This window comes from Lepisosteus platostomus, chromosome 1 (assembly GCF_059453375.1).
Source record: "Lepisosteus platostomus isolate fLepPlt1 chromosome 1, fLepPlt1.hap1, whole genome shotgun sequence".
NCBI lineage: Eukaryota > Metazoa > Chordata > Actinopteri > Semionotiformes > Lepisosteidae > Lepisosteus > Lepisosteus platostomus.
Genome location: NC_142611.1, coordinates 17,319,506 through 18,472,938, shown reverse-complemented (window position 1 = coordinate 18,472,938; position 1,153,433 = coordinate 17,319,506). Strand labels below are relative to the sequence as shown.

Genomic DNA, 1,153,433 nt, shown 5'->3' with positions numbered 1-1,153,433 from the left:
ATAAGACCTTCTGGTTTTGGGGCTTTAGGGTACAGGGTTTAATTAACTTTCAACAAACAGTTTCAACCAACACAGCCCCAGGAAAGGTGTTACAGACCCAAGAGCGAAGGTAGAAGACAGTCCAGGGGGGGTGGCTGGCTCACTGCAGCTTGGGTGTAGGAAAGGCTTGAGCAGCGTCCACCAAATTCAGCCAACCAGAGAGTTAGGGCCACTGGGGCATCATTCTCTTCGGCCTTAGAGTGGATTCCTGTGGCCGGGCTCCTGGGGAAAGAAGGTCATGCTCAAGGGATGGACAGCCCACAGGATTCACCCGGGATGCAGGCAGGTGGACTGGCAGGCTATAGCACAGGAAGGGGCAGTGTAGGGAAAGCAGGTGAGGACAGAGATAAACCACTGGACTCCACAGACGTGCTTTGTCCAGAAGGCATTGCAGATCAGAGAGGTCTGGCAGGTAAGCTCCAAACTGGGGCAGTCCAGCCAGAGGGCTCCAAGAGATGAGCCAATTGAAGGCACACACATTCAGGGGGGTCTCCTGAAAACACCAGGCCAGGTGTACACAGGGAGCACTAACTCCTGGAAGAGGACAAAACCATGTCCCAGGTGCCATCTGGGCCGGGCTGATTGGTAACATCTGCAGAGGTCCTTTTACAGCCACCGGAATCCTCTGGACAGCCAAGCTGTGGGAAGAGCTCGAAGATGGAGCCCTAAGAAACTGGAAACCAGGAAGAGAGGGGCTCTTGGGTAGCAGGATGATGGTTCAAAAATGAAGAGATGATAACAATGCTGGATCACCGAGGAGAGACTATCCAGGGTATAAAGACCAACAGAGCACAGAGCACAGAGCTACCATGAGAGCTCTCACTAAAGCCAACATGTGCTTTGCATCAGCCATCTCCAGGGCGATCAGGGCAGTGCTGGAGAACAGCAAGGGCACGTGTACCCCGGTCCGCCTGTGGAAAGGTGGGGTGAGCATACAGTAACTAGTGTTGACTAGGGCCTGACGGTCTTGAATAACAGTTGACAGTTATCACCACTAGCAGGTGGTAAGCAGATATAAAACAGCTTCTAACAACCCAATAACTGCACAAATCCACTCTGAACAACTTTGATTTTCAAATGGTGGCTTTTGAGAGATCCAACACAATTAAAATTAGAACAATGAAGCAGAGCTCTCTGCAGAGAAAAAGTATAAGAAAAAACAACAACAGATAAAACCCACAACATTAATACAAAAATCTATACCTTTAAAGGCCTTGTACTTTTTTGTTGGCCTAAATTTAACCCTGAGGAACTCTGGAATTCTTTTTTTCAATTTATTTTAAGCACACCATAGAAAACAACTCACCGGCACTTATAGATCATTTCTCCCTGTATTTGTGAGTTGTTTGCAATCAAGCTGTAATTTGTGCACTAGGGTATACAAAGCTTTTGCCTTTACTTTTTTCATACTGTTAAAACATTTTGTAAGCTTCTTATGTAAATTGGTTATAAAGTGTGTTTGTGATGCTGGTGGTCTTTAAGTAATTAATAAAAAAAACAAATTTCACGAGAGTCCTTACCTCAAAAAGTAATTGTCTAAGAAACAGCATACTGTACACTGCACTGAGATGTCTGAGGAAATATTTTTCTGTCACTCACAAAGTCTGCCAATGTCAAATGTGAAAAGGCTCTATGATATCTTAGAAAGTCTCAAGCTCTTCATTACTGCAGAATGAGCCAGGTCAATTTAATTGAAGAAGATATTGTTACAAACTCCAGTCCAGGCCCTAAATTTATACTGGAGACCTGATTTGGATGCTTAGGTAACATGTGAGTTTAAGTGCATGTTCTGCTAGAATAAACAAAAGTCACCTTTGACTTTTTGTCATGACTTATTTCAGACAAATCTCAATTTATTAAGAACAATGTATACTTAAATAAATTTGAATCTAAGGTAGGAGACATGGTGGTTAGCATTTCTGTGCTACAGCACTGGGGCCCTAGGTTCAGCTCCTGGCCTGGGGAGCTGTCTGTGTGGAGTCTGTATGTTCCCATCATGTTTGAGAGGGATTCCTCCAGGTGGCCCGATTTTCTCCCACAGACCAAAGACAACCTGGTAGGTTAATTGACTTCTAGGAAACTTGACCCTGGTGTGAGTGTGTGCTTGTCCGTGGGTCTTCCCTGTGCTGGACAGGTGTCCCATCCAGGGTGTACCCTTCCTTTGCGCCTGCTCCTTGCCAGGATAGGCTCTGTCTCCCCCGCTACCCTCAATTGGATGAAGTGGTCAGAAAATGGAACGATCAATCTCTCAGGTTAACTGGTGGTCATTAAAGAAATCCTACTTTGGAATTTAGTCATTTTGAATGTAATATGTTGTTGTGCTATAGATAATCTTCAGAACACTTTGAGAGGTAAATTGTATGTGGATTGAGAGTTTGGCTTGATATACAGTATTTCTGGATCCTTTCCCTGTCAACTAACTCATTTTTTTTTTCTTGGAACTATTCCGTATTCAATTTTGTTAATTCAATATTTTTCTCCAGTTTATTTCACAACATATGCTCGATCATATGTGATGCTGATTTTGCCACGCACAGCAGAAAGTGTATTGGTGGACTCCTCCGTATCAGATCTGAGCTACCAAGTGAACAGATGGGAGCCCTTGTGCATTTCCCTTCCTCATCTGAATGTAACAGACCCTAAAATAATTTATATAAATTTCAGATTTTAAATATGCTGTGTATCTTTTCAGATGCCAGCATCTGTCATTAATAATTTATTATTAGACTGACTTGACTGATTATGCTTTATCTGGATTTCGGGGAGTTCGGGACAGCCCCATGGATGTGAATTGGATGATGCAATGTGAGAATCTAGCTATAATTCAGTGTCATGACCATCTGGATGTGAAAGGACCTTCCCTGTTATTGAACTGAATGAATGACAAATAAGACAAGGGTTGGGAAAGATAGATATTAGAACACTTAAAATTACACAATACAAAATACCAAGGTATGTGGCGTTGTGTCCCTTGTGTAGAATATTTTTGATGGATTATTTCATTGACTGTTGCATCCCAACAGAATCTCTCATATCTAATCTAATGAAATAATTTTCATTTTTTGCATTCTCATAAGTAAATGTGGAAGTTTAATTTAACAAAGAAATGTAGTTGCAGTGGTATCTTTTATCTGTCAGGATTAGAGACTAATGCTATACCAAGCTTGTATCAGGAGTCTGGAACCGCAGAACAAATCCATCTTTGAACACCTTTGAAATAACATGATGAACTTATGTCTGTATCCTGAAGTATAGGCTGAAATGTACAATAGCTGGACGACCTTTTTTTTTTTTGAAGAAACCTAAACCTCCTGAATTAAGCCTTGAAAGATTCTAAATTGGTCACTGTGGGAATAAAGAAAATGCCAGTAAATCCTGTTTTTGTGTCTGATGGAGAATTTCATAGCTAACAATGTTGTTTCCTATCCGTTTCACATAGTTGGACCTGTGAGGAAGCTAATTTAGTGGAACAACCCACATTTAATAATCTCTAACTCAAAGGTATGAATTACACACAGAGAACTGCACACAATTAAGATTATATATCTATTGCCATAGCAGGATTTTTTTGAAAATCTTTTCAGTTTTCCATTAAATCGTTGAATTTACATGGTACTTACGAGATGAGATGACTTGTTCCAACAATGATATTGTGCAACTTGGAGTGGTGAAATTATGTATTGTATGCAAAGTAAAGCATTGTGGTCATGTTCAAATAGACACAATACACACGATTTTCTCTGGTTTCCACCTGGGAGAATACGGAACATTCTTGGGGTTTAAAACGAGCATGGCTGTTACTGTAAGATACCCCGGTATATACAGTTATTCTCAAAGAAACCATGGTACCAACTGGTTTTGTACCAAATTTCATTGGTCTATGGTATGTACAGTAGTTAATGTGACATGGTATATCTAATCTTACCTTGCTCTACAAAATGAAAACAAAAGCTTCGAGGCACCGGCTGTGAAATATTTTGAATGGAATAGAAACATACTGTACACACACTGTACTAATTATGATCCAATCTCTTGCTATTTCTGGTTCCTGTTTCATCAGGTGTATGAAAAAAATTGGAAAGCACCGTGTATCAAAATTAATTGACCAACAATTAATTGACCACAAGACCACTGGGGTAAAGCCAAATAAAAAGGCAAACTATTGCTCTGTGGACTGCAGCAAAGATTCATCTTTTCATTGGACTGATTTTCCTTGGTGAAACTGTTGCATGTGTGTATATTTTGGAAAAACACCAAAGATATAGTAATGAGAAAGCTGGTGAAAGAAACTATCAAACAGACAAATAACATTGATTGTCCAGCTTTACTACCGGTATGACTTACTACTGGTATTAATATGCTGCACATGTAATTAATTTAAAAGGAGAGATATGGAACAGAACTCTGAATTTTAAAACGGTATTTGGTGTTGATGCCTGTTGTAAAATAGAGTCATGAGAATAAGGGAGATGATATACAGTACTGCACACTGCGTTTGCAAAAGTAAATCAAAAGGCAACAGCTGGAAATCCCCAAAAGACACTAGCATTGCAGTTTCATAAACTGCCATTTGAAGCCTCTTTTTAGTGTGAACCACAAAGAGGTGATGACAATGTCATATAGTCAGATGAAAGGCAAATTGAAAAGACTTAAGACATGGCTTTAAAAATGCTGAAACATCCAAATTGAATGGTTAGAATGTACACAAAATAAATTCAACTTGTCATTGCAAATTATCAGATCTGAATACAATTGAATATTTGTGACTCGAAGTCAAGATGGCAGTTCACTCACAGAAATCAAAGGGTTCAAAGGACAATTCTACATAGAGGGATGTTTGTACATTTCACCTCTGAAGTGCCAGAATGTCTTACAATTCCACAGGTGGCATGTTGTTAGTGTAATCCCTGCCAGAGGAGGAGTCACAAAAGATTAACTACAGGTTGAAGATTAACTACAGGGGTGTGGATAGACTTAATAAATGTTCTGTGCAATGACAATGAGATTACTGTAGCATGTTGTTCGAAATATAAGCAAGAAGCATTATCCAATCTTTTGATGTTCCTGTTTGATCAGGAGAATGAAAAAATTGGAAAGTACCGTATCAAAATGAATTGACCAATAATTGCATGTATTGAAATTAGCAGCATTCCAAGAGTGACAAGAAAAGAGCCTGAGGTGGTACTTAAAATATCTTTCACCTACATAGGTGGGCAATGGAAATAATGTACATGATATGATTCTGTATGTGAAACATAATGTGGCCTCAGGCAGTTTTATTCAATAGGTATATTCTTGTACTTATGCCTGTTTACTTCCAACAAATATGGAAGTCCTGTACATGGGACAAATTATATTCTCCATCTTCCTTCATCTGCAGGATATAATAAAGATCACAGGTGTAGGAGACACTGAAAAGGAGGAGTGCAAGAACCCTTGTACTGCTCTACAGTTACATTATTAAAAAAAGTGTAGCAATTTGTGTTTACAAAATGCAGAAATTCCATATTCATACTAAAATCAGTCCCACTAAAATGTCATAATTTACCATGGAGAGGGATCACAAAAGCTTAGCATCATTATTGAATAAAATGAATGGTGGTAAGCAGAAATGACTATCATCCCTTTAGAAAAATGCAAAACAGTTTTTCATATAATCTGCAAAACAGAATTAGGCCTTACATTCTGCCTACATATAGAGTATTCATTTAATCATTTCTCTTGGAGAATGAAATTACTATTTTGACTTCATTTCTTTTCTAGGGCAATCTATAAATTTGATTTCCACAACATTGAGACCACAAGGCAGGAGAGACGCTTCTTCCCAGTTGCAGAGCAGTTTGATTCATTTCAGCTTCTATCAACTGCAACCTCTTGTGTAAAAGAAAATACCATGCTGAATATTTTATACATTTATTTAGATGACTGCTCTATCCAGGTGTAACAACACATCCATATTAACCATGATAACTGCAGCCTTGGCTATGTGTCACCTTAATTTTTCATATTGTACACTGTAGTCTTACAGATGGAAACCCTCCAGACCCACAGTTCTGTGTGTGTGTTCTCCTCTTGGGGATCACACTCACCCAGATATTTCCTTAACTCCAAACTGTATCTTCACTAATCGTCATTCTCTAACGTAATCAGACACTGGAGTATTCTGTCCGGCTAACTGTTGCTCATACATCTTCACTGTTCAATAATAAAATCACTTTAATTCAATCAGTTTTACTATTTCATTCAATGTCTTCCAAAGTGAATGCTCTTCACAGACAACCATTCACTTTCAGATATCAAAGATACCTGTGGCCCTGACACAGCAAAAGCTGGTTCATTAATCCCACTCACTCTGAGACAGCACACCTCTCTGTTGATGTTATAGCTAGGGGGTACTGAGGACTCTACAGTCTACAGGATCATAGCTATGGGGAGAAGATACATTGCTTGACAGGAGATGCTCCACTGCTCTAGGTGCAGTACAGCTGTCATCCGTGGTTTAGCTGTGCACTTGAACTCCATGGAGCTTGGAAAAAAGACTTCCACACTGTTTGCCTCTCCAGCACTCGTGATGCACCTCAGTTCAGCCTATGCAATATCTTCTCAAGCTTCACTGAGCCCCACAAGCCTGTAAGGCAGCCCAACTCTAGCTAACAAAAACTCCCTCTGAAGCACTCACACTTTTTCCCTCCCTGCTGGAACCTAAACACAGATTGAAAGCCTATCCTCTTGGTTGTTCTTATATACCTTCACATTGAAAATATCTTCTGATTTTTTAAGAAAGAACTGCAGAACAAATTCATAACTTTGAGTTTCTACAGGATTTTACAAATCCCTTGTACAGGTGTTTTTTTATAGTTCTATAGCTTGTGGTCATGACATTTTGAAGAAGCAATTATTAATTTTTATATGCAGTACACAACCTATATCACACATTTATAACAAAAACAAAGAAGTCGATAATTAATATGAAAGAAAAATGGTAAAGTCATGACTGCATACTTTTTCAAGCCCTTAATTGTGGAAAATGCAAGTTAATGTACTGTAGATGCACAATGCACAAAATGACCTTAATTAACACTCCACACAATCAGTTGAGCACCTTATGACTTGGCTGACCTCATTTCAGAATAAATACAGATATGGTCAAATATTGAATTGATTCAACCATAAAGACCAAGGAGGTTTCAAAACAACTCAGGTATAAAGTTTTACAAAGGCACAGATCAGTAGAAGGATATAAAAATATTTCAAAGACCCTGAAAAAAGCTGAATATTAAAATGTAGTAGGAACCCAGAAAAAATATGCATGCAGTTTTCATCAAAGCACATACAGTAATTGATACTGCAAAGGTTTTCTGGTCATTATTTTGCAAAGCACTGTACACTATTTATATACTCCTTACCTAAAAGAGTTTTTCTTAATTTTTCATTTAGCTGATCTAAGTTTAAAAACATGATTAATTTAATTAATTTAATCAAGTTTCCAAAAACATTCTGCTTAAATATTGCTCTCTTGTGTTGTGTAGTCTGCTGTCCTGGGTTCTTCAATACTTCAATTTTATGTTTTAAAAAATATGAACCAAGTCTTGCAGTGAAAATTACTGCAATGTTCTAAAAGTGCGATCAAACAAGTACTGTATGTTGACCTTTTCATCAAGCAAAATGCTTTGTATGCACATGTATGCTATAATTGTATAATTGTAATTCTTCCCAAAATGTGAAGCTGTTGATCCCATGATCCAGCTGGTAATGCAAAATTATTATGAAGTTATCAGCACTATGGGCCTACTTTATTTAACACTGCCCACCATAGAAGATTGTACCTCAAGAAACATTTATTTCATGCTTAATTTATAATAGTTTACTGAGGTGTATTGTAAACTTTCCCCCTTTTATATAATTTTTATATCTTGCGTTTTGATGTACTATCATCATTATCATTCACATTACATTGAATTTTAAACTTGTTAGGCTAATGTAGTTTGTGTAACTTTTTGTTTTTGTAGGTCACATTTATTTTATTTAACTCTGGTGTGAGGTTTAGTGAAACAGGAAAAGGCACTTATTAAGGAGAAAGGGAGGCTGGCTTAAAAGAATGGCATCCAGATGGCATGAGATTCTACATGAGGAAAATAGCTAATAGGATAGGCTCTCTGTGGAACTGTCCACTGCCCAGGATTAATCATGCTATAATAGTATCACAGCACCAGACAAAACAGGGTTCTCAGGGTTTCTCAATCTGCACAAACTGGGTGATATATAAATCTATTTTCTCCATACTATTCTAAACAGTGGAGTATACTCAGGAAATAATAGGAAAATGTTACTGACAACAATAATGTTTTTACTGATATGGAATACTGTTTTAGTGTTGAGTAAACAAATACTGAAGCACTACACCATTTATTGATAGAACCTTTTCTTAAGCTGTCAACTGTAATGACTGTAAACCCTAGCAACAGTAACATTAATAAAAGACAGCAAGATTTCTCATAGATATGTTCTGCCATTTGACCGGAAAATGAGTATGAGTAAGTTTGAGATAGGAGATATCACTCTTATACAAATGACTAAATCGGGTGCAGTGCCATATATTCTAAAGAAATATGGGAATAGAGGTGACATTGCACCCTTCTTATACATATTAATGAAAAAAATGAACATCAATTCTTGTTAATATCATATTTCTGGGCCAATATTCTTAAACTAATTAACTTCAGGTTTAACTTTATAGCTGGTAATAGGAATTGTGTGATAAACAATTTTCTACCTCTTTTAATTGAGAACGGAAACATATAAATAATATGGATCAAGATCTCGGGACAAGATAGGTTTCAGGATAGGGACAAAGAAAACCGAAACATCATCATTATCATTTATCATCCATCATCCTCATCATCACAACAAGTGAGCATCTGTTAAAAGAGGGACATTTACAGTAGTCCTGTTATCTGTTTGTCCAGTTTAACAATGGGCCAGACCATTATCCGTTGTCTAGTCTATTGTCAAAGTATGTCAAAGAATAAAAGCACACTGTATATGTACTGTGTAATGATCACTATTCCTGGTCTTTAGGGCATGGAGTTATTAATCTTTATTTTCTTGCACAGCAAGCTAATGATAGCACCTAATTCTTATGTGATGTTTAAATTTGATTGGACAACTTATTATTTCCCAATTTTACCCACCTTACTTATCCTATTTTCCCAACGATCTGTCCAGCTGACTAGGGAATAGACACAAACATACAAAAGGGAAATTGGAAGTTTGAAAAAGCATATTCTTTATTTCCTTGATAAATCTGCAAACATCAGCTACAATATTAATCTGCCACAGCCTTTGGAAGAGATAACATAAATCTGCCACCTCCTTATTTTAGAAGTGTAGGATGATTCTCTTGTGCTCATCCTTCACATAGTGAATGTGAATTCTGACCTGTCACAAACACACAGCTTTTCTCCAGTTTCACAAAAAATATTCATAAACTCAAGCCTACAATAATTAACCATGACACTGAGAGTTTGTTTAAAAAATTACTTTACACCAATATATTTTTGACTTCCTGCTTCTTTACCCAAAACGATCAGAATTCTGAAACATGATCCTGGCTCATTCATTAAGCATTTCAACAGTATGTTTCCCCAGTCATCAAATTATTAAACTGGCTACCTGTTTCTTCCAAGGAATTTTGCCCCAAAAACAGCAGTTATCCATCATGTTTATCAAACCTACTTGTGCCTAAGAACTGAAAGAGGAATGTTTCCTCATGACCTTGTGAACAACAGTAAGAAAAGAGCATGTGTGCAATTTGATTGGTTGTTTTTTTTCCAATTGCAACCACACACACCAGGGCCAATTTTCTCAAATTGTCAATTGACCTATCAGTTATTTTCTGGACTGTGGAAGGATACCAGGAAACCCACATGAACGTGGAAAGTACATACAAACTCCTCACAGAGAGCATCACAGGTCCAGAGTTGAGGGATCAGAGCAGCACAAGAGAGCAATGCTAACCACTGCACCATCATGCTGTCTTGATTGAAAAAGTTCAATGTTTAAAATTGGTACAATACTTGCTACTGTTTCTTTGTACTGCATGTACACTTTGTTTTAGCACATAATCTAACAGCAAAAAAACCCTTAAGATTACATTTTGTTGAAACATCAGGAATATCACAGTATGATTAAATGGGGGTTGTTGATTTAGCACTCCCATTCTATATTTATACTGATATGTGTTGTATATGGATACTGTGGGCTTTTTTTTCCCATTTGTCATGGCATAGGTGTTACGTGAATTATTAGTAGGAATGAGATGTCGTCAGAGTATTCACAGCTCGTGGTTAACAGATCTGTAGGAACACTACACAGTCCTGGGCTCCATGTGAATATGAATAACTGGAAATGGTGCAGAGTAACCGTGAAAACTGGCTCCTCCCTCCTCACAGTTCAGGAGATCCAGGAGTTAGGTGATAGAAGCAATGGCAAAAGCTCTCAGTTTTCATTGCCTTAATTATAAGTGCTTAGAATCCAAGGAGCAAGCAGCCAGGGGAATAGTAATAAGCAGACCTTCCTCCTTAGTGGCAGGAGCTAATACAGAGTGACAGTGCTGAGTGGGAGTTCAAAGACAGGTATTATTTCATAAGTAGAATGCCAGTGGGAAAACAAAGTGAGGCTGGGTCTTGAGCACATTTTAATACCTTGGTGTTATGGAGCTTCTGTGGATTTAGGATTGTTTTATAATGTTATGCAGACAGCCCCTCAACACACAAATTTTTAATAGTCATAATTTACCAGGATGACATGCGATTTGCTGTGCATGCTTACTCTTACAAATTATCATTGAGCAATGTGGGTTCGACAATCTTATTCTTCTTCATAACTTTTGTTCTACGAAGGGCTAACATATCAGCTTAGCTAAATATGTTGCCAAGTTCATATTGCATGATAGATGTCTCAAAACTATACAACATTTCTCCTTAGTTACTTACTTACAGTTATTTCTAATACTGTGACTTTTTGGACGTTGCTGGAAATATTTTTTTGTGTTGAACGAAGTGTATCTTTAATATCCATCATTCCATTTTTGTAACTTGTTTAACATTAAGATTGCCAAGGTAAACTTGTATTCTCAGTTTCAAGCAGTCAAAATATCAGCACTGCACCAAAATTCATTTTTCTGTTGGCAGGTGCAAGTAACCTCTGGAAACAAGGTATACTGCTTTGATAGGGCTGCAGATAATTGTGCCTAAGGGATTAATACAGAGAAAAAACAGGTAGTCATTAAACATGAGAAGTAGCAGAGTGACAATAGGAGACAATGTCTTCCATTTTATTTCAACCCTTTTGGCTAATGGATGTGTGTGATTTTTCCCCTTACAATGAGTTGCTTTGCTTATGAAGAGAAGCTGTGATGATGAAGCTTTCATTTACAGCATACATACTGTAGGTTGCAACCAGCATGTTATTGCTGTTTGATGGCCTGTGTACCTGACATCACACATTTTATTGTTAGGAAATATAAAGCAAGTACAGTACTCTTTTAAAAGAGGTTTTCAACATCTTTAAAAATCCAGTATAGAAATGACATAAAATCCATCACCATTTTATTTTGGTACAGTATACTGTACATTAGACATAATATTTGGCTGTTGTCTGACTATCAAAAGAAAATAATTTCAAAAGAACTTACTGTATACTGTACATCTATAAAGTGTCCTCTCTATTCCCACCCTTTGCACAAATTCAGAGGTGGAACAGCTTAATGTTTCTTCTTTCTTTGAAGCAAGAGGGCTCTGAATTCACAGATTTTTTGGGTCAAAGTCCCTGATTGTGTGCTACTCAAGCCAGCTGTACAATTGTCTTCAACTCGTGTAGATCTGTGACTAATATCCTGTTCGGGCAGATTCTTCCTCTCCGAGTTTGCATTATGCTATAGAAAGGAGAAAAAGAACATAACCCTTCCAATCAGCCATTTTGTGATGAGCATCGCTTTGGCACTATGAATAAAATGCACTAAACACTGATGAGTAGAACTGAAACATCTGGGTTCTCTGTTGTTTTGTAAATGAGTTATTGCAAGGCACATAACACACTAGATCCAAACTTAGTGGATCCAAACAACACTGATAGGGGTGGGAATTCTTTGTTAAACAGCTGAGATAGACTTGTTTCTAGTTGATGGGATGAAAAAAAGATGAAAAAAGATGTTAGACTTAATTGATACGGGGAAGTGAGGATTGAAGCCTGGAAGGATCTCATCCGTGTAGTAAAGTGGCCACACTGTGGCAAACCTGCTCTTGTGCGGCTAATGTTGCTGCTCCTGGCACAGTTCCTCTGCCTGTATCTGGTTTTCTCCCTCTCACAGCCAAGGGCCTGCTTTCTGGTTTTTAACACAGTCAATTGCTGAGTATGTCTCAAGCTGAAAAGCCCTGGGTTTGGAGTTGCTTGCAGGTTGGAGTTCTCTGGGCTCTGGTTCAACAAACGAAAGCTTTGGAGCTTTTTCTTTGCAGCGAGTTGAAAGTCCTTTCTGCGCACTTACCAGGCCCCGTGTAACACTTTTGCATTTGTAGTCCTGCTGAGGCAGCTATTTTCCTCGGCAAAGAGCAAAAAATAGATCCGTCTATAGACAGCTCAAAGTCACAGAAGCCTTGGCTGATGGACACACAATTAGCCAGGCCATGCTCTTTCCATTTTGTCCCACCCCCACCCCCCCCCCCGAGCTCATGTCATAATTTAATTACTTTAATTGCTGTATGTTTTAGACATGGCATGTTTCAAAAGCAAGAGAAAGTTCATTTCTGTAGAGAGGAAGACAGCTTGTGCTATGGTGCTGTAAGAGAGATTTTAATTAAAAAAAATTTTGGGAACAGATAAAAATCATCACTCTGTGCACACTAATTTTCCTGCACTGTCAGAGCAATTTGGAATCTTTCTATTCTCCGATAGCTATGAGGAATAACAGCACACATGAAAAGGTCTATAAATATGCAGAATTTAGATACTAGCTCTTGACATGTTTTTTTTTACTTCATAAAATCCAATCTTCATGTGCAGTAGGAACTACTGGGAAGAAAAGTCAGTTGCAAACCATCATAAATATTCTTTTGTTTTTCATTCTGTAATATACAAACAATAACACTAATATTAAAACCAGTTAAGACTTAAAGATAATTTTCAAACATGATTATTCCCAAATAAAAAAAAATGTTTGCTCATTTTATGTTCTTGCTCATTTTGCTAGTTCCAAATAAGATGCTTTTTTAAAGCTGATGAGACAACATACAGTACATGGAGGCTACTGCTGCTGTTTAATGGGTGTCTACAGGGGACTTGCCCTCTACAGAGCACGCCAACTGCTAGAAGAACCCTTTATTTGAATGAGGGAAATAATGTATTACAACATTAAGAGAATGCTTCATACCCTGTGGAGAAACAAGGCATTCAATTTATCTGCCTTTTGTAACATGATTTATTAATGTTTGAGAAATTACAATGCTTTTCAGCCTGCCTGAAATCAGTTCCTAACCCAATATCACCAACAGAATAATCACACAGTGTATAAGCTTTCCCAACAATCCCTTTTAATGAACATTTTCCAAATTAATACCTCATGTTATTGGGATGGGACGCAGTTTATCTGTTCCTGAAATTTATACATACTATACAGTAGGTTTCAAACACATCTGAACACATTTGGCAAATTTCAGATTGCCTTGGTAGGACATTAAGATTTTCTTTTTTGCTTCTACGTCAGACCCTAACATCTTTCATAAAAGCCTGTTGTGATAATGTTTCCTTATAGTAATTATACCACACCAATAAATAAATTAACAGTGGTTCTTGTATTGTAAACAGTAAAAAAGGGGGAAAATCTTTGAGTCCCCTTCTGCCTATTTATCTGAAAATGACTAAAAAGAGAATACAATGTAATCCCTTCTCCAGCTGTCAATAAATAATGAATATTTTATGTCAGAAAATGTTGCTGACTCAATATTAATAGCCACTTTCACTTTGAAATAGAAAGTGCTAGAGAAACTGTGAAGTGCTGAAAACAATCTCTTTCTAGAGGTAGAACACAACCAATAAAATAACAGCCAAACCCTTTCAAAGCTTCAACACGGCAGGCCAGCTTCCATTCATTTATTTTGTTTTAACTTTCAGCATCTAATGACTTTCATAATACATTTTTCTTTATTTTTCAGAAGCCAGAAACCAATTTCACAAATAAAACAGAGGGATTTCACACCATGAGGGTAATACTTACAAAAGTAGGCCACAGAAGTGGACCTCAGCCAGGTTGTAGTGCTGCTGTTAGCTGTTCTAACATGACTCTTTAGACCAACTGCAATTCAGCAGTTTTTGGTGTTTTGTTTTCTTTTTCAGAGTGTTAAAAAAGTTTCTTCTTAGTCCCTTATTTGTTAAAACTACACTCTGCTTGCTGAGGATGTGAGCATAAGCTAGCTGTTTCTTATGTTTTTTTTTCATATACTGTATGACCATATGGTTTTTGTTTCTCACTGCTATAATAAAATAAAAAGGACGACTAATGAAATACTCACAAGTACATATCAAAAAGTGTTTGTATTCCTTTTTACACACTCTTTGGAGCTGATCTTCAGTATCTGCTGAAGTTAACTGGTTAAAAATGACATATTGATTTGATTCACTACTTTCACTACTATCTTAGATAATGGAGGACATTATTTTTCCTTTGCATATTTTGCAGATATAAAGATGTTTAAGGAATTTGAAATACCTGTCTTACTGTTAATTATTCAAGCTAGTAAAGACTGTTTAATCTGTGCTATCTGTGCGGCGTTTGTAAGTTCTCCCTGTGTTTGTGTGGGAGTCCTCTGAGGGCTCCATTTGAATCCCACAGTCAAAAGAAACACTAGTAGGATAATTGGCTTCTGGGAAAATCCACCCTGGTGTGAGTGTGTGTTTGGCATCCTGTCAGTCCCAGGCTCCACCTTGCGCCTGTTGCGTGCTGGAACAGACTCCCTCTCCCCCATGTCCCTGTATTGGATAAAGCAGTTATTTCAAGAGTTTCAGATACATATTTTTCAACTTTTAATTTTTTTTACAGGTATAAATTGCCAGACACAAAACAGAGGGTATGAAGGATTGGGTTTTTCCACATTTATGTTTTTAGAAGGTGTAACTGACTTTGGGCTTCTGCCCTTGCCGCTCCTGCCCTGCCAGTTCATCCCTCACTGCCTGGGTGCGAACCCAGGTCTCTGGCGTCACACAACAGGGAACTTGCTGGCTAAGCTAAAACAGACCTCCCTCAGCCAGGCGGCTGAGATCTCTGTTATACGCAGGGGTATATTCATTACAAAGGCAAAGAAAAGCTGCCATTCAAATGGAAAACCCCCCAAAAAAGTAACATTTACAGCTACAAAGGAAAATAATCCCCCAGTCTTGCTGTAATACTGTATAATCCTAGACATTGGTTTTGTCCAAGGGATTCATCCTATTTTGTATTGAGAATGGCCCAGCCCATAGTATGTACAGTATCATGATTCATGAGGATTGAATAGTAATATTATGAAATATATTCCCAAGAGTATTGGCCAATGGAAATGAAAATGTGATGTCACAGGAATCAAAACTATACACGAATGTCCTTCTGGTGCTTCATCAAAGGCCTGGAGAATGTGTCAATAATCTGTACAGGTTTGCACAAAAAACAAACAGCAATACAGCAATACAAAGCACAATTCTGGCTGCACAAAGAGCAAAACTGCAGATTTCATGTCTTCGCAGAAGACAAATGAGTGGTCCCTTATCTCTATGACTTCTGTGAACATTTAGTACAGCCAATGGTGTTATGTGTTATAGTTGCAGTCCCTAGTGCTGGTGGACAAACCTGTTATTAGGCATTCTTTCTAAGCTTATGATAAATTTACAATACTGAATCAAATCAAGCTAGCATGTCTTTAGGGATGAAGGAAGGAACAGGAACACCTCTCAAAAATCCTTTGAGCACAAAGGGGAGAAAACACAAACTCCACCTGGTCAGAAGCACTTACCCCAACACCGCTCACTTAGCACTAATAGTCAAAATTACAATGGAACTGAAGTGGGAAAGAAAATCTAAATTAATATGATCTTGACTTGGGTGGCATAATGGCACGGATATTAGCCCCTGGGTTGGACTCTGGACATTGGGTGGTATCGGGATGGAGTTTGCATGTTCTCCCCATATTCAATGGGTTTTCTCTGGGTGCTCCAGTTTCATCCTAAATTCCAAAGACATACTGGTAGGTTAATTTGTTTTCTGGGAAAACTGGTCCTGGTGTGAGTGTGTGGGTGTTTGTGCCTGTGTGCCTTGTGATGGAGTGGCATCCCGTCCAGGGTGTACCATGTTTTGCGCATGTTTCTTTCCAGGATAGGCTCCAGCCCCCCTGCGACCCTGAATTAGATGAATCAGTTAGAAAATGGATGAATTAATCTTGACTGGAAGCAGAATTGGTGATGTGCACTCAAGTCTCCAATCTTAATTGAAGTCTGAAAAGCTCTCATGTGATTTTTTGTTTTTGAAGCACAAAGTTAATAGCTCCTCCTTGCTGCTAGAATGCTGATTTAACTAGAATAAGTAAGTATTTTAGTAAGAGTATATACAAGAGTGACACTGATTAAGCTGTTTTAGCCATATTTTGCCTTTTTGTGAAAGCTTTATAAACATTATTTTCATTTACATGTCAGAATTCTTTCTCTCTCTCCTTTGATCCTTCCATGTCAATTTTTAAATGGGCAGTTCATTGTTATTCTTCAAATAGATCCTGCTATTTTAAACCAATTTATATAGTGCTTTCTTTCCCTGTGAGCTTTTTTAAATTGATTCATTAAACATTTGGGTCACTGATTTATTGCTTTTGATTTGCTTAATCTTGAATTGAATCCATTCTATGTTACAAGCAAAATCTCTTGAAGCTGTTGTTATTAATTCTCTACTGATTATGTATCTATCCTATCACACTTCTCATAAGCACTGTATTTACCTATAGCTTTAGTACAAAATACATTACACATAGTTTTCATAAATGGAAAATAACATGCGAGCTACTGTACCTTTTCATATAACTTATCGCACACTTAAACAGACCTTGGTTTACTTCTTGTTATTTTAGTACAGGTACCCGCATGATTGTTAATGTCTCCAAAAGAGGCCTTTAAAAATATAAAAACTTTAATTAAAATGTTTTATGCTGAAAACATTCTACTGACATAGAATGAAATCTGTGGGCTGAGATATCAAATAACAAGTACATTTCCACTAAATAGTTCTGGTTAATATATAAAAAGCAATTAATCTGACTGTGTTAAAGAAAACCAGAAGAAAAAAAATATTATTGCACGTTTACCGATTCATGGAAGGATACCTAAATGTCCTTCAAACAGGGGAATAAAGCTCTGTGAGTTTTCTAAAGGATTACACATGTTCACATTGAATGCATCCCTTCTTACCTCATTTGATTTTTTTCTAATTAGTTCTTCAAATGCAAATATGCTCTTCCATTCAGCAGAGGTTATGTACTGTATTTGAACCAGCAACAGTGGTTGCCAAAATCAATGGTCACAGACCATCCTGGGAGCTGAGCTGAATATAAAAGGTATTGCTTTAAGAAAGGCTGAAAATATTTAAAAAAAAAACATGTGAGGATGTAGGCTCTCTTCTGTAGCAAGTATTAACCATTCCAGTCCTGTATTGTCTTTTCGGAGAGTTACATGTAGCAGTGATTGGAGGAATAATTCACTGGAAACAGAAGAAGGATAAATGTTACAGTAGCCAGAAACACTTAAATCCAGGGCCCAACAGTATTCTACTAATTGTACATACAGTAATAAAACCAGAAACAGATCATATACAGTATATGATCTGTTTTGCATATAATATTTTATGTTATTCCCATCAGTCACTCCTGGCATGCAGTAGGATATTCTTATTGCATGGCAAAATTGGTGATGTAGTGTCAATTCTTATGGAGGTTAACAAAACTGAATCAAGTAATAACAGACCAATAAGACTTAATTGTTATGCTATAAAGGTAGCAAGATAGTCAATCATCCATATTGCAATAAGATTTTCAGCATGAATTTAGAAAATGTAGAAAATGTAGGTCTTGCTTTACTATGTTAGAGCTCTTTGAAGAAGAAATAGCAGCAATGAACCCAGAGAATATAATATGATATATTTAGAAATTCAGAAAGATTTTGACTACATTCCTAATGAAAGATTCATTCTCATATTTCTGTTGCTTGAAATTGGATGGAGATAATAGAGCCACAGCTCTTCCAAATTTATACTATCAATGATTCTCATATGGCTAGCAGACACCGTAGAAGCGGCAAAGGAGATTTAAGTATTCCAAATAATCGAAGGCATTGACTAAGATGACCAAATAACATCAAGACAAGGGAAAACTATGGAGAAGTTCATTTAAAACTGAGGACACAGGAAATACGTTTTTACACAAATTGCTGTGGGAGCCTGGGACAACCATGTTGTCGAGGTCAGTGCCCTGAGTTTTACAGTATATAGGAATGAATGAATTAGACCCTTACATTAATTAGCTAATGGCAACCCAACATACAAGTGGTTTCCTATTTTTTACCTTTCTGATTTTCTTATGCTGAAAGCAGCTTTACAAGTAAGTTACAAAAGTTAAGTTACAAAAACAGTGTTGTTGTAAACTAATATGATGAGGTCAATCTTGCTATCTCTTAGCACAACCAAGGCAGGCAGCACTTATCAGTTCCCTACCATTGCATGGGAATCACAGTTGGTTCTGGTTATTAATATATTACAGACACAGATCAACAACTGAAGCTGAATTTTGAGAAAACTCCTGGATTGGCTGAGACCAAAGTTGCCCTTAGAACAGGTTCGTTCCATTTTGTCCCAGCTCTTCCCTGACCAATTTAATGGTTAGTAGTTCAAGTAGAGGATTGTGTCAGCATGTGTAGGCTGCAATGGAACAAGTAAAGGTTTATTCCATGCTAAAAAGAGAAGGAAAGAGACACAACGTTTCGGCTGTGAAGCCTTCTTCAGGCTTCCTCACACCTGAAGAAGGATCCACAGCTGAAATGTTGTGTTTCTTTTCTTCTCTTTTCAGCATGGAATGAACCTTTATATGTTCAATTTAATTGTTATCTGTTAAAAAGGTGACTTGTTAAACAAAGTAATTCAGAAATCAATCTGTACAAACTTATTATACCTTTCAGCCTTCAAGGAACTGAGTTCTCTTGACTAAAGAAATGACTTGTAAGACTGACTGGACTGGGGCTCTTTCAGGGATTTCATGTGCTATGCTATGATACACTTTCACACGTAACCCAGAGCAATCATCCAGGTCATTCTGATGAAACATTTGCCACAGAGTCCCTCCCGAATATTAATAACAAACTAGCTCAGACAGATTTGTGGCTTTTTCTGCAGCAGTTTTAAATAAGTATTCTGAGGCAACACCAAAACCACTGTGTCTGCTTTATATCATTTGCAAATACTGGATGTTTGAAGACTGCTTTTTGAAAAATGATTTATTTTTTCTGTGTGCTTCTCATCCACACCTTAGGGATTTCAAATCACAACTCATTGATTTATCATTGTTGTCTCTTTCTGCACTGTGAAAACCGTCAGCTAAAATAAATGGAAAACAAGTAGAGCTCTGCATTTTTTAAAAGTCTCAAAAATGAGAACTGTGACTGAAGCATTAGGCAGAAAAAACATAATTATTAGGGTTGTGCTACTAAGTACACATTTAGGACTCACTTTGAACAATCAATCAAAGGCAAAGGGGGTGAATAAGAGAAAATGAAACGTGAGAGAAGGTACCCATTGTTAAGCTTTCTTTTTGTTTTTTTCCTCACCCCATCTCTTGGCCTCAACCTATACTGTACATATCTACTCTTTCCCTGTTATCCCCACAGACCTGAAGAAGTTCACTTTTGAAATGCTACGCTTCTGCTTTTTTACTTTCCAGCATTGGGATTAACCTCTACTTTGTATCTGAAACACCAGCTACTAAAATATTATATATAATACTATAAAAACAGTATTAATGACACATACATGGGATGGAACTTTAGTTAAATCTCCATTACAACCATCTATAAACAATCTACAGTATTAATGTGTTATTAATGTTGTTCTAAGCCTTGGGGTTAGCTATAGGTCAGGATTTGGGTTTGTTAGTCACATCTGATGTACAGGACAGGTTGACTATAATCATATCTTGCAAAGGAACAAGTAAAAGGTTTATTCCATGCTGAAAAGGGAAGGAAGGAAACACAACGTTTCAGCTGTGGAGCCTTCTTTGGGTGTGAAGAAATCCTCAGACCCTAAAAAGGCTCCACAGCTGAAACGTTGTGTTTCCTTTTTTCTCTTTTCAGCGTTGAATAGACCTTTTACTTGTTCCTTTGCAGCCTACTGTATGCATGCTGATGCAGCTACTGTACCTACAGTACTTGAACGACTATAATCACATGTTGTCATTCCATAAATAAAACATTTAAAATATGGATTTAGTGAAGCTTTTTGAGTATTTCTGGTTCACCTTACAAGGGGTTTATTCAGTCTGTGTTTTTAAACTTTTTTCTAGAGAGATATGTGAGTAGAATTGCAGATCTTACTGAACAGGTCAGATTCTAGCCAGTGGACTGTGGACATTAGGACACATTATGTTCATTTTGATTCTGGCAATTTTGTGCCTGAAGACAATAGAAGACAGATCTAAACAATCAATTTTCAAACAAAAACAAAAACAGAAAATCACTGCATACTGACATTTACAGTTAACTAAACACACCAGTTGAAAAAGTCCACATGTTTCAAAACAATGTAATTGCAACTACTTAGAGTAAATTCTCTGACCCTCCCTTCTCCTCACTTTCCTTTTTATCATAAGAGTTTATTGTGTACAGGATTCAACAATTCAAAGATGGTAAATGCATGATGTACTGTATGTGCTCTATGGTCAGGTGTGGGGAAGATGGTTGTTGTCTGAGAATGATTAAGCTGCATAGGATGGGAATAAATTGGCAAGTGTTAAAAGACAATTGGTTGCTAAGCAACACCATGTTGGACAGGCAGGTACATAACCTCTTTCAGCCTGCTGAGAGATGATATGTGCCTGAGAGACATACAAAGCTAAAGAATTCAGAACTGGCAACAGTTTTATTGAAGGTAAACTTTCATCACCTTCAGGTGAAAGCTCACCACAAAGTTTAGGAGGTATTTTATAAAGCCATTAACTGAGCATTTGATGTGCAGTAGTTAAGCCTTACACTATCCTCACATTTTAGAATTTTTTAAAAAATGCTCTGAAAGGGTTAGACATTTTTTTTATTTTTGTAGAAAATACAGTTTTGTGGGTGGTATGGTGGCAGAGTGGTTAGCATTAAGAGTGAGACCCTAGGCCTTCCTGTGTGAAGTTAGAAAACTTTCCTTATGTTTGTGTGAGTTTCTGACAGGTGCTCTGATTTCCACAGTCCAAACACATCCTGAAAACTTAATCCTGAAGACTTCCTGGAAAACTGGCCCTGGTGTGAGTATGTGTCTGTCTCTGTGTGTGCCCTGAGATGCACAGGAGTCCCGTTCAGGGTGTATCCTGCCATGTGCCTATTGGTTGCTGGGGTAGGGTGTAACGAACAGTTCTTTCCGGACCCTATGCGGACGACACAGTCCGACGGAGTGGGGAAACACTGGGGAAACGTCATGCAGGAAAACGGGGCTGAAGACAAGGGGGCGTGTCCAAGGTGCGCTGGTGCACGGGGGAGGTGTGGCCGAGGCGAACAATCCAAGAGTAATCCTTAAGGAAAATCCAAAACACACGAGTAAGTCCAAAACCAGGAGATCCATCAGAACAAGAATTAAAAACCACGAAGACCTGGTCGGAACAGGCGGACGGGGAACGGGAACGGGAACCGAGGTTAAAACCTTAACGGGACCAGGCGCTTCCTGGTCCCGGACTCGCACGATATGGAAATCAGATGCAGAGCCCTGAAGAGCGTCAGCGCCTGGCTTTTAAGGTGGGCAGGGAATAGGGCGCAGGTGCATGGAATAAAGTCTTGAGTGAAAGGGCTGGAGCACCCTTAAGGAGGGGGAACTAATATCGTGACATAGGGTCCAGCTGGTCCACAAACCTGTGATGGATTTAGAAAATGGATGGATATACTGTAGTTTTGTTCCCTCAAATGTAACAACTGCCTTTACACCACAGTGTGTAGTGTTGTACACAGCATAAGACAGTCAACATTAGCTGGAAGTTTTAAAAACAATGATTATCATAGTTCAGATATAATCCCATCTGTACTCACAGGCAATAAAATTTACTAAAAAATCATGCTTTTGTTCTAATAAACATTTTTACTGTTATTGTGATGTAAACTGTACAAAAGAGTACAATTTCATAGGTAGTTTTTGGACTACAGTATTTTACCTTAAAATGTGTATTGAAATTGTAGATTATTTTCAGATTGGTGATTTAATGTTCTTAAAATTTGGAAAGGTTTCAATTCAATATTCAGACTTCATAAAGGACTGTGTATCATCTGCAGGTTCCCTTTATGTCAGCTGTTCTTTTGTATATATCCTATGACATTGATAATACTGTATGTTTTTCTACTGTTACTGCTTCAGAAATTTGCTGTGATAACATACTATTTCAGTAGAAAATAGGTCCCGAAAGCTGATTGCACAGAAGCATCCATAGAAAGCAAATTAGAGTCACAGAGAGCTGAACATGTAAGCTTGTAACTAAAAATAATAGCATAAAAATAGCATGGTGTCACTTAGAGAGAATAATACTCTAAGAAAATAAAACACCAAAATTACAAGAGAACACACATACCGTTGAAGAATCAACAAAAGTAGGGAAATGAAATTGATATGGCTCTTTCATTGAGTGATTAGAATTAATAGCATTTCAATAGTAGTTACATTTGTCTATCTACAAATAAAATATGATGACTGTGACATACAATTCAAGAAATGGTTCAAAGCCCATCAATATGATATATTTCTATATGCAGATGAAAATGAGAGAAGCTTTAACCCTTATACATTGCTTTATGTTTTACACCAGATCTTATTGTAATAACTGATGTAATGTCTAATGTCTTAGCAATGAATCATTTAAATATTAATATTACAGCAACAAATGCATAACTTTCAGGTCAGGGAAGAAAAATATTTCCAATTTAGTTGCATTAAATAATTACTAATATTGCTTAGCTTCTTCTCCAAAGATAAATTGTAAAGCACACCCTTTCCCCTGAATGGCATTGTGCAAAACTCAGACGACTGATGCACACATTTGTTCATAATGTTGATGTTTACATCATGGGTGCTGAAATGCTGCTGGGATACTGGAATTCTCTTGTAGTAAAACTTTGCAGTTCCATTACACAACACGGGATGGAGTTCGATGTTCAAGATATGCTTTTTTTGTTTCAAAACTAGGGAAAAAAACACAAATTAAATTATATTACCACCTGTGCTACAGTACAATCAGTACAGTACAACCAAAGTATCCTAGTATTTCCAACTTTTAAGCGACTAACTCCAAGTCATGGCAGCAACAGTGTGGGTTTTTTTCTGAGGTTCTAAATGTCAGTTCTCTGCAGTTCATTATTTTCGATAAATCTGGAAATGTAGATAGTACATTCACTCTCTGAGGAGAACGTACCGGATATTTCTTGAGATTCTAGTTGTTCCGGGTATCACAGGTTTAGGAAGGAGTTCTATATTTTTAAAAAACCACTTGAGTTTTATAGATCTTACTCTCTCACTTTTACAGTTTTTTTCTTATGCCCCTTGAATTATCTACGTTGGCACACAGACACAGAGACGTGCAAAAATCCCAGGCAATAGGCCAGTGTTCCACTTAAGCTTCAGCCACAAGCAAAATTGAAACTAACCTCAATACAGATCAGCCTGAGGGAGAAAAAAAACACCAGAAGTCCAAACTTAAATTCAAAATCCTTTGAAACATTACTTAATGGACAATCTGAAAGGCACTTCTCTGAAGGACAAACAGTTTTCTAATAAGAGCAAATATTTGCAGGGCTTACAAATGCTCTAAACGTGGCCTGGGAAACACTGGATCACAGGAAAGCATCAGTTAATAAATTTGTCGAATTGTGCCTGTGTGAATAACGTTCTGCAAATGAAGCCTATTCAAAAATATATATAGATTAATAACTGGACTTTAGGAATACGACATTCTTCTCTTCAATTAATATTACCCATAATGAAGAAAATCTAAAGTACTAGAAACACTTTGTACTTAATGTATAATACTGTACTGTGTACCTTACTCCAGCATGAAGTGTATAGAAGTGTATAGAAATGGCAAACTGGCATAGTTCAACTGGCATATGCTATACAATCACATACTGTATGGTTGAACCAATATGGAAAACTGGGCAACAATTCAATGTTTTGTACAGAGAGTGGCATGGCTCCAGTATTTCAGAAAGCTTGAACAGATTATGCCAAAGCCATCCAAGAACACAGGATTACTTAAGACACAGTAATTGCAAAAGTATTTATCCTCTTTCAATGTCTTATTTTGTTAAATAATAAATGTGTGCACCTATTAAAAAATGTATATACAGTACATCATTTGTAATTCATCAAAATGGGACATAATTGGAATGAATATCTGAATAGCTTGAACCGTGAATAGCTTGTAAGGCACTGGAATGTCCAAGATGTTTTGTAAAATAAACCTTTTCCCAAACAGGCTGGAAACCTGAACATTTGTCCACCCTAACTCAGGGATATCAAGTCAGTGCAAGAAACACAAAATTACATCAGGGTTTCAACCTTAAAAAATATGCAGCACTCAAAGAATCTTTCCTCTACATCCTTGAGAAGTCTTTGAGATCATAGGTATGAGAAGGATACATCGGATAATTGACTTTAGTATATATGATTCACATTTATGTAGTGTATGTGGTATATACAGTATGTATGTATTTTAAATTTGCTTCATGTTTATTATGTTCAAAACGATGTACTGTATAGTATAAATTTCCATAACATATTCAATATGTGTGAATTTTAGATGAAAATACGGGTTAAATAATTTTAAAATGGTATGGCTACAGTGTCACCACAGATGACTTTGATGTAGTTTTATAAACTTGTAGTTTAATCTCTTGAAAACCAACTCAAGTATCTCAATTATGAGTCAATTAAGATGACTCAATAAATATAAGCTGCCAGCTTTCATTTTCAGTTGCATGCCAAGTGTCACTCACAGAGAGCTTGCTTATGTTGCCTACATACAATCATTTTATTCCATGGATAGAAATCTGTTTAGAATTTAAATTTACCAAAAAATTGCTCTGATAGATTCACTACTTGTAAATTCTATAATAACAAGATTAAAATGCAATATGAATGCAAAATAAATGCTATTTTACAACCACCTCTGAGAAAGTACCCTATGCTGATTTTTTATATTTGTGGTGCTTGTGTGCTAAGATTTGTACAGCACAAATTAACTGTATTTTAAATTTCTAGCTTTGTTGCGTGTGCACAAATGTTATCCTCTTATACTGTAGATGTGAATTTATTTAGACTGAACACTAGTCGATTTTTAAGAAAATATTAAACATTCTATCAATGTATTGGATTTTTCCCTTTTTTTTCTGTTGTATAGCACATATGCAGATGCAGATTTCATACGTACCGGAGTGCATTTGAATACTAGTGAGAACATGAAAGTGGTAATTGGAAATACTGTTCCTGCATAAAGCATATAAAACATAATTTCTGTGCTCCTTTATCCTTCCAACGATTTCTTACCACTTCATCCAATACAGGGTTGCTGAGAAGCCAGAGCCTATCACAACAAGAAATGGCCACAAGGCAGGATACACAATGGACGGCACACCAGCCCATCAAAGGGCATACACAGACATAGACACAGAAACATACACACTCACACCAGGCCCAATTTTACAGAAGCCATTTAACCAATCAGTACAGGATGTGTTTAGACTGTGTAACCAAACAGGAGCACCAGGTGGAAACACGTCAGGACATGGAAAGAACTTCACGGACCTCTTTGCTTTTCACAGTAATTACATTTTACAAGGACATACAGTATAGTAATAGAATAAACAACTTCACTTTTTAAAGAATTAGACACAATGTAATCTCATGCTGAAAGGAGAAGAAAGAAAACACCACGTTCTGGCTGTGGAGCCCTCTTAGGGGTGTGAGAAAGACACGGCAGACAGCAAAGATTAAATAGCATAGGAGAACAAAAGCTGGGAGAGTGGAGGAGGCAGGAGCAGGGGAGAGGCAGAGAGGCCACTCAGGTCGTGCAAAGTTTAGAGAGGTGAAGTGAGGTGTGAAGTCGAAACCTGCATGTGAATAAAGAAGACTACACGAAAACAAGTCTGTCATTGAGAGAAGGGGGAAGGTGTGAACCAAGTTTCAGGATAATAATAATAATAATAATAATAATAATTTTTGTTTCTGATGTCTTTCTGCTATTGGAGTTAAGAAACCCTTCTTTGAGAACAGAGACAGAGAGATCAGTGTGATCATGGCCGTCTGTGGTGAAATGAGAAACTATGGGCTTGGAAAAATCTTTAATCTTCACAGCCCTAACACGTTCTCTGAAGCGGTCTCCTAGTTTCCTTCCAGTTTCCCCAACGTAGATATCTGGGAATTTCCTGCAACAGAGAACAGTAAATGAGGTTGCTGGAGGTACAAGAGGTCACCCTCAACAATCATCCACACCAGCTACTTTCCCCTGCAAAAGAGCTTGCTGCATCACCTGCAAGTCCATATCTAATTATGGACAATTATGGATCACACAGGTGACCTCTTGTACCTCCAGCAACCTCATTTACTGTATCTCCTGCAAAAAAATGCCCAGCTACCTACATTGGAGAAACCGGAAGGAGACCAGGAGACTGCTATAGAGAACATGTTAGGGATGTGAAGATTAAATATTTCTCCAAGCCCACAGTTTCTCATTTCACCTCATACAGCCATGATTACACTGATCTCTCTGTCTGCATTCTCAAAGAAGGGTTTCTTAATTACCACAGCAGAAAGACATCAGAAACAAAAAATATCCTGAAACTTAGTTCACACCTTCCCCCTTCTCTCAATGACAGACTTGTTTTCATGTCGTCTTTTCTATGCAGGTTCGACTTCACACCTCTCTCCACTTTGCACCACCTGAGTGGCCTATCTGCCTCTCTGCCCCTCCTGCCTCTTCCCCTCTCCCAGCTTTTGTTCTTCTGTGCTATTTAATCTTTGCTGTCTGCCCTGTCTTTCTCACACCTGAAGAAGGCCCCACAGCCGAAACATTGTATTTTCTTTCTTCTCCTTTCAGCATGGAATAAACCTATTACTTGTTCCTTTGCAACCTATGCATGCTGACACAGCTACCCACCTGAACTACAATATAATCTCTGTGGTGTCACAGATAGTGATAAAAGCAAAGTAGCCACCACATTCATCCTATGATGTAGAGATAAGGGATTCACTAGGAATGACAACGCCCAAGATCAAAGCATAATGAACTGTTATGGAGCTGATATTGGGCTTAACCCGCTTGGCTGAGGGCCGACCTCCTGGCCATAGGATGAGGAGGCCAGGAGCCCCACGCAGGGTAACCAAGGGATCGCTGCAGAGGTGGAGGTGGGATGCAAAAGTTGCACGCGAGGGAGAGAGATATTGTGTTGGTATTTATAGCTAATTACTGATGGCTGGGAACGATTAAATGTGGTTGTTGTCATCCCTCCCAAACTTTCGTTATATAAACTCCATTAGGCAACGGAGAATGCACCAGTAAAATATTCAATAAAATTCAGTGCTTTTGTTAAAATTATTTAAGTATAGTTATATTTTTTGTAGCACAGTTGGAGTTCAATAGTACAGACATCTTTAAATGCATTATTATTATTTTACTACTGTATTGTTATAGTTAATTGTGTTTAGAGAGTAATTTTTATCCCAACATAATTCATAGAGCTTTACATACAGGGAACTCACTTCGCACACCACTGAAGTACAGCATCTACCTGGCTGCTACAGTACATTGCAGCCATTATGTGACAACAGCCCCATGTTAGAGTAGAGAGTAGGCCGAAACTTTAAACGTGAAATACAGCTGTTCTCACTTCTCCAGTCAAAATTTCAAGACTCTGAATACCTCCAATGGCTTGACTTACAAAGACACCTCCACTCATGCAGGAGAGATACTACCACCGTAAGAAGGTACAGTAAATACTATATTATTTAATAGTGATATTAAATAATATATAAACATGTAGGACAGGATTCATAAACAGGTATGAAAGAACACTCAAATTGAAGGTACATGCAAGTTAAAATCATGGAAAAAATAAATCATTTGCACATACTAGCGAAAACAACAGTTGGATATAAAGAAATTACTAACAGCCTTTGTTAAACATGTCAAATCTATGTTTATATCAAGCATATTTATAAAACTATAAAGCTGACTGCATTTATTTCAGTCAGATTCGGTTGCTTTTCTTGTCTCATTTAACACGAGCATTGTGAACATCAATAAGAATTTAATAGTGGACACACAAAACTCTGACTGCTGCAATAGCCAGATGCCTAGCACAAGAGTTTTATCTTTTATCCACTATCACAACACATTTGTTGGAAATGTGTTTAGAAAAGATTTCTTTAAAACCAGTAAATATATTTTAAATTATTTGTTTTATATAATGTATATTTTTGTAATGTGATCTAATTTGATCTAATTCTAGCTTGAATGGTGGCGCAGTGGATAGCATTGCTGTCTCACAGAGTTGGGATCCTGGGGTGGCCCTACCTGCGTGAGGTTTGTATGTTTTCCCTGTGTTCACATTGCTTTGCCTCCCACAGTCCAAAGACATATTGGTAGGTTCATTGGCTTCTGGTAAAATTGGCCCTGGCAAGAGTGTGAATATTTCTCAGGGTTTGTGTCAGTGTGTACTCTGTGATGGACTGGCATTCCAACCAGAGTGTATGCCGCCACGTATCCGTTGCTTGCTGGGATAGGGTCCGGCTTCCCCACGAATTGGATAAGGCAGTTAGAAAATGGATGGATAGATGGATCGAATTTTCATTTCCACTCCGATTCTTGATTTCTTAGGCAATCCAATCCTGGAAATATTTAAGCTAGGTCTGCAATAATGACAATTTATAGATTTCAAAGATTGGTTCAGTGTGCTTTGGCATTTCACTGAGTAAAAATATATTCCTACATGTATTTTTGTGGAGAAAAATAGTTTAATGCACAACTATATTTAATAATATGAAACAATGAAGTTTATCATTTAAGTATCTTAAGAATTAAGAGTTCCTTAAAATTGATTGTAGAGCTCCCTAAGAAAGGTGTTCAATATGTTCTTGTTGAATCCTACAGTGAAAAATATACTTAGGTGAAAAATACATTATCAGATTATTTTTGGACTGAGGCTAAAATCAATGGAATACCAAATGTAATGCTGGGTAAAGCAGTCAGTTTTAAAAGTGTGTAGAGCATGATCACATTGTATTTTTCAAGTGCAATACTGAAAACTAGTCTCAGGTGGCCACACTACAAAGATGAAATGAGAAAATGGTGTCGCCCTCTGCAGCCAGAAGGCGCTCCTTCTCTGTCCTGTCTCTCATTTCCGGTTCTTTGCTGTCCTTCCGGTGTCTCTCTCTCTGGGGCTATATATTTCAGGGTCTTTCATTCTGTCTTCGCTCGGCATTGACGTTCGGATGTCCTGAAACCCGCCTAGCAACAGGTCGCTCCACATCCACTACCTGAGGGCATTGGTTTCTATACGGCATTCCCTGAACAGCTGAGCCCGGGCTAACCCCCATCCTGCCGCTACGCAAAGGGTCTTTTTGCTCTCCTGCCGTTCTACGGTTCGTTCTCTACGACATCCGTGGCAAATGGAATGTGGGAAAATCATAGACCTTTCAATTAGAATTTCTACTTCTTACTTTAAGCTTGAAATTCCACATTGAACCAATTATTTAAATTAAATAAATCCAATTCAACATTAAATTCTACTTAGGTCTAGTATGAATGCCTCCAAAATTTAGCTGCAAGGTCCAAGGGGCTTTGTGTCTCTATATGCCCTTTGATGGACTGGGTGTATCCTGCCTTGCAGCTGTTTACTTGTTAGAACAGGCCCTGGCTCCAGGTGATCCTGTATTGGATACAATGGTTAGAAAATGGATGGATGGAAAAAATTGCTAATGGCTAACAACTGTTTATTTTCCAATAAGTAGTTAGGTAAGCAAGCTCTGAGTCAATGGTTTTCAGTTGGATATTTGATCCATTATTCTTCCACTTCGGAAATATGACCAGGCTATATCCTGTGTTGCTGCGGAAGGTAACTGAATGTAACTGAATGTAACTGCTCAAATCCGTTGTCTTCTCTTGAACTGATTACTGTAACACCCTACTGGCTAGGATATCTGAATTCACACTGTACAAATTTCAATATGTCCAGAATTCAGCAGCCACAATCGTGATCAGGTGTGTGCAAGCGATCATATTACTCCTACCCTGGAGTCTTTGCACTGGATTCCTATCAGGTTTTGTGTCAACTTCAAAATCCTAATGCTCGTCTACAAGATTCTACATGGCTTGGTTCCTCAGTAGCTTTCTGACTTACTATCTTCCTATTCTCCACCTTGCAACCTTTGTTCATCTTGATCTGGTTTCTTATCTGTCCCCCAAGCTCATCTACACTCTGGAATTCTATCCCTAAGAATATCAGAGAGTCCCTTTCCTGACCACTTTCAAATCGAGACTCAAAACTTTCTTCTTTAGAAGGGATTGTATTTAATTTGTACTGTGTCTACCCTTCTAAATCCCTATTATTCATATTATTATTAAACACAATATTAAATATACAATATTGTACCAGCTATAACAAAGAAATGCACCTTGCGATTGGCAGCCTAAAATACATAGCAGTGCATGTGACTTCAGACGTGGAATTTCCACAGCAGTTACCACTGGGGATGTATGAGGAACTTGCTCTAACACAGGCCGGTTCAATTGGTTGTTCACTGCTGGAGCTCTTGTAGTTCATTTGCTCGGTTGCATTAGCTGTCTGCTGGAATGAGTCATTCTACAGTATATTGTTAGAACTGAGAGAGATGCTGCAGTTTACTGATGGGACAGAATAAATAGAGAAGGACATGGGATGACAAAGAAAGCACAACATATCTATAAAGACTAGGGACTACAAGCACTCTTTGATTTAAATACATTTTAGACTATGTTTGGTTTGTATTAAATAACCTTTTAGTGAGGAGTCATTTCAGTTTACGTCACCATGCTGTCTGTATGTTCATTGGAAATCACTTCTATTCCAAAATAATCCAGAAATGTTAATCAAACATGTAGGGCATTGAATTGAAACTGAACTGCGCATTAAGCCTGACAGCACTATGCCTCCAAGGCACCAAGCAGTTATTCAGTCATGCAGCCGACCTGCTCAGTATTCCAATGCTCCATCGGAGAGCAATCTTGTATCGTCAGATGAAAGAAATTGCTCTTGCATTTGAAATGCACTGGTGAGCAAAACAAAAGACCACTGCTTATGATTGAAAAATATACACTGTATCTATATTTGTCAACACTGAGACAGAGATATACATATATAAAGATTTATTTATTCCTTTTATATAGTATATTTTAATTTATTTTGTTTAAAATAGCTGTAAATACTACCATGTTACTATAATTGATAATATTATAGTGAAATAATAAATATAGTAATTATAGTAAAATAATAATAAAAAAGAAGAAGAAGAACAGTATTTGAGTAATGATGGTCCTTTCTGAGCACCTGGTGCATGAATCTGTTTATAGAGGAGAAACTGCTGACAATTCAGCACTCTAAGGCAACATACCTGCTGATACATTATAATGGTTGGTACATCAGCCCCGCTCTTTCTTGTGTTCTGAATGTGCAGCATGGAGCCAGCAGGTTCCTTTTTCTTAACTTATAAATGCAGTTCAGTCACCATTTGCACCTTGAGCCTCTGAATATGGAATCCTGCCAACTAGGACACTGAGAGATCAGCACACACACTCAATCGCATAAAAAACATACAGCAACTCAATTATAGATAAAAGTTGCAGAAGAAAATCACGATTTCTTTTTATGGCACTGAACCTTATAGGATACACGTATCCAGAACTATTGCAAATCAATAGGAATATTGTAACTGAGCGAATGTGCAAACAGAAATTGTGTCATTTGCTGTACCGACTGAACAAACTGGAACAAAAGGAAACATTGATGTAAAAACCTAAAAAGGCAAAACAAAACTGCTCTGCCAAGCTGATCTGAGTAATCATGATAGTGTAGACAGCTATTGTGCACATCTCTCACTAAGACATTTTATTCTCCAGAGGTTATAATTTTATACAGAGAAAAATGTGTGTGCGCCTAGGGATCTTAGGGTCTGTGTGATTTTCAGCATTGATAGAGGCTGGAAATATTACGGCCATGAGGTTATAATATTTTCCACTTACAGCTGTTTGTAAAAAAACATGATAGTCTGTACCAGTTGACTTACAGTATATCAAGATACTCACAAATTAGCCTCCTTCTGAATCCTCTTCCGATGAAACACAGACAATTGTCACAGACAATATTACTTGTTAACGAAAGGACAAGCTCAAGATATGTGGACTGCAAAATCCTTATTATAACAGCATAGAGACTAATAAAAGCATTTTTGCCAACTTCAAAGTAATTTTAAACTTTAAAATACCTTGAAAATGAAACAACCTTGAGGGATAACTGAATCCTCCAAGAAGTTAGAAACATACTGTACAGTATGCATTGTGCTTTGTCTACTCATCCAGCACTTGATTTCAGAGATACAAAAGGTTTTTGTTTGTGACACATTTAGTTCTATTTTGTTTCTGTGCTTTTAAGTAGCTTCTGATCTTCTAAATTAAAAAGTGTTTAAAATTATTTTATTGTTCATACTTCCTACATTCTCTAAACATCAATTGTTTTAAGGGCTACTGTTAGGATTTAAGTTATTATTTGGTTTGGTTATGATTGGGAAGCTAGTTAAGATTACTATCTCATGTTTTAGGATTAGTTATAACATACAGTAGAGTTTCATACTCATTCGGGGTGTAGTTAGGATTACACTGGTAAGAGAAGTTATCTTGATTTGCATAATTTTTCCACTTTATACTCCAGGACAGTGCCAAAATTAACCATTTGGGAATGTACTTGTCTTAAAGCCTAGTATCTTTTTATTTTTTATCAGTGTAAGTTATTAAAATATAGAATGATTCTCTTAGGGCAATTTGTCTGATTTTTCTTTGAGCAACCTATATTTAGTTTGTTCTACTCACATACTGGAGATGATGAAATTTACACATCCATACTTATATGTGCTCATTGATTTACTGAGTTTAGAATCATTACTATTGACTCACTCATTAATAATGAAAAACCATTATTTTTCCATTACGCTCATTTTATACACTCTGGTTTTACTGTAAAACCACTTATCCACTAATGCACTACAGAAAGTGTATTGTTGGCCTATTTCAGAGGCAGCCAATGCTAACATATTGACGTACATAAATTTCAGTAGCAGAAAACCAACAAGACTAAAACAAATATGAGGATTTAGCACTGCAAAGATCTTGCACAAAGCAGTCTCAAGTGCATTCAAGGTTTTTCTCACCTTTTTGTAAAGGGGTGAGAAAGATATTTGTGTTAGTTTGCAGAAAAACAGAAGTATAGAACAGAAAAATAAAAGGGAAGACAGTTCCTGGCATACAAGTAGACATTTAACTAGACTGATTGGATAATTTAAATACTGGACTGTACCAGCTACAAACTGTGAACACAGGAATTATTATTGTTCATTTTTTAGGTATTAGAGTCCATTTATTAATTAAACTGACAGAAAATATGCATATACATAATTGGTATTTTATTTTTTAGTACCAACATTTATTTTCTATATAAATATACTACTTGAACAAAAATAGAGATTATTGAGATTATTCTAAACAGTTCTGCACTGTTGATTACACTAGATGTTTACAGAAGTCTATGGAGACTTGCCAGCACTCAGCCAGTGGCAGCTGGCAGGGTTCTATAAGAACAATATGTAGTTGTTCTGGATTGAACTACATGTGGGTGGCTTGTCTGTCAACCATTGCCTGTAAACGCTTGAAGCTGCCTGAATTGACACATTAGTTAGGTCTGCTTTTAACTTCAGCAATGCACAAGAGTTACATGTCTCTTCCAAGGTCACTTGCATTAGGCTTTTTCTAGTCTTGTCTGCCATTACTTTACTATTCATAGGAATTGTACGAAATCCTATTCTGGTCAGGGAGGCATGGAGGCGCAGTGGTTAGCATTGCTGCCTCGCAAAGCTGGTGCCTGGGGTTTGACTCTGGACCAGTGCTGCTATCTGTGTAGTGGTTGTATGATTTCTCTGTGTTCTCTTGGTTTTCCTCTGGGTGCTCTGGTTTCCTCCCATATCTCAAAAGTGAACTGGTAGGTTAATTGAAATAGGCCATGGTACTGTATGAGTGTGGGTGTGTCTGTCTGCCCTGCAAAGGACTGGCATCCCATCTACTGTATGGTGTGTCCTGCTTTCCACCCTTTGCGTGCCGGGACAGACTTCAGCTCCACCATTACCCTGAATACGAGGTGAACATATAGACCCGATGCAGCTAGTACCCCAAGAATTGAAGTACTACAAGACAGCAAAGCTAACTACTCCTCAACAGTACTACACAACCTCAGCTTTCCAAAATAAGTGAGGGGTTGGAACACAGCCCAGCAACAGGGTTATAGTACTACTCTTACATAAAAAGCTTGTTCAATGCCTCACATGCCCTATATACTGCATTCTCTTTATAGTTCCCTGGTGTGACTAGAAATGATTGATCGGATTTCAATCACAGATTTTCATGCATTACTCATGTGACTGTTGTTCATAATCCATCAATCAAATTGTTATCCCTCTGTTCATCACCTTCATTCATTAGCATGTGGCCTCTGCCTTTTATTTACTTGGCACCCACTTGTCCCTGTTTTTTGTTCCCAGAATTACTGTTTTATACACATAGTTTTGTCACCCTTTTTTTAAAAAAAAATGAAGATGCCTACAGGAAGAAAAAGCAATTAATGTGATCTCCAAAAATTAAATTTTTAAAAGTCCTCTTGAATGTTCACTCACATTTTTCCCCAACAGTCCTCCTTAGTTGGCTAAGGTTAAAAAAATGAAAGCTCTTTTTTTGGTAGTGGTGATGAAATACCAAGAGATAAATTTCCCCTTAATCTGAAATTGATAAAGCAGTGTGATCACTGTAGTTCCCAATAAAAAATGCATAGCCTTAATCTCCTCTCCTTTGCTTGAAGAATCTTGGGGGGAGAAAGAGGCATTAAATGTGAGCTAGCTTAAGACTTCTTATGCTCTGAATTAAATATCCTCTTTAAAACAGCTGCTATTAATTCTGCCCTGTATTATGCCTTAAATTTTGCAAATTGCGACTGGAGGAGATTGGAAGGGGATTGAAGAGAATGGGAGACTTCATTTGGACTTTTATCACTTTATACACAGATTTCCTCCAACACCCTTACACTGCGAGAGTGCCACCTTACTCTTTTCATTTTTACTGGTCTCTCTCTGCTCTTATATACTATTTCAGACCTCTCACATTGTACACTTCCAGGATCCTAATTCTCACACATTAGTCCTCCCTCTGGGAAGACTAAACAGACTTCACTCTGCATCATTCTCTCTTCTCCCAACATCTTTAAACGTCTTTGGTCAGTGGCAAACCCTAAGAATAAGGCCAGGGTATAGGAAGGCAATCATTTTCAAATCATATTTCAAGAAATCATTAAAACCCAAATTCTGCTCAAATATTTTCTGAATATTTTGAGAATTATTATACAGTATACTGTACATTCATATATATATAATGGTTTGTATATGTGAGAATTCATGTATACAATGGTTTGTGATATTATATTTAACATGATGTGACATAGCAGTTAGTGCTGCTCACTCAGAGCCCTGTGGTCCTTGGTTCAATTTCTGGCCTCAGGTGTTTGTCTGTGTGGCATGTTGCACGTTCAGTTCAATGTGCATCAGAGTAGAAAGAACATTCAATAGGTATGGGTGAAAGAAAAAAAAGAGAGAAGAGAGAAAAAATAAACCTTTGTGGTTCAAGGCCTACACTGTTATGTTTGATCTCCTGCAGGCAATAAGTCATTAGGGTTATTAATGGCAGACTAGAAGTGAGTTCATTTACAGGAGAATTACAGTGGATGTTTGCTGAATTGACACATTGACACTGAAAGGCTCAGGTCCAAGCTGTCCCCATGCTTGTGAGTGGGTTCTCCGGGTATAACCAGGCTGCATTCCACCTCACAAAAGACATGCTGTCTTGGTTGGAACTTCCATTCTAATAAACCTCTTTCTAATTAATTAGCTATTTAAAATTGACATGTTTTCCTGTAGCTCTCCTCAGCACAAGCAGCTTTCTGAAGATTCATTTTAAGAAACATATACTTTTGTGATATTTTATAATTTAACTGAGAAAATTCAAATTTTCAACTCATCAAGACTGAATACATGCAGCTAGATTTCTGCTTAGATTATTGCTTTTTGCACAGGATTACTACCCTCAGTAGGCCTTAGTGTTACTACTAAGAAGATGTGACTTGCACTATTTAAAAAAATATTTAGGATATATTTACTTATATCCAAAAATCATCCCATTTACAATTCAAGATATTTCTAAGTTAATGCTTCAGTTGATCAAGAGATATTTTGCTTTCAAGATATAACCTTGAGATAATGTGTTTTCAGTGAACATTTATATAGTATTTTACAATTCTTGAACTTTTTAATATTTTCCAGAAACTTGAATCAGCTTCCTTTTTGTATCTGTAGGATCTCAACATTTTCTTCTGCATTTGGATAGCTGTTTTTTGCATTTTTTTCCCCACACAAACCTTAAATACGAACACATAGGTTTCTCCCCCAAACTCACACTCTTTGCTGTTGCTCCACGACAGAGACAGATCTCCTTCCAAGCTGTCTCAGAAAGTAAAGTTGAATAAATTGTTGAGGAGTGGTTGGTACCCATACCATGCCATTACGAGTTGCCAGGCCCTTTCTTCTCTCCTTAATATATGCCAATCACAGAACCTCAGCTTTCCAAAATAAGTGAGGGTCGGAACACAGCCCAGCAACAGGGTCATAGTTAGAGGTGTAGCCATGGAAACAGTGATAGCCTGAACTCAGAGCGGACAGATGCAAGCCAGGCATGAAGCAAGCAGACAAGAGTTCATTTGTTGATTCAGGTAACAAAATAACCAGATCAATAGTGAATGTGAGGAAAAAAAACACTTTTTGTATATTTGTGGCTACAGAGAAAATACATCAGAATGACAGCAAACATTAGCAGAAGAGTTTTGAAAAAGAGATGAGAGCATGAAACAATCTCTATACAATGGCCTTTTATAAAAAAGGTATTTTAGGAAAGTGCTAAAAGGAGAGTGGCAGTTATTTTCTGTACGGGTACATAAACTCACTGCTGTCTTTTCTTACAACAATAAAAGAAAATGTGTTCACTTCCTTTTCATTGTCCATTAAATAAACACCCTTCATACCTGCAGATTGAACATATTGCATGACGTTGGGGGATTTAATAATTGCTTTTTCTTTATCTTTTAATTGTGTATCTTTATAATTACTCTACACTTTCACTGCAGCTCCCTGTAGGTTACATACTTTGTAACACTCTTTCTCGAGTTTGTTTTCTTCTGTTTCCTCTTAAAATTCTTAAATAACTGGGACATTTCAATACTGACTCTACAGTATATGTTGTTTATGTTTCCATTTTCTCAGGAAAAGGATGAGCTAAAAGCCCCTGCATCACATCAACTTCTCAAAGATGCGTTTGTACTATTTCCTTTGAAATGAAGGGATCTAATGTACAGTACAATGAAGTCAAAAGCAAGTCAAGTGCTGGTTAACTGAGGATTTGCTTTGGGAATTTAGAAAAACAGTATGTCTTGTTATACTGTTGATTACCTTTCATTTTTTGAAAGTATTGATGGTTGGACTCCATTTCTAAAATATTCACTTTTCATTTGTTTTCTCACTTCACAGAATATTCTGCCTTGTGGAATTCCTGAGTAGTTTGTACTGTAACGGGAGCTGGTCCAAGGTCCCGTGAAGCATAGTTCAGGACCCTATGCAGACAGTACGATGTGGAAGTAAGTGGAGAAGGACAACAGGGAAGAGACTTAGAGGATCACGGCAGGTTGACAAACAGGAGGGTGTGACAACAGTGAACTGGTGCTCAGGGGGCGTGGCCAAGGCAGATAAGTTCAAGGAGTCCAGGGAGGAGATCCCGGGCAAAGTTCAAGGTCCTAAGCTGGGTGATCCATCCGAGACGAAAACAAAACAAGATTAAAACCTGGAACGGGATCCGGGACAGGGACAGGGAATAAAAACAATATGACGAGGCCAGGCGCTCTGAGCCCCGGACTCAGATGGTCAGGACGCCATGATGAAGCCTATGCCATTGGGTCTCTCCTGGACCCGGTGGTAGGCGGTCTTCTGGGCATCCATCTCCCAATGCTGAGCCCAGAATACTGAGAGCACCAGGCTTAAATAAGGAGGGGCAAGACTGGGGGCAGGTGCATGTAATCAGCAAAATAAGAAAGAGGTGGAGCACCCTTAAGAGGAGGGATTACAATTGTGCCACCTACTAGACAACATACTGTATATGTAGTAACATGAAGGTTTAAGGTTGTTCTGTTTTTTTCACAAACAGAAGAGATGAACCTTTACAGTGTATGTAAAACAAACCTAAATTAAGTAAATTATAAAAAGACAAACGAGTTTTAGTTTTGCTATTTCCCTGACTCCAACCTTTCTTACATGCAATAGAATGTGCTTGGCAGAGAAGTAATAAAAGGAATACCGGCAGGATAAAGCGAGTTTTTAACAAAAGTTTGGGTGAGATGACAGAATTCTCCGTGACATCCATCCATTCATTTTTTTAAGTGCTTTATTCAATATAGGGTCATGGGGGAGTTGGAACCTATCCCAGCAAGCAACAGGGGCAAGTTGGGATACACCATGGATGGGATGCCAATCCACCAACGCAGACACTGAAACAGACTATCACGATCTTCATCCCTCCTCTTAAGTGCACTCTGACCCTTTCATACAGTATTTTAGTTTATTACGTGCACCTGCCTCCTGTTCTGCCGACTATTATTTGAGCCTGGTGCACCCGCTATTCCTGGCTCAGCATTGGAAGATAGATTCCTGGAACCACGCCTACCAGCAGGTCCAGGAGAGACCCGACGGCATAGGCTTCAGATCGGCATCCTGAGTCTGGGGCTTTGAGCATCTGGCCTCGTTATCCTGGTTTTGACTCCCTGTTCCAGTTCCGGATTCCATTCCGGATTTTAACCTTTGTCTGTCTTGGGTGGTTCTCCAGGTACCTGGACCCTGGACTGCGCCCCGGATTTCCCCCTTGGACTTTTTGGCCTTGTTTGCCAGTGCCACGCCCCCCGAGCACCTGATCACCGTCTTCACGCCCCCCTGTGTGTCAACCCGTCCTAATCCTCACCGTGTTTTCCCTGTTGTCCTTCTCCACTTACTTCCGAATTATACTGTCTGCTTAGGGTCCTGAACTACGCTTCACGGGAGCCTGGACCGGCTTCCGTTACACAGACACACTTGTACCAGGTCCAGTTTTGCCAGAAGCCATTTAACCTACAAGTATGTCCTTGGACTGTGGGAGGAAACAGGAGGATCCAGAGGAAACAAACACGAACACAGGAAGAACATACAAACTCCATAGAGATAGAACCCCAGGAATTGAACCCAGGCCCCAGTGCTGAGAGGTAGCAATACTAATCACTGCACCACCTCTCCGTAGGATTGCTTCCAGACAAACAGTAAATACCTTAGTAAGCTTCTCTCATTTGCTTGCATTCATATTTCTACATCCCAATCAGGTTAAACTATTTTTTTCACCTACTGTTACTACTCAGTATAAAATATATATTTCTAATATATTCCTTTTAGAAAAAAAAATCCTAAAAGTTTTTCTTTGTGTGATTTTCTCTGGCAGATGATTTAGCAAGATGAAAAAATCCACTGTTAAATTTGTGAGAAAGAAAGCCAAGAATAGGTACAGGTGTGATGACGTGTTGAGTATTTTCATGGAAAATTATCAGAAAGCATCTTCTACAATATTTTCCTTTGAAACAAAGCATTTTCATCTGAATCAATAGTTTGTGGTGTTTTCTTCATTTAACATGAAAAAAATGATGAAAAAGTATGGCCCTTAAGCTGATTAACCCTACTAAAATATTTAAACAGTGCAACCTTAGGACCGCATTGGTCAATTAGACTACCAGATTAGTTCGTTTTGTTTGAAAAAAAAATCTTTCATTTCCAAGTTTAATGCTTAATGAGAATTTAGCCGCAAGAAGATTATCAGCTTCTTTTAAAATATGCTAAACATGAAAAATGACAACTAAGACATAACTAAATCAGTCAGTGGAAAGTTTTTTAAGCTAAACTTGGCAAATGGTAACCATAGTTACCTAAGGCTGTTATGTAGAGCTGTGTATTAATCAGGAGTCACAAGGTAGAAATAAATTTGCACAGCTCCCTGCTGTGTCAGTGCAAAACCTGAGAAAGGAACAGAGGGAACTTCCATAATATTTCACTTACCAAGCACATCATTTAAAAAAATATATTTTAAAAGACTGCACTTCTTAATAAGAACCTTTCCAATCCAAATGTAACTGTAACAATATGTTTAAACTACTGTATGAATTAAATATACAGACTTGATGAGAAGAATTAAGAATTTCCAGAAATGTAATGTGCAGTGCAGGTGAGGATGTAAATAGCAAATAAATGAAGATCTTTTTGTGGGTTTGGGAGCTGGGTCTGTTTTCATTTTACTGAAATTTAAAATATGTTTAATTTTTGGGGGGGGAACTACAGTGTATTCAAATGACTACTAAGCCTCTATAAGGTATAGTTCAAGTAGGTAGTTGCGTCAGCATTTGTAAGCTGCAAAGGAACAAGTAAAGGTTTATTCCATGCTGAAAAGAAAAGATAAGAAACACAGTGTTTCGGTGGTGGAGCCTTCTTCGGGTGTGTCTCTATAGGATTCAAGTAGGGGAAATTACTGGGTCACTCAAAGAAATTTAGTTACTTATTCTTGAGCACTATAGCGTAGATTTGCCCTAACGCTGTGTATCATTATATGTATATGAAGTTTCACACTGTGTAAGTCTTTTGCAGACTGAAACAAGTATTCCCCTAATAATTTTCTGTACTTTGCTCCATGAATTGTCCGCTTAGTTTTGGAAAGCTTTTCAGTCCCTCCACAACAAAAGGGGACTATTGCTCTTGCTGTCACCATGCTTGACAGTAGGCATGGTGGTGATGTACTGTGTTTTTTGCATTACATGTAGAATCTTGCATTTAGACATAAATGTTCCAAATATGTATTATATGACCACAAAATACCACTTAAATGTTTTGTTGCTCACTCCATGCAGAATTTGATACTTTTTTCATTACGGGTTTCCTTATTTCTGCTGTCATTCAAGCTAGCTTTTGACTCACAGACATTTTCTCCCGTCTCAGGAATTAAACGCCATAGTGACTTTTTTAAAGTTACTGTTTGCCTCATATTGGCACCTGTTTCCTCCTTGTACAGCTGCTCAGTTCTGAGTGACTTACAATGATCTAGGTAGGGTCTGTGTAGTATGGTGCATATTCCATTACTTAATGATTAACTTCACTTCATTCAAAGTGAAATTCAGTGTCTTTAATTTTTTTTTATAGTCCTGTCTTGATTTGTGTTTTTCCACAAGTTCCTAGTCTTCAGTCTTTTCTTGAAATCCTCTACCTGACTGAAGGAACTTACAGAGAAATATATATTTATTCTGAAATCTTATGAACCTCTAATATTGCGCAGAGACAGAGGCCGCTCAACTAATCATGTGACTTGTTAAGGCATTTTTGTGCACCTCACTTTAGGTTTGCCTAAGAAAAGAGTTTGTATGTGTGCAATCATGACATTGTCTAATTTCTTTCATGTTAATTATCTATCAGCTTCTTTTTTGTTTTTTATATGGTAGGTGTAGTATATTAAAATTATCTATTGTTACTACAAGGTTTAATGCAACAAAATATGAATACCTTTCTGTAGTCATGTACTAACTGTGTCATCTACAGTAATAATGCAGTTCTAAATCTGCTTAAGGGAAAAGCCACATGAAATGTTTAATATTCACAATGGTAGTAGACTCTCCCAAAAACACAGAGTTCTGTATCACAATGTTAGGTCTTACAATCTCCATCTCCAGTCCACAGTGAAAAGTGCTTCATTTGATCTGAGACCATCACTACCTGCAGCTTCTGGATATCCTTAGAGTCTGGCCTTTTTCTTAAATTAGAATCAACAAATAGTTGTGTTATGCTCAATCATGTGTGGAATGGCCAATTGTGTATGGTAGCTCTCAGCTATCATCTCAACAACCAGACACAAGAGCCAATGAGGAAGTGTAGGCTGACACTTCTAATCTGCCCAGTTTAAAGCTACTTGTCTTTCAACATATCCCAGTCACTGCAGCTCTGCACTGAAGGCTCAGAGCAGACTGGAGGAGAGGTGTTTTCACATATTCCGAGGGAAAAGGTAGGGAAAAAGACTCTGTGTGGAGAGAGAAAACTGAATTCCAAAGCAAACATAATCCAAATCGTGAGGCTAGAGTGAGGTTGGAGATCTGAAGTGGTGGATAGAAATCCAGGGGGTCCCAAGAACAAATGAGAAGTCAGAGTAAGTCGCTAACTGGATACGTAGGTCAGGCTGAGGAAACCTCAATAGTGAGTGAGGACAAGTTGCAGAGTGGAAGTTTAAGTAGACAAGGTGAGTGAAGTTAATTAGTGAGTGATCGGGTGCTCGTGGGAATGCAACGTTGTCTGCGTGCCTGCGAGCGGTTTGTAACAGGTCTGTTCCTCACCAACAGATCTGCAGACCTGTAAGCCCTTAAGGTATCACTGAGAGGAGAGAGAGTGTCGGCTGAATAAACGCACCTTCCCCTCAGGGGTGTTCACTCAAATTGCACATCGCTGCTTGGGGAATCTTGGTCACAAGCAATGTTCCCTCTAATTCTTAATGGCCTGTGTGCACAAACATTTCTGGTTGTGCAAATTTCTTCCCCTGTGACAAAAACGTGTGCGCACTAAATTAAGTGTATTTAATTATTATTAAATTATTTTTTGTTAATATACTGTAGTCATTGTTATAGAAGCATAGAGATCCAAAAGACCTATAATCTGAGGTAGCAATGTACTATACTGTAGCTTTAAATCACAACATAATGTGTTTTGAAAAAAAATAGCAATTTGTCAATGACAAAATAATTACATTGCTGCTCATGTGCACTAATGCAGAAGACAAGGATTATTAGACAGGGTGAGACAATGACATATTCTTGGGGTTGACAAAACACACCCAGTGGTGAACTGTGAATGGATTCACATCCAAGAAGAAGAAGAAATAGAAAATTGAAATTGTGCAGAACTCCAATTCAAGATACTCATAAGGACATCACTTATGCCAAGGCCTTTGGTTTTCACAGAGAGGAAACACAAGACTCCAGCTTGCTTTTGGGTTTTTTCTTGGTACACATTGTTTTCCTTGTTTTTTTTCTAGCTAAGCAGTTCTACACAACATTAGTTTATGAATGAATGACTATTTTTAGAGTGCCAAGAGGAAACATGATTGCCTACACAAATAGAGGCCCTTCTAACTTACAGTAAATCAAATGGGAACATTAAAAGGTGATGATACAAAAAAGAACTCTTGAGGAAAGAAAATGCAATTCAATATGACAAGTCTCTGTTGGAATTTAGCACACTTTTCAAATTCTTACTGTACCTGTATGACTCAAGCTATTAAAGGTGTACTGTATATTCCCCTTACATTATGTATAGTAGGTTAAGTTAGGATTAAGACTCTATTGTCCCATGTCCCATATTGTACATCGGACATATTACATGAATTATCAGATTATCACATTGTTTGTGACAGCATAAACAGCTAATAGTGTCCCAAATGCATTTACCCTTTGCCATTTACAGAACATATATTAACTGCTTTAATAGCTTTAATAACTGCTGTAATAGGTAAGAGATTTACATCTGTTTGATCTACATTTGAGAAGCCTAAATATTTTCTAGAGGGAAGAACTGATGTTCAGAATTAAGAAGATGAAAATGTCAAGCATTGTTCAAAAGTACACTGCAAGGAGGAGTTTTGCTTCACTCTCATAACCTTCATTGTTGTTTGGACCAGAGGGGTGATTTTTAATTTTAACTGAACCAATAAATTATCAAACCACAATGTCATATCTAATAACTCAATTACAGCATGATAAAAGAAGAACTTCATTTACCGTCCAACTCGAAACATTCTTAATCTTAAAAAATACAAATACTGCAAAGTCTACTGCTACCAATATACATTACTGTAACATACGATACTTACAGTACTTTTTACAGTATTTACTAATTTGACATATCCTGTCATAAACCTTCCACCTCCAAAGCCACCCTTCAGAAGTTTTATATGACAGTGTAATCTCCATTAAACACTTAACTTCACGTTTTAAAATTGTTCCATTTACAGGCACCTCCTTCTCTACATTTTTGTTGGTACTACTGTATAAAAACTCATCCACATAACTTTTTTCTGCAAAGACGTAGAGAATGTACAAATGAACATAGTTTTTGTTAATCTTTCATCTACTCATCTACTATTTTCTTCTTTTGGAGGTCTTTATGGCAGCCCTGCAAATTTGTTTATGAGTTTACCAATCCGTGGTCATCTTTGAGCATAAGTAGAATCTGGTAGATGTTTCCTGTTGTTAATACTTACCTTCACAGCTAAGCATGTATTTCACCCTTCACAGGGTTTCAGATTCATTGGATGTTGAGCAGCTACTAGATAATAGTGTAATGGTGCGTTCAGAAGAACACTGTGCAGGTAACAAATTCATTCAATAGGACGAGGCAAGGGCGGCGACAGTGAGGCCGAAGAACAAAAGATTCCCTTGCATGGGTTTGAAATGAAAGAAGAGCTAGGAGAAACAGCAGGCTGTTTAATACCAAGCAACGAAGTGCAATTTGAGAAAGGTATAAATAGAAGGTGTGGTGATAGGACGATTATTTGGTGCACTGTCGTTAGGTTAGGTGATTGAGTATGGGGGAGTGTGACAGTACCCCCCCCCACCACCACATCATGGGCGGCTCCTGATGCCCTAGTTGGTCGGTTAGGGAAGTCATGGCAAAAGTCGTGGATCAGACTTCGGTCCAATATGTCCTTTTCTGGGACCCACAATCTCTCTTCTGGACCATATCCTTCCCAGTCCACTAGATATTGGAGGGAGCCGAGGTACCATCTGGAGTTCAGGATTTTGTTGACAGTGAAGGCCGTCGATGAGACATGGGGGAGGAGGGTGCGATTCTGGTTTCGCGAGGGGGGACCTGTGGAAAGGTTTGAGGAGGGAAACATGGAAGGTGGGGTGAATCCTGAGAGTCGGTGGAAGGGCCTGGCGATATGATACAAGTGTAACCTTAATGAGATAGCTGAAAGGACCGATGTAGTGAGCACCCAATTTGCCAGACAGTTCACGAAGTTGTAGGTTCCTGGTGGATAACCAGATGAATTGCCCTCTTTGAAGTCCGGGAAAGGGTCTGCGGCATCGGTCAGCGGCATGTTTATGTTGGTGAGTGGTCTGTTGAAGAGTATATTTGGCGGCCTTCCATAGGTTCCGGAGCTTGGTGATGTAGTCGTGGGCTGATGGAATCTAGGTGCCGGGGGGGGGGTATCTGGAATAGGAGAGGGCTGATATCCCAGGGAGCAGTGGAAGGGGGGCAGTCCTGTGGAAGAAGTGGTCACAGAATTGTCTGCATATTCCACCCATGGGAGCAAGGGTACCCAGTCATCCTGAGAGGCAAAGACATGGCTTTTAAAAAGGTCAGAAGACACTGATTTATCCTCTTAGTTTTGCCGTTGGCCTCGGGATGGTATCTGACCGTAAGCGAGACCGAGACTCCCATGGAATTGCAGAAGGCCTTCCAGAACTTGGAGACAAACTGGGAGCCTCTATCTGAAACCACGTCCTTAGGGATGCCATGGATCCTAAAAACGTGATGAATGGTCTGCCATCTCTCAGGCAGTGGGCAGAGCGGGCAGCGGAATAAAGTGGACGGATTTAAAAAATCATTATTGTGGTCTTGCCTTGGCTAAGGAAGTCCACCGATATGTGTGACCAGGGGCGATCAGGAATGGGGAGGGGAAAAAGGAGTCTAGGCTTTTTTGTGCTGGGGTTCTTAGTCCTGGCGCAAACCGAGCAAGCTTGTACATACTGGATTGTAGTCGGCGACATCGGCTTTCATAGAAGGCCACCAGAAGTCCCTGGAAAGCAGATCCTGTGTATGGCTGATGCCGGGATGCCCAACGAAACGGGAGTCGTGATCTGGCCTGCCGGGAATTAATCCACTTGGCAGAATGAATATAGGATAACTTTTTGTGATCCGTTATGATGACAATTGGGTGTTGAGGACCATCCAGCCAATGTCTTGACTCCTCCAGAGCGAGCTTGACGGCCAACAGCTCACGATTCCCCACGTCATAATTGACCTCGGCCTGAGACAGTTTCCTTGAGAAAAAAGCACAAGGGTTAAGAAAGCACAAGGGTTAAGAATGTACTTGTCCCCATGCCGCTGAGAGAGGACTGCCCCCACACCATGAGCAGAAGCATCTACCTTGAAAGGTAAGGAGGGATCCGGGTGTCGGAGAAGTGGGGCTGTGGTAAACAAGTGCTTAGGTGAAGGCCTGGTTTGCCTCAGGCGTCCATTTGCTCAGGTTGTTACCTTTGCGCGTGAGGGAGGTAATGGAAGCACCCACCGAGCTAAAGTTCCAGATAAAGCAACGAAAAAAAATTGGCAAACCCAAGAAATCGCTGAATCTGTTTTAAATTGTTGGGAGGGGGCCAGTCAGTGATGGCTGTGACCTTCGAGGAGTCCATCTGGATACCAAGGGGGGAAAGAATGTAACCTAGGAATAGAATCCTAGAAACGTGGAATATGCATTTTTCCAATTTTGCATAAAGTCTGTTCTGAATAAGACCTCCTGGACGTGGAGACCATGATCCTGTAGATTATTAGAAAAGATGAGGATATCATCCAGATACACCAGCACGTACAGTATTTATGAATGATATGCCTGAAGATCTCATTCATAAATGTCTGAAAAACCTGGCTGGCTTCTCTCTTAGGTGACAGGCTGCGACTGCTATACCCTCTGCGGGCCATTACCAGTGGGGAGGATTGCAGTGGGGCGGGGGGGAAGCGACAGGAAGGTGTGTGTCTGCTTTCAGCTTCTGGAACCTGATATCAATTTCTATGACCTGGGAAAGAAAGGCATCCAGCGAGGGGAAGTCGAGAGGGAAGTGGATGAGGTGATCCTTTAATTCTGTCGGAACTGTCGAATAAGCAACTTCTGATCCCAAGTCGTCTGAGGAGCCAAGGAACAGAATTCTGCCATGTATTGCTGCAGAGTACGTTGTCCCTGTACGAGGCTAGATAGGCAATGTGCGGCAAGATGACGGGAGTGCAGCTGACTGAAGGCTGATTGTAAGGAAGTCTGAAAACAGACAACATCTGCTGTCTCAGGTGCATTCCAGATCAGAAGTGCTGTGGCCCAGTCCAGGGCTCTACCAAACAGGTAAGAGACAATGTAAGCAATACTTTCACAGTAGGAGAGGAAACAGTCAGGACAGAGCTGAAAAGCCATCCAGCACTGGGCCAGGAAGCCCTGACAATTGGTGGAGTCTCCATTGAACTTATCCAGGGCGGGGAGGGGTAGTGGGCTAGCAGGTGCAGGAGTAGGCTGAGGTGGTACAGCGGCCGTGACCATCTGGGGAGGTGGTAATTCCGTTACATGGTCAACTAGCTGCTACACAGCGGCCGTGATCTGGCCAAGGGTTTGGGAATGCTGTTGCAGGATGGAAAAAGGGTTGTTCTGACCCGTGGGGCTCATGTTATAAGGCTTGGTATTCTGTAACGGTGCATTCAGAAGGTAACGAACCAATTCAATAGGACGAGGCAAGGTCAGTGACAGTGAGGAAGGCTGAGTCGGAATCCAAAAGACAGAGAAGAAAAGATTTCCTTTGCAAGGGTTTGAAATGAAATAAGAGCTAGGGGAAACAGCAGGCTGTTTAATACTAAGCAATGAAGTATGATTTGAGGAAGGTATCAATAGAAGGTGTGGTGAACAATGAGAGATGTGATAGGATGAATATTTAGTGAGCTGTCGTTTCCGAGAATTGGATCAGGCTGGTCTCTGATTATCTGAGGTCATGGGAACATGCCGGTATTAAGGAAGGTTAGGTGGTTGATTATGTGGGGAAGTGACAAATAGAGGTAATCTCTGAGAATTTACTGTTACTGTTGAAACTTGCAAACTGCTTCTGTGCATAGTGACACCATTAAATAGACTAGTTCAAAGAACCACTTCTCAAAGTTTGAGAAACCAAAAACATAGTTTACCCACTCATAGCAGAATACACACTTTGCCCTCTATGTTGCAATAAACTAAAACCAAAACCATCTTTTGGGGGCATACCAATACCCAAGGCAGATCAGAAACTCTTGAGCTTGCATTGTAGCTTTAGAAAATCACAAAGATTTATGCTAACTATTTATTTGCGCATTTATTTAATTTCATGGTAGTAGCTGCATGTTGAGTTGTTGAAGGGTAGGTCATTTTTTTATTCTTTAGCCACAGTTAAGACTGCTTTGTACTGTATTTTGCTGTCTCTTGTGAGTTTCATGCACTGAGGTGTGATGGACCACCTGCTTTCTTTATAGAGAGGCTTGTCACAAAGTGTCACTATCCATACATTCTTTGAAATCTTATTTATCATAATTTTATAATGATATTAACTATATTAATTATGCTTACTAAACTTTCCTTTTCCGGACCATGAAATGAAATAAAATAAAAACGTCAACCCACACAAATTCCCCTGCTGATTCCTAAAGCTGGCTTCCATGGGGTGAATCGATATGGTTGAAATTCTTGATTGGAAATTGTTTCAAATCAATTTGGAACATTGTGTTTTCAGATAGAATGTTGCACGATGGGATGAGAGGCCGTTTGTGAATATTTTTGAATCATGAACACCAGAACTCAAAGCAAGCTCATTACTTCAATAATATCTTCAATATGCTGGTATGAGCATCATTGGAACTGTCCAAGAGGACAAGGCTCATTACAATATCTTACATTTATAAAATATGCAGTGTATCATGACTAAATTCTCATATAACACTAAACTCTCTAGGTGGAAGGTAATTCATTTGTTGAGGCCAAAAGGACAGATAGAAAAACATTTGAGATCATTATCAGATAATTGATTTTTAATTGAGAAACGGACAAGGTTTAACAATGATGATTACAGTTTTAAAGACAGACAGAGAAGACAGAAAAACAAATTTGAAATCTGGCAGTCCCAAAATAAGGGATGTATTGTAGTCTGAATCACGCTTTAGTTTACTGATATAAGTGTCAGCACTGGAAAAAAGGATTTTCATCAGACTACAGAAAATTGTAATGGTTTCTGGTATTTGCAGGTCATTGCTACATTGTTGGACAGTATGTTTGTTATTACAGTGGTGCAGTGGTAAGCTTTATCACCTTGCTGTGCTCTTACCCTGGGTTCAGTTGTTACAGTGCTGTCTGCGGGAGTTTGAATATTCTCACTGTGTTCACTCTGGGTGATCCAGTTTCCCTCCATAGTCCAAAGACATACTGGTAAGTTGCAGTAATTGACTTCTGTAAAATTGGCACTGGTGTGAGTGTGTGTTTGTGCCCTGCAATGGACTGGCATCTGATCCAGGAGTAATCTTGCCTTGCGACTGATGTTGGCCAAAATAGACTCCAGCTCCCCTGCAACCCTGTATTGGATAAAGTAGTTTGAAAATGGATGGATACGGTAGATTGAAGGATGATGGAAGGATGTTCTACTGTTCCCTTGATTTCTCAGGCATCAGCTTTCTTTCTGTGATACATTAAAGTCAAAATCATGTTGTTTTCTAAAATGAATAGTAAAATGTTGGCTTATATTACTTTCTGTATTGCTTACCCTTTAGGATTCTCATACAATTAATAGGCATAGATCTGGAATCGTCCATGGCAGCTTCTCTATCCTGGGAGGGTCACACTGCAGAGAGAGGAGAGAAAAAAAGCTTTTGCCTTGCGTTGGGGCTCCGGCAGCTCTGCCAAAGTAGCATCATGCTGACTTCGGTCTTTAAAACAGTCTGTGTGCAGTTTTTCTTCTTGAGGTCTGGCCAAAAGGCAGACAAGAGGGAACTCAGTTTGTTCCAGCCATAACTTCTGAATATGCCTGGGAATATGTTCTGAAAATGCCTGGGTATTCTGGATGTCGAAAAAAAGAAAGAGTCCATCTGTCTATTTTTGTAGATCAGACAAAAATAACAATGGGTTCAAAAACACAAGAATTCTTCTTTTTCAGGAAGAATATCTTGGCCAAAATTCTGTACTTTACCAATTCACTCTCTCAGCCTGGCATCTTGGAGAAAAGTTCAAGTCCCTGCTTGTAGTCATGTGGTTGAAAAAGTCAGATTGCTCTTTCAGCTGGAGAGATTAGAAGTTAGTGAGTTAACTGGCAAAAAATGTCTTGGGTTACTTTTTTATAGTACAATACCACAAGTTGGTGATTGGCTGAGATGCTGTCAGGTTGCTTCTGGTACCCACCCTACAGATCTCCAAATGTGGATCTTCCAGTGAGTAATGGATATGGACCTTTGACTTTGATTTTTGGGAAGAAACAAGACTGGAGACTTGTTGGGGCCCATCTGCGCTATATACAGTACCATTACAATGTTCAGCTTGATAAAGCTTTACAATGTCTCTTACCAGAGCGGCCTCTTTAACTCTTAGTCATCACATAAAAAGTATTATAAATCTTTAATAACACTTAATTCTATGTGAAATAATACTGTAGGTCTTGTCGCTACACGGAAAAGTAATAAAAAGGCAAATAATGTTAGGAATTGATTTCAAAGTGGAGTTTTTAAATCAAAGGATACTACAATATATTAAAATTGCGTAATGCACTAGCGAATCCTCATGCAGAATATTTCATATAACTGTGGTTACCACATTCTAAAAAAGATATTGCTGCTGCTTCTGCAGCAATATGACTGCATTTTATTAGTCTTGAAGAGAAGAGACTACAGGGGGACCTGATTCAAGTATTCAAAATTAAGAAAGCCAAAGGACAGTGAAACACAAACCAGAAGATACAAATGGAAACTTACATTTAAAACTGAACACAGGAGATGTATTTTTCCACAAAGAATGGTAGAAATCAGGAACAAGCTCTTCAGCCAGGTTTTTGAAGTTGATGATTTGGTATTTTTCAAAAAAAGGCAGGATGAGATTCATATATCAATTAGCTACTAGCAAACCAAAGAACTAGATAGGCTACAAACAGACAGAGGTCATTTACAGTGCCTTGCGAAAGTATTCGGCCCCCTTGAACTTTTCAACCTTTTGCCACATTTCAGGCTTCAAACATAAAGATATAAATTTTTTATTTTATGTGAAGAATCACCAACAAGTGGGACACAATTGTGAAGTGGAACGAAATCTATTGGATTTTTGAAACTTTTTTAACTAATAAAAAAATGAAAAGTGGGGCATGCAAAAGTATTCGGCCCCTTTACTTTCAGTGCAGCAAACTCACTCCAGAAGTTCAGCGAGGATCTCTGAATGATCCAATGTTGTCCTAAATGACTGATGGTGATAAATAGAATCCACCTGTGTGTAATCAAGTCTCTGTATAAATGCACCTGCTCTGTGATAGTCTCAAGGTTCTGTTGAAAGCGCAGAGAGCATCATGAAGACCAAGGAACACACCAGGCAGGTCCGTAATACTGTTGTGGAGAAGTTTAAAGCCGGATTTGGATACAAAAAGATTTCCCAAGCTTCAAACATCCCAAGGAGCACTGTGCAAGCGATCATCTTGAAATGGAAGGAGTATCAGACCACTGCAAATCTACCAAGACCTGGCCGTCCCTCTAAACTTTCAGCTCAGACAAGGAGAAGACTGATCAGAGATGCAGCCAAGAGGCCCATGATCACTCTGGATGAACTGCAGAGAACTACAGCTGAGGTGGGAGAGTCTGTCCATAGGACAACAATCAGTCTTACACTGCACAAATCTGGCCTTTATGGAAGAGTGGCAAGAAGAAAGCCATTTCTCAAAGATATCCATAAAAAGTCTCGTCTAAAGTTTGCCACAAGCCACCTGGGAGACACCCCAAACATGTGGAAGAAGGTGCTCTGGTCAGATGAAACCAAAATCGAACTTTTTGGCCACAATGCAAAACGATATGTTTGGCGTAAAAGCAACACAGCTCATCACCCTCAACACACCATCCCCACTGTCAAACATGGTGGTGGCAGCATCATGGTTTGGGCCTGCTTTTCTTCAGCAGGGACAGGGAAGATGGTTAAAATTGAGGGGAAGATGGATGCAGCCAAATACAGGACCATTCTGGATGAAAACCTGTTGGAGTCTGCAAAAGACCTGAAACTGGGACGGAGATTTATCTTCCAACAAGACAATGATCCCAAACATACAGCAAAATCTACAAAGGAATGGTTCACAAATAAACGTATCCAGGTGTTTGAATGGCCAAGTCAAAGTCCAGACCTGAATCCAATCGAGAATCTGTGGAAAGAGCTGAAAACTGCTGTTCACAAACGCTCTCCATCCAACCTCACTGAGCTCGAGCTGTTTTGCAAGGAAGAATGGGCAAGAATTTCAGTCTCTCGATGTGCAAAACTGATAGAGACATACCCCAAGCGACTTGCAGCTGTAATCGCAGCAAAAGGTGGCTCTACAAAGTATTAACGCAAGGGGGCCGAATAATTTTGCACGCCCCACTTTTCACTTTTTTATTAGTTAAAAAAGTTTCAAAAATCCAATAGATTTCGTTCCACTTCACAATTGTGTCCCACTTGTTGGTGATTCTTCACATAAAATAAAAAATTTATATCTTTATGTTTGAAGCCTGAAATGTGGCAAAAGGTTGAAAAGTTCAAGGGGGCCGAATACTTTCGCAAGGCACTGTAGCCTTTCTTAGATCCTTATTCTTAAAACTGATACTGCGCCCCGCTTTTTTCTCTTTAAATTACTAAGGAAGTTGCTGATGTAAGAGCTAAAATAATGTATTTACTGTATGCATTTTGCTGGTTTTCTAAAATAGAATCTTTCATGTCAATTTTCATTTTTCCACAAACATTTTTCCACATTATTAAAAAAATAATCAAATATTCTACAAGATGATCCCTTGAGAATCTGCTTGCTGTACTCACATTTTTTGTCAGCATAATTCTGCATCGATAAACTTTTGTACAGGAATCAAAATGAGGTTTTATGTTTTTTTTTGCTGTCCCTGGTTCCTGCTCAACATTTTACTATTGAGCTACTGCTTCAAAACATGTTTCTTTTCCTCAGAAATAAGATGTAAGAAGCATGTTCCATGAATTATCACAAAAGTCACAAAAATAGGTGATATCAACTTATAAAAACTTCATAAAAAATATTAGTTTGCTGAGATATACCAATACCTTTTCCTTAATCTGCTGTATAATGTATGTAAGCTAGCATTTACTATACTATATGTATAACTTGAGCAGCATAAGAAAATTATCACTGTCTGTACTCTTTATGCAAGTTTGCTTTTACAAAAATAAAATATCCAGATTATTTTATATTGATTAAATGGTTTTGGTGTTGTTTGGATTAATTGATCATTTATGACTTATGTACCATGATACACTGATGTGACTTTGAGTCTTAATCTTGAGTCTTAATAAGTATTAATCACCACTTATGTAAACTTTAAGTAAACTTTGTCTGGTAAAAGCCAAGAAAAGAAACTGCAGACAGGAGTCAATATGCTTCACATGTCAAGAGAACAACACCATCGGTACTGTATATTGGAAGCTGGATCATTGCGACCGTGGGTCAACACCATGCCAATCATTATACTCCATCTTCAAAAATGTTTATTTTCTTCCAGTCTGCTACATCACAAATGTTAGGTCACAACAACCGGAGCATGCAGAGTTTGTTTATGAGGAGGCAGCTAAAAGAGCATTATTAGCTTTCCAGATGGGCACACATCACTCGCTAAGTTCATTAATGCAACAGAACGAGGTGGTGTGTGTGACAACAGTAGCAATGGAGTCTGTTCTGCACATGTCTTGTCTGGATGGATGGTGGTAAGAGTGGCATATACAGCCCGGAGCAAAAGAAATCACCTCCTTTCCATCATGTCCCATTTTGTTTAATTACAAATAATGTACAGTATACACAATGAACTTACTGTACTGTATATTGTAATTACAGATGTAAGTCTTTTTTGTATACCAACGTGGTGGAATTGTTGCCCATTGTTCTTTGCAAACTTGCTCAAGCTCTTGTACAGTAGGTTGGTTGGGGATAGTTTAAGGACCGCAATTTCCATGTCTTGGCACAGATCTTCTTTTGGGTTCAAGTAAGGACTGACTGGACCACTCATGGATATTAACTTCATTCTTCTTAAACTACTGTGGTATAGCTTTGGCCTGGTGTTTTTTGTCATTGTCCTGCAGAAAGGTGAACTTTCATCTATGTTTTTGGTCTTCATCAGACTGAAGCAGCTTTTCCTCCTTTGCTTGTACATTCACCCTTATTTCCATGTTTATGCAAGAACAAGGAGCTTAAATAAGATCTGAACAGACCCAGCCAGTCATGGAAGAGTAAATAGAAAAAGTGAGGCAGTGGGAATAATAAGTGAGTTGCAGAGTTTTCATTTTTGTTAGCAGATAACTGATGTACTGAAGCCAAGAAGGAGCTGCAGTAGTCTAGAGAGAATAAGGTCTTGCCCCCTGTGTTGCATGGAATATACCTGTACAGGCTAGTTAAAGAAGGGCAAATCCTTTAAATTAGTATGAATAGAGTATAGAGCTGTGTGAGTGTGCAAGCTGCAATGAACAAATAATCAGACAAATATTCTGTGCTATAAAGTAAAACAGAAAGACGAAAAAAACAGTTTGGTTCTGGACCCTTCTTCAGGTGTGAGGAAATATCACCCTGCAACTCACAACTGGCAACCCACTGAAGCTAAGCAAGTGTGAGCCTGGTCAGTACCTGGATGGGAGACCTCCTGGGAAAAACTAAGGTTGCTGCTGGAAGAGGTGTTAGTGGGGCCAGCAGGGGGCGCTCACCCTGCGGTCTATGTGGGTCCTAATGACGGGGGACGCTATACTGTAAAACAGGCGCCGTCCTTCGGATGAGACTTAAAACCGAGGTCCTGACTCTCTGTGGTCATTAAAAATCCCAGGGCGCTTCTCGAAAAGAGTAGGGGTGTAATAATAGAGTAGAGTAGGGCCTCCTAATAATTCCCATCTATGAATTGGCTTCATTACTCTGCTCTCCTCCCCACTAATAGCTGATGTGTGGTGAGCCAGGTGGATGCTGCACATTGGTGGTGGTGGAGGGGTGTCCCCATTACCTGTAAAGCGCTTTGAGTGTAAGCAATTATTATTAAGAGCAGTAATAAGATGTACAGGTATATATACAGGTATAAGAGTGAGAATAAGTAGAGGATGTGAAGGGGGGGCTGGAGATATGAAAGGGACAGAAAAAAAGACTCTAGTGGAAAGAGTTAGGACAAAAATCTGTACCCAAATGGAGAGATCTGGAAATAGATGATTGAGAATTGAGGAAAATTTTGGTTTCAGGCAACTTTCCTGATTAGTCAATTGAATCAGTTCAATAATCATCATCATCTTCATCATCATACACTTATATAGTGCTTTTCTGGACACACCACTCATAGCGCTTTACAGGCATTGGGGACTCCACCACCACAAATCTGCAGCATCCACCTGGATAACGCCCACCACACATCAGCTATCAGTGAGTAGGACAACACAGTTATGAAGCCAATTCATAAATGGGAATTATTTGGAGGCCATGATGCGTAAAGGCCGATGGAAACTTTGGCCAGGATGTTTCTTGAAAAAAGTAATTAATTATTACCCGTAGTAATAATTAATTAATAGGATAATTAGCGAGCACAGATAGACATGACCTTGGTTTTACATCTCATCCAAAGGATGGCACCTTTTTGCAGCACAGTGTCCCCGTCACTATACTGGGGCATTAGGACCCACACAGACTGTAGGGTCAGTGCCCCCTACTGGCCCCACTAACAACATTTCCAGTAGCAACCTTTTTTTTCCCAGGAGGTCTACTTAGTTTCAGTGAGGTGCAGGGTAAAATGGCTGCAAGCACACAAAATAGGACAATACTGGCATTAGAGAAACCTTTGCTCCTCATTACCCTGACATTTTCCCTAAAATCATCAGCTAGTCTTCTTCCTGTTTCTCCAATATATAAGGCAGGCACTTTCTGCAAAGAGATGCAATAAATGAGATTGATGAGCAAACATGAACAAACATGATGCCTATGAGGTGATATCACATTGGTCTGGTTGAATATACACTATATGTTTGCTGCTGGATATGTACTTGCATTTACCTGTAAGATGCATTAATAATTTAATATTTGGAGTACCACTATATAAATAACCAACTATGTTAAGGTATTGTTACAAAATAGGGGTAACAAAAGTAGTAAATCTGACAAATAGACTGAGTGGAATAATCAATAACCAAAATAACTAATAATAACCCCCAAAATTGGGGCACTTGTCAGGATAGAAGGGAAGATGGATGGTGCACAATACAAATTCTTGAAAAAAACCTGCAGCCCTCGCCAAGAAGTTAAAAATGGGAAGATGGTTCACCTTTCAACATGACAATGACCCAGTATACTTCCAAAGCAACCGTACAGTGGCTGAAGGAGAGGAAGGTGAATGTCCTTGAGTGGCCTAGTCAGAGCCCTGACCTAAATCCTTTGGGCAGTCCATCAATGGTCTCCACACAGTTTGACTGAGCTTGAACAATTCTGTAAGGAGTAGTGGGCAAATATTACTCCCTCTAGGTGTTCAAAGTTGGAAGAGATGTATCCAAACAGACTCAAGGCTGTAATTCAAGCTTAAGGTGCTTCCACCAAGTATATACTTCAGGGGGGTGTTCTCTTATCCAACCCAGTTATTCTACTTTTTTATTTTTATTTATTTTTCAGAAATTTTGCTTTCTTTTTTCACTTGGATGTTTCAAGGTACAATTTGTAAATAAAACTAAAAAAGGTGTGATTTTTTTGTCTTCTTTTTGGGCTTTAGGGCAACAAAAGGTGAACATTTTGAAAGGGGGTGGTGACTTTCTATAGCTACTGTAAATATGTAGAATAATATTCTATATAATGCCTACCAGGCCCAAATATAGAGTTAATCCTGCCTTCTAGACTAAACAGAATACAAGCTAGAGTTAAATCTCTCCATAGGAATCCGGATGCTACAAACCTATCTCCCTATTCCAAAAATGTATCCATTAATCAGTAGAGGCCATTTTTAACAAAGGGATTTTCAATGCAGGAAATACGAGTTTCCTAAAAACAACACAAATGGCAATTTTCCTTAACAAGGTTCAAATACTTAACTCAAATCTGGTCTTAAAGGCTGAAACCTGCTTCCACTGCCTCCTCCTCTCTCCTGCCTTTCTTTCTCTCTGCTACTTCTCTCTTCCCTGAAATTATCCCTCTGTGCCTGTCAGTTTTATCCTCAGTCCTCAACTATTGATGAATCTTAATCATTTAACCAGAACTTAATTAACCAAGGTAATTTGATCTGTGTGTCTCAGACCCAAGTAAACAGTTTCTATCTTGTAGCTCTTGAGAACTTCAAATGTTGACACTAGCTAGATGTCTGACTGTTTCCCTAGATTCTCAAGAGACACCTCAATAGACACTTCCAATAACCATACTGTAACATTAATTGTAATGAAAGCTGATTATCTTTGTCTCATAGGGTACTATAATAACACCCCTACATCCCAAGAGTATAAAAAATGAGTTGGTCATTCAAGGGTTAATATCTATCAGGAAATTGGAGCCAAGATTCAGCTTGAGTGCTGCAATAGCAGCAGCAGTATTTGTGCTAAAAGTAATAGTACTATTTGTGTGTTTCAGTACAAACAATTAGAGTTGTCAGGCACTGGAAGCCTTGTTTGCACAACTCATTATACCTTTCTCACTAAACACCTGATCCATGTGGTTGCATTGCTGTAACTGCGCTCACAGGCAATCAAATGCAATTTCATGCGATATCTTAATACAACAGTCAGTGTGAAACCAAATTATTTTTTAATGCTCTGCTAGTCTGGGATTAGTTCATGTTGAGACAGCAGCATAGGGTATCTGAAAATTAACTAGACGAACCCTTCCTATGTGTGATTGCTATGTATTTTTTTCCTTCAAAACTATTTAACTCAAAGATAAAATGTGTGCCACAATAAAACAAGAGACTTTATGACAAAAGGGAAACAGCAACAGGCAACAAACCTTAATCATTGTTGAGCAAATGTGACTGTGGAGATGTACAAGGCTGAAGTTTATTTTTTAGTTATCCAAGCAGACTCCTCATGCATTAAAACATGGACTATTAAGGTAGAAAATAATTCAGATCTCCACATGGCATTCAGCCCAGTTGTACCACTTATACAACCTCATTATTTAGTGCTCTAATATTTCCGCCATTGAAATGCAAACGGACATGGTAACTTGAATTCTAGTCAAAATCTAAGGAAAAAAAGAAAATATATAGTTCTACTATGTCATTTTTATTTTTCGAAGAGACTTCTAATTATGTACAGTCCCGACTCCTAGTTCTCCCTGGTGACTACAGTAAGTTAATATATCACAAACTTCCCTGACTTAACAATATTGGAAGTTTATATCTGTACCCCCTTTGTAAAAAATGAACACTACAATATCACTAAGGAGTAAGCTTTAAGAGCTTCAGATGCTTAACAAGTAGACCTCTGTGGCCTTAAGGATAGGGGATTATGGCATTTATGGCATTTTGCTTTTATGTAATTCAAATAACATGGCAGCTAACCAGATGCATGTGTCCTGGCATGAACACTTTGTGCCACCGATTTCATGTGAGAAAGGCCCCCTGTACAACCTGAAAACAGGAATACAAATCCCAAATGCTACACTGTCTGACAAGGAAGAAAACAAATAGTATTCAGATGGATACTTGAATTTCATACATTGCTTTATAAAGTTTGAAAAACATGAAGCTGTACAGGCATATATATATATAGTTGGAATTGTTTTACATTTTATTTAATTTCTGTACAAGGGTAATAAAATACAGATATGACTTGTGAACTTGCAAAACTATATGTACCAGATGCAGATCTCACTAAGAGAGGAAGAAAACAGGAGTACTGTATAAGTGATGGACACAAGAATAAAGATCAAAATGAGCACATCACTGGTATATTGGTATATAACTTGCTGAAAATGTATTACTGTACATTTATATAACTTGAAGGTGATCATTCTACTTTGTATTTATTATACAGTATGTGAGTTGGGCCAATACAAGAGATTTTCTGGAAGAACTGCCAATTAAATATTGCCAATTAAAGTCTTAAAACAGTATATTTATGAGGCATCCATTCATTCATTTTCTATCCACTTCATCCAATTCACAGTCTCACCGAAAGCCAGAGCCTATCTCTGCAAGCAACAGGAGCAAGTTGGGATACATCCTGGACAGGATGCCAGTGTACTGCAGGGCACACACACAGACACAAACACACACAAGCACACAATCACACCAGGGCTTGTTTTCCCGGAAGTCATTTAACATACAGTACCAGTCCTTTACGAGGCCATCGGCGATTTACAAACTGCTCACCCTGACGACTATGTAATTGTTGACGGGGACTTCAACCACGCGGATCTTAAGACAGTCCTCCCTAAATTCTACCAATATGTTAACTTTGCAACCAGAAGGGCGAACATACTGGACTTAGCTTATACAAATATCTGCAATGGATACAAGGCTGCCCCCCACCCCCACCTGGGCTAGTCTGACCACATTTCTGTGATGCTAATTCCAGCATACAGACCACTGCTCAAACGTGTGAAACTGGTTTTGAAACAGATCAGGGTATGGCCGGAAGGAGCCAGTTAAGCATTAAAGGACTGCTTTGAGCACACAGACTGGAATATGTTCAGGGAGGCCGCTCCTTTGAAAATCATATCAATCTAGAGGAGTCTAGCTACACAGCAAGTGCATAGATGATGTCATGGTCTCTAAATCTATTACCACACGAGCCAACCAGAAGCCATGGCTGGCTGTAGAGGTCCGCGCACTGCTAAGAACTTGTAATGCATAATTTAGATTAGGTGGCAAGGAAGCCCTGAGGACTGCGAGAGCCAACTTGTCTCATGCCATCAGGGAGGCAAAGCGCAACTACTCACGGAAGATTCACGGTCACTTCATAGACACCAAAGACATGTGGCACATGTGGCAGGGTATCCAGGCCATTACTGACTACTGTACTTCTCCATGCACCAGTGACGAAGATGCCTCCCTTCCGGATGCGCTGAATATTTTCTATGCGCGATTTGAAGCACTAAATACAGTGCCTGCGAGAAAGACCATACCTCCTCCCGATGATCAGGTGCTTTGCATGTCTGCAGCTGATGTGAGGAAGACACTAGCAAAAGTTAACCCATATAAGGCTGCTGGACCTGACAATATACCTGGTCACGTGCTGAAGGAATGTGGAGCCCAGTTAGCTGATGTTTTTACAGACATTTTTAATATCTCCCTGTGCTAGGTGGTCATCCCTTTATGTTTCAAGACTTCCGTAATTATATCAGTGCTGAATAAGACTACTGTGTCCCGTCTGAATGACTATCACCCCATGGCACTCACACCAATTATCATGAAGTGCTTCAAGCTAGTCATGGACCACATTAACTCCAGACTCCCCACCTCTCTGGACCCCCTCCTGTTTGTGTATCGTCCCAACTGGTCTACCAATGATGCCGTATCCCTTGCCCTGTCCCATCTGGATAAGAGGGACATTTATGTAAGAATGCTGTTCATTGACTTCAGTTCAGCATTCAACACAGTCATCCCCCAGAAATTGATAGAAAACTGAGCTTGCTGAATCTCAGTGCCTCCCTCTGTAACCTGATTCTGGACTTTCTGATTGAGAAATCTCTCTAGTACCACCATACTGAACACCGGAACTGGCAGGGCTGTGTACTCAGCCCATTCCTATTCACGCTGATGACTCATGACTGCACTGCTAAGCACAGTGCAAATTACATCATCAAGTTTGCTGATGAGATGACAGTGGTGGGCCTCATTAGTAACAATGAGGCACCATACAGAGAGGAGGTGGAGCAACTAGGGGACTGGTGCTTAAACAACAATCTGTCTCTGAATGTAGATAAGACAAAAGAGATGATCATTGACTTCAGGGGGGCCCGCGCTGATAGGCATTTCACAGATGACCTCACTTGGACCATTAACACCACCTCCCTAGCTAAAACTTCCAGCAGCAACTGAGAAGGGCAAACCTTCCTTCCTCCATACTATCCACATTCTACATAAAGTACCATCGAGAGCATCTTGATAAACTGTATCATTGTTTGGTTTGGGAATTGTAAGGTCTCAGGCCCTGCAAACGAATTGGCAATGCTGCAGAAAACATCATTGGAGCCTCCCTTCCGTACATTTAGGACATCTACCACAGCCATCTCCTACCATCTGGTAAAAGGTATTGCAGTATACGGGCCGCCAGACTCCGTAACAGCTTTTTTCTACAGGCTGTAAGGCTCTTCAACACCCTGGTACCTACTGCACCTACTCCAAATCTGGAAACTTAGTTATTTTTCACCTAATGTCAGGCATACTGTCTGATGTATTCTGTGCATAATCCTGTAAAGTAAATTGCACTATGCACATTGCACGTTATGTACCCTGTATCCTGTCTGCAAATGTCTATGTCAGCATTGTCTATAGCATTGTCTTGTCAGTGTTTTGTCTGTATTCGCACTGTTCACCTGGAAAACGATATCTCACTCCTCTGTATACTTGTATATGGCTGGAATGACAAATAAACTTGAACTTGAAATTTGGACTGTGGGAGGAAACCAGAGCACCCAGAGAAAACCCCTGCAAACATGAAGAGAACACACAAATTCCATTCGGATAGCATCCCAGGTCCAGGTGCTGAACCCAGGGCTCCTGTGCTGTAAGATAGAAATGCTGTCCACTTCTGAGGTATCATAAAAACAATAAATAGAAATCAGCTTTCCAGTTTCACTGTGAGCAATGCTGCAATGACAGGTCAGACAGCCATTTTTGGAAGGTCATGGGGAAATCATAAACTGAAAAGTACAAAGAAGAACTACAGCAGTTTGAGTATGAGGATGAGAGAGTAATTTACAGGAATATCCTGTAAATAAACACAGACAGCAAATACCTGTTGTACAGGTCCATCACATTGTATCTCTTCCTTGGTTCATTCCATCTAATGGTGAATTTCCTCATTATGACCAGGTTTCCAGCCCTCAACCAATTCAAATTATTTTCCCACTGAATAGTTCAGTTCAATGGGGTTGTCTCCTCCATTCTATTTATTGCTGCTTTGCCCACACTGCAGTTTAAATGTACTGTATACTGTACCAGCATTGAAAGAAAAAGTGAGTGCATTTACTATAAGGTCCAAAGATAAGGTTTGATAAGCTTTTGAAACACCTTGAAGTGAGTAATAAGGTTCTTTGCTCATTCAAGGCACACTAATACTCATAAGGACTTTTTGTTATTTTCCAACTGTACCTATTTAGCTTTCAGTCTCATTCATTCATTGATTTTTCCTTCAAAATATTTTTCATCGGGTATAGTTTCTTCCCACCCTCTGACAACCAATTTAGTTGTATGTTGCAATCAGAGCTAGCTAGGGAATAATGGTTCATTAAGTTTGGTTGATGGTGAGCCATGCCACTCGACATTGACCCCACTTTAGTCCAAAAGTGGAGAAAGGAAAATTACAAAACAAGTGATGGCAGCAACTTTGAAAACCTGTGGAAAAACAAGAGATTATATGAGAACTTTTAGTACAAGTATCACTTTCAACTTCTTTATTTTTAAATGGCTCTAAGATCAACCACCATTCAGGGATGAGTCTTTTGGCTTTTTCTTTTCTACCTCCTGTCCTACAACATTCATGTGTTCATTTTACTGTACATTTTACAGCCTTTCTTTAGAGTGTAATCAAATTGTTCAATGCTGCCCAAACTTATATGGAGAAAGACAACAATTCTCAACCTGTCTTCAAAAGACTAGTCTCTTTAAAAAATATATACCTAAATTGCTTGGTGACCCAAGACACAAAAGCTGAGAATTTGAAATAAGTTTTATAATATTTATTGTATCTACTTAGATTATCCCTAAACTCACTTAGCTTAAATACTGCAAGATTTTATTGGAAAGTTTTTAGCCATTTCATATTGCTCTGAGTTACAGAAAAGCAAGAAAGTACTGTATGACTGAGGAGTTCCTCTTAAAATTAATATGACACTGTACTACATTGGACTTTCTATATGGTAAGGTGTAATTAAACCAAAAATGTGTGGCATGTTTTTCTTGGTGGAAATGGTAGTTAGGATTGGTACCTCACTGCTCTTGAGTTCGTGGGGATACAATATGACTGTAAATAGCGAACTGAGAGACATGAAACAAAATTAAAATATATTTTGCAGCAGATAGTGTTTAAATGCAGGTTTTGAGCCCCTGGGATGCATACAAAGAAAGCAATGATATATTATAAGCAATCAAGCAATGCAGTGGGACTGGCAAGGAATTCATTAACTTACTGTCCTACTCTCTTACTTCAGAGACACACCACAAAACTAACAATCAATCTTTCTATGCAAAAATTGCTTCCTCAACAAACTGAGCCTACTATTTTGGCTCTACAGTATCTAAACAGAGGTTAGTTTCAATGTACTGCCCAGGAGTTTCACAATGTCGCAGAATTTAATAAGAATCTGCGATACAAGAAGGAGTCAGTAAAAAGTAATATAACCTCAGTTCTGCTGACTCTGAGTTGTGTCAAATGTCCATCTATCACAGCCCGAGCTCATGATTAATTGTGACTGTGCCTGGTAACACATTTATTACTTTCACTCTCTTAATTAAAAACAACAAAACACACGAAGGAAAAATAGAACTTTATATTTGAAAATATTTCTAGTAATACTTTTATGCTTTTTTTCCCCCTAAACTAACTCTTTTTGCCTGTACCAAATGTAGATGTCTTTCTTTTCAAAGTGCACTTGTATTATTTTGTTGTTTGGGGAAATTATAGGTTTTGACTTAAATCTTTTTGACAGATGGGAGAAAAGCAAGTCTTATGCTTTGCATTGGCTTCAGATTAACTGATTACCTCTCCAGCATTTTTTATTTTCCAGCCTGTTACACATCAGCAGGGCTTTTTACAGTTCTTAGTGTCACCATGTTAAGCAACTTAGGCAGACAGATGGAATAACAAAATGAATAAAACCACAGGTACTCTGGGATTGATTATGCTATGCCTTGTATTAGGAAAAGTATAGTTGTTAGTATACTTTCTTTTTCAAACTACAGAACTATACGACTTTGACAGTTTGGTAGGGGTCCTGATTTTGTGGTAGCAGAAGGAAATCCACTAATTAATGACTCTTCAAAACAGGCTTTTAAGGTAAGAAACAGATCCATAACTCAACACGTTTCAGCCAAGAAAGAGTTTGAAAGCTCTTGTCAAATGCCTAGGATTGAACAAATCAACAAAGAACATCATTATCTCCCCATAAAAATGCAATTAGCAGTTCCTTAACCACTTTTTGAATCAGTAGCCTGGAGTGAAAAATGTAGAAAGTATCACGTTCAAATAGAAAAATGAGGAACAATAAAATAATGTTTAATAACAGAACTGAACAAACAGATGGGTGTTTGCAGTGTGAATTTAGGAGAAAAGACAGATCTGATGTGAAAAGGAAATGTGAAAGGTTACTGATTATTTATTAATGTGAGGAGACTGTTTATTTGATAGTGATCTGATAGTGATCAATCAGTGGGAGAATATTGATGTACAGTAGGTACTCTACAGTAGGGGCTTCCTATTCTCAGTCCTTCAGTAAATGTACTTATTCTTAATTATTCTTGTGCTGCTCTTAAACTTCTATTCCCAATACTTAATGATTCAACTGGACTTAATAAAGCAAAATTACAGAACAAACAACGTAGAGGGGTAAAGTCCTGCAATAAAAATTAATTACTGTGACATGAGGCATTCATTTCTGACGCTGATATTAAAACACTATCAAATAGCACACAACACAAAAAAATAGAATACAGATATTAAACTGGAGAAATGGCAGCTTCATGCAGGACTGTTTTTAAGTGATCTTAAGTATTACAGGTATGCGGCACATCATTTGAATTTGTAGCTGAATTTACAGTATCATAGTGTCAGTTTTCACTGACTTTGATCTGAGGTGTACAGTAAATTCTTCAGTGACTGTGCTCATGAGATGCATACAGCCAAAAGATCTTCAGAGACAATGATTGATACGGAGCACTGCCAAGTATAGAATTTCCTTTTTCTTAGTGAAATACTACCATTGTTTTGACATTTATACTGTTCAGATTTATACGTGCAATTTCCGATACAAGAAGACGTGGCATTAAGAGTTCTCAGACAGTGTACACACTAGTTTAGGTTTTGTCATGGATATACATTATGGAGTTTAGAAAGAAAGTTTGGGAAGGATGACAGTATCCAAGTTCAATTTGCCTCCCTTTGGCCTAACTTTAATCACTCCTTATGTTATTTCCTGAAAAAAAACAACATACCTCAACTGTTGCAGATTCCCTTTAGATAATTCCTCACTTCTCATGCGCTGCTCATCCTATTGATAGCAAGTTGACTCTCAGCCAAAGGAAGTTAAGCCACATTTACTCTGACTAAAAGCATTTTTTTTCTATTTTTCTATACATTTAATTTATGGGAGTTGTGATTCCTCATTAATAAAATATTGCATTAAACTAAATTTAGCCAAAACATTAATGGAAATAAGAAAGCAGTGGCAAAACCATAGTCCTCATGGCTATATGTGCTGACAGCAACATTCTGCCACCTACAAATGAGTGGAACTGAAATCTTTCTTTTGATTTGTATCTGAATTCCTTAATTAAGACAGGGATATACTGAGAAATATTGCAGAACTTCAAGCTTTCACTGAGAGGGATAATCAATATGAATTCAACATATCTTTGTGGGGTCTCGCCTCAGTTACTGAAATGATACAGGTTCTAGTTTCCACAGAATGCAGAAACTAGATTTATTTTCGAATGCATTAGCTAAGTGATATTCTTTATTGCTAATGCCTAAAACAGCGATTTACAAATTTCTTCACGGGCTGAGGGCCTCTCTTACCAAAAGGAGTTACTTACAAAATATGTTCCAAATTGATCAGCAGGATCACAAAGAGCAGATGTATGTTGAATGTTGGTTGTTCCAAGTTATTGCCTTCAGTTAATGAGGCCAGAGCCTTCAGCTGGTATGCTCCATTCCTACTGAACTCCAGTCCAGTTTATGACATGTTTATAGATTTCTTAATGTCAAACCCCAAAGCCTATCACTGTGTGACCAGGAATACTTGGTTCTTATGATTTGCTCTCAATGGCCTCGTACACTGGGTAGTATTTATGAGATGTCTTTAAATGTTAAAAGCCCAGTGTGGGCAACTAAAATGTGCTTTGTAGGTATGAAATCTAGGTAAATAAGTGAATTTTGAAACATTTTTGGAGATATTTGCTTCACTTCCTTTTATTTTGACCGTTTGTGAGTTACATATTATGAGAATCTTTTTAAAGCTGGGGAAAAAAATGAACAAAGTCTTACAACTGTGGATAACTTTTTTTTTTTACAGAAAAAAATACTATAAATAAATCATGCAAGGTGACTCAGTTATCGTTTTTCAGTAACATCAAAGACAATAACTGTTCAGGTACAGACCAGTTCCACACTGGATGGGGCTCATCAGTTCAATGTAGCCACATACAGTATTGATTGAACTCCTGTTGTTATTTTGTCCTTCATTTCATCCAGCAGCTCCAGTTATAACCAAGGACAAAGATGTCCAACAGATTGAAACTGGGCACGAAATAAGATCAATGATGAGGCTTCTGTTTAACCTTAACAACTTTTGTATTGACCTAAGAGGTTACTGTAATTCAAGACAAAATAATATTATTGCTTATTAATACAGGAACTGTATACACTGAATGCTAGTTTACAGTATTTCTGAAGTTAATTAGGAAGGTAAAATAAAACATAAAAAATGTTACTAATGGAATAAGACCATTAGGCCACTTTAGCACATGTACTGTAGATGCTAGTAGCTAATTGATCTGATGAAATTCATTGAGCTCTTTCTTGAAAGAAGCCAAGGTATCAACTTCAACAGATGAGGGGTATCTTAATGGAATCACTATCTAATATCTACAGTACACATAGTTTTATTAAAATGGTCACAGAAGACAGGAAATTCATCAACAGTGCAATTTATTTACAGGGCAAAAGCAGAAATAGCGAGCAGTTTTATTCACAGCACAGATCTGAGGACAGATGGTCACACAATATTAAAGAATTATGTTTAACAAACAAAACCTACAGCTGATACTTGTACTTGTTCTTTCTTGCAAAAGACATCTTATTGTGTTATATCCCTGTCCTTTCTTTTATAGATGTTCCACATCAATTTTTTCTCTTGAATTCTATCTCCATATACCTGATTAATTAATAGTGAAGAGTGCCTGATAATCCCTAATTAGCAATCATATGTAAATAAATGGTTTAAATGATTCCATAATTATATCATTATGCTAAATGATAAACAATCCACAACACTGACAAATATACTGTAGATGGCTTACAACCAATATAATTAATAAAATGTTTTCATAATGCATTATATAGTATTCATTTACTGCACCAATAAAGGCAGTCAAACAGGTTTGAAGGTGACCTCAGAAGTGTGTAGAAGAAAATATGAGCTTGATGATATATCTCTTCCTTGGATGGAACTACTGTCACGCCCTCTGCAGCCAGAGGGCGCTCCTTCTCTGTCCTGTTCCATGTTTCCGGTCTGCTGTCCTTCCTGTCCCTCTCTTTCCCTTGGGCTATATATTTCCGGGTCTTGCACTCTGTCCTGGCTCAGCATTGACGTTCGGATGTCCTGAGACCCGCCTAGCACCAGGGCGCCCCACGGCCGCTCCCTGAGGGCATAGGTTTCTATACGGCATTCCTGAACTCTTTGCACTATGAGCCCGGGCCTTTTTCCCGTCTCGCCGCTACGCATATGGGTCCTTTTCCGCTCTCCTGCTCCCCACGGTTAGTCCCTTTGGACGTCCGTGACAACTACATTACATAAAAGGCAAGAAGACAAAGCTGGCAGTGTGAAAGCATGTTTCTCTTCAGTTAAAATTGGCATGACATGTTGCATCTCATAGAAATAATGTTGTAGAACACAAAAACAAGCAATAGCAAAACTGGGGAGGAAATGTGTGAGTTAACAATGTGAAGGGTAAATCTCATTTACAACATTTAAACTTTCAGCAGTGGCCCGTTATACAGCACGAAATTCTTTAGTAATTCTTGAGTAGGTACTGCACGTTGTCTAATGCAGCCAGGAGATTATGGCATGAAAGTAAGTGAGTAGTTCTGCGCTAATGGACAGTACCACACCAAGACCTATCTCTCAATTGTTTGTTCCCAGGATTGGAAAAAAGAAAAAAATGGATTATAGCAAAGACTTTAAGTCCTGAAAAGAGGCTTCCCAGTGATCCAACTGTTTCATGGCCCTTTTCTCTCTACCTTTGCAATAACAGGACTGAATCCAAGAAGGGTACATTCTTAGGCTTAAATAAATGATCTACTGTTCTCAGACAGCTTTAAATAACTGTCTCCTTTAAGTCTTGGAAAGAAAAGTTACTAGGGGACAAGTTACTCTCTGTCACAGTTATTCATGGTGAACGAATGAACGTATGCCTTTAGGGGTTCCTTCCATTAGCTTGGCTGTCTGACTCATTATACAACTTCGGCAGTTCTCTCTAAAATCTTGAATGGACCTCTTCATCTCACTGAAAGGGAATTGGAGGGGATGACCATTAGGCTGACTCTGTTTCTCTTTTGATCGCCCTGTTTCATTTTAGATACCGTTTTCTTTTTTATATGTAGTATGTAGACAAAAACATTAACTGACACAAAACACACACTTTGTGTATTATTGATTTATGTCACCTTGATGTCATTGACTTAATCTAAATTGGAAGACAATACTTTTTAAACGTCACACTATGGCTTCATCTAATTTATAATTGTAATCCTTCTGAGCTCAGTAGAAAAACAGTATAATGAAGTCTTTATCAAATTGAAGATACCATAAAAAGTTTTTAATAACTTTTAGGTCTTGCCTACTCAAACCAGTGTCCTGATCATTGTTTCATGACATAAGATGTTCTTACCTCATTTACTTACATACACTGTATGCATCTGGATAAATGTCTACAACTCCAAGCTCTGCAGAAATCTGGAAGAAAGCCAGAGATTCAATTAGTAAATGCATGAGATTGGATTTTTTAATAAGATTAATGTTGGTCAGTTCAAAAATATAATTGTCTCATGCATTTACTCTGATAGGGTGCAATCTCACAGCCTTCAATTGTATTCTGCTACCAGGTCTAGGCAAACTCGTTAATTTTAAAATAAATGAAACACGTACTGTACCTTTTGCAGAAGATTTGCATTTTTCATTGCAGTAAATGTATGGGAAAAGACAACAAAATGGACTTGTAGATAGGTTTGCTTGTTTTGCATGGTACATGGAAGCTGCAGCTATCATAACATCCACCCACACTGTAGGCCAAAAGCTAAAGTGAAGGTCAGGTCAAAATATAAAGTAACTGAATGGCATCTGGTTTGTTTTCACAATGCCCTCTTGTGGTCTGGAGGTGAGCTGGTCTTACCATCCACCTAAATACACAGATGTCTACTCATAAATCCGAATCTTTGTTTAAAAAGTACTTTTAGGAGGATATAACAATACAAAATAAATCTTTTAAACATTTGTGTGGGAAGTAGGGCTATTACCTACAATAATATATACAGACTACAAAGGAGCACCATGTCTTTAAACAAGGAGGGAGGAGCTGCCAAAATAAAAGAAACATTTCCAAACAAGTTAGAGAGTTGTAGAGCTATGAGATGGTAGATGGGCTATTTTTCTTGTATTGCACTGGTCCTGGTAACATACAGTAGATTGTTGTCCTGCTATTCTAAAACACTTTCTAAGGGATTTTGTGGAGGACCTGTGTACATAACTGAGAAAAAGTGTTTGAGCAGAATTTCTTTATATTTCAAGAACAAATGTCCACAATTGTAGTACTTAAAGCAAAAAGCAGCCATTCTATGTAATTAATACAAAGGAAGCTACACAATGCTACTCATTAAAGGTACGGTGTGAATAGTGCAATTGAGTTCAGACAAATGGAGTTAATGATGCATTCAAGCAGCATAGAGCACTACATCTAATTTAAATATTGGTAACTGCAATTAGAGATCTCTAATTAAAGAGAGGGCAATTCATATTTTTTTTCTATTAGTTACGACTGGAACTATCAGGGGCCAGAAAGGGTGATTGTTCAGCTCATCAATTTTTCAAAGACATCAAACAACTGTCAAATCAGTCTCTTTTATTTAATCATATTGGTATTCTTGAAGATAAGTAAATAGTGAGGTACTGTTACCATTACTAAGAGTTACAGTATGTGAACTAAACCTAATTGAGCAAGTCTGGAATAGGAGCATCTCTTGATTCTCCAAGATTACTAATGTGAACATCAAATTTTTACTCATATGAATATGCTGACCAGGCCATTCTGTGAGTAGGTGTGAATATCCTGCTCAGAGATGGAGGTTGGATGGGTTCATCATAGCTGTGTGTCCAATCTCCTCCAGCTTGTCTCGGTGATAAGAGAAGAGTGCTGCTTTGCTTTGTGCTGAAGGCAGCTTCTAGCCCAGAGAAGGTTTGCATTGCACTGATCTGAGCAGTCCAACAGGTTGTGCACAAAGTCTGACTTGGATCTGGTCAAGTCAACTGATGGGGAAAAATGTGGTTTGTCCCAAGAGCTTGTCAGCAAAAGGGCCAACTACTGTACAGTACATTCATTCCTTTTTATCAGGTGAAATTGCATTTCGTTTGCTGAGTTGTAAGATTTCTTTTGTTGCAGAGAAAGCCTTGGGCAGAATTTTGGTTTTGAATTCGCTCTTGATCAGGCATCTTGGAATAATGATCAATATTCTGCCTCGGACAATGGTGGGTGCAGTTACTGTACATGGTCCATTCTTCAGCTAGGTTTTACTTGAAAGAGTGGAGCAAGAGAAGGTGAGCAAAGTGTAAAGTCCCGAATCATAGTTTTATCTTTATTTGTTATTGGCTGTAATGGCATCAGGTATAGTGCTCTCCACCCAGCAGGCTAATAGGTTGGTCATCTTGATGTGATTGACTAGTGGCCTCCAGCTCTGCAACCCACATGGACCCCACTTGGGATGGCAGACAGATACTGAGTGTTCTGCACTTTATCATTGGAAGTGTAAAAAAATAGCACAATTTCCAGTGTCTTGTTTTGTGTTAGAGTTAGGACATGCTGCGTATCAGAAGGACTTATCCCCAATGCATTCTTTACATAGAGAGAAACTAGATTTTGCTAGGGTTAATGCCCATTCAAGGCAACAGAAAGATTATAAGAAATCTCCTTCTAACATTTAATTCTTTGTATAACAATGTGCTTTGCTGCTACAATACAAGCAAGACTGAATAACATTAATATTTTCATGGGAAATCAGTTTCTATTTTATTTTAAACAAGGCCTGTAATATGATTAGACAGCACGAGTGATTATCACATTGGAGGCTGGGTGACTTACAGTGGTAGATTTGCAAATGGTGATGACACCAAGGTCTGAGTTGTTAACTCTTGTAAAAACATTCCAGGTTAGTGGATCATCATGGATTTTCCCAGTTTCTATAGTAATGACTTAACTGAGATTGTGTAAATCTATCCTGGGTGAGATACTAATCTATACTAATCACCCAGAGAGGAGCAGGAGCTCAGGGAGGGAGAGAGAGAGGAGCAGGAGCTCAGGGAGAGAGAGAGAGAATCAGAATCACAACGGGTCCCAATCCTACTGGGAGAGGGAGGAGGGAACTCAGATGAACTGGCAGCCCAGTATGTGATCTCCTGTCATATTTTTTTGAATTCCCTTTAGAATAGTCTCAGAATTCCCTCTGAATCTTACTGAATCTCTCAGGCTCTCTGTGTTGCCTGTTTTTACCTGGAGGAACATCAGCTCGTTGATTGGCTGAAAGTTCCATGGGCATCAGAGTCCCACGTGGGTTACTCGGCCCTACCAGTCCCTGATTGGTTGATCAAGGTGAGATATGAGTCACTTACTCCTGACACTTAGGAATGCCGTCCAGATGTCCATCTGGCACTCCCTAGACAGATAGGCGCCAATGGATGACCATTGATCATGATAGCCAGGCTTAGCTAAGTGCATCCCCCTTTGGGAGCTGTCCTAGGAAACCTTATCAAAGGAACCTTAAATCAGCCTGCATGAATAGTTTCTCTGTGGCTGCACCACAGAGATGAACAGAGAAATGGGGCCTCATTTGGGAAAGCTCAGAACACTTAATTCTTTCTTATTAATAAGCCTCGCCGCTACATTGGTATACCTAGGCAAGTTGTGGATTAATGATTGCAAAGGAGCAGAGCAGAAAGACATAGCATAAGTTCACCTGAAGAGCACAGAAGCAAGGGAATAGGAAAAGGAGAGAGGAGGAAGGAAGAGAAAGGGGAGCAGGGAGAAGAGAGAGGAGTCCAGAGGAGTTGGGATTTAAAGCTTGCGCCAGAGGAGAGCCCCTACTTCATGATCATCCAAATCAAACCTGACTGGAGCTAAGTATTTGAACCTTGTTAGAGAGAACGTGCTATTCTGTATTTTTAGGGAAGTTGGGTTTCCTGGTACCTCAGTTTGAGACGTACTTCCTGATTTGGGTGCATTTTATGGATAGGGATATAGACTACCATTTATTTTGAGAGATTTAACTCCAGGTTACTTTTAATTGAGTTAGAAGGCAGTTCATCTCTTGTGTGGCCTCTGTAGGCATATTAAGAGGTTAATGCTTGGTAGCGGGGGTTGTGAATAATTATTTCACTGATTGACTAAACCGCTCGGTCAATTCCTGATTTTCACAAGTTTCGTAACCCCCGATTTGTAATAATATAATAGCGCTAATTTGAATGGACAACTCTCATTAGGAGTTTAAAGATTGATCCATTTGAATGTGCTGTCCTTGACACAATCCTTGTATGCTTCCATTGTAACTAGTTGATGTTTCCTCTTCTTTGTCAGAGAAACCATGTACAGTATGGAACCTGATGTGCCATTCAGAACAATTGATATTCAAGGTAGAAATGACATGTTGCAGGGACAAAAAGTCCAATTATTCAAAATAAAGGTAAAAAATACAAGAAATGTAGTATCCTTTGTATTACCTGTATTGTGGAGAACATACATCAACAGTTCAGTCACTAGATGTCTTGGATAAGTTTAGACTTCTATGTAATTAGTGCCCATGTAAACAAGGTACTGCACAATTAATTAAATAGGAATAGTTCAGGTGCTGTGTTTATACCAATTGCACATACTATTGTGTATGCAAAACTGCAGACATTGTTTGAAATTGATGCCATTAAACGTATTCCCTACTGGACAAATAGATTTTGTCTTATTTTGCCATAACAGCGCTTCTTCACAAATCCACCTGCTTAATACTCTGAAGGGTGTATATGATTTCAGACTTCAGGGTGATTCAGAGCCTCTTCATGTTTTACAGGTAGGGAGCATAACCATCTTACAATGAGAGGTGGTAATCATAGCCATTTCCTCTATAGCCTCTTTAGACTGATTTAGTCAACAACTCCAACAGCTTCAAGCCTCAGAATGAGAACAGTGAAGATGAAAAAAACCCCAGCTAAAATACATAACTTATATTTAATGTGTTATATACTTATAAAAATAAATATAAAAACCAAATGATAGCAGACCGTCACCATGTTACATAATATATAATCCAATGTGTTTTTAATACATATTCATGAGTGGCTCTGTTCTACTTCTGTCCTCCAAATACTTCAAAAACAAGGAAAACAGTAAACAGAGTGCAATGTACAGTAGTTAGAATGCACAATGTGCACAAGCGATCTTAACATTATCATAGCGTGGCAAAGAATCAGAGCTGTTCTAACTCCCAAGCAAAATAATTCAGTTGTTGGCTTTAGATGTTAAGTGAACAAATACTCTATGTGTTTGCAGTTTTTAGAAAACATATAACTAAGTACTAGATCTAACTTCAGAAATAATAAAGAATATTTTGCCCCGCTAAAATATGGCCTGAGATAGATCAAAACTGCAAAACTATAAATTCCAAATGAAGCAAGAAGGCACATGGTAAACATAGTAAAAAGATCGGTATTTGGTTTTGATGAGAAGGTTGGACATAACAGGCTAAAGGTCCTGATTTGCTTGATAATACAGTTTCTGGTGGTAATACTGTATATCCTTAATAAACCCTCAGTTTCTCTAACAAACACTTTACATCATCCTATGGCTATGACACATTCATTATTATATTACCATTGGGTTTAACTTAAATTAATATAACAGCTGTTACATAAAAAATAAATATTTTCCATTAAACCTTTACATTTGATTGACTTCCCAGCCAAAAAGTTAAGAAAATGTACACACCCACTAAACCTTGTTTGTGTTAAATTGTAGAAATAAACACTAGAAATAACACTAATACCTGTACTTGCAATTAGGTCATTAGCACGAACTGTGTGGATTTCTATAAAGCCTGGGTTTTCTTCTTCAATCTTTTCAATTTGAAGAATATGTTTTCCACCTCAATTTTGATGATTTCATATCCATCTTTTGTGGAAACATCCTGCTAAGCAAGTAAACTGTATTAGAGGACTTCAAAGCTCAGTTAAGAACAAAGTGAAATATGAAATAGTCCATTCCTTATTGCCGTTTTACTAATGTAGTAATGTGAGGGTTTTACATTTACTTAATTACAAATGGGAACAGTAAATAGAGTGCTTTGATGGCAATTAGGAATCAAACACAATAAAAGGCACTCATACATAGATTCTATACAGTATATACAATATATGATTAACAGATACAACACCAAAAATATGCATAGCAAACAAACAAGAGTAAACAGATATATAGTATTTTTACTTACTAATCATGCTGTGGTTTTCTCATTAGTTGGTCATTCTTTGAGTGATTGACAGCAACCTCTGACCCATAGTCTTGGGTACCAGACTGAGAGGAATCATTTTACACAATTACTGTGCGGGAACTGTTACTGAATGGATCAGTTAACAATGTCCTTCACTGTGTCAGACTTGGAGTATGTTGCTTATCAAAGAGGTCACTTGGCTACAATCCTAATGATTGTCGATACAATGCTAAGTACTTACTCTATACTTTACTCTATACTAGGATGTATTAAAATGCATCAGATAAGTACAGTACTTTATATACACCAGTATATAAAGTACTTATTAATACAATTTTGTTGTGCTTTATGCCTCTCAGTACATTTAAGTAAAACATATTTCTATATATAAAGTTATTTTTTATATAATAATAATAGACTTGAGCATGTTTCTTACAGGTAACTTAAAATGGAATGGTGGAAATGTTCAAATAAAAATACAGGGTGAATTTTTGTTCAAGTCAATTTATTTTAAAGCCTTTCACTATTAAATGAATTATCCAAATCAGTGCAAATTGCATTCACATGCTATATTTAACAGTAACATTGCACAAAAATACATAAAGTCCAATCAAATTATTTTCTCAAAATGCTTAGTTGTAAATAATGAAATAATGCATAAATAAACGGAGAAGACAAAAACAAACCAGAAAATGCCTGGAAAATACAAGATTACACAAAACCCAGAACGGAAGACATCATAGGGTAATTAATACAATTAATATAATAAAAAACCAAGAAAGACTCAGCAAAGAATACAAACAAAAATGTACATACAGTAACTGCAATTATCAAAAATACACCTTAGGTGGGTAGGTACTTATTATTTAGTTTCTATATTGTGCTTACCAGTTTAAATACTACAGCACAAGTTAGGATTGTTGGCCACATACAGGGATCTGCAGATAGCATGACTGCAACCACAAAAGCCTGGCTACATTAACAATAATTCAAAAACAATATGCTGATCCCCAAAACATCCCAAGACATAAATTATTTAATAAAGTTATGTCAAAGGATGTGAGGGCTCATTTGAAAGTAAAGTGTAAGATTAGTGATGTGGATTTCTTGTTGTTTTTTTATTTAAAGCCAAGTGTTTCACAAAGAATAACATAACTTTCAGAAGATTTGCCAGAGCGAATCAGGATATCACAGGTACGTGCCTACACACACAAAACAGAAAGCTTTGGAATGCAGAATTATACAAGGATTAGCTCGTCTCCTTTTAGTGAATGAGCTTCATGAATAGGTTTATTTGCAAAGCAGAACTAAAAACTGCATTGAAAAAAACTGGTAGTTTTTCGTTATTGCTGCATGGAATCCTACTTTTCCATCTGCTTATTGTAATTGTATTTTATTTCTTAAAAAATATCTAAATTTAAAAGAAAATACCTGTGAAAAGGGCAGCCTCTGTTTCCTTTGATACTTATGATAAGTGAGAAGTAGGCAAAAAGTGGCACAGACCATGTTATTTCTTTCATAGTGATCTTTTAATGCTAAGCAGCCTGGCGTTTTGAAACAAAATAAAGATTGTTCTGGGGTTTGGGAGAGATAGACAAGGTTGCACTGGAGAAAAACAAATGAAAAGAACAAAGTACATAAAACCAAAATAACCCCAGAAATTCGAAAGCATTATAATACAATAGAAAAACCTGTGAAACCCGCAGAAGAGCAGCCCCTGGACAATACAAAAAAAACCTCTTTTCCACATTTCAAAGGATGAAATTCCTGCAGTGCCCTTGGTATGTTAAGCAAAGAGGAGTAAAGTAAGCTCAATTAATATCACGAGGATTCTGCCGGCCTTTTTGTGGTTAAGGATCTAAACTGAGTTATACCCTATTCAGTGATTTCAGTTCCTAAAATCGTAAAGAAAGCAAACTAAAAATTTGTAACTGAACAAAAATAGTTACATTTAGGATAAAAAACTGAACAATGTAGAATTATACTGCCAGCAGTGCAAATAATGTTAGCAATGTGGTATACTTTATTATTTGAATTTACCAACATATCAAGACCTGTATTGAATTCTACAGTATATAATGAAATTGTTTTAACGGATCTCAACTGCTTATATTCATTAAACTGGATGCTGTGCCCTGCTTAAAGTCAGTCGTACACTCTTGGGGTTATATTTAGTTGTTTTTTTTTGGCTGGAGAGAAACAGAAAGCCTCTGATGAAATAATGGGTGATTTTCAACCTGAATGAGCCATAGATTATTGTACCCATAAGGACTTCAGTCAGTATTGCTTTAGAGGATCACCCAATGAGTAAAAAGCTTCCTTTTTATTATTAGTCAATGTGGCACTGACAGGGGAAGAGATGCCTACAAGCACCAATAGGACTTCAGTGCTCAAATTGGCAAACCAGAGGAAGGTCAGAGGAAGCAGAAATATCATGACTGAATCTGACAACCCTCTGAAGATACAAACACAATGTACTACATAAGCCTTTGAAAGGTACATGTGTTCATTTGCCTGTATGGAATGGTAAGCATTTACTATTTTGTAAGGTAAGCAGGAATATGAAAAATATGGAAAAAACTAAATATTATCTTTCAACCATTGTTTGGACATTAAAACATCTGGTTTGTCAAAAGTCTAGAAGGAACCCATTTCCAATTCCTGGTGTGCTGTTAATATAATAATGATAAAATTTTATCTAAGGTCTAGTTCCTTTCAGACGACAGGTTCTCCTCTCATTCAACATAATTCCATTAACAGATTTATTCAAGGTTCAGGACTTTATAATCTTTACTCTGTGACTCTACTACCATGAGATCAGTATAAGACATGCACAGTGTTAGGTTACTTTTCAAAAGTAATCCACATACAGTACATCACATTTATTAATTCCTTTACAGTTATGTTTACAATTTAATAAACAGTATTTTTTATTCTGTATCAAGAAATATAAAATATAATATTTTAATAATTAGAATAATTTAATAAATAAAGGAGTGGAGGGAAAATGATTTGTCATCAGTTAAAGGAATGCAGTGTGTAAAGTTACCATTTTAAGAAACACAATCCTTCTTGAAAGCAATTTCCTATTTAAAAAAAAGAAACCAATTTGTGCAAGTAACTGTAATATTTCAAAAGCAACTTTTCCCAGATCTGGAGATCATCATAGTCCTCTCTGCCTGATGCTAAAAGCCAAACTTTTATTAACAGCTTTCTCGTTTCTGTAAAACATTGCTATTAAAAGGTGGTTTTATAAACTCGATTGAAGTTTATAATTTTACTATTTCTGAATTCAGTTTCAGGTGGTACTATGATTCATGCAACTGCCACACAGATCTTGGGTTCAGTTTAAGAGTGGGGTGCTTTCTGTGTGGAGTTTGCCTGTTCTCCCCCTGTCCAGAGACAAAATTCACCTTCAAAAGGCATGCTGCCTGGGTTAATTGGTGACTCTAAATAACCTGTATGCATGTGTAACTTCTGACATTCTCTCCAGAGTGTACCCAGTATCTGCCTTGTACCCTTTGCTTTCGGAATCGATCTAGGTATCTGTGTGCCTGACCTGGAATAAGTGATTTTCTGGCAACTAGATGATAAAAAATGAATTAAAGACTGTCCAGAAATCAATTTTGATGATATACTAAAACAAAAAGAAATGAATTTGAAAAACAAACCCATTACATTAGCATAAATTGATCATTTTTCATACAATTGAAATACACAATGGCACACGTTTCATTATGTTTGAAAATTAATTTACTCTCAGTTTTCTTTTTAAAAATGCAGGATACAGTGCTGTTCGACTGTTTGGAACACAAAGTACAGAGATGCTAGGGAAGAGAATACAATTATTTCATTTTTTAAGTAATCTCTATTCCCTATTAACTTTGCATCCCTAAATCTACAGTATAATAATCTTATCTTTTCATAGTATACAGCATGTTTCCAAACTTGGATTGTGCTGTACACTATATTAGCAGTAAACTTTCATGAATATATTTATTTTCCATACCATTTTCAAATATTCTTGAAACCTGTACTCTTATACAGTACATAGAGTAATGCTGTTTTCAGGACTGCCCTGGGCTTAACAGGATTGGTTTTCATTCTAACAGTCCTTCAGTTCAGCGTTTGCCAAGTTTCATTTACATTGAGACTTGTTGTATTTGCAGTTTTCACTTTGGGAGATATTCCCATGGACACAGTTGCATTTAACCTGAGATCAACTCATTGAAAGTGGTCTATCCTTTGGATTGCAGAGAGGTCTTCCTCAATTTTATTGGGAAAGCAGCCAAATGTGAAACTGTGCTCTTTAGAGTTTAGTATTTGTTTCACATATTAATCAACATTTGTCTGTTTGCATTGACCTGCTGTGTTATTCACCCTGGAGTACAAATTTACCAATGTGATTCTGTTGGAACATACAGTAGGAGAACCTTTTTACAAAGACTATTCGTCCTAGCCTGTTAAAGACCTTAGTTTCCTTTTTATCCCTCTTCTCATACTGCAATCTTACCTGGTACAGCATACAGTTTTTATAGTATTTGTATTTGAGCAATAGGCTCCTTACCTCTCTATTCAGCTAAAATTTGTAAACATAAATGTTTAGTCTGTCATAGAAACTGTAAAATATACTAACAAACAGTAAATAGATTTATTCTCAACAAGACTATAAAAAGGTTTTTTTATTTTTTTTTAATGAGGGCTTCTTTTAAAGCTTTTTGTAGAAGAAAAAAAGAAACGTTTATAGATTGCATACTGTAGGACATCGGAAGGAATTTGCAATGCAACTAGAGACTTATTGACTGACAGAAGATAATGACATCCACCATTTTCTAGTTTCACTCTTCTTGTAATCATTTCATGTTATCCCCAAAACCTGTAAACTGGTGTGTTTCATTAGGAAATGTAAATCATAAAATATAAATATATTTAAGCTTGAATAAGTTAAACCAGTGTGCTCATTTTAAAAGGAATGGATAAATTAATCTACAGTTCATTCTCTATAGTCTCCATAGTCTTTGTTGCTTGAGTAAGCTATTTAACTGGACACTGATCTTATTTGTTTTGTATGCTTATTTTCGAGAATTCATCTCTAACAGTTTAAAACCATGTTTGAGTTTCACTATTTGAATATAAACAGAAAATGCAATTTTAATTCTTTGTAAATCTAATTGTTCATCAACAAAAATAGTCTTTCTTATAGGAATATTTCACTGCACTTCTAATTCTTGTGTACTTCTTCATATTCTGGTGCTCAAGAATGTCTCTTATATAAGTATATTAACGCAGAGTATACTCGAGCGGTATACTTTAAACATGTTTGCAGTTTGAGCCAGCTTTATTATTCACAATGTTATTCTATTCTCCAGCTACAGTGGTCCTTCTGATAGAAAACCTCCTCCTCCATTGTTAATGATAAAAATACTAATATCTAGTACTTTGCTTAATAAATATATCCATGTACACGACTAGAGTGGGTTGCAATGCAGGCAATTACTGCAACTACTACATTATTAATATGGTAAGGGCCTGGCAACACAGCACATGTAACTGGATGCATTGTGATATAGATCTCAGTCTGTCTCTTAACATTCTACCAGTGAAAGGAATCACATGGGACAGCTGTAACAGATGTCCCTGAGGTGCACAAGGCATCAAAAAACACTAAATATTTTATTATTGTTAATATTTTGGAAGAACTTCAGATACCACAGAGGGCAGGAGTGAGGAGGGGAGGGTAAATGTTCTGCTATTGGGGAAAAAAATATATTTTCCCAAATTTTGTCCACATACAGTACAAAATATTACAGAATGAGCACAAGAATTTATAAAATATAAACAACCTGCTAGAGTCAGAGGGCTAGAGATAAATGTTAGTGGTGTTAAGATGCCTGCTTTACAAACAAATATGAGGTACTCTAGGTAAGAAGTGCATTTTTATTCCTGTAAAGAGTCCAAAGCCAACCTTCTGAATGTAAAAAGGCATATTTAAATAACAATTCTTGAAGGGGTTTGAGTACTGTCTAATTAAACTTAAAGTATTAACATTACCCATACACTCCATCTTCCCATCAATATTAATATTCAGTGAGGTTACTAGTCCCATCCTGTGACATTACAGTTTTATCCATCTATGAATTCAACGGTGTTATTATTATTGAGGTTCATTTTTCACTCTGAAATGTGCATACTGAATGAGATACTGGGTCTCGGGAGTGACATAATTCAAGCAACAAGGTAAGAGCCTCTCGGGCTTCCAGCATTTTTAGATTTTACAACCATTACAAATTGAGCTCCAAGACACAATGGAACTAATGACACAGTGGAACTAATGACATAGGAAATGAAAACTTATAGTGAAATTAAGTGGCTAATAAGGAACAAGTAAAGGTTTATTCCATGCTGAAAAGAGAAGAAAAGAAACACAATGTTTCACCTGTGGAGCCTTCTTCAGACGTGAGAAGGAGAGGGAAACGCCACCTACTTGAACTAAATATGTTAATATTTTCATTTCTATGATATTGTTTTAGTCGTTCTTTAAACACCAGATAAGTTTATAAAGATATTTCCTGTTTCTTACAAACATGTCCATAAGACCATCAATCAGAACTTTGTGTGTCAGTAGATCTTATTTGAAAATCAAGACACCCAAACACAGCACATTTACCCAAAACATTTTTTTGTGGATTTTATGGGCAAAAGCTCCAAAAACGTGAACTACATTTCCATTGACCTAATGATTTAGTGTTATGGAAGGTAAGAGTTAGAGGTATTAAGTTACTGATGTCGACAGTATACCTCAGGATTCCACAAAACAGGGGACATAGCGATGGTTACATTTTATTGGACATTTTGTAGCTACTACATTGAAAAACAATCCTGAATTTAATAAAAGAGAACGCTCTTTGACCTAAATCAACATCAATGAATTTACAAAAAAATCAGACAATGTGCCTATATTTTGTAGATCTTGGGCCTCATTAACTTCCTTGATTTTCATTTAATAATATTTTGTATGCATCACAAAAACGGAACCAGTTCTATTCCACTTTCATAATGAGTTACATTTACACATCACCCACAATTTGCCCTTATAAATTTTCCTCACCAACTATTGCCAATTTGCCCACTTTCTGTTGCGACATCTTTGTTTCGGGACATTTCAGGTTCTCACAGCATGATTCTGATCCATGGCAGTGAAGAAAATGCAGACGGCTGCGGTCACAAGTGTGTGCATCCCTTCGTAGAGGAGCTTTGGGGAGAAAACACTCCAGATGAACAAGTGGTACCGCAGCGCTGTGACGAGAATGATGTAGGCTGCAGCTGGTATGGATCGAAGCAGTGCAAAGCAGTAGCAACCATGGCCAATGGCCGCTGTGCTCCTGAGGAAAAAAAGGTAAAAGTTAAATTTAGAACATCTCAGCGTCTTGTAATGATAAATATCAGATATATTACTATGCACACACCCCCAGAGCTCATCTGGAGCAACATCATTAAGGTGAAGGGAAAACCGTAATTATCAGCCTTGCACCAATTGAAGGAGGTTGGACACATACTACCCAGAAAATTTTGCCCAGCAACTTTTGTTTGGCTCAAAGATGATTCTGACTCATTTGAAACGCCCCGGCACATAAGAAACCAAGCCAGATCTCATCATCTGTTCACATGGGTTCACTGTTTACTCTTAATTTTCAGTCCCTGCAAATAAATAGGTAGAAGGAAATATATTGAAAGCTTAGCTGAGCTCCTCAACGTAAAAACAAAATAAACAGGGTTACAAAGCTAGCAAGAGATTAAGTTGAATTGTATAATAAAAATAATAAATATATAAACAAACTCACTGCTGCCTCCAGGGCAGTACAATATCACCTTACATTGACAGTTGCCTTGGGGGTTTCCTCTTGGTTTGAAAATTGCTCATTTTTATATTCTGGAATCTATTTAACTTGCAAGGTACTACTGTTTCATGAATGAAACCTTTGCAGATGTATCTTTTTTTAAAGGAAGTTTAGCATTAAGTGCCCAGGCAGAAGTAGGGTTTGCCATTTCACCAAGATCTGAGAGAGTGTAATCTTAATAATCCCTACTCCGCCACCCTTGACATTGAGCAAATTGTGTGCCAGCACTTGGAGAATCCCTGGGGAAGGTATTCTGATTATCTCAAGTGATTAGAAAAGACTTGGCATCGAGAAAACCAGCCATGTACAACAATGCGTTCTATGTTGAGATCCTATGTGCTAGATTTACAAAGAAAGTCTTAGCACACATAGTTGTGCTATTAGGGCAAACCTTCTTTATTATACATTTAGAGGAGACAAACATGAAGGTCTAAATAATGGAGAACAGAAGCCACAAGAGTGGTTTTCTCATAAATGACAATGCACAACAGTTCCTCTGAACTTTTTTTTTTTCATAAGTTGTGGAAAATGGAGCACTGTATCGTACATTTGGCACTGACTGAAGGAGAGGTGCTTCTCTTACACCACATGCACCTGGGAAGCTGTGTCAAAAGGAACCCTGACTGACTAATCTGACCATAATCTTGATCGCAGTTGGACCAAGCTTTGATGCCTGGACCACAGAACTCAATCTGTGCCTGGGTGAATGCCTTTACCAGCTTAGTCGAACAGGAGCCAAATTACATACTGTATGTGTGTTAGTGTGAGGTGCTCTAAAGCCACTGACATTCTCTCTTATTCATAACAAATCTGAAAAGTTGAATATGATGTCAAGTATTTGGTATTCAAATGACTGTGGAAATATCTCACCTTTTCCACAACATTGCTTTGATTTTCCTTTTGTTACACTCTCTATGTTGATATTCCCCTGCAAATAATTTCTCACAAATATCCTTAAGGTTTATTGTGGCATACCATAGTAAAAGTACAGTAAACTACGAAAAACAGAGATGACTATAATACAGCAGACAGAGGTATGAAAAAACATGGGATATTGTGACAGGCAAAGTAAACGCACAGACAGCTTTTACAAAGCAATTTTGCATCATTACCGTTGCATCACAGAAATAAGAGTTCTCCACCCGTGAAGAAGTGCTAAATTTGGGGTGTGATGCGCAGTGACAAGTTTTGCCTCAAAGCATCAGTGAATGGCAGGTGCAACAACAGCCCAGCATATTGTAATTAATCTCGTGCTCTTGCAAAGGCTCACTGAAGCAATGGAAATGCTTAGTATTATATGTCATTACCAATTTACTAACCTGCCAGGATCCCACTGTGTCTACCAGGCACTGCCTGATTTTGTGAAAGACAGATTTATGCTTCTCTGCATGGATCTCACCTCGGATTTGTCTGTCTGATGAAGGCATACATTTCCACAGAGCTACAAATTATGAGGCAGGATTGAAAGATAAAACTACTATAAGTCCCAGTCTTGCCAACCCTAGAAATATCGAAGGGGATACTGAGTTTAACATGTCTTCTTATGATTACACCACCAGCCAGAGAGATACCCTTACAATGTGAAACATGTAACTGTTGAGTCACTGAACAGAGAAATATCCCTCTCAAGCATTTTGATCATACAGGTGTTCAGAGATCCTTAAATGTGTCAATATTCTAAAAATAAAGCAAATTACACTGTGCTTATAATTCATATCAATTCATTCATATACATATTAATCTCAGAATTACAAATACAAATTGCATGACAGTAAAGCAAAACTAAGAGTTTTGAGAGACACCTCAGAAATGATACTATATTATACAGTATGTATATGCTAGTAACATGAGGCTTTAGGGCTGGGTTTGTGCTTTTAATATCTAATTTTTGTGAATAGTGTTCTGGTGAGCGTAATTGTTAGATTTCTTGAAGCAGTATGACTTCTTTTTTTAAGGATTTCCAACCATCTATTTTCGAACCACTTCTTCTTACTCAGGATGCTGGAGCATATGTCAGCAAACAACAGGTACAAGGCAGGACACACCCTGGATGGGACACCAGTCCACTGCAGGGCACACTCAGTCATAAACATGGACACAGATATGCACACACTCAAACCAGGACCAGTTTTCGCAGAAGCCTACCAGTAACTTTTAATACTGTGGGAAGAAACTGAGTCACACTGAGGAAAACCAATGCAAACATCTTAACTCCAAGCAGATAGCACTTTAAGTCTGGAATTGAACCCAGGGTCCCACCTAGGCACTTTGCCACCATGCTGCCCATGCTTTAAGGCTGAATATGCTTCCTATGGCTACAATGCTTTCAGCTTAGACTGCTTGAATACTACTATGAGTTTGAAATTCCTATCAAAATCAACTCTTCTTAAAAGAGCAAACAACGGACATCTCTGAAGAGTAATTTCATAAGCTGTCCACTTATCTGTCCCTCTCTCATGAGGCAGTCACAATGGCAGCAGATCCAGGTTGCCAAAATAGTTGTACTTATCTTTCTGACTCAAGACAAAATCAAGTTTGACTTAATGGTGAAATCATTAAGTCAGCCCTTTTAGAACATCAATAGAGATGACACAATAAAAACATCAGTCACAGAGAGGTAGCAGAAAGGGAAGACAGAGGAGAACAATTTCTGTCCAAGTAATTTGACCATTACAAGTACCAGACTCTAGCCCTTAAGAAATTGACTTGTTTTCTGTTTCGGGGAAAAAAAAACTGGTTCCATTTTGTTTTTTCCTTCAGGCTAAAATAAATCTTATTGTCTGGTGATGCATTGCTTTGAATAATGAAGGGGATTCCCATTTTTTTAGCATCCACTTAAAGAGAAAACGTTAATTTTTATAAATTTTCTTGCACAGAAAGCTGATATTAGTACTTGACTCTTATCTGTACTGATCTGATTGATATTTCTTATTCTGTCTGTAGTTTTAACAACCACCAGTTTATAACAGCATGAATTCCATCACTGATGTGCTGAATTTACTTAGTTAAGTTCATTTTTTTTCTGAATGTCCAGAATATTAAATTCAGCACATTTTCTTATTCACCTGTTGTATTTTTTTAATTAAATTTGATACATTCAAGAGAAGTGGGACCTGTTGTAAATTTCCAAGATTCATGAACTCATTAAAATCACAACAAAAAATATCGCACCTGCTTCTCTGTAACTATCGATATTTATTTATTATAGATATCTATCTATTTAGTTGTCCACTCACAAAAAGGAACTTTAAAGAGGAAATTAAGTCCATATTGTGATCTGTTGCATTTTTGCATTCTTGAAAAAAAAACATGAAAAGCTTAAACTAAGGTGCAAAGTATTATTTGCACTGATGCACTGGCATGTTTGAAAGTCAGCATGGGAATAACTTATCTTAGAGGAATTAAACACTGGCCTTGTGCTGGTTGAAGGATTATTATATTAATATATCACAGCAAGAAAAAACAACTCAAAACTTTTGCTTCAGCAGAGTCCTGATAAACACACTTTGTCATGTTGTAGCTTAACGAATCTGTTACGTGCCACTGTGTATATTCATTTGTGTGCCTCTATCCTTGTTATAAAATGTATGATGAAAGAAGCACATTCTAAGCATGAAGACTCTGTCTAGTTGTTTTTTTCCCTCAAGTCAATGTGACCTTTAAAGGTCATTCTTAATTGTAATTTTAATTAAAAAGATAAAGCAAAGAACTTAACTAAAGATGTCAGCACTTTCACAACAGGGAAATGATGCAAAAATTCACACACTATTTTTACCAGTATATTTAGCTGTTTGTACTGTTTACTGTTAATATCATCACCATGATCACCTTCAATAACCATTTATCCCTTTCAGGGTCAGACTGGCCCTCAACCTATTCTGGGAAGGACTGGGCTTAAGGGGGGATATACACCTCAGAGAGGACACTAGTCCTTCGCAGGGCACACAGAGACACAGACAAAACACTCACACAGGGCCAGGTTTTACAGAAGCCAAATAACTTCTTAATTTAACCTACCAGCATGTCTTTGGACTGTGGGAGGAAACCGGAGTACCCAGTGGAAACCCACATGAACACAGGGAGACCAAACTCCACATAGATAGCCCCCCCAGAAATTAAACCCAGGGTCCCAGTGCTACGAGGAAGCATTGCTTACAACTGCACCAAGTTTTTAATAACATATACAGTAAATACCAAATTTACCAGTACTGGGGTTTAAACCACTCAACATGAAAATACAGATACAGAAGATCTGGTTAAACTCTAGATGGATTAATACAGTTCCAAACGGATGTGAAAAGATGTAGCTCCTGCTTGAGCTTGTTATAAATTCACCAGATCAGTCAGCACTGGAGCACTTTCATATCTTGATTTTTCTGCTGCTATTTGCTTATAAAAGACCAGTTCTCAGAACAGGTTCTAGGGCACAGAACTAAGGCACACACTTCTCAGAAGGAATTACATTTTCCCCTTATAACTTGCATGACTAAACAAAATGGAATTAAAATGTAGTTAATACCTTGAGAAATTCAAGATTTCGGTACAGTATGTGATATACAAAAATGCACCAAGCTGTAACTGAGCAAAGGCCAATGTAACCTATTTACATAGGATAACCAATGAGTAGAAGAGTACATTTACAGCAGTATTGTTAATAGTTTATAATTTGGTGTTGCATCAAAAATTAGTAGATGGGTGGCAAGTCTGTCAATGTTGTATGTTCTGTGAATAAATAGTACATATGTACAGTAAGTATTTAGGTAATGCAAGATAATTTTGAAAAACTAGGGGTAATTCTGTACTAGTTTTCAATGGTTTCACATCATTGTGACAGCACCTTGTGTAATAAGCTACATTGCTGTAATCTATTCATTAAACTTGTCATTGCCTGGATGAAGCATTTTTTTCTTGAAATAAAAGGTCTTTACAGATAAAGTAACAGACCTAGATTAATATGAGTTGGAGAAATATTTCAGTGTGCTTGGCTTTACTGATTTTACCTTTACAAACATTTTTCCTCCTTTAATATTAATGCCATTTTCAAGAATGAACAGAAAGCAGCCAGCTATAATGCTAATGTTGGCATAAATAGATCTCCATCTCTTTACAGGCCTTGATTTGTTCCTCCTTAACAGAAAGGAGTGTAATGATATCAGATAACAATACGAGAAGTCAATGTTAATTACTTTGAATTTGCTAAAATTCATTAAAATTGTGCCAACAGACAAATTATGTGGAGCACTCACAGTGGTTCTTATCTGGAAATGCCAGACTGGCAGTTATAACGCAAAAATGCAAGACTACCTGCCAAAATGAAGGGCATTAACAGTTGCAAATAAATGGTCTGTTGTAGTATTGCCAGGGTATTGTTGGATGTTATACAGTATGATGATATACAGTTGTCTCTGAAAGTTTGTGGTAATGATCAAATGTTGATGAGAACGTAATGTTAGTGTACTTCTGTATCATGTACTATGTCCCTAAAATATTCAAAAAGAAGGATTTATGTGGCATGACCTCAGTAGGACATTCACTTTTGAAATGAAATCAAGGAAAATTATCCGGTAAAAACATTTAAACTAAGAAGTGCAGCTGAATGTTTGTAGCTGACAGGGTTAAACTATACTCCATGTAGATGGCATAAAAGGCAGGGCAATAATTATTGATAAATCTCATGTTGCCATTAGGTGCAAAATCATAAAATTACACCACGATCCATTCCATAGGTTAAACAATCGTGACAATATTTTCAAAATCTTGAATGGAAGAGAGAGTACATAATTGGAAACTGGAAAAGCAATCAATCATTATGAACCAAAACCTGGGACGGTAGCAGAGTAAAAATTGAAAGAGTGACATTACATTCAATACAAACAAAATTATCAACTTGAATTTAACACTTGCCCTTATGAATTTACACTGTAGGAATTATATGTAGCATGTTGACTTTTTCTTGAAGATCAATACAGCAAGAAGGAAGAAAATGGGGAAATTGTCTTTAGAGAGCTGCTTAAAATGTAGCAAATGCCATGCTGCATAGTAAATGGTTCTTCAACTGCAACCTCACTTATTCAATTTCCCAGAGGTACATAAGCTAAGTCAAGTTAGTATACCCAAGGAATAAAAACCTTCTGCAAAACACTGCAGGCCACACAGGCCGTGAAACTGCATAAGTAATGTGGAATCAAATTTTTAACCAATGCAGAAAAGGGATACCCTTGCATTAATAGGTAGTGTGTAAAACAGGGAGCTTCCCTCTACATGAAAAATGTTAAAAAACTGTATATCATCCCATATATAAAAGCACTGAGTGTGAAATGTCACTTCACTTTTTAATAAATACAAAAACAATGTGTATATTATAACTAACAATGTTTGTTCATATTATCTGGATTACTGGTGGATACATTTGGAAAATTATACATTCATGAGAGAATTAACAGAAAAAGTGAATTTTTGATTCATAATGAGACAAAACTGAAGTTGTTCATGATGATAGTATTCAGATACCATATTCAGTATAGGACTACTGAGCTGGTGAAAACTGCCAACCTTGTTTTGCCAGTTGTAGATAGGAGATAGGAGACAAGAGTTTTTTTAGTGTTGAAGTATAGAAAGGTAAATAATATGCCTTTGTATAATGTTTTGTATAATGCAGCCTATAATTCAAAGTAACAGGTTAAGGTTTATTCAATGCTGAAAGGAAAAAGAGGCACAACGTTTAAGCTGTAGGTGTAAGGGATAGAGGTAAACCAACAGATCAATCCAGCATGGAAAAACAAAAGATAGGGTAGTTAAGAAGGGGAAATACCACGCACATGTAAGGCCCCTGTGGACAATTCTAGATTATTCGATTACATCATTTATTTCCAGCAACCTCATTTACTGCATCTCTGGTTGAAAATGCCCACCTATTTACAGTGGTGAGACAGGAAGGAGACTGGGAGACCATTTCAGGGTTGTGTCAGAGCTGTGAGGATAAAAAATCTCTCCAAACAGACAGTTCCCCATTTCACCACTAATGGCCATGATTTCTCTGTCTGCATCCTCACAGAGGAGTTTCAGAACTCCCACTGCAGTAAGACATCCAAAACCAAAATTATCCCAAAACTTTGATTACACCTCCCCCCTTCTGTCAATGACAGACACTTCTTCTAAATCCTTCTTTATTCATGTGCAGGCTGTAGCTTCACACCTCTCCTCCTGTTCTCCCTGAGTGTCCATACCATTCCTCCCCTACTCAACGTCTCTTCTTAACTACACTGTCTTTTGTTCTTCCATGCTTTATTAACTGCCAGTTTCCCTCTCTCCCTCACATGAAGAAGGCTCCACAGCCAAAAAGTTGTGCCTCTTCTTTTCCTTTCAGCATGGAATAAACCTTAACCTGTTTCTTTGCAGCTTATGAATGTTGACGCAGCGACCTACTTGAACATCTTCAGCCTAATATAACACATATTTACCATGAAATACATGTACTGCTATACTTCACAAATACATTTGTCGAATTAACTAGCACGAATTTTGTATAAAAATACATTACATTACAAATGTTTACTGACTGCAGATTATTTCTTTATAATATTAGATAACAAAAATGCAAAAAGAAACTGTAGTAGGGTGATCCATGAAAACTGTGGAGGATGGAAAAGGGATTCACACACTTGAAAAAGTTGGGAGCCGCTGGTCTAATGTTATTTTATGCACCATTTATTATAAACGTTTCTACTGTAAGTATAATTAACCTTTCTTGTCAAAACAAATTTAACATCGCTTGGTAAAAAAGAGAGAACGGAGGTGAGTTCACGGATTGCCGAGATGGGTGCAGATGATTACTATTTAGCAACTGATATTGAAAACAGACATTGGAACAGGTTGAAAAAAGCAATCGGGAACATGCACTGGCTAGCAAAACTGGAGAATTTGGAATGTAAGACTGTTGAGATGGAAAATACCTCCTATTGAAACCTTGTCTACTTGGTGAGCTTTTCAGCAGTAACATGGAGAGGGAACACAGAATCTATTGTGATCATTTTTGACTCCCTCTTGTTTTGACAGACAATTGCTCCTGAAACTAAAGAGGCAATTCAGATCTGTTCTCCCTACTAAGGGATGTACAGTATGCTGCTGTTGGACCAGGATTATAGTAAAGTCACTACCCAGGTGAGCAGATGCCCTTTCAGGGCTGAGGAAATCACTGAGGGTGGCTTTTGTTGTACTCCACAGAGCTGAAAGTCCTGCAATGGAAGCAGGTGGTGTCTGTTTAGATAGATAGATAGATAAGACTTTATTGATCCCGAAGGGAAATTGATAGTGTTTACTTTGGTGTAGGGAACAGAAGGATTGAAGGGCTCATATTCGTCATATTGGAAGATACAGTATAACAACATTATTTTAAAGCACACTAATTTTCTTTGCACGATTTCTTGAACTGTTCATATGAGTAAGAACAGACCTAAATATCATTATTTATGTGCCACATTCTATTATTTTGCCACACATGATATTAAGGGTGGTGATAAAATGGGCAGCACTGTGACACAGTGGTTAGCATTGCTACCTTGTAGTGCTGGGGCCTTGGGTTTATTTCTGGGCCTAGAGTGCTGTCTGCATGGGGTTTGTATGCTCAGATCTCACTGACCTTAACTTTCATCTATGTGTGTAGTTTTATAGTTTTATCCATTGTCAAAACAGAACCCCTCACATTTCCTTTGATACTGGTGAGATATGCATTCTGTTTTGCAAGGTATGTTTCAGATGATCTTGTATGCATACCATATGTTAGTGTGAAAAGTTGGTAACTGACTAAGGCATTAACCAGTTTATCTGTAAATTTGTGACATGTTTCTTCTCTTCTTACTAGGGGGGCTCATATTTTCTGACTACACTGTAAGAAGGAGCACTGCAATTTTATTTTTTAGATACTGATAGAAAGATATAGTAAGGTTGTTTTATAGATATTTAGAATTTTGTGAAAATGTCATGAATTAGGCAAAGAAAGAAGATTATGTGGGTAGAAGCTCCCAGATTTTTGGGAGGTTTCCTGTATTTGATAGTGATAAGGTACCTTTTTAAAGGTTCAAGGTTAAGGATTTAATTTCTATTTCTGCCTGTCTCTGTATTTCTGCAGTTTTGAGCTGCAGCTGCAATGTATCCTTCACTCACACAACACACAATTATTTATACCTCTTTGATAATGGGCTTGGTTTCTAATACCCATGACTAATGTTCCTATTTTGTTCTGGATCCCTGCTTATGTCCTTATGCTCTGTCTATTCAAATTTGCTATTTAGGAAAAAATGTTACCATGTTACAAAAGGCTCATCTGAAACAGCATGATACTGGTATATTTGTTAATATGTATTATTATGGGGAGTTTGCAAAGTGCACTTGTAATAAGACATACCTTTCATATTTTTATAACTGGATCAGTTCCTGGTGCTACAGATAGACAGACATATTTAAGAACATATATTTTATGTACAAATTTTATGTTTTTTTTTTTCATTTATGCCCCTACAGCATTTGAACTAGATTATTTTCCTGTTCATTCATGATTGTGGGTACAGACACAAATGCTGCCTTGAATTACAAGCCTGACAGATTTAGGCTGAAGGGGATGGAAGCCAAGTATACTGTGAAACTGTAAGTTTGATCTGGGTGTGGCAGCATCTTTATATGGAACCCTAAGTAAAAAAATGAACTTTTCTTCTGGTTATACAGTACACTACATTCCAGAAGTGGTAACATTTTGCCTCTACAAACACTTTTATCTGTGGAACACAATGCTGAGCTAGTTCTCGTGTTGCTCTCACAAATCCATGACAATTTAGACAGATTTGACACATTTGTGACACATAATGTGGTTTTAATGCTACAGTGTTAAAAACATTGTGGATGAATTTTCAAGCGAAATCGTAGGAATTTCTTTAAATTAGCTGTGGTTTGGTGGATGTCCCCTGCATTGTATGGAGCAGCTTGAACAGACATTAAAAATACACGTACTTTATCTGCCCCACAACTGCACGAATCCCATCATAGTAAAAACTACTGAAATGGAAACAGAGTTAGGTTCAGAACATGATTAACCTTCAGCATTGGTATTAAATGGCAGAAAGTCTTTCCCATTTGTTGTTTCTAGGGACATACTTTCATCTCTTATGTTCACCCTGTCTTTGGAAATACTAGCTTACTGTTGTTGTTGTCCATCAATCTACTGTTTCTACTTCTATTTCTGTTAAAAACTATCAATGTTGTATATTGCTGGATGCATACTGTATATATAGCTTATAGTTATAGGCTCCACAATTACTGTATCCTCCAGTATTTTTAATAATATTGGTACACAGTCAGGGTATAAATTGAATTGGTCTAAGTATGCATTATTACTATTATATTTTGAAATGGAATTATGATTGTGCTACCAGCCACACACTTCAGACACCATGAAAATTGCTATATTTTAAATTACTTTAGTAAAAATTTTTAAAAGGGTAGATGCTGACCTGAACAGATGGACACATTTTCACAGTTTCCAAAATTGTGTCTTCATAATATTGAAGAATGTGCTTCCTTCCATGAAATTTCTATGATTCAAGTTCTATTATTCCTTTTTTCTATTTGAAGGCAGTGTTTTCCAGCCCTTGTCTTTCATGATCTCAGTTGCCTTTTAATAAAACTTCGTTCTTAATCACAGAATAATTGATTTCAACTTTCTGTTCAGGAACTACTTTCAGCTCTTAAAAACTTAAAGTGGGATTTGTAATTGATATCCACTACATATCAATTTCTAAATTTCAGAACTGTTATGATTCAGCTGTGTTGTCTAAAATGAAACTTAATGAACCTCAGTAGACTATAAGCTAATTGTGGGAGTGTTTCACAATTTATCATTCCCAACTTTGTCTATCATTTATTGGTCTCCTTAAATAAGTGTAATTGATAAGGAAAAGCTGGTTAAAGTTCTGCATGCTGAAATTCTTGGAAATGTGCTACCCTTAAAGTAGGGTATTTCTAAAACGTCTGATTGAGTGGAGAAATAAACCAAATGACATAGTGGATGTCTGAAAAAAACATTTGAACCTCTGCAGATGGAAAACAATGCTCATTGTGGGACTCTTTCGTCTAATCTTGAACTGATTCACTTGAATTTTCTTCACAGAGTGTACTTGACCATTCATGGATGCTGATATGGAAACATATCCCTAGCCGCTTATGTAAATCCACAAGCATCTTTTTAAAAATGTTTTGAGTCTCCACATATTCTTCCACTATTCCAAACAAGAAAAGCCTAGGTTTATTGCTCTTGTTGAACAACAAATGAGGCCTTGGCTTTTCACAGCAGTAGAAACGGATATGGTCGGCTGCCCTGACAACAGCTATGCAGTTGTTTGGTGCTTTATTGGAAACCTCTACAACAATTATTGGATCCAGAGTTTTATAGTTATTATATTTATAGTGCTTCATATTGCCAAGCTTGATGGTGAGAGTGGGAGGACAGTGAAGGCATGGAGTGATGTTGCTGGTGCAGGCAGGTCTATATTAAACTACAATTTAATACATTGTATAATTTATTAACAAATCTACAATTTGAAACTACAATTATCCTGCAGCTAAGATCACACCTTCCCCCTTCTCTTAATGACAGACTACTTTTCTTCTAAATTCTCTCTATTCATTGTAGGTCTCATTTCAGCCCTCTCTTCACCTATCCTGACTTCACACCTCCTGATTGGCCTCTCTTTCTATCCCCTGCTCCCACCCCTCACTCCTCCTCTCTCCCAGCTTTTTTTCTCCCGCTACATTACCTTTGCTTACTGCCCTCTCTTTCTCACACCTGAAGAAGGCTCCACAGCCAAAACATTGTGTTTTCTTTCTTCTCTTCTCAGCATGGAATACACCTATTACTTGTTACTTTGTAAACTACAATTCTACTAGTTTTGTGCGATTTGGCTCCTAGAGTCCTTTAACAGATAGCTGTAGTAATAAGGTGTACCAGCAAAGGAATGAGGGGAAAGGTTTTTGCTCTGTATTTGATTTATTTTCTAAGGAAACAAGCAAATATATGATGACAATCAAAATCAGGAATATTATTTCAATAAGTGCAATTACTGTACATTACTCAAACTATTTTATCTTCTTTAACTAGATCAATCATTTATTTTAGACGTTCGTTAATGACAGAGAATGCAAATTCAAAATCCCAGTTCTATCTGATGATGGTGAGCAGGTATCTGAGATGATAAGATACTGTGTGAGTAGGGCTCTCTAACAAACTGTCTTTCCAATCAATAATGGATCAGAACAAACTGTACATAAGAGCCCAAAGTGTGTGCAATGCTTAGAAACATTGGCATGCAGACAGTCAAATGATGATGATGGAAGGATTGTGCCTGCTGACACCTGGGATAGCAGTCCTTCACAGCAGCACAGAGCAGCATAAGCCTGCAGTGGAAGACAGATACCAACTGCGCAACTGCAAAGGATTTTTTTTTTCATCTGCATTAATTTTGTTAAAAAGCCCATCTAGAGGGGAATTGATAAATCTTTATACAAGATGCATCAGATTTCTCTATTAATTTATCCAAAAGGAAAAAAGTTAAATTAATTTAAGTGGGGTGCTTAAAGCCCTCCCACCTACAGTTGTGATATGCAGAACACATGCTCTTCAAACTTTGCTTTCCCTTTCCTTTGCTGAACTGAAATGATGTTCACAGTTGCTCATCTTCAAGAGAAATCCTGGGGGAAGGACTTACACACTACAAGATATCAAACATTAAAATTCTACAGTATGCAAACACTATATTTTCAAAGCCTCTTCCTTCAAGCTCATTATCAGACACTTTAATTGGAATTACACAGTGAGAACAAAAGGCTTGAAAGCTGCTTAATGATAAATCACTCTTAAATACTGTTCAATTTGTGATTCATTTCAAACAGTAATTACTTATCTTTAAATACATACATTGCAGTTTTAACATTGTATGCAATTCCTATGTTGTAACTCGGGCCTGGTTCAGGAATGCATTTAACATTGGCTTTTAATATATAATCTAGGAAGGTTTTAATCAATAATCAGTTAACTGTCTACCAGGCCATTCATATTATTCGTCCTAATGGTACATAAACATTCTAAGTTAAGCATCTTCAAATTATTCCAGATCAGTTATACCACAAGAGTCAACAGAGATTTACAGATTCTGAATGATGGCCTTCTGTTTGAAGGCTTTTCTTTCGACTGTACTGTACAGTAAAAGACCATCCAAGAATATTAAATTAAATCTCATACAACAAGCACTGCTCTACAATTCACTTGGATTAACCCCAGAATAATTTAATTTCCATCACTGTGTGTACAAATACATGACAAGATGATAAGGCCTACTGTGTTGGGCTGCAGGCTGCACATTCTGTGATAAAAGGGATTTCCAGAAGTCTGCCAACAAGGTACAGTAGCTTTTGCAAATGATATAAGAACTGCACATAATAGACTAGTACAATGCAAACATTTAAAAATTAACTACTAAATCATAAAATGCACAATATGCTTTTACACAGCTTACCACAATATGTGCAAAAACAACATCACATTTTCCCCACAATTTGTCTAAAGAAGTTGCTTATATAGAAACAAAGAACTAACTTAACACTGAACAACAGAGTCTTACTGCTATCACTTAAAGTCACTTATTAAATACATTTTATGGCTCAAAAAGTCACTCTACCACGGTGGAGCTTAGCTATTTATGCAAAGCTAAAATACATTGTTCACAGGCATACAATAAAATGACCTCGACCCTGGATTAGAAGAGATACTGTACATCAACACCTGCTCCAGATAAGCACTTGTATTGGTTAAGGCTCTTGATATCCCACTTAGAACTTAAGGGCCTAATATGGGTTACTAAAGAGAGGAGGCCATTCGGTCTTTCTAGTCTGTTTGCCTGCTAGTAGATAACTGCTCTGAGGATCTCATGCAGCTGCTTTTGAAGGAAGCCAGTGTATCAGATTCACCAACTTGGCTGGGTAGGATGTTCCAGACGCCCACAAAAACATTTAAGTACTTATTCAATATACTGTATAGACAAACTTTACTGTATATTATCTGCCAAAGATTATTTTGAAAAATAAAATATTTAACTCACCTCTCTCTTTCTGAGCTTAGATAGCAAACTAGGTGGCAGGCCCACAATAGTGGGCCTGCATAGGTACAAAAGGCTGTCAGAAAAATTGCTGGAATTTCAACATAGTTCTCCAGTCCCACAAAGCCTGCTGAGATATCCACAGTTGCAATGTTATTGGAATTACCCTAAAAGAAAAAAAATGTTATTTTTTACTATATGTTGTCTCACGGTATTTGAAAATAAAATGTAGAGGAAGTTGAAGGTTCTGATTTAAGAATGTTTTAGATCAACAGTAGAATGTGTTTCCAATGTCTTGTAAGGATCCTAAAAAATATTTACCGACATGGAAACAATCAATAAATGCATCAACAGGAGACAAATGCATCCAAGCTGATTTAGAACTATTAATTCTTATTTAGCTTCAGGAAAGTGTGCAGAGTACTACTAATGGCAGATTAATTACAGTTTGATGTATATATGTGTGTTCAATACACCGCCCAATAAATGAGTAATGAGAAGGTAAGGAAATAATTCCAAGATGTATAGGTATATGCAAATGTCATTGGCCTGTACTCTAGAGAGTCCCAGTCCCAATCAAGAGATTTGAAGACCACCATATGCCAAATTGAGGGACAGAAACTAGTAACCACTAAATTAGATGTTCACGTTTACTTGGAAGTCAATTTCACTATGTAAGTCTCACTGTTTCTTTCAAATTTCAACTTCCTTCCTATAGCTGGGAGGTTTCAGAATACCTACAGCAAACGTTAAAAGCAAATCCATGATCCTCGTGTCCTTTAGTTTTAGAAGAATGTTCGTTTTTCAGTTTGCTTATATCATTAGCGTAAATGTTGCACAGCCAAACCCAGAGAAGCGAGGGGTTGTCCAACTTCATTGTGTGCAACGGCTATGTATGACTTTCATGAATCCAAGGTAACAACTTTTATCAACATCCAGTATTTTTTCTCATTCACCTTTTCAGGTTAACAGTGCTAGGCCCCTGTGACTACAAGTATTCCTACAGATATTCAGTGTTGCTAGGTTGCATGTTTACTTGAGAGCTCCAGAAGCAGGGTTTATCCTGACAGGCCTGGGCCTATGAAACCAGGTTTGCATTCCCCAGTAGTACTGCTGCTTATCAACAGAGCTTTTGCCACACGTCTTACTGCCGAAAACTGAAAATTACAAAAGAAAATACAAGAAATGGCATCCAATAACAATAAGGCCTTTAAAAATTCCTAACTATTGATCAGTACTACCCTTTTGTATCATGTAGGATAGAAATTATTATTATGAAGTTCATTTAATATTTGAGTTATACTGTATGGAGATGGTTGTGCAAGGCAGTTGTGTTCACTTGTAATTGAGTGGATAAGGGCTCAGGTGGTGGGCTAGAGCATTTGGGTGACCCATATACCACTTTTGTCTTATGGTATTGATATGATGCTTATAGGATTGATGAATAAACTGAAATGGTTGCTAAATGCCAATTCCTACAGTATATTATGTTTTTTAAGTTCCAGCTTTCTTTACTTCTATGTGCTTAGAAATACAGTTTAAATACATCCGTCTGCTCATATCCAGACAAACCCGAGACAATCTGAATCTGCAAATGTTATGTGGCCATGTGCTTACCTAAAAATATGGTTAGGACTACTGATATCTTTGAAATATTTAATATTATACAGTTTTATAATAATTTATAACAATTAAACTGTTAACAATAGAACAATTAATCTATGCTATTACACTGTACACTACAACTCCAACTTCAACTCCATGGTCACTTCTGAAGACTCAATAAAATACTTAATTTATTCCAGTTCAGGCAGCTGGCTAGGAATGAACATTTTTCCACTTTCTTTCTCCAAATACACCTTTTCATGACCAGGTGAGGGCTCATAAAGGATACAAATTTGACAAAAGTATTCTCGACTACTGACGGCAGAAAATGAATTCTTCTGGTGCCACTGATGAGAACATCGAGGCATGTGTAATTCAAATATCTATTTTGATTCCTTCCCCCTGAACACACTGCAACACCCAAGAATCGGGGAAGGCAGAGGTTTTGTTTCAATTATTCTTACCAAGCATGTAGGAGAATAAATGAAACCCTTCATTTTGCTTTTCCTTCTTTATTAAGAGTTTCCAATTTAAAAAAAAGCTATGATGATAACAATGTAATTATACCTGATAAAAATAAAATGGAAGCATGGCTGTGGTCATCACTTTATGCAAATTGCCAGTTAAAAGCTTATAATTTTATGCTTCATTGCGTAACATGGCTTGTAACGTGAATATTAAAGATCCTGAGACAAATGAATGACCCTGAGAATGTCTTTACATGTTCAGGCACAAACTACAGTATGAATGTTTCATGAGCTGTTACCTGAAAGTAAAGGAATGCTTGACCAAACCAATAATGCATTATGGTAGTTTGTGCTGCATCATACTGAAGCTCTTTCCAGATGAACTGAGCCATGATGGTCTGAATCAAGAGGCAGAATAACAGGACAGGAAGGTTGTGAGGCCTGAAGAGCAGAGCTGCCAGCAGTACCACACCACTGTAGATCTCCCACAATCCCCTGCTCTTTAGTTGGGTATCTGAGCTGATGACCTGTGACCTCAGCAAGTCCTTAGCACCTGTGAACAAGATGCCAAGGACAAAGATGTAGACGAAACGGGCTTCCACAGTACCCCTAGGGGAAAACAAAAACAAATTACAAATAAAGACAACCAAATAACAGCAACATAAAAAAGCAATGAGACAAGTAAGTCAATATGATTGCAGCCATGCTGAGAATGGGTCATATTGTTTTCTAAATATCACATTACTTCAGAAGCAATTCAAGATGAAACCATAAGTTAACATGTTTACTTGCCTTAATACTTTGGGTTTCTTTGGGACATGCACAGTAGGTAACATTTCTTTTTCACCTGCCCACAATTTATCAGTCTTAAAAGTCTTAAATGAAAATAACAGTTAGGCTAACTTTAAATTCTGTTTATGTGAGGCAGCCACTGATATGTACAGTAGTGCTGTGTTAATTTTAAATCCTGAAATCATTGCTGGTTTATGGATAGAGCAGTACAAAATCTCTTCTCACCTTGGGTCCTAGATCAAAACCCTGACCTTTGCTTCTTCTGTCAAACTACCACTGACAAATGATCTACATATAAATCTGTGAAAATATACAATTGTTTTAAGAAAACAAATACTGCAGAAATACTGCAGGTCTACCAGGATGGACAATATAATTTACTGTAACATGCTTTCCCAAATTCATATAGACATAATATGTTTTTTATGAGTTATAATATTTTGGTTTTTCCACATATTGAGAATTTAAAAAAAATCACAATCCATGACACAGGTGTATTACAATTTTAACATATCCTTTCTTTCAGGGCTATATGGTTGAATGGTAAGCAAGCATTTCAAAATGAATCACAGAATAAAAACAAAGGATTGGACCATTCCTCAGAGAGAGGGACTCCCACTTCCTTAAAAAATAACAAGAGAACTAAAATTAACAAGAACTTAAAATACTAGAAGAGAACCTGTGCATGTCTCAAAAGTAAAATAAAACAACTTAATTTATGAAATAATAAAAATAATGTATTTTTGTAATAACAAGGTCAAATAGTATTTTTCTCCTTTTGCTAAAATGTCCCTTTGTGAGATGGGCCTCCTGCCTGGTAGCAACACTCTGGAAACCACAGATTACATTTTTTCTTCCCAAGATTCCCTGGATTTTCTCTTTTAAGAACAAACTAATCTCCACTTAGAAATGTGAGTTTCACAATAACGGCATGTAGCTCAATATAAGAGATTTCTGCAGTACAGCCTGATAAAATATTGTTTAAATCAACCAAGTGTTACTGCTGATAGTGAAAACAGGGCAATTTTTCTTTGTCAACAGCTGATTTATCTAGCTAAATTAAAAAAATAAAGGCTAACGAGCACAATTTATCGCCCCCTCCCACCCCCCCACCCCCCCTTTCCTGAGCAAAAGACTGCAGTTTAACTTGAAATCAAATATGAATAATTTACAGTCTGAGTAAAAAAGAATGCTTTCAGCTTCCAGGTCAGTTGGACTGATTAAAGTTTTAAAGTTGGGGGGGGGGGCTGTGTGATGTTGGAGCAATTTGTAATATGGGTACATTTTTTGATTAAAGTTACTATACACATATTGGGATCAGAGCAGAAAGGTACTGTATATCTTCTACAGTTCCCATTTTTTCATTCTATGAAATTAAGAACGTAGAGCTTTGAATTTAATGATTTTTTTGTCTGGTATTATGCAAACATTAAAAAAGTACACTCAGGTGGCTATGTTATTTGTAGGCAGTATGTGGAAAATGCATGTATTTAGATTGAGAATTTGTTATTACTGTAAATAGAAACCAGAGGGTAAAGATAAGTCTTGAATAGTAAACCTGGTGTGATATAATTACAGTACTTGACTACTACTGAGATCAGTGCTTGGTCCACTGTTCTTCTTAACGTATCAATGATGTACCTTCTTGTATAGTTAGTAAACTATTTAGATGATACAAAATTAGGAGGATTAGCAAACACTGCAGAAGCAACAAATGACATTCAGAAAGATTTAGATAAAAATCAAGACTGCACAAATACTTGAAGATAATGTTTCATGTAGACAAGTGCAGTGGAGGTATTGAAAACAAACCATAAACATAAAATATAAAATGCAAATTGCTGAGCCAGAAGAGGCTATGTTTGAAAAAGAATAAGGTGCTTATGTTGACGCATACTGTAACTTACATCTTCTAGGCACTATGAAGAAGTACTTAACATGGCAAATAAAATTCTATAATACATTGTACAGCTAAAAACACAATTTAAATCAATATATTTTATGTTAAAAATGCACAACATACTTGTAAGCACTCATATGGAATATTATGTACAATTTGGGTATGTACAGCATTAAAGAAAATACATTGCTGCTCTGGAAAGAAGAGGAACCAAAAACATTCCAGGGCTTAAGGGAATGTCCTACTGACAGGCTAAGAAACGTGTTTTACGGAGAAGATTACAAGAGGCCTATTCAAACCTCGAAAGGCATTAAGTCAACCGAGCAAAGTTCTTCAGAATGAACAGTGAAACACAAACCGATACAAGTGCTAACTATGTGGAAGTGCATTAATAACAGAGAACAGGAGATACTTCTTTACCCAAAGGGTTGGGAGAATAGGGAGCACGCTACCCAGCGTGTTGAGTCCAATACCCCGTCTTCTTTCAAGTAATGGCTGGATGAGATCCGTGGATCAATTAACTATAACCTCTGTATGTTCTTACAGTATGCTATAAAGCAGAAAACCTTAAAATCCAGCTCACCAGACAACTAGAGCATTTAGTTGCATTTTGTACTCGTTAGAGTTAGTTAGAAAACTGGTTTATTTCTGGTAAATATTTGTAGACATAAATGAAGTACTGTATAAACACTGGAACTCGCAAAACTATATTAACAATAAAAAGAAAACATTTTGAATTTGAAATATCTGGTTAGCAAGAAAAATCAGATTAATTGGTCATTATGTCTACTTAATAACATTAACAGTAGAACAATTTATTGTTACTCAGAATATGGAGGCCCTAAATGGCTGTAATTGACTCTTAACAAATGTAGGGTAAAATAAGCTACTTATGTACTGTAAATGTTAACCACAGATTCCTGTTAAATGTACCAATGCTGTACTTTATCTTTAAGGGCTTTACCATATAATTACTGTAGGTACACCATCAAACTACTGTTAAACAGCAAGAAAAGACATGATAATTTTAATTCTAACATTTACTAGTTTACCTATTTATTAAAAATTCAAACGTTTTGATAATAACAAAAGATTGCATACATCAAGTGCTTATCTCAGAGGTAAATAAATCTGAATGATTAATAATCTGAAATCTGTTCTAATGATGCAGGACGTATTGTATTTAAACATGGATTCTTTGTAGAGAGAAGACATTTAATAGCTAGAACAAGTAAAACTTCAGAAATTCTCATAATACCTAACACAATCAGTATTTAAGAATTTACATATAATTTCATGCCCCATAAACTCCTAATCCAAACTCCGCAATTTCATCACACACAAAAAAATCAGCATTATGTTGTTTCTAATCCTAAGTGATACTGTCGAGCTCCCATGAACTGAAGAACACCTGCTTTCAGAAGCAATGTGTAACACAGACACTCCAAAATAAGCTACCAATAATAACAAGCTACCAAACAAAAAATCTGCATTATTTTAACCCTGAGTTCTTCAAGTCCAGCTTGAGTGAGTTTTGAATCTGTGAAAATCTGTGAAAATTCCACAAAAATAAAAATAGGAATATTAATACAAAATACTGAATATCTCTGATACCCATCTTTACATGGAAAACTCTTCATGCAGTAAGGTGACCAAGAAATGCCATAATAATTAAACTAATGTGGACAATTACACACACACACATTTTGCCCTATAAACTATTACCAAACCAGCCTAAAAGGGTCTCCATAATGACTCAATCAGTGGGCAGATCAGCGGAACAAGTGCGTCTTTCCTCATTCTCAACATGGAGGTACTGGAGTTATTGCTGTGAGCCAAACTGTAAAGACACAACTGGTGCTTCCTAAATTTGGTGAGTATATAATAAAAATAACTGACGGTTCAAGATTTTTGCTTTTAGTTTGATCCAATATCAGCAGTAAGTACTAACCTCTTCAATACTACAGGTTTTGCCAGGATTCAACTCCCTTAAAGTAGCAAGGTTTGGAATAAACACAGCTCATTTAAAAAAAATAAATGTGTATACCTTTGCAGGACACTGTCAATAAACATTAGAATGTTAACTCATACACCAAAACAGAAAATAGGATGTCTCTATTGAGACAGTTGTCTTTCATCTTTTTTAAGAACATAAGAACAGTCAAAATTGGCAAGAAGCCATTTGACTCATCCAGCCCCTTTGTAGTTAATAGCTAATTATTCCAAGGGTCTTATTTCTTGTTTCTTTAAAGGAGCCAGGATAGTGGCTTCAACAACACGGCTTTGTACCTTACTACCTAATCCCACAACCCTTTAAGTAAATAATCTTTCCTTGTTCTCAGTTTTAAATGCATTTCCACACAGTTTCACTGTTCCATTCTAGATCATGTTTCACTGTTCATTTTCAAGAAGTCTGCTAGGTTGACTTTGTCAATGTTCATTACAATCATGGATTTTGCATAACAAATCCCCTCATGGCATTCTCTGTTCAAGACTAATAAGGTCCAGTTTTGTCAGTATAGGGCATTTTCTTAAAACCTGGAATGGTTGCGGTTGCTTTTTCTCCAGATTAATTCAGAATAAGCAGGGGGAGTAAAAAATTTACATGATTTCTGAACCTTTGTAATGAAAAACATTTTCTGATACAATTTTTCTGTTTCATGTACAGTATTTTGCAGGTTTTATGAGTGACAGTTCACATGTTATGGGTGGTCTAGTGTTGCTTGCTCTAGAGACTTACTGTATACTGTATCCTACACTTTGGGGTATAACCAAGCCTCTTTTATTAAAATGCACATCTGACAAAGCCTGTGAGGTCCATTCACATTTAGGATATGTACAGTATATACTGTAGTTATGTACTGTATATCATCCACTCCCAATAGCTGAGTCAAATGATTCTTAAGGTGGACAAGAGGAGGTGAGAATTCCAAAACAGAAAGAGAGCAATACCAGCTGTAAATCTGAAAGCTACTGTACAATTTCCACACAGCCTATACAATTTGAAGAGGTCACAAGAAAAATCAATCAACCTCTTTAGGAGATTTTTTTTACGTTTGCCACACACAACTCTGGAGCAGGACAGATGGGCAGAAAATAAATGCAAATGTAATCTCAGCCTCTCCTTTTGCTATTTAGAAGTGCCACATACCCTCGAGGGGAAATCGCGCTGAAATGTCACAATGGCATTAATGTGCTGCATAGTAAAGTGGTCTTGCTGCCAAGATAACACCTCCCCTCTTTCAAAAGCCTCTGCAGACATAAAAGCTTTGAAGAGAATGAAGTGCTTAAACTGTCAGTGAAGCACAGAGCGTTTATGCCACTGGAAACTCAAAATGATAGGCCCAGAATGTCACTAAGACATTTTAAAAACTCACACACATATCAGAAAAGCACACATAACCATGTCAGCTGTAAAATGTCATACATAAAAGAAAAAAAATGTATGACACTTTGTTTTAGATACAGATACTGGTATGACATGTATGGTATGATACTACAGCTACAGGCTGAGGCGCCATTCAAAGAAATTGGAATGTATAATAAAGATAACAAAATTAAATTGGAAAATCAAGTATGGATAAAGTGGCAGATTTTAGACCTAACTTCAATTAATCCAGTTAATTAATCCCAGACATTTTCAATATACTGTATATTGTATTTGAAGAACAATATTTTACCCTAAGGTCAATAAAAACATATAATTAAAACATTTCAAAGTATTCATTAAGTTATTTATATAGAGTAACAACTAACACAAAATAGATGGGCCAAATGGCCTTCTCTAGTTTGTAGTGTTTCTAAAGTTCTTATGTTCCTGAGCAGACAGAGTTTCTCTTCACCCACGCCACAAAACCACATCTATCACACTCACTGGAGTTTTCGTTTTAAGATGATATTATTAAGAATTTAGAATTATCTTTCTGTGCAAAGTGTTGTTAGATATAAAAAGAAACCAGCAATCAGTCAGTGATTTACTCAATACAGCTATGGAAACTACACATAGGATTTCTAAAATAATGACAGGGCAACTGACAAAATGAAAATACGTATTCATTTGAAAATATGTTTTTTTATTTGCCTCAGCCTTGCTAGAACAAAGGAAAGTAACAGATAACTGTGAGATACATTTCGAAAGGACTTTTTCATGCTTGAAACAATGAAATGAGAACATTATGGCACAAACAGAAATTAGACACAAATGAATTTAGGATTGAATGAAGTCATAAACTGTGGGGGTGTGGAATGAAACACCCGGTTTAGCTCTTAAAAATTGACTCACAGAAATAATTAGACAAAATTGTATCTCAGCTTCTATTAACTAGGGGATTGGGGTAGATTGTGGCATCACTAACTTGGAAACTGGAGAGGGCTGAATTTCCCCATGAAAGGAGGCCAAACCTTTTGGCATAGCTGAAGTATCTATGGCCTGTTGAGCAACAAAATGCGGTTCAGAAGCTGGATATGACCATGAGCATCCATACAGTAGTCGAATCCAGTTGTACATAAGAAGGCCTGTATGCCTCCTCCCATCCTTTTGTAATATCCCTGCCTTTAAAATGATTGTGAAAGGCCAAACCCTTCTCATATGGGTCATAAAGCCTGAGCACATGGACATACCACAATGGAAGGAAAATACTGTACAAAGGCTTTATTTCGGTAAAGCTCTTCGAAGAAGACACAAAAGGCGCAACTGACTCAACAGCTACCACTGTAATATACCAAACCTAGGCTAAATGAAAACCAAATGAAAATGGGACTCTTACCCATCACCAATTATCTAATCAATTAACCAATTTATCACATGTGAATCTACAGTATATACGAGTGTCTCTGCCTCTAGTGGTAGTTCAGCTGAAACTAATATGCTCACTACCGCTAGCCTGCCACAATGCTACATAGATCAAGAATACCTATTTAAGCCTGAGGTATGTCTAAAAGACAAAAATGATAGAATAATAACATGTTCTCTTAATATTTTTGTCCTTCACTGCATAAAACATCGCAAAGCTCTCTGAATATACTGTACCCTTTCTGAAAGTCACGGGGAAGTAGATGTTATGTGGCTGAAAACAGTATTCTTGAAGTAAAAAAAAAGGTCACTGCCACACAAACAAGAGGCTCACCACACAATTCTTTGATATTTTTATCTAGATTAACCAAATTTTAGTTAACTGTAAAATACAGCCATTTTTCCTGGTAAATGCTTCAAGTAAGTCCAACTCAAGGGCAAATAAAGTAGACATTGTTTGACACACGTACTCCACAAAAACTCAGCCTCAGCTGGATTTACACAAAATACAACAATGAAAACAAGTTACAGTTCTACTTCCCTGTGTGTCGTATATTCACACACAAACCCGATCTTCCATACTTCTAGAACTTAGAAAGTTGGAATGAAAAATTAAATTCATTTATATCTTCATATAGAAAAGGCAGGAATAAATGTATGCAAATGAGGCATCAGTACTAACAGACACAATTAGGTTAATCACAGTAGAAATGTAAATGCACACTTGTATATTTTCCTTTTGTCACAGCTGTTCAAAATTAAATTTTGATAATTGTCTAAAGCCCATTATGCCTGTTTTATAAAAAGAAAACAGTCCAACTCGTTTATCATCGGTAGAACGTGGTAAATACCTTGTATGAATGATCTCTAGACACCAAAGCCAAAAAGACTTCTAGATTTTGTTTTGGCCCTTATTTATTCTTCAAATGACCAGGTTGTGCAAAAGAAGCTCTAGCTTACTGTCTATGCCTTGCTGTTATTGTTTATTTTTAAAACTACCATTTTTCAAAGGGACTATTAAATAGAAGAATGCATTGGGCACATAAAGTAGATGATAATCTCTGAATCAAATCGTCAAACCTCGCAAGCCTTCAAAAGCAAAATGCTATTGTTCACTATATTGGTGTGCATTACAAATCCGTAAAATCCTTTACAACAAAGTAATGCTGTACAATTATATCATGGTGGTGCAATCATATGATTTGAATCCAGTCAGTAAACACAAGGTGATGCACACATTTTTCCCATCAGGTTTGTGGCATCTCATTGATTTATCTTGTTCTGCCATAAACTGAATAATAAAATGAATATCATAATATTTTAAAGAAAAAAAATGAATTAATTGTGCAAAAACAAGCAAAAAGAACATGAGAATGCTGGTAGTCATTCAATAGATATTCACTTTCAGGAACACACAGATGCATTTATAGGCTTATTAAATATCATATCACTTATTCTATGTCATGTATAGCACAAATCAATAGGAACATAGTACCACTGAATAATAAACAGTGTTTGATCATGAGATACATTGGAGAGTAATAGACTAATGTTAGAATTTTGTGGGAGACTTCCCTGTTGTTCAATTCCAAAACATCTCGTACAGCACAGACTGGGATCCACAGTTCAGAAATCAATGGTTGAACCCTATACCATGCCATTTGTCAGTTGCGTCAGATTGCATTTATAGGCTCAGATTTGGCTAATGATTTCCTGACTTTTCACACAAAGGTTACAGAACAAATGTTAATTTTATTCATCTTTCTCCTATGGTTGTTTTCAGTTTCATGGAACAGATTTTCTGGAGTTATTTGAACATTAATTACCTTTCATATACTGTACAGTAAAAAATTACAAAATTAAAATTAAATTAAAATTGTTAATTGCTTTCTCTGCTACTGAAAATACAAACTACAGTGTGGTTTTCTTCTTCACACAGAAGTAACTCCCTGGGACCACATGCAGGGTATAACTTGGAAGAAAGATATACAGTAACTGTTAGTTCTGGAGACTCTCACATGACTGACAAGTCCATGGAGCTGAAACCTGACATGGTTTATTTTCAAATATGTCTTAACTGGAAGTACTACATCAGACAATTAGTTTTATAAGCATATACAGAGAGAAGAAGAAGTGGAGAGAGAGAGAAGAAAGAAATCAATCTAGCATCATAATGTGATGCTAGATAACACTGAAACAACAGACATTTATAAAATAATTGATGTTTGATTCTTCCAGAAAAAAAAAGATTTCTTAATGAAAAAAGGAGAAGGTTACAGGAATATATCTCTCAGTCTAAGATACCAAAATCATACCTTTTTATAGATTTGAAAAGAGCCCAGATTTTAAAAAAACCTAATCATTTTGCTTCAGGGAGGATGTGAATGAAGAAGATCATTCTTAAAACCTTTTGTGCAACTCAGAGCTGTGGGCATGAATGAGGCATTTCGAAATGACAGACAACTGAACCAGCAAATGAAACATAGTAGATAAAAAGAATACAATGAATAACTATTCCTCTTTTCAAAGACAGGATATTCACAGCAACAGAAGCCAACATCTGTATATTAACCACCACAGTGTTGTCTATGAAGCATGGGTCTGTTTTACACATCTATTTTGTGTGTTTAAGACTGCATAAAAAACAAAACAAAATAAATGTCTTTCTTGTATTTTTCTTGCTTCTTCACACATGTGAAGAAGCAAACAAGCTTCTTCACACAAACCACTTTTGTCTTTGTCACATGTTGCAACTCTAAAGTCCCTCATGCATGAGAAGAGAAGTATTTTGAAGGGGGAAAAATGGGTCATATACTGTACTTGTCAGAAGTGCCTTTTTCATGACAGAATGTAAATTTGAATTTTATTGCCGATCTCACATTTAACAGATAGATTTATTTTATAATCCTGTCAAGTGGGAGGAGGAGGAGATGTGTCTGCAAAGAACATTTATTTTTTATTTTTGCTAAGCTGCCTGAGCGCCCTCATCTATAATTTCAAGTTAAATGCCAAAGGCAATTAGGTTTGCTTACAAATTGTGCAACACGCATAAAAAAGGCTCCAAGTAACAAGTTCAGAAGTTTGGAGGTTTGCAAGCATTGCAATTCAAAATACAAAAATTCAAATGAGGAATAAAGCAGAGTTCACAGAGTGTAAGAAGCAATACAATCTACTGTATCTTGACAGAAGACAGAATAACCCAAGTTGCAGACATCATATGGAGTTGCATTAGTGCCAAGCTATATTTTACTATTGACTCTAAAGCAAAGCAGCTTTAAAATCATGCAAACACTCAGACTGTTCCTACTGCTTCTTTTGTTGTCGGTTTGATATTTTCTGCAGCCTATTTGGTTACAGTAATGAAATCAGTAGGCTAGAGCTCATGTTTTTAATTAAGAAGTAAGGAAAGCAAAATGGAACTTTTGTTAGTGGGGTGAACCTGCAGATGTCTGTTTTCTTTCGACAGCATGATATTCATTTAGCTCAGAAAATAAATAAGGCCAATCTTACTACAGGGTTTGCAGCAGTTATGAGAATATTCATACGTGGCTTGAAGCAATTGTTTCTAAAGTACAAACTGAAATTCTATATTCTATATTCTATATGAACTTCTATATAGAAAAGAAACATGGGGCTCAATATGAACAACTGCTGTGATTCCCTCTGCGCAAGTCAGACAAAGCACCCATTCACCCCCAACCTAACCATTCTACTAATGAGGAATGTACTGTATGAGGAATATCTTGTAGCTTTAGCTTAGTAATAAAGTATTGTACTGTATTGGAGGTTTCTATTCATTGCAGCTCTGCGGCAAGGTAACCTCACCGTGGCAGCTTTCCTGGGGACTGATTAAATCTTGCACTTTGGCATAAGAAGATAATTTGCACCTGGGGTCTGCTGGAAACGTGTGTGTTCACCTGTGATTCTTCTCTAGAAACTAAAATCCATAGTGCTCCCAAGTGGCTCAATCAGTACCAGTGTTCATTCACTTGCTCAGAGCACAGGTTGTGCCCTGTAGTCCATACACAGTCATTTCAGGTCTAGACTTTGACTTTAGCTGAATAATATGGGAAATCCCAGTGAGAAACAAATAATTTGTTAAGCATTGCTGGTGTTGATGGGGTTTGAATTGGCAGATGAATCTTTAGTGCACCCTGTAACACTATTGGAACTTGGAGCTGGCTATTGTAAGGTTGCAGTATACCCATTCAAAGATGCACCATTCCTCCAATCAGTGGTACTCGAGGAGCCCGTCAAGTGATAGTGTGTTAGTGACTTTAAATTGTCAGGGGTAGTACTGTATACAGTATATAACATACTCCGTTGTTTTAAAATATTAGGTTCAAACCTCATGGAGACACTTATCTTTTCAAAAGGCTTACAAATCTGTATTCAGATCTCCAATAACTATATAAAGTCATATAAAATACAGATGCAGCCATTTGGAAAAAACATCAAAACTTGGGTTAGCAGGCAACCCAAGGCAAACTGCGGTAAAATTACAGTTTGTTCCAGCATACCAAATTCCACCTTTCACTGCGCAAAGAAGATCGATAGGTGGCACTTGTGTTGCATTAGATGTTAATGAAACTGCACCTTCACTTTATCCTTTTTTCTTGGTCGAAATATCATAATTGATCATTGAAAATGTAACCTACTGTGTTTTATACGTTATATAGTAAATGCATATAAAATACATAGTCTAGCAACGGTTTTAACATGTCACGTAAAATATTCTGAGACTTTTTAAAAGTGGTTTTAAATACTTCCTTACTTGTTGGTTTGACAGCATCGGTACTGTTACTGTTACTGGTAATGAAGATAAAAAGCAAAGATCTTGAAGCAAAAAAAAACAAAAAGCCAACTACAAACAGAGGGTGCTAAAGAAGGCCAAGAACATCATGGAGGGCACACCCCCTCCACTGTGAAATTACACTACTCCCATCTTGGAGATACCACTGTGTCCCCAGGTGTAAATTTTTTAAAGCTGAACAGCTTGAATTTGAACTTTATTGCCATATGTAACCGGTACATGTACTGTTACAATGGAATTCTTACTTACAGAAAGTCAAGCGCAAAAACACAAGTGCAGACAGTGCATCAAGACAATATACAAACAAACAGTAGACAATGTACAAGTAAACAAGTAAACAGTAAACAGTAATCAGTTATCTCTCTGACTTCTTGCATCCCTACACACTGTGATTCTGATTTAAGTAATCAAATATGTGAACTGTAAACATTACAAACTTTTCTGAAATTCAAAAGTAAACGAAAGCTAGTAAACTAGTCACGTTTAAAGATCATACCAATTTAGCATGATTTGCAAACACTGTAGAGACAGAAAATGAAATTCAGAAAGATTTTGATAATCTGGGCATCTGGGCAAACAGCTGGCAGGTGATATTTAATATAGATAACAGGAGGGTTTTGCATGCTGGTAGTAAAAGCGTCAACTATAAATACAAAATTCAAAACATACAGCAGCTGGAAGAGGATATTTTTGAAAAAGACTAAGTTTACAGACAAAAGTGAAATTGTTCTGGGGCACTTATTTAAATCCTGTGGCAAAATTCTTCGAACTTTGTTATATTTAGTGAACATTGTGTTGATTCCTTTCCCCTAGAGGTTTTGTTACTTTTAAAAAAAATAAACAGTACAGAAATGCAGTACAGTAATGTATAAAAATAGACCAGCTCAAGAAAATCTAAAGTCTGTTCAGTTATTGCCTGCGTTCTGGGTTTTACCCAGTCACATTAAGATTTAATTGCACCAGAGATTCTTGTTAAAAAGCAGAAACCACACTTTCTCCTTTTTTATGACAATGTATTTATGTCAATGTTTTTGATTTATAATATGCTGTTTTGGTGTGTTTCTCAGTAATTTCACGTAAGTTTTCATTCAGCATTTTGAATTCATATTGTTTTCTTTTGAAACACTTCTGGTTTGTTTGGTTTCACTTCCTCTGCAAGCAATTATTACATCAGTAATCTTAATTATTTTCTTTATCTATAATGTTTCTTTGAAGTGTAATGGAAAATGAATCTTCCTATCAAATAATCCCATCATGGAGCAATGCTTGAAGCAGAAGGCTCAAGACTCCAGGATAGTTTGTCTTTCCCCAGCTGAAGCTACATAAAGTAGGAAACCCTAGTGGCTTACCAGCTATCTGTGCGACTGCAGTATGATCACTGAATTAGTCTTCCCACTGGACAAACATTGTGAAAAAGTGATAATGAATCCAAAGTAGACATTTACAGGAAGTCAAGTTCATTTTCAGTCATTTTCATTAGCAGAAGTAATCCAAATCCGCTGACAACATTTGATTCAAAATTGCAGAGAATCGAAGGACAGGTAAAAAAAAAAAAGAAAATATGTAATGAGTACAAAGTTAAAAAAAAGATTTAAGGTAAGAAGAACCTTAGCTATCTGAAAGCAACCTGGTCTGAAAATAAAACAAAATCATCATACGAATAAAGGGACAAAAAAAGGCATTTCGCAGTAGAGCCAGCTCACATTTGATAATATATTTTATACCACTGTAGCAGTGGAACTGAAGCATGTAATAAACCACTGCTACAGCTATGTAATAAAATGCTGTAGGCATAACAAAATTTCAGACTCTCAGTACATTGGTCAAGCACAGATTATTGGGAACATACTGTATGAGAAACTGCTATACTGACCCACAGCTCTTCACAGCTACAACATCTTCTTTAAGGTTGAAACCTGGCTACATAAGCAACATATTTTAAAGGAAACAACACGGTGTCAATTGTGAAACCAACCCATGAAACCACACTAGTGGAAAAAAAAGAAAACCTTTAAAATATAGGTTCTGATTTAAAACTAGGCAACTGCCATTATCATTCTGTCTAAAACAATCATAATTATCTTGTTAACATCTGAATTGGATGATTTGTTTAAATATAAAAGCAATAAAACTCTACAGGGAGTGGGTGTAGGTCAGAGATACTATATGGCCTTCTTGAGTTTTCTTCTATGCTTTAAATGCACATTATTCGTAAAACAGCTTTGCCACCATTAATTTTAATTCTGCACTTGACAAAACATGTCAGGCAACTGCCTTTCCTGTTTTTGCAATAATATAAAACAAATATACAAAAGTACCGTTTAACATATAAAATCAAAACAATTCCACGTTCTGCCTTTTGTTGTTTATGAACTTACTTGGAAATGTCTCTGCCATCTTGTTGCCATGGGAACAGCACATTTCCAACTGCAGCCCGGTAACTGTAGACTCCCAGCAGTCCCAACCCAAGAGCTATTTTTGAGACCAGAGAGCACCTTCGCTGTACAAGGAGGAATATCAGGACCAGGGAGGCAGCTGCCAGGAGTGAGAGCTCAACGATGTGCTCAGAGCTGCAAAGAAATATTAAATACTTAATTAACAACTACAATTAGTGCAACAACCCTCTTCCCTGGAGACAGTCAAAATAAGGAGATTTCCCCCAGTAGCTTTATGGTTGGGATTTTAACACACATACTTTGCACGACCACCTCAGTGGGCCTTGCGCAGTGTGCATCTGATTCCAAAGTGTGTATGCTTAATGTTTTTAATGTTTTAGCTATTCTTCTGTGCCCAAAATACTTTTTTTTTTAACACAAACTATTTATATAAAGATCAACAAAAGCAAAAGCAACATGGGATAAGGGCAATGGTGAAGTCAACTATGAATTGCTCTCCCATTAAAAGAGGACTTCATCCAACCATTCATCCATCTATCTACTGTACTGTCTAACTGTTTCATTCAATTCAGGGTCACCAGAGAGCAGGAGCCTATCCTGGCAACCTATGGGCACAAAGGGTAAACCCTGGACTGGATGTCAGTACATCTCAGGGCAGACACAGACACAAACACACACTCTCACACTAGGGTCAGTTCTTCCAGAAGCCTGTTAACTTGCCGTTGTAACTTTGGACTGTGGGAGGAATCTGGAGCACCTTGAGGAAACCCAGGCAAACACAGGGAACAAACTTTATGGAAATAGCATCCCAGGTCTGAAATTGAACCCAGGACCCCTGCTCCGTAAGGCAGCAATGCTAAACACTGCTAAAACACCTTATTTGCAGAAAACATAATAGTCTATCCCATATTATTCCCATGATGTAAGTTTGCTTCGATGTCATAAAAAATATACAGGGATTATAACCTTAAAAAAGGTAATAATCTCCTCACTGACAATAAATTAATACCTACAGTATACTGTATTACCAATAAGAGATTCTAAAGTAGTCTATGGCTGAAGTACGTTCGTACTGCCACTGGATAAAGGTATTTCGATTCCTGTTTGTCCTTATTTTTTTTCCTCAGTACTTCATACACCTTAAGAAACCTAGTGAGAGCTTTCCTTTGTTTTTGAATACCGATAATTGTACCAATTACATCTATTAGAACTGCTTAGTGAATAGAACTCATCTTTGCAATGAAATGAATCATTATAAAGCTGCCTAGGGCTTTTAATCAGCAGTAATTGTGCAGTAATCTTTAGCTGTTTTTCAGTTTGCATGGGGCATGGCAAGAAGGCACTCAAGCACATTAAGCACACAGCAAATTAGTCCTAAGAGAGAGAACTATTATTGGAGATGTTGATTCAAAGAATCTGTATGATGGGCCTAGAACTGCAGATGAAAGTTAGGAATGCTGTTTATTTCTCAACAACAGAACTTGCGGCGTTCATACAGTATAGTGCTTTCACTTTTCATTTGTAACTACATTGTTAGAAATGTATTCATTGTAGGTTTAATTTCACCTATCCGGACTTCACAGTACCTGATTGGCCACTCCGTCTGTCCCCTGCTCCCACCTCCCACTCCTCTCTCCCAGCTTTGTTCTCCTATGCAACATTGCCTTTGCTTACTGCCTTGTCTTTCTCACTCCTGAAGAAGGCTCCACAACTGAAATGTTGCGTTTTCTTTCTTCTCTTTTCAGCATGTAATAAACCTATTACTTGTGACATTGTTAGAGTACATCACATAGGCAGTTTTAAAAGTTCCCCAAACAGGGTTGAATTGTATTTTTTGAACAGTGAAAAGGGGTGTATTTAAATATACTGCGATTTAAATTTTAAGGAGTCAGTGTATATTTATTAACTCTTACATTGGTTGATTTTGTACACTTTATTAAAAAATGGTTGTTTTATATCACCATTTGTTCTGATTGATGGGCTACTAGCAGCCAGAAGGTCCTCATAGTTTACTGTCCCAATTCTATTTCAGTAAATTCAGACCATCAAAACACTACAATAATTTAATGGAACCTCATATTTAGCAACAGTCTTAATTTTATGTAATAAAAGTAATTGTAGGACAAAGCTCAAATTTCTCAGAGTAGTAATATCCTTATGCTTCCAATATAAAGAGACAACTACTCGGCTTCCATTTCAAGACTACCTGAATGACTGTGTGTGTTCATTGCTGTTTAATAAATATCCCCGCGAATGGACTGAAGCTCACCAAAACTGTATTGACAGAGAAAGTAGAAATGTCCATGATATTGTCTGGGCCATTACATAAGAATGTGTGGGAGTGCAAACAGAAACAGTGGAGAACATGAAGCTGAAAGTTTCCTTGAAGGAACGTTAACATTGGATATACATTACAAGCACCTTTGTAATGCTGCACAATCCACTGAAAGGGGTCAAATTCTAAAGCCCATATTCCCCTGCGTCTAGGTCAATTACTGTTGACAGAAATGTTCCCCAAACCAGCGAGTGGTTTATGGTCAGTTAAAATTGTGAAGGTGCAGCTACTGAGGTAATGCCAAAAACGTCTGACCGAACCCTGTAGAACAAAACAGGAATCACAAATGCAACCACTTTCTTTTGATTGTGACGGAATTTAGCTAATACAGCACTTCTAACAGTTTCTGAGGTGTCTGTGTAGAGGATGAAAGGCTGGCTGAAATCTAGAATGGCCACAGCAGGAGGCTGGGTTAATAATAATAACAATAATAATAATAATAAACTTTATTTTATATAGCGCCTTTAAAGGTGGCTTCTCAAAGCGCTTTACAGGATGACAATAACAATAAATAAGAAGAATACAACAATAAATAAGGAGAATACACAAGATAAGACACAATTACAATATATAGAGGAGACTGTGGATGGTGGTACTAAGAAGAGCAGAGGGGTAAAGAATGGAACCAAAAGAAAAGGCTTTTCTGAAGAAGAGGGTTTTGAGTCTGGAATTGAAGGTGTTTAGAGAAGACGACTCTCTGATATCCTTGGGCAAAGAGTTCCAGAGCTTGGGGGCATAACAGGAGAAGGCCCTGTCACCCATACAATGTAGACGGGCTTGGGGGACAGTAAGGAGGGCAGAATTTGAAGAACGGAGGTTGCGAGGTGGGGAGTAGGGCGATAATAGTTCAGACAGGTACTGAGGTGCCAAGCCATGCAGAGCCTTATAGGTGAGCATGAGGATTTTAAAGTCTACACGAAATTTGACCGGAAGCCAGTGCAAGGACTCCAGGACAGGAGTAATGTGAACACTTGCACTATACCTGGTCAGGATTCTGGCTGCTGAATTTTGGACATACTGCAGTTTGTTCAGAGTAGATTTAGATACCCCAGCGAGTAGAGCATTACAGTAGTCAATTCGAGAGAATAAAAATGTGTTGATCAGCTTTTCAGCCACAGTTAATGATAGCATAGGGCGTAGTCTTGCGATATTTCTAAGGTGAAAAAAAGATGTTTTGACAGTATGCTGCACATGTGGGTCGAATGTTAAGCCATCTTTAATGTACATTCAACAGTTCATAAACATGGGACATCCTTTTTGGATCAGTTTTTGAGTGGGGTTCCCTTCTATATGAAATGACTGAATTTTAATTCATTAATTTAAATTTAAATAATTCCATACAAAATCTATCTGTGTAGAAGGCATTGTGGTTCTATGGTTTGGCTGAGCATCCTTTGCAAACATAACAAGTCCTAGGAAGACAAGCTCTTGCCGGACTTTCCATGCCAGAATTTCAAGACCTTTAAAACACTACTTTTAATGGGTTCATATAACCTTTAATTAAACTATTGAAAACAATTATGTCATTTAAGTGAGGTATTTTGTTGAATGGAGTCACAGAATCCAGCACCACAAAGCATTGAAATGTTGGCAGTACATTGCAGAGGCCCTTAGGTATTACACACATTTGAGCATATTTGCTTGACTGTTAAGTAAAAGTAACTTTTTTTTTTTCCAGCAAAAGAATTTTCTGCCCCAGTACTTTTGGAGTGCACTTACTGTATATATAACAAATAGCCTCTGCGTGAAAGCTGACTGCATAATGTTCATTCACACAGCTCTTCATATCGGCTGCAGGAAAACTAGAAGTCCTAACTCCAGCCTTGGTAGTCATTTTTTGCAAACTGATTCTATGGCCATCCTAAAACCACCAGGTGCCCCACACGCTGCATAAAGCTTTATAAGCTATTGCCAAGAAAAAAAAAAGATGGTAGTATCAGTTTTACCAACAGTGTGTTCCTTCCGTTTTTATGCTCTTGCTTGCTTCCTCTTTCGAAATCTGTGTTTTGTACATTTTCAATTCGAGCTTTATTTTGATCCCCCTAAGTCAATTTGTTTCATAGCAGAGTCCAGTACAACAATGCAACAAAGACAGACATCACCACCAAAGATTACAGTACAGCAGTGTTTCAGGAGATAAGAGAGTTCATTTACATTGAGAGTGATATTGCAGCAGGGATGAAAGATTTCCTTAGTCTGTAACCGTTACACCTGGGGTCACACAGGCATCCACCGTCTTTAATGCATTTCACTTTCTTTAGAACTCTTTGTTTGCAAAGGAAGTTTTGGCTCATTTTATTTGCCCCAGTGATTAATGATCTTCACTAATTCTCCCAGTCCATTATACTTAATGGTGCTGATGTTTTTTTTGATATTAATTTAATGTATTAATTGCTTACACTTATATAGTGCTTTTCCGAACACTACACTCAAAGCCTTTTAAAGGTAATAGGGACTCCCCTCCACCACTACCAATGCGCAGCACCCACCTGGATTGGAAACGGAACTGTTAATATATTAGGAGAAAATATAAATTGACCACCTAAATCACAGCCTCTTTCTTTGATTTTGTAAGTTATGGTTTGCCATCCTTGTCATTCATAAAAGAGGAGACATTTCTTCACTACATACACTAGGGTGAAGATTGATTTCCTTCAACTGCTGCTCATTTTGTTTTTTTTTAGATTTACTCCTTATTTTATTTTGAAATTAGAAGGGAAAATATAACTGTTGCCATGAAAAAGAAATAGCATTTGAAACTTGTTTTCCCCATTAGTAAGGCTACTACCCTTATTATTATATTCACTTGTCACTTGTGGCTATAATCACTTCAGTTAAAATCACTGTTTCCTGGATTTTTCCAATATTTTTATTCCAATATTTATTTAAATGAGTTTTTTTTAATAACTTCAATCCCTTACGAATACTCCAACCCTTCATTTGCAATAATAAAACCCTACACGTTTGTAAGAAATATTTTAGGAGAAAAAAAAACAAAAAAAAGAGGGAGGCACAGCAAGATTTAAAAAAAAACAAGAAAATATTAGTCAAAAAATAAATCTCAAATGAAACGACATTTTTTGTGTGTGCTAATAACAATAAGCATTGTTATATGGGTGATTCCTCTTCCGAAGAGAACAAAATGAAAGGGGTTTAAAATATATACTAGAATGAACTATATTTTTGTCTCTTGAGCTCTTTCCCCTGTGGTACACAATGTGGAGACACCACCCATGTCACTATGAGCTCAGCATGCCATTCATGAAGATTGTAACTGATAAAGCATTGTGTGACATGAAATTGAACTTTTATATGGGTAGCAATCAAAGGCTTAATTAAGGATAAATCTACTGTATTTATCTCACTATTGCATAATTCTAGTCCTTGAAAAAATACTGAACTGGGAACTTTCTTTTCTAGTGCAAGATTAAAAATTAATGGAACAAAAATGTAGATTAATGGTCAGAAGAGGATTACTACCACGAATCTAAATACATAAAGATCAGTTTTGTTGTACTATTAATTACCCACATGGTGATATAATTAAGAATATACTCTACATACTGTACTTTCACTAGGTTAAAAAGTATTTTTTGTAGCATCACAATAACAAACTTTTCATCTCAAATAGTGAAAATTATTATTATTCTGTTTTAACCTAGCTTTCATTTAAACCACTAAACTGCATCTAATTTAGGATATCTCGTGAGGCTTTACTAGTTTATGGAATAGGTAGTTTTGTATGTAAAGAAAAAAAATAGCGCAGTAGTAAAATTTCATTTACTTATTTGAAACTGGTTTAAAGCTTCTGACTACAGCATAGCGACACAACTTATGAGAGATACAGTATCACCCGGGACTGGAATTGTCTGATTGTAGATTTAAAGTTACTCAAAATATTAATGCTAGATTTTCTATTATCATATATACCAAATACCCAAGCCTGAGCTTTGACTGAAAGCCATTTCAAAATTGAACTGCGGACAAGTCACAAACACCACTTCGTTTTCCTTCTCTGAGAATAGACATGCTTGAACATCTTTAGGGTGCATTTGGTCTCCATGCATTCTCGTTCAATATTGCAGTTGCGTATGAGCCGAGATGAAAAAGAATATGAGCATGACAAGAAATGATTAATTACGCACATGCCCGCACAAAGAGGAAACTTGTGTGTGCCATTTCTTAATTTGCATTTGGTCTTTCTTTTGAACCATTTTCACTTAAGTTTCCTTTTTTCTTTCACCGGGGATGTCAGACTCCACTCTCCTCCCCTTCCTTGTATTGGACTCACAGGAGACAAAACAGGCATGCTAAAAAGAGGCACCTCATCTGAGGAAGTAATCAGTGTGTTGCAAAGGGGCTTGCTCACTCACTTTACGGTGCACTGGGAAGTATAATACCCAGAGCTCATTACAGGAATTGCACAAGCTGTGCATTAGGGAAAGGTGTATACGTTAGGAGGAAATATGAAAACGCTGGATAACATTCCAGCACTACATTACACTCCTAAATATACTACTCCAACCCATTTCTCTTTGCTGTATCTTGACAATCCTAATGATAACCTGTGAAATACATGTTTTCACTTCAGAAATATCACTCTATATTTAGGATTATTTATGATACATGTGACTGAAAGAAAAACTCTTTTTATGCCATATGCACAGTTTGAAAGTCAGTAAAAACACTTTTGTATAGCACTCTTTGGAGAAAATTTACTGCAGTTAAAAAAAATCTATTTTAGTAGACAATCTTCTAAGATTCTTCTAAGCTAGTATTCAGAAAAGCCTTAAGCTGCCTGCAACTCAGTCATATCTCATTGCTGCAGTGTGATGCATATATTGAGGTAGCCTGTAAGTGTAGCTTCTGATATATACAGTAGAATACAAAAGTTTGAATACTTAGCTGGGAGAGTTTTGTTTCCTTAAGTAGTATTGGCAGCAAACCATCAAGCAGAGGATATTCGATTTTCTTAAATGCTTCCAATAGATGTAATACAACTTTCTCTTCTATGCTAAGACTCTCTTGCCTGGGGCAAATTGTTGATTTCATCCCTGGTAACCTCCTCAGGGAAATATTCATTTAGTATATTGCCTTTTCACTATCTAGAAGCTTCCAATTATACTGGAAAGATACAATATCAATCTTACTATTTTTTCCATGTGACACTGGATAAATGTTTCTTTAAATATATTAAATATTGTGGATTGTAATTAAATTAAATTAATTTTATTATTGAATTTGTCTTAAATAGTGGACTAATGTCCCTTATACTTATAATAATAAAGTAATTATATTACAAGTGCTTGTAGTTCATTATATTCCTTTTCTTTACCTGGATTCTGTTGTTTAAAAAATATTTTTTTACGTGCTTTCTTCTTGTAATTTTCTTGATTTATTAAACTATTTGTGCAACTGCTGTTTAACCTTTAATCTTCTCACTTTTGGGATGAATCTGTTCAAGCAGATTCTCTTTAAACCGCTACCCTTCAATCTCTATCAATTCCATACCAACACTGTCCCATTCTGCTTCACTTAAACTGTCCATCTCTCATAGTCTTCTTTCCTGAAATTATAAACCTGTGATCTGGGCTCTGCCTTTACGGTTTGAAAGTGCACTTCAAAGGGATATGATCACAGGATATGATCACAGTTCCCTCATCTGTTTTCCTCACTTTGTCTTGACTGTTTGAAAATGCTAGATCTATACTGACATTCCTTCTTGTATGGTGTCTAAGAAACTAGATAAGAAAGCAAACTTTACTTTCATGCTGAAAAGAGAAGAAAGAAAATACAATGTTTTGGCTGTGGGGCCTTCCGGTGTCAACTTGAAATCTCCCATCATTAATTCCATTATACAGTGATGAATCATCATTAATACCTGAATTTAGTGGTCTGTAGCATACTCCTAACACTATGTCATTTAAATTGTGAATTCTGACACTGCCTACATTGTCTAAGACCCTTGAATCCTGATGAAGAAGGTCCTGTACCTGAATATTCCTTTTGTGACATAGTGTTATTCCTTCAATCTTATACTAAAATTCATCCAAAATCCAAAATTCAAAATCAGTTCCAAAAATGCCTTTCATGCTAGCACAGGATGCTCACAAAACAAGGGGTTATTCTATCTCATTTGGCTGCTCCAGTCTTCTGACGTAAAACCAAACATCTACTGCTAATCTGACGATAAAGTGTTCTTCAAAGGCAGAAGTGCAACAGAATTTTACTTCCCACCCCACCCACAGGAAAGAAAAAAATGAAAAAGGATACACAAGTGTCTTTTCTTTCCCCAGATGATGCTTCTGGCACTCTAGGCACCCAACAACTGGATTTACAGCTGGAAATGTTTCATCATGAAGCCAATGCCGTTTTGCTTAAAAAGCTTGTCTGGAACACTTTTAAATCTGAGATTTTAACTGCCTTTTCATTTTATTTTCTCTAACTGCATTCAAAATTGCAGATGGTGTGCAATAGTTTTGGCTTAAGCTGCGTATATCCACACATGCATACATCATTCAGTTTGGGTCAATGACCACCTGCACATACTTATGCTTCTATATTACACTAAGTTGCCAAATGTAGTTTTCATTAATAAATATTCAATTATGCAGCTCAGATTAGAAAATGTTATACAGTATATTCAGTTTTCTTTCATTTCTTCCTTCTCCTCTGTTTGTAAGAGGCACCAGATTACACAGCGATGTTGTACAGGTTATGCAACAATGTAGTACAAGAATATGGCTGGATTTGTCACTGCGTTAAGTTTACTTCAATCCTTTGTGAATAATACGCGTGAAAGAGTCAGCTGCTCAAATCTTTTTTATCATCTACAGAATAAGGTAGTATCTCATTACCTTGTGACATTTGCTCTTGAAAACATAATTAATCAGTACTAGCAAATATGTCTTGGTAATTCTGTTCAATAATCCAATCGCTCTCTCTAAAAAATAACTCCAGAGCTCGATATTGAATCTGCCTTCAATTAATTTCCACTTATGTCCCTTGTTCTTGGCATCCACGATATGTCTGAAATAGTGATTGAGATTGCCTTTATCAGGTGTACAAGCATAAGCTTTGAGACCTCAATCAAACATCTAAAACATGGCTAAAAAACATTACATTTCTTTAACTTGTGTAGACATGACAGATATATAATGTTTCTACTGTACAAAAGCCAGGTTGTTTTGCTCTGCAGTCTAACAATGATTATTTTTTGTTCATGGGGCAACCATTTTTCTTTCTCTACAGGGTGTCAAATCACCTGAACATAAAATGTTTCCTGATAGATTTGAAATCATCCCACATTACTATATTTCAGAGAAAGGCTGTTTGTTTCCAGAATGTACAAATCAATTTATTTCACAACACTGAGTTTATATTTGCTTTATTAGGTCATCTGTAATGAGCCTTTTTATTGCCCGTTCATTTTCAATTTCAATTTCAGAAATTCTTCCTCTATCCAGTTCAATGTAAAAGGTGAGGTTTTTAGTGCTTCCTGCTTTGCAGTCTTCCTCCTTCCTTGCACTGTCCGCAAATTTAGCGAGTACTGTTCATTATACTGGGCTCAGGTACCATTCAGAAGGAAAAGGAGTCTTGTATGTGAGAACAAAAATATGCCCAATTTTGAACCCAGATGTGTAGAGATGCAAATAAACTCTAAGGAAATTAGCCTGCAGTTTACACCTTAGATCTTGTTTAAATTTTTCATCATTTTACAAGGACATGCATATAATTAACAGTAATCGTAAACACGATGTTCTCTCTTAATGTTTTTCCCAATTCTTTTACATAGTAGCACCTGCTCCTTGCATTTCACCTTCTACTAATATTTATGAACTATTTATTTAGCTTTCTTTGGGGGGGGGGGGGGGGTATTTACTGTAGATGCTTATCAAACTGATTGTGTAGAGAGGGGCACAAATGTTTTGGTGTCAGGTCATAACAGCACTGGTGTCACGGATTTATCAAAGGGAAGGGGTGGGAAAAGAGGGGTTCCTTATCATCCATGGAGTTTATTCTGGGGGATTCTTCTTCTGAATTTTACTTGAAAACAATCCGAGAATTAGTAGGGAGAGGGAATGCAGTTGTACTCTGTAAAAGAGCTAGAATTTCACACGTGCTGCTTTACCTTTTGGCTTTAGCTTTACAATTGGTGTTGTATTCTTTATTAATTCCAGACATTAGTCCCTTACTGACTTTTTTTAAAATGCATAACTAGTGTTCAATTTTGTCACAGACCTGTTGCATGGTGGTGGGGACATTTATTGTTTAAAGGTCCTTAGCTAAAACTTTAAAAGGAGAGCATGACTGAGGGAGACTGCTTAGAAAATGTGTTTGCAATAAAAAAAAATCCTCCTGCTTCAAGCAAGGAGGTTTTAAGAGAAACAGAAATATTGGCCAGCCGTGAAAAAGTAATGAGGGTTATTGTTTAAGCTGGTTGTAACTTTAAGGCATCAGTCAGGTTAATAATATAACTTCAAATCTGTGAAGCTGTGATTTGAAAGAGCAGGTACAGTTTGTCTGCATATACGGTATATGTAACATTCCAAAACGTTTATTTTATGTCAGAAGACGCTGCTATGAAAAGACTGCCTGAAAAACATTAAGACTCATTGCACTATACCAACACATATGAGCGAGATATTAATTTATAAAAACTGGGAAATGAGAGAGAGAGAAGTGAAGAATTCTACACAAAATAAAAGGCTATTCTTAGCTAACAAAAAACACTGTATAGTGTTGTTTTGTATTCTACAGGGTCTCTATAGAAGCCACTGTATAAAGTTTATAAGTGTATAATCTACATTTCTGCTCAGTTCTCCAAAGGAGAATGAATCCATACCCTAACAGCTCCTTTGTTAGGAATTGTCTATCAACATAAAGTCATGCAAGGAAAATGCCTCCTTTTTGCTCCTTAGTTACACTTCCTCTCTTTTTATTTCAACACACCTGAACACAAACCCCTGCTAATGATGAAAAGGTCAAGATTTTTTGAGTGTTTCTTTTAATCTTTACTTCTCTTCTTGTTACTGTTGCCATCTGTTAGATAACATATGGGATTGACTCAGACATGCTTGCACAGGGGATCTTCGGATCAGAAGTTCCAAAACTACTTAACAGGTGAGGAGATCCTTGTATCAAACCTGACAGGCAACACAAGTCCCTAGGCTTACACACAAGAAAACCATAGCGCACCTGCTGTGTAATATCACACTTTTTACCATATGTTTGTTTAGAGCAGTTAGGGACATGCATACACATATAAGGGCAGCTGAGAAATTTTAAGAGAAGACAAAGTCTGCAGTCCGAAACATTTCTTTAACATAACACAAATTATCAATGCATGACTGAAGCATATCAAAGCATGAAGATACATCAGTAAATATTGTTTTTTTAATTTCACTTAACATGTGAGCAAAATGAAACACACTTAACAAATTGTATTAATGAAAAATTAAACTATTATCCACCTTCACCCAACTGTGTATACAATTAATTTCTCTGTAGTTCTGTTTTTTTAACTTTATGTTCAAATGTCCAGATCATTCAGGATGTCATCTTTCATTCAGGCTGGCTGAGTGTCCTCGATGTATCAAACTACTTTACAGATCCCCATGACTTGCTCCTACAAAGGTATGTCTCCTTTTAGAAATCTATTGCTCCAAATATGTTTCTTATTTACTGTATAACACAAAAAATGCAAACGCCTGACTCAACACAGTTTTTTCTATAACATAAAAGCGCAAAACGGTGCTTTCAATTGGCCAAGTATTAATGGTCTTGGTCTGTAAAACTAGTCATACTTCTTCCAAATGTTTTGTATATTAAAGTCTAACAAATCCAAACAAAAATACTATATAAAGTGTGAGTAATGTTTTCATTTTCTATCTTTTTTTGCAATTAAGGATGGTGAAAAATAAACGTACAAGATTAGATTTTCTTAAAGTGGTTGATTACAAATTAAAAAAAAAACAACAGGGAACAAATTTTTCGTCAGTGTTAAAGTTGACATTCAGACTGTCTACACAAGTACTCTCATCCTCTATTTTTATATGCACAGTGAAGAAATGCTGGATCGAACCATTAACCAGTGTTACATACTGTAGCAAAAACACCCCAACTAAATTGCAAGTAACACATTTTCAGAAATGAAAATTGTATGAACGATCTATTATTTTAAGTTAGGGAAACTAATTACACTAATGAAAAATGATCTCTTTAAACCCTTAACAAAACAGACATCTACTATACTAGGTTTCCAAAAACATATTCTTCTATACCTACAGGCACTTTATCTTTCAGATTTACCTCAATCCACACTTGTCCCTTGTTCATTTCTAAATCTGATGTTTGAAGACCCCACCCCCCCACTCCCGAAACCACAACTCTCACTATTTTATTTCTTCTTTTAGAAGAAGAACCTCGTTCTTCTTTTAGTCAAGTCCTTCCACAAGCAAACATTTCTTATTACAGATCTCACGTGAGGCGTCAAACAGCCAAACACTACTTAACACTTACTTGTTCAGCCAGTGTCCTAAGTCAGGAAGATGGGCCCATTGCACCCCCGTCTGGTTCAATGAGCGGAGCATTCGGCAACATACCAACGTTGCCAAAGGTGTTACCAAAGCCAGCCACTTTTCATAGCCTGCCAAAGCAGAGGTTCTTGAACTGTAATCCACTGTTGGGGTGTCATCTTTAGAGGGGAGGTAGGAGTTTTCATCTAAATCCCTGTGACTCTTTTTCTCCCTGAAATATTTTCGGCAGACATCCTGGAACACTGCCAGACAGAGGGTATTGAGTAGGAAATACCAGGTTTGGTGTTCCTCCTCTATAAAACTGCTGGCTCCCAGACTCAGAACATGGCCCAGGGTTCCGGTCAGTAGCAGTGTATCGAGCTCTGAAAAGCCAGAATCAGAGGTCTGAGCCTGTTAAGAGAAAAAGGAAAAAAAAAATAATGGAGTTAATGGTATTGTGCTAGCTTGAAAAGAATTTGTATCTGTTCTACATGGAAAATGAGTAAATAATAGAAAAGGTTTGGGGTATTCAAGAAGAGGTCAGCCACACTTTAGAAATGATATCTACATAAATAAGAAAGCATGAACTTCACTTGACAGTATGACTTCGAAACCTTGCTTGAAGGCAAAAAGAAACATTAAGCAATTTCCATTCTTTCCATTGAGTTTTCCCTCATGTGATGAAAGTATGCAATCTGTCTCATCAGCATGCAGAAGTGCAAAATGTCTCATTAACATTCACCCGATAAAGTATGCATGCCTCTGAGAAGTGTTGATTAGTCTGAGTAGTACAAGGAACCTGAATTTATTAAACAAGAAGCTATTTTCAGAGAAATTACTCAGAGGGGCTCCTTATAAACACATATGTGGTGTATGTGCCATTCTTAGAGATCGTAGAAAGAAACTATTGTACCTTGATTCCTGATCTTGACAAGAGAGAGTCTCCCTCTTTTTGCTTGTTACTTTGGGCCAAGGGGCCAAAGATTATAAACTTAATGCTTTACAAAATAGATAATTCCTTCAGGGTTAATCAGAAATAGCCCTCCATGTTTCAAAGATTGAACAGAACTCAACTATCCAAGGTCATTCTATCTGCTGTATTTATCTCCTAAGTGGGTGCTGCATTTTAGTGCTGGGTGAAGTACATTCCTGCCTATAGGAACTGCACTAAATAAATTCAATGCAGCATTATTTAAAATTATATTAAATCAAAGTAGAAAATCAAAGCAGAACAGAACAACGGGAGGTTACATTCATGCTGAAAAAAAAGAAATTAGAAAAAATACTGATTGGAGACAGAAATGTGAGAAAGGGGATTGTAAGGGATGGATGTGAATTCCAGAGGACATGAAAATGAATAGAAAAATTAAGAAAAATAATCATTAAGAGCAAGAGAAAGTTTTAATCGAATTTAAGCATAACTTTATTTATGTCTATCTGCATACCTGTGAAAGGACACAGCCAAAATGTGCATTGAAATCATGGCTGGGAGCAGCAGTCTATCATCATCAAAGCACAACTACAGTAAATAAAACACTTTCTCAATTAACTTTCAACTGCATATTCTTTTCTTTCAGCCATACAGACAGAAACCAGTTTATTCTAAGGGAATTTTGGAGGAATCTCTTCTTGGTTGGCAAATTGGCAACATGTACACAAATAGTTAGGCCCTGAGAAATACAGTATATAATGTAAACCATGACTATCTTCCTTAAATACCACAGATTGAACAGTTGTCATTGATATGACAACGGCTGTCTGAAGACACTCTCCACTTATCTTAATCATCTTCTATTACAATTTCTATACTATATCATATCACATTATGTATAGTATCACCATTTCAAGGTGATATACAGTATGCTAAAGGAAATACTATACATACAGTATTAAGCCAAGCATATAACTACCCACCTTTCATTTGAAGACTGTCCTACCACCAGCTCATACACACAAGGATTTCTGTCTCATCACAGAATTCTAAACATTTTCTTTGACCCCTCAGTATTCTGCCAGTGAAGCTCAAGAGTGATCTATTTTTGCAAAGTGTTTCCATAATTTCTGCCTCAGCATGAGAACCTTTTAGCCTAAAGAACTGTACATCAGTGTGATGGATGAAACTGACACTTAGCCATTTACGATTTGAGCACCTAACTGTGTTATGTTGTGCAGCTGTGCAATCAATCAATTCACAAACGCAGGGTAAACTTAACCAAGAGGAAAATGAATTGTGTAGCCACATTTCTGTTAGTGTAAACATGGCTGGTGAACTCCCCCGAGTCTGTCCAATGAGATTAGAATGTCAAGCTTGTATATATTTCTGTTAAATCTGCTAACATTACAGTTTAAGGGAATTATTTTTTCTCTCTAGTTCTTTCCCTTGACCAGAAATGAAATCCTAATGCAGGCCATCATTTATATGCTAATTCAAATATGTTTTTCATATGGGAGCAAATTTCTTTTGAATAGGTCTTCTTCAATCACAGACATTTTCTTTCTTTCCTGGAGATCCGGCTGATAGTCTAACAAATTAAAACAAATGGAAGACATCTATTACTAAAATGTATACTGGCTCATTTCCTTTACTTTCAATAAGTAACCTCTCATTCTGAAAACATTAATATGCAAAGGACTTCAAACCAACCACCGAACAGCAGGGCAATTCCATTTAATTTCATTAAAGCTAGATCTAGTCAATAGCAGAGGCAATTGGGTTCCTTTAGGGCTCTATATAAACAAAGCGATATAATCAGCTTTCACCAATGAACACTAACAATAAAAGACGAAATAATATTGATTTTTCTTCAGAATGGTTTAGTTAACTGCCATGTTAGTATGACTGACTAAATTAACGTACAGTATTATATTATTTATATGAATTATTTATTACAAAAAAAGTACATCCAACACTACATAGGATGTAACAAAGATCATTAGTCTTTATTATTCACAATACACCAAATACATTACTGTATATTTATTTCATATATTAGCTCCTTTACAATTGAAGGAGGGACTCTAACAATTAGGGCATGCATTCTGTTAAAATGGAGAAGCCATTTGGCTCACTTTGTCCACTACTGAGAATCTCATCCAGACTGTTCTCAAAGGACCTCAAGGGGTCAGCTTCAACAATGTGGCCCACTTCACTTTCCCAATACACATGAATCTGTGTTATGAAGTGCCTCCTAAATGGAGTTCCTCTTAACTTTCTTTTGTATCCTTACATACTTGTTTCATTGCTGAGCCTAAAGTAGCCCAATGGGTGGAATCTGCCAATACTTTGCAAGAGTTTAACATCTTTTTTTAAAAACCTTTTTTTCTTAGAGGTTCAGGTTCACTTTTACCTGTCTGTGTGCGCAGAATTTTAAGGATATGGTCCTCAAAGGGCAGTTTTAATATGATTCCTCCCTTTCTTTCACAAGAAAACATTTAGTAAAGAAAATTAGATAAATCAAGGTTACAAACCAACAACAAATTAAGATTCTTTTTATATAAATTCATGCTTCTTGTTATTTTCTGTTAACTTTTCCCTTTAAAAAAATGCAATGAGACTCCAATATTCCATAGAATATTTTAGAGGCAGCTAAAATCTTGGAATGTGATGGAAAGCAATAACGAAATTAAAAAAAGAAAAAAAATCATAAGCCAAATATAACACAGCAAAATAAAAACAGATTTCCTTCCAGTGAAAAACACTTGATTATGTGCAAGTAATATTCTCAGATGGATAGCTGTGCTGCAATATTGCGACTAAACATGAACTGGAATGAAGATGGAGCATTTTTTTTAAATAGAATCTGCTTTATCAAAGATTGCTTTATATCCAAAATTTATTTTCTTAATATCGTTACAGAAGCATTTCCTTAAAAAAAAAGTTGATTAAGCAATTCTAAATTCTAGGTAGGTCTGGCATTGAAAACCTTCTTGAGTGTGTTTTATTACATAGAAACCATTTACAGCTCAGAGGCACACAATCTGATTTTCATGTTTATAGTACATTCCTCTGCAGCAGAGCCATACCGTAACTGTCCACATTATGAGCTCCACAGCATCTACATCAGAGTTTATCAATTGGAGGAGTGATGCAGCTCTCACTGACAGCACAGCAAACTAAGAACTATTGCCATGATTCAAGGGATGCTGCTGCACTGTAAAATGGGAATTCCATGGTCAAATCAAATCCATACAACCCGAGTGGCATGGGGCAATTGTGCACCATTCCTTAAGGAATTTTAGTCAAAATGATTTGGACTTTAGTTGCAAAGGAATTAGTAAAGGATTACTCCATGCTGAAACGAAAAACACAGGGTTTCGGCTGTGGAGCCTTCTTCAGGTGTTCCATTGCAGCTTAAGCATGCTGCCGCAGCTACCTACTTGGACTATAAGATAAAATCACTTTATTGGCCAAATACAATTTATTGTAGCAGAAATTTGTCTTTTCGCATACCCCAGCTTGCTCTCCATGAGACACACAGGCAGGAAGAGAAGCTTGGGGTCAGAGCGCAGGGTCAGCAACGCCCCTGGAGCAGTTGGGGTTAAGGGCCTTGCTCAGGGGCCCAGCGGAGTAGGATTCTTCTGCCGGCCGCTGGATAGAAACAGGCAGCCTTCCAGCCACATGAGCAGGTCCTTAGCCACAGAGCCACCGCACCGCCCATTATATTTGTCCACCTGCTGTTTGAATGAGTGTCTGCTTATTGAGCCAGTTTGCAGACTGAATTTTGGGCTTTTTAACTTATTTTACATGTTAAGACAGAACATTTACTGCAACTTAAAACATAACAGTTTATAGTTGATCTACACTGCACAACGGGATCATAGGTCACATGCAAGTAAATAATTAAAGAACATCAACAATGTCATTCTGACTATATAAATACACCATTTGTTAAATTCAAGTTATTTGAGAACACAAATATCCAGCAGTCCTCAAATTGGATGGCTTCTCCATATGTAACAGAAATAATTACTTCACAAATTGATATAAATCATCCTTATCCTCGTCACTTACCAAAACTCCTCATAGACTATAGTCTATTATGCAAATAAATTAAGCAGCTTCAGAAAAGAAAAATGCCTAACACCTTCCTGAAAAAAACAAGACATGTTCTAAATGAAAAGGTCCAGCATAGAGCTTAATCCCCATTTTGATTTTTCCAAAAGTGGATTTGTTCACTATCAGAAGAGAATATTATTTTGTCAACAAGCTGTAATGTGAATGTCAACCTCTGACATGAACAACCATGAAATTACCCCCTGAATAATATTCTTTTAAATCTAAATACTCTCTAAATTGATTTTCTTTATTTTAGATTACTTTAAGAATATTTTGGAGAAAACACCAATCTGACTGAAATTCATGACTGAGAAAGATGCCTAATTCTTGCACATCAACTTGTGGGTAATGATGTATTAAGCATTCTTCTCAATAGGTAAAGTCTTTGAGGATAATCTAAATACACATCCTTCATCCATTTGTTCTCAATGAACTTTGAAATGCACCTGTTAAGATTAGAATAATTAACCAACATGGTAAAACAAAAAAAGAGACATAGACTATATAGAAACAGGATGTGCGAGGAGCAAAATTACAAAAACTAGCAAATCCATCCATCCAATTTCTAATCATTTCAACCAATTCAGGGTTGTGGAAGGGGATGAAGTTTATCATAGCAAGCAACACGCATAAGGCAGGTAAACCCTAAATGGCATGCCAGTCCATCACAGAGCACACACAGACTCAGACAGACACACACACTCACACCAGGGCAACTTTCCCAGGACTAAACTAGCGAATCTAAAAACAGAAATCAAATTTTATTATTTTAAGACAGCTTCAATGAAAACAGAACTCTTTATACGCACAGTGACAAATACTGTACATTAAAAAGATTAACATATGAGCACGGACAATCACATTCACTCTATGACTCCAAAGAAGCAAAGCTCTTCTGTTATGGATCATCACACTGCATCTCATTTCTGCTGCACAGTTCTGCTATGCAAATGGGCCACAATTATGTTTCTATTAAACTACTGTTAGAGCTTTTTATCACAGTAAACAGAGCTCCTCATTGACAAGCTGCTTCCTTATCTGAAAACATTCAGTCACCAAAGCAGGACACAGTAGTGTAGAATTTATTTCTTGTTTGCTTTGTTTTATATTTGGCTTAAACAAATTTTAAAAAAGCAACAACAAATTAAATGCTTAAAAATCATTTGGCTTTAAAACTAAAAAGACACCTTGATATTAGATATTAATTAAAGCAAGATATTTTAGGGATACATCTTAATGACATTTTTGAAGCACGTGTTGAGTGAAACAAGCATTTTAGAATGTTCCTGCAAGGAAATTAATCCTTTCCACTGAGGTATGGATAAAATAACCCATAAACCATTGTTTGAGGTTTACTTAAAATTCATTTTTGGTAACTAACCTTATACTATGCATGGACTTAAAAGGAGACAATCACATGCTCTTAAATTAAAAGAATGTTGAAAAGGACACTATCTGGTAGTGGGTGATCACTACATGAATTACAGACAAAATATCAAAAGTAATTCTTAAATTGTGCATTTTTACTCAAGGCCTGTGCCACTATAAATGCAACTATTAGGCTCAATTTTTATAATATTCTGCAGTTCTTACTTCTGGCATGCTGACTTTTCCAAAATGTTCACATGACAGTGAACACTCAACGGCAGCTGCTTGAGATTAATATCCTCCTGTCTTTTTACAGTTTACCCAAAGAGTACCACTTGCTCCTGGTTGCAGGTGATTGCACAAATTGTTGAAGTGGCAATTAGTTTATTACAATAAATGACAGTGCCTCTGAATGTACACATGCAGTCTACATTGTGTAATTACAAACATCACAATATCAATAAATATCAAGCAGTCTATCCCTTTCACTGGTTGGTGAGGAGCACTATCATTTTAGAATCTATTATCTTAAATTGTTGAAAAGTCTAAGGGTGTTTGAAGGGAGTTGATTTTTCAGTTATAAATATTATACACAAGATTGTTTGGAAGCTTTTGGTTATTTGTATTTTCTTTTTCATTTTTACACAAAGGGATTTGTAAATAGGAGTGTGGGTTTACAATATATTGCAATATTATTTGCTGTAAGTGTTTATCAATAGACAGTCTATTTAAACTTATAACTCCTGTAGTTTGCAAAAAAAGAAAGATAGCTTTTGTAAATACATCAGCTTAGGATCTCCTTAAAACACTGTCTTTAGTTCTTTAAACTTGAGTTTGTGGAACTGGTACAATTCTTATAAAAAACAGTACAGTGTAATGATACGCTAATGTGAAATTTTAAGGAAGGACAAATGTCTATTATTAAGAAAATAGGTAAGCATTATATAATAATGCATAAGTTAATGTAACATTCAGGTCTAACAGATTTAAGAACAAATTTTAAACAGACACTGAAATCACAGAAAACGTGAAAGAAAATATAAATAAAGAATCATAATGGTTCATCAATGTTATTAGTTCTTGTCAAACACAATCTAAAAGTAGTGTTTCTCACTTTTCCTGAGCGACAACAGTCAACCAGCAAAGGATGGTCAGTTGCAGATGTCTACAATGGTTCTATAAATCCTATAAATATTGTTTTTGAATGTTTGTTTACTAAGGATGTTGACATTATATGTTTGGTTATCATCACCAATCTGACATGTTGTAACGGCAAAAAGTATTTGGACCTTCAGGTACAAATATTAACAGTTTGTTATTCCACACAGATGAAGAATGGAGAAATAGGACTCTTTAAAAACTGCGGAATCCAGAGAACATCTAATCATTCCTGGCTGACAAGTGAAGGCAGACTTTCCCAGCTTACATTTTAAAACAAACAAAAAATAATGAACATAAGAAAGCAATAGAATTAACTTGCATAGGATACATCCACCTTCTTGGCATTTCAAAAGATATTTTTTCACATTAGGTAAAAGCATTAAAGTGTGAGCTCAAATCTCTCAAGTGCCATATGAGGTGACATACATACAGTGCCATGCGAAAGTATTCGGCCCCCTTGAACTTTTCAACCTTTTGCCACATTTCAGGCTTCAAACATAGAGATATAAATTTTTTATTTTATGTGAAGAATCACCAACAAGTGGGACACAATTGTGAAGTGGAACGAAATCTATTGGATTTTTGAAACTTTTTTAACTAATAAAAAAATGAAAAGTGGGGCGTGCAAAATTATTCGGCCCCTTTACTTTCAGTGCAGCAAACTCACTCCAGAAGTTCAGCGAGGATCTCTGAATGATCCAATGTTGTCCTAAATGACTGATGGTGATAAATAGAATCCACCTGTGTGTAATCAAGTCTCTGTATAAATGCACCTGCTCTGTGATAGTCTCAAGGTTCTGTTGAAAGCGCAGAGAGCATCATGAAGACCAAGGAACACACCAGGCAAGTCCGTAATACTGTTGTGGAGAAGTTTAAAGCCGGATTTGGATACAAAAAGATTTCCCAAGCTTCAAACATCCCAAGCACTGTGCAAGCGATCATCTTGAAATGGAAGGAGTATCAGACCACTGCAAATCTACCAAGACCTGGCCGTCCCTCTAAACTTTCAGCTCAGACAAGGAGAAGACTGATCAGAGATGCAGCCAAGAGGCCCATGATCACTCTGGATGAACTGCAGAGAACTACAGCTGAGGTGGGAGAGTCTGTCCATAGGACAACAATCAGTCTTACACTGCACAAATCTGGCCTTTATGGAAGAGTGGCAAGAAGAAAGCCATTTCTCAAAGATATCCATAAAAAGTCTCGTCTAAAGTTTGCCACAAGCCACCTGGGAGACACCCCAAACATGTGGAAGAAGGTGCTCTGGTCAGATGAAACCAAAATCGAACTTTTTGGCCACAATGCAAAACGATATGTTTGGCGTAAAAGCAACACAGCTCATCACCCTCAACACACCATCCCCACTGTCAAACATGGTGGTGGCAGCATCATGGTTTGGGCCTGCTTTTCTTCAGCAGGGACAGGGAAGATGGTTAAAATTGAGGGGAAGATGGATGCAGCCAAATACAGGACCATTCTGGATGAAAACCTGTTGGAGTCTGCAAAAGACCTGAAACTGGGACGGAGATTTATCTTCCAACAAGACAATGATCCCAAACATACAGCAAAATCTACAAAGGAATGGTTCACAGATAAACGTATCCAGGTGTTTGAATGGCCAAGTCAAAATCCAGACCTGAATCCAATCGAGAATCTGTGGAAAGAGCTGAAAACTGCTGTTCACAAACGCTCTCCATCCAACCTCACTGAGCTCGAGCTGTTTTGCAAGGAAGAATGGGCAAGAATTTCAGTCTCTCGATGTGCAAAACTGATAGAGACATACCCCAAGCGACTTGCAGCTGTAATCGCAGCAAAAGGTGGCTCTACAAAGTATTAACGCAAGGGGGCCGAATAATTTTGCACGCCCCACTTTTCATTTTTTTATTAGTTAAAAAAGTTTCAAAAATCCAATAGATTTCGTTCCACTTCACAATTGTGTCCCACTTGTTGGTGATTCTTCACATAAAATAAAAAATTTATATCTTTATGTTTGAAGCCTGAAATGTGGCAAAAGGTTGAAAAGTTCAAGGGGGCCGAATACTTTCGCAAGGCACTGTATGTATACACAACATAACAAAAACATAAAGCAGATACAGTTTAGCTGCTAAGATTGGTAGCTTTAGCATGGAGAGAACTAATGAATTAAGATGATGTACTGCAGCATGGATATGAACTCTTGATTCAGCCTTTGAAAATGAGGATGCCGAAACATGACTAGAAATTAGTGTCTCCTTGTTTCCCTCATTACGGCTCTTATAATCTAAAGCTATCCCACATGCCCACATGAGCTGGAGTCGGGGCAAGTAGAAGTACCACTTCCTCAGCTCCTAATTGATTTCAAAGGGAAACGGGGTCTGAATAATCAAGGAGCATCAGGAAGAGGAGTGAGAATTGCAGAGGACAACAGTGACACAAATTGCACACAAGCACCCGGTAAAACAAAGCAGCCCGGAGAAGAAAATAAACCCATTTATTACATTGTCAGCCAGCGTCCTCACCTTCATCTGAGGTTTCGCCCAGAAGAGCTTTCTACCTATGATGGACAATATGACGCAGAGCAGGGACGAGAAAAAGGCTATTACTGCAAACACTAGGGCCCACGACAGACTGCAGAAATAGCAGGTGCTCTCTGTGGAAGTGCAGACCATGACGTGGATGGAGGAGCAGAACAGACAGAGCAGGTAGAAGGGCAGTGAACAGAGGGCCGAGGAGAGGGGCAGGTCCACCTCCGCTGCCCCACTCAGAGCCTCTGCCATGGTGATCAGTAGCAGGAAAAGAACCTGCAGGCACATGGAGGAAAACAGAGAACATCACATTAATATGGTAGTCACATTCAGCTTTAAAAAAAAAAAAACATCAGTGGACATTAACTCTCCACAGATTACAACATCAAATACTAGTGTGCCGGCTTCATATACTAGTTATGACTGAAGATCAGGTTTTTAATAATGCTATCATGACAGAAAGAGGCAACAGTTATGCAATTTAAAGCAGTGAGGAGAATGTAGTACTTGAATCACCTCTAGTATATATTTTTATTATTCTGCAAAACAAGTTTAAGATGCAAAAGGCTGCATTCTTCCAATCATAGCAAACCAGTTAACACTCCTGTGTAGTCATCAAACAAATACTGTATCATTGGATGCACTTACAACTGGTAGTTTTCCACTGATATTAAGAGACAGATGCTAACCGAACATCATACTTGTAGAACAGAATTTGTATGCATTGGCTCAGAAAAGCTGTTAAAAGTTCTATTTTTTTTAAAGAAAATGTAAAATAGCATTGCACTAGGGTATATAGTGCAGCTTTCAAATTTAAGGATTAAAAAGTGAAGTGTGATCCCTACCTTGCAATAAAAAGAGCAAAGCTGTTTAAAATGACAAATATACAAGAAATACAGAAATTAAAGCACAGCTGTATTGTTGCTGTAATAACGTTTCATTACACCATTTGCTTTGCAGTTATGAGGAGTGGGTTATAAATTGGCCTGTGATCTGCATGTTTAAAAGTAATGCTCCAAAATTAGCATATTCACTAGGCTTCTCAAACGGGTTTTAAATATCAGTAATATTTCAGTACGACTGTCTGGATGCCTTTTTTACCACTTCATTCAATTCAGGGACATGGGTTTCAACCTTCAGTATATCTTCAGTTGTAACTACTGTATGTTGAAGCAGGTTACTTCTCAGCATGGATGCACTAAAGTGATTATGATTTTACAAGAACAACAGCTTAGCCTCTCTGTCCATCAAGAAAGTAACTGAAATCCATCATGACAGGGTAGAAGTGTCATCCTACAACCACAACACGTAACATTTTACTACCACTATTTTAGAAAATACTTACATTGTGGATGAACAAAACAATTTTAGAACTATCTGAGATAAAGACAGTGTGCTGAAGAAGGGGACAAGCTCCTTAATAGTGCAAACTGAAGGACTAAAAAAAGTGCTGCTGTCTTGAAGAACCAGGGGTTATTTAACATATATATATACTGCATAGATATATGTATCCATAAGGATACGAACTTTGTATTATAATTTCATGTGTGTTCTATCAGCACATGCTTTAGTATTTAAGCAGACACCAAAAAGCTGTTTCAGCCGGTTCTGTCCACATGGTGATATTCCAAATTGTAGTGCACATCACCTTTGATTGTTCCTGAAAATCTGGGCTTCCAAATGCTTACTGTTGTGATAAAGACTCCCACTTTCCCTGGTTTTACAACTGACAATCTTTAAGCATAAGCTAGAGCAATTTCTATTTTGTCACTGTTCTGCATAAAACGCTGTAATTGAATTTTCTATCAGAAACTCCTTTGTAAAGCACGGACAGACTTCTATTGCTGTCATCATTTGTTCTTCAGGATGACTAAAGAAGAATGCACTGACTGCATTAAATGCAGTATTTTTCTGTAACGTGAAAAAATAGTTTGCTTGGAGAAAAAAACAACAACTAGAGAGACTTCTTAATGTCAGAAGGATGGGTCTCCTTAGATAGTTGATTTATAGTATGACAGTTCATCAAGTTCCTAGTGCACAGCGTTGAAAAATTTACTAATGCAAAAAAAAACTTTCGGTTAATACTGTTTTTTTTGCGTTAAATGTGCAGATGAAATATTTTGTAAAACCACAAACCTCATAAAAATACACTGTTGAGAAACGATTTTCTTTTAAGTTTAGATAAAGCATGTTCTGGTGAGTCATAGACAAAAAAGATTTTTAAACACAACAGATTTCAAACACATGAGAGTATTTTTTAGCACTGTTAGAGAATACTGTATAGAATATAAAAGGCACATTGAACACACACAAGAGAACACCAACACAAATGGACACGCATATTAATGAAAGGGGGATAATTATAGAAATAAAACAAATAACCCCAAGCTAATGACTGCAATCACCTGAATGGAAAAAAATGACAAATGATGATTAAATCTGGCTACAGTACATGCGCTACACTGCAATAAATAAATGCAACTCTTTTATGTCTTTTTGCTCTTATTGCAAACCAAGGGTCCAAGACTCCGAATCCCTTGAGTACCTTCTCTCGGGGACATTAGTTAAAAGCTGTCATATGGATGCCCTTGGATTTCTACCTTGACAAACTGCTGACAGCTACTCTTCTCCTTCTAATTTTTTCTTCTTCTTATTTCGTATCAGGTCTCAGTGGAAATTCTTAAAGCTTCCAGACACAAAGAAATTTTCTTTTAGAAACTTTCAGATGTTTGTTGCATTTACTGCACCACTAATAACCGGCAACATACCAAGCATTTGAGGCATCAACAAGGTCCATCGCCTGCATTTGTGAAAGTATTTTGTTCATCAACACTGACTTCAATTATTCAAACACCTGCACTCAGTAACTATTCTCCAAAGACTTTTGAATTTTAGAGATTTCCAGTTTATAGAAAAACAGAATTGAAAAGAAAGTAATCCACTCCTCTAGAATATAATGGTAACAGATCTTTACCAGTCTTCTTATGGCTTCTAATTCTGCTTCTCTTTCAATTCTTAACCTCCTTAAAAGTGCTGCTTTTGACACCGTTAACCAAGACATCTTACTTTTTCGTCTTGAGACTGTGTTTGGAGTTTCTGACATTGCTCTTAAATGGTTCAACTCTTACTGTACCTCACAGATCGCCGACACTTTGTCTCTCTTAGGGGTTTCTGTTCTGAAGTTGGGCTCATTAAGTCTGGTGTTTCTCAGGGCTCATTACTACTACATCCTTCTATTCAGCATTTACATGTTCCCACTTGGTCAGCTATTAAGATCATATGGTCAAATTGATAATTCCTTAGAAGATACTCAAATCTACATACTAAACTAAATCTATACTAAACTTGACATTGAAGTGGCCCTCTCTGCACTAATTGCATCTCTGACATAAAAACCTGGATGACTCAAAATTTCCTCCATTTAAACCGTGACAAGCCTGAAGTCACGCTTCTCAGCACATGTTCATTCTTTCTCAGTCTTTTTTTCAGAATTTAGTGTTAGGGTTCAGTGATGGATGTCTACCAAGTTTCAAATGCATTTTAAAGTGGGACCTACTGTATGAAAGTACAAGCAAGATTTCCTAGAGGTAATAGAAAATCGTGCAGTAACTATTTCAAAGATTTGCTATTGTCAGAAATCAAAGAAAGGATTTTCTACTCACTTGGCTATAAAAAATTAATAATTTAAAGTTTTAGTTACATTGTCAGGCTCCACTAGGCTATTGATTAGCACTGGTCAGCCTCTAGAAGATTTTACAAATATAGTATGTGAGTCTTCTTTGTACCACTGCTGCATTTCATGCCATTCATGTTTTTTACCCTTATAGTTCCAAGATTCTGACAACATAGAAGATAGTCATTCCATTCAGCTTTCCATCAGCTGTCACAATTTTTTTTTTAAATGCCTGCATTTCTCATGGTTGGGAACAAAAAGGAAAAGAAAATCAAAATTCCAAGCATATATAACTGCTTTTAGAAAAGTGGCTAGTGTAGCCACCTGAAACGACAAATAAGTTGACTAAAGAACACAATTTTTGTATGCTTTAATTTAAAAAAAAATCCTGCAGTAAAGGCATTTAGATTCATTAGTCATCTAATATAAACAACCTCAGTGGTATCAGTTACTGGTAGTTGCCGTGGAAACCCCCGAGAAGATGAAAAGTGAAGACAAACATATATGCAAATCTAGAAATATGTGTAATGCACTCTAATACAGGTGTTAATTGAAGGGAAGAGGAAGAAAAAAAAATGATTTTAAAGACAGTACAATTCTGCAATAAAGTAAAAAAAATGAAGACTCTTCCATTTCCAAGAAAAAACAATGAACTGCACTTTGCAGCTCTCGTTAAGTGATACAAGATGACAAAATGTGACACTGGTAAAAAGACTCACAAAAAGATTTTTGCAGAGCAATCTTTTCAAGTGATTTTTTTTGCAACATTTTCTAGCGTAGTCGTCTCCCCTCTTAGCTCTGCCACTTTGTACTCGAAAATACTACATTGGCGATTTCCAAAACTGGTCTTGGCAGATCCCTTAGCCTTCTTATTTCTGCTTAAACCAAGCTTTCGATTGCATAATTTGACACTTTAATTTCACATTTTTATAATTAATTGTCCGTTGAAAAGCAATAAAAGGCCCAGTTAAGCACATTATTGTTTCCATTAATACGTCAGTTGGACAACTATCAGCTCACTTGGCACGAAAACCAGAAGACTCAGAGATACTACAGAACCAGAGTAGAAAACCCCAGTATTTAACTGAAAAAGATTTCCCTTGGTTCCCAATCAATTATTTAATAGTTCTGTTTTCTGTAAATTTACTGACTGCCACACTTTGAAAGCACTTCACCCATACTACACTGGTTTTGTTACAGTTACAGTATAAAACCTCCAAAAGCTGTATACTGTAGTTGTACAGCTTAATGGTTTTTATTTGCTTTTAAAGCAAGGAAGATTAACAATAAATCTTAGTCTGCATATATGCGAGCTGATTTTGTACTGAAACCTGAAAAATGTTGGCAAAGGAAAATAATTTAAAATTATGTCCAGCAGTATGTCAGAAGGGGAATCATTCTTACCTCTAACACAATGCTCATGCCCACAATCATTGAGTACATGTCATATTTCCCCAGCTGCTTACTGAGGGATTCACTCATTGACTTTAAGGCATCCATGTACTGCTTCAGCACTTTCTTTCCCATGTTGCTCAGGACCTCTGACGTATTCCCTTCTAAATAAAGCTTCATCCAGCTGCCATGGGACTTCTCAGCTATTCTGAACTGCTCATATCCTGGATCTGTGAAGGTGAGAAATATGACACACATCACAAAGGAGACAAACGATTACCAAGAAAAGACTTTGAAAGTGGAAAAATACTGTAACACCAGTATGATTATCATTTCCACAAAGGAAGCTGGACATTCATAAAACTCCCTTCACAATGCATGGACAAAAAATTCAGTGACCTAATTTCTCACTTACTCCTCAGGAGTGTTAATAAGAAAACAAAAAAAAAGCATCATCATTTAGATTATTCATTGTACATCAATATATGCCTGCATTCAGCCTGCAATACATTCCACAGAATACAGCAGGCTAAGATATTGAGAAAATAAGGTTAAAAGATCATCTTTCTTTGCTTCACTGAACATTATTTGCTATGCTGTTACTAGAGCTCTGTGTGAGTGTTATGTTTTGATAAATATTTGAACACAACTACCCCGTAAATTATACTTAGTATACCTTCCAGCCATTTAATAACCCGACTTTCTTGGTCAAGCAAATTTGCCTCTGAGTCCAAGCAATCTCTCTCTCAATGGAAAAGCATTTATGGCCAAAGATTTTGTTCTTTTTCACAAAATGCACCCCTGTGTAAAATACACTTTAAAATCATCAATCTCATTGCAGGATTAAAACAAAATCCATAAGGAAATTTTACCTACAAGCATTCAAACACACTATCATGTGAAGAATTTTAAGATAGTCCTCTGCATTGAGTATGTATCTCTCCCTTAGGAAAGCTATTTGCTTTTACTTTGCAGTACTTGCTTTTCTTTGTGTAGTATTTTTCAGACTTATTCATTTATTCATTTATTTTCAGACAGTATTCATTTATAAAATGGATATTCTGTGGGACAAGCCCCACTGTAAGTCACTTTTACAGGCTGCATCTGGTATTATACTCCTGCATAAACAACTGTTATTAGTGGGAAATGAGCAGAAGATATTCTAAATTGGAGAAGAGCCTTTTATACCATAAGAAAAACAAAAAGTATTAAAAAAACAATAGACATGCAAAATGTATATAATTTATATGTAAAAAAGAGATGCTTAAAATGTCTGTCAATGCAATTGTGTGTTAAGGTGAAATGTCCACTTAATCAAAACAGTACTTGAGGTCACGTTTATCTTTTAGAACGTGCTGTGCAGACAAGAAACAGCAAGATTCTGAATAAACGGAGATTAAATTGCTGTATCCCAGTATTTATATGTTTTCCTAAGTGAGTAAATTCAAAAGCTTTGTAGATGTACATGTTTTTTATTTTTAACATAAAATACAAGTATTAGTAATTATCTTTCACATCATTAACTAGTTTAGCCAGTATTGCTCAACAGCGTCTTTATGGTAATATACTGTATGCTTCCACTACTCTTTTCACTGATAAAAAAGTGAGCAATGTAATATTAAACTAATGGAAACTGGAAAGGAGCACTGATTTCAAATTGTGTCCAGTCAGATTTATTTTCTAGCTTTAACTGTCAGTGTACATTACTTAATAAAATATCACAATTGTTTACAACTTTTACAACTATTGAGGTGTCTCAGGATTTAGAGAAAATGGTCAACATCTAGCAAGTGTCAACATTTGCAGTTCTAGGGATTTCAGAGTGAGTAAAAACAATGTGTGGAAGACAAGGTGTTTGCTGAGCTGTAGGAGGTCTGAGACACATTGATCAGAAGGAATTGTCTGGTATACTTTAGTTAATTTAGTTATTGTTAAATCATTAAGAGTCATCAACAGTCCAGGAACACATGATAAAAATACTAAATAAAGGAGAATGCAGAAAGGAAGAAGAACTACAAAGAGAGAAGCAAACATGTGCCAGGCAAGATGACCTAGTTTGAATCAACATTAAAGACCGGATTCTATTTGAATCTTGTCAAGAGGACGTGCCATTCTCTTGTTTTAGGAAATTCTGATTTCTTTATAAGAAATCCCTAAGTTAAAAACATCCTCTATTGGTTAGTACATGCAAATTTTAGAATAGGGAGATAAGATCCTATTCATTTTGGAGCATTCAGATCGGAAGAGGGAATTAACTCTTGTTTATTTTGAAGGCAGTTTTATCACTTTTGGCCTGTGTTGGCATTAATGTTTTAAATGTTTTTTAATGTTTCTTTATTAGCCCTATACAATTTCTTGCATTAGGAATGCGTCTTTTCGCATACCCCAGCTTTTTCTCCAGGGAGACACAGACACAGAGACAGGGAGAGAAGCTTGGGGTCAGAGCGCAGGGTCTGCCATTGTACGGCGCCCCTGGAGCAGTTGGGGTTAAGGGCCTTGCTCAGGGGCCCAACGGAGTAGGATTCCTCTGCCGGCCGCGGGATTTGAACCGGCAACCTTCCGGTCACAGGCGCAGATCCTTAGCCACAGAGCCACCGCTCCGCCCATTATATAGGATATCTTAGTACTGGGTTAGCAGTCTGAGTTGGTCTGGTTAGTCATGACATAGGCCACTGAGATGTCTTGTTTGTAAATAGGGTAACTTATACATTGGTTTGTGTGTTGCTTAGTGTGTCTTACTGTCATTAACAAATAATTCATATTTGTTTAACCCAGTGTGCCTAATTTATTACTCTTTTGCCAAAGCTTTGTCAGAGAAGAAAGAGAGAGTGCCTCCAATTACACCAACCACTCAGGTATATTTTTGACATATTTTGACAATTTGGGGAATTATGAGTATTTTACTTAATTATCAATTATCTTGCTTTGTATTTGCCATAAGTCTCTATTTTCCCAACCCTATATTAATAACAGTGCTGTTCTTAAAATCAGGAGTTATATAAACTTACTCTTCCTTGCCTAGTTTTCATAATGGAACAAAAAACAACAAATATAAATACATATTCCAAACAGTTAGATAAACATATATATATTTTTTTCAGAACAGATTCACCCCAAAGGCTAGAAAGCAGTGACTGAATACATAAACTAAGAAAATATACTGGAAAAATTCATTAAATTATTTAATAGAACAGGATCCAATTAATAAAGGAGTATAATGAATTGCAAGCTGTGGTTTAAGAGGATATTTGAAAGATCGAGAGAGAGAATATGGCAATAGAGACTAAAATAATATATTCGCAGCATTACAACAGCAAAAGAACAGTAAAGGACTCAGAAAGCAAATGGCTTCAGAGATAAAATGGTAAATGTCTAGACAATGAAAGCAAAATGACTTGATGTATTAAATCTAAATTGCACTTATTCGTATTTTAGGGATTCAGGTTTTATGCTTTTTTGTTAATGGGTTCATTAGCACATTTCCTATGTGGGACAATTAAATCATACGAGAGAAGATATTTAATGTAGACAACTACAGCATATACAGTACATGAATGTAGCAACAAAAGCTATAAGTAGATTATAAGAAATTCTCTTTTTGAAGGAGTTATAAAAACTCCTTATAAAAAAGACTTGGGTATCTGCTGACACATCATTTTCATTGTCCTGACACAAAAAAGCCAGTATATTGTTTGGATATATATTTAAAAGCCATAGAACTTAAATCAAGGGACATTATGCTACATTTATTCATACCAAGATGCCATTTATATAACTGTACACCAATTTGGTCACTAAGCTATAAAAAATATTGCTGCTTTGGAATGAGTGCACAGAAGAGAAAGCAGATGCAAATCTAGGCTCAAAATCCAAAATGAAACATAAACCAGAAGACAAATATGGGTAAATAAGGCAGGTGGTTTTAAACATGAGAACAGGTTATCATTTTACAACTGTTACAACCTGGCACAAGCTACCTTGGCATGATGCTGAAGATAACACCCTGATTTCTTTCAAGAAATGGCCAGATGAGATCATCCGACCAATTAACTAGTATGCAACCAAACGAGTCTCCTCTTACACTTTCATCATTTGCCTTTGTTAATTCACTGTTGGATGATAACATCGCCAAGAATCGTCTACGCGCTTCAGTTTCAATCTGTCTACATTCACAATCTATTATTCCAGCACATTTCATGATTTTATCAAGTCAGGTCATCTTCTTGTTTGCTTACTTTTTTAAATCCAGTCGAGGATTCAAGAGAGTCATATCCATTCTGCTACTTTTATTTGCTGTACTCCAGTAATGAGAAACATTTGAGAATGAATTCATACATTTCATTCTGCCTTTTTAATTTGCACTATATAACACTCTACACTATGCTAGAGAAATGTGGGATTATATCAGACTTCCTGAATTGTTCTTCCTTGTGCTCTATGTGATGCTTCACATGTGTGCACTGAACTCTCAGAGCACCAGTTAGATTACAAAATAAACTGAAGGGAGGGCCAGTGCCTTGGGCCTGATGTCCTGTCCACTCCAGATGCTTAAGCTTGGCTCACACAAAAGCACTCATGTTCAGCATCTGCCCTGTAGTTTCAGTTCCCAATTAACAGTGATGAAGTGCCAGACTATCATCTCTTCTCTGGAAAGAGAGCTGAGACAGTGCCAAGTTACAGCTGCCGAGCTTGTTCTCCTGCAAATAAGGACAGCATCATCCCAGGTCCTACAATACCTTCTCTCAGAGTGCAGATTGCCACCAGAATACATTTTTACTAGCTTCTGTAGCACAAAGCTGGGCTCTGTCATTTCCTTTTGGTTTTACAGATTAATGTTCAGTGGTCCAAGAGAAAGGTTTAAAAATAGATTTTAAAGCAGTAATTCAGTTTTTCATATCCAGAAGATACATTATCATATTTCAGAAGAAAGAAAAACAAGAATATAATACCTACAAAGGCTGACATTACTTGATTTAAGAGGCATCATGTTCACTGCAATGAATGCATTTACACAAATATGTTTTCTTTACAGGGTCTGAGTTTAGTAAAGCATACTGAAGAAAAATAGATGATGACAGTATTTGTAAAAATCTATATTGTTATGAATAATGCAATTTAAAAAACATTTATCAGTGACCTGTAATTATATTAAATGTCAATGGAACTATTTCTTCATGCTCTAGAATGGAAAAAATGGGAAAAACAAACAGGGTTTGAATTTTTTTTTTCTGAAATCAAAATGGAATCCGAAGCTGCTAGGGTGCCACGGTGATGTACAGGTTTGTGCTGGAGCCCTGGGTTGAAGTTCTGGAGTGCTATCTGTGAGGAGTTCACATGTTCTCCCTGCATTTAAATTGGTTTTACTCTGGGTGCAGTTTTCTCCCACAGTCCAAAGACATGCTGGAAGGTTAACTGATGTTTGGGAAATTGGATGCAGTGTGAGTGTGTCTGTTACTGTGTCTGTGTGTGCCCTGTGATGGACTGGCAAGCCTGTCCAGGGCATATCCTGCCTTGCATCCAATTCTTCTTAGGGCAGGAACCAGGCTACTATAAATCAGAATCAGATAAGTGGATACTGAAAGTGACGTGGTGTGATAAAATAGCTGTATCACAAAACGTACAATATAAGGTCCCATTATTGACAGAAAAAATGTGGTCAGATACACATAACATAACAAGAAACAGAACTCCCATCTGTAGTTATGTTCCTCAGCAGATGTGTTTAGCGAAACTTGGCCTTATGTCCTGGCATTAAAGAGCCTGGACTAAGCCATTAATCTACTATGGAGAGGGATTCTCCAAATGGTGAAACATATTTGGCTGGGTGAATGGCTGTGAGCATTGAGAGCTGTGCCACTAACCTCATCAAGTCTGCAGTGCCCACCATGCATCTCACAAGGTGTAAAATAGCTCTGTCAGAGGAATTGTTGGAGAACATATGCACAACCTTCATCCCTCCTGTGCTGTGATGGGGGTTATAGTGGTGAGCCAGTTTGATTAAGAAACAACAGTTCCAAACTGGGCACCATAAACAAGAAGATAATTGGTGATTTCAAGCAATTTTCGGAGGACTTTAATCAATTACAGATTAAATCAAATTATAATACATTTGATAAATGATGCATGTGTGTTTTGATTACTTAATAAATCCTTATTTACCCAAATGGGAAGATTAAACTACCCACTTACACAGTATCTTGGTTACTCATGTTCCGTGTTTCACTGAAGAAATAGCCATCAACTAATATGATATCATCACATTCAAGACAGAAAACAGGGCATTTATAGACTTTTAGGTCAGAAATGTTATATCATGTCTCTGTTCCCTCTCTTTAGGAGAACAGTCTCTCCTTTCCTTTCTCTTTTATTGAAAACCTTGCGGAGGCACTGACAACTGAGCTGAGAGTTTTGGTGGCAACCACACTATTTCAAATAGCAGGACTATAGCAGGACTATTCCCCTTCATTTAGAAGAGTAGCCACCAACCAATGAGACAGTATAATAATGTGAAATGCTGGCAAAAGTGGACCATGGCCAGAAAGCCTCACTGTCTCTTAGACAGAGCCCACTGAGTAGCTCAAGGGACCAGCTACAGGTATATCCATGAGGTGCTGTAGAAGCACAAAGAACCATGTGGAATAGCTCATCTAGCTGCAGAACAGATGGTGGAAATAAATGTAAAGAGTAAATAAAAAAAGAGTAAAAGAGAAGAGCATTTGCGGTGTGTAGTATATACTGTATATAAAGGTGCACAGAGGAGCACAATATATGAAAATAAAGAGGCACACTGAGGCTTTGAGGTGTTCCAGGAGCTCCAAAGTGCATGGTGAATGGGGAGGAGGGGTTTCATGGGGAAATCAAGGGGTACAAATATTAAAAGCAGCATTTTAGAATTTTTATTATAATTACAGTAGGTCAACCTGAGATGAATGTTAAAGTATCAGACATGAATCAAATGATCTAAATGAGGAGGACTATCTCCATCACAGTATAAATGATGAGTTAGCTGCAGTCAGACTACTTTTCCATTCCTGGTAGTTTATGCTGCAGTGTCTGACTTTAATAATGATTTACATGAAGGGATAATGAAGGAATCAAACATTCAGCAAAATCCATGAGTATCAGATCAAGAGCATGTCACATATACATGAAATAAATGACCCAAGTTAGAACCAGTAACCCAGTTGTATATTTTGAGGTATATTAAAGAGGAACTCCAAGTTAATATATTCAATGTCGAATAAAAGCGTAATGTACTACAATTGAAACGTATTCAGATTTCTTCTGTATTCTAATTGGATAATTACAGCCAAGGTTTTAGCAATCTGACAACTGATCACAGCTGCTGTAACATTTCTTTCTTTCAGGCAGTATATTTACAGCTATTAAAGACAAAGATCAATCTAATCAGCAAAGTTACCATGCAGCGACAGAGAAAAGTCTAATTAATGCATGTCAAGGTTAAGCAATTAACATAAACCTGAATACTATGCAATTTAAGATACTGCACATGTTCTAATGGTCGCTGGAGTAATTTTAGCTTACTGCAGAGGTTCTTGGCAAGATTTTACGTTGCCAGTTTCTTACACAACAGTCTCTGAATGCTTTGAGATTCCTTCTTCACTACTCATTTGATTTCAAGTGAAACAGATGCTAGTCAATATTCTGCACCAACCATAAAGCCTCTGGAAAGTGTCGAATATCTAAAACCTCTGGAAAGTGTCGAATATCTGATAAATATCCTCAATATTTCCAGTTTTATTAAAATAAAAGTTTATATCACATTTATGCTACAATATGCTAAGGCTTTGCATGTACCATACTTAATTACACCTCTATTTGATTGTCCTTGGTTTTACCATAACAGGAATGTGCTTTACTAAAACATACTGTCCTGTAACTAAATGTGTGAAGAGGAAGTATTTTTATTTTTAATTTAGATTTTTTCAGCAAATATCATGGCACAAAATATTTTTACAATTGATTGTGAGGAAACAATAACACTCTAAATGTTGGCCCTCCAGCCTCTCAAGATTATTCTCACATGCATCACGTGTTCATTTTTGACTGTTAACTAGACTGTAGGTGTAGAACAGACAAAAAAAACGGCAAGAAAAAAGAAAAGTTTGATGAAATGTACAGTATTCACGTTATCCAATGTCTTTGGAGCATAAACCTTTTTCTAAGGATTATCATCTACTTGCCCAATTCATATTTTCAAACATTATTATCTTCACTGTTTACAAAGTAAGAAACAGAAACAGAAATTGTTTTGGATTTGAGTAGTTTAAAGCTAAGGAAACATTCGGCCAGCAGCCATATCACCCTGCAACTCACAACTGGCAACCCACTGAAGCTAAGCAGGTGTGAGCCTGGTCAGTACCTGGATGGGAGACCTCCTGGGAAAAACTAAGGTTGCTGCTGGAAGAGGTGTTAGTGGAGCCAGCAGGGGGCGCTCACCCTGCGGTCCATGTGGGTCCTAATGCCCCAGTATAGTGATGGGGACACTATACTGTAAATAAGCGCCATCCTTCGGATGAGACGTAAAACCGAAGTCCTGACTCTCTGTGGTCATTAAGAATCCCAGGGTGTTTCTCGAAAAGAGTAGGGGTGTAACCCCGGCGTCCTGGCCAAATTTCCCATGCCTCCTAATAATCCCCCTCTATGAATTGGCTACATTACTTTGTTCTCCTCCCCCCCCTCCCACTCCGACGGCAGGTTGGAGTATTTCTCGGTCGCAGTTAATGGCAACGTCAGCTCAAAGATTTGGTACAAACCACCGAATGGAGACTGGTGTGCCGACAAGCAGACCCGGATTAATACTAGGAAAGAGAGAAATCTAAGGAAACATTAAAGTGAAAGGCTTCCTTAATGAAATAAAATGAAAAACTACATAAGTGTCTGTCATCAGTTAATTTAAAATGGAACTTTCAGTAAAGAATTGTGCATCTAAATAAAGTCACAACATTAAGTAGTAAGTAGGAAATAAAATATCATATTTACAAAGCAAAGTTCTATAAAGATAGTTTTTAACCAGTATGTATTGCATGAAAGAAATCATTATCCATAATTGTGTCTTAATTTTTGAAGAATATTGAAAAATAATGTTTTTGATATGGAAGACAACCTTCATAATTTTCCTGCTGTGAGAAGTAGCAGGGGTTTCTGAAAGACAATTGCACTGCATGGAACTGCCATACTGCTAAAAGTCTCCAGAACTTAATTTTCCCTCAGTGTGCACTCTGTAAACTGAAACAAAAAAATCAATCACCATGCTGTGAGAAAAGAGGTGACATACAAGAACATTAAACAGCAATTTAAAGTGGGGAAGTTACCTCTAACCTCCTTCTCATTTAAATCAGAACTGCATTTAGAAGAGCAGAAATGTTCTTTTCTTATGGCTAAAATGCCAAAAGCCTGATGCAATTATCATTTACTCTTGAATAAGAAAACCAATGAAAGATAAACTTCTGAAGTAGAGAAACTAAAATCATAACAGTACTGCATTTCTGAGAATTTAACTATAGTAGCTCTTGGATCTGTGATCGAAAGGATCATTATCTTGAAGTGCAGACTCACTCAGAATTATGTAAACTAGCTGTAGAATAGTAGGATATTTCCACAGTTTGATAGACTTCCCAAAAATATCACAGCTAACATAATTAACTGTGGTAGAATAAGGCACTGTGATATGGGATGTGTAGTTCATCCATTTTCCTCTGTGTCAATTTTGTTTCATTAAAGGCACCAAATTGACCAGAGTGTCTTCTGGGTCTCAAACACCTGCTGACAGCACATTTCAGACTTAATACAGATTCTGCAACCAGTAGGAGGGCCAGTGCTTTGATTTAATCTGATCCTAGGTTTAGAAAGACACCATAGCACTTTTGGGGGTAGTGGTGAAGCTGTAATAATATATCATACCTGACTGTAATTGTTTGTAATTTTAATTTAAATCATTTAAAAATGAATGGGAAGAAAACTGCAAATGAGCAGTGATTTGTCTTTTCTGGGAAGTCCAATGAGAAAAACGGTGGAAAGCCTCACCTACGGTATTAACTTGCAAAAAGTTTCTTCACAGTCCCAGTGAAAGGAACACCATCTCTGCCTTTTCTCACATTGGCAAATGTGATTCCAAAGTAAGAGAATCCGAGCTTTTTAGACTGGTTTGATTTTGTACAAACTGGCTTCCACCTTTTTTTTTTAACTTTAATTTGTCAGGAGTGTGGTTTATAACAAACTGCCTCCAGTAATTTTGCAGTTTAGGCATGCACATGAAATCACAACACTGTAGCAAAATATACTAGTAAGTGCAAAACATTCACTTGTTAATTTGACTCATGATATTATAATGCCATAATAGAAAATGTAATACAGTATGTATCCATCCAACATCAGAAAGGTTATCCTGGTGCAGGTGACAGCAAACCAAAACCTATTCCAGAAGCATAGCGCATAAGGTGGAACTAAGAGCACATGACTGACAAAGGATGCCAGTCCTGTCACACAAAAAAGGGAAAATTTAGAATATCTAATCTACAGGTTTATGAGAAGAGAAAATCAGGGCGCATGGTAAAAATCCTCATAAAAACCATGAAGAATATATAAAGCTCCAGACTGCCAGGAGCTAACAGACATAAATGAACTGTGGACACTGGAGCTGTGAGGCACAAGTGACAACCAACACAGTACATTGACACTCAGCATTGTAAGACTGTAATAAAACTTCATCTTCTAACAATTACTCAATAAATAAAACATTTTGAGATATGCTAATTACATTTTATCAACACTGCATTTCTTAGTGAAAAATAAGAACTCTTGCTTTCTATTGCAAACCATGTTTTGTGACATTATGAGGGAATTGCAAGTCACTGTAACACAATACTTCTAGCTACTAACATCCTATTAGATATTGTAACGCTACGGGGTTCGCCGCTGTCGCATCAGGTTGGCCCCCCACCGTCGGGGACTCGAACCCGGGCCTCCGGCGTCACTCAACAAGGACCCAGCCTCTTGAGCCAAAGGGAAATCTCCCCTCAGCCCAGCGGCTGCGGTCCCTGCTATTCACAGGGAAGGGCGGTGACATCACCGCTCTGGTAAGCCAGCTCTCGCAAGCAATGGAGGCAGTATGCGTTACAATATGTTACTTACGTTAATATAAAAGGCAAGTCTTTTAACATCGAGGAGACCAGCCAGCCACACAGAAAGATGCACATAATGGACCTTTCTTATAGGCCTTCAGGTTGCTCAAGGAGAAGATTGGAAACAGATAAACATTTCCTTTACTGCAGCAGGAGCTGAAGACAAATCGTTGTCAGGTTGGGTTTTGTAAGTGTTTGATCTTTGAGACGCCAGGTCTACTTTACTCACCCTTTCTGACAGTCCCTGATCCTGGCTGACAATACATTAAGGCCAGAGGCCAGAGAATCAGTCCAATCTCTTTGATCTGAAACAGGTCTAAGGACCTTGGCTGCAACAATGCAGCTTTTCAGATGAGCTTTACTTTTCCCTTCAGGCTTAAGAACCAGAGAAACAGAATACAGAAACATTTATTCAATACAGGGTCATGGGTGAGCCGGAGCCTATTCTGGCAAGCAACTATCACAGGACATACAAACACACACTCACAGCAATGCCAATTTGCCAGAAGCCAGTTAACCTACCAGTACGTCTTTAGGCTATGGGAGAAGAACGTAACACCCAGAGGAAAGCAATGCAAACATGGGGAGAACATACAAACTCTAGAGCCTTAGTGCTGCTGGACAGCAATGCTAAGCACTGCGCCACTGTGCCGCCCAATACTGAAACTGTATTTTTCTCCTTTTCGTACTCAAAGAACATAAAATATTCACTTATATAGTACTTTTTACCCAAAAGCTTTTTAAATATAGAAGAGGACCAACCTCATCACCAGTGAAGTACAGCTCCTACAGTACCTGGGTGATGTGTGAGAGCCATTAAGCACCACTACACAGCAGATCAGGTAGAGAAGCAGTGAATGTCTTAGAAGGCTATAGTGGAATTTAACCTAGACATGGGGTTAACAGGATCTTTCTTAAAGTAGTCAGGATTGCATCTGAGGGATGGTGCCGCCTACAGTACAGTCCTGACACCATATAGGGGCATGTTTTAAACATCTGGCCCAATGGGAAGAGTGCCACCTACTAGTCTACCAGTACCACTTACAACAGCAAGTAATTTTTCTCTTGGGGACTCCAAACCCAATATTGACAAGGCCCAGTCTTCCTTAGCCGGTGAGATCTGATGAGATCTGAGATCAGGCTCAAAGGTGGTAAAGTTGCTAAGAAAAAATGTGCCCGTGCTAATTTTAAGCATATCACATTAACTACTCCAAAGTTGCCATTGTGCAGCAATTGAGGGTTCACCCATGTGTATGACTGTACATCAGGTATATATGGGAGGTCAGCAAGAAAACCCATTACTAGTGTAAAAATAGCTGCAGTCTGGCCTTTAAAATCTATAACTCATTTCTGATAAAATGCAGTCTTCTGCAGTCTGCAGAAGTGCACAGTATGAGTCAGACAAACTCAATTAAATGAAATTCACAGAAGAAAGCAAATTATACAAATTCTAAACTACTGGGATTTCGATTGAGCAGGATTCTTGCTTGTTTTTATTACAAACACTGCATGTGTTGTAAGTTTTCATACCAATCATATTTTACCAGTTTTATTGCTAAGAACACTGGCGATATAACAAATATCATGCAGTACCTTTACCGATAGTTAACAGTTTTAATAAAGAGCTTGTTAAGATAAAATAAAGGAAAAAAAGAAGGATGTGTCTTCAAAAGTTGAAGAGCATTAGTCTTTTTTTTTTCTCGCTGTCCAAACAGGGCACAAAACATTCAGAGAGTTTTGTGTATTCATACAGTCCACAAATCCTTTTAATGTACATTTCTCAGTCTTAAAACGTGTACAGAATACTTGCATTTGCCCCTTTTCTGTTGTTTGTATAACTTTCTAGTAGGCTAAGGAATGAACCTGGTGCAAAGTTCTTGTTGTGCTTCTATAGCGTCTTATGTAAGATTGCTGAACTCTGAAAATTGTATATTTTGTATTACATGAGGGGTCGTAACTGGTACCATGCTTTGTGTGTTTTATGAGATGGTGGCACGATTGTGAGTCTAGCTAGAAGAAGGTAAAGAAGGGAGGAGAAAGAAGTACAGAGACAGAGAAAGCAGAGAAAGCATTTCTTTTCTTCTAGTTATACAGTAGGTGATATACCTTTATCCTTATTCTCTACAAAGAAAATAATTGAACACATGGAGTAAGGGTTTTTTTTTTAAGACACAACTCTCATTTACTGTACGTTTACAGCAATATTGATGAAGGGAAGCAATACAACAATACCAGAAGGGTTCATAATCAGGATTAAATCAGGATGGGGATTAATTGTACTATCGATTGATTTAACATAACAAAATAACTGCTTTAAATACTAAGAACTGGCAAAATATTTAACAACTTTTTAAAATGTACTGTAGATGTTATTCTAAAATAAAATAAATACCGACATGCTGCAGAAGGTACACTTCTGGTACACTTCTGGATGTACGTCAGTGTCTTTCTTCAGTAGAACTTATAGTTGGCCGTGTAAGGCAATTTATTGTTTAATTATTATTTTCTGTCTGAGAGTCCAGTGAGATGTTATTAGATGTAGTCATCCAGTTTCAGACACCTTTAGGGGTTGTCATGGCAACCAGGATAAGAGAAAGCATCAATTGAATTTTCTCTAGACAAATTATCGTTGTGGAAATTGCAGGGTTACTGTAAGTCATGTGACTTCTACGTATACTATCCTTTTCAGATGGTTCTGCTCAGTTATGAGTTAAAAGGTATTGTAAGGCGCCAGAATTTCTAATATTAATTATAAACAGTGTTTAAAGTAATGAGTAGAAATGATTCAGTGGTATATTGCTGGAGGCTGATTAGAGATGGGTAGAATACTACAAAGTAAAAAAAAAACTATTGCTTTCATTAGCTCATTCATTACATATCAGAAAAGGCTTTGCTGTTGATTGCATGCTGTGATTTAATTCATTTTACAAACTTAAAACATTTATTTTCTTATAGAATGATAAGATATCTTTTCCCATTACCTTAGAAGTCTTTCTCATTTCTAAATGAAATGGATAGAAACCATCATGCAGTGACAATTCAGTTGAATTTATATAAAGAAGCATATAAAGAAAAAAATGTATTTTTAACTGCAACAAAGTCTTATTACTGGATATAGAAAGTGTTACACAATAAGGGAATCTTGCTCTCTCTTTGTCTTAAAACCTGGCAACCTTAAAAGCTAATCAATCAAGGAAACAAACTTAAGTTCAAGAATCACCAGGCATCAGCAGGAGAACAATTAATTCATATTAAGAACTGAAGTCTGCCCAATACTCTCTCTGAAACAATAGTCATATGAACTTGAACTTGAACTTTATTGCCATATGTAACTGGTACTGGTACAATGGAATTCTTACTTACAGAAAGTCTCTCGATTGTAAAACAAGTGTAAAAAACAAGACAAAGTGCAAACAGTGCATAAAGACAATGTACAAACAAACAATAGACAATGTGCAAGTAAACATGTAGACAGTTTGAATGTAAACAATACAGACGTGTAAACAATGACTGGAGATGTGCAATAGATAAGAAATCATAAAGAGGTAGATGGTGATGGTGTAGGTGTGGTCCGAGGGGGATGGCTAAATGTGTTCGCCAGTCTCACTGCTTGTGGATAGAAGCTATTGAAGAATCTAGTGGTAATTGTCCGTATGCTCTTATATCTCTTGCCTGAGGGCAGTGGGGTGAAGAGCTCATGCCCGGGGTGGTGACTGTCCCCTGTGATGGCCAGAATTCTACCACGGCAGCGGTCCTCATAGAGTTGTTTAATCTCGGTGAGACCGCAGCCGATGATCTTCTGGGCCATATTGACCATTCTCTGCAGTGCCTTTCTTTCTTGCTTACACTGGATAAAATATATTTTTTTAAATACATATTGATTATTTTAACATATTTGAAGATAATTAGCAAATTGGGTTTCAAGGTCCATCTATATACAGTATATGCAAGAACATTATGTGTAAGAAAAGTCAGTTCCTACTGCTGGCTCTACCCTTACGTGTCTTTAGTTCTTTAAATAGTCATTTACTTGCACCTGAAAGAGTTAAACAGGACTAAGACCTTTCTTCATGAAATATTTCTATTATTTTATACTTTCTTTGCTATTAGAGGAATAAATGTCAGCACAACCTCCTATTCAGAACGTGCTTTTTTTAAAGCAAATGGTTAAGAGATTTTGAATAATCCCATGTGCTAAAATCCAAAGCCAGAAACGCTGATTATAAAAAAAACAGGGAAGTGATAGCTCAATTTAAGTGATAACTCACCCTTTTCGAAATCAGGGGTGCTGTCTTTTATGAGATGGCTTAGTTGGAAGCCATTGAGGTGAAGGAATCTGAGTTGCTCTCTCAGGGTGTTCTCTTCAAACACAGGGAGAATCAGATGCCCCACGTTGTTCTGTGAGATGGGAAGGCCGAGGCCCAGTGCCAGTGTGGGGGTAAAGTCCACTTGCTCCACAGGCTCAGGGGTTTCAAAGCCAACTGCGAGAAAATAATTGAGATTAAACTGGGGAAAAAAAGGGGTATAAATAAATAAAAAGTTGGCAAACAGCTGGTAATTTCAGGTTTTCCCAGGATCCTTTTTCCAGAAAAGCACGTTTTGTTGATTTCCACTGTGGACGGCTACCAGCAGCAGATCCAGTTGACAGAAACAGCAACTGATCCACGATGGGAGACTGAGCTCAATTTAACCAGATGTATGATTTTTAAACCACCTGAATAAAAATAATTGAACTTGCAGCTTTCAATTTAAAAAAAAGCTACTCAAGTTGATGCAAAGGAAGAGCTAAAGTTGAAGTCCATGCTAAAAAGAAAAAAAAAACATTAAAGTTCTTCTAACCTACTACATTTGATGTAAGCCATTTTTATTTCTTCATGCAGAATCCAGATAAAACCTGAAAAAAACCTTTAACTTTATCTACTGTATATAACATCCAAATGATGCTAGAGCAGAATTGGTAAGGACTTTTTAAGTAAATTAAATTTTTTAGCTTTTTGTAACTTAATACTCAGTGAAATACTGTTTTAACCTGAATGAGATGAGCTGGTAGGATAAACTCCCATTCATTTTTATTTGTATATGAATGTAGAAGAGGATAGCACTGGATGAGCAGGTGGGGATATACTCCAGCACTCTGGTTCAGAAGCAACTAAAAGGCCAACAAATGCAGGAAGGGTGAGTAAGATCTTATTCACAAGAAAGCGAGAGACATGTTACCAGAAATAATCAGAAGGCAGGACATAGCAGAGTGAAAGACAGTATAGCGGGTGCACCACTTTAGCAGGTTAATATCCTGAAGTCAATTGCACAGTGAGATAATTGGTTGTAACACTTCTTGGGATTGTAAAAACCACACAAGAAGATACAGAACAAGGCTAATACTGTTAACTCCTTTCAGACAGAGGAGGTTTAAAGAGGCAGACAACTGAAATGCCTAGGCACAAACAAGCACTGCAGGAGTATAATGAATATATATTTATTTTTTTAGAAAAGCAGTGAGATAAAATTAGTGATCTTCTGATATTCTTATAGTTTTTGTATTTCTCTAAATTAAAAACACATACACAAAATGCCTATTAGATAAATATACAAAATGGAAAAATACCAAAACAAAACAATTTAAGACTCCAAAGATCTTTGTAATGTCATATCAGATACTTCCAATACGAACAAGGCCTCCTGTTTTAAGTTTCTCAAATAGGTCATATAAAGAAAAAATAATACAAATACAATTAATTACTACTGCCCTAAGTACTAAACACAAAACTGGTAACAAAATAAACTCTACCTACTTATACTGCATTAGTCGTTAAGACTAGTCCGACCTACAACAAAATAGAATTAAAAATCTTTTAACTGGTTTTCTGTGTATTTTACAATGGAAATTGCCCTTTCATTGTTTTGGCGACATGAGGCTTCAAATAAAAAACTTCTTTACTTTGACAGTCCTGCTAACATACAACCATAACAGTGGAAGAGTTCTGGTTGTACACTGTCATTTCATAACTAAAATAAAGCAAATAAGCTTCATTTAATAATAATAATAATAATAATAATAATAATAATAATAATAATAATAATAATAATTGCTTACACTTATATAGCGCTTTTCTGGACACTCCACTCAAAGCGCTTTACAGGTAATGGGGACTCACCTCCACCACCACCAATGTGCAGCATCCACCTGGATGATGCGACGGCAGCCATAGTGCACCAGAACTCTCACCCCACATCAGCTATCAGTGGGGAGGAGAGCAGAGTAATGAAGCCAATTCATAAATGGGGATTATTAGCAGGCCATGATTGATAAGGGCCAATGGGAAATTTGGCCAGGATGCCGGGGTTACACCCCTTCTCTTTACGAGAAGTGCCCTGAGATTTTTAATGACCACAGAGAGTCAGGACCCCGGTTTTACGTCTCATCCGAAGGACGGCGCCAGTTTACAGTATAGTGTCCCCATCACCATACTGGGGCATTAGGACCCACATGGACCACAGGGTGAGCGCCCCCTGCTGGCCCCACTAACACCTCTTCCAGCAGCAACCTTAGTTTTTTCCCAGGAGGTCTCAATCCAGGTACTGACCAGGCTCACACCTGCTTAGCTTCAGTGGGTTGCCAGTTGTGAGTTGCAGAGTGATATGGCTGCTGGCGAATCCGAATTTAAACTGCTGTTGAATCCTAAATTGGTAGAGCATGTGGAAAACCATAGTCCTAGTCAAGAAAACAGGTTTTGAAAGGAAAAGACATTATAAAGAAGAAACAATGAACACACCATACCTCTTCTCTTGAAGGCTAGGCTGATAAGAACGAGAGGTGTGCTCACTTCAGGCTCTGAAGACCCTCCATGACTCCCTGTTTCAGACATTCCATGGTCTCCACAAAGCACTAAGAGACTGGGTAAGGACTCCTCGCTTTCCTGCAAGCCACAGGGAAAACAGAAAAGCAAAATTAAAACACAAAAACATTTAGTCAAAATGTATGTTTCGCATGGGGAAAAAAAGAGAATTTCAGTTGTAAACTGCAGTGATTGAGGAAACTGGCTCAATTTCATTTTTGTTGTCAATTTGGTATTTCTGTTTCCCTGAGCTACTTTTTTTCATTTTTGTTCATGCATCTTATTTTGTAATGCAGTTATTATAGGTACAGTACCTGTATTGTACTTCTGACAGTTTTAAAATATGAGGCTATTAAGACCAGCAGTGCAAAAGGAAAAAAAGATAAATTCAGACAATTATTCGGCCTTGCTGCAATTTTATTAAACATTGTTAAGCAACACTTTGAAGGCTTAAAGGAATCACTTGTGAACGGTGAACATGGATTTGTTTTAACTTATATCTCTCAAGTTCATTCTTCTAGCTAGTACTCCAACCTGCTGTGGCATTTTTTTGCAGAAAAACAGAAACTCTAAAGTACTGTATAAAGTTGGCAGGCAAGTGTTAAGAAATAAGAGAACAAATATAACAAGCAAAGAATTAAAAAAATGCAGACTTAATTTACAGAGACTTAGATTTAATAAAAATCAAATAGATGACTAATGTGGAAAAAAACTGCTTACACTGGAATTTAGAACCAGCTAAAAATAATTGAGATGATTAATTTTATTATTATTAGTAGTAGGGCCATTCTTTGCCTTGAGCAAGGTTATTCATGTTTTCATTCCGCAAGAATGCCAGGCATTTTGAAAAACATTGCTTCGGATGCACAAATGGAACCAGCAATCCTCATTTGTGGGAATACAATGAAATGTCAAAAGTGCTCAGTTGTGATCCTTTCTGATTCCTTCCTTGGTGCACATGTGTTTGCAGCACCACAAATTTGTACATGGATCCAGCAAAGACTGACGTTCTTTTCAAACTTGAAGTCTGGACACTTTTGTCTAGTCTCCAAATGGGGGCTGTGTGACTGGATATGGACTGGTAGAGGTCACAGAAGCACATCTGAACAAAGGCCAGGCTTTTGTTACAGAATAATGCCTTAAATCAGAAATATGTTGTTATTGCCTTTTGTGACCTTCTCAAAACAAAATATAAGTTTTAAAAAAGTACAAAGCTACATAAGGGGTACTGCACTCTTTGCATTCAAAATTCTGAGCTCCTATTTTCTTTGGATATCAAACTGATTCAGCAGACTTACATCTGTTTCCCTGGAAACACTGGAGCTGAAATAAATCAACTCACAGATGGAAAGTGCTGATATGAGAAAAGTAAACTGAATTCAATAAGTTAGCCAAAAGTAGAATGTTATCGCTTTCAAATTATTTCCTAAGAAAGGTTATGTAAGAGAGAAGGCTGTTTGGACCATCTAGCTAATTGGACAGCTGGAAGATAACGGATCAGAAAACCTCATCTATCCAGTACTTAACAGATCTCTGTGTCAGCTTCAGGAAAAAACAAAACGGGGAACTCAAAGTTAAGGACTACCACAATGCTCTGTGGAAAGAAGCACCTCCTGTTTTCTTAAATATATATCCTCTTATTTTATACTTGTGTCCTGTAGGCAATATTGCCCTATTGATCTTGAAGAATTTCACCTCAGAGATGTCAAATATGTTTCAGGAGTTTTACTACTTGTATATTTTCCCCTCATCATCATCTTTGCTGAACGGGAGATTCAGTTCCTTTTGTCTGTGGATGACATTTATTGACAGCCCCTAATTATCCTATTTGTACCTCTCTGAATAAATTTCTCAACAGCAATGTCCTTCTGTAACACAGAGATTAAAATAACTATCTTTAACTTTAATATTTTAAAAGAGGTCTTACTAACACAACATGTATACTATTTTTTTCCTTGATATAAATGTGACAACTTTAATAACATATCCTAAAAAAAGGATTTTTTATTCCCTGCTTCTTTTCAGTGGTAGAAGATGGTTACGCCATCTCTTCCCTGTCTGACAGACCTGAACCAGCGCAGCGCGTCTCTCTCTTGCTCTCCAGATGGCAGCCGTCCCCAGAGTGCCCCTGTGATTGACCGCAGTAAGGAGATGCTTGACAGGTCAGCCTAAGCTGCATAGTGAGAAGGTCACTTTGCATGCTTGTATGACTTACAATCTCCTGAGGTTCAGAAGACTTTCAATAGAAACCTCTGGGTACTTTGGAGCCCCTATCCCTCGAAGTAGAATCAAGTAAGCATAACTGTGGTAACTAATATATGCAAAAATCAACAGTCGTGAACTGACAAGTAATACTACTGCAAAACATCAAAAATTAAATATATGATTATTATTTTTTGGTGAATGAATTTATTTCGCAGCATGTTTGCATTATTCACAAGCACAGGTGAATCCTAAATAGATTAGTACAGATATGTTACATGACAAATGGTCCCTGTTATAGGTAATAGATGACTAATTCATGTCAAAAGCTGACTTAAGTGACCTCACTAGAGATATGAAGATGGATCTACATGTCCCTGATGCATTGCTGAAAGCAACAGAACACCTGACTAATATTTCAATTTAAATAGCCTCAAGCTACAGGCAGCGGTTAGCAAAGAAAACACCAAGAAGCACAATTCAGACTGCAAAAACCCTCTGAATCTCACATGTCACAGAGAACTGCTGACAATATGATTGGTCCCATACAATATCTTGACTGACATCTGTGAACATCCAGTGGAATTAATCTGGTAACATGTAGATCTGTAGTACAGAACAAGCTGCTTCTAGGTATATACACACTTACAAGTTAAAAACCATTCTTTATAATTCCTTCAAATATCTTAAAATAAGTGACATGGTTTTACAGATGAATCTTTACACTTTCATGCCTGAGCATGTTTGAATTTTGTCACAGTTTGAACTTGTATCTCTCATCAACATGGAAAAGATATAAGACTGCAGAAAAAAAAGTTTAAAACATAATACACATACATGTTTACTGTGTCTCCATACCGCCTAAACATAGCTTAGTTTAACACTGGTATTGAGAAAGATTACTGGCAAGAATCTGGCCTACATGACCTGATAGCTTTAACTGACTGCTCCCAGAGCGCAAAGGGATGAAAAACAGACTTAGCACCATCAGACTTGGGTTTGTTTAAGGCACAGAGAGGTTCCTCAACATTACTGGATAGCGACAGCCTTTCGATCAGGAAACTATGAGCTTCCACTGTTATCAGAAAAGAGCTGCATAACACCTTCCATGACCTGCTTTTGTTCTGAACTGGAAGCTCACAGTGTGAAAAGAAATGGATGACTTTAGTGTGCATATTTTGGAAAATGTATACAAAACATCTTAATTACTTTCATACTTGGTTCAAGTGTGTAGCACTAAGATAAGCTGGTTAATGGTGATGATTATGTGGAACTAAACACAGCATAGTAACAAAAATGAATCACCATTGTGCAGAAAATGAAAAAAAAATAATTTACTTAAGAAAAAAAAGAAATATTTTTAGAAAACACTTATGTGCCATTTAAGTCCCATTGTTCCTTTGTAGCCTCTGTAATTGGGCACATCTTCACAGGGCGTTATAGATGACATTTGCTACTCTGACAGAGCTGTTTCTCCGTAAACCTAAATAATGCAATATTTTGGAAATAAAAACGTATTTCTTAGAAACAAAAGGCAAAAACAATTGAAACTATAAGTCAGTCACTAAAAAAAAAAGAAGATAATTTGCCAGCTTATACAAATCAGGTCTCAAGTTGACTAAATGAAGATAAATGTTTGGCTACAAAAAGATTGCTTTTCTCTCTTTTGACTGGCACCTGTGTATGTTAATAGCAGTGCACTTCTTTCTCTACACAGATTAAAACTGAGATACTGACTGTGAGGTAATTTGTAGGTCTAAGTTAAAAGAGCAGCTTACCTGAAAGGGCAATTAGTAACATGGGAAAAAGACAACTGTGACTAAACAGGAGACAACTTGGATTCAGATATCATCATAGCTCACAAAGCTTCAGAGTGTCACAGGTTAGACTGACAAGCTCTAAGAAGCTCCTGGTGCTGCAGAAAGGTGCATCAGTAGAGCAGAACTGAATTATTACAAGTTTCATACTTCCAAAGTCTATGGATTTTACCAGGAACGTCCCTCCCAATCCCAAGGACAATACAGAAACCTTTGAAGATGTGATTTCTCCCACCACTACCACCAGCTCAAGTGCCAGTACTCTTTCAATAAATATCTGAAGCATTCTGAAATCCACTGTTCCACATTTCCATAAGGTGGCAGAAATGAAGATGGAGTTTTTCATATTTCCAATTCCCAGGCTTTCCTGAAGTTTCCACCACCACTACAGGGTTTCACCCTAGGCAGCGGTATAATCAGTGTTAAATGTATGTGACTATATTTTAAAGGAACATTGATATCTATAAGTCATTTTATGGTCTATATTTTCGGTGTGCACTTAATCTTGCTCAACCCAAGGAGATCAGTCATTTGTGATCCATTTATCAGAGTTTTTTTCCCCATCATTTATAAAATCCTCTGGGTATGCTGCAAAATACAAAAAAGTTCTGAATACCTGGCTAGTAATGTAAAAAACATATATATCCACTTCACGTTAACACTTCATCTGCTACTGAATCATCTTCGAGAAAGACAAAAAATACTGTTTTGTAGCATATCATTTTTGTACTTTATGCTTTTTATTATGCAGTCACTGAACAGAATTTAATTTCCTTTAAGGTCTTTGGCTTTTAGCAGTGCACAAGAGATTATCCCTTTTTATGAAGACCACATGAAAGACCAATGCACCGCCCTCTGAGACAATCTGACCCTGAAGTTCATGTGGAAAAAGTTGTGAATACTGTAAGGATTCGTAATAAGACATAGAACTTCTTCCCTTCTTTATACTACTTGGAACAGTGCACCTGATTTTTAACCACTATCCACCAAGCAAGAGGATGTGTCTATATCGAAACCCAGTAGACAACCTACAATTTTACTTGTTAAAGAGCACTGAAATATAATGTACCAATTCAGCTTAAAGGTTATTTTATCCCTCCAAACCTTAGTTTATCTTTCCATACAAATAGACCAAGTTTTTCATCACATTGTGATCAGAAACCTTGACTTAAACTATGAAAGTATGGGACATAACAATGAAGAAAACTCCAGAGAACTTTCCTGTTAGTGACAAGTTATTCGGACAATGATTAACTTGTTCCAGATTATTCTGTTCTTTGTTTAGTGTGGTAGATCATTAAGTATGTAAAAATTCAATATAATTATACATAAGCATGCACCGAGTCAAATTTACACACGCATACTCATATAGTAGCTTTTTTTAGCATAAAATACTTTGTGCACCTCATGAATCAGATAGAATGCATGTAGATGAAGAGTGCTATACAGTTGCTGCAGAGACTATAAGACAGAACAGAAACATGGAATTCAAAGTAATCCTCACTGTATTCAAATTAGTACAGTTTGAGCCACCTTGCATGTCTTTAAGTATGAAAATAAGATGTAACATATTGTCACAGCCCACTTTCTCCAGGGAGTCTAACGAGGTGTCCAAAAACCTTGATAAAAGATTTTTTGTTTAATTCTAAGAGTAGTTATAAAATGTTATTGTTACAAAGAACAAAACATATAAATAGAACAGAACAAAGATACTATACATTATATGCAACTCTGTTGATTTACTTTCATTTAAGTTTATTATAGTTTTAAGAAGATGTAGACAGCAAAAAGAAATATAAAAACAGCCCACCATTGTTTAAAAATAGAAATGTATTATTTTAAAATGCATTTATTTACATCTATTTTTACATTTCTGGCCATGTCACTACACTGAATGCCAAGATAAAGAAGCCAATGTAATACATAAGGCTGATGGTTTGAGCTGTATTACAGTGACAAAAAGTCAGTGTACAGTCACTTCAATGACCTACCAACACAATATGAAGCCACACTGAATTACTCCTAAACAGTTTGCTGTACATCTGATATTTTTTTCAATTTTCAAAAAATGCACATGAAATATTCAGGATATCTACAAGGATACCCTAAAGGAAAATAATTTATGGAAATAAATGCTTTAATTAGGACAGAAAGAGGAGGCTCTGGTTTTCATTTAAATATCCGATGTACTCAGAATACTTTTGCATTTTCATAAAGGGAGGAAACGGTCAGAACTTGATCAGGCATACTGCGCACCTTGACTGTAACAGTCAAAAGCCAACAAGACTTGAGTGAGAATTTGAAATAGAATACATCAGAGCTGAAACCCTTGCTAATGAAATGTTTAATTTTTTTAAAAGTGGAATATGGCCTGCTGCAATATAACAGGATTTGTTCTATTATTTCAATTTTATTTAATAAGCGTGTGAAATGAAGCTCACTGTATCAAATGTTAGCAAGCATGTTACTGAAAGGTACATTAACATGGTTTTGGCACAAACCTGTTTTGAAAATATCAATTTTAATTAATGATAAACTTTCAAGGAGGATATTAACACTCCTTATTCCTTACAGCAAGGCAGTGGAAAGGAAGCAAACTACTTTTAATTAAGGTTCAGAAAACAAAGGGATTACACCAAAGGGACTCAAATAAAAACTGGGGCGCTGAGGAACTGCAAAGATAAATTAAGCTTTCTCACTCTGGGAAAGCATTAAAGCCTAGAAAAAGGTGCATATAAGTTTAAAAAATCCAGACAATTAAAACAGGGATGAGCTCTCAAATGCACAGTGAGACCGAGAGAGATTTTAGCAAAGAAAAAGAAGAGGATAATGACTCCTTAGTTTTATCAGTAAATTCTAATTATCGTATAGATACTGTAGTTTAACCAGGATAGGGGTTTATATTGTTATGTCTTTTGAGAAGTGACGTTTTTATTGTGGAGCATAACAAGCCTCAGCAGAAATGCTATAACAGCAAAACCCACAGAATGCACAAGTACAGTTACTTGCAAAAGTATTCGCTCCATTCCAGCAAAATCTGAATTTGATGAATTACAAAAGATGTTTTCATATATTAGATCTTGAATGCTCAAACACAGCACTTGGATGAGTGAAAAAAGACACACTTCAGCAAAACAAATCAATATATAAAATGTTATGTTGACATTCTTGTTGTTGTGCTTAACTATTCTTTGCAGAAATACTTAAAACAACAAATCCTGGAGCATGTAAAAAGCATCCCTGCCCTTGAGGAATACTTGGTAGAAGCACCTTTGGTAGCAATGACAGCTGTGAGACTTTTTGAATGAATTTATGGCTCTTTATTATTATTGGTGCATTTTTTAGCCTTCAAATGAGCAATAATATTTCACATATTGTCACACACATCTGTTGGATTCAAGTCAGGACTTTGGGCCAGTTAAGGACATGAATTGTCTTTTTGTTAAGATGTTTCAGTGTAAACATGAAATGGTGCTTTAGGTCATTTTTTCTGCTAAAAGGCAGATTCTCATCCCAGGTTTAGCTCTAGAGCAAAGTAAAGTTGGTTTACCTCTCTGATTTGCCAGTTATTTGCTCCATCCAATTTCCCCTCAATCATGACAGGTTTTGCAGTATATTTGACAAACTTTGACTGGGTGACACATTGTGTGGGATTTGCGATACACAAAAAGCTTTGCATTTAGACAAAAGAGTTCCAGTTTTGCTTTCTCACCCAAAACATTGTATCTAGTATCACTTTGTTGCAAAAACCAGGCAGGACCTGAAAGATCAATCTGCCATACAGGACAGCTTTGTGGACTGACAAGGATATTGTTGACTCCTGGTCATTTTCTCCCATCTCAGCCACTGAAAGCTGAAGCTCTTTCAGCTCATTTGAGCCTCATGGTGGCAATGCTTACCAATTTCCTCCTTGTTCAGCTGGTCAGTTTATCAGTTACAGTATAATCTAGACACTGAAAGGGTGGTACGATACACCTTTCACTTAATGATCAATCTCATCATGCTCAAAGAGATATTCAATGACTATGAAATGTTAATCAGTGCCTTTCTACAACTTTAGCTTTATTCCTGAATTGTTCTGGAAGCTCCTTGGTCTTCTTGTTTCAATCTTTGCTTGATATTTACCACCTTTAAACGGGATCATACAGGAGCATTCATTCTGAAATAATGTCAATATCTCTTACTGTACACTGTGTGATGATGCACAGGGATGTGCCTCACAGGGCATGGCTTTCCCTTTGGTCCATGTCTGGTTTTTTTACTATTCCCCCTGCCCAAGATGGCGGAGCGCAGATCACGGTGAGCTGACAGGCCCAACATTCACTGGAACAGACAGAACATTTAGAGCAACCAGGAAGGCGTTGTTGACGATGAGCCGATGCCCAGACCGCTCAGAACAATCCCACTTCTCCCAGCACAGACCAGGCCTGTTTCTTCCTCGAAGGTTTGCTGAGGGGAGTCACTTTCCTAAATTCGAGTAAGAAGAGCCATGTCTCTGAATGTTGCTTCCAAAGCACTGAGAAAGGAGTTGCACTGCAGATGATTACTTGATTGGCACTGACCAAAAGAGGCACACAGGTACGGAGAAATATTATTTTCCCTAGAACTGATTAAACGGTAGCACTGCTACTGAGATTTTTTTGCAGCCCAGATACAGTAAGAGGAGTGAAACACAGGCTGGGTGTTGTATGTTTTTCCCCTTTTGTGGGCTGTTAATTTCCCCTGGCATGGATAGTTATTTGCACTAGCTACCACAGGACCAGGCGTATTTATAATAAACATTATTTTTTCCCTGCTCAGGGCCCACCTACAATCTGTGCCCCTATTGTGGGTAATGGCATCTCAATGGATAGAGGACATTCAACTAATGACTAATGTCAAAGTAATTTTGTGCACCTGAGGTCATTTAAATATGCCATACCAAATTTAAATTGCAATATGCAATAAACAATCATTTTTCTTTGCAGCTTTTGCTGATATTTAACTTCTTTCAACTGGAAAAATGTTCAGTTTGAGCAATCATGTTTTGATTAAGATATGTTTACTTCAAAAATGGGTAAACATCATTTGCAATTCAAAAGATGGGACATCATTGGAAGGTGATGAATATTTTTGCAAGGCTCTGTATATGCAGCAATTAAGAAATCAAAATTCAGAAACTTCCAAATATAACCTACTTATTATCGCCTATAATTTGTGGACTGATTAATCCTGGGTTTTAAGCTTCTTTGGGTTAAACAAAATTAGTCTGCAATTAGAGATTGTCAAAAGTGCTAATTTTATGCTGAAATAAACCATTTTAGAACATCCAAAAAGAAGAATGTAATAACTATTGTGGAAATCAAATCTTTATTCTGAATCATTTTTTTTTCAAATGACAGAATAGCCAATACTTTATAACCATGTAAGGATACAAGAATACTTCATACATGCTGCTAAGTATCATTGAATCTGTAGAAGGATACAAATCTATTTTATACTGTACAGCTGACAGATATTTCTCTTTCTTGACAAGAAGAGAGCTTCAAAGATTAAATTTGTTTGTATTTGTAAACAGTCCAGTGCCAGCAAAATAAAAATCAAATAGTTGCTTCAATCAAATTTCTTGAAATGGAAGAATGGAAGTCCACAAGATGTTCTTTAAAAAGGAAATACATATAGTGAAACAAAAACTAAATATTTTTTTTATTAATATCTGCAAACACACAGCTGATGCACAGAAATCAGACCTTCCAGATGTAGGTTAAAAACAGTGCACTTTTTCATATTTGTACTCCATTTATTAAGACTGGGAAGAAACCAACAGATGCAGAATTCTGAGTCCTAGCCAGGAAGAAATTCTAAACAGTCAATCAGTAAGGACATTTAGAGCTCTCCTCTCTCTCAAGTGAAATACATGTACGCAGGGAGACAGACACAGCACAACTCTCAGAGACAACGATAAGAAAACACCTCCTCACCTCTGCATCTCTGTGATGCAGCAAAAGGTTTACATAAAAATAATAATACAAACCTTCAATGCTGCAGGCCTGAGAATGCATTTTTGTGAGGGTACACTTGAAGGCTAGCAAATCATAAACATTGTTCTAATATCAGAAAATGAAGGTGAAATTAAGCAAGACAACAATGACAGCTGCTTTAGTCCAGAGCAAACAAGCACCTCCATCTGCTGAAGAGATTAAGTAAACCAGAGAGCAAACTTTTGCTCTGGTTATTTTACATGAAGACACTAAAATATTACTAAACTAGTGCCAATCGTTTTCTACTTCTCACTGCCTTTTTGGGAAAAAAACATGGTTGGTAAGTATTTCTCAACAGTAAAATACTGAGCATTGGCTTTGTGATAAATGCTAATAACCTCCTAACAAAAAAGGAGATCTACAAATTCCAAAATTTGATGTGCTTTATACAGATTGTTAGGAAATCACAACAGACAAGCTGGTTTAGTGTGAACAACCTTGGAATAAAAAGTTATGCCCTTGGAATTTGCAATACAGCTAATGTTATTAACCCACCACATTCATTTGCATAACTAGGCTGAGAATGTCTGGTTTAAAAAATAATTATTGACTTATTTCAACACACATTTTAAGTAAATCTAAGACAGAACCTATAATTTTGCAATTGTACTAATTCACATAAGACATATTTTAAATCTTTTCAGTGAGAGCTGTTTTAACTGTGTTCAGGAGTAGGCCCACTGGTCACCCTCCAATCTGTTTCAGCTTCAACCACTGGTGGCAGCTTATCAGATAGAAATAAAAAGAAAATTGACAGGAATTGACACAATCCTAGCAACACGTAAAGGTACGTCTTTCAGCTATGCCACCAGTCCTCCAAACTGAACTACCCTGCACGTAATGAAGTATAGTTGAAAAGTAGGCTACTTCAGAAATAATGGTAAATGTAATAATCACACACCAATATTCCAAATCAATACCATCCAGTGAGTGCTCCTTTTAGGTCACCAGAGGTCACATCTGTTGAATCAGTGAAAAATGAAAAAGTATGTGCTTGTAAAAGCTGGATTGCTAGACATCAAGGCATGAATAAATGAAATGAATGAATACATGAAATGAATCTAAATGTAGACCATGACAGGTGAAAGTGACACGTACGGTTGTTTCAATATGCAGTAACCACAAGATATCTTCCTAGAGGAGGAAAAGCCAAACTCCTACCTCCCACGTTTTAAGGAACCCACATATCAAAGTTGTAATTTCAAAAGTAATGGCAACAAACATGGATAGTGGAAGATTTCATATTTAAATAAAATCAAAACTTCCAGTAGATGTTTACAGAATCACTGAACCCAAATTTATATTAAAAACAAATTAAATCAGTATATACAACAATGAAGTGATTCACCAGTCAGAAGCCCTTAATTCTAGTCTGGCAATGAAAGATTTCCCAGAGCAGCCAAGTTATAATAAGGAAATAGCAAGAGCACAGAAGTCTATGAATTAATTAAGGTAGTGTAAAGAGCTGCTTTGTAGAATCATGTATGTGCAAGGTTTTCTGTCATTTTATATCTTTAATTTTCTTTATCTAGATGCATTCACCCTCATGTGGATCAAGGCTAAACATGTTTTTATTTCCGTGCGCTCAGCAAATCAAACAGGAATGTAATGACCTGTACATTCACAATTTCTCATACATAGTTATAAAAGCAATTTCCAAATGGAGAGTTGATTCACATTATTGAACTTCTACTCCAGTAATTCTCACCTGAATAGCGACCCTACTTCAATCTATGTCTTATGAATTAAACTCACAAGGTACAGCAACTAATTATCAACAACAAAAAGTGCAAATCATGTATCCTTTATATTGGATCCTTTCTATGCTTTTTGTTCTTGACATTTCTTCAGGCTTTATATTAATCAGATTAAATCTCCTTATCACCTGTTCCATATCAATACTCTCACTTATGAGGTGATTTAGTGCTTATCCAGCTGTCAAAGTCACTCAAGTGTATCATGGTTAGTCACAATATGCTAAAATAATCAAATTGATGTCAAATAAATTTAAGCAAGATCCAAAATCAGTATACCTTATTTTTCTACAAACATACAGTGATAAATGAATGTTTAACTTTGATGCTGAGAATATTATATTGAGTTGACTATTGTATAAAATAACATCAATCATGTTGTAACATTCTGTACACTTTCAGAATATCAATACACAACCTACCATTCCTAAAATAGTGAGGTTTTTCCATTTTCTCACAGAACATTTTTCACACAAGGTATCGTCCTGTATAATATCCACGAGGACAAGCTTAATGATGTGTTTCTTTTTTTTTTACATGGTGTTTTTTACACTTGTTTTTATCCAGTTTTAATTCTATTAATTTTCTATACAAGAAGCCTCATGCTCAGCTACTACATTAACAAAGATGGATATAAGCCATTCTTGTAGTATCTGCTCATGCTAATGCTAATTCACTTGAATGCTTTTAAGTTAATATACTGTATATGAAAATTACTTTTTCAGAGCCTGACTTATTTCAAGAGCTAGAGATTGACTTATTTCGTCAATCACTCTATTTGAATGCTTTAGTGCAAGAAAAGCATAAAGACCTAGAGTTAGCAACTATTGTTGACACTGTACATTTAAACCTTTTAAAAAGTTATCTTGACTCATTGGCCTTTATATCAAAAAAGAATTATCACCTTACTGAAATGAAATATGAGGTTATCAAATATGTTTTTTTGTGCAAAATATACTTTTAAAAAACAATCCTGGAGATGAGAATCTAAATAATTATTATTCTATATGATTTGAGAATTTAAGTTATTGGCAAACATAAATATAACTGTTTAAAGTGTAGTCCCAAAAAACCATTAGGCTCTCCATTTTATGAAAAAATAATGTCTAAATTACAGTAAAGAAGCAATCTAAAAAAATAAGTCAAAACAAAATCTGCAAAAAGAGGCAACTGAAAGAAAACTATCATACTAGAGTGGTCAAAGTTTTCCAATCTGAACAGAGATTGACAATTATTCACAGAGAATTTCCACTGACACAAAAAAAGGTTGTGATCAAGGTCAGTAGCCTGACCATTGTATGAAATGCCTGTCGCTGTCAATCAGACAAGTTAATTTTTCTTTTACAGAGTTTCAGATTGTGTCAACTAAGCAGGCTATGTTGAAAATGCAGCTCTTAAAAAAACACAGGCAAAGTTTCAAATATACCTGTCCTTGTAGTTAAGACTAAGGGCCCTGGTTTGCTCTGTGGTATTCGAATTTACGTGAATGCCATTACCTAGATTTCGCATGCTTGTCATTTCCAAAAATCTGAAAAAAAAAAAATAATCAGAATCTAACAAGGTTTGCAGAATTCTGATATGAAAAGCCCCAAAAATCAGATTGTTAAAATGAGCAATCAATGAATTTAGGATCCTGAAAGGTGCCGAGATTATATTATGAGATGTATATTTATGAGTGTTTTATTAACTTTTCACATGAATTTGAACATACAATACAGAATTTGAGAATAACATTCAAAATGAGTGTGTTGGAGGAAAAGGGAGAAAACACTCATTTTAATTACTGATAATCAACTTTTTTTTACTATATACTCAATACCTCTACTTGCTTTTTATTAAAAGTTAAGAGATATTCTTCAAATCCAGGTTTCACTGTGAATAGGAAAGTGTAAAAGAATTACAGCCATACTAAATGAGTAACACTCAAATCTGAACGGTGGGTGAGATTTATATTGTTAGACAAAACATGTTCCCCAAAGACTGAATGAAGTGTGAAGGGTCTGATTCACCACCTGTTTTTTCCAAATGGTAGACAGAAGGTACAATTCTGCCATCTTGCATATATTAAATACATCATTCAACAAAACTAATAATTTTTGTATGTATAAAAATTAAAACTATAAAGAAAACTAGAAATTCTAAATGGTTTTCTTTTTTATTAAATAAAATGGCATATACTGTACATATGTTTCAAACAAATTACAAAATATTGTAGGGGATCTCATATGCACCTCTTAATACACAGTGGATTATTTTTTCAGGAATTATAACTAAGGGCTGCTAAAAAATATACTGTATAAAAGTATTAAATATATAAAGAAGTTCAAGCAGGTAGCTGCGTAAGCATGCATAGGGTGCAAAGGAACAAGTAAAGGTTTATTCCATGCTGAAAAGAGAAGAAAAGAAACACACTGTTTCGGCTATGGAGACTTCTTCGGGCTTCCTCACACTTAAGAGGAGGATGCCCAGCCAAAACGGTGTTTCTTTTCTTCTCTTTTCAGCATGAATTAATCCTTTAGTTGTTCCTAAAATATAAAAATGTGTCAATCCAGATCTACAGTGGCTACAATATGGAATCATTATGTATTTGTTTGGTTTTGTTTTTGGGGGGGTGGGTGGGGTTGATATCAAAACAATCTATAATGTCATTAATATTTACAATTAATTATAAATATAAACCAGAAAATAACTGTTTCAATATTTACACCCTTTGTTATGACACACCTACAAAGGCTTTGATGCAACCAAATTAGATAGATGACTTTATCGGCCATTTTCAATTTCTTGTATTAGGAATTTGTCTTTTCGCATACAGCAACTTTCTCTCCATGAGACACACAGACAGAGAGAGAAGCTGGGGTCAGAGTGCAGGGTCAGCCATTTATACGGCGCCCTTGGAGCAGTTGAGGTTAAGGGCCTTGCTCGGGGGACCAATGGAGTAGGATTCTTCTGTCGGCCGTGGGATTCAAACCAGCAACCTTCCAGCCACTGGCGCAGATCCTTAGCCACAGAGCCACTGCACCACCCCTAAATTTGCCTTTACAAGTCACATGTATAATTGACTGGAGTCCCCCTGTGTGCAGTTAAGGTGTTTCACATGATTTCAGGTTAAATACATCTATCTCTGGGACATCACAGTTGATTAGCATAGTTCCCAGTAAAAACTAAATCACGAAGACAAAGGAAAGTGCTAAGCAAATCCAGTATAGGGTTATTGAATGGGATGGAAAATACTTTTGATAGTCACTGTAAATTAAAATATGAAGATCACCCAAGTTACCTTAACAAGCAATGGGCTCCAGACTGCTGTTTTTCTCTTGGCAGGATTGTAAAAATGCAGTATCAGAGAGAAATTTGTTGGAATTTTCCAAACAATGAGGGACATTTTTTTGTGGAAATTTTACCTGCCTGGAATGCTCTTACTGTTTATTTTTTGGTTATTTTCTCCTTTGAATCTATAGGTTCCTAAACAGAAAAAAATAATATTGCGAAGGCAAAGAATATAAATCTGAATAGACTAGCTAAATTATGTTTCCAATGACAATAAGAGACTTTAAGAGTACCATACAAGCATCTACTATAGTACAGTGGAGAGAAATAGTATTAAACTATAAATTCACATTCACATAAGTCTGTTTTTTAGAAATAATTTCTTTCCTACAGTGTTGTGAGGATACTTTAAGACCCCAAACACATACACTGTATATATACCTGCCAATATCTATCTGACACAGGTATCTAAGTCCACTTTGAAGATATCAAATTCAAACAAACTGCTTGTAGTTAAGAACAGAAGAAATGTTAAAAACCAGGGGGGGTCACATCTAATTCATTTTGTTGCTTTAATTCACTAAGCCAAGGGTCCTATTCTGCTGTTTTTGACAGAACCCAATTCAATGTAGCTTGTTCCAGATTTCCACATTCCACTTGCTATAAATTTCACTGCTTGTGTAGAGTTTGATCTTTTCATGTTTAAGTCTTCTGCTGTGATTTTGATACACTGAGAAATCTTTATTTAGCTGACAAAGGATCCTCTGAAGTGCGGAATTTCTGAGCAATGGACATCAGAATTCAAATTCTGTGTTATTGTCTGAATATATGTTAGTGCTATGTATGTCCTTTTATATTCTGATAGGGTATGTCAAGTATGTCCTTTTACGAATGCAACATTTATGGTAACACAGAAAGATTGTGCTATTTATAAGCATAAAGTCACAGAGAAATGGCCTGTGCTTTAGAACAGAGGAATGAGAGAACAATGGTCCCTCTCTGCGTTGCTCTCCAGAGGCCATTCCTTAATAAACCTATTCAAAACCACATTGAACTGTGCTGTGACTTCTTCTATATATATATACTTGCATAGTTTTGATTGCTTATGCATACCAAACCAATTCATTTGCAGGCCACCATGAAAGTTCTGGAAACCTTTTTCTAACAGACAAAGTAATAATTTTATTTATGCCTTAGATGTGCTACGTGGGGAATTCCTTTAAAATAGCAAGGCAAAAGAACTGCATGGGTGGCATTGAGGCACAGTAGTTAGAATTGCTGCTTGGCAGTGCTGGGGCCTTGGGTTCAATTCTGGACCTGGGATGCATTCTGTGTGAAGTTTGTGTTTTCTCTCCGTGCTCTTGTGGGTTTCCTTCTACTTAATTAATATTTTACTTCAGTTTCGTCCCACAGTCCAAAGACATGCTGGTACTGTAGGTTAACTGGCCTCTGGGAAAACTGGCCCTGATGTGAGTGTGTGTCTGTGTGTGTGCACTGAGATGGACTGGTCTCCAGTTCAACTGGCTTGCACCCGTTGATTGCCGGGAAAGGCTCTGGCACCTCTGCGACCATGAATTGGATGAAGCGGTTAGAAAATGGATGGATGGGTAACACTAAATAAGAGATTTGAGAACATTTGCTGTCAGTCATCTCAAAAATACAGATGGAATCATAAATCTGAATCAGTAGTACTAAAATGATTAGGAAAATTTCAAGAAGCAAAAAAAATAATGATCGTAAAACTCACTTCCAAGAAATGCAAGGCTGTATTTTAAATTTTGAATGAATGGGATTAATTTACCAAAACTCATAAGTAATTTCCATAGGAAATTAAAAATAAAATTCATTGGCAAAATATGACACACAAAGAGGTTCCCTGACTAATTTGCACAGCATTGTGCATGTGGTGCCCCTCCTTTATAAAATCCATAACAAAGTAAAACAAATTCTGGCAGTAAATTAAAAACAAATCTCTGCAGGATGTTAAAGCATGTGTCTTCTTTTACATAAACAGATTCTTCTCACTCTTCATTTAGCAATGCTTCAGTACAAAAGGGTTCTAATCCTGGTTTGGCATTTCTTTCCAGTTACGTCCCTTATTTATCTTTCTTATTACTGTTTTCAACATAATAAGATGAAGAACCTACTGCAGATTCGGGGTTGCCTTTTTTGTGCAGTGATACATCTTAATCACAGTTAAGTAGGACAATGTTCTTTAAGTTATTACTACAGAGTTCAGTCAATGATTTGTGGTTTTCTCTGACTTCTCCAACGATAAATGCCCCTGTTTCAGTGCACCAAATGTCTTGTAAGGTGTCTGAATAAGATTGTACAAAATAAACAATTTTAATTAAATTACAGGAGCTGGAGGGGCCCATATGCTATTTGACAATTGCTTTCTCTCAGGGCCTAAGTTTGGTATCCTGGACACATTCATGTAATATAATTAACTTGCTGTCTAGCACCATTTTATCAAGCTCACTGAAAATGACTAGAGGTCTGAATGGCTGTGAGGTACTTGGAACAAGATTCAACTGTGCTTAGAGAGCCAGATGATCAAATTTCTACAGGGTATTGAACTGCGTGTCCTTTAAGCTATGAGCAGTAACCTTGAAAGTCTGATGCACAAAACATTCTAGGCCACAACAATTTAGGAAGTAACAGCTTCATGTAACTATAGATAACAGCAGTGCGGGTGGATTCTCGACAAGAATTAAAAGAAAACTAAGTTGGAAGGAAAAATAATATTACACCGCAACACTTGCCAGTTATCACACAATCAGTCCTATGAGTTGCCATGCTAATGAAATCGAAACAGCTGGTGGAAAAATTTCCCAGTCTTAGCACTGTGCTTATCCCTGTTACTTAGACAATCGTGTATGTAATCATACAGGACTCATTAACAAGGTGCTGTCAATATCCAGGGGAAGATGTTCACTGGAGCAACTGAGTGAAACAGCAGTTAGAAACGAGTGAAAAAGAGGTTAATACAACAGTTATTGTTTAGTTTGTTCACTCTGTGAGCACCAAGACACTGGATTTCCCCAAAACATGAACTGCTTTTAACATAGAAGCATCAGATTTAACTGCTCAAGAATATGATTTTTGGACTAAAAAAATAAGGTACAGATTCCAAGTGGTTCTGAAGTGGATTATCTGAATGTATTAGTCGACAATTGAGCACATATGCAAACAGTGCAAAAAGTTCAAATTTGCAGTTCAGGACAAAAAGAACCAGAGAGCAATATGGACATTGCTGACATGGTAACCTGGATGCTAAAGAGTGAAGAATTGACTGAACTGGCACCACTTATTGACATCTGTGCCACTTCCCAAGCATCTAGCGCAGACTGTGAAAGTGGATTCAGTTTAATGAAGTGCATCAAGACCTAATTGCAGAACAGCCTCAAGGTCAACCACCTGGACCAGCTCATAAGAATAGTCCACTCAAGAAGCACATGCAGCCATAATCTTAGACAAAGTCTACATCCTAAAAGTGACAAGGACAGATGGGAGAAGTTAAGAGTTGCATTGCAACAGTTATTTTTTATTACTTATTATTTTATACAATAACTGTTGTGGTCTAAAAGGACCTTAAGCTTGTATAAACACTTTTGCATGCTGTAATTAATTGTTTAAAGGTTTGTTGTCTTTTTGGGTCTCCAATGTTGCAAAATTACTTTCACCAAGTGATCTGCTGACTGATCAGTGATGAGTTATAGGGCCAGGACCCAATTTCAATACCGATTAAAAAGTTATTTTTAATACCAATTCAATATCCATTGGTATAGAAAATAACTTTCAAGACAATGTACAATAAATTAATAACATTTGTTAGAAAAATATTAGAGAGAAACTTCAAAACTTACAAAGAATTTTAAATATAACCACCGACTGCAGAGATACCTCACTATTAAATATGTAAAAGAACAGGATCACTTGCACAAACATACATCATGTACAATTGCAATCTATGTCTTAAAATAAATTGTTTTTCTATGATTGGGAAATTCAATCTGGTTGTTGAGAAAATATTGATTTATAATGTAAAAAGGTGGCGTGACATGTATTTAGGAAGCTAGTGAAATATACAGTAACTAAAATATATTATATAGAAACCTTAAAACTACAACTGTGGACATTATTTTCTAATGAAACAATATCGAAATTGTGTAAGAATTTTAATTAACAGTAAATGTTTATGTAGACACTAAAATAAACAACCATGTGAAAAGAAGTGTTACATTGGTATATATAGAAAGGCCATATTAGATTTCCTGAATTTGTTTTCATAGCCTGTTACAGCATTTGCAAAAAGCTGTAAATTTTGTTATCAACGACATTTAAACTCTGTGACAGAATTCATAGGAAAAATTTGAATTGTATATTGTCTTCCCTTACACCTTCATGCCTACTTTCCACACATATAAAAGCCTAGTCAAGTAGGGAGAAACCTAATTTGCAGAATGAATTTCATTACTATCAAAGTCTTAGCTCATTAGGCACTTCATTTTCATTTTTAATCTCACTCTTTAAAAGTCCATGCCTAACGTTTTTTTTTCCAGTCCTTAAGTTTCAGTTTTTTATCTTGGTAAATAGAAATCGAGAAAAAGCCATAAACTGAACGCTCTGTTGTCACCTAACAGTAAAATCTGCACAGGTAAAGCTCAACAATAAGGCAATCAAATAAAAGTCTAATGCCACTGCATTGTCCAATGCACTCATACGGGGGTATGAAAATATGGTCACATATTGTATCTTCAGAGTTGAAAAGCCTAACAAACTGAAGATACATAAGCCACTGTATTTCCTCAGACTTGAGAAACCAATAGTATCTAAAGTGTAACAGCTGTGAAAGAGAGTGGAGGTATTGGGGATGGCGACACCATTTCCCTTACAATGAATAAACCTTTCAACTGACACAGGTCTGTGATAAATCTAACTTTACCTTGGAGATGAGGGCTGTGTGGATTTTCTTCAAGACGTCATCCATTTCAAGGAGTTTTGGCCCAATCAAGGAGCTGTGAGGCCCACTCAGGTGACCAATGTGGTCTAGACCGAGGTAGTGCAGGATCAACACGTCCCAGTCATCTCTCTTCAGAGTACTGTCCAGGTGTCTCGTTACATTGTTATCCACCTGAAAAAATAAGCAGAGAAATACACAATTTTTTCACTAAGAAAACATATTTTAATTGATTATTTCTGTATCTTTCGTTGCTAAATTCAGTTTATTTTGCCCATGAAGTGTGATTGCTACATCAGTTTGTTTAATCCAGAAGAAATTAATTTAGCTCCCACATACACTACAATTTGTACATGGCAGCACATCAAATGAACTGCGCAGAGAATAAACAACATAAGCTGGATCCTGTGTATGAAGAGACATTTGCCATTGCATTTTTGGCAAATGTTTTAGATTGGGCTCTTTTTGATCAGTTACAATCATTTGCAAATCTTTAGGAGCCTTTTAGGTCTCGGTTCAGATCAAGGTATAGCTCTTTTATGTTTACTTATGATTCTGCTTATGACTACTGACTCTGGTTTGGTCAGGTATTACTAGAGAGGTTTAATCTTAATCGTATTGGTAGAAACTTTGTTTGGTTAGTGTTTGTTACTCAAGTAGAACATTGGCTGCATCTAGCATTCCAAATAAGGCTCTGTATTTACTGTAAGCCATTTCATTTTTTACTTAAGTCTTTGTAATCTATTCACAACATAAAACCTGTTTACTAACATAAGAAAGTTTGAATCACAGACCTATCACTTTACTTGAAAATGAAATAAAATACATTTCCATATCACTTTTAAGGAGCTTTAAAAATGGCGTTTCATAAGTATTGCACTGTATGTACCATTTGCTGCCTCACAGCACTAGGGCCCTGGGTTCAATTCCTGGGGTGCTATCTGTGTGGCATTTTTATGTTCTGCTGTCCTGAGGTATGTCCTGAGGTATGAGTGTGTACATGTCTGCTAATGACTCTTGTTTGCAATGTGAAGTACTGGTTTCCTGCTCAGAAAGTAACCCATATTTTGCCCTTTGTTTGATGGGACAGGCTCCAGCACCCCCACAGTTCCTAAACTGTGTGATGAAGTAGTTAGAAAATTTACGGATGTATATACCATTGTTTATGACAGATTGCCGTAGATACAGGTGAAAATCCTAACACTATATCTTCCTCACTCTGAATTCTAGATGTTTTATAATCTTTACATTCACAAACACATACAGTATCTTACCTCTGTGTAATCAGACACAAAGAATGAAGTTGTTCCATCATATTCCATGAAGTGCTTTGGGAAAAGTCGAATCCAAGTATCATCTCCGTAGAATACCACCTTCTTCCCTGCTGTTTTGGCCTGCCAGATGAGGTTATCCTCTTGAAGAGCCGGAGAGTTGAGATTCATGACTACATCAATAAAGCCCGGTATACTGCCGGTTGTCAGTGCCTGGAAAACAATGTGTTAAAAAAACTCAGGTATGGAAAAAAATGAAATTCCAAAGGTTTCATTTTCATTTAAATTGGTCTTAAGTGTATTGCTTAGGAAATATTTTACGCTAGCAAGATAAGCTGGCTATTATGTTTTTATTGGATAAAAGGGATCTTCATGACTGTCTGGTAGCAGCAACATGCTGGTTGTTTCCATGGTCTTCACAGTGGAAACCCTAATAGTAAATTTAACATCCCTGTTTGGGAAAATGTGATATAACTTTAAACACTCTTTAAGTAAGGTTCTTACAAGCCCTGTATATTCAGCTGGCTGAAGAAAAAGGAGAATTCCTTCCAAAAATGTATAAACAGTTTGACATGTTTGCTCTATGAACACCAGAAGGAAAAAAAAACATTTCATAAACTACAACTATACAGATTATTGTTTTCTGAGAAAACATTCTTTGATGCAACTGATTCTTTACAATTTGGGTTTGGTTGAAATTTAAAGTCCTTACTTTCCCTGGAATATGGAATGCATATTAAATGGAAGAGATTGCCAAATTGAATTGGGCCTTTGATTTCTAGTTATTCCATAAATAATGGCTAACAAAAACTAATTTAATTTCAAAATGTGACATGCAAACATCTGAGAATTACATATTTTGAAAAAGGGGACATACTAGGTAAATGAAAGCATCAAATGCTACAGAAAAAAACATCTCATTTGCTCATGAAGAGGGCAAGACACTACCCCTGAAAGAAATCCCTGTGCTTTGTACAAGCAGAGAATGTCAAATTGCTAACATTGTGCGACTGGGCTCAATAGATCTGGCTCCACTCAATTCCCGTGTCACTTTTTAGCAGACAGGATAATATGTTAACTAACAATACTTTTTATTTAAAAAACCTAAATGAATGTCAAAACACAGCAAGCTACAGTGCTCTTCATTAACTTTATAGATGCTGTGCATGCCGTTCTTTAATGTTTATTAATTATATGCCTTATGTAGTTTTTTATATCCTGAAGCAAAAATAATGCAAATGTCAAATTTGTGTTAAGTACATTGTGATAGTGGGCTTTTATTCTCTGAGAAATGCCAAAAGAGCCCACAAGCTTGTGTGAGTCAGGGCTTCCTACCTTAACAAAGGTCTTCTCAGAAAATTCAAGCTCAAGACACACAGCACAAAACTAGACTTAATAGCCAGAAAGAAACAAAATTATCTTAATTAGAAGTTGTAGAATTCATGCATTACTCTTTTGGCTTACTAAAATATGTTCAAGGTCAGAAATCTAAAAGCAGGGACTGTAGAAGCCTTAACTGAAGCAATTCTGTCTCTTGCTGATATAATTGTCTGAGAAGAAAAGCTGAGATGAAACACCACACAACAAAATAAGTTAATGTCTCACACATACATCAGTACCAAAATGCATCATTCAGAGGGGCTGGAATGAAAAGAGCAAAAAGGTTTAAAACTAACTAACCCATATTTGATGTGTTTCAATTAGAAGACAAGGGGTCATTTTCATAAAAATGACTAATCCCAAAATATAGGTTTCAAGTCCCTTCAACAAAGTTTGTCAAAACTTGACTCCTTAACACTGTTTCCTAAAACACTTTTCTGTCGGTCTTAATTTAGGCAGGTATTTGTGTCTTGGCAAGATTCACATTATTCATATCACTATTTAGTGCTCACTAAAAATCCACTTACAGCTTGAGGTTTTTACAATTCAGAGAGAGTGAAATATAATAAAAATGCTAAAGAGGATGCTAGAGTGCCTACTTTTAAAAGTGTAAATATTAAGCATGTATGAGATATGTTTTGACTTTTATTTAAGAGATTAAATATGATACAAAAAGGAAAGCTTACAGGGCTGATGTACTGAATCAAGTGCTTTGCAAAAGTATTCAGACCTAGCAGTATTCACATTGTTGCTTTAAAGCTTGCAGTCATGACAATTTGAAGTAAAAGACATACTGATACATAGGAACAAGTAATAGGTTTATTCCATGCTTAAAAAAAGAAGAAAGAGAACACAACGTTTCGGCCGTGGAGCCTTCTTCAGGTGTGAGAGAGACAGGGCAGTAGACAAAGGTAAAGTAGCGGGAGAACAAAGGTTGGGAGTGAGAGGCAGGAGCACGGGACAGAAAGAGGTGTGAAGTCAGAATGGGTGCGGAGAGGTGTGAAATGAAACTTCCAATGAATGGAGAAAATTTTAAACAACAGTAGTCTGTCGTTAAGAGAAGGGAGAATGTGTGATCCTAGCTGCAGGATAATTTTGGTTTCGGTGGTCTTTCTGATGTATGAGTTCGGAAAACCGTCTTTGAGAACAAAGACGGAGAGATTAGAGTGGCCGTCAAGTAGTAGACATGTTTTCTGAAGAGAACACGTCAGGGCTGTGAAGATTAAAGATCTCTCCAAGCCATTGTTTCTCATTTCATCTCTGACGGCCACGACCACTCTAATCTCTCCGTCTGTGTTCTCAAAGACGGTTTTTCCGAACTTATACATCAGAAAGACCACCGAAACCAAAATTATCCTGGAGGATGGCCTGGTTCAGACTGCTAATAGCCAATAACTGGGATGAAAATCAAACTTTCAGCAAGAGAATAACTCAAAACACATGACCAAAGCTACATTGGAGTAGCTTAAAATAACATTTTTGCTTGCTTCCGCCAAACACTAACCACTAGAAACTGTATTCTGTATATACTGTACTATACTTTTGTATTTATTATGCTGAAAACAATGGCATTTTAAAACACGCATATCATATTAAAATATAAAAATTAATATATAATACACTTGTTGATGTTTAAGACAAAAGCTTTAAACTTTACTGCCAATGATGGTTTCTTTTCTTCAGGTAACATTTTATTCAAGAACAGTAAGATACACATTAGCTCAAACTGGTCTCTCTGGGCACCTGGGTTCTCAGAAAGGTTTGGTTCATTCTTCTTATTTCCTCTCCTCAGCAAAGGTCCTTTTGAGACCATTTTGTACAAATGCACATTTTTCTAATCGTGAAAAACCATAGCACTTGCAGCAATGTTGTTTACAAGATGTCGTTTTCTATTAGATTGTCACCTTTCACACAGAGAAGTTAGTTTGCCAATAACAGTTTCTTGAATCCAGCTTACCAGAACTGGGTAAAAGATTAAGTTGGGCTACAGCTGGTTGATGAAATAGCCTTCCCAGGAGCCACTGTGGTCACCATACTGTATATTTAAAACTCTACAATGGTATCACCACTTAGACCTTGAACCTTGAGCTGTTACAACACATTCTGATGGGTTGCCTGACACTGACATTGCCACCAAATGACTGTACCATGACAGTATTATGAAATTAGATATCCTGTCATTCTTATATAAAACATTAATTTATAAATAATAATTTGCATTGTATACCCATTTATTCCCCCAATAACAAAATATTAGAAAATATCTATTATGCAATGTTTCTTTTTATTTTTGCTAAGTGTGGTATTATGCGGGGCCAGTTCCCAGTGGGGAAGCAGAGCCCTGGTAGAAGGGCGATGCCTCAGCTTTATAGTCACAGCTGGGCAAGTCCTATAAAGACACAAGGGGAAGGGGAAGTTTACACCGACAGTCCCAGAAGTGAAAAAGGTTTTCTTTTTCTTTTCTTTTCCTTCTTTTCGCATGACCCGCTGTGCAGTACCACTGGGGCAGGCTGCTATTTTTTCACACGTTTTTATTTTATTTTTGGCCTTACGCACCTGTTAAATGGGGCAGTCCAATCTGATCAACGCTGTGCTAACTGTTCTTTTTTTCCCCAGGCTTGACCCCGCTAAACAGGGTAAGCCCAACCTGGAAGTAAAGAGGCACAGCGGTACATCTTTCATTTTTGTCTTTTTCTTTATTTTTTCACCTCTTTTTGTGTTTTTATGCATGTATGATGTATTTGCATTGAAAACTTACCATCAATAAAACATATGGTCATTCTTACATGTTCTATATTGGACAGAATTCGCTCTCCAATCCATTATCATTAATCCTCTCATCAAGGTAAGGGTATAATCAAATAGGACCCTTTCTCAGAATCATATTACAGAGCTTTTCAAGTTGAGTTGCCATCCTGTATTCAAGAATACTAAAATATAGTGCACTGCATTTTTGCAAAAGATACAGTGCAAAGGTTTCTGTACACTGCCAATTTATCTGAGAGGAGAGAATATGGATCTATTTGATTTAAGTTTTGTATGTTTAAAAAAAAGCCTAAAGAAATTCACACAGATTCTTAGAAAAACCTGCTCTGGTTTTTAACCATGAAGCCTTTGAAGTCAGAGGCTGGAGGTAAAAGAAACCCTCCTGGGTCTGCTTTGTACTGTATCTTCTGAGCTGCTGCAACCATGGGGACGTTCAAAACTTCAAAAGAAAGCAATTGATTAGATGATTCCAAAACGTCCTATCCCACACAACAAAGGAACTGATACAATCGAGTCAGAAGAGGCATTCAAAGAGCTTCTAAAGATCATTACTGGCAACAGAAGAGAAAAACTTGACCTTTTAACTGTGTAAAGAATAATTGAGACATGTTTTCAAGACACTGCTAGTGCTAAACAATACAATACTTGAGCTCTGTGCTTTCTCGGCCACCTATTGTTGCAAGAGGTTTGCAGTACACACTGACTGAGTATTGTCAAGAGAGACAATATTGTAGATGATGAAGATATAATCTCAATGACTACCTAAAAGCATAAATATCATTAACCTAGCTACAACTATATTGCTCAGTGTAACACAAGAAATTCTATTAACTTTCAGCTCCATCATTTTCAAATTATATTGTTTTAAATACTGGTGTTCCCCAAGGCTGTGATTCTCCTGAGTCATTAATGGCCTCAGCTATTTCCAACCTATACAATTGAAATGAAAACACAAGGACCTTCTGTTAATCTATTAAAGTATATAGATGATTTGGCCCTAGTAGGACTGTTTACTTAGGCATGGAGAACTAGTTTGAACAAAAATAAGTAAATTGGGTGGATGAGATCAGTCAAGCATGCTTCATATTGATGTTGATAAAACCAAAAAACTGTCTACTTGTAACAATAATAAGCTTTCAACCTCTCTCCCTTATTGATCAACCTGTGAAGGTTGTTCAGTGTTTCAAATACCCAGGAATAGTAATAGATGAACATTTGAACTATGCAGAGAATACCAACTGTATTTTTATGAAGGAACTAGTCAGTGTATACTGTTGATCAGGAAGTTGAAAAGGTTTGGAGTAAGTCAAGACATTTTAGAGAGGGTTTATAGAAAGCATCCTTACCTTTGGTATTATAGAGTGGTATCATAGCCTGAGCATTAGGAGTCAGGGGAAATTGGACGGAATTGTTAATACTGCTAGTAAAATAATTGGTCACTCACAGAAACAGCTTAAAGAGCTGTATAATATTACAGTTCAAAGAAAAGTTCAGCTTATCGTTGATGACCCTCCCCCCCCCCCCACCTCTCTCTTCATTCCCATTTTCAACTGCTACCTTCAAGGATGCATTTTAGCATACCAATGGCCGAGAAAAATATAAACAATAATCTTTTGCTTCCAGTGCAATTCGTATATTAAATGCAGCTAAGCAACTGTTTCCTATAGGAGCCAGATTAGTGTGAGAAAGAGCGGGATGTGTATATGTATTGTTGAATGGCTGGGACTGTTGTTCGTATTTTAACATGAATTTATTTTATGGCGGGTGTTTTTTTCTTTTTGACGTTTTGTATGGTGATGCCAAAGACAAATTTCCACACTGTTGGATGAACAATAAAATTGTACAAATGAAATGATAATACAATGGAAGACTAGCTCAAAGGAAATGAAATGGATTATCATTTTAATCCTAAAATTCCCCAAAACTCAAAGGAAAAACAATCTAGATCAATGACTATTTACACAACTTAATCTGGACATGAACTGGCACTGTGAAACCCACCAATTCCTCTTGGCAGCCAGTCATTGTGAACGCTGCTGCGTCACACTGCCAGGATGCTGCACTGAAACACCTCTCCAAAATCCAGATGCCACATCAGTCCTTATCATTGCCATTTGGCAACACTTCCTCACTGTAAAAAAAGCCAAACTGAAAAAAGAAAACTGTTCATGTTGTTGTGTGTAAAATGCTTTCATACAAGAAAAAACATTTTCAGAAGAACAGTGGGCAAATATAATTGTATTGTTACTATTTAATGATCTCAATTAGATTAACGATCACATGGACAATAGCAGCTTTCAAACTACTTTTTAAACATGTCCAGTGTCAAGAATCCTATAGATTATAAATTGAAGGGGCAGCTCTGCATTGAGCTCAAGCGATCTCCACTTGTTAGCCAGTTTATTACAAATTAAGTCTTGGGGACTTAATTTTGATTAATTTTGATTCGGGGATGACATTTTGATCATTTCAAAATCTCCAATGATGATAAAGCAGTTAAAACACACAATTTAACAAAAGAGCGCCACCATTATAACTATTATTTATCATAGCTTTTCGTCTTTAAAGTCACAAGAAAAAGAGAAGATGAGTTTCGAAGTTCTAAAAGACATGTAATTAATTAATTAATTAATTAATTAATTAATTAAATGTTTCTCAGAAAACTGCAGCTTCACCAAGGTCGTAGTGAAACATTTACAACCAGCCTAACTCAAACCCACTTAATTTATTAAGACCCAGAGAAAAAATAACAAGTGCAAACAAAAGGTAATAATGAATCAAAACAAGTAAATGCAAAGATTACTGTTCACCAATTCCAGGAAAAAGCCATAAAATAAGGATTGCCCACCACACCCCCAAAAGGTAAACAGGCTGTAGAAAAGCACCATATAATTCAACTGTGCTTGGCTGTTATTTCTACAGTGAAGGATTAAGTTAAATGAGAGCTAAAAATGAGAGAAAAAAAAATCAATACTGTGTCCAAACAGAATCGAACAGCCTATGACAGCAACTCCTTGTTGATCGATCTCAGCAGAGGCTAGCCAAAGCTTCAGTCTGCCAGCAGGTTATGTTGACAGCATCCTTGCTGAAAAGCAAAATATAAGAGCCTACTGCTGGCACAAGCTCATGGATGACAAATCCACTTGCAAGGCGACACCTGGGACTGTAGTGTATATCCTGCTCAGCAGTTTGTGCTCCCTTCTTTGATTCCAGAACAAAATGCTGTGGTTTAGGTCTGTATCATTACCATGTAAAAAAGAAAAAAATAGATATGGACTGCACAGCATGTGCCTTACAGTATATGAAATCTTTTCTAAAAACTTGTAGTCTCCTATTATGGTCCAATATGATATATAGCTGAAATGTGGAATTAAGATATTACAGTTAAAATAAGGAAACAATTTAAAACTTTAATTTACTTAAATTTCATCATTTATTTCTTGATTATTTTTAGTACTTCAATTGGGAAGCAATACTTAAATATTAAAAAAAAAACTTAAAAGTGCAGGGTCTAATGACTTTCATATGCACAACACTTTCCCAAAGGGAAAAACGGAAACATACAGAGAAAACATGGGTAGGTGCATAAAACTATAAACTAGCTACAGGAGGAGCCAAGGCTTCTGTGGAATGTGTGTAGTGAAAGACGTGGATTTAAAAATTCCTCAATTGAATAATGACCATCTTTAAAAAGGGATTTTCCCACAGTGGTGTCATTAACATTACTGGACAGAACAAAAATGTCCTTATGAACCTGGAAGCACAGCTTCCAGGTTCATGTCAATAGTTAGTAATCTAAATTGACTTGAGGCCAGGAGATTCTACAACCTTTGAGGATTAAGCTTCCACAACTTATGAGGCTTGAATTTTCTAGATATGACCAGCTGAGCTCTTGTGACCAACAATGTATTAAAGAGATAAAAGAGAGGGAGAGAAGCAGAGATGCAGAGGTGGGAGTATACAAAGACAGGAGAGACTTACAGCTTCGCAACCATACGGGGGTCAGAAATATGCTTGGTTAATGTCAACACATTTCAAATGGGAGCAGACCCAAATAATTTTGAAAAGTTGGCTCCACTGTTAGCAACCTATCTTCAATACTTGGATTTGTCCTTCAAAAACCCAGAACCCAAACTTCTTGGGTATTTTGGTATTTCTGAATCTGAGACTTAATGAATCACATTCAGACTTTCATGTTTATGGAACTATCCAAGTTTCATTTTTAAATCCAATAGACATACTTTGTCATTCTTGATTATAAATTTCAGATAGGACACTGAAGGTCTACTTTTTAGCATCAGATTAGAGAACAGGATCACCTGTGAAGGAGTAGTTCTGACTTTCCCCACATAAAGATCTAAATGTATTAAGATGTCAATTTGTCATATTTAATTTAGGAATTTAGTGGGGAAAGTTGGATGTAAAGTGTTGGGCTCTAGACCTCATACCAATTCTAAATATTAATTTGTGTGCTGTCAGTTTGTTTGGTAAATACGCTAGTTGTCTAGAGATTTCCTAACGATGTCTCTACCCCCAAATATTTCATGGAAAAATAAAGAAGTGGTGGGACCTTGATTGGTATTCCCTGACCATTGGGAGTGTTTAATTATTTATTTTTTATATATCTGTTATACTGCAGGTTGTGTAAAGTCCGACTAATATGTGTCTAAATAGTAATTATTTTAGCATCAGTTAACGTTACTTAACACAGATAGGATAAGAAGTCCCTACATTCAACTGACAAATTATACCATCCCAACATTATAGATGGGACAAGAGCTGATCATGCACAGTATATAATAAAGTGGCTGGACTGGCCAGCTAGCACACCTGATGTGAGCCATTACAAAGCATTGTAAGAATGTTCTTCTGAGGGTTCAGAAAGTTACAGACTAAGATCCTGAAAGAAACTGAGAACATCCTGTAATAAGACTGAAGCCTAGTAAGACAGCAGTATGTAAGAAATAAAATAGCATCTATCAATGTAGACGCTCTCCCATGTGTTTGTCTGACATTAATTTGCTCCTTCCAGATGCTTGTATGAATCTATTCCTTGAGTGGTTTCATGGTTGAAGAATAATTCCCATTATGAGAGAGAACTTTCAAGGCCACAAGGAGCATATTCTAGTTCCCTAGATATTACTTCCATCTAAAGCCAAAAAAAAGACTTGTTTCTTTATCACAACATCTTAACAAATTTACATATTCTAACTGCAAGAACAATATGTCTTCACCTCTTGTCATACAAAAAGTGGGATGAAATCTGATTTTCTTCAAAAGCAATATCAATTGAATTAGGCACATTGTCGATGTTGGCAACACAGTATTTTGTTATCTCCTGATATATTACATGGGTTTCCCCAGGTTTACTAATTCATTGAAGAATATTTTGTTACAAATATAGGGGTTAAAGAATTATTATAATGGGATAATCAAAAAGTAAAATACATAATCATAAGCCCCAAATTATAAAAGATATATCAAGAATATACCCAAACACCTGGCATAGTTAAAGACGCCTGAAATCTTTATTTCTCTGGCACAGATCTGGCAAAGGCATAATAAATCGGAGGCAAACATGTTAATAAAATGTTTATTAACAATGACAATAAGGCGCAAAACAACATATCCCATTTACAAACAAGGCATCTCAGAGGCCTATATCCTAACCAACCATAATTTAAAAATCCTATATACAGTAAACCCTAACAGGCCAATAAAACATAAACCCGTGTTTCCTTAAATCTGGATGCTACAAAGTAAATGTGACCTTACCTTCCTATTCTTAAAAATACATCTACAAACCAGGAGAGAACATTTTTAGTTTCCTAAAATAGTATGGTTATGTTAAATCCCTAACACCTTTAAGTCATACTTAAAATTCAAAGTTTATTAAGGGTTGTCTAGATAATAACACAAGCATTCATTAAGCAACATTTGGTAAATTCAACAATGGGTAATTATGTTTATACAATATACATATAGTCTAAGAGCTATGCATGATATTTACCATCAAAACTGGATTCAATAACTGAACTTAAACGTCAGTTGTCATGGCTTTTTTAAGATTTAGCTTCAAAAGTATTCATGTTGAGATTCAATGGATTTGGATTTCAACGCACAAAGCTATTAGCCTATTTAATAGACTTACCCTTGCTTTCAAATCTGTAGTGTTAGTCTCTAAGTATATGGTGGTTTTCCTCGTGTGATCCAATTGTCATAATTACATACAGTACATAGTACATCAAGTTTTAGATTTAGAGTTGACTGTCACTATCACTGAATTGTTATATAATGTCAGCAGCCATATCACCCTGCAATTCACAACTGACAACCCACTGAAGCTAAGCAGGTGTGAGCCTGGTCAGTACCTGGATGGAAGACCTCCTGGGAAAAACTAAGGTTGCTGCTGGAAGAGGTGTTAGTGGGGCCAGCAGGGGGCACTCACCCTGTGGTCCATGTGGGTCCTAATGCCCCAGTATAGTGATGCGGACACTATACTGTAAACAGGCATCGTCCTTCGGATAAGACGTAAAACCGAGGTCCTGACTCTCTGTGGTCATTAAAAATCCCAGGGTGTTTCTCGAAAAGAGTAGGGGTGTGACCCCGAAGTCCTGGCCAAACTTCCCATTGGCCCTTACCAATCATGGCCTAATAATCCCCATCTATGAATTGGCTTCATTACTCTGCTCTCCTCCCCACTGATAGCGTTCTGGCGCACTATGGCTGCCGTCACATCATCCAGGTGAATGCTGCACATTGGTAGTGGTGGAGGGGAGTCCCCATTTGAGTGGAGTGTCCAGAAAAGCGCTATATAAGTGTAATCAATAATAATAATAATATTATATACAGTACATATATTTGTAATATACTTAACTGAAATACAAAGGGTGAATCCAAAGTGAGGATAAATGTTTCAACAATATTACATTGCATTTTAGAAGAGTGCAGTGTTATAGACTCCAGGATACAGAGGCTATAAACAATGTAACTCAATTACCTCAATAATGTGCAAGCATGTAAGGGATCAGTTAGCAATCAGCATGCGTTGCTTAAAAGGCAGTAAAGAATATTATATAGCTGTGTGTTAAGCAATGCATTTTGATTGTTCATAAAATTAATATGACATTTTCTTGTTTCAGGAATACAGTACAAATAATGTTGGCAGGCTTATCAGTAAATTTGTTGCTTTTAGCTATAGGGTGAGAGTCTAATTTGTTCTTATGAGGTGAAATGCCAAAAGTGTTCAAAAACCACTATGTATATATAGCACGTTTTTGTTTAAGTTTATGTATAATTCAGATAGTATGGAACTAAATCCTGTTCTTGAAATAAAAATAGCAAGAGCAATATAATACAACATATATACAAATAAAATAAGTTTAAGAAAGAAATAATAATATTAAAGGAGTACATTTATCAACCACAAAATCAGCTTTCAAGTCTTTATTGCTGTCTGCCCTTTGACATGCTTTAAATTGTTTTTAAGAAGATTAAGTCTATCAAACAACTATACTAAGAATGAGTGCCAAAAACAGCAACAGTTCAGATTCTTGGCTTCAGAGGATTGTCATATATGAACAGGTCAAAGGAGTTAAAATTATTAAATCTAGAACAAAACAGACAGAGTGGAAATATGATCAAAGCATCAAACTGGGACAATATTTCATACTCACTATCGATTAACAATGGAAAACTAAAAGGGTACTAATTTAGGATGAAAATGGGAAAAACACAAGTTGCAGACATCTGGAAAAGGCTTTCCAGTTAAGCAGTTGAGGCTGAAAATTGGGACTCTTTACAATAAATGGACGCATTTAATTTAGCTACTAAACAATCATACAAGTAAGATGGGCAAAATAACTTCCTCTCATTTTAAACATAGCTCATATTCTCGAGTGGCATAGCATAGTGGATAAGCCTTTGGGTTAATGAAAAACAAGTAGTGGGTTCAAATCCCTGCTGCAGACTCTTCTGTCGGACCTTTCCCTGAAGTACCTAGTCTCTCCAGCCCACCAAAAATGAGGATGTGGCATTATGAGGGGGGCAATATGTGCTCATCTGGGGGGATGTTATGTGCTCTCTAGTCCAGTTAGCACTACTGAAACCAGGATGACCTCTGTCCCAATAAGCTGCAGTGGCTCTGGTATGGGCTTAAACGTTTTGCCTTAAATTATCTTCCACATAAAAAGTTTCCATGTGAATAGCTCTCCAACAGTGTTTCAAGGTGAAATGTGTATGTCTGGTGGAGAGTTTACATATTTTACCACATAGTCAAGGTTATCTCATTCCAATTTTTTCTATTTATGTTACACATGCTGTACCTTCTACCCAGAGCTTTATCCACAACCCTGCTGGATACCACCGCAACTGTGTATTACTTATACATCAACATAAAGATGCCGAGCATGAACAAGCAAAATAGCAGCACAGAATATGACAACAAATTAAAAACTAAGATATTATGTAAGGGTGCTTACTTTTTAGGGTAACAGCTTTAAGGTTTTTTTTAAAAATGCTTGGAAATTGTACATGGCTTTCGTGTTTCTGCTTCCATAGTGCTTGCAGAGGAAGAATCAAATTTTAGCACAAGACCTTTTGGTACATGTTTGCAGTATCAATTAGCTGCTTTGTTTAAAAGCACATGTGAGAATGGAGATGTTTTTATTAGGCTTCTTCGTAGACAGACCAGGTTATTGCTGAACCATGGACATTTTCTCCCAGCTCAGGCACGGAACTCTTTCAAAGGTGCTACTGGCCACATGGTGGCATCATTAATCAGTTTCCTCCTTGCCCAGCTGCTAAATGTATAGGAACAACCCTATCCAGGCAGTGTCTGGGTCCCTTCCACTTCTTAATGATCAACTTCACTTTGCTTAAAGAGATATTAAGAGTCTCTAAAATGTTTATTAACCAACACAAATATTATTGCACACAGAGGCCACTCAACTAATTCTCTGTCTCATCTCATTAAGGTAATTTTGTGCATCAAAATTAATTTATATTTGCCACAATAAAGGCTTTGTATACTTATGCATTCTCAACTTTTCAATTTTTCTATCGTAGTAATGGCCTGTTTACTTCTTCGTTTTTTTTATTTTGGATGTGTGGAGCAGGTTGTATACTGTATATAACAATTATTCTTTGCTACTTCATATTGTTTACAGACATTAAAGGCATAATGTGAAAACTATCAAAGAGTCTAAATACTTTTGCAAAGCACTGTATATATAAAAAATGTAAACTTTTACCCTTTTCAAAGAAATAAAGCATCATACCTGCCAAATAACTAGTACTTATTGTATTAGACAATTTTCAGTTACCAAATCAAATCACTGTTCAAAATTTTACTCAAGTTAGTTGGTCAAGTTGAAAGGATATCAAGTTCTCAAATGGCACAGATGCTTCATGTTCTCAGACCTTAACAAAAACTAGGCAGGCTGTACTGCCACCTACTGATACAAATGAAACATCATGAGAAGTAAGTCACATTGTAAACTAAATTGAAAAGATAACAATGCTAATTAGATTGATAGGGTTTCATGAAATATAGCATGAAAATATAGTCATGGTGTAAATATTCAGCAATTGTTCTGCTTGTCCCTACCCCTGGAATACATCAAATGAATAAGTTTAAGAAAGGTTCTTACGGAAAATCCTGCTAAGAAATGTAGAAGTGTGATAGGCAGAATCTTCATTTATGCTATACCTGAGATTCTATGTAAAGGCATGCAAAAAAATATGGATTAACTCAAATATACTGGCACAATTTTAGATTAATATTACTTATTAAACGTATATGCCTTGACTACTGTATATAAACAGTAAATGTTTAAACAGTTTAGATAATCGTTGACCAAAAGGACTATAAAGCGCAGAATAAATAAAATCATAGCTTATTCCTAAAACAACATGATTCTGGGAATAACACACTAAGAACTTTCAAACTTTGTCTACAGTAAGTATGATACAAAGCAAATAAAATCCATTGGGCATTGGTATATTTATAATGACAATACTTAAATTCAGCACATAACCAATTCAACAACAGGATTTCAATAAGGAATTTCAATTTATGTATTTTAGGTAGTTTGTAAGAATACTTCTGCCTTTCACCATTTCACTTGAGAAATTTGTAACACCTCTTATTTAGAACCAGTCCGTGAATCTCCAATGTGAAAAGTACCAATATGATCAAACTCTATGGACTGCTCTCCATGCCTTCTTGAGAACAGCAGAACACTAACAAAAATGCTGCATGTGCGAAGGCTTCATATACCAATATGTATGTTTTATCTTTTAATTTGGAAACTATTAAAAGCTTATTTTCATTTTCAGAAATACACATTATAGAGATATAAATGACATAGTTCACACGTCTTGGATTCTGAATGCACACCAACCATTTCAATGCAGACAGTGCCTGTTGTGTCCTAAGATTTTTCAAAGGAAAAAGGTTTCATCGTGTGTTTTTATGAATATTAAATGTATTATTAATAAACCAATGCTGGGGTTTGCAAAATTTGAAGGAAAATAAAATAATATTTGTACTTATTTCCAGTTTTTGTGGAGAAGTAAGCCCTTAAGTGCCTTTGCCAGCTAGTTAACATCTCTTACCTTGGCTACTTTCCAACTGTCAGACAGAGAACTTACAGAAATGCCCTCTAATCGATTCACGCTTCCATGCAGTGTAACTTACAGTGACAGCTTCGCCTATTTTCCTACTGCTCATTGCCATCCTTGTCACTGTCATGCTGGTGTCATTTTTCTGTGTCCTTCTTGACAGTAACAAGTAAAAACTACCCTTAACTTGTCACTTTTTACAACATTTTCAAGATAATGACCTGCTCGATTATTTGCATGGCTCATCAGTTTTCTCAGCTGTACCTATACATAATGTAGTAGTAACCTGACACTAAATTTGACTTACCACTCAAGAAACCTTTAGTGGATATAGCCATCTACCCTGTGTCCAGATACTAAGCAGTTTTGAAAAAGTTAGATATTTCATGAATATATAGAACACTTTTTGCAAACTCCTTAAGTTTTTCATATATTTCACATCCTTGGAATCATAATGTTAAAGGGGAACTGCAATGCTATTTTTATATTTCAGGAACAGATTTATAATACATAAAGAATATAATATATAAAGAATTAACATTGATGAGTGCATTTGAAACACAATAAAAGCAAAATGTACACAGTAACCAATTTACATGACAAAACAGACAATATTTCCAGGTGCAATACACTGCGATTCAGAACAAGACACCAGAACATGCAGCGACGTGCTTTATTACATTGTAAACAAGCAAGCTTGTGAAAACATCTATTTAAATCCAATAGAATTATGGGCTCTTGATGGTTTTGCAGAAAAAATACTACTTATTTGTTACAGTAATTCTGTATGCAGATCACATTGGAACGTTTCCACGGTGAAATGTTTGCTGCACAACCTGTACTTATTTGCTCGTGCATCGCATTTTATTAGTCATTACTGTGACTTGTGAGCAGGAAGGGCCACTTCACAAGAGACCAGCAGTTTGCAACAACAATGGTGACCATAAGGGACTTTCACAAAGTTAACGACACTATGTTTAATTCGAAATTTGTCATTTATTTTCTTACTGAGATTTAATAACTGGCTTGAGACATTGGAACTGCAGTTTCCCTTTAATGTGATAGTACAAACAAGGAGCAACCAAATGTTTCCTGTAATTGTTGATTAGTGAGCATATATTCACTTTGGGTCTTCTCACAACATTTCAATGGTGTTTAAGTAGGGACTTAGTCTAGCTCATTGTAAAATGTGGAATTGCTTCTACAGCCACTTTTGTAAACCTGCTTGTATATTTAGGATCATTGATTTGCTGCAAGAACCACTTTTTGTTCAGTTTCAGGACACATAGATAGCCTGACATTCTCTTCTAGAAACTTTTGATACAATTCAGAATGTGTCAATGATGGCAAACCGTCCAGGTCCTGAGGTGGCAAAGCAGATGCCAACCATCATGTTCTCAACACCATGCAGACGGGAGATGGGATGAGGTTCTTCTCTTTAATGGCAGTGTTTGCCAACCATACTATTTCTCATTGAGGCTAAAGATATTTTTGACTCCGACTTGTCTGTCTGAGAGCATTGCTCCAGAAGACTTGGGATTATCTACAGTACGTGTTCTTTGGCTAACTTTAAACAGACAACACATTTTTGTTTTGGAAAGCAGTGGTTTTCACATTGTTATTCTTCCATCCACACCAGTCTTCTTCTATCATTTTCTAATAATTGAGTCATTAACAGCTACTTCAACCAAGGCAAGGGTGGCTTCAATTACTTGGATGTTATGCTAATTCTTTGATGATTGTCCTGTTTGTTCTTGAAGATATTTTGGTAGAATGACCACTACTAGGCAGAGAGACCATAGTTTTGAACTGTCTGACAGTGGATTGGTGGAACCCAAATCCTTAGAAATGGTTTTATAACACTTCCCAGACTGATGAGATTTCCTTAGATCATGGTATGATTTGTTACCACATACCTGTATGGTGAAGACTCACAATGTTTTGAACCTTTATATATTGAAGTGTGGGGCCTTCCAAACTCAGCCCCTGACATTTACCTAATTATTTCAACACCTGATTCTAATTATTCCCTTAATTGAGCAAATGAAACTAGGGGTTCACTTTCACGTCTCCTATACTTCAATTACTCATTGTTTTTTTGTTTAATTCATACATCATTTTGTTTCAAGAGACATGTAACCAGTTACATAAACCCTATTGGATATTTACATGAAGAATTATCTTGAGTCAAGAAGGCCATCATAGTAAAACTACGAAATTACCATACTTATCCTAGGCATTCACTAACTTGTTTTTTGCATTGTATATGTTGCTGTCAAATTTTGATAATTCCATGTATATATGGTATATATATATAGATCACTGTTAATTTTTGTACAGTATATTCTGTGACATATATGGCACAAGTAATGATTACCACTTTTTCTGCTATGAGACTAAATCAAATCACCTCTGGGTACCACTGAAGCCATGGCTCTGTAATCCACAGACATTAAACAGATTGTCAGATCTTGGGTTATATAGGTCCCAAGGTGTCAGAACACCAGGATTTGACTATAAATTGCAGGCTGGACATTGGGAAATTGGTATGAACAAATTGTTTGTAACTTCAAACATTAATATGGTGTCTTGCTTCTGACTTTGAAGAAGAGGTCAGCACAGACTTTTAACCTAATTGACCTCTGGGCTCAGCAGAGAATTTTCTATCTCCTCAAGTCACAAGCCCCCCCACCATTGCCTTGCCCTGAACAGGTTTAAATTTAGAAAGTAGAGTGTCAATCTGAAGCTGCTGTGAAGATCTTATTCACTGTTCTTTGAAAATGAGGTTAGTCTTTAAGCCTTATAGCTCACCAGCTTTATAACAATGTGACAACTTGTCAAGTTTTAAAAAGAACAGAAGAACACAAGCATCTGTCACACAAGAAATAGTTTCTCATTAAATGAAAATTTGTACTTTAAAAAAACAATCCATTCTGCTCTTGATCTTTTTTTCTACACATCTGAAGCCTTTCTTTCACATTGAGAATTCTCTTCTAAATGGCCTTGCCGAAAGTATTCGATAGTGTTAGTAACTGGCAAAAGTACCAAATTCTTAGAAGGACAGCTGCATATTGTCTCAAACAATACAAATAATGGTCTTTAGAGAAAGATTAAAACAAGGAGTGACCCTAACTATTCATTCACATCCATTCAGTCACATGTAGGCCAACTACATGCGAGGTAAAAATGTGAACTCCCAATTCAAAGTCCTTTGATTTGCATCGCATCCGAGTTCTCAAATATTTAATCTACTCATATAACACTAATCTTTATTTAGGGCAGGATGGTGGCAGTTAGCACTGAACCTCTGGGTTCAAGTCCTGGGGTGCTATCTGAATGTAAGTTATATTTGCTCCTCTTTTCTCATGATTTTCTGCCGAGTACTCTGATTTCCTCACACAGTCCAAATACTGGTATGTTAAATGGCTTCTGGCAAAATTGGTCCTGGTGTGAGTCTGTCCATGTTTCTGTTTGTGTGCCCTACCATGGACTGGTGTGGATAGTTCATATTTGACAAATTAACTTTTTAGGACTAGAAATGCAGTTTTGCAAGTTATTTGTTCTCAGGCATTATACGTTATATACTTAAGCCTCTTGGATGAATAGCATCCATAACCCTTCAAAAAGACTAAGATGAGCAGTGCAGTCAAGTACATTAAATGAAATGGAAAAACAATCAGAAGAACTTGTGAGCCTTGAAAATGTGTCCCTTTTATTACTTGGAATGCAGCCATCCCTACCGTGAATCATAATTTCTGGCCTCATAATTGTGTTTAGCCACAATAACATAATATTGTAAAGGTTTGTCTAATATTGTCTAATTTTTTTTTTTGTTCCAGCATTTCTTGGGTTAGAACAGGACTGTCAGTAAGAGGTACTGTAACAGAAAGCTTTGGCTACATACCTACAACTTCAAAGATTAAATCACAGTACTGGGAGAAAAGTCAAAATGAAAATCCAGGTATTGAACATTTTTTAAATTAATCTTCCAGCTCTGCAGATTCTCAAAGATTAAAATGCAAGTTTGCTCACAAAATCTACTCTCAGAAGTTCACTGCTTCTGTCCTGCAATATTTGGTTAGCAGCACTGCCCTGCATATTAATATCCAAAAAGAGCAAGGAAGAGCAAACTTGGAATAAAGACATGCCAACACTTTGTGAAAATGCTGAATAATTTAAAATCAACATCCTAGGAATAAGAAGTAGAGAGGAAAACTACTGAGACACTTCCAAAAATTTGAGACAAAGCAAGCCACATTCTGCCTTAGTAATATTATCCTGAAAGGCAAAGGCAGGTCAATCTGGGAATCAAACTTTGGTCGAACTCCCTTAGCACTGTTCTGTCTGGAAAATATAGCTCCCAAATCTTTGACTTGTGCATATTTTGTCAAGGATTCAGAGCACATGCTCTATGTAGTAAAATGCAGCAATTCAAAAACTTGGCAAATATTATAAAGTGAATACCTATCTGCGATGCCTTTCATTGCACTTGGATAATAACCATTGGTATTTAAAGAAGTACAGCTTTACAGTGGGTCTCAATGGAGCACTTGAATGAATGGCTTAATAGTATCAGCAGGGGTAAACCCGACCAACACCATTACAAACGGAAAACAACTTTTTCATTTTTATATTCAAATGAATTGGCAAGGGTAGCATGCTGGCGGTAGTTAGCATTCCAGCCTCGCTGAGATGGGGCTCTGGGTTCATTTCCGGACATAGGGTGCTTTTTATGTGGAGTTCCTATGCTCTCCCCATGTTTGTGTGGGTCTCCTTCTGGTGCTCCGGTTTCCTACCACAGCCCAAAGACACACCGGTCGATTAATTGACTTCTTGGGGAAACTGGCCCTGGTGTCAGTGTGATTGGAAGGGTGAATTGGCAATTGCATACTTTCTAACCTTCATATTACAATGAATGTAATACAAGAATGACTGCAGAAGAATCCCCAGCCTTGCCAAAAAAGAAAATGAATCCCTGATAAAATCAAACCTTTCAAAGACCGCAAACCTATTGATAAATAATTTCAAATGGTCACCTCCTGGTTGCTGTGACTTTGCCAGAGGCATCTACACTACTGGAAGCTACAATTAAGGTCCAGTGTTAAAACATGCGATTAGTAGCTGAATTGTATTCCAAGCAAAAGAAAATAAAAAGGCAGATTTGCAAACGTAATGCTAGGGATAAAAAACATTTAGAACTCCCCGTCACACACACACATTCACACTTCATTTTTAGCTTTTTTTATGAATGCTTTATTAGACTGTCATTTGTGCGTTAATGCGGACAATTATCAAGCACAGCCATTACTTAAAGGTCAACTGGGTTATCAAGTAATTTAATTGGCTAATTGGCCATTAACTTGCTTGACATGAGAGGGAACAACCAGCTCTGTCTGTGGTAACAGGCATTGATGTGATTAGCTATAGAAAAGCAGGACATTAGGGAAGCTAATTGCTAGAAGCACAAATGTAAAAGGTTTTCATACAGATTATCATGTCCATTAGTATATTGTACATGACATCATTACATGAACAAAGCTTAGGGTGTTATGCTACAAAAAATGTGCAGGAATTACAGACAATTTATAGTGCTTGTTGAATGGAATATCCTTTACAGCATATAGGAAAATAATATTAAGACATCTTTCAACATTTACACAACTTACATGTCAGGCATGAAAAGATGTACAAGTGTCCTGTTGCAGTTTATGAATTGAATACAATTTACAATTACTCCTGGGCTTTTCTTTCTAACCGGATGACTTAAGAAAGAAATACACAGTGTGGTATAGCTCTGAGGGGAACAATCACTTTTAAAATTTATTTTATTTGCACTATAATAATTTATACAATTTGTTTTCCCATTAACACAGTTTTTGCTTTCCCTTGTGGGCAAAAGAAAGTCACTAGCCACATTCCTTCAGATAGCAAAAAAATTCAGGGACATTTAATGGAAACAGACACTTTTTACAGAATTTATGAGCCTCAATGGGACAAGTAACCTTCTCTTTTTAATACACTGTATTTCTCTCTCATCCTTATATGAAAAAAACATGGAGCCAATCTAGGTCAGCCACATGGGACAAGCCAGGAAGACCTACAAGCCAAGCTGACTTTCGCAGACCAGATAATAGAGCAGGAGAATAAAGAAGGTGCTGTTAAGCTATACTTGTAAAGTATTAAATAGCACTGGTTCTGTTAATCCCTTTCGCTTTTGTGATTCCTGAGAGCGGAGTGTGGGATTCTAGGGAATTAGTGTTGTGCTTTCAAGGCACTAGATATGGCCTGAATATGGAATTGACTCTGAGGTCTGCTGTAACTCTATCAAGACAGCTGTTTTAACAACCTCTTTTATTCAAGAAGACTTATAGAGACTACGGGTTACCTGCATCTCAATTACTGATGATAAAAAGTCATTTTAAATATTACCTTAGTTTTACATTTCATCCAAAGCACAGAATACATGTTAAGTTGCACAATATACAATATACGAGGTCACTGTTATCATCAACAAGACATCTAGTCCATCCTTAAGCTTATCCCTCTGTCTTCCTTCCAGTGAATATGCTTGAAGGCACATTCTCTCCCATTCACATTATATAAAGAACATTCACACATCAAAGAGCAGTGACCAGTGACACAAGGGCAGTATAAAGGGCAGGAAGGACTGAGCAGCCAGTCTTATGATTCTGTTTCCTTTCCCACAATTCAGTTTATAGGCATGATTATTAAAGCCCCAAAACCAAGGATAGTATTGCTGAATACTCAGCATAGCTATCGGACTACCTATAAACATATTTATCCATATTGTAAGAGAGTAATGTGAATAAAAGCAACTATGATGTACTCTTTACCAGCTTTTCCTAATAATGAGCAGGATGGTACAGAGAAAAACAATCTCGTCTTTAAAAAAAACAACTGCCATTGTTTTACGATAATCTGCCTTGACAGTTATAAAGGTTTGATTTCTGCTAGTTCGGTTATATCCCCAAAAGAAAAAATAAAGAATAGCAGCCAATCATATTAGCTAATTTCAAATGACATCTGCTATGGAGTGTCACCTACTATAAAATGATTGTAGATAACAGGACAAATTCAAGTTTTAACTATTTTATGTGGATTTATGTGCTTTATTTTCCTTGCATGAACATTAACATTATGTTGAGAAATTATGCTGAGATATGAAAGAAACATTCTAATTCCCAGCTCACCTTGATGCGAGGCATGGTCACAGTTGGAGCCCTTGCCTTAGCAACAAAACTGTGTGATGATCCGCGTTCCACCAGATGTCTTGTGTAGGGCATAAACTCTTTTCCCTTGGGGCCAAACACAAAGTCTTCCCTGAGTGCATCTACCAGCATAATGACCACTCTCTTAAACAGAGGTGGGGGAATCCTGCTGGAGTTAGCTGCATGCCCTGCAAATAAAGACACATCATCACAAATTATGACACTGCAGAGAAATACTGAAATAAAGAAAACGACACAATTGGTTTAATAAATTTGAAAAACAGTCTATTGACAGCTGCATTAACAACAGAGGGTTCGTTACATACATTTGTATGTCCATCTGATACAATTAAATAATTAAATTAAAACAGTTAATACGTGCTGCAGACTACTAATAATGTAACTGTTCAAGTCATGGAAAGCTAAAATAAGGATTCTTGCACATCCTGGAGGCAGAAAATGAATATAACTGACATTATACTGCACAGTACATTCGATCTTGAAACCTAAGCATCAAAAATGCATCATTACTGCAAAAGTGACCATCTACAGGTGTGGTACAACTGAAACAATAATCGACTAATCATGCCATACTGCTTATTAGAGCATTTCCCAGACAATATTCTCAAATAAGGCAAGCACGATGCAGCAAAAGAATTCTTAAGTCAGCTGTTGTCTAGAAGATGTCAGCCTGACCAACAGAACATAGAATACAATTTCGACCATCACTGATTATCTCAAGATTAACTGTAATTCCTGAAAAGCCATCCAGTTTCTCAGCCTGAATAAACTGCAGTACGTTTACAGAGGATTATGGTCCAGATGTGTAGCAAATCACTGTATATATGGGACAGGAGCTCCACAGACTGTATAATACTGACTCTAAAAAGAAAACTCATTATTGAGGGAAGCTGTGTGATGATCTGCGTTCTCCCAGATGTGGACCAGATTACTCATCACAATTTTCAATCAGGCCCAATCTCTCTGTTTGTGTCCTCAAACCTCAAAACTCCTTAATACTAACTGCCACTCTCCATTTTCTCCATTATAATTCATGTACATGTTTGTGGCCAAAAAATGGAAATGCCAGTAAATGAGGCAATGCGAGACATAAAAGTTTAAGAAAGGTCTTTCACATTAGTATGGCTTACGCAGAAACTAAGCATATAATATCCCAGCATGCTTGGTTTATTGGTGGATTAAAACTAAGATTTTGTTTCAAGAAATGGGAAAAACAGAAGAAGGCAAAGGATAAGATGGTGGGGGAAAAAAGGCTGCAATTATATTGTGTGTTACAAGGCTTGAGATGGGATGTTACATATGAAATATGATGAGATGTGAAGGAACTAAAGTAAGTGCATGAGGAGAATGCAAAGGGAATAGAAATTAAAACTGAGAGGAGAGTGCTCCCATTTCTTTTTTTAAGATGGGGGTAAAGTAAACATGAGGGAAGAAATGTTATGGACAGCTGAAGACTTTTAAAAAGATACGCATAGAGTTAAAAATTCAGATCAGATTCAGATGTGAAGACAAGGGTAAAAGGGGATGAGAATCTTTAAAAAAGATGCATGGAGAGCTGGCTATACAATGGGACTGCGGGCATATTTTTGGTGACTGGAGTCAGAATCTGTAAGAATACACTGTGGTTTCTGACAAGGCTGTCCTTTGAATAATACCCCACACTGGCTTGAATAGAACAGCTACTACAAAGCTTGAGATAGGAAAAAAGGAATAAAAGGGCTGGAAGTGTCTGGATATGGGTGAGAAACGGGGAAAATGTATCGCATACAGGGATGACACGAAGTTGTTGACTTAACTAGACACATTTTGAAGAGAATATCTTCCGAACTGTATTTGAATTGGATCGTTTTTAGAATTATACATCCAGAAGTCCATTTTTTTAATCTCTTTAACCAAATGGGAACTAAAATCCAACCTGGCAAGCAACAGAAACAAGACGGGATACACACTGGTACAGATGCCTGTCCATCACAGGGCAGACAGACACATGCACACCGGGGCCACTTTTCCCAGAAGCCAATGAACCTACTGGTACCAAGCCTCCTCATATTCGGTAATTAACCACACTAACCAGAACGGCTAACAGCACTAACGAATGAGAGCAGTTCTGCTCACCCGCGCAGCTGTAGGGGTGCTAAGTGAGATCATGACCCCCCCCCCCAAAAAAAAAGATGCTATATCTCGGGAACAAAAGCAGAACAAACACTGCTTTCAACTACACAGACAGCACTAACGTGGGGTGCTTCCTTCATGGAGCTCTTAAGACTTTCTGCAACTTGTTGGGATGGGAAGCCTCAGCTATACTACTTGAGTCACAGCAAAAAATGTTGGGAAAATATTCTTTATTGTGTTGATTATGATGGTTCCTCCTTCTCCAGTCTTACTCTGCTTATTCAAAGGATTGCACTACACTGTATTGTTCAACCTCACTTTGGATGATATTCTTGTATCTAATCTTGACCTGCTGCCAGATCCACCCACTGTTGTCCAGCTAATGTAAATGCACAAATTACTACTGCATAAAACAATATTGTTCAATGGCATAAAGAGGAGTTCCACATCAATGTCATAATAATGTAAATCAGTGAGAATACATGCTTGCTGGCTCAAATTTCGTCTTGAGATATTTCTTTGGATTTCACAATTAACTTTAAATATTCAATTTATCGGTGATTCTTTGACAGATTCTCTGAATTGCAGCGGCTACATAATACCTCGTCTCTATATAGACTTTGTCCTCAGAGTTTTCCCCACAAAGAGACGTAATTCATCGTCACTGGATTAGGACTCCCACTTCTCTGCCATGTTTTGTTTTATCGCGGGTGAAGGATTCGATGCTCGACTCCCCTGCCTACTGAAGTGCGGCGTGAACGAGCAATTAGTCGGAATAAGCCTGACTCGCTTTAGTCGGATCATTTAAACCCGTTTCCAAACGCTAAACCGGAGTAATACTGACGTCAATTATCGGGTTAATTTAATCTAAGTAATTTGAGAAAATCCTGAATTAGTCAAACCTGAAACAGCACCCAGTATCATAATACAATAGAGAAACAATCTTTTTGCCATAATATGTATTGTAGACAATAATACATACAACAATAACATTAAGGTAACAAAGAAACATTATCGGTATTTTAACGCTTAGGTGTGTCACCTAAGAATGTGTACTCCAAAAACATTAAGATTATTAACCTAGTCATTTAAAGCATTTCAATGCTACTCACCTTCTAAAGGTTCGAGTGGGAGATCTGACACTTTGCTCTTTGAAGAAAGAGACGACTTAACAGGAACTGGGAAAAAACCTCGTAAGAAAAGAACGATTCCAAATACTTCGATTACCAGACAGAGAGAAGCAAAAACAGACGAACGGATTTTCATTTTAAAGGTTTAAGAGAACTAGCTAAATAAGCCAAATAATATTGTCAAAATGATACTAAGTTACTAAAAATAAATATTAAGCGCAAACCCGTTGCATCTTCATTTTAATTGGCTTTCTTTTAAAACTAAAAATAATCTGACGTGTTTTTCACATGCATAGCTTTTATTTTTCAGAATTTAGGATAGATAAGTACTTTGCAAAATGCGTATTTTAAAGCGTTATCCACACAGGGCTCAGTAAACAAACAAAATAACTATTAGCAAGAAAAAAAATCAATCTTATTATCTTATTTTTTACTCGATATTCAATTTAGCACAACTTAAAATCCTCTTTAAAAAATATTTTCTCAGTTTGAATTGGAATTGTTTCCATTTTGTGCAGCCCAAACTTCCGCGTTATTTATAACTACGGATGGTCAATAGGGTCAAACAACCTTTCCGGTGAATGTATGTTTTATGCACAGAATTTCCATTCAGAACCTACTGTATTAAACGTTAATTTAAAGTACAAGGCTGCCTCCATAGTCAAGATGTTAAAATTAGAATAGCTTTGAAAGTTGAGTTTGGGCGATGACGTTGAAATCCATATAATTCTAAAAATAATTTTTTCGTGAAATGCTGAAAAAAGACTTAACACTAGATGGCACTAGAGAACAAAAAAAAAACACTACAAAGGCACTAGAAAAAATCAGCATCCCAGGCTGAAAGAGTTTTAAAACATCTCCGCTAAATTGAACAATCCACTTGATAATTCACTCTGTCGAGCTACACAGAGTACTGACTGGACCTACAGAAAACCATAAAGATTGAACAACCCTACACACAAAGCAATAGTTGATCATTTTACCATGTTAATATCGTGTGTCATCTATCTTAATGTATCGCTTTTATTTAACGTATTGGCTAGGAAATTGTTTTAATCACTGCTAAAGCACCTGAAAACAAAACGTTCAGACTAACTTCGAAGGCTTCGAAGTGGTCTAAACGGTTTAATAATCCAGGACAAATATAAAGAGAAAGAAAGCACTTTAATAAAATAATTAAAACAGATTAGAATCAATTTTTTAAAAGAGCATTAATAATTGCAAGAACAAGAAAGAAATATTAGACTGAGAGGGATTCTGGCAATAGTGATGATGGCTAAAAATAATAAAAGGTTATTTCTGTATTACAATAGCAGACAAACAAAAAACGATTAAGTAAAACGTCTCAAAAACGTTGTATTTTTTTCCTGCTTTATTATTTAATGGAACATTTTAAAATAGTTTTAAAGCTAAACCATGTAAGTATGTGCCAATGTTATAGACGTCCTACTTCTTTTACGTACAAAATAAATTGAAAATCATCCACACAACAACAGGATGCTAGTGGACTGTCTTAGTTAAATTGTCAGGCTTCCACAATATGCAGTAGCAGTATCATAACAACACAGCATAAGATGTGTATTAACATATACAGTATATTATATTGTATTGTGGTATATGGAATTTTAGATTTTGAGAAGACTTTTGATTATGCCCAAAATGAATGATTAATACTTTAATGGAGGTGGTAGTCTAGGTTACTTCATGTTTGTAACAAGTTAAAATAATAGTAAATAGAGGTAATGTACGTTGAGGATGACAGGTAAGAGATGAATGCTCAAATTGGAATGATGTAATTAGTGTACCACAGGTACAGCCATTTTGAATTGCTGTATCTGTATTAAGACTGCATTCGTCTTAATTTATATCTATTAGTCTGATTCAGATTTAAGTTCACAAGTTTTAAAAGTTTACAGGATATACCAAAGTACACTCACTAGCAAACACTATAGCAGTTGCAAGGAGAATTAAAAAAATAAATTGACAAAATCCAAGATCCCGACTCTTTAGTTTCAAACGGATAAGACTTGAATCAAAGATTTAAAATCCTCAGAAGGCATTGATCAAGTCGGTGCAGAGGACTTCTTTAGAATTAGGGAAAGTGAATATAAAACAGATAACGGAGATCACTATATTATGCAAAGGGCTGTTCAAGTCTAAAACAAGCTACTCAGCTATATTGGTGAAGCTGATATCCTGGATTCGTTTCAAGATACAGTTGGATGAGATCATCTAATCAATTAGCTGCTGAAAACCCAACAAGCTAGATGAACTACAAAATTGTCATCACCTTTCTTGTTCTGCAACAGTGATTTGCTTCAACTTCACCTTGTAGCATATTTCATTTTTCTAGTTTTTGAACTATGAACATACAGTATCATCCTACCATTTTTACAAAAGGTTTTAAAGGATATGCATGCCTATACTGTACAGGTCACTTAAAAAATGCCACTTAGAAAACTTAGAAGTGTTCTGTCTTTAACCACCACATTTGTGATGTACTGTACAATCTCCCTTTCAAAGAAATCCCCCAAGCTTATAAGAATGTTCTAAGTGGCACACATACTGTAAAGTCTAAAAATGGTACTGAGTGAAAATAAGAACTGTTGTTTTACTAAAAGAAGAAATATTTTCAAGGCAGTTATGTCTCAGTTGGTACTCTAAAACTGCCTGGCAGAGTAATGCACTTCCATGGGAATAATTAGTCTGTGTTCTTGTATGCTCACAATAGGAGACATATTTGATGCACTATGAATCATCAAATGAATTCCATAGTTTTGCAGATGTTCCCCATAGACAATCTAATAAAGCTCCACAGCAGACCATCTGTAATGCATTTTTTCTTTAACTTAGCATAAAATAGCCTATAAAAATACTGAGTTTGTAAATTCTAACAAGCAACAGCTATTATTATGGGTTTCCCTGGTTAATATATTTTTATTTCAGAAAGGTTTTTTTTTATCAATATCTTCAGGGAATATATTTTGCTCTTCACAGCCATACTTTTGTTAACAGACTTGTTTAAGCTTACAAATTCTGTATATACATTTAATTTGTTTGCTCACAGAATAAGTCATTAAATACTTTGTAGATAATATGAATGAAAATGCACCACCTCTACTAGCCTCCAAATCCCCTATATTCTGTACTGTATTTTTTTTTGTTGGTATTTGACATTCTTTTGAGCCAACTCAGCATCTAAAGAGAACACAGAAAAGCCAATGGAATCTGCAAACAAAGCAGAATTTTTCAAATGTGTCTGTCGCATGAATGTCAAGAAAAGTTCTGTTAACTGAAGCTTTTTTCCCCTCGGCATACGCTTAGCTTACAGCTAGCTAAATCAGTGACAAGGAAATCAGAGATTTACACGAGTACTTAGTGGGTGCTTAAATCTGCTGATGCCCCAATACTTCGCTATGCTGAAAATCTATGTTCTCATAGATTCAAAAGACCAAAAAAATGAAAAACACAATATTCATGTACTGTAATTACACATTCCTTTCACTTTTCTCATTTATAACAGTTCACGTGTATGCCTACTCTGAACAGTGTACTGTTTGTACGGACAACATTCCATACCTATAAAAGAAAAGGGCCCTACTTGCTATTTGCATACATGCCTATGATATTAGTATATTTATATATGTTCATTTTACTTATTTTTTATTGTTGCTGTAAATCCTTTGTTATATAAACATGGACAGTATAAATGACACACGTGTAATTTTAATTGAAAGGTAAACAAATTATTTATACATAATGCAATATAATATATATGTATTTAATACTGCCCAGATCTAGAGAGGCAGATCTAAGTGTGTCTTAGCAGCTGCTAAATGGTCTGTAGGTATATTTAGTGGTGTACTGTAACATACTGTATATGAATGTACCTGGAAATGAATTCCATTGAGAATTACAATGCACTGCATGGAGTTACACTTATTTATACTTAATCATCAAGGGGAAACATATCTGAAGCAAATGATTTATGGATAAGTTGTTCCACTTTATTAAATGGTCTTGCGATCATATCATGAAGTGGCTTATTGTTGCCTCTTGATAAAAAAATGAGAATGAGTAAGATTTTAATTTGAGTCATTGTGTGACCTAGTTTTTATTAACAGAAATGGCACGGATTTAATATACATAATAACACTCACTTTTGAAACTATACAGAGCATCAAAACATAGTTAATGGTTATACTGTAATTGCAACAAATTCACAGTAATCGTATGGAAAATTACTAGCATTACTGAAGCAGATAGCACTGACACCTTATCAAAAAGACATGACTTGGGTAAATTTATTTATAGTGGCAATCTAATACCATCTGTGGACACCTGTGCTTTGCATCAAATCCTAGATACTGTTTTCTGGAATTCTATCCCAGAGCCTGAATAGCCATACCACGTCACCCCAGCCCTACCCAAAAATATATAATGAGATTCAAGTGAGTGGTGAGTAGGACACCTATTGCATAATTGTTTCATTCTGATCTCCCAAGAAAGACGTCACACCACGAGCATGTAGACATGCTGTGATCTGCAAGAGTGTTTTCATGTTAAAGCAGAGCGAACAGGAAGGACAGGACATGTTCAGAGTCGTTTTTGCACTCAGGTTCTGACAACCACTCACAACCACAGGAGTTCTACAGTGTCTAAACACTCCTGCCCAGGCCATCAAGCTTGTATCTCCACATGGATTGGTGAGTTGTACATCTCACTTAGGGTATCATTCTACACATCTGTGAAACATTTGGCCCACAACCATCAGGCTGTTCTACAAAAGGCCTAGATTAATTGCTAAAGAAATCTCGAGTATACTACTGGCAAATACACCTGAAGTGTTGATCTAGCATTCCAAAGGCACAAAGGATTTTGTTCTCATCTTAAATGAGGAATATTGGCTCCTTTCTGTGCTTTTCTTTTTTGATTTTTACAGAACTTGACATTCATAAGGTTCAACAATTTCATCCCTTGTATCCAATCAACTCTTTCACTAATGAAGGGGTTTAGTGTTTAAGCAAAGTCACTTGGGTATATCTCTGTAATGGATGACTATTCAAATTAACCAGAATGATGGCAGAAAAATATAATAAATATCCAAATCCCATATACTTTATTATTCTATCAACATACATGCTTTAACAGAGCAATACATTTCTTGTGATGCTCACTCTATAAACCAAAGAAAATCACAAAAGAACACAGTGAAAGGCAATCCTTTATATGCACTGGTGCAATTAGCTCTGAATTCTATGATGTACCTCCATCTGCTGGTAGAAATTACAACAGCACTGTATCAGTAACATAATACAAGTTAAGTGTTAACTCCACCACAGCTTGTCATAAAATTGGTAACAAGCAGAAATGGTCTATTGCAGTAGGTAACACAGTGTGTACAAACAGGTCTGTGCATAAAAAAAAATCCTGCTCCATTTGAATTTAAACATTAGGAATGTTATCATTTTAATAATGCAATAATGCTTGCATTGAGGAGTTTAAAAATAATTTGAAAAGGGCAAAAACAAATACTTTCCAATTCAGTTCTATAGTTACAGTGCTGCAGCTATTTTTGTTTTAGAGAACTGGAGCACATACTTGGGTTTGTTATTCTATGTGATTGTTAATATCATGTTATACTGCTATTTACAGCAAATGTTCTGTTCACTAACCAATCACCCACTTAGAGCTACTACTGGGTTAAAGCTGATTTAATATGCAACTAGTTGGTGGCAACACAAACGGCAGAAATATTCTAAGATTTTCTTTAAAATAATGATGATTTTTTAGAGCAATAGAAGACCTATAGTTTAACAAAAGATCACTGTTTTCTAATTCCATGCTGACTATCCTCTAGATTAGAATTTGCATCTAGTTTAGTTTCATTTGTGGTTCCCAAAGCAGTACATATAATATAACTCCAGACTACAATTATTTTGTTTGGTTTTGTCTCCTTTTTATTGATAAGAGCTATATATCACACGTTGATCCTTACTCAGTTTGTCTGCCTGTCCAGAACGTACTGCTATATTTTAGGTTAGATCAGTAGTGATGCAATGTGTTCTGTTTCTTAGAGAAGCTCTTGATTGTAGTTCTGGAGATAGAGTTGGGACAACATACAGGGTTGTGGTACATTCAAGGAAAACGTACAAAAAACAATCCTATGAAATAAAAATACCAGATAACTTGCCACCTATAGACAGGAATGAAAACCAAGCAGAACACTTGACTGTTGTTTTCTTTGCACGCTGAGATTGAGGAGAAATGAAAAAGCAAAAGTTGAAAGGATGAGCGAATATTTACAGTATTTTGCATCACGTACTTACAAACTAACACATAAAACGACTATATACACTGGTGCTAGAAAGTTTCTGAATTTCTGCATACAGTAAATTTGACCTAAAAAGTGATCAGATCTTCATCCGAGTAACTAAAAATAGATAAAGAGAACTCAATAAAACAAATAACACAGAGAAGGATATACTTTTTCATTCATTTATTGATCAAAATGATCCAACATTAAATGTCTTTGTCGGAAAAAGTGAACGTATGCTTTCAGTAACTGGTGAGCTTGAGCAGCAATGAATTCACGGTAACTGTTGATCAGTAACGCACATTGGCTTGGAGGAATTTTGGCCCATTCTTCTTTATAGAACTGTTTCAACTCAGTGATGTTGGTGGGCTTTCGTGCAACGTTGTTTTTATAGTCAAGATCGACAGCATTCACGTTCTATAGCCAAATAATTACTGCACACACAAATTAATGCAAAAATGGCTTTGTACTGTATTTTACAGAAATAATTATGAGGCAGATAAACTATTATCTTTGTATATTACGTAACGTTTTGGTTTCTCAATACTGTTAAGTAAAAGAGAAGTAAAACAACTGTAATTTTTGCAGTTGTCAGTACCGACCGATTGCATTGTTGGTGTGCCATTATTTCACACGATTAACAACTTCAGGAGGAATATGTTTTAATTAAAATAAGAACATTATTTCCCTGTGTTAACTATGCTTGGTCGCTGTCAAGTTTTTTCCCCTGTAACTTTTGGTGCCACCAGACTGCGGTAATTCGAAAGGTTTCCCTCCAACTTTCAAATGACCAGCACGGCTTCTGTAAGTCGCATTCACAGCGCCTATAGCTGTTCAAGGCAGTGCCTGTAAATGCAATTGAAAATAAAATCCTAAATAAAAAGCCTTCTGCGCTAATCGATATCAATATTTACCAATATAATAGGATAGAAACATTTGTCTTAATAATTAGAGCCCACCACGTTAACAGAGATGTTGTAGTAATGTTTTATTCTGGCAAAATGCGCAGAAAGCCAATCGGGCAACCAGGTCTTTCTTTTCACAATACATCTGAAAAACAATACACTGAAATGTTGCAACAAGAGCGTGCTGGTGTTTTTTTTCCCCACAAGCGGTGAAAACTGAATCAGGGCATAGTAAACTGTATGCATGACATAGTTTTTATGTAACGCATTACGCATAATTCACTTTCTAGCCCTGCTTACTGTATATTGCCTGGCACTTTGTAATATTTTATTTCTACGATTCAGTAGTTAGAAGTGTACAGGAAAGACTATTCTCGTTCCTAATTAATTATTTAGCTCGATTAATCAAACGGGCTGTTATCCACTGTAAGGAGGAGTGTAATTATTTTAGTCATTGTCTTTACAGAAGAGCAGAAAGACTTGTGAAGATTTGAATCGCACGCTATGGAATGCGAAAGCGGGTTCTTGTCGAGCATGAACGGTGCACATTTCGCAGTTTGTGATAAAAAAGTGAATGGCCACACGTTTGATGTACTACCCAACAAAAGAAAACGCAACATTGAGGAAAACTACAGCACAAAGGGCTGCGTCTGTGGAGCAAATGAAAACCAAAGGTTTGCAGCTCAGGAAACGAATAGAAAACACGGTTAGTAGATCACTCGAAACACGAGCATTGGTGCTGACCTAACAAGGAAGATTTTAAGTTTTTGGTGTACTGTGCGCGATGCATTGACTTTACGGAAGAAATCAGCTTGATTTTATCTATTTTTGGTTTAATTCTGTACCGACCGTTTTCTATAGTTTATTTGGTTTTGAGATCTTTGGCTGATTATGTTAAAGTATTTGTCTTAAGGATCATGCATTTTCTTATAACTGCAAAAATACAGACGTTTTAGTTTGAGGGGATTCTTGCTGAGAAGAGTTTCATGAAAAGCATTCCTAATAATAAAAAATAACGATCTTCACAGTTGACGTTTTTTTTTTGTGGTGTTCTAATATTTTTTTCCCTTTTCTTTTTTAAAAGCACGTTTTGTATCAATTAATGGAAACAGAGGAGTGTTTTACTCTGAGTGCTGGAAACCAAATGGAAGCACCCTGTACCTGCCCTTCACAAACAGCATCTTGGTAAACATGGACAAATATGACCAGATCAGCATCGAAGAGGGCTCCTTTTTCATAGGCAATAATTCCGGAGAATGCCTGCAGAAAATGCAAGGTGTGTTTACTTTTTAAATTTCACTTTGCTCAGGATGTTCAAAACGATTTCAGGGCTGAAATACACAGCGATATTTCATGTGAAATGACCAATTGCCTCACCTGAGTCGTAACCGCATACAACTTTTTTTTTGCTTTGAGTAATTGTTTTAAATACTTTATGGAAATTCTCAACCGCGGTCCATTAATGCCACTGAAGATCACAGTGTTCGCAGTCAGTAGTAAAAATAAACTGTCCTTTGAAGAGAAACTTGAAACCGAAGCAGTTATATTATGTTACAAGTTACTTTGATTCTACAAGCTGTGATTTTAAATTCGGTACCTTTAAAATTTGACTTTGCCATGGACAAATCAGGTTTCTTTAAATGAAAGGAGGTTTAACTTTTTTAGCTTTGATGTAATAAGTAGTGCATCGCACACCTCTGACATCCATGTTAAGGACTATAAATAAAACTAAGGACCAGTGTGCTTTGATTGCAACTTGTAGTGAATGTAGTGTCACATATATTCTTTGCAGTAGCTTTATTATTAATATGACAAAACCTGCTGAACCATCAATGTTGTTGTTTTTGTCCTTCATTCGTAGGTCATGCAATGCATTGTTGGCGATATAATGACCATGAAAAGAAACTGTTTATAGCACTATCATATTTCTTTGTCAATCCATCTGTAAGTACGCGATTTTTATTCATTTAAAGGTTTCTGTAGACAGAATTACTTGAGATCAGTCGTTCATTGCCTTTAAAAATACAAACCCTGTTTTGGAGTGTTTTTGGGGAAAGAAAAGAAAAATGCTGGAGAATATTCATTTTAATTTCTCCACAACTGGTGTTATTCATATGAAGTTACATGTCGAGACTTGTGATTTTAGCAGTGTGATTTATGCCTGTGTAAATAATCAAGTTGTCTGTGACAAAGTGGTCTCCGTCAGAATTACAATAAGGTTAATAAGAGGCTTGAAGAACACTAATCAGGGACCTTAATTTTCTAAGTGTCAGCTGTCAACAATGAAAAAAGTTTTTGCTTTACTACTTAAAACTACAGTCATAAAGCAAAGAACAATCTTTTTCTTAATAAAGAACCACATGTGCTTATGAATTTAAATGTAGAATTACAGAAGGTAGTGTAAAATAGTTTACAGTAGATCTCCAAACCTAGACCTGGAGAGTCCCTATCCTGTTTAACCGTTTTACAGGTGTCTGTGGTTTACTGAACTTTACTGAAAATTGTCCACTAAAGTTAGTATTTACTAATTAAATCACTAAGGGTGCAGCTTGAATAAAATCTAGAAGATCTCATGGCCTTACAGGGGTAGAATCTTTAAGGGATGATTACAAAATTAGGAAAGATTGAAATGCCATTAAGCCTAGCCATTTAGCCTTATTCTAAAAATATCTACTCTGGATCTAACGTGATCAAGCCCAACATCTACTTTAGCCTTGTCAGAGAACAGAACCTTAAAATATGCCCTGAATTTCAGTGAAGATAATTTCAAGACAACAGGATAAACTAAAAAAAACAGAAATACTACTAGAGCATAATTTGCCAGATATATTATCAGGAGTGATTGAGATGAATAAATCACAATGGTTCAAGAACCAAAGTGGAACCCATGATTTTGCTGCATTCATATCTTTTGTGTTATATGTTATAACTTTTAAGTTATTTATAACATCTTTCCATCTCTTGCAGGTGTTCCAGGAAGTTGTGTGTTCTCTTGATGGGCTGTGAGAATACAGTGTTGCAACATCTGTGATGCAGCATTCACTCAGATACCAGTGATCAAAAACGTTTAAGATTGATCTAAATATACTACTTACCTGTATATAAGTTTTTATGAGAATCACTTGGCTCAGATATGCACTGCTATAACTGTAAGATAAATTGATTGTGATTACACTGTCACTTTATACACAATTAAGAATTTCTTTCTGCAGAAGTCCATGTACAATATGCACTGCATTTTATTTTCTTTAAGGACCCAAATGGATCAATATAGGACCAAACGTGTGAAGCCCTTGGTGACAGCTCTGCACTGTGGGCTTGGCAGCAGTTGAGAATGCTTTGTTCACCAGCTCTTTAGTGTAGTGTAATTGTTTGCATTTTAATATTTTATACTACTTTAATAAGTGACTATTTGTAGTACAGTTTCTTAATGTTGGTTTACACCTTCCACTTTTGCAAACTTACATTCTGATAGTCTGTTCAATGAGCAGTGTAGTTTAATGGAAGAAAAAGGTTTGACTTTTGACTTGAGAAATGTAAAAATGGGTTGAAGTACCGGAAAAGGCTTCTCTAATCCCATTAATAACATTGTAAAATAGGGGGAATATTGGTTTAAGCCCTAAGAACTTTTTTGTGTAGCAGTATTACATTAATAATATAAATACAGTGGTTTATTTAGAATCATAGATGTTTATGGGTTGAAACAAGAATTCTTTAAGCTTATTACATGTGCTGTTTCCATGTTGTTTTTTTATATTTTTTGTATTTTTTTATATTGTTATAAATAATCAGTCAATGCTTTGGAAACTGTTGTCTTTTCATTTAAAATTGAACAATATTAATTCAAATAACATGTGACTGCATTATTTAGAAAGCATCTAATTATAGAAAATATTCAACAAATATACTTTGTTGTATATTTGTGAGATCTGAAAACTGAATGGTGATATGTTTGTGATGTTAGGCATTTAAAGCATATCTCTACTACTGTATGTTGTTACTGATCTTAGTAATTATGAACTAGAGTTTATTCACAGGAGAAATGTCTTATCTTCAAACAGAAAGGACCATCTGCTACATAACTTCTTTCACAGCTCAGTGTAATGATGAATAGGTAGGATGCTCAAAACAGCCTTTCCTCCTTGATTAAATGCCACGTCTGTTCCAGGAGATATACAGTACCAGTCAGATGTTTGAGTACACCTCCTGGAAACCAGCTTTTTCATGATTATCTGTGCTTTAAACTGTAAAAACGTGTCTATAAACACTTAAATATGTAATTACATGACATGTGTACTTCTAATCTTCACACAATCTCCTCTGAACAATTGATGTTGAAACATCTGTACTTCTAGTTGCATTTCTGACTTTTAACTAACCTGGGCTTCAGACTGAAATCTGCTTGCTTTTGGTGTTTATTTTATTGAAAATGAAAAAGTAACATTTTCAGTGCAGTTTAGTTCAGATTTAAAGTACACATATGATTTAATTAAATATTTAAGTGTTTATAGACACAGTTTAAAGCACAGATAATCATGAAAAACCTGGTTTCAAGGAGGTGTACTAAACCTTTTGACTGGTACTGTGGATGTAGACAACAAATGGAAAAACGGCACTTTGGACAGGGAAGGGCTAAAAATTGGTTCCAGTAAAACAAGTTCTGATTTATGCAGTTTATCTTTATTTGAAGTTAAAAATTTTAGTGTACAGTGCATGATTCAGGATATGGTGGTACATGGAATTGAACATTTTTTGACACTTGAGAAATATGTCATCCACATGCAGTATTAAGCAATATAATCTTTATGTCGTTAAAAATCTATTACACTAACCACTCCTCGTGTAATTTGCTCTAAAGATTAAAACTGCTTACTTAGTTGGGGTGCAAAATGAATGACAATTTCCTTAAGTTATATAATTTATTTTTATATCTTTTAGTTTCAAGTAAATAATGACTTTCATAAAAAGACGATAACGCACCAATAAAATTACTACACAAATATCATTGCAACAATACAACTCCTATGTAAATAGGAAATATCATTGTATCGACAATACTCATGTATACGTTACTAAAATATTACATCTACAGCACAGTACTAGAAAAAAGTTAAACTGTATTACAATATTTCTTGTTTGAAAATATCAAAAACAGTAGATGATCACGTTAATTCCAAACGTAATAAGCAGATAAAGCTTTCTTTGTTTTTTGTTCTTCTTTAACATCACATTCATAGGCATTTGTAAACCCATTGAAATACTATCCAGGGGGGTCTCCAAATCACTTAATAGAAGTGTATACATTCAACCACCCATTTTCTAACTGCTTTATCCAGTACAGGATCACTGAGGATCACTGCCAGGACCTATCCCAGCAAGCAGCTGGTAAATTGCAAGATACACCCTTGAGAAGATGCCATTCTGTTGCAGGACACACACAAGCACAAACTCCAGTGTCCATTTTCCCTGAAGACAACTTACCAAAGACCAGTATGTCCGAAGAACAGTGGTTTCCTCCCACAGTCCAAAAACACAGAGCACCCAGATGAAACCTCCACAAACATGGGGGGTACATACAAACTCCATGCAGATAATAACCCCAAAAAATTAAGCCAGGGCCACAGTACTGCAAGGCAACAGTGCTAACAACTGTGCTGCCTGACAGTTATATTAAAAATTAATAAAAAAACCTTCCCAGAATTCACTGAAATAATTATTCCACAACCTTTTTTTTTAGTGTACATGGAAGTTGCTTCTGTGCTACCATAAATGTCAAATGATTATTTTTTCTAAGATGTTAACTTCAGTATTTGATACACCATTGAGAAAATGAAATTTAAAGTGGTGAATATGTTGAACCTCTTGACATTATTTTCCATATAATCCTCTGAAATACTGACAATCAGGGTAAGTTCACACAGAGTGTACATGCCAGATGCTTTACAGGAATCAAATTAACTTTTTTCTCTACAAACTAGATGAACCCACCGACTATGGCAAATGTGATGAGCTTTTCTACATTTTGTTTTCAGATAGCAGCAAAAAGATCCATTGACAAAGGGTATTACAAAAATTAAATTTGATCACTGTTGATGATGTACATCTTTTTGACTTGGCCTGAACATAAACTTATTTAATCTCCTGAGCAAATAATAACAGTGGAATCCAATATATATACACAACACCTAGTAATCTACCATAATTGTTTTATGTCTTAAAAACTCATGAGAACGTCTCTCTCCTGCACACTGGTGTAGAAAGGCTTTCCAAATACAAACGTGTGTAGACCAGACTTCAGCTTCTCAGCCAGCGCCATCACGATGCTGAGATCTCCTTCGACTGTCAGATCTAGGTCTGTCTTCAGGCTTCGAAGAGACTTAAATGGCTTCTTCCCCTTTTGTCTAAAAGTGTTCAGTATAAGACATGGAAATAGACAGCAGTTTTGCCATGGTTTTCATTTATATTAGAAAAATATATGTATATACAGTATCACATTCCAGCATTAGGACTACTTTGGGATAGGTGCTGTGGCTCTGAACCCACTACCAGACATCTGTGAGTTACAGTATCCAAACTGGACACTGCTATATCAAATACCACCTGTATAAGTAGGTACCATTATTAGATGGGAGTAAATCTGCCACTGATTAAGAGGACTTCTGCACACTCAGTTTAATACAACGAAAGCTGGGATAGGCTCAAACCCATTTGGATGTTCAATTGATGAGCAGGTAATGATCTATGAAGCCCTTGTAGCTGCTATCTATATGATAATAGACTAGGTGGGTCAGAGAGCCTGTCTACGAGAGCTACAAGACAGACATTGGTTTGGAGTACAAGAAAGGCAATAATTATTTTGCCACAGGTTTTAAAGTGCTGGTTTCCTACAGAGAACAAATGATGAATGAAAATTAAGCAATGAGCACTTCTAGATTGAAGATTCTAGATTAGTTCATAGCTTTTTTAAAATAAATGTGGGCAAATCATGAAAATGTAAAGTCCAAACATTCATTTTCTAAAATGTACTAAAATACAAATAATATATTAAGGAGAAAATTCCACAATACACTGAAGAATCTAACTGAGAATGAAAAAATATATAAATATATTATATTTATAAATATAATATAATCATACATTAAAAAATCTCCACATTATCATGGCAAAAACGATGTACTTTAAAATACTTTAAGTTTAATACTCACGTTTCATCATCTATGTATTTTAGTAAAGTGAGTGCTTTCCTGTGAAGGACAAGCATAAACTGAGCAAGAAACGTACTTCTGAGAGACAGCCCAGGCTTCAGATGAAACACCTGTGAAAGAATAAAAAATACATAATGGGAAAAGGTGATAAGGAAATAATTCATTCACTAGTAACTCTTATATTTGGAAATAACACTGAAATTCTATGTGTATTGCATGTACATGTACACCATGTTTATCTCTATTTCTTTCTCGTCATTAGTCAAAACTTTTGTGGGGTCTGCTTGTTTGCACCGATTTTTCCACTTTGTACGGTCTGCGGCGTCTCGGCAGGTGACTCTTGCGAGGCGCATGTCGTCTTTCAGCCAATCCAGCCAGTGCGTAAATGGTTGTCTACGGGGCCGGAGGCCTTTCTATATAATCCCATTTAATATTGTTCCCATATTGCAGATAATTCAGATTGCAGCTTAATATTTGCAGGCAGTCTGTGACTTTTAAGAAGCCTGTCTTAAAGTCAGTAATAACAGAAAAAAGTGTACAATTCATTGACCTCATTTGGTTCCTTGTTCTTAACTGATCCAAGGATCCACTAATTTCTTATGAGACATTATAGGGTTCTTTATCCCAGATACCCACAACCCTGGTTTAAAGCATCTACTGTTACCTAAAAAAATGCAAACGACAAAGTTTCCACTTTTTAAAAGCCTGCGATTAAATTACTTGCATTGATGAGCTGAACATTTCTGAAAAAAGCATAATAAGGCCACTGGTGGCAAAGGAAGTAATCAAAGGAAGTTTGGATTAATAACACAGGAGACTTTATATGCATTACTAATAAATAATTCCTTGCATTTACAAAGCATTTTTCATCTGTGCTACATACACTTCCCTCCAAAAGTACAGGAATAGTAAAGTCAAAACTTTATTCTAGTCAAGCAATTTATATTTGTGATCATGAATGATAAGAACAATAAAATATACATTTTGGGGTAATTCATTGCACACATTTGATCACATTAGGACAAAAACATACTTTGTGTTCAATTCAGTGATTTCAAGGGACCATAAGTATTGAAACACTCCCTTTAAGTAACTTTCAAAGAGGAAGAAGTCAGTATGCCTTTGAGGCAATGCCTGAATGAAGTCGGCAACCCATAGAGCTCAACACTCTTTGGACAATCACTTGAGATGCTGTGCTGAGCCTCTGCTGTAGCAACTTTTGAGTTATTGCCTATTCTTGGGTGCCACGTATAACCTGTCCTCCCATCAAGCTACCCAGTTTAACATTTCAGTCAAAAGAAAATGCACATTTTTTTAAACTCACCTGATCTAAAAATGATTTCACAAGTGTGTCTTTATGCATGACATCTTGAAAAATATTTCTGTAAAATAAGAACAAAGACAGTCTGACATCTATTTTCATATATTGCATTTCAAAAGGATGTGCTGTTTGTGAGATGCATCCCAAATTGGTTTTACCAAATGTTATACAAACTAATTTAATAAAATGTTAAGATCAGGGATGTCTGGACTTCCATAGATCAGCTTTGTTAAGCCAAGCCAAATACAGGAAACAATGTAACCGAGATTCAAGCTGAAACACAATACTTACTCCACATAAGCTGCATTTGGTATTCTGTGTAGGTGCCTTCTTGTTATTAAAATAAAAAAAGAAAACGTGTGTGTGAATCATGTTAAAATTGTTAGTTGCTGTATTATCGCCCTCTGGTGGAAAGAACAGGATCATTGCAAAACAAAATTTGATAAAGATGAAAAAAGATCAATTGGTCTCCCCTCTTTAGCCTTAAATTAAACAAATTTCAACCTTATGTCTAGTCAGTGAGTCAAGGACCTCTTGACCCCTTTAAGACTTCAGTTCATCTTCTGATTCAGTCAATATCAACTAAATAGAGGTAGAGAAAAAAAGATGTACATCCCCCCCCAAAAAAAGGATGCAAACTTATTTTTTAACCTGAAAAGAGGATCCTCGGATCAGATTACCTCAATGATATCAACCATCCGAATGTCTAACTATACCATTTATCAAAATATTCTTCAGGCACTGGGCTTGTAATCTGAGACTCACTGGCACTTGAAAAGTTTGACTTACTTTCTGCCCTACAGTACGCCACAACACACATTAAAAATAAAACATCACAGGACGTACAAGTCAGGAGTGAAAGTTTCATCTGCAAGTATGATGGTATCAGGAGTTATCTCTTCATCAGATGCTGCCTTCCAGAGGGCAGACAGCTCTGATCTCATGTAGCGGCGCTGGTTGTAGATGTGCTCGTGGCAAGGTGGCATTTGCTTCACTGTGTTAATGTCAACGTCGATATGCGTGGTGGGGTACGGAGAATAAAGAACCTGGCGAAAGGGCAGCACAAAACTACCAGTGGCATCCTGCAGGAAAGGACAACAGAAAAAAGATACAACACATATTACATTTAATTCAGACAGCAGCTTAATATTTAGAGGAATACATGCCTGCTTTAATTAATTTCCTTTTTGTTGATAGTTTCATTTGAGTATTTTTTTTTTGTAACGGATTAGTTGATTCACAGGTACATTCCCAGATAAAAATCAAACCTAAAGAACAGCTCCTCTCTTACTATGCCTGCTAATCAGTCACATCACTGCTTATGAACTTTTCAGATTTAGACAGGTAGAATCTGTATCCTGTAATTGATATCTACAGTGTATAAACGTATGAATCTGAAAAGATATGTTTTATTAGGATGGCATGTTAGAAAAAATCTGGCAATAAAGTTAATTAAACTCCTGTACACCAACCTGTATCTAGGGCTGCATTTACATATAAAATTGGGGAGCTAATTCTGCAGGTTGGGATCAAACTACCTCATCATTTTAAATAAATTTCACTGGGAACATAACCTTCAAAGAGGTCGTAAGATCAAATATACAATCAATCAAATGAACGAGATGAGCCGAATAACCTTTAATTTAAAATCAAAATTGTTTATGGAATATCCTGGTGAACAATTAATTCTGACAACATTTTTGACCATTTCATGGATTACTTTAAAATACCATACATTATTTTATGTTAACAGAAGGGAAAACCATACAATAGTAAGAAAAGTAGGCAATTTGTAAGAATAAGTGACAGAGCTGCTTCTTTCTCTCAGCTCTGTCCTGGCATGAGCAGCAGGTTTGCAGCTTAAGAAACCTTTCAGAAAGAAAATAAGTGCAGACCTTTGCAAAATGTTGTGAGAACGAAATCTGCTTTGGCTAATTTCACTGTTTCAACAATGATAAAAAATGAGGTTTTTACTTCTAAAAACACAAGAGGAGTAAGGCCCATTTTACCCATCAAAATAAACATGCTACACAGAGCTATTCCACTTTCTCAGAACAGACACAAACATCCTGGAAGAGGTGCTAGTGGGGCCAGCAGGGGGCACTCACCCTGCGGTCCATGTGGGTCCTAATGCCCCAGTATAGTGACGGGGACACTATACTGTAAACAAGCGCTGTCGTTCGGATGAGATGTAAAACTGAGGTCCTGACTCTCTGTGGTCATTAAAAATCCCAGGGCGTTTCTCAGAAAGAGTAGGGGTGTAACCCTGGGCGTCCTGGCCAAATATCCCATTGGCCCTTACCAATCATGGCCTCCTAATAATCCCCCTCTATGAATTGGCTTCATTACTTTGCTCTCCTCCCCACTGATAGCTGATGTGTGGTGAGCATTCTGGCGCACTATGGCTGCCATTGCATCATCCAGGTGGATGTTGCACATTGGTGGTGGTGGAGGGGAGTCCCCATTTTCTGTAAACACTTTGAGTGGAGTGTCCAGAAAAGTGCTATATAAGTGTAAGCAATTATTAATTATTATTATTATCCTGTGCTAACCTACAAACAAGGTTTTAGCATTTTCCTACTGTTGCAGCTATAGGTGACAAAAGAAGTGTCATTAAGAAAACTACATACAAAAGGTAACACCTGGCTAATGTAAAAATTTCCAATCTTCAAAGCAAAGGGGATGTTTGCTAAGATGTAGATTCAGGGATCAAAGTAATTGTGAAGTTTACCTTGGTTTAACATAGCTAATTAAGTTCTGGGTCAATCAACAATCCAGGAAGACAGTATATACGTAACTGGCAGGTACAGGAGGAAAGTAGAACACACAAGACAAACAGGAAAGATATCGGAGGCAAGAGGTCCTTGTTCCAGTTCACCCAGGAAGACCAAATTGGAGCTAAGTATTTGTACCTTATTAATATAATTTACTATTTTGTGGTTTATTAATGTTTTCAATAAAGCTGTGCAAGATAATTTATGTGCCTCTAATTATGGCCACCACTCTGTTATATTCTTGGCAAAAATCTTTACAAGTTGGGGTTATGATTATTTAAATTATTTACTGATTTATCTGCTTGGTCATTTCCTGATATTACCCATTTTTGTAACCACCCATTTGTAACACTCCTAGATTTTTCTCTCATTAGGTCAGCGTTGATATTGGTCTATCATTAATAATAATAATTATTATTAATAATAATAATTACTTATTAACCTTTATTATCCCTTTACAATTTCTTGCATTAGGAATTGTCTTTTCCTAATGCAAGAAATTAGACACACAGACAGGGAGAGAACCTGGGGTCAGAGTGCAGGGTCAGCCATTGTCGGCGCCCCTGGAGCAGTTGGGGTTAAGGGCCTTACTCAGGAGCCCAACGGAGTAGGATTCCTCCGCCGGCTGTGGGATTTGAACCGGCAACCTTCCAGCCACAGGCGCAGATCCTTAGCCATAGAGCCACCGCTCCGCCATTTGTATTAAGAGATACAAATGGATAAGTCTTGGTTCTCTAAAGACTGGTCCCAGGTACTCACACTCATTGTAAATAACAGTACGTTAATCTTTGACTAAAAAGATGTCTTTGTCCAAGTTGTTATTTTATACTGAAACTACACTGTGCCAAGGAACCAAGAAGCCTCGTGACCACACTTGCCATTCCCTTATTAATAGGGTGTTTTATTATTTAATTTTTAGAAATGTGCTTGTTAGGCAAACTAGTGTCAGGAAATTTTCACTCTAGTGTGACCAAAGTTTACGCAACACCTTCCCTCCCCCTCGTTGGAATATAGAACATGACTTAAAAATGTAAAAACTGCAACAATTAAAGCAATGTAACACCACTTCACCATTCAATGCTGAGGCACAATTTTCAGGTTTCAAACACTCACAATAGAAAAGACCATTAAAACTAACAAGGTCTGTTGCGAAATCACCTTCCATACAGTAATACCATTGAGATGTCTCCCAGTTTCATCTTCACACTTGTGCAGCCTAAAATCTCTATTAATCCATGCTTGATACACTTCTACAATTCAAGGAAATAAGCAGGATTAATTTAAATTTGTGTTGTGCTTTCTCAGTGGTGGACAAAAACCAGCATGAAGCTTCCCATTACAATCATGGCAATCTAATTAATGGGATCTCTGGGACAGTGTGGTCTCTACTGACAGGTACAAAGTGTGGGTGCAGTAACACAGGAAAAAGCTTTTCATCTTCTCTTCCAGGTAATTGGCTGTGTTTGATGGGAGCAAACAGAGCCTACTCATTAAAAAGGAACGGTTAATCTTAGGTGATACTCCAAAGGTGAGATTAATCAATGGCAGGTACTTCAGGAAATATTCTGCTCTTCCTTCAACAGAGTTAAGGTCAGTGTGTTGCAGGCAATTTTCTGTCAGAGCTGTTTACTTTTGATTAAAAATGTTTATAGTATAGTTCTTACTGTATTATCCATCCATTCATTTTCTAATGTTTCATTCAAATGAGGGTGGCAGTAGAGCCGGAGCCGGAGCCTGTTCCGGCAAGCAAGGTGATTGGATTGCAAGCATTGACACCAGCCAATCACAGGACAGATAGACACAGACACACACACCAGAGACAATTTTCCCAGAAGCCAATTAACCTACCGGTATGACTTTAAACTGTGGGAGGAACACCCGGAGGACACCTACGCAAACACAGGGAGAACATACACACTCCTCGCAGATAGCACCCCAGTTTCAGAATTGAACCCAGGGCCCCAGTGCTGCAAGGCAGCATTGATGACCACTGTGCCACCATGTTGTCCAATTTACAGTATTGTACTGAATCAAAATACCAAAAATCTATTTTCTCTGGTGCTACTATACTGTAATTACTAACTCTTCCTTTTGTCAAAATTTTGAATTTTGAAGAGAAAGCATCCATCACCATTCAAGTTGCTGATGTTAAGGAAGGGGTCTACCTTCAGCAGGCCCTGGACAAAGAGGCCGGTGTCATATCTGAAGGATGATTCTCCCCCACAGAGCCGTGAACATTTCCGTTCTGCTGGAGTGAGGAAAAGACAAAGGGTTCGAACAATCTGTAAAAAAAAAAGATAAGATCTACTGTCTAAAAGTTGGATATACTGTATGGCTGAGATTGAGTATTAGACTCAATACAACAATTTCAGAATTGAAATCCTCTTAATCTTTATAAGTGGTGTATGGTGCCTTGTAATAGTATCTGATTCTAGCCAATATTATTACATTTTGATGAATTACAAACAACAAACATATTTTACTCAAAAATATCAGCAAAACCCTTTAAAAAAAGCAATCAGTTAATTTCAATTTAAGCCCTAAACCCCTGTTGTGATCGTCTCTGTGAACTTTGTACACACTCTTCCTGCAGAAGATGCAATATTTTATGACATTCAGAACTGGTTTGAACTGGATTGGAAGAATGCTGGACACAAGGGCTACTATGTAATTCTATACTATTATATAGGAATGCGTGCTACGAACCTATGTAACAAATTGTGTTAAAAAAAGTTATCTTTAGCAAATAGGGAAGTAGGAAGATGTGAGTGATTTAGGAACACTGCCAATCTTGTTAGCACAGGGAAGCGTGATGGATAACAGAAAACTTTTTAAGGACTAGTTTAATTACTTTGAGAAAAATACACCAAGCATCTCTGTGTGTTTCGCGCCCATGTGCATGAAATATAAACTGATTTTAACTTCCTGACTATCCTTTAAGGGGAAGCGGGAAAAATTTCTCCAGCACCCCTTACATTAATACTTCATGTCCACTTGAGGACATTTACTCTTTTCTGGTCAGACCACTTCAGTGTTTTGGTTTTGATCTTGTGGTTCAAGTCATTGTCCTGCAGAACTGTGAATTTTCAACTGATTTTTAGATTCATGGGCAACTTAAGCATGTTTTCGCCTAGGATTCAACTATACCTAAAATCATCCATCAGTCATGACGAACTTCCAAGTCCTTTATGATTCTAATAACATGATACAGACATTTTCAATATCAGAGAGAACTTACAGAGACAGATGCAGGAACTAGGATGTCTTTGTCTACGTTGAACTGAAGTTTAAAACAATTATTTAGCACTTGTACTTATTTAGGGTTATGGATGCAAAAGGGCTAAATAGTTATACCATCTCTTAGTCTTCTTTAAAAATCTAATTAACATTAACAAAGTCATACTTGAAAGTGTCATGATTGCAAGCTCAAGCAGCAACAAAATACTTTGCTGAGGTATGAATACTACTTATACATCTACCTCACTATTTATTTTGCAACCCATATGAATGCTGAACACAGGATTCATATATTGTGCATTACTACGAGGTGCATACACAAAACAGTACACCCCCTTACGATTCTATGGTTTTACATATTAAGATGTACTGAATTTGACCCTCATCTAGTCCTCACCAAGTCCTAACAGTCCATAAATCTAACTTCATGTGACAGATAACACACACAAATTTTACTTTGGCATTCATTTGTAAACAAAAAAAACAGCCACATTTAGTAGCCAAGTGTGAAGAAGAAAGTGCACCCTTACATTTACACACTTACACCATATCTATGTTAGGACTTGGAGAGGATCAGGTGAAGATCAGATGTCTTAAGAGTGTGTACCTTTTCACATCACTGTATACCTGTATACCTGTAATACATTGCATTTCATGTCCATGTCATGTTCAGTACTCTCCTGGCTAGATGACACTGTCATTACATGTTGGTACAAGGAAGGTTGCATTTCAAACTACTGTACATTCATGGATGCTTGAATAAATACACCTCTATGGCCATGGTTGGCATGATTATGGCCAGCATCTTCTTGAATCCACAAGGGTTAGGCCTTACACAATTGATTACATACCACACAAAAACACTATTGCTGCTAAATTACTGGTCTGGCTGCATAAACACTGGGGTTATCAGCATGAAGTACTGTCCTACTGTTTGAGAATGCACAAGTTCATGCATATGTATTTATAAGAACTGGGGAAGTGGGGATGTAGCAATGTATTTTCTTTCATTAGAGAGTTAATGACTCTCTGTGCTAGTCCTATCTGATTTCTATAGCTAACAATTCTGCTGTGTGCTGCCCGTCAATGCTGGAAACATCCATTAAGCATTTCTCCACAAAAAGTCCGTTTAGGGCCTTTGTAATTTGGTTTGGAAGACATTTGTACATTTTTTTATTTAGAGTATGTGAAATTGGAAATGACAATGTGCATGTTTGAGAGTATGAAGCATGCATTGGCTGGAAAATGAACAAGGAGCTGTATTTACTGTTGCAGTACCTTGTTAACCTTCTCTGGATTGCTCCCCACCACTATAGAACAGCCGCATGTCTGCAAGTGTGAACTGATTGCCCTGGAAAACACAGAAGCAATACGAAAATATCTGGATACACTGAACATCATTTGCATGCTCTTAAATGTAAAACAATGTAATGTTTTTAAAAGAATGGCGTTTGAATTAATTCATCCTTATAGCCAGTCATAGTGTATGACAAGTAAAACAGCAATCCCTAAATAACACTGCTATTATAAAAAATAAGCACAGTATAATACAAATGCTATATAGTGGAGAACTAGAATATTTACACATTTTTATGGGCACATTCTTTTCCTCCTTCTCAGATTAGTTTAGGTGTTTATCCTGTCCTACAAAACTGTTTCTGTACTATTACTTTCTTTACAGTGTTTGTTTAATGAGACAAGCAAATCACACTCTGGCACTGGAGCAGGAGCGATGTGCCTCTGGTAGTTACACAATGGAGGGCCATCACCAGCTGGGGAGGGAGTTTATCACAGGGACAGCAGACACAGCAGGTCTCCAGTTTTAATCCAGAACTGTTCATCCAGTACTGCAGGCCTAACAACTCCACTGCGCTAAACCACTTAGGCAGAAGTCTGGAGCTACTCCATTCCCTTGAGTCAGACTTCTGTAGCACACAGTACCTCAAAGCAGGGATTACCGAGGTAAATTTAAAATTTATTTAAATTATCTGGCAACAGAGAGAGTTTGTGATTTATTTGCAAAGGGTAAATAAAAATTGACTTTGTCTTGAATAAATGCTTGTGAGGCAGCACAGTGGTGCAGTGGTTGGCGTCGCTGCCTTGCAGCATGGGGCCCTGGGTTCAAATTCGGATCTGGGGTGGTATCTGTATGGAGTTTGTATGTTCTCCTAATGTTCACATGCGTTTCCTCTGGGTGCTTCAGTTTCCTCCCACAGTCCAAAGACAAACCAGCAGGCTAACTAGCTTTTGGGAAAAATGGACCTGGTGTGTGTGTTTTTGTCTGTGCCTATCAGTCCTGTGATGGAAAGGCATCCCATGGTGTGGCTCCCCTGCGACAGTGAATTGGATGAAACGGTTAGAAAATGGATGGATGGATGGCAAATGCTGGTTTACTTAAATACTAAGTTTTAATCAATCACTAATTCCCTTATATATTAAGACAATGATATAGTCTAGATAATTTCATAGTTCACTTTGGTTTAGTTTACTTAATACAAAAGCAAGGTGCTGGAGAAACTATAAACTATACAGTATATAGTGTATATATATATAGCTTTTACTAATGAACCCCACGTAAGTTTTAATTTGATGTAAACCTGCTCTACTTTTTCATACTGAGATCACTAAGCTTAGAAGGATCTGGATTTCCTTGGAAGCAAGCAAAAGGGTGTATACTGACCTGTACAAAAAAGCTACTTTGAAATGTTTACCTCCCCTTTCATAAAATAAATGAGAGTGTATGGGAAGGTTTAAGCAAAGAAATACTGAGATACTATCCCAGAACTTATCTAGTCAAAACATTTTCACATTCTGAGAGCTTACTTGTGAAGAAAATCTTCATGGCAGCTATCTCCAATGTCGTCATCATTTAGCACTGTGTCTTTAATCTAGAAAGTATAAATTGGTTAAAAAACCTAGTGTGAGTGGAGACAGATGATTCAAAACTTTACTAAATTATACAAATTGAAAACCCACAAAGCCACAGACCTTTTATAATAAAAATGACCTTTTATTGATTAAAATGCAAATTATAGTCTAGATTTTGAGCGAGTGAATAGATTTTATCTTAAGAAGGTGATGTATTTTACATAAATTTTGATGCACAATTATAAAATAAAGACAACTACATTTTCTATAAAGATTATGATATTCTTTGACATTCTTTTAAAAGACAAAAGTGTGTGATTAAAGGTCAAAGACACCAACTTGCAAAATGAGTGGACCATAATAAGAATTCATGACTTGCACACCAAAAAAAAAACATAAACAGAGCTGCCTTTTATCCAATAATCTATTAAATTGTGTCATATTAAATGTCCATGTTTATTGGTGCAGACCTCAATAGGATACTTTTTACTTTGTTCTTTCAAAACCCAAAAGGTGGCTTGTTTTTTATGAGTTTTTATTGCATATTTATACATATCTAGAAAGATTGAATAATATTTCTAAAGAACCTCCAGAAATGAAGCTAAATATACTTTAATGAGGTATTATTGTCAAAATCTTAAATTGAGCTAAAATAGATTAACACATTATTATTATTTGAATACCTTTATTCCCCCCAAGAATGGCTTGTGAACAGAGGAGTAGGAAAACAAGAATAATTCTGTTGTTTTATTAAACACTAGCAGGTCCTGAATATTATTCTTTCTTTATTGCTAGAGCTGGGTGATACAACAATACAGCACTGTGGAATATAGTGTTTATGATCTGTTGGCTCACAAAAAGAATTATATTATTATTGGTAACTACCAGCAAATACTAGGTATGTGTCTTAATCCTAAGTATCATAACAATAGCAATTATAAAATAACAATCAAGAATGCTGAAATAAATGCAATTGCACCTTCCACTCCTTGATAATGCCATCCTGGTTGTAATGTCAATCTTTCCTTTGGAACTCACAGCAAGCTAACATTTTATAAAACCACCTCTGTGGCGGAGAGGTGTCACTGTGGCTAAGGATCTGCGCCTGTGTCTGGAAGGTTGCCGGTTCACATCTTGCAGCCAGCAGAGGAATCCTACTCCATTGGGCCCCTGAGCAAAGCTCTTAACTCCAGCTGCTCCAGGCGACCCTGTGCTCTGACCCCAAGCTTCTCTCTACCCGTCTGTGTGTCTGTGTGTCTCATGGAGAGCAAGCTGGGGTATGTGAAAAGACAAATTCCTAATGCAAGAAATTGTATATGGCGAATAAAGTGATCTTAACTCTTACTGCCAATATCAATGCCTTTTCCCAGACATCGTGTTAAAATGAAAAATAATTTTAGCCCATTATGTCACATCAACTTAAAGGGGAACTGCAGTCCCAATTTCTCATACTGGTTATTAATTCTTAGAAACAAAATAAATTCATTGACGGTATAGAAATGTTTTGGAAATTTCGAATTAAGCGCAAAATCGTGTACTTTGATGCCATGTTGTTGCGAACCTGTGGTTTCACCACAGGCAAGAACATGATGCAGCCCTTCCTGCTCAGTGGTCACCTTAATGGCTAATGTAATGTGACGTAAAAGCGAATAAGTACAGGTTGTGCAGCAGATTTCACTCCAGAAAGCTTCAAGCGGGATCTGCTTGCAGAGTTAAGAAGTAAGTTCCATTTACTGGCAAAACCATCTCGAAATCGAGAGCAATATTTCTTTTAGTTTTCACAAGCCTGCTTCCTGCTCGTGTACAATATAATAGGGCCGCCTGACGTCATTGGAAATGTTTTGCTGCCTCGTTCTGAATTGCAGAACATTGCACTGCTTATACCTGGAAATGTTGTCTATTTTGTGATGGTAATTGGAGGTTTTACAATTGCTGTGTACCTTTTACTTTTTTTGTGGTTTGAAATCCACTCACCAATGCTGATTCTTTCTAACCCCAAAATATAAAAACAGCATTGCAGTTTCCCTTTAACTTTACTCATGAATACTGAGATTTTGTTCCCTCTAAGACAATAAACAAAAAAGCTACATTACAATAATTTGTAATAATTAATTTAATGTATAATTTAATGCACCTTGAAAATCATATGATATATAAATTATATTTCCTATATATTGCAATAATAGACAATATATAATATAACGGGTAAAATATTGTCATATGCCCTTTCAGCAGCATTACCACCTTGTTGACTGATGTTGTTAGGAAACTATATAAAACCAGACCTGGTTAATGTTGAGATGGGAGACCTCTAAGAAAAATTGGAATGCTGTTGTAAATGGTGTTGATGGACCAATCGTCCATTCCTATGGACCAGAACGTCCAAAAAACTGCCCCAGTATGTTAAATGGGGACATTTAGCTGTAGGAGGTTCTATTCTTCAGATGAGTCTTTGAACTAATGTGTTTTAAGTCATTAAAGTCTGTTTGTGAAGGTAGTGGTGTTAACACTGGCTTCCTGACCTAATTCTACAGTACTATGGGCTTGTTCGGTATAGCCTAATTAAGGCTCCCTTTAAGTCACCTGATCGGCAGTCATTGTTTAGTGGAGTTTTGGCACTTAACAGTTGGAATGTGTGTCAAGGGACTGTATTTCACTTCAGTGGTGGATGATTTGGGTTCATATCAGTGTACGTTTTAAGATCCTTCACAATGAAAAGTGCTGTGTAAACACAAGTTCGTAATTACTACTTTGGGCGAAAGGGTTCTCTTTCTGACCATGTCTGTAAGGCTACAAGCTAACCTTCATGTGCTGGCACTTCAACCCCCTCTCTCATTTCAGCGGGCAGGAAAAAAAGCACATCTTCACAGGCAATATAAAATCATGTGCCCTAAGGAACTTTTCAAAACAAATGAGAATCGTAACTCACGTCTATGTGCTCTGGAACACTGTGCGTCTTCATAGAAGAAAGGAGATCCATTATAGGAATAATTTCAGTGTTCAGCACTGATATAATGTTGTATCCCTGTAAAAAAAAACAGATACTTGCTTCGTAAGCCAGAACACATCACTGAAATACTGCTCGCTTAAATATTTCATAACCCCCTTCGCATTCTTCATAAGGGTATAGCCATTAAAGAACTGATGAAGATGAAGCCCTTGACATCTACAATCTAATTTCTCCTTTCTCCCTCTTGTCCTCTCCAGTCTTCTGCTGCTTAAATATTCCTTCTCTTCACCATCCTGCCTCTCATGCCTCTTTTGCAACCCTGTAGTGGAACCAGATGCCAGAACACTTACAAACTTTGAGAAATTCACCAGTTAAATTAAGTCAAATGATGTTCCAGTCACCTCATCCTGTTCATCTTTCAGATCATAAAAGGGGACCACATGTAACACAGATTTTAATTTCAAAAAAGTTTAGAACTGGAAATTACACTGCACATCTATCTCTGTGCAGCTTGATGGAATAAATTGGCTTCTTCTCATTTGTAGGTCCTTCCTAATGTTCTGTTCTCCACTGTGAACTGATATTGTGACCCTTGAGATATTTTTTCACTAGCATGCTTTTCTTTTATTCCTTTCCATTTCTTAAGTTATTAGTTCTCTGACACATAGAGCAGACCTCGTTAATCTTTCCTCGTAATTGTTCTGTTTCTCTGTAGTCTGAGAGAAATGCCATGGCTGTTTCTGTCTTTCCTTTGAGAATACTTTTTTTATAAAATTATACTGTACTTTTTTTTACCTGAAGGTCAACACTTGTCCATTTACACTTTATTTTACTATAGAATCCTTTCCGTATATTGTTCATCTCTAATGAGCTTAAAATCTACATTACAAGGCATTCTTTCAAACTTTCCCAACTTAGCAGTGTTAAAATGTAGCACCAGTCTCTCATTATATGTGAGACGGCAAGAAGAAAGTAGAAATTAATTTCAAATTTGTGAAATCTAGCTGTCTCTTGTTTCCATTGTACCCTGTATACTTTATTCTCATTGTAATTGGTGTATGTGGACTTCCCTATTTATTCAGCTTATGTATATAAAGCCATTGGCCAAAAGCAAGAGGTTGGGCTTATCACATTGGGCATCTCCAGGGGGAAAAAACATAGGCTCCATGTAGAAATGGGTATACCGGTAGAAATCTGTGCCACGATATGGATTAGGCTATACCATTTATACCGGTAGAGAATGGATTTTGATGTTTACATAGATTGCGCCGCCAGAATCTTTGCAAAACGGGGTTTGGAAATTTTTACTATTGTAAATTCGGCCATATTTTAGCTCTGATTATATAATTCTGAAAATGTTATTCCTGCTGATATTTGGAAATCTGATAGGTTCAGAATTATTGGTCTTCGGTTTATGACACATCTGAGGTCATTGTGGCCAATAAAAACACGCGAGCGTCCTCTTCCCTTTTTTCCGTGAAAACAAACGCACGTGGTCGGTGTGTCTGTCTGCAAACACAAACACGCCAAGAAACGGAGAAAGGCAGTGTTAGCGACAAGGGGATAAGCGACGAAATTGTTGAAAAGAAGAATGCTTCACTTTATTGGCCATATGCATTTCTTGTATTAGCAATTTGTCTTTTCACATACCCCAGCTTGCTGTCTCATGATGAGACAGTGCTTCACGGGTGTTTGGAAATGGTTCAGATATAAAAAGTCGGACCACAAGCAGAAAACTGTTATCTGCAAACTATGTCAGGTGACGATTTTAGCCAGAGGTGGTAATACAAGCAACCTCTTCTATCACCTAAAGACGAAAGCTGTATGCAAGTATGAGGAAAGTACAAGAATGCGCTCTAAACCAATCAGGCTGCATGAAGTCAATTTTCCAAGAGTGTCCAAATTGGCCAAGAAATGCCTCTGCATACCTGCGATCTGTGACAGGACACAATGTTGCCACCAGTGCACGTTCAGCACTGGTGGCAACATTGTGAACTGTCATACATCTGCACTCAAGCCAGACACTGTTGACAAGCTTGGCTTCCTGGCACGTAATCTGTCACCTGAAGTACAACTCAGTGTGTGCAGTGCACCTTCTTTTCCAAATGTTTACAGTAAGCAGCCGTTTGAATACTTGAGGAGTTCTTACTTTCATGCTAGAATTTTTTTGAAACTTATTTTTGTAATTTTATTTTGTTATAAGAAGTATTACATATCTACTTATTTAATCCATGCTCGTACGTTTTTGTATTGTTTCACTTCTACAAAATAAAAATGTGTGACTTCTACTTCAGTTCAACGGGAAATTTAAAAAATACTGAAGGAACAACACAGGAGCTAACCAACAGTTAATAGTAACTTAACAGTTAACTCCAGGCAATAGAAACTTAACAATAAACAATAAAAACTTAACACAGTTTGCATTGTTTAGTCTGAACAGAATTTGTTGATTCTGACTTGCTTGTGGTCTTTGACTCTGAACACAGAAAAGAAACAAGATTTTTTTATTAAGAAAATGGGAATGCAGCCAAAGAAATATAATGCATTATATAGCAGCAGAATGCATTATGGCTGTTTGTGTTTGCCCTCTTCTGTGGAATGGGAACCAGCTGTAGATCACTGGTTAGATTTATATTGGACTAGCGAGTAAACTTGTATGGAATTTTCTGTTAACAAATATGTACTGTAACTCAATTTTCAGGTTAGAAATGAATACATAAATGTACACTTTCACCACAGTAGCAGTGATGCAGGGTTAAACCACCAGAATTGTATTAATTTTCTGTATTGGCTGGAACCCAAACCCATTTTTATGGGTAAAGGGAGAGTTAGCACATCATGGCAGATCATTAATCTATCACAGCACATTGAGTCCCTTAAGAGAAGGCTAATTTTTAATTCCAAGCAGTCCCCCTCTCAATGTTCTTTTAGACTGCCTTCGCTGCATCACTGGAGACCTCCTGAGGACAAGGAATACTACTGGGAAATTGAAACCAAATAACGAGTCGGAGTTTATCCACTTTTCATATCATTTCTTAATACCGGGGCCTGTGAGCAAAATAACAATTCTACCTTTTTAATTCCCAGCACACCAGTGACTGCAGTGACAGGAAGCCTACAAACTACTACTCGCACAGAAAACATGAAATCCAAATTTATTAAGCCATCAGTGTCTAACTCAGAGAGCCTGATTTACAACTCCTGTCAAAACAATTGATCCCATTTCTCCGGAACCCGATCCAAGTTATACCTTTTATAAGACCACAGATGTTTTTTTTATATATATACGGTAAGTTTTGACTGAGCTACTGCACTGAGCAGGAATAATTCAGTTTCATCCTCAACTCCCCTCGTTTGAGAAAACGGATAGACAACCACAGCAGTTAAACAGGACAAGCCCGAGCGGGACATTGGAAACTGCCCACCTTCTGCATCCATATCCTTCCTTTGCGAATCATGTGCTTCAGTCTCTCCACGCAAACCGTGTGCAGAGGCAGGTAAAAGCTCAGCTCGGTCTGAGGCAGGATGATGGAGAGGGCGCAGGTGTTCTTGTCCCCCTTCAGGTCCCCGTCGAAGATCAAGGACACGATGATGACCCCCTTCTCCGCCAGCACAAAGAACTTCACATCCACGGCTCCGCACTCGGCGCTCCGCAGGATCTCCCCATTCAGGGTGTGGTTGGCCAAGAACGTGATCTCGCCGTCGCTGAGAAGCACCTGCTCTGACTTCGGCGCCCAGATGTGCCGCACTCTCGGGCCCAGGATGTTGTCCCAGTAGGCGAAGGTGGCGGCTAAGAGCGGCGACTTCCCTTTCAAAACAACCTCGGTCTTAGCCACCGCTGGGGACTGGGGCGGGCAGCCCGACGACATCTCCGAAGGCTTCCAATTATTTCTGAGCCACAGCAGCAAACACGATGGGGTTTTCCATCACATTCAAGCTGCAGAACAAGAACAGGCAGTGTGAGCAATAAGGCACTTTAGTACCATTTTAAGCTTAAGAGCCTAGTGCTCCTCAGCTCCTTAGGACCAAGGTCCAGCAGGCATGGGTGATGTTAAATGCCTTCAGATCAGTGAGTAATTGATTCATTTATTATAATCTTAAATCAGGAATTTTAGTGGCATCAGCCCAAAGACTCATTAACCTTTGAACAGTAAAGAGGGTACCTTTTCAAGGCTTCCACACAGACCACGGTACAACCAGTCTTTGCCAAATGTGAACAAGTTCACTGTACTCTGTCAATCCACTCTAATGTTAAGACAGGTTAGGTGCAGATCTAGACCCTATCTGCTCTGTATTTAATCTATATAATCTAATTTTTAACTGAATTAAAACAGCTATATATAGTTGAAGTTGAAAACATATCATACATGGAAACCAGAGCTGAGCCAATCTCAAAGAGTAGACTAGACTTTAGATCTAATTCAGATTGTATTAAATAGTGCAGTTAGTCAGAAGTGGATTCTACAAGAGTCTTTATCTATTTATCCCCCACCACATAACCTCCAGTATCTCACAGTGCTTTGTTACCATGGGCAAATGGACTCCATCTTCAACGCAACTTCAATTTCAACTTGAAGTACGTTTATTGGCAATTCTGCAAAGTGGTGGGCAAACTACATGATCTGATTTTGAAATGAAAGCACTACTTCATGCCTGAAGCTATTAAATATATCCAAAATATACCTGTGAGTGTACTCCTGCTGTCTTCTCAAATCACTCCTGCCTTTTTTAAGACGCAACACATAATAAACATGGCATTTTCCCATGGACATGGACTCCATCATAGATTTTTATATAGACATTTCTATATGAGAATGTTTATGCATTTTTAAAACCGTAAGTGCACAGTGGAATATTTCACCATTATCCTTTTGCCTACAGGGAACTGTAACCAAAGTGTCTTTTAATAAGTGTTGACATAGTAAACCTGAATAATGAGAAAACCATTCTTCGGAGTGGGCGCACTGATTAATTGGATTAATTATAGCACTTTCAAAAATGAATGAGCTGCCACTGAGTATAACATTCAGAAACTGTTTTTGGTGGTGAAATTAAAGTATTGTTTTAATATATGGGCTTTAGTGAAGCTGAGTGAAGCTCTTTGAGTTTTTGCTGTTAACGTTTACGCATTGAACAGAACATTACAAATTAAACTAATGGAACTACGATCTTCTTCACCTACACAAAACCAGCCTTTGTAAGCAGAAATACCCTGGATTCGTGCCAATGCGATAATGTAACATTCTTAACGGAAACTTAAGAAAGCAGAAAACTTTACAAATAATACACAAATATTTATTTGTCAGACTGCTTTCCCAAGCTGATAATTTAGCACTGCACTTGAAATCTTAGCCTCCTCTACTTCTGTTTCTGACAGACACTGTCAACAATTATAACACAGAGCCAATAAAATCAAGTCTGCCTAGATTTTGGTCTAGAAGAGTATATACTGTAGATACTTTGAACAAAACAGTATATTAAGAGTACCACAGTGTATTGGGGATTATGAATTCATTAACACTAAAAATAGAAAATGGAGTACATTACATACACTAATGTAGTATACAGTATATGGTTTAGGCTAAATTCATACTAAAATTGTGATATACTTTTTATTTTAGATTTTTTATGTCATTTGTTTCCTTAAAGTACAAGACATTAAATTCAGATACAGATAAATTTCCAAACTACTTCGTTTCAACTCTTGTCTTACTCCTGCCAAAATCTTATTTGTGTACATACACCTATGATGCTTTGCCTACTTAATAAGAAAACAGCCTTTATAAAGCAGCCTCATAAGCAAAGACTGTAACTGCACGGCTTAAGCTAGTGTAGTATGAAATAAACACAAATAATGACTTCCCTTTGCATATATTGTTCCAGTTAAAAATCAATTAAACCATATTCTACGTTTTTTTGTGTGCAATTCAATTGTATATTTAGCTTCCATAGATTTAGTGCAGACTGATTTCTAAAACAGAGAAGAGAAGGACAACACGAAAGCAAAAACATTTTTCTGTGTAAAAAAACAAGGGCCTTAAAATTATTGATTCACACGATTTAAACACTAAACCGTATAATCGTGATCTCTAATCCCCATCTGAAAAATTACTTTATCGCACTGATTTATTGTAATGAAATGCAGACCATTATAAAAAAGATAATAATTATTCATTTTAACTAATAATCTCACGAAAGCCTAGCTGAGTGGAAAGAAACCAAACAATATGTAGACACAACTTCTCTTTAGGTTTTTGTTTGTATAGTTGCAGACAATCGTCATATGATGCAAACTCAATATTGTCTGCAGTATATTAATCTCGACGTGCTTCTAAATCTTCTTGAAGAAACCGCTCAGAAAGGGTCTGGAGTATAGCCAACTTACTCCAGTAAAACTGAATAAAATGAATACAGATATTAAAAATAAAACATTATTCATACAACTTTAATTCCCGTTTCCAATACGGAACATTTGCAACTGCACTTACCTCTCTTTTGCTGTTTTGTATCACTTCCCGAATTCGGAAGTCAACAACGCTGAAAAGGGAAGACGCGTGGCTCTTTCCTCAGATCTAAAACCTGTACTGCCCCCTAGAGGCAAATGAATAGTTTTAAAGCCTTCTATTACTGTATTGAGATTATTTATTTTTTATCTACACACTTTCAACACGGAAGCTTTCATTTCCCATTATTTCTCTTTATTTCTACAGGGAGTCTCCCCCCCCACCCCCACCCCTTTTCATTCCTTTCCTTGAATGAAATGAATGAGATGAACTGATTATATCAGATAACAAAAACAGTAAACAGTAACACATACGGTTTTCAATCATTTGATTTTGGTATTTCCATAGACTTTTTAAATGGTAATAAACCATATGTTTCCAAGCAAGCAACGGGTTTAATGGCAGGATACACCCTGGATGGGGTGCCAGTCAATCACAGGACAGATACAAACACAAACCCGCACACACTCTAACTAGGACCAATTTCCCCAGAAGCCAATTAACCTACCAGTATGTATTTGGACTCTGGAGGGAAACCAGAGCACCCAGCAAAAAGCCAGGAGAATTTTAAATCACAATATGACATTAAGAGCTATCTAAACTAAACGTTGTTAAATTGCATTTGTGGTGAATCACTACATTAAATATATATATATAATAAAACATTGTGTGTTATTTCTAGATCTGTTGTGCATAAATTTAATTTCCTAAACTTCTTATTTATGTTTTCAGTGCATCTAATAAGTACTGAAAATACTCCCCCCCCCAACTAATACTTTGTGGAAGCACCTTTTGTTTTTATTAAAGCAGTAAGTCTTTGTGAATAAATCTCCATCAACTTTGAACACCTTGACTTTGCAATTTTACTCCCATCTTCCTTGCAAATGTGCAAGCCCTCTTTAGGTCATTCCACAGGTTTTCTATGAGATTGAGGTCTGAGTTCTGACTGGGCCATTCCAAGACTTTGATCTTCCTTTTCTGAAGCCATTCCTTGGTTGACTTGAATGTGTGCTTTCGGGTCGTTATCATGTTGAGGCCAGCAGGTTTTGTGCTAAAATATCTTGATATTTGGAGCTGGTCATTATCCCATCTATCTTGACCCAAAAGCACAATGCTGCCACCACCATGCTTCACAGTAGAGATGGTGTTCTTCGGATGATGAGCTGTGTTGTCTTTGCACCAAACATATCTTTTAGAATTAAGGCCAAAAAGTTCAACCTTTGTCTCACCAGACCATAATTGGTTTTCAAAGATTGAAAAATACCTTACATGTTTTATCTTGATTTCTGGCTTTACATCACAAAAACCTGCAATTTCAATAAAGGTGTTGTAGACTTTTTATATCCGCTGTATATCAGGATTGAAAAATAATTGATATTTTTATTTTTTTACTATTCTCAATGTCATGATAAAGAGAAGCAAACAATGTTTAAACTTTAAAATACTGTACCTGCTCATCTACATACTGATAACATGTCTTCAGAAGTGTGCAGTTTCATTTTAATTCTTTGATTGGTTCTAGCATTTTTCTCCTCTCTTCAATAGGATGAAGAATGGTAGAACCACCTGCAAGCATCAATCAAAAACTCTTCAATAGCCTTTTCTTTACATAAGATCCCCCATAGTGATGATCCTGCACCACAGATAATCCCTGCAGGCACACTGTGTTTTTCTGTTGTTATTTTCACTCTCTGTGCTTAATGATTCTGACATTTTGTGTCACAAAACTCCAAGTTAAATGTTTGTAAACTTTTGTTGGAGATATTTTTCCTCTAGTTCACTCATCTCTCCTTTTTTGTTTGCTTTGCAAAACAACTTGAAGAGCCATCCCCATCCATATCAGTAACCAATTAGTCATGACAGGTGAAGTGTGGTTGTTACAAAAATAAAAGGTAGGGGACTTACCTTACCGACCTGGTGAATTGATAGTGAAAAGTTACTGATACTTGGCAAAGCAGCATTTTCACTTACTCTGGGACATTCTGGCCATCAATTAACAATTTTCACATTTGTTTTCTTTTTCTCAGTTCTTTTTCTCTCTGCTTCTTAAATTGTTAACACCTGCTGTCAAAATATCAATGTTATTTTGAAATGCATAATATCAATATGACCTTACAATGCTTGTATATGAGAATGATGCTGTTTCTCTAATAAAGATTAGATTCTTCTTGTAAATCTACTGAGAGAGAGTTACATACTGTACAATATCTTCTTGGTTACACTTCCTCTTCAGTACAGGACAGGCATTGCTGAGGTGAATGCATCCTCTTGTCAAGGATGTTGGAAGGGATCAACCGTGGAATGACAGGAGAGCGAAAAGACCCTATGCGTAGTGGCGAGACGGGGGTTAGCCCGGGCTCAGCTGTTCAGGAATTGCCGAATAGAAACCTATGCCCTCAGGTAGCGGACGTGGGGCGACCTGGTGCTAGGCAGGTTTCAGGACATCTGAACGTCAATGCCGAGCGAAGGCAAATGAAAGACCCGGAAATATATAGCCCCAGAGAGAGAGACACCGGAAGGACAGCAAAAAACCGGAAACAAGAGACAGGACAGAGTAGGAGTGCCCTCAGGCTGTAGAGGGCGTGACACCTCTTTCTTGGAAAAAAAGAGAGGCCAATTATATAAAAAAATAAATAGACAGTTCAAACCCTTCCTAGCAGAAGTGTCCGTCTTATAAGGAGATCAAGATATCAAATACCAGACCTGACAGAAAAAAAAATCATATCTTCATATTGGTAATCATGGGCTTTTAAACTTGGTGCTTGTCTTAATGTGAGGTTTGAGCTGTCATGTTGTGGATAGTATAGGACACATTGCTTTCTAACCTTTTGCGTAGTCAAAGGCAAACCCAGCCAAATTAGGTTTGCTTCACAGTGCACAAAAATGTATGAGAATTAATACATTGTCTCCTCGCCTGCTAATTGTAAAACCATGCTTTTTATAAGCTTTCTGCAGCTGAATTTCTGCCTGGCCAAGATTTTTTCTTGGTTCAGCAATCATGGTGTCTTGTTCCATCTTGAGATTACTGGATCTACAATCCCTCACATCCTTTTTTCACTAAACAGAATAGGCTTGTTGACCACTGCTGAAGTTAGCAAATCCTGTGCCAACCTCTGCAACATTACAGGACTTTGGTTGCATTTTTGTCTATAATAATATTTCCTACTCCAGCATTGGTTCTATGCTGTCCTGTTTGCATCACTATTCACCTAATCATGACTAGACAATGTTGACCTCTCTGAAACAATCTCTTCTAGATTGATTGTCTTTAATAGTCAATCCTTAAGTAACAGAGCTCTGATTCTCGCAACTCTAGATAGGATGGTAATTTAGTAGTCATTCATCGCTTAAATGTTAATCTAACTATAATTTCTTTACAGAATGCTAGATTTCTTTTTACTAGTTTTCTACCAGTCTAGATCTATTAACTCTATTAAGACCAACTGAAGCTCACGCTTTCACAGGTTCTATTTCCTTTTATTGATGTGAAGCTATTATATGACTAAAATCAGACCTACTGTGTCTGGGTCCTTATTCTTACATCCCTACACAAAGTTATCTTATCTGCTTTTTAACGATTTGTTCTTAATTTCATCAATTAATCACAGAAATTAGGTGTTGTTCCTATAGGTTTAAGGTGTGTTGGTGTCACACCTATTTCATCTACCAGGTCTTTCAACATCTAGCATCCTACGGTATTTCCACAATGTCCTCAAAATAATTCTGGAATGGTTATTGGCAGCCGAACTGAAACATCATCTTGCATCTAATGAATCTGAATGTTTTCAGTAAGAGTTAAGACAGAGAGAGCCCTTATTAAGTGCAGTAGTCAATTTTTTTTGCTGAGGGCTATGGACTTTGGGATATTCTTCCCATTTTGAATGTTAGTGCAGGTTTTTATAATCAAGCTTTTTGCTCAATCACAGCATCTTAATCGATCACATGGAAAATTATCAATGGTACTTCAGGTCAGTGGTGTAGCTTCAGTTTGGCTTCCAGGAGCCAAGTTGGAAATCTTGATTGTTGTTCCACATAGTCAGGGTATTCCACTGGGTTCTGAGCTGTGACCTTTACTATGTAATACTGTATCATAGCCAGGGGTGCAGTACAGTAGCAGTGATCTTTCGATAGGTAGACCTTTGGATACACACATAACAAACACAACTGCATGTTGAAAACAGCTACTCAATGGTCTAGCTCTGGGTTATCTTTATGACTAATGTAGTTCTGTTTTTACATGAGATCTACTGATTCAGCCCATGTTACTCTGTCAAAAGTAAAAGCTTCACACAATGGCCAATATTGCTTTTTCTCATACAGCATCATGTCTGTGGAACTCAAATTCAATAAACTGTCACTGTGTTTTTTGAGACATTTTGTGTGTTGAAGTTTTACCCTTTGTCTTAATATATTCAGTGATTGCGGTCTTTTTCTCTTTTTCAATTCTGCTATGTTTAATTATGTGAACTATTATACTGCTATTTGGATTTCTTTAAAAATGAATACATATAATAATATTATTAATAATAATAATCACAAATTGCTTATCATTTAGTTTGGTGGCACAGGAAAAAGGAGGAACAGAAATAAGGTCGATTTTCTATTCTCGTTTTGATTACAACCTGTAGAGAAAGGAAAGGTCCACATTCTGTTTTACTATGCTTCTCTGGGAATTGGGGGCTGTTGAAGAGTTCTTGTCAGCCTCTGACATTTCCAATATGGAGTTATTTGTTCATACTAAATGTAAACAAGTAGGGATTTTACACTTTTGAGATTGCATTGCTGTTCCTCACCCTGCCAGAAACCCAATTCTTAGATATGGGATACTTGAATTTGGATTATTACTGGTTGCACTAAGAGTCATCGATCTTATTGGCTAAATGCTGTCAACATCCTGTCTCTTTATCTCTGAAGACAATGAATTTGGCTGTTACTAAAACTTTCTGTGCAGCTGTGTGTTCTGAAATGGTGCCATTGGATTTGTCCATCCTAATTTGGTGGATTATAGTAATTGCAGAACTATCATTAATCATGTCCTCCATACAAATTGTTTTTCTATGTATCTTTTAATGGAGTGTAATTGGCTATTAAAATCACCATTTGTAAACCCTGGAAAAAGATTTACTAATCTCCATGTCACTAGCGCTTTATTTTTGTTACATGATAGGCTAATTTTGTTCAGGTCTGCATATTAATTCAGTAAATAGGCTTTATATCATAAACGGGAGATCTGCCAACCAGGAAACTTACAATTGAGCTTGAGGGAGGGCACCAAGAGTTTAATTTACATATTCTCATTTTGTCCATAATTTTAAAGTCCTCCTGTATATTTCAAAGTAGATTTAAGTCAGAAAACATTCTGTCTCTAGGAACAAAGCCCTCTTAGTCTTGGGTTCACACTTTTGACATTATGTGCTAGTAGCATATAAAGAACAAAACAGAGTATATATAAAAAAATATTTGCTGCAGATAATAGCAACCCTGTGGAGGTTTCAGTTTTGACCGTGGCCCACCCCACACAAAACAAAAGCTTTAAAGGGCCTCAAACAATATGAACCACAGTGGGCCTCTAAAGCCCAGAAGGCGTCTCAGGCAGCTAGCTCTTTAATTCTTATTATCAGCACCTACAGAAAAGAGAAAGCTTATTTATTTTTTTTCCTTCTCCTTTTTAACTTTAATTCAGTCCTGTGGCTATATGAAAAATGTCTTTGCAATTCCTACAGGTCCTACAGCCTTCTTGGTTGAAGGAAGTAATATTCAGTATTAATTTGTATATATCACTATGTTTATTTCTTAAGATAGTATGATTTGAAAATTAAGCTTGTGCTTTTTCACATCAGGTGTTATGATGAATGTTTCCAGGGCTACCACATCAGTTAGACCTCTATCTGGTAATTGTCTTTACAAGATCTTATCGACTTTTGTGTGATCATGCAGAAAATGAACTGCCATGCCTTGGACTGGCTACATTCATTGATATAACGTAAGATCTGTTCCGAGAAAAGAAGGGCATTTTCTATCGACAAAAACACACAATGTAAGAGCAGAACAATACTGAACATCTGTCTTCCTTATCCCATTTCAGTAATTGACATCAAAGTTAATTGGAGCTCATTTCAGAGCTGTGTTGCTGCCTTTGTAGTATACTTCTGTTATTCACTGGAAAAGCTGTCTAAATAATAGGTTTTAATAACTAATTATTTGGGTAGTAAGACATATCGAACACTTTTTTTCCAAACAAAATTTTTTATACGGCCAACATCTTCACAAAAGGTAAGAGTATGCACTTTTGTTGCTTTCAGCAGAGATGACTAGGAGCTACAATTACACATGATTTCATCTTCAGATTGAAATGTCAAAATCACACTTGGGTCCAAGTCTTTTTAGTTAATATATTTTGTGAATGTGGAGGATCTAACATTAAGCTCATTTCATTTTCCAGGAAAATATTTCTTTTCTGTTGTCAGCTCTTGTCTGAAATACCTATAGCATTCAGGTTAAGCTAATAAAAGGAAGGAATGTTTATTGATTTTTAAGGCTCACTCTAATTTAAAACTTGTATTCCAGTTACAAGTCTTGAGCTAACCTGACATAACAAACAACAACAAATCTATAAAACAGCTGTCATAAAACCCTAACATGCAGCTTGCTTCTTCTATACATATGATATTTGGATAGAATGATAAAGAATGGATTAGATCCATGTAATTCACATACCCTAATTTTTTTAAACAATGAGATAATAACTAAAAAATAATACATAACTGTAAATGTCTTTGTTTAAAAAGGCATCTGGTTATGAAATATCATTTGGGCCATTATGCTAATTTTGGAGTCTAAAAGCTACTGTAAGTTAATCTATAGGTTAGTAATTTCTTGAAAGAGACCAGAGTTTAAGACCCTACCACCTGGCCTGGAAGCCTTTTACCGATAACCAAGACTTCATGCATAAAAAAGGGTTTCCTGTTCATTGTCCTAAATGAATTCCCTTTTATTTTTCAACTGTGAGATCATGTCCATTGATAATAATCTGTGAGCATTAGAAAGTCCTCTGACACCAAGAATCATTTCTGCTATTCTTCCTTGAACACCTTCTAACTTATTATTACTCTATTATTTCATTTTTATTATTTTACTTTAAAAGTAAGAGAAGTAAAACTAATTCATCTTTCTTCATTTAGTTTCATACCCTTTTTTATGAATTGGTATAAAATGTGCAATTCTCCAATACTTGGAGACAGCCCCTATCCTATGTCAGAACAGAAAAAAATTAGTTATGGGGTGTGAATAAAATGCCTAATTTCCTTAAGGAAGACTATAGAAATACCGCCACTATTTGATTTATTTGTTGTAAGCTATTGTAGTCCCTGCAGAACTTCAGCATCGGTTATGCTAAAATTACCCACTATTGATGGAGTACCTTCAAGAGTACTGGGCATGTTATCGATGTCTTCTGTTGTAAAAACCTGTGTGAAATATTAATTCAACATGTTCATTATTTCTTTTTCATCTTGTTTTATTGATTCCCTATTACTTTCTAAACTACTACTTTCACAGCTCTTTTACTGTTGTAGTATTGAAAAACTGCTTTGCATTATTTATTTTTTTGCATCTATTGTAATATTATTTTCTATTTCTCTGTGGCAATTTCTTCTTTCAGCGGAGACTGTAGCTTGGTGTACATTTTTCTGTTGTTATATTGCTGGCCTTTAATGCACTGTAGACTTTTGTGTTGTCTTCCATTGGATTGATACTTTTCTCCATTAAATAATTGACATCATATTAGTCTTATTTACTTGGGCTTATTTGTTAAAGGGATCAAAAAGTTTTAAAGATTTAACATTATGTTTTTGACGCATTACCACTCTTTTCACACTAGTTCTGAATCTATCAGTAGTGATATGTTCCCATTTCTCCACTTGAAAACCTTGACTCATTCTTTCACAGATCAAGATTTAGACTCTAGTTGTAGAGATTTATAGTATACATAAAAATTACCATATTATGATTGCTTTGTCCCAGCAATTTTATTACGTCTGTTCTTTTAATTAGTTCCCGGATGTTCTACAAAAAGAGTAGACGCTTTTACAAACTAGGTTTGTGAAGAAGCAATCACTAACCATTTCAACCAAATCAGTCTCAGACTTTCTGAATTTCCAATCATTTTCCATTCATGTTTTGTTATTGGAGGTTAGTGTGCCCCCAGGTCTCAAGACCTGAACTCTTTATATCTGCTATTACCACTGTCCCTGTAGTAAAACAGACACAGAATATTTCCGGTAACCCTTTAGATTAAAATTGTTCTTTATACATATTTTAATAATATTTACTACACATGCAATAGAGGGATGAAGTAAATGAAAACCTAGTACTAAAGCATTAGCAATGCATTATAATGTAGTAGTGAGCTAACATTTTTTATTCTAATATTTTACTTCAAATCATTGAGCAGTAATTGGAAAGTACTATTACATACCATTACAAATGGGAGGGGGGGGTTATGATATGATGTACCAAAAAATAATCGAATAATTAAGTCAATTGTAAAGATATGCCAAGAATATACCTCTCAGGTATATACAGGTTGATGTACTTAGAGGCACCTGAGATCTTTGTTCTCTGGCACAGCTCTGACAAAGCAGTAAGCAATCAGGCAAACTGGGATAAACAAATATTTATTAAAAACACACAAATCAACATACAGGTTACTCTATTTACAAACAAGGAGTCTCAGAGGCCAGCGTCCTGCTCAAAACTTTTGCCAGGCTGCTACCCAGTATTAAAAAAATCCCTCATTTTCTATCCTGAGAACTGCAAATGTTGGTGCTAGCTACTGTACATGATGAGCCCCCACCCCACCAAGTTGTAACAATATTGAAAACTAATCAGCAAAATTTAATACTTTTAAATGTCTTTATTAATCACTTACTAAATATGTATAAAACACTAAGGCGTTACACAATTTTCTCTCCCTCAAAATTAAAAAAGAAAAAATGGACAAAATTCCTGCCCGATTTAGGATCCAAACATTTATGGATTCCGACAAAAAAGTTGTATTTTTTCTTCAAATCGAGCAAACCTTATTTTTTTCCTCCCAAAGTACGATTTGTGTGGGTTCCACCTCCGGCAGTCTGAACCTTGCCACAATTTGGAATGGGTCCAACAAAGTTCTGTGCTCATGGCTCACCTGACAAAAACAATCAGCTCCTAAAATGAGCTTACAGAGGACACTTTTGGCCTAACAAAATTCCAATTTTTATCTAGAATGAATTCTGGTGCTGTTAAGTGATCCCCAAAAGTCCTATGGTAACTCACTTTAGACCAATCTTAGAGAAAGATTATGAACTTAACCTAGATAATACAAGCTTTGCTGTAACAGTGCTGCAAGTAATTTTAGATAGACGGCTTGTACTATGATGTTGGTCCAGGGAGACCAATCTCTATGTTAAGGTATTACTTGAAGAGCTGATTAAGGCAGTCTGTAGCCAGCAGCTAGAAAAGGAATTGATTGCTTCTCACAGATAATTGTATTGCAAAAGCATCAAGTCAAGGATGTTGAAATTTATCAGTGGCTTTACTGCCACTTGGCTGATAACCACGGATATGAAAGCTGGCAGGGTGCATCTGAGAAACCAAAGTTTCTCATTACCATCCATAGGGTAGAGGCAGTGGTGTCTTATCTCTCTCTCTTTAGCAATCTGTGAGTTAAATTTGTAGTCCCCATGGTCTTAAAAAGAAATTCCTTGTCCCTTTCATTGCTCCCTTCAGGACTTGCAGCTGCATCAATCCCCTGTCCTATTACTGCTGGCACTTGTTAAAGTAGGATTATTCTATATAAATTAATAATCAGACAAAGAAGCCATCAAAAAAAAGAAATGTGATTAAAAACATCTGTTTCTGTTATATGGTGACATTCTGGGCATACCGAAAAGTATATTTTTACCATTGTTTTTTAAAGTATCCTCTTTGGGTTACGGGGCTGAAAATAACTATAATACTGAACATATTCATATCAGATTTGTCTCTTACAGTACGTCACTATGCTTACTAGTGTCACTTTCTAATTCTGATGAAATTATGTTGTAAAGATTATACAAATGAAAGAAATTCTGATATTCTGTGTTGTTTAATAGAGTTTAATCCCTTCAAAAATAAATCACCAAATAATTTCTACATACTGTAGGAACTTATGTCTGCAAAAAAAGAAACAGCTAAATGAGATACTTAGAACAATTAGGTACTGGCAACCTAACAGGGTAGGTTTAAAGAAATCACCTATGTCAGTACTTTGGTCAGACCCTAATTAAGGAGGAGAAGAGGCAAGATTCTCACATTGAGCTTTATTGAGGTATCTTACCTGGTTAAGAAGAACAACAGTTCTTAAGTAAGGATGGGGCTATCAGAACCCCCCCTTCACCTTTTAATGAAGAATGAGCCAGGGAGTTTCTACAAGTTTGAAGATTGGGTGGAAACAAGAAATCTGATATTTTTATGAAGAGCTTCATCTTAACTTCTATTTAAAACACTCCTTACAGGAGAAGAAGGAACCTGTTTTTGTTAAGTGAAAGCCCTTCACAGAACTAAATCACTCCTTTAAAAGGATTATACATGAATGGGAACATTTTTCCTTAATCACTAAAAATGTGAGACATTTGTTTCATTTTCATGGATACCACAAATAGCAAATTAGGATTTCCTCCATTATAAAGCAAACGTCCCATACATAAAACTTGTAGTCTCTTTAGTGCTCAAATAACCTAGGGCCTATTTGGTCTGTAAAGAGTTTTGTCATGGTGTTGCTGGTTCACCCATCTTCCTTCTCCTCCATCTGTCATTATCTGTCTTATGTATTGATTTTAAATTGTCCTCTCTATTTATTCTCTAAGAAGGCGGACTTAATGATTTATCCACAATTTGTTTCATCTTAATTAAAAATTAGTGTAATTTCTTGGCCATTTGTTTTTGCCATTGAGACTGCCTTAAGTGACAAGAAAATACTGTATAAGAGACAGTGGAGCAAATGCTACATAGGAAACCTATTGCCTCACCTTATAGAATGAGGTAGTGTGAGGTGAAATGTATACTGAGGTGAAATGTATATTTTGATACCTTCGATTCACAACATTGAGTATTTAATGCATTCATGATTTTATGCAAACAATGTATTGTTACTGCAATCTTTATTATACAGTAAAAACTGCAAAAATAAACAGGAAATCCTTAGTTCAATAGTACTAAAAAGGAATATCAGTGCATTAAAAATGATTAAATCACTTGTGTAGTTGCCACAGTGTATTATGTCTTTTTTTCTCAAATAGAAACAACTAACTACTAAATAAAGCAACATCTGTGGGTAGAAAGCATATGAGCTCTTCTTGTAAAATATGAAAGAGAATGACCTTTAAAAATGAGATTCTGGCAATACAAATGGCATTGTCTAAATACTGAATTGTTTTCTTAGATGCTCTGTGCCCCAGCCAGTTACTGTGGATGGTGTTTATCAGCCTTTCCAATACTGTTTTAACTCTGCAGCAAGTACATTCAAATTCCTATCATTAAGCTTGCAGATGATTATGGATATGTCATTTCTTTAGTCTGAATTAAAAGCAGCAAGCCTGTATTCAAAGTACAGTATTATTCATAGTGCAGTGGATGAGCACCTTTCATTAAAACTGTGAACCCTTGACATTTTCAGAAGGAGAGGCTGTGATATCAGATATACTGTATACAGTGCCTTGCGAAAGTATTCGGCCCCCTTGAACTTTTCAACCTTTTGCCACATTTCAGGCTTCAAACATAAAGATATAAATTTTTTATTTTATGTGAAGAATCACCAACAAGTGGGACACAATTGTGAAGTGGAACGAAATCTATTGGATTTTTGAAACTTTTTTAAGTAATAAAAAAATGAAAAGTGGGGCGTGCAAAATTATTCGGCCCCTTTACTTTCAGTGCAGCAAACTCACTCCAGAAGTTCAGCGAGGATCTCTGAATGATCCAATGTTGTCCTAAATGACTGATGGTGATAAATAGAATCCACCTGTGTGTAATCAAGTCTCTGTATAAATGCACCTGCTCTGTGATAGTCTCAAGGTTCTGTTGAAAGCGCAGAGAGCATCATGAAGACCAAGGAACACACCAGGCAGGTCCGTAATACTGTTGTGGAGAAGTTTAAAGCCGGATTTGGATACAAAAAGATTTCCCAAGCTTCAAACATCCCAAGGAGCACTGTGCAAGCGATCATCTTGAAATGGAAGGAGTATCAGACCACTGCAAATCTACCAAGACCTGGCCGTCCCTCTAAACTTTCAGCTCAGACAAGGAGAAGACTGATCAGAGATGCAGCCAAGAGGCCCATGATCACTCTGGATGAACTGCAGAGAACTACAGCTGAGGTGGGAGAATCTGTCCATAGGACAACAATCAGTCTTACACTGCACAAATCTGGCCTTTATGGAAGAGTGGCAAGAAGAAAGCCATTTCTCAAAGATATCCATAAAAAGTCTCGTCTAAAGTTTGCCACAAGCCACCTGGGAGACACCCCAAACATGTGGAAGAAGGTGCTCTGGTCAGATGAAACCAAAATCGAACTTTTTGGCCACAATGCAAAACGATATGTTTGGCGTAAAAGCAACACAGCTCATCACCCTCAACACACCATCCCCACTGTCAAACATGGTGGTGGCAGCATCATGGTTTGGGCCTGCTTTTCTTCAGCAGGGACAGGGAAGATGGTTAAAATTGAGGGGAAGATGGATGCAGCCAAATACAGGACCATTCTGGATGAAAACCTGTTGGAGTCTGCAAAAGACCTGAAACTGGGACGGAGATTTATCTTCCAACAAGACAATGATCCCAAACATACAGCAAAATCTACAAAGGAATGGTTCACAAATAAACGTATCCAGGTGTTTGAATGGCCAAGTCAAAGTCCAGACCTGAATCCAATCGAGAATCTGTGGAAAGAGCTGAAAACTGCTGTTCACAAACGCTCTCCATCCAACCTCACTGAGCTCGAGCTGTTTTGCAAGGAAGAATGGGCAAGAATTTCAGTCTCTCGATGTGCAAAACTGATAGAGACATACCCCAAGCGACTTGCAGCTGTAATCGCAGCAAAAGATGGCTCTACAAAGTATTAACGCAAGGGGGCCGAATAATTTTGCACGCCCCACTTTTCATTTTTTTATTAGTTAAAAAAGTTTCAAAAATCCAATAGATTTCGTTCCACTTCACAATTGTGTCCCACTTGTTGGTGATTCTTCACATAAAATAAAAAAATTATATCTTTATGTTTGAAGCCTGAAATGTGGCAAAAGGTTGAAAAGTTCAAGGGGGCCGAATACTTTCGCAAGGCACTGTATCTATATAGCTCACATCTGATGTGAAAAGTTAAAGAAATACCAAACCATGAATACATTTCAGAAGAAAGATTACCATCTTTTTGAAGTCACAATATTAATTATGTTGTATTAGTCTGTTTCTTTTTTCCCAAAGGCTTGCAGTTGCTCTTTCTGAAACTCATGTCTTAGACTTTGAACATGGCTTTGTTGACTTTGTGACCTCTAGAGTGCACACAACTAGCATCTAATTTTACAGTACTTGAACACATATACGATAAATATTCACAAGAAAGAAAACAAGAGAAAAAGACAAGTCACTTTTTATGATGTCAGTTGATCATAAAATCAGAATGCATATCTATATCAGAGCATATGTCCATTGCCTCCTGAGTTTACAAGGGCATGCTCATATGTCTAGATCTTTTAAAATGCCCCTCTATAATGCAAATTTGTGGAAAACAAATTAACCTAATTAAAATGATTTGGAGATCTTGTCAACATAGTCAAGGTATTTGATATATACCTCATATAAAATATTTTCAAATATATTTTCAATAAAAAATATTTTATTTGATTGTTAGATATTATATTCAAAGGTGTGTTTGAACATGTATGTAGAATCAGCACCCATAAGAAGATTGGGTTTGTGACTTTAACTTAAAGAGTCAGTTGCAATGATGAAGTCCAAGGTGTGACATTTTGGTGAGTTTGTTTGAGTGCAAGCTGTTTGAGACCAAAGCTGTGAATCCATGTGAATATTAAATCACCAAGAATAAGTATACAGTATTATTAAATCTGAAACATAACAGAGAATGTAAAACAGCAAACCCACCTAAAAAGGAATCATTATGCTTATGTTAAGTATATTTATACATTTTCCCTTTATAATATTTCAGTTTCCTCTGTAAAAGGTATATAAAATATGTAAATCAGTGTTCCATCATTACATTCATCAACCTTGTAACAGGTTTTCTGGATGGTTAGGCAAACTGAAACAGCTCTGTACAACAGGGGCAATGATAGAGGATCACTGAATTTCAACCTTGTCAGTTGTTAGAGCAGAAAGCTTATATGGAGAAAACAGATGAGATGTTTATTAAATATGTTGGATGTCACTTAAAAGATTTATAACCTCTCCACAAGTGACCTATGACTGCTGAAAGCAAAGTTATGGTGTGGGATTTTTAAAATATTTGCAGAAGCCAAAGCAATAGCCTATAAAATATACTTTGATTCATTAAAGATTTAAAGCTCAAATAAAAGTGTTTAAAGTGGATCTATGATTCCACTAAGAAACAGGTTAGAGAATTAAACTATGTTCCCAAAACATCTGCTGGCTTTCTGTTCCCTTAAACTGCAGAAACAATTGAGACGCAGAGTCATAGCATGACCTTGAGCTGGCTAGAAGGAACAGGGCCTTTCAAATCCCATGCATGTCAAAACTCAGTGATTCTCTCTGGGGGTATTCTTGGATTGGGGCTGTAAGCATCTCTACCCATGAAAGGCTGCATAAAGCCAGACTCGATGACTTATAATCTGACACTTATAATACAGACTCTTCAAGATGCTATCACTGCCTTTACTGCTGTTAGTAGAGATAAAAGTGGCCCCTTACCGCAGAGAATAAGTTACGTGGAAGACTGGCCAGCCAAAGGTCAGTACCGGTGAGGATGTATTGTATGCAGACATAATTCTTTAGATACTCTTTACTTTTTCTGGACTTTATAAACCATTGGAATTCCCCTTAGTGAAGCTGGGGGTGATTCTTTTAAAGTTATAACTACATTTCTAAAACCAGGGAAGAATAAAAATTCCTGTAAAATTTTTTAAAAAAGGCTTTGGCTGCTATGTAAGCTACTTAATATTTAATAGCAGATTTGTGTCATAATAACAGGAAGTCTAAAGATTTTTTGTATTTTTTAGTCATTTTCCATTGTGGTCAGAGATGACTCAGCCTAAGTTTGAAATGATGATATCTCATGCTCCAAATGAACACCTTCATTGATTTAGCCACATGGGAGTACTAAGACCTTATCTTTAATCCCCACCACAAAAATAAAAGCACATTTATAGATATGCACCAAGTTATATTGTCGCGCCCTGTACAATTAGAGGGCGCTCTACTTCTGTCCTGTTCCTAGTTCCCTGTGATTATTCATGTCTTTCGGGTAGGTCTTGTTGTGTAGCCTATTTACTTCCTGTGTCTACTCTGCTCCTGGCTCAGCATTGAGGGTTCGGATGTCCTGTGACCCACCAAGCACCAGGTTGCCTCCTCCGCAGCCTGAGGGCATAGGTTTCTACCCGACATCGTCTGACCTCCTGAGCCTGGGCTAACCTCCGTGTTGCCTCTTTTGCCGCTACGCATAGGGTCTTTACAGCTCCCCTGGCCATTCCACAGCATGCTCTTTCCGACATCTGTAACATATATTTAGTGATGCCCATACTGAAATTGACTTCACTATGAGCATACATCTTTAATTAAGCCAAGTTCCAGATGATGACACTGAGAAAAAGCTACATTTAGGGGTCATTATTGATTTTTGTCATCAGTCTAGAATGAAATACAGTAAATAATGTAGCTCTTTAAATTTATTTATTTGGTTTCACAGTCTCTCTCTGTATACTCAATTATTAATTTATATTTGTGCAAAAATAATCTGTGTTCAAAATAACTCGAAGGAGAATTTTCAGATGCATATTTCATTTACTATATTGATGTGTTCCTACATATGTGAAAAATGAAGGGGAAGACTATCAATTTACATTGGAAGAACACAATTATTTTTCTTACTGTTCAAAAAGTAAATGAAATGTGATTAGAATGCAAAAGGCTTATATTCCAAATTACCCTGACAAGCTGCATGTGATGTCTACATTCAGTAATTAAACCAATAAGAATTTGTAGTTGTCATGACCTCTGTATTGTAATGAGTATAATCTGTACTAATTTCTTATTTTACTTTGTCTTTTTATGTTACTTAAATCTTTTTCTCAGTTTTCTCCACTAAAAATATATGTACTCTCATCATTATGTAGAACATAAATTTATAAGGCAACATTACTAAAAATACAGTGCCTTTCAAATCTATTCAGACCCTTTGTATGATGTACCATTTTGCGAAATTAAAAACATTATGCATACATATTTTTCAAACAAAATATTTTTTTTAAGATCTGAATGCTAAAAACTGAAAACTTCTAAAGGTAAGATACATTAGAGTAAATGTCAGCAAAATATTTGTTGGATAAGGATCCTAACCAGAGAGTATTTGGTGGAAGTACGTACCTTTGGCAGTAATTATAGCCAGAAGTCTTTTAGGTAAGTCTCTGCCAACATTGCACACTGGCTTTGTGCAATTCTGATCATTCATCTTGGCAGAATTGCTCAACTTTCTTATGTTGCCTGGGGTGGCTTGGGTCACTCAAGTACTCTCTCATTTTTTAAGCCACTCCAGTGTAGTTTTGGCCTTGTGTTTTGGATCACTGTCCTGATGAAAGGTGAATTTTCACCCCGGCATTACATCTTCAGCACACTGTAACAGGTTTGAACTTTAATTGCAATTATGACTTTGCCATTTTTCTTTTATATGAATTATGAATCATAAGTATTTATGAAAACTGTCTGAATACTTTTGCAAGATACTGTATATTTTTTTCTATAGGAATATGTCTGCTTGTTGTAAATACTAATAAATGTTCAAACAACACCACAATTACAACATCTCTTTTTTTCTCTGGCTTTTTATTACAGACTTTGATTTTTCTTATTTTTCTCTGAAGTTTTGTAGGCAAGGATGTTTACTTTTAAAACTGGAATTCTGTCCCTCCACCTTATCTGCTGTACTCCCTATGTGTATGAAGGGACAAACTGTTTTAAGGAATGGTAATGGTTTATAAGTACTAGTACCCTTCACAGAAGATCATCATCCATCACTGTAGTCATAACACCAATGTGTTATATCAAATAATATCTTTAAAAGTAATGGAGTTACTGTATGAAAGTTTAATCGTGTCCACATTATAAATGCCTACACAAATGAAGACTGCATTGTATGTATAGTTTAATATCTGGTACAAGTGTAAAAGTGATCAAATACAAGGAAAAAGTATATTTTTCTGCACAGAACTGCTGCTGAAGATAATATACATTTTTTTAAAAAAGTTATACGGCTTTAAAAAGGTTCATGAATGCACTCTCTCCTCATTTCACTTTGTTTTTATAATACAGAATGTCGATCTCATTAGTGGATCACATCCCCCTGCGGTTTTAAATGCTTCATCTCATGCAGTGCAAATTTCAATTTATGGAGAGACTTTGGGAGGCAGAGTACTTGCCAACCAATAAGAGGGCAGGGATTTCAGTCTCAAGTGCAACCCAGAGCATCAATAAGTAAATTGTGCTCCCCATTGTTTGTTAAAGATGATGGAACGTCAACATTTAGAATGCTTGCTTGAAGTGCTAAGATGCATTTTACAAGCTATGAAAAATATAATGGTTATGCATGGCAAATAAATTAGCTCTCTCAATCAGGGGTGTCAAACTCAGAACCTGGTGCACTGTAGGGCCTCTGGTTTTTGTTCCAGCTAGTGCTTTTATTTAACCTAGTAGATACAATTACTGGCTCAGCTGGAGATGTTTTCAAGGTTTGTTTAAGTTGGTGATATGAATGATGCTCTCGATTCAATGTACAGGAGCTAGAAATCAATTTCAAGCTCATTGATTTCCCCAGTAGATTAAACAATCAGACCTATTTAAGTTAAGACATTGAGCTGTATCAAAAACCAGCAGACCACTAGCTATGACCCATAAGGACCCAGGTTTGATAACAGGTTTTACTAGATCATTTAGAAAAAATGGAGCATTTAGAAAAACTAAAAATAATATGTGCACCACCACCTTTTTATTGTTCTAAGTATTATTATTATTAGCTATTTTAGTAGTGGTAGCTGCACCCTACTTCACTGCAGGAATAATAATAATAATACAGTCTCAAGGAAGGGGACACCGTGGATGGGAAGCCAGTCTGTCACATTATTATCATTGGTATTGCTCTAGTTGTTATTGCTATACATGTTACATGCCTTTTGTTTGTAACCTTTCTTGTGTTCTTACTAAAAAATTAGCTAATCTGTTCAAGATTTCTACTTGTGACATGTTACTTTAGTCCCTAGTTCTATTGAGGATCTGTAGAAAGACCTTACAGCTGCTGTCCATAAGCAAGCCCCAACCAACATGCTTGAGTAAAGCTGCCAAGCAGAAATTTCACCAAGTTGGTGTGTGATGGTAGAGATTTACCCCCAAAAGACCTGCATCTGTAATTCACAACCATGCTGCTTCTGCAAAATGTTGAGTTCCTGGGTCTGAATACTTTATGTTGGAACAGCACATCAGTGTTTTTTTTTTCTTTTTGGATTCAGTTCTGAGCATTTGATATTTGACATCTGGAGTTAAAAATACGTGCGTGCATCATTTAGTAATTTCACAGAATGGGACACCGTAGGAAAAGTCTGGATATTTTGCAAGGCACTGTATGTCATTGTTTTTTTATTTCCTTTAAAGTTGAATACATTAGCAGTCACTTTTACTTAATGATGTAATAATGAAAATGGACTTTTCAGCTTTCATATTAAACTGTATTGTAATAGCAGAGTCAATCTGATCATCTTTTTTCTCACTAGGCGAAGACAACACAGCAGGCAGTTTCTCTAGGGTGTGTGTGACAAAACTTGAGAATTTCTTTGGATTGCATGATGGACGTTCCGCTCATAATCCTGGAAGTACTACTAAAATCACAGAAGAAGGTCTAGTGTTGTTTGTCATGCAAATCTAGTTATACAGTATGAATTCCCAGAAAAAGAAATGTTGATGAAAATCAACCTCGCAGAGATGTACAGAACATATTCAGTACCTGCCATTCAGTATCTAGCATTGTCTTTCTATGAAGATGGACAAGAGATGTGTGGCATGCCCTTCTTATACAATGTAAAACATTAGTCATAACAATAATAACACTTTGAGAGATGATGGGTTTTTAAAGTTGTAAATAAAGTACAAAATGAGCATCAATCCTTTCCTAAGATAATATTTTTGCCTTATTACAACAGGGCAACATTACAATGCTATCATGCATAATGAAAAGTGAAACCCGTTTTGAATGATATGTGTGAGACACATACATTGTTTTATGTTCCAGACCACCTCCTGAGAAATATGTGTGGGAACTAGTTGCATGCTTTAAAAATTTTTTAAATGTGCCTCAGTGTTTGGAGAAAATGTTTTAATAACCAACATGCATTTTACCATTGCCTCTGTGGCCAAGATACACATGCAAAACCTTCATTTCAAAGGTGTGTCATGCAGCATTCTCTTTGTTTTAATTTAGCAAATATGTAATGCTTAATTTGGCCTTTTATCTGAGTTTAGAGGAGACTTTAAAAACACCTGACCTGTCTTGAAGAGTCTGGTTATTAAGGGACCTGTTGGCAGCCTTAGCAGGGGAGGCTCCATCATGAAAACAAGATCTGGCCAGTCAACAGCAGGGTGCATCAACACATTTAACCAATACCCCCTTCAAAGAATAATTCTGTTGTTTAATTTACTACCTGCAGATAAAACTGAAAAGATTCTACACAGGTGGGATCCTCTCCTACAGGGGTATAGTCCTATAGGTTGTATTGGATTTTACATTTAGTATCTGATTGTATCTGAGGAAAAAATACTCATTTTAACAATTAATGAATAATTAGTTAAATCAAATTAATCTGAGTTAGTTGGAATAATATCTGGAATACAAAGTAGGCCTTAGTTGTTCTGTGCTGTTTTTTGCATTCATTTGTCTCTGAAACTCTGCTGTAATGCACTGTTCACTCAGATCTTGACTTGGTACTAGATCTCAAACTATTAAGCCAAATAATTGTTTTAGTTATATTCACCATTTAACATTTTATGAGCTGGCTCTATTAAGGGACAAATTCAGAAAATGGACCTTCGCTTGCAAGTTTATAATCTCTGTTTATCACGCATGTTTCATCTTGCAAAACATTATAAAATATTTAATGAAAATCTTATCTGAAATGCAAAACATGATAATGCATTATAAATAACTTTATAATGCTGTATAATTTATACAGTCATAATATTTCTTTATATTTTATTGTCTCGGAAACAAATGGATAATTATTGCACTGAACTCAAAATGTTCATTCAGGAGTGTGAAAGAGAACCTAAGCACACTGTCAAACTGCTGTATAGTTGTGCTGTATTTCTGTATATTTGCCTGTCATTGCTATTCATCTTATAAAGACTCTATTAGATGTAGAAAGATATTGTAGAGAGATGCCAAAACTGTATTCTACGTCCGAAAAACTTAACAGGAGTGGGTTTGGTGATCTGTTTAATGTAAAGGGTTTGTGAGAGAGTTTTCTTGTTCAATCTCAAGTTCTTCCACTGACTCCCTGTTTGTCACTGAGAGAGAATTGCCTAACTTTTTTGTGCTCAGTATCCCTGATAAGATATTAAACAGGGGTCCTACTGAGAGGGATGCAGCAGCAACCATTGACACATAGTTAACCCATCTGTAAGCTGCTTCAGATAGAAGTGTCTACACACAAAATAACCAATTATGGACCACCAGGTCTTTGTTTTCTGGACAGTCAGGTTTTGGTGTTGCTAAAACGTTCTAGAGACAAAGGTCTTGCAACAGGTACACAAGCTACTACCTTTCTAGAATATAAGGATTATAGTTTTTTATTTTTTTCATTTCTTATCAAGATGCTTAACTGCCACCATCAAGGATTCCTATATTAGGGATTCATATTGTGTTAAGCAGTTGATATTGATCTTAGCTACTGACACATTAAACATAAAATGAGAAACACACTGGGTACCAGTGTGAGGATTGCAATAATTCCTATTTTGGCTGATATTGTAACAGGCTTCTTATAATTAATGTACTGTATGTTACCCAAGTCAAAGTGGATGTTTCTCATTAGCTTGCTTGTACAGAGAGTGTTTGTGAAAGACATACACACACAAATTTCCAGTTCTGCTTTTAGGATCCCAGAATCTTCATTTCCTCTTCATTACAATACAAGTATCTTATACAAGTGTTGAAGGAGAGAGGACTTTGAGATGTTTATACCTTTTAAATGATCAATATTCTCAACTAATCTTGCTTCTGCATTTCCATGTTATACTCCAGGGTTGGGCAACTTTAGTCTTTCAGTTTTCTACAGACCCCTGATTTAGATTTCTTCTGTAAGTTGAATTAAGTATGTTTCATGAAGCAAAAATGCTTAACAATATAAAATTGGTGAGACTCTGTGCCTTGAAATTGGAATTTTAAGTTTTAAGTCAAAACTTAATATGGGACACAATTTTAATGGACACAATGTGTTCTCCTATTTATTGTATTGTGTACAAACAAACTCACTAAAAATGAAGTTCCTGTTTCAGATGTCTCACAGAGAAGTGGACATTATCAAATTACTAGTCTGTTTGCTATTTAAATACTTTAGTCATTACATGGAGGTAACAGCACACCTACAGTGAAACTGTATTGGTAATGCACTGTTTTGCTTTTTAACTGAAGCTATAAAGAACCTTTCTCATCCAGAAACAATATGATTGGAATCTCTAACAAAGTTATTTCATCTGCCCAACTGGCAATAAAAATGCAATCAATACACCAATTCCAAGAAGTGCATGAATGTATTTTGAGGTAAATGCAATGCAAACCTTAAAAAAATATTTTCCAGTTGTACTGTATGTATATGGACAGGATAGTGAATTTCTATTGAAAAATAACAATATCAAGACATACAATGATTGTGAATATGTTGGTGATATAGAAAAAGATCAATTCAAATTTTGCACCTATTAAGATAAGCTATTTTGGATATTTCCTCTGCATAGCTTCCCTGGGGAAATTTGAAAATAATTTCCATTCACAGTACAAAACCTCTCAGTTTTCCTCCAGAGGCCTTGCAAACAAATACAAAATTATCATTGCCATGCAGCTATAAAGGGATTCATTTTATCTATTTATTTTTCTAAAAAGGAACTTCAGCATCAGTTATGTAATCTTTCATGTCTTATTCAGTTTTTCCATTTTTTAAAATATTATTGCTAATAAGGAACTATTCATTTGTTTGTAGAGACTGACAAAATGGAATGAATTAGATAGTGGCATAACCCATAAACATAGTGTACAAATGGGTTGCATGATAGCACAGTGGTAAGCATTGCTGCCTTACAGTGCTGGGGCTCTGGATTCATTTCCTGGGGTGCTATCTGTGTGGAGTTTGTGCTGTATTTTCTTTCCATGTTTGTGTGGGTTTCCTCTGGGTGTTCTGGTTTTCTCCCACAGTATGAAGACAGGTACAGTAGGTTAATTTGCTTCTGGGAAAATTGGCCCAGGTCCGATTGTGTACAGTACAGTATGTGTCTGCATATGCCCTCCGATGGACTGGTGTTCCATCTAGGGTGTATCTAACAGCCTTGCACCATTTGCTTGCCAGGATAGGTTTCAGCTCACCTGTGACCCTGTGTTGGATAATTCACTTTGACCCCTGTAAGCTCTTTGCTTCTGCACAGAGCATTCCAACTATCGTTGCTTAGCAACCATGATAAAGGCCCTCTTCTGCAACCTTTATCTCTCCAGAACACCATGAGTAGTCTCATTCACAGACCTGTCTACCCCTCAGAAGACACAAACTTTCCCTCTGAGCCTCCACAAATCTGTCTCTAGCTCAGAGACTCCCTTTCCTTTCGAGCTTCACAAACCTTCAGCTCATACAAAATTCAAAACTTTAACACATACTGTACAGCATTTTAGTAGAACAGATTTAAGTGCACATTAGCACTGTAAATGATAGCTCCCTTAAATTAGACGATCTAGGTGAGCCACACAGTGAGCTGTCACAATGGGAGACCAAAGTTATGCTGATTAGCAATAATTTCCAACTCCACCAATGTGCAAACCTAAATTTGGCTACATACAATCCTGGAATTAGTCCAGGTTGGCGTATTTTATTTGATCATATTGGAAATCTTAAATTAATGCTTATCCTTGTACATTAAACACATGTTTGTAATGTTATGAAAGTGTCTTTTCTTATTGTTGTACAATTGTGTATGTCTGTGTTCATCACTCCCAATCTGAAGCAGACAATCTATTACAATACATGCTTTGGTCTTTTCAAGGCTGGATTATGGCAATGCAGTACACAGTAGTGTATCCAAACATATTTTAACAAGTTGTAGTATTTTAAGAACTCAGTAGCTTGGATTTTAACCAAATCTAAAATATATGGGTATATCACTTATTTCAGCTGCTGTGCTCCGGCTCCCTTTGGAGTTCAGTATGTGATTCAAAATACTGCTGTTCACCTTCAAAGGGCTGGAACATTGTAGTTCCTGACTACATCACTGCACTGTTCATCCCAGATACACCAACATGTCATTTGTGCTCTTCGATTCTGGCCTTTTTTCAGTTCCCAATATAAGTGCCCAAACCTTAATAGACAGGGTGCCATTCTGTTGCCCCAGGACTATGGAAATGTCATATTTCATCCAATTCAGGGTTTCAGGAGAACAACGGCTGCAAGGCAAGATACACCCTGGACATGATGCCAGTCTGTTGCAGAAATATGATTAAGATCAAGTAGGTAGCTGCGTCAGTATTTGTAGGCTGCAAAGGAACAGCAAAAGTTTATTCCATGCTGAGAAGATTCCACAATTGAAACATTGTGTCTCTTTTCTTTTCCTTTCAGCATAGAATAGACTTTTACCTGTTCCTTTGAAATATGATTAATGTTAATGTATCTCTGAAATTACTCAAAATGTACATTATATTGTGCTTATCATTCATATTAAAAATTATATTGTGCTTATCATTCATATTAAACTTGTGATCACAAATACAAATGGCTTGACTGTAAAGCAAACATAATAGTTTTGACTTTATTGTACCAATTCTTTTGGTGTTAAAATAACAGCTCTTACCTGTACATCTTTCCAATTGATTTTGTGTTGGTTGAGTGAAACCTACAGATCACCTTGGAACAGCATTGATAAGAGCAATTCTGAGCACAGACATTTCTTTTTAAAGAAGTACTAGTCTATGAAGTCACAGTACGTCTTTTAATGCAAGACAGTTTGTCTCCCAGTATGTGCCACTGATCTGCACATTTTGGACCCCATTTCTGCTGTGCTGATAGAAGAAAACCATATGTTTCGGTGTCACTGAGGATCTTTCACAATGCAAATGCAGTGTGTTTTTCTCCAAGAATGCAGAACACCAAAGAAGAAAAAAGAATACACATTTGTGTAGGAGTATCATATTTCTCCCTCAGGGATGAATTCATTGATGCATTGCTGCTAAAATGAGATTTTGTCTTTTTAAAAAAAAGTTTTTTTGGCAATGTAATTAAAAATGCCAGATTGTAACAAACAAATCAGGAGGTTAATGTGTTGACCTTGAAAGCTCTGACAGGCTCAACTCATTATTTTTTTCCATTACTGAAAGCACTGCTGTTCAGTTTTCGCTATGAGTCTACTGTAGGGTGCAACATAAAATGTAGACCCCCACAACGAAGCAGTCTCTGTCTTCCATAAGTAAATCTTTCTGAACAGCTGATAGTCCTTAAACTATTAGGGAGAAAAAATGAACAACTGGTGTACAACAAACCAATCAAGGGTTGCCACTGAAATTTTTATATGTTTTTTAAAGATTGGAAAAACTACTGTAAGTTTTTTCCATTTTAAATTGTATTACCTTGCCTTGTGATTATACCTATCAGGTTCATAAACTAAATAAGGCAAGTCAGTGCTTGAATAGCCTTGATAGAAGCTCTGCTAGACTATATTGTTAGAAAAGGTGAAACACTACAAGGCATCCTTTTTTCTGCACTGGAATATTAACAAACATATAGCTCTGTGACTCAGATGTTTACTCTAACTGAAGCTGCTCCAGGAATTTTAAATAAGGAGAGTGTGTTGCGTGCTTTGTACTGCATTGGACTCCTTAATTACTAGATAGACTACTATTCCTGTGCTAATCATGTTAGCCTGGTCCAGAGTGGCTAAAAGTCTCAGTTCATGTCTAAACCTGGCTAAAAACACCACCCAAGGGCCTGTTTTCACTGAAGCTTTTTATTTTCAGTACTCAATATGAAATGTTTCTTTGATGTTTCTTTGGTGTCAACACCATACTTTAATTGAAAATTCCAGTTTAAAGATGATTTTCTAGATCAAAGGTATTCTTAGATATGAATGTTTGTTTAGAATATTTGGTTCAGAGTTTAAATGCCTCACTAATAGTTCATCAGTACAATTTCTAGCATAAACTTTATTGTTTTCAGCACTATAAAGTCAGGCTCATGAAACCTGGTGTTAGGAACCTACTATTGGTATTAAATACATAAGTGGTGCTTTATTCAGGCATACAAGTTGCTGAATTAGAGCTTTTTTAATTTAAGATTTAAATTTCCACTCCGAAGCCCCTACTCACAATCTGCATCTCCAGCTTGTTGTAGGGTGAAGACAATTTTAGAAGACTAATCAAACTAAATGCTTGATTAAAACTAATTTAACTAATGGTCACATTAAACAAGTGGTGGTTTATGATATGTTCTTGCCGTAACCAGTCTTAATTTGGAAGCGTCCTGTTCAAAAGGAAACCAGACCTACCTTTCTTGAAATTTTGAGATCTCAGCTGAGCAGGTGTCAAAGAAATATAGCCGTTGCTGCTATTATTCTCAATCTGCAGCATCAAAGGGGACAGACAAAGTTAATAATCAGTCTATGCTGTGGAAATGTAGAACATTTGAGAAATTTAAAACTGAATACTGTTCAACAAGCCATTGTAGGGTGGCATTACCTTTCTGAAATACACAGTATAGTATATATAAAAAAAGACCTCTGATACTTTTCTAGGATTGTGATTGTCATTGAATTAAGAGTAATAAAATATAAGTCAGGAAAAAGATGTGCAACTGTCCACATTTCTACACTATTGAAATGGTCATAGGTTTGCACCTAAAAGTTCTAAAAGAACTTTAAGGATTGCTTTCTAATTACAGATATAGACAGTTTGTGACTTTTGACATTATGAAGAATTCATAATGCGAAATATGAAATGCATCTAAACTGTAAGGTTATACTGAGTGCTTCATTATCTTTGACATCTGAAAGAATAACGCATCAGGCTGTGTTCTAAGGTAGGCATTAGTTCTTATGGTAATTGATGTTCTCTGGACCTGAATGGTATACTATAATGCAGAGAGGAAAGTAGATTGTTTGGTAAAATAATAAGCATTTAAAGACAAATTAACATCTATTCAGTTAGAAAATAATTCCACCCAGTTTCTGCATTCTGCTTCTGAATGGTTTGAGTTATTATTTCTTTTAGGCAGAAAATAATATTTTTGCTCTGTAGCACTGCTATATGATAATTCAGGCTTTGTTTTTTTGAGTTTGTGGTTTTTTTAAATAAAAATAGAACTGTGTGTCTCTTCATAGCTGTGCATGTAGCACATGCTGTTGTGCTGTGTTTTGAAACCATCATTGTATATTCACCTCTGCTTCAAACCTACCAGACCACACCAAATAAAAAAAAATGATGTGGAGAGATCTAGCTGTATTTTAATGAATGTAGTATTTGCATTATTTAAGGATTTCTAAGTGCTGTGTATATAGGAGGGGATCCACTTTATCTCCACAAATAAACTACCAAAAGAGTTAAATGAAGCAAATGGTCTCCCTCTTTTTTGTAACCTTGTTTTTGTAATCTTGTTTGTACCCTTCCTTATGTTATTAACCAACACTGAAATGCAGCAGTCACCTGCTATTGTGTCATACATGGATGATCAGGTGCAGAAGTATGACATCACCTATTGACTTAAGGAGGACCTTAAGGTACATCAGATACAAATATCTTCCTTTAAAGGGGAACTCCAGTCCCAATTTTTCAGACAGGTTATTGAATCTCAGTAACAAAATTAGTTAAGCACAAAATTATGAGCTTTGGAAAAGTACGGTAAGTCACCATGTTGTCGCAAACTCGCATTCGAGCTCCCACAAATTGAGACAGCCCTTCCTGCTCACTAGTCACTGTAATGACTAATGTAATGCAATGTATGGGCAAATAAATTCAGGTTGTGCAGCAGACATTTCACCACACAAATGTTCCAATGCAATCTGCATGCAGAGTTAACAAATAACAAGTAAGGAGTATTTGTCGGCAAAACCATCTCGAATTTGAGAGCAATATTTCTATTGGATCCAAAGAGAAGTATTTACAAGCCTGCTTGTTTACAATGTAACAAGGCTGCAACACATCACTGGAAGTTGTGTTGCCTCATTCTGAATTTCAGAATGTGGCGTTGTGTATACCTGGAACATTCATCTATTTTGTGATATAAATTGGAGGTTTTACAAGTTACTGTGTACATTTTACTTTCATTGTGGCTTGAAATGAACTCATCAATGCTGATTCCTTTTAACCCCAGAATATGATAATAGCATTGCAATTTCCCTTTAAACTCTTCAGCAACACACAGTGCTAATCACTGTCTATATCATGACACACCTCTAGAATGTGCAGTTAGGGTGGTGTTCCAGGAACGCCCCCAAACTCATTACTGCAAACACCTGACCCTTTGATGCCAGGAAGTTGGCTGCTCTTGGAAACCCAAGGGAACATCATTATCATAACAGATCAATTACTCTTTATGAGTAATTGATGAGGTTGTACCTGGATTATGCAAGATTCAATAGAGAGCCACAGTCCATCACTTTCCTAAATATAAAGATGACAAGAACCATTGTGTTGCTAATATTTAAGATTAAGACAACAGGTTCTTTTAATCAGACAGGTGACAAAACATTACATGGGAGAAAAGGGAAGATCAAGAAAGTTTAACAGAGCATTTGTTTCCATTATATATACACTACTATATCACTTTACAAAAGGATAGATCCGTTTAATTATAAAAGAAAGAAATGGGACACACGATTGGAAAGTGAAAAAAATAGAAGCTGTTGCTTAATACAAATCTCACTTTCCAAAAACCTTGACTATCCCCACTTTGTGTTGTTTTAAATTTCTGAAGCTTTCTCTGTGACTTTATCTGACCATATTCTGTTACTTCATGCATAATAATCTTTGCTTCTGGTGACTGAAACACCTTGACATATCTGGTTTAGTTCTTGCACATCTCAGTTCCTTTGTGCACAAGAGAACCTAGGTTTCCCTTTTTATCATCCTGGAAATGTCATAAGCAATATGAATCAATTACACAATTTATACCACTTGGGCAGGTGGAGAACTACGATAAGAAATAATTAAAAACAGTTAATGAGTTACATCAATACATACTTACAAAATGTGCAGAATTATCGGAAACAAATAACTTTCAAGTCACCTTTTCAATTGTGCAAAAATAAATCTAATTTAAATTTAAGTAAACTGCAATGACATATTAACATACTGTATGGGTAACACCCCTTTTCTAACTGCTTTATCCAATACTGGGTCGATAGGGAGCCAGACCCAATCCCAACACGCAATGGCTGTGTGAGACTGGATACACAATAGGCAGGATACCAGTCCATCTCAGGACATACCATTCACAATGGAAATGCTGGGAGTTCGCAATGCTAATCACCGCTCCAGACTAATAAAACCACTTCTCTCTAGCCCCCAAATTGTTTTACAAGGGCTGTAGCTGTCATGTTTACAGGGAGGTGAGAAAAGCTGGCTTTTAGTCTGAGACCACAAGGAGTCAATGAAGCCACTCGGATGGAACCGATCTGGAGATCACAACAATTATAGAATAAACACATTAACTACTGGCTAAAGATATACCATTTCACAATAGTGAAAGACGGCTCTAACTATTGTGACCCGATCTGTGAAATAAATGATCAAAAAACAATTTTGTGTATCATATTTATCAGACACTGACTTTTACTGTCAACTTCACTTTACTTAAAAAGTTGTAAAAGCACATTATAATGCAAAACACAATTACAAAAAAAACTTTTCTTCATCAAAAAAACTTCACAGCCCTTGTGCACCAGAGTTATTATTACCACCACTATATCACATTTTTCTGTCTTTTCTACCTAGCAGTGTTGGAGAAACCCAACTAGGGGTGAACAGCAAGATTGAGATAGGTTTCTGAAGTTCTTTTACAACATTTTGCAAAGAAGAAAAATTCCACCTGACCTTAACAAAAACTCCAGCCTTGAAATAAGAAAGCACACAACATATACCAATGTTTGCCTAGACAGGTTTCCCCTATCCCACTAAATGCAGTGGAACAGACCACTTTTCCCTGTATATAGTGCTATTTTTCTGTCTTAGGAATTTCATTTAATACTAACGACATGCTGTTCAGTTAAAATGTGTTTGTGTCTGCTTCATGTTGTGCTTGAGATTATGTTACATATTGCCTTCCCTGTGTCAAGGTTTTTTTATTTTAAATGGCAGGGCTCTGTACATATAACAATCAGATCACCTTATTTCATCCTGTTGGCAGTCGGAATTTATCATTCTCTTAGTGCTTTGGGCTTTCCAAAGGGCTCTTATAAATCTTCACTAGTCTGTTAATTCCCAACTGTTATTAAAATGTTTTGATAGTTAGGATTTTGTGCACAAACCACTGAGCAACAGTGAGGGTCTATATTTAATACTGTTTACATGCAGGATGTGTCAAAATCAGATGCTTTTTATCTGACAGCTGAGGATTCATAATTTCTGAAGCTCTGAACTGTTCTCTGTCACAATTAGAATTGCTGTTCCCATTCTTAAGCTTTCAAGAGTCCTCTTAAATTACTTCAAGTGTGGTGTGCCACACGTTCTCAAATGAAAGAATAGCATGAAACAGATGCCAGGTCTCTCACACTACAGAAGGATGATGTGTGCAATGGCACAAAAGACCAGAGGGTGCTGCTCTTGTCCTTTGATCAACCTCCACACAGGAAATTACAAACTTATGAGACATCATAGATCTTTCCAGAGTGTTTCTTGGTTGGCACTGAGACATGAATTCGAAAAAGTGTCATTTATGACCTTAACATCTGCTTTATTTATTTATATATGTTTTCATATCAGTCTGTGTCAAGCTGTGGTTTTATTTTGTTCATTACTGAACAGATACACTGTGTTACCTGGGTCAGCAGCTGCTCTTGATTTTGACTCCCAGTGCTTGTACAAGTGAAAAGTGTGTAGTCCCTTTGTAGTAAAGTCAACAAAATGAGGGCAATTGCTTATTGGACACCTTGGCACAAAATAAAAGACACACATTTAGAAATGTGTATTGCAAATTAGACCTGCTAATTGCATTACATAATTGTAATGGTGCAAACTAAGCTCTGTACTAATGGCCAGGTCAGCACTGTAATCAAAGAGTGTGAAGTGCCCAGGCAAGAGAGTGAGCTGAGATACATGAGTCAGAAAATAAACTAGAAGTTGAAAATATATTTTTAGACTTTACCAGTTAACACAGCAAAAATTGAAATCTGCCTCTTTTCATCTCTAGCACAAGCACTGACACACACACAGATCATCAGTTCCCAAAATCATTTTTCTATGTGAGTCAGCAAAAGTGAATAAATAAATTGAAGAAAAATGCATGCCATTGTCACCAAATTCAGCCCAAGCTCCTTCCGATTTGAAAGGTTTAATGTAAAGGGGACAGCTTCAGTTTTAATTTGTACCACTCATTAAAGTGTGTCATTGAGAAAAAAATATTGCCTAAACTTTATTCCTTTTAACTTTTAGCCTGTAGACTCATCTGCAACTGACAATGGGTCATTTACCTTTAACAAATGAGCAGGTTACACAAGCTCAAGGATATCCAGTAGCTCCTCCTTTTTCAATTAAATCTGCAGTTAATTTGTTTTTGAAGACATCTTTGTAAATATTTTTCCTAGTACATTTTCTAAGGAAACTACAACTGAGCAATTGTACTGTATATTAATAAAAGTATGAATGATAAGGAAATGGTAATACAAGTTCTTCTCAAATGTCACAGCAGTTACATAAGTTGAAAGATATTTCTTGAAAGAATCAAAAATGAAAAATTGAACCAGTAACCCTACCATTATATATTGGCAGATACATTAAAGCAGTGACAAGACATGATCCTTAAGGCTCCTGATGATGTTTAGTCGTGTGTGTATGACTGTGACTGACAAAACCAACATGTGATTGACAGTCCCTTTCCACATTGGTTGTCAATGAAAGTCACAAGGATGAGGAGATGACTGTAGGCTTCTTATGATCCAGTCTCAACATTTTGAGATTTAAGTAGCACTGCTATTCAGACTGAGCTCTCTTCTACAATAGCACTATCTAGGTGTTAGGTCTGACTTCACAGTCCTTTAAACTTCTCTTTCAGCATTTCTTTAATTGGTTCTTTATGACACCCTTGTGTTCAGATACATCCCTTTAGTTAGTCTGATGTAAGCAAAAAATGAACTGGGGCTCACTTTTCATACCTGTGGGATCGGAGCAGCCATCTTGGAAGATGAACTCACTGCCACTCCCCAATCTACTATTAAATATTTCAGTGTACTGTTGAGGAGAACATTTACAAAAAAAGTCATTGCTTCTCTGGGAACAATTCAGAGAAGAGCCACAGGATACATTCCTAAGCATAAAATAATGTTATAAACAGAGCGGTTAAAAGACCTCCGATGTTTAATCCTGGAAATGAAAAGACAGAAGGGGACCTGATTCAAGTATTCAATATTCTCAAAGTCATTGACAAAGTCAACTTGGTGAACTTCTTCAGAATGAGCAGACACAAACCACGGGACACCTGTGGAAGCTATGTGGAGCAAATAGTAATAAAACAAATAATAACATAAAAATGTTATGGGGTCAATTTCCAAATGAGAATTTGAAAATTCGGTCTCAACCTTCCTATCCCTAGTGCATTATTTTATGTGTGAAATATCTCTTCTCTCAGTCAGACATCCACAATGACTAAAACATTGTTCAACAATGCTTTTTAGATTTTTATTTGGAATAGACAAAGTAAAATCTATTTCTATTTCTAAAGCCCTTTATCTTCTGTTTTTTTAGGTTTTAAAAAGCACATGCTACGGAAAAGTTTTACTTAAGTACAACATGGTAAGTATTTTGTTAAACAAAGACATTTCACCAGAAACAGACTTGTAAACAGACACTTGTATTAAAAAATTGAGAGACCACGGCCCTTAGTGTGATCGTAGCATACAATTTCACTTTAAGACAACCATATAAGGGGATGGTCTGTTATGTTTTTCTCAGTTCCTGCGGAAAGGAAATGCATGCACTGAAGTGACTAATGTTTACATGTCACGTGCATACTCTCTGTCTCGGGTTGGACTGAACAGTACACTCCTAATTGAGACTGATGACCCTTATTGAGACTCAAGATTCCATTAAAGCATTTTTATGCCAGAAAGTATTACCAATCATTGTTGGAGCCTTTAACTTAACTGTAAATGTCTAAGGAAATGACTCAATTTGGTGTGCAAATGCATCTTCTCAAGGTGTCCTTCGAAACTACAATAATAAATGAAGCTCAGCATGCAGTAAACTCTCTTGACCAAGGAGATTCTTACTTTACAGATGGTGGAATAGTTGCTTGAGGTTTGAAATTATGCAGCTCCACTATGATTTACTGGTAATGATAATGCATAAATAATGTACAAGGTAATCTAGAATAAAGTGTCTAGGCTCTTTGTTATTGCTCAAAATTGATTTTAAGAAGTCAGAACTGATGAGATTTCCTCTAAATGTTTCAAGCCACTGTCACATACTTTGAGCAATAAATGCCACCTCTATGACATGAGAAATGTTTGTAGATTGTTCCTTGTGCTTAGGGTGGAGAACTGTTTTAGATTTGACCTTTCATCTAGTAAACATCTCTTCATGGCACCTTAGTCCTTAGCTTCTTTGCTGGTAAATCGACCACTCTGTGATAAATGGAAAAGGATTAGATGGTCACTTTGTCAACAGTTTGTCTTCAGGGAAAGTCTGGATCCTAGTGTGAATTGCAACAATATTACCAAGCTACTTAAAATATCACATATTTTTAAATGGTGTGCAAAGTCACTGTATTTCACAATTTACTATGCTGTGTTTATATTGAATTACATTCAAGTGTTTCATTTTACATTCCTAGCAATACACAGTCATGCCTTCATGTCATTGAATTAGCTTATTGTATGTTATTTTAAAGTAACAAAAGTCATAATGAATGAAAAGTGAGTTTTTATGAGTAAGTAACGACACAGTAATGGAACATTAGAATACCATATCATATAGCAAAGTTACATTATTAGTGATTTGCAATTACATGGTGGAATACAAATTGTGCACATACTGTAATACTGACTCATAAAGAATATTTTCATTTAGGTAGGAAGCACTTTAATTCATTGTGACTGTAATGCTAAAATGTAAAATGTTTTATTTCACTTGACATCAATTTGCTTCAGTAAAACATAGAGTGTTAATCATAAAAATGTCATTTATTTTACTATTACTGGGGCTTACAGTAAAATGATAAAACTAAGTGCAGGTTAGTTTGAATACATGGATAAAAAGTAGAAATTACAAAGAAATGTAAATAAAATTATCATTTCTTGTCTCTATTTTATGTGTTGTCTACAGGAGTGTCTGAACAGGGTGAGAACAGTCAGTTTTGTACAGTATGTACCACTTTCAATACTCAACAAAAATGGAGATTCATGTGTGTTTGATGTGATCACATTCGAGAGTCACTTCAGTTTGATAACACTGCTGGTAGCTAAACCTGAAATTGACAGTAATAAGTCTATTGGTCATAATGATACTGCACCGTTTTTTCTGAAACTCACACTTCATGTAAGTGCTCAGCTGACCCACTTATTCTACGGTATCTTTCTTTTAAACCAGCTGAAATTTGAGCCAACTGGACGTCCACACTTGTTCTGCCTCTTTGTAAAGGGTTTGACTTGTCAGACCCTAACTAAACACTATATACAGCATATAAAGTAACAGGTAACATGTTTATTCCATGCTGAAAAGAAAAGAAAGGAAACACAATGTTTCGGCTGTGGAGGAGCCGAAACTGCCGAAACATTGTGTTTCCTTTCTTCTCTTTTCAGCGTGGAATAAGCTTGTTACCTGTTCCTTTGCAGTCTACGCATGCTGATGCAGCTACCTACTTGAACTATATATAAAGTATATACCGTATATAGTGCTTTGCCATTCTAACAGATAGATAAATTGCCTAGTTACTATTTAGATGGCAACTAGACTTTATTGGATTTGCAGTCTGAATTTTCTTACAGTCACGGATGTGTTACAGCAACCTTGTAAATTGTCAGTGACAAAGAAGTTGTGCACAGTAGTATTGGTCTTGACATGAATTACCTTGCATGGTTTCAGAATTACTTACAAAACTGCATACAGTGTAGAAAATCTGGATTTGTTTCACAGTCTCTTCCAATTACTAATAGAGTTCATATAGTTTTTTTAACCCTTTTCTTTTCACCTCAACAATAATGTTGCTAAGGAATCATGCAATGCAAATATTTACCTCTATGATGACACACCACACTATACTCAGCTGAAATAACCAATTTGCAGCTTAGTTTCAATATAATGTCCAGAGCTTTTTATGAATGGAGTCTTGTGCTAAACTGATCAAACTAAATTTATGTTATCCAATAAAAAAATAATTTTAACAGCTTCCTTAATAATGACATTTATTGTAATATCTAGGTACATTTTACGGGCTTTTCTTATCACAAAACATCTTGTTTTATACATTCCTCTAGGCATAAACTAGTTCAAATTTCAGCACTCCCTATCTCGGACTATTGTGATGTTATGTACAGAATGACCTCTAAAGCAATTCTTGGGATATTATCACTGGTGCCCCCCATTGCACTAATCATTGTGATCTGTACTCTTTGATTGGTCCTCTGCTTTACGAAATGCTCCACTGGTATAAAATAAAGTCCTGACTTAATAGCTTGTAGTGATTCTCTGTACCATACTACAGCAGTGCTTTTATTAAATTGACCCTAAAACAGCTACCAACTGTATCCTTTTATTTTGCCACAGTGAATGTCTGAAAATCTTCTGAATACAGTAGGCAGAAACCATCCACCTTCTTATACGACGGTGTTAAAATTGTTTGATTCAATCTTACTTTCCTTTGAAATTTTCTTTCTTTCACTGCTTTGTCTTGGTCAAGTCATCATTGTAATTGAGAATTTGTTTTCAACAGACTTATCTGGTTAAATAAATGATACATTACTAAACAATAATAAAATATTCCCTAGGATATATATTATTGGAATATAATTCAAACCAAATGGCATAAGAGAAAACATTTATTGGTTATTTACATTTTTTAAATCTCTGATTTATTTTTTAAAGAAAGTTGTTTGTTCAAACTGTTTGTTTAAGTTCTTCCTACATTCACATCACATTCAAAACCACTTTGTTCATCATTCTCAGTCCCTAACACTGAACTCTCTTTCAGAGTAAGCCAATCATTCTCCCATCAAGAAAGCCTAAAGAAAATCAAAGCTGGAATTCAGGTATCCCCTTAGACCCAATTTAATCTCTGATGGACCAAAATGAAATGAAGACAAACATTGCAGCTTTCCTATTTCCTCTGGCTACAAATAAAACTTCTCTCCCCTCATACCAGGACACAATATAAATAAGATGTCCATTAAATGTGTAGTGAATATCTATTCGATACAAAACTGAATCATTTGGCAAAATTACTAAAAAATATAAGAACAAAATGCAACACACTCATGTGGAGAAAATAAAGAAATTGTAAGATCTGCGATGAGTGAAAGACCAGAAATCATCTTAGTATGAAGACCATATACCATATATGTCAGTAGCATCTTAAAAAGCTAGATATAATTCATTTGGTCTCTAGTCTCTCCTATACAGAAAAATGAAACAAAGTAAAAAGTGAAAAATAATGGCGAATCTGGTTCACACAGAAGTTATTAGATCACAAGTGTTTTTTATTAGGAAAAAATATATTTTTATAGTTTATTTCATTATAATTTTGGTGCAAGGCCCCTATCTTACATCTAACACATCAAAATGCACAATACAAAACCAAGGAAACAAGCTTAAAAGCGTACCACCAATGCCTTATTCAAGCAGTAAAACGTGTGTTAAGGTCATTCAAGTGTAAAAAGAAAATCAGGGCTCCAGAGTGAAGAAACCAGTGAAGGCACAAACCTCAAGCCCCATAACCCAAAAATTGCAAGATTGAACATGGCCCATGTCATTGTCTGACTGTGACCTGGATTCCCCAAGAGGTGCAAAACTGTTGCAATGGTGTCAGGAGTGGTTTTGAGTTTAAAGGGCTGTGTCTCAGGCTTGATGTCAGTGAGAGCAGTGCCACTCCTCAAATTGACACTGAACCTCCTGTAAGTCAATGCAGAACTTGCTCCCTGTTAAAAAAAACAGGGAGGGATGGAATAGGCTGTCTGACATTCCTTAATCTCCCTAGGTGTGTATAATTTTTATTGCTGTGAGATGAGAAGGAAAATACAATTGGCAAATCCATATTGAAGTTAATAAGTGATTTTAATAATACTAGATAATTTAATGACTATCTGTTAGCTGAAGGTTCTAAGCTATTAAATGTGGTTCTGGTTCTGGTTTCACATTGATACAATAATATTATATTGAGTAAGTACACGAATACAAATGTACACTCACACCTTTACAAACTATTTTCCTTAATATGCAAACTGAACCTAATTCTAACTTTTCGTTTCTCTGCTGGTTTATAAAGATTGATCTGTTTTGTAATCAGGTCTGTGAAGGTTCACTTGCTACAGTATATGCCAACAAGTAATTGGTGATTCTGAATTTATCATTGTTTTTATTGTTCATTAGATTCCTATTTTCTTTAGTTTACTGTCACGGTCCGTGGTAATCAAAACAAACGTCGGCCTCAGATTGACATACCTCCCGATAATCTCAATCAAGCGCCATCTAATTCCCCGTAAACGATGGCGCTTAAATTAATTATCCTATAACAATCCTCGGTCACCACCACACCTCGCGGTTCCCATAATATTTAAGGTCTCTTTGCCTCCATGACAATGCTCAGTATTGGGTTTCCAACGGCAGCTTTGTTCTTCAAAATCTCTCGCTTGTGTTCTATCTACAGTTCTCCGAATCTTTGGCTTCCTGACCTTCGCTTTGTTTTGACCGCAATATTGGATTCAGTGTATTAGCTAAGTTCATCGGCTTTTCTAATACCTGTGTTATATTCCTGATCAACTACTGCATAGGGTCCTACTTAAATCCTGGCCGCCAATCATAACATTTACACATTTGAGGTATTTCACATTGAATTTGGTCTTTCAAACAGTCTGGTTGATGTGATCAGAAATGATCCTGTTGTAAACTAACATTTTGTTTCTGTTACAGTGCAATGTCCTGCAGTGCAGTACCATGCCTGAGCTAATAGGCTGATATCCAAGCACAGGGCTCTGAGCTTCTTTGTCAGTTTTCGGGAAAGTGGCTGCCCCTGAGAAATAGGCAGATGGGCTGACAGAGTGGGGGCCTATCTGGATGATCAACCAGATGGGCTGTCAGGAGAATCAGGCAGGTGAGTTTCTCTGGTGGACTGATGCTGGCTTTTGATTTCAGAGCAAATGGATTTCGAGCACATAGCTGATTGCCAGACGTCCCTCAGTAGCTCGAATGTCACAGCACCAGTCACCTGTGAATCAAGCCCTTAAAATGATCATGAATTGGTAGCTTGATTGAAAGATTGGCTGCCTGATTGATAGGTGGCTGGATGGACAGACAATGGGCCAGATCTCATTGTCACAGAGTTGACTGGAGTGTAAGCAGTCATGAGAATGCCACAGTTACCCATGGCCACTGCAGGCTGAAGCTGCTCCCAGTCATGGCGTGATAGTTAGCTCTCAAAGACTCCTTCTGTGTGTATTGTTGTGACTGGAGGGTGGGAGAGGGGCATCACTAGCAACATTTCTTCTTCTCAGATTGGTTGTCTTACCCAGATTTGTAACAATGAAAACGGTGTGGCTATATTTCTGTAGCTGTTCCTGCTAGGAGGCAGGAAAACACGAAGGTTGACACTGATGATCAAAATGAATCCTAATAAATCATTTTGATGTATTAGCTTCAGTGTAAATCATTAAGACCACCACATTAAAGAATACATATTCAACTGTAGCAAATCCTTGTGAGATCATTAAATACACAAAAACAAAGAACTCATAACAGGCTGGTTAAGTAAGACATACTATATCCAAATCCATATTGACTGTACAGTACAATATATTGATATTTGTTTTCTTTATAGGTGATCCCTAATTTACTTCTAATTGTTTCATATAACCTTACATGTAGTAGAAGTCAGATGCACTATATTGGTCTATAATTACTTGGAACAAGTAATAGGTTTATTCCATGCTGAAAAAAAGAAGAAAGAAAACACAACGTTTTCGCCATGGAGCCTTCGTCAGGTGTCACCTGAAGAAAGAATGTGTTTTCTTTCTTCTTTTTATCAGCATGGAATAAACCTATTACTTGTTCCTTTGCAGCCTACGCATGCTGACGCAGCTACCCACCTGAACTATAATTGCTTGGTTCAGTTTTCTCACCATTCAGATGTATAAGCATTACATCAGCAATTCTGGTAACTACCCCTGTCTTGAGTATCTTCTGGAGGAGTTTAATCATCGGCTTGTGGATAACATCTATTGTTTCCATTGGTGATTTATTAATCTTGAGTGCTTCTAGTACCCAAAACATTTAGCCTCTTTAATACAAATATTACATATCACAGACATTTTCCTTCCCCTGTTTGATAAATATTGATGCCTTCTTACTTAATAAATATTAAAGTGAAATACTCATTAAGTGCTTCAGACGTTTCCCTTTTCTTGTTTAAATTGAGATGAGGCCATAAGCAAACTACCACTGCAATCTGTATTAACACTACAGCACTTCCTAATTTAGATCCAAATTTGTGTCATAATTTAGATCCACATTCTCCTATAGTAAACCAGTGAAGTTTGCAGATGATTCCAAAATAGGATTAGCAAACGCTGCCATCACGAAGCTGAAAAACAAATTTAAAAAGATTTAGAGAAAATTCAAGACTACACACTTGAGAGATAACATTTAATGTAGGTAAGCGCAGAGTTTTACAAGTGAGGTAAGTGTTTCTCTCCCAGTCCCAGCTGGTATTTGATTCCAGTCATTCTTTGGTTTCGAGTAGACTCCTTCCTTGGCAGTGGAAAACTCCACCACAGCAAAAGACTACTTCCTTATCACTTCTACACTGACCGGTTACGTTGCCTTATTCTGAATTTCAGAACATGGGGCCTGCATACCTGGAAATGTTGTCTATTTTTGTGATGTAAATTAAAGGTTTTACAAGTTACTGTGTACATTTTACTTTTATTGTGGTTTGAGATACACTCATCAATGCTGATTCTTTCTAGCTCTGAAATAGGGTAATGGTAATGGTAAAAGTTGTACAATATTAGTGATTTAGAGTTTCTACATCGTCAGTGATGCTTGAAACAGAGATATGGATCTGTATTGGCCAATATATAGAGGTTCTTGGTGTCTATTTATATTTTTCTGATATTTGGGGTAAATAATGGAAATTCAGTCCAAAAATCTACTAATTATAATTTATTACTGTTGTGGATATCATGGGTAATTGTTTTAGTCCCATAAGAAATAATCATTCAGACAGATTCATTTATTTTGAATCAAGAGTTATTTTTTTCTATATTGATATAAAAAAGTAAAAAACAGTGCTTTCTGTAACACACTTTTGATTGCCATCATTGAATATTGTAAATAAATAATTCATCATTGAACATTAATACCACATAGATTTTGGTCCCTAAAATTGACTTTAGTCTCCTTCAGAAAAATTACCTACTAGTCACATCTGAAAATCTTGATTGTCATCAATTTTGCCAATTTATTTCTATTTTAAATTATACTACAAATGTAGAATTGGCTTAAAAAATGTTTCTGGACCAAAAGAGGAATATGCCCTTGCACAATAACTGCATATGTTCACATATCCAGTTCTGTACACCATACATGCACTCATTAAATGTATGAGGCCTTTAAGTGAGAAGTAGTGCCGTACAATGGTCCATTAAGCATATATTCTCCCTGAAGGTGGAAAATCTTTGTATATATGCCTTAATTATGTGCAGGAAGCATAACCTAGCTGTTTAATGGACTCTTACATACAACTATAAGATACTTAAGAAGGTGGGGAGAGTTAAGTATGATCCTTTTGTCACCTCTCTCAGCATTTAGTTTTATGTAGTGAATAAATGGTTACTAAAAATATTTTTGCTTGGGGTTGGATATATCTAGGAGCATTTATGTATCGATTGTGTTTAACATAAAGCAGACATAAACATCAAAATGCCACATTTATGGTGAAATGTAACTGCTTGTGAGGTGACATCTTACAAATTAATACAATGGTCTGAAAATATTATTTTAAAAACATCTCAGGAGCAATGTACTGACAGGTTACGGGAACATTACTTGAATGGATTTTGCAACACATGTAGATGTATAATGTATAAGATGGGAAACAGATTTAAGATGCTGCTCATCAGACAGATGTAAGTGTCTATGTTGACACATCATTTTTAACTTTCAGGCAATGTGGGGAAACAATGAAAAAGACATACAAAATGTTGGTCTATTTTGTCAAAAGTGTAGAATTAAAATCAAGGGATTTATGCTAAATTGTACAATACACTACAGACTTTGATTAGAATATTGTGTAAAAAACAGGCTAAAAGGAACTAAACAGTTATAGAGATCTCATTCAAATTTTCATCATTCTTAAAGGTATTGATAAAGTGGACCTCTTCCAAACCAACAGTGAAAAATGACCTAGATGCCACAAATAGAAACAAAAGAGATGGTGATTTAAAAGTAAGAACAGGAGACATGTCTTCACACAAGGGCGTTGGTAATCTGGAACAAGCTGTCATGTTGTTAAAGGAGATACCCTGGCATCTTTCAAGCTGTAGCTGGATGACATCCTGGGATCACTTTTCTTCCAGCAATGAAATGAATTAGATCCACCAAATGGTCTCTCATTTTCTACCTTTCTAAAATTATAATCTTTAGAAATTGTCAGCACTTTGCTCCGTCCTCTTTCAAACTTAAATCAAAATTGTAAGTACATATGGTACAGTATATGATATGCATATCAGATGAGCCATGCACACAACACTGGAGAAATGGAAAGGTCTCACTGTGTGTCACTGTGACTGTTATTTGTTTTCATTGTGACATCATTGTTCAGGACCTCCAATGACATGGAAGCTTTAGTCATCCAAGTCTCCAGCCTCCTAAAATACACTCTTGTTTCCCCCCTCCTCATACCTCTACATTGACTTCTCATTGTGCTCCACATCAGATTCAAATGCTTGGTGCTAGCCTACAGAGCCTCCAAAGGGACTGCTGCAGAACGCCTAAAGATCACTACATTTCCACTAAGGCAACGAGAACAGCTCCATCAGGCTCACTGGCATTGATCAGAGCAGGAAATGAACAAGATAAGACATGAAACTGCACCAACACTATGACCTTGCTGCCCCATCAATGCAATTTAATGTCCATACACCCCTCTACATCTGACACCCAAACACCCACCTTTTTCACTCTGTGACACTATGTTCTTACTGTGCACTGTGCAACATCCTAGCACATCCTAATGCATCTTTACAGGATGTGAGTTACTTTGGATAAAAGTGTCTATCAAATGAATAAATGTGAATATAAGTTCCCTACACCAAACCGCTGGCCTCTTGACTAGCAGTCTTCATGGGTGTGAAAAATGAGGGCCTGCAATTGTAGAATTGGGTGAGAACTGGGAGATGGTATTGGATCCGAGCTGCAGACAAACTGCACATAACACGGTTTCCCAGAGATGCATAGATGTTCAATAACTTCTTCTCCAGTACTGTAAGGATAGATTTGGCCACATTTTCTACTACACCCTGGTGACCTTGAGAACATATGTCCTGAAGGCTCATAAGAACCCCTGACCTGCACTGGCAGAAAATTAGTTTATTTTGTACAATTGCAGGCCCTGTTTTACAGGCTTAACAATTCACTATATAAACTTTTTTTCATTCAAAATAAATTACTGTTGCCTCCAGTGGTATACACTTCCCAGACTCACAGTGCAGTATTACAGGAATCCATTAAACTACACAGACAGTTAAAGGTATGCTTTTTCTTCTGTTTGTCTGTAACACTTATGTTAACCTCATTTTTTAACCTTATCTTATTAGCTTTCTTTTCACTGGAAACACTTGATATTGCTTTACCAATGGCTTCTTTCTAGGCAGTTTTAATCTGTCAGGGAAAGAGAAATGGTTTTAAGCTCCTTAAAACACGGACTTCTTCAGCACATTTCACAGAAAGAGAAATGGATATATACTCCCCACACAGACATGAATAACATTGCAATGCATGCCGCTAGTGTTTTTTTTTCACTGTCTTAAAGTAAAAATAGTTCAAAGGTTGATGAGGCTGAAATTCACCCCAAATATAACAAAGTCACTATGCACAGTCAGGTTTTGTGAAGTGGAAAAGCGGCGCATTCCTATTTAGTATTAGCAGCATTTTCACTCATGGTGGCCTGAGTGGCTCAACCAGTAAGCAACTAGAGAGCAAGCCTAGCCCCATAGTCCAGAAACCACTGGTCTGAATCTGTGCAATTTCATTAACCAAACATGAAAGAGTTTCACAATGATTTTTGGATTTTTAGCTTGCTGTGGAACAGCAACTCCAAAAGCTTACTGAATGCCCAGGGGATACCAAAAGGAAAATAATTGGGGGTTCCACATTATAAAATATATATTTATATAAAATCTACTTTTAAAAGACCCAAATCTATCACCACATAAAATCTTCAGCATCAAATCCCCTGCCACACTCAAATGCTTTTCAATTTCTGTATCATGCTGTGTGAAATTCTAATGGTCCATGAATCAAAATTGCCTAGAGTGGGCAACATTGTGCTCAAGTACCAGAAGCTGTTTAGTACTTGAAACATTCAGCATCTGTCCCTCAGCTTTAAAAGCACAAACTATTTATGAGTAATAAAGATTAAGGTGCTTATATCATTCAGTTAGCCGAACATTTAATTTTAGTTCACAGAAACATTTACAAGGAATCATATGTATAAAAAAAGGATTCTATGAAAATATAAATAAAAAATCATTAATATGTAAAAGCAACAGGCTTGTTCTGACATCATGGAATGACCAGATTGACAGATAGCTCAGCCAATGAGAACAAGGCACTTATCTACATTCTTATGATGGTCAATCAGTCAGTTAGGCAGCCTGAACAAACCTGCACCCATTATCTAATCAAGCCTGGTAGCACTGAAAGTAAAAGATATGCACATTCAAATTAAGCCATGTTTAAAAACACTTGCTCAAAATCAGGAATAAAGGTGAAGAGTTCTATAGCCTTCTTATGTCCATTAAGAAGGCTCTGTTGAAACCTGTCCTTTGAAACAACCAAAAGACTAGCATATAACACATGCTGAAAGAAGAGTAAAGAATGTGTGAGTGTAAGGAAAGACAATTCCCGGAAGACTCACACAGTATTTGTTAGCTGAATTTCCTTTAAATGGTCATTCAACAGAATACAGGATTAGAGGGCAGCAAAACTTGAAGAGACAATGAATGCAACAATGAATTAAGTTTTTGTTACATATTTGTAGAAAATATTTGTAGAAAAGTGTCAAATCACGTAGAAAAGGTCTGTTGGAATTTATACATTTTGGATTAAATAAGGTGCATTTCCAAACAGATTTATATAAGAATATTTTTTTCAGATTTATTTCTGGGTAGAATGCTGGAAGTTTCCATGTCTATAGAAAACAGTGCTCTAAAGCTCACATAATTGTTAATTTCTGTATTTATTTAGTAGAACGTTATGTGTTGTATGTGTCATTGATTGTAATAAATATCTGTCTGTCTTATTATGCTTGCCACACAGTCACTACTCCATTATCAAGCTGTGCTGAAAAATAAAGAAATCATGTGCCGTGTAAAACTGTGTTCCCTGACTTTAGATTTAAATTATCATTATTTTTTATAGTTTGCTTACACAAAATGTGTTTTTTTAACCTTCAATATAATTTATAATTGTTTTGTGTATTGATTGGATAACTCTTTTTCATAATTTTATCACCTTTTTTTTGTAGCAATATTGATGTGTATACAGTATCTCAATGGAAGAATGCTGCATTAACAAGGGATATGGATGTCTAAATCTTTGTTTCTGTTGTATTTCCCTCATTATCTGGTGCATGTTTGATGTACGGTGTTGTTGTTATCATTGTTTCTGATTTGGGTACAAGGGATACAAATTTACATAAAGTATGGCTTAATAACTGCTGGTTCTAGAGGTATGGGGCAATACTTCCCCAAATTTAGTTCTGAAAAGTATTTCTATACCTTGTTTATGTAAAAATCATTATGTCAGAAAGAAAGAAAATCAGATTTGATTAACAACAGTGTATCTCATTGAACTATGTTGCAATGTATCATACTATATATAATGTGAGGATGCATATCTAGGAGGCTGGGTTCAGTTTTTAAAGATGGCTGTGACTATTTGCTGAAGCGAACATTCAGATCATAACTAATAGCAAACCAAGTGAGATTATTAGGAAGAGCAGACAAGTACATTTTCCAATACAAATTCCTCTGCTTGTAAAAAGGCAACCTAAATAAGCTCAATACATCAGTCTGAAAGTGAGAGTCTCATTTCTCTTAAATTGCACACAACATTGAACTGAAAATCAGTCTTAGCCCTGTAGCAAAAGGCAGGACTGTATATGAAGATGGCAAGCTCCCACAATGATCTTAAGAATTATATAAAGATAATGATCTGTTCTACGTTTTAGCATCTGGATCCATTCTCCAGCAGTTATGATGCCAATTTGATGACGATTTCGATCACCCACTCATCATTTGAAGATAAATTCCCATATGCTTTGACATAAAAATTAAAACGGTTGCAATACATTTGTACAGATTTGGATACAGTTACAATTTTGCACATAAGGCACAATAATTGAAAAATATAGTTAACAATATCTAACTCTTTAAATTGAAGTTTGAGTGATATGCAGCTGGAATCTTTATTTGAACTGTGTGCTCAGATATACAGTACCTCTCTGCATTCAAGCAGCGTAGTCCATACAAGTGTTAAACAGGAATTTGTATGCTCTCGAGAATCCAGGGGAGTGAGGTCAGTCTGAATGTCTCATCTTACCTGGTGTTCTGGTGCATGCAGATGTTAACTCTTATAGGGCATTTCTGGACTGAATCCAAATCATGCTGCTGCCAGTCTGTGTTGAGGCCATTAGGGAAATAGAATGTTTTTTAGCTTTTTTTAGCCTTTCATCACATTAGGGAGGTGCATTTGTCTATGAACAAGAGAGCACTGGGCCAATACTGGATATGTACCTAAACACTTATCTACTGTACATGTGTGAGCTCTTAGTGTCTTACAGTGTACATTCACAATCAGCATAGGAACAAGTAAAGGTTTATGCCATGCTGAAAAGAGAAGAAAAGAAACACAATGTTTCGGCTGTGGAGCCTGTGAAGACTCAATTGCCGAAATGTTGTGCTTATTTTCTTCATTTTTCAGTGTGGAATAAACCTTTACTTGTTTGTTTTCAGCCTACGCATGCTGACATAGCCACCTACTTGAACCACAATTAGCATATGACACTGTTATTTGTTTTTTGAATAGCTTATAATTCAAAATAGTTTCTCGATCATTTTTAAGTTTGTTTAGCATGGCAATGTATAATTTTGAGATTTAATATTGCCTGTATATTTCACTTACTGTATTTGTGTATGTGGAGCAATCACAATTAACGTAGACCCATACTGTAAAATCACAGTTTGCATTAAATATAAATATAAATATAAATATAAATATAAATATAAAACTTTGTGTTTTGTACCATGTGGCTATGCAATGGATTATTTTATTATTTGCAGACAATATTGCACAATCCAAAAACAAAGAGCAGTGGTTAAACCAATGCAATAATTTCAATACAAATTCATTTAAATTCCATTGAATTTTTCTGAGTGTGCAAGAACGTTTTTTTCAGAAATAAACATTCTTGAGTCAAAAATTGTTCTCAGATATTATACAATAGATGTCAGACCTTAGATTTATTGCTATGGAATGCTGTGAAGCCACTGGCAATGGTATGAAAATGAATGGCAAGCGCAGCAGTTTAACAAAGTCATTCCTCTGCTGAATAACAGGAAAACAAATGCAGTTTGACTCTATGAAGGTGAGTCTTACATAATCCTAATCAAATTTAGATAGATCAGTGTCAGTGCAAAAAGAAAAACACTCTCATATGGCGCTGTACCATTTGGCCCATCTTGGCAACAGGAAAAACACTTGTACTTAGCAATTACAGTATATGCTGTAAAATTAAGATATTGTATTTAATTTGCTCAGCTTTGTGTAATACTAGAATTGTAATTCTTAATTGTGTTAAAATCTTGGGCAAATTGAAAATAATCACATGCATTGTGCATTTCATAAGAATGACTGAATTGTGTTTTATGTAGTTTGTTCCCACATTTTCACACACTGTTTATGAAATATATGGTTCACCTACAGTGCACATAAAATAGAGATAAATTGCTGTATATCTAAGGGCTGATTGGGGATACAAGCATGATAACAAATGTACTCTCCCTTATTCCTGAATTGGAGATAATTGTGTTAATTAAAGTGGGCTGTTCTTCTGCACTAGCTATCCATTAGCTATTTAGTCTTATTGAGAGTGAAATTTTGCTTCTTTTTTTTCACCAAACTGCTTGTGAATACCAAATTAGACACTAACTGATATTTTTTAATGCCATAACAAGCAAGCTCATTTACCAGACCAGTGAATAACCATGACCTGGAAAATTGACATATTATGTAAGTCTAAAATATTGTTTATTGATCAACTAATTGGAAGAAAGGTAATTTATCTCTCTGAATCCACTGTCTGTACTAAAACCACTGTTCAGATCTTTAAAAATCTGAAAACTATAGAAAGTATAGTCTGAAAGACTATAAAACACGAAATATTTAAAATACAATAACTGGTGTTTACTTAAACTTTTTCATATGTACATTTAAAATAAAACATTATTTTGATAAAAAGCCTGTACCCATACCAACTTAAAGCCTGATCCCATCAGCTCTCTACAGCTTAGTAAGGCTGGGCCTGGTGAGTACTGTGACAGTAAAAGCAGGTTGTGATGTAATAGTTGACCAATAGGTGGCCCTGTTTCTCCTGGATTAGAAATCTTGAAATCAATGTCTCAGTATGGTGGCAGGGACAATGTGTTGAAGAGCTGTTGTCCTTCAGATGAGGTGTTTAACTGAAGTCCTGATTGCTTGTTAAGATCTTATGGCACGGTACATAAACAGAAGGGACATTTAGACTGGTCTCCTGGCTAAGTGGATATCCTCAAACATGTGATATACAGTACCTTTGGAAACCTTGGGGAAAAAGCTGTATACAAATCCTAGAAATGTGGGCCTAGCCCTACAGAATGTTGTACAGTATTGGCCACCCCATTAACAGCATTAGCACTGTTATGGATAAACCAGAAAACAGATGGTAACCTGTAGAGAGCCCTCTTCATCCCCAGAGAGATTTTTTGGTCAATAAAGGTCAACAAAAAAGATATTAAGCATGCAAAAAATGAAGAAAAAATGTTAATATCAGTTCTGCAGTATTAGCAAATGAGGGAAAAGCTCTGCTTTTGAAAGTAAGGGTGGCATTTAGTATTGTAACGATTGCTCTCAGACCTTTCTTGTTCTCTCAGTGTTTCATTTCTAAACACATTGATGCACGAAAGCATCAACTCAAGTGTTTCATTGAATTGATACAGTTTTACAGAAAAAAGGAAATTTCTGTTTTAGTTTGTTTTTGTCCTCATGCATGTTGGGTGTTTGGTAGTTCAATCATAATAGATTTTGAAAATGACAAAAAAAGCAACAAAACACGTGTGTTTCATTAAACAGTTTAGGCAAAGGAGACTGCATAAGAGGACATTTAACATGAGATGGAAGTAGTAGATAAGCTTTGCGGTTTGCCTTTATAAATAAAGAATTACCTTATAAAAGCACCTTTAGCACAGCAAGAAGAACTGAAAGCAGAACTTGGAAGCTGGTTCTTTACCGTCTTTAACACATAATAAAAGAATAGAAGTATTAATTACTAGTCAGAAAATTATAAATGAGTGAGTCTTTAATCAGAAATTACCTCTGAATTTGATTAAGGTATTGTTATTAACAAGAAGAAGAAGAAGAAGAAGAAGATGAAGAAGATGAATTATATATAGTCAAAGTGCTTTATATGAGTCAGGAGCACAGTTTTACCTTTCACAGTTTTTTTTTTATAGTACAGTGTCCCCATCACTATATGAGGGCATTAGGACACACACAGACCATGGGGTGAGCGCCCCCTACTGTTCCCCTTAACACCTCTTCCATTGATAAAAGCCATTCAAAGAAGTACTGTACTTCAAAATCAGTTAGAAACAAGGAACTTTCTATAAAGAATCATGAGTGAGGCCATTAGGTCATGTCGTACCCTAAAATGAGCTTTTCTTTTCATTTTTCCACTAATTTATAAGCTTTCATATAGAATTTAAAAAAACAAAAACAATCAGCACTATGGTACTGAATACATTCTTGTGTAATAATATGATGAGGAATGCCCTAAAAAGATGGACAAAAATTGCAATCCCGTTTCTACTAAATAAACAAGACAATGAGACAAAATATACATCAATTCAATAATAAAACAAATTTGTACATATTGGAAAGAAGATTTATTGTCATTTAAGTTACTTGATTATGAAATTGAGTGAGTGGAGGAGATTATTATCTTTGAACTCCTTAATACGACTCAGATAACAATAGTTAACTTAAGTGGACAAAGTAATTTAAGAAAGAATCACAGGTCATATATTGTAGGAGTGTGAACCTATGTAAAGCCACATAGTGAGAATTTTATGTTGTGGGTGTAATCTGTTTCCAATGTTATAAACGAGAAAAAATGTACCCAATGGGACAATAAAGCTTGAACTGAATTTAATTGAGATATCTGCCTGGGGTCCAATGCTAGTATTTTAGAGTGTATCATAGATATGGGTATGTGAATATTTCTTAGTAATACCCAAAATATTGCAAAAATAGAATATTAAATAAGATAGAATATTAAAACAAGCCACTAAGAGGAGTAAGACCTTGTGTGCATCAGTTTTGGGATCAAACTAATTTAAAATTGGAAAACATGTTTATTCAGCTGAAAATGAATTAAACCATATCTCCTACACAAGAAGAGCATAAACAAAATTGTACATGTTCCCTAAAATTAATGTCTGTCCACTGTTGTTTCCATGACATATTTAATAAAGAGAGTGTCCTGTGAGACGATTATGGAGTAAAATTTTGAAATTACTGCTCTATTGTCAGGATTAGGTTCAATTACAGAATCACTATGGGATTGGGGGGACAGCAGAGGGAATTGAGATAGTTTATTATGCACTGTTCCTATGTGGGATATGAAATACTGCATTGTTATTTCCAGTATTCTAGTATAAGGTTGGAAAAGGAATTGGTATCAGTGAGATAATGCACAGAGAAGGAAAGAGAGCTAAGGTGTCCAGATTGTGCCCTGATCATAAGGGAGAGTACTGTTCATATGTATCTCTTTTTTGTTTTATTCTTTCAGCAAAAAAAATCTTTTTTCAGGTAATCTTGCTTTCATGTGCTAAATGAAGTTGTACAAACACCTTCCTGTTAAATTTTGTTTTTTGCATTTCTACAGTAAACAAAAGTATTTGAGAATATCTTGATTTAGTTTACAGTTAAGAACTGATGAAATAATAATCTTTTAAATATGAAGTGAGCTATTTAGAAACTTCATTGAACACGATAATGGAAACTTTGTGAACACTGGAGTATTGTTGTTTTGTCCCAGTAATATTTAAGGCAATAATGTTTCACAAAAAGAGTTTGCTTTTAAAGCAACATGACAAATTAGTTCCTGAAATATAGTTATATTTTTGAGAAACAGCAAAACCTTTTCAGTCAAATTAACACCTGATGAACCATTTGAGAAAACAATATTTTGTTTGACCTCATTTTAATCATAAAGAAATGTATTTTTTCTCAAGTTCTTTTTTATTAATTGAATTGACAAGTTTCATGTTGAGATCTTATCCTCTTTAACATTCCAAGAAGTCAAAATGTACCTCATGGATGAAGTTAAAACAAAGCCTTAACTGCCTAATCATTAAAGATCCCACACAGTGGGATTTTAATCCTTGTGTCCTAAATTAATTCCACTGGGTTTGCACAATCTGGCCTATTTAAATTTCCTCCCTAATTTGGTTAGTGAAGCAATTGATCACTTCTGTACCTGAAATGTTGTGTATTGCTACTGTTGGTGCATAATGATTGCCTCATTACCCTAGTGAGTCCCCTCCTACAGCATACAGTATGCGAAGAGCTGTACCTATCCTCCTGTATATGTAAAGAGCTTTGAGAACAATTGGGATAACATTTTTTGATACATGTATGGAATTCTTCTTCTACTTCTTCTTCTTCACAGTAAGACAAACGGTGACTCTGCTCAACTAGAATTTGTAATTCATCCTAAATTCTTCTGGCACTGTGAGACAAATGAACGTAAAAATCTAACAAGAACATTCTTACTTCTATTTCTATTGAATTGCACTGTTTAGGTAATTTCAGCTTCATATTGGATACTAAGTAAATGTAACCTTACAATATATTTAATAAAAACATGTTTTATCAAACAGCATTTTGTCAGTCTGTGCTCTCAGTATTGATTCCACTATATCCTGGAGGTGTTTTCAATTTTCTTTGACCATTTCTGCAAAATATGCTACCTGTACATTTTGTTTTCTTAAAACCCTGAATGAAAAAGTGCTGTAAGGGAGCTACCTTAACAATATTTAAAACTACAGGGACATTTTTTCTTATGAGATCTAAATATAGAGCTTTATTCTCCATATTGATGGTTGTATTGTGTTTATTTGCTTGAATACATAATTAAGAAAACTCTGCTTAATAACAGTCGTGTGTGCATTGTTGTTGTTTAAAATAACGTTTGGTTGATGAAGACTACTATCTGCTCTGCATTGTAATTTTGATCCAGGTGTTACATGGTTTGTGTGTCCAGTCACCGATTGCTTACAAGTGGCATCCAAAAACTGAACATGGACAATCCTTTTAAAGTGCTGACTAGCACTGACTAGCTAATAGGTGTAAAGAGCAAGTTTTACTGGCCACCCCCAGGATGACAAGTGCATAAATGGTGGCCACAGAGAGTCAAAATTACAAAACAAAACACAGAAGATGAAATAAAATTCAAGGTAAGATAAAAAATGGTGCAAAGTAGAAGAAAAAGCAGGTGCTGTGTCCATCTCACACCTTGCACATTTTCCACATCCCGAGTTGTGGGTGATGGGTCCCCCTTGTGTAGTTTTCTGTTCCCTTGGTTTTACTAGCTAAAAGTGTTTTAATGGAAAGGCATTAAAACAACAGGAATGTAGTGGTATGTGATACAACTGAGCATTAAATGTTCTAACTGCAGTTGATTGGTTAAAACAACAGAAGCCTATAAATGCTCAAGTTCTTTGTAGTGAATAATTTTTAAATGTCTCCAGTTTGTAATATTGTGGATAAATACAGTATTTGCTGTGAGGAAACAAAAAAGGTTACAACTGTGAAGGGAATTTTGTAGCATTTTAATAATTTGCCAAGTACCTAAATTAATCCTAGAATCGAATACAATCATCCATACATTTTCTAACCCCCTTATCCAATACAGGGTCATGGGGGAGCCTGTCCTTGCAAACAGCAGGTGTAAGGCACAGTACATCCTGGACAGGACACCAGTCCATCCTATGGCACACACAGACACAAACACACTCACACCAGGGCCAGTTTTCCCAGTAGCGAATTAACTTACAGGTATGGCTTTGGACTGTTGTCGGAAATCTGAATACTCAGAGGAAACCCACATAATCATGGGGAGGACATACAACCTCTATGCAGATAGCACCCCAGGAATTAAACCCAGGACTAAAGTGCTACAAGGCAGCAATGCTGACCACTGCACCACCATTCCACCATAATCTAGTTACGTGTTAAACTATTCCTTATAAACAACTCCAACAGGCATAGTAAGTTATAAATCATCTTTTACTTCATGTGAATCAAAAGACAATAGGCATATGGGCCCTTCTAAATAATTTCTGAAGGCTGAGGTGAAGATGGGTAGTGACATGTACCTGGTAGCTCAGGTTTGTTTTATGGGCATCGTGTTGGAAAAAATGTGGTATACCTGCCCTAGTGCATACCTTTTCACTTTAAAATTATGTGCAAGACACAACAGTTTATGACTTTTTAGAATTCCAGAATCTATTAAACTCTTATTTATGACTCTCTAAATCAATTGCGACCTTTTTGCTCTTGTACCTCCATAGATTGTATAATTGCATATTGCAATACCTAATACAGTATGTCTAACTGGCATGTTGGTGCCTGTTGACCTAGAGGCCAGAGTGCCTCCAGAGAAGGGCTGTCAGCGATGAATTTAGATTAACTCTGGCACCTGCTAAGAAACATTTCTTGGGGGACAATGGTACTTGTAGGAGCTTGGAGAATTGTTTGTTTCATTTTTCCTTTGCCTTGCATGGCAGATGTGTATTTGCTTTTTTTTTCGCCCTATCACGGTGCTGTGGTGCTGTGATCCAGGCTCCCATAGCTCCTCTTAATGCAGATCACCACTCTTGCTCGTAAGAGTTTTCTGTAATAATAGAACTAGATGCAGAATATATCAATGTAGGTTATAAATAAGGCACAATTTAATACATTTATGAAATCAGAATGTTAGAAATCAGCAAGTTAGAAGTTCACCTCAAACATGTATACCTGATGTTTTCTTAACCAAACCTGATTCTTTAAACAAACACTGAATTGATCCTTAAATCTAAAATGAATTTGTTAATGCACAAATACTCTAAAGATAGTGTTACCCCAATTCCCCCAATTAGAGTACATAATCTAGCACTGATTCCTGATTCTACTCTAAAACTCAAATTAGAATTTTAAGTTCCAAGATTTTAATGCCCATCCTAATCCTTTATGTAGCTTCGGTCACAATTTAAATCCTCACACAGGATTAACACAAAACAAATAATGTATTACTCACAAAATCTATTATATCAGAAAAAACATTGTTCCCTCATTGTAGCAGAAGACAATGAGAGAACTTTCTATACTTAAAGTTTAAAAAAGTCACCCAGGGTAAGTTTAAATACTTCACAAATTAATATTCAAGGCAGCTGCAAAATTCAGGCCTACCCCCCAATGTTGTCCACCAATTTTTGCTTTGTTTAGATTTGTTCAGTTGTTTCATCATGAATGCCATTCAGTCATGAAGGAGAATCTATCACGGTTGACATCCCTTCTCTGGAGGGCACTCCTACCTCTTTCTGTTATTGATTTTAGTTCAATTATTTCCTGGTCTGCCTTGTTTATGTCTTGGCTTTATGAGCTCCTGGCTCAGTTTTGGAAGACGAACGTCTGAAGGCCCGCCTACCACCAGGCTTGGAGAAAGCCTGAGGGCATAGGCCTTCATCCCAGACGTCCTGACCTCTGAGCCCGGGGCTTGGAACGCCTGGTCCCGTCATGCTTTTATCACTCTGTGTTCCTGGTCGTGGTTCCCCTTCCCAAGGATTTTAATCTTCTTTGTCTCGGATGAATCTCCCGGCTCATGGAATATGGACTGTGCCCTGACTACCCCTTTTGGACCTGCTTGGACTTGGTTGCTTTTCACTACTGTCACTGTTCACTGTATGTCATCACTGAATAAACCCTGGTGTGTCTTTCCCTGAAGTCCGTCTCCTGCCTCTTCCGGATTAAACCTACTCGCATAGGGTCTTTACTGCACACTTCACAGGAGGCCACTTCAGCTCCCATGACAGAAGCCTTGCACAGATGGAGATTAATTGAGACTACAGGGTGCCCTGAGATGCTCTGTTGTGACAGGGATTAGTGCTGCCAATGATCTGTTTTGTTCTCATTTCAGCCTTTAAACTATGGTTTAATGAAGCTACTGTACCAAATCTGTTTTGCGAATTATTTCACAACATAGATTTCATTTTCAGGAAAGCGATAGATTATTACCTGTTTCTGGAAGCTTTTGCTTGATATAAGTTGGATTTCTCTTTTTTATTGTCTCTTACTCAAGAAAATACATATAAATGTATCAATAAAAAACTGACAAAATGCCACTCAGTATTTTTTGAACAGCAAAGTAGTTCCAGTTCTCTAAAAGAAAACAATATATATAAAAAAAAACTAAGATAACTAGGCAACACGGTGAGGCAATGGTTAACATTGCTGTCTTGCAGCACTGGGGCAGTTGCTACAATTCCTGGGGTGCTATCTGTGTGGAGTTTGTATGCTCTCTCTTTGTTTGTGTAGGTTTCCACCAGGTGCTCCAGTTTTCTCCTAGTCCAAAGACATACTTGTAGGATAATTGACTTCTGGGAAAATAGGCCCTGGTGTATGTGTTTGTGTCTGTGTGTTTGTTCTGCAATAGTGTCCTTCAAGGGTATACACTACCTTGTGCCTGTTGCTTGCCAGAATAGACTCTGGCTCCTCTGCAACAATGCATGGCTAAAGCAGTCAGAAAATGGATGGATGGAAGGAAGATAATTGATCACAAGAATGTGTAGCAGCATTTTACATTAAATAGCCAATATGCTTCAAGTGCAGCAAACTAAGAGATTTCAGTAAAGGTACACTTTTACAAAACAAATGAACACTTTCAGTTAAGGGAAATCAGATTCGCATCACTAACATTTTATATTTTGTTTATCTTTCAACCAATTGCACCTAAATGTGTTCAGTGGATTTCAAAATCACCAGTTTTTTCTTTTTTTTTACTCTCCAATACTTGAAGCCTCAGTGTTGGCACCTTGTACACCAGGAGGTGCAGAATTACAGTCCTGAAGAAGCATCTGAGAACTGATTTGCCAGATATCTAGTCTTAGAAAAAACATTTTGTTGTTCTATCTGCTTTCAAAAAGGTTGATTTTGTCATTTTCCTTTTCATATAATGGTCAGGGTGCTGTGTTTTGATTTTGCTGGTGAAAAACCAATCACCACCAAAAATTCACTTGTTGTTCTGCATGTTTATGAAGTCTTGCAAGTGAAGTGAGCAGTATCTTATTAATTTGTGGCTTTCACTGTTGTGAAAACAGAAAACATTATGGTTTTATTTGGAGACCACTTGCACTTGAGATACTTTGAGAAACATTAAAAAAAAACGTTTTTTGGTAAAGAAAAGTGTAGTGTTAGAAGCAAATATACAGGTAACATGGGATATGACTCTAATGGAGCATGTAAGGTTAATTACCTAATTCAACTGAAATTTGCTTAATTGGACAACTTGAAGTATTTCCATGTTCTTACGAAGAGACCTATAAAACCTGCTGGACAGCAGCTTTTGAGGACCAGAGATGGACACCCCTACATAAGAGTGATTCTCATGAAACTTCAATAGATAACCAAGGCTGGGTCTGGTTTAATACTGGGAATATTAAATGGGATTGAAGAAGAAGGGAGATTGGTGAGAATGGAACAACATAAGAGACCTAGGACCCAGGAGGCCAAACAAACAAGACAGTAGAATAAATATATTTGTACATAATATTTTCTGTATGTACAGCATATCACAACACCACCCCTAATACCCTTTCATTCCTTGTCTTTGTCACTCACTACTACCATGTCAGCTTGAGCCTAGACACAGACTAAATCCTTTTTCTTCTCCAATTACTAAGTGGCCTTCTTGCCTCAAAGTCCCATCATTTTGAGCCAAGATAGTGGTTTCTTCACATAAACACCTCTAAATACATTACAGCAGTCTAAACAGATCACAGGAAAATGAATAGGGGTGGTATGGAGAGTTGTGTATCAAGGACGTCCAAAGGGACTAATCGTAGAGAGCAGGAGAGCGGAAAAAGACCCATATGCATAGCGGCAGAACGGGAAAAAGGCCCGGGCTCAGCAGTTCAGGAGTCAGATAGAAACCAATGCCCTCAGGCAGCGGACGTGGGGTGACCTGGGACAAGGCGGGTCTCAGGACATCCGAACGTCAATGCTGAGCAAGGGCAGAGAGCAAGACCCGGAAATATATAGCCCAAGGGAAAGAGAGGGACCGGAAGGACAGCAGGCAGGAAACTAGGGACAGAATTAATTGCAAGGAATGTTGGCTATGTATTTCACATGTAGTACGTAGCTATACATAATTTGTGTTGGACAATATTGTATTTGTACTAATTCAAAATAAAAAGTGTGGGCAAATGTTATTACTAAAGTTACCTGCCTGGACTTGTAATCTAATTAAAATAGTAATTTGCTCCCAAACTTTGAAGGGTACATTTTTATTTTAATATGCATTAAAGTGCTAGGTCTTATAAAAACATATTTATTAAGTTTCACTAGTGAATTTGAATTTGGCCTTGGTGCTTTTTTTTTGCTTCTTTTTATGGGTAATCCATTTTGCCTCATTAAGTCATTTTTGTACATTTCCTGTGATTGGATCAAATACATTATGCACAGCATGCAAAAACGCTTACATAAACCAGGAAAGCCTTCAACACATCATCCTTTGGATGAAAGTACATGAAAGAAATATCATTTTTTGACTGTTTAATCAATATTAATGGAACTGTGGTTAAAGGCATCGATGTCTCAACCTACACAACAAGCTCAGCATCATTTTTGCATAAGCCATTTATGGTTATTGTCACGCAAAATGCAATCTTAAAATAATTTTTGCAGGCATATAATTCAGGCTTTAGCATCTGACAGAAAATGCAATTGAATGAATCTTCTTAATCAAAATCAAAGGTTTTGCTTGCAGCAGAAAGCAATCAATTCCAATTACATTAATCTATACCTCACATATGCAAATGAAAATTGTTCAATCATTCATCAGACCTTAAACATGAATAAGAGAAGCCAAAGGTGAACTCACAGTTGTCAGTGAATAATGGAACTGGTTGGACAGGGAGGATGTGAAAGACAAGATCGACAGCCTAGTACCCTAAGAGGAAAGGATGTTCATATGCATGTCAGTAGGATTAGATGTCATAGGTGATGGCACACTTGTAATCTTTCAAATGAGGCTCACTGAGAGAGAACAATAGCTGACCATGCAATCAGCCATGGATTTATAATTTAGACAGAGGACACAGGCCTAATCTAAGCAGATTTGCATTGTCATCCATCATTTTAATCTTTAGGAATGAGGATAGAGAAGTGACCACACATCTAATTACTGTATTCTGCAAGTACTTTTTTTCTATCATTTGATCTCTGAGTTTTTACCTGTCAACATGCAATTCATTTACAGAACTTGAAGGAAGAACCCCTCCCTTTCTCTTCCGGAGAATGGTGATGACTCTTTACTGTTTAACAGGAGGCTGTTATAGCGGATATGGTGGTTGACAAAATGTCATTTGTTTGAGGGAGATTCAGAGCTCAATCATCCAAGGTAATGAAATATTTCACAATGTACATAGTGTCAATCTAGCATCAACAGACCATGTCTTGAAATGAAATCAGCTGATAATGACTCAGATTCAGCGGAATAAAACAGCCAGGCTGTGAATCTCAAGGCATGTAAAGCCATTTGAACATGAAGTATGTTTTTGTTCTAATATGATTAAATGTGTGCATGGAATTCCATCCATCCGTTTTCTCTCTGCGTCATCCAATTCAGGGTCACAGGGGAACTGGAGAGTAGCATGTCAAGCACCATTCCATCACTGGACACGTACAGACACACACTCACACCAGGGCCAATATTACCCAGAAACCAATTAACCTACTGTACTCCACGCAGCTAGCACTTCAGGTCCGGAATTTAATCCAGAGCCCCAACACTGCGAGACAGCCACTGTGCCACCATGCTGAATGCATACTGTACAATTACCAAAAATAAAACATTATTACATTATATGCAGTATATATGTAATATATATATCTCAAGATTACATTATATGTTTCATTCATGTTAATTTCGTTATCACAAATACAAATTGATTGACAGTAAAGGGAAAATAACAGTTTCGAACAGAACATCTGCCGCCGTTATATTACTTTTGAAGGCCACTGTAAATGATATGGAACAATCCAGAATAAAATCTTTGCAAGCTGTTTTTAGTCATCTGATTCGCATCATATTACATGCTTTAAGGAATCATTTTTATTTATTTTTTTGCCAAATTCAAGTTTTAGTTGTGTATCCGCAACTAGTTTTTCAGTTTTTCTGCTTAGATGGTTACTCAGCATGGAAACTATTTAATTTTTTCTCATAAAAGCTTCTTTAGAGATTCTTCCAGACTTAATGTGAAGATGTTAAATGAAGTATGTCAGTCCTACACAAGCCCAATTAAATAGTGTTTCACCAATGAATGAGTGTGTTTTTTGTAATGAATTTTCTGGAGGCACATTGAAATCTCAGATTGGTTGAGCACTGTGTGAAGCAAATTTTCCTCCTTATACTGTATTTTTCTGCATCTTTTTGTGACATAGGTTTGGTTGTATTATTCTACCCAGAGAGCTCACTGACATTTTCAGAGTGAACTTGCTAAAAACAGGGAAGATATTACAGAATAAGTAAGCCACACTCTGTAATGTGATGTAAAAACCAACACTGGTAAATCTTCACAGTAGTAATATAATGGCCTCCAGCATCTTTGCAGGTGGAAATCTTGTTATTCTGCAGGGAATGATTCACACTGAGTGAAATCAAGATGGCAAGTTTCTTAAAAGCCTCCTTTCCTGAAAAAGACGGTGTATATGCTATAAAACATTTTTTTTTCATTAAGTTTCTACATCAGAGGACTTTTCAATGTTTCAATGCCCCTCTGTACTGTGGGGAGAAAGAAAACTGAATGTAAAGTATATTTTAAAATGTATTCCTTTTTTTGTATCCGACAAGTGTTATCAGCATGTCTGCTTCCATGCATGCTGGGCAATGTACCTTCAGTTCAAAATTCAACAGAAACCACTGATAAACTAAATCGTGTTTTCCGCAGTTCGTGTTTTCATTGTCAACAGAAACCTTGAGAGTAAAATAAATATTAAGTTTCTGTTTCTAAACAATGTCTGCAGAAAAAATGGATTTCAGATGTGGGTTTAGTGCAGCATTTAACAAAAGAAAACAATAATGTACTGCACATAGCAACATAAAGACTTTGATTAATCACACCTTGTTGTGCTTATGTGTGTATGTACTGTACTAGGGTCATTGGTGTAGCCACTTTGGGTATGATTAGAGTGCATTTAACAAATACTACAGTGCTTTTAGAAATAGTTTCAGGCATAGGAGATTCTCTGGGATAAATGCATTCCCCACAGAAAAATACTCTGTTGGTATAGCAGTGTGATGGAAAAATTTCCGTACGATAAGTATGTTCTGAGTTCTGTCTCCTATTGAAGAACATTTGGTAGATACATGCCAAACACCCAGAGCCAGCTAAAATGGACAAGCTTAAAGCTTCAGCCTTGGGCAGCACAGTTCTGACATGAATGTCGCCTGGAATTAATTGAGTTGTAGAAAATTTAAGCTGTACCAAATAACACATAAGATATACATCTAAAAACAAAATCTAAATGAGGCTGGTAAACAGACCCTTGCTGTTTTCATGCCTTCATGGTTCAATCACTTTATAATGCCATGGGACATTCTCTTTGGTTTTATGATCTGTAGTCTTTAGTGTAACACCTGGAGGATTGTTAACCTTTTAATGCACAGAAAATGTCCACCCTTTGCAAAAGACTTCACTCAGTTGCAGTTTTAAACCCCTCAGTAAGTATATGACACATCTAATCCCTTGTGTCATGACTAACACTCTTTTATGAAATGGCTGGATGAGATCAATTATCTGATCAATTATTTATGAGTAAACAAATGGCTTCTGCTGGTTTTTACCTTTCTCATGTAGACAATAGTCCACATTTATTATGATATGAGGCAAAGCAGTGGGGAATCAGAATATAAGAAAGGTTACAAATGAGAGTCCATGTAGACCACTTGGCCCATCTGGTAGTAACTTATTGATCTAAAGATCTCATCCAGCCATTTCATGAAGGAAGCTGAAGAACTGTATTGGCTTCAACCACACAGCTGGATACAGTGTTCCACACTCCCACAACCATTTGGATAAAGAAATGTTATCTATTCTTGATTTAAATCCAGTTTAATGTAATTTCCACTTTAGTTCTCTGGTTCCTGTTTTACTGTCCATTTTGAGAAGTCTTCTACATTGACTTTGTTCTTTCAGTTATTCCTTTATGTCCCAGAATGCATCTGGTTGTTCTTCACTAGGTTATTTCCAGAGCAGCATTATAGAGCACGTTTTTAGAACATGATGACCAACATTGCACACAATATTCTAAATGTGCCCTTTTAGAACTAGAGCACTGTAAAAGTTTTGTATAACATCCCTTGATTTGAAATCTACAGTTTTGCTTATGTAGCCTAACATTTTGTTTGAATGTTATTTTTATAATAATAAAGATAGAACAAAAGAAAGTGATTGTGAAAAAATATAGTATGGGGTGGAATATGCAGTATGCTAATATTCTGTTAGCCTTGCAAGAACTGAAAGGAAATACGTCTGCATATTACTTTTATCACTAAATATTTTCATTCTTTTTCATTTGTTAAATGTTTTTTTAATACACTCAGATAAAATTTTAAACTTAGATTTTCCATATTACTAAATTCAACAAAAAAGATTTTAGTGTATTGCATCCATCCATTTTCTAACTGCTTAGTCCAGTACAGGATCACAGACAAGTTGGAACCTATCCCACCAAGCAACAGACAAAAGAAGGACACCCAGGACAGCATACCAGCCCACTGCAAGATATACACACATTCACACCAGAGCCAGTTTTACCCAGAACCTAATGGACCTACCCATATGGGTTTGGATCGCAGGAGGAAACCCACACAAACACAAGGAGAACACTATACTGGTGTATACTGGTGTATGCAGTTTATATAGTGACAGGGACACTATACTGTAAACAGGCGTCGTCCTTTGGATGAGAAGTAAAACCAAGGTCCTGACGCTCTCATTGAGTGGTCATTAAAAATCCAAGGGCGTTTCTCGAAAAGAGTAGGGGTGTAATCAAGGGGTCCTGGCCAAATATCCCATTGGCCCTTACCAATCATGGCCTCCTAATAATCCCCAACTATGAATTGGCTTCATTACTCTGCTCACCTCCCCACTGATAGCCGATGTGTGGTGAGCGTTCTGGCGCATTATGGCTGCCGTCGCGTCATCCAGGTGGATACTGCACATTAATGGTGGTGGAGGGGAGTCCCCATTTCCTGTAAAGAGCTTTGAATGGAGTGTCCAGAAAAGTGCTTTATAAGTGTAAGCAATTATTATTATAATTATTATTGACATAAAAACTCCACACAAACAGCACCCCACATCTGTCACGATCGCTACTCCTCCTCTTAAGGGTGCTCCAGCCCTTCCTTGTTCTGCCCCATTACCCGCACCTGTTCCTTATTAGAGCCCCTCTTCAGTTCCCCCTTAAAAGCCAGATGCAGACGTCATTCGAGGCTCTTCATTGAATTCCGTTTGGTGAGAGCCCGGGTCCTGCTGCGTATGGCTCCGTTATGGTTTTAACTTTCTGTTCCTGATCCCCCCCGCCTGTCCCGACCTAGTTTCTGGTTTTTAATCCCCTGGATAGATCGCCTGGCCATGGACTTATGCTTATGTTTTGGTTTCCCGTTTGGACTTTGTCTTGGATCGTTTGCCCCGGACTCACTTCCCCTGGACACCTGCACACCTGCACACCTAGGACACGCCCGCTGTCTCCATACCCATCTCCTGTATTACTTTTTCCTAGTGTTTCCTCACTATTCCGGATTGTGTCGTCTGCATAGGGCCTGGAAAGAACTGTTCGTGACAACATCAGGAATTGGACCCAGAACCCCAGTGCTGCAAGGCAGCAATGCTAACCACTCTGTAGTACCATCCCTCGTGTATGACAATGTGATTATAATAAATGTATAATTATATATCTAATAGATGTGTAAATGCATAATAAAATGTCTAACAATAAATGTAATGTAAGTACAATTGCCTTATGGTGAACTACATTCACACAGTGTCAGCATGATCCCTTGATGCCAGGGATGTAATGCTTCAGTGAAACCGTTTTTTAAATGAAATATAAGCATGCGTATGTAAAACTGGTTATAGTTACATGGAAAATATATTCTAATAATAGTTTATAATCAATAATATAATAAAATCTGGTCTCTCTTTTATATACAGTAGATTGGCAAAATAAGTGATATAATCTCTCAGTCCTCCAGCACTATTTGTCTGTATGTTGAGATACATTTTTAGGGAACTAAAAAGAACAAAAAACAAGGAACGTACATGAGTGGCTAATTAATGTGGAGTTGAAATGTAAGGTTTTTAACAGGTTTATGTGGAGAATGTACAGCACATAACAAAAGGTCTCTGAGTAGATAGTGTGCCAATAGGTGAAAAACGTATTTTTGATTAAAGCAAAAAAATCTTTTCGCAGTCAAACTGCTGCTTTTCCATTTGATCATCCATCCATCCATAACCAGAAAGCTGCTCTCCCTGATGGGGGAAATTCAAATTCAACACGGTCTGACCAGTAGTGACATTTAGCTAAAGAGGCTTCCCCCGTGCATTCCTGCAAGCTATGTGAGAAACATGCATGATGTGTCCTTCTAATTGATTAATGACCTTGTGCAGTTCAAGCAAATAAAAGCAGGGAACAATTACAGTCTGCTGCAGCTAGATGGTAATCAGGCAATCAGACCCTCTAATAACATCTGAAGCAATTTCAGTCTTTTCCCATTGCTTTTTAAGATATTCATAGTCATGTACTAGTGCAGTAATATGCTTTTCTACATGGCTTGTACAGTAGCTCTATGTACTTCTTCATAAATTTGATATCTACAAATTGGAGTCCTTTTTGTGAAGGTGTTGTATTACTGTATATATTGTAATACATAAATTCTCTGGGAGATTTCACCTTTCAAAATCAGCAAGGAAGGGTACATTAACTGCCCTCCAAATTAAAGATTTTTTTCAGTCATTCCAATAGAAAGATGCTTGAACCAATCATCAGCATGAAGCAATTAATGCTGGCGTCTCACAATTCTTGAGAACTGGGTTTGATTCCTTGGGACTGGGCCAACTCCTGTGTAAACTCCTGCATGTTCATCCCATTTTGTTGGATGTTTGTTTTTTTGTATTTCCCAACTTGAGCACTGGTGTTGTACCAGCGGTCCTCACAACTGCTGCCATTACCCCCGTGCCAAAAAAGCCTAACATGGCTCTGGACAATATAAACAATTTTCGCCCCATCTCCAACTTACCTTTTCTTGCAAAAATTCCAGAACGTGCTGTCACTTTTCAATTATATAACCACCTCACTGTAAATAACCTTTTCTGAACCTCTCCAATCTTGCTTCCATCAACTTCACAGAACAGAAACTGCCTTAGTCAAAGTTACTAATGATCTTCTAATAGCTTCTGATTCTGGTTCTCTTTCTATACTCATCCTTCTTGATCTCAGTGCTGCTTTCAGCACTGTTAACCATGTCATCTTACTTTCTCGTCTTGTTTGGAGTTTCTGACACTGCTCTCAAATGGTTCAAGTCTTACCTCACTGATCGCTGTCACATTGTCTGTCTTGGCAGATTTAGGTCCAAAATTGGTCTCGTTAAGTCTGGTGTTCCTCAGCTCTCGATACCGGATCCCCTACTTTTCAGCATTTACATGTTTTCACTTGGTCAGCTTTTAAGATCACATGGCCTCAACTATCATTTCTATGCTGATGATACTCAAATATATATCCATACCAAACCTGACACTGTCTCTATTCTATCTAATTGCATCTCTGACATAAACTTGGATGATTTAAAATTTCCTTAATCTAAACTGTGACAAGACTGAAGTCATGCTTATTGGCACCCCCCATCAACTTTAAAGCCAATCCTGTAACCCTATCTATGGATGGCACTGTATTTGAGTTTCAGGCTAAAATGAAAAACCTTGGGGGGGAAATTTGACTCAGGCTTAACATTTAACCCACATGTGCTGCATATTGTTAAAACATCTTTCTTTCACCTCAGAAATATCACTCCCAAATTGACTACTGTAATGCTCTACTCCCTGTGGTATCTAAATCCCCATTGAACAAACTGCAGTATATCCCAAATTTGGCAGCCAGAATTCTGACCACGTCTAGTGCAAGTGATCACATTACTCCTATCCTGGAGTCCTTGCACTGGCTTCTTATCAAGTTTTGTGTCAACTTCAATATCCTCATGCTCACCTTTAAGGCTCTGCATGGCTTGGCACCTCAGTACCTGTCTGAGCTATTACTCCCCATCTTGCAACCTTCGCTCCTCAAATGTTGGTCTCCTAACTGTCCCCCAAGCCTGTCTGCACTCTACAGGTGACAGGGCCTTCTCCTGTTATGCCCCTATGCTCTGGAACTCTCTCCCCAAGAATCAGAGAGTCACCTCTAAACTCCTTCAAATTCAGACTCAAAACCTTCTTCTTTAGAAGAGCCTTCTCTTAACTTGTTACATTCTTTACTCCTCTGCTCCTACTGTTTTTATGACCACCAACTCAAATCAAATCAAATCAAAGTTTATTTATCAAATGCACAACAATGCGGCATGCAGCAGTAGTTGCTGGCAATGAAATATCTTTTTCTGCGAGCTCACAAAAACCACAAGAATCACAAAAATCACAAAATTCACAAAAACACAAAAATCATATAAATGTAGGTTACATTTTTGAAATTGAATAAAACTCAATATGAGTAGAGCTGTTATGTGTCCATGGTGTATGCAATATATACATGTACTGCAGTTATGCTGAATACAGTGAAAACTGTGTGTTCATGTAGCCATTACAGGTGTTTTGTTAAAGGAGCTGCAGGTTGGCTATTTAGCAGTCTTATTGCCCAGAGGTAGAAGCTATTCTGTAGTCTGTTGGACTTCGACCGAATGCTTTGATACCGTTTACCGTTTAGTTTGTGACTGGGATAACTGGGGTCCTTGAGAATGGACCTGGCCTTTTTCAGACATCTAGCTGAGTAGATATCCTGGATGTTTGGTAGCTCACAGCTGGTGATAAGCTGTGCTGACTTCACCACCCTCTGCAGTACTTTGTGATCCCGGGCAGAGCAGTTCCCATTCCAGGCAGTGATGTAACCAGTCAGGATGCTCTCAATAGTGCACCTGTAGAAATTGGCCTGGATATGTGACGGCATGCCGAACTTCTTTAGCCTGCGGAGAAAGAACAGGCGCTGCCGTGCTGTCTTGACCACGATGTTGGTGTGGTGGGTCCAGGTTAAGTCCTCTGAGATGTTAACTCCCAGGAACTTAAAACTGCTGACCCTCTCCATTGCAGTCCCATTGATGTACAGTAAATAAGTGTGTGGTCTCCTCCCTGATGTTTCCTATAGTCCACAATCATCTCCTTTGTCTTACTGATGTTAAGAGAGAGGTTGTTCTCCTGCCACCATGCTGCCAGGGTTTCAACCTCCTCCCTGTATGCAGACTCCTCACCATCTGTGATCAGGCCAATGACTGTTGTATCGTCCACAAACTTAATGATGGAGTTTGAGTTATGCCTGGTGACACAGTCATGGGTAAATAAGGAGTAGAGGACAGGGCTAAGCACGCAGCCTTGAGGGGCTCCAGTGTTTAGAGTCAGGGTAGACATTTACTGTCTCCCCTGTGTGTTCTCATCGTGTTTATCTTTTTAATATTTAATTGTTGTTGTTACTGTTGTCATTTTGTAAAGCACTTTGAGAAGCCACATTTAAAGGCGTTATAGAAAATAGTTTATTATTATTATTATTACTTGGGCCCTTGTACTTTGGGTATGGGCTCCAAGATGCCCAGGAATAACCAGCTTTCTGATAAGGGGTAGATGTTTTATAACACAGCTAATGAAAGAATATTTTATTTCTAATTTTCAAAGAGGAAAAACATTTTTCTTGCTTATTGTACCCAACTCAGAAGAAAGCCCTGTGGGAAATCACTTTGTTTTTACTGACTGGCTTTCTGCCTTGTGTTGTGCTCCATTCTAGACACATCCCTACTATTTTTGATCAATCTTGCAATCTTGTCTTGTCAAACTAAAGTAATTCATTCTCCATCTCTCTTGTGGCACTTTCTAGTAATTTCCTTGCACTCTTTATTCTTCTTGACAGTTGGTGATTGAATTTTAATAGCTGTAATGAACTCCCTTTTTTCAATGGCATCCATTTCTCCCAATCTGTTTCCATATCACTACTTTGAATTCTCCTATGATGCTAAGCACTTTGGGTATTTAAGCCTACCAGTAACGTGGAAATTATCAACATAATTGATTGCACCTGCACTTACAAATGCTGCTTGATGATTGCAATTGTTTGGTACATTGGAAGGGAAATTTAAACATTTTCCTACTAATTTGCGTTTGTGCTTTAAATAACAGAGACAACCTTGGACTCCACAACCAGTTTTTACGTGACTCACAAAACTGCTATGAAAACTGTATTATTTATATCTTGTGCTATTATTCCAGACAAATTGTGGATTTTTAAAACTCTGTCTTATTCCAGATTCTGACGTGAAACTGACTTTCATAAAAAAATGTGCACGTAAATCTGAAATTTGATTTGATTTAATTTAATTTGTGCCGAGCCAAAAGACTAAGCAATGTGAGCAACAGGACAAGACTTCTGATTGATGTCACATTTGCTTCAGGCAACAAGGGTGTTGAAAATGTAAAGAAGACATTCCTTTCTTTCTGTGTTCAAGGCTGATTTTTTTTATCTTGACAGGCATACAAATGCATACTGTCAAAGAATGCCAGTATCCTGTTTTTAAAAGAACATAACTTCACAGTCACAAGGCATGAGAGTTTTAAGTTAAAATCAATCAATTTATATCTCTGAAATTGCTAGCCAAATAAACAATGATATACCTGTAAATATCCTGCAACCATTGTTCTGGGTAAATGAGACTATACAGGCAGGTGAGATTGACTTCTGATTCAAAATTAGTTTGTTCCTTGCACTATTTCAGGTTTTCCAAGAAATTTCCATATAATTTCCTTTTCATCTCTTTTTAGCAGAGCTTGAGATAGCTTAACTCTGTTAACGTGCTTTGAGTCTTCTCAAAAACACCCTTTGATTTTTTTCCCCATTCTTTGAAGTCGCTTTTAATCCACAGCACCTGGCAGCAAACCTGGCAGACTTCTACATGGATGAATTTTGGCTTCCATATCCTCCATTGGAAACCTTTAGGTATCTTAATTTTGACTCTATGTGGCTTTGAGGCCCTCTTCTTACATTACATTATCAAAGTTGAGAAAAATACTTGCATTCTAAACCTTGCATTGGAGTTGCAAGTCTTTGCAATGAGGCAGGTAATGTGGTGGGGCAGTTTGGCTTTTACAGTCTTTTGATGGTGAAGAAAGGTGTCTACAGTTGTTCTGGTTATTTTCAATAGTATGAGAGAAGTAGCTGGATCTAGAAGACTCCATCGTATCCTTATATTCAGAAAAGCAATCATTCCAAGCCTGGTAATGTATGACTAGGCCAGAAAGACACCACCTACGTTCAAGTTTCCGGGAGACTGCCTTCATTGATCACAGTTGGTTGGTGTACCAGGGGGCAGAGTGAGAAAAAGAGATGGTTCGAGTTTTTAGAGTAGCAAAAGTGTTGAGGGTAGATAAAACAGCACTGTTTCGCAAATGTAAGATAAGATCACTTTATTAGCCCTATACAATTTCTTTGTATTAGGAATTTGTCTTTTTCGCATACCCCAGCTTGCTCTCCATGAGAGAGGCAGACACACAGATAGGGAGAGAGAAGCCTGGGGTCAGAGCGCTGGGTCAGCCATTGTACAGCGCCACTGGAGCAGTTGGGGTTAAGGGCCTTGCTCAGGAGCCCAACGGAGTAGGATTCCTCTGCTGGCTGAGGGATTTGAACCGGCAACCTTCCAGCCACAGGCACAGATCCTTCATTTGTCCTTTAAAGGATCAGAGATAGTGAAACGAGATAAGGAGGATAGAATGGAATTTGTGAATTTAGGCTGATCATCTGATCGCCAGTTGCAAAAACTTATGGAGTGTGAGGCGGAAGTATTAGTAACAGGTAATTCCAGATTGAAGAGAATAGCTAAGTGGTCAGAGAGGCCTAGTTCAAAGGAAGAGAAGTGATAAACATTAAGAGTCATTTGCGACGATTAAATCAAGGGTGTGTCCTTTGTTATATGTTGGGCTAAGAACAAACTGGGTTGGATTAAAACATCCCAACAGAGCTAGAAAATCCTTAGCTAGACAGAAAGACCATGAGTCAATATGTATATTAAAGTCATGTACATAATAAAAGCATAAGCTCAATACTTAATTATGAACATGTGGTCCAATATAAACATTACATGAGCTACAGAACAGAACACAGACCAGAGTTAAAGTTAAAAAAAGCTGTTATTAAAAACAACTACTAGATCATTTCTTAAAATAGTGGTCCCTAGAAAAACCTAACCTAAACCCTAGAAAACTAAGTTCTGTAGAACTTAGTTCTACACTGTTCTACACACCTGAAGAAGGCTCCACGGCTGAAACTTTGTGTTCTCTTTTTTCTTTTTTTCAGCATGGAATAAACCTATTACTTGTTCCTAAGTTCTGTAGAGCCTGCCTTAGGCCCCATCTTCCAATTTCATAAACACATTTTTGTTTTCACTTATTTCTCCATTAGCATTCTTCCCTGACCACGCCTTTTCCATCAGTCTCAGTCCAAGAAATCACAACAAGGTCCAATTCCCAAATCTTTACCTTTTTTTACAACAGCCATGTTCTTAAAGAACCAGTCTGCCACATGGCTTATTTTTCCACTTTGTTTCTCTCAGGGAGTCTTTTAAGCCCTTTAATTTCAATTGAAGCCCTGACACACATGCTTCAGATTACTCTTTCAGGATTGTGAAAGACCCTCATGTGCAGGGTGTCAGCAAACTCGTTGCTCACAGTGAGGGACCCAGAGCAAAATACTAGTGAATTTGTTTAGAAAAAGTTAATTGCACCATGGTACAGTTTTTGTGCATATGGCACCAAGAATCCTTGTCACATGTGTGTGAAATGCACCACAGAATCTTTATTATGCAAAGATCTGGCTAGCTGAAATTCATAGAACACCCCAAATTACGACTGAGTCTACATCCATAGATAACTGTACTATACTGTAAGAGCAAAAAGTTTTCTTAATTCAAATGAATGACCTTTACTCCGATATTCTATAAATGTCAAGTGCAGAGCATTAATTACAGAAACAAAGAACATATACAGTACTGTAAATGGGCAATTGTGATGACGTTCCTTACAAAAAGACTTAGCTGTTTATACTGGTATCATTTACAACTTCTAAACAATGGACACACAAAAATATATATCCTAAATTTAGGATATATTGTTATATTGTTGTAATTTAGAATATTGTGTGCAAATGTAATCCCTACTCTAAAAAAGACAATTGTACTGAAATCAATAAAGAAAATGCTTTAATAATCTAAAAATAGTATTTAAAAAGATTTGTAATATTTAGATTTAATTTTTTAATTTTAATTTTGGATTGTTTAAGATTGTTAAATATAAAAAGGTTTAATACTGGAATCAAAACTACTTTGACAAGCCAAAAGAACTGGATCTTTTATAAACCCCAACAAATTTAATGTGGTTTAGAATTCTAAAAGGATTTTGATAATGTATCTTTTTTTGGTTAATTTTCAAAACAGAAAACAGAAAGTACACATAAGAAGTGAATGCTCAAAATAAGTAATATAATTATACCTTAAATCAGGGATTTTTTTGGGGGACAACTGAGAGTAACACCCCTATTATTTTCGAAAAAACGGAGAGTCAGGACATCAGTTTAACGTCTCATCCGAAGGACGGCGTCCTTTTACAATATAGTGTCCCCGTCACTATACTGGGGTATTAGGACCCACACAGACCGCAGGGTGAGTGCCCCCTACTGGCCCTTCTAATACTTATTCCAGCAGCAACCTTGGTTTTTCCCAGGAGGTCTTCCATCCAAGTACTGACCAGGCTCACACTCACACCTGCTTAGCTTCAGTGGGCTAATTTTGATCTTCTAGAAAATATGGAGAACCAATAAAAAGGCAAACACAATGGTAGGACATAAAATGTGGACTGTAAATTAAAGGATGGTATATCAGGGCTGCATGATGGCACAGTGGTAAGCGCTGCTACTTTGCAGCACTGGTGCCCTAGGTTATATTCTGGACCTGAGGTGCAATCTGTGTAGATACTCTCCAAGGAGCCAATGGTCTGTTAGGTAAGGAGGTGGGACCTCTTGGATGGATGGAGCTACTTCAGCTACTAGCGCAAGCGGAAGGAACCCTATTAGGATTAAGACAAAAGTGGGGAATGCGGGTAGGCCGGTATGTTATGGACCAACAAAATGTCCAGATGCTCATTTTTACACCAGGGTTGTTAAGTCTTAGCTCCAGCTTTGTGATTTCCTCTTAATTCAAGGAGTTAATGTTCATTTGTTCTCCTATCACACTTCCTGTTACCATTGTTATGGTCTTGTTGTTATTTATCCTGCCATCAGTCATTGCTAAAGATTAAAATACCCAATAAAAATAAGCAGGCAAATAGCAACACATGGGACTACTGAAGGTAATGTTCTACTGCTGAGGTGAAAAACTATTTGTAAATGCATTTTTGTTTGATGGGTAAAGCCCTCTCAGTAAAAATATTGCAGAAAATGTGGCTTACGCTGCAATTGGAGAGGTAGAGAACTGCTTTATAAGTCTGAAAATCACAGATGGCGATATTTGTGTTCTGTACATACTCTTGGGGTGAGTACTGAGGTACTGAGGTGTATCCATTCTCATGTTCTCAGAACCTAGCTGCTGTTGTGTGTGCTCGATCTGATAGGCATTAAATTAAGAATCAATCAAGCAAAAGAAAAGCCTGAACAGACCTCAAAAAGGACACAGTCAGACATTCCTGTTACTCCACGCCCCCAAAATAATCGGCATTCCAGCACAGTTCCCAATTAGCCCTTTTCCCCAGCCTATTGAATGCTGCCTCACACTCTTACCGGTGCTCAGTATTAGGGTTTTCCTGGCTAGAGCTACTCCCAGTCTCATTGTTATGTGCTACTTGGTTTTTGGCTTCCTGACTGGTTTGTTCTCTGCCTACGTCTCCTGGTTTCGGTTTTGGTACTTTCGTTCTCGTTCTGGTTTTGTCTATCGGCTTCCTTACGGATTACGGCTCTGCCTCTGGTTATTTGTACTTTTGCACCGGCTAGTTTACCTACGGCTTTCGGACCTCGGATTGTTCTTTTGACTACGCCTTTTGGAGTTTGCCCTGGTTTTCTGCATAGGAGCCTCACTACTAATTCCGAAGAATTCCTATGGCAATAATCTACTGAAAGATGCCTTTCTGATACAAATGTGATGCCTGTAGTAAATACAAATACATTTGACACATTCTGGTTTGACTACTTTGTGCTGAGATTATATGCTTATTGTACAAATTATTGTAAACTATTTCATCTTACAAAGAAACAAACAGTAAAACTACTTTCTAGCATCCTTGCCTGACCCATGTCTCTGATTCTGTTGGTTTGTTTCTACCTGTATACTGTTTGTGCTTCTATTATTTCTATTCTAGAGAGCAGTTCTACTGCAAATAATAAATGTATTATGTTCACGTTCAAAATACCAAGTGTTGCATTTACTACCTAGAGAGCTGGTAGAGTCGATACAGTATAATGCCATTTCTATAGTTTTTGCTCTGCTCCTTTCTATGTGAACACATTCCATTTCGATTTAGACAGACATGAGGTTGTTTATGGTCTAAGCTGTTTTGCTGTAATTTAGAACTTTCAAAAAACAAACTGAAAACACATTGGCTACACAAAGCACAGACCTGAAGCTATAGAAACTTGTAAATACTATATACTGTAAGTGTAATGGCTTAGCACTAGAAAATAGTGAAAACAATTGGGATGGAATTACCCAGATAACTGACAGGGGTCTTCATAAAACAAGAATTTAGCAGGATTCCTATAGTAATAAATCCTGTGTTCTTCACAACAAGTATCTGGGCTGGTAAAATAAATAAATAAATAAATAAATAAATAAATAAATAAATAAATGTCAGAAAGTAAAAATACATAGAGGTTGAGGTGAATCTAAAAGTCTCTTTTTTATTTACATAAGTCAATCAAGAACAAATTTCCATTTGCAGTGACATCCAGAAGATACAGTAGAACACTTAGAAAGTAGAAAGATCTTTGCTCAAAGGTAGAATAGCAGCATCCCACATTGTTTTACACACACAACCCTCCCATCCAGTGCCCTAATAATAATAATAATAATAATAATAATAATAATAATAATAATAATAATAATAATAGCTTACACTTATATAGCGCTTTTTGGACACTCCCTTCCACCACCACCAATGTACAGCATCCACCTGGATGATGCGACGGCAGCCATAGTGCGCCAGAACGCTCACCACACATCAGCTATTAGTGGGGAGGAGAGCAGAGTAATGAAGCCAATTCATAGATGGGGATTATTAGGAGGCCATGATTGGTAAGGGCCAATGGGATATTTGGCCAGGACCCCTTGATTACACCCCTACTCTTTTCGAGAAATGCCCTGGGATTTTTAACGACCACAGAAAGTCAGGACCTCGGTTTTACGTCTCATCCGAAGGACGGCGCCTGTTTACAGTATAGTTTCCCCATCACTATACTGGGGCATTAGGACCCAAATGGACCACAGGGTGAGCTCCCCCTGCTGGCCCCACTAACACCTCTTCCAGCAGCAACCTTAGTTTTTCCCAGGAGGTCTCCCATCCAGGTACTGACCAGGCTCACACCAACCTTCAGTAGGTTGCCAGTTGTGAGTTGCAGAGTGATATGGCTGCTTACCACTACTTTCTGTTTCTGCCTGTGTTGCCATGCTGTTCCAGTACCTACATGACTTAGGTCTACCTGCTATAAGACTGTCCCCCTAGAGTTGGAGGTTCCAGACCACATGTAGTATCTGTACTTATTGTCTCTTACAAAGGTTAAAAATGAAGAATCAATGAAGATATCCAACTGCCATTTACTAAGAATACAATAATAAATATAGTATAGTATATGAAAAATCCTTAAATTATATATCATTACTGTATGTCACCTTCTATCCTCCATATACTGTAGTACTGCATCTGTAACAAAAAGCATTGTGACAAATGTCCAATTTAAGGAGAGACCCTAGCTGTTGAAAGAGGAAATATCAGATGCGGATACCAAGATACAAGAAACAAATTATATAAACAGAAAAATAACTTATTAATTTATTATTGAGAATAGCAAAAAGATCTTGATACCGTAGTGTTCACTTTTTGCCTTCTTTTGTCTAATTGCCATTTTTTTCTATTTGAAATGTTGGGGTTTTCATGTTATCCAATATGTTTGTGGGACTGGGGAGGTCACCTTCATCGCTGACATTCTGGAGTGTAAGAGGAATGGGGAGGGACTTGTGTAAGAGTCTTTAATCTATTTTGTTTTGTGTAATGCTTCGAGCTAAAGCTGATAGGGGAGTTGCAAATAAAGAATAATCTGTTAGATAAAAGATTTTGCTCACTTAATTCTAACCCCACACAAGCACCTTTAAATACATTTTTAATATTTTAAAGCACATTAAATAATATTAAATTACTTAAAATATCTTAAGTGTATGCTTTTCTAACTACTAACAACTGTCTTAAAAACATTAAATCTAAACTGTAGTTGCTTACCTGAAAAAAAAAACTGTACCAGTTGATCAGCTATTTCTAATGGCATTCACTATTATATTTTAAGATTTTTCAAAGTGTTTTTATTTATTTATCATTTAATACCAGATGTATTTTTTTCATATAAGATAATTGTCTCCTGACATTTTGTTTTATTATAGCGTATACAGTACCAGCTGGAATTGTTACACCATAATAAAGGCTACAGCTTTGAATGTTTCTTTTATCATTAAAAATTATTTGCCAACTGAGTTAATAACCTATAAACATGCAAAGATTTCAAAATAACTTCACACGAGGTCTAGACACATACTGCGTGAATTGCTGGTAAGAAGGTATTTGTACAATTGTTTTTTTTTCTATAATAACATTGTTTAGTTATGTAGAAATGTTCATTTGTTATTCTATTGCGTATGTCATATTTTGAGAAGAATATAATGCTTTTCAAACAGGATTGTGGTAACCAGGCAACAGGCACGAGAACAGCAAGAGGTGTTGAGAGACATTTGGCTTTTTTCAATACACAGCTGAGCCAATGAATTGTAAATAATGTGTCCATAGTACTTACACTGGACAAAAGAAATCTAAGTATATTCAAGATATTAAGCACATTCAAGAGATGCTGTGAAGTATCTCACTCCAAACATTTATTAAACTTTTCACTGACTTCTTGTCTCAATGAAAATTATTTGAAACGAACCTACACTCCATTTTAACCTTGAAAACATCTTTAAGGATTAAAAGTGCTCTGAGCTACTTTCTCTCCCTTTCTATAGATCACTGTTGGCAGTTTTAGTAATGCCAATAATGCTGTTAGACAGCCCTTGCAGCTCTTTTGCATTGTTTATTCATCAATGTAGGACACATTGTAAGGAGAAAGATCTTGCACAACCTTTGATAGTTATCCTTCTGAATCAGTAGGCTTGTTATCGTTAATGTGCACTTTCCTCAAACGGAAAAGCCCACATGAATTATCACTCCACTGTCACAGAAATAGAATTTGGCAAAGGAGGTATTCCTTGCAATGTTTATTTTAACTATGAAACATTTACGTTGACAGCACTTATTGAGATTCATTAGCAGTGCAATCAAAGAAAGAACAATAAAAGAGAATTATTTCATACAGACAGCTGCTGTTTTCTATAAAGCCCCTTCTATTTAAAAAACATTACATTTCTCAATAGGTGTTTGTCACCAGCAGTTTATTTCTCCTACAGATTAATTTAAGAGGCAAAAAACAGTAGAATTTAATTATCAATTATTAATGCTACACTTCACACAAACAACACTTTTAAATTCTCAGTTGTGCAACCTTATTAGGACTCCATGGTAATCGAGTTCTGTTGGCATCATGCAATCTTTAAGAAGCTTTCTTCCAAAGCTCTGCATTGTACATCATTGTAACAGTTACTGAAGCATGCAATGTAAATTAAATAGGTTTGTGTCTGTATGTTTATAACAGAGGAAACAGAAAAACATCATCTCATTAACTTCCTCTACTTCTTAACATCCACTCTCTCACTTTAACCGAGCAACAGATCAGTTGGACTGGATTGTAAAACAAAAATGTTTATCTGTCATCTGAAAATTGTTATTAATTACTAAATAGAGTTCTTTGAGGCTTACAATGATCTTTTACTGACTTTATTTTGAAATATACTTTCTACTGTACATTTTTTTTCCATCAAATGCAACAAAGAATGCTTTCTTTTGAAATGCTAACTGTTCATCTACCTGGAGCAAGATATTTTTATAGTGACTATGATTCAGCTTTTTGTGACATTCCCCAGAAATAAAAAAAGCTTACTTTGGTCTATGAGTACCAATAATAGCTACTTTAACTACTGTTTATGATAACAATTATGATAAAATAAATACAGGTAAAAAACATTATATATTACTTGTAGTTTATTTTCTTTATAATGACCTCACATTCAATTTTGCCAATCAGAGTAGATTCAATCCACCTAGCTAATGTGGATGTTAGTCGCTAACCAATCCAAGATCACAGATAGCCATTAGTTGAAAGGAACTGCAGTTTAAGATTTGTCAACATTACAATATATGTTGTTTCAAACTCCCACAAGCCTTTGTGTAAAAATGTACATTAGATTCTGTTTTATATGCATTTGAGGATTTGAATGAACGTCACTACGTGTTCAAGACTGAAATAATAAAATGATCCGGAATGTAACTGGGGTGGCAGGTGGTACAGTGCTCTGGGGCCCTGGGTTCAGTTCCAGTCCTACGTTGCTGACTATGTGGAGTTTGTATGTTCTCCCTGTGTTTGTGTGGGTTACTTCTGGGTTTTCCGGTTACCTCCCACAGCCACAAGACATACTGGTAGGTTAACTGAGTTTTAGGAAAATTGGCCCTGGTGTAAGTGTCTGCATATCTGGGGTTGAGTTTGTGTCTGTGTGTGACCTGAGATGGACTAACATACCACCCAGGGTGTGTCCTGCCTTGTGCCCATTGCTTGCCGGAATAAGCTCTGGGGTACCATCACCCTCAATTGAGATGAAGTGGTTAGAAACTGGATGGAAGTATTGTTGGATGGATAAAATGTAACTGGTCAATCTTGTTTTGTCTGATTTCAGAACAGAAAAATAAGTACATACATTTTTAAAAATGTGGTTACTAAAATGTGTGCACTGCTTGTGCGCTTTGTGCTCTTAATTGTGCACAGTAAATTGTAACACAATGTTCTTTGTTATATATTCTACACTTTTAACTTTATATCCAAGAATTTATTTTGCCTTTTTTATTGCTTCTCCACATGTATGGAGGAGGAAAATCACTTCAGCATGACCTCCTACAGTAAGACTTTTTCATATGCACTTTATACAAACTGTTTTTCCCCATATTATATTGGTATATTGTCTTGAAACCTGCACTCAGTATAACACAATGTACTTGTCTACCCAGTTTCGAGTCCTATATTTTGTTTGATCTTCTGCAGTGTTGATTAATTCTCCAAATTTAGTCCAATTGTGAACTAAAACTGTCACGTAGCAGTTCTTTCTGGGCCCTATGCAGACGACACGATTCGGTTGGTGAAGACACAGTTGGAATAAAATCATGCAGGAGAAGGGATGGAGACAAGTCCAAGGAGTGCAGGTGTCCAGGGGAAGTGAGTCCGGGGCAAACAATCCATATAGGAAATCCAAACGGGTAATCAGAAACAAAGGCAGAAGTCCATGGCCAGGCGATCCATCCGGGGTGGGGAACAGGAACCGGGTCGGAACCGGCGAGGGGAATCAGGAACAGAAAGTTAAAAGCATAACGGTTCTAGACGCAGCAGGACCCCAGGCTCTCATGAAACGGGATTCGATGAGGAATCTCAGGTGACGTCTAAGCCTGGCTTTTAAAGCGGAACTAAAGAGGGGCTGGAATAAGCTACAGGTGTGGGGAATGAGGTAGAACGAGGAAGGGCTGGAGCACCCTTAAGAGGAGGAGTAGCGATCATGACAAAAACAGTTTAATTAATAATTTTACCAGAATCTTTGTTATGAATATAAATTAGGAAGAGCAATGGTTCAATACAGATCATGTGGTACTTCACTAATTACATCATAATTTGAACTTTTACTGCATGCACTACCTGTACTTTGTTTTCCATTCATTAACTAATTCTAAATCCAAAAACATGCATTACCTTGGCTACAGATATTAAGACTTAGTGCTAAGTGAAAGTAAATCAAGCTTGTAGATAATATGTTTTCTGGGCTTTTCCCTGTTCAGAACACAACAGCTATTCTTATCTATTGGTCTTCAGGCGACATCAGTTATCTCTTAGTTAATCTCTCTGTCTGTGTTCTCAAAGATGGTTTTCCCAACTCACACATCAGAAAGACTACAGAAACTCAAATTATCCTGCAGCTAGGATCACACCTTTCCCCTTCTCTCAACTTTAGACTAATTTTCTTCTCTATTCATTGTAGGTTTCATTTCACACCTCTCTTCACCTATCCTGACTTCACACTACCCGATTGGCCACTCTGTCTGTCCCCTGCTCCCACCCTTCGCTCCTCCTCTCTCCCAGGTTTTGTTCTCCTGCTACATTACCCTTGCTTACTGCCCTGTCTTTCTCACACCTGAAGAAGGCTCCACGGCCGAAACGTTGTGTTTTCTTTATTCTCTTTTCAGCATGGAATAAACCTATTACTTGTTCCTTTACGTCAGTAATGTTCTGTCAAAATATGATTAAGCTTCCATATTTTGGCATTTTCTATAAAATGTAGGCTAGCTAAACCCAATCAGGCACTGACAGTACTTCTGTCACAACACTTGTTCTGGTGCATAAGAACTGGCTTGGTACGGGCGTGATCACCTGGGCTTGCACATATTCATTTTTTCTAATACCTGTCTCCTTTTGGGTGTCCAGTTGCTCCTGTAATAGACCCAGGTTATCTGCAAAGGTTCCTAACACTTATTATCTGTCTCTTGCTACTAATGTGTGAACTACAGCTTTAACTAGGTCATTAATGACCCAGAGAGCAGCCTTAATATGAAAGTTTCTGGGTATTATTTTCTAGCAAAATAAACTTTATTTCAAAATAAAACTCTTACAGTAAGTACACACTCTAACATGTCCAGTAGGTTCTACTATAATACAAAGGTTCTTAAAATGGTTGATTGTCCTTTATCAATCAGAAAAAGTGGATGTTGGTGCTGGATGTGAAAGAGTCCCTCCAAGCCCTACCACTTGCTCTCGTCCATGCCTTCTCCCTGACCCAGCTCTGAAATTGCAGTCATCCAGTCCTCCGTAGGAGGGAACATGGATTTCTTCTTTACTCCCTGTACAGGGCCCACAGTTCCTTCCAGCACTCCTTCACTGTTATGCTTCATCCTCCCTCTGAGGTTCGCAAGGTTCCTCTCCTTCAGTTCTGGCTTGTTCCTCACTCTGTGTTTTGCTGGATGAGAGTGTTCCCTGCTTTCCACAGTCCTTGTTTTGTCAGCGACACCAGTATCCAAGGCAAATACTGTGCACCTGGGTTTCTGGGTATGGGTAAATAGCCTAGAGCGTCTTCTTTCTATAGTCAAGGCAAAGACGTGTCTAGAACTATACTCGTGCTTTCTTTGTTGTACTCCTGTTTAACTTGGAATCAACCAACTTTTTTCCGATTTCCAGTTGCACTTTCAGGGTGTGCAGCTCATAAATATTGCGACACATCTAAGGGAGGGAGCCATAACAGGATTTTGAATAGGCAGAGCCCAGGGAAAACAGACGACCGTAGCTGTACAAAATGTAGTGCTCCTTTATTTACTATGAAGGAAACAATATACAGAACAAAATCTAAGCTCCTTATTGTGTTTCTAAGTAGACATTTTCCCTTTCTAATAACTTAGCCAGGCAGCAAAGCTGCTTACCAGCAGCAAAACATAAGTCTGTCTCAAAAACAAGAAACTCTTAATCCAAAAACTCAAACATTTCTGTAACAATTACCAATAAATCTCACACTGTTCCACAACACCACATAAAAATTTCCTATCACGGATGTCGGAAGGGCCGAACCGTGGAATGGCAGGAGAGCGAAGACCCTATGCATAGCGGCTAGACGGGGGTTAGCCCGGGCTCAGCTGTTCAGAAACCTATGCCCTCAGGTAGCGGACATGGATCAGCCTGGTGCTAGGCGGGTTTCAGGACATCCGAACCTCAATGCTGATCAAGGACCAGAGGAAGTAAATAGGCTACACAACAAGACACACCAGAAAGATGAATAATCACAAGGAACTAGGAACAGGAGAAAAGTAGGTGTACTGGGCGTGACACTTCCTTTATTCTCTCCCTTCGGTGTACCTCAAACAGCAAATCAGACCAACATTGGCAACCACTGCTTCCTGGTTTTTAAACGTCAGCCAACCAGTCTTCCTTTAATTAGTCAGGTGACAGAGGATGGCTGGTCGTTCTCATTGCTCCGTGATGAATGTTGTTCACACAAAAACTTCTAACTTGCCTACTGCCCCCTTACCATACAATAATAAAAGGTTTGGGTGGCACTCACACTACTACACCAACTATTGAGACTCTTGAAGTGTAGTAAGGTATATTTATATAGGCTATTCCAATATGTATAGCTGTTATGTGTCCTCTAATGCAGTGTAAGAACTCATGTGTGAATGTGTCTCTCCAGATGTACAAGGACTTGTATTGTTCAGTTGTCCAAAGCCATACAATTTCCATTGAATTGTATTGTTTTGTGTCTTCTCATACCTATTTACATTTAAGAACTTTCAGGGATCTAGCTGTCCTCAGCAGCCAGCCCATCTCATCAAGTAACAAAAATGCCAAAATTATAAAGAAAGAAAATTAAATAAAGCAGAGCTATGTTAATGTTTTACAACATTGTCGTAAGTAAAAAACTCATTTAGATTTTTTTTTTAGTATTGGTTACCATACTGTAAAAAGGATAATGTACAGTAATCCGAGAAAGAATTCAAAGAAGAGCAATAAAGATGACATCAGATCTGACAAAAAAAACATGTTAAGTGGTATGTACAGGGTAATTTCACACTAAGCTGTGAAACAAGGACACAGGTGTACAGTTGGAAACAAAAGGAGAATCCATTCAAAACATTTCTTATTTTCTGTCCTTTACACAGAGTTCTGAGTTTCAGGAACATGTTTTTCTTCCAGGGGGGTTGGAACTCAAACTATGGGCTCTTTCAAGGATAATCAGGTCAAAACTACAAAACTAAAAAATGAACAAAATGGGCTGAATTTCTCTTTGAATTCCTTCTCTTTGCTGAATTTGCAACCTTTCGTATGTACTTCTTAATCTGACTTGCATGCCTGAGGTCTTTCTTAACCCACTGCTTAAACCTTGAATTATATTTTGTGTAGAGATTTGGTTCAGAATGGTGGAACCTCTGAGAGACAAGCTTTTTAAAATTTGATGCATTTAACCACCACCAGGAAAATGATTAAATAAGCCAAGAAAGTATTTTTCATGGCATTTGTTCCTAATATAAAACAAAATCCCGTTTTCAGAATATCAGAGCAAAAGGATTCAATTTTAAAAATGTGCTTGCATTGTAACTGTTGGATATTTTTTGGTAAAGTGAAAGTTCTGAAATAGGGTTTTATATTTCTAAAGCAAGGCTAATCAGTCTGTCTGATGGCATACAGATACATGAACTCCTGGCAGGGTTCTTTTAAGGAGAGTACCACACTTCAGAATTTCTTTGACTTTCTCTGAACTTTGTTATTGATTTTCATGTCTGCTTATAGACTTCAAAAAACTATGTTTCTTGTCATGAATTGTGCTTCTGACACTGGGGTTCAGAAGATCAAATTCTTTTCACAATGTATCTAATTGTTAAATCATTGAGGTGTAAAAAGTAATCAGAATACCTTTAATAAGGAAAACAATATAAATGGAGTGCTGCAAACTAGATCTTGAAATGTTGGGATTGCTTTGTTGGATCCTGCTTTAAAGCAACAGTCAGAGCCTCCTGTTGTGTTAAAATAGGTGTAGAATACAGCTGATGAGGTTCTTTTCAGAATAAAAAAGCATATTGACTATGCTGACATCACTTCTCTGGCTTATGGTAATTCTGTATTAAACCATGAAAATGGATTTGGGGCATGTGACTAATGTTTCTTAACTTCATGTCAGCCTTTGCAAACAATGAGTTCTGCTGATGCTAGCATGTTAAGTATCCTAAAGTAATACTTTAAAAGAAAGAGGAAAAGCTGCTTTCTTCTGTAATGCACCTATGCATTATGCAATATTTTACTTGCTTCTGTTAGAAATATTTTTTGAAGTGCAGTTTTGAACAACTAAAATAATTATACGTATAATGTATCCTTTTAACCTTCTTTTGCAGGCTTCATATACTTTACAGGTATATTCCTAATAGTTGCATGCCTAATATATTATATGTTAATAATAGTTACTGCTATTTTTTCTGGTTCTAGGTTTTATGAGCACTTAATTTGTGTTATTAATTCATACAACTATCAATGAAAAAGGTTTCAATGTACTTTGCATTCCAGTGATGATTATTAAGCATTTTCAGTTACTGATTTATTATTCTTTTTTACTCTGGGGCCTGTGGGTGACCATTTAAATTGACAGAAGTGCTGAGATTGAACCAAACCATAATTACACAGCCCTTTCTGCTGGGACTGTTTGGGCAGAGACTGATGGAGTGATAGTTGTTCTATTATTTTGTTGCATTAGTTATTGTTCAAGGGTGGAAGGGTGGTAGAGTTATTAGCATGGCTGCCTCTCAGCACTCAGGCCCTGGGTTCAGTTCCAGCACCTGGGAGCTATCTGTATGGAGTTTGAATGTCCTCTCCTTGTGTTCTTGTGGGTTTTAACCTACATACTGGTAGGTTAATTGGTTCCTGGGAAGATTACCCCTGGTGTGAGTGTGTGTGTGTCTTTGTCTGTGTGTGCCATGTGATGGACTGGCAGTGAACTCAAAACTTTGCTTTACAATCAGGCAATTTCTGTGTGGTTATGTGGTTTATAGATATGAAATATAATATAAATTTTAGTTTTGGCACATTCCATGCATACATTTGTTCACATTTGAACAAAAACATAAACTGACCATTAACTGAATTTTAAGATGGAAGCGTTTTTCTTCTACTGTATGTAAACGGACAAAATATTCTTGTTAACTTCAAAGCTCATTCTGCTGAGCTCCTTCACTTATCCATCCATCCTTTTTCTTGTTGCTTCATCCAATTAAGGATCACAGGGGGAGCCGGAGCCGGTTCCACTATGCAATAGACACAAAGCAGGATGCACCCTGGAAGGGACCCCAGTCCATCGCAGGGCACACACAGACACTCACACCGGGCCAGTTTTCCCAGAATTCAATGAACCTTCCTGCATGTCTTTGGACTGACTGTGAGAGGAAACTGGGGCACCTAGAGTAAACCTAGACAAACAAGGGGAAAGCATACACCCCACGCAGATAGCACCCCAGGAATTGAACCCAGGGCCACAGTGCTACAAGACTGCAAATCGTATTGCTGCACCTCATCAATTTATTTAATCAACAAATGTATCAGATGCTGCTTTGCATTCCCAGGTAAGATGTGCTTCACAGATGAGATTTTGTTCTTGAACCATTTTTTTTCTCCACACTTTAACCTTTTCATCACTTTGGTACAAGTTATTAGATGAGAAGAAACTTATGTTGGTCTCATCTGTCCAGGGGACTCCTGGTTCATATTTGCACTTCTGAACAAATTGTAATCTGACTTTTCTATTTCTTGGTGCTGATGAGAAGTTGACTTTTTGTGTTGTAGCTTTTGAAATTTTTTAGTTTTTTTTGCAAACTTTAGATTGATACCTTCATGTCTGCACTCTGGAGGTTGTTGGTGATTTTGTTGTTCGTTTTGGATTTTCTCTTCACAGCTCTGATATTTTTTCTGTCATCAGAAAAAATAGTGTATTCCAAATTGTTATTATTTTGGTATTTTTGTTTATACTCACTTTCATTGCTCCGGATGCAATTTCGTTTTTTTTTCTTTTAACTTTAACATTGCTTTCTCTTTTTAACAGATATTTCTTTGGTTTTATATGAACTTTTTAACTACAGACTCCAAACACTAAAGTCAAAGAAAAACAGTTGATAGGATGTTAACAGCTGTTTTATCAGTGCCCAAAAACAAATAAAAGACACCAGTCAGCCAAGCGCCATAATAAGTTTACTTCAAATTAAAGACATTCAACACTATAATACCTTATCATATCATATGTTGAAAAGCTTTTCATTCAGCAAGAATTTTGAACAATTTACTTTCTATGTAATAAACATTTGCAGTACACAGTAATAAAGGATCAGTATCAATGCTGTATTTCTTTCATCTCCTTTCTAAAAGGTAAAATTAAACTTATAATCAGGTCTCAAAATGTCCCAGATCCAATGTAGTCATATACCAATAACTTGGCAGTTATTTATAGAGGCATTTTTTGTTTGAAGTTTTTTTTTTTAATACCACATGCTGTCCAATAGTTCTTATAAATCCTGTTGCCACTAGACAAGACCATCTGACTGTCTGCGCTTGGAAAAACCTAAGGAAAGAGCTCTCTACTGGCTTGGCACATTCCAGGCCCAGCCAGAAAACTCTTTCATGCCACACTGGCAGTAGAAAAGAGGAATAGAGCTCTGTTGTTTCAGCTCTGGATCCCAGTGTGAAAGGGAGAGCAAGATAGAAGCAGAACATGCATATGTGCCTTCTGTTGCAACATTCATATGAGCATATGTGCTTTCTTTCAACACCGCGAGAATAAGTCTGAATTTCTACAAAAAAGGGAAAGAAAATAACTGCTAGTTAGAAACTGTGCAATGATGCTGTATTGGACTGAAGAGTGCAGCAGGCACAGAACAGTAGAGTTAATTCACTTTCTGGGCTCTTGGAAGCCAGGAAGCAGACTAGTAAAACTGAAACCAAAACTCCCGCACTTAGAGCGCAGGCACAGTGGAACTCAATGTGTGATAAAGGGCAAAACCAGGAGACAGCAAGTAGTGTCCAAACCCAAGTAGACATGAGGAGTGAATGAGCTGAGGGGAAACCTGGAGCAAAGTCATGAGCACAAGTGAGGATTTGGGTATAATGAAGCAAAGCTCGTGATTATAAAGGGTGCCTTTATTGCCTTTCTCAAGTTCAATTCCTCTCCCAGAATCACAAGTGCATCTACAGACCGATAAGACAGTTATCATATGTAATATCCCATTTATTTGCAGTAACCAATCTTCCCTATACCTACAAATACCTACAGTATACCTATACCTTCAAATGCTTACCCAATACACAGAGCACATGACACAACTTACTCAAAGAGCACACCAAGAACCCCAGTGACCAGAACCAGTTTTCCCACATGAACAGTTTGGCTTTGCCAGGCATGCCTCCTTACACCACAGAGAAAAGACAGTGAAATTCTAGGCATCCTACGTAGTCCGGACATCCTGAACATTTGTCCCTGGTAAACCCCCTTTACCCTGTTGTCTTCAAGTCCAGTTTTGGGGAGAGGGAGGAGGAAGATGATTCTGGACCCTTCTTCCACCATTTCCAGTCTCTGGTTTCTGAGATGAGTCCTCTTCTGGTGCACCCTGGTGCAACACCTTTTTTGAAATCCTTCAGTCATTGCTCCACTGGGGATTTTTTCCAAGTCTTCGTAACAAGGCCACTTGACTCCCCCAGGCGGGGGGGGGGAGTGTTCCTGTGATGTTTTGGGTGTGGGCAGGGCTAACTGTCCCGGGCTTCTTCAGGAAATGGATACCATCCTTAGACAAAGCAGAAACCTCTTGTTCTGTCTAATGACATTACAAGTGGAAAGATTACAGATTTTAATCTGTAATTTTGTTACGTTATACATTTTAGAAACGTTTCATCCATACAAACACCACAAAACTATTCTCGATTGTATTTCTGAATGGTATGTTACACTTAGTTCACTGTTTTAAATACATCTAATTAAGAAAGTTAGGTGTTAGCATAAACTATTAGCAATCAATATTAAATTTAGCACTGTAATAATTTGTTGCACTTTCCCCCGCATCTTGTAAAAATATATTTTCATTGTTAAAATATACATTAAATCTGACTATCATATAATAAGTTAAATACAAAACTAAAGAAAAAATAGGGTTAAATATAATTCAAAATATTTTGCTAACAATGTTAACTGTTTATAAATAATAAATTGTATTAACTAAAGAGTAGGATGGCACAGTTGTTAGTATGCTTTTTGTTTTGTTTCTTTTTCATAAATACAACAGTAGTACCTGATGTCTCAGTGGCTTTCAAAATTAAATTTTGCATGCAAACCTGTGAACTAGAAAGATAACTAAGATATCCATCCATTTATAATGGTGGCAAAGTGGTTAGCATTGCTATCTTGGAGCACTGGGGTCCCAGGTCCCATCCTGTGTGTGTGGGGTTTGCATGTTCTCTCTGGGTTACATGGTTTTTCTCCATATGTGTGATATGACTCCCTCTCGCACTCCAAAACATACTGGTAAGTTATTTGGTTTATGGGAAAACTGGCCCTGGTGTGTGTGTGTGTTTGTGTCTGTCTGTCCTGTGATGGACTCGCGCTATGTCCAGGGTGTATTCTGCCTTGTGTCGTTGCTTACTGGGAAAGGCTCCAAATCCTCTGTACTGGATAAAGAGATTAGAAATGGATGGAAGTAAAGGCACTGTGTGGATTGAACTATACACAGTGTTAGAAACCCACTATGAAATGGCAGCATCTCACTGAGAATAAAATATTTTATAGTGCTGGCTTAAGTAAACAGCCTTTCCACCTCTCTTGCACATCAGTATCCATACCTAGTTATTTAAACAAATTGCCTCTAATTATAAACATCTTAATATGCTGGCTCTGTGGATCCGCATCAGCGATGTTTGCCCATTCCTTCAATTCATGTGCATCCAACACACAGTTCAATGCTAGCAACTACACAAAATCTAAAATACATTCCTCATTTCAGTATCTATGTAAACATACAGTCTGTTAACTTCATCATCTTCATCAAAAGTATGCCTAAGGCCATTAGGAAGTGTTCTTGTTATCAGTGTATTCCTCAGCTATCCCAAAATTATCTTCTTACCAACATCTCTAGTTTTTTATCCTGCAATAACTCAGCCAACACTTAAATCTCGAAAAGCTGCTTGTGTTCATTTCTTTAAATCACAAATATCATGTGTAAATACTGTCCATGTAATACTCTGCATTGTGGAATAATAGTGTATTTTAAAGGGAACTAGAGAAACTAAGAACTAGAGAAATCAAGAAAGGCTTTTTTTTCTAGAATTAATAAATGCACATCCTGTTCACTGGGGAAATTAAATCCACACTGAGCAATCTTCAATATGTTCAGAATATGACAGCGAGAATCCTATCAGGGATGCATTACACCTGTTTTCAAGTCCTTGCATTGGTTACCTATCAGGTTTCGAGTCAACTTCAAAATCCTCATCCTCATTCAGTACCTACAGTATATGGCTTATTATCTGTCTACTCCCCACCTTTGTCCGTCTGACTCTGGTCTTCTAGCTGTCCTCAAGAACATCTACATTCTGTGGGTGACAGGGTCTTCTCTAGCTGCACCCCAGAGCTCTCAATTTGTATTCCCAGTGATATCAGTCACGTACCCTGAGTGCATTTAAATCTAACCTCAGAACCTTTCTTTTCAGAAGACTTAGTGTCTGTATCTGCTTCATTTTCTAATTTTGGTAGCACCTCTAACTGCTTGTCTTTCTTATATGTATTTACTTTGTAATCTGTGGTCCTTTTATCTGTTTTTATATCTACTGTATTGCTTTGAGATGCCACTTTTAAAGGTGATATATAAAATAAAGTTTTTTATTATTGTTATAGAGAAACATGATCAGTTTTCCCTGGTCCAGATAAAAAGATCTAAAGCATACTAGTTTGTCACTCTTCTCATTCCCTTTGCTAAATAACTTTTCATACTAATCTGATCAATCTAACTGCCTGTTTTCTGTGCTTTCTCTATCCTGCTAGATTTGCAATTATTCTGAACATTTTCTTCTTGAAATAACTCATTTCTAAATACCTTTTTTCACTGTTAACATCTTGCAGCAACGCTGCGACAAAATATACACTTAGCACAGTTCATCCTGCTACCAACATTGAATAACAAAATCTTAAGATTTCTATATTTATGTCTTTATTTAGTGGTTTCATTAGTGACAAAGGCTAAACTTTCTTGGAAAAATGTATTTTATGTGTTGCAGAAAAAACTGACTTGCTTTAACAAAGTATGTTTACAAATCCTTTCACCTGGCAATCTACCTGAATGCCCAACTATCTGAGAAGCCCTCCATGAAACCATGGTTGCTATTAATTCATTTAGGGCTTATTGACAGAATTGCTGTTTTTTATGCATGCTAATTTTCTGATTCCTCACTCTGTTTCATGTTTATAGATAAGACTTTATTGATCGTGAAGGGAAATTGATGTACATGATGAACATGTTTGCATGTTCTTTTGTAACGTACACCTTTTTGTGATTTTTTTTGTATATCTAAGCAAGTGTTCCTGCATCCCTCTTCTGCACTTTAGTCATGGCTTTTTTTCTGTTTGCTTATTTCAAAGCAACACCTGCTCCATTTCTAAAACTTTTTACTCATGTGCATTTTTGTATTTTTTACACCTCTAGCACTTTAACATCCTGAATTTTCATTTGCCTTAATTTGTAGAATGAACTTGAGTTTTAGCCTAAAGAAGTTTTCGTTATCTTTTGTTTCTTGTCCTACAACTGTTATTATTGATCACCGAATTATTGTTCTTGACATGACTTCATTCAGCCTTTCCTGAACGTCTATGACAGGCAGAGAGAGTGCTGTTTCTGGTGCGATCTTTTGCAGCTGACATTTCACTGTTTTAAACGAACAAGAAATTAGATTGCTCATAGATCACTTATCCTATATAAACACAGCGTAATTGCCCTCCGAAAATCCTCTTTTTCTTGTTCGTTTTAGAGACCTTGATTGAAACTGATTTTAGATGTCAGAAAGGATTTCTTTTCTCTGTATTTCCTACATTGCTTTGTCGAGATTTTAACTTTATATCTAACTTTATATCTAGGCTCAGATTTCAACTATAAATTGTACAGTAATTAATAGCAGTAAATACTGATGTTTTGCGCCCTCTTACCACAAAAATATATATGTTTTGTAGCTGGGATGAACTTTATTTCGTACGCGTAGCTACTGCGATTCGGACACGGACGGTTAAACATGGCGGCAAATCAGACACCCAGAGAGGGGGGGGGGGGGCGGGCGTCTTCTCGCCTCCATAACTAAAATGCCAAATAGGAGTGGCTTAAGCGACATACACAGTCGTGTAACTGACAGTTTGAGGTAGCCTATCGTGTAAATTTCGCTTTGTTGCTGATTTTTTTATTCTGTTTGAATTATAACTGTACGTACTGTCTTCGTATTTGGCCAGGGCTTTAAAGAGAGGGCGCGCCAAAAATTTTCGGTGCCGTCGTCTCCGCTTTAAAGGTACCCCCGTCGCGGAAGAATTCGATCTCGGGACGTTTGCCCAGCGTAATTATACATTACCCCCGACTGCCACTTCAGTTTATTACAAACCCACGGATTCACACAGCTACCTCCTGTACAGCTCATTTCACCCCAACCACACTAAAAACTCTCTTCCTTTTTCACAGTTCCTTAGGTTACGACGATTATGCAGCGACGACATCGACTTCGAGAACCAAGCCCTCGAAATGTACTCATTTTTCATCAACAGAGGATACCCCAGCAGTGTGATTGACAGGGCCCTTGCCCGAGCCAAAAACACCCCCCGGACCATCAACCCGATCAGGAACTCCCGCCGTAACAACCACATTCCTTTGGTGCTTCCTTACCACCCTAACACACTTCCTATCCCCAGGACCATTAACCACAACTTTTCCATCCTACAGGATGATCCCTCCATTGGGGCCCTCTTTTCTGATCGCCCTATCATCTCATATCTTCGACCACCTAATCTGCGTAACCTCCTTGTTCACAGCTCCCTTGACCGCCCTCAACAACCATCCACACCAGGCACTTTCCCTTGCAACAGAGCTCGCTGTATCACCTGCAAGTACACAACCACCACCACACTCATTCAAGGCCCCTCAGGACAATTCCGGATCACCCAGACAGCATTTTGTACCTCTAGCAACCTTATTTACTGTATCTCTTGCAGTAAATGCCCAGCCATCTACATTGGAGAAACAGGAAGGAGACACGGAGACCGCTTCAGGGAACATGGCCAGCAGCCATGTCACCCTGCAACTCACAACTGGCAACCCACTGAAGCTAAGCAGGTGTGAGCCTGGTCAGTACCTGGATGGGAGACCTCCTGGGAAAAACTAAGGTTGCTGCTGGAAGAGGTGTTAGTGGGGCCAGCAGGGGACGCTCACCCTGTGGTCCACGTGGGTCCTAATGCCCCAGTATAGTGATGGGGACACTATACTGTAAACAGGTGCCGTCCTTCGGATGAGACGTAAAACCGAGGTCCTGACTCTCTGTGGTCATTAAAAATCCCAGGGCGTTTCTCGAAAAGAGTAGGGGTGTAACCCCGGCGTCCTGGCCAAATTTCCCATTGGCCTTAACCAATCATGGCCTCCTAATAATCCCCATCTATGAATTGGCTTCATTACTCTCTGCTCTCCTCCCCACTAATAGCTGATGTGTGGTGAGCGTTCTGGCACACTATGGCTGCCGTCGCATCATCCAGGTGGATGCTGCACATTGGTGGTGGTGGAGGGGAGACCCCATTACCTGTAAAGCGCTTTGAGTGGAGTGTCCAGAAAAGCGCTATATAAGTGTAAGCAATTATTATTATTATTATTATAACATGTCAGGGCTGTGAAGATTAAAGATCTCTCCAAGCCCATTGTTTCTCATTTCACCTCTGACGGCCACGACCACTCTAATCTCTCCGTCTGTGTTCTCAAAGACGGTTTTCCGAACTCATACATCTGAAAGACCACCGAAACTAAAATTATTAGTTTTTATTATTAGCTAGGATCACACCTTCTCCCTTCCCTTAACGACAGACTACTGTTCTTTAAAATTTTCTCCATTCATTGGAAGTTTCATTTCACACCTCTCTGCACCCATTCTGACTTCACACCTCTTGATTGGCCTCTCTTTCTGTCCCCTGCTCCCGCCTCTCACTCCTCCTCCCTCCCAACCTTTGTTCTCCCGCTACTTTACCTTTGCCTACTGCCCTGTCTCTCTCACACCTGAAGAAGGCTCCACGGCCGAAACGTTGTTTTCTCTTTCTTCTTTTTTTCAGCATGGAATAAACCTATTACTTGTTCCTTGTGCACAAGTATTACAGTTTGATTACAGGACTCCAATAGAGTCAAGAGATTGCTTCTGAACCTTTAATGTGTTAGTGTGAGATGACACTATGTGGAAAATCTGAGACACTGTCGAAACAGGGAAAGTAGATTGCCTTATTTTACCGACGACTTTAGTATTACGCAGTGCACATGAATTAGACCCCGGAAACACTGCCAATAAATATCTACATGTATTTTCACTTTTGAATCCATTTACTCTTTGATGATTTTCCTAAAACAAATTTCTGTGTTTGTGAATAAAGTTGTTCTCTGCTCTGACCAAGATATAATTTGATTTTAAGGAATAAAAAGTATATATATATATTTCATAAGTGAAATGAGCTTATCACAACTGCATTAATAAATATATGCTCTGAATAAAACACTGCTCAACTTCTGTAAAAAGGTCAGAAGGCAATAAAAGTACCTACAGTAATCTAATTGTTTTTTACAGGTCTGCATTATGGTCTACCCACTAAAAAGAGCAGCTATATAACAAAACAACATCTACTCCTCCTTAACCAAGGTGCAATGTATTTTCTCTCTTTTTTTTCAAGAAAGCAATATAGAACACATCAGCCATTGGAGACTAATAAGATCACCTGAAAAGGAGTTTTTTTCTCACAATGACCTTCTTTCTTTCTTACCAAAAACTCACACATTGAAATCTACAGTACCTCTACCTTACATGTCAAAAAGCTCACTCCCCATAATTTCTATCCTTTTATTTCATTCTGTTGATGCATGTTTTTGCACATCTGATGTTGTTTTTACACATTACCTGTTACCTTTTGTTGTTTTGCACATTGCCTGTTGTTGTTTTGCACATTGCCTGTTGTTGTTTTTTTGCACACTGCCTGTTGTCTCTGTCTTTCTTTTATTATACAATTATATTGTTGTTGGTTTTTTTGTACTACGTGTCTGAGAGCTAGCTAAATAGCATTTCGTTATACCATATAGCTGTATATGAGTACAATGACAATAAACGTGAACTTGAATGCTGGTCTTCCATCTCCCTCAAAGGGGCAGTGTCTTGAGCCAGCGGCATCCACCCAAACCCCTGCACTGTGACACCACATAAAAGAGATTCAGCTTCAATACAATGAACAGGAAGATAAAAGGGCAACAATCCATTAAACACAGGCCCACAAACTAAATGTTAAACTAAACATGCTTTAATTTTGAAATGCACATTACTTTCAGCAGGAAACGATAAGAATAAATCTAAGATACAGTTCTACAAACAACAAAAATGATTGTAAAAATTAGAAAATGGAGGAAATTATCATAAAACCCTCAAAGTACTTTATGTAGCTTTGCCATTCAATTAAGAATCTTAGATTCTTAAATTGGTCATACTCTCAACACTACTTTTTAGCTACAGTACTGTTCATTCACCCATATTCTGTATATGTATACGCAGGCGGAGTGGTGGCTCTGTGGCTAAGGATCCATGCCTGTGACTGGAAGGTTGCTGATTCAAATCCCACAGCTTGCAGAGGAATCCTACTTTGCTGGGCCCTTAACCCCAACTGCTCCAGGGGTTTCTATACAATGGCTGACCCTGTGCTCTTACCCCAAGCTTCTCTCCCTGTTGGTGTCTCATCGAGTAAGCTGGGGTATGTGAAAAGATGAATTTGTACCAATGGTCCTCGAAACTGCTGCCATTACCCCTGTGCCAAAGAAGTTCTCGACAATCTTAACAACTTTCGCCCCATCTCTAACTTACCCTTTCTCTCTAAAATTCTAGAACGTGCTGTCACACTTCAGTTACATAACCACCTCATGACAAACAACCTTTTCGAACCCCTCCAATCTGGTTTCCATCAACTTCACAGCACAGAAACCGCCCTGGTCAAAGTCACCAACGATCTCCTAATAGCTTCTGATTCTGGTTCTCTTTCCATACTCATCCTTCTTGATCTCAGTGCTGCCTTTGACACTGTTGACCATAATATCTTACTTTCTCGTCTCGAGACTGTGTTTGGAGTTTCTTAAACTGCCCTCAAATGGTTTAAATCTTCCCTCACTGATCGCTGTCACTTTGTCTCTCTCAATGGGTACAGGTCTGAAATTGGTCTTGTTGAGTCTGGTGTCCCCCAGGGCTCAATACTGGGCCCCTTGCTCTTCAGCATTTACATGTTCTCACTTGGTCAGCTTTTAAGATCACATGGCCTCAGCTTTCATTTTTACACAGACGATACTCAAATATACATCCATACAAAACCTGACACTGACGTGTCTGTCTCTATTCTATCTAATTGCATCTCTGACATAAAAATTTGGATGATTCAAAACTTCCTTCATCTTAACTGTGACAAGACTGAAGTCATGCTTATTGGTACCCCCCATCAACTTCGTAAAGCCAGTCCTGTAACCCTATCTGTAGATGGCTCTGTCCTTGAGCTTCAATCAAAATTGAAAAACCTTGGGGTTATATTCGATTCTGGCTTAACATTCGACCCACATGTACAGCATACTATCAAAACATCTTTATTTCACCTTAGAAATATCGCAAGACTACGCCCTATGCTATCATTAACTGTGGCTGAAAAGCTGATCAACATATTTGTATTCTATCGAATTGACTACTGCAATGCTCTACTCGCTGGGGTATCTACTCTGAACAAACTGCAGAATGTCCAAAATTCAGCAGCCAGAATCCTGACCAGGTCTAGTGCAAGTGTTCACATTACTCCTATCCTGGAGTCCTTGCACTGGCTTCCGGTAAAATTACGCGTAGACTTTAAAATCCGCATGCTCACCTATAAGGCTCTACATGGCTTGGCACCTCAATACCTGTCTGAACTATTATTGCCCTACTCCCCACCTCACAACCTCTGCTCTTCAAATTCTGCCCTCCTTACTGTCCCCCAAGCCTGTCTACATTGTATGGGCGACAGGGCCTTCTCCTGCTATGCCCCCAAGCTCTGGAACTCTTTGCCTAAGGATATCAGAGAGTCACCTTCTCTAAACTCCTTCAAATCCAGACTCAAAACCTTCTTCTTCAGAAAAGCCTTTACTTAACTGGTTCCATTCTTCACCCCTTTGCTCTTCTTAGTACAACCTTCCACGGTCTCCTCTATTGTTATTGTTGTATTGTTGTAATTGTAATTGTGTCTTATCTTTTGAATTCTTCTTATTTATTGTTGTAGTCTTCTTATTTATTGTTATTGTCATCCTGTAAAGCTCTTTGAGAAGCCAGCTTTAAAGGTGCTATATAAAATAAAGTTTATTATTATTATTATTATATAATTCCTAATGCAAGAAATTGTATAGGGTGAATAAAGCAAAATTATTATTATACAAAAGGAAACACCAAAAAAATTATTCCAACAAAACATAATTTATTTAAATAATCCATTTAATACAGCTGAGTTCTACGTTTCAGTCTTTTTAAAAATACAGACTCTTTTATCTTAAATATCCTACAAATAGATTATCAATTAAATAATTTTACCTTGGATTACTAGAATATTGGCTAGTGTTTCCATGTTTGTACAGTGTCTTGAAAGAGAATCTGCCACTATAATGTCCCATTAAACTATGTATAAGTAAATGTCTAAATAATATTTTAATCAAAACTAGAATACTCAAATTTATAAGAAAAATCTCAAGTACAAATATCATAATGCTTTGCTAAAACCCTTTGCTTTGGTAAACTTTAGTTCAGGTAAACAAAATTACCTTCACAAGTAATGTCACACAATTAATTGAATGGCCTCTGTCTGATAATGGTTCACATGATTTCAGTAAACATACTTCTTTGTAAGGGCCGTTGTCAAGTAGTGAATGTCAAATGAAGATTTAACCAAACAGACCAAGTAGCTTTCAGAAATAATTTAGGAATAGATTTGTAAAGAAAACACAAATCTGGATAAAGGTATAACAAAACTCAGAGATATTGAATCTTTCTAAATTAAATTGATTTGAATCTAATAGACCTTTGGCATGACTTGTCAATTACTATCCAACCAGAAATACATTATTACTGCATTGTAATTGATAACTTATTAGGTTTGCAAGGAAGAATGGGTAAAAATTGCACCACTCTGGTATGTAATCCTGTACCCACCAAGTATTGATTTTTATTGTATTTAAATATTTTTTAGTTTAAAATTTTGTTTGCAGTTCTTGCTGACATTTAACCTCTTTCACCCTTAAAAGTGCTCATTTTTTTTTAAATATTCACATTAAATAAATATATATAATACAATAATGAAAAAAGTATTGGAAGATGAAGAATACTTCTGCACGACATTGTATACCCTTGGAGCATTATGCCCTAAAATCACAGAACAACCACATTAAAAACAGTGAAATCATATATATATATATTATTAATATAACAGGATGTCACCATCAAACTCTTAGAAAGCAAGCACCCCATATGACAGCTCAATAGTGCTCCCGTGCAATCGAACAGTTGGAGAACCCACTGACATTTTGAATTTGGTAGCCAATCCCACAGCAAAAGTTTTATTCCTCTAGCCCCTTTCTGAAGTGGCTGCCCTGATTTCTGTACACATTTTTTTTTTTGTTGTTTCAGTGCAATGTGTTTCAATTTCACAACTACAAAGCATGGTTTATTTAATGAAGGGATGTAGTGAGGCTTAAAAATTAACTTTGTTATGCTATCTGTATTTGTCAAAGTAGTTGCTTTCCTTTTGCTCCCAAATGACAATTTAATTTCATATTGTACAACTATTGAACCGAATTATTTAAGTTAAATGAAGACACATTGATAATACAACTTTTCTAATGAGTTTTTTAGCAAATACTTCATCAATTGTACAAAGCCATACTACTGGAATATGCTGTCATTATAGCCGCAGCATCTAACACAGTGTTGTGGGTGAATTGTACTTTATTTTCTAGCAGTGCATCTGAGTTAAAGTATTGTTCAATGTATATGTAAAATTTACTCTACACTGGCCTTTTACAATCCAAACACAGCCCTGGTCATCCTCTTGAACTCTTGTGTTACCATAAATGTCTCATTTTAAAACAAGAATATAGTTAAATAAAGAATGAAAAAGGCATCCCTCCATTTTCTAATCACTTATTCCAAGGAGAGGCATCAGTCCATCACAGGGCAGACACAGACAGAGACACAAACACTGACACACACCCTCACAGCACGGCCAATTTTTCCAGAAGCCAGTTAACCTTCTGGCATGTCTTTAGATTATGGGAGAAAACTGAAGCACCCGGAGGAAAACCCTAACAAACATGGAAAACATACAAGCACTACACAGATAGCAACTCAAGACAAGAATTGAACCCAGGACAGCAATGCTAACCACTGCATTACCATGCCACCCTAAAGGGAATATATGATATATTAATATTTTAAACACCAAAACAAAATGCATATTTTAATAGCACAATAACCAGTTGAGCAAGACTGTCACACTCTTTCAGTCCACTATTCGTGTCACTACCAGACTCAAATAACAGGGCTGCTATCTGCTTTATCTGCTTGTTTTCTTAAAATAAAGAAACAATGTCTAATTGAATTCTACACTAATTTTGTCACCCGAAAAGTAAATCTTCCCAACCTTGCAGGTCTATTCCATTATCTTGTTTTAGTTTGAGTTCTTCCAAGTTCTTTGAAGGGATCCAGGGTGAAGACTTCTGAGGAAAGAGGTTTTTCTTTTGTCCTCTGTGTGGTGTTTGTAATTGACGAAGAAAGAATAAAACTTTCTCATGAATTGCTGGCCAGCTCAATCTCTTTGTCTCAGACAGAGATACACCGTGTTACATACATATCCAAGACTCATAGAATCTTAAAATTCCATCAAGGATTACTGTGCTGAGTGGCATTGCACTACTCAAGCAACAGTAGAATATTAGTCAATATTTATTGTTCATTTCTAATTAATTAATATGTGGATTCATTTATTGTTTTTTACCCCAAAGGATTCCAAAGTGCTTGATATGTAGGTGGTCACCCACCTGGATGACACATAGCAGTAATCAGCATTCCCACTACACAGCCAATGTAGTACAGAACTTTTACCAATTGAATTAAGATGGGACTTTAAATAGGACAGACTCAGACTGGAATTTATTCAGGACAGCAGAGTTAATACAACTATATTTAGGATTAGTGCTATGAGATCTTTCATGACCAAGTTGTCAAGAACACAATGCCGGCATTTCCCCTGAACACATCATTCTACCTACAAAGCTTTTCGCAGCCATACGTTGGGACATCGAGGACCAGGTGAGATCACATGGTACCTCCCCCCCAATGCCCCTGGGACAGATTGTTCATCCCCAACTCCTCCTGTGGTTCTTCAATGGGGCCATGATTCTTAATTTGTGGGTCAACCAGGCACTAAATGATCCATTGACCTAATCTCCAGGGATTTCTGGTGGCCTTCCCTGAGGACCGATATGACAGAATACGTCTGGGCCTGCACCACTTGCTCCAGACTCAAGACCTGTCAGAAAAAGCTGGGTCTTTTACAGCCCCTTCCAGTTCTCACATGTCCTTGGTCCCATCTTTCAGTCGACATTCTTATGGATCTCCCTAAAGTGAGGATAAGACTACTATCATGGTGGTAATTGATCGATTATTGAAGGCTGCGCATTTTATCCCTCTTCATTCTCTCCCATCCTCCTGGGAAATGGCTTGTATGGCACCCCAAAGGACGTCTTCTCTGACAGGGGACCTCAGTTTATTGAGTTTCTGACCACGTTTCTACCTTTGCGATTTGGATTTGTTATCTCGATTGAATTATCCCAGCCTGGTTTTGACTTTCGCCTGCCCATTGTTTTTTTAAATATTAGGACTTACGTTTTTTGTAAGCTTTTCTATAAGGACTTCCTGCAACAGCTCGAGGAAATCACCAACTTTTTATTTTTTTGCATAAACGATTGTTAACATTAGCTAACTGGGAACCACAAATCATACATTTTCAGGAGCCTAGGTTCACTCCTTCGGTGCTATCTGTCCGTGTGTTCATATGAGTTTCCTCCTACTGTCCAAAGACATACTCTTATGTAAATTTGCTTCTGCAAAAATTGGCCCAGGTGTAAGTGTGTATGTGTTTGTGTCAGTTTTTGCCCTCCGCTGGACTGGTGTCCTGTCTAGTATGTAGCCTGTCTTCTGTCCAGTGTTTCCCAGAATAGGTTTCAGGCCACCATGACCCTGAATGGGGTAAACAGTTATTGAAAATTATGTGCCGTGTATTTAAAAACTGGTCTCTTCCTTCAAGATTTTGAAAATGCAAGCGAGTCATATATAGTGTCTGTCAAACGTTTTGAACTCACTCTGTTAAGGCAGAAAATCATGTGCCTTATTTTTCTTTGTGACCAACAAGGTAAAGTATTGACAGAAATAATTTACTATCAAGAGGGCATTTTTCCTACAGTTAGCTCGCAGTGAAAAAATAAGGAGCAAAATGTATTCATTGGTCAGAAATAATACTTGTCAAATGATGTGTGAATTAAGAAGTAGCCATTAATAAAAAGAGCATAGGGCAATTTATCTCCTGCAGCAATGGTAACTAAATGACAGATCTAAAGTGAAAAATGAACGTTTCACTGCAATGTGAATCTTTCATACCATGAAAACTGAAATTATGGACACAATAATGTACACAGGACATTAACCTTTAAGATGTTTTTATTCTACTTACTGTAGATGTATTTATATCAATGCTGTACATTGAGTCTCAACAGTTCATTATTTTCAAGTAATTTTAAATATTGAAGCTAACAGTTGAACTGTTGAAAATGTAGATTAATTGGACACTATTTCAGCTCCCCCGCTGAATTCCATTGTGCTTTGATTCATACGTTTTTTCTGCCAATGTGGCCCTCTGGGACTTTATGAATAGAGTTAATTTTGTCTTGTTGTGGTGCTCTACTTCACTCAAAGAATGTTTCTGCAATGAAACCTAGATACTGTATGAAGAGGAAAAAAGACTGTCAGATACCATTACTGCAAATCAACACAGTGTTTTCCAAGCAACCATTTTAATGCAAATTATGATTAGTCAAAGCAAACACTCTGCAAGAGTGTTCATAATGATGATAAATAGCAATTAGTTATCTCCAACTGGTGTTGTAGTTGTAAATGTAAATAAGAGCGTAAAGAATAAGACAAGGTGAAAAACAATGCAGTGTTATTGCAGATACAGTGTGCCACACCTGTGAAGCTAAAATGGAAAAAAAAAATAATAAGGTAGTGTTATAAACAACTGTACATGAGGTTTTATAAATGCACAAAATGGCCTTCAAAGCAATACTTTAATTTAAAAGGGAATCATGTTCTAACATGCAAAAGCACTGAATGTTTATTATCCTTGACTAGTTGATTTTTACAGAGCTCAGATTAAAAGAATGAACAAGTTCACACCCCTCAAACATCCTGACTGTCATAGCACTTTCCAAGCTTAAAAAGAACACTGCCTAAGGCAGGTGCAAATTTAAAATTGAAATTTGTGCTTGACTAATCCTTAAAAGCTTTCCAATAAAGGCAATCATGGCCTTGCATTCTTAAGTATAAAGGTGTGCTGTAAGATAAGGTTACACAATATGCTGTGTAATCTATCTGTCTGAAAGAAAATTATACCTGTATTGTACCGAATCTCATACATAAATCTCCTGTTGCAATAATTTAACAATTTAAAGCATCTGTCTGTTTCTTTAATGTATTTGCTTATTCGTTTTACCGAATGCTTTTACAAGTACAGCATATCTCTCAGGAACATATAACTTATCATTCTGTATACATAAGCTTTGAGACTTTGAAACAGAGAGCAAAAATCATTATAATTACATAAATTATGCTCCTGAATTATTGCTGCAGATGTGTTTTAGATTCACCTAATGAACACTGGTTCCAAACCATTCACTGTACTGTTGCTGATAACATTTTGTCGATTGAAATTGAAATTCACCTTTCTTCCAGTGAAAGACAAAATTTCCATCGTGTGGAAAAACATTTCTGTACATACAATTCCTGTAAATAAGATGTTTTTTTATTTTAATTGTTTTAACTTTAACTGAGTTGACTTTCTCCACGAATATCTAACAAAATCACATTGGAGGGTCTTAGGACTCTTGTGGATGGCGTCAAAGGTTCAATCTCTTCATAGGAACTGATCCATTGACACTTCACTTTCCCTCTATTTCAAACATCTTACAAAGCTTTTGAAACATTGCACATTCTGTGTTGTTGAATTTGGAGTGAACATGGGAAACTGGCATCAGAATTCTTCTGTCAGATTTCAGAATTTCCAACATTTTGGTCTGAGGCTTGCATGCTGCTTAAAGTGTAAACAGTGTAAAACAGTCTTCCCCATACACAATACTGCTAAAAACAATATAGCAATGATCACAATTGAAAAGGACTAAACATATAGACTACCTGAGCTGGGAAGAGCTAGAATCAGGGAAACAAACAAATTTCAAAAAGAGATGTTTTGGAGCCAGTAAGCAGCTTGGCTGCCTGGTTACTGATAGAGGAGGTTGTCAAGAACTCAGTTAATATCTCAATGAGGAGCTTATGCTTTAGTTTTGGTTTATACTTTGGATGGGTTTTCCTCACACCAAAAGTCAAAGAGCACTAAAGGTTAACCTTACGGCTGCTTTGCATGATTGTTTCTCCTAGACCTGTCTATCAGCGTTCCTTGATATGACTCTCCATTCCAGGATGTGTCACACTGACTAAACAGCTCTTAATAAATGATTAATTTATGATGAATAGATACAGAATGACAATATAGAAACAAATATTAGTCTGACGAGTCCGTTTTATTTTTCCTTCTCCTGAGTCACCGTTGGTAACATTTTAGGTGATACAGCTGAATGAGGGCAGTTATGAAAGTTAAAAATTGGCAGATAACTAATGTCAGTTGCAAATCCCATTTTATATTTTAAGAGATGAAAGCAAAACAATTTCAAAATATGCCCAAAACAGGAAACAGAAACTAATTTGCTTGAGTTAAAGAAATCTATTGGAGTGAAAAGCAGGGGTCAGATGAGTCCTCCATGAACATAGCAGGCAACAACTGCTACACAGAGCACATGTATCGTATAAGCAGTTCACCTGTATATGAATATCTTGGTTGAGGGATTACAATAGGGGATTCTCATGTGGATTTTAGTTTATGTAAAAAAAGATGAGAGAAATAAAGGAAAATGGAACAAAGCGTATGTGTTCTGTCCTTCTATAAGCAAAGTAAAGACAAAGAAAAACTTTGATTCTCAAAGATCCGCAAAGAAAAACTCTCGTCTGTGGTTCATCCTTCAGACAAACAAATGCACCACATTGGGAAGATGTTCTAGACTCTTTTTTCCTAATTCTTTGTAGGCTCTTGTCTCCATAATAAAAATTAATGTGCTACCTAGCTTATATTTTTTTATAATTCCATGGTTCCACCTTACCTGTTTAGGGTATTGGGATAGACGGTATGTTCAAATTTCTGAATTCAAATGGAAAGGGAAATGTCTGCATATTAAATTCTTGACTCAGTGGCATGTGAGATCTGTGGGGAGCTTTGCTCTGCCAAACTTTAAATTTTATTTCTATTCCTTTGTGTTTTGAACTGTTTAGTACTGTCTGCTTGGTTTAATTCTGACACTCCTGTGTCTTGGCATCCATTTGAAGAAATGTTGGACTTTCCATATATATTTCAATTGATTTATTAGTCATTAGACACTGCAGATGATGTTTTGGACCTATTGTATAATTACAAATTTACTTACAGCTTAACATTTTGTTGACAGATCCACAATAATCTCAAAAGCCAAGGTATTCCAAAGCTTTTGGGTCATGCTGGTAATTCCCTTTCCTCTACCTTCCTTTAGAGAAATAAAAGGATTCACATCCTGCCACATTTTTGTATGAGGATGGTCATTTCGCATTTCAGGATTTTAAATCTTAATGTGAGCATCCTGGCACCTCTTTTATTTTTACATTTGCATTCTGAACTGCTTGCCTTAAGCATTCTCTAGGGAGCAAGGATATGTTCAAAACCTGATATATAATCTCTAGGAAATCAGGGGCAAAACAAAATGACTAACTTCCTTTACTTATTTTTAATTGTGTGAGAAGCTTCATACAAACATTAAGCAATTTTTGTTATTTGGTGTGAGAATCTGAATATAGTTAATTAATTTTCTAGGACCGTTTTTATCGTAACTTTTATGGCTGAGAGCATATTTTGGGAATGGATGGAAAGGCAGTTTGATGAGTGAAACAATAGCTTTTAAACAGAAAACATTTGAAAGCCAGTCTGGTGAGTGAAACCTCTCCTTCTGAAAGTCACGCTCATCCCGACTACTGAACTGCAGGGTGACATCATCATCAACCCTTATCCGCAGAAAACTAATCACCAGGGGACTCAGAGCACCTGAAGTTGATTTACAGCTAAACCCATTCCAGGTGCTCCTTAGAATAAACACTCTGACATAACAAAGCTCAGAACTCTCTCACCAAGTTTGGACACCGAGTCCCTTGAATGTCGTCTTTATGTTTATTTCCCGTGTGTTTATTCCCCATTTGCTTGAACTCTGTCCCCTGCTTTATTCCTGACCATGTTCCCAGATGACTCCCTGAGCTTTGAATTTGGACTGAAACTGAATCTCAACGCCCACATTTGTCTTTGTACTTTGCTACAGTGTCTTCCCAGTTTGGATCATTATCTGTACGACCGCTGATTTGGACTTTGTTTCCATGCACCATGCTCTGGTTCTGCAGTCTGTACGCAACCTGCTACTCCTTCCCAGAGTTCACGTTCCCTGTGCCCTTCAGTCTCAGGCATGGGAAGCTCTTGGCTTTCCTGGTGTGCAGTTTTGCAGGCTCCCCAGTGCACCTGTTCATCCAGCAATTGGGTTTTTAACTCTCTTGCATCACACTCCGTCCCGCGGGAGCATGTTATTACATTGAACAGAACATTAGTTACCCAAACTATGCTGGATAGTGTTGAATGTGCAGCTTGGGGCCAGTTGTTTGGGGGAATTTTTCTAAAATTCCATTCAGAACACCATACTTCCAAAGAGTATTATAGCCACATAAAATGTTTAAAGAACAAAAAGAGTGATGCGCTAGATCCTTATTTCATGAGAGACAATGATCTCGGATCATGAAAATTAAGAAAAAAAAGAAAGGAAGTGGTATGTCCTGCATATATGGAGAACAAAGACTTTTTGTTGGAGGCAGGCCTAACAGAACGTATTTTTGCTCACGGTGTGGGGTGTTCACAGCTAAATTTTACATCCTTTTATGGATCCAAACATCCGTAAATAATAAAACACAATCAAAGAAACTACAAGTCATAACACTTTGCCAAGATCAACACATCACCATTCTCTATTTTTAGGATCACTATTGCACTGCTAGTTCCAATCCTTCAGAAATGGCATTGTGGCAACAACAGACAGGTCAACAGTCAAGCTGTGGCAGGAGAGTCCAATCACTAGAATTATACTCAAAGTAATTGATTGCAGTTTGACTGTACGACTCTATATAATCTGATTATGCCCTGGAACCTCAATTTACCCTTTACCTCCTTTATTTTAGGAGAGATGAGGGTCCAAACTGTGGGGGGGAGAAAAGGAGTGCTTTCTTCATTGTTGTTTTGATATATTTTAATCATTGACAAAACAATAGTATAAAAACATATTATTAAAAAAAGAAATCATTTTCACTGATTTTCTATGCAGTGTTGTTTTAGGGACATAATGGCTACCCCCACCTTACCTTAGTGAAGAGCTGTAATTCTATGATGGATGAAGGGTGTGTACTCTGACATTGTGAAGCCCTTTGGAATTCTCTGGAATGAAAAGCATTATACGAATGTGAGCAATTCTTTCTTTCTTTTTATTATTAATAATAACCTCTTTTTTATTTCCAATAGTGTCAGAAAGTGAGTGATCTAACTAAGAACACCTCTTCAATAAATCCATTCAACTGTTTTCCAGCCACCTGGTCCAATTCAGGGAGCTGGGGCTCACCTTGGCAAGCAGTGTGCACAAGGCGGGACACACCTTGAATGGACACCAGTCCATCGCAGAGCACACACAGTCACAAACATGTTAACCACTGCTGCATCATGCAGCCCCACTTCACTACAATTAAAATATTTCAAATCACTCAATAGTTCCACTGAACCAACTACGACATGCAGTGCAAAAAAAAGTAAACTATTTCAACTGTTTCAGCATTATTTTCCTAGGAGACTGGCTTTACAGAATGTGCTAATACTAATAAGCCCAAAGATGGTAGGCAAAGACAGCTTCTAAATTTGAATCTGAAAGTCTCAGCATTCATATTTCATCCAGATTTCTAATGTATAATGTAGCCATTTCAGCATGGTTTAAATCACAATAAATTTGGCTCTGTGGCTAAGGATCTGTGCCCATGGCTGGAAGGTTGGCGATTTGTATCCCGTGGCTGGCAAAGGAATCCTAATCTGTTGGGCCCCTGAGCAACTCCAGGGGTGCTGTATAAATGGCTGACCCTCTGCTCTGATCACAAGCTTCTCTCCCTGTCTGTGTGTCTCATGGAGAGCAAGTTGAGGTCTGCGAAAAGACATGTACAAGTATATGGTCAGTGTCATATGTGAAGTGAAGTGATGATCTTATCATACTAAGGCTGTTGCAACCAGGGCAAAGCTGAAGGTATTTTTAGCTGAAATTATAGCTTGTACTTAACATATCAAATACTACTTTAATGGCACATTCAGTGGGTCAATTAACAACCGGAAAGAGTATCCCTGGAGACATTTTAAAGTAAAAAAATCTTACCCTCCTTAATCCATAATTAAGACCTACTGTCATGGCCTGTTGCTGAAGTAGCATCTCATTACTGCCTTATATGGTGGGAATTACAATCTATCTGACTTCAGAGATCAAAGGAGATCTTACTTTAGAATTATTCCAGCACTGTTAACATTGTATGTTAAGTACATTCTATAATCTGAGCACAATCTTCTTTGTATATAGTTTGCCCCATTTTCTGACATTGACATACTAATCACTATTGGCAGATCTACAAAAGGCTGCAGTATAACAAATTCCACATTTTAAAATCTAAATACTTAATTACAGTAAGTTAATTACAACAATGGAAAAGCTCTACTGTACATCTACCCATTTTGGGATACATTTTTTGTTTCTTGTGAAAAACTGCATTGTAGTTAATCTACCTATTTTATAATGAATAAAAAGATAGATCTTTAACTGTAGCAATTATTGACAACCCAGGGATTTACAGAATCTGGCTGATGTTCTAACTCGACTATTGAGAGAAATTGTTGTACTATTTTATTCCAGTCCCTAAAAAGGAAGCTAAATAAATTTGCCCTTTCGAGTAATTCTAGTTATTTGTCTTTGAGAACAACATTTACATTTAAAAAATGCACAATGGCACAGAAAAAAATGAAGATTTTTGTGGTCTCTGTATACTTATTGGAGTAAGTCCTTCCAAATCCAGCCCAATTATCCAGCTAGATTTAAAAAAAAAACTCAAAGAAATGCCATCAAAGGGCTTATGGTAAAATTAAGCAGATGATTCAAATTTTAGAGGCCACTAATAGTACATGCTTAGTAAGGATTCTTGCTAAGAAAGCAGTGTGTCTGCACATTAGCCTAATTATTCATTTTGGTGTGCTGTCCAAAGCTGAAAGATCATTTCTCATCGAAGCAGATTGGCAAAGGGGTGTTCTGGCTTTCTATGCAACACTTGTAGCCAAGCTTCTTAATCCTCTGAATGGCATTGTTTACCAGAAATCTTCCTTCTATTCTAGACATTCTTTTTAAAGAAAAAAGGATACAATAAATAACTATCTAAATTCAAACACTACTAAAATGCCACTGTGATGGAATTATACATTATTTAAAGCATAATCCTAAAAGGGACATACAATTACAAACAAATTCTTTGGTTTATAAGGACTTTGTCAGCCTCATTGCAACTTTAGTTCAAAATTTGCAATGTTGTACTGTATAATAGTAGCTTTAATAGTACAAGGTAATGTATCTCATGTAAGGGATTGCCACGTAACTCTGATGTATCTACCCTGTAAACTCTTTCATTACTTACTTTACTATGTTCTCTTCATTGCTCTCAAGGATTATGGTTTCAAAGAGTTAAAACACTTACTGTAGCTTTGCAAAACCTTTGAAGACAGTGTTTGATGACTGAAGATTCCTTAATGGTTATATGCCAATAGCAAGTGAAATAAGAACAGGTACAAAGCAAGTTAAGATTTTGGAAGGAATTTAAAGATTCCCACTATATATTATATGCAGATTTATTCAGGTTACCGCAAGCAGTTTACAGACTGCCTATCATGGAGGATTAATGAAGGAGGTGTCCTTCAATGTCATCCCTGTTTAGTGGGACCTGCCACACTATTTCAAATATGTTTGTGAATGAGAACTGTTTAGCAATGTATTATTGGATTATTAAATTATGAATAGAATCTAAATTGGATATGTTTAGGAATTTGGAATTGCAGTAAAAGTTAGATGGGAGGAAAATTGAGTTCCATGAGCAGTGGCAAAGGAAGTTTTGAAAAATATTGTTTGACCTGTGAAGTTAAAGAAAATCTGACATAGCTTGATGTCTTTGTTTTGTCAGTATGACTATTTGTAACCTGCTCCATGAATAGTTATTGCAGGGCTGAAGTTAGAACTATAATGCTCTTTTAAATAGCTGTCAGTTTGCTTTATTTCCAGTGTATTTGCAGCTTTACAACTTGGGGAGAGAAAAGAATGAGGTCTTTTTTATGGAGGCATATGACTTGGCAAGTGCAGTTAAATAATCCCTTCTTTTCAATACAATACAATAAAATGGTCCCTGTCTGAACTTAGATGTTACAAAAGATTCTAATCTTAGCGCCTTGTTTATATGCTGAAGGAAAATCTCATTTGAACTGTTGAAGGAAATGATTAAGCTGTGTTGAAGTGAGATTTGAATAGAAATCATCCTAATGCATCCAACTTAAATTTGGTTGAGGAGAAAAAAAATATGCTTGATAAAAAATTCAGACATTTTATTCTTGAAACATTCCTTAATGTTCTATGAAATTCAAACAACTATGATTTTTTAAAATTTACTTGATTTAAAACTACAATGTAGGATTAAAGACTATTTCTCAGCAAAGGCAATTCACAATTCTGATCAATTTCCAATGACACTGGACATCCCACAGCTGTTGATCTCAACTGTTTGTACAGTATAGCAGGATTCACCTTACAGCACACTTCTCAAATGAGACTCCCTCATCAAGGGCAGACAACAACCCAGTAACTGACACTGTTAATAAAGTTAATCCCAAAATCCTTTCTGCTTCCAGGAAGAACAGTCCTCACATCATCAAATGAGAACTGCAGGTACTACAATCACTCCTTGTTATCATAACAACAGATAAGGATGGTACTACTGATCTGTGGCAAAACGACCAATGTATTGCTGAAACCACCAGATAAATCACTCACACTTCTGCATACTGTTCTCTTGCACAGTATCCTAACACTGATACTTTCTCATCAACAAGGAAGATTTACCTCCTGAGGAACAGTTTTGCTGTTGAACACCCACAGGCTATTCAATTCTATCTTCTTCCCTAGATCTACAAGCCTGACACTGGCCTACTACTCACACATCTGTTATCCTTGATATCTTAACAAGACCGCATGTTGAGGGTCTTCCTTCCTACATTAAGGATGCTAACCACACTGTTTGACAGCCTTCAATTTCAACCTGGGATTGAATTTTCTTTCAATAATGTTTTCCACCACCAGAGTGACAGAGTTGCTATGGGTACCAGGATGTGACCAAATTATGCTAACATCTTTGACAGTTGGGTTGCTCAGTGTTTCTCCTCCTTTACCATTTTTTCCCTAAATTTTGCATGTGATATTGATGGCTAAGCTGATGCTGTCTCCTGCTCTAGTAATGAGCTACAGCAATTTCAAACTGTGCTTATATTAGTTCATGTCTAAAGTATCCTGATCTCACTTCTCTATGGTCAGATTAGCAAAGATTTTTCAAGACATGAACTGAGCCTGTGAAGTCGTATGTTCTGGACCCAGTATGGTTGCCACTGGGATTTCAGTTTTTGTGGATTTCCCAGTATTCAGTGCGTGTCTTCCAAGTCCGTTCTTTTCTTTGCAGTCTTTGAGTTGGTTTCAGGGGACAAGCAGGTATCCAGTACACAGTCAGATGTCCTTGCCTGTACTGGAAACACATCTGGAAAAACATAATCTCTTTTTACACTGGAAGCAGTGGAAACACATTGAATAAGGGAGATAATATACTTTCTATAATATAAATAATATGCTTTTTATACTTTCTTGGCCTATAAAAATAAAATTTAGACCATGAGGCTCCTAAGAATTTTTATGATTTGGAAAACATTTTTAAAAATTTGATCAGTTGACATTTTCTACTGTGTCCCAATTTCCCTTTGCTCTCATTAAAGAACTTGTCCTTAGGCAGATGTCCCTTTCCATTTCTTCATTGTTGATAGCTATTATAAAGCACTGACGGTGATGCCATAAACTCTTTCAAAAGTGCTATAAATAACTACTTATTAATGCATTTTTAGTGCTCTGGCTGGTCTTTTTATGACATAAATGTTTGCGTCTCTCTCTTCTTCCTATTTTACGCTTCTAAAATAAGCCAATGTGGCCAATGAAGCTTTTGTTTGTTTAATTATCTGTATTTATTTTACTTGTCTTTGCCCTGTATTTACATTAAAATCACTTTTAAAACACTTACATACAAATAATATATTGTCCATCATTAAAAGAGATAAATGAAAACAACCAATATATATATAATGATAAGTAAACAGGGATTATTTTCAACATGGTGACCAAAATTGTGCAGAATATTCTAAATACAGATGTACTAGTGCAGCATACAGTATTATTTGACTACAACATTTACATTCTGAACTTTTAATGATATATTTTGTCTAGTATTGTTTCCCCACAATACTCGGAAGATGAAAATGTTGTGTCTACATTAACACCCAATCCTTATCATAAATTGATTCTTCTTTTCCATTTTATATTTGTTTTTCTGTTTTTGCTCCTTGCATGCAAAACCCTACACTTGCCTAGATTAAATATCATAAGATCATCAAATCTACCATCTGCCAGGCGTTTGCCCAGTCCTCAGTTTGGCCAAAATATTTTGCAGCTTCTGCAGTATTTGCTATTCCTTATAGTTTGGTATCAATTTGTATTCCAAGGTAATATATTACCTTGAATGCCTATCCTCTATTTAATAACTATATCAACAGTTTTCTTAAAATCTACATTGAAAGAACAAATCAGTTAATTTTATTAAGTTAAATTCTCATCAACTTGCATGTACAGTAATAGAAGGTCTATAATTACTTGGTTTGGTTTTATGGATGGGTGCTACATTAGCGATTTTCCAGTCAGTTGATTCTAACCCCTTCTCAAGAGACTGCTGGAGGAGTTTTGATAATAGTTAATGAATAACATCTTCTGTTACCTTAATTACTGGAATCCAATGAAACCCTGGAGATTCGTATGTCAGGTGCTTATAGTTCCTGTAAAAGATCTGCTTCTTCTAGGCTAATATTATTTAATACGGAACTTAGTCGTTTTTCAGCGACAGAGGCATGTTGCCTGTTTCCTGTCTGTTCAACACATGACTGAAAAATTCATTTAATACAGTAGCCCTTTTGCTTTTGCTTTTTTTTCAGTATCAGGACATTTTCCAACTTTAATTCATAGTTTACTGTTCCTTTGTTAATTTAATACTAAAAAAACATATTATTATTGATTTAGTCTTGTTTTTAGTCTTTCATTTCTGTATTTATTTTAGACATAAATTAAACCCATTGAGTCCAGAGCCTGTTCTACAAGAGGCTCCTGTAGGTATATCTTTCCTTGGCAAGATGCATTAAAATAGATAACAGTGATCAACGAAATATTAAATAATTAAGAATCTTATAACATCAAAACAGAAACTAGGGCATTTTATAATATTCACTATTAAAATCCAAATATTCTCCTTCAGACTATTCATCAGTAAGTTATCATATGGTTTTCTTTAATTTTTTGTGAAATCATTGTATAATTTTTCATTCTCACAGCAAAAAGTTCAGACGCAAAAGGACGGTAGTTCAAATAATATGACAGACAAGGCTTGGTCTTTATATTTATACCATGTTCAATATAAATACTGTGTAGAAAGAAAAATGAAAGTAAAAATAAGTGGAATAGAGACAATGCTGTATTTAAGAAGCCATATATTTTAAGACATATCATTTGTATCAGTATAAGATTGATCTTCCTATATTCCTATGTTTGTCGCTGTTGTCTTATGCTTTGCAATAGTAGTAATTACTATTTTTTAAGTAATTACTAATCTTTTTCCCATTCTCCTTAATATAATGGCTTCTTTTATTTTTGTTTAATAATATGTCCAGTATTTTCCTTACCATTTTCATATAACTATTCTCAGAATTCTTATATTTTTCTGTCACTGATTGTTACACCTTATGAAAGTACAGTTCATATTTTTCCCCTACATTTATTAATAGATGCCTGAAGTAAATCTTGATTTTTATCTCACTCTATGGTTAAGCAGTGGTTATGACATGACACGTATGATTTGCCTTTAATTTGCCAATGTTATTTTCAGGTTATTCCACTGTAAACAGCTACCAGTCAACCACAATTTTTAAGAACCCCATAAAATGGTTCCCTGTATTTGGTATGTGTATTTAAAATTTGACTAAATGTCGCATTTGTTTGAAATTGATCAGTAGTTTTGTCACCGAAAACAAATATTGTATTGTTTGCCCAAAACAAATTATGTTATTGAGTTACAAGCATCAGTCTGAGTTTACTCTAGCTTACACACCCCAAAGGCATTTTTGAGGAATGAATCACACAATATTAATAAATACAATTTAAAATGCTTAATATTATACATGAGATAAAAATATGGAAATTACATGTGAAATAGAGCAGACAAACAAGGGCAATGACAAAGTTCTCAAAACCCAGAAAAGGCTAGAGGAATGGTGTCAGTCAGGGTGAAATCATTAGCTGTAGAGTAAGACAAAACTAATCAGGATGGTTGAAATGAGACTCCTGTTTAAAGATAACACAAAAGCAACAGGCTCCAGAGAAGATGAAGCAATAGATAATCAGGATGCATGGGCTGACGGTGATGGTATTCTGAAGTGCAAAACATTAGAAGCTACAACAAAGTCATGTTCTCTGCTGGCAAGAGCCCTAAGGATGGAGCAGGTATCACACACTAAATATCTTTTGAAATAGTAGATGAGATAGAAAGAGAACTAGAGTATGAAGGGCTAAATCAGGAACAGGAGAAAAGTGGAGAGAGAAAAACTGAAGTTGGAAAGTTAAAAGAACTGTCTTCTATAATGCTGAAGACAGAGGCAAACATTGTGAATGTCTGGACATAGAAATTAGGAACGGAATGTCTACAGAGAATAATATAACAGTGGTCAAACCATTAATAAAAATTAATTGCGATAAATAATTGAAGGAGGTGGAAGTCAAGTAGACAAGATGTCTTTTAATGGCAGAGGCTATTAGATACACCAAAATGCCAGATGCCCAAAGTGACAGGAAAGGTGCAAGGAATCTTCAAATGTTCTCCAAGAGATACAAACTCAGTTCCTGGAGGTGCCATTGGAGTCTTCTGAAACTTTCTGTTTAAGTAATAGATGAAATTATTTGTGTATTTAATGCCCATGTTTATATTCACAAGGTCTTTCAAAATTCATGCTTCAAAATGCATACTGAATTCAAAGTATAGTAGCTATAAAAGATTGTATAAAATACAATATCTGTATTTTTCAATATTTTCCCAGGCCTGGGTATAAGTGCTATTTTTTCAGCTAATAAAACAATTGGACTATTTGAATTAGTGAAGGTTTAAGTAAGGAACAGCATCAGGCCATGGAGCATTCTTCAGGTGTGAAGAAGAGACGGAAATGTGCAAAGAAATAAGGCGTAAGAGAACAAAGGACAGGGTAGTTGAGAAGAGATGGTGGGTAATGGATGCAGGTGAAAATGAGTTTCCTAACTAAGGGAGAAATGTACACCCAACTAAGGTGAGGAACGTTGAAATCTGTCAGTGAATAGAGAGTTGAATTATTGCCTACCAGAAAACAAAATTTCCTCTAGGGATTAATAGTAAAGTTTGAATTGAACGGGATATTGTATAAATCTAAATAAACAGTTGTACATAGGGGTAACATTCCACTTAGCATTGAACAAAAAATGTCTATATAAATATTGTTTCAAACCACATGCAGAGACAGCAACACATGAAAGCAAATGTCCAGGCAGGCTCCCTGATTGCAGTATCAGTGGATATGACAGTTATGGAATGGGCCACTGATATGGCCTCAGGATACATGTGGCAGTTTGGGTTTTTAAAACCCATCCTCAAATAACAAAACCTAGAACACTGGGCTCCAACAGCAACATACTGGAAATTGTCAGCTCCTGATTTTTTATTTTTTATTTTATTGCACTGTTAATAAAAGGTGCACCCACAGTATTACTAATTGTTTTAATCAATCACTCAATCAATCAGCTGCACACATCACTAGTGAGCACAAACATTTTTTATGGGGTGTGGTGACGAAAAATGGAATTTGTACTAAGGATAATATGTTAATTTTAATTTCTTAACCTCTCCATTTCTTTAATGGATTTTTTAAAATAGTCCATTTAGATGAATGCACATCTTTAATATGTACAGCTTTTTAAAGCAGAATGACTTCAATACTGTGGTTCCCACTAGCATCCTATGATACCACGACTAGGATGGGAAGCCGAGTTTTAAAGGGTCCAAATAAGAACACAGGAGTGCAGGTTGAGGCATGTGAGCTGTGAAGCAGGATCACGGAAACTGAGGAAGAGGGATTTAATTAGGAAATGGGAATGAAGCATGGCAAGATAGTTGGGAAGGAGGGCGGATTTCACAGAAAGGACAGAAGAAGAAAGAACAGTAAGCAGAGTGTGAAAAGTCAGTTTGGTGACAAAGCAAACTCCTTAAAAGGGGAACTGCAGTCCCAATTTCTCAGACCGGTTATTAAGTCTTGGTACCAAAATAAATTAATTAACAGTATTGTAAAATTCTACAAATTCTGAATGAAGCACAGAATTATGAACTTTGTATGGTCGCCATACAGTCATACAGTCGCAAACCACTGGTCTCGCCATGGGTGAGAAAAAGAGTTCACAAGACCTTCCTGCTCTCTAGACACTATAATGACTAGTGTAATGTGATGTACAGGCAAATAAGTATAGGTTGTGCAGCAGACATTTCACTGCAGAAATGTTCCAACCCGATCTGCATGCAAAGTTCACGGATACGTTATATTTGTTGGCAAAACCATCACGAAGTCGAGAGCAATATTTCTATTGGATTAAAAGAGATGTATTCACAAGCCTGCTTTTTTACAATGTGATAGAGCCGCTTCACCTCACCGGAAGTTTTGTTGCCTTGTTCTGAATTACGAACAATGACAGCAAAATGGAGATGCTCATACCTAGAAATTTAAACTGGAGGATTTATATGTTACTGTGTACATTTTACTTTCATTGTGTTTTGAAATGCACTCATCAATGCTGATACTAACTTTAAAATATAAAAGTAGCATTGCAGCACACCTTTAAATCTACTTTTTTTCTAGACTTTACCTAACAAATGGTGGAAAACACAAAGGTGTGTTAAAACATCCGGATTGGTCTTGCCTTATCCTCTCTTTCTCACCTGATTATTATTAATAAAATAATAATTATTTTATTAATGCATTTCTTACTGAAACTCACACACATTATAGAAAATGTAGTGAGGACTCGACAAAACATGAGAGACCAGCTCTTTCACCAAATTTTAACACTACAATCCCCAATTAATTCTCCCCAATTAACCTGGGTATTATTTAATTGTAACATTACAGTAAATAAGCCTGCAGTATATAGATAATGTTGTGATTGCACAAGACCTTAAACTGTCTTAGTGTTATTTACTTTCATTGTCATAGATAGTCATTAAGGTGATCTTTGTGAATTCAGTTTGATTTTACTAACTTTGACTGCTTTATCTAAATAGACAGCAGCTAATCCTTGATTAGTACTTAAAATCTATTATTAGTGAGTAACTTTGAGAAATTGGTATTTAAATATATTTGTTTAATATCTTATTAATATCTCTGGATACAGTAGGTTTACCTCCCTACAAAAGCTTTAACTTTTGTTTAACAATAATTTATTATTGTTATTATCTGTTATATATCTTTTAGACTGTTTGATTTTGATTTAAATGTAATGGAATATGTTTGCAGAATAGCTCATGAATTAAAACATTCTTTTGACGACTGTGTATAAAGAAATTTATAATAAGATCTTGGTTTTATCTCATCTGGATAGCAAACTAGGAAGCAAGAAAGTTATGTTCAACTGTGTAGGATAAAGTGAAGAATGGGAACATATTGAGCCCTACACCTTCACCATAGGGCCACTTAGCCTCAATAACCTTTGCATTCACTTTCTTTTAGTGGCCTTCTATAGTTAATCAGAAGGAAGTCTTCATCAAGACAGTGATTTTTGTACTTCTCAAGCACTGAAGTTTTAAGTGCTCTTCTTCACATTTCTTCAAACATTGTGATGTTTCCTTGGATGAGTTTTTGTTCCTTTAAACCTCTCAGAGAGCACTCTGCACCACATATCTCTTAGCTTGCCAAGTGTCTTGTAATCTGACAACCTTGTTACCCTAGGAGGAGAGAAGCTTTTATCTGAGCCTTTTCAGTTCTTTTATATCCTTTGTGGCATTTTCAAAAGACATTTACTGGAAAAAAATTGTACATATATATTGTCCATGAATTTAGTTATCACCCATTGTTTATTTCAATGACCATTCACACTACTGAACTATAACACTGCATTAACAATTTTATCCTAAAAGCTTTCAATTCTCAAACTAATGCAGATGATTTAACTGGTTATTATTTGATTTACATTAGAGTAAGGAAAACGAATTCACATAGTACTATCTTAAGTAAAAACAAGATATAGGATGCTATTTGTATTTTTCTGATTGATACAAGTAGGAAATTATCTGGATGACATAAAAAAGTAAGTCACTTGTTACTTAAACTGTAAATATCTAGAATATATCATTAAAATAGTCACCAATGAACATTTTTCTTCTTCATACTGTTTTTATTCTTAGTTAATGTGAAATATATGATATAGATTATATTTACTTTTCTGTCACTTCCTTTATTTTACAATTTCTTTTCTGATTTATTTTTGAATTTGTTTTTGATGCTGAAACTACAGACAAATGGCCAAATTGATTTGTTTATTCTTGGATTCTCAGGTGTGTTCAATTGATTTAACATTAATAGATTGACTCTCCCATCTATTCAATCAGAAATAAACTAGAGGAAATGTATTAAAGATTTTCATACTGTTGCAAATCCAAAAAAAAATAAGTACTGGAATGTAATTGGAATTATGTCAACATTGGCAGCATTTTAATTTTCAATCACTATAAAACAGTATATTGCAATAAAACTTTCAACGTTTTGTGATGATGTTTACACAAGCAAGACAAGTAATGCTCTCTAAACTAGAGAGTAAATAAATGACAATTTCTACAAATAACTGCATGTAAATAGATATACAGTAATCAAAATCACCACTAAAATACTTATAGTCTGACAATGTGTTTACACAAGGGACCCCCTTTCTGGTAGACCTCCGTACTAGGGGAAAGGACAGTCCCTTCCATAATGAAGCATCCCCTGTACCATCTTTTACATGAGTGATCTAAGACTCATTTTGCCTTCCAGACAGTATCAGCCTTAAATTTTCTACACGGTCCAATAATATTAAATAATATAAAAAAATTGCATTCAAACAAGACAGTATTGTGCTAAAATGAGATACTTTTTGCACTTAAATGAGAACATTTTTGTATTTTTCTGAGATAACATTACATTTATATGAGATAAATGAGATTATTAATGTATGAGCAATATTGCCTACTACAATAATATCTTGATATATATAAGCAATGCATTTGTCCCATATAACGTATATAAAAATGTTTCTTGTTTAAATATAAAAAAAATAAATGCTATACTTTCTTGTTTAAATGCAAAAAATATTTTTCTCTGTGACACTAATAAGCTTCTGTACACAACATTCTTTCATGTAGATTCAATTTTTTAGGAAAAAATGCCCATCAAAGAGATATTTGTGTTTTCTGGACACTGGACAATACATTTGTTCTGTCAGTTTGTTGTTTGCTGTTCAACTATATACTGTGTAGCAAATTGCCCAATTTTCAGATAATATCAAACTAAGAGACTAGCAAATACTGCAGAAGCTGCAAATGAAATTCAAAAAGATTTCGACCAAATTCTGGACTGGTCAAAAACCTGGCAGATGACATTTCATGTAAACAAGGATGGGAAGATAAATGCGGATAGGAAAACATTACCCAGTCATAGAAAATGGGAAACATTAAGTGTAAAGAATCTACACTCTGCAAAGCTTATTTGTTTATACAAATACATAATTTATCGTCTTCCAGGCAAATAAATAGGCAATAGGTAAAAGGCAATAAAAAGTAAAAACAGAATGTTAGAATATATCATTAAAAGTGTAGAATTTAAATAAAGGAATATCATGTTGAAATTATATAATGAACCAGTGAGACTAAATCTAGAATAAAGGAACAAGTAATAGGTTTATTCCATGCTGAAAAGAGAAGAAAGAAACTAAATGTTGTGCAGCCTACGCATGCTGACACAGCTACCCACCTGAACTACTTAAATCTAGAATATACAATTTTGGACACCGCATTACAAAAAAAAAAAGATTGCTGCTCTGGAATCTGTTCAGAGAAGAGCAACAAAATACATCCTTGGGTTCAAAGGAATTTCTAACACTGAAGGGCTACCAGACATGAACCCTTTCATATCCTAACAGAGACGACTACAAAGAGAGAAGACTTAAGTATTCAAGCCCTCAAAAACCCTGGCAAAGCCAGTCCTATGGATTTCTTCAGAATCAACTTTGAAACATGAACTAGAAATCACAAGAAAAAGCTATGCAGAGGTGGATTTATAACTGAGACCAGTAGGAACTTTTTGTACTCTAAGTGAGCATGCAACAATCTGCTCAGACATGTTTTTGGACCCTGGCATCTTTCAAGAAGCAGCTAGAAGGATCATTGGGTGCATTAGCTGCTAGCGACCAAAGGCTCTAGAGGGGCAGAATGGCCTCCTCTCTTTTATACAGTAACATTTCTGTGGTTCTTTTCTCTTCTGTTCTGTAGATGTTAAGGCCTACACTTTGAATAGCCCAACACCATCCTGAAAAGCACTAAGTTATCAACCATCGGTTACACTATTGGTTTTTGTATTTCTGAATAATGCTGGAATATTTTGGGAAGCTAATACTGAGGGAATCGCCTATTTTGGATAGTTAATCTGTTTGTTTTTCTTGTTGTTTTTTTTGTTATTAAGTATACAGTGAATAAGTAGACAACTTGGTAAAAATATGCTTGGTCATTACTTACCTTCTACACAAATCTTGCAAAGCTCAAGCCATGCTTGTTAACATCTTTGTTCCAAAAAGGGGTGTCTGTGTGTGTTTTGACATGGGGAGTTGTTAACAGGACAAATAATAGCTGATTATAAATTAAAAAAAAATACATATCTATGTTTATGGAATCAATAAGTTGTATTTCTGCTTTATTTTGCAGATGCTGAGATCTTGCAAACTACAGTGAAAGTATGGAATTCATATGAAATATCAGAACAAATGGGGGAATATACATAGGAAACCTTATTTGATTAAAGCATTTATCCCGAATTACAGGAATTATAATTACCTATTTTTTCTTGGAGGATTTATGGTACATTGTATAGTAAGCATGACTCCTAGATTCCAACCCACTCCCCAACAATCAGGAGTTCTGAGACATAAAGACTATACCAACTTGTCACGTTCTGCAGTTAATTACTAATATGGACATTAATTTATACAACAGTAGCTAGAAAGCTATCAAACTCATTTTAACTTGTTGTAGAATTTCATATGTTTCACAAAACTGTTGTGCTGTAAGTGCAGCAGACTTATGCTTTTCATAGGCAGTCGTGTCAAGATAGATTTCTCTGGAAACAGGCAGATGTCTGTGAACAAACTGCAGTTTTCACGTTTTCAAAAGGTTTTAGCACATCTGTTACCTCCCGTTGCGGTGGGAATCCTAGCTGGCTGGGTTCCATCAGTCAGTTCAAGTGTGGCGATAATTGTCCATTTTAGTTGTTGAAAGCCAGTCCGCATGTGGTACCGCATATCATAGTTCAAAGTTCATATCACAGTTCTGTCTTGTCATCAAGCCATCTTTTGACTTATACTAAATTTTCCCAATGTTTTTTTGCTACATTTCAGCACAATGCTACATAAAAAGCATGAGATTCAAAGCACACAATTCCTTACTCTCTTGATTGACTTTTACCTTGCCTGTGTTTCTTAGTTGTTCTTTATTTAATCTTCATTTTCTTTCTGAGATAATGCTCAGTTAAATCTACTTCTTAATTAAAAGTCTAGAGATAAGAGAGTTAATTTGCTTCCCTTAATATTTAAGAAAGCAGGTAATCAACCTGTAATGGACTCCAGACTTTGTTTAAGCTTACCAGGGCAGCTGGGGAATGTCTTTCATCTGAACCTTTGAGATTTCTGGTGTCCAAAATGACCAATTTCCTGACAAGACTTTCCTGCTTTGCCATAGAAATCAAACCAACAGATGGACTTCTTCCACACTTATTGTTTTAAAGGGTACTTGACAAAATGATCTACAGAATATGGCTGGGCAATTTTGTATCGCCACTTGATTCTTCACAGGATCTTTTGGAATAAAGTTATTCCAAAACTATGTTGACCTGGTTTGTGACTTTTTGCAACCCTTCAAGTCTCCAGTGACAGGTTATTTGTGTAATAGACTTCAATTAATACTTCTTGTATTTTATTGAACAAAAAGTAAGAGGCCTCTTTAATTGTGTCTTCTTTTCTTATTAGTTTGATGCACCTAAACCTTCCCATTGATTTTTGTAGCCTCTGTACAATGCTTAGTCTTGTTTTAGGCAAATCTCTCAGTTTCAATTCCTTTGAAAATACAAAAATACTTATATTTGTCACACCCTCTGCAGCCAGAGGGCGCTCCTACTCTGTCCTGTCTCTTGTTTCTGGTGCTTTGCTGTCCTTCCGGTGTTTCTCTCTCTCTGGGGCTATATATTTCTGGGTCTTTCATTTGCCTTCGCTCAGCATTGATGTTCGGATGTCCTGAAACCCACCTAGCACCAGGTCGCCCAACGTCCGCTGCCTGAGGGCATAGGTTTCTATATGCCATTTCCTGAACAGCTGAGCCCGGGCTAACCCCCATCTCGCCGCTACGCATAGGGTCTTTTACACTCTCCTGCCATTCCACAGTTCGTCCCTTCCAACATCTGTGACAGAATGCTGAGGCTTTTTTGGCCCCCTTAAGCGGCGTCTTTTGTTTTTTTCCGCAGCCTTTTTCCTTTTTCTCTGGGCTTTTTTTCAGTTCTTCTATTCTATTCACGGGATGCTACTCCTGACTTCAGTGTCTGTGAGCAGGTCATTCTGTGTTATGCCGTCCTGACATATACTTTTGAATACCTGGCTTTCCTTGGGTTGTCTCTCCCGGCATCCGTGATTGAATGTTGAGCTGGCTCTCCCATCCTTATTGCTGGATATCTTCCGTGTCTGTATCTTCTGACATGGTCTTCCGTGTCTGTGAGCGGGTCCTGTGCCTGGCTTTCCTCGGGTTGTCCACTCCAATTTCAGTGTTAGTTTGGTGAGCTTTTTGCCGTTCCTCAATTCTTTTCACTGGATATCTCTCCGGACATCCGTGCCTGTGAGCAGACTACGGTCTGGCTTTCCTTGGGTTGTCCACTCTGATATCAGTGTTAGAATGTGAACGTGCCTATTGCCCATTCTTCAGTATTTTTCCCCAGGTTTTTTGTTTTTTATTCTTGTTTTTGCCTGGTGTTTTGATTTTTCACTTCCCCTCCTATTTGGTCCCCCTGCTCCCTGTGTCTCGGAACCTTTGGTTCCTACCTGCTTTTTGTTGTTTGTTACCCTTGTCTCCCAGGTTTATGTTTGTTGTGGTTTGTGCTTGTGTACTTGTCTTTTTTTGTTTTAAGTCTTCGGAGTTCTACTCGACCACCCTTCCTCTACCCAATAAAGGTTTATTCCCTGGAGGAGGGGGCAGCTCTCAGCCATGGACTCCCGGAGGTTTCCTTTCAGTTAAATGAGGTTTTTCCTCCCCCCGGTGCTGTGCAGCTCATTTATTTTTATGGGCGTCAGGAGCCGCCCATTAAGGGGGGGGGGTACCATCATGCCCTCTGCAGCCAGGGGGTGCTCCTACTCTGTCCTGTCTCTTGTTTCCGATGCTTTGCTGTCCTTCCGGTGTTTCTCTCTCTCTGGGGCTATATATTTCTGGGTCTTTCATTTGCCTTCACTCAGCATTGACGTTCAGATGTCCTGAAACCCGCCTAGCACCAGGTCGCCCCACGTCCGCTACCTGAGGGCATGGGTTTCTACACAGCATTTCCTGAACAGATGAGCCCGGGCTAACCCCTGTCTCACCGCTATACATAGGGTCTTTTACGCTCTCCTGCCATTCCACGGTTCATCCCTTCCGACATCCATGACAATATTTTTTCCCATTGTACACAAAGACTTCATTTTAGTGTCATTTTGATGTGCCCTGTGTAATATTTTTCCTTTTTAGAATATCTAATCATATTAAATGCTTACTGTTTCCCCCCTTTTTACAATTTGATAGTTACTGATATTCTGAAACCTTAGGACCTGCTTTAATGCACAGGGAAATAGCACATTTGAAAAAGGCAAAGTAGGTAGTTGCATACTTAAATTAACAGGAAAATATTTGCTATGGTATATACAGTATTTTCTGTGTAAACTTCTGTAGGCAAGATGCATGAGAAGTGTTTGTGTTTAACAAGATTCAGCACACATCTAGAATAAACCTACATCAGAAAGATAAAGAGGTTTTGAAATTAATTTGCTTGTCTTGTCAGCTCCCTGATCTTACTCTACTGAAATGTCATGGGATGAGATTGACAGGCATTTGCAACCAATTAAAATATTTTTTTAGGTAGGATTATATGGACAAATAGTAGATAGAAATATTAAATTGCTAAATGTGTGTGACAGAATGACCAGATGTCCCCTGGAGCAAGGTACTCAGATTGTCTAGGTAAAATATCCTCTGTTAGAATGGGTACTCATGATGATGATATGCAGGTGTAACTGACAAAATGGGAGGTTAAAGCAACATATCTTTTGTCGCATTTTTTTTGGAAAATAAATAAATATTAATTTTAATCAACAGATTACAGTAGGTACTGTATAATCCTTTATGTGCCCATTATTTTGATTGTCTGTACGTAAAAACTAATATTTAATTAATTTTGTTATAACTAAGGGGTTAAGAAATAGAGAATTAAAGAAAATAGAGTCAGATAATCAATAATTAAAATTAAAAATCAAAACCCTGAAATTTAAAGATATGCAATCAATATATCCAAGTGTGTGGTATCATTAGAGGCATTGAGATCTTTGTTCTCTGGCACCACTTTGGTGAAGAGCAATAAATCAGGCAAACTGTGATAAACTAAGACAGTATGTATTTAAAATGGCACAACACAAACTAAACAACACAAAACTACACAACATACAATCTAAATGTTACTCTATTTACATACATGGCATCTCAGAGGCTTTCTTTGGTCCTTTAACTGGTCTTGACTAACCAGAAAAATCCCAGACTGCTACGAAGTATTCAAAATTCTATATAATGCCCAACAGGCCAACAAGAGAGATAAACCTGCCTTCTAAATAAAGCATAATATGAGCTAGAATTAATTTTTTTAAAAATTGTTTTAAAGAGAATGTGACACTCTCTCTCCATTCTAAAAACAGCACCCGCTAAGCAGGAGAGAACATTTTTAACCTAGGGTTTCTATATAAAGGAAGTCAGAGTTTCCCAAAACAACAGAATGGCAAGTTTCCTAAAATAACAAGACTCAAATACTTAACTTGAATCTAGTCTTTGAGGTTGATCCAAAGTAGGACCTCTTGTCTTGCACACACTTTCTCTTCTTTCCTTGTAGCGCCTCTCTTCTTCTATCCCTTTATGTCCCTGGCTTACTTTTTCTATGTTTCTCCATCCTACAGTACGTGTCTTTTTATCCCTTGGTTCCTGGGATCTTAATGATTTATGAAGATCTTAATTTTATTAAGCTAATCTATCCAATTCCTTTTGATCAATGTGTCTCAGATCCACTACAACTCAGTAAACACTTCAGTTCCTGCTTTTTTCTTTGAAGCTGATTACTGCAAATACTGACACTCAAGTTCATTGTCTCTAGATGCTGAGACACCTCAAATAGCCACTACGATTGCTATTAACCTTTTGCATATTTGCAGTCCCCAATAGTTTGAAACCAGAATGTGCTTTCTCTCATTTACAGTTTTTTCATTATAGTACTACACTGTTGTTCATTGACTGCTGGAAAGTGAAACACTTCTGATTTAATGTGTTTGTTCAGTAGATGATATTGTCCAGGGTAACTTAAAATACATATTAATTAATATTAGGGAAATAGCTATCATGTACATATGTGACGTTGCCATAGCCGGTCAAGGGACGCCAAAAAATGTAAATTTGCCATAGCCAAAATGTAATGTAGTTTGCTCTCTGAAGGTACCAGTTCTGTAGGGTTTGGGCATTTACTGGGACAATTATTAATTGTAGCAGTAAATCACAAAATTGATTCTTTTGATGGCTTTAGAATCCAACCATGCGACATAACTCAAACAACGCACACACACACAGGTACTAATACACGAGGATACATTTATTAATACATAGAATATGCATATAAAACTAACAGATCTTATCGAGAGGGTTATCAGAATACAAAAGGTATATATTCAATCAGTTACGAAGTGTTACATATATCAAGAGGACATACGTTCAGTATATCATTCATTTAGACCGTTTCGTAAATGCACTTGGTTATAACTTCTACATTAGATACTCAAAACAAGTACATAACTCTTAGGAATTAAATTGATATCAACTGGTTGGGATAACAATTGAATTCTCGAGCTGTAATGCATTGAAGTTGAATACTCATCCAATCTCTGGGGATTCAGATCTCCTGCGGGCACAAAGAAACAGTTGCAGGCTGTTGCTGTCCAATCCGCGCTCTCTGGCTCCGTGCCAGGCTGTGCTGTGCGGTTTGCGACGGTGCGCTGCAGATGCTCACTGACCGGCTAGTTAGTGTTGGATTAAACTAGCAAAGTTTGTGCACAGGAGAAAAGATGACTGTGGATCCCAGCAAGTCAGGAAGAGGACCGGTTCGTTCCTGATGAAGAGCTAGTTCTGAATAGTGATTCAGCTGTCCACAGTTCCGACCTGTTCACGAGGCCTGCTGCTGGTGCTTACCTCGGGTGGATCCTCTGGTTACTCTCTGGCAACCTCCGCTCTAGACTCTTAGAACAAAGGAAAGTTCTGGCACTCGGACACACTGACCGTTCCGTGGTTGTCCGGGCTGAGTCTCAGGATGGTCAGGAGGCACGCTGCGAGAATGTCCTGCCCTTGGGAGCCTTCTGTTCCTGGGCCGTCCTGCCCTGGAATTCTCCTTTGAATTCCCTTTAGAATAGTCCACAGAATTCTCCACAGAATCCTCCACTGAATCTCTCAGGCTCTCTGTGTTGCCTGTTTTTACCTGGAGGAACTTCAGCTCGTTGATTGGCTGAAAGTTCCATGGGCATAACCCACGTGGGTTACTCGGCCCTACCAGTCCCTGATTGGTTGATCAAGGTGAGATATGAGTCACTTACTCCTGACACTTAGGAATGCAGTCCAGATGTCCATCTGGCACTCCCTAGACAGATAGGCGCCAATGGATGACCATTGATCATGATAGCCAGGCTTAGCTAAGTGCATCCCCCTTTGGGAGCTGTCCTAGGAAACCTTATCAAAGGAAACCTTAAATCAGCCTGCATGAATAGCTTCTCTGTGGCTGCACCACAGAGATGAACAGAGAAATGGGGCCTCATTTGGGAAGGCTCAGAAACACTTAATTCTGCCTTATTAATAAGCCTCGCCGCTACACATACAACATTATAACTTTGTATAATTAATATACCGCTAACACAAGTTGCTAATGCAATATAAACAGTGATTTAGGCAAAATGAAAAGTAATAAAATAGTCAATTAATATGGAACATTTTCTTTTTTTCCACATTACTATTCAGATTTTCAGAAGCCTCCATGGTAATGTAAAAGAGTATATGTTATCCTCTACATGCTGAGTACTATAAACCATCATACTGTATCTGATTATGTGCTGACTTTGTGGATAAATAGTAGGTATAGCATGTCAAATGAATTACTTAGTTTCCACCCAAAGTATATAAATACACTGATGACATGTTCCAAATAATTTCCAAGATTTATCAAGTGCTTCAGCTGAAGTACTGTATTTAACCATGAGCTGAATTTATTAAAGCTTTATTCCCAGTGTTTAATTCTATAACTCCCCATAGTTTTTCTTCTATTTGAAATAAAATCAAACTCATATCAAAGTAGAATGTATGGTTCTATAAATAAAATCTTTCGTTGACTGTAATTAAATTTGTAAGGATCTCATTTTAACCTGAGAGGCTTCATTTGATTGAAAAGTTTCCTGTGCTAAAGTCATAGAATTATTCTGTCAAGCTTTCACTAACATCCTGAGATTCACTGGGTGTTAGGGGAAGTCTTTGTTTTCTCTTGCTCTAACCTGTTCTTTCTCTTTCTAACATTAACTTGTTTTCTCTCTTCATATCCTTTTTTTCTCTGCATAAACTTGTATAGGCTTATAGTTAGTAGTCTTTCTCATCCTTGGGACATTTCTCAGTTCCTGCACTGATAAAAGGGCTTCCTTTCTCCAGGCTTCCTTTGAAGGTCTGTCCTTCTCAGCTCTCATAACTCTGGAGAACTTTCTGGCTATTGCCTTATACACCATAGAGCTCTTTTGCTACTATTTCCTCTTCAACCAGCGGACCAATGCACCACAACAGATCCTTGTGGTCTAATTGGCATGCCCTGCACTCTCCCTCACCAACACCGTTACATTCCCAAACCCACTGTTTTACGATCTCATTCCTAACTGAGCCCATCACATTCTCACATGCACCAGATTCCATAGATTCTCACTTCTGGACCAATTATCCAACCATGTGCCTTTCCCTTCAGTATTTAAAGTTCCCTCACGCACCAGCTCATGCTCACTATTGAGAAGCCTGTTTAAGTATTCTCTTGTGCGCGTTTAAACCTTCTTGACTGATCTCCCGTTTCCTAATCTTTTCTCCTGCCTTTTTTGACCACGCTCTTTGGATATCATTTTTCAGATTGTCTTTCTCGGATTTCCCTGGTTACCAGACTCAGTGCTTCCCCTATCACCCTAGCTTCTGGATAACGTGTTTTGGATATTGCCCCTATGCTACTCTACATACTGCAGGATTCATGGCTACGCATAAAGATCCTCTGATTCTACCTATTGGCTCACCGTTCTCACTGATATGGTCAGCAGAGACTATACCATAAGGATGTACTAGGAAAATGTGCTTTTCACTGAAACCGAGTATGTTAGAACCATCATAAAATTTGTATACTGTACATACAGTAAGAAGGCTCCACAGCCAAACAAAATGTTGTTTCCTTTCCTCTCTTCTCAGCATGGAATAAACCTGGAATAAACATGATGCTTTACATACAGTATACTGTCTATTACTCTCACATACTTTGCATGTGATAATATTTTACCCAGGACATTACTGTCAGTTCTGCTGAAGGGTAAAACAGCAGATTAAATCATTCACTATTTTTTGTACTACTTGTTTAATTTTTTAGATCTTAACCAAACGGAACCAGCAATGCACTTTAATGTTTTGTAAAGCATATAGCATTTAATTTTTATGTTTTTTAAAGTAATGTGGCAGCACTGATGCACTATCTTTTAACTTTAACAGTAATTTACCAGCTATGATAAGTTTAAAATGTTTTATGCATTGAATTCATCTTTATCTCTATGGTTGCATGAAAATAAAGAGGTCAAACACAGGTTGGGAATGGTAGACAGAGGAAGGCAGAGCTGTATGAAGTATGCCATAGATATAATTTATATGAGTTATTAATGAAAGAAATTTTACACTGAAGGGGTTGCAAAAATCTTTATTGGATAGTTTACAGACATAGCCTTCTTCTTCTTCTTCTTCTTCTTCTTCTTCTTCTTCTTCTTCCTTTTTCACAGCCTTAGTCCCAGACTGTCCTGGGGTCAGCTGCTTTGGTTGCTCTTCTCCACTTGTCTCTGTCGAGCACATCTTTCTCACTCACTTCATATACCTCCATATCTTTTCTCACACAATCTATCCATCTCTTTCTAGGTCTGCCTCTTCTTCTGTTACCTTCCACCTCAAATTCCATTACCCTCTTTGTTACTTCCTCAACGTCCCTCCTCATGATATGTCCATACCACCGTAACCTCGCCTCTCGCATCTTCTCAACCACATCCACCACCCTACATCGTCTACAGATTTCTTCATTTCTGATCTTATTCTTCATTGAAATCTGTAGAATCCATCTCAACATCCTCATTTCAGTTCTTCTCATCAAGTTCTCGTCCCTCTTTCCAACTGCCAAGCATTCAGATATATATTACATTATATATTACAAATATAGCCTATTAGGTTTAAATGAAAAATAAACCTTGGTTGTAGCTCTAAATACCATACCACCGTGGTGCTCACAGCTTCTTTATGTACAATTGATATATGGTATATTAGGGTATTATTTGTATAAATAAAAAGGTAAAGTGAATCTTTTTCAAGCGTGATTAAATAGTGGAAAAGAGACAATGTTTTGATTGTAGAGGATACAAACAGTTGGAATGCAGATAAAAAAACTGAAAAAGAATACAATTACCATTAAGTGTTACAGTGGAAAACATACTGTACCCTCAAAGCAAATTATTAATATTTTAAGCCTATTTCATTTCTGTGCTGTTTTTTAAGAAAACAGGTTTTGAAGCTTTTTTTACTTATGATGTAGTAGGAAAGTTTGCTTTTCACTAAAAACCAAATATGTTTGAACCAACAGTACAATTTGTATACATACAGTATAATAAGTGAAAAGGTAATAAAAAAAGTAAAGTGATAATAACTGAAAATGCTCCAATATGCATTGCATATCTAATTTCAAACTAGTATGCAAAGAAAAACAACTTGGAGGACTCACAAATGTTTAAAGTTATATTTTTTTAAATGTTTGTGAACGCCCTCTGTAACCAGAGGGCGCTCCTTCTCTGTCCTGTCTCTCATTTCCAGTTCTTTGCTGTCCTTCCAGTGTTTCTCTCTCTCTGGGGCTATATATTTCCTGGTCTTTCATTCTGCCTTGGCTCAGCATTGATGTTCGGATGTCCTGAAACCCACCTAGCACCAGGTCGCCCCACGTCTGCTGTAACAGACACGGACTGGAATCCGTGTCAGATCTTGTAGAAGACCCTATGCGATGCGGTAAGAGCTGGAGTAAACAGGAGGCGTGGTAAAAAGGAACACACAGGGGTTTAATAGTGCACAAAATAATAGTGACAGTCCATGAGACAGTGTACGGGGAAGACAAAACGGCATCCAAATCCAAACGGGTCCAAGGGCAGGTCAAAGCACAGTCCGAAAGTCCATAAACTGGAAATCCATCCTGGAGCGCGACAAAGTTAAAATCCCCGGGAGGGGGGAGCACACGGACAAACGAAACATGGAGGTCCAAGGGTGACGGGGCGAGATCCTCCAGACCCCGGGCTCAGGAAGCGGGAGGTGTCGGGGATGAGGCCTATGCCCTCAGGAGACGGACGTAGGGTTTCCTGGTGCTAGGCGGGCCTCGCGACATCTTACCCTAATGATGAGCCCCGAGGACTGGAGGAGCTGGTCTTTAAATAATAACACTAAAAGGGTACACCTGGAGAGCTAAATGACACGAACAATAATGAGAGCAGTGGAGCGCCCTCTAGGGAGGGATGTCGGGCGTGACAGTACCCCCCCCTTCAAGGGCGGCTCCTGACGCCCTACACAATTAAAAATAAGGGCAATACTATCAACAAGAATATCACAAGCACAGACTATATACAACCAGAGAAGAAAATTCAGAATTACTATATACACAAGAGATAAAACCAGAGAATACTATATACAAAACGGTAGGGCTGTCCACTCTCAAAATAGTTCCAGCGGGGAAAGAAAAAAAACGGAGAAACAAAACGGTCCAGGAAAAAAAATCCAAGAATTCCTTTAAAAAAAAAAAAATCCACAAAAAAATACCTTGTCCAGCGAAACAGGAATGGAACATGACAGGAAAACAGGAAGGGCATCTTGAAGAGAAACAGGTCCAGATGAGGGTCCGGGTGTTCCAGATTACCGCTCGCGGGGTCTAGCGTGGGCTCATCATTCTGTAACGGACACGGACTGGAATCCGTGTCAGATCTTGTAGAAGACCCTATGCGATGCGGTAAGAGCTGGAGTAAACAGGAGGCGTGGTAAAAAGGAACACACAGGGGTTTAATAGTGCACAAAATAATAGTGACAGTCCGTGAGACAGTGTACGGGGAAGACAAAACGGCATCCAAATCCAAACGGGTCCAAGGGCAGGTCAAAGCACAGTCCGAGAGTCCATCAACTAGAAATCCATCCTGGGACGCGACAAAGTTAAAATCCCCGGGAGAGGGGAGCACACAGACAAACGAAACATGGAGGTCCAAGGGTGACGGGGCGAGATCCTCCAGACCCCGGGCTCAGGAAGCGGGAGGTGTCGGGGATGAGGCCTATGCCCTCAGGAGACGGACGTAGGGTTTCCTGGTGCTAGGCGGGCCTCGCGACATCTTACCCTAATGATGAGCCCCGAGGACTGGAGGAGCTGGTCTTTAAATAATAACACTAAAAGGGTACACCTGGAGAGCTAAATGACACGAACAATAATGAGAGCAGTGGAGCGCCCTCTAGGGAGGGATGTCGGGCGTGACAGTCTGCTACCTGAGGGCATAGGTTTCTATACGGCATTTCCTGAACAGCTGAGCCCTGGCTAACCCCCGTCTCGCCGCTACGCATAGGGTCTTTTTGCTCTCCTGTCATTCCATGGTTCGTCCCTTCCTACATCCGTGATAGTTTGCCACTGTGAATAATGGGTAATGTGTTCTTTTATCCTGCTAACCCTTTTTACTGTTTACTTCATCAGTTGTTTTCATCTTTCACAGTGTTTGTTTGGGATTGGTTTTGCTGAAGGGAGTTGGTGTGCTAATCGATCACAGCTGAGAATGCCTTATTTAAATTGTCTATCTAGTCTCTCTGGGAGTAACATCAGCTGTGGACACATGGACAGTGTGGAAACCAAATTTGGAAACTCGGAATGTTTTTTTACCGATGGGCAACAATGTATTGAAGCAGAAGGGTCTGAGGGAAATCAGCTTTTTTGGTCACGCAGCCAGTAGCTTGAAGTGTAAGAATGTGAGATTGCATTTGTCTTAGCATGGAATGGCATTAGAGACTGTGAGCTGTTATGTCTTGTGTGGCTGACACTACTAGGAAAGAGTTTGTGTGCAGGTGTGTTCTGGAGCTCTGAGGACAAGTCAAGTGAAATGCAAACTTGGAAATTTGTAAGCACTGGAAGGCTGATAGGTAGGATTGCCTGAGATGTGATATAGCACTGTAGAGACATGTGATGAGTGCTGGCATGTGTGCAAGTGGTATACTGGGAACGAGTAGCAGGAGAGAGTCAATGCAGTCTTCCCTGGAGTATGAATGGATCTGCTGGAAAATGACTGCGGCAGGTCTTCTCTTCTGTGTGTTTTCTGTTTCAGAGTTGAGTGGATTCAATTTGTGTTCTGAATGAGTGAATGGTGGTTGCTGAGCTGGAAGGGTTGGTCACCAGTTAATAGTGAGAAAAGCAAAGAACAGAAGACTCTATTCCCCAGCTGAGAAGAGGAGTGGAGGGTTCAGGATGTGGACAAGCTACTAATCTAATGGCTGTCCTGTTAGTTTGTAGAGTAAAAACTGGAGAGAAAGAGACTCAACTGTATTCCCCCAGCCTTTATGGGGGAATGGCATGAGGGCTGATTATTAAGCTCCTGTCTCTACCCATGGATGGTATGTTAATGTGAGATTTGAGTGTGCTTGTGAGACTGGAGAGCTGGACACTCAGATTTCCCTCCTATTCCACAAAAAAAACCTGAACTTCCAGTTTCATACTAGACACTATATAAGAGATAAAGGCAATTGCATAATGCCTGAACATAAAATGAAACTCCCTGGATTTCTTAGCTGATCAAGTAGAATGAAGCATGTTCTAGATTAATCACATAACTATCTTTCATGGTGTTCTTAATCAGAATTAATATTTATTGATTGACTGAAATGATTAGTATGCACAAGCCAAATTCCAATCAGGGACAAAATATAATAAATCAATGCTCTTTTTTGAATTTGGTTGGAAAGTAGTAGGCAACAAAAATGGTAATCATTGTTTTATTTCTTTTTATTATTATTTCAAATTAACTTAAACATATCCAGCTTATGCAACAGCTTATACTGTTTTAGAAGAAAGGTTTGGCATCACACTGCCACCCCATCCAGGGTGTATCCTGTTTTGCATCCGTTGCTTGCCTGGATAGGCTCTAGGTGACTTGCAACCCTGTATTGGATAAAGCAGCTAGAAAATGGATAGATGAGTTTGAGTCTAAATCATCATTTATTTTCCTTTTATTAATTTATTAATGACATGCTCAGTGGGCTCAAGGGCTCCACATGCCCTTTTAATGGTTGCGTTTAATTGTTGATCTACTGGAGAGCCGCCCCCAAACAAGTATTTTCATGCTCAGAAAGGAAACTAAGGAGAACATGCCTTGAAATTAAATTAATATTAATATTGGGAATAAAGCATTCATTTAAAGTGGAAGAATTTGTGCTTGCTACTAACTACCTTAACTAGATGAGGTCCTTGGATCAATTAGTTACTTTATCTTCCCGTAAATGTGAAAATGGGTCAAATCGTCTCCTTTTGTTTGAAACCTTTATTTGTTTTTATTTGTGTAACTAAGTAATGTGGACATGTTTTACTTGACAAACTACAAATTATTTTTCTTTCTACACCCATATTTGAATAGTGCCAATTGCTATTCATCCTGAGTCACTGTGTTCCCATGCTGATACAGGAAAGGCAACAACACTCATTTGTCCTCTGAGACATACTGTCAGTCTGAGTGTTTTGTTTTGCATCTTGAATCCTAAGTGGGGAAAAGAAGTACTTTGGTTATAATGGGAGAATAGATATATCTCCTACTGATATTGTCCCATTCCTTGGAGTTTTCATCCACCTGGAAATCCCTGAGCTTTCTGAAGGGTTCATCTTGGTTTCTGGGTAGAAGTGAAATTTGGCTTGGGAAGTTTCTGGAAAATGATTGCCAGAAACAAAATTCATTTTCTCTTTCTGTTGGAAACGAAATATTAGCAAATGGCAAACTAAGGTATATGCAGGAAATGTCCTTTTGGAATTCTCTCCATTATTACTGATTTTAAGTGGTATCTGGGTGAATGATCGAGAATCTTTTTGAAATATATTCTGCCTTCCCTTACGAGCTGTCACTGTCAGAGGCTTATAATTGTTCAGCTGTTCCAAAGCACTCAATTTAAAGATATTTACATTAAAAAGAGTGCATTTTTAGCAAAGAGTAGAAAGAAATGATGCTCTTTAAGGAAGACCAGTAATTCCTACCTCACTGTATATTCTGATATATTGTCTCGGTCAAGAATGGCTTCTGCAATTAGGGAACTTCACAAACTTTTCCTCTTTTCAGGGTTTAATTTAGAAATGTGCTTGTTACTCAGAAATCCAAACTATTTTTACAGTGCTACTTGGCACATATATTTGAACAGCCTATAAAGGCGACTGTATATATGGTACATGTATGACATGAAAGAACCTTCCCCTCATAACACAGGCAGACACAAATTATCATTGCATGATTCCTTAAACTGTAGAATTTCTACCATTTTTTTGTAGAATTCGATAATTTTATACAGAAAAGCAGACATGCAATCTAATTCATTTTCTCCCTCTTCTGTCTCCAAGATATGTCTCATTATCTTGCTGCCTAGTGTGAAAATGGCCATGGGGTCACTGTTTGTACAGTTTTCCCAGGGCATTGCCATACTTGTTTGGATGTAATTCAGGCCCTTGATGTCTCAGGGATTAAATACTCTGTCGTCTTTAAAAAATGTCCTTAATGGGTGTATTCTTCTCAGTGCAAAACTCTCTATATGTAATATTATATTAACAATTCATGTTCTGTCTTCTATATACAGCATGTTCAGTAAAGCCTAACTTTAATTATTCAAGTCATGCAGACATACTGTTCCATGAAAAAAAAGTATTTACCCCATCTTAATTTCTGTATATGGGCAGACGTTAACATTAAATTTGGTCTCTGGTTTAGTATATAGAACAGAGTCTGAGAAAAAAAATTGTTTGATGTGCAAGATAATCAAACATGCAATCTTCAGGTGTGAAAACGCTATCACCCCCTCCTGGTGAACTCAACACAGTTAAAGGGATAATTAGCTCTTGGAATACTTTGGCTGACATTTAGGCCTGTTGTGTGCCAGCCCCTCCCAATATAAAACTGGCCCTTACCATCAATTTGTCAGCACACAGGTTCTAGAGGCACATCATGCCATGATCAAAAGAAATGTTTGAAAATCTTGTTGATGTCGATAAGTCTGGAAAGGGTTACAAAGCCATTTTTGGGGCTACATCAAACCACAGTCAAAGCCATATTGGCCAAATGGAGAATGTCATGACCACCAGCCGGCGGAGATCAACCCATAAGCGAACTAATCAGCACCAGCAGCGGGTTAATAATAGCAAGCGCCGCTGCACGTTTTAATCCACCTGCACACACTTTACCGTGCAGCACCCTGCGCTATTTATACCATCATAACCCACTTCCCACTGCTCGGTATTGAGTTATCTCCCTTAGAGCTCTACCTGGTGTACCCTATACCTTGTGACACTCTGGATTTTGGACTTCCCCTTTTGCCCTTTGACTTCGTACCTCATCTCTCGTTTCGGATTGTTTGCCTCCTGTGTTTGTCCTGGATTTCAAACTACCTTTCTCTCTTTAACCACGATCTCGCCTCTCGTCTTGGATTGTTCGCCTCCAGTGTCTATCTTGGATTTCGACCCTCCTTACTCACATTGACCATGATCTCGCCTCTCGATTCGGATAGTTTGTTGCCTTGTCTACCGGCTACTCCTGCGGCTGCACAGGATCCATATCTCCACCTTTGGATATCCTTAAAGAGACAGTAGTGAATCTTCCCAGGAGTGTCATCCTGCCGAGATCTCTCCAAGAGCAAGGCATTAAATTGCCCAGGAACTCACGAAGAACCCTCAACCAACATCTAGAGATCTGCAGGCCTCTCTCACCTTGGCTAATGTTGGTTAACGTTCATGACGCCACAAAAAGAAAAAAAAAACTGTGCAAAAATGGGATCTATAACAGAGTAGCAAAGCAGAAACCACTGTTCACTAAGAAGAATTTACATGCTCTCCTCAAGTTTGCCAAAATGTACTTAGACGCAAGATCCTCAAGTTTTCTGGAACATTAATCTGCCAACATATGAGACAAAAGTAGAACGTTTTGGCCAACATGGCTTCGTTATGTATGGTGAAAACCAAATACTGCATTCAACAGTAAGAATGTCATACCAATGGTCAAGAATGATGGAGGTGGTGTTATACTTTGGAGATGCTTTTATTCTTTGATCAGAACCTGGATGACCTGCCATCACTGAAGGAACCATGAATTCTGGATGGAATCAGAGAAATTTACAGGAGAACGTCAAGCCATCCATCCTTGAGCTGAAGCTGAAGAGCAGCTGGATCATCCAGCAAGACAATAATCTGAAAAATACAAGCAAGTTTCCATCCAAGTGATTGAAGAACAAGAAATGTAGAGTTTTGGAATGGTCTAATCAAAGTCAAAACTGAAGTGGCAGGACCTGAAACAAGCCGTTTCTGCTCAAAACTCACAAATTTTTGAGCAACTCGCAAATGTCACTGTTGAAGCAGTTCTGCATGGAGTAGTGGGCCAAAATTCCTCCATAGTGCTGTGAGATACTGATTAATAACTACAGGAAATGTCTGTTTACAGTTATTTCTACTAAAGTTGTTGTATTCAGTTATTAGCCCAAGTCCAAGGGGTAGGTACTTTTTCAGAAGGGTAATTGAATGTTGCATAATTTTGCATAATTTTGATCACTCAGGGTGCCTTTACCTAATATTAGGTTTTGGTTGAAGATCTAATAATTTTCACTATGAAAAATAAGCAATAATGCAGAAAGTGAGACATACAGTACCAACGGTCAAGCATGGTGGTGGTAGTGTCATGGTTTGGGGATGCTTTGCTGCGAATACTTTTTTCACAGCACTGTACATACTATGTTCTCTATGAATGCAACATTTTGTTATGTTAAATGCACTTTTTCAATTTGCTAAAGACCTTATATACTGTATGTTATTGTACAAAATAGTAAATATTGCAGGGTAAAAGCAGATACTGTAAATATTGTTTTTAATTCTGCTGTCATGACGAATTTGAATGCTTTCCTATATGGTGGTTAGTTTATATTGCAAGTTACATGATATTTGACCTCATTTTTGCTTTGGACCTGCAGAAGATTAAAAGTACATCTTTGCTCCTGGGACTATGGTTAAAACATTTTTAAATTGTTGGCGGGACAGGAAACATATTTATGCCTTAGTGTACAGCTACACCATATAGCACATGATGTTCCTAATCTAACCTATACAATGGCAATTGTTATTGAATACAGCAGCTACATCAGAATATCATTATTATTTTTCAGTATTTTTAAGTATTTACTGTATAATAATGAAGATATTATAAGAAACAGAGTAAAGATTGAAAATGTTTAGTGCTGTGCATGATTATCTCCCTTCTTTATCAAATATAAGCTATAAACATATAAACATACGGACCTATTTAATTTACCTTTTCATATCCTTGTTTTACTCATTTGTAAAGAAAAAAAGAAAACAAAGCACAATATGTTGCTGACATATTTATTACATTCAAACAAAGTTGAGACTCAATGTTCAGTAATTGCGTAAAGTGGATTTAAAGTTTTGAAAACAATTATATACATTATTCAATAGTAAAGGGATATCCAATTCAATCCAAAGATTTTAAAGACAACAATATTTGGAATATACTTTATCATACATATTACTGTATAACCAGTAACTAGAACCGAATGTTTAATTAAGGAGTGCTCCAAAAAACATAGGAATATTATTTTAAAGGAAAGGCGGTGTCTGCTAGACATACTGTATGTCACTGAGACACGAAAATGAGGTTGTGTGCCCATGTTGATATTTTATAGCACTTGTCAGCTTGAAGGATTCCAAAGTGCTTTTGAGTTTATATAGGCTGCTTATACACATCTTACATTTGAAATAAAACTGACACAACAGGTGGATTGATAAAGTGGAAACATATAACAGAATGAGAAAATGTGTGATAAATTGGTGTTAAAATGGTGCAAAAAGGACTTCAGGGCTGTTACTGTGACAATGACCCTAAATCAGGGGTGTCACCTAGACTCAAGTCCTGGACTGTCTTCATATTTTTGTTCCAACCTCAGTTGTCAATCAAACAATTGTAGTAACTGAGTTATTTTCTTAGACACACACAAGCTATTTTCTAAGGTTATTTTACAACTAATAACTCAATATATTTTCTTTGTTTAAAGTACTATTAGCAATAAAACACTTTGGAGCCAGGTAAGAAATATTACAATTACTTTGCTCAATCGGTTATAAGCTGCTAGAAACAATCGAAGAGTGACAGTTGAAGTACTGTAGATACAAAAGTAGACAAACATGAGTTAGTCTATAAAAATCATTTAAATTTCAACAAATGGAAAGGTCATATGGGAGACCAAAAATAGAATGGAACTATGATGTGTTACAGGCAAAACAGTAAATGAAGTGCTGCATATGGCAAACACCAGATACCCTACAGATTTGTTACAAATCCTACCCTAACCTAGGATAGTCCATAAGATCTGTGCTTGTAAAACAGAGCTCAATGTTTAACAAACACAAAGTTAAAGAAGTGATGTCATCTACCTCTGAAATCTAGACAGTATAAAATTGTGCCCCAGCAGAACTCCCACTGTCTAGAATGTGACACTGTCTAGTTCTTGGCCCACTAGTGACTGTGATTCAATCTTGGCAGGCACAAAGCAGAGATACAGTACATTTGTCACTAGGGTCATGTGGAACTCTCCCTCTGCAGAAGGCTCAGTCTTTCAGCATGGCACATTCATCTGCTGTCTAGGGATTGGAGCTGTGCACACTCAGAGTCTGCAAGTAACTGAGATTGCATCCTGGCAGGGGGAGAAGAGAACTACACTTGTCAAATGCAAAACTCCACAAGAACAGTATAGTAGCATGTTCAGGAGGCTTTACTGCAGGCCTTTCCAAGTCTTACAACAAAGTAAGTGTCCTCAAAAGCTTCAACCCCACTAGCACCATTAAAACCCTTTATATACCAAATACCCTTTTCAATAGGCCCATGTGAGAATGTGCACCAAAATCCTGTACTGATCTATCTAATCAATCAACAATCAATCACAAATCAACTGATTTGTGTTGAAAAAACACAGGCCCTTTGGTGATATCTAGAAGATAATCTGTAATTGTAGCCCCCTATGGCTTGCACACGTATTTTGGGAGTATGTAAAGAAATGTTGTGGTGATGATTTGTTGTGAATATTAGCTGTCATCCATGATGTTCAGTATGATTGTCCTTTAGCTAAATGTGATCATATCAACTTTCTTTCTCTGAAAATAAGACCTATTTCCAATATGTTTCATTGTGGTATTTTTTATATTTTTTTCTGGATTATTTTTTCCATTTCACTCCTTTTTAGAAGTCATTCTTCTTCAATATCTTTCTATGTGGTTGCAGAAAACTAGACAATAGTAGATATTTACATTTATTAACATACCATTTTCCAGAGATTAGCTTATTAATTAAGCTTAAGCTTGCATTTACATCTTATAAATCCACTCAAATGACCAATTTTACAACTTTACTATATCATTTCTAAACAGGATTATAACAGTTTAGGGTTGCATAGTATCATGGGAATTAGAACTGCTACCTCACTGCTCTGAAGTCCAGGAATTGATCCGTGCCTGGTGTGATTTTAATGGGGAGTTTGCATATTCTCCCAGTGTCTGCATGAGCTTCCCATTGTCAGAGATATGATAGTTATGCTAACTGACATAATGTTAATGCTAATGTTTGTACACTGCAATGGACTGCTGTCCATTCCTGTAGTCCCACTGTGTCCCCTTTGCTTCTGGAATAGGCTCCAGGTACTGTAGGCTTATAAGATAAGATCACTTTATTGGCCATATACAATTTCTTGCATCAGGAATTTCTTTTCACATCCCCTGGCATGCTCTCCATGAGACACACAGACAGGGAGAGAAGCTTGGGGTCAGAGCGCAGGATCAGCCATTTATATAGCAACCCCGGAGTGGTTGGGGTTAAGGGCCTTGCTTAAGGGCCCAATGGAGTAGGATTCCTCTGCCAGCCACAGGATTTGAACTAGCAACCTTCCAGCCACAGGCGCAGATCCTTAGCCACAGAGCCACCGCTCCGCCCCTTATTAATATAATTTTTCTTTTTTTTTTTTAATGGAAGGATTAGCAGTGTAACTTTTCATTGAACATGTATAAAATATTTAAGCTAAAAGTAAAAATAAAAAACAATTTTAAATACCAATTAGCACATAAGTGTTAAAAGTGGTATAAAACAGAAGGGTATAATTGCAATAATAAAATGTTTATAAAAGGCTTCCTTTTTGCATAGTAAGTCTTATTTTTTAGATGCAACATCCTAATAGTGGCTACCAATGTGTCTGAAGGCAGAGTCTTGATGAAAGCAAATGATCTTGGCAGAATCAATACAGAGAAGGGAAGGAGTATAAAACTCGGGGACTTGTGACAGGCATGGAGGGATCAAACAATCGAAAGAACCTAGCAGGCTTCCTATTCATGTGCTGCTCTGTATCCTCTATCATGTCATCAAGAGGCACAACAGCTTAATTCACTACCTGTGGTCAGTCTTTCCACCTACCCCTTGTCTTTTGCTTCATCTATGGCTGATCTCCTTTCTCAGTCTCCCAGTGCCCTTTCTCCAAAGTATTCACACCTGCAGAGAGTGCCTTTCATTCTCACTCTGAGAATAATAGCTGCCTATTTATTGTCTCATCTTTGTTGAGAAGTGCGGGAACCTTTCCAAAGGAGAAACTGGTTCCCAATTCCTCAGTCATGCTCAAAGTAAAAGTAAATTGATTTAGGAGGTGATGCAACTTTAAGAAAAGAACACTAAAAGCTCCTTTCTGCTCATACTCAGTGAAAAATAGATGTACAGGACTTACTTCTCATAAAATTACGACCTTGTAGTCACCCATAAAACGTATTCTCTCTTAATACTCATCTAATATGAGTATTAAGTTATTCCTACAAACTTTATAATGGAACTGGAATACAGCAAAATATTAAAATTCTATCAACATTCTATATCTAATTATTTACTTGATTTCATTATTATTTTTTATTTAGTCTGAAACAGAAAAGGTGTCTCAACCATGTATGTAAAAATTATCCTTATAGGCATTGACAAAGTCAACCCAGTGGACTTCTTCAGAAGCTGATACGCTGGCTTGCGTCAATAAATAGTTGGATGAAGTTCTCAGATCAATCAGGAACTATCGAACTAGATAGCATTAGACAGGCCGAATGACCTCCTCTCGTTTGTAACTATTCTTAGGTTTTACTACAGAATAAATAGCATTATACACAAAGAAAAATGTTTTTAAGAAGAATATGTAATATTACAATGTAACAGGTTTTAGCTAAAGCTTGTCTGAGAGGCCACAGCTGCCGCTTGATACTACCATGATGGACAGCAGCTGCTGTGCTTCCTATTTAAATTGGTGCTTTTGTTAGTAGGCGAGTGGCGGTAAAAGCTGAGGAATGAGCACTCTACGCACTGCACACCAGGGCTCTAGGAGTGAGCAAAGTAGCCTTATCTGAAGCAGCTTGAGCAGCTGATGGCTGAGAGAGTGAGAAGGATGAATGAGCCAAAATGAATCAGCCTTGTCGAAGCAGCTTGAAAGCCTGACATTTGAGAGATGGAGAGGGGACCAAAATATTTGCCTTTCTCCTTTTTATTTTTTCTCATCTCTAGGAATAATCTAGGAGAGTTTTTCTCTCTTTAAATTTTATTTTCTTTCTTGGAAAAAGAGAGAAAAAGTGCACTACCAAGTCAGTTTTCCTTTAGTTTATTCCTTTCAAGACCCACATCGGCAATCCTAACCTAGCCCGTAACATTTAAAAAAAAAATCTGGAACTGACAACTATTTTTTTAGAATCTACCCATTCAGTCTAGAGTTGCCAGTTGTTTAAGGTTCAGCTTTGTGGTAATAACCTCATATGCCAATGTGATGAGTGCAGGTCTGCCACTGTCAGATCTGATCATGACCACTCCAGCTCAGAGCAACTCCCAAAACAACAGTGAATGCTGCTGTGCCAAAAGACCAAAAAAGAATTCAGAATCCAGATTCCAAGTAGGTGATGTCACCTTGTGTAGAAGGCTCTGTGGTATACAGTCTTCCTATACCTATACATGATGAAGGAGAATGAGGACCTGTAGACAGGCTTTTCCTTATTCAACCTCAAAAGTGAGCATGTCTCTTAGTGACCTCAGCCTGCAGTCATTCAGCACCATCACTGTTTTGCCAAAAGGTGACAGAGCTCTGTCTTGGTTATGACCCCTATCCCAACACTTTTATTTTAGAAGCTGTCAACCTCCCCAGCTTATTTTGTAGAAGACAGTAATGTAGTAGTTTTGGTCTTATTACACTTTTCACATCCACCTTCCATCTTAACGGTCTAAGTGGATATTTCCAGAAAGAAATTGTTGTTTACACCCCAGTCCACTCAATTGTTGAAGATAATTATTGGTACTATGTTTAATCTCCCAGATTGGGTTGTAAAATTCTTTCATTTAAGAGTAGGGGACATTTTCCTTTAAATATTTGCCTCATTTAATGTACCTTATAATAGTTTTGTTTGGCAGCAGATGTGTGAAATATCAACTAAGATTCTAGGCTCCTGACTGAAAAGTCATGGATTCAAATCTCAGGTGGGGATGCAGCTGTCCATGAGGAAGGTTAAATAGGTACCAGCACTTCTGTAACAAATCAGTAATTTTTAAAACAGTATCCCCTATTACCCACTTCGCATAAAAGCCTGTGCTATATAAATTAATTATAATAAAGTAGAGTTAGAGTGCCTTTATACATACAAAGTACCTCAGACATGACCTACTTGACATCCTCGCTGCATTTACGAAGTTCTGTCTTTCAGAGCAGATATACGAAGTAAATTATTCAAATACACCAGCAGATTAAGGGTAGGATTTTAATTTTAATTTTTAAAAGCACTTTCCTCTTAACCTCTTAATGAGCTGTGATTCTTGGGTTTATCTATAATGAACAAGAGGTTAAAATGAAAATGGGGAATTCAAATAGTTATAGCAGAACCTGCCAGAATTAACACACATGACTAGTAAGTACAAATAAAGGGTGGAGGATTAGCATGCTGTCTTTAGAAAGCATTCAGATGAAAAAATGTAATAATATAACCCAATCTATTTAAGAAAGCCATTAAATAAAATTAGACAAATGCAAACAAGTAAAAATGCAAATAAACTAGTCAGAACTATAAATCCTATTCTAAAAAGCTTATAAAAACTGTTATATGTTTTTCAGGCAGCAGCTCTAACAATTCACTATTGTGTAAAATATCATCAGCAGCAGTGTGGCAATTATAAATTAGAAGTTCTCAGACACAAACTCAGCTAAATTTTCTAATTTTAGCTATGCGCATAACATAGTTCAACACATGAGTTACATTTAAATTCACAAAAAAAAGCAGGCACATTAATCTGGGAAAAAAGAACACATTAAAATTCTAACTTAAGAGCTGTGTTCCAAATAGCTTCTTACTGTCTATCATTCAGTGTTTTAAACCCAAAACAAAGAGGAGCAAGACTTCACAAAGAGTGCTATTCCTAGGGAATCACAGCCTTGAGGTTTTTCTAGACTACTTAGAATTCGCAGCAGCTATAGACCTATAAACACACTCATTTAGACCAATCAGACCAATAACTGAGTAAATCGAGTGAACTCAGGTAGAAAAGAAAATTCTTGCTCTGCATGTCCTACAGTAAGTGTCTTAGCTTTAAAAAAGTTATTCAAATACATGGTGATGGGGGACCACAATTTCTTCTTTTTTTGTTTTTTTTCATGACATGTACAGTGGGCAAATCTCAGAATCAGGATCAGAATCTACTTTATTTGTCCACATAGAGAGGATATTTGTTCACTAAAATAACAATAGAAACAGTGTATGTACAGAGTACATAAATCAATCAGTAGATTGTATTACAGATGCATACAATGAAAGTAATAATTTATCAATAAAAATACCACATAGTACAAAAACACAAGATTAAGGTGTGAGTATGCTGTTAATGCAAGTGATTCACGCATCAGAGTTTAAAAGACTAACAGCACAGCAAGAGTGAGTTCTTTTAAATGTTTCATGTACAGTAACAAAATTCCAGTACCAAGAGGAGATGTTAAAAGAAAGCACACTCTCTACCAGATATGTAGGCCAGTTCTATAATGTTTGTTTACATCAGAACCTCTCATCCTTCTCAATAAATGATCTCTGCATGGCTTTTTAAAAAACATCATCTTTATCGCAAGGTTTAGTTTGTTATTAAAACAGATATTTAAAACAAGGAACAATCTCCACAAGTTGACCATTTATATTTATCGGTTGATGTGAAATTTGGCTGGCTCAGGTTTGCCTGAGTGTAGCACTGATTTTATTTTTCTTGGAGGTAATTTCCAAAGTGCTTGACTGGCACCAATTAATAAGAGTTAATTGTCAAAGTAGAGTGTTTCATCAAAACATTAACTTGGCTACAGAAGGCCAACCAAGGACATATCATCAGAATATTTAAGCAAGCTAAAGAAAAACATCTGCATTCTGCACTTCATTTCTGTACACTGAAAACAACACATTCTCGTGGAGTGCCATTCATTAAAACTATTTATTCGGAGATTATGCCATCCATAAGGACTCTTTGTGATTGATTACTAGATAAATCTTTCACCAAAATTCCATATAGATGTTTGATTACAGAAATTAACAAGAATTCACACCATTCAGTTTGCTAAATCATAAGAAAATGAATTTCAATTTTCTATTTTGTTTGTATTTTAAAATTTTCTTTCAGTTCTTAAAAAAGGTTTGAAATGGGGTTTGAAATTTGCAAGTGATTATAAAATTGCTTACAGTTTCTGAGTTTCACAATTCCTCCCATTCAGGTGTGTTTGGTAAAAGATAACCAATTTAAGCAAAAGCGACTAATGTATGAATGTATGATGTATTGTCTTTGCCACCTGTGCATTATCATCCCACATCTATCACCTCATAAGAGCTTTCTAGTTGGAAATAAGGGAGAAAATCAGCAACATAATTTAAGTCTAAACAAGCAAGCAGAACAATTACATGCCTCAGTTAGCACTTGTGATTAAGGGCCCAGCTGGAATGAAAACCAGCAGACACAGGGGCCACTCAGGGCTACAGCTGAGAACCATTGCTTTAGAAGATTTCACTTGCAATCAAGTCAAGTCAGCACAACACCTCTCCTGCAGATTGTCATGAATAGTTTACACATAATGTTGTTTTATAAGGCCATTTTTAGTTGCCATCTAATCCTATGACCTTTCTTCCATTGTAATGACTTCCACAATAGCTTTCTGAATACCATAAAAGTCAGAGACCTTAAAACTATTGTGTTCAAAACAAAAAAAAGATTAGAGACTTCAAAATAAAATGTAAAATTTGTGTTTAAAAACAAAAATGTAAACATAAAAATCTAAAACCATATGTAAAACAAATAAACATTACTGTTTTAAAAGTACTACAGCCTTGTCAATGCTTATATAGTAAACTAAATGAGTGAATTGAATTATTTTAAAGATTTATCAAATATATTTAATATATTATTAAAACTACTTTAAAACTGAATTAAAGGTGTATTACCATCATATACAGCATTTTAGTGATATCTCATTTAAGTGTTATGTAAAACATATCTGTCTTCCAAATATATAATAATCCCTTACCATAATAAGTATTTTTTTTAATTTATGGATTATCATCATGTATTCAACTAAATGAAACTTAAAATTTAAGTATATTAACATGTATTCATTTTCTAGCCAATATCCATTATCCAACAAAGGGTTGTGGGGGATAGGAGCCTGTCCCAGCAAGCAATAGGTGCAAGGCAGTATACACACTGGGGCAGAAGCTAGTCCTTCACAGGGCACACATGGACACATTCACGCACACACTCACACCAATCATACACATACAAGTCAATCATACAAGTTTTTTTTATTTGTATTTTTAAAAGATCTATTTAAAACAGAATGTAAAATGTATCCTTCCCAGCATGTAATTTTTAATTTGTCATGTGAGATAAATAGATGGAAAAAAACTACATTTCCCGATGTGAAATGCATGTAAAAGAATTCTGTAAAGTAATATCCACAGATATCCATACTGTACATCAACTACAGTATTAGTGTCGTTCTAGTAGTCTGCTTTCATGTAGATGCCTTTATTCACACCAGTCTTGCAAGCAATCATTAAAATGATTTTAAAATGTTTTGAGCAGTGAATACTGTACCTCAGCAATATAACGGCAAATTTCAATAGCAACAATTTCAGTTGTTTTGATTAGTTTGTAGTCACTCCATGAAATTGATTGTTTTCTGAGTATTTCCCTGAAACCAGGAACACTAAAAAACTGAGGTCCGATCCAAGCTCCATTCATGAGCCTTTTCAGAAAACGAAGATTGTACAGCCATGTTACATTTTAAAATGGTAGCTAGGTGTCACGCTCAGTACACCTAGAGGGCGCTATACTTTTCTCCTGTTCCTAGTTCCCTGTGATTATTCATTTCTTTCTGGTGTGTCTTGTTGTGTAGCCTATTTACTTCCTGCTTTGGGGGTCAAGAAGAGCTACTTCCTCATAGTGACCTCCGGGCAACGTCTCTGACGGCAAAAAGCTCTTCAAATCGAACTTACAGATGCAGCCATTCAAAGTGCGCGGTACAGACACGTACCGCAGGTAATTGGCTGCGGTGTCGCGTATCATGACGCAAGATGACGCTGGTTACCGCGGTACGTGATTGGTTGACCGACAGGGGCACTCGTGGTCCGTTGGTCTGTTGTAGAAAGACTTACTGTAAACGTCTTTACTGTGCCCGTTGTAGATATTGAATTTTACCACTGAAGGGAAATCTTAGTAGCTGATCATAAAAAGAATAGGAGCATACTGTAACGCGTGTGAAGGCCATAAACGATATTAATTTTGGAACATAAACATACAGTATATAGCTGGTCTTGGTACTTTAAAGAAAAAAATACACACCAGTATTCCATTTCTCCCTAAACATTTTAAGCTTCGAAGTCTTTAACTAACGTGATACCGGAGTCAACAAGCATACTTTTAGAATTTGATTAATAGGGAATTTAATATGGAATCGCGTATCTAAAGAATTTAATAACGGTATGATTATATTCGTGTACTGCGACAGGGCTGTGTAGGGCTGTTTCGCCTCCCTGTTCATGCGAGTTGTCTTGTAGCCTACTGGTCTACGTGCGTGACTAATAACGCACAGGTTGTGTGTTCGAATCCAGCTGGTGCTGGACTTTTCTTTTAACAAACATTTCTTCGAAAAAATAGAATAGCGATATTATGGACAATCAATTGACTTTTATATTTCAAAATATCGCAACATGATCGATTCTAAGTCATTTTTTATAACAATGAATAGTCACCTTCTTCCCTTCTGACAACGGTCCCTGCTTCTGCTTCCTGCTTCTATTGTGTGTGTGTGTGCAACAGAGTAAATTTTTATAGAGAAATGGAGGCTGGACAGTATGCGTTACAATATAAACATTTATATTGATTTAAATCGTGTTCTGATTTAAATCGCAAACGCGTGTTTAATTATGTGTTTTTTAATCATAATCAGGCTAATGCATTTCTACATTTTCTGTATGAACCAGCTTAGAGGTTCATACAGAAAGACAGCTTGTGTTTAAATTGAGTGTAAGGTAATTTATGCTTCTAAAGTCATGGTCAGCATTTATTATTGTACTGTGCTGTAAACTTTTTCTGTGCCTAGTCACATTATTTTATAGCATTTTTATTGTGTTATTAAATCCGGTGGCGCTGTGTGTTAGTTTCCTGACTCCCATGTCACATGGTCTGTGATTGAATCCCATGGAACTATGACTTTATTTTTTAACAAACATTTCTTTGAAAAAATGAAACGTTTCCCTTGCTCAGAGATTAAATAAAACCTCACTCGCACCAAACAAATTTATATTTCTAAATATCACAACATGATCGAATTTAAGTCTTTTTAATAACAATGAATAGTCACCTATGCGTTACAAAATATACATTAATATTGATTTGAATCGCGTTTTGATTTAAATTGTAAACGCGTGTTTAAATATATGTGTTTAAAGGCGATATACTGTATAAAAGCGCTGATTCCTATGGAGTGTGTTCCACCGGGGATTCAAAAAATTTATTTTAAATAAGCTGATAAAGCTAAGATTAACTGTATTCTAGCCTGTATTACAACAGAACATTGGACAATGCAACGTAAATTGCAAAAATGCACTTGGAATCTGTCCAAGCCCTCCTACAAAAATTATTTAAACTGTGACACTGATCATTCATCTCTAAATAAACTTTATTTTATATAGCGTTTTAAGCGAATAGGTAATTAGATTGCTCATAAACCTAATCGCTTTTTCTACATAAACACAGAGTGATTGCTCTCTGAAAATGCTTTTCCTTTATATTTAGGCTCAGATTTCAACTATAGATCGTATTATTATAATCTTTCTTGGAAAAATGTATTTTATGTAAACCATGTTTGCTATTAATTCATTTAGGGCTAAAATACGTTCATTGTATTCCAATCGAGTCGAGTTGACATTGGAAGCTTGCCACACCCGGACTGTTAAACCAATGCATTAGCACATCAAAGCCCATTGGGGTAATTGAGCCAGTATTGGCTTTAGTATTCCCCCCCTCTCCCCTCAATTCAATTCAATTCAAGGTGTTTTATTTGCATGACAGATGGGTACAAGCAGTGTTGGGTATGTATATTGTAACGCTTACGGCCGACAGGCACTGTGTAAGAGCCGGCGTACCAGAGCAGCGCACCGAGGGAGCGTCTGCATTTATAACTTAGTTTTTAAAATTAGTCAAGCAATATGAAGCATCTCCTTTTACTTTTAAGTCCCTTAAATACATTGAGCACAGCTTTCTCACTGCTTAAGATTGCTTTTGATACCATCCTTACACAAAGCAGAAGGGAAGCAGAAGGGAAATCTTAGTGCCTGAGCATAAAAAGAATAGGAGCATACTGCAACGTGTGTGAAGTCCATAAACGATATTAATTTTGGAACTTAAACATATAGTATATGGCTGGTCTCGGTACTTTAAAGAAAACATACACACCAGTATTCCATTTCTCCCTAAACATTTTAAGCATCGAAGTCTTTAACTAACGTGATACCGGAGTCAACAAGCATACTTTTAGAATTTGATTAAAAGGGAATATAATATGGAATTGCGTATCTCAAGAAATTAATAACGATATAATTATATTCATGTTGCAAAAGAACTGCAACGGACATAAAAACTCCCTTGCTTTTAACAGAGCGTTCCATAATTTCTAACTACGAAAATGATTTAAACTGCGACACTTATCATTCAACCAGAGCTCGAAATATCACAAGGATCCTCTAGAGCACAGCAAAGACTGTATTAAAAGAATCGCGTATCTCAAGAAATTAATAAGATATAATTATATTAGTGTAATTCGTATAATTATATAATGCCAGCGAACTCTTCTTTTTATGTCCATGTCCACTATAACTAAAATGAAAAATATATTCCTAAAATGAAAATGATTTACTTTATTTCCCTCACGGGATCAATAAAAGTATCTATCATCTGTCTAAACTATGGGACAGAATTCTGGGGTCTCCCCATACCAGAGATTATGGTAGGGCTTCAGAATAGTGATTGGCTGACACCATCTGACACCCCTCTGATTGGAGAAAAAAGACGTGATGGTTTGCTATACATACAGTACTGTACCAGGAAGAGGAATTCTTTCTGTTCGAAGCGTGTATTTTAAAAGTTTAAGAAGTAAAAACCTTACAGCGTACACAGATTTCGTCATCTTTGTCTTATGCATAATAATGTTCACCGCTCTGTCTAGCAAATTAATAATAAACTTTATTTTATATAGAGTTTTAAACGAATAAGTAATTAGATTGCTCATAAACCTAATCACTTGCTTTTTCTTTTTATTTAGGCTCAGATTTCAACTATAGATCGTATTATTAATAACCATAATAACAACCAACCAACAAAAACAACCATATAAACATAATACCAACCAAAAACATAGATAACGACCACAATACAAAATCAAATATATCAAACCATTATACTCTCGCAAATTCCTCCAATTATCATAATCCCGCCCCTTATGCAAAACCAAACCCTCCTCCCATCCCAGTTTATCCTCTTTATCATCCTCAAAATCTACCTCGATTTTCAACTTAAAGCATTACTGCTTACTGGGTTTTTGAGGGAGGAGGTGTCTTTCGCTGGAAATCTCGCCTGCTTCCACTACTCAACCCCCTCTCTGCCGGAGTGCTGGCTGTGACGAATTAAACCGGTTTCACAGGTATTCAAAGTAGGAAGTACAGTGTTAAGTGGTAGCTGGGCTACTCCCTCAATAGAATCGCTTTAACATGCTAATGCGTTGGTTTAACAGTCCGGGAGTGGCAAGCTTCCAATGTCAACTCGACTCGATTGGAAGACAATGAACGTATTTTAGCCCTAAATGAATTAATAGCAAACATGGTTTACATAAAATACATTTTTCCAAGAAAGTTTATAATAATACGATCTATAGTTGAAATCTGAGCCTAAATATAAAGGAAAAGCATTTTCAGAGAGCAATCACGCTGTGTTTATGTAGAAAAAGCGATTAGGTTTATGAGCAATCTAATTACCTATTCGCTTAAAACGCTATATAAAATAAAGTTTATTTACAGATGAATGATCAGTGTCGCAGTTTAAATAATTTTCCTAGGAGGGCTTGGACAGATTCCAAGTGCATTTTTGCAATTTACGTTGCAATTTAGAGCTTTCTGGCAAGAGGAGACACCCAAATTATAATGTAACATGCCACTGTTTGTGCATGAACAAAGTTATACTGCAATTTTCCTTAGATACGCGATTAAAAAAAATTTTTTTTTGAATCCCCCGCGGAACACACTCCATAAGAATCAGCGCTTTTATACAGTATATTGCTTTTAAACACATATATTTAAACACGCGTTTACGATTTAAATCAAAACGCGATTCAACGCTAGCAACTACACAAATCTAAAATACAATCCTCATTTCAGTATCTATGTAAACATACAGTCTGTTAACTTCATCATCTTCATCAAAAGTATGCCTAACCCCATTAGGAAGTGTTCTTGTTATCAGTGTATTCCTCAGCTATCCCAAAATTATCTTCTTCTTACCAACATCTCTAGTCTTTTATCCTGCAATAACTCAGCCAACACTTAAATCTCCAAAAGCTGCTTGTGTTAATTTCTTGAAATCACAAATATCATGTGTAAATACTGGCCATGTAATACTCTGCATTATGGAATAATAGTTTATTTTAAAGGGAACTAGAGAAACTAAGAACTAGAGAAATCAAGAAAGGCTTTTTTTTCTAGAATTAATAAATGCACATCCTGTTCACTGGGGAAATTAAATCCACACTGAGCAATCTTCAATATGTTCAGAATATGACAGCGAGAATCCTATCAGGGATGCATTACACCTGTTTTCAAGTCCTTGCATTGGTTATCTATCAGGTTTCGAGTCAACTTCAAAATCCTCATCCTCATTCAGTACCTACAGTATATGGCTTATTATCTGTCTACTCCCCACCTTTGTCCGTCTGACTCTGGTCTTCTAGCTGTCCTCAAGAACATCTACATTCTGTGGGTGACAGGGTCTTCTCTAGCTGCACCCCAGAGCTCTCAATTTGTATTCCCAGTGATATCAGTCACGTACCCTGAGTGCATTTAAATCTAACCTCAGAACCTTTCTTTTCAGAAGACTTAGTGTCTGTATCTGCTTCATTTTCTAATTTTGGTAGCACCTCTAACTGCTTGTCTTTCTTATATGTATTTACTTTGTAATCTGTGGTCCTTTTATCTGTTTTTATATCTACTGTATTGCTTTGAGATGCCACTTTTAAAGGTGATATATAAAATAAAGTTTTTTATTATTGTTATAGAGAAACATGATCAGTTTTCCCTGGTTCAGATAAAAAGATCTAAAGCATACTAGTTTGTCACTCTTCTCATTCCCTTTGCTAAATAACTTTTCATACTAATCTGATCAATCTAACTGCCTGTTTTCTGTGCTTTCTCTATCCTGCTAGATTTGCAATTATTCTGAAAATTTTCTTCTTGAAATAACTCATTTCTAAATACTTTTTTTCACTGTTAACATCTTGCAGCAACTCTGCGACAAAATATACACTTAGCACAGTTCATCCTGCTACCAACATTGAATAAAATAAATCTTATGATTTCTATATTTATGTCTTTATTTAGTGGTTTCATTAGTGACAAAGGCTAAACTTTCTTGGAAAAATGTATTTTATGTGTTGCGGAAAAAACTAACTTGCTTTAACAAAGTATGTTTACAAATCCTTTCACCTGGCAATCTACCTGAATGCCCAACTATCTGAGAAGCCCTCCATGAAACCATGGTTGCTATTAATTCATTTAGGGCTCATTGACAGAATTGCTGTTTTTTATGCAAGCTAATTTTCTGATTCCTCACTCTGTTTCATGTTTATAGATAAGACTTTATTGATCGCGAAGGGAAATTGATGTACATGTTCATGTACATGATGAACATGTTTGCATGTTCTTTTGTAACATACACCTTTTTGTGATTTTTTTTGTATATCTAAGCAAGTGTTCCTGCATCCCTCTTCTGCACTATAGACATGGCTTTTTTTCTGTTTGCTCCATTTCTAAAACTTTTTGCTCATGTGCATTTTTGTATTTTTTTACACCTCTAGCACTTTAACGTCCTGAATTTTCATTTGCCTTAATTTGTAGAATGAATTTGAGTTTTAGCCTTAAAAATCTTAAGTTTTCACTATCTTTTGTTTCTTGTCCTACAACCGTTATTATTGATCACCGAATTATTGTACTTGACATGACTTCATTCAGCCTTTCCTGAACGTCTATGACAGGCAGAGAGAGTGCTGTTTCTGGTGCGATCTTTTGCAGCTGACATTTCACTGTTTTAAACGAACAAGAAATTAGATTGCTCATAAATCACTTATCCTATATAAATACAGCGTAATTGCCCTCCGAAAATCCTCTTTTTCTTGTTCGTTTTAGAGACCTTGATCGAAACTGATTTTAGATGTCAGAAAGGATTTCTTTTCTCTGTATTTCCTACATTACTTTGTCGAGATTTTAACTTTATATTTAGGCTCAGATTTCAACTATAAATCGTACACTAATTAATAGCAGTAAATACTGATGTTTTGCTCCCTCTTACCACAAAAATATATATGTTTTGTAACTGGGATGAACTTTATTTCGTACGCGTAGCTACTACCATTCGGACACGAAGCGGTTAAAGATGGTGGCAAATCAGACACCCAGGGGGGGGGGGGGGCGTCTTCTCGCCTCCATAACTAAAATGCCAAATAGGAGTGGCTTAAGCGACATACACAGTCGTGTAACTGACAGTTTGAGGTAGCCTATCGTGTCAATTTCGCTTTGTTGCTGATAGGTGTAAGAAAACCGGCTCAGGGACGCCAAATATGTAACGTTAGTGGCTCTCTGAAGGCACCAGTTCTGTAGGGTTTGGGCATTTACTGAGACAATTATTAATTGTAGCAGTAAATCACAAAGTTCATTCTTTTGATGGCTTTAGAGTCCAACCATGCGACATAACTCAAACAACGCACACACACAGGTACTAATACACGAGGATACATTTATTAATACATAGAATATGCCTTAAACTAACAGATCTTATCGAGAGGGTTATCAGAATACAAAAGATATATATTCAATCAGTTACGAAGTGTTACACATATCAAAAGGACATACGTTCAGTATATCATTCATTTAGACCGTTTCGTAAATGAACTTGGTTATAACTTCTACATTAGATACTCGAAACAAGTACATAACTCTTAGGAATTAAATTGATATCAACTGGTTGGGATAACAATTGAATTCTCGAGCTGTAATGCATTGAAGTTGAATACTCATCCAATCTCTGGGGATTCAGATCTCCTGCGGGCACAAAGAAACAGTTGCAGGCTTGTTGCTGTCCAATCCGCGCTCTCTGGCTGCGTGCCAGGCTGTGCTGTGCGGCTTGCAACGGTGCGCTGCTGATGCTCACTGACCGGCTAGTTAGTGTTGGCTTTAACTAGCAAAGTTTGCGCACAGGAGAAAAGATGACTGTGGGTCCCAGCAAGTCAGGAAGAGGACCGGTTCATTCCTGATGAAGAGCTAGTTCTGAATAGTGATTCAGCTGTCCACAGTTCCGACCTGTTCACGAGGCCTGCTGCTGGTTACTCTCTGGCAACCTCCACTCTAGACTCTTAGAACAAAGGAAAGTTCTGGCACTCGGACACACTGGCCGTTCCGTGGTTGTCCGGGCTGAGTCTCAGGATGGTCAGGAGGCGCTCTGCGAGAATGTCCTGCCCTTGGGAGCCTTCTGCTCCTGGGCCGTCCTGCCCTGGAATTCTCCTTCGAATTCCCTTTAGAATAGTCCACAGAATTCTCCTGAATCCCTTCTGAATCTTACTGAATCTTACTGAAACTCGAATCTCTCAGGCTCTCTGTGTTGCCTGTTTTTACCTGGAGGAACTTCAGCTCATTGATTGGCTGAAAGTTCCATGGGCATCAGAGTCCCACGTGGGTTACTCGGCCCTACCAGTCCCTGATTGGTTGATCAAGGTGAGATATGAGTCACTTACTCCTGACACTTAGGAATGCAGTCCAGATGTCCATCTGGCACTCCCTAGACAGATAGGCGCCAATGGATGACCATTGATCATGATAGCCAGGCTTAGCTAAGTGCATCCCCCTTTGGGAGCTGTCCTAGGACCTTAAATCATCAGCTTGCATGAATAGTTTCTCTGTGGCTGCACCGCAGAGATGAACAGAGAAATGGGGCCTCATTTGGGAAGCTCAGAAACACTTAATTCTGCCTTATTAATAAGCCTCGCCGCTACATAGGTTAAGCTTTCGATTTGAATTATAACTGTACGTACTGTCTTCATATTTGGCCAGGGCTTTAAAGAGAAGGCGCGCCAAAAAATTTAGGTGCGATTTAGGTGTCTCCGCTTTAAAGGTACCCCCGTGCTGGAAGAATTTGACCTCGGAACATTTGCCCAGCGTACTCCTAGGTACTGTAACTGTTGTGTGGATAGTTTCACAAGAATCAGACAAAGGTTTAAGCATCGCTTGTTCTAGATAAAACTGCAAAAAAACAAAACAACAACCCATAATGTACTTCTTTGCGGCTCTGTTTGCCCAAATCATATATTCACAACGTGAAATCTAGAAAATAATATTACATAACCAAAATCCGCAATATGGAAACAGAACCTGTGTAATTGTTGATAGATGATGTACTCGTAACATTTTTACAAGACGAACTACAACATTTAAAAAATGACTTGTATGTACTTGATATCTCTAATCAATCCACGGGGACATTGTTAAAAGCAGAGTCCCAGCACAAAACGAAACTAAAACGCATACCGTTTCGCGCTTCTTATTAGTTGCTCAAAAGTAATTTGACCGTATGAAATGCATAATTTAAACCTAGAAACATATACGTGAGCAGTATTTACGCACTGTAGTATCGGTGTTAAGACATACCTCTCAAATACTATAAATCACGTTAAAAATATCTCAAGACCGATTCTGGTCATAATGAAACCATGTGTCGTGTATGTTTTCTTTAAAGTACCGAGACCAGCCATATACTGTATGTTTATGTTCCAAAATTAATATCGTTTATGGCCTTCACACGCGTTGCAGTATGCTCCTATTCTTTTTATGCTCAGTTACTAAGATTTCCCTTCAGTGGTAAAATTAGATATGAATATTCAATACTTAAACGGGCACAGTTAAGACATTAAATATACATATTTAATGTGAAAGGCATGGTGAATCACTGTACTTTGCATGATTGGAAACAAATGCGTGATTGCGAAATGCTGTGGTGTTACTTTTACAAAGACGGTCAATGAAAAAAAGAATGTTGACCAGGGCAATACTTTGAGTTTACACTTACAGCTTGTCCAAGGTCATTCATTATTAATACTATTAGTAATATCTTCGTTAAAGACTGATGGCCACAGCTCAAACATGAGAGGTTGAGCTTTATTAGCTCCACCTTGCGGAAATTCCGGATACTATTATTTTGCTTGTCGTATTATAGGAGAATTTACGGTAATTAGCGGTATTTACCGGTAACTCGCGGTATTTACCGGTAGCTTGCGGTAGACTGTGTACAGCGTACCGGAAAATAATGCGGTATCGCCCGCGCGTTTTGAATGGCTGCATCTGTACCATGCAATGCTTACCAGTAATGAATTGTACTCCGCAAGAAGAAAATAACCTAAGGGTTTTTCAAGAACCTACAGGTCCATGTATCCTGCAAATCAACGTGGAAGGCCTAACTAGAGCCAAATGCGTGGTCATCAACCACCTGGCTCAAGACCATAACGCTCAAGTGATCCTTCTTCAAGAGACTCACACCAAAGACAACAGCAATATCAAGATATATGGCTACCACCTCATAGGTGCCATCTATCATGCACACCATGGAGTGGCTACCCTAGTAAAACTTGACAAAAACGCAAAGCACGTAGCCCAATCACCGGACGAAGATACTACACAGTGGATTGCTATTGAAATAGAAGGCTTTACTATTGTCAACATCTACAAACCACCTAGTACCCAGTTCTCCAGTCTTCCAAGATACAGGCATCCTGTCATCTATGCTGGTGACTTCAATTGTCAACACAGCAACTGGGGCTATTAAAAGAACACACCAGAAGGCGAGGCCCTAACCAACTGGGCATCCATTCAAGGTTTAACTCTGCTGTTTGATAAGAAACAAGCCAACACATTCTTCTCTGCGAGGTGGCAAAGTGGAACAAACCCGGACTTGGTGTTTTTCAGGCCCAACAAACAACCACATGCCTTCACCACAACGCTCAGTGCTGAGCAGATTCCCGAACTCGCAGCACAGACCAGTAGTCACGTTCCATCCAGCACTTGTGACACCAACTCCAAGTAGTCCATCCACTCGCTGGAACTTCCGAAAAGCAAATTGGACTGAATTCACCAAAGAAACCAGTTCCTTTCTGCTTAAACTTCCAGATCCAAACTCAACTGATGTTAACGACTCATACTCAAGGTTCTGCAATATGATTATCTCCACATCTAACAATCATATCCCAAGAGGTTTCCGAAAGACCTACATTCCCAGCTGGGATGAAGAATGTACAAACTTAGCCTCTGAACTTGAGTCAGCAACCACAACAGAAAGAGCGCAATCCATCGGCTCGGCTCTAATAGAATACCTGGACAACAAAAGGAAACGAGTGGAACAACACGGTCTCTGAAATCGACATGAAGCACTCCAGTAGAAGAGCCTGGCAAACCATCAACCGACTTGACCGGCCAAAGCAATAAACCACAAACCTAAAACCAGGTCAAAGCCAAAGACGTCGCAAAGGTGCTTGTTGACAGTGGCAAACCAACCCACATAGACAAGCTGTTTGCCAGGAAAGTTTAACAAGAGATTCATGACAGCTGGCGAGCCAGCTCAGCAGATGATAACAGTCATAGCTGCTTCACCTATTCTGAACTGATTGCAGCGATTTCCACCCTCAAGGCAGGGAAAGCGCCAGGACCTGACCACCTGCATCCTGAACAGCTTATCCACCTCTCTGCACCTGCCTTAGAATGGCTACTAGCATTTTTTAACAACTGCCTGTTACTAAACAAAATGCCTAAGATCTGGAGAACAGCAAAAGTCATCGCTATTCTTAAACCAAACAAACCACCTGAGGACCCAAAAAGCTACCGGCCAATCAGCCTCCTCTACATCACCTTCAAGCTTATGGAAAGGCTAATATACAACAGAATAAGCTCTATCGTAGACCCACAGCTCCCAAATGAACAAGCAGGTTTCAGGACAAATAGATCAACAACTGACCAGGTCTGCTGTATGGTTGATGATATCGAACAATGCTTCCAAGAAAAAAAGAAAGCGGGTGCTGTTCTTGTGGACTTAACATCAGCTTATGACACAGTCTGGCATAAAGAACTCATACTCAAACTGCTTTGTACCATCCCAAACAAGAAAATGGTCCTCTTTATCTAAGAACTAATCTCTAACAGATCATTTACCTTAACACTGGGCAACGAAACCTCCAGGAAATTTTACCTTAAGAATTGCGTCGGTGCTGGCGCCAACGCTATTTAACATTTACACAGCTGACCTGCCGTGTATAACTGCCAATAAGTACATATACGCAGACGACATTGCTATTATACATTGCTCCACAGACATCAAAGCAATAGAAACTATACTATCGAATGACCTGAACAAGCTGAACTGCTACTTCAAAGACTGGAGGTTAAAATTTATCATCACCAAGACAGATCGCCTTGCTAACAGAACAATCAACGTCAAGTGCGAAGACAAAACTATTCCATTTGAGAAAAGCCCGAAATATCTAGGAGTTGTCCATGACCGCTCACTGACCTTCAAACAACATCTCGAACAAACAGCAGCAAAAATCCAAGCAAGGAACAACCTCCTGCGAAGACTAGCTGGCACTAACTGGGGTGCAAATTTCACCATCTTACGCACCTCTGTGCTTTCTCTGGCCTTCTCGGTAGCTGAGTACTGCTCTCCTGCCTGACACAACAGCAGCCACATGAAGAAGGTAGACACAGCCCTGAACAACAGCATGTGCATTGTAACCGGGTGCATTAGATCTACGCCCACTGAATTGCTACCGATTCTCAGCGGCATCTCTCCACCTAACCTTCACAGAGAAGCAAGTTGCATCAACCTTGCACTGAAAGCCTCGGATGACTCCAACCACCTGCTGCACGATGCCATCTGCAACCAGAACACCACAATCCTCCGATTAGAAAACCGGCACTCACCTTCTAACACAATGAGGTGCCTTATGAAAGAAGCAAACAGTGACAATGGCACTCATTGGGCTAACAAAAAGTGGCAAGATGCGTGGAATAATAACAACCACCGACTGAAACAATTTATTGACAAAGTATCCAACAAACCCGCTGGAAATGACCTACCCAGACAAGCCTGGGTCAAGCTGAACCAACTAAGAACCGAACATGGCCGTTTCCGGGCCACCCTACACAAGTGGGGTCTCACTGATGACCCAACTTGCGAATGCGGCGATGACAAGGAGCAGACGGCCGACCACATCCTATTCTCCTGCCCTCGCTTCAGATGGCAACTTTATCGATTTGGATGATGCCAGCCGCGACTGGCTGAGGCACCTGACTGTGACAATATAACGATGTAACCTCTGCATGTTAAGCTCATACAATATCTATATAAACTTCCTGCTTCTACTCTGCTACTCGCTCAGCATTGAGGTTCAGATGTCCTGAGACCCGCCTAGCACCAGGTCACTCCTGTCCATGGCCTGGGGGCATAGGTTTCTATACGGCATTTCCTGAACAGCTGAGCCCGGGCTAACCCCCGTCTCACCGCTACGCACAGGGTCTATTTTTGCTCTCCTGCCATTCCACGGTTTGTCCTTTCCGACATCTGTGACACTTGGCTATCTATTTTATGGTAGTTCAGGTGGGTAGCTGCGTCAGCATGCATAGGCTGCAAAGGAACAATAGGTTTATTCCATGCTGAAAAGAGAAGAAAGAAAACACAACATTTCGGCCCTTCTCTCACCAAACCAGCATTCTGTCTCTTCACAGCTATCTGTTCCAAGACCAGGCTTTCAAACCACCTCACACCTGAAGAAGGCTCCACGGCCGAAATGTTGTGTTTTCTTTCTTCTCTTTTCAGCATGGAATAAACCTATTTCTTGTTCCTATGTAGTTTATATGTTTACATAACATATACTGTAAAGTATAGTTTCAAGAACTATAAATGAAGCTACAATTTCTATAACCTCTAATGCAAAATGAGTTCCACCTATTGATCTCTGAAGGGCTGATAGCAGTATACCAGATTAAACTATAGTATACTGCAGTGTGCATTCTTCCAATGCGATTTTTGACATGCATTCTAGATCCCTATATCTGTACAGTATATTGTTTTATATTGACATTTAAGATCAGTTGATAGCTTTTTCCATACTCATGTAGCCTTTGAATAAAGAACTACTTCCTGTTCTTTCTTTTAATGATATTCCACATAGTTTCCACCTGTGCTATCTTTTTCATGTTTCAATGATATAATAGTGTCGAGAATTTGTTAGTATTTAAGTGGGAAACTGCATCAGTGTGGATTGGCTACTAAGGAACAAATAAATGTTTATTCTACACTGAAAATTTGGAAGGAGAAATACGTTTTGGCAATCGAGCCTTATTTTGTTTCTTCGGTAACCTCCATTGCAATATACCTTAAAGTTTCTCTCTTGGCCTTTCTAATTTTCTTTTTACTTTTGCAAGTCATAATATTTTTTTTTAAATAGGATCCTATTGTATTTTTAAAGTGGTAACCATTACCGTTTGGGATGCTGTTTAATAGCTTTGGATTACTGACTATTGGGATAAGTGTGTTCTGTACTTCAAGCAGAATCTTTAGATTGCTACCATCCATTTTCTGCTAATTTTGTTTTTATCCTATCCCACTTCTTTTTAACTGTGTCTCATTTCTTCAAAGTTTCCTTTCAGGACATTGTAAACTTTAGCTTTGGACTCAACCTGTATATTTCAAAACACATCAAATAACGTTTCAAGTTCCCTAATGATTCTGTCGTCTCTGCTTGCCTCACTCATATCTTTTTTAAAGAGACATGATCTATCCACGCATTTCCTTTTGCGGGTGCACTGATAAACTAGGGAAAAGGCAATTATTAGCCATGTCTACTATTTCAGTTTCTGATGCTGATATTCCTGTGGGTCCTTCCCAGCCTTCCCAGGGAAAGTAAAATTCTTCCATAAAAACACCTTCTGCTGTTGCACATAATATATTAATTTCATTATAATGTATTGAATAATAATTAACACCAGCATTTAAAGGACTAAAACATAACATTGTACCTTTGGAATATTTACAATTTTAATGATTCAAAGATTGTCTATTTCTCTTGTTTATATTCCTTAACCTGAATATTTTTTGATACATAGTGCTACCACCCCCACCCCCCCAACCAGCACCACCTTCTAGCCTGCATTTGAGAACTACTGTTTAAACAACTAAACGCAGCCATCCTGCCTGTTGTAAAACAATTTTATGTTCTAAACTCTGTATGGGTCAGTTATTATAATTATTGGCCAATTCTATATTTTTAGGTCTATCTGGATCTGTGAAGATTCCCATTTTACATGTAAGTTTAGGGATTGTGCAATATGACCTAAATGAACAGCAAGTAGAGGGTTATTATTGGGCGAACCAATATATTTTAAGTGGGTGGTTTGAGCAACCTGATAACAATCTGTAAATTTCAGTGAAGGAGTATACTTTCTCTTAGCATCATTAAACACAGGCATTCATTGAGATCCAACTTTCACAGAAGGGGGATATCAGAAAATAAGATTTTCATTTGCTGGTCTGTGCCCCTGGGACCTGTTGCCAAGAACACAGCTCAGTAAGATAAAACATTATGAGGATTAACACTTAGCTCACAGTCTGGTGCTCTGTATTCTTTTTTATTATTTAATGCTTAAGCCTGAAGGACTGAAGTAAGAGATAAATTACACTGAATGTAATAAGTACAATAGAAACACTAAAACAATTGTGGGGACATCTACCATTTTATGTCTTAGCAGCACCCACTGCTATCTTGAAATCTCTTTAAGAAAATACAATTTTTAAACTACAAAATGTAATTTTTTACCTGGAGGAGTTATTGAAGTATTACATGTTTATCATTTACCTAATTATGTTTGTGATTATATTCAAAATACATTTAAATGTTGGGAATTTCTATCATATGGTGGAGGCTATTCTTTTTATTGTTTTTTTTTTCTGTTTTTGTGCTTTTAGGTTAGTGTAACTTTGCAATTAACTTGTGAAATTTTGACTGTATTTTTAGATTTGAACGATGAATACTTCAATGTGTTCATTGGAAACAAATTTTAAAACAAATTTATATTCTCTGAATATGTTCCCGAAGTCAATTTCTGCTGCTCTGGTACTGCAGCCTTTTTCTAATACAGTATATGTATGCTAGCTCATAAATTCTTTGTCCTGTGAAGCAAGAGGGTGCAAAGAAAACACAAAAAGCAATACTTCCTGCTGATAGGTCCTTCATGTGCATTTTTTACCATGAACTGGAGGCTCAGTTTAAAAGCCAAATGTGAGGTCAGAAGTTAAATGAAGAAATTATTATTTTCATGTCATGTCATTTGCAAAACCACTTTATACCATACGGTGTCATAGGAAGCCAGAGCCTACTGGCAAGCAACAAGCACAAGGCAGGGTACACTCTGGACAGGGCGCCAGTCCTTGGCTGGGCAAGTGCAAACCAATCATACATGGGGACAATTTGGAGGCCACGCCAAAGGCCAAAGGGGGAAATTTGGCCTGGACCCTGGGATAACTGCCTACTTTTATTGAGAAATGCCCAGGGATCTTTAATGACAACGGAGAGTCAGGACCTAGGTTTAACGTCTCAGCCGAAAGCCGGCACCCACTACAGTATAGTAGTGCAGTACAGCCCCCCGCTGGTCTCACTAAAACCACTTTCAGCAGCAACCATAGCTTCCCAGGAGGTCTCCCATCCAGGTACTGACCAGGATCAACCCTGCTTAGCTTCAGTGGGTAGCCAGTTGAGAGCTGCAGGGTTATATGGCTGCAGGTATTCCTATTATTTTCATTAATTAATGAAAATAATAGTGGCTTTAGGGTAGATGTAATTTTTTAGCAATACAAACTGATACTTTGTATCAATGAATCCAATAAATTACCAGATGGATTCATAACAAAGTTTAAATAGAAATTCAGGAGGAAGGTTGGTTCCTAAACTTGCATACTTCCACTTGCCTGCAGATGTTAAATCTCACAACCAGGACTTCCTTTAACTCATGTCTCTTGTACATACTGTACATTCTCAGCATAAATTCTCTCAGATCTCTTCCTCTTGCTCTGTTGCATACAGGCATTGCTGGATCAGCTGGCCCTGTGGCAGTTTTTCCCTCTCCCTTCTTAGTGTCTCCCACTCCATTCTCCTACCTCCACTCTTCTCTGTTTCAATTTCTGACCAAACAGCCAACCCTACGGCCTAAACCTATATATATTGTTTTGTAGCTCCTCTCTCCCCCACCCTTTGTATCTCTGTTCATCGAACAACCTTGTTGCTGACTCCCACTCCACCTCATGAGCAGCAGCACACAGAAGCAGTTTACAATTGACCCGGATTTCCTCATTCTCCCACATGCTGTCCCTAGCTATACAAATGGGTTCCCTTAACCATTCACCAAAATTCTTCAAGAAGCAGCTTTCTTCCACATTGCACATTAAGCTACTCTTCCAGGCCAGTACCTCACACTTCCACTGCAACCACAGATTTTCCATCTCAAACTAAGGAGCACGGCTACGGGATAACCAGTCGCTTTCTTCCTACTTCCCATCAAGCTTCTCTCCTGGGCACCCTGTGCCTTCTGCAGTTCACCACTTCCATGACACCTACTTCTGCACAATTAGCTCTAAGCCAACATGTCAACTGTACAAACACAATGATGATGCTGTCATAACTTGCCATGGCTGGAATTGGAAAACCAAGGAAATAACATCCTCCTCACCTGCACATGTAAGTAAGTGGTTCATATTCTACTTGTTTTTCGATCCGCCTTCTAGCACCCATAGCATACATACATTCAGAAGTACTGTATCTGATCCCGCTTGCTCATAAAAGTGCAAGGCTGCATCTTATTCATTCTGTTATTATTTAAATGCATATATTTGTCTAAAAATTCCCTTTGTTCCAGTGAAACTGCAGCTGAACCGATTCACTCTTAGATCGTTGTTTTAAACTCTGCATCAATGTTTTGGGGATTCTTTTTGGGAATCTGGGCAGTATCTTTCTTATAGTGTGGCTGTCATTTCCTTCAGCCAGATGAGCTACTCAAATTCTACATATGTCATCTCTGTGTCACACTTATTAGAATCTAATCAGACGATCGAATAAATACTAATAGTGTTATTTAGTCAATTTAATTTTTAAAGAAAAAAAACAATTTAGATGTCAACATGTCTGTACACAGTAACCATATTTTCTTAAGTATGATTCCATTTCACATGTGTACATTTAGTCTCCTTCACTTGTTTGGAAGCATGATCTCAAATGATTTACAAGAATGCTTGGACATATGAACACAGAAAGAAGAGAGAAGCTGGGCTATTTCATACCATTGCCAGCCTCACTTTGGACAATAAAATGAATATGAAGGGAAAATGGGAACAAAATGATCTTCACTTTGTATGAGATTTTCCAAAAGATGTTTAGAAAACATGGGTGGGGGAGGGATGTTTATTCTCAGTTTTAACTATGAAACCTCAAAATGACTAATGTGATATTAACCAAATGTAAATGTTAGATAACTCATACATTATACAAGTGTGTGCCCTGTCATTGTAAAGTGTTATTGCTGCCCTGTCAAGTTGAAAAATATCATAAATGTAGGCTGGCACAGCGGCACTGTGGTAAATATTGTTGTCTTGAAGCATTTCAGACCTGGGGTTCTATCTGCATGTAGTTTGTATGTTCTCTCCATGTTCTCAGAGGTTTTTACCGGTTGCTCTGGATTCCTCCCACTGTCCAAAAACATACCATTAATTGGCTTCTGGGAAAATTGGCCGCGGTGTTAGTATGTGTACGTCTGTGTGTGCCATGCGATGGATCTTGCGCCTGTTGCTTCTGGGCACAGGCGAAGGGTCTCCTCAACCCTGATATGGATGAAGCAGTTAGAAAATGGATGGATATAATTTGGTGTTGTCTGATGAACATTGTTCATTATGAGAGGATTATTCCAATCAAATTATCACTAAGCTAGACTAGTCCATAAAACATTTTTAAATGAAAAATGAATACTGTATATTGTCTCAAACAATCACAATTCCTCCATGTGTCCAGCAGTGCTATAGTAAGTGTAAGTTGAACAGAACTTGCTACCATGATGGTAACTGTATACAGAATGATCTTTCAAACTGTCAGTCTAGCTGATGGAAAACCTATGTGTTTTTCTTTGATGTACTACTACTGTACATCTCCTATGCTCTTATTCCAATTCAGATCTATCTGAAACTGGATTCTTTAACAGTATCTACTCTGCTCAACAAGTTTTACCTTTGCATCACTGTTATTAACAGAATGAAAGGTATTGTATATTAGACACTAGTAATGCCAATTACTACACTGCACTAATTACCTTAGTGTTTAGATTCACAATATTCAGAAAAGAAACTGTCAAGTCTGTCAACTGTCAAAGAAACCGCGTCCCTCAGTTGTATTATTATTTCTTTGTTTTTTTCATTATCTCTAAATAGCTTTTTAATTTCATTCTGCCTCAACTGATGCTCTAACCCAAAAAGCATAATTGCATTGCATGTGGTATAGACACTATCAAACCACAACTTTAATTTTGTCTGATCAACAAATTAACTGTTTTTTTTCTTAATATGGAAAAATTATCTGAATTTAAGGGAAACAAAACAAATGTATCCTTGTTTAAAAATGTCTGACATCCATCAAAAAGAATCATACTGCTATGCAGATGAACCTCTGTTTTACTTATACCTGTATTTATTTTATACATATCCTTATATATAAATCTAATACATTTTATTGGTCTGTAATTTTAAGTTTTGTATATTTTTTATACTTATTTTTACAAATGGGTACAAATATTTGCCAATCATTTGGCTACCAGTATTGAGTGACTGCTGGAAGAGTTTTACTAATAGTTTTACTAATACCCTAATAAATATGTTGAATAACATCTCCTGATCCTTAAGTACTTCAGGCCAGGAGATTTGTTTATATCAGGTGCTTTCAGGACCTGTAACACTGCTTTTCTGTGCTGATATTATTTAAAATAACACTTTGTCTTTCCTCAGCCTCAGGTATGTTTTGCCAATTTTGTTCCTTGGTACAACCAGAATGAAACATTAATTTAATAAATCAGACATGTCCTGTTTTTTTGTTTAAAATCTTCCTTCAACATTGGGGCAATTCCCTTCATTAATTATTGTTCTTTTGCTGTTGTAATGTGCAAGAAAAAATATTTTAGCGTCCATTGCGATTGACCTTCAAATACCTTTTGTACTTGTACTTGCATTTCATTATACTCCTTTTATTTAAATTGATTCTTTTAAATAATTTTATGAAATTCTTTCTTTCTCTTTAAGTTAGCATTCCTTAAGTGATGTACTAAAAACATTTGGGCTCCATCTTTCTAGCTTTTTTGTGTACTATTGTAATGAATGTGTTCTGTAATTCAAGCAGAAGTTTTTTAAACTGTTGCCATCATTCTCTAGTGATTTCATATCTATCCCATTCTACTTATCTTAAATTGTCATTTCTTCACAGTCCACTTTCCTGAAATCACAAATCTTTGTTTTGGAGTCTAGCTGTGAAGTTTCACCCTATTACTCCAGTTGGAATTCTACATGCTGTTTTCAATTTGTTTCTAGACTGGAGAAACATAGTGTTCAAAGTTGTTCCTATATCAGGAAAAGGGAACTAAAATAAATAATAATGGGTGACAAAAACACATGTATGCTTTAATTGATATGGCTTACAACTAAACAATGACAAAAATACATTCAAAGCATTCTCCTTTTTTGTTGAGAATGTGCAATTATTTTTATGCGTGATGAGCTGTTTTTACCAAGTAATATGTACAGAATCAACAATAAAATAAGTAACAGATTAACCACACCTTTGCATTAAAAGTGACAGTATTTAATTAAAACAGACAGCTAACACAAATATATTATAAAAATCATCTAGTCATAGGTTTGGTATAGTGAGATAAGTGAAATCATATAACTAAGGGATTTAAGAAGAGCAGTACTTGCTCTCAAAAATGAGGTAACTAAAGAAAATTAGCCTCACTGGCTTTTGAGTACCATTCACTTTTTTACTGATTCAACTGCAACTTTAAACATCAGACACATTACTGTCTGGGGAGGTAATAAGATATGGATATTAAGAAATAAAAGAATATAAAATATATTTTAAAAATCTCTGATGGTCCTCTTACCTCTGTTTCTGATTACTGATTCTTAAATATGTTAAACTGCATTATAGTCCCCTTGTCAATGTTACATATTAAAATAATTTGCTATACAAAAGAAAACTGTCGTAACTTCATGATACTGTAGGTAACATGGTTAATGTATGTGCTTTTGGTCACTGCCAAAAGCAATTGAAAACCTGGTTAATGTGTCATTTTAGACAGCCTAAGACATTTACAGGTAGTTGTAGGTAGATGTAGGTAGTTGTACTAGTTGTAGATGTAGGTAGTTGTAGGTAGATGAAAAAAAAAACAAGAATTGAAACTCACAAGAAACTAGTGAAATTCCACTCAGGCCTCATGCAGAGCTGTGTCATTTGCTTTTGGTCCATTTCTACACAGACATCTGTGAACATCTGCTGGAATTAATGCAATGGTAAGTTGCAGCGGTAATCAGTACTAGAAATAGTGTTTTTGCACTAGAAAGTGTTCTCTAAGATCTGTAGTGCACAGTACATATAATTTATATAGTTTAATACACATATAATATTATTATATTGTAACGCAACGGGGGCTCAGGCGGGCGCCCTTGCCGCATCTGGTCGGCCCCATCCCGACTGGAGGCTCGAACCCGGGACTTCCGCGTCTCTCTGCAGCGACCTAGCCCCGTGAGCCAAAGAGAGATCTCTCCACAGCCCAGTAGCTATGGTCCTGCTATCACAGGGAAGGGCAGTGACGTCACCCGCTCTGGTACGCCGGCTCTTACACACACTGCTTGTCGGCCGTAAGCGTTACACTCTCCCCCGCTTAAATCGCCGTCCCCGGCGAAGGGCTATCCCACCCCGCTTCTGACACCAATGTAACGCAACGGGGGCTCAGGCGGGCGCCCTTGCCGCATCTGGTCGGCCCCATCCCGACTGGAGGCTCGAACCCGGGACTTCCGTGTCTCTCTGCAGCGACCTAGCCCCGTGAGCCAAAGAGAGATCTCTCCACAGCCCACTAGCTGTGGTCCTGCTATCACAGGGAAGGGCGGTGACGTCACCCGCTCTGGTACGCCGGCTCTTACACACACTGCTTGTCGGCCGTAAGCGTTACAATATGCTTATTATTATTAATAAACATACATTTTTGATACTGTATGTAGCCACCTACAGAATGTTAAATACAACTTAGAGGATATACTTATACACATCACTTGCTGCACTGTCAAACAGAATTATTTTGAATTATTGTAAAAACAGCAGGATGCAGTTATCTCTTATTCACAGAGAAATTCACTTGTGTGGTACTCAGCATCATAAGAAGAACATCTTACTCTCTTTTCAAGGCAAATTAGCTTTTCCTAAATCACTGAGACTGACTACAGGTCAGCCAGGTTGCTGCTGGATGTAGAAATCAGCAGTACGTCTTTTACGGTATGTGAGTCTTATGTTGCGTACATTATTTGCTCTCTTTCAAAATAATCATTACCTTTTGAGTATGGTTCTCATATGTATTGATGAGGTCTCCAATACTGTTTTCATCACCAAGCACTATGTACTGTATTGTATATTCAGTCACACAAGCACAAAGAGAAAACAAATAACAAAAATGACCTGTGGGTTTTCCCATTAGCAAACTGTCTGATTCATTCCATTTCTTGTAAGAGAAACTGGTGTGGTGTAATCTGAATTTAATCAGGCTGTTTGAATATGAAATAAAAAATGGAAAATATTTCACTCACTTCAAACGACATGGATACTCAAGAATTAGTTTCATATGTAAAACAGGTGCCCCCGGTTAAAACAGAACACCTTTAAAAAGCCAGCAGGGCATCAATTATATCATAACACAAAGTAATGGACTTACTCAATTTACATAAAATCAACAAGAAAAACTTAAAAGTGAAATTAAATGTAAAATAGCACAAGCCTTGCTTAAGACAATATTTTTATACAAGAATCGTATCGTGATCGTGACACTTAAGGATGCTCCTCTTAAGGACGCTCCAGCCCATCCTTGTTTAGTACTCATTCCCTACACCTGCCTCCGGTTCCTGCCACTCATCCTATAAAAGCTGGGCTCTCACTCTGTTCCGGGCTCTGCATTCGTTCCCGTACCAGGTGAGTCCGGGATCTGGAAGCGCCTGGTCCTGTCAAGGTTTTAGTTTCTGTTCCCGTTCCCATTCCCATGCCGGTCCTGACCCGGTTCTTGTTTTAAACTCGTCTTTCTTGGATGGACACGCCCCCTGTTTTCTTCCTGATCCCTGCATGCTTTTTTCCCCGTGTTTTCCTCACTTACCCCGGATTGTGCCGTCTGCATAGGGTCCGAAAAGAATGCTTTCGTTACAAGAAGGCTCTGTTAATTAGTTAATCTTGCTCATTGTCAACCAATGCTAGATGTTTGTGTTGCAAAACATTGTGTTCCAAAATCGCAGGTTATTAATGTACATATGCAGCTTCTCGTACAGGCCCTTTCGTACACCTTTCCAAATTACCTGACAACTCACCTATCTCGTTCAATCCTCGCATTCTCAGCTTTTCTCTATTTTAGGACAGTTTAATCATTCTCCTGTTGCTCAGAATTTTTGGAACTTCTCTCCAAGTACTCTGGGCCTTTTCCTTTGTCTCGTTTCACCTGTTTTTCGGATTCCTCTTCACCCCTGACCTAAATTCTTGGATTCCGCTTATCAGCTTGTTGTTTTGGTTTACACTTTAACTGGTATATGGACTCTTCGACTTTCTTGCTCCCTGGTTTACGATTTTATTTTGTGCTTTGGTACTTATTGCTGGTTTTGAACTCGGTTTTGAATTTTTGGACAGGATACTGATTTATGGCTTTAGAAAACAGTTTCACTACTCTGCACAGGATCTTTCACGATTTACCTGGCTACCCTAACATAAATATAACAAGAATAACGAAGACACAGAGACACCATGACAATGACAAATGATACCTTGTGATTTTTAAGAATAACTAAAAAGCCTTTAAATTTGCTTCTAAAAAGCAATACACAATCCATTTAATAAATTATTTATAAGTGACCCATACCAAGTTGCAGAAATCACTTCTTGACCTAGTTTTTATTTCGAGCTTTTACAAAACCAGGCCTTTAATATTCTCTTCTTTGAGGAGGTAAGTTTTAATTGTTACAGAAGATTTAATTATGAATTACTGCAAAAAAGTTACATTTTAGGATTTTCTTTTTGTGTCTGATCACATTACTATAGATGTGTTTCATATGTTCTTAGGAACATGGAGGTTTATTGTAATACCATACTACACATACAATTATTTATATATACAATTAATTATAAATACAATTATCTACTATTAATCTAGTACAATATATTGAAAGGACATCATATACCTTTGCTGGACTTGCCCAACTTTTGGATTAGAATAGTGTTATTAAAATGGCAACAGACATGGGAGGTGTAAAAGTCTTCTGTTTTATACATTTGTGGTATCCAAGGTTAGCATTTGTGGAAAAAGAAGACTCCACTTGCAAAAAAACACTGGGAGGTACAAAGAATCAGAGATCTGTGTGAAATGCCCTAATATAAAGGGCTGACACTTTTCTTTGTAGACATTTTTCAAATAAAACAAAAACTGGATCTCCTGCAAGTAACAGCTGGAATGATATAAAACTTTATTCAAACCCCATGGAATCCCCGGATAAGAGGTAAATGGAAATCACTGAACAGCGGTCCTGAGAGGAACCACATGGGGATGACAATACTCCCTCAAAGAGCAAGAGGCGCATGCTGTATCTTTTGTATTTTATTGAGAATGTAAAATTAATTGAAGAAGACTCATATGGAATGACTAAAGAAGCATAACCATTTGAGAGAAGTATAAAGAAGGATGCAGGATTCCCCACCAGATTCCCTGGCAATGCATAAATTCTGCTCAGCAGAAGAGAATGGGGCAGTGGGGCTACCATTTATATTGCATTACTCTGCAGCCCCAAGATAGGACTGAAAGGCAGACTACACCAAAGAGAAATTAACTGTGAGAAATTCCCAATTCAGGTCAATGCAGAGTCCTTCTCTGAAAAGATATGAAGAAAAGAATTCCAGTGGGGATTAGGAAGTAAAAAGCTAAACCCCCATTAGGCAAAGAAACAGAGAAGCCCTGGATCACGGAAGGTTGGAAGTCTAGTTCTGGAGGCAACTTCACTACCATGATACAGGAGACCAAGAAAATAAAGTTGGGCTAGAATACATAGTCTTCTGAGGTTGTTGGTGCTCTCCAGGACTGTAGAAGAAAATCTAACATCAGGGAAACTATAAAACCACAAGACATCAGGTAGATGGAGCAACTGTGAGTCGCAGAATGTGGATTAAGAAGCGATATCAGAGTCCAGATGAACTCACACTTATTGACAGCTATAAGTGTAAGTGTAAGAGACTGTATATAGTATGTCACGTAGCAGTTCTTTCCGGGCCCTATGCAGACAACACGATCCGGTTTGTGAAAACACAGTAGGAATAAAATCATGCAGGAGAAGGGATGGAGACAAGTGGGCGTGTCCAAGGAGTGCAGGTGACCAGGGGAAGTGAGTCCGGGGCAAACAAAACATATGGGAAATCCAAACAGGTAATCAGAAACAAAGGCAGAAGTCCATGACCAGGCAATCCATCTGGGGGAGGAACAGGAACCGGGTCGGAACCGGCAAGGGGAATCAGAAACAGAAAGTTAAAAGCATAACCCAGCCAGACGCAGCAGGACCCCGGGCTCTCATGAAACGGGATTCAATGAGGAACCTTGGGTGACATCTGCGCCTGGCTTTTAAGGTGGAACTAAAGAGGGGCTGGAATAAGGGACAGGTATGGGGAATGAGGTAGAACGAGGAAGGGCTGGAGCGCCCTTAAGAGGAGGAGTAGCGATCGTGACAGTATATCAGGGAAGACGTCGCCATCTTTGCTATTTCACTTTATTCCAGGCAATGAAAGAGTATCATAGCAAATAGGTGTCACCATGTACGGTCTGACTTGCAGCAATTTGGACTTTCTCTGTGAAGGACAACTTATCAGGGATTTGAAATTTGAAGAGATCAATTTTAAGTTTAAGTAAAGGGGTTGTTTTTTTCATACTCCATGAAATAGTTCCTTTTTGTGGAAATCCCAGGCAATATAAATATATTTTTAAAAACTATCTGATATAGGGAGAATGATTTATTATCTAAGAATGGCTTTACCTTTCTCATATTGAATGTCTCTCTTTTTAATGGTGTTTATCTCTGAGAATCTTGGGTGGTTAGATCTCGGTTCTATAAAAGGCTGATCCCAGGTGTTTCATTAGATTGTATTGTAAATAAACAAATAAAAACATGTGCGTGTCCTCTAGGTTACTCCCTCTTTATTTGCTCTGAGACCACACTGCAAGGAACAAAGAAACCACATGACCATGTTAGACATTTCCTGACTATAGGAAGAAGAGCTATTATCTCGCAGCAAGCTGCTGTGGAGTCCTGACTTTCTGATTTTAATTTACTTTACTTAATTTATTTTGCACAACACGCCCATCAATTTATTGCAATATATTTAATGCAGTAGTATATTTTGTAAATAACCTTCAGACCCATAGGCACTTATTTGTCATGCATTAATAAAGGGGTTTGAAGCAATTGACTTTTTACTTAAATATTATCCTATTTCCAGACAACACTGCAAGCATAACAGAAGCAGAACATAAATTTAAGAACATTAAATGCAAAATGCCATTGATGGTTTTTTTATGCCTATTAAACAATGAAGCCAACTGACGTGTTTTTAACGATTTTCACATCAGTGCTCTTATTGCCAATGTACAGTGTTGGCGGCAATAAACATGGGTTAAATTAAGTGAAAGATGAGCAGAGCTTGTGTTGCTATTGGAAAATCTAACATTTTGTAGCTGATATTATTCAAATAATTAGTTATGCGATCCTGAAACTAGTTAAATTTTTGCCTGCATGTAATGGAGTTTCCAAATGAATGCCTGGCTGTGGTTCCAATTATTCCCCAGACATGTGCTTTGGCCCTTTAGCTTTAAAGCATTTTAATAGTCCTGGGGAGAACCAAGTATAGAATAGTATAGAATTTAGATGTCTGTAAGAACATCTCACAGAAGTTTCTTTTTCCAAGGTCTTTTCCAATTGCTTGCAAAACAAATATAATCACATTGATCAAAACAATGTTCTCTTTACATTAGAACATTGACCCCCCCACCAACATTGTGAATTACAAACATAATGGTTTGTATCCATCGAGAACAATAACAAATGTGTACTAATTACAAAATAATCTTGAAATATAATAAATGCTGTCTTCCAGCCCTGAAAAAAAAACATCCAAGTTTATTGATCCTTAAATGCAACACCATTTTAATAACTATAATTAAATTGTCATTTAACATTTAGTTTCCACCTATACTCATGTTCAATCTAAAACAAACTTCAGTTTCTTCTCTTTAAATTGGTCACAATATTGTATGGAAATAAGTTGTTTGGGGTACTTCAAACATAAAACTGCTAATGGCAAGATGAAAAAAAACATTATTGGTATTATTAACATGGAGACCAAAACAAAAAAGCTTTTCAATATCAGTACTAAAAGGAACTGAAAAATAGAGGGGGCTACCACCAGCTCTCAGTTCTAATAATCGACCCAACACTTGCCCCCAAACACATCTAATTCAACTATAACACTGACATGCTTCTGGCTAAACCACTCTGAATCTAAAGTTACAGGTTCAAGAGGCTCAGTTATGTATTCTTAGCAGTATTTTAGATTTGTATGATAGCCTTTCTATCAGCTTTTTTTTATCACTATTTAACTACTTACTGTATGTAATTGTACAATAAGAATCCTGAAAATAAGCATCTTTTATTCAGCTGTTTCAAGGAAACAAAATGGTGACTGTTTTTTTTTCTCTGAGTCTATTTTCTCAAAACCTAATTAGAAATATGATATAGAATATTGAATGAGTGCTCATCAAGAGAAGTCATGCCAGGTGAGAGACCATGAGAGCAGGGTTCAGGAGGTCTCCTGGCTTATCCTTTCAGAACAGGTCAGATGTTGTTATGGATTGTGACCCAATTCAACATTTGCTCAAATGATTGGAGTGGGTAACTGTCAGCATGAGAGGTGCAAAGGACAAGTAAAGGGTAATTCCACACTAGAAAGTAAGAAGAAAGATAATAAAAACCTAAAGCTAAAGGGGAATTCTTTAGGTATTACAACTTTAAATTGTTGACATTCTTCAAAAACAGTTTTCCAAATAACAATCCGACCGAACTATTAAAATGCTTTAAAGCTAAAACAATCCAACATGCAAACCGGATAAACAAGGTTTAGAAGATTCTTCCACAGTCTCTCAAAATATCATGTAAAGCAATTTTTAAAACTCCTAAATGAGTTCCCCACTGTTGATTTTTGATATATTTATATATTATTTTGATAAATGTATCCCTAAAGTTGCTTGTATATAATTCCTAAAGGAGTTATTAATTAATGATGCATTCTAGTATAAATTAATTTTTAGACAGATATATTTAGACTACCTGCAGTATTTGATCAAAAGAAAAATAATGTAATAATCTGTTATTCTTAAAACAGTACTTTGAGCTATGTTATATATAGTGAGATTTTACAGCACTGTGCAAGGTTAAGTGGCTTACTTGAAAACAAAAGGCTGTTGTAAGGATGGAGTGACTACAGAACCAGGGAAACCAGAACAAGACAGAAGTACAAGTACTAATCGAATACAGAAGAGTAACTTGCAACCTTGCTGACAATTCAAGCTTCAGTTTTACGTCAGTCTGCTCACATCCTTAGTATTATTTAAAGTGTCTGCATAAATGCTTTTTGAAATAAAAACAATCTGTTTTTTCAGATACGTTTCTCAGAACTGGAACTGAATTATCTATTTTCAGTGCTGTATGCACAGAATTATACTTCATCTAAAAAAACATGATTCACTTGTCTTAACATATTAAGTTTACAAAAATGTAATATCATATAAATAATTTAGACACTTTTAAATTTTTTTAGAAAGTCAAGGTCTGTTCATCCAGCATTTTTTCTATTTTCCCCATCATGTAGCCCTAAATAATGAATTGATTCTTTTGGAACCCAAGATGAATAATTTCAAGCACATAAATGTGTGATACTTATAAAATGCTATTAATAATCTGTAATATAGAAAATACAGAAAATTAATCAGCAGACTGAGAACAAAGAATGTGCTTTAAGGTCCTCATTTGCAAAAGGTTCTTAAAAAGTCAATATAAGAAAGTTAGAAACACAATGCTATGCTGTTCCAGGGGAATGACAACAATAAGCTGTTATAAGTCATAATTGTTGCTGAATTCATTTTCTTTAAGCTATGTGTACCATATGTAAACCTTGCCTTTCACATTGGTCTTAGACATTCCTCTTCTGCCATATCTCCACCTTTGGAGTTACTCCCCACTCTTCCACTCTGGAAGTCTTAGCTCACTTGTCCTGTGGCCAGAGGGCTGGCTCTGAGCTAAATGGGTTAAACCAAATCTCACTACACCAATGCACTCAGACACTACCAAACACATCAATTTTTAAATGTCATTATTCCTCATGAAATGAGCATGAAATAGAGCATTTCATGAACATCAGCATAACTTTGATTTGCCTTTCTGTACATTAAACACGTGTTCCAGACAATAAGCTATTTTTTCACACTCTCACTCAGAGCATTCCACTCTCAGGGTGCATACATACAATATTATATCTGGTAGTAGTTCAGGTGGGTAGCTGCATCAGCATGCGTAGGCTGCAAAGGAACAAGTAATAGATTTATTCCATGCTGAAAAAAAGAAGAAAGAGAACACAACGTTTCAGCCGTGGAGCCTTCTTCAGGTGTGAGAGAGACAGGGCAGTAGGCAAAGGTAAAGTAGCGGGAGAACAAAGGTTGGGAGGGAGGAGGAGTGAGAGGCAGGAGCAGGGGACAGAAAGAGAGGCCAATCAAGAGGTATGAAGTCAGAATGGGTGCAGAGAGGTGTGAAATGAAACTTCCAATGAATGGAGAAAATGTAAAAGAACAGTAGTCTGTCGTTAAGGGAAGGGAGAAGGTATGATCCTAGCTGCAGAATAATTTTAGTTTCGGTGGTCTTTCAGATGTATGAGTTCGGAAAACCGTCTTTGAGGGCTGTAAGGCCGTCATTATGGGGAATGACAGTGTACAGAGATGTGATGTCCATGGTAAAAATGTAGCATTCAGTACCCTGAAATTGGAAATCATTAAAAAGTTGGAGCGCGTGGTTGGTGTCTTTGATGTATGAGGGAAGATCTTCAACCAGCGTTATCATGAGGCTGTCGAGAAAGGCTGAGATGTAAGTAGTTGGACAGTTACATGCTGATACAATGGGGCGTGGTTTGCCAGATAATCTGACCAGGAGTGAAAGGAGATCCATCAAATGCTTGAATGCTAACCTGGGGAGACATGGACACCAGAGGGATATTCCAGCGTTTAGCAAAAGAGCAAAAGTTCCCCTATGCACCTGAGTCAACAAAAGCCGAGAGGGGAAAGTGAGTACCAGACCATGAAAGCTCCGCCGGAAAAAGATACCCAGTCTCCTTGCCGGTCTGCAAAAAGACGAAAATCTGAGAACTCCCCTGGCTAGCAAGACAGCTCCCCAATCCAAAGCTTTGCCTGTGAGCAAGGAGAAAGCAAATCCAATCTGCTCCCGAGGAGCAGTAAAACGCTCAGGATGCAACTGAAATGCTAAATAGCACTGAGCAATAAAGCCTCTGCAACCTGTTGGATTACCGTCATATTTCTCGGGGAGAACAAACGGTAAGGTTGGGGGAGTAGTGGGCAGGGCAGAGGCTAAGGAGAAAGACGTTGCAGGAGACGATGAGGGAACCTGGGGATACAGGAGGGGATGAAAGCCAGGCGATGTAATTAGTGAGATGCTGTACTGACAGTTGAAGCTGGGAGAGGGGTTGGGAATGATGCTGAAGGAGGGAGCGTAAAGCTTGAGCGTCCACGGGATCCATCTTGAGGCTCAGTATTCTGTAAGGAATCCTCAATGAAAAGGTATGCAGATCCTGTGCAGATACAGGAGCAAGTAGATGTTGAGACAGGCGAACAAACTGGAACATCAGGCGAGATCGTATTTGAAAGGCGAAAGGTAGATCAATATCCAGGAAGTACTGAGAGAAGCAAACAATCCAAAACAGACGGTGAGGCCCAAGGTCGAGAGGCGAAAGGGAGTTCAGTATCCAGTAAACGAGGTTCAGAGTAAATGTGAGGTAGAGCTCTCAATGAGAAGACACAATACTGAGCAGCAAGAAGCAGGTTTGAATGACTAACTGTAAATACTGCTGCCTACCGCACGGTAGGGCATCTGGTGCTGAGTTAACACGTGCAGTGGCGCTTGTAATTATCGCCCCGCTGCTGGCACTGGTAAGCTCTCTTGTGGGCTGGTCTAGGCAGGTTGGTGGTCGTGACAGTATCATGTGCCAATAATAATAAACAGAAATGAAACCAATAAATAAGGATACAAAAAAATTAAAAAGACTGGTAAAACACTTGAGTACATCCATATCATTTGATATTTAAGAAAAACAACTTTTTACGCAATAGCAATTTATTAAAATACGGTATTATAATAAATCTATAAATTTAAATACTACCAATTCACATTATTATTGTGATATACTTAGAATGTATGTGAGCAAAAATAAAGTTATTTGCCACACTAATGAAACTGTGTGGCTGATTCAAAAGTGGAAGTAGTGGTCTTACTGTTCTGTTTAAAATACTGTAGATGAGTGCCATTCATTATTCTGTACTTCTGTACTTCTCTTACTACCCTGCATTTACTGTGAAGACATTTGATGGGAATAGATTACCAATGCCCCCTTATTTTGTTGAATTAATGATGTGTATGTATGCAAAGCAGTGTTAAGCACTGATAATGACCTGTCTCCTATGCAGAAGAGAATTGTGATGGCCTTATTACATGCACAAATAACAAAATGTACTGACTACTCAAGGTTGATAGTGACAGGACAGAAAAAAACACATCAAGTGTTTTGCTATTAGACGTAAAATCATTGCATTATCCTGTAGCTCAATATTTCTGTCAACAAATTCATATCAAATGTTGTTCTCAGAATCCCCAGAAGTCTGCAAAATTACTTAGAGTACATGACCTAGACATAAAAATGAAACTGAGTATAAAATCACAATCTGATTTCCATTTGCCAGGTGATAGTATATCCAAACTACTACCCAAGCAATCTTGTGTCTAGAAGTATAGTAAATTAAGCCCTGAGGGATAAAAGCAACAGTTAACAGGGCCAAGTCACATGCACGTATTTGTTTGGAGAACGGGCAGTAGTTGGTACAAGAGAAAACTTGACAATGAACATTTCAGGAAATTGAAAATGAAGATTTTTTCCCCTTCTCTTGGGTAGCTGTAGGGATGTGGTGGCAGGGACAAGAATGTAGCGATGAGTTGCACGGCGTTAAAATAGTTAAATTAGCTATTGAAGGACAGAAAAAAAATGTGTTTTAGCAGGCACCGACGACTCTTTGTCTTTGCAATTTTAAAATATATATAGCATATGTTTTACATTAGTGAAGTGTTGTACATTGTCTTTTCTATTTGATTACACATTAAAATGCTCCACTTTCCCTTGAATATTTCATCATAGGAGAGGCTGCAGTAGTCCTCCTTGGGAGAACCAAAAAACTTACCATGTGACAGCCCCTTTCCATTTATCAGTGCCTGCATGATGGGCTATCTTCAAGAGCAGCCTGTTTATATTAAGGCAAAATATCTGCTTTAGGCCAAATAAGACAAACAAACCTTGAGGAATACAGAATGCATGCCCTTCAATGTAAGTGCTGACAAGCTACCTCAACACTCCCCCAGGCTACCATGATTCTGCGCAGGATAGAAATCTGTTCTGCATTTGATAAGAGAGGCTGTGACAGCCTAGTTCTTCTTGATAAAACATCTTTCACTTCAGTCTCTTTTACTGGGCTGTATTGATCATACAAAATTTCACTAAATAATGTGCATCATACAATGAATGTGTTTGCCACAGTGCTATCAGATCCTGTACTTCTTGTGAATAAGCTGCTAAGAATTTAAACTTAAAAAAGACAAACGAAAAAAAATGTTTTGCTCAACACACAACATCCCCTTCCTCTCCACCCGTTGGTGGTATCTACCTTCATATCCTACCAAAGCATACCACTCGTGAAATTGTACAAACATGGAAGAAAGAGCAAAAGAGACCTGAGTTCAAGAGCAGCAGTAGGCCAGGACATTTTTTCTTATTCAAATCTCTCTTTAAAAAAAGAATAAACAAATCACTTTTTAATGCATGAATGTTAGGAACCTCCTTCTGCTTCCCGGTCATTCCAAACCAAGTTCAGTTTCAAAATCAGTTGCCAAATAGTTGAGATTTGAAAGTTTATGTCCATGCCTTTCACAATAATCTAATGTAATAATAATAATAATAATAATAATAATAATAATAATAATAATAATAATAATAATAATAATAATGTTTCTTTATTAGCCCTATACAATTTCTTGCATTAGGAATTCGTCTTATCTATGAGCACAGTGCAGTCATCTCAGCTGTGAATTGCTGCACTTGCTTGCTCCATTATCTGCAAGAAAAGAACAGTCATTTTGGCTAATTCCGGGGGGTGAAATTCCTTCAATTTCTTTCTGACTGGGGAAGAATGCTAAATTTCTTTTGAGTATCTGAAATCTTGGCATATTAAAGTAAACACAAAAAGTAAAACAGACAAGGGAATAGCATAAGCAACAGATTTGATGACAGCCAAATAGAGCTATTACCATAAACTACCATTTTGGAGTACAGATTCACCTGATCAAGGCTGCTCAGGCAAAATGTGTTTTTTTATTATTTCGTTTTAATTTTCAGTTTGGAAGTTTTAATTTTTCAGAAGACACGGATAACTCCTGTGAAAAAGAAAAAAACAATTCTTGATTTGTTTGGCTTTAACCTGATTGATCTAAGGAAGGACCACCTGGACATTATACAGTCTACAAAGAACTCAGATAGATTATATTTCTTTCTGTGTGAAGTCTGTTATTGCTAAAAAATGCTTTAAGGTATTTTCCAAAAATAATCCATGTGTAACCAAGAGTGTTAAAAAATGTAGTATTTACAGAGAAAGTGAAAAAGAAAGTTTTTTCTCAGGGATACACATAGCTCTAGGTTGCTGTGCAGAAGGAGTTTAAAAGGATGATCAGGGAAACTAAAGGTCAAGACTGGGAAAAACAGGGTTTACCATACCTAGGGTGATAGTGGGTTGCATGGCAGGGTACTTAAACCATGGTAAATGTTTCTAAGAAAAGCCAATACTAATATTTTATCAGTGGTAAAACGTATGACTGGTCAAAAGCTAGCACAAGCCATAAATGTTTTTATAAGTGTGAATTAAAAGCTACCACAGATACCAATCTTGACTTCCCTGACCCTGAGGAAGGAAGGCTATTTCATAATTTGTTGATAGAATTTCAAATTCGTCAACGATAGCAAGCTGTCTGCATCCTGCCCCAAACAAGCCCAAACCTTGATACTCCCATGTTTGACCGTCAGGATAAGGTTTTTTTTTCAGTTAGAAGGCAGTTTGGTTTTTGCAATACAAAGCATTTCTTATTGTGACCAAACATCAACAATCCATGATGAATAATTAATGGACGCAGAATGTCAACCTCAAATCTCTTTTTTTTCACAAAAATGTATAGATGATTTCTGCAGTTTTCTTTCTGTTCCACTTGAAACAAGCATATTGTGAATTAATGGAAAGAGTATTTTTTAGCACCTTACACTTGGCACAACCTACTGTATGTATTAAAATTAAGATATAATCCTTTTCGATTATGCACTTTATCATCAAAACAATCTTAGAAATACACATGAAAACTTCAGCCTGCATTAAGATCCATCGACATTCAAACTGACATACTGTAAAAATGCTCATGAGAATTCTAATTGCCTAATATCTTCTCAGTCACAACTTCACAATTGCAATTTATACCTAATTTACAAGAAGCTAGCTGTCTAACAAGGAACAATTAAAACTGATAAAGAATGTAAAGCTCTGATAAATGTACAACCTTCCACTCACAAGTTGTAGCTGCAACTGAAATCACAGTAAAAATAAAAGAAACTGTAAATTATTTGATTTTTCCAGTTCTTTTTCTCATATAGAATAACTATGCAAGTAACTTTCAGGTCCAAATTTCAAGGAATCTTCAGAAAATAAAACAGAGAGAACATTTAAATGTGGAAGCCCTCTAATAGCTGCATTGATACTCATCCATTTAAATTCAGACATAATAGATTGTGGGATATTTATAGTGGCAGGCTTCACACAATGAGAAATTATGTAATTATATGCCTGACCCCTAGATATGATAAATTCATATCTATAAATTTGCTAATGCAATACAGTACTAAAATGTATTTTTTGGAATCTTCATACAAACAGAACTATATATGTATAAATTTGCCAATCTGAGAGGTTTTTTATTTTATTTTTATATGATCATGAAAATATGAGATAATCAAAACCTTAGAACAGAAATAAAAATAGGTCATTAGTACCACACCGTGATCTAGTGGAAAATTGACTGATCTAGCTGCAAAAATTTGAACAATCTTGCTTCTTTATTTTGTTCTGTAGTTCTATGGTAAAGATCATTGTTTTTTGGTGAAAGACTTTAGTGTGAGACTGAAGAAGTGTTATTGACCAACATGGCAGCTTTAGGGACTTGCTCTAAATGTGTGACATCTATAAGTCTTAAATATTGTTTATTATATATATTAATTATCCATGCTGAAAAGAGAAGAAAAGAAACACAATGTTTCGGCTGTGGAGCCTTCTGCAGGTATCATTTTAAGGAGAAAAAGAACTGGAAAAATCAAATAATTCACAGTTTCTTTTATTTTTTCACGAAGAAGGCTTCACAGCTGTAACATGTTTCTTTTCTCTTCTTTTCAACATTTGCTTGTTCCTTTGCAGCCTACACATGCTGACGCAGCTACAGATTGAGACCTAGCATCTTAGTTCCTCTACTTTATTCTTCCCTGGAAATAAAATGAATTATACACTAATTTCTATTGTGTCTGATTGCTACAGTAACACCTTGAAGCAAATTACTAATATAGTAATCCTGGCAAGCAATGGGCGGAAGGCAGAATATACTCTGGATTGAATCCCAGTCCACCACAGGTTACACACAGACACAAACATGCACAAACTCACACCAGAGCCAATTTTCCCAGAACTTAAATTACCAACCATTATGTGTTTGAACCGTGGGAGTAAAACAGAGCACCTGGTAGAAAACCACACATACAAAGTCCATTAGAATAACAGCCCAGGAACTGAACCCAGAGCCTTTGCACTGTAGAGCAGTCACATTAACCATTGAGCCACCATGCCACAGAGGTGTTCTAATTGATTAAATATTAGTCAACTAATTATGCCTGATTGATTTGAAAAAGTCCTTACTTGATTAATCAAGTCTACTCACACTCAGTACCAAAAACCTTCATAGGATAAAAAAACAACAACACAGTGGTGGAGAACTGGAAAAATGTGTGACTTCTCCAAGGCAATACTACGAATTAATCCCATTCTTTCAAATGATAAAGTAAAATTATACCTTATGCATTTGGCATCTTTAATCATTGCTTGAAAAACATTAATATCAAGGGCCATATTCTGAATATGTAAGAGCAAGATCTATTGGTTAAAAGTAAACACATCAAAGTAATGAAATACATGATGCAGTTACTCTGCTACAATCAATAAATATGTACTGCACGTACATTTTATTTAAATAATTAACTATGTTTCCAATGCATTAATGATAAATGATTTCACATACTATTATTATTTGATATGTACCCTTCCTCCCAGTGGATAATGTCACCATAATAGTAGACACGGCTATATACAGTTGTTTTTATCATAAAACAGGAGTATTGGACAATTTAACAGAGCACAGTGCTGTAGGTTTGTTTATATGCAGTGCATAAAGTGCAGTGTCATGTTCCCTCCGAGGCTGTAATGTATCCTCTAAAGTGGTGATGTAACATTTGTTACATATAGTAATTTCCTGCGATACACAAACTGTAAGAAATATTACACACCTTCAGAGGACTGTACAGTACTCTCCTGTAGCGTTGTGTTCCACCTGAGTGATCAACACACATGAAATACATTTTCTCTCAACAACATGTCAAGCAAAGGCGATGGCTCTGTTAAACCTATGTTCAGCAAGAGTCTTGGGATGTGTACTGAATGTTACTCTGACATAGAGTAGTTGCTTGAAAGAATGAACAAGTCTGGACCAGGATAAAATATATGTGGATCATTTTTGATAAAAATATTATTTGTAAACTGTAAAACTATTGTTTACCATGTTATGGTAATTTCGTATAAAAATGTTTACTGTAAACTGCTTTGCGTTTGAAACTACACAAAATTGGGTTTGGAAAAGTTATAGCAGATCTTGTAATTAATATTTTTAAAAAAAACAAATTCTTAATAAGTATTTACATTCTTAATAAATGTTTAGATCCTAGGAAGTGTAAAATCTTTGATTTTATAATGATATGATTTTATTTCTGAGTGTTTTTAAGATCATTGCTATTTTGTGAAATAGATTCTGTCCTGCTCATTTTTATAAACAGTATTTGCATGAGTTTCAAATGCTTTTTTGAAAGAAAGGTGCATGCTAAGAGTTACCAGTAAAACACACAAACATCTTAAACCTTGTTGCGAGTTTCTAATTAACTGATTACTATTAAATTAAATGTTTAAAAGATACAACTACAGTGTTTTGGCACTGTTTAAGGGAAATTCAGTGTGGTAATCTATGTTCCAGTTCGAGGACTGTAATCCTGAAATTTTTCTTGTGTTTTCTTCTTCCAGAATAAATCTGTTTGCCAGGCTACTGTGATTAACTCTGGTGATGTTATGGCCAGGTAGTAGTGCAGAGTGTCTTCTCCAGTGAACATAAAAGGGAAAAGAGGCAACGTGTCAGACTGGTACAGAGACTCCAAAGCAGACTTTTTAGACATTTAAATCCTTTTGTAGAACAAGTTAAGCCTATAGTTAAAAGCTGTAATACATAAATACATCTTTTCATTTCTTCTCTGTCTGTCCTTCTCTTCAGTTGGATACATTTCTTAAATTAAATTAAAATGTGTGATATGTGCTGTCTATAATTTAATTAATTTAGCCTTAAACAGGAAGCACAGGTATGAGGCAGAGTAAAGTGAAACAGCTGGGTCTGGGGAGGGATTTAAATTGGAGGCAAGAGCTTAATGATTCAGGGTTCTATAGCCATGCCTACTGGGTGGATGAGGGTGAAGTAAGTTAGTTTACCCTTACTGTTTAATTCTGGAAGGTTAAGTACAGAGTGCCGCAGACAAAAGCAGGCAGGAAAATTACTGAATATCTGCCCACAGTGTTCCCAGGAGGACGTTTCTCCCCATTGAAGTGCTATTGAAATCCACCTGAGTCACAGTCTGGGAAGGTTAATAGCAAATTTGAGTACATCAAGTTTAGAAATTGATCTAAATCTAAATTGTGATCAGGATATGTTTATTTATTTACATACTTGTGGTTTGGAGGCTAGCCAAAAGTTTGAAATTCCCAGAAAAGCACTCAATTCTAAAAGGATGACAGAATCCACATTACGTTTTTGTGCTCTTTTAGGCACTTAGGTAAATAATTATGTCAGCCATCTTAGAACAATCAACATTCTAAGAGAGGTCAATAAGCTAGTACTCACAGGGATGATGCATACGAAAAAGCAGGCCTTAAGTCAAGGAACACTGGGCGATGAAAGAGTTTTACTTCTTCATAAAGACTAAGAAACTAGCATCTGTCTAGGCAATTTGAGAGATGAGCAATGATGGCCTTGCCAAGAAGGGGACTTGCTGCCTTTGCTTGAAATAGTGATTTCCTATTTTTTGAATTCACAGACTAAAAGTCACATCTTATTAGTTAATGATACATTATTTTGGAATATGGAAATAGGTTTCCTTTCATTTAAAATCTGTTTTTAGAGATCACTGTAGAAGGATCCTTGTTTGATAGAACACGGGTTCCCTTTTTTGTCTGTTTAAGGTGTTTCTGTGTTTAGAATATAGGGAAAGGATGGCAATCTTCACCACTTTTAGAAATAGAATCTTATAAATATGTATTGTATATATTTAGTTTAGCTAAAAGTGGTGTAGGTGTGTTTCTTCATCTAATGTGTTAAAAAAACATTGAAAAGTTTAAAACAATTTTCTATATTTCTATAAAGGCACGGCTGTCCTCTTCCAATTCTATTACAACAGTGGTTCTCAGTCCTCATCTTGAAAAACCCTGCACTTACTTGTTTTTGCTCCTGCTGAGTTCTTAATCACAGGGAAATTGAATTCAATTTTCTATTTCAGTATTATTTTGAAATTTGCTTTAATCTCTTAAAAATTGAATAGAATTTTGCAATAGCTATCAACCCTTTACTAATTAGTGAATTTGAGCACTGTCTTTAATCAGGTATATTACCCTAACAATTGCAAATGCAAATAAAGTTCATACTCAGCACAACACAGAAGGTGATATTGATATCAGATTTCTAAGTAAAGAGATTTTGTTTAACCAAAAACAATACATCCGTAAAAATATAAAAATAAAATAATTTAATAAAAGCACTATGAACCAAACTTTCTTTAAGAGGCCAACCTACTCTCACCTACTCCACAGGTTACATGTGTTGTTCAAGTCTTTACATAGCCCAGGTCTTATGTATGCAGATGGACACATACAGTACTGTATAGAGAAATACCATTTATAATATTTCAGAGATCCTCCCTTGAGTACCCTAGCTGTATTGGTGATTGAGGAAGGAGGGACAGGAGAGCAGAACTGCACACTCACCTGGGATCAAAATATGTTTAAGAACACATGCTGCTTCTGTAGATTTGCATGGCGAAGATCTCTGTGTGTTGATAAAGCAGAAGATGGACAGACAAATGGTGTCTTAGGCATAGTCTCAGAGCCAACTGTGGTCTCAGTGCTATTGGTTTTAATGCTTATTTGTGGTGTTTTAATTAATCTCTGTATATTATATTTTTTTATAAAAACATTTCCCCTTTTTAGCAGATATATCAGTAATATAGTTTTTGTTGTTTTATAACAGAAAGATAAGACTATAATGAAATATTTTTTGCCTGAATCATTAAGTGTGAAAAGGAGATGAACCCTTAAGAACTGTCAAATCTTTTTTTCTTCAGATTATTTTCTTTTGAAGGTGACAAAGTAGTCAAAAATAAAGGAAAGGAAAAGGTAACCAAGGTCCCTTGACAATATATTTAAAGAATGCTTGTCCTACAGGACATTTTTGTAACCAGCAGTTTTCAACTCTTACAGTAAGTACTCCAATCTCTTCAGTTTTGATTCAGACAAGTTCTTAATTACTTAACTGAGCACTTAATTGAATTAATAATTTGCTTAATTATTTCAACTCTAAAACATCTGGAGATAGTCCAGATAAGGATTCAATAAAGTAAATGAGTGCTGTGCTACAACAAAAAAGGCTGACACAGGGGTACTCTGAAACCTGTGCTGAGCCCAGATTAACTCAGTGCTTTTACCCAGCAGCCAGCAACAAATTTCAAGGTTATTATTTAATGACATATTTCTATTAGATATCAGCAAATTCAATTGGCATGTGGGTTATTTTTAATGGAGATATAAGCACAAAGGTTAATTAGTGAATATGTGATGTTCACGCTCTGCACTATGGTAAGCACATGAGTAAACTCAAGAAGATACAGTAGTTATTAGATATCAAGGGAGGTATGTGCTCTTTCTAGGCTTTGAGAAGAAAAAATAATTTTTGGTATTTCAAAGAAAAGTCTGTACGGGACTAATTTAATTGGGGTGTATGGTTGAATTCTATGACATGCTGTTCATTTAGGAGGCCATAGAAAATGTATCCTGGAATACATCACAAAAAGAAGTTTTATTTTACCAAAACGCAAGACTTAATTTCAATTGAAGAAACTGCAATAAAGAGATGCTTTAGGAAGAGTCAAATAATATAAAGTAATATATAAAATAATATAAAGCCTAAGCAATCTTTCTAAGTATAACATGTATTAAAAGTAAAGTGACAGGTATGGCCTTTATGAACATGATTTTACAATGGTTAAGTTAAACAACATTTTGGCAAATGTGTCCTTTAGTTTTTATAAATTAATAGCAAGAATAAACTATTTAGTTAATAAAAATATTAAAAAGTCCAGGTTGTCAGTTGGGAATGTTAAAACTCCTGACGTTTCCATTCATGTGACTTTATGTAATTTGTAAATGTACACTGCTGCACAGTGAATAGATACCTACAGTATCTAGATTTTATATCAATAGCTTATATTAGTAGGTAGGTCCCCTTTCAGGCCATAAAGGCCCATAGGGAATGGGGAACCAGGGCCACCATTTTTTTTTAGCCATACAACACCAGAAGTGGACATGATGTGGTCAGCATCATGCTCCGGCCGGCCTATTACCCCCGGAAGGATTAACCCCTGGTACTCATTTGGAAAGCAGGCTGAGTGGACCTGGGAGTTGTCTGGAAGGAATTAGAGCAAGCTACACTGCTTGCCCCTAATTGGGATTGAACCTCGGACCTTCTAGGCAAGAGCTAGGCACTCCTGCCATCTGAGCTTCATGGCTCCTAGCATATTTTGGGCACAGTGCTATTTAGATTTTAAATACTGAGCAGATAGGTTTGTTGAGGTTTTGAGTACTATTTTTCTGTGGCATAATACTGTTTTGAACTCAAGTCACACAAGATGCTCAATGTTGGAAATTTCAGTTAAAATCACCAGACCTGTTAAGAATATATACTGTATATATATGAATAGTCATCTTTACTCTGCTCTCCTTCCCACTGATAGCTGATGTGTGGTGAGCGTTCTGGCGCACTATGGCTGCCGTCGCATCATCCAGGTGGATGCTGCACATTGGTGGTGGTGGAGGGGAGTCCCCATAACCTGTAAAGCGCTTTGAGTGGAGTGTCCAGAAAAAGTGCTATATAAGTGTAAGCAATTATTATTATTATTATTATTAATTAAATGAATCTTGCAAAAATGCTATGCTTGAGCAAAACTTTCTTTTGTTCCTAAAATCCATAGCCAGATTTGTCTCCTGAATTGTGCCAGATAAAACATCAATTAGACCAACTAGACAATCCCAGTAACAGGAGACAACCACATCTGACCAATATTTGGCATCTGACTTCAGTGGTGGAACACTGCACAGCTATCTACCCAGAGGCTAATCAGGTCAGTGTATCAATGCTGCCAGGATTGCATTTTATTAATTTTGTAAGTTATCATGATATTCTGATGTGTATTTTTTCATATTTTTGATATATGTGTAAAATAATTGATTAAATCTTTTAGGGGTTACTGTTTTTACTTATATTATGTATAATGTATATACAGTACATATGATACATTTTCACACTGTATATTTATTTTAGAGTTCTATTTATTTTATCCTGGCTAATATTTTTTTTTTCAAATTGATATCTTTTGTCAACTCTTCAACACTTGCCTGATTTTTTGCAAGAAATGTTGCAAGTTTATACTTACTTTTAAGCATAACATTGCAGTGTCAGTCACCACAGCTGGAAACTACTTTCTGGTAAGGGAATTTAAATATGATAGCAGTCAACTGACATTAACAGCAAGTTTTGTAATAATGGACTTGTTTAACTACCTTGAGTTACCCAGTGAAAACCCATTGTAGTTTTTAGTGGTAAAAAATTGTATCCGATTCAATTATGTCTTTTGAAAATGCTGAAAATGCACAACAGAGGACCATTGCAAAGAAGTCAATACCCATTAGCGGTTATTTTGTTGTTTACTCTTTGCACATATTCCTAGTTTTATGGCTATTATTTATAGGACAATTGACAAAATGTACATAAAGTGTGTTCTTTGTAATGTTTCATGTACATCATTTAAGGCAGCTTGAAATTTCCCTTTATGACTAATCAGCTTCTGATGTTAGGCTTGAAAATACTGTAGTTCGTGTGGGTAGCTACATCAGCATGCATAGTCTGCAAAAGAATAAGTAATAGGTTTATTCAATGCTGAAAAGAGAAGAGAGAAAACACAATGTTTCAGCTGTGAAGCCTTCTTCAGGTGTGAGAAAGATAGGACAGTCAGCAAAGATTAAATAGCACAGAAGAACAAAAGCTGGGAAAGGGGAGGAGGCAGGAGGGGCAGAGAGGCCTCTCAGGAGGTGCAAAGTGGACAGGGGGTGAAGAATGGTGTGAAGTCAAAACCTGCATGAGAATAGAGAAGATTACATGAAAATAAGTCAGTCATAGAGAGAAGGGGGATGGTGTGAACTTAGTTTCAGGATGAGTTTAGTTTCTGTTGTTTTTTCTGCTATAGGAGTTGAGAAACCCTTCTTTGAGAACAGAGACAGAAGGATCAGTGTGATCATGTCTGTCTGAGGTGAAATGAGAAACTATGGGCTTGGATAAATCTTTAATCTTCACAGCCCTAACGTTCTCTGAAGCGATCTCCTAGTCTCCTTCCGGTTTCTCCAATGTAGATAGCTGGGCATTTTTTGCAGGAGATACAGTAGATGAGGTTGCTGGAGGTACAGGATGCACCATGCTGAGTGATCTGGAATGAATGTTGTTAGATATGTATTTGCAGGTGATGCAAAGAGTTCTGTTGCAGGGGAAGGTGCCTGGTGGGGATGATTGACGAGTGCGGTCAAGGGAGTTGTGAACCAGAAGTTTACGTAGATTGGGTGGTCGGCGGTATGAGATTATTGGGCGGTTAATCATAAATTATAAATCTGAGGGCTGATTTAGGTACTGTCTGGGTGGTGTGATGCACATTTCACTTTTAATGATAGTGGAGTCTAAATGACTTCACTGAACTTAAAGCAATAAATAACATTCACCTGATCTGTGCATCTCTACCAGTTTATTTCTGGTTTGGTCAGAAATCTTCTTGGTCTTCAAGGTTAATTTGTTGAATCACTGTCTGACGTGTGACTTGAAATTTACTACCCCCTTAAGGGAGCTAAATGAGACAGATGCATTTCAGTGAAGCCAAGATAAACCACTAAGATTTCACACCGTGACACATCCAGAGGCTGGGTTGCTGTAATGGGATCTTTAAAACACATGGGTTCAGGAAAATACCCAAACAAATGCAGCCATAAGGTACAAAACTTTGCTCTTTTAATTACAGTGAAGGAAAAACAAAATTAAAAACATTACATACTGTATCAAAACATAAGCTCCGCAGAGCTCCGAACTGAGGTTTTTCAGTCTCTGACAAAAGCAATGGAACTAAGCTGCTTAACGGCATCTCAAAAAGTCTTTCTGAGATTTTCAAGAAAGTCTTCCAAACATTAATCTCTTACAAAACTTCTCTCAAAGACTCATGTTTCCATAGTCACTTCACAGTCAGCTGCTCCCTCTCCCCTCTGGTGAGAAGTTATACACAGAGGATTGACACTCTACCTCCAAAACAACAGATCAGACCAACACAGAAAGTCTCCTGGCTTTTCCTCTGGTTTTTCACAATTTTCTCTTGACCAACAGGCTTCTAACAAATAATCAGGTGGCAGGTGGCAGTGTCTTATTCCCCACAAATCTCTGCGATCTCAGATAACGATCTCTATCTTGAAAGAGATCAGACATTACACAACAAGTAAAGAGCCTGAATGCTTATGCAGTACAGAATCCTTTCATTTTCTTTAAAAGTCAAATTACAGAAGATTAATTACCGATCTAACTAAGATTTCACTGGAATGGATTCACTACAGAAGTCAGCTCAAATAGGAAGACATTTCTTCCAAGTTGAACAACATTTCAAAATCCATTCCTTTTTCATCAACAGAGGATACACCACCCATGTTATTAACAGGGCCCTCATCTGAGCCAAAAACAGCCCCCGGACCATCAACTCAATCAGGAACCCTTGGATTAACAACCGCATTCCTTTGGTGCTTAACTTTCAGCCTAATACACTTACTATCCCCAGGACCACTAACAACAACTTTTTCATCCTCCAAGCTGATCCCTCCATTGGGGCCCTCTTTTCTGACTGCCCCATCATCTCATATTGCTGACCACCTAATTTGTGTAACCTTCTTGTCCACAGCTCCCTTGACTCCCCTCAACAATCATCCACCAGGTACCTTCCCCTACAACAGAGCTCTCTGCATCACCTGCAAGTACATACAGTATCTAATTACATGCTCATTCAGGGCCCCTCAGGTCAATTCCAGATCACCCAGACGACATCCTGTACCTCCAGCAACCTCATTCACTGTATCTCCTGCAAGAAATGCCCAGCTATCTATGTTGGGGAAACCGGAAGTATACTAGGAGACAACTTCAGAGAACATGTTAGGGCTGTGAAGATTTTAGATTTCTCCAAGCCCATAATTTCTCATTTCACTTTAGACAGCCATGATCACACTGATCTCTCTGTCTCTGTTCTCAAAGTAGGGCTTTTCAAGTCCCATAGCAGAAAAACAACAGAAATGAAAGTAATCCTGAAACTAAGTTCACACCATCCCCCTTCTTCTCAATGACAGACTTGTTATCGTGTAATCTTCTCTATTCACCTGCAGGTTTTGACTTCACACCATTCTTCACCCCCTGTCCACTTTGCACCTCCTGAGAGGCCTCTCTGCCCCTTCTGCCACCTCCCCTCTCCCAGCTTTTGTTCTGTGCTATTTAATCTTTGGTGTCTTTCTCACACCTGAAGAAACCTTGTGTTTTCTCTCTTCACTTTTCAGCACTGAATAAACATATTACATGTTAATGAACTAATACATACATATATATACTGTAAGTCTTAATCATTTTTACCTTTATAATCTTTAATTTAAACAATGTTTTTTATGACAGATCATCTCAAGATTTTCAATAGATCTTTCAAACAACTTAATGCAATAAATTCAACATAATTTTGAACTGCCTCAACTTGTTTGCCATCACCACATCCCACAAGCAGCAGTTCACCATAGTCACAGCTCCCTGTCTGTCAACCCCTCCTGATCCTGTTTGTCTCCTCCCCCGATGACCTTCTCCACTTACTTCCGGATTATACCGTCTGCATAAGGTCCTGAACTACACTTCGCGGGAGCCTGGACCGGCTCCTGTTACACCATAGATGTGTAGTCTGCAGAAGTAATTAAAAAGTATATGAAAATGTATAGAAAAAAATATAAAATAGAAAATAATCACTCTGGTTCTTCTTGGATAAAACTGCATTGTACTTAATTAGTAGGCACAGAAATTGGGAGGATAGGCACTGAACTGTGCTTCTTGCTAGTGTGATACATGTAAGCAAAGGGATTGCTAAAAGGAACTGTCATAAATATCCTCTCTAAACTATCATTATCTCAGCTAGAAATAATCTGTTCCCTTTGGTGATGTTTAACTGCGCTGGCCACATGTAAAAGATGAAAATTGTTTAAGTTCTTCTTGACTGTTCAGTTTCAAGTATTCCAGCAGCATAATAGGCCCAGACAAAGTCCTTAGGAAGTTTAATGCGCCATTTTAATTAAAATGCATACATAGTGGTTTTGTTTTTGCGTACAACTGCATTTTTTTACTTTTACATCCCTGGGGCAGCATTATAATACCCATTTTCTGCATCATCTCCACAGATACTGCACATAGCAGTAGTCAAACAAGAAAATATTACTTACAAAAAGAAAGAAGAACAGCATATTTTGTTAAAAGCAAAAAAAATAAATAAAACGATTGTCTTTCAAAGACATATATTCTAATATATTGCTTTTTAAAAATAATCAATTCAATATAAATTTTAGCTTGCAAATAAACATTTTATTCTACTTTTAATAAAGCCTTAATAGCATTTTTACTAAAAGATCCCTACAGAAAAGCACTGTATTCATTAAAATAGTATTTCTATAATTACTTTACAAGCTACAATGGAGTTGATAGCCAGGGTCCCTGCCTGCCCCACTTTATTTTTAACTAGATTTTAAAGATTTTATATCCAAGGCAGTTAACTAAATAAAAAAGACACATTTTATTCGTACTTGTACTGTACACTTTCAAATTTGAAGAACGTGGGTGCAGATCTAGAAATGTTCAACTGTATAAGATGTTTTCCAAAACTAATTTGACATGCATCCTTTAAATTATCTCTTTTTATAGTCTGTCCACAATCAAAGGTTTTCATGCCTTTGACATGAATAAACATTCATCTGAACATAATGAGATTATAACAACCCTCCGCACCTAATATAAGGATGTAGGTGGTGATGCCTTGAAAGAAGCTGCAGGATACTTGCAGATCAGCTCAACAAATAATGTAAAGGCAAACAGGATCTTAGGGTATATAGTGAAAGGTATAGAACTGAAATCAAGGGATGTCACATTGAAATGGTAAAATACACTATTTAGGCCTCATTTAGAATATTTAGAATATAAAATTTTGGTCACCACATTACAATAAAGATACTTGAATCAGTTGAGATAAGAGAAACCAGATGTATTGAAGGAAAGGCCTACACTGACAGACTGAAACTTTTTAGGTGAAATTATCAGATCACACCAGAGGACACAAAAATACACAAAAGAACAATGAAACATGAGCCAGATGACGTAAGTGGAAACTTATGTGGAAATGCATTTAATATCGAGAGTAGTAGGCAGATCTTTACTCAGAAGTTTGTGGGATTATCAAAAAGCTACCCAAACATGTGGTCAAAGCAAATACTTTAGCTTCCTTCAGGGAATGGCTGAAAGAGAGCCTTGGATCAATTAAATACTTAACCACCAAATGGATGAGTCTAGCTGATAACCTTTCTTATGTTCTTCTAACACTCAGTTCTTGAGGCTTGATTTTTCTCATGTCCAGCTACTGTAGGTCAGGTTTCAATTATGTACTTCAATTCCTTTTTCTGCTCTGTGACTTCTTCCTCCACAGAAGTATCATCTGCAGCTAGGGGAGTGACACTTTCCCACACTAGCTCCAGGGTTGGTCACCAATTGTCCAATCCATTCATTCCGTTGTTGGCTAACCCCTCAACTTCTGTATTCTCAGGTTATTCCTCAAAAGAATCCTCTTCCTCATCTTCAGACTCCAAGTTGAAAAGAAGTGAAAAGATTAGGCAGCTTTCTTTTCTCCTCTCCAGTTTACTCACTGGTGTACTCATTGTACACAGTTGTGCCTCTAAGACCCACTGTAACTGTTATTTTCTTTTAAAGAGCAATTGAAACTATGAGGGAAAAAAACCCACCCGCCAAAAAAGCCTAAACTTTTCCACCTGCCCCCCCAAAAGACCTATATTACTTCCACTCCATATAGTTTAAATTACCAACACAATAACTAATAAATAAATAAATATATAAAAGCAATAAACAAATTTAGAAAAAATCACTTTGTAAATACAGCTGCAGAACATTGCTGCTACTTTTAAATTCACTCAGAGCCTGCAATCAAAGGTTTTTCCACTCCGACTCCAAACACTGAAGTTAAAGTACGATATGTAGATAGGAAGTTCACAACTCTTTTATACAGTAAGTGCTCAATTACCCAAATACTGGGTAGTTGGCCAAATGTTACAATACAATACAATACAAAAAATCAGAGGTTAGACTTCATTGCTCCATTATTTTTGGAAGGTAATATACATGCTGTAATCTATGAAAGTCTGTTTCAGTCATACTGTATGTTTCAGTAGACAAGACATAAATGCAGGCAAGTCTCAGGCAAGTCTGGATGCTCTCACTGAAAGCAACAGGTCCTGGGTATACATGGTGACCGATTCAATTAAGTGATTATTTGGACAAAAGTTCAAATTTTAACAAAAAACAATGCATGTAGGCTTATTCCTTTTAGGCAAAGAAAACAACAAGTTTTTAAATCTTTACGTACAGTATCCCAGTAGATGGTCATGTGTAATGATGTCTATTTTTAATTGTAACAGGTCAAACAGTTCTTTTATGAACTTATGTCAGTGTACAGAAGTATCAAGACTCTGTATTACTTCTATATGTATTATTTAATTTTATGCAAATATGAAATCAAATCACACTTATCGAAAGCTGTGGAAAACACTAAACTAAGACAGCAAAATTTCATTAGTTATCAGTTTTTTACACTGATGTGTATTATAGCATTCTCTTAATCAAATAAAAGAAAAGGAAGAAAATACTTTAAGTTCTAAAGTGAAATATATTTCATGCGGAATGTCACAGTTGCTGAAACACCGAAAAAGGAAAATATTAAATATGCTACCTGCTGAAATTGAGGAGTATGAAAAAGACTTACAACTACCCATTTCAACACTTTAAATGATCTTATTCCCATTTCAGTTTCTTCTTTAGTTTTCGGATTCTTTGACAATTTTACAAAATCCTGCATCCTGGAGAAAATTCTGAATGATATGACAATAAACAACAACAATGGAAACTATGTTCAAAGCTGAACTATGCAATACCACCATAGTACATAAAATGTTTACATACATAACTGAGATTGTTTTCAAGGTCTTAATATGAAAAAAATGCATTTTATTTATTAAGCCCACTATTTATTGAACAACAGTTGTGTAGGTTGATATATAGTTTTTTGGTTAAATTGTTTACTTATGTGCAAGTCAAAATTTCTAATTAAATTGCATACAAGAGCTGAGATTCTTTTAGGTTCATGTGAAGTAAGTTTACAAAGATAAAAAGTAACAGAGGGAAGGAAAGGAGTAATTCAAAAATTCTGTTGTTCCTTTTCTTTTGGAATATCAAAACAGTGAGCTTTGCACTTTCCTTCAATGCTTCAGTATTTTCACTGAATTGTTGTATGTAAACTGTAGTTTACTCTTTGCATCTGGAATGGTAGATTTCTGTATAATACCCCTGATTGTAATTATATTTGCTAAAATATGTGTCCAGAAAGAAATGTGGTTTCCATACCATTCAAAATAAGGACAAGCACATTTTTAACAATATGTTGCCAGTTTTTTATGGGATACTAGAGAAAGAAGAGTTACACCACCCAAATATTATATTATTTATGTGATCTTATCTACCTGTTTCACTGTATATAGTATATGTGAGAAACTGAGCCTTGACTATAAATGAGACTATAGGTCTCAAATCTGAATCCATTCAATATGGAATAAACATGAATCACACACTAATGTGCTGTTAAAATGTCCTGTTTAACACAACTAAAGGTCACCATTTAAAATAGAAAAAAAAATTCACAGGACACATTAACATTACAAATATATTTAAATTAAAAACACTGAACTCTCATTGGCTAAGGTTTACAGTGGGGATGTCTGTGATAGTGTATTTAAGCAATCAAATATGTAGATTATTTTGTGTTATTACTTCAATGGTACTAAAACAGGTGACTTTACACTGACGACGATTCTTTTCCAATCCAAATGCTGATATTAAAACTTTGTTTTGTCTTGAGTATGAACCATTTGTCTTAAGTATGAACCATTTATACAGTGCTTTCCTAGGTGTATGAGTTTTGATTTTCAAAGTATGTATGCTTTGATTTTGTTGTCATGAGTTAAAATCCAAATAATACCATTAGAAGGGATTAAACTGGATTGGATTGGATTTCCCCTGTGATCTTTTTTAATCTTGAGTCTAAATTCCAAACAAGTGCTCTGTTATGCCATTGTGAAACATTGTGATGTACAGTACAATAGGAGGTTCTAATTTTCAAATGATATGGGACTTGAATACTAACAGTTAATTTATGTTCTCAGCAGAGAATTGATGTTATCTATGTTTATCTGTGTCCATCCATTCTGGGCTAGTTTTGATATTAACTAACTGATTAATTAACTAATTAGCATAACTGATTCATAAATCAAATTCCACATTACATGTAAAAATATTAGGGATGCCAAACTTAATCTCAGAATATTGATTAGAGATTATAGTTTTTAAAATAACTGCTGATTCTGAAATAAATTTAAAAACAAAAACTTTAAACATCTTGATATAATGTCTTCCCACTCATCTTTAATAAATAATAATACACAAATAAACATCAACATTCATTTTCCATGTTTGAAATTAGAATATCCAAAATGTATTTGCCTAAATTTAACCTACTGTCTAAGTAGAAAAATAAAAACAAAATCTCCAAACAAATGTCCTACAGGAAAGAAAAGGGGATTTCAGCCATTAGCAAATATATCCTGACCCAGGACAATAAATCTTTCAAATATAGCACAGTTTCATAAAAAGGAATTAATAATACAAGAGTTTTATTAATCTTGTTCAAACAGATTAATAACCCACTGAAAATAGGTTAAGGAAAGGAAAGAAGCACAAAATAAAAGAAGTATGATACCACCCTTGAAAAGTTTGTATCGATATTGTTAAACTACTGTAAGACTTGACAGAACCAAAGAAATTGTGCCATGATGAACAGACAATATTGCACCATTCTACTGTACAAATAGTAATTGTGGCAAAGGTGCTTCCACCAAATTGTGATTTAGGAGAATGAATACTGTGATGCTGCAAGGGGCCAAGTCTTGAAAGGGTGGTGCTTTCCCAGTACATTAAAAATCGTTTTTGGAGCTTTTCCATTATAAAAGATTGGGACACGCAGCTCACAGGTGTCTGGACACCAACAATCACTGAAGTAGATGTCAGCTGTACATTCTCTCTGAACCAGGAAAGAGGCAAAATTACAAAGGCAAAGCAGGCACCCTAGCCTATGCTGTGGACAGGCAGGCAGAACCAACAAGGAGGTCATCAGGACAGCACAAACTGCTGAACTTCAAGGCTTAGCAACTTTGCCTCCTGACTATAAAATAAGCTGCAGTGTAACCGCCCATGCTGCTATACTACAGCACAAGCTGGTGTCTTTGGTCTTAATGCTGAAGTAACAAACTGGTAAGGCTATTAAGCAAGCCATCAGGCTAGAAAGGAGACTATGTGTTACCACACCTTTCAGAAAGATGCTACTTTGAGATGACTGCATCTGTGAACCCCGTGAAAGCTACATATGATGCTGTGAACATGGCATTAGGGACCTGCTGTACAGACAGAGCTTGTGGTACGGTGTGAGACGACATCTTGGGAGGTGCAAGGTGCTGCTGAGACAGCCAAAACCTGACATGAAAGCTAATCATGAGTAACCACCACCATTATGAGAAGTACACTGGTATGTTAACGTTTGTGCCAGTAATAGTTAAGCTATCCGACACCAATGGTTAGGGACCAATAGATGTACTGTAAGCAAGGAGCTCAAAATGGAACATACAGTACCTTTCTTTTTAGTCACTTTATTCCATGCTGGTTATTATATGCACAAATGTAAATAAAGTTCATTTTTGTAGAGATTAGACTGATCTCGGAGTGTGTCTGTGGTCAAGGTCCCACCTAGAACCTATGTCCCTGCTGCGGGGCGCCCCATGCGGCTCCACAATAACTATGCAACTGGTTAATTTCACTTTATCCTCATTGCAAGTTTTGTAGTTATTTACTTTCCAGCACATATAACAATGTCCAGTTTGCAGCCTTGAAAAAAAAGTTTTTCTTTTGAAACAAATATGCATATATACATTATTTCCAAATGTAATCTTTTTGGGTGGAGGTGAATGCTTTTGCAAAGCACTGCAGTTTCAAAGGGATGTTGACACGTTTGCAACATATTCACTGCACTGAAATTGTTACTGTACAGTATAGGCTATTGGGAGATCTTACAGTCAGATTATGAAATCCTACAGAGGTGACAGCAGGTCCAACGGAGTTGATAACGCTTCAAATATAGATTGGCCTAATATCATATAATTATGACAATTGAAAAGACTCATAAATCATGTTTTTTAAGATATCTTGTTCATGGTATTGACAGTGGTGGCTTGAAAATGAGTTGAAACTGTGTTGATGTCATGATATGTATATATACTGTACTACTGTATACTGTATGTATATATATCAATGTTAAGTACTCGTATAACCAGTAGTCCCTTATACATCCACTCTTTCTAGTTCACAATGAGCTTGGACAATTTACAAATTAAACTCTGACAAGCATGTACACAACATAATATATACAGCGAGAAATAGTTCACACAAATCACATCAATGTTGTTCCTTTCACTAGAACATAGTGTTTAATATTTTTCTTATACTGTACTGTAACACAATGCATTGCTCTTCCTTTATCGTTCATTGCTCTACCACCAAATATGAAACGGAACTAGGATTCATGTGAATCAACCCTTTTGGTAATATCCAAAAATGTATGATGTTGTTTTACAGAGACTTATTTTGCATAGAGCCTACAGTATTACAGGAGATGATGTTAGCCACTTGAAGCCTGGATAGTGTTGAATTCTCCCACAGAGGAGACTTTTTGCCCTTATGGTGTAATTAAATTATCTGCCAACTGGGGAATCATGCTCTATAACTCTATGATGCTGTAGGTGCCTGTGAGCAGCTGTGAGCAACCAGCCAGGGTGGAACTGCACTTATCAAGATGCATGGTATGTATGTGAAGACACTTAAGTCATAACATCACCATTGTGAACACCAGAGCACGTTGTGTTCTGCTTCATTAATGTGATCATTACAAATATAAGAATCACATCCCATCACAGCAAAACAGGATGGTAGTTCCTGTTGACCATATACAATATGAGTTGATTTGACAAATGTAGTTTAGCCTTAATTCCGCGAGCTTTCAGTTAAGCTCCACGTATGTTGCATATTTTAATATTATATTAATAATAGAATATGCACGTAGCAAATTCCTTCCATTCATCCATCTATCCATCCATTCATTCATCCATTTTCTAACAGATTTATCCAATACAGGGTGGCAGGGGAACCTTAGCCAAACACTGAGAAAATTACATAATCACAAAAGGATTTTAAAAATCACCATTATTTATTTTAATCTTTGTGACATTCTTTTTGTGACATTCTTACCCATGATTTTTCCCCCATCTATTCCTGGTTATAGGTCAGGACACTATTGGAGCCTGTTTCAGGTCTGGTCTTAACTACTTTTAAAGCACTGTTGCTCATAAGAACTTTACTTATAGGTTAACTTAAGTGGAAGCTGTGAAATTGTAAGACAACAGGGCAAAACGTGATGTATGTGTTATAATGTATCTACTCTCTCAGCTCAAATAACTAGTATCCCTGGAGAAGAAGGGAGCTGACATGCTGACAGGGCAATCAGAGAGAGTAAAGAATGTACTCATGGAATATTTTACTGCTCTGTAAATGCATAGAAAATTCCAAAAGATGTCCTAAAGACAAATTACTCAATACCAGAATTGAAAACTGGATATTTGCAGGAGAAGACAATATTGTATAATTGTCATTGCTGATGTTTTTACAGATAACTCAAGTAACATACTTATATTATAGTTATTGCATGTGTGTGAAGTGTGAAGAGTAGTTTTTTTTCTTCTTCTTAAGTCTTCTTCTTGCTTCTGTTTGGTAAATTCCATGTGAACAGTACTTTGTTTCTTGTAACAGGTTGGTTGAAATACATTTGTCTCCCACAGTTTTGTTCCAATCATTTACAGAGCTGTGAAAGTAAAAAATGATACTTTACATTTATTAGCCAGTCTTCAGTACTATAAGATTAATTGGTAAGAAAAAAGGGTTAGAAAATGTTACTTTTCAACATAACAGTGCTGACAGCTGGAAAAATAGAGTGCCATAGTACTTTACATTTACATATTACCATAACTTAAAATAATATAATCTAATGTCCTTGTACAATTTTACAATAATAATGTTTTCATGTATAAAGCATGAATTAAGGCATCTTTCATGTTTTAAAAGTCCCACATCCAATGATAAAGAGCAAAAATTAATGATATATGATTGTAAATGCAATATACTGTACTGTATATCCAGAATGAGTAAAACAATTCAGCTCCTCAATCTAAAGCATCTTTTTAAGTGTGTTGCATGTTCAATTAACATGCACATTTAGAAATCTTAACATACTGTATTTGGATATGGTTTATCTTGGATTGGTATATCTTGACCTGAAGTAGTGCAGTGCAGACACGTTTCTAACACTGCAAGCATTCTGTAGTAAGTAGATACTTCTGCCTAGACCACATTATCCCCTGGTCTGACTGGTCTGTTGTATACAGAGATTAGCAAATTGTTCTACATGCCTGCACTGCACTTGCTGATGTTCATCAGGATATTATTTACAAAACTTATTTTCAGCAGTAAAAATACTTGGCTGTACTGTTGACATAAACAACCCAGGTAACTCGTTCCAGCCTCCAATTAACGATGCAACAAAGGCTTTCCTGAGATTCAAGTCTAATGAATAGGGCATCCGTGGCTTAAGAGTCACGTTCTCCTCTTGCAAAGAATGTTGCAGCTATATGAGCAGAGTCATGTTGAGATGAGCCCATAGGAAGGGCACTAAATAAGTTCCCAGGACTTGATCCATGGAGCACTCTGCTATCTGAGATTCAGTTATTCAAGTGGAGAATGGGAGGAACTAGATATTCCTGGCCAGATTCAAAAGGGAGACAATCAATCTTGGCAATGTCTCGTGACCTGAGGTCTCCTGTATCGTAGTGTATCAGTGTTGATTGTGTTTGCTTTAATACTTATAAAACTTTGCCAGAACAGAAATGGATAGATATGGATACGCCTCAGATGTTGGATCGATCAGATATGCTGATTTTATCCAGTCTACAATATACCAATGGCAAAAAAGAATGTTCTCTTGACCATTCTGGAAATCAGGGTAAAATTATTGCTTTATGTCTTGATTCTCATCAGGTTAGAACTTAACGCAGGTTAAATCATTTCATTCCCTGTGCCCAATTGCCAACCCATTCCCTAATAAGGTGATTTAGTTCTTATGCAACATAGTTAATCAAGTGTGTTGCATTCAACCACAAATGACCAGTCAATCAAAATCAATCAATATCTAAAATCCATACTTTATTTTTGTAAAACTCAGTATGCATTGCAGGCATAGGGTAGATTAATTACTATATTGATTGCCACCAGTTACTCAACTTGACCACTAGGTGGAAATCAGAGACTGTATACAGGTGTGCATTCTTAGTTCAAATAAATGAGTTAGAGAAATAAATGTAAAAATGTCTCCATTTGTGTTGCTGTTCTTCAGTTATTAACTAGAGGAAACCCTACACACACAAAGATAGGATGAGTAATAAATTTAGGGACTCATCTGGGATCCTCAGTTGTATGCTGCGGTGGTGGAGAACTTGAATGAAACAACACAAAGTGTGTTTTAGCTTGTGAAAACTGCAGCAGAAGAATACTGTGTTAAACTGCAAAATGATCAAGCTCATGTATACAATTGGGGGCTTTAAGCAAATTGTCAGGGACATGGAAAATGTCTCTTTAAACTGAATGAAAATGACCTCTGCCAAACAGCACCACTGTTAGAATGGCCATCAATTGAAAAGAGTGGGGTAAAAGTCTGTAATGAAAAGATTTATAAATACACTGAAATATGATTGAAAATCAGTTAATTATTTCATATTGAGGATTAAGGATTGCCGATTTTATTTGCCTTAAAAGAACTAAGAAATGAACTGATGTCCAATAATGAGGCAACCAGCACAGCAAGGACAATCTCCAAAGTTTAAGAAGCCAATTCTGGTAGCCTCTATGCATTTAAGTTGAAAGACAGATTTACAGCAGCAGGCCCTTGAGGATCTCCTGTACTTAAAAATACTGACAAGTTTGAAAAGGCTCCCGTTAAGTCATTAAACACTACAGTTCTAAATGAAGAAATCAGAAAGGAATCAGGTGCATTAGTTAGCTAATGCTAATGTTGACGCCAAATTCCAGCTGCTAACTGGCTCACTTAACTGGAGTATTAGTAGCAACTGTGATAAGATGTGGTGATTTTCTTAACACTGAGAAATATACATTAAAATTTATGGCTGTCAGATAGGAGATTCCAGCTCAGATATTACAGCAATGAGAGGAATGACCGAGGCCTGGGACAAGACCACAATGAACCAGAAAATAAAAAGGGCTATGTTTAGAAGGGCCAGGCCCTAGCTTTTTGAGGGCCCTAGACAAGACCTTTGGACAGAGGCCCCTCCAAACCACAGAGGCTGGGTGTGCCAGAAAGCTCACCACACATCAGCTATCAGTGGGGAGGAGAGCAGAGTAATGAAGCCAATTCATAGATGGGGATTATTAGGAGGCCATGATTGATAAGGGCCAATGGGAAATTTGGCCAGGACGCCGGGGTTACACCCATACTCTTTTCGAGAAATGCCCTTTGATTTTTAAAGACCACAGAGAGTCAGGACCTCGGTTTTACGTCTCATTCGAAGGACAGCACCTGTTTACTGTTTAGTGTCACCGTCACTATACTGGGGCATTAGGACCCACATGGACTGCAGGGTGCACACCTCTTCCAGCAGCAACCTTAGTTTTTCCCAGGAGGTCTCCCATCCAGGTACTGTGTTGCACATTGGTACACCTGGTGTCTGGAGGGACCTAGGCAGTCACCTACAGTAGTTCTCCTATGCACAGGATCAGCCCCGATTTTAAGAATAATAAAGAAGAAATCAAAGAAATGCTCTTTAAAATAAATTATTAGCCTGTTCTTCAATTAAAAAAGATTTGAAGAATCTGAAGAAAAAAGATTTCAAAATTGTTTATTAGGAAAAATGTTGTTGCAAGCTATGAGCTCTTAAAGCCCAGGACCCATCCAACACAGTAGATGCGATTCACCAGTTCTCTTAGAATTAATCACCAATATGCTCCCTGTGTGATGAGTGCCCAGTTGGTGCTGAGTAGTGGGCAGCAGACTGGGTATGTGGCATCAGATTCAGACTTTGATACCAAGCCTGAAAATACTACATTTTATAATTGCATCTTGGAATTATAAGTCATATGCATTGCCAGAAAGACATCTTTAATATTTTAATATCTAATAGTATGTTTTATTTAATTGAATCTAATTTACTGTGCTTGCTTGGTTAAATAACTGATGTGGTGACATGTTCTGTACTTAGTTACGGTATTTTAGTTTGCAACAGGTTTCTATTTAATTCACATGAAAGTATACCAGCTACTTAATTAGTGATGTAAGGTGTCCTACTTCAATCTGTCACAAAGTGATTCCTTTTGGAATTAAAGCTTTTGGATTTGTATTCCTCGTTGATATTTAAACAATTTCTTTACAATTTAATACAATATACAGTATACAGATACTGCATGTTGGAATTAACATGCAGTTTGTTACATCATATGTGAATATACAAATAGTTATATTAAACCTGTAAATAGCACTTGCTTTAAAACCATACTGTTCCTGCTCTACGTTCTTTAAATATTTACATATTTACAATATTTAAACACTTTTAGTTATCAAAGGCAAGGCAAATCAATTATTTTCAATGCTGGTGTATTTATGAGTTTTAAGACATATCCATCAGTAATTAATCATTAAGTATTATAGCGAGAGTTGGGCTGCTTCTGACCTGTTAATTTACAGTATCTCTCCTATGTGATCATGCTGGTTTATGGCTAGGTTGTGCCCTTATCAAGAAGTAGGATACAAAGGTTTATCAGATTTTGGTGACTGATAGAGCCAGGCCCTCGCTGAAAACAGGCAGTGTGGTTTGCTTTGTTTGTGAATTGGACCTTTCTCTATTATAATGTACCTGACAAGATAATAAGTAATGGTATATGATTTGCAATAAAATAGTACAAATTAAGCACTTGCATCTTTTAAGGACGTATTCTTTCATGCTGTTTATACTGCTAGAAAGAATAATATAGAGAAAATGTATTTGCAAGGGTAACAGCTCCTAACTCCACCTAGAAGGGAGACACAATTTGTGAGGAGTGACAACCCCCCTCCCACCACAGTTAAAAAGTGGGAACTCTAAAAAAATACACCAAACAAACATTTAATTAGCATCCAGATTTTTCTCAGCATTTGGATTTGGAAAACAGGTAACCCTACTGCCAAGTACTGTTCTGCTTGATACAGGCACAAAGTCAGTATATTTCAGAGAAAATAGATGTAATATTTAACTAAACTTCAAAAAAGGATATCAGACGAGCTGATACGACAAGAAGAGAATGTACTGTATATGCTATTGTTTCATTTGGCTCTATAATCCCACCTGAAGAATGGGTCAAAATTTAAGCGTGCTTAGAGCTAGATGAGAAAAGACTTAAGGCAATACATTTTCCTAAACAGTAAAGCACTTCCTGAATATGCTATAGTTGTGTTTAAAGTTACCAAAGAATTTTTGAGAAAAACAAGTGTTCTAGGCTAAACACAAGTAGTGCTTGATGAACAAAACTGTATTACTCTGTATGATGGAGATTTTGAAACACTTAAATGCTAAAAAGTAAGTACCATTACTGGATATTTTTATGCTATCATTTTATTTTATTAAAGCCAGTACTAAATATTAAATTTAACCATTCCAAGAAAAGCTGATAGAATAAATTCATGATTTGGAGCTACAGACAGTGTGCTAATTGGTTCTGTACAAAAGAAAGGAAAGAATAATTTTAATTTCCAAATATGTAGACAGGCCTGAGGATACAGATCAATGAAAGCCTCCTGTTGATCTGAGTCATCTCAGTTTAGAACGAAAAAAGCACAGCAAGAGAATGTGATGTCTCTATAGAGGTGACTCATCAGATTAAGCAAGTAAGGCCTGTCTTCCCTAAGAAATCAATGGTTCACTAAAAATGTGCATAGGTTATAATATGTACTTCACATATTTATTTTTAAAAATCAGTCTACAAAATAAGCAAAATCACATGTACCGTATGTGCAAAGCACCACATTTATTGCATTATCTCCCAAGAAAGGTTAGCAATGAAAAATTCCACTCAATCAATCTAAGCCCACTTCCTGTCATGCTCTGATGTGACAGTTTTCATGCAGGATAATGCACATAATTCATATAACTCCTGTAACAATGGTTTTCTTGCAATGCAACATTTCTTGCAATGCAACATCTTCAACAGATGGGACATGCTCTACTTACCAGACTCAAGAACATGAACTGATGACATGTGACATCTAGAGCTCAGAGAAAAGTATACAGCTGCATGCTTGGCCTATAAACTGAATGAAAAACTAAATCTAACAAGATATATTATGCAACTTGAAAAGCACGTGTTGCAGATGTAGAAATTGTATTGCTTCCAATGGTGGCAATACATGGTATTAACTTGTAAGCTTGATAAAAGGCTCCTTGTTGATCAGTCTTGTTGTCATCTAAAGGTTTGCTGATTATTATTATTATTATTATTATTATTATTATTATTATTATGATTATTATTATTATTATTATGCTGAAAGATACTAAAGTAGTCCACTTAAGACCAAAAAATATTTCTAGCTCCACCCAAAAATTTGTTTGCAAGAAAAAATACTTACCAATGAGTGGAGATGACTAGCAATGCTTGCAAAGGAAAAAAGAAGAAGTTCTGTATTGTCTTTGGCTTGGCTGGACTATCAAAAGACAGTGCCATCACTGCCTGGAAGAGTGAAACAAGAGATGCCTGGAAGCACAATTTAATTCTCTTTCCTTTCTCCTGCTTCAACAGATGGGACACCAATTACCCTAATGGTGCTGAACCCCATTTAGACACCTGTTGAACCTCTGTGCTTTCTTTCTCATTTAAATCAATCAGAGCATCCAAACTCGGCAACTCTTGGTTGTTTCCCCAGGAACTGGCACAAACTGAGATCTAAATGTGTCTTTTGTTTTGCTGAAGTAGTGTTTAAAAAGCCAACAAGGAATTTAGAGGTGTGTAGAAGTGTAGGGTTCTATATACAGTAGGTCCTGTAGTCAGTGTCATTATTTTTCATACAATGCATCATGCCAACAAATAGTTACTGAAATTGTAGTTCAGCAAATTCCACATGATCATTGAGGTCCGTGAAATTATGCATTCTCCATTTTTTCAGGTCCAGACATTTTCTGGTTCCTAGTAGACTAGATGAAAACATTGATGCATTCAAGACATCTACCAACTAATCCCCTAGGACAGGTCGTGTCTGACTTTTCTCATGACTGCTACTGTTTGTTTTGGGATGGCATAGAAACTTCTGCCCTGTCTATAAATTCATATGATCTCTTCCAACCTTTAGGATATACTAGAAATTTACCCTTTCTATTTAAAAAAAAGATTATACATCCTGATCTTTGCTGATGTTGAGGATGTTTGTGCAATGTGTCAGTATAATTGGCACTGGCAGAGTCCTTGGTATGTCTTATGTTTAATAACTCATGTTTTGATAAGTGTTTGAAAACCACTTAGGTAGAGCATACTAATGCTGCTTCCACAGCACAGTCCTGTTTAAATCTTCATCAGAAAGAACTCACACTAACTTCAAAACAGGAAGACTTTGCAATACACATCACATTTCCAAACTACAAAACTTCATTTAAAGAAACACAAAAATAATCGATTGCTTTTGTTAAAATGCTTTGACAATGTATTTTGTTCCAATGTACCTTGTTTGCTGCCTTTTCTGTGAGTGAGCTAGCTCATTGGCCATCTCTGTTGTTTCCAAAAAACAGATTTTCTTCCGTGCATGAAATGCTGTGCATCATTACAGAAAGAATCCAAATTTATGACATAATACTGTATGTCCGTTCATCTTTAAATCATGTTTGAGACTGTGCAACACATGGCTTGCATGTGAGTGATGTCACCTCTGCCCCTAGCTTGGTTCCTCTTTAACCTGCAGTCATTAGGAGCTTCTTAAGCTTGTCAGATCTTATTAAATTCAGCCCAGGGATTAATTCAGTTTCTCATTTATGGACTCGGTCTCAACCCCGAATGTAGTTTGTACAGGGCAAAGCAAAAAAATAGTAGTATTGTTCTGTAAATCCGTGTGTTTATGGCCTGCTTTACTGGTTTAGATAAAGTGTTTCACTTGTTTCTCCGGATTTCTCTTGTCCTTGGATCTCCTGGTTTCACTGCAACACGTTTTGAAACTTTTCTTTTGCCCTCTTTAATCTCATTAATTTGTAACTCCGCTGAAAATCATGAACATTGGGCTCTGTTACTGGTCTTACGTTTACAAATACGTTATTGTATTTTTGTTAAGATTTTGTAAAATGTCTTTAATTTCAGTTATTATTATTAAGCCAAGCATTTTTTGGAAAGATTGGATTGCAGGTCAAATGAAAAATTAATATTGCACAACACAGAGAAGGCTTGACAAAGTATCTTCTGAAAAGTTACTTTGTGCAATAGAACAGTTCTGGATAAATACTAAGAGGCCTACACAATTGCTGCATAGAAGCCAAAGCAGTTTAGCAGAGAAAAAATAACATGTAAATAGCATCAGTAATGTACACATTACATTAGCTGTAGCTGTTGGAATGACCTGTGCCCAAGCAGATCCTATCGGGAAATTAAATTTGGTAAAAGGACTATATTTAATTTGTAGGATGGAACGAGGATCACTGTTGTAAGAGCTGCCATCCTTTATACCCAGGATACTGACTGTTTGGTCATTAAAAATCCAGTGGTTTTGTCCGTACGAATAGAGGGTGTTAACCCTGGTGTCCTGCTTAAATTTCTTTTAATGTCTTGCACAATATGACTTACCAGAAATTTTCTTACTTAGTAAGTCTTAGAAGCAGATGCTAAGATGTTAAATGAGCTGTGTTTTTTACAAAGTAGGGTTCAATAGCTTCATATCCAGTTTTACTGTTTTATTCAAAGTTCTTACATCTGATTCATCAGCAGTATTGTAAAACAGAAGGAACTCTGGAACGTAAAAAAATCAATCTATAATGAAACAGGCAGCTAAAAAGAATCTGGCTGTAAGGAGACAATTGAAGAGACATTAGATGCTTGTTTAAATGAACTTGACTTGCCATGTCTGACTGAATTGAATAAACATAACTGTTCAGTATTGGCCTATCAAACACATAACCAACATCAATGAAACATTTGAATTAATTGACCAAATGGTTTATTACAACAATATTTTCCCAAATAATTGAAATAGACAAATGAAAGGTAATGATTTGCTATCCATAAATGTAGCTGCCTTCCAAAAGGTGTTAGGATTGCTTAAGAGTTTAGAGATTTGACAGTTTGTAATAGCTCTATTTTGGAGCTTCTAACGGCTTGCACACATTGATTTCTAGTTTATCTCAAGGAAGGCCATGGAATCATCCAAGGTTCTTGGATTTTGCCCAGATTTTTTGCTTGATTCAAGTTTATAGTTTGGAGCAAAAGTTATGGCACTTTCTAACACTATACCTTACAATTGGTATTTTTGAAAATATTCCTTGAAAAATTTTTGAAACAAGGCAAACGGGTTTTGAAATACAAAAATGTTTTTTTGGGGGGGGGGGGTTGCAAATGTTTTCATGCCAGAACAAGCAGAAAAACCAATTGATTAAATTTCTTAAAACTTCTTTTAGGTAAAATTAGAAAAGGGGGCTTTTTCAGGCTGTTTCTAACACATGCTATGAAACAATAACTAAGATCCTCACAAAATATATTTAATGAAAGTTGGTGAATCCAATGTGAATACAATGTCAAGCAAGATTGACTCATTTGGTGAATAAAATCCAGTTTTAGTAGGCTCTGTTCTAATCTAAATTCTCATTTTTTAGAGTTCTTTATGAATCCAATTGTTTTTAAATATGTCTTTAGAGTTATTTCTACCAGTAAAATAAACTTAGAGTCAAATACAATAAAACAGAGAGCACTCATTTTCACTGGAGGATGTCAACTTAGTAAAAACATTATTTTAAAATTCTATTGGCTACAAAATGTCACATTCTCCAAATCTCTAGTGATTGTGTATGGCTACTGTGGGTAGACAGTGGACGCACTCTCATTTTTTGTGGCATTAGTGCCCAGTTTTTTTATAGTCATTTTTTCTTCACTCTTATCTATATCTGTCCTCAAAAGTCCACTACATTCCTGGATAGTCTTTGAGGCTTATTACCCTCTCTTCCTCCTCATCGGTCGGTAACAGCCTTCATTTATTGTTCATAACCCAATTGCATGGTGGATTCTCTCTTGCTTAAGGAAAAGGGCTTTGTGATTTATCTTTTCTATTTCAGCCTTTGCTCACATCAGAATTAACCCTCTCATTACAGCTAGCAGCTAGCTTGTATTCTGGTACAAAGCACCTGAACATTGATCACCCATCTCTTCATAACTTTCCTCCTCTTGGTGTCAATGGACTAAGGCCTTATTCTATACTATAGAAACCATACTTCTATACATTACTGTATATACCTGATCAAAACAGTGGTAAAAATCCATGTCTATAGACACTAACCTTGGGATGCACTGGCAAAATAACCACTATATACAGTAGGTGCTGCTCTGCTGGATTCTTTTATTAACTACTTCTTATTTACTACTTTGTCCTTCATTTCTTGTAGGACTTTCTTCTCCTTGACTCTCCCTACAGCCCCGTTTAAACTCTTTAGACTTTGGTCTGGTGTTTGTTTGGTGTTCTGGAGTTGTGCTTAGTAAAGATAAAACATTTGTGGGTACCATCCTCAGTTCTAGCTTTCTGCACTTCTTTGCCACATGTAAAATTTCACCACAATTTTCTTCACATTCACTTGTATTCAAAACACAAGCTCTTTGCCCTCCTCGGTAATCTGCTCTTCCTCTTCATCTTCACATTTTCCTTTAAAGGCACAATTTAATTTATGTCCTAGTCCAGGGGTTCCCAATCCAGCACAAGGAGGCCCACACACCCATAGTTTTTCATTCCTGCTTAGCTTAATCACCTAATTGAAGTCTTAATTGAAATAATAAACTGCTTAATTGTAACATTTGCAAGCACTGTTTGACTCAAGAGATTGTGATTTGATTTTAATTAGGAAATGCAGTAGTTAAAAGGCTACCTCCAGTAGGTTTAAATTTAAAAACAGCCACACGGTTCAAATTAATCCTGTTAAGTTAATTACAGATTCAATTGTACAACTGACAACTTGGCTGGAACAAAAGCTGATAGGTATGTGGGTCTTCAAGACCATGATTGAGAACCCCTGCTCTAGAACGTATTTGTACCATTTCTATAACACCGTATTAACCTATGTTAATTAATATATTAGCCTTTTGGAAGGCAGAACTTAGTGTGTGATATCTGATCCTGAATCTTTGGAAAAGCATAACTTTTTTATAATGACTCTCTTCTGTCCCATTAAGACCTCTGATTTTTCACCAATGGCATAACATCCATTTTTCACCACTCAGGCTTTGGTCCTTATTACAGAGTTTCATTTGGAGCGCAAAATACATTATATCAATCCCTTCAAACCTCCCTGTTCCTATTATCAATTAGGCTTATCTCTATGGCCATCCAGTCCAACTCCTACTTTTATTGATGAAAATGAACCAATAGTTACTCACCACTAACTCCTACAATATTACTGTCCTAATTAGCTTCATTGCTTCTGTGGTTGCAATTACCTCAATAAAATCCCTTAGGTGTTGGTCTTATAAAGCTTACCAAGCGTATAACTCACCTGATGTAAATCCAGTTAAAGCACATTCTCAATAAACTTTCCTATTAAAGGTTTCTACATCTGTATTATGGAATTCCTATTCATTCTTTTTGGGTTCTGACAGTCTTGACGGCCTAGATGTCATTCACTTAGCCTGGAGAGTAAAGACAACAAATCACACAAATACAAAGCATATCTCTACTCTGTCTCAATTAGGTTTTTGACTTAACTACTTAAAAAATTAGATGATTTTTGCTCTGAAAAAATAGCTTTGAAAAAAAAATCGCTTTTTGTGTTGGTATTTTCTAACAAATGTAAGGCAGAAAATTAAATATTTTGAGCTGTTTTGATCCAAAACGCCTTTTGTAAAATACAAAAACTGCATTACTCTTGAATAATTTTACTGTTTTGCAGCACTGAGAGAATCTGCAAGGTTGGATGAAAGCACAGCCTCTGAAAAACAAAGGAAAATTCCCGACTTCTTTTGTTCTTCACTGCCACCATTACAATGCAATAAAATATTATTTGTTTGTCAGCGTTAGTTTTGAAATGCTTTTCCTGGATAATTGGGCTGACTGAATTCACAAATTAGTTTGTAATGATCTCTATGATTGTGATATAGAATAATCACATACAAGAAGAAAAACATTTTAATGTGACTTAAAGAAAAATTCTCAGCACCCTATTCTCATTTGGTAAGCTAATTTTATTGATGCATTATTAATCAGGGACTCAGACATTGTAACCAGAAGGATTTTGTAGACTGTTTGAAATAATTATATAAATTGGACAACATTGCCATTTTGCCCAGGAGCATAGTTTCTACTTATGCAGTCGCTTGCCAGGATGAATAAAATGTTTATTATAACGACTAAATAAACCTTGACTCAGAGTTCTGATACTTTTTTCAGTCTCTGCTTTCAACTCATAGTGTTTTTTTCTTCCTATCGTCCCACTAAAGCAAATTATGTCATATCCACTCCATGCATTTGAAGGTTTAGCTAGCCTGTTTTAGTTAAAACTAATGAATTTTCAAACTCGAATCTGACAAATAGAGAAATCACTGTCTTCAATAAGTGGTGAGTAAAAATGCAACTGTAAGAAAAAGGATTCTAGAGTTAAAAACTATTTGAAATTCTGAAATGTCAAGACTCAAGTTAACTTTTTGCATAGAATTTCTAGTAACAGCTTTAAAATTGTAATGGTCAAATTACTTGATGCAGAGTTATTAGTCATATTCTACAAAAATAGTTTGATTGCATATTTTAATCATACAGTATACCAAATGGCCTTACTTACAGTACATTATAAATGCTGCTCTTCTGTTACAGAATTGATAACTCCTAAAATACTATATGTCATCAGGTACAGTAAATGGATTACAGCTTTTTTAAATCACACATATTTGTTTCACTTTATGATTTTGAAAGATTTAGATTTTTTAGGACCTTTAGCACTGGAATGTGTCCTATTTGCACATGATTTGAAATGTTCAACTTAATCATAAGGGATGTAATGATCAAAATATTTTTGTGATTTTGTTAAAAGAAGGTACACAAAATAACAATGTAACAGAAAGAATCCACACCATTTTCTCCCATGCCAACTTCCAAAATCTTCTATCCCAAAAACCTCCACGAGGGAGTAATCCAAACCCCTCCCTTTCTCAAACCCTTTCATTGCTGTTATAACCATATACCTTCCCCACTACAGAGAACTCCAAGAATCCTCATCAGATACATTAATTATATTTAGGGGCGGATTTAACAATGCTTAATGCTCACTCACATACCTTGGATAGTCCCTTATTTAAATCCATTAACCCACGGAATGGAGAGTTCCCCATATACAACATCAAGAATAACAGAATGCCACACTGATGGAATGATAATGAGAAAGTTGCCAGCACAAAAAGTCTATCCTCTTAAGAGCTAATCAGATCCATTTGTACAGCACAGACAAATCTAGATACCTGCCTACAGAATACTGACACTTTTGAACAAATCCATGTCATGTGAAAAAAAGTATATGTTACTATCGCAGGGCAAAGAGAATGCTTTGCAGTGTCATTAATGTCCATTAGAAAATGTTTAGGATATTTTTTAAAGAAATCAGTTAAGTTTTATAGTTATAGAGGTCAGTCCTATTGTTCTGCCTGTTACATATGCAAATATATGCAAAGGGACAACAGAAACTCTGTGTTTCAGGGACTTAACTACTTAAAAAATTAGATGATTTTTGCTCTGAAAAAATAGCTTACTGACACTTTTGAACAAATCCATGTCATGTGAAAAAAAGTATATGTTACTATCGCAGGGCAAAGAGAATGCTTTGCAGTGTCATTAATGTCCATTAGAAAATGTTTAGGATATTTTTTAAAGAAATCAGTTAAGTTTTATAGTTATAGAGGTCAGTCCTATTGTTCTGCCTGTTACATATGCAAATATATGCAAAGGGGCAAACAGAAACTCTGTGTTTCAGGGAACCTTAGTTGAATTCATTAATTGAATGTACACTGAACGATGTACCTGGTTTTAATTTCATTGGAGATCCTGAAATGTTGAACAATAGATGTCCTTTGAGCCACAGTTTAAAATCTCACATCAGACCACAAACAAAATCTGATATAGTGTGATACAAAACATGAGGATGTGAATACCATTTTGTTCTAACTTTAGTTCTTAGAACAGCTGCTATACAATAATGAGAAGAAATAAGAAGGAAAAATCATAATCTATATTGTTTAAGGGAATCTTGTAATCTTTAAGGAGGAATCTTTCTAGTTATTTCATCAATAACAGCTAACCAAAGGATTTCTCCTTGGTACAATGGATAGCATTTGGATAGCATTTGACAAAGCCACTTCCTTTTTCACACAGCTTTATTGATTACTGATGGCAATTTAGTCAAATTCAGAGGAAGGGGAGGGAATGGAAGCACAGAATAACATGTCAGAAATGTCACCAGCGATGCATTAGTGAGATGCAATGCTGCATATTTTAAATTCTGATTAATTAGTGTCCTTATAGTGTCAGATCTGTGGATTACATGTGTGAGGAGTACAAATGAATTGTCAAACATCACCAGGGAAAGACAGAAGCCCTGAATAGCTCTGGAGACAACTAGCTGTGGAGAACACTTAGTGCTCGAGAACATCTTTGCCAAATGACTTACTTACAAAGTTCTAATTAGTTCGGTCCTTAAGCTCATGTTTTAACACAACAGTAGACCCCATTTCTTTAGACTGTCTTTTCGGCATCTAAAGAATTGATTGCAGTTTTTGTATCAGTTGAAGCATGGATTGTGAACATTTTATGCCAGTTAGGTTATATTAAATATTGATCATGAAGAATCAGTTTAAACATCTAAGTCTGAAGTTTATATGTGTCCACTTAGGTTTCAAATTTATCAGAAACAGCCGTGAAATACCACTGAGGAAAAGCAGTAAAGTACATGGGTCTTAGACAATGATTGCAATTCAGGTAAAACAGTGGTGTTATTTACAGTTATTTATAAGTTAAATTATAAACAGACCTCTAACTTTTCTTAGGTCCTTGAGATTTCCAGGCACCTTGCTTAAGAAAAATATCATATCAATACTACTCCCCCCAATGTATGTCCAATCTTAGCCACAAAATGACATTGGAAGAGAAAGATGAGAACAAAATGGAACTTAACAGATTCTGTTCAGTGGGTATCAAAATGGTACTGTCACGGATGTCCAAAGGGACTAACCGTGGGGAGTAGGAGAGCGGAAAAAGACCCATATGCGTAGCGGCGAGACGGGAAAAAGGCCCGGGCTCATTAGTGCAAAGAGTTCAGGAATGCCGTAAAGAAACCTATGCCCTCAGGGAGCGGACGTGGGGCGCCCTGGTGCTAGGCGGGTCTCAGGACATCCGAACGTCAATGCTGAGCCAGGACAGAGTGCAAGACCCGGAAATATATAGCCCAAGGGAAAGAGAGGGACAGGAAGGACAGCAGACCGGAAACTAGGGACAGGACAGAGAAGGAGCGCCCTCTGGCTGCAGAGGGCGTGACAGGTACCCTGCATATCAACATATCCAAGCTTAATCTTTATTACAATTTTTCTTCTGTAGCAGCCAAATGGCATAATTCTATTCCTCAGGAGCAGGAGTGATATACATGCATGTTGGATATACATGCATGTAGTGTAGGGCCTAGGAAATCCTCTGGAGCCTGCATCAGGTTATCAAGACAGTGTGGTCTTCGCTTCTGTAGTAAGTAGTTTCCTTCTTGTGTGAGACCCTCAACATTGCTGTCCAGGTCCTTCTAGGTGAAGTGAGGTCCTTACTGCAAAATAATTTTTGTTGCCTTTAACTGAGAATAATTTGCAAAGTCTATTAAAGAGACATATTAACTACTTGGGTGACCATCCACTTTTGTTGGCTGGGATGTCTGGCACTCCATGAACTGGCTTCTTGATCCATATACCAGAGAAGATATATTTGATCTAGTTGGAGAACTTGCAGTGCAGGAGGACCAGGGATCCAGCAAGGAAGCACTGTTTGCAGACAATGAGAAGAATAACCAACTTCCAATCTCTTAGGTAGGCTGACCAGCTGAATTTTGTAGTGATGTGATTTGTCCTCAAGGTTGTTTAGCTTCTCCTGAAATTTGTTAATGATTAAGAAAAAAAAACAAATCTGTTTTTTTTTAGCCAGTATGTCTACACAGGCAGTTAAGCTTTTCCATCAGCTTAACCGGAGTAGTGAGATGTCTCAACCATGGTCTCATTGATCGTCTCCAAAGCCTCTATCATTGGCATCACCTGCTCTAAAACAGTCACTTGGAAATGCTTCCTGTGTGGTAAACCATGAGAAAAGTTACAGTATGTCTTTCTTCTTGGATGTCATATTGAGTTAGAGGTAAATAATGAGAACAAACCTTTTGCAGGGGAGTAGATGTTAATTAAGTAATGGATGTAACAGAGAAGTCAATAGATAGAGTAGGTCACCATATTCCAGTGGTCTAGGAGCTGTTCTGGGTAAGGAAGGCAGTGGAAGTCTGACTTCTCCTGTCAATTACATACAGTATTTCCTACCACTGAGACTATTCACTCATCTATTCCTTGACTTACTGGTTACTGTTTATTTCAACCAGTGTGTGTGAAGGAGGATGTCACTTTTAATAATGAATTATCTGAAGTGACATAACAGATATTTCACAGTCACTTTTTAGTGCTATTTAATACTTATACTTACTGGAACCCTGAGAACAGTGTTTTCCTGTAAAAAGGGTTTCTTATTTACATAAATTAAAACATACTGTATTAAAATAAATTCAAAGTTATTGTTAAATTTCCAGTGATGAAGATGGTGATGATGAATATTGTTGTTGCGGTTGTTGTTTTGTTTTATTATTGATTTTTCTTGTAACTATCTGGAAAAATATCTGGAAAATAGGTCCCTAGTCATAAAGGTTTGAGCACATTGTATTTTGGTGAGATGTTATCTACATTCAGTCATGAATTATATTTAGATTAATAGCATAATCTTCAAATAAATAAAGCTTTGCATATTTATCGCATGCTCACTTTCCGGACATAACATCTGCCCGAAACACAGGCTCAGAACAGAAACTAGAATGCTTGGTTATACTGGTGACATGAACTTTCTTCTTTTTACTCAGAAAGAAAAGGCTTTTTGTTAGCATTCCATAGAGCACAACAGGATGAGGGAAAATATTCTTACAATGTCAAAATAATTATCAGTTTTCAAACAAAGAACACTGATTTTTTTTTCTTGAGTAGAATAATTCATTATTTTGAGACCCCTTACACAGAATATCTCTATGTCTATAATAAACTGAAAGTTGTGTGAGAAGACTACAGTCTTCTTAATTTCCTTCTTTTTCTACTCACAAGCTGTTCCCACATGGAGGTCATGACTCTGCTGTCCTATACAAGACTTCCATGCATTTTGAGGACCATGGAAGAAAGCAGAGGTTCAAAGGTTTAACAAGCTCACACAACATCAAGGTTAGACAAGTTCAGCATTGCACAGTTTCTCTGTTTAATACTCTCTCATGGAAAAGTTGTACACTCGCTACATGATAATTGAGTCTGAACTGTGCAGTTCTATATATTTTTACACAATTTTTACCCTAGCAATTTGGTGGTCTGTTCAATAATTGTAGTAGGGTTGATCTTGCCAGGCCACTTGACCAGCACTGAGGAGTAGTAATTGACATTTCAGAGCACAAATCACTGTTCTTTCATCATTTTTCAAGTGCGAGAGTGTTATTTTCAAGCTATTGCCAGAACTCATTTTATTCAGGATTTTAAATAGCTATATTGTGTATCAGTAATCTTCAGTTTTGTCTGACATACACTGTTGCTCCTCAAATTTAAAAAGAATGAGGGAAAGGAAGACTGCATTTGCGATCTCTGGCCTGGAACACTAATTCAGACTTATGAAAGAACTTCTTGAATCTGATGAGGCCACATATCAGTTTAAAATCGTAGCTTTAATGGTATCTTACTAGGCAGTGAGAGAGTATTTTTTGAGGATAAAGTTGTGTTTATTTGTCAACAAATTAAATCATATTTTGCTAATAATAATGCAGACCAAAGAAACTGACAACAAGATTAAATTTCTCTGAACACTATGGTGATTCAGTGACTAAGATTCTGATGGATCAACATGAAAAGCATCCAACAAATCAGTAAAAATAACAATTTATTTTAATAGTAATGTAAATGGCATTGTGCATTTAAAATAAATTCTAGGCTTACATTTAGCAATAGATTTTCTTGGGGTATGTGCTAATATTTATATCATAAATGTTGAACTGATATTAATGCAAAAGAATATGTACAGCAGCAATGATAGCTCAAAAGTCCAGATAAGTCATGAGTTTTAGTTATATTGAGAATGAAGCTATACTGTAGTACTCAAAAAAGTAATTTCATTGCAGTGGATTTAGTCAAATTTGTGTAGAGATGTAAAAATGGCTACCCACATTACTATACAGTAACCCTTTGATAAAATGTCCACATCAAATGCACTCTTGAACCCCCAGCAAAACATACTGTATGCTCCAGAAATTGAGATCAACTTTGACTTTAGTTTTCTGACTTTATAGTGACATTATTATTCTAAGCATTTTTTTTTTTACTCATCGGCAAGTCTGCTTCATCTTTGTAATGTAGCCTCTGGTAATTAAACTCTTTGGATAATGTGATTTTTCTGCATTGTACTCATGGCTGCTGCAGAATCCAAAAAGAAAAAAAAATAAAAAGGAGCCAAAATTACAGAAGAACTTGGGCTGTTTAATGAAGCCCAGTGGTATAGCTTTGATCTCCCACATTCTTCTAGGTTCCATAGTATATAGATATTACAGTTCTGCTCTGTGACACAGCTGACAGCAGCAGTGCTAGACTTAAATGTGTCTTCAAATGCATTAAAATAATGAAATAAGGTAACACAATCTTAACATTCACTTGGTGTTAAAAAATATCTCTTCTCGGCATGTAAGATGAAAGCATCATGGTATGCTGATATATACAGTATACCATTCATAAACACATCACCTCTCCACCTTCCAGGTTTTTACTTGTGCATTTATCTCAGTGCTACAGGTATGATGTTTATCATTCATCCATCCATTTCTAACAGCTTCATCCAATTCAGGGTCACAGGAGGAGGCAGAGCTTATCCTGAGAAGGCTTGCAGTGGAAGCCAGAGCCTGACAAGCAACTGGTACAAGGCAGGATAAACCATGGGCAGGATGCCAGTCCATTGTGGGGCAGTGTACACACAGACGTGCACACATTCACACTGGGACAAATTTTTCCAAAAGCCATTTAACGTAAATGGACTATGGGAGCAAATCAGAGCACCCAGAGTAAATCCCAGGAGAACACAGGAAGAATATAGTCCAAGCAGATATCACCTAGGGAATTAAACCCAGCACTGCAAGGCAGCAATGCTAACCACTGCACCACTGTACTGCCCAGTTTCAATTTAACGTTTATGTTAAAATATTAGAGACTTTCATCAATCAAATATGATGGATAAGTGAATCTGTTCATCTGATAAAATGTGACTACATGTCTTTCAGTCTGTACCTTCAGTGCATACCTAATAATCTCTGAAATACAAATCAAAGTGAAATGACCAGAAAAGACAGTTTTACTTGAAAGCTCCATGTGCTGTATAAAAATATCCTACCAGAGATAGATAAAAAGTAAAAGATCAAAAGACTTGCATTGTTTTTTGCAGAGTTGCATAAAGGAACTGTGTTCGCCATTGTTTGTTCCCACAGATTACAGGGTGATATTAAACTTGCATTACAGAAGAAGAAGAAGAAAAAGAAGAAGTAGAAGAGAAGAGAAGAGAAGGAGAAGAAGTAATTCCTTACACTTACAGTATATAGCGCTTTTCTGGACACTCCACTCATTACATTAGTTTATCTGAAAAATACAAACAAAAGCAACACCAGGTTTATATCAGTTTAATTTTTTAGATGTTTATTTTCAAGGACTCGTCAAAAGAAAGCAAAAAAAGAGGTGACTAGCAACTGAATTAGCCAGATTAGATCAGTACATTTGGTGTAAGAGATTAAATGTTTGGGTTGTGGTCACACTGAATGCTTTAGTGTTACCTGAACTTTTATTTTCTAGCAACACTCAATGCATGATAGATGTTGAATGAGCTCAGTATCTCACCAAGGTAATTTTGTCAAAATCAGAATTGTGTTTCCATCTAACTGTACATTGGGTCCAGACAGCTTAAAGCTGACACATTAGAATCTGATGGCTAACCTTATTTTCAATGGTACCATTATAAATTTCTTAATTTTTAATCACCTCTTTTCTAGATGTTAATAAAGAAAAAACATACTGTATTAATCCGTAAAACAGCCAACAGTGATCACTTGTGTGGGGTAGTGGTGTGGGAAATTCATCATAAGAGTAGCAGGACACAGTCTTGTGCAGATTCAGGTTTATTGAGCTCAATAAGGATAGCAACATGCGCTGGATCTGCCCCGCAGAACAGACACACTGCAAGAGGTTCCCAATGCTTATATATGGTCAGAGTGCTTGTCCTGTTCTTTGGTATGAAATTACTTCTTGTCCTGCTTTCTCCTGCTCTAGTTTCTGTCCTTTAATACGCAGGAGGCATTGATCTGCTTTATCCTGCTTATGGTATGTTTATAGGTGTTGGTCCGGAGTTTTGTTGCAAGTCAGCTTTATCTGCATCAGTAGTCATCAATAGTCAGCATCTTTGCATAACTTTTTTTGAAGGCTAAATTAACAGACTCCAGCAACACCTTCCACAATGTGATTAAGTGGTAATATTGCAATGCTAGGTATGTGTGATATTTATGTCCCACTTCAGTAGGAAGTTAATTTATTGTCTCTTGTCTTTTTTCAAAACTGTACAGGCCATAGGTATACAATATGAAGCATCAAGCTGACTATTGGCAGTCATATTTATCCAGAAACGTACAGCAACCAGGTTGTACTTTTTAAAATTTTAAGCATAATATTATTTGAGCACAAGTGACAAACACATTGTATTTGAACTCTCCAAGTCAAATGGTAACAGACGTGCACCAGGGACTGTTGAAACAGCCGTAATATTTTAATAGATATGCAAATATATATGCACTTAACCTATAGGTCTTTGTTAGAAATAAGGTTACTATAGCAAAGTGTTGGTAAAAGAGCACATTAAGTACAACCATTAACCCTTATCCTCACAGGGTAAAAATACTATTTAAATGTCTTGTTTTTTTTAAATAAGTACTGAACAGTAAGGTGGTAACTAAATAGCTTACTATAAAGTAAATTATGACATAGCATCTTAGACAGTATTCTTATGTCTAGTATCACCTTACATAATGACATACAATAAGAAATAATTTACTTTGCCCCAGTACCAGGTTAAACAGTTCAAAATTCAGTCAATACCAAGGAAATTAAAGACCACCTGCCTCGTGGGGCTGAGGGTTTTTTTTTAATGAATTACTTCCCACATACAGAAGCTTATTAGCACTGTGGAGAAAAAAAATCATTTATTATTTATACGAAAAAGTAATGGATTTATACAAGAAAATTACTGCGTTATTGCAAGTAACAAGTAAATCATTGCTGTTTATTTTTCCTGCAGTCAAAGACACACTGGAAGGTTATCTGGGAAAAATTGGCCCTGATATGAGTGTGTGTTTGAATATGACTGACATCCCATCCAGGGTGTATCCTCACTGGGTGTATCCAGGTTAGGATTAGGGTTCCCCTGAAACTCTGTACATAATGAAGAGGTTAAAAAAATGCAGGGATGCTTAAATATACATTAAATATATACTGGACAGCACATATAATTTTCACATTACAGAAATGAACTTTGTAAAATTCCTTCACAAGGAAAATCACTATCAAATTGTAATTCGATGTAAATTTAAATACAGTTGAATAGAAATTGTTTTAATCTACTCTGTGTATAGCATTTTGCAGTTTATCCATACTGTTATACAGGCCATACCACTTGGGAGTTAATTTGGAAGAGAAGTGTTGCAATTGGGATCAAATAAAAGTTAATCCAAACACTGTATTAAATATCGCTTCACATCGTTGGAGACTGCAGCATCTGGCACATTTGCTCTGGACGTATTTGATGTTGACCTCTACCTGGTATAACATCTGCTATTTTCTTTTGCAATTGGCAAATCACCTTTTGAGTTCCCTTCTGCATTTCATGAACCTTTTCAGCAGAGCTGCATTTTGAATGTAAACTGCAAAATTTACTGCATGCAGGCAAAACTCCTTACTCCTCACATGAAAGGTTTAAATGAACATCAGACATCAGCTACATTTACGAATTCCTGTATAAGGACTCTGACTTTGAAGCAGTGAACAATAATGTATAAATCCAGCAGCCAGCAACCATATCACCCTGCAACTCATAACTGGCAACCCACTAAAGCTAAGCAGGTGTGAGCTTGGTCAGTATCTGAATGGAGAAAAACTAAGGAAGAGGTGTTAGTTGGGTCAGCTCACCCTGTGGCCTGTGTGGGTTCTAATACCCCAGTATAGTGACGGGGGCATTTATTGTAAAAGGATGCTATCCTTCCGATGAGACATAAAATTGAGGTCCTGAATCTCTGTGGTTGTTAAAAATCCCTGGGGTGTTTCTTGAAAACTGTAGGGGTGTAACCCTGGTGTCCTGCCCAAATTTCCCCCTGGCTTTTACCAGTCATGGCCTCCTAATAATCCCCATCTATAAAATGGCTTCATCACTCTGTTCTCCTCCCCACTGATAGCTGATGTGTGGTGAGTGTACTGGAGCACTATAGCTGCTGTCGCATCATCCAGGTGGATGCTGCACATTGGTGGAGGTGTAGGGGATTCCCAATTACCTATAAAACGCTTTGAGTGGAGTGTCAAGAAAGCTCTATAAAAAGTGTAATTATTATCATTATTAAATCCATAAAGGTACAGTATATAATGGTACATGTCAGGGTGGCCCTGTGTCACACTGATTCATATTGCTGCCTCACTGCCCTGGCACCCTAGGTTCAATTCCTGGGGTGCTGCCATTGTGGTGTTTGTATGTTCTCCCATTGTTTGAATGGGTTTCCTCCATGTGTTTGTCCCAGAACATATTCCAAGGACATACTGGTAGGTTAATTGGCTTCTTGGAAAACTAGCCCTGGTGTGAGTGTGTCTTAGTGTCTATATTTCTGGCCTTCAACTGAATGCATGTTGTCCAGGGTGTATCCCGCCCAGCTCCCTTTTTGCTTGCTGGGCGTCCCCTGTGACCCTGTATTACATACATGAAAGAATTTAAATTGGCAATAACTAAACAGAATATGACTGTTTGTCAGGCTATCTGTATAACACTGGGTAATTTGGTTGGGTGGACACCAGAATAGACTCCTGCATTATACTGTATATAATGATAATAATTATTGGAACATATGGTAAATACCATATCTTACAGCTAAAAATGAAGTGTCTACACATTTTAATGTACCTTTCAAGGACAGAAATATATAATTTAGTGAAGCAAAATGCTTCTTAAATTGCATTTGATGTCCTTCATTAGAACCATTTCAGAATACCTGCTTAAAAATAAAACTCATCTTAATTGTAGCTGCTGTGGCATTATATGCTATTTTGTGTGTTTCATTTTTCTTTCAATGTATCGCAAATCTAGTACATTAAATATGTAGCTGCGAGGCTTATTAATAAGGCAGAATTAAGTGTTTCTGAGCTTTCCCAAATTAGGCCCCATTTCTCTGTTCAGCCACAGAGAGACTATTCATGCAGGCTGATTTAAGGTCCTAGGACAGCTCCCAAAGGGGGATGCACTTAGCTAAGCCTGGCTATCATGATCAATGGTCATCCATTGGTGCCTATCTGTCTAGGGAGTGCCAGATGGACATCTGGACTGCATTCCTAAGTGTCAGGAGTAAGTGACTCATATCTCACCTTGATCAACCAATCAGGGACTGGTAGGGCCGAGTAACCCACGTGGGACTCTGATGCCCATGGAACTTTCAGCCAATCAACGAGCTGAAGTTCCTCCAGGTAAAAACAGGCAACACAGAGAGCCAGTGAGATTCAGTAAGATTCAGTGGAGAATTCTGTGGACTATTCTAAAGGGAATTCAAAGGAGAATTCCAGGGCAGGACGGCCCAGGAGCAGAAGGCTCCCAAGGGCAGGACATTCTCGCAGCGCGCCTCCTGACCATCCTGAGACTCAGCCCGGACAACCACGGAACGGCCAGTGTGTCCGAGTGCCAGAACTTTCCTTTGTTCTAAGAGTCTAGAGCGGAGGTTGCCAGAGAGTAACCAGAGGATCCACCCGAGGTTAGCACCAGCAGCAAGCCTCGTGAACAGTTCGGAACTGTGGAAAGCTGAATCACTATTCAGAACTAGCTCTTCATCAGGAACGAACCGGTCCTCTTCCTGACTTGCTGGGACCCACAGTCATCTTTTCTCCTGTGCACAAACTGTGCTAGTTAAAACCAACACTAACTTGCAGCCCATTGAGCATCTGCAGCTCACCGTCGCAAGCCGCACAGCACAGCCTGGCACCGAGCCAGAGAGCGCGGATTGGACAGCAACAGCCTGCAACTGTTTCTTTGTGCCCGCAGGAGATCTGAATCCCCAGAGATTGGATGAGTATTCAACTTCAATGCATTACTGCTCGAGAATTCAATTGTTATCCCAACCTGTTGATATCAATTTAATTCCTAAGAGTTATGTACTTGTTTCGAGTATCTAATGTAGAAGTTATAACCAAGTTCATTTACGAAATGGTCTTAATGAATGATATACTGAACGTATGTCCTCTTGATATATGTAACTCTTTGTAACTGACGGAATATATATCTTTTGTATTCTGATAACCCTCTTGATAAGATCTGTTAGTTTTATATGCATATTCTATGTATTAATAAATGTATCCTCGTGTATTAGTACCTGTGTGTGTGCGTTGTTTGAGTTATGTCGCATGGTTGGATTCTAAAGCCATCAAAATAATCAACTTTGTGATTTACTGCTACAATTAATAATTGTCTCAGTAAATGCCCAAACCCTACAGAACTGGTGCCTTCAGAGAGCCACTACATTTACATTTTGGCTATGGCAACGTTACAAATACAATATAATCAGCATTTTGCTAGATGTGACCATCTGAGCTTTAGACCTTACTGAATGGGCTGCCATTTCAATTGGCTGTAATAAAACCTGTCAAAACTGGAACAAATTCTGTGGTATGCAAATGAGGAAATGGTGAAAATGGCAGTTATTGAACTGAAGCTAAAATTTTCTGCCTCAGTTATGTTAAGTGAAAGCTAGTGGGAATTTCCTTGTCTGCACATTGCTACTGCAGGAATCTGATTCTAACAAAAAATATATACATGCAGTTAGATGGCAATTAATATCTTCCTGCACTGCTTTTCCTCAGAAAGTAAAAGGACAGAACTATGTTCTAAACATATAGCTGATCATGAGAATCACTCCCTTGCTACACTGCATAACACTGCATTGTAATGCAGTGTAGGAACAAACTGGTTTAACGTGTTATATCTGTTTTTAATGTAATAATTATTTGTACAGTTTGCATGTTTTTGTAAGTCTCTGTGTGTATAATATGTAGCTGCTTGGATAAAAAAACACATCTGTGAAATCAGACTATAACGTAGTATCATACTGTATACCTCGTACATTACAAAGTATACAGTAATTGACTGTAAATGACAAATTCTCTACTAAAGTATGAATGTATTGAAAACCACATATCAATATATATATATAACTCATGGATGTTAATGCCTATTCATTTTATTAGTATACGCTCAGCATTGTTTTAGAAATACATCTCCTACAATTAATAATATCACATTAGTCAGCACCTGACAGCTAATTCCACGCCCCCCTGTAGGCCGGATCTAGCTTTTTGGGAGCCCTAGGCAAGATCTTTGAGAGGGGCCCCTCCAGATCACGATTTGTGCTTACACTTCTATTATCAGCTCCTGATAAAACCTTATGTTACTATTCAGAAAATAACTATAATTATATTAATTATATAAATTTAATATTAATCAGCTTTGAAGATCACATGATAAATAAGTCACAAACAAGAACAAGAAGCACACATTTTACAAGGGTAACTACAAGTTATAAATAAGAACAATAAATTATTATGACACATAATAATCTCTGTTACATATGAATTATAACTTACAAATTACTGCACTGAAACCTTTGTAGAAAGGAACTGTAGAAATAAATAAATAAGAAATATGTGTTCTCAATAACAAGGGAGGTGAGATCAGTAGGGTTGAGCAAATGGGAAAGTTTGATAAAATGTTAAAGAAATCAATTCACCTCGATTTTGGGAGGCAAAATCATCAATTGCATCTTCATACAACAGTAGCTGACGCACTGACTGACTGATGCTCATGATGGCCAGTCCACTCAGGTATGTTTTAATCAACTTGAACTCTGAAAAACTCCCTTCTGCTCCTGCCATTGTCATAGGAGAGTGACTGTAATCCGAAGGGCTACAGGTTAAGTTTACAAAGCCCCCATTTAATGAAATACAAGAGAAATCACAACAAAAACAATGCATTTTAGTGATGATTACGTACTATAATTGCTCAACAGTCTTCTGTATTGTACATTCATTTTCATGCTTTTGTTTGGTAGGGCAGCACTAATTCTTAACCATAAGACCCAAATGGCATGCGTACAGTTGCGGGAAACTTCTAAATCAGTAAAACACCTCAAGTAGGCTATATGCGTAGTTTGAAAATGTGGCTTGTCTGTCAGTACAGTGCAGTACAAATCTATTACTACAGTGACTTCATTTGGACTACCCCTGTTCAGGGATCGCTTATCCTGCTTTTTACTACTGCGCTTCAGATACATTTTACATACAGTACTTGATTATGATTGGTTAGTTTTTGATCGAGCTTCTATTAGGATAATCCACAGTAGAAAACTATGGATATACTGAACTGTAGTATACAGTATATCCATACAGTATACAGTATATTAGGATAATCCACAGCAGCAAATGCAATTTTAGAAAGAGCAACTTTCTTCGCCCACATTTGAATGTGCCAATTAAAAATATGCTTAGTTGCACATTAAGGGGACCCCCTGGTTGCCTTGGGGCCCTAGGCTGTTGCCTAGTTCGCCTATGCCCATGGGCAGGCCCTGCCCACTTTCCATGTTATAGAGCATGAGACTTGTATTGTATGTTATATGGAATGGTACATTGGACGTTCTGAGCTACAGAAGCAAAAACCTGGACTTTAAGTTAGCCAAGATCGTTTGTAGGTGACGTAGTATGATATTTCATTTTTCTCATCCCCATCATTCAGGAGTTGTAAGCCAGAACCTGAAAGAAAGGACAGAGAAACCTGTTTAGATCTAAACATAAGATGAACATATGAAAGGCAAGATGTCATGGTCATAATCCCTCCTCTTAAGGGCGCTCCGGCCCTTTCGTATTTTAGTTGATTACATGCACCTGCCCCCTGTTTACCCTGCCAATATTTAAGAAGAGACCTGACAGTTAGAATTTGCCACGCACCCCGAGCACCGGATCACCACCGTCACGCCCCCCTGTCTGTCAACCTATCCTGATCCTCTACGTCTCTTCCCTGTTGTCTTTCTCCACTTACTTCCGGATTATACTGTCTGCAAAGGGTCCTGAACTACGCTTCACGGGAGCCTGGACTGGCTCCCGTTACACAAGAGGCAAGAGAAGGCCTTTACTCATAACTTGGTTGTTAGTAGCTAAATTGAATGAAAGCCAGAGTATGAGTTTTGATAACATTGCAAGACAACTTGTTCTATACAACCACAACACCCTGTGTGGAAAAGGTCCATATGTTCTCATTTTTAAATGCATGTCCCACAGTTCCCAATAATGAGTTTGTGTTTAACTGTTGATTCTCAAGAAGTCTATAGGGTTCATTTTTTAATATCTTTGAGCATTTTAAATACTTTAATTATGTCCCTTGATAAACTTCATTGACTAGAGCTAAAAGGTTATAAAAGATTATGGCAGTGGTAAGGGCGCACACCCAGGTGAACCCGAGAGCGTTACAATATCACACAGTACTGTATAACTCTCTATAATACTGTTGTGTGTTATAGAAACTTTAAATAATGATACTTAATAGACTACAAATGTCCAGAAGGTTCCAGAGATACAGTACCTAGTAACAAATGTCCAAGTCTTTCTTACCTGGTGAGTTTCCATTTCTAGTTTATTTGAAAGCACTTTTTTAAAACTAATAATTGTCAGTTTAGAATATAGGCCCATCTATGAATGACCATTTATGTCACTTCTGATTGCGTGGAAGATTTTTGGGACCTAAGAGGAGCAGGGATGTATGGTGTTGGGCTGTGAAACTTACTTCTGTTATGAATAGCATCTAAATTGTAGTTTAAGTATTTTGTCTCTGTGTTTGTAATTTTACTTGATAAATATGTCTTATTGATGTCATTGCCTTGAATGACGTTTTTGTCTGTTCATTTCTCAAACCCAAATGGGTCACAGACTAAAAAGTTATGTAACCTTGTCTGATATTATTCTATGACTAGTGGGGGTATTATTTAACTTTTAAAAATCACTTGTACTCAGAATTTTAGGACAGACTATTAATTGATTTTTTTCATTTAAATATTTAACAATGTTTATTACTTATATCACCCCTTAAGACCTGTATCAAATGCATTCTTCCATTTTCTAACCACTTTATCCAGTTAAGGGCCACACGGGAGAGCATGACCTAACCCAGAAAGCAACAGGCGCAAGGCAGGATACACCCTGGACTCCACCGCAGGGTACAAAAAGACACAGACACACACACTCACACCAGGGCCAATTAAGCTACCAGTATGTCTTTGGACTCTGGAAGGAAACCAGAGCACACAGAGGAAGCCCATACAAACACAAAAAAAAATATTCAAACCCTGGGTACAAGAGTGCAGCATGCTAACCACTGTCCCACCATGCTACCCAAAATATATTCTATATCAATTGAATTTATAAAGCCATAGAAGTTAGATTTTCAGACACCAATCTAATGTATTATTAAAAAGGGGGCAGATTCCCTTGTAAACTTTCTATAACAAACTGTAGATATTAATGTGCTTTACAATATTTAGGTAAAATGTTGCATACATGTTCACAAACTTTAAAATGTTCACTCTAAGCATCAAGAATGCCATCAAACTGAAAAGTACATTCCTCAGCAGGAAAGTGGCAGCAGTAGAGTAATTCTAATCAAAAGAACATCCAAAAGAAAGGAAAACAAAATTAACAAGAGAACAAGAACAGCATTAAAAATAAAATAGACAGTCAATTAATTAGAAATTATCCTTGTTTCAATTTTTTGGGTAGAAACGTAGCAAACCATTTGACAAAATTAGTTACCGCATTTTAAACTCTTGCCAATTTTTAGTCAATTTTAGATAAAATATATTTCCCCAGTTATGGTTACATATCTTCTTTTCAATTTCAGTTCATCTTCTCTCCATATGGCTGTCAATTCCAAGTGAATTATTTTTCAATTTACTTCAATCGTAGAAACCATTGTAAAAAGTGCTCAGGGAGAATGCTGATTTGTATAGTCATAAACACTTTGATATTGCATGTAACTTAACATAATTATCCTAGTGATTTTCACTTTATAGACTTTTTGGAGATTCATTAAAAAGAAACTATTTGCATCACACTGAGTACATTACTGTTGCTGTTCAAGAATCTTTATGCTAAAGAAAAATACTTTAAATTTGAATGTGAGTTAACATATTATACATATAGAAAAGCTCTCCATTGTAAACGCTCAGTTATGACAAATCTTGAACTATGTTGTATAAGGGTATCCTTGTTTAATTTCCCATGAATCCCTAAGGACATTTTATCCATTTATTCAAATAGATAAATTAGTGCTTCCTCTGCCTTCCTCTGCCTTTTTTTCTTGTGATACCTATTAATCATATACAGACAAACTCAAAGCCACTGAGAAAGCATAAAAGTGTACATATTCCATTACAAGCATTGGTTTGTCATTCTGGTGACTGCTTTAGGCAGGTAATGCAAGAATAAAAACATAGAACTGAAAGGTCAAAGGGCTGTCCTATGAGGGAAAAATGAAATCATATTTGGTATTTTCTCTTTAGGTTTCGTACTTGTATTATTTCCGTGAAAAAATATTAAACCAATTTATAAATGACATTAATATGCAAAGTTGTTTTAAAGCTTCCTGTATAATCCTGTATAGGAAGCAGCATAACAAAGTGAGAGTCTGAACTCATGAGTGAGTTGGGCATTCAAATTCCCCTTGCAGATATTAGTGCCATGCCTGGAGTGCGTTACCTTACCCTGAATCAGTACCAGGCTCCAGCCCTCCCAGCTGTATGTATAGAGGCCAACATTTGATGGAAGTAGGATCTGCAATGGAGTGGTGTCCAATCTGGGGGGAATTCATGTGCTTTCTGTTCACTTAACACCATGGAAACCAGGATAAGCTCTGAATCGAAGGACTGTTGTGGCTCGAATACAGAGCTACCTTTCTATATTCATGTATGTCACTGTAATACTGTAATATACTCAGTAGACTCACAAGGTTTAGGTAGACCCATTAGAGCATTCTAGGCTAAAAGATTTAATATATTCAGTGTCAAATCAAGCCACTAGAAGTAATATAATACCTAGACATATAATCATACACAGAGAAATACAGGCTTCTTTCACAACCTGTCTTTCTTTCTGTGGATCAGATTCAATCCTGATTCAATTATTAAATGTCCCATAAGACAAGGCATGAATCACTCTTCACTTCTGAGTGCAGTACAGACTTTCCACAGAGAAAGATTTCTGCTCCTCAATACATATTTGATCAATACCTCACTGTTTCTGAAAGGATGGGAATTCATATTTGCACAAAGTTTGGTTTCAAAGCCAGGCATTTTCAAGAGCCTAAAAATATTTTAATGTATTATAAAACTATTTTATGCATTGCATTCCTACAACAGAATAAAAATACATAATCCCTAGTCTAAGCTGCAACAACTCCTGACCCTCATTATTTCTTAGTATGAAGAAAGACATGAAATCCCCAAATTAAAAGCATGAAATAATATAAAAACATTGTCAATACAGGGGCATGCAACAAAATGTGTATTATATGAGCATACTGTTGAATTATAAAATGTGAACACAGAATTAGACATTCTGACACTTATACTATTGTAACGCTTAAGGCCGTCAGTGGCGTGTAAGAGCCGGCTTACCAGAGCGGTGACGTCACCGCCCTTCCCTGTAATAGCAGGACCACAGCCCCCAGGCTGTGGAAAGATCTCTCTTTAGCTCACTTGGCTGGGTCCCTGTTGAGTGATGTGGGAGTCCTGGGTACGGGCCCCCGACGGTGCGGGGCCGACCTAATGCGGCAAGGGCGCCCGCCTGAACCCCCGTTGCGTTACACTATATATTTAAATTGAATGATCGTAAAAAGATTATTTTTCTAATATACACCGCATATATTATTGTTTTGGATCTGCGAATGCACAATTGCAGCTTGTAAACAGATGCCATTTAAACAAAAGCAAAAACAAATATTTCTCAGTTACCATTCTAGGCTATTCACTCAACACTCAATAGAGCCATTATCAATTTACTTTCATATATTGTACATACACACATACTGTATATATGTGTGTCATATACAGTGCATGTGTCAGCAAATTAGTATCATTCAACTGTAGATATCCATTTTTTTTAACATACACAAAGCTCTTTAAATTTAAAATTGTGAGAAAAGCTGACATTAAGTAATCAGTATACAATACTTTTTTTTCTTTAACAGATTGTGCTTTTACATTTACACTATACTCGCTCCAAGAAACATGTCTTTAGTTTTGTCATAGTTTAAACGAAGGATATTGTGTTATCCAGGGTTTTATGTAAGAGATGCAGTCAGAAAGTTCAGAAACAGCTACTTCACTGTCAGGTTTAACATTATGGTAAATTTGAGTATCAACAGCATAGAAATACTGTAACTTTAATGTGATCTGGGGACCCAGTATGGAACCCTGAGGAACACCTAACTTAACAAACTCAACTTCAGAAATGAGACAAAGTGTCGGTGATCAATACAGTAAGAGTCGAATAATTTAAGAGCAATGTCAGAAATTGCAAACATAGTAAGAAGATGAAAAAGTAAGATGTCAGGGTTAACAGTTTCAAAAGCAGCACTAAGCTCTAGGATAATAAGGATAGACAGAGAACTGGAGTCGGAATCCTTAAGAAGATAGTGACTTCAAAGAGGTTATTTTCAATTAGATGGTTATTAAATTGAATAGCAACAGCACATCCTAAACTTTTAGCAAGAAAAGATACTGTAGGTGGGATACAGGGTGAAAATTGTACATCAAGGAGGTGAAGTAGTAATATGAATTGTGGAGAGAATGGAATGCAGACTTTTGTCAATCTTTGAAGTAAAGTGTTACTTGTGATTGTAACTTATATATGATTAAGCTTAAAAAAACACTAAACAAACCTATCTATTGTCCCAGCCTAATTTGGCATGGAATCATGTAGATTTTGAAATTACACATGGTGTCAGTTTTTGCCTTCCGTGTACAGGTAACCTTGTATTCAGGGTGGTGAGTCAAGAAATAGCCTCATGCCTGAACACTCTTGGAATAAGAGGAATGTACTTTTGTTTCTTTCAAGAAACCTTTTTGAGTGTAATGTCAAGGCATGTTTATTATTCATATTATTCATTGAGGTTTGCCTTTTAATCAGAAGAGGAAACAGTGGAAAACACCCTGTTTCCACTGATTCATCAAGGCAGAGTTTAGCTTGGAAGATGACATCTTATCTCCAAATCACTTGCCTATAAATGTATTTCTAAATATTTGCATTATTTCATTCTTTTTCTACCATTAGAATACAAAATTTCTTCCTTGGCATATATTTGTTTACAACATGTAAAGGACCATTTGAGCCTTTAGACACTAGTATGAATTAAACTATCAATAATGATAATTATTATAATATACCCTAGGCTCTCTCCCTATCTGTGTGTCTGATAGAGAGCAAGCTGGGGTATGCAAAAAGATAATTCCTAATGCAAGAAATTGTAAAGGGTTAATAAAGTAATGTTATTACTATTATAATATTTCCTTTGCTAAGATGAACATTTATGCTGATGATACATTATTCACTGATGATAGACCACAACTGTAAGCCACAAAGTAAGTGGCTGATCAATGTTACTGAAAAAATGAGAATCCATGCAATTACAGTGCCTTGCGAAAGTATTCGGCCCCCTTGAACTTTTCAACCTTTTGCCACATTTCAGGCTTCAAACATAAAGATATAAATTTTTTATTTTATGTGAAGAATCACCAACAAGTGGGACACAATTGTGAAGTGGAACGAAATCTATTGGATTTTTGAAACTTTTTTAACTAATAAAAAAATGAAAAGTGGGGCGTGCAAAATTATTCGGCCCCCTTGCGTTAATACTTTGTAGAGCCACCTTTTGCTGCGATTACAGCTGCAAGTCGCTTGGGGTATGTCTCTATCAGTTTTGCACATCGAGAGACTGAAATTCTTGCCCATTCTTCCTTGCAAAACAGCTTGAGCTCAGTGAGGTTGGATGGAGAGCGTTTGTGAACAGCAGTTTTCAGCTCTTTCCACAGATTCTCGATTGGATTCAGGTCTGGACTTTGACTTGGCCATTCAAACACCTGGATACGTTTATTTGTGAACCATTCCTTTGTAGATTTTGCTGTATGTTTGGGATCATTGTCTTGTTGGAAGATAAATCTCCGTCCCAGTTTCAGGTCTTTTGCAGACTCCAACAGGTTTTCATCCAGAATGGTCCTGTATTTGGCTGCATCCATCTTCCCCTCAATTTTAACCATCTTCCCTGTCCCTGCTGAAGAAAAGCAGGCCCAAACCATGATGCTGCCACCACCATGTTTGACAGTGGGGATGGTGTGTTGAGGGTGATGAGCTGTGTTGCTTTTACGCCAAACATATCGTTTTGCATTGTGGCCAAAAAGTTCGATTTTGGTTTCATCTGACCAGAGCACCTTCTTCCACATGTTTGGGGTGTCTCCCAGGTGGCTTGTGGCAAACTTTAGACGAGACTTTTTATGGATATCTTTGAGAAATGGCTTTCTTCTTGCCACTCTTCCATAAAGGCCAGATTTGTGCAGTGTAAGACTGATTGTTGTCCTATGGACAGACTCTCCCACCTCAGCTGTAGTTCTCTGCAGTTCATCCAGAGTGATCATGGGCCTCTTGGCTGCATCTCTGATCAGTCTTCTCCTTGTCTGAGCTGAAAGTTTAGAGGGACGGCCAGGTCTTGGTAGATTTGCAGTGGTCTGATACTCCTTCCATTTCAAGATGATCGCTTGCACAGTGCTCCTTGGGATGTTTGAAGCTTGGGAAATCTTTTTGTATCCAAATCCGGCTTTAAACTTCTCCACAACAGTATTACGGACCTGCCTGGTGTGTTCCTTGGTCTTCATGATGCTCTCTGCGCTTTCAACAGAACCTTGAGACTATCACAGAGCAGGTGCATTTATACAGAGACTTGATTACACACAGGTGGATTCTATTTATCACCATCAGTCATTTAGGACAACATTGGATCATTCAGAGATCCTCGCTGAACTTCTGGAGTGAGTTTGCTGCACTGAAAGTAAAGGGGCCGAATAATTTTGCACGCCCCACTTTTCATTTTTTTATTAGTTAAAAAAGTTTCAAAAATCCAATAGATTTCGTTCCACTTCACAATTGTGTCCCACTTGTTGGTGATTCTTCACATAAAATAAAAAATTTATATCTTTATGTTTGAAGCCTGAAATGTGGCAAAAGGTTGAAAAGTTCAAGGGGGCCGAATACTTTCGCAAGGCACTGTAAACTTAACGAAGGCCTAATAATTGATGTTATAGTCATTCAGTTTGTGGGCAATTCTAAAAAGTCATCCTGTCACAAATTGTGCATTGGATTGTGAAGATACATGTTGTGCCAGAAAAAACGGCATCAGCTGAGCATTTGTGTGTTGAAAGTCATCTGTATTCATATGCATATGGAAGTCTTGCATCGTGTGGCACAAGACTTAAATGACAACACTTACTTTTATACAGTGAAACAAACAATACAAGATACACTCCCACATGACTCTCTACTTGTCACGCCCCACACTCTAACTCGGAAACGCTGTTCTGTCCCTGTCACATTCCACACTCTCCCTCGCAAACGACGTTACATTCCCGGAACCTCTGCTTCACAATCTCATCCCTGATTGAACCCATCACATTCTCACATGCATCAGATTCCTCAAATTCTCACTCCCTAACCAATCATCCAATCACACCCCTTTTCCTTTCAATATTTAAACCCCCTTCGCACACCTTCCCATGCTCACTATTGAGAAGCCTTTCATAGTTTTCTCCAGTGTGTGGTTCTCCAAGCCTTTTAACTGATCTCCTGTTATGAAGCTTCTGCTTCTGCTTCTGCTTCTGCTTCTTGACCTGGCCTTCTGGATTTTGACCTTTGGATTGTTTTTTGGATATCTCTCGTTACCAGACCCTCTGCCTCCCTTATCGACCCAGCCTTTGGATTTTGTCTTTTGGATCATCCCTTTGCTACTCTGCGTCCTGTGGGATTCCTGTCACGCATAAGGATCCTCCTATTCCACATATAGGTTCCGTGACACTACTTGCATTGTGGCTATATATGGTCATTCTAAAAAGCTGACCATTATATAAATTCTTTACTGCCGGCTTGCAATACAAGCAGCCACTTCTGCTGAATAGACCATTTGTTCCAGGATAGGTCACTCAGTCATTTCCCTGGGAACTATGCCAGCTGTCCGTAAAGACATCATGTGGCTATGTTATCTCTTTGAGACCAGATATCCTGAGATGGATTTGGTAAAATATAAGTAAAAATACATAGTTAACAAGATATAATATGAAGTTTTAGTTAATTCCCTCAGTCCCCCCTATTGCAATTAGCCAATTGTTTTCTAAATGTATCCTGTGATTACTGATGAATTCTTTGTGGGTGAATTTTGTTATTCTTTCTGGTGTCCTAAATGTGTGGTCAGGACTGAAGTAGTAGCTTTAGTGTGGAGGGATCTAATGCAAGTTAGTATGACAATAGTTATTAGAAACAGTACTAATCCTACTAGTACGTATTGCATCAGCGTGCCCTCCCTGTGACCCGACTACAGGTAATAGCCCTAGGATATATTCTGGAGTGATTTGGAGTGAATGGGCTGTGTCTGTATTCACACATGTGGTCCTCCAAAGCCTAAATATCAACTCCCCTTCCAGTTAATAGGTAGCCAAGGGTATGCATTATTCTTACGACACCTGTTATCATTCTGTTGAACAGTAGGCAAATAAAAGTTGGAGATGTTGGTATGTGTAACATCATGGCCCCTTAACCATTTAAGAAAATTACAATCCGAAGTATCATTACAACCCCACCATCTTATATTACCCAGTTTCAACAAAGCCCCTAAATAGTCTAATAAATTGTAAGGCAAGGGCATGAGAGGAATCCCCCCCTCTCATATACAGTACCTGGGGCTAAACACACCCAACATGAACTCTTGTTAAAGTGTCGAGCCAGCTGGTAAGAGAGATCCAAGAATGTATTAACAGCATGCTCTCCAATGTCCATGTGGTGCTGTGCATGAAGTTACACTTATTAAGCACAGCAATATCAACATTTCAAGTCACACTCCTGGTGTTTCCTCACCCCCAGCTTTTAACTTATGTACCTAATTGGAGTATATTGGCTTGATTAGACCAATTCTAATCTTTCCTCAATTCTAACCTTTCCTCAGTTATGTGTTGTAGCTACTGTACAACAAGAGCTTTATCAACTGCAGATTGCAGCCCAACTGTTCTGGAATTGTGCAATTATGCTGTACTATGGTTAGGAAATGCCAGATTCTGAGGTAGTCTAACAAACATTTTTTGGCATATTATTTTACATATTATATTAAACGCATAGCATTTATATTACCTGTATTGCAATGTCTACAGGAAGGATTTGTAAAAGCCTAAATAAATTATAGTTTATTTAGTTAGAACTGTATTAGTTTTAACAAATCACATTTATTTAATTTTACAAGGCAAGAAGCTCTGTTTTTTTTTAAATATATAATTTCAGAGTTGTCCAAATCAAATTGAAATTAATCAAAAAATGCTCCAACACTGTTATAAAATATAAGGTTGAGATTGAAAAGTACTTTGATTAAAGAATTCATTGGCTTCTATTTGGTAGATATCATGATGTACAGTACAGTACATTGATGAAATACAATGTAATGTAAATGTTTTGAGTCCTAATAGGTCGCTTAAAACAAAGCTGCGGATTAAGTAAGGAGCTATGTATATACTGTACTGTACCGTGGGTCGGTCTCCAATTAATACAGTTCTATCAGTTCGTTGCAATTAATCCTGTTTTTTTCTTGCTTAATAACTTTTCATAAATACACTAAATATTTTTTTTAGCTGGCAAGTAGTACAACATTCCTATAGTAGTAAAATTTATCGCCACTATCCACTGATGCTATAAAAATATTTTTAGTGTTTGTTTCTGCCAGATAAGTAAAAATTGGTTCATTTAAAAAACCCCAATAAAACTAACACTATATCCAAAGAACTACAAAATCTTAATAAAAGGGTCATTTACTGTAGATACTGTATTTAAATGATTAGAATATTTTTTGATTTCCGAATATTGACATGTATATTGTTATGGTGATGTTATTCAGGTATTAAAGTCAATAGCAAATCATACAGATTTTCATTTGCTACAGTAAATGTAATGAACAAATATCTAAACAATTAGCAGCATTTGTAGCAAAAAGCTATCCTTCTACTTTATTCTCCACCAAAACAAAAACACACAATTATAATTTAAAGATACATTAGGATCCCAGATTAAAAATATAAAGAAAATGTTTCTTATTTTATACTTTTTCTCACCTTCATTGGAGGAGATAAAGTGTTAAGCTTTCATACAGTACTTACAGTACATCTTATGACAGATGGTGCTTTTTCAGATGTCCTCTACAGATGTCAATTTGGATTAGGACTTTAAGTGTTTGGGGTGTGTCTACAGGTTTTCTAGGTTTAAAGCACACCTGATAGTTGGCTGAAGCCACTAAATCTGTCAAATTAAGTCACAATGGACTAATTTAAATCATTTTGAATTATCATGCAAAGAAATCCTGAAAATTATCCTAAATTTTGATAGTTTTGCTTCACAGTGACACAGCTGATTCACAGTTATCACGGTTAATCTTTATACAATAACAAGGAAGAAAGAGTGAACTGTTTGCTCTTTGTGAGTTTGGGTTTTGGAGATTGACATGGTCAGATGATGTGAAATGTCCAGTTTGAAAGTTCAAGTGTTGCTGTCACCTTAAGCAAGAATGAAGAAACCCTTTAGTGGTTGTCTATTTCTATATTTAGGATGACACTTATTTTTTACTTTTCAGTTTTGAAAAGACAACAAAGAAAACAACATTGATTAGCATATTTATTCGGTTATTGTTCACGAACCTGACATGCATGTGAAATTCATCCATCTACAGTATTTTCTAACAACTGTGTCCACATCAGGTTCATAGGGGAGCTGAATGGCTCAGAAAGCAATGGGTGCAAGGCAGCGACACCCTGGACAGGATGTCAGTCCATCACAGTCACTGTAGAATCCTGTGATTTTTTGCTAAATATCACTCAAATCAATCCATCAGTTGTAAATGATTTATATTAAATGGTTAATGGATATTAAATGAATAAGGAATGCAGTTGTTTTACTTACCTGCATAAAAAGAAGAGAAGTCCTGTTTACTGGTTACCAAAGACTCCACCATAATACACAGTGTAGTGCAGCAGAGCATAGAGAACATTATAACAGACCCTAATACTTTTAAATAATTAAGAATATGGAAAAAATAACCCTTCAGCTTTGAAGAGTATTCAGAGATGAGAATTGTGCAGATTATATCAGCTCATAGTGTTTTTTTTATTTGAATTTTGATTATACTACATAACCTACTTCTTGCAGGATAAATATTAGTTCATTCAATAGGAAAATGTATATACATTTCAGCAAAATAAAACAATAATTTTATGCATTAAATGTTCTGCAGGTATTAAAGTTATTTTTTAAATTATTCAGTGTTGCCTTCAATATACAAATGATATGGAAATCTCACAGTATTAGGAAGTGCCAGATAAGCCAGTGTCAGAGGCCATCGTGCTTGGTCTCAAAGCAATGTTTTTAAAGGTGGAGTGGCTAGACTATTTTTATCGCCTTATGTTTTACCTTGTTAATATTTTGAAGAGACATACACTGCTGTGCAAATGTCTAAGCCATCTCAGACACAAACAAGAGTTACATAGATATGTACATGTAATCTTTAATTCACATTGATAAGAATATTAAAAAACGTGTTCACAATAAATGTGTTAATCTCTGAATATTCACAATAACTCAAAGTAAACTATACATGGGCAGCCAGTATGCAATGTAGCCAACTCTGTCATTGTCAACTATTCCTTGTCATTAACATTATTAATTCTTCTTTATGGATCCATAAAAATGAAATGTTGATGTTTGTAATACAAAATATAGATCTTTAAAAATGATTTGTTTAAAACAAAATGATTGGAAATTGGAAGATCACTCATAAAACTGTTTCTGCATAAACAGGAAGAATCATTTAGGAAAATCAATGACAATCCAAACTCTGTAAGACTGTTGCACAGCAGTGTAAACTGTTTCAAATTATAATCACTTTTGAAACTTTCCATATATTAAACTAGCAGACTCTTCAGCTAGGGCCATCAGTGTTAATGTGTTTCACAGTCTCATTCAAAGCTCAAAGGATAAGGGCAGAACTGCTTATGATAATTATGATCACATATAACTTGTGCTTGGGAAAAGGTTTTTTTAATTGAGGTGAATATAAAAAGGCATTATCTGCTGCTTTATATTACAGCAAAGAGCATACAATTTCATAGTCCTAGAAAAATATATTCTTCCTATTCACAATTTGAATATTGTGTATCTTTATATACTTACAAAATGTGATTGGTAAAAGCAAAAAGGGAAAGGTTTTGTCATTTGTGTGAATAGAGAAAAAACGAATCAACAACCATTGAAATCTCTATCAAACTGTAGTTCAATTACATGATGAACTGCTGCTGATTTAACACTGTTAACGAGAAAGAAAATTTGTATCTATTTTGATGTAACTACTTTATAATTAGTTACTACCCTTAATGGTAAAATTCAGAAAGGATTATCAAAATATTTCCCAAATTTTTCAAATCAGGCTTAGACAAATTTACAAATTTCACCAGACTTAACAAAGCTCACATGAAATACAGTACTGTATATAAGGAATTAAAAGTGCAGATGTGAAATATCTGGGTTCTACTGTATATCATATTGTTGTGTCAATATAGATTTCTTTTTGATCTGTTATTAATTTAGACATATAAATTCATAAAACAGCTGTGTGTGTTATACTGTATACTGTACAGTATATATGTATACCATGTATCCTTTTTGCTATTTTCTCACATAGGCTATTAGGTCTATGCAACTACTGTTATCTAAAACACACAGTACATACCCATATATTTCCTAAATATTCCCAGAACTTCCACCCAAATTAATTTTTTACTCCTTTTAGAGGATTGTGTCTGGATAATGCTTAAATATAAAAGTGACAGCTATCTGTATCTATATATTTATATAACTAAATTAATAACGGATACATTTTTTTCAATAAATGTGTAAAAGATGTGACATACAGTATACTGTAGATAACATGTCTAAAAGAATAATCAGTAACAATATCATTTGCAGCCTAACGCATGTTGTACCCCCTAATTTTAAAATCAGAAAACAATGTATAACTGCATTCAGAATTTATGTATTGGAAATTGGAAGAAGTGTTAGTGGGGCCAGCAGGGGTGCTTACCCTGCGGTCTATGTGGGTCCTAATGCCCCAGTATTGTGACGGGGACACTATACTGTAAACAGGTATACAGGCGCCGTCCTTCGGATGAGATGTAAAACCGAGGTCTTGACTCTCTGTGGTCATTAAAAATTCCCAGGGCATTTCTTGAAAAGAGTAGGGATGTAACCCCGGTGTCCTGGCCAAATTTACTATTGGCCCTTACCAATCATGGCCTCCTAATAATCCCCATCTATGAATTGGCTTCATTACTCTGTTTTCCTTCCCACTAATAGCTGAGGTGTGGTGAATGTACTGGAGCACTATGGCTGCCATCGCATCATCTAGATGTCCCCATTACCTGTAAAGCACTTTGAGTGGAGTGTCCAGAAAAGTGCTATATAAGTGTAAGCAATTATTATTATATGGTTGGTTTCATAGGTGTCACTGGAAGATTTGTATTGTCCAGTTGCTACTGGGTATCCTCTCATTTAGTGCAACCTGCACCTGGAGTAACTTAGTCCTGCAGATTTTATAGGCAACTTTAAATATGCAATGAGAAGAGATTTGAAGTGCTTATTTACTTCTCATTTTGCAATGCAACTGATTGGTGCAATTAAGTTATTCAGAACTGTAATTAAAACTAGAATATATTGTGGCTCTTTAGGAGAAGGATTTTATCTCATAATCCTAAAGATAAATATCTTGACATAAGATTAATAAATGGATGAGCATACCATAATACATCTTTATTTTCCATTCTTTTATTTATGTGTCCCTCCTCACTCAATAATTTCTTACTTATAGCATAAGATAACCTTCATTGCAAAATATGTTGGTTACACTAACTTGGATTCAAAGCCTTCAAGGGTTAAATGTAATATTTGCCTTCTCCTATTGTACATCACACTGATGATAAAATGGTGATGTTAACCCGGAATGACAATTAGAAACTCACATTCATTTGTAAACCCTAATTTAAATTCATATTACATCTTGTAGTTGCTTAAACAAGCCTAATCTGATAATTGTTTTTTTATTCATTGATTTTATTTCAATGTCAACACATAAAATCACAGGTCTCCAAGGATTAGGCAATTGTGTGAAGTGTTTTCCCCTTTTACAGTTTTATTAGAATTTTTTCAGGTTCGCTTTTCAGTCTTGATCTGGATAAAAAAAGATCCATGATTCTATTTCTATTTCTATGAAATGTTGCAATTGAAGTGAATTTGAGTCAACTCTTTGTGATTTCATGTGAGCCAACAATTACTTGATTCAAATAATTGAAATACTGTAGTTTAACTCTTTGCTTGATGTGCTGTAGTGCTGTAGTTCTCAAGGTTTCAAGTCAAGGGGTCTGTCTTACTTTTTGCACATTATATATTAAAGACATCTGTAGGAATCCATGGTGCTGTGTAAATATGTGATTGGAAATAATGCAGTTTCAGTATATTTAGCAACCTTTCAGATATGAGAAGGTGCATGCTAAATGTATATATTAAAAAAAACAATATGCAGTTTATGCTGTATATAAAATTGATTTTTCTTCAAACTCTTATTCAAACTTTGACTGTTTCTCTTTGACAACTTCAACTTCCAAACTTGACAAAAGGAGACAAGTAAAAATTGCAGAACTAAATGTTATACTGTACATAATATAATATTCCAATATGCAAGCTTGATGTATCCAATGTAGGCCTAAAAATGTGGTGTTTTCAAAATGTATCATTCACAAGCATGCGACCTCAAGTTGATAGTTGCTTTACTTGCAATGCATTCTAGATGTACACATACTCCATGTTACAAATGGATTTTCTTTATTCCACATACATCTTTGTCATACTTTGAACTTTTTCACAATCTAAATGCTTTAACAACAAAAATGAGAAACTACCACAGAGTGTAACAAATTCCAAATTTCTAACTGGAAATGATTGTAATCTCACTGCAGAAACTGGAGACGTAATTAATGAGACCAATAGATTATCACCTGATTAGGGTGAAGCTGAATGAAGAAAGAAAGACAAGAACGGACAAAAACAGTGGTTAATACGGTAGTTCAAAACAAGTATGTAAATTGCAGTATGATAAAATGTATATACTCTATATTCTTATTTAGCTTTAAAATAATTGCCATTTCATTACTTTTAAAAACCCAGGAACTAACACCCGATATAAAATCTCCCTTACACTAATTGATACTTCAGCAGATAACCAAAAACATTTTTTCTTTTTTGAATTGCAGCAAGAGTATAATGCTTAACATTTCCTTGTTTTCCAATTTGATGAAAAAAAAATTAAATGGATTTTCTTACTACTGGATAAATTATACTGCAAATTTATTAAAGCCCTTTCCCATTTGCTGCAGTTTGAGATTGTGAGGATAAAGTAAGCCTAATTTTTCTGATTTAACAAGGGGAATCCTTGATTCTAACTTTTAAAGCAGTATCCCATCCATATTGCTTTAAAAGGTAATATATATCTAAAGACATTCCATTTCACTGTTGCTTCTTTGCAGTGAGTATGATGCAAGACTTAACAAATAGGAATAGTTCTTTAAATACAAAGTTTACTGTACATTTTCTGTTAGGTTGAACTGTCTTTATAATTAAATCCTCCACTGTAGGATTAACTGTCGGCAATAAAAAATGCTGAAATGCTGATAACAGACTCCAACAGACTGCCTATTTTTAAGGTCCTCTGATAGTTACTTAGCCATTAGTGAGTATCCAAGCTACTGTAATCAGGCTTACTCGTAGCTCTGTACAATAGCAAACACAACCCTTTTTGTATTACAACTGTTACTATTTCAGAAGGTCCATTACTGCTCCTTTCTTCTGTAGAAGACAACGCCATTCTCACCCGGCTACCCCTTTTAGAATTCTCCAAGATGTGTCAAGTATTTTTATATAAAGACATTGCTCCCTAAATCATTTTCATGTTAAATCGGCGGGGGCCACTTTGCTCTGCCCCTTCTGCAACTGCCCCATTGGACTTTCGGGGTATATACTCTATGTCAATGTTGTTTTTATGCTTGCCTTTCCCTCGGCTCCACACAAAAAGGAGCAGGAAGCAAAACAAGACCACGCCAAGGAACGTAAAGCAGCCCATTGCTGTTGACACTAGAATGGTCTTTAGGTCCAAGGCAAATGTCGTGTTGTACACGTTAGTTCCATTTGGAGAAGTGTTGTTTGTATCTGTATAATACAGAGAGGTCCTGTTTGCATAAAGCGACCTGTCACTGGCAAGGCCTTTTACTGCCAATGAGGCAGAATATGTGTCATTGCCAGCAGCATTGCTGGCCACACAAATATAGGTTCCACTGTCCTGAACCTCGGAAACCTTTATTTCTAGTGTGCCATTGTCATGAACTGTTGCCCTCCCATTAGATTTATTTGTAACCAGACGCCTACGTGGTGTAATCCAGTAAACAAAGGGTCGAGGTGCTCCTTCAGCATTGCAAAACATTCTTGCTGTCTGTCCCTCATTGATGACCAGCTGCTGTGTCTTATTCTCACGGATTTTTGGCTTTGTGCATGTTACATAGTACGAAAGAAGCGTCTCGGGAAAATCCCTGAATGGTGTCCCTCGAATGCCCTCTGGGGTCATGCATTCAGGCTGTGTGTCACAAAAAGAGAGGGAACGCCTCTTCTGCAATATCCACAGGAGACGGCAGTCACACACCAGTGGGTTGTTGTCCAAGCAGAGCATCTCGAGATTTTCAGGTGCCTGGAACACACTCCTTTCCAAGGTGTCCAGCCGGTTATGGGAAACATTCAGGACTCTCAGGGACCTCAAATTTTGGAAGGCATGAGGCTCAATGGTAACTAACTGGGCTCCAACCATGTGTAGCTCCTGCAGATGGATGAGATCCATAAACATGCCTGCCTCAATACTGCTGATGCGGTTGTAAGAGAGGTTGAGGTGTGTGAGATACGACAAGTGCTTCAAGGCAAGAAAAGGAACCTCAGACAAGTTGGTGTTAGTAACAGACAGTGTGGTGAGATTCAGGCTGTGTAAGGTGTTTGCAGGGAACATATCCAACATTGGCCAATTATCAATCTCTAGGTGCCTCAGACGAAATAGCTTCTTAAAAGAGTAGGCATGCAGAGTGTTGATGCTGAGGTAACGCAGACTGAGGCTGACCAGGTTATATAGGTGTGAGAGAGCTTCTGTGGGCACAGCAGTCAGGTTACACCTCTCCAAGGTCAGGTGCTCCAAGCTGAGTAGCCCACTAAAGGCCCGATGAGAAATGTACACCAGGTCATTGTCGCCCACTTCCAAAGACTTCAGGTTATGTAAATGCTGAAACATGTAATCTAGCAAGATAACTATTTTGTTGTCACTGATATCCAAGAGAGTTAAGTTAGATAATCCAGTAAAGACACCCAGGGGGATCAGCTTGATCCGGTTGCTCTTGAGACTGAGGGAACGCATGTTGTACAGGGTGTTGAAGGCCCCAGGCTCCACATTCCCAATGATGTTATCGCTGAGGTCCAGTTCCTCCAGAAGAGGGTAAGAGGCAAAGTCATCCGGGTTAACACTTTTCAGCTTGTTCTTGCTGAGGTCAAGGATCTTGGTCTCAATGGGAATACCCTCAGGGATCACCATGAGGCGTTTCCGATGGCAAATGACGGACTTGCTCTGTGCTGAGCAGTCACAGCGGGCAGGGCATCCAATGGCGGAGCCAATGCAGATCACCACAAGGGCCAGTCCCAAGAACGGTTGCCAGCATGATATAGCCGTGTGAAGCATGACTTTGCTGATGCAGTCTACCATTCTGTCAAGGCTCTGCAAGAAGAAGAAACATAAAGACAGGTAAAAAACAAAAACTGAAACAGGATTTGACTTGTTTTCTTTTTAAATCATTCTCCTCTAACATCATTTTAACAAAATAGTTTACTGAAATTACATTAAGACTATTAAGTAAATCACAAATTACAAAGACTGTTAAAAATAACCAAAAGTCAAGCAGACTTAACTGTCATCCAGCAAAAACAAAATAGGTATACAAATATACAAAAATATAACAAACCAATGAGATGCCTTCATCGTGCATGAAAATCAATCTTTTGGCTTGTGCGTCTCATTCTAAGCACCATTGTAAATGACACTACATGCCTCTCGCTACAGTTTTTGATATGAATATGGTAATGTTCCCTGGAGCTGTGACGCAAATGAAATGTGCCTGAGTCTCAGCATTCAAGGATAATGCTGGATAATGTGACAGCAATAAAAAAATATTCACAAGTTCAGTCTCTGGACTCACTCAGAGAGCTGAGCCATCATACATTAATACCCATTGGTCCAACACAGTTTAACTTGTTTACCGTGAAGTCTGTAAATGCTCACACAGTTTCTAGATGGGGCATATTATGCTCACTAATAGTGACCTACTGAAGATCTAATCCTAGCCCTCAAATCAGACTTGCCTTTACAGATTCTGATTTCATTTTAAGATTCTACATAGTATTAGTTTTAATATATATATATCAAATTAACAGAGCAAAAACATTTATAAAGCTCAAAAGAATACTAAGGTCTTCTTACTTCAACCATGAAAAAGAGAAAAAAAACATCAGTGGATGTTTCAATTACTAAAAAGCCGAAGAAGTGGTGTGTGTCTGGCACAATGAGGTCATTTGATAGTTAATGAAAGAGCATGTTTTCCTCTGACCAGGTTACTTTCTGTTAATGAGGGTTATTGATTTCCTTATAAAACAAACACATAAGTGAAAGTAACAATATTCACCAATTTCAGAAATAAAAGCTTCAGTTACCATTATTAACAAAAGAAAAGGTGTCATATATTTTTTATCACAATATTTTTTAGCAGTTCAGGATAAAAGTAATTTAAATTTTAGTGCCTGTGAAAATATAAAACTGTCAAATTATTAGTGAGATCACATAAGTTGTAATCTAGAAATTCTTAAAATACCAAATCTAATTGCTATAACAACTTCCCTTTATGTGTAAAGTATATGTTTTTGCGAGACACACATTTGCATACACAATGCACTGAACGCAACAGTGTGTAGCTTTTCATTAATTAATATATGCCAAATTACCTATTTCTATAAACATGACATTTACCTAAATTGACCTTATACACTATAGTATGTTAAAGCATTAGAACAATAATATAATTTAAAAATATACTCAAAAAAGCTGTAAATGTTCTGTCCTGAAAAAAAAGTAATATTCCAACAACTTTTCCACTTTAAATTTAGAATTATCTATAATAATATTTTTATCCTCCCTTTTAGTTCCAAATTTTTTTACAAACCTACTATAAATCATTGCCCACAAAGAACTGGTGAAGGTGAAATGACTTCATATTAACCTTCATCTATGTTTTTGTTACATTGTGATCCATGGAGTACCCACAGCAGAGTAAACTTCTAAAGGGAATACTGCCTCTCTCTACTCTTTGGTGACTCTATAAAATACATTTACAAAAACATGAAACAGTCACATTTTTCAGAAAAAATTTAGGTCAGCGGTATTAGGTTTATTGATGTAAACCAAATGCCACCCTAAGGACAAATATAGAACATTCTGATGACAATATTTTTTTCAGAACAGAGAAGAAGACAACTCCAAAGCTCTGGCCACTGACATACTTTCCTGCCCTCACATTAATGCAGCTGCCCTTGGCCAGTCTGCCCAGTGTGTTCCCCCTGCTTCTTTTATCTCATACTCAGGATGTCACCATCTAAACAATCTGGTTAGACCAAATAAGGGAATAGTTTCTTTCTTAGCCACACAAATGTATTATTTGTGGAGTGTTGCCTGCCTTTCCTGAAGCTACTACAGTAAGAGGTTCCACTGAATATGTCTTAGAGATATAATATCCTAACTTATAAGACACATACAGTATATCCATAAACTTAATAAAGTTGGAAAGAGACCTACAGTATAATGATGCCTTTCCCTTGCATCTTTGAAACACAATTTATAGACACCAACTAAATTCAATGTTAAATCTTCAAAATGTATCTTTTTTTTTGTTTTCATACAAAATATACCAAACTACAACTAAATGGAGAATAGGTCAGCAAGGATGCAATTACTATTTTTCTATCACTTTCAACCTTAACATGGACATAAATAGTCAATATACCTTCATGTTGTCACTTTTACTTCCACAAATCCCCGTTATTCATCGGTTAAATCTTATCCTACACAAACCAGATTTTAACATCTCCACTGAGACCGGAAGCTTGTGGAAAAATGTCTAAAATAGTTTCAGAGCAAACATTTCTGCTACTCCAAAGACAGTGACAGCACTTCCCATTCTGGAAATGCACACAGAGTAAGTAAACCCTCATGCTGCTGGTGGATGAGTCAAGCTGGCATATCAATTGGCAACACACTCACACACAATTGTGATCCAGAAGTATCTCATGGATATGTAGTAAATCTCACATGCTGATGTCTCACAAGTCTCACAGCAACTCCAGTAAATATCACCCTGAAGCCCTACTTAAACTGCTTGGTATGGAGGCTGTCTCCATGGAAACAGGCACACAAGCTCAGAGAGCTGCTCTTTATAAACAACTTTACATCAGTTTCTGAAAACCTCTGCTCTGGAGCATTGTGCATACCCTCTGAGTCAAATTTGCATATGCATTTCTGTTGTTCATTTAACATAGATATCAAACTATACATTTAATTCATAAAATGCTTAAGCTTCTCTAGAGTTTTCTAACATTAAAAAACATGATAGTGGTATACTGTAAATCAGAAGCTTTTGGGTGCTACAGTAGCTTAATGTTTTTCTGTTTTAATCCTGAAAAGATTTTCTTCTACTGTAAATTACTCCAAGGGATTTATTATTTTCTTTTTTGACAGTTTCAAGTTTTACACTGTAAATTAAATTATTTGTGGTGTTCTTGCAAAGGAGCCATTAAGAGAAACTGGGTTCAATTGATAAACAAAATTAATGAAACACAAAATTAAACACAACAAGATATTTTACATTTCTATGATGTTTTGATCCAAAAACATTCCAGTTGTGGACCTAACAGAAAGTGAGAGATTTCTCAGGATTTGACTTGAGTCTTCAAAACTCTTGACTCAGATCTATGCATCAAGTAACATTGTCTTTCCTGTAGCTGCATAATACCTTGATATGGTCAAATCATCAATGTGCAGAGGATGAAGCAATTTCGCCCTTAACTGCAACACAGGTTCTATAAAAGTTAGTATAGAAATCACCTCCACCCACACAGATTTCTATTTAGTCTTTAAAATCACCAAAATGCAATGTGTACTATACTCAATACTATAATACTATACTCAGATGTGTACTATACTGTAGGTTACAACAAAGGCTCAACTCTACAAAACAAACACTAGAACCACAGTAATCAAGCATGGCATTTGGTATGCATTAATAGTTTTTAGTTAGCCATGGTAAAACCATATATTATAATCATAATGTAGATGTAATTTTTTACTTCACAAATCATACATCCTTAACATTTAAATACATTTTAGGAAATGTGCCATGCATTCACATTTCATTACTATATTTGCATATTTTGCTTTAGTCCAGGTGTTTCATTTACTCTAGGAATAATGAATTCCAATAGTAAATCCAAAGAATGTAAATGACAAACACGGCTTTGCCTGCTCCCTATGCAATTATGCTCATTGCATTCCTCAATAAAATACAAAACTATTACTTTGCATTTTAGCTTTAAGGAAAGTGTTGTAATATATGGGAAAATATAGCATTCCTCTTTAATCATTTAATCTTTCCTATGATGCAACTCTTATTAACATACCATCTCACTGCATTTTAGAAAGGAAGCTTTACTTAACAAAGATGTTGTAGTTAATGTGGTCACTGTAAAAATTCAGTTGTTTAATTACTGCCATCTAAATATCACTGATTTGGCCAAGCCAACATCTGGTAGCGATTTTGTAAATGCTACTGTAGGTGTGAATTTGCACTGGCCCTAATTATAACAAACCTGCTTGCATATTAAATTGTTGACTGCCCTTGAGGATTGCTTTCTAGCTCTCTCCTCCAGATGGCAGAGATGGATTACAGCTGTGATTCTGGCTCCTTATCCACAGACAGGTCTTTTTTAAATTTGAAATCCCAAACCTTTGCATCAACTATGCAAAAAGAAATATGTAGCACAGTTACAATAAACTCCACACATACAAGTATGGAAAATATATCCTGCTTTCAATATTATCTTAAATGTACTCCATATTCTTAATTAGTCTTTCTTTCCCTGTTATTTAGTTATATATTCACCTAATTTGGACCTGTCAGTAGTGTGTTTCCATATCACATCTATGATCCCTGTAGCCAAACATTGTGAGAATGAGCAGGAGTAGAGATACTTCTCTGACCAGGTCACCTTTGAGATTATCATCTTTTAAGTTTAAGCCAACAGCCCTGTACAGGAGGTTTATTTCCTCAACAGAACAATCTGAGTTGCCACTTAGAGAATCAGGTGGGTAGCTGCGTCAGCATGCATAGGCTGCAAAGGAACAAGTAATAGGTTTATTCCATGGTAATAAGAGAAGAAAGAAAACACAACGTTCTGGTCGTAAAGCCTTCTTCAGGGGTCAAGGTGTCACATGTGAAGAAGGCTCCACTGCCAAAACGTTGCGTTTTCTTTCTTCTCTTTTCACCATGGAATAAACCTATTACTTGTTATTTAATCAGTTGACTAGTGACTTGACCACATGCTTGAATCCACAACACCTACTGTAGATCATAGAGCTTTCATTCAAGTGCCTTTACCAGTTGAGCTAGTCAAATGAATGGAGAGTAGGAGACCAATATCAACTATACTCTGTGGTGTGCCTGTAATTTGCTTTTCTAACTTAAATATAAAAAGATAATTAATTTATTTTAAAGGTTCACCAGCAGACAGTTATTAATTAAGAAAACCATACACTGAGGATTGTAATATTAATTTTTTGTACTATTTAGTATGTTGTTTTTGGTTTTTGGTTGTTTTCTCTGCAGTCTTAATCACTTTGTTGCTACATTTTGACTCCCTTTAAGATATACAGTAATCCAAAATGGGAACTTCCCCATCTGCTGTGTCTGTGTGCTCTCCTTAAGTTAGAGGCAAAGTCAAACATTCCAGATAATAAAATTAAATATAATTTTCAATTTAATCAACTTTCTATTGAAATAATTAATGACAGGGTTCTTTCCGGATCCTGTGCAGACGACACAATCCAGGGATTAGTGAAGAAAACACAGGAAAAAGTCATGCAGGATACGGGAATGAAACAGGGGGGCGTGTCCATGGAGTGCTGGTGGTCGGGGGAGGTGAGGCCGAGGCGAACAATCTGGGGATGAAATCCGAAATCAGGGCAAAAGTCCAAGGCCAGGCAATCCATCCGGGACCGATTTAAAACCAGAACCAGGTCAGGACCGGCAGGGGAAACGGGAATGGGAACAGGAACAGAAACTAAAAGCATAACGGAGCCAGGCGCATCCAGGTCTCGGGCTTGCATGATGTGGAAACCAATGCAGAGCCCGGATTAGTGTCAGTGTCTGGCTTTTAAGGGGGAACTGAAAAGGGGCTGGAACAAGGAAAAGGTGCAGGGAATGAGGCAAACAAGGAAAGGCTGGAGTGCCCTTAAGAGGAGGGGTTTGCGATCGTGACAATTAAGACTGTTGTTTCTCTTTCAATAAGCCGTAGGCTGGTGATCTAAAACCTTTGGGCTTACTACATCTGAGAGTTCTTCCTAGTTTAGTAGATTTGTGGCTGTAAATATTTTCCAAATATTTCTTGAAGGAGCCCAGGAAAATGGCTGAGAAGCTTCTTTCCGATACCTAAAACTTGTTAAGTGTCCCCTATTCATCATGTCAAAGGCATTCTCCAATTGTGACTCCCTGTCACATTATGACCCCTTACTGAATGAACCATGTCACATGGTCGTAATGTGGTTTTCTGATTCATTAAGGCTTTTCAAGACCTGACTTTGTACACTTCTAGAGATCAATTTGCTATAGAACACAGGTGAATTACCTCCTCTCCATTATATTGATATGGATAATCTTGACCAAACATTCTGGAAAAAAATAACAATAAGCCTACAAAATTCAAACAACTAACCACTTGTTTTTAAGAACCACTAACTTTGTGCATGAGAAAAAAAATACAGAGAGAAATATTAAAATACAGCATATATAAATTAACTTATTTACTAGTAATAAAATAATGTATAATCTCTATTATAACATACCTATTTTGGAGATAAAAATGCCAATATTACAGATTCTAAGGAACTTCTCAAATTACACTTTAGAGATGAAACTCACAAAGTCTTTTACTCCTAAATGTGAGTTTATACGTGTATTTTAATATAGTCGTCATGACTTGAGTCAAGTGCTTTGCCTTTTTTAGAAATAAAGAAACTGTGATTGAAAAAACAACTGAACTTTGGAATCACCAGAAATTCGTATTGTTGTTTGATTTTTTTCAGTTATAGTTAAGATAAATCATCTTCACTCTTGTTGCTTCTTAGAGTTGTTTTTTTATTTCGTCATTCTTCCATGGAAGGTAATGTGAAATAGTTATATTTTCAATTAAATTACTGTAGCTGGGTAGTATAATTTCAAGGTTTTGCTTTCTTAAGTGAATTATCATTGCTTATTTAATTCATCCATATAGTCCAGGTTCTTTTTGGAATCTTTCACTTAGATTAAATGCAGTAGGTATAACACATATTGTTCATTCAAAGAATAGCTACTCTCTAACACTGATTTACTGTGTACCGTGTATTAATGGCAAACTACCTCATACATGTGCAAATTCTAATACATTTGCAGATCTATGTGCAAAACATATTACTGAATTGCTGAACTGAATTAATGTACTATAGGTTGATGATTTTGCAAGACAAATATAGACATTCAGTTTGGAAATGCATTTCTCAGGAATTCTGCTGGTTCCATATGCAAGCCTGGGGAAGCAAAAGAAGGTGATTTAACACAGGACTAAAAGATTGTGAAGAGGAGTAGAGATTAAGGTCTACAGGGCTTCAGGGGGGGCGGGTATCCCTCTGCAGCAAATGAGACCTGTACAAGCCGGGCAGGGTGCACTTGAACTGGGGGGGCTCTGACGTATAGGGAAACTTTGTGCACAGAGCAGTCAAGATATATTTAAACTTTGAAACTGTTAGACAGGGAACAGGTAAGTTCTAGTGTGGTAAGGAATGGCATATATAGCATATACTGTATATAATATTTTAATCTTTTAATATATAGTACACCCATTCATAAATTATTTTATCTTAGATGTTAGAATTAAGATTATAGTGCTTTTCAAAAGTATTTAGACCTCTCCGTTCCATTTTTTGAAACTACAAAAAAAGATGTATACTCATTTTTAAACTGTCAGAAAGACAGGATGAATAAAAGGGATGGATTAAAATTAAATGGATGAAAAATAATCTATAAATAAATTATATTTAAAGCATATTGACTGTCCAGTTTTTATACATACAGCAAAGCACACATACAGCTTCCCACCCAAAAAAAAACTGTATAAATTTACCTGAAAAATAAAACATAAAAAATAATTTATAAGAACAGATTTACCTAGACTATACTTTTCTAACATGCCATACTTTCTCAGTTTCAAAAGAGCTGCAATGCTGGAAATAAATTGTGGTTTCCTGCATAATTATTTGACCCAAATACAGACAGGCACAAAGTGAAGTTTATCCTGATGAAAATACAGCAGGAAAAAGTGAAAGCTAGATTCTTTCAACCTGAGATGGCCCCAAGGGCAAACACTTGACAGCATTGTCAGATTCAAATTGAATCTGAACATTTCTCATTTTTAGCCATGCTGAATCCACAGGATCTAATATATTAAACCTTGGCTTTCTCAATTATCTGCCTTAAATTAGCTGTCAGACAACTGAAAATAAATCAAACGACAACTCTGTGAAACTGTGCAATCTGAGGTTACTTAGCACCAGTTGTTATTTATTATTTAAAGCTGTCTGACTTTATAAAATGCTAAAATAGTTTTACAGAGATTTGAGATAAGTCTGTGATTTATGCATGTATGGAAGAGAGGCAGACGATAATTCTAATTATGCTAATCACTTTAGTGACAAAGCTTTACAGCCCTCAATAAGATCTCTTATTCCTGCTGCAAGAAAGACACCTAAGATAAAGCAATGCAATTCTAAATCTACAGAAGAACACATATTGAACATTCTATGTTTTGTTATTTCATTTTAGAGTTCATTTATTTTCTTTTTCTGCTCAAGTTCAATAAAAGTGCATGCCTGCAGCACAGTAGTAGTACTAACAGCCACAGCAGCAGCTGGTAGCACCTGTAGTACGTAACTCAAAGGCTACAAACCAGTAGCCCAAATTCTTTAATGGAAACATCATGAGGAAGGAACTCTTTACAATATGATTAAAAAACAGCATCAATTAAAAAATGCCTTTAATCTACTGCATGCATGGGTAAAACAAGGATATTAGTCAATAATAACATACAATAAACAAGAAGCAAAGAAATAGAGAAGAACTACCCAATTAAATATTGTATCCATTATTAGAACATCAAAAGAACAGTCAAATGATGAAGTAAACTGTTATTTTATTTTAAAGGTAATAGTGGGAATCCTTTATATTAGTAAAGCAAAATGGTTGATGACTACTCAATCACTATTGCTCTCAGATGTTAACCAAGGAAGAAACGAACAACATGCATTTGTTCCATATTAAGTTTTATACGTTCTATATTAAATAGCATTATCACATCTTCAGGGTCTGAATTTGTTCTACAATTTTTTCTTTAAAAAATAAGAAACAATATTCATAGGCCATTGGCACAATTCTTCCAATAGTCTCTCAAGACAGAGGTAATACCCATTGAAAGTTAAATTGCTATTATACAGAACTGTAATACCCATACACAAAATGATTGACTACGTTTATGGAAACAATAATTATAATTACACAAGAGAATAAACTGTATGGGGAAAAAGGTTCTCAAGGATAGTCATCAGGGATCTAGAAGAGTTAATCACAGTAAGAACAGATACAAACAAATCATAGGATATGGTATATTTAGATTTTGTTATTAGCTTTCATAACATTCCTCAAAAAGATTAATTTTCAAAGTGAACGTGGTAAGTATTCAATACATATTCAAGGCATGTCTTTGGATTAAGATGGTTAATGGATAGAAACAGAAAAATCAGGTAAAAAAAGAAAGCTTAAAGTGGAAGGGGCTATCAATGATTATAGGGGTGTCAAACTCATTTACTTTGTTGGACAATATTCAATTTAAAGGTACCTCATGTGAGGTACATTTTAAATTTTCTTAATTATTTTTATTAAGCACAACCATTACATTGTACAGTATATTACATAGTAACTAATTATATCCACCCATAGCTATCTTACTGATTTATATCCTGTACATTTTTGCTACAATTAAGCAAGTATTTTAATACTCATTTTTTACTGTATTATGCCATTTTAACTGTAATGTGTTTCTCTTCATAGCCACTTCCATTGAAATAGTTCTCGCTTATTAGTAAAAATTCTCTTTCTTTTAACATCATTTCAGTCAGTGACTCAGGTGTCATGAAAGCAATGAAAAGAAGGTAAGGATTACCTTGAAAAACTTGATTGGAAACAAGGACTGAAAAAGACATTTGCATTGCCTTGATCTTGCATGTAAGCTACAGTTCACAATTTTTATATTTTGTCTTAAATTAGTGTATTAAATTAAATGTGTTTATACTCATAAACATTCCATTGTGTTATTTTGGGACAATTTAGTAATCTTAATGTAGTGAAGGAAACATTATTAATATTGGGTGATTTTCAAAACCTGAAATGGGTCATAAGCTTATACTGTATATATTAAGTAATGGGAGTTGAATTCTCATGTGTAATTTCACATTCTAGTTTTGGAGTAACGATTAACCTTTACAAATCTTAGGATGAGCATATACAGTATGTATATATATCAGCAAACTCTGTTTGAAGGACTGATAACATTAAGAATGCACCTGTAATAAATGAGAAACAGTTCACTTTAGTTCATGATTCGCAGACTCTGTATTTTTAACTAGGAAACATAAACGATAAAAACTAAGATTAAAGGGGGTTCTTTTGATGTAATATAAAAGGCTAAAACCATGTACTGTATTAGACATCAGTGAAATAAAATGGGAAAAATAATTCCTACAGCTATTGCTATTGCTCTTTGCCAACAGCTGTGAAGCTTTCCATTCACTTCTATGAAGAAATGAAAATTTCTCACTTTCCGATGAACCAAACAATTTATTTTTTGTTTTCTTCAATAGCATAATTATAAGGCCCTTATTATCGCATTCGAAAAATCTCCTTTTGACATACTGTAATAAAAAAACACTAGATTCACTTTCAGAGAGTATAGAAAGTGGTTCCTTCATTGCTCTAGAATTGGAGAAGAAGTTTGGAAGAAGTGTGCACGGGTGTGTGCAGGTCTTGCGGTTTCAATTTTTCTTCCTCCATTTTGCTATGCCGCAAGTACAGAGCAGTGCTGCATGTAGAACAGCTAGTCGGAATTCAAGTAGGGTATGGGTATCTCCAAGGTTATTTGGGGAGAGTTGAATGTAGCAAGCACAAGATTTAACAGGGCTGTGGCAGGTATTTCAGGCAGAAATAGGGCTGCACGGGGTTTCAAGTAGACGGGGATGACAGCTTCAGGAATGCCTGGGTTTTTCAAACACCCAGGCTGCTCGTAGTTTCAAGCAGCCTAGCAAGGATGTCCAGGTTCCAAGAAGACCTAGATTGATCACGGCTGCCTGGAGATTTAAGCTGGAGAGCTAGGCTGCCCCTGCTCAAAGCAGAAGGAGACTGATGGCTTGAGTGTTACATGAGAGCGGTCCAATCTGATATGGTCAGACATGATCACCTATGGCAGTTATTATCTCAATGTCAGAGCACCAGATAATCATGCCTTTATGTGTACAGTATATTGGTGTAAACTAGAGGAATGATTAGTAGAATGGCTGCCTGACTGAAACGCAGCAAGACGAACACATTTTTAGAATTTTAGGCTCTCGTGAGCTCGGCTGGAGGGCGATCACTCATGCAAATTCTGCAGTCACCCATGGCAACCGCAGGCTGTGAGCCACTCCCCACCCAGGCGTGACACATTTTTGTGCAAAGAAACAGTCCTCTTAAACTAGATCTGTGACATCATCAAATAGGGGTGCTGTGATTGTACATGAACTGTTTTGAAACTGATACAGTAACATCACCAAGGGCACCTGCTCATGTGTGGGTGATTTAGGCACAGACAAGGTGCAATTTTGTTTGTGCTTGTAAGCCAGTGCCTGGTGCTCTCAATACTAAAAATGTAGAAATGCACTGAAGGCATATGAGATGTCCTTTCTTGTTCATCCTGTCACAATGATATTTACTGTATGTAAACAAGAGGAACACATGGGTAGGTAACTGAAAATCAGACTATACAGTACATATAAACGGGAAACACAGAGCTTCTAGAAGCTATCTGTAAAAAACTCAGGTGTGTATTTTATTACGGAGAAGCAATAAAAGAAAGTTTGGAATTACCTTATAGCCTAAAATTCTATAAATGTGTAAAATACATGATGGTCTGAGTATAAGTAACTCAGTTTGGGTTAAAATAACTTATTTGAACTAAGGGCAAGAGGTAAACCTGAAGATACATATTGACTTTCATGTAGAATGGCCACCAACCCTTTATTGTGTCTTATGTATATCATGTCCCTGTGATGTATAACAGAAAAAAAATTCGACTTAATCCTTTGAGCTGAAATGATTCTTATCTACTGTATGTGTTGGCCTGGTCAGGATGATATGGGATTTCATTTCTTTAACTCAATAAATCCTGACAGATGTGGAGCTGAGGCAACATAAAATAATTTAATTATGAACTTTTATTGTTAAACTCCTCCTGCCACACACACATTCCCTGTAAGTTATATCTGAAAAGCAACAATGAATTTAAAAGGTTGTATTTTCTGAAAAGGCCTTATCACCTTATCATTCGAAGACAGAGGGGCTTCAGTGTGCAATGGTCCATCTTTTCCCCATTTCCATTAAAACTATTAAGCATTGATTTCGCTCCCTGAGCAGACATGCTAAACTACAGTGGGGATATAAACCTCATCAGGCATGGAAAATTTAAAGGGAATGTTTACTCTGATAAGCAATTATCATTGGGGGAAGTGCTTTCTGATAAGGAGCTGTGGCTGATGGAGGGTAGAGGAGATATGATTTACTCCAAATCATGTGCAGAATCACATTACAAAAGGCACTTCACTGCTCTACAAAATCAATGTAGAGAAGTTGTTCAGAATCCCACAAACACAAGGGCTCCCTTCCTCCTACACACAGAGATTATAGAGCATTCATAGGTAAAAACTAATACTGCATGTTAAAATCTAATTGCTTGGCCTTTTTCAACCAGGCATAGCTTAAAGAAATCTAAGTTGTTAAGTTTTACATTAACAGAACTCTTATTTCTTATTCAATAACATTAGGAGATAGGTTATCTTCTTTCTCAGAACTATGTAGTTACACCAATCAAAAAAGGAATCAAATTGTTTCATTTTTGATGATCATTTAAGCTGTTGTTTTCTCTTTTTTTAAGTTAGTCAAGTTATTTGTTCATAGGCATTAACATTCTGGTCAAAATAAGAACTTTTTTTCATGGTGTCTTGTGTGTTTTGCATGTTGAATATTTTATTATCTGGTAAGGAGAAAGCATCAGGGCGCTCCCCCCCATCATCAAAAGTGTTCAAAGTCATCAGGTATCACAGTGAATAACAGAGATAATCAAAGCCAGAAATAACAGATGTTGGCCACCTTTACTAATCGAAACATGTACCATATTACTGTATATACTGTATAGCACAAAGGTACAGTTTGAAACATAAAACAGTGGATTTGAGACACAAGTTCTCACTTGGGCATTCCATATTGCAGAGAAAATAATCTAATGTACCTCTGAGACTGCTTTTAAATAGGATTGAGGGAGAAATAGAAGAGTGATTTTTGGACTAAAGCACATATTGAATCCCACACGAACTGTAGATTTCAACCATTTTAGCTTTCAAGCTCTTCCTATTTGCATAAGATTAGTACTGTCTACTCATTGAAAACTCATACTGGGTTAGGTATTCGTGATTTCCATAGTTTCAATTTGTTCCAAAAATCCGTTAAATCTTCATCATCTTATATTTTGAAAACTGCCCCTATTCCTGTGATCAAATACTGTAATAGTCTAGCCATCAGCTGCTGTAGTTTAACATAAAATTCCAAACATCACTTTGTGTCATTAGTTTCACAGTTTTAAAAGAGAAATAGTAAAATGCCAAGAACAAAAGAAATCAGCTATGTACTGTAAGTCTCATGTCTTAAATACCACTCCAGTCTCTTAAAGAACTTGCCTGAACTAAACAATGCCATTAACATTAAATTGGAAATAAGATTAAAATAATTGTGGGTTATTTTAATTTATAAAAGCACATTTATAAGAGATGTTGGCACCCATACTGAAATTACCTAGGATACAGCATCAGTAGCATGGTAAACACTTGGTAAACATTCTGTGAATCTGAATTACAAATCTGTACTAGCATATGCAAAAGTTTTATCAAGGAACTTTTCACCAAAATAACTACTCAAATTGGATTATAAATTATTTATCGTTAAATGAATAATGTTTATTCAAAGAGTTAGTTTTATCTAATTTACAGTATATAAACCATTACCAAGTACAGATATGATATAGAAATAACTAACAAAATTGTTCTTATCTGCTTAAATGTTAATAAAATATTAACTTTTTTTATGGTTTATCTACAAGACATGCATCATTTTATATTTCTTTAATAAAGTAACAATACATCTAAAAAAGACTCTTCTGATGTATTACCAGTTATACAGTATGTAGGGTCGGCAGAACATTTCACTTTTTCAATTGTAGTTCCCACAGATACATTAAGGTTGACTGGCAGACAAACTGAATATCTATAATCATGTAACTGTGACTCATGAAATTGTTTATCATTATGCTTATAAACAGTACTCGGTTGCTCTCAGCACCCTAATAAGAAATTAAACAATCCATTCTCTATGTAGCTAAATATGAAATTAAACAATCCATTCTCTCTGGTACTGTATGTTGCTCAAGGAGTATTCAGGACCGCATCTCTTTTCTTGGGAGAGTATTAAAAAGTTATCACAAAAGTGACAGCCACTAACGCTTGCAGCAAACAGACAGCAAAAAGTCTTTTGTTTTGCTTTTAGCTTTCTGAAAATGGAAAAAAATGTCTATTCATTTTAACCAAAATCAAATAAGCAGCTTCGGAATAATCTGAAACAGGCAAAGAATCCTAATGTTCAAGTAGGAGTAGGGGGCTCTCCTTCCCTGGGAAGACAATTCATTACATTGGCTGCTCCGCTGTCATATTTTTCTTCAGAAAAATAATAATCGTGGCTCATGAAAAATAAAGTTATAGACATGCTGTATATACTTCTAAATGTGTTCTGTCATAAAGCAATATTACGACATGATATACAGCACAAAAGTACTTTTTTTAAGTAAAGAAAAGTCAATTAATTTTGAAAGACTCTGAGTTGACTGAAAGCTCACTTGATCACCCAGCTCCACTGTCAGGAATGGCTAAGCACAGCACAAACAAAGGGACACAGCAGGAGGATTAAAACAACAACAAAAACAAAACAACCAAAGATAGAGGAATATATCAAGCACCAATTTAAGGAATAAATTGAAAATTAAGGAGGCTTGTTTGAGGACTTCTTTGTAGCTACAGTGGAATGGAGAGGAAAAAATATTCAGGATACTTGCTTTTGAGGTCCACTGTTACAAATACCACCCCCCAAATCCTGTGGATTTGATATGCAGCTTTTATATGACAAATTCTTGCTATGACCCTGTCGTGTTTCTAATATCTTGATAATGCAATTTTGCTAAGAAAGTTTTGTTAAACCTTTCCATCAGATATGCTAGCTGCTTTGTCAGTAGTGCACTAACTTTGTTTGTCACTCTGAATCCTGCATAAATACACATATCCAAGGCATTTTTGGTCATTCATACTATGTAACGTGTGGCATTGAGGTTTTTAACACAATTTGATATCTTCGGTCTAGGGACATTTCACAACCTTTGACATGTGGTTAATGTCAGCAAAGTGAAAGTTACCTAAAGGTCGGAAAAAAAAAATGGGCATTGTGAATGCTGCTTCAAATACAAATGTCATTTTTCAAAAGACATACAGTAGGCAACAAACACCTGAAAACTGAGTTTAAATAAGAATGTTTCTATTGTCCTTAGTGTAACTGCTACAGCGCAGTTGGAGTTTGCAGTGGAGCATGGACAACTGTGAATATCAGCACTCTTATAAAAAAATGCTCACAAACATTCAAATATTCCGGGTCACAATCCATAGCTTACAAAAAAGTCTTATAGCACATACAGTAGCCACCATTCCTATTCCATATGGCTACGACATGGAAACTTAATGACACTGCATATTACACTTCAGTGTTATGTCATTTCCCCTTTAAGCTACTGTACTACTGTGTATTTTTAAAATAAAACAGTAATTATCATTGTCAACCAGTAAAGACACTGGTTGAGCCCTACAGTTCAGACATCTCTGGATACTTGGATATTAGATACTTGAATACTGAATTTCCTGGCGGTCAGAACTCAGGTGGTGAAAACTGGCAACATATTCTCCTCTACAGTGATCATAAATGTTGTCTCAGTCCTAGACTGTGCCCCTTGTTTACCTATGACTGTACAGTCAATTATAGCAACAACCACATTATTAATTTCACTGATGACACAGTTATTGGGCTGATCGGCAACAATGATGGATCATTTGACAGGGTGGTGCTCTGACAACAACCTGGCCTTGAATGTCAACAAGACAAAATAAATCATTGTGGACTTCAGGAGACCCAAAGGGAGTCTTGTCCCAATCAGTATCATGGACACAACAGTGGAAACTGTCAGCTTTTACAGATTCCTAGGACCGCACATCCCCGCCTACTTGGCTTGGTCCCACAACATGGAAGCCAGACTGAAAAAGGCACAGCCATGCCTCCACTTTCTATGTTGCCTTAAAATGCAGTATGAGGAAGCAGCTACACATGAACTTTTACCACAGCACCAAAGAATGTGTCCTTATTAGTGGTAACACTGCTTGGTATGGCAATACCATACCATACAAGACATAGTATAATACCTCATTTACCATCAGTTGTCGAAATCTATACCCTCTGCTGTCAGAATAGAGCTTGATCCATTATTCAAGATCCCAACCATCCCAGCAATAAACTGTTTTCCCTCCTAAGCTCTGGCAAGCAATACCGCACCATTCAAAGCACAAACCACTAGGCTTAAAAATAGCTTCTACCCTACAGCAGTGAACATAATTAACAGCTAATTGTGTAATGCCTTGAATTCGATGCACCTCTGCACTCTGCCCTTTTTAATTGGCTATCATGTATCTATTGTCCTGTGTGTTTGTTGTGTGTATGTTGTCATGAGATGTTGTGCATGATTGTCGGCTGTGACTGTAATTATTCATTATTTACTGTTTTGTAATGTACCTTGCACATTGTATGGTGTTATCTATTGCACTGTGCATATCCTGAGAGAATGGCGCGAAAAAGAATCCCAATTTACGTTCACATGTGGCAAATAAGGTCCTGTCTTTCTCTGGTTCATCTGCATCATGAGCTGACTGGAACCAGGATTCATCAAATAGTGACACTTGCGTAACCAAGTGCCATTTCAGCTGACTGAGCAGCCTGGGAATCCATGCTTTGCTGAAGCTTGCTATTGTAGGTACCTGTGAGCTTCCAGCATAGTCTGTGAGACCCACATCAGTTGATATGAACTGCAGAGTGAGCACTATGGGGTTTAAAGTGTGGATAAAAGCACACAGAAGAAAGGTATATGTGAGACTCATCTCTCCCACGTAGGAAAGAAAGTCATAAAATAAAAAGCACAGCTGAATAACAGCTAATAAATGATTCCTCCTTTAGGGTGACTAAAACACAGAGATTGTATTATCTAGATAATAATAATAATACAAACCACTAAAGAAATCCACATAAAATGTTATAAATATTTTCTTCTCCGACATAATGTACTGTATCATCATTCAGCTGATATTACCTTATCAGAAATTACATTAATTAATTAATCTGAGATAATAAAAAAATAATACATCAGTACAGAAGTACATTGATGCAACTTACATGATTTCATTTATATGTACAATGTTACAATCCAAGAGGGTTGACTCTCCAATAAATAAAACCATACAAGTTAAAATAATGAGTGTTAACTGATGCAATCCCATCAATATGAATACCCACTTAGTCACAATATGTTGCATAACTGCACATACTGTACAATGTATTATGTCATGGCATCTGGTCTGTTGATTACAGTGTTTTGTTTACAATGCTCATTGAAAGATGTTCAGCTAACATAACAAGGCAATAATATACTTGTAAATGTAATTATAAGAAAATAGGAATCCATACAAAAGTATTTGACTGCTTATGGTATACGTCTAGAACACTTTTAGTACAATAAAAATTGTACTGTAGCTGTCATCGTGTTACAAACATTTTAATATCCGAAAGAAGAAATTTGTCACATTTAATAGACTTTTAGTGCAAATAATCTAGAATACTAGCTCAGACATTCCTGGGGGTATGCACTATGGGCTCCAGGTTTCTCTAGTAAAATGCAGAACATAAGACAAAATTGTTTCAATAAACATACAGTATTAAAATAAATATCTAAATAATTTTGTGTGTTTCCATGGAATTAGGGAAGGATCAACCTGTTCTCTGTGTTAATGATACTTACTGTAGGCTTCATAACAAGAAGCAATAGACAGCCTAATATTAATATTTGCAGAGTTGACAATAACAATTAAAAATTCTCTTTTGCTTTCCAAACACACAAGACAAAAATTATACGGACATGTTTATCATAAAAAGCACACATTAACAACATTTTATGATGTGTGTACTGCACTACACCATTTAACAGCAGGTTTTGTATTGCCAAAAGGTCAAGTACTTCTCTACCACTTTTCTGCTTATCATACTAGCAACCTTACATCACAGAAATCTTCTTTCCACTTTCACTGCATTTGTCTTCAATATATATAATAAAATGAAATCACACATGGCTGATATTTCTGCGACCATTTGGAAACATATGGAGTTATTCAATCTTTGAAATGTGAATTTTCAGGTTTGGAGTTTGCTGAAAGCTTGTAATTGCAGTCAGCTATGTGGATGTGTCACTATTAAAAGAGATATTGAATGACATTTACTTTCCTAATCTGTATAAACAAGGACAGTTACACATACTGGGTGAATAGTGAAAATATACAGCAGTTATTTAAAGCTTACTTTATGAAACGTTTTCATTTAGAGATTGAAATGATTATCATCTTGTATGTACATTTATTAGTAAGACACATTACCTTTAGTCTAATTTATTGTGTAGAGACAAACTAAAAATATATGGGCCCATATTCTCAGGGATAGAAAAAATACCACATTGTTGATTTATAATTCTTTGTTTCATGGGTTTGCATTTTACTCAGTGAAGGATGTGTGTCACTGTTTCACTCTTGACAAAGGTGGAGTTGCCAATGCTTCATCTGATACCGTCACCAGGCCTTGATTTAAGCCAATTGAGGATGTGAAAGCCGCTTTCATCTGACAGCTGTCTTGTGGTCTGTCCTGAAGCAGAGAGTTCAGTTTTTAATAGCTCCACATTTCACAGAGAGGAATTTCGCACTGAGCATCACTGCTTCCTCTTCAGCTCACTCGGTCCAACACCTTTATCTCTGAAGATTTTCAGGCTAAAATACGGACCTATGATTTTTAATTTCAAAATATGTCAACCAGTATATGTGTCTCCTTTGACCACAACTCATTTTTTCAAAAAGTGCCCAAAGGAGAGACAGTTAGCATCCCTGTTGGTCTACTAGCTCTAACTAATGCATTTTTTGTATGATTATCTAGTGCTGAACTGGCCATCTGAGACATGCTGAAGGAAACAGGAGAGAAATGCTGAATGTAAAAGCCAGATTTATTAAAGGAAAGGCTCTGGTTGTACACTTTCAAATTTTAGTCACTTTATTACAGTAGAAATCCTGAAAGACAAAGTGGTTCTCAGGCCACTCCCATTTATTGACCTACAGTATAGACAGTGAATTGTTACAGTAGCAAAATATAGCATCGTGCAGATAAATATAGAATTGTAACAATAATATATCACAGACATTTTCAGAAGCACAGCATAATTTGAACTCTCAGGAAAAAAAAGCACCTGACTGACAGCTCTGTGGTTGGATTGTCTAATTAGTGTTGCACAGTTGATTTGTTAAATTATGATGCTCTTTACACTGATTTGTATTGTAAATTAGTTAACTATTCCAGCAAAAAGAGAATTTCTAAAAATATGTTTTTTGATTAAATGTAAGGAAATTTACTTTACAGTGTTCATGTTCTGAATTGTGATTATGTAGAACCCAAATCACAATTCCTTACAATCAGTTATTTTATCTGTCTGATTTATTTATGATTATGCTGAAAATCTTCTAATATCAATGCACAAAAATGTGTTTTTTTAAACATTACCAGGTGCTTGTTATACTAATTATTACAAACATGGTTTTAAGACTCACAACACAACAAATCTACCTTTTATGTTACAGATTATAATCCTTAAAAAGAAAAAAACACAGAAAAGAATCTATTTTTAAGAAAATATGTTTAAAAAATGGATAGGAAAATAGGATATACAAACACTCCTGCATAGAGATTGCTTATTGTTAATCAATGTCATGAAAGGACTTCCTCGTTTTCTGTAAAGTTCAGATCAAGAATTAAAATATACATTTTCTCCTAGATATTACCAGCATTTTGTGTCTGGAAATCATTCATATCACCTCTACCTGCACTTTTTTTTAAAACAGGCAAATAGAATGTTAATCTACCTTGAGTTGCTCCCTGAAACAAGAAAGCTACCTAATTTCATTACATGTTACTGTACTTGTTACTGTACTGTTGAATTTGAAAAAGGCAGCTAAGAACTATACAACCTAAAATTGAAGGTACATGCCAGCTGGATTATTAATAGGAGAGGTGGATTAGTAAACCAATTTCTTTGCATTCCAACACCTCAGAAAATAGTTCAAGCAAAGGTGAGAGGGTGATTTCATCTTGCCTAAGCAGCATAAACATTCAATTTTCACCTAAAATTGTGGGGTTAAAACACTAAAGTATCAGTGTTATTTACCAGAGGTACAGTGTATATTAACAGGGAAGCATCTACACAGATACAGTAGCACCTGAAACACGATTGCAGTCAACACCATTCTAATATTTAATTTAAATTAAATTAATCAGCACTTCTACTAAATTTCAGATTATAAATGTAAACTCACTCTCTTTTAAAGGGATACCACAGCTTCATAAGCAAAAATCACAATTTTCTTATTTTTTTTAAAGCATCCACCATAGAACAAGTGATAAAGAAGTCACAAAATGATACTGAGGTCTATAAACATTCAGGCTTAATGGGCTTTTTATAATGTGGCATACTGTGGTATGAGAGAGGAATTTGATGCACTTGCAAAACTGATTCTCTATGCACAGCATTTTCACCAGCAATATTTCCAGTAGTTTGGGGATTTAGATAATAACCTGGCCCATGTGCAATCAGCCAATAAAAGTAATTTATTAAATCAGCCTGGCTCTGTCACTGCTGGAAAGTTTTCAGTGTCTGTTTATTGTGGCTCTCAGGCAGTAATCATTTCATGTAATGTGATGGCTTTTCAGTCAATTACATTCATGCTCTAGGCTTCAAGCTTATGGCTGCAGTGCCTGTTTATTATATAATTACTGGTACTCCTTAAGAGGATAATCGACGTGTCAGAGTATTCTTTTGAAAATTTAGTGATAGTGGGATGAGTTTTCATTAGCTGAATGCTGTACTCAGCTTAGAGACCAAAAACCCCAAAAAGGGTTGGATTGTGTAACTGAGGGCTCTGCAGGAACATAAACCAACAAGTGTTCAGAGCCCCAGGACCAGGATTGGGAACCACTGTTTTCTAATGCGCAACAAAGTGGTCAAGAAAAAAAGTTCCTGGATTCAGAAATGTGATGTCAGATTTGAAGCGCTGAGTTTCAAGAACTGTCAAAGTTTGAATGTTATAGATGGTATATTATGAAAGGAAGTTTTGGAAGTAAGTTCTTTGATAAGTTACATATAAAGAACAAGTAAAACAGTTATCCTAACTTTATATGTGGTATGTGTCATTCCGGCCTGTGATTGGAATTCCCAAAACACTTTGCAGGTTTGAGATTATTAGTTCTCTCTAACCAGGATTCCCCAAGTCATGGCATTCATGTAACAGGGTATTATGCATGTAACAGGGTATGGCATCTTCAATTTGACACAAACAAGCAATAACAGTGAGCTTACAGTATTATCACCGACAGCTGCAACACTCCACCAAGTGTTGCTGCCCTGTTTTGGGCACTGTGTAGATTACAGTGTGAAGCATGTTTACCTGGCTCGGAAGCTGGATGTTCTGAAGGAAAGTGTGCTAGTATGAGAGTAATAGTAAGTTAAGCATATATGATTGAAAAGGTGCTGATTCTAAATTGGGGGTGTGAAAAACTAACACCGACTATTCCCAATGTAAAAAAAAAATCTATTATAATTATCAAAATTGTGAGAAGACATGAGAGCACTCGATTTCTTCCAAAAAAGCACACTTTTTTCCATAAATAGTTTAAAGAGTACACTGATTATCTAATTGAAGGAATCTGATAACTAATAAAAAATAGGTCTAAGACATAAAGCCTCTCCAAACATTGTACTCACTATTGAGTATTTTAAGAATACTAAATCTGATCAAATGTCTTAAAATATCTTTTAATGCTTTGAGAAATCTTAATGTGATTAGTTTTTATAGTTTCATCAGTTATCTTAATTGTTAAAGGTCTTTCAAGAAATAAGAATTGCTACAAAGATATCATCTATCCTGTTTGGTAGTAAGTAATTGATCCAAACATCTCCTTCAGCCTTATTTAAATATTCACACAGTTTTTCCTTTCACTGTTGAGTTAAGGTGTCAGTCAACTGGTAAAAGAGACTTCAGAAAAACTTAAAGACTTCATGTCTGTAATGCTGTGTGCTTTACTGCTTTCTACTTTTACACATGCAATTCACCTTAACTTGATCATTTGCAGTTCATCAGCTTTAGGTTATAGCCCTTTAACAAAAAAAAAATGTTTTATTGGTTCTTAATATGAGCTGTATTATTTCAGTGCAAGTACAATACACCTATTGTAAACAGTATATATATATATTATCCTGCACCCTAATCTCCATATAATGGAGGTTGTGATTAAAAATAAAAAATACATATTTATGATGCATACGACCATGCACACCCATATCACTCATACAATTTCCCATTACTTTATCCTATACACAGTCATGGGGTAGCTGGAGCCTAACTCAGCAAGCAACAGGGGCAAGGCAGGATGGACCCTGGATGGAATGCCACAGACAGGGCACACACAGACACAAATATGCACACACTGGGTTAATTTTCCCAGAAGTCACTAAACCTACCAGTTTGTCTTTGGGCTGTGGGAGGAAACTGAAGCGCCCACAGGAAACCCAGGTCTGAAATTGAGCCAGGGCTCCAGTGCTGCAAGGCAGAGGCAGTAATGCTAACCACTGCACTACATGCTGCCCACACCCAGATCAATACCTGAATTTATTCTTTCATATGCTGCAAATCTGCCGTGTAACCTTTGCAAGAAGGAAAAGAAGATCAGCCACAAATATAGTACTTTCATATTTAGGCTATGAAGCACTGACTGTTCAACTGGAAATGTGCTGTTTTATTGTTTAATCCCTAAGTATAATTTAGAAATGCATAAATACAACATATTTATGTTAAAAATATATATATATATAATTTTTAAAAAAATATTCTCGTCTTTCAAACATTTAGGATTTGGTATGTCTGTAATAGGCTAATTATTATAAGACTGGTTATAATAATTTTGCTGTATTAGATATTATAGTAAGTGTATTTTAAAACTGTGTTATTAGTCTCTTTTGTAATCCCAGAGTGATTCGTAAGCCATTTGCCTCATTGTAGATTGATTCATATATACACTTTTATATTAGTTATTTACATATTTTTGTATTGTATTAAAACAATTGTGTAGTGTAATCTGTGAATATGTGTATAATAAATTGATTGCATGTTGTGATTGATTTTTAGCAGTCTAACATTGAATTTACTGCCCCAATTTATGATAGTTTCAGTAAAGTGATAGATAGTTTCAGTAAGTGGTGGAATACAACAAGAGCAAGAGCAAACAAAAAGGTTAATGTAACAAAAGACTTACATTCGAAATCTTTCTTTTTTAACATTGATAGTTAATGGGTAAGGTAAGAAAGGTTGTGATAGGTCTCTGCTTTGAGCAATTGTGGTTGTGCCATGAATTCAAGTAAACTAAAATGGATTTTACATTTCAGAGCAGTATTCACTAAGATGAGAAATAAGAACATGTGAAGGTATTTCTTTATAAATGTGTTTGCCTGTTTGTGTGACTGTGTGGGGGAATCCATTAACATGAAGATCAAGGTCCAAGGTCTCTCCATTTATAAATCTGACTTTCAATTTTCATGGCTATTGGGGCCTTGACTTTTGTACTGGCTTTCCCAATGATTTAAAATGAATAGGCCTTCTGTGGGCACAGATTTTTATATCTGGCAGTGAAATTACACAAAGAAACTGGAATTTCTCTAGCATGTACTGTATGTGTATAAAAAGAGATAGAAGGGTTAACTAGTTTTGATTATTTTACCAATCTCTACTAGTCTAATAGCCATGGCTGTCAGGTAAATTAGACTTCATTTTCTTTTGCTCTTCTTCCATCTCCTCAAAACTGTGTATTATCATTAGGATAAAGGTAAGAAAAAAGTTATTAAATCTTATTTTTTATGGGCCGTATATCTTATAATGATGTTGGCCTGAAGGAAAAATGTAATTAACTTAGAGGTTAAAGTGGAGCCAGAATATACAATTAACCCGACATTTTCTTTTAAGGGTTTTTGCTAGTAATCACAGAGTCCTGTAATGAGATAGCAATTTGGAAAGGTACACTGGCTGATGCATTATTTAAATGAGACTTTAAAATGACTTAAACTGTTGCATCGGAGATTATGGCAAACAAGTAGAGGACAGGAGGTATAATTTAAGTTGCAGCAATTTATATAATATAAAAATAACAGTAATACAGTACATCAGGATCTTGTTACTGTATGAATTACTGTATCTTGGATTCAAGCTCTGGATCCAAGCAATACCAGCAAACACACTTTGACATCAGCATCAGTATATTTAGAGTACGGAAAATGATGCATTGGATCTGGGCAAAATTAGTTGTAAGGAACAAGTAATAGGTTTATGCTATGCTGAAAAGAGAAGAGAGAAAACACAATGTTTCGGCTGTGAAGCCTTCTTGACAATAGTCATGGGGTGCTTTAACATGGCTAGAGCCTGGAATGGATGTTGGGAATGGCTGGAGAGGGGATCATATAGAAAACTATGGGACCCTTTTGTACATTGTGTTTATATTTAGTTTTGTGCATTTTTGGCATATTAATAAACTAAAAAATGGTTAAAAACATGACATGAACACACTATCCTCCTGACCTTATTGGCCTCTCAGCCATGCACCATGTCTGAATCTGCTACCAGACAAATTGTACTCTAGACTACCACTCTACCACACTACCAAAAATATGCCTGCTGTATCACAAGCTTTCAGTGCTATGCCAGCGCTAACAGACAAGCAAGATCTTGATCAAACTCTTTATCAGAGCAGCCCACACCTACATTCAGTTAAAAAAATAGAGAACAGAGCACAGTGACGTCACAATGAGTGGATAAAAATCAAATGACTCAGAAGATCCCAGTTGATTTTGCCAATCTTAATCATCGTAATTAGATGCGAGTGGTGTTTGCTTGGACTTGTTTAGGGACTGCTGTCAGAAATTTCAGAGCCAGCATGCACTGGGAATCTGGAGAGCTGCAAATGAGTGATCACCTCATGGGTGACTGCACCATCCACCACCTTCAAGATGTCCAGAATGCAAGCTCATTTCCTAAGTCATGAAATGGCCCAGGACTGCTGAGCTCTATGGCTAAACCGCATAGGAAACCAAACCAAGGGAGAACATAAGAGTCCTGTAAGTCTGTACACAGACTCCCAGTGGAGTTCTGATTGATGGTCTTCTTTTGACCATATCCTGTTATATCATCTTTTAATCCTCTGGTATGAGCTAGGTTGCTTAAAGTATTATTTTGGTTACTACAGCGTAACAAATAGCCTCAAATCCAGCGACATATTTTAACTCTTTATTTTGTTTAGCATGCTTTTATTTGTATACCAGCACCTAAAAATATTGTAGGACTTTTGCAAAAATAAGAGCGCTCACCCTGTGGTCTTTGTGGGTCCTAATGCCCCTGTATAGTGACGGGAACACTATACTGTAAAAAGGTGCCATCCTTTGGATGAGACATAAAACCAAGGTCCTGACTCTCTATGGTCATTAAAAATTCCAGGGAGTTTCTTGAAAAGAGTAGGGGTGTAACCCCTGGCCAAATTTCCCATTGGCGCTTACCAATCATGGCCTCCTAATAATCCCTATCTATGTATTGGCTTCATTACTCTGTTCACACTGATAGCTGATGTGTGGTGAGCATACTGGTACACCATGGCCACCGTCGCATCATCCAGCTGGATGCTGCACATTGGTGGTGGTGGAGGGGAGTCCCCATTACCTGTAAAGCGCTTTGAGTGGAGTGTCCAGAAAAGCGCTATATAAGTGTAAGCAATTATTATTTATTATGAATTAAAATAAAAGTCAATTATACTAGGAAGGAAAATTTAACAAAAGCAGTATACACTTAACATGCTGCTTAATGATAATACAGAGTTCAAATAAGGTGCAATATTTTGCATAAGCAATATCCCTGACTAGATATTGAATTAAGACCAGAAGGTAATAACAAGTGATTTGTGAGCCAGTTATTGCTTTGTTCAGATTGAGCTCTCAGGAAGAAATTAAATCATGTTAATTAGTGGCAATTTAGGATATATTTAAAGAACAGCTGTTTGAATTTTTACTGATAACCCTTAGCAAAGTAAATGTTAAGAGGCACAAATGTTGGTAAGACCTTTCTTCATACAAAATGTTTTACATTATAATTTACAGGCTTAATACAGTATAAAATATTTTTTTAATTAAAATGACTGAAATTTGCCATTGAAGTGTACATTATTACCACAGCAGCGCTATTTTGTAATTAAATATACCAAAATTAAATTTTAATAGCAGTGTTAATAGAAGCTGATGTTGGTGAGACCTTCTACATGGGCAATGAATTAAAAAAGGATCAGCTGCTGTTCACTTCAAGTGTTTCTCATAAATCACTACAGTGCATGACATTTAAACCCTCCCAGACAGATTTATTTGAGTAATGAACAATTGATTCATCATTGCACACAGTATAATCAAATTATATGTGCTCTCATCACTTCTAGGCGTTCCTGTACTTACAGTATATTATACTTAAAAATAACTATAGTAATTTTTAATGCCACAAGCAGATATTATACAAAAGCATATCTTACAAATAACTTTCTTATTTTAAAAAGTGAAATCATATATTAAAACTATTTGCGCTTTCCTTAAAAATGTTACTGGTGAATTTAATTTTTTTCTGAGAAGAAAACAAACATGCAGATACATTTTCTATCATTTGTACAGCAGTGTCTATTCTTTACAAGGCAAAGGATAACAAACTATAAAGAGTTTGTGTGAAAGCAAAATTACACCTAAACAGCCACATACAGTACATATAATAGTCACTAGTTGAGGTACAGTATATGACATTGTGTTTAGTCCAGATTGTGTGAATTCTAACCAAAATGTGCACAAAAATGCCTAACTGTAAACAACCCGTAGAATAAGAATGTTACAGCTGCTTAAGTGGATTTTAAAATTTTCTTCACCTTGCACCTGAAGCTAAATCAGGCATTCCATCTTCTCATGTGAATATGATATACATATGAATACAATATATTTTAAAAGGTGAAGACTCACAACATAATTTCATGTACCGTACATGATCAAAATAATTTTGCAATAAACAGGTCTTCCTGAATAGGTATTTGATATTCTATTACAGAATCAAAAGGTCTTGAGGATTCAAATGAATTATATAAACACATTCTAATGCATTTACCGTAAGTAAACACACCTCAGCTACAGTATGTTAGCAATGTGCCTAAAGAACACTCATGGCAAGTTTCATAAGATTGAAAGGCAAACATCCCTGGTCATTTAAACCATTGCCACACTTCTCTTTTTTGCTAATGAATGTCTACAGTATCAAGGTCACCCTTCATACATTACTATGCAAAGAGTATAGACTCACACTGCATATTAATAATTGGCAACGATGTCTGGCAGAATATTTATAACAATGAAAAGTAATTGCTGTTTTTTTTTGCTAAATGTAGCATATATTTTCTTTGGCATAAACACTTCTATGACCATCTGTGCTCTGTAACCTTTTTTCCATGTACTGTAAGTACATGGTATCAGATAAAATTTGTAATAAACAGCATGTGGAGACAATGATAAAATACAGACAGAAATCAGTGATCGAGTATACAGGATTTTTTTATGTTAAACTACTGTAATTACATGTTTTTGTGACTCATAAGTAAATAATTGGTATGCAGTTAGCTCTGCCCACAACTTTTAACATAATGAATCTCTCTTATTAACTTTCTCCTTGCTTTCTTATGCAGTCTTTGCTTTTACTGTCTGTAACAACACACAGTGTTGTGTCGACAAAATATACAGTATATATTCTTAAAGCGCAAACATTTTGGTTTGGTGATTATAGGGAAATACATATATGAATTTTGGTCTGCCAACAGTTAGTAAGAGCATTTTATATTTGTAATAAACCACACTTCTCAAAAAGGACTTTGTGTCACCATCGTAAACCCCTCCTTTTAAGGACGCTCCAGCCCTTCCTTGTTCAGTACTCATTCCCTGCACCTGCCTCTGGTTCCTGCCCCCCATCCTATAAAAGCCGGGCGCTCACTCCGTTCCGGGCTCTGCATTGGTTCCCCTACCAAGCGAGTCTGGGACCTGGAAGCGCCTGGTCACGTCAAGGTTTTAAAATTCCTGTTCCTGCCAGTTCCAACCCGGTTCCAATTTTAATTCTGTGTCTTGGATGGACCACCCGGTTATGGATTTTGCCTTCTCTCGGTTTCCCCATTGGACTCAGTTTTGGACAGTTTGCCTCAGCCACACCTTCCCCGAACACCAGCGCACTATGGACAGGCCCCTTGTTTTCATTCCTGATACCTGCATGCCTTTTTCCCCATGTTTTCCTCACTCTACCCCTGATTGTTTCATCTGCATAGGGTCTGGAAAGAACACTTTTGTGACATTTTGCCTGTTGTACAAGATCTTAGCGACACATCCTGTATTCCTTATTGTGTTTCATGATTAGACACTGTAATATAATGGAATAATGTTGTGCTAAAATTGTATCTGCAGTTTGTATATTGAAGTGTGTTAAGGAAGACTAATAATTCAGTCTTACTACTAAAACAGAAGACAAAATACAGAAATAGAAGATTTAAAAAGGAATAATTTTATACACACTTACTGTACATGCATGATGGGTCTCTCCATGGCTGGAGGTTACAGAGCACACAGCTCAGTTGAAGAGTAAATCCAGGGTAGAGCATTACACTGCAGGTGAGGGGCCCAGGAATTAGTAGCGAAACATACAGTATGTAGAAAATGTAGCAGGATTTTAATCACTGTCCTTAGTTTCTATTGATATGTACTGTATTTGTTTCTCCCTAACCTTTTAGAATCTGATCCATGTTGTACATCCCCAGGATAGCAGATTATGGAAGCTGAAAAATGTTTCCAAAGTATTTTTATCAATTAAATTAAAATTTAATCTTGATTAATCTCTGTATAGTGTAAGAAAGATCAGATATGGACAAGAAGGTCTTTAGATTTTTTTAGTAAGACTTCACAGATTTAAAGAAAATGAAGTGTTTAAGCGAATGCAGAATATTATCCTGTTTCTTGCATGTTCTAATAGAATATATATTGGTCTATTCTAATTATCATATACTGTACTCAAGAAATCAAAACATTCTAAGGCTAAACAACACGGACAATGAGCATCTACAAAAGGAGTGCAGGCAGCTAACCCGTGAGCACATAAATTTAATTGAGTTTCATCAGAAAATGTGATTGTGGTTGTTTAGCCTGCCAAGCGTAAGAAAATTCCATTAACACAGTGAGGCCTTGATCATAAGGTTGAAATTTAACTTATCTCTAAACATAAATACTGCTGAATAACAGCAGAATTAACCATATTGTCTGTATTAACATAAATTTAATTGAGAATAAAATGTATAATGCCATTCATTGTAGACTTCATTGTGAGGAAACAAGACATTAGAAACTCTTCTTTGGATTGCTGGTATCCCTACTGTAGGTTTTGTCCTATGTAATAAAAGAGTATTACACTTATCTGTTCACAATAAAGTTCTATACACTACTACATTTTTTAAAGGAGTCTTCAAACACATCATCACAACACATTTTCTTACTACTCATTCTCTAGTACAGTTTTGTGCTTCATTCCATTCGTTAGTACAGCATATACAGATTGGTTACTCTAGAGAGAGTATGAATATACTTTTATTTTCATACAGTGTATGATCTATAAAGCAAGAATAGTACTGTACAGTACAGTTCTATCAGCCCATGTGAGGCCAAAACGCTTATTATCATACCATAGGTTTGAGTGGGAAGTCAAATAACATTTTGTTTTGGCTGCAAAGGAAGAATTAAAGGTTATTTCCACTCTATAAAATAGTAAAATAACTCATTATTTTGGCTGTTGAGCCTTCTTCATAGGCTTCAAGCCTCAACAGCAGAAATGCTGTGTTTCAATTTTAAGTGTAATTAACCTTAATGTGTTCCTCATTATCATTCCATATTTCGGGATAAACAAGGAATGGATCATAATTTTAGTAATCAGTTAAATTGATTTTCCTAAAATTATGTTCCTAAAGCACTGACACATTGTTACAGTTTAGAAATAGAACTTCAAGTTCCTCTGTTTCTTCCTCTGTGTCTATTTAAACATGTTTACGGGCAGAAATTAATTAATCAATTAATCAATTGATTAAATACCTATCTCATTGCAGATACTTCAGTCTTCGTAGTGGTGCTGCTCAGTTAGTGACAAACATTTGACATTCACATTAGCTAATTGCCAGGGTGATCAACAACAGCAGGGCTACAAATCTGAAAGGCCTGTTTATTGTATGTTGATATTGCACAAGACTAAACATGATACATACTGTACATGTTTACAAGTACTGTACTTCTAGATCACTACAAAGAAAATTACATTCTGTTTTTGTGCACACTTTTATCACAGTTCTTTGCTATCAAGTCTCAAGTTTGAACTGAAAACAAAAGCCAACAACTGCCATCCTAATAATAAGCAGCCTAACCATTGCTTCTTATAAGGGAGGATGTCCTTTGATTTCATATCCAAGTCAAATCCTTTTGTTCTGCAAACCCCAACATACACATTAAATCAAGTACATTTTCAGCTTCATTTAATCTGAATAGCGAGAACAATTATAGAAGTTCTAGTAAGCATACACCCACACCTAAAAAGAGCTGTTAAGCCACCCACTTACAATCACAATGTCAATATATTATTTATATTTACCTGGGCTTCCTTAAGTTCTCCTTTTGAACTGTAGCTAAGAGTAATGAAAGAATAAATGCTTTTTCCTCATATAAAAAAAAACTTCTTTGCACAGGGATAACACTTGTTATCACTATAGAATAGGTACAGTACATAGCAAGTATATTAAAAGGCATAAAACAACTTTTACTGTGAATAAATTCATAGATATTTTTACTGACCTGAACTGAAACTCTACACCCCTGACTCTTGAGCACAATAACCTAGCATATAATTCCACTCAGACACTTCCAATGCAATTAATTAGACTATGTTTATCATATCCATACTGACAAATACATTCCTTTAAACTAAGCAGTTAAACTGCTTTTCAAACAGAGACCTAGTTTCTCTCATTAGTTACATTGATGCCTACATATTCTACAGTGAACAAAGAAGAAAGTACTTGAAAACACTGCTCAGTGACTTTTTATTAGTGACAAATGCACAGACCGTCTGCATGTTTATCAATGGCCTCTTACTTCCCTCATTAGGTGCCTCTGCAATTACTGTAGACAGTGTATATCAGCCACTACTGATCCTCATTTCCCAGCCCACATACCCTCCAGCATACTGTATTTACATACCTCCTTGTTGCATTCCTTCTCCTCAAACCACAAATGGGGGGTTTCTTAAAGCTTTCCTGAGGTTTGGGTCTGAAATCCACCAGGCTGTTCTCTGCTCTCTCACCCTTGCTGTCTACTCCCCTTGTATCTTCTCCTCTCTTTCACACACACACATTCTAGCCCTCTGGGACCTAACCTCTGAACCCCCAGTTTAAGTCATAAAAGACAGCGACAGTAAATATATTCATAGTTCAATTCATAGCCATCACAGAAATGTGTTATTTATTTTCCATTAAATCAATCTATCCATCTTAGCTGGTTTAGAATTTGGGCTAATTTTTTTCTCAAAGGTTCCTCTTTCATTAAGGAAATGTACAGTAACTGCAATTAATTACAATTGTGAAGCACAATGGTTACTTTTTAAAATCTCAGTTAAGAAAGGCAGCACTTCCATTATTAAAACCTCATCAACGAGGACCATCTCTACTCTGTCTCTTGAAAAGTATTTGAATAAGATTCCAGGTGCTCTTTTTCAAATGTGATGTGAGGATAATAAAGAGAAAGAAAAATCAATGCAAAGGGCCGCTATCAGGTTGATGGTGATCTTTCCATCAAACAGGCACCAAACAGGAGGAACTGGCCACTGTTGATTAACAAAATTAAATTGCACGAGCATACAATTAATTCAATCGCAAATTATTTCAGGTTGACATGATTACTTGAAAAGGTCGTAAAACAGAGAACTGTAAAAAAATGTCATGATCAAATTATTACTTGTGATTTCCAATTGAGATTTATATTTTTTTTAAAGTGCATGTATGGTGACTTCTGGTGAGTTTGAAATGCATGTATTTTCTATTATACAGTATACGCAGTATACTAAATACACAGAATACAATAACAAATACAGATACAGAAGATACATATACACACATGCACGTATATGTAATGTGTATGCGTATATGTAATACATATGCATATATATATATAATATGTATATGTGTATGTAATTTTACAATTACAACAATCACATCTTCACTCCAGAAAAAAACAATAGAAAAGCAAGTGATGGTTAATTACTGTATCTGATTAATCTGTGGCCTGTTTAGAATTAAAGAGCAGGTCTCTGTGATACAATACAACTCCTATAATGCTACTGTTCAGCCAAACCCAAACATACAAATACGACTAAATTACAAACACACTAACACTGCACAGGCTCATTTCTCACTGGTTTACCGATAAGTTCATAAAGCTACTCCTTGCAGAATTGTGCATTGTGCATTATACAATTCAGCTTTAACCTGGAGTGCACAGGGTGTTTCTATTATTATTCTTGACACTTTAATATCTTACTTTGACACAAGTTACAACTGAAAAGAACAAGGAGAATTAAAGGAAAACTTATATGTGTTGAAAATAGTAGCGAAACACTCTTGTTACCAAGCAACTTACTCTTGAAATGACTGACATTCCCTCACTGGATGTTTGCTTTAAAGGGGCACAGTTTAATAAAAAGGGATGTATATACTGGGATAGATAAGTCATGAAATTTCTGACATCTGATCCAAATTGAGTCCTGCATCTGATCCACACAGTCAAAAAACACCTCACAGGTGGATCAAATGATAAAAGTACTCGGCTGACTGGGGGTTGGTCTCCATGTTTTGGGTACCATGAGTTGAAGTCTGGTTCAAATTACTACCTGCCTTTGACAGAGCTTTCCTAAGAAGGGGCATGACATTTGTTTGAGCACAACAGGAGATAGGAACACAAAAGTCAGCCCTGGTTCTCTTGGGTCACAGCAGTTCCTATGGCCTACTGGACACTGGCAGGTTTGTAGGGCTCTTTGCAAGGGATGCACCTGTCTTCCAATCCTCTGGTAGAGTATTGTGGTCATTATGATCTGTTAAAAGATGAGTGGCTTTTAATGTAGCTGGGCCAGAATAGTCATCTTACATTTGCAACCTCATTTTCTCTTGTATGAAATTGTGAGATTCATTAGACACGGGCGGAGACATGGGAAAAACAACTGAAAATTCCAAAATCAGAGGGGAATAATGGTAGATTCTAATTTTTAAGATTGTTAGATTTTTTTAAAGTTGAAGCATGTGACAAAGTTACTGGTTATCTACAATAATTCACAAATTCTCAATTCAACACACCAGCCTAGACTGAAATTATTGAGTAAATTAAAGATCAAGTATAAGACATACTGGTCTTAATTCAATTATTCTGTCAAATATTTGCTAAGGAAAAGTTGCTAAAAAAGTTTATAAAAGAAATTGAGTGCAGCTTTACCATTAAATAATAAAACTTGGTTGTTTTTACACATTTCACCTGCTTCTCCTATTCTGTAGATTTGATTCCTGATGCCATGTTTCTGAGTAAAGACAGTTTGCAACTTATGTATGATACTGTCATGAATAAGCCACTCCAACTATGATATTTCTAAAAAGAAAATCTAACTAGTTTGGGATCATTCAATTTCAGTCACTTTCTACTTTGCTGTGTAAAGTATTTATTCAAAAGCTCAATAACATAGGTCTTACCACATTCATAAACACATTTCAATCAAGCAGTTGTGTGGGTTACGATGTAGATATTTCTTCAGGAACAAAAACATATCAATGTATTTATGTCATATTCAACAACTTTCTTTTTTATTTTGAGGCTGATAAACAAGTTATTTTTAATTTTCATACACATGAACTTATAACTGCTAGATATTGTTATTGTCATCCATCCTACATGTGTGTTTAGAACACAAACGACATACTATACACTAGATGCGTCTGACAACAGAACATTTTTATTGGTGCCGAACAACAAGGATTACCAAAACAACTTCAACCCACCCAATTGAGTTTAACCATTTTTATGCAATTCCCTGAATTTTTCTAAAGTGGCCAATTGTATTTCTTAACCCAGTAATATGGCTGTCAGCATTGAGCACACCCGAAAATTCTAAAGGACAAATGTAAATAATCACAAAAAACTGAGCAAAAAGAGCTTTTAGAACCTGCAAAATATTCAGAGGTGCTTTTATGTTTTTATGCACTTTCTCCTGTCACTCTCTTTTATAGTCTATAGTCTAAAACTGTCTGAACACAGTAACATCTACAAAGAAACAAATACAATTAATACATAATGTTATGACCCCAAGTGTCTCGGGATAAAGGGGTGTAACATTTATGATAAGTTTTGGATGCAGGTGGGTTCTGGGGAGGGACTTACAGTAGGAAGCGTGATAACAAGGGTTGGTGCAAAAAGTGATTATTTTAAGGTGAATAAGTTACTGGTACGTAATAAGACTAATACAAAAATCAACTATGTGTGCCAAATGTACCCAACAACCTAAACTAACCTATACACAAAAGTTCACACAAATACACAACTGAACTAGGAATACAAATAAGAGAAAACGAGAGTAGACACAAGTAACAGGGTACAAAAGAAAACAGAGGTTGATACAATACGTCTGGGCAAGGTAATGGCAAAATAAACGATAAACACAAACAAACGAAAGTACAAGGAGACGAACACAAACCAACAAAAGCTGAAGCTATACGAAAATACACACACACACAAAGCAAAACAACAAACCATCAAAGCCGAAGCAAAAACTAGAAGCAAAGCTGAGCCGAGCAGAACCAAAGTCAAACAAAATGCCTCTTCCTTCTGAGAAACTCCATGAATAAGATGAGTTCTGATTGGTCAAGAGTTAATTGAAGATTTTGTCATATGGAAACAATGGTGTAATGGTGGACCAATGGGGGAAGGAGAACAATCAATGTCAAAAGTGTGGAACATAACAACAAAACACACATAGACCACAAACTGGGACGTAACACATATCCTTTCCTATCATTTATTACAATTACTGTTTTTGGTAGGAGGATTAGTTTTATTTCTACTCTACATCATTATTTCTACTGAATAACAGGAATAAATAAATAAAAAATATTTTATACTTTATATTAATGCAAAATGATTTTCCTAATTATTTTGCATCATTAGAATTTTGAGGTATATCTGAAGTAGTCATTTAAGGGAGTTGTCTTTCTTTCTTTCATTAATTCTATTAGACACAGTAGATGTCTAAAAAAAGCTTAACTTAAGCAATTGCAGATTGTGTCTGTTAACTATAAACATACATATAAACATTGGTTTCTGCAATACCAATGGATTAGTAGCTCAGTGATAAAATAATAGAAGCAATACATTTTGGGGTTAATAATTTGAGAGGCTTTGGACCCTCAGAGAAAAGGTTTGTACCCTTGTCATAATAATTTGGAATTGTTTTAGGTGCAGCAGAATGTTAGGTGTTAGAAAAACAACACAAAAATGCAGCAAAATCTTCATGTGCCATACCCTTATATATAGTATCCTATGTCAAGTGTAGGACATTTCAGTCCCTGTGTTGTTTCTGTTTTTTCAATATAAAACATAAATTATTTTATTAAAATCATTTAGTGAATAAGACGTAAAATCAGTTGTGTTTTCAGGATTTAATTAAAAGTTTGCCTCTATACCTACAGGAACCTGACACTGGAGAACTGGAGATGCCCACACCTGTTTTAAGCTAAATATTGAAAATGACACAGGCATGTCTTGGAGTCCTTTCCAAATGCCAACGTGCCCTATATGGTCTCTTGGGAAATTCATATCTTCCAGACTCCACCGTACCCAAGAAATACAATTTGCTCTATTTGACATAGAGATAAAAGGAACAGTTTCCATACAATATGCCAAACCTTTTTTTTTCTGGTTCCTCCAAAGATTATGTTTTAGCTATTGTACTGGATATGTGCTGTAAAAAGCCCCTATAGAGCTATGCTGAACATCTATGCAATAGTATATGCATTAAAAATTAATATGAGCATTTAACCATCATCAAAAGCAGGTTAATCCTAGTCTTGACGCACCCAGGGGGCCCATCCCAGAATCACAGGCAGGATTACATTATACACAGTCCATTACAGAGAACACTTATATAAGAACAACTTAGAGACACCACTTAACCTAGCCAGTACTTATTTGGAATGTGGCAGGAAACTGGAACATCTGAACAAAATCCATGTAAACAGGTAGAGAACATTTAAACTCCCCTCAGATGTTGCTCTAGAACAGAATCCAACTGAGAGCACTAACATGTGTGAGGCAGCTACTGTACATTACGTTGTCACCATGGCACCCTAAATGTGTGTGTTCTTTTAATACATTAGGTGCGAATGCTTAATGACAGTCAAATCTGCCACCATATTATACACAGGTATATACAGTATAAACAGTATATTTAAAGGAAATGTTAACTTGACATTAAATGTATCCTCTGTGAAAACCAGCTACAGTAGTTAACAATAACAGAAATGGATGGATAACAATTATACTATTCTCCCCAGCACCCACATCTTAATGTAAAGATACCTTTCTAAAGCACCTTTTCCCTGCAGAGCAGAAGTAGTGGTTCTATATTGCTTGAGTTACTAAGTGGTTATGTGACACATACTTTTCTCTCATGAGGGCTTGGCTCTTTTCATATACCAAATTTAAATTATCCTCTAGTAGAGGTCTCATGTCCCAAAGGTTACAAGGACTGCAAAGCCAGTTAATTAACCTAGCTCTACACACAACTCATTTTTAAATACATGAAGGAAAGTGAATTAAAGCAGTTCTTAATATCTTCATACTTCATCAAGACAGATATAAATTCTTGAAACAGTAAGTGAAACAGGCAGAATCAGATGTCTCTTTAGACTGTTCTGCCTCCTCAGTGTTGTGAAACAGTAAGAGCTAATTAATATGCATTCCCATAATTCATTGCAACAGCCTACTCCTCTGAAATACCATAAACCTGAAAGATGTAGCTTCTAGGAAAGACAGATTTGCAGGCACAACATTCAAGCAGTTAGAGAGAAAGATAATTTACAGTCGTGTGATCTTAGCAGAAAAAAATAATTTTTCCCGATTGATATCTAATGTATTTATCATCAACTAAAAGTAAAACATGTAAAGTCTACAAATGAGTGAGTGCAGATGTGGTTGATGAGAATGTCCTTTGAAATGTGTTGCATTGGAAGGATTATTGCTTCCGCTGTAGCTGAACTCACACAGTGTGCAAATCTACACTCAGCTGCCGTCAAGATATTAATGATTTATCCTAAGTGAAAATATTAACAAACTATCACACAGTATTGCACTAAAATATATTCCCTATATATTCCCTATATATTTAAATGTACAAATAGATAAGTTCTAGATATAAATATTAAGAAGAGAGATTTTGTTGTTACTGTTTTAATATATATTATATACCTTTTTGGAATCTTGCTATAAATTGTTTATCCTTTATGTGAAAACAGGCACACACCTTTTGCCTTCTGATAAACATTCAATAAAGCATGGCTGTTTTTTCTATTATTTTCTTGTAAAGACTAACAAGACATTAATCCCCTTTGCTCTGGCCTCTCTGTGACTGCTCCTTCAACTCTCATGCTCCCCTCTTCTGATATTAAAGTACTGTAGTTACCCATGAACAGCAAGACTACAACTATCAGCCTCTTCAAGGTTTTAGCAGGAACAATAAAACAGAGATGACAAACAGTACAGAAAAGTACAGAAATATAATTTTAATTTTAAATATAATTTCACACATCCATGAAATTAACAAGCCATGTAATATTCTGTTTTCAATGTATAGCACCAGAGATTCAAATATTGTTTTGCTGTGTTTTCTTTTTTATTTAAAGCCAAATGGCTTCCTCGTTGAAAAGTATCAGTCCTTAATTTGTCATTGCAGTGTTCTAATGTTCCATGTTTCAAAGTATTGTGTTTGAGGTTGCAATTTGAAAGGATTAATGTCAATTTGAAAGGAGTTCTGTTCTTGATATTTCACTCAGATAATCACCCCAGAGCAAAAGCAATAACTTCTTAAGTATACTTACATATTAGTATCAGTGCACTGACCTGTAATTCACTATAGAGAAGCATTTGCACACAAATAAACATGCCTGCCCAAAATAAATCAACCTGGTATACATTTTGTTCTGAAAATAATGCAGGATGTACTTGTTTACAAAAAAGCTCACATATTAATATTGTAACGCATACGGCCTCCATTGCTTGTGAGAGCCTGCTTACCAGTGCGGTGACGTCACCGCCCTTCCCTGTGAATAGCAGGGACCGCAGCTGCCAGGCTGAGGGGAGATTTCCTTTTGGCTCAAGAGGCTGGGTCCCTGTTGAGTGAAGCCGGTGGCCTGGGTTTGAGTCCCCGACGGTGGGGGGCCGACCTGATGCTGCAGCAGCGAGGGTGCCCACGTGAACCCCAGAGCGTTACAATATTTTATTATTTAATATTTTTGTATCCTTTAAAGTTGCAAAAAACATGAGACTAAAGGCTATAAGCCTAAAGTCTTATGGTCAAAAAAGTAGGATGCAATATTTCTATCTGTCATACTGTATCTACTGTAAATTTGAAATATGAAGAAGAATTTTCAATTAAAGGGAGTACATGGATTCACCACATGGGTCACCTTTAAACTGAAGAGCGGTGAGATGCAAGACAAAGGTGTGTGTTTTTCAGAAGTGGGGGCAATCTGAAATACGTTACTGCTAGCACAATATTAGGAAACTCAATAAATTCCTGAAGGCTTGCCTGAGCAATTTTGTGTCACAAGGAGTCAAGTGGTGGTGAACACCCACAAAACCACTCATTTGAAAAGAAACACAACCATACATGTCCAAAAACACTAAAAAGGTTTCATTGCCTATTGTTTGAGCATATGTGTATTCTACAATTTCTACTAGACACACATTGAGGGAGTTTTTCCCTTCATAGCTGTTGTTTACAGTTTTTTTATGTTCTCACACTGCATTTAACACTACAGTTAACTCCCTTCAGATGTGCTAATTTGATCAAAATTAGTGGGGAGTGACAAAGGAGCTTTAAATTCTGTCACAGCATGTATTAGGCATTCATGCTTATAATTCTTTAAAAAGGGAGCCTTTTTCATTAAAACAAAAAAAACGTATTCTGGTCCAAACACTTGCCTTTGCATTTCCCAATAATTTAACATTTATTTTAAGTTGTGCACAGATGCAGGGCCTTCACCATCTTAAAGGTGATTAGAACTTGAAGTTCCAAATATAGTACAACAGCATAAATTGACATGAATTAAGAAAAATGTCCATTCATTTTCTTCGTGTGTATATTTGTGTTCACACAAAGGAAACCAAAACATCCATCCATCCATTTTCTAAGTGCTTAATCCAATTCAAGGATAAGGTGCCAGAGCCTATCCCTGCAAGCAAAAGGCACAAGGCAGGATACACCCTGGAAGGCATGTTAGTCCATTGCAGGGTATGTACAGACACAAACTCAGACACACACAAACTCACACCAGAGCCGGTTTCCTAGAACACAATTTAATTACAGTACCAGTCTGTTCTGGACTGTGAGAGGAAAGTGCAGAACTAGAAGGAAACCCACACAAACATACAAACTCCACTCCAGCAACCTATGTCTGGAATTGAACCCTAAGTCCCAGTGATGCAAGGTACTTGCTTACAAGGTACAGTACTTACGACTGTGACAACAAATCATTGATGCTAAAATTATGTGCAACTTGCCCCTTTACATCTAAATTAGAAAATGCTTCTTCTTGCAACAAAACCAAGAGATTTAATGACTGTTTCTTATTCAAAACCGTACTCCTTATTCTCATAAATTCCTAACAATAACATATGTTAAGTACAGTAGGCACCATAGTAACTATTGTGACATTTATATCACACTTTCAGGAGAGCAGATATGGAAGAAATAAGAGACAACTTACCAGACGTACTGTAGAATAAAACAGGATATACGGTATATGAAATCACTAGAAAATGGATGGCAACAGTTTAAAGAGGTTTTGCTTGAAGCAGTAAACAGATTTATGCCCAAGAGCAAGTAAAGCAAAAGCAAAAAAAACAGTATCCCAGAGGGTTACACCAATCAATTAGAAAAAAAATATGTATGGGAAAAAGGGCTTTACAACATGTTTAAAAACAATAGGATCCAGTTACAAAGTATAATGAATTGCAAACATGTGTCAATTATTAGTAAAATGAAAGAAAAGCACAAGTGATCTTAAAAGATGGCTACCAATGGCTTAACTGATTAGCAATTCCACCCTTTAAGAGCAATCCTTTGAGCAGTTAATTTATAGCTCTCTTTTCTCTTCTAATGAAGATGGGACATTCTGGTAGAGCATTCTGCGCATATTGAAGATCCTATTTGTTGACTTGTGAAATGAGGTAGGAGGCTTGTGTTTGTAGATAAGCTCTTATATTATATACCTAGTAAATGGGCCAGATAAACACCTTTTTATAAACAAATATTAAAGAGAGTGCTTCATAATGAATGAGCTGGAAAATGTTATTGATTTTCTTCTTCTACTTAATCGATTTATTTACATTCCTGTGTTTCCAAGAAGTGAAAACTGTAGTTTCAGTGATTGCAAGCCTTTTAAGGAAGATTGATTTTGCTACCTAAATAATTTTGAATTCCAGTTTTACAGTATATAGTAAGTTGTAATTAAAGACAAGGGGTAATAACAGTAAAATACTGCATACCGGTGCTACTGTATGGTTGTAAAATAATCATTACAATTAATCTACTTAGAAGTCCAAATTTGGTGATGTACTATGGCCACAGTCTGCATTTTCCTTATTTTCATGTTTTAGGATTTCTCTACAGGCAACATTACACCTGGACATATATATAAAAAAATATTTAGCAAATTGTCAAAAGATAATGCATTTTGATGATTGTCTATCTGCCTCATCTAAATGCTTGTTCTGAACTTTGTTTTTCAATCTCCTGAAACAATTCCAGTATCATGAAAGTTTGTATAACATTTTTTAAAATGTGTTCTAATATAAAGAAAACAAGTCATTTGTATGACATTTCAGCTAATGAAATATAAATCCACAGTGAAACAAAACTACAATCATTTAAATAGGTTATAATTTCTTATGTTGGGTCAATTAAAGTGATGATTATCTCAATCAGGATTACGCTGCTAAGTATCAATTAATCTATGCATGGAACCTGTGTTACAACAGGATAAAAAACTCATTTAATTTATTTTGTTTCTATAAAGGGGTTCACAGTGAAGTTACAAGTATAATCTGCACAAGATGTTATAAATAGATGTACAGTATAGATAATCTATATACAGTATCTATCGGTTTTATCTAGTACAGGAATGTAAGAGGGCTGCAGCCTATTGTGACAAGCAACAGGAATAAGGCAGGGTGCACAATGGACTAAATGACACAGATACAAACACACACATTCACACCAGGAGCTATTTTCCCATAAGCCTATTAACCTACCAGTGTGTTTTTGGACTGTGGGAGGAAATTGGAGAACCCAAAGGAATCCCACGTGAATATGGGGAGAACATACGGTATAAAAGTTAGAGCACCCCAGGTCCAGAATTGAATTCAGGGCCCAAGTGCTGTGAGGCATAAATAGTGTAATGTTTTGTTTGGTAGTGCTTTGAAAATAACTGTGAAAACTAATATATAAGGAATTGTACAGGAAAATATGCTTGATTGTCACAGTTTTCTTACATACTGTACCTTTTGCATAAAAGCATTTTATTACCTGGGAACACAATTTGGTAAATTCATTACATAATGAAGTTTTCTCTTGCACTCTGCTCAACTGAACTCACAAATAAAAGATTTGTAATGTCTAATTACTCAGATATTTAATATTCTTAAAAACACACTTTATACAGCAGCAATTTTAAAAGGAAAATCTTAATATCAGTTTTTTTTCCTTGAATTCCTCTGAAGGATGCTACTGACAAGGAAATGTTCCAAAAGATGATGCTTGGCTACAAACAGCAGAATACCAGTCATCCACAAATAATTATGCTGACTATTTTTTTCTCTTCTCAGCTTCAGAGGTGCAGTTTTGCTGACTTTTCAGTTTCTGAACTATGATGCTCCAAATTCATGATATTCGTTAAAGCTGACAGAAATTGCCGAGCACGGGCAATGATCTGAACTGTGTAAAAAAGTCTGACTCCTCCTTTATTGTCAAATTCCTTCCTAATTAATGTCCAGATGGTTTGGATTGAAAGCCTCATCCTGAATTAATTACTGCAATGTATCCAACTGTTCATTCCTCATTTCCAGGCTATTTCCCTTGACTTTAAGTGCTGAACTAATACTTCTTTCTTAATAATTATGAGAACACTACACCAACATTGCACAGAGCAGTGTTCATTTTTTGGTCCTTTGCAATATTAATGTACTGCTCAGTGGGGTTTAACCACAGAGGACACTTCATGGAACACTTCCCCCGTGGCCATGCAAATGCTGTGTCTGAAAATCTGTAAGTGTCATTCTACCGCTGAAGCTGTTAATAATAACTGATAGAAGGTTATAGGAAGCAAAAACGTTTGTAACTAAGGGGATATCACAGCAATTTGAAAATTACTGCTATTAGTTTAACAAAGATATTATGTCTATGATGAGAACCACTTTATGTCACCTGAAAAACATTGTTATTCTTAACAATGAAGATGCTGGTTAATGTTTTTTCATAATTTTATATTTTGACAACTGTAAGTGTAATTCACTTCTATAGCCTACTATTCTTTGTTACACTGTTTGCCATGAATTTTAGAATGGTCTTTAAGGTAGCTACTGTATAATAACATTTAAAAGTCCTTCATGGATCAGGGACCTCCTACATTCAGGAGATTCAGGTTCTTATGTACCACATTGCTCCCTGAGATCTGAAAAAGCGGATTTGCTGTCTGTTCCCAGATATAGTCTTCAGTTGACTGCATTCATAGCTTTTAGTTGGTGTTCTCCCACTGTTTCTGGATCTATAAACATCAGAAATGTTGCAACACACCTTTTCAAACTATAAACTTTTTAACAGGCTTATTGGATTTTGTATTTTTAATTAATACAGCAGTCTGGGGTGCCTAGGCATGAAGAGTGCTATACAGTATACTGTAACAATCAATTAATATTGTGCATGTACGGTATTTATTCCCATAACTCATAGCAGTTTATGGAATATGGCAACCCAGTCTTCATATACAGAATATGTAGTCAACATCAGGGATTTCAATATTTCAGCTACTGTCAAAGTTGCTAGTCATCTCACTTTCCTTCGAGTTTCTTGCAGCAGCGTTCATTTACATTTCCAAAGAATCTGTGTAATGTCTGACAAACAGCAGGCACAAGGACACCTTCCTTCTGAACCAAATGAAAACTGATGTTTTGAAAGTGTATGTGAATTTTAATTTTACAGGTTTGTCAGACACAGCCACACCATATACACCATCCATTTGTAGTTTTGTAAAGTGACTTTTAATGGCATCGTCTCATGTCCCTTTAAAATGAGTCGAGTAATAAAATATGGAAACTCCCACCTTCATCATATCAACAGAATTTCATTCAAACTCACATTCATGTTACGTTTTGTTTACTTACTTTGAATGATGTCTATTTGTGTGATACCAATTGTAATTTATTCAACTTTACATGGATGTACAGCATTTTATCTTTATCATAAAGTAAAATTTGTTACTTTTCAAATTGTGAATTTTGACCGCTTCCGACAGCAAGTGACTTCTGAAATGTATTGTATTATTGAACTAAACTGTCATGACTATCATATACTTGCTGCACTTACTGTTTATTTCTCAACATAGAGTATTTGTACAAAGCGAACCGTAACACTAAACCACTATGATATGGTGCTTAAAAAGAAGAAAAACTATCGTTGTTTGCTTTTACACTTTAATTTCATTTTGTGCTACAAGAATCAGCTATAGTGTTCAGGTAATCCCAGGACTGAATGTCATTGTGTATGTACTCAGGTTGAAGGAACTGAACCTTTTCAGCCTAGAATGAAGAAGTCTCCAAGGGGATTTTAATGAGCTGCTCAAAATCCTAAAGGAAATTAATAAAGTGGCCCCAAACACATCTCCAGACTCAGCACAGAGACTAAGAGGGTAAATCAGAAAATTAAATATAGAAAGATTCAAGAGCAAGCATTGGAGTGACAGACATACAGTGGCATGAGACTTCTACAGTCTCATGGCTCCAGGTTCCTAGACTTGACTCTAACCTCTGGAGTCTGTCTAAGTGGTGTATGCATGTCTTCCCTGTCTTCATGTGGGTTTTCACTGGACACTAGGGTTCACTAATTATTAAATAATTGGGTTTCATATTTTTATATACTGTACTAAAGTGAAAATACACATGATGCTCTAAGACTTCCACAAAAATAATTTGTCATCCTTCCATTTTCTAAGTACTTTATTTAATAATACAGGGTTGCTGGGGACCCAGCAAGATCAGCAAGCAATGAGCATAAGGTGGATTACACCCTGAATGGGACATCTGTCCATCACAGGGTACACACAGACACAAACGCACTTCCACTTAGGGCCAATTTTTTCCAGAAGCCAATTAACTTTCTGGTACGTCTTTGGACTGTGGGTGAAAACCAGAGCACTTGAAAGGGAATGGAAAAATTACAAACTCCACCAACATTATATAGCACCCAGGACAAGAATTAAACCCAGGACCCCAGCGTTGTGAGACAGCAATGATAACCACTGCACAAACATGCCTCCCCAACCTTTTTTCAAGCATTAGCAAAATAACTTCTATGTAAATGTAAAACGATGTCTACAAAGTTTAATGAATTAATACAGGAATAAGAGCTTAATAATATATTATTTCTGAATATACTCTCACATAAAATTATCTTGATTACGTAATGATCACTAACAACCCAAATTCATAATACATACTGACCTAACTGTCTATTATGGCTTTAGCACATTAGTACTAAAACTGCTACTGCTAATGAAGTTTTGTTTGCTAATTCTCAGGTAATATTACTGTACATGACACCCTTTGAATCTTCGGCAGCCATCACCTTGGAACTCACAACTGGCAACCCCCTGAAACTCAGCAGGTATGAGCATGGTCAGGACCTAGGAGACCTCCTGGAAAACCTAAGGTTGCTGCTGGAAGTGGTGGGGCCAGTAGGGTGGCTCACCTTGCAGTATGTGTGGGTCCTAATGCCCAGGTATAGTGGTAGGGACACTATATTGTAAAATGGCATTGTCCTTTGGAGTAGAGGTGTTACCCCAGTGTACTCACCAAATTCTTTCCCCCTGGCCTTTACCAATCATGGCCTCCTAATAATGCCCTTTTATGAATTGCATCATCCAAGTAGGGCTACGCATTGGTGGTGGTGAAGGGGAGTCCCCACTACTTGTAAAGTGCTTTGAGTGGAGTGTTCAGAAAAGTGCTAAGTGTAAGATGATGATGATGATGATTAGAAACTGAGGGTTAAAACTGACATAATGTTAAACTATATACTGTTATTGTTTTAACACCTTTTCTACATGTGGATTGGCAAGGTAACTATAAGTAGAATAACATACTGTAAGTAAAATAAAACACCAAAAAATGAGTTTTAAATGACTTTTGGCAGTTATATATCAACAGATGAGCTTTCAGAAAAGTTGATCTTCTTTTTAGATTTAAAAAGAAACACTAAAATTTTCAGATCTATACCTAAAAGAGAAAAAAGAAGTGTATTCTCCCCAGACAAATCTATTATAGTCCTTCACTACTGTATGTTGTCTCTAACATTCTATAGTCCCACAAGTTTTTGTAATTGTTTTTATTCAAGCCCTTAACTAATAGTAATAATTAAAAAAAATGTTTAATAATTTGGCAGTAAGACACTGCCAGAAAAAGCCTGTAAAGATTACAGGATAGCACCCCTTCTAAAGAGTTGGATCACACCACATTAGTTAAAGTGTTTTAGTTTCACAGTTCACTGAACAAATGAAAGGCTGAAATAGGTGGGATATAACAAACAACAGTGAGTACAGTAGGTCAGGGAAATATTGTCCCAATCACTATACATTGCAGGGAAATAGGGACCAATAAACATAGCCAGGAAGGAGGTTTTATTTAAAGAAAAAGGAGATCCTATGCTTTGGGTAACAATAAAACAAATTCTTCTGTGTTTGATATTTACAAAAGTTTAATTACTGTTTGGCAAAACCACAAAAAAAGAGGAGGGAGTAGCTTCTCATTGCCTCAACATAAAACGGCCTTTATTCAGAGTGCACTTGAGTTCTATAATTGGGGCATCAATGGTTTGAATCACTGCTAAGTTATTACTGTAGCTGCCTGTGACTATGATTCCACACTAACACCACTGGATAAGCACCACTAAAGTTGGATGAGTTTCCTTAGGGCATGCTATCCTCAGTGTGCTAAGCAGTATTGAGACTCATGAGTTTCTAGGTGTCTGTAAACTCCAAGTGTTATAAGCAAGAGCTGTATCACTCATCCAGTGAAATCTAACTCCATAGTATGTGCTGTAGGGTTCATGATGTAAATACATGATGTCAATACCCACTTGACAACTGGGGAACATAAAAATAGAAAGAAGTGATTATTCAACAATAAACATTTTACAGCAATATAACATTTGGTGTGTATGTATGGAACAAAATAGATTCTACAAATGATTTTTCATTCACTCTTTTGACATTCATCTTTTGTACTTCCTAAAATGCCTGCAAATTGTTTTCTAGGGCTTTTCTAGCAATGGTATTCACGACCAGACAAAATTAGGTGATGAAAAAAACACAGGTTATTAGACCGGGAGATGCATTATAAAAGTGAGAGCAATTCAAGTCTTAGAAGATTGCCAGTTAAAACTGGAAACTATAATCACATTGTCCATGTGACCACTGAATAAGCAGACGAAAGACATTAACAATGTTGGGAGAATTACCAAAGCCCTTGTAGAAATATATTTTCACTTAACAGTTCTCAACAGAGTGCATTGATGTGACTCCCTCTGATAATATTCTAAATAATATAAGATAACCTTACTGGCAAAATAAAATACATGGGTTGAAAATGTTCTCACATTTTTATTAAAAAAATTAAAATAATTTGTTGTGCAATGCAAGGTGTGCATATTTAGAAAGCAAATACACTAGCTGTTTTCATATTCTAAGTGTTCCAATAGCTATGAAACAACAAAAATTAGAAAAGCCGATCAAGGCAAATAAAGAACTATCTATGCTTATATTTGTTTCACAAATGCTTTTAAACATTGCCAGTCTGCATGCTGTAAATGATGTAAGACAGAACATTTCAATTACTCTAACTTTAAGGTATTATTAATAGCACTGTCCAACGTCCTTCTACAGTACAAAGACATACTGGTTAGTTAATTGGCTTCTGGGAAAATTCAACAAAAATTAAAAGTGGATATTTTAATTCACAATTAGGTGAGTAAGGCTGAGTAAGGTTGTATTCATTTTCTTTTACAGCCAACAGTTAATAGATTTGCACAATATAATCACTTTTATTAATTAAATTAAATCAAATTAATTAAAATAATTCATTTAAGCAAAAGCATGTACAATTGTATGCAACATACAGATCCAGCCATTCAAAATGAGTGAGGTATGCTGCGTTAAAATACAGTGGACGTACCGCAACATACCGTGTGTTTTTTAATAGGATAATAGTCTCCAGAAGTACCTTGTAAAACCGCCAGGTGGAGCTAATAAAGTTTAACAAAAGCTGTATGCTTTTCATTCTTTTAATAATTTTAAACTGTGTATTACAGCATGTTAAACATTAAACATTAAAATGTCGGTATGTTTTATAAAGCAATATTGCTCAGTTGGACAAAAGTACACAACCTTCCACCTTCTTCATAAATAATTTAATTTTTTAATTAACTTGGTAACTTAGGGTGGGTTCTGGTTTTAACGTGGTTGTTCTAACATTATTAAGTTTATATACTGTACTTCATGAAAAGATATACCGTTTTATCTTTTTCTAAGAATACGTAGTAAGAACACACTTTGTTGTTATTGTATAAAAGATAAATGTTGTAGCGATTTAACACCACTTGATAGTTATATTAATATGGAATCATGTGACTAAGCAGCTTAAGTATCACAAGTGGAGATTTGTTTCTTTTAAAAAAAAACACAACTTCTATTGTCATTGTAGTGGTAATGAGCACTGTAATGTAGCACCCAGGCGGTTCAAAGCGCGATCAGAACATTACTTCCGGTTTGTTTGTCATAACCGAATACTTAAAAATAGTCCCCTATTATAGCTTATTGTGAACATGATGTCTCTCTCTTTCAGGTTTATATCCAAATTGAGAAAATCTATATTTTGTCTTAATCTGAATGTCAGCACCCAGGAATTTGCTAACAATTTAACATAAACATTTAAAAAAAGCTTATCTGTACTATATAGTACACCGCCTAGGATCGAACCCAGCTAACCCGTCAGTGTCCTTCAACAGGGAACCAGCTGGCTGAGCTAAAGCAGAGCTCCCTCATCCCAGGTGATTGATTTGCTCTTGGAGGTTGTTTCTGGCAAAATTGGCGTATGTATCTCAATGCATTATTATACGTGATAGTTCTGTGTTTAAGGACTTCTTCACAGAAATGTTTAACAAGGGAGGGGGGAAGGGTTATTTTTTACAATTGTAGTGTAATCGGAGAACAGCTTATCAACAAGATGGGCAAGCAATTTTTTTTATTTTTAAAAACAAAATAAAAAATAAGAAACAATGACGTATCTCTGCCTAACCTAAACATTAAATGACTTTAAAAGCTGTAAAAAAACTGGTTAAGATAGTTAAATACCACATTTTATGCACCAAAAACAGGTGATTGTTCTTCCTCGTGATCAGCTTAGAATCTTTGTGTACACTGTAAGATTTTTACTTTTTGATTAAATGTTTAAAATATTTGAATTTAATAAATGCAACAGATAGAAAAAATCACATTCTCTTCTCTTCCGATTGTGTAGATCAGATCAGAAGGTCTTTTTTTCGCAATCAGAAGGCTGTGAAAATAGCACACCGCCCACTGTGGTCCTTAAATTAACTTTAAGCATTTCAACTTTAAGCTTTCTCAACATTAATATTTATTTTTCATACCATCATTAAACAAAGCAGGAGGTAATTGTACTTCTGAATGGCATCACAAGTGGAAAGATTGGATTGTAATCATTTTTATTATTCTGTAAACTGAAGAGTTATAGGGGAAACACGTTGTGTATGTTACAATTGTAATGCGATATGGAAGACATTATTAATAATAAATGACCTTGGAAGGTCTGTAAACTGAAAAGACATGTTGAGACACGTTGAGTCTTTTCTTTTCAGCTTGGAATTAAATTTTACCTACTATGTTGCATTGCAGCCGCTTTATGTAACGCAGCTCCATACTTCTCACAAAGGCTAGGAGTGTTACACCATGCTGTGTTTCTTATGTAGATTAGACGGTTGTGCTTGGGGGATGGGGATGAATTTTCAGTAGCATGCTCTCTGTTGTCATTGTTTGTTCCTCTTTAACATAAAGCAATCAGCAATTAAATGTCCTGTTTTTTTCTTAACACTCGTTTCTTCGAACTGTAGTTTTAAAACTTGAACAAAGACGTGTCACATGCATACAGCGCGATGTTGCATACTGAAGATACCATCACACTCTACAGCAGCAGAAGTGAGCAATAACCTGTTCGAAAACGAATGTGTTCCCAAAAGCATATACTGTACAATTATTGCAACATTTGGAAAATAATCACATTATGTACTCTCCATTGTTCTATTTTGTACCGTGACAGGAGAATACACACCGCATTTATTATTATTGTTGCTGCTGCTGGGCTTCGAGCTTAGAGTCACCTACTACTTCGACTAGCTTTTAGAGAAAATCGTTGCCCTGCATTTTATCTATCAATAAATAAAAAGGTCAATGTAGAACACGTTATTTATTACCATGTATTTATTTCGGGGCTTTATATTTAGGTTTATAATGGAGACTCCCCATTACGCCCAGGGGGTAAGAGGATGAGAAGAAATTTTCAGGCATTTTAATAGTATTTTGATGCCCTGAGTTAAATTTTCTGCTTAATTGAGTGGAAGGTTGCATTAATTCTTCTAAAACTGAACCCTAACCTTAACCTACCCAAACCCTTAGCTAGGGTTAGGGTTAGGATTATTATAAATAATAGAGGGTGTTTGATGGCATGGTGGTGTTTTAAGGCAGAAATGAAATTTAGGAAAAGTGATGTTTTAATGTTATCTATACATTTTTTTTGTATATATGGCTCTATACACTGCATTGACCTAAATGGGAATGTCGTTTAATTTGCCAGAAAAGGAAAAGTTTGAAATTAAGTGGATAACTTTTCGTACTGTTGCATTTGAAAGTGAATGCAGTGGTATTTTAACAGATACAGCTACAATGTATTGAGTATTCCTGACTCTTAACAGTTACAACAGAAACAGCTAAACAAGTTTTGTTTTCCATTTGAAGCTGGTAAACATTATAATAGAATGAATATAAAAGCCCATTCAACTATTCACTCTGAACAATAGCATACAGTACATTCCAACCTACAATCCCAATTAGAGACAAGCTTGGAACTCTACCAACACTTAATGAGGTGGTGAAAGCCATCACTCAAATGAAGAATAACAAAACAGCAGGAAATGATGGAACCCCTGTTGAAATTCTTAAGCATGGTAGACAGAAACTTTCACTAATCCTTCACACCCTCTAAATACAGATATAAAGCGAAGAAGTATCCTCAAATGATTTTAAAATGTCGAGAATCTTGACAAAATTCAAGAAAGGGGACAAATCCATCCAAGGAAGTTATTGTACATAGGTACTTCTCTGCTGTAAACGTCAGGAAAACACATTACAGGAGTCCTAATTAACTGTTAGTCACTCCTTTAGCCAAACAGCTTCTTTCAGAATCCCCAGTAGCCAGCATAATTATTGGTCAAAGCTCAACTAGCTACTTAACATTCTTTGACATTAATATATGGATTGTAGATTCTCCTGAAATAGGGATTTCCTTAGAAATTTCTCAGTCTTTTGCCTCCTTCATGTAAATATGTGTGCATTTATCCCCACTAATTAATCCACTAATTAGTTCACACAAGAGTCACACAAAGGTATGTTATCACTCCAAGTCTTTTTTAATACAGTATATCTGAGTGCTCAGTTTGACTATAGACTAACATCATGCTGTAGCACAGGTGATGTGATGAGTGGACATACAGATACATACAGTATGCTCCTATGCCATCAATTTGGATTAACATTCAGCATCTAGAGAACATAGAACATTTCCAGTACCTTGGAAGACATTTTTTTCACAGAAGAAGGATTTTGATGAAGAATTCATCAAAAGTACTTGGTCTTCTAACAACGATAATCCTTTTTTGGCTTCCTCAACTCATGTATGAAAATTCAACTATGCCACACTGTCAAGCATTTGGCTGTTTAGAACATAGTGATCACACGCAAAACAGGATCAGATAAGCAGAAACTCAAACTGTTACCTTTCCCAAGGGATATTCAACTAGTCAAGAGATGGATAATAAACATGGGCACTGGTATTGGTCACATCAAAGATTCTCGACAAGATTTGTATGTATGAAAATGTACAGGTTGTTCAGCAGAAACCACCTCAAGTTGATATGTTGAATTCAAGTCAGTTGCACTCATTCAATTTGGCAGTCTAAAGCAGTGGTTCTCAAACTGTGGTACGCATACAAGGAGTGGTATGCGGAGCGCCGCCAGCTGGTACGCCATATGACCCTGGAACTTTGTTGTGTGCACTGAAAAATCAGGACGGGTTTACATATTTTCTATTTTAATACGTGTCGAATACGCAGCCTGTGTACTATGATACAGCGCGTGCTACTACTTGAGTGGACACAATAGCTACAGTGTAATTCTATACCACTCTATAGGAATGCGTGCTATGAATGTAAGTGGCCAATTGTATTTAAAAAAAAGCTATCTCCAGCAAATAGGGAGGTAGGAGAATGTGCATGATTCTGGAACAATGCCAATGTTGTAAACACAGGAATGCATAGAAATGCGTGCTACGAAAGCTGGTAATCATGTGAGCATGGGAAAGCGTGATAGATAACAGAAAAATATTTAAGAACTGTTCTAGGTTGAGAAAAATACACCGAGCGTCTCCATGTGTTGCTCCCATGCGCATGAAAAAAAACTTCTTTTAACTTCTGAGACAGACTCCTGAAACGGAAAAGGGGAAAAATGCAAGCTTGCGGATTGCTAAAGGAGGTAAGCCCCACACTATTCTTGAAGAACCTTATTTACCATTGGCAAAAGAGCTGACACTTATTATGTGTGGAGAAAAAGCTGCTGAAGAGCTCGACCTGCTGCCCCCTCTGAAAGACACAGTCACACACAGAATTATTGAAATGGCAGATGATATAAAAAGTACACTGATAGAGCGCGTTAAGATGAGCAGATGCTTTTCTCTGCAATTCTGTCTGTAGTCGATTTGGCCAATTTGCTCGTTTAAGTTAGATACGAGTTTGAGGGCATGTCCCATGAGGACTTTCTGTTCTGTAAGCCACTACCAACGGGAACTACAGGAGAGCACATATTTTAGCTTCTGAATGAATTTATCGAAGAGAATGGCATCGACTGGATAAAATGCGTCGGAGTTTGTGCAGACAGTGCTAGAGCGATGACAAGCCCACACAGCGGTGTAGTTGCACGAATTAAGAGAGGTTGCTCCAGAAATAAATGGACATATTGCAACATCCACCACGAAAACTTTGTTGTCAAGAAAATGCCTGACGATTTAAAATCTGTTAGACTCTGTTGTGAATGGTATCAAAGCTCGAAAAATGACTTCACATCTGCTTTGCTAGGACTAAACAGGCTCACTCCTTTCACTGAAATGGTGCTTTTTTAGTGTTTATTTTTATTTGTTGTTGTTCCTGCTTTTTTTCTGTAAAGCACTTTGAGAAGTCACCTTTAAATGCACTATATCAAATAAAGTTTATTGTTATAATATGTATTATTTGTGTATGTGAGCGTGTGCACACACGTGCACTCATATTGGTCATTGAGATTTTCTGGGGTTCCTATGAGAAGATGACTTGTAGGTGGTACTTGGATGCTTTTGTTTGATCAGGGGTGGTACTTGGTCGAAAAAGTTTGAAAACCACTGGTCTAAAGTATCAAAAAAATGTCTTCTAGTATGTGTGGGTTTCATGCTGTTATATATAAATTAATACAACAGCAAAATGTGCTTGGTCTAAAGCAGGGGTTGGCAAACTTTTTAGAGCAAGGGCCACTAAAAATGCTGACTAACCTTGCTGCGCCATCTTAGTGAAATCCGATAAACTCACCAACTGGAATAGATCGTGTTTTTCTCCAGGCACATCTCCTATGCGACCTCTTGCATACACTGCTTAATAAACTCACTGACCATGAAGGGTTTGTTAGCTGCTGCTAGAAGCTGTGATACTCGATAACTACCTCGGGTGACCACAACTTTTTCTTCGAATTTTCTCTTGAAGTTTTTGCTGCCCCTGAAGCTACTTTTTCAACTGTTCTAATTTTTCCCTCTGTCCATCTCCTGTGGGTTCTGAAAGGGTACCGTGTTGTTTTGTTTCATAATGCCCTTTTATGTTATATTCTTTAATCATGATGATTGTTTCCTGACAGATAAGACGTTACCTTTTCTTTATAAAAAGAAAAAGTACTCTTCTGACCATTTGTCGTTGAACTTTTCGACCCCCTGCATCGATCTTTCTTTTTTTGACATGGCAGGACACATTACAACTTTTAGAACCTTTTGAAATCATTACCTGCTTTCAAACAAGATAGCATACACTAGACATCATTTGCGTGACTGAGCCAATCACTGTAGGCAGCAAAAATCCAAATGAATTTACGGTAGGAATCAGTTGTAGCACAGGCTTATGTAACCTAGGCTAAAGCGGAAGATTTTCAATATCTGATGCAAAAAGTAACCTTCCAGATTCAATCAGTAGTGAGCTGCAGACCACTCTGAAGTTCAGCAGGGCAAATTTAGCCCGCGGGTCGTAGTTTGCTGACCCCTGGTCTAAAGCATGTAGTTTATTGCAACAGAAATAGATTGGTTTTCAAACATTGCCAATTTGGGATAGGTCATTGAAAGTGTATTGAAAGTTCCTCTGCTTTGAATTGTACATGAGTATAAAGCTAGACAATTCATTATGTGTAAAATATTTTCATTTTTGGATACTAAACCAAAACTGCTCAAGCCAGGTACCATTCATAACAAGAGAACGCAGTGAGAGGGTGATAGCAGTGCTTGCTAGAAAGATGATTTAAGTGTTCTTTTTTATCATAATTATATTTAAGACCTAAATTATGATGTGCATTAAATATGGTTTTACAATTAAGAGCAATATTTCTATTGGATAAAAAGTGATGACAAAATAAGGAAGAAGGAAGCAAAGTGATAGCATCAAATATAGTAAAGATCACCATGACCAGATTGGATTGTGTGGATTAATGTGATTCTATGGGAAACCAAGTGAGAGAAAATAGGCTTCTTTTTTTAGTAGAATTTTTATGTTCCTCAGCTTTTTTATTTTTATCAAAGACAGAAGTCATGATTGTCTCTAATGGTAGCGATTAATGCTGCCACTTCAGGCAAGTTCAGATTGCACTGACTTCTGAAAATCCAGATTTGATTAGTTTAGTGCATACTCCACTACTATAGTAAGATCATCAAAAGAGTAATTTGAGGTTGCATACACTAATACTGTTTTTTTTTCGGCTTCATACTAAAGTCTAGGATTGGTTGGTCACCATCTGTGTTGAGACTTTCAAAATCACATTCAAAATGCATGACATATATAAAACGTTACAAATATTTATATGTTCTTTTGGTTTAAAAATTCTTTGCAAAGCTATACTAAAACATAATTAGCACTTTGGTCTCAGTTGGATCTAGAGGTTTAGATGCTTATTTGACATGTTTACTGGAACTTTACCAAATCTAATTAATTAAAGGTCAAAGCACAGTCTCCATTTAGTCTGTTAATGGTAATAAGGTTTGTGCTGAACACCTGCTATTTTCCATTTTAAGTTAATGGTCAGAATATGACTGGAAAACAATAGGAATGCAAGTAAGTTCTCTGTAAGTTTTCCCAAATCTACTCCATTTTAAAGACTTTGATTCTGGCGAATTTCATCTTGTATAAGTCCATATCTGGCAAAAATGATCAAACTAAAAATGTTCACTGTGGCTCTTTCAGACTTAAGATTTTTCAGAGGCTGTCAGTAAGATTTGTAACTTAACAAGAATAATTAACCTCAGAAGAGGAGGTCATACATACTATAAGTACCTCTAGTAACTGCTGCAAGGTCTAAGCTAAAGGTATGGAAACAATCAATAAAAACAACAGAAACAGCATTAACAATAATATAATAATGCTATTTCCTCCTGAATTAACAAGCTTTCATTCACTATAATGCTATATCTTAGACAGGCAGCCCAAGCTTTAAATAAACAATCCAATGACCCTCTTAGCAATTTTACTGCAACAAACACAATGTAGTCATCGGATGCAAACAAGCATACAGCTGAGTACTTTTCCCCATTTCCCTACAGAGACTAGCCTTCAAACAAGACCGATCATGTTCTGTTTGCCCTGTACATTAGCAATTTAGTGAAGTCCCCTAGTATGCTATTTCATGCTCATTATGTGTAAACCACAATAACAACACAAACAACATATTAGATTTCTGTTAGGCAATGTAGTGCATTTCCTAAGAATGCACATACCTAACACACCTAATCATTATTCCACAAGAGAGCCTAGAAATACACCCAAAAAGAGAAGACACTTCTGAGGTGCAAAATGGTAACTATTCTGGGCCTGTGAATTATATAACTTATTATGAAATTCTGTGTTTTGTTGAAGCCACTTATTCAAATTTGAAATTATATTTCGATAATTCTTACAAATTACTGTAGAATAATCAAAGTGGGATTGTTTTTGTCAGGGTTTATAATTTTACTTTTATCCTGTTTTTATATTTTGAACCGAAACATACTAATAACACTTACTTTCTGGATTGCTGATAACATAGTGTTCAAATATGTTTTGATGGAAAAGAAAGATAGAACAAACCCCTACAATTAAAGCGTAATCCAGGCATAAATATACAACATTATGATATAAATTCAAGCCTTGATGTTATAGGAAAATAGGCTTTGACTGTAGTGCTTCTCAATACAAGTTGTATACATTTAACATTTCAGTGACACTCATGCAGTTTAGGTCTTAAACATAAACTCTTCCATCGGCTTGGAATATGTAAAGAAAACGGAAAAGAGTAAAAGAGTATCACTTTTAATTTATATTGCTACTGGTGCTGACATTTTTTTTATTTTAATGACACACTTGTGGTGCAATGTTTGGAACAGCATACTCAGTGAGGAAATGTCACAGTTGTGCTATGGGAGAGGATGCATTGATTTTTAGTGACACTGTAAATGGACCCTTACTAAGTATAACTTCTGGAGTCAGGTTGCACATCTCACAATGTGGTTCTCAACTTTCTCTGTTTCACCTGAGATCTGACCTTGTGTGGACAGCTATTGGGATATTGATTTGTATCCCTTTTAGAAAATATTCTGGCCATTACATTGCTGTAATATCGAAAAAGACATGCTCTATTAGCTCCTATACAGGAACTACAAGGGACTGTATAAAAATCCTCTATAATCAAAGGCAATATTTTAAAACAATCTGTTGAAAATGACATTTCCAGCATTGGACCATACTGTATGCAGTATATAATCAAATGTTTATTTTCTTTAAGCAAAGGAAAAACATTTTTGTGAAAAGTCACTTTCGATGCAATTTTGCTCAGAGCATCCCATGACTTTGTGTTTTTGCTAAGTTTTAAAATCTTTTAGAAATTTTAGAAAAATCTAATGCTTCAATGCCATATCACTGTAATTCAATATTAAAAAGAATCTAAATATAAGCTCTGAAGGATAACAGCCATATTCCATAATTAAACTTTTTTTTATTATACAGTACTTTAGTTATGTTATATATCACAATTTTGACAGTTTAGCATAATACCCCAAAGTTTATTTTTTTAATTATATAAAGTAGTATGCCCTCTGCCATCAACAGTGAGCTGTTGCATCAAAGATGATTTGTCTATTCTCAAATAAGAAAGCCAGAAAAGATGCTCTGCATTTGTTATTTAGTTGGAGAAACCTCTTTACTTGTAGTGATAAGTCTTTCAACATTATTTTTATTTTAAAAAACTGATACTAACATATTAATTGACTCATTCAAATCCAATTTTTGAATTTAACAACACTTGCAAATGAGCACTGAGGTCTCACCCTCATGTCTTTAGCTTAAGTCTGCACTTTTGTTTAATAATTTCAGGGTTTTATTCATGAAAAATGCAACAGAGAAGAAACTGCTATTTCCACACTAATATTTGCTGTGAATAGCTGCTAATTGTAAAAGCATTCAATAAAATGCAAAACACATTCATTCAGAAATTCTCCCCCACATACTGTATATAACCAGAATTAAAAAAAGACAGATCGGTTGTTTTGGATGACCACAAGATACTTTTTTGAAAGTTTGTTGAGGATCACTGAAGCCGTTCAGCTGTGAGCTGCAGAGATGTCAGGCAGCACACATCCAATTGAATATCAAATTAGAAGTAACACAGGTACACAAGAAGAAATCACAGACTGCTCATGTTATTTTCTTTCAGTCTTTTTTCATTCATGCCTGAGAAACTCTTAAAGCAAAAAATATCACAGTTCTAAATTAACTGAATCAGCTGCAAAGAAATAATTTGTATACCTGATAAAACAAAAAAGTAATTAAGAAGCTCAAAGCCATGAAGCCAAGATTTCTGAAGTTTGTTTTTAACAGAATTTATTTTTACTAATTGGGGTAATGCGAAAGCCTTAACTGCAGAATCCCTTTCAGCCACCATTTTAAAATATTAACTCAAAACTAATCAATCTGAAATCAGTGCAGTCAGCCTTAGAAACATCAAAGTGTGTGTAGACTCAAAAACACAGCCTAATCAGCATAATCTATCAATGCATCCAGGTTAATCAAAGGAAAACATTCTTACCATTGAAGTTCACTGCAGTGAGAAGTGGAGGGAAATACTGGCAGTCTCTTGCCCATAAAATATGTAACATAAAAAGGAGGCATTTCCTTTTCACTCTGTGCAAATGTCTTTATACTGTATGTGAACTAAATCTCTCTCAGGCACCATCTCAGCTGACAGGAAAGCTATTAGTTCACTGGCCATACACTGCAAGAGCCACACATGGTTTATAGTACTGGTTTAGGCTACATTTAGATCACTGAGTGATAGATGACCAGGAAAGATTTGGAGTAGTAACCTAATAAAGGTGGTTGTTAAAAGACACCTCCAACCCTGAGTGAGTCAATTGTTTGTGTGAACAATGGATCCCTGCTGTATCAGTGAAAAATTCAAGTGGACTATCTAATAGTTCAGCTCGGGCGCTACCTCATACACTTAATTAACCCCATGGGAACCAGCCAGGAGAAGCTCAGATTACAAAGTAATAGGTCTTCTGGGCTCAATCAACACTGGAACTAAACACTGTATTCTGCATGAAAACTATTGTAGTAAACAAATTCTGCCTCCCACTGGGAGCTTTTAATCAAACCTTAGAGTACTAATGGCAATGCTTCTAAAACAACACAAGCAAGCTCCTTTCCTCTTTAATTTCTTTTCTGCTTTACTTCATTTTTTTAGTCACATATACTGTACAGTATGAACATCTCCTGGATCCACAACCAAAAAAATTATTTCAATGTAAAAATGATTAAACATGGTTTGTACAGGTCATGCATGGACCAAGAGAACTTTCATATACTATAATTAATTGGTTTTGTCTATTTGAGATTGTGATTAATAGACCTCTTAATTTTCCTTTATCTTCCTTTTCCAAGGGGTGTATTGTAATATGGAAAAGGTATCACTCAGCAAGCCACGTCAGTTCAAATTGATTACCCACAGTTGATATCCACTGTAGCTATTTGTAATACTGCCTTAACTTTGCCAGCTAATGACTAAAAAAAGAACAGTACTTTTTCAGCATAATCACTTTCATTGCAAATAATTTATTTCAAAGAATTGTTTCTTACTAACACCCTCTTACTATTAGAACATTTAATAAGAGGGAGGGGGTATAACTTCTATAGTGGAATAGTTCCAAAAATACATGTTTATTTTTTAAATGAACATTAATGTGGTTAATTTATTATTAACACAAATCAGCAGAACATTCAACTTGTTAAAATAGTTTTGCACCTAGTTTAACTGGATTTAACAGACTGCATAAATTCAGAAATAAGAAGAAAAGCAACCAAAAAGCCCTTGTCCCAAAATAGAGAAAGGGCAAAGGCTAATTGCAAATAAAAAGATGTATTTCACAGCTACAAGTAAGGTGGCCCATGGTAATTGCAGGTGATGTCTTAGAAGATGCCCAATAATGACCCAGAAACAACTAAAAGAGGATAAATGAACCTTGGTTTTCACAAGATAAATGAGTATACAGCAGAAGGACATTTGGGCCTGAAGCTGGTTTAGTCCTCAGAGAGAAAACCTTTAAAGGTGAAGGAGAAACCTAGACATTCAAAAAGAATTCAGTAACACATTGATTTTTTAGGTGCGATCAACATTAATGGCCATCTCACAACCACAGCAAAAGTATCGCAAGTTACCCTTCAGGTTTATGCTCACTATTCCCAATATGTTTCCAAGCCTTTGGAATGAAATATCAATAATGAGGTAATAAAAGGTTTTAATATAGCACAGACCAGAAGTCAATATGGTGTCACTCATATTGAACTGTTTTCATTTTCATTTTTTGTTGATCTGCTTTTGAAGTTAAGAATTTGCCTTTGCACCTATGGTACATTTTGCTATTGTATTGTTGTGGAATATAAAGCTTCTTCTCTGAAACAACCTTTACCACACCATTTGTCTTTCCAGCAGGTCCCACAGAACACTTACACTTGGGAGAAGACATTTGTTAAAATCATGAAGATTTTAAATGTTACACTAGTAAGAACTATGGTCCTAAATGCATTTTCCATTTGTATTTACATTGGCAGATACAAATGAATGTTTTAGTTTAGGTGATGTACAGTATAATAACATTCCAATGATGAATACATGGAACTTAAATTTGGGAAGAAGAAGTACTGTACAGTTAAGCCAATCTCACCCAACTGCTACATCTCACAATCATTAATGACTTTTGCTCTACAGTATATATAACTCTTGCACACATCTCTTCTCACACTTTTTTCTCATTCAATATGTGGTCTATGTCTCAAACAACAGGCAAAAAAGGGAAAAAAAACAACAAGCAGAGGAACAAATAGACGCCAGAAGGAAAGAGAAAATATGCTTCTTGTCTTGAATTCATCTCCCACATTATTTATCCAAACGTGGAACGTGATCCACAGAATTTCAAACCACATGTATTCGTCCTTCATGTTCTTTAGTTTAATCGTGACTTGTTTTTCTGTGCTCTCTTCCTCTTCTGTTCCCCAGTGTTCAACTCGGCCCCAGGATCCTCCCTCCTGACTCCGGCTGCTCCTGAGGCTAGCTGCCCAGCCCTGTCTCAGTCTACTGTCCTATCTCTGGCTCTGTCAGCAAGCATCCCACAGCTTTTAATGCCTGCTCTCTCCTTTAACATAATGTCTGCATTTCAATTTTCGTCCTTTCTATTTCTTCCCTGGTGTTTGTGGGGTTCACTTGTTTCTCTTGGGGTTTGAGTGGCCCAGGGTACTGTCGTCGACAGGGACAGCCCAGCTTCCTACAGTATCTCCAGTTTATTTAGCAGGCGTCTTAGAGCTTTTAATGTCTGACTTCACTGTTTACTGCAATGTCCACATTTCCATACTATGCCTGAATGTTCCTTCTATCTCTTGCTATTCGGCTTTGGGGTTCACTTGTTTCTTTTATTGGGCCATGAGGCTACCACTTAACCAAGCGGGCTAAGCCAAAATGTATTGCACTTAAATACTCAATAAACATTAGAAAAGCATCAGGTTCTTGGATGCAGTTTCTTGTCAGGAAAAGAAAGTTCCACCACCAATGTGCAGCACCCACCTGGATGATTTGACAGCAGCCATAGTGTGCCAGAACGCTCACCACACATCAGCTATCACTGGGGAAGAGTGATGATGCCAATTTATAGATGAGGATTATTAGGTGGCCATGATTGGCAAAGGGCAGTGTGGATCCCAGGGTAACATCCCTACTCTTTTTGAAAAATGCCCTGGGATTTATAATGACATGAGTGTCAGGACCTCGGTTTTATATCTCATCCGAAGGACGGTGCCTTTTTACAGTATAGTGTCCCCAACACTATACTGGGGCATTAGAACACACACAGACTACAGGGTGATTCCCCCCCACCCCACTGGCCACACTAACACCTCTTCCAGCAGCAGCCTTCATTTTTCCCAGGAGGTCCAGGTACTGACCAAGCTCACACCTGCTTAGTTTCAGTGGGCTGACAGTTGTGAGCTGCAAGGTGATATGGCTGCTGGCATATACTACAATGACAGACTACTCAATCTCACTCAGATAATCTGAAATTAAATTTAACTTTAAAAATGCATCCGCACATTAATCTCAATCTTCTGGTAGCTAATGACATCACTGCCCTGCTTGATTTTCAATGGGACAATAATCAGGAATTAAGCAAATAACTGGTTTCACAATCCTTTGTGGTGTAAATACTGTACACATCTCAGGTAGAACTGTTATTGTTAATATTCAAAAAATGATATGTTATATTATAAAAAAATTAAATTTGACTGCTTCTTAGTGTACATTAATAATGTACTACAGGTTTTTGCAAGTAGGTCTTTTAGGTCTCCTTAAATCATCAGCCGCCTGATGGACTGCTTTGAGGACTGGATTTGGGATTTGGATTTGTTTTGCATCATTAACTCACAGTAAGAAGAGGACATTTTGATACAGACGAATTATTGTAGTATCCTATAATTTTCAACAAATCACTATAAATCTATGCCTTCTGCTTTCTGAATTTAAATCACTTCATAATAATTGAATTCTGACAGTCTAGATTGTATTACTGTTTATAGGTAACCCTAAATAAGCAAATTCTAACAGTTTGCAGCACAAGCTACTTGATTAAGCAAGTACAAACAATACTTTTATTTAATTTATGTTTCTTATGTGCTGAGGAGTATTTAGATTTTTACTTAAAATGATCTCTAAATTACTTAATAAAAAAAACAACAACACTTAATTGATGGCAATTAAATTGTTCATTATAAATTGATTATTTAATGGATACATATAAATCATACTGGTCTGGGTGCCCTCCAGAGTGAGACCACAGTGGGAGGCCTCTAAGCTAGGGTGAAGGAAGGAATTCAAAGAAGGGTTTTGCCATTAATTGGAAAGCTGCAGTTTGGCTTTCAAAATGCTAACGAGACATTATGGTATTTAATGGAAAACTACTACAGATGCAGCCATTCAAAATGAGCGGTAAAAACCCGCGGTACAGTAACCAACCCGCAGGGCACCGTAGGGCACCGCAGGGCAAGTGATTGGCTGGCCAAAATGACCGACAGGGGCACTCGTGGTGCATTGGTTGGTAGTGAAAAGATTTAATCATTTAATGTCTTTACTGTGCACATTTCAATCCTCTTAGTTTTGAATATTTATATGGAATTTTACCACTAAAGGGAAATTTTAGTAGCTGAGCATAAAAAGAAGAGGAGCATAACGCATCTGAAGGTCATAAACGATATTAATTTTGGAACATAAACATACAGTATATAGCTGGTCTTGGTACTTTAAAGAAAAAAAATACACACCAGTATTCCATTTCTCCCTAAACATTTTAAGCTTCGAAGGCTTTAACTAACGTGATACCGGAGTCAACAAGCATACTTTTAGAATTTGATTAAAAGGGAATATAATATGGAATCGCGTATCTCAAGAAATTAATAACGATATAATTATATTCATGTTGCAAAAGAACTGCAACGGACATAAAAACTCCCTTGCTTTTAACAGAGCGTTCCATAATTTCTAACTACAAAAATGCCAGGTGAAAGGATTTGTAAACATATTTTGTTAAAGCAAGTCAGTTTTTTCCGCAACACATAAAAGACATTTTCCCAAGAAAGTTTAGCCTTTGTCACTAATGAAACCACTAAATAAAGACATAAATATAGAAATCTTAAGATTTGTTTTATTTAATGTTGGTAGCAGGATGAACTGTCAGAGTGTTTGTCGCAGAGTTGCTGCAAGATGTTAACAGTGAAAAAGGTATTTAGAAATGAGTTATTTCAAGATGAAAATTTTCAGAATAATTGCAAATCTAGCAGGATAGAGAAAGCACAGAAAACTGGCAGTTAGATTGATCAGATTAGTATGAAAAGTCATTTAGCAAAGGGAATGAGAAGAGTGACAAACTAGTATACTTTAGATCTTTTTTTCTGAACCAGGGAAAATCTGATCATGTTTCCCTATAACAATAATAAAAAACTTTATTTGATATATCACCATTAAAGGTGGCATCTCAAAGCAATACAGTAGATGTAAAAACAGATAAAAGGACCACAGATTACAAAGTAAATGCATATAAGAAAGACAAGCAGTTAGAGGTACTACCAAAATTAGAAAATGAAGCAGATACAGACACTAAGTCTTCTGAAAAGAAAGGTTCTGAGGTTAGATTTAAACTGGCCCTGGTGTGTGTGTGTTTGTTTCTGTCTGTCCTGTGATGGACTGGCGCTATGTCCAGGGTGTATTCTGCCTTGTGTCCGTCGCTTACTGGGATAGACTCCAAATCCTCTGTACTGGATAAAGAGATTAGAAATGGACGGAAGTAAAGGCACTGTGTGGATGGAACTATACACAGTGTTAGAAACCCACTATGAAATGGCAGCATCTCACTGAGAATAAAACATTTTATAGTGCTGGCTTAAGGAAACAGCCTTTCCAGCTCTCTTGCACATCAGTATCCATACCTAGTTATTTAAACAAATTGCCTCTAATTATAAACATCTTAATATGCTGGCTCTGTGGATCCGCATCAGCTATGTTTGCCCATTCCTTCAATTCATGTGCATCCAACAGTTTTTTTTTTAGTTTAGAAGGATTCAAGTAGGGTTTTAGATTAAAGGCAGCGATCTTAATCAAGCCCAAATCATAATTGAACCCATTCAGAGCCTACATTACATTTTAGCGTTTCATTCTGAGCAGAAGACCCTCACACCTGAAGAAGGGGGAGGTGTCTTTCGCTGGAAATCTCGCCTGCTTCTACTTTACGAGTACAACCCACTCTCTGCTGGAGTGCTGGCTGTGACGAATTAAACCGGTTTCACAGGTTTCAATCACAGACCATGTGACATGGGAGTCAGGAAACTAACACACAGCGCCACCGGATTTGATAACGCTATACAAACGCTATAAAATAATGTGACTAGGCACAGAACAAGTTTACAGCACAGTACAATAATAAATGCTGACCATGACTTTAGAAGCATAAATTGCCTTTTCACTCAATTTAAACACAAGCTGTCTTTAGCCCTCTAAGCTGGTTCATACAGAAATGTAGAGATCCAGGCTCAGAACACACAGCTTCATTAGCGAATACATATGCAGGACAACTAGAGAAGACGTTTTACAGAGGATGGATTTTTAGAAACATCCCATCAGTGACATCACTGAAGTCAACTCCTAGGTACTGTAACTGTCGTGTGGATAGTTTCACAGGAATCAGACAAAGGTTTAAGCATCGCTTGTTCTAGATAAAACTGCAAAAAAAAAAACAACAACCCATAATGTACTTCTTTGCGGCTCTGTTTGCCCAAATCATATATTCACAACGTGAAATCAAGAAAATAATATTACGTAACCAAAATCCGCAATATGGAAACATAACCTGTGTAATTGTTGATAGATGATGTACTTGTAACATTTTTTCAAGACGAACTACAACATTTAAAAAATGACTTGTATGTACTTGATATCTCTAATCAATCCACGGGTCCCAGCACAAAACGAAACTAAAACGCATACCGTTTCGCGCTTCTTATTAGTTGCTCAACAGTAATTTGACCGTATGAAATGCATAATATAAACCTAGAAACATATACGTGAGCAGTACTTAAGCACTGTAGTATCGGTGTTAAGACATACCTCTCAAATACTGTAAATCAAGTTAAAAATATCTCAAGACCGATTCTGGTCATAATGAAACCATGTTTCGTGTATGTTTTCTTTAAAGTACCGAGACCAGCCATATACTGTATGTTTATGTTCCAAAATTAATATTGTTTATGGCCTTCACACGCGTTGCAGTATGCTCCTATTCTTTTTATGCTCAGCTACTAAGATTTCCCTTCAGTGGTAAAATTAGATATGAATATTCAATACTTAAACGGGCACAGTTAAGACATTAAATATACATATACATACTGTATACAGTACAGTTTTCATACGGTAATATGTTTATGTTCCTAAATCAATCTCTTTTATGAGCATGTGAAAGGCATGGTGAATCGATTCTCAAAAATTACTGTACTTTGCATGATTGGAAACAAATGCGTGATTGCAAAATGCTGTGGTGTTACTTTTACAAAGACGGTCAATGAAAAAAAGAATGTTGACCAGGGCAATACTTTGAGTTTACACTTACAGCTTGTCCAAGGTCATTCATTATTAATACTATTAGTAATATCTTCGTTAAAGACTGATGGCCACAGCTCAAACATGAGAGGTTGAGCGTTATTAGCTCCACCTTGCGGAAATTCCGGATACTATTATTTTGCTTGTCGTATTATAGGAGAATTTACGGTAACTCGCGGTATTTACCGGTAGCTTGCGGTAGACTGCGTACAGCGTACCGCAAAATAATGCGGTATCGCCCGCGCATTTTGAATGGCTGCATCTGTATAAAATAACATACATAACAGGTCTAGATGTTAATTTTGTTATTTTTAAGCTTTCATTCCCATCTGTGGGTATAATTTTTGCACTGCATCTACTAATACAGAATCTCAAATGTCCTGCCTTGCATTTGACCTTGGTCACACTAATAATTTAGCCTTCTGATGTGTGAATTATGCTGTTGTCTGTCTAACATCTGTGTGAAACTTACTTGGTAGCTTTCACTGTACAATTAAAAAAAAAAGGAAAATAGTTTTTTATAGTAAGCCTTTAGACATACTGTGAATTCCCTTTGGAGCAAGGCAGTTGGCAGCTGAGCTGCAGACAAAAATGTAACAAAACTTGCTAAAATGTTGTCAGAAAAATGACCATACATGTCTGTTAGGGGTTGTGCATAATGCATTTTGACTACAAGGCATTCATCTAAAATAAGTGTCCTTCAATGGTCTGTTGTGGAAGAAGTCTTCATACTTCAATGAAATAATCATGATGTAAAACTTTTTAAAAATCCAATTAATGCAGATGTCTTTATTAGCACGGATTAACAAAGGATAAACTGTGTAATGAACTTTTAAAGCACTGTAATCTAATACAGTCACTTTACAAGCCTGAAGCAATCATTTTTCTAAACAAAAAAAATCAAATTCTCCCAAAGTATTTCATGAACAGAAAACATGAAATGTTTGCATGACTCAAGAGTTCCTTTGTAAATTTTCTCATTAAACTGCAATCAAACTCTCAAGGCACTTACATTTCTTTTGGGAAAAGAAATAAAAAACATTTATTTGTGCAGGTGGTACAGTATACAGAAAATGGTAAAAAAAAACCTGGAAATGCACAAAAAATATGGAGTCAAATTCAATTTAAAGGCTGATTTGCTCATGAGTGAATGTTATTATTTTAATGTTAAATGTGATCACAGTGAAATGGTCGCATTTAGTTACTGTAGGACCTAGGTTATTGAAAATATGGTCCATCTGCTGGAGCAGTTCCCCATCATGTCATGGCTGGGGACAGGTTACTCGCTAAGGACAATAGTATTGGTCTTGATGGAGTAGTTCAGGTGGGTAGCTGCGTCAGCATGCGTAGGCTGCAAAGGAACAAGTAATAGGTTTATTCCATGCTGAAAAAAAGAAGAAAGAAATGTGTTTTTTTCAGCATGGAATAAACCTATTACTTGTTCCTTTGGACATGATGGGTTAGCTATCTCTGATACTGTATCTGTACTGTAAGGCAATGGGTCTATTATAAGTGTGTACAGAATGTGATCTGTACTACTGACTTTGACGGCTTCAGTCTTGTACAGAGAGTGCTGGTCAATAAATAACAGAAATCCACATCTCTGTATTGATTAATTTATGCTTCTTAATATAAAAATGCTTCATGTTTAACTAAATTTAACCCTTATTGGTATGATACTTTTTTTTCTTCCTAAAAATATCATAGGAGCAGTGCATAAACTAAAAGGCTTCTAAACAAGTTATAAAAAATTAAACATCAAAGACAGATCTTTTTTCAAGTAGTTAATGCAAAGCAAACACCTTCACAATACATTTAAAAACAGTACTTCCCCATTGTTTCATATCTTTACATATAAAACATGTCATTAATAGTTTTTACAATCTATTCAGTAACTATGCACAATTTATTCCTAAATAATTATCATTACATTAATGAAATGTGATCTGTGCAACCCATTTCTTTTTAAATTTAACAATTTAACAACTAAAATTTGTAGTGTTTTGGGATTTTTTGTTTGGGCCGTGGTTCACTAACCGAAAGGTCAAAGAGAAAAATAGTTAAAATGATTTATTACTTGTTGAGACGTTTGCCCCATTTTCTAAGTGTTTTTGTATTAGTTATGTTTTTTACTTGGTTACAGTTTTAAAGGATTTATAAACATAGAGCTATGACATTGTCTATCGTCTATCAGCACAGGTTCTCTGAGTATTACCGGTAGTACGTGCACCACTGACAGTAATTAAGAAAACTAGAATAGAATGCTGTGTATTCTAGTGATGTCTCTTGGCAAGGGCACTACTGCATGTGTATATTTAAAATCCTTTGAAAATTGCAGGCCAGGAAATTATATTAAACAAGAGTGACATAAAGTATAATGACACACATACTGACCCAAGATTTTAGTAATATTAATATTTAAACTCTTTCCATTAGGGACATATTCTGACCTTTTGGATGTTCTAATAGACCATGCACAATTACATTCGGGTTAAAACTCATAGAGAATTATTTTTTTCGAAATATATTTTTAGTAAGAATTCTGCATTTTAACAGCATTGATTACTCACACTGTCTCTTATAAGTCTTTAGTTTTCCCTGTGTCAAAAGGTTTCAGGAACGTCTTCTGAAGAAGGCTTGATATCTGCTTAGGGTGATGGATGATTTCTGAAGCATTAAATCTCGTGAGATTCTGCAGAATGTTTACGCATATTTAACACAACAACCAAAGGAATTGAGGCTTAAAACTGTCATAGCCTGACGCAGCCAAGAGAAGAGAGCTGCTGTCGAAGACATGTATCTGCATGATTGAAGGATTTCTCAGCACAAATACAGGAGGAAAACTAGTTTAAGATTGCAGAGGCTTCAGATTAGAGAAATAAATACCATTGGAAAGGGACAATTACTGCCCCAAGATAGAGCATAAGAGATGTCTTAGCTATGCATGACATTAATCCATCATCAGTTATTTCATCATACTGTAACACATATGGCCTCCATTGCTTGTGAGAGCCGGCTTACCAGAGCGGTGACGTCACTGCCCTTCCCTGTGAATAGCAGGGACCGCAGCCGCCAGGCTGACGGGAGAATTCCCTTTGGCTCAAGAGGCTGGGTCCCTGCTGAGTGACGCCGGAGGCCTAGGTTTGAGTCCCCGATGGTGGGAGGCCGATCTGTGGCGGCAGAGGTGAGGGTGCACACCCATGTGAACCCCAAAGTGTTACAATACTATATGGTATCAGTCATAATATAGCCTACCCATAGGTTTAGCAGTAGTATTCTATAACAGAGCACATGGAAGCTCATTGGGTTAGACAGAGCTCATCCTGTTGTCAGTAGTGTTAAGCAGACTAGAGAGCATGTGACTCCCCTAGATTGATGCTGATAACCCCAGAAATGGCACTGATACAGCTGAAAGATTAGTAAAGTGCCCTGCTCAAAGGTTTCAACAGCAATGTCTGCAGCTAGAATTTAAATCCACAACTACTGTATAAACCCAACTATGATTCCAAGATTTCTTACACAACTATTTATTAAAATGTAAAATGAGGTCTCAGAGTGCTAAATTTTCTTTATGTTTAATGCATTGTATACAACTAACTACAGCAACCATGTATGCTATTAGTAATACCTGCAACTGTCACTTCTTTCTTATTTTGCATGGCAAAACAAAAAAAAAACAGACACATGATTAGATTCTAAGTTACACATTTACAGGTGCATAAACCACAGTATATGGTGCACAATGTCACTGTAAGAATTGTTTACTCAAGATTTACCAATAGTTCTCTGATACAGAAAGTAATCACTTTATCCTAATTTATCTGAACATGAAGTTTTGCTTGACAGCCACTGTAAGTACCTAAGAAGCTGCAACCTTGACCACTTGTTAAGCTCTAGGAGCTGTTTGATTAGTGTCTTTAATTGCTGCTTAAATTCCTTTGTGTATTAGTCCACATTAAAAAAAAAAAATGAAAAGCAGTTTCTTAAAGAAAACTATGCAAAGTTCCCAATCTTCCAAAGAGACAACAAAAGTCTTTGAAAAGTTGTTATCTCATGCTCCAAGAATACAGACCTTCACAACTGCAATATACAGTATGCAATATAACCAGAGAATCCAACTATTTTCTCAGCCACACATCTGCATACCCTAGCCTAGTACAAGGACTTTGAACACACAACGTGTTTTGGTAAAACCAGAAAAGAGTCATTATACACCATGTGTCTGGTTACATTCATCCTGTCTAAACTGTGTAGCAGTATCAGCAACAGAGGATGAGATCTTTTCTAAATCAGAAACCATTGTATTGTTTGCAGTTGGTTTTTCAATGCTTGAACAGATAAATGTACCTCCATACAGTAGGCCAGACCTGCACAGATGAAAGGAGCATCTAACCTACTATGCCAAACAAATAGTCCTCTGGTATCTGGGAACTGAATACACATCAGAAACATCGGTTTCAACACTATAACAAGTCCAGGTACAGAAGGCACTGACAATATATTAAAAACTACTGTATATTGGGTTAAGATGGAGACACATCCAGACATCATGAGTTTGAACTTTTGTTAAGTAAATAGGCCAGCAGTGATTGAGATTCCCTAAGCAGGGTATACAATTGACTGAGCACCAAGTTAAGGAGGGCTGGGATTAGTTGGGAAAGCCTGTGCAGACTCTCTGTAAAGCAACTTTTGTGACTGGTGTCTGTTGAGTAGCAGTGTTATCATTTAGGGACAAACCACTCTTCCAATCTGTGCTAACCCCTATGTGAAGGTATTGAAGAGCTTGCAGTATTACAAAAAGATGTCAGGAGTCTATCTGCTAGTCATTCTCTTCATGAAGTACAGGAATTGCTTTAAGCCAAGATGTAAAGAAAGCAATTTCAAGATAGAATTAATTAAAATTCAAAATACCAAAAAAAACTAAAAAACAAGAACATACTGTACCTGTACACTTACTTTCTATACGTCAAATATAAAATACCCCAAATCAAACAAAATCTCTGAAACGTTATCGGAATAGAAGCATCAGAATAATGAAGAATCAAGAATAAATCATGGTGGATTTTACAACATTAAATAAATTATCTAACTCTTAATGAAAGCCTTGTTCCATGTCAGATCCTGCATCATACGCAAAACTAAGTAAACTTTTATCTATATGTTTGTGCTTATTTCTTTTCCAAACATTGTGTTTTGTCATAGTTTACTCTCTGATAAGGCTGCTCATTTTCACTTAAACTAAGGGGGTGTAGCAGTATACAGTTTGTGTGTTATAATATTGTAAAATACCTGTTTCATATACAGCACATATTCTGCTGTGTTAAATGACAAAAAAGAAGATTGCACAGTGTTTCTTCAACAGATTGAATAAAACACCATTTAACTTCACATTAGTTAATGTTCACATCTCTACCCAACACTGACATTTATCAAAGAATCCCACTGCTGTAATGATCAGACAGCAAAAACATTACTCAGATGTACAGTAGCTCATCTATATCTAAGGGCATGATTGGCTGGCATGCACTTACAAATAGGAATGCAAATCAGCTTACTATAGATAATTGGATACAAGAAGGCTTTTGCTCAATTAGGTCAGTAGTTTGATTATGTTTTGATGATGGGCTAAATAAAGTATCTGATCAGTTTTTATAAGTATAAGAGCTGGAAAAGGCTTAAAACACTAATCAAAAACAAAGACAAAACAACAGCTGGGGAATATTTTTATAGACAGTTCCAGACAAGAGCAAGAAAAACACACTCCTTCATTAAGGTTCAGTAACTTCATTACAGTTCCACTGTGGTGGGTGGTAATTTTAAATGTAAATTGTATTTGATAGGTCAGGCATGACAGAGGATGGAAAAATGTGGTGTGTTGATGTTTAAAGACTGATAGATCCATTTTTTGTAAGAAAAAAGTTGAAAGTGAGTACTAATGGTAAAAGGTCCAGAAGATCTTTTATAGTACTTTATATTTCTATACACTATACACTATATTTATTTAGAGAAGAAATCTGGGTTCCAAGGAGTTTAGATTCTGTAGTTTTTAGGTCTCTGTAGTTCACCATCTGCTTAAGTTATGGAAACAATGCATTGTTCAGTTTAGTAAATAATTGGCTCAATTAAGTAACTGAGCATTCGGCTGGTATGAATAATGCGAATCCCTCCAGCACCAGTGTTGCCTCCTACTCACACATGTAATTCCTTTAATAGGAATAAGGTGTACTGTATAGCTTCATAGCATTAAAAAATACTGCACTCTCCTGACTTTCATACTGTATTAGAAAATAAATTGGAAAATATGACTTGAAACTAATAAATGTTGTATATTTAAACTGTGAAATAAATATTAAAAGCAATACTGGCACAGTTTCAAGCACAATTTTTTACTTTTTCAATTAAAATACTTGAATGTATTGCAAATTTAGGATTTCAGAAATGAAACTGAGAAAATACAAAAAATGTTTAGAGAAGATTAAAGCAGAACATGCCCTCACTGACTTCAGGTCAACAAAAGTGTTAATAAAAAGGGAAAGTTAAACTTCTATTTTTGGAAAGGAGCAGACATTTGTTTAAAAGGTTTTCTAATAACTCCCTAAAAATTGTGTACTCTCGCCTGTAAGGACTGCATTGCAATAATCTAATCGGGACCTGATAAATTCACTGGCTGCTGAGGAATGCTTGTACAAGCACAAACTTATCTGAGCTATTCATCTCTCTTGCAAAAACAAAATATACTGTATGTTCCACACATCAATTTCTTACAGGAATTTGAAACTAACAGAATGCATAGGGCACAAAATCACTAAAAAGGAAAGAAATTACAATCCCCAAAATGGAGAAAGAACTTTTTTAATCTGCTTAGCTATATTTGTTTTTATGGGGAGGGAGATAATTTCCAATGCTTTTAGTTATTTTAAAACTGAGGAACAACCTCCTGTTTCCCCTACTGGTTAGCAATACTTTTTGTGGTTCCAAACAAATGCTTTCTGTATTTCAAAACATGTTATCCCATCTATCATCTATTTGCTTTCACAAGGCTGCTTACTCCTGGTTAGAACAACCCAGCCTATCCCAGAAGCATATGAGAACACAACACCCTGGGCATGATGCCCTGGACATGATGCTAGTCCATTACATGTCATAACCTATCCCAACATTAATAGAATATACAAACATCACACAGAAGGATCCATTGAATAAAATTGAACCCAGAACCAAAGAACGGTTAGACAACAAGTGAAACAATACTGTCCTACTTCTGCATCCCAAAATTGTGGCACAACATTTTTACTATTAGATTAAACAAGAAAGAGTAATGTAAGGGTATCATCTACATACCACATTCTCCATATGACCCTCTAGGAGTCAGACATGAGGTGGGCCATTGTGATAAAAAACACCAGGACAAGACTTTTTTAATTCAGTAATTCTAACTTTTAGTGCAATAGGTCCATAAGAAATGTTGTACTGAGATATGCCAGTCAACATACTGTATAATAATATACAACACAACAGAACAAAACACTGAAAAGACCAACAGCTTTATTTCAAAACTTCATGATGTGCGGATTACCAGTTTGAACTCTGTGTTTACTGCACTAATCCCCAAATCCCAGATTGTACATAGAAGGTACAAACCCATGTAATTGTTTTTAAGTAGACTGGATACTACAAATGGACTTAAACTCCTGGCTGCCAGACATAACCTATAAGCAGAAAGCATTTTCTATGTTAGCATTTCTGGACACTTACACATTTCTGATAAGCAATGAATTTCAAAAACATTTCAGCAAGTGTCTTAAGCTTGATAGTAGGATTTCAGAAAATAAATGAGAGTCTTACAATATGCGTGTGGGTGTTGTTGTGTGAGGCGGTGTAGATAGTCAATTTTGAAACCCACTGCTTGGTTACATTTCCTGAAGTGCATAACCAAGACAGGAAGGTTTGCAATGAGATTTTAGGGCTCAAGAAGGGATATATTCTTTAGGTATTGACATATATAGGGCATGCCCTGATTTACTGTATTTATTTGCACTCAGAATTAATAATAATTAAGTGACCCACTGTATACTGTCAATCTTGTATTTGTACCCCTATGTCTTATCTAATGTTTTTTATCTTCTGTGGTGATGATATTTTATATAGATAACACCTCCCAGTCCCTGCCTCATCTGATCATCTGATCATCTGATGATCACTCAAACCATCCACTGTAATTTGGATGATTTGAATGATCTATCAGGATATACAATTACTGATTTAAAATGTTTTAAAGGGAAAAGGCTAGCCTTCCTCCTAATGGAACTGCCGGTCACATACAATATCTAGGTATGAAGATTTAATTCTTCTTTACACACTGTCACAATAATTGCATCACATTAAATGATTTTAATCACATTTCCAAATGGGTAGACATTGAGATGAACAGACAGGCTCATTTTCTCTGTTCTCTTCAGGCTCATATCTCCATAATAAAATAAAAGGAATGTGCTTCACTTGATTTTTTTTAGTTCTACTGTATATTCCCTCATTCTCCCCCCTTAACTATTGTCATAAATGGCAAACTTTCTAAATTCACATGGAAAAGGAAGGGACCACATAATAAATTCTGTACTTCGCAGATAGAAAGATTGCAGGTGTTTTAGCTCTGTCAACCTTTAAAATTATGTCTTTTCATTTTGGTTTTGCTGTCTTTGCCTTTTTCTTTTAAGCCTGACACTAATTATCCTTTTGATACATATATACTGTAGACTACAAGATTGGATTTGTAACAGTGTACCCCTTAGACTAATTGTGACTTTGCCTTTAATCGAAATTCTCACAAAGTCGGGAAGACCCAATCAGAAACACTTTCTCCCTCTGTCACGCCCTCTGCAGCCTGAGGGTGCTCCTTCTCTGTCCTGTCTCTTGTTTCTGGTCCTTTGCTGTCCTTCAGGTGTTTCTCTCTCTCTGGGGCTATATATTTCTGGGTCTTTCATTTGCCTTGGCTCAGCATTGAGGTTCGGATGTCTTGAGACCCGCCTAGCACCAGGTCGCCCCACGTCCACTACCTGAGGGCATAGGTTTCTATACGGCATTTCCTGAACAGGGATTCAAAGACATTGTATGACAATTGAGGTGGTGTCACACTCTGAATTTCAGGGACAAAACAAAAAATGATATCCCCTGTTTATCATTTTTGTTGTTGTTGTTCTGTACAAGGCATTCTACAAACCTTTAGCAGTGGTTGCTATTCTCAAATTTGAATGTTAGGAAATTTGAATGAAATCAAAGGAATTTTCAGGAACTATATTCAGGAAAATATAAATTTGATTCCCAGAAATTGTACTCTCCAAATGAAGTTCTGTCTCCAAATGAAAATATGTCTCTCAATATCAACAAGACCAAGAAGGTGATTGTCGAGCTCAGAAGGACTCAGACCGTCCACACTCCCCCGTGTATTGATGGTTCAGCGGTGGAGTTAGTTAACAGCTTCATGTTCCTAGGTGTACATATCACCAAAGACTTGGGACATATCTCTTGGAACCACAATACATCACACCTAGTCAAAAAGGCACAAAAGCATCTCCACTTCTTGAGGAAACTGAAAAGAGCCAGTCTTCCGCCCTCCATCCTCACCAGTTTCTATACAGTAGGGGCACCATCGAGAGCATCCTGACATGTTGCATCACCATCTGGTATGGGAACCGCACTGTTTCTGACTGGGGAGCTCTGCAGCATGTGGTGAAGACAGCCCAGTCCATCACCAGGACTTCACTACTTACCATCCAGAGCATTTACAACAAGCGGTGTGTCAGGAGAGCACGTATCATCATCAAAGACCCCTCTCACCCTTTTCACAGTCTCTTTAAACCCCTGCCTTCTAGAAGACAGTATCACAGCCTGTGAGCCAGCACCACCAGAATCAGGAATAGCTTTTTCCTGCTGACTGTTAGATTACTGAATTCCAAACAGCACACGGACTGATCACCACCTGCTGAACAACCACCCACTCCTGTGCTATCACCACCGTCCTACTGACTGTATGCCTTGTAATGTTTGCACTGTCGTGTCGTGTTATGACTATGTCCTGCACTATTGTCTGCACTTGTCTCACGCCCCCCCCACCCCTGTATTTCAGAATGCTTATTTGCACATTACTACTTACTCTACTGTAAATACCCATTTATTCATTTATCTATTTATCTACTCATTACATTGTTTTATTTTTACTTATATACCAATAGTATCTCAAAAGCTGTAATGATCCTCAGTCCCCCCTCATGTTTGTTTTTTGTGCTGTTCTGTGACATTATGTTAATTGTTTCTCGTGTATTGTACACCTTGGCCCAGGAGAAACTACTGGATATTTCGTTCTCTCTTGTACATCTGTATAAGTGCAGAATGACAATAAAGTGGACTGAACTGAGTTGTTTACATATTACCCTTATTTATATGACCCCTTTTAGACTCTATCATACTAGATTTGGCTGTAAGTTTTTTGTATGTTAGGTTATGGTAGGTTAAGGCCACTTTTCACACATGCCTAGATGTCATTATGGTGAAGCTTTTTTTTGCCATTTTCCACTTTTGTAAACAGGAATATTTTTTGCACTCAACAAATATTTTTGTAGAACAACAACTCCCATTTTGGTGTCTGGCTAAAGCAAAACACACAGCTTTAAATCACAGCTTTAAAGGTGTTAATGCTGCATCGGAATCCTCTGCATTTGCTCCATCAATCCTCAGCATATGAAGTTCTCATCTACTGAATGTGGAAGCTTGGAGCACTTCTGTCCCTGCTGTCTAATTTTATTTTAGAAGTCTTTTGCTCAGAGAGGAGGATTACTTATAGTGGGGGTGAATTTCTTTGTAAGAGGAGAGGATGTTGTTGAATTGTTGTACTGTGTTGTTTTTTAAAAAGGTGAAATAGAAAAAAAAATGTTTCACAAAAAGCAAATCAGTATTCATCAACGCCTGAGATTCCATACTCACTCAAAAATACTCTTTGGTCCTGAAGCTATTGTCACCATTGAATGTAAGGCAAGTCATAGTGGAGTCTCTTTTTGTTATGTATGGGCCTATAATTGTGACACACTGTCACTTACTTCTCAGACTCAGGCTTACGCAAGCTTTATCGCCACCTAGTGTTACAGAGCTACACCTATTCATCAAAACCCAGTTGCCACTCTTTTTATTTGATGACTTGCCTATCAATTGCAACATCTGCTCTAAATGTAATTCAGTTAATTGCAATTCAACCAAAACATCATGCAAATTACCGTGGGATTGTACTGGGAGTAAATTGAATTAAACCAGCCATTGTCCATAAACATGTGCATTATGCTGAAGTAAATATAAAATAGTACTGCAATCCAACTAATTGTACCTACTTTTACCATATAAAATCTTAATCAGGTTAGATTTTCCCAGATCCACCAAACTCATTCCAATATCCTCAACAGATCTACAGTACGTGGTTTCCTTCAGTGCCAAATCAATAACTCTAAATTAATATTGATCAGCAAAACTAATATATACATATTCTGCAGTAAAACAAAAATAAATTGCAAAGAAAAACAAATTGCCATCTCTTGCAGTGTCTCACTCAGTGTGCAGTAATGAGACTCCATTGCAGAATTTCCATACGAGTTGAAAGTGCAATAACTGCAGTTGTCAGAAACAGCTGTGTTTTGAATGCCAAGGGGCTTGTTGTCTGCAATGTCCTATTAACTCTCAAGTACCAAGGCACCTTCTGTTTGCAACAAGCCAACATGATTATTTTTAGTGCATTGTTATCAAGTTTTGCACATGCATTTTCCCAAAGCCAGCATATTGGTTTTTATTGCTCTCTTTACAAGAAGGACGGCAATAGGGAGATTTCAGAAATATCATCAATTAATCTTTGTAATGGCAGCTCATATCAGACTTCTATCATGGCTAAAATTACTTTACTGAACAGGAGACATTTTATTGATGTCTCCAGGGGTAAACTCAGTCAGAATTGACCCTGAACAAGGTCACATTTAAAAACCATTCAGAAGATGCTGATTGTATTTTTCCAAGTGTAATGTGATAGTTGATATGTTTATAAAATGGACTGAAAATTTGTAATAAATTACATTGTTCCACTAATGTAAAACAGTATCTGTTAACACTCTCTGGAAGCATTTCAACATTGACAGTGTTACAGCTTTAGGTGACTGAGTGGTGTCTCTTACATTTTAGATAAAGTTTGTGACACTTGGCAGAGTAAACACTTCCAACTTCAAAGGTCAGAGGATGTTTTTTCTGAGGTCAGGGGGAACCCTTGAGCAGAAACAATTGTAAAGTTTACCTTCGTATACCTAGGTAAGTTGTGGGTTAATGATTGTCAAGGAGCAGTACAGAAAGACACAATATAAGATCACATTAGAAAAGGGAAGAAGAAAGAAAAAGCAGGAAAGAAGAACAGGAGAGACAAGACTCCGGAGAACTCTTCCAAACCTGACTGGAGCTAAGTATTTTAGCCTTGTTAAATAATGCCTACCCTCGTGGGCGGAGCGGTGGCACTGTGGCTAAGGATCTGTGGTCGGCAAAGGAATCCAACTTCATTGGGCCCCTGAGCAAGGCCCTCAACCCCAACTGCTCCAGGGGCACTGTACAATGGCTGTACAATGGCTGTCCCTGCACTTTGACCCCAAGTTTCTCTCCCTGTCTGTGTGTCTCATGGAGAGCAAGCTGGAATATGCGAAAAGATTAATTCCTAATGCAAGAAATTGTATATGGCCAATAAAGTGATATACAGTAGGGATATACAGTAGGCTCTCATTTATTTTGTGGCATTCAGGGTGCAGAGAGAGAGATTTAACTGCAGGTCACATTGTATTTAGTTAGAAGCCATTTATCTCTTATGTGGCCTCTGTAGGCATTAAGAGTTTTTAATGCTTTGTTGCAGTCTGGGGTTTTCTGGGTGACTAGAATGTTAGGCCTCTGAAAAGTCTTGTTTGTAAATGCTCTGCATAGAGTAACTTGTGTGTTGTATGTTTTGCTGTGTGTAGTGTAGTTTGTGTTTTGTCATTGTAATAAATATACAGTATGTTTAAACAAGTGTGTCTGGATTATTACTCCTTTCAACAAAGCTGTACCAGAGAACAAAAAATTCACATCACTATCATTATACCAACCGGTCGGATATATTCTAGAGCAGTGGTTCTCAAACTGTGGTACGCGTACCGGCAGTGGTACGTGGAGAGCCGCCAAGTGGTACGCCAAATGACCCTGGAACTGTGTCGTGTGCGCTGAAAAATCGGGACGGGTTTTCATATTTTGTATTTTAATACGTGTCGAATATGCAGCCTACGTACTACGATACAGTGCGCGCTAATACTTCAGTGGACACAAGAGATACTCTGTAATTCTATACCACTCTATAGGAATGCGTGCTACGGATGCAAGTGACCAATTGTATTTAAAAAAAGCTACTGTATCTCCAGCAAATAGGGAGAAAGGAGAATGTGCGTGATTTTGGAACAATGCCAACGTTGTAAACACAGGAATGCATAGAAATACGTGCTACGAACGCAGATAATCTTGTGAGCACACGAAAGCGTGATAACAGAAAAATATTTAAGAACTGTTCTAATTTGAGAAAAATACACCGAGCGTCTCTGTGTTTCGCTCCCATGCGCATGAAATAAAAACTTTAAATAAATACAGAAATAAAAACGGAAACACGGAAAAATGCAAGCTTGCGTATTGCTAAAGCAGGTAAGCTACACTATTTTTGAAGAACCTTATTTACCTTTGGCAAAAGAGCTGACACGTATTATGTGTAGAGAAAAAGCTGCTAAACAACTCGACCTGCTGCCCCCCTCCCCCTAAAAGACACAGTCATTCATAGAATTATTGAAATGAAGGATTATATCAAAAGTACACTGATAGAGCGCGTTAAGATGAGCAGATGTTTTTCACTGCAATTAGATGAGTCTGTAGTCGATTTGGCCAATTTGCTCGTTTACGTTAGATACGAGTTTGAGGGCATGTCCCATGAAGACTTTCTGTTCTGTAAACCGCTACCAACAGCAACTACAGGAGAGCACATATTTCAGCTTCTGAATGAATTTATCGAAGAGAATGGCCTCGACTGGATAAAATGCGTCTGAGTTTGTACAGACGGTGCTAGAGCTGACATAACGGTGTAGTTGCAGGAATTAGAGAGGTTGCTCCAGAGATTAATGTACGCATTATAACATCCACCGCGAGACCTTTGCCGTCAAGAAAATGCCTGACGATTTAATATCTGTTAGACTCTGTTGTGAATTGTATCAAGGCTCGAAAAATTAATTCACATCTGCTTTGCTCAACTAAACAGGCTCACCCCTCTCACTGAAATGGTGCTTTTTTATTAGTTGTTGTTAATGTTTTTTTTTCTGTAAAACACTTTGAGAGGCCACCTTTAAAGGCGCTATATCAAATAAAGTTTATTATTGTAATATTTATTATATGTATGTGTGAGTGTGTGTGCACGCGCGCTCATGTTGGTCATTGAGAATTTCTGGGGTTCCTATGAGATGATGACTTGTAGGTGGTACTTGGATGCTTTGATTGGATTAGGGGTGGTACTTGGTCCAAAAAGTTTGAGAACCACTGTTCTAGAGAAATCACTTGCAAGTTGGGGGTTATGAATAATTATTTAACTTATTGACTTAACCACTTGGTTGATTCCTGATTTTCACAATTTTTGTAACCCTCCATTTGCAACAGCAGTTTGTTTAATATTGTTGAAGAAAGGAAGGTCTCCTACACATTGTAGGAAAAGTTCGTCAAAAGAAATAAAAAATGTTGTCATGAAAGAAATAATAAAATGAGTTTAGCATGCTGTGGTACAGTGTGATGAGGAAATTGGTTTATTCTGTTTTTTTATTAATTCTCCTATTCATTTCCAGAAGACAATAGCAACTGAAACTTGCTAAGTGTAACTTGATCTTATACTGTAGCATACATTCAAGCAACTAATTTTCAATGTAAATCTGTACTTTTTTTTTTAATTGTAAAGTGAAATGTCTCATTTTTTAAAATGACTGGAATATTTTTTGTAAAATCAACATCCAGATTATTTTTACTGCAAACTAATGTTTATTAGTGTCATGCTAAATTCCCTTTAACATACTGCCTTTAATATGTACCTGTATTGGAAGAGTTTGTGACTGTGTTTCCTTTTCAACACGGTAGTACAATAAATAAAATACTGGTGTTCAGAAACAAATGAACATTGTGTATACAGTATATCACAGAATTTTCAAATTAAAGTTATGCAGACCTTTACATTTAGAATTGTATCACACAGATCAAAGAGAGCCACTGAAAGTTAATGTTATTGAGCAATTACCAACAAGCTTAACATGTCTATTTGATATGTCAGTTACCACAGAATCGATTCATTGCTCATTCATGGAGGGTAAATAAAGGCATTACTCTTTCTCTTGGTTTATTAAGTGTAGATTTGTACCCAGACATTAATAAATAAAGTGCTGTGATTTAGATGTAGTGATAAGACCTACTGTATTATTACAGTTAGAATTAAGTGTTGCTAAGGATTTTTAATAATCTTTGTGTTGCCTTGACCAAGCAGCTTGGTGTCACTCTGTGTAAGACACAGGAATGTGGCTAAAGAGGCCCCCCTGATAACAAACATTATAAAGCTGTATCCATCTAATGATACAGTATACAGTGCATATTGACTCCAGTAAGTCTGTAGCAGGGCAGGCCCTAGCTTTTTGGGGGCCCTAGGCAAGATCTTGAAAAGGGGCCCCTCCAGATCACGATTTGCGCATACACTTCTATTATCAGCCCCCAACTCAAACATATTTTTCTATTTAGAACAATTAAATAAATGAATTATCTAACTAGAAAATATATAACTTTTATTAACCAGCTTTGAAAAACACATTATGAATTACCAACAAACAAGAAGAAGAAGCACATGTTTTACAAAGATAACACGTATTTTAACATACCTGTCTTTTGACAATACTGTTTCCTCAAAATTATAGCAAATTATAATGTACAAATTACTGCACTAAAACCTTTGTAGAAGGGAGTTGTAGAAATAAATATGAAACTATGTAAGAAAAAAAGTGCACTCAGTAACAAAGAAGATCAGTAAGGCGGAGAAGATGGGAATGTTTTATAAAAAACATTCTATACTGTACATCAATTCGCCTAGATTTTCTAGAGGCGAACTAATCAATATTTCTTCATACGATAATCGTCAATTCATTGCATGATTGATCCTCATGATGGCCAGTCACTGAGACAGGCTTGTGGCATGGTTGACCACAGGTATGTTTTAATCAAGCTCTTGTCTGCTCCTGCCACTATCACTGGGAGAGTGATAATCCAAGGGGCTTGCCACAGTTTAGGGTACACCTTTGGTCTTTGGATGCTTTGGGGAATGAAGGTTAGGAACTCCAGTGAGGTCATGTTAGCTGAAGGTAACTCTAGCACGTTTCGAATTTCAATAACCGGTTCCGTCACATCTATATCACATTGATTACCACAGCTTAAGGCAATCACTTAAGGTACCACTTGTTTGTTATTTCCTCATCTGACAGCTCGGTGAAGTTGAACTGGACTCCAAACCTGGCTTTAAGTTCTCCAAGGATTTTGAACCTCTCTTCCAAGGACACAATGACATAATCTACAACCACATTGAATAATGTGGTTACTAGTTTTTTTCATGTTATCAGTGATAGGATCGTCTGGAGCTTCATAAGAAAAATGCCCTTTTGAGCTTTTTAGCCTTTTCTCCTTCAGGATACATTCATATCTTCACACATGTCTTTTGCCGATGCTTGTGGTACAGCAAAGTCAGTATATCAATATCTGACCAAAAAGATTTTTGACTTGTTTAGCAGCTAAACTACCACATCCACCTGTATTGAAGGAGGCTGCATTAGTTTGCTGACTCATTGGATTTTGCAAAGAATCTGTACATCATAGTACAAATCGAAAAGTGGACCCAAACTCCTCTGCCAACGACCGTCCATCAATTTTGAAGACAGGATCTGTGGCTTTGTCTCTGATGTCCAAGAGTACCTGTCTTATTTCAGGAGTCTGGTACAATACAGGCCTACAGCTTCAATGCTTTTCACCTGACTTTCCCACCTTGTTTAAGACCAGATCTTCAGGGTGATGTTGACATGATTCTTCAGGACTGTCCATCTTTGAGATGCAGCTGAAAAGAGAGTGAAAAACTTCTGTACGTAGCCAAAGGATCCAGTAGTACTTTTTAATCTTTGGTGTGTCCTCCAACGTTACAGTTCGAATGATGAAAGACATTGTAATTCGCTCATTTTGAACGGTTTTATCCAGATGTCCTGTGTGGCCACTAATTCCACTTTCAACTTGCCACATATGCTGTCTCATTACTTTCCTAGAAGTTCAGCTGCTTTGAAGAAATTATACATTATTTGTCTAATGTACAATGGCTGTGGATCCCCTTAAAGCAAGTATCTCTCTGTCAGATACTGAATTATACGCATTAAAAATGTTAGAACGTCTTGACAATGCTATCTCGCAGCCTCAAGGAGTGAGATCACTTGTTTATCAATTGATTGTCCTCTCTTAAGTTCCATCCCCAATTCTTTTCACATTGACGTGTTTTGAGTGTACAGTACATCATTTTTTTCATGGGCAGAACAGAAGCATTTTTCCTGTCGGCCAGCCCATGTCCTATCAACAATTTGGAACAACAGCAGAAGAAGGCATTATTTTTCTAGAATAGACAAGCCTGCGTCTGTTGATCTTTTCACTTTTGATCAACATTCTGCTGAATTAATGGTGATGGCAGCTTTATCCATCCTATTTTTTGGAAATGTAAAATCTGTTTTTACCTTAAATGGTCTTTTGCTTACCAAACCTATTTGAGCCATGTCAGATACAGTAGGTTAGATGGCCAATCAGCCAGATCATGTGGTGGGGCAGAACTTTTGTGTTGATCTTGACTTTTTTATGGGATTTTGCCTGATTTGCAGGGACTTCAGCAGAAGAAGACGATGACTGATGGTTTTGAGTGCCTAACTTATAGAGAACAAAGAAAGTTTTGTTCCCTCATCCGAAGGTATTTGGGATTTTGTAGAGGAGGCCCCTCCAAAATATTTCAGAAAAGCATCTGTAGTGATATACTGTAGTTAGAGGATGGGGGTTAATGAATTTCATAATACCCCCTTTTAAAGTAATACAGGAGTAACCAAAAAAAAACAATGTGTTTTTACTAAATGTCGATAATCGCTGAACAGTCTTTGGTACTGTAAATTCACTTTCATGCTTTGTTTGGCCAAGCAGCGCCAATTTTTAGCCAGGTGACCCACACAACCTGTATAAAACTGTTAGAAACATGAATCTGTTAACTTCTACTAAAACACGTCAAGTAGTCTTTATGTATAACTAGAAAACTAGAAAACGTCCGCTAGTTACATGGATCTGAAGAGTTAAAATCAGATGTAATACAAATGCATTATTTCAATTACTTGACTTGGCTTACTTTATAACTAACAAACTTTAACAACCTAGATTAGCACAAAATTGTGGAGATAAACCTGTGTTAACTCAACTATTTCTTCAACTACTTTTTCATTTCAATGATATAAAGACACTACTATGACACAATTGCCCAAAATACCAGAAAGGACACCTACTGTATGAAAGCTGGCCTCCTTTAGACATTTTTACTTCACAACTTGGTTTATCAGAAACAAACATCTCATTACATACTCAATGATGATTGGTTAATTTTTGACAGGGCTGTCATTATAAACATCCACAGTAGCAACAGGAAGAATAACTATGGGGAATTTGTTGCTCAGAGTTGAACATCTGATTACAAACACATATGTTGTGTTGCACATTATACAGTAGGTGCCCCTATAGTTCGCTTATGCCCAGAGCCAGTCCTATTCTGTAGTCTATTTCTTCTCTTGACCACGGTACAAGATGATTGTTAATCACCCAAAGGATGATCCACCAATGAGGGATCTGCAGGATGAAAACCAGACCTATAACTGATGGCATCTCAGCCAACCACTAACTGTGATGTTGCATCTTAAAAAATAGAACCTCAATTATTTTGTGAGTTAATTTACTAGCTCCTCATCTCTCTTGAGCTGAACTGGCAATCTGACTTTTCCAATGACATGTTTGCAAGCAGTCCAAGTCAGGACTTAAACCTTTCTCCAAGACACCAGACCAAGAGAATGAGTCTTTATAAAATATTGAATTCTGCCCAAGATATTAATTTAAAAAAAGAAGAAATCTTGTGTTCACAAACATACAGTACTATTATTTTCCCATATTCATGTATTCAGTATATTCAGAACCTAGCTATAACTGGTATGAAATGAGTTCCCCTACCTGTCTAACTTGCAGCCTGACCCAAAAAGCTTTTTGTTATGCATATTTTGGTTTTATATCATTAAAGTTTTTACTATATACAGTAAATCGAATACACATAAAAGACTTAAAAGTAATCAAGTACTCTTGCAATTCTGTGTTCTTACAATTTCTGATTGTCAAAGTAAATTAAAACACTGATATCACTACTCTTATAATAATAATAATAATAATAATAATAATAATAATAATAATAATAATAATAATAATAATTTCTATGAAGATCTATACATTACAATCTGCAGACTATAACAATATATTTAAACTTGCTTTACTGAATACCTTTCCACTGGTTCAAGCACCAACATGTATTGTCTGTGCATGAAAAAATGCATGAAAAGATCACAAGATTTTAATAACAAATGAATCCTCAGCAATTATAATAATGTGTATCCAACAAGCTCATTTGCAAATTGAATTAGTTTTCTATTTGTAAATGAAAATATGAAGCTTTGTCAATTTTGTAGGATGATTTACAGTAGTTTAAATTTAATTTTATTTTTCACACTATTATCACATAGAAATGAAAAATTTGTCTTAAACAGATATTCACCAAACAGTTTGTGACTGCATTTTGCATGTTGCTCTTCTGGAAGACAGAGGTGGTAGCTGTTTACAGTGTGTCAGCTATCTTTATGGGGACACCCTAATGGGATTCATGAAGTCCTTGGGTTCAACCTTTATAATCAAACTTACAAAAACATTGTTTAAAAACAAGAACAATTTTAGATAAATAGAAAAGAAAAAAAAGATTGTAAAGAATCTTTTTTTTCAAACAACTCATGAAGTACACTGATCCTACTAAGATCTTGTAAATACATATCATCTACAATATGAAAGGAGGATAAATTGCTCATATATTTCCATTGATCTGAAAATTCCATATTTTATTCTAAAGGTCAGAGAAAGAGTAATCTATGAAGGTGAGAAGTAGCATTAATTCATATGAGAGATACAGTAGACACACATATAACAGGGTGGTTTTGGATGAGATTAATATGCCTTAATACCCTGAAATATAGAGAGAATGAAAGAGAGAGAGTGGAAAGTGCCCCTGAGCAGATAATATAATGATGACTAACACGAGTTGGGCTTAAACTATAAACTGTCAAGCCTTATCTTAAATAATAGTGATTCCAGTGTTAAAATTTCTGAATCACATTAGCCTTCCTTTCCCTGCCTCCAGATTTGTAGGCAGTCTTGTGAGACGGTGCTTCTAATCCTGCTGTTTGAATGACTTGGTGTTCCAATTTAAAATGGATAGGATTTTGTAATGCCAGCAGCCTGGGACTAAGGGATCTTCTTAAAACGAGATTCCCTCCCTCATTAATATGAGATTCCTGTTTACTTATCTGTGCATCGGGAACTGTCCCACATAGAAACACAAATTCAGCTCAGTGAAAAAAACTGAGAAGAAGTAAATGCCAAGCAGGTACAGTATCAATCAAGTGAAAGGATGTATACTCATAGGCCCTGTTCAAAATAAATGCTTAAGCAAGAGTGAGGACCAGGTGGCCCTCATAGGCCCAGGGTTGATGCCAGTAATAAAACATACAGGTCAGAGCACTCCTTTAGGATTGGTCAATCTAAGAATTCCCAATGTACTATCCAGACATGTACATCATCTATTCACTCTGCTGACTAATTGATGACTTTGGTAACCATTTGCTAGTAACATATTTGGACAGTATTTCTTCCTTTTCTGGTATATGTATTTTTTTTTTAATGACTTCCCATATCAGTTATTTTTAAATTTAGTCATTTTAGATGACTGATCATTGGCAATGATCAAAAATCAAAAGATTTGCTTTCCTTTTCTTCTTTAAACATGCAGGTACAGTACATTGTTGCTGTTTTCCTGCTTGTACATAACCTTGTGTGGCTCATTATGATTAAACTTAAAATCTTCTGTGCCAATTATTTAATTCTTGTATAGCAAGGTATAACCAAATTAAAGATATAATGTATGAGAAACTACTGTACAATGCCATTTTAAACTAAGCAATTATATTTTCAACACATTTTCCTAAAAAAAACATAAAGGAAAAAGCCAATCAGCCCTTGATCAAAGAATCTCATCCAGTCAGATCCTGAAGGAAGCTATGGTATTAGTTTAATCAGCTTGGCAGGGTAGCTTATTCCAGACTCCCATAACATTTAAGTGAAGAAGTGCCTGTTTCCAGGCAAGAATTTAATTACCCTTGATTTCCTCTTTCCATGCACTGGAAGACAATATCACTCACAAAACCACACATTAATTAATTAAAAGTTATAACGGAATTAAAAGTCTTTGCAAAGCTTAACAAATGACATCATGGTACTGACGCATGTGTGCCTACATCCATGCATGTATCTACTTTGCAATAACAAAAAAAGTCTCTTAGCAGCAGGAAATGTTTATAAAATATTAATCGGCAGTTAAATGAGCTCTCCCCACAGGCCATTTCTTGATCATGCCCATCAAGCACAAGATTCTGAGGCTGCACAAAGCTCAGTCTCTGCAAAAACACTACAGTTTAGATTTTATTGAACTGGAACCCATGATAGCAATTAAGGGCTCACAGATTCTGTGTTAAATGTTAGCCAGTTATACAGCATGTGTTCCCACGTACTGAGTGAACAAACAGCAGGTGATCCTCATTCTCACTCTTGCTGCTCTTATTGCAGAGCCCTGGTGTAGTTAAATGAGTGCCCTGAAATGATTATTCCAACAGCACTGAATATTAATATGCACCTGATCCACAATACCAACCTCCAGCACAAGATTTGTAGTTTAGCTTTTTGTGTCAGAGTTTCATTTTGATCCTGTTTTATTCCTTAGCCTCTGATAAATTATTCTTCTTAATTAGTTTAACACAAACTACTACTACGTTTTAAAAAAAGGTTGCTTAATGCTGAGTGACAGGAAATACCACAGAGCTGCATTTTGTCTTTCCATTTCAAATGAAATTTCTCCAACTACTGTCTGCTCCTGATACCCAAACACATACTTTGTAAACCTGTAGTGCTTTCTGTTCGTACAGTGTAATGTTTTGGAGCTCTAGAAAAACTTTGTCCTGAAGTTCCTTCTTTTGCTTTTCAGTCAGTGTCAATGTGTAAAATAATTTGTGTTTTACACAGTAGACCACTGAGATTAAAAAAATAACCCATTTTATCAAGCTCTTCTCACCTAATTAGGGTGAAATAAGGCATATCTGAGGATGCAAGTGGAAACTACAGGGAAGTGCATTTAAAACTAAGAATGGGAGGCACTTACTCGAAAAATGTGTGCATGTAGAACAAGCCAGAAGTAAATACCGTAGCTTCTTTCATATTCTTGGATTAATTAGCTGCTAGAAAGCAAATGAGCTGGGTGAGCAGAATGGCCTCCTCTTGTTTTCAATTATTCTTATGTTCTAAGAAATCAGAACATATATTAAGAGACAGTATGTACCATATCAAAGACAATAGTGCATTTCAGTTACAATTGAGAAGCAGACTGTTGAAGAAAGTAGCTTTTACTATATAACAATTGGCATGTCATATTTACATGCTATATTTAACATACCACATTACTGTCAATAACTGTTTATCCAGTTCACCTGGAGCCTATCCTGGGAAAGACTGAGTACAAGATGGGATATGCACACATTCACACCAGGGCCAGTTTTTACAAAGAACAAATTAACCTACCAGCATGGCTTTGGACTGTGGAAGGAAACTCACATGAACATGATGAGAATGTGCAAATGTCTCACAGATACTGTAGCACCCCAGAAATTTAACCAAGGATTCTAGTGCTACAAGGTAACAACGATAACTACTATGCCATCCATACTTAATCCACATACTGTAAAAAGTAAGCAGAACATTTTAATAACTTCACTATCAACTATCTGTTTTGTGCCCTTAAATGAAAAGGCAAAACATGTCTGCCTTTGCAAAATAGCACATATTTTTATGTAGCTAATACCTTTTGTTTTATCTTCTACTTGAATATTAAAACAGAACAGAAAAGATGGGAGAGTAACTTTACCATGTAAAATTATCATTAAAATGCTTATACATTCTGTAAATGGTTGTCTTAACCTGGGAGACTACACCCTGTCTTCCTAAATCTACAAGAGTACGTCCTGCAAAGTTGTTTATGCTGGAGTATCTCATTAGTGTAACAAATAGTCACATACTACAGCACTACATTCAAGATGCATATGGAATTATAGGAAATTGCAGAATATAAATTGCTCTTGGAACATATCTCCTGTGCATTCAGGAGTAAGTCAGGAGAACAATTCCTTTGAGTTCCATGTTCCTTTCAGTTGAGCATATAAAATTTTATATAATGGTTTCTAGCCTTCTCGGTTAAAAATGCTTGTATTGATACTTAATAATGAATTATACATCATAAAAAAACTTAAATGATCATTTTATCTTTTTACAGCTTAGGGTAACTCTTAACTGATTTTATTACATTTTTGTCAATGAAATCTTGAAGATTCTGGTATTTATATTTGTATATGTCTGTGCTTGTTTTGTTAAATTATATACAGTGACTTGCAAATGCATAGACACCCTGCCAGTGATGTGTTATTCCGTTCAATTAGCAGTGATGTACTGTATACACGTACAGATAATATTTTTCTCAAAATTTAAATGCTCAAACTCAACACTTTCAGTGAAAGGTTGTGTCAGCAAAAATAAAGTTGAAAACTAAAATATGTCAGTTACATAAGCTTTTACTCTCTGACTCAGGAAAGCACTCTTGGCAGCAATAACAACTTTAAGTCTTTTTGGGTCTTATTCATGTCAAGTAACTTTAAGACTTTAAAAGTCTGAATTATGAAAAGAAGCTATCTATAACTGATTGTGTAATTTTTTTTAAAGTTTTGCCACAGCTACTGCTTTCATTTTTTCATCACTATGCTCAATTACATAGAAATCTAGACTCAGCTGGTTAAAGATTTTCCACTTTTCTGCTAATAATGAGCACCTTGGTTGCAATGACAGCATGTTTTGTGCCATTTTTATGTTGCATAATGAAGCTCCACCCAATCAAAATGGAAGCATATCTTCACCATCCATTTTCTAAGCGCTAAATCCTATACAGGGTCACTGAGGAGCTGGATCTTATCCCGGCAAGAAACGGGTACAAGACAGGATACACCTTGGAGAGGATGTCTGTCCATCACAGGGCAGCCACAGCCACAGACACAAACACAGACACACACATGCACACGCTCACATCAGAAACCAATTAACCTATTAGTATATCTTTGGGCTGATATGTATTTTTGGAGGAAAAAGAGAACTTGATAAAAACATAAGGCGTGAACACCAGTGCTGGAAGGCAATGATGCCAACTACTGCACCACTATGCTGCTCTTTTCTTCAACCTAAGCAGATGATATATTTCTGTAATCTCCAGTATTCTTTACGCTACTACCATCATAAATTACATTATAACAACATTAAACCCTTATTGAGATGGCCATGCACAGCCTGGACAAAACGTTATGTCCACCATGATTCAGAATTTGCTTGGAATTAACAAGATGAACCAAGAGAGTTCTAGAATGAAGTTTTACGGACATACACAGGGTATGAGACTGTATATAAACCATTGGCACAATAATGAAAAAGGTAAAGTGTGGAGGAATTATGGAACTGCAGATACTCCAAGAACACCTAATCTGTGAAGAATGTTGGAATTAATGTCATGTACTACACATGCATAGACAGCTTTGGAACTGGCTATCTCATCTGTTTTGATGACGTAACTAATGATGACAGGAGCAGAGGTCAATGAGTTACAGATCAAGCCTCAGTGGAATGACCTCTCCATATTTATGACATGCATCTAACATGATTATACAAAGAGTTTGTGTAGCTAATAGGGTTGCACACTTAATGTAATTTTTGCCTCAGAGGCATATGCAACTGTATATCCACATTTACACTGTGAAATGTACTTTAAGTAATGTGTCACAACACTTGCTGTACAGTCACTTGAAATCACTGAGCTGAGTACTAATAAAATATATTCATTGAAGTACGCAACAGTAAAAAACACTATATTGTACTTATAATTCATATTTATGTCATTATCACAAATTCAAATTGCTTGACTGTAAAATAGCATTTTTGACTTTGCTTTCCCAGTACTTTTTGTTGGCACTGCTTATGAAGCCTATGGTTCATTCAATTATAAAAGCCTATGATCAAGAGTAAATAAACATGGTTTGAGGTCAAACTGCACATTCTGTGTTTCAAATACATAAATGAAGTCAATGTAAAACATTTATGAAACACACAGCAAGAGAGAACACCATCAAACGTAGAAGAATAAAACACATTTAATATACTCCATTAATGTCTCTTACAATTCCACCACCTGAGCCTCAGCTCCTGTATAAAGGTTGTAAAGTCTACATTTCCATTTCTTTAAACATTTTTCTTCAGACAAATTACTTAGTCTTTGTCCAAAGCATTTTTGCAGTAAAACAGATGCATCTCAGATATTTGCATACACATGCCAAGATTACAGCAATGAAGGCACTTTATTAAAAAAAAATAGTAATTTCGAATTGGAGCTTGCATTAGCTCTTTTTGAAAATCCTGTGTGCCACACATTTACCATCACGTGCCATCAAAAATACCATCGGTGGAGAATGCCTGTAACCTTTTTTAATCACCCCATACACTAACTGGCAATTTAAGAAAAACATGAAAATTATAACTTTTTAGCATGTTCATAAGTAAGATTTTTTTACCAGAAACAAACCAAAATATTACACCACAGATAATGATTACTGTAGGTAAAAAATGGACTATGGTGAACACATACTGTAGATTGTATAAGTTGGTCTTTGTTTTAAGATTCCAGCTATATTCAGATTTGCTTTTTTGTCAAATCTTGTTCAGCTATCAACTTTCCTCTCTCTGTCTCTTGGCTGTATCACTGTATCTTGTTCTTTCCTCTTTCTTATTCCACCTTCTTGATGTTTTTTTATTTTTTTCATTAAACTTGATGTCCTAGACTCATTATATAATTTTAAATATAATAATTTATATTTGTATTTTCTCTTCACCGGAGTTTTAACGTACAATAACATACACAGTATATTCATTGAATTGATGGTTACTATGGAAACCAGAAACCAAGTCCGACCTTACTATATGTTGTCTGCTGATCTATAAAAAATTAACATAACTGTAAAAACACTACTATGCTACATTCTACATGTAATGTTGAAAAAACTTAAAGTAATAACCAGGTTTGGGAATTGCCTATACCTGCGCATATAAAAACGCATTATGAAATATACACTTGCATGTCTTAAGTCAGCTCTTCATAAAATAGCCAAGAAATTAAATGCCGCCATGCTAGTTTTTCACTTTTTTTACAACTCAGTCTTCAATGTTACAGCTATAGTGGAGTAGAAGGCAAGTATTTCATTAATTTTATTATATGATGTCATCATTATTGTTATTCACAGTTTTGTTCTGGCTAGAATTGTTACTAAATTTCATCATAGTGGTTATAGGAATCAATACTCAGCCTAGTTGATAGGCAAGATGATGCTGAAAACATTAATACAATAATTACATTATAACAACAATAATATAACTCACCTATTTTGAATATCCACATGTATACACCATAGTCATTGCCCAGCAGAAGTGATCAACATGGGGGGAGAAAAAAAAATGCTTTTAAGTTATTGTCTGATTATTCCTGTCAGAGACATAATAATACCACTCTATAATTAGGTAATAACCATGTCTTTAATAATATTCAAACTATTAATTGGTGCGCAGTTATTGTTTTTGAATATTTTAACAGGTTTCAGTATAACAAAGTTTGAATACATATTATAATTTAAGTGAAATGGTACAGTATATTAATAGGAACCCCAGGTAAAAATCCTTAACACCTGTTTTGTATCTTGTATGTTATTTAGCCAGATTACATTACTTAGCCGGATATAAGATTATCTTATTCATATTATATCATGTACAGTACATGTACTGTATACTGTATATTAACTTTGCATTTGAATAGTCTGCTAACAGAAACAAAAACAACAAAAATATTTATTTCTTCAGAACTCACATTCCGAGAGATATTTTTTTTCAATCACAAACGCTGGTTGAGAAAACTGACTCATCACACAGCATTTCTCGAATTGTAGAATTGTAGAACCTGATTGTATGGTTCACCATTTGTCTTTGGGTGATACAGTACATTCATTTTGTATACAATCAGAAGCAGCAGTTATTCGATAGCTGCAAATATCTGTGTCCCTCAATCATTTCTTGTATTTAAATGGTGCCACAGCAATTCTGTGTTTAGGTAGCTTGTTCCCCCCTTCCTCCATATATTGTATAATATGAAATTATGAATATTACTTCTATGTTATTTCTATGCTATGTATAGCAATATTGAATGATATTGCACATTATTAATTCCTCAGGTCTCCTACACATTGTGTAATATTTTGTCAAAACAGCAAAGGTAGAAAAAGTTGGTAAATATGTTACTCAATCTAGTGCCTCTGATATGTCCTACTCCCCCACATACACACAATCCGCATTTTAATCTTTGTCTCTGATTACAAATCTCAACCTTCCGCAATGTACAGTATGGCTGTGAAGTAGCTACAGTAGATCTCAAATCAGTCCTGGGAGTGGAGAGTACAGTATACATTTGGGAGATGCTGGTGTAAACCACAGAAAAAAAAGTATATTCCAGCAATTGTATAGAACTGAGTCTGCAATTCTTCTTAAGCCTGACAGACAGTACAAATACTGTATATAGCATGTTCAGTCAACAACGGGACACAACTCAGCATAACCAAGCCTGGTGGAAAACACATATCGTTACTAGCTTACTGTTGTCTTGAATGACAACAAAGCAGTAAGCAAGCAGCACATACAGTTTCGGCTCCTGGGTATAAAACTGTGGCTCTATTTCCCAGTTTTCAATGTACTTCCCTATTGTTCAGCTGTTCTTCTTTGCACTGATTCCAGAGCAACAATATCTTTTTGGAAGTGTACTGACCAGAATTGTACAAAGAAGGTTCTACTGGTGTGTTACATATTTCTAACATAACATCTATTTTCTAAACAGCTTTATTCAGTATTGGGTAGCTTGGGGAGCCAGAGCACAGTCCACCAAGCAAGGCAGGGTAATCCCTGGAAGAGATGCCAGTCCATCACTAGGCAGACATACAGATACAGAAAAACATGCACACACTCACACCAGGGCCAATTAACCTACTACCATGTCTTTGTACTGTGGAAGGAAATTCATGTGAACATGAGGAGTACAAACTCCACACAAATAGAACCCCAGGAATTAAACCTAGTGCCCCAGCACTGCAAGACAACAATGCAAATCACTGCACCACCATGCTGTCCAACATACGTAATATCCATTGATTAACATTTTAAATTGCTAACTATATACTGTATGTACTAACATTCTATTTGATATTTTATTGCTCCCCTACATTGTCCAGAAGAGGATATGTACTGTAAAGGATATGTTGAGTACAGTAAATGTCTGTCTTTTTCATAAGTAGTTTCTTCAAGCTCAATGTGTCATTATATTTACAGTTTATTTACAGGTATTTAATACCTGCATGCAACTGTGTGCTCTTGTCTACATTAAATGTTTTAAGCCAGCTATTTTTAAATACACTCATTATTTTAAAATTAGTCATCCCATCAAAATCTTATGCTTGTGCTTGTTTAGGAATGTACAAATGTATAAATATATAAACCATGTTTAGGTAAACCATATTTACATTATGTAAATGCATGTGTGCATACAGTATATCGAAAAACCTATAAAAATCAACATTAGAGTTTATAATAATAAATGAGAAACAAGTAATTATTTAATAATAAGTAAAATTAATAGAAAACTGCATTTATTATTAGATGAAATTTATAGCACTGTTCATTCCAAAGCATCTCTATGATATGAGGGGACCCACTACCTCCACTGCTGAAGTGCAGCATCTACTTGGGTGACAAGTAGCAGCTATTTTGAGTCGGCAACTCCACTACACAGCAGATTAGGTAGAGAAGTGAGAAATGAGTTCACTTAAGAGGGGAATTAAAGTAGTCCAGATTGAGTAAACCTAAAGTGGAATTTAGCCAGGGCTGGTACCCTTACACTTACAAACAGGGCCGTGGTAGCCAGGAACTCAGTTATACAGTAGTTTCATCCAAAGGATGGCTTGTTACAATTATTTATTAGATGTCATTGAATCACTTTTTGTGGTTTTACATCAATAACTATTAACTTACATAATTTCAATTTCTGTTATTATACACAACAGTTCTTGGCATCAATGGTGTTGGGAACAATTTGCATATTTAGCACTTACTGTACATATTCAGATCTCCTAAGTGGTAAAAGCATTACTGTGAATTGAAGCATTTTTCACTGGTAAAGAGGAAGGTGTGCACACTTTTGTCCAAAAGTCTAGATACTGCAGTATAATTCCACTGTGAATTTACTTATATTATTAAAAATAAGTGGTGCTGAAATTACATTTACACCAAAATAGGTTTTGAAGCAGGCGGCATCAAAAAGAATCTCAGATGTGGCTGAAAAATGACAACATCACACAAGCTTCATCCCATAAATCATTCAAAGAGCAATCTCAAAATAAAATGCAAAATCAGGCCTCGTGTCATATTTGAGAACTGCGCAAATCCACTATGGGAATGGGTTTGCAAACCATAATGAAACATCAGAAGATATGAAATGGTTGCTGCTATCTGAATAGACAAAATGAAATGCACTGCAGTTATCGTGGGAGAGAGGCAGGTAATGTTGTAATAAATAGCTGCTTTGGATAAGGATGGTTATTTAGACACCACATACCTTGATTAGTTATTTGCAGTTTTCTCAGTTCAATGTGAAACAAATCGTGTGGTACTGAACTTGTTGACCCCACAAGCATTTTATATATGCTTTTAAACATTGATCATTCATTATTATCATCAATTTATCATTGATATTTCACTAAACCAGTGAATGTGTTCTCAAGTTGCAGGTACAACATGACTTACAGACTTCTGATTTTCAATAGGAATTGCGGACACATAGTATGTGCCTGTGTTTCTCAATGTGATTAGTACAGTTCTGCCCCTGCTAAAATTTGATCACAGTCACTTTCAAGCTCTAGGTGTAGACAGCTCAACTCCCTAGACAATGGTAAACGCCAGTGTGTCGAAAGAGGGGGGTCTTCTCTAGTTAATTCTTCACTTTCTAGATTGCAAGGTGTGTGTGGGTTCAGCTTCTGTAACAAGCTCTTGTTTACTAAGTATATGACCAGACTATTGCATAGCCACATACAAAAAGACAAATTAGGATATTTAATCACACTTAACAAGTATGTGTTTGAGAGGAAATCAAAGCACCTATCAAAAACTACAATAGCCGAGGATCTTGGACTTCACGTAACAGTGCTAAACACTACCATGGCTCCCCAAGACACAAGTATGTATTATTCAGTATATGGCACGCTTATCACTGTTCTTTGAGCCAACATCAGTAAGCAATGGATGCAAGGCAAGATGCACCCTGGGTGGGATACCAGTTCGTCACAGAACACACACAGAAACAAACACACACATGCTTACACTAGCATCAGTTTTCCCAGAAGACAATTAACCTACCAGTACAGTATGTCCCTGGATTGTGGGAGGAAACTAGAGCACCTGGTGAAAAGTCAGACAAACACGGGGAGAACCTACAGCACAAACTCCATACTGAACGCACCCCATGAATTGAATTCAGGGCAACAGCACTGCAAGGCAGCAATGCTAATTAATACACCACCGTGCTGCCCAAGCATTTATATTATTAAATGACATTCTTAGTGAGAGAATTTTAAAACAGGATTAAATATTTATGTGGAATTTTTATGCACTTCCTGTTATGGAGATATGGATCTACTGTTTAGTGAATCCCACCAAAACTGTCATAGACATTTCCAGTTCCACAGTTCCATTTGTGTGATAAATTTCATTGCATTTTTTAAAGCTGAGCTGCATTTCTAGACGTATAGTACTTATAGTATGTACTCTGTACATCTCCAACAGCATTTCATTCAGAACTCCCAGAAGAGAGGGAGTACAGTATGCAATTTTATTTCATATTTGAGTAGTAGTTAAGAGTTTTACTGGAAATAAACGAGTGTCACAGGGAATGCAGCACACAGGAGACTAAACTTTTTACTATCTATGTTTTCTGTAATTTCTACTTTCTAGTCAAGGCAGGAATGCTAGTATTGTCATTAGGGAAGGACAGAGAGAAATGTTTCCCACTTGATACAAGAAAAAATGTTTTTTAATATATAATAAAAGTACTGTCAATAATATTGCTATGCACCTGACATAAATTGTCCACTAAACTCTGAACAATATGCCTATGAACAGCTAGCAACATTTGTGTAAACCCATCCTAAAATACTTCATGATCCAAAAGCGTTAAATCCATCAATCAAATAAGTATATCAATTAGAAGAGAAATATGGTGCTAATAAAATATCAATGATAAATTAGACTGAACAGCAGTTGAGAACATACAGTATGGAATTATTGTTGATCAGTGACCACTGAAATGAAAAAAAAATGAAATGCTCATATTGCAGTCTTGTGAGAGATTTAAAAATGTCTTCCATATGAATCAATGTCACTGCAGAATGCTATGTCTGTGGACATATTGTGGGTCCATGTTGAAACACCCTGGATTTGCCACTTGTGTGCAACATAGTAAATAGTAAAATTGTTCTTGATTTGCATCAGATTTTCTCCTCAACCAAATGAAGGCCTGGGTTGCTCCATGTGATGGAAGATTCAATGGCCCTAAGGCAAAGGAGTCTGATGTCCCTCTTTTTAAGAGTCACTGCAAAGGTCTGTATTTCAAGTGTCTGAAAGGTGCAGTGCTTACAATGTTCTCATCTACAATTAAAAACAAAAGTTAGGTTGGGAATGCTAGAGCTCTGATGATAGAGTGAGTACTGAGGAGATTTAGATTCTAAATTAAAGACTATGAAAAACTGGAGCACTTCCAAAAGATTGTAAAATTGTGAGTATGATTCTCTCTGTGTTCTTTTTGGCTTTTCTCTCTAGAGATCTTGCAGTGTGAGCGTGCTTTGCTTTTCCTATCAGTCACTGGATCCAAATTGTACATATATTGATTGATGGAGTATGGTGCTAGAAATATCATTTAGAGGCTATATTTTGTGGTTGTAAATCGTTTATCGTCTCCCTCTGTGCTCTACATGTAGGATATAGACAGTTTCATTGTGAGTTGGATGATTTCTATCTGATGGTTCAAAGACATGCAGAGTTTTTTTCTAGCAATAAATGCTTTTGAAGTCTGTAGGCAAGCATCTTTTGCACAAAAGTCTATTTTCTCGACAGACAGAACCAATCTTCCTTTTTTTTCTCTGAATCAGGCTGATAAGTCTGGACCATGTTGTTCATAGTCTGTAGTGTCAAAGTCGATTTACTCAACTGGATTGCTTGATGCTATCAGTGGGGTTTCAGTCACCAAACTTGTAGAAAGACATATAGTTTATTTTAAGTGCCAAAGTTTTTTCCACAAACAAAAGTAAGCTTTATCAGTTACTACCAATGTATATTTTTCAGTCTAGACACTTCAGTTTATTGTACTAATTGTACTGTTATGTTGTACTCAGTCTATGTGCATTTGTGAAGCTCACGTTTGATTTCCACCATTTTGAAATGTATGATATTCCAATAAAATAATGAAAGTCAGAATTTCAATCATTATCTTCACTATGAGATACGGTTTATTTACAGTATGTGTTTGTTACAATATGTAAAAGATTCAATTATCATAACCTGGATACGAGGGAAGCATACTAAAATAGGAAGTTAATGTTTGCAAATGGGCCATTCGTCAACCTATTTAGTACAACTATTGAACTAAATATAATTTGCAGTCATTTCTTAAAGGGAGGTGTCGATCTTCAACAACATGGCCAGGCTCCCACAACAAAGTGATATTCAACAACATTCATAATGTTATTGTCTAACCAGTGGGGGGTACATTCAAGACTGGAGGTGACTAGAGTGGGATCTTGTTCAAAATATTTGCCCAGCACAAACGAAATGTAGTGAAGTGAGTTTGCTCTAAACCAGCCACTGCAGTACAGGTTTTGAAACCTGCTCATCAACTATGAGTCACAAACATACCCATGAAGAGGCTGTATCATACATTGACCTGAAATTAATAAATTAGGAAAGGAAAAAAGACTGGTTCTATAATGTACTTTGCATCTTACAGTAAGCTGAAAAGGTACTTATGCTGCTGCATATAAAGGTAAAAAAAAAATTCTCAGACCGTATGAGCTGTTGTTCTGCCTGTGGGAGGCTAAGCCAAAGAAAACGGGTACTAATGACACAAGACATTGCCCACTCTCAACAAAAAAGTGAAAAGACCACCAACGTCATCATGATCATACAAAATCTAAATGTCTCTTGTACTGTTAGATAAAATAGAATTTAGAGTATGTGTGTTTTCTGTTTTCTATTGTTAATATAGAATATACTGTATATATACAGGTATTGTATATATGTAACGAACAGTTCTTTCCGGACCCTATGCGGACGACACAGTCCGACGGAGTGGGGAAACACAGGGGAAACGTCATGCAGGAAAACGGGGCTGAAGACAGGGGGGCGTGTCCAAGGTGCGCTGGTGCACGGGGGAGGTGTGGCCGAGGCGAACAATCCGAGAGTAATCCTTAGGGAAAATCCAAAACGCAAGGGTAAGTCCAAAACCAGGAGATCCATCAGAGGAAGGAATTAAAAACCACGAAGGCCGGGTCGGAACCGGCAGACAAGGAACAGGAACAGGGGTTAAAACCTTAACGGGACCAGGCGCTTCCAGGACCCGGACTCGCACGATATGGAAATCAGATGCAGAGCCCGGAAGAGCGTCAGCGCCTGGCTTTTAAGGTGGGCAGGGAATGGGAAACAGGTGCAGAGAATGAAGTCTTTAGTGAAAGGGCTGGAGCACCCTTAAGGAGGGGGGACTATAGTCGTGACAATATACTTATATACTGTATTAGGAAAAGAAAAGAAACACAGCATTTCATCCGTGGGGCCGAGACGTTGTGTTTCTTTTCTTCTCCTGTCAGCATGGAATGAACCTTTACTTGTTCCTTTTCAGTCTATGTATGCTGAAGCAACTACCTATTCAATATTATATATTTGTACAGTATATAACAATAATTGCACATTACATAAAATCACCACCAAATGGTATTATTCTATTCATATATATCAATAACCAATAAAATAATATATACAATATGACAATATTATTAGCGAAACAGTATCTCTATACCGTATAAGTTGAATTTTTATCATTAGAAATCAATCAATAATCCACTTAAACATAATTTATATTTTTAAAACAAATCTAGGTATTTATGTACCTACATAATTTAATTAAATACTTTTTTTGCTGTTAGTAGTGTACATTTAATGCATAAATTACAATTTGTGACCATTTAATGTGTCTGTCAGGTTCTGTACACTTTCCTAATTAAGTCAGGGTAATGTTTTATATTCACTTTCCTGTTTAATGCTTTCTATTTTCAATTTGCAGAATTGTTTGCCCTGAGGATTGCTCTGATAAATACCTTTCCCAGACTGGGTCTTTTAAAATGCAAAGATAAGACATTGATGTGTTTGCACTATCATCACAATCATTTCACAAGGAAATGTTAATAAGCCAATGCCTCAAAGGTTGGCGCTGGAAGTGGAGCTCTGTTCCAAAATACCACTGTATAACAAATGTAATATCGCCCCAACATTGACTTTTCTGATCAGATAACAGGATGTTTACCATGATGTTAGTGGTTTGCCCATGAAAAAAATTGTATTTTGTGCATCTGCCCCAAGAATTTAACTATACTAAAATAATCCAAAATGGAAACAGTCAAACAAAGATACACGAAAGAGTATCTCTAGGGTACTCTACTGTAATTTATTATGTTGTTGTGGCCTTATGCAAAATGAAAACAGATATTAAATTATATGTTTATATGTAAATTATATTATATCAAAATGTCAACTAATGAGGTAACAGGTAGACAGAGAAAGGAAGATGCAGTAAATCAATGGAAATTGCATAATATATAGCAAAGCAATGCAAAATATGCAAATTGTCTCTACAGATCTTTAAGGAGAGATGATGCTATTTGCTATTTAATGAAAATTTGCTTTCATTACTGCATTGCACACTTTTATTAACTTGACATTCTGCAACCTGTGTTCTAAACACTATACATATTGCACCTGACCAGTAACAAACTCTGGTAGGACAAGAAGTGTACCTTGAATGTCGCCCAGACGATGAAAAAGTAAGTGGTAGATGGTGATGAGAAAAAAGGATTGCAAATCTGCACTAAACATTGTGCTATTAGTGTATCGCTATTAAGTGTGTGTTAAAATGTTTTCCCTTTCATTAACCTAATGTTGTTAGCAATTCACAGATACACTAAGGGGTATTCAAACTGACAGAGCCTGTTTAACATGTTGTAATCGGAATCAGTATACTGTAAGTCCTTGGTTCATACAGTACTTTAAATGTTCTTCATTTAAGTGTTATGTTATATGATCTTAAAGGCTATAGGTTATAGTTAACCTTTGGCTTCTTTACATTTTTGCAATATTTACAGTTGCATGGTTCTTGCCTTCTAGTGTTCATTTCTTTAAGAGACTGCTATATACAATTTTTAACAGAGGCCTACAAAACCTAATCTCATATCTATTTCCACAGCAGAAACCAGCATCTACAGTATAAGGATGTTACATTCTCTTACAATGGTGTTCAATTTGACAAGAATTCAGAATAGATAAAAATGCATGCTCTGGACTAGGGGTTGCAAAGATTTCATTTCTAGGCCTCCGGGAACATTTAAAATTTATGTTATTGATCCTAGCAGCACAATTTGCTCTGATTGGATTAAGCTCTATTGTACAAGGCAGTGACTTTCAAATGCAACTTTATATGAAGAAAAGTTACATTAGGTGAAGAATGTGAAATAATGATGTACCAGCAATACAGAGCACTTTCATGGCTTCGTAATGGGTAACATGAAAGAATCATGTTTAAAGCTTTTAAATGTATTCTACATATTTACTTTATAATGATCAGATCATAATATAGCTAATTTTATACATATTTACTGGGAACCTTTAAAATCATATAAAATGTGCTCAATTGTATATTTTGTCTATTACATTATTCTATTATTATTAGTAGTAGTAGTAGTAATTGAGATTTAGAGCAAACTATTTTTACTGCCTTCTGCTCCCTTTCCTTTACATAAATACAGTATATATACAGTATGTAACAATGTTTTATACATTATTTTAATAAAATGATGAGTCAATCCAAATAAAACATTCTAAATTCCATGTGATATTTTAATGCCAACATAATTTAAATTTATTTTCCCTGCATTAAACCATATATATATACAGTATATATATAGTTCAGGTGGGTAGCTGCGTCAGCATGCGTAGGCTGCAAAGGAACAAGTAATAGGTTTATTCCATGCTGAAAAAAAGAAGAAAGAGAACACAACGTTTCGGCCGTGGAGCCTTCTTCAGGTGTGAGAGAGACAGGGCAGTAGGCAAAGGTAAAGTAGCGGGAGAACAAAGGTTTGGGAGGGAGGAGGAGTGAGAGGCGGGAGCAGGGGACAGAAAGAGAGGCCAATCAAGAGGTGTGAAGTCAGAATGGGTGCAGAGAGGTGTGAAATGAAACTTCCAATGAATGGAGAAAATTTAAAAGAACAGTAATCTGTCGTTAAGGGAAGGGAGAATGTGTGATCCTAACTGCAGAATAATTTTAGTTTCGGTGGTCTTTCTGATGTATGAGTTCGGAAAACCGTCTTTGAGTTATATATTCAGTATATATATATATGATTTTAAAGCACTATAAATTAATTCTGTCATCGTCTATCTATTAAACTATTGTTCAAGTGAGTCTGACAACAACAAAATAAGTCTTCATCTTGGATCTTTTAGGATTGCACAATAATCAAATTTATACAACAGGCAAATCCTATATTGCGGGGTTTTGCAAAACAAAAAGACAAAGAATGCATTAATTATTCATATTAAAAATCAATGAAAATGGATAAACTGTATTTGTAAATTAAGTAATGAGTAGCAGGTGATGCAAATGTGTCAGATGAATTGCCTTATTTACTCTACCAAAGCAATATTGTAAAATACAGTATAGTACATTATGGTTGGTGGTACAAAACGATTATTCAAAATTACTTGTGTAGGCATTTTTTAAGGGCATAATTGAAATCATAATTTTTGAGGATGGGAAAGTCTATTTTAACATTCATCCCTTAATCTCTTCTCAAGCACTGTTCTATTGCCAATAGAAGATTTTTTTTAAACTACCTGTATAAATCTGATACAACAAGGAGACAGTGTTTTCTCAGTATTATTCTACAGTAGATATAATGTATCTTTTTTAGCATAGTATAGCACATCAAAAACTTACAACACAAATAACCTGAATATGAAAAAAAAAACTTTAATTATAAGTTGCAACTCATTGTTGAACTCAAACATTTTGTGTCATTTGGGGATAAAAATCAATGCACATATTAAATAAGTAATAAGAATGATATAGGACTAAGATGTGACAGATTATTTGACTGTTATAGTATTAAAATACATGAAAGTCACAGCCTTTAATCAAGAATGTTGACATAAATGTAAAACGTGTACTGTATTTAATATTCAGAATAAAAAGGCATGTTTTATATTTATCACTTTTTTCAAAGACTTTGAGGACTAAATCCTCATTCGACAATGCCAGACACTGAACAAAAGCGAACTACATGACAGACCAGAAAAGATCTGACATTCTTGCCAGTACACCATAGGTATTGTGCTTGAGTTTTTCTTTAAATTTACTATCATTGTATTGTATTTACATTGATTTTTTATTTACAGTATTCAAAGACTATATTATTGTTTCTGTAAATGTATTGGAAATAAATATCAATTATCTCATTAAAAATCAAAAGAAAACTCTTAATAATTGTTTTACATCCATCAACCCCTTCATCCAATTCAGGATTGTGAATTGTAACAAGCAACAGGCACAAGGCGGGATAAACTCTGGACTGGACGCCTGTCCATCACAGGGAACAATTGTTTTTACACTGAATGAAACAGATATTAATTTTGGTAGGGAGAGTTAAAGGCATTTTTTTCCAACTTAATTTTAAGCATCTGACTGTAAAAAAAATCAAGCACTTCTTTCACAACAGGCAATCTCTAATACTTCTGCTCTCTGAGTTTAGCCATCTGCAATTCCAGGCAATGTTTTCTTCGCCCTCTGTTTTAATTATTTCTTAAGTTCTTTTGGACAATTCTATCTTACATTTTGTCATATTAAATGTCTACTGTTCTTATGCTCAATCCATGAACTAAAGAATATTCTGAATGTGCCTCATTATATGTAGTGTGTGCTATAAACATTAGAACATTATTGAATGCTATCTGTCCGCTTTCTGGTCTAGTGCGCATACATGTTGCCTGGAATGTTGATGTGTTCAACTTTGCTTAATTACTGGTACAAATGTGTCCGGCACACCCAAAACAAGACTGGAAATATAGTATAATGGCTACTGTGCAGGAAGAGAGCATGCTAAGCAAGCATGCTGAGCATGAAATGCTTAGCAAAACATACACCATTCACTCTTAAAGAGCAACATTCTGGTGGATTACATTAAAGTTCATTCTAAAATTGGCCAAGTGATAAGAAAAATGATGTAAGTGAAATGATTTATTTATTATGTGTAGTTTTCATGAACTGGATAGCAAGGATCAAAAATCCCAAGGGATTCACCCCTTTTCTTAAAGTTGGATGGCAGAGGCAGCTCTAGATTTTTGGGAGTATTCTTTTCTCTGACTGGTTTGGTTGTCTCTCTCACATTTCTTTCTCTACTTTTCTCAGTTTTAAATTTTGCACTCTCATACGTTAGATCTTCCCACTACTCTGTTATAGCAAAGAAAAATCAACACACTGCAGCCTTGATGGCTTCTGCCTCTGCTTGAGAGTTCTGGAAAATACTCCCAGAGGCCTCGACCAGATCTTAGAGCATTTTGCCTTTGGGCAAAATAAGAAAGTCAACCTTGCCAACAACTGATGATGACTTTAAAGAAAACTACCTGGTCTTGAGGATTGTGTCTTCAACACAGAGGAGTCCCATTACTGTCTCAATGGCATTTCCTCAACCCTGTTTCTAAGGATGCATCCTCTCAAGTACATCATGTTTAAAAACAAGCACAACTCTGACACAAGAGTACTGTACCATTTGGATCCAGGAAGGATTGAGAAACACTGAGCTACAGTTATTGAATGCTACAGTATAATTAACAAATTACAGAACTCTCTATCCAGATACTTGGGGACTGCTCTGATCCTGGTGTGCAGCTCAGAACAGGAGTCTCTTGTCCCATCTCTACAGTCTTATATGATTATACTGTACAATTACTTTTTAACGTGCGAAAAGCACCTCATTCCTCGGATGTGTTCCTGGCAGCAGAATTGGCTTGCCATGACAGAATTGACTGTGAGACTGAGGGTTCACATCATTTGGCCTCCCAAATCCTCCAGGGGGAAATTTTAAATTAATCACACTGTCTTGTTCCCTAAGATAGGGAAATTTATAGCTGATTTGTGGAAGAGATATTTTGGAGTTACAGCCCATTTTATTTTTGAAGTACTGATCCATTTCTACATTAGTTTTTGCACTTCAGTTTTGTTTTCATTACACTTTACCAATGCAGCTGTGTGTTTTCTAGGTATTCTAAAGGTTTAGTGAGCACAGGAGGCTACCAAGCCTAGCAGTGAAAATACATACTTTGTCAAGCCTATGCTTTAATTTAAAGATGTGAGATTTATTTTAATAAAAACATTACCTAATCCTTTTTTCTCCACTTTATTTAAGTAACACCTGAGAGGAATATTGTTATTTAACTTGTAAGCTCCATCAACATGATAGCTGGCAAATTATGTCCTCATGATGAGAATTCCAAGAATTACACGATTATTAATCCTATAGTCTATTTTGTTTACTTTAAAGTGTGATCATTGGCTTTGTTAATGCTTTCAGAGTGATCTCAGTATTACTGCTTACACAGCAGTTGCCTGCAATGATAATAAAAATAACACAACGGTTATTTTCTGCTAGGAGTTTTGAACACACAAAAGACAATTACCAGCTCGGAGGTTGGCCGTATTTGTGCCTGTTATATGTACTGTTTTTGCAATGCTAATAAAACACATGCTGGCTTTTGTAAATCAGTTTTGTCTCCAAGGCAGATCTACCTTCAATGCAGTTCTGCAGTTCTGCTTTTATTTCACAGCTTGCAGCTTACTGCCCAGAGGATAACTGGAGATAAAGAAAATGTGGTCTCATTGTAGATTAAATTTAAAACTTACAAGCAACTGGAACATTTTAAACATCCCCCCAGCGGTAGAGTCGGGGAGTAATTCTACACCTAGCCTGTTTGGAACTAGAACTACAGTAGATTCATGCAAAAATGCTTTTTTCAGATCTACCTTGTACTGTATATGAAACCAAACAAGCAAGATGCTGTTTTTCGGAGTCTTACATTTAAAAGAGAATAAAATCAAATATATACATTTTCCCTACTCATTTGGAATGATAAATTGTTATTCTGTTTGGCTAATTTGGAAAGTCACAATGCAAATTGTAGATCTAAGGAATCAGAAAGACACTTGATGCAACTTCAACAGAAATATAATCCATTCAGTTAAAAACATGTATTATTTCATTTCCAATTTATGTGTAAAGCAGTGTAAAATACAATCATCTAATCCTTTCAATAGATGCCAGACTGGTTAGATTGAAATTTCACCAAATGCAGAAGGACATGGGATTATAAGAATAGGATGAGTATTGAGAAAAAGTACTGTAAATGTGGGCAAACATTAAATGAAATTAGTATATGTATATGTATATGTTTTTTTTAAAAGAAGCTAACCATTGATAGTCATCCTACTGCCAGAATAAGGTATTCCTATGCACTTTTTTACAATACACAAATCTATTTTTAATACTCAAATTATATTAAAAGGTGTTGTCATTGAATTTTTTTTATCTCTTTATTGTTTGAAAGATTATGTTACAATCATTAGCAAAACTTAATTTGTAGTTTATTATTGAAAAGGGCTATTCTCCCCTTTGAAAGCATGAGACCTCCTGTGTGTGACCCCTGATTTTTGTCTCAGCAGACATATTCATTGCTTTTGCTGTAGGAACACATAATTAGAACAAAACATACATTTTAAGAAGATCAGATATTTGTCTGAAATATTTGTTCATTGTCTTAATTATTTGGATTTTTTGTTTATTGTTGCTTGAAATATACAAGGAAAACCAATTCAGATTTATTTTATTTACTGTAATTTTGAGTTAATACAACTCAAAATGTATTTATTAAATTTATATTCCAACATGTGTATAACTGCTTTATTCTAATGTAAGAAGTTATATAGACCTTGTATATACAATGCTATCCCTTAATTATGTTATAAAAAGTTCAATATACACAAAATATATTCTGCTACATCTCTATATGAACAATTATTTTCTGACTGTAATGATTCTTTCATACACCACTTTGGTAAATAAATGGCCTATAAGAGATTTTTGGGACTTGAATAGTCTGGCTAAATTAAAAGCTTCATTGCTTAATGGAAGAGAAACATCTGACCCCAAACCTTTAGAACAGAAGAATTTCAGTTTTCACATATAACTGGCTAGAGCTTTTGTATTAAACATAATGAGATACATGAATACTCATTTTCAATTGGTGGTTTAAAAAAACATCATACTTTTGTTCCTGACCATGGAAGATAATAATAATAATAATAATAATAATAATAATTGGGGGACAGTAAGGAGAGCAGAATGAGAAGAGCGAAGGTTGCGAGGTGGGGAGTAGGGCGATAATAGTTCAGACAGGTACTGAGGTGCCAAGCCATGCAGAGCCAGTGCAAGCCAGTGCAAGGACTCCAAGATAGGAATAATGTGATCATTTGCAATAGACCTGGTCAGGATTCTGGCTGCTGAATTTTGGACATACTGCAGTTTGTTAAAAGTAGATTTAGATACCCCAGTGAGTAAAGCATTACTGTAGTCAATTCAAGAGAAGACAAATGTGTTGATCAGCTTTTCAGCCACAGTTAGTGATAGAATAGGGTGTAGTCTAGCTATATTTCTGAGGTGAAAAAAAGATGTTTTGACAGTATGCTGCACATGTGGGTCGAATGTTAAGACAGAATCGAATATTATCCCAAGGTTTTTCAATTTAGATTGAAGCACAAATACAGAACCATCTACAGATAGGATTATAGGACTGGCTTGACAAAGTTGATGGGAGGTGCCAATAAGCATGACTTCAGTCTTGTCGCAGTTAAGACGAAAGAAGTTTTGAGTCATCCAAATTTTTATGTCAGAGATGCAATAAGATAGAATAGAGACAGCCACATCAGTGTCAGGTTTGGTATGGATGTATATTTGAGTATCGTCAACGTAGAAATGAAAGCTGAGGCCATGTGATCTTAAAAGCTGACTAAGTGGAAACATGTAAATGCTGAAGAACAAGGGGCCCAGTATTGAGCCCTGAGGAACACCAGACTTAACAAGACCAATTTCAGACCCATACCCATTAAGATAGACAAAGTGACAGTGATCAGTGAGGTAAGATTAGAACCATTTGAGAGCAGTGTCGGAAACTCCAAACACAGTCTCAAGACGAGAAAGTAGGATGTTATGGTCAACGGTGTCAAAAGCAGCACTGAGATCAAGAAGGATGAGTATAGAAAGAGAACCAGAATCAGAACCTATTAGAAGATCGTTAGTGACTTTGACCAGGGCAGTTTCTGTGCTGTGAAGTTGACGGAATCCAGATTGGAGGGGTTCGAAAAGGTTGTTTGTCATGAGGTGGTTATGTAACTGAAGTGTGACAGCACGTTCTAGAATTTCTGCAAGAAATAGCTGAGGAGAAGGTGAACTTTACAGTTTCATAATCACTGCTTGGGATCAGCTTCTTGTTGAGCAGAATAGAACTGTAAAGCGGGCACTAACTCAATAGCTGAAGCCTGATTGGCAGAGAGATTGAGAGCTTTAAAGAAGAAGAAAAAATTCTTCTCTGCTTCCAGGAGATGGTGTCATCAGGTTTTGTTGATTATGCACTTTACTCACAAGAAAGGTAAATGGGCTGTTTTTGGAGTGCCCATATTTGATTCAATTACAAAACCAGAACAGGAATGGCCTTCTCCATTCAAAAACTAAAGATACAATAAATGGTATTCTGTTCATATCACATATCTTAAACATCAATGAAACCGATGGTCTAATAAACTTTCATCTTAGATATTCTAAGAATTTCTTTTTGTAAATATTGCCTTTTATTTTTCTGTATGACCTCACTGTTTCATAATGTTTCAATCATTAGATCATTTCAGAAGAATGAAATCAAAGCAGTGTAACTGGGCTAAAAGGGACTAGATAATATAAGAAAGCAGGTCGAAAAAAATCTAAATTTGTACATTTTCCGAGGAGAATGCATTACAGAAGAATTCATTAATACCCTGAGAGGTACTGTATGTCTTAAGGAATACAATGTATACTCAGGAGGAATTTGAAAAAAAAAATGGACATGACATATAAAATTTGTCATATGTTTTTTATCTTTAAATTGGCAGGACTTTAGGAAACCCTGAATTAGTGACTATATTACAGTATGTATGCAGATAATATAAAACATTGTGTAATATATATATATAATATACAGTACATGTATGGACAGAGCAAAATAAAAGCAAAATTAAAATATAGTATTAGCTTTTAGTGTAATTCCTTTTTTATTGCTAGATAAATGTCTGTATCATTTTGTAGGAATACCTAAAACAAACCAAAAGTATAGTAATGCTTCAGGTATTGATGAGTAAGTTCTTCAGGAAAGAATATTCTTTAAAACCTTTATAATAATTAAGTGGCTTTATCAGAAAATATACTACTTTGAGCCTGGTTAATGACCCAGCAAATGGGCCAGGTTTTCCAAATTGGCAGCACAAAGCACAGGGCACTGGGTCCCACAGAGGATGTTGGGGTGGAGCTGACCAAGGTTTTGTGAACTCCTAGAACATGGTGAGCTCCAGCAAGATTGTAACAACATCAACAGCTTCTCCAGTCGGAAATAATTCACCTTTATGAAGCCATAATTTAGCATGCTAAATGTCAAACTATTCCCAAAAGTGTACCTATTAGAGGAGTACATGCATAAGTCCTTATCTTCCCCATCTCTGGGAGTAGAGTTGAAGTAGTTAACTGATTGAATAAACAACTGGTGATTCAGACTTTAGCAGATATAGTATAGAATAAAATTCCACCAAAAAATGTCACAAGAAGTTTCCAAAGAAACACACAGCCTTCTCAATAGTACCACTTTCCAGATTAAAAAAAAACATTACTGTATGTCTAAAATGTATTAAAAAACAGAAGTCCTTCAGTAGTTAAACATTGATCTTCTGTCTGCATTAATTCTGCTGCAACTGTCACATGGGAATCAGTTTGATGGATATTTCAGACCAAATGTGTTGGTGATCGGTCCCACAGTTGTCAATTCCTGGCATATAAAGAGTGAGGTGAATATCTTTGAGATTTCAGGCACAAACAATGATGTAATCAATCAAGAACTAATGAGTTCCAAACAATAACAGTAGACATACATCATTAGTGCTTGGTGTGCCCTCAAAGTCCACTATCATTAGTGCCTCTGAAGTGTCTAAAGGATTCTCTTCCAGCAAACTTCAGGAGGATTTTATAACAATTATCAGAAATAAAAGGCAAGGGGTCTTGCTCTCCACAATATGCGTAACTTTTTAGCCTCCAAGAGATTTAAGAATGAAGGAGATTTAATTAAAAAGAGAAAAGTTAAACCTTGGAAGGAGGATGTTGAAGTCCTCTTTTGTGACAAAGTGGTTGATTAAAGTTCTCTCAAATCCATTTCCACACAACCCTGAGGAAGATGGATGATTTTATCAGCTAAGAGCACTGTGAAGGATCCTTCTGAAATTGTGAGTATTTAGGACCGAATTCTAGCAAGGTTGCATCATTGCCCCAATATTCATTCTTCTTGCCACAATGTTACACCTAACTGCCAACAAGCTCCTTATTGAGATTTAAGCTAAATTTTAACGTTAGCTTAACCTCAGACAGCTCCAATCCAGAACAAACACCATTCTGGCTTGAGATATGAAATATAATTTGTTTACATAAATATGTATCAGACAATTTCACTATAATTGGTGGCATAGTGGTGCAGTTGTTAGCTTTGCTACCCTACTTAATAACTTAAGTATTGAGTTTATACTGGCTCTGACCTACAGTGACAAAGTTTCATTGACATAGAAAAAAAACCCAAAGTCATTAAACAATCGTTAAGTTATAATGATCAAAATCTTATATTAATATAATATACATGAGCTGCCGGTATTGAGTGTTTAGTAGTAATCTGTCACTTTTACCAATCAAAACTAACTGCTGACTTACTTAAAATGTATTTTTTTCTCTCTATACTTCCATGAAGCTAAATGTTTTCACAGTACCTGTCAATATTAACTGTGAACTTCATACACAATAGCTACAATTTCAGTAGTAGCTCACTATACGACTGTATTACTGCGTAAAAATTTGAGCCAACAAAACATTGAGTTAAATGCGTAAAACAGTCACAATACACTTGAGACGTTTTTGCAAAGTTCATATACATATTTTCAATAAATACATCCATGAGGAATTCCATAATAATGCATTTATTCAAACGAAGCTGCAGTCAATGTATATCAATAAGATCACTTTTCTGCATAGTCTCCAAACCTCTTTAGATGTTTTACAATGTGACACAAAAGCACCAAATGGAATTTACATTCCATCAGCCATGTGGAACCAAAACTTAACTACCTTCTGCACTGTGCTAACTGGTCTGTTGGACATGGTCCATGGCTATGATATGGGTGATCGCACAACACCAATGTACTGTATGACCAGTACTATAAACACTTGTGCTATGAAATACATCATGATGAATTACTTTTTGGTGACTTGTTCAGTATCCAGTGGGCACAAACTTTGCCCACTCAGCTGTTTTTAAAGCTGTGCAATCCTACTTCAAGGGAATTTTTGTTTACAATTAAACCAAGTCTCATACATCTGTCTTTGCTTAAAGTGATTTAATTGCTGTAAAACTTATCTTCTGTGGAGGAGGTACTGTAAGTGCCCAGGTTGCTTGTCACCTTGGTTGTCCATCTGCCATTTATCTAAGGCACTGAATCACACCCACACTTTTTTCTGTGATGTGACATGAGGTAGGCAATGGGTTTCATCTGATGTTGTGAATTTTGCACCCAGAAATTAAATCATTCTGCCCTTAACAGTTTTTAACCACATTTACACAAAACCTGTCATTATGTAACTTAGATAAAGGGTTATTGCAAAACAGTTGTCTCTCTGCTGTTAGTTTATGATAAAACAGAAAATGGTGCTACATGCAGTAACTCTACATATTTTGCCTTGCTGCAATAGTTCATTTTTAACTTCAAAAGGACCTGTTATCTTGTACCAGTATGGAAGCTGACATGTACTGTACATACAGAGTTTGTAATTGAGCACTTGGTTTGAGAATGTATTTAAATTAGATGCAAGATGAAATTTCCTTCTACTGTATGTTGAATGAATGAAATGGGCATACACAGCTTATTTTTCCCAAGAAATAAAACACATTAAAAATGAAAAAAGCTGGCCAGTTAAAAAATCTGATCTTCCAGACTGTTTCAGATGACATTACAATAAACCAATAAAAGTATCCTTTAAAGTAATCCATCAGTCCCTTTTCATTTCACTTTTCCTGACATGTCATGACATGTAAGGTGACATCCTTTGTAAAAAAGTGATATATAGTTGGCAACAACTTAATCTAGTCAACATAAAATCACCTTAATATCACTGTTTTGTTCAGATGAAATATTCACATATGTATATCACTGATAGTGTCCCTGGCTTTTATCACATCAAAGCATCAATAAGGACATACTGTGAACAGGTAAGAAAATATTATTTTTGTGATTTTCTTTTGAATTCATATACAGTAAATTGTTTCCTAGAAAAAGACAAACAACAACAACAACAAAAAAAAACTACCACTGACCAGGAGCACTTTGTAGTATGTCACTTCAGTTACAATGCCTTCTGAAAGTATTTGGACAGTACAGTTATTTTTGCATTAAAGCATTGTATTTGTCATAGTGAAATTAATAATTTGATCATTGTGAATATCGTATTTACATAAGAGAGTCAGTACCATCTGAGACCTTTTCATTATTAAAATATTCATGCTTAATAAACAAAAAAGCACTGTTCTAAATTCTTTCTTGAATTCTCAGCATGTCAAACTTCACAGTAAAACAAGTTCTGTATTATCATCTAACAGAAAGCTCATTTTTATCTTCCAAGTGCAATACAGTGCAATAGTGGCCGAATGTTCTCTAAGGCTTTAATTAATGTTTGTTCACCTAACAGTATCTGTGCATTAAACAAGGTCAGGGCCACAAGACTTGTTCATGGAATTAATAAGTAAATAGAATCCTTTGTTGAGCTTGTGCCTTATTATTCCTAGGAAATCAGGTTACACATACTGTACTGTATAGAGCTGTTTGAAATCTTTTAAATTATTATGAATATGTACAGCAAGCTTAAACATTTTTAGATAAACGTGTATGTGAATATTTGACTATGTGGAGAGTTTTTTTTCTTTGTGTACCATACTGTACGCATTTGGAATTACCATGTTGAATCAGTTAATTGGTTCAGCTTTATTGATTAAACACTCCACTCATACCAGAACAACGGAATGCGGACTGCGCTTACTTTTTTGATTTCTAAATGCCACTAAAACACAGATCCAAAATAGTTTTATGAAACCTGTCATCTTTTTATAATCGTGACATCAATTCAGCTAGTCTCAAAATTGGATCTGTTCAACAGCAACTATGTTATTGTGAATTATAATCACTTCATGCGAATAATAGGGCATAATTTAAAGTACAAAATATCAAGTGCTGCCTTGAATCTTATATCAAAAAGCTAATGTATGAATCATACAGATTTAACACATTTCCTGGTCTAAAATGGTTGAATAGGCATGTCAGAAAGCAACAGATTGGTTTGTATGTTAAAAAGTATGTAGAGTAAGTCAATCTGCTTCTTTATTTACTTATTTCAAATTTCAAGTGAGTTAAAGATGGTGGCTCCCAACACTCTTTGCTACACAAAAGCACTTTATACTATTTTATTTATTTACTGTGATAAATCAAAATGTAGATATTACTAGTCTCTTTTCTTTATACTGTATGTATTTTTACAATCATCATGAATTTACCTTTATAATTATCCAAACATTAAATTCAAAGTTTTGGCATATCAACCTAAGAGTATATACAGTAGAAATAGAAAATTTGCAGTAAATTCTACCTTATGGCAAACAGCTTTGACTGTAAGCCTTTTAAAGCTTTGATAATGTACTGTAGAAATATGATCTTCAAAGAGGTATCAGCACACTCTGTCTGATATTGACAATTTAACTAAATCGAGAGCCAAGAAAAAATCTTTATCCCTGTCTGTGCTAGTGTTTTGAATGCTTCTTCATTTCTGAAAGGGGACATACAAATACTGTTACTGGAAAACATAATAAACTTAGTGAATTAAATGTCATAGTGTAGAATGTATGAATATATTTCATACTGTACCATCAAGGATAGAGTCGAAGAATTACTGTATGTACTCTGTATGTACTGCGTGGACCTATTCATCCTTTAAACACTAAAGGAAGGGAATATCCAAAGGAGAAAAAAAATATTCATTTTCAAAAGACTTACACAATTCTAAGTGCTTTCTGTTATTTAAATACTACATTTTTTATTAAATACTTCTGAATAACTATATTAGATAATACAGTATTATATAGGTTAGTAAAATAAATATCTGGTAACCACTCTTTGATGTCATACTGTATCTTGAAAAATATTTTGGTTAAATTAAAAAAAAAATTCTGTTATGTTTACACTTACTGTATGTTACAGTATATAAACATTGCATTTTTAGCTTCATGAGGACAGTCTGTACAGGAGCCTAAAGCCACTAAATTCATTTTCCCCCCTGTGTATTGCATGTGATGATGTCTTCATCACGGACCAAAGGATGCAAACTGATTTTGATAGGTATTGACAAACATAGGTTAGACTTCTTCTATAAAGTCTAAAATGTTACCTCTAACCATTCTGACCCTGTGATACTGTCATATACAGTAGGAGAGGCAACTAAAACATGTTATAATAATTAGCATATACTTTACAGTAGCAAAGTCCCAAAGCCAAAATTGTTTAAATTGTTATAGCGTCTCTGTGACATGTTTATTTGTTTTTTACAGGGGTTCTTTTGGCAAACATGGCTTACTACAACACTCCTTTTTCCTCCCACAGTCCAATTAACTGGTACTGTAAGTTAATTGGCTTCTGGGAAAAATTGTTCTTGGTGTGAGTGTGTGCGTGTTTGTATCTGTGTGTGCCGTGCAACAAACTGGTGTCCCGTCCTACAGGTAGGAGTATCCTACTTTATGCCCATTGCTTGCCAGGATAGGTTCTGGCTCCCTTGCAACCCTGTATTGGATAAAGTGGTTAGAAAATGGATGGGTAGCTGGTTTACTATAATATCATAACTTGTTGCATTGATTGCTAAAACATTTGAATTAATCACAGGGCACAATGATGTATGTCTCTGTTAAATGAAATGGTTTCTTAAAAAATGGATATTGACTTCTGTTGTACCATCCAATCTTTATGGCTTCAAGGTTGCTTCATTGAATTAATATCAATGATAATCAAATTTGCAAAACGTTGAATTTTCAGAACTTAATATCAGTAAATAATTACATAATTAAGATTTCTCCATTTTCAAAGAAGCGTCCCATCAAAAATCTGAAGCTGAGTTTTTTGTTAATTGCATCCTGCACATTTCCATTAAATGCCATCTGCTATGGGTTAAGTCCTTCTGATTTCGTCTGCATCCTATACATAGCTTCCTTATCCTTCCAGTTAAGTATGATCTCCAAACTGTTTTGCTAATTGCATGAGAATCTGTATCAATGATATGTTATAAATTAGGAAGAGGTTGGTCCTTATACAGATTCCTGAGTTACTCAACTATTAACATCACCTCATTTTGAGGATTTACCTTGTACAGTATCTGTACCTGTTGCTTCCTGTCCATTTGCCAGTTTGTAAATCAAGTGCATATATTACCTTGAATATGTGCTTCCTACATGTACAGAATTAACTTTTTCAGTTTCATTGCATTAATAACTGGAATAGTAGCTGCCTCTAATTTAACTTTGAAGAAAGAATTTGAACTAAAAACAAAAAAACAATTTAGTCAACATATATTAAAGAAACAGACCCATCCACCATAAAGAAACATTATATAACATTATAATAATTGTAATTAAATCATATCATGTGTCCATTTCTGCTTTTGTGTGTTTTACAGGAGTCAAATATTATAAAAGCAAACCCTGCCTTTTCTATACCTACAGTATGTTGACTATGCCTTAGAATCTTATTGACATAATTCTTTAATCCTTAAAAGATTCCTTAATTTAGTTTGTGATGAATGTTTAGAAATAAGAAATAAAAGTAAGACAGATTGGTATATAAATTCTTGGTTTCTTTTTTACTGTTTTTATACAGTAGGTGGGTGCTACAGCAGTAATTTTCAAGTCATGGGATATTACCCCTGTCTCAAGAGATTGCTGGAAAGTTATTTTTTCTTAATGGTCTGTGAATAATATCTCCTGTTTCCTTGAGTACAGTTGTTAAAATACCACAGACCCAGGAGATTTGTTTTAGATCTTCAATAGTTATATACAGTACAGTACATATATTGTACATCACACGCTGTATATATTACGTTGCTGTAGATACACTGCTGTTCCAAAATCATTAAATATTTTGCATTTCTTTACTCCAGGCTGTAAGGAAACTAATACCTTGAGTTCAGTATACTGTAAGTACCTGTATGAAAAAGAAACTCTTATTCAAACAACCACAGTTTAATTGCTGCGTAAAGGGGAAGGATAGTCATGAATGGAATTACATGCCTTTTCGGGTGTTATGAGCGTTCCAACAATGGTGATTAATTGCAAACGACTGTCATTTTATAGAATGGAACGTTAGCAGTGTTCATGTCATTGACATTGAATAGTATTTCATCACGTACTGCTGTAGTTCAGTGAACTCTTTCTTTCAGTACATTCCTTTTACATAGTGTAAGATCTGTTTCCTATATTGTCTGTGTGCCCTAGCAAAAGCAAGAGTTTGTGAAGTGGCCTTCTTCTGTGTAAAATCTGAAATGATAAATGTTACATGTTGCAAGCTACCAGTATCTGGATTGTTGTCAAGGACAGTGGTACTGAAGCTCAGCAACCAGAATAATCTGTTTGCCGTCAGTTACCAAAAAGGGACCTTCTGGGAAATTAATGTTTTGAAGTGATTAGATCTTAAATTAATATACTGTATAACCTTCCTCTTTAAGGTTATGTTCTCTGGCTTTTAATATATATGTCTAACAATATTATTGCAAGGCTGCCTGGCATTCACCTACATTACAAGCACCTGCCTGGATGCATGCAGCAGATACAGACCCATTGAATCTAATCAGCACACCAAAGAAGTGTTAAAACTGATATGCCAGAATGCCAAGCCTCTGACGCAGGCTATTTGTCACTCTTGAGAACTCTGGGGAATAATGTCACAGTAACAGGCCCATTATCTATGAAAGAGTCTGCTCCACTCAGCACTGCAACTGAGGTCTGTACCTCTATCATAAATGGATGAGATACTCTTACAAGACTTGTATTCATGCTCTTGTGTCACCTAGGAAGAGCATCTATGAGACTGTGAGTAGCACTCTCACTTTCATTCTGCTCAATATTGTATATGACAGTATGGGAAGTGCATTGTCTTCACAGTGTTCACAACAATATTGATGACCTATTAATCAGTGCTGTTTTACTGAGGATATTATACACAGATTATTTAACAGCTGAATTATTTTATTTTTAAATTAATAATAACACTGAAATCACAACACTTCTTTAGTCTCAGTTTATTTGGGTAGAGTAACTGTCCATTTTTTTGCAAATATTAGATTTTACAGAGAGACAAATAGATGTCTTAAATTCTACATAATTTAAAAAGGTCTGTCTAATCTCATTTACAGCTGTTCAAAAATATTTCATTTTTATGCTTAAATTATTATTTGAATGGTGTTCCATGGTTGATTCTGGATAGTGCATTGCAAATCAGATGTACTGCTCTGGAAAGAGTTCAAAGAAGAGCAAACCAAACAATTCTGTATCTGACAAGTGTGCTCTAGAAGGCAGGTTTCAAGAATTAAAATACTTTAGCTTGGAACAAAGATGACCTGAAAGAGAACTTTTTGAGTTATTGGTATTCAATAGTTTGAAAGGCACTGTAAAATTCAGCCTCTAAATTGATACTACAAACCCAACCCAAACACTAATATAAGAACTCACAATGGGAAAGTGAGTGTGGATATTTTCAAGAATTAAAAATACTTGCATTTCCGGTAACATTGTATGAAAGCAATTTACTGGGGTTACTCAAGTCATCGAAGACATGGGTAGGTGGTAATCTTAGGGTTTATTAGGTTTTGAATTAGTCACTAAATTGGGCACGTCATGAGCCACTATGTTACACTTTTGAGGGTCAGGGGAAATTTAATCATACTGCTCATCATTCTGTGGTCCATCATAAGGAAAACAAGTCTCATTTCAGTTTTAATGTGGCGACTATAATACATTCATTACAGTGCATTAAGAAGTGGTGTAGTCGCTGTCTCAAATTTCACTTTGGAGATGTCACGAACATCAATTAGCACCATGCTCACCATTTTTCCCATTTTAACCCTCTCACTCCTCTCAGTCCTCGCTCACTGTTGAGATCGACTTAGCCTTTCTCTTGTGCGTGTACCTTACTGAACTGACTGCTGGTTACCGGCCCTGTTTTGTCCTTGGAAACGTCTTCGTTTCTGTCTAGCGGCTTTTGGATTTGAATTCCTTACAGACCTGACTACTGGAAACCCGACCATGCCTGCCTACCCCGACCTCGTATTCTGTCTTTCGCCCCTAGGATTTTTGGACACCTACTCTCGCAGCACCGCATAGGGCCACAAGTCCCTAGTGACTTCACTGACAGGAGAATGGATTTGAACTAAGACTAAGACTGAAAAACTGTATCTATTTTATCTAAACTAAAATCTATTTAGTTAACATATATTATAGCGACAGACCCATCCACCATAAATGATATATAGTGCTGCTGAAAGACCTAAAACTAAACTTGGCATTGAAAATGTCTTCTTAGTGCTATCATAAAGACTGGGGTTGATCTGCTCTTTGTTCCAATTTATTAAAAATACAGAATTGCATTACAAATGATGTGCTGCTGTTCCTAAATATGGTAGGAATCATTTCCTTTCCCCCATTAATCTAAAAAACACAAGGAGACTTCTATAAATTCCTTACTGTCCAATTCCTCTTCGTGGTCTTCATGATACTCTTCCCTCAGAGAGTTAAGAACTATAACCTCTGACAATGACTGCCTTTTTAAATGTATTTTTTGCCCTAATTGTTATTCTGATGGGGATGTGAGAAAGCTGATGCCATTTCAAGTCTAGATGTAACCAGATAAACAGCTCACGTGTGTGTCTCTGTGTGTGCTTGGGGAGGGGGGTATTATCAGGCTGTCCTGACATGTTCCTCACATTCCCTGCGTTAGGAACCCTGCACTTGCCGTTTGTGTGGAACATGGTGAACTTACCACCTGCTGTTTAATTGACAGACACTGGAGGCTAGCGATATTCAGTATTCCCTCCAACACCAGTCCAAGACTATTTTATGTGAAAAAAATATTTTTATTGCTAAAGAGATTTTTTTCTTCTTTCTTTCCATAGACAGTAAGTTACTTAATGAAACACACATATACAGTACATACGTGTGTTTTTTTGTTGACTACAAGTATTGTTTTAATTAATACTCTGGACATTCTGATTTTTATCACGGTGTACAGACATGTTTTATTTGTTAAAAAAGTATGTTTAATGTGATTCAAATATTAGATACTGATTAAAACTTAGAACATTTAAGGTACAGTAGGATTAATGAAAATGATTATATATGAGGAGTATTTACATGTTGCATTTACAAATAGTCTTCATCCATGATTTTCATATCTAGTCCTGACTTACTAAGGAACAAGTTAAAGGTTCACTCCATGCTGAAAAGAGAAGAAAGGAAACACAATGTCTCAGCTATGGATCTTCACACGTGAAGAAGGCTCCAAAAATTGTGTTTTCTTTCTTCTCTTTTCAGCATTGAATAAACCTATTACTTGTTCCTTTGCAGCCTACGCATGCTGACGCAGCTACCCACCTGAATATTACTAACCTTACTTACACCACAACATACAACACTTGCTAATTATCATGCACAATAAGTATTTCCAGCAAATGAATAATATATTTCTGCAACTGCAACAAAAGAAAAACTTGGTGAACTACAATCTGTAAATGTAAAAATAAATGTTGTTATTAAAAGTCTGTTTAAAGTGAGAACATTTAATGTTTTTTAGTTATTTTAAAGTAAATGAAAGTCCTTTATCAGATTTTTTTTATTTTGAATTGGCTTTGACTTCTTCAATGGTGCTTTCTTAGAGATACAGTACATCCAGTTAACTGTAACTTGTCAATAAAAAACAGTCATGAAGATATTACATCTCATTTGTCTTTTGTTTTCACATGGTAAATGTATAAAAAAGTGTTTTCATATTAGTAATAATAATAATAATAATAAACTTTATTTTATATAGCGCCTTTAAAGGTGGCTTCTCAAAGCGCTTTACAGGATGACAATAACAATAAATAAGAAGACTACAACAATAAATAAGAAAATTTCACAAGACAGGACACAATTATAATTACAACAATACAACAATAACAATAGAGGAGACCGTGGAAGATGGTATTAAGAAGAGCAGAGGGGTGAAGAATGGAAGCAGTTAAGTAAAGGCTTTTCTGAAAAGGAGGGTTTTGAGTCTGGATTTGAAGGAGTTTAGAGAAGGTGACTCTCTAATATCCTTGGGCAAGGAGTTCCAGAGCTTGGGGGCATAGCAGGAGAAGGCCCTGTCTCCCATACAATGTAGACGGGCTTGGGGGACAGTAAGGAGGGCAGAATTTGAAGAGCGGAGGTTGCGAGGTGGGGAGTAGGGCGATAAAAGTTCAGACAGGTATTGAGGTGCCAAGCCATGTAAAGCCTTGTAGGTGAGCATGAGGATTTTAAAGTCTACGCGGTAGATGAATAGGCTGTCAATTACATCGAAGTCATTAGCATGTTGTGGTATAAATGTCATTAGCTATTATACTGTCCTACAGAAAAACCAGTGTCCCTAAATCAAACCATACAAAACATGGAATAAATAATTATATGCTGAAGGATAAAAAGAAAATAGTTTCATCTGTTGTGCCTTCTTTTAGTGTGTTGGGGAATGATTGAGAGAAAAGAAATCCAAAGGTAAGAAGCAGAATAAAAAAGACAAAGAGAAAATGGGTAAGGAGAGGAATCTGGGTGATGATTTCCATCAGCTGAAGTCTGTATATGTATTAGAAATAAATAGCCAATTCTTGAGATCTGGTGGAAGGTGTGAACCTAGTTTAAGGATGAATAACTTTGCCTTCTGAGGTTTTCCTGGGCTAGTAGTCTTTGATACCCTCTTAAAGGATGTACTGTAGATGGATGCAGGCCAATGTAATCATGACCACGAAAAGGCTATCTTTGATCCTCACTGAGTTTACATGTTTGCTGAAATTGAATCCTATAACCATACTCTAATTTATAGTGACTTGACATTCCAGAACTTATTGGAGTTCAAATTTGTGGTTGTCCAGCATCTCATCACAATGAGACAATGAAATAAAAAAGTCATTATTTTTCCTTTAAATATTTTATATACTGTACCAATATATATGAATTAATATATTTACATGATATACTGCATATATATATATATGTGTGTGTGTGTTTCTATCCTTTAATATTGTAGTTTTACATTCCAGCATCTTCTCAGAGTTATGTTGGTACATTTCACATAAAGTTTGCAGTTATGACACTATGAAGTGTCAATTAGTATTTTTATATAAACAACCTACTCTATGCATGCAAAGCAGTTCAAAGCAGAAAAAAAAGAAAAATTAAGTAGACAGATAAGTAGGTAAGTTATATGAAAGAAAAATAACAGAAATTTGTTGTAGCTTTGCTTCTCATAAGAAGATACTGGAGAGATTATGGAGACAAGAGAATAAGCAAAGTACTGTCAAATCTTAGAGGAAAGCCTGTAGATCTAAAAATTGAACAACATTTTACCTTTCAGCAAAATAACAACCCATAGCACTGAAGCAAAGCTACACTGAAGTGGCTTTAGAACAAGGAACCGTTTATCCTTAAGAATCCCAGTCAAATTCCTGACTTGAATCCTATTGAGAATCTGTGGAAAGACTTGAAAAGACTCTCAGTAAGCCATCCCAAATCAACTAGAGAGAGTTTGAGCAAATCTGTCAAGACGAATAGGCAAAAAAAATGTACCAAACTAGTGTCCAAAATTGATAGAGGCTAAATAAAAATGCTTACAGTTGTAATTGATGCCAAAGGTGCTTCCTGTAAGGCACGCGGTGCTGATGCAGTTAATGGACCCTATGTAGAGTTCTGGACGCAGGTCAGAAAAAATGTGAACTGGGAAAGTAATCGGTACTACCAAAGCCAAATCGCTAGACAAGAAACAAAGTCGAAGACAGGTTCCGAATTCAAGGCCACTAGTAATATTAGAGAGAGCAAGAAAGAAAATGCGAGGCAAGGTGTTCCAATGGAGCTACCAATACCGAGCAGTGAGATAAGAATGGGAGAGGATTTAAATATGTCTGGATGTGGAGGGTGCAGTGCTTGATCGGGGCAAGACCGTTTGTGTGGAGGAATCCGATTAGCAGCAGGTGTGGCACTCCCCCCACCAAATACTGAGTTTGTGTGTCTGAACACTTATGTAAAAAAGCATGTATTTTTTTTTGTTCTAAACCCCCTGATTTAAGAGGTCTTGTGTTTTCTGTACCTCTATTGGTGCTTTTCCTAGATTGCCCCATAACAAAAACATTTCTACAGCTGCATTGACTTAAACATGTTGAAATTAAAATTCAGAGCAACAAATATGAGTAGTCAGTAGAGTATGGTAAGGAAGAACTTTTAGCTGTTTAAGTGTGCTTATAACCATTAAATTCTGCACTACAGTATATACAGCACCACACACTCTAATCAGTTACTTCATAAAAGGTGAAGTAGCCTGTGAAAGATGTTGCAAGTGCTGCTACTGTAATTGCAAAATTGGATGCCTTGTCTTTTCCATTGTTTTTCCATCTACATGACAATTTGAAAGACAAAAATTCCTCTCTGCACTTCAATTACACTAGCTGATGATTAGGGCTACATGCATGTATCAAGTAATTAGACTGTTCAAATGCTGAAGCATGAATAAAATCTACATACACTGTAATATGAATCTGTGGTTCAATCCCTGTGTTTTAGAATACAGCTGACACTTTTTTTGATTATCCGCAATTGGTATTGAGAGCAATGCTAAGACTAAAACTGAAGGCAAAGGCAATTATTTAACATATTCTGTTTGTTTTGAATCTCTGATAATCTAAAAGCATTTAAATGGGTATGTTAAAACCACTTTTAACTACTGATTACTTTCTCTCACCAGCTGTCATTGTGAGTGCAAATTTGAATGATTTCCTGTTTTACAAGCTGCCTTCTTGTACAAGCTTGTACAGTACAAATTAAGCACATGAAGTAGCAAAAAGAATATCGTGCATCTGCCTAATTAAGAAAATGAACCATAAAATATGCTGGATCCAAACATCAAATATTTTATGAGCAAAGGAAGTTAATTTTAAAGGTAACCTCTCTGCTGATTTATAAAAGCAGTCTGAACATTTGGTGCAGCTGTACCCAAACATTCTGGAGAGGCTGATGGATCTTTTCATATATAGGAAAGTCATTGCAGTGAATATGAAGGATTTGCCTTCTGAGAAATATCCCTCTACAAATCTTTCAATTTCAAGAAAAGTCTAAATCACAGAGACTTTACCTTTCTGCTAATTTACAGCTTCAGAGCAAAATATGTTAAGGTGTGATATTATGCATACTTCATATGAATTTGGAAATCCTTTCTGACAGCAACCTATAAATAACTGGTATTTCTATAGAAATATTCCAATTGGATCCTGTGACAGAGAATTGGGATATTTCTATAGAAACTTAGAATATTTTTGTAAGCAATTGGAAGTAATTCCCAGTGAACAGACCAATGACAAATAAGTTCCACAAACAGCCTTTTCTATCAGGAACAGTATCACCTTAAAAAGAAGTGCAGAATTGTGTCTTTCTTCCCTTTAATTGGTTATTTCATGCAAGCCCTAGTCTTTACAGATGTGTGCTGCTCTGTAAAGTCTCGCAATTACCAATAAACTTGCACTCGTCACACGATTCTCACGACTCGCCAAAGAATGTCTTTCAAAATCAGCTTCATAGAATGCTTCTTGACAAATCACACATACTGTTACACAACAACTCTATTATAATTTAGTATAAATTGCAATACTAAATTATCACAATAAATAGAGTCATTTCTAATCTGAAAGTATAACTGAACTCTTCCTGAACAGACTCTGCATACAACTGCATCAGTATTGAAAAACATTTTTTTCCCAAGAGTAAGACATGGCTTGCTGCAAATGAGTGGTGCAAGTTATTTATACTGCAAAGTTTTGGATGGTTCCATAATAAAATAATAAATAAGAGAAAAAATGTTGGCTGTATCCCAATGTGTTTTAATGTAAAAAACGCAATATCATCCAAAGCATGTTGGCCTGTTTCACCAGTTAAATAAAACTTCAGCCTTACTGCAAAAAAGTTACCAGAATGCTAACAATGAAATTAAAAATTATGTTAGGTTTTTTAATGTGAAAATAGATTAATGCTGTGTTTTGTATCATTAGACCTTCATAAATTCAAATTCATGGATATTTCTGTGACAGACATACTGTATGCTATGGTCTCAATTAAATGTCTCAAGGTCATCCTTAAGGGGTGTACAATGTATGCGAATCATAATCTCGTCACCAATCCTAGTGACAGCTAATCTTACCATTCCCCTGATCCATTATGCATGATTTTGCATCAAAATCAATTTAATTTTTCCCCTGGCTCTGAAGCTGTCCCTGTATTTTTATAAGGATTTGATTATGATAGATAATTGGACATTAATAAGATAAGTACTGCTTTTATTTGAAGGACACTGGAGGGGATGCCACCTTCCTTTTGGTGGTTTACCACACATTTAGTATTAGACTGCAAAGGGACAAGTAATAAGCTTATTCCATGCTGAAAAAAAGAAGAAAGAAAACACAACGTTTCGGCCATGGAGCCTTCTTCAAGTGTAAGGCTCATACCCGAAGAAGGCTCCACGGCCAAAATTTTGTGTTTTCTTTCTTCTTTTTTTTCAGCATGGAATAAACCTATTACTTGTTCCTTTGCAGCCTACGCATGCTGACACAGCTACCCACCTGAACTACTTTAGTATTAGACTGTGTAAAAAAAGAAGCCAAGATCTGTACCTACTGTAACTGACTTGGGTGCCAAAGTTGACTCAACAGGACTCAATATCTTCACAGATCACAGTCTTTTCTCTCCAGTGTGTTCCACTGATATGTGTTACAGGTACTGTACAGTATGTCCACTTTGTCTCAAACACACATTGAGACAAGCTTGAATTAGTATTTAATGTTAACAAAAAAAAAACATTCCTTTCAGTAAAATTATTTAGAACTACTCTCGTAAAATGTATACAGTAATTTGGAGGAATGTTTATTATTTTTTATTAATTTCATGTATATTAATTTTCTTAAAGCATGGCAGCTGTATATAACAGTAATGTTTCAGCAGCATTTGTATCAGCAGCTAACAAAGCAAAGCTCCTTTAGCATATGAAAAAAGCTTAATCTATTTTCTGTAGGCAAACCACAATGACACTCAATGTGGAAGATCCCAAATGGCTACAGTCTTTCATAATTGTAATCTATTCTAAACTTTTATATTCTTTTAGCGCATATTTAATAAATATCTAAGTGCAACTCTGTACATTATTATATAGGTACAGTATACACCTTTTCAAGTGTTGAAAGTTCAAGTTTTTAAACAATTACTACTTATCTTGTACTGTAGACACCAAAACCCATTATGCACCCAATCATAAAGAATTGGGGTGCCCAATTAACTTGTACTCTGGAAACAAAAAACGAAATAAAATCCCAGATAATGCCATTCTCAAACATAGTGATTCATTTGACCCTATGCTATTCTTATTAGAACTATCATTAAATTAATAAAATAACTAAGTTTTCTTTTATACCTGGATTTCATTTTTTAACTTATTGTACCAATAACAGCGATTAATTTGTTATTACTTTCTTACTCTGTCATTTCTACACTAAAAAATGATAACTAGACCAACTGACCCCTATAACCCTGTGATGTAGGGGATATCTACAATCTAGAATATGAGCTACCAAAGCCATCACATGTTGTGAGATTTCACAAAGCACAGTTTGCAACATCTAGAAGAGTGACACAGTTCTCTGTGATAAAGCAAAAACATCAATACATTTTCTGCCAGTAGAAGAAATGTAAAAATACATTATATTTTATTTTAATATAATTTCAGCTGGAATCATTACACATAAGGTGCAGACATTTTCTATTGGACTGACAACTCAACTGACAGCTTGAGATTGACAATGGAGAAGAAGCCGTATCCCAAAGAGACAATTGAATTGTAGTTCTGTATAAAATAATTTAAAAACAACAAATTATCCTACCTTAGACACACCAAATCTTTCGCATTCTGTTAATCAGGAATTTCACATACATGTATCTCTTTAAATTAATTTCACAGGAATGCACACATTACTGTATGTTACCATGTAATTAATTTAAAATCCAATTGTACCTGTGACTTCTGTACAGGACTTTCATGTTTTAATATATTCATATGATCTGGTCAACAATGCAGATACGATTAATTTCTGAAGGTGTTCATCTTTGTATATGATTACGAATAAAACTCATTGGGATGCAATGCAAACATGTACCTCTGATCCCTTGTACTGGGTATAAATTGATATGACTATGACAGAGGGAAAACATTTCAGTAACACCATTATTTGTTTTACTAAAATGTTACCAAAACATGATCAGACGTAGAAGAAAAACAAAGAGTAAACTGTGGTAAAACTGCTTGCATTTTTTACAAAGTACCAATTGTGCTTAATTGGACTTTGTTTTGTTTTTTTCTTATTTTGCATTTAAAAAGCTTTTAACAAATATCTGTTTTACTGTTGTTATTTTTAATAGTGAGCTGCTTGAGTTCAGTACTGTATACTGCAGAAAACATCTTTAATTATTTTATTTCTCTGTGTTTCACATTTTATCTAATAAAAAGGATTAATAATAAGCACATAATGAACCTAAGAATCAGCCTTTCACTTAGTATTACAACTAATTCACAAAATTACTATTAGGAAAATACCTTTTCTTGTAGCAGGTGCTATGACATTTTATGAAACAGGAATGACACATGCCACAAATATGTGGCACAACTGTCACATTCTCATCTCACAAGGAAGCATGAACGCATGTGTTACTCCAACGTTGTCATATATGAATAAGCCCAGAGAAAAAGGCAACAAGTGAGGCCTAGGAACTTGATCAGCTCATTCCATGCTGTAGCAACATGCAGTAAGATTGTCATCAATCACTACTAACGGAGTTGTGTAGAGATGAGACACTCCTGCACAGTCACTCTTGTACTTTTTCATTGTTTGGTTTGTTGTGCATAACAATTCTGCTTACCTCTGCCGGTCTCACCGATATACATCGGGTTTATGTGCAGTACTCACAACCTTGATTCATATGTAATGAGGACATGATTAATTGAATAATTGATTAATCAAAAAGTGACAAAAAACATTCAATTATTATCCAATATATTTTTGTTTTATATTTCTAAAACACACATGCATAAATAGAGGGGTTCATTTTTTATGTACACCATAGATATATAAAATCTTGTTAAATTGTTTGAAAAGCTAATAAATAATCAGCGTAACCTGACTGAAGATATGCTAGCCTGACTGTAAGGATGAGGCCAACAGAACCAGCAACATAGTGGACTGAGCCAGTTAGCTCCAACAATAATGATGATGGAGTGGAAGGATGAGAAATGGCAATTACTAGAAAGTTGGATTGTCTTTAACAAAACCCTTTGTTATAAAAATAAAATATTATTAACTGGGGTAATGGGTAATGTACAGTATTACCTAGTTGTGTCAGTATGAGCCTTTTTATTAAATGTTTCTGCTACTAGATCTCATGCACAGATTTTATATTGTGGAAATCAAAATTATTATATTATAATATATTACATAGTATATGTAGCAGATCTTATGTAATTTAGATTGAGTGCCAAAGTGCAATAAATAACTGAAATGATAGTAACTAAAACAAAAACTTTAGCTTCAATCCTGAAACAACCCCAACCCCTAGAGTTGTTCTCACTCTCTGAGTAATTTAATGCTCTCTTGTTCTTATTTTGAAACACAACCTGCTCTGTGTCTTGAAGACGTGATACAGCTGGCAGGTGTCACAAAAGTCTGGTTTCATAAGCTGGCTTCACGTCGCACTTTGTGTGTACATTATTAACAGGCTAGCAACTCTTGGGAGTCTTTCTCTGTCTTGCTGTTGGATCGCTGCTCAAGCAGTACAAAAATAGTGAGATGAAATCTTAGAACCCTGAGGAACCTTGCAACCCTATGCCACACTCAAAATACCAAAACGAAAAAAAAAATACATAAATGTTTCTTTAGGCTAAAACATTTAAGTTCTTTTAACAAGTTAAAAAATGACATAACAGACCAGGAATCATTCTTATTTTCCTTCTTTGAACTAAGTTAAGAATATCTATAAACACCCAAATTCCTACTATGTGGAACTCCCTGGAGCTCATGTTAACCAATGTAATAATAATAAGACTTCACAGTTGAAGAGGTAGCTAAAGTCATCGAACAGACCCACAACTGGAAATCTCCTGGGCCAGATTAACTGCAAAACTTCTGTCTTAACTAGCTCACTGCCATGAAGATCTAATTAGGGTCATAAATGAGTTTATCAAAGATCCAAGGAGTATTCCTGTGTGGTTAACATCTGGAACCACCTTCCTACTCTCGAAAGGTAGGGATACAAAGGACCCGAAGAACTATCGTCCGATCACCTGTCTGCTCACATTGTATAAGATACTCACGGCTGCATTAGGGAATCAGATCTATAATCACTTATTCAAGAATGGAATCCTCCCAGACAAGCAGAAAGGATGTAGAAGGGCATCAAGAGGATGTAAAGATTAGCTGTTGGTGAATAAAATGGCACAAAAACACCTAAGAAATCTAGGCATGGCATGGATAGATTATAATAAGGCATTCGACAGCTTGCCTCATACCTGGATAGTCAAAGTCATGGAGATCTACAGGGTGTGTCCAACAATTACTCGATTTGTGGAAGCATCGACGAGAGAGTGGAAGACCGAAATGTGGCTATACTATGCTGGAGGCCACGTCAGGACAGGAAAAATCGCAATTAAAAGAGGAATCTTTCAAGGTGACTCCTTGTCTCCCCTGTTGTTCTGTTTAGCACTGATTCCACTTACCAATATGCAGAACAGACAAAGTTTTGGATCTGAAGGTGACGAGAACAACAAAGTTAGCCACCTATTCTATATGGACGACTTGAAATTATTCTCCATAGTGTGCCAGTTCACTCACCACACATCACATCGAATGTTGATGAAGTTGTGTTTGTCAAGATTAAATTTCATTTGTAAGTGTGTGTCTCTAATACACTCATTTTCATAAGTCTCATGGTTATGAGGTTATACTCCTAAGAAAAACTCACTATTTCCTGTAATTAAACATTCAAAGGTAATTTGGCCAATATTGTGCTCTAGGTTGTTTTCCGCTAATCAATCCGAAAATTTGATCCAGCCATTTTTCTAAGTCTCTGTGTAAGTAAACTTAAAAACATTTGACTGAGTAGTTCATTTGAGAAATGTACAACTCTTTGTTCAAAGAAGTGACAGGAACGTTCAGTCTTGCTCCTACCTACAGTACAAGTTAATTTCCCCTTATGGCCCCTGAAATGTATACACTAGCATCTGTGCGTCAGCTCTCCATTAGATCCCTGTGCTTCACAAACGTACTGTAGCTAAGTCAATTTAACAGTCCAAGGTCCGAAAGCTGAAGGTAAACAAACTGGTGCAAAAGTACAAAACCAGAAGCAGAGCCGTAAGCCATGAGGAAGCCGAGAGTCAAAGCCAAAACGTTAACCAAAGTACCAAAACAAAACCAGGAAACGTAGTTGGAGAACAAACCAGGGTCAGGAAGCCAAAAACCGTAGTAATAAATTGCGAAACGTCAAGGTAGTTCTAACCAGGATAAACCTAATACTGAGCACAGGGGAGAGTTTGAAGCAGCATTAAATAGGCTGGGGTAAATGGGCTACAGGTAATTGGGAACCGTACTGGAATGCGAGGTGGAATGACGAGTCCTCCGGGGGAGTGGCATAACACTATAATCGGTATAAAAAGGGTGAATAATTCAAGAGCTGTAGAATGTCTTTTATTAGTAGTAAAAACAGCAAATTAATCTATGTTCATAAATACAGTATATTATCCAGATTCTTAGAGCCTGTACAAACATTTTGTAAACAAAGCTCTGCAGTAATCACATACTGTACATGGACTACAGTACACGAAACTACAAACTACAGATGAGATACAAAACTAATATTTACCTTAGTTTTACCTTAGGGCTCTTAGAGCCCAAGAGCATTACAGTATATCCATTTTTCCCCAGTAGATCCTTCCATCCATCCATTTTCTAACCACTTCAACCAATGCAATGGAGTCGGTTCTTATCCCAGCAAGCAACGTGCGTAATGTGTGATGTACTGTGGACAAGATGCCAGATCATTGCAATGCAAAGATAAACAGACTTCTACTAATTCATACCAGAGCCAAATTTCCCAGACACCAATTTACCTATCAGTGTGTCTTTGAACTGACAAGGTAAACTAGAGCACACGGCAAAAGTTCACATGAACATGGGGAGAACATACAAACTCAATGCACATACTGTACAGTACATTAGCATCCCAGGTCCCAAACTGAACTCAGGGCCCCAGCGCTGTAAGGCAGCAATGCTAACTACTGCCCCGCCATAACACCTTTAATGGTGTTATTCCTTGACATTGATCACTCTTACAAGATCAGAAACAAAAATCCATTTTAAAAAGAGTAAGTAATACCACTTTCAATTAAATACTAATCATGTGCATGTTAGCCTGCCTTCTAAAACTGATGTTATGAAGGAGAAAATACATTGGTCAAGAGTGACAAACTATGTTTGGACAATCTGAAATAGATACTTACTGTATAAATATTTCTAGAAATATGAAAAATTCAGTTCCTTCAATGTCCAATGCTTAAAAGGTTTCAGTTTGTCTGGGGGGAATTTGGTAATTCCAACCTCATAAGCAGTAAAGCCATCTGGTCTTCACTCTGCTGGGGTTGTTATCTAGTTACTGTAGATGTCCCTGAGAATATGGGCCACTTATCTAATCAAAAACCACAGCAGTTCAAGCGCACTTCATTCAATATAATTTCACAAAGCAACTATCCAAGAGGAGGAACAATAAAAATAACCACATTCATAGATTCATAGTGTACACAATATACAGTACATCATCTTATCATATATTCATGTTTTTACAGAATGTTCAAGCAAACATTGATTATTTATTGTAATGTCAGTCTCATTTTAAAATAATATTAATAAAATTTCAATCACTGAAAAAACAAACCAAAAACTTTTTTTTAGAATAGTGAGTGGTGAACATGCAAAGTACTTTTTTGGTTATATAACTTTATATCAATACAATCATATTAATATTAATTAAGCTAGTTTTTGAAATATAAAATCCAACTTCTGAATTAAGCATATCATACATTGTGAAAGACAATTTGAACATTAGCCAATTACCTGAACAAAGTTTTTCATAGAATTTTAATTTCTGTTTATCAAAGCAACATTTTCTCTTTTACTGAATATATAATATCATACATAATAAAAAAAACTGGGAACCTCCATTATACAATTGGAGACATTGGCTTCAGACAGTCCCTGGGCTGGGATGTGAAAGGCAACTGTATTACCAATACCAAAACACATCACTAAGAGACAGATACTGTAAGCAGCAAAAAGGAAATCTAATAGGAAACTAGCTGCTGTTCATTTATTTTGCTGCAAATGCAGATTTGTGCCCATTCACATCAGAATTCTGCTAAGGTGACAGCTGTTTCACCAATATTACTGCACTACTTCATGCAGAAAAGAATTAAGACTTGCGAGGGGTATTTAAAAGGATTTTGACTGAAAGTAGTGATATGTGGTATCTATGGGTTACTGAACTGTAGGATTGCAATTTCTCGTTCTTGGGCTCACTCGTATTGATAGTCAAATCTACATTCTAACTGTAAAGAGCCTTTTCATCAAAATGGCACTGTGTGAAGATAAGCGATAAAATGAAATTTTACTGTTAGCGTCTAGAAAACGAGGTGGGGATTTCCACTAATCCCACACTGCTACTGTATGTACAGCAGAACATTTTGCCCTCCCAGTTCCAATCAATGTATTTTTCTTTAGAAAAAAAATAGTTCTACATCCAATACAAGACCTTCCTGTGATGTGTGGCAGCTAGCCCAACAAAGATGAAAGTAATTCTAACAAGCTTTATTTTATACTTTGGTTTTTCGGTTTTGGAATTAACATTAGAGTTAACACTCGTGCTTTCATAGTAAAGCACAACGGTGTGTTTAAATGTCAACATGTACAGTACTATAGATACAACTTTGGTTAACCATCTCCTCTGAAAGACTATCTCAGCACATTACCCCCTTTGACCAGACTGGATCATGGGAACTTCCTGTCCAGAGGACTGTGACATAATTGATTGCTTGTACCACTTCATGAAGTAACAGACTTTTCCTTTGATGCTTCATACCTGAGTATTAAATGACTTTCTTTGGTCACAGGACTGAAAAAGATCAGTAACAGAGAAACTGCAAGTTAAAGAAGAAACATTTAGAAATGTACACCATCTGATCCCAATCAAAATACCAGCACATGCACTATAAGAAAGAAATACTTGTCTAAAGCTAATTTACCTGTTTTTATTTACTGAGAATGCACATCATGTGAAGATCTGCAAAAAAATACTATTTGCATCAGTAAAATATTTGAAAGTAAAGAGGGATCCTTCTGTGCTGCACAAAGTTACAGTCTTTCTTTAAATTGTGTTCTCTGCAACAGGGTGAGAAAATAACCAATTATTCCAAATTCAGATATAACTTTTACAAATAGACCTGTTCCATGCTTATGTTAATTAATAGTATAAAATAATGTTTTGCCAAAATTGAAGGCTTCATTATCATAATTGGTTTAGCCAGACGGAGCTCAATGGGATTTTATCATATTCCTAACAGGGCCAATTATGATTGCTCTGTAGTGGTAAATAGCACAGTCAGCATGTGGTGTGTGATCTTTTGATGAACAGCACAATGCAAAAATATGTTACTTATCCTGTGTGCACTGTTTGAATCTGACAGAGCTAAAACATTAAACCTGCTCTTCTGCACCTTCAAGCATTCATGGGGAAACTACTGTACTTCACGATAAAATACTGTAACTTCCTTCTGATGTGTCATACAGTCTTTATTCTTACTATAAAAATGTGTTCTGATTCTTTAGGGTGGTCAGCAAAACTGTCAGTGGACTGTAAATGCATGCATTTGCCACAACACCTCCAGGTCTCAGTTCATCTAGACAGGCAAAACAATGCGCTAGACTGCTTTTACCACAAATTCCCACTGTCTGTGCTTTGTGTTTTTTACAGGTAGACCTTCTGTTAGACATAAATAAAGAAAAATAAAAAAGAACATGCAGTCATACAGTACATTATTTGATTCTAGAGGTTACTAGGATCTAATGTTTTTTTTTGTGTGTGTGTTTGAATATACTCATCCGGCGAAATGAACACAGAATGATCCTGGTCAAGAAAGCGTTTCTTCATTCAAATTCAAATTATTTGGAGCCTCTCAAGGGAGCATTGGAGATTTCCCCCTTTCAATATATTAGAAGTGCATAAATGACATTTGTCTATTTAAACTTAGTGGTATTCACTACTGGGGTTAGTTATCCTGAGGAGAGTGGTAATCCAAGCACTAGTTAAAGTAAACCCAAGTTTTTTGTCAGTTGCAGAGTGAAATAACAGGGAACACCAGTTTTGTGTAACAGTCAAGTAACATTTACACCATACTTCAAAGGATATAACTATCAAATATTGTTCAATTAAATTGCTAAACTGTTTTTTAAACTTGATCGCTATCCAACAGCTAAAGAATTTGTTTTTGACCTGCTTCCACTGCTGAAAGAAAGTGGAATCACCTTGACAGGTGACAGGTTCATATTTGTTTTCAGATTTGACAGGGTAAAGCAATATAAGGACATGTTAGTAGTGGCGGGTAAATGCATTTAATAAAGAATGGCTACAGTAATGTGTTTAAAATGATCAAATTTAATAGCTAACCTGTGCACTGCATAATCAGAACAATAACATAACAGTTATCAGAGTCGACTTAAATAAAGCACTGAACAAAAAGTATTAAGCTTTTCACCTTCTGTGCTGTTGAACTACCACCGCAAGATCAGACTGCTGGAATGAAGCCACTTAAAAGCTCAAAATCCAGACTACAGAGACAAGATATAGGTTGCAGACTTAGCCATGGAGAGTTGGGGTCACAAGTCAAAACACTGCAAAAGTCAGTGCTTCCTTAGCAAGCTCTATAGATGACAGTAAATGAAAAGTAACATGTCTTGAAGCACAAAGGTTATCCTTGTCAACACACAATATTTAATATATAAAATATTTCTTAATTTACTATTTCCATTTCTCTCCTATAATTAAAATGAATATACATGTAGTACAGTATGTGCAACCCAAACGTGTATTTGTATGCCTCAGAAACAAACTAGGCTTTGACTGTTTGGCTGCAGTGTTTGGCAATGTTTTTTTTTCTAGATGTGTCAAGACCTTTCTTGATATTAAATAACTATTATATAAAAGCTTTTGTAGATGCTGTTCCAAATAATTTCGTAAATAATTGATAAAATTACTATCTTATGTATACAATAGGCCCATTAGAAAGGAGATGTTGATTTGTTAAAGGACTTCCAAATAAAAAATGCATGCTACTTTCAGTGTTCAGTAACATCAAAAGTGCAGTGACATTCTTCTTTCAAACTTCCTTCAGATTTGTATGGAAAGTGCTGTATATAAATAATTCCAAGAAGAAAGACTGAATATGCTGGCTTGTTATGGGTGGTAGCAATGTCATTTGTTTCCATGACAAACATCTATTGGAAATACATTGGGTGAATGAATAAACTGTTCTTCTAAATATCTAAAGAGCTCATTAACATTCAAACAGGGATATTACATTACAGTACGGAAGATAAGCACTGGCAAATGGAAAATTCAGGAAATAAATCCACCTTTATCTGCCTTAAACCAGAGAGAAGAATAACATAGCATTTGATTATCTCAGTAAAGCTACTTTTCTGAATGTGAGTAAAAGCATCTGTATGGAATGAGGTTTAGAAGTTGTGATGTAACTAATGGATTTAAAACATTTTAATGACAAATGTATTGCCTGAAGAAAACCATAATGAAACACTTCAGTTCAATTTTAAATCCCCATACCTCTGTGCATAAAGTGCAGAATGTTTAACAATCCTTTAATTATATTATATTTATTGTTCTGTTAGATTTACACAGCCGTGCCAAGTTTTTTAGAACAAAAATTTTGATTGAAGTTATTGGTTCTCAACTCATTGATATTGTTAAGCAATTTTTGATGGGCTTTATTTGAGGTTAAAAACATCTCAAAAATAATTGGAGCAAAAAGCTTTAAAGTTATCCAATACATACTTTTAATTGTACCCATAAAGTAGAGATTTTTTTCTATACCTGATTCTAATCCCACTGAAGAGCATAGCCAGTCCAGACAGGAGGGCAGCCTTGACTGGACTACAGTACATTACCCAGAAACCTTAGAGGGAATGTTCTACTGCTCCCGGTCACCTGACCAGTTTCTAGGCAACAGTTGGTTGGGTGACAGTTTAAAAAGCAGGAAACAGAAGCTTTCTGAGTTTGTCAGTTGGAGTGATATCTGCTGTTCAGTTGATAGAAGGTGTCTCCTTCACCACAGAGAAAAAGAATAGTCACTTAAAGAACCTTGAGTTTTTTAGATTAAAGGATTTTTTTAAGAGTCTTGGAGAGACAGTGAATTGTTTTGAAATTATCAAATTGAATAGCTAAACTGTGCACTGCATAATCAGAACAATAATATAACAGTTATCAGAGTCATTTTAAATAAAGCACTGAACAAAAAGTAGTAAGTTTTTCACCTTCTGTGCTGTTGAACTACCACTGAAAGAACAGACTGCAGGCACGAAGCCACTTAAAAGTTCAAAATCCAGACTACAGAGACAACATCTAGGTTGCAGACTTAGCCATGGAGAGTTGGGGTCACAAGTCAAAGCACTGCAAAAGTCAGTGCTTCCTTAGCAAGCTCTATAGATGACAATAAATGAAAAGTAACAGCTTAGCTGCCTAGTATATTAGAAAGGAACTTGAAGGAGTTCAGTCAAAAAGTACTTAGGCTTTTACTTGATGTTTTTTATTTTGCTTTTGCTTTTATTTTCCCCATACTTGCACTGTAAATAAAGAGCATTTTTTTTAACTTTACAACCATGTACAGTATATGGTGTGTCTGTTGTCCTGGACCCTCATTTTAAAAGATCCCATTATAGCATGCCCAAAGGGTTGTCACAACCTCAAAACAATAGGTTTGACACTGGTTTAAGCCTGGGCTGTCTGAAACAAGAATTCTCAAGTCTGGTGTCACTTGGACAATCAGCAGTACGATTGACCAAGTGAAACCAGGATTGCCTGGGCTTGAGTGGACTAGGGTTTCTTAAGGGTTCCAAATGACTGGGAAATATTTTCCTTTTTTTACTCATTTACTCAGTCTGGTTACAGCAGAATAGAGAAGAACAAAAAACCCTCGGTAACTACACCTGAACTTTAAAAATTCAACATTTAAAATCAGGAAATGCAAAACTCTAAGGGCTCTATACATATAGGGCTAACAGCTATTGATAGAGCAAAAGAGGAGTTCATGACTGGCTATTGTAAAATACAATTCATAAAGTACAATGAAAATTGTTATTACCCAACAATGTTTGTGTGTGAAAGTTCTTTATTTAAAATTAGATAATTGTTTAAAATCAACTGATTGGCATTACGTACACTGATATACAGTACATTGATGATAATGAAACATGAAGCAGCAAAATCTTGTCTATAAGTAGGCATTATACTATTTAATATTTTCTGAGGTCAAATCTAAACCAACAGGTTCAAAATCAGATGGGGCTGTCCAACTGCTGTTTATGTGATTATTTAACATTTTGTGCACAAACAATGTTGTTTGTTGTTTTAAGATGATGCACTTACAGTACATTCCCTGTAGGAAAGTGTAAATTATGTAAAATGTATCTTAGAATGCTGCACACTGCAGAAGCTTGAGTTCATGAACGGAATCCAATAATCAAGATGCTTGTGAATGTCTGAATATTTTTAGGTAGAATTTTGTTTTTACAGGACGAGGGAGCTCGAACTCCATTCAGAAAGAGGTAATCAGGTGGTAGCTGCAAGATGGAGGTGGGGTGGAGGAGTGATGCTTGAGACAAATGTGTAAAGAAATGTTTGTGTTATATAGTGTACAGCACATTTCAGAAATGATTATGATTAAGTACAGCTGGGTAAGATTGTCTTCTTCTCATTATCCCTCCTGGCCTTCAGTTAATAACTTCATATTTTGAATGAGTCTTATATAATTATTTGTTGAGGTGTAGAGACACTGCTCTTTTATCCTTGTACTGTATTATCAGACGGTTTAAACTACACACCTGTAGATAAGATACAGTACTGTATATGCAAACACACAATAGAAGACCATTCACTTTTGTGTTCTATTTTTTTTTCTACTATCTTATCATTCAAAATAAAAAAATGCTTGTAAAGATTTAAGTCAAGAGTTTGGTTCTAAAATAAAATGGCATAAATAATCTGTACAAGCTTCATTTGCTCATAGTTATAAGCTTTATAATTCACAAGTTGTTTCCTCAATGCCAGAATGTTGCATTTACAACAGAAGATATAAGCATTACTAAGCCTTCAACCACCTCAACAGCTGAAGAGATAAAGCTGAAGAGATTTGAGATATTTCTGAAACAGAAACATCACCAGAAAATATACCATTATCTCTGGCTAGACTGCAGACATTGGGTTGACCAACTTATAAAATACAAATAGTTAAAACAATAACAGTAAATTTGGAACAAAACAAAAGTGTTTATTGCTTTACTGTTTTCTAGAAACCATAGCCTTAAAAAATTGAATCTCAGATGAACTGATTATACTTTATGTGGTATCACCCTGTGGCAAAGTGTTGTGTGACAAAGGAGTGCAGTATTTAAAAATTTAAAATGTTAAAAATTAACACTGAATAAATTTAAAAGGAGTAGGAAATAATTGTGTTATTTAAAGCAAGATTTTAAATTTCTAATTCCATTTGGAAAGTATTAGGTATGAACATGCATTTTTACAGTTCATGTATTTTAAATATGCAATATTCTGTTTTAAGTATGGCAAGCAAAGTTTTTAATTAAATATTACTGTATAAAGCAATACACTAAAACTACAGTAGTTTAGTCTAAAAGGTCTAGTCTATTAAAAGTGAAAATTGAAAATAAATCTGAAAAGCTTTTGATTTGTTCAGGAACATAGAATTCAGTAATGTATGACATAAATAGGGCACTTCTTTTTACATGCCACTGCTGCAGGGTGATAACATCAAGTATCATCATTTCATCTCTGGAGATACAGTATGTGTCCATTTTTTGATTATAAACATTATAAGCAGACTGAAGCAAGCAAACGTCATTTCTCCTAGGCTATCATTGGGAAGTAATAGGTACTGTAAGTAATTTTGCTATGGTACAGTATATTGAATTCTGAAAGCACTGACATCTTGAATGCTGATATCTTAAGAGTCTTAGTGATCTTCTCAACTGCATATTGTTTTCACCAGACATAAAGAACTAAAGGGTATCTGTATTGGAGTAAATAATTAAATTTCTTAAGATCTATGATAAAGGTAGCCTTAGGTCAAAACTGAAATGGTGACAAGCAGATTGATAAGCAGATAAGATATTAGATATTAGATATTACCTCTAAATGCACAGTGTTACTACAATTATAAACAGTGCAGTGCAATCAGTTTCACATGCAATCATGTGAAGATTCCTTTCTGGGTATTCTTAGCCTTTATAATATGGCGATATGCCTCTTAATGGCAAAGAGACAATGCAGTGATTATCCTCCAACTGGCAATAAACAAAGTAAAGAGGAATTTAAATCTGTGTGAATAAAATATGAGAGAAACACAAATTACAAATCTACTGTAACTCAACAAAATCCTTTTTTATTACATTCCATTTGGAAAGACAATGAAAGGTTATGTTGCATTGTCAATTATCAGATATCTTAATAGATCAAGCAGATCTAGTGTTCAGGAGCTACAAGACCTGCTGATTTTCATTCCATTCTGGTCTTAATAGCTTACTTAAGATAGGTGGATAAGTAGTCAAATTATCTGTTTTTTTATCTTTTATCCAGTTACCAATTGAATAATTGTTGCAAAATGTGTAGCACTCTAGCCCTCAAATACTGGATTTTCCCATCTCTGCTATCTGGTCTTATATAGGAACCAGCAATAAAAAGTTTACTCTTTATTCTGTACTTTGATTTCTAATAATACACATTGTTTGTTATGACATTTTCACAGATGTAAATATATTATTTGAATGTCCTTAATGAAACACAAGGACTCTATTAGCATTTTGAAAAACATACTGTGCGTTATGTTAAGTAGAAAGCAAATTGTACCTAGAAATTATGTATAAGTAAGTTTGGTATGTTATTACATCAGCAAGATGTTGTATATACTACAGGTTGAACAGGTTGTCTCCTCTGAAACTAAGAATGAAAATATTAACACATATATTTCCTAGAATGTAAAAAATAGCCTGGATAATAACAATACGATTTCACAATATGTTTTAAAAGTCAAGTAATAATGTATATTCTCATTTTCATCTTTGTTTTGATTAAGGTGATGTTTTTTTTGTAATGTAAACAAAGTTAAAAAAATATCAGTGGCCTGATTATGAAATCAAAATGCCAAACAATCTCTCATTATTCACATTGCTCACACGATGACATTAAATCAATCAAGACTTTTAAGAGTTTGCAATTGGGAGATTCATACTGTATGACCCTATGAAACCCCAGGATGAAACCACAAAGCTCATACAGTATATTAGATTTCCTGGCATGCAATGTAAAATCTTGCCGAAAGATAATAAGTATTTGTTTGGAAGATATAACTGGATAAATGGAAGTCATAGCCAGCTGTTCAAATAGGCATTAAAAATGTAGCTGCGGCAAATTAATAAAAATCCTTCATTTAATATAAAGTATCAATAACATGTGGTAAACTATAATCCTCTCCTAGGTTGTTTAGGTAGTATTTAGTGCAGAATATTCTCTTACATGACCGTGATAACAAAACACAATAGTATTGCCAGGGATGCCTTGTTAGACCACAAAATACTATTTTTTCTAAATAAATGCCATATTATTTTAAATATTCAGAATATGAAATGCTTGGGAATACACATATTAAACTAACATACTGTATACAGTGATGTCCAGCATTTTTACATGCTACTGTTCAGTGTTTAGTCAACAATAAAAACAAATGCATAAAAGCAATAGTTAATGTCAAAAATTAAGTTTTACAAAATTTAAAATGATGTGAAGCTTTGACTAGTCTTACTGCAGATTAAAAGAAAACAAATCTTTAAATGTTATTATTAGGCATTTCTCTGGCCACTCATATTGGTGGGGCAATATGAAATGGTGATGTTATTCCATCAATTCATAGCAGTACCAATCCTGAGCAAACTGTCTGCTACAAGAATTCTATGCTTATTTGAAAGCATTGGCATTCATGTAGAACATTCAGAGTTAAATTACCACAATAATCATTTCCATTTCATATGCAATGTCTGATAATTCTATAAAAAGTGTATGCAATCTCGCTGCTAGAGCACAGTAGCACAAAGCTGTACTGTACAATAGCAAGTGTCAGACTTCTTACATGAAGGCAAGCCAACAACTAGTATCAATCATCTCTTACAAAGAGAGGCTGCCATTTTAATCTATCAAGTAAAGCAACATAGTGACTTCATTATTAACATGTGTAGTTTTCACTGACATCATCTTTGCTGTGCTTAATCTCTGCAGATGCCAAGCCCTAATTAGCTTCAGAACATTGTACTAAAAGCTGCCACTCTCTCACAAAACCTTTTCAGTCATAAACATGGACAACATAAACAGTGGGCTCGTGATTTCAGCTGTGGACCCGTGTGATTACAGATATGTTGCTAATGATTTGGTTTTCATACAAATTGAAGGTGTTTAAGGCTTTATTACACAACCTAAAGCTATGGTTTTATCCTGAGGCTTGTATGCAGTCATGTGCTATGCTATAATCCTATAAAAAGGTAATCTGAGCAAATCTGAGAACTGTAGCCAAACAGATGTGTGTCTGGAGAATATCCATTAAATCCCATAATTTTGGTTCTGTTTATTTTTCTATAATCTTTAGCCAGAGTGATTCTGACTGAAGACTTATTGTTATTGTTTTTTTTTACACTAACATTTTTTCTTCTGCTATCAATAAAATTGATATTACAATATTTTCTTTTCTTGTGATTGTTTACAGTATATAAATATAGGCTTTTGTTTTGGAGATACTATATCTTGATTGTAGGAGTTTTAGATATTGTACTGTTATATATATACAGTAGTACATGTTTTGTTATAACTGGAAGATAAACACCAGGAACATACAGTATGATTTTATGTCTCAGAAGTTGAATTTTTTTTTACTTGTAGAAAAAAAGAATATTGAAAATAGTTGTATACCCCTGCTTCACCTTAAAGATGTAATCATTTAGAACGCAGGACAATGTCAACCGAGTGATTGTGAAGTAGACCATTGGGACACCTATTTCTGCACTCTTAGGCAGTAATTGCAGTTGGTACAGCAACACCCTTTGCAACAAGAGGCCCCACAGGTAGTGAATGGTTAAGAGAGGTATACTGTAGACCAGATCTAAGATGTATTCATGATGTGATATGAGCACGTAGAAAAAAGGTTGAGGTTCGTCTACAAATTGAGAAGGTCTGATTCATGACTTGAGGGATATCTGGGTAATAAGGGGAAAGGGGAGGCACTGTCTGAACAGGGCAGGTGGGAGTAGTGAGAGTCGTTATACTTGCAGCACATTAAAGATGAGATCAATACCATAGTCCCACAATGTTGCCAAAAGAAGAAAAAAAACATTCAATATATGGACAATTAACAATACAATAAATCTTGATAATAATTTGCTTAATTCCGGCCTATTATGGTGTGACTGGTTGAGTGAGCTTTTGAGGAATAGGAAATCAAATGGATCTGGGTTTTCTTGGGAGTGGGTGTTCCACCCAAGGCTGATTTTGTTAAGGCTGTTTCTGGTTTGGGTGGGTGTTATGCCAATAATATGTGAAGGATATTTTTCTGTCAATAAAAGATCTCTAGTCAGAAGAAAAAGAAGTCTGAGTAACTATGATAAAGCAAGATAGTTCTTCTTCTGTTGGAATGGGAGGAACTACAGTATAAAGGAGATAAATGTGAATAAGTGGGCTTGTGTTACACATGTCTATACTGGGCAGGTAAGTAAAGACCTGCATCCAATAAAAGCTTATTTTTTTTACTTTTAAAAGATAAATTAATCTCTGCTTCTTCCTTTGTAGCCCACATGCTGACAAAGCTCCCCACTCTAACCTTTTTACTAACAATATACTCAATAGAATAGGGAGCAAGATAAGAAACACAAGAACAGATGCAGCATCAAGGAAAACAGAAAGAAACAAAAAAAAGTCTTGAACAGATTTAGTAACACTTTGTTCCAAAAAGATTTTGAGATTTGTTCACATCTCGTAAAATAGAAAGTTGCTGAATATGTACAGTATCTGTAGGAAAAACATCACGGTCCCAGTATTACAAGGAACATTTTATCATAATAAAAATTGTTTCTGGTCTTCTGTTTATAGAAGACCTCTGTATACTTCTGAGTACAATATTAAGATCACTTTATTGGCCATATATAATTTCTGGTATAAGGAATTTGTTTTTTCTTATACCCCAACTAGCTCTTGATGAGACACACAGATATGGGTAGAAATGGGTCACCCATTTATACGGCACCCCTGGAGTAGTTGGGGTTAAGGGCCTTGCTCAAGGGCCCAACGGAGTAGGATTCCTCTTCTGGCTGCAGGATACAAACCGGCAACCTTCCAGCCACAGGCACAGATTCTTAGCCACTGAGCCACCGCACTGCCCCCCCAATATTATACCTTATCTTTAAATTAGAAATTAGCTAATTTAGAAAAATTAGAAAACCATGAATGTATATGAATCCAAAGAAACATGGAGAAAGTGCATTCAAATGAAATAAGTGTTATAACAATGTCACTGTGCTGTCAAAACAGGTCATTCTGGGAGCATTGTCAAAATCCATGATATATTTGCCACAATACACTGAGATCTATTGCCAAGGAAAGGAAGATTTTCTGTTCTCTTTGAACATACTGTAGTACTGTATTATATTGTAGCCCTTACATGTTTGAGGTTTTATTGAAGAAAATAAAAATGTCCCAAAGTTCCAATGAGGTTTGCAGCCTTTTCTGAGGCCACGTGCAGCAATGAGAACACAATAGCTCATGTTTTTAGCTCACTGTTGTTCTTTTTATGTCAAAAGCATTCATCCAGGCTGGGTTAGGAGTCTGTGGAGAAGTGGCACTCTGTTAGGTAATATGGCCTAGTCTCTGTAGTCCCTGGACACGGCTGACCTTCTGGTATAGGAAGAAGTGGATATCTGAGTAAAGCACAGGAGCAAAGAGTCAAACTGCTCTGGGATTGCTTAGGGGCTGAGGGAAAACATTTGGAATTACTTGGCTACATCTTAAGCACTGGGGGGCTTTAATTGAGGGAATCCAAGAGCAAAAGCGACTGCTATTAATGTATCATTTTGCCTTGGTAATGTGTCTCAAAGGGCACCATTTTTTTTAATTGCGTCATTGAACTTATTCTAACCTTTCAAAAATAGTAAGATTTTGAGTAAGTTCATAAAAAATGAAAACAGAAAAAAAGACTTGAGTCCTAAGATTAAATGCATTTGCTGGCTTGTTCTGTTTAAGTTGTCATGTTCAGAAGCATGATGATGAATACATGCTTAAGTTGTATTAATTATGTAAAGTTACAGCCTTTAAACCCTTAAAAGGTACTCAGTCTTTCTTTAGTGTGGAGTACAGTTCAGTCACCCTTTCTTAGTCTTCCATAGAGTACTGCTCCCAGTGAAGACTTTTTTTAAAATGATTTGATTAATCAGATTAAAATTACATTTGGATTTAAAAGACTGATGGAATATAAAACATAAACCTTGCTATTACTGTAGAGTGTACTTTCCCGCCACTTGTTAAACCTCTTTAACCTCTGCAAGTTCTCTGCAAGACTTATTTTATTAAAGATGTATCAAAACAGGATTATATTTGTTTTGTCTGGTTTTAAGTAGGTGATGTTTAGATGTGATTGCATTATAGAGAGGCTCTGTAGAGTCTGTGCAGAACACTTCCATTTATTTATTTAAACAACATTATTTTTTCCCTTAAATTACTTATTATAAAGAATATTGTTTTTTTCCACCACATTGAAAATGTGGTGTAATGTGTACAGTACAGCCTTCAAGACATTCAAATTAACATAAAAGCATAATAGAAGTTACATATTTCTGAAGCATATATTAGTTTTGTTTTATTAATGGGCTCTTTTTTTAATATATAGACAGATATATATGAATGTAAACAGTATGATACAGATCCTTAGGAATATAGAATATAAAATTTGAATTATTAGTTCAAATGTAGGTGTATGTTTTCACTAGTACCATATCATATTAAACAAATTCTATATTTTGTAATGTACTGTAATTATATTATAGATTGGATAATGTTATCTGTATACAGAACTTGCTTCTCACACATCAGTGTGTAAGTAATAAAGATTTTCTTTATCAATACAATACATAACAGTCAATTTGCTGGTGTTAATTCTGAGCTACAGAGTTTTAGCTGCTGGTTGTGCAAAGCAATCTGAGCAATTCCATAACCCAGGCATTACAACTAGTCCCTTGAAACATATGAAACATATAATATTATTTAGAAGCAATTCTCATTTGCAGGCACTAGAAAGCACTTACTGTACGTTCAATTTAAATTAAAAGGTCATTGCACACCACAGTGTACCTCACTGTGTGAGGTGGAGATAATAAACTGTCCATAGCCTGCACCCAAGTCTTTTCACCAGTTTCTTTATTATTCGTAGCCTAGGCTAACCATGTCTACTATTAAACTCTAAATTGAGACACGAACGTAAGAATGTATAGGGTCATTTTGTCATTATGGATCTTTTACTAAGAATGCTAAGACAGGTCACTAGAGAATCTCACTGCATAATGCTGTGTTTCTGTCTGTCATCTGTAAATCCACTTTCTTAAATTACCATTTGCTTTACCATGATTTGATGCATGAATTAGAAAGAGCTTGGAAGCAACTTTGAGTTGCTTCAATATTTAGGAAAGGTTTCATAAACCTTTTCTTAGCCGTAGCCCCACATAAGCATTTGCATCTTCCATAAAGTATTTTATCATTACTTTTGCTTTTCAGCACAGGAAGAAACCTAATTGCACTTCTTGGAGTTATATGTACTGAAGTAAGCAGAGAAGAAGGGAGCATTATAGAATTCCTCATATCTTCTCTTGCCTTGCATTTTAGACCATGAGATATCCAATCCACTTCCATATTTGATCATTTCTTGAAATATATATATATACATGCAGTATACAGTATACCGTATATTCTGACAGTTTTATACCTTCAAAACTTTGTTTCTCTACTTGGTACATTACAGTTTCCTCCCACACACTTTCTAATAATAGTCCAGATTTTCTTAATGGAAAACACAAGGAACATGTTGGAAGGAGTCTGGAGGGACTCAACTTCATCTATCCCAAATCCAAAGCTTTTGCCTTGAAGTTTACTATTCACTTTCTCTCCTTTGCCTGTGTTGTCATCTGACACAAATGGTATGCTGATCTACTTTCATTATCCAGACTACCATTCTTTATTAGCTCATTAACCTAATTCAATCATGCCTCATGGATTGAGACACACTTTTAAAAAATGACAATAATGAAAATCTCAGCTTTTGAAACTATTTTAAAAAAACTATTAAAACAATCCTGGAAATGCATGACTGTCTTCAGGTTATCATTCTAAGGTCTAACCTCCGTCTCTTCAATGTGTTGCACTATGCTGAGGCTTTTAGAAGCCTTCATTGTTAAGGGTTGACAGGTGTTTTTTTTGCACAAGAAAGCCAATAGTTTCATAACATGGATTTTGATACACAAGGTTTGTGAAATTCATTCAGTCCAACTGAAGGCTACTGTGAACAGTTATGTCTGCTTATAAGCATTACAATCAGAACTGTATCTATTGGAATAAAAATCGATGTTCACAAACAATCATGTCACGATCGTTACTCCTCCTCTTAAGGGCGCTCCAGCCCTTCCTCATTCTGTCCTATTCCCCACACCTGTTTCTTATTCCAGCCCCTCTTTAGTTCCACCTTTTAAGCTTCTCATTGAATTCCGTTTCGTGAGAGCCTGGGGTCCTGCTGTGTCTGGCTCCGTTATGGTTTTAGTTTCTTGTTCCTGATTCCCTGTCCCGCCGGTCCCGACCCGGTTCTGGTTTTTAAATACTTTGGATGGATCCCTTGGTCTTGGACTCTGCCTCCTATTTTGGATTTCCCTGTTGGATTTATGCTTGGATTGTTTGCCCCGGACTCACTTCCCCTGGACACCTGTTCACCTCGGACACGCCCCCCTGTCTCCTGACCGACTCCTGCATGATATTTTTCCCTATTGTTTCTTCACCTTTCGGATCGTGTCGTCCGCATAGGGCCCGGAAAGAACTGTTCTTGACAAATCAAGGCAAAATAGTCAGAACGACCATATAATGACTGCTGTCAATCAACTCAGACAGGAAAACATTTGTGTATAAAGTAGATATTTGTAACTATCTGTAAGTGACAAATTATTACCAAAAGAGCACAAAATCTACACAGATAAGCATTTTGGTTAGTTATCCTGAAAGTTTATTTTATGAGATCTCGTATTTATTTCCTCTATATTCACCGCACTTGCTGGTCTCCTCTATTAATAATCTCATACAGTAGGAAGGCATCAGTTGACAAATGTTATATTCTTATTCTTCTATTATATATATATATATGTATGTTATATCATTAATGGAATTTGAAGAGTTTTTAGTAAAACATCATAAGCTATCTGATTTACACTTTCCTTCAACATCTGTTGTAATAAATATTTTTTGGGAGAGTAGCTTAAGGAGGAAAGTAGGATAATAGAATACTTAGAAAATGCATCCATTATGTTCATATACTGTACATCCATAGAATTGAACAGTATATGAATAATTACCAAAATGAAAATGTAAAAGCACGGCTCAGCTTATCTGTCATTTTCAAATTAATTATTCACAGAGTAAAATTCATAATAACAGTGGAATAAGAAAATTGGTAAAAGAAAAGAAAATGCTACCTTATTTTTATGTTTTACATTTGAAAGCATTTTTGTGTTTAATGAAACACTTGAGGGCAGCATGGTCCTGGGGCCTTGGGTTCAATTCTGAACCTGGGGTGCTGTTTGCATGGAGTTTGGATGTTCTCACTGGGTTTGCATGGGAGTTTGGTGGGTGCTTTGGTTTCCTCCCACAGTCTACATGATTCTGGGAAAATTGGCCCTGCTGTGAGTGTGTGTGTCTGTCTATGTGAGCAGTGCACCTGACTAGTGTCCCCTCTAGACATATCCTGCTGATAGGCTTCAACTCCCCTGCAATCCTGAATCAGATGAAGTGGTTAGAAAACAGATGGATGAAATACCTCAAAAGGTAAAAACATTTTAGTATTACCTATACTAAAATATAAAATATTTTCATGTAATAGACAAAACACATGCCTATGCCTGGTTGGAGGATTTCCTCAACGTGTTGGTCGACATTTAAATATATATGTTATATATTCATATGCTGTATATACTTTGAAAGTGCATTTCCAATAAATAGAGTACAATCCAAAGTCCTCTCATGGTCAAAAAATAGTTATCCGATGAGTTTGATGGCAGAGTGCTGTTATACCTGTCACGACTATAGTCCCCCCTCCTTAAGGGTGCTCCAGCCCTTTCACTAAAGACTTCATTCTCTGCACCTGTTTCCCATTCCCTGCCCACCTTAAAAGCCAGGCGCTGACGCTCTTCCGGGCTCTGCTCTGATTTCCATATCGTGCGAGTCCGGGACCAGGAAGCGCCTGGTCCCATTAAGGTTTTAACCTCGGTTCCCGTTCCTGTTCCCCGTCCGCCGGTTCCGACCCGGCCTTCGTGGTTTTTAATTCCTTTCTCTGATGGATCTCCTGGTTTTGGACTTACCCTTGCGTTTTGGATTTTTCCTAAGGATTACTCTCGGATTGTTCGCCTCGGCCACACCTCCCCCGTGCACCAGCGCACCTTGGACACGCCCCCTGTCTCCTGCCCCGTATTCCTGCATGACGTTTCCCCAGTGTTTCCCCACTTCGTCGGATTGTGTCGTCCGCATAGGGTCCGGAAAGAACTGTTCGTTACAATACCATCATATGCTCACAGAAGCGACTCCACCCATCTCTGTTAATTTGAAGTGTGGAGTGTGATTCAATTTTTGTGTACAGAATACCACCTGCACCCGCTTCGCTAACTCACAGAAGACTTCATGTTATATAATAATCACAGGTGTGTTGTAGTGCCGTTTAATGTCAGGATACTGTAATAACTCACAGACGCTTACAACCCCATTGGGGATGGGCTCTGCAACCAGTATTCAGTGTCTTAATTCAAGGTAGCAACCACAGGTACACCCATGTAAAACACCACTTGGTGTTATACCAAAATCAACTTTGTGCTGGACCACCTACTGTAACTCATAGCTCTGACATATAACCCAGTGATTTCCATCTCTTTGGGCAAGTAAAGAAACAAATTGAATTCTACAATGTCTTGGTCATGGCCATATGAACTTACCTTTGTCACAGTATTGTATGGTACAGTGTCACAATTTCAGATGGCACTTACTGTAAATGTGAACAAAATTTGATATTTAGTACAGGTAATTTTAAAAGTCAATCATAATTTAACCTCCATTGTATGACTGACGGGAATGAATCTAGAAGATGGTATATTGAATACTAATGTTACTCCATTCTGGAGAGAAAATCTGCCTTTTGCTTAGGGTCCAATTTTAATCACAAATACAAATCCCTACTGTACACTGATAGAATCTATCTCTGAGTCTACATAAACATGCCAGAAATCTAACAAATACTGTAGGTGCAAATTCCATCTCTTCATACAGTATGTAGATGGCAGCTGTGATTTTACTTTTTTTAGGTAAAAAAATCTTCAGAAAAGTTACAAATGGCTGATGTTTTTTAAAGCAAAGTCAAAATATTTCATTCTCACCCCATATGTTCTGAGATCCAAAAACTCAGAGAATACTGTATGTTCCAGGATCGGCCTTTTTGTTTATTGGATTTCCTTTATAGCTAAAAATAAACATAAGAAAAACTTGACATGCAAATTACAATGTAATTGTTGGAAAATGGAATATGAAGATTTGCAATGTACTGTACCAGAAATTTTGTACTATAAAATAATGTACTATATTTTCAAATAATGGAACAAGTAAAGGTTTATTCCATGCTGAAAAAAGAAGAAAAGAAACACTACATTTCAGCTGTAGAGCCTTCTTCGGGTGGCATTTTCAAATAATGCCTTGAAATTAGTTGTATTTTTTCCCCTCACAGTAACAAGTATCAGAAACTGATCTGCCTTCTTCCCAGCATACAGTACAGATTGTGCTCTGTTACGGTATATTCTAATTATCTGTTGCTTCAGGGTTCTGTGTCTTTACATACCAAAGACTTCCAATTAAGCTGACTTTCAAGAAATGTTAAGACTCGCTTCAATTAGTCCTTGAAGATACGTTTTAAAACCATTTTTAGAAGTATACTGTACAGGGAAGTCTCCTCTTCAATTTGTCTAAATGAAATCTGAGTTTAGCAACATTCTTTTACAAATCTGATCTACTAATAAGGGACAACAATGATCTTAAATTAGTTATAGTTCACTGACTGCATGGTTCCAGAGGTTCTCACTTCAAAGACTTTCTTTCAGGATGACCTGAGTTCATACCCCTACTTTGTCACACATTGGAGTTGAATATGTCAATCTCAGTTGATCCCAGAATAGGTAACAGTCAGGCAGAAGAGGGAGGCTTATATTGATGGGGGTATTCTCAAAATATAGCCTGATTACCCTTTGCTACTGTATGTCTAAGTATATGTTGTTTGTAGTCACCTCATCTTCAGATCAGACTATGACCATCGTTATGAGCTTTCATTTGCTTTGAAGAGAGTTAGAGTATATGTAACATCATTCAAACATACAGTACAAAAGCTCTTAATAATAGTATTTTTTCACTTCTGAGTTTCCATAAGCCTAAGATACAGTACTTCCAATCATTTCATGACTATCAAACTTATTTGGATTAGATACGCAATGCAGATGTGGCAAAAAATAAATAAATACAACAATAAGGACTGGAATTAATCATTTTAACTCAATTCTAACACTAAACCTAATTTTAAAATAATGAAACCAAGGTTTAGACTAAAACTGAAAAAATAAGCCAGCATTTACTTCAGACCATTACTTTGCTCCTAATGAGGCAGTCTTTATTGTCCCTGTGTCCACATACCTTTTCCAGAAGAAGAGGTAAGTTACTAGGTTTCTACAAAATGTGATTTCAGATTGCTGTAGTGTCTGTTTTGAGCCTTGAAAAATATTTCATATTTCTGAAAAAAAGTAAATGACCACAAAAGAACTCACATGAACTCCTTTTTTTTAACTGAACAAAGACTCCTTTATTTTTGTACTTTTAACATGGATTTCAGTTTTTCGATGAGACAGTCCAAAAGAAAGATGAAACTCAATTACAGGGCTTAGGATTTAACCATTATCTGTTAGTGTTGACCCCACTGCAGACAGTGTGTAACCATCGGACATACAATCCAGCTCACCTGTTGAAGTTACTGATAACTTTAAGCTTTATTGATTACAATGTAATTTGGTGCATTCCCGATACAATGCCAAAGTGTGTAATGTACTGAATATAATAGCAAGCTGCAGTTCCAACAATTTGAATTTATACCTTACTAATTTAATAAAGCATAACCTCCGCTGCCCCTGTGATACAAGCAACATACCATGACTGAAACAAAGACATATGCCAGAAAAAAATTTTCTTTTAAAACTTGAAGCTGAAAGGCACAGTGGTTAGCATTGCTGGGGTGCTGGGGCCCTGGGTTTAATTATCTACATGGGGGTTTTATGCTCTACTTGTGTTGCTATGGGCTTCCTTTAGATACTCCAGTTTCCTCCACAGTCCAAAGACATGTTGGTAAGCTTGTGTGTGTTTCTGTTGCCTGTGTGTGGCCTGTGATGGACTGGTGCCCTACCCAGGGTGTATCCTTCTTTGAATCCAATTCTTCCTGGACAGGCTCCAGTCAATCATGACTCTGAATTGTATAAGCAGTTATTGTGATGATGATGTGATATAACATGTGAAAGTTAAACCTAGAATGGTTCACACCTTCTGCTAGACAACAGATGTTCAAATACTTCCTTAAAAAGATAAATTAGCATAGTTGTATGTTGTAACACTTGAACCTGTGTGTGTCTTACACCCTGATTGACCAACAAGTTGTGAAAATGGAATTTTCAACATTCCCAATCAGTGAAAGTCCCCAGGCAGGTACACACAAAAGCTCTACACAGGCCTGTTAATGTCATTAATGGCAAGGAGGGGTCTTCTAGCTACAGTCACACAATGAAAGTCTGTCTAAAGCCTGTATATTTCTGTCATTTAATTAAACTCTGCTCCGAAAGACAAATTGAAAGATAAGACAGTACAGAAAAGATGTCAGAGAACACTACTCTCCCTTAGACTGACAGTGACAAGTTATTGAATCTGCTGCTAATGCTGAAATACTTGAGGTACTGTACTGTCCGAATGACAGCAAAACTAACGTCCTTAAATGAAAGTCAGGATGACAGCTGGTGACTGGTAAAGACTGACAGAGCAATTAATCATACAGCTTAGTCTGAATAAAGTCATCAGCAGGACACACTCTCAGCAAAATAGTCTAGCTACTTTGGATCATTGTAAAAAGTGTACAGTACAGTATGCCAATAATAAAAACAACCACCACAACCACAAACATGAAAAAAGGTCTCAAAGTGACACAGGAACAGTGGGGCACATTAAACCTACAAAACCTAAAGTAATTATTTGCAAAATAGGAACTTAATTTACAGATCCAGTATGCTTTGACTAAAAGCAAGATAAATATGAATTTATTCTTGTGCTACAGAGCAAGTTTGGGAAAACTCTCAAGCTTTTATTCATCAGAAGACTTCATAAACCTCAAAGGTCAAAGAAACAGCAGGCTTTTGTTGTAGAAAATTTTGTTTTTAGCATTTTCATCTTTGATCACTGTAATTTTTTTCACAAACATATCAACATTGCTTCCTGTCTTAAGAATTTTTACTTCAGGCGTTTTCTGTCCCGTTCTAATATGATTTTCCAAATTTAGGCCTTTAATTATTTCTTTGCCATTAAAGAAATTTATTATACAGTTTTTTTGTTGTATATTTATTTTCATTATACATTTACTGTATATTTCTATTAGGAAATCATTCCTGAAAATCATTAATGGCTGTACTTTTAGTTTATTTTAATCTCTCTCCAACATGATTTGTTTGTTCTACTTTTAATACAAAATTATCATCATCCTTAAATAAAATCAAGGATTCTATGGGTAAGAGCAGTTAGAAATGAGGACAAGAGGTATTTTTTCAGGGTTGTGGGAGTCTTGAACAACCACCAATCCTGCTGTTAAAGGTGACATCCTGGATTCTAAGTGGGTACTATCATATCACTTTGTTTCTTGCAAAAAATGGGTTAATGGGTTATATATGATGAATGGCCTTCTCTATTTTGCAACCATTCTCTTTTCCAGTGCGAATTTAGTTTCATTTGTTTAATACATTATTTTGAATATTTATTCTGGGGAATTGTGGGAAAGGGGAGACAAAAAACGACAGAGTTAGGCTGAGGTTGTAGGTGTGAAAGGTTGGATGCTTGACTAGCAATGGGGAGGAGAAAAAAGAGAGAGAGGAAGAGAGAAAAGCATGTTGGGAGTGAAAAGGGAAGTTTCCCCTGTTGTTATTCAGAGTAATGTGCCTGTCAAACTAGACCGTTGCTAACAGACACACAGAAATTCTAGAGAGGTACAGAATCACAGAATGCCTCATACTATATGAGAAACTGTTACAGTCACATCACCAAGGTGGCCTGATGTGTTTATGGACTATGCCGATTAGCTTGGCCTTGTTTTGCCACCCTTGCCTTTACAAACTCTGCAACTATACAACCAACAACTTTCAAGTGTTACAAAGTAGTCGGATTGCAATTCCACAGTGGGATACTCATATACTGCTCTAAGTGGTGCATATACTGTAATTGTCTCTCAAGACAGCTGCTGATAGTGTTGATTGTGAACATGGTGCTACCATGTAGAAGACCTATAGGATGAGCATCTTTGCTTTGGTGCATGAAAGAGGGAGTTCAACTTCATTCATGTTGTTCATTTTAAGATGTATAAGCAGTTTACAAGTTTAAGATGTTATCTGTAATACTGCTATTTTAAGTACATGGATTTTGAGTAAAATCAAACTGTGATTTCCATGAATGAAAGAGGATTTTTTCTCCCACAACAGTGCTAAAGATAGTGGTGTGTCTTTGTAAAATTGCAAAGATGAAACACTGCACACAAGCATGCTGTTTAAAACATTACTTTATCCCCTGTATTTAAAAATGTGATCTGGAATCATCATTAAATTGCAGTCTAAGATGAACCAGATCAGAACACGAGATCAATCTTGTGTCTTTTATGCATTTGTAGTTTTTTTTTTTAGCTGACAAAAACATTCATGCACCTCATTGATAATTAGGTTCGGAATACTTCAATTGAGTGTCAACCCTGGAATGTGACCCTCTCCACTTTAAGATGCCAAAAAGCACCTTCATGTGCATTATTTTAATTGTACAATACCTGTTGTGTAAATGTATTCATATATTTCCTTAAACATGTTATTATAAACTTAACTTTACAGTATATGACTGAATAGTATTGTTTCACCCAAACTAAGACAGTAATGATGAGAAATGGTGGTGAAGACAGACATGATCAAAGATTTTATTTTCAGTGACGGTGAATGCCAGGTGTGTAGGAGGGAATCAAAAATATTATCTGTGTGGTATTCATAGTGTCCTGACGCGGAAGATGGTCTGCAGTACATCACTAATATAAAAAATAGACAGAGAATCATTTTTGTCAGATGTAGACTCTAGCCTAATGTGAAGAGACTTTCTCTCTTATTCAGGTTCTGTGCTAACAAAGCTCACTTTCACAAAATCCTTCCCAAAACTAGTAACAACTTTAATTGACTATGTCTTGTACCTAAAAAAATAGATGACATTCATAAAATCGAAGAAGTGACAACTGCACAGACAGTTATACTTCTGGGCTTTCAGAGTGCAGAAACAGCTTCTGACAGCCACCACCTGGAAAAAGTCCTTGAAGCTGCATTTCAGAATTCTCCTGTCCAAAAAAATTGTCAGCCGAAATAATTAAACAAAGTTTTAGTGAATGGTTAAATTTAATCAGATAGAAATGGGGTTCAGCTTTCATTTTTATGAATAATAATTACAGTACACACCACTCTCTCTTCTATATATATATACAGTAGGAAACATTTTTTATAAATGCAACTCCATCTGTTGTGTGATTCTGCACTAGTTAAGTGAAAAAAACTACATAAAATAATTAAGTAATAATTAACTGAGTCAGAAAAATGAAGGGATATTTGATGTTAATGGGAGTACTAATGATTTGTCTCGGCAGTTTCCCTGTCTATTAAGTCTTCAGCAAAGTTGGGTGATTGCTAATCCCCCAGGGCAGGATTCTTTGAAGGTCAATGAATGCCAGAGGGATGGAATTGGCATTTACTGAAAGTTTTTCTGTCTCAATTTGGAGGTTATGATTCACACAAACACACACACACATATATATATACACTGTATATATATACTGTATTTATCTTTATCAATCAATGGAAGTGTAAATTAACATTAAATTGAAAACAGGACAGTTAAATAAACCCATAGAAAACAAGGTGTGTTGTTTAGCACTCTGCAGCCAACATCAAGCATCAGATTAAGATGACAAAATCCATGTCTTAGTTTCTGAGATATTGCATTGCAGATTCTTCAGATTCAAGAGAAATCAAGAGAAAGAGGAAAACACTTACTAAATACTAAAATGAGTGTAAAACTGAGAAGTACTTTATTGTCTCTTGAACATTTGTCGTTTTAAAGATTAAGATTACAAAAAACTGTATAAATATGAACTACAAAAACAACAGATGTCCACACCTTCTATTTATATTTACAATCTTGTGTAATGCTTGAAATCAAAGAGGTAAAAGGCAATTCTCTCTTATATTATGATTAACCTCCGAACCACTTACCATATTGTTAATTAAGAATCTCTGTGGGAATGTTTAAGGCCCTGCGGAACTGAGAAAGCAACTCTACCCCTAACCATAAACATAACTAGAATCCCTTCCTTTCTACTGACCATTAACCTCACTCTAATGCTGACTTAAAAACAAACTTTAAAATGCTTTAAAAACTTTAAACACAGCTGATATATGCAGACCTTAGGATTGCTATTGAACCTGCAAAGTGTTCACCAAGTTAAAGCCAAAGAAACCAATCAGGAGAAAACTTGTCCTAACAAATATAGATGATAGCTAAAAACTGCACTGTATCAGCATCATCACAAGTATAATCATCTTGGTAGCCAGGGTTGAAGTGAACCCTGACTGTCATAAAAAGGAACATACAGCACACCTGAGAGTAAGATAAATACTGTACAAGAGATTCCATTGTTATTTAAATGGTGATACTGTCATTGCACAATTGTGCATATTGCACAATTTGAGATATGCTGTTGTACAAAAGAAATAACACTTAGTTCTATTGGATTTAGTAAATTATTTATACATTTATCCATCTTATCTATTTTCTAACTGCTTCATCCATTTCGGGGTCGTGTGGGAGCCAGGACCTATCCCAGCAAGCAACAGGCACAAGGTAGGATACATCTTGGATGGGATGCCAGTCCATCACAGGGCACACACAGACACAAACATGCACAGACTCAAACCAGAGGCCAATCAAACCAATTAACCTGTTGGCATATATTTGGACTGTGAGAGGAAAATCCACACAAACACTGGGGGTACAAACAAATCCAAACAGATATGTCCAGAATTTAACCAAGGGACTGAGCTCTATGAAGCAGCATTGTTAACCTCTGTGCTTCCCTATAATTATTTTAACATAATGTATAAGGAGTAAATTAGCACATTTTGCTATGGTATGACCTTCCTGAGCTTTAACAGAATACATATACTGTACCTACATAGTATAGACTGGATAAGCCTTTGGAAATTACATGTCCTGATACTCCTGAATAATTGTAAGTGGCTGGTGAAAGTTTATGTTTTGTATTTTGCAGTCTCCTGATTATGGTATAGTTTCTCAGCTTGGACTCTAGTTAGGAGAAAAAGATGACAAATACAATGATTGTGCTCGTAAAGTTGCGATATTGTAATCCTAGCAGTATGTTCTTGGATTATACTATTGGGAAAATCTTCTGCAATGGATTACTAAACATGCCAAACAGAACAACAGTTATCTCAAGAATACACCTCACAATCTGTTCATCCATACAACTCTCAGCATAACACTTACCAACACACATTGACTTCCATTAAGTCCATCATGGGCAAAATGTTCACCATTCATTGGTAAATAAAATACCAAACACTACTTCCAATGTTCTCTGACAACAGCAATTTCATCTTTCAGGTGTTAAGGCTGCTGCAGACCTACAGTACAGTGCCTTCTGAGTATACAGATCTTTTCATGAAAAAAGGAAAGCTACTGTAATTCTTTTGGGTGACCTCTTTCTCATGCTCATGCATATTTCACTAGAGTACTGTGCTGCTTGATAAAGAATGTCTCATTTTCCAAGTAACTTATTTCACAGATAAGTTATTCATATTAACAGTCAATGGGTGATCTTTATTATTCATCTCATCTTTTTGAAAATTAATGTATACTGATTTTAATCAGATGATTTCACAAATTTTAAGAGAACTCAAATATTGGACACTAAGCACCTGATGATTTTTGTTTTTTAATCACATTACTTGACCTAATTATTGTGTAATCTAAATGAGTATTTATATAACATTAAATGTGTTCCCAGTGAGCTACTGATTTAAAACTCCTCAAACATTCCTATTATCAATCATCTGCTAGCATGTCATGTCTTGAAAAACATTTCAACAATAATTCTGAACATCAGCTTTATTTAAACTTTATTAATGATGTTAGGTCCCTTCTTGTAATATACAAAAGTTTAAAGCCTAGTGAGCATTTAATATGAATTAGATCGTATTTATCATTCATTAGTTTTTGCTGGTAGGCTTTTTCCTGGTTATCCTCAGGGTTTGGAATCAATAAAACCAAGAGAAAATTAGTATATATGCTGATTTATCCAACGACTTATTCTATTTCTCACAAAAAACATTTGTGGAAATTGTTTATTTATTGGCATAGTGAATGTTTTGTTGTTAATGTTGGAAATTAATTACACATTCTCTTTAGTGTTTTGTAAATTCTAGTGTTTTGTGAATTCAGGAAAGAGAAACTGTTTACATACTCTATCCACAGTACTTATTGCATAATTTGTGTACACTGCAGGGTTATTTCTTTAAAGAGAGGCTGAACTTCTATGGCTGTCAACTACTTTATTTAGAATGACATCAATTAATAAGAGAAGAATTTAAAAAGTTTTTTAATGAATATCACCTCCTTACTGCTCTAAATTTAAGGAGTGTTAAAAAAAGTAAAACAAAACTTTTCCTCATTAAATCGGATGAAAGATTTCTTTCATGTTGATGTAATTTTAGTATTTACTGTCTTCTTGTTTTTGAAAGCACCATGATGAAGTATAATTCTTGGTATGTGCTTTTGGTTTGTTAAATACCACCATCTTATCACAGTTAAACTTTCCTATTTTATATTGCACATCACTAACACTCTTGTTTAGTATTGTAAGGAGAATTTGAAATTGAACTGTAATTCCATTTATGTAGGAAAATACTATGATAAAGCTTTCAAAGACATACAGTAGTAATTTCCCTTGGTGAAAATGGGTATTAACTACTGTAGGCTTACAATGAACATTAGTTGACATGGAGTACAATAACAGTTGGTAAGTTAAAAATGAGCACAACAGTTTGTTTTGCACTGAAACACATTTGGCTTTTTCCATGTATCTAGTTAAAATGCTTAGCAGAGTAAGCATTGAACTTATCTAAAGTGACAAATGGACAATTTCCTCACGCCATTTTGTTCAAGGCATGCACCACTTCTTATTTATTGCCCATTTTAAAATGCCACATTTGCTTCTTATCTCCTAACTCTAACTAAAAAGAACTAAACCTATCAGCCATGTCAAATGTATTCTTTGTGTTATCCATGATTAACCCAATGTATTTATTGTGCCTACCTCATGTATTTGTAGATAATTTACATTTCAAATAAGGTCTATTTAGCTTATTCAACTTCATATTTCTTCATGTGATGAAGAACAGAAATCCATTTTAAAAGGTGAATTCCTATGACTTCAGTGAAAAAAAGGATTGTATAAAACACTTTAGAACACTATAACTTTCTTATTCAAATTCACAATGGTAATGCTAAACAGCTTGCTTGCTTACCTACAGTATCTCCAATTTCTACCTTTCTCAGAAATTTACTGATTTTGTTTTTTATATGGCAACATAAACTGTATACTGAGTTTCTTCTGCATAGATCAAAATAATAAAAAGATACCCTATTTAAAACTATAAATGGAAACAAATATTTAAAAGTGATTGTGTAAGGAAAAAATAATGTCAGCACTTTTGACAATTTTCGACATATTTCCTTCAAAAATAATAACTGAGAAAATAAGACAATAAAACATGTGCCAGTTTCTGCAAATACATTTGCAGTCCGTACAGTATAATAAAATTTATAAGCAACTACTCTTGTAAAGCTGTTCAAGTGGATGAGGAATAGATGGACTGCCTTCCATATGGCTTTTGCTCATCAGGCAAATCAACCATTGTCTATTTTCCATATTCATTGGGGACTAAAGTGGGATTCTATAGTGGTATTTCTCTATTTGGATCCAATGCCAAATCATTTAATGGACATATTTTATTCATCTCAAGGCAGTGAGATGTGATGTTTCAGAATGTCTTAATTTTCTCTTAACTGTGTAAATAATTTCACTGGGTCCCTCCAGCTCTGGATTACTCGTGGCTGAAATACACTGACACGGATGCCTTTCTTTGTCTCCTTGTGCCAAGGAAAACCTTGTTCTTGTGCTCCGGAGACATAGCATAATAATAAAACAGGATTTCAGGCTATTACTTCTGAAGGTCATCAGGAACATAGTCCAATAAAAAACAAACAGCTTGCTATAATGTTGACTGTTAATCTTAAATGTAATTATTCTTTTGCAACAGTGCACCAAACCCTAGGTTTCCTGACACTGAAGGGCATTAATCATTTAACATCTTAGCTGTTTAAGGACACATTATATAAAGTAAAGAAATACCAATTTGTTGTTTTTTAAAGATAAAAATAGGAATTGTATAATACATGCAAATTGCAGCCTTTAATGGTTATTTAAGCAATGTTTACTTAAACTGTTGAATAACTAATTAAGCTCTCAATCACATTTCCTCTGAATTGGCACATAATATACAGCACTTTATAAAGTATTCATACCTCTCCTGTGGTGTCCCATTTTGTGAAATTACAAAATGATGCATGTCACACTTCAGTTACATAACCACCTCATGACAAACAACCTTTTCGAACCCCTCCAATCTGGCTTCCGTCAACTTCACAGCACAGAAACCGCCCTAGTCAAAGTCACCAACGATCTCCTAATAGCTTCTGATTCTGGTTCTCTTTCCATACTCATCCTTCTTGATCTCAGTGCTGCCTTTGACACTGTTGACCATAACATCTTGCTTTCTAGTCTCGAGACTGTGTTTGGAGTCTCTGACACTGCCCTCAAATGGTTTAAGTCTTACCTCACTGATCGCTGTCACTTTGTCTCTCTCAATGGGTACAGGTCTGAAATTGGTCTTGTCAAGTCTGGTGTCCCTCAGGGCTCAATACTGGGCCCCTTGCTCTTCAGCATTTACATGTTCCCACTTGGTCAGCTTTTAAGATCACATGGCCTCAGCTTTCATTTTTACGCTGACGATACTCAAATATACATCCATACCAAACCCGACACTGATGTGGCTGTCTCTATTCTATCTAATTGCATCTCTGACATAAAAATTTGGATGACTCAAAACTTCCTTCATCTTAACTGTGACAAGACTGAAGTCATGCTTATTGGTACCCCCCATCAACTTCGTAAAGCCAGTCCTGTAACCCTGTCTGTAGATGGCTCTGTACTTGAGCTCCAATCAAAATTGAAAAACCTTGGGGTTATATTCGATTCTGGCTTAACATTCGACCCACATGTACAGCATACTGTCAAAACATCTTTTTTTCACCTTAGAAATATCGCAAGACTACGCCCTATGCTATCATTAACTGTGGCTGAAAAGCTGATCAACATATTTGTATTCTCTCGAATTGACTACTGCAATGCTCTGCTCCCTGGGGTATCTAAATCTACTCTGAACAAGCTGCAGTACAGTATGTCCAAAATTCAGCAGCCAGAATCCTGACCAGGTCTAGTGCAAGTGTTCACATTACTCCTATCCTGGAGTCCTTGCACTGGCTTCCGGTCAAATTCCGCGTAGACTTTAAAATCCTCATGCTCACCTACAAGGCTTTACATGGCTTGGCACCTCAATACCTGTCTGAACTTTTATCGCCCTACTCCCCACCTCGCAACCTCCGCTCTTCAAATTCTGCCCTCCTTACTGTCCCCCAAGCCCGTCTACATTGTATGGGCGACAGGGCCTTCTCCTGCTATGCCCCCAAGCTCTGGAACTCTTTGCCCAAGGATATTAGAGAGTCACCTTCTCTAAACTCCTTCAAATCCAGACTCAAAACCCTCCTTTTCAGAAAAGCCTTTACTTAACTGGTTCCATTCTTCACCCCTCTGCTCTTCTTAATACCATCTTCCACGGTCTCCTCTATTGTTATTGTTGTATTGTTGTAATTATAATTGTGTCCTGTCTTGTGAAATTTTCTTATTTATTGTTGTAGTCTTCTTATTTATTGTTATTGTCATCCTGTAAAGCGCTTTGAGAAGCCACCTTTAAAGGCGCTATATAAAATAAAGTTTATTATTATTATTATATTACTGTGCTCAAACTGAAGAGTTCTAAAGGTACAGTACAATAAGTTACAGTAAATGTTGGCAAAAACTATGGAGAAAACATAAAATATATAGATTGCCTAAGTATATTGAACTGTGAACTCAACATTTAGTGGGAGTCTCTACCAATTTTGAAACAGGTCTGGGGTAATTTTAGCCATTCTTTCTGGCAGAATTGTTCATACTCTCTTGAGTTGCAAGGGGATCACTTATGGATAGCTACTGTATTTCTGAGTCTTTCCATAGATTCACAATAGTATTAAAATGAGGACTGGGACTGGGATATTCACTTTCTTTCTCTTAAAGCACTCCAGTGTACTTAGATCATTTCCCAGCTAAAAGGTGTTTTTTGTCCCGGTTTTAGGTTTACTAGTACTTTTGTTCTGTCTGTGTTTCCATCTTGGCAAGCTCCTGGAACTATAAAATAATACTGCTACCATTATGCTTGAGAGAATGGATTGGTGTTGACCAGTGTTGTTGAGTGTACAACACTCAAATGGTATCTTGCAGTACTTTCACAAAGTTCATGATTCTGTGTTTAGTAAAATATGTAATTTATTTTGTTTTATGATGGCAATTAATTTCTGGGAGATACTGGGACTGCAGTTCCCCTTTAATTAGAATAAGACTAAACATTTTACTAAGTTATTCTATTCTAGGTTGCATAATACACCTTTTATTTCTAATTGAGCTCAACATGCTCAAAGAAACATTAGGGATATTTAAAAAAATGTTTTTTTTTCCATATGTGAAACTTTTTATGATATGTGCCTAACTATGGCTTTATCCCTGAGCTGTTCTGAATGTTTCTTAGTCTTGATGGTTGAATCTTTGTCTGGGGCTATATATTTCCTGGTCACACTTTCCTCCTCACTCAGCATTGAGGTTCGGATGTCCTGAGACCCGCCTAGCACCAGGTTGCCCCACGTCTGTGTCCTGAGGGCATACTGTAGGTTTGCATAAGGCATTTCCTGAACAGCTGAGCCCGGGCTAAACCCCATCCCGCAGCTATGCAGAGGGTCTTTCTTTGCTCTCCTGCCATTCCACGCTTCGTCCTTTCCAACATCCGTGACAACAGTAAAATTGACTCTTTAATTTATTCTGAAATCATATGAACCACTATTAATTGTACACAGAGATCACTCAACTAATTGTGTGACTCATTACAGTAAAATTGTGAACCTAATATATATTATAGTGACTTTTCAATTTTCTTTTATACTGTGATATGTACTTCTTTCCTTATATGTTTTGCTTTGATTGTGCAGAGCAGGCTATGTACTTCATATAACTAATATTAATTGCTACTTCAATGTGTCATGATTACAAGCTTTAAAACAACAAAATGTGAAAACCATACAAGGGTCCAAATACTTTTTCAGGTCACTGTATTCACAAATATACAGTATACTGTACAAAGAGGGTTGATCCATAGTAAACTGCCAAAATACTGAAATTGACCTACAGTATATATTTGTCAAATATTATCCTTTCTTCTCACATTCTATGGTACATCTAGCCCTGAGTAATCTACGAGTAACACTATCCAGTGCAGTATGCTTTTTTGCCTGATCTCTTAGTGCCTGGTGTTTTCTTCTTCTAGCATTCCTCCCCACATCTGAAGCTGTTCCACCTGTTTTGCCCAATTCAGATTCAGCAGATCTCTGACTTGTAAAATGTATAACCTTAAACTTCATTATGACTTCATTTATTAATAATATTATTTCAATATTTAACCAAATTGATTTGTTAAAACACAATTTGTGCTTTGGCTAAGAGTCAAACCCCAGACCTCCTGCATGCAGGAGTTATTTAAATGTAACTAAACTAAAAACTATAAGTACTTTATTTTCCATTATGCTGCAAAGAAACATTATATAATATGTTAACAAATAAATAAAATTATTGATGTTATAATTGGTTGCAAAGCAAGTGAAATCAAATTAATCTAAAGTATTTCTAAATAAAACAATATAAATGAAAATGTTGAATGAAAACATACACAAAAGTAATCAGAAACACACTAAAAACATATTTTTACATGCTTATTTGCCTTTTCTAATTACTATTTATACACAATTACTAATAATCAGTTATTAGCTATACTGTATGCAATTAAAGAGACAGTCACACTCAGCTGCAGTACTTGAAGGATTCACTGCACCATTTGGCAGTTTTTACTAGTTTTAGAGTATGCAGTCCTGCATCAGATTATTTTAAAACAATACACCTGTATAAACAATATGTATTCATTTTACTTTCTATGGTATTTATTTTGTGGTCAAACTCTTAAGTTTCTTGCTGATATTAATATTAATTTTACTTCTGCTGATAGGTTTAATTTATTAAAGGACTTGGAAACTAGGTAATAGATCCTACAGAGGTGTACACTGCATCCATAACACTAGACATGTAAAACTAGACACACTGGTAAAAAAGGCAGAGAGGCTCATTAGGTTCCCCATTGCTGAAGAACATGGATAAACAGTAGATGGATACCTACTTTAGCTGCATGAGGCCACAAAACATCAGGAGTGTTGAGTACCTTGACAGGACAAAGTATGTGGATAAATCACTTGTGCTCAAACTCAAAAGGAGATGACTGGAACCCACCAGTTCTCCTGTAGTGTCAGGCTGATATGGTGACCAGATACATTCTGAAATTGAATACATCCTCCAGCCAGCCCTGGAGAAAATAAATTAATCGCAACACAGGTCAAGAAATAAGGTCCCAGCCCCTGGCTATGCGCCTGGCTGTATAAAACTCTCCATTTCAAGTTGGAGGTCCTGCAAGGATCTCAAAGGTGAAGCTTTTGTTTTGAGTAGAATTAGGCTAGTTTGAAGATCCTAGGGACCATAATCACACCAAAGCCGTGCAGAAATCTGAAAGAACTGATATTCTAAGAGGCGGACTATAGTCTACTTCAATTTCCTGACGCAGAAAAAGGTGGAAAAAGACAGTAAAGGAGAGAAAAGAGACATTGATTAAATCTAGCAATCCGAAGGCCATCTCTCTAGCAAGACTCTGAACTCTGTTGAAAGAATCCTTACAAAATGAGATATGTGCTATAAGTGCAGCAGTGAGGCCAAAAATTGTGATGAGCTACCAAGTCAGCAAAGCCACACAAGAGAAGAAAGCTGGAGCTGAGTGTCATGATGGGGTTCAATTTAAAAAACAAATTGCTAGAATTACACAATGGAGAGGCAGTGATGTGAGTACTCCCTAAGAGAAGACAACTATTACTGTATATCTGAATAGTGTATTTTAATGAATATTGTAAGGGGTATTCACATAAAGTAGGCACAAGCGTATTAAATGTACATATGGCATGCTTTAGCTAGTATTCAATTATTAAAACATTTAAAATTAAAAGCAAGGATGTATCTCACACTCATAAGATGGCATCATAATTGCAATATTATACAGGGAAGCAGTATTGGTTAAGGTGACACAAATGGCACCACACAGGCCCTTTCAAACCTCATGCTGTACAGTAATTTTCAGGTACCATTTCCAGTCCTCAGTATGTGCTATGAATGTTTCTTTCTGTAAGCACTAGTGAATTCAAAATAAGGAATAAAATGTAACTTGTCACAAATAATAACAGTTACACACATAAGCACCACTGCTATCACTACTGTTGTCATTGTTTGTCAAATAAAGGCTGAATTTATATCAAATTAATGTTATATTTATATTGTCATATTAAAATTATATTTTGGGACACTATACTGTAAACAAGCGCTGGCTCTCAGATGAGACGTAAAACCGAGGTCCTGACTCTCTGTGGTCATTAAAAATCCCAGGGTGTTTCTCGAAAAGAGTAGGGGTGTAACCCCGGCGTCCTGGCCAAATTTCCTATGCCTCCTAATAATCCCCCTCTATGAATTGGCTACATTACTTTGTTCTCCTCCCCTCCCCCCACTCCGACGGCAGGCGGAGCGACGCGCCGGTTGGAGTATTTCTCGGTCGCATTTACTGGCAACGTCAGCTCAAAGATTTGGTTCAAACCACCAAATAGACAAGTGGACCCTGCTGATGCAGGATTAACACTATGATGAGAGAGAGAGAGAGAGATTAAAATTATATGCATAAATGAAATGAAATAAAACAATATTTTTTAAATTATGTGATTCAAGTTAAGGCCTAAAGCCAAGTACAAATAAAGCAGCATGATTTGAAGAGAAAGTTATTATCAAATCCGTTATGTACAGTAAATATCTAAACTTTTTCAGAAAACAACTGAAGCAAATAATCTTGATCAATACCTTCTCGATTAATTAACCAATATTGGTGCATCAGTTTTTTTTTGTTTCAAGGGTGTATTTGATGATCAATTGCATAAAAACTGCCCTACTGACATTGCTGTATAGACAGATATTTTTAAAATGATAATCCAACACAAAAGTATCAGTATTATTGTATATATTATACAGTATATAAAAAATACTGTATATACATGTACTGTACAATACATACGGTATGTATGACAAATGGCACTCAGTGATGATATTTGCATTTGTATAGTGCTTTTCCTCCCAAAGGATCTCTTAGCAGTTAACATACTTTATAAGAAGAGATCCATGTCATTCATCACTGAAGTGCAGCATCTACTGTAGTATGCATTCACAGCCTGACTAAATAGCAGATCAAGTAGACAAGTGAAATAATGCATCATACACTGATTTAGGTAGGAAAACAGAGGAATTTAACCTAGACTCCAAAGTTAAAAAATCCACAGTTAAAAATAATATTATGTGATATTTCATAGTTAGAACCTTGATTAAAAAATTAATTCAAAGGACAGAACCTTCAACAGTATAGCACCACTGGTCAACATAGTAGGAAATTTGGAGAAAATTTCGTCAGAAAGAAAAATATCACCTACTGGACCACCGGGCCTTGCTTAGCTTCAGTGACTTGAAGAGATCAAGCTAAAAAATTTTTATGCAGTTGGCAAGATGATCATCTAGACTTTACTCACTTAAACTTTCATGATTTTCTCATATCACTGTAAGACAAAAATGTCCTCTTTTTTCCATGTTTTTTTTTGCTTGGTCAATATGTCCAAGAGAAGACAGAGTTTACATGCAGAAAATTATCTGAAAAATTCTATTGATGTTTACTTCATCTTACATTCCAAGAAGCACAGATTTGCATATACTGTACATACAATAATTCTAGATGACCTTAAAGTAAACTTATTTCCATATGTAAAACCTAAACAGTACATTTGCCCACAGAATCAAATGTACTTTATGATCCAGTTTCTTCAAAAAACACCTCTCTCTTTGCAACAGTCTTTTCATTCAACCTTTTTAAAAATTGAGATGTTAAAACACAATAATAAGCAAATTATAACCCATACTTCCTGACTGGAGTTCAGGCAGATGTTGGAATTGAATTGGAAACCCACAAAATAGCTATGTGAACTGGGAGGATGCTGAGCTCACTTTTTATACCAAATTAAGGCAACAAAGGTTAATAACAATTCAGAAAAAGATTTTAGATACAAGTTAAAATGTTCCTGTGAGTTTATAAAATACTACCAATACATTTACCAATCAATAAGCAATCAAATTCTGCATTTTGTCACAAACAAAATCTCTACTCAAAACAACCATGGCTAAATCAACAATCACACTGCAGAATATAACAGAAATCTGAAACTTTTTTTAAATGCTTTGATGCTGTAGGCATAGATCTGCCAGCTACAGTATTATATGTACTATATATGCTCAAATGGTAGGCCGATATACATGTAATAGCACACAGGCTCACGGAAAGTCTATTCATTTTAATTGATTGTGTCTTATAATACATATTTGTAATGAATGAAACCTACAGTCAAATAAAATAAAAAAACAAACTAAATATTTATATTTGGAACATATTACTATCATGGTTTGCCATATTAAAGAAACATTCAAAAGGCTGAAAATGTTCTTTAAAAAATGTCTAGATTCTTCAGAAGGAAAAAACAAGGTAAAATATATTTTCTTTATGAAGATACTTAACATGGCTTCATATTTCCAGGAATATACAGTAAATATGTTCTACAGCTTGTCATAGTAACTCAAATAGTTTAATATAAGTGATTTATTTGCTAAGAATGATTCAATTTACCCTTGGCATCCTTTGATGATAGTTTTTCATCACTTTAACAATCTGTTGGTAGCCTCATATCGGTAATGACACATAAAGACAGCTAAATAAAATGCGAGCATTTTTGATTTTGTTCCTAATTACTCATCCTATTTGCCATTTAGCTTTAATAAAGGATGCATGTATGGATTTTCTGATTATAAAAAGCCCTGCTGGGAATATGAAATGTCAACAAATGCCTTTTGATAGCATTTTATGAATACGTCTCCTTTCATAAGAGAGATAATGGTGCAGTTGCCAGGGTGCAGTTTGACAATAATTAATGCCCAACTCTAAATGTAATACTGAAGAATTACATGGACTTCTTGCTCATGTGGAGCAACTGGAACATCTGCATGTTACCTCCTGCTCCCTTCTGGAAAAGTAATGTAACGCTTACGGCCGACAGGCACTGTGTAAGAGCCGGCGTACCAGAGCGGGTGACGTCACCGCCCTTCCCTGTGATAGCAGGACCACAGCTACTGGGCTGTGGAGAGATCTCTCTTTAGCTCACGGGGCTAGGTCGCTGCAGAGAGACGCGGAAGTCCCGGGTTCGAGCCTCCAGTCGGGATGGGGCCGACCAGATGCGGCAAGGGCGCCCGCCTGAGCCCCCGTTGCGTTACATTGGTGTCAGAAGCGGGGCGGGATAGCCCTTCGCCGGGGACGGCGATTTAAGCGGGGGAGAGTGTAACGCTTACGGCCGACAGGCACTGTGTAAGAGCCGGCGTACCAGAGCGGGTGACGTCACCGCCCTTCCCTGTGATAGCAGGACCACAGCTACTGGGCTGTGGAGAGATCTCTCTTTAGCTCACGGGGCTAGGTCGCTGCAGAGAGACGCGGAAGTCCCGGGTTCGAGCCTCCAGTCGGGATGGGGCCGACCAGATGCGGCAAGGGCGCCCGCCTGAGCCCCCGTTGCGTTACAGTAATATGCAACAATTATCAGCTGTGTTGGATAAAATTTGCAGCTGGTATTCAGATGATTTTTTCTTTAACTGTTATAACATATGTGAAGGAGCAGCAGCCTATGTTACAAAAACATTTATTCAAATGTATCCTACAATTGCAGCCATGCAAGTCCAGGATATGGGTTTAATACTGTATATATCTTAATTTAAAATCATGCTGGGATTGCGCAAATTGTCAGAAGCAGTAATCTATTAAAATGTAGAAGGCAAAGGCTCAATTACAGGCTCACATTAGCACTACACCTAACCATGCATTCTCATAGCATTCTAGATGGAAACTACAGACTGCTTCGTTGCTAATTGCTGTGTCTCACAGGATTATTTGGTCATCTGTTAAATTTTTACATTGTTATGATTTAGAATAGGCAAATCAGGATGATACAGCAGTCAACCTAGAGACAAATTAGCACCTGTTAATTCTGTTTTAAAATTAAAAATAAAAATAAATATACATAGTCATTATTCATCACTGGTTTTCAAGCCTTAATTTTATTTCTGGCCATTATGTAATCTGTTGGGTTTCATAAGGTAAATAGACTAGGTACTGTATGCAAGTTTTCTATTTTTCTACCAAATATCCTTTTCTATAATTTAATATCCATTAATAATGATACAGTACTGAATTATACACTTGTGTAACAATATTCCTATAAACTGTACAGTACAGTATAAAGCACAACAGCGTGACCCCGGATGCTGCTATTCAATTCAAGTATTCACTTGCAGAAAATTTAAGTCTGACTTAAAGAAGTGTATAACCAACACTCTCAGCAGGTGAATTAGTCTATTAGTCTGTCAAAGGAGGCCAAAGATGATGAGCCTTCTTTCTGCACATTATCCACTCTTTATACTAATTGATTATTCAAGCTTGAAGTGTTTGATGGTTATCATACAAATAAAAAAACACCATGGATCTGGCTTTAATTAGTGTCTTAGAATTCACATAAAAATATTATGTACCCAAAAGAATTCAAGATAACACTTTGTCTTTATTTTTAAAGGAATTATTTACAAAAACCAGGTAGAGGTTCTTAAGGATTTAATCTCAAAGGTATAAACTATAAGAGGAACAAGTAATAGGTTTATTCCATGCTGAAAAAAGAAGAAAGAAAACACAACGTTTCGGGAGAAGGCACCACAGCCACAGCATTGTGTTTTCTTTCTTCTCTTTTCAGCATGGAATGTAGCCTACTCATACTGACACAGCTACCCACCTGAACTACGTGAACTACTGTATAATTTACTGCTAAAGGTCTGTTAGGTGGTGAAACCACTGGATTTAGAAGCTTTACTGTAGTAGACCTATAGTATCCGTCATTTTAAAATTCATGTTCCACTTTATCTTTATAGCTGACCATTTATGTGTTTCCATCTCAACTGAACATATATTTCTATCCCTTGTCCAGAGATCTAGTCTTTTCACATCTTCTTTAACTTTCAACTTCATCTCCCTTAAAAAATAGAAATAAAACATGAAGACATATTTCATTGTATAAAAATATATTTAAATAAAATAATTAACAAAGCTAGAAGTTGTGCTTGATTGTGCTACAGCACTTTTTCTTTTACAATCAGAACGTGCAATATCACTTGAAATAACAGATGCAAAGGTAATGAATGAATTTTTGAAAATTTGTTGTAACTTCTGTTCACTTCCAGCTACACAAAATGCAACGTACAACACTAAACAAAGTGCAGGGAATTTTCATATAACAGCTCCACTATCTTGGCAATGCTTGTGTGGAGAAATGTGTATCAGGGCAACTTATAATGGCATCCACCTGTACCAAAATACTTCCTAAAGCTAAAGGAAAACTATACTTGTGAATGCTTCTAAAGAGTATTGTATAATGGTTTCTAAAATGAAGTGTTTTCATTTCACATAGTGGGACTTTTCTAGATTTACAAATGTAAACAGTCCTGGATCAGATTTACCATCACTAAAATAACAGGATTTTAATTATATCATATGGATTACCATTAAGTCCTCTGGCAACATTTTAGCTTAGCGGCTATGTATGACATTTTATAAATGAATACAAATCTAAAAGCACTCAAGTAACCAATAATAAATAATTTATATTATTTATATGAAAAAAAAAGTTCATACCAGAGACAGAACAGCTCATCTTGGTTTCCTTAACATGAGGTGGGCAAGATAACACGTGACTGTCCCAATGGAGGGATACAAATCCATCACATGGATACTCCCCAGCAATGGTGATCCCAAATGATACTTAACAGAGGCAAAATACTGCACCTCACGTAAGTGTACATCATTATCTGAGAAGAGACTTGAGCCCATAATATGTAATGTAGAAAAGTCCAGAGGCTTACCTATTACTCTGTATGCCACCAACATTGCCAGTAAAATGGAATTGATTATTAGCTGGGATATGTTCCTCAGTTATAGAAAATAGTAGTAGGGAGATTACTAACACTAATGCCAACAATATCTGATTTTCTTAGACTGAAAGATGGCTGTTAAAATGAAGGCTTTATGTGACAATATGTAACATACTGCCATAAGATGGAAAGTGTTCTGTAAGAAATGGGCCTTTTATAGACTTTTCTCACAACACTGAGTGTTTTCTACCAATTTTATATTTTTACTGATGATTATGTAGCTTTCTCAAATGATAAAATTGCACTAGTAAGATATCTCTGTCATTGTCCTTTGTAATTTCTCTCTTATTCTGACAAATGTAATAAATAGAAACCAAAAAGGTGCTCATTGTTTACTTATATAAAATGCCATGAAGAACTCTCTTTACAAAAAAAAGAACAACCTACTCTCTCGTCTTTCAGCATTCAAAGTACAATTTTGCAGACAATTCTACAGATTGCCAGAGACACTACAGCACCTTGCCTGCATGATCAGCTCCCAGAAAAAGAGTCTGTGATGAAACTAATCCCCACTGTACACAGAACATGCTGATCTCAGTGATCCTAACCCCAACCTCTAGTTCCACTAATTAAGGAAAAGCAATAACTTCTCTCTTTACTAACCTCTCCCTTCCATAATAGCTATCTTGTCACAAGCAGTGTAGTATTAGGTCATTTGTTGGCCCTCATTTTTCCATTTAATAATCAACCAGGTTATCAGCTAATCAAAAGTTTATAGCTGACCAAAGGTATTTGGTGGATCACATTCATTATATAGAAATCCATGGAACATCCTTCACTGCTAAAAGAAAGGCAACTCAATTAAACGGCTTAAAAGACTTGGGATCATTGCATTTTGGCCTCTCTGAATACAGCCCCATTCCAATTTTTCCCTTGGGATTGGTTTTATAAAAGAACCCTCAAGCATTTGCGATAATTAGATGAAGAGACTTCTGAGTCCACTGTCCACATTTTTAAAATCTTATTATTTTAGTATTTCTCCTTTATTTAAAGAGTATTTATAGAAGAAACCCATGTGACATTTCACAAAAACATTTTGCCCACAGCCAGAGCAAGAAATAGCAGAACTCATTGGCAAACTGTTCAAGTCTTATAGACTTTGATAGGTTAAAATGAGGTTAAATATATTTTTACTGCTAAAAACTTAAGTTAATGAATAGTGTATGTACATTTGACTAAATTCATCCCTCTTATCATCACATAATTATTCTACAAGATAAAGCAAGTGATTGAAATGTAGACTACACAGAATTTCAAAAATATTTTGTGTAAGTGCTATGATATAATCAAGCACTCAGCATGTGCATGCACATTTAATGTTGCAAACAGTATATCAAGATACAAGATGGAAGATATTCAAAAGATATGTGTACAAGTACAAGATATGTGGTTATCACGAATGTCGGAAGACAAACCATGAAATGGCAGGAGCGCACAAAAAAAACCTATGCATAGCACCCTTCATGGGTGGATCCTGACGAACATACAAATAAATGAGCTGCACAGCACCGGGGGGAGGAAAAACCTCATTTAACTGAAAGGAAACCTTTGAGTCTCCAGCTGAGAGCTACCCCCTCCTCCAGGGAATAAACTTTTATTGGGTCAGGTAGAGCTCCGGAGACTAAAAACAAAAAAAGAAATGTACACAAACACAAACCACAACAACAATAAACCTTGGAGACCAGGGAAAGAAACCACAAAAAACAGATAGGAACCAAAATTTCTGAGACACAGGAGACAGGGGGAGCAGAGAGAAGGGGAAACCAGAAAGTGAAAAAATCAAAACACCAAGCAAAAAACAAAAACACACAAAAAACACAAAAACCCGGGAAAAAATACCACAGACTGGGCAATAGGCACATTCAACATTCTATCACTGATATCGGAGTGGACAACCCGAGGAAAGCCAGACACAAGGCCAACTCACAGGCACGGATGTCGGGAAAAGCATCCCGCAATTAGAATAGGAGAGCTAAGGAAAAAAAAGCACCGCTCGCGGGGTCAGTAGGTGGCTCAGAACTCTGTCACGGATGTCAGAAGGGATGAACCATGGAATGGCAGGAGAGTGGAGAAAGACCCTATGTGTAGTGGCGGGACGAGGGATTAGCCCGGGCTCAGCAGCTCAGGAGATGAATAGAAACCAATGCTCTCAGGCAGCAGATGTGGGGCTACCTGGTGCTAGGCGGGTCTCAGAACATCCAAACGTCAATGCTGAGCGAAGGGGAATGAGTGACCCAGAAATATATAGCCCCAGGGAGAGACACCGGAAGGAAAGCAAAGCAGAGGAAACTAGGTACAGGACAGAGTAGGAGTGCCCTCTGGCTGCAGAGAGTGTGACAGTGGTGAGTTATAACTGTAATGATAACATAGAAAGAATATTTAAAAGAGAAATGCAAAGATGTTATGATTCTCCATGCTTGCTTTTCAATGTGCATCACATCACCCCAGTGGGCATTGATTTGTCGAATATACGTATATTCACGGCGAAAATACGGCTATACGTATATATACGTCGCCGCAACGTATAATCAACGTCGAATTGCAACCATAAAATCGACGACATTAATAAACGCATATATAACGTCGAAAACACATCTAACACAGTGCCTGAGGCTTTTATTCCATTGTAATATTTATTTTCTTGGAAATATAGAAGTTGTACATTTTAAAAATTATATTTGAATTAAAATGTGGTTTTGAGTTAGTGTGTTAATGTAATTAGTTTGTGTTTGTCATTACTATACTGTATATTGCCATGTTACCAGAATTTGTAGCTGAAGTTTAAGACTAGTTGTGTTTTTTATGATTATTGCCCATATGTTGATTGCTGATTGATTGTATACAATGTATAATTTGAAATATATATTTTTCATGTGTGAATGTGTATTTTCAGAATAAATTTCTAGTCCTCTAAATTTATCCGTATAATAGAACTCCAACCATTTACGTATAATGCACATCTAATCATAGACGTATAATTGACGTATAACAATAGACGTATATTAGAATTTCATTCTAGACGAATTGCGGACCACATTTAGACGTCTAAGGTATGCGTTTAATAGACGTATATTATACAGTACGTCTTTTGCCCACTGGGACATTGCTACTGAGAAATGGAACTGGTAAAATTAGGTTTTATACAGCTAAAAACCTTAATAACAAGGTCATCACTGGCTTATATGCTAAATAATTCATGAAAAGATGAGCTTCAGATGAGGACAATTAAAATAATATTATAAATTAGATGGTTAAATGGTTGTTTTTTTTAATAAGTCACAGGTTATGACAAAACCATAACTAAAATTATAAGATTGTTCTGATTCCTCCTTACTTAAGTGATATGAAGAATATCAGTGAGCATTGCACTGCAGAACGGAAGCATACAATGTATCATCAATAATATCAAGCAGTTAAAATAATTTAAAGTACTCCACAAATTATGGAGAATCTTGAAAGATACAACTGAATATGAAGGTACTTCATAAGCTATAAGAGTTCAGTGGTCTATATTGTAAGTCTCTTAGCCTTCAATGGCTTTGAAATACAGTATGAGTACCATTGTGTTGATCAATGCAATTATTGTATGTTTTACTCCTACTGTACACTATGTCAATATTACAAAGTAGGCATTTTGATCTCAGTTGTGACTTTTTTCTTTTGTGTTGCAGAAAGCAAAGTAATGGTAATTTAGAGCAAGAACTCTTAATCCTAACAAAAACATTATCAGACAACAGTACAGTATATCATTCTTTAGACATGTACAGAGTCTGTAAAAACTTTTGCTCAAGATAACTTTGAGTTAAAAGTGGAATGCAAAAAAATGTGTGGTGTTGTTTTTCATTTCCCATTATTTGATTGTCACATCCTTGTTTCACAAAATGTATGACATTTTGCATCAGAAAAATATTTTAGATTAGACATAATTATTGCCACTTCAGCGTTCTTTGTCTGAAGACAATAAACCTCACAGCAGTACTGAAAATTACTTCTGGAAAATAACTATGATAGATATGTTTGAATGACAAATGGTGCTCATTGTATGAGACTTGTCTGTTGCTAAGGTGTTACACATTCTGAGTAATTGTTTCAAAATGATGCATTTAAGAAAATAATATAACTTTATTTGTGATTGAAAGGCAATTTAAATTATTAAAGTAGACATTTGCACTTCAGAATATTTTGCATATTTTACCTGAAGTGCAATGTTGAATCATAATTTATGTTATTAGGTATTCCGTTTCTAGAAAATATATTGATGGATGCTTACGTGAACTATGGTGAGAAAAAATAATTCGAAGCCACCTCATGTTATTATTTTAATAACTAATAACATGTAGTATATACTGTACTGTATCAACATAGTGTGTACATATATACTGTATGTGAACTCCTACAGTTGCAATTACTGTATGTTGTCAAGTACTAGTCGTACTGTCAAAATATTATGACAGTCTTTACTCATATATCATTGCCCTTTACTCTCTGGTAATGCATTTCCAAGTGGTATTATTGTCCTTTTTCCATATTTTCAATAAGAGAAAGAAAAATTATACAAAATGATTGCATTGTCAGAACAAAATGTTGCTGGACTTCATATCTACAGTAAGTTAGATCCCTGTGCAGGAGCCTAAAAAAGTCAGAAACTCTCAACCAACAAAAGAAACAAGTTTTATTCTACCTTTTGCTGACAACAAACATCAAAAACAGAATAGGAGTCAAGAGCTTCCCTTGGGAATTGGCTTAGGTAATCTTCAATCTCTTATGGAAAAAACACCACCTACAAAGCACCCAAAAGATCCTTGTTATTAAGTGGGAAGGTTGCCACATCAACATTAAGCCAATGATTCTTATCCACAAACACAGTAGGATTACACATTATACCCAGATGCCCATTTCAGGTCTCCTCAAAGAAGATCTCTAGTCCCAGCTCATTCAGAGATCGAGATCTTGCAGTTGTCAAAGGAAATGTAACCTCAACCAAGGTACAGAATCACAACTTCTTCCATACAGGGGGCCACCTTGAAGAGAAACTAGAAGCTGAGAAGAGGCAGCAAAGGGAGGAAACAGAAAAGACAAACCATCGTTGTGGAAATATTTCTAACTCACACTCCTGATCCAACTAAGGAACCATAAATGGACTCTGGTAGCAATTATTCTAAAATCAAGATTTTGTCACCAGAGAAAGCAGATAAATTACTATTAAATACTTTATATTTCTCTCAGTTTTCTTGATAGACACATACAGGTACAGTAAAACACATTTAAACCTGCCTGTTTCCATATGCTGATGAATTATACAGTTCTGAATTCCACCAAACATTTATAACTTTTGTAGCGTAATAGAGAGAACAAAGGTAAGAACATTGGTAAACCTGTACATGAAAAGTTATGAGAATACTATTTCTGAAAGAACTTTTTTTTACCACTGAATGCTAAATCACAAGTTCCAGCAGGCACTGACTGTGTGTCTTTGTAGGAGTGTAACATCAAGACTCATTTCCTAAAAACAACACAATGGCAAGCTCCCTTAACAAGGTTCAAATAGTTAACTTGAATCTTTAAGACTCTAATTGGTCTTTAAGGATGATCTGCACAAGATCCTTTCATCTTCTGTCTTTCTCTCCTCTTCTCTCTGTCTTTCTTACTCGCTCTACCTGTACCCGCCTGTTTTACACTGTGTTCCTGGACTGTTGATTGAATATTTTGCCCAGAACTTAATTAAGTGAAGTAAACCAGCTAAATGAACACCATAGTTCTTTCCATGTTTTGAAGCTCCAAGAACTGCAAATGTTTATACTAGCCGGGTGTTATCCATTGTGTCGATATTCTTCAAGACACCTCAGTAGTCACTTACAATAGCTGTAACAACATAATAGTCTGTTATCCTTACAAAATAACTCAAAAACTTTAAAAGACAAATCCTGAAAGCAAAACCACAAAATCATTATTTTATATTTGGCATTTCATGAATAGTTGCAGATATTACTAGAGGACTGATTCCATTACATTGCATTACTGTGTCCTTACGTGGCTTAATATTATAGTATTAATCTTTCATACATATACAGTAGACATGGACAAGGGAAAGAAATAATTTTGATATAATTACCCATTAGCCAGTGTCTAGCATGTACTGTACACATAAAGTACATGAAAATTCAACACAAGTTTATAGTGTTCAAAATATCAAAATCCATAATAGCTAATATATGAAACTGAATAAGTGAACATAAATATTTCCAAAAAGGTATGATCAAGAGTTTTTTCATAATAGGAGGAGAAATCCTTCCACTTGTGTGCTTGAATGTGTCTGAATTATGAAATGTAAAGAAAAAACATGAAAAGTTATTCAATGGTAATACAATATATTATTAGAGATTTTAATGATGGCTGATCAAAGGAATACAATTTGCTTTACCTTAGAGTCCTAAGAGTGGTTAAGGGAAATACTGTACAAATTGTTTACATAAATCAGATTACAAGTCTGTAAAATTCAAATGTAAAATATGATTAAAACACAACTAAAGGGGATAAATAACCCCAAATAAAGAAATACATTTATACATGTATTTATTTTTTATTCATGAAGCCTGGGAATCCTGTGGAGTTTAGTGTCATTTGTTGTATTTGTGTTTTAATGAGCCACCATACCACTCAGCAGGACTCTGTTAAAATGAAACTTGTGGATGAGTAGGCTTCCAACTACTGTAAACTAGATACTACAGCATAAGTAATATTTACATTAGTATTAGCTGGTTTAAAATACAGAATTTATATCACATTCGCTAGTGGTAAATACAGAACTCAAATCTGAAAGAGCTCCATTATTTACACAGTGCATTTTAAAGCTTAACATTGTCTTATATTCTCCTTGTCTTAATTAATAACAGTTAAATCACACTTAGTTTGCTTTTTTTTTTGCTATACACTTGTAAGCTCCTCTTCAGAAATCAGCACTTGATTTTAATAATGAAGTTGGTCCCTCAAGTACACTTGCATCAGCATGGTTGCAGAAAGAAACAAAATACACGATTCATGGTTTAAATTGCAAAGAATGGTGTAAGTGATCTGATTTACATCATCTTAAGAAAGTGCTTGCTTTGTGTTATATGTAATCCCTGCTAATAGCCCAGGTTCCCACTTAAGCCCCAAAAGAATTGAGTGGTGCCAGGGTGAGAGAACAGGTGCTGAAACAGTACTTTAGGGAAGGTGAGGAAATATACTGTCACATTGTCACATTAGGTACTAAAGCCACTGGCTCCAAGATTTACTAAACAGTGTTTATTTCTTAAGCCATCCTATTTCAATCTTAATTTTAAAATCCCCCAGAAATTGAATTTTACAAATGAATCATCTATTGCTACTTAAATAGGTTCAGTGGGTAACCTAAACAGCTGGTTACTGAGGATTTCTTTGTTCATATTCTAGCCCTTATGCTAACTTACTGTGTAATTACTTAATGTATTTTACCTTCTGCAAGTTAAAAGTACGGCAACTGCCTTTTCTGCATTATTTAGATTTCTTGTAAGAGCATAGAATCATCTATTCTAATGACAGTTCACCCCTCTAGTTTCTGTAGGCCCCTCGTAATACAACTGCGGGCTAACTGAAGTGCTACTTCAGCTATTCCCATTAAATAATAATGGTTCTAGTATATTTTAAAAATAAGATCACTTTATTGGCCATACAGTATATATAATTTCTTGTATTAGGAATTTTTGTATACCCCAGGTTATTCTCCATAAGACGAACACACACACAGACAGGGAGAGAAGCTTGGGGTCAGGGCACAGGGTCAGCTATTTATACAGTGCCCCTGGAGCAGTTGGGGTTAAGGGCCTTGCTCAGGGGCCCAACGGCGTAGGATTCCTCTGCCGGCTGCGGGGTACAAACTGGTAACCTTCCAGCCACAGGCGCAGATCCTTAGCCACAGAGCCACTGCACCGCCCCGTATAATATGCTCCTTGGGTTTGTACTGTACTGTAGATGGTCGCATTACTTAGCATTCTTCTTCAGAAGATGTTTGCAGATGTAATTCTTTGCTTTGCAAGATGTGATGCTTTTTAGTCCACAATATTCAGATTTTATCTCATTTGATAACAAAAACTATTTCCACTTACTTGCAATATTAGCAAATGCTTTGTTGTAAATACAAGATTTTCTATAGATTTGCCATCTGATTTTTCTCCCATCTCAAGTCATACACCATTCACTTATTAATAATCAACTACACCATGCACAAGGGGATATACTGTGTCAGATTTTTTTATACACTTCTTCTTCTGAGCTGTAACTTTCTAGAACTTTACACTGCATTTGTTTTGGAAGTTCTTTGGTTTTCATCAATCATTGCTTGAAATGTTCCACCTGACTAAGGAACCTTACAGAGACAGGTGTTTCTCTGGAATCATGTGAGCCATTATTATTGCACACAGACAGGCCTCTCAACTAATTATGTGGCTCGTTAAGGTAATTAAGTGTGCTGTGTTAACAAATTTAGGTTTACCATAGCAAAGTGGGTGAATACTTACCTGACATTGAAACTCTTAACAGTATACAGTAAATTGGAATTGATCAAATTGGGACATCATTAGAAAAGGGGGAATACTTTTGCAAAGAACTTAAAAAGGCATGGAACATCTTAATATTTTATAGAAAGCTATTAAATATCAAATATTTTTTAAGCTTTACGATTCATTTGATTTAGTAAAAGAAGTTTAAATAATTCATTATTAAGTGTTCATACTACTCATAATAGTTGTATATTCCCAACCTCCCTTCATACCCCTGTTTTAAAATATAAATTGAAATATAAATACAAAATGGAAATTAAATTCCAAACTAAAAGTAGACATGCATTTCTCAACACAAATTATTAAACCTTGAAAATAAAACAGTATTGAAATGGAAAACATTTTAGTAGAGGACAGTATTGTATTTCTTTAACATAACTTTGATGACATAGGCATGCTTCTCTTCATTACCAGTTTTTATTTTAAGCCAAAAAACGTGACAAGCTTTACAAGAAACATACAGTATCCTGTTCTGTGACAAGTGTATTCTTTTTACAGTGTTGCACTGTGATTATTGCTGTTACCAGGGCTGTTCAAACCGATAGATCCTGATGAAAGACAAATTTTAGGATTGTGAGATGCTGCTATTTCTAGCCAGAGGCTACCCTGTGACCAGCTCAACAAAGGCACATTACCTAAAAGTGTCCATCCATCCCTCCAATTTTAACATGAATTGGCAAACCCCCCTCTCAAATGTCAAGGTCCATTGACATTTATTGTCTAAATGAATATACATTTCCTAGCTTCTGTTTTTCAACTGATGAAAAGATTAGTTCAGCTCACAAGGAATTATTTTCATTACATCAGCCTCGTAAAGGCAGAATGTGATGAATATGGTCATATACTGTTATGCTGCGTGCACATCCAGCAATTCACACACAATTCAGCTCAAATGTTTTCTGTTATGTTAATGTACGCACTATCCCTTATAAGACAAATACAAGATGATTGGAGCCTTCTTAAAAAAGGTAATATTATTAACGTGTTAATACATTAATCACATTATTTCACCGTGGTGCTGTTAAATCCCAACATCAGTGCTTTCCTTATGACTTTTATATGTTTTAAAATTCAATAAATATGTATCACAAATAAATATCATAGCAAACGTGGATTGTACTAGAATGTGGATAATTGTATACTGTACATCTTAGTGTATGCTTTTATAGTGGGTGATGTCTGTGCAAGTGGATTATTTATACCTTTTTACCAGGAATTTACACTGTCCTCTCTTTCAGGAAGACGCCTGCAATTTCAAATTGCTGCCTTTGAGAATATTTTAAAGAAAGAATTCTAAAGAAGATGTAGAGATGCAGCGAGACAGATCCCGACAAAGTGAGAAAAAAAACAACAGTAATGCATTGCTATTGCAAGAAACGTGTGTTGAAAAAATGAGAGCTCTGCCAGCAATAAAACTGACACAATGATCTATTACTATTTAAACCGAAGCAATTCTAAAACACACATATATATATATAGTATATTTGTATAATGTGCTGTATATTGCTTTGGTGACACATTTATTGAAAATAGATTTGGGATTTCTGTATTACTGTAGTGTAAATTAGAGCACTGGAAATGGTGTATAATCACTCTGATAAATATGTTATTTTTTGCTTCAAGGTTTTGACTTATCACGCTTATTGTGTGGACAAATCAATTTGCACACATACAGTATGCACAAATAAATGCAATAGCAAAAAACAAAAACAGATGTATGGATATCTCACCAATAGCACACCAATAGTCCATAACAATTAATTTTAGGCTGCAAAATTATTTATAAAGGTAGATTTTAGATAGAGTTCTGTTTGGTGGTGTTTTTTAGTGAGCTAAAGAACATGAGAAAAATAATAAAGGACTGAAGGTTACTTCAATCATTGTATTAATCCAGATTTGTTTACCTTTACCTTGTTGATCTGTGATAAAGATATAGCTATAGACAGAATATATAAATACAAAATAATATAGCTCACTACAGTGGATACACAGGCAGCTATACTTAAATACAGTATGTATACTGCTGCTACTTACAGTTTTCTTACTCTTCTACAGTATATTACATAGCAACACTGACTCACTGAAAACAGTGCAGAACAGTAATTCTGAACTGAAATATGAGCATCAATGGAATGGAAACCCAATACAAAACACTTCTCTGGCCAAAATTCTTAAATCTGGTTTTATAGTATATACAGTTAACTTCTATACTGCAATTATGAAGGAAAATATATAAACACATCAGGACAATTATTCCACAAGCAAGTGGATGGGTAATCACAACTGTGTCCATATCTGTTATATAAACTAATTACTTGTGTAGCTCCAGTGTATAATAGATTAAAATATGTCTTGCAAATTATTTCATTTTGGTGATAGTTTTCTCCTGTATTTTTACCCTTTCACCTTAATCTTCAGGTATTCCATGTGGTCCCGATTTATAACATATACAGTATATGTTATAAATAATTTACAGCAAGCTGTTATAAATAATTTATAACAGATTATATTATAAATCTGAGAGAGCTGTCTTGCATGGGATCCAAATAAAATTTTGAATATCACATTCTAATTAAGCAATAAGGCACAAAAAGCCATGCTATATCGTGGATATAGTCACAGTTAAAAAGGTGTTGTTAGGTGTTAGGTTGTTAGGTTAAAAGGTGCTGGTCTCGGTGCCTGCCAGGATATCACTCCAGTGCCTTGTCATTAAAATTGGGTTTCCAATAATGCCCTAGCGAACTCATTTTTTATGTCCACTATAACAGACATAATCTCCCATGCCTTAAACCGACCTTTAGATCATTTCTAAAAATGAAAATGATTTGAACTATGCGACACTATCATTCAACAAGAGCACAAAAAATCACAAGGATCCTCAAGAGCACAACAAAGACAGCAGAGGAAGATACATGTATCAAATACCTGAGAATCCAGGCTTTTTTAATCTACGCTTTCTTATCTACACTAAGAAGTAGTCTTTAAAAGCCTGTACGATTGATTTGATTGACCGTTATTTATCGGTGAGCACATTGATAATTATTTTTCACACAGTAAAAAGTCACAATTTCTCCAGGGGTGTGCGTATATCAGAGAATATAGCACGGCTTCGAAAGCCTTGACAGCCAATCAGATTTCAGGACACAGTGGTTAGAAATGCTGGCTCCCAGAGCTGGTGCCATAGGTTGAGTTCTGGATTTAGGATGCTACGTGTGTGGAGTTTGTATGTTCTCCCCATGTTCATGTGGGTTTCCTCAGCGTGCTCTAGTTTCCTCCCACAGTCCAAGGACGTACTGGAGGGTTAACTGGCTTCTTGGAAAACCGGTCCTATGAGCGTGTGTGAGTGTGTACATGCTTGTGTGTGTCCAGTGATGGACTGGTGTCCCATTCGGGGTGTACCCAGCCTTGTATCCATTGCTTGCCGAGATGGGCTTTTGTTACCCTGAATTGGAAGAAGCAGTAAGAAAAGAGATGAATGGAATTGCAATAATAAAACAGGTCTTTCTACCTGAAAAGTAAAGCATTCTATAAATACCATACTGTTAAAATAGGAGAGCTGTAGCAGGGTGTTTCAAAGTTTCCGATGAATTTGTGAGTTAAAATGTTGATTTAGCTTTTGTATACAGTAAATACACATAAGACGTTTGACAAGTCAATAAATGTGTTAATAAAACACATAATTGTTTAAAGAGGCTATATCCACGGCTATCCTTATGATGGCTATAAAGCCATTACAGTGTATTTCTCAAAGGTAACATCTGAATAAGTAAAGGACATTAAGAATCAATACAATTGAATTTAAATGTTGAAGAAATCCTCTCACTTGTCTTACGGGTGTTCTTTTCCCTTATTTCAGTTATCATTTCAGACATTCTGAGAGGTTCAAGTTATTTCCATTTGAACACACTATTTATTTCATCTTTTGAATTATGTTTAAAGAAATTAATGCATACCAAGGCTCCAAAGAGGACTATTGAAGCAAAAAATCCTAAATTTGACAAGACCTATCAGAAGGGCCATAATCAAAAGAGTTTGGCTGAAATGAAGATAAATTAATTTACAATGGTGATTCTGAGCATGAGCACGTGTAAAGTAGCCAATCCTTTTTAATTAGGACTTAACAATGGCTAGAGCAAGCATGTGCCATGGGGTATCTATGCACTGATAGAAGTATTTCAGTGTTGGGAAATTACTTTCAAACTTCCCTGGAAACAATTTGCATAATCAGAAATGTAAAACTAGAACAATCCCTTACTTTGTGATTATGGGATCCTCCAGGGGCACTGCAGGGAATGACAGTAAAACAATCCCTTTGTTAGCTTCATCAGTTTCAAATAAGCTCCTTTATTTAGTTCAGTTTCACTTTTGTCTGGGAGCCCTTTTTCTGGATGTACAATTACAGCTTTTCCAATCAAAGAACTAAATGAACAGTTGGTCATCTTTTTTTTTACCGTAATCAGACATGTACAGTAGTTATAGGGTTTAATTTTATATTCTATATGAATACATAACATATTGCCAGTCAATTTATGTAATAATAACAATATAAATAATAGACATGGGAAATCTACAATGCACGTACTGTATATACTGCACAGTGTTTAGCTGAGGTCTTTGTTTGGCTGAGGTCCTAGCTCGTATTGTATTTTGCAGTCTAGATTATGATACAAAATATATACTTTTGTTATATTAGTGCTATGTCCTATTATAAGCGGGTTTAGAAGATACAACATCTATAAAGGTGGTTTTCAATGTCTACAGGTAGGTGCAAAATAATACATTTACTTATCAACAAACTGGAGAAATGGAAAATATTTTTATGCATCCACGGTTTTTATGCAAGAATGGGTTTACTCTTCAGTATAAAACAAAAATCTTAAGTACAATAAGACAATATGGTACTTCAAGGCAAATAAGATAAGAGATGGAGCATGCAAATATGATACATGGCATGTGTTATCCAGTTCAGATTCATGTAATAGACTTTTGACTTGTTTCACTTTGCAAAGTATTTCTAACCTGAAACAAGTGCTAATTAGCTGCTTCTAGGCTAGCAATGGAGTCTTCAGTATTCCTCTTCCTTTGGATACTTGATTTAGTGCACTTTTTTGCACTAGGTTAAAATATTCAATGAAATATTTATTTACCCAGTTTTCCTTTTCTCTTTAACAAATGCATACTATCCTTTATAGGTATTGATCACCACATCGTGCTAAAGGACACTACAGCTCCAGTAATATTTTTGAAACCAATGCAATTATGCACAGAATTCTGCCCCACAATTTTATCCTTTCAGTACAAAAGGCTTTAAGTTATTTTGAAACCTCCATTTAGAAAATAAAATTATAAATGCACTGATGTTTTTTTTCTCACAGTTCATTATTTCAGGTACATTAATAATGACTGTAATTAATAATGTTGGTAAAATATGTCTACTGCATGCATCTCCTTCATCAGAAGTATTTAAAACAGAAACATATTATTCTATTTATCTTTGAAGACGTTTCCTTTAGATAATAAAATAAATAGCTGACAGGGTATAGTAAGTCTCAATCTTGCTCTCATTGCTTGCTAAGGTACAGTAGATTCCAGCTCCTCCATGACCATACACTGGATAATAAATGGATGGTACAGCAAGTCCAACAAGCCAAGCTTAGCATATACTGTACCCATATCAGAAGTCAAACATCAAAAAGTGATGGGGATTTTCAAGACTTTGTTTGAAATATTAATAGAAAGAACCGCTAGTCACCAAATGACTAAGAGGGGGGTAAACAGCCTTGTGTTTTATAGCCCTTCTTAAAATCTTAATTTTCTTCTGTATTTACAATTCCAGTATCTGCCCACTTACTTTTTCTTCAGGGCCCTTCCAACGCACATTTTGAAGACCGTCTTCAGTCACGCAGACAACGTTGCACTCCCACAAGCACCTCATCACTCACTAATTAACTTCACTCACCTTGTCTATTTAAACTTCCACTCTGCAACTCGTCCTCACTCACTATTGAGGTTTCCTCAGCCTGAGCTGCTTATCCAGTTAGTGACTTACTCCAACTTCTCGTTCGTTCTTGTGATCCCCCGGATTTCTGACCCACCACTTCTTAACTCCAACCTTGCTCTAGCCTCACGATTTGGATTACAGTTTTCTCTCTCAGGCTCCACACAGGGTCTTTTCCCTTACCTTTTCCCTCGGCATACGTGATGCGTTTGTTTCACAGATCCCGAAACTTTGAATTCCATAAGTCTAAGCACTGCAATTCAGATACTGTAGCTGTATTTCAAAATCTTCAAAACCCATCCACTATAACACTGAACAAAACATGTACTGTAACTTGTATCATAGCTGTCAAATTTCAAATTGGAAATCCTGAAATCTGACGCCAGTTCTCGAATGTACACTCCAAACTCAGCAACACAGATTGCGCAATGTTTTGAAAGATCTTTAAGATGTTGGAAATGACAAAACGTTGAGGTGTCAATGCCCCTGAAGAATAGCAGTTTTACAAGAAATGCCTGCCACGTTTCCAAAAGACCCTTAGTAGTAAGATTGGAACCCTGCAGACTGAGTTCCATCATATACTGTACATGCTGATGTTGACTAGAAACATTAGTTTGCAGTCTGAATTTCATCGTACAGTTTGGGGTATTTTATACCCTTTTCTGACAAAAAGATATTGATTGCATAAAGAAAACCCACAAACCATATCAAAACTCTCCCACAGCTTAGCTTGCTGTGAATTAGAATGTCCTTGTACAATATGCATTGTCCATTTCCTGAAGCAGAGTTTGCAACTGCCTGTGTCAAGACACATCAAGCAACAAGATAATTCAATACTTTCATCACTGTAGTGAGTAGTCATCACATTATTAAGCTCATAATTCAAAATTTTGGCACAAAGATTTTCCTGATGAAAATGGAAATTTACTATAGGGTGGCCAATGTGATCTGCAATCATCTGTACTGTATGAATCCCTTCTGTTCACTGACCACAGCAGGAGAACAGAAAATACTTTCTTGGTGTCAATTCCTCTTTCCTCAAAATGATTAATAAACATCTTAGATATGTCTTCAATCTGTATATGTACTGTAGTATCTGTAGTATTATGTTTTGATTTTAGTCTGCACAGCAATTCTCAAATTAATCTAATTCCACCAGTTACACAGTACCTAGCAAGAATTGCTAATGGTTGTAAAGCATATCATCAGCCACAACACTATGTTTACATCTTTTAACACCAACAGCTGTTGTTTGTTAACATTTTCAGCAATTTCACTTATACAGTAGATGCTACCATCCAGAAAGCACAACATGTCTGTCGGTATACTGCTGTAAGCACCATGGTGTCATGACAGATGGATGTCATTTATTTTTTGGGGGACTAATGTGATGCAGGACTGCACTACTCTGTAAAACCGCCACTTGGCACTGCGAATCCTTAACCACCACAGCTGCATGTGGTTGTCAGACAAATTGGTCCAGTGTTAAATGTTTATTAACCCCTTAGTTTTTTCCTTTGTTAACCATACTGTACAGTATGAATACTAGTGACAAAAATTTTCATTGAGTACAATGATTACATTGTTGAGACAAGATGTTACAGCTCCTAAGAATGGCAAATGTTCACAATAGCCAGGTGTTGACCAGTGTCTCTAGATTCTTAAGACACACCAATATCCACTTCCAATTACCATAACAGTATAGACAGTTTGTAATCAAAACCTTGCCACATCCAATACAAACACGAACAACACTGATGTTGAAGGTACATTTATGGATAATGAACAAATGCTAAATAATCTGCCTACTTAGTTTCTCACTCTGTCCTTTGCTTAACAAATTTGTAGCATAGTAACCCAATGATTCACAATTTCCCTCAGAATTCCTCACTTTATCAAGCTTTTTACTCATCCCTCAATATGAGATTTCATTACAATGAGCTTGAACTGCAGAATCCCTTAAAGGCAAAGAACAATCCAGTTAACATGCACTCATCATTTTCACACAGCAGGATAAATGATGTCCAATACAAAAATTGTACCACTTCAGCTGTGCCATTCCTGCTGCCACAGTACTCTATCTAGAAAATACGTCATGATCTTTAAAAACTACCAAACCTTACTTTGATTCCAAAAATACCAAACCTTGATTTTTACATCATTTTCAGTCCTCTATTTTAATGGCTGGGCTAAATTGTTATAGACTAAGTTATTATAGACAATACATTTAACATAATTCTAACTCCAGGTTGCATTGAAAGCAAAAGATTCAATTTGATTACTCTAGGAAAGCAGTCACACATACTGTAAAATGCCTGATGACTCTGTGGGAGGATTTTTCAGCAACAGTCTGTAACACCTATCAGTAACCTTTCTTATGGAAGAATCACCATGCTAGTCACACCCACAGAGTTTGTAACGGAGAGTAAATAATTTCATAATCAGTAATAAAATCAAGATTGTATATGATATATTTCCCTTTTATTAGTTAATTGGTTTATGCATGAGGCTCAGCTGAGATGTATATGTATTTGAGAACTGAAATTCAATTTTAGCCAGGGGCAGAGGATGGCAATTAAGGAGGGTCAACATTTATGAGAGAAAAAGCTATAACTTGGTTTAAATGTGAGATGCTGAGATTTTTAATATTGTTATTATTCTGCTTGAGGCACCTCAAGACTGCATTCTAGGGTCGAACAACCTTCCATTATAACCTGTATCTATTTCAGAAATCTTTGCCTACACTTCAGTTTTTGGAGTAGTTAGCCACAGGCAGCAATGAAATAATGTAAAGGTCACAGTGCCACCTAGAGCTGATTAATATAGATGATGAACATGCTAACCTACCTTAAAGTTTCAATTGCAACCTTACTGGGTGCTGCAAATTGATAGTTGACTATATCTAAATATGAATTAAGTTGCAAATGTATAGGTAAACCTAGTTTTCATACAGAACCTTGCAAAAGTATTCTTCCCCTTTCCAATGATGACCCATTTTGTTTAATAATAAATGATGTATACTGTATACATTTTAAGTCAAAATGGTTAAATTTACTTTTTCAAAATTAAATGCACAACATTAAACATGTTTTTAGTTGAAAAAAAATGAAATCTCTCCAAAAAAATATATTGATATTCCATAAGTATTCACTCACTTTGCTTAATTTAGAACCTAAATTAGTTCAGGTGCACAAAATCACTATGACAAATTACATAATTAGTTGACTGGTATCTGTCTGTGTGTAATGATAATGGCTCACATGATTTCAGAATAAATATACTAGTAAGGTCCCTCATTCATGTGAAAAATTACAGGCAAGGATTCAACCATGAAGATTAAGTTACTGTACAGTACTTCAAAACAATTCAGAGATATTTTTTTTTATAATTTCAAAGACACTGAATATTTCTTTGAGCACAGTGAGGTTGATCTGTAAGAAGTGGGAGGTTTATGATTGTTCCTCCAGACTGAGCAGTCGGGCAAGGAGGAAAATGGTTAGACATGACATTTTGAGGCCAACAGCAACTTTGAAAGAAAGAGTTCAGTGGCTGAGATGGGTGAAAATGTCAAGGAGTCAACAAGATCCCGGTTAGTCCACAGAGTTGGCCTCTGGCATTTGTCTGAGTGGCAAATACCACATGAAGTTTACAACAACAACAACAACAGGGTTTTGTGGTCAGGCAAGACCAAATTTGTTCCACTGTATATACAAAACATACAACACAGAGCACCAACCAGTCCACTTTTAAGGATGGTGGTGGTGGTGGTGGGGGGGATTGATACACTGTAATTCAATAAAATGGAATGGCACAGGGTTAGCATTACTGCCTCTCAGTGCTGGGGCCCTGGGTCAATTATGGACTGAGTGGAGTTTGTATGTTCTCCATGTGTTTGTGTGGGTCCCTCCCTTTGAGTGCCCCAGTTTTCTCCCACAGTCCACATGAGTGGCTGTCTGACTTGTGATGAACTGGCTTCCTGTCCAGGGTGTACCCGACCTTGCGATCATTGCTTACCAGGATAGTCTCTAGCTCCCCTGTGACCCTGATTTGGAAGATGTGGTCAGAAAATGAATGGATGGAAAATCATTGGAAGAGAGTGAATATGTTTACAAGGCACTGTACAAGTAAATATGTTCCTGAAGAAAAAAGAACCGCATGCAAAGCAATGCTACAGTATCTGAATTTGCCATAAATGTAAACTTTTCAACTTTTCAAAACTGTTGATTACATTTCATTTAAATTAAGTATTAATCAAGACAATGATTTATAACATTCTATTGGATTCATATTCTATTTTATAAATTCTGCATATGTCTACTTCATTGTTAACACTTTATTATAACTGTTATGCATCTATAAACTGAAATAATCTATATTAATAATTGTTACCATCATCAAAGGACACAAGAGGAAACTTTACAGAAGTGCATTTAAAATGGAGAATGGGAAGCACTTCTTTGCATAAAGGGAGAATGAAACAAAATTATTCAGCCAGGTTGTTAAAGCCCTGGCTTCTTTTGAGAAATAGCTGGATGAGGTCCTTGACTCAATTAACTACTAACTACCAAATGGGATGAACTGAATGACCTCTTTTCATTAGTACTATTAACATAGATAATAAGTAACAGCCCTTAAAATTATTTGTTAAGGCAAGGAGTGTATAGGCTACATTGTCATCTCCTAGAATAAACAGTCATCCCACACTGTCCACAGAAAAAAAAGAGAATCACTGTCCTTACTTGAGCCTACCACCCCTTCCCTCCCAACATTTTTTAAAGTAATTTTTTTATCTGTTCAATCTCTAAAGATACCTATTTCTGCACTGCATCATACTTTAGAGATTAAAGTGTATTAAAAGTGATTTCCCTCGCAGATGATTGTACAGTATGGTCTGTCCAAGTGCATCTGCACAGAATCATTTCTTGTCAAGTTAGTGTACAGTACAGTATATAAACATTGGGCTGTTAATTCCACTGGTTAAAATATTCATTCACTTTTGTAATTAATCCTAAATTGAACACATAGTCAATGCAGGCTTTACATTAGTGGGGAGACATGCTTATTGTTAAAGATTGTAGGCAACCCTTACATTTTTAATTTGTATTCATCAGTGGATCCCTCTCTGCACCTGCAATCACATTAGTGCTGCCGCATTACTATGAAAAAAAATGACAAGCTAGCCTGTGATGCATTTTAGGAAATTCAGAAGGATCTAATCTTATTCCCATAATAAATTATTACAGGCACTGCTGCAATTTATTGGGAAACTCATTGCCATTTATTTATATTCACTATCTTGTGCAAACACTCCTATTTTTTTACTGTCCTTTAATCGAGTATATATTTTCACCTTCAGCAGTTTTGGATTTGATTTTTTCAATAGAACTTTTTCTTTAAACATCTCCCCAGAAAATGTGATAAAGGCATGATAATGAGTGAGTTACTGTTGACGTCTTCCAGAGTGAGTGCAATAATGTTACTGTTCTGTTTCTGGGAAATGAAATGTGAATCAAAGTATGTTTGGTGCCTAATTCAACTGTTTGGTGTTTCATGCTTTGGATAAAATGGTCAGAACAGTTTTTTTTTTTTTTTTTCATTGTTAACAAATGTAATACCACCCCCTTCAGTTAAACAAAAATATACAAAATTAAAGAAAATTGTATTGTCTGTTCTAATGAAGATTAAGTATGGAACATCCAAGTTCTTCAATTTGTGGTGTCATTTGAAAAATACACTACTGCACATACACATTTCATAATATATACAGTATGTGTAGGCAATGTATGGTAATGTAATAAGACCTAAAGTCTGATACGTCAGAATCCTTTTAAAAGTGCTAAGTGTTTGGAAAGATTTTGTATTTCTATTACAATGGTCTTCCACCTCACTCTATCTACGATATCTGACCTCCTTTGGAGTTTTTCAGCATGACAATATTAAAACCCTCACTTTTCAGGTTTGTTTTTGTCAAAAGAAAACAACCAGGTTATGTATTTTAACAAAATTTGTACTCTCTCAAATATTTTACAGTAGGTGAGTATACTTAGCTAGCCCGATTTTAGTTAATTAAAGAAGAAATGTGCATAGTGGGTTTACTATTTTTTTAATATTTGAGAAATTTGTTGATGTGAGAAATCAACAACCTAGTGTAGCTTACAGTCTCACCACTGGAAGATAGGTTTTGCATGAAACAGTATGGACACCTTGGAAGATGGTCTGGTAGAATTTTACTTAATAAAATATAAAAAATGTACTGTATACTGTACTGTAACAAAACTGGTATTCTTTTAGATTATTAAGTTAAAAACCATCAGGACAGTCTAAGTGTATGCATTTAAATGTAAGATATTAAAGAGTCTAATTGTCATTATTGAAAGGGGTCTCCTGGTGCCAAGTACTAATTTTCCAGGAATAGCTATTTGAAATCAAGTCTAGTTTAAAGTATTCACTTGGTTGATCAACCCAAACCATTCACTGAGAGTCCAGGATTACGGAAATTCCTGCTGTGCATTAAAGGTCTTGCACAAAACATTTTTTTTTTGCTACTAGCAAGCATATGCATTATGTATGTCAAAAAAAGCCATCAGAGGATGCCCTAAACAAAACATCTCGTACTTAAAGTCCTAAAAGTCAACAACAATGTCACCTTATGGAACTTCTGTATAATTATCAGTGAAACACAATACACAAGGTCCTAAGGGGAAATGCATCTAAAACTAAAACAACAATAACTTTTATATTGAAATGGTTGTGGGTGTCTAGATGTCCAGAACATGTTATCCTGCCATATTTCAAAAACTGATTCCCTGACTTCTTTAAAGAAATGGCTGGGTAGTATACTGTAAATCACTTATCAAATAGCAACCAAATAGCAACTTAATGGGCCGAATGGCATTCTCTCATTTGTTACTTTCTGATGTTTTTAATTAAGTTTATAAGAATATCAGTGACATGGCTGTGTCTGACCAAAGGGCTATGACTAGCTTTGAGAATAGGTCCTGATTATTCTACATTGAGATAGCTTTTTGGTATTCTGTATTTAAAATCAGTACTGCAGTTTTGTGCTCAGGGTGGGCTGGTAACAAGCAGACTTCACTGTAGCCTAATGAGTAGCTATTGTAAGAAGCTTAACAACATGGAATGATGGAATCAAATCATATTTGTTCGATGGAAAATTTAAGGACTTTTTTAAAACTGCATTCATCTAGCCTTAATATTATAGCAAAAGCAGCCTGCCTAAAAAGTCTGATTTCTTCCTCAAAATTTACTTGTGGTTTGCATTCTTGTACAGAATTTCCGAAATGTAGATCATCAGATTATGATTTTTTTCCTTAGAAAACCACAGATAAATAATTTGGAATTCTGTGCATGCAAAACATGACATCAACTGAAACTGATTGACAATGAGTGGCAAGGAAAAAAAATATCAAGGATTAAGGTATTGTACAGTACTGTATGTCCTTTCTTTGTGCCAACTACTACAGCACAACATGCACCTGTCACTGAATCTGTTATTATTTCACTGCATTTTATTCATGCTATGTACTGTAGTAGAAGTATTTCAAATAATTGGAAAACACAAACAGATTATGGTAGAAAGATTTCAGCCTGCATATAAACATAGCTTTTTATGCTAGCAGCTGGTTTGAGTTGGCAATTTAATATGGAAAACACAAAGAAAGCATCCTAGATGTATGCAGTACACCTGTAAATTGAAGAGAATTGTGACATCACAGATTTGCCTTGGATCCAGCTGGTCAACACTAGACTGAAGGCTTGGTCACATCTTTTATCAAAGGTACTATTTTTCTTTTGTGTTGCTCTTTTGGCACAGGGATCAAACATAAAACAAGCCTAATACTGGTGAGGTGGCAGCATTCCAGTAACAAGACTTTCAAACTTGTGACTGAAACAGAACTGGGTCAATTGACAATTGTTGCTGTAATCTTGCCAGGAAACAAAACTCATGTCCTGAACACAAGGACACATTACTACAGTATCATGGGAGAACTGCCTGCAGTACATGTTGGCAATGGTTATCCTTGTTCTGTAACTAAAGATGTGCCAGTGATCCGACCTTAACACTTACCAATTGCTGATGGCATATGAGGTCTCATAATAATCATAGTTCTCTACTTATTTTTGTCTTGGAACAAAACAAATGTTATCCTCCAATGGACAATACACATGTTGGCATTCTGCATACAAACTAAATTTAAAAAAAAAAACTGTCCAATGACCTTTTCATTGGTATGCAATTTAGTACGATGAAATATAACGCGGTCACAATTTGAGACATGCTTGTTATAGTTACAGTAAGTACATATATTTAACAGAACTAAGGAAGTAACATATTACAAAGGTTTTATCTGATGTACTCTTGGATGAGAAATGTGAATTATATATCTTTTCATACTAAGAAATAAAAGCTTTTGTTGCAATGTAACATTGATTATCGTGTGTAATGCTGTACCAATAATACTGTGGTCTTTCTCTGTGAAAGAGAAAGACCACAGTATTATTGGTACAGCATTACACATAGCATTCAATGCTACATAGTAACAAAAGCATTTTTTGCTTAGTATGAAAACATATTTAATTATATTGACATTTATTAGCTACTTATCTCTATCACACCACCAGTAGATTTAATTCAAATGGATTCAGTGTGACAATGCACAAAGAATGAAAAATGAAGCATTAAAGGTGGACTGATATATTGATTTGTAAGCATTTTAAACATAATGCTGTGTTTGTCTTTGCTACCCAGTAAAAAGAGACATATTTCACTCCCTGCATAAATCTAGATTTATTAAATTTATGAGAAATACAGCAACATCTTTTTTTAGTTAGAAAAGCAATATTGTGAGTATTATAACTGCCATGGGAGAATAAATGCCTCATTTTTGTTTTCAAGCATGATCAGGATTTGAACTGACCTTAACAAAATTAGGACAACTGCGCTACAGAAAGGAAACGACACATACTGTATAGAATATGCATGTGAACTATGTAAATGGAAGTGAGCAGTTTTAAACATACCACTGTTTATTTCTATAAGTCTTCAGCTTCATGATGCTCCAAGAGATACTGTAGGGGGAGAGATTGGATGTTTTTTTTAATTAAAAGTCCTGTCATCTTTCTGTAGCTTCTTAGAAATTGCATGCGACAGGTAAGAACATTAGTATACATCAAGTATGGTATTTTGAAATGTAGCATAGCATATTTATTAAGAAAGCCTCAAGCTGCCAAAAAAAGTGAGATACAGGAAGGCATTAGTGACCTTAACAGCAACACATTGTGACAGTTAGTCCTAGCAGATATACTGAAATTAAGACCAGAACTCAAGCAGAGAGGAGTAGTGGTTACGGCTGCAGACAACACACTACAGGGCAGTGGGTTCATATCCCAGCGGGCATGCTGCTCTTGCACCTGTGAGAAATGTACTTAAGTCAAACTCTTCTAGCAAATACCTACTGTATAGGTACTCCTCAAGCTGGCATTACATAAAATTCAAGCTATTCTTATGATAAATAAATAAGAATTTGTTCTTAATTAGTCTTTCAGGGTATATCAAAATATAAACCTCTACAGAAACCCTTTACATAATACATAATATCTAAAGGACCAAACTGTATCCCCCAGTTTTCCATGGATAATCAATAGATTCTCCATGGATTTGTCAGTGTAAGCCCTAAAGCTCAGTCACATCATTTATATTTAAAAAATAATAAAATTGACAATGTGGGCATATTCCAATGATTCTTTGAGGATATTTAGTGTGCTTAAATAAATACTCAAAGATCTATATAGTTTCATAAGTTATACATACAGTACAGTATAAAGAATGACCAAAAAAGGAATTTCATACACAGACATGCTAAAGAATCTTACTCTCTTTTGTCATAAATAAAGGGGATTACATTGGGATCTGGTTTCTAAATTCCCAAAAGTACTGATAAAGTTAATGAAAGGGATAACATCAAGATCAAAAAGGAAAGACAGACAAGGGGTCAAGTGCTGTGAATTTGGTACAGGTAATAGAAAGCACATTACGTAAAGAGGATCCCAGAGTTTAGTAGCAAGTTGTCCAGCCAAGCTGCTGAAGCTAATATTCTGGAAACCTTCAAGGAGTAGTAGCTGAATGAGCTTTTGGGACCAATTAGTCACTAGATCACAAATGAGAAACATACCTGTAGTCCAAATAGCCCTTCATTTATTCTTACTGTATATACTTGAACAGGAGAAGAGTCAAGAATAACATTCTTGAAGCTAATTAAGATATACCCTTGGAAAATAAACCATGCTGCACCAATCTAGGACCAGGTTTACTTACAGTAACTTCACACAATTTTTTTTTGCATTTGCTAGGAAATTGATTATACAGTATAACAAATTATATACTGTATATATAGTATATAATCTGCCTTACTCTTCCAAAGCAACATTACAATATCAAGCCAATATGACAAACAGTATCAGTCACACATGTTCATGTTTTAAATTGGTCTACTTAACAATACCTGTTTCCTTCATTAGACAATACATTTTAATGGAACAACCATAAATGAATCAACAGAAATGTTAGATAGTGGTCAGTTTAGAATTTGGAAGTACAGTTATCTAAACAAATTTACCAAAGTCACAGGGTTGGATGCTTGACCGCAGCGTTATCATCTAGCCTAATTTTGTTGTATCTGAGAAGTTAAGCAAGGCTGGGGCTTATAGTACTCTCTCCAGATAAATACAGGTTACTCCTGTAAGTGATGCGGGTAAACTAATACAGTGGGTAACACTTTTCCCAGAGTATGGTCAATGGGACATTTTGCTGTAGGATGTCCTACAAATTAAATGTTAAACAGAGGTTCAGACTACTTAGTTATGGGAGAGCTTTTAGTGGTGTTAACCCTGAATTGTAGCACAAATCAACTTGGGGTTTGCAAAATCTAGCCTCCCTAAAGTAAACCATTCTTTTTTAGTTTGCAAAGTTAAGTAGTGATTATTATCTGAAACCAGTGTTTTCAAATCCTTGGTGGGATGGTGGTGTTGCATACTTGATCAAGGTTCATCACTCAATTTGCTGCAATAAGTTCCTTGTTGTATAAATGGGTCTCTAAGTTCTTACTGGAAAATAATGTTTTCAATTGACTTAACTGGTAAAAAGGAAAAAATAAAGTTGTTATACTGTATATCATTATGTTTTTCGTTGAAAAACTTCATCTACTTTACATCGAATGCCCTGTGAAATGAAAAGTTATTGTTTCTCATGAGTGCCTCAGTTTCGTTGCTATTTAATCAGTTTGAATAGCCTGGTCACTGGATGTGACCAGGTCACTGGAGATTAGAAAGACTTTGTGCTGAAGTGTTTTGATAGTCTGATATGCATCTTTTTAAGGTATAAAGTGTGTTCTCAGTTGCTTCCTGCCATTTATACAGTACTTAAATTTTGAATCATGGTAACACTGCAGCTTATCAATTTGACAGTCCTCTGTTCTGTGGCACAATACATCTGCAATCTTGTTTTGAACTAATGCTGTTTAAACTCTGACTTCCTCTATTTCATAGACTGCTTTCCTTCTAAGACACCCCCATACCTTTGTACAGGTGCATAAATAATAAACAACAAATTGCATAACTCTCCTTATTGTTTTTTCTCTCATGTGAGGTAATTGTAATACAGTTTGGACAGAAGAGAAGACCAAAAAAGCTGCCGGGCTGTGCATAAAATGGAAATATTCATATAATATCTAGTTTATCAGATTGGTAAAAAACATATGCGATATTGCAGGAAAAACTTGTTTGATGTTTCTTTCAGTTGCAAATGAGAGTAATTCAAAATGATAGACACTATAAGAAAGGAAGAGCAGTAACAAACAAATAGAGACCCAATTTATTTAGTAGGTTGTAGCTACAGTAAAACATCAAAGGAAAGCATCCATTCATTTTTTGAAAGACGCCAGTGTATTGGCTTCTACAATATGACTGGAGAGTTTGATCCATTTTCCCACAACTCTTTGGTTAATTAAGTGCATCCTGTTCTCAGTTTTAAATGTAGTACCATATACTGTACTGTAGATTCGTCTTGTGTCTACTGGGTCTTGTTTCACTGTTTATTCTGAAGAAGTCAACTAGGTTGAATTTGTTAATTACTTATACTATGCTATATAAATATTATTAAACAAATTACTCTCTTTATTTGCTAATTTAATGTCAAACACTTCAAAGAGACAAAACAACTGGGTTTTCATTTTGATTAAACAAAATCCCCTTTTCCATATGAGAGTTTAGTTTCACCACTGTTAAAGTTAATTACATGAACACATAAATAAAAGATCCATATGTGGGAATTACCTTAGAGCTTTGTAAAGTAAATAGCAGTTAGCTGTGATTGTTTCAGGAGAAGCAGATTAGGTTTTTTTTCTTATCACACTGGTATTTGTCTTAAAAGAAAGCTACTAATGTCCAGTTCAGCTACTCGCTTACTGTACATCTGAGGACATTTGTATAGAGTAATCTAATGGGGCAAGAAGAGATCTTTATAATTACACTTTTGCTCTTTTTACCAGTTTTGTAAAATGGGAATGAGGCAGCACCAATCAATCACAACAGTACAGATCACCCTTTATTGCCCCACATCTTCTTTGATAGTGAGCTACCTTCAGGTGAGGTGGGCATTTTTTAGTCATATACAGTACCTGTTCACTGTAACTGAATGCAACATCAATAGCTAACCTAAGGTACTGTAGCATCAAAAATGTTTAAGATCAAAGATCAATTACATTTTCAGCATAATTTCCCATTTATTGCAAGAGTTCTGTCTCCACTCTAAAACTCTGTTTATCTTGCTGAAATTCTATTGAAACCTCTTTTAGTCCACTCCTCTTATTGTCCTCTTATACTACAGTATAAAGAATCCTCTTATAAATACAAAAGTATTAGTAAATAAACTTTACAGCTTTATTTTTAATCATAACCCTATAATGCTCTTATTTCTAGCTATGTAATTAACCATTATTTTATTTAAGGACTTATTAATGAGTATATTTTTAAATTTTAAAAGTAGAAAGATGGTTCAGATGTACAGTATTTTGTAACCCTATCCTGCAACTAACTGAAAAATGAGCCATAAATCCCATACAATACTTCTTTTTCTGTGTTGCCACTCTCCATTAGCCATTTAGGGTTACCTATTTAAAAAATAATTAAAGATTTCAATTTTCTTAAACACGTACTATTTCAACAATAATGAACTATAGTAGTTCAACAATAATTAGCAGGAAGCCTGCTTTCTTTTAAGGCATTGTTGCCGTGCGAAACTATTGGAGTTCAAAATTAACTAAATATTTTATTTTCTATAGCAAAATAATCAGTTTCAGTCTTTTGTGTTTTTAGATTTGATTCTAACCAGAGGAATTGCTTTTTTTTTTTTGCTTCAGAGAAGCTGTCTAATAGTTAGTCAGCAGGACAAAATTCAGTCTGATCAAAATGTTATAGTTTAGGTGCTGGGGTAAATTAACCTTGAAAAAATATGTGGAGACAGTACTCAAAACTTTTCAACAACTATTTTAAGACACAGAAAAATGCTGGGAGCATATTGTACATTATATGGTGAGAGGAATTAAAAATAAGTAGGCATTGGAACCAATAGTACGTGTGACATTTTTAATGGCTCACATTAGGTATTTTGAAATAAATAAATATGTTTACAAAACAAGGCATAGAAAAAGCTACCCAGGGACATTGTTTCATCCAGTAACCTACAAACAAAAGGTTAGATCTTAATCCATCTTTATCATGTTATTATTCATCTAGATCCAATTAAACGTTTGTCTATAACTAATATTATGGATCCAGAAATGAAAAAAAGACACTAGAGTGCTTATAAATGGGATATGTCAAATTTTTTTTGTTGTCATATAATTGAGTATACAGTATACTGTATACTGAATATCCTCCAATAGACTAGAGTACAGTCTGCTATGCAATTACATTATACCAAAATGGCCTAATCTCCTTAAACATTATGCACATATCCTTATGGTATTGTAAAGACAGGAAACAGCATGATCACCAAATTGGAATTGATGCATGTTGGTAACCTTTCACAGGTATCATCCATTGGAGAAACTAACTTCTAACTGTAACATACAGTAACTTAACATATTTTGGTAGATGGGCTCATGAGGAATAATATTCCATTTATGAAGGCATTAAAAAATGCAAAAAACTAAATGCAATAGACAATGCACATACAATAATCATACAGTATGTACAATGCACACAGCAGAAGCAAAAGGCAAGAAAAATGAAGAGCCCAGAAAATTAACTAGCAGGACTTAGAGCAATACTACATTATACATTAAAACCTGTAGTGAAAACTAAAGCATTCACAGTCTCTAATTACACAGATTTGAGCAATGAGCTTCACAGACACAGGGCTGCACATCTCATTGTGTGTGTGGAGCCATTTCTTTGAAAGAGTAAGACGTCCTGAATCAGCAGACCTCATTTTAAGAGTTAGCCAATACTCATGTACAGTAATACAGTGGCCTCTAAATGTATCAATACAGAAGAGTTAAACTTTTAAGCATGTGACATTGTTTTTGTTTTACATTTTTTTTATTTGTAATCATTAGATTAATGTAAATGCTAAGTACATATATATGTTCTATTTCTGTGGAATCCTTATGGTATCTGTTATAGGTCATTGTCATGCTGCACGGTCCTGCTGTAAGCTTAGCTCAGTAAGCATGGAACCCATGTTGGTGTAATAGGTAGTATTGTGTAGTATAGTGCTGGGGCCCTGTGTTCAATTGCAGTGTGCTATCTGCGTGGAGCTTGCAAGTTCTCCTTGTGTTTGTGTGGGTTGAAACCGGGTGCTCCAGTTTCCTCCCACAGTCCAAATACATACTGGGGGAGGTTAATTGTCTTCTGGGAAAATCTGCCTTGGTGTGAGAGTTTCTGTCTGTGTATGTCGTGTGATGGAGTGTCATCCATTTCAGGGTGCATCCCACGATGCACCCTTGCCTGCCAAGATCGGCTCCCTTACAACCTTGAATTGGATGAAGTGGTTAGAAAAATGGATAAATGAATGGAAGGAGACAAATTGTTTTTGTAAACTTTAGAATGCATACTGCAGTTTCAGTCATCATGCAAGGTGAGTGAATCTGTTCCAGAGGTGGCCAGCCATGCACAGACCAGGTCATACTGTCGGTCATACTTCACAGAGTAGGTGGTGTTTTTTGGAGTATCTCCAGTTCTTTTGTTTTTCCACCCCCAAACATTTCCAACTATTTGGTGAAGGTGTATATTGGTCTAAACTGTCCATAAATCTTTGTTCCAAAACTGTACTGCCTCAGCTTTGAATGTCTGAGCCTATCCAGCAGAATGGTGAAAGTGAGGTGATGTCAAATCCTGGGATGTAATCTATGTTATTTGGTGGCACTTTTCCATGATTCAAGGTATCCTGGATGACAATCACCCAAAACATTCAGCCGATGCAACCATGGAGTACATCAAGAGGAAAAAAAAAAGATTTGGCCTCTTTTTGCAAGAAATCTGTTCTATCAACAGTTTGAAAGCATGTCTAACTAAGAGATGTAATTTGTATGTTTCTAGTAAAAGAATAAAGAAAAACACATTTTTCTAACACTTTTTTTTCAGTTTTATCAAGGGATTAATCTTTACTTAGCAATTTGTTCTGCACATTGTCAAATTACAAAACCTTTGTAAAATGGGGTTAAATTAATTTAATGGAAGTTTGAATTTGTGCTGGAAAATAAAACTGTTTCTATGTATGTACTTTAAAAATAGCTAGTGTTATTTCTGAGAAAGGTTGTTATTGCTCTTTTTGTGTCATACTGTATGTTAGCTTGTTCTATTTTTCTAATTGTTAAAGAACTTTTAAGTAATTGTAATTGTGCAAGGAGTTAAAGGGCTTTCTTAACGTACCATTTTTAAGAAAAATGTACTGTATTGATTATGGTATTCTGAAAAGAATCAGCAGGTGAAAATATTAAATACAGTTTTAGCCATAGTGAGTGAAAATGTAGAGACATACTGTACAAATAATAGCCATTTCAAAATCTAAATACTTATGAATCAGGATTGAAAAAACAAAAACCCTTTCTCAGATTTTTAGAGTGACAATGTTGTAGACAAACAGTACTAAATTACAATAATTAGTTGACCTCTTTTTAACAATTAGAAAAAAGTGAGACAATGAAAATGGAAAGCCTAAATGAACTACAATAAAATATCAAGATTATGAAAAAATTACATTTTCATTTTAATGAAAATCTTATGTTCCCTTTTTTGTAACAATAATATATAATACTAAACATACAGTGATACCCAGTTATTGAACAGACATTGGGGACCATAAACAGGGGAAAAGTGGTCTTTGATGCTATATTTGGGGGGAAGTCTGTACAATATCTAATTCTAAGATAATTAGAATGTGATAGAATACTGTATGTACCTGAATGAAATTAGTAGAAGAATTATGGCAACATCATCAGATATCTTACTTGCAGCAAAGAATAGATTGATCTCAAAGAAGCAGCCAGATTTTCTTATGCTAGCATATGGAAATCCATAAAGAGATAGAACACAGTTTATTAAAAGAACAAAAAAAGAACAGAATCTAGTGAAGCAAATCAAGTACAACAATTGCAAGCATCATTACAATATTAGGAAAGCAATAAATTAGGCTATTCAGGCCAGCTGGCCCATTTGGGATTAAGTGGCTTCTAGGTCCAGGGATCACATCCAGACATTTCTTTTTTCAGTACTACAGCAGCAAAAATGTGGCAGGGTGACATATGGTGTTTCAGAAATAAAAATGGGAAAATATCTAAAAGATGAAAGGGAAGTGGCTAAAATATTATCTGAATATTTCACTCAGGTGTTTGACAGGGAAGACATCAACAGCATGCCTCAGGCTGAGCTAAGACAAAATGCTATACTAAAAAACATCATTATAGAAGAGACTGACATGTTGTGGTGATTAAAAACAGATAAAATACTTATGATACAAGTACAGGTCTGTAATATGTCTGCTAAGTTCATATATCTTTGCTATGTTTGACCTACAGTATATGACCGAAATGAAAAGTTCTTTTTTTTCTTGTGCTAGATTTTACTTTTTGCTAGAAAGGGTGCAGACCTTTCTAGCACACAGTAAAACCAATACACTAATATACCTAATTATTGATATGAATATACTGCATCATCCTAATATCATTTCTTCCCAAACACCAAGGTCGATCCTTGTGCTCAAAGACCAAAAAAGGTTTGTTCCAACACCACTCACACTTTTTTTTTTAAATTTGTCTACCTACGTAAACACATACTGTAAGAACCTGCACAGTTTATACTGAACCAAAGAGCTGCTGCAAAGGTAATGAGTTTTTTACCCATATTTTATGTTCATTTTTATATTTCTGGCAAAGGCTGAAGACTTATCTTTCACTCTTGGACTTATGATTGCAGAACATCATTTAATGTTAAATTCGTAGTAAAATCAACTGAATAGAATTAATGGACTTGCATCCATATGTTTTTAGGTAAAAGCACAGATGCATCAACCATCTCCTGTGACTTAAAGTATATTCTTGTGTGCCTTTTCATATTAAGAAACTCAGTTTTGGAAGCACCCCCTACAGTAAGTTATATCATTGACTCAGCTTCACTGTTCTCTACAACTCAAGTGATAAATTGTCAATTACTGTAGATGCCTCTTCCTTCAATAAAATAACACTGTACAGTAGCAATGTTGTGGATTTATTAAACACGTACATTATTCTGTAACTTGCTGAACTTGGAATCTACCACTATTAATGAATCTTTCTCTTTATTTGCCAAGTTGACATTGTACCAATGTTGCATTGGTTTCAATGCAGGCTAGCCAGATACAAAAAAAATATTTATACATATCTCAGTGCACTTCAATGAAAACTGCATGGATTATACATAAAATGTGTTACATACTGTATTAATCATCACACTATATGACAGACTAAGACATCAGTGTTTTATATTTTTTATGGGTTTTGGAGAATTTACTGTAATAACTTTAAGAAAAATGCTAAGTACCAGAGTACAACAAAATACTGTATTCATATTTTCAAATTATACTGTATGTATCTTATAATCTTATAACTGACTGATTCAATTAAGAGCTTTTGCCACATAAACATTGCTTGTTTCAGCTATTTAAAAACAGAAGGAGCAAATGTCCTCTTTTTTCCACTAACCTGATTTACTGTAAGAAATAACCCCATATACTGTACTGTACTTAATTAAACAAAAGCTTTCCGTGGAATAAGATATGTGTCAGGTGGAGGCGAAAAACACTTCAATTCCCATGAGGCTTTGCCAAGACTTCAAAATATGTATCCAGAAAGAGATTTTGAATATTGCACCTGGAGAAAATGGCATCCTTCAGAAATGTTATCATTTTAAAAGAAAGTTACATTCAAATTGAATTCAGGATGGTGTGCAATTTCTAATGGATAAACAATACAAAATACAAAATTAGGGGTGCTTTTAGAGAAATAAAAAATTGCCACCCATAAATCCATACAGTATGTAAAAAGAGAAGGTTAAGATGCTCATTTTGCTGCCAGCAGCTCCTAATTTGTAACGCAAATGCTTCTCTTGTCTTTTTGTTACTTCACTAGGTGTCTGTCTTTTTTTCTCTCTAATTAAAATTTCAGAAATTGGTTGACAAGGTACTGAAATAGTATGGTTGATTTGTGTTTAAGAAATTAATGCTTTTTTAATCACACAACAGTATTCATTAACTTACTTACAACATACAGTACAGTATATGTTAGATACTCCAACATTATTAAAACCAACAGACAACACTGAACAAATTGCCTTTTTGAGAATTCTGTATCTGTCACCAGTATTCACCTGCTTAATTTTTCATTTGATCGATTCCAACTTTTAAAACCCTTATGAACACAAATTAACATATTTGCTTCTATATTAAAAGCACCTCTTTTTACTAATTAAGAATGACTTTTTATACTTTCCTCACTTGTTCTTTGTGGAAAGGCAACAGTGAAATAAAAACTGCAGATATGAACTTTGCACTAATAGCTCTAATGTTACAGCAAACTCTTTTTTTTTTTCCTGTGAGAATCCCATGCACTTAAGTGTTGGCCTTTCTGACTCATCTACCAGCAAGGAAATCATGTGCGCTATGAGACTAATCCAGCAGAGCATGACTAAAATAAACCATTTCCTTACTAAATGTTATTATTCAATTACTAGATAGTTTGCAATATTCATATGCTACAACATGAATATTCCAGTCAGACAACTTTGTATCTGAAGGTGAATGCAAACTCAAACAGATTCATGGAGAAATCCTTTTAGAAACAAGTATAGTAAAATATATCCACATACCCTAAAGGTAAGATATGTTTACACATAAATAAAGATATTTTGAATTTTAAAAATATAACAAATTGCTATAGATATATATCTATAGATATAGATATATAGCTAAATATTTCTTCTCAATTGGACATGGATGTGTACAGTATGTGTCACCTCTTTTTGCATTTTCATTTTGGTAAGGAGAGAAGTAATCAGAATATTGACAAAACCAGTGTCGGCCTTATATGCTGTTATATGTACATACAGTAGTTCCACTATAGTAAAAGCTTGACAAAGTGGCTAGTACCACATTGAGCGTAAATGAGCATGTTTGTTTAATAGAAGGTCAACTTTATGAATCTACTTTATGCCAGAAGCAGACATCCATGTGTGCCGCTGATATTAATTACATGAGGAAGAAATGCTTTGGAAAACTGGAAGAATTGTATTTTTTGTAGGTGCTTACTTAAATGTGGAAAGGCTATAAACATGAAACTGATTAATTTCCTTCACTTGTCCTAGTATTGTCCCATGCCCTTTGTATACATGCTTTATCATAACTGTGCAGGGAATCAAAATGCAAAGCTGTATCTGTTTGTGATAAAATTGAAGTGAAGAGCACAATGCTGAGCTTCAGAGATATGGCACACAGTATGAAACAAAACCTTAAAAAACATAAAGGGATTAAAAACCTAAGAAATAACCTGATGCATGCCCTTGAAAGGCTACTGCTGGAGATTAATAAAGGTAAGGGTGATTATTGATAACTTAAAAATGATAGAATGCACAGAATCTGGGTATTGAACAGTGCGTACTGGATATTCTCTGTAGAACAGCAAATGAAAGCACTGTAATGCACCCCTCTAGTGGAATGTGAAAGGCTGACAGAAAGAAGGATTAGTTGCTGCTGTGTGTGGGATGTCTTTGCGGGAAGGAAAGAAAAAAAACATGTTTTTGCATGATTTCAAGTACTGTAGCTTCAAGGAGATTTTAGCAAATATTTTGAATTAGAAGATATATTAGGGATAAACTGTTTTCTTGGGCCTGATTCAGTAAATATTTTAGTAACTAATGTTTGAATTTGAGGTTGCAGAGTGGTGTGAAGGTCAACACCGCTTTCTTACAGCCGCAGGAAGTCAGGAGCCTGGGCTTGATTTTGAACTGGGGTAGTTTTAGTGTTGTTTTTTTTTTCCCCACAGCCCACAGACAAATTAATTTACAGTACATCTCAAAATTGCCATTGTACTGTATGAGTGAATATGTGAGAGTGTCCTATGATGGACTAGCGTGCCATCTAGATTGTAGACTTGCTCCCTGCACTTGCAGAGTTAGACTTCAAATCACTGTGACCCTCTGAGGATAAAGCTGTTACTGAAAATGGAAGGATAATTGGATTTGGAAAATGCTAAATGCTTTTCATGTTATTGAAAGAACTGTCCTTTTCTCATGTCCCCAGAAACAAACAGATCTTGCACATTCCAGAGTGAGCCCTCATTGCTCGAAAGGAACACGAAATATTGCACTTTAGGAAAATGACTATGAGGAGTCGCTACAAAACGTTTTGCAAAAATAATACAGAACCCAAATTTCACCCTTCTGATCACCTGGTTATTTTTGCTCAGATATTTCAAACACTTCTTAATGTTTTTAATGTAGATTGTTTCATGACTTGGTTTTCACTATGGAAACAACAAACAACAACTTAGAGTGTAGACTACTGAAATTGCTTCATGCCCAAAGGAATCCATGGATCATTCATGAAACACGGACAAATAAATATTATGTAAGTAGCTGAAAATCATTTGAGTACTCTGTCAGACGTGGTTCAACATCACAAAAAATATAATCACTTTCACAGGTCTTGGATCCTCATCTGCCAAAAGTCACTGACTGAATGTATAGTTTTCTGGATAGAAATGGAGGCATTTCTGAACAGGAAAATCTCTCCACTCCAATCTCCCTCCACAGTTAGAAACTGTGTAATGTGCATACAGTGACTTCACAGACTGTGTAAATGGACATACCAGGTAGTTTGTCTTTGTCATTTATATCATCTGACATCCAACTGTTGGTTCTGTTACAAACCCATTGTAGTCAGCACTGCAATCTATAATGGCAGTGTAAGAAACACATCAGCAGAGCAGTAAAGCATGAGGTTCTCCATCCTGTCCTGCTTTTTTATGCTTCCAAGTCTATTTTCTGCATATTTTCTACACTCCTGTAGCATGTACAGTAACTGGAGCATAAAAACTCATAAATTAACTATATATAATACAATATACTGTATATATTTCAACTTTTTCACTGCACTGTTCCAATATTATGTCCTAAAAGATCACTACCCCCGGAAGGCTAAAATAAAATTATTGTACGTGTGCTGTTGATCAAATGCCACAAGTTTCACTATTTGAAATCCTAAGGTTGACTATGTGACTAAGGTTGATGAGGTCATGTGCCAAGTAAAATAATTAAGTGTCAAACCACGTCTCTTTGATTTCATTAGAATTATTGCATTAGAATGTCTTTTCTGCACCCTGGGAGAAATAACAATAATAAAAAACAAATTTTTCCTTTTATTGAACAATCTTTTTTTACAGAATAAGTATTGGAAGTTCAAGAACCATTTTAATGATGGCCTATGTAAAATATGTTGTTAAGGTGTAGAAGTGCAAAGAGCTCTGTGACACCAGCAGTCCTTTTATAAAGACATCACAAAATGAGATATGGTCTAAAACACAATTTCACCAAGTATTGTGTTGAATTAACTACAAGACAGTAAAATAATGGAATTTAAAATATTTTTTCTTCATTAAAAGGTACAATATAGTGTTATTGAACAGCAGAACAGATGGAGGTCAAATTCTACTCGAATACTTCCATTTCCTTACTCATAAAAGCTCCCTGACTGAGCAGAATATGCTTTGTGCATTTTCTAGTACCTTTCCCTCCAACCCAACGTTACCAATGCAGCATTAAGCTCCCTGGCTTATTTCTGGTCTCAGACTAACATGGTCATTTCCTCCACCTGGCGAATTGAAGCCAAAGGATTAAGCATGCTGTCCCTTTATATTTGTCAACTTCTTATGTCAGTATTAGAATTAGACCAAACAAGCGAAATAATCTGTTATGCACTGAATGTTTTTCATTGCACAGTTTCTGTGCATGCACTATAGTGTTAACAACAAACAAAATAATGACAAAGATATTGAAGAGCTTATGTTATGGCACATTAGGCAATGGAACAAGATATTCTTTCGACACTAAACTAGTTATAGATTTCCACCTGCATAAAAATGCTGCATGAGCACATGTAGATTCATCTTAAGACTTATATTATGAATATTTATTTTTCCCTCCAAACATCATGACATTCATGGCACTGTGGGCATCTTACAGCAGAAACACATACTGTAGGAACATTGCTAGTTGATATGCTTGGTCCAGGCAGGAAAACAATCACACTATGACGTACTGTCAGGTAAAATAAATTGTTGGTGCTTTAAATCCAGTACATTATAAAGGACAAAAAAAGCAAATTACTTTATGTCAAGAGCACTTCTGTATTACACTGACTAAGATGCAGGAAAAAAAATAATTCAACAGGATCCTGTGAACACAGCCACAGTACAGTATATAGTCTATAAAGCAGTACCAATAAATGGTTGCCAACTGTTTTCTCAAAGGCTACTTCAAAATAGTAAACTGTCTGTGTGTGTGTATAGTTTCATTGGTTAACTTGATTTACATCTTCAATGGCAACCAAGTTATTAATATTTAATAAACCCTTTTCAAGATTGATTTTACAGAGTACTGCAGTGCAAGATCCCTCAACATTTTAAAGAGAAAAAAAGTTGCCCATTAATGTGCATTTTTACTCTTCTGGAGAGAAGGGTCAAAGAGCCTCTTCTAAAAGAAGAAATTCCAAGACTAAAAAAGATTAAGAAACTAGTAACACTGAAATGATTGCAATAAATCATGCCTCATATTGAGACCATCCAATACAGTGCCTATTGTATGACAGGATTAAGAAAGCTTACACTACATACCACTTTGAAATGCAATCTTCTTTTCACTCATGGTTAATGTTTCCAGTCAGTGCATTCCAATAATCATCTTAAGCCTGGTTGAGAAAAGAAAGAGAAAGCATTAGAATGTTTTTTTTTTTCTGCACTGTGGGAGAAATATCAATAAAAAAGTAATATTTCCTCTTAATGAACAATATTTATTACAGAAAAAGTATTTGAATTCTTTGTTACTTTTATTAATTAATGCATACTTATTTCCCTTCTAAATATAATGCTCGAGGAAATGGTACTTTAGCTAGCATTTCTAATGAATGAATTAATCTAAGACAGCAGGTGTGAACAATTATTTTTTCAGTACCACAAAATTCTCTGAAAACACTAACACATCCACACTCATACACACACACAGTATCACAAACGTTAAGCACATACAGTATATTTCATATATGCTGGATAATGTATATTTCTTTATTTTGTCCTACTGTTTGAAAACCAGTACATGTATGCAGTATATATACAGTATATACAGTATATATTGTACTGTATGTTATAGGAATTAATACTAATTCGTTTTTGCAAGTTCACAAGACTGAAGAATTTATCTACATGAACAGTTTAGAGGTGACTATACAAAGGGAACACAATCAATCAGGTTTTATAGATAACATCAGTTTCAAAGGGTAAAAATCTGGAACCAGTGGTCATGAAGAATTAAGAATAAAGAAGACACTTTAGCCCACCAAGACCAGGTGGATTTTTCACAAAACAAGAATTCTCAGGCAGTTAACTTTAGTAAATCCATCCATGCATTTTCTAACTACTCTATCCAATATGGGGTCACGGGGGAGATGTCACGATCGTTACTCCTCCTCTTAAGGGCGCTTCTGTCCCATTCCCCACATCTGTTCCTCATTCCAGCCCCTCTTTAGTTCCACCTTTAAAGCCAGACGCAGGCGTTTGCCTGGCGCTTCTCATTGAACTCCGTTTCGTGAGAGCCCGGGGTCCTGCTGCGTCTGGCTCCATTATGGTTTTAGTTTCCTGTTCCTGATTCCCTGTCCCGCCGGTCCCGACCCGGTTCTGGTTTTAATTTCTTTGGATGGATCCCCTGGTCTTGGACTCTGCCTCCCATTTCGGATTTCCCTTTTGGATTTATTCTTGGATTGTTTGCCCCGGACTCACTTCCCCTGGACACCTGCTCACTTCGGACACGCCCCCCTGTCTCCAGGGCCCGGAAAGCACTGCTCTTGACAGGAGACAGAGTTCATCCTGGCAAGCAATAGACGCAAGGCAGGATACACCCTGGACAGGATGCCAGTCCACCAAAGGGCACACACAGACATTCACACACTCAAACCAGGGCCAATTTGTCTTGAAGCCAATTAACCTACAGTACCAATAAGTCTTTGAACTGTGGGAGAAAACATTAGCACCCAGCAAAAACAGGAAAGATGTACTGTATAAACGCCATACAGATAGATGCAGGAACCCAGCACAGCAAAGTAGTAATATTAATCCCTGTGCCACTGTGCCACAAACATTAAAAGATATCTTCATGAAAGGTTTGTTTTTTCCATTTCACAAAGCAAGATTGTATCAGGTTAAGTAACTATAGCCAATGTAACTATAGATACTATACATCCACTATTCCTAACCCTGCACCATGCAGGTTAGTTAAATATTGGCCTGAATTTTTGGTTAAGAGCTTGTCTCTTATCAGTGTCTTTTAATAAAGAACATTATCTTTCTTAAGGGGTCCAGTTGACAGAGCTTTCTGGAGAGAAAGAAAGTTCAGAGATCACAAAAGCTCTTTACAGTTGTCTGATAATTTTTTATTGGAAAGATACCATTTCAGCAGACATTGTTAATACTACTTGTCTTGGTTCAGCATTAACAAGAACTCAAAAATTCTGTACATTGGGCCGAAATTTCTTGTTACTGTTACAGTTTATTACTGTATTGATGAATTGTGCAGTTTGTTGTTATTGCGTTGGTGAATCGAATTACTACAGTTAAGAGTAAGCTGCTCATCCTATAAGGAAAGTGATGCTTCCACTAAAGCACTTTAAACATGCATTCATAATATTTCACAACTCTTTCTCAGGCATACATAGAATACAATGAAACAGGTTTTTTGAAATAGCAGATAATATTTTTACACTGTATATAATTCTGTTCACATGTGGCTTCTGCTCCCTGCATCTAAGCATCATGAACTCCACAGTTTTTTGCAACATTTCCCAAAATAGTATGTGCTCTGGACTGCTCAGACCCCTCCATTAAAGCCCCCACAGAGCCAAACGATCACTTGCTTCAAAAGAAGTATTAAAATGTGTGAGCCTACAATGAGTGTTATCTGGACTTGCAATGGGTGTTGCACTACACTGTGTATTGTCCAGTAGTTGTATTGAAGAACCACATACTATGATGGATAAAATAATTTTATTTTGTCTTGACCTCCTACCAGGTCTTTTCATTGTGTTGCACAACTACACAAGGGATTAAATAGGAGCTTCACTTCAATGCGATAACAATGTAATTTAAGTTACAACAATACAGTTCATGTGTGTTCATCCAATTTCAATAGTTTTGTAAGATCTCAAGATGTGTCATAGCATTACATAATTAACTTAATTCTTTGGCTTTTTTTAGCAGCTGCAGTATTTTCACCATTATAACATATTTTGCCACCTATTGTTTTCCATGAGCTCTAATTCATGGTTGCTGAAATCTGACACATTTTGTGGGCCATGGTTTTGCTAGTGTGGATGAAAGATTCGATGCTCAACCCTCTTCCCTTCTGACATGTGGCATGCATGCTAGGTTAGCAAGATGGTTGATTCCTGACTTTAACGAGACAATTGAAACCAGAGTGTAGAGTGTGCTGTTTTGAAACCAGAACAAGTCTGCAAACTGGTTAATTACAGTATATCTGGCTAATTTGTAAAAAAATAAACTGAAGCAGTTAAACCTGCTTTGTGAAACAGCCACCAGGAATGAATATCAGTGTACTAAATAGTATACTACATAAATGTGCCCCCTTCAGTGTTGTGAAGCAGAAATAGCTCATTATTATTCAGTCCTATAAATCATAGCAACTGTATGCTCTTAAAACACACCATCAACCTGAAAGGAGTTCCTTGTAAGTTATATATTATAAGCTTATAGTGTATATAAGCAGCTTATTTCTGATAAGGATTATGGCAATCCAAATCACATCCCAGAAGCATAAGGTGCAAGGAAGGATTACACCCTGGACTAAAGACTAGTCCATCAAAAGGCACATGTGTGCATGCATAGCTATAGCAGGAATGCTACAGTATGGGTTTAGAGGTAGAATTAAATAATAAAACTTTCCATAAAATAGCTAGAATTATTGAGTTTACTATGCAATTGGAGTCTTCTGTTTGTAATTATAACTCTCATTTTAATGTTAGATTTTGATTTCACTTTCACTGAAGTTGTACAATTATATTTGATATCATCACTGGAAGTCAAAGACTGCAAATAAGTTTTATAATACATTTGTGGATGTTTGCAGCTATTTGGCAGAATTTGAAAATAAGAGGAATAATCATAGGCAGAAATTTTATGAATCTCTGAATCTCTAAACATCGGATTTCTTAGGTAATAAAGTGGTCTTTTTGAAACAAGAATTTATAAATAAAAAAATAAATTCTTCTCACTTGCTGTCTTTTTTGTGACTAGGGCCAAAATGGGAGATAATCGCTGCAAATGTTAATCATTCTTGTTAAAATTAACGTTTTGATTAATTTCACAATTACAGTATAAACTTCAAATGAAGTTTTTATTCTCCCCCCCCCCCCCACTTCCTAAATTGAATAGCACCACCACCCAAAAACAATGATTTTAATTAACAAATTTCAGCTCACCAGGTGAAAGAATAAAAAGAGAACCTGATGTGAAAAGTGTGCCTGAAATGACAATGAGAATGAAACTTGAGGTTAGTTAAAGTGGTGGAATTAAAAGAAACAAAGCCTTGTAAATCTAGTCTGACACCTGCTGTTATGACTACGATACAGTAGGTGACAGATGGAGAACTGCTGTTGATCAGAAACTTGGCTACATCGCCTAGTCATTTACAACTGCACTAAACACAGATGTTGTTTTTTAAGGATCAAAATGTTGATAAAGACCTGCATTGTTTATTAAACCTTTCAAACATGTAATAGCAAGGTTTACCCTGTATGTTGCAGAACTAGAGAACAACTGAAAGCAGTACATTTCACTGTATCCTATTTGGGAGCTTGGTCCTAATCCTAGCTCTACATTTGTGTGAGAAATGAATCAGATGAAAAAGGGTAATCAGATCAGACATTCTTAAGGAGTGTGAAAACTAAAGTACAACTGCTTGAAACAAATCTAAAGCTTACACTTTGACAAGAGTTTTTATGTAAACTTAAAAACTCAAAATAAAATGACCTCAGAATTAATATCAGATGTGCAGTGTTCCCTTAGAGTGTAAAGTGTAACACAACCAAATAGAAAAAAGCAACACCACCTTTTTCTTACAATAAGCACTAGAACTTTTACAATATTTTCTTTGTCTTTACATATGATTTGCAGCATAAACTATCATTTCAAACTTTGTGTTTCTTAAAAAAGTGCCTTTCAACTATCATTATAGATGATGATGATGATGATGCAATCTGCCAGAGCACCTGTAATAACTATTTTCTGAGTTATTGATTTTTTTATCTATGTGGATCACAGAAAGCTGAAAGCGCAGTGATGTATGTTATGAAATGCTCAAAGCAACATTTACAGTACCCTATGCACTCACAAACCCATCATAAATATACTACAAAATAACGAATACACATTCACAGAATTTTGAAAAAAACTGACCCCTGAAAAATTAAGTTTTGGTTCAGCAGTTACTGTACTTCTTTCACTGTACTAGTTAAAAAATTACTGTACATGAGGAATGGTGCGGAGCTCCTAATGCCATCTATCTTGTGATAATACTGTATATCTTTCCTTGGTTTGCAGCAGTCATTAATGCCAAGAATAGACCCATCTTATTAAATGTACAGTGAGGGCGACACCCATCCTTTTGGTAATCTAGAGTATTTAAATTACAGTAGCAATACTTTTCCTGTGTGTCCAAAGAAACATTACTTATAAATGTAATAAATCCACAAATTTCTTATAATGGTTATCTTTTCTGTACAGTAAAGACACTGACATTTTTATGAAGCCGTGACGTACAGTACATAAATTCATTATGATAGTTTCCATTTGTCATCATCTGGGTTGATCCAAGGCTTCTCATACCAGTCAACTCAATTTACACACTCTTAAACTCTATACTAATTTGCATGTTTTCAGTATAATGCACCATAGTAGTACACTGAACACTACTCCTTAATTTAGGACAGATTAAGTCTCAATTTAACATGTATTGGTATGGTCAGCAACTGGAAACCTGCTGAGGAGACAATACACTATTTGTACTTGGTTGCACACCTGGATGAGTAAAATCCCTTGGTGATACACAGGCAGAGCTCTGTCTCAGTGCTCTTCCAGTCATCTATCATCTCCAATGCTTTCATGTTTCCTGATTTAAATCTATAAAATAGCTTTATTGTCATAGTCAAGTTTTATGATGTATTGTATAAAATCAGCAAATAATCGAATCAATAAAACTCTAAAACAAAGTAGGATACCGCTTGAGCAAAAATTTGAAAAACAAAACGCAATGCAAAGCACTTTTGTCTTTGAAAAGTTTGTCAATTTGAATATTCAATATATGAGATGAGTAATTAAGACAGTCTACAATCTTACAGATCTTGCTGCAGCTCAACTGGCTGCTTCCCTGTTGCATGATGCTGGAGGCCTGGGTTCAATTCCCCAGCTAGTAGAGTGTTAGCCTGAAAGCACTACATTATTATTATTATTATTATTATCTTCCATGTCGCATTAACTACCTCTTCAGTTTATTCTGCCAGACAGTACATGCTTATAATTATATAATTATAATTTTTTTAGATACTCGATTCCATATTATATTCCCTGTTAATCAAATTCTAAAAGTATGCTTTTGTTTAAAGCATCGATAACGAGCGAATTCACAGAAAAGGTTAAAACACTATCACTTTTCACAAAGTATATAAACTTAATATGTCTGAATGTTAATATGGTCAAATGTTAATATGTCTTAATATGTTAATATGATCAGAAGGAGCACATAAAAATGTTTCCTAACTAATCACATGTAAGGCATGATGCTTAAAATGTTAGGGAGAAAGTGGAATACTGGTGTGTATTTTTTCTTTAAAATACCAATACCAGCCATATAAAGTTTACATAATATGTTTATGTTCCTAAATTAATATCGTTTATGAGCATGTGAAAGGCATGATGAATTGGAGAGTCTCAAAACGTACTTTGTATGATTGGAAACGAATACGTGATCGGATCAACGAAATGCTGTGGTGTTACTTTTTGTCAATGAAAAAATAAAGTATTTTCATTTACAAAGACGGTTACAAAACAAATGTGGACCAGGGTAATACTTTGAGCTTACAGCTTGTCCAAGGTCATTCATTATTAATACTATTAGTAATATCTTCGGTAAAGATGTTGATGCATTAAATTAAAATATTTATGATAAAGGTGGTAGCTTGTGTAATTTTGTCCAACTGAGCAATCTTGCTTTTATAAAATATACCAACTTTTTAATGTTTAATGATTAACATGCTCTAATACACAGTTTAAAATTAAAAGTCTAAAGAGTATAAAACTTAAATTCTTAATTGAATAAAGATTGTCCCTTAGCAGTGATAGGGATTCGAAACCAGGTGTTCTCTGGTGACAGCTCAAATGCTGTACATTAGAGGTTAAGCTTTATTAGCTCCATCTGGCAGTTACACAAGGTGTACCGCAGCGTACCTCGCTCATTTGGAATGGCTGCATCTGTAATAATCAGTTGAAAATATTTGAAAATATTTGTGACTAGACACATAAAATATACATTTTGTCATTTACTGTACCTAGACAAAATACAGTACATGCCATTCAAAAGGCTCAGTGAGAGTAAAACTGAAGATACCGTAGTTGTGCAGTCCAGCTGTCTTCCAAAAACCCACATAAACACGAGCAAACATTTAGTTTAAAATGACTTTTGTTACAGCTATACAGTACAAACACATTACATGAAGACATGTATGTAGTTGTTTTTTTATTAAGAAATTCAAGGCTCCAGTTGTGAATGGACCTTGAACACATCCCATTCATGTACAGTACAGTACATGCATTCTTATGGGGAACTAGTTTCAATGTAAAATGTTTTGATTGACGCAGCAGTTTTCAGGAATTTATCCTCCACGTAAATTGAGAATTACCTGTATCTGTGGCCTTGCTTGAAATCAATACAAGCTGTGCTTCTTTTACTTTGATTCTCTTACATTTCTCTTGTAGAGCCTGGACAAGCATTCACTTTTACAGGAACAGTATGTGAGGTCTAGATGCCTCACATTGTCCCACTCATTCCGCAAAATTCAGTGGGAAATTCAATGCTGTTCGATATATGAACAGCAAAAGAAAGTCGAGCTGCAATGCTATTACAACTAGACGAACCTACAAGGAGAATAGCAATTGAGGTTCCAGGATTTGATCAAAGGAGCTCTGCACAGTCAAGTTGCCTGTTACTGATGGTCTGTGTTTGGCTGTAATGTCTTGTTATCTTAGAGACTGTTGGCTGTTAACTCTCCAGACAGCAAATCATTCTGATTTAATCCAGCCTCCAACATACAGTACCAATGGAATGAAGTAGTTTTTCTTTCTTGAAAAGTGAGGCATGTTGGTTCCTTGTTGGTTCCTTTCTCTGTTGTTTCCCTGATTTCCATTACACTTGACAGTCAACTAGATAAATAACCTCATCACCTACAGTATGTCAAATCAACTCTCTAAAGGGATGCTTATAGTGTACAACAGTCAAGGCACACGATTGTATCACAGCATCAATTAATAAAAATTATGCCAAAGAACATTTGATCAATATCAATAATCCATATCAATACATACTGTATTATTTAAGAAAAACATGTATGTGCAACTTGAGCAATATTTATTTTGATGTTCAGTCTTTCAGTTTTTTGGGTGCTCTAAATTCAAATTTAAACATAAACATGTAATCTGATGGACCTGAATAATCTGCACTCGCAGACACATACTCTCACAGGAACAAAATATCTAGTGGAATTAGTTTCAAACAAATTTCGCCTTCTCTAAAGATTAAGCTCACAAAATAAAATGTTTGTTTTACCCATAAATAATTATAATGATTATACTGAAAGGAGCAAAACAACGATAGTTTCTGGTTGTTGGGGGCTTTGTGATTAGAGGCTATTTTATTTTGAATAACAAACATCATCTTTAAATTGCACATTAATTATAATTGTAAATTAATGCCAAGAGTCATACCAAGAAGTAAAGACTCACTATCGATTTTTTGTTTTGTTTCATATTTCTGTCAAATGTTATGGCGTGTGGGACTGTGCAGAATTTTTCAAACTAGATGGTGGGTGTAATTTTAGTTGAGCAGCTGGTGTCAAGAGATACAGGTGTTCAGTCAAACGCAAACAACTAAGGTTCTTTAAGGGATGACTGCAGGACCCATTCAGTGCTCGAGGAGATAACATTCTCACAAGAGGACAGAATCACAGGCAGGCTTGTGAATTTTACACATTTGGCCAAGGATGATTGTTGTCTTTAATCGTACTCAACACACCCTACAGTTATAATGCATAAATTAAAAGTGCTGTCAACAGCCCTTATATTCTTTGCTCTTTTGTCACTGTTTTAAAATCACTTAATGTCTCCACTGTCCACTTTCAATGGTAAGATTGTTAATTACAAGCTACTGTACTTCTATCAGAAATCTACACATGCATGTAGGATAGGATGACATTTTCAAACACATACTGTATATACTGTACAGTAACTATGCAAATTAAGTAATCACAATGTAAATACATGTCAAAATCACAGATGCTTATTACAGTATATTTAGGGAAATAGAGGCATATTTTAAAAATCTAATATATTATATAATAACAATGTTTTTGTCAATCATACACTCCAAACCATGTATCAATGTATTACAACATTGATAAAAGTACAGTAGCTATCCTAAGCATTCCTAATTTTTCTTCCAGTTATGTTTATTGTGCTAATTTCATATATCCATATTGTTCAGCTTATTTTGTTAGGGATCAAGACTATTGTTTCTTCAAGATCACACTTTAAAACGCAAGAATAATGCAAGACAGTACAAGGCATTTCAAGAAGTTGTATAATTCTCAAAGACTGCTTGTGATGGGATTTTGGATTTAAATCACTTACAGTACAATAAGAAAGCAGTCTGTGTGAGAGATTGCTTAAATCAATTTAATTTATCCATTTAAACTAAGTATCCATCAGTACACTGCCAGAATTTCACATTTTAAAAGTAATTCTGTATGATTTCACAGATAAAACATCACAGCAATCTGTTCCTATTGTTCTTCTACAGGTGCATACTGTATACTGCTCAAGCTGGTTTATGTCTTGCAAATCAGTTTTCTTTTGCTATTTTACTACATGGGGATTTCATTTTTAACAGGATCATCAGCTGCAAAGGTTTCCTCTTGATGAGGACTTTATTATAAGTCTGGTGTTTGGATATTAATATTCTGTTCCTTGTGCAGGGGCAAGACTACTTTTCTCTACAGGAAAAAAAAGGCTTTGCATAATCGTCAGAGCTACAAATCAAACCACTCCTTATCTGTGTGCAATGCTCTCATTTTCTCTCTTTAAGAAATTATGCCCCTCAGGAGAGCCTGCTCTAAAGGTCTTTAATCTTCTTCAGTCTTTTATTTTCTTAAGCTGGATGTCCTTCACATGCAGCAAACTGTTGTCAACTAGTGGAGACCCTTGACAGGTGTAGTCAGTAACATGGAGTTATATGTACAATACATTTGTCCTTGATAACATATTTCTGAAGTCATTTTAGGTGTGTATGAAATATATGGCTTAAGGCTTTCTATACAATTTTTCACACCAACAAAGCAATGTACTGTACAGTATATAGGACACTGAGCTAGTGGCAGTTAGATTAAAAATGTCAGTTTTTTTTTTTCAAACAGAAAACAAACCCATATATCTTAGCAGTTACTACTGTATTCTTTGTACTTTTTAAGTCTCCAAAGAAATTTCAGTACCAATTCAAAGCTGTCATTGTATTTCTCATTTTACATTTAAATCACTACTAAACTTTTCTAATAACTTAAAATTGATTTTCCTTAGCAATGAAGTATTGGAAATCACCATGTATTGATTTTCCGCTTTTATGTATGTATTTCTGTGTACTTCTCCTGAAAAACTAGCTTGCAGAAAAATTCCAACAAGTCTTTTTAATCAATAATACATGATTAGTTTCTAATGGGACATTTCACTTCATACAAAGTAAAATGCATCACAATAATTGCTATGTACTGTACAGTATATAATGTGCTCTGGCATTTTCCCTGGCCATTGTGTCAATAACACAAGCATGTCTTAATACATTTTAAACTGCTTTGGCTACCCAGATAGCAGACTTCAGGCTGATAGGAAATTGAGGGGGTGATGAATTGAGGAAGACTGAAACCAAAGTATTTGTCCCCTTGAGTGCACAATCCTTGGAAAAAAAAGATTCTGTGTGTTTTCTGTGTCAAACACTTTCCCTTGGTACAAAAGGAACATACTGTATATTTAGTTTAATATACACACAAAATAGTGCCCAGCAGCTAAACAACATTTAATCTTGGCTATATTTTAGTAAACTTATAGCATGTTTATCTTATATCCTATATCCTATATCCTATATACTGTACTATATACTACATACAGGTAGTTACCAGGATTATTTTCAAAATGAAATGTTTGTGTGAGATAGTCTGTCTTGAATATATTTAAGTCAATAGAGCAAAGTCCTGTTTATAAATTACAAGAAAAGCTCATTCTCTGATTTTCAAGCCTCCAGATTAAATTCAGTTTTGAATATGAATGGATACGAATCATTTTGCTGTTCCATGAGCCACACAAAGCTACACCTCAAGTGTACAGTAACAGAGAGAAATAGCTGACCTTTCCTGTGACAAATCCCTGCAGCTCCATTTCAGATCCATTCACTTGACAGAATGTTCAGAAAGTGTCCAAACCTAAAACCCAGAATGTTCTGATGAATCAGTGAAAAGACTTCTTGATTTGTTTCCAAGTATTGTACATATCATTGCATGTCTGAGTTGTCAGCACTACCAGCTATTAAAAAAAGCTACCCTGAAAATGAAATATGAGTCTCACTGACATCCCCAGCAGGACAAAGTGTGGTAGAAGAAGCAAATTCATAAGACAACTTCTGACCTGTAGGTGTTCAGCTATTTTTTTAAAAGTGGTTTCAATCTTATAGCATTTCTTTGAGATAAAATTGCTAGATATTTCTAAATTGATGATATTTTACATTTAAAAAATAAAGCACACTTATTTCCAGGAGTGCAGTGGTAATATGAATTGTATGTAGTAATGTACTGTAATACATTTTATGTTGTTGTAGTGGGGCACAGGGGCTTACTGTACAGTATGTCCCCTCATAATTCTGAATAGGAAAAAAAGTTGGTGGAAAATGTGATTTAATGAAAAATCACAAGAAACTTGAAAAGCAAAAGTTTAAATCTAAAAGCAAAAATAGAAATGTTAGTTTCTTTTTAAAAAAAATGTTGCAATATATTTGCAGCCAGGGAAAGCAGAACACATTTTTCCATTGTAATAAAATAATCTGTAAGCAGCCTTTTCAAAGTATTAAAATCTTGGGATTGATAGATCGATCATTTTCTGCTTAGGGTTTAAAGTTGCCATGTTTCATAAGGAATAAGGAAAGTCAAGTCTTAAAGGCACTGAGAAATCATCTTAGTTTCATCCTAGGATGATTTTCTTAATTAAGGTATAAGGCAATGAAAGATCCAGAAATATTTCATTAGTCATCCAAATGCATCCACAATTCATGCCAACAATCTGCGCTAACAGCTCTTCAGCATGTGATTATGATTGCCTTTATATAGTATATGCATAAATCTTCAAAACTATTGTGACAAAAGGAATCATCAGGGTAACATCCGCTTTTGTTATATTTCAATTAAACTTTGTTATATAAAAATTAAACTTCAGCCATAGGTTATCCAGATGGGAAAAAAAAATCAGATATTCTGCCAGCAGGGAGCCACTGCTTGTGGATTTTGTTTAGTTTGCACTTGTATTTTTCCTTTTGATATCCATTTTACTTTTTGAATGAAGCAAAACAAATGAATGGATGACCCCTGTTTCTCCTTTTGCATTTTCCACATCCTTAACATAACTGGCTGAGGCACCTGACTGTGACAATATACAGTAACTATATAACTTCTGCATGTTAAGCTCATACGAATAATAATAACATATTCTTAATTCCTTTGGAGGATTTGCCTATTAAATTTAGAATTTTTTTAACTGGCTTCATAACCTCAAATGTTTTTAATTTTAGTGCCAGTCGCTGTCAATCAGTGTACAGTGGGTGGCAGTAGATAGATAGATACTTTATTGATCCCGTGAGGGAAATTGCAGTGCAACAGCAGCTTAACACACACAACACAGCCACAGTGTAACGAATTATATAATAATAGTACAATATATACAATACAATACAATACAAGAGTTACTCACACTCCGGACACACAAGAACAAACTAGAACAGAACAGTACACAGAAAATCGTATCACACATATGAATATAAATATAGATGTAACTATAGATATAAATATAAATGTATTGCACAGGTCCCTGGCATATATTGCACAAAAAATGGTTGTAAACGGGAAAAAGAAAAAGAAAAAGAAAGACAACAGATGTAGCAGTAGATGTGTAGATGCGTTTAGTCCAGAAACAGGTCACTGTCGATGTTGCCTCTGCCCAGACGCAAGGTGGATGCATTGTACAGTCTTATGGCAGAAGGCAAGAATGACCTCCTGTAGCGCTCCCTGTCGCACCGTGGATGAATCAGTCTATTACTGAACGTAAGTTCAGTCCTCTGTCCTCTGTGATTGTGTATCATACCTGTCGCTCCATGAGTTTAAAAGCTGACACAGTTCAGGGAGGAGAGTGTGCGGTAATGAAATCAGTCACAAACCAAAAAATCTGAGCACTTGTTGTCTTGGTCAGTAACTGTTTGCAGATTAAAAGCTCTTCTATTACTTTGTATTGGAATATGAACTGCACATAAATCATAAGCTGTGCTAAATTTGGTTTGTTGGTGGTTTATTTTCAAGCTGCAGAACAAAACAACCAGCTTTACAAATCATTTCAATAAATTGTTCATTCACTTTAATGCCCATGTTACTGATGCACTGGCTAATGCTGTTATATGATAGAGGTACTGTATGCTTCCCGTTTTATTTACAGCATCTTCAGGACCTCTTGACACATACTGTATCCTGCACATAAGCCAAAATCAAATTATCTCCAAACATTTGAAGTTTTTTTTTGCATTTAGCAATTCTCAACTAAGGAACAAAGTGCTTTTTAAGCCCTTTGTATTTGGGTATTTTTCTCCAGTGCAGACTTCCGTTTTTTAATTTAATTTCATATTCATTTCTAAATATACTGTATATACTGTACAGATTTATTTTGCACTAAGATGAGTTTTGTTGTAAGTAATGTTCCAGTTTTGACTTCAGGCACTCATTCAATAATGTTTTGTGGTACTGTACTGTATGTCACACACTAATGTTCATGTGAATTTGAACTTAAAGTTATTTCTGATCACTTTCTTGTTTTGTTTTTGGAGTCTCCAGAGACTAGATGATTATCTCTACCAGTTCACCTCTCTCAATTCCAAACAAAGAACTAGAAATATCACTAGTAGACTAGGTTTGCTTGACTATTTGTAATGTAATAAACAGAGGACTGTATGAAATTTACTAGATAACAGAACAATTTTCGTATTCTGATGATAATTCAACATGACACAACATACTGTAAGCTTGTTTTGTTTTATAATATACACCACAAAATAAGCTTTTAGTTTAATCATGCAAGTTAAATGTTAAAGATGTACCTCACTGTACTATTACTATGAATTCAGTTGTGACTGTGACACACAAGGGAATATGTCATAGGCTACTTATGTATCAGAGCCCACAGTTCAAGAGTCCTCGGAGTAAGGCATATTGTAAAACAATATAATAGGAAAACCTTCTGTAGACTTCACTGATGATTTCTTGTTCTTTTTCTTATTGATGCATTCTGTTCTTGTATTGCTAATTAACCATCACACAGTATCCAAGACTGACAAGATCAAAGTCGGCCTCACAGATCAACAAAAGGCCTCATGTGTATGAATCAATTGATGCCTCAGCCTGCTCTGATATTAATTGGATATTTTATGCAATGTAAAAACCCTCATAATGGAATTTTGCCTATCAAAAAGTTTTAAATTTCACCATTGCACACCTTTATCAGTTTGTATTGATTTTACTTTGATCATTATTTTATAAGCCCCCAGAAATTTAAGTCATTAGAAATGTGCAAATTAATGCTCCTGTGAAGTTGCAGTATTGGTTTAATAATTTAACAGAAACACTATGTTGAAAAATCTATATAAAAATAGGCAGAAAATCAGTGAATCTCCCTAAAAACTGCTTGTAGCTTCACAGACACAATAGTCTTGCATCGTGTTCCTTGCATGTGTTTCATTTCTATGGCATATTGTCATTGCAGATGATCCATAGGCTGGGGTTCTTCTCAAATCAAGTGAAGACATCATGATTTCTATTCTTATTATTGGAAGCTTGTGGGCTGTCATTTGCAGTAATGCAAATGACAGTAGTACTCCATGTGATGATCACTAAATATACACTAAATAGGGTAGTGTGGACCAGTATAGTAATTGGAGAATAGATGTCATACTCTGCGTCATTGAAATAATCTTTTTATCAGAGACAGCTTGGACTGCTATTCTTCTACCTTGGCTATTAAATTGATTATTGGTTGATTTTTCTGACTGCCTTAAACCATTGAAAGCCAGATCTGGTTAAAAAAGTGTTAAAAGTACATGCAAAATATAAAATAGTTAGAATATGTATTCGGATTTAGCAGAAGGTTTTAATTTAATCTTCATACATTTTCCACTTGGAACAAGATGAATACATAATTACAAATATTGATCAGATAAAGAGATTATTTTCAGAAATATCTTTTATAAATAAAAGTTGAGCAAATTGTCAGTGGAAAAGCATTGGGATGAAAAGATCATATGCTGGGAAGATACCATAAGTAAGCTATTACTTGTCATTTAAATGCAACATATAAAAAATGGGGAAACACAGGGGCTTCTTATTTAGTAATGCTAACTTTCAGTACATCTCTGGGGTCCTGATTTCAGTAACACCCAAGGATACCCTCAAAGTGGAGTTTGATCATTCTATGGTCTTTTCCAGATGCCCCCACAATCCAATGATATGCTATCTGTAGGTTTATTGGGTGTCTCTATTAAAAAAAAAATACATTTCTTTAGCTTTAGAGTGTGTACACGTTTGTGTCTGTGTGTGCCATGCAATGGACAGGCATCCCAATCCAGGGTATATCCCACCCTCCACTCATTGCATGTTGGAATAGGCTCTACTGCATCCCTCTATTGGATAAAGCGTTTAATAATGAATGGATGGGGTATTCAGTTAGAACATAAAAAATAATGTTTTTTCATTTCATTATTTTAGGTAAAAACAACCTACCCATTAGATGGGCAAATTGCATAGAGTTCTCCCATAAGGAAAACTGATATCTAGTCCTGTTGACTGTAATCAAACAACATTTTAAATTGAAACGTTAAATTTAGTTCTGTTCCCTTGTGTAGTTTAAAAAAATGACAGCACCTTTTTTATCTGACGTGGACCTGAGGTGAAGTTTCTATCTCTAACTTAAAATTAATACAAACGGTATGATGTAAGGAGCAGGTCCCCAAGACTGGTAGCGGTATTATGAGGGTTTTATGAGGAACAGTGAAAAATGTGATTTAGGCTAAACCAATACTGATGTAATAAGCCTTCCCAGTCATAGTTAGGTCAATGAGATTCTGGCCTTTCCATGTGTCCATTCCTTTGAAACCTAACCTATTGATGTTTCTCAATAACCAGTACCAGTGTGCTCAACACAACAGCAGTCGATTAAAAATTTTGGTCTCAGTCTTGTTTTATTTTTGCCTTGCCACAAAATTGAACCTTTAATATTTAAATTGAATCACACAGTACAAGCTCTGTTTCACTACTATAATTTAGCAGTGCATACCTGTATAGCGGCAATGCTTATTAATAATACAGGAATTAAGTTTGCTGTCCCCCTGCCACTCTCTCTTCCTCATCTCTGGGTGCTGGACATAGTGAGGCCATTCCATTTAAGGTGGTTCAGATTTAATGTGTTTTTCTGTCTGATAGGGTTTCCTGATAAGGAACAATTCCCAGGGCTGAGATTCTCCAGCCACTCTAATGAATGGTCATCTCTGGGACCTTTCGGTCTGGGAGATTCCAAGGGAGAGTCTCATCCCAAAGTGTTTACAACCCTATGGTCAGAGAGGATTACTTTGTCGACCGGAGGTCACCCACACGTAACCAAAGGATCCACCCGAGGTTAGCCCAACAGCAAGACTCATGAACCGCCGGTAACCCACCCTAAATGCTTGCCTGATCAGCTGTCGAGCTACAATCGACAGCTAAATCTTAGTATTCAGGACTAACGCTACACTGGGCTACATCGGACCCGCAGTCACTTTTCATGTGCACAAACTCTGCCAGTTCAGCTAGGACTAACTAGCCAGGTCTTCAGAGAGGCATTGCTACTGTAGTGCACTGCAGCAGGAATCTCCCTCCTTCTCCCACACCTCCGGCCACACCAGAACTTGCTGGCTCCGAGCCAGAAGACGCCAATTGGATGCAGCAACAGCCTGTCGCTGTTCCTTTGTGACCATGGGAGATCTGAATCCATATAAATTGGATGAGTATTCAACATTCTGCATTGCAACTCGAGCAATCAATTGTTACCTCAATCCCAGTTGATGTCAATTTAATTCATATGAGTGATGTAGTTGCTTTTGAGTATCTAGTGTAGAAGTTGTAATCAAAAAGCTCATTAACTAAACGATATAAATGAATGGTATACTGAATGTATGTATCTCTTTGTAACTCTTTGTGATTGAAGAGTATTCTTCTATCCCTCACTATAACAAAATAAATATACAAATTGAAAGCAGTGACAACATCTGCCTGGTGGATATAAAAAGGAAACATAACCAGTTTCACAAATTTTTATACATTTATACAAGTTTATTTAGTGCCCAGTGCCTGCACAAATCCAATGTTAAAGGTGGACTATACTGTAGGCTGTCTTTCACTGTGTTGCTTTCCTAACAGTGCTATAATCATTACTTCCTTACATTCTGTCTCCTTTTAAGTATTTTAAAGGGACCCCAATTAATACTGGTGTAATATAGACCACTTACACACCATAATATTTTTGCTTGACTGCAAGGCACTTCCATGCTACTGTATCTCTGGTATAGTCCTTCTTTTGTGCCTGTCCTTCCAGGATTGTCTTCAGATAGTCATTTTTCTTACTACCAATTTCTCTTAATGGATATATGAATTGATTTTTGCTCTAAGATGTCTAAATGAACAAGAGAAAAGAGAACTCTTAATGTATTGTAGCATCACATATCCCCTGGAATGGACTGTCTCAATATCTTCTGACCTTTCAACTTACTGTACAAAGCTCTCTTCCTCTCCTAAAAAACAGGAGGAGCTCTTCCTCTTTCCCTCTTTTACCTCATGTCCATCTAGAAGAAGCATTTCTCTCAAATTAAAATTCAGATTCAACAAGCAATGACCAATGTACAGTATAAGATTGTTGTCAAAGCACTGACAGACATCTCCAGTGCACACTTATTATTGGACAGTTACTGTACATACAGTCCATCATATAAAACTATTATTAAGAGATATACTGGGCTGCCAGCTCTATTGAGTTTTCTCCCTCCTTCCCCAGCAGGATTTGAAATAGTTCTGAATCTGGCAGGTGTGGGAATTCAGGGATTTGATTTTTTATGTTGAGAAGAATGTTTGTCTAATTCCAGTGTATTTCTCACAATGCACAATAAAGGGCATCTCTGTTTCTGTCTCTGTCCTCTCTGGGCTGCTACTGTAGAACTGCCTTCATCTCGCTGTTTCTAAATCTGTAATTCCTCAGGGGCCTTAGGGTCTGTTTCTCATTGCTGTTTCTTATCTTAGTCAGATACTCAGCCAGCGTGTATTGTCTTTTTAGGGTGCTTTAGCATTCACATTTGTGTGTGTCCCAGTGAACCTGTGTAAGGTAGTCTCTCTCTCAGGCTTTTTAGCTACAGTATCTTACTGCAGTGGCTAGTATCCCCCTCTGTAAATAACAGGGCAATAAGCCTATTTGTGAGCAGGATTCTGCTTCTTCAGCCTTTCTTTCCCTGTGGACTAAATAAACAGGGATCACCATAGTATTGAAAAGTCTGCAGAATATCTAAACATCAATGAACATCAATGAAAGATATAATGTGTGGAGACATGATACACAAACAGGGATCTAAATAAACGGGGATCACCAAAAGTCTGCTGAATATCAACATAAATGAAAGAAATACTGTAATGTGTCGAGACATGCTACAGACTCTGATGAAGATCAAAACTTTTGTCACTCTGCTTTCCCTATATTCTGACATTAAAAATAAAATGTTACTGTAAAATACTGTACATAAAAAGAATGGACATAATACCTTTATATTCTCCATGTACTGTAAATATGGTTTAAAAATAATTTAACCTTTTATGGTTTGGGGGAAATTGTGAGCAAATTTTGCAATTTAAAATCCATGCTCAGAAGACATTGAATCTAGTATTCAGGAAGGATTTAAACATTTCACAATGATGAAAGAGTTCAATTTAAATTTCAGTAACTACAACTGCTAGGTTTAGAAGAAAGATTAAGGCCAGAGGATACATTTTGTAGGAGAGGAGGGACAGATAAAAGTAAAGATAGAATCCTAGACACTTATTTATATGCATACTGCACCACAGAATTGTTCTGCATTTGTATGTACAGGAACAAAGAAGATTGAAGAGTCCAGTGCTCTTAGACAGGCCCATCTCATAATAATCTTTCATTTCCAATGGGAACCCAGACCCACAGTATGGCTTAGAGTTACAGGCAGCAAAGTTGTTGTTTTTTTATTTTCATAGTTGCATTTACAGTGAAGGAACAGTTTAGTATTGAAGTGTGTGCATACCCTCTTGATTAGAATATGGGCCATATACTGTGCTATTACCTATTACATATTCATTACCATATTCACTGATCTAAAATGGGAGGTTCAACCCCTCCTCAGAACAAGATGGTAGTTAAGTAATCAACTATCATTTGCAAAATCTTTTTTGCCATGTTGAAGATTAGTTTCTTGCTTTCATATGAGCTTGCGACAAGTTATACTGTACATTATTCTAACTCCAAAATTCTCACACTGAAGCTCAGTGTGAAATCCCTATATTCTACCATTTTAAACATCATATATTTAAAAGACTTCACAATGAGAGTGTGTCTTGATACAGTGAAGGTGCTTCATGCTTCCTTGCATCTGTTCTGTTCAGGGTAGTTTCACCCTGACCGGCTGGTTTGGCAACCTAAATCTGAGAAGCAAGAACAAACTGGGCAGTCTTATGTCAGAAGGTCATTGGTGCTGATCTTCCAGCCCTCTCCTCCATATATCATTCACGTGTGATCCTTCACACTCCTTGTTTTATAATTTCCAGTTGCTCACATCAGAACGCAGATATTGACTCCCCAACTCCAAAACCAATAGATTTAAGTTTACATTCATACCCGTAGCCATATTGTTACTTAACACTTGACTTTCTATGCAAATATGTATGTATTATCTTGTTCCTGTCATTTTTTTTTCTTCTGTCCATCTGTACATCCCCCCCAGGGATAATAAAGACTCTCTCTCTCTATGAGCAATGTTATGTAAGCATTCTGAGTCAGCAATAGAGAATATTTTAATTTGTACAGTTTTAGGATGCTACCATATACTGCACAATGCCTGTAGCCAGCACAGCTGCTTCCTAAATTGTAGAAAGTTAATGGATGAAATACTGTATATCACAATTTCCTCTTGACAATTCCTGTGTGTTTCAAGAGAAGGTGCTGTACTTCACTCATTAAATTGTTTTGTATTTTACTATGTGATTACATCCAGAAAGATATGATAAGGAGGTTACAGAAAATATTGCCATCTTATACATTTGTTTGATTTTCACTGTGTTTGCATGGGTTTCTCCCAGGAGACCTGTTTTTTTCCAACAGTCCAAAAACATACTGGTAATGTAGGTTCTTCTGGGAAAATTAGCCCCAGGTGTGAGTCTGTTTGAGTCTGTGTGTCTCCCCTGGGATGGACTGGTGTGCAGTCCAGAGTGGACCCTGTTTTGCGCCCAGTGCTTGCTGGCATCAGCTCTGACTCCCGCGCAACCCTGAATTTAAAGAAGTGGTTAAAAAATGGATGGATTTACAGTAATATTCTACACCTGACTTTGTTAAATGTCGCATGCTAGTTGTTCTCCTATGCTTGGATATTTGGATCTTTGCATTTCTTTTGGAGCTTCCACAGAGTACAGTATACTACTGTTTACTGCATTCACCCCATTTCTTTACTGTTTACTACACATTAGCTAGTTCTCAATCCAAAAACATGCATGTTTTGAACAGCTGAATTGCTAATTTTCAGTATTATTATCAACAAATGCCTTCTGACAATTAAGATACTGTACACTATATCAGATGCTATATTTTGTTTCTATATTATCATTTCCATGACCTTTCTAAGAACTATTGGTTTAAAATTTTGGGGATGCTGCTACATTTTGTAATTTTGCTTTCAATCTGTATTATTCCTGCCTTAAGTTAATGTTGCAAAAGTTAATGTTATTAAGCCTGATATTTTTAGAACATTTGGTGGATTTATTCATCTTACATGTTTCTAATTCATAAAACATTTATGGTCTCATCTCATTTATGGCAATAGTGTTTAATATAGATTTTGTCTTTCTTCAACCTGATTTTTCCTTGTTAAACACCTGGGTGAAACGAAGGCCGGCAGCCATGTCACCCTGCAACTTACAATTGGTAACCCACTGAAGCTAAGCCTGGTCAGTACCTGGATGGAGACCTCCTGGGAAGAACTAAGGTTGCTGCTGGAAGAGGTGTTAGTGAGGCCAGCAGGGGGCGCTCACCCTGCGGTCCATGTGTGTCCTAATGCCCCAGTATAGTGACGGGGACACTATACTGTAAAACAAGCGCCGTCTTTCTGATGAGACGTAAAACCGAGGTCCTGACTCTCTGTGGTCATTAAAAATCCCAGGGTGTTTCTCGAAAAGAGTAGGGGTGTAACCCCTGTGTCCTGGCCAAATTTCCCATGCCTCCTAATAATCCCCCTCTATGAATTGGCTACATAACTTTGTTCTCCTCCCCCCCCGACGGCAGGCAGAGCGACACGCCGGTTGGAGTATTCTCGGTCGCATTTAATGGCAACGTCAGCTCAAAGATTTGGTTCAAACCACCAAATGGAGACAGGTGTGCTGACAAGCAGACCCTGCTAATGTGGGATGAATGCTAGGATGAGAGAGTATTTTTTTCTTTAGAAAAAGTTCCAATGTAATTTTCACATGGGTAACTGAGAAATCGGAATATGAATCAAAATTTCTCAAAGAACAGGAATACAGGACCTCGGTTGTATGTCTCATCCGAAAGACGGCGCTTTTTTACAGTATAGTGCCCCCGTCACTATACTGGGGCATTAGGACCCACATGGATCGAAGGGTGAGCGCCCCCTGCTGGTCTCACTAACACCTCTTCCAGCAGGATTAACGCTAGGATGAGAGAGAGAAACACCAGTGACTCCTTGAAGGCATGCTTTTCCCTTTTTTCTCTGCCTTGTATGACAATAGCCTTATTTTTCATTTACACTTACAGTATTTTCTAATCCTTTGAACCACCATCCCCCATGATAGAGGAAAGGAGTCTTTCTCCTTTTCGGAGTAAGCTAGTCTTTCATGATTACAGTACTCTCATATACAGTATTTTCAATTTTCAATACTGTATTGAAGCAGGTCAGCTGGAACAAAGTTAATCATGTGTGGAAACTGGGATTATTTGTCTAAAAGTTCTAACTGTGATGTTAAAATTTCAGCTTAGAATGCACATTCAACCTTTAGCTTCACTTTATTTCTTAATATTACTCAAATTTATGTTGCATAATGAGAAGAGCTCACTCACCTTCAGTTCTTCTTTGACTATCTATACTATTTAGGGCACAGAATGAGATATTATTTCATATAAAGAGGAGATGCATGAAATGAAAAGATTTTTTTCATTTAACTGAAATGAGTTTTTTTTTTTTTAATCTCATTAATAGCCATATTAAAGACAATGTACTTTCCTCACTTTTTACTTTGGCAGAAACAGCTACAAATCTGCAATCCACAATAATGTAATGCTGAAAAAACCCTTGATATTGTAAATCCAATGCCTGAATGTCAACAGTGGCCTCAAGCTTCAGTCTAGTTATTAATTCTTCAAATTGCATTCATGCTAAAACTAATACATATTGTATTTTAAAAACAAAACCTTTTATTGATTGCCATTCCCATGTATTCATTTACTAAACAATGCTATACAAAATTAATGTCACTCGGAGGATCTTGTTATTAATGTAATTTGAAAAATGCAGATGTGTTACTGAATAGCCTTTAAAAGGCGATTCTGTCAAAATCCAAGAAACCATTATTAAACCAATTTGTTTCTCTGACAATTTGCTGTATGTGACAAATAAATCTGCAGCACTATCTCATTTCAGAGATGTGATTGTTTTGTTTTTATAAAGTAACACATGAAGCCATATCATTTTATATGGCCATGTAGGAAACATACAGTACATTTTGAGTACAGTACAATACAGGCTTCAGTTATCATAAATGCTATAATTATTTATTTATTTTACAAAGTAACAAGCAAAAGTTAAATCCACACTAAAAAGCAGAAGGAAGAAACAAAATGCTTTGGCTGTTGAGCTTTCTTCAGGTGCTATTTGTTTCACAATTACGTACAGCATATACCTGTTTAAAGTTTTCTTACGTACACTGTAAGAAGCTGGTGCCTTCCATGAATAATAATTTGTTCAGTAAATCTAAGACATTCAAGTGGGGGACCTGAATCACTTTTTGTGTGACCTTATGATTAGTTTTAAAATTAAATAAAATTTATTTTTAAACTTTTTCACTGAGTGTACTTATAGTATTACTCAGAAATTATAGATGTGCAGTATATGAGATGGTAAATATGATAGGGTAATTAAAAATGAATGGAACTTTTCGAGAGACGTAATCCGAGGTCGTGTGACAAGGATGTTTAATAGCCCAATGACTTAAAAATAATGTAGTTGTATTATACACCCTAAAAGGTACTCTTAGCACAAATATATATTTTTTTGTATTATAAATACATACTGTACATGGTACAAACTACAGTATGTCTGTTCTATGACAGTACCCTGCTTGAATTATCAAGTACTATCAGTGCAATTTTTACCAACTTCACAAAAAACAGAGATCTTCACATAGATTTCTCTCAGTGTTACTCATATCTTGTTCAAGAACTGTCATAAATGGCAAAAATATTAAAACAGGCAAAAAAAAATAAAACAATTCCTACTGTATACAATCTGAAGCAGAACACAGCCTTCAAAAATATGCTGTTTTTTGAATGTTAACATCCCCAAAAAAGCAGAATAGTATTGTGACAAGCATGGTGGCATTAAAATTACAAAGTAGGTATGTTATCACATTCAAATCGAAATCAATTTCTCACTCCAGTTTACTATGCAAACAAAATACTGTATAATTAAAAATATTAACAAACAAAAGTCAAGGGATACTAATCGTTAATGACCTCCCTGGGAATAATCCAGTCACTGTTGAATGTTTGTTCTTTAATATGATCATCTAAATGATTCAGCAGTGAAGATAATTAACCTGAGCAAATTAATGGGACTCATTTTTATCATGTGCATCTTCTTTCATGTTTAAATGCTTCTTGGCCAAATGACAGCTGTGGAAATACAGCAGAAAAAACACACATTGTGTCATATCTTCATGATGAGGCAATCAATTTGCCCCACATTTCTGCAACAGTATGGTATGGAGTTGTATGATATTTCATGACATTGCAAAACATGTTGCTCATTTTTAAAGCAGAAAATCAGAACCCTCACAGAATTTTAAGATCAATGTTGATTTAATCAGGGACTAGTCAAATTCCCGAAGAAGCTTGCATAAATATAAAACATAAGTATGGTGCATTTTTGAATTACATATGACTTTTATGACTATGAAATCTTCAATATGTTTTAAAATATATTGTCAATATAGTTTTTGAATATTGCAGGACTTCCATATTGTGGTCCTATTCTGTTGGCTTGCTTTCATTCCATCTGAACTCTGCATTATTTAATTAATCCCCAATAATAAATTAATTAATATAATGTATTAATTAACATCTAAATATGATATAGTAGCCCCAAACTTTTAAACCATTCAAATTAATTACATCTTTAGTTCAGTTTAGATTTCAATTAAGTAACTTAGATCTTAGCTAGAAAATAAGCAGATTTTGAGGTCAAGGGGATTAAGATTAGCAATCCCTGTAATAGAGTGTGTACAGTTTGGAATATGGCTTTAGGAAGAAGGATTAATACAGTACATTAACACAGACATAATTTAAATTAACAATGGAATCTCAGAATACTGTACAGTATATGTGATGCCACCAATAATTCTGTTTAAGAAACTATTATGTATGCAGTACAGTATGTACAGTACATTGAAAAAACATACTGTAGGCCATGCAAAATTATATTACGTACTTTTTCTGAAGATTGAAATATACAGTAACATAACATTTGTGTAAATCGTTACTTATGGATGACAAACAGGACTAAATGGACATAAACCAAATTGCGAACATCTTCTCAAGAAAATACACAAAACAAAACACAACACATGTCATGTACACATACAAGGTATGCAGACAAGGCTCATACAGTATGTTCTGACAGTATTGTGATCCATAGAATCACATAATTATTTTTAAAGCAGGGACCAGTAATCAAAAAGGAAATGAAAATTGAAGGACTTGATACAAAGAGAGCATCATACCCACAGTCAAGCATGGTGGAAGTTCATTAGGTAGTGTTAAAACACTAGTTCTATAAGGATAACACACAATTTCCATGACACAAAAAGTAGCTAGCAGTCACAGGTTTATAAGTCATACAGTAGCTTTCACATTTCAGAGTGACAATTATCCAAATCACACAATCATCTCAAATGAATTTTTAAAACAGGAAGAAATGAAAGAACTCAGTTGGCAATTGCAATAATCTGACTTGAATTCTGCTGAAATGGTGTGGGTGGATCTGAAGGAAAATGCGTCTGCCAAGAAATCAACCAATCTGAATTTTCTAAGCTAATCTCTTTGAAGAAAAAGGAACAAATCTTATGGGACAGGAGCCAAAACCTCACACAAAACTTCCGGAAATGTAAATATCAAAGATGGACACACTCCTCAGTAATTTAGAGTGTGATTTTTTTTTGGTGTGAGTGTTGTTAATTTTAAAATAAAGTTATTTTTAAAGTGAAAGGCAATATTATTTCATTATTTTATTTCTTCTTTAATGTAAAATGTTATTTGACCCAAAATGCTCTGCATTTTATTTTGCATAGCTTATGCAGGGCGACAAATATCTTGTCTTTGAGTGTCTAGTGCTTTCATGGGAAAACATATTTTTTCTGCTGGTGAAGCCCTTTATTAGTCTTGGTGGACAATGAGCCATGAAAGAGGATAGAAGAGTCTCTTTAATAGTTTCTGGGAAGCTAATGTAAGCTGAAGACAATCAATAGCTACGCTTCATTTATTTTATATTTCTAAACACTTTAAAAAGAAAATGTTGCTTTTTTTTCCAATCTACAGCATCTCACAGTTCTCTTTCAACAATGGAAAAAAGAAACATCCTAAACATTCTTAATACTATCAGCAGTTTTTCTTTATCAAATCATGTGTGTGCATACTGTATGTCCTGTATGTCCATCCCTTTCATAGGCAGCTACAGAATGTATTTACTAAAGGAAATGCCACAGAAATCATGGCACTGTACATGCTAACTGGATTTTAAATTTCCTTTTTGAACACCCCCTGGAATTTTTACAGTAGTAATGCAATTTTGTCATTCTTTGAAGCTTTTTCACCATGAAGTCTGTGCCACTACTAACCAAGATTAAAAATGCATCGTAAAAATAATAAGAAACAACGGATTCAACCTATAGAATATATAACTTTGGTTAAATATATAACCTATTGAATATGTAACTTTTATTATAAAATAAAAATAATATTTTCTTGTTGGTGACCAAGTGTTCCAGTTGTTTACATATTTTGCAGGTATTTTTCAGATATTTTGCCGGGTTAACTGGCTTCTGAGAATATTGGCCCTGATGTGCGTGTGCGTGTGTGTGTGCGTGTGCGTCTGTGTGTGTGTGCAGTGTATAGTACTGTATGTGTGCACCCTATGATGGACTGGAGTCCTGTACAGGGTGTATTCCGCCTTCTGCCAGTTGCTTGCTGGGATGCCTACTCTAGTTCCCCCGTGATCCTGAATTGGATCAGGTGGTTAGGAAATGGGTGGGTGGATGAATACTGTAGTTTCTTGCATTTAAGCATTCCTTGCATGCTTTCTTCTCAATCTCCAAACACTTTACAAATGCACTAATGTATGGTATGCATAAGCCTTTATGCACCAGGATACCCACTACACAGCAGTTAATGGAGAAGTGAAAAATTGTTTTCAGATTGAATTAAGGTAGAAATTTAGGAAGGCTACATTGTGCATTTTGTACTTGTGGATTTTAGCCAGGTTGGTGGTTTTACCATTCCAACACATTCTTATTGACCACATAATCACAACCTTGGTTAAATGACTCATCTGAAGGATCATGTCCTCCTACAGCACTGCATCCCCAATCACTGTTGAGGCATTGTTTTGAGATTGTATTTGAGGCAAAAACTTCCACCTACAGTTACACAAAATCTACTTGCAGCAGCGACCTGGTTTTTCTTGGAGTTCTCTCATACCAGTACCTACACTGTAGCAGGAAATGCCTTGCTTAAAATCTGTTAAAATCCTGTTACAAGGTGGTAACACTGCTGCTACAAATAACACAATAGTATTGTATGTATAAAAATGAATACTGCAACTAGAAAGCAAAAATATTCCAGTCTAAAACATCTATTATGTTTATGGCTTTATAATTATCACACATCAAGGCTTGACACAATTATAGCACATGAATTACAATTGCAAGCATACAGTACCTTATTCAACTTCCAACTACAAAGGCACATCAACACAAAAGAAAAGAGAACCATCATTACCAGTTCAGATGTCTTGTGTTTTTGCCTTGGCTGAGGCTTTTCTGTTGTTTTAAATTATGAATAGTCATAATGAATTTGCCATCCAGCTGATGAGAAACTGACTAAAGCACACTAATCCTATACAGGTACCTAGATACCAGAGTCCATCGTTTCTATATGTTTTCAAAAAAGGTTTTGCTCTATTTTACTTAGTTTCATGGATATTTTGCAGATATTTGATATTTTCTAGTAATATTGTCAAAAGATACCCAGAAACAGAAAAAACAACAACATCTGGACTCTTGACCTTGAGAGCTTGAGGTGGGCCTTTCAATTTTTTCTGTCAAACCGTGAAGGATGCTTGACACAGATATGAAGCCTTTCATATATTTTAAATCTAATATACACCCACAAAATGCAGAAATTAGATCACCTAATGAAGTTTCTTTATCGGATCTGACCAGTATTGTTATTTTACACCAGGGACACCTTACATAACACATTTTCTTTAAAACATAAGTGGCTGGTTTAATCTGGGTTGAACATTCATTTACCCGAGGAGAGCTCAAACACACAAAAAACTTTTATATCTCAACATTAAATTTACTGTACATTAATTCTGGCTCCAAATTAAGGTAAAGGAATCGCATTTACCACTTGCAGAATCTCAAAGTCCCCTTATTGTCAGTTCTCCTGCCTTTTTTAAATTTTGGGTGCAGTGTTCTGATTTCCTATTACTTGAAAAAAGCTTCCAAGTATCAAAAACCTTAGGTTCACGGCAATATGAATGTATTTAGGACTGGGAAAGCTTTGCATCCAGTATATAAGGAACTCACTCATTTTATTTTGTTGCAGTACTGTACATGAGGCACTGCTGCAATACTGACATTTTTTTTTATTCAAAACTGCAAAGTGTCCAAGTGTCACACCAATAGACAAAGTCAACAAAAAAGCCACATTTTTGTTATTTTTTTTTTAAAAAGCTCACAACTGTACTATGTTTTCTATTTCAATGTGAAACGGAGGACAGAACAAAGGCAAGACATGAGATGAAAATTAGAAATATGTGACTAATGCTTGTCTGACCAAGTAGAATACAGGCTAACGTACTGTATTTCCACAATTTTATGTTGGAGTCATCCAGTGATATGGGAATTTGTGTATTATGTGGTCATATTGTGTTGAAAAATATAATTTTATGCATAGATGGTTGATCACATAGGGTGTAGGCTTGCCAAATTATCTCCCTGATTTCTGGTACATACAGTATGTAATGAGATCTGTGTCTTTTCCTATCCTTCAGCTTGGAGCTCCTGCACTCATAAAGCAGAACGTACATGAAATACCAAATGCGTTCTTTGTTAAAAAAGTGGGCATGAAAATCAAAAAGGATTAGAATTCATCACGGCTACAACAGAATGTCAGAAATCCTGAATGACCAGCATAAAACACTGCATTTGCATAGCCTGTATACAGTACTTTCATGTTTGACAAAGAATCAGTGCCAGTATAAAAAGTTGTTTGTTTTGGCATCCTTTTTAAAGTATGCCATCTGCCCCAAGTGGCTGCCTGAATGATTGATCATCCTAATATGGTTCTACATTCCTGCTTTGAAAAACCGATGATCCAAGACCAATACAGGATTCCTGCTGGTTATTGAGGAGACAGACTGTGCTGGGCACTTGGCATACAGACCACAGTGTCTAATTCACTATAAGGACTCTTGCAGTAAGTTGCTACTCTGAAACATTACAGGGACACAAATCAATAAATACGTATGCCTACTGTTAATCACCTGGCAAGGTTGTAGAACTAGACTTTATTATGAGTTTTTTTTGTATTCACCGTTCATCACATTGGTACTGTCATACTGGCTCCTCAGTAGAAATGACCTTGAAGACTAATACATTTCATTACAGCCTTTTCTAAAACAGAGTGCGAGCAAATTAAAGTAACAGGAGTTTTTAAATAAGATAATAAAAACTGGATTAAGTGAATAACTCAATGGAATGTGATCTGTTAAGTTGGATTTGGCGTGAGCATCTGTTTAACCTTTTGTTCTTTGTTTGTAGTTGTAGATTAATCAATCGATTTGAAATAACAGCTACATGTACAGTTAATAAATGCTAAATGGAAAATACTGAAATTGAAGTTCATTCCCAAACAATTTTTGAATGTTCTTGACAGCAGCAATTGAAAATTAACAAGAAAATAATACATATGTCCATATATATGAAGATACATAAATGATTTCAGTTATGTGCAAAGCCTTCATTATGATGGCTTTGCACTAGTGAAAGGCTCTCTGCTCCCTCACTTTCGAGGTCATTAAATCCAATGTGAATGGTGAAAGAGAGGGAGGAACTCTTTAAATGCAGACCACATCAGGATTCACTTCACAGATCAGGTTTTGCTTCAGAGTAGCAAAAGCATGCCTGTCTGTAATCAGTAAGCATACCTCCATGAAAAGACTGGTTCAAAACAGCTTGCATTACTGATAACAGAGACTCTAAGGAACTCCAACTTAACTTGTCTAATTAAAGTTGCATTATCATTTCCTCATACTGAAGTCTACACCACAGCTCACTGTCATTGTTAAAGAGCAGGTTTAACTTAAAAGAAGGAAGTTGCCATATCTTGTGCAATTACAAAAATAGTAGCATAATACAATATATCTACAGTATATACTGTATGTGTGTGTCTATGACTATACTCAGTTGTTACTCATGGATGTACTTTATGTTAGCAGTAAATAAAACATAAAAAAATCAAACAGAATTGTATACGCAATCTACTTATTAGCTGGTTTTATGATATGGTGTTTCATGGTTCTACATGTTTCAGCAACTGCACAATTAAACCCAGTGTTTTTCAATTCCCTTTAAATATCGAGATGTTATGTCAAAACTGTATTATGCACTAGTAAGACCACATTTAGAATATTTTATATAGCATGTTGGTCCTACACTGAGAGGCTAAAAAACTGAAACATTTTATTTTGAACAGAGAACACTATCAGGGACATTAACAACCCAGTGGATTTTTTTTCAGAATCAAATTTAATACAGACCATAGGGTACAACTGGAGATAACATTAAGAAATTATAGCATTTAAAACTGAGAACAGGGGACACTTTATTAATCAAAGAATTTAGGATGATGGAACAAACTACCAAGCCATGTTGTTGAAACATCTACCTTGACGTCTTTCATGGCAGAATAAGATCTTTGGATCAATAATTTAGCAATACCAAAGGTGCTACTGTAGATGTGTCAAATGACCTCCTCTCATATATTTCTTATATTCTTTAACACATTAATTTGCATTACTGGGAAATCTTTAGTATGGCGGATCATGAATTTCAGATTGATGTACAGTAGCAAGATGTATTGTGTGAACAGAGTCAGAGAAGCTATACAAAAAATCTACAAGAACTGAGTTAGATTTCTCCATCTGCAGAAGAGCAAGTAGTTAGCATTACCACCTTGCCACTTTCCTATTTTTCTATTTAATAAGTTTAAATAATCTGCATCTACAGATCCTCACCAACTTCTACAGATGTACGGTGGAGAGCATACTGACCAGCTGCATCACAGTCTGGTACGGCAACTGCATTGCATCCGACCGTAAGCACTTCAGCAAGGTCAAAACTGCCCAACGCATCATCAGCAGTGCCTTACCATCCATCCAGGAAATCTACAACACCAGAAGTCTGAAAAAAGCCACCAAAATTATGTCTGACCCCACTCACCCCAATCATAATTTGTTTGTCCCACTACCATCTGGCAGGAGGTTCCGCACACTCCAGTCGCACACAACTAGACTCCAAAATAGCTTCTTCCCCAGAGCCGTCAAGCTGGTGATGCCCCCACTCCCTCCCATCATATTATGATCTCTCCTAACTTCTTCCTGTACCCACAATGACTGTACTCCAACACCACTACATACAGGACAATTGAATGTAAGCTGAAATTGCACTTAAAACTGTATTAGTTGTAATATTTATTAATCACCGCACTGTTCCCTGAATTACTTTTGCACTGTTTTTGTCCTGTTATATTCTTTCTCTGTTTGCGTATTTGCACAGTTTTGTTTACACTGTTACAGTATGTTATTACACTGTTATTGTTACTGTCTATTGTCTTATCTTCTGTTCTATTTATATACTGCACCTGAGTGACTAATGAGAAACATTTTTCACTATACTATGCACCTGTGTAAGTATAATGACAAATAAAGTTTAATTGAATTGAATTAGGAAATCAAACTAAATAAATCCCGACAGTATGCTGATCAAATGCTGCAACCATAAGATGTTTTTTTCCTGCAAAACAATAACAACAACAAAAAAAAGAAAATAAGTCTGGTCACAAAAAATGTAGTTAAACCCTACACAGATTGACAAGGAGATATGTTCATTTTGTCAGAATGAACCAAAACAGAAAAGAATACTGAATTCTTGAAGTTGGTGATTTTGGAAAATAACAAGTGTTCCAACAACCAGTGCTTGTTCATGTTAGTAAGAAAAAATGAAAAATCCTTAGGTTACAGAAACATTTTGCTTTGAGGACGATACTCATTTTATCTATATCCTAGCTAATTCTGTGGGTTGTATTTTAAAGAGAACAAATAAACCTCAAAAACAAAGCTCAGACCAAATTACTAAGGCCAGTATTGGTATGTTAGTATACCATGCACAAATATATATAAAAAAATATTTTTATAAATAAAATCTTCAGAAATAAAATGAAAAAAAATTACTACTTATTCTAAATATACAGTATATCCCATGAAATTTAGAACAATTTTATTTAACATAAATGAATAATAGCGTGAATGCTGACATTAGCATTGCTGCCTCTCAGCACTGGGTCCTGATTTCAATTTCATGCTACCTGCATGGAGTTTGTATGTTCTCCCTGTGTGTTGCCTGGGTTACTTCCAGATACTCTGGTTTCGTCCCACAGTCCAAAAAGATACTGCTACAGTAGGTTAATTTGCTTCTCTGAAAACTGGCCCTAGGTGTGAGTATGTGTGTCTATGTTTGTCTGTGTGTGCACTGTGACTAGCATCCTGTCCAGGGTGTAGTCTGCTTTGCACCTACAGTATTGCGTGCCAGAATAGGCTCTTGCTCCCCTCTGACCCTGTACTGAAAACAGCAAATAGTAAATGGATAAATATTTAATGTATAAAATAATATTAATAGTTTAAGATGCCTTATCTTTTTAAGTGGAGTCACATGATAGTACAGTAAGTCCTGCAAATATGTGCTGTACTGTACTGTATATACCGTAGGTCACTGCCAAAAAAAGGAAATACTGGCACAAAATGATTTAATAGGGCACGGGGCCACCACAATCCACAAGAACGGCTTCAGTGTGCCTTGGCACAGATTTTGCAAGTGTCTGGAACTCTGTTGGAGAAATGTGACATCATTCTTCTAGGAGAAATTCCATTATTTAGTGTTGTTGTTAATGGTGGTGGAAAGCTGTCTCAGGCACTACTCTAGAATCTACCATAAGTCCTCAACTGGGTTTAGATGACTGGGATGCCCAAGGCATATGGTTTACATTGTTTTCATGCTCATCAAACCATTAGGTGACCACTTGTGCCCTGTGAAAGGGGGTACAGCATAGTCATCCTGGAAGATTCCACTCCCATCAGGATAGAAATGCTTCACCATAGGGTGATCCCTCAGAATTACTTTGTATTTATTAGCATTTATGTTGCTCTCTAAGGATTTGAATGGACCTAGAACATGCCAGGGAAATGCACCCCACACCATAACAGGGTTATCAAAACCGTGGGAAACAAGCACTCATGTCTGTAGGCTTCTTTTGAGGTAAATACACATTAACTTATCTGCTTGTTCAGAACAGGGTGAAGGATGACTCACCTGACCATACTGTATAGCTTTTTTTCCACTGCCCAGTACACCACTGCCTGCTGTAATAAGAAGTTTATGCACTGCAACTTGACCATAGTATCCATCTCTTTGAAGTTCGTGATGGACTGTACTTGATGAAACTGCCTGCACACATCTTAAATTGATGTATGCAGTTAACTGATTCGGAGTTGTTTGTCTGTTTTGCTTAACATCTCTAATCGATGCATAGCCATCACAGTTGAGGTGCCCTTTCATCCACAGTTGCTCCTAGTTGATGACATCTTTAACAGACTTCCATACCAACATCACCTAGCCACTGTTCTTTGTGAATCATCAGCAAGTTGAGTAGTCTTCATCACTAAAGCTCCTGCCAAACATGCCCCAACAATCACCCTTCTCTCTGAGATCTCTTCTTCAAGCCATGGTGGCCAAAATAATGGGCAATTGAGCCTTTCCAGCATTTTTATACATGATCCTCAGCATGATGGGATCTTAATTGCATAATTATCTCAGGAACCACACTTGTGTGAAAGCACCTGGTTTCAGTATACTTTGTATCCCTCATTTACTCATTTAAAGTGCTTCATTTAATGGAGTTTTTAATGAAAGTTCGGGAGGAATGAAGGCAGCCGCGCTCATTGGACACAGCTGCTGCAATTCTCACTAATCCCGATGTAAGCAACCGGTCTCCATAAATATCAAACGTCACCCTCTCCTCTTCCTCGTTCGTTTTCTGCATCCCTCCCCCACCCCCTCTCCACCTTTGCAGCTACCCCATTGGTCGCATGGGGGTCCTATCCTCCCCGTCCAACGGCCGGGAGGTTGGCCCTCAGCCAAGCGGGTTACGCCAAATCTCCACATCACAATAAACGATTCTAATTTCTCCCAAGCTTTCGGCTGCTGTCATTCCTCGTGAATTTTGGCAGTTACCTGTGCAGTATATTATTTAAAATATGGACTAAGTAACTGCAGTGCATGGAGCTGTAGTCTGACGGAGGGATTTATCTTTTTAAGGTCATTCTCTGTCTAATGTTACATGAAACTGCTAACAGATGCCCCTAGGTAGGAAGAAAATTGTCTGACGTCCCTGCAGAAACAGGCACATTTATAGCATCAGGGTTTGGAGGAACATGTTACTCTCAACACGAAGAAACATTTCACAACAGAGAGGCCTTGGGAAAACATCCTGGAGCTACTGTGCACCTCCTTACATGATGACTAATTTTAAGTACACTGCTTGCTAGCACCCTAGTGTATTACATTTAGAGTAATTATAATAATTTATTTAATGTGACAGGGCTTTTAAAAGTTTTACCAACAAGTTCTAGCATTTTATTGAAATATATTTGAACTTTGTTTTTGTTTGGACAGTAGGGTACAGACAGTACTTCTGTCTTTAAATCAGGACCAAGCAAATAACACAATGATGATATTGCATGGACTACACTCTGACTAATTTGAATGGAAAAATTGACTTTTCATTATATCCAATTTCATAAGAGGCACTGTATTCCTCCTGGTATTAAAAAAAATGTACCTTAATTACTCAGATAAGATGGAAAATGTGAAAGGTTAGTGAATGAATATGAAATAACATACAGTAAGAGACATACTGTATACTGTCTACTGTATACTGTATACAGTGTATTTGAATTTGGGAGATATCAAATTCCTGTAGTCATCTGTTCTTCCAATAGTATAAAGACCGCATGACTTTTTATTTTTATCAAAAATGGTCACAATTGCCACAATAAATAACATCCATTTTGAATTCAAAATCTTTCATTCATTTTTTCCCAAATAACTACTAAAACAGGGAGTTCCAAACTGAGTCTTAAGCTGATTATTTTAGATCTATGCATGCAAGCTTAAAAATGCATAGTAACAGAACACATTTTAACACATTTTAAAACAAAATGAATAGTAACAGAACTAGAATAGAATAGAAACTTTAAATCAAGTGCATTACAGTACACAAGTATGGTTTCTGGATCACTATCATCATAATGTCATAATGATCATATGGAAGGCACGGATATATGCTTTTTTCAGTATCACTACCATTTCTGTGAACACTAGCTTTTTTTTGTCTGGTGATTTTCTAACCAGACTCATTTTTTCATGATTCTCTTTGGATATAGATATGGATATTTTTTACCATGTTTTACTGTCCTTCACAACATACCTTTATAATTGTACACTATCGATCCTTTCGGGCTGTTTCTCTTCATGGCATTCTGCTTACAAAGGTGAAGGAAGGGCCACATGAGTCCGTCATACCTCATTAACACCCACCCATTGTGCTGTTTTTTTGTTAACTTTAATGTGTTCAATAACCTCAGCCTAATTAGTCTTGAGTAAAAGGACAAGGAACTCAGATAAAAGCAAAGCGAGATATATCTGTGCAAATGTAATTCCTGGAACAAAAAGATATGATACTATCTCTTAAATTTCCAACAAGTTCATGCTCAGGGTGACATCCTTGTATTTGATGAAAGCACAATTTAAAGTTATCTGGAGTCCATGCTGATAATAAGTACATATCACAGCATTAGAAGATTTCGATGAGAAGATTTTTTCTCATTTGGTGCCCCCTTTTCAAAGATGTGTATTTTCTTTAAAATTTTAAAGATATGGGGGTGGGATATATTGAACTGGAAATAAAATCAATGCTGAAACTTGTGTTTTAAACAGCTTATACTGTAATACCCTTAATCAAAGACCATTTTATTACCTTTCATCATATATAAATCAAACAAATAATATTTTAAATCCAACACCTGCTATTCTGCAGCCACATTACTTTTCCCAATTTCCTAATCTTGGAAACTGGATCATGAGAATCAGGTTTCAGTTATTTATTGTTTTATATGGACACTGATGGTTAGGATAAAAAAAACACATAGACACATATTTACACATAGACATGGTGTAAAAAATGGAAAAGCTCATGGGCACTTTAAATCTGAACAATGTTGTCCCTGTGCTTTGGATATCCAGCACAGATCTCCTCACTCTCTACTGGTTTTGAAAAGAACCGTAGAATCTGGGCTGGACAGTTTCATTATATAGTACAGTATGTAACCATGTTTAGTGCTATAATAATAATATTATTGTTGTAAGTGATGTTGTTTTGCTGTTCAGTATACTGTACAGTATACTGTATCTTGCACAAGCTCAAAATTTCTGAAAAAAAAAACCCATACTGTACAAAAACTAATAGCCGCATAAACTGCACTTTCTTTCAATTTTGGAAAGTTATAACCATTTTTATATACCTCTTTTTATAAACTGCTTCCTTGCTTCTGAATGTGTCTGATAACCACCTGATGCCTGATGCTTTAAAAATTTTCAGTCATGCAAGATATCAACTAACCAACGTGAATTTCCTGATTTTCTAAAATGGCTCTAAGCACAATTATGGCTAATCTGCAAAACAACCCTCACCTTTCTAATTCACTTACATAACATCAGATAGACAGCAGGTCTCCTTGTGCTAAAGAAATTGAGTCCACAAAAATGCAAATAAGATAATGTCATTTCTCCTATGGCTTGAGCAAGATAACAACACAAAGAAGAAAAAGCACATTTGTATTTAGGTAATGGATTTTTCCTAGGACGCTGGTCTTGTGATAAATTCATATTCCTGTATCTCCATCTTTTGACAAAATAGAGAATTTAAAAGGGAGCTCTAAATCCTCATTTCATGCAAACCAGTCTCACCAGTTCATCTTGCACTTAAACTGATTTGTTTTAACAGCTAAAAAGCATAATCTTACCACGTAATACTGTAAGTGTTTTGATAGAACAAAAACTTCAACAGTGAGTCTATTTCTGGTTGTTTTTCTTAAAAACTACTGTACAATGATGTAAAGTGCTTTAGGATTTTTGGAGAAGTAAATATTATTACATGAGGAATTGCAGCAGCTGAAGGTTATGTGACAGCAGAATCATTTACTAAGTTTTGAAAAAATATTGGCTTAACCATCTTAGCTGAGGGCTACATTCTCAGCCATAAGACAGGTAGGCTAGTACCCCCATGCCGGGTGAAAAGGTGACCAAATAAAGCTACAAATATGGAGATGGGGTGGAGGAAGGATGCAAAAATGAGTGAGAAAGGGGAGAGGGTGCCATGTGATATATAATGTACAGTATGGTAACTGAGGCAATTACACCAGAATTAGTTGTGAGTTGCAGCAGCTGAGCTTAATTAGTTTGTTGCCTTCGTCCCTCCTAAATTTTTGTTCCTACTCCATTTCACAAGGAATGACAGCAGCCAAAGATTGTGTGCTGGTCAAATAGTTTTTTGAGTTTTGTGAAAACTTTGGCTTAACCCCCTTGTTGGCTGAGGGCCAACCTCACTCGCACAGGAGGGTAGGACCCCCAAAAGAACCCAACGAGACCTCAACCACCAGTACAGAAAACAAGATGTCATCATCGTCCTAAGTTCATCCAAGGAGAATAAAGCGTGAAGCTGTATGTAATTGAATAGGGGCTCATAGGGATCTACTGTAGAGTATGTAGGATTGAGTTTTGAAGTAATACATGAAGGTGCTGGAATTTAATTGATCAGTTAGCTTTTCTTGAGATGTACTGTAGGGTTAATATATCAAGATTCAAGATATTAACATCAGATACTGTCAGTAGGGGTAAGAAGAAGGATGAAAGGATGTGGAAACACCAGTGAAGCCAAAGAAAGCCAGCAGGAACAGGGATTTGAGCATGCTACCGCATCTGACTCTGAAATTTTAAATGCAGGAGATCAAGATATCTAAGGTAAGTGGTGCCTGTTGATTTAGAAGGGGTTTCTTAGTACATTGGAGGCCTTTTAGAAGGAGTGTGATTTGATGGTGAATAAGAAATGGACAAGTGGTACCATAGGAAAAATAGAAGCTTATGGAATAACTGGACTGCACTAAGGTATACCTTAACTGAACACACCCAGACCTTGAGTGAGTCCTTACAATAACAGATAAAAGAGGATATGGCGAGGATATTAAATATTTGGAAACATGGAAAGGTGGGAGGGTTGGAAACATTTCCCAGTAATCTAGTAAGAACTGAGAGTGCAAGGAGCAATTACTGACAAAATAGCTTGCTTGGCTGGTTGTAGGTAGTGGTGAAAGGGTGTTTCAGAGGAACAGATAAGAGAAATTAATAAGGTGGTATTGTGCAAGGTTTCTGGTTCACATCTGGAACCAAATCCCCAAATTTATGAAATTTAAAGCAAGAGAGAGAAACAATTATTCCGTTAAGATGACCTGGGATATGTACTGCAAAAAAAGGAATTAAATTATGAGAGAAATCCATTTGTGGCATCTGAGAAATTTCCTAATACTGTATGTAGCAGAGCTAGTTCAGATACAGTGATGTCATTGCCCTCCCTGCGCGTAGCAGGGACCTCAGCTGCTTAGGCTGAGGGATGTCTCCTTCAGCTCATGTGGCTGGCTCCCTGTTGCGTTACGCCAGAGACCTGGGTTCGCGCCCCAGGTGTTGCAGGACGAAACTGGCAGAAGAGGTCACGAGCCTGCATGGAACTGCGAAAGGTCATATTGGTGCCGTGACCTGGACGGGAGTGTTCTTCCCCGAGGTGAAATCAGCAGGGGAGGGTGTAGCGGAGCTAGTTCACATACAGTGACATCATCACACTCCCTGCGCGTAGTAGGGACCTCAGTTGCCTAGGCTGAGGGAGGTCTCTTTTAGCTCATGCGGCTGGCTCCCTAGCTCCCAACTACCCCAGAGACCCAGGTTCACGCCCCAGGTTTTGCGTGACTAAACGAGTGGTGTGGAGCGGCAGAGGCCACGAGCCTGCATGGAACAGCGACGGTCACATGTATACTGGGCAGGTGACCTTACTTTGTTGATTATATGGATGACTGGGATGTTATCAGAATGAATAAGAATGGATTTTTGCTTCCAACTGTGGCCCCAAAAGATTCAGCAAGGACAACTGGGAACAGTTCAAATAAGGTTAAAGAACCTTCAGCAGGAGGAATAAAAGCAGGAGGCCAAGGTACTCCTTCAAGGAGTAGGTTATGGTTACTGTAGATAGATAAACCAATTGTAAATTTGGGAGCATGAGAAGGGCACGGAAGGACTGGCTGGGGCACATGGCATGGGCAGCTTGGGGTCCTTGCTGTAGGCTGAAGAGTTGCAACGAAGTAAACATCAGAGGGCGCAGAAGAATTCTTGAGGTCTGAACCTTGCCTTTTGTAGATTTTAGTTAAATATAGCAAAACTATCTTTTGGAGGTATTTTTTTAAAGGGACTTCATACTCTTTGAACATTTTCTGAAGCTTTGCTGTGATCCAATTGGTGATTACAGGAAAGGATCTGGATGACAGAGGATACAGCTGGGGCTTCTTGGAGAATTTTCCAGGGATAAATGTGAAGGCTATATTTTTCTAGAGGAGGAATGATGACAGCAGACTAATCTTCAGCGAGAAGTAGAAGCCCGGGAGGTCTGACCAGGAGATGAGCTGTGCTGAGATGAAAAGGTAGGTGATTGAGATGGTGGGATGGCGGAGAGACATAGAATGGTCTGATTGTGGTAGGTGTGATATTCCTGGATGCTTCTGAAGAGTTTATCAATGGAGGAAGGAATCTGGAGATCCATGGGGATGCAAAATGGAATAAAGTAATAATAACACAGGGTAGAGCACAGTCTGTGCAATGCAAAAACAAGGAAGGAAGAGGAGAGGATGCCGTGTTGTATATATGGGAACTGAAGCAATTACGTCAGGATTAGTTTTGAGTAGTAGCAGCTGAGCTTAATTAGTTTGGCTGCCTTCATCCCCCCCTGAACAGTCATTAGAATTCCAGATTAATGCAGAGGATTATAATGCTGTCAATGACAACATCCCTGTATCAGGTTTAATTCTGTACTAAATTGATTGAGATAATAATAATTCACTTGGTATAGCAAAAGTACTATTGTATATATGCTGAAAATAAGAGAAAAAAGAAAACTCAGTTTGTCAATTTTATATTAATTTTCAATGTGATAGTTTTGTTTGGCACCAGATGGTGTCAGGAGGTTAATGTTGATTTAATAAGCAATGAATTTACCCTGGTACCTCAGATTCCAAGAGAGCAAGGGAAAAAGAAGAAAGATTAACATCTTCAGCTGCTGTTTTGAAGAGAATACAATTTAATATATTGAAGCTAAGTAAATTGACTTTTCTTTCCGAAAGGGATTTGTTTGTTCATCTTTGTGCCAGAAGTCTCAGAATAGGTTAATTGAGTTAGTATTCTCCAGTGTGGAGATGATGTCATAATCCTAATTATCTGAGGAGGTTTGGATGAGCAATGGGAGTCATGAGTACAGATATCGTCAAAACAATCTACTGTACATTACAACTTTTGTTGTGATTTACAAATGTTACCTATGTCAGAAGAACTAACATCTAGTTCTGCAAAATATGTATGGAGGCAAATTAACAAACAAAATTTGGAAGCAACACATAATTCGTAGGGTACTCAAGGTAAAGATATAACCCACGGGTATGACACAATCTGACTTTTTGTAAAATCTACATGGCTAGGGCCATTTGTGACATATGGTTTTCCTATTTTTAAAACAAAAACAGATTTAAATTAACAGTGCATCTTAATCTGTGGAGATATGTTAATTATTCAGTGTGTTTTTTGACTGTCCATAAATGCAGTGAGTTGTCTCCTGTTTGTACCTGAATGAGAAACCTGTTCCTCACAACTCAATCAACATGAAAAAGAAAGTCTATTAAAAGGAAATTACATAAAATGGGATTTTATGGCAATCATTCATTCTTACTCCTAATACAACCACACAATGCAGACAAATCATGCAGAATTCTATAACACAAAATTTGCACTAGTACTGTGACATGACAGCAATCCTAATGCCAGTTTCCTTCAAGAATTTCAATTTAAGGGAATTATCTTTGTTGTGCATAAATACACACCACCACAGCTAACAGACTACCTGTTTGGTCAGTTATTTAGCTCTGATTATAGTTTCGTTTTCAAAACTTTTATAAAATTGTCCTTGATATTACCTTCTACTGGTGTCACGATTTATCTTGCCTTTTTACTTTTCATAAAAGGATTTTTTTTAAATCTCCCTACTCCCTTCTGGCCTACTCCTCAGAGCATTTGTGAACTTTACACAGTATTCAGCATGCGATTTCCAAATTACTTACCAAGTAGGACTATGTTTTGCTGATCCCCTGCAGGAAAATTACACTCAGGCTTCATATCATGTCACTTGCACATACGTGCATTTATGCATAGCAAGGGATCAATTTGTCAGCCTAAACTGAAAAGGGGAGTTTTCTCCTTGCATCTACCCAATTTCAGCATGAAATGTCAGCAACAACATTTTGTGCTGTGTGCGAATGTTCCTTAAACTCGATTCACACATTTGCTTTCTTTTGAAAACACTTGCACTAACTGGAGATGTCTTATCAAGGTCTCTAAAGAACCTTTTAAAGGTGATCTGAGTTCTAATTTGCTAAATAATCCTTCCCTCATGCAGAGTTTACCTCAGCAGTGTAAAATAATAAAACAAATACATCCTTCATTGTGTTTTCTGTAATATCTATTGCATGCATTTTGAAATAACTACGAAAACAAATGTTAAGAAAAACAGGTCACCGGCAACTGTTTAAGCTACAGTATTTAGTATGCTATGGGAATAGCCTAGAAACGGCAGCCCCTAATGCTCATCTTATGCTGTGTTTTTGTGGGTAACATAGCAAAAGTCCATTCAAAATGGCAGGTAACCTATTTTTGTTGCCTAATTTTCAATGCAAAATAAAAAAAAATATGTTTGCGCCTGTTCCAGTTAAACTCCTGAGCACAATAAAAGCACCTCGTAATTCAGTGGGTGCCACCTAAATGGAATTGTTTTAGTGTATTACTAAACTAGAAGAGATGGAGAGGGGGGTACTGTAAAAGATTCAGTTTATACGTATTTACCAAAACCTGCCCAAGTCATCAGAGAAAACCAATTTATCATACCAGTGCTATTCCTCAGAATAAATGATTGGTTTTAACGTGCTATGTTGTATTTTTTTAGGAATATCTATAAATAAATGAAAATAATAAAGTAGTACAGATAGAATCATAAGTGATAGCCACATGCCTTGCTGCTTCATAATCAAGAGGTGAGAATTTTATTTACTAAACAATGGCTTATTTACTAGCCAATGCATCTCCAGTTCTGTTGCTTCAGGCTGTTTCGCAAAGCGGAAAAGCTGAGGCTCAGCGATAGTAAATATAATTCTTGAAAACATTGGAAGCAAAGCACTGATGATGTGAGAGTATTTAAATAAATTTCAGGCAGTGGAAAAGAACATTTGTCATAATATTACCAGTCTAACCAATCAAATGTTACAATACCAATCCCAATTTTCAAATTCTGTCATGTGACCAAAGTTCAGAATGACCTGAAAATGGCTTCTTCAAAAGGTATAAACTTAATCATAAATGATTTATTGCATTCATATAGCGCTTTTCATCACATACTGTATGACCTCAACCCACTTTACAAATAGGATGGACCCCACCTCAACTTCATCCATCTCTGAAGTGCAGCAAGAAAAGTACACATTGTAGCCTTTATACACCAGCAGCCCCACTGCTCGGCAGATCAGACAGAGAAATTGCTTAAACAATCAAATCAAATGTGTTACTCCAGATGATATAGTACATGTTCAGAGTGGAATTTAGGCAGGACAATTGCGTTAAAACCCCTGTGTCATGTGATTTTTAATGGCCAACATATCATCCTATAGCACAGTTTGCCGAGTTCCTATAATGGGGTACTGGATTGGAAATTCTGATCTAGAAAGGGAAAATATCACCTCATGCTCCTCCTACAATATTTGGAGCATTATCCTGCTAATTACCTTGATGCATTAGCTTGCTAACATTTCCTTGGAGGTCTCCCATCCCTATAGTGCCTCTGGCCATTTTTGTGATATGATGAGATCAGGCTGTATTATGGTAAGGATTATCCCAAAATATTTATTAACAAATCTATTTTATATAATTGCTACAATTTCTTCTTATGCCTTCATTCACAAGCATATACTTTTATGTTATTTCACAGATTTTTCAATGCAGCTGTAAAATATACTGTAAATGTTTACCAGATAAATATTGAATTGGACTAGAGTCTGTTTTAGAAAGCATTAGAAATATGTGCATGCCTCATAATAATGGTTTGATAATGACTTTTTATGTATTGCAAGCTTTTCAAAATGGTTTAACTTTCAAGTGCTGTGTGGGTGGGACTGTTCATACTAATTTAGTACATCATGCCCTACTAATTCCAATGAAAATTTGCATTATGAAGAGGTGAAATGTGTTTAGCTTCCCTGCATTCCATAAAATCATCAGCATTTACATTTGGGAATTAAGACTACACTACATTTAAATACTGTATATATGGTGATTTACAGTATATGTACCAAACCTTTTATATAACATATTATCTTGTAGACGATAACAAAAGAAAAAAAAGGCTGGTATACTATAATATATTCTGTATGTTATAATACTATAATACTATAATATCATATATTGGAAATTCTTGTGTTGGAATAAGATTCTTACAACTGCTGTTTGTACAGTACATTGATTAGGGCTTAAATCACCCACTGTATCTTAATACAGTATTTCAATATACTGTATTTCAATAAAAGAAGAGGTCATAGGTGTTTTACTCAAAAGTAATATCTGAGAGGCCTGGAAAATACAGCAATAAAATAACTTTTACTTACTGTATATACTGTTGGTATTTACTGTACTTCCAGTATGAATCACGATGACAGCTATGGTTAATGTTAGTTATAGTTAATTTTGTTGTTTATATAACCGTATGCCTCAACAAAAAACCAAAAAATTATAATGTAATAAAATATGTCATAAATGTATTAATTAAAATTAATAATCATACCTGGCTCACCTAGAAGTTGACTGAGCTACGATATGCTCTTTAGATACGTGAGCTAAAGTAGTGACCGTACAACACAACTCACAATTTCAACCAGACACCTTAATTCATTGTTTTTTTGTCTTACTTTGTTAAGTTTAATTCTTCTTTTGCATGAAATTTGATGGCTATATGGATAATTCAAAACTCAAATTAATAGAGCTCCCATATAAGTGACACAGACTAAGGCACGCATATGAGAATGTCTTGCATACTGTAAAACTGAAGAATTATGACCGATAAATCTAACATACAGTATGTTCATTGAACAGCATAAAGCAAACAGATTGATCATATGTACTATTTTTTTTCTTCTTCGGATACTCTGGTTTTCTTCCACAGTCCAAAGACGGTTTAGTAGGTTAATTGGCTTTAGCATAAATTGGCCCGGATGGGAGTGTATGTGTCTCTGTGTGTGCTTTACAACGGACTAGCATCTCATACTTTGTACGGCATCCCACTGTATGCTCATTGCTTACTGGGATAGGCTCCAGCTCCCCTATGACCCTGAATTGGATGAAGTGGTTAGAAAATGGATGGCGTGGTTTCATAAATTATTCACAACTTATTATTCAAAATGGCACGTGAGTCACCATTATATAATTATATACTCTTACAGTATATACACCATTATATACAGTACACCATTATAAAACAGAAACAATACCACAAAGCACAGAATTATAACATTTACATGTACCAGTGACAGAGACTGAAGTCTGAATGTCATTCTTTGGTGCTCTAAGTAAAGATGATTTGCTTTGATGAGGAGGATTTGAATTTTCATAGGCATCCACCTAAATAATAACTAAATAATGGTGAAACAAAAAGCTTTTAGAAAGAAATATAGTTCTCTAATAGGATAGTATGCAGTATTTTGTTTTTGTTTTTGAACTAACTCATGTAAGAGGTTTTATCTTATACAGTAACTGTGCACAAGAAAGTGAAACATTTTATTTACTACTACAGTATAAGGTCCTTTGTACGCAGTACAGTGCAGAGTGTGTGGGCATATTAGATATTGTTCACCATCCTAATTTTCTTAGGACATTGATATTAACACAACATGTCCTACTTTCACTTGAAATCTGTATAACTGTTTACAGCATGTTTTTACTGTATATGTGTATTACAAAATCAAATCACACCATTCTCATTACACAGCCACGCTACATTTTCACTTCACAGTTCTGATGAAAACAGCAGTAACCTATTAATGAAAAATGTAATTTTTTTATAAATAAATTATTCTCCAGGGAGATACAATCAACCTCAACACTGCATCTTTCTTTGCAATGTGCCTTTCATTCCTTTTCCGCAGCCTCTGAATCCTGTCACCCATTAAGTGCCAAGGCTGTGATGAACCGAACCAATTAAGCAGACCACTTCTGCATCACTGAGCCAACATCTCTTGTTCGGAATAGCTGTACATCGCTCCTCATACTTAATTAGCATGTGGCCATTTGTGAGCACTCATGTGCATCAAATCTGCATTTAAACTAACATAAATTAAGGCAGATTGAAGAAATGAATCACTGCTTTAAACCAGAGTACTAAAAGGGACAAAATAAACCTAAAGCGTCATTTTTTCTATGCATTGTTTTTGAAGTTTCAGAAATCTAAAGATATGTATTACTTAATTGAAATATCATTGTTGTCTTTTTTTAAGAAGTCAATTTATATACAAATACATCTAATGATCCTACTGAATAAAAATGCAACATTGTTGACTTAGATTACTGTATTTTTACTTTGACAAAAACAATGTAAGATTTTGTTTACTGTACTGTATGTCTGCCTGACCAGATGGTATTTTACCCAGTGAAACTAATCAGCGGACATTGATAAGTTATATGAGCCCGGGAGAATGATTTCATTTCAGACAGATGCAGTCCCTCTCTTTTTCAGCAGGGTACATCTGAAATGGAATGGTGAATCAGTTTAAGGCAGTTTCCCAACCCAAATCTTGAGGGACATCAAAGGCAATGTTCTTATGGATCCCCAGCTCTGTGAAACAAAGCTCAATTGGGACTGAAAACAATCACCTCTGCTTCAGTAAAATGAGTTAGATTGGGTCTCCAATAAATCATATTCTTTAGACTTGTCTCGAAAGTATTCAGAAATAATACAATGCCACGGTACTGCTTTTACATAATATAATAATACACTAATTAATTCCTGCATTTCTTTTTTTGTTGTTGAAGATTCATATTAATCCACAGATGTAACAGTGTCAAAATCCCTTTAATGGAATTATGAACAGATGTTCTGCTTTATTAGTTCATTTACAGTCTCAGGATGTACCCAAGGAACAATTTTCTGAGAAAAGAAAGCTAACGCCAGCTCCTTTCTTGCAATATTCAGCCATACTGAAAGATCACACCACTGCGTATTTCCATTTGCGCCATCTAATAGCGCATGATGAACATAATACACAGTGTGCAGATGAGTGCATTGAGGAGATAAAGCTTTAATAACATTTTAAATTACAGTGTGTTTTGAAAGAATTTAATAATTCATTAAAACCTCACTGAAGGCCTGGCAATAGATGTCCTTTGAAACTCTAAGAGCTTGACTCCCTAAATTTGAATTTTAATTGTTATAATACATGCTCACTGAGAAAGGGTTGTCTGTGGACAAGTAAAATATGAGTTATAATATAAGGAACATTATAATCAAGTACCACAACTGCACTTTTGCAATTGCAAATGCAAACTTAATCAAAAAACCTTAGAAACTGAAAACAAGTATTGAAAATACTGCTCCTTAGCAGATACCCATGAAAATTAAAATTTAGTCTTTCTGTTCTTTAAAAGGGATCTACAGTATGTCTAGGTGACACTTTGTCATAATGTTTAAATGCTGAAGCAGAAAATGCCCCTGAGTTGGCCCCTTTTCATTTTCAGCTAACACTAAGGCAAATGTTTTATCATCGTATATAAACTTAAAGAAGACAAAATATATTTCTTCAAAGACAAAATTAATTGAAAAAACAGACTTTTTACACATAATACCTGTAAATTCATGGCTCTGTCTTATTTTCATTAAACACAAGCATGATGGCAACTAAACTATCTCAACCTGACTGGAATGGGACACTGGAATACATACTGCAAGACCCTTATAGGGAAAAAAGTATGTCTTGAAGAGATATAAAATGTAATTATTTAATCTCACAAAAAAAGAAAAAGACAGGTAGAATAGGTAAGAATTGTGGCTGGTGTTGGTTAAATGGTCAATGAAACAAGATACATTTTAATTATAAGAACATTAAGAAAATTAAGAAGAATAGATCTCCTCAAATACTGTACATCCTGCAGCACAGAAATACTGTATTTCACTTTTTAAATGGGAGAAAAAAAAAGAATTTAATAGTTAATGCAATACAATCTTGAATAATCCCCTTATTTCAAGTTATTTCTGATATTGTTAAACATGGACTGTTAAAAAAGGGTACCACATTGTACAATTTAGTAGGATTAAAAAAAACAATTATAGAAAGATCAGAAATGGATGGTTGTGAGGCTGAAGGTCCATTTCATTACAATGAAAACCATAGTTGTCAGAAACAAAGGAACCTCCAACTAACAGTGTATCATCACAATGGATGTAAAGACCTAACACATGAAAATTGAATAGAAATCGTTGCATGCTATGTCACAAAATGAACTATTCAAAAACGTACTTTGCCAGCCAGAATACCAAAATAAAATGAAATTTATATTATTGATTTCAAAATAAAATATATTAAATAATAACTTCTGTGCATACAGTATAAGAGAAAAAAAATAAAAAAGTAACAAGTTGTATTTAAATTATGCAATACAAAAAGCCTGCAGTAGGAGATACTTTAAGATGATGGATGATGCATTGCAAGGCAGGGAAATATGTTTCCTGCTGGGCCTAACTTTGAATACAGGAGAACAAACAACACAATGTTCTAATTTACGCAACATACAGTACAGTAACAATGCTGAAAATGTCTTACTTCTTAGTGGGCTGAGTGCTTATTTTTGGATGAATTAAGTGTTTCAAATAGCTGAAAATATGATCTAATTTAATAGACACTGAAACAACAATCCCTGTTTCTAACTGATACAGAACCTGGGATTTGAAAACTTAAAAAACAGAATTTCCTGTGGGAGTTAATTAAAATTTCATAGAGCAAAAGGGCATTTCTGGAAAAATGGTTAAGAATGGCATGATAGAACCCACTGGCCATGAGCAGAACTTTTAAATAGAGATTGTGTAATTGCCACTGCTATGTCCATGTTGCACATCATGTATCACATGGCTAAGACAGGCTGAACATGTCTGGATGTTTTAGTGATGTTAGCAAAAATAGTACTAAAGACCTTGGCTTTGAGAATTTACACATTGATCTAATTTAAGTCTGTAAGGATCAGCAGACACAAAAGCACTAATTCTATATCTTTTGAAGATGGACCCACAACTTGGTTTGCCTAAGATCTGTGAAGTACCGTATATGAGAAGTGGGTAACAAGTTTGTTTCATGCAGGACGGCATGATAGAGGACTTAAGCAGGGATTAAGGGCAGATGCACTACATCCAGTATTTACGACAGCCATAAAGCCTCACAAGACTTTATATTGTTCACAGGACTCTTAGCCCCTTCCTTCATCTTAACTTGCCTCTGTTTTCTGTCTTCTGAATAACAAATCTGATATAAAACTACATTTCAACATTGAACTACTGGCCAGTGACGGTTCCTGATGATAAGCATGTGTTTATGTACATACAGTAACAGTGTAAATAGTCATTACTTAAGCATTCTGTTTCATTTAAAATGTAAATGCAGGGATACACATTAAATTTTGCAGACAATGCATGCCTATTTATTTTTTAATTAGGGAATATGATAAAGCCCTACTAATCAAGATGACTTGCATATTCAAATATCCCCAACAGCTAACTGCATTGTTGAAATCAACATTACCTGTACCTCAGAATCCTTTTTCATTTTATATCCACACACAGTACTCTCTCACAAAAGTAATGCGACTACCAAATGTTTCAAGTCTTTCATATGCTGTTTTTTGTCTAAAATAATGTCCTGCCACATTGTGCATCAAATCCATTATCTACTAAGTATATGGTGAACAAATGTGTTATAGCTTTCCATTTACATACAATTACACACTTTAGTAATTACATGTATATTTAAATAGTAATAACATAACGCTATCACAAGTTAACTGTAATTAGAAACTATTAATGCAAAGTGGGACCACAAACTTCATTAAAAGGAGCATGCCATTAGCTATCTCACTCATGAGTTTTATGCTCTTTAAATTTAATATGCATACGTAATTAGTCCACTGTGTTTCCTTTTTGTACATTCACCATAAAATCAAGCTTTACTCATGGCACAGCCAATAAAATCCTCCTCCCTCTCCTAAAATAACAGCATAGTTTGTAAATTAAAATGGCATGCATATTATAAAAAACAGTCATTCAATGAAAAATTGTTGGTTTTTAACACTTGGTGTTAACACAGGTATGTGTTTAAAAGTATACCACTGGTTAAAGCTAATTTTGTAAAAGAAATGAAAAAATAAGCACAATCTTCATTTGTGCTTAGAGGATAGAGCTTTCCAAATATCTTGTGCTCATATCCCAACTACCAGATAGAAATTCCACCTGAGAAGGAATCTCGTGATTCATTTTTCTGTTCTAAATTGATTTGCAACATCAGTTTATTAGGTTAATCAGGTCTATACAGAATGTCAGGAGAACAGGTATTCTGAGAAATTCAATCTCACAAACTTGAAATGGGAGAAAAACCAGTGTAGGGGTTTTGTGCATTTATTGGGGGCAATTAATAATTGTAGCAGTAAGTCATAAAATGATTCTTTGATGGCTATTAGAAAACAGACCTTGCGGAATGATTCAGCAACGCACACACACGGAAACTTATACACGAGAATACATTATTAATATATATATATAACACGTGCATATAAACATAACAGATATTAAGAGTGAGGGTTAGCATAATACATAAGGTATTTATTCAATCACGAAGAGTTACAAACCAAGAGAGACATACATTCAGTATACCATTCATTTATACCATTTCGTTAATGAGCTTCTACACTAGATACTCCAAAGCAAGTGCATCACTTATAGGAATTAAATTGATATCAACTGGGGTTGAGGTAACAATTGAATTTTCGAGCTGTAATCCAGAATGTTGAATATTCATCCAATTTGTGTGGATTCAGATCTCCTGGAGACACAAGGAAACAGCGACAGGCTGTTGTTGCATCCAATCAGCATCCTCTGGCCTGGTGCCAGGCAGTCCTGGTTCGGCTTGAGGTGGGGGAGAAGGAGGGAGAGATTCCTGCCGCTGCATGGTGGCAGTTACTCTCGGAAGACCGGCTAGTTAGTCCTGGCTGAACTAGCGAGAGATTGTGCACACGAAAAAGTGACTGGGGGTCCAAGCAAGTCACAGTCTTTAGATGGGAAGAAGACCGGTTCGTTCCCGATGCAGCGCTAGTCCTGAATACTGAGATTCAGTTGTTGACAGTTCCGACCGTAGTCCACTCCTTGATCAGGCGAGCGTTCGCGGTGGGGTACAGGCAGTTCACAAGGCTTGCTGCTGGGCTAACCTCGGGCGGATCCTTTGGTTACGAGTGGGCGACCTCCGTTCTCGACTCTTAGAACAAAGTAAAGTCCTGGCACTCTGACACACTGGCCGTCGCATGATTGTCTGAGGTGAGTCTGAGAATTTCCTGGAGGGGGCATTTTCTGGGCCCTGTGCTGCCTCTTTTATCTGGAGGAACTACGGTCGTTCATTGGTTGAAAGTTCAGCGGGCATACGAGACCCACACGGGGTTGTCCTGCCCTACCAGTTCCTGATTGGCTGATCGAGGTGGATGATGAGTAACAACGCTCTCTGACATTAGGGTTGTAAACAACCTGGGATAAGACTCTCCCTTGGAGTCTGCCAGACAGTAAGGCACCAGAGATGACCATTTATTTGAGTGGTTGGAGAATCTCAGCCTTGAAACTCTAGCAGATAGACAAACACCTTAAATCTGAACCACATGGAATGGCCTCTCTGTGTCCAGCACCACTGAGATGAGGGAGAGAGGGACTGGCAAGGGAGCAGCAAACTTAATAATTAATTAATAAGCCTTGCTGCTACACCAGGAATCTTTTTTTTTCTTTTAGATTTAGAATACCCATTTACTTATGTACCAACACAATTTGGAGTTGCCAATTGGGTCTTTATGTGTTGTCTCAGAGTAACAACTCTTATTGAAGACAGAGGAAGTGAAGACAGATCCACCCTTTCACTCAACAGCTCATCGATCCAATCATCATTTGTTATGCTTCAAGCTCTGCAGTGACATACAGGATATTTCAGCACCAGAGAGGCATGTTCCTCACTGAAAGCATGACAAAACTGGAGTTGCCAAGAATGCCCTGGCTAACTTAGTCTGTACCCTACTCAGGCAACCATTGCTAACTTCTAGGAATCACAAGAAAGAAAATTGTCAGCTCTAAACAACTGCCCTCTGAAAAAACAAAAAAGGTCAGAATAAAACTGAGGACCAAGGCGCTATAAGGCAGCAGGGCTAAATCATCACATTACTATGCCACTCATTAACCTGTGTTCCATAATACAACAAATGTTGGGGTTTAGAATGGGGTTAAATAAACAAAATAAAACAAAATCTCTGACATATTGCTTCATATTCAAAATAAAACAAAAAGAGATGACACATGCTGTACATGGGATAACTAACCTACATGCTTGATTTACTTTATGAAGATGTTAAGAAAACCCTGAAGAGCAGGACAAAGAGTAGTCACCTTCCCCTCTCCATTTTTTGTCCGCAAAGGCTGTCTTTCAGACAATTTACAACTACTATACACTAAGGTTTAATGCTGTGCAAGAATAAAAAAAATCAACACAGTTACAGAATATCTTAGCAACAGCATATTTAGGTAGATCTGAATCACGCAGCTCTGCTTGTTATTCCAACCCGTCATGAAAGATAAATGTAATTGTTGATGATAAATATACTGTAACCTCCATCACCATTCAACATCAAGGACTGTTTCATTAGTCCAGTAATCAACAATTCCAGGTCATAACTTCATCATCCGCTGCACCAATAGAACACATTACCTGTTGTCTGTCACTACCATTATTCCATGCAAACAAGTATGATGACCTCAAATTGATGGAGACATGCAGCTTTCCATGGCAATCTTGGAATCTAAAGATCACCCATTAAGTACTGTAAAGTAAATTTGATCTTAAGTTGTACTGGCATTGCAGGCACTGATAAGAGGAGTACTGTACCTACAGTATATTATTTGAAGCGTACAATTTCAGAACTATCGCATTTTCTGTACTTAAAGCCATCAAATAAATAATGCTCAGCATGTGTTTGGGATATGTTATATATGCCGTGAGCATATAAATTACTGTGTCATCAACTGTTACACATATTACTGCACATGCTGATCATTAGAAGTGAATGTCCTGAGAGCACATTTGTTGTGGGTCCCCAATCTAAAAGTCTAGCAATTTTCCAAGAATTGCAAATCTTCAAACAGACAACAACATAACATGCATAACTGGGGTTAAAATGGGGCGCTAACCCCAGGAAAAGGAAGAAAAAGCAACAGAGAAAAATTAAATAATAGATTTCTTTGTTGGCATCATAGCATCAAAATAATGAATATACTGTGAGATCTGGACTACTGAAACATGGTTGTACGTAGATACATAGATACACATGCCAATCTGCGTATAGTCCAGAATATGGTTTTCTTTATTATCAACAGATAACAAACAACTCTTCATCTACAGTAAAAACATACATACTGTACCTAAAAAATAGTTACATACCTACAAAAATAGCCTTTCAGATGGAAAATAGTCCGAAGCACAGTGCCAAAACTGGCTGGTCAAAACTGGTCAAAATGGCTTAAGAATAAGAATGTTAATGTCTATGAATGACCCAGTCAAAGTCTTGAATTGAATACTATTGAGAAAACTTGAAAATTGCAGTGTGACATTTAACATTTGATCAACTGACGAGAGCTTGAGCAAATCCTATAAATTGAAAGGGCAAAAATTCACCAGGCAAGTGTGCGAAATTGGTAGACACTTACCCAATAAGACTTGTGCTTCCACTTAATATTGAGTTAATGACTCTGCATATACAGTATATGCAATCAACATACTTCACTTTGTTATAGTTTTATTGATATTTACTGCACCTTACTGTACATTACTTAAACGTCACAACCACTTGTGCACACCTTATGTCATTTCAGCATATTCCTTTAAAGCATTATGCATGTGATTATAACGCCTTGTCTAGCAGTTATGAAGGGATTATGTCAACCCAGCTGTATAAATGATAATTCTCATTGCTGCGGGTAGGCCCTCTGATGGACTTGCATCACATGTTGGGGGGGAACTCATGTGCTTTCTGATTTCTGTATGCCTAGAAACCAGGATAAGTTCTGGCCTGATGAACTTTTGTGTGCTGCTTGAAAAGAGTTGCTTATATGCTATCAGCATTTTTGAGCTTCATTAGTCTGGAGCAGATTATGCAGAATTTAAATATAAAGTCTTATTTGAAAGTGTCATGACTGCAAGCTCAGACAGCAACAAAATGTGTTAGTTTAAGGAATAAATACTTTTGCAAGACACTAGATTTATTTTCTAGACATTATATTTCTTATGGGTAATGGTTTTTTTTGCCCATTAATTAGGTTACTGTTTGTTTAGATATCTATAAGATGCAAATTGTGACCCCCCCCCCCCAATAAATCAAAACATATGGAAAAATCAAGAACTTTATACACGTGCCTCTCTAAGCCTCTGAGCTCTTTTTAACACTTCCATACAGCAGTGTATTTCTTGTTCCTTCATGTTTGAAAATAGCTCAATGCTGAGATCTTTAAAACAAGGCCACCTGGAATTCTAAGGCACAAATACAGCTCTGAGGATGTGCTGTATAATGCAACAGTGGTTTTAACTTTATCTGTTTTATTTTGTGTTTAAAATGATAGAATTTTAATTTTCGATGGTAATTGATAATAGACTAATATAATCATACTGATATTATTAAATAATATTAAAGCTGAATTAAAACTGGAATATACAGTAGTTAAGGATGTTATCATTGTTTTTACAGCAATAACCAGGAGGATCTCTAATTTTGAACATAGCTGATAATTCCTTGGAATTATTTTTTTATTGCTCTCAGACAATAGTGACTGCAAAACTAGTTGGGATAGGCAATACAGATTTATAAACTTGTTTTAACTAACTTGTTTGAATTTGAACGACAAAATCAATAATGAATACAAGCAGTATTTGTTATGAGTCTTTTGTTAATATTCTCCAATAATTAATTAATTCCCAGATGTAAAGCTGTTATAGAAGTATCCAATATATTTTGAATGGGGGTGGCATGGATGTGCAGTGGTTTGCATTGCTGCCTCATAGAGTTGGGATGTGGGTTCTATTCCTTGGGTACTATCTGTGTGGAGTTTGTATTTTCTCCCTGTGCCTGTGTGTAGGTTGGTAAATTTTCTTAAGGTTTCCTCTCCTCTAGTTCAGATGGCTGCCTGTCTGGACCTGGCTCAAACATTCTGCACCGCCTGCAAAATCTGGGTTTGTGAAAACCTTGGACATGTTGCATATTTTTATGTAATTATAGCTGAGTAGTATACTTTGTTAAATTAGACACCTTATAACATATATTGCAAGTTTTCCATCAAAAAAAGATGACAGCACAGTTATGTAATGTAAAAACTTGCCAATTAACCCTACTGAGAAGGAATTTGCTTGCTGTTTTAACACGCTACAGTGTGCTGCTATTTCAAAATATTGTCTTCTTTTAAACACTTCTAATTTTTCATATGGGTAAAAATACAGACAGGCAGACACACATACTGTATATAGTTGTGTGTATTCCTGTAAGATTAGTGTGAAATGAAAATATACAGTATGAGTTGACGTGTTGTACGATATGTAATGCTACCATGTTTTTTTTATTTTTTAATTTTAATTGTAATGTTTGTATGTTTTGTTAAGTTTCTGTTTGTGTGAAACATAGTTGTTTTGATGCAAGACAAATATCAGAGAAATGAAACAATAAAGTATTAACATATCTCATATACTGTAGAAATTTATCTTTTTGAGGAATGAACGTCAATAAAACCTAGACTTGGAAAATAAATCTATTAATGGGTGTTGCTTTTATTTCATTTGATGAAACAACACCTGCTAGAACTCAGTTTTCATTTTAAAAATTAATTTTCTTATTCAGGTGAGCAATCCATTTAGGAGGTTTTAAAATGAACAAATGAGAAAATGCAAACATATTTCATTGCTTTAATTATCAGATTCATATTATTTAATTTATTAATTTTCAACATTAATATGAGTATTGAATTAAGAGCTTTTTTAGTATGGTCTTGTTTATAATGACAGGACAAGTATTATCAAGCATTCATGTCTAGTTATGATCCTGATTTTATCAGCTATAGTGAAGTTGAAAGCAAGGGACTGAACATTTTAATTTTAAATAGTAACTGCGAGTTCTACTTTCAATATGCAGCTGTTTGAAGGAAGCAAAGAAAACTGCACCTAATACTGACCTAGTATTTTTCAGGGCTACTGCATTATTCAGTGCAATCTCTAGTCTTTTATTTTCTCTCAATTGTTACAACTGTTTTGTCAAAACCCAGTGAATATGCTTTTAGTCTACTGCAGTATTCTGTTGTGTTTGAAGCCATTCCTAAAGAAAATTATAATTCCCTTTCCTTGAAAAATACATTGAAAGAAAGTTTTATAACTGTTTCATGTAACTTCAAATTTTTATGAACAGAAAGTACAGTATGCATTCATTCTTTTCTTTTATATTTAGAACGGTTAATAAAATATCTGACATTCAATGCATTTTTTACTGAGATGTTTTTTTAAGTATTTTTTCAAGGCTTTTTATGTCTATTATTCAGTTAAAATACTTTCAAAACACAGTTGTTTTTTAATACTTGGAAAAGCTATATATATGCAAAGAATATTAAAGTGAGAACAGTGGTTTGGTTTTGCAGTAGCTAATGGATCCAAGAATCCATTCAACCATTTCTTTAAAAACGCCAAAATACAAGCTTCGATAAAATTGTTGGGCTGCCAGTTCTATACTCCAAAAACCCTCTGTGAGAAAGATGTGTGTCCTATTCCTATTTAAGTTTTAAAAATCGACATAATTTCCAGTTATGACCTTTGGTTTGCATTTCATTCTTGAAACTGATGGAGCCCATAGGACTGACTTTGTCAGGGTCTTATTAGTGCATTATAGAATTTTATCATAATATCCCTTGTTTTTTCAATAGGAAGGGGGTGAAACTAATCTCCTGCCCTGGAGGGGGTAGCTAAGAAGGGTAAATCCTACTGAGCCAGAGAGGCAGGTAACAAATATGCACTGCATAGTACAAGCCCTTGGAAACAGACCAATCCTTCAGACCCCCATTTTTGGGATGCATTTAAGCAGCTACTTGGAAGGAAAAAGAACAAGATCCATAATCCTAGAAGGGATTAAAAGAGGCAGACCCACACAAAGAAATGTAGAAGCTCAGGTTTTCTTGCAGGTTAGAGCCAATTCTGGAGACAACATATCTCTACACCTGTTGCAAGGAAGATGTGGAGAATGAAGACCAGAGTTTACCAGGCCATTGGAAGTTCTTTGAGAACATTGTTTGCTTTTCTGATAAAAAAACTCATATCATTTGGAATAGCTGTTGTGTGTTTATCACATCACACTGTTAGGAACCCCTAAAACTTCACATGGGAGAGTGAGAAAGTGCTACTCATCCAATCCACCCATCTTCAATCCATTCATCATTTATCACACGGACAAGGTTTAGCACCAATTGGGGGTGAGTCATGTCCCTTAAAACACCACCTTAAGCCTGTAAGCACCTTAGGAAGCCATGCTCATGAACCTATGATACCTGGATTGGGATCCAGACAGTGTAAAGAAGATGGAAATGATGTGTCTACAGCTAAGTCTTTCTCACAAGTAACCTCATTCTGGCTTAGTGTTTCTACTAACTTGAAACCCCCATCTCTGTCACTAAACTCCATAACTCCTTCAGAGTCTGAGAGGAGTGAGTCTACTGTATACCAGGACACTAATTTAAATTCCATCATTCCAATCGGAGCAACTACCAATAGGTTGTCCTCCCTTTTCTATCCTTTTTACCACTTCCTAATTGATGTACATTCAAAAATCTTATGAAAATCTTATTCACAAACTATAATATATGTTCCATGTTGTTTCCTATATAAAGAACAAATACTGTAAGTTAATGTGCTTTCATGTTAACTGTCCCTTTCGAATACTATTACATACAGAAACTCCTCTAGTACAGCGCTTATTATTGTTTTCATAACTTTGCATGTAATAGAAGTAAAACGTACTGGTTTAAAATTGCCCCCCAAGGAAGACTCCACAGCCAAAACGTTGTGTTTTCTTTTTTCTCTTTTCAGTATGAAATAAACCTATTACTTGTTCTTTTGCAGCCTACACATGCTAATGCAGCTACCCACCTCAACTACTATCCTTATAGATGTTTACTTTTCAAGTCTATTTGGAAAGTGCAAATATCTACCATGAATTTAATCTTCAAGTTATTGTTGAAGAAAATAAAAAAGTATGGACTCTGCCACAGGAAGGCCAGCAGTTGTATCTACAGGCTAAAGAGGCTAAAGTGCTCATATTAGGCTGCCATCTTTCCTTCTCTAAAACTCACTGCTCTAAAATTCCTTGTCCCAACATAACATTAAATTATGTCATAAATTTTCAGAAGTTGCAGTTGCAGAAATTTGGGGTTGATAAAAAGGTGAAGGGCGTGCTTTAATATTATACGACTTTAAATATTAAATATTAAATAGAACTAATTTAAATAAAAATAAAAGAATACCAGTGTGTGACTACAATAAGATAATACAGTTGTTATTCAGAAATAATTTCCCTCAAATGATTAACATAACATGATTCAATTGATTAATCTGACATGAATGTTGACTGATTCTGACAATTTTATTATTATTATTATTATTATTATTACTTCTTTTCTGCCTTTTTGTTTGGCTTTCAGCTAGAGTTTTCTGTTAAATACAGCAAAAAGAAGTTGTTGAGGTGATTGTCAAGGTCATATCAAGGACATGGTTAGTATATGAATACAACCAATAGTTTGATACACTATGGCATAAGTATATAGAAAATATTACTGTAAGATTATGAATATTTAAAATATAGTACTAAATAAGATCAATTCATACAATTAAGGTTTTATATTTTGGTTTTTCACTCAACATTCTACACTGCAAATTTTACTGTCACATTTTTAATTTTTTATATTGATGTTTGCTTTCTCAGTTACAGTAAGAGACCAAGATGCTGTAATCAAACAGACAAAAAACGTCTTGCTACTGTTATTTAAAATTCATTTTATTCAGTTCATTCTGACAACCAATTATAAGGAATAAAACCACCAATTATTAACAATTATTATCAAAATGCTATTAAATTATCAAAGAAATCAATTACTCTGAGTATTGAAAGGGGGGATGGAGTATATTTACTGTGCAGTTTGCCATGCATTCAGTTTCTAATCTGGCAAACCACAGGCATGGGGCAGAATATACCATGGATGGGACACCAGTCCATCACCGGACACACACTCACAAATGCAGATACACACACATAATCGCACCATATTTTTTCCCGGAAAAAATACCAGTACAATAATTAATAATAATTCCTTACACTTACAAAGCGCTTTTCTGGACACTACACTCAAAGTGCTTTACAGGTTTATTGAGTGACAGAAAGTGGTGTCAGACTTATGGATGACGCTTTCAGTTGTTTCACAATCATATTCTTAGCTTGTAATAATAGCTTCTGACAAGGTATGGCTTTGAGCAAGTTCCATTAAAGGTAAATGGAATATTTAATATGCACGTGTGCTTAGCACTATCAGACTGGATGATGAAGACCCTTTTGGACACATGGTTTCTGTGAATAACATGTATGTCTCTAGGTAATACACCACAAACTATCCCTAGCTCTACAAAATGAGTTTGGCTTCTTTTAAATCAATTCACCTGCAAACAAGACATTTCAAACATGTGGTGCTTGTTAGCAAGGCTCTGTTTGCTAGAGTTTTTTTACTCAATGTTAATTTACTATTTACTCAATGGGAAACTGTAATAAAGTACTGTTTTTTACATTTGTCCATTATTCTACACAGGGATATTCCTTGTTCTCACGCGGTGCTCTTACTAAAGGAGGACTCACTGCTGTATTGAAACCCTATACATTTCCTGATCCTAAGTATCAGTTAGGATGGCCACTTTTGTACAGCATAAACAAATAAGGACATTTTGTTTCTTCTTTTTTTTTAACATAATGCATAGTTTTGAAGCAGATACATTATTGTGTCTTTTTACTAGCTAGTGGCCAGTGACGTTTTGTCAGTTTTTTAAAGACTATGATCAAATGCCAATGCAATTAGGGCTTCACAGTGTCTCATATTCTGTATTATTACAAAGAAAACCTTTGGACTAGAATCTATCTATATTTTTATATTTAGATGAGTCTTCGATAGTTGACAATTATCTAAATGTGTTTTATAGAACACAACCGATTTTTTCCAAAAACTGTAAAGATAATTCTAGAGATAGTTTTGAACAAAAGCTGAAAAATAAACTTGTGCTACAAATATAATAAAGAAAAGCTAATAAAAGTTATGAAAGGTGCTTTCATTATGCCCTTAATTCATGTCCTCGATTAGCAAGTGCAGCTGTGTTTACAAAAGCAATGCGTTGCCCTTCATCCAGGCCTCTGCCACCACACTGAACATGCCTCTTGCTTGTAGTGCCACAACAGGTACCAAACTGTCAGCTGGATGTGATTTAGGAAGTGACAGAGAAAAAAACGGGTTTGGTATGAAAAATAAGGACATCATTTTTTTTCTTAAATTCTTTAAAACACACACATATGAATCAAAATATATTTTAGTTCAGGTGGGTAGCTGCGTCAGCATGCGTAGGCTGCAAAGGAACTAGTAATAGGTTTATTCCATGCCGAAAAGAGAAGAAAGAAAAAAATGTTTCGGCCATGGAGCCTTCTTCAGGTGTGAGCTGAATATATTGTACAGCAGTACAGAAGAACACAAACATCAAATATTGCTTTCATTTCCTTGTTCTTTTACAAAATCATATGGGAATACAAGTGTTGTGCAATTTAACTCTAGATAGACCAGGGCTTTCAAAACTTTTTGCCCTCAGATAAACTTCCCTTGTCTATGTAGAAATAAATGAATACACTTTCATATCTTAAAGTAGAGCAGAGTATAAATATAAGAAATGAATGATAGACTTGTCATTCAGGAGAGAGTGCATACTGTGTAAAGTATGCACAAGAAAAATAAGGACAGCAATTCTACCCTCAAGCCTTCTGTGGTCAGATGTGGAAAGTTAAAAAAGACAGGGCTTAGTCAGTATTTGGATGGGAGATATTAAAAAGAAGATTAGTTTTCTGTTGTTAGTAGACAGGTGTTAGTAGACAGCTAATTTATCACAATACTTATTAAGAAACAGGATGATTTTGTGTACTGCACCTGAACAACTGTGTATTTGTGGTACATTTCTTAATAGCCAGGATAACAGACGCTTCGGTTGTTGTTGATGATTTGTTGTTTTAAATATTTTGATTAAATATTGTAGATTTTCACTGCTGTATAGGAAAAAAAAAAATGACCTTGTTTACTTTTACATGACCAGCATTGTAATACTGTATAGTGACTTGCAAAAGTATTCAGACCTTTTCCATTTTGTGAAATAAAAAAAAATGATGCATACGTATACATTTTTTAACAATCAGAACTATGTTTTTTTTTTTGTTTGACCACAAAACCACTTACCACATGTTTTCAGCATTACCTGTGCGATTTCTTTTCCAGTTTCATACAAGCCACCTTTGTGGAGTGACTCAGATACTGTATTGTTGACCCTTGGACATTACCCCCATCTCAGTCACTTAACTCCATAACTCCTTCAGAGTCCGAGAGGAGCGAGGCAGAAGAGTGGTCGGTAGTTCCAGGCTAGAAGCCAGAGACCACTTAGAGAAGGCAAACAATTCCAAAAAAGGGGTGAGATAAAAGAGTTCTCAAGAGGTCCAACGCTACAAAGGTCTGTGTGTCGGTAGCCAGAGGTTCAAGGACGATGCAAGCTCATGTGGCGGATAGATTCCTAATACCAGGCGAGGACTAGGAGTGAACGTAGGGTTTAAATAGTGAGGGAGGAGGAGATTGAATAATGAGGGTCAATTGGTGCCGGCTGTGCTCGTAACACCTCCCAGCCCAACTCCACAGTGCGGAGGAGCAGCCTGATCTAGACAGTGTCTGGATGCCTTCCTCTTCTTAATGATCTGCATAATGACATATTAAATTGCTTTGAAGCATTTTATACCCTTCTCCTAATCTGTGACTTTTGACAATTTTATCCCTTAATCGTTTTGAAACCTCCTTGGTCTTCATGGTTGACTCTTTGCCTGAAATTCAGTACCACGTGTGTTTACTGAGAACATCTTGTGAACCATGATTATTACACACATACAGTAGGTGCAGAAGTTTGCCGTAACAAGGATTTTGAATACAAATGCAGTCATGGCTGTGTCTTTCATATGAATGGTCTATTTACCTCTGACTGTTTTTTTGGTACGCAGTTTTGTTAATTACAGTATCTGTTTACATATAATTGTTACATCAAAGTCTCCTGAAAGAAATCTTTAAAGCAACAAAATGTGAAAACAGTGCAAGGGTCTGAAAACTTTTGTAATGCACTGTGTAAAACATGTTTCTCATTCAAAAGATAAACTGCACACATGCCACACTCTCTGACAAAAGCATGCCTTTGTTTTCTGATAACAATTGCCATATACAGTAGTGTGTTGATGCTGAGCTCTTTATGATGGTGGTTTGAAAAAACAGTATTGCAACAGTATTGCATTTAAACATTGATTTATTAATTTTTTACTCATCATATTACTAAACAAAACCATGAAATTCTCATCAAAGAGACCTGAAAAAAAATAAAATCTGGTCTGGATGCATTCTGAAATATTTCAATGTGAAGATCAAGTAATATACTGTATATATATTATTGTATGGAGGTAGTGTACTATTATGATTCTCAGACTATACGTGAAGAAAGCTCCACAACTGAAACTTTCTGCTTTTCTGTGTGGAATTAAATGTCTACATGTTTCTTTACAGCTCACACCCTGGCACAGTTTCTCATTCAAACCTACAGTACTATTAGGAAATGTCATCTTTAGCCACATTTGCACAATCAGCTTAATATAAGAACAGAGATATTATCACCATCTAGTTCTGCACTGTATCACCATTCCTGATCCCCATAGTAATATGTTTTACTCTGTATAATGTATGACCAAATAATGAAGGGTTTTGTTGAAAATAAAACACATGCAGATACCACATTACCACTGTTCTGCTATGTATTATACTCGGTACATGTTCAGAGAAAGGACGGCCCGGACTCCTATAGCAACATTACCAATAATATTGTAGAACTAAAAGGTTTCTTTTTTTTGTCAAAGTTATGCTCCCTTTGGTAAAGATGACATAACAAACCTTGTAGATTCTAAAGGCTAAGTAAACTAACACTAAAAGCTCTTTTTAGTTTTGCTTATATAACCCAGACTGTTCTTGTTCAGTAACAGAAAATAAATCAAATGTAACACCTGCTTACTTATACGAGTTCCATAAAAAATACTTTTTTTGTTTTTGCTTTAGCTAAATAATTCTGTGCAATTTTATAAAAATATAAACAACATTTTTTTTTCCAGTTAGTGACACTTTCCCTTTGTGATTTAATGTGTACTGACATAGCCCACAGCCATTTCCTTTCCCAGCAAGACAGGCCATAGCTTTTGTCAAGGCAGGGGAGAGGGCAGAACCAGCCAGAGTGCACCATTACGCTCACCACATATCAGTTTTCAGTGGGGAGAACAGAGTAATGAAGCTGATTCATGCATGGAAATTATTAGGAGGCCATGATTGGTAAAGGCCAAGGAGAAATTCGGCCAGTACATTGGGGTAACATCTCTACTCTTTTCGAGAAATGCCCTGGGATTTTTTATAACTATGGTGAGTCAGGACCTTGGTTTTATATCTCATCCAAAGCACAGCACCTTTTTTTTTTTACAGTGTACCGTCCCCATCACTACTGTATATACTGTAGAGTAATTTGGACCCACATATTCCGCAGGATGAGCACTCACTACTGCTCCCACTAACACCTCCTCCAGCAGCAACCTTAGCTTTTCATGGAAGTCCCCCATCTAGGTACTTGTCAGGCTCACACCTGCTTAACTTTAGCAGGGTGTCAATGGTGAGTTCCAGTTTAATAAGGGCATGCACCAGGCTGAAGGGGCTTTTGGAGGAAATCAATCAACAGGGCCTACAGCATACTGAGCATGGTGGTTAGCGAGAGAAGGTTAAGGATTGTCAAGGAGCAGTACAGGAACACACAATATAAGATCACATTAAGAGCACAAAGAGGAGGAGAAGAAACAACAACCAGGGAAGAAGGAAAGGAGAGACAAGTGTCCGGAGGAGTTGGAACTTGAAGCTTGCACCAGAAGAGAGCCCCTACTTCATGATCATCCAAACCAAACCCGACTGGAGCAAAGTACTTAAGTATTTAAGTACTTGTTAGAGAAAACGTGCTATTCTGTGTTTTAAGGGAACTTCGGTTTCTGGATAACTAAGATACCTCAGTTAGAAACGTAACAGTGCATTTTTATGCATAGGGATATAGACTACCATTTATTTTGTGGCAGAGAGAGAGATTTAACTGCAGGTTTCATTGTACTGTATTTAGTTAGAAAGCAATTTATCTCTTACAGTATGTAGCCTCTGTAAGCATTAAGAGTTTAATACTTAGTAGCAGTTGGGTTTTGTTTTGGATGACCAGAATGTAAGGCCTCTGAAACACTTTGTAAATACTGCACATAGAGTAACTTGTGTGTTGTATGTTTTGTTGTGTGTAGTGCACTTTGTATCTTGTCATTGTAATATTTTTTTAACCAAGTGTGCTTGGGTTATTACTTCTCTCACCAAAGCTCTGTCAGAGAATAAAGAATACACATTCTTATTTCAACCGCTTATAAGTTGGAGTTATGAATAATTATTTCACTTATTGTCTAAAACGCTCAGTCAATTACTGACCATTTTCAAAACCCCTGTATGTAACATCAGTTTAAGAAGTTTATGTACTGTGAACATAGGGGAATGCTGAAATCAAGGTAACTCTGTAGAGTTTGAAACTATTTATCATCACTGCAACAGTGCATAGAAACACTGAAAAGTTAAAAAGGGGGACAACTGAGCATAGCAATATTTTTATTTTTTCTACAATCCCAGAACCTTATAAAAGTTTTTGGAAGAATTTCAGAAAATGAGTAGCACTAAGAGTACGAAAAACATAAGAGTGCAAATTTGCTTCACTCTTTTTTGAAAAAAAAACAAAGCTGAAAACAATCTTTGATTTCAAGAAACATGATTGGCAGTGGCTTATTTAGGACAATATTAAAATACATACAAACTGAGAAAGTAGTTTTAAATCTTCTACAAAGACTATATTAGGACTATATTATGACTATATTAACCATTTTAACCATTTTAGCCTAATTTTAGCCTAATTTAGTCCTAAGCAATTTTGTTGAACACTCATTTACTGAAGTCGGTTTTCTCCTGAACATTTCTCCATACCCTAGCAGAATATACAATGCAAAGATATAAAATAATACAAAGAGACTTTAGTCATATCTTGTAGGATCACAATGTTAATGTTGCTTTTAATATGCCATTATTTTAATGTACAGAATGATATTGTGCAAGAGCTAGCATGTTTTTAGCCATTACCCAGTTTTAATACAATTTTTAATGTCTTTTACAAATTAACAATGTCTATTATTGTCCATACTCTCAGTGGATATCTGTTTTTTCAGCATTCCCCACATTAGAGGTCTTTGTTGTAAACGCAGTATGTAATTACAGAAACAGGGGAGGAAGGGATTCTTAATTGCTTCCACAATCATTAATCTCTAACTAAAATAGATTAAATCTGTCTGGTTGCTACTAGTGAGTTTTTTTGTTGTTGTTGTTGTTCTGAGGTTTGCTCATTTTAATTCCATTAAAAATGCAAAGGGAAAGTGAAGGTGACCTGAATGTTATTTAGTCTGAGTGAAGTCTGAAAATTGGACTCAGAAATACAAACCATTTTCAACACTTCTATACCCATGAATATGATATAATATTTAGGAACAACTCTCTATCAAATATCTGTTTCTTATGGGGATATTTATATTGTGAAATGTTGCTCTAGTATGAAGCTCTGAGTTACTTTAGCATGAAATATACTTACAAGTAATACATTTAAACTAAAAGCAGTTCAGTCAAGGTCAGGAATTATTACATTCATTTATAGCAACAAAGGCAGTTTGTAATGGTGATCGAAATATATTCAAAAGTTAAAGTACATGAAATTCACTATGCATGAGGGCACTTCAATAAACAAGATTTCCTGTAATCAAAAAGTTGCTGTGGTGGACTTTAACAGTTTACTGTCAAGGCATACTGTAATTTGTTTTGTCATGAACCCACAGAAGCATGCTGACCATCCATGATCACGCAAAATATCAGGTAAAAGATGACTTGGTCTTGTTCAAACATTGTACAAAATACAGTGTGCATAGCATGATTCAATTTCTTTGTGCAAAGGGCATGACAGCAGCTAAAAGACATTGCCAGCTCATGGAGGTGTATCTGACAGAGCCCACCCTTATACACAGTGGCTCCAGGGAACTGAACACATGAAAATTCACAATGACAGTAACTTTGCTGTGCAGGAGACTTCACTACAGAGATTTTGCAAAGTCTTATAATAAAAGGACTCTAAAATGGCCTCCACACAGTCTTACGTGACTCAACTAATCTCATGAAACTCTATACCAAACACAACATTAATCAGACTCATGTGAGAATGTGTTACTTACTGTAAGTACCTCCAATAATCAAATTAATTACCTAATTATAACCCAGTCTTCCTATTTACAGGTGCTACAGGCTCCTGGAAGAAGCTGACATTATAGTCTCTATATACAGTAGCCCAGCCTGCAACAGCATGTAAATCCCATTTCATTTCAGGGCACAAGTTACAGTATGTGTGCAGTGTTATTCCTTCAGTACTGGCAGGATGGATGTTTAAGATAAGAAATCATTGAAATTAGTTACTTGTGTCTTTGACCGTCATTGATGTATAATTTATAGCTTTCCGCATAATACATTTCCCTTTAACCGAAAGAACTAGCATCTTTAATGCCTAGCCTGTTGGATTTTACAAATATATCTGAATATCCCCTTCTTTTTAGGAGCATTTTATGTACAGTATATGAAATATAATATATTTATATATTACTTTATATCTTTTTTCCCCTTAAGAATTATGAAGACTCAGTAGGTAAACCTTCTGTTGTTCAATGTTTAAGTTCTTTTTGAAACATTGATGTGCTTTAGTTCAACAGTAATAATCATATTCTTCTTGTAATATTTGTGTGGGTGATGGATGCCACTTTAAATGAAGGGTTAGCAATATCATGGTTGCAGAAAATTGATACATTTAGCTTTAAGCTAAGCTAAATTGGAAGGAATGTCACAGATTTCAGAATGAGTCAACACAATCAAACATCATTACTGCCAGTGTGGTCTTTATGGAGATGAGAATTATTAAACAAAAAAAAAGTTTCCATGCAATAAACTATAGTTGTATGTGATTACTATATACACCTGTTTACTCTGGGCTTCATTTTTATTACTATTTATGCTGCTCCTAATGATAACAAACATTTATCTGAGAGGGAAAAAAGCTTAACAGTTCTGATTGGGAATGTTATAATGCAGTTTATTTGATGTGGCATTTTTCGATTTTGCTTAGTAATCTTCTGTATCAATGCCATTGTTTTTAATTATGTTTGTAAGGCACACCTTGTGTGTTGTGGTTTGTGTCATGTCAGTTATACACTGGAAAAAGAGTTGCATTAATACATCTTAGTTTCTCATCAAGCTGTGTGTGATTTTCTTGTCCCCCATTTTACATTATGTGAGATATTGGCAAGTTTTCTACTATCAGTATCTTATTTTTTAATCAAATTTTAGGTGCCTGTTGAAACACAAACATTTGTTGAACCTCCTGGAAACAGAACCCCTCAAATGAAATTCATTTTAGGATTCTCAATGTAATTGAGAAAAAGAAATTTTGCCCACGCAAGTTTCAATTTGACCAAATGACCAAATTTGACCAGTTTCAATACACAAATACACAATAAACAGTACTAGATTTTCTTGTATTTTTTCCAATAAAATTTAGATATCTTCTCTAAGTCTAGATGCATTTAGAAAAAAATGATTTTACATAATTACATCTCCATTCATCCATGTTCAAATCTCTTTATCAAATACAGGGTTGGCAAAGCTTATCCTGGCAAGCAACATTCACAAGGCAGGACCACTCTGGATGGGTTCACCAGTCCATTTAAGTACACACACATTCACATACTCACACCAGAGCCATCTTTTTCCCCAAAACCAATTAATTTCCTCAAATATTTTTGGGATTGTTTTAGGAAACCAGAAAACCTGGTGAAAACCCACATGAACACGGGGAGCACCTACAAACTCCACTCAAATAGCACCCTAGCTCTGTGGGGCAGCAATGCTAATCACTGTGCCACAATGCCAACTTGTAAGATCTCATTAATGTTAATATACATAAACCCCAATGTAAAGCCAGGTCTTAAGACTACATGTCACATATTTCCTAACCTGCCCTGTTGAGTCTGACACAAGAAGATATTGTATCATTGTATTATAATACATGCATGTGTATTTTTCCTTCAAAAAAAATATAGAGCAATGTACAACAATTATAAAGAACTCAGGTCTAAGGGATTTAATCGAATATTTTAAATAAAAATATCAATCAAAATGCAGATAAGTGCGAAAAACTTCAAATTGAGAATCATGCTAAATTTCCCATTTGGAATGTGACATACAGTATCGTTAATAAGAATTACAATGGTACAGTAGTATGGATTATGATCTCCTTGAAAAACTGGCAGTATTTGACCCCCCTGGCTATACTGCTGTGAGATACTAGGCTGCTTTTCCTGTACAGCACAATGTTGTCTTCTGTGGCACTGGTCAAATGTGCCCACAGATGCTCTGTTGGAAAACTGGCAAGACTTCAGCATTGTTTTTTTGCACTGTTGCATCGTCTTGATAAAAAACAGCCAGTTCTATGTTGGTTTGTATGGTAAAAAAAACTGCTGGCCCAAGGTCTTTGTCAATGTATCATTGACCAGTAAGCTTGCCCTCAATTAGTACCTACTATATGTTAAAGGAGAGTGCTCTACACATCATCACACTTTTACTTTTACTTTTACTCATAAAGAACACAACAGTCTCAACAAAACATAATGTTCATCACAACATAATGCTCACCGTAAGGTCACCACATACAAGTTCTCCAGTCTGACTGTCAATGACATGCAGTGGTAATAAAATACAACACCTTTTTTCCATATTCACCTCAGATATTTTCTTGCCCAGAAGTTACTGTGATTTTGTTCTCACAGCTGTCATCATGTTATCCTTGAATGGCCACAAAGCATGCTTGCAATTTTCATGGAGATAAATCTACAGTCATTCTGCTTATGGGTGGGTTATTCCTTTCTGAAATATACCATGGTGTGACTTCTGTCGTCTAAAAATAATTATACAGATTGGATCAAATGTAGTACTGTAGTATGCTGTATGATGGTCCGGCATACTGAATCTACCAGAAAGTGGCCTGTTCTTCACAGAATCAGCATTATGGTTCTCTGGACAAGTTTGTTTATTTTTGAAGTAAATCGCCTCATTTTCCAAGCAATGTCTTTCACAGGCAGCTTGCCTTCTATCAAGCTGATAGCAACCCTTCCTTCATTAAGTCACTGGGCTTACATAGGGCATGGTAATATCTTGCACTGTTTTTGTGCTAATTAAAATCATCTTTCTGAATGAGCATTTATGTCAATTTAATAATCAACTTATTTTAACAATTTAAAGTTAACTTAAATTGTGAACACTGACACCTGAGGCATTTTATGAAATTATGTGGCATAAACTGAACGCTCTGTGAATCTAATGTTAATTACTGCTCAAAGAATTAAAAACTTGTTAACGATTGAACATGTAAATACAATTATCTATGTAATTTACAGACATACTGTAACATAACTTTAGACTTTTGCAATTGCATTGTGCAGTATGTCAATGTGCAATTAATATCACTGCATCAGAATATACTGTACTGTATAATATACTTTATAGTAATGCATTATATATGAGCTTATTTATATGAATTCACTATCTACTGTATATACAGTATGACCCTATTATTGCACTTTTGATAAGAGATCTGAAGGAAACTGCAATCAACCGTTATTAGAATTAATGTACTTTTACCATGGTGTTACAGGAAACACCATGGTTTTTTTAACACAAGTTTTTTTGTGGTCACCTACTGAAAAACTAAATCATAATTTCTTAAACCTGATTCCTCATTTTACATGGAAGAGAAATAATCCATTCTCAAATTATATATATATTTTAAAGTAACAATTGTCAGATCCAAATGGGAAATTAAAAATGAATTCAGTATTTACCAGTCATTTAGAAATAAGCAACAATTCCAAATACAGTGTGACAGGAAAGACAGTAAGAATATAGAGATGTATTATTATTATTTCAGCATTTTATCATAAGGCCTTTCATGAGCAGTTTGAAATTGGTCTTTTTTCATTTTAAATTTACTGTACATAACATTTAAACTCTAATCCTGGATAGGGTAACACTAAAAATAAATGACAGCACATACAATAAAGAAAATATATACAGGTGTCAAATCATTAAAGTGGTTCTGTTTCACAGCATTCAAATCACTGGAGGCACATATTAGCAGATGGCTACGAGTATGTCATTGGGTTCTTCAGCTAAAGGAGGGAATGCAAATATGGTACAATATCCTCGTAGTCTAATGACTGTGACCTCTAAATGAATGCATTTTATGCTCTGAATATCATACTAAACAATTATCCTATGGCTTCCTTTTAAAAGTTAACAGCATGTATCATGCTATGGTTGCAAATATAGCTTTTGCCTTTCAACTGCATTTTATACCTGCCTCAGTATGATTCAACAGTTCATGTGCCCAACAAATGAGTTATATTATATTACATTACAATACAACAAATAAATAGTCTGTGTGAAATAAACAATATTTAAATACGAGGCTTCGGCTGTGGAGCCTTTTCGGGTGTGTTGTAACAAACAAATAAGTTCTGGACCCCGAGATGAAGCTGAACAAGTGCGTTTTATTGCATGCAAGGAACAGTACAACCAAAGAATTGTTCAAAGATTCAAGAACAAACTTCAGCCATTTCTGAAACAAATTGTTACCAGGGTAATGGGGGGAGGGCACCTGTATTTGGACATTCTCAAGACCTTGAACACTTTGAATGGCTGGTCTCATCGTCCCATAGTTGAGTCATAGGGAGTCTCTATCTCCTACTTAGAATCTCTTATCAGTTAACTCCCGTCCTTGCCATAACTCACAAGGGCTAAAGCATGGAATGTTTTGTACCAAAAGAAGTCTTTGTGCAGAAAGAAATCAGTTAACCCTTTTTTCACATCTCATATCTTTCTTCAGGTGTGACATCCGAAGAAGGCTCCACAGCCGAAACATTGTGTTTCCTTTCTTCTCTTTTCAGAATGGAATAAACCTATTATTTGTTCCTTTACAGCCTATGCATGCTGAAGCAGCTACCCACCTGAAATATTTAAATACATACTCTACATATAGTGTAATATTTAAATTTAATTTAGATCACTGCAGTCATCAAATGAGAATGGAACAAATGGCGAGGTCTGTAAAGGACAAATTAAAACTTAAGAGAATATTTTTATTGGTAAAACTCCAGAAATAACTTAAAGGTATGCTTTACAAGTAACACAGACATTAATATAGGTCAAAAATAAAAAATGTTAAAGTATAAACTAAAGCTACAGTATTGAAGCAATTGCATTTTTACTGTTATTTTGGCTATATACCTGTAGTATTACCAGTCTATACCTGTATCTAACAAGGTTAAGAATGACTAAAACAATGCTTTGTAATTGTTAGTATACAAAGCTAGAAGATATTTAGGAAGCAATTTAAAAATGAATTTGTTTGCCAGTAGCTGTGTTAAGTGGAATTATGGAATAATTATGTTAATAATTATGTTAAGTCGAAGTGTTATTTTTAAGCATGCATACTTGATTTATTTATTGGTATACTTTAAAGCAGATTGGGTACTAGTATTAATGAGTTAGAGTACAGCACGATGCTTCAGCAGGAAGGTTAGAATTGATTAAAGTTTTTTAGTATTAAACAAATTTTAGTGCTATGCAAGATTGGGATGGATTTAGCCTATTTAACGAAACTTGCACGAGTGGTTTTATTCTGTTTGAATTTTTGTTGAATTCATGTTTATACTGTAGCATGGCCTGCCATCATAGATTCCTGTTTTTGTGTTCTGTTCTTTAAATACATGCCATAGATGCATAACACCTGTCCTAGAATGCCTTAAAATTATTTGTGCTGCTGATGTAACATGTCTACATGGTATAATCCTTGCAGTTGATGTAATGTTTTTGTTTCACCTCACATCTTGTAAATGGACAACAGCTGGCAAATGATGGATTCCAGAACAGCATGTAAAAAAATATGAAATATAACCTGAACTACATAAATGTACATAACAATAACTTGTATACGTGTATAAGTGATAACGTGATAACAGTGAAGACATCATGAATGTTAAAATTGGGTAACATGAGGATCTGTAATTACAGCATCATTATACTGTATATACTATACAAAGTAGAGTTCTAATCTATCTGTGCAACTTCTCCTGCATGGAAAACAAATACTGTACAATACACGAAAAAAGTGCAAATCATGCAAAATCTATTTTATATGTCAACAATGTTCGATAGTTTTATGAAGCAACATGTTAACATTAGATGTATGTAACAAATCAATTTTTATCACTTACTGTACACTACCTCATTGTCTTAATTGTATGAGCATGCCCTCTGCTTATCATACCAACATTTCTGGGTGTGAGTATTCATGCTAAAGGTGTCAGCTTGTCATTTGGGGTTACACAGCATCATAATCACTTGCATGAAAGTAGGACTAGTGAATTTTGACAAAAATACAATTTACTGAATTTAGCTTTTCTTTTTATAGTAAGGTACAATATTAAGCCTATACATGTAAATTCTCTTCAAAATGTGTTTGATTACCCCCTCCCTTTTTCTTCTTTGGTATTTCTATTCTGATTTCTTTCCAAAAATCATAAAATGGTTTAAAGGGTATAAAAAATCCACAAAGAAATATTTAAAACAACTCAATTTGTAATATAATTATATTTCTATTAATCTAATATTATAATTATACTTACAGTACTCATATTTAAATATTGTCAGACAGAAAAGGCATGCCCAGACTATCAGCATTTAGCAAATTCATTTTTATTTTTTAATTTCCAATTTTCCTTCTCTTCTCCTATGGGTACAGTACTGTATTTTTGCCATATTATATGTGCTATTAGGGGGGAAAATGATCAACTGGTCACTAATGTCTGCTCCTGCTCTCAATCAACTAAAAACAACAAAGAAACAAGGAACTTGGGAGAAAAATAGAGGAATGCTTAGCGGAGAAATCTGGAGGCGTGGGGGATTTGCGGAACCTTTAGAAATCATCCTGAGATCACATTGAGGGGATGATGAAGGAGCTTTAAAAATTGCTAATGTTTTCTTACTTTACTTTCATTGTTCTCCCTTGACATGCTCCTTTTTTGCCAGCCTGCAGAATTCGGGAGGGCACAAGCAGGTTCTGGCTCTCCTCACAAAATCTATATTGAGCTGTGCTGCTAGAGACTTATTAATCTCAAAATGCACCTGGAAGGCTTGACAGTTAACTGTAAGCTTTAGTAAGTAGGTGCCTGGTAATAAATAAACTAAGAGTTTAGCTTGCTAAAGTTCTTTTTAAAGTGTTAATTGGCTTATTAGACTTTTTTTTTACAAAAAAGTAGGTAAAAAATCTATACTAGGCTACTTGTTTTACCATCTTTCACTTTTACATTTATTTGTTACTGTCCAATAATTGCTTTATGCCAATATCTCACAATTGAGGTAGAATTTAACAGAAATTGGTATTTCAGCATCAGAAGGTGACTGAATCTTCCTGCTGCCTGAATTATCCTCATTTGTATATGAAGTGGAAAGTGACAGCTGTTGTTGCTAGAGATGATTGCCAGATACTGTAGCAGATTATCACAAATACTAAAGTGACTCTAATTTATTTCTTACTGAAGAGTACTGTTTCATGGACAGTATTTGTAATATAATATTATGTTTTAAGGTCTATTTACTCTCCTAATCCCCATGAGAATCGGTCCAGTACATCCTCATTATGTTTAATGCAATGGCTTGGCTGATTTAGTCATCACAGTGTTTTGGCCTTCACGCTGAACGCACCTGATTAGACAAATGCACCAACTAGACTATCGTGAGTATTTGTTTTTGGCACTGTCACAGCTATGCATCAGCATTTTTAAAGAAAGGTTGAAAATGGAAGAAAGATTAATAATTGTGTCCTGCTACAGTTTTGACTCTGTTCTTTCTAAAATAAAAATAGTATTGTGAAACACTTTGATCAAATTCTGAGGGGGTCTAATATCAAAGGGAAATGTTAGAATGAGCTTTATAAACTGATTCTGGTGTTGTTTTTGGATAGTAACACACGATTCATGATACTGTACAACAAAATATCATTATTCAAAATGAGCTCCCTTTTCTATAACCTTTCATATCTTAAAAATAGTTGTTTTTTTTTGTAATTTGTTGATTTTCAATAAAAGCAAAGTATTTTCCTGTCCCAAACCTTTAGGACCCTGGTTTTTAACATTGCCATAGATAAAGAACCATAGTTCAAGTACTTTGTGTTAAAACACTTTAGAGTAAGAAATTCTCTACTGTAACACAGTGACAGAATGATGAATGGATGCTTAAATTTCTGCCCATCTTTTCAAAGACAGTTCATTTATCAAGGGTATTCAAAAATACAGAATAATTAATCCAAATGTGTGATATTGATCTTACACAATAGTATGGTTAATTATACTGGTATCTTTAAACATATTGTAGACATTATATGAATGGTTGGAAGGAAGTTGGAGAAAAATGATATTGTTTTTGTAGGCGCATTTTTAAATCCTGCAGGATACCTCTAGCAATGAAATGTTATTTGCATTTCCATCTACTTACTTTTTTGTACAACTAAAAGCTGACAGACTTCAGATTTTAATTGGAATAGGTCTTAAAGATATAAACGGTATACTGTGTATCTGAGTCTTATTTTTCACCCATGCCTAGTTTTATTTGTTCAAAGTACTGCTGTGCAGTCCTTATTTTTAATGACATAGAGTCACTGTATGCAAATGCCTCCATCTGCAGCACTGTCTGCGTAAAAGATATATACAGTGCCTTGCGAAAGTATTCGGCCCCCTTGAACTTTTCAACCTTTTGCCACATTTCAGGCTTCAAACATAAAGATATAATTTTTTTATTTTATGTGAAGAATCACCAACAAGTGGGACACAATTGTGAAGTGGAACGAAATCTATTGGATTTTTTAAACTTTTTTAACTAATAAAAAAATGAAAAGTGGGGCGTGCAAAAGTATTCGGCCCCTTTACTTTCAGTGCAGCAAACTCACTCCAGAAGTTCAGCGAGGATCTCTGAATGATCCAATGTTGTCCTAAATGACTGATGGTGATAAATAGAATCCACCTGTGTGTAATCAAGTCTCTGTATAAATGCACCTGCTCTGTGATAGTCTCAAGGTTCTGTTGAAAGCGCAGAGAGCATCATGAAGACCAAGGAACACACCAGGCAGGTCCGTAATACTGTTGTGGAGAAGTTTAAAGCCGGATTTGGATACAAAAAGATTTCCCAAGCTTCAAACATCCCAAGGAGCACTGTGCAAGCGATCATCTTGAAATGGAAGGAGTATCAGACCACTGCAAATCTACCAAGACCTGGCCGTCCCTCTAAACTTTCAGCTCAGACAAGGAGAAGACTGATCAGAGATGCAGCCAAGAGGCCCATGATCACTCTGGATGAACTGCAGAGAACTACAGCTGAGGTGGGAGAGTCTGTCCATAGGACAACAATCAGTCTTACACTGCACAAATCTGGCCTTTATGGAAGAGTGGCAAGAAGAAAGCCATTTCTCAAAGATATCCATAAAAAGTCTCGTCTAAAGTTTGCCACAAGCCACCTGGGAGACACCCCAAACATGTGGAAGAAGGTGCTCTGGTCAGATGAAACCAAAATCGAACTTTTTGGCCACAATGCAAAACGATATGTTTGGCGTAAAAGCAACACAGCTCATCACCCTCAACACACCATCCCCACTGTCAAACATGGTGGTGGCAGCATCATGGTTTGGGCCTGCTTTTCTTCAGCAGGGACAGGGAAGATGGTTAAAATTGAGGGGAAGATGGATGCAGCCAAATACAGGACCATTCTGGATGAAAACCTGTTGGAGTCTGCAAAAGACCTGAAACTGGGACAGAGATTTATCTTCCAACAAGACAATGATCCCAAACATACAGCAAAATCTACAAAGGAATGGTTCACAAATAAACGTATCCAGGTGTTTGAATGGCCAAGTCAAAGTCCAGACCTGAATCCAATCGAGAATCTGTGGAAAGAGCTGAAAACTGCTGTTCACAAACGCTCTCCATCCAACCTCACTGAGCTCGAGCTGTTTTGCAAGGAAGAATGGGCAAGAATTTCAGTCTCTCGATGTGCAAAACTGATAGAGACATACCCCAAGCGACTTGCAGCTGTAATCGCAGCAAAAGGTGGCTCTACAAAGTATTAACGCAAGGGGGCCGAATAATTTTGCACGCCCCACTTTTCATTTTTTTATTAGTTAAAAAAGTTTCAAAAATCCAATAGATTTCGTTCCACTTCACAATTGTGTCCCACTTGTTGGTGATTCTTCACATAAAATAAAAAATTTATATCTTTATGTTTGAAGCCTGAAATGTGGCAAAAGGTTGAAAAGTTCAAGGGGGCCGAATACTTTCGCAAGGCACTGTATATATAAATCAGGCTACATGGGGTAACCAATCTAGTACCACCGATGCAGGCATATCTCGAGCAAAAAACAGGTTGCGCTTGAGTCAAGCAAACGGGACAAGCAAACACATTGAGCAATGATTCAGAATCAGGTTAGCAGTAGAATGTTAGAGCATCCAATAATGAGCAACTCTAATAGCACATGTTAAAGAAAGAAAAAAGAAAGACATCTGTATTCACACAGGAGGACTCAGAGGTGCACAGTGCATCTGGCAGACTAAAAGAAAAGAGGAAGGAAGTCATATGGTCAAGAAGGAAAGATACTGGAATCTGCCAATCATGCCTGACCCCAGTTTTGAGTTTTTGTCCATCATTCCTCCCACTGCATTAATATTGTTTGAAGTTTCCAGTTTGCTCAGTTCAAGCTTTGAGGCATAAGCAGCTGTTAATCCATGTATCCACTACAAAAATAGTTAAATAGTTTGGGAGTAGTGTCCCTTATCTTCCATTGAATAAGTTACTGAAACTGATACCTTGGCCTCTTTCAAGAAATGTCTGGATAAGTTCCAGAATTTGACGAAATATTAAATGAACTAGATGGGCTAAATGCCCCCTTCTCATTTGTAGCCATTATTATATTTTATGAAAGAATGCAGAGGTATATACAGGCATAAACAAGACCCAAACATCTGAAATGACACAAGATGCCTCTTCAAACTCCTGTTCTGTCAATGTTATGTTTTCTCTGGAGCCTGATGATCACCCTAATCATGGAACACATATTTTGTGTAATTATATGTTTACTTAAGAGTTTTATGTTTTTAACGAGCCATACAGCCTTTAAAAAACAATACAAAAAAATCAATTTTGTATTTCATGAAAAATTTGCAAGTATACAGAATATGTGCAATAAACTGTATGTATATTTAAAATATGTACAGTTTATGGCATCTTGCCATAATAATATGGCCTTAATAGTCATTTGATAGATGTTGTGTTCTAAACAAATACGTACTATGAGAAAAACTACTGTACTGTAAATTACACATTAAAGTCCTGGTACAGTATATTCTAATAATTCTATAGGTAGAATTCAGTTTGGCACACATAAGTTAGATTTTTAGGTCAAGCTCAGAATCTGCAAAATGTAGATCTGTGTTAATAGAATGACTAGGACTGTGAAGTTGCATGTAGCTTTTTGTAATTTGGCTTAGTCCCATCGTGACTGCCTAGGGTATCACAACTTGGCTTGCTGTGCAACACTGACTTGCCAGGCACCTCCAAGTTTGCAGTGAGAGCCATTTATATTATACATTAGTTTCCCTGTCTCCCCTCTGCTTCTTTAAGTATTGAAAATAAGTGGATGGCCTATCAGTGCAACACTCAGCAGACATGTTGATTTCAAATTTCCTATACTAGGTTTCATAGTAATGTGATTTAAAAGTTGACCATTCCACATATTTAAGCTTGTGGCAAGTCTAGGTTTTCTAGCAAAAAAAGAAAACAAATTCACCAAAACTTATACCTAACAGTTAACAGTTCCATGTAGGAATGTCATATTTGCTTGTTATAGTGGAAAACAGTCCAGTTAACACTGTTTATCTCTGTCCATATCTATTTCAATATTACAATATTACAAGTCAAAGTTGCTCTTATCAAGTAATCTCTATATAGAGCAGATCTGATAAGCATCTGTGAAGAGGTCTCAATATAACTCTGTGGTATTTTTTTAGTTGTTTTGAACCAAATAAACATGCATGTAAATAAAATGCCAATTTCAAAAAAAAAAAAACTAATTATATGGGATTGCTAGCCTCTACAGTATTATCATAAAAATCTGTATAGTATAACAACAAATAAATATGGGAGGATGGCTTTCCATTAGTGTTAATTGTGTCCATCTTCAGGTAATGACCACAAAGAATAAATTAATACATCATGGAACTGGTGGCATTTCACTCACACTAATTGGATTAAACTTTGTTCTTTCCTCTGGTACATGGCAATAATGTGGTAGACAACTTCAGACTGGAGCAACAAATCCTACTGCATTATCAAAGCAAGCAAACAAACTGACAGTCTAATGAAAATGTACAGCTAGAAATCACATCCATCCTATACAGCTTTATGCAAGAGGCATTTATTATACAAGGCTGTTGGTCTAAGCTTATTTTCGTTTAAAAAAACAGCTTAAACAAGCATATGTCAAACTGTGGTGGAATTATTTTCACCCTACAGACATGCATGAACTAAAACTATTCATATTTTCAAAGAGAATATTCGTTTGAGTTCTAATTTTTGTTGAGTATTAGTTTCTGAGAAATTGAGCGCCCTTAAAAGCAAGAACACATTTTGATGTTTTGCAGACTGAAAATCAATGGCTAACATGAAATAAGAAAGGAATTAACTCAAATATGGACCCTGAAAGAGCTGATATTTCAGTAAAAAAAGCATATGGAGTACTGCAATTTTATTTCACTACGATGTCCTTGAAGTTAGTTTAAAAAAAAATCACTAACCTTTTTTTTTTTTCATTTTCAAACTTTTCAATGTTAGAAGTTTCTATTTCCCTAACAAGTGTATTTAATCAAACATTTAGTTAAATATGGATTTATTTATAAAAGGCTTAATAGTTAAAGGCAAAATCATAATGAAAGAAATATATTAAGTAAGCTTTTTTCAAGTTTCCCTTTAAAAAGTGTAAACATAAAGTGAAGTTGCAGTGCATAGTTCAATAAGTGTCTTTGGTGACACTTATAGGAATTCCTTTTTCTGAACTTTTTCTGTGTAGGAAGTAATGCTTAATCTCTAGAGGAATTACTTTTTCTGACCTCAATAAGCCAAACCAATTGACTTTTTGGCCAAGGTAATGTAACCCCTTAACTATAAAAATTCAAAGAATAGCAAACTGTTATTTTTGCTATTTTCTGTTAAAATGTCTGTTAACTGAAAATGTGGTCTTAATCACTCTTAGAGAAGGAACTTCCATGAAACTGTCACTGCCCAATATTTCTTGCAGAAAAGAGATCTGTTCAAAAAACGAACTTCCCTGTAGGGAACAGATTAGTTCCTTTTCCTTCTTTTTGACATTCAATTGAAATCACTTATTTATCTTCAAATGCTCTCTTACAAAATGGGTGCTATCATCAGATAAAAGACTGTATAACCTGGTAAGGTACAGTATGACTTAGCATTTTTTCTTCAGGGTCATGCTGACATCAATAAAGGTGCAGTTGTGGGTAAGATATCATTTGCAATACTTTGTGGCAAAGTGTAGATCTTTTTTCTAGAGAAGCAGCAATTTCCACCTAAAAATGTTGACATTCAGTTTTACAGTCATATTGTCAGTGTGGGAAAGTATTTGTCCTTGACACTTATGAAGGTTTTTCACACAGCACTAAATTTATTTTGAATTATATATATGTATGTCTCAAAAAGGTAAGCATGCATTGTTGCAGAGTGTCTGTTGGGACACAACGGTATTGTAACTTTTCAACAGCTTTCAGCTCCTGCTGACCCCTATCATATTTCATCCATATAGATTGAAACTCTAGGCTCCTGAGGTGATAGGTGGTGGCTGAGATCATAACATCACAAAGCCCCTAGAGCAATTGTCCTCTGCAACTGCCACAGAATGTTATTAAAATTGCACAACAGCATTAGAGACAGGTCATGTGTGCCACCATGCAAAGACATGAAGAGCCACCCTTAGGCCTAAAATATCTTTCTGTAGAGAAGCTTTGACATTTTGTAAGATGGTGAATGAAACATTTTCCTTGGAAATAATAAGCAGTGGTCATTCTGACCAGCCCTGCATTGTTCATTTTTACTATAAAGTTAACATTCTCTCCTGATGAATAGTTACCTTTGTTTTCTGTGTTAGATGATTCACTTTTTGATACAGAATTCCTTTTCTTTCGAGACAGCAATTACAAGCCTCTCAAGGGCTTTTACTCCAAGGATAAAGCTTTTCTTAGCATTTTAGATAGGTTACACATTTGAACATGAAAACACTGTATGATGAAGGCCGAGATAGTACATTTTAATTACATAAAAAACATCTCCTAGCTTGGATTATTCAATGGCTCACCTCTGTTTTTAACACTGCAGTTATGCAACATGACTTTTACAGAGTGTGGCTAAAGGCACTCACAAAGTGCACTTTAGGTGTCATTTATGTGTGTAACAATGCATGAATAACAATTCTATGGATATATACACATGAAACAAAGCCAGGGAGGATCCACAACCAGACATTTCTGGAAAATAAAAAGGATACATGGAGCATGGACAATACAGTATGTTTTTGAGTGTGTGATACAGATCATTTCACTCCCAAACTCAAATCAGGAGCATCTAAAGTCAGGAGTTAAAGTTCAGTATTTAATACAGAATTCCTTTTTGAAACCATAATAATCATTCTTGTTTTCAGCTGAGCTGTGCTATTTACAGGATTTACTGTATGTGTATAACTCCTACAGGTTTTAAAGACAAGACAGGAAATGCAAAAACTCTTAAAATCATACAGATGAAACATTGGCAAAATTAACAGATTCCCAATACTTAAAGAATTGTTCAGGAAAAAAATACTAAGCAGGTTGTAAGGCAGTACAAACTTAAAATTAAACATGCTTTGTTGGAGTCTGCAAGAAGCAAGGATATACTGTAAGTCACATTTCTTAGAGCCCTAGAACAGCAATGCCCGTGATTTCTTTTCAAGATTAAGCCTGGCACATATTCACAGCACCTGTGAATTACATTAGTATTACTTTGGAGCAAGTAAATAAACCTAAAAGAAAACAATTTCTGATTTTGCAATTGTTTTTCCCTTGAGCATACTGTACTTCACATGGCTTATAATGTGTACAAACACTAAAAATGAACTGCAAGGGAAGGTACAGTATTTAAAGTATCTTGTTTGGACCTAGAATCGCAGATTATTTTATTGCCAACTACCTGTTTCTAGTATAAAGTTTTCTCAAATGTGTTAATGAAAATATTCAGAACTAATATAACAGAACTAATATTAAACAATATTAATTAAGAAATAAACATCAAGCTCAAAATCATATAAACACACATAAGTATTATACATTAATACACCCATTTTCGAATCACTTTCAGAACAGGGTCACTACAGGAGACGCAAGAGTCTAACCCAGCAAGCAAAGAATGCAAGGCAGGATACACCCTTGACAGGATCTTAGTCCATTGCAGGACAGATACCCACACACATGAGGGCCATTTTTTTCAAGAAGCCAGCAGCTTTATTCCCATTTTGTAAAATTGTGCCTTTTGGATTGCCTGTTTTTCTTTGTAAAAGATAGAATGACCACAGTATATTATTATATACTGTATAATGTTATCTTATACAGTATACTGTACAGTATATACATGTACAGTAAATGGTGATAGAATCTACAACCTGTGATTCCTTTTATAAATACAGGACAGCAGATAGCATTTACTTCCAGCAGCATTATGCTGTAGTTTGACTGTGATACTCCTGCAACAATATTTCAGTGACGCTTATGCAACCACTAAGCTAAACCACTTTTTGGCAGACTTAATATTTTATTTTATGAGGAATAACACCACCAAAGAACTGGATGCATTTGAGGATGTTTTATTGAGTATTTAGGTCTATGGGGGTAGATTTAAGAACCTAAGCAAAATGATATGATAAATAAAATTTAGATCCAGAGATGTTACAGTATGTTAAAATTGTGTAATGCCTAGTGATACATTAATAAAACGTCTTTGAGATTATTGAATACACATTTGGTCAGCATGTTACAGAAAGCATATTCCTGATCAGAAGTCAGTCCAGAGAAAAGCAGCCAGATACAGCACATTCTAGGATTAAAGGGAATGTCCCACACTAACAGGTTAAGGGAATTTAAACTATTTAGACTTGAACAAAGACGATTGTGAGGGGTCTTCACAAAAGTCTTTAAAATCCTGAAGGGCATTGGCAATGTCAACTAAGCTAGAAAGCAGGCAAATGAACAACGAAACAAACCGAAGGACACAAGTGGAAACTATTTGGAAGAGCACTTAAAACTCAGAACAGGAGTGGGAGTATGCAACAAGCTATCCACCGTGTTACTGAAACCGATATGCAATATGTGATATTCTTTCTGTCTCCTTCAAGAAATGGCTAGGTGGGCTGATTAGATCAGAAATGCAAAAACTAATAAATGGGCTAGATGGGCCAAAGCTCCACTCACTCCACTTGTTCACACCTGAAGAAGGCTTCACAGCCGAAATGTTGTGTTTTTTCTCTTCTCTTTCAGCATGGAATAAACCTATTGCTTGTTCCTTTGCAGACAACACATGCTGACACAGATACTCACCGAAGTTCCACTTATTGTTCTTATGTATAATTTTTTACCTTTTTGTTATGGCATACATCAACTAGTTCAAGCACACACAAATACTTTGACAAATCACACAATAAGGCCTCCTGTGTCCACTAATAGTGGATAACTAGATCTCAGAATTAATACACCTTTCTTTGTAAGGTTCCTTAGTCAGAAGTGAATTTCAAGCAGAGATTCCCATGAAGACAAATGTGCTTTCAAAGCATCTCAGGATAAAAATAACATGACACAGATCAGAGGAAGGGGATAAAAAATTCCAAGACTTCCCTTTGAGTATGATAAAGTCTGATCATATGGATGCAAGAGTGCCACTGACTAGATCAGGCTGTCCTTCCAAACTAAGCAGTGAAGAAAGGAGGAAACTGGTTAGGGATGCCACAGTGTACTGGTTTTGAAAGAGCATCAGATTTCATTGACTAAGATGGGAGAAAATGTCAATGTTTAAACAATGTCCCACTCAATCCACAAAGCTAGCCTGTATGGGGGAGTGGCAAACCCATCTTGAATCTAAATTCAAAATGTTATGCCTGGTGCAAATCCAACACAGCACATCACCCAGTTAAAATCTCCCTTACTGTCAATCAGGGTAGTGGCTGCATTATGTTATGAGGCTGCGTCTCATCAGCAGCAATAGGGAAGATTGTCAAGATGAAGCAGAAAATGAATGGACCAAAGTATAGGCAAAGCTTAGAGTAAATCCTGCCTGGGTCCTTAAAGGACCTAAAACTGGGATGGACATTCACCTTTCAGCAGGACAATGACCAAAAGCACAATGTTAGAGCTGCAATGGAGTGAATTAACATGAAGTAACTAATAGTCCCTGAGTATTTTAGTGAAAGCCCTGTCTTTAATAGATTCATGTGGCAATAATTAAAAATTGCTGCCCATCAAAAATATCAAAGTAACTGGACAGAGTTTTAGCAAATTTTGGCAAAAAAAATCAAAATCCCAATCCTGGTTGAAACTTATCCAAAAAGACTCACAACTGCAGTTTCTGCAAAAAAAAAAGTGCTTCCAGCCTTGACTCAGGGGACAGATTCTGTACTTATGTAATCAATGAAATTTAGCTTTTGATTGTTGCTAGCTCTTTGTTCTGATATTGTTTTACCAATAAAAAAGTGCAGTTTGAGCTTTTAAGTTTAAATTCAAAATTGTTGCTTAAAAAATGACAGTTGTTTGGTCAAATTCTAATAAGGGTGAAATGAGCTAACGCAAACTTAGAGATAGCGTGCTTAATACTTTGGTTTTAACTCCCTTTGCTGAGGAAATGAGAATGTTGGTCTGAGCGCAGCACTGTCACATCCCTCTCAGTTACTGTATGAGATATGAACCACAGGAATTGCTGCAGTGGTGATATTGGGGAGGAAGGACAGTTGCTAGGAAGATGCACAAAGTGCAGTGTTCAGAAAGTAAGCTTTTATGCGCAGGGAGGAAGAAGTGTGAGATTATACTGTAACTTGACCGCCACTGGAACTTCTGTTCAATAACAATATTTACTCAACAAAACAGGAAGATAATACTTTGACAAGACATTGAAATATTAAGCACATTTTAAAGTATTATCCTAAGTAATAAAATATCGAGGTGTCAGAAGAAATATGTAAATACACACACACTGAAAAACAGTAAATGTACAATTTTGTTGAATTTTGTAGGAGCGCTAATACCACTGCAATACTTCTCCTAAGCGTATGGTTTACACTAATGATGTTCAAGTGATGAGTTGCATAAGTGTGCAGTGGCTTCAAAGTAAACATTGATTCCATGCTGAAAAACGGAAAGGAGAAACACAACATTTTGGCATTTGAGCCTTCTTCATACATTTGAAACATTTTTTATACTTTTATTTATTTCCTGTATTAGTTTTTGGAAAATAGATAACCATTTACAAGTTAAATTTCCAGCTAATTAAGTAAGAATGTTGTGACCAACATACAAATGCAGTTATATATCGATTTACCTTCCTAGGCTTTTATAAAAACATGTACAGTACGTCACTGTTGGCAGAAATCTTTTAATCATTTTCAAAGGAACCAGTTTTTAAAAGTCTCGATCCATTCCTATATATAGTAATATATAGATTATAATATAACATGCATTGCAGTATGTTAACAGATACTGTACCATGTCTACTGTTAATGTTTCTTTCTCATTAATAGGCAAATATACAGTATAGGAACAAGTAATAGGTTTATTCTATGCTGAATAAAAGAAGAAAGAAAACACAACGTTTCGGCCGTGGAGCCTTCTTCAGGTTCCATACAGTATGGAACACAACGTGAATTACTTAATTTTTTAAGTCTGCATGGAATAATATTAGTAGTAGACTTTGACAAATCAATGCTGCATCTGTTGTTAATCATTTCAAAATATATATATTGTATACTGTACATATTGTATACAGAACATTATACAGTATAGCTTTGTTTTACCATTTTCAAGTAATAGCAGGGTAGAAAAGCTAACGTTTGGCCAGATTGTCCTCGTTTAAGTTCTATATTGTTGAAAAACATTTCAAAATTATTTACCTACAATTAAAATCCACACATTCTGTTAAAAAATTAAATTAGTTTGTCATTTGTTCATAGATAGTTATAGAGAATCCAAACTTTAGATACCGTACATCAGCATTTATCATTACAAAGAATAACTGCACTTCATTATTTATTATGGGACTGCATGTTGTCCACTACTATTTACTGCACAGATAGCCTAATTGTAAATTGATATTACTTTACCAAAGTTATTCTGCAATACACAACAATCTGGATTTTTTAAAGTTTGATTGATGTCTGTGCCCCAATGATATGAACATGATTGAGTCAGCAATGTAGTATAAGCTAATATATGGACAATAACATGTTTATTCATTTAGGACTTTGATACTGTTCCTAGCCAGGTCTACTAATTTCTACAGCAGTATAATTTTTAGAACTTATCATAGTTTATTAGTTTTAAGAGCAAGATATTGTACTTTTGAAACATTAAGAGAATGATAAACCTTGAACAAGGAGGTCACATAGTCTGTCATTACTACAATATCAACAATTTAGTCAGGAAATTATAATGCCAGATCTCCTCCATCCACATTGAGTTTTACAGTACTTATTTTTTTCTCATTATCCAGAAAGAGAAAATAGGAAGAGGTGTTTCCTACACTGTGTTTAAATGTGCAGCAAAAAATGATTGGAAAACTGATAAATGTAACAATTTAAGAAGAAACAAGGTCCTGACAATCATTCCGACTAGCTTGTTATAGCTATTCTTGCTGTTCAAGATCCCATACAGTACAGTATGTGGTCACTTACTGTATATACACCCTTGTCCTTTGTGAAGATATTTTCTAGGTTGACATGTGTCATCAGTCAGCACATGGAGCTGTCTCGTTCTATCCTGTCTGTGGAACCTGCATGACGGATACCAAACTCAAAATCCATTCAAGAATCATTTTCAAAATCCTTTTAATAGCCCACTGCAACTATTGACAGTAACACTATAGAATGACATTGCAACATTATAACACTGTGTCACAGAGTACACATGGAGTGTTTCTCGAAAAAGAAAAACAGTTTTTGATAAATAGAAATAAACAAAACAGTTTTATAATTCATCCAATTTCTAAGTGTTACACCACGCCCCCAGAGGACTCGTCATTCCACTTCGCATTCCAGCACAGTTCCCAGTTAACCTTTTACCCCAGCCTATTTAATGCTGCTTCACACTCTCACCTGTGCTCAGTATTAGGTTTTCCTGGCTAGAGCTACCCCTGTCTTCCTGAGATTAATTACATCTTGGGTTTTGGCTTACTGACCCTGGTTTGTTCTCAGGCTACGTCTCCTGGTTTTGTTTTGGTACTTTGACTATTGTTCTGGCTTAAACTCTCGGCTTCCTCACGGCTTACGGCTCCCCTCTGATTTTGAACTTTCGCATCAGTTTGTATCTCTTTGGCTTTCGGACCTCGGACTGTTTAATCAACTATGCCTCTGAAGTTCGTCCTGATTATTCTGCATAGGGTCCTCATTAATGTTCCGTAACAAAGTGCTTTACAATACAGGGTTGAAGGGCAAGAAAAGGTTGTACTGTAATACAGGGTAGACCCTGGACAGGATGGCAGTCCATCCGCAGGGCAGGCACAAACAAACACATGTACAGTTTACTCACACCAAAGTCATTTTTCCCAGAAGCCATTTAATCTACAGTACCTGTGTGTTTTTGCACTGTGGGAGGAAAAAGCAGCATCTAGAAGAAACCCACTCAAAAATGAGGAGAAAATATAAAACACCACACAAATAGCACCCTCCTGCTGAACACTGACACAGCAATGCTACTGTTACAGCTTTGGTACTGTTCCACCCAATTTGATAATCCAGAACATTAAATAAGGACAAATCAAGAATTATTGTTTTCTTTCTTGCAGAACTACTATCGTTAAACTAAAAATTTTTTATAAATGTTTGTCTACATCCTCAGGATAGAAAATTACTTATCCAATGAACAAGAGGTTATACAGTATAATTATGTTAACTTGATACTCTATTATTTATTGTTATAGTTTTTGTAAGGGATTCAATCTGTTTTACAAATGAAGCCTAGAATTGTTTATCAGATAAAACACAACTTCAATACAAATCAGTAATCACAATTTTGATAGTTTAGCTTCAAACACAGGCACAGAAGCCTGGGTAAAGGTTGAAAACTGGAAAACTCTTCATGCATAGAATGTCCAAACAAAATTACAAGAAATAATTTTCTTTAAAATGCCATCCATTCATAACAGAAATAATATAATAAAAGGCTATAAATCAAGAGAAACGTTATATATAGCATATTGCAATTGGCTTTGTACTGTAAGTATCTTTCTACTGTATTTTTAAAAGAACAAAAAAACATAAAAGTAAATATCAGAACTGTACAGTTATTGTACTACTCCGCCTCTGAAACTAATACTGTATTAATTAGCAACTGTATAGATATCTAACTCTTCTCAAAGACAGAATACTATGTTCATTAAAATTAGCCACGTGGGCATTTGTACAGTATGAGCACTAGGTTGCTGAAAACCCCCCAAAAGTGAGGAAGTTGTGGATTTTTGTTACATCAAAAAGCAGCACAATACAATTGGTACTATTTGTTCTCAAATAAGAAAACACATTAAGTACACAATAGCCAATGTATTCTTTCCAAGCCTCAAACATGTAAAATAGTCTCTTATCTGCCCTACAGCATTCATTGAGTATTTACACCTTGCTTCTGTTTGGCTTGACCAGTAAATGTAATTCCTCAAGCCACTCAATCCAATCGCTGCACTGACAAAGAGGCACACTTTTTCTACAACCATGGATAAGGCACTACAGCATTGTGACAGATAAATACACATTAAGTATGCAGAAAATACCTGGACTTGAACTCAAGATTTATTCCTACTCAGGGTCAAGAGAATGACACACAGAGGGGAGTGAACAGTTTCCTGCAGGCCTTTGTCCTAGCTGCAAGTTCCATTTGTTTTATTTCTCCAGCTCCTCACTAGTAAAGCTATGTTCAACTGTTATACAGTACATGCAGCAAAATATAACTGACTTACAAGTCAACATTATTAAAATGCTTAAACATAACTGTTTTTTTTTCTAAAAATATAACTTTTATGCAGTACTTTACTACAGTCCTACACAAATATATCTGTTTCTTGCTTTACGTTTTTCAAATTCCTGCTACAGTATACAGTACTGTATGTACAGTATACACTATACAAAGTATATTTATAGCCAGAAGCTATATCACCATGTAACTCACAACTGACAACCCACTGAAGCCCAGCAGGTGTGAGTGTGGCCAGTACTTGGATGGGAGACCTCCTGGGAAAGCTAAGGTTGCTGCTGGAAGAGGTGTTAGTGGGACCAGTAGAGGGTGCTGTCCCAGCAGTCTGTGTGGGTCCTAATACCCCAGTAGAGTGATGGGAACATTATACCATAAAAAGGTGGTGAGTTTTGGATGCGACATAGAATGTATGTCCTGACTCTCTGGTCAATCCCAGGTCCCTTTATAAAAAGAGCAGGAATGTTAACCAACGTGTCCTGGCCAGATTTCCCCCTGTACATTACCAGTCACGGCCTCCTAATTATCCCCACCTATGAATTGGGTTCATTATTCCGTTCTCATCCCCACTGATTATGATTATTATTAATAAGAATAATATTAATATTAATTAGTGTTATATTATCCCGTGGCCAACAGAGGAATCCTACTCCGTTGGGCCCCTGACCAAGGCCCTTAACCCCAGCTGCTCCAGGGGCACCGTATAAATGGCTGACCCTGCGCTCTGACCCCAATCTTCTCTCTCCCGGTCTATGTGCCTGTGTGTCTCAAGGAGAGCAAGCTGGGGTATGCGAAAAGACAAATTTCTAATGCAAGAAATTGTATATGGCTAATAAAGTGATCTTATCTTATCTTATTAATATAATGTAATAATATATTATTTATATATATACAAAAGGAGTGATATATTTAATGTACTGTATTTAGAGTATAAATATATACCATTGCAGATCATTCAGACTTTAATGTAAATTCTGAATCCAACAATTATTACACTTATTAAATATTAAAATAGATTAACTGTTAAGTGACTCAAATGTTGGCAAATTGTACTATTCAAAATGTTATGTTTAAAAATTTGATTATGGGAAGTAAATATCAGTTTAGTGTGAGACAATCAACTGATGACTGCATACATGCTTAGATTGCTTCATGTTACAAAAAGGGTGAGAAGATATAGTAGAAAGGTTTCTTAGTCTTAAAAAAGTAAAATGTCGGAAGATGATGGGGAAAAACGATGTTTTCAAAGTAGTATTTACAGTATCTAAATCGTCTTTTGCAAACAAAATAATTAGTACAGTTTTTATGACCCTCTCTTACCCGTTCTTCTATGTACTTCTTCATTATAGAAGCATCTTCTCCATGTTTCTCATTTATTGAATAAAAAAGGTAAACTACTGTGTGTTATCCACGCTCCCTTAAAATCATGTTCTCCAATAAAACAAAAACATAACTTATCTTGGTCTTATTTAAAGAAACAAAATTATTACTGTAAAAGGTCATTGCTGGAGATACCAATGCAGTGACACTGGTAAACAAGAAAGTGCTGTAAGCAGGCAGCGCAGTGTTTGCAGCTGGAATTGAATACAGGCAGGTGCAATGAAGGCAAGCATGGTCCAGCAAACTCAGAGCATTAAACAGGCAAGCAAAGTTAAAATCTGAGACACAAAGTACTGTATGTAGCACCAAAGGAGAATTCAGAGAATGAAGCAAATATCCAGAACCCAGGAAGCAAACACAGCGATGAATTGGGAAATTGGGAACATGAGAACTTGGGGTGAAGCCTGAAGCGCAGCGTACTATATGATAGAATTTCTGATTACTGCAAGATCATGGTTTATGTAGTCTTGAACCACCTGAGGCAAGCATGGTGGTTGATAATTGATTCAGGTGCTACAAGATTCCTGTGGAATTATTACCATGGTAACTGGCACTGAATGACAGGTGGCCTTGTAAATACTAGCTCGCCTGTTGCTTATCTACTGTACGGCAACAACATTATAATTACACAATATATTTTCACTTCATAATTACCACCTGAGTCCATATAACAGTTTCAACTGTAGTAATGGTAGAATTAATCCATAGTTTTTTTTTATTCCTGGGCTCAAAGATGAGAAACAAAGATTCAATAAAATAAAAAGTGTATGGATTTTTGCATACTCTGGGCATTGAGATAATTTCAAATACAAAACAAAAATAATAAAAAGTATAAACATCAGGATGGTAATGTTCTGATTCATACCAACAGTATGAACTGCACAGTAATCATCGCACTAAAAGCAAAAACATATTTCTTGCTGTTTTACTCAGCTTAAATTCACAGCTTCACCATTATTTGCAGGGTATATCTGCAGCTTTCACTAAATGAAAATTAAATGTCTATATGTGTACACTTTTTGTATCAGACACATTTTTCATTAAGAAAAAATATCTTAATACTGTGACACTTCATTTGAACATAATTAACCAGCATACACTGTACACAACATATGCCTGAAAGAAACATGAAGGAAGCATCAAAGAAACCTGTTAATTATTGCTACATTTTTTATCATTGGAACTATCCCAGTGCTTTCATGAAAACAGAAACAACAGGGCAATACATAATAAGACAGTTCAGCTATATTACGTGACATCATCATCTGGATAATCAGAGAGATTTAAAATAACTCAGGAGGAGTAAAAGTAATTCAAAATCACATCAGCAGTTTGGTCAGAACCTACTGTAATTAAAGTAGAGACAAATGCATGTTTTGAATGGCAAGCTTTATTGGGTCTGTTATGTGAATTCCTTGATGTGCAGAAAAGAGAACTGTTCTAATCAAAGAAATGGCCAGAAAGTGCCATGCAGAAGCTGACTTAGCTCTTTAAGGAGTGGTGTAGGAATCAGTGGCAAATCGCTAATGACCCACTCTCACGGCTGGAGGAGATGGCTATCCATGATGAGTAGAAATGGTAATTGAAACAGGGAGGTTTTAAAAGGCTGTTTACAGAGGGATTTGAAGTAATAAATGAATGGAAATTTCAAAGAGCGAAGCTCTGGAGAAGTGATCAAAGAAGAAGCAGCATACAGTACAAAAGAAAAGAAACTGGACTATGACTTCTGAAAAGGTGTAGAACTGGTGCAGAGGTCTTGAATCTTTGATGAAGCGGGAAGCCTGCAAACTACAGTAGATTGAGTAACAGGGAATATGACCTATTTGTTTTAAAAATTGGTTGCAATTAAAGACTCCAACAAGCCAATTGCTTTCTGTAGAAAGTGCAGCAGGAGAGTCTGAAAAGACATGTTTTCAAGTTTGTGAGAGAAAAGGCAACTTCAGACTCCTTTCAGCATCTTTTACAGGTGAGTCACCAGTCCTTTTTCCCCTACTTTTCTATGTTATGTTTAGGAGAAACCACATGACCTTGCAAGTCTTTCAAGAAATCTTTTTTTTCTCTGAAATTGAAGAGCTGTGAGGAATTTGGTTTCTTTTCACAATGTAGAAAGAAGAAGAAGCCACACACCATTGTAAAGTAAGGTGCTTTACTGCAAAGCAAATGCAGTAGAGCATACAATATACAGTACTGTATATACTGTAATACAGTAGTAATACAGTATATACTGTATAATAGTTTAGATTAACATAGTAATATCAAGTAAAACAAAATGCATTTTTATCATTATTATACTCTTCACTTTCGGCAAGAATAATGTAGGGGTGAGAGAAATAAAAGATGGACATAATCGGCGGGGCAAAAGAAGACCCCAGGGTTACAGCTATGCTGGAGCTCTGTGGAAGTGTCAACAAGACAAGATGAGAAATAAATAAGGGAGCCTGGAAACTGGAAACCTGGAAAAGGCAGAAGGAGGTTGGACTACAGTAGAAAGCTTTTCTTAGAAATATGCACTTAGAAAAAGATGCAGGACTGAAACTGGATTTGCTGGATAGCCAGCAGCCATATCACTCTGCAACTCACAACTGGCAACCCACAGAAGCTAAGCAGGTGTGAGCCTGGGCAGTACCTGGATGGGAGACCTCCTGGGAAAAACTAAGGTTGCTGCTGGAAGAGGTGTTAGTGGCGCCAGCAGGGGGCACTCACCCTGCGGTCCATGTGGGTCCTTATGCCCCAGTATAGTGATGTGGACACTATACTGTAAACGTATACGATGAGACGTAAAACCGAGGTCCTGACTCTCTGTGGTCATTAAAAATCCCAGGGCGTTTCTTGAAAAGAATTTGTTCTGGCCAAATTTCCCATTGGCCCTTATCAATCATGGCCTCCTTATAATCCCTATCTAAGAACTCTGCTCTCTTCCCCATTGATGCGTGGTAAGCGTTCTGGTGCACTATGGCTGCTGTTGCATCATCCAGGTGGATGCTGTGCATTGGTGGTGGTGGAGGGGTCCCCATTACCTGTAAAGCACTTTGAGCGGAAAGTCCAGAAAAGCACTATATAAGTGTATGCAATTATTATTATTATTTGCCTGTTAAAAAGCTGAGATTGCTGAATCTGCATAGGGATAGATGAAGGCCGGTGGAACAAGACAGCTCACCAAGACAGCTCACTGGGGGCACTTGTGAGAAAGATAGACTTTCGGCTTAGATTTCACTTTTAATTCACCTGGAGTTCCATGGCTGACAGAGACAGTGGAAATGATGGACTGTTGGTTTCTCTTTCATCAAACAGAAGAAAAAGAGGCCACGGTTAGGTCTTTTTATTACTTTCAGTTTGGTTCCACTTTCAAATCGGCTACAGCTTCATGGCTCACTGATATGTTGGAGGTGTTTGGTATTCTTTGAGCAGGGTGAAGAAAAAAAGAGGAGCCATGGAAAATAGCGAGTAAGATTTTTTTTTCTGGTGAGAGAAAAAGCTAAATGTGAAAATAAAACATGCACAAGCAAGTAAGACGTGAAATTTGAGTAGGTACTGTATAGTAACTGGGGAAAGAATAAGGCGTGACCTCCTTTGAACTTCTTTTTAATATTTTTATTTATTATTTTGTCTCATCATGAAGTTATTGCTTATTAGACCACAACCCAAAATACAGTACCTTACATAATTTATATATAATTTCCAAAAGAATTATTGACATTCCTGCAAAAAAACTTTTTTTTCCTACAGCTGAAGAAGGGAATTTTGATACACAGTAACCTACAGTATGAAAAAGCTTTTTTTTCTAATTTTCTCATTTGTGCAATCAAGTTCCAGGCAGAAGTGATGAGGTGATATAACCTGAATTTCAAGGCTTGTGTAAGCGAAGGAAGAAAAATGCATAAAAAGAAGCAATATATCATGCTTATCAAGAGAAAAACATCCTTGTGCCACTGATTTGCTGGAGATTAGACTGCGTCTGTGCAATGTTATTCACCATCTGGAGTGTTTACAGACAGCAATTTCTAACCTGGCAAGATGTTATAGACAGAATCCATTAATGATAGATCAAGATGTGCAAGGCCAAGTCTCAGGAAAAAAGATGTAGAGGACCAAATGTGCTGGTCTGGACAGGAGAATCTAGTCACAATAGAACTCCACATGTAGTGATCAATGGCAGCCTGAAAACACAGTCCTACATTATTCAGGTTCAGGAAACATTCTCATGTTGCTTGTGTGACAACATCTTCCTCACAAAATGGGAATGTGATGTTAATGTCATACTAGATACAATTGTGCCCCATTGAACATTTGTGGGACGAACTGGAATCACATGTGACTTCTAGGTCTCAGAGACTATTGGAAATACTCATACATTCATACTTGTCCAAGATCTATGAATTATTGAAATAGAATTCCCAATTGGGAATATGCAACGCGATGCAAAGAACATGTTGAAGATATATAGCTTATGTTGTTTTCAACAGATCACAATAAATTTAATAGTGTCAATACCATTCAATTAAATATCAGTGTAAGTGCTATATGTGAGTAAATAGTTAAAAGTGATGTTTCTTTTGATTCATTGCAGTACATTGCAAAATTATTCTTCCGCCCTTTCCAATGTTGTGCCATATGTCTTATTATAATCTTATTTGTACTGTTATCAATTATGTATATACAATTTTATGGTGTACATCTCTAATCAAAACCCGAAGAACCAAATTAAAAGCTTAATTCAGGTTGAAGATGGTAAATGTCAGTAATAACTGCAAATAACAATAAAATATTTTGTTATGGCAAACCAAAAAATATTTCATCATTAGGTCATCAAACACATTTCTCCACTTTAAAGAATCATCCTTCACCTTTTAGCTCTTTTTCAGACCCACCAATCATCTCACACTAGTGACACAGCCTTCTTGTCCACAGTTCCTTTAAATGTCCACATCTGGCAGATTTGTTGAGCTGAAACAGACGTCTTTGTTTCACCTGCAGACATATCCAACAAGACTCAACCATCCATTACACGTTGACCCAATGTCCAGAAAATGCCCAGTCAGCAAAACATGAAGAAATACAGTATGGCCAGTCGTTTTCGTGAAAACATATCAGGGCAGATCAAAGATTTCTTCTAGCTAACAGTTTGTATTTTAACTCTCCTGGGCGTAAAGTCACTAACCTTTCTGTCTGTGTCCTTACAAAGGCATTCAAAGGCTCTTGTACTAGAAAGATAATGGTAGCCAAAATTATCCTTAGTCTTGGTTCACACAGTCTCACAGAACTCAGTGATGAACTACTATTTTAAATCTCTCTATTCTGCAGTTTATTTATAATTTATGCTAGTTTACATTTTCCCTGAAGCTTTCCGTCTCTTTAACCTTGTTTCACTATTTTCTTCTGTCTTCCCTGCACCACCCCTTTGCTTGTATTTCTGCTCTCTCCTTCTGCTAACTTACACACCCAAAGAAGGATTCCCAACAGTTTAGATTATTCTTTTTTTATTTAAAAAACTGATAAACAGCTATTGAGTGGCACAGCAATGTAGTGGTTACAAATACTGACCTAGATTAAATTCTGACCTTGGGTGAATCTATGAGAATATGTGTAACATGTTCATAAACACTGGGTGGCACGGTAGACCTGGATTCAATTCCTGTGGTACTGTTTGCATATGTTCTCCCCGTTTTCCTTGGGTTTCCTCCAGTAACTCTCACAGTTCAAAGACATACTGTACTGGTAGGTTCATTGGATTCTGGGAAAATTGGCCCTGGTGTGACTGTGTGTGTGTGTTAGTGTCTGTGTGAGCTTGGCAATGCACTGGATTTCCCATCCAGGGTATATTCTGCCTTGTGCCTATTGCTTACTAGGATAGTTGCCGGCTCCCCCACGACCTTAAATGCAGTTAGATAATGGATAAACTGTATGTTCATAAGCCCATAAGAAAGCTAACAAGTGAACACATGTCGCAATATGTGATCTCTGTCCTGCCTTGAGCCTGTCCTTCTATAAGAACCTTACAATAACATTCATAAAGAAAATTACCTTTCTGATAATGGAAGAATAAGCAACTATTCCTAAGTAGATTTTGGGCAAACTAACTGGGGAAGTGGATCCAAGCATATGCTGTGAGTGAGAAAGTTCAATATTGTTCCAATTCCAATCATTCACAGCAGGAGCTAATGGAAGCTAAAACATACTGTGTACCTGCTAATGGAAAGAAGGTGAGTGAAAAGGGAAATACAATGCAATACAATAAAAAAGGAGAAAAATAATTATGTGCTAGTTTCACACTTGTCAAAAAGCACATAGAATGTGAGAAAATAATTCTGTGGTGAAAATTGGGAGGTACATCAAGACTTATATGTGATAAATGTGTAATAAAAACAATATAGTTTCAATTTTGTAGGATTGTAAATATGACAGTGTTAAACACATAAGTTAATTAAGATCCATGTATTTGTCCCCCAGGGTTTTAACAATTAATTATTTATGGAGATTATAGAACCTTCAAGGTAAAATAATGCTTACAAATGCCAAAATCAGTGAATAGAATCACTCAACGAATAGCTAGTTGGTATTATTTTTAAACAGTTTGATTTTTTTTATAAAAACACTTTGACTGGTATGAAAATGGACAAACTTGAAAAGAAAAAGGTGAGTGAGTACAGTATATAACTTTATGTAAAGTTGTGATTTAAGGGTCCATACGATTCCATAAAAGTCTCCTTCAAAATATGAAATTTCAGTGAATATTCCTGTGGTGGATAATCCTGAAACATGTTCAATACCTGTGAGTGAATATATAACTTTATGTAAAGTTACGATTTTGTCCATAAGATTCCATAACATTCTCCTTCAAAATATGAAGTTTCAGTGAATATTCCTGTGGTGGATAATCCTGAAACATGTTCAATATCTGCGAGAGAAAGACAGTAACCCTCATGTTGTGATCTAGTAGTACATTCGTTACCTTCAGCGGTATGGTATGAGTTAGGGAACTGTTTGTGACAAGTACATTATTTTACATGAAAAAAATTCCTCATACACAATAAACTCCATATAAAGTACATTATTTGCAATCATTAGGATTGTGTGTTTATATACAGTAGGTACTGATATGTTACTTGAGTCTGTTATACAAATTATTTTCCACCTTATAGCATACTGTATATCACAGAAAAGCACAGAACAATCTTAAATTGCTTATACAAGGTTCCTATTTTATATTTATAAACTTGGAGGACCTTGGCAGACAGCTCTAATTCCCTAGGGAAATCTGCAGTGTCCTGATATAGTGGTGTAGGCAGAAGAGACCAATATCGTACTTCTCATAGAACTGACAGTCCCATGGGAAGAAGGGATGGAAGCTGCATACAGAATGACAGGAAGTGGCTGGGGTACTCTGAGCTCACAGCAGAATGTGGTTGGAGATCCCTCATCTACCCTGTGGAAGTGCGATGCCGAGGTTTTATAAGCACATCAATTTTACGCCTCCTTAGTGATGTGGTAGTGACTGGCACAACACTAAAGAGGCCAGCAAAGGATCTAGTGGAAGAGGTGGAAAAAAGAAGTTTCTGGCTATGGCTGGGGAGAAGAGATAGGAGTTGGGGGTCAAAAACTCCTAATTAGAGAGAGGCCAGCTGCAGGGGGTGGCAGGGAGAGGTCCCTGTCACTGCCCCACCACTATGGCATGCATGGGGATAAGGGACAAAACATCGATGAATGGTGGTCCCCTGGCTGAAGACCCTGTAGCTGGTCTCTAGGCACTGTAGGAGCTGCAGCAGGCAAATGCCCTGCAGGTTAACATCCAGCTGTATACTGTAGATAATGACACATTTATATTCTGTAGTAGCTTATAACACAAGTTTGGGTGGAAGGTTAGATCCTAATTTTGCACATCTCTAATCGCCTGTATATATACTGTAGGTCTTGCTTTCAGGTCTTTCCTTTACATATCTTCCTCATACCCCACCCGCATCTCCCCATCTATAGTTAACTAGTTTAATCCTCAAAATAGTGAAAGGAGGGAAGAGGTTGGACAGCCTTATCCTCATGGCTAGACTACCATTTCCTCAGGTAGGTGAGTCACTCCAAATACAGTACACTCCACTGTATATATTTCATCCTTTAAATTACCTTCAGATCTAACTAATTACTGAATATACAGAAGGCAAAGCACTGCTTCTAAAAAGTGGTTTCATTATGGGATGTTTTAGGACAGTTAAGTTATAAGAAAGTAGTACATCCTTTAAATAATACTATAGGGCTGTTTCCTGATTTGCTGTTGCTGCTATTAGATCACATAAAAACAGAAGAACTATAGCACTAAGCAGACTATGATTCAATGCACACTTTAAAAAAATATCTCAAAGTGCTGCATGTTGTTTTTCTCCAGCCACTGCTGTTCAACACTACATATTGGTGAAGTATTACAATGTGTACTAATGTCTACCGCTGCCCAGCTTGTTGTAAATATCAGTACAGTATCTAAGGCATACCAGAGTAACATGAAACAGTGTGCCTATGTGTTTAGTTAAGAGTGAACTTGGGTCACAAGAAAGTACAGTATATGAGAAATACATGGCTAATACAGAATGGACTTTATGAACTTCCAATCAGCAGTAAATATTGTATATCTGTATTTCGAGCAGTGAAAGCTTGGTCATAATTATAAATGAGACTAATAAAAATAAATTCTAAAGTTATGAGAAGCTTACTGTATAACTTCAGCTAAAATGACTACTGTATGCAACAATTGATATAAGAAATGTTTCTCCACTACACCTGTTGTTTTTCTTAATTTGCAAAGTTTTCTTTTTGGTTTTTAATTGTTAGACTCTTCAATTGCTACTTCTTTCTTTTTACAAAATCGGCAAACTATTTTTTTGCATGAATTTTAGTTTTGTTCCTCTGCTACCTTAATTCATACAGTATACACATGTGAGCATTTACAGTACGTAATCTTCACCATTTGCACCAAAGTATTATTTTGTGTTTTCTATTATCAGTTATCAACATTTTGTTAATGAGTAAACCATTTTTAAATTTTCTTTACATTTATTTTTCTTTTGAAATGTTTCTGCAATTCTTTTCTGAAAGCATTTCATAATGCTCACTTTTTTTTGATTGTGGATAGTATCTTTTGGGGGGGAAAGGTGATTTCAATATAATAATAATAATAATAATTGCTTACACTTATATAGCACTTTTCTGGACACTCCACTCAAAGCGCTTTACAGGTAATGGGGACTCCCCTCCACCACCGCATCCACCTGGATGATGCGACGGCAGCCATAATGCACCAGAACGCTCACCACACATCAGCTATCAGTGGGGAGGAGAGCAGAGTAATGAAGCCAATTCATAGATGGGGATTATTAGGAGGCCATGATTGGTAAGGGCCAATGGGAAGTTTAGCAAGGATGCCGGGGTTATACCCCTACTCTTTTTGAGAAACACCCTGGGATTTTTAATGACCACAGAGAGTCAGGACCTCGGTTTTACATCTCATCCGAAGGACGGCGCCTGTTTACAGTATAGTGTCCCCATCACTATACTGGGGCATTAGGACCCACATGGACCGCAGGGTGAGCGCCCCCTGCTGGCCCCACACCTCTTCCAGCAGCAACCTTAGTTTTTCCCAGGAGGTCTCCCATCCAGGTACAGTACTGACCAGGCTCACACCTGCTTAGCTTCAGTGGGTCGCAAGTTGTGAGTTGCAGGGTGATATGGTTGCTGGCAATACTGATGTACTATAAGGCTTGGCAGGGTAAACTTAAAAGGAAGATAAGAAGATTATACAATACCAATATTTCATTTAGTGTTTGAACAGCTCAAACAGTACTACAATAAAAAGTTTCCCTTTTAGCCCTAGAACGAAAAAAGGTCTACAGTATGTTCCAAACTAAAACTCACTTTGATATTTTCTAATTGTTTACAACTGTTCATATTCACCTAAATTATGTTTAATAATTACTTCTCTTAAGAATTATATGAATTATATGAATAATTCATTTTACTTCAACAGATATTTCTGAATGATAGGATTGATATCCTCATGTTTTATTTTTATTAATAGCATTTCATAATGCCTGCAGAGTTTCATTTTGCTGGCAATATGTGCAGTTATGGGATAATCATCAGAAACATTTTACTGATGTACTGTAGTTACAGTAATTACTGTAATTGGGCAACTACTGTACCATTTCTCTTTTTTCCAATCATTTTAAAAGGAAGTATTTTGTTTACTCAAAGATGATAGTTCTCCGGATTATATTGCTTAGAATGTACTTTTCTTTCATTTTCAGTTGCTATTTTTATTAAACTCATTTTAAGAAGCTTTTTTTTAAATAGGAGAACCAATTTGCTGAAAGTATGTGAGAAATTCTCAGCATCCTCTGTTGCAGTACAATATGTTCTCTACAAGGATGTTTGCAGAAATGTACTGTATGGCCAATAAACACTCCTTATACAGTACTTTAAAAATTTTAATATTTAAAATATTCCTAGATGTGCCATATCTGATAGACATTTACATCATTTTGTGCTTATTATTCCCTGCTGATTCTTACACTTCTCCAGCATGTCACTACATGGATTCCAGTTTTTCATTGAAATTGAAACATTTCAATTCAGTGTGTTTTTATGCACTTTTAGAATGTACTGAACTGAAAAAAAAATACGATTGAATGCAATACTTCAGGTTCTCTTATCCAAAAACACTTAAAATTAAAATATAAACACAAAGAATGAGTGTTTTTAAGAGAATATTAAATGAGAAACTGAATCCCATTACCACACACCAGAATTGCACTGGTGGGATTTCACAGAGTGGCTGTGAATTATCTGGAAAGAAAATTTGAAACTTCAGTGAAAACATATTATTCTTTCTGGAAAGCTAACTAATTCAATGGAAAAAATCAACAATTGCATAACTGTTTTGTTAACATAATTCTAATCACTGGATAATTTGGATGTGGTTTACTTTGAAGATTATTGATTTGCTTTGGGAAGGATGTAGAAACTTCTTCTCCTTAAATTATTTTTTTCATTATTCCTAAAATGAGCTACTGAGGGCAAACCTCTCTTCCATGATGAAATCAAGTAACTGTCATGTTCTTTTTCACTTTAAGTAGTGTTTTGCATAATTAACAGTTATGCATGTGGCATCTTTAAAACAGCACTTAAACAGTAAACAGAGTAGAAAACAGTGTCACATCCTGCTAATCATCCTGTTATTTTCCTACAAGTGGTCATTAGGGTTATAGTCTATATACAATCACATGTTTTTATTTTAAGTAAATTCTAGGCACTGTTTTTCAGCCTTTGTCCTATTGAACAACCGTTAACTGCATTATATAGTTGAATAGATACCATTTCCATCCATGGCTTAATTAAAGTGTCACATTCATTGTCACAAAACAGAATGAAGTTCTTGCTGAATTAAAAAGAAATTAGGATGGCAGATGCTATTTTAATGGTCTAATCATGACTTTCTATGGGCTTCAGTAAAAACATGTTAAACCCTAATATTGTACAAATCTTGGTTCACAAGTATTGCTGAAAACTGATTAGTTGTGCTAATTTGTAGACAGCTGTTTTGGGCCTGTTAAAGCATGCCTCCTTAGTACCAACAGCTGGCAAAAAACACTCCACCATACATTCTCAGATAATTCCTCTCTCTAATTTTAAGCTAATGTTTAAGCATGAAATGACAAATGAACAGTATGGTTGACTAATAGAAAACAAAATAAATTAAATTAACTTAATTAGTGATCACTTTGCCCTGTATCTAAACAAACCACTGTATTTACTGGTGAATTCTCTATATTCTTCCTGTCCTTGAACTCCATTACAGTTGAGAATATTAAAGTATCAATTAATGGAATGTTCAGGGACATTCATCTTTTTTGTACCTACTACTGTATATATCCTGTTTGATCCCACTATATCTTAAGCAAAACATCCACAATAAAATTCTCTTATATTTCAATCCTCAACACACTCACATTTCTTATTGCTTGTACTGTAATAAAAACATAATCCAAAGTTCTTCCTTCAGTTTTATTTTACTTTCTATATATATATAAGTTTGGAACAAGCTTTATTTCTGCTGGGAAAATGTGCCATTGGGCATCATAACCCAGAGCTTCTGAAAATAATGAAGGGCTCAAGCTGTGAAATTATGCATTTTTCCCCTCCAGTCTCTAGTGCATGAATTGTACAAAGCTGCAAAAATAATATGGTGAAGATTCAACCCAGATGCTGATATTTTATATGGGTAGTGCCCACAGACGCTTGTCTGGAGCATTAAGATATTATTGAGATATTAAGAAACTAGAGATCTGCAAGGGCACAGACAGCAGGCAATAACTGCTGCAGTCTTATTTCTGTATTTCTTATTTCCTATTCTCTCCAATGTACAATGAAACTCTATCCACCAACATCAACACATTAACTCAAATCTTTTATGTGTCCTACACTGCCTTTCACTTTATAACTTTGGAAACATTCCATGAAAATTAAATTAGCATTCTTTGCCTCTGTTGTTATTGTGTTGAGAAAAAAAAATAGGTGACATTTAAAAGCAATGTATTCAAATGTTTTGGGATGACACATTTGACTCATTTGAGAAATTCAGTGTCACACATGCCCTTTAAAAATGCTTTAGGTGAGAAATGTAAATCTTACAGCACAAACAGATGTGCAACTAACATGCAGAACTTTGTATTAAAGTGTAATCCTATGAAATAATAAATACATGTAACTGCAAGGAAAATGAAGCAGCTACCCCCAACAAGATCCACAAAAAAAAATTATTCAATCATGGACATCATTGAATATTGGTTTTGGACCTAAAATTGTAGTTTAACAGTAAGCAAGCATTTTCATTGATCCCTTTTTTGCCTTTCCTTTAGAATATTACTGTCGCTTTTTTTGTTTTTGTTGTTAGAAAATAACAACTTCAAAAGAGCAACTTACTGTATACTGCTGTTTCCAAGAAAAAGCAAATTTATTATTTCTTGCTTTGCTGGGAACCTTGTATAAAACTGTGTCAGATATTTAAGCAGGCGTCTGTGTTGTTGTAATTAATCTTTTCATCGGAATGGAGGGGGACATGCATTTCATACCTTGTAGTACTGTAGGCCTTCAGAAAGTTAAGTATAAGAATAATGCTGCTCTCCTGTAAAATCCCAAGTGTCATCTGATTCATAGTAGGTTATACTTCCAGATCAGGGAACCTGAAATTAAAACAGTTTTAAAATTCATTTAATTGCACATTACATGCCACAGCAAGCGCAATAAAACACAGAAAAGTAAACAAACACTAATTGGAAAGAAACAGGTGAGCATGGCATGAGAGAAAAGCTTGAGCAAAACCAAAACATACAGTGTGTAAGGATGGTTCCAGGAACATGTAGACATTTTTTTCAACTTTAAACACTCTGTCAAATGATGGTTTGTTAAATTCTGAGTTACAATTTTACTTCACTGAATGATTGCAGTCCCAAAGGAGATTCTATTTTAACCCTTATGACATCATGCGTGTTAATCAGACAACAACAGTAAATTAGAGTAATTGAACGCAAGGCTGTTGCTGTCTTTTAGCTGAGGCAGGAGCTAAATAACCAATTCGTGAACCAAATAAATGTTACACATAATTTTATAAATGACGGATCTTGCACATCCCTTTCTGCTTCACACTTAATTTATTCCAGAGTTGATGAAGTATTTGTTTGATCAGGACAATAATGCAATAAATTGCAGCTGCAGCTCAGCCCAGGTACTGTATATGTACAGTATATTGAAAAGTTTGGAACTACCATGTTTATATGCCCTACCAATTTAGAATCACCAGTCTATTAATCAGCTTGATCTCTACATCTTACACAGGGGGGAATGACTATATATTCTTTCTTCACACTTGTCACAACCCTTCTCTATTTTACACACTGTGAGCTCAATGGTGCCTTCAAGAGAGCCAGCATTGATGCATTGAGACAGGGTGATGAATCTCTTGCTGATAACACTAAAAGCGTACAAGCTCCAGGTCCTTACACAACTAACTGAAACGCAAGAGTTGCATGCTGCCTTTTGGAGAATCCCAGTTATAGTAAGGCAATAACAGACACAAGATGCAGTCTACCAATTGGACTACAGCACTCCACCTGCTTTCTGAGCAAGCACCTCTAAATGATATGATCCCTCAGGACCAATGGGATTGCTGTCTGTAAATAAAATGTCCACAAAAGTACTGTATGAATATTACATAAGTTGTATGTTGAGGTAACCAAAACGTCATGTTTAACCAGATACGCTTCTTAAATGCAATCCTTTGGGTACATTTTGGGTTTAAGAGTTATTATGTATCTATCTGGGCATTCTTATTGCTATTTACTGTATATTATGACATATCTTTTATAATATAACCCATAATTATAGACAGAAATTTAGGCGGTCTTTTCCTCTCCATCTAAGCAGTGCTATACCTTTTGTCTTCCATAGAATTCTGTATTTAGAACTGGAGTCTGTAAAAGCTTGTTTCTTATTAATTACAGAGGTAGTTTTTACATAAGAAGAGTTACAAAGGACTGGAGGTCATTCAGCCTATATTATCCATTTGATTCACTAGTACTACAGTAATTGATCAATCAGTTTCTTAAAATAAGCAAGGGTATTCGGTTCAATAACATTGCTGATAGCTTGTTACTGACCGCACATGCCCTCTCTAATTGACCAGTCACCTGCTTGTTTAGTACTCTCTATTACATACTATAAGCAAAAACCAGTTCACTCATTCAAACCCAGTTCAGTTTAATTTATTAACCTTCTCTCCACCACTGGTCAGTTACATAACTTGACCCCTGTAAAGAAAAGAAAACGTTGTACAGGTCTGAGCTTTTGCTACTGTATGTTCCTAAAATAATTTTGCAGTAAAATATTTGTTTCTGGTTATTTGCTGTCAATAAATACCATAATAAATATTATCCTTACATATGGGTTTAAGGCATACTGTATGTATAAAGCATATTAAATATATTAAATGTAATATAAAGAAGTGCTGTGAAAATGATCAATTGCTGGTTAAAATACCTGGTCACCACACAGTCCCTCATATCTGTTACCATGTCTGAAGCCAGAGATTCATTACAGGTTGAACATGTTCTGCAGTGTTTGAAGAACATTTGAACAATCTTTTTTTTTTACTGGTAACCAATATTTCTTCCAAATATCACTGAACAATCTTTACAGTGAAGGCAGACATTGTGTGTTTATGCATGCAAAGAGCCATTAGAGTAAGGATATTACATTAGAGGGAAACAAGAGTAATATTCATTTCAATCAATATTTGCACTCAGAGATTATCGATTTTACTTGGGGCCAAGCAAAAGACTTGAGCCTCCTATTCTTATTTGCAATTGATTGCTTGATTTCTTTTCAACGTTCTGTAATTAAGTAGAAATGCAAATGTACACAACCGTCTGTATTTCTTTAGTATTAGGGAAAAGCTAAAATGTTCTTCAGCTATAAATTTATGATTGTGGTTGCACAATTAAGGGCTGTAAAATGTTTTATTGCATTCTATAAAAAACAGCCATTGTAATTAATTGATTTCCTATTGCTTGATAACATTAACGTATTCCAGTGGTTACCCACTCTTTCCCTCATCATCTATGAGACAGCAACCATTCGTGAGCACTGTGTGTTTAAATAAATGTCTGGAGCGCAAAATCACACATCACATTGATTTTGTGAAGACATCTTACATTTTAAATACTGTAAGTGAGATCTTTTGCAGTACCCCTTAGAAGACTCTTTAAAGACATTAGGACAATGCTACAGTATTTAGGTGCGCAAAACATTTTATAACAGTAAGGGCTGGACTATACCTGTTCTCCAAGGATAGAGTGTACCACAGGGAAAGTACTGACTAAATTCAGTAGACGTTATCCAGTACCAAAGGATTTTAATTTGCAGACCGCTAATCATAGTGCTAGTGCAGATACAGTACATCACTTGGAATAACATTAGGACATGTTTTGTAAGCCAATTAGAACACTTTAAAAGAACGCCAGATCTTGAGAAGAAACTTCTGATACTTTAAAAGAGCTGTTGTTAAGTGTTTGGTGGCTCCTGTGGCACTCAGTTTCATGATACACAGATAGATCCTACAGTATACTGTACCAATCTTGCAGAACATGCCCTACAACATTACAATACCATGACTGTCTTCATAGAAACATCACAGAAATATTTTATCATGATTTTAAATCTGTTCATTTGAACATCAGTTCTTTCATAATAAAAACACAAAATGCTGTGTGTATCAGAACTATAAAATCTGTCAATCTAAAAGCCAGCATCTAACCTGAATATTATTTTGTCAGTGTAATGGTTGAGTTTATTGGAAATCCGTAGGCAAGAACAGCACTTTGTTTCTTCCACACAAAATCCTCAACCTTCATTTTAAACAAAATACACCTTGTTAGCTTTGTAGTAGTTGATTTAACAGTATTTCAAAACTGAAAAATATACATTTTCACGGATATAACTAAGAAAAGACAGCTGTTCCAATATCTTAATATTTAACCCTTGGCAATCCCTGACATTTCTGAATGGTGTATACAGTATAGTACACCTACTGTATTTATTTTATATGCTGTGCTGTCATGGTCTTGGTTTAACAAAATCCAGTCACTGTTTCTACAGGTTTTAGCTGTAATATAGAGGCTAAATAAAATTATTTGTAAGCAGAAAAAAAGTCTTATTTTTTAAATGTAAAAAATCACCTTACAAATGTGAGCAAGCAAGAAGGCAGGTCCAAAAATTCATAAACTAGCACTTAGAAACAGATTTAGCAAAGGGTACAACTTCAAGTTAGTGATCTGGACTATGGTAGCGAGAAATCACAATTGATTTACAGAATATCTGACACTGTTACAAATGGTTGCAACAACACCACTGTTTGGCAGAAAGAGTCAGCTGGTGGGTGCAACAGGAGGAACAGTTCACAATCAGCGAGTGAAGGACAAAGCAAACACAGCTGTTTGAAATACATTTTCCTTTGGAAATAGGTCAGCAATACAGTATGAAGCTAGATATGAGTTCAAGAAATAAAGATAAGAGTCCTGATGAAGAAGGAAAAGACTGGTAAAAAGATTTTTGTTGAACACAAAAAAGAATGTTTGTTACTGTAAGACTGAAAGCACAATTGTTTCCCACGCTGATAGTAAGACAAATTAAGAAAGTCATTTAGAACTGTAAATAGTAAGGTAGGCTTTAAGCTTTAAGGTAAGCTTACAGTTTTGCTGAAGAATAACCTGTACTTCTGTACTCTTGTTAGTTTACTGCTTTTCTGTGTTTTATGGGCTCAGACCCTTCTGTAGCAATGGGCCAGATGTCCCTCCTACCTGGAATGTCATATTAAATAGAGAATGTGGATGCAGATTGCAGCCAAGTGCATAGTACTCCCAGCCTGGGAGAAACTAGCCGACTGTCTGCTGGAGAGCAATAAAGTATAAGAAGTGTTTTGCTCCTATTGTAGAACAGAAACAGAAAGGTTTTCAAGTTTTGGCAACACAAGTAAGACAGAAACTACTCAATGAACAAGAATGAGAAAGAAGAGCTACTAGTCCTTACAGAATGAAAAGCGGAGGAACAAAAAAAAACAAGCATCTGTCTATGAATTAGAGAAATTAGAGAGAGAAGACTTATTAGAAGACTTCCAATAATTAGAGCAGATGAGACAAAGAAGACAGTGGAACAGAAGGAGCAGAAGAGGCTGGAAAGATCAGAGAAGGCAAAATACTAGCACAAAATGCTAAAACTCCAAATTTAGAAAGAAAGAAAAACAACACCCACTTACGGCTTGAATGGAAAAAAATGTCGATCAAAAAAAGAAAGAAAGTGAAGCAATCTGGGGAGACTGAGTGTAAGGAGAATGGAGATAAAGATCAGGAGGTGGATGAACCTTCCACAAAGAGACAGGTGCTGGTGTTCACATGAGATACAGTAACTGTATCTGCTGCTCCTAACTGCTGCTGTAACCCAACTGCTCCTAGGTGCACTTCTTCTGTACTTGACTATTCTGTTAATTCTGAAAATGCTGGAGAGGAGGATATGTTATGCCGTGAGTGACAGAGCCACAAATAAGCACAATATCACCTCTGACTGGCAAAGGAAACTAAGAGAAGACTATGGCTCCCAGAAGGCTCCGGAGTCACTTAACAGGACAAAGGGTGGAAAGTCAGGTAAGTGTAGAGTAGACAAAGAAAAAGCCCAGCTTGTTAATCTTGTCTGGATGGAGGAAGCTCAAATTCGAAATGAAGAGAAATCAGGTCCTGGCTGTAAGGACGACAGTATGCTAAGCCTGTACTGTACAGTATGTGTCACTGGAAGCTTATAGCAAGGCAACAAAAGAAATAATTTTAAATTGGTCGTATATGACTGGGAATATCAATACTGGGGATACTGGAGTCCATGATTGTAGTCCAACGATTGTATACTTACTAAATATATTAATTTTATTGTTAATATTTCAAATGTCCACCGAGAACACAAACCATACATCAATTGCCTGCAACGTGTATTCAAGTCAGATACAGTACTCTATCTGGAATGACATGTAATGAAAATAACAATTTATTTTGTTTTGTACTTCAACTCATGTATAGTTTTAATTTAGAAATGTCCAGAGATAACTGGTATGGTCTTAAAGTAGAAAAATATTGTAATTATTTCCATAAACCTTAAATGAACTTAAAAAAAGAAGAAGCTAAAACAGTACATCTCTGAGTCACAAGAGGGTTTACTACACTAAAAGATAAACATTTTTTTCCTTTCTTCTTGTAAAATGTTTGCCATTCTCAAAATGACCTTGATAATGTTGTATTTAAGTATCTTGAAAACAAGACAGTGTATTTTGATTAGAGAAAATTATTAGAGATCCAAAGTAAGTAGATAAATCATGGGTGAAATATAGAAATCAGCAGTGTCAACAGACAGATAGATACTAAGTGCCTGTCAGGAAAGCAATTGCACTAACAATGAATGAAAATGAAATATTAATGTCACAATTAAGTGATCATTAGAAGCAGAGATTTAATTGAGCTATTTATCATGGAAATTCACCATAATTACTCAGTCTGTTTACCATTTTGGCCTCTGAGTGGGTAAAGCACAGAGTAATGATTTAAAAATGTTGTACAGTTGCAGCATAATTACTAAGCATTAGCAAAAATAGTTTTAATCTTTTAGTTTACTATTTTGCATTTTCTTGCATATTTACCTGTCACTTACACATAACAATATCTACTGTGCTGAGTACTCATGGTTTTATGAAATACTGCTGAAGAAACACTTATATTCTGTAAGAGAGAAAGGGCTGAAATAAAGTAAATCACAATTCTGACCAGCAAACCTGTTCTAAAAGAGTACCCAACCCACTTATAATGTATCTCCACCAGAGGCAAGCACAAATTTCAATTTCCAAATTAGACACCATCAATCAATAGGTTTCTAATTAGTGATTAGTTGGACTGGATGTTCTGATTTAATAATCCCTAAATTTTGTGATTCAATTCTCAGATTCTGGATTCCATAACAATAACATAATTTTATGATAACGACCAGATCAGGTTATATCAGTTGTCATTATGTTTCAGGTACTGATGATCTCTGATTTAGGAGAAAACGAGGGCCTTTTTAGCAAATGATTGATTATCCATCTTTATGCATTTAAACCTGAAGTGTTTTTACTGTAAGTAAAGATGAATACAGTATGGATTTCAACCAAAAACACAGAAATATTCGAACTTGTAGACATGTATCACAATAAAGTTCCAAGGATTTGTTTACTGCATACTTTACAGATTTATTTTTTTACTTCTTCTGGAACATACAGCAAAAATTAACATACTGATCTGCTAAGCTTTATTTGTTATTTCATACACTTTTTGGGACACAATAAAAGGATATGTTTAAATGCCCATGAAGCACATCTTGTAACCTCTAAGCCAAACTGGGGACAAAGATGGAAAAAGCATTCTAGCATACAGGCCCAAAAAAACATCAAAAACGTAATATGAAAAATATTTTTTGCACAGTATATGCATCATGTACACCTGATTAATGAAAGAACTCCTCTAAATTTCCTGATTACAAAATAAATAGCAATCTATCCTGTGTTTTCAAATCATTTAAAGAAATAGACCGCAAAGAGGTTTAGCAATTTGCTCATTGTCAGATGATGATTCAGAAGTTGATTCTTAGCTTATGCTTTATCTTTTCCTTATACTTTAAGCACTTTTGGAAGTTTTAGAACACTAATACACTAAGAAGTATTTTTACATTGTACTGTATTCACATTGATTTTTTCAAACCAAAAACGGAAAATAAATATTTTAAACATACTGTATCACCATTATGTGTTCCGACAGTCCTTTTAAAAAATACCTATTTTTTTCAAATATGATTTTTATTGTAAATTATTAACCTTAGATATGGTTTTGCACATATTTAATGCAAAAAAATAAAATATTCTGAAAGGTGATCTAAAGGATTATTTATTTTTTGTGAATAAAGGGAAATAACACCTTCAAAAGGAATTATGGAATTATAAAAACTAATCCTGAAAACACCTTATTTTCACATTTGCCATTATTCAGATGTACTGTATTTTTTTGGTATTTTCTATAGCCTCCACATATTTGTGAAGCTACATTAAAAAGGAGAGGTTGACAGAGATTTGAGCAGTTTTTGCACTGTTCTTCTGGGTATTGATGTCACGCCCTCTGTAGCCAGAGGGCGCTCCTTCTCTGTCCTGTCTCTTGTTTCCAGTGCTTTGCTGTCCTTCCGGTGTGTCTCTCTCTCTGGGGCTACAGTATATATTTCTGGCTCTTTCAGTTGTCATGGCTCAGCATTGACGTTCAAAGTCCTGAAACCCGCCTAACAACCCAGGTCGCCCCACGTCCGCTGCCTGAGGGCATTGGTTTCTATCTGACTCCTGAACTGCTGAGCCCGGGCCTTTTCCCCGTTCCGCCGCTACGCATATGGGTCTTTTTCTGCTCTCCTGCTCTCCACGGTTAGTCCCTTTGGACGTCCGTGACAATTGATGTCTGCTTCTTTATGTAATAAAATGACAACATAAAATGAAATCAGTTTTAAAATCTGAATGGCTTCAAGGCTGAATTTTTGTTGTTTTTTTTTATTGTTGCTAAGGAAATAATGATGGTGAGCAATTGAGTTTGCTGTACAAGTGTGCAACTCACAATACATCATCTGAGAGATGGCCTGTCATTCAAGTATATTGTTTAATACAGAAAGCTCAGAAGTTGACATTTGAGCTGTTCCTTTTCTATTCTGTGTAACTAGCTATGAGAGGGTTTTGTAGTGCAGTTGCATAACTGTCCTGTAGTAGGGCGAGATATCATTTTGTTACGAGTTAGAGAAAAGCTAATGAGCCCCCAGGAGGATTTTAATAATCAGATAGCCACATTGATATTGAGTGAGTTGTGGCTGAAGACTCATTCTGAGGGTTACCTTAAGCAAACAAAACTTGTTTAGGAATGTCAGTACTTTGACTCACACTTCGATGAGACATGAATGATATATTACTCAAAATATTGAGTAAGACATCATGAAGTCTTATCTTGTGGACATGGGCATGTATCCACATACTGTATACTTCAGTAAAATTATTTCACAATGATAGTGTTTTAATTAGTTCTTTGACTTTCCTGAAAAGTACTCATGAAGTATACAATATCAAATTGCACTATAGTATATGTGGATACATGCCCAGCCTGGACTCTCTATACAAACTTATCGCGCATGATTGCTAGACATTTACAATAACAGTGGATAAGTCATTTCTGTTGCATTTTCTTTTATATAGCATAATATTTTCAAAGTCTGTAAAAAGATGTCAAAAATGTTTTGTACATGGTTTCCAACTAGTAAAGCCAGTAAAATCTCTTTTACAACATAATAATCTGATTATTTCCAATTTGAGTTTAGACTTCTTATTAGCTGTCTATGGCACCTCAAGAAGTACTTCATAGTTGGTCAAAAGGACGTGGCTTGGGTGCGTTTGAGTTGGGCAGTGTATCCCTTTTGTTATTGGGAAGGTGAAATCTGGCAAGATTGTCAAAATCATACTACCCTTTCAGTTCTTCTAAAAGTAAAGGAGGGCTCACTGTATGGAAATTGATGTCTTTGGCACTTATCCCTCCTGTAGTGGTATCCGAGTCATGAAGATCAAAAGATTTTCCAATTTAGACTAAATATAAAAATGCTTTGTAAGCTTTTGTAAGGATACATTAGCTGTTCTAATATTGAGTTTACAACAGAATTTCATTTAATATTGTAAAACAAACCTCCTAAAGTTAGTGTCAGATCAAATATATCATCCAGTCTTATAGGTAAGAAAGTTTGACCTCCTACAATAAACCACAATAAATTACAATAAAGGTACAGTATGTTGCATTGATGGTATTGTTAGTGATGATGATTGTAGTATGACATATCCTGGGAAATGATGCACATTATGTATAGGTCTAGATATTGTCAGCAACTGGGATTTGCCCTTCTTCCTAACTTTCATTACAAAATACAGTGTGAAATAGAGATGATTAGCTGGGCATTATGCAAATATATAATATATTTTCGTACAAATCACTTATGAAAAAGCCTTAGGTTTTTACTGTATGTTGACACATCATTTACCTCTACTAGACAATGTGAGGAAACAATTAGAAAGGCAAATAAAAATCTATGATATACAGTATAGTCAATAGCATAAAATTCAAATCAACTGATAGTATGTTATTATTGTAGAATTCACTTAATATGACCTCCATTTAGAATACTGTGTAAAATATTGCAGCTCTAGAATTAATCCAGCAAAGAACAACCAAATATGTTCCAGGGCTTAAAGGAAGTTCCTACACTGACAGGCAGAAGGAATAGAACCCTCTTAGTCTTGAATAAAGAAGATTATTAGGCGACCTCATATAAATATTCAGATCCTCAAAGGGGCTTACAAAGTTAACCCAGCAGACTTCGTCAGAATGAGCAGTTATAGGCGAACCACAGGACACAAGTGGACTACAGTATTTCACCCAAGGGGTTGTGGGAGTATGGAATAAGATACCGCCATGCTGTTGAGCCCTGCATTCAAGGATCTCATCCAGATGTTTTCTGAAAGAAGCCAGGATATCGGCTTGACACCCTGGCTTCTTTCAAGAAACAGCTGGATGAGATCTTTAGATTAAAAGATTAGATTTCGATTACAGTAACTACAAATGGGCGTCCTCTTATCTGTAACCTATAAAAGGCTACATTGTGAAACAACTGTTTGCTGCGTATAAAGCCACATCATGTTAAGCTGCATTACTGTGTACTACAATTGCAACAAAGGTCTAATTACAACTACATACAGTAGTTATATCATTATCATTTGGTTATTAGGATGCTCTCAGTTTTGAATAAAATTAAATACAGCACTGTGGCATAACATTTCCCAGGGTCATAGCAAATAAAATAATATGAGCAGTTATGTATTAAATAGTAATAGTGTGCCTTGCCTATGAATATTTTACAAAATACAAGCTTGAGAGAGGCAAGATATACAGTATACAGTCCAAAAGATTAAACCAATTTTATTTATTTATTTCAGAAAAATAATCTGTCTTGCTTTCATACCAGCATTTCATTACAGCATCTTTTCCCAAGAATAACTTTGGATGTTTTATCAGCATTAGACAACAACAGTCTGGAGTACTCTGAACTTCATCTGTATTGCACCTGCATATTAAAAACAGAAGCTCACCGCGACTGACAGGGTGCAGATAAAACAGACCATCTCCCACTCCTGTCTGCTAGACAGTGCACAAATAGAGGCATTGAGGTTTTCTAGTTTTATTTCCACTTTTCACAGTTTGCAATGAAATTGCTCTCAGCATGGCACGTGGCTCAGCACTGTCAAGGCCAGAGACATCAGCTGAGCCAGCCACTTTCATCCTCTGTGCTTGCAAACAGATCAAATATTATTAACTAAAGTGGGTGGTCTTCCTACGTGTTAAGACTTCAGCTCCTTTCCAACCCTCTCCAGATGTTCAGTGACCAACTTTTTGCGATCTCTCCATTATATTAGAACACAAAAATTATATAGAAGCAGTCATACTGAGCAGACATAGGAGCAGAAATGTTTCTTTCTTCTTGTTCTTTGTCTTTCTTTGTCACTGCTATTTCCAAGACACAATTTGCCACTCTGGGGCAAGATCAGCAAACAATTTTATGAGAGTCAAGAAATTATTAGCACAATATTGAGACACTTATAGGAAATGACTAGTTTTCCAATGCAAACTGGTGGTTTCTCTATCTCTTATCAAGAACCTTGGCATGCCATTTGTGGGACAGAACTAATTTGATCAGTACACAGAGGTGGTACTTTTTCACATCACACATCTTGCATTTTCATGTATGCAGTACGATTTTTTTTTCTTTCTATGGAGAGGAAAGCAACTGACACAGACTTGAGTGAGGAAAAAAAAAAAATTTTTTTTCATGTTCATACAGCAGGGCCGTGTAGTGATTCAAAGATTCAAAAGCTGCAGTTTCTGAATTGTACTGAATTAGTACAATGCCCGAGGTAAGGAGAGCACAGAGAAGGAACGAAAACTGGGTCTGGGAGCTGCTGTTCTTTAGCTCCCAAGGTGACTGCAGAGTTGTGAGGCTGTTTGAGATTGAGAACTTGGTACAGTTGCTGAACAGTTCAAAGAATAATGCATCTCCAGACTCCAAGTTCAAGCTTCATTTTGATGTTTGACATCTATAAGCACTAAGTTCGCTGCATTACAAAAATTTCACATTGGTGACCTTAGTACTGTATATCACATTATGTCCAATTCTTGTATTTTTAATATCAAAACTTAATATATTATCTTTAATGAAAGACATATATTTTAACATTCTCAAATTACAACAGTGGCTCTGAATTGTTTTTCAAATTTTGAAATGTGATGCTAATTACCATTTAAAGCCACAATGTATCCTTGCATTAGCATACTGCAAAGACACTGTACATACCATTAACGAGGTAATGTAACATTGATTTATGCAATAGATAAAACATAAAAATAATAACTTCAGCAGAAACAACAACAAGGGTGTTTTCAAATTACTGTCATTTTGAAATTTTGTTTGGGGATGTTAAAATTGTACAATGCAGACGTAAGACTTCATTTAGAATATTGTGGACCATTTTGTTTCCCACATTATAAAAAATATATATAGCTGTTCAGGAATCTGTCTGGAGAAAAGCTGAAACATACTGTAAATTCTCAGGCTTAGAGGAATGTCCTATACTGATATGTATCAGTAAAGCAACCTTTTTGGTCAGAGAAGGGCACAAAAGGACATGATACTATACATGTATTCACTGTATTCAAGGGATGGCACAACATCTATCCAGTGAATGTCTTTGGAACAAACAGGGTAACATAAACCTGAAGATACAACTGGAACTCTGTACAAATGTAATTTAGTCAAGAACAGGAGGTACTTCTTTACATAAAGAGTTTAGGGAACAAGCTACCCAACCATGTTACTAAAGCTTAGGTGTTCTTGAAGCTTAGCTTAGTCCCTGAGCTACGAACTATAAAATGGGGTACAATAGTGGAAGAAGAACATTAGAAAGAAGATGGGCAAGAAATAAAGTATCATGTGTTTGGCAGACAATAAGGCAGCAGTAAGTCAGCATATTACTGTCAATTTATTTCATTGGACTCTCTTTTACTTGGCAGTGCACTTCCTCAATGGCCTAGAATTTGTGTGCATTGTTGAATGCCTCATCTAGGTTTACTCATAAACATTTATTTTCAGATAATTATTTTGCGTATTGGCAAAATGATTTTCTGAGATAAGAAAACATGGTTCTAAGGCAAAACAAAACCCCCTCTAGAGATGCCTCCTTAAATGGTAATCTCTGAAGGGACTGAGTGTTAATCTGCTTTGAAGAGAGTTATTTCAAATACAGATTACTACCAAAAGTGTAAACAAGCATGTTCTGTTTGATAAATAGATATACTATATACTTTATGTTCTGAAACCTTTTAGAACAAAGTTATACAGGTCACATTTTCTCATTACTCATAAAAGGTTGCAAAAGGTACAGTAACCTACTGTAATTTGATAATGCTATACAATTTCAAACAGTTGGCAAATTGACTGAAACAATCATGTCGATTCTGTGAGATACCCCAAAAACTAAACGAGTCTGTTTTGTGAAGTTATTCCATTACCATTCCATTCCATTCTGCACCATTCCCATTAGTTATTCAGGGTGATCTGGCAGAAATACTATGGATGCATTCAGTTAATTAAGCTTAGCCCCTAATGAACAGAAGTCAATATTGCAAACTTCCACACAGTTAAGCACAATCTGACACAAATGGGTTTATTTCTTTGGCAGAATCCCAGATCTGACTGGCATGGGGATACTTAGGTCAAGATAGATGAGCCTTTTCAAACCTCAGAGAGAGGTTTCTCCTGGCAGTTATTGACATAGTGTCTTATTATTAGTAGTCACAATGATCTTTCCATGGCAAAACATGGCAAATCATCTCCAAGAAATATTTTAATAACACTGATTATAATGTTTAAAAAACAGGAGATACTGCCCATTAAAAAGCTTAAAACACAAAATTGATTGCTTTAGTCTGCATTCAAATACTGTCTGAGGAAACACTGCTCATAATACAGTCTTGGAAAACCAACACTAGCTAATCTTGTAAAGATCTTTGGTGATATTTTGGGAATATTACTAGCTATAGCTATTAATATTTTCATAATTTATGCATACTTGTCCAAAGTCATAAATATACAGTTGGCCATAAGAACCTTCTGTAGGAGTCATTTAAAATCTGGTCTCATGACAGGTGAAAAAATGTGAACTTATTATGAAAAGCTGTTAAAATGATCAGTCACCTTAATTTGAAATGTTCAACTTCATTTTTAACTTTCAAACTTTTTTATGATTGCAATAAAAGGCAAGAGCATAATTTATGAATTGTCTTTAATGGGAAACCTGCCTACATTCATTACTTTGCTAGTTTAACTGTTTTTTTTTATCTGTTTAAGAAGTAAATGCCTTCAAGAAAATACCTATTCTTACAGATTTGGTTCAAAGGCGAACACAGTGGGAGTGCCATGACTGTAACCCTTTACAGAATACAAGGTGCCTAGTATTTAACCTTTATCATACCACAGAATGGTTAAAATAGTTTATGTTAGATCTTTCTTGGAATTTATATACTGTGTGACTTAAAAGGGAAAAAGGCCAGGACCCACTTTCTCTAGACATTTGAAAAAGAACGAATGGAAGTCTTCAACTTTTTTGGAAGTTGGCTCAAGCTTATAAATGCACCTGAAATTTGTATTAAACAGTTCTGGTTTTGGTTTAATTTGACCATTTCAAAATTGCCTAATTGCATTTATTAAACATAAATCAAAAGTATTAACATTTATTTTTGATAGCTTACTGTAAATAAATTGATGAGCAAACAGTGATATGTACTAAAATCAATTTATACAAAAGTCAAGGAAATGGACACACAAGAAAAATAAGAGTAATAAGAAAAAAACTATCCTGTAAACTGTAATTTATCTGGAAACAACAAAAAAATCCTTGCTGTGAAAATAAAATCTGAAAGCAGTGACTCACATTGGGGGGAAAAAGCATGCCTGTGCAAGAGATGCTCAATTTCCCATAAACTGACAGGTTCAAGATCAGAAAATTATTTATTTGAACTCTATAATTGAAGATTGAACTTTGTCTGGTTCTAATTAATTGATATTAGAGTTAATCTACAGCTTTTAGTATTTCAGAGTACTAGTTAAATCACACAAAGTTAGCACTGACAATTAAAAAATAAATTATTCCATTTTTAATTTATAAAAATGGATGAAGAGTGATACATAGGAGAAAGTAATTAGGTTCAGATGTAATCAACACAGCTACAGTGCCGAGAAAACGTTTATGAACCTCCCATGTTGATCCATATTCTTGGACTGTACAGTATATGTTAGACCTGAAATGTAGTTAGATCTTTATTAATGTCTGAATTAAAGATGAAAATAGCCTGATTGAACATATGACATGAAAAATGTAAAATGATCAAACAGAAAATATAATTTTGTGAGTACATGAACATTAAGATTCAGTAACTGGTGACAGCTCTATGAGCATCAGTGACTTCAATTAGATGTTTCCTGTAATGTTTGTCAGTCTCTTGCATTGACCTTTTGGAATTCTGGAGCATTCTTCCTAACAGAACAGCCTTTGTGTCAATTATATTTGAGGGTTAGGTGTGAATTTTAATTTCCAATCCAAGACACAAAATATCTTCTTCAGCCATTCAGCTCTAGATCTACTCTTATGTTAGATGATCTACTTCTATAAGAGTAGAAGATTTACTCTTATGTTAGAAAGACCTAGACTGAAGCCATCTTGTCTTCCTGCATGATCTACTTTTGGCTTCCTCTGGTGAAGGGTGGCTTGACATTCTCTTCCAGAATTTCCTGTACAAAGCAAAATACTGTACATGGCTCCATAAACAATGGCATTCCAATAGTTTGTGGGTCCTAAGGTACCAGAAGGTCAAGAATAGGTTGTTCTATTGGAAATACTTTAATAATATTCCATCCATCCAATATCTACCTGCTACTTCCAATTCAGGGGCATGGGGAGCCTATCACAGCATGCAACAGGCACAAGGTAGGATACACTCTGTATGGGATGCCAGTCCTTTGCAGGGCAGACACACAGACACAAACACATTTAAACCGAAGGCCAATTTTCACAGTTGCCAATTAACCTACTGTAACAGTCTGTCTTTTGACTGTGGGAAGAAACTGGAACACCCAGAGGAAAACTTTGTGAACAGAAGGAAAACATGCAGACTCCACACAGATAGTGCCCCACATCCAGAATTGAACCCAGACCCCAGTCTTCAAGGCTAACCAATGCATCCTCCTACCCCATTATTTGTAATACAATGAGCCTAAGAGTAATAATTTAGCAATTTGATCCTCAGCTGCAGTCTACTTTGTTCTTCCATTACTTTGTGCTAAAAAATAGGCTGAATTTCAACTCATGCATTTGTTATTGAGGATGACAAAAAGCATCTGGAAGTATTAAACACGTCCGCATTGATCCACTTTTCTAGTCGTTTCCTTCAGTACAATTTGATTAACTCCAAATTGAACTGTGTTAATAGAGATCACTTCAACATCTGTTTCTGTTTGAGAATCAAGGTTGAAAACAACTTGTTTTTTGTTATTACAAAATATATTTATTGCAGTCTGCTAACATATCTGAGGTTTTTTCAGCTGTACACTGGAGAATTTAGTATTTTAAGTGATAATAGGACCACTAGCAGGAAATTATTTTTTTACAAATCCTACTTGAACTGATAACATTCTTATCAACATCTTACAGTAATCCAAAGGATGGCTATTTAGAATGTTTATTGTTCCATTTTAATTTTGTGACTAAATAATGTTTTATGCCCCTTAAACCAAATGAGTAATTTGAAGACTTTCCATTGACAGTTTTTATTTCCACATGCACTGTGAATAATGTCCTCATTATATTTCCATCACTATCAAGCAGACTTTTGAACATCTTCATTATCTATGGTGCCCCATATTTTCTGTTAGTGCTCTCTTTCAGTTTGGTTCAAAAAGCAAACAAATGATACCTGTGGCATCTTAAATATGTCATTTCAATGACACAATAAGTTAATTTTTCAAGTAAATTCAGCATGTCAATATTATCATATGCTTCATATCTCTACTTAATAAAGATTCTGCTCTGTTTGAGTTATTAATATGTTTTTTTTCTCATGTTTAATACAGTATAAGCTCATTGTCTGGAAGACAATTATTAATGTAGTCTGTTTTAATTTTCTTAACAACATCCATACGATTGTGTGAGAAATGTCCCACCATGCTCCTTGAGATTTTTTATCTTCTTTTTCAACTGTTTTTTTGGGACTAGATTGTTAGCGTGTATTTTTGCAGAGGTACAGTGATAATGTACCTTGGTGTGTTTGCAAGTTGCATATTAGAATAAAAACTGCTATGATATAATGTACCTGTCTTGTACCCGTCTGTGGATATGCTGGTGAATCTGGGTGATTTGACAACCAGTGTGGGGATAAAGGTCCTTCACCTAATAACTACTCCACCTACTGTAGCACCTATAAAATTTTTAGGCGGCATATTCGGCTACAATACCTGCAAATTGTCAGAATTGTGACAGTAATTCTTTTAGTAGTTTTAAAATTCACTGTCAGTCTGAGACTTGACTGAAATCATTGCCAAATGTCTAATCCTTGAAACACTTATTCCACATTACTGGAAAGTATGTTCTTATTATAATGTGCTAGGTTCAAATGTTTGTTTTATAATAGAGAACTGTAGTTTGGGGAGAAGCACAAAAACAAACAAAAACATACCACCAATCCCCATATATACACTAGCTGCATTAAAATGCAAAAGCAATAACACAGGATACAACAGAAGCAATTACTTTTTAATTAACAAGGGCTCCACAGTTCCCATTTGTTTGAGTCTTCTGTACATTAAGCATCGGCGCTTACATATCCAGTGCTGATACCTTGTTACAAAAGGGCAAAGCTTGATGATCATAAATAAATCCTGTTACATGGCTCTTAACCCAGAGTAAACATGCATAAAGCCTATTAAAGTAAGCAGTTTTGAAGCTTACTTACCATAAACACATTATAGATGACTGATAATAGAAAAAACAAATTTCTTCACTCTATAAAATGAGTTTGTTCTGTTCTCAAAAATGACTGTAAGCAAGCTTTGCCTGGTGAGTACAGGTTAGGAGACCTCTTACGCAGTGGTTTAAAGACATTGGACATCGGAGATAAGTACCAGTATGTTTTCTGTCTTTTGTTATAGCCGAGTTCTTAATCACATGCTAATTGATTTCCATTTTATATCCAAAGCATATTTTAACATTTGCTTTCCAGTTTTAACAGGTTTTCCACTTGAAATCAACATAGCACTAATTACTGAGTTGCAAACCTTCCCTTATCCTCTTATCTGCAGAACAAAGGGAAAAAAAACTTGTGAAAGTGTTTGATACATTACTATTCCAATCTATGTTCTTTTCATCATACATTGATTAACTACTATATTAAGACCTGTTTACAATAGATGAAAATAAGGGAGTAAACTCTTATTAAATAAGGTAAGGTATCACAAATTCTAAAGGTTCCAAAACCTCTGGTATACAGAACTATACACTTGAAATTGAATTCTTTTGACACCAAGAATGGACTACTAAAACAGGGAAATGTGTAAAGAAACAAGTAACTTATTTAATTGGCTCCAGTGATTACTAACCTAATAGGAATGAAAATCAGCAGGGTGCCTCAACTTTAGGAAATCACTGTTTAAAGGACAACCACACTACTGTTTTAGTTGGTAATGGTGTGTCATTAGGTGGTCGTCTTCTGACCAGAATTTCCAAACTCATATCACAGAATCGTTAGAGGTGCTGTCCTTCAGCTGATATATTAAAACAAGAGTAATGGAGTAAACAAGAGTAAAGAGTGTCCACGTTAAATTCTGGCTCAGATCTTGCACAATCTGGCCTTATTAAAGTTCCATATTAACTCAGTTTCTAACTTCTTTGTCTGTTGTGTAATGGGGCTGCTGGTGCATAAGTCTACTGTGTGTTACCTAGGTGGGTGCTGAATTTTAAAGGTGAATAAATTGGATCCTCTTCTAGGTGTAAAAGGACATTGTAGAACTATTATCACAATAAATAAGTGTTTACTTAAACCTCACTGTAGAACCAATCATCAAGTCACATCCAAACTAATGAAAACAACTTTAAAAAATACTATCCAAATAATATCCAAGTAAAATAGGAGCCTCACCTGTATTTTCTATTAACTGCATTTCTGTTGGTGTACTGTACTGTGATGGTGATGTGTATCAAACATTCTATTTTTAAAAGGCATTACAAACAAGGCAAGGAATTTAACTGCAACTTAAGGGCTTTAATTGGCTTGTTACAGTATATGTGATAGCATTGGTATGGTCATGAAAGAAAATAGGCTAAGTGAAAAACAAAACATTCAGGGTGAATGTTTGATAATATTTTTGAAGTGTCCAAAGGTCAGTCTGGAACAAGAACCACATGGTAGTAGCCAGCCCACAGAGTTATAAAGTAGAGACCACAGCTGTATAAAATAGAAAGATAGTCAAACGAGAATCCAAAAAGGAACAAAAATGTGTCGAAAATGCTATTCTGGAAAAACATTACCCACAGACCTGGAAGATATGGGGTGCAGAAAGCAGACTAAGCCAATATGCTGCATTTGGTAAAAAGTGCAGAAGGTGATGAGAAAAGACAGAAACAAAAAGAAAGTCTATGGTGTCCAACAGAGAGGATAAGTTCAACAAAACATCAGGGGACTTGTGTGTGTAATCTGCGTGCTAGTGTGGTGTTAAAAGAGAAACTTAGTGAAAATAGAGAATGTCCTGACATGCTTTGAATTGAGTCCACCTTCTCAATCTACCTATTTTAGCATTTTGACAATAATAAATTCAGGTGGGTAGCTGTGTCAGTATGCATAGGCTGCAAAGGAAAAAGTAATTGGTTTATTCCATGCTGAAAAGGGAAGAAAGAAAACACAATGTTTCAGCTGTGGAGCCTTCTTTGGGTCTTAATAAATGTAGGTTCAACTTTGAAAGGGTGAAGTACAGACACTCCTTCTTTCCCAGTGCTACTGTACTTCTGTTACCATTAAAACCTCTTAGGATTCTTGCATCCCTCCTAAACAGGGAACTGACAACCAGATCTTCAGTAGCACAACAGGCATAAGAAAATGTGCCACTTGAAATAACTATACATCTTATATACTTATATACTATAAGTATACATCTCAACTGTACTGTCAAGCCTGACATCCCTCCCTAGAGGGCGCTCCACTGCTCCCATTATTGTCCTTGTGATTAAGCTCCCCAGGTGTACCCTTTCAGCGTTATTATTTAAAGACCAGCTCCTCCAGTCCTCGGGGCTCATCATTAGGGTAAGATGTCGCGAGGCCCGCCTAGCACCAGAAAACCCTACGCCTGTCTCCTGAGGGCATAGGCCTCATCCCCGACATCTCCCGCTTCCTGAGCCTGGGGTCTGGAGGATCTCGCCCCCTCACCCTTGGACCTCCATGTTTTGTTTGTCCATGTGCTCCCCCATCCCGGGGATTTTAACTTTGTCGCGTCCCAGGATGGATTCCTTGTTGATGGACTCTCAGACTGTGCTTTAACCTGCCCTTGAACACGTTTGGATTTGGATGCCGTTCTGTCTTCCCCGTTTACTGTCTCATGGATTGTCACTATTATTTTGTGCACTATTAAACCCCTGTGTGTTCCCTTTTACCACGCCTCCTGTTTTCTCCAGCTCTTACCGCATCGCATAGGGTCTTCTACAAGATCTGACACGGATTTCAGTCCATGTTCGTGACATGTACATCTTTTCTGACAGAAGAAAGGAGCAATAAAATGAGACCTCTGATCATCTTGGTCTTGGAACATGGTTGCGTTCTGTCAAGCTGCATGGAAGCTGTTCTGTACCACTTTTCCCTAAACAAAATACAAACATCTAAGGTTTAGGCTTTTGTTTATGTTTGGTTCTTATATTTCATATATGTAAATAATCTACATTGTTTCATACCTTTACTGCATTTTCTATCAGCTTTCCTGAGACCTGCCTATTGCAAAGATTGTTAATTACTGCACGCCAAATCCTTGAGTGTGTCCCTATATACTTAATAAATTGTCATAGTCTGTAAGCACTGAAAGACCAATCAGGTAATAAATACAGTATATCCCTAAAGAGAGAGTCATTTTTCTTTAATGGAGAAGAAAATGGAAAGCCATTTAGACTTTTTAAACTCAAAAGCATAATGCTAAAGGGAGATTTCAACATCACCTTCTAACAGGGTCAGATGAGCTGTTACTAATGTGCTGTCAATTAAAGACTAGTGAGATCATCCGGAACACAGAAGAGAACTCAGACACACAGACACACAGGTTTATGGTGTGTGAAACACAATGCAGTATTATCTCTCACACAGTAACTGTTTGATGATATTTACCTCCACATGTAATTGGAAGATGAAGTCTTAATAATCAAAGCACATTTCATATACTATACAGTTAAATAACATAAAGCATCTCTAGAACACAGAATCTGATGTAAACGCAAAGATTGTCAAAGATTTAATATTTTGACTTGGATAAGGACCTGGGTTTTGAATTTTAAATACAGAAATGCATATTTCTGTAGGAGAAGGACTTCTGAAGAGTTAGCGAGATTGCTCAAACAGACATCAAAGGGGAACATCCCAGAATTTGGCCAGTATTAATATCCAGATTTGCAGTTCTTAACACTTTGATAATAGCAGCATGTAATGAAACTAAATATAGTCACACATTAGCTGCTTGGAAAAGTATGCTTGTACTTCCTATCTTTAAAGAAGCTAAAATATCTTCTAATCTGTATGGCTCAACAAGTAAAAGGTACTTGAGGAGTGGGGATGACCTGGTTTGATGGACTTTAGTTATCCAGGATTTGGCATTCTAACTGCAACCACCTGTAACTTTCCAAGTGTCTATTTAGTGGTGCAAATGAAAACCACACTATTCTTCCAATCAACATTAGAACTGTAGTTGCAGGGTGTGTGAAGTTCAAATGAAATAAAATGGAGAATGGCTTGACAGAATACTTTCTCAGAAAAGGCAAAGATAACCCTCAAGTCCACCTCTGCTAATACTGGAGATGGATTGTTAAAGCCTGAGTGATCACCAGCTGGGGATCACAAAGAAAAATTAATAAAATAAGCGATTCCCATATTACAATAAGTATAAATACAGCAATAATTGATTTTTTCTGGAAAGAAGGGCACAGATTTGAAAGTAATGTCAATTCAGAAACACAGCACTGTCTTAGAAACTAACCATAATAAAATATTGACAGCTTATTTCACTACTGATTGATGGTTAATCAATATTTATTAATTCTGACACGAATTGCAAGTTTGCTTTTTTACACTTCTTTAAATAAGTTCAAACATAGCTGTGCTGAACCTGCCTTTATATATGCCTTCTACAAGGATAGTTGTAGTATACATGTATGTTTGTAATTCTCAATCTCTACCTCGAGAACAAAAGAAAGAATAGTGCCACAAGTGAGCTTCTACAGCATTTCAAGGCTTCAGTAATTTGGGCTTAATCTTTGAAGAATTAAACCTAACAAGTATTTTACAGTACCAAAGAGAGTGGGCAATAGAAATAGAGAAAAAGAGGTATGTATTTTTTAATTTAGTGAAAATGTAATTTCTCATACCGATTAGGCAGAGCATGTCCCTGCAGTATTTAAAGAAATTGATCTTCCAGTTTAACATCGATTTTAGAAGGCAGAGTGCCCTGAGTTGGGTCTTTTGTTACCTAGAAACCATCTTCACTTCCCTAAACAACATTCCTTAAGATAATTTTCATTAAGGTTGGTTCATTGATGAGGAAAATAGTGAGGGTTTATTGAGGTTCTGGATTAAGAGACGTCAAGCTTTGTATAAAGCAAAGGACTTGAAAGCAAATTAATATTTGAACAATCTATCACTAATCAACTTTTTAATCAAATTCTAATTTTTAGATTTACTATAACAACAAAATGTGAATACTGTGTACAGTATGTATTTAATATAATTTGCATTATAGTCAATAGTCCAAACTATTTTTTTTGTATCATATAGCTTAATTATGGAAGCTGACGTTTTATTTTGTCTTGAGGAATATCTCTACTTCAGACGGATGGTCAAAGGGGTCCTTCATAGCTGAAAACAAACCACATGGTACAGGAGGCATCCTGCCTTTATTGTGCTTCATAAAAACATAAACAAGCATACGACTTCACATATGTTTAGGCTACCATCACTCTCTGTGTGTCCTGACCAAGACACTCACTCTGGTCTACTTACAGTATACCAGTGTAACAGACATATCTATTATTCCGGCAGGCAGCTGGATACTCCAATTGACAAGACTTTCCCTCTCAATTAACATTTATGTGATCATTGACACTGCAGACATGCAATTACAAGTAGGACTCATTCAATTTATGTGCAACAGATTGGCAATTTAGTATTTTCAATTTTACCGTGGTGGCTCCTCCTGGTTCTGCATTGTTATTATAACTCCCACCTCCTAGCTTAAGTCACAGGAGATGATTTACCCCAATACATACACTCTAATATTCAAAGGCTTGTCTCTCTAGAAAATCCTTTACAAAGCTGGCTAGTTTGCTCAGTAACATTTTCTTAAGAAATGGCTATTCAGCACAAAATAACTGAAGTGTTACTGGGAGTGCACAGAATGCTTTTATGATGGATAGAAAAATTAGTTTGCAGGCACACTCCAGATTCATTGAAGTAAACAAAAGCGATCTTCTCCTCAAGAGCGTCTGTAAGTGAAACGACTGTTTCAAGCAATCGTTGAAGGGTGCAAGAAAAGTGCACCCCAATCACTGTTTTGCATATTCATAGATATTTAAGTCTACAGTACAGTATGTGACATTTACTGTATACAAAGCTGAAGGCAGCATATATGAAATGCCATCTTCATTTGCCATTGCTTTGATTTTTTTTATTTTCCTAGCCATATCTTCTGAACATTTCCCATATGGTATTCCAATCAAAATCAAATGTTTCCAGTACACAACCTATTCTTCAATATGTTTTTCAGAAGTGGAAATTTTGTTGTATGTCACATCTTATTTGGATGATACGGAAAAAGTGAGGAAAATGATTTACATAGGCACAATATTCTTTAGCTTCCCACATCACGTGTAACTCGTGTTGACTTAAAACGCAGAGCTGGAGCAGGCTGTAAGCCTAGGAGAGGCTTTTCAAGGCCTATAGTAAATGGAAAATAAATCTCATGATTGCTGATTTTATCATTTATTTCCCGGAACAAAAAGTAAATACTTCTAAGACATTCTGTGGATCAAAAAGATTGCTTGGGTGACAAGATTGGGTGAGACAAACTTTTTTTAAGACGCTGACATTCGTCTTTTGAGGATTTCTGGTCAAATGTTTTAAATAAAGATTGGTGTCTGTTTTAGGGAAGATACAAAGCTAATTTTTTCAAAACCTGATCCACAGTTAGTTTTAACTTTAAAATGTTCCTATCTGATTATTTTTTACAATAGCTAGACACTTTTCCCTTAAAATCAATCAAGTACTTTGGAGATATGAATATATAGAAAATTATAAATTATAGAAAACTTATAGAAAATTATTACATGAATTACAGTATGTTTTGTAGCTAATGTACTGTGCTAGATTGAAAACAAAAATAATTATAGTACATTGCGGGCAGTAGTTAGCATTTCTACCTCGCTGTGCTAGAGCCCTAGGGTTTTATCTTTATGGAGTTTGTATGTTCTCCCCATTTTTGTGTGGGTTTCCTCTGGGTGCTGCGATTTCCTCCCACAGTCCAAAAACATATTGGTACTGTAGGTTAATTGGCTTCTGGGAAAATTGGTCCCAAGTATGAGTGTGTGCATGAATGTATGTCTGCCCTGTGATGGAGTGGCATCCTGTCGAGTGTGTAATCTGCCTTGCACCTGTTGTTGGTTAGGAGAGGCTTCAGCTCTCCCGCGACACTGAATTGGAATAAGTGGTTAGAAATGGATGGCTTGAAGGATAATTACATATTTTTAAAAAAACATATCTACAATGAATGAACACACAAACGTATTTACAGTGCATGACTGAAACCTATGACTTCTTTTTTGAATTTTTTGCTCATTTTGCAGAGAAAAGAACTGGGAAAATGTTTATCTGTCTGTTTAAGCTGGTGTGTCTGTACCACAAGTAAATCTGGGTAAAAACGTTATCTGAAGTGTGTGGCTTACAGCGCAATTGGAGGTAAGCTACTTTTCTCTACAGTCAAATTTAAAAGTCTCATACCAATTAATGTATTCCTTGCTCGAGTATAGAAATAACCACAAATAGCCAGCACATTTGACAGGTGTTGTTCCCATGTAACAATAAAGTATATAATCAATATAGAGCAATATGCAAGGATGAGTGTTGTTAACAGAGACTAGGTTAGAAATAGATTACTGCACAGCTTGATTTAATAGTTCCAAAGACAGTGAAAACAACAGCAGGAAAAGTGGGCATCCCTGGTGACTATCCCTTGAAAGAAGCACACTCATACTGTGATAGAGCAAGCCGAGGCTTTGTTAAAACCTCTTCCTTCTCTGAAGTAAATTGGACACACCTGCCTTGATTGAATTTCACAGGCATAAAAGGGATCAGCTGACTGACTGTGTGCTTAACTGACATTCCTCAGGAGCAGCAACAGTCTCTATAACAGCAGTCAGGTGCAGAAAGCAAGGAAGCTACTTCTAAGCTTCTGCAGTTCAGGGAGGGAGTGATTTAGGAGTTTTCTGGGTTGTACAGAGTTTAAATGCCAAGGGGGTGTTTACCTCCTGTCCTCCTGTGATCTGTAGTTGGCCAGCGGTCCTAACCAGTATTAGATCTGAAGAGTTAGAAAGAGACAATGAGGACTTGCGAGGTTTTTTTGTTATGGATAGGATTAAGAAAAGACAGATGGATCTAAAATGAATTAATTATGTTCTCTAGTGTACTGTATTCCTGAATTATTTTGAATTTTCTGTAGTCTTTATGTTGTAAAAGATTAGTAGTGTTAATAGTTGGAAAGTTGTTACAAGAGGGTAAGGTATGCCTGTAGGCCTGGAAGAGACGGGGGAAATTTTATTTTTTTCAGTCTAGGGGACACTGGCTGGAAGGGTGAGCCCGATTGAGTGAGCCAGGGGTTCCAGGAAAAGAAAGTACAGAGTTTACTGTATATTGGCAAGGAAGAGAAATCGAGAATTTGTGAGTTAATCAGGAATTCCACTGTTCTAGTTCTTGCAGTGGAGTAGGGGGACTGAATAGCTCTTCCATGTGACAAGAGGAACTGAAGATCTTTTGGGGACTAATCTCTGTGAAGGGCTATTTTTTTGGGGACTGAGCACTGGTACATCTTAGGAGCCTGGAGGGGTTCTGCAAGCCAGGGGAGACAGATCACTGAAATGCATTGCTCCCAATGTGAATGCTGGCTCAGGGCTAGGCTATAGTCTGTGGCTAGGAGTTGGCATTCATCACACATCATACCTAGAACAAGTTTTTGCAGAAGCCAATTTAAGTATGAATATGGGACGGTACAGTGCCTTGCAAAAATATACACCCCTTTCCAATGATGTCCTGTTGAAGTCCGAAGGAAAAAAAATTATAGCAAAATCAGGGGAAAAAAAATCACCGCCTTCAACATTCTGACTTGTTACAGTAATGTTGTGAACCTGCATTATGTTACTAAAGGGGTTTTATGGTTTTATACTGTTTACTTGTAGAATCAACGCATTTTAGTTTTTTAATTTTTGCCGAGAGTTACCTTCTTTCACTAATAAAAGTGTTCCATTTGAGAATTCACATTTTGATTAATAAACATTTACTTAAAAAATGTATACCTCATTCACAGTTCAACAAAATAGCCCATCATTGGAAGTAGGTGAATACTTTTGAAAGACACTGCACATGCTGCTCATTAATACTATTTCTAAAGGGTATAAATTAGTTTAATTTTTATTATCTAGAGCTCTGTCAGTGTCCAATAAAAGAACAACACAGCATAAGTAATGGCAGTTTCTGTAGCTGTACTGTATATAAAATGTGGAGGACGCAGGGACCTTATCAGATGCAAGACTCCCTTTAATAAAATCTGTCTGATCAGTGTATACTAATTGGGTTACACAGGTCTCAAGTTGGTATGACAGCACATTTAACATACTGCTGGGTGTCAGAGCAAATCAAAGAGATAGGATAATAGCTTGCACAAAATGTGGGATCCTTTTTTTCAATAATAGGGATATGAAGAGGGTATGAATATCATTCAGAATGAGTCTTTTTAATTTGACAGAATATATAGTTTCAAGCAGAATGGACTTGAAACTGGAGCCAAAAAGTTAGATTAAACTCAGGAGGATACCATTAATGCCTTTATATTTACCCTGTGTCCTGATCCCCCTCCTTTACCTCAGGCAGGGATCTAGATAATTCTAGTGCAGCTGTCTCTACAGGAAAAAGACAAAGTAAATGAAGAGATTGGAGAAGCTTCATTCACTCCTCCTGATCTCATTGAATGTCATAGCTATATAATTCAGAATATAATAGGCATTTACTGTACCTGCAAAATATAATGTGGAGTTTATCTGCATGGTGTCTGACAATAAATGCCCTTGTGCTGATTAAGTTCATTGCCACAGTTTCGAAGCACACTGGTGGCTTGTGGCAATAATTCAGTTTATTTCTACATACAGTATAATATACAGTATATACTGTAATGTAAACTCTTATAAAATACTTCTCTAACAAAATTGATTTCCAATGTAGTATCATCAGAAAAAGTAAGGCTTTGAGTATATTCTAGGAAATCCAACTTTATTTGTAATTTAGTTATTTTACTAAAATCAGAATTATGCTCTTTTGAGGCAAATACAACATACTTCAGTAAAGTATTTAACTGTGCATAGAAAATAATATGAAGGCTGCAGATCGAAACATGATTAAAGTTAATAAACTGTTCCAATCTGGCATGACACCTCATCCAAAATGGTTCATTACAATGCCAGTTGGTGGGGGGTATGTATGAATTTATCAGTTCACAGAAACCTGCAGAAAATGCCATGGTTACCTGAATAATATACTCAGTTCCTGAGAACAACTTATGGCAAGTCAAAAATAAATTTGTCAGAGGGGCTAAATGCATGCCATACATCTACTACAGCCAGAGTAGTTTCTCAAAGCTGGACATTCATTTAATTTCAATTTTTCAAGCATATAATTCATGATGGCACCCATATCTGCACTTGGAATCATCCATCCATTTTCTAATCTATTTATCTAACATGAGGTCATGGGAAAGCCATAGCCTAACCCAGAAAGCAATGAGGCAAGATACACCCTGAATGGGACACACATACAAAAACACACTTATTCACACTAGGGCCACTTCTCTCAGAAGTCAGTTAACCTACCAGTATGTCTTTGGACAAGGGAAAGAAACCAGAACACCTGGAGAAAAAATACATGAACACAGGGAGAACATACAAATAGATAGAACCTGAGGAATTGAACTCAGGGCTCTAGTGCTGCTAGATAACAATGTCATCCATCTGGAATCATTCAAGACAAAATGAGTTCCAGCATGACTTTAACTAGGAAATTAAGTCAAATATGATTTACTTTAATAAAATATCTCTGATCAATGTATACGAATTTGTATATACAGATCTCATGCGTGTATGACAACATACTGTAATATAACCTGAGTTAAAATGTTTTAAATACCTAAATTATTCTAATTGTGAGATCAATTGCTGAATGATTGACTGTTTACAGTATTTTTGCATTGTTTAAATCCATAAACATACCACTGCTCTGTTTTTTCTGCCAGTTTTGCACACTGTTCCAATGGCTTAGTAATTAAAAGTATTGTTTCTTTTACATTAGAGGTTACAACAGAAATGCATGAGGTTTTTCTGTGTCCCTGCTATCCTAGCTGAATCAATTATCTCAAATAAAAAAGATAAGGGGATAAAAAAGATGGTGATAGGAATTTTAAATATTACCACCCTGGAATTGTGGTTCCTGACTACCTCCTAAACAAAACATACTACCATAGGTGTTACCCACAATGAGTGTTGCCAGCCCACTGCATGATTATCAGTAACGTTGATCCAACTGACTTTATGTGATTGCGGATTGTAAATGCGGATGGTACGATTAGCAGTTAGCCTATCCATACACCATAGCATAGCATTTTTAATCAATTCCAGCAAGAGATTAAAGTATTAGTAAAGTTGCAGAATGTATCTCAAATGTATAATGAATTATGCTACTAAAATAAGGGTTCATAATTGATTGACTGGAATGGCCATACTTAAAAAAAAGACTTTCAGGTAAGTTTCAGCATATAACCCATCTTGAAAATTGAACATTGATGGTCAGTCTTTGAGAACAGTTTGTCATAATAGTGGTGGTGTCAAAAATTTTCATTACTTGTAATATATTTTATTATAAGCTAGGAGCCATATAACCCTGCAGCTCTCAACTGGCAACCCACTGAAGCTAAGCAGCGTTGAGTCTGGTCAGTACCTGGATGGGAGACCTGTTTGGAAGCTATGGTTGCTGCTGGAAGTGGTGTTAGTGGGACCAGCGGGGTGCGCCCACCCTGTGGTCTGTGTGGGTCCTAATGCCCTGGTATAGTGGTGGGAACACTATAATGTAATGTGTGCTGTCTTTTGGATGAGACGTTGAACTGAGGTCCTGACTCTCAAAGGTCATTAAAGATCACCAGAAATCTCTCGATAAGAGAAGGGAGTTATCCCGGTGTCGGGGCCAAATTTCCCCCCTCGGCATCACATACTGTATTATAGTGGTTTTAAATCCATACAGTCTCATACATTATATATACATAAGGTACATACAGTAGATGATAGTGGTAGCCAAATATAAAAAACAAAGTACACAACAGTATGTATGCCAGTGAACTGCAGTGTGATCATATACCGTATAAATATACTGTATATACAGTGTGATACCAGTATGGTTTTGCTGATTAATCATTGCTGAAATTAGCATTAAGACAAAATACGGATTTTCTTAATGTGGATGTAAACCTCTGAAAGAAGTAAATTGTCTTCACAACCAGTCACAGTATAATAATAAACTATTTTTTATATATCCAACTGAGTAATATGTTTTTGTAAAATAACCCTACTTTCATTTTTAATTAATTTAATGTTTAACATACTGTAATACACAGTTTAAAATTAATAAAATTCTAAACAGTATACAAGTCAAATTCTATAATTGGAAAAAGATTGTCCTTCAGCTTTGACCAGGATTCAAAACCATGCGTTTTCTGGCCAAAGCTTCCACACACCATGTTAAGTAATCACTGTTCCACCTAGCAGTTTTACAAAGTAGTGCAGTCCGACAACAGAATATTTCTTTTAAAAGGGCAGCATGCTGCGTTATATTGTGGTGTACACGGCGTAGTGTGCAGTATTATCTGGCGTGCATTCTGAATGACTGGATATGAAATCTCACTAGTTTTTAGGAAAAATTAATATATGACATAAAGCAAAGATCTAATTCTGATGCATGTCTGCATTGAGTGATTTAGTCATTTTTATAGACTTGCCTTTGGTATCCTGTCTTGTATGCCTGTCCACGTTTGACTGAGAGAACCAAACCACTATTTGTGTCAGAACACAGCACACCCAAGACTGCTAAATTATAGCAATCAGATTGACAAAAAATTTAAAAAATCAAATGAGACAGGGTTCTACTCCATTCCTTACTCCTTAACATTTCCCCTTGGCTCAAGGGAACATGTACCAAGATGAAGTCAAGCTTTAAACCTTACCCTCTAACAGAATCTGTCAAAAATTAGCCAGGCGTTAAAGAATAACACTTAGGGTCACACAATTACTTGCAGGCTTATTAGAACTTATCAACCCTTTTTTTCCTTGATAATAAATGCTCTACTTTGGCTCTACATTACTTGGGATAAGAGCCAACCAGAAAAATGCACAGTTGTTTTATTTTTAAATAGATACAAGCTTATCTTGTATTGAGCAGATAGCTTACAGCAATACAGCATAAATGAGAAATGCTGCCATTCCCACAAAGTTTAAATGAGCTTGAAACATGATTCCCTAATGCACTGTTGCGCCCACATTGCTTTGATCTACCTTTCCATAACCTTAAAATATTTTTAATGGCATTAAGTCTGAATAATCATTCATTACATTAGAGCATATCATGACCTGAACTTAAACTATTCTAAATCTAATTATTGTTTGCATTTGTATCTGCATTTGCATTTGTTTGCATTTGCTTTCAACTCAAAGTGCCCCAGTATATACTGTACTGCAAGGGTGGCCCACATAATCCACCACTGCAGTACAACATCACCCGGGGGGAAGCACGACAGAAAATATGCATCAGAAATATCACAGTAGATCAGGTAGTGAAATGAGAACTTTTTTTCACCAGGAGTTGCAAAATTATGGAAACACAAAGTGGAATTTAACAAGGTCATTGGGGTTAACAGTCCTTTATTACTCTTAATAACAGTCTCATGGCATCTTTAACGACCACTTAATTGTACCTTAGTTAAATGTCTTATCTGAAGGATGATAGCTCCGTCAGCTCAATGTCCTGATGGGTGGATGGTATTTGGTTCAGAAATTGTTCTTCTAAGAGGAGAGCACCATCTACAAACACTAACTATAGCAGAAACCAGATTTTGCTTGGTAGTTTCACAGCCCCTAACCAACCAGGCCCTAGAGTTTATATAGTTTAAAATCATATTCTTACATTAGAATTTGCAGAAAATAAATCACTGTAAAGTTTCATGTAATATTAAACACCAACAAGAATGCCACCAATTTTTTCCTGGATCTTGTGGTATAGATGGCAACCTGCAGGAAAATCATTATGAGGCCCAGCAACATTTAAAATAGCTTCCAAATATGAGCATTGCATTGGAAAACACTTTTTAATTGAAATTAACTCTGTGTCTTACCTGATCACAAGTTTTTTTAAAACTTTAACATTATGCTTATACATTAAAATTAAACATAGTAGAAGACCTTCAAAGCATTAACCTACACTGTTTAAATACTGTACATCTTAGCATACAATATATGATATGAGTTTTCAGATTTCCTCTGAAATCAACTTTTTACTATTACAATAATAATTATTATTGTTTGAATTAGTAAATGTTATGCTATTACGAGCTCTTTGTCACTAGTGAATATCCAAATATCAATTAAAATATTAATTTTAATTTGGGGAAAAAATTAAATAACATGTTTTACAAAATATGTTGTAATATTTGTACCACTTCCTTCAAAGCTTTCTGTTCAAAATACAGTTATGAAGGCATACAGGTATATTGCATATTGTATATTTAGAACTTACATACTTTTAACTATTTCAGAGCAGCAGAAATGCTAAACTAAAAGAACTCCCAATATTGTTGAAATTTGTGTGGGACAGTGAGTGGTACAGTGAGACTAGTATTTGCTTTTATGCCTTGTATCTGTCATTAAATAATTTTGCTGAAGTTTGTTTTTTGTCTCGACATACTGTACATTAACTCTAAACAGTTACAAATTTAATAAGGTATTTAGAAACACATTGGTTTAATTTGATCCGCAATGCTGTTGCCAGTACCCTATACAAGTAGTATTCTCTGAATGTAGAAATTAATGGTATTAATTATAATGTCTCCCATAAGAGAACTTAAAATGTAGCAGTACAAAGATTCATTAATGCAAAAGGTAGTTTCATACTGTTGTATTCTTAGCTGCACCTAAATGCAAAAATACAATTTCTTCAGTTCTCAATGGGCTTAATTTGATTTCTGTGGACTACTCACGCAAATTTTTCAATGATAACTTTTTTAGGTAATTATTCCATGATGGACTGTGAGGTTTTAATAACACATAGGCTGATTAATTTTGAGTAAAGGTAACATTTTATAGGGAAAATATTTTAGCCTATGGGTTTGAATAGTGCTTGGGAGAGATGAGCACTATTTTTCTTTTACTTTTTGTTTTTTATTTATTGCATTGTATACCTATAAATAGGATAGAAACATGTGAAAGAAAGGTCTCAGACAATAAATGGCACAGAATGTGCTGTTTCTGTTTTTGCAATGAGAAAAGAAAAAAATCGTGTTGAGGTCAGATCATAAACACACAATAAAGGGTAATTATTCTTGAGAAATTCAAGATGCAAGGAATCTACTCATGAGTGGATGAATGTTAATGTGTGGGTCCTTTATTGCAGTTGTCAAATAACTCTCAAATGAACTTTTCAAAATTCCATTCATACTCTATCTTTGTTATTTGTTAATGTTTCTGGAAAGCTGTTAGTAATGTGACCTACAATAATTCACTGGCTTCCATGTCTTGAAACAATTACAATGCTAAGATTCTTACACAAGCTTTGCATACAGACTCAAATGAATATTTTTTTCTCAAATATATCTGGAAGAAAATTATTACAATAATGACATGTATTTGTACATATTTCAAACCTATCGATAAAAAGTTTTTTTTTTTAATTCAGTACTTTGCCTAAACTATTTCTAAAATAAATGCATGTATTTCCTGTGACTCTCTAATTGGCTATCATTTGGTCAATGTTGTAGCTTTGAAGGAAAATACTGAGAAAGAGATAGTGGGTCTAGTTGTTTGTGAAACTGAATATTACAAACTGCAGTGCAGTGCATACAGTAACTAATCACATGTGGCTATTCTGTGCTTTTGAAGAGAGTGAAATAACTATGAAGTAGAAATTCAAACTCATCCCATTTTCTCTTACTGCAAGTAATTCCTTATAATTCTCTGGATTATGGAATAAATGGAAATTATTTCTATTGAATTGAAGCTTACTCTCTCTATTGCCCTCCTAGAAAAGAAAACTAAAGTGTTACCATGAATTCAGGTGATATAGACAAGCCCAGTAAAGTTCTCTATGGAAAAGGTTACAGCTAGCTTTAGATTACGCAGCTTGGCTAAAGGGATGACATTTTTGCCATGAGAGATGTCCTTCTGAATCACTTCAGATGTGCAGAAAAAATACAGTACTATAAGGGCTCTCCAGATGGGGTTGGCAGAGCGTTTCTGAGCATGGAAAATAAGGATGGAAGGTCGTATTTATCCAAATGCTGGGAACTTCTTATATTTTAATTGCAAACTCCAGAACACATTTTTAAATGTTTTTTTTAATACTTTTCCATATAAATAATGTGATCCCTACAGACTTTATCTCAAGAAAAAAAAGATACGTTTCCACATACAGTACAGTAGGGAAACATTGGATATAAAATGTTACAAAAAATAAAAAAGCCAAGAAAAATGTGTTTTTGTTTCTTTAATAACGATGACTTGAGGTGCAAGATGTTCTGAAAGCAATTAAGCTGTCACAGGTACAGTAAGTACAATTATGCAAATTTGAGCTTAGGCCTGTTAGGAAAACAAGCACTGCTTAAAATGTGATGATACTATATGGAACCTCATCACAACATGGAACAGAATCACCTCTCATGCAAGTTTATGCAACTTATTTGAAGAAAAAAAATATTTGACAGTAAAACATTGAAATCCATCAAGTGTTACATATCTTTCCAAGAATGTGCACTATGCAAATGAAAAGCATGTCTTTAGCAGTCTATATCAGGTACCTAATACTTCTCAACTCTTTGTTCTTAAATCAGCTAAATCTGCTTTTTCATTTGATACACAACCGCACTGAGCTTGTTACATTTAATAGGACAAACAGTAGCACTTGATAATGTCAAGATTATAATTAAACATCCCCTCATGAATCTCATTAAATAGTCACATTTGCATTTGGAGTAAGACATGTCAGTATTTATCATTTTGAGTAGCCAAACAGGAAAAGGTTCAAGCTACCTTTCCATTATAATAAATACAAAACTTAACTAAATAGCACATTTTGTGTATATATATATCACATCTCAACAAAAGTGTTATAGTGCCAGAATATATTAATTTCAGCCTGAATTCCAGTAACATTTTGACGTTAACTGTTCTATTAAATTTCAGGCTGTCTCAGATGCAGTACATGACAGCATGAGAGCTACAAATGAATATCATTACAAAGGCTCGCATAGCCATTCTTTCTGCTATTATGTATTTAAGTGCATATTCAGAGAAATAATATATATAAAAAGTGTCAAAGTTTAAATATATTAAAATAAAAGTCATGACCTGTAAAGTTACAGATTGCTGTTAAGAACCACCAAGGTGTCTTTGGAATATATTGTATTAATAAATGTACTGTATATTGTTGAAAGATCAAAACTTGATTCAATATAGAATTTACATTTAAAATGTCATTATAATCCCATTGCTATTGTCATTATTATATTATCGTTAGTGTGGTTGATTTGTTTTTTTACTGAATATTGTTTGAAAAGGATTTACATTCTTTCAAAGGATTCAAAGTGTCTTATAGATAAATGCCACCTTTTTGTCTATGGCTCTTCCTTTAAGTTAATTGTACTAAAGCCCAATTTATGAGTATTTGTTGTGTTTCTGTTGAATGTGGTGAAAGAGTGACAAGTAGGATTAGTGACAAGATCCTCTTTCAACACTACTGTTTATATTAACTGGGTTGTTTAACAATTTTCACAGAAAATGTAAATCATATAAAGTAATTGCTGTATGTTTCAGTTTACTGCTGAGCACAGACAATTCATCTATTTTTTTTCAGATTGACATGCACAACTGAAGGTCATGTGGAGAAAGTTATGTTTGGTTCCTTTTTTTAAATTATCAAGCTTCACTACAACCCAGAGCTGTCTATTTCTGACGTTATGCACTAATCCATCAAAAATGTATGATATTGAAAAAAATGTTTTTATTTCTATTCATCACAATTTTACCTTTTTAAGAATGTAAAATGAAGTGCAGTTTCGTACCAGCATAAAGACTTGCTTTTGATGTTGTCTTGTTCACCTTGCATGCATTTAAAGATAGTTTCCTTGGAATTCTAAAATGCAGCAGTGTACATGATTCTTTTGAAGCAGCTTAACAAGTAATGATCAGAGGAGAAGAAGGAAAATTGCAAAAAAGTGTAACCTGTTAAAAGGTATGAGTGTCAATGAGGCAAACAAACAGTTATTGAGTGCATATATAAATCTGTAATAATATAAAATATTGATTTGTTTCAACCATGGGATACTGGAAAATGTATTTATTTGTGAAGAATTTTAAGTCATTTTATTGCATTTCCAAGAGTGGAAAAATGCTTTGCTTTACTCTGTGTTAAATTCTTATTGATTAATGGTTCAATGTAGCCTTGTTCCAAGTTGACAATCAAATGTAAATTTGATTGTCAATCTAAAAATACTGTCACCAGAAAAAGCAGCACTTCATGCATCAGCAAAACAGAAAAATCAATTTCAACTAGACTTAAACTGCACAAATATGATTGTGCCAACTTTAATTTAAGACTAGCACAAGTCTCATTACATTTCACTCAATATAAGTACAATTGTAGACAGCACCCAATCATCTAGTTCGTCTTTTCAATCTGAGTGTGAATGTTGAAAGAATAGCAAGTGATAGAAAAGCCATTGGGTGGCTTCTCATTTGATTCCGCAGAGATGGAATCATATTTTTTTCTGGTTACAACAAAATAAGTCATCAAAATCTGATCTCTGCTGCCTATTCTTTGACTTTACAGAAAGGATATTTCTGCACTAAAAGAAATTCAACTATAATAATGCACAGTCCCAAGGGAATGTCATACACAAAGAGGTCAATGTAACTAAATATCTTTAGTCTTCAAAATAGGATACTGTGAGAGGATTAGATTTAATTATTCAGCTCTTCAAAAGTATTGATGAAGTCAGCCCAAGGGACTACTTCAACTGCAAACAAGGACCCAGGGTCAAAAGAGGAAATTACTGTAAGTGCAAATGCATTCAAGAGCAAAAACAGGAGGTACTTGTCTTACAAAATATACGTGGGTGTCTACAACAAACTATCCAGCCATACAAAAGAAGATGCTTCTGAAGTATACTTCAGGAAACTGCTGAATGACATTCTAGGATCAGTTAACTACTACAAATACAGTATAAACTATAGTAATGGCTACCTATCATTTCTGATATTTCTTACAATATGTTCTGCATGGCTTTTATGACTTTATTCCTAAACAGTTGTATATTATACTGATGGAAAAAAGAACTGCGACACCTTCTCCTCCACACTCTGGCCCTCCCATCTGCATGGAACATGCTGAAGAGTGACTCATCTGTGAAGAGGACCTTATGCCACTGCTGACAAGTCCATCGCAGCCTCTGCCTGGCTCAAGCCAGTCTGGTGGGACATCTTAGAGGTGTGAGCAGAGGGCCTCTGACAGGTCACCTAACTCTAAGGCCAGCAACGTGGAGCCTCACTGTCCTGTCACTGATGAGGGCATTGTGTCTGCTGGCAGTTTCAGCAGCAGTACGGGTGGCAGATCTGAAATGATCTCTCAGATGGATCAATCTGATGTGTCGGTCCTGCTTGGCATGGTCACTCGAGGGCGACCGGATCTTGGATGGTCATCTGTCCTGCTGGTCTGCTGAAACCTTCTCTGCAGTTGGGACACAGTGGAACGGCTTTCTCTATAGTGTCTGGCAATGCTGGCACTGGACATGCCTACCTGCAGCATGCCAATGGCCCTCTCCCTGGCTTCTGGTGACACTAGAGGCATTATGCAATGCACAGAAAACTGACTAAGCGTGGCCTTTTTCATGTAGTGACCTACGTTTTGAATTAAGGCCTTTTTAAAGGTGACCTGATCAGGCATTGTTCCACCTAGATGAGCTTTCGTGTGAATGGCAAATTGCAATGCCTCACTGCATGAGCTGTACTGCTGGTCAGAAGACTTTTTGTGAAAGTACATAACCTATAACCACAGTATAGTATTCTTTTTCCAGAAAATGTTGTGTTTCTTTTTTCCATCAGTATATATTGTATAAATAATAATGGAATTTCTATGTACTGTATTATCACAATCTTTCACATTTTTCTTCATATTTTAAATGTTTAACGAAGTATTTGGAGCAATGAAACTGGTGTACCCTATTTAAATATTAAAAAGACTTCTATGAGACTCACACGCTACTATGCCAACGAGGCTGTACAGTATTCTACAGTATATAATCAAATCAGTTTCCTCAACACTTAGACAAGATTCATTTACTTTATATACTTATATACTTTATATACACTTTCTTTATGTTTTATTTTTTATCTAGTTTATAATCCTGATTCAGGAGAATATTGGGAATGTAATTATCAGAACACAAGTACAAATGTGAGAGAATAAAAAGAACAGATGTTTGTTTCAATGCTATGTGTTCATTCTGCTATCTCTTTGACAACCAACCATTCCTCAAATGTTCACATTCATTGCAGTGAAAGAGATGAGTGCTATCTTAACAATGTTGACATCCTCTATATAGCTATACTTGCCAAGGAGCCACATAATCATTTTCATGTGATTCTGTAGTCCATGTGGCACAGTCTCCTCAAAAATGAATGGGGGTATGAAGGCTAATGATGTAGTAAAATTCATAGCAGGCTAGCACTGTTGTGGAAGTCAGAGTCATGTACTGATTCATTTGATGGTGCTTGTCCTAGGACATACACCACCCTCTGCCATGTTTAGCTAACTTTTTGGGGCTCTTCTTGTCTTCCACAGGCAGATACTCATATTCACTGATGCCTGCTTACATGCGCCAGCTAGTTTCTAGCTTTGAATTTAAAAAGTAACCAAAAGACTAAGGTGACCCTTTGCTGTATAGAAAGGATATTGGCATTGTTAGGTAATTGATCTAAGAATTACCTATAGATCAAAATAATGTTCTCTAAAAGAAATGTCTTGCTAAACTGAGATGAGCAGCAACTCTAACCTCCCACTCAGTCTTTGCCACCCATGCTTATTCAGCTAAAATGAGCTTGGCTTTGAGTGATCTGTGATAGCTTTTCAGCTTTTCATCAACCATTAACTGTTGAAACCAGTGTCACTTTGATTTGTGTGAAAAACCGCAGGAAGAGACAGGTCAGAAAACAGGGAGAAAAACCTCTCCTTTATGAAGCCAGGAGCTAATGGGGCAGTAAAAATTTCCACTGCAATGTAGGCAGCAAGTAGTTTTTTTTTAACAGCTAGTTGACTTATATGCACTTTAGGTGTCAGCAATAGCATTAAGCCAGTGGTTTAAAATTAGCATTGTACTTTTGTATTTTTTTGTTCACAACTATAGATGATTATATTTACAAATCACACATATCTGGTCCCAAACTGATTTCTGAGAAAGATTTCATTTTAAAGATTAGCAGTATTTGCTTTTTTTCTAAAAGATAAGGTGAAAAAATATCTATCCTTCTGTTTTTTGGTATCTGAATTCTAGATGGATCCACTGATTTCCTAACTGCTTAATCCTATATCCAATTCATATTTTCATTTAAAAAAATGTTTTATCTAGGTTTTCTAGCAGTTAACACAATAAAGATTTGAGAAGTTAAAATCCACACCTGGGTAAACATTGAAGAGAAAATGTTATGAACAATAGCAGCAAAAAAGTCATGTATCAAGGGGGTATCACAACGTTAAATTTCACCTCATAGCACCTCGTTCTTTAAGGTAAGATAATTGGCATTATTTGTAGCATTTGCTGAGCTCAACATTGCCTTATCTTGTCCTTGAGGCAGTCAAAAATTTCTAACTCAGACTAAATCATTGTTTACAAAACATTGCTAGCCATCTTAGGGATGTGGTGTTGGAAAAGTGCATCCCAAGACAATATAAAAGACAGAAAACTAAACTGAATTGAGAGGAGAGAAAATCAAGTAGGAAAGAGGGGAATCAGAACTATGGCACAAAAAAAGAATGTGTCTTGGCAGTTTGGGCATCTAAGAGACTTTCAATTTGTGGTAATGGTCTGTTGACTTATATACAGTACAGTATGTGGAAAAATCTATTTCCTATTTTTTATATCCTATTGTGATATTCTTACTTTATCCACAAGGTTAAAGAAATCAATAATTTGTTTAGTGATGCACTATTTTAAATGGGGGAAAAAAGGTTCTCATTTGTTTAACATACTTTTTAGGAAGTGGTTTAATTCTGAGAAGGGACTTTTATTTCAGAAGAGGCATGCTTCCCATCTTTCTACATAGTACTGTATCTGTCTTAGCATGGACCTGTGACTTAGTATTCTGTATAGATCTTTACTTATTCTTTTGGCTCCTGGTATTCACAGTACTTTTCAGAGTAGTACTAGATGTTGTCTGCCTATGTTTGTAATTTGTTTGTCTAAAACCTGCAGCCTGGAAACACATACCTACAATATAAAGGTTACTGTTCAGTATTCTCTGACAAATAGGGGGTTTGCTGTTGTTGTTTTTAGAATTTACTTGCAAGGAAAGCTACTGCCAGGAACTGATTTACGGTACTTTTGATGTTTTAACTTCCCTTTTTATACAAATATTCACTCATAATGAGTAACTAGTTTGTAAGAACGTATTATTAGGCTGTAGTAAAAGTATTTTTTGGTGTAACAAACAGTGGTCAACAGGTACTGTACACGGAAATGGTATAGTAGTACTCTGTTGCTCTGTAATCAAACCAAAGTGATTAAGAAAAAGGAAGAAAACAACTGAAAGACAAGAAAATTATGAAAAAAGTACAGATCTAATCATTTTGAAATCAGCACTCATTGTGCTGTTGATTATAAATTCCAATTGAAATATTGTCATGCCAAATAAACCAAAATCTCAATGAGATATGTTGTAAAGAGACTAGACAAATACAAACAGCTTAGAGCACTAAATTGGAAAGTGATCAAAAGAACATTTTGAGCTCCAACAATAAATAGAGATATTGTGAAAGTGGAAAGTGTGAAATAGTAAGGTGGTAAAGATGTAGGGTAGTTTTTCTGATGCAGAGATAAGACACAATATTATTTAATTTTCCTTTTTTTAGTTACAAAATCTAGAAACCTCTAAAAGTTACAAACAACTTTTTTTTCACAAACTACTTACAGTGGTCTATAGAATTTTATAATGTTTAAATTGTTTCCTTTTTTTCATTTTCTTCTGTAATGCAAACTAGGTGAAGTGTTATGTGAAAATAAAGAAATGCTCTAAATCTTAAATTGACATTTTTTAACAATTAAATTCTAGTGCCAAGCACCTTGAAAAAGTAAGTCATGTCACAACAATAGGGGAAAGTGATCAAACTCTCATAGAACATAAAGAGAATATTATGTACACTAAAATGAACCATACTTTGCAAGCAGAAATGGTGTGTTGCACATTATGAATGCCAGTTCATTCAACATACATTTGGGTTGAAACAGCAGACGTTATCATATTTTAAAGGTACATAAAGTATTGACTAGTCAATTAAGCATTTCATTATGTATCAATATGTACAGTATCTAGTTTAAGGATTCAGTTTATGTACAGTACTCTCATTACTAATAGTACAAATGTGATAGATACTGCATTAAATGTCACTAAGACCACGCTATCCAAATTCTAGAGACATGAGGTGAGAATTAACTAAAACATTTATAAGTAGTTTTGAAAGAAGTCCCTATAAAAATACTAGAAAAGTCCTGTTCAAGATACTCTATTATGGGTATATTATGGGCTAATCCAAAGTAAAATAAATATAATCCAAAGATATCCAATAGTCCATTAAGAAGACATATCATACAGTATACTTGAGTCTTGAGTTTTTTTAATTGATAGTAACATGGATGAAAAACTATAGTGCATCTTTCAGGTAATTACATTTGTCCCTATTTGATGGGCCAGAAATGATAAGAAGATGGAGTACAGTAAAGAACTGGTTCTATTTTGCATAATTACAACCAGATCTAAGCCACTGAAAATGAAAACTGTCATCAATCTAATTTCCCCCCACATTTTTATAGACAAACTATCACAAATATTAATTTTGTTTTTGAATACTTAAGCAAAATTAGTGTTTAGAGCATTTGTGTAATGTTTTTTCTCCCTCAATAAAAATTAAATCTGGATACAATTATTATAAATAAAAATCTCAAATGACGACAAAGTTAACAACTCCCAATTTCTAAGAAAGCATTTTATTAATGTATTTTTTTCACCCTTTAGATCTGCACTGATGTTAATTTCATACAAATCAGCATTTTACATTGTTAAGCAAATGTGAGCATGCTGCATACAAATAAAAGTACTTATTGAAATATGTAAAGGAACAGATAAAGGTTTATTCCATGCTGAAAAGAATAGAGACACAACATTTTGGCTGTGAAGCCTTCTTCAAGTGTCCTTCCACCTTCCACCTTTCGCCTTGTTAGTATGCAATTGTAATTTTCTCTACACTGCTGTAGTCTACATATGAAATGAGCGTAGAGGGAAAAGATGTGGGACAGGCTAGGGGAAACTTCACTAATACACCACTTCTGATGTGGATAGCAAAAGCAATAATATGTGACACACCACAAACTGTGGGTATATGGCTGTTACATTAGAGCACTTTTTACAAGTTTACCTCTGAAAACAGACACATAACCAAATATGTAAATATGTGTTTTATGACACCATTGCATGTTATTGTCATATCAAAATGTTCAGGGATGTGGGCAATCACTTCAAACATATGTACTGTAATTTCTTTGGGGTTAGCCTAGGCTTGGTTCATGACGTAAGCCTTTCACTGTTAATAAACTGCTGGAATACTGAATATGTAACAACAAAATATGCTATACTGTATATACGGTATACATTTTTAGATGGTTTTCAGAAAACTGCAATTATTAATGCTTGAATTAACTGTGAATTTAAATTAAATGTTATTAGTAAATATACTTTGACTTTCCATAGACTCAGTTGGTGAATTCAGCTACAGTATTTTGATGGAGGAGATCTCACTTAATGTGCTCAGTCTGTGTTGCTCTTCATAAAGAAGTATATAACTTGGGTTGTTTTTTTTTTTCAAATGAGAGGAGACCTTTATCCTATTTAGCTTATGTAGTTTTTAGGAAGTGATTTCATCCAGCTGTTTTTTTGAAGGAAGCCAGGGTAATAGCTTTTACAACATGCATGTACATAGCTTACTCCCAACTCCCATTACTCCTGTTCACTGAGTAATGGGAGTTATGAGTAAGCTATGCAGCTACAGTATGTTTTTAAAAATTACCTCTCCTTGGTGTCCAGTTTTGTCCTCTGGTTTGTGTTTCATTGCCAGTTCTAAAACAGTCTTTTTGTTTTCAATACCTGAATTAGGTTCCTTTATAATCTTCTTTTTCCCAGACTAGAAACATTTATAGAGCTTTTTTAGAGCTGGACATTCCTTTCTGTCCAGGAATGTACCTGGATAGTCATCTCTGGACTGAATGTATATACTGTACAATATTGTAAATGGGATCTTTTTAGTGCATTGTACAATTTTGTCATTCTTTTAATTTGAATCCTTTGATTTGAAATATTCTCTTCTAACTACTGTATGTGCGGTATACCCTAACCTTCCATTCCAACAACCATGCTTTTAGATAAGATTTCTTATCCTTTGGGATCTTCTTTATGGGATTTGTTAGGAGTCTTAAGATTTTTTAGATTTGATAATATTACAGTATGTACAGCCTTTTTATGGAGGTAGCAAATAAAGAATATGTTGTGATAAAGAAGGAAAAATTGTGTTTGTGTATCATTTTCTGACACTAACCTGAAAAAATGCTTTTAAATCAGCAGTTTAAGACAGATGTCGGGAGGCTCATACTATCTCACGTTGAGTTCCTCACACTGTCCACACACTTCAAGATTAATATCTTGTCTTAAGACTGACAGCCAGAATTGAAAGAACTACTTTAATGAAGCATAATACCTCAATACATTAGTGTTTACTGTTAGTTTGTTTATTAGTTTGTTTTATAGGTCAAGAGAAGAATGTTGATGTCAATCTTACACTAGAGGCCAGTGCAAGGAGACTTACAGAACTATACATGTCATAAGACTCATTTTCCAGTCAATGGGTATTACCTAGTGAATACTAAAAGGTTTTGTGACTTTAATTTGTTATTAATGTCCTGAACGAGTAAAAACTGGCCTTGTTCCTATAGGTTTAAATGTTGCTGCAATCACACAATCACAACTGTATTATATAAAAAAATCTAGTTTACACTCCCAATTACTTAATGTCTACTGTTCTATTTCCAATTTCCCTTTTCTCACAGAAATGCTGGAGTGGGCAATTACAATCTTAACTTACATCTAGTGAGCTCTTTAAACCTTTTCCATCTGAGTTTTGACAGAGACACAATACTGAAACAGCACTTGTTAAGGTAGTTAATGATTCATTGAGGGCTTCTGACTCTGGGTCACTGAATATTATTCTCCTTCTGGACTTAAGTGCAGATTGTGATGCTGCCAGTCATGGAATCCTTCCTTCTGGATCACAAGGAAAATTATCTAGTGATTACTGGTACTCCATTTTATTAGTTTGGCTCCTATTGTTTCTACAAGCAGCCAGGTCATAAATCTTAACTCTTGAAAATTTTATGGGCTACAAGATTCTATGCTAGAATCCTTCAGATGTAATATTTAGATAATATTTCAGTTATGATAGTAACTTAAAGTAACTTAAATATGATAGTAACTTAAAGATGTAACTTTCTTAGTACTATATAAACTGCACAAAGACCTGAGTTTCTGCTCATAGGCTTCCAACATTAGCTTTACAGTACCTTAAAACTTTAAGGAGTTGACATAGAAGCACTGATGGACATTACATTGTGTAATATCGCACAAAAATATGCAATTTTTAAACTTTTTTATCTTATGTATTTTTTATTTAGTTGGTAAGTACTAATAATAACATATTGTAACGCAACGGGGGCTCAGGCGGGCGCCCTTGCCGCATCTGGTCGGCCCAAAGTATAGGTGGCTCGAACCCGGGACTTCCGCGTCTCTCTGCAGCGACCTAGCCCCGTGAGCTAAAGAGAGATCTCTCCACAGCCCAGTAGCTGTGGTCCTGCTATCACAGGGAAGGGCGGTGACGTCACCCGCTCTGGTACGCCGGCTCTTACACAGTGCCTGTCGGCCGTAAGCGTTACAATATTGTTTAATGATAATTTTTGCTGTATAAATGCACAATCCCATTCTTTAATCTAATGTTCTCAGCTCTGACTATGTTTTAACTGCTTTGGTGTGAAATCTTTGGGGGCGACATACAGTATATGTGTTTCAGGTACATGGAAACAAACACAACTGAAAATATAACTGTACAATTAATTTTAAAATGGAGTGAAATTAAATCTTAGCTTTCTCTGCTAGGAGCAGGCCAGCTATGCTGTTTGCCAACATCCAAGACAAAAGTCTCTTTCCCAAAACTCACACTTCAAATGTGGTTGTTGGTTGGTTGCTTCCTCATGACCTTTTTCCTGTGGTGCAGTATATCACAGGCTTTGCTCTCTCCCTAGAGATAAGACATTGACATCAACTAGAAGGCTGTGCTTCCTTTTTTTTAAACATCACTCATACAATTATCTTCCACCAATTATTCACCTGACTGGGGCTTCCAACAATAACCACCATCATGTCTGTACCTATCACATACCCATGGATATACTGGCCAGCAGCCATGTCACCCTGCAACTTACGATTGGCAACCCACTGAAGCTAAGCAGGTGTGAGCCTGGTCAGTACCTGGATGTGAGACCTCCTGGGAAAAACTAAGGTTGCTACTGAAGGAGGTGTTAGTGAGGCCAGCAGGGGGCACTCACCCTGCGGTCCATGTGGGTCCTAATGTCCCAGTGGAAGGGGACATTAGGTGGAAGATAGTGACAGGGACACTATACTGTAAACAAGCGCCGTCTTTCCGATGAGACGTAAAACCGAGGTCCTGACTCTCTGTGGTCATTAAAAATCCCAGTGTGTTTCTCGAAAAGAGTAGGGGTGTAACCCCGGCGTCCTGGCCAAATTTCCCATGCCTCCTAATAATCCCCCTCTATGAATTGGCTACATTACTTTGTTCTCCTCCCCTCCCCCCACTCCGACGGCAGGCGGAGCGACACGCCGGTTGGAGTATTCTCGGTCGCATTTAATGGCAACGTCAGCTCAAAGATTTGGTTCAAACCACCAAATGGAGACGGGTGTGCCTATAAGCAGACCCTGCTGATGCGGGATTAACACTAGATTGAGAGAGAGAGATTGTAAAATGGATATACCCTAATCAGCAAAATTTAACTTCAGTTACATGGCACAGACTATATGACCTTCATTGGATAAAAACAATATATAGAAACTTTTTTCACACTTTAGCAAAGGTATGACCTACAGGAAGACCGAACTGCACTTTAATTCAGGAGCTCTGGAACTGCACAGGTATAAAAAATGACTATGGGAATAATGCTGTTATGCAGTAGTAACTTGTGCACCGAGCATGTCTGATTAGATCAATTTAGATCTGTATTGAGTGTTTATTAGTTTAATTGTTTTCTGGCAGTAATTACATCTGCCTCATGTGTAATTCATACACAATAGCCTCCTCTTTCCTTCCCTGAAAATGTGCATCTCAGTGAAGCTCCATATATGTAATTTCTTTTGTCAGGGGTTGTCTTGAGCTCAGTATTTTAATGAACCACTTTTGAGGAGAGCCATAGATTTAAAATGACTTAATCAGACATGACAATCTATTTGATACACTTGTTGCTCATTCTAGCTGAAATTAAAGGTGCTTCAGGAATTGTGACAGTCTCAAACAGTCAATAATATATTTTACAAACAAGGCAAATGTGGATTTTTATCTACGGTACATGGCTCATATGATACTTTAGAGAATGACTCAATAATCAAGTGCTATTTTACTGCGCATAAAATAATATGTTTGATTTTTGTAAATATCACCTAAAGCATTTCAAGCAAAGACCCCATGTTGCATGGGGTCATCTGCAGTTGGAAATTAATTTCCATTCACATTCATAATCTCCTGTGTATTATTTTTTTCATTATGGCCATAAAAAATATTGAGCAAAATAATATTTGTCATTGTGCTGTAATAAGGGTTAGAGTAAAAATATAGGGAGAGATTATCATCAAATTGGCACAATGTTGGTTAAATACCATAAAAGGCTTTTTTTAAGTTTCCATATATTCAAGTGACCTTTTATATTTGGAGATCTATTTAATACAGCACTATGTTTTTGTTGTGGACAGCTCTGTGAACTTTCTAATGTGCCTCCTTGCTTCCTTAGATCCTCCAACCCTTGTGTTTCAGTCCACTTTTTGCTGTGGAAAGTCTGCTTGCTGGCATGAACCCCAAGCTTTGCAGCTTTACACCCTAGTGAGATCATACACAAGGATGCCATTGATTTGAGATCAAAACTAAAGTCTGACCTTTTATATCCAGACTTTTAATGGCTGTTTCTAACTGTATCGCAGTTTTTTATTTAGTGACTGAAGTACACTATTATTCATTCTTCTCAGTATTACATTTTCACTGATTATCCTGTAAGAAACTTATTCTAAGCATATATTTCATTGAGTATAAAAAACAAAAAGTTCATGAGCAATCAGTACATTTAAAAAATGAGGCAAGGCATGTTTAATTTCTCATTAATTGTTATTAAACAAAATTAAATGCATTTTCAGTACATACTGTATTATATAATCTGCATCACAAAATCTTTCAGAAAGTTTAAGATTAATTCATCACATTGCATATACTATACAGTACACTAAAGGGGGAAATATCCATAGCTCCATTATGTTTGCAAAAACGTGTTCATACTTGTATATATTCCCAGAAATTGTATTTTATAGTTGATGGAAAACTATAGTTTTATTTTCTCCCACTAACAGAAATAATTCTGTTAAGTTACCATACTTCTTATGTTCTTTGATACACAATATCCTTGACAAAAGTTTAACAAAAGGCCTTCATTAATTTATATATAATAAATACTTTATAATGTCTTTAACCTTCAATACAAATGTAACAAAAAGGTTCTTAGTATAAATTTCAAGTCACAACTGCAAGCACAGTAAAATTGGCAGTTACATGTAATTATATGTTAACATGTAGTTATATATTCTATAAGAAAACATGGTGTTGTCACCTAACGAAACGAATAAAGCATACAGGGCAGATGACAGGAAATCACTTTGTTTTGCTTGAAAATTATTCATATTATTTTTTTACTTTTAGATGATAGAAATGAGGGAGATGATGAAGATGATCCTGTTCTTCAACTCACACAAAGTTTAAGGCAAAAATATGCTAATTTGTGGACACCAGAATAGTAGTTTATGGCTTTGTCATCAATAAACAGAGTAATTGAAGCCCAATGAGCTATGCTTGATTTACTGTATTAAGTGGAGGACACATTGATTTTCTTTCTCTTTAAGAGTGTTTTACCTTACCTATTGATTGCAATTAACTTCTACTTAAAATAACTAGAGAAGGCTAAGTCCTCTATGTAAATGTAATGTCATGGGCACTGTTTCTTAGACACAGGGTGATTACCAATAACTCATGTAGAGACATTATGCAGATTCTCTGGTGCCCAATATTTATTTTCTTATCATGAAGATTGATTAAGAAATGTCCCATGATGGAACATTCACAAAATCACTATTTCAAGCTTCAGAACTACAGGTGCAAATTTTCATACACCTTCCCATTACTTTCTGTGAAATCAAGTGCTGCAGTAAAACATGAAACAGAAAGCACTTGGAAAACACATTAAACATTTGAAATGTTGAGAACAGCATTTTAAAAACCTCTCTAAAACCATACACTACTCACTTTTGTGAATGTCCTGTTAGACATCCTGTGACACAACATTTTTGTGAGCCAAGCAAAATATAAAGCTGGGTTTCAGTCTTTTCATAAAGTGTAAAAAAGTGTAATACTTTTTATGAGACACTTTGAACAGAAATAGGAGCAATTCAAATTCACCCTAATTTTTTATTATACTGAAGGCAGAAATGGTTTAATCCTCAAGAATGTGTAAAAATGTTGTTGATTAGTAATGCATTTAAGTCTTTACTGGTAGAGGTTAGAATCATTCATTGTGCATTGTAAGATTTTAATTTAATATCTCTTTATTAAGTAATGCCAGTTATCAAAAGATGTAACATATTCTTAGAAATAATTAAAAAATGAACACATTTTTTGAGTTTGTTTAAATGGACTAGGCAACATGGTGGCACAGCATGGTTAGTGATGCTGCTTTGTGACGCTGGGCCCTGGGCCCATTTTCTGGAGTGTCATCTGTGTGGAGGTGGAGTCTGTATGTTCTCTCTTTGTTTGCATGAGTTTTCTCAGGGCTGCTCCAAAGATATACTGGTATGTTAATTCTCTTTTGGGAAAATTGGCTCTGGTATGAGGGTATGTCTTTTTGTGAATGTGTGTGCGTTTTGATGGACAGGCCAAAGTGTATCCTGCCTTACACCAGTTGCTTGCTAGGATAGGTTCCTTCTCCCCTGTGATCCTGTATTGGATAACGCTGTTAGAGCATAGATGGACAGATGTTTTAACAAAATGAGTTTTGTTAACATTTACTCACTTCATGAAAGTGGGGAGTTGGGATGTGGTGTATATTTTGTGGTGGATCTTATCTGTACCATAATGTACAACCTCCTTGTTATAGAAATAAATAATAAAAACATTTTCTATAGTAAAGCAAATGAATATCACCTGATCAAGAATGTGTATATAAAGGAAAAAGTGGTAAACATGGAAGATTTTCCTCACATAGATTAGGAAAAACAATCAGATACTGTATGTCAGCAGCTGAAGGTAAAATGGCAGACTTGGCTAATGACTGCTTTTGTATTCAGTTTGTCAGAGCATATACACCTAAAGGGAATGCCTGTATTGATCTAGTCTATTCAAACAATCAAGATAGAGTGAGGAAAACAGAGATGAAAGAAAAATTCAGGAACAGTGATCATAATATGGCATGTTTTGAAGTACATTTAAAAAATATAGGGTCTAAAATAAAAGTTTTCAATTTAAGGACAGCAGACAATACAGGGCCAGAAACAGTTAAGAGATGTAGAATGGGATATGATAGATATGAAGTCGGTAAAGAATGCATGAAAACAATTTAAATATTGTGCTTGAAGCATAGAACAGATTTATCCCTAGAGTAAACAACTCAAAGTCAAGAAAGTGGTGGCTCACAATTTCTAATAAATCAATAATGAAAAATATATGGAGTTAGAAAGCACTATGCAAAAAAAGAACTGGGTCCAATTAAAAATTGAACAAAATGAAGTACAGGCCAAAATAAAATCAGAAATACCAAAAGAGAGAGAAAAAAAGAGTATTGCAATGGAGGATAAATTGATGTTTTTCAGCATTATGACAGTAAAAGAAGAGTAAATAATGAACTAAAGTGTCTACGGGTGGTAATCTTTTAGATGACAAAATGGAAAAGGCTAATGTATTCAATATATTTAATTCAGGTTTCATCCATGGAAGACGTTTCCAAAATGTCTCAGACTGTACAAAGACAAAGTTAAATATTAATTAGTCTTACATACTAGAAACAAAAATGTAACAGGTACTTGAAAGTACTTTAGATACACAAATCTCTGGGGACATAATGGTATACTACTAATTCTCCTGCAAAAAGTGTGGAAAAACAAACTAATTAACTGACCAGTAAGTGCTATTTCAATTACTGTATAAGTAGAATCATCTGTGTGACTATAGAATTCCAAAGTTTAATCAACAGAAGACGTTTTCCCATAAAAGATTCATTCTCAAATTGCAGATGGTAAGCATTTGTATTAGGACTGAGTATTCTTCAAAATAAAGGGTACAGAGAATGTACAGTACCAATTGGGTTGATGTAATTAGTAGAGTATTACAAATACAGTATACTGTACTGTATTTGTTAGGACCACTGTTTTTCCTAGTATATGTACAGTAACAATTGACATCTAGTATAGTTAGTAAAATACTCAAAATAAATAGTAAAGTACCCAATTTTAAAAAAGTTTACTAATTATAACAAAATATAAGATTATTTTATTATGTGGTATTATACTATTGAAGAGATTATACAATGGTTAAAAGTGTAGAATTGAAATAAATTTAAATTTAAATCAAAGGAAGTTTAGTTTGTCATTATTTCAAATGGTGTGCACTACTCTGATCACCCTGCTACAAAAAACATCAGTGCTCTCAAAAGCACAGAGGAGATCCATGCTTTTGCATGCCATGACAAACTAAAAGAACTGGTTCCTTTTAATCTTGAGCAAAGATAACTACAAGGGGACTTGATTCAAGTACTTGAAATTCTCATAAGTGTTGAGAAAGTAAATGCAGCAGCTTTCTTCAGACACAACAGTGAAATACAAACCAGAAGATCCATCTGAAAATGAAGGGGAAAGTGAATTTTAAACTGGTAACAGGAGGCACTTCTTCACACAGATCGTTGTAGGAATCAGAAAGAGCTACAATACTGTATGTTGTTGAAGTTGATACACTGGTTTGTTTCAAGAAGAGGATATTAGCATCAACATCATAGCTGTTTCTGACTCTGATGAATGTGTTATCCAGAAATGGATGGATAACAAATTTCTATTAATTACCTAATAACAATACAATCATCCAGAATTTTTCTTAGGGAGATCTTACTAAAGGAGGAGAACAATTGCTCAGTTTGAAAAGATAATATGCTTGATTTTCAATTGTTTTAGCAGAAATTATCATCCAAATCATTTCCTGTTTAACAAAATTGAGTTAGGTTTTCTTTAACAACATGAAGTAGGATTAAATTTGGAGTGTTTGCATTTGATATGCTATTAAATAAATCCCTTTAGACCAATGTTCCTTTCAACGAGTGTGAAAGATATAAAGGAAGAACTGAATTGGACAGAAGTCAGAAAACATCAAAGAAGCGTTATAGCTTTCAGAAACCCTTGTGAATTAAGATCAAAGTAGAAGAAATCATAAGTGCAATATGATTATTTGTTTTATTGCGTAAGGCAGCTTTATACAGTATGTGATTTTCCAGCTCATAATGCAGTCACTTCAGATTTGAATGTTGGCCTCAACAGCTTCACCTGGGAAGTCCCCCATTTAAACTGAGCGAGTTGTAGATGTGAAGTGATAAACAGACATTGCTGATAAAGAATAGAAATCAAAGAGGAAGTCAAATATTCTATATGAGAAAAATGAAAGGAAAACTACTGCAGTGTTCATAGACAACATCTTCAATTTCCATCACACATGAATATTGATTCAAGCTTGCTTTGCTGTGAATGAAAGCTTTATCAGTAAATATGATTTTCATAAATCGTACAAATGACTAGTATTGAAGAGTTTGAGTAACACTTCCTTGAAAAACAACTAGATAATACAACCCCCTCCATAGTTGAAGTTCTGATGCCCTAGATCAAATGATTGACTGTACTGTAATTATCATTGGTAATATTTACACATGGTGTTGGTTGATTGCTTGCTTGTTCAATACCATATTTTACTTATTAACAAATTCAACTGACCTAATTTAAATGTTTTACTTTTGTTTTTACTTTTTTATTTTTATTTAGTATAATGATACCTGCCTTACAAAAATCATTTTTCACCTTCTTCCAAAGCAAATTAGTTTGCATTACCAAGTCAAATACAGCTTGCTATTTTCAGATCAGATTTAGTTTTCATCTGCATCTTCAGTTTAAAAAACAAATGGAAATTTTACATTTCTATGAAGTTACCAGTATTCTATTGGACTTTGTTGAATTGAACAGAACTCTAATCACTGATCCTTTTGGAATCCTATGTTCTCATTAGAAACACTGTAGTGAAAAATGGAAAACACAATACTGTGTGGAACACATGTCTGTGTGCATTAAGATTTTTACTTTAAGGTTACATACTAAATTTTAAAATTGATTTGGACTAAATACTAAGATGTGTCACATTTTATATTCACGGGAAATGTTGGAAGTTAATATACAGTACTAGCTAAACTACTTCTGCGTTGTTGCTGTTGTATTTACAGACAAATGACTCAGGAGCATGCTATACAGTACATCACACTTATTGTATAGTTCACAGCATTCTGCCATTACCTTCTGTTGCACCTCAGGGAACCATATATCAGTTAATCCTATAATAAAATATACATAAAACACTGTTAAACTACAGAAGCCTATGAATCACACAGCACTGCAAATGGCTGAAGTAGAAATTTAAACATTCATTCTTGAATGTTCATGTCAATGATAGAACTGATGGTTATCTTACAAATGAAACTATACTGACAACCTTTAAGCAAGTGGCATGCCCTGATTAAACCTTTTCCTCTGAGCCCCAGTTTATAAAGATTTCCATTCTATTTTCAGGCAAAAAAGAACTGCATTTTAAGTTGATGGAGAGATAGCAATCCACGAACAGTCAATACTGGGACTGGGAGTCAATCTACATGAATCTCTGATGTTTTTTTTCACTCCTGAGGGACACTAATTCTTCAGCTACAAACATAATCTGAAGCTAAAGAAGTACGTGTTAAAAGTAGTTTGTTTTCTTTCATTCAAAATATATTCAAGGGATATTTTAAATATGTAAATAACTAAATGGTTAGGAATAACGAAATACATTTTCACAAATAATATTTATATATATGAAATATGTTTTTATTTACAGTGCATACAGCTCTGATTATTATTACTTTTTTGTGTTTATTTTAGAAAACATTTTAGCATAATTTTATGGATCATTTCTAATGTAGATATATATCTTTATATATCTACATTATATATCTCTTGTGCATGGGTATAAGTAGTCCATCCATCCATTTTCTAACCAACTGTTCAATACAGGGTCACAGGAGAGCCAGAACCCAACCCAGCAAGCAACGGGTGCAAGGTGGGGCACACCCTGGACAAGATGCCAGTCCATTGCAGAGCAGACTCAGAGACAAACACACACACTCATACCTGGGACAGTTTTCTCGGAAGGCAATTAACCTACCAATACGTGCTTGGACTGTGGGAGGAAACTAGAGCACCCAGGTGGAAACCCACGCAAGCATGAGAAGAACATACTGTATAAATTCCACGCAGATAACACCCCAGGTGCAGAATTGAACCCACTGAATTATTGAATCAATAAGTAAACCAAAAAAGGAATAACAACAACAGCCTAAACAAATATAACAAACAGCCTAAAATCACCAGCACTATGATGCATGGAAGTTTTACAACTGATTCATAGACAGTTATATAAATGACTACAAAAAATAACCAAGGATTGCATCAGCTAAGGATTACTGTTGTAGTTATGTGAGGATCTGAATATATAGGAACAATCAGAAATTGGAGGAGTAAACAGAGGGATTACTTTTATGGCAACTTGGAATCATTCAAACAAAACAAGATCTACAGTATACATGGATTCGAAGTGTAAAATATACAATTGTAATAATACTATACTATAATACTTACTGTCAATCTTCAAATTTAAGTCTGTCTCATATTATTACTGAAATGTACAGTATATACTCTCAAAGACAAGTAGGCAATTACTGCTCCTAGCAGAACTTCATGATACATATGCTTGGAATTATAGATTAATTCTCCAGGTTTATAATGTTGACATTGAATTTATACTCAACTCAAATTATAAGCTTGCCAGGAGATTCAGATACAGTTTGAAAGTCCCACAGGGAGATGAAGATGAAGCTGTGTCCAATCTCTTCCTGCAGATTCTATGATGAGGGATTTCATGGCTCTGGGCCAAAGTAGTAGAGAGAAATTCCACTGTAGCCTCATGCTGAAGACTGCTACTCACAAAGGACAGGCTTCTACTTATATGTTCTCTTGTGGCTTTTGAATAATTTGTGTACAAGGTCTGACTCAGCTCTATCTGTGAGTGAGATATACTGTAGGTAGCGAGAAGTTTAGAAATTCCACCTACCCAGTGGAAGTGGCTGCTATTCTGAATATGAGTTGATATTCAGGGTTTTGATAAAGTACAACTGTATTTTTTATTGATCAGCCAAAATTAGAAAAGGAGAGCTCATTGTCAAACTTCCCATGGAGCAAAATCCTGTTTTATGTCTGGATTCTCTTTCAAATGGGATTTTCCTGAACTTACATTTCCTTCCTTGAAGTTCGCAGTTCACAGTGGTAGCCAGCACATGGTTGGTTAACTTGTCAGACTGTTAGGGTATACGTGAAAGAGAGCAAATTTCCATTGTTGTACAGCATCTGCATCTTATAAGTCCAGTAATCATGGCAGGTGATTGGCTTTGATGTCTTCATGAGTATAGTCTTCTTCCCCACCCAGAAGGTTAATCATTGGTTTGTCATTAAAGTTAAAGATGGATCCAATTTATGATGTCCTGGTTTGTGCTGAGAGTCCCATCTCAGCTACTGTCATGATTCTAATCCCTCCCCCTTAAGGGCGCTCCGGCTCTTTCACATTTTACCTGATCTCTTGCACCTGCCTCCTGTTCCAGTCTCTCCTTTAAAAGCCAGATGCTCCCACTTTTCAGGAAGATGGACGCCACAAGGCTTGCCTATTTTCCGGGTTGTCCGAAGGCAAGCCTTTTCCCCGGCATCCTAACCATCTGTGTCCTGGGCTAGAAGCGACTGGCCCTGTTTCCCCTTTTTTATTCCCCGACCCTTCGCCAGATCCCGGTCCAGCTTTTAACTTCATTTGTCTTTGTCATGGATGGACCAACTGGCTCTGGACTTTTGCCTCCCTACGTATTTCCCTACGAACACCCTTTGGACTGTTTGCCTGGACCACGCCCCTCTTGAGCACCTTTGTCACACCCCTGTACGTCTACCAGCCCTGTTCTTCATCTCTTCACCACGTCTGTTCACTCCTTTCCGGATTGGGCTGTCTGCATAGGGTCCTGAAAGACGCTACGTGACAGCTACACTCTTAACAAACTGACTCTGAAGATCTAAAGTTGGTTTCTGTTCAAGGCCTCTGTAAGATCTTTCTTTACATTTACTTCTAAGTGTAATAATAAACCTTGCTGTCTATAATAAATGTAAAGATATATTAGCTCTTCCCACATTTAAGCAGTAATTCACAATAAGTATTAAATAATTTTATGATTTTGAGTTACAGTAGGAATTAAAGCTGTCAGTTGATTAATTTAGTATTCAAGAAATTAGGAACATATGGCAGGACTTAAGTGATTCTGTCCAGATGTTCCCAAATTCAGTTTTGCACACCAACCAAGCAAGCATCGGGATACGGAATACAGTAAGTTTATTTCAGAACAGCACCCAGACCTCAGTATGAATATTACTGTCACAGAAGCCATTGTAATAGGGGAGACTTGGGCACATAAAGTCAACAAAATGTTTAAATTATCATTTAAAAAATGAAGTGTAGCATAAAAAGGATACATCTTACATCTACTGATAAGGCATGGGTTAACATTTATGAGACTACCTTTAATGCTAGCTTTACATATACAGTACAGTACCAAATGCAATGCATACTAGTTTAAGTAGTTTTACTTTGAAAGACAATTTTAAAGTAGCTTGGGTAATTGTTAATCATAAAATCTATGCAAAGTTACATTAGAAGATTCTCAGTTGCAGAGGTTGCATAATATTGCCATATTTGCTAAGGTAAATCTAAATGAGGTCAGTTGCAAAATTAAAGACTGATAGGTCATGAAATAAGTGTAATGGTCTGTTTGTGTAATCAAAATGGTTCCGCTTGAAAATCTCTCAAATACAGTATATATTGATTTTGCAATTTTCAGTTGTATTGAAAAATGTATTCCCTAATTTAAGGTAATATATTATACAGTATGTAGAGAATGTGGTTTTCAGATTTCATCAGGATACAAACCTTAGATATAGAGTGGCTAGAAAAGCCAAAAAAGACACACATGATGAACACTAGGTAGTTATAAACTGTATCCTTACAATATATGATAAGAAAACAGTCAACCTTCAGAATAAAATCAATATGAACTACTTATATTGCTGATGATTAAAAATCAAATATGTGTACAAGAGAGTTGTACAACTTTTCAAATTCCTCAGACCATTCACATTTAAACTGTTCCAACAAAAATAATGAAATATTACAAAAACATTTAGTTACATTTATAAATAATAGACATAAATTAAAATGGGTTTTCTAGCTGAATACTGCAGAAATTCCCTGAATATTGTATATCAGGTACTTCTTCTGAGTTCTGTTATTGTGCGCATTTAAGGAACATCAGTATGAGAGAGCACCTTTAGAAGTTAATTTGGACACTATGTCTTTATACTGTTTAAGGTTCTGCTGCCTTACATTTGTGACATTTATTATTTTCTATCTTTAGTATCCATCAGGCTGAAATAAATCCATGAATAAAAGGTGCTCATTAATTTAGCATCTGTTTTAGGAATTAATTCAGTGCTGAGTAGGATCTTTTCTTAAACAATAATAAAGGTTGCTTCTTTTCCCTAAATGATATTTGTGTCTCACTTACAGGTTTCTAATTTTCTGTTTCTGATCATAACAAGGCCCTAGTGCTTAAATTGTACAGGACAGTCACAAACATTGACAACAATATTTTTGTAAATAAATATTTGTTTTACATAATTTGCTGCATGGGTTGTTACCTATATCATGTGACTATAAATATTACTGATGTTTTTTTTTCCCCATACATTACAGTAGGTGGTGTGCAATAGCAGCTAATTTTCGAATTATGTCAGGATATGATTTTCTTATTTCCATTCTTAATCTCCCTTTATTCAATTTTTCGTTCCCCCTCATTTTTTACATTATTATTATTGTTGTTGTTGTTATTGTTATTATTATTGTTCTTTATATATACCAAGCCTAGAGGGAGACAGCTCTTGGGAGACAGGACACTTTGGTATGGCTAAAATACTGCACCTCCCCCACTTTTATTGTGGAGAATGAGACTCTTCTTACAAATCTGTGATAGCATTATGGCAGCCATGTACATCCCACATCACCCACAACAGTATATGCTGGGCGAATCGATGAAGCACGAAGGGGTGGAAGTCTTTGGTTGAGCAATTACTTTGTCCTGGTTGCTTTGGATTACTTTAATAATACAGTCACCTGAGGATTTTATGCTCCAGAAGCAAAATCCTCCTCCATTTGCTGAGGTGAATCTTTGTCCGGTTCTGAGTTCCAGAGGAGTTTTATGATATCCATTAAATATATTTTAAGATCCAGTATTCATGGTGCTTAATCATTTATTCAAGATTCAGAAAACACCTAGGGAATTAGTACAGTAGCTCAACTAGACACTTGACTCCACACAACAGGGGAACAGGCTCTGGCAGTCCCTGGTGGTAGTTCTTGGGAGGCAGCAGCACACCCTAGTGGACTTTGTGTTTGAGCGGTGATTGGATTATTGTTCACGGACTATGGCTAGCCTAGACGTAGTGGATGTCTTGAGGCAACATTTGGATGATGGGTGCAAAACAAAACCAGTACTATGGCCAACATTCCTTGAGTTGAATCATTTGAGAATTAATGTTGATGGCATCTTGGTTGGCCCAGAATAATTGTCAAGCAGCAGTTGGATATGATTTATCAGATGCTAATAAAAACTTGGCTATGTCATGCAGTGCAGACAGTAATTAGCATTGCTTAACCCCTCATGACTTTGTTTCCTGCACAGGCCAGAGGAGTCTAAATCAGGTTCAGAAGAAAAGTAAATCTAGTGTGCTCAGCAAAACAGGAGCCCTGTGAGCCTTATTTAGGTTGTGGCCTGTCGCAGAGGTAAATAGAATATTTACTTATACAGAAAAATGCAGGATTTGGTCCAGGGTGTGTGTGTGTACAGAGACAGAGCAGTGACGAGGTTCTAACTGTAGCTGCTGTTTTTCTATATAGCAAAATATACAAATAACACAATAACACAGAAAAAGTACATACAACCTAACAGGCCACTGCTACCTTTCAATTGTCTATTTTGCTAATATTATAGTAAAGTGTTCAAAAATGTTGAAGTCATAGACAAGTTAGCACAACCTTTCCATCTGTTTTTCTGTTAAAAAATATTGCAGCTTTTCTTTCTTGGGGAAGGGGTATCTAAATAAACTGCTATTCACAGGGAAGAGCGGTGACATCACTGCTCTGGTAAGCCGGCTCTCACAACAAATGGAGGCCGTATGTGTTTCAATATCATAGTTTGGATCTTTATGCTCATAGTCTAAATTTTATCTTTTGTTCTGAACTTGGGGAATGTTAAAAAAAAATACAGTATCCGTTAACTATCAAATGTCAAACTAAAATACAGTGCCTTGCAAAAGTATTCACCCCCCTTGGACTTTTTCACATTTTGTGTTACAACATGAAACCATGATGTATTTAACTAAGACATTTGCCACTCATCCACACAAAGTACTCTATAATGTCAAATTGAAAAAGAAAATCGAGACATTTTACTAAATTCATGAAAAATAAAAAAAACAGAAAATAATTGAATGCATAAATATTCACACCCCCGGAGTTAATGTGATGGAAGAGGGGAGCATGAGATCAACAAGCAGATCGGGGCAACATCAACTGTTCTGCAGGCACTGTACTGGTCTGTGGTGGTGAAGCGGGAGCTGAGTTTGAAGACAAAGCTCTCGGTTTACTGGTCGATGTCCCTGTCCTCATCTATGGTCATGAGCTGTGGGTAATGACTGGAAGAATGAGATCACGGACACAAGCGTCAGAAATGAGGTTTTTCCACAAGGCCGCTGGGCTGACTCTCCGTGACAGGGTGAGGAGTTTGGCAATCCGGGAGAGCCTCAGAGTAGAGTTGCTGCTCCTCCAGAACGAGAGGAGTCAGCTGAGGTGATTTGGGCATCCACAGGATCTGTTCTGGGCACGTCCCACTGGGCAGAGACCCCGTGGCAGACCCAGGACACACGGGAGGGATTATATCTCTCGGCTGGCTTGGGAGCGCCTGGGGATCACCCAGGAGGAGCTGGAATCTGTTGCTGGGGGCAGGGAAGTCTGAGCTGATCTACTCGGCCTGCTGCAACCGCGACCCTCACCAGGAAAAGGGGAGTGAAAATGGATGGATGGATCTTTCCCTCTTTACAAGAAATAGCCAAACAATATCTCAGTAAAATCACAGACCAAGCTGTTGTTATTAATGCTAATGTTTAAATGGGCTTGTTCTAAGACTGAACAGTTTTTTCACTAACATCAGATATAAATGTAATTTTCTTGTGAATGTAAGTTCAATAAGTCAAGGTATTCCTATTTTACTATTATTGCATTTCCTGTTGTTAATAACAGGAATGGTTAACAACAATGGTATTCCAGCCTATATTTACTGTACTTTGCTAGCGATTTCAATAGCCTACAGAACAAAAGAAAGCCTAGACAAGAGTAAAAAAAAAATCAATGTCTATACTTAATGGTACACTAGAAATATGAGAAGAGCAATCATTTGAAAGAGCATTTGCTTTTTTGTTATAGTTTTTCTCTTCAGTCTGTAAGAGAGCGGGCTGTGCTGTTTTTAAAGTACCATCAAGTCCAGATCAACTCACACTCTCAACTCAAATGAATCAAAGCAATTATGTGGGCAGCTGTGATCACGCTTCTTTCCACGGGGCCTTCTAATTAAAATCAGAGAAAAAAGACAAGAACAGAAACATAATATGAACAATTTGACAATGAAACTTTATCAAATAACATGGGGTAGTAAATGTTTTTTTTTCTGCATTCAGTCATAAAGCTACAGTACATAAAGTGCAAATATATCCTTAGAATTCTGAAGATTTGGAGTATTTTTTGGCAGTTTGTTTTTCTGTAAAGAAATACCGTCTTCTCCAGGTATTGTGCTCTTCATGGGGGTCAGACCAAATGATCCTAGTCCTCCATCCCGCACTAAAAGCTCTTTATCATTAGCAGATATAATTGATGTGTCCCCAGGACTGTCCCCAGTGACAGTCTAAGTAACAACAGCATTATTTTAAAGCGCAAACCACCCTGATGCATTTTCTGTGCTTCTGTGCAGTTAGATGGGATTTTAAAAGCCCCTCATTTTACCATCAGCATTATGCTATCAATCACAAGGCTTCCTGTACAAAGGATGTTTAGCAGTGCCTTTTTACTCGCCGGCAAAGACAAATGATGTAAGCTTTTAAAGGCTTTCAGAAGCAATTTTTCTTCCACCACCGTCAGATTGCATGCCTTCGATGACACCATCAGAAAATGATGCCTGTTCCTGTTTCCTTTTGATTAGCCGTTGTCTGTTGATGAGATAAATTAAACTTTTTTTAAAAAAAAAAAAGATTAACAAAAATGTTTAAAAAACTGAATAGGCACATTTTGACCATTTATATCAAATAAAAAACTCATATAAAATTGACAGTGATTGAAAAGACAGCTGCTGTGCAGATTACTGTAGGTTTAACAGCTAATACACATCTGTTTGAAATTGTCAACCAATCTGTGAAATGAGCTCTTAGAAATAATTTAAGGGAAAATATTTTTAGATGAGTTTCTGATGTTCTCTCAGCTAAATCAAGGGGTGCAAATTGGGGAAAAAAAACTGAAAAACTGTCATCAGTCCTAGAGACTTTATAAATATTTTATTGGAAGTGTCTTAATGTACTGTTTTATCTGTTGGTTTGGTAACATAAGTACTGAAAATTGTAATGTGGGAAAAATATTGAACATTAGTAACAACATTATTGGGATAAACCAAATTAAACTAAATGTGTTCTACAAGCAAGGAATTCTAAGGTGAACAGCATTTTGGAATGAACAGTCAATCCCCTTCCATCATAAATTTGCATTGTTCCCATTGGGAAACACCTCTAGGCCCTAAGGTGTAATGGAAACCGATTTAGGAAATTGTTTATCCCTTTGCAATATCACTTTTTACTCATGAAAATTAAAACAGTAAAACTGTCTTTGGAGATAATAATAAAATTAGCATATTCTAATATACTGTACAAAATATTTACATTTCAAGAGATGAAGATGTACTGTATCTTCAATCTGTTCTTCAACCCATTTGAAAGTTACAAAATTAAAAACCCATTATTTGATGGCCTGTTTCCATTGGGTAAAAAGTAAATACATGGGAACATTAAAACTCATTAAAAGTCCTAAATTGGTAATTTGTTATTTGCAGGTGAGTACAATGTAAAAGGTTTGACTCTCAACCAGCTCAACACATACTTAAAATGCATGTTCTTTTGAACAGATATTGCAGTTTGTTCATTATTATATTTATATTTTTGCTTTTTACAGAAATTCATGTTCATATGAAGTTTGGTTTACATTACTGTGTTATTATTGTGTTATTGTCACTTGATAGCAACTAGATTTCCTGCAGGTAAAATCTATGGCACATCCAGCTGTTATCCAAAGCAATTCTGCATAAAGATGAATTTGCCATTCCCCATTCAAGTCCATCACTGAACTGCTATGATATTGAAATGCTCTCCTATACAATCATAAAAACATGGTGTTTTTTTAAATCCTTCCATAAATAATAAGCCAACAGCTTCACTTTTTAAGCCATTAACTTAAGGAACCCAAAGCAAAAACCATTTGTACTACCAGTAAACCTGTCCTGTTTTCCAGTTAAATTTTTTCATGCATATTAAGTTTAGAATGAATGAGTTGACATTTTCAAATGCTAACTTGCTTTGCTTTGCAAGAGTTTCTGAAAAAACATCTATTTTCGGTACTAGTGCTGCACTTTATTAACATTAAGTTTAACGCTTTTGTCCAATCACCAAGGGAAAGGGTTCAGAGAAAAAATAGGCCATAGTAGTTTTGTAACAGTCAGCAGGATTAGATAGTAATAACAGAAAATTTGTGAAGATTTTCTGTGCCATATTTCATATTAAGGGAAACAAGAACTGCTTGCATGTTCTCGAGTTTCATATCGCCATTGCTGTTCATCTTAAAAACATCTGCTGAGAAAAATCATGATGTTATAAATGTAAAGACTAATAAGGTATAATATAATTTATCGAAAGGGAATTAAAGTGTAAGCAATGTGAATGAAGAACACAGACATAAAAAAACATTTTCATCATTATGACAGTAGGGTATACAGTATGTGTGGCAAAAGTATATGGAAACTGTATGATAAATGTTAACAAGAGAGGCCTACTGTTTTATTTTTTGTGGGTACTTAAATAGCTTTACTGTACTTGTACTGCAAAAGACCAGAAGCTTTATATTTAAACTGCCATCATTTTATGTTCCCCCCATGTCCACATGGTTTTTGTCAACTGGTTTCTTCTTCCCTTGCAAAAGCATGCTGAATAGGTTAACTGGTGCTTTTAAAATAATCCTGTAGACTTGAACGTGAGAGTGTACAGTTTGCCATACAAAGCACAGGCATCTCTTACAGGGTTCAGCCTCAACTTGTGCCCTGTGCTACTGAAATGACTACTGGTTGCCTAAACCACTACCAGGAATTATGTCTGATAATGGATGGTGGATGGATAATTGATTTAGATTAAATCTAGTTTTAGTCAGTTGGCTAATGAGAGACGGTACAGGGACAGGTTCACAGATTCTAATTTAGAATATACTGCACCACTCTTAACCAGGTTGAGATGTTTGGGGCCTAACAGTTTACAGTGTGAGAGAACACCATGAATAAATATAATGAAGACCTATTAGTTAACATCTGTCAGAAAATGACTCCATAGTGTTAATTAATCACAGTTTGTTTCATATGATGTGAGAGTATCTCTAGAGGCTTTGGCATTTAACATTCAAGTTAATTTTCTTTGTAATGTCATTCTTTATCAAAATGGAAGTGAAACAATGTGCTCAACTATATTTCCTTAAATACTTATCAGAATAGCTATTTTGACTGTTTCAGAAGAATCAAACTATACCGTCTACTTATATAATTTCAATTTAACCCAAATTAGTCAAATTTATATGAATGGCTCATTGGCAAAAAGTGGCCCTGATGTGAGTGTCTGTCTGTACATGCCCTGTGCTGGACTGACTTCCCATCCAGGGTCTATTCTATCACCCATTGCTTGTCAGGATAGACTCCAGCTCCCCTGCAACCCTGTATTGGATAAAGTGGTTAGAAATTGGATGGATGAGTGGTATTTGCTAAACAAATGTTTAATATCTATATATAGCTTGAAACTAATACATGAAAAGGCAGTTGAATTTCAGAAATCCTTTGTTGGAGGACATTCTTTTGTAAATTTACTAGAAGATTGTTTTCTATTATGCTACAAAGAAGAGAAAAATACGCCACAGAAAATAATCAACAACAAAATGCCCTCAGTAAAGTACAGTAGGAGTGAAAATAACATTAAGATGATAAAATTAAAATCCCACAATTATAAAAATTCAGATTACTTTTTACACATGTATATTATTAATGTTTTCCTATTATTACATACTACCTTGGTTACATGACTCTCCATGTAACTAATAATAATTAAAGAAGGTTAAAAGGTGATTATAAACAAATTCAGCTATTCACATTCAGATTGAATTGTGAATGTGCAAAAAGTCTTTCATTTTCTCAAGATTAACTCATATCTTAAGGAACAAACAATCTTGACATGCACCTATTAGCATGTTTCTAGGGAAGTGAATGATTTTAATTAGAAGTAATTACACAACCATACAATAAAAGTGAAATGCAGATCTTGGGGACATTTTATTTTATTCAATTACATTTAAGACAAAATTCCCTAAAGCTTTTTCCATTTCTGTGTACTGTACTGTATGTCTGTGACCCAGTGGATGAGATTTGGTGGGGTGGGAGGTTTTGGTAATGTAACAAAAAAGGAAAATTAAAGAGCCAGGTCTTTGGGGCCTTAGCATTTATGAGCTACATGTTAACAATTCTTGTCTGGAAAGCCATGCTGTATATAGGTTAAATCTCTGTCCTATCCATTTATTTACTTTCCACCTTATAAATGCTATTACAACAGAGGCACTTCAGAAATCATTGGTCATAATGATGAAATAATACACTGCAGCAGGCAAGCATGGCTGTATAATAAAATGCCCAGAAGCAACATTATTTTAGCAGAGATTACAGAGATGAACATTCAGTGGGACAGTTTTAAAATTTTCATGTAATCAATGGTGCCATATTTTTATATACAGCAAACTTCTGGTGTGTGATGAAAGGGAAAAAAATATAAAAACTGGGATACTGTATTTTTCCTGTTATGGAAAAAAAGAAGGAAGAGTATTCAGTGAATGGTCTACAAGTCTGTGACCTCTCATGGAGGGATACATTTTTTTATACAAGATATGAACTGTTAAACATCACACTCAGGCTATACTACAGTAGCTGTTTCTTTTTAAATGTGTCAATTTTTTGCAAGTGTGAAATTGGATGATGGGGACTAATAAGTTAATATAATTTGGAAATTTAACAGCACAACTAAGAGCCACATTTGTGGTTGACTAAGACTTTCTGTAATGCCAGATATGTAAAATAATTAAGAATACTGTATATATATATATTGTTACAAATGGGGGATTAGGAAAATGGAGGAAATCAGGAATTGACTGAGTGGTTTAGTCAATTAATAAAATAATTATTCATAACCCCCAAATTGTAAGTGATTTCTCCAGCATATACCCGAACGGTTGGATGCATGTGAATTCTTTATACACTGGCACAGCATTGGGTAAAAGAGTAATAATTTAGGCACACTTGGTTAAACAAATGTTTATTAAAAATGACAAGACAAACTAAGCTATTCACAACAAAACATTTAACACACTAGTTACTCTATGCACAATACTTACAAACAAGGTGTTTCAGAGGCCTAACATTCTAGTCACAGGGAAACCCCAGACTGCCATTAAGCATTAACCAGGCTGCAAGGTGGAGCTGGGAGGGAAGGGAGGCATGAGACAAATGTGAATGATACAGTAGTTGTGATTAGGATGCTGTGTGAGATTAACTTGTTGGTTTTATCCCACTCAAACTTCAATTAACAACTTCCGTATGTGGAGAAAGTAAAATACAATAACGTGTATTAAAAAGTATAAAATCCCATTAGAGAACACAAAGAAAGTAATATAAACCAACTAACTCTCTTAAGTCAGAATTAAGAAGATGAAAGTAGATGAAAAGACTGGACTTCAATTTTAGATGATTTAAACAGTTTTGCTTATAAAGTTAGATTGGATACACTAATGTTAGTGTTGTAATAAAACATCAAGGCTATTTATATTATGGTTATTGTTTCTTTTTCATTTGCTCATAAGTATCTACAGTATTTTAGGACTCGAGGTTAATTTTAATCAATCATGTCTATATCTTCCATTTTCATATACTGTATGCAATGTCTAGATTGTCTCAAAAATATGGTGTAGAGAGTAAAATCTGGTACAGTAGACTTTTAGCCAGACATTAAGACTGTTTTCTTCTTTGAGCAAAGGAGACTTGAGCAGAGCAAACTTTGAGTCAGTTGCTACAGGTGATCTGATTTCAATGTGCAGATTTTTATGTTCAACAGGTAACTGAGGAGATATACTGTATATATTGTGACAGTGTTTGGTGACTGAGAAGTGTGTCTCAGATTTTAGATAATGTCTGTGACACTTGGCAGAGTAAACACTTCTATTCTCAAAGCAGAGAGGATGTTTGTTGAGATCAGAAACGATTGACAAGTTTATCTTGGTATACCTAGGTAAGTTGTGGGTTAATGATTGTCAAAGAGCAGTACAGCAATATAAGATCACATTAAGAGCACAGAGAGACTACAAGGAAGGAGGAAAGAAGAAGGAGACGTGGACAAGAATAGAAAGAAGTGAAGAGTTGGAACTTGAAGCTTGCTCCAAGCAAGAGACCCTACTTCATGATCATCCAAACAAAACCTGACTGGAGCTACATTTTTTATCCTTGCTAAAGAGAGAGCTTGCTATTCTTTGTTTTTAGGGAACTTCATTTTCCTGGGTAAAAGATACAGTTCCTCAATTAGAGACATCTTTCCTGCTTTTTTAGAATAGGGAGATAGGCTCCCATTCATTTTGTGGCATCCATGGTGCAAAGACAGAGATTTAACTGCAGTTATGTGGCCTCTGTAGGCATTAAGAGTTTCAGCTACACTTTGTGTACAACATAAATTCCTTTCTTTTGCTATAAGTTATTTTTAAACTGCAATTCACTTCCCTGCAATACACTATGGTGCATTCTAAAAAAGAAGATGCCTTTAATCCTCAAAAGAACAGCCTTGGGTCAATGTATTCTGCATGTCCTAATGTGAATGTAAAATGTGGATACCAAATAAAATAATTTAGAACATGAAAAATAACCCCGCATTGTTCTCAATACACATAATGCCTGGACATTTTCAATGAGTCTGTTTGCCCAACAGATGATTGACCACAACATTACCTTTTAGAACCTCTAATACTGTACATGTCTTTCTTCAGAATTTCAGTTTGTGCGTACCATCAAATCCATACTTTGTGAATTGCAAATTGTAATACTGTACCAGAATCATCTTTCTGAATTTGAAGTTGTTTTTCTGTGCTATGTTCTCTTTGAACTCAACTCTCTCCAGAACCCAGTTAATCCTCAGGGATCACTAGAAAAAAAATTGCTGCCATAATTTCAATATTGGAAGAAAGAAGCAAACACAACTAAAAATAAAAAGTGTGCATATGTATTATGTATTTTATGAGGTACAACAACATTACAAAATTAGATACTTTGTGATTTTCATTGGTAGGATGTGATTTTCATAGGTTGCCCATTAACCAGTTTGGTTAATGGGCAACCTCCTTAATGATTTAATAATTTGCGTCAGCATATTATTGAAACAAAATCTTTCTTGAGGTGTTAAAGAAAAAATGTAACCACTGTACTATATTATGTGCATTTAAAATTCTACATATCAACAACAAACTTTTCAGTTCTGTTACATACTAGAAGGTATTAAAACACCACATTTGATCTAATACTCATTTGTATTGTCAAGCTGTGTTTTTAATATCTCTCAGTGAACATAAATGCATACATCTATATTGATATATACTGTACCATGCATGTACTGTATCTATCTCTTACTTTCAGTCACTTAATCTTATTTATGATCATGGTCGGCCTGAAACTTACCCAGCAAACACTGGTAAAGGACTACAATTTAGTGAGCCATTGGTCTACAATATTTTAAATAAACAGAATTTAGATATCTAAACAAATACTGTAGATCTAAAGATTTCAAAACAAATCTTCAAAATTGTAATTCAATATCAAGTGCAAATGTGGTTTCAATTTTACATGTTCAATTTTAATACAAAGACACAATTTTAATAGAGATTGTATGGAGGGAACTAATTTTCAACATCATTGGAGAAGCTCTGAAAAATCAACCAAATATTAATTTTGGATCAATAATCTACTTGCAGCTAATCAAGAATGATGGGCCTGCCTCTATCCATAAGCTTTTTTATGTCCTTATGAAAAGTAATATTTTTGCATTGTCTCTGCATACTGTACGTGTTGTGTGAATGTGATATACTGTATACTTATAAATAGCTTTTTGAGTCCTTAAGAAAACACCTAGATGATATAGCACACTACTCATTGCATTTTTATTTTAAAGTGTTCAATATAAGGCCATTTAAATGTATTTTATTTTCTTTGCACCTACTTATTTAACAGTTGTTTCAATACTTGGGGTCATATCTTGTGACTATGTCACAGATGTTGTGATACAGCAAATCATATTCCTCGTGGTTAGTCATTTAGGTGGCAAACTCCCTGGTGTACTGCTAAATACTGCATATTGCTATGCCTAAAAAATTAACTTATTTGAGAAAGCAATGAGAACACCCCTGAGGCATTATCTTCAAATGTCTGTTTTGCCCTTCACCTTCAAAATGTTACTGATATAAAATCCACAGAGGAAGAAAATTGAATATTCAGAATTTTAATGAGTGCAAAGAATATGTCACATTGTTCTGATTTTACCCTGCAATTAAAATAAAATAAGTCAGCTTTGACCAAAGAGTGGTTGATCCAGCCTTCCTACAACAGGGTAAAAAACTGGGAGTCTGGTCAATAAAAGGTAACAGTAGTTTTGCAGTGTGATTGTCTGTTCCCAGATGTACAAAACAAAACTTGAAACTATCTGTGATCCATACAATGACGTGGACACATTGTTGACTCTGTTTGCAAATTGCTAAACAAAGAAAAATAGTAGGTGACAATCTTAAACTATCTGCAGCAATTCAGAAAATGAGATGATGTTGCCAAATCCTTCTTGGCAATCCAGAAGAAAATGGTGCATTTCTAATACATTTATTTTACTATTGTCTTACTAATTTAATTCGAGTTTTTGATTAAATTTTCAAATGCTAATATAAACCACAGTTACTGTATATATTTAAACTAAACAACAGTAAAGTCACAGTTATAATATGGATAAAATTGCCATATGAACAATTTTAAACGCTATTTTTTCCTAAAATGTTGGCTTTTTAAAGTTTTTTAGTTGTAAATGGTGTATAATCTGTTTTTTTTTTTGCTATTTCAAGAGTCCTGGAACACACAGTATCACAATGCTGACATTTTAGAAGTGTTTCTTTTAATAGGTTACTACCACTTTGAGACTCATTGTGAAATGTAACACAGCTGCTTTGTAATTATTTTGTAACAGTACAGTAAATATCATGTACAGTACATACCCTCAACCTACAGTAATTCAAGAGAGAAATCTCAAGAGACACTGCAGAAGGACTTGAGACTTACTGATCTATGGACTGCATAACATTATCTGTTTTCATCTCCCTCCTTGAATATAACAGTGGCCAATCACAAAACATGAATTTTGTACTACCAAAGTCTACATACAGTTAAACAATCTCCCTGAAGTTACTGTGGGTGACATCCTACTGTATTTGGCTAGATTCCAACATTGCTCCAAAAACTGCTACCTGAATGCAATCTTTATTACAATGCCAAGATTAGGAACGTGAAATTGCAGTTACTGTATGTCATAGCAAGAGTAATGTTCCTTTCTACAATGTTTTTCTCTAGATCCAAGAGAGGATTAACATAGGATTTTACTACCTGGGAAGCAATGGATTAGAATGTATTTATCCAATGGCACTTCAAGAACATGCCTCCAAATCTGGCACATTTGTAAATAAGAAATTGTAGAAACAAGCAGTGTGATATTTAATGAAACAGCTGCTGCCCAATCTGCAGTTTAGTTTAACCGGACAAGAATGTTAACCTGAGAATTTTGAAGAACACATATCCAGGGCACGATATGTTTATCTTGAAGGATATATTCTCCATATCATTTTAGGCCACATTCACTACTACTAATACAGTATAAGAATTATTGAAAATGTTGACAGTTTTACTACTGATGAAATATTTTACAGTGATATCAGTCAAATTCTTAAATATTTTACTAGAGCTTTCATGAATTTATTCAAACATAAGAGATTTTGTGAAAAATCTCACAATACTGAGAGTCATATTCTTACATACAGGTATTTGAAAAATACTTCATGTACACCTATAAATATTTTGCTAATTAACTGCTAAATTACACTTAAATTTACACTTAAAATAATCACTGTATTTGGAAGTGGCAGTGGGGTTGCATGTACTGTACTCGACAAAATTAGCTTTCAAATAATCTTGTTTCAGTGTGCAAATAATTCTATACATAAGGTAAGAGGCACCTGAATCACTTTATTGCTCATATACAGTATGTCAATATAATACAGTATTTTCTATATTAGTGAATATTTTTTCAATAAATACAGTATAAGAAAATGTTAGTCCTGTCTATTTTTCGAAATTTAGAATAGAATTAGTTTTACAAAAGACAGAAGGTTCCACTGCATGTTACAATTGTACAATTGTATTATTGCAATTCAACCTGTTCACTTTGACACATTGATAGAACTCCATAGCAATGTCTCACAAACATACTGAGAATAAATTGCCTGTTCCCAAGGTACAGAAAATCTCCTAAAATATATCTCTGTGGCATATCCTGTCTGAAATATCCAGTAATAACCATGTGAATGTTCTGCACTGTGTCAGCACTTCCTTTTTAAAAGCTTGCTTGATAAAATGGCATATTTTATTGATCACATCACACCATCTGACAAGTTCAATAACATAAATAAACAGCAGAGTACTGTACATCTAAAATTATTATTTTGTTATCAAATTGACTATGCAGCACAGTTCACAGTTTTTGTCCTGGAACATTGTTTTATCAGTCAAACTTCAACAGTATTTCTATTGTCTTTATATCTTTTTTATTGCTGCCAAGGTAGAAAATCCAAGAGATAAAAAATAAACCATGGGATAGGAAGACAGTGAGCTGAACCTAAAGCTGAAGCACTTATGAAAAAGAATGCAAGTTTTTTACAATTAAAGGTCAGACAGAATTTAATATTTACTGTAGTTTGTATGGAAAGACATTGTGCTGCGGAAAATGGTCTAATTCCGCACTTAATTCCACATGGAATAGTTGGGCAAAAACATGTTTTTGGTTGTGATACTTTATTCAGGTGTGAGAATCTGTAAGGCTGTTATAAATTAATTAATTTCACTTGTGTCTGATGGTTATAAATATAAATATTTGTAGTTTTCAAAGCTGTTTTTTACAGTTTTTTTAACAGGCATTATGAAAACTCCATTGTCCTTTCTCTGTGTCGTACGGCTCTTGTCATTGATTGATTATGTTGTCAAGAGGTTTAGTGAAAGTAAGTTAAAGGATTTTTATCTGTGAAATAATGTATTCATAACTTCACTACCACAACTTTGACATTTGCCCTTCATCAGTGGCATTTCCTTCGATAAAACTGATGTTCAGCCAAGTTAGAGGTGACACTTCACTTTTTAATTTAATAGCATGTCAAAAATCAAAACCAGCATTTAAAAGATTATACACTGAATTCCTTTCACAATAATACTCCATAACAGGATCCAACTTAATAAGGAATTGTTAAAAGCCAACAATAATATACATGCACATGTGCAAATACAGTACATTGAATTGCAGACATACAGTATACTGTACATTGTGATGTCATGATTCTGAATCAAAGTTATTCAGAAATTCATTAAGTGTAATTAAATATTGTTTTTGAATATATATTTTGTCTATGCTGTCTCTTTCAATTGATTTTACTGAACCCATAAATGTGTTATACAATTACATACAGTTGGACTCCAGACTGCAATTAAGTTATTATTCATTCTTTTAATACATTATGCATATTTCAAGATATCAGCCTGTCATCTTCCATGTAAACAGTCTTATTTTAACCTTAATACAGGAGCCAAAAGATTCATCATGTCAATGACAGGAAGATGTCTACCTTACTGTCTTATTGCATACAGTATATCTGTATGTACTGTACAGTATACTGTAAGCACATAGTTGCACACATACTAATCAAGTAAATTACCAAAAAAAAGAAAATTATAACATTTCTTTAAGTCTTATTTTAACCTTAATACAGGAGCCAAAAGATTCATCATGTCAATGACAGGAAGATGTCTACCTTACTGTCTTATTGCATACAGTATATCTGTATGTACTGTACAGTATACTGTAAGCACATAGTTGCACACATACTAATCAAGTAAATTACCAAAAAAAATAGAAAATTATAACATTTCTTTAAGGCAAGTAATGATACAAACACAGTTTTTTACTTTAAAACGAAACCATTTACAGTATGTATTTGCATAGAATGGGTACTATTTGAAATATTTCCAAGACACTTAAGGGGAAAGAGAGAATAGTTCTCACAGTTAATGGAATTATTTTGAATCTAGTTATAGCACCGGGATTTGCAATGTTTGAAATGTGTTCTTTTGTTTGTTGACCTGTATTTGGGGAGTACAGTTTTTAATTTCAGCATAAAACAAAGACTGCTTCAGATCTCATAGATCTCATGCAAGTGACAGCTGGAGTGGCAGCTGCCTGAGTGTTGAAAGCAACAGTAGAGAGAAGCTGAGTGAGAAAACAAGCTGTAACAAACTCTTTACTTGTGTTTTCTTTTCCTATTAACTGTGCTCCTATTAAGGGAGTAGCATGGTGGCACAGTGGTCACCATCGTGGTCTTGCAGTGCTGGGGCCCTGGGTTCAATTTTGGACCTGGTGTGCTGTTTATACATTTTATACATTTTTACGTTCATATGGTTTTCCTCCAGGTACAACCTTTTCCTCCTTTCTCCTTTACCTCCCAGTCCAAACACATACTGTATAGGTAAGTTAACTGGATTTTGGGAAAATTGGCTCTCCTGTGAGTTTGTGCATGTTTGTGTCTGTACGTGCTGTGTGATGGACGGGCATCCCATCCAGGCTCCTGCTGCTTGCCAGGATAGGCACTGACCTCGCTGTAACACTGTATTGGATAAAGCTTTTGAAAGTCTTTTTTTTCATAAGTAACCTCTGTTTTTTGTTACCAATATGCAATACTCTGAACTTATCTACATTAAATGTCATATACCAGAGGTATTCACTTTAATGTTTTTTCCTGCTTCTATAGTGTGTACTAACAAAATCAGAATCTTGATCATTGATAAAAAAAAATTATGTTCAGTGATCGTAATACTGATCCCTGTGATACTCCACTAACTACATCACCCCATTTTGAACATTTTTTCCTTATCTGTTCTCTTTGTGTTAGCCAATTCTCAATCCTATTCCATTAATGCCTACTTCCTGCTGATAATTAATATCCTGAGGAACTTATCATAAGCCATTTATGATAAATACACCATATCATATGTGTGCTCTGTGTGTTCATTAATGTTTTTTTTTCTGGTTCAAAGATGTTGCTTGTTATTGATAGCTGACAATCAGCTGACAAGTGTCCCCCCTAGAATTCTATTTCATGTGATGAGATGATCCTATAGTTCAGTCTTATTAATTATAAGATATATTCAGTACATTCAATATTATATATTATAACATATTCAGTCAGATTAAATATTTAATTACCTTTCATGTAATATGTCCATCCTATGTAATTATTATTGGTCAATAATTACTTGGTTAAGTTTTTTTCACCCTTATTATAGATGGGACGTACATTAGCACTGACTTAGACTGTTGGGTGACATGACTTGAATGGCATGCGGATAAATTTGCTTGTTTCCTTAAGTACAGTTGGTGGAATGTTACTGGGCCCAGCAGATATTTTTAAAATTTGGGAACTCATAATACCTGACACAGTTCTGTGTCTCCTACTACTGTATATGTTACTACCGTTAAATAAAGAACTTGAACATCCCCCTGAATGAGGCAGGGGGGATGTTGCTCCGAGGGAATACCTTAGAAAAAATCCCCATTTATTACATCAGCCATTTTCCTTTCATTTTCTAGAGGTTTTCCATATTGTCTCAGATGTATTTAACTTAATCCTTTTATGGTTCTTTTGCTGTTGTAGAATTGAAAGAAACATATAGTATTTATGTAAGTCCCCATTGCAATACTCTTGTGGACGCTTGTTGATTAAGTACAATTCATGGATAGTAATCATATTAATAGAAATAATATGTAATAAATATTGTTATAAAACATATTGTTTAAAAAATATCAGGAATTAATGGATATATCCATTTGTAAAATACATTATCGAAACTCATAACTTGTAAATGATTTCTGCCAAGAATAAACTCGAGCAGTTGGTATAGGTACAGTAGAGGCATGTGGGTTATTGGTTCTCTGACATTGCTTAGCACTACTGCTTTAAATCTACAGGTATTTCGATTAATTTCCATCTTGGGATATCTGTCGTTATGCTGTTTACTTGATTCTTCCTATTTTGTGGGGTTTTGTCAGGTGACCTGATTTCTTCTAACCTCCCCTATACATGAAAGCTACAGTACATATTTAAGTATAGCCTAAATTTGTTTAAATGAGAATTATCAATTGTTATTACCAGTACAACCAGTAAGCACAGAGAAATGTAATCAAATAATCTCAATAAAACAAACCACTTCTTTGTGTTTGTAACCTTACCTAAGATCTAAGGTGTCAATTAGTTTCATCTGAGCATAAACGTCTTATAAAAAGTCTGAAAGTTTTGAATTTGTCAAAAATACGGTATGTAGAGGGTCTTCTACATACATCTCTTAATGATCTTTAACAAAAGCTGCTTGCAGAATGCCATCCCTATACAAATCAATCTCTACCACTACAAAGGGCTGAGCTAACAATGTTAGATTTTAACAATCTTATAGAACTTACTGTACTTACAATCTTAGATCTTAACAATCTTAGAGAACTTATAAAATGTTTTATAGAGCCTGTTTTGCCAATCCTGCCCATGATTCTTGATACATTTTCAAATCTCTGCAACAAACAAAACTGTGTCACTTTAATCACATGAATAATATAATTCAGGTGAGAACCACTCATGTTTATTCCTCAGAGTCAGCAACTGCTGAGAAATGATTTGTGCAGTAATATTAAACTGGCAACAGTGCCTCCACTAAATGGGACACCTTTTAAATTTTTAAATATCTCACCTCTGCAGATAGTTTGAACTGTTGTATTAATAGACTCCCTTCCCTGTGCTGGTCTTACATTGAAAACGTTTTTTTTTGCTTTGTAAGAAACTCACTGTGTTTGAGCTGTCAGTCTGCAACCCGACTTGCCAAAATTCATTAGCACTGCTGACTGCTTCTTCAGCAATTCCAATTCTTCATTTTCTCCTTTGCTCAAATGATTAAATTGTATATTTTGTGGTGCAATTAAACACCTTCTTGAGTCACCTTTGAATAAGCCTTTTTTAAATATGGAAACTGTTAATTTTAGTCACACAGATATATAGTAATTGGCCATTGATAAGAAATAACTTATTATAATTATTATTATTATTATTATTATTATTATTATTATTATTATTATTATTATTATTGTTGTTGTTGGGATTTGGTAAAAGTATGTGCAATGCTTCAGATTAGGGGGTTCCTATGGGAGAACTGCCAGTGCAGCAGGCCTTTATGCTGCTGAAGAAGGCTCCACAGCCGAAACGTTGTGTTTTCTTTCATCTCTTTTCAGCCTGGAATAAACCTATTACTTGTTCATTTGCAGTCAAGCATGCTGACACAGTTACCCACCTGAACTAATATATCCATGGCCACTTTGACTCAAATAAACAATGAAAATTAAACATTAAATAATACCACAAACAAATGCAAAATCAGATTATCTCAAATGTTGTATTCATTGAAATTTAACATTCTTTCAAGCTTAATATTTATGCTTGAATACTTCTTATTTAACACTAATTAACACCAAGCTTTTAAACACTTACTGTATATAGTTTTTGATTAGCCTGTTTGAAAAAAATATTTTAATTTAATGTGTTACACAGCAATAGTGATAGATATCACACCTATCTATGAATCCATTTACAATATTATATTAAGTGTTTTACTTATAGACATTAAATTTGACATAAATGTCACTCTTATTTATAAAGACTGAGTCCAATTTTGAAGACATTAATATTAGTAGCAAAACCCCAAATACTGTAGCTATCCAACAGCAGTGTAAGCAATATGTTACTTTTCAATAAAAATGTACAGTAAATACGAATATAGAGTAGTTCTTCTATCTAACAGTTTATCCAATTCATTGAAATGGTAAATGTTTAGCCATTAATAAACAAAAAATGAAGGCTTACATTTTTTTATACTCTCACTGCATTGGCTTTAGTGACTTTATATACTGTATTAAACAAATGTCCAGTGTAGGATAATGTATGGTATTCTAGGCATTAAAACCTCTTGCTGTAATGGAATAGTGGAATATTTAAGTGGATAAGCCAATATTATCACTTCACAGGAGAAAAATAGCCCACCTCTGAGAACAGAACCAGACTTTCCAACAACCCAAAGTCTTAGCATTTTCTATACTAGCACAACCAAAGGATATTCATTTCTCAAAACACCACTGCTTAAATTCATATGCCTCAAGTTGATATTCTGTCGTAATTTTAGGAATTAACAGTGTTAGGGATGTCAATGATAGATAGTCTCTCTTCTTTGATTTCCTGTTCCTAATTTTAATAGAAATGTAAATTCATCTATGCATCAGGGAAATAAGACACATATTCATCATACATCTAGACAGTCAATCAACTGTATAATGTCAAATTGCAATTTATAATGAAAGATTATCAGTGAAACAACAAGACCTAATGAGATAAAAGTAAGAAGAAACATCAGATATTGATATAAAAGATGCTTTTAATATTAACATGCTTAAAACCTTGTACAGCAACAAGAACGTCCATTAACTCCACATTTAGTTTAGTGTAGGGTCAAGGTTTCTCTGCCAGGTTTAGCCTGCCTAATTTCTGTAGACCATCAGGTCCTAACCTGTGATTCACTGACCCCTGGTGGGCCATAGAAAAGAGCAATGCAATGTGGAATAATATATAAACTAAGACTAAAACTGTCATCACTACAAACCCACATCCTGTCAGAGAAAGAGCACTTGCCATCTCAATGTTACACTTCCATGATGTATAATACATACATTAATGTCCGTGTACAGTACAGCTTTGCTTTGGAAATATATTTGTTAAGGTAATAAATAAGAATTTCACATAATTTAAAGTGAATACATGATTAATATTTACACATAATATGTTTTTCTAATGTTAGATCTCCATGCACATGTATAACAGATGGTAAAAGATCATGTAACATGCATTGCCCATGTTGGGAAATTCAAGAGAGCTCCATACACAAATTATTCATTTTTTTAAACTGTCAATTTTCTCAGTAGCCTAATGAGTAATGTCTAACAGGACTCATAATTACCAAGATAATCTTGTTATTTTAATATTGTTATTAGAAGAAAAATAACAGTAAACTGTTTTTGAGTTATAAAGCTGAATTTTCTAAAAACAGTTGTCTAAAATGTCCCTAGAAGAAATGCTTTAAATAATGGGCTGATTAAATTATAATCACATACTGTATGACTTACAACGGAAGAGAAACCTATTTATATACAGTATTTTTTACAATGTAATATTTTCTACTGTTTCATTTGTTTTCAAGCCATTTTTAAGTGTCAGTTATGAATGACTAAGACCTAATTTTACAATTTAAAGATCTTAATTGATATAACTACAGCTTATTTTGTTTGCTGTGAATCAAGCTAAGTGAATGACTAATCACAAAGCTTAAGGGATATTTGAGCTTTGATATTATATATTTGCAGCATGTTGTATGATATGACACACAAATGGCCTCATTACCTAATGGACAAAGAAGTTGACAACTCACACCATGATTGGTTGGATCAATAGCTGATTCTGTGTTCTTGCTCTCAGTTGATCAATGTTATTGACTCAGGGTTCAACACCTCAAAATAAGAATTAGTGTAATTTACCTTAATATGGTCCCATCTGGTTAGGCATATAAGTGCTACACATGCCTATGGATTGTAATCAGGCCATTCAGTATGCAATATGCCTCCTGTGTTTCAACAACATTGTAAATGTGAAGAGTACTATCTAACTGTTATTTGACTGGAGACAGTAACAGTGTTACAAAGAGTGATTTGAGCACACTCTGTATATGACAGCAAGACACTGGAAGTGGAAGTCTAGGAGCATCTAAAATGTACAAGCCAGGTAAATTGCAAAACATGGATTTGCCACTAAGGCCACTCATGTTCTGTCTTCAGGGAACAGAATGTGTTGGCCAAAAGAAATGTTAAAAAACTACCTGAAAATTGTACCATTGATTAAGTGCCAGAAATGGCATTCACTTGTCATTGATGACAATACAACATTTGTTGTCTCAGAAGAGCTTTTCAGCAGGAAACTGGGGCATCTCTAACCTGCTCCCTACCAACCTGAACCTGACTGAGCATGTCTGGATCGTGAATGACTGATCACAGCTACAACTCCATGATCTCCTAGGAATGCATGTTGCATTTGCACAGTAATGAAGTGGTATCAGTATTTTTAGATTAGTGAATAGCAAGGAAAGTCAAGATATCAATGATGACCATGGGGTTATTATCTGATATTGACTTTCTGAATCTGTTGTATGCTTGTTCAGTGGGTAAATTATAATAAATAAATTAGACCAATTTATAGATTATTCAAGTCTGTAGTTACTGTACATCCTGAAAGAATGCTGTTTTATAAATAAATACATAACACTCAAATTTCAGCCTCTAAAATCTAACGAGAAGGGTCCTACAGTATTTTGAACATCACCACACACTTGCAAAATCTGATTGAGTAACACTGAAATCACAAGGAATGAAAAGTAAAGTGTGGACAAGGGAATCCACCTTGAGACTAAGTGAGTTTCTACAGCTTCTCCTATATAAGGGCTTGGCATTTTGAAATGTACAGTATAAAGGGGGGCAGGTCAAAATCCCTTTTCCCAGTCAGCCACCCATGCTTCAACTCCCCTTTTGTTAAGATTTAAAGAATCCTGTTTTCTGATCATGTGATTTTTTTTTTTTCATTTTGGGTTCATTAAATGCAAAAGCCCTACTGTGACAGTAACTGTACCAGCTGGAGCTCCATGCACAGTGACAATAGCTAAAAGCATGACTTTTAATACCTGGAGGCAGACTTCAGAACAGAAAAAGAATTTCAGTGCACCTTCCGTTCTAAAGTAATAGCTTAACATACTTGAACAAAATAAAAACTGACATGCTGTTCTTTTGCATTTCAGTCACCCTTTCCACCCCCAATCTGAAACAACAAAACAGCGGAACAAGGTATTTCCCGCTAATTTCAAGCTGTGTGCCACCTAATGGATCTCTTCACGCTTTGTCACCTTTCTGCTTGTGGTATCATTCTACTAACTGTCAATTTTAGCAATCTGTGGAGCTCCAGGACCAGCAGCTATTTTTTTTCTTTTTTTTACAAAACAATACTACAGAAAAGAATTTCATATAGTTTGCAGCATATGTGCCTTGACACTGAAAACACTGCAAACATTGGAATTAAGATGAGATGATGAACAATACGTCAACAACAGATACAGAAGGGATACTTACTACAGGACCTTACTCCTGCTCAGTCTGAAACAGAGTTTAAAGAGTAATTTACTCAAAGTGGCCATAGTGGAAGTGCTATGAACAAGACAAAATACCTTAGTGCAAAAAACACTTTTATCAGCCACTGACTATCAATTTCTTTTTTGGTTTTGGAACTGTATGAAACAAGCAAAATATTTTTTTTTTGAAAATTCTGTCCAAGAGGAAATATATGAAAGGATTTAAAGTGTTATTTTAATCACATATATCCCTGTCAGTCTTGCTGCAATAAAACATCAGTGTTCAGCTGGATGGTAACAGTTAAGACGCTATAGAATATATTATTTCTCCTGCCTTTTTGCTTCTTGTCTTTTTTTAAGCATGATGTCTCACAGATAGGACAGCAAAACATGAGAAAATTGTCTTGCAGGATTTTCTTCTTAATCATTTAATACATCTTAATCGTGCATAAATGATTTTAAATAATTTATAAAAATAATCAGCATTCATAAGAAATGTTTTCAAATAAATATTGAAATAGAGATGATTTTTCACTTTGAAACTTTAAGCTACAGTATTTTGATTCAGTGGGAACATTATCACAAGCATGCCTGAGAGTACATTTTTCCTCCAAAAGTACAAAGCAAAATCTCAATTTTGGTTTTGTTCAAACACTCAAGATATGTAGGACCTCATATTCTGAAGTAAAGGACCTTTGCGAATAATATTTTCACTATATGTATCTTTTTGCGTAAGATGCATATACAGCACAAATCAAAATAGTAATGAATTGACAATTTATTTTACAAAGAGGAAGAACCTGAAGGAAAAAAAATCTCAGTGATATGTTAATAGACTTTTATACAGGTACTCAATGTAATTGAATGTATCCTTTTCTTTCACCCCAATCCCTTAAATTCTACAGGGAGTAAGTAAAGGAACATGTAGTTTTCATAGTGGCACACAATAATCCTTTTGAAAATAGGTCTAACCCACGTAAGTAGGTGTGACTTGAGTAAGTGCTTGCTTGCAATGCTGGGGATTCCACTGACTCTTGTGATCTACAGTAAGAACTATACAGATCCCAAGCTAAACTACAGTACTACTTCTAATAATAACAATATTTTTACAGTTTTGATGTAGGAAGTTACCCTACTGTATATACAGTAGCTGAAAATCCAAAACCCAGTTGAAAAATAATGAGGAGTAGATTATTTATTCAGTGTACACCCTGTTTACTAGAAGACAGAAAGCCAGATTGGTCAAGCCAATTAAAAAGATTCTTCTTTTCAACAAAGTGGTTCATTAAAATGTGCTGCAGTTTCTAGTCGGTTGTATTCTTCCATAGCCCATTACTGGAGTAAAAACAGAAATGTCTGTCAACCACAACCGTCATGTTACTCTGTGTGTTTTTTTTTTAATTTCTTATGTGGATTTACCAAGATGTACAGTATATGCAAGACAAACCGTAAATCCACTTTGATGAAAAGCTTGTTTCTTTCAAGAAGATTAGAATTCAACCTCAGCTATCTAAATCTCATTCTGACTACTTTGCTTTTGCCTTCAGTTGTATTAAACCTATCTTTCAGTAAAATGGAAAACCTTTCTCTTCCAAAGTGAGTCACATTGTTTAACAAAAATAGAATCATTTACTAAAACAGTAGCTACAATGTCCATTGTATACAATTCAGCCCTTTAGATTATTGAACGAAAGATTTGTTTTGTTTTATATTTTTCTCTGTATCAGTGCCTTGGGAATACATACTCTAGATACTGTGTACCAAATATGTCCTTACCAAAACTAATTTGACAAGCCTTTTACTTATGAGAATAATAAGGTGTTTTTTTTAAACATCCAATTCTTTCCACAACGTCACTACAAGAACAGACTGGGATATGAACCTATTAATATAATTTTTTATCTCCCTTGACTATGTTGATTAATCTGCACAAGGAAATGCTTCCCAATTTACTGAATCTGCAAACACCCTAGCACTGAGATCTTTGTTCAAACAGTGAGATTAAAAAGAAGAGTTATGATGTTCTTATTCATAATCTAATTCTTTATAGTTCTCTTACCCCCATTCAGACTTGCTCAAGAATATATTTTGCCATGCCAATCATTTCTTTAATGCATTTAAATGAAAGAATGTAATCTGAACTCATTTTCTCAACCTATTTAAAGTTGTCAACCGCTTATGAAAGGCATCTGATTGTCAGCTCTAGATACTGAATTCCATCTTCCCCGGAACATGCTCCTTCTTAGCTGAGTAAAAGGAATATAAAGCTCTTCTAATACTTTTTAGTCCTTGCTTTGAAATGAAAGAACTTAAGCAAAAATGGCAGGTCTAATGATGAATTTGTGATAAGCACAGATTAGCAATTGCCATCCTGTGACATGCAATAGTGTGAAATAGATTAGTGGTCTTTTGGAACAGCTCACATACAGTATACTTTACATGTAAAGAGACTAAAGATTATGGAAGAAGTACCACAATGCTGCTTGGATAATCAAGTCTCTTGTTAATCAGACTATTACCTCTTCAGTGTATTTTAAGGTAAAGTGCAATTACACAGTGAAGATTCCAATTAAAAAGATGCAAGGCTCTGGCAACATTATAATTCTCAGCAATAAAAGGCTTTATAAAGAGTGCATGTGCATCCTGAGATAAACCATCTCTAAGGGAAAAGAAAATATTTAGAAAGAGTGTGGAAGGATAAATTCATTAGTGTTTGAAAAGTTTGGTCAAAAGCTTAGTACAGACCCATACCACCACACAATTGTACTGTAAGTTTATTTTATAATTCCAAAAATAAACAAGATTAAAAATGCAATAATGTTAACAGTTAAGAAAGTGCTAGCAAGGGAAGGATCAGACATTATACATCAGGGATTATAATACGCTTTGATGAAAAAAATAATTATAAAAAACAAACAACAGTAATACTATAAACATTACAAATCACAATACCAGAACCTCAAGGGAAGGAAAACAGTGAGTGAAAATCTGTTTTGTTTCTCCCTACTGTACCTACTGTGTAGTTTATCTTTTCTTCGTTTACGGATCAGCATCAGCTTGTTCAGTTTTGCGGTGATTTTCAGTAGAATATGGTCATTTGCACATTAAGGCTTAACAGCAGCTGTTAAGAGTCCATACTTTTGAAAACTGCCAATATTGTAAATATTGAATTTACAATGAAAAAGGAATCTGAAAACACAAGTATAAACCATATGGACACACATTTACAACTAAGAACAGAAGGCACTCTACACAAAGGATTGTGGAAGTTGTTGAAGCTGATACACTGACTTCTTTCAATGGATGGCTTGATAAGATCCACTGATCAATTAGCTGCTAATTTCCAAATGGACCGGGTGGGTTGAATGGCCCATGTTTTTAATCATTTTTATGTTCTTTCGCCCCTTCCTATCACTTTTAATTACCATGTGAAAGTTACAAACAGTAACATACAGTACATAGTATTAAAATAGACTGTATATATAATTGTATTATAAAATAATGATAATATATACACTGCTTTTGTTATTGTTAATTCAATAGCTCATTCATTAGATTATTTATGATTATTACAATTTCCAAAGTTATCAATTACCTGTAATTACTGTTGATGTTTTAAATCAGTACATTATGCAAATTAACTTCATAGTCTGTGTAGTCATTTCTACTGTGTTACTTTGGTACTACTGTGGTAAATGCTGTTTTTATTTCTTTTGTTGTAATCATAAACTTAATCACTTCACCTGCTGATGTTAATTAACACCAGTAATAAAGGACAGTTATATTATATATTGTTGGGTCGGTTTCACAAGATGTTATTCAAAAAGTACTGCATTTTAATACATTATAGTTTACATAGACTTTATATGAATTATATAAAAAATCGCTTTCTGAGCCCATCATTGTCCTCTAAGTCTTGCATGATGGCTGCTGTAGGGTCTAATCACAACTTGCTTAAACTTGATTGATTCATAAATGATTTGAACATTATCTCATACAAAATTACTCTTAGTTCTTTATATTCAAAATGAAATAAAGTGGTATGCAAAAAATTCTGATGATCTTTAAAATTGAGGTTTAAGGTCATTCTAAAATGTTCAGTTTTATTTACGCCATTGATAACATGTTCTTATTATACAATAATTAAGTCCAGCTGTGGTACCTGTCAGACATGAGAGACCAGTTCTGTTTTCTACAGATGTTGCTAGAGCTTGGGGCTATTGTTTTTAGTTTATTTTTCAACCCTGTCACAAATGACACATTTGTATCACAACAAAGGATTACATCAGACAAAATGGTCATCCTAATTTTCATTTATGGCTTAGACCAATGCCAAATAAAATTCTATTAAAACAATTAGGCAATATTAATGGAAACAGGAAAATCATTCATTAATATAAATCTACAACAACATAGCCTTTAAGGCAAAGAATATACAATTATAAGCTAAGATAAAAAACAGAAAGAAGATAAAATTGATACTGCTACTGCAGACATTTTGCTTGTTTTTAGTTTGTGTTAATGCAGTATACAAATCCTTGATTGAGTTATTGCATAATGTATGTGCAAGAGACCTGCTAAGCTAAAATATTCAGAATAAAGAAAGTTCTCTGTTATACAGTATACATGCTTCACAACTCTCATTATCTCAACTGGTTTAGACACATAAGTGTATACTTTGCACACATTATGATCTGACCCATATGCAGTTAATGTCCTTTAAATGTTTAAAGTAGAAAGAACTATAAACATACATGCATGCTTCTGGCATTAAACAGATACCCTTTTATGTCAACTCTAATGGTTTCTCTGGAACCAAAGAGCAAGTAAAGTTCCTCACTGCATACTACAGATTCCGTACTGTATGCAATGCTCAGGTATGGTGAAAATGTACCAGAAATACAGTATGTACTACACATTGTTGGTTAAAATTACAGCATTAAAAAAAATAACAGCAATACATCTCTCATTAAAAAAATACCATTGTTGCCAACAGCTGCATATCCTCTGAGTTTCCTGTCATAACTTTAGTAATGCTTTGCTACCTTAATTGTGGTCAAGGATCATACTTGCTGTCCATACACATATCTATCACTTTTCTTTGATGCTTTTTCAAAAATTTCTGCTTTTCTTTAGGTTCAGTTTGCCCTATGATATCATAATGACATTATCATTATGAGAAACAAAATTCTTCACCTAGTTTACATCCTTACGGTTTTGCAAAGCACTGATGATCCAATTCAATAAAATTAGAAAGAACAACATGTGTGGTAACAATGGTGTGACGGATGTCCAGACAAGACGATTAAATAATATACACAATTTGTATTGTAGATACTTGGAAAAAATCATTTTTTTTAAGTTGAAAAATGTTGAAAACTAAAATCATATATGTATCTAAAATTGGTATTTTATGCTATGGGTAACTCAGTAGAATGATCCCAGGACAGTCAAACTACAATTTTTAGACAAGAGCTAAGAGCTTCAAAAGATCTTTAAAATTGAGAACTAAGAAGATTGTCTGTATTAGACCTCTGAACTTCTCATCCTCAGACTACGTCCAAATCTCTTCAATCAGATAGGTATACTGTGTAGTGATACTATATGGAAATAGAAAGCACTGTAGGATAAGAAACTTTAACTGTTTTGTGGGATGAATCTGGACCAAGGCATTCAACAGCACCAAGATATGGAAAAATCTCTTTTGATATGCGTTGTCACTGTTTCTTTTTCTTTTCTTAAGTGCAGCCATATTTTGTTTAGGTAAAGTATCTTTGAAAACAAATGTGAAATTATGAATAACACCGAAATTGTAGGAGTTAATATTGTAGTCAATATTGTTAATATTCATACCAGTACATCTTGGTTAGCCAGCAGCTATATCACCCTGCAGCTCTCAATTGGCTACCGATTGAAGTTAAGCAGGGTTAAGCCTGGTAAGTAACTGGTTGGGAGACCTCCTGGGAAGCTATGGTTGCTGCTAGAAGAGGTGTTAGTGGGACCAGCAGTGGGTGCCCACCGTGTGGCCTGTGTGGGTCCTAATGCCCCAGTATGGTGGCGGAGACACTACACTGCAGTGGGTTTGCTGTCCTTTGAATGAGATGTTAAACCAAGGTCCTGACTCTCAGTGGTCATTAAAGATCCCCGGGCATTTCTTGATAAGAGCAGGGAGTTATCTCAGTGTCTGGGTCAAATTTCCCTCCTCGGCCTTTACCGTGGCCATCCGAATTGTCCCCATGTATGATTGCCTTTCACTTGCCCTGCGATGGACTGGCACCCTGTCCAGGGTGTACCCTGCCTTGCTCTCGTTGCTTGCCAGGTAGGCTCCGGCTTCCTGCGACACCGTATGGTATAAAGCCATATGGTATAAAGATATATGGTATATCATGACATGATATCTAGGTTAGGGATAGAGTGCCTTGCAAATACTGTACATTCACCCCGTGCCAATAATATCATATTCTGATTAATGACAATATAATATATCAGAATGTAATTTTGAAAAAAGTATTGTAGCGCTCTCGGGTTCACGTGGGTATGCTACAGTATCATAACTGGTGGAGAGATTTCATATAAGATATTCTGTAAAAGGAGTACTGCATTTTGCTTCACAGCAATACATATTTACTAGAAACTTGTATTTGATTGATTCAATACATAAGAAAAGGCTGATGCAATCTCACAAATTATGGTCATGAAATAGAACTGATTTGGCCAGATGCCTAACTGTTTATCCATTGAAAATTTAAGTGACTCCTACTTAAATGTTGATTTGGCAATGTGCCTAAATGTTTTAGTTAAAAGCTCAGTTTAGAGCAGGCTTGTGCACACAGACACTATTTCCAACTCTGCTACAAGTTAATTAGCATTTAAAAATGTAAAATTGTGAATAGTATTGCATATATTTTCTGCTATAATGTGTATATACCAAATGGAAACTGTAAAGGGGAATTTATAATATAAATATTATATTGATGAACAAAGACCTGTGAATTCATCAAATCACAGAAAAAAATGGAATTAATGTTGTAAGGAACTGTGCTCTAAAAACATGTTTAACGAGAATGACAAACAGTATAATGCCTAACTGCAATTTTCTAATTTTATAACACAGAAAGTTTAATCTGTACAGTGAATATGCACTTATTCCTTAGTGGTTAAAAATGTTTGCCTCTTTTGTATATCATTTTGGTGATTGATTTACATAGATTTTCATAGATTTAAGAATTTGTCCTTTGTTTAAATCAATTAAGTCTTTACAGTAAGTCCAATTTTTAAGTCAAGCCATCATTTTCAAACACTCTAGTGGCAGCAAATGAAATTTAAAAATATTAAAAATCTAGCAATGAGCTGATGTTGTACCAGGGGCACAATACAACTGAACATGTACAGTAAAATGTAGCATACGTATCATGCTTGTTTTGTGTTTTATTTTCCTTATATTATCATTGATGTATTGCTTAACTATTGATATGTTCCAAAACTTTGCTGCCTTGATATAAGTATAATAATTACTATGCTAGTCACAGCTGGGTTATTTTCTGTGGCACGCATCATCAATTTCATATCTGAATTGTGAAATAGATGCTTACATCTGGGCAATAGTGACTGCTACCTGTAAGATTTAACCAATTTCGAAACAAGTGCAGTCACTGATTTTAGAGTCTATTGCAGCACATGTTCAGCACACTTGCCAAATTTCAATACATCATGACAATACAGCCTCCACATAATAATAATAATAAGATACAGAATAAAGAAGACTACATAAAGTTTTGGCTGTGGAGCCTTCTTCGGGTATAAGCCCCAGAAAATTGTTGTAGAAGTCTTTGAGCATTACTCTGGGTGGTGTCAGAATCAAAAGAAAAAGTGTTACATTCAGGTGAAATCCTTTAGGAATTATATTTCAACGACATCTGTTAAGGAATAGGAGGTGGTGAGAAAGCCTGGTCTTGGAACGAATCACTGTGAAGGGACGGAATGCTGGTTTAGTAAGAGGGGGGGCAAGTAGCCCAGGGAGGAAGAGAAGGAGCGACGAAGAGATCTAGAAAAAGATTTAGAGGAAGGCATAGTGAGTGGCAGCAGAATTACAGTACAGTAGGTTGAAGTAGCTCAGGTGGGTAGCTGCGTCAGCATGCAAAGGCTGACACCCGAAGAAGGCTCCACAGCCAAAACGTTGTGTTTTCTTTCCTCTCTTTTCAGCATGGAATAAACCTATTGTTCCTTTGCAGCCTACGCATGCTGACGCAGCTACCCACCTGAACCAAAGAAGACCACGGTATATTCTATTGTATACAGCACATTCATAATTAACATCTTACATCTTGGATACATATTATGCATATAATATTTAAATACATTTCATTCCTGTGCCATTTCTTTCATTCAATATAATCGTGATCTGAGGAAGACATTGAACACAGATGTGGAATTAAAATTCTGTAGGACCTCAATTTATAGTAACAGATACTGTACATATCCAATTTAAGCTTAATTTATGCAATGAAATGTCAAGTGTGACCAAGCTATTCATAACAAAATGATGGTCACATTTTAGTTTGGGTTTAGGTTATGCCGTAACTTTGTATGGAATGTAAACATTTCTTTGATATTGAAGAAAGATGTGAAGACGGGGGTTTGAATTTAATCTTTTCTGTAGGGGGTTTAGACTTCCAAGTCACAAGCTGGGGTTTATGGCAGGAAAGGGGGTTAACTGATAAGGATTGCAGATGCCAGCTAGGAACCCCCCTGGGTGTAATGTTAAACTGACCATTTGCCCAAAACATCATAAACTGGCCAAATACCATGAACCCCCCTCTTTACCATCAGACCGAGTGACGTCAGAAACGGAGAAGAAAACTGTATATAACCCAAAAGTTTGTAACAGTACGGGGAACAATACTTCGGTTTTGTTGTTTCTTGCGGGAAACAAGACTTCGGCTTTATTGTTCCTTGCATGCAATAAACTCATCTGTTTCACTTCATCTCGGGATCAAGAACCTTATTTCTTCTGTTACAACAATATTATTACTATTGTTATAAACAGTTATAAAAAGGATTACCTTTCTATCGCTACCCTAACCGTAGCTTCATGCATTTTCCTACTAACAATTCCGAGTCTAAAGTGATAAAAAAATATATTAAAGATAACTGATCTAAATCAATCTATGTAAAGCTTGAATAAGCCGCCGAATAAAAAAACTGTTGGTTAATTTCCTTTATTAAGCAACATAATATGAAAGGAATCATTTTAATTTAAATTTAATGTTTTGGATGAAAGTATATCAATTCAGATGCTTAAATGACACCAACAAATGAAATCCTTTAGAAACAAAAAATAAAACTGCATTAAATTACACTGTGAGCAAAGTGCAGATCCTGTTTTTTTTAGAGCAGAGTTTGATGTGGTTTTATTTCATTATTCTGCAGCAAATATGAAGACTGGAACATCTTCCTTCTGAGAGTCAATCTTCTTGCTACTTTGGTCTAAATTTAGTCCCAATGCATATGCATTATTGTTTCTGAAAGACAACTTTCTTCTTTCTGGATATTTATTTTAATTCCTGAAGTGTACTGCAAACACAGGAATCCTTTTTCTGCTGAAGGCTTTTTTTCTGAGTATATTAACTAGCACAAAAAAGTCTGGCTCTATAGATATCGAGCATATTAACGAAGAACTTGTGTTCCAGAAAAGGTCTAGCAATGCTACACATTGATTTCTGTGATTTAAGCTTTAGGAGAAACATACAAGGTATCCTCCAGAGTTTTATCTGTTTTTTCTTAACAGGAAGGAAAACCAATAAAAACATAATTCACCAAGCACAGACCAATACATCAATAAAAAAGCTTTGTTTTGAACAAATCCATTTAGAGGAACCTATGAGGATGAACACAAAAAACTGCAATAAATTAAATCTGATAAGTACCACTTTATTATAAAAGCAGCCCTTTCCAATTTCTGTAATCAAAAGCAATGCACAATATCTGAAGTCATTTGGGAATTTGGTGCAACATGGGCCACTGAGTGATAAACACTTTAGACTCTACTCTACCCTTGTGCTTCAAGAATGTATGACAATGCAGCAAATTTATTATTAACATACAGTAAGTTGCATGAATCCGCATCCTCTTTTCCTCATATCCTCATAAGTTGTCCTCATCCTCTTTTCCTTTTTAAACTTTTGGCTAACATGTAAACTCTCATTCAGTTGTAACTGAAGTCCTAAAACCTTAATTACCTAATACCTTCTCTCCATTCATTTTCTAACCATTTGATCTAATTCAGGGTTGTGGGGGAGTCAGAGCCTTTCCCTTCAAGCAACGGATGCAAGCCAGGATATAGTGAAGACAGGATGTCAGTACATTACAGGTATTGTACATACATGAAACACAAACAAACACACTCACCTCATACTGGTGCCAGTTTTAGCAGATGCCAGTTAACATAAAAGTACTGAATGTCTTGGACTGTGGGAGGAAACCAGAGCACCCAGAGCAAACCGATGGAAAGACAGAGAGAACATACAAACTCCATGAAGAATTCACCCCAGGTCTGGAATTAAAACCAGGGCCCCAGTGCTGTGATGCAGCAAAGCTGACCACTACACCACCATGCCACCATTGAGTTTCCAATTCCATTCAATATCAGAGTACTGCTTGTTCCTAGTGAGGGACAGCATCCTGGAAGGATACAAACTATAGAATGCAAAGTGGGACACCACACTGGTTGATGTGCCACTCCATCACAGGACTAATTCAGTCACAATGTAGAGACAATAACTAACCCAGCTAGAGGATAGAGGAAACTAGAGCACCCAGAGAATCCCCACATGAACACTGACAGAAGATGCCAACTCCACACAGAGAGCTACACATTTCTGAATCAAACTCATCAGCCAAGTTCTGAGGCAGCAGCACTTACCACACCAATATACTGTCCCAAACACAACAACGTATTCAGAATGTTAATTTCACTCGAAAATTGAAGTGTAGATTTCATTGAGACCATGAAATAGCACATATACTGTAAGTGAAACTACAACTAAGCTGTCTTGGCTGTAAGTTCCTTATGGTGGTATGAGGGAGTCACCATCATATTTTGATTAATGAAATCCACAATTCTCAAAATTATCAGAATGCAGGAAGAATTCAGGGGCTTTACAAATTACTCTCAACATTAAATACAGTTAGATATGAAATGGTTGATGGACGGAAGCCATCATAAATCAATTTGAGGAGAAACTCCTCCCACTTTATTTTCCTAATTAATTGTGTTTTACTTAAAATAGTAAGTTGATCTTCTACATTCAGCACATGCACATCAATGGGGAAATAAGGTAATGGAATAAACCAATTTTGTGTCATATGTTTTGGGTCTAGAAATGTGGATAATTAAAATAAAAAAAAATGTTTTATTACGGCCTTGATACTTTCACTATAAAGCCAGTTCTGCCAATGTTAAAGGAATGGAGAACTTACCATATCAAAACTTGGACTTTTGATAGCATAATGTCCACCTTTTAAAGATGATGGAGCAAGAGAAAAATCTGAAAAAGAAAAAAATCAAAGCATGTCAAGATTGATTTTGCTACTGAATAAATTCTATTTTAAAAAGTGCGTAATGTCATATACAGCATGGCATATATTTTGATTTTACTACATGTAATATTTCTCTGTTCATTATATGAGTACTGAGTTTTCTGTTGCTGTTTCTTTTTAGATTTTTCTTTGTTGCCTTGATTAATTTCAAGAAAAATAAATTTTGCAGAACAGAAATTATTACAAAGAAAGTGGAAACAGAACAACAGTGTTGTACTTCACATTGCTATTATTGGAAAAAAAACAACATAAAACTACACTTCTAGCCCTAGGGTTGTTTCAGTACATATGGTAGGATGTAATGGTACATTGAAACTACTCGTAAATATGTTTCTGCAGTGATTTACAATGGAAGGGCTACAATAAAACATGCTGTCTTTCAAAATTCTGTCATTTCCCATTTACTTCTCTACAGAATAAATACTGTAGAAAATACTGCAGAAAAAGATTTTGTCATTCTCAAGGAATGGATAACTAGAAGTGTGTCCTTGCAACATAAGAAGAGTTACAAATTAGAGAAGGACATTTGCTCCATCTAAATCGTTTGATTGTTTTGATTCTGGCAAAGTCGATTGGGTTGTCCTCGTCAATGCCATTGAGGATGCTGAAAGAAGTCTACTTGGAGTCTACTTTGTTAATGTTTAAACAGGCTTTTTTTGTCTGTCAGTGTAGAACACACTTAACTGTGTATGGCCATACTTTTCTGGGCTGATTCCAGAAAAGCAAAGTAGTAAACGGAACTTTTCTGTTGTATTGCAAATTTGAACAATATCACGTGATTTAAATTGTACACTTAACTATATCATCAAATTCAGCATAAACACTTATATAAGTAGATTTTACATTGCTGTATTACCTATCTTATATGTTTTTCTACCTACTATATTTGAAATACTAGTATTGCAATACCTACAGTATACTAATACAATAATTTGAGTAGTTTTCTACAGCATGTTACTTCTATGCTACAAGTAAACTATCTTTAAACTAATGTTGTCTTTACTGATTCCATATTTTAGCCTGTCGAATCTACCTTCTCCTAAACTTCCTTTGCATGTTGCAGGTTGTCTTTCTTTCGAACCCCGCAGTTTCAAAATATTTTTTAAAGCATATTGCATTCTGAGTCATTTCCTGATGCACAGTTCCCTAATGGTTCTTTTGTCTGTTTTCTTTACTTTATCTGGTTTATTTGAAAACAATAGAACAATACAGGCATCCCAACTTGAATGTGATCTGACAAACTGAGCAAGAAAGCAAATAATATCCATGTTAGCCATCTCAATCTGAGCAACTTGGCATCCCTGTTTGTTTTCTGTCATCTGTCATAAAAATTAATAAAAATGCATTGATTACCATTGTAGCAGTAGGGTATATAATTTCACTTAAAATTCCATCCATTAATCCATATTCTAATGGCGTCTTCAAATTCAGGGTTGTGGTGGAACCAGAGTCTATCCCAGCAAACAATGGGTGGAAGGTGGGGTACAGCCTGGATAGGATGTCAGTCCATCACAAAGCAAGACCAACAGACATGCACACACTCACACCTAGGGCCAATTTTCACAGAAGCCAGTTAACCTGCAAGCATGTTTGACTGTGGGAGGAAACCCACATGAATATAGGGAGAACACACAAACTCCAAACAGATAGCAACCCAGGGATGTAATTGAACCCAGTGCCACAGCACTGCAAGGCAGCAATGGTAACCACTGTGCAATAAACTGTGACCTCTGTGTAAATTTAGAGGAATGTGGCTAGGAGTCCCCTTTAATAAGAGGAATTATAAAGCTGTGTCCAGTGCTGAACTATTTAATGGTATCTAGTGCTCATGGGCACCATTCCATGTGTCATTTTTCTCCTGAAGACAAGGGTCAAATGTCACTGAACATCACCCAAAGAAAGATCCACAAAACAGGGACTTGCAGGGTAGATGCCAAAACAATAACTGATATCATCTTAAACACCAGCTGTAATGGTACACCATAAAAGCTACTGTAACTCCCAACTCATTTTCATTAATTACCCCACTGGCTGTGTCCTCTCTCCAATTAACTTGGCCTTCTGACTTTTCAATCCATATGACTGTGAGCTGTCAGGACTGTTTTCAGGAATGTTTTTTCCAAGCCAAAAGGCGAAGAGAGTGAGTCAGTAAAGTACAGAATTCTACTCATGATATTCTTTCTCCAAAACAACTCTTGTGTTTGAGAACCTCCAGTTATTTTCGCCTGATCAGAGAAATTAGACAGACTTCTGAAATTCTGAATATCCAAGTATATTCAGTAACAATCTGTTGACAGGATGAACCATAATAAATTCCAGTGTCTCACTTATGGCCAGACTGAAACAAGAAAACTACTGTAAGACTAAGACCCAAGATGACTGTTTTTAAAGACAGAAGTCAGAGCCACAGGATTTTCTGGCAGAACTGTTTTCGGCAAAGCAAAGCTCTCTCCTTTTCTCTTTTTGGACTCTCTTAGTCCAGGGTACAAAACAAGCAGCTGCCAAGTCAGATTGTGGAACCCAGCCCAAGTTTGAACTAATCAAGAATGTTTGGCCAACGGGTCTTTGAGTATAAAAAAGTATTCACTTTATAATTTCTACTACACTGTTGTTCTCAACACGTTTGTCATGTAAATACAGTAGTAAATGCATATTTACTTCTATTTGGATTATAAATGTGATTTAACTATATGAAATTGAGGTAACCTTCAAATTAGACCATAACACATTTTTTTTCTTTATTTTAACTCTGAAGTTATTAAGCCTTTTCCTTGTAATCCCCACATGAATGATCAACCTTTCATATCACAGCAGATATTGTCATAAATAATTCCATTACTCATCAGTCTGTTATGCATGTTTTGGTGTTATATCAGTATATCAATATGTTGTATATTTAGTATCTGTATGTGAGACTGTAAATTATGATGTTTGAATGATTCTTAGCAGTCGTCAAGACCTCTTGCAATTTACAGTTCCAATTTTGAATTTTCACAGTAAATTAAAACCCTCACTTCCCTAAACCATCAACCCACTCTGTATTGCATAAAGCGGTTAGAATATGGATGGATGTTTCCAATTTTGCCTTGATAGTTTATATAATGGAATTTAAATCCTCCATCTTTTGTCTGTACTATATGCTTTATTACCCCCTATTGTCACTATCATTAATATGTGAATTCTATTACTAAACCCTTTGAGTTTTCTTAATAAGGCTGATCCAAATGTGTTGTGAGATATTCATATTTTAATAGTTTTAACATCTGTGGTTTTATATAATTTACTATATTTATCCATTTTCTGTCTTTCCTTTCTCTGCAGATTTCTTTATGTACGCCTTAAAACTATTCATTGCCATTACTTTCTGTTAGTCAAGTTTTAGGAAGTCAAACACAAAATGTGTTGGTTCATAAAAAATTAGTGTTGAGTTTTAACATCTAAATCAGATCATTTAATCTGGAGGTTTCACTAAACACAATCTTAATCAAGGATGTACCCGGAATTGTGCTTGCTGGGACTTTCTCCACATGCCAAATGGAGTTCCCACCCTGTGTGATGTCAAGGCATACTGTAGCTGAATTGTGATACTATGACAGGTCCACAAGATAGTCAGCTGGAAGACAATGACTTCTACCTGAAACATCAATATTTTTCATTAAGGGTTTCTGATCTCCTGCCAGTATTCAATTTCCCACATGAAGAAAAAAAATAAAAGAAGTTCAAACCACATTTTAAAAGCACATAAAAGAGACATGTAAAAACATGTAAAAAGAGAATGATTTGCTTTCATTACCGATTACCTTCTTGAGCTACACAGAATCTCAGCTAATCTGATTATTTATCTTTGTATATTATTTTCTTTTTTGGACAAAAATTTTAAAGCATAGAAAAACTTAAATTTCTTCAAATGCAATTTCCATGACTTCATAGGAATAACGGGTTTAAAATTAAATTGTGTTTTACAGTGTGTAATTTTTAAAAGCTTTTTTGAAACAGCCACTTTCACTGTTAATTTGCTTTGATTTTAAAAGATCAAAACAAAATTTGGACATGCAATTGAATAATTCTGTTACTTTTACATTCAAGATATTTGTAGATTTTCCAGTGCCATGCCCACTTTGAGACAAACACTTGAGAGGTAATTACAAGTAAGTAACATGATAGATGCATGAGTGCAACAAATCTGCCTAGGATAAACTGTCTGTATTCAAATGTCACAAAACATTAATTTATACCATAACTGATGTAGAAATAAATGAGTGCCGCTATTTTCCATTTGAATGCTTAAAACACACAGTGTTGCTTGTGCCATGCAAAAGTGATAACACTGAAGAATATTTGGGGAACTCTGCTGCATGGAAGTCATGGCATTAAGGAAACAAGGCCTTTCTCCTTTCAATTACAGCAGAAAAGAAAACTCACAAAATGTGATTTAGGCAGAGAAATTGCTCATATACTGTCTGCACAGCTCCAGTCATGTACTTGATGAATGACTTGAGACTCTTCTAAAAAGTGTTTAATTTAGTATCAAATATTTTCAAGAGTTCACCTCAACATACAGCAAGTGATAAGGATAGTAAGTAAGAAAACCAAAGGCTGAGTAAGCAAGCCCACACAAACATAGCACAAAAATGTCTCAGGTGAGCAAAGGTAAATACAATTTACAAAAGAGACTATTACATGTATCATTCATAATTATGGAAATAGAAATGCAACATTAAATTAAGGCATGGTAAACATTTGTGATGCCAAACAAAATTTTAAACATTGCAGAAATAATAAAAGTTTCACGTGAAATCCAGTGTTAAAGCACAATGGGCTGGTATAGTTCCCTACAGTAGGATTGTGTAAATCCCTTCACTCAGACACACATGTGCTATTATCAAAGGAACAAATAACAGGTTTATTCCATGCTGAAAAAAAGAAAAAAGAAAACACAACATTCTTCTTCACCTGAAGAAGGCTCCACAGCCGAAACGTTGTGTTTTCTTTCTTCTTTTTTTTTCAGCATGGAATAAACCTATTACTTGTTCCTTTGCAGCTTCCACCTGTGCTATTATCAAGGTGGTTTCTTTGAACATCCTGTTGATCTGACTGCTTAAAGGATGTTAGTTTTTCCTAAATATCCTATTGGCACCTAATTTCCTACTTCTATTTCTCCTTTCTTCAAGCATTCTGAACTGTGAAGTCCATGATGAAATCTTTTTCATGTGTGAAATCGCACTTCTGATTAGCTGCAGCAGTCGTTAATAACGTGTTTAGCTAAAGATTGTGTTACATTCATGTGCTGTCATCATTTATAGCAATCAATGTTAACATAACTGTCCAATTGGCACACTTATGCTCGATAATCATACATTAAGGGGTATGTAAGTGGTAAACCAGGGCAAGTATTGAATCAAAACTGTAATCCACAGCTTTTGAGTTCTTACAATGAACATAAACTGAAAATGTTGACAAAGTACGAAGGATAAAGGATGATAATGTAAAAGATTGTGTTGATAAAACGTGTGATGCTGATACCATAATTCTCCAGCAAAACAAAATATTACCACTTTGAAAGACTTCCCTGAGCAGACTGCTTGTCAAGGTAACTGTGAGGTAGTGAAAGGTGGTATTCTGAGAAAGCCACCATATTGGCTCACAACACAGACCTAGTGGTGTGGTCTTGAAACACAGCTGTCTGATAATTGGTAGAACCTGCAAAATGAGGTCTGAATGTGTAATTAGCACTCAGAGGGAGTGAAATACCTTGTGAAAGTAAGCAGCTGCTGGGATGGGTTCTATCCATGAATTTAGCCACTTCTCAGGGGCTACTTTAAAAGGCTTAAAAGACCACCTACTGTATGAGGAAATGAGTTTCTGTATGTGTCTAGGTTCGAACCGAGAAGAAGGTCCTGGATTAAAATGTCTTGGGATGGCTTACAAGTCTGTGAGACTCAGCAAGCTAAGGATGCTTGTGAAATACAGATAGGGTATATGGTAGTTCATTTGCCAGGCTCAATGGGGATGAAGTGCCCTTATGAGGAAGTGACCAGTTGAATCAGGGCTGAGTGGACATTTTATCACCAGAAAGAGTAGGGTATCATTTGGCAATGTAACAGAGTACCTTCTCTCAACAGCTGAGAGGAAGGGGTGTAGATGGCTTGAGTTCCCCCTCTGTCACAACATCAGAAGACAGATGTGCAGTCTTAGAGAGTGAGAGATAGAAAACAGAACACCATCTAGCTGCTGCAGTGTCAGGGGCACAAGTGTTGGTTGTAGAGATGCATCCCTGCTGAAACAGGAGCAGTCAGGAAAGTTGTGATCAGAAACGTTGCACATTGTTAGTGAGTAGTGCTTGGATAAGAATCAAAGCAAGTTAAGTTGAAGTGTTTTTTTTTTTTACTGAAGATAGAGATTGGGTGACACAGGATTAATCAAACCGAATACTCTAGAGCCAAGCTATGTTAAAGTGAAAAGTGAGTGGTGAAGTTAAGACTATGATTGAACGACACAGAGTTAATCAAGTTGAATAGTCCAGTGTCTGATTGTGTCGAAGCAATTTTAGTGAAGAACACAATTGGGTGACAAGGAGTTAGTCTAATTGAAAACTCCAGCACCTGGTTTTGCTACAGTGAATAGCGATTAGTGATGTAAAGGCTAAGAATTGGGTGACAGAGTTTATAAGGTTGACAAATAATGTCAGCAGTGTCATGCAGAATTAGAATTGTATGCCAGTGGTTGTCAAACTATCATCTTGAATAAATGGGAGAAGTGGTGGTGTACAGTATATTGAATGTATTATTGTTTTGAATACATATATTTAATTAATAATAATAACATCACTTTATTAACCCTTTACAATTTCTTGCATTAGGAATTACCTTTTCACGTACCCCAGCTTGCTCTCCATGAGACACACAGACAGGGAGAGAGCCTAGGGTCAGAGCACAGGGTCTGCCATTTTGCAGCACCACTGGAGCAGTTGGGGTCAAGGGCCCTGCTCAGGAGCCCAATGGAGTAGGATTCCTCTGCTGGCTGCGGGATTTGAACTGGCAACCTTCCAGCCGCAGGTACAGATCCTTAGTCACAGAGCCGCCGCTCCCCCAATTATAATATTTCTTTAAAATGGCACAGTGGTTAATTAGCTGTTTTTAATTCTAATTGTATGAACTAACCATGATGAATTGCATAAATTATATGTAAGACAGATGTGACATAATTAGTTGGTTGTTTACATTTTTGGGTTTTATCTTGCTATCTGAAGGCAGATTTAATAGCCAATAGTGTCATAAGAACATAAGAAAGTTTACCAAAAAGAACAGACCATCCGTACCATCTAGTCCATTTTCTTTTTAGTAGCTAATTGGTCCAAGGAGCTCATCCAGCTGTTTCTTGATTAAAGCTATTAGCTTCAGTAAACATGGCTGGATATCTTGTTCCATACTCCCTCAACCTTTGGGTAAGAAATACCATTTATTTCCTTTTGAGGATTTTGAATACTTCACAATATCTGTTCAAGACTAGAAAGGCTGAACATGACATTCGTTTATCCTTTGGAACGTATTTGCACTTTACTGGACAAAATCTTTTCTATAATGTGGTGACTGAATACAGTATGTACACAGAAGTCTAAAGGGCCTTAATAGTGCATATACTGTTCTAGTGTAACATCCCCTATTTAAAAACTACACTTTTATTTATACTAATGTACTGTATATATAGTACAGTATACTAGTGTCACATAAACACCTTTTTCATAAGTAGCCTCTTCTAACTCATTTTGTTCCGTTTTGTATTTATAACTGTTTTTTATGTAGACTGTACACTTCTCTTTTTGTCTACAATGTTACAAACTGTACTGTATTTGAATTTCATTTGCTGCTTCTACATTTGTTTGCTAATGCTACTATTGTGGTACCATCTGCAAACTTGGTGATTTTACTAATCAAATGGAAATTATGAATTATGAATTAGAAAGAACAGTGGTACTAGTATAAATCCTTGTGGTACTCCACTCATTAAATCACTGCACTTTGAGTATTCACCGCTTATCTGTACCTTCTGTTTTGTTCATTTTTCCATTAATTGTTTATGACAAATGCTATCAAAAGCCTTCTGCAAATCTAAACACAACATTTCATGTGATATGCTGTATGTGTATCTGTTACCATTGTTTTGTTTTCTTTATTACAGCTGGTTATCCATTACTGTTATTTTCACAGAAGCATAAATAATGTAATGAATATATCTGCCACACTGCCTTTGTTTTGAAAGCCACACAACTTCTTTATTTAGCAAATTTTGAATTTGACAATATAATCAATGCAGAGATCAAAGGGTGGCAACAGAAGAATGTTAATGAGAATTATGTAGTGGGAATTCACTACAGTACAGTATGTATCATTGACACTTCCAATATTTTAAACCTAGCATTTAGAATCTGGTATTCAAGAAAACAAGAAACCAATTTATTGTTGTGAGATAACTATATACCTTCGGTATTTCAGAGTATATTAATTTTAGATGCACACCTGTGACCATGTCTGTTCTTAAGAACAGAATTAAGACAGTGAGATATAGAAGGGTGGTATGTGATCATACTGCACATTGAAAATTGTTTTAAGTTAGAGTAATCAGGGAATGTCCTTTGAAGCTTGAAACATGAGGTAATTTAAAAAAAAACTCTGGTAAGTTGTTTTATATTGTTTATTCTTTATTAATATTATATTGTTAAAGTCAGATATAGCTCACTTTAAAAAGTGCTTTGCATCTCTGTATACACTACAGTATATTTATGTACTTCTGTTTTTAGACACATCTACTTATAGTTGGTAGTCTAGTTAATTTGTTTCTTATTTTATTTATTTTTTTCCTGAAAAGTAGAAGAGGTACTATATTAAAAAATAGGCAGATTAATGACATACTGAAACAATTAGACTTAACTTCAGGGAAACCTTCATCTGATAACTTTTGTAGGTTCAGTAATCTGATTCAGAGAGTGCAAAAGATACCTTTTTCAATATGAGCACTGTCATTAGATACTGAATAGGTATTCAACAAGGTAGAGTGGGATGATCTGTTTTCACCTTACAGTGTTCTAACTTTGATTAAACTTTTCTGAGGCAGATAAAGGTTTTATAAAGCCAACCCACAGCAAGAGCACTTAATACTGGTAATTGTTTTCTCTCTGATGATATTAACTAGACAAGATAAATGTGACAGTCTCTTTTCTGCACTATTATGTTACAACATACACTTGAAAGCTTATCAGAAAATAGGAAACATATGTTTTACAGAGGTAATATTATTATGTATATTTTTGACCATGTACTGCTAGATCTGCTCAAAGCAATGACAAAATATTCCTCCTCTTCCAGATCCTATTTAATTTCCATCCTTGCTCATTGGTGGTACATCCTAGATCCTACACATCCTTCAAGTCAGAGGGCAGTTTTTGGTCCCTTTTTCAAAACACATCGGTTTAGACAGCACTTGTGATCTCTCACCTCTCAAATCTATTTTTTCAATAACAATCATATGGTACCAACTAAAAATGTCACTTGCTAATTACAAACCAAAATTGTAACCAAAATACTGATCTCCATCCACAACATTGCAGTCTTTTAGTTCTTCACATCATTTGTGCTGCACTTATTACTCAACCTATTTAACCTTGCAAAAGTATTCATCCCCTTATAATTATTTTGTTGAATCACAAATGAAGTTGAATACATTTTCAATTTACTGTTTAACCAATACTCAAATGTTCAAACTGAATTATTTTAAGTTAGATATCAGCAAAAGCTGCAAATCAGGCCCTATTATTTTAAGATACTGGTGCAGCAAATGCCCTCTCCCCATTTGGGGACAATTGACACCTGTTAATCGAAGTTTATCAATCTGTCCACACAGCAGTTTTACAGCATTTCTGCTGTTGTATACCCATTTTAGCAGATATGTCCCTGGACATACCTGCTACAGTGTGCCTTAATGTTTTCTCTGCCTGGCCTGTTTGCCACCCTATCTATGTGCATATGCTATTTGTCATTTCATGCTGTCTGAGAGTTTGAATTGTGCCCGAGCATTTCTCTCAGTCTGGTGCAGTGACAGGACATAAGAAAAACATGTATGAATTCCACTCTGAGTCATGCTTTATACCAATAGTACCGCAGTAGCTCTATGCCACAGTCTGCAATCTACATTTCAAAGTCTTCAATCAAAAGAGGTAATAAGAATTCACAATAAACAAGAATAATGTTTTACAAATTAAATATTTTTATTATTCACAAACTTTAATCTGGGTGGTTATGGATTCATTTATTTCTTCCTCCCAGCATCACTGTTAGAAGAAAATGTACAGTATGCACACATTCTTTCATAGAATAGGTGACAAGAATATATATTGCTTTGTGGTAGAGATTTCTGGTGGAAACCAGCGTTAGTCAAGATCTACAAATCAATAATTTAATTACACATAATGACTGCATACAATGTCATAGTCAGACTATACATAGTGAGTATTTTAACCTCTACCCTCTTTCTAATGTGTTGGTTTTCTTTGAGACAGCTGGATTTATGAACCATGCCAACCTAAAAAAACAAACATATTCTTAATGATATTAAAAATATATATATTCATAAGGGTAAATTGTGGATAATGATTTTTCTCATTATCTGTTTACAGTATGTGATGTCTAAGGAAAAAAAAAATTTCTGTAATTTCCAGTTGCAAAAATATTGCTATACAGCAACACAAAATACATACAGTACAGTATATCAATAAGTGTAAGCTATTTATTGCAAAGATAATTAAAATGCTATGTTCATGGAAAAGGAAAAATATGGTTTAAGATGTGATTCAGGACAGAAATTTGTAATGTCTGTAATATGTTTAGTTTGTCAACTATACTGGGTATACAGTTCTTTTAACTTTAAAATTGCAAGTGACAGTTATTAGAATGGTGAGTGAAAGGGAAGAGAGAAAAAGCTGTATTAAATTCTAGGTTCATATTGTATTTTCCTATAAACTGTGTAGTGTTCTCATTAAGAGAAAAAATAAAACTATATTAGACCATGTTTAATTCAGTCTTCACTGCATTATTAACATGGCTTAGAATATGTACAGCATAATGATGTACAGTAATATGTTATATGTTGATCTGAACAGTTCATACTGTACAGTATATGCAATTATTATAATATGAACTAATTGATGCCTCTGCCTCTTATTAACATTAATAGAATACGTACCGTACATTATAATGACGTAATATGTTAATCTGAACAGTTCATACATGCAATTATTATAACATGAAACGAATAGTTAATGGCTCTGCACTTAGAGTTAAATATTGTTTAAGGCAAACAAAAATGCAATTAAACAATACTTTATATTTGAGCACATACTGTACATACTATGCATGAAACTCTGAGAACAAAAGTCAGTATTGCTTGTCTCTTCCAAACAGATTAATAATTTGAGAATCCTTCTAAAGGTTAAATGCCAATTTTCAGTAATATATCAGTGCATTTGTTCTTGGGGAAAGCTTTGTTGCTTTTGATACTCTACAGCACCTTTTTGCCCTGCTTTAAAGCAATCAGGCTGTACTGAATTTCGAAAAGCTTTGATGTGCATCACCTTTTGGAATTAACAAAGGTTGACTCCAGGGTCTACAAACAGAACTTGTGAGACAGCTTGCCTGCAGTAATGCTTTAATTGTTTTACATTGTATTTCTGTATCAATATGGGGAATAGCAAAGAAGGGAAACAAACACAAATGGCTAAAGGGCACATAATGAAAGCTATTGTATTGACTACAGTGCATTCACTGTTCCTCTGATGACTTCTTAAAAGTAAAATCCCCCAAACACCAAACTCTCATCTTTTCAAATAAGATAACTATTTTAATGACACAATACAGTATAACTTAAATACTGTGTTGTAATTTTTCGTTTCCTTTGGTGCAAAATAAGTTTGGGTAATTAATACTGCATAATAATAACACGGAGCTGTGATAGCTCAGACAGCAAGGGCATCTACCTCCTGACTAGAAGGTCCTGGGTTCAATCTCAGGTAGGGGCAAGTGATGTATAGTAGCTTGCTCTAATTCCTTCCAGATGGCTTCCAGGTCCACTCAGTCTGCTTTCCAAATGAGTACTGTGGATAACAGGCCAGCCGGAGTGTGATACTGACAGCATCACCTCCACTTCCAGTGTCAAGTGGTTGAGAAAAATGGTGGCACTAGCCCCCATTTTCCCATGGGCCTTTATGGCCTGAAAAGGGGACCTAACCTACCTGCCAATGAAAACACACCATTAAGCCTTCAGATCTTCCCATTTACAGTATGTGAGCCTCCAGTAACTAGCTCAATGCTGTCAGGCCTAAGTACATATCCTGTAGTTGTAAGATATTATATTTTAATGGGGAAGAAAGACAGACTTCTATACAGTAAGTGACGCAACAAACAAACATTTTTGTGGTACTCCTGCTGGTAATATTTCCTGTGCTTTCCATAAACTGAAGAACCAAGAAAAATAACAAAGATGGCAGTTAATTTCTAACAATCTGAGACTGTACAGTATTTGTATTCAAACAGAAGCAATAGTTTCTTTTTTTGTAAAACAGTATACAGGGTATAATGATAGCATGCAATTTCTTGTTTGCCATTCTCCTTGTAGAAGACTGTTCAAGTAAATTATGGACTGATCTTTTAGCCTTTGTAGGTTATCCTACATATCCTACATTATTATTACAGTTCATCTACAGTAGCAAGTCAATCTTCATATTGTATATGCATGTATTTATATTTATCTACATTTTGGTACTTTAGTGGAGTGAAAACTCTTAAGCAATAGTCAGACACCTGCAGTTGCTGACCAGGTATTATCACTTACCTTGATATTCACATCACAGAAAGAAATACAAATACGATTCAGGGCAGTGCAATGCTACCAATGACTTGGTAAATCACCAGTCATGAACTGTACTAAACATTCATGAGTTATTGTCAACAAATTACCGAGTAAATGACCCTCAGTAGGCAGACTTGTCAAGACTCCTTTACACAGACTCTGCACCTAAGAATACTGATGATGTCCACATAAGCTTTAATTGCATTTTTCATATCATGCCAAGTGTGATACCTCAAACAATCTAATGCTGTTCAAACTTAGAATTAAGAGGTACTGTAGTCACAGTCAAAAGTTAACATACAGTAGTCTGTTTGTATATGTTCTGATGAAACACCATATATTTACACTATATTGTATTATGTCACTGACTGTGTATCCATTACAGATTAATTTAATCTCGAGGTTCAGTGGGAATTTCAAATTTATTTTCTTATTAATCTTAAGAGGATGTAAAATCAGGAAGTGAAAAACTACAATATCCTGTGAGTTATAACTCAAGGACTACAAGATTTCTCATATACTGTACAAAATATTTTGACATGAAGTAGAAACAGACTTTGACATCGGAGAACATGCAAATATTCAGCACAATTAAATTCTGATTCATTCATTAATAACGTTGTTAATGAAGACAGTATATTACAACAATGACATTATTCCATTTTAAATAAATATGCAAAATGTATTAAGAAGTCTTTATTTGTAGGCTGTCTTTAGTACAGTATGTATATTATTATGTGGGTCTCATGTTCTGTTTTCATGGAAATCCTGTGCCACCTGGGGCATATATTTTATCTTTAAACTCTCTCAGTATGGACTAGCTACCAGCCATTGTCACTGGTCTCAGTCCAGATAGGAGCTGTTTAATTCATTTTGTCAATGCCTGGGGATGTATTCCTTTGGCACAGAACTACCTTCTCTGTTTCTTTTTGTGCTGGCCTTGTGTACTAGCTCTCTTGATAATAAACACTGCTTTTAGTGCCGCAAATCTCTAAGGAAATATTTTCACAGCTTTGGAAAGCTTTTCATAAGCCTCAAAAACTGATCCCAAACAATGCACATAAAGTGAAACAAAAACATTCATTGTTAAAAAAAATAATTGTACATTGTTCAAAAATCAGGAGGTATTTTGTTTTTCTAATGTGCTTTAAAAACTCAAATAAGTATGTCTTTGGTTGATTTATAGTATGTCTATTGGTAACTATATTTTAGAACATTTACCCTCTTTCATAATGAAAATGCTTGCTTGCCTTTTTGCATTTATCATTTATTAAATATTGGGATATGACAGAGGTACAGAAAATACTAACTAAAAGTTAACACTACAAATTTCCATTGTTGCCAGATTTCCTGTAGCAGTACATTGGTTTTCTGGGATGCATTTAGAAGAATTTATAAAATGAGAACGTGTCTGTAACGTCATTCTTCAGTGATGTCAAGAATATTCCTTGTAGCACTTTTGGTCTGACCTCCACTGTTAGTGAGTGAGTGCCCATGTGGAAACAAAATGGAACTCGTGCAAACTAAAACAGAATTGTTGCTAGATGTCCCATTGATGGGCCTCACTAATGACATGGTTGGTTGCAGGCAGATGTATTTACATATTCAGAAACCTTTTCAAGCTACAATTCAAAACAAACTGTCATAAAAAAAAAACAGGGCGTTTAAATACACATGGCGACAAACACATCATAAAAAGCTTTTTTCAAGCTATTTGACCTGAAAAATCTTTTACCAAACAGCTATTTAAACATGTTAATCATGGGATAGGCATTTCTTGATATTACTTTTAGGACAGGGGTGGGTAGTCCTGGTCCTAGAGGGGCTGTGTGTCTGTAGGTTTTCTCTTTTACAGCACCAGCACCTGAGGAGCTGGAAAAGGTTAAAAAATCCCAAACAAAAATAAGAGCTGAGCCACTTATAATAACTTATAATTAAGTTTACTCACCATTCTCATGCAAGAAATATATTTATTTCTAAATGCCCTAAATTCATAATGTGTCAAGAAAATCAAAAATCAAACAGATAATAAGTACGACAAATGTAAATAAATTATGTAATTACGTAAAATTAGGTGTCAATTTTAAAATTCCATCTATGTGAAATGTAGCCAATGTTTCCTTTTTTATCCTGTACTTTACATACACCTTTTTGAAGAATCTCAGTGCAAAATATTCTCACGCTGTAGGAATGAAAATCTTTCCACCATAATACTTCTGTATGTACACCAGTCCGAGGGCAAAATGAATATGTAAATGAATAGATGAGTCATTTTGGGATATTTCACAAAAATTTAAGCTTCACTTAATGAGAAAATACTTACTAAGTGAGTATCTTTTGTTTTATAATTCTAAGTTTTAAATTCATATGTGTAGTGTCTTCCAAAGGTATTCACCCCTTCAAATAATAGTTGTAATCATATTTTCATGATTATTTTCATGTGTAATGTAGAATTGTTCAAATAAATGGTTTAAAATATAATGATCCAACAGCATATACAGATATGTTATACTGTATGTGAAGGAGGTTTGATGGCAGCACAACTTGCAAAGAAGATATATGACATGAATTGCAATGACTGGATACGTATTCAGCCCACTAAGTCAGTAGCTGGGGAAAATACTGCACAGTTATGACAAGTTTGTCTTGAATAGATAAGCTTTATGGACTGCATAATTGTAAATGAATGAACAGTAACTAATTTCTCATTTAAACATCTTTGCAAATTTTGCTAAAAAGTAACTTTCTCTTGAAATTCAATATATAGCTGAGAAAACTAACAGAGACAGAAGCATTTACAGTACTGTAAGTCAAACCACATTCATTACATACTGTACAGAGGCAATTGCACATATTTTGGACGATTATAACTGATTTACCACCCGAACTGATTTACGATTCTCGTAGCATTCAACAATATTATAATTGTCTTCAAAACTCAAAAGTATTTGCATACAGTCAGCTTTATCTTAACTTGATCAGTTTGGTACCGTATATATTGTGAAAATTAACATACAGATGTAGAAACATGTACAAATACTGTATATAATGCCATTTGAAAGTATTATGATTGACTGCAATAACATGTAGATTTTAAAACACTGATCAAATGCTTAGTATGAATTCAAATGACCAACAGCCAGTGTGCTTTCAAAATAATATTCCAAAATATGATACTGATATTCACCTTAGAAATGATAACTGTATCAAGGCTGAAATTCAGTGAATGGCTGTGTGAGCATTGACAGCTAAAAGAGGCAAAAGTGAAACTACTGTAAGTATTCTACTAGAGTAAATTTAAAAGCTAAACTCACAATTTATTTTGTATTCTGAATGCATAAGTTTCGCTATCATACATTCATTTAGGTGTCATTTACACCTAATGACAACTCGTCAGTAGTCACTTCAGCTAATTGCATTAATGAAGTAAAGTCTTGGATGTGTGAACATTTTTTGTCACTCAACTCTGATAAAACTGAGGTTCTGTTATTTGGAGGCAGCAGTGCGGATAGGACTGCTATAACCTCAGCACTCAACTCTGAGGGATTAAAATTTTGCCTCAAAGATTCGGCACGTAACTTAGGCGCCATCTTAGACACAAGGCTCTCATTTAACTCTCATGTAATGCAATATTGAAGGCATTCTTCCTACAGTTAAGAAATATTGCAAAACTAAGGTATTTTCTCTCCACTCAAGACACAGAGAAACTAATACATGCTTTTGTATTCAGCAGATTAGATTACTGTAATGCCCTACTACCAGGGAGCACCTATCGCACTTTCAACACCTTACAGCGAATTCAAAACACGGCAGCTAGAATTTTTACCAGGAGTAGAAAGTATGACCACATAACACCTACAGTATACTGTACTTAGCTCTCTCCATTGGCTTCCTGTTAGGTACAGGACAGACTTCAAAATTCTTTTACTTACTTATAAGGTTCTCAGAGGTCAGGCACCTGTCTATTTAATGGAACTGATTAATGTATACAATCCAAGTAGCCCACTTAGGTCACAGAACGTAGGTCTTCTTCTTATTCCACATATTAATAACAAAACAGCTGTCAGTAAAGCCTTTCGCTACAGGGCCCCTAGTTTATGGAATAGTCTGCTACCCTACGTACGGGATGCCGAGTCAATCTCAGGATTTAAATCCAGACTGAAAACCTATTACTTCCGCCTAGCCTACTCACATCTTACATTATAGCCTACTGCAACCATGGCTGCTGGTGCTGCTGGTGCTGCTGGTGCTACTGTACATGCCATTGTGTGTCTCAGTGTTGGCCTTCCAGGTAGATACATCTGTTCTGACCAAACTATCCTATTCTCCACCCCACATGTCCGGACGGTGCCTGGGCTGGGCACCATCTGAGTTGGATGCTGCATCACTGCCATGATGCACTGCCATGATGCATGATGCAGATCCAAGAGGGGTGTCGCGAATACAGCTATCGTTTAGGAGGATTTGCTGGTCTACAGAGAACTGTAGGGACTACTAGCACACAGAAGTACATGATGGAGGACTTAATACTCCACATTTAGTACTTTTTTGGAATTGTATCATGTTAGCATGCCCAGAGGGGTTCGGCAGCCAGTTGACCTTGGACCCCTAGAGGTTTTTTTTTCTCCTTACAGAGGAGTTTTTGGTTCCTCTCCTCCATTGTCTTCTGGCCTTTTCTCTTTCTGTACTGTAATGTCATGTACTGTCACACAGCTTTGTTAAGTGCCTTGGGACAACCTTGTTGTGAAAGGAGCTACATAAAACTAAAAAATTGAAGAACAATTTAAGTAGTGGATCGAAGATAAAACTACAAAATCCTAGGATAAGTGAATAATATTAGTATAAGTTGCTGTAATTACCTATTTTTTATAAAAATCAAAACATTTTAAATGGTACTCTTACACTATACATTATACTTAAAGAACATTTAGGTGCTTCATTCCACTAGGAAGCAAAAAAGGTCAATTTTCAATGCAGGGGCCCATTATTTTTGCAGTTGCTAACATTTTGAAACTGCTCTTCTTGTTAATTAAAATCTCATCCTCAATTGCACAGTCTCCCTGAAGAAACACTGACAGCTGCTTAGTCTTATTGGTACTGAAACAGTGATCAGTAATATGTATTTAATGAGCATGAGCCTCTTCAATAAATTATTATGTATTATTAACTGCAGAATAACAATTTTATTCTTGAGTGGGTTAGAATATTTAAAACTTTTAATACTTTTAATACCCTTCCTTTTTATGTAAGAGCATACTTTTGTAATCATATTTATAATCAAGGCATAGCTATAGCTATTGTTTAGTACAACTGAACAACAAACTATTTTAAAATATTTAATTTTTTAAAGTAAACCACTTAATTATAACTTGTGAAATTTTACTTAAACTTTTTATTTATTCTGTAGAGTTTCATAAACTATGCTATCTGACCCACAGAAAATCTAATGGTTATTCTTTGAAGCTTGGTATGTCTTTTAGCTACTGCATACAGTATGCAGGCCAGTGAATAAAACTGTTTCTAGAAGATGAAACCATCCACACATAAAAAATATATATATAAAATTGTTTTAACCTAAGAGCATAAAGGGTACATGAAAGTAGATGTTTTTCATTCAGTTCATCTAGTTGCTAGAAGTTAATAGGTATGAGGATTTCATTCAGCCATTTTTTGAAAGATGTTAGGGTATTAACTTTAAGAACATAGCTGGCCACATACAGTAACTTGTACCAGACCCCACGAGCCTTTAGGTAATAAGAATATATAAATCTTCTCCAGTTTTTCTACTGTTGGAATAGTAGTATTTAGTAAGCCAGCAACCTCTCAATAAGAGAGAAACATCTGAAGAAAAAATGAATCAAGCATTTAATATTGCAGTATCAACATTACGAAAGTAATTAGGCAACGTCCTGAAACATTCAAAGTTTGTTTTTTAAAAAGGGATTTAGAAATCCACAGGGTTACACTTTCCAATGTAGTTCCCTTCAGCATTGACAAAACAAATCCCTCAAAACAGGGACTTCTCCCTTTCTACATTAATGAATTAATAGGTTAACTTGCTGTGGAACATTTAAATAAATTTAGACAATAATCTTGATATTTCAAGCAGTAGATAGATTAGGAAGACCATAAAGAAAGGAAGGCATTCAGTCCATTTGATGGGCTGGGTTATTTAATGGCATCTCCTTATTGAAGCAAACCCTGCATATTTTATCTGCTGTATACCAGAACTGTATGGTCAACATATTATCCATTATGAATTGCAAATGAATGCAATATATTAAAGACTTTATAATTCAGTATACATAGCCAAGTAATCACAACATATTAAATATCAAAAATATTATTGTATTTGTGCTGCCTCACAACACTTGGGCCCAGGGTTTAATTCCTGGGGTGCTCTCTGCTTGGAGTTTGCATATAGATTTCCTGCCGGTGCTCCAGTTGCCTCTTATGTGTCATGCCCGACATTGCTCCCCTAGAGGGAGCTCCACTACTCCTCTCATTAGTCCTGTGATTTTTGCTATGTTTCCCAGGGGTACCCTGTTATGTATAATTCAATTTAAATACTAGCTCCTCCAGTCCTCAGGGCTCAACATTAGGGTAAGGATGTTGCGAGGCCCGCCTAGCACCAACATACCCTACGTCCATCTCCTGAAGGCATAGGCCTCTTCCCCGACACCTCCCGTTTCCTGAGCCCGGGGTCTGTAGGGTCTCGCCCCGTCACCCTAAGACCTCCATGTTTTGCGTATGTTCGTGTTTTCCCCCTTCCAGGGGATTTTAACCTCGTCGCGTCCCAGGATGGATTAGTTGTTGATGGACTCCTGGACTGTGCCCTGACCTGCCTTTGGACCTGTTCAGATTTGGATGCCATTCTTTGTCTCTCCCATTGCTATCTCACGGACTGTCACTATTATTTTGCACACTATTAAACCCCTGTGTGTTTTCCCATACCATGCCTGCTGTTTTCTCCAGCTCTTACCGCATCTCATAGGGTCTACTACAAGACCCAACATGGACTTCAGACCATGTCCATAACACTACTGTATGTTCCAGAGACTGGGAGCCTCATACTGTAGGTTAATTGGCTTCTGTAAAACGTGGCCTAGGTGTGAGTGGTTGTAAAATGGTTGAATGTTATGCTATACAGTAACACCAATTAAAACAAAACAGGCTAGAAATTAAAAAAAAAAAACAGGAGATCATCCTGAAGCATTTTTGGTGGCATTTCTGTCTGTGTTTTTGTCAGTATGTCTGCCCTGTGATGGACTTCGATCAATGCTTCCTAAGATCCTAAATTGCATGATTGAATTTCAGTTATTGAAAGTATTGTGATGATTTTTACAACTTTGATATTTAAGTACTATTTTACAGACTCAATCTTTTATTTTTGTTATATTAAGTAATGTTCTAGAATAAATCAGAAACTTTTACATGTAAAGTAATTTTAATTTCTCATTATGCAAGATGTTCCTTGGAAGTTCCTTGCATTTTTCAGAATGAATTTAGTTTGAATAATGAGGCATAGGATTATTGCCCTTAAAAATGAGGTTGAGTTTGGAAAGGTTAGTGGCTTTTCAGGTTTGTATGGTAATTACATTGCCAGCAGCCATATCACCCTGCAACTCACAACTGGCAACCCACTGAAGCTAAGCAGGTGTGAGCCTGGCCAGTACCTGGATGAGAGACCTCCTGGGAAAAACTAAGGTTTCTCTCTAAGGTGTTAGTGGGGCCAGCAGGGGGTGCTCACCCTGTGGCTCATGTGGGTCCTAATGCCCCAGTGTAGTGACGGGGACACTATACTATAAACAGGCGCTGTCCTTCGAATGAGACGTAAAACCGAGGTCCTGACTCTCTGTGGTCATTAAAAATTCCAGGGCGTTTCTCAAAAAGAGTAGGGGTGTAACCCTGGCGTCCTGGCCAAATTTCCCATCGGCCTTTATCAATCATGGCCTCCTAACAATCCCCCTCTATGAATTGGCTTCATTACTCCCCACTGATAGCTGATGTGTGGTGAGCGTTCTGGTGCACTATGGCTGTCATCGCATCATCCAGGTGGATGCTGCACATTGATATAAAAATATGTTATTACTATATTGTACTATAAAGGGCAGCATGAATGTGCAGTGGTTAGCATTACTGCCTTGTAGCACTGGGACCTTAGGTTCAGTTTTGGTCCTGGGGTGCTATCTGTGTGGAGTCTATATGTTCTTCATGTGTTTGTGTGGATTTTCTCCAGGTGCTCTGGTTTCCTCCAAAACTCCAAAGACGTACTGGTAGGTTAATTGGCTTCTGAGAAAATTTACCCTGGTGTAAGTGTGTCTGAGTGTGACCTAAGATGGATTGTCATCCCATTCAGGGTCTACTGTATCATGTCTTTCACTCAGTGCTTGCTGGGATAAGCTCCAGTTCCCCCACAACCCAGACTTGTATGAAGCAGTTAGAAAACAGACAGATGTATGTTGTAACATAAGACCAATTTGAGAAATTCTAGAAATGAAATAAATCCAGGAGATCATCCTGGAGCATTTGTTTGTATGCAGTATGTGGCGATTTTACTGTATGTCCATATACGATACAATTAGTAATGGTCTATTTTGTTATTACCTAGTATATCTGTGCAATATTTGTAAAAGGCAGCTTTTGCCTGCTATGCTTCATAACATTGTAATTCAGTCAAACACTGATAGACCAACATGCAGAGTTCTTAAAACACTTACAGTGCCTTGCGAAAGTATTCGGCCCCCTTGAACTTTTCAACCTTTTGCCACATTTCAGGCTTCAAACATAAAGATATAAATTTTTTATTTTATGTGAAGAATCACCAACAAGTGGGACACAATTGTGAAGTGGAACGAAATCTATTGGATTTTTGAAACTTTTTTAACTAATAAAAAAATGAAAACTGGGGCGTGCAAAATTATTCGGCCCCCTTGCGTTAATACTTTGTAGAGCCACCTTTTGCTGCGATTACAGCTGCAAGTCGCTTGGGGTATGTCTCTATCAGTTTTGCACATCGAGAGACTGAAATTCTTGCCCATTCTTCCTTGCAAAACAGCTCGAGCTCAGTGAGGTTGGATGGAGAGCGTTTGTGAACAGCAGTTTTCAGCTCTTTCCACAGATTCTCGATTGGATTCAGGTCTGGACTTTGACTTGGCCATTCAAACACCTGGATACGTTTATTTGTGAACCATTCCTTTGTAGATTTTGCTGTATGTTTGGGATCATTGTCTTGTTGGAAGATAAATCTCCGTCCCAGTTTCAGGTCTTTTGCAGACTCCAACAGGTTTTCATCCAGAATGGTCCTGTATTTGGCTGCATCCATCTTCCCCTCAATTTTAACCATCTTCCCTGTCCCTGCTGAAGAAAAGCAGGCCCAAACCATGATGCTGCCACCACCATGTTTGACAGTGGGGATGGTGTGTTGAGGGTGATGAGCTGTGTTGCTTTTACGCCAAACATATCGTTTTGCATTGTGGCCAAAAAGTTCGATTTTGGTTTCATCTGACCAGAGCACCTTCTTCCACATGTTTGGGGTGTCTCCCAGGTGGCTTGTGGCAAACTTTAGACGAGACTTTTTATGGATATCTTTGAGAAATGGCTTTCTTCTTGCCACTCTTCCATAAAGGCCAGATTTGTGCAGTGTAAGACTGATTGTTGTCCTATGGACAGACTCTCCCACCTCAGCTGTAGTTCTCTGCAGTTCATCCAGAGTGATCATGGGCCTCTTGGCTGCATCTCTGATCAGTCTTCTCCTTGTCTGAGCTGAAAGTTTAGAGGGACGGCCAGGTCTTGGTAGATTTGCAGTGGTCTGATACTCCTTCCATTTCAAGATGATCGCTTGCACAGTGCTCCTTGGGATGTTTGAAGCTTGGGAAATCTTTTTGTATCCAAATCCGGCTTTAAACTTCTCCACAACAGTATTACGGACCTGCCTGGTGTGTTCCTTGGTCTTCATGATGCTCTCTGTGCTTTCAACAGAACCTTGAGACTATCACAGAGCAGGTGCATTGATACAGAGACTTGATTACACACAGGTGGATTCTATTTATCACCATCAGTCATTTAGGACAACATTGGATCATTCAGAGATCCTCGCTGAACTTCTGGAGTGAGTTTGCTGCACTGAAAGTAAAGGGGCCGAATAATTTTGCACGCCCCACTTTTCATTTTTTTATTAGTTAAAAAAGTTTCAAAAATCCAATAGATTTCGTTCCACTTCACAATTGTGTCCCACTTGTTGGTGATTCTTCACATAAAATAAAAAATTTATATCTTTATGTTTGAAGCCTGAAATGTGGCAAAAGGTTGAAAAGTTCAAGGGGGCCGAATACTTTCGCAAGGCACTGTATGTACAAGCATGTAAATCTACAGTATGATGCAAGCATTGTGCCAAGTTGGAAACACTGTCTTGTGGGATTCTGTCATATTCCTTTCATAGATCCTGGATCAACATATATACTGTGTATATTCCAGGGTCTCCAAGCCCTAGATGCATTATCATGTGAGCTCATCTCACTAATGCTGAAGTCTGTTGTGTCCTGTAGGACATCAACAAAATAACAGTTACATTCTAATCTCAAAATAAAGCTATTATTACACAAGTCTGATGTGCTTTGTACTGCTGGTATGTTGTCACATCAGACTGAACCCACAGGAAGGGCAGCAAGTAAGGTCTGAAGACATGATCAATGTATTGTACCTTGTAGTCGGGTTATTATCACAAACTACTGGTGGAGTTCTGTCTAAATGACTAAACACTCCTTCTGATTGCTCACATGGCCCTTCCCAGCAATCTGGTTGTGCCGTAACATATTTCCAGGTTAGAAGGTGCAGGATGTGAACACTCCAGGTAGCACCACAAAAGTTCACTTACTAGGAACACCCTCCAATATACTGTACCAATGAAATAAAGCTATTGTTCTCTTTACAAGCAGGGCATATTCCATTCTAGGTGTTCTTTCTTGATTCGCACCAGACTTCACATTCAACATGTTAAATCACAGCTTCATCACCTGTGCCAAATCAATTCTTTCACTTATGAGGCAATTTAGTACTTTTGCAACAGTAAGATCCACTCATGTATATCTTAGTAAGTCATGAATTTTCAATGAATAAAAATTATGCAAAACTTAATCGGTATCCACAATCTGAACACAGTGATGCATAAACAGACATGCATAAACAGTGCTACAGTAAGTTTCTTCTGATGCTTAGAATGTAGATGTAGTAATATACATTTAAAAACTGAATCACATTGGGGCAATAAGGCAACTTGTATGAGACTTATTTCTAACACACTAAGGATTGACAATGTCAATGATTACTCAATACTGAAGTAAATAGATAATCCAAGGAGTTATAATAGTAAATGGACATAGTGAAATAAATGTATAGCATTTTTAAAGGGACATAAAGTTGAAGTAACCTTGAGCTTTTGCATGCATTTTAATCAATAAGGGCTTCTCCTATTGTGGCAACCAATAGGCACAAGGCAGGGTATTCCTGAAACGGTAGCTTATCGCTGGGCACGCACAGCCACAAAAATGCACACACAAGACATTAAGAGGAAACTGGAGCATCCAGAGGAAACACAGGAAGAGCATACAAACTCCATGAAGATAGCACTCCAGTTCCAAAAGTGAACAGAGGCCTCCAGCACTTTGACACCCTTCTGCTAAGAACACAAATCATCCACCCATCAATTAACGGAATGGTTCCTATTCCTATGACTGTCCTTATGCCTGTCCACAGTAAGAAATCTAGCAATCTAGATCTAGATCTAGATCTAGCAATCTAGCAAGCGAGTTTCTCACATTTGCGTAGTATGCAAGGTGGAATTACAGCCTGGGCTGCATCTTATTAACTGCAGGTCATACATACAGAAATTAAACATGGGGAGAACGTGCAAACTCCACATACTGTATAAAGCACACCAATGTAGAAGTAACCCAGAACCAATAAGTATATAAGCTCTACGTCTTTTTAAAAATGTATTTTTTGACATTTTAAGCATGACTGTTTGGCTTCACCTAAGGCTGACTACCCAAAGATGGTCATTATGAGATAGCAAAAATAGCATCATTAAGTTCCATTGTATAAACAGCAGGTAGAGACAGCCTAGGGCAAGAGTACTTACACAACAAGCCCATCATGTGTATAATATCTTCGAAGATGAATAAACATGAGGAGCATGAATGATCACTACATAATAGGATAATAATGATAACACATATGCAACTGTGCAAAAAGCAATAGATCTTATCATTGCAAAATTTGTCAAGGTTCTTTGCTACTTTTTTTTTTCTTTCCAGTTTTAATTACTTTTTCAAAGCAGCGTTATGTATTTTTATTAGGTGTTGTTCTCATCTTGATTATATTGCATTTCAGTACTTGCTCTCAACAGAATGATGTCTAAACATCTTGCAGAGAGATTACCAGTTTCCTCTGTCATGCTTTTACGCTTTGGCTGGGTATCAATTATCTTCTGCATGCAGCCTACACAGACCCAAAAAAGATAAAGCTTTGAGTCCTAATGTCCCTTAAGCACATTCTGCATCAGCACCACTGTTTTTATACCCTATGTTACATAAACATTTGTCTACAAGGAATATTGCAGTGAATAAATGTGCCATGCTCCTCGGCTCTTTACACGGTATACTAACATTTTGTCAAAATCTAATTTTGGAAGCTTCAGTGACCTCTTTCAGTCACAGCCAATGTGGGATGTTTATTATGTGAATATTTCAGTTCCATAACCTTGAATGCTCTATACAGTATACTGTACTGTACAGTAGAACAGTAATATGAATTTCCACAGGTTCTTACAACTTAAACAGTACCCTGTACAAACATTAAAGAGTAATGAATTAATGCCGCAGTTGCACTCTCTCCCACTACTTGTATTTTGAATGCCACTAAATCAGTGAATAACATTGGCCTTTTTATGCCATAGGAAATGAAAGGAGGGGATTTTCAGATCACTGAGTGGGTCTGTATTCTCTGTAGTTGAATAAGCATTAACAATTAAGCACTAAAATTATTCTGTATGGTTTACATGTATCAGAGAAGATTACAGGAAAATATTCATCAAAGCCCTAGATCCCTATCAGGGTAATGGCACCAATACCAAAATGTGGAAAGTTTCAGGACACTGGATGTGTACTGTAGTTAGTGTGAATCATATTATCTGGACCTCATAATTCTGAAAATGCTGTAAGTATGTGATTATTTTCAAGTTGTAGGGAAAAATGAAATTGAGTCTGACCTCCCCCAGGAAACAAACAAGAAAAAACTGATTTATGATAGTTGTCTATTCATTTTACTTGTATTAAAACAGTGCCATTCAATTGAAATTGGTGCTCATCTGGACTCTTGTTAGTATATTATTTCCAATTGCCTTTTGCCTGATGCTTCTCAAATCAAAGAATCTCAAAACACATTACACATAGGAGGGGACCTAATTCATCAACCACTGGAGCTCAGTAGCCACCTGAGTGATGAGGGGCAACCATTGCGCTCCGGTACGTAGTAGATCAGGTAAACATTGCTTCATCAAATAGGGGTAACTTTATATAGGTCAGACTGTATAAGCCCAGAGTTCCCTCATTTTTACAATGGCATACTGTACATCCTCTTGCAGAGCAGTCTCCCTGGTCACAATATTCTGGTGCTGGTTTGTAAATTCTGCTCCAGAAATAACCACATATTAGTTCACCACACCAAAACCACTAACCACACCTTTAGCTTTTACGTTAACAAGGCCAAACCTTACAAAATGTAGCTCCCAAGATCTGACAAAATCAGCTAATTTGTAGATGTATATTTATATGTTCTTGTGCCTCTCCTTTTCTCCTGTTAGATAATTTTTTCACATTGTCTATGGTAACTCCTCACACAAGATATTAGCACAAAAAGATGTGTTACTGCTTTTTGAATTAACACAGATGTTTGTTCCTAGATAAACCTTTGTGCAAAATGAGCAGGATACAAACCTGATTTTGTAAATTGTCAAATGCAGAAATAAATTCAAAAAATAAAATAACAATAATTGTATTAAAATGGCATACAGTAAAGCTGATGCTCTAATGCAATTCCATACCCAGCTTTGTGTTTATGCTGTATGGTAATGTGTTACCCATTGAACCAAGAGCTAGAGTCATCTGTCTAAAATGTGTTCTTCTTAAATATTCATAGGAGATGAGGTGGTAACTACTAATTCCTTAAGGTGCATGAAACAAAAATGTAGATAAACTCAGTATCCAAATTGAAAGGTTCAAGCCCTCCATTAGTTCATTCTTAAGGGTACAGAATATTTGCTTTCTACAGCACAGATGAAAAGGGAGGGAAATAATATTTTATATCACAAAATTAAAAACATGGATATCGTATATTATAGAACAAATAGCTTCAAACAGATGAAGAATTAGAAGTTAAAATGATATTCGTAATAGTTCCTTAAAGTTAAATACATTTTAATGTGCAGTGACTTGCATCTTGTTAAAACAAGACTTCACAATAAGACAGAAGATTATGTAGGAGAACTGACTTGTCAAATCTCTGCCCACGTGTATGCATTACAGTAGAAAGAAAAAAATTGAAAGAATAAGTTGTAGTCTATTCTCCAATTACTGTTTTCTATACCTAAAGCACTTAGAGAGTACAAACATGACAGACCTATTGCACTAGACATTCATAGGGAAATCTTTAATATGAATTTACTTGACAAAGAATTTTGTATTAATTTAAGTGCACATGTACAGTATGTGAAAAAGCAATAGAAATATCCAGTACTGTACATTGGTTCAAGCTTCAGCCTGCCTAAGTATTGACAACAACAACCCAAATTAACAGAATTCTTCATAGTGCAATTAGCCAGTTTCATACCTACTGCAGTAATGTTCCATATACTGTAGCTCTCCTCTATCTTGATAGAAATTGGCATATAAAATTTAGTTTTGCATCAGAAAAAAATGTTGTATTATTCTGTTTACTTACAGTATGACAGAGATGCTCCATAAAACTGACTCTAAAAATATATTATAAAGTCCACAACATCTCCAGTCTTCAGCACACCTCTGATTTACTGAAGCAAAGTTCAAATGAATTAAATGAAGTTTTCTCTTACTGGCAAACTATTAATAAGTAATTAAAAGGAAAAGTTCTTTACAAAAAGAGGAAAACAGCACACATTGTTTCAAGGGTATTACAAGGAAGCACATGTTGCCTAGACCTGAAAATGTGCTTTTGGTGTTTGGTCTCTCATCTTCCTGTGTAAACAAGTATTTTGCTCTGATTAGCGTTATTAGAGTCCTTGGAATCCAAAGAATGGCAGTAGAGATGTTCAGTCACCTGAAGAAGGCTCCACACCTGAAATGTGATTCTTTTTTTTCAATTTTCAGCATGAAATAAACTTTTAGATGTTCAGTCGTGTTCCCTATGCTCTTATTTATTCATACAGTATGTATACTTAGGTTTTCAGTACCAATGGATTTGCAGTTTGATGTGACTTCTAAAAGTGTTAAACATTATGGGAATTACAATATTGAGAATGGTTTTCAATGTATATAATTTATATGGTATATAAATGCAAGCTTTCAGAACACCAGTTTTATCACCCACAACCCCCCTGTCCTCAGTCTTAAATCCATTTTTTATCTATCTGCTTTACATTCCATATAAGACATTCACATGTCCTAGATTTTCAAATAAATTAGGACAAGAGTGTTTCATATGCAATGCAAGGCACTGCAGATTTTAAAATAAATGACCAGGTACTGATGAAATGAGACAGCATAAAATAAAATGAAAGTGTCAGACATAAAAACCAAGTGAGGCATGGTGGTGCAGTGGTTAGAACTGGTGCCTTGCAGAGAGCTGAGACACTGAGCCCAGTTCCTGGGGTGCTATTTGTGTGGAGTTTGCGTGTTTGTGTTGGTTTTCTCTGGGTGCTCTGATTTCCTCCCACAGTGCACAATTATATTGGTAGGTTAAATGGCTTGTGAGAAAAATTGACCTTTGTGTGAGTGTGTGTATTTGTGTCTGTGTGTGCCCTGTGATGGACTGGTGTGCTCTCCTGGGTGTATCCTGCTGTGCTTTCATTCATTTCTGGGAAAGGCTCTGGCTGCCCTGTAATCCTGTATTGGATAAAGCAATTATAAAATGGATGGATGGGTAAAAAAAAAGAGAATAGGTATACTCGGTCATGTGCGACTGAATTGTGCATAGTACTGAATCATTATAACATCCAATATTTATCATTGCCTCTTTTTTCACAAATATAATGAGATTATTTATGCGGTGACTAAAAGACAAAAAAACAAATGGGTCCATTGCAAATAATATGGACAAGATTGAGAAGTCAATACTGCTATTCTCATCTTAATTCTCATTCTCAAAAATGTTAGAGAAATTGATTCATTTTGTTACTTAATTATACCTCTGAGTCCACTCCAAAAAAAGAGGTTTAACATTAGGAAATGTTAACAACATACAGTACAATGTCCACTAACACTAAATTACTAAATTAACCCCAATGAAGAGTCCATAAATTACTAATCAATACAAGTTAACATTATGATAATAATTATGAATGCAATGGCACTATTACTGTTTAGGAATGTGATTTGGCCCCATTACGCAGTGAATATTTTAAGACAGGACAGATTTTGAAATGTGAATTGAAATTAAAAGGAGTTATCACACTCACTGCTTAATTACTATCTGTCTGAGCAAAGAAATTTAATCATAAATGTTTAATAGAATGGCAAATTCTAATTTAATTTCATTCGTTTTTACAATATTGTGTCTTGAAGCTGATAGACTTCACGATAAAAAGACAGACAAATCTTCGTGCTAGTTAAACAGATGATAGTGATGTTTATGATAGGAAAAATATTTCATACATAAAGAAAATGCTAATAATAAAAATTATTAACTTAAAGCGTGAAAACAGATAAAAGTTAAACATCCAAAGCCTGCCGTATTAAATGTCAAAGTTCGCTTGAAATGCTGCTTTCCATCATAATAATTCTGAAATTATTACCCTGGATCAAAAATAGAAAAATACAGCCTTTGTTATAACATTAATTCGAGTATTTAGTGAAATTAGTCACACAACAAATCAGATAAATCCATTCTAATTTCATGAGCCTTTGATAAACTGTCCCGATCTGTCCTGTAATTAGCTGCTTATAGTGTGGATGGCCATAATTGCCAAGACAAGAGGAGTAGATTTTGATCAAAAATACGTTTTTGGGACTCTTATTATCTTATTGATAAGCACTGAATAGGATGTGGAATATTGAAGAAAATTCTTATTTGGTCAGTAAGGGATCAATGAATCATTAGACTGCCGGTCATCTGTTCTTTAAACTGAGAGAAACTATACCTTGGGTAGTCTTACTAAAAACATTTGAGAAATCACTTTGTTCAATACAGGGTCACGAGGGACCTGAAGCCTCTCCCGGCAATCAAAAGGCACATGACAGGAAATATCCTCGACAGGATGCCAGTCCGTTGTATCTCACACACACACACTCGCATCAGAAGCCAAATATCCTAACAGTAGCAGCAGAGCACCTGGAGAAAACCTACTGTATGTAAACAGAGGGAGAATATACTGTACAAACTCCATGCAGATAGCAGGCAATTGGCCCTGGTGTGATTGTATGCATGGTTGTGTCTCTATTGGATAAAGTAGTGAGAAAATGGACGGATGGTATGGAATAAGAGAAGAATTAAATGGTCAAATGTTTTGTTATCAAAAAGACTTTTGATAGGTTTATGATGTATGTCTTAATGCATATTCTTCATCTGTTGCAGCACACAATTTTTGTATTCAAGTTAAATACGTGCCTGACAGTGATTAGTACATTTAAATTTGTATTCCGGTTCTTGTAAAAATCATTATATTTTCCTTAAAGAAAAAAAGTGTTAAGTGATTACTGACTGGTTTCTCAGTGTATAGCAGGGAGAGCAAAACTGTTTTCAGTTACATGTACAATTGGTCATGCATCAGCCTCACATTTTCCCCTATCTTTACTGCTAGATGATTTGCTGCTTTGCTAACATTGTGCAGTTAACTAGAAGCACATTAAGCTCATTAGGAGGAAAGGATTAGTGACCACCACAATTCAAGACACAGTAAAATTCAAAGATTTGCTTAATACTCTTGGGTATAAAGAAACTAATGATGTGTATCCCCCTTCGAAGAAAAAAATGGACTTTGATGGGGGTGTTTGTCCTAACTTAGCATTCCCCTGCCCCTGGTTACAACCACATACAGTATCACTACAGAATAATGAAAAAAAGAAAATGAAAGCAGAAAGAGGGAGCCTGTGTGGCCTGTTATTTATTAAGGATGGTTCATTCCTTGTTCAAGCTCTGTAGCTCTGGCTCTGCAACTGTTGGATAAGATTTAATACTTAGGAAAGTTTTGCTAAAATTGCTTGGAAGGTGGTACTGTATAAACTCTTGTGAGAAAAATCTTCTTTTGCATTTTCCTTTTTCAAAGGTTAATATTTTTCCCAAAAATGATTCCATATACTTATGATCCTTAGTCCCATTTCCAGCTGACCCTGTAGTTTTAGCCACCAGTGTGCATGTAATGTATCTTTCCTCATCTGACAGAAAAGTCTTTAGCTGAGCATATTTAAATCTCATGTTCTGATACAACATTACCGATAACTATAATGGTGCACAAGGCAATGATTCCAGCTGGTCTGTAGTTCAAGGACCTCAACATCTGTCATTAACACTTAATTAGCACCACAGAAGACCTGCTTCTAGGCTCAACATCCTGCAGTGTCTGCCATTTTAAAGATTACCTCTGATGCCGCCTTGGCACTGAACATTAATCAAGTCTCTGGCTCTGTGTTTAATCGATCTCTCTGAGGCATTTGATTTCCAAAGTAAACAAAGCAAACTTTTCTTCAGACAAAGTTTAGTCTTTCAAAGGGTGATTTAAAGATGTTTTTGAAGAGATAATTGTCTCCTCATTGAAAACACATAAAAGATTTTGACACATATCTTCCCAAAAGAATAGTAATTAAAGAAAGATCCTTGAGCTACAGAATAATTAGGTTGGACATTTAGGGGGAGGTGCTGGGTGAATTGAATTGAGACTGCAACACTGCCACATTACAGCTAAAATGGTCATGAAATTGTCAAACCTGCAAACATGAGCAGCTGCACAAAATGTGGCATCTCAAGAATAGTTTTCACCTGCCTTTTTATGCCTGCTATCACTTTAACACTCTGTCATTAAATATTTGTGATTTCTATAGTATGTAAATCAGTATTAAAGAGTGAAAATCGACAATGGACTGGAAGAAAAGGAAGCACAAACATAAAAATGAGAAATGAAAAAGTTTTTCACTTAAGCTGGTGCAAACCCTCCAAAACATTTTTAGTAATGTAATTTAGTAATATTACCTCTTGGGAAAAACTAATACTAATGTTGCTGCTGGAAGAGGTTTTAGTGGGGCCAGCAGGGGGTGCTCACCCTGGGGTCTATGTGGGTCCTAATGCCCCAGTATAGTGACGGGGACACTATACTGTAAAAAGTTGCCGTCTTTCAGATAAGCCATAAAACCTATATTCAATATCCAAGCATTAACTACTGTATGAAGGCTACTAGTTAAGAATAAAGGGAATGAGCTGTTACCTGTTTGTTATATCAAATATTGTAACCACGCTCCACATCTGGCCTCATTGTGAGACTCCAATGGAAAAGGCCTTGAGCTCCATGGAAACAGATTGAAAATGTTGACTTTTGTTTGGACTAGTCTGTCTGAATGTTACACTGATGACTGATGCAACAATGTGTATTGCTGATAGGCTACTTTCCCCAGAGACTCAATGATTGTGACAATAGAGTAATTCGTTTCTATTTAAGTAAAACATTGTTTTGTATGTCTTTTGTTCATGGAAAGGTTGTGCTAATCTGCTTTGTAGGAACCAGTTAAATGATGCACAATATTATCAATTATTTTGCACAAATGCAACACTGTTTGCATTTAAAGTCTGTATAAGATATGTTAATTGCAAAAACTGGTTTTCTGTAAGAGATCTCCAGAAAAAAAGATAAAAAATAAGCACTTGTGACAAAATGCTTCTTCCTATCAAAATATTTATGTTATGTAATTTTTACACTTATTACTATACACTTTCCATTGCATAGTAAAGAAAAATGAAAATCAGCTGGAGGAGAAAGGTTTTTTATTGATGTAAATTTATTAATTAAACAGTACACCAACAAATATTAAAAATAAGAGAATAAACATAAAATTAAAGCTTAAAAGATAGGGTGGTTTAAAAAAATAACATCCCTTTGGGTTCTAAATGCATCTATAAGTATAGGACGAAGCCTGACTCTTTGAAAAAGCCAAAAAAACATCAGATTTTACCTAGACCTTTTCATTCCCTGATGAGTCAAAACTAAATACATTCTAGGAAAGATACAGATTCAGTGGAAACAATGGATTTTAAAGACAAAGGCAAATACCAACAACCTATCCATTAAAATTGCCTTATTGTGTGCATTATTTGGTGGTAACTTTGCCTCTTTCAGCAGTACATTTACATCGTATTGCTTATCGCCATTTTGCAGCACTTCCTATTTCGTTGTCCCATTGTCATACTGCAATTCCTCCAACTTCCCTTTTGCAGATGCTTAATCACCACAGCCAATGTCTGTTTCTTTTGTGAGCTCCTCTTTGCTTATTGTCTCTGTCTAGCATTGTTCCAAATTGGGTGTCAATGTTTATGGAAAAACAAGGCTTGAGTAATTACCCACAACCCTAATGTGTTGTAAAATTGTAAATGTAGAGTCACAGCCCTGTTGTCTGTTTGAGTGTTGTCACCTTCACACTACTTTCATTGTAATGTACAATAGCAAATTTACTTTCATCACAGGTTATGCGTTTTTTGGTTCCAAGTGCCAAATTGTGTTTTCCAGTTCTGTGGTGCAAAGTGTCATGTAGTATGGAAAATTGGTCTGGTACAGTATAACAGTCTTTCTGTGCAACACAAGTCAAGATGTCCAGACTCTTAAAGATGTGTTTTTAAATTAGTGGGAAAGCCACTTAAGCAGAGCTTTTAAACCTTACATTCTTACATTAAGAGTGTGTTGAGACTAGCTGTTAGGATCTGCTCTGATTCCTTGCTTGTTCAGCATGACAAACACAAACTGATGCCTTAAAACAGACGTTTTAGAGTCTGTTTTAGAGAAATTCCTTAATTAGGCATTCAATAAAATTACTCAATAAATGGATTCATAATAAAGAAATATTGGTCTATTGGAAAGTGTAATGAATGTTTACGTGCAAAAAAGAATCCGTATTGTGCAATTATAGGAGCTTAGGCTAATTGTGATGGAAGTAACCTTATAGGTTCTGTTAATCTATGTGGATTCCTGTAGGAGTGTTGCCTAATTTTTGGAAGTGTGTGTAAACATACAGTACGTGGATGAAAAATAAATTGCATCAGACAATAAAATATTATTGTATCAAATAATATTCATACTTTATTGAGATTATATTTCCCATGTTTCTATGACTGTAGAAGAAAGAGTATGAAAGTATGAAAATGTTTGTTATTTTGACACATTGACCAATTAATTGTTACCAAAGGTCTCATCGGTAACTTGAACTCTCTGTCATGAGGTGTTCAAGGTACTACAAGAGAGCTATGTTACACCTGGACGAGCCAGGGCTTGGAGCCCTCAGTCTCCAAGCAAGTACAGGAAGATGCTGAAGTTCATTTTCTTTATTCTCTGTATTTTCATTTACTTAAAAAAAAGCTAACAAGAATGGGACAGTCTTTTTATTTTATTTTTCCTAAATTTCTATAGTCTGTGGGGCAGTTGTCACAGGCAACTGCCCCCACATAATGATGATGTCACACCCGCTGCTATTCGGAATCCTCCACACAAACAGCCTCGCCCCAATCAAACACTAGCTGGAGGCAATCCGCCAATGAACGCCGCCGATCAGACCCGTTAACCAATCAGGACAGCTCACTGGTTACCACACCCTCCACATCCAGACATATTTAAACTCTCTCCCATTCTCATCTCATTGCTTGGTATTGGTAGCTCCTTAGGAATGCACAGCACTTTCTCTGTTAGACTGACTTTGTGTGCTCGCACAGTATATCCTTCAGCTCTTGACACTCATTTCGCCTTCACTGGGACCAAGCACTTCTCAGCCTGTCCTAAATGCGCGGTTCCTTTCATTTAATCACTGCGTCATAACAGGTTATATTTTCTTTCTAGTGCTTTTTGAATATATAGATTTTTCCTCATGTTTCATAGAATCCATTGAGTCCTTTTCATTTTCACTGTAAAGTAGTCTGTCTTTTTTTGCATCATCGCACACTATGTACAATTTTTTTCCATTGAAATGTTTGCATGGGGCATTCTAGATGGCTATTCAGGTTTGTCTGATGGAAAAATAATTCCTTTGCACAGAAAATGACCTCTTTTCCATTTGCAAACATGGCTGTTTTGTTTCTGCAATCACAAAAAGAACAAAGCCGTATTAATCTCCAACATTAATTCTGAAGGGGAATTGGCAAAGGAAAACACATTGAAGCAGCCAAGCAACGCCTCCCTGTCTGCCACCTTTACTTTCCCATGGCATTATAATTAGAACTTGAGAAGAGGAAGCATTTACATTTTCTGGTCCTTGTATACTGTAGGAATTTTTTTATTGATTTCGTTAAAGTGTAGGATGACTGTGCTGGGAAACTGAGGATACTTTAGCTTTATTTCAAGGTCAAGCTCAGAAGAGAAGACTGTATTAACACTCTACTGTCCTGTCACTTGGCAGACAAGAGATACCAAACAGATTAATATGCCTTGTCAATTTTTTTCCTTCACAAATCTTTGAAAATCAGGATGAATTCTTCAATGCACATAGCTACCCTGTGAGAAGGTAAGACTCTGTTGCAAAGGGGGAAGAAAATACTAAGACAAAGACAGATTAGATCCTAAAACGCAGCTGTTTTTCACATTCCAAAAAGGTAAAGGCTTGCAATCTGTTTTAAGGTATCCATTGCCCATGACATTGCACAGAACATAAATGTATTCCTTTAACATTGGTGCTCACCCAGCCAGTTAAATTCAGCATTACTAGTTAACAGATTACCAAATGGAAAATGGTTTGTCACAGACCAATGTTTGTATATCTAACTCTGTGCCAACACACTAGCCTCTTAGCTTCACTTCATTTCTAGAAATTAGTATTCTGTCCCACACACTTTAACTGTTGTTGCAAAAGATGTTGCATTTGGTGGACAGGATTAACATATATCATGCCCTGCGTTTATTTCATGTTGCTTTTTATTTTTTTCTTCAAAGTAGACTACTTGTGAATAGACGGAGCAATTCTGAAAGCTGTTTTGAACCAGCACACAGTTTGTGCTGTATTGCTCTCTTTGCTGAATACCTTTTGAAAACAAAAATCAATAACTGCTCTTTTTCCTTGAAAATTGTAAATCCCTGGCTTTCTTCTACAAAAGCCAGTAGGTGAGTTTGCTGCTGCAGTGGGCATTCCAAATGAAGGGTGAGCATGTCAGTAAATTGAACCTTGGCCGGAAAGCATCTCTTGTTTTGCATCTGTGTTGAAGACTTGTGTTGAATACAATACTAATGTCACTAAACTGACTGTATATTATCATAAAACTGGGCCAATTACCCCAAGAAGCGCTAGTAAGCATTTATAAATGTTCAGTTTCCCTTACCTTTTCCACCATGTTTGCTATTATACAGTATGTTAATAGTTCCCTATAGTACTGACTGCAAATGAGGTGGACTTAACATACTGTTATGTCCGTGTGTGTCTGTATGTTTTGTTTTTTTTCCACTTCCTGTATTCAGCTACCCCCCCCCAATTGATTCATCATTACACCATTGTTGCCGTATTACATCATCATCAATCAGCTTCTCGACCAATCAGAACTCAACTTATTCAGTATTTAACTTGGAGGTTTTCCAAATGAAGGGGCCTTTCGCTTGACTTAAGTTCTGCTCGGCTCAGCTTCGGCTTCGTTTCGCATTCGTAGCTCACTCATAGCTCACTCGTGTATTTGTGTGAACTTTTGTGTAAAAGGCTAGTTAAGGTTATTGGGCACATTATGCTCACGTAGTTTGTCTTTGTATTAGAAACACTAGTTTAGGATGGGTGAGTGCCTTTTGTCTTGTATGGTTTTGGGTAGTCAGTGAAGGTTAGGCTAGGGCGTTAGAAGACACAGAAGACCGAGTGTTTTGGATTTTATTTTGGTAGTTAGGTAAGCTTCCCCTCACTTTATTAGCCAGCTCCATTTTGTTTGTTATTTTCTTTCCTTTGGCACCGCTCAAGTTCCTTTCCCTGTGTCTTATTGTGTCTTGTTTACGTACCAGTCATTTATTCACTTTTTAAAAATAAATCACTTTTGCACCAAACTTCTTGTCCCGCTTCCTAAGTCCCTCATCAGAAACCCACATGCATCCAAATCCATCCTAAATGTTACACCCCTTCACCCCTAGACACCTGGGGTCGTAACACATACAGATGATACTGTCACGATCGCTAACCCCTCCTCTTAAGGGTGCTCCAGCCCCTCCCTGTTTTCTCCTATTACCTGCACCTGTTCCCTATTTCCGTTCACCCTTAAAAGCCAGACGCAGTGGTGGTGGTTAGGTAGTGTCATAGAGAGATGATAGAGAGATGATAGAGGATTTACCTTTATTTGAATAATTAGTTTTTGTTTCTTTTTTTTTGGGGGGGGGGGGTTGTTTTCTGGTGTGGGGGAATGGGAGCACTGTAAATAGACTGCACTTGTTTGCTTGGGTGCTTTTGCGGCAGAGCCAGTTTGAGATAAAACTGACCTACTTTGGCCTTGCTCAGGCCATTGTGTGACAATGGGTATGGAAGAAAAGAAGGAAAAATAGGAGATTTTAATACTGTTTGGCTTGTTAACTACAGTCTGTTTATTTAAAACTATGGAAATGAAAAAAAAACATGAAATGCAAGTGATCTAACATCTTTTTTGCAACACTAAAAAATACCAGAAAACAGCACTTGTTTACAGACTGTAAAAGTACAGACAAGTGATGCCTTTGTAGCGAATGAGTGAAGGACTTACATTAGCAAAAATTGGTCCCAATGATTACGTTTAATTTCAACTTTTTGTTTTGATTACGTTTCCTCAGCAAAAGGTTTTTTGGATAGCAACAAATGCAATCACTTTGTACTATTTCAATAAACAAGTATTGTCACTGTTTCAATATACAGTGTAAAAGGACCTCTTAAAGTGGAAAATGAGTTACCCTGATGTATTTGTACAGGACAAGAATCACTGACATTGCCTGTGTAATGAATACGCCCCTGCGTATAACAGGGATCTCAGCCGCCTGGGCTGAGGGAGTTCTCCTTTAGCTCAGCTGGCAAGTTCCCTGTTGCGTGACACCAGAGACCCGGGTTCATACCCAGGCAGTGAGGGATGAACTGACTGGGCAAGAGTGACAAGGGCAGAAACCCCAAGAACCATTACACCTGCTTCATCACAAGCCCATGGAAGTGCACTAGTTGCCTGTAGTAATCACAATTACAGTATCGGTTTAACAGTTTCAGGCCTTGTGCAAACATCAAGGTTTGTGGCATATTCCGCTTTTGAATGTGAAAGACATAACACCAGCTAAAGTTGATCAACTCACAGAAGTATATACAGTAAATGCCATGGGTGTGGCACAATTCCTTCACTAATGGCAGGAAGGACATCCAGTTTGAACAGTGACCTGGGCCTTTAAACGTGTATTGTACTTTACAGATGGACATGTTTGTTGAATTGAAGGCAGAATTAGAGAAGGCAAATGCATGAAACTTGTCATTGCCAGCAAGCAGAATATTTTCCTGATTACCATGCACAGTGTCATCCATGGGCAGCTGGGGTACACAAACTATATTCCTGCTGAGTGCCAAAGCAATTCAATGATGTTCACAAGTCTACCCAGATGAGGCTGTCTCTGCTGCATTTAGAACTTGACATCTTTCTTCACTATAATACCAAGTCACACTCTGAATGACAACAACTGTAAGCATTGGCAGTCTCTCGCAACACTATTCAGATTAATTCTGTCATGAATCTGATCCTATTGTATTGAAACTGATGCATATTCAAATAAATTTTAAAATAAATATTTTATTCAAAAAATTAAATATATTGATTGCATAGGTATTAAGAATTTAATATTCGATGGAAGCAGCTTTGGCAGCAATTACTGCCACAAGTCTTTTTGGGTAAGTCTCTACCATTTTTCTAACTTGTTAGCTATTTCTCTAGGCATATTTACTAAAGCTTTCCCATGTTTGGGATTGCTTAATGACAGCAGAATTTAAGTCTTTGCACAGATTCTCATTATGAGCCAAGTATGGACTTTAACTGGGCCTCTCATGCATGTCCATTTTGTTATTCTTAAGCCACTCCAGTGATGCTTTGTTCTTGTGCTTTCCATCATTGTCTTGCTTGAATGTAAATTTATGTAGCAATTTTAGTTCTGAAGCAAATCTTCCTGTAAGATTTGCCAGTATTTTGCTCAATCTATTGTATATTCCCATCAGTCTAGACAAGCTTTCCAGTCCCTGCTAAGAAGAAGTAAAACTATGCCATAATACTGCAATCACCATGATTGACAGCAGGAATGGTGTTGACAGAGTAATACACTATGATGAGTTTCGTTGTGTTTGCATCAGATATAATGCTTTGCATTTAAACTAAAAAGGTTCAGTTTTGTTTTGTCTGACTACAAAACCTTTTGCCACATTTTTTCAGTCTCATACTTTGTTGTAAACTGTACCGGGGGTTTGAGATATTATCTTTTCCTGTTCTATACAAGCCACTTTGAGGTATAACCAGGATATTGTTGAGAAAGATGTTGTGGAAAAGAGATGTGTATGATTGTCAGTTGGTTTTATACTGTAAATATCATATTTCATATTATTTGTCCCCTAACCTTGTTTGTCAGCTGTCACCTGGACCCTGGGAATAGGGACAGTCTGTTTACTAAAATCTCAGGACTACAACTCAGTGGACATGTTTTTTTTTTTACTGAAATTGTATTTGACTGAACAATGTTATATTGCATTATACCATGCTGTCCCTGTTATGTTTCTGTATCTATACCTGTGTTCTGCCCTCATTTGTCTCTGTGTTTAGGCTTATGCGCATGGGGCTTGTTACATCATCTCAATTTTACATGTGTAATTTTTGTATGACAAAAACATATACTGTACATGCATTCTCTATTGCTCCTTGCAGAGTCCAGTAATTTCATAAGGAAGTGGTCTCTTCATTTTGGATTTAGAATAAATTAGATTTCTTATAACATACAATACATTTCCAATAAAAATGGGTATTTCCAATAACATTTTCAAATGGACATTGATGCTTATACAACTTTAATACCATTTGTTCTTGTGGATTTTTAATTTTCACTTTTTTTTTTTTTTAGACATTGGGCTGTGCTAAACTAATAGAAGCTGCACAGCAAAGTAATATATTCCTTAACAAGGTTTCCTTTCAAATTACTTGGTGATTTCAAAGGGGACCATTACTGTGGCACAACAGATATATATATATAATAATGACATTTCAGGTTCATAAACATGTTTTTTTTTACTTTCTTCATTCACTGTGTTTTAAAAAATACAGTATACATGATAGAAATATTATATTCAAACTGAATATGTTTGTTTTGAATATTTTGAACTTGGGCAAATCTGTGCTCCTTGTCTATCAACTGAATCATTCATTGTCTAATTTGAACACCTAAATCAGCCTCAAATATACTCCCAGTATTTTATACGCATTTATTTTTTGGTACAGGATATCAGATGTACAATTTTGCGTCATCAGTCTTACATACTGCTTCTGCTAGAATGTGGAAGTCTGCCAGCAATGGAATAGCCTTTACTAGTGAAATCAGATTTCCAAAATTTTGTGTGATATTGCTTTTTTAGTAACTATGGCACACTACAATGGTATCACTGCACATACCTTTATAAGTTTTTAATTGACTGTGGCAGATTTCAGTTTCAATTTTACTTGCATGACAGCCTCTAACAATATACAGTATTATCATATGTCTGTAGTAAGATGCGTATCACTTTTACTTATTAAGATAGAATACTGTTATATAATTTTTTATATTTAATTCTGAGTTTTGTCCATATTTTATTTATGATACAGCAAGAAGTGATTTAGTCAAAACATGGACTCTGCCTGCCAACACTTGTCTCTTTCTGAAAGAAAACCAGTAAAATTAGGCTTTTAGGACTCTTGTGACTAATTTTAGGACTTTAGGACAAATTGTGAGAGTTTGTTGTCAAGGTTGATACATAAATCTTAAATTGCTGTTATGTATCAAAGACAAGAAATCAAGGCCATGAGCATTAATAAATATTAATAAAATTAATGGCACACTACAATGGTATCACTACACATACCTCTATAATTCTTGAATGATTGTGGCATATTTCAGCTTCAATTTTATTTGCATGACAGCCTCTAACAATGTAGTATTAACTGACATTAAATGACAAAGTATTATCATTTGTCTGTACTATGATGTCCAAAGCAAAGCCTGTAAAATGAAAAAACCTTTAACAGTTAATTCCAATACTACAATGGAAAGTCTTGAGGACAAACAAGCAACCACCATAAGTTCAATTGTTGTGAGAAAAATGGTAAATAATTAAGTTCGTTAAATAATTAGTATCCAGTATGATCGTTCATTCATTTGTTATGTGATTTTCACATAACATTACATTAGCAAGGATTGGTCCCAATGATTACGTTTAATTTCAACTTTTTGTTTTGATTACCTCTCCTCAGCAAAAGGTTTTTTTGGATAGCAACAAACGCAATCACTTGCAGTCACAGCATGAGATATATGAAAACATTTTTAGGATTGAATAACAAATAAAATCTGTACCTTTTAACATAACTGCTAAAAAAATAAAATGTAATCTTAAATGTTTAGTATTTTAAATTTTAAAGCATTAAATGTTAGTTGCCAGTTTTTTTTATATTGCTACTGTATTTGTTATTCGGGTTTTTTGTTATATTACTGGAAACACTACAGGTGACCTAATATTAATGCTTTTGACAGCAGTCTTTTCACCACCTGTAAAAGATCTCCTTCATTTTACACCTAAAACAAAAAGGGAGACAATCAGGTGCTGACACCTATTTGTCACAATCCTTTTAGCTTTGTCAGATGGCCGATGCCATTATTTTAATTACATTTCTTTCTGGTGCTTTTAACCAGAGTTATAAAATGAAGTTCCAACAGCTGCTGTGTTAGAAGTAATAAATCATTGTGGGGAAAAAGGAGGAAAAAAAACCCTTATGTGTAATTATGACACTATATTGTTCAATTGTCACTCATCCCTCATCTTCCCTCCTATGATTGTTTTAGTCACAGATTATTACAGTCCAGGTGTATAGCACACTATCCATATGGCCCATTATCCCTTCATTTATCAGCTATTTTCTCACTGCTACTGTTCGTGTTCAAAAAATACAAAAATTCAAATCAAGCCATCTGTTGCTTGTAACAGGTATGCAAATTAAGCTTGCTTGTTTTTTAATGAAAAGGGCCTCTTTAATACTTAATACAACCATAACCATGTACAATGTGTCAGAAGCCTGTGGGTAATGAGCACAGTCACCAATTCATACAGAATGTTACACTGTTTTTAAAGCACTGTTGCAGAAACAACTTTCACAAAGGCTTAATAAGTGTATAACAGACCAGTAAACTAAAACTGCAAACATGATCATACAAAATTCCCTAATGCCAAACTGTAAGTAACGAGTCCAACTTAATTAGATTGAATTTATACAGTATGCATGCTTAACATGTGATATGATGTTCAAGTTGTGAAGACTACTATTCTGCATTTTGTTTTATGACAGGCCCTGCATAGAACAAGAATGAAAAAAAAAAAACTTCTATCGTGCCCTAGGATTAAAATACAATAACTGAAGAATTTCACCAACAAAGCTCATGCAGATTTCACACAAATGCAGAACATTTTAAAATAGGTCAACCTCTTAATATCTGGTGTCACAGTGTCATACAGCATAAATATGAACGGCACAAGATGCAGTTTAAAGTGTTTTTACCAATGTGCACCTACCATGCTGTATAAAGTTTACTGGGAAAGTTTAGGTTTATAATTACAGTATATTAGTTTCTATAGAAAGAGATACGATTTAAATGCTGGTGGTGATAGAGGGAGTAGAGTGGAGGTAAATGAATGTGTCAACAGGAATTACGTTGTCTGGAATATGCCTCTGTGTGAACAGGTAAGCCAACAATACAGGCTTTGTCAAGCCTTGTCACGAATGGAAGGCATCTGGGGATAGAGCATGGGTTGGGAGTCTACAAGAAACTGACAACTGCAAGACTCATTAAGGCTGCAGCTTGACAGCAATAATTTCATGCTGTCATCAACCTGGTGGTAGTTTCTTCAACTTATACTGTATGTCATTATGTTCATTATTGTATTCTCAACTGGTATAATAGATGCAATTTTAGGTTGAAGACTAAACTCGTGGGGCTTGCTTTCGACAGGAATGCATAGTACACAGGGGGTTACAAAGGCAAGGAATATAACTGAAGGAAGCACCACTTATTCTGCATGTCGAGTGTACTCGAAGAGCAGCAGTCTAGGTTACTCTGTTATTATTTGAACTTTGCTGTTAGGACATGATGGATGAAACATTGTGTAGAAACCAAGAAATTCGAGCCTGAGGTGTTCATTCATCCAGCCAAGCTTTATTGTATGCATACAAGGAACCACAATAAGGACCATAATAGTTATAGTTCCTATCGTACCTCAAAGGGGATATGGCTCTACACAGCTTATATATACCTTTCTCCACACCCTCCCCCTCCTGTCTTTGATGTAACTCTAGAAAATAGAAACCTTCCTTTCTCATTGGAGTTTAGTGTAAACATTCACCATTTGGGTAAACATTCACCATTTGGGGGTAAGTACGGGGAGGGGGGGAAGCATCTGTGCTCAAGCAAGCATAATGGTCACAGTTCAGCATGTAAAAGCTGCTAGCAGGCTCCATCAATTGCTATCATCTTGTTTTTGAAGCTAAAAACATTTTAACCATACATTCATAAAATCATTTGTTCAGGATTAATGAAGAAAAATTAATGGCAACATGTTAGATATGAAAAATACAATGGTTACAAATGAGAGAAGAACGTTCATCCCATCTAGCCCAATTAGTAGTTAGTAGTTAATTGATCTGAAGACTCCATCAGCTTTTTCATGAAACAAGCCAGCAAAGCCAGTATGTTGTTGGCACTAGACTCCAAAACCTAAAACAGCATTATTATATTGAAACAATAATGCCTTCTTAGTTATCGGGTAATGCAAAATTGTTTAAAATATTGATTCAGAAGTATTGCAACAAAAAGACAAACAGACCACTCCCTTACCATCTCATATCATGACTCAGGGATTAGGACAGGCCAATTTTGGAGACTAAAGCAATAGCTAAATACAGTATTTCAGTATACACTTGCTGCAATCATCCCTCAGTCACATTTGTCTCACATTTTTTTCCAAGTTACCTCCAATGTTGAATCCTTGCCAGTGTACCAGTACCAGTACCAGTGTTAGGTTTTGTAAGTAAAAGGAACATCACCAGATTTTGTAAGTGAATGTTCTGAATTTTCATTTCAGTATTCATTAAAAAGCTAATTACTGTAAGCAAATTATCCCCAGATAATCTCAAAATTACAGTATAATCAAATCATAGACATCTATCATTTTAAAAGATACTATTTCTTTTTTTTTCTTTATATACTGCAACCTTAGTCTCAGGAAGCTTGGCAGTAGCACATAACATGTGTTGTTAACGTAATTGCATGGATTCCTCTGATTGAAAATGTAAGAATTACTTGTTTCATTTAGGTGAGATAATGTTATTCAAGTTTATTAAAGATCTTTTGTTTTCAATTGGATACTCTATACACGATGTACAGTAAATATCTACACAAACTAACATCTGGATTCTTTGAAGGATCAAATAACATACAGTAAATAACACTGGGAGTTAGACTGTCCTAGTTATGCAGCTGCATTGAACTGAGGATATTTCTTAGAAGCTGTTCTTCACAAAGGCACTTTGTATATTTTTGTTAAAAAGGCTCATGGAGGGAAAGTGATGGGGGGTGGGAGGGTGGCTTAGGGACTTTAGTGCTATGGTGTTGAAGACCATGAGAGAATTATGTAAAGTGCCATGATAAAATGTATTTTTTTGATTCTTTTCTTTCACAGAGACCTAATTTCTCATGGAATCTTTAGAACGATTTTCATGTCTTTTTTGTCCCAACAAGTTTCTGTGTATCCTATTGATCCAAAAGCATTATTACATGATGAAAAAAAAAACATTACATTATGCACTAAGGGTCTTAAAAGCATATCTGTTGCTGAACTGTAAACATATTAGGAGCAAGACCTACTGTATGCTCTGTGAAACATCCATGAACCTTGCAGGACAGAATGATTTATTTTTTTCCTTGTTTTTTTATGTAAGGCTGCTTCAAGTATTATTAAAAAATGTAATGCAAACCCTCATTTTTATTGAAACCTAATTTATATTAAACCAAACATGAAATACCCCAGTCTCCTAAGAGAACACATGCATTAGATGATTCCTGTGCTATGGCGCTTGTTCCACACACCTCAAAACCAGATAGTGTATCTAAGCTCTTCTCTTCAGTCTAAATGTAACATAAAACTGTGTTATGCTTTTTGTGAATAACATTTTTTTTTAAAAAGCCAAATAAATATTGCAATGCCTAACCAAAAAGATTCTTCACCGAATGACTTCAAAAGGAGGTGAGCATAAAGCAGACCTGCCTAATTCATTTTCCTCCTGAGTCTACCAAACAGCCAGAGCCTTCATTGTGACAACTTAATTATTAGTGCCATGAATAGTGACTGCTGTTGAAGCTGAAACCAGTCACAGTTCTGAAGGAAGTTGTCAGCAGATAATTTCCTCACTTCAGACAACACCGTCTAATTAAAAATAAATAAAAGTTGTGTATCCATTTTGTTGCTTCAGCTCCTTCATTGATGACTCCATTTCAGAAACAAAAAATGTTCTGTACCCTACACTCAAATTAATTGCATACAGGATACAACCATACTCTCTGGATATTAGGTGTAGTATTTGTATTCATTTAAATATTCTATAACAAGGACTAATCTGTATAGGCAATGAATAATGGGGACATGCAGTATGAATCCTGTATTTAACTGCATAACATTACTTACCTTTCTCTTACACATACAGTATCTTGTCCACACAGTTGGGGTTATTTTTAATAGCTGTGATGATCAAACTTGCATGACAGGATCTATTTCTTTGAGAAGAGCTACATATAATTTCTTCCAGATGGCTTTACACAAGAAACAAAATAAGGGAAGTTTTGTTTAATGACTTACTAAAAGAAGTTAACTTCAGTGAAGTCAGTCCAAAGCAATTAAAAAAAGCTTTATAAGACAATAATGTATATTCTGGTTTTGACCATTCTTTTCAAAGATGCTTCAAATTTAGGAGGCACATAAAGTCTAACAAAATTAGTCACTTCCCGGAGTGAACCACAAGAAACCTGGAGTGCACTACTGGTAATTATTGCATCATATTTTAAGTAGGAAAAAATATGGAAAAATACAGAACAATTAACAATACATTATTAAAAGCATTCATTAAAACATTATAATAATTTATCTTAGACAGTCTAATGCATTTTACTTACTGTATTATCTTTATTTTACAGTTCATGAATGTGACTTATAGTTTTGGATGTGTTTGTGGCACCTTTCTCATTTCTTTGATGCTTACAATATTGACTGCATGCCAACTGATAGCTATCACCTTTAAATCAAGAGGACACATGTAATTGAATGTTAGAATACCCACCTACTGTATGGTATCAAATTGACTTAGTACGCCATTCTGTGCTGTACCTGTTTTACTTCAGTTCTATTTGCAACACTTCAAATGTATTCAAATCAGGTGACTGATCACCAGTCCATTACCTTCTTTTCTTTTCTGTGGTGACATAGGTTCATGCTTTTGATTATTGTCGTGCTTACACATGACAAGCTATTCAATGAGTCAGCAACCACTAAATATAATTGCATTAAGTAATAATCCTTGGGATTTTACTGTGTTTAATATTCTATAAAACATATAGTTTTCCAGTTCTTGAAGTTAAATCTGTACAAGCACTATCACATTCAACAAAAGTTTAAATTTTGTAGTCTATTATAGAACATTTGTTCTTACAGTAGATACATTTCCAATTTTGTCTATGTACATAATGTATGAGCTTTTGCAAAGAAGGGGCTTGCTCCATAACCAACATCTAATCTTTACCTGTTTGGTTAGGTATTGTACATTTCTCTTATTAACAGTACGTACTGTATTTTGCCAAATCATTCTGTAGGGCCTTGACAATTATTCAGGTTTTTAAGAACCTCTTTGGCTTCTTGCTTTGAAGGTATTTAACATTTCCATAAACCTGGGAATTATTCTGATTTTATCTATTCACTTACTGCATTTTTCTCAATAATCAGTCTTACTGTAGTGCTAGGAATGCCAAAATGGACTGCTGCCATTATGAATTGGCAGAGTGTTATTATTACTTTGCCATTTGAGCTGTGTATCATGCGCGCTAGTCTAGCAAATTATGAACATACATAACTAGGTTTTAGCTCTAAACTTGTTGTTTCCTTCATTGACTGAAAAAGAAACTGTATTAATCTGACTACAGTTGCTACATACAGTATGAGAAGGGAGTGGGCAGTTATACAATACATTTCAACGACTACTTATAGTACCAAATATACAGAATATAGATATTGCTTATACTAAGATGTAACTGTGTGAATACTTTTGCTCATTCATGTTCCATTGCTGAAATATGGATTTATTAAAAATGTGATCTAAACACCTAAAAATGATTTAGGCAATATTAAGATATGAATATTTGTCTGATTATTTTGTGCCTGAACAGGTACAGTACCAACACCACAAGGGGGCTATTACATAAAACTGAAAAACAAAATATGATTTTTTTTTTTCCTTTGGCAGAAAAAAAAAACAATTCACCTAAAAGCAGACAATGGTGATGAGACAGGCAAGAAGATGGATACAGTCACTGGTCAAGGTCAGAAAGACATGGAATTGTGCACAGTGTACGGAAGGACACCAAACAGTGCAATAAGGTATTGGGACTGCAATTCAGTAATTTAAAAAAGTATCATTTTAGGACTTACCAATGGTAAACATGAGAAACAATTAGTTACAAAATAAAAATTATAATAACAGAAAAATTCTGGCCAAAACAAGGAAGGCAGTAGAAGCAAGAAGTTCTAGAAAAATATATAAATGAGAGTGAATTTCAGGTATTTTATGAAGACCAATGTCATGAATACTTCATATTCCACCCCAACCATTCCACAGCACACAAATACACCAATAGTTTACACAGACTATCTTTTGGGTCCTCCACTTCTGGTATGATCTGTCAGGGAAAATATCTTTTGAGCATATGGAGATGCAGACTTCAGCAGGGAGTTTCAACAACGAGGGCATTGCTGTCTTCTCTTCAATCACTCAGTGACTGAAGTTTTGGTGTGTTTTCCCCCCTTTTTATACCCTCTTTTATGATTTGCAACAGTAGTAAAATCCCTGCCCCTGCTGCCAACCAGAGTACACCATGCATTACTGTAAATGCCACTTGAAAACAGTATCCATATAACTTATTTGGGTTACACTGAGAGACAGTAAAGCTTACCGCTGTGCTATAGTACTGCTCCTTTTTAAAAATCTTAAAATCTTTTCCAATCTGCAGGCCACACTTCATTAAGGTACATATAGAGTAGCATATGTCATACATTTACAACATCTAAGTTATTCAGCCTTTATCTTTTTTCTCAGAAGATTTTAAGGTTCAATATATCAGATCTCCCATTGTTTTTGATAGATCTGTTTTCCTAAGATTTATCAGATAAATACGCTGAGTATCAGTAGTAAAAGCAAAAGCTTTGCTCCCAGGCTTCAAAGAAATGAAGGCACTATATGATTATTAGCAGCCTTATCAAAGGCAACATAAATCAAGAAAAACATGGAAGATACAAGAGTAATACAAGAGTACAATCTGAATATAATACAGATCAGAATTCATGTGTCAGTAATCTGACGTGTTGTCATAATTTTGTCTTACTGGTCTTGCTGACCATTTCTGATTTTTCTTATTTCTGATTGAATTTTATAAATCATAATCATACTCCATGCAGGATGGTAAATTTGCAAAGAGCAACAACTCACAATACACATTTTAACAACCTGCAATAGTGCAGCTTTCCCATTAGATTTCTATCTGCTTTTGGTGTAGTGCTAAATATAAGAAATATATTTACTTTAATCTTGTCCTTAAAGCCAACATTTGCTAAATTAATACTACCTGATGCAATGTGTTACATAAACCAAGGTAAATATTTCATTCAAGTTGCCAATTATATCAAAAATGTTTTGACCTGAAATTATTTCTGAATTGTGGTCAATACCTTACATCTCTGGGAAGGTCTATCAGTCAAAATGAAATTCTGCTACAAATAACATGACAGCATTTACCTAATTTTTAGAGATTAACATTTGTAACCTACATTTAGCAACTCTCTAAGCCTTACAAAGCAATAACTAAAGACATTTGATAATACTGTTGTCAAAACAGAGCTTTAATAATTACTGATGCTCAAACAATATTTTCCAATAATATTTTATAACCTACATAGGACCCTTAGCTTAATCTTCAGACTCTCTAGGTAATGTCTAATAACTAGAACTAAATTGATTCCATGCAAAAAAGTTTAATGTGTTAGCAATACATTATTTTCCTGGGAACCACCTTTGACTTTAAAGTTGCTACCTCCTACAAGACACTTCAGTGTATTAGGTGATATCAAAGAAGAGAATGGGCGTTAAAAAGGTGGGATTGTTTTCATACAGAAGACATTACAAAAAATGCAGTTTAAAAAAAAAGGTGACTGATATAATGGAATAAAAATACTTTGTAGACAACAAAATTAGAAATGATAAAAAAGCTTAAATGAAGTACGGGGGGGGATACACTAAAACATATATCCTACATGCACAGAAACGAAAAACTGAATCAGCTTTGACCATAGTAGACTACAGGGTGATCCAATTCATGTATTTAAAGTCCTCAAGAGCATTAACAATGCTCACCCCAAGCCCTTCAACAGGAATCAGCAGTGAAATACTGTATGCACAAGACACAAGTCGTAACTACATGGAAATAAGTTTGGAATTGAAGGAGTTTTAGAAGTTTTAAAACCGGGATGCATTTTTATGGAAAGGGTTGTGGGAATCTGATAAAAAAAGCTATCTACAGTATATTGCCAAAACTGATACCCTGGCTCCTTTCAAGAAGTAGCTGAATGGTATATTTTCAGCAATTAGCTGCTAGCACCACCTAAGCACGCTAAACAACAAACATTTCTAGTCATAATCATCTACTTCCAATGTTGCTTTTAAAACTTCGATTTTTTATTCTTTGTTTCCTGAGATCATAAAGTCTTTTTTTATAAAGTTTAACCTTGACTGAACTAAACTATAGTTAACTGCATAATTATTTTTCAGTCGCTTCCAATCATTTATTTACAAAATCTTCTCACTATCATAATAGCCTGGAAATGATATTAATGTAAATGCAATTAAATATAACCAAGCTACATGTATTAATTTCTACTGCAGTGGTAGTAATGTAATAGCTTTGCTAGCAACTCATCCAATTGATGAGTTTTTGTTTTTTTCGTTGATTTACAGTACCACGTACCACTCTCACATTTTTTAATTACTTGCTCTTAGCACTTTTGTAAAATACCTTTTTTTTCCCTCCAAATGGAAACAAGGTACATAATGAAAATCTCACCTTTTTGCATTACAGCACTTTAATTATTCTTAATCTCTGTTGTGCTGGCAAATATATAACTCAAAGGAGATTAACAGAGTATCACTCAGGTGTAACTTTGGGATCAGACAAGTCTCTCAAAGTAACAGAAGATTTTTTTGCAAAATGTGTTACCTAATAAATATTCTACGAAAGAATCAAGGTTAGAATTAATGGTGGATTCTCCAAAGAAAAATATGCTCCCAATTCTGAAAGAAATAATAAAAATCGAACTATGTTTATTTTTTCCAGGCAGAACGGTGGTACAATGGTTAGTATTGCTGTTACGAGCAAAGCCGGCATCAATTAATCCTCATTATTCAATCTCCTCTTCCTTCACTATTTAAACCCTCCTCACTAGTTCACTCCTAGGCCTCGCGTGGTATTAGGGATTTATCAACTTCCTGAACTTGCAACGTCCTCTAACTCTGACCACCGATACGAAGAACCATCTAGCCTTGGACCTATCGACAACCCTATCATCTTGTCCGTTTTTGGATTTGTTTGCCTTGCTGTTCTCTCGACCCAGATTCGACCTCGCCTGGAACTACTGACCACTCTCCTTGCCCATCTTGGACTCATAAGCCATCGGACTCTCTTAGAGACCTGCACAGGATTTGTAATAAATCACTCAGAACAATTGCTGCCTTGCAGCACTGCAGCACTGGGGCCCAGTTTCTATATGTGGGGTGCTTCCTGTGTGAAGTTTGCATATTCTCCCCGCGTTCGCCCATGGTTTCCTCTGTGTCTTCTTGTTTCCTCCCATAGACCAAAGACTGGTAGGATAATAGGCATCTGGAAAAATTGGCCCTGATGTGAGTATGTGCATGTTTGTGTCTTTGTGTGCATTGTGATGGGTTGGCGTGTCAGCCAAGGTACTGTACAGTATATCCTGCCTTGTGTTCATTGCTTGCCGGGATAGGCTTTGTATCCCTAATGGTCCAGAATTGGATAAAGAGGTTAGAAAATGGATGGAGGAAAGTTAACCTGGAATATATATATATAGCAATTGCAAACACGATCAAAAATAAATTTACTGTTGAATTACATGACCACAATTCCAGATGGTAACCCAGAGTCAGACCTTCTCTTGCCATCAACCCCATTTTGCTTGACTTTGATATTTTCCTTATCCTTTTACCATTTTGTTCTCACCAGTTCCAGTGTAACTGGAGAGTCTGTAATTCATGGTTAACAAACTGCAGAACTGCTCTTGCCACAACAACACTCATACAGTACAATGGGTTTATCAGAGGTATAAGAGCTCCTGCCACAATAACATCCATATACTGTAGTGAGTTTATTTGTGATATAAACTCTTGAATGTCAAGCCTTGTGATAATCATGTGAATAAAACACAAAAAAGGAAACAATGCTAAGGGGCAGCACAGTGGTGCAGGGGTTAGAATGGTTGCTTTACAGTGCTGGGGCCCTGGGTTCAATTCCAGATGTAGGATGCTATCTGCATGGAGTTTGTATTTTCGTGTGGGTTTCATCCAAGTGGTTAGAAAATGCATGGAAAATGCATGGATGGAAACAAAGTCCTGCATAACTAAAGATAAATAACTCTGTCTCATCGGTTTGTTGGAAGATGTTCTAGGTCAGCACACTGTTGCTTGCCATCTGGGGTATTCACAAACAGAAAATCCTAACTTGACAAGGTGTTATAGCCAAACTATCCATCAATATTTAGCCACAATATGGGAGACCGTGAGAAACTGAATTTTGTCAGGATCAACACATCATCCAGGTGTGATGGAATAATAACTACAGTACCCTACTTGCAGTGATTTATGGCAACCTGTCTGTATAGTGCTACATTGATTAACCCCTGGGACTTTACTTGCAGTCTTTCCTGTGGGCACATCCTACTACAAAAAAAGTCCAGCCGGACAAGGCATTTCCTCATTCTGCTCATGTAAAAACTGCTGTCTTGCGAAGGGAGAGTTACTGAGCCAGGATAAAATGTACGAGGTTTCTTTATTTACCTAATCTTTCTCCTTCACAGGCAGCTGTTCTGAAGGTGCCTTTATCACTCTGTGAGCTAAAGGTAGTGGTTCACAACATGATAAATGGTGAATGACCCTTCTGAGTATTATGTGATCTTCTAGCCCCAATTACTTCCCATTCTCATATTTAAGGATACATGTTTTCTTTCAAAAAGGTTCATTTCAGGATCATGTTATCACTGCTGTTGTACGCCTTTGTATTGTTTGAAAAAAAAAAGACATTATGTGTGCTATTGTCCCATCTCTTTGATGTTTGCTGATGCCAAACTGCATGCACCAACCTAATACATGATCAGACAGGCTTTACTAAAGTGCTTCCTGCTACATTATTTACCTCCTCCTCAACAGGCATCATTTCCCTCTGTGCTGCCCTTTCAATGAATGCCATGCAGAAATTTAACTGGTGTGACTGGAAATATCTATACAGTAGGGGTTTCTGTAGCGTGTGGGTTCAGGATTAATTAACATGCTTAAAGATTTATACACCAACCCTTCAGAAACGACATTCATCATCACATCTGTTTTAATATTGGCTTATTCAATTCGAGGTCACAGCGGGCCCAAGCCTATCCTGGGTAACATCTGGAGCAAGGCAGAATAAACCCTGGATAAAATGCTAATCCATCACTGGGCACACATAGACACAAACACGTACACACTCACACCAGGGCAAATATTACACAAGAATATAAACCTACTGTACCACCATTTTACTTACACAAACACAAGGAAAATTTGAAAACTCCAGATAGCCCAGATTTGGAATTGAATCAAGGGTCCCAGCACTGTGAGGCAGCAATGCTAACCACTGTGTTACCATTTTGCCTGTCAGTCAACAATTGTGCTACAGTATTTCTAGGGGCACACATATTTGTACTCTCCCTCAGAACATGTAGTACAGGCTCAGTTCTCTTGTTATACAACTATTTCTGTGAACAATAAAGGTTTGCACAGCACTCAATAATGATGAAATGTTGTTATACAGTATGTAAATAATGTCTCTTAATCCCTGTCTCTGCCTTCTAGCTCTTTTTAATGATGCTAGCACTCTATTATGTTATAGCATGAATTGGTCCAAGTAAACATTACTTTCTCGCAATGGAAAAAAAGCTTAATTGAGCTTCAGTGGTCAAACACTTCACATTCCTTGGTATTGACATTTACTCTTTATTACACACCATCACAATAAAAACTATAATTACATTTCTAACAGGTATACAGCAATTTGAATAGTCATACTGTAACTTCAAAAACTCGTACAGTAAGTCCAATATAAAGATTATTGTGATTTTTCATTTGAATTGTTGCAGTACTGTATATGCTTCCACCTTGAGGGTACTGGGATATAACACATACTCAGATTTCAAAATTCATTTGGAAAGGGACCAGAACTCTGAATTACATTGTATAATCATGCTGCTGTATGTATGTGACTATGCTTGTCTTTGTATTTGTATTTGTAATAGTTATTTAGAATGTTATATATATATAGTTTAATAGACTGTCAGAGAAACGATACTTGTCTTGGAAACTTTTTTGGGGTTCTGGAAATTTTGATTCCAAAATCCTAATCAAACGATTCAATTTTCTTAAAAGAGTGTACTTGACCCCTCATAATATCATATGAAGATTGTCACTAGTTCCATGGGCACACTCTGTACGCTGACTGCCATAGGCATCTTTTTCCATAAGGTTTGTTATCATTCACATGATGTGGAAACTGATTTCTATTACTGTCCACTATTCTAAAGAAATACATTCCTTTCTCACACCTATCACTTTTGTTGAATGATAACTCTAATCATAAGCTTTGTTAGCATTCACATGTTTTGGAAACTGATTTCTATTACTGTCCACAATTCTAAAGAAATACATTCCTGTCTCACACCTATCACTTTTGTTGAATGTTAACTCTAATCTTGACCACTCACAGCAGCAGTAACAGATTTGGTGGGCTGTCTGATTGCAGCTGGTGTTGGTGGTGTTTTATTTTTTGGTTCATGCAATTACATCTAGACCCTCGGTCACTGAACTTACTTTTGATTGATGTCACATTATGAAAAATTAGTTCAAAATGTACCTTTCTCAAGCCATCTAATTCTCTGGAGGCCAGGTAATGTGAAATGAAAACCATCAATAAAGGAAAACTCTGAGGTCAAACACAAAACACTGATGAAACATTAAGAAGAAAAAAACGTTCTTATAGTGGTTAAAGAGGAAGCACCAAAGTTCCACCCATCAGCCCCCAAAACATGATTATTGCTCTTTATACTGCTACAAAACAAATAATAATAATAATATATTTTCAATGTGCCTTTAGAAACTAACTGGATGTTCTTACATATGCCTTGCTCTTGTTTTGGTGAAGTGTATTATAGGCCATTATAATAACATTATAGGATGTTGTGATCTGAGCATCAAAACCAAAATGCATCACCTCTAGCTACAAAACTTAACACAAAAAGTAACAGGTAATCCTTTCGTAGCAGGACTACTGACATTTTATTGATCCTATTTGACAGAGGTCATTTTGTTATTGTGCTAACTCAATAATAGGCTACCTGTTGTGAACATCATAAGCTTGTGGCATCAGGTTGCATTTGCTGTCTTGCTGGAAATATATCTAATTCCTGTAGATCATAGAGAAGCATGTTACCTGTTCATTGGTCTCAGAACTATTTGCCACACATTATTTGCCAGCTCATCCCATAAACATTCAATGAGGCTTAAATCTGGTAAATAGGCTATCCAAGATTCTCATTTCACAGGAAATCCATTATGCTACAGGAAAGTGGTCACATCAGGGCAAGCCCACAAAAAGTGTAGAACATGTCAATGTGGTGTCCTGCAATCACATTACCATTGGGCGAAATTCTATAGAAACTAAACACTCCAAGAATTGATTGTTCTATTACACATGTACAGTATGAGTGTATCATTCTGCAAATCTGCATGATGTACATTGATTCATTGTTTAAAAAAGACTTGGCTCCCATGCTTGCAAAAGCACATAAGGTGTCCTAGTCCAACATATGAATGGCACAACAGCATTGTTCTTTTAATGAAGTGTATTTGTTCTTTAGTGTTTGTCTTTTATATTCGCCAGGCTTGACTTTCAATGGTTAACTTCCTGTGTTAAAATCAACTTGCTAATAAGGTGACTTAGTGCTTATGCAACAGTTAGTCAGTAGAGTAGACTGAGACAGTAGAATGTCTCAACCATGTGGTATAAATTAATCAGAATATATAATACCAAAAAATGTAATATGAAAACCTTGCATGCTTTATTTAACAAATTCAAACTGAAATGTTGTTGGTACACAGTAGTCCACAAGTACACAAAAGTCCAGAATGATTGAAAATAGGGAAAAAACTATCGAAAATACAACATTATTCATGATGTATTAACAAGAGGGGATTACTTTGTATGAATACTTTTGTTCAATTTGCAATTCACAGGTTGTATAATTTTGAAAAGTGCTTGCATTAATGTTAAAAATGTTCGTAACTACTTTCTCATCCTTCACAGATTCTGGCTTGTTGAAGTGAAGGAATCAGCACAGAATTCCACTGTTGCCACTGTGGTTGACTTTAAGCTGCTAGTTTTAATAAGAAGGCATTTTTTTACATTACAATTATGCACAGTGTGAGCAGTCCCTGGAAGCGTCTAATTTTACTGCTTTTATTTCGACAATATACAGTCAATACAAACCCAATTGAAAAACGTATTACAATTTTAAATATACTACTAGCAGCAGTAAAGTACAATAAGTAATATAATAAATAGATAAGTAAGAAAGTTACCCATCTGTAGAACATATAAGCACATGTAATAGAGAGGGCCTTTCTCATGTCATTATTCAATTGAGTAGGAGATGACACACAAGAACAGACTAGGAAACAGAATGATGACCATTTTTTCTGTGTGAACATTGACTTGCATTCCTTTTTAAAGTTAAAAGAATAGATTATGTGAGAGTGTTCAATACCAGTATTAAATAGAATTTTAGATTTTTTTACATAACGATGCCATTTTCCATTCCTCAATTTCATCCCCCTATTTTCATGAAAAAAACCATTTAACATACATCTGCTGCAGCTAAATCATATTAACTGAAATGCACAAAACGTTCATTTCCATGGTACTGATATTTTTAAATGATGGGCGAGAATACAGACAAGGTCCTCCAACCTACCCATCCATTGAGCCATTCATCTTTTTGACATACAGCAAAGCTCCACGGCAGAGCTGGTGCTGATTAGAAAAGCGGCACACCTCTCACTGACATTATTATAAGCTTACAGATGCATGAAATTGCAGGAGTCACTGTTTCACTAGGAGCCAAGAGTGCCCTCACTGGATAATCCCAGTCCTGCTCTTGCAAGTGCTCTGCCTTTTGTGCCCTGCCACTTGGGGAATCCCCTTCACAGTCAGCTGAAGACACCAAGGCTTGTGATGTCTGGTCTATAAAGTTCAGTCTGGGAGAATATTTATTAAATAAAATGTACAAAACTAAATTTATGAACAGTACAGGTTCACATGAACAGTGCCTAAGTTATTTATAAACCTTTAGACAATAAAATGGGTTCTTTTACAAGTATTTCAATGTATGTAATACTTTGCCAATCCGTACAGTGGAAGCTAATAAGGTGAAACTATTCAAAATTCACCTTGTGTGTGAAAGGGGGGTTGGGATGTGGGGAGAGACAAGCTCTGATGGACTGAGTGATCTGTTCTCGTCATGAAAGGTCTCTGATTGGAAATGATTCACTGTAACAAAACTCACTGTTGAACTGGCAGTTTAATGGAGCCCTTGGACTAGTGACAAGACTTAAAATCACTTTCAGATTTATAAGTGGAGACTTTGTGAAGCCTGCAAATATGATGTGCACTTTGTACAAGAACTCAAAAGCACTGAAATAAAGCTGAGAGGATTTAATCATGTGATATTCTGGGCGCTCTGGACACCTGATCCACCTTAGAGACTTTCCTCTCGGTGCTGCATTTGATATATTTTATATTGTGCCCTAAAGTGACCTACTTACAATCTCTAGACTGCGCTGAAAGATGATAGCAGGAAAGTCATATACAGTATAGGGTTTTCTGACCTTTATACTAGTAAAAGGACATTACTCTATTATCTGAATCAACCTATTTCCTACCAGATCACACCATGGAACAGGCTTAGTTACTGAACGGAAAATACTGACGTGTTGAGACTTTAATGTTTGGCTTTTCTTTATACTAGTCAAGAACTGCTTCAGCTTTTAAGCTTTCGGTCCCTCTTGTTTAACAAGCTACTGCATATTGCAAATCAGAGACAAAAGAAGAGAAATCTAACTTGTGGGACATGGGTCAGTTTTTTTATCAAGTCTTCAGCACTTCTAGGTCACCATGAAAAGGAGCTTTACAGTATGTGTGCCATGATGCACAACTATCTGGAATGTGGAAGTTGAACACATGGGAAATGTAAAATGCTTAGGAGGAATCAAAGGTTAGTCAAGTTTACCATATTTAATTTAATGTATAAAACCATTGCAGAACCTGTTCATTTTCAAAGTGTGAATTTTCAATAGAACAATCACACTGGTGTACTTGTCCTGTTATACTAGAATGATTCTGTATTGGGAAACTAAAATATGTAACCCCTGTTCTAGTGATCTAATGATTGTTTCACTTCACTTCATTGTAAAGCATGCAAAATATCTGGTTTAAAAAAGTCAATAGAATATCTGTCTTCCAAGTGTGAGACATTGCTGGTCACCATGATCAGATATATAATTTCATCCTCTAATACAGGAAGTGAAACAGCAGTCCCAGGAAGATATTTAAATGCATTGGTCAATGTGATTTCACTTAAATTACCAAAATAAAGCATTCAAGGTCCGTTGAATAAGCACAAGCAGAACATAAAGCTCTCTTTCTTTAAAATTCTAACTGGACTAACAAGATACTTCCATCTAAAGGGTGAGGTGGCCATTCTTTTCAATAATCTGCATTGTCCTCAGAAAGAAGAAAAAAAAAAGGGTTCACTTCCCATAATCAATGATTCTAGACAGATTTTTCATCACCAATAAAACCCTCTTCTTTCCCAAGAACAAAGTCCAAAAGGATTTATCAGTGTTCCAACATTATACTTTATTCCAAACAAAAGATTATAAACTATGGTTTACCAGAGCAGGGGTCGTGTTCCTGTGACAACCATTTCACCCATAACCAATGGAGTTCATGCTACCTCAGGTGGCCCATGAACTACAAGTGATAAGGCAACCACACTCTTGGCCCTTAACAGACACCACTTCTCCTTGTCCCATACATTGTCAAACAAATTTCAACCATGATGGTGTATTGATGTATTCATTATAGGACATAGCTTAAAAGAGTTTTGTCAGTGAAGTGGTTGGACTGAAAAAATAACTTTTGGTCTTTCATACCAGATGGGGAAAATACTATGAACAGTATTGAAGATAATAATAATAATAATAATAATAATAATAATAATAATAATAATAATTGCTTACACTTATAAAGCGGTTTTTCTGGACACTGCACTCAAAGCGCTTTACAGGTAATGGGGACTCCCCCCCACCACTACCAATGTGCAGCATCCACCTGGATGATGCGAAGGCAGCCATAGTGAGCCAGAACGCTTACCACACACCAGCTATCAGTGGGAAGGAGAGCAGAGTAATGAAGCCAATTCATAGATGGGGATTATTAGGAGGCCATGATTGGTAAGGGCCAATGGGAAGTTTAGCAAGGATGCCGGGGTTATACCCCTACTCTTTTCGAGAAACACCCTGGGATTTTTAATGACCACAGAGAGTCAGAACCTCGGTTTTACATCTCATCCGAAGAACAGCGCCTGTTTACAGTATCGTGTCCTTGCCACTATAGTGGGGCATTAGAACCCACATGGACCGCAAGGTGAGCGCCCCCTGCTGGCTCAACTAACACCTCTTCCAGCAGCAACCTTAGTTTTTCCCAGGAGGTCTTCCATCCAGGTACTGACCAGGCTCACACCTGCTTAGCTTCAGTGGGTTGCCAGTTGTGAGTTGCAGGGTGATATGGCTGCTAAAGATGCCAAAGATATTTGGAAATCTCTACGGTACATTATTGCATTGTCACAGGTTTCTAACTATTACAGTAGATGGTAGGTTAAAGATGAGATACTCTACAAATGCAAGTTTTTCATGAGAATGTTACAAGATTTTTATAGGCATTAAGACATATTGTTTATCCTTCCTCAAAACCGACAGCTGTACACATACATTTACAGAATATTGAACTTTATACCTGGATCAACTTCCAAGATCAACCAAAACATTGCTGCAACTTTTCCTTCAGAAACTACATAGGAAGCAAATGATTTTGCATCTTCAGCTACTTATAGTCTTAACCATTCTGACCCCTCCAATAAACACATTTTTTTGCAGTAAGCTTTATTCTAACACATTTTATCTTGGTAAGCACTTTTATTGCAGATAAATTATTTTACTGCATAATAAATATATAAATAATAATAATAATAATAATAATAATAATAATAATAATAATAATAATAATATATTATATATGATATAACCTATTATCTATGCATTGTATATTATCTATTATCTATATTATTATAACATATTACCCATATTATATACTGTGTATAACACATATCATTCCATTTTTGCCTCAAACAAAAAAGCACCACAATGTCCATTTCTGTGATGGTAAATCCTTATGTGAGTTTCTGTTTCACACAATATTTTGGTGTGACTCATGAACCCTTGGGTATGTCCCATCAAAAGAAATGTCATCATAGTTTGAAACATTATTCCAGAGATGATAATAATTAATGACAATAGGTTTCCAGTAATAGAGGTTTTTTACTTCCTCTACATCTCCTACCCATAAACATTTTTGTCTAGGGTCACCTGAAGTCCCATATGCACTGCTACAGTAATTCCATCATAGCTGTCCGGAGAGGTAAATGCTACTGAATATATATTTTTTCTAGTTCTGGTACCAATTAAATTATTACATTTTTACAGACATTAAACTTAAAAATTCAGCAATTTCTAGCCTCCTTATGGTGCCTAAATATTACCATTACAGAGTTTAGGTAGCTCAAGTACGTAGCTACGTCAGCACACGTACAGTAGGCCGCAAAGTAAGAAGTAAAAGGTTAATTCCATGCTGAGAAGAGAAGAAAGGAAACAACGTTTCAGCTGTGGAACCTTCCTCCACAGCCGAAACATTGTTTCGTTTCTTCTCTATTAAGTTAAAAGGTTTTAGTTAAGGGTTAATCACAGCCCATCGGAATTCACTACAAGCATTGAACAGACACACAGTACAAACTGAATTACTGTAGGAGATTTAACCTTACAACTTTGAAAATGGCGAGACTGTCCTTAACTATCTTTAGATTGTAGAATATTTTTTTTTTGTTTTTGCTAGTATGTTTGTCTGCCCTAGACTTTTAGCAAATCAAACCACAATGCACTATATGCAATTTAGTTTTTACTTCATCAAACAGTTTGACATTTATATAGGAAACTGCCAACCTCACTCCACAGTGGGAGTGCAAATTTCTGTTACTGGAATATTAGGCACCAAAGACCATTTTTCTGCAGCAGAGCTATTAACAATGTTTCATTTGTTCTTGATTTTTTTTAACTTTCAGAGCTTAATTTTCATGTCAGTATTTGCACGTTGAAAAAAAATATGATAAAATACTGGTGTTCTAGTCTACGACTGAAAATGCAATGTTTTTTGCTTGGAGTAGGATGTTTTTTTTAACATTGCCAAATTGCTGCATGGCATAAGATTAGTGTAAAGTATGGAGCATGGTTGTTTGTTGGCATGTTGCCAGAGTCTCAGAGTGAAATGTTCCATTTCCCTGATGTAAGCGTTGATTTATTGCAAAAAGGTGGTGGATAAAGAGGCTTAGGAGCACAAAGCTGGCATTTTTATAGGAATCATCCAATTAAGTTGTCTAAAGTTTTCAAGAGAAAACAAACTACATGTTGAAAGTGTGGGCATAGTAAGGATTTGTGTGCGTACAGTATGTAGGAAAGATGTTTGCCTTTTAAGTGTAATGTAAGCTGAATATCTTGCCCAATTCCATAGAACATAAGCTATTATATAGCCTGTACCATCTGGGAGGCTGTGTGCTGTGCTAAAAATAAGCCTTCAACACACGCTAATTAAATAAGTATTGTAGAAGAAAACATTTTTTTTTCTTTGAACCTTCCACACCTGGGACCTATGCGACACAGAGTGTAAGACCAGATCACAACCTGGAAAAGGACACCAGTTTATCAAAGAGCTCCAGAGCACACACACAACTTAGAGACATCAATTAACCTATTGTACCTACAGTAGCATGTCTGTGGAACAAAAACAGGAGACAATGACAAGGGCATGGGGAGATCATGTACTGTAAACTCCACACAAGCATAATATACACTGAAGGCATGCCAGGCCAGAATTGAAGAAAGGATCCAAGTGTTGTGACACAGCAGAGATAAGCATTGAACCACCAAACTTTTCTAAATCAGCTTTTAAATTTACAGTATTTTTTTTGTCTCACAAGCCATAATTTGTGAATGTAAAGAGGCAGGACAGTTATCTCTTGTTTTAATTTCAATAACTTTCAGTTACATTTCATCATGCTATGAATGAAAATGCATTGCTGCTTGTCCTGGTAGTTTGACATAATCGTGTGACACTGATGTTATCATCCTTTTCAGTGTCAAAGAAAGTTGTTTTTAATACTTGCACTGCATGAATCCAATGTACCTTGGCTCTTAGCATTTAAAATCAATCAAGTGGATTCTTATGTTTTCTTGTTCATACGTTTACACTGTCATGCCTTTTTATGCACTACCACATTTTCACTTGTGTAAATGCTTATTAGAAGGAGCTGCTACTGGATTGTATATAAACAAATCAAGAGATCAAGCATAATTTGGATTTGTGGAAACACGCTATGGCAATATTCACATTTTTGCAAATACAGCATTACTGTATGTTCTAACTTGCATCTTCAAAATAATCAGTGAGTCTCTCACTTGGTTTGTAAACTAAGGTGTTTGTCAATGATATGAGGGCTGTATGGTATGGTATTGTATGACCAAATTTATTAGAACTGCTTTAAAGTTAAACCCAAATTAATATCCAATTGTTACTGGTAATTATTGCCTTCATCATATCAATTGCACTTTCATATTTGGAGTTGAATTTTTAAGATTTTTCTTTGTCTTTATTCACCTATTGTATACTTCTAATTACAGCTACCATCATGACACTGTACATAAGCTGAATCATTTGCTTTCAATGCATAAAATATAGCTTGAGCTAACGATATGATCATGATATAATCATCTCTAGTTACTGGATCAGTAATGTCCCACTTCTTATGAATTTAAATGGCAATACCATATAATTTATTGCTTGTGCCAATGATATACAAGTTTTTTTTTATTAAACATGCTTCATTAAAGAAAACATTGATTAACCTTTAGGAAGCCAAAGTAGAAGCTGATATTTCATATTCTGGATGACAATAAAGGTGAGTTATATTAGGGTTACCGCAAAGGCCAATCAAAATATATGACAGGTGGAGCTGCTGGATTTGACTTGGCTGAGGTGCAGTCTCAAAGCCTATAGTTGTCCACAGAGTTAACTGGTCCTTGCAATTAAGTTGATTAAGTTGTCACTGTAAATTGATTCAAAGAATAATGAAGTGCATAGCTCATTAAAGAAAGCAATTATAAGGCATCTCTTATAGAAGAGTGTAGATCACTAGCATAAGAATGAAGTGATTACACATAACTACAGTGTTATTTAGATGAGCACTTTATCATTGAAATGCATGAAAAGATCAGTCACAAAATCAATGCTGTAGAAATGCAATTTCAGCTAATAAAATCAAGTCAGTCACAATGTCTTGTATAGAGTCTTTCACTGTGTACTGTATATGGAATTCCCACTGTGAATAATGTATTTTCAAAAACTGTACTCCTAAGTAGTTTGTTTTATTTTCAAAAATACATTTAGTATTTTGAATTTACTTTAATAAATGGGAGAATAATTTGGTGCCCTTTCCCACTTTTTTATTAACAGTAACTATCAATTATTTTCACTATTCTTGATTTAGGAATGGTGGTTCAAATACAGCTGAAAAATGGAACACATCTGTGTTTAACTGTGATTTTGAGCCAATGTATTTTCCCTAAACACTTAACAACTGTTTTTATGTTCTTGACAGAATGCATCTCTAAATTTGCTTCAGGAACCTAAATTACTGTTTTGTATTTCACTAAGTGAATTAAAATAATGAATGATTTAAAGTAACAATCTATGAAACAGTATAACAGAAAACAGTTATTAGGGTGTTACAATTCATTATGGATTTTCTAAGGTTTTCTAAGGATAGCTTCTGTTAATCAGTTAAGCATTTAACTTTTTATAGTTAATGCTATTTTATAGGCATTTTGTCTTCATAATTAAAGGAAGCATGTTATTGGTAGATGAACCCTAATCTTTATTGTTTTAGACTTCAGCAAATAAATGTTACACGACTTTATCCCTAGATGTATTTAGATGTGTGCTTATAAGTTACCAAATTTCCAATATCTATTCTAATTTCTTAACATTAATAAAGCCTAAAACTAACTTAAGATGTACATGGAATAACTTTAGATATTAATAGGTATTTATGGATGATGACAGATGAAGACATATTCATAAGGCTGAAGCAGTTGCTGGAAACGTAGTGGCATGAGCTGTGATACTGCTTAATATTTTGCTTTGGTATCACAGAGTCTGTTATGTGTATTTATCTTTCTTCTTAGCGGTATTTTATAACCTCTGTCATAGCCCTTAGGAAACCTTGCCAAGCAGAATACACCTACAGCTCACTGTAGTCTAATCCTCACAGTTAACTACAGTTTAATAGATAGCTTGCATCCCTCACTTCTGACACAGCACCCAGAGGCCCTAAAGGAAGCCATCTCAGAATTGCAGTCATGTAACTCACAAAACATCCTCCTTGAAAAATGTATTGTTTTTAGTATTTGATTTGTTGCAGTCCAGCAGACTTTTATGTTTTGCCAACAGTGAAAGCAGAATAATAAGGGGTTTAAAAAATATAATCAGGCTTTCACAAGTCATTGAACTTCAGGATTTAAGTAATTCAGATCATGTGTAAAAAATAATTTTTAACTTTGTGTTCCCATAATCCTGGAGTGAAAAGATCAATGCATTGCAAATTCTTAAAGCTGACATTTAATCATTCCTCCAACTGCTTTTGCATTTACTGTCTTGACATAACCTGTGTTTCAAAATTACCATTCCATTAAATAGTAAGTTTCTACAGGCCTGTGCTTATTGGACACTGATCAAAAAGAAAGTTTTTTTTTTCATCTTCCTTATGCTGGTCTCCTTTGTGATAATTAAAATTAAAGAGAGCAGAAAACAGCTAAAGCCCAATAGCTCATCAAATTAGAAGGATCCAATTATTGTGATAACCCGTCTCTGGTTAGAAATTACACTGCAGAATAGCAAGCTGCTGATAATATATAGCATTTAGCAGACTTATCGGTTCCATCCTTTAGCACACTTGACCAGGGTTTTTCTTCACTTTACAGGAACAGAAAGCACACACATAATAAATAAATACCTTATTTAGTTGTTTAAATAGTGCATGTCGACAAATAAAATACTTGAATGACAATTAAATTATTTTAATCATTCATTTTAATAGTATACAGATGTCCTCTGTTAAAACAGAATTGTAACCATGGTTACAGAAAAATAAATCTTACATTCTGATCGTATTTCCATATAGAAATGAGCAAAATCACTTTATTCAAAACTTTTCCCATTCCTTATAAACATGATATAAGCTTTCACAATTCTAGGACAGCATAGGGGCAGTAGATGTTTGTACAATTTCAGTGTCACAATTTGTATTAATAATATTTTATATTGGATTTAGTAGTTACACTGTGAATAGTAGTTCTTTTTCTGTGTAATCTCCTTTTTATTCAAATTAATACCATTCTGCATTTTGCCAATATGCCCTAGCTTGTTTTCTGCTTATATCATGCTAAATTAATAAATCAATAAATTAAAATTGACAATTGAAATTAAGCAGACCTTGTGATCTGTAGCAGTAGTGCTGATAACAGCTTGTAGTTACGATGATAAGGTCATCAGAAATGCTCAACTTGATGACAAAAGCTAAAATGCAAATATACTACTGTATATAAAACAACAAAAAAAAGTCATAGCATTAAAAAATTACGTACTAAAGCCCTTAAAACGAATTGACTACTAATAAGAAAGCACCCTTATACTAGAAAATGCCCTCCTATTCTTATATAATCTTTTGATTAAAGTCTATCCTGGTATTAAGCAAATAAGCAGAAAATTAATGCATTATACACATCAATTTTAATCAGCACAAAAAATGCAATTCATGTGTAAGTTGCCATTTTTTATAACAAATGAGGAACACAGCTCATTAAAAATAGAACTTGTTTTCAATATCAATCCCTGTTTAAATATACCTCAGGTGTAAGATATTAACTGCAGAGTACTTACATTTTTTTACGTTTTACTTTTAGCTCAAAAAAGAAAACTAACAGTGATCTTTGATTTAAGGAAGACAACTACAAATAAATCAGAAGTTTACTGGTGAATGGTATGGCAGAGCTGACAAGGATGAACACTGCAGTGAACTTATAAAACTTAAATTAGTGAAGATCAGCATGCAAGTTTTAAACTTTTGCTAGCTGTGTTATAAAAATAACAATAAAAATGTACTTTCACATAATTAAGACCTGATACTGTATGTAGCCCAAGGAGAAATGTGAGCAACTTCTCCAGAAATTAAAACTGTGGCAATCTTTTTATTTATCCTAAAACAGGAAGATTATTTGTCTTTTCATCATAATGTTAATGAAAGGCAATTTCTAGCCTTAATTTAATTAATTACAACACTGGTTTAGTGTTTACAAATAAGAAAAGATTGAACCAGAAACAAGCTTGTTGTAAACCAAAATGCTAGTGGGCTACGATTATAAATGCATACACAAAGCAAACCAGCACCAATACTGATGACTGTGAAGTAATGGTCTTCAAGCATGTACTGTACCTGAGCAGGGAACAGCCCACATACAGTAAATACAGTGTCATACAAGAGTCTTGATTAGGAAAAGAAGTCCACATCAGCATCTGACATACTACTAAACCAGCCTCCGAAGATTCCAGATATTCCAGCTACAATCCCAGCCTTTGTGTTACCACCACAGCCAATCTGACACATTAATTTTTCAAATCCAGCCCCAGGGCCACAGACCCCAGTATTACCGCGAGTCTGCAAGTCTTCTATGTTGCTACTGCACCAGCTTCTGTAACACAGCATAGGCTGCTGCTGACCCCATCTTACAGCTCCAGCTCCTCAGCTGTTTGACTAACCTCCGGGCTGAAGATGGACTGTGTTGTTACTGCATCAGCTGCATACTTGCAGTGCAGGTTGCAACACAGCCACAGGAATGAAGCCTGCAGTCACAGGGCTACCTGTACATCCCATTTCTATTCTATGGGCTGCCTCTGAAAGGGCAATGACCATCCCTGGTGCTGTGTCAGACATGAGTTGTCTTACAAGGCTCTAGCCAATAAACAACTGTTTGTATTTAAGACTCATCTGGGGTGCATCTGTGATCGGGGTCCCGCCTGGAGTCTGTGCCCCTGTTGTGAACCACCTTACATGGCATCACATATAAGGTACAAAGCATATAAATGTTAATAGACATTTTTTAACAAATCTTGTATTAAACTTGAAAAACAGTTAAAAATGTGATTCAAGAAGCAAGATCTAATGTAGTAATTAAGGAAGACGACACAAAAGAGCATCAGACCAGACTCACATTTGCAATAGAAGAATGTAATTGTACTGTACTTTTTTATTCCTGTAAGAACAATTTTAGATCTGTAGGTATTTAATTATGCAATTTTGAAAGCCAAGCAGATATGGATTGTTTTTATTTCTGTATTTATTTATTATTTTAATTACATCCATTTTTAATTGAGCATCAAAGGGGCTCTTCTGCCATGATCCCAGGGGGCTGAGCCCAACAGTACTTGCATTTTCACGGCATAAATCAAAGCCTCAGAACCCCTGCTTAGTTTCTGCCTGTAGCAAAAAGGGTATCCATATGACAAACATATAACACCACTAACTCATTCAAGCAAAGTTTGAGTTGCACTGTAGGGGTTAGCCAGGTAGCAGTATTGTGTACTAGTGGGTCAAAACTGGAACCATAGGGAAGAAAGCAAAATAATATTTTCATTTCCCTTGAGCTATAATAGAAAAAGACATATACAGTGCAACTGGATGATGTTTTTGAATTGCAGGTTTCCTGCAGTGTTTAGATCTGTCAATTTCTCGTCTGGTAGCATATCAGCCCTTAATACATACAGTATCTCACTTGGAATCAAAAGGGAAGCTGCTCTGCTAACATGCAATGTGCACAACTTCTCAAATGAAGGAAAATACTCAGTGCAATAACAGTTCGATCTAAAGGTAGACTAGGACTAAACATGGAAAGCAAATCAAGGATTCACTGTAATACCAGCTCCTATATAATCAGCTCCTACATGCATTCTTGAAACTAACAGAATGTGTGCAAAGTCCCACTCCTAGTCAAAGCACACACATCCTTTGTCCTGTGTCATGCAGACTTCCATAAATGACAAATACCAATATTGATATTTGTTTTGATTAAAAAGATGTTAACTTAAGTTTCAGCCCCATCGGAAACAATCTTAAAATATAATTTGTAGTAAATTCAATTATTATAATGGCACATTATTATATACATAAAACAAAGTGGTCTGGGAAGAACCCTTTGTTTGAGCATTTTAAAATGGATGTAAGGGGGTATTTGCAGACTATTTCGAAGCGCAAAAATATGAAAGCTGTGCAGACATTATTTTTATTTAATTTGTTTAATCTTTTTTCCTAACTTATGTTTATGTAGTAATATGTACCCCTGATGATCTTTTTGTCTTTAATTGTTATATGTACTCTTGTTTGTATTGTCATTTTTGTTATTTTGTAATGCATAAATAAAAAAAAATGTAAAAAGACTTCCATAAATGAAGCTCCTGGTTAAATCTGTGGTACCAATGTAACACTGGATGGAAAGGCAGTGTCTGCTTGGAATTAACCATTAACATTGCATAGTACTCCTCAGAAAATGCATAACATGGCAATAAATGTGGACAGAAAATAATTGAAAAATATAAAAAACTATTTTACTTAAATTCTTAAAAGAAGTGTTGCTAAGTAAGACATTAATCACAGTGCCTTAAAAGGAGGATCACCACTTTATTTCTGACTACTGTAAAATGCTGTTCATCCTACATTTAGGTAGATATGATGAAATTCTGAGTAAATAACTGTTCAAATCTAGTATGTGTTTGCCTCTGTAAGTATTGTTTTTTATATGTTTCTGTCTAGCAACCTATTATCCCTTTTGTTATTTGTGCCTGTTTTACATCCAGCTCCTCCAGAATTCACTCCCATAATCGTAAATGCTCTTCCCCACCATCCAGTCCCACTCCTCCTCTGCCAAGAATTACTCTCAGCCAATCCTTTATAGAGTTATCCACTTCCTGCAACATCTGCTTCAGCAACATTTGCAGAATCTTCCCATTTATTCCTAAATATTTAACACAATTTCCTGTCCAAGCACCTAGTCTCGCAGCTATTGTTAATCATCCAGCATTCAGAAAAATCATCCATAATTCCTTCCTTCATTTCTCTGATCACTCTATTGCAACCTTCAATATCCCTTACACTGCAATAGTGCACTATTTTATTAATTCTCAGACTCTTAATGTAACTTGCTGATTTCACTTAATGTAAATATAAAGTATATTTACAGTAACATAATTACAGGATATGCACATTACTGTCACACAGCTGATATACTGTACTCTTTTAGTTCAATTTTATTTGTTTTCATTTCATTTGTATTGCTTATTCAGCCTAACGGTCGTACCCTGCACTTGAGCAAGCCACAGGATTGTTGCTTGTGCTTACACATAGTATACTACTGTATATTCTTCTAGATTGTTATCCTATGTCTGATAGTAAATAATAATAATAATAACATCCTGGTAGTGATACCTAAAAATACACAATAAAAGATTCAATAGAGAGGAAATCATTTTGCCTATCTAACTAATTTGGGCGCCAGTAGTTAATCAGTGGAGTCTTCTTAGGTGAGTTTGCTGATTTTCTCTCATTCTTATCCCTTACATTTAAAAGGATCCTTATTCTAGGGGACTTTAATATACACATTGATTCAACTTCCTCCAGTCTGGCTAAAGACTTCCTTTCTCTTTTGGGATGCTTTGACCTTGCTCAGTTTGTTTGTACCCCTACACATAACAAAGGACACACCTTAGATCTAATTATTGCAAATGACTCCTTTGTCTCCCACTGCTCCCCCCTTGATCTAGGCCTCTCTGACCACTTAGCCATTCTCTTCAATCTGGAATTACCTGTTTCTAACACTTCCCCCTCACGCTCTGTAAATTTCCGCAACTGGCGATCAATTGATCACCCAAGGTTTGCAAATTCTGTTCTGTCCTCCTTATCCTGTTTCTCTTCCTCTGACCCTCTAGAGGACAAAATACAGTTACTTGACAATGCTCTTTTATCTACCCTCGACACCTTTGCTCCTTTAAAAACTCGAACCATCTCCTTCTCTCGCCCTGCCCCCTGGTACAATGACCATCTGCGTTTCATGAAGGCAGCCTCTCGCAAACTTGAGCGTAGGTGGCGTCTTTCCGGCCTAAATGTACATTATCAGGCCTGGAGAGATTACTTATCTGATTATAAGGTTACTATAGAGTCTGCTAGATCCACCTACTTCTCTCACATCATTGAAAATCACCAAAACAATCCCAGACATCTTTTCTCCACCATCAACAGACTGCTCAAGCCAAACTGCCCCACCACATTACCTGCCTCATCACAACTTTGCAACACATTCTTAGATTTCTTTAGTTCTAAGATTGACAACATCCGGCATCACATTCTCTCCACTACGGATATAATTTCCACACCTCCTCCCTCCTCATCCAACTTCTCTGGTTCCCGTCTCTCCAGCTTCTCTCTTCTTGACTCAGCATCCCTAAACAAACTAGTTACGCGCATGAAACCCACCACATCTATTTTAGATCCCATTCCCACCACTTTATTCCAGTCCTGTTTCTCTTCTCTCTGTCCCATTGTCCTCAATATAATACATGAATCCTTGAGCACCGGCATTGTACCAACGGTCCTCAAAACTGCTGCTATTACCCCAGTGCCAAAGAAGCCTAACATGGCTCTCGACAATCTTAACAACTTTCGCCCCATCTCCAACTTACCCTTTCTCTCTAAAATTCTAGAACGTGCTGTCACACTTCAGTTACATAACCACCTCATGACAAACAACCTTTTCGAACCCCTCCAATCTGGCTTCCGTCAACTTCACAGCACAGAAACCGCCCTAGTCAAAGTCACCAACGATCTCCTAATAGCTTCTGATTCTGGTTCTCTTTCCATACTCATCCTTCTTGATCTCAGTGCTGCCTTTGACACTGTTGACCATAACATCTTGCTTTCTCGTCTCGAGACTGTGTTTGGAGTCTCTGACACTGCCCTCAAATGGTTTAAGTCTTACCTCACTGATCGCTGTCACTTTGTCTCTCTCAATGGGTACAGGTCTGAAATTGGTCTTGTCAAGTCTGGTGTCCCTCAGGGCTCAATACTGGGCCCCTTGCTCTTCAGCATTTACATGTTCCCACTTGGTCAGCTTTTAAGATCACATGGCCTCAGCTTTCATTTTTACGCTGACGATACTCAAATATACATCCATACCAAACCCGACACTGATGTGGCTGTCTCTATTCTATCTAATTGCATCTCTGACATAAAAATTTGGATGACTCAAAACTTCCTTCATCTTAACTGTGACAAGACTGAAGTCATGCTTATTGGTACCCCCCATCAACTTCGCAAAGCCAGTCCTGTAACCCTGTCTGTAGATGGCTCTGTACTTGAGCTCCAATCAAAATTGAAAAACCTTGGGGTTATATTCGATTCTGGCTTAACATTCGACCCACATGTACAGCATACTGTCAAAACATCTTTTTTTCACCTTAGAAATATCGCAAGACTACGCCCTATGCTATCATTAACTGTGGCTGAAAAGCTGATCAACATATTTGTATTCTCTAGAATTGACTACTGCAATGCTCTGCTCCCTGGGGTATCTAAATCTACTCTGAACAAGCTGCAGTATGTCCAAAATTCAGCAGCCAGAATCCTGACCAGATCTAGTGCAAGTGTTCACATTACTCCTATCCTGGAGTCCTTGCACTGGCTTCCGGTCAAATTCCGCGTAGACTTTAAAATCCTCATGCTCACCTACAAGGCTTTACATGGCTTGGCACCTCAATACCTGTCTGAACTTTTATCGCCCTACTCCCCACCTCGCAACCTCCGCTCTTCAAATTCTGCCCTCCTTACTGTCCCCCAAGCCCGTCTACATTGTATGGGCGACAGGGCCTTCTCCTGCTATGCCCCCAAGCTCTGGAACTCCTTGCCCAAGGATATTAGAGAGTCACCTTCTCTAAACTCCTTCAAATCCAGACTCAAAACCCTCCTTTTCAGAAAAGCCTTTACTTAACTGGTTCCATTCTTCACCCCTCTGCTCTTCTTAATACCATCTTCCACGGTCTCCTCTATTGTTATTGTTGTATTGCTGTAATTATAATTGTGTCCTGTCTTGTGAAATTTTTCTTATTTATTGTTGTAGTCTTCTTATTTATTGTTATTGTCATCCTGTAAAGCGCTTTGAGAAGCCACCTTTAAAGGCGCTATATAAAATAAAGTTTATTATTATTATTATTATTATTATTAATTGATCTTAATAGGCTTCTTCAACATGGCTGGGTAGGACGTTTTAGATTCCCATATCTCCTTGCATAAAAAAGGCATCTCCTTGTGTAAAAGATCAGTTTTAAATACTTGCAAATACTGTAGTTTCTTCTGGTCTGTGTTTCACTTTTGGTTAAATTCGCTGTGCAACAAAATTAAATATACAGACATTGGTACATAAAATCTTCACAAAAATGTAGAGATATTAACACAGCAACACAGAAACTCTCTAGGAGTGAGTTAGTTTTTTACCTGTCAACGAGTCATATGTTATAGTCATATAGTCATATGTTAACAAAAACAGAATTCTAAAACATTTTTTCTTTGTGACTACATTAATAATGAAATACAAAACCTTGACAAACAAACATACATTAAATAAAACAGAAAACAGAAAACTTTCAACAAAAATACCTGATATTGTAAATGCCAGATATAATTTTTGAAAACAACAAGGTGAAACGTTGTTTATTAGATAACTGAACTTTTTGTTTTCATTTACCTGGAAAGATGTACAATACTAAACAGGAAAACAGTAGGACAAAGACTGAAAGCCCTCAATCAAAAAGTTACACCCATGTAGTGTCACGTGTGTTGTCTATTGGTCTGGGATTTGATACATCATCTCTCTGGCATCTTCCAGTACCCCAAAGCAACACTGCACACAGGCAAACAAACAAATGCACTGTACAAAAATATTAGTCATTTGACCCAATGGGTTTTCAAAGGCTTTCAAGCTTCAGAAAGATGCATCACTGTAAGAGGCTCATACTGTACTTAATGAGCTCTTTTACTGCAGTGTAATGCAAAATCACAGTCATGATTACTTACATTTACATATTGAGCATTATGTACAGTGTTGTTTACATGAACCATGTTAATTGAATTTAGCATGCTGTATCTAACATAAGCTCTCCTATCATAAACATCATTTTGACTTTCCAAACTTTTTTTCAGCAAAACTTATTCGAAATTAAAAAAGAATGTTAGGCACCCAAGAACATAGAACTTAACATGTTGAATTTAGAAATGGTGTTCCCAGATGTTTGTCCACAGAACCTGTTTAAATTTGGGAAAAAAAGTGGGGCAGATAACCTCTTTGGTTTAAATGGAAAAAACCTTTCTCATATTGAAATTTGATTGTCCCCAGAATGATGTGCGCTGTGTGAAAATAATTGTAGTTAACTGACTAAACAGTTCTCAGGATACATTTAAAGGTCACAGTCAGTTTTGAACCAGCTTATTTAATATTGAATATTGAGCAAATTAGTTTGTTGGACCTGTATAAAATAAATCATATGACCAGTTTTCTAAAGGCAAGGATTGTAGACATTTTCTATCCCTTCATCAAATTTTATGCAGAAATGAATTTGTGTGACAGAATTTAATTAATCTACCCATAGGATGTTACCTGCCATATTTAGAGTTGATTGACCAAGAGCAGCTAGACATTTGGGATGAAAAAAGGATAAAATAAATCCTCATAGACTTCCAGCCGCAGGTGGCTTGGAAGCCTCAGAATAATAACAACATACTTGTGGTCTGTCATTGCTAGCTTTACACAGTTGTTGCCCAGAGAGTTGATGGAACAAAGACATTTATCTTTACTACAGTATACAGTGCGTCAGCCTTTTCTTTTGTTCTCCTTCCAGTTTCCTCCAAGCCTATTACTCGTTAAAATTCTACAGCAATTTTCTGGGATTTAATTGTCAGTATCTCATAAACTGGTAAAGATTAAACACAGAAATATTTTTATATAATTAGTGTTGTTTTTCATTTGCCAACTTTCTTATGTACCTGATTGTGTAACAACCTACAGTATAAATAATATCTATGGATTATTCCAGGAAATAGCCTCAATAGCCCCAATGTACAAGAACTCTGACAAAATAGCTACAGTACTTAAATCGCTAGTGAAATACTGTTACAGTTTTTATGGTTAGATCTTATTAAATCACTGGCTGGTGTCTTTTAGACAACTGACTGAGTTTTTCAGTTCACTATTAGTTAGAAGCTGTTCATCAAGAATTACAATAAAAAACTACATTTTATAATGAACATTCCAATTTCTTCCTCTAAGGCAATTACATATAGATATACTTATACACTATATAGTACATATACTGTTTAAGATACTGTATATACTCTCCTATAATCAGACTTTATTCCATATTATAAAATTGAAAACAGTATTAGTTAAATTACTTTAAAGAATATAGACACTGCTGCTTTTTTTTTTCAAAAAGCCCACAGTTAATAAATACAGTATTAAAGAAAAAAAAGAATACACAGCCATCATTGTTATAGATGAAACATGACTTTTTTTTTCTTACCCTGTGGTTACGGCAGTCCTTGATCTAAATTTAGGATATGTCTTGCCCTTCACTCATTTTCCCTGTGGTTCCAGGGTAGTTATGCAGTGCTGCCAGTCAAATCACCATTTTTCAGTGCTTAGAGAAAAGAAGATTTCATTTGGTAGTCTGGAAAAATGAAGCATGAAAACCTTTGTTCAGAGAGAAACACAGGCCACATGCCCATCCAACTGTGTTAGGATTAAATATACATGCAGAAAGAGAGATTGCTGGATGAAAAAGAAAAAAGAAAAATCAATACTATTTTATACTAATTTATCCATCTTTTCTTGTGTTCTGCTTCATACAGCTTTGTGAGATGCCTTATAAATGTCACTGTATTATTCATATGGAACTTGAAACATCACACTGAAAATGGTGTGTAAAACAATTTAGCGCTCCTTATGGTCAGAATCTAGGAATGTATTTAAAAATATTTCTAGTGTGATTATCTTACACCATTATGTGGTAGTGTCCCCTTTCATGGATCTTCTCTCTCTTCCCTTCTCTGATATATTTTCATAGGGCTTTTGAGGGCAGCTTGTTGGACTCACTGATGGAGGTACTGTAAGTAGGGGTATGTGTTCTTCTTAGCAAGAATCACCGTACTACAGGGGTTGCTGTGTGTGGAGGATTGTTTAACGTCCAGATATTACACTCAATTCATGTATGTTTATGTGGTCTGTGAAGACTTAAAAAGCATTCCAGACTCCTTCCAGAAAAATTCCACCACTCCTATAGAGTCAGTAGCTCCCAATTACATTACACACATCTGCTGCTGTGAGTTTCCTGGAATATAAGCACAAGGGTTATAAATATAGAATGGGCCAGACCGCTGTGAAAGGACAGCCCAAACTCCCACCTCTGAAGTGTTTAACTCCAGCTTGATAGGAACAGTAGCAAGGGATCAGGATGCCCCAACAGGGGAGCAGATGTGAACAGGTTTTAACTCATCAAAGCCTAGTTGTGCTTCAGGGGTAAAGCTGCCTTTCTTTGTAAGGACATTGATGGACCCATTAATGAACTGAAGTTGATGCAGGATTCTGTCTTTTTTTCTACAAAAAAGAATCCAGTACTTTCTGGAGAGGAAGAAGGACAGATGAACATCTTTGAAAGGTTTTCTTCTGTAGACACCTTCATGGCTAGCAATTCCACCAGAGAGTGAAAACAGAAGACCCCTTGGAGGTGAGGTCCCTACCAATGAACAGTGAAGAGGCAGACTTTGAGCTTTGTCTTTACTCAACACTGGGAAGTCATGGTACTCTGGTAGCAAGTGAACTGGAAAGACCTCAGCGGAAGTTATGGTTTGAACTGTGGCGAAGCAGCAACCATGACACGCCTGATCCCATTCGGTGAATTCCTTGTGAGCCCAGTTGAATTGTGGGTAGTGCTGTTCAAGCCACAGAAAACCCGGCACCAGCTGACAAAGAGAAGAAGAAACACACAAACGACAGTACAAGGGGTTGTCGTTCAATGTATTGCACAGGTTTTCCACTGCTTCTTCTGCTTGATTCACTGGCCTCTTGAGAGCTCAAGGCAGACCTCTGACTTGCCAGTGTTTGAAATATATCCTCAGAGTCCACTAGATTAATGTTTGACTCTTCCATACTGAAAGGATGTTGCTCTCACAAGTAGAGGAGCAATAGTCTTGAGATTTGCGGCTAAATCCAATAGCGGGAAAGGAGCTGAGAAAGTGGAGATCAGGGTGACAAATCAAAAGTAAAAAATATTCTGGGGAAAAAGTAAAAAGGTGAGGGGAGAGCCGGAGAATTGAGGAGAACAAAACAGATTTAGTTTGAGGTATACTGTAACTCAATAAACAGATAACAAGTAGGAATCTAAGAATTATATCTCTTTACAGGACTCACTGAGTTTATCATGGAGTATATAGAAATAAATTTGACTATGTATTGTATTTAAAGATAAGTTAAATACTCTATATTTAGAACAACAACAATTGTATTAGTATTAGTATTAGTATTAGGAAAAATACATTAGAATACACATGTAAAGAATCAGATTTCATCATGTCTCAGACGTTTATGTGATGTCCTAATATTGTTTCCTAATATTTGATGTACAGTACTCCTTGTGATGTTATGTTATGTTATGTTATGTTATGTTATGTTATGTTATGTTATGTTATGTTATGTTATGTTATGTTATGTTATGTTATGACTGCCATGTTACCTTCTGCTTTTCGTCAGATATGAATTAACTTTGTTCCCTTTTGTCGCTGGTCTACACCAAAGACAAATGGCTTAAGGAAGACCATTATAATCATTGTTTTTCTTGTATTGTTAAGTATGTGACACTATAATGCATGTTATTTATGCCTTTCAAACTTAAATTTTGAGTTGTAAGTGAAGCTTTAATCAACTTTATAGTTATTAAATTTAATAAAGTTATACAGTTAAATTTATGAGTGAACCCAGGTTTTAAAACAGTGCTGATAAATCCTGGTGTTTCCATGTAAACCTCAAACAAAAATGTAATAGTGAACAGTAACACAAACAGTAGGAAATAAATGTGTTATTAATTTAAAGCATGTACTGTAGGAAGTTATAAAAAAGTTGTGTAGCTCCTGTTTCCTGCTACTGGGGTATTGATCTTGCAAATGGTGTACTAAAAGATTTTTACATTTTTACATTTTGCAGTACAATGAGCATCAAATAATAGGAATTAATGCCACTTAAAAGCTATACTTAAAAAGCATAATCTATTAATGTATGCACTTAGATTGCATTAAGCCCAGTGTGAACCTATCAAGGTGCTGGTATAGCAGTTTTAATCTGTATAATGCATTAATTGCAAATGGTGGAGTACAGACAGAATTTCAATAAATCCATCTTACTTTAAGTACTCATATATAAAAAAACATATATATTCAACCCCTTGTTAATCACTGTATTCAATAATTTATTGGGGTTATACTGTGCAATCCAGATGTGCCAGAATGCGTTGGTCATTTGTGAAGACCATTTGTATGAATGGCTTGTATGGCGGCAGGAAGTCATAATACAGCTGAGAAAAGGTTTGAAATGAGTTTTAATTTGTTATGAAAAGGGGCATTTAGGAAAAACAAACAAGAAGTGCATATTCCTGTAATGTTCTATATTCAATTATCCCCAAAGGTTTTTTTTTTATAAACCGAGTATAGCCCTGGTCAATCTCTAGTGTTACCATGAATGTTGTGTTAAGGGAAGCCTTAGGACCAGAATATATTAAGAATTAACATTTTATAATATACAGTATATAATCCTATACACAGATTTTCATAAACCAGACAACAGTGTGCATTACAGAGGTTAAATGTCACTGCATCTTCTGTACAAATACCACACAACAGGTGTTTGTTTCCTTGCTCACGCACAGCATTTAAACACCTTTAAAATACAGGGCAAGATTTCCTACACTTTTTAGGCTCAAATCATATGATGACAATGCAAATTTTCAGCACAGACAGTTTTTTTATTTACTCAGCTTTGTACATTACCAAAAATCCACATAAATCTTTTTTTTTTTTGTAAACCCAGATTAACACCATTCAGAACTGGGAATAGATGTTGACATTTTTTAGATATACATTTTAGGTCATTAATTGGCAAAGAGAATACCCAAGTGAAACATTCGGTATTCATGATGATTCCTTATTTCATCTAGAAATAATTCATTAATTTAAATAACACTTAAATTCCTTTTGTGGAATTTTGTACATTTTGTTTTGCTTTCTATTTTCAGATAATTGAAGAAGAATTATAGCAATCCAATTGATACACTGTTCTAGATTGTCATACCAGTCATACCAGCATACCATCATACCAGTTTCAGTCATTGAAATGACAATGTTTTGCTGCTGATTTCTTGTTAATGTGGATTTTAACATTTAGCTTTAAGCTCTGGATTTTATATTTTTTGCATACCGGTGTAATTATTGTTCTTGTCTTTTTTAAACTAATTACAATTAAAACCAATTTAAGGGCTGTAAGTACAAAATGTATATTGTTTTTTTTATATATAATTATCAATGCCAAGAAGCTGAATATTGATAGCAATCTTTCAGAATCAGTTATGTCAGTATTTCAGACAAATTCTAATTAATGCAATGTAGAGATGAAATGTATTGAAAGTTTGAAGTGTATTAAAGCTTATGAGGTGAGGATGAGGCTGACAGCACCACCCCTCTCCTTATGAGGAGTTGCTGCAAGGGTGAAAATTGTGAGTAGGTGTTGTAGCGGCAATGCTTGTTAATAAGACAGAATTAAGTGTTGCTGTGCTTTCCCAAATGAGGCCCCATCTCTCTCTTCATCTCTGTGGTGCAGCCACAGAGAAGCTATTCATGCAGGCTGATTTAAAGATGTTTTCTTTTGATAAGGGACAGCTCCCAAAGGGGGATGCACTTAGCTAAGCCAGGCTATCATGATCAATGGTCATCCATTGGCATCTATCTGTCTAGGGAGTGCCAGATGGACATCTGGATTGCATTCCTAGGTGTCAGGAGTAAGTGACTCATATCTCACCTTGATCAACCAATCAGGAACTGGTAGGGCAGAGTAACCCACGTGGGTCTCTGATGCCCATGAAACTTTCAGCCAATGAACGAGCTGAAGTTCCTCCTGGTAAAAACAGGCAAAAAGGAGAATCTCTCTTAGGAGAATTCCAGGGGTGCAAGACTATTCTAAAGAATTCCAGGGCAGGACGGCCCAGGAGCAGAAGGCTCCCAAGGGCAGGACATTCTCGCAGCGCGCCTCCTGACCATCCTGAGACTCAGCCCGGACCAACACAGAACAGCCAGTGTGTCCAAGTGCCAGAACTTTCCTCTGTTCTAAGAGTCTAGAGCGGAGGTTGCCAGAGAGTAACCAGAGGATCCACCCGAGGCTAGCATCAGCAGCAAGCCTCGTGAACAAGTCGGAACAGCTGAATCACTATTCAGAACTAGCGCTTCATCAGGAACGAACCGGTCCTCTTCCTGACCTGCTGGGACCCACAGTCATCTTTTCTCCTGTGCACAAACTTTGCTAGTTAAAGCCAACACTAACTAGCCAGTCAGTGAGCATCAGCACCGCACCGTCGCACGCCGCACAGCACAGCCTGGCACCTAGCCAGACAGCGCGAATTGGACAGCAACAAGCCTGCAACTGCTTCTTTGTGCCTGCAGGAGATCTGAATCCCCAGAGATTGTATGAGTATTCAACTTCACTGCATTACTGCTCGAGAATTCAATTGTTATCCCAACCAGTTTATATCAATTTAATTCCTAAGAGTTATGTACTTGTTTTGAGTATCTAATGTAGAAGTTGTAACCAAGTTTAATTACGAAATGGTCTAAATGAATGATATACCGAACGTATGTCCTCTAAATATGTATAACTCTTCGTAACTGATTGAATATATACCTTTTGTATTCTGATAACCCTCTCGATAAGATCTGTTAGGTTAACATGCATATTCTATGTATTAATAAATGTATCCTCATGTATTAGTACCTGTGTGTGTGTTGTTTGAGTTATACCGCAAGGTTGGATTCTAAAGCCATTAAAAGAATCATTTTGTGATTTATGGCTACAATTAATAATTATCCCCGTAAATGCCCAAACCCTACAGAACTGGTGCCTCGTCAGAGCACACTACAGTGTGATGTTTATATGTAAGAAAGAAAGTAGGTAAAAGTTCTGTTTAAAAATCATTTTACTCATTAATTTGGAAAGCAACTAGAAGGCCATTTTTACCAAATGTAAAACTCCATTTAAAAGAAGGTTCTTCTACTGGTACCTGTAGCAAGTCTTCATACAGGTATCAACTCTTCTGAAGTCTACATATACTGTAGCATTATACTGTATGACGAACTTATATATGATATACTGTATATTCTGTATATATCATATATGGTTTTCTGTAACATTTTGTAAATTTAACATTAACAATTCTGATTACTCAGAAAGTTTCAATTTAAGTTGACATGTGATGTATTAAGTAAATTATTGCAGAATATCCAAAATGGCAAAACGGAGCATAACACATACACTAGCTTTAGAACAAACCTTTCTATTTTTATTAGGAAAGAGATCTTTATTTAATCTTTTGTGAAGGCCCATTAAAATGCCATAAACTATACTGTATATGTGCATTTACAGTGCCTTGCGAAAGTATTCGGCCCCCTTGAACTTTTCAACCTTTTGCCACATTTCAGGCTTCAAACATAAAGATATACATTTTTTATTTTATGTGAAGAATCACCAACAAGTGGGACACAATTGTGAAGTGGAACGAAATCTATTGGATTTTTGAAACTTTTTTAACTAATAAAAAAATGAAAAGTGGGGCGTGCAAAATTATTCGGCCCCTTTACTTTCAGTGCAGCAAACTCACTCCAGAAGTTCAGCGAGGATCTCTGAATGATCCAATGTTGTCCTAAATGACTGATGGTGATAAATAGAATCCACCTGTGTGTAATCAAGTCTCTGTATAAATGCACCTGCTCTGTGATAGTCTCAAGGTTCTGTTGAAAGCGCAGAGAGCATCATGAAGACCAAGGAACACACCAGGCAGGTCCGTAATACTGTTGTGGAGAAGTTTAAAGCCGGATTTGGATACAAAAAGATTTCCCAAGCTTCAAACATCCCAAGGAGCACTGTGCAAGCGATCATCTTGAAATGGAAGGAGTATCAGACCACTGCAAATCTACCAAGACCTGGCCGTCCCTCTAAACTTTCAGCTCAGACAAGGAGAAGACTGATCAGAGATGCAGCCAAGAGGCCCATGATCACTCTGGATGAACTGCAGAGAACTACAGCTGAGGTGGGAGAGTCTGTCCATAGGACAACAATCAGTCTTACACTGCACAAATCTGGCCTTTATGGAAGAGTGGCAAGAAGAAAGCCATTTCTCAAAGATATCCATAAAAAGTCTCGTCTAAAGTTTGCCACAAGCCACCTGGGAGACACCCCAAACATGTGGAAGAAGGTGCTCTGGTCAGATGAAACCAAAATCGAACTTTTTGGCCACAATGCAAAACGTTATGTTTGGCGTAAAAGCAACACAGCTCATCACCCTCAACACACCATCCCCACTGTCAAACATGGTGGTGGCAGCATCATGGTTTGGGCCTGCTTTTCTTCAGCAAGGACAGGGAAGATGGTTAAAATTGAGGGGAAGATGGATGCAGCCAAATACAGGACCATTCTGGATGAAAACCTGTTGGAGTCTGCAAAAGACCTGAAACTGGGACGGAGATTTATCTTCCAACAAGACAATGATCCAAAAATACAGCAAAATCTACAAAGGAATGGTTCACAAATAAATGTATCCAGGTGTTTGAATGGCCAAGTCAAAGTCCAGACCTGAATCCAATCGAGAATCTGTGGAAAGAGCTGAAAACTGCTGTTCACAAACGCTCTCCATCCAACCTCACTGAGCTCGAGCTGTTTTGCAAGGAAGAATGGGCAAGAATTTCAGTCTCTCGATGTGCAAAACTGATAGAGACATACCCCAAGCGACTTGCAGCTGTAATCGCAGCAAAAGGTGGCTCTACAAAGTATTAACGCAAGGGGGCCGAATAATTTTGCACGCCCCACTTTTCATTTTTTTATTAGTTAAAAAAGTTTCAAAAATCCAATAGATTTCGTTCCACTTCACAATTGTGTCCCACTTGTTGGTGATTCTTCACATAAAATAAAAAATTTATATCTTTATGTTTGAAGCCTGAAATGTGGCAAAAGGTTGAAAAGTTCAAGGGGGCCGAATACTTTCGCAAGGCACTGTATATCTACAGTAATAGGTACATTTATCCAAACACTTGGCTTTCATTTGCCACTGCAAGTGCATTATTAGACTATTATTTACTAAAGCTCCAGCACAATCTGAGCATCATTTTGTATGTTCTGTGTTGCTTATTTCCATTTTGAATTGAATTTTAATTCACTCACCCTGAGAAGTTCGCTTTTTAGGTGATGGGACAAAGCAGTATTCACTTTTTCAAAGTAATCCAGAAAGCCTGTCAGCTGACTCTGGCTTCCATACTGACTGAGATCCAATGTTTGCATACAGTAGATATTTGTTTAATGAAGATTCCTCATCTATTTTGACCTGAGCTCCCTCCCTTCTTTCAGCTGTCTTTCAGCACAATATACCTAAACAAAGATTATGAGCCAGTTTCTAAATGTTATGTTTGAAGTACATGTGTAGATTAAATCATTCTGCTGCATCAGTTACTAAGTAAAAAAATCAATCTGATAGAACACAAAGTTCAATAAATGCTGGATGTCAACTAGGAAAACAATCTGTAGAAAAGCAGCTACTTAATTTATTTTCCATATTACAGTATAAAGAAAAAAATAAATTATTCTGTGGCTTACAATCTTACATAAAATGTTCAATAATTACGTTCAGAACCCTGTATGGCACTTCTGAATATGAAGCATGCACTCACAGTACTGCTCCAGACAGATGAGCATAACACAATAAACACATAGACATATGGATAGATAATGAATATTAACATTCCTTCTGTAAACTAGCTCAGTGAAGCTATGGTTCACTGTGAAAGACACACCTGGGAAAACAGCACAAAAAATGTTCCCTATTTTGATTCTGAGCATGTCTACTTTGTCTTGCCACAATTATAAATAAAGGGCTGCAACATCACATTTTAAAGAAATTATGGTATTGCTTATTCAAATGGAACTACTTCTAAGGAAGTTAAGGATATGTTTTTTTTTATATGGATAGAATTCTAAATATTTAATTTTTGAATGGGATTTGGGTTCAGTGTGAGTGCAGTTAATTATTTTACATTTTAAGGTTGTAAATTGAAATTCAGAATGTAATATTTCAAAATTCCTTAAGAAGAACCATCATTACAGGGCATTCTGAAACCCATGTAAGCTCCTTGTTTTTTTAAAGACCCTCAAGGTTTTACTTTTTAGCAGTGATACCCTGGAACCTTGTAAATCTGTTTAGTAGACCATGTTCAGAAGCACTGGAGGCTTCTCTCTAAGCCACAGAGTGAATTTGGAAGTTAAAAGAAAAAAAAAAACAACAAAACCAACAAAAACCAAAGAAGTTGTTATCTGGTGTCATTCCACCTTATCAAGCTATGGCATGACTGTGTAACAGAAGCAAAGTAAAGGCAAGTGGAAATCTCTTATTTATCCCAACCCTGTTACATCTGATTACATTGACAAGGGTATACTTGTATATATATAAGTTCTGTTTTCGTGAAAATGCATAACTTAGTGACACACTGGTGGTGTTCAGTCATTGTCACTTATGCGTTTGGTGAACTGAAAAATCAGTGTAGGAAGCAAAAAACATCTTCTATAAAAAACCGGTTGCCTACGAAAACAGCTATGTACTGTACCAGCTCAGGTTTCCACAGCATGTTCTCTTTGTGTGAATTAGTCATTGCACAATCACACACCCACTTGCTGTTCTATCACAATTAGATGGTTTCAGCATCACCTGGGTCAACAGGATTCACTTTCAAATGGAGTGTTCCTGCTTCAAGCTACATTTTCCTATGCAATGTACTGTAATATCACCCTGAAAACATTTCTAGGTTATTTTCCTATTTTTAAAATGTTTAAAAAACTACTGTAACTATATAAAGTACGAGCAAGAATTTAAGGCTCTACAATTGGCTCTTCTTATGATGAAATTCCTTTTATTTTAGTGTACAGTAGATGTTTGTATTCCGGTAATGCGATCCAAGATGAAGAACATTCTGAAATTACAGTATGCTTTCAAAATACTAAAGCGAATGTATGCGTTAATGTACCAGCTTCTCTTTAAATGTATTTTCAAGTACTGGCAAAAGTCACCAATAGCAAAACAAAGTATTCAAAGTTAATTCTTCAGGGAAACAGATGCAATAATTGTTTTGCAAGTATTCATAGTGGGATTTGCTTACCATTCTTTGCATTGTAAAAAGCAGACATTTTCATTTATGAACAACCACTTTTCTTTTCTTGGTAAGAAAAAAGCTAACATTTTTTGTGATCACATTTTTCTTTTTCATTTTGACAAAGAAGACAAAACATTAACAATAAGAAAAGAATAAAAGAAAAATGACATCCTATTACCCACTGACCCTCCCTTCCCTTCAGAAAGACCTGTTGATAGACAGATCGCAGCTAGTATTCCAATTTACCACATATTTCCAAAAGTGCTTTATTTATTCCAATAGTTAAAATTTCTAACAGTGTTGTCTTTTAAATGTGACATCCATTGTCATACTGGCATACAGGCAGGGTGCCAGTATTGCGCTATCATTTTATTTTTTTTGCTGCAGTCAATCCAGCAAGCCAGATCATTTGCTGACACAACAGAAGCCATAAAATCATCATTAAGTAACAGCACAACTGGATCTGAAGGTAAATATGGCAAAGGTAATGGTTTGGAAATGCATAATGTTATTACATATTGCCAAAATATCGCTATTTGTGCGGTGAGCTGTTCACAGTAATAGATGTTTAATGTTTTGTTGAAAGATTTAACAGTAAGGTATTTTTTATGTGTACTGGACTTTATCTTGCCTGTAGCTTGATACCTGGTGTTCATTCAAGCAGTTATTTAAATAAATTAAAAGAATTTTAATTAAAAGGCACTTGCATTTCTTGCTCATTCGACACCCAAGAGTAACAATTTCCATTAAATTAAAGAGGATATACATCATCAACCTCTTCTCTAAGCACTACATTTGACGAACTGCATGGTATGCAATATGTGATCAGCATTGCTGTCTCAAAGGTCTAGGTTTTGAGACTTCTTTCAAACGATAGGCATTTTTCTGTGTATTGTGTATGTTAACACTGTGTTCATGCCATGGGTTTTCTCTGGGTCTTCTGATTCTTCCTGCCTTCCAGCGACAAGCTGGCTAGGCTTAATTGACTATACTAAATTGGACCATCCTGTATTTTCTACAATGGACTGGTCTCCACATATCTACATATGTCCTACAGTACCTTTTTTTCTTCTGAGTTAGACTCCAGATGTTTGGGACATCACCAAAAAAAGATAAATGGGATGGATGCATTGCTATTTAACTATTTCTCAGCATGTTTTTTTTTTTAAAGAGCATTTTGTTAGCCAAGAACCTAATAAAATAAATAAAAATCATATAGTTTAGGTTCTTAAGAGAATAAACAAAAGAATGAGAAAATAAATACATATCATACTTTCCACTATACCGGATGCTATCACAGCAACAGATATTAGTCATGCATTTAGATTAATTGGGGCAAATACTGTACACATGTTAAATATGGAGATGTAGGTCATGTTTGCTATTAAAGAAAATACCACAGAGTTTTTATACTGACCTCATATATTCATATATTGTATAATGTGTGTTTTGTGAAGATGTAAATTAGCATAGATAAAAGTGTTCTTCAGTGAACTTGCTCTGAATGACTGAAGAACTTAAAATTTATTGTGTTTAATGATAATCCATTAATTTAATTAAATTACACAGTATCCTAACATATCTTGCTCTGTTAGCTACATAATAGTAATTACTTTGATTATTCTGACATTTCCTACTACTTTTTGAAATTTTAAGATTGAACTACAATTAATAAAAGAACAGCTGCAATATATGCTTCATAAGATAGTAACAAGAACTGAACAGATGAACTTTCTTCTTACAATTTATAACACTAACATTATCGAGATGTAAAAATGAATTATGCTACATTTCCAGTACAGTATAAGCATTGTTGGTAACTGTTGGAACATGTAGTGTGAAAACTATTTTAAAAATTGTGGTCATTTTCAGAGCATAGTAGTTCAGGTGGGTAGCTGCGTCAGCATGTGTAGGCTGCAAAGGAACAAGTAATAGGTTTATTCCATGCTGAAAAAAAGAAAAAAGAAAATACAATGTTTTGGCCGTGGAGTCTTCTTCAGGTGTGAGAGAGACAAGGCAGTAGGCAAAGGTAATATAGTGGGAGAACAAAGGCTGGGTGAGAGGAGGAGTGAGAGGCGGGAGCAGGGGACAGAGATAGAGGCCAATTAAGAGGTGTGAAGTCAGAGGATTAGCAGCATGCTAACAACTAACAACAGGAAATTAACAAGCGTTTTGACCTTTGTCCCTATTGCCTTGTGCCTGTCTTATTTACACAGGTAGTCGTTTATAGATTTCAGTCAAAACAAATACTGCTCGGCACAGCTTACAATATTGTAAGCCAAACCTACAGCATTATATCCTTCAGTAGAACCATGTGTTCCTCTTGCCAGCTTATAAAATGTCTCCATAGTACTTATATTTTCCACTGGCCTTTTCTTCAGAAAAATATTATTATCTTTTAGTTCATGACCAAAATAAGAAAATTAACCCAAGGAAAAAAATATTTTTAAGTATAAGGCAGTTTAGAAGAAAAAGGTAGAAGACAAAGTAGATAAAATATGGCCTGATTATATACAATAGCTATGTCCAGTTCTGTTTGGGAACCCGGATGTCTAGTACTGGTAGTTGCAGTGCAGACAGACTCATGGCCTAGTTTCATAACACAAGACTAATAAATATGACTTCCTTTAGTGATGACTGCCCCAGCGTCATTAAAATATTTTCGAGAAGCATAAGCATGTTCCTGGACTATATACTGTAGGTAGTATTACCAAAGAATATTATTGATATGATAAGACAGGTGTAATACACTAGAATCCCTGAAAGAGCAGCTTGTGCTTATTGGATATTTTTATATAGGTTCGGTATATATCAATTTAAGCCTGAATTTTAAAATTGATCTGGGTCACGCCGTGATTGCAAATATTTTTTTCAGTCTCACATAGTTGAAAATAGCCTTAGTTCTAATAGCAGTGTCATGCCTTAGGGTTAGGTTAATATTTGAGTCTATGAAAATAATATCATATATTATTAAAACGATAAAAAAACAATATCATAACATAAAAACAAAAATATAGAGAAAATTATTTGTACAACCTATTTGCTTAGTAATATAAATCTAGGAACAAAAAAAAGCCTGCATGGCTTGTGAAAGTGCTATATCAACAACTAACTCTACACAATTTTGTTTTTCTGGTATGACATTTGTGGTGGTTTGCTCGATTTCCCAGTGTTAATATAGTTTTTCACACTGTTAGGAGCCAAAGTAATCCCACTTCATAAATATAAACAGATAAATTGGTGCTACTATTTGACTGCAAAGCACTAGCACTGATGTTACCAGATGTTCATCACAAATGTGCTATTGCACAGCACTTTGAGTTTCTGGAAAAGAAAATTGTGTGTGAGGCTTGTGGTGTATAATGTTATGGTGATACATTATCTTTGTTAAAATTCTGAATGTTAATTTGATTCTTAGTGATATTTCCAGTTTATTCTGTATTTAATATGGTAATCGATGAAATTCAAAGAGCTGTAACTTGCTACTGATTATTGTTCAGTACTATTTATTTTGTGCTCAGGTCAGATTTCCAATATTGTGAACCTTGAGGAATTCTAGCAGTGTCCCACAGGAACATATCAAACTGTCTTCAAAGAGTCATTACTTACAGAAATGTCCAGAAGGTTGGTCATTGCAGGAGAAAGAGATCAAAGAGTATGTGAGCACTGACAAAGTTTTAGATGTTTAAAATTTCCAAGTCTAAAATAATTTAAAATGTACTGCTTAGAAAACTAACAAAATATACCATTGGACTCTGTTACTGTAATGGTAAGGTTGGTAGAAGACAACAGCAGTGAAATAAAAAAACAACAACCAAAAGTTCACATTAAGCCTTTTTTTTCTAGAACAACTCCCAAACACTACTTCTCTAGGTTTTTTCTAAACATTTACCCTCATCAGTCCTCATTAGAGAACCTATATGTGTGTGAGCTGAAATACACAGCTTGTGTTAGTGTGCATCTTTCTGTGGCTTACTTTGAACCAACATTGTGCTCAAAAAACATCAAAGCAACCAGGAAAAATTCTAATAAACAGATATTACGAAAAGTATTATAACAAGGAATAGGCTGTGACACGGCGATATGTCAAGCTCAGCTCTTGGTATAACAGAAAACAAAGCTAGGCAATTTCACCCCTTCTTATTTTTTCCTTTCTTTTAAAAAGCCAGCAAACAGTAAAGCCTACCTATCCTTTGATTCCCAAGACAAGGCTAAGATGTTCTTTCAGATGGATGTTTAAAAGCTCAAAAGGCTTTCCTATCCCATATCTCCTCAAAATGGCCCTTTACCATTAATACTATAAAAGACACTTTGTAGCATTCCCTCCCTAACTGCCCAAGATATTGCTGCTGCACAGTTCTGATTGGCCTCAATTACTGCCGTCTGCCCTAGAGATTAACCCGTAAAGAGATCACACCGGCAGCACTACACCAGCTCCCCTCGCATTCACACTATGTTGCACAAAGGCGGAAGGCTGTCAGACAACATCACCAATCAACATGAAAGAAATAAAAGAAGAAATAAAAAATACCAGACTCAAGTCACCCCACTTTGAAAATTCAAACACATCTTAAAGGCTTAGAGATAAAGTCTGAATAAGGATGGAAAATTAAACCTTTTATAGATAGCACTGTTAAGCATAGTTTTCAGCACAAAAGTATCTGCATAGTTCTTATGCTAATTCATCCTTATTAAACTGACTGCTAGATGGATATTACACATTAAAGGCTCACAGACATAAGTGGAATGGTGCCCCTCTATCCCAACCCATCCATTACATACAGTATGACATATATTTGTACATTTTAATGTGATCATATAACTTGGCTTCATAACAATTAACAGTTATGTGTATTACCCATAATGAAAAGTACATTTGCTGCAGCATTATTTTCTCATGTTTACTAGGATAATGTTAATTTGCCAAATCTTTTTCATTTTTAAGTGGCATTTTCAGAAAATTGCTAAACTCTTGCCAATGTGATGAAGGCCAGTAGCCAATAAATATTAGATCATGATTTTTAACAACACCACTTCTGATCAATGATTCTTTTTTGTTTGTTGGGATAATAAAGATACTTTATGTTCCCATTGTATTTCAACCCTTAATAAAATTTGAAAATTATCTTTAATTTTTAAATTAATCTTTAAAGCTAAGCACGGGCTGAACAGTTGTAAGTGTGCAGTGTACATTCCATAACAGTTGTTCCACAAGTCTCAACATCGGCAGAGTCCATATAAATAGTGTCAAACATCACATAAAATACAATGCCAGCAACACACACCAGTCATAATGGGCCTTTTGGCTTCCAAGCTCACAGCCTACCCTTGTGGAATATAATACTTGCTCTTTATATGAGGCATAAATCACAAAAATAAAATCTGAGAGCATTGGGAATGAATCAAGAGCTCTGTTCATTGTTTAGACTCACCACCTGCCAAAATGATGGTGGAAGTTACATATTCACAAACACCTAAGAGCAAGGAGCATCTTTAAAAGAAGTGGATGGACTTCATGTGCAAAATGAATTAACATTGCAAATAATTATATGAAGAAAAATCTTTTCAGTAACTACTAGGGGAAGTACAAATAGAGATCTGTGACCTTGAATGGCAGTCTCTGGTATCAAATATCCATCCATCCGACTGATGTAAATAGAAAAATGTGGCCAGGAATGAAGCTGGAATAATCTTTCTTGTTTTAATTGAAAGTGCCAGATGGAAGGCTCATCTGTCCCCAACCAACATCAACCAGCAGAATCTTCGCTTCTGTCTCTTTAATGATTGCATGCTGGTGTTTGTCGCCAAGCTCAAACAATACTTCTAATTCTAGAAAAGCATCTGTCAATGAAAGCAGTGAGTTAGATCTTAAATCTGAAACATGGTGACAGGAAAGTGAACATTGAGTTTTATTCCTTATTAGGAATGACTAATATTCCTTATTAGGCTTACTAAAATGTTCCCAGAAACCTGTACAGCACTTCCTTCACACTGCTATGCAGTATTGGTTTTCCTATCTTTTTTTTGTTGTTGTTAGCAAGGTAGGACATCAGACACATCTGTTTGTCAGTGTTCAGAAATTGAAAGAAAGGCATGTTTTTTTTTGGCTTTTGGAGACATGACAGATAACTGTGGAAAACAGAAAGGGAATTCCTTAATTCTTATTAAGTTAGAACATTTTCTTTCCTTGGTATAGAAAAGGTATTTCATTGGTAAAAATCCCTTTGTAATTGCTTTTTTCACCCTGATATCAAAACCAGGTGTCCTTGTACAGCTCCACGGGACATTTTGACAAGAAAATAGAGCTGTTCCTTCACACATATACAGTGACATACAACTTGGAAATTAAGCAGGAAAAAAATAGGGAAAAAAATAACTAGTTCGGAAAATAAAATGTTTCCTTATTGTTTTCTACTTGATAGCTATGCACCTCGCAACATGCTGACTGGAACTGAGCAATATGACACCACAGCGCCCCCTATGATCTCAGATAGTTTACTGTCAAAGCTCTAGCACACAGACACAATTGCTCTGTACTGAGATGTCATATACTGCAGCACATGACAGAAGTCTTCTTTTTAAGTAATACCTAGGTTTAGCTTTGTAGACAGATTTAAGTTTTGATTCTTTTTTTTTTCACAAAAAGGTTGTATGACACTATCTGAGAAAACAGCATTCCCATTAGAATGTACACCATGTAAACTGTAATTCACCTGCTGTTCCTTTATAGCACACAGTGTTATTAAAATTTTACAGGACAATGTTATTGAAATGCACCAATGATTTCATAGTATGTTACTAATAGAGGTAACTGCCTGATATTTTCTATACTGAAGATTGGTTTTGCAGTTAATTGTTATCTTAACTGTGTAAGATTGTTTTTGTGTACGATGGTGCTTTTGCATGTGACTGTCTGAGTGCTTTTGAGAATAGGGCAGCAACCCTTACTTGCATATGACATATATTTCACATTGTGGGCTTGAGCCTCAGATTCAGGAAAAGCTTGAGATTGTTGATGAAAAAGCCTGAGGTAATGCAATCTGCAATTCTAATTTGAGTTTCATGCTTAAATCAGGTAAAAAAATAATAAAATGCAGAAACATCACCTGGAAAACAAGAGCACCTCAAATTGTAACATTTATTGCAATAATGGCAGCTTTAACGTCAAACAGGTAGGAATACATTTGCAATTTCAATGAAAGGTACTGTAAATTGCAAACATTTTTAAATCTAAAACAATGTAATGCAAATTATTCTTTTAAAACAGTCAGTAAATCTTTGATCTTTTATGGAGCTTTGCTGTTATGTGTTTGTATTAATTTAACACTAGACTGCAAGCTATAGCAATTATTTCCTTTGAAAAAATAAGACATACAGTAAAAACACGATGCCCTGGAAAACATGAAATACAGTAAAAAAAAACCAAACATACCAGTGACAGAAGGAGTGCAGTTTCTCCATTACATTGAGTTACTGTATGAAAGCATGAAATCAATTGAACAGAGACTTAGTTGCTTCACTGTTGTAAAAATCACCCTCTGCAACAGACATTTTAAAAGCTTAATATGAAGAATCCTTACAGTTGTATTTCACACTTAAAGGTTAAGATTTATACCAGGGAAACAAGATTTACAAGAAAACTTGTAAAAAGGAGGATAAAATCCATCTACCCAAACTCAGCAACACTCCAGGTAAAAATAAAATGCAAAATAAATCACAAACAAAATATGAGAGTCGTGGGAATGAATCAAATGCTCTCTTCATTGTTTAGACTCACCACCAGCCAAAATGATAGTGGAAGTAACATATTCACAAACAACACAGAGCAAGGAGCAAAATCCAAAATTCCCAAACCAGAAGCAGGAGATTTTGTTTTATAAATGATGCTGGTTGATTCTAATAAAAAAAATCCCTAAAACACGAGTCTGAGAAGTATGGCCTTAATACCCTGACACACGCTCTCCTCCCACCCACACATAGGCAACTGTAACTAGCTGATTATCGGAATAAAAAAACAGAACAGATAAATAAGCAATGCCTATCTTTACTAGAATAATTTTCTGCTCTTTATAGCCTTCGAAATACAGCCTGATTCAAATTTTTCACTTGGCACGCAATCTCATGATGAGGGATACTGTATGTACCTAACAGAAAATTAAGGAAAGAGTTAATAGTCAATAAAACATCAAAAGAATACAGCTCGTTTCTATTTGAAGGCAGCATGTGTGTCATACATGCAATTCAAAATTCTCTGAAGGTTATCTTTAACTGAGAGAGAAATCAAGTGAGACAATTGATTTTGATTTTATCTTTTGTCACTGACATATTAATTCCCGACTTTTTCCTGTTCTTCTCCTCCACTGACGATGATGATACTGACAAGAATTGCTTGCTCTAGTTTAGAACTTAATAAAACCAGCCCTGCCTTTCAAGAAATTACTGGTGTAGAGATAAAAAAGAAGACCCTGTGATTATCAGCTGTATGTAATAATTGTGAACAAATAACATTTTAATTATTTTTAAACTGGATGATAATATCATAACTTTCTACCTCCCGTCCCTCTCCACCAAAGGCATTTTGTTCCATGGTATTGCATGCTCCTGGGAATATGTATCACTGCAGGTATTCAAATATGATTACTGTGGAAGGAGCTGTGCTTCGCAGAGGCTGTAGACTGAACTGGCCACTGAGGGGACTTTTAAAAATTTCATAATAAGGGTATAGTCATTTAGCAGCTGCTCTACTGTACAATCTGCATGCAGCTAGCACCAATGCAAGTTGGAAAAGGGTTAGACAGCAGAGCTTATTTATAATTCAATTATTTTAAATATTTTAAGGCAGAGAGGATGTGCATGCAGTCATAAATGTTTAAAGCACTTTAGCTCAGGGATTGGTGTCCACTTAGCTTTCAGCGGGTGTTGCTATAGATTGACTCCCTGATAATGCAGCACAATTTAGAGGCTTTCCTCACCTTAAATCAGAAATAATGCATTTTAAAAAAGGAACTTCCATAAGGCGGCATCTCATTTAAACATTCCTCCCTCACTCTCACTCCTCACCAACAGAATGCATAGAGAAAATGACAGATAGCGCTGTCTTTTAAGAAGGCGACTCAGATAACTCACGGGGAACTGATGACAAAGTAATTCTGTTAGGCATGTTGGAGATTCCATTGAAAAGGCTAGTGAAATAATCAGCAAATTGTCCGCTCCCATTGTGCTTTACACAGGTTTGTAAACGGAAAGCTTCATGGCAAATTCAGACCCTATAGTCTAAATACAAAAGAGCTGAACACTAAAACTGATGGTCTCCACGCGACAGGATCTAAACCAGATTTTCTCTAGCAGCTGTAAGATATGCACTGTGCCTGTAATTACTGTATAAACGTTCAGCCTAATTCAATGCCTTGTGGAAAAAAAAGAGTTGGAAAATAATAGGTATTGAGCCGAATAACATTGTATGTTCTGGTCTGAGTTACTAGAGCTAGAAATGTGCTCTTAATAATAGCCCTGTTAACATCCTTTAAATTCAAATCTCTCTCAACTTTTTTATCTATTAAATATAAAACATAAACCTGAAATGTGCAGCTAATTATTCACATTTCTGCTTTACAGAAAGATGTTCATAGACATATAAATCCAGCATTTAGAAAAGGTATACATACAGTAGGTTTGGTTCTTACCTTGAAATACTGTTCACAATCCAATAGTCCACAAGATAAGCTGGATGAGCACCACAGCCTGCGAGTCTCACAGTCTGCTTCAGCGCAGCAGCTAAATTCAGGATTCGTCTAAAACACTTTTGACAGAGATGGGGAAGTGCTGTCCTTGCTGCTGCCGGAGTCCTTTTTCTCCCCCCTTTCTTTCTTTTTTATTTAACTTGCGTTCTTAAAAATCAGGATAGTCTTCACATGAGCACAGGGATGATGAAAAGAAATCACAGGGGTTCCTCCTCACTAAGAAACTCTCTTTGTGAATGGCTAGAGCAAGTCAGTGCTTCCCACCTTGACAAATCACCCTTTCAGTTCAGCCCATTGTTAATAAGCTGCTCAGAGAGCAAACTTTGAGGCATCAGATTGAAAGGCGGGGGGAGTGTTTTCTTTTTTTTTTCCCTTTCTCTTCCCCCAGCACAGCTTTTCTGAGACTAGATGCTAAACATCACCGGCACGAGTTTCTCTCTCTCTCTCTTCTGGCAATTACTGTTATGGCATATGAAGTCATGTCGGAGATAAAGGTTCACAGCTTTCCCCCAGGGAGAAACTCATAATGGTCTGACTGGAGAATTATTCCAAGAGGAGGAGTAAATATATGAAGAAAAAGAAAAAAAAGGAGAGCTTTTGCCCACCCCCTATCCCTCCACCCTTACTTATTACTACCTAGTAATTACTATTACTAGCACTACCTGTACATGAGCATCCCTAAGCTGGCTTTTCCTACTTGCAAAATAGAGTATATGGACTGGGTCATAGCTTGGTGTGTGTGAACTGACAGGAATAAATTGAAGAGGTGGACTAAAATAGAAACAACAGCTCACAGCTGAATGGTGGAACAAGGACAGTACACAAAATGCAACAGACGCGATTTTCTATAATTAGTACTGTAAATAAGTGATAATCTAAATCCAAATCTATCCCAATGCATATGCATAAAGACAATTAAGAGAGGCAAATGGCTTTTGGGGGTAAGAAGCAGAAAGATATTAAGTGCACAACACAGTGATAAAGAAAATTCTCCCACCAATCCTTATTTTTAATTTGTTCCTAATTATTCTTAAAATAAAAGAAAATACATCAATTTATATAGATAGAAGATGTCTTATGTCTATGTCAAATAAAAAGCCATACAAATCTTCATATAGTCTCAGTTTTTATGGTGCGACCCACTATTTCTTCCTCCAAATCTTTTTCTAGATCTCTTCGTCATACCTTTTCTTCCTCCCTGGGACACTTGCCCGCTTCTCTCACTAAACCAGCATTCCATCTCTTCACAGCTATCTGTTCCAAGACCAGGCTTTCTAACCACCTTCTATGCCTTTACAGATGTCGTCGACATAATATCATCCCGAAAGGATTTTGCCTGAAATTTAATACCTGTTCTTTTGATTCTGATACCGCTCACACCTGAAGAAGTTTTCACGGCCGAAATGTTGTGTTTTCTTTCTTCTTTTTTTCAGCATGGGATAAACCTATTACTTGTTCCTTTGCAGCCTACGAATGCTGACGCAGTTACCCACCTGAAATATTAAATTTATTAATCACTGTAGAAAGAAAGACAATTCTAATGTACTGTTTTTATAATATTGTTACCTTTGCCATTTTAAAATGACCCCCCCCCCCCCCAAACATCATTAAATTGCTTAAATAAATCGCTTTGCCTTTAATGAAAATATCAGCCATGCATATGAGCGTACTTATCAGGCCACTTATGATGCACAAGGTCAAACTACAAAAGGACCTTTCTCTCCCTCTTTTCATTTGCTTTGCAAATCTGCAGCATGATTTCAAATAGTGTGCACAGAGTTCTTTCTGTGTCATATGCATACAGTATACCGCAAAGGTTGAATCACGTTATCAGATGTCTTACTGTATGGATCCAAGGCTGTAAATTCGCTTCATTCTGGATGTTGACCAGTAAATGCCAGAGTGGTTTGTATTTGAAGGCAATGTAAAACTCATTAGAGATTGATCTACGTCTAAGTTTGCACCTGCTACCTCAAAGGCATAGAGTAAGAGAAGGAAAAAAACAGTGGATCTAAAGCTGCTATTAATCCATATTAATACACGTTGTGGTTTCTTGGTCGTTGTCTTCTGGACCCCCATAACCACTAATTTGTGCTCCAAATAAACTTGTATAAGTACTTAGATTCAAGTGCCTTGATTAGACCTTTTCTACAGAAGAGTTCAGTTTTTGAACCTGTTGCAAAAACTAAGCTTCAGAGTTCCCATAATTTGCATATTTTACTTAATTTCTATACTAAAATTTAAGTTATAAAGTTAAAGCAATGAAGAACTAAGAAAACTTATGGAACTGTTTGCTAGAGTTCTTCCCTCCTGTAAATGCATTTATGTTGTTAATTGATGGTTTAAACAACTGCAAGACACTAACAAAATTTTTAGCTAAGTTTAGCACATGCTGATAACAATTCTGTTTGACGAAATTATTGACAACAATGCAACTAAACCAAGGGGTAATTGCCATAACTACTTTCTTTGAAAACAGAAGGATAAGGAAAATAGATACTGTACAACAAGGACCAGGCCTGATATGGATATAGACATACAGAAAAAATATATTTATCTGGCAATTTTTGTAAATACAATACTTTAAACAAACCCTTGATTCATTTCAATTAATCTTAAATTTGGTAGTCACTGAGGTAACAAGATTGAATTATAGACAAAATTCTCTGTTTACATTGGAGGAGGAGGAAATGAGAATAACTCTCCGAAAACTTTTCAAATCCGTCACCTGTGATAGCTTACTGTATATATAAAAGTTGCAATGTTTAAAACTGTCATTCTGCTCACGTGGTGTCAGAACTATAGAAATGTATCAACACCTCAGAGATATTTCTGTGTTTATTGAAGTTGATCCTAGCTTCTTTCAATAAATGGATGGACTGTAGATCTTTGGCTCACTTACTGTAGTTACTAGCAATCAAATTAGTTAGAGAGGCTTAAGCGCCTCATATATAACCTTTCTTACATTGTTATGCACAAAGCAAATAATTAAACTTATTGTTTTAGAAAACAGACAGCAGTACTTGCAATATAACTCATTACAAAGGTCAAAGGATTTATTTGACGTCTGGTTTGAACCTGGGCAGGCAGAGGAACGACAGTTTCAATTGCTAACGAGATATGTCCATATGTTCAGCTATGGTACAACAACTAACTGAAATATATATATATAGATTTAGTTTGTATAGGGGAAATAAACTGAAAATCTAGCAAATATAGTCCCTAGCAGCTACTGTCATCACTATGGGCAGATAGCTTTTTATGAAAGACTGCTTCCATTAAAATAACTTTTTTTGGCATTAAAAACAGTAGACAAAACTTATACAAATTGTTTATCAAGCTGGCATAGTGATGATTGTAGGTTTTAGATGGTATATCACACAATTGCTCAAGCAATTCTTTGACATCCTTAGGATGTCATTATTAACAAGAATGTATTGGGTTGGGAGGATACAAAGCTGAATGGGCTAGCCTGTAGCAGCCCAAAAGCTAGCCATAGTATAAAAGAAGACACTGATCCTTTGTTATTTGTGCTGTGGGCTTCCATCATGAAAATATAGCCTGTAAGTTTCACAACATTTCACAAAATGGGAAAACATAGGAAGGGTCTAAGTACTTTAGCAAGGCACTGTGGTTTGTTATCTAATCATGTGTGGGGACAGTAGCAAACAAGGAGGAATAGAACACTATAGAAAAAGAAATCCCAAAAAGATTAGGGATACACCTGGCAAGCAATTCTGAACATACTGTAGACCAGTCCAGAGTACTACGGTACATGCAAGCAGTAAAACATAAAATACAGATACAAAAACTTGTAAAAGTTACTTTTACAAAAAAATTCTAAATTGTTAATTTTGTCATATTATTTTCTAGACATTCTGGGAAAGCCATTAAAAAGGCAAACAAAATGTAAGAATAAGTTATATTTTTACACAGAATTTAAAACAAGGGATGGTATTTTAAGAGTTTACTGTGCTCTAGTAAGACCTCATTAAGAATATTGTGCACAATGTTTGTCACTATGCTAAAAAAAATGCTCATCTGGAAGCAGGCTAGAGAAGATAACCAGATACATTTCCAGACTCAAAGGAATACCCTACAATGACACTAGTAATCTGCTAATAGAAGAGAAACGTTTTGGTTTCAACAGAGAAGTCTATGAAGTCTATTTAAAAGCACTGAAAAAGTTAACCCTATGGACTTCAAAACAACAGTGAAACACAAACCAGAGGACACAAGTGGACACTTCATGAAAGAGCATTTACAACAGAGACCAAAAAGTTCTTATTTACCCAAGGCGTTGGTTACTATGGACCACAAGCTACCCAGACATGTTGTTGAAGCTCATAAGGTGTCTTTTTTAACAAAAAGAATGAGATCTTTGGATAAATTAGCTGCTAGCAGCCAAATGTATTGAGTTGATATCAGCAGGATGAGCAAGATGGCCACATGTTTTCTTTGTTCATATAAAAGATTTAGTTTGAAAACTACATATGCAGTCATGAATGAAATAATATCAGAGTATGTGATATTATGTGAATATAGACACAGACCGAGATGAAAGCAATTTGGCTAATGTTAGTGGCAGATGGATCAAAGGCATTAGAGAATTATGGTGACATATTACTGTTGAGGGACTGTATTTACTGTAAGCACAGCTCGAATGCTACCAAATTCTTACTTCTACGTTTAAAATTCTGTAGATTTTTTTTAGAATAAGTGAAAAGATACATTAAATTACAGATACTGGCAATTGTACAGCACACCACAGGATACTGATTCTGCTATAATGCTTTTTCTTCAAAACAGATAAGTGTACTATACCGTTTAGATTGTTTGTAATTGTGTTACTCGAACTATGAAGCAATCTACCATGTACCGTGTTTTGCCATCTTGATCAAGCTATACTGAAAACGCTATAGGTTTTCAATCAAAAAGCCTCTATATAATATATATTAGCACATATACAACAAATATTTTTTTAATAAATCCAGCAATTTAAATGTAAATAAAACCCAACCGAAATTCAAATACTGTGTATTTTCTTGGCAAAAAGTCTTTATGACTAACATCATAATGTTAATGAATAAAAATAAAGCCCGGTACATTCTTGAAATCCTTTATCTGGTTTCTTTCTTTCAAAAAAACAGTTTCTGACTGTAGAAACGTGCTGTCATTATAAAGCACTTTCCTGATCAAGTTACATTAATTTTCATCAGTTGCTTTCTTCCTTCTTTTTTTTTCCTGACAGCCTTTGGATGCTTGTTTACATTCGCTTCTTCTAAAATACAATTCAGCACATACTGATCAACAGAGAGCTTCAGTTTGGCTTCAGCTGCCTCCTGCAGCTCCCAAGACATTTCATTTTCATGTCTAAGAAAAGTGGGACACCCAAAGAGAAAAAAAAAGAACACAGTAGTGCTTGTTTATATCTACTCCACTAAGGCAAAAGCGAAAATGAATGACTTATACTCATGCAGGAATGGTGAGCTTTATAACTATATGCACAAAGGAAATAAAGAAAAATAAAGTATATCTACAATAAAAGTCATGAACTGAAAGTTTTGTCAAATAGGCTTTTTCCTAAAGTGGGGTATCAGACCATCGAGTGACAGGTGAGTCCAGCAACAGTCAAGGCTGATTTGAATTACTGTATAGCAGTATCACATTTCTGCTTGACTGGGCTTCAATGGGGAGCATAAAAGTGACTGTTATGTTCCAAATGCTACTCTACAGATTATGCACAATCACTTGGTTGCAATTGTCCAATAAACATCCAATCCTGCCTGCTAGTGTAGTGCAAAGTAACAACAGAATTTCTGACACAATGATTCAAATTTAGGAAAAAAATAACACACTGCACTGTTTAAATTCATTAATAAACCACTGAGAGGGAACACCATAGCACCCTAACCACTGAAAGGAACACAAAAAATACTGTCTACGGGTATACATAATGTTGTTTATTTTGTAGAGTAAAATGCTAATGTGTAGAATGAAATATTTTGAAGAGCCACATTAGAACCTGTGATTTACCAGAACAAAACCAATGAACTCAGTGCTCTACTTTGTGATAGATATAACTCATTAGCGGGCCATCTTCAACTCTGCTTTTGATTTTTTTTTTCTGGTTATCACACACTTCAAAGAAAGAACAGAAAAAAGTATATGTATGTACTTTTAATTAACATCCTCTGACAACGCTTTATAAATGCAGAGGAATGTTTTATTTGTTTTGTTTTAATGATGTATATGCATTTCCCATACTGCTGTAAGGGCTACAGAAATGCATTTAACAGTAAGGAAGTAATGGCTTACGTCACACTTACTGACAGACTCATAACTTTCGCTGCCTCCATCACTCTAATCCTCACCACTTAATCCACTTACACACGAACCAGTAACACTCTGTTAATTGACTTGTTTTCCCCACTATTAGAGAAAAAACATGCTTTCAACCATGCACCACTGTTTCTCTTTAATGGAGTGGTAAACAAATATCATGCTAGGCTGGTTACTAAACTTACAGAAATATCTAGCGTTTAGTTTGGTTTCGCTTTTAAAGCCAGTAAACAATGAGCTTTGTACTAAACTGGAGGGTTAAAATGTATAACCTTGTTAGTCTTTTCATAATAACTCATTACAGTTAGGAAAAACAATGGCAACAACAAGTGTTCTAAACAAAAATATAGATATATCGCTTTTACTTTAATGTTTAGATATTTTTGTTTAACTTGCAGACTTCTCATTTGCAGAGAAACAGGTTCCAACAGAAACAAATTGAAAGTGACACTAAAACTTGAGATCCCATCATATCAGCTTTTTAATCCTTAATGGCATAAAAATACTATCAAAACAACAAATGGAAAAATAAAAGCAGATGCCAAGATATAACTACACATAACTGTATTTGAACTCATGAGCCCACCAAGTGTTCTAAAATGTTCAAAACTGCCACAAATTAATAGATAATGGATGAATTTTATAGAGGGATGACTAAAGATTCCAATTCACATTAGGCCCTAAAATAAGTTGTTCAAAAAATGCTGGTAGGAACGTCATAATTACTAAGAGCGGTCAAGTGCAATTAAACATTGGTTATGTTGTGGTGACATTAGTGTGTGAATATATGGTATAAATTTGGTTGGCTTTGTTAAAATATAACACTATAACATTGCCAAGTCATCATCCCTGTGGGGTTTCTTTACAGTTTCTATTAATCTAAGTTATGTACAGAGAGACTTAAATCTACAATTATTAATCTGGCATTAGGTTTGTTTTATTTCAGCTTTGCTTCAGTAAATGTAATGTGTCTCATCTCTTTATTCTACGATCCTAAAAAGTCAATATGTACTTGTGTAAGGAGAATAATGCTCTTAATCGCAGAGCTCACCCTCTTTAGGACAATAATGCTTTCTGAATCCTCATTTTATTCAGAATCTACAGGAATAGGAATGTGTTGAAAGTTTTCCTTTCTTCTCAATGAAAAATGTGTACTGTGTGACTCACTGTGGCACTAGCAAGGTCGAAATTTACAGTAACACAGTGAAGGCAATTATCCAAACAAAGAAAACTGTGACCAAGAGTTGTGTATTAGTGTTCTTGCTCTCCAACTATTTCACAGAGTACCCTTTATTGAGCTGTTTCATGAAATCTCCCTGAAAAACACAATGATTCATAACAAGAGTTGCCTCATGCCTAGATCTTGAGCAAAGTAATTGTAAGTGAAAAGTAAATGATTCATGTATACTATACAGTATGTGGTATACTGTAGGTATAGACCTAAAGTATAAGTAAATCATCAAGAAAGTCTCAGTAAAAATTAAGAAAACCTGATTGAATGCATAACACAAAGATATACAGTAACATATTTTATTATTTAAATAAAATTAACCAAAAATAAATATCCTTGTGTGAATAAGTATGATAATCCTTAGAATCAGCAACTAGTGGAACTTCATTGAGCAGCAGTAATTTCAACAAGAGTTTCCTGTTACTTTTCATTAGTCAGTTGCATCGACATTCAGGAATATAGGCCCATTCTTCTTTACTGAACTGTTTCAAGTCGATAACATTTAAGGTTTTCTTTTGCTTTAACGGCTCGCTTCAGGTTCTGACATAACATTGAATTGAGTTTCAACTTGGCCGATTCAAATGCCAAGGGTCAATGCCTTGCTGTATGATCCACTTAAGACTTATTATTTCATAAACAGATCAATACAATGATTCTTAATTATATGTTTTTTTTTCTTATTCATACACTACTGCATCTCAAAAAGCGACCAGCTGGTAAATATAAACTTTTTTGGTTAATTATAAAAAGACCAGTTCCAATTAAACAAAGGTGTAGTGGTAAGAAACTGTAATTCCCATGGTTTTATTTAGGATTCACATACTTTATCTAGGAACTACACTTGGTATTTTGAAGCAGCTAAAGAACAAAAAAAAGACCCTACTAATTATTGATCAGTGATTGGAAGGTGTCATCTAACATTCAGAAAAGGAAATGAAGAACATTGATCATCAAGTGAATAATCAGATATTTTGATACTATTTAATTGCAACTTTAAGCTTTATTAAAACCACAAAAGTGCAACAGGCCTAGTGTACCAATATTGGGTCAATAAATGTATATTATAGGAGTTCTGTAAAGTGATAAGAAATTTATACATTAATTGGTGGTATGAGTGTAATATAATTGATATTGCTTTTCTATCCCATTATACAATATTTTATAAAGAAAATCCAGGCAGTTGAAATATGCATGATACTGTATGTAATTTGTAAGAATATGTAGTTTATGCATACCTCCAGTCAACAATTCAATTCCATGGAGAAAATGTCTGGGGGATATGAGGATTCAGCATTGATATCAAGGACATTTGTTTTGTATTTTCGATAGCAAACTGTTCACCCTGGATGTAAGGAAACTATGTTTTTATTTCTCTCCAGGGCAAACCTGCACTGACTTTTTTATTGCTTAATATGATTGTTGATTATCTGGGAGCAGCACACTGAAGAAAACATTAGTTCATGTTTACCTTTTTTGCGATTAATCTTGGTTGTTTTTTGTTTTCGGTCTGTAACTGTTGTGATGATGCTGAACACAGAACTCAGCTTGATATACCCTGCACAATCCCTCTGCAGGCATTGCTCATGGGAAACAAGGCACCACATCAATTATAGTACTTGTAACTACTGCTGTTCAAGCTTCTTAAGCAGCTCGATCCTTTTCTCCAGGGACGTCTCCAATACCAATCCAACTAGACAACATGACAGCTCTGGTATGCGTGAGTAGATATCCATCCAAATTTACAATCTTTTCTCTGTCTCATGATAAGAGGGACTAGAAACCCAAGAAGGAGGTGCAGAAAATTTACCATTTAACGTGGTGTATGGATTGCAGCACCAGGTGTTAGTAAGATGTAAAAGTTTATACATTTTAGGGCAATGGGAATCTCAGTGTTCTTTCTTTCTCATGCCACGCAACAGTGTTGGTTCTTTCTTGCATTCTTTAAAATCTTTTTTTCATTTGTTTCCATTTCATAATGAAGTAAGAAAAGCAAAACTAAGCCCATCCAAACACAAAACATTACTGTTGTGTTATGATATTCTTGCAATATTAGAACTGATTCATTTTGGTCTAATTATGGTGCTTTTAATTGAAAGAACTGAAATCTGCATAGCTGTCAGGCACCTTTGCATCAGCTTGGGATTTCAAAGCACTCGACAAATCCTTTGCTGTTAAAATCATTTTAAGAAGCATTGTGGAAACCCCCACGAGGCTTGAAACATGGCAGCTACTTTGCACCTGGATAACATGCAGACAATTCAATCCATTCTATCAAAGGGAGCAGAGCCCAAATCTGTTCAGTAGGAAGAAAGAAGACTCATTCAAAGGCCAGTTTTCTTTTATACATCATAGTAGAAATGAACACTGATCCAAGAGGTGAAAGGCAAAGCCTTTGACTTTGTGTTTTTGTACTTTCTATCCCATCAAACCAGATGATGTCCATCATCAAGATTACATCTTATTCAGCACAGGGCTTTGCAAGATATGGGATTCTGAAAAACTGAGCATTATAGATTATTTTTTTCCACAAATTCTTTAGTAACATGTCAGCCCAGCACTGGTTGCATACTCTATATGCTTTACAAGACTATTTTGTATTTTGTGGTATCTCATTTATACCCAGTTACATGCTCTTTTCACATAAGGAATGGGTTTCTGTGTAGAATAAAGATTTCACACTTAAGTCTAAATGTTTTTTACAATTTTAAAACTTCAACAAGAGTTATCCTTTGTAGACTTAGTTTACTGTAAAACTAGATTATTACAAGTGTTTACAAGGTTTTGAGAGTATTTCTAAGAAATGAAGCATAGATATTAAGCATACCTACAGTAAAGAGGACCTCAGTTATGTTTTAATTCACACAGTTCCTTTGAATTTTGATTTTCCTAAAGGTGTAGTACTGTTTTCAGGTGCTTGGTTCTCCCCATAGTCTTGTTGCCCTGCCCTAGGACTAGCTAAATCCTGGCCTAAACAAAACAACAGTATCTTCTACTGTTACTGGCCAATTACTAAATCAAGCTAGTTATTTGATCAAAGTGATCATTATTCCTGGATAATATTAAAATCACATCAGCTAATTATAATTAAATAAGGGGTAAATGAGTTTGCGAAACTCATTTTAGGATTTCCATGAATTTGTAGATGAAGTGTAGGTATGCCCCCTTACGAACCTATTGGTTTCAGTTATCAAGGAACTAGGTTTAACCTGCATTCTCACATAGCATCATGGACGTGTGGTTATGTGAAACCCAAAGAAGTACTGTATCAAATACAAGTTCTATAAATGCTACAGTCAAGACACCATGTAAATGATTCCATTTTTAGGGATATAAAGCTTAAACACCTTGACACTACTAATCCAGATGGTAGCAGAGTGTTATGTCTCTAGAGCCTGCAGTACTTCCAAGTGAAACACATGATCTTATATCAAAAACCTTAGTAATATTACACAGACAAAAAAAGTGCAAAAGGTTGTTCTACTAAGCTCAGATTTCAGATGGTAAAATAATGATTGTACCATCAAAGCCTGTAAATGCAGTAATCTAAACTAGTGGATCTTAAAATTATGCTTCTCTGTGTCTCATATTACTCCACTCAGCCTTGCCTCATAGCTTCTTATTTTTGTGTTGCATCTCTTCATTTTTATTTCCTTTTTATCGTTTTAGTTTTCCCCCTTTTTCACCTTACATATCTGGAAATAGTACTCTAATTGGACTTAAATTGGTCTTTTGAGTTTCTTACAGTAGGTAAAACAGAAAACATCTGAGGTGAAATGCTTCCTTGTCTTATAAGGGTTTTCAGCTTCCTAACATATCATAATATATTTATAGAAGATTGGTAGTACTGTATATTTTATTCATGTGTTACCCTTCTTGTAAAATTGAGAACACCTAAATTCACTCTGCAAGCAATATGGCACCCAATCACCTGTATCTTGTGAACCTTAATTTTAACCTGCAGAATAATAAGTGTTGGCCACAATGCTTATTTTTCTTCAGTATTGCCTTTTTATTAGAAAGGTTTATAAAATAAAAGTTTAAAAAATTATCTCCTAAGTACAGTATCTTTAAACAGCATTGAAGAACATTATGCACAATTTACAAAACTGCTAAAAGATGTTATGATTCACCAAGTAAAAGGTCAACATTTTTTTATATTTTGTTTCACTGGCACCACTGACGTCAAGTATACTAATTTGCATAGATTTTCATACAGACCCCTATATGCAATGTAGGTGTTATAGACATTCCTGCCAGAGACCTCCTTTATAATAGCTTTATGACATGAATCAGGCTTAAGAAAAGTACTGAATTGGTCATTCATCACATCTGCCATGAAATTACTTGCATGTAAATGCAAAATCATTTCAAATTTTCATTGATCATTTTCTCTTTTTTATGTTGTATTTGTTGCCCCAAAAATTAACAACAATTGTTTGAGTTTTAAGATCTGTTAGTTATTATTGGGTTGTTTTTCTGTAGTGAAATGTATAGTAAGTAAAGCCCAGCAACATATACAGTGATATAAGAGGGTTTTTTCAGTTTCTTTGGCTTGTGTGATTGCTAGATCTATATTTAATTTATTTATTACTATGCCTCAGAAGTGAAAAAATAACCAGTGAACATCTTTATCAGGATTACAATTCAATTTAAACCAAAAACATTGTCACCCGCAATACCGTATACAGTATATACTATATACTGTATTTACCTGTATGAGTGTAAAAAACCCAGTGAATAAGAAGTTTTGTTCAGCTTTACGTCCACAAACAGTACTACTTCAGAATATCATTTTTATTTCTCACACTGTGAAACATGTTTACTGTAATTAAACTAGTTTACTGTAATTGTGATTGGTGCTTTGTTGTATTTTTCCTTTTCGATGTTCTTGAATCAACCAGTTCCATTTTATTATTTTATGCACATATTGTATATTTAATTTTTAACCACTTTGTGTGAGTCATTGTACACTAACAGGATAACAATGAGGACAACACATGGTTTCCTCCAACACACCTACTGTCAGGCCATTCGCTATTAGACATACTGAAAGCTCTATAGTGCCTTAATAGACAGTTAATGTCAACTAATGCAGGTATGCGTATTTAATAATGTCCCAGACAGTCAGCAAGTCCCAAATTTCACGTTAACATGGGAGACTGATAACACTCAGGACAATTATAGCCACCTTGATTGTCCCTGGGCTAATTGAGCCAAAATTTGTGAATCCTTGTCACAGTTGATTAATGACATAACTTTGGCTTGAAACACCAAGTTCTATATTCAGGCTTAACCAGAACTCTGAGCAAGAACAGGTTTTCTCGTTCTGTGTTCGTGTAATTTGTGATGGCCAGCTTTTTGGACAAATGAAGTAGGATTTATTACTATTTGTGATATTTCACTCATTCAACTTGTGCCTTATCAATCACTTAATACATTTTAAAAGGAATAAAAGGTATGATATCTGACCATATCATACCTTCTATATGATTCTCCATCCATCTATAGTACTGTATATGAATTCACACAGTTGATAGTAATATCTCAGGGTAGGTAATGTATAGTAACATAGAAGGACATTTTGTGTCAAGGTTTAAATTTGAATCACCAATTAGTATAAGTGATTTTAGCACTACTCTACCAAATGACCAGGCTCATCTGGCAAGCTAGTTGACTATAAATTTATAGGTTGAAAAGAAAATTTAAATAACTAAAAATAAAAGTGTGGTATAATACTAAATAAATTACAGTATATTGTACACCAGGTCGCTACAGTATACTGTGGTCAGAATAACAGTAGTTTGAGGAAATGTCTGCATCAGTGATAACATCTTTGACTATTTTCTTTCATTTACTCATACCTTTGTTTTATTTAAGTGGATATATTTAATTATTATTATACATATCAATGGAGCTGCTCCAGAAACCTCTTCCAGGAGGTGGTTTGTCCACCTTGAATCTATCTAGGGTAACCATGGTTCCTGAGATTCTGTATACCCATATCTCTGTGCACAACCTTAACCATAAACTTAACTGAAATATTAAATTCTCTGCTAAGCCAAGACCTAACCTAAACACTTTCTTCAAAGCAGAGACATTATTGGTGTCAACAGACTTCTAGACACTAGGTTTTTAAAGTTCTTAATTTGAGGGTTGGCAAGTTGCTGGTTAAATGGTTAGGGTTAGGGTTAGGGTTAGGATTTCTATAGTATGTCATAGTGAAGGCAGAGGAAAGTGTACTGTAGCTCAGATAAGCATTGATGAAAACATGGTACAGTAATGGGGGCTGGGAAATGCAAAGTATGTACAGACACACATAGACCATGGAAAACTGCAAATTTAGCATGGTAAACTTAAAAAAAAATACAGACACTCTGTAGACAGTTGTATTGGGCTGTTCTTTTAAGTATTCTAGGATGGAAAAGGTTAAATAGGGAGTGAAGATAAGATGTGCTTTGCCAGCATTGTTTTAATTTGATGAAAGTTTAATTAAATTAATGTTTTTCACATCATATAAATGATACTGCAGAATTCTTGACATTGACTGGAAAAGACCAGGAAAGCATTTTTAATTTTTTTTACTTTGGCAAGACATTATATAGCAGTGAAAAAAGCAAAAACAATTAAAATGAACTGACATTTCAATTGTTTCCTCTTCCTCTTTGTTATGTCTGATTAATTATGTTATGCAAATTAATTTCTGGGAAAGCCATTTCCTTCTCAGATCATTTAGACAGTCCCATGTATACATTTTTATGCATCATGTCAGTTAATTATAATTAAATAAGGGGTCAATGTTTTGTGAAACCCATCTTAGGATTTCCATGAATTTATAGATGAAGTGTAGGTACTGTATGCCTCTTTCTGCAGTGGTGCCTGAACACTCTAATTCAGTATTGCCTGAGATTGTTGAATTATAATGTTTCTATTGCAAATTCATTATTTTTTATATAAGAAATATGATGGAAATCATCATTTAAATAGACAATTATTGTAAACTGTGTTGTAGTGAAAACATGCATATTTTACACATTCAAACCATGTAGCAAGGAAACCGCTTCACCCCTTCAAATTTACTATTAGGAAATTTGGATAATTTACCATGCATTTCAAATGAGACACATGTGTCCACATCTATACTCAATATTTGGTAGATGTGTCTTTGGTAAAACATATGGCACAAGCCTTATTAAGTAAGTCTCTACCAACTCTGCACACTGGCTTGGTGCATTTTTTGCCAATTTTTCTTAGCAAATGTATTCAATGTCCCTCAAGGTTCTTTGGAAACATTAATGGACAGTAGTTTTCACATTTCAAAAAGGTCTGAATACGTTTGCCAGACACTGTATACTGCATGTGTTGTGCTCAAAAACAAGAAAGAAATTAGCCTGGAAACAAATCACTGTAGCTTGCCTGACTAAATATGTGTATCATATTGTGTTTTAGTTTATAAAACACATATATAACTAATTGTAGCGCCCTCATCTGGCGGAAAAGGGGCACTGTGTGGACAAGCAATGGGGCTGGTGATGTCAGCCTCAGGAGTGCATGATGGGATAGATGGGAACCTTTCTGGGAACCTAATGGGAAGATATCAGGGACATTAACTCCTGGGACCTGGAGGGAAGGACAGAGGTTTATGTATATGTTGTGCATGTATGACTGTTCCATGTTTTCCCATCCTGATTTGTGATCTTGGGTGCCCACTCTAACTTGCCTGGCCTGTATTAGTCAGGACCACTATTATATTAGCTTTACTCTTATTGGCCAGGGAGAGCAATTCTTTTAAGGATAGCTATCCTATGCCTTTCTGATCTTTCATTCCCCAGGAACGCGGTGTACGATAAGGCTGTCTCCTTTCACTCCTTCTCTATGTTCTCTTCACAGAGTCCTTAGCAGAGGTGGTGAGACAGAATCCTGTCTTGATGGCCTGGCGATACCGGGAGGCGTGGGGGAAATCCTGAATATCTCCCAGTACGCAGACGACACAACGCTGTTCCTGAGTTCAGACGGGGTTGAGGAGGGCCCTGCATGTCATGAAGCAATACTCTAGAGCAGTGGTTCTCAAACTTTTTGGACCAAGTACCACCCCTGATCCAACCAAAGCATCCAAGTACCACCTACAAGTCATCATCTCATAGGAACCCCAGAAATTATCAATGACCAACATGAGCGCATGTGCACACACACTCACACATACATATAATAAATATTATAATAATAAACATTGTTTGATATATTAAAATGTGGCTTCTCAAAGTGTTTTACAGAAAAAAAAACAACACACAAAAATAAAAAAGCACCATTTCAGTGAGAGGGGTGAGCCTGTTTAGTTGAGCAAAGCAGATGTGAATTAATTTTTCGAGCCTTGATACAATTCACAACAGTCTAACAGATTTTAGATCGTCAGGCATTTTCTTGACGGCAAAGGTCTCGCGGTGGATGTTGCAATGAAACCATTAATTTCTGGAGCAACCTCTCTAATTCGTGCAACTACACCGCTGTGTCGGCTTGTCATTGTTCTAGCACCGTCTGTACAAACTCCGACACATTTTATCCAGTCGATGCCATTCTCTTCGATAAATTCATTCAGAAGCTGAAATACGTGCTCTCCTGTAGTTCCTGTTGGTAGCGGCTTACAGAACAGAAAGTCCTCACGGGACGTACCCTCAAACTCGTATCTAACGTAAACAAGCAAATTGGCCAAATCGACTACAGACTCATCTAATTGCAGTGAAAAACATCTGCTCATCTTAACGCACGCTGTCAGCGTACTTTTGATATAATCCTTCATTTCAATAATTCTATGAATGACTGTGTCTTTCGGGGGGGGGGGCAGCAGGTCGAGCTGTTCAGCAACTTTTTCTCCACACATAATAGTGTGGGGCTTACCTGCTTTAGCAATCCGCAAGCGTGCATTTTTCCACGTTTCCGTTTTTATTTCAGTGTTTATTTTAAGTATTTATTTTATGCACATGGGAGAGAAACACAGAGACGCTCGGTGTATTTTTCTCAAATTAACTTAGAACAGTTCTTAAATATTTTTCTGTTATTTTTCACGCTTTCCTGTGCTCACAAGATTACCAGCGTTCATAGCACGCATTTCTATGCATTCCTGGGTTTACAACGTTGGCATTGTTACAACGCACATTCTCCTTTCTCCCTATTTGCTGGAGATACAGTAGCTTTTTTAAATACAATTGGTCACTTGCGTCCGTAGCACGCATTCCTATAGAGTGGTATAGAATTACAGAGTATCTCTTGTGTCCACTGAAGTATTAGCGCGCACTGTATCGTAGTACGTAGGCTGCGTATTCAACACGTATAAAAATACAAAATATGAAAACCCGTCCCGATTTTTTCAGCACACACAACACAATTCCAGGGTCATTTGGCGTACCTCCTGGCGGCACGCCACGTACCACTGCCGGTACGCGTACCACAGTTTGAGAACCACTGCTCTAGAGCCTCAGGGTCGAAACTCAACCGCCGAAAGAGCAAACTGAAGTTCTTCGGGTCCCGGAAGGACAGGACGATAGCGCCAGAGGGTCTCGAGCTCTGCACGGAGCCCCTCAAAATACTGGGGGTATGATCTTCGGTTTCATCTGGGGCGGCATGTACTAGTACATCACAAGGAACCAGATGTGCCAGCCGGTCGAGGAAGGGAGTAGAGATGTTTCACGTTTCCCCCTGAAACTCGACTGCATATTTTTCTGCAAGTCCTTCGGCCACAAGCACCAGTACTTTGTCAGGCTGTGGCTTTCCATTCCAATGAGGCACCTAGTCCAGTGGTCAAACACTGGGCCCAAGGCGGAGAGGCGACCGGAGTTCTACACCCATGCTGTCAAGTGGAGCAGGAGGTACGAGGCCACGAGACAGCCAGATCTCTGCACCAACCACTGAGCCCTGTACAAGGAGGTGAGGGGACAACTGGTCACCAACGAAAGGCTGCAGGTTCCCAGACAAGTCTGGGAAAGGACACAGCCAAAAGAACTTGACAGCTAACTGAAGGACCTCAACTGGATGGCCGTACACAAGAGACTGGCAACCAGAGAGGTCCTCTACAGACACTCGCTCACCAGGAACCCGCATTGTCCCCCCTTGGACACGTGTTTAGTCGAGGAGACTCAGGAGCTGCCCTTCGCCAAAGCGGTGTGGGGCAGAATGGACATCAATGGGCAACTCCTGGGAGCGGGAGCGGTGCTCAGTTACCAGTACATTCTGCTGGGGCTGGCACCAACCGGATTGGATAAGGGGACGCAGCTCCTACTGTGGCTGCTGCTGGCCCTCACAAAAAAAGTAGTTCAGGTGGGTAGCTGCATCAGCATGCGTAGGCTGCAAAGGAACAAGTCATAGGTTTATTCCATGCTGAAAAAAAGAAGAAAGAAAACACAACGTTTCGGCTGTGGAGCCTTCTTCAGGTGCCTTCTTCAGCTGCGTCCCCTTATCCAATCCAGGTTGGTGCCAGCCCCAGCAGAATGTACTGGTAACTGAGCACCGCTTTCATTCCCAGGAGTTGCCCATTGTTGCCCATTGACACCTGAAGAAGGCTCCACGTCCGAAACGTTGTGTTCTCTTTCTTCTTTTTTTCAGCATGGAATAAACCTATTACTTGTTCCCTCACAAAAAAAAGGCCTATGGGACGCAAGGAACATTCTTATCTGGCACAACATAAAGTTCGGAGTGAGGGAGCTAGAGGAGAGGATCCTGGCGGACCTCAGAAGGAAGATGAAGCATGACGTCGCCAAATGGGGTTTCCCCACAGCAAGGGAGCGCTGGAAAGGACTTTGTTCCCTGTACAGGGACTAACAGACACAAGTAAGTGGTAAGGCTTGGGGGGACTCTTTAATAGTGCAAATATGGCCTTATCATCCACTTGTACTGATTGAAAATGGATGTAGCGGCAGGCTTATTAATAAGAAAGAATTAAGTGTTCTGAGCCTTCCCAAATGAGGCCCCATTTCTCTGTTCATCTCTGTGGTGCAGCCACAGAGAGACTATTCATACAGGGTGATTTAAGATGTTTTCTCCTGATAAGGACAGCTCCCAAAGGGGGATGCACTTAGCTAAGCCTGGCTATCATGATCAATGGTCATCCATTGGCGCCTATCTGTCTAGGGAGTGCCAGATGGACATCTGGACTGCATTACTAAGTGTCAGGAGTAAGTGACTCATATCTCACCTTGATCAACCAATCAGGGACTGGTAGGGCCGAGTAACCCACGTGGGACTCTGATGCCCATGGAACTTTCAGCCAATCAACGAGCTGAAGTTCCTCCAGGTAAAAACAGGCAACACAGAGAGCCTGAGAGATTCAGTAAGATTCTGGAGAGAATTCTGTGGACTTTTCTAAAGGGAATTCAAAGGAGAATTCCAGGTCAGGACGGCCCAGGAGCAGAAGGCTCCCAAGGGCAGGACATTCTCGCAGCGCGCCTCCTGACCATCCTGAGACTCAGCCCGGACCAACACAGAATGGCCAGTGTGTCCAAGTGCCAGAACTTTCCTCTGTTCTAAGAGTCTAGAGCGGAGGTTGCCAGAGAGTAACCAGAGGATCCACCCGAGGTTAGCATCAGCAGCAAGCCTCGTGAACAAGTCGGAACTGTGGACAGCTGAATCACTATTCAGAACTAGCTCTTCATCAGGAACGAACCGGTCCTCTTCCTGACTTGCTGGGACCCACAGTCATCTTTTCTCCTGTGCACAAACTTTGCTAGTTAAAGCCAACAGTGAGCATCAGCAGCGCACCGTCGCAAGCCGCACAGCACAGCCTGGCACCGAGCCAGAGAGCGCGGATTGGACAGCAACAGCCTGCAACTGTTTCTTTGTGCCCGCAGGAGATCTGAATCCCCAGAAATTGGATGAGTATTCAACTTCAATGCATTACAGCTCGAGAATTCAATTGTTATCCCAACCAGTTGATATCAATTTAATTCCTAAGAGTTATGTACTTGTTTGAGTATCTAATGTAGAAGTTATAACCAAGTGCATTTACGAAACGGTCTAAATGAATGATATACTGAACGTATGTCCTCTTGATATGTGTAACACTTTGTAACTGACTGAATATATACCTTTTATATTCTGATAACCCTCTCGATAAGATCTGTTAGTTTTATATGCATATTCTATGTATTAATAAATGTATCCTCGTGTATTAGTACCTGTGTGTGTGCGTTGTTTGAGTTATGTCGCATGGTTGGATTCTAAAGCCATCAAAAGAATCAACTTTGTGATTTACTGCTACAATTAATAATTGTCTCAGTAAATGCCCAAACCCTACAGAACTGGTGCCTTCAGAGAGCCACTACATTACATTTTGGCTATGGCAACGTTACATATTTGGTGTCCCTGAACGGCTATGAATCACTACATGGACAATCACCTCTTTTGGAATGTTTTCTTATTGCAATGATAGTATGAAAACGTGTTAGAATGTTTACTAATTGTGAAATGTTGTTTTGGAAATAAAGTTTATTTTGACAGAAAAACTGCCTTTCTGATCAATAAAAGAGTGCTTCTATTACTGCTCATCTACATGATTATTGCCCATATTACAATATGATTTGATAAAACATTAGTTGTTGATTCCAGTTAGCTTTTTGAGCAAGCACAGGAAAAAGAGGAAGTTGGACAATATATTGGTTAGGCCTCATGTACAGTAGATCATCATGTGCAACTATTGCCATCTTTTTACAGTAAGAGGATAGCTGCCCTGGAAATAGCTTAATGAACATATTGAGTATATTTTCTTTTTCATGAAAGAATGTTTTAACTCTGACAGGGTAAAAGCACTAATAATAAATTGATGATCTTGTTTAACAGTAGAGGACATATGTTTAAGACAGTTAAACACACAATGGATAGTTGTCTGTGTTTGACAGAAGTGGCATTAAATTCATTGGACACCTCAGATTTCATAATGAACATATTTGCTTGACAGGCTGAATGGCTTCCTCTTGTAACTTTTTGTGTTTTTATATTCTGATATTTCTCTGTAACCATCCATTCCAAGTGCTAAAGTTAAAGGAACAATAAGAATATGATCTGACACTGAATCACTCAGTCACCTTTCTCTGTGGCAGAAATGTGAAATGGTGGTCTTAACATTTAAAAAATGTGAGTAAATCACAATTGGACACAGTGTTTAATATTCATCAAACATTTACAGTACAACCATGCTAATTTCACATCTTAATAACTAAATAATACAATGAAGATGTAAAGTGTCACAGAAAGCTTTCTGACTGCAAGGTAAAAATAAATAATGATTTATGTCTTATACTTGATTATGTCACATCAGGAATTTCTTTGCTAGATAGTTAGCAAGGGAAAAGGGGCTTTATAAATATGACCATGTATTTGGAATGAAAAGGTTACATGGATTCTGCATTTTAAAAGTATATGCCATAGAATTATTCAATGTCAGTATTTTCAGGCATATCAGTATTTTTGACAATGACGGCCATTGAGTAGACTAGGAAAGAACAGTCAGAGTTTATATAAAAATATCATTGGTTTACCACAATTTGATCACATTGAATAATATACAGTATGTCTTCTATAAAAGCTAGGAAACCTACTCACAAGCCTTGCATCCTTCCTTTAGGAGTGTATTTTGATCCCAGCAATGAACTTCAGTTTAGATTTTAAAAAAGGTATTTACATCTTCAAGTTCAAGTTTATTGTCATTATACTCATATACAAGTATATGGTATAACGAAATGCTAGTTAGCTAGCTCTCAGACGATAAGTAGTACAAAAAAAAACAACAACAATACAATTGTATAATAAAAGAAAGACAGAGACAACAGGCAGTGTGCAAAAACAACAACAGGCAGTATGTAATAATGATTCTGAGAAAACAAATATTGCAATGCCAGACCTAGAGTTGTAATGAAATACTAAATAGAGCAAAGACAAAGTTAATATAAAAGTAACAAGCAAGCTTTAAGAAAGTTGTCCAGGGTTTACCTCTGACACTAGCAAACGGCTCCAAATATCTATAAAAACAATTGACTAATATACCAAACCTTTATTTTGAAAACTGAATTGTAACTCAATTGTAACTGTAACTCAGTTTTGATAGTCACATTAAAAGATTTCTCAAATGTATCAGACAAACTGAAAACCCCAACTGATTTTAACGAATTTTATTTCTACCAAATTCCCCTTTTTATAGACAATCAAACACACAATAAAAGATGTAATGGCTGTACAATTTTCCACGATGTTTTAATGGAGGCTCAAAGGCCTAAAATGAAGATTCCCTGTAGGAAGCTGCAAGCAACACATTACATAAAATAATCTTCTTGTGCAAATGTTATTTTGGAAACTAAAGAACTGAGCATGCCAAAACTACACAGACATATAAAATGCAATAGGACTACAAATAATTCCATAACATCAGACTCTGAACCATTTCTCATCTCCCCATCTCCCCAAACACTTGCAACCATGCAGTCATAAAATTAATCTTGACAATACTACAAAAATAGTTCAAAGTAAACATAAGAAACTAATGCTTAAGCAGTGAACCCAATATTAGGTCATTCTGCCACAAAAAGCATTTAGACTTCTAAAATACATGTAAATCAAACGTTTATTATTTACAATGGCACTATTTCCTCTTACACAAGCAAATTTGTATATCACCATTTGAAAGGGGCATCTACTCATTTTTCATTCCAATCCAACCCATGCCAAACCCTGACCCATCTATACATTATCTGACAGCCACTTATCCAGGTAAGGGTTTCAGCAAATCAATGTCTGTCACAGAAGTGCAGGGCATGAGGCAGTAATGAGAGAAAACAGCTTCCCTATCTCTGGATGGGACAGCTAAATTGACCAGAGAAATTGTAAATTGAGATCCAAACACCCTCATGGATATGAAGAAAACATGCAAATTCCACGCAGATGGATATCCAAATCCAGAATTGAACACATCCCCTTCATGCAATCATGCCACTCTAAATAAACCTACCATATGCAAGCAACAATCAAATACTCATTACATTTAATTGATTGTCCTGCCTACCATCCAGGGCCTGCCTTAGGCAAACTAGTAGACTGCCTATGGCCCCAAAGCCACCAGGGAGTCCCCAAAATGCAACGCAACATTTTTTCAAATGTACTGTGAGTCAAAAATTCCCTCCAGTGGTTCTTTCAGTTGTTGCTGCACTAATATAGGCTGTTAAAATTTGTTAGTTAAATATTAGAATATGATTAGTTGTGAATTATTATTGAATGTCTGTACAGTGGTTTATTGTCACTGTCAGTGTATTAAATGACTCTCATCTTCACCATAAAATGACAATATCAGTGTGGTTTCTGCTGCTGCCACACCAAATGCTGTTCATTTAATTTTGAAAAGTAGTAAATGTTGTGATGACCAGTTTTGTTTTATTTTTCATTACATCTAACATAATCAAAGATTACAAGTGACTTTTACATTCATTGCAAACTATGTTGTAGAGATTCAAAATTGAAATCATATGGGTGCAACTGGTAAACGCACATCATCCTCCAAAAGGATGTACTGTACCTATTGGGTGCTGAGAAAAGGAAGTGCAGGAAAGAAGAGCAGGATAAGTGACCCCAAAGCAGCGATACACTAAATCAAGTCATTAAAATAATGCATTTGTATTTAATTTGGATTTGAGTCTGTCAGATCCATGTAAATAGAGAATGGTAGAAAAGCCATATTTTTAGGCGAGACACTACTTGAAGTCTTTTACTAGAAGTTAACAGATTCAACTTCAACTTTTATTACTTTCAATGTTAAAATATGTTATCTTTGTAAAATGCGTGCTTATTGTTCGTGTTTGTAAGTTATTTAGTATGTGTTCCTCAAAGCTGGTTAATAAATGTTTTCTTGTTATATAATTCATTTATTTAATTGTTCTAAATAGTAAAGTAAGTTTGGAGTGGGAGCTGATAATAGAAGTGTATGCGCAAATGGTGATCTGGAGGGGCCCCTTTTCAAGATTTTGACTAGGGCCCCCAAAAAGCTAAGGCCATCCTGCTACCATCTGAACTGATTTGTTCCTTGTTGGAAAAAGCAACAGTAACTGGCAATAATCTAGAAAATAACTTCTCTGTTCTTTTTGCAGTTCTGGGCAGAAAAACTCCATGGTGCAGATTTTGGGAAAATTCTTGGCTCTCTGACAGAATTCATGAATGTGTCTGAAAGTAAGCTGTTTTCTACTCCGAAGCAGTAGTTAACAATTTCTTCTTTCTGACAGTGACGTCTTCCAATTCAGTGCCAGCAGTGACCAATTCTGGACGGTTATATTAAGAAATTTTATGTTGTCCCACAGCATAACTCATTATATCTTCCAGACATACAAGAGACAGTGTCAAACAACATTAGTAACTTTGGGAAATCCCTTACCTTACCTTCATTCAGCATGACTGGAGGGTGAGTTTGTGTAGTTGTTCTTTCAGCTGCAATTGATTTCACAGGGCAGTTACATACAGTATCAAGGCAATTCCTTTATACCGTACATAATGAATAAACACAAAGAAACTTACATTGCTAAATGTCTCTTCCAAATGTTTGATGAGCTTGTATTTGGGCCCATTTGAAGCCAAGAATCCTGCCTTTGAGAAGAGAATAAAATTTCTGTTTGTCTAATTGGTTATATAAGCATGTACAATGGCTGCAGCTTTGCCGTGTGGTTTTAGTTGTGGTCTTAGTCTGAGACTTGGGGAGTCCTCCAAGGAAAAGGTGGTACACCTGCCTCTAGAATTTCCAATTGAATGTCTCAGTACTGTATGGTGACTGGGGGGGCACTGTGCCATAGTAGGTACTAACATATAGACAAGAAATTAAACCATCTGGATTCGAGCCTGGGTCATGTCACTAGGCTATCTTGGCTTCCAGCAATACAGTGACCCATATGGCCTATGGGGATGTATCTCTCCTCCAATTGGTGCTGAACCACTGTCTGTCTGCATGAACTGAAAGTAGAATGCAGATCCATATTCCACAGTAATTTATTAACATCTTTCTTCACACTGGATATAAGGTTACTGATCCATTCAGATATTTATTTTATTTTATATCCCTACCCAACTGTTCAGGCTGCTTGTTTAGCAGTGACATTATTGAATGGGAATGTTTATAACTAAGATATACAGTAGCAATTACTTGAACTGCTTCATTCTGGAGGACCAACAATATCCATTGCAATATGTGCAAATGGGACATCAACAGCAGGAACTGGAAGTAGGGAAAGTTTATTTGAATTCTTGCAAGCTGAAGTGTACTGACAGGTGGTACATGATTTACAATTTATTTTGTAACATCTTTGTGCATTCTAGATTCCAAATAAAATTAGCAGCTGGACAACAATATGTTTCCATTTTCCCTAAATGTCATGTTAATGGAATAGAATGTCCCATACGTAACACCTTCTCTTTCTGTTTGAGGCATCAGACGCTGTTTGCTATCCTCTCCGAACAACTCCCTTTGCACCACAGATTTGCATCCATCCATTCTCTTCTATTTTCCATCATGCACCAGTTAAAAAAACATGGTGCTCGAATAGGATCAGCCTTCTGCGCTTCTGCAAACAAAAAGAGGGGGTTTTGTGTGTTTAAAGCAGCACACAAAACATGTTGAATGCTGTCAGCCTATTTTAAGTGGCACTGTTTCTTCAATTAACAAGACTTAAAAGTGTGTTTCTGTTCCTCAACCTCATACACAAAAAGAAGGATGCTACACCTATGGTGCCATCTGAGATGCCCTTGTTTTCCCTCTGTCATGACTGTAACACTCGCTTATGCCAAAGCACTGTGGGACACCTTAGAGTTTCCACATCAGCTCACCCTACCTTAATTACGCGTAATGGTAAAAAATCTATGCCACCTGCTCACAGTTAAAGATCACTCACCTCATTTGCCATCACATATTCAAGACCAGATTCCATGCAACATCCCCACTTAGTCTTGAAGCTTTCTCTCAGTCTTGCTGTACCTCTGAGTTTCCTGCATTTCCTGTTTACCTCCTGTTCTCGACTTTACCTTTGGATTTTGCCGGCGTGTTCTTCTGTTCACTGTTGGCTGGTTGCGTTGCATAAGAATGTTGGTTCATACCTCTTTCCTTTCCAAGAAGAAGGGGAAAATGACTTATTTTGTGTGATGATATTCCTTCTCTATTAGGTAGATCATACCTCCCATTTTTAAAGTGACCAATATTTCAGGCCTTATTCTTTTTATTCTGACTTCTTAAAAATAAGCTGTTTCATATTTCCTTACCCCTCAATTTTGTATTTTCAATATATATCAAAATATTGTGCATATATTAATAAACATGCAATGGACTAATGTATCCAGTCTTTGAGGTTTGTCATTGCTTTTGGTAAAAGGTGAATTTCTTTGGATGAAGTAAGCTCAATCTTGGAGGCTATAGCCATGTAAGCTAATTAAATTGTCATAAAAGCATGCATGTAATTTTAATAAAGAACAACAAAAACAATTCAAACTTTTTTAACACAGACCCAGATCAGTAGATGATAACAATGAGGTTGCATGCCAGATATGTGGAGCTTATTTTTCAATCACTCATGACGGGCATACAGACATCACTCAACATCTTCAAAAAAACATTAAGACACTAAGCAAAGTATGTCACTTCAAGTGTTTCAGACTTTTTTGTCAGGCCAAATCCATAAGAATATTTAAAAAAATGTTTAAAAAAACAGAATGCCATTTCTGTTTCCCTATGATTTAGTGCAACATGAGCAGTTTAAGATTCAGCATTTGCACTGTACCTTTAAAATTCTCAAGAAACTGTATGAACCCAAAAATCATCTGCATTCACCAAGTATTAGACAATTTGGAATAACTACATTATTATAAGAAGAATTGCAGTATGGTTTAGAGAAATCATTATTCATCATACTGATCTTGGATACTACTTTATTCCAAATGTTGTGGTAAAGACACAAATCATCACATTTTCTTCTCTGCCTGGTGAAACTTTTCATCTGTAAAATGTCTTGAGCAGCTGGTGTAGAATCATACTATGTGACAGCATTGCTGGACACTGTGCAGTACCAATACAGATTTTGGCATCACTAAGCATGCTTGGAAAACTGCAAGTTAAACTCGGTAAAGATTATTGGTGTTGGTGCTCACATTGTACAGTACATAAAGATTTTTCTTCAAGCAGCTGCCAATTGTTGTCCAATTGATTTAGAATGCTTTGCCGTTAAAGTTTACAAATACTTTTACACTAAAACTGTTCATGTGGAACAATTCAAACAGGTCTATCAGTTCTGTTAGTTTATTTATCTTTGGTATCCAAAATTGCTACATCATGGTAGTACACTCTTTATTTCTCTTGGGTCAGCTTTAGAAAGAATCTTGTCGATTTTTAATGGGTTCAAGGCTTATTTTTCTCAAGACAAAAATCCAACACTGCTGATAAAAATGTTATTTGACCCCTGAACAAAATTGTGGATTTTTTTTGCCACAGAGCAAACGACTATCTCTCATAAATCAGTGTAGGCAATATAGAAGAACGACTTATCTGTGTCTCTTAAAAAAAACTTTCAGCAGTGAGGGTCACTGAGGAATTTGTCACATCACACATAAAAGACTCAGATTTTATGGTGGATTTTTACAATACAGCTTAGAATTTTTAATTGACATTTCTGGACCAAGTCCAACTATGAAAACCTTGATGGGCACTATGGAGAAACTTCTCATGTGCAAAGACATCGAGGGCAGCCAAGAATTTCATCTCTAAGCCTAAAGTCTTTTTGATGAATGGTGAAATGCAAAAGCAATCATCTGCCACCACATTTGAAACTAGAACACACAGAAAACTGTCAAATGTCTGATAGGTGGTAAGACATTCTTTTATGAGATGGATATCGCGGCAGTATACTATGCAGACCTAGAAAAGGCTGTACAATTTTCTTTATGTTTGACAAGCATCATCGGTCCTGTTGAACATATGTTTTCACTTATAAATACAGCTTTGTCTCCTGGAAATTCAGGTCTTATAGTTTCATCCATAAAGACTGTTCAGTTAAAGTTTGGACTGGACCACTCTCATCATACGCAAGTGGAAACTTTGCTTTAAGTGAAAAATACAGCACATAAGAAACATCACCCTGTGAGAAGACCATGCAAGATCTTCCAAAAAACACTGACAACTGAAATTGTAACTATTCCTACTGTACTCTATATCTTTTTTATTATGATAATAGTCCATGTCATACTTCATAATATCATTTTCCTTGGTGAGAAGAGTTAAATTAACTTGATATTAAAATGTTTTGATATTGCTACCCACTATGTATTTTTGATGGGTTGCTATTGGATATCATGAGTTTCAATAAATGTCCAGTATTCAACATCTGGAAAAAAAAGGTCACCCTATTCAATGCAGATTTTGCATGCCCTAAATGGCCTTGTGGGTTGCCTCTGGGTGCATATGTCAGATTTCTTCACAACGTATAAAGACATTTTGTCTTTAAATGAGTCCCTCCTCACATTAGTTTGTGTCTGTGATGACTGGTGTCCTGAATGTACCCTGCATTGCACCCCAAGACTCGCAGGCTAGACTGTGGCTTTAAGCAAATCCTGTACTGAACTACAGTAAGTGGTTTCTGAAAATGGGTGGATGTGAAGATTATTGTTTTGTACATTTGTTTGTTTATAAACACCATATTGGGTGCAGCAGTGGCTCTGTGGCTAAGGATCTGTGTCCGTGGCTGGAAGGTTGCTGGTTCAACTGTGGCCGGCATAAGAATCCTACTCCATTGGGACCCTGAGCAAGGCCCTTAACCCCAGCTACTCCAGGGGTGCCGTATAAAAACATTCTGACCCCAAGCTTCTCTCTCCCTGTCTGTGTGCCTGTGTGTCTCATGGAGAGCAAGCTGGGGTATGTGAAAAGACAAATCCTTAATACAAGAAATTGTATATGGCTAATAAAGTGATCTTATCTTATAAAACCATATTCTCTAGCCTCTACTATTTTTCTGACCCACCTGGTTCCAACCTGCCACAGAGACATTTGAAGGGACAGACCTTTTAAAACTGAATAGAAGGTACCTATTTACATAGAAACAAAAGTAAGTAAAGCAAATGGAATAAAAAATGCTTTTAATGATGGATATCATCTGACGTGCCTCCTTTTTAAGGTAAGAGTATTAGAAAATTAAAACCTATAAAGAAAATAATCTTCAACCCTCTCGCATACCCATCGAAATGGTAGATCATTGAAGTACACACAAGCAGACAACAAAGACCTGTCTGCAATTTAGACTATGTGTAAAAGGAAATAGTATAGGTAGTTGAGTTATACTTTTTGTTATGTCTGCCTCATCAACAGTGGTTTTCAACCACTACCATTCCAGGTGTCTTTTAACATAAATACTTGGACCTGAGAGATCTTGGGGCTCTTTCATTTAATTTAAATATATATATATAAACAAATATATTGTTTCTTGTTTTCCCTAGCTTGTCCTTGCCTTGTTCCTGTTATATCACATGATGATATAAAGGCACACCAGAGAAATCAACCCTCTCTACAGGTGGCAGAAATAGGAATGCTGTGATGTCATAAAGGCTTGCCAGAGATCCATATTTTTCTAGACTGAAGATTTACCATACCAAAGCTCCAGGAGGCAAACATTCTCCCTCTGCAAGACATAAGACCTGGACAAAACTTTCCGACAAAACCTGATATATTTAGTTTCATTAATCAAGTAATGCAAAGCAAGTCATTTCATAGGCTTAAGATGATGTACCCTATAAGAAACTCACAGTATTAGAGAAGATTGAAAACAGAGTTTTAGTTTGTGTACATTTGTATACAACTGTTTGTCTACCATCTTCTAACCACTTCATCCAATTCAGGGTCGTGGGGGAGCCAGAGTCTATCCCTGCAATCAGTGGTCACAAGGGGAACATTAACACTGGTCACACCCTGGGACATTAACCCATCACAGGACATACACGGACATGAACACAGTCACTCAAGGGTCAGTTTTCCCAGTATGTTTTGGAAATGTGGGAAGAAACCGGAAAGCCTGGAGGAAGCCCACGCAAACACGGGGAGAACATATAAACTTCACACAGATAACCCCCCAGGTCTGGAGTTGAAGCTAGGGCCTCAGCTCTGCAAGGTAGCAATGATAACCATTGCATTACTGTGACACCCTTGTTTACTGTATATGCAATTTAAAAAAATCTAGGTATTGAATAAACCTGCAAAAAGTGTGCTTTTCAGTTGACATAGATAACATGATAACATGAAGTTCAATGACTTGTCAGTTTTCAGAACAAAGCATAACCTCAGAAAGCTATTTATCTACCCATCCATTATTGAAAAGCCTTTTATTCCAAGTAGCTCTCAGATTGCAAAGTGACATCAAAGAAACATAGTTTCTCATAGTCTCTCTGTAATGTTATTAAAGTAATATACAGTATTAGTCTAATCTTTTTTGTTTGTTTTTTTACCTTTTTAATTACTTGAGTGCGTTTTGAAGGCCTACTATCGTCAGATTATCATGGCTTTTTATTTTTACATTTAATTGAAAAATAGAATTGCATTTGAAGATTCATGTCCACTAAACATGATTCTGTTCACACAGAGGAATATCAACATCTATCTGTAGTGGGTTATACCAGCTTCTTAGCAGTTAAGCTAAATGTTGTTTTTCATTATATAGTCCTACATGTACCATGCAAGCTATTTAGAAAACAGAACCAAAAACTAATGCCTGTGGTACATGATAGATATGCAATTTACAAATAAAAATGTTCTACAGTATTACAAATGTGTGAAATCTATGGAAGCCCGTTTCCGCCAGGGAGGAAAAAAAAAACCGCACTATGGTATCTCAGAATTGCGACTTAGTAAGTCAGAATTCCGACTTAGAAAGTCAGAATTCCGACTTTGTATCTCAGAATTGCGACTCAGCAACTCAGAATTCCGACTTAGTATCTCAGAATTGCAACTTAGCAACTCAGAATTCCGACTTAGTATCTCAGAATTGCGACTTAGCAACTCAGAATTCTGACTTAGTAACTGAGAATTCCGACTTTATATCTCACATTTGTGACTTCAAATTATTTCATTGTCTGTCCTTTTGTTATTGTAACGGATTCGGGTTCTAGGGCTTGTGCCCTCGCCGCTCCCACCCTAGTTCGTGCCTCGAACCTGAGTCTTGCCAGCTGAGCTAAAGAAGACCTTCTTTTTTAAGTTAAAAAGGACATACAATGGAAATACGTAAAAAGTATGTTTCAGCTTTTATAATTGTGAATTCTTCTGGATGTGAAGTGCCTATTTCTGTATTTTATTTCATATTCTGTCTACGTAAATAAAAACTATTTTTAAAAAGCCCACCGTGCACTATTCCATCCGGGTACTATGGAAGCCTCACTGGCGGAAATGGGATTCTATAAAAATTAGTGTAATTAATTTGATTTTTATCAGGGCACTGTGCAGGACAAGTCTTCAGGCTTATAGATCCTATGATCCTGTACGATTCATGAAAATAGTGTAACGGAACGGCCGACATACAGGTTGTACAATCTGGTTGCAGTACACCACCTTCCCCTGCGCATAACAGGGATGCTGGCCGCCGGGGTTAAAGAAAGTGAGCCAGTGCAGCGAGGCACGAACTAGGGTGGGAGCGGCGAGGGCACAAGCCCTAGAACCCGAATCCGTTACAATAATAAAAGGACAGACAATGAAATATGGCTATTTCGAAGTCGCAAATGTGAGATATAAAGTCAGAATTCTGAGTTGCTAAGTCGCAATTCTGAGATACTAAGTCGGAATTCTGACTTACTAAGTCGGAATTCTGAGATGCTAAGTCGCAATTCTGAGTTACTAAATCGCAATTCTGAGATACCATAGCGCGTTTTTTTTTTACTCACTGGCGGGAACGGGCTTCCATAGTATGGAAGCCCGTTTCCGCCAAATCGATAGAATCACAGATACCTACTGCTTTACAAAAAAAAAGCACACTTACTGTATGCATCTCATCTGTTTTGCATTAACACTGCTATTTCACATAAATTAGAAAATTAAATATAATTAAATAATATATCAATCTTTTAGAATGTAATACAGAGATATTAAAAGAATCCTAAATATATGTTCATTAGTCATGTCTAATTATGTCTTATTTGTGGAATTCTAAATACTTTTCACCATACATTAATATATAAATTGTGTTGATGTTTTAACGTCTGAGAGAACTGGAGGGGAAAAATGATTACTTCAAACTTAAATAGCTACTAGTTCAGGTGGGTAGCTGCGTCAGCATGCATAGGCTGCAAAGGAACAGTAATAGGTTTATTCCATGCAGAAAAAAAAGAAGAAAGAAAACATAATGTTTCGGCCGTGGAGTGACCTGAAGAAGGCTGAAGAAGGCTCCACGTCCGAAAAGTTGTGTTTTCTTTCTTCTTTTTTTCAGCATGGAATAAACCTATTACTTGTTCCTTAAATAGCTACTGTATTAAAAGGTCTATATAGTCATGGTTGATATACTGTAGACATATATAGTGCTTTTTTCAAAACCATTTGTAAGAATTGTTGCTTAAAATAGATTATTAATGTGTTTAATTAAAGGGGAACTGCAAAGCTATTTATATTTTTCATATTTTGGGGTTAAAAAGTATTAGCATTGACAAGTGCATTTCAAACCGCAATAACAGTAAAATGTACACCGTAGCTTGTAAAACCTCCAATTTACATCATGATATAGAGAACATTTCTAGGTATTAGCAGCACTATGTTTTGTGACTCAGAAAGAAACAACAAAATTTCCAGTGACATGCGCAGTCCTATGACTTGGTAAAGAAGCAGGTTTATGAATGCATCTCATTTAATCCAATAGAAATATTGCTATTTCTGCAGTGATAACAGAACATTTCTGCGGCGAAATGTCTGCTGGACAACCTGTATTTATACACTTGTACATCGCATTGCGGAGACTAGTGAGCAGGAAGGTCCATTTCATATTGCAGTTCATAGGAACTGGAACGTGAGTTGCATCAACATGGCAACTTATAGGACTTTCACAAAGTTCACGATTTTGTGCTTAATTCGAATTTGTAATTTTTTTCTATAACGGCAATGAATTTATTTTGTTACCGAGATTTAATAATTGGTCTGAGAAATTGGAACAGCAGTTTGCCTTTAACTTATAGAAATATAATACTTATAATATTAATATTATTTTTCTTTTTCATTTATGTCCTTCAATTATTTTTTTCCTATTATATATTTATTCCAACTCCATTCTTATTTCCTTATGTTTTTTTATTCCTTTTACTTTGATGCCATTTACTTGATATATTTTCTTATTAAGTTACTGATTGTTTTTATGCATTTCATGAGAATTTTAGATAGTTTTGTGTATTTCCCATTAATTTGACTCACATGTATTGCTTTCCAGTTGAGAAGTCAGGGCCTAATTTATCTGTTAGGTATTGCAATGAAAACCACATATGTCTAGTACATCATGGCATTGCTATCAGGTTTTGATTTCTGAGCTTGGTTCATATCATTTGGGCTATATTAACTCACGTGTGCCTCAGGCAAGAGAGAGAAGACAAGGGAAATAGTGGAAGACAAGACTGCAGCCAGAGGGTATCGACCACAGGCCTTGGGGGAAGACTCTGTGAACTCTTTTTTATTCCAAGTAGCTCTCAGGTAACATTCGCTCCTGTAGGTAAACAGGCACAAATGTTATTATTTTAACAATTTAGTGTTGTATTAATTTCCTATAGTCTGTAATAATGAAAAGAAAGTTCTTATTCTGGCTTGGCTTCTGCCTGCTTAAATCTAAAGGACAGAAATTGAGAAAAAGGGGAAAGCATACCAAAGAGTAACAAAAATTTATCTTAAACAGTTTCTTCCCAGACACCTGCTTTTCTAACTTACAGGTACTTTCCGTGTTTACCAAAAACAACAATTTCTAACTTTTTTACAAAGAATATAACAAACACATAAACTGTTGAACCCAGTAACAAAACCCTACACATACCAACAAGAAAAGAAACTGGAAAAGAATTTGCAACAAAGTTGAACTCGGCAAACCCATAATATAACTATATTATTCAGCATCTGAAAGCTGCTAATATATTGTTGTCTGAGTAGTATACAGTACATTTGAAATTTTTCAAAGAATGAAATAATTTATAGCAGTCTTTGAGGTAGAATGACCATTACATAAGGTTCTGTTCTGCATATCAAGCAAATCCATTATCACATTAATATAATATTCATTTCATTTGAGATGCCTTAAGATTAATAGGCGGTAAATATAAAAAATCACTAAGACGGACATTGAGCAATCAAAAGTAATTCCTTGTCTTGAAGACTGGTCTTATGAATCAGTGGGGCATGGCTCACAACTTGCCGTAGATCAAACAGATGCTTTGAAAGAGAATGGGTTTTGAATTTGGTCCTCTTTAAGTCCTATTTTTTTAGAAATGATCAACCTCAATGGCTTCTGCCACAATCCATCCATCCAACCATTCTCTAAAGCTTCCTCTATTTCACATACAAAACAAGCTCCACACAGATAGCACTCCATGTCCAGAATTGAACCCAGGGCTCCAGTGCTACTCTACCATAATATGGTCCCAGCAAAAATAATAACAATGCCATTAATGTGAAAATTAAAAGTATTCACGGTAACATCATATCATATCATATCATATCATATCATATCATATCATATCATATCATATCATATCATATCATATCATACTATTGTAGTTTATTGCTGCATTGCAATAATAGAGCAACAATGTACAAGACTGGTAAACAACCTCGTGTGTCATTTTTTCACTTTTAGAGGCAAAATGAAAAACTTTTTTAAAGGTCCACTGATGTCAAGTGAATTAGTAACCATAAAAATACAAAAATTACATACCTGTATGTACTGTGGAAAACCTGGACAATGTCACTATTTTTGTAGGCATTTTGCAATCATTCATCATTTTTTAATATTCAGTTGTTATGACAGGGCCCGACATGTTTTAGTTTGTTCTTTAACCGAAATGCCACAGAAAATGGGTGCTGAAGTATTTCTTTTTAATTCACAGTACCTCATTGAATTTGCCTTACAAAGCCTGTTACCTACATTGTGAAAGGTAACACTTTTGTCTGCTGGAAAATGAATAGTGATGTATTGCTCGGTGGGATACATCTGCTCTCCTATAATGGGGAGACTAAGAACAACAAATTACATTGTTCTAACATGGCTAAACATATTTGCAAAATAATATCCAGAAACAAAAGCTGAAATTCTATTCTTTTACTCCGTATTAATCATTGGATCTCAAATATAAATTTCATTAGCAAATAGCAAAAATGACCAACTTCACTTTGCTGTTCCAATACTTAAGCTTTACACTGCATTTTTAAATTATTTGAACCACTACACTATATACAATGTTTTTAAGCCCTTTTAAACATTCATTAGAATGACATATTCCAAATCTTTGAAGGGGTATATAAATAAAAGACATTTTACATTAAATCCCACCATGCATCCTGCACTGTGTCACTGCTTTTGGGGTACATTTTATTTTACCTTTATTACATGTCTGATGGAAATGTGTGATGGGTCTCCCTGTTTGAAATCTGAGGTGCTTTGAGCACAAATCTAAAACAGACATCCTTTCGCATTGTGGTAAAAATATCATTAAAGCTGAGTTGCAGCATACAACTGCAACACATCAGTAATGATGCAAGTCATTTTCACCAACACAGCAGCATTTCCTGTATAGAGACAGCACCTTCATCACACCTCAAGTTTCTAGAGGATCAGATATGGATTGGGGGGGGGGGGGATTAAAAACCCCCAAAAGAAGAACTAAGTGCCAAAAAGTATGTTATTGCAGGACATGCTGCATGATGTGCACTCAGCTCTGCAGGATACTGTAGAAGAGTACTAAGTCCATTCAGAAAATTCCCCCAGAAAACTTCTCTTATTAGCAGACTCATGATAATAGAAGTTGTAGTTTTGACTATACTGTGTGCAAAGGAAGGCTTTAAAACATCAAATTGATTTGTTAAGAAAAAGTAAAAATCAGTTTATTTCAATGCATTTACAGACAGCAGTCTTAAAGTTAAGTATAGGTGCTGGAATTGTTGACACCATAATCCTATTTAATTACAATACTGTGAACATACTGTAAAAGTTCTGAGTGAAGTTACTATGTCTTTAATGGCCTGAAAAATTATTTAAATAGACTTTAAAGGTATATTTTAAACCTGTGTTTTACCACTTTATGTTTACAAATGACTGACATTTAATAATATTTCCTGACATTTATTTAGTGCTTTTTTTCCCAAAGGAACTACCACAGATTCACTCAGGTGATGCATGGCAGCAACCCCACTGCACAACAGATCAGGAGAGGAAGTGGTAAATACAGTAGCTTCACCAATTGAGTTAAGGAGGAACTTAAAGTAGGTCAGATTGTACAAGCCCAGAGAGGAATTTAGATAGGACAATGAGGTTAACGTTCCTACTCTTTTGAAACATGTCATATTTTATATGAAATTTTAAGGGATATTTAATGACCAAGTAGGCAGGGTCTCAATTTAATTTCTCAACTGAAGGATTAGAAATATATTACACACATCTCCTATTGCACATTATTGATTAAACAAATCTGTCCCTTTGTAATGATCTATGCTGGTTATTTTATTAATACACTTCTCATATTTATAAACTAGTGCATTTTCCAATAGGATTCAAAAAAGTTTATGGCGCTTCACATTTGAATTCAACTCTATAACTAATCAGTACTTTTGTTTGTTATTTATGCAAAAATGTGTTTTCCTTAGTTGTACAAATACTGATTGCTAATTAGATGGTTCTGATTAGATTAATTAGATGATTGCTAAGTTCATGCCTAAAAACAAAGTCCTCTGGTTAAATAGACATTTTCTAGCATTTAAATACATTCAGATGAGGAAAAATATATATTCATATTACAAAGAATTTGATTTTAAAAAATATATAAATCATAATTTTATATAAATAATAAAATAGATATATTTTATATTTTAGCTTGGAATGGTCCTTTCTACTTTAAAATGATTCACTGCCAATAACCTCACCTACCTCAGAACAGTAACGAGTATACTGTATATATTTGTAATGTGCACTGTCCGTTGTTGTTTTTTTTCCACTCTGCATGTCCACAAGACAGTTAGCCCTAAGGCGCTGGTCTTGACACAACCACCACGAATAATGCTGAAGGCTCTCAAATCCCCTACTACGCCCTACAGGGTTGCTGCTTCAAGGAAACATAAGGAAACACCAATTGATCTGTAATCAGCCAAGCTCTGAAAGTGATTGTCCAGGTCTGTTCTAGTATAAAAATATAAAAAAATGCTGCAAAAGAGAGGACATCATCCAGTCCATATAACTCGTTTGGCAGTTTAGCTACTATGCAGATCTAAAATTTTGATCTGCTGTTTTTCAGAATGATACCAACAAGTCTCTGAGTAAAGTGTTTCCTATGCTCTGTATTAAATCGATCCCCTTTTCAATTTAGTCTCTGTCACACGATGACCTGAGGAAGGCCAAAGTAGGTCCGTTTTATAACAGAATGGTTTAGCCGCAAAAGCACTCAAGTAAAATAAATGCAGTTTATTTACAGTGCTCCCAGTCCCCCACGCCAGGAAACAAAACCCTAAAAAGAAACAAAACTAATTCTTCAAATAAAGATAAATCCTCCTTTTCTCACTGCTCTCCCTCTGTTTTCAGTCACACTACCTGACATACCAACTACCTGACATACCAACCACCAACCACCAACCACCAACCACCAACCACCAACCACCAACCACCAACCACCAACCACCAACCACCAACCACCAACCACCAACGACCAACCACCAACGACCAACCACCAACGACCAACCACCAACGACCAACCACCAACGACCAACAACCAACTTCCTCTTAGGCTGAGGAGCCAGCTTAAATAGAATGTAAAGGCCATCCACCTCTGGAACAAACCATTTCTCCAATTCAATGCATGTGGTTTTTCCCATCTCCTTAAATAACCCTTGAGAAATGGGGTTAGGTTTGACCTTCTGAGGCCACCATAGGTTAACCCACCCGACACCAAACAAACAGTGAGTATCATCCATTTTGAGAGTGCTCTCCATTCACACCACAATACTCACTCATACCTGTGTTTAAGTATGTGTTTTTTGTATGTGACTGTGTATGAAATTAAGTATGTGTTTATGTATGTGAATGTATATGAAATTATGTAATAGCAGTTACTAGTCAAGCCCTGAGTGTGCACCCTCAGGAACGTATTGTATCTAGCAACTGCTCAACGGAGGGTGTATGAATATTGTATTTCCCATGCTGTCTAGCCTGTGTACCTCGTGACAGGCTCCTCTGTCACAGTCTCCTAAATTGAATGCATCTACAGTATATCCCTTAGGTTTTTTTGCACTTTGATCAAATCTCCTTTCAGGCCCTTTTTTCTAGATTGAAGAGCTTTAGCTCCTTTACCCTGCAATCATTTGTCTTGTTCTTCTTTGAGTTCTTTTCACAGGAACTTTACAAAGTGTCACACAATATTGGAAATGATGCCTTACTTGTGCTTTGTATAGCTTAGGCATAACTTTCCTTGACTCTAGTTCCATACTTCTTCCTATGTACCTTACTATTTTCTTTGCTATTTTTATTGCTTCACCATATTGTCTTGATGAGGACATAAAGGAACCTGCATAAAGACCCAAATCCCTTTCATGTGTAGCTTCCTGCAGTTCAGAATCACCAATGCGACATGTATAATGTATGTGCCCACTTCCTGTGTGATTCACTTTAGGCTTATCAGGTTTACATTTCATTTTGCAAGTTTCTGTTCAACTTTTGGTTTTATGCAATTTTCTTTCCATAGTTTGTTACCAACTCTCTTCATTCTGTGTGCCATCTGCAAATAATTAAACTAGCTTCCAAATAGACATAAAACTGATAGGTCTTAAGTTCCCTGATTTAGCTGTGTACTTGTTTTTATCAATTGTGTGATACTTGTTTACACCAATTGTGAAATTTCCATCATTAAAGAGAGAACAAATATCAGAGCTAATGTTCTATGAGTAATGCCCTTCTTTTTCTAAAGTGTGGCTAGGAAAACACTACCAAGACTAGGATTTTGTTTGTTTGTTTTAAGCAGACCTGGCCCCTGTAGAAACCTATGTAAAAATTGTGCAATGGAGCTCTGTCTACTTTGGCAATATGGTTGTGTAGCTTGTTTCAGACTCCCACACCCCATTGTACAAAAAGTGTCTCTTTTTCTCACTTTTACGTGCATTTCTCCTTAGGTTCTATTTGTTGTTTGTGTTCCATTATTGAATCTGAAAAAGTCCATAGGGTTGACTTTGCCCATACCTTTAAGTATTTTGAATACTTCAATCATTTAATGGTTTCTGATCTTCTAGCCTGTCAGTGCAAGATTTTTCTTCAAGTCCAAGGGAAATATCAGGTTATCCTTCCAGAGCAGTCCATATCATTTTGTATCATGATGGCCAATATTGCACACAATAGTTAAAAAAAATAATTTACTAGTTAATTTTAACACAACTTTTAAACTACCCACCTTTAACCATACTATATCTCCTCATATTCATTTTGTCTTTATTATTGCATATTCACTGTTTCTAGAAGTTGAAACAGATGTGTTAACATAAACACCTACTGTACATATTTATCATAGGTAGGTTCTTCAAGCTTCCATTTTACTTTTATAGTTTAGATTTTTCTGTCTGCATGTAACACTCTGTACTTGTGTTCATTAAATATTGTAGTACAACTGTGGGTGTACTAGAACTTCAAAATAAAATAAACAAGATGGTGTTGTAACAACATCTTTAAAATAAAATGTGATCAGACCAACACTGGTCTTTTTAACCAGCCAACTGCAGTTTTAGTCTCTTATTTGTGTGGCTTGGGTTCCCACCTGCTACTGTTCTTTTATGCACACAGCATTTAAGTAGCAATGGCAAGCACTGCATCCCAGTATATTCTTATTTTAAGAAGTTTAAGAAGTTTAAACAGTTCAGAAAATATCCTTGTCAAGGTTTTAGATGCTTTATTGATGTCTGTGGATTTTGATTTTAGTAATGGACTTCTGGAACATAGTTTGATATTTGACAGTGGCTCATAGTATTCTCCTGAATTGTTTGAAGGACTATCGACTGTATGTAGGTGTTGCAAACATTGTTCTTTGGTGGCTCACCTTTTAGTTTCCTTCAGATGAAGTTTCTTACAAATAGTTTGTTGTTTTGAAAAAGTATTTATACGTCTATATGTACTGAAGTATAAATATCTTATACATTACTCCTTGGATGGATAATTCATAGTAAAGGCATTGATTTTCATTATAATTCTTCCATGTTCATTCTCATTGCACCAGGTGATTATGTACCATTTAATCCTTTGGCAGAAATCAAAATATGAATGTGTGTGAACATTATTTAGCTTAAAACTCACATATATACGTAGTTCTGTGACTGTGTGCTTAAAGTGGGACAGTTTAGTCTGATCATTATTCTGCTCAAGATTAGTCCTATGTTGGGGGTCGGTATTTTTACTGTTGGGCTTTCATGTACTGTACCTTACCTAGTAAAGACACTGACCTAGAAAGCATGTTGAACTGTATATTCCATCCAATATACATGTGACATTAGCTAAATATAATGGAGGTTCTTCCACTGACAATCTGCAAGTTGCCCCACACCATTGCTGGCATTATTGTTACAGTTTTTATTATTTGGATGCCCTTATCCAGTGTGACCTACAGGTGCATACAGTCAATTGATAATGACATTCGTGAGTGCCTAATAGTGGGTGCCTAATAGTGGGGCATTTAAAATAGTCTAAGGGAGGGACCATACAACATAAGGGATAATCATAAGGGAGAATTCAACATGCATCATTGTAAGTAAAGTACAATGTACAAGTAAGTTCATATATAGGATAGCTAGTGCATATTGCAAAGTACGAGAAGTGCAACAGTTAAATAGAGTTGTCAAATTCCAAGTACAGGGACAGTCTTAGTGCAGGTATTTGGAAGTTATTTGTCACAGCAGTACTGTAGATATAAAGGGTAAGGTTGAGTGCAGTCAAGAGTGGTGTCCGAATGGCGGTCTTTAGAAGATATCAGAAGGTGTTTAAGAACTGAACAACTCTGATCGCTGCAGGCAGGTCATTCCAACTTCCAAGGGCATTCCAGGTCGTTTGAACTTACTGTAAAAGGACAAGTTTTGAGAAAAGTGATTTTAGTAGAGTGACAACAAATGCAAGTAGGCATTGCTAATCAGCCAGGAGAGGAAGAACAGAGGAAATATGAGTTTAGATGTGAATAATGTTAGGAAGGGGAAGAATGATTGGGACAACAAGGGGAAAGAAACATTTTGAAATGGAAGAGATCAGGAATATGGACCTAGGAACTGAAGAAATGGGATAGCAAGAGAGAAATAAAGAAAAATAATAAAATCAGGAAGCAAGACAAGCAGCAGAAATTTAGATGAGCAGAAGTGATCGAATAGTAGAGGTAGGGAGGTCAACTGTTACAGAAGTGTAGATGGGGAAAAAGGGGGTATGTAGGAGAAGATATTGAAGAAGAGATGTTTGTGAGAGGGAGAGGTCAAGGGTGTCTCCAAGGTTTTCTCAGTGGCTGAAATGGAGAGGATGGTACAGCCAAATGTAAAAAAGATGATTGATAATGTGTGACAGATAGATGGGGAAGAAAAAAAGATGAAACGGATGACATTTTCACAAAGCTATGGGAAATCATACACTCACTCACCTGACCATTTGGTGGAAAACAACTGGTTAGGTAAAACTTTTAAAATAAGAAGCTGACCCTGGAGATTGAGGGTAGATCTTTTGTAGTGTAAACTCACTAGGCAGAAAAGGAAGTTCCCAACCAAGGATTTGTGAAATTTAAAATTTTGAAAAATGTGTTATAACATAGCAGGTTCAGACAGGATGACAGCCCTGTCTTGACTATATTCCCTGGAAAGCAGTCTGAATGAGTTGCTGGAGGACATTTGAGGGCAGCAGATCATTAACCACAGCTTTCTGGTGTTTACCATTTTCTTTTGAAAAACACTCATTAAACAAATCCCTCTTTAAAAATGTACAAAATAAAACTTTAAAAATAAATGTGGTAATGTTTTATTGTTTCTTGTTGGGGGTCAGAAAATTCTTCAGAAATGGACCTCTAGTTACAAACCTTTTTTGTATTAATCCTATTCATTGAAACACATCTACACTATCCTATAAACCACAATGAGATGAATACAAATAAATAAAATTAAAAACAGAAGCCAGAAACTGAACAGGTAGAACTTAAGGCAACCTTAACCCCAGACAATGTATACTATAGGTGGAGTGGAGAGTTAGAGGGCCAAATAGAGAAAGAAATGCAAAATGAATAAACCATATAATTAATAAGGAATCTACACAGATTATAAATATTGTTTATATGTGAATATATTTGTGCTTTGATTAAGTATGTCTCCCTTCATGTTAATTCTCAGCATTTAATGTGGAAGTTGATAATATATTGCTGTGACTTTATTGCTTATTTCTGATTATTGTGGGTGGTACACTGGTGTAGCAGACAGCACTGCTGTTTCCTGTTTGAACTGAGCACTGCATCCTAGGTTTGATTGTAGCCTGAGGTCCTTTCTGTTTGGAGTTTGCATGCTCTCCCATGTCTGTCTGGGTTTTCTCTGGCTGCATCATTTTTCATCCAAAAGACATTACAACTATGTCAATCAATGTATATGCTAGTTACCTGCTAGTTTCACATATAGAGTTTCATCTCAAATTTAAGTCCTTTGCTTCTAGAAGAGGTTCTGTATTGTCGTAACAAACTTTTCCAGAGCCTATCCCAGGAAGTATTGGGTACAACCTACACCCTGGATGGGATGCCAGTCCATCACCGGGCACACACAGACACAAACATGCACACATTCACACCAGGGTCAATGTTACAGAAGCCAGTTAACCTGTGGCCCAAGCAGAGCAGACCTGGTCAGAACTATTTAATGTGAATCATTACATTGTCTGTGACAGAAATGCAGCTGAGATGACATAGAGGAACTCCGGAGAGTCCAACCCTCACTGACAGGTTGCTGTGATGTCATAAAAGCATGCCAGAGAGACATTTTCCTAGACTGAAGATTTACCATAACATTTACCATGAAGAAGTCAAACATTCTCTCTCTGCATAACTTGTATAATACTTGGACAAAAATAACTGATATAACCTGATCAATTTGATTTCATTAATAAAGTAACAGAAAGAAAAGCATTACCTTGGCTTAAGAAAATGTACTGCACCCTGTAGGAAACTCACAAGTGTGAGAGAAGACTGAAAATACAGCATTAGTTTGTCTAGTAATGCAAAGTACACAAAGTACTCCGTGACTCCGCCCTAGAGCCACCACTCTGTGGCTAAAGATTTGCGCCTGTGGCTGGAAGGTTGCTGGATCACATCCTACTGCCGGCAGAAGAATCCTACTCCATTGGGCTCATGAGCAAGGCCCTTAACACCAGCTGCTCCAGGGGCGCTGTATAATGGTGTAACGTTGCCATAGCCAAAATGTAATGTAGTGGCTCTCTGAAGGCACCATTTCTGTAGGGTTTGGGCATTTACTGAGACAATTATTAATTGTAGCAGTAAATCACAAAGTTGATTCTTTTGATGGCTTTAGAATCCAACCATGCGACATAACTCAAACAACGCACACACACAGGTACTAATACACGAGGATACAGTTATTAATACATAGAATATGCATATAAACCTAACAGATCTTACCGAGAGGGTTATCAGAATACAAAAGGTATATATTCAGTCAGTTACAAAGTGTTACACATATCAAGAGGACATACGTTCAGTATATCATTCATTAAGACCGTTTCGTAAATGAACTTGGTTATAACTTCTACATTAGATACTCAAAACAAGTACATAACTCTTAGGAATTAAATTGATATCAACTGGTTGGGATAACAATTGAATTCTCGAGCAGTAATGCAGTGAAGTTGAATACTCATCCAATCTCTGGGGATTCAGATCTCCTGCGGGCACAAAGAAACAGTTGCAGGCTGTTGCTGTCCAATCCGCGCTCTCTGGCTCGGTGCCAGGCTGTGCTGTGCAGCTTGCGACGGTGCGCTGCTGATGCTCACTGACCGGCTAGTTAGTGTTGGCTTTAACTAGCAAAGTTTGTGCACAGGAGAAAAGATGACTGTGGGTCCCAGCAAGTCAGGAAGAGGACCGGTTCGTTCCTGATGAAGCGCTAGTTCTGAATAGTGATTCATCTGTCCACAGTTCTGACCTGTTCACGAGGCCTGCTGCTGGTGCTAGCCTCGTGTGGATCCTCTGGTTACTCTCTGGCAACCTCCGCTCTAGACTCTTAGAACAGAGGAAAGTTCTGGCACTCGGACACACTGGCCGTTCCGTGGTTGTCCGGGCTGAGTCTCAGGATGGTCAGGAGGCACGCTGCGAGAATGTCCTGCCCTTGGGAGCCTTCTGCTCCTGGGCCGTCCTGCCCTGGAATTCTCCTTTGAATTCCCTTTAGAAAAGTCCACAGAATTCTCCTGAATCTTACTGAATCTCTCAGGCTCTCTGTTGCCTGTTTTTACCTGGAGGAACTTTAGCTCGTTGATTGGCTGAAAGTTCCATGGGCATCAAAATCCCACGTGGGTTACTCGGCCCTACCAGTCCCTGATTGGTTGATCAAGGTGAGATATGAGTCACTTACTCCTGACACTTAGGAATGCAGTCCAGATGTCCATCTGGCACTCCCTAGACAGATAGACGCCAATGGATGACCATTGATCATGATAGCCAGGCTTAGCTAAGTGCATCTCCCTTTGGGAGCTGTCCTTTATCAAAGGAACCTTAAATCAGCCTGCATGAATAGTTTCTCTGTGGCTGCACCACAGAGATGAACAGAGAGATGAGGCCTAATTTGGGAAAGCTCAGAAACACTTAATTCTTTCTTATTAATAAGCCTCGCCGCTACAATGGTTAACCCTGCGCTCGGTCCCCAAGCTTCTCTCCCTGTCTGTGTGTCTCATGGAAAGCAAGCTGGGGTATGCGAAAAGACAAATTCCTAATGCAAGAAATTGTATATGGCTAATAAAGTGATCTTATCTTACATCTGGTTGTATACATTCATCCATCCACTTACTATTTCATCCAATTCACTGGCATAGAAGAGCCTATCCTAGTAAGCAACGAGTACAAAGCAGAGCAGAGTGAACCCAGTCCATTACAGAACATACACAAACACATTCACACTATGGTAAGTTTTCCCAAAAATCAATTAATCTAGCACCATGTCTTTTGACTGTGGAAGCCAGTGCTCCCATTCAAGTACAGGAAGATCATACAAACTCCAGGAACTGAACTCAGGACCCCAGCACCATGCGCTACTCTCTTAAGTAATTCCTTTCTAATACAATAGTTATGTTTGCCATATTTATTCAGGTTTAGTTCATTCTGAATTGTTAAATACAAATCCATCTATCAGAATAAAATAAGGTAATGATTTTCCACATGAAAGCATGTATCTATTCTTATTCAAAGAAAATTAAATTACCCCTCACAGAAACATCCAAGGACACAGATGAAGTAATTATTGCATTTGAACAATACGGGATTGTAATCCTGGCAGAATGATAAAACATCTAACCCTTTTCACCAAATGGCTACCATTTAACCTACTTCTGGCAGACGTTTAAGAGAATGTCATAATTTATTTAGAAACGTACTGGAGCAATTTAGCAAGCCATCCACGGATGTTAGTTTTTTTTTTTATTTTAACTTGTGTGTGAAAAAAATATTTAAACCTGCCACTATGCAAAATATAACTGCAGGAAATCATAATATAAACATGAGATGAGAGAGACTACAGCATATGGAGTATGCACTTGCATTTGTCAAGAGAAAGTATTCCAGATAATTTAGATGACCTGCATTTTTCTTTATCTCTGTGAAATGCAATATGGGATGCAGTTCAGAATATTTACCAACCCTTTTGTATTATATTGACTGATATTTACTATTCTAACAATTACTCGACTTAGTATACTTAACACATTTTGAATGTACAATAGATGGATAAAATAATATAAAACAAAATTACTTGAGAACGATATTTCTCAAGATTGTCCACAGTCTTGATCAGGATGATGACCCTAGAACTAAATTCAAAAACAATGTCTCCACAAAACATTAATAATACAGTATGTACAGTATAAAGATTTTTCTATTTTTTTAAATATGTATTTTAATGTACTGTGCTTTAATTTAAATTCTACTTTGCTTTTACAAATGATTGTAGTACCTTAAACAGATAGGTGATGTAACAGGAAGGGTACCAGATAGATAATAAGAAATAAATCATGACTAGAAGAACATTGAGGCCAAGATTGCCCAGCTGTCTGATTCTGCTCTATGCAATTCAGTTCTATTCTCTGTGATTCCATTCATCTTGCGTGTAACTGGTACAGTATGTATAGAACATAGTGTCTTGTGCATACCATCAACTTGTCTTGTAGCTGGCTGCACAGAAATCTTGTTTGTGAGCAAGTGAGAACGAATTTATCCTAAATTAAGAATTAATAAATGTATATCTGAGGCAGACTAAACCAAAAATGTACAAATTAAGAGCACATTAATACAGAATTACAGTACCGTCATACTGACTGCATATAGACTTTTCAATATATTGCTCTAATGGATTTAGTTAACAATTGGTTATGCAAATCTTGACAAATAATTGAAAACATGAACACTATTGTAGATCTCAGAATCATAATACATTTTTATTATGAAATGTGTTAAAATAATAACATTACAATATCTGTTAAGGCCTTCATAAGCATTAACAGCATCCTGGCAACACTGATCAGCATCTATATAGATACAATATACTCTATATGGAGATGTGGTAATTTTGACCACTCACTGCATTTCTACAGCCAGCTGGCAAAGGTTGGCTAGTGTGGCTAGGTTGAACAGAACTACAGTCAGCATCACTCATGATGATGCAGCAACAAATGCTGTCTTCCATCACATCTACTACCACAATTGGCCGAATCATCAGTAATGATGACACAGGCTACAGGGATGAGGTCAGGAACCTGGTGGAGTGGTGCCATGACAATCTCTCTCAACATTAGTGAAACCAATGAACTGGTTTCCAATTTTAAAAAGCATGGTGGGGACCACACCCCTATTCACATAATGAGGTGGCTGTAGAAATGGTTAGTAGCTTCAATTTCCTGGGTACCTTTATCACCTTCATTACATTAACATAGTCTCAGCATGTAACTGGAGCTACAAAGAAGGCATAACAGCGCCTTTACTTCTTTAGACATTTGAAAGAATTGTCTGACTGGAAGGCACTACAGGTGATGATCAGTTCAACCTAGTCAATTATAGGAGTACAGCACCCCTCTATTGTAGACATTTTTACAACTCTCTGTCTCAGGAAGGCTGGAAGTATTGCTAAGGATAACAGTCATCCTGGTTTCTCACTTTTCTCTTCCCTGCCTTCTGGTAAGCATTATAAGTTGTATGTTATTTAACTTGTTGATGTTGTTGCTGTCCTGTGTTAATGTTTTGGTGATTCCATAGTATCTTTGTATTGGAGCATACATGCAAATAAGCATTTCATTGCACTTGTGCATATGACAAATAAACTAAACTGAACTTGTATTGAGCACAATACTAGGACCCTGATACAAGCATTTTACTGGCGGTTACCCCAGAGAGCTCCTTCAAGATCAAAAATGAAAAAAGGACTGAAGGACGAAAGCAGAAATTAAGTCAAATGGAATTCAGAAAACATTTTTTAAATAAAGGATCGATGAGGTCTGGAACCAACCAAGTCATGTTGTCCCTGTCCTTCGGATCATTCAAGAAATGGCTAGAATTCTCTTGTCTATAAACCTATGTTCTTATCCAGTTTATTAGTCATTTATCCAATTTTCAAGGATGGTCATAGCAAAATTGTAACCCAGCATTCAAATTTAAAAAAGTACATACTGTACACACAGAAACGTACATACATTTCCTGTAACAGTTTATGACTCTCTGCCATTGGCTTTGATAATTTTTTGATCAATTCTTCATTACAGAAATATTTCAAGTCTGACAGTTGACAGTTTCCTTGCTTCAACAGCCCGCTTGTGATCCTCTTCTAGAACTTTATTGAGGTTTGTTTAGAAGAATTTCTTCTTTTTCAGTCATTCTGATATGCCTATAATGTATTGTCATTCACTTTGTTGCTGTATGACCCACTTTCAGCTCAGCTTCATCTGACAAATGGATAACCTAACATTTACCTTCAGAAACTTCTAATACAAAACTAAAATCATGGGTCTATCAATGATGGCAAGCCATCCCCATTCGGAGGGCATCAAAGCAGTCCCAAAACACTGAGACCTAATAATTTTCTACTTCAGCTGTGAACCCTATGGAGATTTCATTGGATGAACAGTAAAAGAGATATTCTTTTAAAAGGCAATTTTGTAACCACATGTAGTACATATACATACATGTACAGAATATGGTGATATGAAACATCCTTTCATAAACAAACTTGAGAAGATAAACTCACATAAATTTAATGACACAGAAACTGAGCATCATGTACAGTAGCTCCTTTTCAATACACGACTTGTTTAGTTGAAGTTCAATCTTGAATTGGGATTTAGAATATACAAAACCTTTCACAGAATCATTCACTTTTGTAAAATTCTGTGTGGCACCTCTTGCATACAGTTTCAGAGTTTCAGGCAAGATTTGTTTGTTTTTTAATTCTGCAGGGGTAGAATAAGAAAAAAAAACCTTGCCTAAACATTAAGCTCTTAATGGTTTATATTAAACATTCTTCATATTGTCATGGGATATCGTATAAAAATGCACACAAATCCTTATTAGTAAAATGCAGAAAAGTATGCCTGCAAAATGAAAATCTCTATCACTATCCATGGCTTCACATTTTTGATAGTTACCCTTCTTTTAATGTTCTATTCATTTCAGGTTTCAAACTGCTAATTTGTTCATTGTCTGAATTTGATTTAAAAATTACTTTGGCAACCTAACATGATACTGTTGTAAAACAGATGTCATCCTTCTAAGAATGCTTGATCTCCTCAGCTTATTTCATTTTATGCAGTTTTATTTCACTCCGTACATTGAAGAAACCTGTAGCATGTGTTATTCTATTACTTATTTAAGATATTTGCTCCCTTTGAAATAAACATTATACTAACAGCTGAATATTTTATGATGTTTTTGGATGATCTAAGAAATTAACTATTAACTAACCTAACAAAAAATATAATATAAAAAAACAGTGTTAAAGTTGTTTAAATAAGCTAAATTTCTATTAAACATGATTTTATATGGTGTTCCATGTTTGAGTTATTTAATTGTTCAAAGTATTTTGCTACTGCACCGATTTAAATAAATTTTCAAGTCCATCGCAGAAAAAAAGTATAGCAAATTATATGAATGTTACAATACACATAATGAGTGCATGAAACATTACAAAGTAACCTAATGAAATAGATAAGATTACAAAGCAGAAAGAGTTTTTAGATGGTTTATTCCCATGAAATATATTGTATTGTTCATTTACTGTAGATCTCACTTTACAAGAGGCTTCCCGCAGAATGCAGGTCCGCTATACAACCAATGATTTGATAGAACAATTTTCAGTCCATCTGATTTGCAAACTCGCATAACTACTGTGAGCACTTGCCAAGCCACGAGCCTTTTCTTCCATGGCTGTTGCTAATGCAACTGTCATGACCACCAGCCAGCAGAGATCATCTCACAAAAGAACTAACCAGTACCAGCAGCGGGTTAATAATAACAAGTGCCACCGCATGTGTTAATCCATTAGCACACGCTCTACCATGCAGCAAGCAGCACTATTTAAACCATCCTAACCCGCTTCCCACTGCTCGGTATTGAGTTTACTCCTTGAGAGCTCTACCTGGCGTTTATTCTGTACCTCGCATTCTTCTGGATTCTGGACTTCCCATTTGCCTTTCGACTTTGGACCTCACCTCTCATTTCAGATTGTTTGCCACTATTTGTACTTCCTGGATTTTTAACCACCTTTCTCCTTTTGACCATGGACTCGACTTACGTACCGGATTGTTCGCCTGTTTCGTCACCTACTGTACCTACCTATACAGGATCTGTATACTGTACCTTTTCTTTGAGGATTCCTGACAGCAACTCTCCTTGTAATTCAGAACTTCTCAAATGAATCTGGGAAAAAGACTCCTAGCATTGACTGGAATGACGCCTTTACAATGACTTGTGTCAATGCTGCAGTTCATCAGCTGGACCTAGAGCTACCTATTGAAAAGGCACTGCTACTAAAATCATCAATGCTTCTTCAGACATAGGATGGGAGGAGCAGACTACATCTGCCTGGAGATGCTAGTAGCAAATACATCTGTTTAATGTTTTGCGTATGGTATTAACATCCACAGAAAAGCCTACTCCAAAGTGCTGGAGAGCAGACTTCATCCACTAATTGAATCTCCGATGCAGTAGGAACAATCTATCAGCTGTTTATTCTTTTACACGTTTAAAGTGTTGTTGGAGTACTGTATGTCAACCTGTGTTTTGGAAAAATAGAGAAGATATACAGTATGATCACATTCTACCAAATGTTCCACAGAAAGGTCTCAGTGAATATGAGGTGTTGACACTGCTTCTGCATACTATTCAGCTTTTCTGTTGTCAAAGCTAGAAAATTTTCCAAAGAATGTTTCATATGAGTACTAGACCCCACCAAGGTTGTGTATTGTTTCTGGTCATTTTCATGACATCTATAAAGGGGATATTAATGTGCAATTGTGGTATGTAGATTGACCAATTTGGGAACTTCAGAACAGTTTCTATCACTTGCAGATGATATTGTACTTCCTGACTTCTCTGACCTGTACTAAAGCAGTTTTCTGCAAAGTGTAAAGTGAAACAGTAATCGAGGCCATGGTTCTTTCACAGAAAACGCTAAAGGCATGAGGACAGCCATTGCTCTTAGTAGAGGAGTTTTTCTTAAAGAAGGCTTTTTGGATATTTAGCACCTTATGCCAAAAAGGCATAATTCAAAGCATTTATAATATTTAGTTTCTTGTTGTCTTTTGTTTTCTTCTACTGAGCAGGCAGGTGGATATACTGTCCACAGTAAATGTAATAAGGTTTACTTGGACAGAGCTACATGATAAGTACTCAAAAACACACAACATCTCTAGTAAAATACAAGCTTCATTGCCATTGCAACTGGAATATGTGGCAAAAAAGAAATCACTGTTTTATAGAAAGTTTAAATATTACTATAAATGTTGGCATTGAAAGCACACACTGCATCAACATTTTGAACATTAAGAGTTAAAAAAAGGTAAAAACCTATATTCCGCATCAAAGACAATTAAGGAATGGCCGCTGAACAAAAGCCAATGAACATTGTAGTACTGCACTATCATAATTCCTTGCCAGGAAATCTGTTAAAGTACCTTTGTTAGTACATGAGGTAATACATACACTTTTAACATTAAATTGCATAGAAGGAAAGGATCACAATGTCTGATATGCTGTTAATGAAAATAAATGAAAATGTGTATAAAACAGCTCTTAAGATTTAATTTACCATGAGGTTTCATTGTGCATTACTTGAATGTGAAACAGTTAAACAAAACATGGACAGAAATTAAGAGGATAAGATAACATTCTGTTTGAACTTCAATATTGCAGAAACTTACATTGGAATTAGGATATGATTTTTTAAAATAATTGAGTAAAATGTATTCATAAAGGATTTCAAAAAGATGCAGAGCATTGCCACTGAATTACCAGTGAAAGCAGCCCTGGGATTTTAATGAATATTAAAATCTTGTATTGCAAAGCACCCAATCAGATGATAGCACCTGTGGAAATATCAATATCTACTGTGTATAACAAAGCAGGAAGGCATTGAACCAAGGATGTTTCACACAGATCAGACTTCATTTAAAATAAATTTAAATAACCAAATGGTACCTGCACACTTTGACACATTTTTTTCAATGGAAATTTACACAGCTGCATTTTCTGTTTGAAAAATATAATCCTTAAGCCTTATTAGAATACAAATGTAGACTTGAAGTAATAGGACTGTTTGAATGTTGAGGTTGATTTGGGCAAAAGGAATTCAACACAATAGAGGAGGGGAGTGTTTACTTATTTGAAAACTAACTTTTTGTTTGTTGTGTTTTTCTGCTAGGTAGAATCAATTACTTTGTAATTGTACAATTTTTACATAGTATGTGGTGTCTCCTATAGCACAAGATGCCATTTGATGTACTCAGAGCTTCAGTGACAATGAATGAAACTCATTCTCGCAGTGCTAAACAAGACATCCTGCACATAGCCCATTACTTCAAAAATGCCTGCTGTTTACCTAAGCTCCATAAATATCAAAGATTATTTGCACATTAAAATATGTTGCAAGTGTGGCACAGTGGTTAACATTGCTGACTTGCTGTTCTGGGGCCCTAGGTTTAATTCCTGGTTTGTTATCTGCATAGAATTCGTACAGTATGTTCTCCCTGTGTTCTCATGGATTTCCATCAGGTGCTCCAGTCTCCTCCCATAGTTCAAAGACATGCTGGTAGGTTAGTTGGCTTCTGTAAAAGTGGACCTGGTGTGAGTGTGTGCGCTTGTGTCTGTGTGCCCCGCATTGGACTAACGTCCTTTTCAAGGTATTTCCGCCATGTGCCCAGTGCTTTCTGGAAAGGTTCAGGGCCGCTGTGTCCCTAAACTGAATAAATTATTATTGAAAGTGAGTGAAATATATAGCAGGTATACAAGTATTTGTCTGTATATTTTTTTAAATTAAGTGGCTTTTCCATTTATTTTGCAACTGCAGTATGCTTGATGTGCAACATTTTGAAATGTGTGACTGTATCACTGGCTGATTTGCAATGGATTTGTGGACCATGAAGTAGTGAGACAGCTAGGTATTTTTCAGGTAAGATGATAATTTTGTACTTCAGGTCTTTAGCCTGGAGCAGTTTTGCTGACCTAATATATTCTAATATTGTGATATTAATACAGAGGACTTTTCTTTATTACATTCAAATCACAAGGTAGTAAGTCATAGGTTGTTAACTCAGTTAAGGGCGTTAAAGGGGTTCCAAACTTTTGAATTAGTCAAGTTGTTTTCTCCCTCTTATATTTAATCTTTTTTATGGAAAGCTATTGCATTTAATACATTTAATGCATTTTAGAATGTATGACATGGATCCCTTTCCCAATAACTGGTGTGGTGCATGGGGGTAGTTGACACCGCATTGGGCGTGGTCAGGCTCCCATTCTCCCTTGTCAAGGCCCTTTATAAGCTCTTTTCGGTTCCTTTTCTTTATCTTACATGCACTCTCCTCCGGGAGTGGTGATCACACTGACCCCCTCATGGGGGCAACAGGATACATGACTCCACTTCTGGGCCCTTTAACTTTGGAGTCTCAGGTTCACCAAGTTCATCCTGTTGTCCTCACTGCTAGGAATCTCCTGCTCCCAGACACCATCACGGAGCCTACTGCTCCTACTCCATTAGGCCACTGTTTCACACACAACCTGTGCCTTGGTCTCCCTCCTTTGTTCACTCATACACTGCGGCACACTCTTCTACTGTAACATCGCCCTGACTAGAAGCGTCTCACACCCGCTACTGTCATGCTTCTGCCCAGCTCTCTCACAGCATTTGTCCTCACCACCACAGCGACAACAAGACTGAGGTCCTGCTGGATCTTTCCGCTTCTCCAGAAAGTATTCAGGCTAGTTTTAAACCACTTCTGCACCTGCCCTTCATTCACTTATTCGCATCAGGTGTGGTTTCCATGGCAACACATTTCCCTTAATCTGGGGCTCCGCCCCCAAAGCCAGACACTTCCTGCATTGCACCACACTGGTTTCGGGTGGACAAGCTGTGTAATAGGGCACTTTCTTCTTGCCATATCTAGAGTACATACATCAACCCATACAGGGTCAAGGAGGAACTGAAGCCTATTCTGACAAACAACGGGTGTAAGGCAGTATACACCCTGGATAGGGCACCAGTCCATCACAGGGCATATGTACAGACGCAATCACACAGTCTCATATCAGAGCCATTTTTTTCAGAAGCCTATTAACCTGCAATCAAGTCTTTGGATTGTGAGAGGAAACCAAAGAACCTGTCGGAAACCCATGGAGAACATACAAACTTTACACAGATAGCACCCCAGAAATTGAACCCAGGGCCCCAGCGCTGTGAGGCAGTAATGTTAACCACTGTGCTGTCATGATCTCTGCATAATTATGATAATTAAAACAACAGCTACATATTCATTTCTAAATCTTTTATCAAAGCAATTATAGATTCCTAAGATTTTTTTGTTGGTGATGATGATTGCCATCATCATCACTGGTCATCATTGTCCTCAACAATACAATGTTTTTTTGTAAAGTGGAAATGCTGTAATTGATTTGAATTAAAGGACACCCACTACATCCACTGAAGTGTTGAGGGGATTTTTAGGAATGTCCATTGTTCTATAGCACAATGTTGTCTTGAAATGCAGCAATTTACACAAAATTAAATTTTCTTCAACAATCTGCCAAATAGAAAATGGTTTATATTTATATCATTTTATAATTTTTATATATTATGCTATCTTTTATTTTTATATAATATCTTAATACATTTTTTGTGGTGGTTTATGTACATTAAATCAGATCGTGACTTTCAATACATTGTTAAATGTATTTCAAATTAGAGATACATGATTTAATATGAAGATATAATTGAAAAAATTGTGTACTTGTTTACTTTTGCTAAGATAAAAAATGTTGTTTTGATATAACATAACATTTGTTTATCACAGTATGACTGCAAAATCCAAGTATTAAACCTCTCTCATTTGTTTCATTTAAGTTTATGATCTTACTCTTTCTTAGTCTTGCCTTTATTTTATGTTATTTCTGCAAAGATCATCCTCTGCCTCCTATGTTTTTTTAAATTTCAGGTAGTCTTTAAATAACTGGACTCCTGCAGAGTTTGTCCTGGTTTATGTGTGAAGAGAAGCTCATCAAGCAGGTGTTGATTGATGGGATAACCCATTTAGTTTTCTTGTAGGTGTTTAAAACAGCTTTGAAATCTGTCCTGTATTGTACTGGGAGCCAGTGGAGAGAAGCCAGTACTGGGTGTTAAATGAAGGTTTCATTAAAGATCCTTGCAGGGGCATCTTGGATTATTTTGTGTATAGAAGGCATAATGTGGGCTATGCATCAGAATACCATTGCAATAATCATTACAATAATTTAAATGATAAATTACATTAACAATAATAAAGGAATATACTGTTTTTACAACATTTGTGAGGTAGTAGGACGACATTTTGGAAACATTTCATGCATGTGTAGTAAGCAGAATAATTCAGAGATACATTGTACAGTACATCTTATTTCTAGTGGCAGTTACTTTAAGTAGCTCAAATAGTTTGTAAAGGAAATACTGTAAAGAATCGATCATAAATGAATCTGTTACTTCCTAGCCACCTTTTTGTTATAACTCTTGTGATAATAAGTTATTTAAGAATCTAGATCCAGTGGGTAACACCTGGTTAGTGTTAACAGTTTTAGTTTTCGGGCGCTTCAAAGCAAGGAGATGTTTGCTGAGATGTAGTCATACGAGATTCAGTGACCCAACGTAATCATAACACCAATCGTAAAGTTTACCTTTTTTTACCTATATTCTGTTAGTTTAGAAGTAAAATTTCTGTTCTTTTGGTATTTGTAGGCCTAGATTACTTGGTAGCAGTCTGAGGGTTTTCTGGGTGGTTAGGGTGTAGGCCTCTGAAACCCTTTGTTAATGAGTTTGCACATAGTGTTACTTGCATCTTATATGTTTATGGTGTGTACTGTTTAGTGTGTGTAATTAGGTTAAACAAATATTTATTAAAAATAAGTGTGCCTGAATTATTACTCCTTTTCACGGACATTGTGTGAGAACAAAAAAACTCAGGTGCCTCTTATTGTACTAACTGCTTGGGTATATTCTTGGCAAACTCTTTCCAAGCTGGGGGTTATGATCATTTAATTCATTTAATGATTGATCTGCTTGGTCATCTGATGTTTCTGATAGTCACTATTTTTATAACCCTCTTTGTGTAACAGTATTAAAAATACTTTTATTATTACTCATTCATTACTATGATTTTATTATGACATTAATTTTATTTTCATTTTATTTTATTACTAAAATTTAAGCTGAAGTACAAAATAACAAAACTGAAGATAAAAACAGCATTAAAAAGCTATACTTTATAATGCTGTCTTTCCGTGCTGTATGAAAAACTTGTAACTTTGTGGCTCTCTAGTTGTATTCAAGTTTGAGTTATTCTAATTTGAGTTAACAGCTTGAGTCACTGAATAAGGGGGTATATTTTACATTTAGCTTTTTTTATATTTTCAAAGGTGCCACCATATCTCGAGCACTACTTACAGTATGGTAGCATTGTAATTACTTAATAGTCAGTCTGCTGTGCCTGTTTCAGTAAAATCTGAGGTGGTAATTGAGCTCATAAATTTAAACACAGCTGCAGAGTAAAGGTGCTGTGTGTATTATATATTTCCCCAGTAAAACCAGAATTAAGCCATTCAAACTTGAGAGAATGTTCAAAAAGAATTAGATTAGTAGGCTGCATAATTAAATGTTAAACTTGTACACTTTGTGTAATAACTAGGTCAAGGGTGTTATTTAGAGACCCAATACATGCTCAGAAAATCTAACATCAGAAAATTCTCAAAATGCACATTCCCATATAGCTGTAGCTTGGTATGTAAAGGATGTGCATGGTGGTAGTGATGATTCTTTTTTTTCCATTTCCTGTCAACTGAAATATGCTGTAAAGCATGGAAGTATGGATGCTTTACTTTCTCATCTGTTGTGGGTTTTTGTGTGTGAAAATCTATTTTATAAAATCTATGACCATTTCACTATTTATCTTGAAGTTTATATATGTATATACTGTAGTTTCATATAAGAGGTAAAATACCCTGTCATTGCATTTTAAAAGGGCAATATGGACCAGCACATTTATTGTTTTCTGAATAAATGCTGTTTAAATGATGTATCATCATTCTAATATAACATATTGATAGTATTGAATTGATAAAAAATCTTACAGAATTAAAAGCTTTGATATAAACCTGCACATGGGTTTATATCATGCAATAAAACAACATACAAAAAATAAAACATCTCTTTTCTACCTACAGTGTAAATAGGGAACTTAAAATGCACCAACAAATGCTGTTTCCAATTCGTTTCAGTCTCATCCTCAGGCCAAACAGGATTTGCTAGTGATTTAAAATAATTATCATAATGATAAAGTCTTGTGCAGGATTATACCAGCTTGTTCAAAGAGACTGGCAAAAGTGTATTTTATCTAGACAGGGAAATTACAACACCTTGTTGGTTGGTGTGTCTTTAAATCTGAAGTTTAATGGCTTATTCTAAACCTTGGTCCAAACAGGTGAATTAAGAAAGATACATTTAAGATTAGACAAGAAAAGCCTAGATAAAGGACCAAACTCAACTGGGCAGGACAAAACTGTAGGTGCCACCTAGTGTATACTCAAAAAGTGCTTACCTTATAATGGAGAGTCTGTGGTTTATGCTTGTGCTATAGGTTCTCCAAATCTATGCTACCTGACAGGAGGATCTGCTACACACAATACTGGGTATCCTTAGGTTAAAAAAATACAGCAGGTGTATGCACTGTTTTGCCTATGTGTTGCCAAGGGTTTCCAGAAACAAATGGAAGAAACTGTCAAATAAAATAAAATTAAATCTGAAGCTCATATACAAAGTATCAGGTTGACTCTGATGCCTTTCCGTGAAGAGTTATCTACTCATTGTGCTGTTGTGGGTTTTTTTCTATCCTCCCACCTTCTCAAAACATGCTGGCTTGGTTTGACAGGCTACTCTAAATACTCTTAATACAGCAGCTCCTTGTCTCCTTGGACTCTTATGAAGCAAAACAGTTTTCTGGTAAGGGATGGATAAGCAGTATGTTTGGTGTCTTTGTTAGACCACAATTCGTCCTCTCAGTGTTTAAACAGCCAGACATATGTACTGATGGAAAAAAGAAATGCAGCACCTCCTCCTCCACACTCTGGCCCTCCTGTCTGCGTGGAAGAGGCTGTAGAGTGAGTTATCCGTGAAGAGGACCTGACGCTACTGCTGACGAGTCCATTGCAGTCTCTGTCTGGGCCAAGCTAGTCGGGTGTGATGTCTAGGAGGTGTGAGCAGTGGGCCTCTGACAGGTCATCTTGTTCTAAGGCCAACAACATGGAGCTTCACTGTTCTGTCACTGATGTGTCTGCCGGCAGTTTCAGCAGCAGTACGGGTGGCAGATCTGAAATGATCTCTCAGATGGACCAGTCTGATGTGTCGGTTCTGCTCTGGTTTGGTCACTTATGGGTAACCGGATTTTGGATGGTCATCTGTCCTGATGGTCTGCTGAAACCTTCTCTCCAGTCTGGACACAGTGGAACGACTTACTCTATAATGTCTGGCAACACTGGCACATGACATGCCTGCCTGCAGCATGCCAGTGGCCCTCTCCCTTGCTTCTGGTGACATTCGAGAATGCACAGAAAACTGACTAAGTGTGATCCTTTCCTTGCAGTGACCTACAGTAAGCTTTGAATTAAGGCCTTTGTAAAGGTGTGTTCCACCTCGTTGATTAAAAGTGCACCTAATGAGCTTTCTTGTGATTGGCAAGTTGCAATGCCTCACTGCTCAGGCTGTATTGCTTACAGAGGGCTTAAAAAATTGACAACTTTTTATGAAAGTACATAAGCTATTACAATAGTATTCCCATTTCAGTAAATGTTGCGTTTCTTTTTTCTGTCAGTTAATTTGCACAGTTCTAACTTAAGCTGCTTTGCCATTACATTATTAACAGTCATCTTGTTACCAAATTACCACCATTTTTATTATGTTTAAATACTTTAAGCAACAATACGAAGATGACTACTAAACTTTCTCTTTAAAATTTAAGTGTCTCATTGATTACAGATAAACATTTAAAAATGTACTGCTTGCACTTCTGCTCCTACTGCTACTACAGCAGTACTACTAATAAAAGTATTATACGATTGAATGAAATAATAGGTCCCCTATATCACCAGACTATAATTTAATTTAATCACTTTCAGTAAAATGTTTGTATTGTGTTCCCATCCTCCCAGTATATTATTAAACTAGAGCCTTAGCATAACACTAAAAATCTATATGTGGAACACCAAGTTTCAGCAACAAGAGTATTTCAAGTACAGCTATGCTGAAACCCAAAATAGAAACAGCAAGGTCAGCAAATGTAATTGACTGTGAGTATTAAAAACGGTAATGCTCTTGAAAACCTAATCTGATTCTAGGTTTTATAGACCAGCTGTTATATGCTAATAAAATTCTGTTTCTTCATTTTTTAATTCAGTTAAGGCTTATAAACTTTTTTAATTCACACATAGAAACAGTCTTTAAAATAAAGGCAAAATGTACATAATTATGTATTTCTAAACCATACATAACCATATTAAGCCTTCATCATTTTTTTTTTACTCTAAAAACAATAAAATAGTCTCCCAAATAAAATATAATAAATCCCTAAAGTGCTTAAAAACAGAATCATCAGTATACCATTATCTCTACGTTTTGAAAAACCTACATGCTGTAGTAGTAATATAGTGCTTAACTTACTGGAATGCAAATATTTGTATGCAAATAGTTTTACAGGTTCTGAGAAAATGATCCGATTATGTTGAGTGACAACATGATGAAATATGATTATGAGAAGTCTATGCTATAAATTCTAGATATTGAATTTATTTTGGTCAAAATCATATATTTATAACAAAACATCCTTTGGGGTGAGAAATAGGAAATGGCTAGCTCTATCTATACAGTAACTTGAACTGTCTACAAACAGCATAGACTATTGTTTTGTTTACACCAATACCGACTCCTACACAACAATTATCTCTAAAACGTAATTAAATAAGTCATTTACACAAGTGGTGTAAGAAGACAAAGCAACCATTTAATTAAAATAACCTTAGTTTCTTTAATCCTTAGGAACTAGTGATCTAGTCAGGATTAAAGTAGTCACATATGGATTGAAAAGCCTAAAGCCTAGTGTTTCTTAGGCTGGCTAATACCTGGATAATCAAGGGTATGGCTTTAGAGAAGGCTCACAGTAGAATAGTGCAGGTGCAAAACTAATAGAAAATGTATTGCAGAAATACAGTAAGTAAAGCTGTATCCATACAAATGTATAAGTAAAGACATTATGAATAAAATAGACTTACAGTAAGTAGTACCTGATAATGGCAACACTAAAACATGTCCCTTCTTCAAAATTGTAGAGAACCTTTACAACTTGCAGTGAATCACCAGTGAGTAGATTCAGATGTGCAGTGCATGAAAAGCTATGGTTAGCAACTAGTATCGCTGGCTAGTTTGAGACTGGAACTCTGTGGTGGATGGTGGTCCTGATGAGTAGCCTGATGCAGAAACCAAAAATGAGATGACAGTTACTGAAGTATGCTAGATGGGATGGTTGAGAATATCTTCCGAGCTGAACCCCTAAAAAGAGAAGGAATATTAGCTCCATATGCAGCTGGAAGCTTTGAGAGGGGCAAGATTTGAGCACTGACACTGAGCTCTTAAACTCCAACTGAAGGAAGAGTTAATGTGTGGGGGGGACCCATTGCTGTAGCAGACTAGGTAGCTGGGACATAGAATGCTCAATCCATTTTTTATTACTTATTCCTGTTAGAACTTGATAATAATTTGATGTTATTTTGGATGTATTTGTATACTGTACATTTTCACAATAGATTCATGCAGCTGAATATAGTTGAATACCCAGCTTCAAACATCTACACCTGATCTATCTGTACTTGTAGATGTAATTAATGTATGGTGTGTTCTCAAGCAAAGAACTGACCTTTTCTAGAAAATAAATTTTACTGAAAAACTGACTATTTTTTTCCACCAAATCTCCCTTCTTACTTGTACGCAATGTGGAGATTTTAAACATTGTTACAGATCACCACATTCAATTCTGTGTCTTTTAACTGATAATTTATCAGAAATTGTTTTATCAGATATTACACCTGATGATGTAATATCATTCTGACAAAAACAATAACTTTTTAAAAGCAGTGTCAAGCTAAATTTAAGGAATTTAGCTATTTTAATCACAGCTTGATCAATGACCTTTACATTTTATAGAACACAGTCAAATGCTAAAGATATTACAGTGCTTGACTCACGAGTGCATAAATATCATCTTAAGAAAATTACTAAAGTAGAAAGTGAATGGTCTTTTTTTATCAAAAACTTAACCTTTTCTGAGGCCATAGCACTAGAAACCAAACTTTCTACCGTAGTGAAAAGAGTGAATTTTCACATTTCATTTTAATTTTGAAATTTGAACTTTTACTGTATGTCAAAACTACCCCAAACTGCACAATGAAAAATGGGTTGCAAAAAAATGTTTTAATCTGACATCACCACACATATGATTGAACTCTGCAGGGTACAGATCAAACTGTTATGGGTCTTTTCAAAATATGAGAGGCATGTCTTGCAAAACGTGCCATTTTGTCTCTGGACATTGACATCTCAACTTTCTGCTGAGGTGATTTCTGCAATTAATTAATTTATAGCAGCCATTAATAGGTGATTTCTGCTATTACCTACATCTGAAAGAACTTTCAAAACATTGCACAAACTGTGTTGCTATGTTTGGAGTCTACATGCAAGAAATGGCATCAGAATGTTCTGTTGAAATTTTCAGGAATTTCAACATTTTGGTGCAACATTTTTCCTTTTCTGATTAAACCTGTCAGCTCTGATACCAGGGTTTTGAAATGAAGTCTCTGACAGTGAAATTTGACAATTTGAACAAAAAAAAAGCTATTTTCACCACTCTCAGAATTTGGATCAACATTCCTCTGTGAACTGAATGAAGTCTGTTTTTTGTCTGTCTTGTAGCCAGTCAGCAACTGAACACTCAGAGGATTGCATGCTGCTTAAATGTCAAGCTATGAGCCTGAGATTGTAGAACTCAGCAAGGTATAATTGGAAGCACGTGAATTCTTTGTTTTCTGGCACAGCTTTGTTGAGAAGAACAATAATCCAGGCACACTTAGTTAAAACAAATATTTATTACAATGACAGGACACAAACTACACTACACACAACATACAACACACAAGCATCTTTACATACAGTATTTACAAACAAGGTGTTTCAGAGGCCTAACATTCTGGTTACCCCGAAAACCCCAGACTGCTACCAAGCATTAAACCCTTAATATGCCTACAGAGGTGACACAAGAGATGAGCTGCCTTCTAACTCAATACAAAGTAACCTGTAGTTAAATTTCTCTCTCTGTACCCTGGATTAATTAATAATAACAATAATTGCTAACACTTATATAGCGCTTTTCTGGACATACCACTCAAAGGTGGAATTTACTTACAGGTAATGGGGACTCTCCTCCACCACCACCAATGTGCAGTATCCACCTGGATGATGCGACGGCAGCCATAGTGCGCCAGAACACTCACCACACATCAGCTACCGGTGGGGAGGAGAGCAGAGTAATGAAGCCAATTCATAGATGGGGATTATTAGGAAGTCATGATTGGTAAGGGCCAATGGGAAATTTGGCTTGGACACTGGGGTTACACCCCTACTCTTTTCGAGAAACTCCCTGGGATTTTTAATGACCACAGAGAGTCAGGACCTTGGTTTTACGTCTCATCCGAAGGACGGCGCCTGTTTACAGTATAGTGTCCCCGTCGCTATACTGGGGCATTAGGACCCACATAGACCGCATGGTAAGCGCCCCCTGCTGGCCCCACTAACACCTCTTCCAGCAGCAACCTTAGTTTTTCCCAGGAGGTCTCCTATCCAGGTAGCTTCAGTGGGTTGCCAGTTGTGAGTTGCAGAGTGATATGGCTGCAGGCTGGGTGCCACAAAATAAATGGGAGCCTATATCCCTATCCCTAAAAAGCACCCTAAGCAGGAAAGATGTTTCTAACTGAGGTATCTTTTATCCAGGAAACCCAAGTTCCCTAAAAAACACAGAAATGCATGCTCTTACTAACAAGGTTCAAATACTTAGCTCCAGTGAGGTTTGATTTGGATGATCAAGGAGTAGGGGTTCTCGCCTGGCACAAGCTTCAAGTCCCAACTCCTCGGGACTTCTCTCTCCTCTCCTTGTTCCCTTGTTGCCTGCTTCTCCTTTCTCTGTCCCCTTTGTGCTCTTAATGTGATCTAATATTGTCTCTTTCTGTGCTGCTCCTTGCCAATCATTAATCCACAACTTCCTTAGGTATACTAAGGTAAACTTTACTATTGTTTCTGCTCAAGGGAACCCCCAGACCTAAGCAAGCATCCTCTCTCCTTGTAAGTTAGAAGTCATTATTCTTACCAGTGTTACAAACTTTATGTAAAATCTAAGAGACACTTCTTAGTCACCTTAAGCTGTATAACAATATTATCTTTTTATTAATTACAATGGAAGGAGGAATATTATTTTATTAACTTTTATTTATGTAATACATGTGTCAATGGCCCATGAGCTAACTCTTGACTCGTCTCTTCTGAAGGTAGCAATACTGCACACGGTTTGCTCACCAAACATCAGCTATCACTGGGGAGGAGAACAGAGGGATAAAGCCAATTCATATGGATTATTAGGAAGCCATGAGTGTTATAGAACAATGGGAAATTTGGCCAGAAAAACGTGGTAACTCCCCTATTCTTTTCAAGAAATGCCCTGGGATTCTAAATGACCACAGAGAGCCAGGACCTCAGTTTTCATCTCATCTGAAGGGCAGGGCATTTTTACAGTATAGTGTCCTCGTCACTATATTAGGGCATTAGGACCCACACAGACCACAGGGTGAGCACCCCCTAGTGGACCCCCTAATGTCTCTTCCAGCAGCAACCTTAATTTTTCCCAGGAGGTCTCTCATGCTTTAGTGAGTTACCAGCTGTGAGTTGCAGGGTGATATAGCTGCTAGCTACCCTCCAACACTCCAAAGTATATGTATAGGTTCAGAAGAACTAGTAAGCAGAATTCAATCGAATGGACACTTCTCTTAACATATCAAGGAGAACAGATTCTATTCCAGACTCCATCTACAACTGCAGACCAGTGTCCTCAATACAGTTTTCCCCTGAGTCCCTAAATAGTCCCAAGCATGTAACAGTGAATAAAAGAAGAACAGATGCAACCCCTCAGAACAAGCAGTATTTCTTCCAAATACCTCAAAAGTAGCATTATGTAATCCACTGACCAAAGATTGATAGGTGGCACTTGTGGTGGTTTAAATCCATATGATATCATACTGTGTACTGTATGCAGTATATTTATATGGTATAAAGTACAATCACACTGCAGTTCATTGACGTGTATGCTACTGTTTCGGTAAATTAGTGGATATTACTTCATGTGATTACCAGAGGGTGTTTTGTTTTGACTATACTATGAATTAGTCCCTAAGGTGAGGCAAACTTTCAGAGGTTCTGAAATTACAAAATAAATCAAACCTTTGTTGATTTTGCATGAGAGAAAAGGTCACCTTTGGAAAGTCGTATACTGTTTGCAAAGTAGTGAATTTTGACAAATTTAAGCAGATAATTTTGTTTGAAGACTTTAAAATCTGTCTGCCTGACATTGCTGTAGTTTTTATTTCATTGAGCAGAAAGCAACCTCCCTCTTACAAGCGGCTGTGATAGCAGACAAGTTTGTGTTAACACACTGCACCCTTTTGACTTTGACTGAATTTCTATCACTTTATCATCTTTGTCCTGGGGGTGGTGGTTGGGTGGGGGGTGTAATACACAGTTTAAAATGTATAAAAGTATAAACAGTATACAGCTTAAATTCTATAATTTAGAAAAAGATTATCCCTCAGCATCGACACCAAGTTAAGCATTCACTTTTGCACCTGGCAGTAGTGCAGTATGAAGTAGTGCAGTCCGACAACATAATATTTCTTCAAAAATGTGCAGCACACTGTAGTGCATTAAGGTGTGTGAGGTTCAGTTATCCAGTGTGCATTCTGAATGCACATTTGTATGTGCCCTTTTATTTGCATGGGTTTGCACTGGGTGATCCAGTTTCCTTCCAAAGTCCAAAGACATACTGGTACAGTAGTTTAGTTGGATTCTGGAAAAAGTGGCTGGCCCCTTTGTGTGTGCATGTCTGTGTCTGTATGTGCCCTGTGATGGATTAATGTCCCATCCAGAGTGTATCCTGCCTTGTACCAATTGCTTGCTCGGAAAAGCTCAGGCTCCCCATGACCCTGTATGGGATACAGCAGTTATAAAATGGATGGATGTATATCTTGTATTTAAAAAAAAACATAAGTAAGCACAGAATGGAGCACATACTGTACAAACAGTGGGAGGTCAAAGACAAAACAAAGAAAGGGAATAATAAATATGATTTTAATTTAAAAATCTGTCTGATTTTGCTGTTATTCACGGGTTGCTTTAGTGTTAAGTAGATAATGATTGGTGGGGTTTTTGGAAAAGTATTAACATGAAAATAATAAAACTTCTTCCATTCATTGAACAGTTGCCATTTTCAATTGCTACAGTACAGTATATGATATTTTCAATTATTTTTTTTTACCAAAAATATAATATGAATTACACTTATGGATACTAATCACACAACAAACTTCAAACCCAACCCTAACCACTCTCTCAAATGCTAAATATAGCCCTGTGTAAATATGTTTAATTACCTTTCTCTTTTAGAGAGCTATAAATATTGAATTAATCATGCTCTTAAAACATATTCTATTATTACAGTTATTCATCACAACAATCTCATAACCCTTGACATAAAAGACTTTTGAATGATTTCAGGATAGAAATGAACTTCAATTCTTTTTTAAGGGGATTCCTTTTCCTTAATACTGCAGCAGACTTAGCGCAAAATCCTAACAAGCTTATCTGTTATTGAATCAATTTTATACTTAATTCAGAAAGTGAAACTATTTACATTTATGTTTAATTAAAGTGGATACATCATTTTTCAAATGCTGCCTTGACAGTTTTAGTTTTGAATTTAATCAAACACTCTACCTTGCCCCCATTCTGAACTCCCATTTGAAAGTTAATTGCATTACAGAAAACTTCTGCATCTCTCAAGAATTTCTATGATCAGTACATGTGAGAAGACCATTCCAGAAAGTGGAGCAGGCAAGCAGAGGCAGAATGAGCAATGCATGTGCTTTGGCCCTGGCTACGGTGATTAAAGAAAATCCTTACTGTGATGTGCTCTCTGATTAAGCTGTGAGATGCATTATAAACCTTTGAAATACTGTAAGTGTTTTTGAGCACTTCTCTGCACTGAGCTCTTTGCATATATCTGTGGGTGAGTCTGGTGCAGTGGAGGTATTTTAGTTTTAATTCAGTAATTCTAACAATTTTTTCATTTTTATTACTCAAAAAAATCTGGATTAAAGAAGTGCTAGAAAATAAATTCTGAAATCCATGTATCCAACTTACATGTACAGATGCAGCCATTCAAAATGGGTGAGGTATTTCGCGGCATACCCCGGCGGGCGTGTCGCGGTGTCACGCGGTGTCACGTATCATTTGACGCTCTGCAGGAAACTATCCGGCGTCGCCTTGTAAAACCGCCAGGGGGAGCTTAACCTCTCATTTACAGCATTTGAGCCTTTAATTTTGAACTGTGTATTACAGCATGTTAATCATCAGTCATTAAAATGTTGGTATATTTTATGAAAGCAAGATTGCTCAGTTGGACAAAAGTACACAACCTACCTTTATCAGAAATATTTATGCATCAAAGCCTTTACTGAAGATATTACTAATAGTATTAATAATGGATGACTTTGGACAAGCTGTATACTCAAAGTATAATTTCTTTAGCACATTTGTACAAGCACTTGGAATCTGTCCAAGCCATACTTTGTCAGGCATTTTGTTTTACTTCAACGGGCATAAAAACTCCCTTGCTTTTAACAGGGCGTTTCATAATTTCTAACTACGAAAATGATTTAAAATGCGACACCTATCATTCAACTAGAGCTTAAAATATCACAAGGATCCTCAAGAGCACAGCAAAGAGTGTATTAAAAGACACTTGTATTTATCAACGCTTTCTTTTCCGTATACCAGATTTTATGGAACCACTTCAGAGGGGTGTCAGCCAGTCAGATTCCAGGAATCGGCACTTTGAAGGAAAAATACACACCGGTATTCCATTTCTCCCTAAACATTTTAAGCTTCGAAGTCTTTAACTAACGTGATACCGGAGTCAACAAGCATACTTTTAGAATTTGATTAAAAGGGAATATAATATGGAATCGCGTATCTCAAGAAATTAATAACGATATGATTATATTCATGTTGCAAAACAACATCAGACTTATGACTTATGACTTTCCTCATTACAAATCTCTTATTAGAATTTAAATTTCTCTGTAACTCCAGGTCAGAACAGAGAAAATGTAACTGCCTTAAGGAGTTTACGATTATGAAAAATAGAAGGATAAGCATGATACGTATGTCTTCTGTCATTTTCTAAGTCATGTTACTGAGCACCAAATCTTATTGAGAATATGAATCCATTTAAGGTTTATACCATTAAAGTAACGGTTTATTCCATGCTGAAAATGTTTGTACCAGACTTTTTTGAGGCCTGTTTGAAGTCTGATGTTGTAAATTTTATTGTTAAAAAGATCCATGAAAATGTCACTACTAAAGTTAGCTGGTACTGTTGGTATTGTAAGTGGCAAGTAGAGCTCATATTTTAGATTTTGTGTAGTTGCTAGCGTTGAACTGTGCATTGGATCCACATGAATTGAAGGAATGGGCAAACATAGCTGATGCGGATCCACAGAGCCAGCATATTAAGATATTTATAATTAGAGTCAATTTGTTTAAATAACTAGGTATGGATACTGATGTGCAAGAGAGGTGGAAAGGCTGTTTCCTTAAGCCAGCACTATAAAATGCTTTATTCTCAGTGAGATGCTGCCATTTCATAGTGGGTTTCTAACACTGTGTATAGTTCCATCCACACAGTGCCTTTACTTCCATCCATTTCTAATCTCTTTATCCAGTACAGAGGATTTGGAGCCTATCCCAGTAAGCGACGGACACAAGGCAGAATACACCCTGGACATAGCGCCAGTCCATCACAGGACAGACAGACACAAACACACACACACCAGGGCCAGTTTAAATCTAACCTCAGAACCTTTCTTTTCAGAAGACTTAGTGTCTGTATCTGCTTCATTTTCTAATTTTGGTAGCACCTCTAACTGCTTGTCTTTCTTATATGCATTTACTTTGTAATCTGTGGTCCTTTTATCTGTTTTTACATCTACTGTATTGCTTTGAGATGCCACCTTTAATGGTGATATATCAAATAAAGTTTTTTATTATTGTTATAGGGAAACATGATCAGATTTTCCCTGGTTCAGAAAAAAAAGATCTAAAGTATACTAGTTTGTCACTCTTCTCATTCCCTTTGCTAAATGACTTTTCATACTAATCTGATCAATCTAACTGCCAGTTTTCTGTGCTTTCTCTATCCTGCTAGATTTGCAATTATTCTGAAAATTTTCATCTTGAAATAACTCATTTCTAAATACCTTTTTCACTGTTAACATCTTGCAGCAACTCTGCGACAAAATATACACTCTGACAGTTCATCCTGCTACCAACATTAAATAAAACAAATCTTAAGATTTCTATATTTATGTCTTTATTTAGTGGTTTCATTAGTGACAAAGGCTAAACTTTCTTGGGAAAATGTCTTTTATGTGTTGCGGAAAAAACTGACTTGCTTTAACAAAATATGTTTACAAATCCTTTCACCTGGCATTTTCGTAGTTAGAAATTATGGAATGCTCTGTTAAAAGCAAGGGAGTTTTTATGTCCCTTGCAGTTCTTTTGCAACATGAATATAATCATATCGTTATTAATTTCTTGAGATACGCGATTCCATATTATATTCCCTTTTAATCAAATTCTAAAAGTATGCTTGTTGACTCCGGTATCGCGTTAGTTAAAGACTTCGATGCTTAAAATGTTTAGGGAGAAATGGAATACTGGTGTGTATGTTTTCTTAAAAGTACCGAGACCAGCCATATACTGTATGTTTAAGTTCCAAAATTAATATCGTTTATGGACTTCACACGCGTTGCAGTATGCTCCTATTCTCTTTATGCTCAGGCACTAAGTAAAAGGAGATGCTTCATATTGCTTGACTAATTTTAAAAACTAAGTTATAAATGCAGATGCTCCCTCGGTGCGCTGCTCTGGTGCGCCGGCTCTTACACAGTGCCTGTCTGCCGTAAGCGTTACAATATACATACCCAACACTGCTTGTACCCATCTGTCATGCAAATAAAACACCTTGAATTGAATTGAATTGAGGGGAGAGGGGGGGAATACTAAAGCCAATACTGGCTCAATGGGCTTTGACGTGCTAATGCGTTGGTTTAACAGTCCGGGTGTGGCAGGCTTCCAATGTCGACTCGATTGGAAGACAATGAACGTATTTTAGCCCTAAATGAATTAATAGCAAACATGGTTTACATAAAATACATTTTTCCAAGAAAGTTTATAATAATACGATCTATAGTTGAAATCTGAGCCTACTTTAAAAATAAAGGAAAAGCATTTTCAGAGAGCAGTCATGCTGTGTTTATGTAGAAAAAGCGTTTTTATGTAGATTAGGTTTATGAGCAATCTAATTACCTATTCGCTTAAAACGCTATATAAAATAAAGTTTATTTAGAGATGAATGATCAGTGTCGCAGTTTAAATAATGGGAGTCGGGAAACTAACACACAGCGCCACCGGATTTAATAACGCAATAAAAACGCTATAAAATAATGTGACTAGGCACAGAAAAAGTTTACAGCACAGTACAATAATAAATGCTGACCATGACTTTAGAAGCATAAATTACCTTACACTCAATTTAAACACAAGCTGTCTTTCTGTATGAACCTCTAAGCTGGTTCATACAGATAATGTAGAAATGCATTAGCCTGATTATGATTAAAAAACACATAATTAAACATGCGTTTGCGATTTAAATCAGAACACGATTTAAATCAATATAAATGTTTATATTGTAACGCATACTGTCCAGCCTCCATTTCTCTATAAAAATTTACTCTGTTGCACACACACACACAATAGAAGCAGGAACCGCTGTCAGAAGGGAAGATATGTTCAAAATATCGCAAATATCGATCATGTTGCGATATTTTGAAATCTAAAAGTCAATTGATTGTCCATAATATCGCTATTCTATTTTTTCGAAGAAATGTTTGTTAAAAGAAAAGTCCAGCACCAGCTGGATTCAAACACACAACCTGCTAGGTGGTAGTCACGCACCTAGACCAGTAGGCTACAAGATAGCTCGCATGAACAGGCAGGCGAAACAGCCCTACACAGCCCTGTCGCAGTACACGGATATAATCATACCGTTATTAAATTCTTGAGATACGCGATTCCATATTATATTCCCTTTTAATCAAATTCTAAAAGTATGCTTGTTGACTCCGGTATCACGTTAGTTAAAGACTTCGAAGCTTACAATGTTTAGGGAGAAATGGAATACCGGTGTGTATTTTTCCTTTAAAGTACCAAGACCAGCTATATACTGTATGTTTATGTTCCAAAATTAATATCGTTTATGGCCTTCACACGCGTTACAGTATGCTCCTATTCTTTTTATGCTCAGCTACTAAGATTTCCCTTCAGTTTTAAAATTCAATATCTACAACGGGCACAGTAAAGACATTTACAGTAAGTCTTTCTACGACAGACCAACGGACCACGAGTGCCCCTGTCGGTCAACCAATCACGCACCGCGGTATTTTGCGTCATCCCACGTCACGATGCACGACGCCGCAGCCAATTACCTCCGGTACGTGTCTGTACCGCGCACTTTGAATGGCTGCATCTGTATCTTGCTATTTATGACCTCACTACTTTTTAAAGTTGTTTGTCAAGCATTTCTACATTTTCAATTCAGAGATTTAGTTTTGCAATTGAGTGCTACAGGAAAATTACTCATACAGTATTTAAAGTGACACTATGAAAAACTAATTAAGTGCTTCCTTACTTTCTATGTTTTAAATAAATCACACAATTCAATGGAAAAGGTGGGGATGAGTTTATATTTAGAACTGGACATTTACTTGAGTTGGAATTGCTTGGAATTTACTTGGAATTACTGCTAAAATGCTTCAGAATATAATATCTGTAAGTTGTCCGGTCGTAGCTTTACCACATTTGTTCCATTCTGCAACTATTTGTTTTAGATGAACTCATGGAAGTACTAGTGTGTTGCCTAATCATTTATTTTTAAGTCTGGAACTTAAAGAAGTCTATTGAGAAGGGTATTCCTAATACATTCCCTTTCATTACTAGTAAACCATTCCCTTTTAGCATGAGATGTGTCTCAAAGAACATTGTCTTATTTGTATACATCTTCAAAAGGTACTGAATTAGAAAATACTACGAATTAAAATTGTTAATACTTTGTTGAGAATGTTTTTATAGCTGATAGAATTCATTCAGGCCTCATACAAAAACTGCAAAACTGTGTTGTGTGCAATTAAGGTAAAACTTTTTCACTCCTCCTGGTCCTGACAAATGGTTCTACTGATTTTGTTACTAAGAGCATTAAATCAAAATGAACTTCAACCCTCATTGCTCTTCCCAACGATGCAGCAACAAAATGTTTATTAACCAATATCATAAATGGTGTAAAAAACAGAGGGTTAACTAATTTCTCATCACTTCCTAAGATGAGCACAAGAAAATTCAGTCATTGAAAATAATTGGCCTTCATCCAGTTTTGCTTCAAAGTACGTAACCAGCTGTCAATGATGTCTTGCAAATCAAACTGCTCAGCAGCGCCTGTTTTTAGAGCATGATAAAAGGGGGTGGGTGTATAGTACTTCCTGTCACACATCATCTTCTTCCTTTCTGTTTTTTGAGTATGTGTTTCAGGGTATGACATTTTGAAAACCTGGTAGGCATGCAGACCTTTCTGTGATGTGCAAGTCAATTATGCTGTGAGATGTATAGTAGACGTCAGCACCGATCCCTATGCAAGCAATCTGGTGTAATGGTGGTACTTCAGTATTAACCTAATACTTATAATTATTTTTACATGTTAGTCAAATTACATTGAAGTGTCTTAGATGTAAGGAAAATGTAAAATATGTGGTCAGCAGTTGGTTGCCTACAGTATGTTATATGACTGCTGTTGCGAAAGATTATACTGAATGTCCTGCTACACATTATCTTATCAGCTCCTTCCTTTTCCAGATTGTGAGGTTGTGTTACTGGTTTTGAAAGTTTTATATTATAGTATGTTTTCAGACTAGGACAAAAACACAAAACATCCTGTCATGTTATGTAATTCTATTTCTTTTTGTAATTTCTGGTTACCTTGGAAATATGCATTGAGCTCTGTGCATATCCTGCTTTTATTTTTTTGTCTGCTCTCTACAAATGTCTCCTTCGTTATTTTTCTTTTAAAATCCGATGGCACAAATAAATGCAAATGCAAAAATAGACTTCCGAGAAGCCAAAAATCTGGCTTGAAAAAGGTGCTATTAAAATTATGCAGGCAACAGCTATTTGGATACAAGGTACTCCTCTCCTGTTTATTATGCTACAAACTCTTCCATTGGTAGTAGCACTGCTTGCAGGAAGGACACTGATGAATCCTCTGGGAACAATGAAGAACATTTATATTATGGTTGTGAAAAGGAGATGCACATTAGCCTTATGAGTTTGGAAAAGACAAGCATGAATAGTAGAAGAAATTATAAGCATAGAAGGAATTGTTATTTTCTCAAAAAGATGCTAATGGCAACTTTTATGGCAAATAGCAAGTAAAGATAAAAAAAAACTTAAAATGTTTGTTCATCATCATAGATTTTAGACTTTGTCTGGGACCAAGATGAGCCTCCTTCAAAAAGAAAAATGCACAGAAACATCATCATTACCTCTCTGAAATGTTGTTGTCATACTGTTTGGAATACCTTTTCACAGGATAAATAGATGTAGAAAATACATTTAACTCATCAGGAATTACAGAGGGGCAGGAAAAAAGTGATGCTGTCATAAATTATGATGAGCTGCAGTGTACTTCATCTTGAAAACTTAAATGGAAGTTCTTATAATGCAATTAATTTTATGTTTTACTTCCTCGAATACTTTGAATGCTGTACTGTACATTTGCAGCATAAAGTGGCAAAATGTGTTATTTTTCTGTTGTTTAAAATGGTCCATGGATTTTTTGGGGGGCAGCATTATCATAAACTGTTTACTGCTTTCAGCATCTAAGTGCCTTTTTCTGTGATGGCTGCTTGTTTCAGTAGTTGATAAAGATGGCATTGGCTGAAGAAAAAATCTGATTCTTGCACAAAACTGTCTCCTTGGCAACCTGAAATACAGCATTGAAATTGTAGTCCAAGCTGAGCAAAGTTGCAAAGAGATCCTGAACTGAGTAAAAATGAATACACTTTCCTATGTGCTCTGTATTTTTTTGTTCTTTAATGTGGATAATATGCCTTATTCAAGTTACCTATGGGTCAATGGTTAAAGTGGGGAACTCATTTTAAATATTTTACAGCAGTTCTACATAACTCCATTCATGGAGGGATGCAGTATTTGTAGATTCACATTACACTTCAGGTCTTAACCTTATTCAGCTAATTGTTAGCTTCAAAGGTTAAACTTAATTGTTTTCGGAGATTTTCAGTTATTCATGATGCAAATTTTCTAGCGTGTATTCTTTTTGTCACTAGATTGATATCTTTATTGAACTAATAATTAGAACTAATTTATTGTTTTCAGCTCTTAAAGTGTTAAATATTTCAGTTAAACTATGAAAGTAACATATAATCTTCAGCTTTTGATAACAAGGCCAGATTATTCAATTAGTTTGATTAAAGGTTTTATAAATTTCACAATGTTCAGCTGGAAGAAGCTCTACATTCAGTAAAAAAACTCCTTTTTGCATTTTCCTGATACATTTGAATTTACTGCATATGTCGCCAAATCAACTGTTTGAAACATTTCAATAATTAATTAATTTGAGTGGTATTGACAGTACTGTATGTCCTAAAAGTATTAAACTACAATTGCCAGAATTACAAAAACATTTTTATATGCATTAGAAATACAATAAAGGTTTTGGTAATAATTTTCATCTGTCTCTGTCACCCTCTAAAAGTATTATTTTTCAGTCACTTTAAAGTCAAATCTTAACAATGTAAAAATAATGCAATGATGTCCATATACAGGAAAAACTGTTTAAGAGAAAAGGGAAGCTTATAAATGAGTATATTATTTTATTCTCAAATTTCTTAATATGGCTGTGTTGAATGACCCAGAAGGAAAGAAAACTTGATCATACTCAACACTAACATTGCATGTGTGTCTTTTTTCTTTTTATGTCTGCATGTTGACCAAGGCCATAAAAGATTTAAGTGCACTGAACGCCAAAATAATCTCTGCAGTCATTTAGTCAAATTCTAATAAAAAGATGAAATGGTGAATATAAAGAGATAGCATACTTAAGATGTTTAAGTTAGTGTATTTTTGTAAATGTAATGAATGTTCTACACATGCATATACCTTTAAAACCTCCAAATGTGGCTGAAAATGAATACAGTCAATACCAATAGAGAAGTGCTTTACACTGACAAAATCCTGAGACCTTATCTCAATACATTTCTATAGGGATGCAGGCGTGGCTTTCCAAGGAGTTCACTGAAAGTAAGACACAAGGGGAGGGTCAATCCGATTTTCAGAGATCCAAGGTTGTAAAAGCAACCAAACATTCCCTTTCAATATATAATGCAGTTATCACCACTAGAGATGAATAAAATGCTCAAGCAGCTGCAAGCAGGCAATCAACTACCTGTATATTAGCCATAAGCAAGAGGTGGAACTAGGGAAATGACAGCTCTTGAGCTCTGTTTTGGAAAAAGGGACTTGAGGTGTTGCAAATCTTAAGGTCATATCATTTTCTGAATTTAAGCAACCTAGGATTGGTTAATAAATAAACAGAGAGTACAGATAAGTAGTGACTGTTCATTTTGGGACAATATAAATAGTGGAGTTCCACAAGGATCCATTCTACGACAATGTTCTTCCAAATTTGTCGATGATCTGTGTTGATACAGAATATGGGGGATTGGCCAACACAAAAGAAACAGCAAATGACATATTACAATATTTAAATACATTTCAAGTCTGGATAAACAGTTTGCAGATGACATTTAATATTAGCAAACACAGGATTTTACATGCAGGTAGCAACAACATACGATGTAAATACAAAATGGGAAATACTGAGATGTTTTTGTTGACACAACAATTACAGTACCTCATCTACACTGCAAAAGCATTTGAAAAGGCAAACAAAATGTTAGAATCTATCTTTAAAAGCACAGAATTTAAACCAATGGACATTATGTTGACATTTTATAATGCATTAGTATGGCCTCATTTAGAATTTTGTGTATAATTTTGGTCACTCCATTATAGAAAAGATAAAGCTATAATAACACTGGTTTAGAGAAGAGCAACTGTTTATATTCTGGAGCTTGTTCTATAGTGACAAACAAAGGTAACTAAAAGTTTTTAATAAAGAAGACTGAGTGATCACTTGATGCAAGTATTCAAAATGTGAGTGCAAAATACAACAGGCTAAAAAGAAGTAATTGTCTTCTGTTGATAGAATACAGATGCAGCCATTCAAAATGGGTGAGGTATTTCGCGGCATACCCCGGTGGGCGTTTCACAGTATCACGCGGTATCACGCATTTCACGTGTGTCACGTGACTAACTATCCGGCGTCGCCTTGTAAAACCGCCAGGGGGAGCTTAACCTCTCATGTACAGCATTTGAGCCTTTAATTTTGAACTGTGTATTACAGCATGTTAATCATCAGTCATTAAAATGTTGGTATATTTTATGAAAGCAAGATTGCTCAGTTGGACAAAAGTACACAACCTACCTTTATCAGAAATATTTATGCATCAAAGCCTTTACTGAAGATATTACTAATAGTATTAATAATGTATGACTTTGGACAAGCTGTATACTCAAAGTATAATTTCTTTAGCACATTTGTACAAGCACTTGGAATCTGTCCAAGCCATACTTTGTCAGGCATTTTGTTTTACTTCAACGGGGCATAAAAACTTCCTTGCTTTTAACAGGGCGTTTCATAATTTCTAGCTACGAAAATGATTTAAAATGCGACACCTATCATTCAACTAGAGCTTAAAATATCACAAGGAAAAATACACACCGGTATTCCATTTCTCCCTAAACATTGTAAGCTTCGAAGTCTTTAACTAACGTGATACCGGAGTCAACAAGCATACTTTTAGAATTTGATTAAAAGGGAATATAATATGGAATCGCGTATCTAAAGGATTTAATAACGGTATGATTATATCCATGTACTGCGGCAGGGCTGTGTAGGGCTGTTTCGCCTGCCTGATCATGCGAGCTGTCTTGTAGCCTACTGGTCTAGGTGCGTGACTACCAACTGGCAGGTTGTGTGTTCGAATCCAGCTGGTGCTGGACTTTTATTTTAACAAACATTTCTTCGAAAAACTAGGTAAGCGATATTATGGACAATCAATTGACTTTTATATTTCAAAATATCGCAACATGATCGATATTTGCGATATTTTGAACATATCTTCCCTTCTGACAGCGGTTCCTGCTTCTATTGTGTGTGTGTGTGCAACAGTAAATTTTTATAGAGAAATGGAGGCTGGACAGTATGCGTTACAATATAAACATTTATATTGATTTAAATCGTGTTCTGATTTAAATCGCAAACGCGTGTTTAATTATGTGTTTTTTAATCATGATCAGGCTAATGCATTTCTACATTTTCTGTATGAACCAGCTTAGAGGTTCATACAGAAAGTCAGCTTGTGTTTAAATTGAGTGTAAGGTAATTTATGCTTCTAAAGTCATGGTCAGTATTGTTGTACTGTGCTGTACTGTGTCACATTATTTTATAGCGTTTTTATTGCGTTATTAAATCCGGTGGCGCTGTGTTAGTTTCCTGACTCACATTATTTAAACTGCGACACTGATCATTCATCTCTAAATAAACTTTATTTTATATAGCTAAAGTTAAAGTACAAGCCTTATTAGACTTAGAAAAGCTAAAATGAGATTAATAAGACCATACTTTATGTTATGACCATTCAAAATTAGCATATCAGTGAAGAGGAGAAACACTGTTGTTATGTGTGTCCCTTGTGTTAGAAGAAAGCTATGCAAACAGACTTTTTCAAGAGTAAAGCATAATGAAATTAAAAAGATTTATATCTCCAAGGCATGACAGCATTGACTTTGAAAGACAAGTTTGAACACATTAATAAATAGTATGCTCTGTTTGCTTGTTTCAAATTTATATTAAGGAGCCTTCTGCACTTTGATCATTACAAAAAGTACAAGCCAACCATAAAGTACCATCTGTGTCCATTTTTAAATGAAGAAGTCACAAAGCATCAATACCACAAGGTGATGGAGCTGAAACATTACTGTATGACAGGGAAACATTTCATTTAGTCACTCAATCCATGTTATAGAGGATGTCACAGAGAATGTTGTCCCAAACTAGATCACCCACTGTCATGGAAATTACACTGCTGTCAAGGGTTTACAATACAATTATCACCACTGTGTAAACCAAATGACTGAAGATGAATTACTATTCCTGTGCTGTGTGTCTTTGATGAACACAGTGAAGAAAAACTACTATTGAACTAGGTCAATGGGCAGATGGACATCATAATCCTGGAGGAGTAAGAAAAAATCAAATTATTATATTAAATTTTATATATATAACTATTAATTTAAAGACTGTTACTTGTATTCATTCATTATTGATTATAATTAATTATTAAGGGTTTTTAAATAAAATGTCACTCTTACAATAAACCTAAACTGTTATTAGTAGTATTTCTTGTTGTAGTAGTATCATGTACTGTAGGAACAAGTAAAGGTTTATTCCATGCTGAAAAGAGAAAAAAAAAACGCAACATTTTGGCTGTGGAGCCTTCTTCAGGTGCGACCTTCTTCGGGTCACAACCAAAGAAGGCTCCACAGCCGAAACGTTGTGTTTCTTCTCTTTTCAGCATGGAATAAACATTTACTTTTTCCTTTGCACCCCACACATGCTGACACACCTACCTACTTCAACTACTGTGATATGATATAGTTGATTATGAACATTTATGATGGCTGGAACAAGTTATAGGTTTATTCCACGCTGAAAAGACAAGAAAGGAAACAACATTTTGGCTGTGGAGCCTTCTTCTGGTGTAAGAAAGATAGGGCAGTCAGCAAAGATAATATAGCATGGGAAAATGAAAGCCAGGAGAGAGAAGGAATTAGGAGCAGGGGAGAGGCAGAGTGGCCAATCAAGTGGTGCGAGGTCGAGAGGTGAGTAGAGGTGTGAAACGAAATCTACAAATAGAGAGAATTAGAAGAAAACAAGTCTGTTGTTGAGAGAAGGGAGAAGGTGTTTCAGGATAATTTTAGTTTCTGCTATAGGAGTTAAGAAACCCTACTTTGAGAATGCAGACAGAGAGATCAGTGTGATCATGGCCGTCAGAGGTGAAATGAGAAACTATGGGCTTGGAGAAATCTTGAATCTTCACTGCCCTGACATGTTCTCTGAAGCAGTCTCCAAGTCTCCTTCCTGTTTGTGATGCCCATTTGTCAGTGAACATTTTTTACATAAAATCATCATACTGAATTTAAAAAAACCCTTCTCTTTACTGATTGGATTACTCAGGTGCAATACTGTACATTTCAAATGGCCATTAGCAACGTGGAGAACTGTTTCCATTTTGAAAATCTAGCCCCAAATTAAACTTTTTCTTTCTTTAACTACATCAACTGCTCAAGGCCTGTGAAAGATAGATACATGACATGTTGAAAGAAATCAACGCAGAATGGATCCAGAAGGAGAAAAGAAATTAGCAAATTATTTTTTTAATGAAAATTGTCTGATGTTTACTACTTTGATTCCTCTGTTTCTTTATGGAGGAAATACTATGCAGAAAAACCACATCTAGACCATTTAAACCTAATTTTATTTTTCAAATTACATTTACACTGGTCCCAGTCCAGGGTGTAGTCCCACCTTGTGCCCTGTCATTTTTGCCTGCCTCATTAGACTGTAGCTCACTGTGATCCTCTAATAATAAAACAGTTACTGAAATGGATAGCTAGATGCATTATAAATATATGCTTTGCATCCCTGAATATCAACAGTGTTATAATTCCTGATTATCAATCCTATTTTATTGATGAGTAACCCCATTTGAGAATTTTTTTTCTAATATGGAAACTCTTTGCAAATGTGTAATTTAATATTAATAGACTGAGTAGTAAATGTTTATAAAGTGTCATGTGTAATCAGTAAAACTAGTCATACGAACACTTAAAACTGTAAGTTTACAACGCAGTAAAATTTCAGAAGGCAGTAATATCTGTGCCAGAGACAGGCAATTCTGAGGAGGGAGGGAACTGTAATTGTTCTCAACTTTGTCACATTCCTCTTTACTGTCAGGTTGAGCTTTCTTTTTTGCAGTTCTGCAGTTTTTTAATAGATTATTATTACTTTTTCAAAACATGACAAGAAATGAACAAATTCTAAGACATAGATAATAAGAAAGACGGTCGTAGAAAAGGGAGCAAAAAATATGGAAAAAGAGGACTAATTAAAAGTAAGCTTGCAAACAAAAGAACACAACAATGTAAGCTGACAATCTTCACAACCACAAAGCAATATTTCCTCACAGCAAAAGACATAGTTTGAAAATTGATTGGAACCTCATTAGGAAGAAACAGTTGACATGAAATCATCTTTGAATGAGAACAAGAAGTAGAGGTCTAAAAGGACATGGAACTCCACAAATGTACTGTACAGATGTAGCCATTCAAAATGTGTGGTAAAATGTTGTACTGTGGGAAAACAACTACAGTCTACCGCGGTACGTGATTGGCTGGCTAAATTGACTGACAGGTGGCACTTGTGGTGCATTAGTTGTTAGTGAAATCATTGCTTCATTTAACACTGTGCATGTTTAAATCCACTTGATATGGTATATGAATATGGAATTTTACAACTAAAGAGAAAATTTGGTAGCTGAGACAGACACTCCGTGTCACTATTATGGTACGATTTCAACATATTGATAAGCTGTTCTCTGGTTACCGGCAATCGTAAAAATAACCTTTCTTCTCTCCTTTGTTTAACTTAAAGAATTCAGTGAAAAAGTCCTTAATCACAAAACCATCACATATAATAATTCATCCAGATACAGACACTCATGTCGGAGCCAATTTTGCCAGAAACAACCTTCCAGGGTAAGTCTTTGGACTGCACAGTACTGTACAGTACAATTTACGGTTTAAAGTCTTAATCAGACTTTCAGGTGTTTTTCCAGTCACTATAGCTTACGGTCAGATAGATAGATAAGACTTTATTGATCCCGAAAGGAAATTGAGGTGTTTCAGTAGCCCAGCCCAAGACAACCGAAAACGGACATCAGAATAGATGAAAAATTTTAATACTGTAACGTATTCAGCCTCCATTGCAGGTTGTGCGAGCCGGCTTACCAGCGCGGTGACGTCACCGCCCTTCCCTGTGAATAGCAGGAACCGCAGCCATCGGGCTGACAGGAGATTTCCCTTTAGCTCAACTGGCTGGGTCCCTGTTGAGTGACGCCGGAGACCCGGGTTCGAGTTCCCAGTGGTGTGGGGGGGGGCGATCTGAGGCGGCAACGGTGAGGGCGCATACCCATGTGAACCCGAGAGCGCTACAATACGTACAGTAATACAAAATAAATATAAAATAAATACATATGTGTGTGCAAAATATGCTCATAGTCACTGTAAAACAATAAAATATATGCAAAATGTGCATAGGTATATACAGATTGAGTGTCCAAAAAGTACAATAGTACAATAGTGCAACATGCTGTCCATAGACTAGCAGATGAAGGACTAACAGTCCTAGCCTAGGGCAGTGTTATACACTCTGACAGCCGCCAGTAGGAAGGACCTACGGAAACGTTCCCTTGAACACCATAGCTGGAGCAGTCTGGTGCTAAAAGTGCTCTGCTGGATAATAACAGTCCCATGTAGCAGATGAGAGGCGTTGTTCATGATGGCTGTGAGCTTGGTCAGCATTCTCCTCTCCACCACCACCTCCAGGGGGTCAAGGCTCAGCCCCAACACAGTGCCAGCTTTCTTGATGAGTTTATTGAGCCTATTTACATCTCTTGTCATGATGTTGCTGCCCCAGCACACAACAGCATAGAAGATGGCCGCTGCCACCACTGATTCATAAAAAATGCGTAGCAGTGTTCCACACACACCAAAGGACCTGAGGCTCCTAAGAAAATAGAGTCGGCTCTAACCTTTCTTGAACAGGGCGTCAGTGTTACCAGACCATTCCAGCTTATCATCCAGGTGTACCCCTAAGTACTTGTAGGACTTCACCACCTCTATGTCCTCACCCTGAATGGAAACGGGGTTCAGCGTAGACTTATTCCTTTGAAAGTCCATGACCATTTCTTTAGTCTTGCCGCTGTTTAGCTGGAGATGGTTAAGATGATACTACTCCACAAAGTTGGTAATCAAGCTCCTATATTCCTCCTCCCTCCCCTCACTAATACACCCTACAATTGCAGAGTCATCCGAAAACTTCTGCAAATGGCATGCCTCAGAGTTTTACTTGAAGTCAGAGGTGTAAAAAGAGAACAGGAATGGAGCAAGGACAGTCCCCTTTGGAGCCCCAGTACTGCTAACAATCTGTTTGGACACACAGCTCTGTAGTCGTAAATACTGTGGCCTGCAGGTCAGATAGTCTATAATCCAGGACACCAGGGGAGTATCCACCTGCGCCACCCTTAGTTTATTTCTCAGTAATGGGGAATGGATGGTGTTAAAGGCACTGGAGAAATCAAAGAACATAACTCTCACAATGCTCCCCGTCCTCTCCAGGTGAGAGTTAGCTCTGTGTAGCAGATAGATGAGAGCGTCCTCCACTCCGTAGTGTAACTGGTGCCTTTCCAGAGTTTTCATCAGGTGTGATGTCTGTGCCACTGGTCTGTAGTCATTCAAGACAGAAAAGATGTCTTCCAGAGCACCGGAACCTTTTCTAATCTCAGTCTCAGGTTGAAGATGTACTGCAGCACTCCACCCAGTTGGTATGCACAGATCTTTAGCACCTTAGAGCTGACACTGTCATAACCCGCTACTTTCCCTCCATGGAGTCTCCTTAACCATCTTCTGACTTGGTCAGCTGTGATGGATAGGACGAGGAGGGCAGAGGAAAATGGATTAGGAGTAGAAGGGCTCTCATGATTGGGTGACTGAGGACATAAAGAGGGTGTCTGGGGTGAAGGCCTGTGAGGTGAATGGACAGTGGACCCTGTATCGAATCTGTTAAAGAAAAGATTCAGTTTATTGGCCCTCTCCAGGCCTCCCTCACTCTGTTGGCCGCCTGACAGCTTGTATCCGGAGATCTTTCTCATGCCATTCCACACTTCTCTCACATTGCTCTCCATCAGCCTGTCCTCCATTTTCCTCCCATAAGCCACCTTGCTCTTCCTAACTCTCACCTTCAGCTCTTTCTGTGCTCACCTCAGCTCCTCCTTGTCACCTGCCTGAAAAGCCCTCTTTTCCTATTTAGGACAGCCATCAGGTCACTGGTGACCCAGGGAAAGCAGCGCACTTTCCTGGTGGGCACTACCCTGTCAAAACAGAACTTTTTGTAGTCAGTGATGCAGTGGGTAAGACCATCAATGTCATCTCCATAAGGCTCACAGTGTATCTCAGTGCATCATTAGCCTCAGCTGACCATCTCCTCACTGTCCTGGTGGTCACTGGTTGCTATACGACAAGAGGCTTGTAAAGAGATAGGAGATGAACAAGGTTGTGGTCAGGTCTGCCAAGGGGGGGGAGTGATGAGGAGCTGTAGGCATCCTTGACTACAGTGTCATTCTGGACTGATAATCACTGTCCCCAAATAATTTACATGCAAAACAAAACACTGCAACTTTCAAAGGGGAATACAGCAGCCATTCTCTTGACACACTCCCCATTTCCAAGTTTTCTTTTGAATAAGGTTTCACCTTACTCATGTTCCCTTGATTCCATTGCGGAAGCTGGCTCGTCCTCATGAGCAGCATTGATATAGACTGCGCCCAGGCTTAAGATGGCTGCACCTAACTTTTCAACCGCGATTGCTGTAGCACTGGCTGCGACATAAGCCATAAACTCACGATCAGGGTCTGGCTCAGCAAACTTGAAATAACCAATCAATCTGGGGATCTTTTTAAGTAGATCCTGCTCACACTGCTCTTTTAACCGCTTTTCGTTTTTGCACCCCACTATCATACCGTAAACTCTCACCAGAGATCAACCAATGAATCCGCCAAAATAAATTTGAACTGCGAACCCATTGCATCTAACCAATCATTGGTTCACAAATTATTCAACATTTTTATGGACCAACGGAGGCCCACAGGTCCATTTAAAAAAATACCCTGGCCAATCAGGGGCCCCTGATCAATCTGGGGTCCCTAGGCTACAGCCTGTGCTAGCCTATTCATTAATCTGCCCCTGTGTGTATGCATCTGGAAGCCTTGAGTGGAGGAGATGTGCAGGCCTGACACTCATCAATTAGACACCAACCAAAAGAGGAGTAATTGCAGGGGGACCCATCACTGGAGTAGCCTAGTGGGGATACGCAAGAATATCTGGATTTCGTGCAGACTGATACTGTGTGCTCACACCCATAGGGCAGAGTGTGAATCAGCGATTTGAGGCTCTTGCAGTGGACAGCGAAAGAAGGATAGGGGAGAGAGGAAGAGATGAAACAACAGATATAGGTTGGGGCTGTAGGTGCGGCAGGTTGGAGGCATGACCAGAAATGGAGTGTGAAGGCAGGAAGGAAGGAGAATGGAAGGGGTGAGATTAGGACAAGAGAAAGGGAGGGGGAAGGGAGACAAGACTGGCACATTTGTTTCTGGAAAGCTTGCTTGTATCAGGAAACATAAGAGAAAACTACAGATGGTTTGGTGGACGTACAGTAAAGCCTTTTGTTTTTAGTAAGGTTGAAGAGGCAAGAAAGCAACTCCAGTCTTGGATGAATGTGATCGAGCTAAAGTCACAGTAACACATAAATGTGACACATGTCTGTCTGCAACGCAGAGTACTAGAAAAGGTGGGCAGAGCGTGATGTTCAGCCAGGGAGCTTTCATGCACAGGCAAATGGAAGTGCGAGGTTAGAATTTGACCTCCACCTGAACTTCTGTTCAAAAATACTATTGATCATATTGTCTTACTCTCTATCCCATGCAATTATAAGTGGTAGGGTACTGAACCTACTAAGATAAAAAAATAGAAAAGTAATTAAATTCCATACAAACTATATTTCTTTATATTATTGAATATATGCTCTTGATTGCTAAGTTCTATGGTGCCAGTGGAGGCTTGGAGTTCTGTTGCTGACATAGTCTATAGCAGGGATAGGCAACCTAGGGCACACATGCAGTCAAAGGAATTTTTAATGGCACTTGCAATTTAAGTGGTACATGCAATAAAAGTCTAATAAGCCACAAATTAATTAAATTTAAACAAAAACTGTGCTTGCCTGTTCTGTAATTTTCTAAAACATAAGACTCAATGAAAGTGTAGAAAAAGAAATATTCGCTCAGTTTATTTTATATGTATTCATAGGAAAGCCCGCAATCCACTTGATTGATAACATTTTTTACACTGAAGTGTAAAAATCAAACATTTTGGACTAAAGGGCAGTTGCTACAAAAGCAGAGTTAAATGTTCACTCATTTCAGCCCTTTTCAAGATCATATTGTTTGTGCTCTATGCTGTAAGAGCATTCTCTGTCATACATCAAGTGTCCAACATTTTCAGGTGAAACATGACAAACATTTCAAGGATGAGGTGGACAAGGCTATCAAACAGGCCACAGCGAAGTACGGAACACAAATCAGGGTCTTTGATAATTTCTGTGTAAGTAAAAATCAAGCCACAGAAGCAAGTTACAAAATCACATAATATGTTGTGTATCACAAAATGCCATTAATATATGGGAAATATATATAAAAAAGGCTTTTCTTAGATGTTCACTTGTTTTGTCTAAATGTTTTGCAAAACACAGACCCAAAGAACATGATGATCTCTAGAATGAAGGACATACCTTTGTCTGCAAGATTGGTGTAGAGATGAAACAGCCAAAAATGTTAACAAACAACAGACATTGAAATTAAAAGATATAAAAGTATTTAGTGTTTTGCTTCATGAGTGCATGGATATAAACAACAATGAGCAATTCTTGTGAGATACTGTGACTCATGATTTCAAGAAAAGCTCTGATGCCCAAAACCAATTCATGGCTCAGTTACAGGGAGAAATATAGCTAATTTATTTATTCATCATTTTGAGGAAAGAGGAACTAACATCAAGAAAATATTTTCTGTGACAACTGAAGGCGTCTCTGCTATGTTGGTAAACAGAAGGAATTTCTGAAGAACATTGAGGATCACGTAGGTCACCCTACGTGACATGGTAAATTGTCCTTGTGCCAAGATTTCAAATTACAGGCTGAATAAGTTGATGACTGCAGTGCTGAAAATAGCTAATTTTCTTGTTGCTCAATCTGCTTTGATGCACAGGCATTTTCAAACTGCTTCAGGAAACAGACTTGTGTACAAGTACATTTTGTTTCACAGCAGTGCTCATCGGCTAAGCCTTGGGAAGGTTTTTACATTCTTTGTGGACTGTGGATTGATTCAATCAAAATCTTTTGTCAGAAACAAACTCACAACCACCCTGAGCTGCACAATGAAACATGTTTCTGACATCACCATGCATATGAATAAACTTAACCTCTGACTACAGGGTGCAGATCAAACAGTAATGGGTCTTTTTGAAATTTCTTGCAAAACATGCCATTTTTGGGGGACACTGAACCCCCAACTTTCCACTATTTCCATCTAAAAGAACTTTCTAAAGAGTACACAATCAGTGTTGCTGAGTTTAAAGTGCACAAGTGAGAAATACTTCTGAATATTCTGTCAGAATTCAGGATTTCCAACATTTTGGCCCAGTGTTTTCTTTTGTGATTTAACCAGACCGCTTTGATACCAGTGACACGATTTTTCATTGTTTCAATGGATTGGTGTTGAGGATTTTGAATTTCAGCTAATTGAATAACAGTGCTCAGATTTATGTAATTAAGAGATCTGCAAAACACAATTTAGGCTAACTGAAAGAGATCTCAGCATCTTTATCACGATCTATTGGATGTCCCTGCCAGAGAAATGTAAGTGTTTAAGAAAGGGGCATTTTCACTGCTCTCAGCATTTGGATCAACATACCTCTGTGAACAGGTATTTTCACACATCAAGTCAGTTCTTTGTCCTTCCCGTAGCTGGTTAACAACTGAACACTCAGAGGCTTGCATGCTGCTTAAAGTGCTAAACTATGAGCCAAAGGTTGGAGAACTCAGCAAGGGAAATCAAGGGGAACAATCACACTAAATGGTAATGCGCATATTAGTTTATTACGTTTAGATATAATATTTTCAAATATTAAAAAATTTAAGTATAATCATTACTGAGATGTATCAAGTAAAATATCAATTGCACTAAAATCCATAAAAACAAGTGCATGAGATAGGTATTGGCATGCTCCTTTTTTTCTTTTGACTTTGACTTCTTACTCATGTTTTGTGTTAAGTAGCCTAATATACTTGTTTGTATCCCCTGTTTCCATTGGCTGGCATTACAAAATCATAAGATTATTTAAAAAATACTAAGTACATTGGTCCACAAAACATAAGATTGTGCTTCAAAATGCTTCAAAACGCTCTAAGAGTCCAGATTAAATCTAAGTAACATAAATAAACACATAACTAGAGAAAACAAATGTTCTGAGAGTAACTGGAGTGCATGTTTCTCTCAAGACTAACCCACTGTATATCAAAAGAACTGTTCACAAAGAAATAAGGCAAAGTCAGGAGAAAAAAAATGGAGTAGGGAATCCAATTCCAATGTTTAACAATAATGTATCAGGAGAAATTCAAAGTATTGGTTCTCTACAGATCTTTGCTTTCGCTGCTATGACAGGCTGCTTGAACTGGCCAGTATTAATAATTTAAGTTTAGCCAGGAAAAATAGCTAACTACTCTGTCCCAGGTGACACAAAAGGTCATTACTGGAGTGAAACACTTTCTGTACGTTTCCTTGACAGTTAAGTAATCCAGGAAAAATAAGACTTTGGTTTAAACTGTTACAACTCTCACCTAATGATTCCTCATAGCTAGGAGACAATAACTGCTAGTATACTCTGTCTGCCAAGGCTCATGGGTTATCACAAATTGCACAGAGCTGGATACAGAAGACTGGCAAGTATAGCTCAGAAGCTGTGCATTGCCTGTGCAGACGATATCTCCCATAAATCCACTAGCCAGCTTCATGAAGTGCTTCTGCATCGTGAGTCACTAAGCGCCATGTCATTTGTGATAGAATGCAGGTTCTGCCTATCCTGGTGGTTTCTTCAGTGGTAGTCTGTGTGACTGGAGAATTCAGACCACATAGGATACTTTCTTTCTAGATTTATTTTCTTACAAATGAGAAAATACAATCAGTGGGGTTTCTGAGGTTTTCTTAGGATGGCACAGTATTTGATTTCTGTAGCTGGTAGTGGGGAACTAAGTACCATCCTGCTTGAGGACGCTACCCACCTTGTCAAGATTTGTCATTTTAACCTTGCTGATCCACAGAAGACAGGGCAGCTAAAATCATCCAATGTAGTGGCTGAAGGCAAGGATGGATCCCAGAGTATCATAGACTGCTCAAACATACAGTAAGTGAAGAAGTTGGTCTACACAGAGTCCCAGGGTAAGTTAATAAAAAAAAGTCCTTCAGCCAAGACAGTTTTCCCAGTCATGACAGGAAAGTGAAGGATTTACATTTGTTATTTGTTGGGTAAGAAGCTGCTTAGTGACTTGTTTATAGGATAAGGTCTGGCTGATACCATTTCTGACTATTTGTGCTTCTCAGGGATTACTAAAGTTGTAATAAGATTAAATATAAATTATTAAATAACATCTATAATAAGTATAAATTCAGAGACATTGACATGAATGTTTTGCTACATATTACGAGAAATAATTATACTTATTTGACAAACAGATAAAGTAGTTTTGCCTTTAATATCTCTAAACATTTTATTCTTACATTGGGGAAACATACTTTCCCCAATGTAAATACTGTAACTAATAATAAATACTAATATATTCACTCCTGAACAGGTAAGTGGAACAATCTGTATAAATGGCCTTCAAAAATAAGTGACATTCACAGATTACTGGCTTTTTAAAAGACTCATGTGTTTGTACATTTTTAACCATGTTTACTTCAGTTCCCTAGACAGATATACACTGTTCATAACACAGTGTAATAGTCTCTCTATAAATACACAGTGGCAATGCCGAAGAAAGGAGAGGTATAATGGGTACCTCTCTTAAAATATATCTGCATCTCCTAAAATATCCAGAAGTACATGGACAAATAGTGAGGGGAAAAGTAGTGGACACCACTGATTAAATGAACTCCCTTGTGATTGTGATTCTCTTTGGATGCCCCAGTATCTTTCTGTCAAGCTGACTTCATCCCTCTCTGCCAGTTGAACAGTGGCACCACTACTGTATACCACTACACATCCTCTTGAACCATGCAACATTACATGCTTGTCATTTTCAATATTCTGGACAGGGAGGTTACTCCTAAGGAACATACAATTTGTTTTTATTTTATAATAATAAAATACAGTAAAAAACAGCTTATTTGCATCTTATTATTCTCCATCTTCTTATCTTTTGTGGATCATTCTTTGGTTTTATGATCCCTTGATCAGTGCTTGCACCTGCCTTGCTCTTTGGCATTGTCAAGTTAAAAAAAAACACTTAAATCAACACAATGTAACTTATTAAAAACAAGACATCAAGTGGAATGCATCAAGGTAATGTAGTAAAAGAAACAAGTCACTCAGATTAGATCTTCTTGGAAGTTTCTTATTGGTGACATTGACCTGTAGAGAAAAAAAAAACATTGTAACTTAGAGATGCTTTGGGTTTTTTCAGAGTAAATATAAGTTTTGCACACGAAATAAACAGTGAGCCACTATTTCCACAAGGGGCAGTAAAACCCCCTTATGCAAGTTACCAGACACTTGCCAAGATTCCTCATCATACATTGAAACCCATCAATTGTTCTCTGCCAGTCCAGCTATAATAACAGCCCAGGTCTGATGGGGCTGGCAGTCTCATTAACAGACACACTCACAGTGGGACCATACACAAAGGGGAAACAAACAGAATATATGGCAAATTGAAATCTTGAAAACAACAACAAATCCAAAACAATTGGGGGATCAGTACCACCCTGTCTGCTCCAGCCCCCACAGAGAGGTTTGCATTCATTACACACATACCCCCCTACCTTGAGAAAACACATATTGACAAGATAAGCTTCATCTTACACTTCATTACAGAATTCAACCAACTGATTCTTTTGGATTTCTTTTAAATATGCCTTTGAGACCAGAAAACCACAATGAAAGGGTTCTTTTTGTCATTACATGGTTGTATCTGTTTCCACTTTTCCTTTTTAACATTTATATGCTCCTGCATTGGTTTAGAGGTTGTTCACTGAACTGAAATCACTTTATATTTTTAACTGACTTAACAAGGGAACACATTTAAAAATCCTGTAAAGCCATACACTCACTTAATCAAATAAGGCCTTTGAAACTACATTGCTCCACTTAAAAAAAATGATTTTGTTCAGTGCTCTGTACTAACAAATTTCTATTATGCTGCCAAAATGCCTAGTAAGTATATTCCCACATGGACATATGGATATGACTTTGTTATTCTTTATTCTTAGTGGGAGAGTTGGGATGGCCAAAACATTTAGCAAGCTCTAATGTCAGCTTAGTGGAAAAAACAGCACTTTTGGCAAAACAAGAAGTATGAGGAGCTTATTTAGAAACTGGCAATGGCAGGTTTATTTACACAGAAATACTAGTGTATAGCTGTAGTAGCTTTGCAAGAAAACCCTGCACCAGAGAGTTTCATTATATCTCCATAGTAAAAAAACACCATGAAAAATGGTCCTGAGAATTTTCTCTGCAAGTTCAGTTCAGTTTATTTATCAAGTGCAATGAAATGCTCATTTCCAACTGTGTCAGGTTAGAATTGGCAAGATTAAGCAATACTCAAAATGCAAAAGAGACTTTTTTAATTGTTAACTGTCATTTAATCTTGCTTAAAGAAGTGTGCATTTAAATGAATCCATCTTTGCTACTTAAAAATGTGCCATAGTTCATGACATACTGTATCAACCTTTAAAGAAACCTTTTCTAATTATTTCATCAGAAATCTGTATTTTTAATTTGCTTTATCCATTCATGGACAAAATAGAGTTGTCTACAAGATGTTTGCTGTTATTTATTATGCCTTAATAATTGTATGCCTGCCAAACCTAAAACTAGTCAATATAAAAGCTTTTGAAACAGCTTATTCAAAACCTGTCGGAGCAGTTGAATGCTGAGTGCTATACTGTATATCTGTTTCAGGTCTAAGCAGAATACTGTGGATAAAGGTAGGGAAAACACCTCCAAAATATTATACGTATTCGGATTTTTGTATACCTTTGGTTTAGAGGGCATATGTTGTGTTATGAATAGTTCATAGAAGTGTTTGCTAATATATTTTTAAAACATTATAGTAAAGAATATATGAAGACCAACAAATTACTGTTGGTCTTCAGTAAAGAAGAAATGGGCTGACCATTAAGGAAAACATCTAATCTTTTTATTCTTGTTGAAAGTTTATGAAGTCTTTTTTCCATGGCTGCAAAACTAGGACTCATAAAAGCTGCATTTGTATTATATGAAACAGTAATTTATTGCATGACTTCAAAAAAAACTTTTCTGGAACTAATAATCTTCATTCAAATTGTTTTACGTTTTTCATGAAACTTGCATTAATTAAATTACATCTTGGAAATTGTTTCCAATTAAGCTGTTTCCCCTTGTTTCCCATCAGCTCAGGGCTTGACTGATACCAGGTGCAAGACACATTTTATATGATGCTGGATACTGCATCCACTGCTGAGAAAAAGACCAAGCAAGACCAAAGTTGCTGTGACAATTGATGTTTTACAGAAAATAAAATGTAACAGATTAGACTTGGCTTGCCTATGGTTTAATGAGAATATATACATTTGTTTGATATGCTGTCATTAACACCAAAGTTTCTTATTATTGATATTTTATTCAAATATATCTGTTTCCTTTGAGGTAGGAGGTGGAAGTCATTTAATATTTTTTCAACTTTATTACCGGTGTGTACACAACGTTCAACCATCATTGAAATCAATGATTTATTGAGTCTTAATTCAACTAAGCAGGTAGCAGCAAGTAGGTAGACTGCAGTTGAATAAAAGATCAGAAATGCTGAATGCAAAATATATGTGTGTTTTAATCCCTGGATACCTCTCATATTATCAGAAATAAAACTGGTTTTATGATTGTAGTTTTTACTCTTTATTTGGTTGATTTTCCTTTATTCACCTGCCCACATCCTCTTTCATAGTGAAAATGGTTCTATAATCATCCTGGAAGTTCAAAACGTGCTGACACCTGATGTCAAGGCTGAGCTGATATACAGTATAGGATAGCTGTGCTGTTGCCTTTAGTGCAAAACATGTATTGGAACTTATCTCACATTATTGTCCCAGTTATTCTTTTCATCATATCCTAAATTATCAGAAACATAAATAGCCAAGCACCCTCCTCCATCCTCCAAAAAGTATTACAACTCTATCCAAGATAGTTTTGTCATAGAAATATTTTTTTGTTTCATATTTAAATATTTACTCACCAGTATAGCCAAGATGTATACTGTACTATTCCCCTTGTTTCTCTATTGTACCCAAGCACGCAGCTTTTCAGATTGAGGGCTGAACATGAACATGCTTGATGGAACGGAAAAAAAAAAACAATATACTGTAAGCTATAATTTTAAATAACAATGAGAATATGTTAATATAGAATTGAGAGCTAATTCCATTTTGCTAAAAACTGTGATAAGCAGATGATTGAACCCTTTATTTCTTTTTTAGCCAAAATTGAATTGCTATTGAATATGATAAGAAATAGTTAGTGAATGTGGTCCTAGGTGTCTTGTTATCCTTGAATAGACAAGGCCCTTCTCTTCAAAAAGAAATCTAACTCTAATTCTGATGATCAAGCTACAGTATCTCATTTGCACAGTGCTGCATTTTATTTGCAATTTTGCCCTATTGGGACATTGTTTTTTTTCCCCTGCTTTAGCTTGCTTCACATCACAATCAAAGGACAGCACTGCAATGTAATTATATTGGTTAAAAGTGATTCTGATATGCAATTACAGCACAAAGAAAAAGTTTGTCAACCCCCAGGTTAATAAGAGATAATACCAATGTCCTATCGTAATGCATAGTGTAGCATAGTGTGAAAGTCTCTTGATTCAGAACTGGTTCCTTTTGCATACACTGCTGTAGTACCTTGAGCAAGGTATTTTACCTCAATTGCTCTAGTCCACTTAGCTGTATAAGTGGAATGCAACATTGCTGGGGAATCCCATCAAGGGGTCAAAGACATGTGTTCTGTGATTGCTTCATGCCTAGAACCCAGGATAATTATAAAGTAATTATGGACATTGTAAAGAACCCCACAGAAACCCCTACAGAACCAGGCTTCTGAAAGGATAGAAATATTGCTCTCTAAAAGGATCATTGCTGCCATCTCAAATTCACCAATTCACAAGACTACTGGAAGAATGTTCTTTGGACAGATGAGTTAAAAGTTGAAACATTTTGTGGAGCAAAATCTAAACACTGCCTTACAACAGAAGAACATTATCTAAACTCTCAAGCGTGGTTGAGTATCATGGTTTGGGACTGCTTTGCTGCTTTGATGGGTTTACATCACTGAATTGCGCAATCCATTCATCAGCTGAAGCTTAGGCAATAGTGAATTGTGCAACACCACAATAATATTAAACGTACAAGAAAATCTACAACAGAATTGGCAAAGAAATGTCGCATTTTGGATTTCCCAAGTCAAATTCAAGATCAAAACCCCCTTGAAATGTTACGGCGGGACATGAAGCAAGCAGTTTATGCAAGAAATTAGTTACTGAATCTCAGGTTTTACATTCTTAAACAAGGATATTTAATATATGAGTATATGAGAATACAAACTAATTTATGACTTTCACAGTTTTTTGTCTGCTCTCTGTGTATTCATCCATCCAACCATTTTCTAATTGTTTTATCCAATACAGAATGCAGGTAAGCGGAACTATCCCAGCTAGCAATGGGCACAATGCAGGATACACCCAGGACTGGACACCAGTCAATCACAAGACACACACAGACACAAACATGCACACACTCACACTAGGCCCAAATTTCCCAGATACCAATTAACCACAGTCTTTGGACTGTGGAAGGAAACTAGATCACCTGGTGACAACCCATGAGAATACGGGGAGAACATATAAACTACACATAGATAGCAGTTGAACCTATGGCCCCAGTGCTGTGAGGCAGTTGCTGAGTGTCAGGTACTGTACACACATATTCAATGAATTATAGGTGGTAGAGTCTTCTGATACATTAATTGCCTAAATTGATTTATTAATATATTTAAATAAATTTAGCAAGAGCCTTAAATATTACTTTTCTTTAAAAAAATATATAGAGTGAGTTTTTAAGTAAAGTAGCTAGCGACTTAAGGAATGGAAGACATTTTAGGAATTAGCTAAATATTTTTCAGACTTCAGGTAGAACAAACTCAGAACACTCAAGACCTTAGCAAATGAAATGTGATATGAACAGAAGAATATAAGAAACAAGAGGAGGTTTTTTTTTTTTAATCTAGCTTTAGTTGGTAGTAGCATAAATATCTAGGAATTCCATCCATCTCTTAAATAATCCCACAGAGTCAGCTTCAGCCACATGACTATTAAATTGGTTACAGGCTCTCAAAATCCTCTCTGTAAAGTTTTCCACTTCTTTTGACCAAATCTTAATCTATGTTGCACACAGTACCATAGTTTTCTACAGCTCCGTGTCTGAGGATTAGTCTTATTCGGTATGGTAGTAAAAGCTTTCTGAAAGTGCAAATATACTGTATCATGCCTCTTGCCCTAAAGTTATCCACAGAGGTAGTTACTTGCTCAAAAAAAAAAGCTAGTAGGGACGTTAGGCAAGATATAGCACTTCTTAAATCATCCAAGCTATTTTCCAGAATACAGTTTTCATGTAGATGCTCTTCTAGGTGTGTACTTGTAGCTTTTCCCTAACTTTGGATGAAATTGAGGCAAAGATGATTGAATTGTGCATAGCCTCCTGGGTCTTGCATTTGTGATTTTCTAATCAGTCGACACATACTCTGCCCTAACAATCATTTGTAATATTGTAGTTAGGGGTCTGTGAGTAATTACCATAATTTTTGTAGTATAAATACACACTGGTCATGGTAATGTGTTTGAAGTTTTTCTAGCTCAGTTAAGAGCTCATCCTCTAATCCATTCATTTAATTTCCACCTTTGTGGTTGTCTGTGCTATGTTTTTACAAATAGGTGTTAAGAAAATAGCAAGTAGAGGGCAGGAGATTAAAATGATTACAATAAATAATAAACAATCCCAGATGTCAAAAATATGCCCAATCAGTTTTTACAGTTTGAGTCATGTGAGTTCTTTATTCTCTGGCACTGCCTTGGCAAAACAGTTATGAATCAGATGCAAACTAGAACAAACAAATATTTCTTAACAAGACAAAATAACACAAAAAATGAGATATAATCCCTCTAGCCTGTCCTGGGTCTGCCACGGGGTCTCCGCCCAGTGGGATGTGCCCAGAACAGCTCCTGAGGAAGCCAACCGGAGGGCGTCCATATAAGATAAGATGTCCAAGCCACCTCAACTGGCTCATCTTGATCTGGATTGCCAAGCTCCTCACCCTGTCATGGAGAGTCAGCCCAGTGGCTCTGCGGAGAAACCTTATTTCTGCAGCTTGTACCCGCAATCTCGTTAATTCGGTCATTACCCACAGTTCATGAACATAGGTGAGGACAGGGTGGCGTTCGCTGTCAAGCGCCTGGTGGCCGGGCTCAGCCCGAAAAGGCAATGTGGGGCCATCTTGTGGGCTCACCACCTGCAAAACAGGTTGAGAGTTGGGTGCGATGCCAGTCTAGTGGCAGGCATAAGTGGAAAGGACCTAGACGAACTAGACCCTGGCAATGGAGACTATTGCTAACCCTGTAATCTGAAATTCTATATACTGTAACATCCAAACAGACCAACAAGAGAAATACCCAACATCCTAAATTAACAAAATAGGACTCAGTGCTAAATGTCCCTTCCTAAACCTAGATGCCCAAAAGTAGATGGGACTCTATCCTCCTTTTCTAAAAATACATTGTGGAACTTTTTATTGCACAATAAAAGAAATCAGAATTTCTTAGCAATCAGAACAAGGTCCTCTCACCTGACATGCTTCTTCTTCTATTCCTTGTTCTCTCTTTTTCCCGGTTTCCTGTCTTTTTTACCCTATGTTCTGATAAGGACCTTTAATGATTCATCAAGGTGCTAATTAATTAACATAAACCAGAAAATATCCTTTGTGTCAGCTGGCCTGTTAACTCTGTTGCAATCTAATAAACTGGAACTCTTCATTTTACAAAAAAAAGACAACACCTCCCCCAGCCATAACAATAATAAAGGATTTTTATATATTTTTCTCCATAGTTTTTAACAGAGTTGTATTATAATTGAACCCTCTGTTGCCAGGATCATTGTTTATATGCCTTGACAGACTTTCAGTTTAAACACATCCACAAAAAGTGTTTATTTCCCAGGGATTTTGTGAAAGAAACTGAATGTGATCTGGCGTGGCCTGTACTTCCAGGAGTCTCTGCATAATACCTCATAATCACATCGCTTTTAGATATGTTAGACCTCTTGGGCATCATTCTTAAATAAGCCACATTGAGATATTAAAATACACTGTATGGATGTTACAAAGATCAATAATTCAGAAGCTTCACTGTTGTTTTCTACCATTGTAGCAGCTTTAACTATTATACTGTTCAAATAGAATGCTGTTCAGTTTTGGTGAGAAAAAAACAATATTGTAATTCAGCAATCTTTAATTCGAACTAATATGAACTGTTCAGTATCTGAGCTTTAACATTCACCAATCAAATTGAATTGACTTGTGATTAGTTCTTCATAAAGAATATTTACACCTCTCTATACATTCTAAAAGGGCACATTTTGTAGCACAAAATCCAGATCTAACCGGAATAAACAGTTAATATAAAAACATTGATAAGATTTTAATATAATCTTTGAGTTAAATGAGTAGAACAATACATGATTTATTTTTTGTGAAAGTATGTGTGGCTACACTCTTTATGTAAGAAATTACTGGTCTTTGCTACTATCCTTGTATTTGGTAGATACATGGGTAAAATGAAGATTTGTTAACAAGCGATAACTTAAGGGCATGCTAAACTGAACTGACTGAAGGTACTGAACATTCTGTGAATCACATGCAAACAATTGTATTTAATTCATCTTTAAGGTAAGAGGGCATTAATCGATTAGTATCACAAGGTTACTGGCATTCCCAGGAAAACATTTTATGTTTTCCTGTGTCTTACAAACATATTCATCCCACTTCAATGATCTACTGTACATTTTCGATACAGATTTGTATGCAAATATTTTAAATACAATGTGCATGTTGAAAACTTTTATGGGTGAAAGAAGTTAAATCTCAAACATTTGGCAAACATTCCTCTCCATCTCCTTCCAGAAAAACTCTTCCAGTGTTTTTCTTCCATGCTTTTTCTCTATTATAAAAACTTAGTCTGTTTTTCCTTTTCCTTCAATCAAGTGTGCATTACAGCTTTCTTAAAAAAGCACTGTGATCTTTCATTCCTTAATCACTTCTGAATTATCACCCTATCATTCTTCTTCCATTTTCTGTAAACCCCTTAAAAAAGGTAGTGAACAGACAGCTCTCCTCTTTCCTCTTACAGCATTCACTGCTTGACCTTCTTTAGTCCATAGTTTGCTCAACACACTCAATCTTCTTTCATTCCCTGACTCTCTTTTCTCAGCTCATGCTTCCCTCTCCTCTTAATCTTAGTTTTAATCATCCTCGATTTCTCTGACTTGCCCTTTGACACTGAATTATTATTGCCTCCTGTCAATACTCTGTCAATACTGGGGATTGCTGGCACTGCACACGCTTGATTCTTCACTTACTGTACCACACTAATTGGACAGGTCAGTTCTCCTGGTGAGCTTTGCTTTCTGATCTTTCTACTTGCTCTACGGTTGGCCCCAAGACTCTGTACTGGCTTCCTTTCATTTCTTCATATATCATCTTCATGCTGATAATGCATCATAATGATGCTTTTCCTCTCTTTTCCTCCTCTGATTTGCATGACTGTCACATTTTTGCCTGTCTTGTAGCCATCTACTCCTGGATATGCTCAACTCTTACAAGATTACAAAACTTTTTTCAGCATTTGGATCAACATACCTCTGTGAACAGGTATTATCACACATGAAGTCAGTGCTCTGTCCCTCCCATACCTGGTTAAGAACCTGGTCAGAATGCTTGCTTAAAAATATCAGCAAGGACACATACTAATTGGTGTGACATCCATATAAATTCAATAATTTTAGAGATGATTATATTTTAATAATACATTTTTCTCAATCATAATGTAAGTAGGGTATTGTTGACATTAAAAAAAGCATTAATGGCACCCAAATCTGTAAAAACAATAGCATGCACTAACTCTTGGCATGCCCCTTCTGAAAGGTTGTTCAGCGCTGGTCTAAACCAATCTATCCCTGTCTGTCTTCAGTCTCCCACTGTATCCACATGCATCTTCTTTCCTCCTATTCCAATAACAGTACCAACCAACCCTTCCCACATTCCTTTGTAACGGAGCTAGGTTGTGGTGAAACGGATCCGATGCAGATGCAGGAGACCTTGGGAGGTGAGTAAGCGAACAGAGCAAATCCAGGAGCTGAGCCGTAGTCCGAAGGCGTAAGGTAGGTCAAAATCGGGTAAAGGCACTGGTGGCGAACAATCCAGAACGAGAGACAGGTTCGTGGACGAAACAAGAGCGGCAGGGTCAATTCCAAAAATAGTCACAGGTAGCAAATAATCCAAGGGGCGAGACGAGAACTGAGGTCCGAAGGCAAAAGGTGAAGTCAGTAAATCCAGTAAGGCAAAAGGGAAAGAACGCTAGGTAGAGCAACACGAAGTGAACTCAATACCGAGGCGTAATGTAGGCGAAATACGTGCTGGACAAATAGCATTGCCTCCTCCTGGGCTATGGGTAAGGCTGGGAGCGGAACAAATTGGGCTGATTTGGAAAATCGATCGGAGACCACCATGATAACTGTATTGCCTTGACTGCTGGGGAGATCTGTGATGAAATCCACCACTATGTGAGACCAAGGGCGGTAGGGGACCGGGTGGGGTTGACCCATCGTCCTGGCAAGCGGGGCACGTCCTGGCACAGGTAGGACATGCTCTAACATAGTCTGCTACATCTGCTCTCATGGTAGGCCACCAGAAGTCCCTACTCAGGAGATCCAAAGTACGTTTGACCCCAGGGTGGCCTGCGAACCGTGAGTCATGACTCCACTGTAAAACCGCTGAACGTAAATTATCCACCACAAATAATTTGTCCACGGGGCAACGGAGCGGGATGGTAGTCTTGTCCAGGGCCCGCTTGACTTGATCTTCAATCGAACAACGAACTGCTGCCACGACACGGTTAGTTGAAATTATCGGGTTCAGGTACATTATCCAGATCCGGGGGGTCATGAAGTCGGGAAAGTGCATCCGCCCTGCCATTCTTAGATCCAGGGGTATAGGTGATCAAGAAGTTGAAGTTGAAGAGACCAGCGAGCTTGACTTGAATTGAGGCATTTAGCCGATTGGATGTAGGCCAAGTTCTTGTGGTCCGTGATTATAACAAAAGGATGTTGAGGAGCTCGCGATTACCCACGTCATAATTCACTTCGGCAGGAGAGAGCTTCTTGGAGAAGAAGGCACGTGGATGCAGAACCTGTCCTTCTTCCTGACGCTGGGAGAGGACTGCACCAACCCCATAGGCAGAGGCATCCACTTCCACTACAAAGGGCCGGGAGGGATCCGGGTGACGGAGAAGAGGAGCAGTGCTGAAGAGGCGCTTTAAGCGTAGGAATGCCTTGTCTGCCTCTGGGTTCCAGCCAGGTCGATTGCGAGTTAGAGCATAGATGGGCGCAACAACAGAACTAAAGTTCCTAATGAACCACCTATAAAAATTAGCAAAACCCAGAAAACGCTGGATCTGCTTTAGATTGCGTGGGACTGGCCAGTTGTTAATGGCTGCTACCTTAGATGAGTCCATTGCCACACCCAGAGGAGAGATAATGTAACCAAGGAAATGGATCTTGGAGACATGGAACACGCATTTTTCCAGCTTTGCATAGAGCCTATTGTCAATCAATCTTGACAAGACCTCCTGAACATGGCGGACATGATCCTGAGGGTCGGTAGAAAAAATCAAAATGTCATCGAGATATACCAGAACAAAGTTACCAATAATGTCCCTAAAAATATAATTCATAAAGGACTGGAAGACAGCCGGAGCATTGACAAGGCCGAAGGGCATGACCTGGTATTCATAGTGCCCATGCATAGTCATAAAGGCCGTCTTCCATTCGTCCCCCTCCCGTATCCTGATAAGGTTATAAGCCCCCCGTAAATCTAATTTTGAAAAGATGGTGGCTCCACGTAAGGACTCCAAAGCCGCTGGAATTAGAGGCAGAGGGTAGCGATGTTTAATCGTGATGGAGTTCAACCCCTGTAGTCGATGCATGGGCGCAATGAGCCATCCTTCTTTTCAATAAAAAAGAAACCAGCATAGGCAGGAGAAGAGGAGGGGCGAATAAAACCTGAGTCCAGGGCTTCCTTAATGTAGTCTTGTAAGGCCTGATTCTCCTTTTGAGTTAAAGGGTAAATGCGACCCTTGGAGGGGAGTGATCCTGGCAATAAATCGATGGCACAGTCGCAAGTTCGATGAGGGGGGAGCAAGAGAGCCTGTTGTTTATCAAATGCCTTTTTCAGGTGAACATATTGAGGTGGAATGGAAGGTGGAGCGTCCACAGGGAGGATAGCGGCGGAGACCTTAACAGGGAGGCGACAACAATTGGCATGGCAAGCGTGACTCCAGGCAATGATGTCATTCTTGGCCCAGGAGATGTGGGGGTCATGTTTCTTGAGCCAGGGAAGGCCCAGGATCAGCGGGTAGGCAGGCGAGTCCAGGAGAAGAAATGAAATATCTTCCCTATGAGTGGCCCCAACCCTGAGAGAGAGCGGGATGGTTTGCAGGGAAACCTGAGCAGGTGTGAGTGGAGAACCATCTAGGGCTAGAATGCTGATGGGGGGTGACACAGAAACCACGGGGATATTCCAACGGTGGACAAAGGAAGCGTCTATGAATGATCCTTCTGCATCTGAATCAACAAAAATCGACAGGGGAAGGTGAGTATCAGACCATGACAATTCCGCCGGAAACAGAGTGCCCGAAGAGGCTGGGGAAAAAACAGCACTGCTGACCTTAGCTGAAGGCTGCGGTAGAGCACGAGGTGCAGACGGTGGTCTCGAAGGACAAGTAGCGAGCAGATGGTTAGGAGAAGCACAGTACAAACATCGTACCTCTCGGCGGCGCCTTTCCTTTTCTTGAGGGGAAAGAGGAGCGTGCGGCAGAGCTGGCAAAGCGGAAGCGATGCCTTGGGGGGGCCATGTCTGCTTCCAGTGGGTCTGTCTGCTTTCCGGATTCTGAGGCGGGTGTCCAATTCCAGGACCTGGGAGATCGCTGCTTCCAGGGAATGAAAGTGGATTGGCATGAATACCAAGTGTTCCTTCAACTCCTCTGACAAACCCTTACAGAAAAGGCAAACAAGAGCCTCTGGGTTCCAGTCGGACTCTGTGGCAAGAGACTGAAATTCCTCCACATAATCCCATAGAGGTCTGTCACCCTGTTGAATTGCTGAGAGCCGAAGGTGAACCAGGTCCAGGTTGTTCTGCGAAAAACGTGCCTGAAGACGATCCGCAAAACTATTAAAATCCATGGGTTGCGAATCTGCTCTGGTCAAAAAAACAGAAGCCCAATCCAAAGCCTTGCCTGTCAGCAAGGAGATTGCAAAACCAATCTGTTCTCGTGACGTAGGAAAACGCTCTGGATGCAGATGAAAAGAGAGATTGCATTGAGTAATGAAGCCTCTGCAACCAGAAGGATCACCGTCATATTTTTCAGGGAGAACAAACGGTAAGGTTGGGGGGGTGGTGGGCGGGGCCGCGGCTTGTGCGGAAGAAACTGCAGGAGGAGCTGTTGAAGGTGCCGGGGGCACCGGGGGGGACGAAAGCCAGGCAACGTGATTGGTAAGAAGTTGGACAGACTGCTGTAACTGAGATAAAGCTTGGGAGTGCTGGTGGAGGAGGGAGCTAAGAGCTTGCGCATCCACGGGATCCATACTGTTAGGCTCGGTATTCTGTAACACTAGGTTGTGGTGAAACGGATCCGATGCAGATGTAGGAGACCTTGGGAGGTGAGTAAGCAAACAGAGCAAATCCAGGAGCTGAGCCATAGTCCGAAGGCGTAAGGTAGGTCAAGATCCGGTAAAGGCACTGGTGGCGAACAATCCAGAATGAGAGACAGGTTCGTGGTCGAAACAAGAGCGAAAATAGTCACAGGTAGCAAACAATCCAAGGGGCGAGACGAGAACCGAAGTCCGAAGGCAAAAGGTGAAGTCAGTAAATCCAGTAAGGCAAAAGGGAAAGAAACGCTAGGTAGAGCAACACAAAGTGAACTCAATACCGAGCAGTGATATGCGGGTAAGGGAGGCTTACATAATGCAGCCTGCCGCACGGTAAGCGTCTGATGAGAATTAACACGTGCGGCGGCGTATGTAATTATCAACCTGCTGCTGGAACTGATTAGACCTCTAAGGAGCTGGTCTGGGCCGGTTAGTGGTCGTGACACCCTTTCATTCTTTTCACTTGCTCATCAGCATTGAAATGGAATACCCACAGAAATCAGAAACACTCAATAATGTAAAAACTTTCAGCTTCTGCTCAAGACAATTTGACAGAATCTGTGCACTCTCAGCTACATTCTTAATTATTTTTTGTACTATATCAACCCATTTTTTTATTTATACTTCCTTGTTGTATTTGGTTTATTTACATACCTAATGTAACCCTTTATAATATTTGAAGTTAGTTATGTGATCAGTCCCACTTCTGACTTTTTTGGTAACTTTTTCCATTGTTTTTCCTACAATTAGGGTTTATTATATTTAGAACCTGGACTGTATGTTGGGGACGTGTCCTTTCTCTCGCTTCTTCTCCACCAAAGAACAAATTGAAATTATTTGATTCTTCTGATTTGGATAAGATAGCCACTCTGCGGATCAGCAAACACAGCCTATGGAAACTGATGGCAATTGTGACTTCCAAGGTTGCTGTAAGGGCTGAGAAATTAAATACTCTGATTCAGAACTTGGTTTCTGAACTAGAGTTTGTTTTAGATCCACAAAGCAAACCTGGAAAGTATAGTGCTTTCCATCTTATACTCATTATATCCAAATTCTAAGCTTACTATGGTCATCTGAAGAAGACGATCAGGTTAGATTCCTGAAGAAGGCAATTACTACATGGTTTTCAAATCTGCCACAATTTTATAATAGGGCACACGAAGTATGTTGAAGCCCCAGGCATTCATTTTCAGGTTTCTCCAGTAGATAGACATTTTCATTTGAAAGGAAGCAAATATTCCAGTACTGTCCAGGATTTCAAGTTGCCAATTTGTATAATGGAGAGATGCATTACACTTCTTCCCAGATTACAGTCCAGCCATAACCCAAGTAGAGAATAATAATACCAATGAGAAAGGTTCTGAAGTTCCTTTCTGCTCATAGAAAGAGTTAGCTCAAATTAGTGTAAAAGACTACACTAATCTACCAATCTGAAGGATTTGCCTGCTGGTTGTCTGGGGTGGATATGAGATTAGATTTTTTTTCTGATGGTTAGTGATTGTTACATATGAGAGAATTATTTGTATTTTCTTAATGAGGAAGCGTTGTGATGTTTCTTGGCTAGTTGTTGATGGGATCACTGGTAATTTGGTGTCACATGTTCAACAACTGGAGAGGATGGAAGGGATAGTGGCTCCTAACTAAGGTACATTGGGGGAGTGGGCTATTCAATTTGTTCTTGTTGTGTGGCATGGGGGTAAGGAGGGGTGGTATTGTTATAAAGCGGGATTAAGTACTTAATCTTTGTCATTCTTTTTCCACACTTCAGTTTAGCAGCTGTTATGTACTCTTTAATTATTCAAGACATTAATTCCTCTTGACACTGGATTTGGTTTTCTGATACACATGACTAATGTCTCTATTATGTCCTGTAAAATATGCAGAATAAGTTCTCCCACCAAACATATTAGCTGTTTAAATTTGCTTTGAAGGAGAAATATAGATGTTACAGTGATACAGGAGCCTAATTTGGAGCCAAAAGATATTTGTAAATTTTCGTATTACGATTACTATCTCGTTGCTCTCTTCTGCAGAGATCAAAACAAGAGGGTTTATATACCAGTGAGATTGGTAGATTTTAATATTAATAATCCAATATATTTCATAGACTTTTTCAGACCCAAGTTAGGCTCTCTTTTGCTTGATGTGTTACAGTACATGGTCATTGATAAAGGATAATTTTTAGGAACTATATTATTGCATTTATTTCATTATTATTGAAACAGTCATTGTATAGGATATGCTTTCTTTTTTTCCCCTTGTTGCCTAAACCCTGATTCCAATCCATTTTCTTCCACATTGAAAAGGTAGGGCACATTGGTGCAGTGGTTTGCATTGCAGTGCTGGGCCCCTGGGTTCAATTTTTGTGGAGTCTGTATGTTTTCCCCCATGTTCATGTGTGTTTCCTCCAGGTGCCCCGGTTTCAACCAAAGACATACTGGTAGGTTAATTGGCTTCTGGGAAAATTGGCTCTGGTGTGTGTATGCATGTCTGTCTGAGTCTGCCTTATAATGATGCAACCTACTTTACACCCATTGGTAGCTGGGATAGGCTCTGGCTGCCCCATGACCCTGAATTGGATGAAGTGGTTAGAAAATGGATGGATGAATGTCCAATCCAACTCTGACAAGAAAATCCTCATTACAGAGCTGTAACTGTCTCTCAGAGCTGACACCTTTTGTCTTTTCCTTATCAGACATTGGAGCCCCTGAAACAGCATGCTTTTCGATATATTGTTCTTTCCTTTGCCATTCCTTTCCTTTCAAATGGCAGGAACAGATTTGCTTGACTGGTCTGACTGCAACTAAAAAGCTCCATTAGTATGGAAAACATTTTTTTTTACATTTTTTTAATAAAATAAAAAAAAACATACAAAAAAGTTAACCCAAGCAAATAATTAATAAAATTAAACCATATTTTTACTACAACCATAGGGATAACTCTGAGTTATAAAGACAATATGCCCCCAGGCCTATTGGAGCTGCACTCCAAGAACCAGTTAGAGGTGATAAATGTTTTGGCAACACTAGAGCCTCAGTGCAGCTTTGGGGTCATAGATTGTATGATAAAGACATATTCCCAAAGACACAAAGTGGGTTGTGGAATTATCAAGGTTCAACTGACTTACTCAAAAGTGATTGTAGGCTTAAATTATTATGTTGATCAAAAGTGAGATGAGTTCTGAAATATTCTGAAAAATAACAAATCACATAAGGCAAAGTACAGTACCCTCTCTGACACATGACTGAACATTATAAAGGTGTACAGCATAGGAAGGTCTGACACCAGGAACACATAGGAGTATCTCAAGGGTCAAACCACAAAGCAAAAATCGAAGAGATAGAAACAAGCCTCTCTATGGCTAACTCCTTTGCTACTGCATTCCTAAATCAGTTCTGGTGCAGCAAATTAATTGAAAAGGTCATAAAACAGTTTAATTGTTTTGGTCTGTTAGCAATGTAATTAAATTTGTCTTCAGAGGAAATGCATCTCTCTGTATGCTTGTCCCTGCAATTTCCACAGATTTGTATATACATATAATTTTATGCCACAACCACCCATGAAGTCTTTGCAACTTTAGGGACAAAGTAGGGATAAAGTTGTATAAAAGCAAGGAACAGGAGAGAGCTAAACGAAAAGTCAGTGATCTTCATTAAGAAGTGGAATGTTCATTATAGCAACATAACTGGTTAAGGAAGCCAACATTGAAAGATTTGCCAAATTGTATGTCTAAAATGAAAGTCACAGTGAAAATGTTGATCTTTTTTTTACACAAAGGTGCTCTGAATGGGTGAGAACAAGGGAAGGAACAGGATTTGAAAAAGAGAAAAAGACTTATCCTAAAATTTGAATGAGATAAGAGCTAAAAAGATTTTATGGTCCGATGAGACACACTTGAAATTTACATCTAAATGAAAATGCTTAGATCTGCCACGAGTCCAGTACAACACATCAACCAGTTAACACCTTCCCAAGTGTCAAGCATGATAGTCATAGCACTGTATTATGAAAATGTTTCTAATCTGCAAGGACTGGCAAATTAGACAAGACTAAAGGGAACATGGCAGGGTACAAAAATTCAGGTGAATTCTAGAGGAGTCACACAGGACCCTAAAACCTGGGTCAAAACTTTACATTTCAGCAAGACAATAGCACTATGCACAAGGCTACAATATTTATTTCTGCTTTTATTAAAGACAAATGTATACAAATTTGCACAATCCCCCACACATTTCAGGTAAATGATCAATGAAAGCAATTTTTACTTTTTTTTTCAATTGTGTAATATTTTTTTTTTTAGTCCCAGTTAAATTACTTGTGAGGGAAGTGCAGCTCTCCAGGATTCCCTGTCTTTTTGTAGACAAGTGGTCTCAGAGTTCAGTTTTCTTGGTCCATTAATTGTCCATTGTTCATAGATGTACTCCCTTCTGTGGTGGCTGTGGGGGAGAACATTAAGGTTCCACCAGGGCTAACTGAAAGTAAAGGGAAGCTTATCTGAGTCTCTCAGTCATATTCGTGTACATACTGTACAGTATTAATTCCTCCAGTTTGTCCAGTGTTTCATACTCATATTCCTCCTCAAAAGGCCAGGGGCTGATGGGTTCCCGCTCCCTGGGTCTGCTCATTCCTATAGTAGTTCTCATTCTCCAGCTGCTCTAGGTGTTGGGTTCCCCTCATAGTTTCCTTTCCCTCCAAAAGTTATCTGGGTCAGACTCCCACTTGACCCCAATCAGAAAGCAGAGAAAAGAGGTCTTGTCGCTGTCTTCTGGAGTTGAAAAGAAAAATAATTGGCCTTCACCTGATGGGCTCAACCTAAAGCAATACTGGATTGGGCATCTGGTTTTTTTGATACCCAAAAGCATATGGAGATCTAGATGAAAAGAATGTAGGAAAAAAATGTGGTAGTCATTGGTAGTAATTGGAGATTATGAAAAATCATGGAGGGATTTGCTAAATATCAAGATTGTTAAGATCGCGTCTTAAACACATTTACAAAAGCCATCACTCCTTGGCTCATCACTTATGATTTGCTAGGCATAATCACCTGAATCCTCAGTGTGAAAATTGGACTAATCTACTTTTTACAGCCTCAAACAGAAACCGAGGATAGAATTTATATTATTTTTTTAGGTTTTTAGGTTCAGGAAAAAAAACAACTTACTGTCTAATTTAGCCTTGAGGGCAATGGAAAGGCAGTTTGCTTACAAAGAAAATAAATACTACAATGTTTAGAGTGTGTCACATAGTCCATTCTTTAAGAAAAGCATTATTGAGAACTCATAACAATAAGGTTACACCAATAATATATTGGCACAATGTATAGTTTAGCAGTTTTAAACTATGCTTTATGCTAGTAAGATTTAGGTTACACTCAAGGAAAAATGGACTACGTCTTCTCCACAATCTCCTAATTGACTTTCTAAATGCTCAATCTAACTCAATCTACTCATTGTTGAATCACCATTCATGTTTTAATATATAAACCATCCGATCTTCAATCAAAAAAAATAATAAACTCAGCTTTATCAATCAGCATTCATACTGACAAAGGAAAAATTAAGAAGCTGATCACCTTATTCACCCAGTGCCGATATAAGTAGATATAAATTTTCCAACCCCTTTCCCCTCAAAAAATGGAAGTCAAGGTCCAATTTTCTACTGGAATGGATGTTTAATATCTTTAATATCTTGTATTATCTTGGACAATATACAAAGTACAGGCCTGCCTAGAGCCTTGAATTAAGATACCCCCTTGGACATCAAGTCTAAACCTTCAGATATTTGAAGTCTTTCTCAGCATCCACATAAGAGAAAAAAATATAAATAGACCAAAAAAAAAAGAAAAAAAACTGAGACAAATTTTATTTTCTTTTTTCAAAAATCAATTTCTCACGTTGTGGCACGTCTACAATGTACAAGTCTTTTTCTAGATCTTTTCTAAAATGTCTACCACTTATGTCTTAGATGATAATTTGAAAGTCATTGAATAAACATACAAAAAGCATCTGCATGATTTGTTTAGGAAGCTGTCCTTCCTAAATTCAAGTTTGTCCAGGACTCAAGTCTACCAAAGACATGTTGCTTAGCCAATTATCTGTTGCTACTGAGAGAATAACAGACACAGCCAGGCTCAGATCACCAATGTTTGAACTGTAGGCTTAATCTTGCACTCAAAACAAGTGTCTCTATAAGTTTAGCCATCTAAGAGTTTCTTGAATTCTCTCCCATTACAATTATCTTTTCAATATTTATTCTCATCAATGATATGTTGACATCACCTTGCTACAACTCTAAAAGAAAGCTGATAACACCTTCAGAGAGATCATACAAAATGAAATGAAGACACTGTACATGCATTCAGTAATATTAAAATTAATAATAGAATTTAAAGTAGAAAATGCCCTTCATTTCTAATGACCATTTTACAAAATCCTTAATATACTTCATTTTATAAAGCATTGTGACACCTTTACATAGAAACGTGACAACTTTTCAATGCTTTTCAGCAGATTTCTCTGTCACATCTTAAAAGATCTTATTGGTTGGTCTCAGACAGTTCTCCCTAGGCAACAGGCTAAAAAACAGTTTTGCCACTTCATAAGGTCAAACTTACTCATCTGGTAGTGTGACCTAGCACTGTTTGGTGCAGGAAATAACACTTTCTACAGCAAATTAAAATTATGAAGAAGTGTTAATACTCTTTGTGTGACCTATATGCTCACTTTCTTTAACTTGCTTTTCTTATTTCTGTGTGGAAATCCTGCTCATTGGCTTTAGTTTACTGAAACATTACTGAGACATTAATAGACATACTGTATATGACAGTATTTGGTTAGTTTGTGCAATTCATTGTTTTTAGATGGATTTTCACATACACCTACAAAATAGCAAGTGCTTCAGAGAACTATGCAAATGCATTATACTCTTTGTCTTGGACTCTGCGTCAATGCCTGCTAATATCCACATTTTAAATGTTGAAGAAATAGAGAACACAAGTGGAAAAGAGGACACAAGTGAAAACACTGTGGAAGTGCATTTAAAATTGAGATTAGAAGACACTTCTTTGTGTCAAAAGTTTTTTTAAGAGAAAATGCTACCCAGCTTACCCTGGCTTCTTTCAAAAAGTGGCTGAAATCCTTAAATCAATCAATCAGAAAATACCAAATGGGGTAGATGACTAAATACCCTCCTCTTGTTTGTAACTATTCTTATGTTCTTATGGTTGATACAAATAAAGCGTTATCGAAAATTCATGCATCTCTTTATGTTCTTCTACTTTTCAGCAGTACAGTAAATAGATCCTTTTTATAACTGCTTTATCTGCCATCATCCATTTTCTAACTGTTTTTTTTTCATGTTGCAGGGGAGCCAGAGCCTCTTTTGGCAAGCAACAGGCTCAAGGCAGGATGCGGTCTGGACAGACACACACAGACACAAACACACACATACAGTACTTGGACCAGATCCAGTTTTTTTAGAATTACTTTAACCTACAGTATGTGAACATACAAACTCCACAAAATAACACCCCAGGAATTGATTGAAAACCCCAGCACTGCGAGGCAGCAATGCTTACAACTGTGCCACCATGCCACACACACTGGCAGAGATAATTATTGTAATTTATTGTAGAAGATAAATAGTAATTTAGGTATACATAATGTTTAGTTTGTCATTTATTCAGTTATGCATTATCTTATCTTGTCACTTGAGCAATGACAGCAGCCACAAATCTGAGTGGCTGAGCGGTTTTAGTACTTTAAAACAAATTATAACTGAATCATTCTTGGTGAAGTCATTAACACAGTCTACACGGGGATGGAGATATGAAAAGTATGCTCCACGTTGTTACAAAACATAATACAGAAATAAGATGAGATGTACAGAAAAGAGAAACACAGAAAAAGGATGACAGATGTAACGGAAAGTCTTATTAAAAATACAGGAATTAAGTTTGCTGCTCCCTTGCCTGTCCCTCTGTCTCTCATCTCAGTGGTGCTGGATACAGAGAGGCCATTCCATTTGGTTCACATTTAAGATGCCCCTCCTGGACATTCTCAGACTCAGCTCGGACAGTCACGTAACGGCCAGTGTGTCCGAGTGTCAGGACTTTACTTTGTTCTGAGAGTTGAGAACGGAGGTCGCCAGCGCATAACCAAAGGATCCACCAGATTCTGTTGCTCAGTAAATATTTCATTTCCTACTTGTGGTATACCCCATGTAAATACATCTTCCAGTTTTTGTAACCATTAAGAATAGGAAAAATGGTTCCCATTCATTTAGCATCAATTTTGTGGAGTACTTTAGCCCTCAGTGTGTCTGTTTTATTTGATAAGAAACAGGTTTTCACTTTCCATTTATGGTACAGTATCTGCATCTCAGTTACAGGATGAGTCTTGTTTCTCCTGCTAAAACTCAGCTTTATAAATGTTATAAATAACAGTTATAGAATTATTTGTAAATTCTAACCACCTCATCTTTAACATGTATACACCTATATCTATTAATGAATAAGAATTATTTTCCTGCTTCTTTTTTATAATTGAAATACAGTATTTTTGGTGCATGCATGGAACATATTGAAATTTAACAATATATTTTAAATGGCACTTTCATATTTTGTCAGGAACCTTTGAAATTCACAGAAGTACCACAATTATTTTTTTCCCAATAGCTTCACATTGTAAATTGCTATGAGAATGAATGCCAGACATACTGTACATCATGTAACAATGGTGAATGTGTATTGTTCTTTTGTTCTCAGTTCCAGCAAAAGAATTGTCAAAAATGAAACCTGAACAAAGACTTGTTTATTTGCACAAGAGAAGCTTTTGTGCTTTCAAAGATCCTTAGGTTGTCAACAGCTCCTGTGGATTTTATTTAACAGAAGTTTCCATTTTAAGTAAGCAATATTCAATCTAAAAGAAAAATGTATCAAGGCTTTGACCCACCTCTTGGTGGTTTGTGTATATTAAAGTTCCACATCAGCATTAGTTCCTTTCAAATGTTGTTGTTATCTAAGCTTAGTCTTTAAAGCAAATCATTTACCACTCTACAGGTATATAAGTATAAACTCTTCTCAGTGCATCTGTGAACCACAATAATAATACATTACATATTAAGAAGAAAATGTATATCTGTATTTAAACATTATGCAGGGTGTTTCACATGTACAGTAAACCTATAACTTGAATTAATGAATTCATTAATTATGAATTAATCTACACTTGTTTTCATATTCATTAATGTTTATAGTAATTATGTTGATATCGATATGTGTATTTTTAGTCTTGCCTGTTTTAAGAATCGCAATCACAATAACCTAGCTGGGGGAATATACTGCTCTTTGGTGACTCACAACTGGCAAGTGACTGAGGTCTTTACAGTATATCACTGTTATTCTTATTGTTTTATAATCTGTGGTTGAGTGTGTGAGTTTTCAATTGGACACAGCCTCCTGTCCATGTCTCCCTAGTAAACTAGGCAAATGCTAACTCATCGCTTTAAAAACCTTTTGGGGGGCTGGGGTTCAAGATGTTCCCCATCTGCCTTGTTTTAATTCTTGGTTTATATTACTAGTTACTATTTATAACAGTATTTGGTTGGGTTTCTATTCATATTGTCATACATGTATCCTACAGTATATACAGTATGACAATATGTCATTTATATTGTCCTATGTTTATATTGCTAATTATTGCAATTTTCACACATTAATTAATGGAGCACCACAAGCATCTGTATTAGGACCACTGCTTTTAATAATTAATACCAGCTATCTACTGTAGGCTGAAGTTTAGGTAACAAACATTTCAATCTAAGGATGATGTCAACCCCTTGGAGGTAGTGGCTGAGAGGAGAATGATGTCCAAACTAGAGGCCATCATGGACAACTTCTCCCATCCCCTCTATGACAGGCTTGCAGGAATGAAGAGCACGTTCAGCAATAGACTGATTCACCCACGGTGCGACAGGGAGCGCTACAGGAGGTCATTCTTGCCTTCTGCCATAAGACTGTACAACGCATCCACCTTGCGTCTTGGCAGAGGCAACATCGACAGTGACTTGTTTCTGGACTAAACGCATCTACACATCTACTGCTACATCTGTTCTCTTTCTTTTTCTTTTTCTTTTTCTTTTTCCCGTTTACAACCATTTTTTGTGCAATATATGCCAGGGACCTGTGCAATACATTTATATCTATATTTACATCCATATCTATATTTACATCTATATTTATATTCATATGTGTGATACGATTTTTCTGTGTACTGTTCTGTTCTAGATTGTTCTTTGTGTGTCCGGACTGTGAGTAACATACAATATTGTATTGTATGTATTGTACTATTATTATATTATTATTATATAATTCGTTACACTGTGGCTGTGTTGTGTGTGTTAAGCTGCTGTTGCACTGCAATTTCCCTCACGTGATCAATAAAGTATCTATCTATCTAACCTAGATGGACTATCTAACACTACAGAATCTGCAAACAAATTAAATGCACCCTAAAACTCAAACCTATTTAGTTCACATTTAATGCAGAGATCAGAATGAAACATGCCCAAACAAGGAAACAAAATAAAAAAACTGATACTGTAGATGAATGACTGGTCCAAATCTGTCTTGCAATATAAGAAGTAATAGGTTTGGCTATAACTCTGTTGAATCCTTCTAAACAGAAGACACTAGATACCGTGAGTGAGTGTTTTCCAACTTACAACACATCCAAAGCACCAGCAATTTGGCCTACTATTTGGGGACTGAAACATAATACTCTAGGTATTGCTGAGCATGGACGAGAAACAAAATCAGTTTACAAAGGGTTGTTTTTATATATTGAGGAAAGATTTATTTCATTTTAGTACCCACCAAGCAAAGGTTGTATCTCTGAAATGCACTATCTGGTTTAGAGAATCGGTTCTCACAATTTGTTATCAGTTTTATAGATGAGATTGTCCTGTTGGTTCCGTTTTTATAGTACAAAAACCTGCATTACCCCCTTAAACTACTACATCTGTGCATAGGCGCCAGCTTTTCATAATTATTGTGGTGTTTGGCATAAAATGTATTACATCCAGCTAATTTCGTTTTTTATGACATCTTCCATGTCCAGTGAAAAGAAATCCCCAAGAATTTAGGGCAACAAAAATATTTTTTCTTAGGTGAACTTACCTTTATATACATATTTTGTGTGACATTGTACACATTACTTTGCCAACAACTTTGTGGAAACAGATTGTTTGTTTGTCTTTAAAACCTTTCTATTGCATGATGAAATCTGTCAAATCCATTTTGATACTGTAAATGCAGGTTCAACTATAGAAAACTTTATTAAGCATTTGCATTAATTTTGTTATAGGCTATGATAGGTTACTCTAAGAATCTAGACACAATGGATAACACCTAAATAGTGCTAATATTTCCACTTCCTAGAGCTTCAAACTAAGGGATGTCTTCTTAGTTGTGCTTTGTGTGAGACACACTGATCAAAAGAATCTTCTGGTTTGCCTTAGTTAATTAAGTTCTGGGTTAATGATTGAGAGTGTCAAAAGTGCATGATAAAATAAGACAACCAGAACAGGGAGATAGAAGATAGAACAAACCACAAAAGAGAATCAGAAGGAGACAAAACATGAACTGTGTTTCAGGTAAGAGGTCCTTGCTTGAGATCATCCAAAAAGATGCAATTGGAGCTAAATATTTGAACCTTTCTAAGAAAGCATGGTATTCTGTAGTTTTTAGGAAACTTGGATTTTCTGAGTGAAGAGTCCCTGGTTAAAAATAGCCTCTCCTGCATAGCGGTTGCATTTTGGTATAGGAAGATAGTTTCCCATTTATTGTGGCATTCAGGTTTGCATAGAGAGAGATTTAACTGCTTCTGTAGGCATTTTTTAAGAGTCAAATACTAGGAGCACTTTCTTGTTGAGGCAAATTCAAAAGATCGTTTAATGTCTTCTTTGGCTTTGTCTAAAATGAGGAGTACGAAAATGAGTAAACTTCCCAATCCCTCATGACTAATTGCTACCTGTCATATGAACTAAGGATGTTACTTAAAGGTAAGGACATGTCTTATAACAAAGCAAGAGGCCAAGTAATGTAATTTATGTTTATATTAGAAAAGAATAACACTTAACAACATACATTACCATAAGTAGTTATTTGCATGTTTTTTAAGGAATTCATAGCAATAACTGAGGTAAATTGGAAAATAGAAAATATACTCATGGAAAAAGAAACGCAACACCTCCTCCTCCACACACTGGCCCTCCCATCTGCATGGAACAGGCTGAAGAGTGACTCATCCATGAAGAGGACCTAATGCCACTGCTGTCGAGTCCATCACAGCCTCTGTCTGGCCCAAGCCAGTTGGGTGTGACGTCTAGGTGTGAGTAGAGTGCCTCTGACAGGTCGCCTTGCTCTAAGGCCAACAGCATGGAGCCTCACTGTCCTGTCACTGATGTGTCTGCCGGCAGTTTCAGCAGCAGTACGGGTGGCAGATCTGAAATGATCTCTCAGATGAACCAGTCTGATGTGTCGGTCCTGCTCTAGTGTGGTCACTTATGGGTAACCTGATTTTGGACGGTCATCTGTCCTGATGGTCTGCTGAAACCTTCTCTCCAGTCGGGACACAGTGGAGCGACTTACTCTAAAATGTCTGGCAACACTGGTACATGACATGACTGCCTGCAACATGCCAATGGGCCTCTCCCTTGCTTCTGGTGACCTTTGAGACATTATGGAATGCATAGAAAACTGTCTATGTGTGTCCTTTTTCTTGCAGTGACCTAAGCTTTGAATTAAGGCCTCTTTAAAGGTTACCTGATCAGGTATTGTTCCACCTGGACGTCGTTGGGTAAAAGGGCACCTAAGGAGCTTTTGTGTGATTGGCAAATTGCAATGACTCACTGCACAAGCTGTATTGCTGGTCAGAGGGCTTAAAACAAATTGACAACTTTTTGTGAAAGTACATAAGCTATAACTATAATATTCTCATTCCAGAAAATGTTGCGTTTCTTTTTTCCATCAATATAAATTGTAAAACGGAGAATAAAAATATAGGGTTTTCAATAATCAACAGACAATATATTTGTGAAGTAATGTTGATATATTTTAAATTATCTGATGGTTTTGTATTCCTTCTATTCATTGTCACTTTTTGCTGCCAAAGCACATTTTTTAATGGATCTCTCTAACAGGTGTCCACCATATACCCTAGTTCATCTGTGAAAATGTATCAGGGAAGTTGCAAGAATTGAATCTTAATGTTAGTCAGCATCCAATTGCATCCTCTTACAAATAAGCTAAGAAAGTATTACTTTCTTAAGTTTTCCACAATCCATTCATCCATTTTCTAACTGCTTCGTCCTATTCAGGGTTATGGGGAAGTCAGAATCTCTTCTGGCAAGCAATGGGCGCAAGACAGGATACAGCCTGGACAAGATGGCCATCTATTGCAGGGCACACAGACACAAACTCTAGGCCCAGTTTTGCCAGGAAACAGTTAACCAACCAGTATGTCTTTGCAATGTGGAAGGAAACCAGAGTACTTAGAGGAAACTCATGCAAACATGGGAAGAACATATAAATTCCATGTAGAATGCACCCCTAGAATTGAACCTAGGACATTGCAAGGCAGCAATGCAGCAATGCTAACCACTGCGTCACCATGCTGCCCTCAGTTCTGTGATATTATATCATAAACACATTCCTCCATTACTCTCTATGATAATAAATAATAAGCAATCAACATATATTGAAAGCATGATGAGCTTTGGCATTTGGATGGATTCACACTGATTAGATTCCCCATTGCCTAATCAATTTCCTCAAGCCACAATGAAAGAATACTCGATGAAGTATGTGTTCACCTTTGCAATAATATGTCCTCTGAGAATTTACCTTAACTGTAACTCCAATATAAATAAGGTATTGTGGTTTCTTTAGATAAACTTTAGGATCTAAATCAGAGACATCTCTGCAAGCAGGGTGTTGTAGGTTTTTTAATTTAAATTATTTTTCCTAATAATTATCTATACTGTATGTTTTTCTCTTGAATTGTGTTGGTTGCAAGGTCGCATTAAAGATGGAAAAATGTCTGACATAATTTATCTTGATTTCTGGCTTTATATCACAAAAACCTGCAATTTCAATAAGGTTGTGTCAACTTTTTATATCCAATGTATTATTTTGTGTCTTGTATTCTGTAGTCATCGTACCTGTTAATTGGGATGCAATTGATTTATCATTTAATAACTTCTCAGTATTCATGAACAACTAATATTTGATCTGAAAAGTGCCTGCAAAGGATGAAAGGTGGGAAGGTGTGAACCTAACAGAAATATTTTGGCAATTGATACATTTGTTACTCACAAAAACAGTCCCACAAAAACACAGACTATTATCTGCAATTAATTTGACTTCTCACAAAAACAGAAGGACATTAGTACTGGAAAAAAACTTAATACAATCCTCGATTTATCCTGGATTTCAGCAAAAGTGGCCATTAACATTTACATGGCTTTTCTTTGAGGACGAGAAGGGAATAGTGTTTTGCAAAAATTAAGACATTGTTACAAATCGGTGGTTACAAAAATAGAGAATAGCAGAAAATGACAGAGCAGATAAGTCAGGAAGTAAAGTAACTTCCAACTTGCAAAGATGTTGCCAGGAATATAGGTAAGTGGTTGTATAGTTAGAGGCATGTGAGTTCTTTGTTGTTTGGCACTGCTTTGATGTAAAGAGAAATAATTCAAGCACTGTCCGTAAAAAAAAAAACCTAAAAGTCACAATTCACACATTAAACTACATACAACATTCAAGTTACTCTGTTTACAAGTTTATTGTCAAGGTGTTTTAGAGACCTATATCTAAACCACCCAGACAAATCCCAGATTCTTACAAGTATTCGTCCCTTAATGCCTACAAAGGCCAGAATAAGAGATAAGCTGCCTTGTAAGCTAAATAGAATACAACCTACAATAAATCTCTCTTTCTGTAGACTAAGATGCAACAAAATAAAGGGGAACCACTCTCCCTTTTCTAAAATGCACCCACAAATCAGAAGAGGCTGTTTTTAACCAAGGGATTCTTCACTTGGGAAATCAGAGTTCCCTAAAAACACAGCATAGCCAACTCTCTTAGCAAGGTTAAAATATTTAGCTCCAATCAAGTCATTTGAGATGATCTCAAACAGGACCTCCCTCCTGGCACACGATTTACAGTATGTTCTCTCATCCTATTTCCCCTGTTCTGTCTCCTCCTCTTCTGTCTCTTCTATTCCACACTTTTGACACTTATCTTCCCAGAGCTTAATTAACTAAGGTAAACCAAACGATTATTTTGAACACTGTCTCACACCCTGCACAACTAAGAAAACATCCCTTAGTGTGAAGCTCTAGTAAATACCTTGATGCTCTAGATATTGGAAATATTGACACTAGTTAGGTGTTATCCATTGTGTCTCTATTATTGGAGACACAGACATTGTCATCTACATCAGCCTGTACCAATACTAATGAACAAAACTCTCCATTATTTGAGAATTTCAGAGTTCTTTAAATGTGTTGTAAAATGTATGGTTCATCATCCTTCGTGTTAGTTGTCAATGGTTGTGTCAGTTTCATAGTGATAATCAGAGACTTGTTGGTGCTGGGGATGAAACCACTAGAAAAGCACAATCTTCCTTTCAAAAGCCAATCAGGACTTAAATATAGTGAAAGGTTCAGCCAACTCCTAAAACCTTTGCTGAGACTCAAGCCCTTTAAGGTAATACATATACAGTAGTAAGCAATGATCAGGCATAACATTCTTGATATGTTTTTGAAGTACTTATGGGCTTTTAAATTGCTTCCATGATCATTTTATTTAAATAAAATGTCAAATCTGTCTTGGAAACGTATCAAAATACATTTTGCAGGTTTACTTTGCTTAAATTAACATTTCTTTCTGTCTCTTTGATGAAGCACAAATAAAAAAGGCAAACTCATCTTGACAGGGCATTAACTATGTTCACTTCATTAAAAAGAAGTGTCATGACTTCAAAACAAGATATTTGCTCTTAAACTGAAATATAAAAAGCTGATTTAAACTTCTGATTCGGTGTTTGTTTCAGGTTTATATTTAACATGCACAGTGGATGGCAAGCTTGTGATGGGATATTTTTATACGGTAGCTTTTGGAATCAGTTAAAATTCTTCAAATGGCAGAAAATCTTATTTTGTGAAAACTGTGCGCGTCTAATGTGATTTAACTTGCCTTCTTTATGTTAATCCCCTTACCTGCTTTATGTTAATTTTATGAGCTGTAGGAAAAACGTGAAGCAAGTATTACATTTACTGACATAAATCAGAACACAATTTTTCTCTATATATAGATACAGGATATACATTTGAAAAATTAAATAAAATAATATATTTAGTAAAAATGAAGTAAAAATGAAGGCCGCAGAAAGGAAAAACACAATTTTGTTTTCTCTCTTAGCCCTGCAATTTGAAACAAAAAGGGCAAAGAAGAAGTATTTTTTCTCTTCTTTGATACAAATGTTACTGTACATACTGACCAAAAACAGAAACTTGCAACTGACACAATGTTGTTATTACAAAAATTGCAAAAGCTTTTTGTACAAGGTTCACTGACATTTTATTGAACAGACATGACATAGATAAATTCAACATGCTGATTAACATTTAGCATTAAGTGGGTTTACCATAAGGTGTTTGCCATGAAAGTCACACACTTGAAGTGTGTTGGAAACGTTCTGTACAGTGCATGCTTTGCAACAGGTTCCAGATTATTTCTTTGCAGTGTGTCTGCAGGTTTTCATTCAATCTCAGCTATTAATGACTTAAATCAGGTTATAATTGGTTTAATGGGACCAATTTACCATCTTGTCTCAGGTCTGCAGATGCTAGTATTTGGAAAATCTTAGAAAACCTGCCGAGACACCATCACTCCTCCAGAAATGCCTCTGAAACTCTGAAAAAGTCACTTCTATCCCACACCATCACACTTGCACTTCTCCATCATATCATTTGTTGTACACAACAATGAGTGCATTGATCTATATACTGTATTTGTGCCGTACTCACTGATTTCCATCAAGGTGGTCTACTTGCCTATCCAGAAAGCGATGGGTGCAAGACAGGATACATCATGGATGGGATACCAGTCCATCACAGGGCAGATAGAGACACACTTCCACCAACGCCAGTATTGTACAGATGCCAAATAACCACTGGTCTTTGGATTGTGGGAGAATACTGGGGCACCTGGTGGAAACCCACACAAACACAGGGAGAACATACAAACTCCACACAAATAGCACTCCAGTAACTGAGCACAGGGGCTCAGCATTTTAAGGCAGCAATGCCAGCAACTGGTTCATTTCAGAATGGACAAAAACACACCCATCCCTAGGGCCAATTTTTCCAGAAGCCAATTAACCTACCAGTATGTTTTTGGTCTGTAGGAAAAAATGAGAGCATCCAGAAAAAAACATGCTAGGAAACAAGGGTACAACATACAAAATAGCATGATTCTTCAGTACCCAGTGTTCTAGGATTTATAATCAAATGGCCTATAGCCAGAAAGGCATATTAAATGGTTGGTAAGGCAAGTGTTTATCATAAGAGCAATACTTGTGAATGGTGATGTGCACTTCACTAAAGTGCATTTTACTATGCCAATGATTTGCTAATGCCTTTCTTAGTATATCTCTTTATACGAGACCATCTTACTAATGTCATTGAATGGTGTTGACATTCACCTTACTTATGCTTTTGAAAACCTTTAGTAAATGAAACCCAAAGTCATTACTGGGAAAGTAATTTACAAAAGGAGATGAAAACCAAAATTGTTGCTGTCATTACTGTTAACAAAGACAATTAAAACAAATACAATTAAACGTGACACAAATATAAATATTTCATTTTAATATATGTAATAACTGACTTTTTCATTAAACAAAACGTAGAAAAGTTTCCATCCACTCAAGGTTTGTACTCTATTATATTACTGTACATGTTGTATGCCTTCCTGGAGGTTATAGAAAAGATGTTGGGAGGGATGCCTTCTGGCTTGAACTGATGGCAAATTCTCATCACTGGAACCTGTACCTGTATTTTCTTGAAGAAGTACCTCTTCCACCTTTTCATATCATAAACAGTACAATTATGCCAGCAGTCATATCACCTTGCAACTCACAACTCATAACTGACAACCCACTGAAGCTAAGCAGGTGTGAGCCTGTTCAGTACGTGGATAGGAGACCTCCTGGGAAAAACTAAGGTTGCTGCTGGAAGAGGTGTTAGTGGGGCCAGCAGGGGGCATTCACCCTGCTGTCTGTGTGGGTCTTAATGCCCCAGTATAGTGACTGGGACACTAAACTGTGAAAATGTGCTGTCCTTTGGATGAAATGTAAAGCCAAGGTCCTGACTGGCAGTGGTCATTACAAATCAAAGGGCGTTTCTCTAAAAAAGTAGGTGTATAACACCGGCGTCCTGGCCAAATTTCCCATTGGCCTTTACCATTTGTGGTCTCCTAATAATCCCCATCTATAAAATTGGCTTCATCACTCTGTTCTCCTCCCCACTGATAGCTGAAGTGTGGAGACCGTACTGATGCACTATGGCTGTCGTTGCATCATCCAGGCGGATGCTGCACATTGTTGGTGGAGGAGGGGAGTTCTCATTACCTGTAAAACGCTTTCAGTGGAGTGTCCAGAAAAGCACTATATAAGTGTAAGGAATTATTATTATTAATTACAATGATACAAAGTCTCAGTGTCATATCAGAACTGACAAGGGTGTATTCTGGCAATTTATTATCCAAAAGCCCTTATGAGATGACTCTACTCACACTACTATCATAGGGAGACAGGTGATGCTGCTGCTTCTCGCACCTTTTGTGACAATTGAGTTTTAGCTTGCTATCCAAGGGATGACCCCACTGTACCTTCTCACCTAACTTAGGAAAGAGTTTTGCCCCAAAACTGAATAGTATACCACTGGGAAGAAAACCCCCAGGATCATGTCATGACTCTTAACTCCTGTGGCCTTATGGGTGCTAGAAGGCATATGGTTTTGTTGCTGAAAAAGGTTCTGCTGTGTTGCAGTTGTGGTAATCACAGCTACAAACCACTACTTGAGAAACAAACTATTTACTGTTCTTAAAACTAATTGAATAATTCCTTGTTCCAATTGCTGATCACTGTAGATCTCCTCAGGGACCCTGAAGCAGGGTACTATCCTCTACAGCAGCATATACTGTATGCCACTGCGGCTGGTGCTCTCATCCTGGAACATCTTGGTTTCTTACAGTATAAGTGCCCATGCAATCCATACAGTAAATACCATAAACTTCTACTACTGTCAGGGATCTGCTGCTTGTCACAAGGCCCCTTCAGTGACTTGTATACTGACTTGTATACTTCATCCAGCATGATGAAGGTCCTGGTGGCACTTTCCATAGATGGAATGCAGACGTAGTCTATACTTTTTTAAGGTAGCCCCTTTTGTGGGTTATGTATACAGCCTATAATATGAAATCCATAGGAGCACCAGCAAGATCACCAGTTTCCTATGACTCTCCTATTCTGCAGTGCCCTGTCCTAGCATGCAGTCAGAGCTTTCACTACTATGGAGTGGGAACTACCAAAGCAGGGGTGCAAAGTCTGGGTCCAAAGTTTTGCAGCATGTCAGATCTACTTAGTCCACTCAATTCAGCCTGTCCCTAGCATTAAATTCTTTCTTGAAGCTAAGTAGCGGCATAGCAATGCATGGTCAATGTGGAACGAGATGAGTATCCCATACATCCCATAATCACTAATGTGTTTTACAGCCCTCACAATTGCTAAATGCTCCCTTTGAGAAATATGAGTTTCTTACTGCCATACTCCCTATATTTTGGAAGGTCATGATGGAGAACTATATTATCACTTCTTTTTCCTTCCCAAGGCCCTTTCCCAGGCCTCAGGTTGATTGGAGCCATTTTTTGTCTGTGAGTCTGTGTAACAGAGCATCTATCTCAGAGTAAAACCTCACAAACGACCTATTGTAGAGTATCAGCTAACCCTAAAAAGTCTAGCAGCTGCTTTACAGTCATATGTCACTGGCCAGGGTGCTATAGATTCTAGCTTTCTGAGATCAGTAAACTTAACCCCTTGGGCCCACAGCATTCCTCAGAAATTGTCTCCCAATGGAAGAGATGGCAATTTTTGGGGTGCAGCTTCAACCTTGAAGTCCTGATGCAATTAAATACTTCAGATTACCCAAGGCATTCCGTAAAATAGCTGTGTGTACTAAATGATAAACACTCTATCCAAAAGGTTTTTTTGCCAAAACAATTTACAGTTGTTAAATATCATTTATTTTGGAGTTTAAAGTGTGCATCTTGCAACTCTGATTTTTATATTGCTTTTATCTAGACAGCATCACCATGATTTGTGGGTGTCCACTCTCTTCATCTCTTTTTTTACTAAATTATATACTGTGAAGTCTTTCACTGGCACAGATATTAAGGCAGAACCCAGAAACACCACAACCCACTATCTACAAAAAGGCAGCCATGAGAAAGTGTTTAGGAGTGAGTTCTACTTGCTAGTATCCCCTTCTCTGATTAAGGGAGCTGAATCACAGAGAGTTAGTGATGTGAGCAGAGCCTCATCAATCTTGAGGAGTACATACAAATCTTTCCGCATCATCTCAGTCAAATTCCTATAGTCCCTGCAGAACCTGAATGTTCCATATTTGTTTCATGTAAGCTCTGCTTGAAATAACCAAGGGCTGTCAGAGAGGGCTTCTGTGCTGGGTTTCATCATTCTCACTTGCTTTCTTTCAGGGTCCTGCAGTTTTGCTAACAGCAGGTGGCTTAGGGGAGTAGACAGTAAAATCCTGATCTCTACTTGCAACTCCCAAAACTCAATCCTGAAACCTGTGTCAACTACATACTTTCTTTCAATTGCAAATAAGAACTTTGATTTTTTTGTATTTAGTTTTAATAAGACAACATGATATACCATACTAATAAAAAAAATTATCTGTCATATGTTAATAATTTACCCACAAATATAAAAGGAAAACACAAGCATGCTCTTTGTTATTTTCATCTACTATATTCAAAGGATTTTTCATACTTAATATTATTACTGTGTATATCATAATCTCATTATGCATTTTAAAGTATTTCAAACTAAGCTGACAAAATATGCAAGAAAACAATTTTGAGTGGAACAGTAACTTCACAACAATTATACTGAATAAAAATGAATGTGTGCACTATTTTGAAATATATAATAATATTTCAGTTTACCACACATACTGCTAAAATTGTATACCTAAGATTAGTTTCACAATCTTGGACCTGGACTACTGTGCCTTCTAGTTTGAATTAGAAGTAAAATTAGTTTGAATTTAAATTACAGTAAAATTGAACTATTAGCTTTTTAAAGTACTTACTTTTCAAATAGTAAAACAGAAAACATAGCTGATAATACCATTTATATTAAAGAAAGTAAAAATAATTAATAGCAAATTCATGTTAGAAATTAACTATGAGTTATGTTTATAGTTTAAATGACTTTAAGCAATAGACCCATGCAACACTAAAAATACTTATTGTAAGAATGCTTTAATGGTGTCTTTCCCACCTGTGTTTGCACAATAAAAACAGTTATTTAGAAAGCCATAAAAGATAAACACTTTTAAACAATGTTCAATAAGAGTTCTGCTCATTATACTGTATTTCTTGGAAGTGACACACATTAAGGATGGTATTTTTAAATCCTGAGTACATCCTCAGTGCATCCTGAGTGCAGAAAACAGTTAAAATCAATTGGTTCAACTGAGAGTTCAATAAGCTTAATTTATTAAGAGCTCAGATGTAGTGAAAATCAGAAGATACAGGGTTATAGAAACCTGGACTGGGAAATACTTCCTTTTATTCTTTTGTTAGATAGCTGCTGAAGATCAGAGAAGAGTTTCATTTGAACATACTTAGAAGCAAATATTAATATTTACAGAACAGCACTGTCATTTTCATTTAGTCATTGATTTCATTTTTGTATTTTGACAGTTTTTTTGATTTGTTTAAAATTTGAAGCTGTGCACAATATTTTCTGTTTCAATCACAGACAACTTACAAGTAGGACACACTTGAGGATTCACTTGAGGACGATGTGAAAAATGATCTAACACAGTGCTTACTGAAGACTTGGATGTATTGATTATGCTCATTTTTAACATTAATATGTATTTTACTGTAAGTACATGAAACAAGGGAATTTAAAAAATCTTTAAACATTTAGTCAGAAATTTCACATATTTACTGAAATATTTAAGGATTTCATAAAATCTTTGGTTAAATATTTAGAGATTTTATTAAATCCCTCTTTTCACATTTTCGCTGTAACATGTATAAAAGAGTAAAAGACATGGTTATTTTGGTCCCTCCATTCATTCTTTGTTGTTTTAGATTAAAAGGACTAAGTTGGATATCATCATTTTACACTTTGAAATAAGAGCTTTCATAACTTTTTAAGAAAGGATACATTATTGCACAGTAAAGTTAGCAATTCCTGATGAGGTGAAGTAGGTTTTTCGTGTTTTAAAAAGTGCTTCAGCATAGAACAGCAGACTAAACTGTCAGAGAACAGTTTTCTTATTTTGTCAGGAAATTATCAATCCTAATTAGAGCAAATATTTTTTGGGGGAGGAAACAGAGGCAACTGATTTTTTGAATGATTTAATTTGGCTCTTCAGTTGGAGCTAAATACTGGACATCAATGAGCAGCATGTTAAGAACTTCAAAAAAGATTGCAAACATCCCATCTACTTAGTTTGGTTGCTAGTAGCAGATTGAGACTCATTCTCATTCAGCTATATGAATAGTCTGGAACAGTTAACTGGTCACTCTGTCAAAACTAACGCCTAAGGTTTTTTTCCTTAAAAAAAAAAACTTAAGAGTATTTCCTTTGACAGCATGGCTTTGTAGCTTGTTCCAGATTCCTACATCCCTTTTTTGCAAAAAGTGTCTCTGGTTGTTCATGGATGCAGCCACTCAGAATAATGGGGTGTTTAACAGTGTGCTGCAAGGACTGTTTCACGGTACCTCGGAAAGTACTGCCCAACTCTTTTTATTTTTTCAGATAAACGAATGTGAGACTGTACTACTCTATAAAACTGCCAGGTGTTGAATCCTTAATGTGCTGTGTGTCTAACAGTTAATCTTATTTTAATAATAAAAGTTAAAATCTGTATTACTCCATTAGTGCTTTCCTGCATTAGTTATACTGTACAGTAACACTAACATCATTTATACAGAATACAGAATTATTACTATTTGTGAATAAATAGTAATTAGAAAACATAATTTTATTTTAGGTTTTCATTGCAATATACTGTATTACTATATTGGATATAGTGTACGTAGTAAAATATATTATACAGTACATGGATATAGTCAAATATAGTGTATGAAAAACATTGTATTAAAAAAACAAAACAAACAGAGGCCAGTAGTGACTTGAATGATTTATGGTCGTGTACTGTACAGTAAATTGCACTATATTTTGCAAGTCTACACTATTCTGTATAAAGGGTTTTCTGTAAGGAAACCACACTTTTGCCACAGCAACACCACAGTAATTGTGACAAAATGTTTATGATTTAGAATATGCTGTTTTCAGTGTTATTCTCAATATGTAGATTCAGTGGTGCAGTTTGTTCAGTTACAGCCAAACCAAGTTGGGTTTATAACAAAATTAAGATATTGGGTTTTTAATCAAATTAAGACTTTTCCTGTAATCATAAAATACAATAGGTATTATTGGTTTTATATATCACAGCACATTAAATATTATAATAATATTAATAAAAGTAGCTGTGATGGAGCAGACTGAGCAGACTTAGTTAAAGCCTTTTCCTACTCTGCAGTAAATTGGACACACCTGCCTTGATTGACTGATTGGACTCCATTTCACAGGCAGAAAAAGGGTTCATTTGTCCCTGTGCTTAACTGGTACATTCTTTAGGAGTGGTAGCAGTCACTATAACAGCAGTCAGGTGAAGAAGGCAGCAGGGAGCATCAAAGGTCCTGCAGCTCAGGGAGGGAGGGAGAGTGGGCATAGTTGTATTGTGAGGTATAGTGAGTTTAGATAACACAGAAGTGTTAAATTTCTGTGCTTTAACATCAGCAGCTAGCCAGATGTCCTACAGTGTCCAGTTTGAGAAACTATGTCCAGCCTGAGAAAACAGAAAGAGATAATGAAGACTCAGTAAAGAGAGTCAGGACCACATAGAGAACACGCTCAAATGTATTTTTTCTGTTTTACAGTATCATTTATATACTGTATAGTAATGTTAGAATAAAACCTCTTGACCTTTGTAAGCTACTCTGAGTTAGTTTGCTGCTATAGGCTGTTTCACTTGTTCTTTTGTTCTTTGTCAACAAATTATAAACTAATCTCTGTGTATTCTCATATCTAATATTTTTTTAAGTTTTGTAAAAACTGAAAAAAAAAACTGAAAAAGTTTTGTTAAATAAAATTAGAAGTTCTGTGTGCATGGACTGGACATCTCTTTGCCCATGCTATTTGTGATTCGGTGTCTCACTGAATTGTTTAACTTGCTGTACAGTGGTTTTGTAATGCAAGAACTACTATCAGCAGGATACCTGCATATGACTAAAATGTAAAGCAGAATATCACAAACTCAATATAAGTTATAATTATTACATGCATTATGTATAAATATTGGATTCAACCTTTCTTTAATTAAAGAAAAATCCTAAAGAAATACTAATCATCCACTTTGTGCCATAAAACAATGAGATTGTTGGTCTGATCTAGCTGATAGAACTATTTTAATCCCACCATTGTCAGTGTTCACATACTGTATTAACTCATTCATGTTCATTCATATATTTTTTATATTATTTTCATATTTACAAATTGTGATATATAAAATTAATAAAGATGTCAAAAGGACTTTATACATATTAGTTATTTTTTGTATTAGAGAAACAGTCTTTATTTGTTAAACAAATGGTGAATTGGCCAGGAATTTCACTAACAAGCGAGAATTCTATCACAAGTTACCTTTTCCATTTTCTGCAATAAGAAGCATTTCATTTCATTACAATAATAACATTAAAATGCAGTTAAAAGAAGCACATTCAAACTTTTCCAAGAATAAACCCGAGTGATACAGTATGTATTTGTATAGTTAGAGGCACATGAATTCTTAGTTATCTGGCACAACTTTGGTGAAAAGAATAATAATTCAGGCACACTTAGGTTATATTTAGTAAAAAGGACATTACACATATTAAACTACACACAACATAAACATACAACACACAAGTTACACTATGTACACATTTACAAAGAAGGTGTCCCAGATGCCTAATGCCCTAATACCCACCCAGAGAAATCCCAGACTGTTACCAAGTATTCAAACTTGTATATAATGCCTTCAAAAGGCAAAAATAAGAGATACAGTATGCTGCCTTCTAAACTAAATAGAATACAACCTGTGGTTAAATTTCTCTCTGCAAACCCAGATGCCACTAAATGAATGGGCACCTATAGTATTTCCCTTTTCTAAAAATACACTCACTAACCAGGAGATGCCATTTTTAACCAAGGGATTCTTTAGACAGGAAATCAAAGTTCCCTAAAAAACACAGGATGACAAAATCTCATAACAAGGTTCAAATACCTAGCTCCAGTCCGGTCTTTCCAAGTGGTCTGGAATAAGCTCTCTCCTTCAATATCTTCCTTTGTGATGGAATTGTCTGTTGTTCTTTCCTTTTCCCCTGGGTTTTCTCCCCCTTTTATGCTCTATTCCTGGACTGTTAACTGACACTTAATCATTTGCCCAGAACTTTACTAAATTAAACCAAGGTAAACTTTGCGATTGTTTTGATCACTGAATCTGGATCACCTACTGTACATCTCAGCCATACATCCCATTTGCTTTGAAGCTGGAGATCTTGACACTAAGCCAGGTGTTACCCATTGTATCTACTGTAGGTTCTCAGAGACACTTCCATAGTCACCTATAGCTGTAACAGTATTATATCTATACTCATAAATGAATATCATTAATGACATTTAGAAACTTATTTTTGTTTTAATCTTACAACATTTCCCTTTAGTTACATGATTCCATATAAAGTAGATTTAAAGAAGGAGGACAACGTAAAAAAATCAGATGATTAATTCATCTAACATCACTAACATCTAATACACCACAAGTGCCACCTATCAATCTTTTTTGACTAGTGAAGATTCTTTGGGTGGTGTATTGCAGTATGGCAAAGTTATCTTGCTGCGGCACATAGTTTTGGCACACAATCAGAGTGTCTGCATCAGTAGCATACAGTATATAGTTTAACTTAACTGTACCTGAAGTCTCTATGTTCATTTTTCTTTCTTTGGGAATCAGAACGATACCCAGATATCAATTTTCTATCATGAATTGTGCCATGGTTTCAGTATATCAAAAGTAAAGCCAGCTAAGCAATATTTCCCAACTATGTATGTAAACAAGCCTTTTGCAGTATTTTATAGCCTTTTGCATTGTTCAAATTTAAATGTTATTACTATTATTTTACAATTTTTTTCATAACTTATACAGTATGTGATGTATATCACTAAATGGTTTATTTTATTGGTCATTCAGGATTTCCCACAGATGAAAATATAATATATTGTATATTAATGTATTTCAAATTTCCCTTTAAAAGATTCATTTTGTACTAATTTTGCACTCCCCTAGCTTCACATTTGCAGATATGAAAACTCATAGGACCTCTAAAACATTAAGCTTGCATAGGACCATCTGTTTTTTCACTGTGTGCCGAAAGCACCAACACAGAAGAAAAGACATTGGACAGAGAAGCAAACCTCTCTCACCAAAAACATTGCAAGCTCACTACTGCCTAAGAGGCCGTGGTATTTGTTTCTAGACAGACTGAAGAAACCTCCACTGCAGCTGTCGGTTGTTTGAGAATCCTGGTCACAGTTGATGTACAGTAGCAGACAAGATTTGACTCAGAGATTAGATTTTCATACTCATATAGCAAAATGCAATGCTTTATATATTTAAAGACCGAATCAGATATTTCTGTACAGCATTTTTGTCACTTTAAAGGTGCTTGTCTAATATCAATATATCAATATATGTATGCAACAAAACTTTGTTAAGCTTAACTGTGACAAGACTAAAGTTAGATTCAAAGGCTCCCAACATCGGTTTTACAAAGCTGGTCATTTCTATGTTGTTGATGAATATTTGTGTTACTTTTAACCCTGTAATACAAGCTTGTGTTAGCACTTTTACAGAGGAAACTTTCTTCTAAAGAAGAGTGTGGCTTTGGTGGTTAATGGACTTTGCTTTGGCTGATCTGATGCTGAGATGCTGATATATATCATTATTTCATCAAGATTAGATTACTGCAATGTCTTAATTACAGGAGAATTGTTTAAGCTACTAAATTGACTTTAGTATGCCTAGAATTATATGACATGTGCTAAATAAAAACACTCTACATTAGCACACAACTCCTGTCCAATTTAAATTCCACCGGATCCATGTGAACTTTAGAGTGAACTTTAAGGTGTGCCTGTCACATTAAAAGAACAGCAGTCTTGATATATGTGTGTATATAATGTACATACTGCACATTGCATGTAGAAATGCTGGAGCCTTGGGTCAATTCTGCACCCGGGGTACTATCTGGGTGGAGTTTTGTATGTTCTTCCCATGTTCACATAGGGTTTTGCTGAAGTGTAAAAGTCCAAACACATACTGGAAGGTTAATTGGCTTCTGGGTATGTGTGTATGTATTTGTGACTGTGTGTGCCCTGTGATGAACTGGCATCCCTTCCAAGGTGTATGCCACCTTGTGCACATTGCTTGGTGGGATATGCTGTTCCCTTTGTGTCTTTGAATTTGATGAAGCAATTAGAAAATGGATGGATGGATAGATGGATACATACACATATGAAACAGGACACCTATCTTTTCTGTTGGAACTGTACAAATGTTCAGGGATGCAAACTGGGTGGTATGCATCATATCACCATAAATCTAGTCAATTTACCAATATTTCCAGTGAATAAAACTACATGTTTTGCCCATTGATTTACTGCTTAATTCAACTCCCTGCTGCATCCCTAATAAATGTGCAAGTGTATTCTAAAATATAATTTCTTTTCCACTTTCAAATTCTGATTAAATATTTACTTTATACTTTATAAATAATATAAATATCACACTTGGGCCAAAACTGAAAAGGGTGTACTGTGTTATGTATAAAGACAGATGCATTCATATATACATGTACTGTATATATACACTATATTTATACAGTATATTTTGCATTATTGTTAATTAATAAATAAGGTTTGAGTACAAATGACTGAACACATTTGATCCCGAAGTCCTGCAATTCTAGCTTACGACTTTACTTGCAAAGGAATGGGTACTTTTAAATCAAAATGGATTTTATCAAGAAACAAATGATTTATCTTAAATATTTTCATATTTTCAATTATTTTTAAATTTATGCCAACCATGAATTATCAATCAATTTATAAAATAGCAAACTTCTAAGTGTAAAATCAAGATTATATTTTAATAATTTCCAGCAAAGTTTGTGTGACCACTGATAATGCCACTTAAAAGTTTTAAACCATTTATCTATTTCTTGAATTTATCGGACATTCAAGAATATTATTTTTCTTCCTTTAGGTTTATATTAAATATTTAATAATCAAGCCATACTCTTAACGCATACAATCAGCCAAAATATATACTGTGTATATATGAAGCAGGTAATGGTTAACTCTGTCAGTGTACTGTATATACAGTACATGTGTATACTATCCCACAATGATCAAAATGTCTTAAAATATAGCAGAAATAAAAGTTAAATGTGGCTAAAAACTCAACAATGTGCTAATGTTAATGACAATGTTGATGAATTAGAAAAAAATAACTCATAGCAACGATCTTCACAGGCAGTTTTTTAAATTAGGTTTCTGTCCTGTTAATTATAAAATCGAATGGCTGAAAATGATGAAGTTAATGTGCTGAAATTAATTTTTGATTCCCTGGTGTGTTGCCATACTGCCAAATGATATAAACATTTAAGGGGATTCTATTGCTTGTATTTCTTATATACTGTATATAGGCAGGAATTCATTTGTTTTAAAAAATCAAATTACATTTCACATATTTAGTTCTCACTGGATCCATTAAAAGCTTTGGACTTGAAGACAGCAAGCAATATGTATGTACTGTATGATGATGGCTTTCATTTTCTGTATTTCCTCATGCATCAAAAAAGTATTTCTGAGAATTATCATATTGTAAGTATACAGTACAATGCTATAATGTACCTAAATCTAAATCTTTGTTGGTGCAAGAGATACTGATGATTTCAGTTAAATAATTTACTATCCAAACTCAATAATTGCTTTACATTTTGAACATACAGTATACAGACTTGCACATATACACATGTTCAATATTAACATCATTTATATTATATTTTATAAACATCTTGCCACTTTCTCTCCGCCTTCAATACAACTGAAAAAGGAAAACAATTGATGAAGTATTTTTCTCTTAATCTTTTCCACAAAAAATAATTACTTAACATGATTTGCAGGCACTGTATTTAGACAAATTCTTAAAGTTTTCTCTCTCATTAGCAATCATAGCAAAACATACTCTCAGCATCCTATTACACAACTACAACAGTGTATTGCGATCTTTTTTTTTCCATTTCCAAATACGATCTCAGAACATATCAGCACATTGGTGAAGCTGAGCTATTTTAACAAGCCCACTGACCTTTATCCCGTTGAAATATTACACGATGAGATCCCATGACAGGTGCTAAGATTGGAGTGGTGATGAAAAGAGTGTATTAATTTCAAAACCTGCTCTATCCATTTTGGTCTCAAGAAATTTAGAACTAGTCTGGGGTAGTATTTAGGTTTATTACCATGTTCAAAACTCAACCTTTTATGAAAAGGGTTCTTCTTCAGGGTATTACATCACACTAAAGGATGTAATGACATTACTATTATTTTTAAATGTTCCTTGTATTTGTATAACTACAAAAATGGTGAATTATCCTCTTAATGACCTTTTTGCATAAATATACACAACCCATCAGCTGTAACAGAGTTAATGCTCATATTCTCTTCTGATCCTAGTTTGCCAGTTATTATTGCTTTATATGTAAATAAAGGGATGGGTTATTCAAAAAAATCAAGTTTGCAACAATATTAAATTTAAAATATTGAGTCTGATATGCACTCATACCATTTATTCATGCCAAAGAATTTGAACTTTTCTTTTTGACAGAGAAAGAAGTCGCAGCTGACATTTAAATTATTCTATAAAATGAAGCACTATGCTTTGCACGTCCACGTTAAACCTTTTAATGGTAAGAAATGTTTTTAAATCTACCATGTGTACATTTATTGAATTGCACTTGCTCTCTTTTAATAAAATATACTTTACATGTTTATATTACTTTGTCCATAATACTTGTACTGTATGCTGTTTTAATTCTTACTGTTTAATTTGTGTAGCACTTGAATTGCTCATTTTATTTGTTGTACCCTCAATGTCATTGTATTAGTTTAATTGGTTTACTTTGTTGCACTTGTGAGATTGTTCTTTGGGTATGAGTGTTTTTTGCACTTACTTGTAAATATGGTTTTATATAATGTCTACGAAACAAATAAATAAAAAGAACTAATAACCTAAAGATAATTGTGTAAAATATAAAACATAGTGAGACCTGCATTCTCTTTCTGTTTAATGGGAAAGTGTCTAGATACATTTTCATTTACTGTACATGTATTTAATTTAGCCTCTTTAACTTCCAGAAAATAGTGACAATGAAGGTGAAGCTTGAAATTTTGTTGGTCGCCACAATATAACACTCCATGTAATATCCTTGAGATTCATGAGAACATAAAAAGTTAAAAGTAAAAGAATGTTACTCAGCCCATCTAGATCATTTGGTTTCTACTAGCTAATTGATCTAATGATCTAATCCAGCTATTTCTTAAAATAGTTCTAGGGTATCAGCTTCAACAACATGGCTGAGTAGCTTGTTCCAGACTCCCACAATGTTTTAATTATTCATTCTTTTTTAGCAGGTAGCATGTTTAATTTGTGCACTATTTCTCTGAGTACAACTACAGATTTCTTTTAAAACATACCGCTTTTTTTTTCATTTTATGTGAGAAGTTACAAATAACATTAATTCAGAATTTGTGCTCCTTTTTCATCAGTGGAGACAAATTCAAAATTTCAGACATCAATGACAGTACTAACAGTTGTAGCAGCAAGGCAAATTATACAGGAACAAGTTAAGTATTATTAAAAAATTCTAGTAATCTTTCTGTTGCATTAAGCAAACAGTTTGGGCCTCTGTGTAAAAGCATAGGGATGCAGCTAAAAGGGACCTGTCTGATACAAGGACACAGTAAATCTGTGTTCATTCTGAAACACCCTAATGATAAAAGGTGCAGCCCGGCTTCCATCATTCTGCTATTCCACTTTTGCCCAAGAGAATCAGAGGCTGATTTCCATCACCCAAAGGATGATCAACTAATGAGTGACCTGCAGGGGAGATACCAAGTCTGTACCTGATAACATCCTAACCAATCATCAGCTGTGATTTCCTGCCTCATAGTGGTAATACACAACTCATTTTGTCGGTTAACTCACTGGCTCATCTCCTCTCTCTCCGACTAAAGTGGCAATCTGACTTTACAAACCAAGTGACTGCCAACTGTCCAAGTCAGGACTTAACTTTCCTTCAAGATGACAGGCAAAGAGAGTGAGTCAGAAAAGTTCACAATACCTAAAGTATTCTTTCTGCATCGTTTTTGTCGACATTCCTCCCACCCATCTCTTGTTTGGCTTGTCTCAAGCTGGACGGATGTTTATCAAATGCACATATAAAAATATGTTTTTTTTTTAATAGACTGAAGTTCAGCAAGACGCTAACTTCCTTGGTGAGCTATTCTCAAAAAACACCAGTTAAAATCTGCTCTCTCTGATCTGGGACAGTTCTGGTACAGAGCAAGCAGCTGATGAAACCATTTCTTCAGCAGGAAGTTCAAACTCCTTAAAAAGGTTTGGCCAACTGATTTTTGGGTATAAGACTATACTTCCTGAGAGTTAAACTATTATTCCAAACATGTTGGATGGTTTAGTTCACAATAGTAATAAGAGTAATAATAATAGACATTATTAACACTGATCTTTGTAATCCCTGATGATCTGTCTTTCATATCATAGCAAATCAATTTCAGTAGTCAAAGCATCCTTGTAGTTTACTGTTCCAATTTCTAATTGTTTCAGTAAATTAAAAAACCCTCACATTACTGGATATCATATTACCATAATTAAAACATTATTTCATTATTACTACTATATGTGAGACTTAAAAAATATCACAATTACATAATATGATAATCCATTCTGACTAAGTCTGGTACAGTACCGCACACATTTTATCGATAATTGTGTGACAACGCTGGAGATAAAATATACATTTTTACAGGAGTATATTAAAATAATTTAATGTTAAGATAATATTAACCTATTTAATTTATCATGTGTTCTCTGTGTTATTAATATAATACTCTTCTTCTATCTTTTGCTGAATGTTTTGTGTGGATTGTTGCTTAGAATTCTTTGCACTTTAATGCACTTCAACACCTCTGGATAGATATTTAAGTATATTAAAGATGACAGCACAGAGCCTCAGAGACCCGCTGGACATTAGTTAAGTTGGCCAACATGAAAATGAGGGCCTATGTGCCCTTTCTGACCCTAGCAATAGTCTCCTTGTCAGTCAAAGCCTTTTAGACTACCCCCACAGAGGAACGTCTGGCTGCTTTTAAAGGAAACAACCAAAGGGAGAGTACATGTCTATCATCAACCTTCATGTTATTCTCAGTGTCTGTAATAAGGACTCGCAATGCCCTTTATAACCCTTGTGTTTCTGTTTCTGTCAAGATTAATATGCATAAATATATACATTAATATATACATAAATAAATGCCACTGTATCCATAGACACAAACTCCTTATTTATCTAATTTGAAGACTTTCCCAATTTATTGTTTTCTAGAATCCTGACTGGCATGGCTAAATTTATTTCACAGTGTGGTTTCAAACAAATCACTGGAACTTTAAGTTCAATGTTTCAGTCTGGAATTTCATTTAAAAATCTGAAAATTCTTCCATTTTTGTTACATTGAGACAGATGAGGAAGAATCTTCCTTTTAAGCTGCCTTTCTATATTCTCAAATGTTGCCTTAAGGTGACCAAGAATACAAGTCACCTTGTGAAAAATGCCATTGCAGTGTAATACTCAATCCTCCTAGAACTCCATTTCAAAATCTGTTATATTGGTTTCAAGGTGACTATAGTATCATTAATGCAATCTCTATCTGACCTACTGTCCAGCTAACTCCTTGAACTCTCTTTTTAGGAAAGGAAAAGGTACTGTCATTTCTTAATTCTTCATGTCTTCTATACGTTTTGTCTTAAATCTCTTTAATATTGTAATATGTATTTTAATAGGAAATAATATGTAACTTATACCTTAGAGCATCACAAAAACTGGAGGTACTGTATGACTAAGGATGATATAGAAAATAAAAAGAAAAATATCTAGAATACCAACTAATTCATGAGAAAAATAGTCTAGTGAGCCTTGGACTGAAGCAATGAAGCCTATTTTTATATTAGTAAACTCTGATTTAAATTGATTTTGTGTTCAGAATTTGAAAATGAAAATATGAATTCTCAGTGTTTTCTATAGTTGTTATCTGAAGTGAGATATTAAGTGTTGTGTCATTTTACATCCTTTGAAGGTAGTGTTATGTTAATTGCAGTGATCTACAAAGTCACTTGAAAAGGCATTGAGACATACTGTACAGGATAATACTAAGCTTTAATTAATTAATTTTTAAGCATAGATTGTAAGTAGCATTATGTTAAGTTAATCATATTCTAATATCTTATCGGTCCATCGCTTTTTCAGAATTTGAATGCATTTCAGTTGGACATTTGAATGAATTCAATTAAAGAAATCAATCCGTGTCCAAAAAATGTTGGACATTATTATTGGTTGCTGTTATTGTCCATAATCTATCAAATATTTTCATAGACTGCACTTTAAGCTTTATTCTAGGTATGATGACTCATAGAAAGATTGCCCATTGCAGTTTCAGTCAAACTAAAAATATTAAAACCCAAGTTGTAAAATTATATATGCACAGTATTTCATAAATACATTTTCCCAAAGAAACAGAAATGATGACCCTTTAACCATTCATAGAAGATCTTTGGTTATGTGACACTGGCTTAAAAAATTATTATGGCACAATGCTTGATTTTCGTCATGAAATTAGCACAAAACAGGTTTATAGCAAATAAAAACATTAGTTTTCTTTCTTCACACATACATACTCTCACTTTTATCTGAGTTAAATGCAGAGACTAAGTGAAAGTCATTAAGTACACTTGTGTCTATTTGCATTATCACTCAATTGGAGAGTCATCAGTCGTATTTTAATAGACTAGAATTAAGGACATAATTGTTTTAGGCATTTATTGTTCTTTATTCATTATATCCAGTGTCCTTTGGAAGCCTATGCAAAAGCAAATTGGCAATGTTATCTGTTGTGATTCGGAAGGAAACGTTCCAATAAAGACTTCTTCCTACAACATTTGTCGGAACTTGTCTTGCTTAGCAACTTAGTTCTGTTTTTACCTAGTAAAAAGGAAAAATAATGTATGAGGTGATGGGTTCTGCCACAGGACAAAAGTTGTAAAATGTTGAATTGACTGTGTTTTAAGGTGCTTTCTTTTCATGTCAGCAATACTGCCTAATGTTTTCAGTGGAGGAATTTGTTTTAATAAAGATGAAGCCTGAATCAAGAGAACAGCAGAAATTGCATGGGACTCAGCAATTCATTCCAGACAGAAAGCAAATATTACACAAACCTTCTGATAATATCTACCCATCCAGCCATAATCTGAAAGTCACTTATTCCTAGTAAAGGTCATTGTAATTTGGAGCCTATTCTGGTAGCACAGGATGCAAAATGGGACTGCACTTTGAATGTGATGCCTTTCTAATAATATCTAAGAAAAACATTGATGAGATTCTATTATTGATTGTTATTGTTGATTCATGCCTCCAAACTCAACAAGTGGAGTTTGTAACACAGGATGTGCAATATTAAAAAGAAAATCTTCTATAATCTTGAAATAGTTTGAGAAACAGGCAGACAGAAAAACAAAATACATTCTACATAACTAAGCCTCTCCATCTAAAACATCTATAGCATGACAACATGCATTTCTGTACTTTAACATGCATAACTGACACATTATCTCTTGCCTTTCACTTGCCTCAGGTTACATTTGGTAAGCTTTCATCTCCTTGAGCTGAACATACAAAACATAACACATATCGCCACAGCCCTTAATTAACAGTCACAGCAGGTGACAGAACATGAAATTAATAGGTAGGCAAGAATCCTGCACAGTCAGCCACAGTGGTGCAGGGTGAGCTTAAATTACAACAAAAAAGGATGTGGGGAGTGTGGCCTGTTTGTGCAAAACTTGTGAGTGATCAAATCATTGGTACTTTGGGAATGTAAAAGCAAGAAAGGCAATTCCTTTAGACAACAGCGTGAGTAATATATACAGGTCTCGTTCCAATTTATCCAGGGATAGTCTTGGAAAAGTGGGGCTGATATGGAATGACTTACTAAAGTGGCAGCTAGGGGACTGGCAGGTCGATTGATAATAACTGTGGTTGATTGCTCAGCAATAGAGGTCAGGCCAGGATTTGAAACGTTCACTCCCATTAAGATCTACAGAAGTGGAGCTTTGAAGAGTTTAATCAGATGTAGGTGGATAAAAATGGCAACTAGTGTACACAGCTGACGGAATTCTGTGGAAAGCAAGGATATCTGTATGTCAGGATGTGAAACAGAAACTAATAGCTCATTCATTTACCACAGTGGCAATGAACATGATCTGTACTTCATCTCCATTAAATGTGGATATGGATTTTTATGTGAGCATGCAGATCAGTGTGTGCAAGAAATATTTTTCTACATGTACGTTTGGTAAGGGTTGTTCTTACCATTGGAAAATTAACAAATTGCATTACTTAAATTCAGCATTTGGTTATCTGTTGAAATTTAACATCAGTTTGTTTTCAATCACTATGCCACTTCTTTTGTTGTTCTAAAACAACTGCATGCTTCATGATAAATTGCACAATCCACAGCTTTGTAAATGTAATGGAAGGTTACATTTAGAACAATTAAGAAAATTGTGCTTCATAGAAACCATTTTTGGAGTTTGTACACGGGTTTCTGGAATACTGAATGGGTAATTGGATTGGGAAGTATTAACTAGACTGTTAAATAAAAAAAAATATTATGTTAATAAAGATCATGTTTTAAAAGCACCTAAAGACTTAGAAGGCAATTAAAATTACACGACTAACAATGATGAACTTTTGCCTCTGTGGGATAATACGTATTCATCAGAAATTCTCTACTTTATCTTTTGAATTCGGTCTTGTTAAAAGTCAATCAGTGTACACAAAGTTAACTGATAAAACTGAAATCTAAAATCCTATCTGGGCTTGTTAGACTGCAAGGCATATACAGCAGTTTTCAGACAGACTCATCTCCTGATAATAATATAAAGCAGTTTAAACTTTCTCATACAAAATTGACTTTCTCAGTTTTATCTGCATGTTGTATGATCTACCAACGTTCAGTGAGTGTGGTCTAAAGGATACTGACAGTCCCAGAACATAAAAGTAGATTTTTTATGGGGCCCTGGATTCAGTCCCTGGGGCGTTGTGTGGAGGTTCCATGTTTTCGTGTTCAGTTGCTCCAGTTGCTGTGTGTGTGTGTGTGTGTGTGTGTGTGTGTGTGTGTGTGTGTGTGTGTGTGTGTGTGTGTGTGTGTGTATTTGTGTCTGTGTGTGCTCTGCAAAGGACTTGTGTCCCATCCAGCCTTACACCCAAATCTTCTCTGCAGAGGCTCCAGGTCACCATGACCATGAATTGGATAAACAGTTATTGCAAAGGTGTGATGGTGATGTGTTCCTGAAGTTAAAATAGCAAAGTGTCAACATTTTATACTGTACCTACATTTTATTTGTCTCTCCTGTTACATTTAGAAAATTCAGTTTCTATCTGCCATTGGGTCCCTTCTGCTTTCCAAGATCTTAAGAAACCAGACTTTTTTCAAATAACAATTCTGACATAATTTTTCTTGTGATTTTAACATAAATATGTTTAGGGTTTTTTTTTTACCTTTTGATCTTTGATTTTTACGTCATAAATAAAAAAAAACATAAATTGTCCTACCATACTCCACTACAAAGGAAGCTACACAGAAATGTGTTTGTAATTAAAACAAGATAAAACTAGATAGTTATTCATAGTAATAGGGTTCGATCTGAATGGAATGCTTCCATTTGCATTTTTTTTCCAAAACAGAATGATGTCACATTGACATTTTAACATTTTCTGAATGCTGTGGAAACTGAATGTTAAAGGAAAAATGGATTTGTCCCCAGGTCCCAATCAGTGTGAAAGAAAAAAATGGATATCTATTTTGAATGGTATTTTTCCCATTTTATTTCTTATCCAAAAATTTAAAAGATAATTTATCTTTTCTGTATTCGTGTGTAACACAGATGCAATTATAATGTTAAGAAGGTAATTTTGCTGTGTGCTTTCATCTGACAACAAACTGCCGAAAGAACATAGTCGCGCTTTCACTTCCATTCAACTGTACAACATCGTTAATAAGAAGTGTCGCCAATGAATACAAAACATATTGTACTCATTCAATTTTCAAATTCAGTCAGAGAAAGATATTCATAAGGCATCATAATGTCTTTAATTTTGTCCATATACACATTATCACACAAGTATCTTTACATGATACTTAATTTAAATCCTAATTCAAAATAGACTTTAAGATTTAGATGAGTGGCAAAAACCCCAATAATTCTATATAACATGAAATAAGAAGAATTGACCGGCACAATGGAGCTAGTGTTGAACACATAAGTGATAAGATCCAAAAATAGTCTTCTTCTTTTCACTGATAATAATATGTTATAATGATAAAATGTATTAATTTAGTTGGATAAGGCAATGGTAAATTTTGATGTCTAATATGTCTATTGAGTTAGCATAGAGAGTAAAAAGGGGGTTGTATCCTATTTGAACTTCATGCCTTTCAAATTATCTTCTTAATTTAATCGGTTACTTTTCTATTAAGATATTTGCAATTTATGACACAGATTAGCATATTTATGCAAAGACAATGGTTTCTGAATTAGAACCATATGGGCATCCACGTCTCCTAAATTTACACAAACTATGGATTAAAAAAAAGTTTAGGGACAACTGTGTATAAAGTAAAAGCTTCAGCAGACTTCCATATGCTCCAGTCACTCTCATATGCTACATACACTGCCACTTGTTGACAATTCTAGTTTTGTTAAACTCTCCCAGCTTAATCTTCTGATATTCCTAGACAAATCACATTTTCCTGACTTGTTTCTCTCACAATTAACATGGATACACATTTAAAGTTAAATGGTGAAAGGGCCATACTATGTATTTGTTGGCCTGAAGGATGTACAGTATAAATGTTTTAAAGCAACTACCTTGAGAATAGCAATCAAATTTGTTAGGGGATCTGTGTAATGCACCTTGCTCTAGATGAATGCCAGGAGTTCCATATCGGCACTCACTGCCAAGAGAGTCTCATAACTGATTTATTTACTTATTTCCAAACATGTCATTGGTATTTTTGACAACAAGCTGTCATTATTAAAGAACATGGTTAGAGTTAATGAATATTAACAGTCACATAATTCATAACAACTAATATGATGTGCATATATACACAATACCTACTATAAAATACAGTAAGAAATAAAAGCAATCATAAAATCCCAAACTGTTTCTATGTCCAAATTCAAGGGTTAAAAACGTGAGGTTGAGGAATAAAAATGAAAGGTGTTTTGTATTTCACAACATCCTGGCAATAGTTGCAATGTACAGTAGAAAACAAATCAGGAAATGGCATGATGTTTTTTTTTTTACATTTTCTTTGGTCATTGAATATTTTCTCAATAAAATGGGATATGAGTATTGTAGAGTGCTCTCACGAGGTACCAGTTCTGTAGGGGTTTGGGCATTTACTGGGACAATTATTAATTGTGGCAGTAAATCACAAAATGATTCTTTTAATGGTCTTAGAATCCAGCCTTGCGGGATAATTCAAACAACGCACACACACAGGTACTAATACACGAGGATACCTTTATTAATACATAGAATATGCATATAAACCTAACAGATCTTATCGTGAGGGTTATCAGAATACAAAAGGTATATATTTATTCAGTTACGAAGAGTTACACATATCAAGAGGACATAGGTTCAGTATATCATTCATTTAGACCGTTTCGTAATTGAACTTGGTTACAACTTCTACATTAGATACTCAAAACAAGTACATAACTCTTATGAATTAAATTGATATCAACTGGTTGGGATAACAATTGAATTCTCGAGCTGTAATGCAGTGAAGTTGAATACTCATCCAATCTCTGGGGATTCAGATCTCCTGCAGGCACAAAGAAACAGTTGCAGGCTTGTTGCTGTCCAATCTGTGCTCTCTGGCTCCGTGCCAGGCTGTGCTGTGCGGCTTGCGACAGTGCGCTGCTGATGCTCTCTGAAGACTCGCTAGTTAGTGTTGGCTGAAACTAGCAAAGTTTGTGCACAGGACAAAAGTGTGACTGTGGGTCCCAGCAGGTCAGGAAGAAGACCGGTTCGTTCCTGATGAAGAGCTAGTTCTGAATACTGATTCAGCTGTCCACAGTTCCGACCTGTTCACGAGGCTTGCTGCTGATGCTAACTTCAGGTGGATCTTTTGGTTACTCTCTGGCAACCTCCGCTTTCAACTCTTATAACAAAGGAAAGTTCTGGGACTCAGACACACTGGCCGTAACATGGTTGTCCGGGCTGAGTCTCAGGATGGTCAGGAGGCACGCTGCGAGAATGTCCTGCCCTTGGGAGCCTTTCTGCTCCTGGGCCTGCCCTGGAATTGTCTCGCACCCCTGGAATTCTCCTTAGAATAGTTCCTCAGGCCCTCTGTGTTGCCTGTTTTTCCTGGAGGAACCTCAGCTCGTACATTGGCTGAACGTTTTATGGGCATCAGAGACCCACGTGGGTTACTCAGCCCTACCAGTCCCTGATTGTTGATCAAGGTGAGATATGAGTCACTTACTCCTGACACTTAGGAATGCAGTCCAGATGTCCATCTGGCACTCCCTAGACAGATAGGCGCCAATGGATGACCATTGATCATGATAGCCAGGCTTAGCTAAGTGCATCCCCATTTGGGAGCTGTCCCTTATCAAAATAAAACATCTTTAAATCAGCCTGCATGAATAGCTTCTCTGTGGCTGCACCACAGAGATGAAGAGAGAGATGGGGCCTCATTTGGGAAAGCACAGCAATACTTAATTCTGTCTTATTAATAAGCCTCGCCGCTACAGTATGCAACATTTCATATATAGTGTTTTGTAAATAGTGTACATTAGAGCTCTTTACTTTATGTGTTTCCTGTTTTCTCATATAATTCAATTAGGCATCCTGATTTTAGAAAAGAACAATTTCACTTTTGATTCCATATTTATAAAACTTATGAACATTACAGCATGTCATAAAAGCTAACTAACAAATGAAAGTCTTATATGCTATAAAACATTTTTGTCTGGGAGAAATCCCTAAACATGTCTTCAGTGACTTCTACCCATATAACAGTTCTACAATACATTCTGTTTTTGCTGTTGGACATCTTTAAAGAGGAGAGGCACAATTCCTCAAACCAAAAAGGAAATTAAAAGGGACATAAAAAAGGAAATAGAACCTCACATTTAGCACTGCTGATGGAAGTTAAAACTCTTGTTCTGAGATACCATGAATGCGAACCAAGGCAGTCAGTGAAAGAAACAGCATAGGGTGGAATGGGTAAACCAGCTTACTGCAGAATTCTTCATCAAATTAAATTTTAAATTAGACTCTGTATAAGCCTTATCACCAGCACATACTGCATGCTGAAAGCAATTGTGTTAATCTCTAACTCACAGCTGAAAGATATCAATTCCTCATATGAAATGAAAAATTCCTGAATGGAATCATGAAGAACAGGAATGTTTTATTGTTGTAACATTGTGTTGTTATAGAGATGAGGAACACGACCTTGTTACTGCGAAATGCAAAGTTTGATAGCATCTACAATTTAACATTTTTAATTGGAAATTATAATATTTGTGTATCTTTATCAAAGCTTTGGTTAATGTAGTTCCTTATTATTACCAGGTATATTACAATACAAAGGAACAGTTTTATTCCTTGCTGAAAGGAAAAGGAAAGAGACACTTTCAGCTGTGGAGCCTTCTTCAGGTGTGGGAGGTGGTTAGAAATCCTTATCTTGGAACAGATCGCTGTGAAGCAAGTGTGCCATGAAGAGTCTACTTCAGCTTCCTTCACACCTGAAGAAAACCCCACAGCCAAAACATTGTTTCTTTTTTCTTTTCCTTTCAGCATGAAATAAACTTTTACCTGTTCTTTTGCAGCCTACGCCCACTGACACAGCTGCCTCCTGTTCTTGAATTTATTTAAAGTACAGTTTCATCCTCTCAAAAAGGATCCATCTGAAATTAGCCACCTTTTCCTTTGATTCTGGTATAGACAAACTCGGCACTCAAAGGTTTTTTTCACCAGTTTTCCCCCCAAGAAACTAGTGGTTGCCATCATTCCATCAAACAATTCACTCAGAGTGACAACACCATAAGAGAAGAATAGAACACTTTGTAGCAAGCAGCACCACAGCACTTTCATTTCACCAGTAACCGTATTAGGTCCATACTGTAAATTCCAGCCTTTACCAATTTTTCATGGTGTCCCATCAAAGGACAGTTATTTCCACAGGTCTGCCTCTGGATGCCATCTAATAAGGCCTCAAGGACATGTAATGAATTCACTTAGGTGCATCCTCACTAATTTTATTATCAAATAATTACCTAGTATGCATTTTCACAAGGGTTTAATTTTGTAAGAGTGTACATTTTCACATGAATTAATAGATTTCACGTATCCTCCTGAGACTTGTAGTGTTGATGATAAGCACCCTCAATTGGCATCTTAATTCCTTCTCAAGATCCACAAACATGATATCCCTGTCTGTGTTTGCTGCATCTTATCCAGAAACCTCAAGGAAGTTCAAGAAATATTCTTTTCAAAATAATTCAATACAAAGATACACTATACAGTAGTACAATTTCACTTAATCTTAAAAAAGGCAAATATTAAAGTGTTTTACTTCATACACTGGACTTTATCATAGAAGGTATTTAACAGTTATACAAAAGGACACAAAGCTTTGCTGGCAAACCAGTACAAGAAAGTTTTGGTTTCAGTGATTATAATATATTGTACCTGGGCACTTCCAACAAAATAAGAAGATGGACTTTGAAACGTTAGTGCAATGTACCTTACAAAATGTCAGGGGAGCCATATACTGTAGCATACTTTTAAAATTACAGGAAATAGGCAGTTATTTTGCTTCATATTGTTTCAGTTATTTTTTTCTTTTAGTACTTGCAAAAAAACAGTAGTTAAAGAAACACAGAATGTCGATATCTCCCAAATAAAGTCAGAGAGTTCAACAGAATAAAAATAGCCAGAGTTTTCTAATAGAAACCCCTACAGGGACATCATGAGACAGCACATGGGGATGAGAGGAGAGGTGTACCAGCAATGTTGTGAGATTAAACAGAGAAAGTAGCCTATTAAAAGTGTCCCTGTGGTTTATAGAGTAGGAGTTTCCCCAGCCCAGAAAGATGAAAAGATTGGGACAGGAAAAATTACTGTCAAGTACAATCAATGGTCCCCTGTAGAGCACAAAGTAGCTGCCATGCATAAAAACCACTTAAAACTGTAAATATTCCTGTGCCAATGCCAGCAAGGTGTTTTATAACATTTTTGTACAACGTTGTTTACATCTTCAACAAAAAAAATCAGATATTCATTTTGCAGCATATGGTTACAATATATTTGCATATATACACACACTTCTAACGAGACCCTATTCAATGTTGACTAAGTTAACCTTAATCCAAATTTAATTATTAGGTTTTGCTGTTCTTTATAGATTCCCTGTTTTAAGATGCAAAGCAAATGCAATGAGTTGTGCAAAACCCATTATTGTAGGCAATAAACTGACCAGATGGCAATCATTTGTGAAACTGTCAGTCCCTTGCAGGTGTTTACAAATAAACCTTTAACTGTCTGCTAAGCCATAACCACTACTTGTGATGTCAATATGGTGTTTTAGAACAAGCTTTTCACACTGATAGACATTTCTTTTGTATACCTTTGAATGGTATGGAAAGTTTTATGTCATTAAAAATATGAAGGGACTATGTGATTCTCTTGGGCTCAGTTTCGAATTTAAACGAGAAACAAAAATTTGGCAGATAATATTTGTTTATGCATATTGGGAATACAAATCATGATGATCATAAGAACGAAATGTGTGAGACAGAGCTTGATAACACTTCTGGGAGAAAAAAGTGATTCCATAGATTTGATCTTTCTCATCATCCAGACTATATCAGGAAGCAATTAAAAAGTCAAAGTGGATGCATGTTACATATGTTGCAGTGCAGCATCCATTTCCAGAGAGATTAAGATGAAGAAATCAGTTTGTTTTCTGATTATTCAATCACACAACTCTGACTTCCTTCCTGCCTGGGCACTTACTGTACATCTCACAAAGCTGTGGAGCTCATTAGTTGCAAGCTGCAATTGAGCTTTTAAAACTCTTCCTAACTTTTCCCACCGGATGCATTATTGTCCATCTCTGTAGCTCACCATTCATAGTTTCATTGCATAGCCAGTTCTCAAGTCTTACTGCTTCTGTATATTCAAAATAATCTTCTGCCTGTAACTACCCAAACTAATCCTTTTCAAGAATTCTTCCTTGTTCACATTTTTTACCCCATTACCTACTTTTATAGCTGTTATTGAGAAGTTGCCTATTATTCTAACTTAATTTACCTACCTTTCTATTCTGTGTTAATTACGAAGTCCATCCTTTCAGGCCAGGGGTCATCTTTGATCTTCTAGTGAAAGAGCAAGAATTCAATCTAAGCATCACTTTAGTTACTTGATTAAGTCTGCTGCTGGGGACTTCAGTGTTGTTTATCTTCTCTCAAATGTGTATAAATGTATAAGTGTATGTGCAACCTGTCTTTTCTCTTTTCATTTCTCCTCAGTGCCTCCTTAATCTCTCTACAACATAATTTTTTTATGCTCTTTTTTCTGTTTTTCTTTTTTGTGTCATAACCATATTTTGCTTTCATTATATCTGGGAAGACAGAGATGTACAGTATACTAAACAAAGTGTTGGTGTTAGGTTATGTGTTCATTATTGGTATGAACTATCACCCCTTTTATGCCTAAGAAACTGTGTTCAGATCAGGATTGTTTTTCAAGTTAATATGGACCACAGTGAAGTATAAACATAACTGCCCTGAACATATATTATAAGATGTGGACAGAAAATGATTGTGAAGTCATTGAAGATTGTCATTTGATCAGTGAGGATGTGTATGAACGAAATTCAATCTGTTTTATTGTGACTGATTTCTGCAATAATTAATCAACTTGATTTATCTTTATAATTCTGCCCAACATGGGCAGAATGATGGAATGTCCATGAGCAATTGTGACCCACCCACCTCTCACAATAATATAAGCTCCATAAAATCTTAAAAGAATGCTAACAGTGACAGACGGAGTGATGCATCTATACACTGACAACTCAAAGGTAAATATATAAATATATAAATATCAAAGACTGCTGTACCAGAGAAACTCAAGGAAAAATTGCCTGGTTGATTTTCTGGTAGCCGCCATCCAACTTTAATAGCAGATTGGTTGACCGGTTCTGTATTGCTGCTTCGGAATCCTGTGATAGCTCATGACACAGCTCAGGCTCGAACCAGCATTATGTGGACTATAGAGCCATAAACTTTGCTCAGAAAGACAATGCTACATAACAGTAAAACACTGGGTTGACAAAATATTAGGCAAACAGAAAAGGGGAAATTATGTTAATTAAAGTATGTCCTCACCCTGAACACAATGTAGACATTAAAGTTGTTTTTAGACTGCAACTGCATGAATACATATGGAAGAGTTCAAGTAGGTAGCTGCGTCAGCATGCATAGGCTACAAAGGAACAAGTTAAAAGATTATTCCATGCTGAAATGAAAGAAAGGAAACATAAATTCGTCTGTAGAGCCTTCTTCTGGTGTGAGTTTTGTTTAATTGCTCACACTCGAAGAAGGCTCCACAGCCGAAACTATGTGTTTCCTTTCTTCTCTTTTCAACATGGAATAAACCTTTAACTTTTTCCTACATATGGAAGAAATGCTTTGATGGTTTTCTGAAATGTATTTGAGTGCTCAGTATTTGTTCCGTGAAATGATAACATTCTTACACTTAAAGGGCAGCATAATTTGTGTAATTGACATTTTGTAGTAAAGAAAACATAGTAAATACCTGAAACGTGTACTGTACATGCCTCTGTTTCATCCAAAGAACATTTGTGTCTTTAAGTACAAAAAACTAATTAATAACATCCAAAGACTGCTGACATCCTGGGAACAGTCAATTTAATAAGACCATTAAATTTTAACTGTTAGTAAAGAAGGAAAATTTCATTTGCATGATTAAACAGGAGTTTTTCCAATTAAATAAGTTAGACTGCCATCTGGCACAATAGTCCCAAGACAATTTAAGGAAGGACAGGTTTTTAAAGTTGTTCTTAAATGAAGGAAATCAATCTGGTTCATTGATGGGATATCACAAAATACCCCACTGCAAAACAAGTTGGAGTGTTATGGTAAATAACAGAAGATGCATAGCATTAAATATGTAAGTAAAGACAAAAATACACAAATATAAATATAAAAAGATGAGCAATTATATAATCAAATTTAAATGTTTTATATGCATTTTACTTTTACATCCATGCAAGATCATTGCATATCATGTATACTTGTGTAAATGAAAGAATATAGTTAGAATGGATTCAAAATTTAGTTAAGCCATGCATGTCTCTAATCTTTTAGTTCCCTGTATCAAAGTGCCCTGAGATTGAGATGTGCATTTAGATGTACTGTATCCATTTTTGAAATTTTCATTTCAGGTCATATGTTTGTGTTTAAGGTTTTCCACTTCATAAAGGGTAAAAGAAAGAAATCTTAAAGGTCACTGAGATAATACATTACTTGTTATTCCTTCAGAAGCTGTAGTATATAAAATACCATGATTGCTAGGTTCAATTCAGCCTTTTTACAGTGACATAAATTTATTTACAATGACAATTTACATTGGTAAATTACATTGCCTTTCTGCATTTTATATAATGGAGGAAACAAAAAAAGCTAAAGAATAAACTATAATATACTGTAAATCGTTGAGGAGCCATGCTGATAGAACACAGTAACTATCCTAATAAAGTACCCTGTTGCACTTTCTTAGAATTATTTAAAGGATGCAACATAAAAAAGACATTGCAATTTAAAAGATGACGTTCAAGGGTGAAACTGTTTTAAAAATTGCACCAGGGCTTCTTAATTAAAAATAAATATTAAAAATAAGAACAATATCACTGAGTTTTTAATCACTTAGTAGAATCAGGCATTCTGGAGAGGACAAAAGAACAATACAATTAAGTTTTGCAGTCAAATAAAAGCTAATTAAAAAGGCATGAAAGTTCAAAAGAACTAGCTCATGCCAGTGACGCAACAGGGTTATAGAGCAACATCAGTCGTTCCTTGCAGCAAGCACACGGAGATACTACCTCATTCTCATGATTAGGTTGTCATCTCTCAACCATGATTATGTGCATTATCCCAAAATTATTTGCATAAATACACAGAACACAGCAAGATACAGATTGTTGACTGAATCTTCTGAATAGAAATTGTCATTTTCAATCTAGCAGTAATAACTATCTTTAAAATCAAATGATAAAAGGTTTAAAATTTGTATCCACACAATACAGTGGCTATATCCTGTATTAATTCATTATTAATTAATTAGTCTTCAATTGCTAGTGTGTAAATAACAAAATTAACTATGCATTAAAACCACTTGGGAAATGAATGTGGCATGTTGGGACTTTCAGCTGCTTGAATAAAGCAGTTAAATGAGAAAGATACACAGTACAGTAATTATGTGGGAATGTTCAATTTCACTAAACATTATTTACATAATCTGGGATGCAAATAATGGATTATATATTAAAGTTCAATGATCTTTTAAATACCCACTTTTTATTTGTAGTATCATTGGGGTTTCCCAGTTACATTCATTACTCAGTGGATGAGTCTTGATTTAAACCTCTAACCTTCAAGCTTTGTGGTTTATTCTGTATTTTTATAAGAAAATATACCAGCCATGCAGGAACTATATGGGATATGTTTGATTGCCTTAACATGGGCCAGCTCCTGAAAATCACTGGGCTAACAATGCCACAGCCATAATTCTAACACTTGCCCATCTGTGGATGTTCTCAAGATAAATGTAAATTAAAAAGGTTCTAAACCATGTGTTCAAAACCATATCAATAATTCTATTAAGAGAATGTAATCAGGAATGAAAAGGAACACAGGAAACAAAAATAAACCAAAAAATACAACATTTTAAAGAGACCAAATACACTACAAAAACAGCACAATAGCATACTGTAGCTATAATTGTTTTATCACTTCCAGCAAACCCTAAATGGATTTCTGCATATTTCTACATTGTAACAGACCCAAGAACAAAGACGCGACAGTCCAGAGAGATTGGCCGACTCACTGTACCTCAGGCGCAGGAGAGTGCCAGCCTAAAGTAAAATTGTCCTCTTAAGTCCGCTGACCAGAGTTCAGGAGCTAGGGCCACAGGGGTGTCCATCTCTTCTGCTTTGGAGCAGATTCCTGCTGCTGGGCTCCCAGGGAAAGGAGGCTGCAAGGGATTGGGTGATAGGCCGATGGAGTTATCTGGGGTGCAGGCAGGCGGACTGGCAGACTATAGTGCAGGAAGGAGAAGTGCAGGGAGAGCTGGTATAGGACGGGAATGAGCCACCACATTCCAGAGCTGTGCTTAGTCCAGAGAGCGTCTCAGCGCAGAGGGGTCCGACCTCCCAGGCCAGACAGGAAACTCCAATTCCAAGTGGTCCAAACAGGGAAACCAAGAGACGGCCAATTAAAGGCACAAGCCCTTGGGGGGGGGGGGTCTCCTGCAGGACCTGGCCAGTCCAGGGATGTGCTGTCAGTGCAGTTTCCTGGAAGGAAGTCCTCCGGGAAGCAGATGAAACTGAATTTGCAGGGGCCATCTGGACTGGACCGGACCAATGGGGAGAGGTTTCCTCTTAGTCATTGGAATCACCTTCTTTAGCTGGACAACACACCTGCAGGCCAAGTGAACTGGAAACCAGGAATAAGAAGGGCTCTGCTGGGCCACAGGTAGATGGCTTAGAAGAGGAGTGATGATTGTCAAACCGGATCACAGAGGACAAACAACAGAAGGATTAAATACCTTGAGAGGCTATAGCCAGGTGCCCTGAATAAGATGTCTCCATGCCTATCAGGGCAGAGTAGAGGTGTGGCCTCTACTACCCACTGGAAAACAGCGAGGCCGAGCGTAAAATCTATTAGATAAATTTCTCACTATCCATCCAATTTTAATAACTTATAAATACAGGGAGAGCATGTGAACTCCAATCCGGAAGGCACATAATCTGGAATTGAACCCGGGATCAAAAGCTGTGATGCACCCAAGATGACTGCTATGCCACCACACAGCCCCTCACTGTACCAATAAACACAAATTTAAAATTGGTTAAAATGCACATGCACAGTGGAAAAGAACACATTTCTAGTTATCGTTAGTATTTACTAATACAGTAAATAGTATAAAAATAATAATTTATTTAAAAAAAAAACAATAAACTGTAGTTTTGCACTTACCGTATGCTGCTTTTGAAGTTCCAAATGGGTTTCTTTAGAATTTGTCTAGTCTTTCCACATATTTAAAAAAATGGTTGAATTTATTGAATTTATCAATTTTTAAAAAGACAATACCCAGGTGCTATTTGTGGAAATATATATCCTGTATAACTGCCATCTACAGTGTGTTACATCAACAGAACCAGACTGACTGAAATATCTTAATAGAAGTTCTAATCAATTGCTGGCTTTTAAAAACAGATGTAGTGGACTGATTTGTAATCTATAAATTGTTGCCAATGAGTCTTCATTATCAGTATTGATTTTTTCGCATTTACTGTTACCTTCAAATGCAGTGGTATATTGTTTAAAGACCCCAGGTAAACCAGGAATAATGTCTTATTTTATTCCTGGTTCAACTTTAGTCTTATTTGATGAGATTGCATAGACCTTCTTAATAAATTAATAGCATATTCTGCAAAAAAACATTAGGATCACTAAATCCCAATCACTAAATTTGGGATTCAGCACAACTGATACAAAATCAGTTTGGTTCACATTTCGACTGCTGGATGTATGTTGTTTTGTCCCCCATGTGCTTCAGAATGTCTGGAGAGTAAAATAAAATGAGACAGTAAAGGTAACATCAGTTCTTTAAGTCTCAGAAGAGTGACATATTCCCTAATTTAAGGCTCGACATGATCAATACTTGTTTGGATTTTGTGGATAGTCTATATAGTGTCTATAACAGTGTCTCAGACCCAAGATCTGACCCCACACACAACATCAATTAGACAGGAGCCCATCCATCATTAAGATTTATGCCGAGTGCCATTCATCCCATGCTGGGATTCAGTTGGTGTCTCTGTGGCATCTCTGAACACAGTGAATTCAGCTGTACTAGGCCATCTCACCACATGAGACTCAAATGCTTGCATGGAGTCTTAGAGAGGTTACATCTGTATCTTCATCTACACATCTGTTTTCCCACCTCATGAATTCAATAAGAAAGCAATTCTTAATTTAAACCTGGGTCATTTCACTAGACAGCTGTGTCCAGGAGTCTCTAAGCAACATCATACAATTGATCACAAGTGCATCTAGTGTGGGATTGGTCATCCAGTCTTGGCTCTCACCAACACAGAAATCCCTGATGCCTCTGAGGAAAAGTAGGCAGTGGATGCACCTCTTTTCTAATTGGAAATTAGGATTTTGAATACTTATGTCAGGTTCAATCATAATCTTCTCTGCTCAGGACCAGCAATATTCAGTTTCTTCAGCCTGAAGGAAACTCCAGACTCGAGTATTTGGGTTGCTCTTCTCTGGGCTGACTCCAGAGCAGCAGTTTCTTTTCTATATTATGGTGACCAAAATTATACATAATTTTCTAAATCAGGACTTAGTACTGAGTTCACATCCCTTGACTTTAATTCTGCATGTTTTGCTATACATATCCTACCATTTGGTTTGTTTTTTAATAGCTTCCCACATTGTCAAGAAGATGTAAATGATGTGTTAACTTACATGTAAAACGTTTTGGGTGCATAGTTTACACTTTTACTACCTGTAAACCCTGCACTTCTCTACATTAACTGTCATCTCAAGTACTATATTTACCCAATCTTGAATTTAATCTAAATCTTTTTGAATTTCATTTGCTACTTCTACAGTGTTTGCTAATCTTCCTAATTTTGTATTATCTGTTTTCTATTTAAAAAGAAATTCTCCATCCAAACACTCTAATTTCCCAGAATGCCTACTACCCGCAATTTGAGAATTAATTGTTTTTGAGAAACTATATCAAAAGCCTTCTGAATATCTAATTACACCGTATCATAGACCTTATGTGAATCCATGTACTACAATGTTTCAAAGAACTCTAATAAGTTGGGTAAGCTACTTTTTAATTCCATGTTGACTATGTAGTTATTATCTATCACCTTATATGTAATAGAAGTCTGACGTATTGGTCTATAATTACATTAATTCTTTTTTTTCCTACCTATGGATGATCATTAAGTCTACAGTTATCAAGTCTCTAGGTACTAGCAATTTTTTAACAGAGTGTTGGAAGAGTTGTGTCAATAGCCTCTCAAATTGGCTTATGTTGTTAACCATGTGACTTCCACTGTGTAAAACTTAATTCCTAGAAAAACAAGAACTCATCAAAACAATCAGCCATAGCACTCATTATTTATCATGCACAGCAGATGGTGTATACCTTCTTTACCTTTTTGAGATTACTTTTGAAGGCTGCATTTTCATTATGCATTGAAATATACTTTCCTGTGTAAGACTGAAACAATTAATTGTATTCATAAAATAATCTAATGAAACCTTTAAGAGAGGGAAACAATGCTATTTCACAAATAAGACACAGAGTAATTAGTCTGAGAATGTAAGATTTGAAGTCTGCATTCCTAAGCTTCATAAGCCAAAGGCAATAAATCTGGTTATTTTAATAAAATATGTATTTTTACTTTAATTAAACAAATGTAAATTCGGTGAAACTGTGTTTTTAACAAAACAAATGGCTAAAGCCATTAGCCTACGTCACGCTCATCACATTCAAATTGTGTGCGAATTAAAGTATGGTGTTATGCATGTAATCACATCTATTCATAATTAAATACAGTAAAACACCCTTTTATGAATAATAAAAAAAGATTTGTTAAGGAGTTTTAAATAAGGCATTTATGTCTGTAATGATACACATTAGAACATCACTATAATTTCTCAATAGCCAGATCAGTTTGGTAGTGAAGTCTAATGAATAATAATAATAATGTAATGGATTTGGGTTTTCAGGCTTCACCACTCCCACCCCACATGGGTTTGAACCCAAGTCTCTGGCGTCACCTAACAGGGGTCTTCCCAGCAAAGCTAAACAAGACCTTTCTGCCAACATTATTATCCACAGTACATTAATACAATTCCTTCAGCAGTTACTTGTGATAGTTGTACCAATTTCTTGTAAAATTATCAATGTCACCACCCATCCATATAGAGTATCAAATCTCATATAACTAATATAAATCAATGTATTATACAGATGCAGCCATTCAAAGTGCGCGGTACAGACACGTACCGGAGGTAATTGGCTACGGCGTCGCGCATCGTGACGCAAGATGACGCGGGGTACCGCGGTACGTAATTGGTTGACCGACAGGGGCACTCGTGGTCCGTTGGTCTGTCGTAGAAAGATTTACAGTAAACGTCTTTACTGTGCCCGTTGTAGTATTGAATATTCATATGGAATTTTACCACTGAAGGGAAATCTTAGTAGCTGAGTATAAAAAGAATAGGAGCATATTGCAACGCGTGTGAAGACCATAAACGATATTAATTTTGGAACATAAACATACAGTATATGGCTGGTCTCGGTACTTTAAAGAAAACATACACGAAAAAGGTTTCATTATGAACAGAATCGGTCTTGAGATATTTTTAACTTGATTTACAGTATTTGAGAGGTATGTCTTGACACTGATACTACGTAAATACTGCTCACGTATATGTTTCTAGGTTTATATAATGCATTTCATACGGTCAAATTACTTTTGAGCAACTGATAAGAAGCGCGAAACGGTATGCCCAGGGCGTTTTAGTTTTCGTTTTGTTTTAATGCAGTGTAGTGGATTGATTAGAGATATCAAGTACATACAAGTCATTTTTTAAATGTTGTAGTTCGTCTTGTAAAAATGTTACGAGTACATCATCTGTCAACAATTACACAGGTTCTGTTTCCATATTGCGGATTTTGGTTACGTAATATTATTTTCTAATTTCACATTGTGAATATATGATTTGGGCAAACAGAGCCGCAAAGAAGTACATTATGGGTTGTTGTTTTTTGTTGCAGGTTTATCTAGAACAAGCGATGCTTAAACCTTTGTCTGATTCTTGTGAAACTATCCACACGACAGTTACCTAGGAGTTGACTTCAGTGATGTCACTGATGGGATGTTTCTAAAATTCCATCCACTGTAAAACGTCTTCTCCACTTGTCCTGCATATGTATTCGCTAATGAAGCTGTGTGTTCTGAGCCTGGTTCTCTACATTTCTGTATGAACCAGCTTAGAGGGCTAAAGACAGCTTGTGTTTAAATTGAGTGTAAGGTAATTTATGCTTCTAAAGTCATGGTCAGCATTTATTATTGTACTGTGCTGTAAACTTCTTCTGTGCCTAATTACATTATTTTATAGCTTTATCAAATCTGTACATTGTCTGTCGATAATGTTTCTGTGGTGCTTTTTCAGCCCTCAGCATGTGACCGCACCGGTGGCGCTGTGGGTTAGGTTCCTGACTCCATGTCACATGGTCTGTGATTGAATCCCATGGAACTATGACTTTATTTTTTAACAAACATTTCTTTGAAAAAATGAAACGTTTCCCTTGGTCAGAGATTAAATAAAACCTCACTCGCACCAAACCAATTTATATTTCTAAATATCACAACATGATCGAATTTAAGTCTTTTTAATAACAATGAATAGTCACCTATGCGTTACAAAATAAACATTTATATTGATTTGAATCGCGTTTTGATTTAAATCGTAAATGCGTGTTTAAATATATGTGTTTAAGGGCGATATACTGTATAAAAGCGCTGATTCTTATGGAATGTGTTCCGCCGGGGATTCAAAAAAAATTTTTTTTTTAATCGCGTATCTAAAGAAAATTGCAGTATAATTTTGTTCATGCACATCATTATATAGTATCTCATTTTGTATTTCTATAAAAAAAATCGTTTGCCCAGCCACTATTGTTGTTATTGTTTTTGTAATGTAGTGTGCTCTCTGAAGGCACCAGTTCTGTAGGGTTTGGGCATTTACTGGGACAATTATTAATTGTAGCAGTAAATCACAAAATTGATTCTTTTGATGGCTTTAGAATCCAACCATGCGACATAACTCAAACAACGCACACACACAGGTACTAATACACGAGGATACATTTATTAATACATAAAATATGCATATAAACCATCAGAATATAAAAGCTATATATTCAGTCAGTTACAAAGTGTTACAGATATCAAGAGGACATACGTTCAGTATATCATTCATTAAGACCGTTTTGTAAATGAAATTGGTTATAACTTCTACATTAGATACTCAAAACAAGTACATAACTCTTAGGAATTAAATTGATATCAACTGGTTGGGATAACAATTGAATTCTCGAGCAGTAATGCATTGAAGTTGAATACTCATCCAATCTTTGGGGATTCAGATCTCCTGCGGGCACAAAGAAACAGTTGCAGGCTGTTGTTGTCCAATCCGCGCTCTCTGGCTCGGTGCCAGGCTGTGCTGTGCGGCTTGCGACGGTGCGCTGCTGATGCTCACTGACCGGCTAGTTAGTGTTGGCTTTAACTAGCAAAGTTTGTGCACAGGAGAAAAGATGACTGTGGGTCCCAGCAAGTCAGGAAGAGGACCGGTTCATTCCTGATGAAGAGCTAGTTCTGAATAGTGATTCAGCTGTCCACAGTTCTGACCTGTTCACGAGGCCTGCTGCTGGTGCTAACCTCGGGTGGATCCTCTGGTTACTCTCTGGCAACCTCCGCTCTAGACTCTTAGAACAAAGGAAAGTTCTGGCACTCGGACACACTGGCCGTTCCGTAGTTGTCCGGGCTGAGTCTCAGGATGGTCAGGAGGTGCGCTGCGAGAATGTCCTGCCCTTGGGAGCCTTCTGCTCCTGGGCCATCCTGCCCTGGAATTCTCCTTTGAATTCCCTTTAGAATTGTCCAAGAATCAGAAATTTCTTGAATCTCTCAGGCTCTCTGTGTTGCCTGTTTTTACCTGGAGGAACTTCAGCTCGTTGATTGGCTGAAAGTTCCATGGGCATCAGAGTCCCACGTAGGTTACTCGGCCCTACCAGTCCCTGATTGGTTGATCAAGGTGAGATATGAGTCACTTACTCCTGACACTTAGGAATGCAGTCCAGATGTCCATCTGGCACTCCCTAGACAGATAGGCGCCAATGGATGACCATTGATCATGATAGCCAGGCTTAGCTAAATGCATCCCCCTTTGGGAGCTGTCCTAGGAAACCTTATCAAAGGAAACCTTAAATCAGCCTGCATGAATAGTTTCTCTGTGGCTGCACCACAGAGATGAACAGAGATGGGACCATTTGGGAAAGCTCAGAACACTTAATTCTTTCTTATTAATAAGCCTCGCCGCTACATTTTTATCCTGTAAAGCGCTTTGAGGAGCACAGCTTTCTCACCACTTAGATTACTTTTTGACACCATCCTTACACAAAGCAGAAACTGATTGTATTTTCCGATGACATACAAGTGCAAAGATTATTGATTTTAATCGTCTTTTTTCTGAACCAGGGAAAATCTGATCATGTTTCTCTATAACAATAATAAAAAACTTTATTTTACATATCACCTTTAAAAGTGGCATCTCAAAACAATACAGTAGATGTAAACCACAGATTACAAAGTAAATACCCAGACAAACGCAAACGCGTTTTTAATAAAATGGTTTCATTCATTCAACAGAGAGAGCGTAAAACCTAGGTGTAACAGCTGTTCCTTTTTCTGATCACTCGCTCTCTGGATAAACGTCTCGCCTGTCCAGTTCTTTGTTTTCCTAATTTGCCGATTATGCCTGCTGCGATCCACTCCTACCCTCACACCTAAAGAAGACTATTTTAAATTTCTTTGCGCATCCTTAAGGTGATATCACATAAAGGTGATATGTAAAATAATGTTTTTTTATTGTTGTTATAGAGAAACATGATCAGATTTTCACCGGTTCAGAAAAAAAGATCCAAAGTATACTAGTTAAGAAAAATAAATCTAAACTGGGAGAAAGCTATGCTGAAAGTTTATTAAGATACTTAGAAGACAAAGATATCAATTTATTTTAGTCAAAATTTTATATATCACCTTTAAAAGTGGAATCTCAAAGCAAAGTAAATACCCAACACTGATTGTAACCATCTGTCATGCTAATAAAACACCTTGAATTGAATTGAATTGAATTGAGGGAGAGAGGGGGGGAGGGCAGGCGAGATAACCAGGACGCAAGGCAAATAAGATACACTCCACAGGCATTCACAACAGCAACATATGAAACGTTTGCACATATAGTTAAGTTATTACTTGGTTTTCAAAGTGCAATGAAATACAATATTGTTGTTGTTGCTGTTGTTGTTGTTTTTATCCTGTAAAGCGTTTTGAGAAGCCACCTTTAAAGGCGATATATACTGTTAAAGTGCTGATTCTTATGGAATGTGTTCCGCCGGGGATTCAACTTTTTTTTTTTTTAATCGCGTATCTAAGGAAATCTCAGTATAACTTTGTTCATGAACAAACAGTGGCATATTACATTATTAATTTGGGTGTCTTAATTCGATGTATTTAAAGCAGTGAACTACTGTAGGTGTAACATAACATTCAGAAATACAATCGAGAATAGTTTTGTGGTGTTTGTTTAGATTATACGTTCCTAAAACGTATAACGTAACCGGGCATCCATATGAATCAAGTAACAGGTTTATTCCATGCTGAAAAAAAAAAGAAAGAAAACACATTCCATAAGAATTGACTGAGCTCCGCTCTTTACCACGCAACGATCCCCCCAGAGTTTCTGCCCCGGGTTATTTGGGTTTTTAGACAGAGGGTAAAAAACTCTCTCTCTGGCTTGACCTCCCCCTCCCTGTGTATTGTCTGATTTTTTGTTAACAAGGCTCGCCAGCTAATGTGAATCGAAACCTGTCTTTCTAGCTTTTAAAGTCGTGTGATGTGTAAGCCACAATTCAAATAGAGAAAAAAGAGCTGACTGACACGATTTAAGATGTGGCTGTCAATGTTGGTTTAAAAAAAACACATTGCCCGACGTTTGTTGCATTGCTTGAAAAATAACTTTATTTTGAGAGACTGGATAAGTAATTCAAGTGTTTTTTTTAACTTCCTGAAAAACAACTAATAATTTAACTATATGTGCAAATGTTTTATGATATGTCGCTGTTGTGAATGTCTGTGGACATGTGCTGGCTGGACAGGAGGCTCTACTGTACACAGAGAGGGGCGGGAGGAGGGGACAAGCCGATACATACTCTTAGAGTTTGATTAATAGGGAATATAATACAAAAATATAGTACTAAAAATAAGATACACTCTACAGACATTCACAACGGCGACTGTCAGAAGATAGGACACAGCGGCTCAGGCACCCGCTGAATGGAAAAGGGGCACTTTAATGTTCTGTATGGCTAATACTAAAGCCAATACTAATATTAAATACTTTAATATTCTTTTCTGTATGTTTAACAATAGTGGGTACTGGCCTAATTCATCCCTGCTCCCGTTGTTAGGTGTTAATGTGTTGTTAAGTGTGAATTTGTACCTGTTTCCCTGAGGTCTGGCTTTTTTTCTGGAAAACCATAACTCTGGTCTTGTCCAGATTGACTGTTGGCGCCCAGGTCTGACAGTGCTGCTCCAGCAGTGCCAGGTTCTGGCGCAGCCTCTGTTCTGTGGGCGACAGCGGGACCAGGTCGTCTGCAAAGAGCAGGAACTCGATTTCCATTATTAATGCAGATCAGTAAATCAAGGGACAAAACAACTATTGCGCCCGGGTCCTCAATGGGCTTTGACGTGCTAATGCGTTGGTTTAACAGTCCGGGTGTGGCAAGCCTCTAATGTCTCCCGACTTCGGCAAAAGGCACCCGCCTTTCATTGGAAGACAATGAACATTCTAGCCGTACATGTGAATATAGCATAAATACACCAAGGGATTGGGTGAGCTCCCATCACAAAACAAACTGCGAACCTGCACTACAGCGACCACAGTACAGTATGGAGACCAAGACCTTTTACGGGAAGAGACGGGGTGCTTCTGCCGCCCCAGCTTCCAAAGAGCGAAGGGTAAGCAAATACAGCAGACTTCATCTGATATACGCGATTACAGCGCATATTACAAGGTATTATTGCCGTTTTGAATTTTAAATTCAATTATAATTATTTCTTCATAGCCTGTTCTTCAAGAAAACACTGCACGGGCGAAACGATCTTCGAAATCTACCACCAGGACAGTAAAAAAGAAAGCGGTAAGACGGAAAAAAAGAAAAGTTTATTTTGACGTCTGTTCCGCGACTGATGAATACTACTGTGTGACTTTATTTCTTACATGAATTATGTTATTTTGCCACAGGCCGTGGGTCTCTGCTCTCGGCCACTGGCCAGGGTGCCAACCTGTAGAAGCAGCACCTGTGTGGAGACTTTTCGGCAGCAGCGGGAGCAGTACGACGCATTACTGGTATTTACTTTGGTCCCTTTTAACTGTTTTTCCATCTACTGTATTGCTTTGAGATGCCACTTTTAAAGGTGATATGTAAAATAAAGTTTTTTATTATTTTTATAGAGAAACATGATCAGATTTTCCCTGGTTCAGAAAAAAAAGATCTCAAGTGCTACACCTAACTTTCTTAATTCGATGTATTTAAAGCAGTGAACTACTGTAGGTGTAACATAACATTCAGAAATACAATCGAGAATAGTTTTGTGGTGTTTGTTTAGATGAAACGTTCCTAAAACGTATAACGTAACAAAATTAAAGGTGATATGTAAAATAAAGTTTCTGCTTTGTGTAAGGATGGTATCAAAAAGTAATCTTAAGTGGTGAGAAAGCTGTGCTCAATGTATTTAAGGGACTTAAAAGTAAAAGGAGATGCTTCATATTTCTTGACTAATTTTAAAAACTAAGTTATAAATGCAGACGCTCCCTCGGTGCCGCACTGGGTGTAAATATCAAAATATACATTCGTCCCGGGCAGAGGCCGAAGAGCGCCCGGCTGGGGTGCGCGGGGAAGAGCAGGACACGAGTGAAAGGCGGGGTTTAGGAAGGCGTACAGTCTGGGCAGGTATAGATTACACTTTTCTAAAACGTATTTGAAAAATAAAAACGATTACAATCTAATCCTTCCACGTTTGATCCCAAAATCCCAAGAAATATAAATCTAAACAGGTAGAAAGCTATGCTGAAAGTTTATTAAGATACTTAGAAGACAAAGATACTGTATCAATTTATGTTGCATTAGCCTGATTATGATTAAAAAAACACATATAATTAAACATGTGTTTGCGATTTAAATCAAAACACGATTTAAATCAATATAAATGTTTATATTGTAACGCATACTGTCCAGCCTCCATTTCTCTATAAAAATGTACTCTATTACACACACACACAATAGAAGCAGGAAGCAGAAGCAGGGACCGTTGTCAGAAGGGAAGAAGGTGACTATTCATTGTTATCAAAAATGACTTAGAATCGATCATGTTGTGATATTTTGAAATATAAAAGTCAATTGATTGTCCATAATATTGCTATTCTAGTTTTTCGAAGAAATGTTTGTTAAACGAAAAGTCCAGCACCAACTGGATTTGAACACACAACCCGTGAGTTGATAATCAGGCACGTAGACCAGTAGGCTATAGGGGAAGTCACATGAAGAGGGAGGCGAAACAGCCCTACACAGCCCTGTCGCAGTACACGAATATAATCATATCGTTATTAAATTCTTTAGATACGCGATTCCATATTATATTCCCTTTTAATCAAATTCTAAAAGTATGCTTGTTGACTCCGGTATCACGTTAGTTAAAGACTTCGAAGCTTACAATGTTTAGGGAGAAATGGAATACCAGTGTGTATTTTTCCTTGTGATATTTTGAGCTCTAGTTGAATGATAAGTGTCACATTGTAAATCATTTTCGTAGTTAGAAATTCTGAAACACCCTGTTAAAAGCAAGGGAGTTTTTATGCCCGTTGAAGTAAAACAAAATGCCTGACAAAGTATGGCTTGGACAGATTCCAAGTGCTTGTACAAATGTGCTAAAGAAATTATACTTTGAGTATACAGCTTGTCCAAAGTCATTCATTATTAATACTATTAGTAATATCTTCGGTAAAGGCTTTGATGCATAAATATTTCTGATAAAGGTAAGTTGTGTACTTTTGTCCAACTGAGCAATCTTGCTTTCATAAAATATACTAACATTTTAATGACTGATGATTAACATGCTGTAATACACAGTTCAAAATTAAAAGCTCAAATGCTGTACATGAGAGGTTAAGCTCCCCCTGGCGGTTTTACAAGGTGACGCCGGATACTTTCCGGCATGACGTCAAATGACGCGATTAACCGCGTGATACTGCGTGATACCGCGACACGCCCACCGGGGTATGCCGCGAAATACCCCACCCATTTTGAATGGCTGCATCTGTACTTCTTTTGTATGTGAGGTTATAGAAATAATTATTAGAAAAAAACTAATGGAACATCAAGAATATTTCAAATGGTTCAACCAGTGAGCTGAGAAAGAAGCACTTTACAAAATGTTCACTACAACAACAGATGAAGAAAAATTAAAGTAAGAATTGAATTTGTGCAATATATTATTATAAAGGACTAGAAAGTGATGGAAAGAATATTGCAATGGAGGCTAAAATAAAAAACAAGTTATTTCAGGACTACCTCGTCAAAAGAGCCATTAAGGATGTGGTTAAATATGTCTAGGAAAATAATGAAAAACCTATAGGCAATGAAAGGGAAGAGGCAGAACTGGTTTGGGTGCTAGAAGCACTCAAGATTAATAAATTCCAAGGCCCCAGTGGTACCTTACCAATTGTACTCAAGAAAATGAAAAATAATATTATTCAAAAGCCATTGACTCATTGCTTCCATCAGCTGTTCAAGATAGGGATAGTATCTATAGACTGGAAAATTGCCAATCCTTAAGGAGGTTGACTAAACTCATTAAAGTATTTATATACCAACAAGTCTAACTTCTATTGCATTCATAGCTATGGAAAAAATAGAAGTAAACTAGAGGATTACCTACTGTATATGGAAATAATATCCTAGGCAATATTACTGGGGCTTGGAATACCCTACATTGACAAGCCTGCAAGACCTACAAGTTTTTTAGTCGTAAACAGATTAGACTACTAGAAGACTTGAAATCTGCAGATAATATCAAAGCAAGTGGACTTCCTCAGAATCAACTGTGAAACATGAACCCATGGATACAAGTTGAAATTACATGGAAGTGCATCGAAAACTAAGAAAAAAGAGGTACTTTTTACCTGAAGGGCCACGGGAGTATCAGACAGCTGATGGAAGCCAGGCATGTTGTTGAAGCCGATACTCTGGCTTCCATCAAGAAACAAAGGGGGGAAATACACAGAGCTACAGACTACCCAATTGGCAAGAGGGTTTAGTGGCCTCCTGTGTTTTGTAACTCCTCTGATGTTCTTATCGTTTTGGCAATACATTTCTTGGGGATATTCTAAATGGGTTAGAAAAGGTAGGTCTTGCTAAAGTCACTTCTTAGAGTTCTTTGAACAAGCAATATCACTAATGGGTACAAATGTAGTTTATGATATGGTAGAGCATACTGTATCTATATCACAAACTCCATATATTATTGATATAAGATATATTTAGATTTTCAGAAGGCTTCCGATAAAGTTCCTCATAAAAGATTAATTTTCTAAATGAAGAAGATGGATATTCAAGGTTATGCATATAGATGGAAAGAAATATTTTCTAATAGGGAAAAAAAACATAGATCATACATAAGGCATGAATGCTCAGATCAGGGTTATGTGATTACTGGAGTACCACAGGGGTCTCCATTAATAATAAATAATTGCAATGATGAGGGGACACTCTCCCACCACTGAAGACATTATGAACAGCAGGGATGAAGAGGCAAGGGATTTGTGTATCATAACTGGGCAGGTCACTGGGGTTTACAACCCTAATTTTTTAAGCAGTGCAGTAGGGTCTTTAATCACCAGGTACTCAGGACCTTGACTTAAGGTCCCAGTCAAAGTCCAGCACTGTGCCCATGGTCATCATACTGTGGCATTTGTTTGGGGAGTCCTGTAAAGAGACAAAAGTGCCACCTGCTGGTCCCCTATATGACTTACAGGAGCAACTGCTGGGATGTCTCACGTTCTACACAGTTTACATAACATAATATCCCAGTATTGGTTGTAAGACAGTTTCTTTTTTACCTATTTGCTGCAAATCCGCATATTTTCTTTCTTTTTCTCTTCCCTGTCATACCTCTTTGCCTCAGATTTTGGTTTAGTAAATCTCTTCCTCAACACAGCTGAAGAAAATTCAAAATGTTTTTTTTTCACTTGAACCTTCATACTTTCTCTTTTGCAGCTGTCATGCTGATGCAGCTTAAGTCACAAATAATACAAAAATAGAGGATTAGAAAACTCTTAAGAAAGTGCAAAGGGGCTTCAAAGGGATTTTGCCAAAATTAAAGATTAGTAAAATACCCAAATTGTAACACAGAATGTTGATAAGTACAGAGTGTTACATGCAGGTATCAGAACTATAAACTGTAACTATAAAATACAGTAGGACACACCAAGCTTGTTTGTACAGTAAGTAAAATAATTACTGTACGAGCTTATGTTGACACATCATAGATAATGTGCACAAACAAAAAAACAGGAAAGTAAGAACAGTATGTTGTGATATAAAGCTGTGTAGAAAATACTCCAAGGGATGTTATGCTAGATTTGCACAATACGCTAATATGACCTACAGTATTTAGAATATTATGTAAAATTTTGGTTACTACAAAAAAAAACTGTATATTACTACTCTAGAATTATTTACAAGCAGATCTAGTTGGTACAGTACATTCCCAGACTTAAAGTCAGGTATTGATCATTGCTGGAAGTGTACCTGATGTGAATGCTCCAAGCACCTCAAACCACAGCTGTATTGTCAGATATGCATGTGCAAATAACATGATTTTAAAGCTGAAATCTAAAGAGTAAATCTTACTATATACTATCACATAACATCATTATATACCTATATGAAATTGATTACCAACAGCATTCATGTAATATCTACATCTGTAAAACACATTTCATCTTAAACAACCCCAGTGAATTTTGCCTTCATGATTTTACTCCGTTTCAATTATTAATTACTTACTGTCAATGTATTGCCCCCCACTGTATATTTTTCCCAAGAAGTGGTTTTATATTTTCTATCTTGCCTCCAAAAATATTGAAATGCTTAATGAGAAAGTTTGGTGTATATTAATTTAATTTAGAGTCAGAGAAATACCCAGCCATTTGTTAAATGTTTAGCAGTAGCTTTGTCAAAAGAAAAAAAAAACAGGATTTAGGAATGATGTGGCAGAATAATTCAAAACTAAGTAACAAGGCATATTTAAAACATATATATATAGCATGTATTATATGTTTTAGCCTATAAGTAAGCTCCACAGCCTAAATGTTTTCTTTATTCTTTTTTCAGCAAAGCCTACACATGTTGACACAGCTACTCACCTGAACTACAGAATAATATACTGCTAATACTTTTACAGTTAACAAGAAAACTGTTTAAAAGCAGCCACTCTAAACAAATAAAAACATATAATTTACACTTAACATGTTTACTTCCTGTCTATGTCAGCTTTCTGTTATATGTTCCAGTCTCCTACCGCATTACTTAGATAGGAAGAATGTGGCTGGCTGGCTAGGTTAATTGATGTCTCTAACTTATCACTGAGTGCTTATGTGTCCTTATAAGTCCTCAGTGAACTGGCATCTACACAGGGTGCAGTTCCACCTTACAACCTATGCATTTTGGAAAGCTCTAGATTCTCACAAGGAATAAGCAGCTTTCTGATAATGGCTTAGGCTTTCTTTCTTTCCTTAAAAATTCTATTGCTTCTATTGTTTTCCCTGTTTCAAAGACCTCATATTTAATGATTTATCAAAAAAAATATCCCTCCATACATTCCCTCCCTTCTTCCCACCCTGTCTAACCTCTGTTTACTTTCCTCCCCTCTGGTCTAGCCGCTAAGGTCTATTAAGACCAGGACTACCAGGTTTTGTTGCTGCACCTACTTGGGGGCTGTGAGGTGCATAAATTCTGCACTTGAATTTTGACATTTCTGCATGGCTCATTGGTATTCTATTTGACTCCATCTGTTATGTGTTTTATCACTGGTGTGTTTAGGTTGGCTTGTGAATGTGTTGGGTGGATGGATGCTGTCTATTATCAGCTTTATGTAGTATATTTGTATTTTATGTCTTTAATTGAATTATATGAGCTAACCAAACCAAATTCTGGTTGTTATGACAATAAAGCATTGAACTTAAACATTACTTGCTTGTGTTATAAAATAGAAAGCGCTGTACTATCTACTAGCAAAACGTTTTGGGGATACGTAGCACCACTTTCCATGTTCCATGTTCTGACAGCAATCCCCCCATACCTTCATTATTCAGAGATACCGTACATTGGGGACAACCTTCTGAAAAGCAAAATAATAGTATTCTATGAGCAGAACCAACTTTTAAATTTATCAATCAAAAAGCTTTATTATGTTTTGGCTAAATCACAGATATCAGTCAGGTCAGTGTCACTTACATGTCCCTTCTTCTAGTATATCACATCCAAAAAAGTTATGCTACTTTGCTGAAGGCTCTTAAACCTTCACAGTCTATCCTTTTTCACCTGCAGATCTTTATTACAAATTCTGAATTTAAGGTTTTATTTTTAACTTTAGATCTGAAGTTAGTTTTTTGTTTGTTTGAAAGTTTAGCATTTTTGCATAGTTCTCACTCAGTACCACAAATAAAAGCTTTCAAACATTGATTTTTGTGGAAGAGGGCATCTTTTCACAAATTCCAAAAATATCATTACTAGCTGTAATTTGCAAGATCAGTGAATTTATATCCTTTATATAAATGACTTAAAAGAGATATGGAGCTAAAGCAATTAATGTAAGCTGTTACTGAAAATTACCTATACCGCAAAGTATGCAGTCATGATATAATGTTCTTGCATTAATCCAGTCAAAATCTAACTCCTAAATTAAGTTAGGAGAGGTAGCATGATGTATATTATACTTAAGTTTTATGGGTTTCTCATTATGAGCAGCATTATTGAAAATTTATTGGCATTTAATAATTATCAAACTATTCAAATTGATTTGCTCCACTGAAAAAATGTATCTTACTTTTATGCATTGATTTTTTTAGGTCCAGAGTTAAATGTTCAAATTTTGTGTGCTCAATATTTCTAAAGAATTTCACTTGAGTAAGAAAACAAATTAATTGAAAAAGAAAATAATGCAAGAGCACAACTGGTAATTAAAATAGATTTTTTGGGATAAAGTTAGTTACAGTGGGTGTTAATAAGGTCTTCATCAGATCAAGTGAAAAATATTGTAATAAGTTTTATTAACTGAGGATACCCAGGGTCAATTTAAATCATTTTGAATCAATCAATTACATTGGATGACTTGACAATACTTTTCATTATATACTTTTTGCATATACTTGTTATTCATTACATGGAGGTCTCTCACATTAAACAGTGGGAGAAGTCATGTCAGAAATTAACACACCAAGTGTTGTGGTAATAACTATACAGTAAGTGAAATAATTGAAATCATGAAAAACTCACAACTGTAAAACTCCAGGACCATTTAAAGCTAAAAACGTCTGGTTTAAAAAATTTACAGCAGAGTTTTAAGTCTCTGTACTCATGGGTGTTGTTTTGTGGATTCAAGTACCTGCTTTACACACTGCTGTTGTATCTTGAGCAGGGAACTTCACCCTTGTTGCCCCAGTCCACCCATCTGTATGAATACAGACCAGTTTTTTCTTAGGGTAGGCACTGTGATGGAATGGTGTCACATGCTCTTTCTTCACTAACGGCATAGAAACAAAGATAAGCTCTGGCCAATAAGTCAGGTACTAAATAACACCATAGTTCCAAAAGATATCCCTGAGTGGTTAACAACTAGATTTTCTTTTTCAAATGGCAAGGATACAGAGCAACCCTATGAACAACCATCCAATTTTTTACCTACTTACTACTAGATGCTTACCTCAGCAGTATCAAATAGAGTATATACAGT

The 1,153,433-nt window shown here is 36.3% G+C and overlaps 4 protein-coding genes and 2 long non-coding RNA genes across 13 annotated transcripts; 3 read left to right on the top strand and 3 right to left on the bottom strand.

Moving 5' to 3' along the window:
- Window positions 1-76,114: 76,114 nt before the first annotated feature.
- Window positions 76,115-207,522, bottom strand: pigg (phosphatidylinositol glycan anchor biosynthesis class G (EMM blood group)). Its single transcript, XM_088626285.1, has 13 exons — window positions 206,954-207,522; window positions 203,691-203,896; window positions 181,714-181,923; window positions 180,425-180,613; window positions 160,356-160,494; window positions 157,846-158,058; window positions 142,446-142,663; window positions 137,363-137,644; window positions 127,284-127,690; window positions 114,410-114,601; window positions 100,034-100,343; window positions 97,666-97,829; window positions 76,115-83,008 (listed from the first exon to the last, which is right to left on the bottom strand). Exons 1-13 carry the CDS (start codon window positions 207,105-207,107, stop codon window positions 82,789-82,791), a joined length of 2,904 nt encoding a protein of 967 aa, XP_088482411.1. The 5' UTR covers window positions 207,108-207,522; the 3' UTR covers window positions 76,115-82,788.
- A 6,819-nt stretch (window positions 207,523-214,341) lies between these two features.
- Window positions 214,342-217,999, top strand: LOC148677796 (uncharacterized). The gene is made up of 4 exons (XM_088626275.1): window positions 214,342-214,898; window positions 215,277-215,468; window positions 216,054-216,136; window positions 217,160-217,999. Exons 1-4 carry the CDS (start codon window positions 214,697-214,699, stop codon window positions 217,196-217,198), a joined length of 516 nt encoding a protein of 171 aa, XP_088482401.1. The 5' UTR covers window positions 214,342-214,696; the 3' UTR covers window positions 217,199-217,999.
- An 851-nt stretch (window positions 218,000-218,850) lies between these two features.
- c9orf72 (C9orf72-SMCR8 complex subunit) lies at window positions 218,851-241,124 on the bottom strand. Its single transcript, XM_088626262.1, has 10 exons — window positions 241,036-241,124; window positions 237,973-238,484; window positions 234,527-234,622; window positions 231,553-231,617; window positions 230,008-230,080; window positions 227,658-227,774; window positions 223,565-223,800; window positions 222,722-222,779; window positions 221,398-221,507; window positions 218,851-220,593 (listed from the first exon to the last, which is right to left on the bottom strand). The coding sequence occupies exons 2-10, from the start codon at window positions 238,414-238,416 to the stop codon at window positions 220,407-220,409; spliced, it is 1,386 nt and encodes a 461-aa protein (XP_088482388.1). The 5' UTR covers window positions 238,417-238,484; window positions 241,036-241,124; the 3' UTR covers window positions 218,851-220,406.
- A 186,224-nt stretch (window positions 241,125-427,348) lies between these two features.
- LOC148677794 (uncharacterized) lies at window positions 427,349-451,486 on the top strand. Its single transcript, XR_015936084.1, has 4 exons — window positions 427,349-427,485; window positions 427,580-427,729; window positions 438,879-438,938; window positions 451,335-451,486. It is a non-coding gene; the product is annotated as an uncharacterized LOC148677794 (long non-coding RNA).
- Window positions 451,487-482,181: 30,695 nt separating this feature from the next.
- On the bottom strand, window positions 482,182-986,245 carry LOC148677792 (leucine-rich repeat and immunoglobulin-like domain-containing nogo receptor-interacting protein 2). Of its 8 annotated transcripts, XM_088626241.1 has the most exons (7): window positions 985,629-986,245; window positions 890,606-890,673; window positions 799,498-799,608; window positions 707,304-707,377; window positions 696,195-696,268; window positions 681,799-681,846; window positions 482,182-485,227 (listed from the first exon to the last, which is right to left on the bottom strand). In XM_088626241.1, the coding sequence occupies exon 7, from the start codon at window positions 485,213-485,215 to the stop codon at window positions 483,362-483,364; it is 1,854 nt and encodes a 617-aa protein (XP_088482367.1). In that variant the 5' UTR covers window positions 485,216-485,227; window positions 681,799-681,846; window positions 696,195-696,268; window positions 707,304-707,377; window positions 799,498-799,608; window positions 890,606-890,673; window positions 985,629-986,245; the 3' UTR covers window positions 482,182-483,361. The 8 variants fall into 8 exon arrangements, with proteins under 8 accessions (XP_088482367.1, XP_088482350.1, XP_088482341.1 ...); XM_088626224.1 differs by lacking the exon at window positions 707,304-707,377; XM_088626215.1 differs by lacking the exon at window positions 681,799-681,846 and having other exon boundaries at window positions 985,629-986,243.
- Window positions 926,289-944,654, top strand: LOC148677793 (uncharacterized). Its single transcript, XR_015935453.1, has 3 exons — window positions 926,289-926,559; window positions 938,798-938,931; window positions 942,043-944,654. It is a non-coding gene; the product is annotated as an uncharacterized LOC148677793 (long non-coding RNA).
- Window positions 986,246-1,153,433: the final 167,188 nt, after the last annotated feature.

What these genes read in the sequence shown, in the direction of transcription:
- pigg (XM_088626285.1), bottom strand. Translation starts at nt 207,107, where the DNA reads ATGAAAATCCGTTCGTCTGTTTTTGCTTCTCTCTGTCTGGTAATCGAA. An exon ending in TGACCATGCCTCGCATCAAG is followed by an intron (nt 181,924 to 203,690) that starts GTGAGCTGGGAA and finishes ATTGTTTTCCAG; the next exon opens with GCACTGACAACCGGCAGTAT. An exon ending in TTGTGTCTGATTACACAGAG is followed by an intron (nt 180,614 to 181,713) that starts GTAAGATACTGT and finishes TTATTTTTTCAG; the next exon opens with GTGGATAACAATGTAACGAG.
- LOC148677796 (XM_088626275.1), top strand. Translation starts at nt 214,697, where the DNA reads ATGGAATGCGAAAGCGGGTTCTTGTCGAGCATGAACGGTGCACATTTC. An exon ending in GGAAACGAATAGAAAACACG is followed by an intron (nt 214,899 to 215,276) that starts GTTAGTAGATCA and finishes CTTTTTTAAAAG; the next exon opens with CACGTTTTGTATCAATTAAT. An exon ending in ATGCCTGCAGAAAATGCAAG is followed by an intron (nt 215,469 to 216,053) that starts GTGTGTTTACTT and finishes CTTCATTCGTAG; the next exon opens with GTCATGCAATGCATTGTTGG.
- c9orf72 (XM_088626262.1), bottom strand. Translation starts at nt 238,416, where the DNA reads ATGTCGTCGGGCTGCCCGCCCCAGTCCCCAGCGGTGGCTAAGACCGAG. An exon ending in ATCCAGAGAAGGTTAACAAG is followed by an intron (nt 227,775 to 230,007) that starts GTACTGCAACAG and finishes TTTTTTTTACAG; the next exon opens with ATTGTTCGAACCCTTTGTCT. An exon ending in TTGTCCAGGGCCTGCTGAAG is followed by an intron (nt 223,801 to 227,657) that starts GTAGACCCCTTC and finishes CCTTTCCTGCAG; the next exon opens with GATGCCACTGGTAGTTTTGT.
- LOC148677792 (XM_088626188.1), bottom strand. Translation starts at nt 568,856, where the DNA reads ATGGACAGTCCTGAAGAATCATGTCAACATCACCCTGAAGATCTGGTC. An exon ending in AAGATCTGGTCTTAAACAAG is followed by an intron (nt 485,228 to 568,799) that starts GTGGGAAAGTCA and finishes TTCTTCTTGCAG; the next exon opens with AGCCTTGACAGAATGGTAGA.